The sequence below is a fragment of the Lissotriton helveticus genome, chromosome 3_1, assembly GCF_964261635.1.
Source record: "Lissotriton helveticus chromosome 3_1, aLisHel1.1, whole genome shotgun sequence".
Taxonomy (NCBI): domain Eukaryota; kingdom Metazoa; phylum Chordata; class Amphibia; order Caudata; family Salamandridae; genus Lissotriton; species Lissotriton helveticus.
This window is the reverse complement of record NC_136061.1, coordinates 1175204110-1176242106: the sequence shown is the minus strand read 5'-3', so window position 1 is coordinate 1176242106 and position 1037997 is coordinate 1175204110. Positions and strand designations below refer to the sequence as shown.

Below are 1037997 nucleotides of genomic sequence, written 5' to 3'. Positions count from 1 at the left end.
TGTAAGGATGCCAACATGGCTGCCTGACAGAAATCAAGAAGTGGGACTCCACGTGCCAGTGCAGTGGTGGCTGCCGTAGCTCTAGTGGAGTGAGCCCACAGCCCCACTGGAGGTTCATTTTTTCCCAAAGCATAACAGATTTTGATACAAACGACAACCCATCTAGAAATTACATGCTTTTGAACATCCCATCCTTTCTTGGCACCTACATAATCAATGAAGAGTTGATCATCCACCCAGAAATCTTTTCTGCCGCCAAGGTAGAAAGACAGCGCACGCTTAGGGTCCAAACGGTGGAGTCTCACCTCCTCCTTGGAAGGGTGCGGGGGTGGGAAAAAGGTAGGTAAATTAATAGCTTGTCCAATGTGAAAAGATGTAACCACCTTTGGAAGGATCGAGGGCCTCGTTCGAAGCACCACTTTGTCCGGATGCACGCAAAAGAATGGGGGTTTGAAAGAAAGAGCTTGAAGCTTACTCACCCTACGAGCAGAAGTGATGGCAACAAGGAAGGCAGTTTTCAAAGTGCGGAGCCTGAGAGGACAGTTATGAAGGGGCTCAAAGGGAGCACAACTAAGATAAGTAAGAACAAGATTCAAGTCTAACTGGGGCATCAGGAAAGGAGTTAGAGGAAATAGATGAGTAATGCCTTTAAAAATTCTATTTACAATAGAGGACTTGAACAAGGAAGGCTGATTGGGCAGAAGCCGAAGGAAGGCAGAGATAGCCACAAGATAGCCTTTAAGAGTGCCCAGAGCAGAGCCCTGCTGTGTCAAATAAAATATATACAAGGGGACCTCTGAAAGAGGGGCAGAAAGGGGATCCACTACCTTTGTTGTGCACCATGCCACAAACTTGTTCCATGTACAGGCGTATACCGATTTAGTTGAGGGACGCCTGGCTGCCAAGACAACATTACAAACTTTGGGCAGAAGGTCTAAAGCTGTTAACAGTCCCTGCTCAATCTACACGCAAGTAGGTAGAGGCTGGACAGCTTCAGGTGAAGAACCGTCCCCTCCTGCTGCGACAGAAGATCAGTCCGAAGGGGCAGTCTAATCACAGAATCGATGCCATGCTCAAGAGCTCTGGATACCAGACTCTTCGTGCCCAGTCCGGAGCCACAAGAATGACTTGGGCCCGATTGCGCTTGATCTTCTTTAGCACTCTTGGCAGGAGTGGTACAGGCAGAAAGGCGTATAGGAGGCCACAATTCCACTTGCGATGAAAAGCATTGCCAATCAATCTTATCAATGAATCATAGAACTTATAAAGCGCGCTACTTACCCGTGAGGGTCTCAAGGCGCTGGGGGTGGGGGGGCGGTGCTGCTACTGCTTGAAGAGTCAGGTCTTGAGGAGACTTCTGAAGGTGAGCAGGTCTTGGGTCTGCTGTAGGTGGGTGCGGAGGGTGTTCCAGGTCTTGGCGGCGAGGAAGGAGAAGGATCTGCCGCTGGAGGTCGTTTGCTGGATGTGCGGGACGGCGGCAAGGGCGAGGCTGGCGGAGCGGAGCAGGCGTGTGGGGGTGTAGAAGTTGAGTCTGTCGTTCAGGTAGGCTGGTCCGGTGTTGTGGAGTGCTTTATGTGCGTGAGTGAGGAGTTTGAAGGTGATCCTCTTGTTGACGGGGAGCCAGTGCAGGTCTCTCAGGTGGGAGGTGATGTGGCTGCGGCGGGGGACGTTGAGGATCAGTCGGGCTGAGGCGTTCTGGATGCGTTGTAGTCGTCGCAGGTGTTTGGCCGGGATTCCTACGTAGGGTGCGTTGCCGTAGTCCAGCCTGCTGCTGACAAGGGCTTGGGTCACTGTTCTTCTTGTTTCTTTCGGGATCCACTTGTAGATCCTGTGAAGCATGCAGAGGGGGTTGTAGCAGGAGGAGGAGATGGCGTTGACCTGCTTCAACATGGAGAGGGAGGAGTCGAGGATGAATCCTAGGTTGCGTGCGTGGTCCATGGGTGTTGGAGCTGCTCCCAGTGGGGTCGGCCACCTGGAGTCGTCCCACGGAGAGGGGGTGGGACCTAGGATGAGGACCTCCATCTTGTCTGAGTTCAGTTTCAGGCAGCTGCTCCTCATCCACTCGGCGACGGCTTTCATTCCCTGGTGGAGGTTGGTTTTGGCGGTGTGTGGGTCCTTGGTGAGGGAGAGGGTGAGCTGGGTGTCGTCAGCGTTGGAGATGATGTTCAGGTTGTGCTGGCGGGCCACTTGTGCGAGGGGGGCCATGTAGACATTGAACAGGGTCGGGCTGAGGGATGAGCCCTGGGGTACACCACAGATGATGCCGGTGGCTTCGGATTGGAAGAGTGGGAGGCGGACACTCTGAGTTCTGCAGGAGAGGAAGGACGTGGTCCAATCCAGGGCGTTCCTCTGGATGCCGGCTTCTCGGAGACGTGTTCTTAGTGTGCAGTGGCAGACCGTGTCGAAGGCGGCTGACAGGTCCAGGAGGATAAGGGCTGAGGTTTCGTCGTTGTCTAGCTGGCGCCTGATGTCGTCTGTGGCGGCGATGAGGGCAGTTTCGGTGCTGTGGTTGCGTCTGAATCCAAACTGGGATGGGTCTAGGATGTTGTTGTCCTCGAGGTGGCGGTTCAGCTGCATGTTGGCGATTTTCTCAATGACCTTTGCTGGGAAGGGAAGCAGGGAGATGGGCAGGAAGTTCTTGAGGTCTTTGGGGTCCGCCTTGGGTTTCTTGAGGAGGGCGTTGATTTCGGCGTGCTTCTAGCTTTCCGGGTATGTTGCTGTGTCGAAGGAGATGTTGATGATCTTCCACAATTGGGGTGCGATGGTTGCATCCGCTTTGTTAAAAATGTGGTGCGGGCAGGGGTCTGACGGGATCCTGAGTGGATGGAGTTCATGACCTTGCGTGTCTCTTCGTCGTTGACATGGGACCAGGAGGTCAGCTGGTTGGTGCAGGTGATGTTCGGGGTGTGGTTTGTTGTGGTCGGGGCAGATGAGGAGTTGAAGCTGTCGTGGATGTTGGTGGTCTTGCGCTGGAAGAAGGTGGCCAGTGAGTTGCACAGATCTTGCGAGGGCGGGATGTCGTTGGTGTTGGCGCAGGGGTTGGAGAGTTCCTTCACTATGTTGAAAAGTTCTTTGCTGTCGTGTGCGCTGTTGTCCAGTCTGGCTTTGAAGGATGATCTCTTGGCTATTCTGATGAGGTGGTGATGTCTGCGGACTGCGGACGGCGTCCTTGTGGGCTGCGCGGCTGTCTGGTGCTTGGTCATGGAGACATTTCTTTTCCAACTTCCGGCATGTTCGTTTGGAGATCTGGAGTTCTTCGGTGAACCAGGAGGCTTTCTTGCTGGGGTGGTTTATGGAGGGTTTCTTGATCGGGGCGAGGATGTTGGCACAGTCGTCGATCCACTGTCTGAGATTTCTGGCGGCGGTATCGGTGTCAGTGGGGTCGGTGGGTGGGTTCTGGGTGAGGGTGGTGATAAGCTGGTCTTCAGTGACTTTGCTCCAGCAGCGGTTGAGTGTGGTGGTGCCTGGTTGGTTTCTTGAAGGTGAAATGGATGCATCGGTGGTCAGTCCAGTGGAGTTCGGTGGTGTGGTTGAAGGTGACATGGGTGCTTGTGGAGAAGATGGGGTCAAGCGTGTGGCCGGTGGCGTGGGTGAGTTTGGTCACGAGTTGTCGGAGGCCGAGGTTGGCGATCAGGGCGGTGGAGTTGGCGTCGTTGTTGTTCTCGAGGTGGAATTTCAGGTCCCCGAGGAGGTTGCAGTCTGTGGAGGCGAGTGCGTGGGTGCTGGCGAGGTCGGCGACGGAGTCGTTGAAGATGGCTCAGGGTCCGGGAGGTCTGTAGATGAGTGTTCCTCTGAGGGTGGTGTTGGGGTCGGTGTGGATATGGAAGTGAAGGTGTTTGGCGGAATTGAGGGGGTCGTCTGCGAGGGTATGGACCTGGAGGGTGGACTTGTGGACGACAGCTATTCCTCCTCCCATCCCGTTGGTGCAGTCTCTGCGGGAGATCTTGTAGCCGTCCGGGATGGCTATGGCGATGTCAGGTGCTGAAGAGTCGTTCCACCAGCTCTCGGTCAGGAAGGCAACGTCTGGTTCGAGGGTGTCGAGCAGGTCCCAGAGCTCGACGGCGTGGTTGCGTGCGGAGCGGGTATTGAGGAGTATGCAGCGGAGGTGGTTGGGTCCGGTCCTTGGAGGTTTGGTGGTTCTGTCGCAGGTGAAGCTGCAGGTGTGGCAGGAGAAAGGTCCGTGAGTCCGTTTCGGGGCGGCTTGGAAGCACGTTTGGTTTCGGCCGGCGTTAAGTGCGCGGAGGGTGCTGGCATCGGAGCGGATTCTGGTGTTGTGGCGTTCGCTGGGTCCAGGTGTTCTGGCGATGGGCGTGGTTCTGGCGCTGGGCGCGGTCCAGGCACGGACAGGCGCAGACGGGCTTGCCTTTGACGCGCCAGCGGCACGCCCGCTGCGCGGCCTACATATGAGGGGGGAGTGAGTGAGGAGCAGCTGGGAGGCGGAAGCGGGGTTGCCAGGGGGAGTGGCCTCAGAGGTATCGGCGGGAAGAGCGGGAGAACAGAGAGCAAGGGGGGGAGGTGGGGGGTGTGCCCAGAGCGAGAAAGGGCTGAAAGAAAGGCACAGAGGAGATAGCAGCGCACAGAGCAAGGGCGGGATAACAAAGCAAAGCACGGTCTGACCCAGGTCACGGTGGTGATCAGTGGCAGACATCAGGTGCGTACATGCACAGGAGCAGGAGCGGCAGTTAGCTGGTGGAGCTGTTCGGCAGCAGGGGGTGACCTGGCCTGCAAGCAGGGACCGGGGACGAGTGCCACCTTGGAAACTGCAACGCGCGTTCTCTTAGTTGGTGAACAGATCTAACCAAGGCTCTCCCCACTGCTGAAAGAGACCTTGCACCACCTCCGAGTGAAGACGCATTCGTGATCTACCAGGCACCGACGGCTGAGTTTGTCTGCCCTGGCGTTCAGAGAACCTGCCAGGTGTTGAACCACCATTGGCATGCCATGATGTTCCAGCCATGTCCAGAGGCAAAGAGCCTCCTGACATAGAGTCCACAACCCTGCCCCGCTCTGTTTGTTACAGTACTATATGGCGGTGGTGTTGTCCATTAACACCTGCACCACCTTCCCTTTGAGAGATGGAAGACATGCTTTCAGTTCCAGGCGGATCACCCAGAGCTCCAGCAGGTTGATATGGAGCCCAGACTCTGCTGGAGAGCAGCCGCCTCTGATCTCCGCCTCCTCCAAATGGCTGCCCCATCACAGGAGTGACGCATCTGTCACTACAGCGAGGTCTGGTTGGCAAAGGGGAAGGGAAAGGGATCTGCCTCTGACCCAAGCTTGGTTTGTTAACCACCACTGCAGCTGTTGTGCAGTTCCCTCCTAGATCTGGATGTAGTCAGAAAGATTTCCCTGATGCTGCGTCCCTGGAACTTCAGGTCCCACTGTAGAGCCTGCATATGCCATCTGGCATGATCCACTAGCAGAATGCAGGAGGCCATGAGGCCCAGCAGCCTCAGGGTCATTCTCACCGAAATCCGGGACAGAGGCTGAAACATCTATGGAAATAGGCCTCCTGCAAGTCCAGCGCCACCATCCAGTCGAGGGCAGACAGGACCTGAGCCAATGGTAGCATTTTGAACTTCTCCTTCCGGAGGAAGCGGTTGAGGGCCTGGAGGTCTAGAATAGGACGCAGGCCTTTGTCCTTCTTGGGCACCAGAAAGTAGCGGGAATAGCAATCACAACCTAATTTTGGTGCAGGAACCCTCTCGATATCTCCCTTGGCCAAGAGAGCTGAGACTTCCTGGCAGAGAAGTGCCAAATGATCCTCCGACATGCGATCGTAAGAAGGTGGCATGGAGTGAGGGGTAGTCTTGAAGGGGAAGGAGTAGCCCCTTTGCACTATTTGCAAAACCCACTTCTCCAACGTAATGGTTTGCTAGGGGAGGTGATTGCAAATCCTGCCGCCCACTGGCCATTGGTGGCCCTGAAAGGTCAGACTAGGAAGACATGGAGGCTTCTGCAGGGGAGAAAAGGGTGGACTGGCCCGCCCGCTGGCGGTAAGACCCACAAGGTCACTGGGTCCCACATCCGCTGCCACGCAGAGGCTGGGCAGCTTGTGTAAGCCAGATGCTCGTACCTTAGCAATCATGAATTTGAATTATATTGTAGATATGAATTTGAGTAATGATGTACTGTACTAACTGCATGACTCTAAGTGAATATGAGCATCATTGTAAATTTAATTTGAGTTGTAAATAATTAGTACAACTGATTATGAGTAATTATAATCGAGACACAGCCAAGAATAATTTCATGTTTCTGGTGCAAGACATATGTTTGATCGTAAACCCAGAATTAGTGAGATAAGACTCAATAACTGTATTGGGATGTAATGTTATTCCTTCTAAACCTGTCATGTATTGTGATATGATAATTTGAATACATATCCAAGCCGTTATATATTTACACTGTACATGTTGGAAACTAGTTCTGCTTTTCGCAACTTTCTACCTTTTCCTCCAATGCATATTTCTGGGGTCTCTATTGACCATTATTACCAGGCTGGCGCTATGGTGGGACTGCGGAGTGAAATGCTGGTGCCACCACTCACTGGTAGACAGAAATAATATTAAGCGAATGTTACTGATAAAAAGGGTATACAATATTTCAACTCGAGTCAGGATAATAAACATAGGAACTTGAGACCACTCCAAGATGGCGACTGATAATACTATTGAAAATTTGAGTAGGAGTTATAAGTATACGATCAGAGGAATAACCAAGGCTTTATATTGTAGAGCGAGCATGTATTATAAAACGGGCAACTACATATACATTTAAATTCGATTCAATAATTTCATGACTAGAACTTGAGACCTTTCCAAGATGGCGACTGTGAACACCACTGAAATTCGAGTAGTAATTAGAAGCTTCTTAATATACAGAATAGTTAGGGCAATATATTACACGCTCTGTAACAATTGGAAAAATACGTTAATATGCCAAATATTTATGCATGAGTTGCTATTTTCTCGCCAAAAATCTCTTTCGTAAAAATTCACGTAAATACTTCAAAGTGAGGGTAATATTTCTAATACGTGAGAATTAAGATATATGCAGTATACGATATCGTTATAAATAGGTAAACTTGGCGTTTTGAAGCTCAGTATAAGACGCACTAAAACTTTACTAAAATGGCGCCTAAAAAAACACTTTTTTGCTATAAAGTAGACTAATCAAGATGGCGCCTGAGTAGGACGCTGACACGATGAGACGCGATCCGAGGTGCCCAGTGACTCTGTAATCGGTGAGTGTACTACTAGCACACAGATGCCTGTAATCTTAGAATATGACTAGCAGTTAGAACTTTTTCTGAGCTTATACTAGACAACTCGCTATATATTTATTTATCCGTTTACAGATACTCGTGATACTGGTACTGAGCTACTTTCCGGCGAGAATTTGAGGATCACCTCTAGATATTCAGAGGTATGGTTGTCTCCATTATAATATTGTAGGCAACCTTAGTGCATTATTTAAGGTAATGCCTAACAGAAATACTAAATAACGGTCTGTAAATAATTATTTTACAGATATTGTTACTGAATATGGAAATTGAAATGTAAAAACATATAACGAAGCTTATATATGGAAACTTGAGCCACATAATATATCGTTTTATAATCTTGGACGTTACTTTTATAGGATAAGGTAAGAAAGTCCTGATCATTATGAGTTGAGTACAGTATGGTAATAAGTACTGAATTATATGAGACTGAATACGTATGCACTGATTTTTTCAGATACGTTAACATTAATGACTGCACTATACTTAAGAAGTGGATAAATTGATGCTACCGATGAGGGAAGGCATAGGTATGTAGCCTCGCGGTCTAGCCATGACGCCAAACTGGAATTGTTACTACAATCTCAATGTTCTTTCTCTTTTACTCTTCATTTGGAACTAATAAACTTAGAACCCTCCATTTATTTGTTTAAAATTATACACACGTGGTGCTTTCAGCTTATAAACTTGGTGGTGAGTAAACAATTCTATATAAATAACTCTTTTTAGACACAACTATAATAACTAGTTATTTAACCCTTATGAAGATGAATGTGAATATGTCATATTCAGACATTAATTGGTTTACTTATTATTATTATAATTTGTTTGGGTTGCAGCCCTGAGGAAGTCGTAGGTCTGATCAGACCAGACGAAACGTGCGTTGGCTGCTGTTTTGTTGAAAATAATACGAGGACTGTTTCAATGAAGATTTAATTGTGACAAGAATCAAGAAACCAATAAATGGAACACTAATACTGGACATTTTTGAGTGCTCGATGATTATAGTATCTTTGTTGAGCCCTTTTGAGCTTATTGATCTAGTCGTGGTAACCGATTAGTTATCATTTTGGAGCACCATTGTTACTTTGTATAATCACCTTTTACTTAGCTGTGCGCTCAATGGTAAACAGTTACCTATTAGTCATATTAATCTATGGAAATAGGCCTCCTGCAAGTCCAGCGCCACCATCCAGTCGAGGGCAGACAGGACCTGAGCCAATGGTAGCATTTTGAACTTCTCCTTCCGGAGGAAGCGGTTGAGGGCCTGGAGGTCTAGAATAGGACGCAGGCCTTTGTCCTTCTTGGGCACCAGAAAGTAGCGGGAATAGCAATCACAACCTAATTTTGGTGCAGGAACCCTCTCGATATCTCCCTTGGCCAAGAGAGCTGAGACTTCCTGGCAGAGAAGTGCCAAATGATCCTCCGACATGCGATCGTGAGAAGGTGGCATGGAGTGAGGGGTAGTCTTGAAGGGGAAGGAGTAGCCCCTTTGCACTATTTGCAAAACCCACTTCTCCAACGTAATGGTTTGCTAGGGGAGGTGATTGCAAATCCTGCCGCCCACTGGCCATTGGTGGCCCTGAAAGGTCAGACTAGGAAGACATGGAGGCTTCTGCAGGGGAGAAAAGGGTGGACTGGCCCGCCCGCTGGCGGTAAGACCCACAAGGTCACTGGGTCCCACATCCGCTGCCACGCAGAGGCTGGGCAGCTTGTGTAAGCCAGTGGCTGGACTGGGTTGAATTTGATTGGGCACCCCTTTCATGGCCACGAAATGGGCAAAAAGCAAGCTGAGGTGAATGGGAAGATACAGTGAGGCCCTAGGATCTGGCCTTAGCTCGAGAATCCTTAAAGCGCTCCAGTGCAGAGGCTGCTTTGTCACCAAAAAGGCATAGGCCATCGAAGGGCATGTCCAGCAAATTTTACTGGACATATCCTGAAAAGCTGGACGTCCTCAACCAGGTGTAGTGCCCAAGGGCTACCGACGTAGCAATCGTTCTGCCTAGTGAGTTGGTGGTATCCAGTCCACATCGAATCATGAATTTAGCTGCTGCTCTCCCATCTGCCACTGCTTGGGAGAGAACAACCCCAGCCTCCTCCGGGCACTGAGGCAGCACTTGAGCGACCATATCCCAGATAGTATGGCAGTATCTGCCCAAGAGGCACGCAGTATTCACTGACCTCAGTGCCAAGCTGGAGGAAGAGAGCATGTGCTTCCCAGGATGATCCAGCTTCTTGGATTCCCTGTCTGGGGGAGCAGAAGGGAATGTGCCCTTGTAAGAAGGGGATTGGACTACCAAGCTCTTGGGGGGAAGGATGTTGGTGAGGAAAACTGGGTTGCCCGGAGCCGGGCGGTAGCGGCAGGCAATCGTCCTTTCCACAGAAGCCCCTGTGCTGGGCTTGGACCAGTTGCCCAGGAGGACATCAGTGAGGACTTTGTTGAAGGGCAGAAGGGTGTCAGAGGAGGTTGCCACAGGCTGAAGCACCTCTGTCAGGAGATTAGTCCTGACTGTCACTGAAGGGAGCTCCAGGGCTAAGCCCTCGGCTGCCCTCATCACTACCAAAGCTTAAGATGCTCCCTCCTCCGAAGCCATGGTAGGGGGAGAAAGCATACCAAGGTCTGGAGAAGTGTCCAGACCACTGGCGTCACCCAGGTCTTCTCTCCAGTCTGGCTCTTCAAGCTGGTCTGCCAAAGGGTCCAGTAACCCCTCCCTATCCTCATCACTACAGTCTGGATGATGGGGAACACCAGGCATGAACAGGGAAACAAATGTACCCACAGGCATTGGATTGGACGTCAACCAACATCGGTCAGGCTCTATGTCGGGGATGAGGATGGGGATGGCGTCAGCCGTGGGCATGGCCGTCGCCAGGGAAGTTCACGTAAGGTCGGCCGGCATCGATCCAGATCCAGGCCTGGATCCCTGGGGGCCCTCCGGCACCAGGGTGGGAGTCGGGCCACCCAAAGATACTGTGAAGGGTTTTGTGAAATGCACAAAGTTGGGCAGGGGACTCCCAGGCTTCTGGAAACTGAGGGAGGCGCGAAGTCATCCCTGAAGGAGGCACCAGAGACGGAGCTTTAGAGCATGACACTCTGGGTCCCGTGTCGCTGGTGCTTCTTCACCTTCCTCTTATGCTTCGACTTACCTGAGGTCTTCGAAGACTTGGAATGGGATGAGGTATGGGGTCTCCGAGAGAGGCCTCAAGACCTTCCCCTTGAGCAAGACGAACAAGTTACGTACCTTTGGTAACTATATATCTGTAAGGAACATAGGTTACTTATAGAATCCTTACCTTAGAATTACCCCTAGGCGTCAGATTGGATCCGGAAAATATTTCGGCAGCAGTACCCATGCGCGTTGAAAGGTGGCGTCAGCTGGCTTTGGGTTCATTGTTGTCTTCATGGTCTCCGGGTTGACGCTTCGGTAGCTACTTAGACGCCACCCTCGCACACTCACGTCAGTTCTGTACATGACTTTCCACGCGAGAAGCGCAGACCCATGCAAGACACTGACCACTGGTGCACAAAACTAGAGCCTTGAAAGGAAATCTTTAACCCTAGAAGTCCGTTCCCAGAACGGGAAGGATCGGTGGAGCGGTAAGGAATCTATAACTAACCTATGTTTCTTACAGACATCTGGTTACCGAAGGTAAGTAACTTGTTCATCTGAAAGAAACAGTTAGTTATAGATTCCTTACCTTAGAATAGATACGCCAGCAATACCAACCCCGGAGGGGGGTCTGCGAACCAAGTTCACACCAGAAAGTCCTGGGGAATAGAACAGCCAAAGAAGCCATCTCTCCGGACTTGGCTGTCCAGGCAGTAGTGTTTTGTAAACGTGTGCAGCGATGCCCACGTAGCTGCCTGACAGATGTCATTAAGGGGACTCCACATCCAAGGCAGTGGTAGCTGCCGTCGACCTGGTGGAATGGGCACGGAGCCCGACTGGAGGCTCCTTCTTTGCCAAAGAATAGCAAGCTTTGATACACAAGACAACCCATCTAGAGATGGTCCATTTGTGCACAGCCCAACCATTTTTAGCACCCACGTAGCCAACAAAGAGCTGGTCATCCACCCGGAATTGCTTTGTGCGATCCAAATAAAATGAAAGCGCACGTTTTGATCCAGACAGTGGAGCCTCTCTTCCTCTTTGGAAGGAAGCGGAGGCAGAAAGAAGATGGGCAAAGTGATGGTCTGTCCAATGTTGAAAGAAGTAACCACTTTGGGAAGGAAGGAGTGTGAAGGACAACCTTGTTTGGATGAACAGCCAGAAAAGGAGGCTAGGAAGAAAGTGCTTGGAGCTCACTCCCTCTGCGCGTAGAGGTGATGGCCATCAGAAAGGCCGTTTTTAAAGTCAGAAGCCTAAGAGGGCAGTTATATAGAGGCTCAAAGGGAGTGTGCATAAGGTACGTAAGAACCAAGTTCAAGTCCCACTGGGGCATTACAAAGGGAACAGGAGGAAAAAGATGAGTAATGCCCTTAAGGAAGCGATTTACTACAGGGGACTTGAAAAGAGAAAGCTAAGCAGGATGCCTAAGAAAGGCTGAAATGGCATAGAGGTAGCCCTTTAAAGTGCCGACAGCAGAGTACTGTGGGCCAAAGAAAGGAGGAGCAAGAGAACATCAGAAAGAGGGGCAGAAAGGGGATCCATAGCCTTTGCTGTGCACCATGCCACAAATTTGTTCCATCTACAGGCATACACTGTCTTAGTGGAGGGATGCCTGGCTGCCAAGATAACATCACAGACTTCGGGAGGCAGGTCAAATGACGTCAACTGCCGGCGCTCAATCGCTATGCAAGGAGGTGGAGACTGGATAGGTTCGGGTGGAGGACCGTTCACTGCTGCTGCAACAGGAGATCCTCCCAAAGAGGCAGTCTGATCGGAGGATCGATGGCAATGTATAGCAGCTCGGGATACCAGACTCTTTGGGCCCAATCCGGAGCCAAAAGAATGACTTGGGCCCAGTCACGCCTTATCCTCTTCAGCACTCTGGGCAGAAGTGGCATAGGCGGAAAGGTGTATAGAAGACCGCAACTCCACTCGCGATGAAAAGCGTTGCCTAGCGACGGCCGCCTTGGAAATTCCAATGGGCAGAATTGCTGACATTGCACGTTCTCTTCGGTGGCGAATAGATCTAACCAAGTCTCTTCCCACTGTCGAAGAGTCCTTGCACCACCTTTGAGTGAAGACACCATTCGTGATCCATCATGCACCTGCAGCTGAGTTGGTCCACCCCGGCATTCAGAGAACCTGCCAGGTGTTGAACCACCAGGGAAATGCCCTAATGTTCCAGTCATGTCCGGAGGCAGAGGGCCTCTTGACCTAGGGTCCACAACCCCACCCTTCCTTGTATGTTGCAGTACCACATGGCAGTGGTGTTGTCTGTGAACACCTGCACTACTCTTCCCCAGATAGAAGGAAGGGATGTTTTGAATGCAAGACGAATCACCAGAAGCTCCAGAAGGCTGATGTGGAGCTCGCACTCCGCCGGAGAAAAGAGGCCTCTGATCTCCGCCTCCCCCATGTAGCCGCCCCATCCCAGAAGTGATGGATCGGTCACCTCTGTGAACTCTGGTTGGGGAAGGGAGAGGGATCTGCCATCGACCCAATCCTGGTTCATTAGCCACCACTGCAATTGGTGTGCAGTTCCCTCCGAGATCTGGACGCAATCGGACAGGTTCCCCTGATGTTCTGCCCACTGGATCTTCAGGTCCCACTGCAGAGCCCGCATATGCCATCTGGCATGGTCCACCAGCAGGATGCAGGAGGTCATCAGGCCCCGTAGCGGGAGGATAATTCTGACCGCCCGGAATAGAGGCTGAAAGATTGGAATCATTGCACAAATATTCTGGACTCGCTGCTTGGGAGGATAGACCCTAAACTTCATCGTGTCCAGACTGCTCCGATAAAGAGGAGCTTCTGAGAGGGAGTCAGGTGTGACTTCGGCACGTTGATGGAGAACCCCAGTGAATTCAAGAGGTCTGCCATAGTCTGGAGGTGGGAGACGACAGCCTGGGGCAAGCCCGCCTTTAACAACCAGTCGTCAAGATAGGGGAAGACTGGAACCCCTGATCTGCACAGATGAGCTGCGACCACCGCCATCACTTTCGTGAACACCCGAGGGGCGCTGGTAAGGCCAAAAAGGAGGACGGTAAACTGAAAGTGCTTGTGGCCTACCATGAACCGTAGGTAATGCAGGTGGGCCGGGAGGACGGTGATGTGAAAGTAAGCGTTCTGCAAGTCCAACGCTACCATCCAGTCTCCAGAGTAGGGAGCAGACAGGACCTCAGCTAGTGTCAACATTTTGAACTGCTCCTTCCAGAGGAAGTGCTTGACGTTCCTGAGATCCAAGATAGGACGCAGGCCTTTGCCCTTCTTGGGCACCAGAAAGTAGTGGGAATAGCAACCACGACCTACTTCTGGGATAGGAACTCGTTCGATGGCACCCTTGGCCAACCGTGCCGAAACTTCCTGTTGGAGAAGGGCCAGATGATCCTCCAACATGAGATGGTATTGAGGTGGCAAGGATGGAGGGGTAGTCTTGAAGGGGAGGAAGCAGCCCCATTGGACTATTTGGGGAGGTGATGGCGAATCCTGATGCCCACTGTTGATTGGTGGCCCTGAAAGGTCGAACTAGGAGGGATTGAAGGCTACGGCAGAGGGGGTTGCAGTGGACTGGCTCGCCCACTGGCCCCCAGAACCACGCCGGTGCTTCCCACATCCCCAGCCGCGCAGGGGCTGAACATCTTGCGCTGGCCTGTGGCCATGGGCGGGACGTGGCGGGGCATCCCTTCCATAGCCACAACAGGGGCAACAAGCAGACTGCGCAGGGCGGGTGGTGGAGAGGCCCTAGGAGCTGGGCGTAGGCCGAGAGTCCTTGAAGCACTCTAGCGCTTTGTCTGCCTTGTCGCCGAATAGGCGACGGCCATCAAAGGGCATATCCATAAGAGAGGAGTGGACATCTCCTGAAAAACTTGTCGACCTGAAACAGGCGTAGCGGCGAAGGGCTACCGATGTGGAAATCATCCTGCCTAGTGAGTCGGCGGTATCCAGCCCACAGCGGATGGTAAACTTTGCTGCGTCTCTCCCTTCAGCAACTGCACGGGAGAGTACGGCCCGAGCCTCCTCCGGGCACTGAGGCAGCACTTGTGCCACCGAATCCCACACGGAATGAGTATAACGGCTCAACAGACATGCAATGTTTAACGACCTCAGTCCCAAGCTGGAGGAAGAAAACATCTTCTTCCCAAGATGGTCCAGCTTTTTTGATTCCCTATCAGGTAGCTCATTAGGGAATGTGCCTTTGGAGGTGGAGGCTTGGACTACCAAACTCTCATGGGTGGGGTGTTGGGTGAGAAAATATGGGTAGCCCGGGGCCGGGGGGGTGGCATCGGGCATTCATCCTATCCACAGGAGCCCCTGTGTTGGGCCTGGGCCAAGTGCCCGAAAGGATGTCAGTGAGTGCTTCATTAAATGGTAGCGGGGGCTCCGAAGAACTCGCTGCCGGTTGAAGCACCTCTGTCGGGAGGTTAGTCCTGACTGCCATCATAGGTAGCTCGAGGTGGAGAACCTTGGCCACCCTATGCAACACCACGATGTACGACGCTCCCTCCTCCGTAGCCATGGTAGGAGGAGACACCATGCCAAGATCTACTGAGGTATCCAGACCACTGGCTTCCCCAAGTTCCTTTCTCCAGTACGGTTCGTAGCTCAACTGGTCAGTTAGAGAGTCACCAGACCCCTCCCAGTCCTCCTCACCCTCTTCTGGCTGCCAATTAGGTCTAAAAGAGCCAGGGTAGACCAAGGGCACAAAAGTACCCGTCGGCGCTGAATCCGGCATCTGTCGATGCCGGTCTGGCTCCGCGTCTACATTGAGGTGTAGGCTAAGGTCGACGTCGGCTGGGGACACAAACGATGCCATTTGCGGTTGTGGTGCCGGTGGAATCGGCGCCGGAGGAGGTGTAACAAGGTCGACCGGTGCTGATCCAGATCCAGGCCTGGATCCAAAGTGACACTGTGGCGCTGAAGCCGCCAGCATCGCAGGCCCAGGGCCCCCAGCCAAGTCCACGAGTCCCAGCAGAGATGGGCTGCCTAAAGATGGCATGCATCGCTTCGTAAAATTGACGAAGCTGGGCAGGAGTCACTCCAGGTCCCGGGAAGGGAGAGAAGCCCAAAGTCAACCCTTCGGGCTCCGCACACGGAGCCGTGGGAAGGGCACTACCTGCATCAATCGTTGCGTCGGCCGACGGATGGGGAGTAGTCGAAGAGCGACTATGCTTCTTTGACTTCTTCTTGTGCTTCGACTTACCTGACCCGAGTGCAAAGACTTGAAAGAAGAGTGGTGATGAGGACTCCGCAACCAGTCCCTCAACCTCCCACGCGACCAGGACCTCGAACGGCACAGAGCCGACTGCCGGGCCTCGAGAAGCTTTCAAGACCGCTTCCGCATAGACTCCAGATTCATGGTCCGGAAGTCGGAGCACGACTTGGGGTCATGATCGCGCTCCAAGCAGAAGAGGAACACGCGGTGCGAATCCGTCACCGACATCAGTCAGACGTGCAGCAGGAGTCGAAGACTCAAAAACAATGTTGCCAAAAGTCTGTCAAAATGTGACTGGAGGTACCGCTCTTTCCGTATCTGCGCTTGCTGGCGCGGAAAAAGAAAGAACTGACGTCAGCGCGCGAGGGTGGCATCTAGGTAGCTACTGCTTCGTCATCCCGGTGACCACGACGCCAGCGAGAAACGCGGAGCCGACCAACGCCACCTTACGACGCACAGGGGTACTGCTGATGAAAAACTTTCTGGATCCATTTTGACGCCGGGGGGGTAATTCTAAGTCAAGTGTCGGGGACCCAGCAGTTCCACGGGAGCTAAGAGGAATGCCCCACACACTTCAGGAAAACAACACTTGGAGAACCGTCAAAACGTGCTCGCAAGTAACTGTTAACCAAAAATGCGGGCGAAAAATCATAGAGTGACCACCACTCTTCCCCAGCTGCTGTTGTAGAGGCAGGCTGCACTGAGCTGGTCTCGGAAGCCTGGTACTGTGGGGGACAAAAGAAGCACCACAACATATATCATACACTCTGAATAGAGACAATTAAGCACCTTGATATATACGACGAACAGTATCCCACTCACCCCAAGGTCCTTGCTGTGTCACTAAAAGATAAGCCTCCTCTTGAAGATGTCGAGGAACGGAGGCTCCAGTGGTGACAACCAGGAGTGAAAGTAAGAGAGTACGTAGCGAAGGACCCACACATTCAGAGCAAGAAATGCTGGGAAAGGCCAGGAGTAATGTGAGGTAAGGGCAAACATATACTGGGAGATGCTGATTCAAAAAAGGGGGAAGACATCAGCGCTACTGAGAACAACAGGATACACCCACCGGTGCTTGGGGGGAGTATGAGCAAGAAGTAGGACCGTCCGGCTCCCGGGAGCAAGAGAGTGGAACAGTACACTACCACTATCGGACAAAAAGAACTAGTGAAACGTGTTGTCCGGCCAAAGGGTAATAGCGGATCAACCGCGCATTCACAAAAAGAAAAATAAACGTTCGGGACACCCGCGAGACGAGTTGTCCGGCTCAAGGGGGAGGGGGAAGAGCGGAACAACAGCGCCCTCGCGGCGAAGTCCCAAGAGGGTGAACCCGTCGGTAGGAAGTCAAAGGAAGTGGCCCAAAAAGATCGCTACTCGCGATCCTAACAAAAATGCCGACCAGGATGCTTGTAACTCAACACCCCGTAGAGGCGACACATGAAATAGCATATAAGGAAGCGCGTACCGAAATATGAGGAAAGCAAAGGCAGACTGGAATTTCACCCGTAACCGGCACGAAGGAAGGTAGGAGCCGAAAGACACCAGGAAAGGAACAGGAAACGTGGGAAAGGGGAGTGGTCAGACCAGGAACCAGTAAACCAAGCAAAGCGTTATGGTGGAGGCGGGTTTTAGTAGTCTCAGGGAGCATCTCCAAATCACTGCACGGGATGACAGGCTATGCAGGGTAATTTAGGGAGCGTCTTTACTTACAGCTTAGGGCGGGGAGTGGAGACACTATTCCACATACATCAAGGTTTGTTTCCAAGCCCCTAAGTCTGTTTCCTAACAGTAAGGAATCTATAACTAACTGATTCTTTCAGATCGGGAGCTACGCGGCGTCGACTGCCGGGCCTCTAAGAGCTTTCTGGACCGCTACTGCAAAGACTTTGGATTCATGGCCCGGCAGTCGGAGCACGACTTCGATTCGTGGTCGAGCTCCGGTCACCAAAGGCACACGAGGTGCTGGTCCGTCACAGAAATCAGTTTGTGAAATGCCTAGCAGGGTTTGAAGCCGGTCTGACGGTGGAACATCCCTCACATACCAGAAGTCATAGACTCGAAAAGAAGTTGACATAATGTTGAAAAAAGCTTACTCAAAAGTGACTAAAAGGGTAGCTCTATCCAGATCTGCGCTAGGCTGGTGCGGAAAAAGAAAGAACTGACGTAAGCGCGCAGGGGCGGCTTCTAAGTAGGCACCACAATGTCATCTCGAAAACCATGACACCGATGACGCACTCGGAGTCGACCAATGCCACCTACCAATGCACAGGGGTAATGCTAAGAAAAAATTCTCAGGATCCAGTCTGACGCCTGGGGGAAATTCTAAGGTAGGGAATCTATAACTAACTGTCTCTTTCAGATGAAGTCTTTAACAGCAAGAGTACTAGGATCACGTCGCAGTTGGGTCCATCACCTATATGGGGTCCAGAGAGCACTTCACAATATGCCAAAAACGTCCCTGGGTGGTAGGACTCTATAAGAAATCCTGTTTGGGGTGAGAATGTGGATCGCAGACCTCAATAATGTTGGCACAGTGGTTGCCAGAAACCATTCACTCCCTGTTTGTGTTAGGGGGGCTTGTGGTGGCACTGTGAGCTAGCAGGTCTTTAGGCCAACATATACTACAGGGGAATATATAATCAGTCTAGGCACCTCAGCCAAAGTTTATGTTGTCCACAAACATGCAGATCCCACGGATAAGTGTGAACTACACAACACTGCGGGATTATCTTCTCACATCAGAGGCAGATGACTTAAGTTGAACTTTGTAGCTGTTACGCTTGCTGCCTGCTCTGTGGGCTCTCCTCTCTGATCCTCCTGTATTGTCTCATGTCTGCTATATTCCAAGAGATGTGTCCCCTGCTGTCCTCCCAATCCCACTACCCCTTTTTTGCACATATTACTATTTGTATGATCTGATGTACCATGTTTTTAACAGATAAGGCATCTGTCTCCGTGCAATGGCTTCTTTTTGTATATTGCATTACTTGTGAAAAATCAATAAACAAATAAGAAAAAAAACAAGAAAAAAATTACCTTCTAAAAAATGTTTAATTTCAGAATCACCATCCGGCCACGCAAGATGCTAACCCTGTGTTTTTTAATGTGTCCGATACTGTAGCAGTTTAAGACTGGTATTGGTGTGTGTCAGTGGGCGTATCAGTGTGTGCATGAATGTATCAGTCTCTGTATCGGAGTGTGGCTGTGTGTGACAGTAGCTGCATCAGGATGTGCCTGGGTGTGTAAGTGGCTCTATAGATGTGTGAGTGGGTGTCTTATTGAGTAGATGAGTGTGTGCCTGGGTGTGTCAATGGCTGTATCAGTGTGAGACTGGGTGTGTCAGTGGCTACATCTGTGTGTGATTGGGTGTGTCAGTGTCTGTAACAATGTGTGCTTGGGTGTGTTAGTGTCTGTATTATTGTATGGCTGGGTGTGTCAGTGGCTGTATCAGTATGTGTATGGATGCTTGAGAGGCTGTATCAGTGTTTTGGTGAATGTCAAAGTGGATGTTTCAATATCTGGTCGGGTGTGTCCTTTGCTGAATGAGTATGTGCATGGGTATGTCTGTTTCTGTATCGTAGTGTGGCTGATTGTGTCAGTAGTTGTATCAGAATGCGTCTGGGTATGTCAGTGGCTGTATCTGTGTGTCAGTAGTAGTATCATTGTGAGCCTGGTTGTGTCAGTGGCTGTATTGGTAAGTACCTGGGTGTATCAGTGACTGTATTGGTCTGTGCATGGATGTGTCCGTCTGTGTGTGGCTTCAACAGTGTATGGGTAGGTGTGTGAGTAGCTGTATTGGTGTGTGGGTATAAAAGTGGCTGTATCAGTGTGTGGCTTGGTGTGTGAGTGGCGGTATGAGTGTATGGGTGTATGAGCCTATGTAAGAAGGTGCTTCCAAATGGGTGTGACTGACAATATGGGATTTTGAGTGGGTATGTGAGTGTATGTGTGAATGACTGTATAGGTGTGTAAGTTCATGTATGAGTACCTGTATGGATGTGTTTGTGGCCAATAAGTTAAATTAGCAACACATTTTTATAACTTTATAAATACATTTTATTAACACATTACAATACAATTTAAACCAAACAACTAAGAAATAAACATAACATCGTTTTTTTAAACTATTTGCAAATACACTTTTGTACACAAGTACTCCAGATAGATGCAGGTATGTGTTTAGACCAGCAAGGACAAAACAAAGTGTTGTTTGGAAGCATTTTATCAATAACTTCAGGGGAAAAGAAGGTTACAGCTAAATATGTGCAGTGTAATATTTGGGACAAGCAGTTATCCAGGGGTACTGCCAAGAAGTGTTCACATGGGACAAGTTCCATATGGAAGGACTTACAAACAATTCATGAAAGGGCCTTCAACCCGATCAAACGGGAGAAAGCAGGTGCAGCAGGACAGTCCACCTCTACAGCACCCTTGGTAGAACTATCATCAGCTGCAGTCATTACAATACCAGCTGCCTGTGAAGATTTGAGTCAGTTGGTTACTCACTGCGCAAAATGCAACATGTTTGTTGCTGTAAAAATGTCTTCTCTGGGCGCATTTTCCCTTTTTTTACTGTTCTCAGGTTCTATACTGATACACCATAAATGATGTAATGTTGAAAGAATCCTCATTGAATAGTGGGGAAATAACCCTAAACTACACACTATGTATATGTATGTAGGTGTTTACATATGAAAATGGGTGTGTGACTGACTGTATGGGATTTTGAATGGGTGTCTGAGTGTATGTGTGGATGTGTCATTACCTTTGTGAATGACTCTATGGGGGGGTGAGTTTGTGTAGGAGGTCCTGTCTGGGTGTGCTTGTCATCCATAAGTTAAACTAGTTATGTACATTATTATAAGTTTACAAATACATTTTATTAACACAACACAATACAAGTTAACTTATTTAACTAATTACAAATACAGGAAAACACTCAAACCTGAACTTCTGATTAGCTCCACTAAGACCTCACTCATGTACTTGCAGTGCTGCTGTCTGCTTACTTTACGTTTCCAAATTTGATGGAATGCCAACGTGGAAGCAATGAGTACTGGTATTGTCATCATGGTGACCTCAAGTGCATGTTATGCAATTTAGGAATGTCAACTCGGTTTCTGCTCCTCGGTTTTGCAGAATATCCATGGTATGACTTGCATGACTTTTTGAGAGAAACCAACTAACATGAAAGGCATCAAATTGAAGACATCAGAAAAACTTAAAGATAGAGTTGTGTATTTGTCAAGTTTGTTCAGTGTAAAATTAGCAGCAAGCAATTATCGAGAGAGACTGGTAAAAGTATTCTTATGGGACAAGTTACATGTCAAAGCATCTTAAAATCAATACCGAAAGTACATTCAATCACTTGATGCGCGAGAAGGCATGTGAAAGAGAATCACACTCATTATCTGTAGTAGTCTTGGGAGAACCTTCAAATGTTCAACAAATAATACTACCAGCTTACTGCAGCAAGTTATCTGAGAGGGTAACATTATTATACAATTTAAACAAAACAATTAACAAATAAATAAAACATAACATGCAGGTATGTCTTTAGATCAGCAAGGGCAACCTGACCCTGTACTGCATGAGCAGGAAGAGATGCAACCTCCAAAATAGGAGAGTAATTTTTGGAAACATTTCAGTATTCCTTTAGGAGAGAAATGGTTAGTGCCAAGTTTGTCTCGTGCAATGTCTGCAGCAAGCAATTTTCGAGGCAGAATGGGAAGAAGTATTCCCAGGACACAAGTTCTACGTGGAAGTATATCAAAAGTATCCATCAATGCATGTACCATTGCATAATGTGGGAGAAGGCAGGTGCAGCAGAAGAACAATCATTATCTGCAGTAGCCTTTGGGGAATCATTGTCACTGGCTGTCATAACTGTTCCAGCTGTCTCTGATATGTCATCTGAGTTAGTAACTCACTGTAGCAAATGCCGCATGTCCATGGCTCTAAAGATGTTGTCCATGGCTGCATACCTGAATACAATGAAGAATCACCATTATTAATTATGTTTTTGCTCCCCGTTGAACCTTCATGTTTTTCATAGACTGAAGCCAGTTGCTTCTTCCCAGTTGCCTTCCAGTACCCCTTTTAATACCATGTGTATGTATTTCTTCCTAAAAACAAAATAGTAAAAATAATAATAGTGTTATTCCTGCAGGATCACTATTAGCATTTAATTTACCGGCCCTGGGCATATGTAATGCACTTTAAAAGAGACTTCCAGATACATTAAATATACTAATTGTGGTTAAGTCAATCAAACCATGTTTAGGAAAGAAGCACATATACTTTACCACTATCTAGCAGTGGTAAACTGCTCACATTCCTGAGGTGAACTGGGTGTCTCAGTAGGAGTGTTTAAATGAGTCTGTAAGTGACTGTATGGATTGGTAACTGACTGTGTAAGTGGGTATTTGGGTGTGTACCTGTGTGTGCAAGTTTCTCTATTAGTAGTGGATACATAAGTACTATATGAGTGGATGTGTAAGTGATTCTGACAGAGTGGATGTGACAGTGGCTGTATGGTTTTCTAAATAGGTATGTTTGTGGCTGTATAGGTGGAGGCTCGCTGTATGTGGGTGTTTGGGTCTGTAAGTGCGTGTGTAAGTGACTGAAACTTAAAAATACATGTCTTACATTTTAACTACAGAGGACCCTGCCCATTAAGCTACCTCGGGCGTACCATACAGGTGACTTATGTGTAAAAAAAGGAGAATTTAAACATTGGCAAGGGGCATTAAATGCCAAGGCGAAGTGGCAGTAAATTCCACACACAGGGTTAGCAGTGGCTTGCCTCAGTCAGGTTTAAAGGGCTACTTGTATGGATGATCCAATTAGTGCTGCAAGCCCAGTGCTAGCATTAAATCCACAGGCCCTGGAATTAGGTAGCACACTCTACGAGGGAGTTACAGATAAATTAAATATACCAATTGTGGATTAGTCAATTAAACTATGTTTAGGTGAGAAGCACATACACTTTACCACTATCTAGCAGTGGTAAACTGCTAAGATTCCTAAGGCAAACTGGGTTTCTTAGTTTGTGACTGGGTATGTTAGTTACTCTATGGGTGTCTAAATGAGCAAATAAGTGGCTGTATGAATGAGTAACTGTCTGTGTTAGTCATTGTTTGGATGTGTAACTGTGTGTGCAAGTGGCTCTATTAGTAGTAGATACATAAGTACTGTGTGACTGTGTGAGTGGATGTGAACGTGATTCTGTCATTGTCTGACTGGATGTGACAGTGACTGTATGGTTTTCTAAATAGCTATGTTTGTGACTGTATAGATGGGTGACTGGCTATATAACTGTGTGTATGGATCTGTAAGTGTGTGTGTGTAAGTGACTGAAAATTAAATGTACATATCTTACCTTTTAACTAAAAAGCACACTGTCCATTGCACAACATAGGGCGTATCTTAGCGGTGACTTATGTGTACATAAAGAGAGCTCAAACATTGGCAAAGGAAATTAAAAGTCAAGTCAGCCTGGCAGTAAAACAGCATAAAATAATGTGTATTTGTAAAGCACACGTTCACCCAGAAAGTTATCTTAGCACTGGATAACAAATGTTTATTGTTACCCAACTCAATTTATTTTATCAATCTCAGAAGAATGAAAGGCTGAACAGACCCACCAGGAACTGAACCTGTGACCATGAGGTCGAACACAAGCCCCTATAGTGCATGCATTAGTCGACTAAGCCACCAGCCCTGGAACACACAGGCTCTGCAGTAGCAGTCCTGAGACATGTTTAAAGGTCTACTTGTCTGTACGAGTGACTAGGAGAGTCAGTACTTCATTATATATCGGAGTGACTGTTTCAGATCCCCCGCGGGTGTGCCAATGGTTGTTGAAGTAACTATGTCGCTATATGTCTGGCTCTCTTAGTAACGCTATGAGTCTGTAAATGTGTATGTAAGTGGCTGTTTGGATTGCTTACTAGCTGCCTTAGTGAGTGTTGGAGTATGTCACTCTGTTTGCAACTGGCTCTGTTACTGTTGGATACATACGTGCTGTGCATGTGAATAACTGGGTGTCTAAGTGCCTGCTTTTTTTGTCAAATCTATTTCATTAGCATTTTATAGTATTCAAAAAGGCAGTGCAATATTCAGACATTATAACAGGACAATCCAGGCGCACCAGTGCATTGTTAACATTTCACAGAGCGGCTTGTTGTACAGTCCTGTGGCCATGTGTACACTAACACATTCGGGCAGTATGTGTGCTGTGGCACGGTACATACACTCAGGGTTGTGCCCCGGAGTCCTCAGGAGCGTTACACGGCTTCCTGCCAGTCCAATCGTGCACGATAACATAATCACATAATCATGAGGTGAATCCCACTTCTGTATACTTTCACAAAGAGATGACAGTAATCTAACCGTTAATGCAAACATTCAAACTTGCAAACTATTGCGGCACAACCACATCAAGTTATTCATCCCCTTCTCGCCTGCGCCCCCCCACCCCCCGACGTCCCACCCCATGTGTGTCATTGTGTGCAAGTATGTACGCATCTCAGTCTTGTGCGTCCAGACGCGGACAGGCCCAGTGCAGCAACACGCCCTGACAGCAGAGGAGCCCGCGGCATGCGTGACCATCCGGGGCAGCTGACTAGGCCGCTCTAGTATCCTGTGTGTCCGCCTCCTCCGGCGGCCACAAGGTGCTAAGCATGCGCTCCCACCTTTCCGCCATGGGTTCTTTCCGAAGCCCGATTGTCTCCTCCCGCCTTATGGCTATCCATTCCGCCCGTGCCCATGCCCTAAGGGAGGCTACCCACGCTTGCACAGCAGGCGGCTTGCGCGCCTTCCATCGCCTCGTTAGCAGTCGCTTAGCCACCACCAGACACAGATCCAGAAAACGGGACGAAGCCTTATCTTGCGACCTCCTCTTGAATTGGTGTAGAAGGTAATCAGGCCAGTTGAAGGGAATGACGCGTCCCGTGCATGCCCGAGCGCCTCACCTATCGCATGCCAGTAGATGACCAGCCTGGGGCAGCTCCATAGAAGGTGAACCAGCCCCGCATCTAGCTCATCGCACCTAGGGCAAGACGCGTCAGAGCGGTGAAAATACCTATTGATTAGCTCAGGCGTAAGGTAGGCTCTATGGACAATGAAAAGTTGTATCTGACGCATGCGCATGTTGCGGGGGATACGTACCGGGCTCCTAAGGAGCCACTCCCAAGTGCCTACCTCTCCCCATAACGTGTAGGTATTGCATTGTAAGATGCTGTGCAGGCTCCACCGCCATATCACCCCACCGGGCCATCATCTGTGCCACGAGCGAGCGGTGCATCAGGAACCCCCCAGGCGGCAATCCGTCTTCAGCTATCAACATGTCGTAAGCCACCAACATTCCGTCCCTATACAGGTCCCCCAGCGTCCGAACGTCGGCAGCTCCCCACTGTTCCAGCAAAGGGTGTGTGTTCACCCCCCCGCTCCCAGGGGAGCCTTCTAAAGGTATAGCAGGTGCATATGGGGACACCTGTCGGGTGAGGAATAGGGTTCTGCGGAAATATTTGTAGGCTACCGCCAGTAACGGCGGTTTGGGTTTCACGGGCGGCGCCAGTGGGTGAAAGAGAGCAACGACACAGGTTAAAGAGTACGGTGGTTCGGTCGAGGCAGTGTCTTCCCTACCCCTGTCTGCCAACCAGCGGGCAATCCATTGTAGCTGCGCAGCCAGGTAGTAGTGCTCAAAGCAGGGGACAGCCAGCCCTCCTCTATCTGTTGGTAAGAACAGCTTTGGCAGCCCTGGGACTTAAGCGCTGTCACCGCCCGCTCCAGGTTCCCATCAAACAGGTCAGTTGGTTGGCGGTAGATCTGAATCCCCAGGTGTCAGCTCTCCATTGGACCCTCGTGTCCCCTAGGCGGAACTCTGGGTCTTCCACCTCACTGTTGAACGCATACAAACAGGACTTAGCTACGTTGACCCAAAGTCCAGAAACTTCAGCAAACCTGTCCAGGAGTTGGGCCAGTGGTTCCGGTATATTGTGCACGTCCTTAATGAACACCAGCAGGTCATCAGCATATAGCGAGACCTGGTGCACAGCGTCTTCTAAGGGAATGCCCGCGCTAAGGGTCTGCCGCAGTGCCGCCGCCAGAGGCTCTATGGCCAGCGCGAACAGAAGGGGTGACAGGGGGCAGCCCTGCCTGGTGCCCCTGCCCACCACCACCTCCTCCGAGATGTATGGGCCCAATCTCACTCGCACTACAGGTCGTTTATAGAGGAGGTCAACCATCTGCAGGAAGTCCACACCGAACCCAAAGCGCACCAGCACCTCAGCTAAGTATCCCCAGGTGTCTAAGTGCCTGCTTGGCTGTGTGAGTGGGTGAAACTTACATTGTATTACATTACATAAACACCCACATCTGATTTCAAACACATTCATTCATACTGGCTTAATAGAATTACTATATGTTCAGTATACTAATTTCTCTTTCTTCTTTCCTGCTCACTCTATTCTTAGTTAATGTTGTCATCTAAGCTACTTCTATTTTGACTTCTAGTATAGTGTCTCGAAGCTGCACATTTTTTCTATTCGTATACTCACACATTTTTTTTATCTAAATATACTTTTTCATACTACAACCTAATTAACATACCTGTAAAGGCTCTCGGCTGTTCTCCAACTTTAATTTCTATTTCTGTTATCATCTGTATTCATTGAAAATCTCAAGTCAGAACTATGGCTATCCTCCGCTCTCAGTACAAAAGCAGCTAAAATGGCTATCCTTTACTGTGTGCTCTAACTTATACTCTTGTAGTTAACAATCTAACAATCACAGGCTTCCTTTTATCTTTAATTTTTGTTATACCACTTCTAAATGGTGAGTCTTTTTTTTACCCCTTTCCACGTTTACTGGAAAGATAATTTGTTCTTTTTTTTCCACGGTTCCACCACAATATCCAGCATGGGTCCCCCGAGTAACTTCGCGGTGGACTTGCGGTTCCACACATAAGCCTATAGAAGCATTTAACAATCTACTATTAATAGTTTGTATTTGTTTTACTTTGTAAAAACTACTCAACTAAAAGCCAAACACTCTCTAAATACCAGTATTTCTACACCACTTTTTGAGTTTCACAGTGCAGTCATTCTTGTTTTCTTCCCCCATATTCTTTTAGCTCTGTGTCTATGATGACCATGTTAGCAGCACTCTCTACCTACCACTAGGTCAAAAGTACACATTACTTTCTGTAAGCAGCATACCAGCTTCACATTAAACGGCAGCTGGTGTGGTTGACTGGTTGCAATTTCCAGCATATCACTAACAACATATTTCACAAATGTAGCTACCTTTTTCTCCAAATCACTACATAATTTTAGTTACATGCACATCTCCATCATCCAATCCAATATGTTCATTTAGATTCTACTTGTTATCCTCCATTTTATCTTCCTTTCATCTTCAAAATTACCTCATTCCACCTCAGACTTCTCCTCTGTGCTACCCCTTCTTCCCTCCAAAATGGTCATAGGGCAGATTGTGGGCCATAGTTTCATGTTTTGAGCAACGCGTATCCCAAACCAAAAGCACACATTCAACACATAATAGCAAAGGGTTTCTTCAACCAAAACCATTTATGTAAAACAAGAACACATTTAATACAGTAGGCATAGAACTGGCTACATGGGTTTTTAAGAGAGTGTGGGAGTGCCTCTATAGGCCCTGGGTAGGTGTGTCATTGGTTTTGATATGGTGTGAATGGTTGCATAAAAGGGTGTATGGGTCTCTAACTGGGTGTGTGAGTGGTGTTATGGGTTACTGAGTGAGTTTGAGTGTGTGACTGGATGAGTGAGTAGGTGTTTGACTGGCTGTGTAGGTGTGTGAGTAAGTATGTCACAGACTAGATGGGTATGTCAGTGGTTGCGTGCCTCAGTGTGTCAATGGCTGTGTGAGTGGTAATATGGGTATATGAGTTGCTGTGTGAGTGGCTGTATGGGTCTCACAATGCATCAGAAGAATGCGCATAGCAAGACCTGAACACAGCCAGGTCAGGCTGCTATACTTTTACGAGCACGTTGGAGTCATGAAATGACATAAAAAACACTCAGGTGAACCGGGACCTTTTAGAACTACAAGTCCCATGAATGTACAGAGGGGAAGGGGGTTGAACAAACTCACGTATGCGTAAGAAGGAGGAACCGCCTTTAAAGGCACTTCCGTATCATCAGACGTGGACGATTATTTTTTGAAACTGTCGCGTTACGCAAATTCTGAGGGTTGGGACATGGTCTGGTAAGGTTGCTGTGTGCACCAGCTGTTTTCTGGTTGGAATCAACTTTGCAAAGTGAGGATTCCTCCTCAGTTACGAGATGAGTGGGATCGTCTCATTTAGAACTAGGGATAACAAAGTATTTGATTCCGCTGTTGGCGAGGCACACATTTGTGCCTCATGCAGTGGGAATCTGTGGTGAGGTGTGGCGCCGCGGCCAGGGCGACTGACTCCGGAATCTGGGCATCACGGTTCGATCCCCGGCACCGGCGGCAGATTAGCCCAGCACCATGTGACTCTGGGCAATAGCTTGCTTAATCTTCCCGACGGCCCCCAGCGCCTAGAGACCCTAACGGGTGATTGTGCACTTTACAAATGTGGATAGTATTATTATTATGATACAAAGGCATTATTTTCCACCATTGGCGAGGCACATGTTTGTGGCTCATGCAGTGGGAATCTCAGGGTACTAAACAGGTGGACAAGACGACTCTGGAACACTCCAGAGCAGACTCTCATTGAATTGGTGATTTAATCAGAAGAGTGTCTTTGGTGGGTACTCCGGTTGTAAGCCAGTCGCAAGGGATCTTATGATACTCATGACTGGAGGACACGATTCCAGTAACTGCCCAACAAAAAGTTCTGAATTGAATGAGCTATGAATATAATACGCACATATAATTGATCATATTTTCGCTACTTTATTTTGCCTTTGAACAGGGGGTTGAATAGAGCTCCTGCTTCTTTGGTATCTTTCCCCATGTGATTCAAGGCATTAGTGCAAAGAGGGTAGGTGAAGTAAAAATAACGTTTCTTCCTACGTATCTGAGCTACCTGGTCTATAAAAGATTCCTGATGCAATGGTTTATGTTTTCCTGTTGCAGCACCTTCTAAGTATGGATTGATGGTTATGCCTTGGTAAAGGTTTCTGAGGGTGCCCAGTCTATGGTCCCTCTTATTATTGTTTACAGGTAGATATTGAGACACATAGAGGGATAGCAAATAACACATTGATAGTAGTCATATTAATAGTTCTCATACTTTTGTGTATTACAGATCTCCTTCCCTGCTGTCCCCTTCCTTTCCTTCCCTCACCTGATCCCTACAACAGCCTGTGCTATTATAGGCCTTCAGACTTTGAAGTTATCAGAAGGTGGACCATTCTGAACATCGATCCGATCCTAAGGATACTATACTCTGACAATGGGTATGTGAGTGGTGCTATGAGTCTGTGAGTGTGTGTCTGTCTGGTTCTGTGAGAGGGTGTGAACATACCTCTATGGTACTATGAGTGGTTCTGTAAGGACCTGCGTAGGTCGGTGAGTGGGTGTGTGAGTGCCTGCATGGATCAGTGAATGGGTGTGTAAGTGCCTGTGTGGGTCTCTGAGCGGTATGTGAGTGCACGCGTGAGTATGTTAATGGGTGGGTGAGTGAATCTGTCTGTCTGTCTGCTTCTGTGAGTGGGTGTAAAGTGCCTCTGTGGGACTATGAGTGGATCTGTGAGTACCTGCATAGGTCTGTGAGAGGTGGGTGAGTGAATGCGTGGGTCTCGGAGTCAGTCTGTGATTACCTGTGTGGGCGTGTGAATACCTGCATAGGTCTGTGAGTGGGTGTGTGAGTGCCTGCATGGGTATGTCAGTGGATGTAACAGTGCCTGCATGGTTCTGTTTGAGTGTGTGGTTCTGTGAGTCAGTGTGGGAATTGGTCTTTTAGTGTGTGTGAGTGCAGGTGTGGGTCTGTGAGTGCATGTAAGAGTACCTGTGTGGGTCTGTTGGAGGGTGTGAAAGGGCCTCTGTGGGACTCTGAGTTGTTCTGTGAGTATCTGCATAGCTCTCTCAATAGGTGTGTGAGTGCCTGTATGGTTCTTTGAGTGGGCATTGGAGTGAGTGTGGGTCTGCGAGTGGGTATAATAGTGCCTGTGTGAGTCTGTGAATGGGTGTAAAAGTGGCTCTGTGGTACTATGAGTGGTTCTGTAAGTACCTCAATAGGTCTGTGTGTGGGTGTGAGTGCCTGCGTGGTTCTGTGAGTGCATGTGGAGGTATGTGAGCGGGTGTGTGAGTGGATGCATGGGTCAGTGGCTGAGTGGGTCTGAGAGTGCCCGCATGGTTCTGTCAGTGGGTTTGTGAATACCTGTGTAGGTCTCTGAGTGGATGAGTGACTGCCTGTGCGGGTCTCCAAATGAGTGTGAGAGTATTTGGGTGGGTGTCTGATTGAATCCAAAAGTGATTCTCTTTTTTAAAGTGCATCAAGATTCGCAAAGCCATCACAAATTCACACAGGGTCCGCCCTGAGCCTCACGGGGAACTGCAGATTCCTTCAGTGGGAAAACAACAATAAAATTCGATTTTGTACACCACATAGGTCCCTCTGACACTCTCTAATACACCCATGGGGTCAGAGTACCTCTACTCTGACCCGTTTAATCATTTTACAGAAAGATTTTAAGACCCTGGAACTTTTCCCCAATACTTAAAATGATGGCCTCTGTTAGGGATCGAGCTTAGTCCTCTTTTCATGACCATGTCTGTGTGATCACGTGACCTACCTGTGGGAGTGAAAAGCCGGATTCACCCTTTCCACGTTGCTTGGTATCTAATCGTTTGGTTCCTGGTCCTGGTATTTGGTTATCCACGTATTCATTGAGCTGTTGCTGTGCTTACGGGCTCGTAGGCACAGGCTTTTGTAACTTTTTGCCCTTTCCGTTCTGGTTCCTGTTGCCCCTGTTGTTTTCCTGAAGCCGTTTTTTTCCTATCCTTGTTTTTTCCTTGGGCCCCCTCATTTTTTGTAATCCTGTGGAGTTTAGCCCGGACGGGTTATCGGGTGGCTGGGGCTCCAGCGCCCAAGTACTGGGCGAACTGTAGTTGTCCGGCTGGATTTTTGTCAATTACGGGAGACGCATTTCCGCGTTCTGTGTTACTGTCCGCTTCGTTGTGCTGGGCGGATATCAATTCAGTCACTTACGGAGCGAGCTGAATTCAGCAGCGGAAGCCGTCTTCGTTGGATGTTCGTGTCGGATAATTCCCTAAAACCCTTACTTGGAGGTTAGAGGAACTAAAGGGTTTTTTTTCTGTCGCTGAAAACGACTTTTTCCCCCTTTGTTAAAGGCTCGTAATATAATAGGAAGAGCCTATAAAACCCTGTCATATCCCCCTTTGGATTGCCCTTTGCAGATTGACAGCGCCGTGTTCCTCCACAAGACCCCTGCTGTACCATCTACGGGTAAGGAGGTTTCTTTTGTGTATTACCGGGCATGGTCATGAATGGGGGGTGGCTGTAGCAGGATGTATAATTATGTGTAATGTATGACCTATTTTGTAGGTGCAGTTACGTGGAGGCAGAAATCCCCTGTTCCTGTTCTTGCAAGTCTGGAAGGAAGTGGTCCCGGTGTCCCTTATCTGTCTGTTCCTCTTTCCCGCCCCCTGTCTATTGTCCCTCTGCTGCTTCATTGTATGTTATCTAATGAGCAGCTTATGGGCAAAGGTAGTGGATCGGGCCATTCTTCGTTCCTGCAGTGTCTGGGCTTTGGAGGAGGAACTTAACAGCCTCAACCTCCCAGTCAGGTTGTGCTCAGCCAATCACAGCATTGCTGATGGCACATGAATTAGCGGGTCCATATACAATTTTGTTTTTCCTTTAATAACTCCGCAACTAGTGAACATGTTTACACCAAACCACGAAACGGGCTCTTTCTTGACCAAGAGCTACTTCTCTGCCAAATTTTGTGTAATTATGTCCAGTAGTTCGGGCTGCAGGCGCGTTAAAAATCCCTACGGGAAATTGCGTTGGAAACGCCCAGTTTACGACATCCCCTTTTTCTCAGCCCCTGATTGATCGATCACTCCAAAACTTTCTATGCACAACTAGACATACTGTGAGACCTTTTTTGGGAACATTTCGTGAAGATTCATCAAACTGCGCCGAAGTTATAAGCAAGCAAAAACAAATTCTTCCTATAGAAACTAGGTCCTAACTGCAACTACCTAGTGGCGACCGGCAGTAGGTAATATATATATATATACATATATACATATATATATATATATTACAAACCAAGGATTCCAGGGCGAAGAAGGAATTCAAGCGAGCCCACAGCAGTTTGCAGCAAGTAAGTCTTTATTTTTGGCAGGAAAGACTGTATATATGTTCTTCGATAATGCCAATAACACGCGCTCTCAGTTTCTCGTACAATGAGAGTTTAGTATGGTTTAAGGTAACACGTTTTGGAAGCGGACTTCCTTGATCAAGGAAGTCCGCTTCCGAAACGCGTTACCTTAAACCATAATAAACTTTCGTTGTACGAGAAACTGAGAGCGCATGTCATTGGCATTATCGAAGAAGTTAAATGCCGGTTTTGCACCACCGGCGGTCATCGCGCCACCGGTCCAAGGGCAGAGCTCCTAGAAGGGGCGCCTGTTGTATATCTATATATATATATATTCACTGAAAAAACCATAGGTTATAGACCATATATAGTTAGGAATTAGCATTTACAAAACCTTGAAAATTCACTAAAAAAACCATAGGTTATAGACCATATATAGTTTAGCATTTATAAAACCTTATTTTACTCACACAAAACCATTGAAATTCGCATATATAGTTAGTTGCACTAACTATATATTTCGCGCACCCGCAATCCACTGCTGATGACGTCACATATTACATCATTCATGACATGGTCAGTGACATCACTGATGACATCACTGATGACATCTCAAATGACATCACTGATGACATCTCATTTGACATGACTGATCACATCACTGATGACATCATTCATGTGATAATACGATGAACTTCTTCAGACTCTAATATAACCTTATATACACTCAGTGTAAACAGACACTCACAGACTGTCACTCATCCATGGAGTTACTCACACACCTAGTCAGTCATGCAAAGAATCAATCACACCTCCATTTCCTCAACTATACAGTTATACACACCTTACTTATTCAAACAGATACTAACACATATTTACTCTCTTATACAATCTCTGATACAATTTCAGAATGATCCATACAGCCACTCACACATTCACTGGCTCTTATGCACAGTTATTTATATATGTCAACTCTCACATATACTGTGTTTCACATATGTTCTTACTTTGACATGTAGCACTGAGATATCCATTCACTCACCAATACACTCATGCACACAGTCAACCGCCCATACAGCTGTTTCCACATGCACTTTTGAACCCATACATCTAGTGAATCAACTGCTCACACATCTATGCACAGAGTCATACACCTCCCAACCACCCACACACTCAGTCTCCCATACAAATACTTGGGCAACCAATCAATAACCCATATAGTTACTCATATAGCTACTGATCAACACATGCAGCAGTTTACAGAACAACAGACATAATGATGCACAAATTAAGACAGTTTAGTCACTAACCCATGCACTCAGTGAGACACATTTAATCACTCACTCATACAGTCAGTCATGCACCTACTAAATCCTTCATCCAGACACTTATACATCCACTCATTCTTCAATATGTAAGACATATTTAAACTTTACAGAAACATACAGTCACTGGATGTTGTTATCAGTGATGTCATCAGTGATGTCATCAGTGATGTCACTGACCATGTCATGAATGATGTAATATGTGACGTCATCAGCAGTGGATTGCGGGTGCGCGAAATATATAGTTAGTGCAACTAACTATATATGCGAATTTCAATGGTTTTGTGTGAGTAAAATAAGGCTTTATAAATGCTAATTCCTAACTATATATGGTCTATAACCTATGGTTTTTTCAGTGAATTTCAATGGTTTTTTAATAGCAAATATTAAAAGCTGTTAAATGTATTCTTCTTTTAAAGGAAAAATATATTTTATATGTATTTAATATAATTTTTTTATGTATATAATTTTTTTTTTAGTTTCGCTACCGGTCCGCGCACCGGGTAGCTTCCCGTTAGCTGAATTTGGTGCCGCGACCCAATCCGCGCACCGGGAAACGTTCCGTTTGCACAACTGCCACGTTTGAGAACAACATCGTGACGCGTCGCATAAGCGCGACGTATCGCGCTGCCGCGTAATGCGTCTTATGACGCGCTGCGTTAGCGCACTCGGAAGTGCTCCGGAGCGCGAACGAGGCGCGAAGCGCAGCACCACGGAAGCGCTCCGGGCGCGGAGCGGGACGCGTAACGTAAGCGTGACAGGTCATGTGACCTGTAAATAACACTTTTCATTGGTTTAGAACTATTTTTTTTCCCAAATGATGAAAACCCCTCCTTTTTTCCTCACTCTGACTTTCATCTTTGTGAGAGGAAGACCTGTTTCTGCTTGTTCAGTCATGGCATCTGTAGTAGCTGCAGCTGGTGGACCCCCACCACCACCACAACCACCTAGGAAGGAAGGACCACCTGCACAGTTCCTTCCAAACCCAGAGGAAGAGGAAGAAGAAGAGGAAGAGGACGTAGAGCCGAGGCAGTTCTTGCGTGAAGAGCCCCGGAAATCCCTCCACATAGACCATTTTATATGGCAATTTTTTTCTTACACTCGAGACCAAAAAAAGGTCAATGCCCGATACGTGACATGCCTCATTTGCAAAGATGTTTTGTCTAGAGGTACAGACAAAAAGTATAGTTTTGGAAACTATACTATGCACCGCCACATGCAGAGGTGGCATCCAATCAATTATAGCGTTGCTGAGATGCGTCACCTCCAGGATAACCCACCAACTCCTGTGGCCAGTATATCGTCACAGGAAACTCTATCGGGACCAGAGGCGAGGGAGACGGTCCCAAGTATTCAAAAGAATTTTGTGCACATGAAGCTAGTGTGCATTTATTCTGGTGAACTAATTTCTTATGGGAATATGAGTATCATTTTAATTAATAGAGCATTTGAAAACCACAAGTGCTCAAAACGCCCCAAGAAGTAAATTATTTTTTTTTGCTCCTGTTGAGCCCTTTCTAATGCCTGTTTTTCGTTGTTCCCCCCCAAAAAAACAAAAAAAATATAAAATTGTTCAAAAAATACAACAAAAAAATGTTCAGAAAAATAAAAAAAATATAAAACAACAAAAACATAAAATAAAAGTTCTTTTCAGAACTACCTCCCATTTTTTAAAAATTACTAAAATTTTTAGCACTCTTGACTTCATTTTTCTCATGGGTGCGCTTCCCGGTGCGCGCACCGGCAAGCGCCCCGTTAGCGCAATACATTTTTTTTTTTTTTAAAAACAAGAGAAGGAGAGCATAAGAGAAAGAGAAAGAGAGAGTAATGTTGAGAGACAGACAGCAAGAGGGAGCAACACAGAGGTACTGTGTAATACATAGTAAAACAGTGTAAAAGATATAAGAAAGTGTAAGAGAGAAAATGAAAAAAATATAAGGCTGTGAAACAAAGAAAGAGAGAAGAAGAATACTAAAGCAGAGGCACATGAAGAATGTGAGTGGCTGTAAAGAGTAAAAGGAAAGAGAAAAAATGATGTACAAATAAAAGGTAATAGCAGAACCAGATTTAAATAACACTGGTGAGGGAGAGAGAGAAAAAAGTAGTGTGCATAACTAAAGAGGGATGAAATAAGATGGATAAAATCGACTAAAGTTAAAACATGTGGATTGACAGAGAGAAAAAACTGAAAGAAGAAAAGAAGAAGTAACAGAAAGGGAATAATTGAAGCAGCAAAGAAATATAAATAACGTAGTGTGCTTGAACTTCAGGGAGAAAGCATAATGAATAAGTAGTGAAGAAGTGAAGAGACAGAGACAATTACAGAAAGATAGACGGACTGAGTGAACGGGAGTGAGGAACTGTGAGAACAGAGGGACTGAGAAAATGAGTGGAAGGAGTGCAGTAAGTAAATCACCCACACAACACAACAGCTACCCTACCTCAAAGCACTCTAAAATATTATTTTACTGTTTCTCTTGGTTTTCCCCTTGTTACGCTCCCCGGTGCGCTACCCATAGTATAAGTAAAGACGGGTGAAAGAGGGAGAAAAATTGAATTAGGATAACACATGGAGAGTGACAAAGAGAGAGGACATAGAGAGTAAAGGAAACAGTACCTGAATGGGCTTGAGTAAAACAGCAAAAAAAGATAAGTAATGCAGTGTGTGTGACTTACAGGGAGTCAGTGGGTGTAGTTCGGAGTGTGGGTGTGTAAGATGTGTCTGTGGGTGTGGTTGTGTGGAGTGTTTTGGTGTGGGTAGAGGTGAGGGTTTGTGAAATATGTGTGAGAAGTGTATGAGTGTGGGGTGTATATGTGTTCAATGTATGTGTGTGTATGGAAAATGTTCTCCATTTATCTTCATCACCTTTTAATAAGGTAAGTTGTTAATTTGTAAGGGGCACTTTAAGTTATTTTTTAAAAACATTTTCTGATAGTTATTTACTGTCCCTCTGCTATAGTTATAGATAGAGATAGGCTCCTCTGTTATATTTATAGATTGACTTAGGCTTCTCTGCTATAATTATGAATTTACTTACGCTTCTTCACAGGCACTTTTTTAATATTTCTACTTCCTGCCTGTTACCATACATTGCCCAAAGTTAACTTCACTATTAAAAAATCAAAACTTCCTGTCTGAACTTAAACCCAACAGTGCCATATTTCTACAGATTTTTATTTAATGCAAATTTCAGCACAAAAATGGAAGGAGAACAGAACGTTTCCTTTGAAATTGTCCTAGAGATGAACAATGAGGAAATCATTGAACCCATTGACCTGGAATTCATGGATGAATCACAGGACCATGAACTTCTACAATGTGTAGAATCTGTGGATTTGTTAATTCAATATGAGGACGTTTCTGACTGTCAAATGTTGGAAGTTATGTTCACTCAACAAGAGAACTTTTCGTACAGTCAAATGTTAGACGTTCTATTAAATTTTGAAAAAGAATCAGAAAAATAAATTTATATTTAATAATCAAAAATTGTTCGAGACATTATTCATTATTATATGTAATTCATAAACTAGTACCAAATTGATTATAATATAAAGTCAGACTTATAGTATACTGTGCAACGTATTTGTGTTACATAGTAATTTTGCTCATAGTTACTTCCTTTCTCCCACTATATTATCTCCAATGTGTATTTGACATCTCTTTTACATCTCCTGCCTCCATGTTGTTTCTGCTTCCCTGACAGACTATGGTATAGATTCCATATACCACAATAACTTCTGTAACAACATGCAAATTATCTACAGAGGAGACGGTGTACATTGACTTTAAGACTCAGCATTGGTACCTACATGTTGGTACTTAAAACATCCAAACAACACAACAACTCTATTCAGAGATACCCTACCTCTAAGCACTTTAAATTATTATTTTAGTGTTTCACTGAGTTTTCCCCATGTGTAGGCGTGGGGGAGGTGTGTGTGGGGGATGTGTGGGGGGTGTCTGTGAGGTGTGTATGTGTGTGTCTGGGGGGGATGAGGTGTATAGGTGTGTGAGGTATGTGGATGTGGGTGGGGATATGGGTATGTAAGGTGTGTGTGTGGGTGTGAGTGTGTGGGGTGTTTGGGTGTAGGTGGGAGTGTGGGTGTGTGAGGTGTGTGTGGGTGTGGGAGGTATGTGTGTAGGATGTGTATGTATGTGTGGGATGTTTGGATGTGTCTGTGAGTTGTCTCTGTGTGTGGGGGGGAGATGTGTGTGTGGGATGTGTGGGGTGTGTCTGTGAGATATCTGTCTGTGTGTGCATGTGTGTGTGTGTGTGTGTGTGTGGTGGAAGGGGGGTGAGGTGTGTGTTTGAGTGTGGGTGTGTGGGTGTGGGTGTGGATGTGTAAGGTGTCGATATGGGGGTGTGGGGTGTTTGAGTGTGGGTGGAGGAGTGCGTGTGTGAAGTGTGTGGGGAGTGTGTGGGTGTGTGGGTATGGGGATGTGTGCATGTGGGTGTGTGTGGGACACACTTGTAGGTACCTAAAACACAGAACCCAAAAGCTCTTTTCAGAGCTACCCTACCTGTAATCACTCAAAATGATTATTTTACACTATTATTTTCACTATTTTTCACCTAAGTACGCTCCCTGGTACGCTCCCCGGTGCGCGTACAGGGCGCTCCCCCCGCGACAATCGAAATTATTATTTTTTTTTTGTCCCACGGGACCCTTTTATGGCCCCCACATCAAACCTAGGGGGTCAGGGGGGGTGTACCCTGCCCCATTTTGCTCATTTCCCCCTTTGATTTTTGCCACCTCTTGTATCTCAATCCTACCGAGACACAAGATGGCGGCCGCTGCTGACTGTTTCGAATGTTTACAGACACCCGAGAACCAATCAGCTTGCCGTGCGCAAGTCGCGTGGCACGCCCGGAGCGCTCCCCGGTACGCGTTCCGGGGCGCGCTTACAGATATATCATTTTTTTTAAACCTAAATTACTCAAAATCCTCTGGAGCACATATCTTGAGACATAGCAAAGGCACATCGGACTACCACTCCCTACAATTTTGCCAAGTTTGGTGAAAATCCATTCAGCCGTTCGAGCTAAAAGTGCGACAGACCGCCCTTTGGAAATTAACATGGGGAAAACACGTTTCGGGACCCCCCTTTTATCTCAGCCCCCGCTTGACGAATCCCCCCCAAACTTTCAGGGAAGGAGCGGAGCGCCGCGAGGCAAAGTTGCTGAAAGATTCAGCCTGATTGCTCAACCGGCGCCAAAGTTATTCCAAATAGAATGTTGCGATTTCCCTATGGAAATCAATCCTAACTATATATACCTACTGGCGACCGCCAGTAGGTAATATATATATATATATATATATACACACACATATCTCTGGTCACTTGATGCATATAATGTGGAGGCTAAAATGCAACTAAGGGACCACAACTGTTATTCTAAAGTACCCCTAAGCAATCTAGTGGAGGTGAAACTCAAATTCTTGAAGGATCTTGCCCGTTGGAGAGGGATGGGGTTGCTAACACAATCTGAGTATCTATATATGAAGGGAGAGCACCCGGTTACCCCACGCCCTTTACCTAATCCCGAAAATACACAAAGACAAGGAAACCCCTCCAGGCAGGTCCATAATATCCGTAATTGGGAGCCTGTTTGAACCCACTTCTAGATACCTTAATTTCTTCTTGCAGGCATTTGTCCAAGCACTCCCGGCTTATTTTCAGAACACCAGGGATTTCCTGAACAAAATTTCGAATACGAGCTGTAAGGAAACTTACCACCTGATAACATTGGATGTGACCAGCTTGTACACGAGTATAGCACATGATGATGGTCTTCGTGCAATTCGGCATTATCTGAACACACACCCCATTAGCTTCTACCATCATTAAGGAATGCTTAATGAAATGTGCAGGATATGTCTAATGAACAACTACTTCATGTTTGGGGGTGAGACATACAAGCAGTTACAAGGAACGGCGATGGGCACCAGCTTTGCCCCCAGCTATGCTAATTTACACATGGGCTGGTGGGAGGAGTAGGTGCTCAGGGTCAAACATGCCAAAGAATGGGACATTAACATCATAACATGGATCTGGTTCATCAATGATTTATTTGTGATCTGGGACGGGTCTTGAGAGTCCGCGAAGAAATTTACACAAGACATCAATGCCAACAATCTCAACCTGAAATTTACAGATAACATCAGTAAGACAGCGGTGTCGTTTTTGGACCTGGAGGAATATGTTGAGCAGGGGGTGATTCACACCAGAACATTCAGAAAGCCAACAGCAGGAAATACCATCCTCCATGCTGGGAGTTTTCATCCTCAGAGGCTCAAACTGAGCATTCCTTATGCTGAGCATCTGAGGATGAAACGTAATTGTAGTGAGGCTCAGGTGCTAACGGAAGCGCAGAACTCTCTAACTGAGAGATTCATTCGGAGAGGTTAGAACCCTGTCATCTTAGACCAAGCCAGGACAAAAGTCACCTAAATAGAGAGACACACGCTCTCAAACCTGATGCCGAGAAGGTTAAGGTGAAAAAGTTGAACACAGGGAACCAGTTAAGGATGATAACGGGTTACAGTGCCTACCAGTCTAGAGTGAGAGATAGTCTGTGTAGGCACTGATGCCTAATTCAAAGAGACCCAGTTCTAAATGAAATGGTATCACGAAAACCCATGATTACTTTTAACAAAGTGAATTCTATGAGAAGTGATCTGGTAGTCAATAGCCCTGAAGTCAGCTAAGTAGAGAGTTGGTTGAAGAGTGTCCCAGGATTTCATAGATGTTTTAAATGCAAGGCCTGCAAGAATGGACATAATGAAAAGCAGGTGATGTCACCACTAATGTATAGCCCATGGAAAATCAGGTGTTTCCTGAATTGTAGCAGTGAATATGTTGTCTACATCTTACAGTGTACATGACCAAAAATGTATGTGGGCACAATCATATGGTTCATATTCGCATTTTACAACACTTAAGGGCTTTCAAAAATAATGACAAAAACTATGTGGTAGCACATCACCTAAATAAAGTTCACAAAGGTAATCTAAATGACCTGACCTATTTTGTAATTGATCAAGTCCCCAAACTGAGAAGAAGAGGTGACAGAGGGGGCAAACTTCGCCAATTGGAGTCTAAATACATTATGTTATTTAACACAAAGACGCCGCATGGATTAAATGTTGAAGAAGATCTGTATGTCCATCTATGTTAAATCATTTATCCAGTTTCAGATTTTAACCATTTTAAAGCAGAGTGACAAGACCATGTTGGGTCAAGACATGTATGGGAAAAGTGACATAGATAGGGGAAATAATTAGAATATCGGTATTGTTTAGCCTTACCATATCAAGTCATCAATTGAACACCATCTTGGTGAGGGCAATACTCTCGCTCTAAGAGACTTACACTGGCTTCTGGTACATCTGCGAGTGTCGTATAAAGCCGCGTGCCTGGTGTTCAAGGCGGTACACCAACTGGGCCCGATACCATTGCGGAATATGTTTGCCTGGTATTCTGCCTCGCGGCCCCTTCGTTCCTCTTCGGCACAACTGCTGGTTGTCCCGAGGTTTCAGAGAGTTAGGATGGGTGGCCGCTCATTTAGTGTTGCAGCGGCCAAACTTTGGAACACCCTGCCTAGTTCTTTGAGAAGCCACAAGGACTACCTGCCGTTTAGGAAAGCGCTGAAAACGCACTTCTTTCCGAAAATTGGTTGAGCAGTGAGTAGTGTACCGTCCAGAAGTTCATAGCGCCAGGATGCCCTCTGGGTGACAGGTCTGCGCTCTACAAATACACTAAATAAATAAATAAATAAACACCATGGAGCCTAAAATTTAAGATATATGCTTTTATTATCAGAAGAGAATGTTGCGGTTTGTTTGGGGAGTAGAATAAGTATAATACGTTTTGAAAGTACTAACTGTAGTTTTTTAAAGAAGGATAAAAAAAAGAAAAAATGGTCTTTTAGTTTATATCTCAAGTACTGTATTGCATTATCACTATATTATGGAATATTAGATGTACTATTCATGAAAACCAGTATAACAGGTCAGGTGATGCGCATGCACTAAATACTGGAATACTGGTTGACATGTGATTGTTATCTTGATACTGTCATGCACTAGCACTTTATTGCGCAATTTTGCACTGAAAAACTAAGAATAATTTTAAACCACGTTTTAGGTATTAGCAATTATTACATTTTAACTCTCCCCTCAGATTCCGGAACATTCAGATTGAGAGAAAATCGAAAATGCCCCTACAAGGCTAACGGAGGTTGTAAACCAGCAGAAAGTAGACAATGGCACTTTACTGTATTGTGTGGGTTAAAGGCTTAAAACACTGTATTTTGACAATGCTTCCCACTAGTCACTGTTTTGGGCAGAAAATGTTTGGGTTATAGGATGTTTCCTTCTTTCATCTAAGCTGGTTTCAATATTAATTAGAGGAATGATCAGCACTTCATGGATTTTAATGAAAGTGTGGTGTAGTTATTTAATTTTGTATTTATAGGAGTCGATATTGGCCTGCTAGATAGAATGAAGTGTAGAATTTTACCGTGAAGTTTTTTCGATGTGAGAATTTTTAACATTGGAACTTAGGCACTAGCCTATTAAATCCCACATATAAAAAATCATATTGAAATTAGGAAAGGCGACATACTGGTGCACGTGCACTTTAAGACCCAATTGTGTAAATAGATAGCAATGATATTTTAATTGTTATTCTGTTTTATGAATATAGTATAATCGTGATGATAAACCCATTTAGCAAATGTTTATAAAAGTAAAAAGGAAAAGTGAATGTAACTTTATCGATGTAACTACATGAAAGTCTGTCTTCTATATCTATTGTAAAACATTCAGTCATGTGACCGGGTCACCCTGTTTTTTTTTTTAATAATGCACGCAAAACATGGAGTGATCACTGTGTGATCAAGGCAGCTTTTGCCGAAATGCATTGCAGTGAGATAATGGAATAAATAACTCAATTACCAAAATGTCCCCTGTGTCGGTGTCTGGTTTCAAGTTTAAAGGAGTCGGATGTGGTGTTCATATACACACACACACATATATATGTGATCAAGGCAGGGATCTGCCGAAACGCGTCGTGAGGGCTGTTGGTGGCGTTTTAAGAAAATAAACTAAGTAGCACCAAGTTGGGTCTGCCTCGTCTTCTTATGCGAATCCGGCTGGAGTTTGTGGTTGGAGCGAGCGTTATTGGAAAAAATATATATATATCTATATATATATATATATCTATATATATATATAGAAAATTTGACAGAAAGATAGATAATGGACTGGGAAGTAACTTTTGGTGATTTGGTGTAAATCTGTTCAGCAGTTGCTGAGTTATCAAAAGAAAGTAACATTTGTATATATAGGGAGGTGGATTCTCTGAGAATTCAAACAGTCCAGTGCTCAAATCGGATTAGCTGCCAACACTTCAAACAAGGAAGTGTTGGCAGCTATCTTGGGACTCGGCTTCAGATGAGTCCCAACAATAAAATAAAAAAATAGAAGGAGCCTGGGTAGGAATACCCTGACCCACTAGGCTTCTTGGGGGGGTTCCTAGAGGAACCCTGCCAGGGTAAAAAAAGTTTCAAAAAATTGGCTGGAGTAACACTGTAGCCACAGCTCCAGTGAAAAAAACAAAGCACAGGTACCTGCGCTTCTTTATTAATAGGCCCCCTGGTGGACCAGGCGCCTGGGGGCATGAGCACTTATATAAAGGAGGGGACGCACTGGGCCCCCTCCTAAGGCTTATCATAAGCCTCAGGACCCGCCACCTGCCCGGGGCCATTTTAAATATGTTCCCGGGCGATCCCACTAGGCCCGTCCGTGACCTGGGGACCACCACCTCCATGGGGCACGTGAAAAATAAACGTGAATGAGCCGGTCCGCACCCCGGGGACCACTACCTCCTCGGGGCAAAAAATACATTCAATGTGGAGGGGCAGCATAGACCCACCCCCCGTAGCCCCGGGGACCGACTACCTCCTTCCCTGGGTAATTTATAGAATTTAAGGGGGGCCATGCAGCTGAAAAACATTAATGTAGGGGGTCCGTTGCAGCCCCCCAGGCAGCGCTACCTTCCTGTGGCAAAGATTTAAGATCTAAGACCCTGAGGACTGCCACTCCCCAGGGCCAGTTTCTGCTATCAACTGAGGTGGCCACCCGTGGAAGGTAGCAGTTTGCTTTTGCTTGGGGTGAGCTGACAGCTCCCACCAAGCAAAAGCAAACATAACACCGCTTTCTGCAAGTGTGAGCTTTCAAACAGCTCCGGTTTGCAGAAAGCAGAGTTTTCATTTGTTTTTTTCTAAACGCAAATATGCGTGCAGAGAAACAGATGAAAACATTGCTCTGACAGACAGTGTGCTGCTTTTCAGCAGCCCCAGTCTGTCACATCAACGCCGGCTCACGGAGAAGGCGGGGAGCCGGCAGGGACCATGGGGCCTTGTAGCTTTCCCCATGGTCCCCAACACAGGTCACTGGGTGCTCTAGGGGCACCCAGAATAAAGAGACTGGGCAATGGGGGATGGGGTCCTAGGGCCAAAACTGGCCAGGGAAGGGGTCGTGCAGCCCACCTCCCTCATTGCAAAATGGCCAAGCCCCAGGGGATGGGATCCTCAGGGCCATAATCGGCCTGGGGAAGGGTACACGTGGCCCCTCACCCTATTAATAATATTATTTTTTTAAAGGCCAGGCCTAGGGGGATGGGTCCCCAGGGCCAAAATCGGCTTGCCAAGGTGGTCCAGATTCTTGGATTCCCTATCTGGGGGAGCGGTAGGGAATGCACCCTTAGAAGATGAGGCTTTTGTTCTACCAAGCTCTCGGGGGAGGAAAAGTGAGTTGCCCGGGGCTGGGCGGTGGCGTTGGGCAATCATCCTGTCCACAGGAGTCCCTTTGCTGGGCTTGGACCAAGTGCCGAGAAGGACGTCGGTGTGGGCTTCATTAAAAGACAGCAGGGGCTCCGAAGAGGCAACTGCGGGTTGAAGTATCTCTGTCAGGAGGTTAGTCCTGACTGCCACCATAGGAAGCTCCAGGCCCAAGGCCTCAGCCGCCCTACACAACACCACTGCGTACAAAGCTCCCTCCTCTGTAGCCACTGTAGGAGGGGAGAGCATGCCAAGGTCTGGGGAGGTAGTCGAACCACTGGCATCACCCAGTTCCTCTTGCCAGTCCGGCTCTTCAAGCTGGTCAGGTAAAGTGTCTACAGACGCCTCCCAGGCCTCCTCAACCTCCTCTGGCTGCCACTCATGGTGGTATGGAACACCAGGGATGAACAGCAGTACTAAAGTACCCTTTGGCGCTGGTACCGACGTCGAGCAATGTCGGTTCAGCACCGTGTCCAAGTCAGGGGTGAGGCTGGGGTCGATGCCGATTGGGGGCACAAGCGACGTCGGGGGGTGTTGTCACTGGAATCGGTACTGAGGGAGGTACATGAGGTCATCTGGTCCCAATTCAGATCCAGGCCTGGATCTTTGGGGGCCCTCTGGTGCTAGAGCCACCGGCATCGAAGGCCCAGGGCCCCCAGCCGAGTCTGCGGGGTCCGAAGGCACGCCGGCGGAGTTGGGCTGCCCAAAGATGCTATGAAGGGCTTCGTAAAAGGCTTGAAGCTGGGCAGGGGACGCTCCAGGGACGGAAGCGCGGAGAAGTCCCAGAAGCGGGCTCTGAAGACCGAGCTGGAGAGTGACGACACTCAGGGTCCTGCGTCGGACGACGGAAAGGCAAAGAGAGACAATGCTTCTTCGCCTTCTTCTTGTGCTTCGACTTACCTGAGGAGTGCGAAGACTTCAATCATAAGTGGTGGTGACTCCGCGACTCGTCCCGAGTCCTTCCTCTCGACCAGGACCTAGAGCGAAGCAGAGCAGACTGCCTGGCCTCCAAGAGCTTTTGGGAACGCTCCGCAAAGACTTCAGATTCATGGCCCAGCAGTCAGAGCACGACTTTTGATCGTGGTTGCTCTCCAGGCACTAGAGGCACACAAGGTGCGGATCCATGAATAATATCAATGTGTGACAGGAGTCACAAGGCTTGAAGCACGTCCGACGATGGGACATCTCTCGTGCTACCAGGAGTCAAAGCCCCATAAAAGATGTCGACAAGTCAAAAAAAGTTTAGTCAAAAAATGACTAAGGGGCAAGCTCTCTCGGGTTCTGCGCTGGCTGGCGCGGAAAAAGAAAGAACTGACATCAGCGCGCAGGGGCGACGTCTAAGTAGACACTGCGACGTCATCTCAGCAACCACGATGCAGACGATGGACACTGAGTCAACCGATGCCACCTGCCGAAGTGCAGGGGTACTGCTACAGAAAAATTCTTCGGATCCAGTCTGATGCCTAGGGGTAATTCTAAGATAAGGAATCCATACCTAATGGTCTCTTTCAGATATCCCTGACCTCTTCAAATGTGCTGCAACCCCTGCCATCACCTTGGCGAACACTCTAGGGGCACTGGTAAGTCCGAAAGGTAGTATAGCAAACTGAGAATTGTATATAGTGTTTGTGGGCCGGCAGGACGGAGATGTAGAAATAAGCATCCTGCAAGTTCAACACTACCAGTCACTCTCCCGGGTCTAGGGCAGAGAACACTTGTGCGAGTGTGAGCACTTTGAACTTCTCTTTTTTCAAGAAGAGGTTGAGAAGGTGCAGATCCAGGATATTACAAAGTCCTCCATCCTTCTCTGGCTCCAGAAAGCAGAGGGAATAACATCAACGGCCTACCTCTGATGCAGGCACCCTCTCTGTGGGTCCCATGACCCAGATAGCCTGCACTACTTGACGGTGACGGATCAGCCAATCATATGTCGGTGGCATGGGCAATGGGGTTGTCACGAAGGAGAGGGAGCAGCCCCATTGGATTATCTTGAGTACCCATAGGTCTGATGTTACTAACCGCCAGTGGGGGAGGTGATGGCATATCCTCCCTCCTATTGGCTGCCAATGGCAGTCTGCGGCTGGACTAAAGAGACTTGGAGGGAGAGGCTACTGGGAAGGGGGGTACAGACTGATTCGAATGCTGGCCGCCTGTGCCACGTGGTCTCTGGGACTCACGCCCTCCGCCATGAAAAGTATAGGAAGCCTGCTGGCCATGATGGCTGGGAGGGATGGGAGCTATTGGTGACCCATTCCATGGCCACCAAAGGGGTAAAAGGCGGATTGGAATTGACGAGGGACAATAGACAAGCCCAAGGACCTGGCCACAGACCTGCTGTCCTTGAAGCGCTCTAGCGATGAATTTGCCTTCTCTCCAAAAAAACAAGAGCCATCAAAAGGCATGCCCATGAGGGAAGCCTGGACATCCCCTGAAAAGCCAGATGTTCTCAGCTAGGTGTGGCGCCCCAAGGCCACTGACCATGAAATCGCTCCGTCCAGCAAATTGGCTGTGTCAAGTCCACAGCTGATGGTAATCTTAGCCGTATCTGTCTCTTCTGCAACAGCCTGAGAGAGTGCAGCCCGGGTCTCCTCTGGGACCACAGGCAGCGCTTGCACTATCGAATCCCATAGTGTATGTGAATAATGGCCCAAAAGGCACGTGGTGTTCATGAACTTCAGTGCCATTATCTTACCAAAGGGGGCCAGCCTCTTGGATTTCCTATCTGGTGGAGTGCTAGGTAATGCGCCACGATGGAAATGGGATAAGGAGTATTCAATCACCAAGTTCTCTGGGATGGGGTGCTAGGTGAGAAAAGTGGGATCCCCAGGAGCGGAGAGATGGTAGCCGGCAATTGTCCTACTCACAGGAGCCCTTGTGACCAGTGCCCAGGTAGGACGTCTGTAAGTGCTTTATTGAATGGGAGGAAGGGTTTTGAGGTGGTGACTCACCGCTGAAGCATCTCCATCAAGACATTAGTCTTGACTTCCACTGAAGGCAGGTTAAGGTCAAGGACCTCAGCTGCCCTGCACACCACCATTGAAAACAAAGCTCCTTCCTCTGTAGCCACAGTAGGAGGGAAAACCAGGCCAGTGTCAGGTGAGGTGTCCAATCTATTGGCCTCACCCAGATTCTCATACCATTTGTCCTGTTCCTCAACTGGTACATATTTTCATAAGGGTGCATAGACCCATCACAAACGTCTCCCTCAGCAGGCCTATCCATCAGATGAGGCTTGGAAGAATGTCCTTGGTCAGCGCTGGACGCAGCATTAAACGACGCCAATTCGACTCCATGTCAGAGTCCGTAATAACAATGAGGACAGGGCAGCCTACGGCGCCAGGGGCGTCGGCACAGGAGCAGGCGCCAAGGAAGGTCTCGGTCTTGCCAGCAGCTCCACTCTGGTTCCAGCAAGAGAACCTTGCGGCCCAACAGGTGCAGAGGGCGAACTCGCTGTCGTGGTCCCATTAGGGGCCAGGCCACCCAAAGATGAGGCACATGGCCTCATAAAATTACTTTATGTAAATGTAAATGTAAATGTATTTCGATTTATATAGCGCACTAATCACCCAGGGGTCTCAAGGCGCTTGCTTAGGGAACCCGTCCTGGTATTCCCCTGTGAGATACCCCGGCAGTGTATTCACAAGGTGAAAGCCAGGCATCCCGCCGCGAGGAGCCGTAGTGGAGATTAAGCAAGCTATTGCCCAGAGTCGCAGAGTGTGACCCCGTGAGTCGAGTAGGCACCGGAGCGAGAATTGTCGAGTCCGTGGAATTTTTGAGCCCGAGACCCGCCGAGGTGGGGAATCGAACCCTGGTCCACAGCTGATCTCAGCTTCCGGGTCTGCCGCCTCTAACCACTGAGCCACGCTTCTCCACTGGGGTGGGGCTTGCTCTGGAAAATTCAGGGAAGCGAGTAGCAGACCGGGGATCAGACCCTACCAACTCGCAGGGCCTGGAGTGCCAACGCTCCCTCATCTCATTGGAAGACTTTGACGGACGGTGAAGTTTAAGAGCGTTTGGACTTCTTCAACTTCTTGTGTTTGTGAGACGTACCCGACTTCCTCAATTACTTTCAATGTGATGATGAACAGGGGTAAAAGTTACTATTTTAACTCCAGTGGGTGCAACAGTAGGGTAAGTGTTGGATAGTGTAGAGGTAAAAATTACTATTCTAACGCCAGTGAGTGCAACAGTAGGGTAAGTGTTGGATAGTGTAGGGGTACTATGCATTGTAATGGTATGCGTTGTAATGACATTCGATGCAATGCCTGCGTTTTAGTGACATGCGATGTAATGGCTGCGTTGTAATGGCATGCAACGTAAAGGATGTTGCGATGTAATGACAGCATTGTAAATGTAGTGCAATGTAATGTTTGCATTATAAAAGTTGTTTCCCCCTTATAGATACCACATACCTTACTTTATTGCTGTTGTGCCCTCATTACATGAAGTTTGATCCTCTCAAAGTTCTTACATAAATAATGAGGACCTGTTTCAGGACTCGGTATGTTTGTAGATCCCTTGTGTAGTGTAGTACCTACTCATACCGAAAAAAATATAGTTAAGAAGCTCATAATATGCCCATTCCAATATTCTTAACGTCCTGGGAAATGGAATAAAGCACTTCATTTATATGTCCATTCATTCTCTGTATGTTATCTTAACCACATGGCTTCATTTAATTAAGAACTTCATCATCACAATTCGAAGGGCCATATCATTAAATCTGTTCTGACTTTCTGTTCCCCTAGAAAGAAATAAACATTAGCCCTATAGTACTAGAAAAAGTCCTGAACCATATAATTAGTCCTATTTGTGTCACAGTTAATAAACGGTTCCTTTGGATTGTTCTTGGAGAGGTGAGGGAAGAAAATGTAACAATCTGGTTTAAAATCACTACTGTTTGCACAAGCACATTTCTTAGAACGGGGGAGGGGGGTCTGTACTCTTCTCTCTTCTTCAGAAAATCAATACAAATTCTCTTGTAGAAAAAAAAGAAAAAGCCAATAAATCTGAGCCAAAATACGATCGTTTTCCTTGATGTTTTGTTGACAATACAAGAGAATAAATTGACAATTACATTTTATAGGAAAGATGAACAAGTCACATAACTTCGGTAACGATATATCTGTAAGAAACATTAATTCTTTATAGATTCCTTACCTTAGAATTACCCCCAGGCGTCAGACTGGATCCGGGAAGTTTTTCGTCAGCAGTACCTCTGCGCGCCGGAAAGTGGCGTCGGTCGGCTCCCTGTTCGTCGTTGGCGTTGTGTCGCCGGGATGACGTCGCGGTAGCTACTTAGACACCGCCGCTGCGCTCTGACTTCAGTTCTGTTCATGACTTTCCATGCCAGAAATGCAGAGCCACACAAGACACTGACCACTGGTGCACAAAACTAGGGCACTGAAAGGATAACCTTAACCCTAGAAATCAGTTTGCAGAACGGGGAGGATGGGTGGGGCGGTAAGGAATCTATACCTAACTAATGTTTCTTACAGATATATCATTTCCAAAGGTAAGTAAATTGTTCATCTGAAAGAAACACGTTAGTTATAGATTCCTTACCTTAGAATATATACCCCAGCAATACCAACCCCAGAGGTGGGTCTGCGAACCATGATCACACCAGGAAGTGCTGGAGAACAGAACGGCCAAAGAAGCCGTCTCTCCGGACTTGACTGTCTAGGCAGTAGTGTTTGGTGAACTTGTGCAGTCATGCCCACGGAGCTGCCTGACAGATGTCATTCAGAGGAACGCCTCGTCCCAGAGCAATAGTTGCTGCCGCTGCCTGGTGGGATGGGCGCGTAGCCCCTCATGAGGCTCCTTTTTAGCTAGAGAATAACAGGATTTAATACACAAAACCAACCATCTAGAGATGGTCCGCTACTGTACGGCCTGACCTTTCTTGGCGCCTAAGTAGCCAACAAAGAGCTGGTCATCCACCCGGAACTGTTTGGTGCAATCCAGATAGAAGGAAAGCACAGGTTTTGGGTCCAGACGGTGGAGTCTCTCTTCCTCTTTAGAAGGATTCAGAGGCGTAAAGAAGGTGGGTAAAGTCATGGTTTGCCTGATGTGAAAGGAGGTGATCACTTTGGGAAGAAAGGATGGACGAGTTCTTAGGACAACCTTGTCCGGATGTACAGCCAGAAAAGGAGGCTTGGATGAAAGAGCCTGGAGCTCAGTCACTCTTCTGGCAGATGTGATGGCAACCAGGAACGCAGTCTTAAGAGTTAAAAGCCATAGAGGGCAGTTGTGAAGTGGCTCAAAGGGAGCGCACATCAAGTAGGTCAAGACCAAATTCAAGTCCCACTGAGGGAATAGGAGGAAAGAGATGAGTGATGCCTTTTAAGAAACGATTTACAACTGAGGACTTTAAGAGCGAAGGCTGATCAGGAAGCCTTAGAAAGGCAGAAATGGCCAAAGAAAGGATGAACAGGATAACCTCAGAAAGAGCGGCAGAAAGGGGATCCACATCCTTTGCTGTCCACCATGCCACAAATTTGTTCCATCAGCAGCCGTATAACGTCTTAGTGGAGGATCGCCTGGCTGTCAAGATTACATCACATATTTCGGGAGTCAACTGCGGCTGCTCAATCTCCACGCAAAGAGGTGGAGACTGGACAGGTTCGGGTGGAGGACCTTCCCCTGCTGCTGCGACAGAAGATCCTCCTGAAGAGGCAGTCTGATCGGAGGATAGATAGCCATGTTAAGCAGCTCGGGATACCAGACTCTTCGTGATCATTCTGGAGTGACAAGAATGACTTGGGCCCCGTCACGCCTGATCTGCTTCGCCACTCTGGGCAGAAGTGGTATAGGCAGAAAGGTGTGTAGAACGCGATTAGATCTAACCAAGGCTCTCCCCACTGCTGAAAGGGACCTTGCACCACCTCCGAGTTCAGACACCATTCGTGATCCATCATGCACCGGCGGCTGAGTTCGTCCGCCCTGGCGTTCAAGGAACCTGCCAGGTTGTTGAACTACCAGTGCATGCCCTGATGTTCCAGCCAAGCCCAGAGGCGCAGAGCCTCTTGGCAAAGGGTCCAAGACCCCACCCCGCCCTGTTTGTTGCAGTACCACATGGCGGTGGTGTTGTCGGTGAACACCTGCACTACCCTCCCCATGACAGAAGGAAGGGATGCCTTCATTGCAAGCCGGATCGCCCGAACCTCCAGAAGGTTGATGTGGAGCATCCTTCACAACTGTGTATTCCGGTTGCGGAAGGGAGAGGGATCTGCCATTGACAGAATCGCGATTTGTGAGCCACAACTGCAATTGTTTTGCAGTGCCCTCCGAGATCCAGACGTGATCGGACAGGTTGCCCTGGTGCTATGCTCACTGGATCTTCAGGTCCCACTGCAGAGCCAGCATACGTCATCTAGCATGATCCACCAGCAGGATGCAAGAGTACAGAACCGCTCCGATGAAAAGAAGCTTCTGTGAGGGAATCAGGTGCGACTTCGGCATATTGATGGAGAACCCCAGCGAATGCAGGAGATCGACTGTAGTCTGGAGGTGGGAGACAACTGCCTGGGGTGAGCCCGCCTTCAACAGCCAGTCATCGAGATAGGGGAAGACTGAAACCCCTGATCTGCGCAGATGAGCTGCGACCACCACCATCACTTTCGTGAACCCCCGAGGTGCGCTGGTATGGCCAAAGAGGAGCACGGTGAACTGAAAATGCTTGTGGCCTACTGTGAATCTCAGGTAGCGTCTGTGGGCAGTCAGGTCGGGGATATGGAAATAGGCGTCTTGCAAATCTAACGCCACCATTCAGTCTTTCGGGTCTAGGGCAGACAAGACCTGAGCAAGTGTGAGCATCTTGAACTTCTCCTTCCGGAGAAAGCGTTTGACGTTCCGAAGGTCTTAGAAAGGACGCAGGTCCTTGTTCTTCTTTGGAACTAGAAAGTAGTGGGAATAACAACCACAACCTACTTCTGGCCTCTGAACGCGCTTGATGGCCCCCTTGGCCAAGAGGGCTGCAACTTCCTGCTGGAGAAGCGCCAAGTGATCCCTTGATGTACGGTGGTACTGAGGTGGCATGGCTGGAGGGGTTGTCTCGAAGGGGAGAGAGTAGCCCCTTCAGACAATTTGCAGCACCCACTTGTCTGAAGTGATGTAGTGCCACTGGCGACTGTTTGGCCTGAAAGGTCGGATTAGGAGGGCTGCGAAGTGGATGCTGCGGGGGTGGAAGTGGACTGGCCCGCCCGCTGGCCCATGAACCGCCTCGGCGGTTCCCACGTCCGCGACCACACTAACGTTGTTGCTGCTGCTGTGGTCTGTAGTTCCGTGGCCACGAAAGGAACGAAAAGCAGAAGGCGAAGGAGGCCGCGCGGCCGACAGGCCCACGGACTTGGCCGTAGCCTGGGAGTCCTTGAAGCGCTCCAACGCACTATCTGCCTTATGACCAAAAAGGTGAATGCCATCAAAGGGCATGTCCATCAGAGTGTTCTGTACATCCCCTGCGAAATAGAACGATCTGTGTAAGAACAATAATACAGCATAGTCGTATCTTAATTGCCCAACTGAGATTTACCAGTTTTAACAATACATCATGGATAGTCTTAAAACGTTTGGATTTACGGAGGACCAATTTAATAGATTATTAAACCAACAACCCAAATCAGGGGGCCCCGCAATTAATAATAAAAATGGACATGAAGATTTAATGAAAATCTTAAATCTTAGAAAGAAATTGATAAGAACAGAACTCCATGCGGAATTTCTCATGGGGTACCTAAGAGCAGGAGTCATTCCATTAGGACTCCGCATTAGAAACGAACCAGGACTATTCACAGAAAACAGAACATTTCTCGAAGTATGGTCGCACATAGCAAACAGATGCAGTAGGGATTGGTTAATCCTGATCATAGAAACAGCGCAGGAAGTTATAATCTTGGAACGCCAACAAATTGATGAATTGGAGGCAGCGCTCAAACAAAATACAGCGGTAGATGATGTTAAAAAGAAATTAGAAGAGCTAGCGCAAGACGTAGAAGGCTATCAAGATTACTTAACCAATAGAAAATCGAATAAACTTAAAAAAGATATTGAAAACTTTAGCGCAGAATTAGCATATCCCTTCCTCCAAAAAGATTATTACACCACCAAGAGAGACCAGAGATGGGATAGGCCCCAACAGACTAGACAAATATACTCCAGGGGAGGTAATAGGAGAATCAAATTTTCTGAAACCTCTGGATCAAGTGAGGATGAAGAGAAAATGAGGTCTCTTTTGGGCGTGAAAGAACACTACATTCCGGTTTCCAATAAAATGATTGATAAACTTAAGAAAGATGTTTCCACCTTTCTAAACTGTGGTCGACAAAATGAGTTGATTTGCGACAATGAATATAATTTTCTGTTCAATAGTAATCCTATAATTCCAGCAATATACGGATTACCCAAAATCCATAAAAATACGGAAGATCCGCCTATGCGGCCGATCGTTAGTAGTCTGGGATCATTATTAGAACCCCTCAGCAAGTACGCTGATTATTTCTTACGTCCAATAGTTCAGGCCCAAGAATCTTATTTAAAAGATACAGCCCATACCATTTCCATATTTGAGGGAATAGATTTTAATAGGGACACTCAATATCTGGTAACCCTTGATATTGAGGCCTTATATACAAATATCCCCCAGGATGATACCGTTGAGGTCATATCCACCATATTGGAGGAGGGTGACCTCATGGAAGAGCTTAGAGAATTCATCCTGGGGTGCATTGAATTGGTGTTGAATAATAACATCTTCCTCTTCAAGGAGGAGCTATACAAACAGGTGAAGGGGACCAGTATGGGGGCCACTTGTGCCCCCAGCCTGGCCTGCCTTTATGTGGCTAACTTTGAACAAAAACATATTTACAACGAAGTAGCACCATATTTTGAAAATATTACCCACTGGCACCGTTTCATAGATGATATCATATTCATCTGGAGCGGTGCCAGTGAGGAACTCACCTCCTTTCTGGATTGGCTTAATTTGGGCGACAACAATTTTAGATTTACAGCCCATTACAGCAACAATAATGTGAATTTTTTGGATATCAAATTAAAAGAATCTGGAGGCAAACTAGAGGTGGAGTTATACACAAAGCCAACATTCTCATTTTCCTTTTGTGTTGTGGCAAGTATCTGCAAACAACGATATACATCCTATTTACTATTTTCGCCCTATCGTTCTACTATTTGTTCAACATGAACAATCACACATCTTACCCCTATTTATAGCGGTGTTAGGGCTTCTATTTTCATCAGGGGCGGGTACCGTTTGTATTTCCTCTGTACGTATCTGTCAAGGATAAGGCATTGGATTACTTCACTATATCAGTTATTTCCCCGTTTTTTAATTCTTCCTAATAAACGCGGTTTCCACTCCTGCGAGTGGATAAGTCTTACCGGTATGGAGCCGGACCCTCGTATCCCACGCCCCTCATCTGCCTCAGCTTCTCGGCGAGTCAGGAACAAAACGTCAGTTAGGCAGCACCTGCGCAACTGTGTCCCACAGGGAGTGGGTATGAGGGCCCAAGAGGCATGCAGTGTTCACTGACTGCAGCTCTAAGCTGGCAGAGGGAAACAGTTTTTTGCCAAACTGAACCAGCTTCTTGGATTCCCTATCCGGAGGTGCGGTAAGGAACGCGCTCTGGGATGTAGAGGCTTGGACGACCAAGCTCTCCGGGGTGGGGTTTTGGGTATGGTAGAGGGGGTCGCCCGGAGCCCGGGGATGGCATCGGCCACGTTGCTATCCACAGGAGTCCCTGTGGTGGGCCTGGACCAGGTGTCCAAAAGAACGTCAGGTAGTCGTTCATTAAAGAGCAGCAAGGGCTCCGAAGAGGTAGCCACCGGTTGGAGCACTTCTGTCAGGAGGTTAGTCCTGATGGCCACGTAGGGAGTTCTAGGTGGAGAGCCTCAGTCACCCTACGCAACACCACTGCGTAACTGGCTCCCTCCTCCTTCGCCACGGTAGGAGGAGATAGCATGCAAAGGTCAGGTGAGGTGTCAAGACTATTGGCCTCCCCCAAATCCTCTGTCCAGTCCTGATCATAAGCACAGTCCTGTGCTAGAGGGTCCTCAGACCCCTCCGAGTCCTCCCCTTCCTCCGAAGTCTGTGGAACAGGCTCAAAATAAGGAGGAGGGACATAGGGCACAAAAGGGCCCATCGGCATGGGTGGACGTCGATCCGGCACCGTGTCCGGGCTGAACCTGGGGAAGATGTCGTTCCGAGGAGCGGGCGACATCGGAAGCGGTGCCGGGAAGATCGGCGCCGGTGTCACCAGGTCAACCGTCATCGATCGGGATCCGATCCCGGATCCTTGGGGGCCTTGTGGCGCCGGAGCCACTGAAGATGGTAAAGCAGGACCCCCAGTCAGGCCCGCAGGCGCACCGGCAAGGCCAGACGGCCCAAAGAGTCAGGCCACGGCAGCAAGAAACTCTTGCACCTGGGCAGTCGTTGCCCCCGCATCTGGGAAGGGGGGTAGACTGGGGTGACGTTGCAGGCTCCGCTGAAGCCGCGGGGGAGGCACCGCCCGCACCCTCAGCCGCGGCGCGCGTCGGGTGAGGGTAAGTCGAAGAGCGGCAATGCTTCTTCCGCTTCTTCTTGGAATGCTTCGACTTACCTGACCCGATTGCGAAGACTTAGATCCAGAAGAATGATAGTAACGATTCCGCGACCGGTCCCTCGACCTCCCACGGGACCGGGACCTCGAGCGGCACGGAGCCGACTGCCGGACTTCAAGCAACTTTCGGGACCGCTCCCACAAAGTCTTCCGCGCAATGGCCTGGCAGTCGGGGCACGACTTGGGGTGGTGTCGCGCCCCAGGCAGTAGAGACATACGCAGGGTGGATCCGTCACCAACATCATGCGGTGAGAGTCTCCACAGTTCTTGAACCCGGGCATCCCTACGACATCAGGAGTCGATCGACTCGAAAAGACGAGGTAAAAGGCCTAAAAAAAACTCAGTCAAAAAGTGACCGAGGGTACTTGCACTTCCCGGATCTGCGCTTGCTGGTGCGGAAAAAGGAAGAACGGATGTCAGCGCACGTGGGCGCGTCTAAGTAGCTCCGACTAAGTCATCCTGGCGCCAACGGTGCACGCGGAGTGGCACGATGACACCTACCGACGCGCAAGGGTACTGCTGACGAAAAACTTTCCGGATCCAGTCTGATGCCTGGGGGTAATTCTAAGGTAAGGAATCTATCACTACGTGTTTCTTTCAGATATGTCGGACTGGATTGTTTGGCAGCCTCTTAGCCACCCCAGATTGATCTCTACTGATGAAGGATACTATCCAGAAACACGAGCCATGTCTCGTGTCTAGAGACACCTTATACTAAGCACCTGCTTGCACCAACCTTGGTGTAATACTTACGAACTTTGTCCTGAATCTTATGAACTGCATTTACCAGAATGCGAAGGGGAGACCCGGCTGAGAGGTCAGGAGTGTGCTCCCTCCCTGTTTCCTGTTTAGGGCTCCTGTGAGCCTCCGTAGCTGACGAGCTATAGGTGAAGCACCTCCGCGCCCAAGAGGCAACGAAGCCTGGATTGTTTGGCAGCCTCTTAGCCAAGCCAGATTGATCTCTACTGTAGTGTAGCTCCTATCTTCCCAATAGGCTCTGCGCATTGGAATAATACCTACAGCAGTAAAGGCCTAGGCCAGACGTTAACTAGGTCTACTACTGTCGATACTAGACTTAAAGTTTTGGGTTTGCCAGCTTAGCTCAGAGTTCACTAGAAACTTTCTCGAATGTTCAAGGAGGACTTAACTTCCCTGATTAGACAAGAAGGGATTTAGTTTCTGACAACCATAGAACATGACAACTTTGCTCTCCCCTAATCAAGAGTAAATCTCGAGAGTCGTGTGAACAAAAGGCAATTATTTTACTCAGTCAGTACGTGCATTCTTAGTCTCATCAGATTGTAGAGAAAAGGAAGAGACGGGCGTGTTCAATAAAAAGGTGTTATTTATTGATCAGTCTCTTTTCTCATACAAGAGAAATGGATCGATATTATTGCAATACTTATAGTTAAGTAAAGTGCATACATTAAAAGCAATAGTATAAAGTAATACTGTAAAAACATTGATATGGTTTCTAAGCCATATGATGTTTAAAATGAATAAAATATATTTACATACACATATACATTTGACTAAACGTACTCAACTGGTGTTTCTAGATACGCCTACCCCGTGTACCTGACCTAAGTCTAATACGTGGGCGGGAATAGAAAGTTACAGTTTAAGTTAAGTTTGTTTTTGCCAAGTGAATAACTAAAGAATTCTCTGCGAGGGGTTATTCAGTTCTGTACCTGGAAGTTGGGATGAATGAGGAATAGTATCTCTTTCTCTGCTCTCGATATTCCAGGCTGCCTGCGAGGGCTACCCGGAAGCGCCGGTGCTGGGTCTCTCGGCTGGAGAAAGCAGCGCGTCTCTCAGCGCGTCAGGAAGGCGGGGCTGCTGCCAGCGGGGTCTGCTCTGCTCTGGGCTTCGGCAAGTATGGCTGCTCCGTCTCGTCACCACGCGTGTGGTTGCATAGGGCAAGATCGGTAATATTTATACCTTTAAGGTGCCGAGATTGACCTAAGGATGGACATAGATACGTCAATAAAGATGTCATACGACTTGCTCGTTAGCACATTCTTTTACTGAAGTTCTCTGTGAAATCAAAACAATGGCCGCACGGTTTTTCCAGGTTGTCATAGGTTTGATTTGTTATGAGAACTCCGTATGCCTTATCAGGGGCTGGAGGAATATCGCTTGTCTAATTAGATCGCAAGCGTTATGACCTAATCAGATAACACGTTCCTGTGCCGTAGTGTGACTGCGTCAGATAACGGTATCTGCATCATGGGGGTTTTCTGCCTCATGGGCTGACTGCTAGTTAACTTGTTGGTTAGTTTAACTAGAATAGGGTCAGGAATAGGGGGATCGGTTCAGAACCTATAGGAATACATGACACTACTGATGAAGGATACTATCCAGAAACACGAGCCATGTCTCGTGTCTAGAGACACCTTATACTAAGCACCTGCTTGCACCAACCTTGGTGTACTACTTAAAAACTTTGTCCTGAATCTTATGAACTGCATTTACCAGAATGCAAAGGGGCGACCCGGCTGAGAGGTCAGGAGTGTGCTCCCTCCCTGTTTCCTGTTTAGGGCTCCCGTGAGCCTCCGTAGCTGACGAGCTATAGGTGAAGCACCTCCGCGCCCGAGAGGCAACGAAGCCTGGATTGTTTGGCAGCCTCTTAGCCACCCCAGATTGATCTCTACTGATGAAGGATACTATCCAGAAACACGAGCCATGTCTCGTTACTAGAGACACCTTATACTAAGCACCTGCTTGCACCAACCTTGGTGTAATACTTACGAGCTTTGTCCTGAATCTTATGAACTGCATTTACCAGAATGCGAAGGGGCGACCTGGCTGAGAGGTCAGGAGTGTGCTCCCTCCCCGTTTCATGTCGGACTAGGAAGGTTCGGAGGCAGAAGCAGAGGGGGAGGTTGGTGGACTGGCCCGCCCACTGGCCCCCAGAACCACGGCCGTGGTGTTCCCACGTCCCCGGCCGCGCAAAGGTTGGGGAAGTTATGTAGGCCTGTGGCTCTGGGTGGAACGTGGTGGGGCACCCCTTCCGTAGCCACAAAAGGGGCAAAAAGCAGACTGCGCAGGGAGGCTGGAGAGGCCCAAGGACTTGGCCGTAGCCCGTGTGTCCTTGAAATGCTCTAGTGTTCTGGACATCCCAAGAAAAGTCGATCTCATCCAGGTGTAGCGTTAAAGGGCTACCAACGTGGAAATTGTCCTGCCTAGAGAGTTGGCGGTATCCAGCCCACAGCAGATGGTAAACTTAGCTGCGTCCCTCCCAGCGGTAACAGCCTGGGAGAGTACGACCTGGGCCTCCTCCGGATACTGAGGCAGCACTAGTGCAACTGTATCCCACACAGAGTGGGAATAACGGCCCAATAGACATGTATGTTTACCGACCGCAGTCGAAAAAATCTTCTTCCCAAGATGATTCAGCTTCTTGGATTCCCTATCTGGTGGAGCGGTAGGGAATGCGCTCTTGGAAGTAGAGGCTTAGACCACCAAGTTCTCAGGGGTGGGGTGTTAGGAAAAAAAAAGTGGGATCGCCTGCAGCAGGGTGGTAGCGTTGGGCAATCATCCTATCCATGGGAGCCCCCGTGTTGGGCCTGGACCAGGTGCCCAAAAGGATGTCGGTTAGGACGTCGAAGAACTTGCTTGCGGTTGAAGCACCTCTGTCAGGAGGTTAGTCCAGACCTCCACTGTAGGGAGCTTGAGGTGGAGAGCCTCGGCCGCCCTACCCAACACCACTGCATAGGAAGCCCCCTCCTCAGGTAGGAGGAGACAACATGCCATGGTCAGGGGAGGTATCAAGACCACTGGCATCTCCCAGGTCCTCTTTCCAGTCCTGGTCATACTCCAACTGGTCGGTCAGAGGGTCTCCTGACCCCTCCCAGTCCTCCTCCTCCGGGTGCCAATCTGGGCTGAAAGGCACCCCAGGAGTGAACAGGGGCACAAAAACCCCACTCAGCGTCAGATCCGGCGTTGGGCGACGCTGCTCTGCCTCCAGTTCCACATCAGGATGGAGGCCGGGGTCGAAGCCAGCCGGGGGCACGACCGGCGTAGAGTGCGGGTGCGGTGCCGCTGGAATCGGCGCCAGTGGAGGTGTAATGACGTCAACCAGCACCGATCCGGATCCAGGAGTGGATCCATGGGGGGTCTACGGCACTGAGGCTGGAGCCGCCGGCAGAGGCCTAGGACCCCCCCGCTGAGTCTGTGGGGCCCGAAGGCGCGCCAGCGGAGTCGGGCAGCCCAAAGATGGTATGCATTGTCTCGTAAAATTGACGAAGCTGGGCAGGGGTTACTCCGGATCTTGGGAAGGGAGGGAAACTCTGAGTCGGCCCATCAGGCACTGCATGCGGAACCGCTGGAGGGGCTTCACCCGCATCCCTCGTCGCGTCAGCTGACCGATGGGGAGAAGTCAAAGAGCGACGATGCTTCTTCGACTTCTTCTTGTGCTGTGACTAACCTGCTCCAGAGTGCGAAGACTTGGATGACGAGTGGTGTTGGCTCTGCGACTGGACCCTCTACCTCCCCCGGGACCTTGAACGGCGTAGAGCCTACTGCCAGCTCTCAAGAAGCTTTTGGGACCGCTCCCGCAAAGACTTCGGAGCCATGGTCCGGCAGTAAGAAGCACGACTTGGGGTCATGGTCGCGCTCAGGGCAAAAGGTGCACACGCGGTGCGGATCCGTCCCTGACATCAGGCGGGTACAAGAACGGCAAGCCTTGAAACCGGGCATCCCTACGTGCACCAGGAGTCGTAGAACTCAAAAAGACGTCGCCAAAAGTCGCTCAAAAAGTTCAGTCAAAAAATGACTGTCATTACCGCTCTCTGCGGATCTGAGCTGACTGGTGCGGAAAAAGAAAAAACTGATGTGAGCGCGCGAGGGCGGCGTCTAAGTAGCTACTGCGACATCATCTCGGCAACCAGGACCCCAACGACGGACGCGGAGCTGACCGACGCCACCTTCCGACGCGCAGAGGTACTGCTGATGAAAAACTTTCCGGAACCAGTCTGACGCCTGGGGGTAATTCTAAGGTAAGGGATCTATAACTAACTGTTTCTTTCATATGTCACCATTAATTACGTATAGTAAGTTACCAAACAGAAAACATTTATTAAAAAGATCACATTTTCGTCTCATAAGAACATTAGTTAAAATATTATTTTCTTACCACAACCTCCAAGTAGATTTTCCACCTGTGGCCATTATTTTACATTGGGACATTCATTTCTTCAATCAAAAATCAACTTCAAAATGTTTATCAACTATTTAATAAACGTTTTTGTCTTTGTGATTATGTATTTGTGTTTCAAGCTGCAGGCGCTTCCACAACTGAAGGTCGCAACAGATGAACACTTCGGGCATAACTATGGGTCTGCGAAACGATTCATGGCGGTTCGGGAAAGTCAGAGAAATAAATGAAGAAGCCTTTAAATTTAGTGTTTATCTTGTCATATTTGCTGGTGCTTCAAAGATAGAGGTCAAAAGTCAGGTTATGACTTCTGACAAATTGCTGCTTACTCTTTAATGTGGGGATTGGTGTTTAATATTCTTTCTCTGACCTCAAAGTGGGAGGATTTTTAAAGGGAATTATGTGACAATCTTGCTAGGGTACAGAAAGTGTGAAAGGAAACACTGTAGGACGTTGCTCTTTGCAACACACAACAAAACACATATACCTGTATGTGAACTGTATGCATTCAGCAGTTAGGAAAGGAAAAACGAAGCACATTTCATTTATAATTCTGAAGTATGCTGGAAACAGATTTTAACGGAATCAAAATTAATCTGGACACTTGGTGATGCACAAATGATAACTATTTTCATATACCTGATTTCCGCACATTATTATTTATATGCTATGTAGTTTGATCAGTAAAACTGTACGTCTGTGCAAAAGCAGTTGTCAGGTCCATGGAAAATGTGCTGCCTGTAAATTACAATGCGCTTCCACGTGATGCTTTAGTTACATTCAAAAATGGCCCCACCTTATGCCATTTTAAGCTAGGTGTGTCGCAAAAGCTTATTGTCCAAAAATTGGGTCCTAGTTCTAAAAAATTGGGAAGCACTCCTCTAGATGAACAAGTACAATAAGAACAGAATGAACATGTGGCTCTTATAAAATTAGTGGCAGTAGGTAATTTTTGAAATGCTATTTCTCAAGGGGACAGGGAATTATTACTCTGCTGAAAGGTAGCCAAATTAATTATTACATTTCAAAGTCTGCAACCTGTTGATTGAACAACGAGATGAGGCAGCCTTTCGGTATTTTAATAATGTTTAAATGTAATCCATTCAAGAAATCATATTTTTATGAGCGGCCTATTTAGTGAATGCACTTTAAAAAAAACTCATGAGATGGTATTTTGTGATTTATTTTACATGCTAATTCCTTACACCTGTCTTCTTCTTTTCGTACATATCAGGTGGCATTTAATTAAATAAGGGCCCGATTTATAATTTGCAGGTCAGGCAGTTCCTCGCCAAATTATGAGATGGACACCAGCTCCATGGAAATTTCAAGCATTCACAGGAGTCTTCATGGCAGTTCCTGTAAATGCATTTGAATTTTGCCATACCAATCGGCCAAAAATTTCCAAAGATTTTCTATTTTCAAAAACAAAACACCAAAGTGAGTTTTTGTTTTTGAAAATAAAAGAACAATGCCCCCCTCCTCTACAAGAGAGTCATCTCCCACGGCGAGGGGTAACTTTTTTGTTTTATACTGTCCCTTACTGCCAGGGTTATCCTGCCAGTGACTAGCACCAAAAAAAGCCATATAGTCGTCAATCAAAATTGGGCGGACGCTTATAGCCAATTTTCCGACCGCTCTTCCTAAGTAGAGTCAGAGACGTTTGGCTGCATCAGAGAAGGAGTACTCTCTGCCGTGGCCAAACTATGATCTGTCCACTTCTAAATTTGGCGGGAGGATCATTATGTTGGCTGTACGCATACTGCGTTGCTTTTGACGATAGAGTATGCTTACTTCCAACATATACAGTGGGTCCCAATTGTTAATTACATTTGAAGAGTTGGAAACAGAGAAACTGGCCTGTGGACTAGAAGTATGTGTCTTAAAATCACCTAATTGAACGAATGATTCTCTTGATGTACAAGGGTAGAAGTCATCGCTCGTTTTCATGAACTTGCTTGCTCGCGCGAAACCCCAAAGGGAGAGTGTAACTCCTGAAACAGACAGTATTGGTGTGGAGCGTGATGCAACCTTGTAGTGGACATTTGCCAATGAAAAGCAAGCTTTTACCTGATAGAAAATACAAATGGTTTGAAACTTTTAATGAAGGTTAAGGACTATACAATGTGCCCCAGATATGTGCAGGAGTGATTTGCTGAATTTGAAATAAAGACACAAGAGAACGGATGTAAATAGAAATATTAACTTCAATGAGTACAAAATAAAGTCCGAGCTCATATACAAACTAACAATCGAAATCGTAATAGTGTGCGGTATCCCACGATGTGCCCAGTCACACTAGGCACAAAGGAGTGCACACATGAATTCCAACATTATCAGGGGCTTATATGTTGATGATGAAAAATTCCACAACATTTTACAACGCAGATTTAAACAGAATAAACATTCAAACAAGACGTTTATGTGCAGACCAAAAAATAGTCTCACTTTTACCAAGCAGCTGTATAAAAAAATATTCTCCTTCAAACCCAAAAACATACACAACTGGTGTAGGCACCTCTGGCTCAGGAAAAGCAAGCTGGTTTGTCAAGGTCCCTTTTTGCTGTGCTGAAACCTGCAAGCCTCCTTGAACTGTATATCCAGTAATGACATTTGAACATGGCTCTGTACAGGTCCTGATGAAGGGCTTCATTCTCCTCATGCACCAGTACGAACCCTCCATCATGGGAATGTAAGACCCTTAACTAGTCTCACGTAGAGTTTGCTGGTACTGCACTCGAGCCTTGTAGACATCAAGGAGCAGCTTCTCATTGTGCAATTGGGCGACTTCTCACAGTTTAGTCACTGCACGTAAAGCGGCCTCCCTAGTGAGGGCAAGTCCACACTATGCAGGGTTCTACTCCCTTCAAACTCTTCAAAAACTATAATCTGGAAGGGAAAGCAAATGACAATCAGTAAATAGAAACAAATCTGACGCTTTTTCTACAAGGTAATCAAGCCAGGTATTTTTGAGACCATGTTAAAAAGTGACAACTCAATTTATCCCCTTTAAAAACATAAGTCGTCAAGATAGCAGCACATGGTCATCCATGTGCCTCATGGATATTCCATCACATTATTCATTTACTCATTTACTGCAACTGCATCATTGAGTCAACGAGCCAGATGGTAAAACATATTTATTCTGGTCAGCAGAGAAGGAAAAAAAAATAGTTACACAGCGGGACGTTATTTGGTACATACAATTGCGTGTCACAGAGGTCTTATATTCATATCTATTCATAGATTATACAGTATAATATTCATACAGTGTTCACCCATTACTAGGTTCAGTGCTTGTCGCCTGTATATATTTCTTACCAACCTTAATTTTGCCACAAAACATCCCCTATGCTAGTCAAGCATTATCCATACACTGTTGCATCAGTTCAATCAACATCTTCTGTGGACCTCAGGTATTGTACAAAAGGTTCCCAGAAATCTCTAGGTCTAGAGGCCTGTGGTGTTTCTTCTGCATATGTTTCCAGTGTCTCTTTGCAGTAGGTCATATCTGTTATCCAGTCTTTGTATCATCGTGGGCGCCTCCTACCCCATGGTAGTGCAACTCGGTGTTTAGCTATTAATAATGCCACCGCCAGAAGCTTTCATCTTCTAGCCAGCCGATTCTTATAGAGTCCCAACAAACAGAACAGTGGGGCATTTGATATCTGCTCAGATAGCATAGCTGTAAGAGTGCTAGTAACTTCCTGCCAGTAGGATTGGAGCTGGGAACATTCCCATGCCATGTGTAGAACGTTCGCATTAGGAGCGCCGCATCTATGACACTTATTGTCCGGTTTAAGTCCATATTTATATAATTTTGCGAGAGTATAATATGTTTGATGTAGGAATTTATAATGAATAATGTGCAGATTGCAATTTGATGTTAGCAGCTGCATTTGTGTACAACTATAATCCCAGTCTTTCTTGTCTATAGGGTTACCAACAGCCTCTTCCCATCTCTGAACCGATCTATTATGTGCTTGACTCTGTTCCCCCTGTGATGCATTATACAGGAGTGTTACCAATCGTTGGCGTGTAGGTGCTGTTAGCAGGATTTGCAATGCGCTAAGCTATGGTGGTTCATCTGGGAACGATGAATATAGCTCTCTGACTGCCATACGCAGCCAGATATGCAAAGATCTTCATTGGCGCGCAGTGTATACTGAGGGACGGGTCATCTTGTGGAATAAATTGGTTGTGTGGGAAAATATAACTCATAGTAGGTAAGCCCATTTCCCCCAGTGTATGTAGCATATTCTTCTCTTGTGTGACTGTTATTCGTGGATGGTGGGCGATGGGCATCGCCGGAGCATATACTGGGAATTTTCTGTGCACGTTGTGCTAACGTATACCATGCTCGTGATGTGCAAGTTACAGAGTGTATTTCATCCCTCGGGTGTGCCCCTTTGGGTTAGATATATAAGTGAATAATGGAAGCGGTAATGCCCTCTCATGTTCCACTGCAATATGCGGTATATGTGTGTGTGGATGTAGCCAGTAATGGGCATGTTGTGCCTGGGCGCAGTAAAAATATAATTGGAGATCTGGTGCTTCAAAGCCCCCTTTATAATATGGTTTGGTTAAAATGTTCCATCCAACTCCCGCCTGTTTTCTGGCCCATGTTGTCGCTGCATTGCTTAGTGCAATTTAGAAAACAGCGCTTGTGTACGCCAGATCGGAATGTTCATAAATAAGTAAAAAAATCTTGGCAAGATCACCATCTTTTGTATGGCTATCCTATTCGCCAGGAACAAAGGCAGTTTGAACCACCGGTCTACCTGTTCTTCTAATTTTGTTATTGCTCTGCCATAGTTCTCACGAACCACCGTCTCTGCATTCCGGTGTATCCATACACTAAGGTATTTCACCGGTTCAGTCCGCCATTGTAGCAGAATTCACAGTTTGGCAGTGTTGTAGCTAGTGTGAGTGGTATGACCACCAATTTGTCCCAGTTGATACTGAGTCCTGAGTAGCGTTCCAACCTAATGTACTCCCTAATGAGTGGGTTTAAACTTGTGTCCGGATAGCAGGAGTAGAGAACCATATCATCGGCATATAATGATATGCCGACTGGGCGAAGTTGGAACTGGAGAGCGGATTCAGGGTGCTTTTGGTGAATTTTACAGGCTAATGGTTCCAGTGCTAATGTAAAGAGGAGCAGCGAAAGTGGGCACCCCTGTCTGGTTCCGCGATTTACATTAATCGGGTCAGATGCATTCCTGTTTATTCTAATGCGCGCACTGGGTTCGGTGTACAAAAGCGCAATCCAACGCAAAAAAGGTGCTGGGAAACCCAAATGTTAGCGTCTATATTGATTAAAGACAGTGGGCAATAGGAGTCGCACTTAGCTGAGTCCTTGTCTGGTTTGGGAAGAGTAATTAATAGCGCCTCTCTCAACGAGGCCAGGAGCATCCCATCCTCGTAGGCCTCTTCGTACATCTTGCGGGATTAGCAAGTCTCAAAATTCTTTGTAGAATTCCCCAGGGAGTCCATCCATACCGGGAGCTTTATTATTGGGGAGGGAGTTAATCGCCTCTTTTATCTCATCTTCCTTGATGTGATGGCAAAAATATTCATGATGATCATCGGACAGCCACGCTAAAGCAATGTTGTCCAAATAATGGCAGATTTCAGGTGGGGACACAGTCGTTTGTGTAGAGTAGAGGGGGTATAATATTCTGCAAAGTGATCTAAAATCGATGGGGTGTCATGTGTAAGTTGGCCTTGCATGTTTGTTATTTGTGTTATATATGCAGACTGATGTGCAGGTTGTATTTTGTGTGAGAGTGCCCGTTCTGGTCTTCTCCCTCACCATAATTTCATGCAGTGTGCCTGCGTGAGATATATTTAATCTCATCATCTGCGAATCCATAATAGGTGTCAACTTTCTGCATGATGTCCGCTAGTATCTTGGGGTTCTGGGTGGCCTCAAATTCCGTCTCTAGCTGTTGAATATCCCTTTCTGTCATAGACAATTGCTGTTGGATGTCTTTCAAGATGCCTGCATGCTTGCCAATACAATGACCCCTGAGTGTAACCTTAAAGGCCTCCCATAATGTTTTTGCGCTACTGACAGATCCTGCATTCAGATCAAAGTATTCTACTATAGCCTGATGTAGCTCAGAGCAAAATACCTGGACAAAGAGTGCGCCCCGTTGCAGACGGCAAGTGAACTGACGAGGATTTTGGGTAGGGATGGCAAGCGCTAGACGGTCAGGTGCATGGTCTGACAGTGTCTTGGGCATGTGATATATCAATGTCGTCCATGTGCTAACGTCTTGTGTAGCTAGCCAGTAGTCTATTCTTGACCACGTATTATGCGCTGTGGATGTGCAAGTGCCCTCCCTGCGACCTGGGTGTCTCAAACGCCATAAATCAATAATTGCGCATTCTGCCATACATTCTCTGAGCGTCTTTGCTGATTGTCTCCCATATCGTTCATTGCCTGTGGACCTATCCAGAGCAGGATCTAAGCATGTGTTAAACCCCCACCCCCATATTATGGCTGTGGATGGTAAATCACACAACTTTGCCCATATGTGAGCAACAAACAGCGGATCATCAGTGTTCGGGCCGTATGTTGTGACTATTGTTAAAGCAGTACCTCCAAAGTTGCCCTGGACTATAACGTATCGCCCCTGATCATCCTTGATGAAATTAATAAGTGTGAAGGGGGTGCCGCGTCGGACAAGGAGCATCACGCCTCTGGCATAGGTAGAATAGGAAGATGCCATATGATAAGAGAACCACCTTGCTTCTATACTCCTCTCTGTGAGGTGTGTTTCTTGCAGACAAGCAACGTTTACTTTATGTCGATCTAGGTATGCCAGGACCATGCAAATGTTTTGTGGATTTTGAAGGCCTCTTACATTCCAGGTTATTAATATTAGTGATGCCGTGCATGATGGTATCTAATGCGGTGATGCTGACCAGGTTTTTAAAATTAACACCCCAATGCCGACAATCGTAAAAGACTCACACACATTTTAGGCATAAAGACTCAAGCAGAGTGGCATTAAAATAGGCATCAGTTTCAAAAATGGTATCCAAACCAGAGACTTTGCAAAAGGCAGCATAAGAGGGAAGGTATAGGATGAAAGGTGTGATACTAGTTTGAAGCTCTGCGTGTCCACTGACTTAGAGAATATGAGTGATGCCACATAACCAGAGTTGTCTACCTTCTGGGATTTCCATTGACCTTGAAGTAAAAGTTACTTACCTTCGGTAACGTAATATCTAGTAGAGACATAGTCTAGCTGTAGATTCATTAACTTTTGAATCCTCCCCAGGCGCCAGTCTGGATCCAGACATTTTTCAGCAGTACTTCTGCGTGCCGGGGGACGGAGTAGTACAGCTCTGTGATGACGTAGACTCTGGTCATGATGTCAGTGGAGCTATATAAGTCACCTCCGGCACGCAGACATCAGTTTCTTCTGTGAAACCTTCCACGCTGAGCCACTATGGAAACTGGCCACGGAAACAGTGTGCCAAAAAGATTTAAAAAATCTTTGAAACATTAATAAAGAAAAAACACCAAATGGTATGTTAATACCGACATGGATTTTGAAGACAACCCCAAAAGAATCAACAAAGCACAGGTTTACGTGAAACCCTGTACCCTGGTGAATAACCATCATGTAAAGGAAGAAAAACTTACACTCCATAGACTATTCATCAATGGTAATGAGTGGCAAGGTAACAGCGAACGAAACCTATAAAAACAACATCAAGCTGTTTGTTGAATCACACCATTAAGTGACACATTGATAATGCCAATTCAAGGTATGATGATACCAAACAAAGGCTTTCAAAGAAAGAACAAATAAATCAATACTGCCTGCTGGTCTGCAATCCAGTGTGAAAGAGAAAACACCCCCCACCATACCGACCATCCACATTTGGAAATGGCAACTTCTCAACAAAATCTATGTTGATAGTGGTCGCCGGTATATATATTACCAATACTGATAAAGGGTATAACCCTTCACTCATAGGTCATTCACAGAGTGGTTAGTATGGGCAGGGAGTTAATGAATCTGCGGCTAGACTGTGTCTGTACCAGATATTAACTTACCAAAGGTAAATAACCTTTACATCTGATACAAACATCTAGCTGCAGATTCCTTAACTTTTGAATTAAATACCATAGCTATACCTCACTGGAGAAGGGTCTGCAAACTATTCCTACAAAAGTTCTCAAAGAGAACCAGACGGTCACAACTCACAACCGACCAAATGTACGTAGGAACAGCAGAACAAGAATCTGGCTCTTAACAGATTCCATGATCACTGTCACAGAACAAATAAATAAAAAACAACCCTACAAGCCCGAGAGAATCGGCCCTTGAAGGGAAAGGCGAAAAACCCCTAAAGAAGCACCTGTCAGTTTTACAGACATCATCCTCTATCCCCAAAGGGAAAAAGAACTTGTTGGCCAAAAGGACCGAGTGCAAGACAAAAGTCCAGTAATCCAAATTCTTCACAAAAACCAAGAATATATCAGAGAAAAAAGCTGCCCTGATAAAATCCAAAAGAAGGACTCTCAGAAGTCATTCCCTTATACCAAGATGAATAAACACCAAAAGCAAGATGACCAATACTACCTCAATGGTATAGAGAATTTTGTTTGAACAAAATGACCACTCGAAGGTTACATTATGCACTGAAGAGAGACTAAAATGACACGAATAGGTATGAATTTAATATTGATCTTCATCAATGATGCCAGTTGTAAAAAGGTTTTGCCACAAATGTGTATAACCTTAACATATACATAATGTATATAAAATTGTGTCACAGCAGACTCCGAGTGGTGTGACAACACATAGAGCATTGCTGGCCCACATTTACTGCAGGACCACATGTATTTACAAAGCCTGCACCTGCATGGCTTTCAGTGTCATGGTCCGAAAGTCTGAACGTGACTCGGAGCTGTGGGCACACTGAAAATTCCAAGGCAAGCGAAAGAAGAAAAGAGAACACACCTATTAGTGTAGTATTAAAACACTAAATAAGGAAAAGATGAAACATTAAAAGGAAATAATATATAAAATGAATCCTTGTTAGCAACAAGCGCATGCAAAAAGCATAATTGATGGAGAGAATGCAGAACAATGTCATACATTCACCCCAGTTCAGACATCTGGGCCTAAATCCATAGTTTTTTTGCTCACCATGACATTCCACATTGAACCCAGCCATATGCAAATCAGTCTTGACCCTGTGCCCAATGGGAACAGTCTAGCCCGAACTGCCAGGCCAGGTCCTCCATGGACTGGAAACAAGCATCCTAGAACCAGTTTTGTGGAGTCACCCTTCATCAACCAGGATAGCTTGACTCCAGTGGCATGGGGAGCACAGGACCCACGTCTGGGCATACCAATCCTACTTGGGGTGACAAACGCAAAAAGAACAATTGATGGACAGAATGCAGAACAATGTCATACATTCACCCCAGTTCAGAGATTTGGGCCTAAATCCATAGTTTTATTTGCTCACCATGCCATACCAGCTTAAACCCAGCCACATGCAAATCAGTGTTGCCCCTGTGCCCAATGGGAACAGTCCAGCCTGAACTTCCAGGCCAGGTCCTCCCTGGACTGGAAACAAGCATCCTAGAACTGGTTTCAGGGTTTCACCCCATATCAGCCAGGATAGCTTGACTCCAGTGGCATGGAGAGCACAAGCACATGCAACAACTATTGTGATACAAAACACAATTTGATCACAAGTCCCCCGTAAGAAGTAACAGCCAGGATTTCTAAAGATAAAAAGTCTACAGCACATGGTATTCCTAAGCGGTCTTCCATCCATATACTAACCAGGCCTGACCCTGCTTTTAACTTTTGAGATCAGACGAGATCCGGTGCTTTCAGGGTGGTATGGCCATAGGACCAAGGACTTTTAAAACATAGAGAAAATAGATACATACTCAAAAAGACAGGTAATATATAACCTACAGACAGATGCAAAAAGCACTGCGGTAGACTAACAAGAAGAGCTTCTTTTAAACCCTACAAACTCCAACCATAAACAGTATGACTGAAAACAGGTAAGGAAACTGCAACTAGAAGTCTCCACATCAGATTGTGTCCGACACTACCTATCACACAGTGTAAGATACAAAGTTCTCCCCATCATGTTCTAGGAATTAACAAACGAATTAACTATCCTCTCCCATAGAGAAGGCCACTAACTTATGTCTTCCAAAGAATACACCATAAACTCCGAGTTTACTCGCACAATTTTCCCAAAAGTGAAGCACAATAAATAAAAATGTAGATATGCAGTCCGCTCAGAAAGAGAAACAACCTGCACCAAAAACACATATTCCAAAAGGACTTCAATGAACGTGTCTTCAAAAGAATACAAAGTATAGGCCCTGAATCCATCAGCACCATAATAAATATGCACACCACAAGAGCAGTGAGGACATACTACGCTGATTAATGAGTAAAGACCAGAGCGTCCCTATAAACCAGACTTACCACTGGCATAACAACATGTCCCTATGAGAGATAACAAAAGGTCGAAACCTTGCACATTTAACATACTGAACTGCTGGTAATCCATCGAGCAACAAAGTAGTTTACTCTGTCACCCAGACGGAGTAAACCCTGTCAGCAGAACTCTAAATCAGGCCTTGAATAAAACATTTACAGTCTGTTTCAGTACAACAACAAAAAAATGGTTGCTGTCTGTGTACAATGCACCTTTGAGATAAGGAATTTAATTTGGGATGATTGAGTACTTCTGGAATGTAAAATAGTCCTGTATGTATTACAGAGACAGCACACCACAGGAGGCGGAATGATATGCCAAAAAGCCAATAGGTGAGAGAGCAATACAGCATTGTGAAGAGCCAAGCCTAATTCAAAAGAATGGGTACCAACACGTCTTGCAAACAGATGCACTATGAACCTAGACCAAAAAACAATAATCAAAACATTTAGCTTTTTTTTAAGCAAAATAAAACAGAACCTCTATCACATTAAGGCAATAGGTGTCCGCCCCAGTTAGAGGTTTCCCACGGATACCATCTCAGATAGTAGCCATTTTAGTTCTAAACTGAAGTCAAAGTTAGGAGTTGCAATTCAAGCTTCAAGAAAGACAGCAATTGTGTGTCTGCTTGCATGTATGGAAGGGGGCCGTGGATATGAATATGATAAAACTGGTGAAAGAAAACTGTGTTTATAGTTACATAGCTTTTCATTTTTCATCATGTGATGCTCATCATGCAATACATTACAGTAGCAAGCAGTGCCTTCAACTTATTAAAGAGGACACCAGAGTAGATAGAAACTTTGTAGCCAGGCCCTGCCCACTTCTGAATAAATGCACAAGTTACTTACCTGCGGTAACGATATATCTGTAAGAAACAGTAGTTAGTGTTAGATTCCTTACCTTAGAATATCCCCAGGCGTCAGACTGGATCCGGAAAGTTTTGCGTAGCAGTACCCCTGTGCATCGGTAGGCGTCGTCTGCGGCTCCGCGTCCGTCGTCGTGGTCGCCGGGATGACGTCGTCGGAGTACATACACGCCGCCCTCGCGCGCTGACATCAGTTCTTGTACATAGTTTTCCGCACCAGGAACGCAGAGCCATGACAGAGACCAACACTGGTGCCATGAAACTAGGGCGCTGAAAGAGATGTCCTTAACCCTAGATGTCGGTTCGCAGAACGGGGAGGATGGGTGGGGCGGTAAGGAACCTAACACTTACCGAAGGTAAGTAACTTGTGCATCTGAAAGAAACAGGTTAGTGTTAGATTCCTTACCTTAGAATAGATACCCCAGCAATACCAACCCCGGAGGTGGGTCTGTGAACCAAGATCACACCAGAAAGTCCTGGAGAACGGAACGGCCAAAAAAGCCATCTCTCCGGACTTGGCTGTCCAGGCAGTAGTGTCTAGCAAACGTGTGAAGCGAGGCCCATGTAGCTGCCTGACAGATGTCGTGCAAGGGGACTCCCCGACCCAGGGCAGTTGTAGCCGCCATGACCCGAGTGGAATGGGCCCTCAGCCCAACAGGGGGCTCCTTTCTAGCCAAGGAGTAACAGACCTCGATGCACAACACGACCTATCGAGAGATGGTCCGTTTGTGCACCGCCTGTCCCTTCTTCGCACCCACGTAACCAACAAAGAGCTGGTCATCAACCCGGAACTGGCGTGTGCGTTCTAGATAAAAGGAAAGCAAACGTTTTGGGTCCAGACGGTGGAGCCTCTCTTCCTCCTTCGAGGAATGCGGAGGCGGAAAGATGGTGGGCAAGGTGATGGACTGCCCGATATGAAAAGCTGTGACCACTTTGGGCAGGAAAGAGGGACGAGTTTTCAAGATAACTTTGTCCGGATGGACAGAAAGGAAAGGAGGCTTAGAAGAAAGAGCCTGGAGCTCACTCACTCTCCTGGCAACCAGGAATGCAGTCTTAAGAGTCAGAAGAGGTAGAGGGCAATAGTGAAGCGGCTCGAAAGGAGCGCATATCAAATAGGTTAGAACAAGGTTCAAGTCCCACTTAGGCATCACGAAAGGAACAGGAGGAAACGTGCGAGATGCCTTTCAAGAATCTATTTACAACAGGGGACTTGAAAAGAGAAGGCTGATCAGGAAGCCTCAAGAAGGCATAAATGGCAGAGAGGTAGCCCTTAAGAGTGCCCAGAGCAGAGCCCTGAAGGGGGGGGCAGAGAGAGGATCCACAGCCTTTGCTGTGTCCCATGCCATACATTTGTTCCACCTACAGGCTTATACCGATTTCGTGGAGGGACGCCTGGCTGCCAGAATGACATCACAGACTTCAGGAGGCAAGTCAAATGGCCTCAACTGCCGCCACTCAATCTCCACACATGGAGGTGGAGGCTGGACAGGTTTGGGTGGAGGACCGTCCCTTGCTGCTGCGACAGAAGGTCCTCCTGAAGAGGCAGACGAATCGGGGGATCGACTGACATGCTAAGTAGCTCGGGATACCAGTTCCTTCGTGCCCAGTCCGGAGCCACAAGGATGACTTGGGCCCGGTCGCGCCTGATCTTCTTCAGCACTCTGGGCAGAAGTGGTATAGGCGGAAAGGCGTACAACAGAGCGCAACTCCACTCACGACGAAAAGCGTCTCCGAGCGAGTGCCGCCTTGGAAATTCCAACGCGCAGAACTGATGACATTGCGCGTTCTCTTCGGTGGCGAATAGATCTAACCAAGGCTCTCCCCACTGCTGAAAGAGGCCTTGCGCCACGTCCGAGTTCAGACACCATTCGTGATCCATCATGCACCGGCGGCTGAGTTTGTCCGCCCTGGCGTTCAGGGAACCTGCCAGGTGTTGAACCACCAGGGTGACGCCCTGGTGTTCCAGCCATGTCCAGAGGCGCAGAGCCTCCTGACAAAGGGTCCACGACCCCACCCCGCCATGTTTGTTGCAGTACCACATGGCGGTGGTGTTGTCCGTGAACACCTGCACTACACTTCCCCGGACAGAGGGAAGGAATGCCTTCAGTGCAAGCCGGATCGCCCGCAGCTCCAGAAGGTTGATGTGGAGCTGGAACTCAGCTGGAGACCAGAGGCCTCTGATCTCCCTCTCTCCCATGTGGCCCCCCATCCCAGGAGGGACGCATCCGCCACCACTACATGCTCCGGTTAGGGTAGGGAGAGAGATCTGCCGCTGACCCAATCGTGGTTTGTGAGCCACCACTGCAACTGTCTTGCAGTGCCCTCTGAGTCGGACAGGTTGCCCTGATGCTGTGCCCACAGGAACTTCAGGTCCCACTGCAGAGCCCGCATCCGCCACCTGGCCTGATGCACCAGAAGGATGCAGGAGGCCATCAGCCCCAGGAGCCGCAGCATCAACCTGACCGAGACCCGGGATAAAGGCTGAAAGATCGGAATCAGAGCCTGAATATCCCGAACCCACTGTTCGGGGGGATAAACCCGAAACTGCGCTGATTCCAGAACCGCTCCGATGAAAAGGATCTTTTGAGAGGGGCACAGGTGTGACTTCGGCACGTTGATGGAGAAGCCCAGCGAGTGCAGGAGGTCAGCCGTAGTCTGGAGGTGGGAGACGACTGTCTGGGTCGAGCCCGCCTTTAACAACCAATCGTAGAGATAGGGGAAGACTGAAACCCCTAATCTGCGCAGATGAGCTGCGACCACCGCCATCACTTTCGTGAACATCCGTGGGGCGCTGGTAAGGCCGAAGGGGAGCACGGTAAACTGAAAATACTTGTGGCCTACCGTGAACTGCAGGTAACGCCGGTGGGCAGGCAGGACGGGGATGTGGAAATATGCGTCCTGCAAGTCCAACGCTACCATCCAGTCTTCTGGGTCCAGGGCAGCTAGGACCTGAGCCAAAGTCAGCATCTTGAACTTCTCCTTCCGGAGGAAACCGTTGACGCTCCGTAGGTCCAAGATAGGGCGTAGGCCTCCTTTGCCCTTCTTGGGTACCAGAAAGTAGTGGGAATAGCAGCCCCGTCCTACTTCTGGCCCAGGAATGCAGCTTGACGGCCCCCTTGGCCAAGAGGGCCGTAACTTCCTCCTGTAGAAGTCGCAAGTGATCCCCGACATGTGGTGGTACTGCGGTGGCATGGCTGGAGGGGTCGCCTCGAAGGGGAGGGAGTAGCACCTTCGGACAATTTGCAGCACCCACCTGTCCAATGTGATGGAGCGCCAGTGAAGGAGGTGATGGCGAACCCTGCCCCCCACTGGCGTCTAATGGGCCTGAAAATTCGGACTAGGAGGATTTTGAGGCAGATGCTGCTGGGGCGGGTGTGGACTGACCTTGCTGGTGTCCCCCTTCACGCCACGGCGGTTACCACGTCCGCATTGAGGTTGGTTCTGCGGTCTGTGGCTAGCTGGACGTGTGGGGGCGCCCCTTCCTTGGCCACGAAAGGGACGAAAGGCGGAGGTTTGCTGGCGTTGGCTGAGGCCCAAGGACTTGGCCGTAGCCCTGGAGTCCTTGAAATGCTCCAGCGCACTGTCCACTTTGTCGCCAAAGAGGCGACGGCCATCAAAGGGCATGTCCATAAGGGAGGCTTGGACATCCCCCGAAAAGTTGGCGGACCTCAGCCAGGTGTGGTGGCGAACCGCCACCGTCGTTGCAAGCGCCCTGCCGAGCGAGTACATGGTATCCAGACCACACCAAATGGAATAGCGTGCTGCATCCCATCCATCTGCTAGGGCTTGGGTAAGCTTTGCCTGGACCTCCGCCGGGCACTGCGGCAGCACTTCCGCAACCGTGTCCCACAGAGAGTGGGAGTAACGGCCCAAAAGGCAGATGGTATTGACAGACCGCAACCCCAAACTCAGTGAGGAGAACAGTTTATTTCCGAACAGATCGTACCTTTCGTATTCCCGATCCGCAGGGGCGGTCGGGAATGCGGTCTGGGAGGTTGAGGCCTGGATCACCAGGGTCTCAGGGGTGGGTGAAGGGACAGGAAGCTGGGGTCGCCCGGAGCCGGGCAGTGGCGTCGGGCCACGTTCCGATCTACAGGGAGGCCTGTAGAGGGCTTGGACCAGGCGCCCAACAGAACGTCAGTGAGGGGCTTCGTTAAACAGCAGGAGAGGCTCCGAGGAGCTTGCCTGCGGTTTGAGCACCTCAGTGAGGAGGTCAGTCCTCATGGCCACAACTGGGAGCTCAAGAGCCAAGGCCTTGGCTGCCCTAGTCAACACCACGCTGTAAGCAGCCCCCTCCTCCGTAGCCACGATAGGAGGGGAGACAAATCCAGTGTTGGGCGAAGTGTCCAGACCACTGGGCTCCCCCAGTTCGTCTGCCTAGTCCTGGCTCAACTGGCACTGCAGTGCCAGAGGATCCTCTGACCCCTCCCAATCCCCCTCGTCATCCATCTCCTGAAGGTCAGGAATAAATGATGGAGCCGGGTTGTCGGTGAAGGGGTCATCGATCGGCGTCGGGGGCGACACCCTTGGTGACAGAGCCGGCGGAGGGGTCGTAAGGTTGACCGGCGTCTTCACGGATCCAGGCCTGGATCCTGAGGAGCCCTGCGGTGTCGGGACCGGAGTCGTCGAGGGCGCCGGGGCTGAAGCACCCAACGGCGCCGGGGCCCGAGCTGCCGGCCCACTTGGGCTCCGAGACGGACCCTCTGGGAGGGAAGGCCGTGAGGAAGGCGCTGATCTCCTCCGGCGTTGCGTGCAGGCCAGGGACCGGCGGGTGTGGAGCTGGACGCGGCGCTTGCGGCTCCGGCGGAGCCGAGTGGGCGTGTCGCCCGAACCCACAGCCGCGTCGCGCGAGCATCGGGGGGAGTCAGAAGAGCAATGTTGCTTCTTCGACTTCATGTGCCTCGACTTACCTGAGGACTTGGAGCCCGACGAGTGGTGTCGACTCGCCGAGCTGTGATGACCGTGACCCGCGACCGGTCCCTCGACCTCCTCCTGGACCGGGACCTTGAGCGGTGCGGGCCGACTGCCGGATCTCGAGGTGCTTATGGGACCGCTCCTGCCTAGCCTTCGACGTCAAGGCCCGGCAGTCGGGGCACGACTTGTCATCGTGGTCGGCCCCGAGGAAGTAAAGGCACCGACAGTGGGGGTCGGTAACCGACATCATGCGGTTACAGTCGTCGCAGGGTTTAAACCCGGTAATCCCTATCGGCACTGGAGTCGATTATCGACTCGAGAAGATCCAAAAGAGATCGAAAAAGTTTAGACAAAAATTGACTAGGAGTACTGCTCTTCCCGGATCTGCACTTGCTGGCGCGGAAAAAAGAAGAACTGACATCAGTGCGCGAGGGCAGCGTCTAAGACGACAGACGCGGAGGGGTACTGCTACGCAAAACATTCCGGATCCAGTCTGACGCCTGGGGAAATTCTAAGGTAAGGAATCTAACACTAACCTGTTTCTTTCAGATTATTTATGACACATAGGGCCCGATTATGCATCTGGCACAGCGGTAACCCCAACTGGTATACTGTGGCGCCCAATCACAAAAGGTCTGTGATCCCATACCATAATCTTCCAGGTAATATTGAAACATAAAATGCTTCCCTTTGAAAAAGGGAAAGCTGGTAGGAGGGGAAAAAGCATGGATCAGTATGAACATGTTAGAGCAAAGCACCAGCATCCCTCATGCTTTAACATGCTGAGCATATCCATGCCAAAAAGTGACTAAATTATGTCTGTATAATATAGACAATAGAGTAAGATCGTGCACTGCGAAAGTTTAATTATGAAAATGTCGGCACTGGGCCTTCGTCAGGGGAATATCTATGACAAATGTAAACAACCACAATAACTCATAGGGAATTGCCACTCAATCAACCACCATCACCGATACATGCTACATGTGGCGTAATTCAAGTGCAGCCGGGTGTTCTCTGTGCAATTATTTGCGAACAAGTGCTTGTGAATAATAATTGCACAGAGAACACCCGGCTGCACTTGAAATGCATAGGGATGGAATCTATATGTAACAACAATGATGATGTATGATGGAATACTTCAACACGTTCATTTGAAGCGATAACTGAAGGCCAAAAATTTAAGAATTCATGTTTTGATAACTAAAAACATTCAAATCAACACTCGTTTCTGAGCATCTTTTGTTTATCTTCGCTGTTATCGACAGCAACTAACCACCAGTGCCCAGAAAGACACTTCCACAGTGGTGGAGGTGCTACCTGGACATAAATTATGTATGTCCCACGCAGCAACTGATGCTGAAGACTGACACGGCTTAAACATGAGCTGGACTCCAGTATGAACCGCAATAGTGTGAACTGGTGTCTCCCCTTGTGCCTGGTAAAACCTGGAGGGGAGTGTGCTCTGGATGGGCGGTCCCAATAGCCAGATAACACCTGAAGGAATAAGGACAGAGACTGGGCCCTTGGTGAGGCGGCGGTGGACACAAGCAACACCCAAGAGCTGAGTTATGGGCCTAAAGGTGCTGCTGTTGGTACTGGCTGTCACCTTTATCCAAAGGTGACTTCATGGAGACCAGCACAGGCCTTACCCCGGCCTGGTGGGAGACGGGACTCTGCTTCACCAGGAAGTGGCTGAATGTAAAGGGTCCCGAAGGCCGCAACAAGAGTTAAGTGCCTTACAGATTAGGTACAGAGAGGAAGATTGACTTCCCTGCTGATGGTAGGACAAAAATGTAGAGGCAAGTCAGGGTCTCTTGGTCCCTTACGTTGTTGGCACACCAGGTCCAGAGGCAAAGGGTTCCCCTTGGGATCTGATGAGAAGGTCAGGTCTTTTGATGGGGCTCACATACTTGAACGGGCACGGGGTTCACAGGTGGTGGCCGGTTGCAACTCTTTTAACAAAGCAAAACTGATTGGTTTACTGCAATGTCAGGACTAAAAGACCAGCAGAGGAACAATCCGAACCATAGGTAAAACAGGGTTCACAAGTGCTTCCCTCAGCGCAAACACTGCAAGCTATTCAGAACTCTTGTTCAGGTCTGCAAAATAATATAGACACCTTAGAAAAGTGGATTATAGAGCAAGGGGAATGGAACAGGTGGCAGACTAGTTGAAAACAGAGGTACAGGACTTGATAATGACAGTTAGGCGCTGACTGAGTTGGTCCCACATTAAAAAGCAGACTGGAAGAAGCTGAGAGGATATCCCAGAGAAACAATGTTTGCTTGCTGGGCTTTCCAGAAAGGCCAAAGGTCAATCAATGGAACTGTTCCTAAAGCAATGGACAACAGCTTTACAAGCCAAAAAAGCTCTCCGCCTTCTTCTCTATAACGAGGCCTACAGGGAACTTTCCCCTCTGCCTACTCTTGATCCTTGGCGCCTGGAGGCATGCCAGAGGGAGCCAAAAGAATACCAGATATATGCAACATAGACTCTTTTAAGGCCTTGATCTGGCCTGGCATTGCCAATGGACCCAGGAATTCAGGCTGGATCGGACCGTGCTGAGGTATAGGTTCTGTGGCGAGGGATCGGGCAAGAGACTGTGGGTTACCCTAACATTCGCATAACTTCTATTAACGAAAGGGTCCGGAAGAAGGAGAGTCTTGCATCAATATCTTATGTTTCTTCTTTGACTTCAAATAACCTGACGACTTGGAGAGGGACAAAGACCTTTATCGAGAATGGCCTAGAGAGCAGGCACACGTATGAGTCCTCAAATTAGACTGAGACCGGACATTATGTGCTTTACTACAATGCTCTGTGATGCAGAGCTCAGACTTGGGGTCTTGAATGGCCTTTGGATACATCTAAGCAAAGCCATTGCCCGATTTCAAGTTATGCGAGGAGCCATACACCAAAGAGACCTTGTGAGGTCGATCAATGAACTATGATTATGGCAATCCTTGCACACTGTGAGGATTTAGGTGAAAAAGTTATGTCAAACAACAGAAACAATGTAGTGAGCTGTGGATCTGCATCAGAGGGTGCAGAAAGAAAGGAACTGACATCCAGAGGTGGCAGTTATATGCAGCCCGATGTCAGTACCAGAGCAGAAAAACCCGCCATGGAGCCGATGACACCACCTACCAGCGCCCAAGGGAATTGCTGAGACACGGCTGACTTTAGGGCAAGGGCGTCAAGCTTGGGGAGGGGTGTTGTGTTTTGAAATATCTTAAGGGTGTGAAAGCACCAGGTGCTGCGAAAATTTTCAGGATAACTCTGAAGATTAATGTACCTGATAGAGGTCAGTGTTGCCTAGTGGCAACTTTGACTCATTATAATGTAGTGAAAGGGTTAAGATGCCTGCTGCATTTAGATCATAGAATTGTACTTTTTGTAGATAGCTCAGTGGGCTACTGATTTTGTCCGAGAGATCCTTTGGTTACTTGCAGTTCCTAAGTTACAACCCTAATATAGCACAGAGGGCTGTGAATTGCCATCAAGAGATGAATGCAAACTTCAAGGTGTAGGTTAGAATATTATGTTTTTCATCTGTCTTTCATTATGCTAATGTTGCTAAAAAAGGTTTGTTTGGGTAGAAATACATTCTTATTAGGAAAGCAAACCTTAACCAAAGGGTTGCGTTTTGAACCCCGAGTTTGTGCTTCTCCAGACGAAGCACTCTTATACTGCCTACCAGTATAGCTGACAAGAGACTCCTACACCTTAAAGTCCTCTTTGTCTTATGTAATACTTACAACACTGATTTACACAAGTATAATTCATTTTCTTTGTATGTGTGATGTAAAGGGTTCTAAGTGTTACAGCAAACAAAGGGCTCTAACATCCTACACTGGTAAGAATAGCGCTATAAAACAAATCAAAAACCGGTGAGAGAGGAGCTAAGGAAAGATTAGGGGTACTGTTGGAGGGTGGTAGTGAGGGAAGCTGTGGAGAAGGAGGTCACTGGGGAGCACCAACAAAGATGTTTGCACTGGGCGCCCCCATCGTTAAATCCAGTCCTGTGCTGAGAAAAACTCTCCGCTCCAGTCTGGCAATTGGGGATATTCAACAAGGTCAGGAATCAGGGGCTAGAAGTATACATCCGAAATATGTTGTTGTAACAAATGGTCTGAATACAACTGCCTAGAATATCTGTGGTTTTCTAATGGAAATGCTTCATTTGATTCGAGACTAAATTTAATTAGAAATGATTCTTCCTGTTTGCTGTTAGTTTTATTTTCAATGTTAAGTCTGGAAAACCACACTTTTTCTATAATTCCTTTCTGTTCTTCCAACCCCGCCCCCCATCAGTTGCTATCCCGCTCACTTCTTTTTATTTATTTATTATAAAGTTTTGTGTAGCACGAACAAGACCCGTGGGTATCAGAGAGCTTAACATAGCAGAGGTAAAGGATTAACAAACGTATTAACAGTTATACGAACAACAGATATGAGGTAGATGATATATATTCATAACACGTGAAGTTTGCGTTAATATTAAGTTGCGGCTAGACTTATATCATGAGCTATATACATAAACATAAATGAGGTAGATCGTTATAGGTTCGTGTGGGATGCAGTTATAAGTCCGCATTGATATGGGGTTTTACAGAGAGCTTCTCCCCACCTTCTCCATCCAAAAGTCATGCTTCCCATGACTCCATAATCCACATTCTTTGTATTTTGTCCTTTGATATATTTTCCAAATATTTCCATCCCCCTCACTAGCGATTTTTCCAACGTATTCTAACTCGAAGCTTTCAGTTTTGACTGATTAGAATAGAACCAAATCATTGGAACTGATGATCCCTTTACACAGTCACCAGCAGTGAATTAAAAAGCTGAATTTTGGTAGAAACCATAGTCACCTGCCACCATCTGCTGAGTCAATTAGGAATTACAACCTTGTCATTTAACATTAAAATTTCCCATTACAATAGAATATTTAGCTATCAGCGCTTGATATTTTTTTTAACATATAACAAGCTGTTACGATAGTAACGATCCCCTTAACAATGCACGAGCTTACACTTAACTTAGACCGAAAACAAAGATTATTGTAAAGAGGCGAAGGAGTAGGTAACCAAGAAATAAAAAAGGTTTATTCAAGTTCCATACAATGGCCCACTGGTGCCCAAAAGTACGTCCTGCTCAAACCAACTCCAACCACTTCTCCACCCTCCAGTTCAAACTTATTAGATATGTACATTCCAAGTGAGGTAAATGCATTCCACATAACAATATGAAACCATTGTAACAAGTAAAGAATGCATAACTTTATTGGGATAGAGAAATGTGAACACACCACATGTCCCTTTTTTATTTTGAATAAACAAGCACCAACTAATGCTTAAGAAAAAGAAAATAACTCCAACACATAATCATCAAATCTCTTAGGAACACACTCACAGGATACACCTGAGTTCCACGTGACACGCCCCTCCCGCTCTATAACACTGACGGCACTCACATGGAATGTTCGGGGATTGGGTGATAAGGTGAAGCGAGGCCTAGTGTTACAATATTTGAAACGCTGTAAACCGGCGATAGTTATGCTGCAGGAGACCCATTTAGTGGGCACGGCCTCTAGAGCGATGGACAGGTGGGGATACAAATTCGTCACTCATGCGGACTTCTCGTCCGGTTCTAGAGGGACTGGAATCCTTATACGCAAAAATTTCCCATTGATATGCACACAAACTAGGGTGGACACTCAGGGCCGCTTCGCAGCGGTAACGGTGCAGTGGGAAGGCCAGCTCTTTAATTTCGTGTCAGTATACATCCCGCCTAACTTACACACCGAAGCTCACACTGCACTAGCCTCCTTCCTCCTTGCATTACCGACAGCGACACTGGTTGTAGGGGGAGATTTCAATGACGTGGTGGACCATACCCTTGATAGACACCCAAAGGCTGCAACGGTGCGGGGAGGCGGGCGACTCTCCGGTCTGTTAGACGCCTTGGGATTGACAGACTGCTGGCGATACAAACACCCCCTCGACAGAAATTACACATACTACTCAGCAACACATAATTGCCTCTCACGGATTGACCATGTGTTCATGTCCGGTGAAGGGCTTGGTGGGGTCGAAGAAGTGGCCATCTGCCCCAGAGGTATCTCCGACCACTCCCCTCTCCTGCTCACATACACGAGTCGCCGCGCGCACAGATGCCGTACGTTTCCGATCCATGCGAGTTATTTGCAACATGCCCCTTTGAAAAAATCACTCACCACTACTGCCGAGCGCTATTTTCGGGAGAATGTGGGCTCAGTGGACTCCCAGAGTACTCTGTGGGAAGCGTTTAAAACAGTGCTGCGGGGGCAAGCGATTGCGTCGGTGACGGCCCACAAGAGAACACAACAGCAAGAACTCAGCGCCCTGGAGGAGGCCCTCACAGTGGCCATCTCTAGACAGGAATCTAATCCATCTCTGGGAGCCGCCCAGGCGGTCCGGCTGTGCCGCGTAGAATGGATGGCGTACCAGAGGGAATCGGTTAAGACGTCACTCCAGGCCACCCGCCATAGAGTATACGAACTGGGCGATAAAGCCGGAAAGATGTTGGCCTGGCTCGATAAAAAGGAGAGGGCTGGCAGGGTTATTGCTCAACTGACACTGCCTGACGGACGGGCGACCTCTGACCCCGGGGTTATTGTCAACCTGCTGGCGGATCATTACGAAGCTATCTACGCTCCTCAGGCGGGGTTCTCGACGGAGGAGGCCTATGACTACATCAAGGATCTGACGATCCCCTGTCTCTCTCCAGAGGAGGCACTCTTGTTGGAGGCCGACGTTACCGTGCAGGAAGTAAGGGACGCGACTGAGGCGTTGGCGTCTGGGAAAGCCCTGGGACCCAACGGCATCCCGGTGGAATTGTACAAACAAACGTCCCAGACGACTGCCCCCCATCTTCTTAACATGCTCGAGGACAGCCTAGAATTGGGAATGCTGCCGAGTGAACAGCGCCTGGCCGCTATCATCCCGATCCATAAACCCGGTAAGGTGGCAGAGGAATGCACTTCCTACCGCCCCATTTCCCTGCTCAACGCGGAGCCGAAGATACTTGCCAAGTTATTGGCGTTGCGATTGACCCCCCACCTTGCCACTCTAATTCACCCGGACCAGTCCGGCTTCATGCAGAATCGCAATACCTCGCATAATTTGCGGCGTTTACAGGCGGTCCTGGCTCGCAGGGAGAGTATACGGGAACCAGCGGTGCTGCTCTCCCTGGACGCCACTATGGCGTTCGACACGGTGGAGTGGCCTTATCTCTTCGCGGTGCTCCGACGCATGGGCTTTGGGCCCCGCTTTTGTGCGTGGGTCCGACTTCTGTATACTAGCCCCCTCGCGCAGGTTGTGGCAAATGGCCACATCTCTAGGACCTTCCCGCTTGGGCGTGGGACGAGACAAGGTTGTCCGTTATCTCCTCTATTGTTTACGTTAATCCTTGAGCCGTTGGCGATTTGGGTGAGATGGGAACCATCAATTAAGGGTATCCAGTGGTCACCAACGTGGGAAGATCGGATATCGCTGTACGCCGACGATGTCCTGCTCTACCTCACCGCCCCGCGGAAATCGGTCCCGGAACTGCTCAATGTCTGCGAGAAGTTCGGGAGAGTATCCGGCTATAGAATTAACTGGGCGAAGTCGGTGCTATTCGTTCTTGTTGGCCACCCCCCCACTTCCGAAGGGCTGTCCGTTAGCGTACACTGCTGCCCCCTTTAAATATCTGGGGGTCTACATTACTCCAAGTCCGGACGTATTCCACGCTTTGAACCTGAGACCCCCCCTGGAGCGGTTTGTTCGGGATGTCAGGGTGTGGCGCTCCCTTCCACTTACTCTTTTGGGCAAAGCTGCCCTGTTTAAAATGATGGCTCTGCCTCGTTTTTTGTACCTCCTGGAGAATACGCCGTTTCCGGTGCCCCCCGCCTACTTTAAGGCCATCTCTGCGGCATTTTCTAATCTGCTCTGGGATGGAAAACCGGCCCGCATTGCGCAGAACAAGCTGGTGAGGGACTGGTACGATGGGGGGATAGCACTCCCTAGTATTGAACTGTATTACTGGGCTGCCCACCTTAAACAGATCAACTACTGGTTACATGTCCCACACACGGACCCAGCCTACATGGCGGACAGGCAGAATATCGAACCCAGAGGTCTGCTGAGGAACTTATATAGCCGCAACGTCCCGTCTGAGCTACAGGGCCCGACACGTCATACGATCCAAATCTGGTATAAAGCACACAGGCACCTGCAATGCGCGCACACTGTTACACAGATGACACCCCTATGGGACTCACACAGGTTGGGCTACATGGGCAATACCAAAGGGTTTAAGGCATGGGACGACATTGGAATTTCAGTGGTGGGGGACCTCTGGAAGAATCACAGAATCGTGGATTTTGGGTTCTTACAGGCCAAATATGGTATGGGAGAGTCCGAAGGATACAGATTCATGCAGATACGGCACGCACTGGGGGCGGCCATTCCGGCAGATGCAACTCTGCAGGAATCTACCCCTCTTGAGGACCGCCTGCTGACCGAGCACATGCCCCAAAAAGCCACCTCATACACGTACCGGAAACTAGTTAACAATCTCCCTGACTTGTTGTCCAAATTGCGCTCCAGTTGGGTGGCGGACATAGGTGACCTTGATGACTCGGAGTGGCAGGAGGCTCTCTCATCACCTTGCGAGTCGGCGATTCCATCCAGGCTTAAGCTGGTGCAGTTGAAAGTCCTGCACCGTACGTACTATACCAGGACGGTTTTGTACAAAATAGGAAAGGCTGATCAGGAGTACTACCACCGCGGATGCGGAGAATGGGGGACATTCTACCACACCATTTGGGATTGCGGGAGGCTGGCAGGGTATTGGACAGCGGTGTTACGCACTATTTCTCAGACTGTGAATGTTTCCCTGCGGTTAGACCCGCGCTGCTGCTTGCTGAACATTTGGGAGGCCACGGACTTGACCCATCGACAGCGGGACTGGGTGGTGTTGGGCCTGATGGTTGCGAAGCGCAATGTGGCTAAACTGTGGGGATCACCTGTGGTGCCCAGGCTGAGAGATTGGTGCAGCGATATGGATGACGCAATGGTGTCGGAGAAGGCGGTGTTTGTCCGGAGGGGTTGCCCCAGGAAATGGGGTCTGATCTGGGGGGCATGGAACACGTACAGAGGAGACATCTGCGAACCTCCGGGAGAAGATTTGGATGAGGGTTTGTCGGATTGAGTTTTAGAATTTTACCGAGGGAATGTGTGCTGATGAGTTCTCTAGCCTTGGTGGACGCCTGACTGTTGCATGAAAGGGAGGAGCCGGGAGGGGTCCTGGACTACGTCACTTATGTTAAGATGATTTGATGATGGCTATGGGTCTGTCTACCCTCTGGGAACACTTTGTGGTTTTATTCGATGGCTGTGCTCTTGTTGTTTGGTACTGTTTGGTTCTACGGTTAAAAGCAGACCTTTGTAACTTCCGATAAAATTGCCAAAGTAAAGATGCACGCAAGGAATGGTTGCCGCCGGGCCTCAGGGATGCCGGCTAAACGGCTGTGTAAATTTCCACTTTCCACCTTTATCGCTGAAATGTTTGAGGCCGGCCCCAGAGGTTGTAGGCACTCAACTGTGTCTTGATTTAAGTGTGTAATAAAGGTCTTTAAAAAAAATAAAAAAATAAAAATAAAAAATCTCTTAGGAACTTTAACAACCCTCTTTTGCAGAGAAGAACTTCCTGCAACAGAATCACCCTCTTCAGCACACACCTCAAAATGATCCCCAACCTGTTCTCGAACATTCTCATTGTAACACATCAAGGAATCACTCTTACCAGCAACATCACAAAACAAAGTACTATCAGTCTCCACCCTCGCCTGTTAAAAAAAAAATCCTGCCCAGGCTGGAGTACAATTGCACTCTTGTTCCACCACCCTTTGTTTTTCAATTGAACAGCAGAATCAGAAACTCTTTCCACTAGGAAAGGTAAAAGAAAACTTAGAAGAGCATTTAGCATGATGAGAAGGAGGTTTGCTAACTCGTACCCAATCACCAACTTCAACCAATTTGAATGTAACCTTCTGACAAGCATCATTGTAAGTTTTACCAGAAGTACGAGACACAATCAAATTGTCTCTTGCCTTGGCAATACTACACGCAAAACACTGACTTTTACCAGTTTTAACAAAATCAGGTGTCGCAAGGTGTTTGCATTGTCTACCTCTCATCAAAACATAAGACACACCAGTACTCGAATGAGGCGTAATATGATAACTCCATATTTATTCCTTCAGAAATTCAAACACATACAAATTGCTCTCCAACGCAGAAAGAATCTCTTCCTTGAAAACCTATTAGCCCGCTCCAATTGACCATTGGCCTTCGGCCAATACAAAGGTGCCTGAACGGACCCCAAACTTTTTGAGAACATTTTGCAACTTAGCTGAAACAAACTGCACCCCATTATCAAACATAATAACCTCAGGTGCTCCTTACAGCTGAAAAATCTTATCTAAGAAAACACAGCCTCATCAGTATAAGATTGCTCAACAAAAGCATAATACAACTACTTTGAAAAGTTGTGAACGACCACGATTAAAAATCTACTTTCTCTGCCTAAGCAATTGTAAGGAAAAGAAAAATTAATAGAAATCTTTTCCCAAGGTTCCAAAGGCACCTCTTGAATGCTCAAAGGTTCAGTAGACACCTTCCAATGTTTGTCTGAACGAACACAAACTTTGCAATTATCCACAAAATGTTCGACAACAGCCTCCTTTCCAGGCCACCAATAATGCAGCTTAAGTAATCTTTTAGTACCAGAAACACCACCATGTACAGAATGAGCTCATTTGACAAGTCTATTCCTAATGGCAGCAGGTGGGACACATAAATCATGTCTCAATAACATGTTATTCTCAATAGTAAGTAAATTAGCAACTTGAACAAAACTTTGAAAACAAGCATCCAAAAATGTACTAGGCGGCCAACCATTAACCAGAAACTATTTGACATTGGTAAAAACTTGATCCTCATCCAAAAGTTCATACCATTTCTTCTCTGAAATGTCAGTATCACAAGAACCAAGGGCATCCACCACAGCTACCATACATTCAGGATGATCAACAATCTCTTCTAACGACACTTCTGCAGGAGGAAGCGTAGACAGACAATTAGCTGTTACATTCTTCCCTCCCGAAATGTGCCTTATTTCAAAGTTAAAATCCTGTAGATGTGCAATAAGTCTTACCAACCTATAAGAAGCATTACCAGGCCCTACACCATCCATCATATACAGGGGTTTGTGGTCCGTAACCAGAACAAAAGGTCGTTCTCACAAAAAGTTTTTAAACTTTTCCACAGCCCATACACACGTTAAGTACTCCTTCACAATCATGCTGCAGTGTTTCTCAGCCCCTCTGATGCCTCTAGAAATGAAAGAGATAACTCTGTCCTTTCCTTCCACCAATGGGGTAAAAACCACCCCCAAGCCAATGGCGCTGGCATCCACAGTGACACATGACTTGCCATTAGGATCAAAGGTATTGAGACCCAGTGCCTGTGCAATGAGTTTCTTGACTTGATCAAAAGCTTCATCATGCACTTGTGTCCAAACAAAACGTATCCCTTTTCTTAGAAGTTACCCCAATGGTTCTACCACCAGAGCATACCCCTTAACAAACCAAGCATAGTACTCCCCCAACCCTAAAAAGAGCATAGGGAATCCTTATCATAGGGTTTACTAGCTTTATCCAAAGCACTGACTAAATCTGCCTTGAGAAAAATACCCCAACTTGAAATTTTATGACCCAAATAGTCAATTTCTTCAACCAAAAATTTACATTTGTCCTTGCTCACTGTCATACCCTTAGTTTCCAAAATCCCTAATACAGCCTTCAAAATGTTATCATGTTCTTCACACGTCTTAGCAAATATTAAAATGTTGTCTTGGAACGACTGCACCCCTTTCATGCCTTGAAAAAGATCTTCAATTAACTTCTGAAAAACGAAGGCCGCTGGGACCAAGCCAAACGGCATTCTCAAAAATCTATCAACCCCAAACAGCATACATAACAACAATATAATTGATACTTTTCAAGATGCAGTAGGAATTTTTTTGCATGGCAGTAAAGAAGAAGTTACTTACCTTCAGTAACGATGTATATGTTAGAGACATTAGTAGGTATAGATTCCTTACCTTAGAATTACCCCCAGGCATCAGACTGGATTCGGACAAACTTTTTTCTAGCCGTACGCCTGGACGTCGGTAGGTGGCGTCGGTTGACTCCGTGTTTGTCATTTGTGTCGCTGGGATGACGTAGCGATGTCTACTTAGACGCCACCCCTGCGCGCTGACTTCAGTTCTGACACGACTTTCCACGCCAGAAGCGCAGAGCCATACAAGACACTGACCACTGGTGCTCACAGCCAAGGACCTGGAAGGGAGTCCCTATCCCTAGACATCTGTTTGCAGAATGGGGAGGTTGGGTGGGGCAGTAAGGAATCTATAACTACAAATGTCTCTTACAGATATATCATTACAGAAGGTAAGTAATCTGTTCATCTGAAAGAGACCGTACTTATAGATTCCTTACCTTAGAATAGATACCCCAGCAATACCAACCCTGGAGGTGGATCTACAAACTATGTTCACACCAGAAAGCCCTGGAGCACAGACCAGCTGAAAAACTGTCTCTCTCGATTTGGCTGTCCAGGACGTAATGCTTAGTAAACGTCTACAGGGATGCCCACGTGGCTGCCTGGCAGATGTCAACCAGCAGAACTCCACGTCCCAAAGCAGTAGTAGCTGCCGTTGCCCTAGTAGAGTGGGCCTGCAGTCCTACTGCAGGTTCCTTTTAGCCAAAGAATAACAGAAATAATACAAAAGACAACCCATCGAGAGATAGTACGTTTGTGCACTGCTCGACCTTTCTTGGCACCCACATAACCCACAAAGAGTTGATCGTCCACCCGAAACTCTTTAGTGCGCTCAAGGTAGAAAGACAGCGCAGGTTTTGGGTCCAGACTGTGGAGTCTCTCCTCCTCTTTGGAAGGGTGCGGAGGCGGTAAGAAGGTGGGCAATGTGATGGTCGGACCTATGTGGAAAGAGGTAACCACTTTGGGCAGAAAAGAGGGCCTAGTACGGAGGACTACTTTGTTTGGATGGACAACAAGAAAGGGAGGTCTGGAAGATAAGGCTTAAAGCTGACTCACCCTGCAAGCAGAGGTGATGGCAAGCAAGAAAGCAGTCTTCAAAGTGAGGAGACGAGGAGGAAAATTATGTACTGGTTCAAAGGGAACACACATAAGATAAGGGAGCACAGGATTCAAGTCCCACTGGGGCATTACGAAAGGAGAAGGAGGAAAGAGATGAGTAATGCCCTTCAGAAATCTATAAACAATAGGGGAATAGAAAAGAGAATGCTGATCAGGAAGACGAAGAAAGGCCAAAAGATAGCCTTAAAGAGTGCCCAGAGCAGAGCCCTGCTGGGCCAAAGAAAGAATGAAGAGGGGAACCTCTAAAAGAGGGGCAGAAAGGGGATCCACAGCCTTTGCTGTGCACCGTGCCACAAATTTGTTTAATCTACAGGCGTATACCTTTTTAGTGGAGGGATGCCTGGCTGCCAAGATGACATTATAGACTTCAGGATTAATGTTGAAAGCTGTCAACTGTCGCTGCTCAATCTCCATGCACGGAGGGGGAGACTGGACAGATTTGGGTGGAGAACCGTCCCCTGCTGCTGCAACAGAAGATCTTCCCGAAGAGGCAGTCTGATCGGAGGCTCGATGGCCATGCTCAAGAGCTCGGGGTCCCAGACTCTTCGTGCCCAGTCGGAGCCACAAGAATTACTTGGGCCTGGCCATCCTTAATCTTCTTCAGCACTCTGGGTAGAAGTGGTATAGGCGGAAAGGCGTGCAGGAGGCCGCAATTCCACTCACAACGAAAAGCGTTGCTGAGCTTGTGCTGCCTTGGACACTCCAACGTGCAGAACTGCTAACATTTTGCGATCTCTTCAGTGGCGAATAGATCTAACCAAGGCTCTCCCTACTGCTGAAAGAGACCTTGCACTACCTCCGAGTGAAGACGCCATTCATGATCAAGCATGCACTGGCAGCTGAGTTTGTCCACCCTGGTGTTCAGGGAACCTGCCAGGTGTTGTACCACCAGGGATATGCCCTGATTATGGCAGTCACTACATAGAATACGGACGTCTGTTACTGTGCGGGACATTTTTTGGAAACGAAAGTCTAATATATCCAAGGACATTGTGTTCTTTTGTTAAAAGCTGCAACCTTTGGTAGTCCAACATCCGGGTCTAGAAACTCAGAGTCACAAATTATGAGCAACTTCGCCTGACACTAACTATCAGTTATTTATGATGGCATCGATGGACTATTCCCCAGATGACTCTTGCTAAATTTGGATACCAACTTTGGAACACTAATTTGCCCTTATAGTTCATGAATATACAGTGGTCATTTCCATCATCCGTTGTCAGCATAAACAACAAGTCTTTTCCATGAATCCAGTTTACAGATACCGAATTCTAGTGCAATAGACTGTTTCCTGATGAAGGCAGCAATGCTGAAACGCATGTAGTCTACATCTACCGCATTGCCTCCATCAACTTCACATCTATTGTATATTAATGATGGAATTTTATATTGAATAGTTTGAATTAATTTATGTGAATCTCGTTATGTATCATTTATATATCATTTGAAATTTATAAAAAACTTTTATATATATAAAAAACTGTAAAAAAGTGAGAATTCCAAAATAATCAGATTTAATAAAATGAAATTTACTCTCTTAAGACATATGTGTGTAAATCCTTGTAAATCTTTGATGATTTGATTGACATCAACTAGTGGTTGCTTACTATGGAGGGACCTAGAACTGCTTCTGTCAATTCCTTGACCCAACTAGCTATAGACCTTTACTTAATGTGTTTGTCCGCCCTGGTGTTCAGGGAACATGCCAGGTGTTGTACCACCAGGGATATGCCCTGATGCTCCAGTCACGTCCAAAGGCGAAAAGCCTCTTGACATAGGGTCCAGGACCTCACCCCACACTGTTTGTTGCAGTAACACATGGCGGTGGTGTTGTCGGTGAACACCTGCACTACTCTTCCTTTGACAGAGGGAAGGAATACCTTCAGTGTAAGACAAATCACCCGGAGCTCCAGAAGGTTGATTTGGAGCTCATACTCTGCAGGAGACCAGAGGCCTCAGATTTCCGCCTCTCCCATGTGGCCCATCCCATACCAGAAGTGATGCATCCGTCACTACTGTAAACTGTGAATGGGGAAGGGAGAGGGACCTGCCGCTGACCCAATCCTGGTCCGTAAGCCACCACTGCAATTCAGTTGCAATCCCCTCTGAGATATGAACGACTTCGGAAAGATTCCCCTGATGCTGCACCCACTCAAACTCCAGGTCCCACTGCAGAGCACGCATATGCCATCTGGCATGATCCACCAGTAGGATGCAGGTGGCCATGAGTCCCAGCAGCCTCAGGGTCATTCTCACCGAAATACGGGATAGTTCTGAAACATCGGTATCATAGCCTGAATATCCCGGACTCGCTGCTCGGGAGTATAGACCCGAAACTGTGCTGTGTCCAGAAATGCTCTGATGAAAAGGAGCTTCTGAGAGGAAATCAGGTGCGACTTCAGCACATTGATAATAAACCTCTGCGAATGCAGTAAGTCCGCCGTAGTCTGGAGGTGGGATATGACAGCCTGGGGAGAGCCCGCCTTCAACAGCCGATCATCAAGATAGGGGAAGACTGTAACGCCTGATCTGCGCAGATGAGCTGCGACCACTACCATCACTTTTGTGAACACCCGAGGGGCGCTGGTAAGGTCAAAAAAGAGCACAGTGACCAGAAAATGCTCGTGGCCTACCGTGAATCGTAGGTAACACTGATGGGCAGGCAAGACGGGGATGTGAAAGTAAGCGTCCAGCAAATCCAACGCTACCATCCAGTCTCCAGGGTTGAGGGCAGACAAGACCTGAGCCAAAGTTAACACCTTGAACTTCTCCTTCTAGAGGAAGCGGTTGACGTCCCTGAAGTCTAAGACAGGACGCAGGCCTTTGTCCTTCTTGGGAACCAGGAAGTAGTGGGAGTAGCAGCCACGACCAACTTATGGCACAGGGATGCGTTCTATAGCTCCCTCAGCCAAGAGAGCCATAACTTCCTGGCAGAGAAGGGTCAACATGCAATGGAGTGTAGGTGGCATGGATGGAGGGGTAGTCATGAAGGGGTGGGAGTAGCCCCTTCGGACTATCTGCAAAACCCACCTGTGCGACGTTATGTTGAACCAGTGGGGGAGGTGATGGCGGATCCTGCCGCCCACTGGCAAGTGGTGGCCCTGAAAATTCGGACTAGGAAGGTTTGGAGGCTGCTGCAGAGGGGGCATTGGTGGGCTGGCCAGCTAACTGGCCCCAAGACCCACAACCTTGGGTCCCACGTCACCAGCCACGCAGATGCTGGATGGCTTGCGCAGGCCTGTGGCTCTGGGTGGAGCGTGGTGGGGCACCCCTTCCGTAGCCACAAAAGGAGCAAAAGGCAGACTGCATGGGGCGAGAGGTGGCAGCGAGGCCCAAGGATCTGGATGTGGCCCTAGAGTCCTTGAAACACCTAAGCGTGTTGTCCTCCTTGTCGCCAAACAGGCAACGGACATCAAAGGGCATGTCCAAAAGGGTCAATTGAGCATCCCCAGAGAAGCCAGTGGACCTCATCCAGGAGTAGTGCCTCAGGGCTACTGACGTTGAATTTGTTCAATCCAGTGAGTAGGGCGTATCCAGGCCACACAGGATGGTGACCTTTGCTGCGTCTTTACCCTCTGCGACAGTGAGGGTGAGCATGGCCCGGGCCTCCTCTGCGCACTGCGGCAGCATTTGCGCAACCGTGTCCCACACAGAGTGTGTGTAGCGGACCAAGAGACAAGTGGTGTTCACCGACTGCAGTACTATGCTGGCAGAAGAAAACCTCTTCTTCCCAAGATGGTCCACCTTCTTGGATTCCCTATCTGGGGGAGCAGTAGAGAACGCACCTTTTGATGTTGAGGCTTGAACCACCAAGCTCTAGGGGGCAGGGTGTTGGGATAGGAAAAGTGGGGTCACGCAATCATCCTATCCACAGGAGCCCCTGTGCTGGGTTTGGACCAAGTGTCCAGAAGGATGTCAGTGAGGGCCTCATTAAAAGGCAGCAGGGGCTCCAAAGAGGCCGCTGCCAGTGGAAGCACCATAGGCAGGAGGTTAGTCCTGACTGCCACTGTAGGAAGCTCAAGGCCCAAGGCCTCAGCCGCCCTACCTAACACCACAGCGTAGGAGGCCCCTCCTCCATAGCCACGTTATGGGGATAAAGCATACCAATGTCCGGTGAAGTATCCAGACCTCGGGCCTCACCCAACTCCTCTCGCCAGTTTGGCTCTCCAAGTTGGTCTGTTAGAGGGTCACCAGATCCCTCCCACTCCTCCTCACACTCCTCTGTGTTAGATTTGGGGGTCTCTAGTTGGCAGAGGTAGGCACTTTTGACCAAATAGGGACCCTTGCGTCTAGTCAGGGTAAGGGGGTACACTCCTAAAATAACCCCTGCTCACCCCCTTGGTAGCTTGGCACAAGCAGACAGGCTTGTCTCAGAGGCAGTGTAAAGCATTTGTGAACACATACAGTAACCCAGTGACAACACTACATATGGACAGCTCACAAGTTGTAGCATAAAAATAAGTATTTTTATATAGAATTAACACAAGACCACAAACGACAAAAATCCACAATACTGTCCTTCAGAAATGGCAGAAATAGCTTAGTTCTCCTTAGATGTAAAATGCGACACTTTAAGTTCAATGAACCTTTAGATGCGTAACGCTATACAACGAAGGTGTTGCAGGGAAGGTGATGCGTCGGTTCCTTACACGCAAGAACGGTGATGCGTCAGGTCCCTACTACTGCGTAGGGGATGCGTCGGTTCTGCTCCGCATGGGGAGGTGATGCGTCGGTTTCTTATTGTGCTTCCGTGGCGATGTGACCAGCAGCGCCATGATGCGATGAAGATTTTGTGCAATGAAACAAAATGGAGTCCTCTTCTTGATGCGACAACGACGCGTGCACGCCCGACGGCTGTGCAGCGACTCAACTATTCTTCTGAGCCACGACAGGCCCTGCGACATGCTTCTTCAGTGATGCGACGGCATCTGCTGTGACGTCGAAACTCTGCTCCGGTGATGCGAGGAGCTTCGGATGATGCGATGGCGACAGCGGCGGCACGCTTCTCCGGAGATGTGACGGAGTCTGCTGCGGCGGCGACACTCTTCTCCGGTGATGCAACGACAATGGCTGTGGCAGCGACACGCTTCTTCGTCTTGAGTCGTGCTTCCGGCTCCCAGTGACACGCAGGCTCTCAGAAGGCCCAGCTCAACAGCAGGCACTTCAATTCCCAGCACGGGAAGGCAGGGGAGCTGGTTGGTGAAGTCCGTTGTCCCTGAGACTTCAGCAGGAGGCAAGCTCTATCTCAAGCCCTTGGAGAAACTTTACAATTTGATTTGAAAGTAGCACAAAGTCCTTTCTCCTTTCTTTGGCAGTCAGGCAACCACTGCAGGCCAATCCCCCAAACAGCACTCAGTTTAGGGATAGTCTCCTCCTCAGTTTCTCTGGTTCCTCTCCACAGCAAAGGTTCTTCTTGTTTCCCAAAAGTGATCTAAAGTTCTGGGGTCTGGGTCCCCATATTTATACTAGCACATCCTTTGTCTTCTGAAGGCAGAGGGTCCGGTACCCAGTCCAAACCACTTCTGTGCAGTCCTGGAGCACTTTGTTGACAAGACTCCTTCTTTCCTTGGACAGTGGGGTCCAGGGACATCAGACGCACCACAGGAGGTGGAGCCAGCATTGTGGAAGGCAGGCACAGCCCTAGTCAGGTCCCAGGTGTAACTCCTCCCACCCATCTACATGCAGATAGCTCTATTCAGCCCTGTGCTGACTCACCCTGTCTCCTGGAATCCCCCAACCCCTGTCACTCAAACTTCAGACAAAGGAATACACAACCTAGCAGAGGCAGGCTTGGGCAGTTAGGCAAGAAAATACCTACTTTCTAAAAGTGGTATTTTCAAACACATAATGTTAAAACCACCTTCACTAAAAGATGTATTTTATCATTCTGAGTTCAGGCATGCTAAACTCGAATTTCTACCTAGTTCACTGAGTCAGTTAGGATTATAAGATGTTATAATCAAACTTCCCATTCTGGCCTATGGGGAACAGGTAGCCTTGCAATAGAGAAACACGAAAATGGCTGTAATTCACTTTTAGGACATGCCACACACACACACACCAGGCATGTCCTACCTTTTACCTACAATGCACCCTGACTAATATGCACAAAAGGGAAGATTTAGGGACTGGCAAGTGGGAGCACTTGCCCAGACAACATGGCAGTACCAGACTGCACACAGGCTCTGCAAAGGCAAACCTGAGACACACTTTTACAGGCTGCTTCTGTGGGTGGCACAACCAGTGCTGCAAGCCCACCAGCAAAATTTGATTTACCAGCCCCTCACTTGGGGAGAAGATGGATGCCGGACTGAAGCAGTCTTAAAACCGCTCACAATCAGCAACCTTGTGCGGCGGCTGCCGCTTCCCTGCGCGTGCAGCCGTGCCGATCTTCCTCCGACCATTAAGCGGTCTTGGGAAAGTTAAAAATATACGAACATTGGATACACACAAAATTCGATCCGGCATCCGCCCCCCGCCCATAGTGCTCACTAATGAGAGAACAGCCAACGGGGAATGGCGCATGAATTTCTAATTGCCACCCTGTGAATAAGTGACAGCGACCCCCCAGTCCGTGTCCTGAGGAGAACCCGTAGAATGAAATTGGGTTCGAAACGCGTTGACTTTCCATCCAAGATACAAAACAGACGGGGCTGTATAGGAATTAAATAATACACTAGTAATTACTTAGTCCATCACGTGTTATTCCTATTACTAGCACCCCATTATGAATTACAATATGTATCTTGTGTTGGTGTTGACAAGTAGGCGAATGTAATTATCAATTGTCCACTTGTTTATCATTATTCAGGACTGGTGCCTCAAAATTAATTCTTCTGAGGCATTGCACAGTTGTCTGTGTGATTTTATGTGAAAATTTCTTGGTGTAAAAATTCTTCGTTTGACATGTTTATTTCATTGTATTGAATGTATGTATGTATTTGTTAAAAAGTTTTGTTGTTGTTTTTTGATGACATAAGAAAAATACTTTTTCAAAAAATTGCTTTATAAAACATGAATTGATTCAACGTAATGGTTGTCCAACCTAGTAATTTACTTGACTAGGTGATGCATTATTTGTAAATTTAACCTGCTCGGCCACTACTCAATACACACACACACCAGGCATGTCCTACCTTTTACCTACAATGCACCCTGACTAATATGCACAAAAGGGAAGATTTAGGGACTGGCAAGTGGGAGCACTTGCCCAGACAACATGGCAGTGCCAGACTGCACACAGGCTCTGCAAAGGCAAACCTGAGACACACTTTTACAGGCTGCTTCTGTGGGTGGCACAACCAGTGCTGCAAGCCCACCAGCAGAATTTGATTTACCAGCCCTGGGCACCCGCAGTGTACTGTACTAGGGTCTGATAGTAAATCAAATTAGCCAATCATGGAGTCACTAATCTATACATCAATTTACAATAGGGAGAGCATATGCACTTTAGCACTGATCAGTAGTGGTAAAGTGCCCAGAGTCATAAAACCAACAAAAACAAGTCAGAAAAAATACAGGAGGAAGGCAAAAAGTTCAGGGATGACCCTGCAAAAAGGGCCAAGTCCAACACTCTGGCTCCCAGTCAGGGCGGTAGGGAACTCCAGGAAAGAACAGTGGTACAGAAGTACCAGCCGGCACCGGCATCGGTCGACACCGGTCCGCCTCTGTGTCCAAGTCGGGGGTGAGGCTGGGGCAACGCTGGTTGGGGGCACAACCAGCGTCAGGGGCATCATCACTGGAATCGACACGGAGAAGGTACTATGAGGTCGACCGGCACCGATCCAGATCCAGGCCTGGATCCTCGGGGGCCCTCTGGCACCAGAGCCGAAGTCGCTGGCGGTGTTAGGCAGCCCAAAAATGCTGTGCAGCATTTTGTAGACAGCTCAAAGCTGGGTAGGGGACGCTCCGGTTCCCGGTAAGGGAGGGAAGCACGGTGTCATCCCAGAAACGGGCTCCGAAGCCGGAGAGCGACGGCGCTCCGGTTCCTGTCTCGCATCGGCCGACGGACAGGGAGAAGGCGAAGAGCGACAATGCTTCTTCACCGTCTTCTTGTGCTTCGACTTACCAGAGGAGTGCGAAGACTTCGATTACGAGTGGTGATGGTTCCGCAACCGGTCCCGAGACCTTCCTCTTGACCAGCGCGGAGCCAACTGCAGGGCCTTCAGAAGCTTTCGGGACCACTCCTGCAAAGACTTCGGATTCATGGCCCGACAGTCGGAACAAGACTTCAGGTTGTGGCAACGCTCCAGGCACCAGAGGCACACAAGGTGCAGATCCGTGACAGACATCAGCTTGTGACAGGCTTGAAGCCGCTCTGACGATGGGACATCTCTACGTGCGCCAGGAGTCGAAGAACTCGAAAAGTGACTAAGGGGCACGCTCCCTCCGTATCTGCCCTGGCTGGCGTGAAAAAAGAAAGAACTAATGTCAGCGTACAGGGGCGGTGTCTAAGTAGACACTGTGACGTCATCCCGGCAACCACGACGCCAGCGAAGGACCCGGAGTTGACCAACGCCACCTACCGAAGCGTAGGGGTACAGCTAAGAAAAAAATCTCCAGATGCAGTCTGACGCCTGGGGGTAATTCTAAGGTAAGGAATCCATACCTACAGTCTCTTTCAGATAAAAGCGTTTCTTATATGCAATTTACAACGAGCTATGGAAAACCTCTCAACAGGAGGCTGCTGGGAGACTACGTGAGATTGATAGGTTTAACCTAGAAAAGGTTTGGCAGTGGTCGACAATGGTATGACAACACTATCATCAAGGATTTATTAACTGGGTAGCATTATATCTTCTGAAATAGATATAACGGAACAGAATTTGTCTATTTTACAACATAGGCAATCGCAATTGCGGCCCATTATATTATTAAGCAGGACTCACACTCATTGCATTCTGGCCAAGCGCCCTAGCCTTACATCAACAGCACAACCCTGTTCGCTGTATACAATCTAACGGAAAGACAGATGGTTATGGCATGCAGAGGTGCAAAATATACCATATTGCACATTATAAAATTGGACCAATTACCTTTCACTGTGGCTGAGTCACCTTCCACAGAATGTTTAATCCATGGCTATATTACACTGCCAGTCAAGACATTCCAATTTCAATAATGTCTACAGTATCAACAGGTAGGCAGATATGAAGCGCTAGGAGCGGATGCATGCATGAGTACTGGGAATTACCATACAGATTTAGATGCATGAATGGGGACACTGAAGTTTTTCTCAGCGGTTCTAATTATGAAAGGACTTTAAGTGGATCTCTAGTTTGCAAAGACATTTTGCTTCACAGAGCCTGTAATGCTTCGGTTGCTAACTTGTCCTGTCATTTGAAGGGTTCCCCAGCTGCAGTGATTCCTCCGGTATTCAAACTGCTCTCAAATTGGAGATATTTGATGCTGAACGATCGAGGCTGTTATGGGATGGTACCAGGCATCGCATATCTATTCACAGTAAGTTCCAGGGTTACATATTGTATGCAAGTATTGTTTCCATCGACCCACACAGTTAGGGGGGCAAAGCATTGGCCTTCATTGAATGTTTCCTTTATACAGTTTTTATTCTCTGAGCAGACTGAAAGCCATGCTTTTACAGAAAGATGTGGCCTTAACCTCAGCCCGAGAGACTTTTGATCTCCAGGTTGCAAGGTATTCATCTGAGATACAGGTACTAGTCCGTATGAACTTCCCACTCCATTTCAGGGAAATGGTAATTCATATCTTTAAAATGTCTGATACGAGGGGGATCGTGCACCTATTTCAAAACATATTTTGGACTATTGAGCACATCTCAGACAATCTTCGGAGTAACTCCAGCATTCATACACTCTGAATTGGGAAGCATTTTTGGAGGCCTTCTGCTTGTCCTACTACTTGTAGTGGGTATCCATGTTTTAATTTTCCTGCTTTGCAATGGACAGTCCGGTTCATTGAGGGATGAAAAAGGCACTGCTGGTGCGACGTTGCAGTGAAAGCATGGTTCTCCATATGGGCACACCTCGACTTCGGGAGCTAAGCGAATATTGGTTCCTATCGCTCAGACTAGTCTGGGTTGACTGCATCTTGCCTGAACTCCGCTGCCTATTCTGCGGCTACGAATGCGTGTTGGACTATTTCTAAATCTTCCATCGGTTGCGTCACCAGACATAGACGTACAACTGAACTCCTTAAAGGCCCACGTGTATCAGTGTCCTCAGCGTATTTCCATGTTGATGACAGCATTTTTAGAGCCTCTACTGGATGCTTCAGCTCCTGTCGGAACGGACAGCAGCTCTTCAACAAGCTCACTGATTTTGAGTGTTTCCTTAGCGGCTGCTATGGGAACTGAAGTAAATCACCTTTGCTCGATTGACCTGATACAAGAGGTGTTACAGGGACCGTTGTCTGTGAATGCAAGCAACAGTGATGTTGCGTCTCCCACACAGGACACAAACATTTGGCTCTCTGTGTGATGGGAACAATTTAGCCCTTTTTTCCAAAACAAGCCAAATTGAAATGCGAAACATCGCTTTGTTTTATTTTTTCTTCTCTCACTGAGCACCGTGGCTTTTGACGTGATCAGCCAGTCTGGTCATATATTGACTCTTTTAGTGGATTTATAGAGCTTTTTTTAATTTTAATAAGATCATTTCTACATATACCATGTTTTTAGATGTTTTTACAGACTGGTTTCATGATAATGTTTTTAAGCTTTTTATCAGGCATATTTTAGCATTAGTTGACCTTATCGACCTACGGATGAGGTGTGGGTGTTATGTACCCGAATCTAGGCCAAAATAGATAAATGACCTTTCACCTACATTTGTCCTACCTTGCTCTGCATAACAGTTCTAACACTGACCTTTTACCCAGTTATATGCTGAATAAATGTCAATCGGTTTCCTTGAAACTAGCCTGATTTATTATGCATGAAGATTCTTAGAAAAGTCCCTTGCACATGACTTACATAACAGGATTAACTTTGTGTAAAAGTCATGGTCATCTTCGTCCTAGGGCGAAAGAACTACTTTGCAAAATTGCAGTTATTGATTTAGGCTCATTTCCTTAATTGTACTCACAACATATCGATTGTGTTAGGAACCCCAAGGCTAACTTTATGGTATTAAAGAACCATACCTTCACTAGATAGACAGAGGAGAAGCTTCTACACTTACACAAAACACTGAGGTCCCGGCCTGAGGAAGCTCCAGCACGCAGTGGTCTGACATCCCTTGCGGGGTGTCCAACTCAAGACCAAGACGGGGTCCTTCGCTCTATCCCATCAGGTAATGGGGTTGGCTCTTTCATAGGGGATACTTGGCTTTACACCCACATACATGCTAGGTACACTTAGTTTGGGTTGCATCGTAGGAGTACGCTTGATTACGGTCATGTCTATATGCCTGCATATGTTCACTGTTTTAGTACCATGGTAGAATTCTACCTTTTATTTACTCTGTTGGTGCTTGTAATCTTATACATTTGCTTCTGTCTAATGATTATCGCAGCAAACATGTTTTATACTAGAATGACGCTGGTTCAATAAATGCTTATTGAAAACGTCCCCACCGTTTATTCTGTGTATCTCTATAAGACCAAGTGAGCATGATTGACTGAGCGAAAAGTACTGTACTGTTTCCACAATCCCTGAAGGATCAAGGGTTGTCATGTTCGATAGTGGCCAGAAACTATTTGCTCCTTGGTAATGTTAGAGGGCTTATTGTGGCACTGTGAGCTAGCTGGTCTAAAGGTTAACATAACCTTTGGGGTTGTCTGGAATCAGTCTAGACACCAATCCCTTAGTTTATGTTGTCTAAACATGTAGATCCTATGTATTTTTAGGAACTACACGGTACCAGTGTGCAGATTTTCCAGATTGGGATTTTGTTAGATGAAGGAGACCATACTACAGAACAGGGATGTTGGAGGGCAGTAAGGAATCTTCAAATAGAAAGGATATTCGCCAGAAAGAGCAATACAGAAGGCAAGTAACTTGTTCTTCTGATGGATACTTCTAACTGCAGCTTCCTCACTTGTGAATAGATACTAAAGCAGTAACTTTCAAGGTGGTGGATCTGTGGAATGGCTCAAAATATAACGTCCTGCAGGACCAGACAGTCCTGACTATCGAGACAGTACTGCTTCAAGACTGTGTGCGCGGATGCCCACGTAGCCACCTGACAGATATCCAGGACAGGCACTCCATGTGCCAATGCAGTGGCAGCAGCCTTGAGTCTGGTGAAGTGAGACCTTATGCTTTATGGAGGCTGTATCTTAGTTAGTACATAACACCTCTAAAGCAGAAGACTATCCATCGAGTGATGGTCCATTTCTACACTAGCTTGCTATTCTGTGCCGGAGAGAACCCCACAAGGAGCTGATGATCCAGCCAGTGTTCTTTGGTACGATCAATGTAAAACCTTACTTCAGGTCCAACTGATAGGATCTCTGTTTCTATTTTGAGGGTTGAGGCAGACAAAGAAGGTTGGAAGCATGGTGGCTTTTCCAATATGAAAAGGCATCACCACCTTTCGGAGAAGCCAAACTCCAGCCACTAGTTTGTCCTTGAGGCTCTCCGTGAATTGCAAGTAGCATTTATAGAACTGCAAAACGGGGAAGTGAAAATAGGCTCTCTACAGGTTGAATACCACAATTCACTCTCCAGGATCTAGGGCATAAAGACCAAGGAGTGGGCCCCTGAGAAAAATGAAGGACGGGGATGGATTCAGGGGAATCTAGACCACAAACCGGAACAAAACCTCCTACCCCACGCATTTACAATTGCATACTTCTGCTATTAGGTATTTGTTTCAAACATCTATGTTGAGGCCAACATGTGATATACATACACTTAATGTATTTTTCATTTCCCTAATATTCATAATTTTTCTGATTACATATTTCTTTTGATGCACACACTTCTTGTATGTACAATAAACATTGCATAACATTCTACAAAAATATATTCAAAGATTACTTCTACAAGCTACACAAACCTTTCTCCACACAGCATAGCATTAAAAACTCAATCACCTTTCATACATGTACTCAGTCATGGATCAAGCATACTACAATCACATCCAACCATCACAACGACAGAAAGGAACTTGTAGGGGGCGAAAAATAATTGCAGGGTGTAGCCCCATAGGACATTCTGTAGGATTAATTTGTTGGCTGCAATTTACTGCAACCCCAGCAGGAAATGGCTAATTCTGCCTCCTACTGGATGGCGGTGTGCTGGTTTGACTCCCTGTCAAGGAGCGTGGGTTAACTCTACTGTACCATTAGGCATTCAGGTGCTGGATGCTTTATTAGGAAATCTGAATCTCCTAGAACAGGTCTATGGTTTCGGGTTGACTTGGGACCAGAACATGATTTAACCCAAGTGCCCAGCAGTGTGTCAATGAAGGCTTCATTTAAGGGCAACAGAGGTTCAATTGGTGCCTGACTAGGGTGTAGGACCTCTGTCAAAAGGTTTGTGTTTATCTCCATAGAGGTGAGGTCAAGGTCAATGTCCGCAGCAGCACTCTGGATTAATTTGTAGCAAATGAAGTGCATTCCTCTGTAGGTGGTCCAGGGGGGAAACCAGTCCAGTATTGGATAAGGTGTCCAACCCACTAGCATTGTGTAGGTTCATGTACCAGTTGTCTTCATTGTAGGGTCGGCAGTCTTCACCATCCCAACCATTGCTGTCTCCATAAGACTGGCTCTGATCAGAGGCTTAGCCAAAAAGTTGGCGTAATGTCTGTGAGAGACTGCGCAACAGTGGAACTTTGTCTTAAGGATTCAGTTGAGGCTGTGCCACATCAAGATTGGACATGGCCCTGGTTGAGGTTAAGACAATGCCAGCTCGGTGTTGGACACCAAAGTAAGTCTTCTTCCAGCACCAGTGGTGTTGAAGAACCGGTGCCGATTTTGATACCGGGTTTAGACGCCGGCACGAAACCCAAAGTGGGTTCAAGGGGCCTAGATACTGCAGAGGATGTACCCGCAAGTTGTAACCTGACTGGGAGTCTCTGCAGATCCTTGGGCCTGAAGGTGCAACAGAAGGAGCCGGAAGTGTGCAAAGATGTGCGGCATGGACTCTCAAAAGGCCTTGACCGGCTGCAATGTTGTTGATGGACACAGAAACTTGGGGTGCATCAGGACCAGAGATGGAATTGGCTCCTTGTTGAAATGGGAGCAGAACCTGGAGCCAGGGTGATGCTCTCACACTTTCAGTGTAGAAAAAGAGAGTGGTGAAAAGGGGCTGAATTCCACTTGGACTTCTTATGTTTCGTCCTCTACTTACCTGAAAACTTCGACAGCGAGGAAAAACTGCCTCTGTGACAACTTTCAGAGTGGGGCAGGGGAAGGGAGTCCTCAAATATAACTTCAACTTGAAGTTGGACCAGTGTGGAACTTTCTGATGTTTCGCCATGTACAGCTTCACCTCATGCTCTCAGATGTTCTTAGAGTTCATCTGGGTGCAGTCTTCGCAGGCATTGGTGTCTCTTGTGATGTTCCTAAGCACCAGAGGCTGGTCACAGACAGAAGTTTCCAACAGTTCCTGTAAGTTTTGAATCCTGTCATTTTAGAGGCTGATACTCCTTGCATACTGGAAAAATAGTTTGGAAAGTATTTCTTTACTGGGTGAAGAAAGAAGGACAGGAGCTCCCGATCTACTCTGAAGACACAAAAAGAAATGAACTGATGTCAGCACGCTTGCTGGGGCTTATAAGAGGCTCTGTTCGTTACTTCTGGTGTGGACCAGTGTTGACATAGAGTCGCATGGTTCCACTTACCAGTGTGCAGGAACAATGCTTTTGAGTTTTCCAGATCCAGTTTGATACCTGGGGGAAATATACAGGACGAGGAATCTGCCATTAGAAGTATTCATCAGAATGCCAGCGTAACATTAATCAGAGGACTGAAACAAAGAAATTTACATTGAGTTACAGACAAAACTTCCACATGTCTTTGCTTATTTTATAGACGTCATAAGATGCTTTGGCCTCAATATTGGTCAACATATGAGGTCATCATATTAGAGTGCACATGTCTGTGTATAAAACTCACCTGTTCTGTTAACTCCTTCTCCTTTATGATACTCAGGTCAGTCTGCAAATAATAAGCACCCCACTGCCTAGATATGTGTTAGTAATCGACAAAAACAAGTTTTCTATGTAGCATATTTTTCTAACACTTTTTCTATGAATCTAAGATCTCCAGCTTAGAAAAAACACAAGCCAAAATCTTAACCAATTACCATCCCCAATCATCCGAGCATGGATAGAGTTGTAAAGGGAGGACTAGTCTATGATCATGTAGCAAAAATGGAATCAGCTCTGCCTTCTTCTTTCTATATATGTTATATTCCTACCTCATTGTTTCCTGGTTGAAGCCATGTTCCTGGTAGGAAGAGAGTAGACTGAGGGCCAATGTCCCAGTAGCGACCAAGGTTCCGTTGGTTAACAAACACAACACCCTTTCGCCACCCCTGCAAAGATGAAAGGTGCAATTAATCAATGAAAGGAGTACTACATGAAGAGGTAAGGACAGGAAAAAGAAAAAAACGTTATGTTTGACAAATGTCCCCAGATTCATAATTCTTAGCCGAGAGGATAAACCTCAGACCAAACATAAATAAAAAAGTTACTTACCTGCAGTAAGCCTCTTTCTGGTGGATACTCTATCTACCTGCAGATTACTCTACTGTAGAACATTCTCTGGCATCAAACTGAACTTTACTGGTAGTGGTGCTGGCTTCAGAAAATGGCAAAATTGACATTAGTTAACATCCCCTGAGACATATAGCGCCCAACCCGGCTGAACGACTTTAGTTTCCATCCTTTTCTTCGCCTCATCAAGGTGAGCTGACAGACTGACATTGTTAGAGTAGAACAGGCCCAAAACATAAATTGGAATCTTATTAACTTTCTCTACAATAGATTAATCAAACAGGGAGGTGGGTGGGTCTGTTAGGAATATGCAGGTAGACTGAGTATCCACCAGAAAGATTGTTACGGCAGGTAAGTAACTACATCATCTGATGGACGCTTCTACCTGTAGAATCCTCACTTGCAGAACAGATTTCAGAGCGATACCCCTGGAGGAGGGTTGATGGATGGTTAGACAAGATAATCCTCTAAAATATCTGGCAAAGTGACCATCCCTACACAAATCAGAATCCATGCAGTAGTGCTTGGAAAAGGTGTGTAAAGACGCTCATGCCGCCGCCTTGCAGATCTCTGTGAAAGGAATGCCTCTGGTGAAGGCAGACATGGTGGATTTGGCTCTGGTGGAAAGGGCCTTCATTCCTTCTGAAGGGTCTTTCTTGGCCAAAGAGTAGCAGGTCTTAATCCTGAGAATGTTCAATCTGAAAAAAACATTTTTGGCCATCTCAGTACCCACAAAGAAAAGGTCATCCAGTTATGTGTCCTTGGTACAATCTAGATCAGGGGTACTCAAAGTACGGCCCACGGGCCGTCAGCGGCCCGGCAAGCCTTCCGTGGCGGCCCTTGGACCTTGAGACATCGACCCTGTGTTCTTTTTCGAAACTTCAGCCAACAACGCCGGTTGCAGGAGTGGGAATCAGAGAGCCTGCTCTGTGGGGCTGGGCGATTCCAGCCACAGTCAGAGTGGAGCAGCAGGGGCGCTAAGAGGTGAACAAAGGCAGTGAGAGCCTGGGTGAGGTGGGATGGCAGCAGGGAGTGAGAGCCTGGGTGAGGTGGGAGGGCAGAGCAGGGAGTGAGAGCCTGGGTGAGGTGGGAGGGTAGCAGGGAGTGAGAGCCGGGTGAGGTGACAGAGGGCAGCAGGGAGTGAGAGCCTGGGTGAGGTGAGACAGATAGAGATAGAGACAGATAAAGACATATAGAGACAGAGACAGATAGAGGCAGAGACAGATACAGGGGCAGACAGAGCTAGATAGGGTCAGAGACAGGGACAGATAGAGGCAGAGACAGATAGAGATAGAGACAGACAGCGATAGAGACAGACAGCCATAGAGACAGACAGAGAGAGAGTCAGAGAGAGAGCCAGAGATAGAGACAGAGATAGAGGCAGGGACAGATTGAGACAGAGACAGATAGAGGCAGAGACAGATAGAGACATGGGCAGACAGAGCTAGGTAGGGTCAGAGACAGGGACAGACAGAGACAGATAGAGGCAGAGACAGATAGATGTAGAGACAGACAACGATAGAGACAGACAAAGAGAGAGAGAGACAGAGAGAGAGAGAGACAGAGATAGAGGCAGGGACAGATTTAGACAGGGACAGACAGAGACAGATAGAGGCAGAGACAGACAGAGATAGAGACAAAGAGAGATAGAGACAGGGACAGACAGAGACAGATAGAGGCAGAGACAGACCGAGACAGGCAGAGACAGAGAGACGGAGGGAGGGAGGGAGACAGAGACAGGGACAGACAGAGACAGATAGAGGCAGGGACAGCAACAGACAGATAGCGGCAGAGTGACAGGGAGACGGAGAGGGAGACAGAGACGGAGACAGAGGGAGGGAAAAGGAGACAGAGGGTAACAGAGGGAGGGGGAGGGAAAGAGGGAGACATACAGAGGGAGACAGACAGAGGGAGAGAGGGAGACAGACAGAGGGAGACAGACAGAGGGAAGGAGACAGACAGAGGGAGGGAGACAGACAGAGGGAGGGAGACAGAGAGAGACAGACAGGGGGAGACAGACAGAGGGAGGGAGGCAGACAGAGGGAGGGATAGAGACAGAGGAAGGGAGAGAGAGAGGGGGAGGGAGAGAGGGAGACACACAGGCAGAGGGAGGGAGACAGACAGACAGAGAGAGGGATGGAGGCAGACAGAGGGAGGGAGACAGAGGGAGACGGACCTTGGGACACAGATAGAGGGAGACGGAGAGAGAGAGGGAGACAGACAGAGGGAGCCAGACGGAGAGAGGGAGACAGACAGAGGGACAGAGGGTGCCAGACAGAGGGAGACAGACATAGGGAGGGAGTCAGACAGAGGGAGTAAGACAGACAGAGGGAGGGAGACAGAGGGAGACAGACAGACGGTGGGAGAGAGACAGTCAGACAGAGGGAGGGAGACAGACAGACCGAGGGTGGGTGACAGACAGAGGGAGGAAGGGAGGGAGAGGGAGGGATGGAGACAGACAGAGGGAGGGATGGAGACAGAGGGATGGAGACAGAGGGAGGGAGGCAGACAGAGGGAGAGAGGGAGACAGACAGAGGGAAGGAGACAGACAGAGGGAGGGAGACAGACACAGGGATGGAGAGAGGGAGACAGACAGAGGGAGACAGAGGGAGGGAGAGAGAGAGAGGGAGGGAGAGGGGGAGGGAGAGAGAGGGAGGGAGAGAGGGAGACAGACAGACAGAGGGAGGGAGACAGACAGACAGAGGGAGGGATGGAGACAGACAGAGGAAGACGGACCTTGGGACACAGATAGAGGGAGATGGAGAGAGGGAGGGAGACAGAGAGAGAAAGAGAAAGAGAGGTGAGACAGAGAGAGACAGAGGGAGACAGAGTGAACGAGACAGAGGGAGAGAGAGAGGGAAGGAGGGAGCGAGAGAGAGAGATAGAGGGAGGGGGACAGAGAGAGGATGGGAGAGAGAGAGAGGGAGGGAGACAGAGAGAGGGAGGGAGAGATAGGGAGAGGGAGAGGGAGAGAGAGAAGAGGGAGAGAGAGGGAGAGAAAGAGAGAGAAAAAGAGAGAAAGAGAGATGTGTGTAGATGCCGGTCTGTTGGCTCAGTGGATGAAGGCGTCCGCTGCAGGGGCCTGAGTTCAACTTCATGGTCACAGTTTTTTTCCTCTAGCCCCTCCCCCACTGACCCCGCCTCCACCGGTGCGGCCCTCCACAACCACAAACCACACTATAAGTTTGGCCTGAGAGAAAGTTTGTGAGTACCCATGATCTAGATAGTAGTTACCCGCCTGCCTAGAATCCAATCACTGTAACTGCTCCTTCTTCTTAGTGGGATGGGCGGAGGATAAACGGTTGGGAGGGTGATTAAATACCCAAGTGAAAGGGGGACATCACTTTTGGAGTGAAAGCAGGCCTGATTTGCAACACTAACTATTTGGGCTAGAAAGATATAAAGGGGGACCACAGCTAAGAACTTCTGACTCACTCACCCATCTGACTGAATAGCCATCAAAACAAGATTTTAAGGGTCAACGTCTTCTGGCGGCAACTATGCAGGGGCTCAAATGGAGTCCACATAAGAAAAGTCACAACCAAATTATGTCCCACCAGGGCACAGTAAATGGAGTAGTGGGATATATATTTGTCAATCCTTTCAAAAAACGTATAATAATGGGGTACTTGAAAAGGGACAGCTGGTCCGGCAGATGGAAGTATGCAGACAGAGCAGCGAAATACACCTTGGCAGTTCCTATTGCACAACCCCTCTGAGGAAAAAAGAGTGAACACTGCAGAAGCTGTGACAGCTTATACTGCAAGGGACAACATGCAACAAAGTTTATCCATCTGGCAGCATAAGGAGACTTTGTGGGGAGTTGGACAAGCTGACAAGGTACCATCCATCACCTCCGATAGAAGCTGAAAGGAACTCAGTTGTCTCCACTCAATATCCAAGCATGAAGCCTTGGAGATTGAGCTGGGAATCCATCCCCCCGACTGAAAGAGAAGGTCTGGCCTGAACTGTAGACGCAGCAGGGTACATGTACAGAAGTACAGAAGGTCTACATACCACACCCTCCATGGCCAGTCTGACCCAATCAAAATAACTTGGGCCTGGTCTTGGGGAATGTTCCTCAGATCTCTAGGAATCAAGGGTATAGGGGGAAACACGTAGTGCATCAGACAGTTACACCTCAACTGAAACGTGTCCCCCAGAGCTCCTTTCAACTGATACTGGAGGGTGCAGAAATGCTGCATTTGAACATTTTCTGAGGAGGCGAACAGGCTCATCTGAAAAGTCTCCCACTGGGCGAAGATGTCCTGGAATACCTCAGATAGAAGAAACTACTCTAGATTGGCAAGATGAACAAGTTACTTACCTTCTGTAACTATATATCTGTAAGAAACATTTGTAGTGATAGATTCCTTACCTTAGAATTACCCCCCGGTGTCATACCGGATCCGGAAAGTTTTTGTCAGCAGTACCACTGTGCGTTGGAAGGTGGCGTCATGCGGCTCCGTGTCCGTTGTTGGCGTCGTGGTCTCCGACATGACATCGCGGCAGCTACTTAGACGCCGCCCTCGCACGCGGACATCAGTTCTGTACACGACTTTCCGTGCCAGGAACACAGAGCCATGCAAGATACTGACCACTGGTGCCTTAAACTAGGGCCATGAAAGGGATGACCTTAACGCATAAGTTACTTACCTTCGGTAATGATATATCTGTAAGAAACAGTAGTTAGTGTTAGATTCCTTACCTTAGAATATCCCCAGGCGTCCGACTGGATCCGGAAAGTTTTGCGTAGCAGTACCCCTGCACGTCGGTAGGCGTCGTCTGTGGCTCCGCGTCTGTCGTTGGCGTCGTGATCGCCGGGATGACGTCAGAGTAGTTAGACGCCGCCCTCGCGCGCTGACGTCAGTTCTTGTACATAGCTTTCCGCGCCAGGAACGCAGAGCCATGCCAGAGACCGATACTGGTGCCAAGAAACTAGGGCCCTCAAAGGGAAATACCTTAACCCTTGATATGGGTTTGCAGAATGGGGAGGATGGGTGGGGCGGTAAGGAATCTAACACTAACTACTGTTTCTTACAGATATATCGTTACCAAAGGTAAGTAACTTGTGCATCTGAAAGAAACAGGTTAGTATTAGATTCCTTACCTTAGAATAGATACCCCAGCAATACCAACCCCGGTGGTGGGTCTGCGAACCAATAATCACACCAGAAAGTCCTGGAGAATGGAACAGCCAAAAAAACCATCTCTCCGGACTTGGCTGTCCAGGCAGTAGTGTCTTGCAAACGTGTGCAGCAAGGCCCACGTAGCTGCGTGACAGATATCCTGCAAGGGGACTCCCCGACCCAGGGCAGTAGTAGCCGCCGTGGCCCGAGTGGAATGGGCACGCAGCCCCACAGGAGGCTCCTTTTTAGCCAGAGAATAACAAGCCTTGATGCACAAAACGACCCATTGAGAAATGGTCCGTTTGTGCACCGCCCATCCCTTCTTAGCGCCCACGTAACCAACAAAGAGTTGGTCATCCACCCGGAACTGGCATGTGCGATCTAGGTAGAAGGAGAGCGCACGTTTTGGGTCCAGATGGAGGAGCCTCTCTTCCTCCTTCGAAGGATGCGGAGGCAGAAAGAAGGTGGGCAAGGTGATGGACTGCCCCATGTGAAAGGCTGTGACTACCTTGGGCAGGAAAGAAGGATAAGTCCTCAGAACAACTTTGTCCGGATGGACAGAGAGGAAAGGAGGTTTAGAAGATAGAGCCTGGAGCTCACTCACTATCCTTGCAGAGGTGATGGCAACCAGGAATGCAATCTTAAGAGTCAGAAGACGAAGAGGACAGTTATGAAGTGGCTCAAAGGGAGCGCACATCAGATACTTTAGAACAAGATTCAAGTCCCACTGAGGCATCACGAAGGGAACAGGAGGGAACATGTGCGTGATGCCTTTCAAGAATCTATTTACAACAAGGGACTTGAAAAGAGAAGGCTGATCAGGAAGCCTCAAGAAGGCTGAAATGGCAGAGAGGTAGCCCTTGATAGTGCCCAGAGCAGAGCCCTGCTGGGCGAGAGAAAGAAGAAAGAGGAGAACCTCTGAAAGGGGGGCAGAAAGTGGATCCACAGCCTTTGCTGTGCACCATGCCACAAATTTGTTCCACCTGCAGGCTTATACCGATTTCGTGGCGGGACGCCTGGCTGCCAGAATCACATCACAGACTTCAGGAGGCAAGTCAAATGGCCTCAACTGTCGCCGCTCAATCTCCACGCATGGAGGTGGAGACTGGACAGGTTCGGGTGGAGGACCGTCCCCTGCTGCTGCGACAGAAGGTCCTCCTGAAGAGGCAGTGAATTGGAGGAGCGACTGATATGCTGAGTAGCTTGGGATACCAGTATCTTCGTGCCCAGTCCGGAGCCACAAGGATGACTTGGGCCCAGTCTCACTTGATCTTCTGCAGCACTCTGGGCAGAAGTGGTATAGGCGAAAGGCGTACAACAGACCGCAGCTCCCCTCGCGATGAAAAGAGTCGCCGAGCGAGTGCCGCCTTGGAAATTCCAACGCACAGAACTGATGACATTGCGCGGTCTCTTCGGTGGAACAGATCTAACCAAGGCTCTCCCCACTGCTGAAAGAGACCTTGCGCCAGGTCCGAGTTCAGACACCATTCGTGATCCATCATGCACTAGCGGCTGAGTTCGTCCGCCCTGGCGTTCAGGGAACCTACCAGGTGTTGAACCACCAGGGTAATGCCCTGGTGTTCCAGCCATGTCCAGAGGCGCAGAGCCTCCTGACAGAGGGTCCATGACCCCACCCCGCCCTGTTGTTGCAGTACCACATGGCGGTGTTGTTGTCCGTGAACACTTGCACTACACTTTCCCGGACAGAGGGAAGGAATGCCTTCAGTGCAAGTCGGATCGCCCGCAGCTTCAGAAGGTTGATATGGAGCCGGGACTCCGCCGGAGACCAGAGGCCTCTGATCTCTCTCTCTCCCATGTGGCCGCCCCATCCCAAGAGGGACGCATCTGTTACCACTACGTGCTCCGGTTGGGGAAGGGAGAGAGATCTGCCGCTGACCCAATCGCTGTTCGTGATCCACCACTGCAACTTGCACGCAGTGCCCTCCGAGATCAGGACATGGTCGGACAGGTCGCCCTTTGCTGTGCCCACTGAAACTTCAGGTCCCATTGCAGAGCCCGCATCCACCACCTGGCGTGATGCACAAGAAGGATGCAGGAGGCCATCAGCCCCAGAAGCCGCAGCGTCAACCTGACCGAGACTCGGGATAAAGGCTGAAAGATCGGAATCAAAGCCTGAATATCCCAAACCCGCTATTCAGGGGAATAAACCCGAAACTGCGCTGAGTCCAGAACCGCTCCGATGAAAAGGAGCTTCTGAGAGGGGCAGCTGTGAGCCAAAGTCAGCATCTTGAACTTCTCCTTCCGGAGGAAGCCGTTGATACTCTGTAGGTCCAAGATGGGGTGTAGGCCTCCTTTGCCCTTCTTGGGTACCAGAAAGTAGTGGAAATAGCAACCACGTCCTACTTCTGGCCCAGGAATGCGCTCGATGGCCCTCTTGGCCAAGAGGGCCGTAACTTCCTCCTGCAGAAGTTGCAAGTGATCCCCCGACATGCGGTGGTACTGCAGTGGCATGGCTGGAGGGGTCGCCTCGAAGGGGAGGGAGTAGCCCGTTCGGACGATTTGCAGCACCCACCTGTCTGACGTGATGGTACGCCAGTGGGGGAGGTGATGCGGACCCTGCCCCCCACTGGCGACGAATGGGCCTGAAATGCTAGACTAGAAAGGTTAGAGGCAGATGCTGCAGGGGTGGGCGTGGACTGACCCTGCCGGTGTCCCCAGGTACCGCCATGGCGGTAACCACGTCCGCGACCGCGTTGCGCCTGGTTCTGCGGCCTGTGGCTGGCTGGATGTGTGGGGGGCGCCCCTTCCTTGGCCACGAAAGGAGCAAAAAGCGGACGTTTGCTGGCGTTGGCCTAGGCCCAAGGACTTGGCCGTAGCCCTGGAGTCCTTGAAACGCTCCAGCGCACTGTTCGCCTTGTCGCCAAAGAGGCGACGGCCATCAAAGGGCATGTCCATGAGGGTGGCCTGGACATCCCCCGAAAAGTTGGCGGACCTCAGCCAGGTGTGGCAGCGAACTGCCACTGTCGTTGCAATCGCCCTACCCAGCGAGTCCGTGGTGTCGAGTCTACACCGTATTGAGTAGCGTGCTGCATCCCGCCCTTCCGCCAGAGCTTGAGTGAGCTTTGCCCGGGCCTCCTCCGGGCACTGTGGCAGCACCTCCGCAACAGTATACCACAAAGAGTGGGTGTAACGGCCCAAAAGGCAGACGGTATTGACAGACCGCAGCCCCAAACTTACGGAGAAAAGTTTCTTCCCAAACTGATCGTACCTTTTGGATTCCCGATCCAGAGGAGCGGTCGGGAATGCGGTTTGGGACGTAGAGGCCCGGATCACCAGGCTCTCGGGGGTGGGTTGAACGGACAGGAAGCTAGGTTCGCCCAGAGCCGGGCGGTGGCTGTGGGCCAGGTTCCGATCTACAGGAAGGCCTGAGGAGGGCTTGGACCAGGTGCCCAGCAGAACGTCATTGAGCGCCTCGTTAAACGGCAGTAGAGGCTCCGAGGAGCTTGCCTGTGGTTTGAGCACCTCAGTGAGGAGGTTAGTCCTCACGATCACGACAGGGAGCTCAAGAGCCAAGGCCTGGGCCGCCATAGTCAACACCACGCTGTAAGCAGCCCCCTCCTCCGTAGCCACGGAGGGAGGAGAGACGAATCCAGTGTCGGGCGAAGTGTCCAGACCAGTGGCCTCCCCTAGCTCATCTGCCCAGTCCTGGCTCAACTGGCACTGTAGTGCCAGAGGGTCCTCATACCCCTCCCAGTCATTCTCGTCATCCATCTCCTGATAGTCAGTAAAACATTATGGAGCCGGGTCGTAGGTGAATTGCCCACCCATCGAAGTCGAAGACGGCGCTGGTCCGATGTCGGACCCGGACCGAGGCTGAGACTGACGATGACGTCGTCCAGAGACGGCGCCGGGAGCGACACCCTCGGGGTCGGCGCCAGCGGAGGAGTCGTAAGGTCGACTGGCGACGACCCAGATCCAGGCCTGGATCCTATGGGGCCCCACGGCGTCGGGACCAGAGTCGACGACGGCGCCGGGGCCGAAGCACCCGACGGTGCCGGGGCCGAAGCCCCCGAAGGTGATGGAGCCTCCGACCCACTACGGTTCCCAGACGGACCTGCGGGGCCCAAAGGCACCTCGACGGGGTCCCACGGAGGGAAGTGAATCCTCATGGCCACGAGGAAGTCAAGTATCTCCTCTGGCGTCGCGTGCAGCCCAGGGACCGTCGGGTGTGGATCTGGACGTGGCGCTTGTAGCTCCAGCGGAGCCACGTGTGCGGTGTCGTCTGAACCCCCGGCCGTGTCGCATGAGCGTCGGTGGGAGTCAGAAGAGCGATGACGCCTCTTTGACTTCTCTTTCGAATGCCTCGACTTACCTGAGGACTTGAGCCCGACGAGTGGTGTTGACTCGTCGAGCGGCGATCACCGTGGCTCCGAGACCGGTCCCTCGACTTCCTCCGCGACTGGTACCTCGAACGGCGCGGAACCGACTGCTGGAGCTCAAGTAGCTTACGGGACCGCTCCCGTCTAGCCTTCGAGGTCAAGGCCCGGCAGTCGGGGCACGACTTGTCATCATGGTCGGCCCCGAGACAGTAAAGACACCGACGGTGGGGGTAGGTCAACGACATCAAGCGTTGACAGTCCTCACAAGGTTTTAGGTTTAAAGTATTTTTTATTAAGTACAGTACAGCAGTGAAGATATACATGAAAAGGCAGTAAAGGACAGTCAATGACAAAAATAAATCAAGGCTACCTCCAGGGCTCGCCGCTACCCATAGAGTACAACAGTCCCGGTATTGTCAGGGCCGCCCTGGTCGGCCCGCCTGTGCATCGTGCTTTAGCATAGGACTGTAAGCTTTTGATAACCCCGCTGTACCTCTCTTTCAACTGAACAAACCACCCCAACAACCCCCCTTACCCACCCCTCCCCCCTTCCCACCCGCCTCCCGTCCGGTGCCGTGCCAGGTAAAAAAAAGGTGGACATGCGCAGCTCCTGCTTGCATGAGCTCCTCTGTCTCTTGTAAGGTTCACCCCTCCCCTTCCCGACCTCTCACGGTATCGGTGGTGTGAGTCTCAGCAGCCTCAGGTACCTCGGGCAAGTAATCTCCCTAAATTCAGCAGATAGTAGTGTATGGAAGGGTAGCCACAGTTCCTGGAATTGATCTACTTCTCCAGCCAGTGTAAGTGATATCTTTTCCATCCCCAGAACATGCCACAGCCTATGTAGCCAACCCGTAATGGAGGGGAAGGTGGGTGTGCGCCAGTGTATTAAAATGTTCTGTATCGCGGAGCCCAGCGCAATAGCAATGTGCCTCCCCCTCCGAGATTTCAGTGGGTACATTAAGGCATTAGGGAGACCCAGCAGGGTATAGGCCGGGAAGCGGGGTAACTCGATACTAAAGCATGCATCTACCTCATTGATCACCTCTGTCCAGTAGTCCCGTAGCAGTGGGCAATCCCATAAAATATGTGTCAGTGTTCCAACCTGCCCGCAATGACGCCAACATGCCGAGTCTAGGAGGCGGTTCATTTCATGTAGGCGCTCCGGAGTGTGGTACCAATATGTAGAAACCTTGGTGAAGGTTTCAGTGAGTCCTACGTGATAAGCAGAGTGTCGTGCACTATACGAGATTTGCTCCCATTCCTTGTGGCTAAGTGTTCTCCCCAGTTCCCTGTCCCACCTCTCCCTACCAGGGTTGTACAGGTGAAAGGGCGGTGGTTGCAGCATTCTATACAGGTCAGATATCAGTTTAGCGTCCGAGGTACGCTTTGCAAGCCACCGTTCATAAGGCAACAGGTTCCTGTCTGCTGACTCCCGCACCTGTGGCTGCAGGGCCCAGTGTCAAACCTGCCAATACCTCATCCTATCCGCCTCGGTCAGTTGGTAAGTCACTTTGAGATCTTCAAAGGGGAGGACGCCGTCCTCACCATATACATGAAAGAGTGCTCTACACCCCCCCCCCGCCAGTGCGTGTAGGCTCCAGGTTCTGTCCCCGGCGTGAAGTCCGGATTGTCCACAATGGGCGTGAACGGAGAAGGGAATGTGGTGAGGCCAAAAGGTCTGTGAGTGGCGTCCCAAATCCTCAGCGGCACCCTCGTGATGAAGGACGCGTAAAGGTTCGGGGGGCGGTGCGATCTGCGCAGGAATGCTATTTCCTGCAGGGGCCGGCCCGCCACCGCTTGATCCTGGAAGAGCCAGTGCTTGTCTGACTCCCACCTGCTCCATTCCACCAAGTACCTGAGCTGTGATGCCTGGAAATACTTTTGAAGATCAGGGACCCCCAGTCCCCCCGCCTCCGGCGCCAACGTCGTCAATGCCCTTTTCATTCGAGGTTTGCGGCCCTGCCAAACAAATCGAGACAAATCCGTCTGTATCCGCCGCATCCAACCCTGAGGAGGCTGCAGCGGAAGCGCACGAAATAAATACAGAATCTGGGGTAATACTGTCATCTTAAGTGCTGCTATCCTACCTAGCCAGGATATCGTCCCCTTGCTCCATCTCCCCAACTCCTCTTTCACTTTCTTGCTCAGCACCTCATAATTAGCTGCCACCATCGCCGGTAACGTGGGAGCCAAGAGGATACCCAGATACTGCACATGGTGCCGTGACCATTGAAGCGGGAAACGCCTCTGCAGGTCCTGTCTCGTCGCGGGCGTCAGGGAGACATCCAATGCTGTAGATTTCCCCACATTCATCCGAAACCCAGCTGTTTCTGCGAAAGCCTCGAGCTCCTCCATACATGCGGGTAAGGCCCGCCTCGGGTCCTCTAGCGTGAAAATTACATCGTCCGCATATAGGCTAACCGTGTGGGTGTACCCTCCCATTCGCACCCCGATCGCGTCCGGGTTCTGCCGCACTCTCTGGGCAAAGGGCTCCATGTAGAGAGCAAAAAGCAGAGGGGACAACGGGCACCCCTGTCTCGTGCCACGTTCAATATGAAAGCGCCTCGAGCCACAGCCATTGACACGTACCGTAGCCGAAGGGAACCTGTAGCAGTTAAAGACCATGTTCCTGAACCTCTCCCCCATACCCATCCGTGCCATCACCCGTTCCAGGTACCGCCAGTGCACACGATCGAACGCCTTTTCGGCGTCGACTGAAAGTAGCATCCTTTCTCCCGGGATCCGTGAGGCCTACTCCAGTACATGCACTAACCTCTTAGTATTATCTACCGTTTGCCTGCCAGGTACAAAGCCGGATTGGTCCGGGTCAATCAGCCCAGGGAGATACTGCGACAGTCTCGCAGCCAAGATCCCCGTATAGATCTTGAGATCGACATTTAGCAGGGAGATTGGTCTATACGAGCTACACTGAGTCCTGTCCTTCCCCGGTTTAGGTATAACTGATATAGTCGCCTGCAGGAGATCTGGCGTGATTGCCCCGGGGGAGGCAAAGGAATTGAACAGCTTGGTCAGTATGGGCGCTAAGATCGTGCAGAATGTTCTATAGAAAAGGGAGGTGTAACCGTCCGGGCCCGGCGCCTTCCCGTGTTTCAGCCTGGAAATCGCCGCAACCACCTCCTCAATCCGGATCTCGCATTCTAGGTGATCGGCCTGCGCCGGAGCCAGGGACTGGAGAGTCACCGAGTCCAGATACTCATCGGGCTCACCTACCATCGAGGCATCTGCCGTGTAAAGCTCAGAATAGAATTGGCGAAAACTCTCAGCTATCCCGGCGTCTTCGGTGACTGACTGCCCCGCTGTCCTCGCGATTTCCTTTACTCGACGGCACTGATGCGCAACTCTGAGCTTAGCTGCCAGTAATACGGCCGCAGCGATCCCCTCCTGTGTAATAAGCGTGTTTGAGACGCAATGCCGCATACTCAGCCCTGTCCAAATCTAAAGCCGCAAGGAGTTTCCAGCCGCTTTCAGCTGCCTCCAAATCCTGGGGGCCCCTGTGCGACGATGTACCAGCTCCAGTTCCCTGACCTTCTGCGTGAGCTCCTCCCGCTTAGCCTTTCTCTCTTTGTTTTCAGCTGAGGAAATTGCTATGAAATTACCCCTCAAAATCGCCTTGAGTGCTCCCCATTGAGTCGCCAATGTGGTTTCGGGGTTGGAGTTATGCAGTTGAAATTCCTGCACCGATTCCGTGATGCGCTGCACCACAGTCTTCCTGTGCAGGAGAGTGTCTCGAAGTCGCCAGACCCCACGTTGTACCGGGGTCGACGGGGGGAGGAAGGTCCCCGAGACCGGCGCGTGATCCGAAAGAGAGATGACCCCTATCTCGGAAGCAGTGGTCATATCTCGAACCGGGCCTGAGACCAGCAGATAGTCCAACCGAGCGTACGTCTTGTGTGCGTGTGAATAATATGAGTAGTCCCTGTCTAAAGGATGAAACCCCCGCCAGAGGTCATGCAAATCCAAATCAGCTAATTGTGTCCTAACTGCGGTGGACAATTCCCCCGTCTGTGGATAACGCTGCGCTGACCTATCCAGAGAGGAATCGAACACCAAGTTTAAATCCCCTCCCAGTATGATGTGTCTATCTGGTGACGCCGTGACATCCACTAATGCCGAGTGGAGCAATCGGTCCTGGTGTTCATTCGGGCTGTACACTGACCCTATTGTAAACTGAAGGGGGCCCAATTTAAACCTATAGACCAGCAATCTCCCTTTCTGCTCCACCAGTTTGTGTATGACTTCCCCTCTGAAGGACTTAGACACCAAGATAGAAACTCCAGCCGTTTTTGTAGTGTTAGAAGAAAAGAACTGTGTGGGGAAGGAGCGGGACCGTAACCTATGGCAGTCCCCGGCCAGCAGGTGCGTTTCTTGAAGCAGGCAAATGTCTGCCTGAGAACCCTCCAATAAGGAGAGAATTGCTCTACGTTTCGTGGGGTTGTTCAAACCTTTCACATTCAAGGTCAGCACTTTCATCCCCGCCATACCAAATCAGAGGCACCTCGCGTCAGCGGCCAGCCAGTAGCAAAGAACACCAAACCACTGAGCAAATAGCTTCGGCCATGCAGAGTGAACAGAACAACAGCACCGGACAGATCTGTCCCCAACTCCCCCCACCCGGTTCCCTCGACCCCCAACCCACAACTCCCCAACACACCCCCCTCCCGTGCCCCAACTCGAACCCCGAACTCCCTCCACCCACCCATCCCTCCCAACCCTCCCTCGAACCTCAGTCCTGAGTGTCCCAGTCCTGCCCTTACCGGACAAGTCTGTGGTAAATTGCCTTCGTGGGCGACCTGCCACCAGCATCCCTCCCTCGCCCCCGCACCCCCGCCTACCCCCGAGCCTGCTCCAACAATAATGCGTAGTCAATCTCCCCCCGGAGCCATGTTATGCGGTCAGTGCCACGTCCGACCCGACCACTGAAGACCTGGAAACAGTCCGAATAGCGTCCTCCATCGCTGCCATAATGGTGGGCGAGCCCGGCCTCCGCGGGGCGGTGGATGACCTGCGTCTCGATACCCTCCGCCAGCCGCCGGTAGTAGGATCTCCTCTCCCTGGCGTGGAGGATTCCTCCTCTTCCGCAGTGATCCCCAGCACTTCGCACACATCCAGGAGAGACCGTAGCTGATGTAATACCCCATTCCATCGGAAGATGAGGCGAAAAGGGTGCCCCCATGAGTAGGGCGTGTCGTGCTGCCTCAGAAAGTCCGTTGCAATCTTAAACGCTCTCCGCTTCTGGAGGGTGGTCGTGGACAGGTCCTGATACAGTGCCACTGTATGACCCCTGAAGGTGATCGTCTGCTTCCTCCTCGCCTCGGTCATGATCCGCTCCTTCAGCGGAAAATCCGGAAGGAAAGCCAGAACGTCCGGGGGAGGCCCTGATGCACTTCGTTGCGGACCAACTCTATGGGCTCTATCTATCCTAATGGGGAAGTCAGCAGACTCGCCCAGGATGTCACGAAACAGCTCCTGCAGGTATTCCATTATGCCTGAGTTCTCTTCCGAAGACGGCACTCCCCGAACCCTTACGTTGTTCCGCCGAGATCTGTTCTCCAAGTCCTCATTATGCTGTTGTAGATCTATGTGCTGTTCTCTGAGGCGGAGCACCTCCTGTTGCAGGTGCGTGATTTCCTCGTCCTGCCTCTGCGTAGAGCTTTCGACCGTGGCCACCCTCTCCCCGAGACCGTCCACCTCTCTACGTATTTCCCGCACTTCGCCGGCCACGTCTTGCTTTAGCGCTTGAAAGTCTTCCCTCAGTGTCCCAAAAAGTGCTTCCAAAAAGGATCTGGTAACCGGGGGCTCCCCACTGTCCACCACGTGGGAGCTGCTTGCACCACCCGGCGGCGGTGAATTCTTGTCCCCTTTTCCTTGGGGTTTATTAAGCATCTCCGGGAGTGTGCGATTACTCCCCTTGCCACCCCTCTGACCGGCCATCTGTCCTGCGCCCCGACAGCACGTGCGCTATGCACCTCAGCAATGGCCGATCCGATTCTCAGTTCCAAGCCCCGAGCGCCTGTATCCGACCCCGGGAGCTTCCCCGTCCGCTGATAGCACCAGGCTCTCGCTGCGACACAGATCCGGGCCGTCAAGCCGTCCGGCCAGACAGCTAGTCGGGTGCCCCTCCTCACCAGCAGCAGCCGCCGCTTCTTCGCGCTCCGCAAGCGCCTCTCCGCCACTGGTCAGGCAGCTCCCCACCACAGCTAGTGCGGGGTCTCCGCTGCGGCCCAGGACCAGCTCGCCGCTCCCCCAAAGTCTACTGCGCCATCCAGAGAGTCCAGCTGAGCCTCCGACGTCCACACCCTCATGGGGCGCCTTCCCTTGCACAGTCACTGCCCGCAGGGGCCGCTTCCCCTTTCCCTGTCCGGTGCCACAAGCCAGGCGCTGCCGCGGCCTCGAAATGTCCCCGGTGCGGTGCGCTTCAGGCACTGGCTCCGTGCTGGGCCGATCCGCTACACCCCCTGGAGCTCCGTGTCGCCCCACACCCCTCCAGCTCTCTCCTCACCTCCTCTGCTAAAGCCGGGGGGGGGGCCGCGTCCAGGGCCCAGCTCCGTCTCAGCCCGGCCCCGATTTTCCGGGCCTGCACCGGTCTAGCCCCCGAATGTTCTCCACAGGGCTCCTGGGGAAACCCCCGCCGAGGCTCGCCACTCCTCCAGCACCGCCACGTCAGCTATCCGGGCCTCCGCTCTCCTCCGGTCAGGCCGCAGCCGCGGCCCCGATTAGTCTTCCGGTGCGGGTCCGGGGCTCACCTTGCCCCGCGTCCAGGGCCCAGCTCCGTCACTGCCCGGCCCCGATTTTCCGGGCCTGCACCTGTCTAGCCCCCGAATGGTCTCCGCAGGGCGCCTGGGGTCACCCTCGTCGAGGCCCGCCACTCCACCAGCGCCGCCTCGTCAGCTTTCCGGGCCTCCGCTCTCCTCCGGTTAGGCCGCAGCCGCGGCCTCGATTAGTTTTCCGGTGCGGGTCCGGGGCCCACCTTGCCTCCGAAGCTCCGGCCCGCGCTTTCCGGTCCCTGGCAATCAGCTCCGCTGGGCCGCTGACGTGCCTCTGTGTACCCCGGGACCTCCCTCTGGGATCCTCCGGGCCTGCACCACCTCCGGCTGGGCCTCGGGTCCGGCTCGCCTCACCACCGCTGCCCGGGGCTGCAGGGGCCGGGTTCACCGCCTTGATACTGCGACCGGCGGGAGAACCGGGGCTCAACTCAGCCGAGTGTAGAGGCTCTCCCAGCCGCGCCCGGTCTCCCAGGCGAGCGAGGGGGGAGATAAGCGATGTATCAGGGCTCAGGGCCTAGTCGGGCGCGGGAGCTCGGGAAGAACACGTCCGTTCACTCCGCCATCTTGGCCACGCCCCCCCTCACAAGGTTTTAAACCAGGCATCCCTATCGGCACCGCGAGTCGAGGGTTGACTCGAAAAGTGATCAAAAAAGTTAGTCAAAAAATGACTAAGAGTACTGCCCTTTCCGGATCTGCGCTTGCTGGCGCGGAAAAAAGAAGAACTGACATCAGCGCGCGAGGGAAGTGTCTAAATACTCCACTTTGGGTCCCGGGGACCCCATCCCCAGGGGCCTGCTCACGTTGGGGACCTTGGGGGGAGCCCCAATGCCATTGCGGTCTCTGCCGGCTCCCCGCCTCCCGCGGGAGCCAGCATTGCTTTTGGACAAGGGGAGCTCCAAACATGCAGCTCCCTTTGCCCAAAAGCAGATCTGCTTCGCTTCATGGAAGTGAGAGCAGCTTTTCTGCTCTCGCTTCTATGAAGGGAAGCAGAAGTTTGCAATGGCAGGGCTGCCATAGCAAACTCCTGGGGGTGGGCACCTTGGGACATTGCTGGAGCAGGCCCGGGGGGGGGGGGGGAGGGGGGGCGGTCCCCAGTGGCATGGAGGGCTTCAGGAGAGGGGTAGCGCAGCTCCCCTCCTATCAAGTTTGAAGCCCTGGGGATGTGGTGGTCCCCTTAGCCGGGGGTACGCAACGGACTCCCGTATTTAATTTACTCAATGCCCTGGTGAGGTGGTGGTCCCCGGGGCAGTGTGTCGAGGCAGGTGCCCCCCACACTTCATTTAATATATAGCAGCCCTGAGGAGGTAGCAGCCCCGGGGCTTGGGAGGGCCTGCAAGCCCCCCCCGGCCATATTAAACCAATGCCCAGAAAGGTGGCGGTCCCCGGGGCAGCATGGGGGGCAAAAGCCGCCCATGCAGTTTTCTAAAAAGCCCTAGGGAGGTGGCGGTCACAGGGGCTGTTGGGGGCTGCGTGCCCACGCACATAATTAATCATGCCCTGGGGAGGTGGTGGTCTTTGAGGCTGCGGGGTACCACGCAGGCCCCCACATAATAATTCGTCATTGCCCTCGGGACCTGGCCCACCCGGTCTCCCGCGCTTCATTTTTAAAAAAAGTTTCAGCAAGAATCGCGGACCATACGCAAATCCCTCCGAATTATTTTAACAAAAAATGTTTTTTTTGGCCCTCTGGTTCCCTATGAGACCCCCTGAGCAGGCCTAGGGGTAAGGCTGTTTCTACCCTGGTCCCTTTTCTTGTTTTTTCACCTTTTTCTTGTGACTCCGTTCAACCGAGTCACAAGATGGCTGCCAACATTTCCTGGTTTAGAGTGTCCAGCCATTCAGAATCAAGCTCGTGCTCTGGAGGGTTTGCGGATCCACTGCAGTCACCAGATATCAATATATATATATTTTTAATTTCTCAGGAAATACTGAACGGATTAACACCATATAAAGCAAAGAGTGCACTCTGGACAACGAGCTACCTTTCATTTGGTGTACATCTGTTCAGCAGTTCGGGCTGTAGCTGTGACAAAAGTTTCCTATGGAAATTAACACAGAGAAAACTGGTTGTCTAAGACCACTAAAATCTGAAGCCACGAAAGGGACGAAATGCAGACTGAGGGGGTGAGTGATGGTTTTGTGGCCCAAGGATCTGGCTGTAGCTCAAGACTCCTTGAAGCGCTCAAGCGACGAGTCTGCCTTGTCACCGAAAAGGCAGGTGCCATCAAAGGCGTGTCCATCAGGGTAGACTGGGCATCCCCTGAAAAACCAGAAGTCCTCAACCAGGCATACCGTTGTAATGCTAGTGACGTGGCAACTGGTCTTCCCAGTGAGCTGGTGGTGTTCAGACCACAACGAATAGGGATTTTTGCTGCATCTCGCCTATCCGCAACTGCTTGGGAGAGCACGGTCAAAGCCTTCTACGGGCTCTGAGGCAGCACCTGCGCAACCATATCCCAGATAGTATGGGAGTATTGGCCCAAGAGGCAAGCAGTATTCACCGACCGCTATACCAAGCTGGTAGGAAGAAAACATCCTCTTCCCAAGATGATCCAGCTTTTTGGATTCCTTAACACGGGGTGTAAAAGGGAATGCGCCTTTGGATGATGAGGCTTGGACAATCAAGCTCTCAGGGGAAGGGTGTTGCGTTAGTAATGCTGGGTCGGCTGTAGCGGGGCGATGGCATGGTGCGATTGTCCTGTCCACAGGAGCCCTTGTGCTGGGCTTGGACCAAGTGCCCAGAAGGACATCAGCTGGGGCTTCATGAAAGGGCAAAGGAGATTTGGAGGTAGAAGCTGCAGCCTGAAGCACATCTGTCAGGAGGTTAGTCCTGACTGCCACAGAAGGGAGCTCGAGGTTGAGGACCTTGGCTGTCCTTCTCACCATCACTGAGTAGGAAACCCCCTCCTCCATAGCCACGACAGGGAGAGAAAGCAAGCCAGAGTCAAAGGAAGTAGCCAAACCACAGGCCTCACCCAGGTCCATCCGCCAGTCAATGGGGTCTTCAAGCTGGTCAGTTAAAGAGTCTAGCTGCCCCTCCCAGTCCTCTTCGCCAGCTCCTGGACCAAAATCAGCACCAGGGATGATCCCAGGGACTAAAGAACCTTCCGGCGTCAGAACTGACATCGATCCGGCTCCGTGTCCACGTCGGGGATGAGGATGGGGTCGAAGCCAACCGGGGGCATGGTCGACGTCAGGAGCATTGTTGTCGGGATCAATATTGGGGAATGTCGAGTTGGCTCGACCAGTGCCGGTCTGGATTTGACAACAGATTCACAAAGGCCCTTTGGAGCCACCGGCATCTAAGGCCTTGTGCCCACAACCGTCTCCGCAAGGCCCAAAGGCTCTCCAGCGGAGCCAGGCTGCCCAAGATGAGGTGCAGGGCCTCATAAAATTGTAGTTATTGAGCAGGAGACACTCTGGCTCCTGGAAAAGCAGGGAAGCGCGGAGTCATATAAGAAAAAGGTTCCTGGGGACGGACCTTAAGAGCAACAACGCTCAATATCCTGCGTCGTGTCGGCCGACTGAAGGGGTGTAGTTGAAGAACGGCTATGCTTCTTCGATTTCTTCTTGTATTAACCTGACCTCCCCAAGGAATTGGAATGTGACGAGGAGTGTGGGCTCCACAACCACTCTTGGGACCTTCCTCTCGAACGAGAACAGCAGAGACACAGAGCAGAGCGCAAGGACTCCAACAGCTTTCGGGACCGCTCCCACAAAGCCTTCGGTTTCATTGCCCGGCACTCAAGAGTATGACATCAAGTTGTGGTTGAGCTCCAGGCACCAAAGGCACATGAGGTACGGATCCATCACGGACATCATCCTATGAAAGGAACAGTAGGGCTTGAAGTCGGTCCTAACCTGGGTCCTCTCGACGCACCACGAGTCGAAGACTCAGAAAAAAATCTTGACAAAAGTTTAAAAAAAGCTAGCCAAAAAATGGCTAAGGGATAGCTCTCTCCGGGTCTGCGCTTAGTTTGGAGTGGAAAAAGAAAGAACTGACGTCTGCCTGGAAGGCGTCTATATAGGTCCTGCACCAACGGACACGGAGCTGACCGACGCGGCCTACCGACACACAGGGGTATTGCTGATGAAAAATCTCCAGATCCAGACTGATGCCTGGGGTAAATTCTAAAGTTAAGGAATGTACAATTAGAGTCTCTATCAGATTGCAAAACTATAGAATAATAAAAACATTGATAACATATAAAAATAGAAAAATGTGTGACATGTCTTTATTATACAAAATTTGGTGAAGGGTTGGACACTAAAGGGGTGACATTTACTATTCCCACTCCAATCTAACCATATTGGGGGAAGTTGTTGGATACTATAGAGTTGAAATTTATAACATCCACTTCGAGATAAAACATTTTACATAACATATTACAAAATAAAAAGTCTTACATACACAAGCAATACTCTCACATTTTTTGTTATATAAAATTAACTGAAATGGCATCTAAAACACACTAATCTAAACTATAAATCTTTATACACATTTTTATTTTAAATTATAAACTTACCATTTTAATAACTATTTAAAATCAATATATTGTTCAAAATATTTTCTACCATTCATAAACTTTAAACTATAAAATGAAAAATTCATAATACTGAATTAACCATCATGAACTAACAAAATTAGATACACTTTATATTTTAAAACATTTTAAAAAACTGTAACTTAAAATTGTAAGTATACACTTTTAAATATTTTTTTAAATGTACATTTATTTTTAATGTCAAAATATTTCTAAATATTCTACTCAAATACATTTTGTATGTTTTTAATATTTTATATTAGATTTTTTTCTAATTTAACACATAATATGTAATACCATTAATATATATCTTCATTAACATTAAGTTAAAATATATTAAATATTAATATAATTAAAACATTCAAAATGTTTCATTTGCATATTTTTGAAATGATCTTACAATTTAAATGTAAAAAATAATATTTAAAACAATCTTCCCACCCTTATCCCCAGCTAAAAAAAAAAAAAATCAACAGTTCTATACATTAATAAAACTGAAATACAAATTTCAACAATTTCATAGGTAATATATCTTACTAAAAACACAAATTAAAGAAAGAGCGAGCACATAGAATGAATCACACTACAATATATTACAAACTAATTAACACTAGCAAACGATATTTACTACATCGATACTTTGTACAAAGATATTAAAAACAACACTACAAACAATATTTTTTACTTTGATATTCCTATTCACATTATTTTTGATGTCCCGCTATTTTTGACACAATATTTTTGTATCACAATATTATTTTTCTGATATCTCTTCCAAACACTCTTCAGAGGATGAAGACAATGCCTCAGTTGGAGGAGGAATTTACAATGTTTTACCTCCTGGCAAAGGGCGCTTCAGGCACTTTTTTCTCCTCAGCAGTGGTACATCACCAGAGAAAGCTGATTCACTGGCCGCCTCCTTTTGATGCTCCACTTATGATCATTTAGCTCCTGATTACGAGTTTGGTGGTATGGGAGTAGACTGCCATGCCGGCGGCCCGCTTCCATACCGCCAAACCCGTGTTCGGGCTGCCAGCCATATTACAAGTGTTTGTTGTGTCTGGCAGGCTTTTTTGTCAATCCCATGATGATGTCTCTGAAAATCGGCGCTGACAAAAACCGTTCCTACACGACATGGACTGTAAAGTCCATACTGTGCAGGAACTGGATGCATGCCAACAGGGGGCACATATGGTACCACCCTGCATGCACCCCATGGCTCTGAGGCACCAGGGGTCATCGTAGGGCACCCTTTGTTTTCTCTCCATCACAGTTTTCAAGGAGGTGGAACTGCCATGAAAAGCATGGAAGAGAGGAAACTCGTAATATGCTTGATGAACCCACAGCAGCCCCACCAAGCATACTGCTGCCTTAAGACCGCCGCACCACTGCCAGGGAACGGCGGATCCCTGGTGGCTATGGCAATCCCATGGCGGTCCGACTGCCCTAGTTGTAATAGTGTTACCAAAAAGAGGTTCTGGCTCCTATCAGAAAGGCTGAGCCCAATCATCAAAAAACAACATCTAAGGTGCCAATACTGATTTTTCTTTCACTGTATTCTTTTAGCTGGGATTCAAGAAGCCATTCAATGTGCCCCAAAGTGATTATTTCAAATTTTGTATTTTTAATTGAAAGATTTTTCTTTTTGTTACTTTTTCTGACATTATGAAACATTATTTACAATATTACAATTATCCCAACCTACACAGAAAAAAATCATTACTAGTGAATGTACTGAAAAACAGTTCAGAGTTTATCCTTTTTCAGCTGTACACACTGTTTGCACCTTGCCCTGAACAGAAGGTTGAAATGTTGTAAATAGAAACTCACCTGTCTGGGTTTGTGTTCGTTGTTTGTCTTAAATGTTGTTTTGTGTCTTTGCAAAGGAGTTGCTGCCTGTAATTTAATGTGTTTCAATGTATGTCATTTATTTTTGTATGATTGTAATGAATTTTTTCTATGTAGGTTGTGATAGTTGTAATATTGTAAAGAATTTTTCATAATGTCAGAAAAAGTAACAAAAGAAAGACCTTTCAATTAAAAATAAAGAAATAAGGAATAATCACTTTGGGTCACGTTGAATGCCCCTGCAAGTCTGGTGGTCAGAGGACCGCTAGACTTGTAGTTAGGCCCTTAGTGTTTTTGAAAATAAGTTGGGAAAAACGTTGTTGACTTTAGGAGAGTATGGAACAGAGGCAATATATGCATTCCTTTTGAGTGTCAATTGAGTATAACCTCTTTCTGCCACAAGGGCTAAAGGGAGCCTACTTCAGTAAATCGGATGTCCCGAAAAGTATAAAATTAGAATATTCACTGGATCAGAATGCAAAACAGAGATCACAGATAGGAAAACAAAGGGCACAATACAGATATGGTTTACGCTAGAAATCTCAGGGATAGTGGCCTCTAGGGGCGGTAGAGTATGGTGAACTTGCATCCCACCTGCTGGAGATTTGGTCTTTTCAAATTAAGTCGTTCTGCCATTAAAGAGAAACTTTCTTTAATTTTGCAATAGCTTTTCTTACAACCATTTAATACACCCTTCTGCAGGGACTCCAAGCTCGAGGATGAGGAATAATTCAAGTAAATTAATTTATGAAAGATCTAGTTGCTAAGTATTTTTATATGGGTATTCTCAAAATGAAGGACACGCAATTTCAGGATCCTCCAAAAGTGAGACATCTCCAATGAAAACTTTGATCTCTCCCTCCTTGTTGTGCTACCACTAGGGGGATGCCAGTGTTCTCCAGCTAACCTCTTTTACTCAATATTTCTTTTAACAGCTCCTGGGTTTCAATACCAACTAATGCTTATCTTTACTACTCCAGGTTGTTCACTGTTCTGCTGCACAGGAAAATCAATGCAAAATACAACTTGTTTACCGAACAAGCTTGAAATGTCGGCGGCTTTAGGTCTTCTCACTCATTCTTTAAGGCATGAAGGCCATAAAGAGAGCACCAAATATTTCTCAGTGGTTATTACTAAAAACAACTAACATCTTGGAAAAATAAACTCAAGCATGAGGAGTTTCTGGTTAGACAGCTATCTTAATAAACATTACCCACACTCCCCATCCTCATTAAATGGATTTGAAGGCTACAGCTTAAAAAATATATATTCTTTCTGATGGAACTGATGAAATAGCATACCATTTCATCCTATTTGTGTAACCTCGGGTCCATTACTATTGACTACTTTGGGATTGCCCCTCAAAAATTGTCAAAGTTTAATTAATGGAAAAACTCATACCCATTGGGGGAAATAATGAGCAAACTCAAAAAGATAATCAAGGGAGCTTGGAATCACCTTGTAATAGAAAATGAAAGAAAGCGGAACAGAATCTCCAGAGGAAGGATCCTCCCTCAGCCCAACACTGTTCAACATTTATATGGCCCCGCTTGCACACGTCGCCCTACAGCACGACCTCAACATAATCTCCTACGCCGACGACACTCAACTGATCCTCTCCCATCACCGCCAAAGCCAACCTCCATGAAGGAATGAAGGCCGTCGCCGACTGGATGAAGTTCAGCCGTCTGAAGCTGAACTCGGACAAGACGAAGGTCCTCATCCTCGGCTCCAACCCTTCAGCCTGGGACGACTCCTGGTGGCCAACAGCACTTGGGGCAGCCCCGATCCCACCGACCACGCACACAACCTGGGAATCATCCTCGACTCAACGCTCTCAATAACCAAGCAAGTCAATGCCGTCTCCTCCTCCTGCTTCAACACCCTCCGCATGCTCCGCAAGATCTACAGATGGATCCCGACAGATACAAGAAAGACAGTAACCCAGGCCCTCGTCAGCAGCAGAGTCGACTACGGAAACACCCTCTACGCGGGAGCCCAGACCAAACTCATCAATCGAGTACAACGCATCCAAAACGCCTCGGCACGACTGATCCTTGATGTACCACGACACGGCCACATCACCCCCCACCTGAGAAACCTGCACTGGCTCCCCGTCAACAAGAGGATATCCTTCAATCTCCTCATCCACGCACACAAGACACTCCACAAGACCGGCCCAGCCTACCTCAACAGACGGCTCTCCTTCTACACCCCCAACCGCCAGCTACGCTCTGCCAACCTCTCACTTGCCACCGTCCCGCGCATCCGAAGAACAACCACTGGCGGCAGATCCTTCTCCCACCTTGCCGCCAAGACATGGAACACCTTCCCACTGAGCCTTCGACAGACCCAAGACCTGCTGACCTTCAGGAGGACACTAAAGACCTGGCTGTTCGATCAGTAGAGGCTATGGTTGTGTATGCATAGTCAAATGCAAGTACATCCCCAAGTGAGGCACACCGAGATCAAAAATGATTCATAAAGTTGCATTCGACTGTGAATGTTTATTTCTACAAAGTAGGTCACAAAAGTTGAGATGATATTCTTTTCATATCAATCCATAGTTAGTCATATATATGTTTATGAACGAGGAATAGACAACATAGGTAACTCCGATGCATTTCGGGCGGAGCCCTTTCTCAAGGAGTGCTGAAAAGAAGACAAGGGGGAATGAGGGTGAGGAAAAACGGGTTGCAATCTAAAGGTAAAACTAAAGCTGTCCATATTAGTGATTTACGTGCCGATCAATTGGTGCTCCTGCTGTTTTTTAAAAAAACGGGACGCTAAGGGTGTGCTTGAAGTGGTCTATGTTCGTGGGCTAATGAGAAAGTGCGCATATCGTTATACGGGCATAAAGTGAGGACGCGGTAAGGTGGACATGAAACTAGAGGGTCACTTACTTCTATTCCATAGTAACGCGGCGCGTTACTTCGTGGGTTCAGGGTCTGGTGAGGACGCTGTAGTGATGTGCACAGAAAGCGGGTAATGAAGGCTGACGGTAATGGAAATAATGGAAGGACTAAAGGTGGTGTGTGTGCCAGCAGAGTGGGGGCCATGTTGGAGTGGTAGGGTTCAAAGAAAAGTGGGATGAAAGGCAGCTAAAAAGATAGTTAAAGCAACAATAGGATGGAACAAAGAGACAATGTCAGATTAATTATAAGTAACAACTGTATTCTGTTCGATCATTCAGACCGAAAGGTTTCTGTGTCTGTAGACGGAACATCCATTCCAACTCTCTTTTAAGAAGTGAGTTGTTGTTGTCGATTCCTTCTCTCTTTGTCACGATCTCCAGGACAATGAACTGTAATTGGGCGATGGTATGGCGAGATTCATGAAAATGTGTGGCAATGTTAGATTTCTCGTTTTTGAGCCGTATGTTAGATTTATGTTCATTCAAGCGTGTCTTGATTTTTCTTTCGGTTTTCCCAACGTATAGTTTGTCGCACGGGCATTTCAGAGCATAGATTAAATTGGTGGAGTCACATGTGGCATTCACTTGAAGTTTGATGGCATTGCCCTTCATTGGATGACGAATGGTGTTACCTTTTATGACACAGTTGCAGTGGTTGCAATTTAGACAAGGTTGGGTGCCTTTATAGTGTTTGTCACTGAGGGTTGGTCTTGACAGTATTTCTTTGATGTTCTTACTTCTGGTGTAGGCGAACAGGGGAGGATTCGAAAACATGTCCCGAAAATCGGGTTCCATTTGGAGAATTCGCCAATGTTTTAGTATGATCTTTTTGTAGGTGGAACTTGTTGTAGAATATTTGGAAACAAGCACTATGCGTTGTTGTTCTTTAGTGGGTGTTTTGGTTAGAGCTTCTTGTCTTGTGATTTGTGCCACTCTTGTTTGTGCCTCAGTGAGAATCTGTGCTGGATAACCTCTGTCAAGGAAGCGATCATGCATTTCCTTGGTGCGTGTATTTAGAGTTTGCTCATCCGAGACTATACGTTTGACACGTAGCATCTGAGAGAACGGTAAGTGTCTTTTGAGTGCCGCTTGATGGAAACTACTATAATGTAGTGTATTGTTGCGATCAGTGCTTTTTCGGTGGAGATCAGTAGTGAATCCGTTTTGGGTATTTTTGATGTTCACGTCTAGAAACGTGATCTCGGTGTCGCTGATCTGCCATGAGAGTCTAATGCGTTCGTCCTTGGAGTTTAATTCAAGAAGAAATTGGTTTAGAGTTTCTTTGGTGTCCGTCCAGATTAAGAACAAATCATCAATGTACCTGACGTACATTTTTATTTTCTCGTGGAAGTTGGTGTTGCCGTATATATTGATTTTTTCGAAATTCTCCATATAAATGTTGGCATACGTGGGGGCAGCACAGTTTCCCATCGCCATTCCAGATAGCTGGAGGTACCATTCGTTGTCAACTTGGAAATAACTATGGTAGAGAGTGTATACCATGAGTTCCATTAGAAAGGCTTGCATGTGATCAGTAGAGGCCCCACCTCCCCCCCCCCAGCGCCTTGAGACCCTCACGGGTATGTGGTGCGCTTAACAAATTACTGATTGATTGATTGATTGATATTTCCATACAACTGGAGCAATGAACCAGAATATAAAGGAAGACATGTTTATTGATCCTTACTTATGGCCCTATTGCGACTTTGATAACTCCAGAAGTGCCGCACTGCGCCATCCACTGGAGGAATGCCAAAGCTGTGGAGCGCCTGCCCGCCGGATTAGGAGTTTAATCCTGGTTGGGGCAGTGCTGCGGCGGTCTCACGCCGGCGGGCTGTTAAGCTCATGGGAGAGTCTAACATGCATTCCACACCATGCAAGAACAACAACAACAACATGTGCTCCCCTGCATGCACCCCGAGGTCCAGGAATGGCATGGGCCCTGTTAGGGGCCCCTTTTGTTGCCTCTCCGTCACCCTTTTCATGGCAGGCTCACCGTCATGAAAAGGCAGCGGCACAGGTAACTCGTAATATGCTCGCCGGTGCTCCCTGATCGCTGGGTGACTGCAGCTAGATCCTGGATCACCTGGCAGACGCAGCGATCCTATGGCCGTCCAACTGCCCCACTCATAATACTGCGGGTGGGCCCACAGTGTGGCAAAGGTCAGACCGCCACAGCGAGGATGGCAGTCCAACGGATGACCGTACTCTTAATAAGGCGTTAAGTATCAAGCAATAGACAACATCATATCACGTTGTAAAAAATACTCAATCTCCAACATGCAACAATCACACACACTCTGTTGGGCTGAGCAGAAATACTATATTCAGACAAACGTCTACCGCTTAGCCAATTATCTATCAAATTAAACATTCAGAGCAAACAAAGGTCTCCCAATCTCTCACTGTAACCACTGAAGGTCTGTTGCTGACACAGCTTACTCACACCATTCCAGCAATTAAAGAGGACAGCAAATGAAATAAACAGCCATATAAACTCTTACCTTCAAACTTAAATAAGTGTCAAGAGGTGGGAAAGAGGTTTTCAAGATCCCTCGAAAGAATGCTGGGCCTAAATTGTTGTCAGGTGGACTGGTCCATGTAGCTGAGCTCAGACTTTACAGGAAGAGAAACAAAGAGGTAGGTGTTAGACAACTGACAGAAGTGAGCAACAAGCAATGAGCCCCGGTGGAGCTAGACTCACTTATAGAACATTCAATTCCAAAATACATTACTTCAAGAGATACATGTGAGTAGACCGACTGGAAGCTCTAGAGTGTGAGTTATTCAGGGAAAACTGAAATTATGTTAAAACCTCCTCTCACCAACCATTTATATCGCTCTTTACAACTACCCAACTGATATGCCAGTCTCATAGTTCAGTTTTCAGCACCTGTGAAAGCATCATCCATGAATCAATATTCTGTCAAAAAAGGCTAAAATAGCCCCAAAAAAACAGGCCAGATGAAGCCCTGAGGTGCTAACCTCGCCAACTTTAAAACTGCTTTTCTAGCAAAACAAGGTTCATATTGGCTATTACCGCCCAGTAATTAAAAAAGCCATCTTAGACAAGCTAAACCCACTCACCTTTTTAACCACTAATACCACAAGACTAGCTAGATCTAAATCCATATTTAAAAACACAAAAACCTCCCTACTAAAACCTGACAAGAAACTTCACACAAGCCTAAGACTCTCAAAGATGGAATCTCTATGGAACCACCGTAATATTAAGAACAAGGGCAAGCCCATTTGCTTTGAAAATTGGATAAAGGCATCTTCATCCCCCACCAACTGGAAGGCTCATTATTTCCATTAACATTCTCGGAAATCCAAATCAACTACGACCTCGATAACATGGAATTTTATAACTTTCTTAAAATTAAAACCGCCTTGTCGAAATCTAAGCTACATAGACAACCCCCATCTCTCACAAACTTCATTACAAAAATTAACAGTTTGGGACATCAAGTCTCCCACATCTATAAACTTCTACGCCCTAAAGCCATGAACTTGAACAAAAATATAATTACATTCTGGAAACAACTCGCCTCTAGTCCCCTATCAGAATCACAATGGACCCAAATATGGAATTCAGTTACTTACCAAAAAATCTCTCTCTTATCACAAACAAAACTTTGGCTCCTCCACAAAGCTTATTGGACCCCTGCATGTCCACACAAGCAACATCTACAGGCAGCCCCAGCTTGCTGGAATTTTGAAGAGGAAGTAGGCGACTTAGTACACCTCATCATTCACTGTAAAACCTTATCCTCTTTCTGGGACAAAGTGTTCAAATTTGTCTCCGCCTTATTCGACTGCCACCTAAAAAAAGAGTTTGCCGCCCTGATTGCTGGTTTCACCACTATAGGTCTAGAAAACCAGTCAGATAAGGCACTATTGGATCTTTTACTCATGTCCGCAATAAAAATTGTCTTAAATAACTGGAAGGATACAAACAAAGCCTCTTTCAAATGTTGGATTAACTGGATTAATCATTTAAGGGACGCTGACAATATTGCTCTCCAACAGTCCCCTTGGAAAGCTCTGGCAAGACACATCAGGATAGGTTAGACAACTACTTCGCCTCAAATAAACCGCCTTGGCTTGGTTCCGTACACACTCTCTTTTAATCATTCTCCAATGTATTGATCCCCCTATCCCTACCGATTGCTGACAGTGGATTCTCCTCCTTCCTCCAAACAAGCGATACGGTTGACTATTACTCTTATGGTAAATCAGGTGGGAAAGGTTTGTTTATACAATATCTGATCTCTATTTTTCTACCTTCCCAAGTTAAATAACGAAACGTACCCAGTATATGTACTCTCAGGCCTCATATTATTATTACTTCATATATTTGTTTGGCACTCTTTTATTTGTATTACTTTGTATTATTAGTCTGCTTATTTTCCTAGTTTTGCCTTATTGTGTCTTATTGTTTATACTTGGTTGTCTCGAAATGCTCACCTCTCCTGTTGTTTATCACCGCCTAATATAACCAAGTCTGTATTATTATTTCATTATATGCTCTTTAAAATTAATAAAATCATTTGAACCAAAAAAAAGAGTTCCCTTTTATTCCTCAAGGGCATGTCATGTTGCAACACGATTTACTACCATCTTGCTATGGGTGCAGGATTGCTGTAGATAGGGCATTTGTAGCAGCGTTTGAGCCTGGGATTGTCTGAGCCATGACGTGCCTACTTTTATTTTAATGTTTGCTTTAATATATGATTCCACAGATATATTTACAATTTCTAAAGTGAACACAGACCATTTTATTGTGTCCAGAAGGCCTAAAGTCAGTGTGACTCTTGTTCAGGTTACACATTTTCTGCAGCAATCATTGTAAATTCTGTTTTTAAATTCCGCCAAAGGTCTCTTTCAGCCTTATTCATCAACGGGCCGTTTTGCGAGCCCCTAATAGCGAATCATAGCGAATCGCTATTAAGGACTCGCAAAACGGTATTCATGTAGGAATTGCTAAATAAATAGCGATTCCTACACATTCCTTATTTGCGAGTAGCAAATTGCTAATCGCAAATAAGGAATAACTCCCCGTTCATTCCTATGGGCCAAAAGGCCCATAGGAATGATTGGGGAGTATTCCTTATTTGCGAGTAGCAATTTGCTACTCGCAAATAAGATAGCGATTGAAAGGGTGTCAGGGGTGTCCAAAGGACACCCTGTAGCACCCCTGAAATGCAAATTGAAACAGGTGTTGCGCACACACATGTCCAAGGGACATGTGTGTGTACAACATGCAACTTAGAAAAATGCTTTTAAAAGCATTTTTCTAAGTTTTTGCTATTTACCGAGAGGTCTGACCTCTCGGTAAATAGCGGCCCAAAATTGCATTTTCGCAATTTAAAAATGGTTGATGAATTGCATTTAAGGAATCTCAAATAGAGATTCCTTAAATGTAATTCCTCGCAATTTAGCGAACTAGCAATTACCGATTTTTGCATTTGGGATGATGAATCCCAAATGCAAAAATCGCACTCGCAAAGGGCCAGATTCTGAGAATCTGGCCCTTAGCGAGCGCAATTGCGCTTCATGAATCAGGCTGCTTGTGCTTTGACAGAACTTTTTCAGCTTTGGTATCTGGGACCACATTTGAAGACAGTCCTAATGAACCACTTACTTACCTTTAATGACTATTATCTTTTTGTTGCTTTCTCTACCTACCTGCACATTCCTCACAATTTGATCCGGAAAGTTGAAATAGCTCTCCTGTGAGAATAGGTAACTCTTTGGCTCTGGCTTCACAGGCTATAAAGCACCACAATGATGCATAAACTTCAGTTCCCTGTCCTTTTTCCACACCCTCAGAGAAGAAGACGAGGCTGATGAGATTTACAGAAATGTCAGTGTACCAAACCTGACCAAACGTTATTATAAGTTGCATGACCATGCCTCGGAACAGAGTAGCTGAGGGGTCAGAAAGGAATATGCAGGTAAATACAGTGTACACCAGAAAGATTGATACCAAAGGTAAGGTAAGTAACCTGTTCTTCTCATTGCAACCTGCACATGTAAATTGTTAACCTATTGAATCAGTACCCCAGCTGTGCCTCCAAGGATTTTGGTCTGAGGAAATGATCAAACCAAAACGTCCTGCACACAATCCCTTCAGACTTCAAAGTCGAAGCAATAGTGCCCGATGAAGGTGTGGACTGAAGCCCACATTGCATCCCAGCAGATATTCAGGATAGAAAACCCCATAAGCCATGCAGAGTAAGTGGCCTTCACCCAGGTGGAATTGAACCTGATGCCGTTTGGAGGCTCGGTCTTGGCAAGAGTGTAGCAATTCTGGATGCACAGCACGATGAAGCAGGAAATAAAAAGTTACTCACTGTAGATAACAATCTTTCTTATGGAAATCCGATCTATCTGAAAACTCTTCACCTTCTGAACATCCCTGGACACCAGTCTTTAACTGGAAACATTTCTGAAATAGCTCCTTTGAGGAAGAGAGCACCAACTCAATTTTGACGTAAGAAAAAGAAAAACTATTGACATCACTTGAGGTAATGGTCGCCTAACCATTGCTCCAACAGCAGTTCCCTGCACATTTCGTCTGCACCAACAAAGTAAAAGGACGAGAAATGTGTTAATTTGAACATTTGCAAATATACTAATAAGATGTGTAACTTGAAAGATATTAACAAACAAGTTACTTACCTTCGGTAACGATATATCTGTAAGAGACATATGTAATTATAGATTCCGTACCTTAGAATTACCCCTGGGCGTCAGACTGGATCCCGTTAAAATTGATCTTAGCAGTACACCTGCACGTCGGTAGGTGGCGTCGGTCGACTCCACGTTCGTCGTGGTCGCTGGGATGACGTTGCGGTGTCTATTTAGACGCCGCTCCTGCGCGCTGCCGTCAGTTCTGACACGACTTTCCACGCCAAAAGCGCAGAGCCATGCAAGACACTGACCACTGGTGCACATAACTAGGGCCCAGTAAGGGAGTTCCTATCCCTAGAAAGCAGTTCGCACAGCGGGGAGGATGGGTGGTGCGGTAAGGAATCTATAACTACATATGTCTCTTACACATCATTACCGAAGGTAAGAAACTTGTTCACCTGAAAGAGACTGAAGTTATAGATTCCTTACCTTAGAATAGATCCCCCAGCAATACTAACCTCGGAGGGAAGTCTGCGAACCAGGTTCACACCAGGAATAACAGAACGGGCGAAAAAGCCATCTGTCTAGACTAGGCTGTCCAGGCAGTAATGCCTGATGAACGTGTGCAAGGATGCCCACATGACTGCCTGACAGATGTTAAGTAAGGGAACCCCACATCCCAAAGCAGTAGTGGATCCCGTCGCCCTGTTAGAGTGGTGTGCGCAGTCCCACTGGAGGCTTCTTTTTAGCCAAAGAATAACAGATCTTGATACTCAGGACAACCCGTTGAGAGATGGTACGTTCTTGCACTGCCCAACCTTTCTTAGCGCCCACAAAACCCATGAAGAGTTTATCGTCCACCCGGAAGTGTTTTGTGCGGTCAAGGTAGAAAGACAGCGCACGCTTTGGATCCAGACAGTGGAGTCTCTCCTCCTCTTTGGAAAGGTGCGGAAAGAAGGTGGGAAATGTGATTGTCTGATCTATGTGGTAGGAAGTAACCGCTTTGGGCAGAAAAGAGGGCCTAGTACAGAGGACTACTTTGTCCGGATGGACCACAAGAAAGGGAGGTTTAGAAGATGAAGCCTGAAGCTCACTCACCCTGCGAGCAGAGGTGATGGCAAGCAAGAAAGCAGTCTTCAAAGTTAGGAGACATAGAGGACAATTATGTAGTGCCTCAAAGGGTGCACACATAAGATAAGTGAGCACAAGGTTCATGTCCCACTGGGGCATTACAAAAGGAGAAGGAGGAAAGAAATGAGTAATGCCCTTCAGGCAATCGGGGAATAGAAAAGAGAAGGCTAATCAGAAAGGCGGAGAAAGGCTGAAATGGCTGAAAGATAGCCCTTAAGAGTGCCCAGAGCAGAGTCCTGCTAGGCCAATGAAAGAATGAAGAGGAGAACCTCTGAAAGAGGGCACAAAGGGGATCCACAGCCTTTGCTGTGCACCATGCCACAAATGTGTTCCATCTACAGGCATATACTGTTTTGGTGGAGGGATGCCTGGCTGCCAAAACGACATTACAGACTTCGGGAGGAAGATCGAAAGCTGTCAATTGTTGCCGCTCAATCTCTACGCAAGGAGGTGGAGGCTGGACAGGTTCGGGTGGAGGACTGTCCCCTGCTGCTGTGACAGAAGATCCTCCCGAAGACGTAGTCTGCTGAGAGGATCAATGGCCATGCTCAAGAGCTCGGGGTACCAGACACTTCGTGCCCAGTCCAGAGCCACAAGAATTACTTGGGCCCGGTCGTCCTGGATCTTCTTCAGCATTCTGGTTAGAAGTGGGACAGGCGCACAGGAGGCCACACTTCCCCTTTCGATGAAAGGGGTTGCAGAGTGAGTGCCGCCTTGGAAACCCCAATGCGCAGAACTGCTGATATTGCGTGTTCTCCTCGGTGGCGAATAGATCTAACCAAGGCTCTCCTCATCGCTGAAAGAGACTGTGCACTACCTCCAAGTGAAGACGCCATTCGTGATTCATCATGCACCGCCGGTTGAGTTTGTCAACCCTGGCGTGCAGGGAAACTGCCAGGTGTTGAACCACCAGAGATATGCACTGATCTTCCAGCCATGTCCAAAGGCGAAGAGCCTCTTGAGATAGGGTCCATGACCCCACCTCACCATGTCTGTTGCGGTACCACATGGCAGTGGTGTTGTCTGTGAACACCTGCACTACTCTGACAGAGGGAAGGAAGGCCTTCACTGCAAGATCAATCGCCCGGAGCTCCAGAAGGTTGATGTGGAGCCCAGACTACGTCGGACCAGAGGCCTCTGATCTCCGCCTTCCCCTTGTGGCTGCCCCATCCTAGAAGTGACGCATCCGTCACTAATGTGAACTCAGGTTGGGGAAGGGATAGGGATCTGCAGCCAACCCAATCCTGGTTCATGAGCCACCACTGTAACTGACTTGCAGTCCCCTCCAAGATCTGGACGACATCGGAAAGAATCTCCTGATGCTGTGCCCACTAGAACTTTAGGTCCCACTGCAGAGCCTGCATATGCCATCTGGCATGATCTACCAGCAGGATACAGGAGGCCACGAGGCCCAGCAGCCTCAGGGTCATTCTCACCGAATTCCGGAAAGAGGCTGAAACATCGGTATCATAGCCCAAATATCCCGAACTCGCTGCTCGGGAGGATTGACCTGAAACTGTGCTGTGTCCAGAACTGCTCAGATGAAAAGGAGCGTCTGAGAGGGAATCAGGTGCAATTTCGGCATGTTGATAGTGAACCCCAGCAAATGCAGGAGGTTCACTGTAGTCTGGAGGTGGGAAACAACAGCCTGGGCCGAGCCCGGCTTCAACAGCCAGTCGTCAAGATAGGGGAAGACCGGAACCCCTTATTTGAGCAGATGAGCTGCGACCACCGCCATCACTTTTGTTAACATCCAAGGGGCACTGGTAAGGGAGCATGGTGAACTGAAAATGCTCGTGGCCTACCATAAAGCGTAGGTAACGCCGATGGGCAGGCAAGACGGTGATGTGAAAGTAAGCGTCCTACAAGTCCAACGCTACCATCCAGTCTCCAGGGTCGAGGGTAGACAAGACATGAGCCAAAATTAACATCCTGAACTTCTCCTTATGGAGGAAGCGGTTGACGTCCCTGAGGTCTAAGATAGGATGCAGGTTTTTGTCCTTCTTGGGCACCAGGAAGGAGTGGAAGTAGCAACCACAACCTACTTCTGGCGCAGGGATGAGTTCTACAGCTCCCTTGTAAAAGAGTGCTGTAACTTCCTGGCGGAAAAGGGTCAAATGATCCTTCGACATACGATGAAGTGTAGGTGGTATGGTGGGACGGATAGTCTCAAAGGGGAGGGAGTAGCCCCTTCAAACTATCTACAAAACCCACCTGTCCGACGAGATGTTGCGCCAGTGGAAGGGTGATGGCGGATAATGCTGCCCACTGGAAAGTGGTGGCCCTGAAAAGTCGGAATAGGAAGTTTTGGAGGCTGCTGCAGGGGAGTCATTGGTGGACTGGCCTGCCCGCTGGCCTCCAGACCCACGACGTTGGGTCACACGTCCCCGGCCACGCAGAGGCTGGGTAGCTTGCCCAGGCCTGTGGCTCTGGGTGGAGGGTGGTGGGGCACCCCTTCCGTAGCCACGAAAGGCAGACTGCATGCGGCGAGAGGTGGCAGTGAGGCCCGAAGATCTGGCCGTAGCCTTAGTCCTCGAGCGTGTTGTCTGCCTTGTCGCCAAACAGGAGCGGGCCATCAAAGGGCATGTCCAAAAGGGCCGATTGAACATCCCCAGAGAAGCCAGTAGACCTCAGCCAGGTGTAGCGCCTCAGGGCTACTGACGTTGAAATCGTTCTACCCAGTGAGTTAGCAGTATTCAGCCCACACCGGATGGTGAACTTTGCTGCGACTCTACCCTCTGCGACAGCGCAAGTGAGCATGGCCCGGGCCTCCTTTGGGCACTGCGGCAGCACTGGCGCAACCGTGTGCCCACACAGATTGTGTGTAACGGCCCAAGAGACATGCGGTGTTCACTGACCACAGTACTAAACTGGCAAGCTTCCCAAGACGGTCCAGCTTCTTAGATTCCCTATCTGGGGAGCAGACGCGCCTTTTGATGTTGAGGCTTGGACCACCAAGCTCTCGGGACTAGGGTGTTTGGAGAGGAAAAGTGGGCCGCCTGGGCCAGGCGTTGGTGTCGGGCAATCATCCTATCCACAGGGACCCATGTCCTTGGCTTCGACCAAATTCCCAGAAGCATGTCAGTGAGGGCATCATTAAAACGCAGCAGGGGTTCTGAAGAGGCCACTTCCAGCTGAAGCACCTCAGTCAGGAGGTTGGTCCTGACTGCCACCGTAGGAAGCTCAAGGTCTAAGGCCTCGGCCGCCCTACGCAACACCACAGTATAGGAAGCCCCTTCCTCCGTAGCCACGGAAGGGGGAGAAAGCATACCAAGGTCTGGTGAGGTATCCAGACCACTGGCCTCACCCAACTCCTCTTGCCAGTCCGGCTCCTCGAGTATGTCTGGTAGAGGGTCACCAGACCCCTCCCAGTCCTCCTCACCCTCCTCTGGCTGCCAGTCATGGCAGTAGGGAACGCCTAGAAAGAACAGTGGTACAAAAGTACAGGTCGGCGCCTGTACCGGTGTCGGTAGACCCCAGTCCGGCTCTGTGTCCAAGTCAAGGGTGAGGCTGGGGTCGACGCCAGTTGGGGGTACAATCAGCATTGGGGGCGTTGTCACTGTAATCGGGGAAGGTACCGTGAGGTCGACCAGCACTGATCTGTATCCAGGCCTGGATCCTTGGGGGCCTTCGGCGCCGAAGCCGCCGGCCTCACAGGCCCAGGGCCCCCAGCCGAGTCCGTGGGGCCCAAAGGCGCATCAGAGGAGTTGGGTTGGCAAAAGATGCTATGCAGCACTTCGTAGAAAGCTCAAAGCTGGGCTGGGGATGCTTCGGCTCTCGGAGAGGGAGGGAAGCGCAGAGTCTCCCAGAAGCAGGCTCCGAGGGTGGAGCCAGAGAGCAACTAGGCTCGAGTTCCCGAGTCACGTCGGCCGACGGACAGGGAGAAGACGAAGAGCGACAATGCTGCTTTGCCTTCTTCTTGTGTTTTGACTTACCCTAGGAGTGCAAAGACTTCGATGACGAGACCTTCCTCTCAACCAGTACCTCGAGCGGCAAGGAGCCGACTGCCGGGCCTCCAGAAACGTTCGGGACCGCTCCTGCAAAATCTTCGGGTTCATGGCCCGACAGTCAGGGCATGACTTCGGGTCGTGGTCGAGCTCCAGGCCCCAGAGGCACACGAGGTGCGGATCCGTGACAGACATCAGCTTGTGACAGGAATCACAAGGCTTGAAGTCGGGCTGGCAATGCGACATCCCTACGTGCACCAGGAGTCGGAGGACTCGAAAAAGATGTCGACAAAAGTCAGAAAAGTGTTAGTCAAAAAGTGACTGAGAGGCACGCTCTCTCCAGATCTGCGCTGGTTGGCACGAAAAAAGAAAGAACTGACGTCAGCGCGCAGGGGCGGCGTCAAAGTAGACACTGCAACGTCATCCCGGCGACCACGACGCCAAACGCGGAGTCGAACGATGCCACCTACCGACGTAGATCTATAACTACAGTCTCTTTCAGATAGAAAATACACAAATACAAGTTAATAATCTTCAAGACAGGGAGATGGGAAGGTTAGGAATCTGCAGGTTGACAGAGTATCCACCAGAAAGATTGTTACAGAAGCAAATTAACTTTTTCTTCTGATGGATACTTATATTTGCAAATTCCTCACCCTGTGAAAAAATTACTAAGCCATAAGGCACTTGGAGGAGCAATTTGAAAAACGGTTAAACCAAGAAGTCCAGTAGGCCAAACTGGCAAAAAGTCCGTCCTGTCAAATTTCTGAACCCAAAAAGTAATGTTTGGCAAATGTCTTTAGAGATGTCCACGTGGCAACTCTACATATAAGGAAACTCCTCTTGCAAATGTCGAGGTAGAATTCTTTGCTGAGGTAGAAAAAGCAAGTATGTCCTGAGTGTTTTTATGTGCTAGTGAATAAAAAAATGTAATGCTTAAAATAAGCCACCTTGATAATGTCCGTTTTTTAAATGATCTTCCATTTCTATGTAGCCCTCAAAAAGCTGATCATCAACAATGAAGTATTTTCTTCCATCTCTGTATAAAACTACCAGTCTATTGAGCCTTTCTTCCTCCTTAGAAGGGTCAGGAGATGGGTAAAAAGAGGGAAGTGTAATGGACCGACTAAAAAAAGCAGTTCTAGTCCAGAGTACCAACTTGTCGGAAAAGCAGACAAAATGGTGGATAGAAATTCAATGCCTACAACTCACTGACACATCTCACCAAAGTAGTTTTTTGGAAATTTGCTCTTTCTTCAGGCTCATCCCAAAAATCTTTGCCTTCTATCTCAACCCTATTTTAACTGGCTATAGAACTCTGTACACAATACTCTTGCTAACCACTGGCAAAATGCTTGTTCCCCGCCTTTCAACATGATGAAATCTGTATACAGTTGAACAGTTTATTTAATTTGCCTATAAGACTCTGGTATATGGTATCAAACGTATCCTGGACCAGTAAATTAAATGCTACTAGTCGACTTCAGCACTCATTGTGCCAAGCACTGCAGTAGCACTGTAAAACATGTCACCAGACCTACCATTATAACCTGGATGTGCCATTTTAAACTGCAACTTCGACCTGCCGAAAAAAAAAAAGTTTTTGACAGGCTGAAACCTTCCTTTTATATATTAATAAGACACCCTTAAGTGGTCTTATTGCCCATAGGGTAGGGTGCATGGTAGTGAAAAGTATGATGTAAAAAAGTTTACTAGTAAACATCACATGTCCTTACAGTGAACATGTCCTCAACGCTATTTTTACTGTAGAAGGATTGACGGTTCCATATTAAAGTATTGGGATACAATATCAAGTTTAATAGAGGTTACCTCCCCCTAGGAAACAGATACAAATGTACTTTTTGAAGTTTATGAATCAATTATTGCAAGCCCCCTTCACTAGTGAACTCGGATTTGTAATACATAGTTTGGATTTTTTTTAAGTCACTTTTGCCCTGCTTGAAGTTCCTCAAATTGAATTCTGCATTTTGCTTTCTTTTTTCAGACAGCATTTCAATGAGTGTGAATGAGATGTAAATAGACTCACAAGACAGGGACAAAAGGCCTTTGGTGTAGGGACGTGCTGTTGTGCCCAAGGACATGATTAACTTCAAAGATGTGTTCCCTGTCACAAGCAGATGTAGCGAACACCCACGCCTGCACCCTTTTTTTGCCCCTCCAGCCAGACCAGCATCTACAACGGTGGGTCTCTTGTTAACTTCATAATGTCAGATCCTGCTAGAATGTCAAGACCTGCTTGATAGGTCTGCTGAGGTTTTTTATATGACGTTGGAGGCACATTTCAAAGGAGAAAAAGAGAATGCCAAAATAATGTGTGCGTATCCACAGTCTGGTTTCTGGAAGCTCAGCTTTGTTCTACCAGACTTCTGTCTTTGAGTTTGTTTGGGGTACAGGGACTGCTTAAAACTAGATTTTAGTGTTAGATGTGAGAGGACACAAGGATTACAATACTATACTCCCCACACACATACACCCAGTCCTCAGAGCCCAAGTTCTGCTTTGAAAAATTCCCTAAGTGAGAAGCATTAGCAGCGAACATCCTTTACCTCATTGGTTAGCGTGTTCACAGGGGCCATTCTGCCTCATTAACTCATGCCAGACATAATTGTGGCATCTCCAGTCCCCCCACTTTAGAACAGTCCTAATCTGTTATCTGAGACTTGAGAAGAGCCTAAAAGGCTGGACCTGCTGTCCTCCTTGTACCCAGGACAAAGAAGTGGACTTCACGGGTCATAAGGCTAACCAGTTAAGGCTACAGGGATACAACAAGCTATAAGATACCTTCTCCTTCAACTGCCAACTGACCTGGGGCAACTGGACCTGGACTAGACCCTCTTGGTAGCCTGTGCTGCCCACCCTGTGAGTCTCGAAATACCTTCCCTGAGGTCCTGGAGGGCTTTAAAAGTGTGTTCCTGTGGTGGTTTGGGACATATAGGACTAAAATCAGAAGGTAAAATATTTGACTAGACCGAACCTGGTTAGTGTTTCTGACCAATGCTCCATGCTGTCAAATTGCTCCTTGGTCCTATTCTACTGTGACCATTGACTATCATTGGTACTGTGTGCTTCTTGGAGCTATTTCTACTTAAAACATTTAAATTTCTTATCTCGGCTTTCCCTTATTGGATGTTTGCCGTTTTGGTGTGATTTAATAAATGTAACCTATTTATTTAATTTCTTTTGGGAATTTTATTGTTTCGCATTTCGACTATATCACAGTTTTAGTATTGAATAAACACTTTACCCATTGCCTCTAAGTTAAATCTGTCTGCTCTGTGCTATAGCTATCAAGGGGTTAAGCTCAGGTATATTTAGTGACTTTAGTGGTTCACCCTAAAAAGGATTGTAATTATAACTTGAAGTGGGCACTTATGTCCTCATCTAAGAGCCCAATTTCTTACAAATAGACTCTAAAAACAGTGTTTTAAGTCATCAAACTTATATGGCAACTATGTAAAGGTTCAAAACGTGAACCCATAAAGAATGCTAAAACTAAATTGAGGTCCCACTGGGACATAATAACTATAGGCGGGAGACATTTATAACACTGTTTAAATGCGCAAAACAATAGGTGATTTAAATATGGATAGTTGGTCCTGTAGGTAGACGAATGCCGAAAAGGCAGCCAAGTATCCTTTGACCATCTCTACAACACAGCCTTGTTGTATTACATAAAGAGCGAAATGTAGACTATCCCACAGAAAGGCTTGGCTATCACACCCTGGGTGGCAGGATGTTAATATGAGGAAAGCACCAACTAAGAATTTTGTTTGCTATTGATATTGATTTCCCTAAATGTATATGTGTGGCTTAAGATGTGAGAAATGTCTATCGTACCCATCATTATTATGTGGATTGCTTTCAAATGGTCCACAGTGTTATCACAACAAAGTGATAAACCTGTTCCAATTTTGAGAAAACACAGTTTTGTGGAGTCACAACTACCAGATAGAATAACATCTATCACTGCCAAAGGTAAAATGAATGCAGTTTAATGTATCTGCTCAACCTCCGGCCCCGGATGTATAGGTTCTGAAGGTTGGGATGTAGAACTTGGCCATTCGGCTTTGAAAGAAGATTCACCCAGAGAGGAGGATGGTGCGAGGTCCCAGTGAGAGGTGCAGGAAGCCTGCATACCACATTCTTCTTGGCCAATCTGGGGCAATGAAGATTACTTGGGCCTGGTCTTGGCAAATCTTCCTTAGGACCTGAGGGATCAAGGGCATGGACAAAATTGCAGAGTGAAGTGGAAAATTCAATTTCTACTGGAATGCATTACCCAAAGCTCCTTGCAACAGATACTGGAGTGTACAGAAAGAACTTCATGCAATGCAACTGGGGGATTCCCTATTGGACGAAGGTGTACCAAACCACCTATGGATGGACTACTGTAGGAAGCTGGCTCTGCATATATACCAGACCAAAGTAAGTTATAGTGTGCACAAAGTTTAGGGAGTCCCCAGAGGTATAGCAGAGACTCAATTAGACAAGTACTAACAGCTCTCTTTGTGGCAGTGTGGGTGAGCAGTTAGGCTTATCAGGAGGGTGTGTTAAGCCTTTATTTTATTCACTCAATCAATGCTGATGGCAGGCACTCCGAGACAGAATCCAGACCAATTAGATAAGTATAAAAAGGTAAACTTATACTTTATTTTGTAGAACCAAGCAAGACTTGGCACAGGCAAGTAGGAAATACTTTCAAATGCAAAGCTGTACACAGAAATGCAATTGTGGACTGTATTGGAATCGTTTACAGGTTTGTAATACTTTAAAAATAGTGCAGAAACAGTAAGATTACTTGTGATTACTTTTGTGTTAGTTTTAGATTGCATCGACTACTCAGGGTTATATGCCTAGATATTACACCGTGGATCCTACAATACCAGGTATGTAAGACTTTTTCACGTTTAAGATACAGTTACTTTTCCGCTCATACAAAACACTGGTCAACAATTAGACGTTTTTAGGAACAGAAAATTAGTAACATTTGTTCCTAAGGAAAAGAGAGTGGTAACGGTTCACAGGTAAGTGAATGACTTACAAGTATGAGTTTAGGGGTTAGGGACCAAGATTCCCTAATCTCCAGGTAGGCACTCAAATTGCACCAGCAGCGGCACTGGGGCGGCTAGGTGCAGAGTGCAGGGACCCAATGTTAGTCAATAGGGCTAAGGGGGCCTTCGGTGTGGCACTGCTCAAGAGCAGGCCACTGTAATGGGAGCAAAGCTCCTGGGGTTAGGATCAGCACTGCAGGTGCCAATAATCAGCACAGGAGCTGCACCACCAGCGGCACAGGGTGCAGATTTCCAAGGAGACATCGGGGATACTGCGGATTCTAATGGGGGTCTCCGGTTCGGAAAAGATGCTACAGGTTTGGTCAGGGAGGCTTCCTGAAGGCGACCACCAGATGGAGAGGCAAGTGAGGTTCTTGGGGGATGCCTAGATGACGTCAATTGGGAAACACAAGGCCGTGGGGTGTCGAGTGAAGGGGTGTCCTTTGGCGATGGGTCATCCTACCAGCTCCATTCGTGGTCAGGGGACCCTTCAGGTTGAGGGTGCAAGCGTCAGTTTGAAGCTTGAGGTAGGTCGGGAATCACCATATCCCAGGTCAGGATCGTTGGGGAAACCTCCGCGTGGTGTGGGCTTCCTTGGACCGTGGGAATTGGGGGCAAAGGGGTGCAGAAGTGCAGAGCTGCCTGGATCCGGGTTATGGTCTTGGAGCCTTAGTTGAGCAAATTCGGTGCTCACGGAAGATAGAGACTGTAAGTTGAGTGCAGGGCAGGTCCTCAGGGCTCTGAGGGGCTGCGACTGCTAGACACGCCGGGGTTTCCGCTGTAGTCAGGTTGGCGTGGGACAGGCCGGTAGGGTTCGGGCCAAAGCAGTTGGTGTCCTCTTCTTCCTGGGTCAGTACGGCTGTAGGAAGGTAGGATCCTTCTGCATGGTTACTCCCACTTTTGTCCTGGTGTTGCTATGTTTTACTGATTAGTCTGACTGCGATCCTGCTAATCAGGACTCCAGTCTCTGTGTTTCTTCCCTAAATTGGACATGGCGAGTACTTCGCTACTGATGTAACCTTGTAAGTAGCTAGTATATAGTCCCGAGGTACCCCGGGGAATGGGTACACCAGGGGTCCCCCATGGGCTGAAGCATGTATTACGACACCCATGGGAGACCACTCAAATTGTGACTACAGGGCTGCCATTGCAGCCTCTGTAAGCTGGTGCTAGCACCACTTATGACAGGTATATGTTTCCTTATGTCTGAGGTGACTACACTTAAAATTAATACGTCAACCCTAAGGAAGGCCTTTCAATCCTGAAGGCAGGGTGCTCGGTTATAAGTGGGAAGGTGCCCCTGCATGAGCAGGACACCCCTAAAACCTTCTGAGTCCATTCTCTGGGGTTAAAAGTGCATCAGCCATTACGATCTATTGAGTGGCCATGCGCCATTACACAATGGCTATCTCTAAACTGGCTGTAACAAACCCTGTCGTGTTTGGTATCAAACATGTTGGAATCATGGTGTGGGGGTATGATTCCATGCACTGTAAATCTCCTCCGGGAGGCCCTAAGTGCTCCCGGTACCAGTCTTCTAGACCCAGACGGCAAACTATGGCTGCTGCCGACCAATGACACGTTTCTGCCCTTCTGCTGCGGAGTCAAGCTCGAGCAGGGGAAGGCAGGACAATAGGTTTCCTGTCTCAGGGGGTGGGGGTGTGGGTGTGAACACCTCCCAGACAGGACTTAGTGTATTGGGACAGGGTGTGGGCGCTTGCCAGCGATACCAGACTGCTTTGAAGGGCACATTTGGTGCCCTCCTTGCATACTCCAGTTAAAACCAGTTCAGGGAGCCATTGGCTCCCTCTCTGGGGCAAAACTGGACAAAGGACATGAAAGTATCGTACACACTGCCCAGCCCCTCCTCTGGGAGGGACCCCTGAATCGTCCCAACCCTTTCCTTAGGGTACGTAAGGGCTTACCTGTGGGTGGGACTAGATTAGTCGTGGGACAAGATTCAGATCCGAAACCACTTCATCTTCAACCGTCTAGACACTTTGGACTTCACTTTGGGAACCAAGACTGCATCTGGAAGACTCCTGCTGCTCCTGGTCTCGTCGTCCTGACAGTCTTCTGCGTCATCTGTGCCTGTGCTCCATACAGGTTCTTCACAAGGCCTGTGGACATCCAAGACACCCAAAGGAATGTCCCTTGGAGTGAAGGAGTCACTCCCCTGCATCTGCAGTCACCTCAACAAAGCTGACCGGGCTGCTGTTCCTGAGCTCCTACAGATTCCAAAAGGTTCAGCAGCAAAGATGATAATTCTACAACTCCCTTGAGGCCTGCACTGTCTTCACAGCAAGTTTGAAGCCAGTATACCTCGTCGGTTCCACTGGAGCAACACCCCTGGCGCACGGCGTCAACTTGCTGTTACTAAGGCTTGTGTACTCTCTTTGGGCTCCAAGAAGCTCTAGCCTCATGCATCTCCTGCAGCCAAGATCTTTGCCTGCACCGCATCCTCTGCACCGTGGGCCTTCATCCTTTGGTGAGCTGTTCAAGGTTCTATTGTGACTCCTGTGCCTTCGGCGCCTGGGTCCTCTCGAGGGTCTTCTTTGGCTCCAGTGGGCTCCCCTGCATGCTCGGGCCTGCTCTGTCTTACCTGCTCTTGGTGAGTCACTTGGACCTTGCTGGTCCCGACACTGCACCTTTTTCAACTACTACTTTGGTGGCCATTGCCAAACCTTGTTGGTGCCCCTGCCGGACACTGACAGCTTGGCTCTTGATATCCGACGTGGGACATCTCGTGAATGGCTGTTGGTCCTCTACAGTTTTGCCTGGTCCGCACAGCTGCAACTTCAAGGGCACCGTCAATTTTCCTACATCTTCGTCATCGGTGAGCATTCGTCTCCCATGCCTCCTGGTCACTCCTTAGTGGCATCAACTCTGTCCTCTCTGTTTGCAGGTACCTCTCATCTTGAATTCACCTTTGGGTTCCACCGGACTCTTTCACATTTTTTGCCAGTGGCATCTTTTCTGAAGTCCTCCATTGTAGTCTATGGCGGTTTCCAACCTCACTTCGTATCTATGCACCCGGCTTTCCTGGTGTAAGTATCCTGGCTTTTGGAGTTTCCACGGGTGGCGTGAGTCTTCAATCTTCCTTTTTTCCATGGGGTGTCTTCAGGATCCGCTGGCAAGGACCCTTTTACTTTAAAACTGCAACCGCAACTTGCTCATTGACTTGTATTGAGTACGCGGTCATGTTCCCACTCTGCACGCAACCTCCGTGGGGCTCCTAGAAACTCACCATGGGTGGTTCCTTGGGGCCTCGACTCTTCTACGTCTTCTGGGTCCATTATCAAGTCATGGTTCCCATTCCACGGGGGGGGCGTGGCTTGGACGCCGATCGGGATGGCGGCGTGAGCCTGAAGCTCCGTGCCCGATCCCATCAAAAATCCTGGCAACCAACGCACTTGCGCTGTTCTCAGCGTGGGTGCCCTGCACGGAGCACCAGGGTGGCAGGCGAACGTCATCGCGGACCAGCGTGAGGCCGAGTGCGGTGCTCAGACCCGATCTCGGATCTTGGAGGAGCTGCGCTTTGGGGATAAGATGGCGGCGGCCCCGACCTGCGTAGGCTGAACCCCGAGGCGTAATGCACCACAGCTGGGGCACGGGAGCGACTACAGTCTGGAGGAGTGAGCGGAACGGGGTCCCTGCCGAAGGGGGCTTGATGACCGTGGCAGTGGCGTAGAGCGGTCTACCCCACATCGGAGACCGAGGCGCCCCTCCCCCATCCACTACCATGGCTGCCATGTGAGGAAGATCTCGCTTTCTGTCGGAGGCCACAGACGCCCGCTGTTGTTGTGTGCCTGGCCGCCGCTGAGTGCCTGGCGACGCTGTACAACCGAAACCCGGTACAGACGTGCACGTCAAAAACGACGAGGAAGGAAGGGTGGTGAACTCTGCGCCCGTCCACGGGACTGATTGCTCGCCCCGTGCAGGGGCTCCAGCAAGACGTTGCTCATGATACAGAACGACCGCCTCTGCTATAGACCGCTGAGCTGCATGGGGAGTGAACCCGGACGGGCTCCGTGGATCGGCCGAGGCGACCAGTGATCGACGACTGGCAGCAGCACACGGACGCCGCACGGCCGTAGTGGGGACGGTAGGGCGGAGATCGGGTGCCATTGAAGATCGACAGGGTGGATTGATACTGGACGGCGCCCCCGCACTGATTGCGCATCCAGCTCTACACGGCGCTTGCCTGCTTGACCTGGGCCACGCTCTTGGCCTCTACACGCTCCTGAATTGAATTCTCCTTGACTCTGTTGTAAGGACATGGGGCGCCCGCGCTGGGAGCAACTGTAGGCTGTGTGAAGCGAAGCCCCTAGGCTGCGGGGTGTTTACTGCAATGCTGTCGGGGGTGGTCGTGGCCCCCCGGAGTGAGGTGTACCGGCCAGTGGGCGGCCATTTTTGATCGCGGGTGTGGGGCCCGAGAGTTGCGCACAAATTGACTCTAGGAGGTGGCGATCACTGCTTGAGAGGGACACTGTGCTACTGTGCAACTAGGGGGCTCGGGGGACCACCTCCACTCGGCGGATGGAAGTTGGGACCGGAACGTCCCCCGAAGGAGCTCTTGAAACAGTGCTTGCAGCGAACAAGATGGCCGCTAGTGGTAGTGAGCTGAAGCTGCAACAGGGACGGGAAGGGGCGAAAGTGCCGAACACAGATGGTGGGACCCATAATGACCCGGAAAGCTCGGCGCAGGAACGGCGGCTGAATGCACGACTAGATGGTATACTGGAGGCGATAACCGCGACCAAGGAGTCCCTGCACCAAGATATAGCGCAGGTTGCCATGGGACTGGGCCTCTTGACGGCGGATCATGCTAAACTCACTGACAGAGTGAAAGAAAATGAACTACTGCTTCAGGAGCTCAAGCTGGCGGTGGTGACCGCTGAACATAAACTATTTGACATCCTCAGTCGCTTGGCGACGCTTGGGAAGCGAGCGGAGGACTCCGAAAGCCGCAATAGGAGGAACAACGTGAGGGTAGTGGGCCTGCCGGAAAAAGTGGAGGGGGATGACGCAGTAGCTTCAATGGAGAACTGGTTTAAAACGATCGTGGCCCCAGAGGGTCTCTCCCCCTTCTTCTCCCTGGAACGAGCGCACAGGGTCCCGGCCCGCCCGCCCACCCAGACCAATGGTGGTCAGACTATTGCATTTCAGGGATCGAGATCTACTGATACAAAGGGCACGCTCAGTGGGCCCCTTTCAAGTGGACAACAGCTCGGTCACGGTTTTCCCCGATTACACACAGGAGGTCCAAAGAAGCAGGGCCTCTTATTTGACCGTGAAAAAAGAACTGAGAGAGGAGGGCATACAATATTCCTTGCTCTTTCCGGCAAAGCTGCGAGTGATCCTAGACGGAACGACCCACTTCTTTCAGACCCTGATGAAGTATGGTCATGGCTCGAGTTGTATCGTGCTGGAACGGACCGTAAAGGTAAAGGGGGAAAGGAGAGACAAAAACTGGTCACGGTGCGAAAGTCACAGCGCATCTGTAAGAAGAATAAACTCAAGAGAGCGATGCAGGACGACCAGATGGCGGCGGACAGAAAAGGAGCGCTGGCCGCGACGGCGATCATTACGGGCTCACAACAGGAGGGAATATCGCTGGATTCGGACTCTGGAGAAGACGACAGAAAGTCTAAAGGGGATGTCTCGGACGCTGATAGCTCGGGGGGCCGGCGGTCACCCCACAGACGGCAGATGGACTGTTTAATGAATGACACTAACAGTGAGACCCGCATCCGCCACTCCTGATGGAGCAGGTTGCCCTGGTGCTCAGCGGATTAGCAGGTATTGTGTTGAAACGCTGAATGGGATCGTGGGCCCGGGGCGAGGGCCTTGCCTGCTCCGGGTCGGCTCTGAATCACCCTCTCGTTGCCCTTAAGGCCTTCTGTGATGACGACTACAGAGTAGTGGAAAGTGTGTTGTGTTACAGGTTTGGATGGGGGCTGATGCAGTGTTATTAGGTCCTGTTCTTGGGAGTGGGGTTGGGGGAGTTTTCTGGGGCGTTTTGTGTGGGGGGTTAAAGTGCAATGATGTGGGTGGCCGATTGATACTGCTACGATGGTTGAGAGATGGCGGCAATGGGGACGTTACCTAAGTTGAAATGCCTCACATGGAATGTCCGCGGACTTTGATCTATATCTAGACGGTACAAGGTGCACGCCCATCTGGTGAGGCGAGGCGTCCAGATTGCACTGCTGCAGGAGACTCACCTAACCAAGCAGAAATGCATGGCATTGCAGAAGAGGTGGCATGGCCAGGTGTTTGGTACCACGTATTCGGCGTTCGCCAGAGGGGTGCTGATATGGGTGAGGGCGGGGGTCCCATTCCAGGTCACGAATCAGTTGGTGGACCCTGAGGGTTGGTTTGTAGTGGTGGAGGGGAGGTTCTATGGCCGTGATGTGGTATTGTGTAGTGTGTATGCCCCCAATACTGACCAGGCCCGTTTTTTTGATAGCCTGACAGGCTCGCTGGCGCACTTTCTGGCGGGCCCCATCATACTGGGAGGTGACTTCAATTCGATCACTGATGTTACACTAGATAGGTCACATCCGCCACTAGCTGACTCTCCAGTACGCAGGTTAGCCACTCACAGAAAAGACTGGCAGGAGAGGTGGGGCCTTATAGATGTGTGGAGGGAGCAGCATCCTGATTTTAGGGACTATTCTTTCTTCTCAGCACTGCACGCTCTACATGTTAGGATAGACTCCATCCTGTGTAGCGGCCCCTTGGCTGCCATGATAGCCCACACGGAATACCCGACTAGAACCATTTTGGATCATAACCCTTTACTGATGACGGTGCAGTGGCAGCGAACAAGATCGGCGGTCCCATCATGGAGGCTGCGGCCTGATACATTGGAGGACCCGGTGTTTAGTGATACGGTCCTCCGGGGTATCGAGCGCTACTTTGGTGAGAATGAGGGTTCTGCTACCACGAGGTCGATTGAATGGGATGCAATGAAGGTGGTGGTGAGGGGCGTATGTATGGGCAGGTTTCTGAGTGAAAGGGCGACGGTTTTGGCCGATCTGGAGAAGGCGGAAGGTGTGTTGAGGGATCTAGAGCAGCGTAGGCCGGAGCGACCGGAGTTACAGGACCGATTGCTAGAGGCGAAGGAACTGGTTGCAACGGAAACGGAGCGACTGCGTTGTTTTGACTACAAGCTGTACGCCACCAAGGTGCATGCGGAAGGGGATAAAGTGGGAACGCTACTTGCTAAACTTGCTACTCCGGAACCTAGAGGTTCCCCGGTCATGAACATTAAAACGGAGGCAGGGGAGGTGGTTTACTCGCAGACTGCGGTTTTGCAGCGCTTCCAGTCGTATTATACGAGTCTCTATGATAGCCGGCTGGAGGTGGATGCCTCGGCGATAGGAGACAACCTGGAGACTGTTTGTCTCCCGGTACTGAATGACGAGATCGCGAAGGAATTGGGTGGCCCCATAACGCTGTCAGAGGTCCGGGTGGCCATCAAGCAGATGGCTAGGAATAAGACGCCGGGGGTAGATGGCCTACCGATTTAATTTTATGCGAAATTTATCGATATCGATTTATGCGAAATTTATCGATGTCCTGGCACCCAGGGTGTTGGCGGTGTACTCTGAAGCCATGTCGCTTGGTCGACTGCCCCAATCAATGACGGAAGCTCTGGTGGTGCCGATGCTGAAACCTGGTAAGGAGGTCTCCGATGTGACGTCGTATAGACCCCTATCTATGCTGACGGTGGATTATAAAATTCTGAGTCGCATTCTGGCCACTAGGTTGCTGCCGCACATGACCACGTTGATACACAGGGACCAAGCCGGGTTTAAGTCCACTAGAAACACCTCTATAAATATTCGCCGCCCGGTCCGCCCGGTCCGCATACTGGACGGCGCCTCGGACTCGGATCAAACACCTCGGTGGATATCGGAAAAGCTTTCGATAGCCTTGAATGGAGGTATCTCGATGGGGTGCTAGAGAAGTTCGGCCTAGGGGACGGCTTTGGGCGGTGGACGAGGGTTCTCTACTCGTCTGCTACTGCCAGGGTACGATTGGGGTCAGTCACATCCCCAGACTACCCGGTGCGTAGGGGGACGAGGCAGGGTTGCTCCTGTCTCCCCTGCTGTTCGCTTTGGCAGTAGAACTGCTGGCAGCACGGGCGAGGACTGGAACATTATACAATGGGATTGACCATGGAGTGGAGACTCATCATATATCACTGTACGCGGATGATCGGATGATTGGTGGAGTGGTGTGGCTCACTGGTTAGAGGCGGCAGACCCGGGAGCAGAAGTCGGCCCGGGACCAGGGTTCAATTCCCGACGCGGCAGGGTCGTGGACCAGGGTCAGCGGACTCGACAATTCTCGCCTCGGTGCCTACTCTAACCTGGGGTCTCACTCGGCAACTCTGGGCATTAGCTTGCCTAATCTCCACAACGGCCCCATCAACGCCGGGGATGCCTGGCTCCACCTTGGGGATTCCCAGTAGGGACCATCCCACTGGGAAAGCCAGGACGGGTTCCCCAGTGGTATACAGCGCCCGGACGCCCCTTTGCTGGGGCAGCTGTGCGCTTTACAAGTATACGACATTACAAGTATACGACATTGATCTGCTGCTGTACCTAGGGGATACGGAAAGGGATCTGGAGGGGGCTGTGGAGATGTTGTCGAACTTTGGTAGGCAATCGGGCCTCAGGGTCAACTGGAATAAAACTTGTGTTTTTCCATTGCGGGCGAACACGCCGTATCCCCCTCTTACGGTAGATGTGGTCTGGGAGGATACATGCTTCACTTATTTAGGTGTCCGCATCTACCACGAAGCCACGAACCTGCTGGAAGGAAATATAGGGCGCTGCATACGGGCTCTGGGAGGGTGCATGGCCTTTTGGGCCTCCCTCCCTTTGTCGGTGCAGGGCCGGGTGGCACTGTTAAAGATGGTGGCTCTGCCGAGGTTGCTCTATTACTTCCGTACCCTACCGATATGGATCCCACAGCGGATCTTCAAAGACTTACGGACGATGATTATTGACTTCATCTGGGGGCACAGAAGGCGTAGGGTGGCATTGAACACTCTGATGAGACTCAAACTAGAGGGAGGGTTAGCGGTTCCCGATTTTGAATTGTATTACCTGGCTGCTCACCTACAGGTATTGACGCAAAGCGTAGCTAAAGAATTTAGAGGCCCGGAACAAGAACGGGGGACCGGTATCCAGAGACATGTCTTGTCATACATAGTTATGCAACAGAAATTAGACTTGAAAGGTCTGTCCATGGAAGAGAGAACTCTCCGGTTGTGCAGGCACAGGAGCTTGAGGAGGGCGAAAGCAGCTCGACCATATGCGCCGGAGATCCCTCTCGGGATGCTGACGGCGCTGCCGCATGGGGGCGATTGGTCCCCGTTGCGGGAATGGGAAGAGCTGGGTTTGAAGATGGTGGGGGACTTATTTATTGACGGGATGTTGGTCCCCTTCAGGGTACTGCAAGACCAGTTTGGCCTCCCGGATGGGAGCTACCTTTTGCATGCAGCGGTGGTGGCGGCGATGCAAAAGCACTGGAAAGGGGGACTAGCGGAACCAGATACAACCATGGCATGCCAGTACGTAGTGATGGCGGCGGGAACGATCAAGGCGGTGACCTGCCTCCACTCTAGAATGCTACATGAGGGACTAGAGCCGCTAACTGCACTGAAGGAGAAATGGGAGGAAAGCGTGGGCAAACCAATACCAGACACGGTCTGGAGCCATATTTTGGAAAGGACGTGGAAGGGTAGCAGGAATGCCCGCTTCCAGCAGGTGCATTTTTTTGTATTACACAGGGCCTATCTGACCCCGGGGAAGATTAGGAGATACTTTCGAGTACAAGATGCAGCGTGCCCGAGGTGCTTAGCGCCGGAGGTTGAGCTGAACCATTTACTATGGGACTGCCCGAAGTTAGGGACATATTGGCCCGAGGTGGGAGAGCTTCTGAACACAGTTACTGACAGGGAGGTGGAATTCGACATGGCGACATGCCTGCTGCTTTGGTTCCCTCACACGACAAGGACGAGAATTACGAGCAAATTTATAGACCTGGGACTCATATTGGCCCAGAGAGAGATTACCTGGCACTGGAAGTCTAAGGAGGGACCGTCGGTTAGGAGATGGATGAATGAGTGCCTGAAATGGTCCAGGTGTGAAAGTGTGGTTCGACTGCGACAAGCCACCAGGGCAGGTAATGATAAGGGCTTGGAGGCAGCGAGAGCTTGGGAGACGATAGTGCAGGCGTTGCGAGACCACCTGACAGAGGGTGAAGGGCAAGGACATTCGGAAAGTGGGGTGATATGAGGCCTGGAAGAACAATTGTTTGAACTTGATTGGTGGCGAGCTCTAGAGTCGAATCCCATGAATACAACCCACATCAGCAGCAGCAGTTGGGGGGAGGGTTGTGGAGGGTGGTTATTAGCGTACCGCTGTAGTGCTAGAAGGGGTACCTCAATCATCATGCACAGGAATGGACACTTGTATCTACAATAACCATTGGTTATCCTTTGAAAACCCTCATAGACGTTGAGATGTTATAAGTGCGGTGTATCTTTTATCCGCCCCTTCTCTAGCGTCATGGCATATTCATCGGGTTAACAAATGACGTGCTATATGCCTGCCTCACCCGAGGCAACCTCTGGAAAGAGTAGAAGTGTCCAGAAATGAAAAAATGCACTTATCCAGAGGGTTTGTAGTGTAGTGCTAGTGAGCCAGAAAATTCTAAAAACAAGTTTGCACCCAAACGCACAATTTATTGAAAAAAGGGTGTAAACTGTGGTTAAAAATAGTGGTATACGAGGTAATCGAGTTACATGACTACCATATAACTCCATCTGACGTCATTTGTTAACCCGATGAATATGCCATGACGCTAGAGAAGGGGCGGATAAAAGATACACCGCACTTATAACATCTCAACGTCTATGAGGGTTTTCAAAGGATAACCAATGGTTATTGTAGATACAAGTGTCCATTCCTGTGCATGATGATTGAGGTACCTATTCAGGGGAACTGAATGGACGCATAATTCCTCTTCCCTCTTTTGATCACAGTGCTAGAAGGGGTGCCTGCGGGAAGGGACCATGGCCAGTACCAGACCGAATGGGGCCTCCGGGCGGCATACTTTGGGTACATATAGTGTGGCTACCGATAGGCCTCAGAGACAATCACCATAGGAGGGTGCTAGCGGGGACCTGCTAAGGCGGGCACTGGTGATATTGCCGTCACCCACAACGGATGGCTGGCTCTACTTGGCGGTGACTTGGGGGGGGGGCATTTCTGTGAGATGGCCACCGTGATATTTTGCTGGACCATACTGATACGCCGCCCAGCCTCCGGGATGTGGGCTGAATGGCTGTGTGCAATTTTACTGATATTGATGTGCTTTGAGATGTCATGAGTGCACTGGTTGACTTGTTTCGATGCTTTGTTTCTAACTCTGCAATAAAAACATATTTAAAAAAAAAAAATGGTTCCCATTCCACTATTTTAGTATATGGTATGGTCTTCCCCTGGAGACCACTGTGTATTTCTTCTACTTACGGGTTCTATTTACAAAGTATTTGTGTGTATTGTGGTTATATCTCCAGGTAGGAGATATTGCAATGTGTCATTGAGTGTTTATAATAAATGCATATAAACTGTGTCGTTTTTTTCAATTAAATTATACCATAAGATTAAGTACTGGTAAAACAAGCTGCATTGCACTCTTTATGGACTAGGCCTGATGGCTGCTCTCCACAGCTACTACTTAGAGAGCTTTCTAAGGTTGTCTAATACCACCAAAACCACCAAAAGGGTTGTCTGGATTAATGCAGAGTGCTCCACTTACATAAGTGAGCACCATATACTAAGCCAGCCACCTACAACAGCTCTTCAGTCCTTCTTTTTTCCTCAAATCTGAGAATGGGAGGTTCGGGGTCGCCCCTAAATACTACATTTAGGGGTGTTTATAGGGGTGTGCAGGCCAGGACCAATGGGTACCTTTGTTGGGGTAAGTATTCCACCTATTATGCCACCCTCCAATTACAAGGGGGCATGAGCCTCTTCCTAATTGTCCAGGTCCCCTCATCTCCAAGATGTAGGAAGGTGAGATGTGTGCTTCAGCTTGCCTCTCGCACCTGAGGTGTGACGTTGGCAAAGGTGTGACCGCTTCTCCTCTTAACTTGGTTTTTCCACCAATTTGCCCGCCCAAAGTGGGGGTCAGAACCGGTGGGAGCCAGTTGCTGGGTAAGCAAAAGGCAGGGACAGCTTACAAAGGCAGCAGGCCTTTGAAGCTTCCCCTTCGTAGACCCAGCCCATTCTAGGGACGGAGGCATGACATCTCTGTCCAGGATGGGCTTTGTTTCTGGATCCAGAGAGAGGAGGCTCTCTACCCAGGGTAGGGGTCTAGAAACGTGTCTGGTGGTGGCAAATGGCAGACTGCCATTCAGGAACCACACCAGGGTTGGTCGTTTTTCAGGGGGCATCTCTAAGATGCTCTCTGAGTGTATTTCACATTACATCTAACACTGGCATCTATGTGGGTTGAATATGCTGAGAAGTTTGTTACCAAACTTCCCAGGTTTCAGAAAAGCCATTATCGAGCTGTGGAGTTTGTGGTAACAAACTCCCAGACCATATACGCTTTATGGTTTTATTTACTGCACTTTAATGGCTAAGAATGGACTTAGACACTGTAGGGGAACAGTGCTCATGCAACTGTACCTTCAACTATAGTCTAGTGCACCCTGCTAGAGGGGTGGCATTCCTAGGCCACAGGCAGAGGACTGCAGGCAGGGCACACAGGGGTGTGTGCCATGTCGACTCTTCACTTTCCTCTGAACCAAAACACGAAGCCTGCAATGGCAAAGTGTGGGCGTTAAGGTGCAGTGCCCCTACGGGTGGCACAATAAGTGCTGAGGCCCTTGGAAGCCTTCCCTGGGCACAGTGCATTGGTACCCATGGTACCTTTTGCAAGGGGCTAACCTGTGGCCAAAGATGTGCCAATTTTGGGTACAAAGGTACCGTTTTGGGAAAGAACACAGGCCCTGAGCACCTAAATGGCAGGAACCCAGGGCACATCAAGTCAGTCAAAAAGTGGGGGGTAACAATGCAAAAAGGAGCACTTTCCTACACAACCCCCATTTCCCCCCAAAAGAAAGAGGATGAGACTAACCTTTCCCAAGAGAGTCTTCATTGTCTAAGTGGAAAAATGTGGAAAGGACAGCTGCATTGTCAGTCTCACGTCTATGGATCACTGTGAAGTCTATTCCCTGTAGGGAGATGGACCACCTCAGTTTTGGATGGGGAACATCGTTTACAACGAAACTTTTACCACGCACTAACATTACAACGCAGGAATTACAACGAAAGTTGTTACAACGACTTTCGCTGGAGGGTGCTGTTGGATAGGGAATAGTTTAATTTTCTATCCGACACCTTCCCTACTATCCACGGGGACTGGAGTTGGAATAGAAAATTAAACTATTCCACTATCCAGCGCCCCCCAACGCTAGTCGTTGTAACGACTTGTGTTGTAATACCTGCGTTGTAAAGGCATGCGTGTAAAAGCATGTGTTGAAACGTCATACATCCATTTTGGATATTCCCCTTTTATCTACATTAGCCACCTGAGAGGTCTATGGTCAGTTGAACTAGGAACTGAGTACCAAACAGGTACGGACTCCCTCTCCATGGCACAACAACACTGCTTATGAAAGCAACGGGTTGGTCTTGTCTATCATCATTGGTCTGGGATAGGACGGCTCCTATCCCTAGCTCAGAGGCAACAGTCTGGACAATGAACTGCTTGGAGTAATTTGGAGCCTTGAGAATAGGTGTTGAGCACATTGTCTCTTTTAGGGTGTCAAAAGCGTTTTGGCAGCCAACTGACCAGTTCACTTTCTTGTGCATCTTGTTGGAGGTGAATTCTGTGAGGGGTGTAACAATGGAACCATGATCCTTCACAAACATCCTGTAATCTGTAATACCCAATCAAGGCAAGGAATACCCTGGCTTGGGTTTGGGTGATTGGAGATTCCCAATCTAGAATTGTCTGGATTTTGGGCTGTAGTGGTTGAACTTGGCCTCCACCTATAAGGTGGTTGAAGGATACAACAGTTCCCTGCCGTATCTGGCACTTGGATGCCTTGATAGTTAGGCTTGCATTTTGCAGGGCCTGTAAACCCTTCCCCAGATGGGCCAGGTAATCCTGCCAGGAAGAGCTAAATACAGCAATATCATCAAGATAAGCTGCACTAAAGCCTTCCAACCCAGCAAGGACTTGATTCACCAACCTTTGGAAGGTACCAGGGGCATTCCTTAGACCAAAGGGCATCACAGTGAACTGGAAGTGCCCATCAGGTGTGGAGAATGCTGTCTTATCTTTTTCTCCAGGGGGCATTCCAATCTACCAGTACCCTGCAGTTAATTCAAAGGTACTTAGGTATTTGGCAACCCCTAACTTATCTAGCAACTCATTGGGGATGGGGTGTGCAACTGTCTTGGTGGCAGCATTGAGGCTTCTGTAGTCCACACAAAACCTAGTTTCTCTTTCCCCCGTGTTGATGAGGTTTGGGGACTAGGACCAATGGGCTGGCCCAGGGACTCTTAGAAGGCTCAATGCCAGTGTCCACATCATGGGTACACCAGGGAGTCTGACCAGGGGTTAAGGAAAAGAGCTGTGCATACTGTTGCAGAGCCTGTCTGCAATCAGCCTGATGTTTGATAGAGAAGGTGACTGAATAGACAACTCTATCCACTGACCCAACTTGGGGGCTGGAAGAGAGGAGGTCAGGGAGAGGTTTACTCTCTGTCTCCTGATCCTCATCAGTAACCATGAACATGGTCGCATCAGCCCTATCACAATAGAGGTTTAGGTGGTTCACAGTGCCCAGGTCTACCAAGTAGGTGACCTCGCTCTTCTTTTCTAGGATAGGATAAATGCTACTCCGTTTGTCCTGAAGGGCCCTTGGTGCCACAGGCTCCAAATCCCACACCAGCTGTCCTGGTTGGAACTACACCAGTGCAGCTTTCTGGTCATACCAGAGCTTCTTGAGCACCTGGCTGGCCTCAGGTGTTTGGGTGCTTTATGCATGTACTCTGCCATCCTGGAACGAAGGTCTGGCACATAGTCCACCACATCTTGCTTTGGTACATGATGGGGTTTCTCCCTTCCTTCCCTCACAAGAGAGAGTGGTCGCCTTACAGGGTGGCCAAACAGAAGTTCAAAGGGTAAAAACCCTACTTTTTTCTGAAGCACATCTTTGTAGGCAAAAAGCAGGCAGGGTAACGGAACATCCCATCTTTTTCAGGGAATCCCATTATCATGACTTTCAATGTGTTGTTGAATCTCTCAAGACCATTGGTTTGTGGGTGGTAAGTTACTGTGAACATATAAATCACGAAAAAAAGGAGGGGCTCCCCTACACAAAAGGGACAGAGCACCAACAGACTCAAAAATCAATTCTCCCTTTTGAGATACTTCCAAGCATGCATACATGAACAGATACCCACACCAGTCATGTACAATCATCCACAGCTCAACAAGGTAACACACCAACTCAGGATGCAAGGCACTTGTGAAAATATTTAATAAAATATCTTTTAATAATTTGATAAAAACATACAATTAAGAAAGTTCCAAAATACAATCAATATGCTTTAAAAACAAAATATATTACACTTTTACAAATTATCAACATTTCAACAACCTCCTGGAAAGCAATATAATGAGACACTCAAATTTGTCATTTGGTTGTTAATTTGCAATCATAGAGAGCACACCACAGAGGAGTTAATTCTCTGTCTTTGTATATTTACTGTCTTTGACAAATTTAACAGAAATTCCAGAGTCGGCAAGTTTCGGTGGATTAAACCAATCTGACCACCTTCATCAGGACAAACAAGCTTGGCTTCTCTACATTGCGGCCGACCCCCAGCCTTCCCTATTGCGGAGCTCCCCTCCGCCTGACAGCACTAGTGGCCCAGGCACTGTTTTGTCCCTTATGGTCTACGCAGTGCGTGTTTTCTACTCTGTCATGGAGTCATACGACGAAAATACTTACCTGGATGACCAGGATGGCCAATGGGAGGAAGACCCTCTCTCAGCATTACAGTGGGACAAGGATTTCTACGATGCTGTAGATTCTTCCATACAAAAGCAGTGGAGAAGACTATGGCTCTGTTGGAGGATCGCCTTTCGCGTAAGATTGAGATGGCCTGCAACAAGTTAGCCAGAGCAGCCCAGGCGCGGCTGCCACTGACCCTCAACCGCCTCCAGCCAAGCGAGCCAAGGACGGAGGGGTGGATACAGACGCCTTTGCCCGCCTCAAGCGGGCTTTCTTAGGCAGCAAGCCTTCTACTGCAGCGGTTGCCCCTCACGACTCTGCCGATGGGACTGATGATGGGGCCGGTCCCTCACGGCCCGGCATCCCTACTCAGCCAGTGCCTGTCACTTCGGACGGACGAGCAGAACCTCTGTGCCGATATGTTGGACCCAGATGACATCTTGCATCCTCGGTCTTCTGATTGGGTGCCCTGTGACAAGGTCGCCCAGCATGTTGCCAGCAGAATTCACCAGCCGTTAGAGGTGTCGGTGCATAATTGTCTTTGGGCAGAATGTCCGCGCCCCTCAGTGACGGCAGAGTACCTTCCGGGCCGGGACAATCAGATAGCGGATTTTCAATCTCGACACCTCCACGACAGCAGTCTTTGGAGATTGCATCCGGGGGTTTTCACAGATCTACAGTCTCTCTGGGGTCCATTTACGGTGGACCTCTTTGCCTCGCGCCTGGATCATCAGCTGCCCGGGTTCTTCAGTTGGAGACCGGACCCTCTGGCAGCACAAACGGATGTGTTTCTGCAGGATTGGTAGAACGAACAGAGCTATGCCTTTCCCCTGTTTGCCATGTTCACGAGAGTCTCAGCCCAGGTTTGACGCCAGAGAGCAGACGTGGTTCTCGTGTCCCCGATATGGAGGTCTCAAGTTTGGTTTATGGATCTTCTGGAACTTTCTTGGGATTTTCCAATCCCACTCCCCCTCTTTCCATCGCTTCTGCTCAATCCAGCCGGAACTCCTCATCCATTGATAGAACAGGGATGTCTCACCCTCATGGCGTGGAGGATTACAGGGGAGGCTGGGCGGTCCCTGGTCTTTCGAAAGGGGCTGAGAGATTCATGTTTAAGGTTTGGGCAGATGGTACAGTCAAGCGCTATCGTTCCTCCTGGAGAAGGTGGTATCGTTGGTGTATGCGACGGAGTCTCAATCCCGTGGCAACCGATATAACCTCCATTTTGAATTTTTTGGCCTCTCTGGCGGAGGAAGGCTTGGCCTACAGAACTATCAATACTTTCCGTTCGGCCATCTCTGCGGGCCACTCCTTGGTATGCCGCCTTCTTTGGGGCATTCGTCTCTTGCTGCCTCCTGAGCCCCGGTATTCTCAACTTTGGGATGTAAACCAGGTTTTAAATTTGTTCCTGTCATGGCAACCAAATAGATTCCTCTCTAGGAAGGAGCTGTTGGAGAAATTGGTGATGCTTCTTTGCCTTATCTCGTGCAGAAGGGTTTCTGATGTCAGGGCCCTTGATTTTACCAACCGGATTTTTTCCCCCACAGGGGTTAATTTTACGGTCTGTAGGCAGGCAAAGTGTGGGACACGATCTATTTCTTATCTGGCGTTCCCAGACTCCCTGAAGCTGTGTGTAGTGGCTTGCCTCAAGGCATACGAGGAGATGTCGGAGGAGTTCCGTCCTCCAAGGGAACAACAATTGCTCATTGCACTTAGGAAACCTCATAAAGCGGTTTCGTCTCCCACCATTGCCCGATGGGTGAGGTGGGTCATGCAAGAGGCTGGCATTGATCTTCGAATCTTTGGTGCCCACTCCACCAGAGGTGCGATGGCCTCTAAGGCGTTTATCCTGGGTGCTCGTCTGGAAGACATTCTGAATGCAGCAGATTGGTCTTCAGACTCCACTTTGAAGCGGTTCTATTTTAAACTGATTATTGATATGGCTCATTTGGTGGTGAGCAAGCTTTAAACGAGCATAATCCTCGCCTCCGGTCCTGCCTTAGAATGAAAAATTTGTTTCAATTCTATTAAGGACTCGGAGGAGAGGATTATCCCACCCAGGGTACAAAGTCTCTTGTTCCTGCCCTCCCCATATTGAAGTAAGTAATTTGTTTTATTGCTTTATGATACTCAACTGCCATGTGATGCTTTGATATGCTATTTGCCTTGCAGGCTAAACCTTAGCCATGATTGTAGCTCATGCTCTGATTTGGGTTTCAGGAGATGCGGGGAAACAGGACTCGTGAAACCTCTGGTTTGGCTGACCTACAGCAACGAAAGAGGAAGATCTGACACTGAGGGAGTACTATCCGCGCCTTGGGGAAGCTGTGATTGGTGCGGTGAGCAGGAGACGCTCTAGAAGTGGACACTCTATTGTTTTTGCCTTATTCCCGCTGTATAATGGGAATAGTTGTTGTTGTGATGACTTAAAAATGGCTGCTGTTAATAAAAGTAAAGAAAGAACAGCATAATCCTCGCCTCCGAGTCCTTAATAGAATTTAAACTTTCCGTTAGCTAGGACATTTTTCATTCCTCTTGGGAGATTGAGCCATCATTTCAGGCTCCAAGTCTCCTTTTTCACCCTGTGCTAGGCATTGTGCTCTTTTTTTCCCAGTCTAATGTCACCATAGCCATGGCATGATCAGCAGTGACACTGTCAGCATTGGTAACTGGATAAGTCTTTCCAGTCAGGTATTGCTCTCGGGAACCAGGGTGTCTCATCATGGTGACACTGGCACCTGTAACCCTCAGGTCTTCTATCTTAGTTCCATTCACTAATGGGCACTGCAGGTATTTCTTTAAATTAGGAGCCCAGACAGCCAAAGAGGCTAACCCTCTCTCACCTTCAGAGACTTAAGCAGCCTCAGTGTGCTCCCTAATTTGCTCTGGGAACAATATTGATCCCATGTGAAGATTTGCCACACCCATAGAAACTGGAGGGGGACTAGGGGCATTCTTATTGGGACAGGCAGGATCTCCACTTTGGTGTCCCCTCTTGTTACAGTGGAAACACCAGGCCTTGGCAGGATCAACATTTCCCCTTAACCCCACCAGTGGACTGGGAAGAGTTCTTGGGCTCACTCTTCATGACAGGATTTCAGCGGCCTTTAGAAGACTCTAGAGTTTTATCTTTGGGCTTCTCGCCCCTTTCATATGGTTACCCCAGTGGTTGTCTTCATCACCCTTGTCAAGATTCCGTGGCCCAGGGGCTTACCTGTGGCCAGAGATGTGCTAATTGTGGATGTAAAGGTACAGTTTTGGGAAAGAACACAGGCCCTGGGAACCTGATTGGCAGGTACCCTGGGCACAGCAAGTCAGAGTGCATCATGTGTCAGGCAAAAAGTGTGTGGGGGAGGGCAACTATGCAAAAAGGGGCACTTTTCTACAAGTACCAATTGTGTTAGTAAGGTGACACCTACTGCGGCTGTTAGCTCTGGTGTTCAGAGAGCCCACCAGATAGTTGTCTACCAGCCAAATACTGTGTTGGTGAGCTCAAGATCAACATTTCAATAGTTCTTGACAGAGAAGGTGATATCACACTTTCTCTTGTTTGTTGATATACCACATTGCAGTCATATTGTCTGTCAAAATCGGATCAGACTGACCACAAACTCTGGGGAGAAAGGCCTTGACGGCTGGATGCATTGCCCTAAATTCCAGCAGCTTGATATGAAGAACCTACCTTTCTGGAGAATGGAGACCTTTGATCGCCTGATTCTCCATAGGAGAACCCCACTGTAGAGTGTAGGCATCCGTCACTGTTGTGGGAGGATGCAAAGACAATCCTACAACCAGATTGTTTTCCACTTTCCACCAAAATAGATCTGCCACAGAATCCTGAGAAATGACTATACTGTCTTCCTCTGTGCTTAGGAAGGCACCATTAGAGAGCCCTCATTTGCCAGCCTGCATGTTTGACTAGTAGGATGCAAGGGGCAAGCAGACCTAGCAAGCGTAAGACCTTCAGAGCAGATATCTGAGCTTTGCTTCGAAACAACAGAACCGTGGACTGAATGTCTCGAATCCTCTCAACTGGTGAAAAAGCTCAGAGAGAAGTTGCATCAATTACAGCCCAAAAGAACACGAGATTCTGAGAAGGCTCTAGGTGAGACCTGGGTATGTTTACGGAAAAGCAGTGGTAAAACAGCAAAGGTGCTATGGACTCCAAGTGCAATGACACCATCTCTAATGATTGAGCTTTTTGTAGCTGATCACCTAAATATAGGAACAACAGGATCCACAACCTTATGAGATGAGTTGCTACCATTACCATCACCTTTATAAAGGCTCACGGTGCAGTAGTTAGAACAAAGGGAAGTACTGCAAATTGAGAGTGAGTGGAGCATACTATGAAATGCATGCACTTCCTGTGCAACTGCATTATGGCTAAGTGGAAATATGTGTCCTACAAGTCAAGTTACATCATCCAGTCTCATTATTTCAGTGCTATAAGCACCTGAGCCAGGAAGAACATTTTGAACTTCTCCTGGAGAGGAAACAAGTTCAAGCTCCTGGGTTCTAGGATTGGACAGAGACAAGCTTCCTTTCTTGGGATCAGAAAGTACTGAGAAGGACCCCTGCTCCAATTTCTAGTTGTAGCACCAGCTTCACTTCTCGTTTCTTCAAAAGTAAAGCAATTTCCTACAGATAAATATGAAGATGTTGATCCACCTGACAAGCCCACCATGGAGAGATGTGGTGGAAGGGACTGAGGGAAAGGCAGAATGTAAATTTTTCCTACTATTTGTAGGACCAACCTGTCCAAAGTTATAGCCCTAATGGTATGGAGAAAAAAGAATATTCCGACAACCCAGCTACAACCTCCTTCCCCTCCTTAACCCCCGCACCGGTCACATTCATAAACTAACAAGAGTAGAGCTGCTTTCCAAGCTTGGTTTGGGAGGTGGAGAAAGAGATATGCTGTTGTGTTGAATGGCTTCTAGATTTTCCACAAACCCTGAATTGCCTGAAGATGCTATTAATAAGAAGGTTGTCTCTGTCGTGACCCAAAACCTTCTGAGACTACTCTCAAATTTTGATGTAGTCAAAAATACCTTTGTGGACTTTAAAGGTCTAGGGAATGAGCTGTGTACAGTTGGATTTAAGTTTTGAGAGAGATTAGTCTGCCTTATCTGCATAGAGCTTTGAATCATCCAATGGAAAGTCCATTTATGTATTTTAGACATCAACAAAGAATCCAGAAGTCTTTAGGCAAGCTAAGTCCACTAAAAACAGAGCTACCAATGAGGTACTCACATTTGCCGCAGTGCAAGTAAGATGCAAGAAGCATGCATCACCAAAAGGTGCAGTACTGTCAAAAAAGTTCCCTTCTGAAATATCAAGATCATCTACCTCCGGTTGCAGTTCTTCTACCGCCCCAGGGTACCGACGGAGAGAGCGGTGCCTCTCCCCTGAGCTGTTGCCTGGCTCAGGTGAGGCCTCTTATCCGTAAAGAACGGGTACAACCAGTAAATTGAGTTCACTAAAAGTGGGATTACTGGTTTTGTATTTACTTCTTATTATTATTTTTCACTGACTCACTTAGATCTTCGCAGTAGCACTTTGTTTATAGGTCATGACGAAGGCCGTGACACCTTTTCGGGTCGTTTAGGTTGAAACATGTAGACCTGGTTCATCTGCCACATGCAGTTACATCTTTCTCATACTGCAGGTACTTTGTTTTTAACCCTGACACTGGGAACGAACCAATAAAGTTTTGTCGCTCCTGGTAGTTAGTTTTAGTATCACTTACCTCACTGTTTGAAATCTATTTTGATTGCACTGCATCCTTTACCCAACCAGTTAATTGCGTCTCATCTCTAGGATTTAGTAAATCTTTCACACAGTAGGAATTTAAAACATCCCTGAGCTCCTTCCTCACAGTGTAGGGGTTGTAGCCCTTGGCGGGGCTAGGAGTCTCCGCCAAGAGGAGAATCCCAGATGATGAAGCATGCTACCTCGGTGGGTGATGGCATTTCGTCCTAATTTAAGGACTCCTCCACTTGCAACAGGGTATCAATGCTGATGCCTCTCTCACTGCTATTCTGGCACTCTAGACCCAAGGATTTAGTGTATTTTTTCATTAATGTTTGGTGAATTTTTCCTCGCTGGTCTTTAAACTTCTCTCGTACCCCTCCTCTCTTCTGTGTTATTATTATATCAAGATCATAGCCTAAATGTACTGAAGTCACCGGTGAGACAGGAAGGCCTTCAGGGAGACAGCATGCCTCTCTGTCCTAATAAAGAGGAGATGCTAAGTGACTCTTGGTGAAGCTAATGGAAACCCTCAGGTTGAAGAGCAGAGATGTAGAGGCTTTCAGTAGAGTCTGACATTGCTTATAGCAACCCCCCCCTTCAGCAACCAGTCATCAAGGTATGGGAATAGAGAGATCCCTGACCTACGACGATGTGCTTCAACCACCAACATCACATTGGTGAGGACTTGGGTTTTTGAAGTTAACCAAAAATGAAGAACCACAAATTGATGGTGGAACCCACCACATAATGCAGGTACCTCCTGGGAAAGCAGAAGTGAAGGGCCAAAATGGAATAGAGCTTTTGGGATTTTAATGAAAATTTAATAAAGAACGGTCTTCGAACAAAAAAGAAAAACAATTGGACTTTGGATCTCTCTTCATGTGCTCACTGCTTTGAACATTGTTGTATGACTACATTGTAAAGTGCTGAACCTTCATAGTTTAATGCGTTTATAGGAATTTATTCCTTAGTGAGGAGTATAGAGGGAAACGCTCCTCGGTTCTTTGCACTGACACTCCCTACTCAAAATACTATATTTGTCAGGTGCGGATTTCGACAGCCCCTACCCTCAGCTTGTCTAAATTCAGAGTGGAAGATCTGTTTGGCCGTTTCCATTGCGCAAGATCTCTGCAGGTCCACACAGATGCAGAAGGAGGGTTTGCACCAGGCGACCAATAGCAGATATATCAACACTTCACTTTAGGGAAGCAATAGCTACGGAGGAAGATGCTGGCTACAGGATGTCTGTGAGGAGGCTCCTTGTTCTCTGCCACCGGCAATGGTAATTCAAGGACCTTAGCATCAGGTCAAGGGCCACTCATCGAAATTCGTCAGACATCTGCTGAAGTGAAGTTCTTCCACTACTTCTCCCTGAGGTTAATCCTTAATATCAGAAGAGACGACTGGTCTTGCGGGAAGGAGGGCTGGTGAGGGGGGAGAGAGAGAGGGAGAAAGAGAGAGCACACATTGGTTCTATTGTACATGGAGCTCCCATGAAAAGAATGATAAGCGTGTGTGGATTTTTTCTAGCAGGGCCCAAGGGGTGCAGGGGACCTGGCTGAAATACAAAGTTCCAGTGTTCAACGTGGTAGAAAGTTATCTTGAAGGGACGGGATTCCAAGACGGGTTGCAAGCTCCCAGCTTCCAAGCGACAGTGTCAGTGTTGCTCTTGTCGCAGCTAGCGGGGCTCAGAACACATGGGCAATGCTGGCAGGAGACATCTCTCTCTTCAGATGGATTGACAAAGCAGAGAGGGTGGCTACACTTTGAACATGGTGGTTATAGCCAGTACTGCACATTGAGAGTGATGCTTGCCAATTAGAACGTCTCTGGCAGGAAAAAGGGCCAGGAAACAGAGGCCCTTAATTAGTCAGCAGCTATTGTACAAACAAAAATACCAACTAATCCGGCAGGAAACATAGGCAGCAGGAAATGGAGGCATTTAACTGAAACAATACCAGGCACTTGTACTTCATTGAACAGACTTGCTTACAGTGTATACAAACTAAAGTACATAGCATGCCTTTTACATTAAACACTCAGCAGAGCATTCAGAATAAAGTACATAGAACAGTACATGGTATCTGCCTAACTGGAAAATAGAGATGACAACGGGGCACGTACAGCACAGAACGATTAGGATATGACAGTTCTCCCACCAAAGGCTGACTGTTGTACCTGGTCATTTCTGTAGGGTCACTCCAGAGTTTTGCCTTTCTTTGCTGAACCTCTTTTGGTTGACTTTTAGTACTCTGTGCACTTTACTCCTGCTAACCGGGGGTAAAGGTATTGTGTTCTCTCTTCTGACCATGGCAAAGTGTGTACAGTTGATTGGTTCATTCAATTTATGTATAAGTCCCTGGCATAGGGTACTACATGTACCCAGGACCTGCAAACTAAACGCTACAAGTGAGCTGCAGCACTCAGTATGCCACCCATTAAAGTAGCACTGTAAAACATGCCTCAGGCCTGCCACTGCAGCTTGTGGTGCAGTGATAAACTGCCATTTCGAACTGACAAAATGAACTTTTTGCCAGGTCTAAACCTTCCTTTTTAATGCATATAAGTCATACCTAAGATAGGCCCTAAAGGTCCATGAAGTATGATGCATGGTAGTTAAAAAGTAGGACATACATATTTAAATTTTACATGTGCTGATAGTGAACAACCCCTAAAGTCGTTTTCACAGTAGCAAGGCTACCTCTCCCATAGACTAACACTGGATTACCTTATTGCACATAATACCTTCAGTTTGAGAGCAGATAAAGAAATACTTCTTCCGCTCATTTGAATCATAATTTAAAATCCTGTTTTATGTTATGTTATGTTATTGGCATTTATTGTGCGCACAGCTGCTCCAGCGAAGGAGCGTCCCGGCGCCCGACAAGGCAGCCACACACCATAACTGAAGAATTATTTTTTTTAAATTTTAGTTTAAAAGGGCTACGGAAACAGAAAAGTCTTAACAGCCCTGCGAAAGGAAAGCAGGTCGACAAGAGTCCGGATTTCAAAAGGAAGTGCATTCCACAAAGCGGCTACCCGCACCCGAAAGGAACGTCCCCCAGCCCGACTACGTCTAAAACGTGGGGCTGCTGCTAATTCTCGGTCCGAAGAACGAAGAGAGCGGCCGGGGATATAGGGGCACAAAAGGTTATGCAATATCTGAGCAAAAGGGCCTTTTAAGATCTTAAAGGACATACAAAGCACCTTGAAGTGAATCCGCTGCCTAACAGGCAGCCAGTGGAGAGCACGCAGGGTGTGCGAGACAGAGCAAAACCTGTGAAGGCCTACAACTGCTCTGGCCGCTGCGTTTTGCACTCGCTGGAGACGAGTAAGCTCGGCCTGATTTAACCCTATAAAAAGGGAGCTGGCGTAATCCAGCCGAGACAATACCGTCGCCTGATCCACAAGTTGACGAGTTGCGGCATCAAAAAATTTGAGTGCAGGTCTCAAATTACGCAGCATGCCAAATCAGCAGGCCGCCATCCTTTTGGTGTGGCCAACAAAACTGAGGGTAGGGTCCAACCACACCCCCAGATTTTTAATCTCCGAGACCGGAGTGGGGGTGGGGCCCAACTCAGAAGGCCACCAAGTATCGCCCCAGAGTTCCGTCTGTTTACCAAAGACCATAATCTCTGTTTTTTTGGCATTCAGTTGGAGACAGTTGGACGTCATCCAACTGGCCACCGCCCGAAGTCCGTCCCGGAATCTTGGGGCCTCCACGCTGATCGTGACCGCTAGCTGAGTATCATCTGCGTATGACACCATGGTCATACCGCAGAGCTTTACAACCTCAGCCAGCGGCCTCACGTAAAGATTGAACAACGTGGGACTCAGCGAGGAACCCTGCGGGACCCCAAGCGTCAGAGGATGGAATTTGGACTGGTGGGGCGGGGCAGCCACACAGAAGGAACGATCCGCTAGAAACGATCGGAACCACTGGAGTGCAGTGCCAGTCACGCCTGCCTCCTCGAGGCGCTGCAGGAGGATCTCATGCGAGACAGTGTCAAAGGCGGCGCTCAGATCTAATAAGACAAGCGCCGCCGTTTGACCTGCATCAAGCACTGCCCGCAGATGCTCAACCATATGGATGGTATGAACCTTCTCCAGAAAAAAGGCAGCCAACGTTTCACAATGAGTGTTGGAGCTGATGGCATCAAAAGAGAGCTTTTTTTGCCACAAGATCCTTGAGAGCCTTGAAGATGGTTTTTGCTGGGTTCAAACTGTTGCGAAATTCCAGGGCGTAAAATGCGGCCCGGGCCGGGTAAAGTCTTATTTTAAATTAATATTCTGCAAATGTCACCTTTATAAAGGTGGCATTTTCTGCCAAATCTAAATATCCCTTTCTATCAGAGTCCAGGGTCTCAAGACTGTTAAAGTGGCTCTCTTGTGGTGTGATGTGTATTCCTTCCAAAGAGGGGATAAAAGGGCCTTGGATGTTTGGAGGGGAGTTCCTCTCCTAAGCAGAATGCCCTGAGTGTTGTACTCAGCCCTTCCTGAGCTTCAAAGAGTAGCCTGAGGGTTGTACCCACCCCCTTTCTGACTTATGACGCTGCCTGCTTTGTCACTAGAAAATGTGGGTCACACCTAGGCCTTTCTGCCTTTTGTTCTCCTAGATAGATTGGAGCCAAACCCAGGTAAGAGGTAAGAAATGACCAGAGCCAGTTAGGGTTAGACAAAGAGAGTGACCCACACACAGGCCTGCACTAGGTATAAAATGGCACCTTCAGAACCCAGAATTAGGACCTGGGAAGATTCAGAAGAAGGAGTGTATCCAATTACTGGTGTAGGTAAAAAGTAAACCTCGTTGTGATTGTTCTGTTGTATAGCTCCTATATATCCTTATATCGTGTTAAGTTAGCATAGGTACATTTGAGATTTAAACGCCATTTTTCCTTTCTTGCAACTTCTGCACACGACCCTTAATTGTTGACTTAGCTTTCAACCTAGTGGTTTGCCGTGGTGTATGTGAGAATAATATGTTATTGCTCTGATATCAGTCTTGTTTAATAAACCATGTCTGCACGGAGAGTGCTGAAGTTTCAGGAGCAACACGATATGGAATTGTTATGAGGTCTGATCTCCACGCTTTCATAGTCATAACACAAGTGCAGCCTTTGCCAACTTGGGCTTGAGGCGGGATTGATATTGCTTTGCACGAGAATCGTTAACACACTTGATGCGGTGCACATGCAGAGAGAGCTGGTGTATGCTGATGTGATTCCTTCATGCTAGGACACTAAGGTATGGGCCCGCCCTAAAACAACCCAAAGAGACCTTCTTAGCTAATAATATAATATATGTGTTAGGGAGGGTGAGAGATAAGTGTTGTTAACTCTTATTCATTACAGCATGTTAACATGCTGTCACCATTCGCTTTTTATGTCTTAGTAACTATGCTGATAATTTTGATACTGATAATAAGTATACTTGTATTATCTAAGATACTGCGCCTGAGAAGACGGCATTAGTAAATAAACATTTCAAATGCACATGTGTCTTCTTTACTCCATGTTCTGGTTTGTAATGATAATATAACAAAAGAGTGTTCATGAGTCCCACGTACCCTGAGGTACTGTAAGTTCATGTTCTGGTTTGTCTAAACATTGGGAGTTTGATATGTCCAATGAGACACTGTAGCTAGCTCGGTAAGGGGTGAGTTGGTTGCTAAGGTAAGTTTTGGGACATCCTAATTTGCCGAGGTTCCACTCCTCTGTGCACAGTTCTGTGTGAGTACAGAAACCCTGCAACATGGCGCCCAACGGTTTCGGTGGTCTTATATCATGACACTCGAGTAGTTTATCGTTCATGCCTTAACCCCTTCACGTCCGTTTCCGGAAAACGGGGTGTTGGTGAAACCTACCTATTTTTTAAAATAGGTCTTTATTCAAGCTTGATTCTCACTTAAACGGTTTCTTTGAATTACTACCCAGTTGTGCTACAAAGTATTCTTTGTGTTTTCTTGTTTCCAATTCTGTGATGGCGGCAGCGGTGGCTATTGCACAGCATAGTCGCGTAGCGGTACGCAACCATCTTCAGGCGTACCAGGTCCCAGTAGATGGGATGGCTGTGATTTTCGTGGTAAGTGCAGATCCGGCGTTTCCTTACGAGTTGTTTTACTCTTGGGTTACGTTTCCGGCTGTGGACGCTAATTCTGGTTTGTTCCACTCCTACACCGCCTCGGATGTCCCGGCTGAATATACGCCATACAGGGCATTGGAAATACCTATAGATCATTGGCAGCATCGAGTTTGGTTTGATGGCGCCCTCCCCCACTCTTTGTCCCGTGCGAGGTTAGGTCCACTCTCAATTCCAGGTACTAATTGGCCTGCGTTGGGTGGCTTTACCCCGCACCCGAATCACGGGGCTTGTACCCTGGTAGAAATTCGCAGGCTACATGTAGTCTCCATTTCCGTGATTCGTGCTTTAGTGCAATACATCGGTCGACATCTTCCTGGTGGTCCCCAGGGGGGTGCGGCCGCTCCCATGGAACGAGGCGGAATGCGTCTCAATCCAGTGATGGTAAATTCGGTTTTTGGTGCGCGTCCTGTTGACAACGATGACTTCCCATTCTGGCTAGCAGAGAAGTTTGATCAACTGGAGGCGGTTTTTCCGAATTCTACTCCTGCTGATAAACATAGAATGTTGACGATTACTCTACCGAAGGATATTACTCCTGAACTTGCTGACTGTGACAGCTGGGGAAAAACATTTGCGGCAGTTTATACAAGGTGCTTCGGCACCCCGTCTATGACTGCCCTGCCTGAAATCGTTAGACGTGTTCAGAATGATCACGGTCCAGAGGCAGCGGTTGAATTGGGTATGCGCCTGTGTGGTTCTTTTGAGATTGTAAGTGATCTCATTCTCTCCAATGTTAAAGGAGATGCAGTTAACTTTCAGGTGTCGAATGCTTTGGCTGCTCTGCCCGATGCCGACAAACCCCGCCAGTTAGCAAAGATTGTGGTGGCCGCTTATAAAACTATTGGCCGCACAAGCAGAGGTCTGAAATATTTTCCAGTGAAGGATAAAAAACAACCACAGGGACAATCTGCAGTGACAGATGCCCAGCCCAAGTCCAAGAAACAAAATTGGCCTAAAAAACAGACACAGGGGAAGCAGACAACGCAGACTCAGGGGACTTTTCCTGCGATACAAGCTCCTGCGCCACCCGAAAAAGTTTATGATTTGCGCGACCGCGCGATGATTAAATCGCCTGATCGTTTTCAGGGTTCTGATCAACGCTCTCCTCGTTCCTTTCAGGACACATCGGCCCAGAAGACCGGTGGAGGAGGAGGGGGTGGACGTGGACGTGGTGGCCAACAAGGACGTGGTCAGTCCCGCCAGACGGACGGCGCAGTGAAGCAGGAGGATTCTACGCCTAGGCGTCCGCAGTTTGCGAAAAAGAAAGTCGCAGCCTTAACAGCGCATCGATATGCCACAGATAGTGAAAACGCGGCTTCGGAATCTGACGTGGGCTCTGACCTTGCTGGACAGCGCGGCGGAGATAACCATAGTCAGAGAGGCGCTGCGTCCACTACTGAGGGTGACAGCGACTGATGTCTACGTTGTGATAGAAACAGCGGATACGAGACTTGCTCCCCCGGAAAGATTATATGAAATTGTCCTGTTAATTGAAGGTGACATACAGCGTACCGTTAAAGGTGTATTTTGGGAGAATCTGTCTTCTACATATGATATTTTACTTTCGGAGGCTGACTGGCCCCCACCTTTTGTGCTCGCGGCGCCGCGAGGGGAGGAGGTAATCCTACCCAGTTTCGCGAACACTGTCTCAAAAGAGCATGCGCAGCATTTTGCAGAAGAGTGGGCTCGGGCTCTCGCGCCAGCTCTGTACCGTAACCAATGTGGTTGGGATAAATTGTCGCCTTGCCACGAAATTCCGTTGCGGTCTCAGCCGCAGCCTCAACCTCAATATCCCATTCGGCGTGAAGCAAAATCTTCCGTCGCGGAAATCCTTGAACAATTGGAATATCAGGGAGTTATTGAAACGTGTGTGTCACCGATGAATAATCCCCTTTTTACTGTGAACAAACCTGACGGATCATATCGTTTGGTTTTGGATTACCGGCATTTAAACTCGCATTGCCGTAACTGTGCAGTACAGAATACCCACGGCTCTGCCCTAGTGGATAGTCTCGTGCGTAAGCGTTTCAAGACAACGCTTGACATATCCAATGGTTTTTATGCCCACAGATTGGACAGCTTTAGCTCCCAATGGACCAGTTTTACAAGCGCTGGAGTCCAAAAGCAATTCCGGCGTCTTCCAATGGGCTACAAGAATAGTCCTGGTATATTTACCGCTCGCATTGTCTCTATTCTGGAGGCACTCGACCCTGATGCTTTTTCGTATGTGGATGACATATATCTCACAGACGATGATATTTGGGAGCATCTGTGTCGTGTAAATTCTGTTGTTTGCAACTTCGCAGACATGGGTTACAAATTTAACTTTGCAAAATCGCACATTGCTGAACACACAGTGTTGTTTTTGGGCTATGAGCTCAACAATGAAGGTAGAGGTTTAGCTCCTCACTTCTTAGAGAAGTGCGCACAATTGCGCGCTCCAACAACACTGAAAAAATTACAATCTTTACTGGGCTTTTTGAATTTCGGCAGAACTTACATTCCGGAATATGCCCAGCGTATCAAGCCTTTGTATGCTTTGATACAACCAACTTTCTCAAAATCATGCTGGCTGCCTGAGCATTCAGCCATTTTGCAATCCTTGCAGGCTGATCTGCTCGCTTCTAAATATTTACTGACTCGTGATAACCACACCAACCTGGTCATAAGGATAATTCCTGGGACGGTGGGTTTCACGTACCTCACTTTTAATGAAGGTGACACGGTACCTATTGCTTACAAGTCACACTTGTACACTTCGGCTGAGATGCGGTTTCCCACAGTGGAAAAGGTTTTAACTGCTGTACAGATGGCAATTCTAAAAGAACGTGCTCTGTCACAGGGGAAGCGCATGCTAGTGGTAACACCCTGTCCTCATTTAGAGGCAGTCACGAAAGCCAGTGTACCAAATTCAAAGGCTTTGCACCCTCGGTGGATTCAGTGGGCTGCGTCATTGTCATCCACGGATGTCATGTTTATTTTTGACGCTTCCTTACGGTCGCAGGAGTACTTGCAGTATGAATTCGTTCATCCTGCTCCTCTGGCGATGCGACCTTTGGAGGACTTCCATTGCATCATTTACACTGATGGGTCGGCGCAGGTTGCGCATGGCTCTAAACATGCCTACGTTTCCGCTTGCGCCATTGTGGTCGGTGCTATGTTGAATGATGAGTTCGTTTCCAGGGAGGTACACACGTTGCCCCTGGGCGATTGCACCGCACAATTGGCAGAGCTTCGTGCTCTCTTACTAGCTTTGGAGTACGCAGATCCAAGTGTTACTACTCTAATTGTAAGTGATTCTTACTACTGTGTCCAGTCTTACAATGAAAACTTGTTCTTTTGGATTCAAAATGATTTTCATGATTCCAAGGGTAGCACAATCAAACATAAAATGATCTGGGTTCGAGTGGCAGAGCTTAAGGCTATGTTGCCACTCGTTTATGTGATTCATACTCTCGGTCATCAGCGCGTGGGAGTACACGCTGTTGGCAACTCGCTTGCTGATGAAGCGGCGAAATCAGCAGTATCTACATACTTAGTTGCAGCTGTTACTAGGTCTAAAACCAAGATTGATAGCGACATCTTGGCAGCTATTGCTGCCTCTGAGAAGGGAAGTAAACATCCTGCTGGATTCCCTTCGAAGTATAAATACCACTTAAGTCCCGAAAAGGTTCCTTTTGTGACAATTCCTGATGTTGGGGAACGGCTGATTCCCAACTCGGATCGCAGAGCAGACTTGATTACAGCGGCTCATGAAGGTGTGGCGTCTGCGCATGCGGGCGTCTCGGCCACTGTAACTCAATTACAATTACGTTTCTGGTGGCGGGGACTGTACAAACAGACGCGTGATTATGTCCTTCTTTGTGACATATGCCAGCAGATTAAACCTTCAACTGCTACGCGTCCGCCTCAGACTCAGTTGTACATTTCTAATAAACCGCTAGGCTGTGTTTATTTAGATCACTGCGGTCCATTTTCATCTGATACTGCGTATAAATACATCTTAGTAGCAGTTGACTCATGCACACGCTTTGTGTGGGTATGGCCACATCGCAGCGCTGATTCACGGACTGTCATTAGAGATTTGCGTATCTTTATAGGGATTTTTGCCTGTGGTACCTTCCATTCGGATCAGGGTCCGGCTTTCGCCTCTAAGGCGTATAAGGATGCCATGACTTCGATGGGGGTCCAAGTCAAGTTTTCGTCACCCTACAGACCTGAGGGTAATAGTGTAGTTGAACGAATGAACCGTGATTTAAAGCAATCTTTGACAGCCCGAGTTATAGGCACTGGCAGAAACTGGCTGGCTCACCTCTATGGCGTGCAGCGTGCTCTTAATAATCTCCCTAGAAGGTCTCTGGGTGGGCGGACCCCATACGAAATGCTCTTTGGCATCAAGATGTACGTCCCTGACCTTGACGGTCTAGACTCAGTGGTTCGCGCCACTTCCTTTGACGCAGATGAACATTGCAATGTTTTACAGAATCTACAAAAGACCAGAGACACTCTTGCAAAGGAACATTTGCCCTCCACATCGGATGATGCGTTGCAGATCCCGGTAGTTGGCTGGCTACCCCAAGTTGGAGAGCTGGTTCGGGAGAAGATCGACAACAAGAAAGAGTTTGGTCCCTCCTATCGAGCTCCAGTCCCAGTGCTTGGAGTGAAGGGCACAAGAACAGTCATTTTACCACCACTTCCAGGTCGTAAGGAAAACAGGTTTATTTCTATTGACAATGTCAAGATACACAGAGTGGCCGATTCTTCTTAGCATGACACCGGCTGTTTCCTGTCCTTCCATTGTGAGAAATTCAATTATGCCCACTGCTTCTAATAATGAACCTGAGGTGGCCATCGAATTACCTGCTGTTTCCAGTCCATTATTGAATAATTTACCAGGAACTAACCTTGATGAGACAGACTATACATACCCCACTGATTTGTCCATGCCTGACCTGCAAACTCGTTTAGCCACGGAATCCAGATTTTCATTTGACTCTGCTTCCCTTGCCTCGAAAAAACCCTCTAAAATTGCAGTATATGCTAGCCTGTTTAAAAAACATTTTTTGATACCTCCTTGGATATACATTTGGCTGGTCCTTTTTTCGGTTTACCTTTTTATGTCAATTGGTTTTGTGTTTTATTTTTTTCGGATTATGAATGGACACTATGTCGAGGAGAGAACTTGCATTACTCATTTAAATGGAACATTGGCCCCACTTTCCTCTTCACATTCTACACACAGATTAAAAAGAGACTTGACTTTGGTTAACATCACAGCATGGCCTGTTCTAGATGGAATCGCGTGGGATGCAGTTCGTTTTCAGATTCATGGTCCAACGGAAGTCGTTAATGTTCCTAATGTACTGAGAGTTAATATGGGGGATGTAGTGAAACAAAACATTCGTTCTGATGATTGGGATGTTAATGCTGTGGAAAGTTTGTTTTCTGATTTGAAATACTATGCTGCTTTTGATGCTGAGGATTTATATTTAGAATCTGCTAATTATGGTGAATTGTTCTGTTACCAACATTATGGCAATCACTTCTTACACAAGACATCTTCCCGAAGGGATGCGGTTAATTTTACTCAGTGGGAACATTGCCCAGCACCTACACAAGGGAGTTCAGAAACGTTTCTTAAAAAGTATTCTTATTTCACTGACTTTAATCAGTCCAATCCCGAGTCCTTTTATTTTAAATTTCAAAAACAGCCACTGTCCAAGGTTCGACTTACAAATACAAAATTGTTGTATTCGAAGGCCTTCCTAGATCAATTAGTTACTGGGGGGTATGAGTTATGGAAGGATACCATAGACCTTAAATCAGTTTGGGGCTCAAGGGCCTGGCAGGTACGAGGCACTGAGGCTTTGCACCGTGCATGTCTCATCCCAAATCATATGTGGTTTTTAAATGAAACCATTTCCCAGACCACATGCTTTGGATTGGCTACATCTAAAAGGTTAAACACCCCGTCTTTCCCGGAGTTGGAGGAATATGAGTATTGGAGTAATTTTACTAAATTGTCCATTAGAGATATACAGGCTCTGCTTCTGAATTCCTCCTTTAACATTTCCAGTATGAATCCCAAGGGTTGGCTGCTTTGGCACCGTAGTGCTGATTCTTGCCAAAAAAGATTTTTAAATATAACTGACGGTTTTAAGACTGTTAGATCTGATCCCCGTTTTGATTTGAGTCATACAGTCACCTCTTACTCTGTGGGAAAGTTATGTCAAGCTTGGCTGAAACATTCAACTTTACCTGCGGTTAAGTATCACCTTTCCAAACTGAATGCAGACGTGGATTTGAATGATTTCATTAAAGGCCCAGCTAGTGGCAGGTCGAAACGGTGGTTATATGGAGTTTACAATGAAATTTGGAAACTCTCACAGATTGAGGCTGCTTCACGCCTTAGGGCTATTGATCAGGCGAATCTTGAGAAAGTGCTTGCAGTTGTTGACAATAGCATTAACGTGCTTTCCTCTAGGATATACACATTAGATAATATTGTGTCGTCTGTTGTTGATATTGTGCATGATGAGGTGTCTGTATTATACCATGGTCAAAATCAATTACGTTCAATCATGCAGTTTGCATGGACACTTCAGACTCTGAAAATGGGTAAAGTTCCCTGGGGATACATGAACGTTTCCTCTTTATTTGCACCGTTTAATTTGACAGACAAACAACGCTTGCTTTCAATGCGTGATGCTTCCTTTTCTATGCTACATATTGAAAGGTTGGAATCTTTACCTTTTTCTGTGGCAGAAGCCACTGCTGCTACGTGGCTTATCCACGGTTTAATAACGCTGCCTTTTGCTTTATATAAGTTTTCAAATTGTATGAAATATGTGCCAATAGGTCGTTTTGAACCCTTAGGTAGCGGTTTTCTTCATGAGGTCTGGTCACTCCCATACACATACAGATGTTTCAAGGATGAACAAGAAGTTTATCTAACAGGGGATGAGTGTACTGAGACGCCAGATCATTCTTTAATGTGTAGACACATACAGTTACACGGTTCATGTAACAAGGACAGACCGAATATGGCTTGCGTTTTACAGGGCACGCCAGTTCCTGCTATCATCCCCACGTTTAAATTGTTAGAGAATGGTAGTTATTTAATGCTCAATAATGAAAACTGTTGTGGTTTAATTAAAGGTATAGCTTTCATAGTAACGGTTAGTGAGCGAGTTATTTGCTGCAGAAATGTTCTTTATCCTCCCACACGTGAACATAGGGAGTCTTCCATTTGGCCACAGATACCGACCTTGGGAGCAGAATTCAGCGGCATGGCTAGAATAAGAGCTCTATTGTCCCAGAAAGAGGTGGCCTTGAGCTCGGCCCGTGAAACTTTCGTGCTTCACATTGCTAACACCCGTACGGAGGTTCAGGCTCTATTAAACACTGATTTGCCTTTGCATTTCGGAGCCATGGTCCGTTCTATCTTTAACGCATCCTCCACAACGGGCCTAGCACATTTTTTTAAAGTTGTTAGCGGTGGTCTCGTGACTTCCTTTGAGAAGATTTTTGGAGTCATCCCTGCCTTCTTCCATTCTATTTTTTCATCCTTATTTGGAGGGTTCCCGTTTTTGCTTGCATTAGCGGCTGGCGCATTGGTGGTTTTCTGCCTTTTTAAATATGGATGCCCTTCCTGTGCAAGACCACGCACAGCTACTACTGACGCGGTTTCGCAACCGCATGCTTGATTACTATGGCACACTGCCGTTAGCGACTCTAAGCACGGCGTTTGGATTATCTTTTCGGTTCTCCTATTTCACCTGTGTCCAGCCTGTATTTCGCTGTCTGACCTGTGATTTCCTTTGGGCCATTGATTTGTGTCTCTGCGGACCAGCATCTTCTGACGTCGATTTTGATCAACTGATGAGTCCTATCATTGCTCACGAGTTGGTTTGTTCTGACGAAAGGATTATGGCCTTGGCGGTGGCACATGGACTAATGGGTCCCTGGGATGTGTTGTCGGCGGCGCAAAATTTCTTGGAACTAAGTTTTCTTGAGAACCCACCGAGCTGTCCTCTGATGGTTATAGAGGATCCGGTGCTGGATGATCACGTATGTTCCTTTCATCTTTTAAATTGGATGGCTGAACTGTTTTCTGATGAGGACAGTGACTTCCTCCTGGAGGCTGTTGCAGCTTACTTTTCATATACGGTCTTATCATAGACACTGCCTCAAATTGACATGCTGATTGATAGCATTTCCTTGATTTTATTGACTTTTGGTCAAGACATTTTATTTTTGCTTGCCTATTGGCTTGAGCCACAGTATATTTGTGGGCTATTTTTTAGCATTAATTTTTATATTTGAATCTTTATTCATGCTCGTTTATAAATGGATTCTGCTCTCATGTGATGGCACTTCTGTTACCTTATTTAGTCCGTTCTCGGATCATGGGGGGGTGTTGTATAGCTCCTATATATCCTTATATCGTGTTAAGTTAGCATAGGTACATTTGAGATTTAAACGCCATTTTTCCTTTCTTGCAACTTCTGCACACGACCCTTAATTGTTGACTTAGCTTTCAACCTAGTGGTTTGCCGTGGTGTATGTGAGAATAATATGTTATTGCTCTGATATCAGTCTTGTTTAATAAACCATGTCTGCACGGAGAGTGCTGAAGTTTCAGGAGCAACACGATATGGAATTGTTATGAGGTCTGATCTCCACGCTTTCATAGTCATAACACAAGTGCAGCCTTTGCCAACTTGGGCTTGAGGCGGGATTGATATTGCTTTGCACGAGAATCGTTAACACACTTGATGCGGTGCACATGCAGAGAGAGCTGGTGTATGCTGATGTGATTCCTTCATGCTAGGACACTAAGGTATGGGCCCGCCCTAAAACAACCCAAAGAGACCTTCTTAGCTAATAATATAATATATGTGTTAGGGAGGGTGAGAGATAAGTGTTGTTAACTCTTATTCATTACAGCATGTTAACATGCTGTCACCATTCGCTTTTTATGTCTTAGTAACTATGCTGATAATTTTGATACTGATAATAAGTATACTTGTATTATCTAAGATACTGCGCCTGAGAAGACGGCATTAGTAAATAAACATTTCAAATGCACATGTGTCTTCTTTACTCCATGTTCTGGTTTGTAATGATAATATAACAAAAGAGTGTTCATGAGTCCCACGTACCCTGAGGTACTGTAAGTTCATGTTCTGGTTTGTCTAAACATTGGGAGTTTGATATGTCCAATGAGACACTGTAGCTAGCTCGGTAAGGGGTGAGTTGGTTGCTAAGGTAAGTTTTGGGACATCCTAATTTGCCGAGGTTCCACTCCTCTGTGCACAGTTCTGTGTGAGTACAGAAACCCTGCAACAGTTCCAAGGACTAATTAACGCTTTCAGATTGCCTGTCCACTTTTGGGTGATATGAGGAGGACAAGCTGAGGTCTCTGTCGAGTGATGAAGTCAACCCTCGCCAAAACCTGAAAATAAATTGAGGACCTTGATCTGAAATTATCACTGAGGGAATTCAGTGTATTCAGAGTACCTGAATGTTGAATAAAGAAGTTGGCCAACTCGGTAGCAGGGAGATTTTTTTTCAAAGGAACAAAATGGTCAGTTTTTCTTAACAGATCCACCACCACCCAAATGGTACTGAATCATTTGGTGAACAGGAGATCTGTCACAAAATCCATGCAGATGGTATACCAGGGGTCCAGTGGAATGGGCATGACTTGAAGGCCATCTCTAGGGAGAGTGTAAGTAAATGCCTCTTTTTGTATGGTCACCCCCAAGTTTTTGGACTAATTCTGCTGGTATTTTGGCTCGGAGTTCAATGAGACCTGCTAATCAGACCTCAGTGCATGTGCCCTTACCTTACACAGATGTCAAATTGGATTCTACCAAATTGGCTGAGCTAGTTTACCTGTAAGTCCTTAGCAAATGGTACACAGGGTACACGTGGCATGTACACTAGATAACCCCCCGAGGGAGTGCAGCACTGGAGTTGCTATACTGGGTGAGACATGAGTAAAATGCCACTGTGTAGCCTTAAGTCCCCTATGCCCATACTGGTTGCACATGGGCCCCTGTAACAGAGATAGCTTTCTGTCCTCCTGAGGAGATATGCCAACAACTCCCAGAAAAGGTTACAATAGGGGCCTGCTCTAAAGGCAGGAAGGCTGGCACTTGGGACAGGAGAGGGGAAACTAGTTGCCAAACCGGCTTTTCAGAGGATTGCAGCCCCCTTGGTTGTCACACCTCTGGGTTGGTGCTAGGGAGCTCTGCACGCCAGGAGCAGGGTCCTGCCAAACTGGGAGTGGGCAGAATGGTGCATCTTGGGATGCCCAGCTGAAGAATTTACTTACCTTCGGTAACGCCTTATCTGGTAGAGACTCTATGTGGTAGAGACTATGCTGGTCCTGACTGCCCTACCTAGGCAGTATGTTGTATCCAGGGCCGGGCGAACAGATTACTTTGCTGTGTCCTGACCATCCAAAAATCAAACATTGTAATGTTGGTTGGATTTTCTCTGGGACAGCTGGTAAGATGTACGCACTCTGTCCCACAAGGTGTGCAAATACCTGACCAGGAGGCAAGATATATTTGGGGACCTGAGAGCAAGGCTGGTGAAAGAGAACATTCATTTGGTGAATGTCATCATCCATTTAGATTCTCTGTCAGGGCAACTTGTGGGGAATGAATTGGGCTTCAGGTGACTGGTGGACAGTTCTACCACTTAGCTCCCTAGAGTAAGGCGCTAGAGGAGGAAACCTAGATCTCTATGAGTGGCTCTGTGCTACCTATCTACTTGCTTATTAACTGAGGTGAACGATCATCCAGGTGCCCACCAGGACATCAGTCAGGGCCTTATTAAAGGGTAATAGAGGTTCTTATCTGGTTTGCCCAAGATTTAGACCCTCAATGAGTAGGTCCATTTTCATCTCATTGGACATAAAGTGAAGTCCAAAGCCTCCTCCACCCTTCTGTTCACTGTTGGAAAGGAGAATTCTTCCTGGGTCGGGATGAAAAGCCAATATACTACTGGGTCAGGGATGTGAGGATGAGAAGCCAATGTCCATGGATGTATCCAGACCCCTGGCATCTTGAAAACCATATATATATACTGGTCTCGGCCATCATAATACTCCCCTTTAGTGGGGGACATATGTGTCACGTTTTGACTGGGATATTGTCGAAGTCTGGGTGGTAGGGAATGTGTGTAAGAGTTTTATAAGATGATCTGCTCAGTTTCTGACGTTGATGTCGGTACTGTCATCAATGCATAGTTAGTAAGGGAAGCATCAGACGTGGTGCCATGGGTAGTGTTGGGCATGGCGCCAGGGCCTGAGTTGGTAGAGCGAGTTTGAGGAAGGCCTCAAATTTAGGTCAAAGGGCATAGTCGTTAATGGAGCTGCTGGCAGTAACCCTGCTGGAGTCCCCCTCAGGTCCTTGCGGCCCAAAAGTGTGCCAGAGAGACACAGTAGAGTGCCAAAAATGGCCCTTATGGCCTGTTTAAGTTGTGGTAGCTGTTGTGGTGTCGGTAATGACCTGGGGAATTTGTGGCGCATTGGGACCAGTGCTAGAAACGATACTGAGATGAAGTATCCACGTGGTGTGAGCGGCAGGACAATGGAAACTATTGCCTGGACCTCCTATGTTTCTTAGCCTTTATTGATGATGATCATCACAGCAGTGGTCGTGGGAGCACGAGCGCATCCATGACCTCAAATTCAACCTCGACCAGGTCTTTTCTTCAGCTTAGACTTGTAAAGTTCAGTGATCGTGAGTTCTTTAGACAGTCCTACAGTTCATTTTGCTACAGCAGTTGCATGAAGCCAAGTTGTGCTTTGAGACAAGGTACCAGAAATACATGTCATCGGTGTGAACCACCAACATTTGACGATGATAGCCATGACAACTTAAAAATGTTGTATAAGACGGAGACATACTGTACAATGTTTACTTTTAGAAATAAACAAGTCTGTCAGAATGACGGGACTCAAAGCTCCAGATCCACATTGGAAAGAGCAGAAAACGAGGAACTGAAGTCAATGTGCAAAGATGGAACGAATCAGACGCTAAGGTATGGCTAGCAAAAGGTTTCCGGTTCTAGTCTGGAGCCTGGGAAAATTCACAAGGAGAAGAATCTTAGGTTAGAAGTTAAAAGCAGTGGTGGGTCATTAGAGAGGAACAACTCTCTAATCAAAAAACAATGCTAGGATGCTGTGTGTGGAGGAAACACACGTTGTTCTAAAAGATTGGGCACTGCTATAGAAACTGGTGTATGTCCCTGTTGCATGTCCTATTCACCAAGTAGCAAAACAGGAAGTGACTGTCTTGGCAAAGGCAGCTAGCATAGAATCTGGATAGGATGTAGCAGATATGCATGGACAATTGTTGATCACACAAATTACTTTTATCATACACTATATGTTGTTTACTCTAAATATGGTCCTAAAGAACAAGTTACTTTCCTTTGATAATTCTCTTTCTGGTAGATACTCCCTCTAACAGCAGATTCCTCATCCTTAGAATATTCCCCTAGAGCCAGACTGGAACTGGAAATAGTGCTCCAACGTGCTGCTAGGCATTGCCATGCGACTGGGTAGGTTGGTATCATTCTGCCCCAGAAGGGACAGAGTGGAACCGCATATAAGTGCCACCCCTGCCTGCCAGTGACAGTTTCTTTCTTGACTCTGTCCACCCCCTTGGATGCAGAGAACAAAACACATTTTCGTACCAATGTGCAAATCTCTCATTTGCAAACTTTTCAGCTGGTAAAAAGAGGCTGCTCCACAGAATGGGGAAGTGAGAGGATGGTGGGGAATCTGCAGTTAGATAGAGTATTTACCAGAACGTGTATTATCAAAGGTAAGTAACTTGTTTTTCTGATGGATATTTCTAACCGCAGGTTCTTCACCTTTAGAATAAATACCAAAGCATTATATCCAAAAGTGGAGGGTCTGTGAAGTGGATTCAAACAAAAACGCCTTGCAAGTTGTCCAAATCTTCCCCCAACGGACCTGGTGTCAAGGCAGTAGTGCTTTGTGAATGTATTGACCGACACTAAATTGCAGCCTAGTAGATGTCAAGGAACATGCAGTCCGCATGCCAATGCAGCCGTAGCAGCCTTAACCCTGGTAGAATGAGCTCTCTGACCTTCCGGAGGCTGCTTTTTAGCCACTGTATATCAGATGTTAATGCAGAGAACTCTCCACCTCAATAGATTACTTTTCTCTAAAGCCTTTCCTTTATTTGCCCCAGGTAACCTCACAAAAAGCTGTCTGTCTGCCTGATGGCCCTTGGTACAATCAATGTAAAAACGTAAAAGTCGTTTGCGGTCCAAACAACGGTGCCTCTCCTCTTTTGAGAATAGAGGATGGGAAAATAATGCTGGGAGAGTGATGGATTACCCAACGTGAAACTGAGTCATGATTTTTGGCAAGAAAACCACCCGAGTCCTCAGCACCAATTTGTCTTGAGAAAAGCTGGTCTAGGACGATTGTAAAAATTGGGCCTGGAGTTCAATAACACAATGAGATGACGTGATCTCAATGAGGACAGTCTTCAAAGTTAGAAGATGCAACAAACAGCTGTGCATTGGCTCAAAATGAGTACATGAGAGAAACATCATGACCAAGGTAAGGCCCCACTGTGGCATCACAAACGGTTTGAGAGGGAGAATGTGTTAGACATTTAACAAACTGCAGCGCAACAGGTGATTTATACAAGGCTGGTTGGTCAAGCAAACGCAAAGGCAAAAAGGGTTGACAAATAATCTTTAAAAGTGATAGGCTTCATCTTGCATTTCCTGAGATCTGGGGACTGTGGAACCATGCATGGTACCTCAGTCTCAGGTGCCCATACGGCTGAGCTGCGGGTGCAACAGAGAGGCAATGGCTGGAAGACAAACAGGGGCCCTGTGCTCCACCCCAGCAGGAATGCATCTCCTCTGGAGTGGTTTTGCGAGAACGCTGAGTAAAAAGGTTTGACCCTGCACGCTCTCAATGGTAGCAAAAATATCTAGTCAAAGTTCCCCCACTGCCGGAAGATGCACTGTGCTGCCTCAGAATGCAGATGATATTTGTGATTTTTAAGGCACTGCTGGAGTAGCTCGTCTGCCCTGAAGTTCAAGGATCCAGCCACATGCTTCAGAATCAGAGATAAGCTCGCTTCAGCCGCCTCCAGAGGAGGACGAAGGAACCAACTCCGTTCTGCTTGTTGCAGTACTACATGGCAGTGGTGTTGTCCATGGGAACCCCCATTAGCTTTCCCTTGCAGGAATGCCTTCAGCACCAGATGAATGGCCTACAACGCCAATAGACGGATATGGAGCTGGGCTTCCACTGAAGGCCAGAATGCTAAGATCTCTACCTCCCACAGATAACCTTCCTAATCGAGCTGTGATGAATTAGTCACCATCGTCAGCTCTGGTTGGGGAAAGTAGTGGGGTCAACTCCTAGTTCAATTGTGGTCAAGTAGCCACCAATGCAGACTTTGTGCAGTCACTTCCGAAACCTGGGTGGTATCTGACAAGTTGCCTTGGTGCTGGGCCCACTAGGACTTCAAATTCTACTGCATAGCCTGAACATGCTACCTGGTGATATGGATGCAGGAGTCTAGCAAGCCAAGAAGCCTCAGAACTACCCTCACCAAGATCCAGGACCAAGGCTGAAACATCATGATAATAGTTTGAAGGTCATGGACTCATTGCAGGACAAGGAAAGCCTTGAATTCCACTGTGTCCTAGACAGCACTCATAAAAGGAATCCTCTGCAAAGGAGTCAGAGGCAATTTCTTGGCCACCTAATCATGAATTCCCATGAAGTCAGAAGGGTAGCCTTCATCTGATGGTTTTTCTACAATTGACAGTGGAGAGCCCACCTTCAACAGCCAGTCATCAGGGTAGGGGAAAACTGGTATCCCCGACCTTCAAAGATGAGTAGCGACCACTGTCATCCCTTTCGTGAACACCCACAGGGCACTTGTGAGGACAAAGGAGTGCAGGACAAACTGAAAATGCTCTTAGAAGACCTTGAACCGCAGGTAACCTCTGTGGAACTGCAAGACCAGTATATAAAAATATGCATGTCTCATGTTCAATTCCCCCATCCAGTCACATGGATCCAGTGCGGACAGAACTATGTCCTTCCATAAGAAGGCATTCAGAGGGCAAATATCTAAGATGGGCTGAATCCCTTCACCCTTCTTCGGCATGAAGAAACAACGAGGGTAACAACCCATCCCTATTTCCAAGTCTGGAACCCTCTCAAAGGCTCCTTTGGAGAATAAAAGTTATACCTTCTGCATTTGAATGGACGGATCCTCCTTCAAGAGCCGGTCTGGTGAGTGGGGCAGAAAGAAAGAGTAGGGCATAACCATGATGAACGATCTGGAGGACCCCTATGTCGGGTGTGATGGGTCACCAGCCTGAAAGAAAGTACTGTATTCTGCAGGGTAGATGTGCATGGCAAAGGGAAAGCTAAAGCTGCTTTGAGGCTGTCCCCACAAAGGTGGGGGATTGGAAGGAGTGATGCCCCATATGACCTGTGCTCTGCCTGTCAGATCCACTTCCTTGGCCATGAAAGGATTGGGTGATTGAAGCAGAGGCTGAGGAAATGGACGCTGCCTATACACTGGCCCCCTAGAATAATCTCATAATTTCCATAACTGGTGAGGAAAGTATTTTGCAGGGCGAAGAGAGCGTATTATATACTATGGAGAGCATCCGTGCACCATGGTGGAGCACCACGCTGGTGCAACTATCCTTCCCAGACAATGCAATATCATGACCAGCACAAATCATGTATTTGGATGCATCTTGACCATCCTGAATGGTGTGTACCAGTTATGCCCTACGGTCTTTAATGACCGCAGGCAAGATCTCGCTGGTCATGTCCAGAGGGCGTAAATCTGCACAACAAACTGTGTTGAAAGAATGCAATGCTAAGCTTGCATTTGTTTTTCCATGCCTCAATAATTTTAGGCTCTCTATTTAAGGAGTTGTGAGGAATGAATTTGGGTTCATCTTGTTGGCTGAAGACAGCACCATCAACTTTAAGGTGCAGGGTGTTTTGTGAGAAATCTAGGTCCTCAGTCTCTGGTATTTGACGTCTGGCCAGCTCTCTATTCATGGACGGAGAAGAACAGGTCTTTGAACAGGTAAACATGAAAGTATCAGTTAAGACCTCATTGAACAGGATCAACGGTTCTGATGTGACTGGCCCAGTGTGTAAGATTTCTGTGAGGATATTTGTCCTAACCTGAATGGAGGCTAGGTGAAGCTCCAAGACTTCAGCTGCACATCGAATTTCCACTGCAAAGAAGGTGCTCTCTTCTAATGGAGGGACAAAGTCACCCATGTATCAGAGGAATAATCAAACCATTGTAAGTCCATGAATGAGATATCATTGTAATGTGTTGGGGTAAATCATCCCCATCTCCACCAATATCATCATATCTGGGTGGTGGCAAGTTTTGATCGGAATATGAGATGAAAAAACAATGGAGTCTCTGAGGTCGCTTCTATACTAGAAGAGGAATAGGAAGTCACCGATATCCAAGGGAATTTGGGGCATACCAGGACCAATTAGGGAATCAGCATCGCAAATGTGGATCCAGAATAAGATAATTAGGATTCTTTTATGCCTTCTCTTATATATCAAGAGAGACGCCTGGGGTTAAATCTTCACCTTCTTGCATTTAAATGTTTGGATTTTGACTTACCAGAGGACTTCAACAACGAAGCTGCCCTCTCGTGGAAATCACCTTGGGAATGAGAGCCAATCCACGCCATCAACTTAGAGCGTGGATAAGATTTCATCTAGGCCCGCTACAACATCTTGTGTTTGGCAACATACAGCTGAGCTTCTTTGTCCCGGACTGCCTTCAACTGCATGAGGGTGCACTTGTCACACGACTTCAAGACGTGCAAGGAGCACAAGCACCAACAACCAAGACATACCTTGTACGGGTCTATCACAGACATCTATTCCCAAAAGCTAATGCATGGTTTGAAGCCTGTAGTTGTAGGCAAGTACATCATTGCCTAGCAGCCTGGATTTTGTTTAGAAGGCATCGGAATACTGATGAAATTGAGAGCGGATCTGCATCAGAAGACACAGAAAGAAATGAGCTGATATCGTCACAAAGGGGGTGGGGCTTATATACAACTTCATTGTGTCACTTATCGGCAGAATGGAGCCAGCGCAGAGTTGCACAGCCTTACCTAGCAGCGTGCGGGAGCACTGCCATGAAAAGTTTGCGGATGCAGTCTGGCACCTGGGAATATACTAAAGGTCAGGAATCTATGGTTAAAAGGATTCACTAGAAATAACTGATCCAAAGATACGTGATACTCTTGCCCTTGTGCTTACCTAGTTGGAAGGACCAGCATATAAATTGATATTAGATCACAATATTGATAAAACAAACTCTAGATATTCTTTTCACAATAAGAATTTTAGTGGTGCCATATCAAAGGCAGAGCAAAGTTTTTGAGTTAGTGGATAATGGGAGGCTTTATGGGGTCAGTGAGCCTTGGTGGACAAGTTATTTCCTTCGGTAACGCCTTATCTGGTAGAGACATGATCTAGCTGCAGATTCCTTACCTTTGAACTTCCAGGCGTCAGGCTGGATCCTGAAGATATTTTCTTCGCAGTACCCTGGCGCACCGGTAGGGGTAGTCGTTCCGACTCCGCATGACGTCCTCGTGTTCGTCTTTGTGGTAACGTCTGCGTCGTCAATATAACCGCCATTCTGGCGCGCTGAGGTCAGTAATTTTCACGACATTCTACGCCAGAAGAGCAAAGCCATGAAGTGACTGACAATGGTGTGTTTAAAAATTGATCAGCTAGGGCCCTGAAAGGGAACATGCCTGACACTAAAAACAATTCTGCAGTGTGGGGAGGATGGGTGAGTTGGTAAGGAATATGCAGCTAGATCATGTCTCTACCAGATAAGGCGTTATTGAACGTAAGTAACTTGTCCATCTCATAGAGACATCTAGTCGCAGATTCCTTACCTTTGAACAGATACCCAAGCAATACCATTCCCGGAGGAGGGACTGTGGAAAGGTTTAGACCAGAAAATCATGAAAAACAAAGCAACCAAACAGGCCTGGGAGTCCAGGCAGTAGTGCCTGGCATACGTGTGCAGCGATGCCCACGTGGCAGCTTGACAGATATCAGAAATGAGGACACCATGCTGGAGAGCAGTGGTGGCAGCTTTTGACCTGGTGGAATGGGCCCTAAACCCTTTAGGGGGATCTTTCTTCGCTAAGGCGTAGCTAATTTTGATACAGAGGATAACCCAGCGGGATATAGTCCTCTTTTGGACAGCACTCCCTTTCTTTGCACCCATGTAGCCTATAAAGTCATCCACCCGGAACTCTAATGCTCTTTTTAGGTCCAGACGATGGAGATGCTCCTCTTCTTTGGAAGGATGCGGTGGTGCATAGAAGGTGGGAAGAGTAACCAACTGTCCCATGTGAAAGGGTGTCACCACTTTAGGAAAGATATTTGTCCTCGTGCGGAGCACCACTTTAAACGACAACACTGTCAGATAAGGAGCAGAGATGACAGTGCCTGCAGTTCGCTCTCCCTCCTGGAAGATGTTATTGCCACTAAGAAGGCTGATTTGATGGTGAGCAGCCGTAAAGGGCAGTTGTGCACCATCTTAAATGGTGCGCACATCAGAAAAGTGAGAGCCGATTTAAGGTCCCACTGTGGCATAATAAAGGATGAAGGGGGAAATAAGTGCGTTAACCCCTTTGAGAATCCTCTGCACCGGAGGTAATTTGCAAAGAGAAAGCTGACTAGGCAGCCAAACAAAAGAGGAAAGGGCAGAAGATAGCCCTCAAGGTGCCCAGAGCAGAGCCCTGGGGGCAAAGGAAAGTATAAACAGGAAGACATCAGATAAAGATGAAGATAGAGGGTCAAGAGACCAGTCTGTACAGTATTTACAAAATTTGTTCCATCAGCAGATTTTGTGGAGGGATGCCTGGCTGGCAAAATAACCTCAAAGACTTTGGGAGGGAGGTTGAAAGCTTCCAAGTGTCACTGCTCAATCTGTACGCAAGGAGGCAGAGTAGACAGGTTCGGGTGGAGGACCATCCCCTGCTGCTGTGACAGAAGATCCTCCCGAAGGGGCAACCTGACTGGCTGATTGATGCTCATGTCTAGAAGCTCGGGATACCACACTCTCTGTGAGAAGCTGGCTTAGTACATAGTGTACACTTATGTAAGTGGGCACCCTGCACTAATCCAGACAACCCTTATGGTAATTTTAGTGGTCTTGGACAACCTTGGAAAGCTCTCCGAGTGTTAGCTCTGGAAAGAAGCCTTCAGACTTAGTCCAGAAGGAATGAAAAGCAGCTTGTTTTACCAGAACAAAATCTTATTGGTTAGGTGAAAAAGAACGACACAGTGTATTTATAAAAATATGTATTTATTATAAGACACTCACTAACACAAACAGATATCTCCTAACCGGAGATATACACAATTCTTTGCAATAAAACAGGAAAGTAGCACAAATACCCAGTGGTCGCCAGGGGGAGACCAAACCATATACTAAAATAGTGGTATGCGAACCACGACTCAAGTCAAGACTATACCCAGAAGACGTAGAAGTGCTGGGGACCCAAGGAACTACCAGAGGTAAGTAACCTTGCACCCCACGGAGACTGTGTGCACAGTGGGAACACAACCGCTGGCTCAATACAAGTCAATGGATCAGTTCCGGTTGCAATTTTAAAGAAGAAAGACCCTTCTCAGTGGACCCTGAAGAGACCCGTGGAAGACAGAAGGTTGAAGAGCCACCCCATCTGTGGATACTCCAGGAACCAGGATACCGACACCAGGGAAGCCGGGTGCATAGGTGTGAAATGGTGTCGGATACCGTAGTTGAACCCAATGGAGGACTTCAGGAAGATGCCGGTGCTGGAGAAGGCGAATGTGTCCTGTGGAACCCAAAGGTGGATTTAAGATGAGAAGTACCTGCAAGCAGAGGAGACAGAGTCTATACTACTCAGAAGTGACCAGGAGGCACGGAAGACGAATGCCCACCGATGTCAGGTCTTGCAGGAGAGCTGACGGTGACCTTGGAGCTGCAGCTGTGTGGACCAGGCGATGCTGTGGAAGACCAGAAGCCATTCACGAGCTGTCCCACGTAGAATAGCGAGAGTTGGGGGGTCGGTGTCCGTCGGGAGCACCAACAAGCATTGGCAACTGCAAATAACGTGGAAAGTGTAGAAGCAAGGTCCAGGTAACTCACCACAAGCAGGGGAGTCAGGGAAGGCCCAGAGCAATCAGAGGAGCTTGCAGAAAGCAAAAAGACCGTCAAGAGGATCCACAGGACAGTTGCACTGGAGCTGCAAAAGGACCTCAAGCAGATCACCAAAGATGCAGGCCCACGGTGCAAGTGTTGAGGTGAGGATGAAGATATTGGTCACAGGAGATGTTTGAGGTGGGAGCTACTTGGAGCCCAAAGATCTTGGAGGAAGAAGCCAACAAGCCTTTGCAACAGCAAGTCGACACGGTGCACAGGGGTTCGGTTCCTGCGGCTCCAATGAGGGATACTGGCTCAAACTTGGTGAGAGGAAATGGCAGGCCTCAAACCACCACCTCTGTTGCTGAGCCTTTCGGAGTCAGTGGGAGCTCAGGATCAGCAGACCGTCAGCTTTGTTGCGGTGCCTGCAGATGCAGGGAAGTGACTCCTTCACTTCAAGGGAGATTCCTTCAGGTGTACTGGATGTCCATAGGCCTTGGAAGGTGGAGCACAGCCAGCAGACTTGCAGGACGACAAGACCAGGAGCAGCAGGAGTTTTCCTAGTTGCAGTCTCAGAGCCCAGAGCAAGGTCCAGCAAAGTCCAGAGTGCCCAGACGGTCAAAGAAGAAGTGGTGTCTTGAAACTAATCTTTTCCCAGAATGAATCTAGGGAACCACCTACAGGTAAGCCCTTAAACAACCTAAGGAAAGGGTTGGGACGATTCAGGGTTCCATCCCAGGGAAGGGGTCGGACAATGGGAGGATACTCCCATGTCCTTTGTCCAGTTTCGTGCCAGAGCTGGAGCCCACGGCACCCTGAGCTGGTTTGAACTGGATTATGCAAGGAGGGCACCAAATGTGCCACTCAAGCAGACTGAGCGACGCTGGCAAGAGCTCCCACCCGGCCCTTATACACTGAACCACGTCTGGGAGGTAGTCAAACCTCACTGTGAAAGGATACCTATTGTTCTGCCTTCCCTTGTTCGAGCTTGGCTCAGCAGCAGGAGGGCAGAATCGTGTCTCTGGTCGGCAGCAGCCATGTTGTGCTGTCCGGGTCTAGAAGAATGGTACCGGGAGCACTGAGGGCCTCAGGGAGAAGATTTACATTGCATGGAATCATACCTCCCACACGTTTTGATACCTAACATGACATGGTTCGTTACAGCCAGTTTAGAGATAGTCATCGCGTAATGACGCATGGCCACTCTATGTATCTTAAGGGCTTATTAAGCCTGGAGAAAGGTCTTTGGAGGTTGTAGGGCTGTCCTGCTCATGCAGTGGCAACCTCACACTTAGAACCGAGCACCCTAAAGGCTTATGAAGCAATGATCCCTCCCCAAGTATTGTATGGGGTGGAAGTTCTCCACTTCAGCGGCAAAGTGGGTTGGGATCGGGAGGAAGGTAAGGTGTTGAAAATGCTTCTGTCCTTGCCGAAGTCAGCGATGATACAGGCAATTAGATTAGAGACCGGAACAATAGCATGGAACATTCAGGCTAAAATGGCAGTGGCAAGGTTCTGGAAACGACAATTACAAGAGGAAACACAGAAGGTGTCCCTTTGGTGCAGTAATGAAATCCGGCATAGCAACTTAAAATGGGCAGCGGAGGCAAAAAGGAAAATAAAGGAGGTAACCGGTAGTTTAAAGGTGAGAGTTAATCAGAACCCTGTAGAAATTTCTTTTACCAAAGGTGTACTAAGAGCACAAGGAAGGGAGCTATCAAGAAACCAGGACATAGAATACTTGAGAAAGAAAAAGTCGGTCCAATGTATGTTATAAGCATGAGAAAATGATGCATGGTATAAATACTTAGAAACCCTGCCGAACTACGGATTGAGGTGGGAAATTTTGAAAATCCAAATTGGAATTAACCCTTGGCTATTGGAGGGGAGATTAAAGGCAGAAATGCTGTATCCTGATGGTCTATGTAAGTGTGATATCTTGCACACATTGTTGGATTGCCTTACAAGTTTAGGAGTGAGAAAACAGTTCCTACGGCCATTATTTATAAAATATGGGATAACTTCACAAGGGCAAGCTGCTACACTACTGATAAAAATGGAAAAATTGGATACTGCAATTGCACTAGGGAATTATCTGAGAGGTATAAACCGTTTGGCCAGGGAAAAACTCAAGAAAGTATTGTGACCCATTTATTACCTACTTTTGCAGGAGACAATGTGAAAGACCGATGTACGTCTAGTTCAAATGGTCTTAACTTTTGTAAAATAATAATGATGTATGTATAGGGCTCTTTAAAGATTGTAATGCTTATTTTACCAAGTTTAGATGTTTTTAACATTTTAACTGATTTTTAAAATTGGAAATACTGAGATATATGGGCCAATGGTAGTTATGGTTTTACTAGAAATGTATAAGTAGAGCAGTTTAGAAAAGTAACTGTGTGATTTTAGAGATCATTACGTATTATTTGTTATCGATTGGATTGTAATGTTTTATATTTTATATGAACTTGAAGTTTAAAGACCACGGTCTAAATAAACAGATTTCTCTCTCTCTCTCACCCTGCCTTCAGGATTGAAAGGCCTGCTTTAGGGGTGACTTATAGGTTTTAAGTTTAGTGACCCTAGATATGGGGAAGCCTATATCTGTCATAAGTGGTGGTAGCACCAGCTTACACAGGCTGCAATGGCATCACCTGTAGTTTCATTTTGGACAACTGTTTGGGATGAGCCCACCTTCAACAACCAGTCGTCGAGTTAGTGGAAGACTGGAACACCTGATCTCCGCAGATGGGCTGCGACCACCATCATCACCTTTGTGAACACCTGAGGGGTGCTGGCGAGGCCTAAGGGGAGCACTGCAAATAGAAAGTGTTTGTGGCCCACTGTAAACCACAGGTAGCGAAAATAGGCAGGCAGGTCGAGGATATGAAAATAGGCATTCTATAAGTCCAACGCGACCATCCGGTCTCCCACGTCCAGGGCAGACAGGACTTGAGCTAGCGTGAGCATCTTGAACTTCTCCTTTTTGGGGAAGTAGTTAAGGGCTCTGAGGTCTAGGATAAGACAAAGGCCTCCATCCTTCTTTGGGACCAGAAAATAGCAGGAATAACAACCACAGCCTATTTCCATCCCGGTAACCCTCTCTACCCCTTTACCCTTTGGCCAAGAGTGTCTTGACTTCCTTGCAGGGCAAGGTGATCCTCCGTCAGCCGATCGTACACTGGAGGCATAAATGAAGGGGTAGTCTTGAAAGGGAGGGAATAGCCCCTTCGGACTATTTACAATACACTCTTGTCCGATGTGATGTTCTGCCAGTGATGGAGATGATGGCGTACTCTGCCACCGACTAGCTGAGAATGATCCTGGGGGATCGGACAAGGAAGATTTTGCAGTGGAGGAGGGGATTGTGGCTTGGCTCGACTTCATGCCTCCTGAACCACAGAGTCAATGTGAACCGCGTCCATGGACCCGCAGAGGCTGCAGAACTTGCAGAGCCTGCTGTCCAGAATAGGGTTAGCATGGTTGATAGCCCCTTCCGTAGCCATGAAAGGAGTGAAAAGCAGGTGAGGCCCGGGTAGTTGTGATGAAGCCCAAGGACTTGGCCGTGGCCCGCGAGTCCTTGAATCGCTCAAGGGCAATATCTGTTTTGCCTCCAAAGAGACGGGAGCCATCAAAGGGCATATCCATGAGGTTAGCTTGGACATCCCCCGAAAAAAACCAGATGTTCTCAGCCTGGCATGGCAACGTACGGCCACTGTCGTGGAAATCGTTCTGCCCAGCGGGTCTGTCGTGTCCAAGCCACATCTGATAGCGAGCTTTGCTGCATCTCTCCCGTCTGAAATAGCTTGGGAGAGTAGAGCCCTCCTCCAAGACTCTGGGCAGCACCTAAGAAACCATGTCCCATACCGAATGGGAATAATGTCCCAAAAGGCATGAGGTGTTTACTGACCGCAATGTCAAAGTGGCAGAAGAAAACGCGCCACAGGAAGTGGAAGTCTGGACCACCAACCTTTGTGGGGTGCGGTGAGCCATGGCGAAAACTGGGTCACCCGGTGAGGGCTGGGGCGGTGGGCAATCGCTCTATTCATGGGTGCCCATATGCTGGGTTAGGACCAGCTGCCCAGAAGGACATCTGTTAAGGCCTCTTTAAAAGGCAGTAAGGGTTCCTAGCTGCAGGCCCCAGGCTGCAGGACCTCAGTCGAGACAGTAGTCTTGACTGCCACTGTTGGGAGCTGCAGGTCCAGGCCCTCCGCAGCATTATGCACCACCATAGCAAAGGATGCTCCCTCCTCCGAAGCCAGGTTAAGGGGAGATAGCATACCAGTCTGGGGAGGTGGCCAAACATCTGGCATCACCCAGTTCCTTGTACCAGTCCATCTCTTGTTGGTGCGGAATTTCTAAATTATCCTGCTCCCCCTCCATCCCCAACTCTTCGGAATAGGGCAGGTTGAATGGCAAGGAGCCATACGGCTCAGTTGGCGCCGGTCTAGGCGTCGGAGGACACCCGACTGTCTCTGTGTCGTCGGAAATGAGGATCGGGGAGGCGCTGCAGGTGGACACCGATGGCGCCGAGGAGATTGGCGTCAGACACAGCACCAGGGAAGGTCACTGTGGAGGTGCGACTGCTGTTGGTCAGGACCAGGGAATGGGTTCAATCGGAGGCTATGGCTCTGGGGCATGAGCTGCAGGCATGGGAACCACGGGGGACCTTCTAACCTGTGAGGCTACGGGGGACGAAGATGCGCCGGCGGGGTCAACCGCCCAAATATGGCGCACTTGGCATCACCTAACTCCTTCAGCTGGGCGGGGTTCGCTCCCGGAACCAGGAAAGGCAGAGAAATGCAGAGCCAACCCTGGCACCTGCTCCGCAGAGCCTCGAACACAGAGGTTCCTCCACTGCGTTGCGAGACGGGCGGCGGGGTGAAGTCGATGCACACTTTGACTTCTTGTGTTTTGTGTGGTGCCTCTTACATGACTTCGACGACTTTGACAAAGAGGACAACGATTCACAGGAGCGGTGCTCAGACCTTCCTCTCGACTGAGACCTAGGCTGGGATCAAGACCAACGAGACGACCTCAGTGGTGACGGACACCGAGCCGCGAGCAGCTTTAGGAACCGCTCCCTCAAACCTTCGGCGCCATGGCCCGGCAGTCGGAGTGCGACTACAAGTCATGGTCGCGCACTAGGCACCAGAGACAATAAGTGGGGGTCCATGACCGACATGGCGCGTTGACAGGCGCCACTGAGCTTGAACACCGAAGTCTTTTTACTTGACATGTCCTACACAATAAAAGAAGTTGACAAAAGGTCGAAAAAAGTCTGTCAAAAATTGAAAGAGGGTAGCTCTCTTCAACGGATCAGCGCTGGCTGGCGCGGCAAAAAAATAACTGACATCAGTGCACCAGAGTGGCGGTTACACTGATGATGCAGACGCCACAACGACAATGAACATGACGCCGCGGACATCACGCAAAGCCCTCAGACGCCACCTACCGGCACACAGGGGTACTGCAAAGAAAAAATCTTCCAGATCCAGCCTGACGCCTGGAAGTTCAAAGGTAAGGAATCTGTGGCTAGATATCTCTATCAGATATACTTTTTAATCGGGGGGCGCACGGCAAGATGGCGGCGCATTAGTGCAGCTCTGCCTGCCGTGTTTTCAATCCGCCCTGACAATTAGCGAGGCAACGTGACACATCTGCAGTGGTACGGTGCTAGTGAGTGCCCCTGTACTAATTGGAGCTGTCGGGTGCCCTGCTAGGCGAATGATGATAGAAAAACAGGCAAGGAGCAGCGGCGGTGGAAAGACAAAGATGGTGGCCGCGGACTGCAACTGAAGTATCAACCGGTACTGCTGGCGGCTGCAGCCCCTGCTTCACCGTGAATGCGGTGTGGATGGTGAGCAGCGGCTCGGCTGGCAGTGTGAGGCTAGGATAACGCTGAGGCCTTTGCGGACTGGCGGTCTGCGATTGCGCTGTGGCAGCCGGAGGGCCTCACCGATTGATCAAGAGAACGACACTGCAGTGGAGGGGGTGATGACAGGCTGCTGATCCCCTACAAGAAAGACCGATGAGCGGAGAAAGGCCCGGAACGGGCATTGAAGAGCTGCTGATGCCTCGCGCTGGCAGCAGTGGGTGCTGTTGAGCATTTCGGCCTGTGGGTGCGGTTTACAGACTCTGCAGTAATTACCCATGCAGGGATGTGAAATTTCTATAGCCCAACGCCCAGGACATATTGTTTGGGGTCAAGGGCAACATGTTTTCATGTGTATTTTGTCCTTGGGACAAGTAGGCCCAACCCACTGCAGCACAAACCCTTTGGCTGCTTGTTTGCAGTGCCTCATTAGGGATCAGGGAAGGGCACTGTCTGCAGTTAAGGTAATATTTTTGTTCATATGTTAATGCAGTTCAAACTTGTATTTATGGTTCATTCATTGAAAGCCTTCATTATTAGGGTGAGTGTTCTAAGTTGCAGAAGCTTGAAAGCAAGATTGATGATTCTTTTCTTTCAAAAATATAATCTTCATAAAAAAATGAAAGCAGGAAATAAGTTTTGCTAAACTACTATAAACTTTCGGGTACCATTTCTTTTCAGCATTATTTAGTAACATGTGTTGATGCGTGCTAGAATTTCACAAAAATCAGTGTAACCAGTTTCAATAAGATTATGGGAAACAAAAATAAACAATCATTGGCAAAGCCAGAAGGTCTGAAATTGGTGGTCTGCTTTTTAATTTTGTCAATGTGTGACTTGTTTTGGCATGGTTTTTGTAAAAGCACACACTACCACAGTAATTAATGGCACTGAACAAAACTACTCTGTGTGCCGATATGCTCCTTGTGAAAGAGCAGAATGCTGTCACTCACAGTGAAGCCAGCCGATACAGAGAGAGAGAGAGAGAGAGAGAGAGAGAGAGAGACAGAATTTTAATCAACGCAAAAGGTCATGGTCAACGCCAGACCAAATTAGGGGCCCAATTATTAAAGAAAGTCTCAAAAGTGCACCCATGGTATATGTCCTTCTTAAGTGCAGTTATAAGGTTTAGGTGAATTCCCAATAAATTACAGAAGTAGGACAATAAATAATATTCCTAGAAAATATGTGAACTGCATTTTAGCATGAGAAAATATGCATGTGTAGATTTGCTCATGCGAAAATCTGATTGTTTGCAAGTTCACTTTCCCTCCAACCACTTTTTTCCCAACTTTGGAAGAAGGGTTACGTCTGCCATTGTCAGAAGTAAATTTCCAACATTTCCCAGTATGGGAAAACATTAGAGAAGAGTTGTTGATAACCCTTAAAACATGCAAGTTAGTATGTTTGAACAGACTCAAAAGGGCATTCTAACCCTGGAACTATTGCTTACTACTACCTTCAGCCCCAGTATGTAGATCTGCGGAAACATGGCAACATAAGGGGATTACAAGTATTTAAACACTACTATGGTATGAGCCCTGGCATAATCAGAGAGGCTATATCAGAGCTCTTATATAATGATATTGCTGCCATAATTTGTCTCTCCACTACATGGCACCAAAAGGACAAGTGGAGTTTGTTACAAGACAAGTAGATTTATGAAGCAACCTGCCCCATGGACAAGTAGATATTTGATAAAATTCCACACCCCTGCCCGTGGGCAATGAGGCGCCCGTTGAGCCCTCCCTGGTGCTCGGTGGTGGGTTGGGAAGCCTGCGTTTGGCCGTAGGAGTGTCCTGGGAGGATCGATCATATGGATTGCAGTGCTGCAGTCCCAGAGGTTAAACTGAGATAACGGGCCACCTGCTTGAAATCGCGGTGCCTGTGACGGCCTACTGGGTGTAAAGACACGTGAGCTGCGGTGGAATTAATCTGTCCTCGAGTGTGAAGGTGTGGCGGTCAGGGACTGCTGTATTTCAATGTGGGCTGAAGGCTGTGGTCTGCTTGCTCAAGGACTAACCTATTGAACTTACTGACCCTCCTGGTAGCCATATTGCAGCGTGGGGTGCACAGGCTGGGAGCGCAGGACATAGAGCTCTGTGGCAGCTCTGTGCAGCAGAGAAAGCAGCATATAGACCCCCTTGTGCACCATATCTGGGTGTGTGGACGGACTGGCGGCGTATGGCTGCTGTGCTTGGCCTGTATGGGAGTAGAAGCAAACCGCCACCCCGTTGGAGGACTGTTCAACATGGACAAGCAGGACAAGACGCAGCCGCGCCTCACATTTGAGATGCGCAAAACCGGCAGATCAGAGCATAAGCCGACCTCGGAAGCAGAGGCCCCCTCGGAAACTGCCCAAACCCTGGAATCCACACTTCTTGCGATGCAACACAGCCTGCAGTCAATTGATGGCAAGATAGACGTGCTATATCTACACATGGATCATATGGCGGTGAATCTCGACAAGCAAGGTACCAGGCTGGGTAAGGTTGAGCAGCGAGTATCCACTGTGGAGGATGACGTGCACACTGTGTCGGACAAAACTCTAAACATGGAGAAGGTGCTTGCAGTTATTCAAGCCAAGAATGAGGACCATGAAGCGAGGTCCAGGAGAAATAACTTACGGACGACAGGGCTGCCGGAGTCGACCAATGTTGGTAAAATTCATCCCATCAGTGTATGGCATGTAAGGGCATGGTACAAGAGTATGTGGTGTTGCTAGTCTAGGTGACAATATTAAGTTATTAACGTGGAATGTGCGTGGGTTAAACAACCCCACAAAAATCCGTAATATGTTAGCCTTTTTGGATAGGCAGGATTTTCAGGTTGCATTTCTCCTGGAGTCACATATCACCATACTACGGAACTAAAGGTTGGATCTCGTTGGGCTATGGTGCGTGTTGTGTCCTCGCTTTCCTCATATTCTAGAGGGGTTATGATTCTGGTAAAGAAAAGCACTCCATATACTCACATCAAGTCTGAGGTGAATGAGCAGGGGAGGGTGTTGCTTGCACTGGGCAAGCTGGGTGACACGATGGTGCTGTTGGTAAATACGTATGGGCCCAACATTGATGACCCTGCTTTCTTTAATGATGTATGAAGGAGTATCTTTTCCTACCTGCCTTCGGTTCTGATATGGGGTGGGGACCTGAATGTTTGCTTGGATCCAGGACTGGATCGCTCCACTGACGCGGAGGGGCCTGGCAAGCAATCAGCGATGGTCCTAGGTGTACTGATTGAGGCAGAGGAGCTCATGGCTGTGTGGAGGGCTCGTAACCCAGGTGTGAGAGAGGGCACGTTTGTATCGACAGTGAATGGTTCGGGATCCAGGTTGGATTATTGGCTGGTCTCTAGGGAGGCGGCCCCCTGGACTGTCTTCATAAAGCACTTAGGTAAGACACTCTCGGCTCACTCCCCAGTGTTAATAGAACCGAGGGTACCAGCTTGTGTTAGGCCTCTATTTCAATGGTGGTTACAGCCGTCCTACCTAATAAACCCAGTGTTCATGGCCAAAATTGGAGCGGCGATTAGCAATTATTTTTCAGAGAATGAGGGCTCGGTGGACAGTGTAGGCACACTCTGGGAAGCCTTCAATGTCACCGTAAGGGGGAGTGCAAGGGTGCCCAGCCAGAAGTATTAAAAGATCTTAGGAATGGAATAAGGACTCTAGCGGATAAGATCAGCAAGCTAGAATGAGAATACGAGCTGAATCCTACATCTGACACTCTTGCCCACATACAGGAGTTGGTCTCTGAACACAATCACACTGCAGGCCAAGTGATTTTGCACAGATCCAGGAGCTCTGGAGCAAGGTAATATGGTGAGGGTGTGAGGCCTAGCCACTCATTGGCACATAAATTATCACTTTCTAAAGGGCAGGAGCACATCACTGAACTGCTGGAAGAAAATGCTGTTGCCCAGCACTCCACTCCCGACATCAGCAGAGTATTCATTGATTTTTATTCCAAACTGTATGGGGACAGGCAGACGTGTCACTGAAGATATAGTCAATAATGATCTGGATGACATTGCATTGGGGTGGTTATCTAATGGGCAGCGTGAATATTTAACCCAACCATTTGATGTGGATGATGTCAAATAGGCTATAATGCCCCTTACCCAACTGCAAGGCGGTCGGACTTGATGGTCTGCCCAGTAAAATTCTCTAAAGCCTATATTGGAGAGCAGGCCCCACGATTATTAAAAGTTTTTGCTGAGGCCTATGAGCGCGGAGCATTACCCCACTCCCTCAGGGAAGCTTTGCTGGTTACGTTTTTAAAGCCGGAGAAAGTCGCAAATAAGTGTGAATCGTATAGACCGCTATCCCTCATGAACATAGATACCAAAATCCTAGCAAAAATGATAGCATGTAGACTGCAACCTCTGATCCCCAAATTGGCCCCCCCTGATCAGTATGGAGTCTTTCCCAAGTGCTCCACAGTACATAACCTCCGTACAATCTTTGCGGTGCTTCACCATTTAGATCCTGAGACCCCCGCTGTTGCGGTACTACTGGATGCGGAAAAAGCTTTTGACTCGCTTAAATGGGGATATATGTTTGTAGTTTTACAAAGAATGGGAATGCTTCCGTTCTTTTTGAAGTGGACACGACTATTATATACAAACCCGGCGAGCGTGCGAGTCAATGGATTGGTGTCTGATGCATTTCCAATCTGCAGGGGTACAAGGCAGGGCTGCCCTCTTTCTCTGATGCTTTTCTCTCTGGTGTTGGAACCGCTGGCATGCAACATGCGCCAGAAACACGCAATAGCCACCCTGGAATTCAGGCAGTGCCCGCTAGCTATCTCACTCTATGAGGACTACATGTTATTTTACGTCAGGGAAGCAGCTACACATTTAGCATCAGTATTACGTGAGTATGTCAAATTCAAGAGGCAATCTGGTTGGGGATAAACTGGGAAAAGTCCACGATTCTGCCATTAACAGACTGTACTCAAGAAATGTCCCTAGCATGCCCTCTCTCCTGGTCTGTAAACCCCCAGTACCTGGGGGTTTTGGTACATAGAGACCCCGAGACTGTACTAAATATTAACTATGGACGTGTTGTCACCAATATCACAGAGCAGATCTCTTGATGGACGTGCCTGCCGTTGCCACTGGGAGACAGAATCGCACTGGTGAAATTTACCGTGCTTCCTAAGCTCCTTTACCTATTTGTCAATATTCCAATAAAGCTAAACATAGCATTTTTTAAGATACTGCAGACTTGTCCGCTGTAGTTGAATTGGGCTGGCAAGCAACCGAGGTGCAGTTGGAGTACGTTAACATTGCCCTTTGAACGCGGGGGTTTGAAGCACCAGACCTGCGTCTCTATTATTTGTGTGCGCAGGCGCAGTTTGCACACTATTGGTTTTTCCCGCAGAAATATATGCCGCACTTAGCTGTGGAGGCAGACACTGCATATCTGACGCAACTAACTGCTAGGATTTTATATAAGTGCGAGGGAGGTAATAGGAGAGAAATTAACCCGGTCAGTTGCACTGTTTGGGCGTGGGGCACACTTGCCGCCCGTGCTGGAAGAGACCAGATATATGCACTGGATATGCCAATCGCTGTCCATTCGGAGATCTCGGCGGCGCAGGAGAGTGGGGCCCTTGAAATCCTTCAAGGTGCAGGGATTACTAAATTAGGGGATATGTATAGAAACGGCACATTCTTATCTCTGATTGATTTTCAAGCCGGTCAATCATATAAAGCAATGCCCAGTTTCATATATGCCAGGCTTCGTGCGCCGGTGCACTCCCTTTACCAGGACTTTCCTCAGGAACCATGTGGGTTAAAGGCGTTACAAGTGTTACTAAAGGGGTTGAAAGCCAAGTGCTGAAGAACAAGTTACTTACCTTCGGTAACGATTTTTCTGGTGGATACAGTATCTGCCTGTGGATTCCTCACCATGTGAATATCCCCCTGTGTCAGCAACGTTCGTAAAATTCTTTTGCAGCACGCCAGCGTGGACGACGTCATAGGAGCACGGCATCGCGCGCGACTCCGACTGACGTCACTGACTCCTTATTAGGCCTACGTCGGCGTGATGACATCAGTTTCGCCCTTTTTTCCGTGCCTTCGAGGCACCCGGATGGACTAATGATAATAGATATATACATATACAATATACAAAGTACAAAATATTCAAGATAACACACACAGTGTGAAGATAAAGCATGAAAACACAATATATAAAAACAAATATATATATATATATATATATATATATATATATATACATTTAACATCACCACAATCTTAGGTATAGAAGAGTGGACAACGGGGAGGCGGGTGGGCATGTGAGGAATCCACAGGCAGATACTGTATCCACCAGAAAAATCGTTACCGAAGGTAAGTAACTTGTTCTTCTGATGGATACATCTGCCAGTGGATTCCTCACCTTGTGAATAGAGACCCACAACAGTCGCCACTCCCGGAGGAGGGTGTCCACTCTCCTATACCAGAAAATCCTGGAGGACAGAACGCGCAAAGTGGCCATCCCTCCTCACTTCGGTATCTAAGCAGTAATGCTTCGCGAAAGTGTGGAGGGAAGCCCAAGTTGCCGCTCTACAAATATCCTCTACAGGTACACCTCTAGACAAAGCAGATGTAGAAGACTTTGCTCTAGTAGAGTGAGCTCTTATACCCTCTGGAGGTTCCTTACCAGCCAGGGCGTAGCAGATCTTGATGCATAGTATAATCCATCTTGAGAGAGTGAGCTTGTGCACAGCTCTTCCTTCTCTGCAGCCAGCAAATCCAACAAAGAGCTGGTCATCCACTCGATAGTCTTTTGTTCTATCAAGATAAAAGCTCACCGCCCTTTTGGGGTCTAGACGGTGAAGCCGCTCCTCCTCATTGGAAGGGTGAGGGGGAGGATAGAAGGTAGGAAGGGTAATGGACTGTCCTAAATGGAATGGAGTTACCACCTTAGGCAGAAAAGCAGCCCTGGTCCTAAGAACTATTCGTTCAGCATGAATGGTCAAGAATGGGGGCTTTGAACTAAGAGCTTGAAGCTCACTTACCCTCCTTGCCGAGGTAATTGCAACTAGGAAAACCGTCTTAAAAGACAACAACCTCAAGGGACAACTATGTAAAGGTTCGAAAGGGGAACCCATTAGAAAAGTAAGCACCAGATTCAAGTCCCATTGAGGCACAAATGTATTTGAAAGGCCCTTCAGAAATCTTAAAACAAATGGAGATTTAAATAACGAAGGCTGGTCCGGCAGACAAAGAAATGCCGATAATGTCGAAAGATAACCTTTGACTGTAGCCACAGCAAACCCTTGCTGAGCTAGAAAAAGAGCAAATTGAAGTATATGGGATAAACGACCCTTCAAAGGGTCAATAGATTTCTCCCCACACCAAGTAACACATTTAGACCATCTGTATGAATAGATTGACTTGGTGAATTCACGCCTGGCCGAAAGAATGACATCCACCACATCATGTGGGAGAGAAAAGGAATTCAGGTTGACCCGTTCAATCTCCAGGCATGAAGGTGTAAGGTCTGGAGGTGGGGGTGTAGAACCTGCCCCTCCATCTGAGAGAGGAGGTCTGCCCTGAGAGGGAGACGGAGCGGCGGGCACGAGGAGAGGTGGAAAAGATCTGTGTACCACACCCTTCTTGGCCCATCCGGGGCGATCAATATGACTTGGGCCCGGTCTTGGCGTATCTTCCTCAGAACCCGAGGAATCAAGGGTATGGGAGGAAACGCGTAAAGGAGTTGTGAGTCCCAACTTCAACTGAAACGCGTCCCCCAAGGCTCCCTGCATCGGAAACTGGAGGCTGCAGAATGACGGGCAGTGGGCATTCTCGTGAATGGCGAACAGGTCCACCCGAGGAGTTCCCCACGTCCGAAAGACGTGACGAACTACCTCTGGATGAAGCCTCCACTCGTGGTCGGCTGAGAACTGCCGACTGAGACTGTCTGCACGCACGTTCAGAACTCCGGCCAGATGATTTGCCATCAGACAAATCTGATGATCCTGAACCCAGGACCAGAGACGCAGAGCCTCTCTGCAGAGACACTGCGACCCTACTCCTCCCTGCTTGTTGACATACCACATCGCGGTGGTGCTGTCCGTCAGGACCTGAACCGACCGACCGCGAAGGGAAGGGAGGAAGGCCTTGAGCGCCAGAAGTATCGCCCGCAATTCCAGAAGGTTGACGTGAAGTAACCTTTCCTCTGGAGACCAAAGACCCTTGATCTCCAGATCCCCCAGATGAGCAACCCACCCTAGAGTGCATGCATCCGTTATTACTGTGGCAACCGACGGAGGAAGATGGAAGGGCTTTCACAGATTGCCCTCCATGCTCCACCAAGACAGATCCGCTGCAGCTTCTCTGGAGATTCTCACTGACTCCCTGAGATCTCTGTTCTGTTGATACCACTGCCTGCGGAGGCACCACTGGAGTGCCCTCATATGCCAGCGTGCATGGTTGACCAGCAGAATGCAGGAAGCCATAAGACCGAGCAGACGAAGGACCTTCAAGACTGGAACGACCGCTCCATTGTGAAACAAAGGAATAATTTCCTGTATGTCGCAAATGCGTTGTGGAGGAGGGAATGCCCGACATACAGTTGTATCCAGTACTGCACCAAAGAACAGGTTGCGCTGGGAGGGCACCAGGTGAGATTTGGGTACATTTATCGAAAAACCCAACCTGTACAATAACTGAGTTGTGTCTTGCAGATGATGGAGCACTTTCTCTGGAGATTCCGCCTTGATCAGCCAATCGTCCAGATAAGGGAATACTGGAATCCCTGATCTTCTGAGATGTGCCGCCACCACACCCATCACCTTGGTCAAGACTCGAGGCGCAGTAGTAAGACCAAACGGAAGGACCACAAACTGATAATGCTGCGATCCCACGGTAAAACTGAGGTACTTCCTGTGCGACTTCAGGATTGGGATGTGAAAATATGCATCCTGCAAGTCGATCAACACCATCCAGTCTTCTTCCAGCAGCGCTTGAAGAACCTGCGCAAGGGTGAGCATCTTGAACTTCTCCTGCTTCAGGTAAAGGTTCAAGATCTTGAGATCCAGGATTGGACGAAGTCTGCCATCCTTCTTGGGGATCAGGAAATACCGGGAGTAGCATCCCTGACCCCTTTCCTGCTCTGGAACCACCTCTATCGCAACAGTGCCAGGACTTCCTCCTGCAGAAGCAACAGGTGGTCCTCCGAGCAAAAACCTTGGCAAGGAGGGTAATTTAGGGGAAATTCCCGAAAGGGAAGAGCATACCCATTCTCCATGAGATTGAGAACCCAAAGATCTGATGTAACAGATTCCCAATCCCGTAGAAAATAGGTAAGCCGACCCCCTACAGGTCCCGCATGATCCGGAATGGCGGATCAAGGGCTGCTTTGCTGCTGTGGGAGGGGGGTGGGTAGCAGAAGAGGAAGAGGAGGAGGAGGCCTCACGTCCACGGGGACGAGCTCTTTGTCTGCCTCTGTAGGACCTATACAAAGGATTTTTCTGCTGCTGCTGCTGTGTCTGCCTATAGGGTCGAAAAGAAGATCTTCCAAATCCCCTATATCTTTTGGTCACAGAGCCTCTGGATTGCAGACCCAAAGATTTTGCTGTTGCCCTGCTGTCCTTAAACCGTTCTAATGCAGCATCAGCTTTCTTCCCAAAAAGGCCTGAGCCATCAAAGGGAAAATCCATTAATGCAGCCTGAACATCAGCCGAGAACTCCGAGGTCTTTAGCCAAGCCGCTCTTCTAGTGGCAATCGAAGAACCCATTACTCTTGCTACCGAGTCTGCCGTGTCCATACCACTTTGAATGACCTGCCGAGCAGCAGCTTGTGTGTCAGAAATCACCTCATTGAAATTCTTTCTGTCCTCTTCAGGAAGATTAGGTGACAACTGCTTCACTGAATCCATCAAAGCATGAATATACTGTCCTAGCAAACAAGTGGCATTTGTTGATTTTAAGGCCATACTGCCAGATGAAAATACTTTTTTTGCAGTCTGGTCCAGCTTCTTTGATTCCTTGTCTCCAGGCACCTGAGGAAAAGAGCCTACAGATCTCTTAGAGCAGGCAGCTTGCACCACCAAACTCTCCGGTAAGGGATGAGAGGACAAAAAGTCAGGGTCACCAGGAGCCACTCTGTTACGCCTAGCCACGGCCTTAGACACTGCAGGAGCCGTTAGAGGCCTACTCCATACTTCCAGTATTGGATCCGTTAGGGTGTCAGTAAAGGGAAGAATGGGTTCAACCACTGATGATGGTGAATGAAGTACTTCAGTCAGTATATCTGACTTATATTCAGCTGTAGGCAAAGTCAAATTCAACAAGCCTGCTGCCTTCTTAATCACAACGTGATAAGGCGCCACATCTTTAGAAGGAGCACCTGACACTGAGTTTAAATCCCACTCAGGGGACAGCTCTAACCCACTTGCCTCTCGCAAGTCATCAAAATAATCCTCAGCATCAAGAAGCTCACCTTCCTCATATTCAGCTTCCCTATAACTCTGCTCCTCCAAAAGCCGCTGGGCTTCAAGCCTCGACCTCTCCTTTGGAATCGACTTCGTCGGATCCGGTCTCGACTCCGAAGGCTCAGGAGCCGGCGTCGAACGCGGAGCCGGGGCCGGCGTCGAGCTTCGAGGCGGATCTCAAGGTCTATCCGACGTCGGTGAAGCCGCATACGGCGTCGATGACTTCAGCAGCGCCGAGATATGCCAAGCAGGAGTCAGCATCGGCATAAAAGAAAGGAAAGGCGCCGGAGCATAGGCTTGAGGCACACCCAAATTATAAGCCACTGGACCCATGGGACCAGCCGGTGCTCCAGAGGGGTACATGGCTCTCGCATAAACATGGCGTTTAAAAAATGCGAGGGGTCCTGTCCAGGACCTGGAAAGGGAGGATATGAACCCACCGGCTGCTCCTGAGGAGGCTGCACCGGAGTCGACACCTCTTGTTCCTCTTTGTCCTCAGATTGGCCAACCGGAGTCGTCGAGCCCTGAGGATCAGGAACCTCTTCCTCCTCACGCTCCGGAGATTGCGATGGAACTGGAGACGGATTCAACTCCGAAGCCGGTGAATGTACCGGAGATTCACAAAGCAAGGACTCACCTTCAGGATCCCGACCCGGTGAGGGAGTCACCATGCCCCTTCGATGCCTTCTTTCAGATGACTTAGCTTTTGAGTCCGAATCCTTCCATGAATGATGCTTGGAACTATGTCACCTCTTCTTATGTTTCTTCTTCGAAGACCTGGAAACATGCCCCGACGTCGACTTCGAAGCCGACCTCGAACGAGGCCTCGAATTCGATCTTGACTTCCGAGCACCTCGACTTCGACCTCAAACTCTTCCTGGCATCCCTACCTTTCAATTTGGCAACAAGCAGTTTGGCCTCACGTTCTCGAAGAGCCTTCGGGTTCATCTTTAAACAGGATCGACAACTCTGGACGTCGTGATCCTAACTCAGGCACCAGATGCAGTCACTATGCGGATCCGTGATGGACATCATCTTCCCGCATGCATCACAGGGCTTAAAACCTGTGTTCTTCGACGACATCTTTCAAAAAGACAGCTACACCAAAAAAGATACAGTAGAAATCCAACAGTAACAAAGTTACCACGAATCGCAACAGAAGATTCCCGAAACCATTAGCGTCGACGCAGCGGAAAAAAGGGAACTAATGTCATCACGTTGACGTAGGCCTTATAAGGAGTCAGTGACGTTAGTCGGAGTCGCGCGCGATGCCGTGCTCCTATGACGTCGTCCACGCCGGCGTGCTGCAAAATAATTTTCCGAACGTTGCTGACGCAGGGGGATATTCACAAGGTGAGGAATCCACTTACAGATGTATCCATCAGAATACCAAAATATATGGTGCCTCTCAATGAGAGAATGAGTGGTCTGATTAGTCTGAGCTAGACAAATGGTATGCTGCTCTGGCACTCCCCCTGTCCCGGGAAGACTGGGAGGTCTGCTGCAAGGTGACTGGGCACCTGACTGCCAATTGTAATCTCGTATTATTCATTTTAAATATTTGCATCAGATAAATTACACCCCTGTGCAATTGTTGAAATTTGGGTTGCGGGATGATTGAGGTGTCCTAGATGCCGGCAGGATGGTGCGGATTTCATACGCTAAGCATGGGGATGCCCTGTTATAACAAAATTCTGGCAAAGGGTAACGAGGGCTCTTACAGATATGACACTGGGAAAAATGTAATGTGCACCGGAGGTGTGTCTTTTGGGGCTTCTAAACAGAATCAAAACATGTAACCAACGCATAGTTGCTATAGCCACTCTGTTTGCCAAGCATGCTGTTGCTCAGCACTGGAACACCAAGGCAGAGCCAACCTTAGTCAAGTGGATTCGTGATCTCGTTTTCTGTAAGGAACAGATGAATGTTTATGCTGAGGATCTACCAGAGGCCTCAAGGCCTAAAGACTTTTGGGCGCCACTTACCACGTACTTGTTAGAGCACCCTGACCTAGTATAAGTGTATGTAATAAAGTTAGCTATTGGAGATAAAATGTAGTGACAAGATATGAAGGTACATTGATGTATACTGCCGAACATGCGATATGTTGCTTCTTCACCTCACTCACTTGTTCTGCCATGGGGTTGTTCAGATAAGGGTGGGTGGAGAAAGGTCCGAGTTACATAAAACAAAAACACTGCTGTATATTATGTGATGTTGAGATTGTTGCTATAATATGATTGTAGTAATTGCTACTGTTTGAGCATGGTGATTCAATTAAAAAAAGTATATACTTTTTAATGTTGCCTTCATAAAAAACACTTATGTGATCTTTTAAATTTGCCCGATGAACATGATATCTAGCTTCTGCTCTTAACTTGCAGGGTACGCTTATTGAAAGGTATTAGGGAAAGGGCGGCAGTGACATATCAGTCACAACGGGAAACATGGTATGAATATAGTTAACCCATTATGATGCACACTAGCTCCTAGTTGAGGGCCCTTTTGACCCCCATGGGGTGGACAGATGTACTACGCAGTTGTTGCCCTTGAGACCCTCCCAAGTCACGACCCTTGAGAGTGTGCATCCACTTCCCTCTCTCCCCTATTGCCTTTTCCATATCTACCTTCTCCTTTATCTCTAATTTATTTGCTTGCTCCCCCCTTTTTCCCTGTCTTCCCACCCATTCCCCTCTTGCCATATTCAGCCCTTTTATTTGTGTTGTCCCATTACAACGCTGACCATCCTGTGTACAGTTGTGGACCCATGCATCGTCCTTGTTACTACCCTCACTTGGCATCCTAGGGCCCCTGCTCTGCGAGACCAGCGCATGCTATGTCTCTGCAGTGCTAATGTTTGATTTGCATTCTGTACTGAATGATTGATTCACATACAGTGATTATGTTCCCAGACCCCTTCTCTTATGTTTTTTTTTATATTTCAATAAATAACTGTGAAACAAGCAAATAGTTGAATACTCCTGAATCAAATTATAGAGGACAGACAAATCTGTTAAAACCAAATACAGTAGTTTTTATCTGGGATGTTAGGAATTTGATCTTACTCACACGTTTCAATTATTTTATCAGAAACTGTTTTTTGGAGGACATCAACTGTACAACCCTAGAATTGGAGTAATATCTGAAACAGACTCAAATAGGTTTTGACTGCAGAGACGTCTATAAAGTCAGATTAACCCCCACTCTGGATGACATCTTGCAGGTTATAAGTGCCCTTCCAAATGGAAAAGCAACTGGGGAAGATTTTTTATGCCTATAGTTTTTCATAAACGTTTTCATCAATTGTGGCTCCAAAAGTATTAGAAGTCAACGCTGGTATAGTAAGGGAGGAGGGGGGTTGAAGAGAGCAGTCTTGCCCCAACAGAATGGTTCTAAACACAGAAGTGACAATACAGTATGTCATTAAAGCCATTGCTTCATTTATTCCAGTCAGCAGTTTTCATACAGAGGTTGGTATGATCATCCTAGATGCTGAGAAGTCCTTTCAGAGAGTCGGTTGGTTCTACCTCTTGTTGGATGAGAAGATGATGGGCTTTGGGCAAGTATTTGTATAGTGGGTACAAGTGTTGTACATTGGCCCAATTACAAGGTCTGTCACAATGGGGATGGTGTCTGAACCAGAGCAAATCACCAAGGGTACACAGGTCAGAGGTGGCTTTTGTCTCTCTTGTTTACCATCTATCTGGAGCAAGTACAAATAAGGGCGGATATCAAGAAGACTAGTAGTTGAAGTCAAAGCTTATATCCAACAAAAATCATGTTGTTCTAAAAGTGTATGTGGGTTATCCTCTTAAGAAGGGGAGTGTGTGTACGTGGGCCACCTATCCCCAAACCGATGATCCGGGGCCAGATCTTAGTAGTGACCCGGGGAACCCATGCCCGGGACACTTCTTTTTTCTGTCCAGGAGAGTGCTGGCACCCCCTGACTGCACTCTCAGGGCAGAAAACAGAACTTTGCTCCTGCTTGAAAGGAGAAGTAAAAATGCTGCTCTCACCCATGTGGGAGTAAAGGAATTTTCGCAGTCTCCAGCAAAGCAAGGACTGTAACTTCCAAAGCTTTGTGGGTTTGCTTGACGATCTGCACATCTATTGATAAAACTAAGTCTAAATAATGAATTTCAACAATATTATTTTGGGGTGCTCAAATGACGCTACTTTACCCACCCACCAGGGTATTACTTTCCTAGAACTACAAAGTCTAGAACTACAATTGGGGGGGGGGGGGCGTGAGCTGAGCTCCGTCTAACACCCTAAAAATAAGCTAATTATCCTGAAATTCCTGGCACTAAAGTTCCCCCGTCTCAGTCCACTACTAGAGAGCCGTATTAAGGAAGGGGGTGACTGGTTTAAAAGACTGCCGAGGCTGTGGATCACCGAGACCGGCTCTTCGCGCTCGAGAGGCCTACACACGGAGACAAAGCCACGGCCCACAGTAAGAGGAGGAGCCGCAAGACATCCGCTACTGAGACCCGGTGTTCGGGATCCCCCGGACACAGGCGAACTGCGAACCGCAGCAGAGAAGCGGGGACAGGCGAACGGACCCTGCGCAACCGGACACACAGCGGAATACGGTGGGAGCAAGACACGCCCGAGGGGAGCGGACTGGGGCCGGATGTGTGGAGGTGAGATGGGACCACCGAAGCCGACGGCAGAGTGGGGTGGACTGTGCGGGAGCCCGATACGGGACACCAGAGCAGACGGGCGGGGGCCCCGTACCGCACCATTGTGAACTGAAACCGTTACCTACTCGGAGGGGACACACGGGGACGTCCGACAGCGAGATCCTAGTGAGTACGCACGGCTGCCATTTTGCACGCAAAACACGGGAGTGGCGAGGGGGCACTGAGCGGAGGGCCAGCTCGGAGCATTCATTACAACTGGCCGGAATTCAGCGGCACCTAGACCAAGACACGCAGGACACCCGTGGACCCTAAAGAGCTGCCCATCCCCCCCCCCCCCCCTGCCTGCCAAAGAAGCCATGCAGGCTGGGACCGGCTGCAAATAGGGCGTTCCGCAAAGACGACTGTAGCGGAGAGCAACATACGAACTATCCGACGATAGGGTCCGACTGTGAGACCAGAGGGGCGCCCTTCAACCCTGCACCAGGCCGAAAATTGTTCTCGGGGCGGCGAGGGGATTAAGCACGTTGGCACATAGCTCCGGAGAGTACGCTGGCCTGGGAGAGCCACACGGACCCCGTAGGAACATAAGACTGAGCACAGACAATCCCTACTCGTGGGCGTTGATGCCGAGGAAGCAAACATAGTCTATCACTGCGCATTGGGGAACACGCTGGACAGTGCAACTGGGTGAGTGCCATCGGCGTTCTGCGACGTGCCAATTGGATTGGGATAACGGTCAGAGACCTTGAGCCCGAATACACAGGGATTATAAGGAGGGCCCGAGAGAAGGGGAAACACTTACACCGCAACAAGGATGACTTGATTCCCGGGAGCGGATTAAGGCATGGTGGGCAAAAGTCTCAAACAGCCGGTCCCAACGGCAACAACATGCTATCATCCACTGGGTCTGAGGACCCTCTGGCCTCCTTGTAACGACGACATCATCCCGCCAACGGGCATGGACTCAAAAGAGGCCAAGCTGGACTTGATCCTGACAGAAATCAGGGCCTCGAGGGAAGCGCTGGAAACGCGCATAGACGCAATGTCCACGGGATTGACACTCCTGAAGGCTGAAGGGCGACCACAAAAAACTAGCGGAGAAAGTGACTGAACACAAACTCGCCTCAGACGACCTGATTCCCCAACAAACGGAACACTCCACGAGACTAGAGGAGTTGGAACGTCAGCTCAAGGGATTGCGAGATAGAGTGGATGACGCGGAAGGGTGCTCGCGCCGAAACAATATACTTATCCTTGGCATTCCGGAGCGCAGTGAGGGGGCGAACCCCACGCAGTTTGTAGAAGACTGTCTGAAGAAACTGGCAACCCCGGCGGAGCTTACCCCGATGTACAGTGTGGAACGCGCACATAGAGTGCCCCCAAGGCGGCCCAAACCAGGGGCGCCTCCGAGACCTCTGATAGCACGCCTGCTGCACTATAAGGATAGGGACACAATACTAAAGGCGGCTAGGGAGAATGCCCCGGTGAAATACGAAAACAGGACAGTGTCGATATACCCGGACTTCACCCTAGCAGTACAGAAAGCCAGATCGACCTTTCTAGGGGTAAAACGTACATTGCGGGATCGCAACCTGAAATACGCACTCCTCTTCCCAGCACGCCTTAAGATTATACATGGACATAAGACATATTTCTTTGATACCCCGGAGGAGGAGGCTGAGTGGATGGAGGTGGCACTCACACCAAACCCATCTCAGGACCATACGGAGACGGCGAAAGGGGGATACCCCGCTGGCGACCGCAGAACTGCGGGGCGCTGCATCAAGGGAAAAAGGAGGGGAGAGAGGCCGTTCGCCGGCCGCCGCAGAAAGTACCCTGGGAGCGGCACTACTGACGACAAATGCCCTAGCAGCCCACGAGGCCCGAGTTGGAACAGGAACGGACAGCCAGGACAGTTAACGCACGGCAGAAACGGACTCGGACACTAGTTCACAATTGTTTCCGAGCATCACAGCCCAAATGGCGAATGACTTTTGATGCCCTGTAACGAAGATGTCGAGTGGTAACGTATATATGCAGATGCTCAGAACATTGATGGGGGAACAGTGGACCAGGGTACATGCTAACGCAAGGGTGGTATGTAGTGGCATTGGAATAAAACAGTGCAGGGAGGAGGAGCACTGGCAGCAGCTTAAGGCCGCAGCCTGTGGGAAAAATTCTATCATTTTTTGGAAACTGATCAACGCTCTTGACAGAAGGGGGGCAGAGCAGATCTTAAACCACATAAATGAACACCAATGGTACTCGAAGAGATTCTATCAATGTGTGGTGGTTTAAATTTTTTATTTATTTTTGTGGGTGATGAAAAAGATAAACTCTCTCTTCGGGTGGTAAAGATGAGAGCACAATGTGCTTGTTAAAATACCCCTCACACACTAAAAAAATCCTTTAGTGTCATGCTTCATCATTGGGGTCTTCCCGTCCCTCTACGGGGCGGGGCGTGCTACGACCTGACGAACTACGCGGGAGCACTTGTAAGGTGACGGAGGCTATGTGACAGTGCAAGGTGAGTGGTGTCAGTGAAGTGTAGGGACCTATTAATGTGTAGGAATTAAAAAGCTAAAAATCCTCTGGCTAGTGGAAAAAAACAATTTATTCACTTCCCTAGCTGGGGACGTTAAGAAGGGGGTTTTGAGGTAGAGCAATTAGCTAACTACCTGGTCTACATGTTTCGTAAGCAGTCCCCTACTGCTTACTCATCAGGACCTTCTAATGGCCCCTACTAGAAAATGCTCGGTTTCTAAGTATGATATGCCTACAGTCCTAAAAACTAGCAGTAAAAATCCACTGGTAGTTTTAGCTTCAGGGCATGAGCTGGCCCAAGGGAAGCAAGATAAAATTTATCAAAAAAGTTGACCTAAATGTGGTCTCTGTAAAGAAAATGGGAAAAAAAGGGGGGGAAGAGAGAAAAGCACAAATTTATACAATTGTAACTATAATTTGTCTTTAAGCACAAATTATTATTAGTGCCACTTGTCCCACTTATCATTCATATTAGCCCGTCTGATAAAGAATATACTTAAGACTTTATGGACAGAGAGACGGTTCAATCTGCCATCCCCTGGATGTTCGTTTTTCTGACCGAACATCGTGTAGCCCCATGTAATTAGGGCTGGTTTCATCTCAACACACGCACACTCATAACTCGATGCACACATAAGCACCACACAGGGATAAAAACGAGGGACCCGATTTTTGTTCGCGTAATTCAATTCCAGCAATGTTATTAGAAACAGTCATTAAAATCCCCATTGGGCACACCCAGGTTTTTGATAGATTAAGATACATACTGCTGTGGCGCATGTTGTATGCCCCATGAGCTGACAGTTGGTAGGTATTCACCGCGGTAATCTGCAAGAGAGAAGCCACGCCCTTAACATCAAAATACACATACATATTTGCTCCTGTCTCGTAGGCCAAGTGTTTAAAGACTTTGGTCAAGGTCTATTACTCACAATGTCCACATAAGTACAATGCCTTACTCCTACCCGTACTGCCGCTCTGAAGAGTAATCGCGTCTGAAGTTTGACAATCATATAAGCTCTGCTAAGCGCCGTGGTCGCGTTAGATGTCTGCTGGCAAGACTAGCGCGCTAACCTAAGATGGCCGCCGTCAATGGGACGAAGGATGGTGCTTTTACCGGAAGTCTTTCTTCCATGTTTACTTCGTTGCCAAGAACCATAAGCCCAAACAATATTTATATATATGCTCGTTAGTCCTTGTTATTTATTATGATTCCCGGACAGTTGATTTTGTTCAGGTAATAGTTCTAACGGTGTCTGAGGTGACTGACACTCGATCTAGTATATAAATACAACGGACTGTTTTAGAGGCTGGATTGCCACTGTGGGAGGATCGAGAGGCTTTTGCCCAGATTGTGTGTTAGAATCATTAAAAGGATAATGATTATAACGGTGTCTGAAGTGTAAAATCTGGCATTAGCGGACTATATCAGGGGCTGAGTAAAAATATAAAAAATTATATTTATAAAAAACGGAGAGAGTTTTTCAGGTACTGCGGACTTGTGTATTAGGGTAAATGAGCTTAGCAGCAGTATTACAAAATTGCAAGATATTCATTTGGCTTAATAGTTTCATTTAGGGAACGTGGATATTTCCCTTGCCATAAGGGGGGGTAAACTCCCCAGTCGAGGCAGCGGAACTGTCTTTGGAATATATCTGTAATTGTATGATCAATCAAATGTTTATCCATAGCTGGGCTCTTGAGGGTGGCCAGAGTTTGTATTAAAACACATGGGGAAGGGAGTACCTATCAGTGGAGAGTAGGTGTACATGATCTACAGCTGACCCCACGGTATTTCATCGTTTAACCCATGCTTATTGGACTGGACACGAAAAACCCATCTTTGTTCTTTTTCCAGTAGATGTTTCTCGTTGTCAATCTGTTCTATCACAGTCCAAGTTATGTCTTCAGGTTTGTGCCCACTTTCCTGCTTGTCATGCCGATGTACTCAAGATTGCAGGGGCAGGTGATTAATTAGACCTCCGAAACCCATGTTTTCACACAAAAGAGCACAGAGTGTGAGAGATATACTGGTACACACCAGACCTAAGGAAAACAAGGTTAATACCCAAGGTAACTCCAGTTTTGTACAAGGACACTACCCATGTGGTGGATGCAAGGTATGCTGCCTCACCAAAAAGAGTAAAACACTAACTTTCAACAATGGGACAAAATGGGAGCAGAGAAGCTTCAGCAACTGCAACAGTTCCAATGTTGTCTATCTAATCACCTGCCCCTGCAATCTTGAGTACATCGGCATGACAAGCAGGGCTGTAAAGACAAGAATAGGTGAGCACAAGAGTACAATCAAATGCAAGAAGTCAAGTACAAAACTAACCAACCACTTCCTGGAAAGTGGGCACAAACCTGAGGACATAACTTGGACTGTGATAGAACAGATTGACAACGAGAAACATCTACTGGAAAAAGAACAAAGATGGGTTTTTCGTGTCCAGTCCAATAAGCATGGGTTAAACGATGAAATACCGTGGGGTCAGCTGTAGATCATGTACACCTACTCTCCACTGATAGGTACTCCCTTCCCCATGTGTTTTAATACAAACTCTGGCCACCCTCAAGAGCCCAGCTATGGATAAACATTTGATTGATCATACAATTACAGATATATTCCAAAGACAGTTCCGCTGCCTCGACTGGGGAGTTTACCCCCCCTTATGGCAAGGGAAATATCCACGTTCCCTAAATGAAACTATTAAGCCAAATGAATATCTTGCAATTTTGTAATACTGCTGCTAAGCTCATTTACCCTAATACACAAGTCCGCAGTACCTGAAAAACTCTCTCCGTTTTTTATAAATATCATTTTTTATATTTTTACTCAGCCCCTGATATAGTCCGCTAATGCCAGATTTTACACTTCAGACACCGTTATAATCATTATCCTTTTAATGATTCTAACACACAATCTGGGCAAAAGCCTCTCGATCCTCCCACAGTGGCAATCCAGCCTCTAAAACAGTCCGTTGTATTTATATACTAGATCGAGTGTCAGTCACCTCAGACACCGTTAGAACTATTACCTGAACAAAATCAACTGTCCGGGAATCATAATAAATAACAAGGACTAACGAGCATATATATAAATATTGTTTGGGCTTATGGTTCTTGGCAACGAAGTAAACATGGAAGAAAGACTTCCGGTAAAAGCACCATCCTTCGTCCCATTGACGGCGGCCATCTTAGGTTAGCGCGCTAGTCTTGCCAGCAGACATCTAACGCGACCACGGCGCTTAGCAGAGCTTATATGATTGTCAAACTTCAGACGCGATTACTCTTCAGAGCGGCAGTACGGGTAGGAGTAAGGCATTGTACTTATGCGGACATTGTGAGTAATAGACCTTGACCAAAGTCTTTAAACACTTGGCCTACGAGACAGGAGCAAATATGTATGTGTATTTTGACGTTAAGGGCGTGGCTTCTCTCTTGCAGATTACCGCGGTGAATACCTACCAACTGTCAGCTCATGGGGCATACAACATGCGCCACAGCAGTATGTATCTTCATCTATCAAAAACCTGGGTGTGCCCAATGGGGATTTTAATGACTGTTTCTAATAACATTGCTGGAATTGAATTACGCGAACAAAAATCGGGTCCCTCGTTTTTATCCCTGTGTGGTGCTTATGTGTGCATCGAGTTATGAGTGTGCGTGTGTTGAGATGAAACCAGCCCTAATTACATGGGGCTACACGATGTTCGGTCAGAAAAATGAACATCCAGGGGATGGCAGATTGAACCGTCTCTCTGTCCATAAAGTTTTAAGTATATTCTTTATCAGACGGGCTAATATGAATGATAAGTGGGACAAGTGGCACTAATAATAATTTGTGCTTAAAGACAAATTATAGTTACAATTGTATAAATTTGTGCTTTTCTCTCTTCCCCCCTTTTTTTTCCCCATTTTCTTTACAGAGACCACATTTAGGTCAACTTTTTTGATAAATTTTATCTTGCTTCCCTTGGGCCAGCTCATGCCCTGAAGCTAAAACTACCAGTGGATTTTTACTGCTAGTTTTTAGGACTGTAGGCATATCATACTTAGAAACCGAGCATTTTCTAGTAGGGGCCATTAGAAGGTCCTGATGAGTTAGCAGTAGGGGACTGCTTACGAAACATGTAGACCAGGTAGTTAGCTAATTGCTCTACCTCAAAACCCCCTTCTTAACGTCCCCAGCTAGGGAAGTGAATAAATTGTTTTTTTCCACTAGCCAGAGGATTTTTAGCTTTTTAATTCCTACACATTAATAGGTCCCTACACTTCACTGACACCACTCACCTTGCACTGTCACATAGCCTCCGTCACCTTACAAGTGCTCCCGCGTAGTTCGTCAGGTCGTAGCACGCCCCGCCCCGTAGAGGGACGGGAAGACCCCAATGATGAAGCATGACACTAAAGGATTTTTTTAGTGTGTGAGGGGTATTTTAACAAGCACATTGTGCTCTCATCTTTACCACCCGAAGAGAGAGTTTATCTTTTTCATCACCCACAAAAATAAATAAAAAATTTAAACCACCACACATTGTTAGAATCTCTTTGTTTATGCATATCGAATTGGAGGGTGATTCTGTCAATACCTCTACACTTCCTCTATTGTTTTGGAAGCACCAATGGTACTCCCCTTTTTTAAGTTTGTATTTTGAGGACAGTGCCGAAGGCCACCCAAAATCCCCAGTTATGGTAATCGAGAGTGAGCCCAGCATAGAGCTAGGCATCAAGGAAGAGTCTTTCTCCCCTCGAGAAGTCCAGGACACTATTTTAAAAATACTTCCAGGGAAGGCGGCTGGCCCAGACGGCCTGCTGGGGGACCTGCTACTTCATGACCCCAAACTATGGGCTGACCTTATAGCCTGTTTAATGAACCTAATCCAGTCTGGCCACCCTGTCCCTGAATCCTGGAAGGGCGCGGAGGTTATCACCATATATAAGAAAGGTGACAGAGAGGACCCTGCCAACTACAGACCAATAAGTCTAATTGACACCATCCAAAAAGTAGTTGGCAGGGTCATCATAAACCGGACAGAGTCATGGTTAATGGAAGAGGACATCTTGACCCACTTCCAGGCGGGGTTCAGGCGCAATGTAGGCGCGATGGACCAGGTTTTCCAATTCTGTGCAGTCTTTTGGAAGTCAGTGACCATTACCAAGGGTAGTCTGTTCCTGGCTTTCATAGACTTGAAGACAGCTTTTGATGTCATCCCACGTGCTAAACTTTGGGAGGTCCTCCAGGACATGGGTTTCCCGAGTTATCTGTTGCAGTTTATTGTTAAACTCCATGAAGACAATTATGCAAGGATTCGGTGGGGGAACCAGGGTCAATTGACAGGGAGGGTACCAGTCAACAGAGGGGTGCGGCAGGGATGTGTGATGGCTCCAACTTTGTTCTCCCTCTTTATAAATGGGGTGGTGGACCATTTGAGGGAGGACCCCGCGGATGCCCCTGTCCTTGCCGGGGAGAAAACCCCCACACTCCTCTTTGCGGATGATACCCTCCTGATGTCTAAAACCCCTAAGGGCCTGCAAAAACTGCTTGATCGCTTCAGTGTTTTCTGTAAAGACCGTGGGTTAACGGTCAATACGGCGAAAACGAAGCTGATGGTATTGTCTGCCAAAAGAAACCGTAGGAAGGCTTATCTCTCATTGAATGGGTCCCCTCTAGAGGTAGTGGACGAATTCGACTACCTTGGGGTTAGGCTCTGTAACTACATGAGCTGGGACTCCCATTTGTCCAAAATGGTTTTAAATCTCAAAAGGGTCTCTGGAGCAATACTTAAGAACCAGCGCCTCTCAATCAGTAGACCAATAGCCCCTGCCCTGGCAGTTTATGAGGGGAAAGCTTTAGCTTCGGCAGTTTACGGCTCTGAATTATGGGGCGCTGAGAACACTAAGGCATTGGTAGTTGCAGAGAATAAGTTCATGAGAGATATGGTCTCGCTTCCCCCTTCGACCCCTCTGAAACCACTATTTCTCGACAAGGGCAAAAGATCGATCTCTGAATTAGTCCAACTCCGTCCGTTGCTATTCTGGGTGCGTCTCAGAAGGACCCCTGAATTAGCAAAATATGCTTTAGTGTTGGTCGAGCAATTAGACTGAATGTATCCAACAAAATAAAGTGGCTCAACAATTTAAAGAAGCTGGTGGTATCTATAGGTTTGGTAGAATCCTGGGCCTCACAATCCCCCCCACCTAAACAAACTGTTAAAAAAACTATATTGGGATTGGGTAGAGGCCAAGGCCTTGCACAAATCAAACTGGGGTCCCTTAACGAACAACTTTCTTGAACACAAGCCCCTTGGAAAGTTAGAGCCATTTCTGGATTTCATCCAGGCTCCTCGAGATAGAACTTTGTTCCTGAAACTAAGATATGGTACACTCCCCCTCAAAAAATTCGTGGAAGAGTGGAAGGTCAGGAGGGAACATGATCTAAAATGCCCAGGTTGCCCATGTCCGGAAGAATCACTTGGCCACTTTTTGTTTGCTTGTAAAGCTTACAAGCAGGCTAGAGTAAAATGGTTGAAACCAGTGTGTAGGGAGCTAGGAGTTAGGGACCATAGATCAGCTTTACGCATTATTTTAACCAATACTCCCTTTATGTATATTGTTTGTGGGGTCGCCAAGTATTTGGCGAGCGCCTGGATTATTCGGTCAAAGCTGTTATCCAATGCTTGTACAGATCCTTCCCAAGAATGAATTTTAATTATGTTGAGACCCCCCTCATCTCTTAAACTTTGTAATGATGACATGTTTTTAGAAGACACTGTAATGCTTGATAAATTGTCTCATGTATTTTTTGTATGTTTGCACTTTTATGATACATCTATCGAATAAAGTAAGTATTACAAAACAGTGCAGAGTGTTTGACTGGGTGCACCCCCCCGCCCCAGGCCAAGGCACAATTGAGTTCTACTATCACCCACGTTGGGTATTAATGTTTGGTCCCCAGTGGTTTTTGGGTGGGGACCCTAAGGTTGGGAGGTTACACGTGAGGGAAGCATTTACAAAACACATTCAAATGAAGCGCACTCTGGTGGTACTAATACTTTCGCACGACACGGGCACTCATGGCCATGATGACTCCTAACACATATAAGTTCTGCACCTGGAATGTGAGGGGTATGGGATCGATACATAAGAGACATAGAATGCTGGCGCAATTGAACAGAAGGCAAGTGAATATAGCATACCTACAAGAGATCCACTTAAATAGATCAGAGGGTGACAAATTGATTAAGAAATGGAAGGGCCAATTATACGCTACCGAATACTCAGCATTCTCCCGTGGGGCAGCCATCTGGATCAGGAACTCTGTCCCCTTTCAAAAGATAGAGCAACGGGTGGATAAATAAGGGAGATATGTGTTTGTAAGAGGGGTGCTAGATGGCATTATAATAGTTTTAGGCTGTATATACGCACCTAACATGGAACAATCCAAGTTCCTGACCACTATTAGTGGGGTGCTGTCGGAATGGTCGGAGCATGACTGGATAATAGGCGGGGACTGTAATGCGGTCCTGGACCTTACCCTAGACAGATCACACCCCCACCTGCATGCAGCAGTTAGACGGAGACAAGCAGAAGCCCTAGCGCACTGGGCGACCGGCTGGGGCATGGTGGATGTGTGGAGAATTAAGCACGATACCCACAGGGACTACACATTCTACTCCCCTCCCCACAAGCTGCACACTAGAATAGACCGCATCTTCTGCTCCAGTACATTAATGGGGTCCATTGTTTCGACCGAGCACATGGGAAAGACGCTGTCAGACCACAACCCAGTGGAACTAACAATGCAGTGGGGTAGGATTCCAACCCCGATACCAACATGGCGCTTGTCGCCGGGGCTGCTGGAGGACACAGTATTCAGTTCTACACTGTTAGACGCAATTACAAAGTTTTTTGCTGAAAAAACAAACACAGCTAGTTCCCGGCAAATAGAGTGGGACGCCTTTAAGGTGACTATACGTGGAGTGGTGATGGGTACGAAGGTGGGCATTAAGCATTCAGTAGTAGAGAAACTCACAGAGGTGGAGGGAAAGCTAGCAATGCTCGAAAGTGAGGCCGCGGGCACGAACAACAACCTCACACAACTCCAGGAGGCACATATCCAACATGCAGAATTATTAGAGGAACTAAGAGTAATTGACTACAAAGAATACACATGCAGACAACATGCTCAGGCTGACAGATCCGGTCCGTTATTGGCACGTTTAGTGCGTAATGCTCCAGTGAATACCCCCATAGTAGAAATACAAGACCCACAGGGAAGGGCAATACGGACACAGCTAGACATAAACACCACATTTCAAGATTACTACACTGCACTTTACGGTCCACACACGCCGCTATCGGACACGAACCTAGAGGATTTTCTGGCGGACGTCCATATTCCACAGCTCTCAGCCGCACAGCGTGTCGACCAAGCGACACCCATATCGATTGCAGAGATTAGACAAGCTATTAAAGCATTACCACGAAACAAATCCCCTGGGTCGGATGGCGTCCCGGCCGAGTTCTATGTGACATATATTAACATACTAGCCCCACGCCTCCACGCCCTATATGGGGAATCACTGAAATCCAGTACGCTACCCCCCACGACACTGCAGGCACTGATAGTATCCCTCCTGAAACCCGGCAGGAATGCATTAGAGATGGAGAACTACAGACCTTTGTCCTTATTAAACATGGACTACAAGATCCTTAGCAAAATATTAGCAACACGCCTTTCACAATATATTCCGAAGTTTATACACTCAGACCAATGTGGTTTTTGTGCCAGAACGTAGGACCGCGCTGAACCTCAGACGACTGATCCAGGTAATGCTACACGACGATGCGAAGACCGGTACTGAGGGCTGTAAATTATTAGACCTAAAGCAGGCCTTTGACTCCCTGAGATGGGATTATATGTTCACGTCGTTGAACAAATTCGGCATACCGCCTGAGTATATAGCATGGGTACTCCAAAATAACAATAGAGGAAGTGTAGAGGTAATGATAGAATCACCCTCCTAACTGATCTATGTAAACAATGGGATTCTATCAATGTGTACAAGTGAGTAAACTTGATATTGGTGATGGTGGGTCTAAAAGTGAGGTATGGCCCTTTCTTGTGATGACAAGATGGGGGCACTATGTGCATTTAAAATACCCCTCACACACTAGGAAGCCCCTTAGTGTCATGCTTCATCATCGGGGTCTTCCCGTCCCTCTACGGGACGGGGCGTGCTGCGACCTACGAGCTACGTGGGAGCACTAGTAGTTGTGACGATAGGCTATGTGTGGTGCAGTGGAAGTGATATCAGTGAAGTGTAGGGACCTATTTATGTGATTGCAAAAAATTAAAAATTCCTGGCAGGTAGAAAAATAGAATTTATTAGGTTCTCTAGCTGGGAACGTTTAAAAAAAGGGTTTTGTGTAGGTAGAGCAAATGGCTTGCTACCCGGTCGACATGTTTCGTAAGTAGTCCCCTACAACTACTAGTGCTCCCACGTAGCTCGTGAGTCGCAGCACACCCCGCCCCGTAGAGGGACGGGAAGACCCCGATGATGAAGCATGACACTAAGGGGCTTCTTAGTGTGTGAGGGGTATTTTAAAAGCACATAGTGCCCCCATCTTGTCATCACAAGAAAGGGCCATACCTCACTTTTAGACCCACCATCACCAATATCAAGTTTACTCACTTGTACACATTGATAGAATCCCATTGTTTACATATAGCATGGGTACGCCTACTATATCTGAACCCCACGGCGCGTGTCCGTACTAACAAATGTATATCCGGACAATTTACAATAGCTAAGGGTACACGGCAGGGCTGCCCATTTTCGCCCTTGTTGTTCATCCTAGCGCTGGAACCTTTATTACTTAAAGTACGGAACCTCGCGATCACGAAAGGAATAATGAGACATTCAGCACCACAAATAATATCGGCCTACGCTGATGACATAATACTATACATTAAGGAGATGAAGGGCCGACTGGAGCCACTGCCGTAGATATTCCAAGATTTCCGAGTGATATCGGGCCTTACGATCAATGATTCCAAATAGTACGGCTACTATTTCGCTGACGTGCCATGGGACACTCACATCCACTTCCCGCCGCACAGATTCCAGATGGCACCCACGACATTCAAGTATTTAGGGATTCAGGTATATCGTGAAGCCCGAGACCTACTGGACGGTAATCTGGGCAAAGCGATAAATACACTTCGGACACAAATACAATTCTGGAACACACTACCATCTGTACCTGTAGCAGGGAAGGTAGCGATCTCCAAGATGGTGGTGCTACCCAGAATGATATACTTTTTTACGAATCTGCCGCTAGTGGTCCCGTTGAGCTTTTTTAAATCACTAAATGCGTTACTAACGGAGCTGGTATGGGTATCGGGTAGGAGGCGTAGTAGCCTTGCCAAACTACAACTACCAACGGATAGGGGCGGTATGGGAGTACCGGATATGATTGCATATGGATATGCCTGCCAACTCCAATGGCTGGCCTACTGGTTAGCGGGACGTAACCTGCATGAGTTGGACATGACAGAGACGGATAGGAATAGGGGTACAATACATCGATTGCTACTTCCAAATATAGATGTGCCCAGCTCTGCACCACACCTACTCAGACTCGCAATCACTTACTGGAGGAAAGCGGTCAAGTACACTAATGCGCTGTCCTCGTATGCACCCACTATACCTTTATTGGGACTCCCCCTAGGGACAGGTAAGCTGACAGTCAGGGAGCTGAGGCCCTGGCATGACGCAGGTGTGCTGCAGATAGGGTACTTCTTTGCGGAGGGTAATATCATGACACATACAGACTTTGCACGCTCGAATCAGACCCCAGAAGCATTATTTCTACTACACCCACGAGTCAAACACTACATAACTACGACCTGGGCGCAAACCGGAGTAGAACCACCCACGAACTCGCTACTCACAATGCAATACCTAATGGGGACTGGCAGCCACCTAACAAAATGGCTGAAAAAATGGCATTTGAACTAACAGGGTGCTCTCGCTACAACCAACCGGGGAACGCTGGGAGGGAGGCATTGGCCGGGTACTTAGAGACAAGGAATGGGAGAAGATCCTGAAGTTCCCTAAAAAGGTCTCCCGCAATCCTAAATGTTAAAATTATTCAACTAATGGTAGTACATAGAGCGTATCTCACCCCTCACCGACTGCACGCCATGTTCCCAGAGACGGCGGGTACATGCCCCAGTTGCCAGGCAGACGATGCAGGGCTACTACATATGTTCTGGGACTGCCCAAAGTTAGGCTATTACTGGGAAACTATACACAAGATTTTGGCAGGGATTGCACCTGGCAGACCCTATGCAACACCGTTATACAGTATATTGGGATTAGGGCACACGGACAAGAGGAAGAGTGCCGCCACACGCTTTGTGGATATGGCTCTGCTCCTAGCGAAACGGTCGATAGCAATGAGATGGAAATCAGCTAGGCCTCCAGACATAGAGGACAGGAATAAAGAGGTTTTACGATGGGGAAGAGCAGAAGGAGTAGAATTACAGCTGGAGGAACGTAGAGGCCTCCGAAAGACGCATATCTCCTTGGAATGGAATGTAATGCTAATAGATTTTGAAATGCAGGAGGGATCAGATCGGGGATAGGCCCATGAGAGTGGGAGAACAGGCCTCCAGAGATATTTGCAATATGACTAATTCACCCCATCAATCCCACATTTCTCAAGATACCCCGGGCGTAACCATAGGAATGCAGAGACTGTTCGAATGTAGAAAATGCATTTTTGTTGAAAGGAGGTGTTCATGGGAAGTTAAACGAATACCGCAAGACCGAATGTGCTTCATTGACAAAAGTAACATAGATTTTTGACTTTAAGTGCACGGGAATTGAGGGTGGGGGGGGGGGGGGGGGTTCAAATAAGGGAGACTTAATAAAGAAAAAAGGAAATCTGCAATGTGAATTCATATCCAATGTATACAAATGTAAAGTGTAAGCATTACTCATGGTACGAAGTGATAAGGATTGTATGATTATGGAATTGATGCAAAAATGAAAATATTTTAAAAAAAAAAAGTCTATAACTACAATTGAACACAATATATCAGAGCACACCTGATCGTTACTCGTAGCTGTCGGTCGAGACCACGGACGTAGACAGGAAGATACAGAATGAACGTAACACGGTCCGAATGATTTCCTGCGCCATAAAAGAATGAAGCGGTCCTTAGGAATGTGAGACAGCGCTTGACAAGGATTAGATATCCCGACAATACTTCTTTATTGCCCGACATTGGGTGTAACTTCATCTTTAAATTTTTCGGCAACAAATAATACGGAGGCTATTTTAACAGAGCAGTTTCAGCACCAATTGGACACGAAAGTTCTCAAACTATAGCCGTGAAAAAGCCCAGGGGGCGAAACGTACGTTGGCTGCTGTAGCTCTTCGTGTGTTGAAAAGTGGAAATAAAAGTTAACGGAAAGACCTGATTCAAGATTTTGTTCGAAATTCAATTGAAAGGACATCTGATCAGTATAATTGGAACACATTGTGTGGAGAAAAAATTTTTTCATTGTTTTTTTCCTTTCATTTTCTTGGTTTTTTCTGACTTTCTTGTTGGATTATAGATATAACGATCGGGTGTGCTCTGATGTATTGTGTTCAAAAGCAAGGACTGTGGTTGCCCCATGAGGGCACAGAGGCACCCACCAAAAATTGAAGTGGCCAAGTTCCACAAGGGAAACTGATTTGGGCTGCCACAGGTCCTTCGGTTCCCCCATGGCCCCCAGCAAAAATGGAGCTCTGGGTGGGCACCAGGCGGGAAACCCACTTATTTAAAGAATGCAGGCTCCCACGGCACACAAGATGAGGGCTGGCAGGGGAACGTTGGAGCCGCGGGGCCCTTAGGGCTCCCCACACAGCACCCAAGAACAATTAAAGGTGTGGGAGTCCCAGGTGGGCATCGGGGCACCCCAAATTAAATTTAAACAAAAAAAATAATAATAAATGTGCCAAAGGCACCCCTCATTTATCATTCACTGCTCCTGCAAAGCGAGTCACATATTGCCATAAGGCAATTTTGTATTATTTATTTTGCTGCTGGTAGTGTCCCTAGAAGAGGCAGCATCCTCCCAACAAAGATTTAAAAAAAGATTTAAAAACAAATATTCACTCTATTCTTATTTTAGTAGCTTTGACAGAGAGCAAGGTAGTGAGCAAGAGATACATAATACATAACGGTTAACTGTGTTACAATATATATGTTGGGGCTCGGGTATATTTTGAGTATGTAAATAAATAGCATATTATGCTACGCATCGCTATATATGGTTTATGCCATGTTTTTTTTATATGTACTTGTCTTAACAAAAGGTATTTAACCACAATCGCAATCTCAGAGGTTAAATATGTGAAAGATAATATGCTACAGTTGCAAAATGGTAAAATCGTGCTGAACCGACTTTGTAATTATTAGGATAACTGTTTCCCCGTGTAAGGTAAGTGTTACATGAGATTTATAAGGCAGTAAATAGTGTTTTATCACATCAATTTTACTGAACTGTAGTAATAAATTCAAATTTGACAATTGTACTGTATTAAACAGTCTGTAAATGTTAGTGTATTAGTACAGTGGAGCTAAATAATGTGTTATTGGACCACATTTTTACCACTGCCATGGCGCATATGAACCAGTTACTTACATTGCGTAATGCCTTATCTGGTAGACTCTACCTAGCCGCAGATTGCTTCCCTTACAATATTAACCAGGTGTCAGACTGCCTGAAATGTGTTGAGCCATCCCCTTGCGCGCTTCTAGGTGGCGTTGGTAGGCTCCGTGTGGCATTATCCGTGCCAGATTTGACATGCACTGTGCCTATATATATAATATATATATATATATATATATATATATATATATATATGTCCTCAGGGGGCTATTTATTGGCCATTGCGTAGCACATCTTAATGGTAATTCATCAAGAGATAATTCTCTTCTGAATTCGCTTCTCTTTCTTTGCCCTTGCAAATCCAGCAAAGAGTTAATCATTGTAGGAGGCAGCCTCCTACCTGCTCTTCATGGTCCTTGCCACTTACATCCACTGTTTTTCATTCCCTCTCTTTGATTCATAAGTTCTCCTGATGGTTTACCACTCCTAGCCAAGCTCTGCATTTCACCTTTCATCTTTCCCTCCAGCCTCAACTCTTTTCCCTGGATCTGCCTCCCTTTACATCCTCCTATCCCCTCCATGCTCTACTCTTAATGTACCATATCGCTCTCTCATCGCTACCCTTCTTTCGCTGGTTCTGCCCCTCTAACATCGACCTCCCCCCTACATGTGCTGTACAGGAGGCTGGCTAAGTATATGGTGAACACATATGTAAGTGTAGCACCCTGCACTAATCCAGATAACCCTTCTGGTTATTATAAAGCTCTCTAAGTGGTAGCTGTGTAGAGAAGCCTTAAGGCTTAGTCCAGAAGGAGTGTAAAGCATCTTGTTTTACCAGATCTTAATCTTATTGGTTTAGCTTAAGTGAAAAAGAACCATATAGGGTATTCATGAAAATAGGTATTTATTATAAGACACTCACTAACACACAATGATATCTCCTACCCGGAGATATAACACAATGCACGTAATGCTTAGCAATAAGAACAGGTAAGTTGCAATAATACACAGTGGTCAAACCATACACTAAAATAGAGTGATGCGAATTGCGACTCGAGTCAAGACTGTACCAAGAAGTGTTGGGGACCCAAGGAGCCACCCAAGGTAAGTACCCAGGAACCCCACGGAGGCTGTGTGCAGTGTGGGAACACAACCGCGTACTCAATTCAAGTCAATAGATAAGTTTCCGTTGCAATTTTAAAGAATAAGGACCCTTCATAGCGGACCCTGAAGCAACCCAGTGGAAGACAGAAGGTTGGAGAGCCACCCCACCCGTGGATACCCTAGGAACCAGGATTCCTACACCAGGGAAGCTGGGTGCATAGGTGTGAAGGGGTGTTGGAAACCACTGTCAAACTCAATGCAGGACTTAACCCCTTGGCCGCGGCGGTAATTCCACCGCGGCGCTAGGGGGGGACCGCGCGGCGCCACCATGCTTGTGACGGAACCACTCCGTCACAAGCCGCGGTGGCGCTGTGCTTGTGACGGAATGGTTCCGTCACGGCCCCGCCCGCTTAATGGAATGTCCAGCGCAGGCGCGGCGGTCGGGCCGTGGGAAGTATTCCGTCATCAGCACAGCCCCACCGTGGCTCGTGACGGAATGGTTCCGTCACGAGCACGCAAGGGGTTAAGGAAGATGCCCCTGTGGAAGAAGGAGAAAGTGTCCAGTGGAACCCAAAGGTGGATTCAAGTTGAGAAGAACCTGCAAGCAGAGGAGACAGAGTCTATGCCACTCAGGAGTGCAAGGAGACACTGGAGACGAATGCCCACTGATGTCGTGTGATGCAGGAGAGTTGTTGACGACCTTGAAGCGGCAGGTGTGTGCACCAGGCAATGTTGTGGAAGACCAGGAGTCGTTCACGAGCTGTCCTACGCCGGATGACGAGAGCTGAAGGGTCGGTGTCCGTCGGGAGCACCAACAAACCTTGGCAACCGAAAACAAAGTGGCAAGCAAAAAAGGTGCAGAATTACGACCAGCAAGGTCCAAGTGACTCACCAAATGCAGGTGAGTTGGAGCAGGCCCGAGCAATCATGGGAGCCACTGGAGTCAAAGAAGACTCTCGAGATGGCCTACAGGCCGGAGGCACAGGAGTCGCAAGTGAACCTTGAGCAGCTCACCAAGGATGCAGGACCACGGCATAGGAGATGATTGAGGCTGGAGCTTCCTGGAGCCTGAAGATCTCTGGTGAAGAGATCCACCAAGCCTTGGCAATGGCAAGTCGACCCAGTGCACAGGGGTTTGGCTCCTGTGGTTCTGACGAGGGATACTGGCCTCAAACTCGGTGAGAAGACAGTGCAGGCCTCGAGTGAGATGTAGAGCCATTACCTGTGTTGCTGAGCCTTTTGGAGTCCGTGGTAGCCCAAGAGCAGCAGACCAGTCTGCTTGGTTGCATTGCCTGTAGATGCAGGGAAGTGAGTACTTCACTTCAAGGGTGATTCCTTCAGGTGCCTTGGATGTCCACAGGCCTTGGAAGGATACTGTATGGAGCAAAGGCACAGACATTGCAGAAGACAGGCAGGACAACGAGACCGGGAGCAGCAGGAGTCTTCCCCGTTGCAGTCTCGGTCCTCAGAGCAGTCAGGCAAAGTCCGGAGTGCCCAGACGGTCGAAGATGAAGTGGTGTCTTGATCTGAATCTTGTCCCATGACAAATCTAGGGACCCTCCCACGTAAGTCCTTATGTACCCTAAGGAAAGGGTTGGGACGATTCAGGGGTCACTCCCATGGGAAGCGCCCCCACCCTGCCACAATACCACTAATCCCTGTGACAGGATATCTATTGTTCTGCCTTCCCCTGCTCGAGCTTGGCTCAGTAGCAGGAGGGCAGAAACATGTTACTGGTCGGCAGCAGCCCTAGCTTGCTGTCTGGTGCTGGTACACTGGTACCGGGAGCACTGAGCGCCTCCCAGAGGAGGTTTACAATGCATGGTATCATACCTCCCATAACGTTTATGGGGAGGGGGTACGATTCCAACATGGTGTGGGGGTATGATTCCAACATGTTTGATACCAAACATGACAGGGTCAGTTACAGCAAGTTTTGAGATGGTCATCACATAATGACACATGACCACTTTATATGTTGCGACGGCTGATGCACTTACAACCCAGGAGAATGGACTCTGAAGGTTGTAGGGGTGCCCTGCTCATGCAGAGGCACCCGAGCACTTAGAACCGAGCACCCTGCTTTCAGGATTGAAAGGCCTACCTTAGGGATGATTTATAGTTTTTAAGTGCAGTGACCTCAGATATAGGGAAACCTATATCTGTCGTAAGTGGGGCTAGCACCAGCTTACACAGGCTGCAATGGCAGGCCTGGTGTCACAATTTGAGTGGTCTCTCATGGGTGGCATAACACATGCTTCAGCCCATGGGAGACCTCTGGTAAACCGATGCCCCGGGTACCATATACTGGGGCTTTATATGGGTACACCAGTAGCCAATCTCGGGGTACCTAAGTCCTTACCATAGCCAATTAAGGGGAGAAAGAACAGAGACTGGGGTCCTGATTAGTAGGGGGGGGGGGGGAGCAGGCAGGAAGAAGATGTTTTGTCCAATGTGATGAGGTGTGACCACCTTTGGCAAACAGGATGCCCGAGTTCTCAGAACCAGCTTGTCTGGCAGGAATGAAATGTAAGGAGGATTAACTGAAAGTGCCTGCAATTTGCTAAGCCTCCTGGCAGATGTCACCACAAGCAAGACAGTTTTGATTGTTAGGAGCGGAAGAGGTCAGCTGTGCATTGGCTCAAAAGGGACACATGAGGAAGGTGAAAATGTAATTCAGGTCCCATTGGGGATAATGAAGAATGTGGGAGGTAACATAGGCTGAAAACCTTGAAGGAATCTAGTCACAACTAGTGATTTAAACAGGGGAGGTTGGTCAGGCAGCCGTAGAAAGAGTAAATGGCAGAGAGATATCCTTTCACTGTGCCAAAAGCAAAGCCTAGCCAGACCAGGGATAGAATGAAAAGGAGAACTTTAGACAAGGGTGCAAACAGAGGATCAACTGATTAGATGCACACTAAGGCATAAGCTTGTCCCATTGGCAAGCATAAAGGTTTGGTAGAAGAATACCTAACTGCCAGAATGACATCATATACTTCAGGAAGGAGATCAAACACCCTTAACTGTCACTGCTCAATCTCTATGCATGAAGATAGAGAGTGGATAAGTTTGGGGGAGGGGGCAGGACTCCTCCCTACTGCTGTGACAGAAAATTCTCCCAAATGGGCAACTTGGCTGGTGGACAGATGCTCATGAATTCAGGATACAATACTCTCCGTGCCCAGTTTGTAGCCCCTAAGATGACTTGGGCCCATTCGGTCTTGATCTTCTTGAGAACTCTGGACAGGAGTTTTATCGGCGGGAAGGCACATAGGAGTCCTGAGCTTCATTCAAGACAAAATGCGTATCCAAGCAAGAGCAACCTTGGAAACTCCAATACGCAGAACTGCAGATATTGCACGATCTTGACTGTGGAGAACAGATCTAACCAAAGCTCTCCCGAGCGGAAAGGGCAGACCTCTGGCTTTGGGCCCCTAACAAGGCTGGATGAGACTGCTAGCCTTGGTAGCTGGCGTGGGGGGCGGGAATGGATGCGGCAGATACCCTAACCATAGCCACAGATGGGGCATTATATGGAATGCAGCTGTTCTGCCATCACAGAGAGCCCCAACGACCTGGCAGTGGTCCTACTATTTCTCCAAGGCCGAATATACTTAGTTTTTAAAGAGACTTAGACATCCTCCGGAAAACTAGTGTTCCTCAACCAGGCGTGATGTTGAAGCACCACGGAAGAAGCAGAGCCGCTGACCAGTGAGTCAGTCATATTCAACCCGCATCTATTATGAACTTTGCTGTGTCTCGCCCGTCAGCGATAGCTTGGGAAAGTATGGCCCAAGCCTCATCCTGAACCATGGGTAGCACGTGGGCAACCGCATCCCACACCATATGGGAATAATGGCCCAATAAGCACATGGTTTTCACAGACCGCAGTGCCAGGCTAGCAGGAGATAAAATTCTCTTACCGAAGGTATCCAGTCTCTTGGATTCCCTATCTGGGATTGATTTGGGAATTTGAGACCCAGGGTCTCAGGCTCTCAGGGGTAGGGTGATGGGAAAGGAAGGCTGGGTCACCGGAAGCAGGGTGATGGCCGCCAGCAATGGTCCTGTGCAATGCTTGGCTCAGGCCCCAAGCAGGACATCAGTGAGGGCTTTGTTAAAGAGTAGTAAGGGTTCTGATGGGAATACCACTAGCTGCAGAACTTCTGTAAAAACATTAATCTTCACTTGACCCGTCAGCAGCAGCTGTAAGTGCAAGACTTCAGCCGCCCTCTGGTCCACCATCATGAAAGAGGCCTCCTCCTCATAACCACTATGGGAGGAGAGAGGAGGCCAGTGTCTTGTGAGGTATCCAGACCACTGGCGTCAGCCAAGTCCTCATACCAGCTGTCATCGGCCATGGACTCTGCTAAGGGGTCAGTATAGGTATAGGGATACTCAGGCCCCCTTCATTTGTGTTCCTCAGTGAGCCCTTCCGTAAAATAGGGCTCTGTCTCCAATTCAGGCTGTGTGGTCCTGGTCGGTGCTGGAATTGATGTTGTGCAGCACTGTTCCGGCTCTGTATCGGATTCGGGAATCAGGATGAGTATGTCACCACCAATGGGTGTCAGCATCGCTGGGAATGGCTCAACTGGAATGGTCACCAGAGAAGGTTGCAAAGTCGAGGCCGGGCCAATCCGGATCCTCCAACTGATCCTATGGGGTCGACAGGCTCTAAAGGTGGAGAGGTGGAGCCCCAGTCGTAGATCCTCCTGAAACCTGTGTGACCCGAAGTTGCTCCAGAGGGGTTTGACAGCCCCGAAAGGGAGACTCATGGTTTCATAAAACTCTTGGAGTTGGGAGGGGGTCGCTCTGGCTCCAGGAAATTAGGGAAGGCGTGTAGCGGACCCAGTTTCAGATGCCAGCTGTACATGAACAACCTGATAGTGAGCTAGGGATTTGTTGTGATGTTCCCTCGCGTCGTCTGAACAATGGGAGTAATGCAGTGTAGCTGAAGAGCGCTTTGACTTCTTTGATTTCTTCTTATGGGATTTACCTGAAGAAGTACTAGAGAGCGACAGGAATCGATGCGAGCAATCACGGGAGCAGTCCTGAGACCTCTCATGCGAACAGGACCCAGAGTCTCATGGCGAGTGGTCAACAGCTTCAAGGCCCACTCACAGACGCCTTTTGGATCATAGTCTTGATCTATCCACACAACGTTGAGTCGTGGTCCCTCTCTATGTACTACTGACACACTAAGTGGGAGTCCGTCACTGACATCTGTCGATGATAGGCTCCACAAGGTTTTAACCTGGTGGGTTTCTTCGGGGACATCTCTAAAAAAAAAATCGAACAAGGGCACACTAGTCATCGACAACTGTGTTTAAAGAAGTCAGTCAAAAAGTGACTGAGGGTAGCTTGATCCTAATACATGCTGATTGCAAATAAAAGAATGAACTGAGGTAAAAAAACTGGAGTGGTTCTTATTTAGGCACTGTGCACGTCACTTCCAGCATGGAGAACCACAACAATGCCAGGCGGAGTTGACCACCGCCACCTACCGGTGCATAAGGCGACTGCTCAAAACCTTTCAGGACACAGTCTGACGCCTGGGGAATTAATGCCTTTGAAAGGAAATGTAGCCCAATAACATGTTACTTGAAAGAAGTGTACTAATAAATGCACTTTCACAGATTTATTTCTAAGGTGCAAAGTACAAGTTCCCTATTGTTATCATAGTACAGCTGAGATGGTTTGGAAAAACAATCCTCAAGGCCCGCAGATTCCATTAAACCACTTTACAGATTAAAACGACTGGAAGATACTTGCCAGGCACAGGTATTTGGTACTATGTCACTGCACAGATGTAACTGCTTATTCTCTGCATATATGAATAACTTTCTTTATACCTCCTAGTAGGAAGGTAGGATCCTTCTGCATGGTTGTTGGACTTGGCCCTTTTTGCAAGGTCATACCTGAACTTTTTGCCTTCCTCTTGTATTTTCTCTCACCTGTTTTTGTTGGTTTTATGACTCTGGGCACTTTACCACTGCTGATCAGTGCTAAAGTGCATATGCTCTCTATGGTAAATTGATGTATGGATTAGTGACTCCATGATTGGCTTGTTTGGTTTTCTTGTCAGGCCATAGTACAGTGCACTGCGTGCGCCCAGGGCTTGTAAATCAAATGCTGCTTGTGGGCTTGCATCCACTGGAGCAGCTTGTAAAGTGTGTCTCAGGTCAGCCACTGCAAAGCCTGTGTGCAGTCTAGTACTGCCATGTTAACTGGGCAAGTGCACCCACTTGCCAGTCCCTAAACCTTCCCTTTTATACATATTAGACACCCCTAAGGTAGGCCCACGGGCAGGGTGCATTGTAGGGAACTAGGTAGAAATTCGAGTTTAGTATGCCTGAACTCAGAATGATAAAATACATCTTTTAGTGAAGTTGATTTTAAAATTCTGTGTTTGAAAACACCACTTTTAGAAAGTAGGTATTTTCTTGCCTAACTATCCAAGCCTGCCTCTGCTAGGTTGTGTATTCCTTGTCTGGATTTTGAGTGACAGGGGCTGAGGGATTCCAGGAGACAGGGTGAGTCAGCACAGGGCAGAATAGAGAGATCTGCATGCAGATGGGAGGGAGGAGTTGCACCAGGGTCCTGAATAGGGCTGTGTCTTCCCTCCACAATGCTGGCTCCATCTCCTGTGGTGCGTCTGATGTCCCTGGCCTACACTGTGAAAGGAAATAAGGAGTCTTGTCAACAAAGTGCTCCAGGACTGACAAGAACTGGTTTGGACTAGGCAAAGGCCTCTCTGCCTTCAGAGTACAAAGGGAAAATGAGTATAAATATTGAGACCCAGACCCAAGAACTTTAGATCACTTCTGGGAATCAAGACAAACATTTGCTGAGGAGAAGAACCGGGAAACTGAAGGAGGAGACTACCCCCATGTTGCCTGTTGTTGGGGTGGGCCTGCAGTGGTTGCTTCATTGCCAAAGAAAGGAGAAAAAGGACTGGGTGTGCTGTCATCATCTTGAGGAAGATCTCAAAGGGCTTGAGATTGCCTCCTGCCTGAAGTCTCAGGGATACAAGACTTCACCCCTTCTGTTGGCCTGCATCTAGATCTGTGGTTTTAGCTGCTGCAGCAGGAGCTTGCAACACCGACGCCGGTGAGCGACGCCGTCATGCAGCCGTGACTGCTGCTCCGACTTGCACCGTAGACCCGCCGCCGTGCCACATCATCACTAGCGAGCGATGCCGTAACCTGCCCGAAGCCGTGAGCACTGCTCCGACTTGTGCCGTGGTCCTGACGCCTGCTGCTGGCCCGCATCGACTCCGAAGCTGACATAGACATTGCAGAGCCGATCCTCGACGTGGGTGACCAAGAATTCATCGACAGCATGACATCGTAAGGAACCGTGGTTTCGACGCCATCGTGTCGTCACCTCCCCGACGCAGTAAGAAACCGTCCTGTTACCTCCCCTGCGCTGCAGTACGGAACCGAGTCTACACCTCCCCTGGGGTCGTAAGGAACCGATGCTGCGTAGCGCCGACAAAGCCACACCTCCCCGACGCCGAGAGCTGTCTTTGTTTTTCATTGTTTTTCCAAGGCACTGTTCTTTGGGGGTCTGTTTGACTCTGGGCCCGACGCCACGCACCTCACAGTCGGCGCCGTACCTTGGGATTTCTCCTGTCACGACATCGTGATAACTCACGTTGGAGTTATCTGTTGCTAGAGATTGATTTTAAGCGAACAACGTATTTTTAAGCATATCTTGAGTACAGTATTGTGGATTTTCGTTGTTTGGTCTTGTGTTAAGTCTATATAAAATACTTATTTTTACAATACAACCTGTGTGGTGTCTATCTGTAGTTTTGTCACTGTATTACTGTATGTGTACATAAATGCGTTACACACTGCCTCTGAGATAAGCCTGCCTGCTCGTGCCAAGCTACCAAGGGGGTGAGCAGGGGTTATTTTAGGAGTGTAGCCCCTTACCCTGACTAGATGCAAGGGTCCCTATTTGGTCAAAAGTACCTACCTCTGCCAACTAGAGACCCCCAAATCTAACAATGGCTACCCCCACTTTTTGCCTGGTGTTACTGTGGTTTATGAGGAGTCTGACTGGGATCTTGCTAATCAGGACCCCAGTCTCTGTGCTTCTTCCCTAAATTGGACATGGTGAGTATCTAGGTACCCTTCAGATTGGCTACAGGTGTACCCTGATAAGTCCCTAGTATATGGTACTAAGGTACCCAGGGCATAGGTACACCAGGGGTCTCCCATATGCTGAAGCATGTATTATGCCACCCATGAGAGACCACTCAAATTGTGACTCCAGGCCTGACATTACAGCCTGTGTAAGCTGGTGCTAGCACCACGTACAACAGATATAAGTTTCCTTATATCTAATGTCATTTCACTTAAAACCAATAAGTCACCTCTAAGGCACGTCTTTCAACCCTGAAGGCAGGGTGCTCGGTTCTAAGTGTGGCAGTGCACCTGCATGAGCAGGACACCCCTACAACCTTCGAAGTCCATTCTCCCAGGCTGTAAGTGCATCAGCCAAGAACCTACATGGAGTGGCCATGCACCATCACGCGATGACCATCTCTAAACTAGCTGTAACAAACCCTGTCCTGTTTGGCATCATACAGTATGATTCCAAGCACTAAGGCCCTCAGTGCACCTGGTAGCATTCTTCTAGACCCGGACAGCAAACTATGGCTGCTGCCAATCAGAGACACAATTCTGCCCGCCTGCTGCTGAGCCAAGCTCGAGCAGGGAAAGGCAGGACAATAGGTTTCATGTCACAGGGAGGTGTGACCACCTCCCAGACAGGACTTAGTGTATTAGGACAGGGTGGAAGCACTTGCCTGCGCCACTCAGTCTGCTTGAAGGGCACATTTGGTGCCCTCCGCAGGGAGGGCACCAAATGTACTGCACTTCAAACCAGTTCAGGGAACCGTTGGCTACCACTCTGGTGTGAAACTATACAAAGGACATGGGAGTATTCTCCCTACTGTGCAGGGACCCCTGAATTGTCCTGACCCTTTCTTAAGGGAACTTAAGGGCTTACCTGTGGGTGGGCCCCTAGATTCGTTGTGGGACAAGATTCAGATCACATACCACTTCAACTTTGACTGTCTGTACTTCGCTTTGGGAACCGAGACGACAACAGAGAAAATTCCTGCTGCTCCTGGTCTCGTCGTTCTGCCTGTCTTCTGCAATGTCTGTGCCTGTGCTCCCTACAGGTTCTCCACCAGGCCTGTGGACATCCAAGACACCAGAAAGAATCTCCCTTGGAGTGAAGGAGTCACTCCACTGCATCTGCAGGCACCGCAACATAGCTGACCGGGCTGCTGATCCTGGGCTCCCACCAACTCTGAAAGGCTCATCAACACAGGTAGTGGTTCTGCAATTTCCTCTAGGCCTGCACTGTCTTCATACTGAGTTTGAGGCCAGTATCCCTCATCGCAACCAATGCAACTGAACCTCGGTGCACAGCACCAACTTGCCGTTGCCAAGGCTTGTTGGCTCTCCCCTCCAGAGATCTTCGGGCTCCGAAAAGCTCCAACCTCAAGCAACTCCTGCAGCCAAAGATCTTTGCCCTCACCTCTTCCTCTGCACCACGGGCCTGCTTCATTGGTGAGCTTCTCGAGGTTCTCTTGCGACTACTGTACCTTCAGCATGTGGGTCCTCTTAAGGGTCTTCTTTAACTTAATTGGGCTCCCCTGTTTGCTCATTGCCTGCTCTGACTTACCTGCTTGTGGTGAGTCACTTGCAGGTCCCGACACTGCACCTTTTTTGTCGACTACGTTTTTTGCTGCTGCCAAGGCTTGTTGGTGCCCCTACCAGACACTGACCCCTTGGCTCTGGACATCTGACGTGGGACAGCTCATAAGAGGCTCCTGGTTTTCCACAGCATCGCCTGGTCTGCACAGCTGCAACTTCAAGGGCACCGTCAACTCCACTGCATCTAGCGACAAAGGTGGGCATTCCTCTTCCATGCCTCCTGATCACTCCTGAGTGGCATAAACTCTGTCCCCTCTGCTTGCAGATTCTTCTCACCTTAAATACACCTGTGGCTTCCACCGGACACCTTCGTCTTCTTCTCCAGCAGTATCTTTCCTAAAGTCTTCCATTGTGGTCTACGTCGGTTTCTGACGTCACTTGACACCTATGCACTCGGTTTCCCTGATGTAGGTATCCTGGTTTCTGGGGTATCCACCTGTGGGGTGAATCTCCAACCTTCCATATTCCACTGGGTTTCTTCAGGGTCCGCTGGGAAGGGTCCTTCTTCTTTAAAACAGCAACAGCGAGTTAACCATTGACTTTTGTTGATCTCGCAGTCGTGTTCACACTCTGCACAAGGCCTCAGTGGTGTTCCTGGGTACTTACCTTGAGTGGTTCCTTGGGTCCCCAACACTTCTACGTCTTCTGGGTCCAGTCTCGACTTAAGTTGTGGTTCGCATCCCACTATTTTATTATATGGTTCGGTCTCCTCCTGGGGACCTTTGTGTGTTTGTGCTACTACAAAGTTCTATTTGCTACATATTGTGTGTATTGTGTCTGTATCTCCGGGAAGGTGATACTACAATGTTACTACAATGTGTTACTGAGTGTTGGTGAGAAAAAACCTATTTTTATACCTACACTGTGTGATTCTTTTTCACTTAACCTATACCATAAGATTAAGTACTGGTAAAACAAGCTGCTTTACACACCTTCTGGACTAACCCTGAAGGCTGATTCTCCACAGCTACCACTTAGAGAGCTTTCTAAGGTTGTCTAAGACCACTAAAATGACCATGAGGGTCGTCTGGATTAGTGCAGGGTGCTACAGTTACATAAGTGAGAACCATATACCAAGCCAGCCTCTCACACTCCTGCACATAAAAACAGATTGACATGAATATTTGCTGAAAGTAATGTGTTACTTATTACCACTGTGGAGGGAGGGGAGTGGCATAATGGCTCACTCTGGGCTTCTCTTCAGGCAAGTCAACCAACTCCCCTACACTCAACATTGGTAGTAAACAGCATTTAAAACAATGCCCATGTGTTTTTATATATTATATATATGCATAGGGTAGTGAAGGATTTCATCAAAAGCTCTGCAGTCAGTGTCTTTTTCTCTGTAGCCCATCTGATCATGTGTTTATCATGATAATACTGAGATTCGAACGTGTGATCTGCAAGCACCAGCAGAAGTCAGCAACAAGCATTTAACTATGGCGAAAAAATTTATTTACAGGACAATGTAGCTTTTTTTCTTATAAATGTTAATATGTTAAATATAGAATCTTAGATCAAGAAGCCCTATAGATTTGGCTGATCTGCAACCCCATACGGCTTCATCGACCATATCTTAGCCACTTTCCAAGGGTTAAATGCTAGATATATTTTTCCTCAAACAATGAACTGTACTAACCTTTCAATAAAAGTCTTATTCATGTCCAAGCTGTAAATCTTGAAGGTCCTCAAAGGAGTTTCCCGCAAAAGTACATCCCCTACAAGACCTGAAATATAAAGCGGTAGTTAGAATATAGAATCGTAGAGCAGCTCTTATGTGAAATCCACAGACAGGTATCCTTAACACTGATCAACCCTTATCCCTCTCAAACAACTGTCTGCACAGCTGGTAGTATCAGACTGTTTGAGAAATCCCAGCACCACTCTTGACAAAAGTGAGTAAGTGACCTAATTAGGAGTTTGACTGAGCAGCAACTTACCAGACTCGTGCTTCTGCTGCTCCATTTAGAACCACGGAAAGAGCTATGTTTACACTAAAACTCAGATCTGGTGGCCCATTCACCAAGGGCACATCAGGTCAAAATGATGGCATCCCGTTCTACTGCAGGCGGCGATAATTTATAATTTCTGCTCACCGTGTATGGCATTTGAGGCATGGCGGGGCGGGGCAGGAGAAAGGAACAAGCATTGGCATAGCCAATAGGTCCCGCCTTTGGGGCCGTATCAGTGTTTAACCATGCAACAGTTGATGTTGTTGCATCAAGGATATTATGTTGCATAACTAATAATTAGAAGGTCTCGAGGGCAATACCTATTGGCTAAGCCAATGCTTTTTTTGTTTAGCCTGCAGTTTATTTTCCTGTTGTGCATTTTAAATATTGTGCCATTGGTGGGGACTTCATGTTTACGCTGATGTTCCCCAGTAGAGCACCGCATTCCGCCGTGTTGTGATATGCTTTCTAGGAGTAGCCTCAGCAAGGTATCAGAAGATATGAGCGAGCGAGAGAGAGAGTGAGAGCGAGAGATGTTTTTTCATGGTAGAAGTGTGATTTTATTTCCTCTTTGTACACAGGTGGGTATGTGGAGTCACTTTTCAGAACGTGGGACATAATAGTTATTTACCTTCAATCAATCAATGTACTTGTAAAGCGCGCTACTTACCCGTGAGGGTCCCAAGGCGCTGAAGGGAGGGGGGAGTGTGCTGCTACAGCTCGAAGAGCCAGGTTTTGAAGAGTTTTCTGAAGGTGAGTAGGTCTTGGGTCTGCCGTATGTGGGTGAGGTGGTCGGTTATTTTCTTTCCCCCATAGAGGGTTGTCAGCATTCAATAAGCGTACAATCTGACTTTGGAACTGGACAGCATATGAATGACTTCCATGATGTTGCATCAAATTATATTAGGGTGTAGCGACTGGTTTATTCCCACTTTCTTCTCTGAATATACTACTAGTTCAGAGTTAGACAAGTTTCAGATCAGTGATTTAATAAATAGAAATTATGAGCACAGTAAATTCATTTGATTGCCCGTTTGGTGCGTGAGCATAACGGAACAGAGAAGAGAGAATTTTGTGCAAAGAAGGCCAACACAGATATCAAACTAATTTCACATTTTTGTCGTGTGTAAATAAGAAATAATGAAACAATGCAGGCTACCCTAAATTCACATTTAACCCCGCTCACAGAGAAATGGTGTCTTGGAGTCCGATGAAACCAAGAGGTTTTCACCCGAAACTTTCAACTGGCACCAAAAAATAGGAGCATTTAATTGACGCCATTCATTCAGACTGCTTGTGGAATAGATAATATAGATAGATAATATAGAACATGCTATTTACCCATAGCTGGAGGGAGTCTCACTCCTGGGCGGGGACCGTGGCCCCACGAGCAATTCTGTCTTCTCTGTTTCGTGCATTAGCAAAAAAAGATGGGTTAAGGCCCAGATCCCTGTACTGGGGTGAATATATGACATTGTTCTGCATTCTGTCCATCAATTGTTCTTTTTGCATTAGTCACCACGAGTGGGACAGGTATACCCAGACATGGGTCCCAGGCTCTCCATGCCACTGGAGTTAAGCTATCCTGGCTGATGAGGGCTGAAAGCCCGAAACCTGGTCCTAGGATGCTTGTTTCCAGTCCAGGGAGGACCTGGCCTGGCAGTTCAGGCGGTACTCTTCCCATTGGGCGCAGGATCAAGACTGCTTTGCATATGGCTGGATCCAAACTGGAATGGTATGGTGAGCAAAAAAACGATGGATTTAGGCCCAGATCTTTGTACTGGGGTGACTGTCTGACATTGTTCTGCATTCTGTCCATCATTTGTTCTTTTTGCTTGCATTTCATATCCACGCATTTAACTGTTGCATTTACCACGTGTGTTATTATTGCTTGCATATAGATATATATCGCTATATACATTTGAATGTGGTTCATTTGGCATCTGGGAATGCCTTTCTGTTACAGTGCATTGCATAAATAAAACCCCAAGCCTTATTCTAAAAAGAGAGTCTTTGCATTTTGTCAAATAAAACCCTTTTCTAGCTGTTGTGTTTTATATTTTGCTTCGCCGTGTTTGAGCCACCGTGTGGGAGATTCTGTATTATCTGAAAGGTGGAGCGATACACCTGTGGAGCGTGTCAAAGAGGGCAGGCTTTAGCTCCCATTACTGGAAAATGGTGGGAGTCCTTTAATCCAACCCATCAGCCAGGGTCCTCATAAATGGGACAATGTCGGAAGACTTCCCTGTAGAGAGGTGAACCCGACAAGGGTGTCCACTTTACCCTCTCCTCTTCACCCATGCAATTGAGACTCTGGCTTGTCTTATCCGGACATATAATCAGATACAGGGGTGGCGCTGGCAAGGCTCCTATGAGGACTGGCTTCCCTATATGCAGACGACGTCCTGCTCTATATGGTTAACCTGGCCCAGTCCAGACTGAGATGCCTTCAGATCCTTCACTCTTGCGAGAGAGCGTCTGACTTACGCCTCAACCCGGCCAAATCCACTGTGGGGCCCCTCCATACTTCAAGAGAATGTGTGGATTGGCAAACAACCATCACCCTAAGAAGGCTCTTGTTCAAATGCCTCGGTATCTGGGTAGCGCTTCTTCCGGAGCTGACTTGGTCACTCAATGTCAATCCACTCCTCAAACGTACAAAGGATGAGCTTTGCCGATGGCAAACATTTGCCCACTTAACCCCCTCGGTAGGGTTTCTCTCTTTAAAATGACGGCTCTGCCCCATCTCTTGTATGTTATTTAAAATCTTCCACTCCACCTTCCTCACAGTTGGTTCTGTGATTTGGATGGGGTGATCATGACTTTTTTTTGGGGAGGATCGAGACCCCATCTGGCTCTCAAGCACTACCAACGGGCCACATATGAAAGGGGTATGGGGATGACGAACCCCTTCCTATATTATTTGGCCACCCGCCTTCTCGTGATCCATGATTGGTTTAATGGTGATTGGTCGGATCCGGCTTATCGACTGGAACAGGAGAGTCTCGGGTTCTCTCAGGTCCAGGCCATGCTTTATCGGGCCACAATTCCTCACACTTTACCAGTAGTTACCCGCACGACTCTCCTCGCATGGCGTTTCGCGATGCGACACATTCACTAGGACAATAAAATCACAGTTCATGCACCTCTGTGGCACGGCACTTGGTTGCGGGAGGTCGGGACACTGATGGGCTTCCAGAAATGGGATCCGATAGGCATAACTTGCCTGGGAGACCTATGGAGGGGAGAGCATTTTTTCTCCTTTCGAGACCTGCCACAAACATGCAACTTACACTGCACTCACTTCTTCAAGTACCTCCAACTGCGACACGCCCTAGCCCTCCACATTCCTAGCCACACAGCAATCCCCGGATTTAGTTACGTACATGCTAGGTACACTCAGTTACATCTAGTTAGGGTCACATCATAGGAGTACGCATTCTACTGTCATGTATTTTTATACCTGCCTGTATTAATTGTTTCAGCACTATGGTAGAAATCTACCATCCTTTTACTCTGTTGGTGCTTATAATCATTTATATCTGTTTCTGTCAAATGGTTGCTTCAGCACACCTATTTTACACTAGAATGATGCTGGTTCAATAAATGCTTATTGAAAACATCCCCACAGTTTATTCTGTGTATCTCTCTGAGACAAAGTGAGCACAAGTGAATGACCGAAAAAGTATTGCACTGTTTCCACAATCCCTGATGGGACAGAGTTGTCATGTTCGATAGTTGCCAAGAGCTGTTCTCTCCTTGGTAAGAGGGGTTTCTAGTGGCACTGTGAGCTAGCTGGTATACAGGTGAACATACTCGGTGGGGGTTTCTGGAATAAGTCTGAACACCAATCCCATAGTCTATCTTGTCTTAACGCACAGATCCTATAAAGGTTTATAGGAACTACAAGACTTGACCCACCAACATTGGTTTGGTACTTATTTAACATCAAATCTGAGTAGCTCAGTCGTGCTATTCTCAGAGACTCCTACTCAGATTTCCCCAGAGACATCTGGAGTGGGAAGGGAACAATCCGCCACAGCCGAATAGGCATATCCTATGAATTGGCTGTATGTTTATCACGCTTGAAGGACAAATAGTTCTTATTGTGCATAAAACGTTATCTCAGTTTCCTTGAATCTTTTTCCGTCTTCAAAATAATGGCTGACGAGGACTTCAATGCGCCTGCACAACGTAGGGTTGCAGCAAGGGAGGAACAAGAATATTAAATAAACATTTCAGAAAATGTCAGAATTGCCCTTACTTTAAAACTAGCAGACTATGGAGTTACAGCTAGGTGAGGGACAGTCACATTTGTGATTGAGGCACAAGAATCATATAGAACAGAGGTATTCTATACATGGGTTAAATTCCCACAAGCAGATGCACAATCACATACATTTCATTTTTATATTGAAAAAGAAACACCAACTGAATACTGTCCTTATGAGGACACTGAAGTTCCGCTCACCTACCAGGAGCACATAAACTGGTTTAAAGGCGCCCTCCCACATACAAAACAAAAAGTGAGACTCGGTCTGCTGGGAAGAGATGGAGCGACTTAGCCGGTCCTAGCGGTCTACACACCACATCTAGACATTGACACAATGCCAGTAGCAGACTTATGTCCACTTCATAAAGAAATAATAAAACTTTACAGAAACATGACACAGTTTGTGATGAGAACGCTCAAATTTCAGCCAGAGAGGGCTACAGAAGCAGGACAAATTCAGGGATCTACAACTAAAATAACACCACAAACGCTACAGGCAGTTATGGGTAAAATGCCCACTAAACATGAGCAAATGCCATTCTGGATAGCTCAGACAATAACACAGCTAGAGGCAGTATTTTCACACACAAGCCCTCAAGAAAAACACAAAATGCTAAATGCTATTCTTCGAAGAAAATGGAACAAAATCACTAACGACCAGCTCTTCACGTCGCTTCAACAAAACCCCCCTGCCAATTCATCGGACCCAAACCAAGCAGCCACCAACCTCACACAATGGATCACCCACAGCGCAGACGAACTAGCACCCTTGAAAAACCATCTAATCAAGCAAGGTAACAAAAAAGCCCCCTGGTTCAACGATGACCTTAAGAAATCCAAGAAGTTCTGTCGGACTCTCGAGAAAACCTGGAGAAAAAACCCTACCACTGACAACCTAGCCACCTTCAAGAACGCCACCCGCAAACACCACCAACTGATCCGATCCACCAAGAAATCAGCATTCAAGGATCGACTTGACAACAATGCCCAAAACAGCAAGGAACTATTCAACATCGTCAAAGAATTCACTAACCCTTCCGCAGGCACTAACGACATCACCCCCTCCCAAGACCTCTGCGACTCTCTATCATCATTCTTGCACAACAAAATCGCCGAAATACATAACAGCTTTCAAAACCAATCCGAAGATCAGCCCACTCCACCCACCTCTGAACCAAAACCCCCCTCTAACAACCTTTACGCCTGGAACCCAATCACCACTGAAGACACCATCCGCCTGATGAATTCCATCCACTCAGGATCGCCAACCGACCCATGTCCCCACCACATCTTCAACAAAGCAAACTCCATCATCGCACCCCATCTCCGAGACGTCATCAACTGCTCCCTCTACTCCGCCACCTTCCCGGAAAACTGGAAACATGCCGAACTCAGCGCCCTTTTGAAGAAACCCACGGCTAACCCAACCGAACTTAAGAACTACCGCCCCATCTCGCTCCTCCCATTCCCCGCCAAAGTCATCGAGAAAGCCGTCAACGGTCAGCTCGCCGCCTTCCACGATTCTAACAAATCCCTCGACTCCTCTCAATCCGGCTTCCGAGCCAAACACAGCACCGAAACCGCCCTCATCGCAGCAACAGATGACATCCGAACACTACTGGACAACGGATAAACAGTTGCTCTCATCTTACTTGACCTCTCCGCAGCCTTCGACACAGTCTGTCACAGCACCCTCATACAACGCCTCAGCAACATCGGAGTACAAGGAAAGGCATTGGACTGGATCATATCGTTCCTCATCGGAAGAACCCAGAGAGTCCGCCTCCCCCCTTTCAAATCAGAGGCCACCGAAGTCATCTGCGGCGTACCACAAGGTTCATCACTCAGTCCCACCCTCTTCAATGTATACATGAGTCCTCTCGCCAACACAACCTCAACATCATCTCCTACGCAGACGACACCCAGCTGATCCTCTCCCTAACCAAAGACCCAATCACCGCCAAAACCAACTTACACGAAGGAATGAAAGAAGTAGCCGAGTGGATGAAGAACAGGCGTTTAAAACTAAACTCGGACAAAACAGAAGTCCTCATCTTAGGGCCAACCCCCTCTGCCTGGGACGACTCATGGTGGCCACCGGCCCTCGGAACCGCACCCATACCTACAGACCACGCACGTAACCTGGGCTTCATCCTGGACTCCTCCCTCTCGATGACCAGACAAGTCAACGCCGTCTCATCATCTTGCTTCAACATCCTACGAATGCTCAAAAAAATCTTCCGTTGGATCCCCACCGAAACAAGAAAGACGGTCACCCACACACTGGTCACAAGCCGATTGGATTACGGCAACACCCTCTACGCCGGAACCATAGCCAAACTACAGAAAAAACTCCAACGCATCCAAAACGCCTCAGCCAGACTCATATTCGACATCCCTCGGCATGCTCACATTTGTGGCCACCTGAAAGACCTTCATTGGCTCCCTGTCAACAAGAGAATAACGTTCCGTCTCCTCACCCACGCACACAAAGCCCTCTACGACCTAGGACCCGAATGCCTCAACACGCGTCTATCCTTCTACACCCCCTCCCGCCAACTACGATCGACCAATCAAGCCCTCGCCGCAATTCCGCGCATCCACAGATCCACCATGGGAGGAAGATCCTTCTCCTACTTAGCGGCCAAAAACTGGAATTCTCTCCCCACTCACCTCCGCCTCACTCAGAACCACCTCTCCTTCAGAAAGCAACTAAAAACCTGGATATTCGATAAGTAAATCACCCCCATCCCTCAAGCGCCTTGAGACCCTCTGGGTGAGTAGTGCGCTATACAAATTTTGGAACTTGAACTTGAACAATCTGCTTGCCAATGGGGACAGCTCCCCAGATAGAGGATTATACCACATGGGGTACAGTTTTCGCTGCCATTTATACCATAACTCATGGTATCCCTTCATTAGCAGTAATACCAAATGTATTATGACAAATACAGAATGAGTATGGAGCAGAACCTGTTCTGAACTTAGATATGAAATTATTAGTAATTTTGCCCAGGTATCAGCTATTATATTAGCAAACAAAAAAGGGGATGCAGCAGCAGCATCAGCAATACTAACGCCGTAGGGACACTCCTTTACAACAGGAACATGAATTACCTAAAATTATCGAAGGAACCTATGCAGAATTAGGTAGAGATAGTTTGGGAGCCAGAGCAACAAAACCTCAACTCATGGGTGTTCCTGAGAAACAGAACACCAAGCAAGCACCTGATTCTTCCAAGAAGAAATGGGATAATTACAATAAAAACCAAAAGAATAGAGAAAATAGATCACAATCCAGGAGTGGATCTCCTCAACAGGAGCACTCCGAAAGGAGGTACAACCTTAGGAATCGTGATAACATTAAAAAACCTAACAGGTATCAGGATACTGATACACGTTCCTCTTGTTCCTTTCGGGGTTCATCAAAAACTCACTGAGAGGGAAGGACGGTCAGAGCACAGACAAGAAGAGCATACAAAGTCCAGAGACACGCAACGCGCTTCAGACTATACTTCCAAAAAAGAAAAAAAGAACAAATCTAAACCTCAAATTAAAAGGAATAAAGTAGCAGGTCTTAAAGTTAGACATGCTCTGACGATGCTAGACAGCGCAGCAGAAGTAATAATAGCTCGCCAGAACCTGATGGAATTTCTGGTGACAGTGGAGTTGAATAAGCATATCATGGTGGAAACACCTGATACGAAGGTAAGTGTCCCACAAAGGTTACATTAAATAACACTCCAAATGGAGGGGGACAAACCCAGACAAATTAAAGGTCTCCTTTGGGAGAACCTGACTTACGCCTATGACATCTTTTTAGCTGATAAAGATTGGCCGTCAGAAATTGTTATGGATTGCCCAAATGGAGAAACAGTAATTTTACTGGCTTCTTCTGACCTCGTTCCAATATACTTAAAACATACTTACGCGCAGGAGTGGGCGGCAGCACTTGCTCCAGCATTATATTGCAACCATGTTGGGTGGGATGCTCAGTTACCTCACTATGTTATCCCAGTAAAAATTACTCCTACTCCGGAGAGGCAGTACCCAATAAAACAAGAAGCGAAAAAACAGGTCAAGGAGATCTTAGATCAACTTGAATACCAGGGTGTTATTGAAACTTGCACCTCCTCCATGAATAATACTTTGTTTCCCGTAATGAAACCCGACAATTCATACCGTCTAGTTTTAGACTACAGACATCTAAACACATGCATTAAAACATTTGTAGCACAGAATGCACACAATATGCATTAATGAATAACATTGTGCGGAAAAAATACAAAACAACATTATATATCTCAAATGGATTTTTCTGCCAAAATATAGTGCCCGAGAGCAGGTATTTGACAGCATTCTCAGCGCTCGGTTCTCAGCGTCAATTTTGTCGACTCCCCTAAGGGTATAAGAATAGCCCTGGGTTGTTCTCCGCTAGGGTAACAGAGTTACTTCAGAATTTGGATGAAGAGCCATTGTCCTATGTAGATGATATTTATATGATGGATGATGAATTGAAGAATCACTTGATCAGAGTGAGCAACATCATTTTGGAGTACGCCTCTGATGGCTACAAATGTAACTTTAAAAATCAAAAAAAGCCCACCTCGATGTCCTATTTTTGGGATATGAGCTTTCAAGTGAAGGAAAAAACGTGGTAGCTAACTTTTTAGAAAAGTGTGCGCTGCTCCAACCTTTGAAAAGCTTACAATTCATATTGCGATTCCTAAATTTTGGCAGAACATACACTTTAGATGACGCAGAAAAAGTAAAACCTTTCTATGACCTAATAAGACTTGATTTCTCAGTTAGGTATTGGACACAGAAACACACAGATTTTCTTTGTTCCCTACAAGCTGACATGATAGCATCCAAACACTTACACACATGTGTAAACACCACAAATTTGGTGATCTGCGTTATAGCGGGTCAATCTGGGTACACTTATGTAAGCTTCAATGAAGGCGAAACAGTACCCATAGCATACAAATCACACTTGTACACAAACGCAGAAACACATTTTGCTTCAACAGAAAAAATTCTGACAGAAGTACAGACCACAGTAGTGAGAGAAAGAGCACTGGCTCAGGGGAAACAAATAATTGTTGTAAGTTCAGCACCGGCCTTAGAGGCTGTTACAAAAGCAAGCATTCCAAATGCTAAAGGTTTACATCCAAGATGGATACAATGGGCTAATTCTCTCACTGCAACATATGTAGATTACAAATTTGACTCTACACTTAAAACATAAGCATTTCTGCAATATGTCAGCAGATGAAGGGTTCCACTGTGGCATGTCCAGCGCTGACACAATTACTTCTATCAGACAGCCCACTTGCTTGTGTCTATTTGGATCACTGCGGCCCCCTACAATCAGATGGGGCTTACAAGTATATTTTGGTGGCAGTAGATTCATGCTCCAGAATCCTGTGGGTTTGGTCTCAGCGCTCGGCTGATACTCAAATTGTTATAAAAGATTTGTGAGTCTTTATACGGAAATACGCAGTTGGCACATTACATTCTGACCGCGGCCGCGCGTTTAGCTCTAGGGCTTACAAGGAAGCCATGGGAAGTTTGGGTGTTGCATTGCGGTACTCCTCTCCGTACCATCCCGAGGGAAATTCAGTCGTGGAGAGGAAAAACCAAGACTTAAAGCAATCTTTCACAGCAAGAGTATTAGGTTCGGGTGGTAGTTGTGTCAATCACTTATACAGGGTCCAAAGAGCCCTTAACAATGTGCCAAATAGTTCCCTAGGAGGTGTCACTACTTACGAGGTCCTATTTGGGATGAGAATGTGGGTACCGGATCTCGATTGTGAAAGCACAGTGGTGGATGGAAAACCATTTGACATCAATAAACGTTTGGCTGTTTTACAGGATCTCCATGAATTCGGGCATAACAAAGCAACATGCAAGTAAAGAGCACCGCACCGGGGAAGTCAAATCAGTCACGGCAAGACCTGCCTGGATCCCAAAAGTCTGGGATCTGGTCAGAGAAAAGATTGTGGACAAGAAAGAATATGGGCCATCATACAGAAAGCATGTACCTGTCCTGGCTGTCAAAGTAACTAGAACAGTACTTCTTCCACCTCTTGCCGACACAAAAAAAAAAAGAGATTTGCCTCATTCGATCGGATCAAACCACACTACGCGGCCAATTCTTAATAATAGGCCTTGTGGGCTATTAAGTAGCCGACGCTCTCCTCTCGCTACCATACAGGAAGTACAGACACAAAGACTCATAACATTTGAAGAGTTGCCAATACAAAGTAATGGAATATCCAACAATGAAATGGAACTGATTCCTCTTAAAACAGAACTTCAAAACACAAATGAAAGACAAATATCAATTTAGCCTACCACTGATGTCTACATCAATATGCCTCTACAAGAGATGTATGCCAGTTCAACAAAACCTGCTGAGCTACCAAAAATTAAAATAGATCGAATTGCATCTGGTTACTTCATCGATTTTGATACCTTCTCTCTGGATCCCAGTGAACCTGAAACAACGCTAGCTCTAGTTTCCCGTAAGCAACAAAAGTGTGACTTCTAAATTTTTGGGAAAAAGACGTACCTAGCATCACCATGGCTACAGCTCTGGATACTAACTGGAATATTTTTTTTTCTATTCTGGATTGGCCTAGTGACTGTCTTTTGCTTACTCATGAATGGAAACCTTGTCCCAGAACACTCTACAGTTTCAAACGTGACTTGGTCCTGAAACCTCATACATCATCTCATCGTTAACAAAGAGACCTGTCCTTCAAGAAAATTACAGTTGTTCCAATTCCTGATGGTAAAGTTTGGGACAAGGTTGAGTATGATGTATTCGGTCCCACTGAACTTTTAAAAATACCTCATGTATTTAAAGTTTCTCATTACCTTCAGTAAATTTTCTGATGATTGGGATTTTGAAAATAATATGTTGTCTGATTTAAAACAATCCTCTGCATTTTCAAGCATTGAAATGTTAGAAGACGCATCAGACAATAACACTATGTACTGTTACCAACATTATGGTCATCACTTTTTAAGCAACTCTAGTATCACACAAAATGTTTTAACATACCACCAATGGGAACACTGCTCAAAACCGCCAAAAGGTAGTTCATAAACGTTTGCACAGAAATGTTCTTATTTTTCAGGGTTTAACACTTCCAACCCGACCTGATATTACTATAAGGTTGGATCTACAGCTGCACAGAAAAATATGCTAACTAACACCAAACAGATTTATTCTGCATCCTTTATTTCTCAACTGTCTGAACAGAGGTTCGACTTACGGAAGTACACTATAGACATAAAATCAGTCTGGGGTTCAAAGGAATGGCAAGTCTAGGAAACAGAAGCACTATTTAGAGCATGCCTCATTCCACAGCAGATAATATTTCTGAATGACACTGCGCAACAGACTTCCTGTCTTGGACTAGCCAAGAAAAAGGATTTGAACACACCTCGGATTCCCACACCATCACACATTGAGGGGTGGCAAAGTTTTATATCACATGGCAGGGATACAATAGATGACACCATAGTGTACAATTCATCAGACCCCAATTGGAAGGGATGGTTAGTTTGGTCCACAGACACAAACAGATGTCAAACAAGATTCAGGGGTACCACCAAAGGGTTTAGTATCCATAGGCTGGACCAACGGTTTGTAAAAAGAGAACATCCGGGGTGGTGATATCATACAGTGTTGGGAAGTTATGCCTCGATTGGCTAAAAACCTTGACACTGTCCCAGGTGAAACAGCACTTATCCTTACTCTCAGATGAGGTGGATTTAAGGGATTTTTATTAGGTCCACGAAAGCCACATCAGACACGTTTCTAATGCGCTGTTTATAATGTAATCTAGAAAATCTCTCAACAAGAAGCAGCGGAGAGACTCGTGTAATTGATAGAATTGACCTAGAAAAGGCGTTAACTGTAGTCGACAATGGTATGACTACATTAACATCCAGGATTCATTCACTGGGCAACATTGTATCTGCTGCTATAGATATACTAGAACAGGATTTGTCCATGCAACAGCGCAGACAATCTCAGCTACGTTCTATTGTGTTGTTAAGCTGGGCACTATAATCATTGTGATCCGGATATGTGCCATGGCGATTTATTAAAAGTATGTTCCAATTTTCTGTGTATTATCTAACTAAGAAGCAGACACAAATGGCGCACGGGAGAGCAAAATATACAATGTTGCGTATTGAAAAACTGGACCAATTACCTTTAACTGTGGCAGAGTCACAATCCACAGAATGGTTAATCCATGGCCATAACATTACCGGGTACAACATTCCAGTTTCAGTATTGCCTACACCAACAACAGGCAGGCAGCTATGAAGCGATGGGTAGTAAATTCAACAAGGAATCTTTGGAATTACGATACAGATTTTGAAGCAGGAGTGGGGATATGAAGTTTTCTAAGCGGTACAAACTGCGAGAACTCTTTGAGTGGATCTCTCATATGCCAAGACATCATGCTTCACAGGCCTGTAATGGTTCAGTTGCAAACTTATCCTGTCATTTGAAAGGGTCCACAGCTGCCGTGATTAATCCGATATTCAGGTTGCTCTCGAATGGGAGTTACTTGATGCTGATTGATTAAGGTTGTTGTGGGATGCTTCCGGGCATTGCATATCTTGTCACTGTAGACTCTTGGGTTTGTTTGGACGCACCGGGGAGCAGGACCACGCCCCCAAGCACCTTCATGGCATCAAGCTGCCAAAGCAACGCGCCAGGAAGCACTCTTAACCTCCACAGGGCTGCCGCGCTGTGAGAGCCCGTGTTTGTTTTGCCGCACCAGGGAGCAGGACCACAGCCCCCTCGCACCTTCGCAGCATTATGCCGCCAACGCGACGTACCAGGAGGCAGAAGATTTTGCAGTGGCTCTGCTGTCTTTGAACCTCTGCAGTGCAGAATAGGCTTTCTTTTCAAACAGCTTGGAACCATCAAACGGCAGATCGAGGAGAGTAGCCTGCACATCTGGCGAAAATCCCAAAGACCTGAGCCAACCTTGCCTCCTGGTGGCAATGGAGGTACCCATCACCCTGGCCACCAAATCAGCAGTATCCAGACCAGATTGGATAACCTGGCAAGCTGCAACCTGTGTATCCACCAGAACCTCCAAAAAATAGCCACAATCACAGTCCGGCAATTTGGGAGATACTGCTGGTCCGAATCCATTAGGGCGTGAATATATCTCCCCAACAAGCACGTAGCATTGGTAGATTTCAACACCATACTGGAGGAAGAAAAGACCTTCTTAGCAGACTGTTCCAATCTTTTAGAGTTTCTGTCTGCAGGAGCCTGAGGAAATGATCCTGTTGACTGTTTAGAACAGGAAGCCTGCACAACTAAACTTTCGGAGGTAGGATGCGCGGAAAGAAAAGCAGACTCACCAGGAGCAGGCCAGTACCTCCTTGCCACCGACCTTGAAACGGCAGGAGCAGAAAGGAGTTTCCGCCACACCTCAAAAGTAGGCTCAGTCAAAGCCTCATTAAACGGCAAAAGAGGCTCAATCACAGAAGGTGGGGAATGCAAAACCTCTGTAAGAGTATCCGGCCTGAACTCAGCTGTGGGTATATGAAGGTCTAAAAGTTCAGGAACCTTTCTGATCACAGCGTGATAAGGCGCCACATCATGAGAAGGAGAAGCCGTTGGAAAAGAAAGCTCCCACTCTGGGGAGGTGTCCAGACCACTAGCCTCTTGAGTGCCCTCAAACTTATCAAGGCAGGGTAGCGGTCCAGTTCTGGCCGCCTCCCACCCTCCTCATGTATATAAACAACTGGACTTCCCGTCCGCGCCGCGGGCGGGCGCGCCTAAGGCAAGCCCGTCTGCGCCCGTCCGCGCCTGGCCCGTGCCTAGTGCCGGTCCCCCTGCCCGTCGTTTAGGGGCTCCTAGCGTAACTTGGTCCAAAACAGCATTATTACAACTGCGCCCGAGGGTGTGTACTCTGACTCCCTTATGCTGCCCTAGCCATTTAGAGGATTCCTCGTTTGAATGCCCGCTATGTGCATTTAGATTGCTACCAGCTAGAAAACGTGTTTTTCAATATGGTTATATAAGTAAGCGGCATACTCAAGCGCCAACGCTTAAAATTGCGTTGCTTAACTGTCGTTCGCTGCCACGCCATGCTGGTGAGATCTGGTCATCCCTTACTTCGGACGCTTGGGATGTACTGTTTCTCACTGAGACGTGGTTGAAGGATTCCTCGAACCCTGATATTCTTTTGGCCACGCCTCCTGACTACCTTTTCAAAGGTTGTCATCGTGAAGGTGGCCAAATGGGTGGGGGTATTGCTATCATAGCCAAGGCCCATCTCAAATTGATGACTACTAAACTCAGAAACATTGGAAAAATTGAAGCCATGCACTTTACTTTGGCAGATTCCGCGGCCGTCATTCTAGCCGGGATCCTGGTATATAATCCACCTACTGCCTCGTCTGGTTCTCTTATGTCGCTTGTACATTTGATTGCAGACCTGTCCCTTAAACATTCGAACTTTATTGTGCTTGGTGATTTTAATTTACACGTGGATGATCCACTATGTTCTCCTGCCACCCAGTTTTTGGATACTTTGAAGGGTCTAAATTTATCTCAACTAGTTCAGGACCCAAGCACTAGTCACCTCCCGTATTGATTACGGTAATGTGCTCCTTCTAGGGACAACTGAAAAGAACAAGAAAAAGCTTCAAGTCCTACAAAATACGGCAGCACGGCTAGTCCTTAAGCTACCCAAAAGAGCTCCTTCTAAATCCGCCTTGGATGCTCTTCATTGGCTCCCCATAAAAAAAAGAATCCTCTTCAAAGCACTGCTCATATGCTACAGGATTAACTCCATGATAGCCCCTGAATATCTCAAAGATTTAGCCATTCCCTATGAGCCAAATAGAGCACTTCGCTCAATGGGAAAGGGTCTCCTTAAAATTCCTCGCATAAAGAAGGCCAGGATGGGAGGTCGCTCCTTCCGCGTACTGGCGGCTAAAAACTGGAATGCTCTTCCCACGTACATCAGACAAGCTGAAACAGAAACCATTTTTAGAAAAATCTTAAAAACCTACCTGTACACCTTATAAGTTTGGCCTCTGCGTCCAGCTACTCTCTCCACAGCGCGGGGACACGCCGGGAAGGCGTCACCAGGCGCTTTATAAACTCATTTATTATTATTATTATAAAGCAGGCCATACTCTGCATTTAATTTTTTCAAGGCACCTGGACATCATGCTTCACCCACCTCTCCCGCTTACCTGGTCGGACCACTACCTCTTGCCTTTTGATCTTACCCTTACTTTGGCGCCCTTACCTATCGCACTCAATAAGGAGTACGGGAGAAAATGGCACAAAGTTACCTGTGCTACTCTGAGTCCTCTTCTGCTCTATGGCGATGAACCCTTGTCCTGTAACACTGTTGATGAAAGGGTGTCTAAGCTTAATGCAACCTTGCTGAGCGCCATAGATGCTATCGCGCCCCTCCAATCTATCACGTCTGCTAGATCTCGTCCTTCATCACCCTGGTTCTCATCGACTCTTAGGGAGGAGAAGAGCCGTTGTAAAAAACTTGAACGTCTATGGCGTAAAAACTATGATTCAGAGGCCAAATCTATTTACAAAGCCGCTTTGAGAAAATTTCTTTCTTTAAAACGGTCGACAATGAGAGACTTTTTCTCTCTCCAAATTGAGAAATCTAGGAATTCCTCCAAATCCCTTTTTAAAATTGTAAAGGCTTTTTCGCATCCTGCTGCCTTATCTTCCCAGATCCTGGCTAGCCAGGTACTATGTAATGGTCTCTCTGAATACTTTCAGGAGAAGATCGTGACCATCAGGTCTTCCTTCCCCGCAGAGGGAATTTCACCAGCCCCTAGTGAGATAGACGGGGACAATCCTCTCCTTGAATCTTTCAAGGAGATGACTATTGAGTCTTCTCAGAGATTAATTACCCAATGCAAATCTGGTTCCCCTCTTGACCTGATTCCGGCTACAATGATGGGTATTCTAGCCCCCATATTGATTGAGCCCCTCCTTGATATCTGGAATTGCTCTCTTGGTTCAGGCCAGTTCCCCTCTATATGGAAGGAGGCCATGCTGGTCCCGATCCTCAAAAAGGCGAATTCAGATCCTGGCCTTTTTTCAAATTACCGGCCCATTTCCCTCCTCCCTCAGTCAGCTAAGATCTTGGAGAAAGCAGTTCAACTGCAATTGGCTGAATTTCTGGAGACTAATATGCTCCTCCACGATTCTCAGTCGGGATTCAGAGCAGGCTTCAGTACGGAGACGGCTCTTCTTGAAGTCTCCGAAACTGTCAGAGAGTGTGTGGATAGGGGCGAGGAGGCCATGTTGGTCCTCCTCGACCTATCCGCCGCCTTTGATACGGTTTCCCATACGATCTTATTGGATCGCCTGAGCCAGGTGGGCATAGGAGGTACTGTGTTGACCTGGATCAGCTCCTTCTTGAAGGATCGTTCTCAGAGGGTTTTTTTGAGGCCTTTTACATCGGCTGGGAAACCCCTTCTCTGTGGTGTCCCCCAGGGCTCGGCCTTGAGCCCTTTGTTATTTAATGTGTATCTTGCCCCTCTGGCCAAGGTGGTAGAATCTTGGGGAGTCAGAGTGATCTCCTACGCTGATGATACCCAGCTGGTGTTTTCTTTTAGGGATCACTCTGACACCTCTTTTGCCAACTTTCGTCAGTGTCTAAATAACATCTGCAACTGGATGACCACCAACCACCTCAGGCTTAATACTGATAAAACGGAGGTAATGTTTTTTAATCAGAAAACGACTATTCCCTCTAGCCTGTGGTGGCCAATGGTCCTTGACCCCCCCCCGATACCAGCTATCACAGTTCGCAATCTGGGTTTCCAGTTTGACAATACCCTCTCCTGTGCTCCTCACATTAACAAAACTACCTCTGCTTGTTTTGCGAAATTGGGTATGATTAAAAAGTTTCTGCCATACCTCCCATTGAATGCTCGTAGAACTGTGGTTCAGTCATTAATTACGTCTCACTTAGACTATGCCAACAGTCTCTACGCAGGTGCCCCTTTGTACCAGATTGAACGTCTACAAATCGTGCAGAATGCCGCGGCTAGATTGATTGGTAATATTCCTTATCGACAATCCGTAGCATCCTATCGTAAACAACTGCATTGGCTCCCTATCACAAAACGTATCCACTTTAAGATACTGATACTTGCTTTTCGAGCCTTGAACAACCTCGGCCCAGGCTATCTGAAAAAACGGCTTGTTCTTTCACACTCTGTGAGATCCTTACGATCTAATAGTCTACGTCTTCTGGTTGTCCCACGCTTCCGCCTATCTAGAGTAGGCGGCAGAGCATTTGGAGTAGCAGCAGCCAGACTGTGGAACAATCTCCCCTTGGAGCTAAGATTTGTCTCCACTGAATCCATCTTTCGCCGCAAACTAAAGACTTGGTTGTTCTCCTCTTGATTTTTTGTTCTTTTTCTTTTTCTCTGGGCTCATTAGTTGTTAGCGCCGGGACACCCCCTCGGGGGTAGCCGTGCGCTCTATAAAATCCACAAATAAATAAATAAATAAATCAACAGTCTCATCAATTTCACCTTCTTCAGCTTCCTCCCGCTGAAATTGTTCCTCTTCCAACAGCCTCTGAGCCTCTCTTCTAGACCGCAACTTCGGGACCGGCGCTAAGCGCAGCGCTGGAGACACCAGCGCTGGCGTAGATGGAAACGCCTCAGATGAAGGCATCCGTGCCGATAGAAGCCGAGAGGAAGAAGGTCCACCAGATGGCACCGGAGACTGAGAAAACAGCGTTGAGAACTTCGGAGCTGGAAACTGCCAAGACGGCGCAGTTGGCATATAGGGCATGAAGGGTGCCTAGGCATATTGTTTTGGAACACCCAAATTGAAAGCAAGCGTACCCACGGGGCCCGAGGGCGCACTGGTAGGGTATGCTGCTCTGGCAAGCATGACATATATCGCATTAAGGAAATGCAAAGGGTCTGACCAAGGCCCAGGAAACGGTGGATAAGAGGCCGAGCCAGAATCCACTCGAGGCTGAGTCGGCGTGGGGGCGGTCGGACCCAAAACAGGTGAAGTCGTAGGCACAGGCGAAGACGACCTAGGCTCCTGAATATCTCTCGGCACCGGTGATAACCTTGGCGTTGGAGAACCCCTAGGCTTCGGTGACTGCCCAGGAGAAGGCGACCTCGAGACGTAGTCCTTAGAACGACGTTGTGAAGCCGGAGAAGGCGACCTCAAAGTTCTATCCTTTGACAAACGACGCTGGGAACTGTGCCTTCTCTTCTTCTTATGCTTCCTTGACTTCGAAGTATGCAAAGTCGACGACTTCGATTTTGAGTTCGACCTCTTTTGGCCCCTCTTCTCCTTTCTTTCCTTTGCCATAAAAAGATTTGCCTCACGCTCCTTCAAAGCCTTCGGATTAATCTTCCAACAACTGGAGCAGCCTCCGACGTCGTGGTCCGAAGAAAGACACCAATAACAGTCTTCATGAGGGTCAGTGATACACACATGATCCCACACTCTCTGCAGGGCTTGAAAACTGACTTCTTTGGTGTCGCCATAGCACTGCAACACCAAGAGAAACAGCAGATAAGAAAGTAACTGTAAAGAAAATGGAGAGTACCAGAAAACAGTTACGCATCGACGGAGCGGAAAAAAGGGAACTGATGTCAGCACGTCAACGAGGTCTACTTGGGGCTCCAGTGACGTCATACGGAGTCGCGAGCCGTGCCGTGCCATTATGACGTCCTCGTCGACGTGGGTGAGCTAGGAAAAGAGTTTCCGTGGAATACTGGCACAGGGGAGAATTCAAAAGGGGAGGAATCCACAGGCAGATATAGCATCAGAAATTTGCTTTCTGAGATCACTGTTAGACCTAACCCTCAGTACCCCTCTGACTCCCCTTTATTTGGATTTTGCTCGAAGACAGTTTGCCCACAAGTTAAACTATAAATTACTCATGTTCTGGTATCAGTTATGGACTGTTGAAGAGCTTACCCTTACGCGAGCTCCTGCATGGTCTTTTGAAACCCCCCCAGGTAACCTCGATTCCATGGCTTACCTCATTGAGGGACCTCTTGCGGAGGCATGGGATGGAGGAGTTTTGGTCCAATCTGGAAAGTTTGGCTTCTATTTTGAGGGCCATGATTAAAGAGATGTACTGGGAAACAACAGCTGAGAAGGAGCTGATAAAACCAGAGGGTAAACTGACCCAGGAGTTTCTTAAGTTCAAATTTGTCCCCCACTATGAGGACACTATTTGATGAAATTGTACCCCCGCTGAGTCGCAAACTTTTTTTTACAGTTCCTTTACAAGACTTCGCCAACAAAATTGTTTTGTATTAAGTGTCGTAATGTTTTTAAGGATGATCTCTGTCCCTCGTGCAAAGCCAGCCCAGAATCCATTTTGCATTTACTATTTTTTTGTCCACACTACATATCTATGAGGACAAAGTGGATAATTTTCTTATGCATATTGGTTGGTCTCGGCCATTACCTAGAGGTATTGAGAATTTTGTACACAGATACACGTAGGGTAATAGTTTTTGGCCTTGCAAAATACTGGTATGCACTTTGGATTAAGCGCTCCAAATGTGTTGTATGAAGTACTGTATTTTTTACTTGGTTTCACTCCTGTCTTTTTAAAGTTTTTATGGTATTTATGTCCTCTTAAAACAAAATTTTAAGAAAATGTTTTTATACTCTGTTTTTAATTCCTCTTGTGCTATGTACTTTTTAGGATCTCTATGATCGAAAATAAAGTTATATATGATGAGGACTCCAGAGTTACTTGTTGTAGGCAAGTATTGTTTCCACCGACCCACACATTCAGGGAGGCGCCGTAATGGCCTTCGTTGAATGTTTCCTTTATATAGTTTGATACTCTGAGCCGAATGAAAGCCATGCTTTTACAGAAGACCGTGCCCATAACCTCTGCCCGACAAACTTATGATCTTCAGGTCGCAAGGTCCTCAGCTAAGATAATGGCACTTGTACGAACTAACTGCCCTTTCCATTTCACAGGAATGGTACAACGTATCTTTAACATGTCTGATACGACGGGTATAGTACACCTATTTAAGACCATAGGTTCTGGACTGTTTAGCACCTTTCAGACAGTCCTCGGACTTATTCCCAACTTCATACACTTCGTATTCTTAAGCTTTGTTGGAGGGCTACCTTTGATCCTGTTCCTAATAGCAGGTATCCTGATTGTCATTTTTCTGCTACGCAATGGGCACCCCAGTCACCAAGGAGATGGAAAAAAACGCTCTTGGAGCACCAATACTGTAATCGCATGGTAATACATCTGAGCACAACTCGCCTCCACAAACTGAGTGAGTCTTGCTTCCTGTCATTTAGACCAGTCTGGATTGACTGTGTTCTGCCTATCCTTTGATGCCTGTTCTGCCTACAAGAATGCATGTTGGATCTCTGTCTAACACTTCCATCGGTTGCGCCACCGGACGTTGATGCTTAACTGGACCTGATAACGGCCCATTTTCTGCTGTGTCCTCAACGTATTCCCATGTTGATGTCTGCATTCTTAGAAACACCACAGGATGCTTCAGCTGCTGCTGGAACAGATACCGGCTCTTTAACAAATACTCAGGCCTAGGCTGTCACACAGCCTTCCCCAGCATCAGCTGTGGATAATACAGAAGATCATCTGTGCTCGATTGACCTAATCTGTGAGGTGTTGCAGGGATCGTTGTCTGCGATGGCAAGCAACAGTGATGTTGGGTCTCCCAGCCGGACACAAACATTTGGCTCATCGTGTACTGGGAAAAATTTGGCGTTTTTCAAAACAACCAAAATCTGGAATTTTAAACAACTAACACTATTCTTTTTACTGAACAGCATGGCTTTCAGACACTCATAGTTGTTCAAACTATATATATGAACATATTTAGTAAGACTTCTATCGCTTAAGATACAATTTTAGCAGTTTTTTTTTAAAATTACACTTTTTACACACTATTTTATGGACTAATTAGTTGTTTGCCTACAATGCCTAAAAGTACATTAATATTATAGTATTTTGTCCAGTCAGATGAGTAGTGGGTGTTATGTTTCATATATGTACCCCAATATAGGCTCAGGTAGCAACCTAACCTTTCACCTGTATTCTCCCCTACCATTACACTACATAACGGTTCTTGGGACTGACCTTTTACCTAGTTACGGTACTGCTTACAGGCCGTGGGTTTTTTCCTGAAAACTGACTTCATCCATTATGTATGAGGATTCTTGGAAACTCAGCATTACTACCATCTCCTGCATAATAACCACGTATAAGGGTCATTCCTTCCGTCATCCTAAGTTCGACATGAAACAGCAAGGTAGAACCCCTAAGGGTATCACTTTGGGTATATATACACCATATCTTTGCTAAAGCAGGGAAAGGAAAAAAAGGACTTCCATGCTGACACACTGAGGTTCTTGTATGCAGACACTCCAGCTCGCAGTGGTCTGACATCCCTTAAGGTGTGTCCATCTCGAGACCAAGACGGGGTCCGACAGTCTCTCATTTCAGGTAATGGGGCTGTCTTTATCCTAGAGGGATTCTTGGCTACACACCTACATACATGCTAGGTACACTTAGTTACATCTAGTTAGGGTCGCATCGTAGGAGTACGCATTCTACTGTCCTGTATTTTTATACCTGCCTGTAGTCATTGTTTTAGCACTATGGCAGGAATCTACCTTCCTTTTACTCTGTTGCTGAGATTCCGCCCAGAGTAGGGAGATTCCGCCGAGAGTACAGAGACTCCCCCATGACTGCAGGGCCTCTGCCGAGCGCAGAGGCCCTATGTGAATCAGGTCCAAAATCTTTATCTCACTAGATGTGACTAAGTCAACAGCTGCAGAAAGATTTTTTTTTTTTGCTTTAGGCCACCATTAAAATAATTAAATGCCAAATATGGCTTTATTCATCCTTGTTCTTTTAAAATTACACACAAAGGCAAAACTATTATTTATATTAATGATTCAAATTTGAAGACATATATTTATAATTTAAAAGAAGAGAATATGAACACTTTAAAATATAACTCCAAATGACTCTTGTTTTACCCTGATATGCAGAGTTGCTTTATTCACTATTACTGCAGTATTGCTTTAATCATTTATGATTTTATAGGTATCAGTTCATACATCTTAATATTTATGTTTTGTGATGTTGTAATCTCTTACTAGTCAAGTCAAGTCAACAAAGCTTTATTCAATTTCTTTTTAGAGAATCATAAAAGCACATAGTATCACAAAACATTACACAGAAAAATAAGAGACATCATGTGTAAAATTATTTAGTTTAGGACCGCTGATGATCTTGTTTAAGCCCCAAATTCATTTATGAATCTTGTTGGAAATCAAGCATTTACATTATGATAATATTCCTGCATTCAAAAAATATTGATAAAATCCATACTTCGTATTCATTTTCTAAAGCTGCAATGCTATTAAAGCAGGGTGACATTGTCTAAAACCAAATGATTTTAAAATTGGTAAAATCCATATTTCCCTTGCGCATCATAACATTTACTAAATAAAACAACGTGAAGTGTTGATTGTTCTGAGTGATCGTCACAAGGACACAGATGCATAACTCTTGACCAGTCATTCATTCATGGGAAGCTTATTAGTCTATGTAGAATCCCTAATCTGAATACAGTTAGTAATAATTTATCATAGCGACCAGGGATGAATTTGAGATAAGGTTGAATGCTGTATGCTATTAAAATCATTTGATAAGACAATACTGTAGGCTTTACTATTTCTGCAGCTAGTCTAAGTGATTCAAGTAAAACTAAATCCTCTTCTTTTAAGTATTTTCTTGTTATGGCGGTCATAGTGCTGGGCTTGATGCAAAACCCTGGATTGCCCAGATCGCACATGAAGTCCGGAACGCACCTTAATTATCGTTTAAACTATCCTGTCAAGCGTGGTTTTAGATGACGTCCATATACTATGCCATAATATATGGAAAGTGTGGCTCAATGGTTAGAGCGGCAGACCCTGATTCAGAGGTCTAGCCCGGGACCAGGGTTCAATTCCCCGCCTCGACGGGTCTTGAGCTCAAAAATTCCACGGACCTGATAATTCTCGCCTCGGTGCCTATTCCAATCTAAACATGGAGTCCCACTCTGCAACTCTGGGCAATAGCTTGCTTAATCTCCACAACGCTAAGGATGCCTGGCCTCCACCTTGGGGGTGCCCAGGAGTGGACACCTCACAGGGAAAGCCAGGATGGGTTCCACAGCGGTATTCGTACAAGTGCCTTGAGACCCTTGTGGGTGAGTAGTGCGCTATACAAGTATCAATTTACATTTACATAATAGAATGGGTTCCATTTTTATAAGATCTACGATATATGGTATACCCAATTCAGAATGACAAATGTATGATGATGTGCTGTTCGGGACTGCCAGTATATATCTTAAAAACACATTTCCCACTACTTGTAGTGAGTGCAAATCAACATGGCCCCAAACCCCAGCGCCATACATAGCTGTAGAAGCACATTTGGCATTATAGATCTGTAAAAGCTCAGTCGGAGGTCTCCTACCCAATCTTCTCACAAAATTATCTAGGGCAGTGGTGGCTTTCATAAATATCAATTTTGTAGCTTGCACGGCCTGGGTCCAGGTGCCGTTTTGGTCAGAGAGAATGCCCAGATATGATAACCTTTTTATAAACTGATCCTTCTGCTTATCAATATACAGGTCTCTGCATTTATGACTGCCAGTACCACATCCCATAACACAGGTTTTTGATGTATTTACCCTGAGACCCACATTATGCATGAAAGATGAAAAGCTATTTATCACCCTTTGTAATCCCACTTGGGTGCGTAACATCAAAATGGCGTCATCCGCAAACAATAGGACGGGTATGGGCCGTCCACCAATTTGTGGGAGGTCTTGGCACTCATTCACCAGTGTTTGGCCTAGTCCGTTTATATAAAGATTGAATAAAAAGGGGGCCAACACGCAGCCTTGCCATACCCCTCTCTTTATTTGGAACAGGTCTGTGCCTTCTCAACTGGCACTGTACCTCACCCTCGCCTTTGCTTCACTTTATAATTGTCTTAAAAAGTGAATACTTGTGGGTTCTACTCCTAGGTCCTCGAGAATCCTCCAGAGCTTATCATGCCTAACACAGTCAAAGGCTGCTGTGAGGTCTACAAATGCTAAGAACATCCTGCCCTTCTTTGTAGGGGTGTCTTTCCCTATGATGATGTTCAAATTTAGGCTTTGTTCAACTGTTCCTAGGCCCTTGCAGAAGCCAAACTGTTAATGGGAGATAACCTTGTTGTCATCGGCCCAGTCCTGTAATATTTCAAGAATAATTCACCCAACTACTTTTAACAAGGAATCTAATAATGATATCGGCCGATAGCAGCCGGGATCCTGACGGTCCCCTTTTTTCAAAAATAGGGACTAAAATTGATTTAGACCAGCTTTCTATAAAATGAGAGAAGCAGCTTGCAGTAATTACCTGTGTTAACAGCAGACCCCATAACATCACATTGGATTTATATAAATCTACAGGGACCCCATCCGCTCAGGGGTCTTTCCACCCATTTTTGCCTTAATAGCCCGATTGACTTCTTCCAGAGTAAACTGGAGGTCAACAGAGTATGGAAAAGGTGCCAATGTGACATCACCTGATGATTGAGTTCCTGAATAATTATCACACACTCCACAATTATACATGTTGGTGAAGTGCTTGACCCATTGCTCTTCTGCAATTGCTATTTCATCTCCAGAATCCCGGAAATTAGTTTTTACTGCTTTGCAAAAAGCCGAGCTGTCTTTAGATAGGGAAGCATCATGCAGAGTTGTCCATGCATCATTTCTCAGTGTTGCTCTACGCTCCTTGAGTACATGTTTATAAACCCCTCTGGACTGTCTAATGTCACATGGGTTTCTAGGTGTTTTATGTATTTCATATTTTAATTTATCATAGGCCTGTGTACATTTAGTGTCAAACCACCCTTGTTTTTTCCTGCTCGATTTCCTATTCTGCACGAATAAAGCCTCCTTTATAGCTCCTGAAATCTGCTGGAACGAGGTCAAGATATTGTCGTGTGCAGTTGTTTTATCCAAGCATGCTGTAAAAGCAGGTTTGCACTTAATTACTACATTATTTGTCATTTCTAAGGGGTCCACCATCAACCAGCGCAGGGAATAGCCATTTACTCTGTTTATAGCTAAGTTTCGTGCTACGTGTGCAAGTTTGACCCAGGAGCCTGTCTGTGGTAAAAGAGATGCTCAGTGGAAAGTGGTCGCTCAGGATGATATTACGTGCAGTAAAAGATTTAACTCTATTTGAGTATCTATTTGACATCAGTATGTAATCTATAGTCGTGAAGCATCCTCTACCATTAAAAGTGTGTATGAAGGGAACAGGTGACACACACAGCTCATTTGCAAACTCCAGATCAAGACCGAAAATTACTTCATTTAGTAGTTCCCCAAATTTAGTATGTGGGAAATGTGTGTAGCTATTCCTGTCCACATTTGTGAACCCACATATTTCTCTCCCATCATTTGGACATAGGGCAGAACTGAAGCCCCCCCCCAGTTTATGAGTGTGTCTTTTACGTTATCGCTATGAATATATTTCACATAATTTCCTAGTTTCTTCAGAATTATCCCAATCTGTTCAGAGGGCATATTATTATACAAATGTATCACGGCAATGCAATGCTTCTTATCAATATGAAGTACAATCAGTTGGTAATATATTTCTTATGTTTTCATCTCTATTTTTCTCATGTTCACCATGTTGGATACATAAGTAGAAAACCCACCCTTTAACCTCCCATGGTCCACTGCGACAGCTGCAGTATGGAAAGTTCTATATCCATTAATGCACAAGTTACTGTAGATGAAAACTTTCCAGATCCAGTCTGACGCCTGGGGGTAATTCTAAGGTAAGGAATCTATCACTACTAATGTTTCTTACAGATGTATCGTTAGCGAAGGTAAGTAACTTGTGCATCTGAAAGAAACATGTAGTGATAGATTCCATACCATAGAATAGATACCACTGCAATACCAACCCTGGGGGTGGGTCTGAGAACCAAGATCACACAAGAAAGTCCTGGAGACCAGAACGGCCAAATAAGCCGTCTCTCCGGACTTGGCTGTCCAGGCAGTAGTAATTGGTCAACGTGTGCAGCGAAGCACACGTAGCTGCCTGACAGATGTCATGCAAGGGAACTCGCCGTCCCAAAGCAGTAGTGGCTGCCGTTGCCCTGGTAGAATGGGCATGTAGCCCCACTGGAGACTCCTTTTTAGCCAAAGAATAACAAGCCTTAATGCACAGAATGACCCACCGAGAGATAGTCCGCTTGCGCAAGGCCCGACCTTTCTTGGCGCCCACGTAGCCAACATAGAGCTGGTCATCCACACGGAACTGTTGTGTGCGGTTCACGTAGAATGAGAGCGCATATTTTGGGTCCAGACGGTGGAGCCTCTCTTCCTCTTTTGAGGGATGTGGAGGCAGAAAGAAGGTGGGCAAAGTGATGGTCTTTCCCGATGTGAAAGGCAGTGACAACCTTTGGCAGAAAAGATGGACGAGTCCTTAGAACAACTTTGTCCGGATGGACAGAGAGAAAAGGAGATTTAGAAGAAAGAACCTGGAGCTCACTCACTCTCTGGCAGAGGTGATGGCAACCAGAAAGGCAGTCTTTAAAGTGAGAAGATGAAGAGGAAAGTTGTGAAGTGGCTCAAAGGGAGCACACCTTAAATATGTCAGAACCAGGTTCAAGTCCCACTGAGGCATTATGAAAGGAACTGGATAGAAAAGATGAGTAATGCCTTTTAAGAATCTACTTACAACAGGGGACTTGAAAAGGGAGGGCTAATCTGGAAGCCGTAAAAAGGCTGAAATGGCCGAGAGATAGCCCTTGATAGTGCCCAGAGCAGAGGCCTGCTGGGCAAAAGAAAGGATGAATAGGAGTACCTCTGAAAGAGGAGCAGAAAGGGTATCCACAGCCTTTGCTGTGCACCATACCACAAATTTGTTCCACCTGCAGGAGTGTAATGTCTTAGTTGAAGGATGCCTGGCTGCCAAGATTACATCGCAGTCTTCGGGAGGCATCAACTTCCGCCGCTCAATTTTCAAGCAAGGAGGTCGAAGCTGGACAGGTTTGGGGGACGACTTTTCACTGTTGCTGTGACAGAAGATCCTCCTGAAGAGGCAGTCGGATCTGAGGATCCATGGCCATACTGAGTAGCTCGGTATACCATACTCTTCGAGCCCAGTCCGGAGCCACAAAAATGACTTGGGCCTGGTTGAGCTTGATCTTCTTCAGCACTCTGGGTAGAAGTGGTATAGGCGGAAAGGCGCATAGTAGGCTGCAACTCCACTCGCGACGAAAAGCGTCGCCTAGCGAGTGCCGCCTTGGAAATTCCAACGCGCAGAACTGATGACATTGCGCATTCTCTTCAATGGCGAATAGATCTAAACAAGGCTCTCCCCACTGCAGAAAAAGACCTTGCGCCACGTCCGAATGCAGACGCCATTCGTGATCCATCATGCACCGGTGGATGAGTTTGTCCGCCCTGGCTTCCGGCGAACCTGCCAGGTGTTGAACCACCAGGGAAATGCCCTGGCGTTCCATCCAAGTTGCAGTACCACATGGCGGTGGTGTTGTCCGTGAACACCTGCACTACTCTTACCCAGACAGAGGGAAGGAATGCCTTCAGTGCAAGCCGGATCGTCCAAAGCTCCAGGAGGTTGATGTGGAGCCCGGACTCCCCCGGAGACCAGAGGCCTCTGATCTCCGCCTCTCACATGTGGCCGCCCCATCCCTGAAGGGACGCGTCTTGTCACAACTGTGTGTTCCCATTGGGGAAGGGAGAGGGATCTGCCAGTTACCCATTCACGATTCGTGAGCCACCACTGCAGTTGTCGTGCAGTGCCCTCCGAGATCTGGACGTGATCGGACAAGTTGACCTGATGCTGTGCCCACTGGAACTTTAGGTCCCACTGCAGTGCCTGCATATGCCATTTTTTTGCTGTAACACTTTTCACACTAAGTGGGAGGAGTATGCCCAGACGTGGGTCCCTGGCTCACTGTGCCACTGGATTCAAGCTTGCCTGGCTGAAGAAGGGTGACATACCATACCCTGAAACCGGTCCCAGGATGCTTGTTTCTGGTCCAGAGAGGACCTGGCCTGGCGGTTCAGTCTGGACTGTTCCCATGGGGCACAGGGTCAAGACTCATTTGCATATGGCTGAGTCCAAACTGGGGTGGCGTAGTGGGCAAAAGAACGATGGATTTAACCCAGATCTTTTGACTGGGGAGAATGTTTGCATTGTCAGCATTCCGTCCATCATTTGTTTGCTGTAACACTTTTCGCCCTAAGTGGGATGGGTATGCCCAGACGTGGGTCCCTTACTCACTGTGCCACTGGATTCAAGCTAGCCTGGCTGAAGAAGCGTGACATACCCTGAAACCAGTCCCAGGATGCTTGTTTCCGGTCCAGGGAGGACCTGGCCTGGCAGTTCGGTCTGGACTGTTCCCATAGGGCACAGGGTCAATACTGATTTGCATATGGCTGGGTCCAAACTGGGGTGGCGTAGTGGGCAAAATAACAATGGATTTAACCCAGATCTTTAGACTGGGGGAGAATGTTTGCATTGTCAGCAATCTGACCATCATTTGTGTGCTGTAACACTGCATATGCCATCTGGCGGGAGACATCCTTTACGACGCAACTTTTACCACGCAGTGCCTTTACAACGCAGGTTTTTCAACCCAAGTCATTACAACGAATTGCGCTGGGGGGCGCTCTAGGATAGGTAATAGTTTAATTTACTATCCAACACCTTCCCTACTATCCACGGGGACTGGAGTTGGAATAGTAAATTAAACTATTCACTATCCAGCACCCCCCAACGCAAGTCGTTGTAACGACTTGGGTTGAAAAACCTGCGTTGTAAAAGCATGCGTGGTAAAAGCATGCGTTGTAACAACGTACATCCCATCTGGCATGATCCACCAGCAGGATTCACGAGGCCATTAGGCTCAGGAGCCTGAGGGTCATCCTGACCAAATCCCGGGATAGAGGGTGAAAGATTGGAATCATAGCCTGAATATCCCGGACTAGCTGCTCGGGAGGATACACCCGAAACTGCGCCAAGTCCAGAACCGTTCCAATGAAGAGGAGCTTTTGAGAGGGGATGAGGTGGGACTTCGGCACGTTGATGGAGAACCCCAGCAAATGCAGGAGGTCTGCCGTAGTCTGGAGGTGGGAGACAACTGCCTGGGGCGAGCCCGCGTTCAACAGACATTCGTCGAGATAGGGGAGGACTGGCACCCCTGATCTGCGCAGATGAGCTGCAACCACCGCCATCACTTTTGTGAATACCAGAGGGAACCTGGTAAGGCCAAAAGGAAGCACTATAAACTGATAAACTGAAAGTGCTGGTGGCCTACCGTGAACCGCAGGTAACGCCGGTGGGTCAGCAGGACGGGGATGTGGAAATATGTGTCCTGCAAGTCTAACGCTACCATCCAGTCTCCAGGGTCGAGGGCAGACAAGACCTAAGCTAGCATCAACATCTTGAGCTTCTCATTCCGGAGGAACCGGTTGATGTCTCTGAGGTCCGAGATAGGACGCAGGCCCTTGTCCTTCTTGGGAACCAGAAAGTAGTGGGAATAACAACCACAACCTACTTCTGGCCCAGGAAAGCGCTCAATGGCCCCCTTGGCCAATAGGGCCATGACTTCTTGTTGAAGAAGCGCAAGATGGTCCCTCGACATGCAGTGGTATTGAGGTGGCATGGCTGGAGGGGTAGTCTTGAAGGGGAGGGAGTAACCCCATTGGACAATTTGCAGCACCCACCTGTCCGAGGTGATGTTGCACCAGTGGGAGAGGTGATGGCGAATCCTGCCACCCACTACAAGTTGCTCCAGCTTCATGGATTCCCTATCAAGAGGTGCGGAAGGGAACGCGCTTTGGGAAGCAGAGGTTTGGACGACCAAGCTCTCAGGGGTGGGGTGTTGGGAGTGAAAGAGGGGGTCGCCCAGAGCCGGGCGATGGCATCAGGCCACGTTCCTGTCCACAGGAGCCCCTGTGTTGAGCATGGACCAAGTGCCCAAAAGAAAGTCCGAAAGTGCATCATTGAAGGGTAGCAAGGGCTCCGAAGAGGTTGCTGCAGGCTGAAGCACTTCTGTCAAGAGGTTAGTCCTGACGGCTACTGTAGGGAGTTCGAGGTGTAGGGCCTCAGCCACCCTACGCAACACCACTGCGTAACTTGCTCCTTCCTCTGTAGCCATAGTAGGAAGAGACAGCATGCCAAGGTCAGGAGAGGTGTCAAGACCACTGGCATCCCCCAAATTCTCTGCCCAGTCCGGGTCATACTCACACTGCTGTGTGAGAGGGTCCTCAGACCCCTCCTGGTCTTCCCCTTCTTCCGAAGTCTGTACAACAGGCTGAAAATAAGGAGGACAGACATAGGGATAGAATAACCCGATCGGCGTCAGGATCGGTGTCGAGCGGCGCTGATCCGGCGCCGTGTCCACTTCGGGGTTGAAACCGGGGATGATGTCCTCGGTTGCAACGGATGACGTCGGAAGTGGTGACGTTGGTGGAGGTGTTATGAGGGCAACTGGCTTCGACTGGGATCCAGGCCTGGATCCAGGAGGGTCCTGCGGCGCTGGGCCGAAGCCGACGATGGCGCCGGGGCCAAAGCAGCTGGCGATGGAAGGGCAGGACCCCCGCCAGGCCCGCGTGGACTGAAGGCGCACCAGCAAGGCCAGACGGAACAAAGAGTCGAACCAGTAAGAAAGGCCGTCAGCGTCGTCGCAGGCCCCGCCAAAGCCGCGAGGGTGGCACCACCCGCATCCTCAGCCATGTGACGGGCGAGGAGAAGTCGAAGAGCGGCACCACTTCTTCGACTTCTTCTTGGAATGCTTTGACTTACCTGACCCCGAGTGCGAAGACTTAGATCCAGGAGAACGATGGTGACGGCTCCGCGACCGGTCCCTTGACCTCCTACAGGACCGGGACCTTGAGCGGCGCGGAGCCGCCTGCCGGACTTACAGCAACTTTCGAGACCGCTCCTGGCAGTCGGGGCACAACTTGGAGTCGTGGTCGCGCCCCAGGTAGTAGAGACACATGCGGTGCGGGTCCGTCATCGACATCATGCGGTGACAGTCCCCGCAGTTCTTGAAGCCGGGCATCCCTACGACACCAGGAGACGATCGACTCAAAAGAATTGGCACAAAAAGCCTAGAAAAAACTCAGTCAAAAAGTGACTGGGGGTACTTGCTCTTCCGGGATGTACGCTTGCTGGCTCGAAAAAGAAAGAACTGACGTCAGCGTGCGAGGGCGGCGTCTAAGTAGCTGCCGCGACGTCACCTCGGTGACCTCAATGCCAAAGATGGACACAGAGCTGCACGACGCCACCTTCTGACGAGCAGGGGTACTGCTGACGAAAACTTTCTGGATCCAGTCTGACACCTGGGGGTAATTCTAAGGTAAATATTCTATCACTACGTGTTTCTTCCAGATATGTACAGTATCCTTTGCCCAGGTTTCTTGGAGACACATTATATTGAACTTCAACATAAAGTCACCCCACAGCAGGTTGGCCAGCTTCGATCATATGCATGAAATATTGCAAAAACCAGGTTACATAGATCACTATTATTGCTACCTGTGGTGTTCACGGCAGTAGCATTATCGGGGGTTGACACCGAGTTAATGTGTAGCACCTGATTCAAGCTTGTGCCTTGGATAAGTGTAGTGGCCTCGACAGGATATATAATACCCAACAACTCGCAACTCTGATTAGACTTAATTAGTGGCTGAACCTGCTTTTTTGTTGCAGTGTGTAAATAGCCAGGGACAATTCTGCATATAGTTAAACTACTAGGCTTATTTCTGCCAGGGTCCTCCTGTTTGTGGGATGTAATTCTATTTCTTTGTTTAGTCAGTCTATTTCTTCTAGAGTGTTAAGGCTATCAAAGCTATTACTGACTCGGACACTTTATCTATGGTGAGTCATGTTTGAGTAGTTTCTACTCATTGGTCTGCTCCGCTGTAACCTGGTGGTTGATAAAAACTAACCTAATGGTATGATATTGACTCCCTACTAAAGTGGTTCCCTGCCCTTTCAAGGATAGTCTGCACCAAGTGAGGGGATCTAAATGTTAGGGCCACACAAACACCTGCAAGGGATTTACAAGCCTTACCTACCCAGCCTACTCTTCTGACCATTAGAAATTTAGAAAAAAGGACTTCTATTAATCCAGTTCTAATACTCAGGTAGGGTAGTGATTTGTTCCTCAGGGCAGGCCATGGTTCATACACGTGAGCAGGAAGTGAAGGAGCATTTGCCAGGACTATCATATAAGGAGTGGCCTCAGGTGGTAAATCTAGGGAGGCCTGCTCCGACTGGTATCTAAATTGGAATTGGGTAGTTGTAGAGTGATTGTGGTCAGATTGGCTCAATAGAGGAAGCCAGGCATTTAAACCCCTCTCCTGAGTTATACTATCTGTGTCTCTCAAGCCGTGATTTTGAAGAGGCCTAACTGAACCTGGGAGAATTTTCGACCCCAGCATATCTGGGTGATTATGGGTGATTCTCAGGGTTCATCCCTGCTTGATTTCCTTCCAATATGGGTAAAGAGTCTGGGACTGACATATTAAGTGCCTTCTTATCCCTGTTTCTTAATAAGTCAGCCTAATCTTTTGTGTTATTATCACTACAATGGATAGTATTGCCTAGGTGTTCTTTTAGGGCCACTTCAATTGATGTCAATCTCTCTGTCAATTTAGCTAAGGCCTCTTTTAAAAGGTTCCCGAACCCATCTAACGTTGTGGCTAACTTTCTCATGTCATCCTTTGGGTTGTAAAGCTGAGTATGTGCTGGTAATCTCCAACCAGAATCTGTGTCAGACGACACTGATATTTTACTCCACTTAGTTGGCTTTTTATGTGTTTTTTTACTTAAAATTCTTGATCCTATATGGCAATCGTCCACAACCTTTATATCTTCCCCCGAGTTTCTAGGGCGCTTTGACGGGGGTTGGGTATCACTTTCCTGGTCACTGACCCATACATGATTGGAAACATTCTGCACACAGCCATTAGGGAACTGTTGGAGTTCAATAACTACAGATGTTAGAGGCCCATCACTTGGGATTGTCTCTACTCCCCTGCGTTTAAAGTCTCCCCCATGGATGTTATCTGTTTTTCTTTTGCCCCCATCACCTCTGTCAAGTAATTTATCAGTGTTAAGTGCGAACCCGCTGTCAGTTTGGATGAGGTAGATGTGGTCTTCTTTCTGCCTTTCAACGTAGATCCTAGCGACAATAGTAGCTATAGACCAATTGCGAGAATTCCCTTCCCATCTAAAGTACTGGAAAAAATTCTCAATTCCCAACTTACGACCTTTATTTCCTCGGCAGACTTGTTGGATTCTTCCCAATATGGGTTCCGCCAAGGGCATGGGACAGAAACTGCCCTGCTCATGGCAGCAGAGGAGATACGGGCAATATTAGACACCAGTGCCAAGGCCGCCATGATACTGTTGGATCTATCAGCGGCATTTGACACTATAAATCATGACATTCTAATCAAAAGACTCCAAGAGGTAGGAGTCAGGAACTCTGCCCTAAAGCTAATCAAATCTTATCTGAACAACAGTTATCAATATGTTCAGATCGGCCATTCCAGCTCAGAGCAGTTTACTCTGCCGTGTGGAGTGCCCCAGGGCTCTTCATTGAGCCCCACCCTATTCAACCTATATTGGACCCCTCACACTGATCTCCTACGCAGACAACACCCAATTTGTGGTCTCCATATCTAGCAGCCCGAGGAAACAGCTGACTGCTTTAGCCCATGCATGTCTCACATAAATCAATGGATGGGCATAAATTGTCTAAAACTCAACGGGACTAAAACAGAGGTTCTCCTCTTAGGATCTGATACCTCCTTCTGATCACCCCACCACAGTCCATAAAGTGAGGAATTTGGGCATCATCTTCGATGACAAACTTACCTTTCAACACCAGATCAATAAGGTCATCTCCCAGGTCTTCCTAACACTAAAATCCATCCATGCAATACGCACTTTCATCCCTCCGGAAGCAGTAAGAACATTAGTGATGGTGCTGGCCATGGCAAGACTGGATTATAGAAACGCCTTATAACTAGGCCTTCAAAAACAATATCTGCTTAAATTGCAGTGGGTGCAGAATGCAGCCGCCAGATTGCTGTTGAACATCCCTGAATTTCAGTGCATCTCAGAAGGTCTTAAAAAACTCCACTGGCTCCCTGTGAAGAAAAGGATTGAGTTTAAAGCCTTATGTCTGGTATACAAAGCATTGTTTGGAAATGGACCAGTGTTCTTGAAAAAACACCTTATAGGTATCTTCCATCCAGACATCTATGATCAACACATAACAAACTCCTCCAGAAACCAAAATTAAAAAAAGCCTGCTGGGGAGGAAGAAGCTTTGTCCTGGGTACAGTGAGGCTTTGGAACTCGCTCCCACTAAATATTAAAAGCTGCCCAACGTTGATTGGATTCAGAAAGTTGCTAAAGACATGGCTATTCTCAAACTAAGCTACACCATCTCCATACAAATCCCTGGTAGAGCCCTCCGCACAGCACCTAGATGCCTTCGGGCATTCGTTCCTTATATAAATTCCATAATCAAATCAAAATCAAATCATTTTCCTCATAGTTCATGCTAGGTAAGGTACCCAATGCAAAAGGTTTATTCTTTTATTTTTCCTTTATACAGCTAAAAGTCTTGAGGTGGTCCGGCAGCTTGTGATCAAATAAAGCGGTACAAAAGGGGGTGGTGATGGACGGAGCAACTGAATCAATCAAACACTCACACCCAGTCAAAAGATCTGGGTTTAATCCATCACCGTTCTTTAGCCCACTCTGCCACCCCAGTTCAGACATGGCTATATGCAAATCAGTCTGACCCTGTGCCTCATGGGAACAGTCCAGCCCGAACTGCCAAGCCATGCCTTCCCTGGACCGGAAACAAGCGTCCGAGGACCGGTTTCTGGCATTCCAGCCGTCTTCAGCCCGGCTTTCTTGAATCCAGTGGCAAAGTGAGCAAGGGACTCACGTCTGAGCATACCCTGCCACACTTATGGCGGCCAAAAGCGGTACAAAAGGGGGTGGTGATGGACGGAGCATCTGAATCAATCAAACACTCACACCCAGTCAAAAGATCTGGGTTTAATCCATCACCGTTCTTTAGCCCACTCTGCCACCCCAGTTCAGACATGGCTATATGCAAATCAGTCTGACCCTGTGCCTCATGGGAACAGTCCAGCCCGAACTGCCAAGCCATGCCTTCCCTGGACCGGAAACAAGCGTCCGAGGACCGGTTTCTGGCATTCCAGCCGTCTTCAGCCCGGCTTGCTTGAATCCAGTGGCAAAGTGAGCAAGGGACTCAAGTCAAGTCAAGTCAAGTCAAGTCAAATGATCTTTATTCAGAGTAAATACATCCATAAAAGTACATATGCATTAAAAATAATCATAATTAAAACAGCGAATACATCATATTAGGGTGGTTAATAAAAGACAGTAATGATTGGTACAAAAATTGTATAAAAATTACAAATATAATTTCATATAGAGCAGAGCCTCCACAAATCCATACATTAATATGCAACCATCAAATGTACAAAAAAAAAAAGGAATTGTTCAAATGATACAGTTATACCGATTTCTTCAAAGTGGATCCATTGAAGCACGGGAGCGAACAGCAGCTTTAAGAAAGATACTTACACAGAATATCTCTTCATCCGCACTTAACATTTGAAAGACTTTCAATGCCAGATTAAAATCTCTAAGATCATGTCTACGGCAGTAAGGCATTAAGTATCGGGAGGTGTACAGCCTGTAGAAACCACAGAAAAAGACGAAATGTACCAAGCTTTGTTTACCACCCGCCGTGCAAGGGCAATCCAACTTATCAAGATGTTTATTATATCCAAGTGGGAAATTTAACAGGTTCACAATACTTCCATCCCGGAACCGGAACAGAAGACTCCTATTACATCTACCCAATGTAGTAAGCAAATATCTCTGCGGTGACGGTGATGAGCCCGCATTGGGTTCGAGAAGGGTGGAGTACCTGGTAATTGATGGTTTAAGGTATTTATTTTATTTATTTAAAATTTATAGTGCGCAACAGCTACCCGCAATGGGTTTCCCGGCGCAAGGGACAGACTGAAGAAGAAAACTGACATCAATTACCGCTACAAAAAGTAATTTATTTTTTTTTTTTTTTAAAGTAGAGTTTTCAGTTTTTTTTCGAAAACTGAGCATGTTGGTCTCAGTCTTCATGGCAATGGGCAGTGTATTCCATAGTTTGGGGCCAAGATGGGAGAAAGATCTTCCACCCATCTTCACTAGTTTAAATCTAGGGATGACATAGTCGCAGTTAGCCGAAGATCTCAAAGTGCGACAGGGCCTGTAGGGTTGAACCAAGTTTTGAAGGTATAGTGGGGCAGAACCCTGCTTAATTTTGAACATGTAGCATAAGGCTTTAAATTGAATTCGACTTGAGATCTTGAGCCAGTGAAGATCTCGAAGAGCCTGCGCAGCTGAAGACCTCCTCGGGATATTACAGAGGAGACGGGCTGATGAATTTTGTATGACCTGTAGTTTCCTTACAGTTGCAGCATCTGCACCAAGATAAAGAACATTTCCGTAGTCCAGGCGAGATGTTACTAAAGCCTGGACTACTGTTCTTCTCGTGGCAAGGGGCAACATCTTCAACGTATTCAGATCTTGCTCGTTCCACACCATAGAGGTTGTACAAAGCCCCTTTAATTATGTTCTTATGGGAGCGGTCTATGGTGTTGGGAAAGGTGAATAAAGAGCCATGCCCCACACTGATCAAACTTTTCTCGACCGCGTTCAACCATGGGATATGGTGGGACCTATCACTTTGTAGGCAGTCAGATAATATGCTGCATGTTAGATGGGCCGAAGGGTTCAACCAGATTTTTAACCAAAAAAGAGCTGGTCTTGAACGAATGAAGTCTTCTATGAAAGGTAAGTTAAGTTCTTTATGGCAAATGTATGTTGCCGCAGAGACAGCACCCCCCAGTACCTTTCGACAGAATCTATTTTCCTCAGTCTGGATAGAGGTGCAATTGGAGTATCCCCACACCTCTGAGCCATAGGTGCCCGTAGGTTGGCATTGAGTGCGGTAGATCTTTATAAGTGAAGTGACGACGTCTGCATATCTAGGTTGGCGGAGAGAAAGGATCGAATTAATAGATTTGCCAATCTTATTTCTCCCATAAGCGACATGTGGCTGCCAGGATCCAGAATTTGAGAATAATAATCCTAAGTATGGAAAAGTGCTTGTGCTTTTTAAAGTGTTTTCTCCTGTTTTAATTGTAGTGATATTATATCTTTTAGGGCCGCAGTTCATAATATACGATTTTTTAAAATTAGTCGACAAACCCAAATCTGCCATAAAGGAAACAAAACCTAAAATTACAATACGCAAAGCGTTGGGTGTGCGGCCCATTAGCACCGCGTCATCCGCGTACAGCAAAGCGGGAATGGGGGTGCCGTTAACAATTGGGACATCATTGGTTAGAGCGCATAAAGTGTTGCTCAACTCATTGATATACAAGATAAAAAGCAGGGGGGCGAGCACACAGCCCTGTCTAACCCCCCTGCCAATTAAAATGTCCTTGGAAACTTCGCCCTCATTATTAATACGGACACAAGCTTTTACATCCCTGTGGAGATAGGAAAGGAAATAAACCAAAGAATCATCTAAACCATAATTAAGCAGGAGTGACCTCAAACGTGAACGGTTAACAAAATCAAAGGCTGAACTTAAATCCATAAAACCAAAATACAAGGGGGACTTTTTTACAATAGTGTATTTTGCCGTTAGCAGATTCAGATTCAGACATTGTTCTACAGTGCCCACATTGGATCTAAAACCGAGCTGACTTTGGTGTAAGATATTATTATCGTTGGCCCAGCTGCTTATCCTCTTAAAAATTACCCTCCCGAGAACCTTTAGGGTATTGTCAATCAGTGATATCGGGCGGTAGCAGCCAGGATCTGATCTATCGCCTTTTTTAAATATTGGCACAATAACACTGTTAGACCATGACTCTGGGATAGAATTGTCAGATAAGTTGTTAAAAAGGTTACAAAGGAGGGGGGCCCAGAAGCTGATTTCAGATTTAATTTGGTCTATTGATAGACCATCTGGGCCTGGGGCTTTATTGCCCGCACTTTCTGATATAGCATCCTCAACCTCGTATAGTTCAATCTTCAAAGACCTAACGGGGAGGACGGTGTCGAGGGAATACCCTGATACAGCGTAAATCTTAGAAAAGTGCTCGGCCCATGTGTCCCCCGTGATGTTACAATTAATAGGTGTTAAGTTAGAGCCAAGCAATCTTAAGGCCTTGACCTCCCTCCAAAACCCAGTGATGTCTTTTAGAACCGCAGTGCGTACAAGGGTTTCCCAATGGTCCTTCAGTAGTGCTTCAGAACGAGTACGTAATATGGACTTATACCTGGCTCTCAGTGTTCTTACAAGTGCCAAATCTCTCGGTATGGTCTTAATGGCGTCCCTCAGATCTCTGTTAGCCCTGGAACATGACGAATCGAACCAGCGTGGGTTACTAGTCCTATTAGCCCGGGCTGGTTTCGAAGTCTCTCTTTTAATAGCAGTACCGAGTTCACAGAAGGAATCAACAATAACATGCCCCAGTTTATCACTGGTCAGACAATTCCTAATTAGTGTGGGGTGTTTGTGAATCACTCTTGCTAGAATGCCTTTATTGTCGGTTCCCCTCCATACAACTCTTAATCCATCTGTAGACGCTTCCAGGTTTTTTACTCCAATTACCCTATTGATTTCATCTTGGTTAATCCCGGGGTTTTTTAAGTGTATTAATATTGGGTGATGGTCACTATAGGTGGAGCACACGACCTCAGCTTTTTCCAAAATGTCACACAATGATGGGGAAACAAATATGTAATCTATAGTTGAGGTGCTCCCCTGACCAATATATGTGGGGGTAAGAACATTATTCCCCTCAGTACCAGCAATTTCCATAACATTTAATAAAACACGTGGGGCAAGATGGTCCCTCAGTTCTTCTCCACTCCTGCACACGGGATTACTACGATAAATATGAGCATTGAAGTCTCCACCAATACAGATACCGTCAAAAAATCCATATTTTTGCCCAACAATTACTTCATCAATGAATTTAAACAACATTAAAAAAAATTCATTTGGATGGGATATAAAATCATTATTGTAAAAATTAACTAAACATAACTTTAACCTGTTGGTGTATTTCAAGGCCATAAAACACTTTCCATTAGTCTTGATCAACTTGGTTTGCACACCAGCTTTTATCTTCACCCAAATTGAAAGACCCCCACTAGGTCAACCCATAGGTGGAGCATGTACAGTTTGGTTATGACAACAGAAACCTTCTAATGTGAGTGGGGTGGTACACCAGGTCTCCTGCATCATTAATATATCAAAACTTTTTATCCAATCGGTCCATTCTTTGATTTTTAATTTTGATTTAAGACCAGCTATATTCCAGCTCATAAGAGACAGATCAGAGCTCTGTTCTACCATTTTTGTGATGCATGGCAGTTTGTTAGCAGCAGTGGGTGAAACGGCCATAGGGGTCGATGATGCTAACTCTTGATTAGCTAACAGGGGTGGCTGATCAGTCACTATGGTATCTAATTGGGTAGCTGATGGTCAGTCCAAGGTGTCCAGTTCTGATAGAAGGGCAAACCTATTATATAGCCCAAAGGGAGATGGAGCTGAATAAAATGGCCTTTGTGGCGGTCTATAGAAGTAACTTAGAGAGAGTGAAATTACAACAGTAGACGGGCCTGGGCGTGCATTGTTCGTGTTAAGCAAAAATCTAACTGTGCCGGGGTTCCTAAAGTTAATAACAATGCAGTCTCCTTTAATGTCTTTAAATTGAGGGCCTACCCACGACACCCTGCGGGCTGAGACGATCTCTTTCGATATGTCATAGCCAACCCCTTTATGCTTTGATAGCCAGTCAATGCATTTGTTGTTTAACTGGACCCAAGATTCTCCTTGTCCCTCCCTAAGTGGTGGAATGCCTGCCAGGACCAAGACGTAAGGACAGGCGTCTGGGGGCATATGCAAGGCAGGCCCCTGATGTTTTATGGGCCTGCTGTCCCCAGACCGGCCCATATCACTGGTACTACCCAAGTTGGTCCCTGTTTTTACTGTTACTTGAGCATCTTTCAGATTACTAGTGGTGGGACAAGCACGGTATGATGTACTCGAGACATCAGGTATGGTTGTTTTAGGTTGCGAACTAACTGCAGCCTTATTATGGCCGACACTGTTACTTCTTAGTGGGGGGATGGGTTGTTGACTAGGTGTCTGTATGCCGCCAGTGCTGGGTGCACCGACGAATTTAGTACTACTACATGAGGTTACAGGCCCCCACTAGATAAGGTGTTACTCAGTGTCTCCAAGTCTTTCAGGAGGCGATCACCCCATATCTGATCCAGTGCAACAGTTCCCTTTCTTTTCACTTCTTCGTTTTTAACCAAGTTTTCCAATCTGTCTAACCTTTTAAAAACATTCTTAAATTGTAAGATCATTTGACTCTCTAAACGTTTAAAAATAGTGTCCACAATAGTCTCTATTAGATTCCCATTTTGTTTAGTTAGGGAAGTATTGTCCCCTGATGGGACAGTCTGTGTCCAGATTGTGTTGTTGTTACCAGTAGAAATGCCAATGGGGGTGGAGGTAACGTCAGAGTCCACAGGTTCCGAATCAGCGATGGAGATTGTTGGCCCGCTCGTAAGTTGTTGCTTCTGCTTAGTCCACATACTCTGAGGTGTGGGCTGATTCTTGTTACAAGTGGGTTGTCTCCTTTTGTTAACAAAAGGTTTGGAGGAACCCCTTTTACGTTTTTCCCCTGCCGGTTTAGTGCTTCCTTTTACAGGGGTTGTGACAATAATATCAGTTTGAGAATCAATAATTATGGCAGGGCCAGTTACTTCCGGTGAGGGCTCATGTGACCAAGAACCGGTGGTAGGTTTCGTGATCAGGACCACTGGGGAAATAGGAATATTAGGGGTTACTTGCGTGGGTGCCTCCTTATTTGAATTACTCATTGACATTCACCTTTCTGTATCGGCAATTTCATTGGACACCATGTGTAAAGCGTTCTCTAATAAAGTCTCGAAAGAAGGTGGCGGAAAAGGAAAGTCATCAAGTGTGGGCGTGTTAGTGATTGATACCATGATGATGGGACTCCACTCACCTAAAGAGATATATCAGATGGATGGCCCGCCCGGCCGCTGAAGTCCGCTGACGGCCACAGACGGCCGCCCTCTGCCCGGGCTCAGCCCGGCGCTGCCCGCGCGCGTCCCGCGGAGCGGGAGAAGCTCCGCGATGTTATGGCGCCAGCCGGCGCAGCAGGAGCGTCACGGGAGCGCCGTGGGTCCGGGGCTGCTGGGGGATGTAGTCCCTGGCCCTCGGTGTTGTAAATACGCTTGCCGTTTCCCTCACGGCGGATTCCCCTCTCGCGCTGGCCGTTTCCCTCACGGCAGAATGGCAAGGTGAGCTAGCCAAGGTCCCCACCGCCCCGCTCGAGCTCCGCGGTGTTATGGCGCCAGCCGGCGCAGCAGGAGCGTCACGGGAGCGCCGTGGGTCCGGGGCTGCTCGGGGATGTAGTCCCTGGCCCTCGGTGTTGTAAATACGCTGGCCGTTTCCCTCACGGCGGATTCCCCTCTCGCGCTGGCCGTTTCCCTCACGGCAGAATGGCAAGGTGAGCTAGCCAAGGTCCCCACCGCCCCGCTCGAGCTCCGCGGTGTTATGGCGCCAGCCGGCGCAGCAGGAGCGTCACGGGAGCGCCGTGGGTCCGGGGCTGCTGGGGGATGTAGTCCCTGGCCCTCGGTGTTGTAAATACGCTGGCCGTTTCCCTCACTGCGGATTCCCCTCTCGCGCTGGCCGTTTCCCTCACGGCAGAATGGCAAGGTGAGCTAGCCAAGGTCCCCACCGCCCCGCTCGAGCTCCGCGGTGTTATGGCGCCAGCCGGCGCAGCAGGAGCGTCACGGGAGCGCCGTGGGTCCAGGGCTGCTGGGGGATGTAGCCCCTGGCCCTCGGTGTTGTAAATACGCTTGCCGTTTCCCTCACGGCGGATTCCCCTCTCGCGCTGGCCGTTTCCCTCACGGCAGAATGGCAAGGTGAGCTAGCCAAGGTCCCCCAAGGGGACTCACGTCTGAGCATACCCTGCCACACTTATGGCGGCCAAAAGCGGTACAAAAGGGGGTGGTGATGGACGGAGCATCTGAATCAATCAAACACTCACACCCAGTCAAAAGATCTGGGTTTAATCCATGATGTATTGTTCATAGATGTGGTCAATATTGTGCAATGATAAAATGTTCTCGTGATGATTTTCCTTGACCAGAAGTAGCTCTCATAGAGAAAGCCAGTAACCACCTGGTCTACACTAGTTACTGCAGACAATAAGAATGTATTGTATGTAAAGAATATAGTACATTGTGTTTTTCTAACATTCACGCTCAAATAATAATTATAATTGTTATCATTAATATATACAAGGTTTGTGTGCTGATTGCACATAATAAATAACTAATCATTATAAACACCATTTGGTGTGTGTATCTACTACTTTCAGAGATCAGGGTAAGGCTGTGAGCAACTACAAATAAACCCTACAAATATTAGTATCTCTGATAGTGTTGTCTTATTTACAACACTCTAAGGGCCTACTTACGGGGTCGCAGCGGTGGTGGTCCCGCCACCACTGAACTGGCGGTCTGCCTGCCCAATTACAACTTAGGCAGTCTGCCTAATTACAACTTAGGCAGTCTACCTAATTACAACTTAGGCAGTCTGACCGCCATTGCACTGCTGCAACCACCAGGGAACCACTGTTTCTTGGCAGTGGCGCGCCAGTCAGGGGTTCAGCAATATGCTGGTGATGCCGCTGCGGCACCGCCATGCATATTACCAGTTTCAGGACTGCCAGCAGTATCATGGAGGTCTTTACTCCATGAAAATGCTGGCAGTCCTAAAACAAAATGGGCCCTACAGAGCCCCCTGTTGCCCATGTGCATGGGGAAGCATACAGGCGGGCACAACATTTGACCCCTCTGTGTGTATGCATCTCAGTCCCTGCATGGCATGGACTTTACAGTCCATGGCATGAAGAAATGTTTTTGGCGTTCCATTGAGGTGCCCATTTTCAGAGGCACCGGCAAAAAAAGCTTGCCAGACATGAGGAAACTCATAATCTGGAGGGCAAAGCACTGTAGAGCTAAATGCCCTCACATGTATTGGGATCAAGTGATGACCTTTGACTGAGGTGTTTTAATTGACTATGGGCCAGATGTAGGACAGCAAATACCGGTCGGTCGGCCGTTACCGACCGGTATTTGGATTTTCAGATGTAGGGGGCAAAAAAATTACCGATTCGGTAAATTTACAGAATCTGTATTTACCGATTCTGTAAATTTACCGAATTGGTAATTTGAAATGTAGGTGGCACTGAAAACAGTGCCACAGTGCCTTAGAAATTCGTTATTTACCATCAAATACTATTTGATGGTAAATAACGAATTCCTGTGTACATGCACATCTGTGCGTGTACACCCGTGCCATGTGGCACACATACATGCCCTGAGGGCATGTATGTGCGTCACATGGCACACAAGCCTGAATCAGGGGTGCAACAGGGTGTCAAAGTGACACCCTGTCCCCTTGTAAATTCGGCAATTTTACCGAATTGGTATTACCGATTCGGTAATTGACATTGGTTCCTATGGGCCTCAAGGCCCATAGGAATCAATGGCAATTACCGAATCGGTAAATACCGATTCGGTAATTACCGAATGTTACAGATTTGGTAATAAAATCGGAAAAAATACCTACATAGCATTTACCGATTTGTAAATACCGAATCGGTAAAATTCGGTATTTACGAATCGGTAAATGCCATTTACCTACATCGGGCCCTAAGTGTTTTAACTTACTCCATTTTGAAAGTATGACATCATTTTATGGTCTTGCATTTTGACTTGTGATTTTATTTTGTGTCTCCATGCAGCTTCAGAGTGGATTATTGACTTTCTTTTCAGCACAGAGCAAAACAGACTTGCTTGAAACCAAGCATGTGGGATGTGCGTTTGAAAGCAAGAGAGAGAAATGTAAGGAATGTACTTCTCTATCTCGGAGACAAAACACAGGGGTTCGAACGGCTTCTGTCTTGACCATGGAACAGACCAGTATGGACAGCTTTTGATTTGCAATAGATGAAGGGAGGGGGGGACTTCTAGAAGTCTCTGTCAGTGTTAGTAAAGAGTATTAAAGACGGGAAGTTTTGGCGGACATACTAAAGCTCATTCTTGAGATGGACGCATCGTCACAAGAAAGGTTTGCTCCCATTCGGACTTCTGGATGACTGAAAGGCTTCCCAGTCAAGCTGACTAGAATTATCTGCTCTCAAAGGTGATGTGTGAGCTATGAGTTTCATTGCTCTGTGATGTTTTCATGTTATGCTCTTTATAAGGGAGTCTTTCATTTGATAGTGTCATATAGATGTGCTTTGCCTTCACCCTGTGTTAAGTTAGCATGAGCTTATTAGGAGTTTAAACGCCATTTTACCTTTCAGCTGCTTCTGCACACGACACATAATTGTTACTTTAGCTTTGAGCCTAGTATAATGTTTGGCTTCACACGAGAATAATATGGTATTGCTCTGATAGCAGCTTTGTTTGGTGAGCTGTGTCTGTACAGTGAGTGCTGAAACCTTCAAGGATATCTCAACACAGTAGTTGTTATGAGGTCTGATCTTCGCACGTTCCTAGACATAACATACATGCAGCTGCGGCCAAATTCTGGCTTTAGACACGTTTTATATTGCTTTGCATAGAGCATACACACACACTTGATGGTGCTTTGCATGCAGAAAGCAGGTGGAAGATGATGTGATCCCTTACCACAAGGATCTGAGGTATGGGCCCGCCCTGCTAATACCCAAAGAGACCTTCTTAGATATAATATAATATACTAGCTAGGGAGGGTGAGAATTAGGTGTTGTTTAGCCTTCTTTGGTTTAGCATTTAAACATGCTTTCACCTTTTGTATTCTATGGACTAGTAACTATGCTGATTACTTTGTTACTTATAATATGTTTGCTTGTATTATCTAAGATACTGCGTTTGAGAACATTGCATTAAAAAATAAACATTTCAAATGTGCACGCGTCCTCATTTACTCCTTGTTCTGGATTGAAATGATTGTATAACGAAAGAGTGTTCATGTGTTCCACGTTACCTGAGGTGTACTAAGTCCATGTTCTGGTTTGTCTAAACATTGGGAGTTTGTAATAACCAATGAGACACTGTAGCTAGTCTGGTAGGGGATTTTGGGTACTAAGGTGAGTTTTGGCACACCCTAACTTACTGAGGTTCCAAGTCTCTATGCACAGTTCTGTAGGAGAACGGAATCCCTGCGACAAGAGTGTTTATCTCTGAAATTGGTCAGTGCTCGTTTCTTGCATCGGACGTCCATTATTATTTGATTTGCTCTTTTGCATTTGATTTATGAGCATTCCATTATTATAATCTGCTTATGTTATGCTCAATTATTATTTGGCTTGTGAGTGTTTCATTATCATTATTCTTTGCTTGTGTTCTATTTTCTTGCATTTTAATTTTTAATGTTCCATTATTATAATCTTCTTATGTTTTGCTCCATTATTATTTGACTTGGGAATGTTTCATTATTACTATTTGCATGTGTTTTACCATTATTATTATCTGCTCATGCTTTGCTCTCATATTATTTGACTGATGAGTGTTCCATTATTATCTGCTTGTGTTGTATCCCATGCATTTGCTTACTTGTAATGTTGTATAGCGTTTTAGGACCCTAGTGTAATTTTACAGATTCATGCCCTTATATAGGTAAAATTCACATTACCCTTATATAGGCATAGAAATCATACCGATATTTAGACATAACCCATCCAGTTCAAATACGGCATGGTCACTTCCACTAGTTCCAAAAAGCCACAACGATTTCTTGGAAAACTCAGCAGTCAGGGACATCCCCTTTCTTGAATATTGATTTGTCCTAGAAATCATGGCATTTTCTTTGGTGACGTTATTATGTCCGACCTTACGTCAATCCAGGCACCTTCAAGATATAAATATGCCCACACTTGCCCTAGCAAACACACGGTGGTTTGGAGCAGTTCGACTATCTACTTGCCCGACGCATCTCGCTACAGCAAGTGCCGAAGGAAGCCGACCCTCCAGCTGACGCACTGACAGAGAGGCTGCCTTTCTCTTGCTGAGAATCCAGCTCCAGTGTTTCCAAGCTCTCCTTGCGGGGTGTTGGGAAATCGAGTCCAGAGACAGAGATACCAGACCTCCTTCATTCTAAACCAAGGTACGGAGCTGATTAGGCCCTAAAAGAAATCTTGGATAGATTCTTGGCAAAGAAACTAAAACTTATGCTACACCATTACTTCTTCCCTCATACTAGACTTAGGTTAGGTACATCGGGGTAGGCGTATTTTAGAAACACCAGTTGAGTACTTTTAGTCTTTGTTCTTTAGGTATGTATTTTATGGCTTAGAAACCATACCATGCTTTTATAGTATTATTTTATAATACTCTTCTTGCTGTGCGCATTATACGTTACAGCCAGTATTACGGTTGTAGTAGTTCATTTCTTTTGCATGAGAAAGAAGACTGTTCAACAAATACTTTTATTGAAAACGCCTGTCTCTCTATTTCTCCGCACCTCTGATGAAACGAAGCATGCATGATTGACTGAGTAAAATATCTATCTATTGTTTCCACGACTCTGAAAATCAGTTTTATCTTGGGGAAACAAAGTTGTTATGTTTATGCGGTTGTCAGAAACTAATCCTTTCTTGTGCATTCAAAAAAGTTTCTAGTGACCTCTGAGCTAGCTGGCACTCATAATTAAGTTTAATATATTTGATAGAGACCTAGTCGACGTAAGTCCTACGTCACATCTATAGGATATATTATTCCAATGCGCAGAACCTATTGGGAATATAGGAACTACACTAAATGGCGCCCAACGTTTGGTAAGGCACTAATTTAACGCTAGATACTAGAGTAACTCAGTCGTGATTTTCACAGAGACCCCTTTTTCCCGTAAAATACTCCAATAGACATCTGGAGTGGGTAAAAGGATAAAAAATCCGCCATTACTGAGTAGGACTAAAATCCTATGTATTAGTTTTTGGTTTGATTCAACGTTGAAGGATACAGTGTTCCAAAGTATTGTGCACCTTATCTTTGTTTCCTTGAAACTAAGTCTGCAAACTTTCAGTCAACAAAATGGCTGAAAACGTGACCGGTGGAGCTGCAGCTGCAGCCCGACTGGGTTTAGACGTTACAGGTTTCCAACAAAATGACCTGGATGCTATAATGATCCCGGAAAACTTAAGGAAAACCATCACTATAAAGCTTATAACAAATGGCCTATCATCAAGAGGTGGTAGGGTTATCTTTTCATAGAGGCACATGAATATCGGCAGACAGAGGTATTCTATTAATGGATTGTCTTCCCTGAAGCAAATCCAGTAACACATGTGTTCCACTTCTACAAAGTAGAGGAACCTCCAGCGGAATACGTTCTTTTCGAGGACATTGAAATTCCACTAACTTGCCAAGAGCATCAGCTCTGGTTTAAAGACGCCCTACAACATCAAAATCACATTACCAGGTTTGGTCCACTAGGTAGACCAGGAGCAAAATGGCCGGTACTAGCCAGCTATACATCACATCCTGACATTGAAGAAATGTCAAGTGAAGAACTATTAGTTTAACTAAAACAATTAATCAAAGTACATAGACAATTGGTTCAATATGTCACGCGGACTCTAACAGTCCAACCCGCTATCAGGATTCCACAGCAAACCCCTTATCAGGGGAACACAAATAAAATTACACTACAGACCATACAATCAGTCATTGGTAAATTGCCCGCAAAACGGGAATAAATTCCATTCTGGTTAGTTCAAAAAATCACTCAAATGGAGGCAGTATTTCCTGACAGGACACCTCATGAGAAACACAGAATTTTAACAATCTGTTTACCAATGGGGATCGCACCACATCTGGAGGACTGTGACACTTGGGGTACAGTCTTTGCTGCAATCTACACAAAAACTCATGGTGTTCTGTCTATGGCGGTAATACCAGACGTCCTGAAACAGATTCAAAATGAATATGGGCTAGAGCCTGCTTTGAATCTAGGTATGGAATTACTTAAAGATTTCAAACAGGTCTCAGCTATAATATTAGCTAATATTAAAGGTGAAGCAGCATCCGTGGTGATCCGCCAAAAGTTAAAAGAACTTGATGTAACTGAACAACCATATGAACCAGCAAGAATAATTGAAAAATCCTATGAAGAACTAGGTAGAGATAGTTTGGGTGGAAAACCAGTAAAGCCCCAACTAACAGAAAATCCTGAAAAGGTTTTTATTAAAAACACTCTCACTACTCCTAAAAAGAAGTGGGAAATACTAGACAGACACTTCCTAAAGAGAAACGTTCTCAATCCAGAGGTAGGTCTCCTCAAAGGGAGCCCTCTGAAAAGAGGTATAACCTCAGGAATAGGGATAATTTGAGAAAACGTGATAGATATCAAGATACTGATACACGTTCCTCTCGTACCTTTCAGAGTACCTCACAGAAATCGGAAAGAAGAGAACGGTCAAAACACAAGGAAGAACGCGTGAAGTCCAAAGACGATCAACACGTTCCAAAAAATAACAAAACCCAATTCACCAAAAAGAAGGTAGCAGGTCTAAAAACCAGAAATGCCGAGGATCTCGAGGACAGAACTCAAGAACGGGGAGTGGGCCCAGACAATGCTGGACAGCGCAGCAGAAGTCACCATAGCTCGCAAGATCCTGAAGGATCATCTGGAGACAGTGGACTTGAATGAGTATATTCAAGTTGAAACTGCCGATACCAGGGTTAGTGTACCCCATAAGTTATATGAAGTAACACTCCGAATGGAGGGGGCATAACTAGGGAAATAGGAGCACTCTTTTGGGAGAAGCTCTCTAAGGGTTATGACATTCTTCTAGCTGAAAAAGATTGGCCACCAAAATTTGTCAGGGAGTGCCCACATGGCATAGAGATCATTATGCCAGCCTTCTCCAATCATATTCCGATTCATAAAAAATATACTTATGCCAGAAAATGGGCTGTAGCCTAGGATCCAGCATTATATACAAATCATGTAGGATGGGATGAGGATTCTCCTCTCCATAAAATCCAGTTAAAAAATCAACTAACTGCTCAGAGGCAGTATCCAGTTAAGCTAGAAGCTAAAAAACAGGTCAGGGAGATCTTAGATCAACTTGAATACCAAGGGGTGATTGAAACATGCACCTCGTCCATGAACAATCATTTGTTTCCTGTTTCCAAACCAGACAATACATATCGCCTCGTTTTGGACTACAGACATTTAAACTCTTGTTGCAAAACATTTGCAGTACAAAATGCACATAGTGCAGCACTGATGAATAACATTGTGCGCAAAAAGTATAAAACTACATTAGATATTTCAAACAGTTTCTTCGGTCAAAATATCGCACCTGAAAGCAGGTACTTGACCACTTTCTCAATTATGGGGACACTGCGTCACTTCTGTCGTCTCCCGCAGGGATTCAAGAATAGTCCAGGGTTATTTTCAGCCAGAGTAACAGAGTTACTACAAACGTATGATGATGAGGCATTATCTTATGTCGATGACATCTATCTTACAGATGACTTTGACAGGCACTTGAACAGGGTGAACACCATAATACTTGGTTTCGCATCTGAAGGGTACAAATTCAACTTTAAAAAATCAAGAATTGCCCACCTCAACGTCCTATTTTTAGGATACGAACTTTCAAGTGAAGGCAAAAGCCTGGCAGCAAACTTTTTAGAGAAATGTGCGCTGCTCCAACCTCCAAAAACGCTGAAAAACTTACAGTCAATTCTAGGTTTCCTGAACTTCGGAAGAACTTACATTCTAAACTACGCAGAAAGGGTTAAACCTCTCTACGAATTAATCAAACCTGATTTCAAAACTACTAATTGGACTCAAAAACACACAGAAATTTTGTGTTCAGTGCAAACAGACATGTTAGCAACAACAAATTTGCAGACACGCATAAACATACGCAACCTTGCAATCTGAATCATCCCTGGAAGATGCGGATTCACATACTTAACCTTTAATGAAGGTGAAAAAGTACCAATTGCTTCTAAATCACACTTGTACACACAAGCTGAAATGAAATTCACTTCAACAGTAAAAATTCTGACAGCGGTTCAAACTGCTGTAGCAAAAGAGAGAGCTCTCGCACAGGGAAAACGCATAAAAGTCGTTACTCCTAAACCTGCCTTAGAGGCAGTGACAAAAGCAAGCATTCCGAATGCAAAGGCTTTACATTCGAGATGGATACAATGGGTTAACTCTCTTGCTGCAACAGACGTTGAATACGTCTTTGACCCCTACTTGAAAACTCAAGACTTTTTACAATATGAACAATAATGTCCTCTGCCGAACTGAAATTCTCCCTCTAGAGCAGTACGAATGTACAATTTATACAGACGGATCAGCACAGCCCGCAATTTGGGGTAAACAAGCTTATAGGGCTGCGTGCGCGATTGTTAAAGGTCGCTGGCGCGATGGTAAATTCAGACCTATGGTAATAAAAACACAATCTCTAGGAAACTGTACAGCTCAGCGAGCTGAACTACAGGCATTCAAGATGGCGCTGGAAACTACAGATCACAAATTCCCCACACTCATAGTGTGCGATTCGTATTGCTGCATCCAATGTTACAATGAATACTTGCAGAACTGGGTTCAAAACGGCTTCAAAGATGCAAAAGGTGGCACAATTAAGCAGAAGTTGCTTTGGGAACAAGTGGTTCAATTACAGAAAGAACTACAAAAGACTCACGTGATCCATACACCGAGTCATCAGCGTGATGGCGTTCACTTTGAAGGGAATTCATTGGCTGATGAAGCCGCGAAGGCAGCTGTGCAAACGGCTTCCGTAGCTGCAATCACTCGTTCAAAAAAAAAAATAGACAGCGAAATAATGCAGGCTGTCGCCGCTTCCTACAAAGACAGCGGTAAAACATTACCAAAAGGCTTTCCACTCAAGTACTCATATATAACTGATACAAATAATGTTCCTTTTGCTCGAACCCCTGGAGTGGGGGATAGAGTAATTCCAAACATGAAACACAGATGAGGAATAATCTTAGCAGCATATGAAGGGCTTGCCTCTGCACGCGCAGGTGTTTCTGACACAGTGTCGTTATTAAAACAAAGATACTGGTGACCGCGCATGAGGAAACAGACCAGAAATTGTTTTGAAAGGAGAAATCTGCCAAAAAATGAAGGTTTCGACTGTGAAACGCCCGGCGCAGACACCCCTTCTAATTTCAGATAAACCATTAGCATGTGTTTATCTGGACCACTGTGGTCCCTTACAGAGGGATGGCAACTATAAATATATCATGGTCGCAGTGGATTCATGCTCAAGATTCATTTGGATGTGGCCTCAGCGCTCGGCTGTTGCCCGAACTGTTATAAAAGATTTGCGAGTCTTTATTGGCACATACGCAATCGGCACGCTACATTCTGATCAGGGTCCTGTGTTTTGCTCTCGAGCTTACAAGGAGGCCATGGCGAGTCTGGGCATTGCATTGCGGTACTCGAGTCCATTCCTTCCTGAGGGAAATTCGGTTGTGGAAAAAGAAAATGTGACATAAAGCAATCTATAACAGCTAGGGTACTAGGCTCGGGTGACGGGTGGGTCAAACATCTAATAAGTGTCCAACATAGTCTTAGCAATCTGCCAAGAAATTCTCTAGGTGGAATCACTCCATCTGAAATCCTTTTTGGTACTAGAATGATTGCCGAAGACCTCGATCGTCATACTTCAGTGGTAGAACAAAAACCCTTTGATATCAAAGACCATTTGGCTGTTTTGCAGGACTTAAATTAAACAAGAAGGAGTCTAAGCAACACATTACAGAAGCCAACGACCACTGAAGAAAAACCACCTGTCCCAGCAAGGCTTGTCTGGATTCCAAAGATTGGGGATCTAGCGCCATATGTATCATACAAATTCACATTCGTAAAGTTCGGCCTTTGCGAATGCGAATTTGCTAACTGGGATGTATGAATGAAAATCCGGTGCAAAATAAGGAATCGCAAATTTTGCGATTCCTTAAATGCAATGTATGAAGCTAAAAAAAATTGCTAATTGTTCCCTAAAAATCGCAAATTACCACCAACTTCAAGTTGGTGGTAATTTGCGAGTTTCTTGAAAAATGCCCATTTCTGCATTTTTCAAAGTGCCATGTGACGCACATACATGCCCTTGGGGCATGTATGTGCACCACATGTGCACCCATGCTTATTTCAGGGGTGCAACAGGGTGTCCTTTGGACACCCCTGCACCCTTGAAATTATTCTCAATTTGCGATTAGCAAATTGCGAATCGCAAATTGAGAATGAATTCCCATTCCTACCTATGGGCCTTCCGGCCCATGGAAATGAATGGGAAAGTGTTCCTTAATTGCGAATTCGCAATTAGCGAATTCGCAATTAAGGAATATCAAGACATCACTAAAAAATTGCGATTTTTTTGATACATACCAATTAGCGATTCTGAAATAGCGATTTCTTAAAAATTGCTATTACAGAATCGCTAATTGGTACCTTGATACATATGGCCCCTAGTCAGAGAAAAGATCGCGGATAAGAAGGAATTTGGGCCTTCATATAGAAAACCAGTACCTGTGCTAGCAATCCACGGATCAAGAACAGTGTTACTGCCGGCCCTTGCTGGAAGAAAGGAGAACCGGTTCGTATCAATTGACCTGGTAAAACCACACCATGTGGCCGATAATAAGTAGTAGACCCAGTGGACTTCAACGATGTAGCAGAAGACCAAATCTGTCTACTATCCAAGAGGTTCAAACTGAGAGACTCATCACCTTTGAAGAATCTGCAGTGACAAAAGAAGGACTATGCAACAAAGCAATGGAACTTGTGCCTCTTGAAACCCAAATAACAGTTAGTGAAGACACTCCTGTTTACAATGATGTAGCCTCGCACTATACTAATATGACAAGAGATCCAGTAGCTCCAGCGATTTCAAGTGATCTGGATGCAATACCAACAACTGACAGAACTGCCTCTGGCTATTTCATCAACTTTGATACATTTTCCGAGGATCCCAGTGAGCCCGAAACAATGCCAGCAAACAAAACTTTTAAAGACAAAATAACAGCACTTTTTCAGCAACTAGAAAAGACTTATCTGGTTTCACCATGGGTTGAATTTTGGATTGTGTTAGGTGTACTTTTTCTCATACTTTGGCTCATTCTTGTTTTAAGTTTGGGAAAGCTGATAGATGGAAAATATAGTAAAATGGACACAGCAAGTAAGAATATCAACTTGCTCCTGAAACCACACAAATCATCTCATCGTGAACAAAGAGACCTGTCATCAGTGAACATCACAGCCGTTCCTATACCAGGTGGTATAGCATGGGACAGAACTGATTATGACACTTATGGTCCGGCCGAGCTGCTGAAGATTCCACATCAATTTAAGGTTTCCCTGAGTGACTTTGTTTCGCCCAGCACATTTTCTGATGATTGGGACTTTGAGACTGTTAATAACATGATGTCAGATTTAGAAATGTCTGCAAAATTTACAAAACATGAATACTTAGAAGGTTCATCAGATTATGCACAAATGTATTGTTATAATCATTTTGGTCATCATTACTTGCACAAATCTGCAAGCCCTAGAAATGTTTATACTTTCAATCAATGGGAACATTGTCCTACGCCACCAAAAGGTAGCTCAAAAACATTCTATAACAAATTTCCATACTTCTCAGGTTTTAATACCACAAATCTGCAAACATTTTACTTTAAAAATGCTAATAAGACAGGAATGAAAGGTATTTTGACAAATACAAAGCACATTTATTCTGCAGCCTTTTATGCCCAGTTGCCCTCATTAAGTTTCGAATTTTGGAGAGACAACATAGAAACAAAAACTGTCTGGGGTTCAAAAGACTGGCATTATTCCTGAGAAAATATTGTTTTTGAATGACACTGTTCAACAAACATCATGTCTTGGCCTAGCCAAGATAAAGGATGTAAACAAACCGTCCATACCTGTACCTACAGCTGATAGTAAAAACTCTTCAGATGGAGGGGTCGACGTAAAAACTATTTTACTTAAAAAGAGAATTGATCCTGATTGGAAAAATGGTTAATCTGGCCCACAGACACAAATAACTGTCAAGATAGATTCCTGAATAAAACACAAGGGTTTACAATAACTAGGCCAGATCCAAGATATGTTCAGAGACAACATCCAGAGATAGTAACAACTTACAGTGTAGGAAACTATGCCTTGAATGGCTACAACAATCTACACTTACAGAGATTAAACAACAATTAACTTTACTTAAAGATGGCGTTGATTTGAGGGACTTTTTACTAGGGCCTCATAAACCACATCATAAACGTTATATATACGCCGGTATTTATACTGCTTATAATGAAGCATGGAAAGTCACACAAATGGAAACTGCAGAACGAATACGAGAAATTGATTGTATTAATTTAGAGAAAGCTCTCTCTGTAGTTGATAATGGGTTAACAACTCTGTCATCCAGAATGTATTCTTTGGACAGCATTGTATCCTCTGCCATAGACATAATGGAACAGGACTTGCTCATGTTACAACATGGACAGTCTCAATTGCGTTCTATAATGCTGCTAGGCTGGACGTTACAAAATCTTCGTTCTGACTATGTGCCTTGGCGTCTAATCAACACCACGTCATTTTTACTGGATTTAACCTTACAGATAAACAAATCTCTTTGGCACAAAGGGGAGCAGACTATATGGTGCTGAGCATAGAAAAACTGGAAAGATTACCATTAACTGTTTCTGATAAACCAGCCATAGAATGGATAATACATGGCACCATTACGTTGCCAGTGATGATTTTCCAGTTTCAGTATTGCTTGAAACACATACCAGCAGGCCTGTATGAAAGGTTGGGTAAAGAATAAATTAAGTCAACCTGGGATTTACCATACACACACAAATGTTGGAGTGGGGGAAAATAAGTATTTCTTAGTGGCACACAATGTAACAGCGCACTAAGCGGTACACTTTTATGTCAGGGTATTAATTTACATGGAACCTGTGATGGTTCTTCGACCAACTTATCGTGCCACCTGCAAGGTTCTCCGGCAGCAGTGATAGATCCAATTTTTAGGCAGCTTTCCAATGGGAGCTACATAATGTTGAATGATCACAGCTGTTGTGGAATGATGCCAGGAATTGCCTAACTCGTAAGTGTGTCAGCCAGTGTCACAATTACGAGATATGCAAGTATTGTTTCCTATAAGCGAAACAGACGGGGAGTCGCCACTATGGCCTTCACTGAACATCTCTTCTATTCAAATTGATACTTTAAGCAGAATAAAAGCCATTCTTTTACAAAACAACTGTTCCACTGACCTCGTCTAAAGAGATGTATGATCTACAAGTTGCAAGGTCCTCTGCGGAGATACATACCTTATTATCAACAAACTGCTCCAAACATTTCGCAGAAATGTTAGGTCGTATCTTAAACATGTCTGATACCAGTGGTATTGTACATGTATTTAAGACGATTTGTTCGGGACTGTTAGCACCTTTTGAAGCAGTCCTCAGCATATTTCCTAACTTCGTGCACTCGGTGTTTGGCAGACTGCCTCTCATTTTGGGACTCGCAGCAGGAATTTTATTTTTGCTACTTCTGCTTCGATATGGCAAGCCAATCCACCAACGATGCCCAGATTACCATTGAGAACACTCTCCTGGCAATTAAGTGTTGTGAGCGCATAATCCAAATTTTGGGCTTCGCTCGTTTAAGAGATCTGAATACCACATGGTTTCTTTCGTTCAGACCAATCTGGCAAGATTGCATCTTACCTGTTCTATGATGCCTGCTATGTGGAGAAGAATGCGTGCTAGACATCTGTCTAACACTTCCATCAGCACTGCCAACGGATGTTGACGCTTTGCTTGGTTCGGTAACGGCTCATGAATTGTGTTGTCCCCAACGGCTACCTATCCTGATGACGGCATTCATGGAGGTCTCACCGGCACAACCAGCTGACGGTGAGATACGTGGACCGACAGGCACACAAGTACCATCTACTGCGAACATTGCTAATGCGACTGACGCTGACGGCGATGCTTCTCATCTGTGTACAATTGATCTGCTTAACGAGGTAGTCCAACTTTCACCTACAATAATAGACAAATTATTTTCTAACTTAGAAAACTAGGGGCCAGATGTAGGTAAGACTTATTTACCGATTTTTAATTACCGAATTTTACCGATTCGGTAATTAAAAATCGGTAAATAAGAAGGGGGGACATGTAGGAACATCCAGATGTTCCTTTTATCGAATCGGTAAAAATCTGTATTTACCGATTCGGTAAATACCGACCGGTAATGGCCATTCATTCCTATGGGCTTTGCAGCCCATAGGAATGAATGGGCATTACCGATTCGGTATTTACCGAATCGGTAAATACAGATTTCCACAAGGGTGCAGGGGGTGTCACTTTGACACCCTCTGGCACCCCCAAAAGAGGCTCGGGTGCCATGTGGCAGGCATACCTGCCCTAAGGGCAGGTCTGCCTGTCATATGGCACAGGTGTGCATGCACACATGTGCATGCACACCGGAATCGGTATTTTACCATCAAATATATTTGATGGTAAAATACAGATTCGGTAAGGGTTGTGGGACTCAGAAGAGTCCCACCTACATATCAAAATTATGGAATAGGTAAAAATACTGATTCGGTATTTTACAGATTCGGTAAATTTACCGATCGGTAAATTTACTGAATCTGTAAAATATGTGGCTCTACATACCATTTCGTTAATACCGGTCGGTAACGGCCGAAAATACCGATTTTCGGCCGTTACCGACCGACCTACATCCGGCCCTTAATGTTTTCTCCTAACAGCGAGAATGACTTTTGAAGTTAGCACACAGCGTTCTGAAGAACTCTGAATTCGACCTTCACTTTTCAAAACAAAGCTTCTAACTTTAGAACTCTATTTTTTCTTCGATGTAACTTTTTCCAAATTGAATTTTTTTTGGGGGCACAAAGTAATCTGCTTAAAGTAGAACTATTCTTAGAGAACAAGAATTCTTTGAACACTTCCAACAGACAATATTTGACCTAGTTCACAAGCAAAACAGTTTATATATTCTGTCATGGAATGGTCTAACTCTTTTTTTGTATTTCAGAGCCATTTCATGAATGTTATTTCATGACTCATTCTGATAAGCATTTTTTCCAATGTCACACTACATGCTTTGAATGAAAATAATGTTTTTTAAATACGTGCAGCACAAATGCTCATTTTCGTGTTCAACCATTTCAAATGCATTTTATGTATTTTGGGTGGGATTGTAAACACATGCTTTAGATATGTTTTTTGCTTAGTATTTAGTAATGCCAAACATAATAAAGTGGAGTGGGTGTTGTATAGCGTTTTAGGACCCTAGTGTAATTTTACTGATTCATGCCCTTATATAGGTATAATTCACATTACTCTTATATAGGCAAAGAAATCATACCCATATTTAGACATAACCCATCCAGTCCAAATACGGCATGGCTACTTCCACTAGTTCCAAAAAGCCACAACGAGTCCGGAGACAGAGATACCAGACCTCCTTCATTCTAAACCAAGGTACGGAGCCGATTAGACCCTAAGAGAAATCTTGGATCGATTCTTGGCAAAGAAACTAAAACTTATGCTACACCATTACTTCTTCCCTCGTACTAGACTTAGGTTAGGTACATCGGGGTAGGCGTATTTTAGAAACACCAGTTGAGTACTTTTAGTCTTTGTTATTTATGTATGTATTTTATGGCTTAGAAACCATACCATGCTTTTATAGTATTATTTTATAATACTCTTCTTGCTGTGCGCATTATACTTTACAGCCAGTATTACGGTTGTAGCAGTTCATTTCTTTTGCATGAGAAAGAAGACTGTTCAATAAATACTTTTATTGAAAACGCCAGTCTCTCTATTTCTCTGCACCTCTGATGAAACGAAGCATGCACGATTGACTGAGTAAATTATCTATCTATTGTTTCCACGACTCTGAAGATCAGTTTTATCTTGGGGAAACAAAGTTGTCATGTTTATGCGGTTATCAGAAACTAATCCTTTCTTGTTCATTCGAGAAAGTTTCTAGTGACCTCTGAGCTAGCTGGCACTCACAATAAAGTTTAATATATTCGATAGAGACCTAGTCGACCTAAGTCCTACGTCACATCCATAGGATATATTATTCCAATGCGCAGAGCCTATTGGGAATATAGGAAATACACTACAGTAAGTGTTATTATTATTTGCCTGCATACACACACACACAAACATATATATATATATATATATTTTTTTTTTTTTTGTTAATCACACTAGACGTGGTTAACCTTTACACCTGCATCAACCACGAACAAGGTCTATGTGCCGTCAAATGGTTTCTGGACACTAAACCTGAGCATTTTAACACCCACAGTGCAATGATATTGTCCATGATTAGATTTTGCCTGTATAACAACATCTTTTTGTTTGACGGGACACTGTATAATCAAAAAAGAGGTACTTCCATGGGTTCGTGCTTCTCCCCCAGCTATGCGAATCTTTTCGTTGGATGGTGGGAGAAGCACGAAGCCTGGAACGACTCTAATCGGCAGTGGACGGATAAGATACTTATGTGGACGAGGTATATTGACGACCTCTTTATAATCTGGCAGGGAGATCGCCAATCAGCAGAAGAGTATATTTCCCAACTTAATACTAATACGCTTAATTTAAAGTTTACTAGTACCATCAGCACCGACTGTATTAACTATTTAGACCTGGAGGTATTTGTACATAATAACATCTTGCACACCAGGCTGTACAGAAAGCCCACCGCAGGTAATGCAGTCTTGCATGCAAAATCATACCATCCAAAAAGTTTAATAAAAAATGTACCATACGGCGAATTTTTACGCCTCAAAAGAAATTGTTCTCTTAATCAGGACTACACGCATGCTGCTGCTGAAGCAAAAAACAGATTCGAGGAGAGGGGATACAATAGGAATATTCTGTCCCAGGCCAGTGAAAAAGCCTCTATGGCTAACAGGAGGGATCTCCTAGTTCCAAAACTAAAAACTGAGGCACCTGATGAAATTCGCATGATTACGGAATTCAACACAAAATCAGGCGAAATAACCAACATTTTTCGTAAACACTGGCATTTACTAACCTCTGATAAAGTCCTCAAGGGAAATCTGCCGACAAAACCGTTAATCACATACAAAAGATGTCCATCTTTGGCAGACCATCTGGTCCACAGCCATTTTAAACCAGTGATCAAACCTGTCAAAATTTCCAAATCGGTGGGGTTCTTCCCTTGTTTGAAATGCAAGGCATGTAAATTTAGTGAAAAAACATCTGAATACCCAAATCGCACAGGCGATAATAAACCCAATTTGAAAATAAAACAGCTGCTCAACTGCAACTCGGAGTATACTGTGTACTGTCTAACCTGTCCATGCAAACTACGATATATTGGTAGCACCATCAAACCCGCGAAACTTAGGGTCCTTGAACACATGCGGGCCATTACCAATAATGACAAGGCATACCCGGTAGCCCGCCACTTTGCTTTATACCATCAGAGCAAGTGGGAAAAATTAAGCTACTATTGCATGGATCAGGCCCCCAAATCAGAACGGGGAGGTGATAGGGAAAAGGCCCTGCGCATCTTAGAATCTAAACACATTATCAATTTGAAAACGATAGCTCCTTGGGGTTTGAATAATAATGAAGAACTGTGGGTTCATTTGTAATCATCATGGGGTCAATAATGGGAAACAAACTATAATCAAAGGATTAGAACTGAGTAACAGCGTTATTTCCCGTTTGACATCCAATGCCTTGTGTTTGGTCTGTATTTTTTATTTTGCACTGTTAAATTAAACGCCCATTCAGGGCTAAATAACACAAAGAGGACAACTTGGGAGAGGAATGGTTCAGAAACACCCAAAGTTTATCCCAATCAAAGTTACTGCATTAACTGAATGAATGTAAAAAAGTAATGAATTATTCTTATAATGTTACTTGTTTTTAAATGAGCACTATGCACTTTCACACTGATCACCACGATAAAGTAAGCAAAGCAACGCTATTTGCCCACTACAAAATGGCGACTACAATGTATCTAAAAAAAGATGTCCTTCGTTTATGTCAATGAAGAGGGTAGACAACCAATGTCTTTAAAATGGTGATTTATACTACACAGTAATGTTACACTGACGAAGCCTGTGAAGGCGAAACGCGTCTGTAAGGGGTGAGGGGGGTTTGGTGATTAAAAATTCTGCAACTGGATACCAGCGTGCCGGCCTTTCTTTTTCGGAGACTCTATGGGATACGAAAAGTGTGCAGTGATATATATATATATATATATATATATATATATATATATATATATATAATAAAACCCCACGCTTTATTTTGAAATTGTCTTTTGATGTGCCTCATTTATGAGTGTTGAGCCTCCTTTCCAGGTGCTTTCTTCTTGTTTTACAGAGTACCTCTCCTTGGGAGTGCTGAATTAATTTTATTTGGGAGTGTAAAGCAAGACATTTAGGTATCAGGAGTGGGTTTGGTTTTGAAAGGGAAAGGGGGAAACTTTTTCTCAAAATACAATGCTTTCAGTTGCAGATTTCTAGATGCTAACTGAGCTATTGAGGTGGGAAGATGCCTTGTATGCATGCTTAACAGACGAGGGGCAAGCACAGATATTTAAATATTTGCAGAACGTTTCCTCTGAAGAGGAAAAAGAGCTTAGCACTTCAGGGAGAAAAGGTTGGATTCTTTTGAATGCTTTTCGTAGCAGGTATATAAAATATGCACAGTTAGAAAACGTAACAACAGTAGTTGCTTGAATTTAAAAAGAATTCTGATATATTAATGTGTGAAAACAAATTGTTAAAAGATAAACTGCAGATATATCAAACAGCAAAAGAGTGAGATATTGTGTGTGTGACACAGTATAAATTAGTAGACTTTCAGATAGCCAGAGTGATTCGCGAGACAGGAATTCTGTTCACATACAGCCAGGGCTCCAACAAGTGCTGCAGGTTAATTCACAATACTCACAGGAGGTTTCAATGAGTTTTCTGGAGGACTTTACTCCGCAAAAGATTCATGGCATTTTGGACAGATTCCGACAAAAACCAGGGGAGGCTTTGCTAACATGGATTGTGCGTTTGTTTTATTTAGGAGCCTCCGATGTTATGTTAAACCGAGAAATAGCGGCAAAGTTTTGTGCACTTAGCGTTAACTTTGCTGTACAGGAACATTTTAGGAATTACAGAGAAGATAAACAAATCAGCCTGTTACAATTAGTGGTTCTGGGGTACAGTCGCGAGTCAGACTGGTCAGTGAATGATAAACTTTGGTTTACACTGAGATGCTATGCAGAGACTTAAGGAAGAAATTTTTAAAAAATATATTTTTAAACAATATTCCGAGTGGGGAGAGCAGTCGCAACAAGCTTTTGAATCAGCAAATGAGGCTATACAATATGCTTTAGATGTGTGGCCATTACAGAAAGGAGACATTGAGTTACATGTGACAGCTCAGGGCAGTAGGCCAATTAGAGTATGTGGGAAAACAAGGAAAGAAAAGAGTGCTCCTGGGCTTTTGGACTAAAACATTGCCAGATACTGGAGAGTGGTTAACTCCCTTTGAAAAATAGTTGCTGGTGTTTCACTACTCTTATAGACACTGGGCAGATGCAGTGTGTGTGCTGTTGTGCTCTGTTAGACACTGGGCCGATAGTGGCTGTTATTCACAGTGCTTTCGTTTAAATGCAACCTCATGCCAATAATTGACATGATGAAGCATTGCACAATAAAATATAAGGTGAAATTGTGCATTCGCATTTAATGTAATTATGTGACATTTTGCCATAACTTTGCATATTTACGTGAAGACCAAGTACACAAATTTCACACACCCCTAATTTAACACACTTTATTTCTTTTGTAAAGTACTGGGGATTTCCAGCATGAATTCTCTAAATGAGTGAGCTGTTCCGTGAATGTATCAACACGTCACTGGTGTTGATGCTACAAAGGTAAGCACTACTAAAGAGTAGAATGCACCTTAGTTTCTAAAAAGGGTCAACATGTTTCATTCCTTAAATGCTCCCGCGAGTCAATGGCAATTCATCAGAGCCTTATGTAGGTGTCCTAATCTACTTTAGGAATAAGCTATTGTGTGTTAAATCCATTATTTCTAAGTACTACCCTCACAACTCTGGCGGTCATGTGAAAAAACTCATTTACACGAAATGTCACTATAAATGTAGGTGATACATTCACAGAACAGCTCACTCATTTACAGAATTTAGTAAGCAATGGGGAGAAGTGTGCTGGACAGTTTAACTCCTCTTACACCACCTCATTGTCTTTGGATTACCAGCATGACCATGAGCTATGTGGGCCAGGTAGCAGAAGGCATAACAGTGACTAGAAAGCAGGACTCCTTTCGGGACAGCAGGGTTCTAATGAACAAACCAACTACTCTTAAATTATTCTAGAAGCCTGGATCTGTTTTGCTTTTCAATTGCTATTTACATTGTCTCTTTCTAGGTGTTCGCGTCGATTACAAAAGTACTATCCTGGCCACCTTTAAAGTTTGCAAAACTTAAAGAGAGTTATTAGGTAGTCCAATTTCACAAAGTTTACTGTTTTTCCCTGTGCTCCCATTTATGGTAAGACATAGAAAACCCACCTTTGCGTTGGTCATCCAGCTTGAGGCCGTAGTTCACTCTGCCACAATTTTCAACCAAAATTTTCATTCGCCTGTAACCCTTAAAAGAGGATTTTGAGGTAAATATTCAAAGCAATCAATATGTGATAAAAGAACAAGCAATTAAGAGAACGAATGTGTGCAGAAAGAGAATGAAAGTAGCTCAGGATTTACTGTAATGCACTAATACAAAGGAATTAGCAACAGACGTTTCATTCGCAACTTCACAAAATGGACAGAAGGAGCTTCAGAAAGACACACACACAGACGTGCATGCTTAACCCACTCTTTCCAATGATGCTTGTTTCCACAGATCCTTACATGTACCACTTCCCACAGAACCCAATCCTGGAAAAGGGTGAGGCTAAATAACAGAAATTTAGAACAGAAAACACTGAACTTTGGTCTGAAAAACTGGTCATGTATTCTTTCGTCCATTTCCAAACAATAATGTTTAGTAAAAGAATATACTGAGGGCCACACGCCTACTGGAGTGGAACATCTGATAATATGGCTGAAGTAGCTAGCCAAATGAACACAAAAACCCTCTGTGGGGACATGTCTGTTCAAAACAATATTTTACTGGTAGAGAAATATGATGTGATATGGTTTGCTTCTTGACGCTTGCTCCCTTCATGTTTCTTTGGAAATCAACACACATGTTTGATCAATCCGGAAGATTTGAGTTCCAGCGTCTAATTTATGCAACCTCTTTATGTCCATTGACAGTTGAGCAGTAGGAAATGAAGATGGGAGAGAAATCACCTGGTTATTATGAAATGTGATTGACACCTTACTACTGGTGATACCAATGGCGTTGGACCCTTGAATCTTTCAATGATGTCCACCTCTAATAATTCTTGCAGTTCGTCCTCTACTGCTCTCTGAGGGTGTATAGGCACTTTTCTGTGGTACTATGCTAATGGTTTCACCTGCTCATCGATGTGCAGCTGGACTTGGAAGTTTGCTATTTTCCCGAGGTCTCTGTATAGCTCTGGATACTTGTGCACAATCACCGGTCTGTCATGGTGTTGAGATCTCTGATTTATTTTCCTCTCATGATATATTGTGGTGACGCCTTGCACATTTTCTCAGAGAGATTTCAGTGAAAATAGAGACAAAAAGCAGATAGTGCCAACTGTGGTTATCTGGTTGCAATGAACTAGACCAAAGTCACAAGTTCAGCCGACCGCAATGGAGCACGGGCCAGCTACAGGGATCCAGTTAGGCACACTTAACAAGATTACCTTAACTCTTCGGTGAAAAGAATTGCAGAGTCCTGCATCGAGGATGTGTTGTACAGCTGAGATGACGCTGGTTGGAGATGTGTCACACAGCGTCGGTTCCAAGGAGCTGCAAGGCTACAATGTGAGGTTTTGTGTCTTCGTCGATGCAGCCATCAACGAGGGGGCATGCGATGTGGAGTCCTGCGTTGAAAATGCATTGGACACTGGTTGTTTCCGAAAAAGCTGCAGGGCCTTCAATGTGGAGTTCTGCGCCGTCATCAGGCCTGCAGTTGATGAGAGCCTTGCAATGCGAGGGACTGTGTCGGGATGCATTGTGCAGCAGCAGTTCTGATGGGGCTGAGGGATATAAGGGCAATGCAAAGACCTTGCGCTGGTAAAATCAATGCAGCGGAGGCGATGAGTTGATTCTGTTCAGGGTTGCGCCAAAAAGCAGAGGAGATGTGTTGGTTCCGCTAGGTCCAAAGATGGGCAGGCAGAGCACCTCCTGGCCCACTTCCAAGGATCCAGGACTGGGGTGGCACCACTTGGGTGTACTGGATCAAGAGATGCAGATCCAGTCTTTCTCATCCTGTCCAGCAGAGTGGTAATCTTTTCAGCAGCACAGCAGGTCCAGAAGTGTACTGAAGAGTTGGGTTAAGGTCCATCATTTATAACTGGTGCCCACTCTAAAGTGGAGGAATCTTCTACAGGTTTCCACCACAGAGGAGGAAGGCATCTCCCTTTCTCCCTGTCCTGGCTCCATCTTGTCTTGGGTCACAAAAGACTAGTGAAAAACCATTTGAGAGAGTGGTCCGGCAGAGCCTTTGTGATGGGCAAGTGTGGTTGTTGGACAGCTCCACCCTTTAACTCAGAGTGGCCCATCCTGCCAACACCTTTCTTCCCTTAGTATCACTGTCTAGGAGCAATACACAAAGACCAACTGCCAGATAGCCCTTTTTAGTGGAAGGACAAGTGGGAAATTTAGAAAGAATAGGAGGTGTGCCCCCCATTGCTACCTCCACCCCTCAGGTGCTGGAGGCCAGGTGAAGTACACTTTCAGTGCCCACCACCTTGAAGATTATGGGACGTATCCAATCAGGGCTAGGGCTATGCCTTCCTCTCACAGCAAGTGGTCATAATAGAGGGTGTAGACAGCCAGGTAAGGGGCCCATTGGCCGCTACCTGTCACTTCCTTGTAACCTGTGACCTGTTCATAAAAGAGAGCATTAGTATTATCTACTTTAGCCTCTGTAAAGCCTCTGGGACTCCATTGGACTCTCTGCACACTATACCTCTTTTTGGTATAGCACATAGAGAGCCAGCTTCCATCAGTTATGCTTGTGATCAGGAGGGCGACATGCGAGGGGACCCGAACTGTCCCAGGCAGGCACAGGCCCCTACCGGTGGGCAGTCAAAGGTGATGGCTAGTGTAGTGCTTGGGAAGGAGTTGGTCCCTGGAAGGTTTGTGGACCCAGCTGAGATGACCCTTTTCTCACTAGTGGACAGGTAGATGGTCCAGGGAAACCTAGTGCCTGATTTAAGAAATGCAGGCAGTGGGTGATCATCAATGGACGAAGGGTAGAGGCTCTAAGAGACACAGGCACCAATGTGTCACCTGGTGTCTGAAGAGCAAGTAGTCCCTGATGTACTTCACCAACTTGTGGCAGTAGACTACAGTGAGCACTTCTGAAAAGTGGCTCAGGTTTCCTTTCAGTGGGGGGGGGGGGGGATCTCAGGTTCTTTGAGGGTAGCAGTGAGCCCAGTTCATGCTTTTGGATTGCCTGCTGGGGAACGACCTGGAACATAAAGCCTGGAAGGAGGTGAACCTCAGGTCACGCTTGGAAATGTTGGGGATGCCTAAGTGGGCTTGTCTGACCACACGGTACATGGCAGCCCAGCATAATCAAGAGAACCTGGAGCCTGAAACAGTGGCCAAGGTGTCTGCCAAGAGGAGAAGGGGCAGGGGTGTAGGAAACCCGCTCCTGAAATTCCCATGGTCCGGGAGGAGGCTGAACCTGAGGGGGGGGAACCTACAAGGGAAGAGTTGACTGAACTGTGGAGAAGTGGGGCTCAATGGTTAGAGCGACAGACCCTGATGCAGAGGTCTAGCCCGGGACCAGGGTTCAATTCCCCGCCTCGGCGGGTCTTGGGCTCAAAAATTCCACGGACCTGATAATTCTCGCTTCGGTGCCTATTCCAATCATGGAGTCCCACTCTGCAACTCTGGGCAATAGCTTGCTTAATCTCCACAACGGCCCCCACAACGCTAAGGATGCCTGGCCTCCACCTTGGAGGTGCCCAGGAGTGGACACCTCACAGGGAAATCCAGGATGGGTTCCACAGCGGTATTCGTACAAGCGCCTTGAGACCCTTGCGGGTGAGTAGTGCGCTATACAAGTATCAATTTACAATTTACATTTAACTGGGATACTCTCCTGAGCTGACCCATTTGCAGCAAGAAGGGGGTTCTACCAGGAGAGACTTCTGCGCGGAGCATAATACATGCCCTACTCTCATAAGTCTTAGGCAGGAGGCTGAAGACTAAGCTGCTGGCAAAGAGGTCAGGTCACATTTGATCTACTGGGAGAATGGTGCCCTTTATAGCGAGCCTACGGTTGCTGAGCTTGGAGAAGCCTGTGTGCTGGTGGTACCCCTGAATTTCTGAACCTTCCTACTAGGGTTGGCTCATGATGTGCCTTTGGCAGGACATTTGGGGAAGGGAAAGACCTTTGATAGGCGTGTAGGCTTGTCACCTACTTTTACTGGTTCCAAATGCAAAGGCAGTCAGATGCATTTTGGAGGACTTGTCAAACTTGCCAGGCAAGTGGCAAGAGTGGGGGAAAGTGTAATGCTCCCCTCCAACCACTCCCTGTTGTGAGCACCCCTTTCGAGTGGGTGGGCATCGACATTGTCGGGTCTCTGGATCCCAAGACAACCATGGGCAACAGGTTCATCCTGGTCTTAGTGGACCATGCTACCGGGCACCCGCAAGCTATCCCTCGCAGGACAGTGACAGCCCCCGTTATGGCCCGGGCACTGGAGGGGATCTGTACCTGTGTGGGTTTCCCAATGAGGTGGTATCTGAACGGGATATCAACTTCATGATGCTGCACATGAAGGCCACGTGGAAGGAGTGTGGGGAGAACTATAAATTCACCACTCCTTACCACCCTCAGAGTAATGGATTTGTGGAAGTTTCAGCCATACCCTGAAAGGCATGACTGGAGGTCTGTCAGAACCCATGAGGCTTAAGTGGGAAATCCTTTCGCCATGCCTTCTCTTCGCCTAGAGGGAGGTACCACAGAAAGGGGTTGGCTTTAGCCCCTTTGAGCTGTTGTATGGGCACCCTGTGAGAGGACCTCTCTGTTTGGTCAAGGAGGGCTGCGAAGAAGCGCCCAGGAAGCAACTCCAGGATGTATTTAGCTAAATGCTGTCCTTTGGAAACCGGACAGCCCGCTTTGGGAAACTCGCTCATGAAAAACTGGAAGCAAGCCCAAAGGGACATGAAACGTTTGTATGACTAGAAATCCGCATTGGTTGTGTTTCAGTCTGGTCAGAAGGTGTGGGTGATGGAGCCAGTAGAGCCCTGTGGTCTACAGGAAATGCGGTCTAGCCCATAAGAGGTGAAGGAGCACAAGAGTGGTGTCACCTACCTGGTGGACTTGTGGATTCCTGGACTCCTAGTCGCCAGTTGCTGGGGCAATTTGCCACTCTGTTCATACTAACCCTAGGTGTCACCCATTGGTGCACTCACGATATGGACACTGAGGACAGTCCACCTATGAAGCACAAGATTATTGTGTCCGGGCTCCAAGGTTGGCAAAAATGTAACCCGAAATCTAACTAAACATGTGGAGGCCAGCCCAAAGTCCATTGCTTGGGGGAGGAGTGGGAACAAGGGGGCCACTGATGTGTCTGCTACAGGTTATAGGGTTGTTCATTTGTTATCTTGGAATGTGGCGGGGCTAAAAAGGAAGATGGCTTTACCGGAATGGCACACTTTCATTGGGAAGTTCGATGTGTGTCTGTTCCAAGAGACTTGGTGACTGTCCCCATGACATAAATCAGGGTATTCAACCTTCTTCTCCCCCGCCTCAAGCTGTGGGAAGGGCAGGCCAGCGGGAGGCTTATTGGCCTGGATTAAAACTGATTTGAACTGGGAAGTTGTTAGACACAATTCAGCATGTACGGATATCCTACATCTCTCAATTAGGGGACAAAATGAGGTGAGCAGGTTTGATTTAATCAATGTCTACTTCAGAGGGACACCGGGGGATACAGCCTCACCCACACTAATGTGTTTAGATCTGTCACTAGCCAATTGCCCCCCATCATCTAAAATTATAGTGGGTGGGGATTTTAACTGTACATTCGAGCCCCTTAGCGGGGATGATCCCTTGGGCATTGAGGAGGAAGATTCTAGATGGTCTATTCCACCCCTGTCTTTAGCCCCAATTAGAAAATGGTCAGCAAGGGCAATACAAATTAATGCCCTCACCAGGGAACATAACCTAAGAGCATTGAACGGTAGGACTATGTCTGACCGTGGTGGCGCGATGACTTTTAACAGGCTTACTGGTCCGTCAAGAATCAACTATATCTTACTGGACGTTAAAATATGGAGGGATCTGGTAGACATGGAGGTGGTATCCACACAGGACAGTGATCACAATCCCCTTTGTACCAAGCTAAGGTGGGTCATCTTAAATGGATGTGTGAAGAGCGCTCCCTTGAGGACAACCAATGAGGTTATCCCTTACAATGGTAACCGAAGGCTGAAATGGGATAAGGCCCAACTGCAGGAAGACCAACTTGTGAGTATTAAGTCACATGTGGCAGATCTGACCGCAGAATTGGTGGCCCTGGAACTGGGAATGGGAAATGCCCAGGAATAGCCTTTCGTTTTTTCCACTGCATACAAAAATACAATAGAAGAAGTAGGCCAACATTTTCTATCCAAGGGGAAAAGAGGAAGACTAAATAAGTCATCTTCCATATCCAGCAACCCCTGGTACACGGTTCAGTGCAGGGGAAAAAGGAAAGAGCTAACAGTTGCCCTGCTAAAAAAAGATCCCTCACTAGTTAGAGCGGCTAGGAAGGATTATGCAAGGGTAATGGTATTGGCCAAACGAGATTGGGAAGAACAACACTGGAAGGATCTTAACTCCGCAGTTAGTAAGAGGAATTCAATGTTGTTTTGGGAGCTTATTAATAAAGCTAGGCAGAAGAGCTCTCAACCACTAGCTACACAAATAACAAGCCAACAATGGTTCTCCCATTTTTCAGCACTGTATGGTGGAGCTGAAGAACACTCTTGTCCCCCTTTAGACCCGGCGAGAAGGGACCAACTCCCACTAGTGCTTGATGACCCATTTTCACCCTCGGAGCTAGTAGTGGCAATTAGGCATTTGACCCCGGGGAAGGCGGCGGGCCCGGATGGGATCCCAGGGGACCTCCTGTTAGAAGATCCTATTGCTTGGGCCAAACTTATTGCCCTTATAATGAACTTGATTGCCAAGGGACAACCTGTGCCAGACTCTTGGAAGGGGGCAGAGGTCGTCACCGTGTTGAAAAAGGGGGCTAGAGATGACCCTGCCAACTACAAACCAATCAGTCTGATAGATGTGATTCAGAAGGTGGTTGGCAGGGTCATTATCTCTAGGGTGGGAACCTGGATGGAAGAAGAACATGTCCTCCCCCACTTTCAAGCAGGATTCCGCCAAAAGGTAGGCACGATGGACCAGGTCTTTCGTTTTTTTGCCATCTATTGGAAATCTGTGACCATTAATAAGGGTAGTCTCTACCTTGCCTTCATAGATCTCAAGATGGCATTTGACCTGGTCCCTCGACCAAGGCTGTGGGATACGCTAGAGAAGATGGGCTTTCCTGGGCCTCTTTTGGGTTTGATTGTAAGGCTTCACGAGGGGAACTATGCGAGGATTAGATGGGGCACCCAGGGACAATTGACAGATAGGGTGCCCGTGAGGAGTGGAGTCTGCCAGGGTTGTGTTATGGCGCCGACCCTCTTTTCTCTCTTTGTGAACGGTGTGGTGGACCATCTGAGAGAGGAAGACGCAGACGCGCCAACCCTGGCGGTGGAAAAAACACCTACTCTACTCTTCGCGGATGACACCATACTGATCTCCAAATCCACCGTGGGACTCCAAAAACTTTTGCACCGTTTTAGTACCTTTTGTACGGATAGAGGTCTTACCATTAACATCTTCAAAACTAAGCTTATGGCCCTCTCTCCCTCTAAAAGATTTAGGAACAACTTTACGCTCAATGGGACACCTCTGGAGCTGGTAGATTCCTTCGACTATTTGGGGGTTCGGGTTAATAGTCTGATGAATTGGAAGGACCATCTGGCCAAAATGTTATTGAGCCATAAAAGAGTGTCAGGGGTGACCTGGAGAGAATACCGGGAATCGTCGAGTAAACCTGTGGCACCGGCTCTGGCAATCTATGAGGGACAGATTTTACCGGCCGCCCAATACGGCTCTGAGCTGTGGGGGTTTGAGAATGTCTTGGAGTTAGTCTCAGCTGAAAATAAATTCTTGAGGGACCTGGTGGCTCTCCCAGCCTCAACTCCGCTAATCTCTCTACGGCTAGATTTAAGCAGGCGCTCCTTTAAAGATTTAGTGCGACTGCGCCCACTATTATTTTGGGTACGGCTGAGAAGGACCAGGGAGCTTACAAACTATGCTGCTGTTTTAGATGAACTCATTTTGCTCAATACCAGTGATAAGATCAGATGGTTGAGCAACCTGAGACAGCTGGTTGTGCATCTGGGCTTGAGCGATGCATGGACTAGTCAAATGCCACCCCCCAAACTAGTGATGAAGAAACTCTACTGGGACTGGGTTCAGGCAGAGGCATTGCGTAGTGGCGCAGGGGGCTTGCTCACGGAGCGGTTCTTAGAGTTTAAAGGGTTAAGAAAACTGGAATCCTTCTTAGACCTTATATCAAAGCCTCTGGATAGAGCACTTTACTTAAAACTTAGGTATGGGACCCTCCTGGTGCATGACTTCACCTCGGGGTGGACCAACGTCGGTGGGTTGTTGAACTCTTGCCCTTGTTGTGCTGCCCCGAATGAGTCTGTGGCGCATTTCCTCTTTGCTTGCCCCGCATATAAAGTTGCCAGGAAGGTTTGGCTAAAACCCTTATGTAGGGGGTTGGGTCTTAGATGCCACAAAATGGCCCTACGAGTACTTTGCACAAATACGTCCTCCACCCTTATGGTATGCGGGGTAGCTAAATATCTGGGTAGTGCATGGCTGACACGTATGAGGAGGATGAAGCCCCGCCCCACCCCGCTCAACACCTAGCCGGCCTCTGGTAGGATACTTGATGGTATCTTTGTATTGGTTAAAATGTACCCTACCAGTATATACGGGGATAGCTAGGTGAGATCACAGGCATATTTGGTTGTTGGGCCTTAACATACTATGTGTACTGTACAATATGCACTATTTTGATGGAATTTTATTGAATGAAGTATCTATTTATGTATTTTTAATTTAAAAATGTATGGCATAATTTGTATACTTTTATGGTGAAATTTTTACCGAATAAAGTTATTTCACAATCGGATGATTGAGCCCACCAGCAGTCCTTGGTCCAGCCCAGTGGTATTGGTTCCCAAAGATACTACAACCAGTGCCACCCCAGAACTGCGGTTCTGTGTGGATTACTGTAGGCGCAATGTTGTCAACAAGAATGATGGGCAATAAAAATCTTGAGATGAAAGAGAATCCCTATGTCCAATATCACTGGATTCTCCTGATCTTCTTTTCTCTCTTTTAATTTATTTTTATGTCTTCAAAAAATTTAGACAAAAGAATTGAGACCAATCAGGACCCAGTTTGCAGAGCGGGTAGGATGGGAGGGTTGTTGAGGTATCTGTGGTTACATCCTGTCTCTACCAGGTAATGTGTTACCGAAGGTAAGTAACTTGTTCATCTGATAGAGACATCTAGCCATAGATTCCTTACTTTAGAATTAAATGCCAAAGCCATAACATCCCTGAAGGAGGGTCTGTGAACTGTAGCCACAAAAGGGCTACAGTTCGGGATACCAGAACCTCCGTGCCCAGTCCGAAGCCACAAGGATGACTTGGGCCCGGTCGCGCCTGATCTTCTTCAGCACTCTGGGCAGAAGTGGTATAGGCGGAAAGGCGTACAACAGACCGCAACTCCACTCACGACGAAAAGCGTCTCCAAGCGAGTGCCGCCTTGGAAATTCCAACGCGCAGAACTGATGACATTGCGCGTTCTCTTCTGTGGCGAATAGATCTAACCAAGGCTCTCCCCACTGCTGAAAGAGGGCTTGCGCCACGTCGGAGTTAAGACGCCATTCATGATCCATCATGCACCGACGGCTGAGTTCGTCCGCCCTGGCGTTCAGGGAACCTGCCAGGTGTTGAACCACCAGGGTCACCCCCTGATGTTCCAGCCACTGCCAGAGGCGCAGAGCCTCCTGGCATAGGGTCCACGACCCCACCCCGCCCTGTTTGTTGCAGTACCACATGGTGGTGGTGTTGTCCATGAACACCTACACTGCACTCCCCCGGACAGAGGGGAGGAATGCCTTCAGTGCAAGCCGGATCGCCCGCAGCTCCAGAAGATTGATATGGAGCTGGGACTACGCAGGAGACCAGAATCCTCTGATCTCCGCCTCTCCCATGTGGCCTCCCCAGCCCTGGAGGGACGCGTCCGTCACAACTACGTGCTCCAGTTAGGGTAGGGAGAGGGATCTGCCGCTGACCCAATCGCGGTCCGTGAGCCACCACTGCAACTGTCTTGCAGTGCCCTCCAAGAACAAGACATGGTCGGACAAGTTGCCCTGATGCTGGGCCCACTGAAACTTCAGGTCCCACTGCAGAGCCCGCATCCGCCACCTGGCGTGATGCACCAGAAGGATGCAGGAGGCCATCAGCCCCAGAAGCCGGAGAGTCAACCTGACCGAGACTCGGGATAAAGGCTGAAAGAAATCAGAATCAGAATCAGAGCCTGAATATCCCGAACCCGCTGTTCGGGAGGATAAACCCGAAACTGCGCCGAGTCTAGAACCAATCCGATGAAGAGGAGCTTCTGAGAGGGACACAGGTGCGACTTTGGCACATTGATGGAGAACCTCAGCAGGTGCAGGAGGTCGGCCGTAGTCTGGAGGTGGCTGACGACTGTCTGGGGTGAGCCCGCCTTCAACAACCAGTCGTTGAGGTAGGGGAAGACTGAAACCCCTAACCTGTGCAGATGAGCTGCGACCACCGCCATCACTTTCGTGAACACCCGAGGGGCGCTGGTAAGGCTGAAGGGGAGCACGGTAAACTGAAAGTGCTCGTGGCCTACCGTGAACCGCAGGTAGCGCATGTGGGCCGGCAGGACGGGGATGTGGAAATAAGCGTCCTGCAAGTCCAACGCTACCATCCAGTCTCCCGGGTCCAGGGCAGCTAAGACCTGAGCCAGTGTCAGCAACTTGAACCTCTCCTTCCGGAGGAAGCTGTTGACGTTCCGCAGGTCCAAGATAGGGCGTAGGCCCCCTTTGCCCTTCTTGGGAACCAGAAAGTAGTGGGAATAACAACCACACCCTACTTCTGGCCCAGGAACGCGCTCGATGGCCCCCTTGACCAAGAGGGCCGCAACTTTCTCTCGCAGAAGATTCAAGTGATCCCCCCCACACGCGGTGGTACTGCGGTGGCATGGCTGGAGTAGCCCCTTCAGACGATTTGCAGCATCCACCTGTCCGATGTGATGTTGCGCCAGTGGAGGAGGTGATGGCGAACCCTGCCCCCCACTGGCGTCACGTGGGCCTGAAAGCTCGGACTAGGAGGGCTTTGAGGCGGATGCTGCAGGGGTAGATGTGGACAGGCCTTGCCGTTGTTCCCGGGCACCGCCACGGTGGTTACCACGTCCGCCACTGCGCTGGATGTTAGTCTGCGGCCCGTGGCTGGCAGGACGTGTGGGGGCGCCCATTCCTTGACCACGAAAGGGGCGAAAGGCAGCAGATTGCTGGCGCGGGGCCGACAGGCCCAAGGACTTGGCCGTAGCCCTGGAGTCCTTAAAGCGCTCAAGCGCACTATCTGCCTTGTCGCCAAAGAGGCGACGGCCATCAAACGGCATGTCCATAAGGGTGTTTTGGACATCAGCTGAAAAGTTGGCGGATCTCAGCCAGGCGTGGCGACGAATCGCCACCGTCATTGCCAACGCTCTACCCAGCGAGTCTGTTGTATCCAGGCCACATCGGATGGAGTACCGTGCCGCATCTCGACCCTCCGCAAGGGCTTGGGCAAGTTTAGTCCGGGCCTCTTCCGGACATTGTGGCAGCACGTCCGCGACCGTGTCCCACAGAGAGTGGGTATAACGGCCCAAGAGGCACGCGGTGTTAAGGGACTGCAACCCAATACTCAGGGAGAACATCTTTTTGCCATACTGTTCGTACCTCTTGGATTCCCGATCGGAGGGAGCCGTGGGGAATGCGGTCTGGGATTTAGAGGCCTGTATGACCAGGCTCTCGGGAGTTGGTGGGTGGACAGGAAGCTAGGGTCGCCCAGAGCCGGGCGGTGGCGTCTGGCCACGTTCCTATCTACAGGGGGACCTGTAGCGGGCCTGGACCAGGTGCCAGAGGGTCCTCAGACCTCTCCCAATCCGCCTCGCCACCCATCTCCTGGTACTCAGGGTCAAATGATGGGGCCGGCTCATAGAAGAAAAAAATCTCCCATCGAATGCTCCGGGTCGAGGGGGGGACCGGGGACGACGTCATCCGTGAACGGCTCCGGAGGCGACACCCTAGGGGCCGGCGAGGTCGTAAAGCCGGCGACGACCCGTATCCGGATCCAGCGGGGCCCTGCGGCGCCGGGACCGAAGTCGCCGACTGCCCCGGGGCCGAAAGCACCCGACGGCGCCGGGGGCGAAGCTCCCGGCCCGCTTGGGCTCCCAGTTGGGGCCGCTTGGCCCGAAGGAGCCACGGAACCCGACGGAGGAGTGAGCGACCTCATGGCCGTGAGGAAGGCGTCGATTTCCTCCGGCATCGCGTTCTGCCCAGGGACCGGCGGGTATGTAGCAGGCCGCGGCTCCGGCGGAGCCGCGTGGGCGGTGTCGCTCGAACCCCCGGCCACGTTGCGCGAGCATCGGGGGGAGTCGGAAGAGCGATGTCGCTTCTTCGACTTCTTGTGCCTTTTACCTGAGGACTTGGAGCTCGAGGAGTGGTGACAATCCTCCAAGCCGTGATGACTCCGGCCCCGCGACCGGTCCCTCGACCTCCTTCCGGACCCCGACTGCCAGAGCTCGAGGCGCTTGCGGGACCACTCCCGCCTAGCCTTCGACGTCAAGGCCCGGCAGTCGGGGCACGAATTGTCATCGTGATCGGGCCCCAGGCAACCCTACCGGCACAGTCGGAGTCGTTCGACTTCGAAGAAAGATCAAAAATTATCGAAAAAGTTTAGTCAAAAATTGACTAAGGGTACCACTTTTTCCGGATCGGCGCTTGCTGGTGCGGAAAAAATAGGAACTGACCTCAGCGCGCGAAGGCGGCGTCTAGGGCCCCTGGCGACGTCATCCCAGCGCCAACGACGCTGACGCAGAGCTGCAGATGACGCCTACCGACGCGCAAGGGTACTGCTACGCAAAAGTTTCCGGATCCAGTCTGACGCCTGGGGATATTCTAAGGTAAGGAATCTAATACTAACCTGTTTCTTTCAGATTAGAAATACAATATCATAAAGGTTCATAAGACAAGCAATTGGATAATATCACCTATCATGTAAACGGAAGGTAAGTGCCAGACAAAAACCGAAGCCACATCAATAATAATGTAGGCTGCCAGATACCTTCGGTGAGAATGTGAGAAGGCATTTTGGGACAGACACCTTAGTGCCATACCCTACAAAACCATAAGAGACACTTAACATGCCTATTTAGAGATCTTTGCACCTAAGCCTCTCATTAAAGAGCAAATAATATACCCCAAGGCTCCAATGGGGTACAAATTCAAACTTACCATAGAGAACTAATTCTACATATAGAGTAGAACTTGATCCACTTAAACGTGAGCCAAAAAATGCATAAGCTGAGTAAACTCCTCCAGAATATATATAGATGCACATTGAAAAATGCTCATAACAGCACACCAACAATACCCCATATAGAGTATAGTATATACCATAGTGGTATCACTCTTGAGCCTAACTCTTCTCCAGAGTAAATCAAATTGTAAGCTCATATAACAGGGCTCAGATAAGCAAGATAGCACAAAGTAAACACTTATAAACTGTCATTGACAGAGTCCAGTACTTTTGCAGCTAGCAAATTAACCAAAAAATCTACTTATTGTTGAACACAACTTCTGTAATCCCAACTGTCTGGGATTAAAAACGCTAGGAATCAATAAATCTGTGCATCAAGCAAAACACTATCCTGGACGTACCAGATGAAACATATCATAACTCAGACGTGTAGATACTTCTCTACACCACCTCAAACACCAAACTCAAGCTTATAAAATAACTCAAATGGACTTATTAGATCGACCACCTTGTTAGGCCGAATCAGCCTGTTCACCAAATAAATGCACACCATCAAACTGCATATCTTTGAGACTCTTCAGCACAGGCTCTGAAAACTCAGACTGAGGCAGCCGTGCATGCCTACGCAGAGCAACTGACTGAGCCGTAGCTCTACCAACAGAATCAGTGGTGTCCATGCTACATTTGATGGTAAAACTTGTAGCATAGATATATGATCAGCAGTACTATGAAAGTAAAGGGATGGTATAGTTCTACCATCTTGCAGTGATCATGAATATATACAAGTACATAAAACACATGATAAGAAAGTGCGTACTCCTACGATGTCTCTTTAACTAGATGTACCTAATGTACCTAGCATCGGTGTAGGTGTTATGCGTTATGCGCTATGAGGTATGCCAAGAATCCCTCTAAGGTCTTGTCAACCCGATTACCTGAGTAAGGAGAGAATATGGGACCCTGTCCTGATTTCAAGTTGGACACACCGCGAGGGATGTTTGGACCACTGCTAGCTGGAGCGTCTACATGCAGGAACCTCAGTGTCTCAGGTAAGTCAGCCAGGAAGTCACTGTCTCCACCGAGTGTCTAAGCAAGACATGATGTATATATACCCACAGGTTTGAACTTTAATATAGATTTTATACAGGAGATGTTTGTCCTGCTTTAAGTCCTGCTGTGCTTCCAAGAAGCCTCATGCATAATGTATAAGTATTGAACCATGGAAAAACCAGTGGTCTGAATGCAGTGTCGTATCTAGGTAAAAGGTCAGTCCCTATGAACCGTTATGTATGACATGTAGGGAAGGATATAGGTGAAAGGTTGCAGTGTTTACCTGCGCATATATAGGGTACCTATATTGGAATATAACACCCACTACTCTTCCGACTGGACGACATATGTAACATATAAGTGTATTACGATTCTAACTAGACATTGGTGCGCACTAAAGTGTTGAAAACATTTCTTTAGTTAAAAATGTTTAAAAACGTCTAAAAATATCAAATTCAAATAATATTTAAAAAAGGTTTTGCAGGTGCCTAGTTCTAAAAAGTGTGTGTTGTTATAGTCTGAAACACTATAAGCAAAGGAAAGCCATTTTATGCCCAATAAATGAAAAGGAATGTCAATTTTGTATCTGAGTTCTAAATTGAGCTTGTTATTAAAAAAGGGAGAATTTCTTCTAGTACACGACGAACCAAAATGAGTCAAGTGTTTATGTGTCCTGGCTGGTAGACGCAACATTTTCATTGCTTGCTTCTGCAGTAGACGGTCCTTGAGACACCTCGCAGAGTATGTCAATTGCACACAGATGATCTTCTGTGCTGTCTGCAGCCGGTGCTGGGGCAGCTTGTGAGCCGTCCAAAGCCTGGGTGTCAGTGGAGGAGCCGGTGTTAATGCCAACAGGTGTAGTTACAGCCTGTGAGGGCTCAAGGAATTTTACCAACAACATTGGGAGGCGCTGAGGACACTGCAGAACAGGGGCAGTTATCGGGTCCAGTAGAGCATTCACGTCTGGTTGCGCACATGATGGGAGTGTCAAACAAAGGTCCAACATGCATTCTTTTCCGCAAAACAGGCATCGGAGGACAGGTAATATGTAGTTCATCCAGACTGGTCGAAATGACAGGAACCAAGAGGCACTAAGTTCTCTCAGGCGAGGCGTGCCTAGGTATTGTACCATTCGTAACGGTATTTCCGCTCCAGGAGCGCTTTTTCCATCTCCTTGGTGACTGGGACGTCCATTGAAATTGAAATTAAAATACTTATAAAGCGCACGTTCACCATGCGGTTTCTTGGCGCATTGCATAACAGATAGAAGACAATCAGCATACCTGGTATTAGAAACAGGATCAGCGGAAACCCTCCAAAGACGCTTCCGAATACGGAGTGTATGAAGTTTGGTATAACTCCAAGTACCGTCTGAAAGATGGTTAGAAGTCCAGAACCTATGCCCTTAAATAGGTGGACAAGGCCACTCGTATCAGACATGTTAAAGATACGATTCACCATATCAACGAATTGGAAGGGGCAATTTGTATTAATAAGCACCTGTATCTCAGCTGAAGACCTTGCGATCTCGAGTTCAAGAGTCTCTCGTGCGGAGGTTAAGGGCACAGACTTCTGTGAAAGCGTGGCTTTCATTCTGCCTAGAGTATCAAACTGAAACATTCAATGAAGGCCATAACCGTGCCTCTCTGACTGTATGTGTCGGGGAAACAATACTTGCAAACAACAAGTAACCCCAGAGCTCACGGTTACCAGATATGCGATGTCCGGGAGCATTCCGCAGCAGCCTTGACGGTTCAGCATCAAGTAATTCCCATTCGAAAGTAGCCCAAATGCTCGAGTAATCACAGCAGCTGGGGCACCCCTTAGATAACAGGACAAGTTCGCCACAAAACGATTACAAGCCCCATGTAGTAGAATGTCCCGACATATGAGCGATCCACTTAAAGCGCTCACCCTGTTTGTACCACTGAGAAACGCTTCTCGATCCCCACTCCGGCCTCGAAATCTGTATGGTAATTCCCAAGATTCCTTAATTTTTTCATATTTGCCTGCCTGCTTTTGTTCAAGGCAATACTGAAATTGAAAAGTAGTGACCAGTAGAGTTATGTGGGCATGGATTAGCCATTCTGTGTGCGGCGGTGATTCTGCCACTGTGTATAGTAATCTATCCAGCTTTTCGATACGCAACATAGTATATTCTGCTCCCCTTTGTGCCAATTCTATCTGTTTATGTGTTAGATTGTATTCAGAAAACAGAGACGTACTGTTTATAAAATGCCAAGACACATAGCCTGCATGCAAAGATTGCAGCGTCCAGCTCAATAACATAATAGAATGTAAGTGAGATTGCCCGTGATGTAATATGGTCAAATCTTGTTCTAGGATGTCTATCGCAGAAGATACACTGCTGCCTATGGAATATATCCTGGGGGTCAATGTTGTTAACCCATTATCTACCACTGATAGATATTTAATATGGTCTATTCCCCATATTTTCTCTGCAGCCTCTTGTTGGAATATTTTCCAAATTTCATTGTAGGCGGCGTAAATGCCAGCATATATGAAACATTTGACGTTGTTTCCTGGGACCTAGTAAAAATCCCTAAGATCCATGCCATGTGTGAGTAAGGATAAGTGTTGTTTCACTTCTGTGAGTGTTGAGGTTCCTAGCCAATTAAGGCACAAATTCCCAACACTGTAGAATGTCACTACCCCTGGATGTTGACTCTGTACATAGCACGGATCTGGCCTATGGATACTGAACTCTTCAGTCCTACCCAAGAATATAGATTGACAGTTATTGGTGTCTGTGGGCCAAATCAACCATTTCCTCCAATCAAGGTCTGATCTGTTGTATTGTTTGATGTCATCTAATGTAACCCCTTCTTGTGATGTTTCATTACCCTCGGCTATTGATGGTGTTGGCATCCAAGGTGTGTTCAAGTCCTTGCTTTGGCTAGGCCAAGACAAGATGTCAGTTGTACTGTCTCGTTCCAAAACATTATTTGTTGAGGGATAAGGAATGCTGTAAATAAAGCTTCAGTTCCCTGCCCTTGCCATTCTCTAGTATCCCAGACCGATTTTAAGTCTGTGGTGTCTTTCCATAAGTCGAAACCTTGTTCAGACAACTGGACAATAAAGGATGCACAGTAATCTGTTTGGTGTTTGTTAACATATTTTTCTGTGCTGATGTTGGTGCAACCGTATAATAATATGAGACTGGGTCAGACATATTGAACCCTGAAAAATATGAAAACTTTTGTGCAAATATTTTTTAACTGCCTTTTGGCGGTGTTGGACAATATTCCCACTAGCGGTATGTGACACACATTTCTAGGATTAGCAGATTTATGCTTAAAATGATGACCATAATGTTGATAACAATACATAGATTCATAATCTGCTGAGCTCTCCGATGTTTCTCTATTAGAAAATGCAGCAGATTTTTCTAAATCAGACAACATGTTATTCAGTTTCACAATCCCACTCGTCGGAAAATGTACTTGAGGAAATTAGATCACTCAATGATATTTTAAATAAATCTGGAATTTTTAAAAGTTTGGTCGTGCCAAATATGTCGAAATCAACATTGTCCCAAACTATACCATCCAGTACTTGAACTGCTGTAATGTTCACTGACGACAAGTCTCTTTCTTCTCGATGAGAAGAGGTTTCAAAATTATATTCACTTTTTGGGCTGCAGAGCTTTGCCAAATGTATTGTCCACTAATAAGCATGTTAAAAACTATCACTAAGCTTAACCAGAAAAGAAAGAAAAGAATCCAGGAAGATACCAATAGTTCTACCCATGGTGATACTGGGTAAGTCTTTCTAAGAAAGTTCAAAAAGTCTTTAACTTGCTGCTTGCTGGTTTTCTGGGCTGGCGTTGTTTCAGGTTCACTTGTCTCAAAAGAAAACGTATCAAAGTTTATGAAGTAGCCAGAAGCAGTTCGATCAATTGTTGGAATTGCATCAGGATTTGCTGAAATCGTACTTTGCTCTTGTCAAGGCATGTTGACGTAAACGTCTGTATTTGGTTTAATTGCAACTTAAGTGTTATTTTGAGCTTCATTTTGAAGTTGAATTTCAGGTTCAAGGGGAAAGAGTTCCATTGCATTGTTGCATAGTCCTTCATTCTGTATATGTGACTCTTCGATTGTGATGAGTCTTTCAGTTTGAACTTCTTGAATAGTAGCGAGAGGAGGGCATCTGCTAATTTGGAGTCCACAAGGCCTACTGCTTAGTATCAGCCACATAGTGTAGTTTGATTAGGTCAATTGAGACAAATCGTTTCTCCTTTTTCAAGCAAGAGGCGGCAGAAGTACAGTTCTTGTTCCTTAAATTGCTGGGACCGGTACAGGTTTTCTGTAGGATGGCCAGAACACTTTCTTGTCCGCTATTTTCTCTCTGACCAGATCCCTGATTTTCGGGATCCAGACAGGTCTTGCCGTGACTGATTTGACTTCCCCCAGTGGTGGTCTCCTTCAGGTGGACGTTATTAAGTTGTGTCCTGGATTCATTTAGATCCTGTAAAACAGCCAAACGATCATGGATGTCAAAAGGCTTTTTATCCGCCACTGCGCTTCACAATCAAGACCAGGCACCCACATTCTTGTCCCAAATAGGTCCTCATTTGGAGTGACCCCCCCGAGAGAACTTCTTGGCATGTTATTAAGGGCCCGCTGGACTCTATAAAGATGTTTTACCCAGCTTTTGACTGTGCCTAATACTCTATCTGTTAAAGATTGCTTTAAGTCTTGGTTTTATCTCTCCACTACCGAATTTCCCTCGGGATGGTACAGAGATGAGTACTGCAATGCTACACCCAAACTTCCCATTGCCTCCTTGTAAGCCCGAGAGCTAAACTCAAAGCCCTGGTCAGAATGTAATATGACAATTGCTTATGTCCCTATGAAGACTCGCAAATCTTTTATAACAGTTAGAGCGTCAGCCGAACGCTGGGGCCACACTCACAGGAATCTCAAGCAGGAGTCCACTTCTACCATGATATGTCTTTTAACCCATCTCTTTTCAAGGGGCCGCAGTGGTCTAGGTAGACACACGCTAGTGGCTTGTCAGCTATTAACAATGGTGTATCTACACAGGATGTGTTACAGTGGAACCGTTCATCTGCTGGCCGATGTTGCATTTCAAGACGTAGTCTGTAGTCTGCTTTGTAAACCCAAGCCACCAATAGCGTTGTTTCACTAAAGAAACTGTTGCCGTAACTCCAGCATGTGCATAACCTATTCCTTTGCGTGCTGCTAATATTACACCTAACCTACAATCCCTATTTGGAATTACTCTATCCCCTACTCCAGGAATCTGAGAAAATGTAATGTTATTTGCATCTAACTTGTAGGAGTACTTGAGTAGACAGAAACCGCTGTTTTTGCTAGAACCAATAACAGCCACCATAATCTCACCGTCTATTCTTGTTTTAGAGCAAGCGATTGCAGGTAAGGAAACCGTTCGTACAGCCCCCTTTGAGGCTTCATCAGCCAATGAATTCCCTTCAACGTGAACGCCATCACGCTGATGACTCAGTGTGAGCATCAAGTGAGTCCTTGGTAGTTCGGATTTCAACTCCACTACCTGTTCCCATAGCATTGATGCTTAATTGTGCCACCTTTTGCTTTTGAACCCGTTTTGAACCAGGATTGAAAGTATTCTTTATATGACTGCACACAGTAAAAGGAATCATACACAATTAGTGTGGGGAATTCTAGATCCATATTTAGAAGTGCCAGTATCAGTGCTGTAACTCTGCCAACTGTGCCGTGTAGTCTCCTAGAGATTGCGTTTTAGTGCAACTCGGCCGGAATTTTCCATCCCGCATGCGACCTTTAACGATTGCACATGCCACGCTATATTGTTGCTTACTCCCAATGGCCGTTTGAGCAGATCCGTCAGTGTAAATGATATATTCATACTGATCTAGAGGCATGATTTCATTAGAAAGAGGATATTCTTGTTCGTATTGCAGGAATGCTTGGATCAAATCTATTTTCAACATCCGTTACAGTAAGAGAGTTAGCCCATTGTATCCATCTCGGATGTAAGGCTTTCGCATTAGGAATGCTAGCCTTCGTAACGGCCTCTAAGGCTGGTACTGGAGTCAAGACAATTATGCGTTTTCCCTGAGCTAATGCTCTTTCTCTTACTACAGCGGTTTATACTGCGGTTCGAATTGTCTCTTTTTATGTAAAACGCATCTCTGCACTTGTGTACAGGTGTGATTTGTATGCAATTGGTACTGTATCACCTTCGTTATATGTGAGATAGGTGTACCCAGATTGACCCGCAATAATATGGATCACCAGGTGGCATACGTTTACGCGTGTTTTTAAGTGTTTGTAAGCTATCATGCCAGCTTGTAAGGAACATAGTGCATCTGTGTGTTCCTGTGTTCAATTTCTTGCTGAGAAATCAGGTTTAAGCAGTCTTTAAGGTCAAGAGTCTGAGAAGACAATTATGTAGTGGCTCGAAGGGAGCGCACATAATGTAAGTCAGAACAAGGTTCAAGTCCCACTGGGGCATTACGAAAGGAATAGGAGGAAAAAGATGAGTAATGATATACAATAGGAGACTTATAAAGAGAAGGCGGATCAGGAAGGCGAAGAATGGCCAAACGGCCGAAAGATAGCCCTTGAGAGTGCCCAGAGCAGAGCTCTGCTGAGCAATAGACAGCAGGAAGAGGAGAACCTCAGAAAGTGGGCAGAAAGGGGATCCACAGCGTTTGCTGTACACCCTGCCACAAATTTGTTCCATCTACAGGGTATACTGTTTTAGTAGAGGGAATCCTGGCTGCCAAGATAACTTTACAGACTTCAAGAGAAAGGTCGAAGACTGTCAACTGTCGCCGCTTAATCTCCACGCAAGGAGGTGGAGGCTGGACAGGTTTGGGTGGAGGACTGTCCCCTGCGGCTGTAACAGAAGATCCTCCCAAAGGGGCAGTCTGATTGGAGGATCGATGGCCATGTTCAAAATCTCAGGATACCAGACACTTCGTGCCCAGTCCGGAGCCACAAGAATTACTTGGGCCCCGTCGCGCTTGATCTTCTTCAGCACTCTGGGCAGAAGTGATATAGGTAGAAAGGCGTTTAGAAGACCGCAACTCCACTGCTGACGAAAAGCGTTGCCTAGCGATTGCCGCCTTGGAAATTCCAACATGTAGAACTGCTAACATTGCGTGTTCTCTTCGGTGGCGAACAAATCTAACCATGGCTCTCCCCACTGCTGAAAGAGACCTTGCACCACCCCCGAGTGAAGAAGCCATTCGTGATCCATCAAGCACCGGCTGCTGTGTTTGTCTGCCCTGGCTTTCAGGGAACGCGCCAGGTGTTGAACCACCAAGGACAAGCCCTGATGTTCCATCCACTTCCAGAGATGAAGGGCCTCCTGACAGAGGGTCCACAACCACACTCTGCCCGTTTTGTTGCAATAACACATGGCAGAAGTGTTGTCTGTGAATGCCTGCACTACTCTTCCTTTGACAAAAGGAATGCTTTCAGTGCTAGACGAATTGCCCGGAGCTCCAGAGGTTGATGTGGAGCCCGGACTCCGCCGAAGACCAGAGGCATCTGATCTCTGCCTCTCCCATGTGGCCGCCCCAGCCCATGAGTGACGCATCTGTCACCACTGTGAAATCTGGTTGGGAAAGGGAGAGAGATCTACAGTTGACTCAATGCTGGTTCGCGAGCCACCACTGCATCTGATGTGCAGTCCCTACCAAGATCTGAACGACATCGGACAGATTCCCCTGATGCTGTGCCCACTGGAACTTCAGGTCCCCCTGCAGAGCCTGCATATGCCACCTGGCATGATCCACCAGCAGGATGCAGGAGGCCATGAGGCCCAGCAGCCTCGGGTCAGTCTCACCGAAATCCAAGATAGAGGCTAGAACATCGGTATCATAGCCCGAATATCCCGGTCTCGCTGTTCGGGAGGATAGGCTCGAAACTCCGCTGTGTCCAGAACCGCTCCGATGAAAAGGAGCTTCTGAGAAGGGTGCAGGTGCGACTTCGGCACGTTGTTTGTGAACCCCAGCGAATGCAGGAGGTCTGCCATAGTCTGGAGGTGGGCGCCGACAACCTGGTGCGAGCTCCCCTTCAACAACCAGTCGTCGAGATAGGGGAAGACTGGAACCCCTGATCTGCGCAGATGAGCTGTGGCCCTCGCAATCACTTTCGTAAACCTCGCGAGGCACTGGTAGGCACAAAGGGGAGCACGGTAAACTGAAAATGCTCGTGGCCTACCGTGAACCCTAGGTAACGCCTGTGGGCCGACAGGACGGAGATGTGGAAATAAGCGTCCTGCAGGTCCAACGCTACTATCCAGTCTCCAGGGTCGAGGGCAGACAGGACCTGAGCCAATGTCAACATTTTGAACTTCTTCCGGAGGAAGTGGTTGATGTCCCTGAGGTTTAAGATAGGATGCAGGTCTTTGTCCTTCTTAGGCAACAGAAAGTGGTGGGAGTAGCAGCCACAACCTACTTCTGGCAGAGAGACTCGCTCGCTGGCTCCCTTGGCCAAGAAAGCAGCAACTTCCTGACGAAGAAGGGTTATCCTTCGACATACGATGGAATGCAAGTGGCATGGAGGGAGGGGTAGTCTCAAAGGGGAGGGAGTAGCCTCTTCGGACTATCTGCAAAACCCACCGGTCCAACATGATACTGTGTCAGTGGGGGAGGTGATGGTGGATCCTGTCGTCCACTGGCAACTGGTGGCCCTGAAAGGTCGGACTAGGAAGGTTTGGAGGCTGCTGAAGAGGGGGCACTGGTAGACTGGCCCACCTGCTGGCCCCTAGACCCACGGCGGTGGGTCCCACGTCCCCGCAGAGGCTGGACAGCCTGTGCTGGCCTGAGGCTCTGGCCAGAACATGGTGGGGCACACCTTCCGTAACCACGAAAGGATCGAAAAGCAGACTGCGCAGGGCGAGAGGGGGTAGCGAGGTCCAAGGATCTGCCAGTAGCCCTAGAGACCTTGAAGCGCTCAAGCGCATTGACCGCCTTGTCGCCAAACAAGCGACGGCCATCAAAGGGCATATCCAAAAGAGTGGATTGGACATCGCCCAAGAAGCCAGTGGACCTCAGCCAGGCGTAGCCTCTCAGGGCTACAGACATTGAAATCGTCCTGCCTAGCAAATCGGCGGTGTCCATCCCACAGCGAATGGCAAACTTTGCTGCATCCCTCTGTGGAAAAGTAAATTTTGCCATGTTCTGTGTCCCTACGCGTCCTCCATCATATGTTATGTGTGCATGATTAATATGCATATGTATTCCCCATGTTCGATTAATGACGCAATTACAGTTGTATCCACCTCTAGTATGTCAGTTTCCAGTTCTCGTGAATACTACGAATATCAGGCCTATGTAAAGCTACGTTGCCACGTTTCTCAGTGTGCACGTTATTCCATTGTAAAGTCCCCGTTTCTAGGCCTCAAAAGGGCCTGGACACCAGATTCAGCTCCTGTCTCCTGAAGCCTCGCTGAGGAGCGATACAGCCCCCACCTGTATCCTCGACCCTTCACTTACTTCCTGCCTCACAGTGCCCGGCTCAGCCTGGCTCTGCCTACGAGTCTGCCAAGAGTATGTTATGATTCTAGTTATCAGTCCAGCCCTCCTTCTCTACATTCCTAAGCTACTGAATCGCATCAACAGTTTCCGTCATTGTCTAGCCTTTACGTCTCCACGTTAGAGAAATACTGCATTTAGTGGTCATTTAATATTCTTCATCACGCACTACATGTAGAATAATGCATGCACCATTCTTAGAGTCTGTTAGCCTTTACCCCGATAACTTTTGGATTCTATCAACATGTTCTCTAAACATCAGATACTAGATAGTGCTTAGGTACATGTCGCCCTGACTCTCCAGACTTCAGTCTCTGCTCCTAGCACAGAGTTCGTAGCCCCCAGCTTCTCCTAGTAACACGTCATTGCCAGCTTGCGCGCACCATTAGGTCAGAGGTCCCGGCTCCTTAGGTAGCCCCCTCCATGTTTCCGCCCCATTCATGACATATTCTGTTACGTTTGCATCACATGTCTATGTATACGCCTCTGTTACACCTACTTTCACCCTTATCTTTTGCGACTGCTATTGACCACACCCACTGCTCCGCCTATCGTATGTATTGTAATGCAACTGTTTTAGTATATATGATCGTGTATTGTTATTAAATGTTAGCGCGCTCATCCCAGATCCAGCCCCGGCAGCTGCTGGGCCCTGCCATCCTATTCCTATGCAGGTTGTCCCGTTCCTGTCCTTTATGCTGTAATAAACCTGCAAAACTCCTACTACCTCGAATCTTGACTCTTATTTATTGAGCTATCTGTTATTGCTATGCCTAGACAAAAATAGATCCGGTATTATTTATTTATATACCACATAATGGCGCCCGAACAGGGACTTGCCCTTTCCCCACGCGTCGGTGAAGCCACGCCGACCCCCTGACCCTCTGCAGTCGTGACGGAACTCTTCTGCGCACCGGCAGATATTTCTGCTTCAAGTATCCCTCAGGCCCACGGAGGAGACGGAGGAGGCGGTCCAGCATCCAGACGAGACGGTGGAGGAACGCGGCGAGTCCCGACCAGAGCCCAAGCCGAGAGTCCAAGGTCCGAGGTATCCGGAGGCCCACCCGTAACAGAAGTCCGAAGTTCGTCCGTCCGGCGTCGAAGCAGTCCAGTCCAGTCCAAGGCCTTCCGTTCTTGCTGCCCGGTGAGTACCGTTGCTGGGGTAGTATCTAGACAGGGTCAATCTAATTGACTCTGGTCTGTGGGTTGGTGGTACACAGACCCACAAAACGAAGTGTCCACTTCGGTGGACGCGGGTCCCGACGTGTCTCTGTATGAGACCGGTAAGTTTCGTACTGTTTCAGCAGTGCATCTAGTTTCTGTTCTAGTCAGTTCTGTTCTCGAGAAAATTCATGTATTCTGTTTTCCGTATTCCAGGTAGTATTCTGTTCGAACTGTTATTCTGAATGTTATTCATGTATTTTAATGTCGTGGTATGAGTGTGAAGTAATTATCGTGTTTATTGTGTATTGTGTTGTGTCCAGATTATAGTTCAGTCATGCCGCTCTTTTCAAAACTGCGTCAGTTAAAAACCAGAAAAGGTCTGCTAGAAGCAGCAGTTCCTGTTCCGCCTAGGGACAGTCCAGGTCATTTCATGTATCAGAAGCATGGCATAAGCGCCATATTATATCTAGATTTATGGGTAGAGTATACCAAACAGTTAGAAGAAAAGTATAGATGGCCCGTATCGGGTACATGGGATGCCGAGTGCATCATGAGAGTAGAAGAAGCATTATGGAAAAAGAAAGCCAGACAGTCACAGAAAGATGCCATCGAGTTATGGCGCAAAGAATCTCATAAAAGAACTGAAAAAGAAATCAGAAAGTCAGAACTAAGTAGAGAATCCTTGGAACGAGCCCAGGAAAGGGAACTAATCGAGATAGGTGAACGAGTTAAAACAGAACAGTCAGACAGACAGAGGCATGCCCTCATCAAGGGTATGTATCCTCTTCTTGCCGAGGGCTTGCCAAAAGCGACCCCGGAGGCATCCAGTAATTTCCCGCCACCACTAGTTCCGACTAAGCTACGTCACAAACCGACCGCAGCTGATATTTTCATTTCGTCCTATTTGGACGACACAGTCCCAGAATATGCAAATCCTGTTCCTGCTCCGCCAGTCCCTGTAAATCAGGCACTTCCCGCTCCTCCAGACACCGGAGTACCTGTTACGGTACCCCCGGTCCAGCCCGCCATACAAGTCCAGCCTGCATTTCCATTTCCCACTCTGCCAGGACGAAGAGCATCAGTAGACGACTCTAGTTTAGGGGCCGCAGGGGGAGGTCCTCCAGGAACCCCGCCGCCACACAAGCGTTTAACGTTAGCCGAATTACATGCACAAGCATCACAGTGTACGCCCAGGTATCAGTCTGTTGCAGAAATAAGAAAAGCCCTTAATGAATGTGGCTATGATCCAGTCCCAGGCGAGGATAATATGGTTTTATATTCATTACGCGTGAGAAAGGTGACCGAGTATCTAGTCACCCTACCAGATATGAAAGAAGATCTAGACAGAATATATCGTTTCATCCCACAGGGAATGATCCAGAAAGTATTAGTGACGTCATGTGCCAAAGAAAAGTTGAAGTCCAGCTCATGATATTAAAGTTTCTGATTAATTGTCTAATAAGGGAACAAGATTATCCGACCAAAGATCGAGCCGAAATGAAAGTCCTGACAAGGTGGAGTGATAATATAGCCGAGGGTAAGCATAAGACCATCAGTAGTATAGAGAGTATGTACAAGAAGATTCGTAAAGAAATAATAAGGATACACGAACAACGCAAAGAAGCACAAGTAAGCGAGAAAGAAAGTAACTCTGATACTGAAGAGGTAGAGGACGAGAATCCCGCCAGAATAGCGTATGTAGGAAAATCTAGATTTCCAGATCGCCATTTACGTCTAGAACACAAGTCAACTTTCCATCGTCCAACACCAGAACAAGGTTCTCTAGAACAAGTATTTCAAGCTACCGACCATATTCTGAAATCACGAATCGGTTACAGTGAATTAAGTACTATGCATGAACAAGAACTAGCCCGATCAGCAGTCCGATGGATTACTGATTCTACCACTTTTCCAGACGAAATAGTGGCACAAATGTTTCTGAAAATGCCCCCAGCCGAGCAACGACTGGCGGGTATGTATATGATCCAGCACCTCATTACATTGTATGAGGGTCAACATTCTGATCCAGGTCCGTTACACGATGTCCTGAACGAGTTACTCCAGTATAAATGGAAAGGTTTAGGTACCGATTTGATTAGTGTCATTCTAGAACAGCGCCACAAATACAGAACGTTTCTGAACCCACATTTTGTTCATGTCTCACCCCCAGAAAGTAAACCCTTTTACATAGACAGACAGAATCCGTTACGAGAAGTACATCCAATTAAGACAGACGGTGGTGAAATGCAACGAGTGTTTGTTTACACCCCTATCACAAAGATGGAACTCTTAGAGATGAAAAAGTTAATTCCCTGTCATGATAAAGATCCAGCAGGGTTCCACCGAGAATTAAAAGACATGCTCCGTATGGGAGAATACACGTATCCAGATATCATTAAAATGTTAAAAGTCTTGTTGCCCGCAGGGGTATATGAGAAACTCAAAGAAAAAGAATGGGAGGTGGGAGAGAAAAAGATCGATTGGGCAGTTCTAGAAGCCGAAGATAAGGCACGAGTACCAGGTACCGGTCTTGGAGATAAATGTAAAGAATTACCAGAATTATTAATACAAGTTTTGCCTAGGTTATTGACAACTAGAAAAGAAGACTGGGATGCAATCTCAGCCTGTAAACAGAAACAAGATGAAGATATTAGTGATTATTATTCCAGATTTGAGAAATGTTTTACCATAAACAGTGGCCTCAAGACAAGTAGCGAATCATACCCTCATCTTTTTGTTACTAAATTAGTCGAGAATTCAAGTCCACAAATTAAAAACCGAGTTTTGAAAGTCGAAAGTACCTGGCAAGCTAATACCCCGTCCCAGATGTTACAGATGCTTCAATATCACCAGAATAGAATCAGAGAAGAGCAAGATCACGAAAGGAAACGTATGAAAGACACGAAAATGAAAGTACTAGTTGCACAATCCGTTCCTCAAGACAGTCAGAAGAGGGGACCAAATCAAGCCAGTCATCCTGCAGCTCCCGTTAAAGGAAACTGCAATTATTGTAAACAGCCAGGTCATTTTATAAACGAGTGTGCAGTTCTGAAACACAACATAGCTACCGGTAAGACTAAAGAAAGACCACGTCCGCCTAGACAAGAACAAGTTACACAGACTCCTCAACCACAGAATGCACAACAGACAGTTACAGCACCGCAGCCTATCGCTGCAACACAACATGTTACACAGCAGATGTACCAGTATGCACAGTCTGAGTATCCAGAGTATCAGCCGTATTCATGAAACAGCCTAGAGAGGGAGGTAGGCTTGCCTCTCATCGAGATACCTGTAGATCAAGAAGGTCCCTATGTCCACAGTCAAGTATTAGGGAAAGACAGAAAGTTTCTGATTGATACAGGGGCAAGTAGGACCACCATCAGCCACGCCGAAGTTTCAGGGGCTCCGCTCTCAGGCTCTAGAAATGTTTCCCTTGGATTTTCAGGAAAACCTATCGTAAATGAAATATCAAAGCCAGTTACTCTAGAAGTAGGTCCATTGTCCCGCACTACTGATCTGTTACTTACTAAGTCATGTCCAGAGAATCTATTAGGCATTAAGACACTGAAAGAGTTAGGTGCAGTTATATGCTGTTCCCCAGAGGGAATACGATTGTTCCTACGTGACTTCAAGGGTCACTATGTATTACGATATTTTGATCCCAGATTGTCTAATGTTCCGCAGCATCTATGGGCGCAAGGTCCAACTGATGTTGGCTTTATGCAAATCACACCCCATCGTGTGACTCTCAAGCCAGGTGTAGTCCTGCCACGAATCAGACAGTACAGATTGCCACCAGAGGCTGTAGCAGCCTTATCCAAAATTATTGACGAGCTCATGGCTCAAGGAGTAGTTGTAGAAACCGACTCCAATGTATGTAATTCTCCGATCATTCCTGTTATGAAACGTACTGATCCGAATGCACCTCCAGTATATCGATTAGTGATTGATCTCCGAGAGCTTAATAAATGTATTATTCCCCAGTACCCAGTTGTCCCAGATATCTCTTCCCTATTGACAGCCATTGATTCAGAAGCTTCATTTTTTTCAGTCATAGACCTCAAGAACGCGTTTTTCAGTGTCCCCATTCATCCAGACAGCCAGTTTCTTTTCGGATTTTGTTTAAATGGAAGGAGCTATATGTTCACACGAGCTCCTCAAGGTTTCACAGAAAGTCCTAGTATTTACAGTCAAGCACTCAAGAGACAACTAGACAATATTCACATGCCAACTGACACTGCCCTGCTCCAGTATGTCGATGATCTACTGATCACAGCCCGTTCTGAACGTGCTTGCGAGCGAGCATCACTTACAGTCTTGTATTTCCTAGCCGAGATGGGACACAAGGTGTCCCCTTCTAAGCTTCAATTCTGTGTCCAGCAAGTGGTCTACTTAGGACACTTACTGTCCAAGAGGGGTAGGCAGTTGACACCAGACCGTATCCAGTTAATAGCGAGTCTTCCTCAGCCCAAGACCCAGAAGGAGGTACGTGCTTTTATCGGCCTTACTTCTTATTGCAGACAATGGATTCCTCAGTATGCATTTCTGGCCAAGCCACTGATACAGTTAACGACACAGGAGGCAGCCGTATCGACTGTCCTCCCTTGGACATCTGAACATACACTCAGTTTCAATGAGTTAAAGAAAGCCCTATGCCAAGCTCCAGTTCTAGCAACACCGAACTACAGTAAGCCTTTTACACTTTTCGTCACAGAACGCGAAGGTACAGCATTATCTGTTCTCACACAAGATCAAGCAGGACAATACAAGCCCTGTGCTTATTTTTCGAGCACATTAGATCCTGTAGCCCAGGCTCTGCCTGCGTGCCTCAAGTCAGTTGCAGCCACAGCACTAGCTATCAGACAAAGTGATTCCATAGTATTAGGACACTCCCTGACAGTACAAGTTCCACACTCCGTGGAAGTTCTTTTAAACCGAACACAAACTCAGCACTTGACAATTGCACGTTTAACAGGTTATGAATTGACACTGTTCCAGCCACACATAGAAATCAGACGCTGCAACGTTTTAAATCCTGCTACATTGTTACCATCAGTTACTTCGAATCCTGCCACACACGACTGTGTGGAAGTAGTTAACATTATGACCAAGCCAAGACAAGATCTGACAGATATTCCATTACCAGATCCCGACCTGACACTTTATGTGGATGGTTCATGCATGAGAACTAGTACAGGAGAACTAGTAGCCGCGTATGCAGTGACTACCGACACTGAAGTTATTGAAACACACCGCATTGACACCCTGTCTGCTCAAGCAGCGGAGCTAGTTGCTCTGACTCAAGCCTGCATACACGCCAAGAACCTGAAAGTTAATGTTTACACCGATTCACGTTACGCATTTGGAGTTGTACACGACTTCGGAGTGCTCTGGCAAGAGAGAGGTTTCATGACTTCTCATGGAACCAAGATTCAGCATGGTCTCCTTATTCAAGCTCTGTTAGATGCAATACATTTACCGACATCCATTGCTATCATGAAGTGCAAAGCACATACGAAAGTTACTGACACTATTTCCCAAGGTAATGATCTAGCAGATCGCACAGCCAAGCTTACAGCTCAGACTCCAGACACTTCAGTTAATCCGACACACACACACACTCCAGATCCGACTACATGTATGACAGTTAAAGACCCTACTCAAGATGTCATAGATATCCAGTTACATGCTACTCCCGATGAAATCAAGAAATGGTCCGAACAAGGAGGGGTCCAGACAGATCAGGGATGGGTAACAAAGGGTAAAGCCACTTGGTTTCTCCCCGACTCTATGGTTCAAGTCATTATTAATACCGCACATAGTCCAGCACATTTAGGAGAAAAAGCCATGTTAGACAGTATCCAGAATATTTGGTTCAACAAGCATTTACGAGCTGCAGCCAAGCAGAAAGTCCGTACCTGTATGATATGTTGTCAGTTTAATCCAGGTAAAAGTGTCCCGGTGGAACAAGGTGGATTCCAGCCCCCTGACCACCCTTTTGAAGTCCTCCAGATGGATTACATTCAGATGGAGCGATGTCGAGGTTTCAAGTATGTCCTTGTAGTTGTATGCGCTTTGTCCAGGTGGACGGAGGCATATCCAGTTCCAGACTACACAGCCGCGACCACTGCCAAGCAGTTGGTTCGTGAGTTCTTCCCCCGTTATGGACTCCCTAGAGTCGTATATTCTGACAACGGCCAGCCATTCTCATCCGAACTCATGAAACACGTGTCCCTTTTGTTAGGGTACCAGTGGAAGTTCCATTGTGTACGCCATCCTGAAGCAGCCGGTCTCGTAGAGAGACATAATCAGACCCTGAAAATTCGAATTGCAAAAGTTTGTCAAGAGAAAGGTGTGGACTGGCTAGTAGCTCTGCCAGTCGCTCTGTTCTATATGCGCATGGTCGCACATTCCAGATCAGGTCTGTCCCCGTATGAGGTCGTTTTCGGCCGCCCCCCTAACATGTGGGGTACTCCTAGACCCCGAAGTATTACCGATGTTTCAAGTAATATGCTGACAGATTACCTAGCTTCCTTGATGTCTGCCCTCAACTCTTGTCGTTCACAGGTTGCCGCCGCATTTCCAGACAATACCGAGGTGGCACCGCATGAAATCGTTCCCGGATCCATGGTCCTAGTGCGAAATTTCGATCGCTCAAGTCCGCTGGAGCCTCGCTGGAAGGAGCCCCGACAGGTCCTCCTGGCCACCCGTACAGCCGTGAAGTTGGAGGGACGCAAAGGCTGGGTGCATCTTTCGCACATCAAGAAATTTTATGGATTAAAGCCAGTCTCAAAGAACATTTCCCAGGATTCAAAGGACTGCCAAAGTACTATTCTTAAGGACTGTCCCGCAAAAGACACTGATACTGCACCCTCCCTGTTAGAGACAACTCCGCAACAGGAGTATAAGCTTAAGTTAAGGTCTAGTAAAATAAGTCAGCCAGTTTGATTGTCTAAGTCCTCCCCTAGGTGAAACGGTTAGACCGGTTTCTGACATGTATAAAATAGACCCCCATAGTGAGAGAGTTAGTCAAAACTCAATCCGATGTATCGTTTTTCTATGTTTCATATTATTTCTCAGTATTATGATTTCCTGCACCAGTTATGCGTTTTATCTGTATTTTCCAGTTCCTCATGTAAATAAGTCTTCTAATGTTACAGTAGAGCACACGTTTAGTGATCTGCCTCCTCATGAACTCTCTTACCGCCTCGCTATGCGTAACAATTCCTTTATCCGCATGTTACATTATTCACACCAGACCAGCAATGCCACAAATTGTTGGGTGTGTGGTCGACTCCCCCTTTTCCAGACACCGAAGGGAGTTCTGCCACTCTTTCCTTATCCATTTTCACATAATGGTTCGTGTGGAGCATGGTCCACGTTAACGTCATCTTCAACAGATATGTCTTTTCTTAACAGTACATGTTTCCGAGACAAGCAAGGTCTTCCCCACAGAACAGGGTTAGATCTAGAAAACGAAGTTTACAATTTAGGTAATTATTCTTCGAATTTCATGGTCCTGAATGTTCAGTCTGATTCCACTCCAGACTTACCTGCTATTTCAGTACTACCAGTCAAAGGCGAATTATGTGTTAGAAATATTGGTTCCGTACATGTAGGACATAGCGATTGTACTACTATTGTCAAATATAGTGACAGTGGGAAATCTATTTTCAAAGCTTCACGTCATTCTTATTTTATTTGTGGTCAAACTGCATATGTTCGTCTGCCCCTCGATTGGGAGGGAACCTGTTACATTGCCTTCCTACTGCCACCTGTTTTCCTAGCCCCATCTGATTATCATAGAAACACACATCTAGTACACATTAGGCATAGAAGGGAGTCCCCCATTGTCGATTATACTGAAACTGCTCTAGAACAGTATACAGATTTCAATAGAGGTTTCTTCTTCTTTATAGGACCTATCCAGAATAGTAAGCTAATTCGTAGGTTAACCAGAACCCTTGAAGCTGTAGTAAATGAGACTGCCTCTGCTCTAGGTAACTTAACTGAAGAGCAATCTGCTATGAGATTTGTCGTTTTACAGAATCGTCTCGTCCTTGACGTCATATTGGCCGATAGGGGCGGGGCCTGTAGAGTCATCGGATCTAGTTGCTGCATTTTCATTCCTAATAACGCGCCGTCTGTTTATTCAGCTATAACCAGACTCCATAAAATTGCCCATCTGTTACACCAAGATCCAGGCACCTGGACATGGTCCGGTTGGTTCTGGAATATAATTTCCGCTTGGGGATGGAAAGTCTTGTCCTTTCTAGGTATTGCCGTAGCGATCATATTCAGCTGCTGCCTCTGTATACAATGTGGCCCTGCGATTTGCGGCATTTGTGCTACCTCTTGTATTCCTAGTCCCAAGTCCCGTTCTAAAACACGTTCCCAGAAAATTCGAGACGAACAATTGATGCTGTATGAAATGATAGATGGTATCATGAACATTGATGTTTCCTGATGGAAACGTAGTGACAAGGAGGGAATGTGGAAAAGTAAATTTTGCCATGTTCTGTGTCCCTACGCGTCCTCCATCATATGTTATGTGTGCATGATTAATATGCATATGTATTCCCCATGTTCGATTAATGACGCAATTACAGTTGTATCCACCTCTAGTATGTCAGTTTCCAGTTCTCGTGAATACTACGAATATCAGGCCTATGTAAAGCTACGTTGCCACGTTTCTCAGTGTGCACGTTATTCCATTGTAAAGTCCCCGTTTCTAGGCCTCAAAAGGGCCTGGACACCAGATTCAGCTCCTGTCTCCTGAAGCCTCGCTGAGGAGCGATACAGCCCCCACCTGTATCCTCGACCCTTCACTTACTTCCTGCCTCACAGTGCCCGGCTCAGCCTGGCTCTGCCTACGAGTCTGCCAAGAGTATGATATGATTCTAGTTATCAGTCCAGCCCTCCTTCTCTACATTCCTAAGCTACTGAATCGCATCAACAGTTTCCGTCATTGTCTAGCCTTTACGTCTCCACGTTAGAGAAATACTGCATTTAGTGGTCATTTAATATTCTTCATCACGCACTACATGTAGAATAATGCATGCACCATTCTTAGAGTCTGTTAGCCTTTACCCCGATAACTTTTGGATTCTATCAACATGTTCTCTAAACATCAGATACTAGATAGTGCTTAGGTACATGTCGCCCTGACTCTCCAGACTTCAGTCTCTGCTCCTAGCACAGAGTTCGTAGCCCCCAGCTTCTCCTAGTAACACGTCATTGCCAGCTTGCGCGCACCATTAGGTCAGAGGTCCCGGCTCCTTAGGTAGCCCCCTCCATGTTTCCGCCCCATTCATGACATATTCTGTTACGTTTGCATCACATGTCTATGTATACGCCTCTGTTACACCTACTTTCACCCTTATCTTTTGCGACTGCTATTGACCACACCCACTGCTCCGCCTATCGTATGTATTGTAATGCAACTGTTTTAGTATATATGATCGTGTATTGTTATTAAATGTTAGCGCGCTCATCCCAGATCCAGCCCCGGCAGCTGCTGGGCCCTGCCATCCTATTCCTATGCAGGTTGTCCCGTTCCTGTCCTTTATGCTGTAATAAACCTGCAAAACTCCTACTACCTCGAATCTTGACTCTTATTTATTGAGCTATCTGTTATTGCTATGCCTAGACAAAAATAGATCCGGTATTATTTATTTATATACCACACCTCCATTCAGTGACCACATGGGAGAGAGAGTACAGCTGGGGCCTACTCTGGGCACTGTGGCAGCACCTGCGCAACCGTGTCCCACACAGAGTGGGTGTAACGGCCCAAGAGATATGCAGTGTTCACCAACCGCAGTCCCAAGCTGGCAGAAGAAAACATCTTCTTCCCAAGATGATCAGCTTATTGGATTCCCTATCTGGGGGAGCATTAGGGAACGTGCCTTTGGTTGTTGAGGCTTGGACCACCAAGCTCTCAGGGGTAACATCAACTTGTGACAGGACTCACAAGGTTTGAGGCCGGTCCAATGATGCGACATCCCTTGCACCAGGAGTCGTAAGACTCAAAAAAAGAAGTCGACACAAAGTCAAAAAACCTCTAGTCAAAAAAGACCACGGGTACCGCTCTCTCGGGATATGCGCTGGCTGGCGCAGAAAAAGAAAGAAATTACGTCAGCACACAGGGGCAGCGTCTAAGTAGATACCGCTACATCATTCCGGCGATCACGGCGCCAACGACAAATGCAGAGTCGAAAAACACCTCCTACCGATGGGCAGGGGTACTGCTGAAGAAAAATTCTCCTGATCCAGTCTGACACCTGGGGGTAATTCTAGGGCAAGGAATCCATAACTAACAGTCTCTTTCAGATTGGGGACAAATCAGCAATAGTTTTAGGCTCAGGGGCAGAAAACTACTAGACACTAGTAAAAGTTTCTGTGTGTGTGTGTGTGAACTGGAGTTCGGCTGATGGTCTGAGTGTACTGGCATTTGGCTGGCTGTGTGTGAACCTATATTTTGCTGGTGGTATGTGTAGACGTGCGTTTAACTGGCAGTGTGTGCAGACTAGCGCTTGGCTGGTGGAGTGTGTGGACTGTGGCTTGGCTGGCGATGTGCTTGGATGGCACTTGGCTGGCTGTGTGCTTGGATGGCACTTGGCTGGCTGTGTACATGGATGGTACTTAGCTGACAGAGTGGCTTGCGTTGATCCTCCAGCGTATTACCACCCAGAATCTCCTACATACCTCATATTTAGCACATTCCTCACATTTCTTAGTGGAAAACGTATCGGATCACCGTGCCGGCACGCATTTCCTGCCACCCAGCTTTCCCCAAAGTCTCCCGAGTCAAATGATACCTCACGTCTTTAGGTGGGCCACAGGCCTGCGACTGGGAAAGGCTAAACACAGAGATTAAGGAGATAGCAAAGCAAGTTCTAAGCACTATTTTTTTATATATGTTTTTAGGTTGACTCTGCATTGGACACCCACACAAGTTAGGTATCATTTGTATCGAGAGACCTGGGGGAACGAAGGGTGGTAGGAAATTTGGGTCGGCCAGGGGATCCCACAAGTTTCCCACACAGAAATGTGAGAAAAATTTGATTTTTTACGCTAAATTTGATCTTTGTAGGAGATTATGGGTAAGAAAACAGGGGGGGATTCAAGCAAGGTACACCTTCCTGGTCCATCAAGCTTGCCAGCAACCAACCCTTCTACAATGAGGATCCATGTTTAGCCAACCAGGCTTACGAAGACTGGATCACACAATCTCTTGAGGACACCCTCCCAAAAAGTAAAACCAAGCTGAAACGCTCCCATAAAACCGCCCCCTGGTATTCAGAGACTCTCAGGGAAAAGAAACGTCAATGTAGGAGAATCGAAAGACGATGGCGAACAGACTATTCTCCAGGAAATAAAATTCGCTACCGAGAGTCAATTAACAACTATAAAGCAGAAGTCAAAACTGCCCAAGCGGCATATTTCTCGAACCGAATCATCCTAGCAAAATCAAAACCAAAAGAAATCTTCCAAATTGTAAAAAAACTCACAAAACCCCCATCTAGCCTGCACGAAACAAAATCTACAACCCACTGCAATAACGTAGCAGAATTTTTTCACCAAAAAGTTAACACAATCTATTCATCCTTCCCTCCCATAATTACCACTCCCGTAGCCTGGACCAATATAACCACGGCTACCCCCCCCCCCCTCAGCATCAACCGATTTTGGATCACTTCCCCCTCCTTGATCTTACATCCCTAGAATCTATGGCTCGGAAAGTAAAATCCGGTTCCCCTGACGACCCAGCCCCACCTCAAATCTTAATATCAGCATCCCAGATCACTCTGCCAACCATCAAGGATGTCCTGAACGCATCCATCACCTTCGGTACTGTCCCCCCTGTCTGGAAACGGGCCATGGTCCGTGAATTGCTAAAGAAACCCAATCTGGACCCCTCAGATTTTAGCAATTATCGGCCTATCTCCCTGCTCCCGTGGATAAGTAAAATTCTGGAAAGATATATTAATTTGCAATTGGTGAATTTCCTAGAAAACCACCAACTGTTAGACCGAACCCAGACGGGTTTTAGACCCAAACACGGAACCGAGTCCGCCCTCCTCATGGTCACTGAGGAATGCAGAAAAATCCTGGATCATGGAGGATCAGTGGCAGTGATCCTCCTTGACCTCAGCGCGGCATTTGACACGACCCTGCTGCACCGTCTGGCAAGTGTCGGAATCAAGGACAAAGCCTGGCTTTGGTTCAAATCCTTCCTGGAGGACAGATCCTTCCGAGTTTTCGATGGTGAGTCTGTGTCCACCAGTAGACCACTAAGGTGCGGAGTCCCCCAAGGCTCCTCTCTAAGCCCATCCCTTTTCAACATCTATATGAGGCCACTGGCTGAGGTCGTCCGTCCGTTTGGGGTTAAGATCATTTCCTACGCGGACGACACCCAGCTGGTGGTCTCACTGGCGCAGGAGGCCAACACGCCAATGAATGGCGGACTTAGAGAGTGCGTACAGGAAGTAAAGAGCTGGATGTCTTCTTCATCCCTTAAATTAAATGGCGACAAAACGGAGCTGATGCTCCTGGGCCCCGCCGATCCCAGCTTCTTCAACTCTTTGTGGCCCCCCTGCCTAGGAACTCCTCCAGCACCCAAGGATAACATCAAGAGTCTGGGAGTGTGGCTGGACAGATCCCTCTCATTTAATACCCAGGCCACAAAACTTTCGGCTACTTGTTTTGGCCTCATCAGGATGCTAAAGAAAATCCTCCCCCTCCTACCTATGGAAGCTAAGCAGGTAGCCATCCAGGGCTTGATACAGTCCCGCCTGGACTTTAACAACGTGCTCTACCTTGGTGCCCCTGACTACACTTTACGCAGACTCCAGACAGTGCAGAACTGTGCGGCTCGCACACTGCTTGATCTTCCGCGCAGGCAATCAGTGAGCGCCGGCCTGGTCAGCCTTCACTGGTTACCAGTGCGCCAGAGAATTCTTTTCAAGGCCATGTGCTTTGCCCATCAGGCCTTTTGGGACACAGGTCCCCTGATCACCCGGGTTTTAGTCACCCATTACCAACCCAGTAGAACCCTCCGCTCAAGCCAGACCTTTTTGGCCACGGTCCCAAGAATAAAAAAGTCTAGGTCTGGCGGCAGGACGTTCTCCTACAATGCCTCCAAGACCTGGAACACTCTCCCCCTTCAGCTTAGAAGCAATCCCAACATTTCCTCGTTCCGCAAGCAGTTAAAGACATTCTTATTCAACCTTCCTCATTGATCCTCCGCCAGCCATTCTACGAGGTTCCCTCTGTTATTACCAGCGCTTGGACGCCTCCGGGCAGCAATTCGCGCTCTATAAATTCACCTCCATTTCCATTTCCATTTCCACTCCCCGGGTGTCTAGTTTTCAGAAATGTCTTGCTTTGGTAATTTTTCCTAGATGCTCGTCAAGCCCTGGACCTGTGATAAATAATGTTTATGTCTCCACAATAAGTATTGGGCCATTTCCTGTTACAGGCACTAGGCCTACCCACACAAATGAGGTACCATTTTTATCGGCAAACTGGGTGGGTGGGTGAAAGATTGTGGCTCCCCACAGATTCCAGAGCTTTTCATCACAGAAATGTGAGAAAAATGTGTTTTCTTTTTTATGAAATTTGAGGTTTGCAAGGGATTCTGGGCAACAGAAGCTGGTGAGAGCCACACATGTCACCCCATCCTGGATTTCCCTGGGTGTCTAGTTTTAAAAAATGTACAGGTTTGCTAGGTTTCCCTAGGTGCCAGCTGAGCTAGGGCCCAAAACCCACAGATAGGCACACTGCAAAGAAAGGGTCGATTTTCAATGGAAAAATGTGATGTGTCCACATGGTATTTTAGGCTGTTTCCTGCCGCAGCCACAAGCCTACCCAGACAAGTGGGGTATCATTTTCATCGGGAGACCTGCAGGAATGATTTGTGGGTGGAAGTTTGTGGCTCTCCACAGACTCCAGAACTTTCCCACACAGTAATGTGAGGAAAATGTGGTGGGTCTTAGACATATTTGGAGGTTTGCAAGGGATTCTGGGTAGCATAACCTGGTTAGAGCCACACAAGTCATCCCATCGTGGATTCCTCTGGGTGTCTAGTTTAAAAAAATCTACAGGTTTGCTAGGTTTCCTTAGGTGCCAGCTAAGCTACGGCCCAAAATCCAGAGTAGGCACACTGCAAAAAAGGGTCAGTTTTAGGTAGAAAAATGTATGTGTACACATTGCGTTGTGGGTCGTTTCCTGTCGCAGGCACTAGGCCTACCCACACAAGTGAGGTACCATTTTTATTGGGAGACTTTGGGAATTGCCGAGTTGTGGAAGTTTGTGGCTCCCCGCAGATTCCAGAACTTTCCATAACAGAAATGTACAGGTTTGCTAGGTTTCCATAGGTGGCCACTGAACTAGGGCCCAAAATCCACAGATAGAAAGATTACCAAAAAAATAGTCAGTTTTCTGTGGAAAAATGTGATGTGGGCGGTTTCCTGCTGCGGGCACTAGGCCTACCTACACAAGTAAGGTATCATTTTTATCGGAACACTTGGGAGAATGCAGTATGGAAGGACGTTTGTGGGTCTCCTCAGATTCCAGAGCTTTCCATCACAGAAATGTGATAGAAATGTGTTTTTTTTTTTACAAATCTTGAGGTTTGCAAGGGATTCTGGGTAACACACCTGATGAGAGCCACACATGTCACCCCATCCTGGATTCCCCTGGGTGTCTAGTTTTCGAAAATGATCAGGTTTGCTAGGTTTCACTAGGTGCCGGCAGATCTAGGGTCCAACATCCACAGTTAGGCACATTGAAAAAAAAGGGTCAGTTTTTAGTGAAAAAAATGTGGTGTCCACATTGCGTTTTGGGCCTCTTCCTGTCGCGGACACTGGGCCTACCCACACACGTGAGTTACCATTTTTTATTGGGAGACTTAGGGGAACACAGAATAGTTCAACAAGTGTTATTACCATTTGTCTTTCTATGCATTTCTGCCTTCCAAATGTAAGACAGTGTCTAATTCACAATCTAATGCACAAATAACCACAGCTTCTAAACTCCATATATGGTACACAATAAAAAATAATAGTATGGTGCGACTTAGTTACTCCATATGGTACACAATAAAAAATAATAGTATGGTGCGATTTAGTTACTGGCTCTGAGTACCTCGGGTTCTTGGTAAACCTACAAGCTCCATATATCCCCGCAACCAGAAGGGTCCCGCAGACGCAGCGGTATATTGCTTTTAAAAATCTACCATAGTTAGAAGATGTTACAGGTGAAAATGTAGGCACAAATGGCTGTTTCTTTCAACCCAATTTCAATGATTTTTTATTTCAACTGTTACTTGCTTTAGGAAAACCTTGTAGGATCTACACAAATAACCCCTTGATGAATTCAGAATTATGTCTACTTTCCAGAAATGTAAAGCTTTCCAGAATCCATTATTGATTTCATATCCATTTTTACCACTAACTGGAAGGAGGTTAAAAGCACAAAAAATAGGAAAAATAGGCTATGTCCCAGTAAAATGCCAAAACTGTGTAAAACATTTTGGTTTTCTGAAAAAGGTCTGCCTGTACCTGAAAGCTGGGAAGATGATGATTTCAGCACCACACACCCTTTGTTGATACCATTTGCAAGGAAAAAAACAGACACTTTCTTCTGAAGCACTTTTTTCCCATAAAACACAACATTTAGCTGGCACACGGAGTTTAGAATACCTGTAGCCACACAGTGGGGAGGAAGAGAGGCTCGACGGGAACTGCCGTGTAAAGCCTACATTGATGACAAGCAATTGCCTATTGGAAGTTATAACAGTTGATACGTTGGGAAGTGAGAAAATGAAAAGCAGATGCAGGACCTTCCAGCTGCACAGTTGTAATTGTCTCTTGCTCCTATGTTTTTGGGACCTTTTTTGGTTCTTGTCTTGAGTAACGCCGCCCAGCCTCCGGGATGTGGGCTTAACGGCCGTGTACAGTTACACCTACAGTTATGGGAGTTACAACTGTTTGAAGCAGGACTGTTGGAAAATGTAATTGTGCACTTTACAGATCTGCAATAAAAATACATTTAAAAAAAAATAAAAAATGATGTGGATACCTTGTGTGGACAAAATGTTATGGGGCCTAAGCACAAACTACCCCAAATATCAAAAAAAGACGTGGACCTGCGGGAGGGGGGCCTGGCAGTGAAAGGGTTAATAATTACCAGCAGTACTACTAAGTAAAACAACACTGCTGAGCCATGACATGCTCACAAAGGATGGTCATATCTCTGTCTCCCACAACAATAACAGTATTGCAGAGGAGAAAGTATGTTGCAGTACTGCCATACTGCTCGATATTTTCTCCCTCAACAGATGTATTGGCACCGTGGTACTAGGAAGGTGCTGATGCAGGGACAGATGCACCGGGTTGTGATGGAGGTGGTAATTGAGAAGAAGAAGTACATGGTGCTACTGAAGGAATAGTAGGTGCAGCGGGTGGTGGTGGAGGAGTGGTGATGCAGAAGAAGCGGAAGGGCCGAAGAAGTAGCCACTGACGATCTTCCTGCTTCGGCCTCTTCTATCTCCTCCTGACGCAAGTTTCGCACGTGCCAAAATAGTTGAATGAATTGCCTATAGATTGTTTCTTATTCCCGTGGTACCGAATGAACACAATATTTTCAGAAAAGTTCCAAATTGATTAAGATTGCCAGAATCTTCCGGGTCACTGTTTTGCATTCACTTTCGTTTCCTCCAATGTACTTCAGTACCCCTGTAAATTTGGAAGAAAGATTTCATTTTTTTCCAAATATGGATTCAGGTTTTCATGGCTAGTTATGTATTTTAATGGTATATGTGTCAGTATTGTTACTGGAGGTTGTGTTTGTGAACTATACGGGTACCGCAATAGTATCAAGATTCTATAGTGGTACTTTCGCTTTTGCACAACAACATTTCATTGACTTAGAACTTAGTCAATTGTTGGAAACAGGAAGTGTATACCTCTTATTCCCATTCAATTGGATTTCTTCCAAGGAGAAGGAGAAGGTTGTGCTGATTCGAAGAGTAAACATATTTTCCTGAAAAGCCACTTTGCACCTTTTGAAGACCTGCAATGGCTAAATAAGATGACCCTGTGCTGTTGGAACAGGAGGAATAAGAGGTGGGACAGAATAAATAATGTGTGATTTTTTATCATTGCCACAAGGAGGGAATAATGTAAACTCAAAACTGGTAACCTGCAACCTATGAAACAAAATAATTTCAAGTGGGAATGTGAAACCATTCTCATTCGGTGCCACAGGAATGAAAAAACACCTGCTGGCAATTCATTCCACCAGGTTGGCGTGTGCAGACAGAAGGCATCAGAAGTATGTAGAAGAGGCTGAAGCAGGAAGATCAGCCGTATCCACTTCTTCAGCTACTGCAACCCCTTCAACCTCTTCTGTTTAATCAGCACCTCCATCACCACGCGCTGCATCTGTCCCTCCAGTACCCCTTTCTACTACTTCTGCTCTACTAGCTCTTCCGCCCCCTGCCGGTGCATCTGTTCTTCCATCAGAACCTGCTCCTGGTACTGCGGTGCCCATACATCTGTTGAGGCAGAACATTGAAAATATAGAGCAGTATGGCAGTACTGCAACATACTGTCTCCTATGCCATACTGTCATTGTTGGGAGGAAGAGAGAGATATGACCATCCATCGTGAGTTTGTCATGGGTCACTAGTGTCCTCCCTAACAGCCTTAGTTTTTTTGTTTACTTTGTTGTCCTCCTGTTTCCTGATAAAACTACTATTTGGTTGGTCATGTTTATTTCCTGAATTATCTAACTACAACATTAGTACAAGTTTTGCATCATAACAATGGTAACATTGTGTCCCAGGGGGGGTTGTACTGAGGGTACCTGCGGTTCTACCGTCTCCGTTCTAGGAGTAAACACAAATGTGGGCTCTCTCAGTAGTGCTTTTAACGAGGGTTTTATTGGTATGTATGTTTTTCTCTGCATACCAATCACAGTGTCCCGGAAAGAATTATAAGTCTCTTGAAAAAGGGGGGGGAAAACAACTTCCAAGTCCAGGTAAATCAGGCTGGGGAGTCTGTGCTTTAGGCGGCCTCGGTGTAAGGGTCCTGGCTCAGTGGATTCCCCTTCGCCGGTGTCTCCCTCGTCAGCACGGTAGTCGACCCAGAAAACAAACAAAGGACATACAATGGGTTACTGAGACGTCCTATTTATCAAGTGGAGGGTAGGGGAAGTGAGGGAAACCAAGTGACGGTGCTTTATGAAAAACGTCACGCAGTGCTCTCGGTGCTCGTGAAGGGAGGGGCACCTGGGACGCCTTTCACTCTCGGCAGCAGAAGCGTTTACTCGGTAGGGCTATTCCGACCCACCCACTCCGCGACTCTGCCCCGTACCTTGTTTAGCCACGTTCCTCCCTCGGGACCGTGGCGGGGCGATGGGTGGAAACGTTGGCCTCCTGGCTTGTAGAACTCCGCTGGGCTCGTCTGCTCTCCGACCTCTTCCTGCTTCGCCTCTGTGCTCCTTCGCGTCCTCTCCACACCGTCCACCTCCAGGGAAACGCCGTCCGTCGATGATGAGGTACTTCCGCCTTTTGACGTCGCGCTTTGAAAAGGGGGCGGAGCTGCGCCGTCCTCGTCGTTCCACTTAAAGGTACCACGTCCCTTTACTGCGGATGTCCAGCAATCGTCCTGAATCTCTTGCCACTCGTTCTCGGGCAGCTGTAGGGACAATGGGCAGGGTGAGAGAGCAGTAGTAGACCACCACTCCGAGTCAGTGCGGGGCTCCCCCGGCACCCCACCGTTACATACCTCCCCCCCTGGCTTCTCCCGATCGGGGAGAGGAAAGACCCTGGACAGAAAGTCAGCGTTCCCATTGTCCTTGCCCTTACGATGCTGTACACTGAATGTATATGGCTGCAGCGATAGGAACCACCTTAGCACTCTAGGGTTCTGGCTACTGTTCTGGTGGATCCAACGCAAGGGAGCATGGTCTGTATGGAGGACAAAGCGAGAGCCTTCTAAATAGTACTTTAATTTATCAATGGCCCATTTGATGGCCAGGGCCTCTCTCTCGATGGTGGAGTAGTGGGTCTCGCGGGGAAACAACTTCCGGCTTATGAATAGCACAGGGTGTTCAGTCCCGTCCTCCCCCATCTGGGACAAGACGGCTCCTATCCCTACGTTAGAGGCATCTGTAGCCAGTATAAAGTCCTTGTTATAATCGGGGGACAAGAGAACCGGGGCCGTGGTCATAGACTTCTTCAATGACTGGAAGGCTTCTACAGATTCCGGGGATGGTTTCGTGAACCTTGTGGGCGGGACCTCTTTTCGTAGCAGATCCGTTAGGGGGGCAGCCGTCTCAGCAAACATAGGAATGAACCGGCGGTAGTACCCCACTAGTCCCAAAAACGCCCTCATCTCTCTCTTTGAGGCAGGGAAAGGCACCCTCTCTATTGCACTGATCTTTTCGCTTTGGGGGGCGATAACCCCTTCGCCCAATACATATCCCAGATAGTTGACTTTGGTGTAGGCTGCTCTTGATTTTTTTGCGTTGATGTGAAGGCCGGCCTTCCTCAAGGCTGTGAGGATCGTCTGCAGGTGTCTCAGATGTTCAGTCCAATTGTTGCTGTGGATAACGATGTCATCCAGGTATGCGGAGCTAAAGGAGGAGTATGGTCTCAGTACCTGGTTCATGAGGCGCTGAAAGGTCGCTGGGGCCCCATGCAGGCCGAACGGGAGGACCGTGAACTCATATAAGCCCTCGTTAGTGACGAATGCAGTCTTTTTCATGTCTTCCTCACGAAGAGGCACCTGCCAATACCCCTTCGTGAGGTCGATGGTGGTGATATACTTGGCATCCCCTATCTTCTCCACCATCTCGTCCACCCGGGGGATCGGATAGGAGTCGAAGAGCGACACGGCATTCAGAGCACGGAAATCCATGCAGAATCTCTTCGATCCATCGGGTTTGGGGATCATGACGATCGGGGAGGACCAGGGACTCTGGGACGGGCGTATCACCCCTAATCTGAGCATTTCACGGACTTCATTCCTCACGGCCTCACGGCGGGCTGCTGGTATTCTATAGGGCCGTTGTTTTACGATCTTGCCTGGTATTGTCTCGATCCTGTGTTCTACCAGGGTGGTCCTCCCTGGGGTATCAGAAAACACGTCCGAAAAGGGGGTCAGTACGTCCTGCAGCTCTTTTTTTTGTTTGTCGGTTAACTCTTCGTTTATCACAAGCTGCCTTACGGACGACTGGGAAGTTGATGCCGGTATGACCAGCTGGTTATTCCGGGGAGGGGGTCCCAACCACTCCTTTAGTAAATTTATGTGGTATGTTTGTGTTTTCTTCGCAGAGATCCTCAACCGGTAGGTGGTTTGCCCTATGACCTCAAGGACTTGATAAGGGCCTTGCCATTCGCTCTTGGAGCTGTTGCTGATGGAGGGTAGCAGAACTAGGGCCCACTTACCCACCGAGAGCTTGCGGAGCCTTTTACCCTTGTCGTAATTCGTTTTGCTTCTCTCTTGATGTCGGTCCAATGAGGAGTGAGCCAACTCCCTGAGTTTTCCCAGTTTATTTCTCAATTGTGTCGTGTATTCCAACATTCCTTTCTTCTCTTGTTCTTCTTCTGTCTCCCACATTTCTTTAGTCATCTCAAGCAGAGATCTAGGTAGGCGCCCATATAATAACTCGAAGGACGAACAGCCTAGGCTGCTCTGCTTCTGGGACCGTATGACAAACAGTGCCAGGGGGAGCAACCTGTCCCAGGAGGGTCCTTCTGCGCTCAACATCTTTTTCAGGGTAAGTTTAAGGGTTTGGTTGTACCTTTCGACGAGACCGTCAGTCTGAGGGTGGTACACGGATGTTTTCAGATGTTTAATGTGCAGGAGGGTGCACACCTCCTTCATTAACTTGGACGTGAAGGGGGTTCCCTGGTCCGTGAGGACTTCTTTTGGGAATCCTACCCGGGAGAACAACTCAACAAACTTCTCCGAAATGGCGGCCGTCGTGGTGGTACGTAAGGGGAAGGCTTCCACAAACCTGGTGGAGTAATCGACCACAACTAACGCGTATAAGTGTCCTCGAGGGGTCTTCGGTAGAGGTCCTATAAGGTCCATGCCGACCCGTTCAAAGGGCGTTCCTATTATGGGCATCCTTTGTAGAGGGGCGGCAATTGGTCTTTGCGAATTTCTCTTTTGGCATATCTCACAAGTGGCGCAATAGTCCTGAACGTCCTTGTATATTCCGGGCCAAAAGAAATGGCGAAGGATAACATCTGTAGTTTTCTCTTTGCCTGTATGCCCCGCCGTTAGATGGGCATGAGCGAAGAATAACACTTGCTCTCTGAAGGACTTCGGAACCAACAGCTGAGGGACCCCATCGCATTGTGCTTGGCGGTACAGCAGGCCCTTCCGGATCAAAAACCTGGGATATGTCTGGGCAGGGTTTTCTTCGCTGGCGTGGGCACTTTCCCAGGCATTATATAAGGTCCGGTCCTCTGTCTGCGCAAAGCGGAAACTCTTATCAAGGACCCAAGGCTCAGGTGACAGATAGGTGGCATTAACATGGGCTGTTTTCGAGGAAGACGGGGTCAGGGTTTCCCTAAATAGGGAGAGGAATTCGGGATTATCCGTCCCCAGAATCATGTCCTCTGGTAGGGAGTCCACCACCCCCACTCTAACCTGGCAAGGTACTCTCTGAGGTAGGTACAGCGTTAACACCGCTACAGGATATGGTTTGACGTCGCCATGTACGCAGCGTATGTACACAGTGTCATGGGCAGAGTATTGTTCTGGGTTAACAAAACGTTCCTGGACTACCGACTGTCGGCACCCGGAGTCTAGTAGGGCTTTTACCATGAATCCGTTAAGTTTCATACTCACGTAAAAGGTGCTACCGAGTTCCGCCGAATACAGCACCGTCCTCGGGAGGTAGCCTACTTCCATGGGCTCTTCGGTTGTTTTTTTCCGAGGGCATAACCGGGCGATGTGGCCCCACTCACCACATTCGAAACATTGGGGTCCTCGGGCCATGGGGGAGGTCATCCCGGTTGGTCGGGGACGCAAGGCTTCCGTCCCTGTCTTGGGTTTCTTCTCCTGCCTCATAGGGACTGTAGGTTTGTGTGTCTTTTCTGTTTTGTCGCCGTCCCATACTATCGTCCGGGGCTGTGCTCTGGCGAACTGGGACGCCATTTCGATGGCTTGGTTAACGTCGAGCCTGGTATGTTGACGTAACCATCGCTGGGTTGCGTAAGGCAGGGCCTCCATAAATTGTTCCAAGTATACCTTGTTTAATATTTCTTCCTTGGTGCACAGGTCAGGTCTCAGCCACTTATCTGCTGCCATCCGTAGGCGGAAGAAGAGGGTCTTCGGGTTCTCTCCCGGGGTCCCACGTTCTTTACGGAATCTAACTCGGTAGGCCTCCTGATCTAGGCCTAAATGGTCAAGGATGACTTCTTTAATCGTTTTGTAGGCGGTGTTCCCTAGAGGGTTCGCAGCTTGATAGGCCGACTGTGCCTCACCCGTGAGGAGTGGAGCCAAGAAAAATGGCCACTTTTCTTCTGGCCACCCCATTGCTCTAGCGGCCCTCTCAAAATTGAGGAGGAAGGCGTCGGGATCTTCACCAGTTAGGTATTTTTGTAGAGCGACGCCTGCGTGATGAGGGGTGAGGTGGCGTGCTTCACCCGTGGTGACCTGGGTGGGAGGCGGTACATTCCTAAGGCCCTCGAGCTGGGCCGTGACGGTGGACTTAATCAAATCCCTGTCGGCTTGGGCAGACTGTATTTGCTGTTGCACTGCCCATTCCAGCTTTTCTTGGCCTTTGATAATGTGATCTATGAGGGCTTCCATCTCGTTTTGGCAGATGGTTGATGTTGTGGATCCCACTTCTGACACCAGTTGTCCCAGGGGGGGTTGTACTGAGGGTACCTGCGGTTCTACCGTCTCCGTTCTAGGAGTAAACACAAATGTGGGCTCTCTCAGTAGTGCTTTTAACGAGGGTTTTATTGGTATGTATGTTTTTCTCTGCATACCAATCACAGTGTCCCGGAAAGAATTATAAGTCTCTTGAAAAAGGGGGGGGAAAACAACTTCCAAGTCCAGGTAAATCAGGCTGGGGAGTCTGTGCTTTAGGCGGCCTCGGTGTAAGGGTCCTGGCTCAGTGGATTCCCCTTCGCCGGTGTCTCCCTCGTCAGCACGGTAGTCGACCCAGAAAACAAACAAAGGACATACAATGGGTTACTGAGACGTCCTATTTATCAAGTGGAGGGTAGGGGAAGTGAGGGAAACCAAGTGACGGTGCTTTATGAAAAACGTCACGCAGTGCTCTCGGTGCTCGTGAAGGGAGGGGCACCTGGGACGCCTTTCACTCTCGGCAGCGGAAGCGTTTACTCGGTAGGGCTATTCCGACCCACCCACTCCGCGACTCTGCCCCGTACCTTGTTTAGCCACGTTCCTCCCTCGGGACCGTGGCGGGGCGATGGGTGGAAACGTTGGCCTCCTGGCTTGTAGAACTCCGCTGGGCTCGTCTGCTCTCCGACCTCTTCCTGCTTCGCCTCTGTGCTCCTTCGCGTCCTCTCCACACCGTCCACCTCCAGGGAAACGCCGTCCGTCGATGATGAGGTACTTCCGCCTTTTGACGTCGCGCTTTGAAAAGGGGGCGGAGCTGCGCCGTCCTCGTCGTTCCACTTAAAGGTACCACGTCCCTTTACTGCGGATGTCCAGCAATCGTCCTGAATCTCTTGCCACTCGTTCTCGGGCAGCTGTAGGGACAATGGGCAGGGTGAGAGAGCAGTAGTAGACCACCACTCCGAGTCAGTGCGGGGCTCCCCCGGCACCCCACCGTTACACATTGCAACTTAGAACTTTTGAGGTAAAATATAAAATAAGATGGTAATTGCTTTGTAAATATCTGGTAGAGACTCTATCTAGCCGCAGATTCCTTACCGTAGAATTATCCACAGGCATTAGAATGGATCCGGAACTTTTCAAGCAGTACCCCTGTGTGCCGGTAGGTTGTGTAGTTTGGCTCCACATCTGCAGTGTCTGAGCCGGAAATGATGTACACAGTACCTATATAGGTGCCACTTTAGCGCACCGACGTCAGTTAATTTTTGCAACTTTCCATGCCAGGTGCCTGGTGTCACGATGAAGACTCAACACTGGTATGAGCTACTAGGGCCCTTCATAAGGGGAAGCCCTTTTTTGTTGAGGTCACAGAGCAGGGTGGGTGTGAGGGTCGTAAGGAATCTGTGGCTAGACAGAGCCTGTACCAGATACAGCGTTACCGAAGGAAAATAATTTGTTCATCTGATAGTAACTTCTAGCTGCAGATTCCTTACCTTACAATATATATCCAAGCAATACCTCCCAGGAGGACAGAAAGGGCAAAAATGCCCATCCCGAAGGACCTGACTGTCCAGGCAGTAATGCCTTGTGAACATATGCAGTGAAGCCCACGCTGCAGCCTGAAAGATGTCCAAGACTGGAGCTCCGCGGGCTAACGCAGTGGTCGCAGCTTTGGCTCTGGTACAATGAGCAAGCAAGCCCTTAGGTGGATACTGTTTGGCCGGTGCATAGTAGATTATCATGCAAAGCACAATCCATCCAGAGACTGCACATTTCTGCATAGCCTTCCCTTGCTTGACCCCAACGTACCCTACAAAGAGTTGGTCATCCACCCAGAATATTTTTGTGCGGTCAAGGTAAAACGACAAGTCTCTTTTTGGATCCAGATGATGGAGTTCCTCCTCTTCCTTAGAAGGATGAGAAGGGGCAAAAAAGGTAGGCAGGGTGATCGTGTGGCCTTTGTGGAAAAGGATGACTACCTTTGGGCGGAAGGAGGCGCGTGTCCAGAGCACCAGTTTTCAGGATACAAAGTAGTGTAAGACGGGTGCACCAACAGACCTTGCTACTGGCTGACCCTACAGGCCAATGTAAGGGCCACTAGAAGGGTAGTTTTGATGGTTAATAACCAAAGAGGGAAGTTGTGTAATGGCTCAAAAAGGAGTGCACATCAGGAAAGTAAGAACCAGGTTCAATTCCCACTGGGGCATAATGAATAGCCTGGGGTGACATGTGTTGGAAACTCTTGAGGAATCTCATCACAACAAGTAACTTAAATAAGGGAGGTTGGTCCGGCAACTGCAAAAACGGCTGAAAGATAGCCCTTAACTGTGCCCAGAATAAAACTCTGCTGGGCCAAAGAGAGAACAAATAATAAGACTTGAGAAAGAGAAGCAGGTAGGAGGGTTCAATGCTTTTTGATACACACCATGCCACAAAGTTGTCCCATCAGCAAGTTTAAACTGATTTCGTGGAGAGATGCCTGGCTGCCACAATAAAATCACAGACTTCAAGAGGAAGGTTGAAGGCTCTGTAAACTGTCACCACTCAATCACCAAGCATGAAGGCGGAAAGTGTGCAGGTTCGGCTGCAAAACTCTCCACTGTTGCTGTAACGGTAGATCATCTTTAAGAAACGCCAACAAGCATATGCACTTACAAATGAACACGGTTCACAGGGGTATGGGTATTGCAGCCCCCATATGGGATTCTGGCCTCAAACTTGGTGAGAGGGCAGCTGGGACCTCAAGGGACGTAGGAACCCACCTCCTGTGTTGCTGGAGCCTTCGGAGTCCGTAGGAGCGCAGAAGCAGCAGAACGAACAATCGAGATGTGGTACCTGCGGTTGTAGGGGAGTGACACTTTCACTCCAAGGGAGATGTCTTTGGTTGTCATTGATGCTCCACAGGTCTTGCACGGAGCCTGTATGGTGCACGGGCACAAACAAATCTTTGGACGGAGTGGGAGAAGAACTCGCGCCCAAACGAAGTCCAGAAAAGTCCAGAGTGTCCAGACGGTCGAAGTTCAGTGGTTTCTGGTTCAGAATCTTGTCCACGACGAATTTAGGATCCTACAGCCAAGTAAGCCCATTTGTACTCATGGGAGAGTGTTGGACAGATTCAGGGGACCCTCCCAGGGGAGGGTCAGGACACTGGGGAGGTTACTCCCATGTCCTTTGTCCAGTTTCGCGCCAGAGCAGGAGTCAACGGTTCCCAAGACTGGTTTGAACTGGACTATGCACAGGGACACTAAATGTTCCCCTCATGCAGACTTTCGGTCGCTGGCAAGCGCACCCACCCAGGCCGAATACACTAAATCCTGTCTGGGAAGTGGTCACACCTCCCTGTGACAGGACGCCTATTGTTCTGTCTTCCCTTGCTCGAGCTTGGCTCAGCAGCAGGAGGGCAGAAATGTTTCTCTGGTCGGCAGCAACCATTTTGGGCTGCCCGGGACTAGAAGGCTGGTACCGGGAACACCAGGGACCTCACAAAGCTCATTTCTGAGGGGTGGAATCATACCTCCCACACACCGTATGATTCCACAATGTTTGACACTAAACACAATAGGGTTATTTTCAGACGTTTTAGAGTTGGTCATCACGCGGTTGCATAATGCCACTCTATATGTCGTAAATGGCTGCAGCACTAACAACCCGGGAGAATGGACTCTGTAGGCTGCAGGGGTGTTCTGCTCATGCAGTGGCACCCACTCACTTAGAACCAAGCACCCTGCCTTCAGGATTGTTAAGACCTGCTATAGGGGTGACTTATAGGTTTTAAGTGTAGTGACCTTTAGATATAGTAAACCTATATCTTAAGTGGTGCATGCACCAACCTACACAGGCTGGAATGGCAGGCATGTAGTTCAATTTTGCATGGTCCCTCATGGGAGGCATAATACATGCTTCAGCCCATGGGAGGCCTCTGGGGTACCTATGCCCTGGGTACATGGGTACCATATACTATGGACTGTCAAGGGTACCCCAGTATCCAATCTGGAGTGTACCTAAGTGAATGATATAGCAAGTTAGGGAGAAAGCAGATAGCTTGGGGTCCTGATTTGCAGGATCCCAGTCAGACTATTCAAAAATAGTATCACATTTAGCAAAAAGTGGGGGTAACCATAAGAGGCAGATCCTTATTTCGTACAGAAACATTTTTCTGCACATCAGGAGATAGGTTTTTGCTGTTTAATGTGGTCAAATTTGGACCACAATAAATTCAATTACTTCATTTTCTCCAGACATAACAAAGTACACTACAAATCCCATGTCTTCCTTCACAAGTCTTCCTTCTACATTTAAATTTGCATGTCTTTTTACATAGCTGTAAATCCTTCTCCAATCCGGCTGTACATGAAACAGATTTTTCCATCTTTTGTAATTTATTAGCTAAAGTTTTGGTTATAGGTATGTTTAGTCTGTGATTCTCCACCTTAACTTTAAAAGAAAGATGTACAATGGTTTATTTTTCCAGATGTATAATTTCATTGTTTAAATGTGCACATTCTTCTACTGTTGGCATTAAAGAATCAACTGGTTGTGATTTTGAACGAAGGTAATGCATAACTTCAGCAGGTGAATGAAGGTTAGGAAATAATTTTCTAGTATTTCGTGTCCTTACCATAATCTTTGCTTCATCTGTTACAATGCCAAGGTGAATGTCTTTCAATACCTTGGCGTATTCTTCATCGTTACCCTGTCTCATATTTATGTGAAAATGCAACCAAATGTTGATATTGTCTATACCTCCCAAACAATGGTGAGTTTTTCTTGAATAGTTTATTGAAAATCTGTTAACCTTTTACAGGTGTTAGTTGTAATAAGTCTCCAAATACAATGACATGTTTGCCTCGAAACAGCACATCATAAGACATTTTCAGTACTTCCTGCATACAAAAATTAAAGATGCCAACATTCAGTTAGAAACCGTACTAACTTCATCTATATTCACACCTTTTATCTTTTTAAGGAGTCTACCAAGTTCCTGGCATCTATCAGCATTTAATTTTAGGTATTCCAGCTCATTTTTATTCTCCACAGGTAGTAAGAGTAGATGATGTAAGGTCATTTCTTTGATGTATGTGATGCTAAGCCAGTTGGAGTAGTAACTACACAAGACAAATTAAAGCTAGTAACTTTAAACACAAAAGCAGTAATTACTTTAATATGAAAGCTTTTCACGGTGCCTGCTAGTCCACTCACATATTGTAACGAAAAGAGAATAAGTAGTACATTCACATATTCCATTTTCATGTTGAAGTCCATGATCTACTGATTCTTTTAAGTATTTGTAGATTTCTATTTGTTCACTACTTTACTGAGATACTAAGTTATCTAAATTGAGTACATCCTTTTTGATTTGGCCCATTGCATTTTCAAACTCATCCATGGCTACCACAGCTTCATTATCAATAATTGAGGATTATTAGTAGATGAAGTATTTTGTTACATTTCTGGATTAATATTGTTCTCTTCTTCTATTTCATGACTAAGCATTTGGAAGTATGTCTGAAATTCAGGCAATGCAATGTCATTTTTATAAACATTAAATGCATCTTCATAGCATTAAAAGAGACCCGTTAGTTGTTCTTCTTTGTGCTATGGTTTAAATAGTTGAAAGAAATGCTAAATAGTAAAATAGATTTCGTGTGACATATTAAACAACGATTGGCACCTTTTACTCTTCTGTCACATTCTTCCTATTTGTGTAGAACTGAACAACTTCATTGAGCCATACTTTTTCTAAGAATGGAGTTTTCTTTCAATAGTATGTGTCCAACATATTTGGTTTCAAAATGTCTTTGTTTGTGTGATTAAAATGTGCAAGGTATCCGATTTCGGGTACGCTTTTCAGAACTCTTTAGCATAAGGATGACAATCCTAAACTAAGCCACAAGATGTCCATTGATTTACCATTGGAGTTTGAAGAACTTAAGCAGTCACATTCTTCATAGCTACTAACCTCACGGTGAGGCAGAATTTTTAGGCAAAATCTGTATAATCTTTTACTTAAGGATTGCTCCGCAGACTTAACTTACAATACTTCTTTATATCTACTTTTCTCCCAATTGTGATGTTTGGACGTAACATAACGTGCAACCACTGTTGAGTTATCTGTAACAAACTGTATATCCATGTTAGCATCCCACGTATATAGAATTAATAGGTTGTAGTCATTGATCTGTTGTGAAACTTGTTGTCTTTAAGATCGTACATGTTTTTCATTGATTCTGCGGTAACCACATCTCTTAAAGATTACATTAATTGTTGACTCTTCCTTTCTGTAGAATAGGTCTTGGGAATCCAAAGTGACATTTTAAGTAATATTTAGATTTCCTCCGATATTTTCTTAAGCAATATTTACTGTACTTATGTGATTGAAAGTGTAAAACTTGCTCAGATAGTTTCTTGTCGTTCTCTTTTGTTTGGCATGTGGAAAGTCACATAATGTTCAATAAATTTAGAACTGAGTCATCAGACTCATATCCAAACTTTGGTGCATCTTTGATCCAGAGAAACATATACATGTGTGGTTTCCCTATTGCTTGATATTCTTTTCGCCAAAGATAATCAAGAACTTCTCCAAATTGATTTTTCATTGTTCTGGTTAAGTACTGAAGCATAGTTTGAAATGTGTTGTTGAAATATCTGCAAACATTGGCAGGGCCCAAAGAACATATTTCTGCAGGTGTTTAGCAGTTAATGTCCAAAATATTAGCATTAGCTTTGCGAAGAAATTGATACAAATCGTTCCATCCATACTCAGCACAGCTTAAAGTAATAAACCAAGTAGGTGGTTCTAAATTTCTGAACATACATTTCAATTCTCTGTGTCTTCAAAACCAATATAAATGTATTCCTCAATGACAAGCCATAACGTTGATTAAGGTATATTCTACATTGTGATGCACCTTTTCAACAAAATCCTGTGTTGCTATATAAGCCAGGTCCAGTTCATATAGCATTTGCAACAACATTAGAAGTGAGAGAAAGTTCACTTTCAAAAAGAAGAGTGAAAATATAAGGTATATCTTGTTGAAAGTGTGGATCATTTGTATATAAACATGCAGCTTGGATCTCATATGCTGAAAATGGAGATCATCATATTGTCCACCATTTCCAGTGGGGAAGAAATGTGGATAATATCTTGTTTCTAGTATTTTTCCCAGACACTAATAGACCCTCCATTAGCTTCCTTCATCTGATAAAGTTCTAAAGCATCATCTATCATGTCCATTGAGTGCTGCATGTATATATAACAATGTTTATATATTTGTTCAGCTTGTACTTCGGTAATCTTTTGAAATTATCCTGTTGAATTTGCTTTTTTAAAAGATAAGTATGTAGAGGAGATGCAATTTGCAGCATCAAAATCTTTATAGTATATCTTGTTTTTCTGAAGGTAATGTTGTGCTTTTTAAAAACTTCTTCTTAGCTAATACATTTTTGCCAAATGTGTTTCTTCTGTAGGAAATCCATTCACTAAAACCACTAAAGGTTCCTCTAGTTTGCATTCAATTTCAAGAGTGGTTATGTTTTTGTTGAAATATAATAGGAGAAAAATAACTTTTCTTTTCAGTCAGCACACTAATTCATGTGGCTGACATTTTACAGATTTTTGTTGCATTCTATGGTTTAAAAAGGATGCACTGTTTGAATTAACATACTTTCATATCAATTTAGTTGCTGTAGTTCCGAAGCGATTGAAAATGTTTCCAAATTATTATTAACTTCATGTGAAAGGCATGAAATTATAATCTAGTTTTCCAAGGCAGAAATTGCACATTTCATGGTTTTTGCAGAGGTTGTGTTTTTCTTCATAAACAGAAATAGGGATACATGTGTCCATGCCAATGTATCCTCACTTTCATTTTTTCAAAGTGATCAGTAATTTCTGCTTGCTTCTTATGATGTGTTGTTTGGCAACAAATATAAATCTGATAGGGATTTCAGAAATTGTTTCTTGAAATTCTAGAATATCCATTTTCTAATTGGATAAGTCCATTAATGGATTTTCCGATTCATTCTGAGTAAAGACAGCATCTAGACAATTAGTGTTCTCAGAGAGTGGATCAAACTATTTAGATTGGATATAGTCCATAATATTGTTGACTTGTGCTGGATTAGAGTGACGTAGAGAATTTAGTTCTTTCAATTGTAATAATGATGTTCTGGGCTCAGCAGCACGTTCCTGCGCACCGACTCCAAGGAACACGACCATCTGATGTTTCCCCCTGGACCACCACTAATGATGCACAGGTGGAAAATCCCCCCTCACCTGGACCCAGGAAATTGCTGCACTGCCACTAAGGTGACTCATACCTCACTGGCCCACATTTGCTACTGAGTCCCCAACACCCTGCTGACCACCAAGGGAGGACCTAGCCTGGCAGTCGGACTGGACTGTTTTCCTTGGGTGCAGGGTCAAGACTGATAGGCATTTGGCTGGGTTCAAACTGGATTGGCATGAGAAGCAGTTCTACACCCAGTGGGAAGAAGGCACCCCCAACTAATGCATAACTAAATCCTGGCAGCCGAGACGCCTAAGCTTTCGCCCATGGTTGTGACCTTGATGGGGGCAGAGTTTCTGAAACAGGAGGCACGGGCTATTAAGGGACTGGCCTGAGGAAAGACCCCGTGTGCACACACGCTGCCCACAGAGTTTTACTCAACTTACATTAATGTTGTTGCCCGTGCACTGGCCAAATCATACAACATAGCTAAGGTTACTGACTATGTGAAGCATTGCTAGTTTCTCTCCTTAATGAGGATAAATCTGTGGAACTAGTTACATCATATAGACCCCTGTCTATACTCAACGTCGGCTATACAATTTTAAGTAAAATATTGGTTAATAGGCTTATCCCCCATGTACAAAGCCTCATCCATGAGGATCAATCGTGGTTCATTCCAACCTGGAGTACTGCACACAACATTTGATAGTTAATACAGGTTATGCACTTCGTTCCAAGAATATGCCAGAAAGCTCTGGACATGGCAGCTGATATCGAGAAGGCTTTTGATTTATTTAGCTGAGTCTACCTGTATGCAAAAATAGCAAAATATGGGTCGGGGAGCAGATTTCTCCATTGGACATGGCTGCTGACAAACCCAATGGCTCAGGTAGAAACTGGAACTACTATCTCTGTATCACACACTGTCAGAAGGGGGATGCATCAAGGCTGTCCCCTCTTGGCCTACTATTCACTTTGGTAATGGATCCCCTCACTCTCCCACTCAACACCATTAGGGTTGGTTACAGATAGAAGACATGCCCCTTTATATCTCACTCTATGCAGATAACCTTCTCCTTTACACTCAAGGTGAGCGCACTGACATTGAGGGGGCCGTCACAGCACTAGCAGAGTTCAGGTGCCAATCTGGTACAGGGGTCAACTGGTACAAGTCCAAAACCTTCCCGCTATAGACTCCACTGAAACGGGCTCCACCGTCGGAGGTTGGGATGGCTCTTTACTGGGAACTGATAACATTATGGTACCTTGGGATCAGTGTTTAGCACACTGAGACAGAGTTATTTGAGGGCAATGATAGGGCAACGATTGTTGCTCTGCATCACTCCATTCAGATTTGGCTTACATTCCCCCGGTCTGTAAAGGGCCGGATCACCCTGTCCAAAATTATACCTCCCTCGGCTCCTCTATTATTTCTCTTCCCTGCCAGTCTGCCTCCCTAAATCCTTTTTCAATGAAATGGACAGCTTACTTACACAACTTATCTGGGGTACAGAGTGCTGTTGCAATGCTCTGAGCAAGCTGCACCTCTTGATGGATGAAGGTGGGCTTGTGGTATCCGATATAGAGCTACATTATTTCATGGCACAGTTGAAATGGGCAGCACTTTTGTGTAATTTACCCTGGAGTGACGGCGTCTTGACTTTGCCTCCATACGTGCCGCCCTGGTGACTGTTCTCGTTACACCGCATCCTCACATTTGTGTGGGAGCGGATGGTCCCATAATGACTACCCTCCAATTTGCATGAGCCCAGAAGCTACAACAAACAAAGACAAAACTTCCTTATGGCAGAAACGTCCCTCTGGCATTTCTACCTTATCTTTCAGGAGACTGGACCAGGTTGCAAGATAGGGAATGAAGGAGCATGATGACTATCAGGGACTGGTACTCAAACGGCCAACAGCACAATTTCAAGGACCTGACAGCTGAGTTTGATATCCATCCCTACCAGTTTCTTTGATATGTTGCAGTGGCATTCGCTATTAGTCTAAGCTATCTGCACTAGGAAAGGCCAGGATCATGCAGTCATGCTTCTATATCTGTCCCTGCTCTCCCAAGCTAAGCAACACCTTTCCCCCTTATGAGACCATTGGGTGAACGACCTCGGCCACAAACTGTTGGATAGAGACTGGGTCAATATTCTTTGTGGTACCCCTCAGACCTCTCTCGTAATGCCTGTTAATGCATGCCTGTTATAAATTAATCCAATGTTATTACTTGCGTAGGGTATACCAGACTCCTAAACGATTCAACAGGATATATCCGGGAATCCAGGCAGCATGTCCCAGATGTTAGCTAGGTGATGCAGATTTTTACCACATGGTATGGGGCTGCCCGACCCTTACTCCCTTCTGGAAAACAGTGATGGCCCTCGTTAATGCCACTACTGGCTGCAATCTTGAGAGGACACCAGCTGTCTGCTTGTTGGGATTTCCAAACCTCATTACAGAATCATCACCTTCAGATTTGCAGACCTGGCCTTCATCGTTAGATGCTGCCACATCGCTGGCTTAGAAGTCTCCTGCTGTACCCTCTTTACTGGGATGGAGGCGGACGTTGTCTAGGTGGGCGGAATGTGAGAGTGCCATTATGAAGCATAGAAGGGTTAAGGCAACCCTGACCTTGCACAAGTGTGGGACCTGATACTTCGAGACAGCCCATGGATAGCCAAGACAGTAGCCTGCTCCCCACTTGAGGGGAGGTACCTTCAGACAAGGAATGCTCCTTTAACAATGTGACCCAGGGCCCCTAGTCGCCTACACACTTCCTCTTTCCCTCATGGTAAGCATGCAGGGATCATGTGTATTTGGCCCAATCCCCCACCACTGCACAACCTTTCCCCGAGCCTCTTTGTTTCCATACCAAAGACAGCGATGGTGCCCCAGTGACGCAGCAGCTTTTTGTTCACCATGCTAAGTTTCCTGTTAGGCGTTGCATCCTAATTTTCCCCACTTCATTCCTGCAACTGTTCCTTTAAGTTGGTGGGAGTCTGCAACCCATTGATTATTACTGAGATTGTACTACATTTCCAGGAAAATTATAATAAAGAGTGTTACCAAAAAACGAGAAAACTTCTCCAATGGTATTTTTATTGGTTGAGTATTGAAGCACATTTTGAAACTTGTGGTTGAAATATCTGCAAACATTGGCAAGATCCAAAGGACATATTGCTGAGGGTGTTTTGCAGTTAATATATGGAATATTCGCTTCAAGAAGAAATCGATACAAATTGTCCCACCCGTACTCAGTCCAGCCTAAAGTAACAAACTCCAAAACCAACATTTATCTCTTCCTCGTTGATATGCCATAAAGTTGATTAAGTTATAGACTAGAGTTTCATCTTTTTCATGCACTTTTTCAACAAAATCCTATGCTGTTATATTAGCAGTATAGTAGTTCCAGTTTGCATAACATGAACAGCATAATAGATGACAGAAAGTTCACTTTCATAAGTATTGCAAAAATATAAGGAATATCGTGTCATAAGAGTGAATCCTCCTGAATATAATTGTGTATCTCTGTACTCACATGGTGAAATTTGGACTGGATGATCATCATATCATCCACCTGTTCCATTGGGGAATAAATGTGGAAAACATTATGCGGTTAGTGTTTTTCCCAGACAATAACAGTCTCTCCCCATTTTGCTGACTTCATCTGATACAGTTCTGAAGCATTATCTCAGAATCAGATTTCTCTTTACTTGGCTGCGAACAGCCAAAAAAGCATACAAGATGCACAAAAATAGCAATAATATACACAGCACATAAAAAATTACTGTATTTTAAAAGCACAAAAATATGATCCATGAAATCATCAGTTTCAGAGAAAAAATAACCAATAGCCTCAATAAAAACAGGCTAAATTTAACAAAAAAAACAAGCAGAAACAGAGTCCAATACCAATTAATCAACTAGCTGGGGCAGAATCGACCTCCAAGAGCAAACTGTGGCTTTAAGAAATAAAGTCATTTAGCCACGTTTCATCATCTGGTAGTGGTAGTAAAAATGGTAGGCTAGAATACAGAGCTATAAGTTCCTAAGCCTTAAAAAGGATAAGAGAAATTTTTTAGTATACATTTTATAATATTAACAGAAAAACAGGAAATGTAACATGGTTTGTTTGTGCAAGTTAGTTCATGGGCAATCTAAGGTCGAGCTGGGATTGATGTCCAGCTAGGAAACAAAGTCAGTATTTCACTATACCAGCATGAAACCTGAAGAACAAGTTACTTACCTTCGGTAACGATGTATCTGTAAGAGACATATGTTAGTTTTATTTTCCTTACCTTAGAATCTCCCCCAGGAGTCAGAATGGATAAGGAGATTTTTTTTAAGCAGTACACCTGCGCATCTGTAGGTGGCGTCAGTCGACTACGCGTCAGTCGTCGGTGTCATGATTGTCAGGATGACGTTGCGGTACCTACTTAGACAACTCCACTGCACGCTGACATCAGTTCTGACACCGCTGTCCTAGCCAGAAGCGCAGAGCCATGCAAGACACTTACCACTGATGTGCCGCGGGAAACAACGTGTATATCATGAATTTTACACCGCGATGCAATCACAACGCGGTTGTTACAACAACCGTGTTGTTACAACGCAGTGCCATTACTACGCAAGTCGTTACAATGTCTGCGCTTGATGGCGCTCTAGACTAAGGAATAGTATGATTTACTATTCCAACACCTTCCTTGGTGTTGCCCACAATGGAGTTGGAATAGTAAATCATACTATTCCTAAGTCCAGCGCGCCATCTAGAGCAAGTCGTTGTAACGACTAGCGTTGTAATGGCACTGCGTTGTAACAACACGGTTGTTGTAACGACCGCGTTGTGAATTCATCGCGGTGTAAAATCCACGATGTAATGTGTTATATTTGTGCGCCGCGACTAGGGCCCTTTAAGGGAGTCCCTATCCCTAGAAATCAGTTCGCAGAGCAGGAGGGATGGGTGGGGCGGTAAGGAATCTATAACTAACAGGTGTCTCTTACAGATACATCGTTACCGAAGGTAAGTAACTGGTTAATCGGAAAGAGACAGTTAGTTATGGATTCCTTAATTGAGAATAGATACCTCAGCAATACCATCCTCGGAGGAGGGACTGCGAACCAAGTTTACACCAGAAAATCCTGGAGGACCAAACGGGCAAAGTAGCCATCCCTCCGGACATGGCTGTCCAGGCAGTAATGACTGGTAAACGTGTGCATAGATGCCCACATCGCAGCCTGGCAGATAACAAGGAGTGTTACTCCGCATGCCAATGCAGTCCTTACTGCCGTAGCCCTAGTGAAGTAAGAAAGCAGCCCCACAGGAGGATCTTTCTTAGCTAGCTTGATGTGCAAGTTTTCTGAAAAATTTTACAGAAGTTTATTCTAGATAATGTTTCTTCTGTAGTTTATGTATTTTATAGGTTGCAAATTAACTGTCAAGGCTTTTGACTCAATTCATTAAACAATTAAGAGCTTTCCTCTAATATGAATATTGTTTCAATATAATGCAGAACATATTGTTTCTGTAGGAGTTTCTCTGTCTTTTTCCTTATGAAAGGAAGTGTTTAAAGCAGATTTTTAAGGATACCTGTTATAATGCTTTGCAGTTTATTCCTAATCGTGTCTCTTCTTGTGAAAGTTTATATTTTTTCTTGACTAGGCAACATTTTCTTTGTCTGAATGGCTAACTGTTAACTGTCCTCTCTTTGTCAACTGCTTCTTATTAACCTTTTTACCACTAAAGTTCAGTTGTGGATAAACATTAGAAAAATGTATGGTAGTCTTACCAGGACTATTGTTTTTTGTAGGCATCTTCCTTCTCTTTATTCAACTATTTTTCTCCTCTCGTTGTAGTACAATTTCCTCTTTTTGCTTCTGAAAGTATTGTTTTTAGGCATTGTATTCAATGTGTGCAGAAATAGAGCTGTATTGTTTTCCTACAGTCAGCATAGTCTCCATGGTTGTTTGTGTTATTTATTAGTATTTGGGATGTGTTTTTAGCCCATTTTGTGTTATTAACCAATCACATAATTCTCTACCTCTTAATTGTATTCCCTACCTAGTTTTCCATTTGTTTTCATTATCCTCTCTAATACATATTAAACATCATTGTGGAAGACTAGTTTATTTTTTCTACCTCATTTTGACTTTTGGTACAATTGAGCTATGCTATTAGCCCAAATTGTATTTAAGCCACAAATTGTTCTCCCTTCAAAATTAAGATGTTGGTATGATATTGTTTCCTATTGGCCAATCATCTAACTTTTTATATATTTGCTTGTCTGCTTCTGTGTTCATTATTCTTGTACATCAGTGTATGTTCAATATGGTTACAGGTTGGTTTCATTTTTTGGGCCAGACAGCATGCAAGAAAGTCAGTGTTGAAAATGATTTAGGTTTGAAAGGAGTAGAACTAACATGGATTGGTGAAAGAGGTTTGAAATGGAATCAGTTACTCCCTATACTTTCCTCTTTTGGTACATGTGACCATCCCCACTTTATAGTTATCCACTGTGGTGGCAATGATTTAAGACATTTAACCTGAGTTAGATTGAAAATTGAGATGAAGGAGACATTTTCTATCTAAATGTTTATGTTTCCAAACACACATTTTGTGTTCTCAAATAATTGTCAGACACAAAAGTGGAAGTGGTCTACTAAAAACGCTGCTAAGATTGAAAAGACTCAAAGACATGTGAACAAGGTAGTGTCAGCCTTCCTTCGAGAGCATCATTAATTTCAAACCTAAAACCTTGGCTTGACAAACCTATACAAATATGTTTAAAAAAAGAAAACAAAAGGCTGTTTTAAGAGCCACCCTATATTATGTGTAATTTTATTTTGCCACATATATATTTTTATTTCAACAAGTACTGCAGTACCTTCTAGATAATTTTGAGGAAGTATCCTGATACATCTTAAGCTTTATTAAAAATATATAAATCAATAGGTATACCTACACAGAAAGGCTGTGGGAATCCCACTTTGGAGTCCCTGAGGAGCGCCCTCATAGGTGCAAGGCTGCTGGATGGCGGCCTGGGCGTCACCTATGGTGCCCCCCTGTTGATCCCAGGACCCGGTGGCAGGAACATCGAGGTGCCTGCCACGGGGTGCAGGGATGAACTGCACCTCAGTTCTTTACAATGAGAGCAAGCATTCCAGTCAGAAGGCATGCTCCAATTGTAAAGAATAGGAATGCAACCGAGCAGTGTTCGGTCGCATCCTAATTGTTGGATTGGGACTGAAGACAGGAGGTCCTTCGTCCCAGTTTGCAAACGATGTTGGACGGACTCAGGTCCGTCCAACATCGTAATCGGGTCCAAAGTGTGGTCTAAACAATATGGCTGCCTTTTTATTTTGCACAGGCTTCTATTAATTAGTAATATTGTGTTTCGTCATTGCAATGTACCCTGGTATCCAGCGAAGGTACCACATTATATCGCGGCCCAATATATCACTATGTTTTGTCCCTTATTACTTTAAAACAACTAAAGAAAATCAAATCCAATAACTTTCCACATCATAATGGATATTCCTTCCAAATGTCATGTAAATCCATTCAGCCATTGTAACGCTATGTCTCGTTAAATAGTCTATAAAAAATGCATTGGTGGAAAAACTTGTTTTGTGACCTGTCGATTTTCTTTGCACTCCTTTAACTAATCACCATGAAAGATTGCATCATCAGCCAATGTAGAAAAAGGAAAAGGTCTGCAAAATTTCATGGAGTTAGCAAACATGACAAAAGTTATTGAAAATCAAAAATCTGAAGAATTTCTATTTTTCAGAATCCTAGCTCGCGATACCCCTCTTGGTAGTTATAGTTAGGTCTGCATTTCCATACAAAAAAGCATTTCTTGTTTTCCTAAAAACTTTGGCTCTGTTTTACGGACCTTCACAGAACTTCCAGACAAAAAGGCTCATCCACCTCACCTCCTTCCTGAAAAGGTTTGAGGTGATCTATCAAATGGGAGTCGAGTAAAAGGTAGGGCCGCAAAACATGTTTTCCCAATTCATTTTTCCATAGGTAACCACAATATAGAAAAACCTGCTGAAAGGAACTGCACCAAATTTGGCAGAAAGCTAGATCTTGGTCCCAGAAGTATACTTTTGTGATTTGGTGGAAATCTGTTCAATAGTTTATGAGCAATGAAGGCTTGAACATTTTTTATATTTCATGATCCGTGGTTTCAACAGATCTCCAGAAGAGATATGATTGGCTGACACCACACCAACAAGAATTTGGTGGCAGCCATCTTAGAACTCAGGACTCAGTCAGAAAATAACTTGAAAAATAGATATAAGAGGGCTGGGTAGGTATTCCCTGCCCCACTCTGCCTGGTGGGATGTTCCATAGGGACTCCCCAGGGGCCAAAAATATATTTTTTACATTTTGCTACAAATTTGCAGAGGATCTATAAATCTGCTGTAAAAAAGAGAGTGTGGACTTACATGTATCGTAGAAGCCCCCCTCCTCCAAGTTTACCAGGGCCCACGGTGGTGCATTAACTTAATTAGGGGAAGGTGGCACATGCCCCCCCACCTTGGGCCTCTAGGATACCCTGTTGACCCTATCCCCGTGACCAAATTGAAATTAATGAAAATGTGGGTAGGTGCGTCCCCCCCTGGAGCCTGAAAAGGCCCCAGCGACTCCTCCTCCCCACCCCAAACCTGGGGCTGGCTCACAAACTGTGTCCCGGGGACTACCCTCGGGACACAGTCATTTCCGGGAGCACTTGTGCGGGTAGGGAACACATGTTTGCTCCCACCTGGCAGGAGCTTTAAAAATGCTCCCGCCAGGTGGGTGCAGACATGTGTTTCCCTGCCTGCACTCTTGCGAGCAGGGAAACTCAAATTGCTCCCGTCCGGATGGAACAATGCATAAACAGTTCCTTTTCTGGGCAAGAGCACAGGCGGCATCTGATGCACCTAGGATAGGTGCACGCGGGAAGCCTGGGGCTCTCCCCGTGGCTCTCAACACACTGTTTTCTGAGTGCCACCCACATTAGGCCCTTGGGGCTACACCTGGCTTGGGAAGGGGGTCGCGTGCACCCTCCCCTTAGAAAAGTATGTTTTGGCCCTCTGGGTGGGTTTCCAGGGCCACAATTAGTTCGAGGAGGAGGGGGTCGTCGCACACACCTCTCTCCTTAAAAAACATAAAGCCCCTGAGGATGAGGGGCATGTACCCCTGCCTTTTAATTTATGTTTGGGCCCGAGGATTGGGGTCTCTAGGGCTACTAGTGGTTCAGACGGGGATCTGCTCACTCTTCTCGCCTTTAAAAAAAGCCAGCCCCTGGGCATGGGGCCGATAGGACCTGTAGAGGCTTACGGAGGGTAGCTGTGTGCCCCCCTCCCCTTAATTAAAGAAAATAGCCCCAAGGAAAAGGGCCCACGGGACCCTAGAGGCTTTAAAGTGGGCCGCATGCCGGCACCCATGATGGGTTCTGGCAGGGGAGCCGGCAAGGCTGTGGAGTCTCTGGGGCTCTCCCATGGCCCCCAAGGGCAGGTACTGGGACACCCCAAATTTTTATTTAAAAGCGCTCATTTATTATTCACTGCTTCTAGGAGGAGCACCCCATAATGCCCTATGGCTTTCAAAATTGCATAGTTTCATGCTTGTGAGGACCATACAAAAGGCGCCCATGCCATTCACTGTTAATTACCCCATATATTACTCCACTTTTTCAGTTTTCTACAACATTATTGATAATATCAGTTCAACATTTGCAGTGACATCATTGATAACAAAACTGTACTTTGCTTTTTAGGGAAACAATTTGTATATATATGAGCGTTTGCTCATTGGAGAAATAAAGTTGGATTATTGACCCCCGAGTGCCTGACTTTCACTTTGGAAGGAGTTTTGCAGTTTACACATGAGCTCATCCTCATGAATGGTGCACCCGTCCCAAAGGAGTTCGGCAGAAAAAAGAAATTCATTTAAGTTTATTAAAGAGGTCAGTGCTAATTATGTATAATACACTACCTCTTCTTAAACATAATAATGTTTGCTATATTATGTCTCACATTATGTTGTGGAACAACAAATACTCAATTTCAGGAATACAGTAATAGCTTCAGTGTATATTACAGATCTTGTTCTCTCCTTTAGACCTTCAATACCAATTCAGGTGACTAATTTCTAATATGTTTATGTCAACTTACAATGCAATGATCAGCATGAATGGACAAGTTACTTACCTTCGGTGACGCCTTATCTGTTAGAGACACGATCTAGCCAGACTCCTTACCCTTGAATTTCCCAGGCGTCAGGCTGGATCCTGAAGTCTTTCCTTGAGTAATATCCTTGTGCGTCGCTTGATCGCGTAGGTCGGTTTCGTGTGACGTCATTGGCGTCATCCGTGCCAGAAGTGACATCCACATCACCTATATAGGTGCAACCTCAGCATGCTGACGTCAGTTACTTTTCAGGACTTCCCACCCCAGGAGTGAGGAATCATGAAGTGCATTGACAGTGGTGTTTAAAATAACTAGGGCCCTGTAAGGAATCAGCCCTGAACCCTAACATCCTGTCCACAGTGCAGGGAGAATGGGTGAGTCAGTAAGGAATCTGTGGCTAGATTATGTCTCTACCAGATAAGGAGTTACGAAGTTAAGTAGCTTGTTCATCTGATAAAGACATCTAGCCGCAGATTCCTTACCTTTGAGTAGATACTCAAATAATACCATCCCCGGGTGAGGGACTACGGACATGTTTAGAGCAGGAATACCTGCACGATAGAACGGCCAAAAAGACCGTCCCTTGGGGCTTCTCTGTCTAGACACACATTGAAACCTGACAAATGTCAAGGACTGGAACACTATATTGCAACACTATGTTAGCAGCCATAGCTCTGGTGGAAAGAGCCCAAAAGCCTTCAGGAGGCTGCTTCTTGGCCAAATGGAAACACATTTTGATGCAGAGGATGATCCATCGTGAGGTAGTCCTCTTCTGCACTGCACAACCTTTCTCCAACGTACCCCACAAAGAGATGATTGTCCACCTGGAACTCTTTAGTGTGGTCAAGGTAGAACGACAATGCTCTTTTCGGGTCCAGATGGTGGAGTTGCTCCTCTTCTTTTGAGGGGTGTGAAGGAGCATAGACCGTGGGCAGTGACTGATTGCTCTATGTGGAATAGCGTTACCACTTTCAGTAAGAAAGAGGCCATGGTGTGAAGCACCAACTTATCAGGGAAGATGATCAGGTAAGGAGGCTTGGATTACAGAGCCTCCAATTTGCTCACCCTCCTGGCAGAGATTATTTAGTAAGCAACCGTTGGGGGCAGTTATGCAGAGGTTCGATCAGAGCCCACACCAGGAAGGTGAGAACCAAATTAAGGTCCCACTGAGGAATGATGAAATGGGCAGGTGGGAAAATATGTATAATCCCCTTACAAAATCTATTTACAATAGGGGATTTAAGTAGAACTTGAGAGAGGGAAGCAGAGAGACTTTTCTGTACAATATTCTGTACAATATTTCACAAATTTGTTCCACAGGCACGGTCTTGGTGGAGGGCCACCTGTCCGCCAAAATAACATTGCAAACTTTGGGAAGAAGGTCGAATGCTATCAATTGCTGATGTTGAATCTCCACGCAAGAAGGCATAGAGTTGACAGGTTCGGGTGGAGAACCCCCACCCTGCGACATAAAATTCTCCCAAAAGGATAGCCTGAACGGAGGATCAATGTTCAATTGGAGAAGCTTGTGAAAACAGACTCTGAGTGCCCAGGCTGGAGCCATAAGAATGATTTGCTCCCGCTTGCTCCTGATCTTCTTGAGCACTCTTGGCAGAAGTGGAAAGGCATATAAGAGGCCTGAGTTCCAGATGAAAAGCTTCTCGGAGCGACAGTCGCCTTGGTAGCTCTAAAGTGGAAAACTGCTGGCCTTGCACATTCTCATTGGGGGTGAATAGATCTAACCAAGGTTCTGGCCACCGCTGAAAGAGACCTTGGGCCACCTCTGGATGGAGATGGCACTCATGATCAGCTAGGCATTGATGGCTGAATTTGTCCACCCTGGTGTTCAGGGAACCTGCCAGGTGTTGAACTACCAGGAATATGCCCTGCGATTCCAGCTATGTCCAGCGACACAGGGCCTCTTGACTAAGGGTTCACAACCTGACCCCAACCCTCTGTGTTTGTTGCAGTACCACATGGAACCAGCTTTCCCTTGATGGAAGCAATAAAAGCTTTCAATGCTAAGTTAACCACTTGGAGCTCCAACAAGTTGATGTGGAGTTTGGATTCTGCCGGAGACCAGAGTACTCTAATCTCCACCTCTCCCAGATGGCCGCCCCATCCAGGAGTGCCGCATCTGTAATTACTGTGTGATTTGGTTAGAGAAGGGTCTGAAGTTGACCCAATCGTGGGTCATCAACCACCACTGCAGATCTTTTGCTGTACCCTCTGAGATCTGAACCATATCAGAGAGACTACCCTGATGCTGCACCCACTGCACCTTTCCTGTGACACATTCCAGCGGGCATGTGTCACAGGAAAGGTGCACAAGGCCATGAGTCTCAGCAGCCTCAGAGTCAGATTCACCAAAATCCATGATAGAGGCTAAAACATTGGTATCATAGCCTAAATATCCTTGACTCGAAGTTCAGGAGGACAAGCCCAAAACTGCACCGTGCCCAGAACTGTGCTGTGGAAAGGGAGCGTCTGAGAGCGAGTCAGGTGTGATTTCCGCACGTTGATAGTGAACCCCAGCGAATGCAGGTGGTCCGCAGTAGTCTGGATGTGGGGGATGACAGCCTTGGGGCAAGCTCGACTTTAACAGCCAGACGTTGAGATAGGGGAAATAGGAAACCCCTGATCTCTGCAGACAGGCTGCAACCACCTCCGTAGCCTTGGTGAACACTTGAGGGGTGCTAGCAAGGCCAAAAGGGAGAACAGCAAAGTGAGAATGCTCATGGCCTACCCTGAACCACAGGTAACGCCTGTGGGTAAGCAGGACAGGAATGTGGAAATATGCATCCTGCAAGACCAACGGCACCATCCATTCACCTGGGTCCAGGGCAGTCAAGACTTGAGCGAACTTGAGCATTTTTAACTTCTGCTTTTTGAGGAAGAAATTAAGAGAGTGCAAGTCTTTGATGGGACGAAGGCCTATGTCATTGTTGGGCACCAGCAAGTAACAAGAATAGCAACCACTACCTACTTCTGGCATCGACACCGTCTTTATGGCTTCCTTGGCCAAGACAGCTGTCACCTCCTGGCAGAGCAAGGAAGATGGTCTTTCGTCAGCCTGTCACAAGCAGGTGGCATGGGTGGAGGGTTAGTCACAAAGGGGAGCGATTAACTCCCGCCAGACAATTTGGAGAACCCACTGGTCTGATGTTATAGACCTCCAGTGAGGCAGGTGATGGCATACCCTGACTCCCAATGGGTGCCCATGGCCAAACTAAAAGAGTTTGAAGGCTGCGGCTGCTGAGGGGCGGTGGACTGGCTTGCCCCCTGGTTGTCCAACACACGAGGTCTGTGGGTAGCGCGTTCTCTGCCAAACAGAGGTTGGGAAGCTTGAGTCCTGTGGTAGCTGGGAGGGTTTAGACATGACTGGGAGCCCCGTCCATGGCCAGGAAAGTAGCAAAAAGTGGACTGGGGTTGGGGAGGGGCCATGGAAAATTCCAAGGACCTGGCCATAGCACTGCTGTCTTGTAATGCTCCAGTGCTGATTCCACCTTGTCTCCAAAGAGGCGGAAGCCATCAAAGGGCATGTCCATAAGCGATGCTTGGACACCCCCCAAAAAGCCAGTTATTCTCAGTCAGGCATGGCGCCATAAAAGAAACGTCGAGGAAACGCTCTGCACAGCGAGTCGGTGGTATCCAATCCACAACTGATCATGAACTTAGCTGCATCCCTCCCGACAGCAACAGCTTGGGTAAGTATGGTCTGTGCCTCCCCTGAAACCATGGGCAGCACCTGTGCAACCAAATTCCATAGCGCATGGGTGTAACAGCCCAGAAGGCATGCAGTGTTCACAGACCACAGTGAAAGGTTGGTGGAAGGAAACACCTTCTTGCCTAAGGTGTCCAGCCTCTTGGATTCCCTATTCGGTGGGGCAGTAGGGAATGCACCAGGATTTCCACAGGAGGTGGAGGCTTGGACCACCAAGCTCTCTGGGGTAGGGTGTTGTGTGAAAAAAAATGGGGTCCTCTGGGGCAGGGCAGTGGTGGCAGGCAATCAACCTGTTCACAGGAACTCCAGTGCTGGGCTTGGACCAAGTCCCAGGCAGGACGTCTGTAAGGAGTCATTACACAGAAGAAGCATTTCTGAGGAGGTCCCTCCCAGCTGAAGCACAAGACGTTCATCTTGACAGCCACTAAGGGTAGGCTAAGGTCTAGGACTTCGGATGCCATTCTCACCACCATGGGAACTGACGCTCCATCCTGCATAGCCACAGTAGGGTAAGAAAGCATGCCAGTATCCGGAGAAGTGTCCAGACCAATGGCCTCTGCCAAGTCTTCACACCAGTCCATGTTTGTATCTAAAGGCTGGTATTCCCCTCCTGATCCTCCACGAGTCCTATTCCATAGGAATAGGGCTCAGGCTCTGGCATGGAAGGCATGGCTGCAGTCAGCATCAGATGACACCCCTCCAGCTCACTGTTTGAGTCAGGGATCAGAATGAGGATGGTGCTGCCGGAGGGTGCCAGTGGCGCAGGGAGAATCGGCATAGGGATTAGTGCCGGGTGAGGTCAAAAGGGTATGACCAGCGCTCGTCCAGATCGATCTGTGGATCCAAGGGGCTAGGGGCAGAGTTGCCAACATGGAACCAGTAGGGCACCCCTTCCGAACCCGTGGGGCCCAAAGGCGCACCGGTTGGAACGGGCCACTCAAATGAAGTGCATGGCCTCATAAATCTCCTGAAATTGAGCGGGGGTCGCTCCAGCGCCCGGAAACTCGGGGAGCAGTGGAGCCAGCTCAGTCCAGGCTCAACCAAAGAGCTCGGCCTTGAATGATAACACTCCCTTGTCCCTTCTGAAGAAAACTGCGGATGGGGTGAAGTCAAAGAGCTCTTCAACACCTTGTTTTTTTTCTTTTTGTGGGACTTACCAATGTGGCCGACAACTTTAAATGCAATGAGGATCTTGGACTACACAACTGATCCCAGGACCTTCTTTTCAACTGGGATCGAGACCGTAGTGGTGTAGCATGTAGGGCGGCAAGAAGTTTGACGGACCACTCCCTTAAGGGGAGCATGGCACGGCAATCGGCACAGGTCTTCGTGTCGTGGTAACGCTCCAGGCACTGGAGGCAAACAAGATATGGGTCTGGCACTGACATCTGTTGATGACAGGCACCGTAGGGCTTGAAATCGGCCTCTCTAGTGGACATCTCTGCCACACCGGAAGAAGAATTCTCAAAAAAAACTTTGCCCAAAGGCGAAACAAAAACCTCAGGGGTTGCTTTCTCCGGATTTACGCAGACTGGCATGGAAAGAAAAGAACCAACGTCAGCACACTGGGGTGGCAGCAATACAGGCACCACACACGTCACTTCTGCAAGGACAACGCCACGCACGCAAACCTGAATGACACCACCTATTGCTCATGAAAGATTTCAAGATCCAGGCTAATTCTACGATAAGGAATCTGCATCTAGAAGTCTCTATAACATAAGAAAACGGATTGCTGCTCAATCCGCTCCTTTCTCATGTAATGCTCCTTGGGTTGCGCTGGGTAGATTCCACTGGGTTCTCTGTCTCATGATGGTATGTTGACTACGCCTGCACTGCCATAGGGTCTAGAGAAGCCAAATCTCAGGTCATATTCTGGAAAGTTCTCAGAAAATGTATATGCTTCTAAGAAGCAAAGTCATCCTGTACAAGTACTGGAAAGACTGACCATCGTCAGGCAACTTGGATGTGGCTAAGGCCACAATTTCAAAAAAGCCTGTGAGTGTATTGCTCTAATAAACAAGCAGAATTGCCTTTAAGGCAGGGCTGCATGACTCAAAGTCTTTTCGCCTAATATCCATGTCAGTCCTTTTATACTCCCTGTTATACAGTGTACGCAAGATGGTGTTTTGCTTAGACTTACTTGATGAAGTGTGAACTACCAAGCTCTTTTGTGTCAGCGTACTTCAAGATAAAAAGGGCTTGAAGAGGCCACATTATACTTTTGAGATTACACCGAGGGAGTTGTCTGATGATTTTGCATTCATTCTGTAATTTTGAATGAGGACTTCATTGAAGGAGAGAACAACGTCAGATGCTTCTCCACCAAAATCCCAGTCACGTGTAAAACATTAGGCTGCTCTGAAATTAAAGGGAAAGCAAGTGTTTCAGCGGCCTTTTTGATCACTGAAAAGTAGGGCAATTGTTCTTATGAAGAATTCTGGGAAGGATAAAGAGAAAACCACCTTGATTAGGGTATCAAATCTGCTTACATTGTGAAAGTTGACTATTTATGTATAGTCAGCAGGCACAAAAATGCCTATCTCACTGTCCTCTCATCAAACTATGACATGGACATTTAGGAAATTGAATCCAAACCAGCAGTCAGGTTCGATGGACTCAGAGCTTAGGTAATATTGCAACTAATGATGCTCTAAATGGCAAAGAAGAGTCAGAAGAAGTTGGGTAGCATGTTTGCCTGCGAGACCGTATATTTAGTAGATCGGTTCGGAGCCAATTTTGACAGAGGAGCGGAAGATACTGACATCAGGATAGCTGTCCATGATGGGCCTGTCTAATCCTTGGTGGCTCTCAATGGCGTGTTACAGGAAGATGATAGTATAGCCAACATAGCCTTCTGAAATTCAGCAGTCTCCGCTGAGAATGCCCCGAGGGGAGGAAAACACACTTGTGCAGAAGGGTGGAATAATGATGCCACCTTCAAAGAGGAAGGTATGTTTTCTTCTCAATGATGTTAGGGTGAACACAACTGGGTTTGGGGCTATGTCCTCGATTGACTCTGGACTTTCATTTTTTCTTTTATAGAAACCATATGGGGATTAGTCTATCACAACTCTTTCGGGTGCATCACAGCACACAAATCACATGACGAGGTGTCATGTTTCTTTTGCAAGAAGCATCAGTTAGGGACATCTGTTTCTGAATGGCTCGAGCGGATTTGGACCTAGAAGGTGACTCACCTCAACAAGTCAGAAATAATGGTTGAATTGTGACAAACAGACACCCAAAATACGAGCACAAATGTAGTGATTGTCAATAAATCCCAGGTCTAGAAAGGCACAAAAAAGGATATGACATCATTGAAATAGCTGTTGACTCATATTCAGGGCTAATCTCTTTGATTGCGAATGTCGGGCCATATGTATGAAAGTTACATTTTGCGATTCTCAAATAGCAATTTTTAGGGAATCGCTATTTGAGAATCGCAAAATGCTATGTATGTAAGATTTGCAAATAATTTTGCAAATCCTACATATTCCTTAATTCCGAATCGCAAATTGCAATTCGCAATTAAGGAATACCTCCCCATTCATTCCTATGGGCCTAGAGGCCCATAGGAATGAATGGGAAGACATTCTCAATTTGCGATTTTCAATTAGAGAATCGCAAATTGAGAATGCAATTTCAAGGGTGCCAGGGTGTCAAAAGGACACCCTGTTGCACCCCTGAAATGTGCATGAGTGCCCATGTGGCACACATACATGCCCTAAGGGCATGTATGGTGCCACATGGCACCTTGAAAAATGCTAAAAAGTGAATTTTTCAAAGAAATAGCAAATTACCACCAACTTGAAGTTGGTGGTAATTTGTGATTCCTTATGGCCAAATTGCACTTTTTCTGGGCCTCATACATTGCATTTAAGGAATTGCAATTTGCGATTCCTTAAATCCAATCGCAAAATAGAGAATTGCAAATTTGTGATTTCTTATTTTGCGAGGCTGTTTTGCTTACATACATACCACTTAGCAATTTTGCGATCGCAAATGCCGAAATTCTGCCAACTTCAGCGTTTGCGATCGCAAAATTGCCTTCATACACATGGCCCGTTGTTTAATGGCTGTTGCAAAATAGTTGTACAACCAGTCTGGTGCCCCAGTAAGAGATTGATGTAAGGATGTAATTGATTTAAGGTATCCGGGGAAGCGAGCATCTAGCTGGATAAATACATTACCAAATTCTTCAGGAGGACCACAGTATGTGGCATCCTACAAACACAGGAAATCAAATAGTGCAGGAGCTCTACAAAGTATAAACATTTGTTCACATAATATATACATTATACAAGAACTGCAAGATACATAATCAATGCATGCTGGCCTGTTATACAGATATAAGACCACTTACTGGAGTTTCCGGAATAAAAACCTCCTTATTCTTGTAATCAAAGAACCCCATTATTTGATCGTTCACAAACACCTGTGAAAAGAGTTGAGGCAAAACGTTTAAATATTTTTTATCTTAACGAATAACCAACAAATCAACAAAATGAAAAGTTACTTATGAGTAATCCTAGCTCTCCACCAACGAATTGTTCATTAAAGTCAGAATCACTGAGTAGTCCCTCCTAAAGGCAGAATTTTGGTGGCCTTTTAATATATGCGTAAACATTTTTATTTAGAGAAGCCAATTTAAAAAATAAGGACACATTCTTTCCAGAGGATATATTGGCCAAATTTCCTTTATTTTTCTTTAAAATCCCTTTAAGGAAAAAAAGTCAGAACTATTTAAAGAGTGGCTAGAAAAACTCTTTCAGAAACCATTTTTAGAGGAATAATTAAAGGAAATAAAAACAATGAATGTGAAACGATGCAGCCTATTGAGACTAGAAAAGTGTCACTGCTCCTTTAAGAAAGCATAATGCTTGGTTATTCCACAATCGCATCTCAGTGGCAGTTCCTTCATTGATATTCTGGATCTAGTTTGGAAAGCAAAAACTCCCTTGTTGTTCATCCAGGGAAGGCGAGCGTGTTTTATGTCACTTTAATTAAAATGACCCTGTAAAATAATTAGGATTACAAGCAACGAATACATACTCCTAATTATCCTCCAGGGGAAGTATTTCACTCCGCCCTATGCGGAGTGAAATACTTTAACTCTTAGAACAAGTTGGGGTATCAAAGCTGTATTTATGCACATGAAGTATCGTGTGCTTTTGAGAGAAATGACTCAAGCTAAGCAGTGTGCTGCTCCAGTGAGATGTTGCCAACCTCTATGCCTCAGTGCCTTTGTGAGCCAGGCTCCATGCCATGAGCTCTGCAATGACGGGTTTGGTATGGGGATAGCGCACTTTATTTCCCGATTCTATGGTTCAACAAAGCACATCCCCAGGACCTTTGTGATCTTGGAGGGTACATAACTTGAGTTTGAAAAAGTTCCCGATTTCACAGCAATAACTGTTAAATGTAATCAACGTGAGCGATGCAGTTTCTATTGCCAACGTGAGTTTTACTTCATCTTGCATTCTCCGAGTATTTGCTTTTCCGAGATGTTGCGCTTCTGGAGTTTTTTTTATTCAACATATGACTCGTGTATGCTGCTTACTGTGAACTGAGTCACCTCAGGGTGTCTGGGTGTGTTCAGGTTGTGGGTAGGATTCATGAAGGGACACATTTGAGAGCTTTAGATTAGAACTGAGGCTAAAGGCATTTCAAGATCCTCACAGCACCTGTCTGGGGGTTTTAATCGTGTTACAGAAGATATCCTCAACCAGTCTCTGGTATGGCTGCTCTGCAGAGCACACAGAGTGAAGTTCATGTACATGCAAATTGTAATTTCCATTTTATGTGTAAGGGTAAAGGAGAAATACACAAGAGTTACAATATTGACAACCGCTAAGAAAAAGAAAACGCTGTTTTCACAGTTGAGGAGAGTAAGTGCTTATGTGACAAAGCAAGTAGTGAGATTTTGTAATGGGGTGTCAGTGAAAATAACAGTGAATGATTGAGAATTAGTGCAATGAGTGACGAAGAGTGAGTGAGTATAAGCATTAATAAAAATGAGTCTGCACGAGAACAAGAATCTAAAATAGGGGGAGGAGCTTGGCGGGCATCCGTGATGGCCGCGTGAGCACAGCGCTCTCCGGACCCCCGCCACTCCCGGCATGATATCCTGAACATATCCTGATTAATTACGAGGACTCTTGTAGAGGAACCTGGGCTGATCTTCCTGCTGTTTTTGTATCTCGAAATGGACCAGGGGCACCGCAGATACGTCGACTCGAACTTTCGGGGCCCGCCCTGGTGGTGCGCCCGGGTCTTGGTGAGGCTCTGTTGCCGTGTCTGAGTTGAACAACAGCGGCAGGGGGATTCGACTTGTGGGTCCCCCTCATAACTTTCGGTTTCGATTCTGCCTCAGACTACGTCTTCCGGCAGAGGTGTCTGGCTGTTGTTGGGTCCAGCGGCGCGAGGTTGCTGTTGCGCCTTTTGCCTGCTTCGCATCCTTCCAGACTGGTTCACACCTCGATGTGCCCTCGCTGCTGATTTTTGGCTCCAGCGCCCTGTCCTCCTGCGGCCATTTTCACCAGGTCGCGTGGGTCCCTTGGGGACGCGGTCTCCATCATGGCTGGCAGAGGGGACCAAGAGAGGCGGAAGACCAAGACGCCCCTTCGCGGGGGCCCGGTCCAGTCTAACATCATGGACCGGTACACACAATCGAAGGGGTCCCCTGGAGCCGCCTTGCCTGGCCCGAGTGCAGTTGGGCACCCTTTGGAGGCTTCGGCGGAGCCGTCCTTGCAGGACATCATGGGCGCCATTTCTGGCATGAGAGAAACCATCGGCCAACAATATGAAGCTCTGGCCCACAAAATTGATACTGTGGCCATTGATGTGAACTTGATTCGGGTCGACCTCTCTAAAACCAATGAGAAGGTGAAGTCATTGGATCTCAAGTCATCTAGCCTCACGGCCGACGTCTCGGAGATATAGAGACGGAGATTGGCAACCTCAGAAAGGTGAATGATTTCATGACTCGGCGCTTGGAGGATTTTGAAAACAGAGCACGGCGTTGCAACGTGCGTGTGGTTGGCGTTCCGGAAAATCCTGACCCACATTCTGTTGATCTCCTGGTTGAGGACTTGATACAGAACTACCTTTCTCCATCTGGCTTGAGCAAATTCTTTGCGGTGGAACGTGCCCATCGTGTTCCGGGTGGCCAGGGCAAGCCGGGCGCCCCGCCGAGGCCCATTGTTGCAAAACTCTTTCATTATAGGGACCGAGACGCTATCCTGCAGGCTTCGCGAGTTAAGGGCCCGGTGGCCTTCGAGAATGCCACGGTGAACTTTTACTCGGACTTCTCACAGCTTGTGCAGAGACAGCGTATGGGTTTCCGTGGAGTCAAGAAACGTCTCCGGGACTTGGGACTGCGATACGCTATGCTTTTTCCTACCAGGCTGCTAGTTGAGTACAATGAACGGACCCTTTTCTTTGATCGGCCTGATTCCGTAAATGACTGGCTGGACTCTCTGCCGGACCGGCCTAATTGGACTGAGCCCACTGAACACCCGGGTGGTGCCGAGGGTGGTGTAGAGAGCTGAACTTATTGTCTATGCCCCTGTCTCCGTGCCATGTGAATTCTTCCGGGGTTCCATGCTTCAGTGCCTCTATTTTCGGTGTGTTCTCTTCTTTCTTTATTTCTGTCGGGGTGGCGGGTGGGACAGGGCCTTTCCTCCTCCGGGGTCTTTTTGTAGAACGGGGGTTTTTGGGCGACAGGCACACTGCATGTTGGGGTGGCTTTTTAGCTTACTGCAGGGGTGCAGGGCGGGGGGTGTTTTCTTGGATGTTGGGGGGTGGGTTGGTGGGGTGTTTGAAGTTTGTGTTTTGTTTTTTCAAGGCGACTCTATCTTGCTAATGGAATTTTCAATGTCATGCTCATTGGGGGATGGTTCCTGCATCACTCTGTGGGATGGGGGGTAGCGGGTTGAGGTTTATTTCGTGGAATGTCAATGGTCTGGGGGATCGTATAAAACGGGGGGTGGTGTTGCGATGCCTGCGACGTTTGTCTCCCGATATTGTTTTTCTGCAGGAGACCCATCTAGTGGGCAATACTTGTCGTGCAATGAATAGGTGGGGCTATCGCCTTGTCGCGCACTCAGGGTTTACTACGGGTTCCAGGGGGGTGGGCATCCTTGTCCGGGCTTCCCTTCCCCTTGCGATAGATGATGTGATCCTTGATGATCGGGGGCGTTATGCCGTCCTCGTGGGACGATATGAGGGCCGGACCCTTTCTCTGTTTGCCGTTTATGTGCCCCCCGGCCTGCAGACCTCTACTTTCTCCGATTTGGGCCGAGTGTTGTTGGGCCTCCCTGATAGTATTCTTTTCATGGCTGGTGACTTTAACTCTGTGTTCTCCGGTCTGAGTGATCGTTACCCCCCTAGGGACACTCCTTCGGCCCAACTATGGCTGGGTGGTTTTTTGGATACTTTTGGTTTGGTGGACTGTTGGAGACTTATGCACCCCACTCAGCTTCAATATACTTTCCATTCTGGGGCCCATGGGAGTCTGTCTAGACTGGATTACTTCCTAATGCCAGCTGCACAGTCATCGGCTGTTCGGGAGATTAGACACCTCCCCCGGGGCATCTCGGACCATTCTCCGCTCTGGCTTTGCTTTGATGTGGGGGTGGAGGCGGCGGGCCGGGTGGCTCCTATCAACCTGACCTCCCCTGAGACCCGTGGTCTTTTGATTAAGTCCCTGGACGATTATTTTCTAGACAACGAGGGGTCCGTCTCCTCTGCGGTATCCCTATGGGAGGCTTTTAAGACAGTGATTCGTGGGCAGGCCCTGTCTCTCATTGCTGAAACCAAAAAGGCGAGGAATCGGGAGGTGGTGGATCTTGAGATGGAAATTCTTGAGATGGAGGCTGACCTGGAATCGACTGTTACTCCTGACAAACTCCATGCCCTGGGTCTGAAGCAGTTTGCCTATAGGTCTCTGGTCACAGATGCGGCTAAAATGATGTTTCGAGAGCAACAGGGTCGCTTGTATGATGTTGGGGACAAAGCGGGTAAATTGCTTGCTTGGTTGGATAAGAAGGAGAGGGCGAATCGAGTGGTGCCGGTGATTCAGACTTCGAATGGTGTGAAAGTGACGGACCCGGTTGAAATAGTGGAATGTTTTGCGGACTACTTTCGCGCGGTTTATTCCCCTGTGTCTGAACGGGAGGCGGACGACTCTCGCCTCTTGCTGCGTGATATAGCTTTGCCCTGCCTCTCCGATTTGGAGCGGGTCTCTATGGAGGCCCCGTTCTCCACGGACGAAATAGCGACTGCCATTCGCTCTCTCCGTTCGGGCAAGGCTTTGGGCCCGAATGGATTGCCAATCGAGTTGTACAAACTGCGTCCTGATAAGATTGCGCCCTATCTTCGAACAATGTTTTCGGAGTCCCGTGAGCGGGGTACTCTCCCCTATGACCAGCGCCTGGCTACGATCGTTGTTATTCCTAAAGAGGGTAAACCCCGGGAACTTTGTTCGTCATATAGACCTATCTCCCTGTTGAATGTTGAGCCCAAGGTTCTTGCCAAGCTCTTGGCTACTCGCCTCCTGACGGTCATTAGTGACTTGATTCATCCGGACCAATCCGGATTTATCCCGCACCGTAACACAGCTCTTAATCTGCGTCGCCTCCACGGAGCCATTGCGAGGGCGGGGCTTCTGACGGAGCCGGCCATTTTGGCTTCGTTGGACGCCTCGATGGCTTTTGACACGATAGAGTGGCCCTATCTTTGGGCAGCTCTTGAGAAGTTTGGTTTTGGCCCGGGGTTTATTGGATGGGTGAAGCTGCTATACACCGACCCCCTGGCGCCAGTTGTGGTTAACGGTCGAGTTTCTGCTCCCTTTTCCCTCGGTAGGGGGACCAGACAGGGGTGCCCCTTGTCTCCGCTACTTTTTGCTCTCGCGTTAGAGCCGCTGGCTGCGTGGCTTCGATGGGAACCTTCACTCAAGGGGATACGTTGGTCCCCAGATTTTGAGGACCGCGTTTCGCTTTCCGCGGACGACATTCTTCTTTACCTTACTTCCCCGCGTAAATCGTTAAATGTTTTATTCGACGTTCTCACCTCGTTTGGTAAAAATTCTGGTTTGATTATTAACTGGGCTAAGTCCTGTGTATATGTTCTCTCGGGTGCTCTGCCCCCGTTGCCGAATGGATTTCCTATCCAGGTTGTTCAGTCTGGCTTCAAATATCTGGGGATCTTCATTACACTGGATTCGTCGCTCCGGTTTGAACGTAATCTCCTTCCCCCGCTTCTTAGACTGAGGCTGGACGTGGCTCGCTGGCGTAAATTGCCTCTGTCTCCGCTGGGCAGAGCTGCCCTTTTCAAGATGATGTCCTTGCCGCGATTCCTTTATGCACTTCAGAATTCCTATGATGACATTCCCGCTACCTATTTCCGAGAGGTCGAGAGTCTACAGAGGCAACTGATTTGGGACGGGCGTCCACGTATCGCCCTTGCGAAGCTCACCATCCCTAGGTATGACGGGGGCATAGCACTTCCTGATATCAGGAGATATTATTGGGCTACCCAACTGTCTGCCATTAACCACTCAATGTATTCCCCGGGTCGGGATCCGGCCTTTGAAATGGATAGACTCCAGCTGCCGGGAGGGGACTTTAATAGAGCGCTTTACTCCAGGTCGGCTGGGCGCCATCTTACGGGACCGACCAGGATTGCGGTTAGTGTGTGGCGCGCTGCGAATGTAAGCCTGGGATGGGAGGATCGAATGACGTTGGCGACTCCGCTTTATGCCTCCGAGCGTCTGGGCTGTCTTTGGACGACGAAGGGTTTTGACCGCTGGGATATGATTGGAATATGTAGAGTGGGTGACGTATGTACGAATGGAACGGTGAAGTCCTTCGAGGCCCTTCGGAACGATTATGACTTGAGTGATAGGGAATTTTTTAGATATTTGCAGGTCCGTCATGCCCTTGCTTCTGTTCTGACTCCTGGTGCCGCTATCCCCGAGTCCTCCCCCCTCGAAGATCATATCCTGGATGGCCACCTCCCCGATAGCACTATCTCCTTGATTTACAAGAAGCTGATTCATAATCGCGCTGACTTGCTTGTCCGACTTAGGGAGGCTTGGGTCGGCGACGGGCTGGAATTGGATGACGAGGATTGGCAGTCGGCACTGTCTTCTCCGAAAGAGGTCGCCATTCCTGCCCGTCTCCGTCTGGTTCAGCTTAAGATCCTCCACCGGGTGTATGTTACTGGTCCCCGTTTGGTTGTGATGGGTTTTTCCCCGGATGGTTTATGCAGGCGTGGATGCGGGATGAGTGCTACATTTCTTCACATTATCTGGGAGTGCCCGAGGGTGGCTGCCTACTGGACTGAGGTGCTTGCGGTGATGGCTGATGTGACGGGAATTGCCCTAGTGCCTGAGGCCCGAAGATGCCTGTTGAACGTGTGGGAACCTACCGACTATTCTGTGGCCCAGACCAGATGGGCGACCGTGGGGTATATGGTTGCGAAGCGGGACATTGCGCAACTCTGGGGCTCATACAGGCCCCCCACTGCCTCTGTGTGGGAGGAAAACATGGACTGGTCTATGTTCCGCGAAAAGACGGTCTATACAGCCAGGGGCAGACCTAGGGCATGGACGAAGATCTGGGGTCAGTGGAACGCCTATCGCGGAGACATTTGTGCTCCTCCATTGGTTGACGCCCCCGATGTTACCTTATCTCCCTAGGCTGGCGTTCCTGAAATTTCGTATACTGTCCTTTGATTTGCCTGTCCTCCCCGCTGTCCCCCCCACCCTGCCTTGTCCTTCTGATTATGATTTCATATTCCTGATTCGTGGGTTTCCCCTCCTCCTCCTGGGCTGACTCCGTTTATTATGCATTCGCCTTTTTTGTTGTTTTTCGGTGTGTGTATAAAAGAAAAATGCCTTATTTTGTTTTATACTTTGGGCGACATTTTTATCCGATTTGTGCCTGACCACCGGAGTGGCCGCAAGTGTTTTTCTTACATTGTGCCTTGATTTTAGCGGCCAGCCCGTGAAGTTGTAGGCCCATCTCTGTAACCCTGATTTTGTTGCTCAATAAAAGTTTTTGACCCCAAAAAAAAAAAAAAAAAAAAAAAAAAAAAGAATCTAAAATAATTTGGGCTAGCTCACTTTGTTGGCTGGCATTCAGTGCATGTATTATGCCCCACCAGTTTCAAAGATCACCAGCCACCAAAAAGATAAAAAAAAAAAATACATAACTTCAAGTAAAATCGAAATAATTATACACTACAATTAATAGATAAATATTGTAATTAAATAAAAATGTAATGATTAAAAAATATACTAAAACAAATATAAATTAGAATACAAATGAGAAAAAAACTATATAAACAGAATTATGATTATAACATAATTATTAAATAATACAAATTAAATATACAAATACATTACTGATAATAAGATTTCTCAAACAAAACAGAAACTTCTTTGTGCATAATTAGCTGCTCCCTCCGGGCGGGAGCAGTGCTTGCTGTGGCACTATGCGGGGAGCCAGCTGGGCCCCCAACTTAAGCTTTGTGTGTGCCCCCGGTGGGGATGGGGTCCCCAGGTCCAAGAAGGGTCGGGGAGAGGGGCCATACGCCCCCTTCCTAAACTATGTAATTTGGTTCGAGAAGTGGAGCTGCACTACCACCTCCCCTTAATATATGTATATATATCGTTTGGCTGAGGGAGGTGGGGTCTACAGGACCTAATATGGTTTGAAGAGGGCGGACACGCTGCCCCCTCCACTTTTTCATTGTTTTAGCCACCAGGAATGTCGTTCCACACGGGGGGCCATGCTGGCAGTCACGGCGTTGTCGCGAATATCGCAAGCGATTAAAAAAATCATGTTTGGATACATAACTTGTGTCACTAACACCTATTTTTCTCAACCATGGGGTCAGAGTATCTCCACCCTGACACCTTATGTAGTTCAACGGTTAGGGCTGTAGAGGTGGCTAAAGGTTCCTCTGGGAACTAACATTACAAACGCAACCTTATTGTGTGCCCCAACTTCTCGGTCTCCACTGCACAGATCACCCACAAACTTTCCCAATCAACAGTACCAACCATGACACTTTTTGGCAAAATTTCATGCACATTGGTTAAACTACGCCAAAGATATAGCCAAGTGCTTTTCCTATGAAAACTAGGTCCTAACTTTAACTACCTACTGGCAACAGCCAGTAGGATATATATATATATATATCACAAAAACGACCCCTTCCATCAAAGAGGTCAGAGGACACAGCGGGGAATTCGGCGGGAGTCCTTTTATTGAAAGCTTAGTATGGCATAATGCATTTCGGCTCGGATGAGCCTTCCCCAGATGCCGCAGCTTGGCGTTGTTACTCCAACTCCCTCCCTTATATTGCTACGGCCCTCCCAATGACGTGAGGTATATATATATTCTCACTCCACTTGCATCCAAACGGGGCACTCGTGGACGGGTGCTATCAGGCGGCGATGCTTTCCGCTAATATTCAAGCAAGCCTGGCTGAAGATGGCTGAAATGCCAGACACCGGTCCTAGGAAGCTTGTTTCCGGTCCAGGGAAGGCATGGCTTGGCAGTTTGGGCTGGACTGTTCCCATGAGGCACAGGGTCAGACTGATTTGCATATGGCCATGTCTGAACTGGGGTGGCAGAGTGGGCTAAAGAACGGTGATGGATTAAACCCAGATCTGTTGACTGGGCGTGAGTGTTTGATTGGTTCAGATGCTCCGTCCATCACCACCCCCTTTTTTACCGCCTTCTTCGGAAGAAGGCAGACTGCCGAAACGCGTTTGTTCAAGAAATAAACAGATCCATTCAACGCTACCCAGTTAGTGCTTATTTTCTCTACATCGGGAGAAATTGGAGTTTATATATATATATGGCGGTCGCCAGTCGGTAGTTATAGTTAGGACTTATTTACCATAGGAAATCCGCAACATTTTATTTCCAATAACTTTGGCTCAAGAAGGCGGACCATATGCCCGCCAATTAAAAAGAAAAAATAATAATAATAAAACAGTGAATGTGAAATTAGCAGAGTAGCTGCGTATTCCACAATCACTGCTCTAACTAGGTAGCCCTGCCTCGCCCAGCAAGGGATTTTTTGTTTTATGATGTGGGTTGCTTCAGGGTGTATAGCAGCCCCCCAGCAACATTTAAAAACAAAACAAAAAGATCTCCTGCACCATTAAATTCAGGACCCTAGGAGAACTTACTATATTTTTTTAAACCACTCCTAGCTGGAGCACTATGTTCTTTAGCTGGAGTGCAAACTTTCCATAAATCAGGGCTCGTTTTGGCTCACAAATTCAAAATTCCATCTTCCTTCAGTAGGTGGAATTTGTGAGTGGAAAGTAAGAAGTATTTACCAGGTGCAAGACTATACCCAGTAATCTCATAATTGAGAATAGTGGTATCTCCACACAACTTGTAACCAGCCACTTAGTGTGAGTTCAATACATCCATGATCAGAGATTAATATAAGTTCAATGCTTGCAGGTAATAATCGATTTGCTATAGTTGAGGACTGAGAAGGGAAGGAATACAAGGTAACTTCCCTGCCAATTGAATTTATGGTTGTCCAAGGGTCCCTGAGAGCCAGGTTTATGCATAGTTTGTGAAATGCATTAAAGGATTTGTGAGGTACTAATTTTTAACTTAGGACCTCAGGCAAAAAGGGTTTTAGAGTTCACAAACCCTCTGATTCGGTAAATCAGATAGTTTTTCAAATTATTAATCATTTTTTTAAATGTACTACACTCATTTTGTTTCAATTTTTTTAATTTGTTTTTCATATTTCCACACATTGAGTAAATCGACACAGGAAAACTTATCTTGTAATTACATTGATTTTTGACTAGTAGTCGGCAAGAATTCACAACCAAAAGAAAAGGAAAAGCTCTTGTACATGTTTTCACATTTTGGATACAGCATAATAATCGCCTTGAGGTTAATTTATGATCGACCCCAGGTACGGTGAAAAGGCATGCATGAGTCACAACAGTGTCTGGGTTCGAGGGCTGCATATGTCCTCACTGCGTTCCCTTGTGGTGCATTCTCGCTTGGTGTTGAGTATTCATGTTTTCAACTAGATGTCGTCAGATTTTAGATCTTCGGTGTGAGGAAGAAACCATGAACCGTGGAGGCAAACTGGGGGTATCTGGTGCAGAGCTACTGGTGGAAGATAATTGGTTGTGATCATTAAATGTACTACACTCATTTAAGGATTTGGAAAAGGTTTTCCTGGATTGTTAAAAAGTTTTAGGAAACCACTAGGAATGCATATTTGGAAGTGGCATGTTAAGGGTGTCATTTCCAAATACCGATCCCTTATGGTATATATTAATGATTTGCAACCAAAATCCAGATACAAAACATGAACATTTTACAACAACTTAAAAGGAGATGTTACACCATTTGGAAACTGGTATGGGGTCCCAAAAGAACACTTTCCCCTTTGCGAATGTGGACAGAAAACCTTTTGTGGTCCATGGGAACACTGCCTACTCCTATATCAGCTTTGTGTAACTCTTCACTTTTTAAATACATCCAGAAAATGGGCTGCAATTAAAGAAAAAAGATTGCTTAATTTAAAAGCAATTACAGACATGGTGGTCTGCTAACCCCAGCAGGCCACTATCCCTGTGAATGTGGCCAATCAACGTGAGATGCAATTTATAACCTACCTCATGAATATTGATGAGGTAGGTCAATTGCAGCCCATTACGATTCTGTAGTTTGTTAACTGACCTATTCGAGCATAGGCCAGTTCTCAAAATACCAATGTATGTGGTAGACGTCTGTACACAAGCTACAACCACTTTTATGAATCCATTTTAGTACCTTGCAAATCAGAAATTGCAATTATAAATCGTTATTGGTCGCTATTTACGATTTCTTATTTGGAGTCTTTCTACATGCTGCCACTAGGAATCAATATTTTGATCATATACTATTTTAAAATTCCACCCAAATAAGAATTTTGTGTTTGCTGCGATAAGGAGCAGGTTTTCCTAAATTGCTTCTTCATAAACTGGGCTGAAAATGTAGTCTGAAGATATATGCCAACAACCCACAGTTCTACTGAACCACTTCTTCAGTGAGCCACAACCTAACTGCAGTCTTTGTCACAGTCTCAGATAATAATTTTTAAGTTGACCTTTTTTGGTGTTAGAACTATCACATCATTTTGAAGATGTGATATTATCGACCCAGACAGTATTTTTAAAGGAACCCTGATTTTAAATATAATTTTAGTTATAATATAAAAGTTACCCTTCTCTTTTTATAAATGTATAAGCAAGTTTTTTGACTAACCCTTTATATCATGGGGGAAATCCCTTAAACCTCTTCTATTCTTTTTTGGAACACATTTTCATTTACTTAAATGAGTTATCTTTATTTTTTTAATTTTACATGTATTTAAATATGTATTAATGTATACTTCATTTATCTGAATACAATGCAGAAGTCTTGATGTAATGGCAGGTCCATATTGTGCCCTCAGTGTTGTTGTGTTGTACCCTCAATGTTGTCATGTTGTACTGATGTTGGTATGGAACGGACATAATAGGCCTTTTTGCACTTTGAGGAGAATTGCCTATCAACCTCAAGACTCATCCTTGCATTTGCAATTTACCCAGGAGAAGCTTGGAGGCATTAGGGAGCCTTTAAGATTCATCCAGACGGCGCATACCCATACTAAGAATGAAATGTCCTTTTTTTATCAAGGAGTACACGAATATAAATGAATGATTTCCAAAGGAGAGGAAGAAGTGGATAGAGTTACCAGATGAGGCCAAGTCACCAAGACACAACTTTTGCAGTCCTCTGCTTTACTTTCACAAATCATCATTTTCAGTGGCTCAAGCCCAATTTGTTAAATTTAATTGAGTCAGGACCACATATCCTAAATACTATGCTTTGTTAAATGAAATCACAGGATGGGAACCAGGTGTCCTGGTGACATGGAGCCATCAAGTAACCCTACAACATGTGGACGTTCAGAGAAAGCCAGTACAGTATACAGGACTTGTAGGTGCTGCATGCAGACTACTTTGCCCTTTCTTTGACACTGATATTTATGATTAAAAATTGGTAATGCATTAGCACAGTCTGCGAAGCATATAATTAACTTGTAACCAAGTGATTACAAAACTTTCATAAATCCAGAGTAAGGCTGATCCCACGCAGCTATCGTGATAACCCATACAATACTACGTTTGAAAGAAGTCTTCCACCGCCTATATATGATTTGGCCTACCTAATTAATAATATTAATAATAATCCACATTTGTAAAGCGCACAATCACCCGTAAGGGTCTCTAGGCGCTGGGGGCCGTCGGGAAGATTAAGCAAGCTATTGCCCAGAGTCACATGGTGCTGGGCTAATCTGCCGCCAGTGCCGGGGATCGAACCGTGCTCCCCGAATTCCGGAGTCAGTCGCCCTAGCCGCTTCGCCACACCTCTCCCTGTCAGAAAAAGCTTAGCTAGCCAACATAATACCAGGCAAGCTATAAAAGCAACAACAATTCTAGCTAACTGTATCCCCAAAATACCACAATTTTCTCAATGAAAACAACAGAACATCTGGCTGATTTTGCCCAAAAATACCTGAACATAAAAAGCTGATACTTCCGAACCTAACCAGATGTGGGGATCCGGTGTCAATACCTAACCTACTTTCATCCAACAAGTTAACAAAACCATCATGACACAGAGGTGTTTCCCTACTTCGCGTTACAGTGACCATTTACCCGTGCTCTGTCTCTGACGTTGCCCTCAGAGCTGAATCGTCCTCCTCCGTAGATCACAGTTTCATACAGTGTGTATCCATAGGACTGCCCATTGTCCTTATTCACTGGTAGGTTCTCCATGTTTATGGGTTCCTCAGATGTACATGGCTGTAAGAGAAACAAGCAAACAAGAAACTTAGAGAGTAATACTGTCTAAGCACTAAATGAGTGATGACTGTCAAGGAAAGTCAATGACAACTAAGAGTCTGAAATAGACAGGATCTTTAGAGCTATGCGAAGGAACATCTTTAAGTAAGATATGGTAGAAACAGGGAAAAAACCTCTAGTGTTTCTTTTTATATCAAATTGTTGTACTGAGTATAGCAATAAAGAAAGAAAATCAAACATCATTGGATAGTTAAGGGTCAGTCAGCTGGTCCTGGGAGTTCTCTAGGCTTGACTGAGCTCTGGAGACTGCTTTCCCTTGAGCAGGACAGAGCTGGCATAGTCCCTCTCCTTTGCTAGTCACCAGGTGCAGCAGATGCAGTCAACGACAGTGCAGCATTTGCTGGTTCCACGGTGCAGCAAGGCAGTCCTTCTTCAGTCCTTCTTCCAGTCCAGTCGAGATCTGAGTTCAGGGTGCCACGAGTGCCCTACTTATGCTCAGAAAATGCCCTCAGGGAAGGATGCTGTTGGCAGCCAATGGGCTACCAGGTTCCCTCCCACCTGATGACCACTTCCTGAGAAATGTTGCATCTGGGCATCCTAGGATGATCCATGTTGCCCACATCCAATATGTCAGGAACCTTCTCTTGGCCTGTGAAGTTCCCTAGCCCAACCCTGGGGTGAGGCTACCAAGGGGGCTACATGCATAGACCAGTTTGGCAAATTGTTTCCCCTCTCACTGTCCCTAGTGCCAGCCTGTCTGCCTGAACAATGGAGCAGCCCCTCTCCCAAGTGTTACCCATTTGCCCTTCAAAGGCAGCTTCTCCTCTGAAGCTTGCCTTTTGGGACAACACCCATGTGACTTCCTGCCGAAGGGAGGTGACACCTCCTTCCAGAGCTAGCCCCTATTGTATCATTTTCTGGGAGTCATTAGTATGTCTAATATGAAATATGAAAAATGGTGATACAGGCAGTAGGTCTGGCATATGTATTATGAAAAGCATATGTTTAATGGATTATGCCTTTACAATTGTATTGTTATTACTCTGCATTAAAGCCAGCAGAAAGGTATTTTGTTACATGGAATGTCACAGATTACCACATTAGGTAAGGGTTTTGATGTTGGTTACTCCTCTCACAAGCCATGGCAATATTTATGCTGTGATAATCTTATTTAAGCCTTCTGAGGAGAGAGAGTAATTTGCTTTACCAGCTGTATGGTTGCCTTGTGTTAAAGTTTGCGCTCAATATAGGAGGCTAGGGTTGGTTATGGTGACATGCCAGCGTTAAAGGAAATAGGCATGATTGGTTCAATAGGAAAAGTTATGTGTGATGCAATAGGTCTGTTCTATTTATTATGAAAAGTTAAAACAAAACCACAGGCAGGTAGGCCTGGTTTATTAATTGTGATAAGTATTTATTAATGCCAATCAACCTTTAACAATGGATTGTTCTCACACTGTGATACATGCTGTAGACAGGTATTTTACTACATAAAATCTCACAGATTGGCGTAATAGTTAAGGGTTTTGGTAGTCTATCACCCCTCTGACAAACTCTAGGAGAAGAAGATTTTCACTGTGATAATCGTTGTTAGGTTGTTTTGGGAGAGGTTTAGTAATTTCTAAGGGTGTGCATTATGGTTTACAGCTTATGAGCACTTAAGTAGACGGGGTTGGTTATGGTGTCATGCCAATGGTAAAGGCTATATGCTTTATTGTTCACTAAGATACTTTATCTCAGGTTACATTTGATCTATTTATTATAAAAAAGTAAGACACAGCCAGTAGACCTCACTTGCGCATTGTTCAAAGCATGTCTTAAAGGAAATAAGGCCATTATGGGTATATTGTTATAACACTGTGGAAAAACCAGTAGGAAGATATTTTGTTACATGGAATTTCACCAATTACAGTAGTAGACACCGGTTTTGGTGTTAGTGGCGCACTCAAACAAATCATGGAGATTGGAGATTTGAACTATGATCATCATCATCCTCAGACACATTTATAATGGAATTTATATTGCTTTGACCGCTGCAATATTGTACATATTTGTAATTCCATCCTATGACAGGACCACAGGTGAGGATTGTGCCTTCTTTCTACACTTTAATCTCCAACAGGAGCCAACACATTGGTTTCAATACAGACTATACACTAAATTTTTCAACAAAACTTAGGAATTCTTGTAGTTCCGAACAACCAGTCTATCTCAATCCATGTAACTCAGTGTCATAATTCCCCTCCCTCTTTTTTTACTGCTCTGAGGCAGATGCATACTCTCCACTGCAAGAATATTTAATTTGGATTTATCAGGTGTTTAGGACTGATTTTTTTGCTTTGTAGGTGTTAGTGGTGACACAGATGTGCAGGGTTAGTGCCACATAAGTAATTTCTTTATTATGTGCAGGGACCGTGTGAATGTAGACAGCAGCAGCCTATGGGTGAGCGTGCTGTTTGATGTGGTCCTTTGACCGCAATGGGGTGCCAGAGAGCTCTCGGAACACCTCTCTTTGAGGATTATTAGGATGGCGGGCAGACTGAAGTCCGCCCGCCACCCTTGCAGGGCTGGGACCAGCCGCCAGCGGTGCGGCGGTCCCGCACCGCCAATTAAGATGCGACCGCCACCCTGGCGGTCGCATTCCGCATCATTAGCATTGCGGCGGGTTCTGCTGCAGCCTGCTCTGCATTGCCATGCACAACGTGACAGGCACTGCGCGGTGCCTGCCACCTTGTTCATGGCACTGAAGGGGTGTATCATAGGTACCCCCCAAGTGCAGCCCCCCACTTCCCCAGGGGCCCGCAACAGACCCCCAAAGCAATTCCTGCCAGTCTTTCTGGAAAGGCCTTGTCCGCCCGTCAACATAATATGGTTGGCGGTAACCCTCCATGTTATGCCCCAGGTCCGCCCGCCCGGCAATCGTAATGATGGCCGACTGGCGGAAAAGCGGCAGACGGACTTTCCGTACGCCGCGGTACCCCCCGCCATGCTAATGTGGCGGGGGTAAATCATGATGTGATGGCGGGCGGATCGCCAATGCCGGCCGGGCGATGGCGATCCGCCCACCATCATAAGGACCCCCTTTGCTCCTTCAGGCTCCAGGGCAACACTAAGCGTCATAACCTGTATCGCCCGCATAGGGTCTGTAGGAGACAAGCAATGGAGCAAGGCAGTTTTCCATAGAATGGAATTCTTGTTGGATGTGAAGCATGACACTTCGAGCGAGGTCAGTATTCTGTGCTGGAGCAAGCAAGGCTCATATTAGGACGCAGTGCAGGTCTCTGACACTAACTCTTAGAACCACAGGGTATTGAGTCCTTGTCTCTAGTGGGCATCACTTTTCCATATAAAAAAGAGAAAGAGCTTTTATATAACAGAGATACTCAGCATCAGCTGTCTGGGTGATACATTAGGGTCAATTGTGCAGTATAAACAGACACTACAAGGAGCCCATTTACCTAGTGCCAATTTCTCACTAGCAAAGATACAGAGGGTGACCCAAGCGCCATATGAGGAGGGGTGGAAGAGCTCATCCCGTCGGACGATACCATGCCTGAAGTGGTAGATGCCTTGGTCAAGAAGGCAGTGAACAGTGTCCTAAACACTGTCAAGAGGTACCTGTTAATACTGACCACTGGCTAAAGTCAACAGCAAAAGGGAGCTACACAGTGGGGAAGATACCATCAACAGGTTACGAGAGGCTTTCCTGGCATGGTTCAAATCCACGTAGGAAGAGAAAACTGTCAGTGATGACCACGTCCACAGGGGCTGCAGAGACAGTATTGCATCTAATTCTAGGTCTTGCCCACTCCCAATCCCCATAGTAAATGACTAAATGGATGAAGATGACTTCCTAGGGGATTCCGACAATAGCTATGATGCAGGCAGGCACTAGTATTGAACACTGACCATAAGCATCACAAGTCTGGTGAGGAGCACCAACATGACAACGTCCCTTTGGAGATGCTATAAACTATCTCCTTCATCCTTGTTCGATGAAGTGGACACAAGCAGAGAAAGTAGTGCAGTATGGGGCTGGTTGTTTGGAGAAACCATTGGATGTAGAGGTTAGAGGCCATTTTAAACTTGGATGCTATGGCATTTCCGTCAATTTACTGTAATTTCCATTGAAATGAATGGGCACTCCATGACGAGTTACCCTTGTCATTAGCATCCAAGTGGTTTAAAGGAGGATGTCATCATCCTACACTGGAAGTAAACTGGTAGCATGCTGTAAGTAGATGGTCGATGACCACCTTTTGCAGGAGATTCATAAAAGATCCAAAGAAGGGCTTTGACAGGTCCTGATGGGTGTGCCGGGACAAGTTACAGGATATTGCTGACCTCTTACAAAGATCCTCTACATGGCTGAAGAGTCCGAGGACTCTACATTCTTAATTCCACCTGAATTTCTTTTGAACTGGGAGTGAGGAGAAATAATATTCCTTGGTAACCCTAACTGCGCAATCTCAACTGAAAGACAAATCGCTCATGGTTAAAGTGGACCCAAAGCTGGATGGCTTGGCCACCTGAGAAGTGGCTTCTTTGGCCCTAGTAGGTTTGTCAGGGAAACCTTTCCTTAAAGGGATTTGGAATTATGCTTTCACCTTTGTGTCGCTGTACAGTGTCCAAGCGACTACTAAAATGATTTTCAGGCAAAAGAGTTTTGGAGAGGTCAGAATAGGAAGAGGGTACTCTTTCAACAGTTTCCTGAATCACAGTCCTCAGTGAGGATGGGCGGAAAGGAAGGGACAGTGGCAGGACCACATCCATTTTGGCTGTTTTTTTGCATCTGTAGAGCTGGCAAGAATGTTGGTTCTAGGTGCTCCTTCAGAGATACTGGTAACACTGCAGGAGAATATTTTGGTAGGTCTGATTCTTACTTAATAAGCAAGGGTAAGTGGAAGATTGGCCTGTGTGCCCACAAATGACAGGAACTGACTAACAATGTGTGAAATCTCCAAAGAGTCGTAGGATTCTAGATAGACTTTTATGACTCACCAAGGCAATTACAGAGGGCAGGCAAATCACTTTCTTGGATAAGGAATCTGAGCTGATAGATCAGAAAGTGATGGCTTTGGAGATGAAAGGGGTGATAGCATGCTCACTAGCTTCACTCGTAGGGTTTCATTAGCAACATATTCTTGATGGGGAAGGAAAACATGAGGCATGGGCCTTTTATGAGAGAATTCAGTGAGTGGTTGGTCTTTGGTCATTTCAAGGTAGAAAGGATCCACCTGCTGAGAGATGTCTTTCTGGAAGGGAACTGAATGGTGCAGCTGGAGTTAAAGGACGCCTATTTTATAATTCCCATATTCCCTCCTCACCGCAAATTCATTCAATTTCAATGGAGAAAATGGGTGTAAAAGTTCAGGGAGCTGCCTTGTGGCCTATCATCGGAAGGCTAGTGCTTCACAAGCGTGCAGAGACTACTGATAGAGTTACTCATGGCGAGAGGGTAAGGCTCATTTTCTACCTTCAATACTACTTCATACTGATCATAGACTAGTGTACCCAGTGGTTCAAGCAACAATTATGGATGGCAAGCTCCCTAGCTGGGGTTTGTAATCATATTGTCTCCTCAAAAGATAACTTTCTTGGAATACCTCAGACCCAGTTCAGGCAATTTTGAAATTTTTCAACAAGAAAGTGGCGAACATCAATCAATCAATCAGGGGTTTATATAGCGTGCTACTCACGCGTGAGGGTCTCAAGGCGCTGGGGGGAGGGAGGGAGCTCCGGATCAGTCGAAGAGCCAGGTCTTGAGGTCCTTCCTGAAGGTGTGAAGTGTTGGAGAGCGTCTGATGTTTAGGGGGAGCTCATTCCAGGTCTTGGCTGCGATGTGGGAGAAACCTCTCCTGCCTGTTCTACTTCTGCAGATGCGGGAGACTTCTGCCAGGTTGAGGTCGGTGGAGCGGATGTTCCTCTTGGGTACGCGGAAAGATAGTCTCTTGTTGAGGTATTTCGGTCCGATGTGGTTGAGGGATTTGTAGGCATGGGTGAGGAGTTTGAAGGTGACTCTTCTTGATAGGGAGCCAGTGGAAGTATCGTAGGTCTTGAGTCATGTGTTTGTGGCGTGGAGTTCCGAGGACGAGTCTGGCCGCGGCATTTTGGATGGTCTGGAGTATGTGTTGGAGGAATCTGTTGATTCCGGCGTATAGGGCATTGCCGTAGTCCAGTCTGCTGGTTATGAGTGCGTGGGTGTTGGTCTTTCTGCTTTCGGGGGGGTTCCATTTGAAGGTCTTTCAGAGGATGCGCAGGTAGTGGAAGCTGGTGGAAGCAACGGCATTGACCTGGCGGTTCATGGAGAGGGAAGAGTTGAGGATGACGCAGAGGTTGCGTGAGTGGTCTGTAGAAGTGGGTAGGTTCCCAAGGGCGGGGGGCACCAGGTGTTGTCCCAGGCAGAGTTGCAGCGTCCGAGGATGAGGACCTCGGTCTTCTTTGAGTTGAGCTTAAGGCAGCTATCATTCATCCAGGTTGCCACGTTCTTCATTCCCTCTTGGAAGCAGAGTCTGGTGTCTCAGGGATTCTTCGTGAGGAAGAGGATGAGCTGGGTGTCCTCTGCATAGGATACGATGCTGAGCCCATGCTGTCAGATGATGGCGGCGAGGGGGGCCATGTAGAAAGGAGTTGCAGAAGACATTAACAACAATGAAGATATCCCTATTGCAGTAGGCCCATCTAGTTGGCCTCCTCACGTCATTCATTTAGGTAATCTTTCAGGGGCCAATCCACTATGAAGTGCTCCAGCAACTGAAGGGATTCAACCTAAGAAGCCATCTGACACATTCACAAGTTGCTCTCTCAAAGGAGGACACGAAAGAGATCCATTGATGGTTGCAGCACATAAAGCTGTGGAATGGGAGTGCGCTCTTTGTATCAACCCTGCAACTAGTGATCAGTAGCCAGCAGATAAAGTTTGGGTAGCAGATGCAGAGAAGAATCTACCAGATGAAAATGGTCAGAAAAAGAGTTGGCTTACATATCAATTGTCTGAAACTTCTGACTGGGTGATTTCAGTCAAGTGCTGAACAGAGGAAAGAGAAAAATGATGCATGCTGCTGAAGATGGACAAAACCTTGTGGTACATTACATAAGGTATGTGGGAGGAAAAAGGTTGAAAGCCATCATGGAACTGGCAAAGAACTTTTGGCATTTCTTGCTAGAGAATTAAGTGGCAGTAACAGTGGGGGTACCTCCTGGGGCATCAAATTGAGACAGCAGACTGGCAGTCCAGACACTTCCATGATTACAGTACTTAACCCGGAGATTTCCTGGCACTGATGGAAAGATGGGGTCCTTGTATGACTGATTTGTTCGCCTCTTGCCTGGATCATCAGCTTGCGTGACAATTCAGCATGAAGCATGAAGCTGATGCATTTTTGCAGTAATGGGGCTCTGAGAACAACTATGCCTCACCTCCATTTGCTGTGACAGCAAGAGTGGCGGCCCAAGCGAAGAGGCCAATCTCAAACATGGCTGTTATGACTCCGACTTAAAGATCACAAGTGTGGTTTACAGTTCTGATAGAATTTATTTTTTTAAACCTTTATTTTTCAATTTTACGAAACAACAGGCAGCAATGCAGGCAACATTATATGTAATACAAAACAGGTCAGCTTGGAAAGGATCGTCATCCAAATAATAAATGCTCAGCTGACCATTCTAGATGTCATCACTGTAAAAGGGCACATCCCAAACGGGCAGCACAAGCACCTCTGCATTACTGCTGTGAGCTCTCCTCCCCAGCATCATCATCCAAACTTCCATCCGTATAATTATTATCAGCAGATTCCGTCTTCGTTCAGAGATAGGAAGGTGTTGCACACCCACCCACCCTTTCTCCAGGCCTGAAAGGACATATTGGCCATCATCTGGCAAACCAGCGCCAGTATCCATAGTGGGAGTTTGTGATGAAATGGGGTGCACCGCAAAACCACTCTACATAGCACTGCCAAATGCCCGCCGTCTGGCGGGCAACATATGGAAGGTCCCTAGGGACACCAGCCCCCTCCATTAATGCCTCACGAAGACTGTCTGCTGCCACCAAACCCACCAGCATATGCTTCTCCCAATTGTCCCCCTCGGCCAGCCACCTGGCCGCTTGTTGTAGATGCGCAGCATAGTATTACAGATCAAGCTTAGGCATCTCTAAACCCCCTTCCTCGTACTGACGGGTCAAAGTAGTTAGGGCCACTCTGCTGCGACAGCCAGCCCACAATAAGGAATTAAGTATGGAGTTCAACCGCTCAAAGACCTTCTGGGGTATGGGGCAGAGGGAGTTCTGCAGAGCATACAGATAGCACTGCAACCTCACCATTTATGAAACTGCCAGTCTGCCCATCAGTGATAGTTGCAGGGTATTCCAGAAGGCCACTGATTTCGAAAGCGCATCAACAACGTTATCTACATTAAGGCATAACTGCTGTGTCTCTGTATGGGCCATCTGTATCCCCAAATATCGAAAGCATGCCAGCTCCCATCAGAGGCTCAGGTTCCGAAGGTGGGACCAGTGCCACCAAGGGTAAATCAATGACTTATTGAGATTAAGGCGGAGATCAGAGAAGGCCCCAAACTCATCTAAGAGTTGCAACAATAGGGCATCGCCACTTGTGGGGTGGCAACATGGAAAAGAGTGTTGTGTCATGTATCATCCCAATCGTATACCCCAATCCCACATAACACAATGTACATATATTGCCTGGGGTTCTATCGCTAACGTGAAAAGGAGGGGCAACAGGGGGCAGTCGTGTTTCGTCCCTCGTTCCAGGGTCCACATCTCCCGGCGACTGCGTCCCACTCACACTCTTGCACAGGGATCAGTATAAAGTAACAAGAATCACCCCCAATATTGTGGGCCTAGACTCATAACTTGTAACACTTCTAGCAGGTAGCCCCAGTCCACCATGTGGAAGGCTTTTTCAAGGTCAGTGGAGACCGGCTCCAGCTCCTCGTCTCGGTGTTCCACCTCATAAAGGACATGGGTGAGACGTCTGAGATTCATGTCCGGGTATGAAGTCACACTGATCCTCATGTACCAACTGGGTCATATGAGGTGAATGGCGAGTAGGCTGCATAGTATTTTCATATCCGCATTGATCATGGTGAGTGGCCTATAAGCAGCAGGGTAAGACTCAACACCACCCGGTTTAAGAAACATGCAGATCTCCACCTTCCTCATTGATGGGGAGGACTCCATTCTCTCACTCCTTCAAGAAAACCTCTAGGAGGCCATGTGTGGCCAACGTCGAAATTGTTTGGGAGACTTCCAGTGGAAAGCCATCACCGCCCGGCGCCTTTGCCCGTGGCAACATACTCAGTGACATTTGCAGCACCTCCAGCCCAAGAGAACCATTAAGAGCCTCGGTGACCAGGGACACCAGTTGTGTGAGGTCCAGCCCCTCCTGGAATGAACATAGCGGTCTAAGGTTATAGCGGGATCCTCTGCAAGTGCTGGTGGAAAACGCTCACTATCCCGGCCCTGGTAGGAACCCTGGTGCCATCCATCAATATAAAATGTGTGGTCAAGGGCGGCGGGTGCTCCTTACGGAGTAACCAAGCAAACAGCAGACCAGACTTATCTGCCTACCTATGCAGCCTCTGCCTATTTTGTTTAAGCGCGTATTTGTCCATGCGATCCCAGATTTCCTCTATACGCGATGTACTGCCTTTTCTCTACAGCGGTCATCTGGTTGTGACTGACCCCCAGCCTGTAACGTGGCCAGCACTGCCTCCTCCCCATCAAGTTCGCGCTGAAGTTATCTACGCACACCACTGGTTCAACCCATGTATTGACCTCTCAGGACCACTTTCAGTGCTTCCCACTCAGTGGCCTTACTGGTCATAGTACCCATTTAAACAACATGCAAGCTGGGAGAGCCTGCAACATCACCCCCACTGATGTCCACTGCCATTCTCCAGGAACTAGCCTCCCTCCCATAGTAACCCCTTTGCAGGGCTCAACTGACAGGGGAGTGATCTGATAGCAAGCGCACCAAGTGGGTCACCTCAATGTCCTATTGCCGCGGGAACCCCATCATCAATATCCTGTCCAGCCTACTGTAGGTGTTGTGCATTGTGGAATGACTGGTGTAGAGCCAATGCGCCAGGTGGCATTCCCTCCAAATGTCCACAAAAAACAGATTTAGCATCACATCCCGGAGCGCAATGGTCATTAACGGCTTGGTACCTGCTCTAGGGAGTACTCTGTCTAGGTCAGCATCTAAAATGCAGTTATAGTCACCCAGCCACAGGAGTGGCGCATCAACATCCTGCAGTAGCAGGTCCTGTATTCTGTAAAAAAACAATGGGTCATCATTATTAGGGACATAAGTGTTCAAGATAGTCAGGTTGCGTCAGTCCAGGGTCCCTCGCAACAATAAAAATCGACCACCGACATCGACCTCCACATAAGTGTGAGAGAACGGGACACAAGGCGATACGAAGATGAATGCGTTCCTGGCGTAAGTGGAGTAGGAAGAGTGGAATACACGCACATGCTATTTCTTAGCAAGAAGTGCAGCGCTTGCATCGTCGAACTTAATTTCCTGTAAACAAGCTATAGAGATGTTATGATGTTTAAGAAAGGTGAGCACTCTATACCTCTTAGTGTACATCCCCAACCCTCGGCCATTCCATGTCAAAACTCTAAGGTCCGACCCTGTTATAAGATGTGTCATGTAGTGTAGTGGCCCTCCAACACCCCGCCAAGTAGTGTCACCCATCATCTGCGGCCAAATGTAAAATGCATTTGTGCAATTCACAACACACACCCCCACTCTCCCACGGACAAACATATTACAACCACACAGCTATCCATGCCCACCCCATGCTAGTGCCAGGACGTGCACAGCTACCCAGCCAGTCCACAGGGACCAGCTAATTCACACAACAAACCAGCTTCCCGGTTAGTCGCCCACCCAGACATGATTTTTCTGAATCCAGACATCCTTAAGCTAACACAGCTCAAAATCACATGTGTCCTATGTGTCCTATTGTAAGCAGCGTCTAGGAGGACTGTCCCCCACCAACGAGCATCCCGCCCGGGAAAGATGTCCAAGGAGACACACTACAGCCCTTTCCACGGCCATCTATCCCATCTTGTCATTCATACACACAGCCACCACTATAATAGCTTAAGCGAAGCAGTACCCAATTTTTCTCTCATGTGCCACCATTCCGTCCCACCGGAGCAACCATAGTGTCAGGCACAAAGTCCTACATCAGGCTCGGGCCCTTGACTCGGTTCCATTGGCCACTGGCAGCACGTAGCTGTTGAGTACCACTTCCTGGGACTCCGCTGCAATGAGCTGCACAATACCGTCCTCTCAGACCTTGAACCTCCCAGAGGGGTGGTGTTGGGATTGTCCCAGGGCTGAGAGCAGCTGCGAGAACTCCCCGGAACGGGGGGCCACTGGTGCATCTGAAGCCGCGATCAGAATGTGGTGGAATCCCTTCCCCTCGAATCTTCAGCCAATCCCACACTTCCTTAGGACACTCAAAGAAGTGTGCCTTCCCCTGCGCTAGGACCTTTAGTTTAGACAGGTACAGTAACATGTGCAAGTTAAAGTACCTCGGTTTCTGTTTAACGCTGAGTAAGAACTTGCACTGCTCCTGCACCTGCTTAGTGTAGTCTGGGTATATGGTGATCCTGTTGTTAGCAAAGAGTTGGACAGGCCAATCTCTGGCTGCATGGAGGATACAATCCCTGTCGTGATAGTTGAGGATCTTATCTGTTATAGCTTTGGGTAAGGCTCCCGGCAGCAGCACCAGAGCTCTGTGGGCCCTTTCCACAACAAAAAAGTCTGTGAGTCCCAACAGTGCAAGTTCAGTATGCACCCAGTTTTCTAGAAACTTTTCTAGTGAACCTGCCTCCAATCTCTCCGGGAAGCCCAGGAGATGGATGTTACTGCGCCAGGAGCGACCCTCTTCATCCTCTGCTCGTGGTTATAGCCCTTCGTGGTCAGGACCATCTGCAACATCGTACGCTTCAGGGCTACCACCTCCCCTTGCAATTATGTTATGATGCCCTCCACTGTTGTGACCTTGTCAGTAACTATCTGAAGGTTCGCCCCCAACAGATTAACATCAATTGACACAGTCTCTATTTTGTGTTAAGTGTGGTTCTAGACCCTTATCTTATCTTAAGTGGAATTTATAGAGCGCACTGACACCGTAAGTTTCCTGGTGCTGAAAGAAAGAGTGCAGAGATTGCTGGGGGTGGACTAACCAGTCGAGGTGAAGAGCCGAGTTTTCAGAAGTTTCCTAAAATTCAATAAGGAGCAACTAGACTTAACTGATAGAGGAAGGGGGTTCCATAGTTTAGGGGCCAAGTAAGCAAACCTGCAGCCGCCAAACTTTTTCAGTTTCACTTTGGGGGCGACCAGCAGGTGAAGATGCGGCGAACGAAGGTTGCGCACCGGACGGTGCTGCGTGATCAGTGTTTTGAAAAAAGCAGGACTGGTGCAGTGGAGAGCCTGGAAAGTCATGCAGCCCGTCTTAAAAGCCGCCCTTTGCTCAACTGGCAGCCAGTGGAGTTTTTGCAGTAGTGGTTTCGCTGATTCCCACTTAGGGGTTTTGTGGATAAGTCTGGCAGCCTGGTTCTGTACCATTTGGAGACGGCGGAGCAACGACTGGGGAAGACCGTAATAGAGGGAGTTCGAAAAGTCAAGGTGGGATAGTACTAGGGAGATCACAACCTGAACCAGTGCCGCATGTGGTAGTAGATGGACTATTTCGCGGATTTTTCGCAGTTGAAACATACAGGAGGAGATCACAGCACCTACGTGGGCCTTGAGAGAGAGCTCCACATCGATGATAACCCCCAAGCTCTTGACCGCACTTGCCGGGGCGGGAGGGGAGCCCAACTCCCTAGGCCAAAATTGAGGGCCCCAGAATGCTGGGCTGTTGCCAGGAAGAATGAGTTCCGTTTTCCCTGGATTTAATTTCAGTTGGTTGTGATTCATCCACAGCTGTATATGGGTCATTACTGCTTGAAAACTTTTGGCGGCATCAGGGGAGTCAAGAGGAAAGATGATCTGCAAATCGTCAGCGTAATTGAACGCTGTGATATCCCAGCTTTTAAGCGAGTGAATCAATGGCCGGAGATATAAATTGAATAGGGGGGCGAAAGGGAGGAGCCCTGAGGGACTCCGCAAGTCGTAGGTACCCTAGCTGCCATGAAAGGGCCCAAACGAACAGCTTGTGCTCTGTCGATGAGAAAAGACTCGATCCAGTTGAAGGCAGGTCCATGGATGCCGGCCTGTCCGACACGGTGGAAAAGGATGTTATGGTCCACCGTGTCAAAAGTGGCCGACAGATCCAGTAGCACGAGGGCCTGGGGTGACCCTTTGTCCGCATTCCCCTTCAAGACATCCAATACTGCCAAGATGACTGCCTTCGGTGGAATGGGCTGGCCTGAAGCCGGCTTGGTTAGGTTCGAGATAGCCAGAGTTTGCCTCTCAAACGAATGTGAGCGCCGTCACGATGATAAGCAGTCCTTGATAAGCTGCAGGGTATATTGAGTCGGAAAAAAAGAAGAATTGAAATAACTAATTGTTCCACGTGTGAAATCACATGTATTACTTTTCCTGTTTGATGGGAACTCCGAGGACAAAGGAGTTGGTGTTCTGGAGTGTCCGGTGCGACTCAATATACCCTGCAGCTTATCAAGGACTGCTTATCATTGTGACGGCACTCACATTCGCCAGTATGAATATGTAATACATGTGATTTCTACAGATATCTGCACACTATTGCATCTTGACTGTAGCGACTTACGGTCCCCCTGACACTTTTGGACTCACACGTGGAACAATTAGTTATTTCAATTCTTATTTTTTTCCGCCCTGACGAAGCTCCCAAGGTTGGGGAGCGAAACGCGTTGGCTGTCTTGTGCACCTTTAAAAAAGAAAAAACTAATAAAAAGAAAAATATATTTTTACACTACTCTTCGCCTCAGCAAATTACTTTGAATTTGGTGCTGCCTCCACTTGTCTAGTGGCTGATCTGGTATAGATGGACCTGCTGAGAATGAAGTAACTCAAATCGCCCTTTTAAGTTTCCAAGGTTATCTATGTACAGATCCTAAAGGTTGTGGAAAGTAGTGAATGCTTTTAAATCAAAAGAATTCCTACCCAGTCGCGTAAAAGGATGTAAGTATGCCCAAAAAACGAATTGTTGACGCGGCAGCGAGGGCTTTGATAGGTCCTTGTTTGGGCGTGACACGGCGTGGCCAAAGTTTCGGGGCGATCTCGTCAAAGTAGTGAAGATGAGAGAGTGGCATATAGTGTAGTAGAGTGTTGTAGAGTTGAGTTGCATAGTGTACAGTAGTGTGGGAAACAGTGGAACTGTGTAGAGTAGATAGTTGTGCTGTAGTGTAAAGTGTGGTAAAGTCTTGTAAAGTGGAGTAGAGTGGAGTGGCATAACGTAGTGTGGAGTAAAGTATAATAGAGACTATTGGTGTGTCACAGGGTAGAGTGGCATGTTATGGAGTGTACTAGTGTAGCGGAGGTAGTAAACTACTATAAATTGGAGTGGGTCTCATACAGTAGAGTTCTGTTTCGTATAGGAAAGTGTTGTATAGTGGAACAGAGTGTTGTACATTGTAGTGTATGGGCATAGAGTGGAGTATAGAGTTGGACAGTGGAGTTTATGGGGATAGAGTGGAGTAGAATGTCAGAGTGCCATGAAGTGTGGTAGATTTTTAAAGAGTGGAGTTACTTAGAGTGGAACAGAGTGTCATACAAAGGAGAGGCGTAGAGTAGAGTGGCATACATGTAGTGGATTACCGTAAAGTGTAGTAGCATACAGTGGAATAGTGTACAGTGGAATACTATACAGTGGAGTTTAGAAGAGTGGAAAGACAGAGTAGAATAGCGTGGAGTGGTGTACAGTGGAGTGGTGTACAGTGGAGTAGGGTACCATGGATTAGCATAGAGTGGGGGTGATATTCATTGAAGTGGTGCAGCGTAGAGTCGAAGAAACTGTTATAAATTGGAGTGGCGTCTCATAAAGTAGAGTGGAGTGCAGTGTTGTACAGTGTTGGAAACTGTTGTGGAGTGGAGTGTTGTATAATAGAGTGTACGGGCATACAGTTGAGTGTAAATTTGGACAGTGGTGTTTACGGAGATAGAAAGGAGTAGAGTCTAGAAGAGTGACAATGTGTAGTAAAGTTTTGTAGAGTGGAGTTGTATAGGGTAGAAGAGAGTACACTGGAGTGGTGTACAGTGGAGTAGCTTAAAGTGGAATAACGTACAGTGTAGTAGCATACAGTGGAGTGGTGCACAGTGAAGTGGTTTAGACTGGAGTGGTGTATTGTGGGGTGGGATTGAGTGTAATAACATACAGTTGAGTGGCGTACAGTGGAGTGGGATAGAGTGGAAAACCATGCAGTAGAGGGGCAACAATTGAAGTTGTGTACACTGTAATAGTGTAGAATGGAGTGGCATACAGTGGATTAGAGTAGCATGGAGTACTGTGGAGTGGCATATAGAAGAATAGCATAGAATGGAATTGCATAGACTAGAATAACGTAGGGTAGAGTGGCGTACAGTGGAGTGTTGTAGACTGGAGTAGTGTGCAGTGGAGTAGAGTAAAGTAGGATATAGTGGAGTAGAGTGTTAGTGTTGTCTTAAAGATTTTGGGGGCCCGGGCTAATAATATTTTGGGGGTCCCTGTTTGGAACAACTTTAAATGTTATTGCTAATTTTCCGCTAATTCAACCCCCATGATGGCAAGAAAAATTGAATCATATGTTAAAGGTTGAGATAGAGAAAATCACATTGACAAGCCAAAAAAGATTGATGCTGAAAATAGTAAATTGTGGTTCAAAGTGAGCAAACAATACAGTTTGCAATCGCAGTGCAGGCAGGGATAAGCGACAGGAAGTCACTTGCAGTATAATTTGTTGGCCCTGGCAATTGGCCACTTTGTTTAACAAATGGATTCCATAGAAGGTGTGAGGGTGATCCCTACAATGGTGGGGAGCACACAGTGTTTTTAAAATACCCCTCACACACCAAAAGGACCCTTGGTGTCATGCTTCATCATTGGGGTCTTCACACCCCTCTACGGGATGCGGCGTGCTACTAACCTACGATTACGGGGGAGCACTTCTTATTGGCTATGTGTGGTGCATGCGGGGTGATGTCAGAGTTAGTGAGTGGTGTGGTTTTAAGTGGATAGGTGAGGTTTAAAAAGCACCTGGCACGTGGGAAAGGACAAAAGACTTTAATGCTTCCCCGTGCTGGTACTTTTAAAAGGGGTGATAGGCGAGGTAATTTGTAAATTAATATATGTTACCTCTAGTGTGTGTCAACATGTTTTGGAGCAGAGCTCCTTCTTCAGGACGGGGTACACAAATCCCCACCTTACTCACATTAGTTAAAAAAACTGTTAATCTACAGAAAAGTGAAAGTACGAAAGTCAGAGGCTACTATGTGGCTAAGTATCGTTGTTTGTAGATTTCTGCAATAGAGAACCTGAAAATAAAAGCATAAAGATGGAAATATTGGATTGGAAAGTTGACAATACAAATCCAATACTGCAGGTTCAGTGACCTAGAAAAATGTGAGGGCAGCAGCAACTAGACAAAAAATGTCATTCTATTTGTGGTGGTGCTCCCTGTAAAAAGAAGGAGGACAAAACATACATGACATTCAGACATAAAACAAATGCTCTACTTCTGTATCCTGTAGAGTTTTAGGAGTCAGTAGTTGTTTATGAGCAAATGGGAAAGAAACAAGTTTGTATTTAATTCATATTTGCTGCCAAAGTTAGGTTTGCATCATGAGCCTCCGAACGTTGGGGATCTGTAGTGCTTATTAGCACCCTGCAAAATAAGGTTCAGTCCTGAAGCAAAGCTTACATGAAATGAAATGAAATGACTTGCACCTCTTAGCGTTTTTCAACCGTAAACGCTGTTTGCCGTCAGCTATTTCAGGATGACATATCCTGACATAGCTGACGGCAAACAGCGTTTACGGTTGACCGAGAGAATCCGCGTGAACAAGTCAAGGAAGGATAAACTGCGAGCCTTCACTTGGGAAAAGACATTGCGAACAAGTCCCTACACATAATCCAACGCTAAGAGGTGCCCACAAGATGTGGGAGTAAATGCGTCACGTCGAGGTGATTTACTTGGCTCTTCTCCAGTAGGAGCATTGAGGTCCTGATGAGAACTCCCTAACAATTGGAGTTCGAAACGCGTAGACCGCTAGTTCGTACGCCATAAGTTCTCTAAAAATTATATTTGATTGTTCTAACGAAATATAAATATAAACAACTAATTTTTCTATGGCTTTTGTATATATGAGAAATTAAATGTAAATAGATTTTTGTTTTTCTGTGTACGAGGGAATGTTTGAATGTGGTATGTGGTGACTGAGTGGGAGTTAATGTTTTCGAAATGTGTACAGTGTCATGTATTAGTCATTGTATAAATTGTTTTTTTTGTGTGTAGGTTGTAAAAAATTGTACAAATGATATAAACTAATTGACGTATGTTTTTTGAGTAACATAATAAAATAATGATTTATTCAGACTAAAGTGGGTGTCTTAATCCCATGTTTGGTTTAATTCCAATGTGCTGTGATAAATAAGAAAAATTGTACACAACAGTATTGGCAATTGTTCAATTTAGCATTAGGTCAGTGGCTTGACCTTACTGTTGGGAGCCCATGCCCGGTAGTGTTTTCTCAGGGTTCTTATCAAGGCACATATTCTTACGGGTGATGACACTATGAGCAAAACTGGAACAAAATATGGCGCTTTAATTGCTGAGCCTGTGAAATTTCTAAAAGGGTTTACTAAGACAGAAGAAGACTGTGACTTTAAAGACGTAGAAAAATATTTTGAACATGGGTGGAAAGCGAGTTCTGACTGTCACACATTTGACGGTCTTCAGTACAGTGAGTTCAAGAGATCAGTCCCGCTAAGTGACCTTTCACCTACATCATATTGTGGGCGTGAACACATTATAAGAGCTTTCTACTCGATCAAAAGATGTGTAAATATTTTTGATCATGCATATGTAAAGAAAGATCCAAGCAAATCTAGTTGAAAAGATATTGATGGGGTGCTAAAACTTACGAAATTTCTAAAGCCTCTACCCACAGAATTTAAACGTACATGTACTTGCAAAACCTGTGCTACAAACAGATGTCCCTGTCAATATGCTCTTCTCAAATGTTCAACATTCTGGAACTGTACCACGAGCGACTGCATAAACAAATAAATAAATTGAACTAAGAAAATGTGTCTAAAACATAAGTGATAAACATTATTTTTCCATATTCAGATCATAAACATTGTTTGCTGAATGCATAAAATTATTAAAACCCATTATAATTTGTTTTATTTCATATCTATGTCTCTTCTATATTATAGCAACCATTTTGGAAAAATGCAGAAGAGTTGTTGCTCTGTGGAGTTATTTTCTGTCTCTCTCAGACTACTTGACCCCCAAAACCTATGTTTTGAAACCAAAATGAAGTATATGGGTCTTATGGTTTCCAGAATATTAAGTCAACACTGCAACACATCCGCCAATTTTAAAAATGTCGTCCAGAAGGATTTGGCCCGGATCAGCAATGTCTATCGTAGCTAAATTACTTCTCTATAGATTCAAAAACACAAATCAAAATTAAAATCTATGGACAACAATTTTTTCATGGAGGTATATCTGGAGGCCGGGATTAACTTGCGAGAATGTTGGGTGAAACGAAGTTTGTGTCTCTGCAGATTCCAGAAATTTCAGGAAAATGTGTTGTTTTTAGTCAAAGTTTGAGGTTTGCAACGGATTCTGGGTAAAAAATAAAATGCCCCAAATCCTCAGATACCCACATTGGGAGAAAAAAATTCAGTTTTCAATGGAAGAATTTGATTCATCCATGTTGTGTTTTTGCCCATTTCCTGTCACGGGTTGGAGGCCTAGCCACACAAGTGAGGTACCATTTTTGTCGGAAGAAATTTTAGAGAATAGAAAAGTAGAACGCTTGGTATTACCAATTGGATTTTGCTGCGTTTGTTCATTCCAAATACAAACTGGTGTGTAAGAAAGAAACACTTTTGAAACATACCCTCTAAATCATATGCTAGTACAGGTAGCTACAAATTTAGAGATGTGCAAATAGCTACTGATGCTAAACTCCATATCTTGTGCTCATTTCAGAAATACATAGGTTTCCTCGAAACCCATTTTGCACTCTACACATTTCACCATGTGAATTGGTCTATACTAGGTACATAATGAAAAAGTATTGTACGATGCAGCTCAGTTGTTAACCGTGGGTTTTTGGAGAACCTACAAGCCATATACACTCCACAACCAGAAGGGCCTTGCGGATGTAATGGTATATTGCTTTTGTAACTGGGCCATTTTTTCCCCACTCATTGTCAATATTTCTTTATTTCAACAGTTCATTTCTTATGGATAACCTTGAGGGACCAACACATATGACCACTTAAGTTTCATAGTTGTGCCTACTTTTCAGAAATCTATAGCTTTCCTGGATCACATCTAAGTTTCACACTGGTTTCCTTTGCAAACTGGAAGTAGATTGAAAGCATAAAAAATAGGAATACCAGGATATCTCTTTGAAAAATGGCAAAACTGTGGTAAAAAAAAAATTCTTTTTTTATTCAGCACTGCATGTTCCTGAAAGCTGGAAAGAGGGTGTGTTTAGAAAAGCAAACTGTTCGTTGATACCATTTTTAGGAAAGAAACAGACACTTTTATGCAGAGCACTTTTTGCATATCTTTTCTTAAAAAAACTCAAAATGTAGCTCCATTCTACCTATTTTCTCATCCCTTCCAGGGGAATCCACAAACTACGGGTACCATTAGAATCCACAGGATGTTGGCTAAAGAGGATGCAAATTTGGCATGGATACCTTATGTGGAAAAACATTATGGAGCCCTAAGTGCATACTACCCAAATAGCCAAAAAAGGGCTCAGGACTGGGGGATGGTGGGGAAGGTCCAAAAATTAAGGGGTAATGCACAAAGGATATTCCTCAATTCCCCATTTAATATAATATTGGTGATTAACAGTACAAGTGGGCATGGGAGAGAGAGGTCCTTCTCCCCAGATTAGTGCGCAAGATACTGCCAAAACGTCCTAACAGACTGCCAGAACATCCTGTCTTACGTGGAGAACTGATCCAAAGCCAAGTCAACGAGGAGAGAAGCACAAGTTAGTTAGTGTTAGATTCCTTACCTTAGAATATCCCCAGGCGTCAGGCTGGACCCGGAAAGTTTTTGTCAGCAGTATCCCTGCGCGTCGGTAGGCGTGGTCTGCGGCTTCGCATCCGTCGTCGGTGTCCTGATCGCTGAATGACATCATCGGAGTACTTAGACGCCGCCCTCGCACGCTGACGTCAGTTCTGTACATAGCTTTCTGCGCCAGGAACGCAGAGCCATGATAGAGACCGACACTGGTGCCATGAAACTAGGGCCCTGAAAGGGACGATCTTAACCCTAGATATCGGTTCGCAGAACAGGGAGGATGGGTGGGGTGGTAAGGAATCTAACACTAACTATTGTTTCTTACAGGTATATCATTACCGAAGGTAAGTAACCTGTGCATCTGAAAGAAACACGTTAGTGTTAGATTTCTTGCCTTAGAATAGATACCCCAGCAATACCAACCCCGGTGGTGGGTCTGCGAACGAAGATCACACCAGAAAGTCCTGGAGAACGGAACGGCCGAAAAGGCCATGTCTCCGGACTTGGCTGTCCAGGCACTAGTGCTTAGCAAACGAGTGCCGCGAGGCCCACGTAGCTGACTGACAGAAGTCCTGCAAGGGGACTCCCCGACCCAGGGCAGTAGTAGCCGCCGTGGCCCGAGTGGAATTGGTGGGCAGCCCAACAGGAGGCTCCTTTTTCGCCAAAGAGTAGCAAACCTTGATACACAAGACGATCCACCGGGAGATGGTCCGCTCGTGCACCGCCCGTACCTTCTTAGCGCCCACATAACCAACAAAGAGCTGGCTGTCCACCCTGAACTGGCATGTGCGATATAGATAGAAGGAGAGCGCACGTTTTGGGTCCAGACGGTGAAGCCTCTCTTCCTCTTTCGAGGGATGCGGAGGCGGAAAGAAGGTGGGCATGGTGATGGACTGCCCGATATGACAGGCTGTAACCACCTTGGGCAGGAAAGAAGGACGAGTCCTCAGAACAACCTTGTCCGGATGGACAGATAGGAAAGGAAGTTTAGTAGATAGAGCCTGGAGCTCACTCACTCTCCTGGCAGAGGTGATGGCAACCAGGAATGCAGTTTTAAGAGTCAGAAGACGAAGAGGACAGTTATGAAGTGGCTCAAAGGGAGCGCACATCAGATAAGTCAGTACAACATTCAAGTCCCACAGAGGCACCACGAAGGGAACAGGAGGGAACATGTTTGTGATGCCTATCAAGAATCTACTGACAACAGGGGACTTGAAAAGAGAAGGCTGATCAGGAAGCCTTAAGAAGGCTTAAATGGCCGAAAGGTAGCCCTTGATAGTGCCCAGAGCAGAGCCCTGCTGGGCAAGAGAAAGAAGAGGAGAACCTCTGAAAGGGGGGCAGAAAGTGGATCTACAGCCTTTGCTGTGCACCATGCCACAAATTTGTTCCACCTGCAGGCGTATACCGATTTTGTGGAGGGACGCCTGGCTGCCAGAATCACATCACAGACTTCAGGAGGCAAGTCTAAGGGCCTCAACTGCTGCAGCTCAATCTCCACACATGTAGGTGGAGACTGGACAGGTTCAGGTGGAGGACCGTCCCCTGCTGCTGCGACAGAAGGTTCTTCTGAAGAGGCAGACGAAGCGGGGGATTGACTGACATGCTGAGTAACTCGGAATACTGGTATCTTGGTGCCCAGTCTGGAGCAACAAGGATGACTTGGGCCCGGTCTCGCCTGATCTTCTTCAGCACTCTGGGCAGAAGTGGTATAGGTGGAAAGGCGTACAACAGAGCGCAGCTCCACTCGCTACAAAAAGCGTCTCCGAGCGAGTGCCGCCTTGGAAATTCCAACGCGCAGAACTGATGACATTGCGCGTTCTCTTTGGTGGAGAATAGATCTAACCAAGGCTTTCCCCACTGCTGAAAGAGGCCTTGTGCCACATCAGAGTTCAGACGCCATTCGTGATCCATCATGCATCGGCGGCGTTCAGGGAACCTGCCAGGTGTTGAACCACCAGGGTGACACCCTGGTGTTCCAGCCATGTCCAGAGGTGCAGAGCCTCCTGACAAAGGGTGCACGACCCCACCCCGCCCTGTTTGTTGCAGTACCACATGGCGGTGGTGTTGTCCGTGAACACCGGCACTACACTTCCCTGTACAGAGGGAAGGAATGCCTTCAGTGCAAGTCGGATAGCCCGCAGCTCCAGAAGGTTGATATGGAGCCCGGACTCGGCCAGAGACCAGATACCCCTGATCTCCGCCTCGCGCATGTGGCCCCCCCATCCCAGGAGGGACGCGTCCGTCACTACTATGTGCTCCGGTTGGGGTAAGGAGAGGGATCTGCCGCTGACCCAATCGCGGTTAGTTAGCCACCAGTGCAACTGACTCGCAGTGCCCTCCGAGATCAGGACGTGGTCGGACAGGTTGCCCTGATGCTGTGCCCACTGACGCTTCAGGACCCACTGCAGAGCCCGCATCCGCCACCTGGCGTGATGCATCAGTAGGATGCAGGAGGCCATCAGCCCCAGGATCCACAGCGGCAACCTGACCGAGACCCGGGATAAAGGCTGAAAGATCGGAACCAGAGCCTGAATATCCCAAACCCGCTGCTCGGGGGGATAAACCTGAAACTGCGCCGAGTCCAGAACTCCGATGAAGAGAAGCTTCTGAGAGGGGCACAGGTGACACTTCGGCACGTTGATGGAGAACCCCAGCAGGTGCAGGAGGTCGGCCGTAGTCTGGAGGTGGGAGACGACTGTCTGGGGCGAGCCCGCCTTCAACAACCAGTCGTCGAGATAGGGAAAGACTGGAACCCCTGATCTGCGTAGATGAGCTGCGACCACCGCCATCACTTTCGTGAACACTCGAGGGGCGCTGGTAAGGCCGAAAGGGAGCACGGTAAACTGAAAGTACTCGTGGCCTACCGCGAACTGCAGGTAGTGCCGGTGGGCCAGCAGGACGGGGATGTGGAAATAAGAGTCCTGCAAGTCCAACGCCACCATCCAGTCTCCAGGGTCTAGGGTAGCTAAGACCTGAGCCAATGTCAGTATCTTGAACTTCTCCTTCCGGAGGAAGCAGTTGACGTTCCGGAGGTCCAAGATAGGGCGGAGGCCTCTTTTGCCCTTTTTGGGAACCAGAAAGTAGTGGGAATAACAACCACACCCTACTTCTGGCCCAGGAACATGCTCGACTGCCACCTTGCCCAAGAGGGCCGTAATTTTCTCTTGCAGAAGTTGCAAGTGATCCCCCGACATGCAGTGGTATTGCGGTGGCATGGCTGGAGGTGTTGCCTCGAAGGGGATGGAGTAGCCCCTTCGGATGATTTGCAACACCAACCTGTCCGATGTGATGGAGCGCTAGTGGAGGAGGTGATGGCGAACCCTGCCCCCCACTGGCGTCGAATGGGCCTGAAATGCCGGACTAGGAAGGCTTAGAGGCAGATGCTGCGGGGGAAGATGTGGACTGACCCTGCCATTCTCCCCCGGCACCGCCGCGGCAGTAACCACGTCCGCGACCGCGTTGAGACTGCTTCTGCGGCCTGTGGCTGGCTGGACCTGTGGGGGCGCCCCTTCCTTGGCCTAGAAAGGGGCGAAAAACGGAAGTTTGCTGGCGCTGGCCCAGTCCCAAGGACTTGGCCGTAGCCCTGGAGTCCTTAAAACACTCTAGCGCACTATCCGCCTTGTCACCAAAGAGGCGACGGCCATCGAAGGGCATGTCCATTAGCGTAGCCTGGACATACCCCGAGAATTTGGCAGACTGCAGCCAGGCGTGGCGACGAATCGCCACCGTCGTGTAAATCGCTCTTCCCAGCGAGTCCGTGGTGTCAAGTCCACATCTAAATTGAGTACCGTGCTGCATCCCGCCCCTCCGCCAGGGCTTGGGCAAGCCGGGTCTGGGCCTCCTCCGGACACTGTGGCAGCACCTCTGCAACTGTATCCCACAGAGAGTGAGTGTAACGGCCCAAAAGGCAGGCGGTGTTGACAGACCGCTGCCCCAAACTCAGAGAGGAGAACAGTTTCTTCCCAAACTGATCATATCTTTTGGATTCCCGATCCGGAGGAGCGGTCAGGAATGCGGTCTGGGACGTAGAGGCCTGAATCGCCAGGCTCTCGGGTGTGGGGTGAACGGACAAAAAGCAGGGGTCGCCCAAAGCCGGCGTGGGGCCACGTTCCGATCCACAGGGAGGCCTGTAGAGGGCTTGGACCAGGTGCCCATCAGAACGTCGGTGAGGGCTTCGTTAAACGGCAGTGGAGTCTCCAAGGAGCTTGCCTGCGGTTTGAGCACCTCAGTGAGGAAGTTGGTCCTCACAGCCGCGACAGGGAGCTCAAGAGCCAAGGCCTTGGCCGCCCTGTTCAACACCACGCTATAAGTGGGCCCCTTCTCCGAAGCCATGGAGGGAGGACAGATGAATCCAGTGTCAGGCGAAGTGTCTAGACCACTGGCCTCCCCCAGCTCATCTGCCCAGTCCTGACTTAACTGGCACTGCTGTGCCAGAGGGTCCTCAGACCCCTCCCAGTCCTCCTCATCATCCATGTCCTGGAAACCAGGCAAAAATGATGCAGCGGGTCGTAGGTGAATTGTTCACCCATCGGCGACGGGGACGGCGCCGAGCGGCGCTGCTCCGGCGTCGCACCCGGACCGGGGCTGAAACCGGGGACGGTGATGTCCGAAGACGGCACCTGGAGCGACACCCTCGGGGCGGCGCCAGCGGAGGAGTCGTGAGGTCGACTGGCGACGACCCGGATCCAGGCCTGGATCCTGCGGCTTCGGGGCCGGAGCCGCTGGCCCGCTACGGCTCCCAGTCGGACCCGCGGGGCCCGAAGGCCCACGGCAGGTTCCGATGGAGGGAAGTGAGTCCTCATAGCCACGAGGAAAGCACTTATCTCCTCCGGCGTCACGTGCAGCCCAGGGACAGGCGGGTATGGAGCTGGACGCGGAGCCTGCGGCTTCGGTGAAGCCGCGCGGGCTGTGTCGCCCGAACATCCGGCCGCGTCGCGCGAGCGTCGAAAGAGCGATGACACCTCTTCGACTTCTTTTTCGAAGGCCTCAACTTACCGGAGGACTTGGAGCCCGACGAGTGGTGGTGACTCGACGAGCAGCGATGAATGCGGCCCGGCGACCGGTTCCGCAACTTCCTCCTTGACCGGGACCTCGAGCGGCACGGAGCCGACTGCCGGAGCTCGAGCAGCTTACGGGACCGCTCCCGTCTAGCCTTCGAGGTCAAGGCCCGGCAGTCGGGGCACGACTTGTCATTGTGGCCGGCCCCAAGTCAGTAAAGGCACCGATAGTGGGGGTCAGTCACCAACATCAAGCGGTGACAGGCGTCGCAAGGTTTAAAAGCAGGCATCCCTAACGGCACCACGAGTCGAAAACGACTCGAAAAGTGATCAAAAGAGATAAAAAAAGTTAGTAAAAAAATGACTAGAGTACTGCTCTTCCCGGAAAAAGAAGAACTGACGTCAGCGCGCGAGGGTGGCGTCTAAGTACTCCGACAATGTCATTCCGGCGATCACGACGCCGACTATGGACGCGGAGCCGCAGACGACGCCTACCGACGCGTAGGAGTACTGCTGATGAAAACTTTCCGGATCCAGCCTGATGCCTGGGGATATTCTAAGGTAAGGAATCTAACACTAACGTGTTTATTTCAGATGCTGAGCTCAGCTGACTTTTTTTTCCAGGCTACTGATAACCACACCTTCTTGCTGTTAGCTGGTAAGCAGTGTGGTGAGCCCTCGTAAGAAACTCTAGATGCAACTTAAGCTACTCCATGCTCTCATAGTATGGTGCATAGAAGTAGGCCTTAGGGTGTTAGGTTGACAGATGATAATTCAACTGTGGTAAAATGTTCATATTATTTCATTGTTAACAACAAGTGTTAGTGCTGTTTTAATAATATTCTATGTGGTTATTTTACATGTGCTAAGCAACAGGATAAGACTGTAGAAATAAAACACCTTTAAGCATAAGGGTCTCTCTCTTAGTACAGTGCTTATGTATGATTTTATAAAGAACAAAATTGGGTTTGAATTACCACTGCATCCTATGAGCCTTTCTTAGGGAATGTTAGTAACCCTGAAAGCATGGACACTCCATCAACTATGCACTCAGTGGAGTTGTGTGGGGCTACAATAACCTGTACTTTCACATTCAAGTGTTGGTGCACTGACCTACGTTCAGGCATCCGCGGGTATGAAAGCAAACCTAGTTGAGCTAAGCCAGAGTCCTAATTTACTCAGCAGGGCAAATTTTAGTGCAGTTGAACATTCAGTGGAGGTCTAGCCTTGTTTCCTTTAAGTGGGGTCCACAGTGTGTTTAGTATACTAGCACAAATCTTGATTTCGCAAAGAGCAAATTTTTTAAAGTGAAAGTTGAACTTCATAGTCTGGGCCAATTTAATTCTATGTGAAGCAGGGGATGCAGTGTGAGAATTATAGAAATTGTCTCTTTTCAACCCTCCTCTTGATTTTCAGTTTGGCATATGAACCAGGCTATCCTTGCTATTGATGGCAGTGTCTATGGCCCACATGCATCAATATCGGCTTTTGCGAGTTCTAAATTGCGAAAAATAACGATTCGCAATTTAGAATTCGCAAAAGCCTATGCATGAATATTTTTGGGGTTTTTTTGCAATTCGGTAAAAATCGCTATTTTTACCGATTTGCAAAAAAAATGCAAATTTTCAATTGCGAATTCACAATTCCCATTCATTCCTATGGGCCAAAATGCCCATAGGAATGAATGGGAATTGCGAATTCACAATGTGCAATTGCAATTCATCAATGCATTTCAAGGGTGGAGAGGGGGGTCAAAATGACCCCCCCCTGCACCCATGAAATGTACTTTTCAGCATAAGTTACATACACACATGTCCTAAGGACATGTGTGTCTGTAGCTTAACAGTTTAAAAAATGCATTTTTGTGCATTTTTAAACAATTTCGCAATTTACCACGAAGTTGAACTTCGTGGTAATTTGCACTTCCAATTTTAAAAATCGCACATTTTTCTGTAATGATGCATAGCATTTAAGAAATCGCACAATTGCGATTTCTTATATGCTAACGCAATTTTAGAAATCGTAAAAAAGATGCGACTTCTAAAATGGCATGATGCATCCCAAACAGCACTTTTGCATTCGCAAACGGCCGATTTTAAGGAATCGCACCGTTTGCGACTACAAAAATGCTTGATGCATGTGGGCCTAAGTTCTTGAGAGGAGATTAAGGGGCATATGTAGGTAATTTTCGTTTTGCGATTCTCAAATTCCGATTTTTAAGGAATCGCAGTTAGAGAATCGCAAAACGAAATGTAGGTAGGATTAGCAGATTTTTTTGCGAATCCCACTTATTCCTTATTTGCAAATCGCAAATTGAGATTCGCCAATAAGGAATACCTTCTCATTCATTCCTATGGGCTAGAAGGCCCATAGGAATGAATGGAAAGACATTCTCAATTTGCGATTCTCAATTAGAGAATCGCAAATTGAGAATGCAATTTCAGGGTTGTAAGGGTGTCAATAGGACACCCTTTTGCACCCCTGAAATTAACATGTGTGCACATATGGCCCACATACATGCCCTAAGGGTATGTATGTGACCCACATGGTACTTTGAAAAATGCCAAAAAGTTAATTTTTCAAAGAAGTTGGTGGTATTTTGCGATTCCTTAAGCCAATATTTGCGCAACTCGGGTGCTTTCTACATTGCATTTAAGGAATCACAATTTGCGATTCCTTAAATGCAATTGCAAAATAAGCAATCGCAAATTTTGCGATTCCTTTTTTGCATGTGGGTTTTTGTGTGCTACATAGCACACTGCCCTAATTGCAATCGCAAATGCTGAAATTCAGCGAATTTCAGCATTTGCGAGCGCAATTAGGCTTTCTACATATGGCTCTAAGAGCCTTCCTACATAACATGTGATAGATGTAAAATTGTGAGTGTAAACTCCATGATTGTGTAAAGCAGGGAGAACTCTTTAAAGAAATAACACGCTAATGGGCGTAGACAGGACTAGTCAGAGCATTGTGGTGTGATGAGCAGAGAGTATTCAATAAAGTTAAGACCTCTGTTATAAATGTAGTCGACCAAAGTGGAGCAATGTGACAGGCAGGGATAGGTCTTTAAACCAGGAGCATAATAAACTGCTATAAGTAGGATAGGTAGAGTGCGTGGGTGTGTAGAAAACAAAGCACTTCTTCACGCATTTCATTATTCACATGAAGATAAAAGATCTCGTAAATCTGATATACTGAGAATCCTTGACCCCCACCAGCAACCTACATACAGAATAATCTACTCTAAGCCAATCTGTTAGGAGAGAATCATTGTTTAAGTGAGGCACAGATACATACGAAAAATACACAGAACTGAGAAGCTTGGTGGAAGGTATGTATATTCTTACAGCTGAATCCTTGTAGCAGAGTAAAGACATAAAAAATCATCAAAACAAGACTGCCTTTTATGTAATACTTCAAACCTGGCCTGGATGATGTTTGCTAAGTGGACATGGATCAGTCTTAGGATCATATGATGTCCCACTCCAGTTACTGAGCAACAGAGCTGTGTCAGATTTTCAATATATCTACATGACATAATATTAACATACAATGAATTTAAATGGGAACATTTACCTAGCCAGTGGCTATTCTGAAAATCTGAAGTAGTTGGGGTGCTTGAGGACTGGAGAGGGAAGGGCACTGAGAAGCAGGCACATGAACCCATTGGACTTCTATTGATTTTGTATGTTTAACGTTAAGACATATTGGTGTAGTCACCTACCTCACCAGTGGAAGGTAGAACGTCCCACAATGATACATAATCTTTCATAATCACTGTGTCATATGAAACCTTTGGCATTATACTGGGTGGGATGGGCAGGGGATCCTCTGCAAAATCAAGATTCATGAGAACAGGTGTTAGTGCAAGATCATAGAATAACGTTGACGTGAAAGTACTAGTCATCATTTACTCATCACCATGCATTGCGCCGAACAGCTCCCGCAGTTTGTGGTACTTGGATGTGTATTCACCAGCCTCAGTCAGTGGAGCATCATAGTCTGAAAATCAAACAAGGACTTCAGTTACAGATTGTTTGAATTTCCAGCGTATACCATGGCGTTGTAATTAGGGCGCATGCCACAAAAATACTGCATTACACCCTTCCAAATTTTTAAATGACTAACATCAAATGGAATTGGTAACCAAATATAAGCTACAGAAAGGACTGTGGTCTACTTCTAGTCCCTTGCAAGCGTCAATTTTGATCATGAGCCTCCCTTCTAATAAACGCGCACCTAACATCTAATGAACTTCTTAAAACCACTAAGAGCTTCAGCTGTTTTGGTGTTTAAAATCCTAACCAGAGCATTTATTGTCTTTTCACAGTGTTCTCCGGGAGTCTATGCTCTTATGTATCATATAACCCAAAGGCAGTGCTGTTCATAGCCAGTCACCCAAACTCTGTGCTGTTATGCAACCTATCACGCACAGTCTGGGCTCTTTTGTAGTCTATCGACCGTAGTCTGTACTTTAATGATACTATTGACCAAAGAACATACTCTTATGCAGTATAACAAGATGAGACAGTACACATGTGTTGTATGACCCAAGGATGTTTTCCTTATGCTTGCAAGCAAAACCAGTAGTTTAATGCTGTCAAAGACACAGCACCAACACCCGAGAACGCCTCTTACCCAACAGCATGTCATTTTGTACGATCCACTCCTAGAATATCTGCTCTAGCTTCATCTGCTTTCCTGTTAGTAATCTAAAGTTATACTGCTCTAGCACGTGGGATATAAGTGAGGGTGTGCTTAGTTTTTAGGTCTCGCGACCTATCGATGCGCGCAAGCGCATCGAGCGGAGCGAGAATTCAAGTAGCCAAAATCCTCATGAAACCACCAGCTTTTTGCTGGCGTTTTCATGAAGTTCACGTGAACCACGTGATCAAACACGAACGCGCATCAGCCTCCCTCCCTCCTAATTGCATTTGCCGCACAGCACATCAAAGGGCTTCGCCCAGCGTGCGCTCTGCGGCTTCTCCTCCCCTAATTATTCTTGGATGGCCGCCGCACACAGCCTTCCTTGCATTTCTCCTCCCCCTCCCCAGCCAGCTTCCCCCAGCCCGTGTTCCCTCCCCTGCTACCCCATCCTCACTCATCCCTCGCACCCCCTCCTCCTTCAGGCCCCCACCATTTGCTTTTGCTTGTTTACTGTGTAATACAATTGCTCCCTACCTCATCTCCCTGTCTCTCCTCGCCCACTCACTCCGCCCTCACCGTCTCCCGCCCTCACCGTCTCCTTTTTGAAGACCGCTCGTCTTTCATTTTATTTATTTATTTTATTGCCCTCTCTCTCCTCGCCCACTCACTCCGCCCTCACCATCTCCCGCCCTCACCGTCTCCTTTTTGAAGACCGCTCGTCTTTCATTTTATTTATTTATTTTATTGCGGAAAGCATTGCGTGGTGATCTCTTGAGGGGACTTTAGCTTTTTATAATGAAAAGCGTCAAATCCAACACCAGTTGCCACCAACTCGACTATCCAGTTATTCCCGCCATTATTACAGCCACAGCCACAGTCACAAAAGCCAGCCCCCTGGCCACTACACTTTGTTTCCGTGCCCGTGTGAGCGTCGCTGGTGCTAGGGCCTGTAGGTGCCGAGACAGGAGCCCCAGCTCCGCCATGACCCAGATCCCATGACCCTGTGGGGGAATGTACCGCTTGCGCTGAAGGCACGGCTCGGCTGGCCTGCGCTTCCTCCTGGGGAGCAGCGCTTTCAGCTGCACTCTCAAACTTTGTTTGCTAACCACGACTAGCGCTTAACAGCCCGGGTTCCCCTGAGCACATGACTGCAGAGGATATGTGCCGGGGGAGACAGAGGGACAGTGGGGCATGTACAAAGACAGCAACACTTGTGCACATACACACAGTCACTCACACAACACAATCCCTCACATACACACACTCAACACACACACTCACTCACACACTCACAATCCCTCACATACACACACTCAACAAACATACTCACGAAAATACACACCCCCCAGCCCCACCCGCAGTGTTCAAATTTAACAATAAAATGAAAGGGGAATTTCAAGAATCCTTGACTTCCCCTACCCACTTGTGATGTTTACAGAGGGATTCACTCATTCACCACCCACCCCTGAAAGGCACAGAAGAAATACACCAAAGACGCACCAGCCCAGCGAGAGATGAGGTTACACCACATTGCGAGCGGTAGGTAAGTCAGTGCCGACCCTTCCACAGACCACACGCACCAATGACATTCTTTCTAGGGCAGACGTGAGTGTCTGCTTGAGGAGGGGGAGGCTGTAAACTTTATCTTCTGCACTTTTATGTTTTTTAGCGTGGCGCTAGTAATCTCTGCATCACCCGAATCTCGAGAGCACGAGATAGGAAAGTGGGCAGATAAACACATTTTCAACAAGCATTGGCATTGCCAATAGGTCTCGCTTGTGGGACCTTATAAGTATTTAGTTTTGCAGCACAATATCCTTGGTGCAACAAGGATATTGTGCTTCAAAACTAAATACTTATAAGGTCCCACAAGCGAGACCTATTGGCAATGCCAATGCTTGTTATTACAGGAGCAAAGTCTTGCATAATTCATGATTATTGGTCTACCCACAGATTGTGACGTTTCATGCTTTTCTTAATTGTACATCCTGGCGTAGTATTTACATGCAAACTGACCTCACTTCATCAACTGTGCTATTTAGAATAGAGAACAGATTTCTGGTGAGTTTAACTTGAGAACTGTGCTTTCCTCAAGATTTTAAAACTGGATGAATGTTGGAGATCTATTTTTTCCTGAAAGCAGGCAGTAATCATTATATAAATGTGAATTAAGGGAAATGTTCAAAAGAAAAACTTAGCAACTGTACACAACACAAGCTATAACCCACGTTCGATAAACATCTCAGTTACCATATAATCCTTCACTGCCACTGGTATGATTATTAACTTCAGTGGTACCGGGCAGCTCGTACTCCTAATACTTGCCATAACTTGTGACATCCGGGAGATATTCAGCGTCATGCTGAGCACCATTCATGAAACCGAAGTTTGTGCCACCGTGGAACATGTACAAATTGATGGAGGCACCATCCTTAATAATTTCTTGAACAGTCTTCAACATCTCTGCAGGGAAAAAAAAACGCATGAGCAGCAAAAAACACAAAACGACCAGAGTCTCATGAAATTCAGATGAGATGAAGCGTACCACACCAAAGAAAATCACTGAACAGAGGCAGCTATTAACCCCACATCTAGTCCTCATAGTCCTTATGCATGAGGCCACTCCACCTCCTACAAGGATCACTACCAGATTGGCTTGTTACAACAATTCTAATTGGTCTAAGAGGATACCTCTCACCCAAAACGCTTCCTGTTTTTGTTTCCTGTTCACCAGACAGAGATGACTCGAGACTAAAGTGCAGCAGTCTTCCTTGTGTTCCCAACCCATGTGATTTAGCTGGGGCGGGGTGATATTTCAGCAAGTTGTACTGCTCCAAGGGACTTAGCCAACAAACTTTGTTCCAGCACCACAACAGTGCCTGATAATACGCGCACCCAGCAGGAGGCATGCATGAGGTTGCTTTACCATATCCTGGTTGTGTTAGAAGAGATTGAGGTTGTTAAGCAAACGATAAAAACAGGAAATCGCTGCATCTGGCACACCTTCTTTTTTTTTTTTTTTTATATTTTTTTTTGTGTCCTCATCTCACCTTTCAAGCCTCTGCGGGTCTTATGAAGCCGCCTTCATGATCTGTGGGCCCCACGGCTTACCGCACTCGCTTGGGTCGTCCTACCGATCCCCATCTTTGTAAGGGACCCTGGTGCAATCATTGGACCATTTATATTAAGTTAGTCTTAGATTCTTGCCCCAGTTCACAAAGGGGTGCCAGATGTTCATTGTCTTGTCTTCCACACCATCACAGTCTAAGCGGGCCATAGAAAATGCGGCTTTAAGCCAATCCTCTCTTTGCGGCGGTAGAGGATCCTTCCACCTCCTGCACACCTCCCTTCTGGCCAGCAGAATCAGATAAATTAATAGCCCTCTGACCTTCTGGGGGAGGGTTTGACTGAGACCGCCATCGTCTCCAAAAAACACCAATGGCATATTGATCACTATATTGGTGTTCAAAATGTCTCGAATGTTGTCCCCCACCTCAGTCCAAAATTTTTCAAGAGCTGGACACTCAAAGAAGATGTGTAGGTCACTTGCGAGAGGTGTCCCACAACGAGGGCATTTGGGAGCTGGATCTGGGGCGAACTTTGCAATTTTCGCTGGGGTGTAGAAAAGTCTATTTATCACAAAAAAATTATTCTTCTTTAAACAAGCAGGCTTAACATATTTGTACAAGATCGATAGGGATGGCTCATACAATGACTCTATTGACTGCCCGAGGGGGGTTCCCACCCATACTGATGCTAAGGGGGGTATCTCGTGGTCCTCCATCTCCAACAGACTATTATACCAGACAGAGATTTCTTTATTCATTGGGAGGATGGATTGCCACAAAGCTTCGATCTCACTATTCTCTCTGATCTCCCCCTTTGCTGCCTCATACCAAGATGTTAACTGTATATATTTGAATCTTGAGAGCCCTGGCCCGATCTTTGCCCTCAGGTGCTCCCATGAATGTATCCCCCCGGAGTCTAACAGTTCAGACCAGACTGTGATGCCTGCCCTCCTTATCGGCAATGCCAAACTGTCCTGTAGGCAGTCCGGCGTTCCCGGCCCATCCCAAACCGGGGCATTGTCAGAATAGTACCCAATGCCCCAGCACCTTCTAAGTCTATACCATAACTCCAAGGCTGCCCTCAGTACCTTCAGGCGCACCCGCTTAAAAAACCTAGGCGAACCAAACTTGTACAGAAAAGCCTCGCCGTCTCCACCCCCTTCTACTCACACCATTTCACCCAGCACCCTCCCCCAGGCAGACTCACCCGGTTTGACCAGAAGCATCCGTATGCTGTTAAACTGAAAAGCTGCAGCATATAGCCTAACATCAGGTAGGGCTAACCCGCCTTTTTTTAACCTGCGTCTTGGTTTTTTCCACGCCAGGCGGACTCCCTTATTACCCCAAATGAAGCTCCCAATCTTACTCTGAATCTTCATTAAACTTTTGTTATGAAATGTTAATGGAACAGAGGAGAAAAGGTATGTCAGCTTAGGTAGAATGACCATCTTTACCAAGTTGGTTTTTCCATAAATAGTCAAGGGGAGGTTCCTCCATCTACTGAAGAGACTATCAATTTCCTTCGCCACCCTGTTTAAATTGAGCTCAGGTATCTTCTCCAATTCCATTCCTAACGTGGACTTTAAACAGGGCTAAGCTACTAGATCCCGAGGTGATGGCAGCTGTACAGGCCCCCTCTAAGGAATTTTTCTATCTAAACTCAGATTCCACAACATCAGATATAGTCTGGGATGCATATAAGGCCTGGTTAAGGGGGAAACTACATGGAATTATATGCTACAAAAATAGGATTGAAGCCAAGGCACTGAAGGGAGTTGAGGACAGGATAAGTAGTTTGGAGAAAGAAAGAGACGGTGCTAGTAGTGGGGTCCCGGAGCAATTTACTCAGATCATGAAGAAGCTGGAAGAGACAAGAGTTGAGTACAGAGGAATATTAGAAGCTAAATGTAGGGCACAGTGGAATACCAGAAGGATGCAGGACTATGAATATGGAGAGAAGGCCGGCGCCCTTTTGGCGTGGAAAGCCAGGACTGATCGCGCCAGGAATGATATAAAGGAACTCATTATTAACACTAATGGGGAAACCTCAAATAAGATCGAGAATATGCAGTCCTGTCTCCTCTCCATCTTCTCAGAGCTGTATAGAGAAGATCTGGCTCCCCCGCCGAGCTTGATCCAGTTATTCCTTACAGATAAACAGCTTCCTGTACTCTCAGTAGATAGTAAAAATAAGTTAGAGGCCCCCTTTACCCTGGAGATAGAAGCACAGATTAAGAAATCGATAAACAACAAGGCGGCAGGCTCAGATGCACTCCCAAGTGAAATATATAAGCTCCTTAATGTGCAGCTATTAGATACCTTGGGAGACACTTTCAACTCAATATATAGCTTAAATGGGAAGGTCCCTAACACATGGAAGGAGGCAATAATTGTATTGATCTTAAAACCGGGCAAGGACCCGAAGAAGGTAGACTCTTATCGTCCAATCTCCCTGCTGAATGCCGATTATAAGATCTTCATGGGCATTTTGGCAGGGAGATTGGCAAAACTGATCCCGAAGTTAATACACATGGATCAGAAAGGGTTTGTCGCAGGGAGACACATACAGGAACAGACGCAGCTCTTGATAGGCAATATAGACCTGGCCGTTCAAAAAACAGAGCCCTTGGCCGTTGTCGCTTTAGACGCGGCCAAGGCCTTCGATAGAGTCTGCTGGGTGTTTCCCTGGGAGGTTTGAGGGCTATGGGGTGTGGCCCAATTTTCATACATACCATGCAGAACTGTTATCAGGGCGCCTCTGCTCGAATACTGTTAAACGGGCTCCTCACGACGAGTTTTAACATCCAGAGAGGAACCAGGCAGGGGTGCCCGATTTCGCCCCTCCTATTTAACCTATATGTGGAGCCCTTGGCGCAGATGTTGAGACTGGATGATACAATCCATTCATCAGAACAATACAGCTCCAAGTTAGCTTTATATGCAGACGACTTAATACTGTACACAAGAGATCCACAAGAGATCCAGAGACAGCAATCCCTGGGGTGGAGGAGTGCATGAGTGAGTTTGGGACCTTATCTGGGTTCCTTGTCAATAAAACCAAGACAGAGGTGATGTGTTGGAATCTGGAGTGGCCAGGAAGAGTAAGTGAAGAACTGAGATACCTAGAGATCTTTGTAGCACACCAACTTCTGTAGATATGGAGCCTGTGTCCATCACATGAAGAACTGCAGAGGAGAGGGAGGAAATCCTTTGAACTTCTGTCCATGATTGAGGAGGCTCTGAGTTTGACCTTGGTGCAGCCTGTTTTAAAAAGGCAGAAAACTCTCCAGGATGATGACGAGGAAATGTGTCAACATCAATAGCGGGATCTATTCAATGTGGAATAAGCAAGAGCGTTTCTCCCACAACCTCAGAGACTGATCTATTATTCTCAGTTGAAACAACTTCTCCGGGTCAAGTCGGGTTCAGTTGGCCTGGTATATGATGTTCACTATTCTAGTGAACACCTTGCACCAGTCCAAACAACCCTTATGGGGATGGTTGTAAGTCAACCTTATAGACCAGCTATCCTAGTGGTAGCGTGGACAGATCAGTCTTAGGCTAAAAGACTCTTGAGGGCGTGTAAAGCCAGCTGGTTTACCATATGTAACCCCTTGAATACCAAATGAAAGGACACCACACAGGATATATATAAAATATATATGTATTTATTTACTAACACACTCCTCTGAACTTTTTATGAGATTAGAGGCATAAGCACATCACAAGTTACTTAGTCAGAATACGTTAAGTTGCACAAAATACAGTTAGGCCCTAGGGGCGAAGCAAACCATATACTAAGAAAGTGGTATAAGTACCAAGTCAGGAAAAAAGGAAAGGCCTAGGGCCTAGAGAATCGCTGGGGCTACACTATCTGAACCTTAGGTTACGAGTAGGAGGCCCACAGGCGGCGCGTGCAGTGTCTTTACACACATGCTTGAGTCAATGTTAAGTCAATGGGAACTTAGAGTTTAGAAAAAGAAGGATTTAGGACACTTCCGGTCTAGCTAGAAGGAAACAACTAAAAACCTAGACACTTGGATTGTCAATACCCTTGGGAGCACCGAAGTACTCGCGTTACCTCACCCACAGGAAGCGGGTGCATAGGTGTGAAGATGTGTCGGGTTTCGCCGTTGAAGTCTATGGAGCCTTTGAAGAAAGATGCTGCAGGCGACCAGGAGGAAGATGTCCGGGAGGATCCAAGGGCGGATCGGGGATGAAGGAGACCTGAAAGCAGAGGGGACAGAGTCTGAGTCACTAGCCAGTGACCGGGTGGAACCAGGAAGGAACCAGACGACGGCGAGGAGCAATCAGGTGCTGTCGGGAAGCTTGTCTCTTCAGCCACGCGGACCAGGAGGCATTGAGGACGACCAGATGCTGGAGAAGAGCTGTCCCACAAAGGTTCTCGCAGATGGAGGGGTCGACCGCCGGATTGGAGTCAACAAGCCTTGGCAAAGGCAACCCACGCAGGATTCAAAGAAGGCTTCTGATGCAGACCAGCAAGGTCTGAGGTGCCTCACCTTTGCAGGGAGGCAAGGGCCAGTCTGTTGCAACCAGACCAGCGAGTTGGTTTCAAAGGATTGTCGTCACAGAGGCTACTAGCCAACGGGCCAGCAACCGGACAATGCGTCGAGCAGAACACAAGCAGAAGGGCCCCACGCAGAACTCGTGGAGTGTGGAGGGCTGATCTTCGGTGCAGGTGGAGCTCGGATTCAAGGCTTCTCAATCCCCAGTGCACAGCTTGGAGGATACCTCAGGAGCTGCACAGTTAGCAAGTCGTGGACTTTTCAAGATGGCCGGTCCCACGTGTCTCGTCGCCTCCACGGATCTCAGCTATGCTGCAGACGTGAAAAGAGGGTCAGAGAGGTCTGGAAGTTTGGGTCTTGTCAGGCTCTCTGCTCGGGTCCCGGCGGGAGCGTCGACAAAGCAAACCGTTGATTTGCTGGATGGTGCCTGGTTGCCCAGGGTGGTCACTCCTTGGCCACAAGGGAGATTCTTCAGTCTTCAGCTTCAGCAGAACGTCGAAGGTCCAGAGTTTCATTTCAAGTATCGATTTCAGGATTAATCTAAAGTCTCAGGACTAAGCTCCTACCTTTATACAACTAAAAGGGGCTGGATAACTTTCTAGGTCCCTCCTATGGGTGGGACCAGGAAGAGGGGTGGTTACACCCCCTTTCCTTTGTCCAGTTTCGCGCTGGGGCTGGAGTGCCCCAGCAACCGGTTTGAACTGGGGTATGCATGGAGCACCTAGTGTGCCCCAGGCAGTGTCTCATTCTATTCAGCCCTCCCTGTCCCAATACACAAAGTCCTGTCTGGGGTGGTGCTCGCACCTCTCCAGGCAGGAAACCTATTGTCCAAACCTCCGTGACTGGAAGGACTCCCAGCAGCAGGAGGTCAGACTTGTGTCTGTGGCAGCAGCGTCCATTTTGTGACGCTGGGGCTCTGGTTAACTTTAACCGGGATAGTCAGAAACAACATGTCTTCTCCCTCTAGAAGGGTGGAATGCTACACGGGTCGCCAGAATTGGCGAGGGGGTAGTATTCCAAAGCGTATGACACCTTACACGACATGTTTAGATAAAGCCAAACCAAAGTTAGCATGTAACCGCGAGGATTATAATGCACTTAAGAGTATATGGTATTGCGTTATCATAGTTTGGAAAAAGTATACTTATAGCAAACATTCAATTAATAAGTGCCAAATCTCTCAAACAGAAAAATTAGATAAAACAATTGCCAAAAATGTATGTGACCTTAAATGTACTACTATAAATATAGCAACAGTTTCCATCCGGCTACACAAAAAAACAGTATCCCCTTTAGCCAATTTTTACGGTTAAGGAGAAACTGTACCAAGTTGAAGGACTATGATGAAAGAGCAACAGTAATGAGCAAAAAATTCGAGGAACGCGGTTATCCGCATCGATTAGTGCGAGATTCCTTCAAAAGGGCCAGGTATTATGACCGTCAACATCTGTTGCATAGCACAAAATCAAAGCAAGTGACAAATTTAGTATTTGTCTCTAGACATTCCCTTCTTAACAATCAGGTACGCCAAATAATAAATGCGAACTGGCATATTTTGAATGTGAACAAAACAAATCAAGAAAAATTGCCGAAACCGCTGTTTGCATATCGGAAAAACAAAAACATCAAGGATCTGGTGGTGAGATCACGCATGCGCATATCTGTAGATTATACCCAAAGGAGTATAACCAACTTAAACCCAGTAGTCGGCAACTACAGATGTGGAACATGCAAAGTATGCCCCCAGGCTATTGAAACAAATGAAATGGTGCACAATGGAGTTAAAATACAGATCAAGGGCATGACTAACTGCAAAACGAAAAACATTGTATATTTACTAATATGCCCATGCAATATGGGTTATGTCGGCGAGTCATCAAGGTCTTTATATACCAGGTTGACGGAACATAAATCTGCCATAAGGACACACAAGATGAATGCACCCATGGTAGCCCATTTCTTGGAATGTAACCACAAACCAGAAGATATCCGATGGATAATTCTGGAAAGAATTGAGGTATGAGATGGCCTATGTCCTGACAAGATCCGTAAAAAACGTGAGGTCTTCTGGATGTTCACTTTGAATACCGTCGATAGGGGGCTCAATTTGGATATTCCATGGGAGCAAGCGATCATATGAGCTATGAGATGCTGCTCACTTTATGACACTATTACTTGATAGTGCGGTCCTTATAATGGTGATATCCCCTTTCAACATAATATTGACCATATTCTGTTTCAGAGCATAAGATGTAGTTTTTTCCACCTAGCGCAATACATATCTGATTGATATAAATGATACTGTCATGGACTACTTTACACACTGGCTATGATTAGACACATACAGTGATTCATCTGAAGGTTATCCTATCCGATAGCTAGTATATCTGGAGGTTATCACCACTATCGATAGTATTGTCAATAAACTTTTTATTTGTATTTCTACTCTCATTTTAATTTTTATTATGTAGTTTCTTCTAAAAAGATCTAATATATAATATATAAGATATTATATTCAATAGATATTACTGTGCTTAAAACACATCAGTATGTATCCTTTAAGCAAGAAACTACCCCCTTTAATCGGGCAATGTCGCGGGGAGTCTGTTGCCTATGTTTATTTGTATGACGTACCCCGCCAGGGTAGTCCTTTCTTTATCTCTATGCCCAAATATCGCAAAGCGATGACCTCATCGCGAGTGCACCCATATTCAGTCAGGTGTACATAATTATATATCTACCAGGCGGGAACACGTTAGGTATAAATGCCGAAAAATAGTCACCTCGAATCCTGCTATCGTTTGGTGAATGCGATATGGTACACCACCGGGAAATCTGGCGTTTTATCAGGAAGACTTAAATGAAGGTGAGGTTCTTTGTGGCAGGGCGGCGTCGCTAGGGACACTGTGTTCCAGGATTTGATAGCCGATACTAGCCCCCGCCTCTATTCTCTTTCTTTTTCTTATTCTTTTTCTTTCTTTTTGTGTCCAGGTTCCGTAGGACTATCAGACAGCACCTAAATCGTATAGTCCCATTCTGCTTCCCATATTTACTCATATCAAGGAATTAGTTTCCCTTTAAGGTACCGTATGCATTAAATATTCACTCGGAGCTTAAACAACACCGGAGCTGTAACCTTATCTTAATAAATTTGTTTATTCCTGAACCCTGGTAGGACACTGCCGTTTTTCATATCTTAACCCGCCAGTATTGCTCCCGTGTTGGATCATGAACCTATATGACACGCTCTAGTCTATACTGAGGTAAATTACCAAAATAGAACAATTAGCGTTCTTGACTGTATGACTTATTTTTCCTATGTCGTTAATATAGACTAGTATTTATCTATACCTTTCTTTAATGTAGGCGAATGTGAACCATCTATCACCCAGTATCGTCTACGTTTTTACCCCCTGAGTAACCTGATCTTCGATTAGAATCTTTCTGACCCTGGATACCATCCCTTTCGAATATGGTAAATACCTATGCCCTCTGGAATAAAACAGTACACTACAATGTCATGTTTAACGATAAGAACTATCCATATGGAATTTAAACCCACTAAATGTCTTATATGGGTATTTTCCATACATAATATATGAGAGCAGTCTATAGAGAACATCATTAGAAAAATGGATGTAAGACCTGAATAATATATACTAAATAAGCATTGCTTTCCACCTATCTCCATTGCATTCAGGGTCGGCTGCACGTTTCACAAAAATTATCAATAAAAAGTCAGAGGATGAAAATATAGAATAATTAATCATCGATTCTAATCAACCTGATATAATACTTATGTAAGTATATCCAGAATATGATAATCTTCAATAATGAGGTACAAGAGGTATGGTTAGTTTAAATTAGGTCTAGATACTGTATACAGTCAACCATACTGGTTAGTTCTTACTGCCTATTCTCCTATTCTATCTAGGACTAGTGGCCTTTGTCTTTATATCCTATCTGATGGTAATGGTCGGATGACTTACGATAATATACCCTGAAATATCCTATACTATGACAATAGTTTATAAATGTTTTAATTATGACCTGTTGTCTGGTATTAAGATGACACTCATATGTCAGGTAGAATATCTATAGAATACCCAAAGAATATGTGTAGATAGACCATGTGATATGTATAGGAACATGAAACCTGTCTAGTATAGTTGTCTATGTTGACATGTAATATGGATCACAACAAATGAGCTGCTTTCTTTGTAAATAATGTAATATAATGTGTAAAAAAATGTTTTGTAAATAGTGACCTAGTCTCTCTTGTTGATATTTGTATATATGCTATGTAAATTATCATTATGCGACCTTTTTCTAATATGTACATATGTATATATATATATTTCTGTATTTTTTCTAGTGTTTGTCTTGTTTAGTTCATGTGCGAATGACGGTCACCTGATGAAGGCAGAATGCCAAAACGCGCGTAGTCAAAACCAACCGCTTTGCCCACGACAATAGAATATTGACCGGTCCAGTGTGACTTATGTAGTATATGTTTATGTTTTGTCTGTTTTTTCTGTACTAATGTAAATTGTTTATTATTTATTTATCTGCACTGAATTTATTAAATATGAAAATGAATATATCTAATGAAATAAGAATGCTCGGTACAATTATCTATACCAAATAAAAAGTTTTGTATATCAATTTAAAATGTGTTGCTATATTTCTAGTAGTACATTTAAGGTCGCATACATTTTTGGCAAATGTTTTATCTAATTTTTCTGTTTGAGAGATTTGGCACTTATTAATTGCATGTTTGCTATAAGTATACTTTTTCCAAAGTGTTGTTTCCCTACATATAGCAAACCTATTATTGTAGGGGTCCCCTGTTTTCCAAATAATGGCGTTATCATAGAACAGCTATAAGGACATGGTTCCGAAAGCTGCAGACAGGCTCAGCTCATGCTAGAGCACCATATCACACATAAACAAGCACTCTGCCTCCAGGATTGTTAAGGCCTGCCATAGGAGTGACTTATAGGTTACTGTGTGCCTATATATAAGGGTAGATATAGGAATACTATGCCTAAGCAAGGGGTGATTACACGACCTTGCCCCAGCTGAGTGATCAGCCAGTTGTGTCAGTTTGAGTGGCCAGCCAGGGGTGGCATAATAGATGCTGCAGCCCCTGGTAGGCCTTGGTTACACCTATGCCCTGAGTACCTAAGGTACACTTCTACAGGGGCTGACAAGGTGAACCAATTCCCAATTGTGAATGTACCTAGAGTACATGGTGTGAATTTAGAGAGAGTGCATCTGGGCTGTGGGTCTAATTAGCAGGCCAACAGCCACATCTAAGTCAAAAACCAGTAAAGCAAAAGCAAAAAGTGGGGGTGACCATAGGAGCAGACCCTACTCTCCTACACTACCCCCCCCAAACTTAGGGACATTAAACTAACCTTGACCAGTTGAGTCTTCATGTTCTAAGTGGAAATATCAGGAGAGTCCATCTGCATTGGCATGGTCACTCCCAGATCTATGTTCCAATGTAAAGTCCATCCCCTGTAGGGAAATGGACAACCTAAGAAGTTTGGGATTTTCACCCTTCATCTGATTTAACCATAGGAGGGGCTTGTGGTCTGTCTGAATCTTGAAGTGAGTGCCAAACAAGTATGGCCTCAGCTTCTTCAGAGCCCAAACCACAGCAAAGGCCTCCCTCTCTATAGCTGACCAACGTTTCGCTCTAGGGGTCAGCCTTCTGCTTATGAAAGCAATGGGATGGTCTTGACCATCTATATTCTGTTGTGAAAGTACAGCTCTGCCTTTATGCACAGTCTCCGACTCTCGAGGTGGTGCAAGAAAACAGGATACAGCACTGCCGAGAGCCCATGGATTAATGGCGACTCCGCGATACTGTCGCAGAATGCAGCCGGACAGGAAAAGAAAACGTCCGCGAGAGGAGAGCGCCTTTACGCGCTGTCTCCGACTCTCATGAACGCAGCTGTCTACCTGCGAAGGCTGACCCGGACACACATGGAGGCTTAGGCACTGTAATACCGGAACAAGAGCACCTGAGTGCTCGGAAAGGAAGGTATGCCTGAGAGGAAGCAAGTTAGATTTCTCAGGGGCGATGACTCCGTCTATACAGGCGTGACGGCTTCGACGGTCTTCAGAAGGTACGAAGGAAGTTTGTCAAGCACCGTTTCCTGTGGAGGCGGAGCTTATATAGGAACACGCCTTAGGGAGCTCTTAATTCGCTTTCCTGTCACAATGCCCCTCGGCCTCTTGGGAGTCGTAGTACCAACCATCAAACATATTTCCAAATGGGCAACATGCCAAAATTACATAGGTTTCTCTTGCATGAAAAGTCGTATTACACATAAATACTGTAATAGAAAACATACACTGAAATAGTGTGACACAAGAAAATCTTTATTTTCATAAAGAAAAGCAGGTAATAGAAGGCATTTGGCCTAAAGACTGCATAGGTAAATAAACATCACAGTACAGTAAACAACTGGCACCTTGCCTTTAAGGCTTCCACGAGCGTGGACACCGTGCCTTTAAGACCTCCAGGAGCCCCTCTGCTCCTATCATGCACCACAGATGACAGTTAGGTCAGTTCTTTTTTTAGGGTGTACTAACTTGTACCAACCTGATTAACAGATGCAACCACTACCAAATATACTAAAAATGCTCGTACGGGGAGGAGAGAGGGTTGCTTATTACTTTGATGAGTATACCCCAGGAAGAGAACTAGAATTACAGGTATGTAACTAATCCTTCTCTTCCAGGGGATACTCATCAATAGTCATAAGCACTGAATAGAGTAGCAAGCCCATACCCACTACCTTGCGGAGGAGCAAATAGTATAGAAAAATACATGACCAAGCATCTTAACATGATATTAAGCAAACAAATTCCTCAGAGAGGCTTGCCCAACTTGGGCATCCGCCTGAGAATCAGAGTCCAAGCAGTAATGGCGAGTGAAAGTATGAACTGAGCGCCAAGTAGCTGCGTTACTAATTTCTGACATAGGCACATTTCTTAGAAGGGCCGTGGTAGAAGCCTTCTCCCTGGTGGAATGTGCTTTTGGTTTGCCCTGAAGAACCTTATTAGCAAGTTGGTAGGCCAAGTATATGCACGATACAATCCATCTAGAGATGGACCTCTTAGATGCTGATGAACCAGTATTTATGACACCATAGTTAACAAACAACCGGTCCGTGTGTCTCAAGGACTTAGTTTTGTCAAGATAGAATTCCAAAACCCTCTTGAGGTCCAAAGAATGGAGAGACCTATCTGGTGGAGTAGAGGGATTGGGAAAAAAGGTAGGGAGAGTGATCGCCTGTTTGATGTGGAAATCTGAGACCACCTTTCGCAGGAAGCTCGGATGGGTTCTTTAAACCACATTGTTAGAGTGGAAGACAGTATAAAGCTCTCTACAACACAAAGCCTTGATCTCACTAACCCTGCGGGCAGAAGTGATGGCGACTAAAAAGGCAGTTTTCCATGACAAATGCTGCAGAGAGGCCTTGTGAATGGGCTCAAAGGGAGCACCCATAAGCTTTGTAAGGACTATGTTGAGCTCCCAAGGAGGAGATGGGGATCTCACTCGGGGGTAAACCTTTTTTAGCCCTTCACGGAAATCTTTCACCACTGGCATTTTTAAAAAAGAGGTTTGAGATGCAGATTTTCTGTATGCAGTGATAGCAGCTAGGTGCACCTTAATCGAAGAGAACTGCAAGCCAGACTTGGCCAAATGTAGTAAGTATGGAAACAGCACCTGCTCTTGACCAATGACCGGATCATGAGCATTGACCCTGCACTACAGGTAAAACCACTTCCACTTGCAAGCATAGGATTTTCTAGGGGAGGGTCTCTTGGCTTCTTTCAGGATCGACATACAATCGGCTGGTAAGTCTAGGTGTCCGTACTGAATGACCTCAGGAGCTATGCTGTCAATCTGAGGGCGGAGAGATTGGGATGAAACACTCTCCCCTCGTTCTTGGACAACAGATCCGGACGGCAAGGCAACCTGCAGTCTGGCACCTCGGACAATTGTAGAAGATCTGGGTACCACCACTGGCGCGGCCACTCTGGAGCTATCAGGATTATTCTGGTGTTGGACCTGTAAAACTTGTTGATTACTGCAGAGATCAGAGGAAGCGGTGGAAAGGCGTACAGTAATGTCTGAGACCAGTTTATCAAAGGGGCATTCCCTCGTGATCCTGGTTGGGGAAACATGGACGCAAAGACGGGGCATTTGGTGTTGGCGGCGTCTACGAAGAGGTCAACGTCTGGCACTCCCCATTGTCGAAAGATGTCTTGAGTGACTTCGGCAGTTAGCATCCAGTCGCGTGCTTCTACGAAGTCCCTGCTGAGTGAATCTGCTTGAGCGTTCATGGAACTCGGAAGATGAATGGCCACGATATTGAGACCTCTTGCGAGAAGCCATTTCCAAATGGCCTGTGCCTCCAGAGAGAGAGTTCTCGACCTGGTGCCTCCCTGCTTGTTCAGATAATACGTCTGAACTAAGAGAGAGCTGGACTGGAGAGAATGATACAGAGACTTGAGAGCCAGGTGCACGGCTCGTAACTCGAGGAAGTTGATGTGATATCCTCGTTCCGTCTCCGACCAGAGACCTTGCACTTGAAGAGACCCCATGTGTGCTCCCCAACTTTGTAGGGAGGCATCTGTGACTACAGCCTGAGTGGGAATGCCCTAATGAAATGGAACTCCTTTCAGCAGGTGTGACCTTTTCATCCACCATCTGATGAAGTCCTTGGCAGACTGAGGCAGAGTCACACTGTCCTCCCAGCGACCTGAAACTTGCATCCACTGGTCTTCCAGAGACTGCTGCAGAGGACGCATGTTCAATCTCGCATTGGGAACGATGAACACGCAAGAGGCCATGGAGCCCAACAGTGACCAGACCTGTCTGACTGTGGGATGAATTGCACTTAGGAGATCGTGCCCTTTGTTTCTGATCAATGACAATCTCTCCTCTGAAGGACACACACTTGCCTTCACGGTACCCAGAGAGGCGCCCAGATAATGGATTCTCTGGGTCGGATTGAGAACCGACTTTTAGAAGTTGACCTGAAGCCGAGTGCAACAGCTGAAGACAGTAGTTGAGATGATTCTGAAGTAGCGATGGGGTGGCACTCTTCAGGAGCCGATCGTCCAGATAGGGGTAAATGAAGATCTTGCACTTTCGTAGAAAAGCTGCCACCACCGCCATACACTTGGAGAACGTTTGGGGAGCTGACTTGGGCCCGAATGGAAGAACTCGAAACGGCCCACTTGGAAACAGAGAAATTTGCGATGCCTTCTCGACACCGGAATATGGAAGTAGGCGTCTTGCAAGTCTATAGCACACATCCAGTCTCCCTGATGTAGAAGTGGAAAGATCTGGTGTAGGGCCAACATCCGAAATTTCTCCTTGCGGATGAACCTGTTCAAGAGCCTTAGGTCGAGAATCGGTCTGTATTCTCTTGCCGGGCCTTTTTTTTCGACCAGGAAGTAACGGGAATAAATTCCTTGGCTGGTGTTTTTTTGTAGTAGACCGTCCACCTCTTGCTGCAACAGTAGGAGATAATGATTGGAATTGCTTTGAGGAGGAATTGATGGAGGTGGGGCTTTGAACCTCAGCAAGTATCCATTTTGAACAATACTCAGCACCCATTTGTCGTTTGTTATGGATCTCCACTCTTCCAGATAAACGGTGATACCTCCTCCTACCGGAGCTCATTGCTTGGCTGGCTGCTTGGCTGCTGATGACTGCTGCCTATTGTTTCCTCTGCCTCTGCAAGGTTGTCGCTGCTGGAACTGAGTCCTCGGCTGATGTTGATTCCGAGACGACCACTGAGGGGTTTGAACCCTCTGTTGGGAGGAGAGCTTGTCATAGGGGCGGAAGCGTTTCCTGAATTCCTTCAGTTTCTCAAGACCAAAAGCCTTTACGGTCTCCAACTTCATCTTCATCTTGGCCATCTCATCATCCGCATGAGCACCGAATAATGAGGAACCATTAAACAGAAGGTTGACAATCCTCCTTTGAGCATTCGGCTTCAGGCCTGTGAGGCGTAGCCAAGCCGAACGCCTGGAACAGATACCCTGGGAATAACCGTGGGCGGCCAAATCAGATGCATCTGCAGCCGCACTAATCACCTGGTTAGCTACCAAGACACCTTCATGCAGTATCTCCTGAAATTCCTGCTGATCTTCTTTCGGGAGTTTATCTATGAAGCTGGCAAGGGAGTCCCAGAGAGATCTGTCGTACCTCCCTAGCAGAGCTGAGGCGCTGGCTACTTTCATCACCGAGGCTGAGGTATTACACATCCTCTTCCCCAGAGAGTCCATATTCTTGCTGTCTTTTTCGGGAGGACATGAAGAAGAAGATGCAGCAGAGTGTGCTTTTCTGGCCGCTGCCACAATAACTGAGTCTGGTGGGGGGTCTGAGCGCAGAAAAAGAAGGTCTTGAGCTGGAGCCTTGTATTTTTTGACAATGCGAGATGGCTCAGAACCTACGGAGGCTGGTGTTAGGAAAGTCTGAGTGGCAGGTTCCATGAGGCCTGGGACCAGTGGTAGCAGAGGTCTCGAAGATGTTGGATGATGTAGGGTCTCAAAATTAATAGATGTGGAGACCGTAGGAGCAGACGTCCGACATAGTGATGCCGCACTTCTTGGCCCCCCTGCAGAGGACATTATTGAAAGTCCCTATGTCATCAATAGGGGAAACTCTGGAAGGTGGTGTTGTCGACAGAGTAGGAGAGTAATGTCTGATAGAAAATCTGGTAGATGTCGACCACGTTGGAGATCTTCGCTTCCTCCTTTTGGGAGAGGAAGTGTAATGTGAACAAGATCGCTCCCGTGATTTTGTATGGTGGGAGACAGGAGATCTAGATCTTCTCAGGGTTCTTTTTGGCGAAACCCTCGATGAAGCAGTCGGAGGCAGACTTCTGGTAACTCTTGATGGTGAGTAGGTGCGAGAATAATCCGAATCCCGATTTCCATGATCAGCACCCCCTTTACAGAATGTCCAGTCCCTTCTAGCCATCTAGGCGACGGATTAAAAGGGTGTGATTTCTTGGGTGGCGCCGGAGAGCCCTCCAGTGAAATTTGGACAATGATAAGGCCCGGGGACGATGACGCTCTCCTCGACGTCGACCGTCGTGACGTCGACATCGACCTCTCTCCCTCTGCAACCTCCTCAGACACTGCCACAGGATATTTGCCCCTCGACGTCGACCGATGCCTGGACGACACCGTTGGCGCCGCCTTCGACATCGACTTCCTCGGCGGTGAGATGTTGGAGGATTCTCGTTTCAGCGATCTCGGCGTAGCCCTTGATGTCAAACGCCCTCGTCGTCGAACTGGAGATTTCAACGTCGAACGCCTTGAGCGCTTCTTTGGCGCCGGTTGTCCCGACGGCGAGCGCCTCCACTGCGACGGAGATCTCGACGCCGCAGTCCGTAAGCTCGCTGCAGGGTCTTTGCCGGCGAACCCGTTGATGCCGACCTCCTAGCAGGTGGCGGAGTGTTCTTCGCCGTCGACGGATGTTTCGACGTCAACGGGTGTTTATCAGGTCTCTCGGACCAGTATACTTCAAGCCTGAAGTATGTCTCAACGTCGACTTACTTTTGTGAGAGGGAGAATGTCGTCGTCTCGACGGCGATCTGTCCCTCGACACTGAAGAGTGTATCAGATGCTTCTTCGGCGGCGATCTCGACGCCGACGACGAGCAATCAGGAATCTGTCTCTTCCTGGACTCTGCAGAGTTAGATCTTCACCATTTTCGATGTTCCTGAAGAGAAGAAGGGCCTTGGCTACTCCCAGGGACACTCTTACGATGACTTTTACCTCTCTTCGGCATGGTATGAAGTCTAATCCTCTCTCTGTCTCTAAGAGTCCGTTTAGAAAACTGCTGACAGTAATTACAAGTGTCAGGTTTATGAGAGGAAGGCAAACAAACAATGCACACAGAGTGTGGATCAGATGTAGCCATCTTTTTCCACAAGATGGACATTTGTGGAATAATGATGGCATTCTGACAGAAAAAGAATGATAAAAAAGTCAGAAAAGATAAATAAATATCAACCAGCAATCAAAAATGTCGAGTAAAGAGAGAAAAAAAACATTTCTGACTAAAAATAATCAAAAACTGTCAAGCTCCAGGATCCTCACAGAAGGAGCCGGAAAAAAGACCTGACCTAACTGTCACCTGTGGTGCATGATGGGAGCAGAGGGGCTGCTGGAAGTCTTAAAGGCACGGTGTCCAAGCTCTTGGAAGCCTTAAAGGCAAGGTGCCAGTTTTTTAAGTACTGTGATGTTTATTCACCTATACAGCCTTTAGGCCAAATGCCTTCTATTACCTGCTTTTCTTTATGAAAATAAAGGATTTTTTGTATGACACTATTTCAGTGTATGTTTTCTATTACAGTATTTTTGTGTAATACGACTTTTTATGCAAGAAAAACCTATGTAATTTTGGCATGTTGCCCTATTGGAAATATGTTAGGCTGAATATGTATGGTTATTATATACATGTATATATGTATGTCATGGGAGTGCTGGGCACTTTTTGGTCACGCATACACAGACACACACACACACACACACACACACACACACATATATATATATATATTTTTTTTTTTTCTATATGCTCCGGGATCCCGCACATGGGCGGGCATTATTCATTGCTTATGACTATTGAGGAGTATCTCCTGGAAGAGAACAATAGGTTTAGAAAACTTGTTGAGTTATCTAGGGTAGTAGAGTCTAAAGGTTTTCTATGTCATCATCTGCAAGTGCTTCTACCTCGTCTGCTTAATTTTCCTTTCCTTCTTTTTTTTAAAGAATTTTAGTTTTGCTGAGAGTGATTGTTTTGCGAGGGGAAAGGTTTTAAGTAGTGACCTATACTACCTAGCATACACCTCAATGTGTGTAGTTCACATTCATTACCATCTTTACTTTTTACCGCTAGTAAAACGCTGACTATATATTGTCTAGTAGTGAATGTTGGATTGACTAAATTGTGTGTTTCATTTGTTTCTGTCAAGAATGCTTTCAAAAGGATACTATCAAGTTGTTTCCTTTTCAGTTTTTTTTGTTCTTGTTGCATTGTGCTTGCGTTTGTATTGTGAATTTAGGTTAGATATTTTTGTGCAAATAACATTACTATTTTGTTCAAGTATGTTGTTTATGGTTTTATTACTTGATTGTCATTTTTTTAGTGAGGCAGATTAAATAATTGTTTAAGGTATATCAGTTTTTTCTATATTAGAAGAATAAACCGTCTAGAGCAGCGTTTCACAGACTGTGGGTCGTAAGCTGATTTTTGGTGGGTCACGATAGTCCTGGTTGCCTATATGAAAGTGAGCATATTTGTAATTATTATGCGTGTTCTTATTTTTACTGTAATTACATTCTACATTTTAAAAACTATTTCAGTTAAAATACGACTATCCATAATAATTACAAACATGTTTACAATGCATATCTTCAGACAAGGCAGGCCCATCAGGCTGCAACGATTACAGCTCTTCAAGGAAGCTGGAAATTAAAGTACCCACACCTTTGAGTGGGGTGGCTAGAAACCAGAGCAGGTGGGAATGTAGAGTTTTTTGTACAAACACAAGTTTTATGCTTTTTAGAAATTATAATTACAGTAACAATAAGAGCATGAATAATAATTACAGTGATATCTTGAGGCAAGATGGGCACCTGAGCCTGCACCAATTATAGCTCCTCTGAAGAAGCAGAAAATGGGTAATTTAATTTCCTGATTCCTCGGAGGAGCTATAACTGGCTATGGTTGATGCACCTGCCTTGTCTCAAGATATGTGCAACTGTAAGCATACTTGTAATTTATTATTCATTGGATTATTAAACTGTAATTAATAGTTTTTAAAAAGCAGCATACATGCTTTTGTACACACAAACTTCTTCACTCCCACCCTCTCTGGTTCCTTCACGGTGTGGGTGATTTCATTTCCTGCTTCCTCCGAGGTAGTGGCGGTTTTCCCATTAGGGCACCAGTTCTAGGCCCTCCTACCAAGAGTGAATAATAATATTTTATTTACTCTTGGTATAAAAAGAAAATGTCGTCTAGCAGCAGCCTAGGACAGCTCTGCTAGAAAGAATGTCTGATGTCTGGTGCGGGTGCAAAAAGGCGCCTGCACTAGCCATCCGAGATTATCCAGGACTGGTGAAACCCCCTAGCCCTGCAATGAGCCCCTGGCACATCTCAGTGCCTCCTAATCTGTGGTGGGCTAAAGCGTTACAGATAAAGTTAGCCACCAACATAGCAGCTTAAGCCCTTAAGTGCCCAAGGCTACATGTCAGCCAGTCACGCCACCCTTTCCCAACTCATCACAGAGGTGAAATAGGCTGGGGTAAATGAGCAGACAACGAAAATTTGAATCTGCGACAGCGTAGGTGTGAGGTTTCAGTTTGAAGCTGAAAGAAGCAGCAGGAGTCCAAACAGGACCTTCACAAACAGCAAGGTAAGTGAAAAATGCTTTTAAATACTGTGCATGTACGTGTGAGTGTGTGCCTGTGAGAGAGAGTGTGTAAATGTGAGCCTATCTGTGTGTCTATGTATGTATGTGTGAGTAAAAGTAAGAGTGTCAGTTAAATAGTGAGTCAAAGTGAGAACAATGAGTGATAAGAAGAGTGAGCACAACTGAGACTGAATGAGGAAGGGAGCATGACGGGGAGTGTAACTGAATGTTACTGTGTGTGAGACTGAGTGAGTCAAGTCTGAGTGAGTCTTAGTGAGTGTGAGACTAAGTAAGACAGAATGAGTCAATGAGTGAGTATGAGTGAGCCCGAATGAGTTTGACTGAGTAAATCAATGAGAATGAGAGAGATTAGGTGAGAATGACTGAGGCTGACTGAATAAGTAAGATTGAGTCACAGTGAGACCAAGGGCCATATGTAGGTCGCCAATTACCGGTCGGTAACGGACGAATTTGGCCGTTACCGACCGGTAATTGGAGTTTGAGATGTAGGGCCCTTAATTTTACAGATTCGGTAAATTTACCGATTCGGTAAATTACCGAATCGGTAAATATACCGATTCTGTAATTCCACATGTAGGTGGCACAGTTTACAGTGCCACAGGCCCTTAAGAGTCGGTATTTTACCACACAATCTACTGAAGCTTTGAAGATGCTGCTCCCTTTCATATCTCCGTAAATCGGTGCAGTTGGATTTTTGGCAATGGTAGGAATTTAAACCAAATTTCGAAACAAACCCCACCTGTCGAACTCTTTGCACCTGAAAATGACTGGTATTGACGTAGGCGTCACTGCCATCATCAACAGATATCGGAGACAAGGACACCCTTCGCACATTTCTCATTGTGAGAAATAGATCAGATTTTTGTGAAATGATATTGATATTCAATAACAAATGCAAAAAAAGCATGACTTTTTTTTTTTTTTTATTTGCCCCTGCCTCATCTCCACTAAAGCAAGGTGGGGTGCAAAAGTTTGTCAGTATGGTTCTAAAATGTTTGTGAAGCATTGGTCTAGGAGATTGGCACAGTGTTTGATATAAAACAAGACTTTTCAAGTGGTGTGTGAGGAAATGAGGTGTATTATATGGTGTGGTTGTGCAACCTTACAGTGTAATACACCACCAACCCCTTTGGGTCCAGTAGGTTTCGTTTGTAAAACCCTCAGGTCAACCCCGGGTAGCTGTGGCACTGAGCAACAAGGCTTACACAGAGGAATAAGTGTTAAGCATTTAAACAGGACCAAACCAACTGAAGAAGAAATCAACACGACACTCAAAAAATCCGACACCAATTTATAAAAATAGACTGTATTTTTATAAGAATTTGGACAGCAGAATGAAAAAGAACCACCAGATGGTTACGGAGGTATAGATTGTACAAGCAATAATAAATCAAAGCAATTTAAATCAACCACAAACAAGCCTTAACAAAGTCAACGAAATGGACACTTAGAAACATTTTCAATAAAACTTAAGTGTCAATGCGGTTGGGTAGAGGTACTTGGAGCGACCAACTCCAGCAGGGATTTAATCAGGGGGACCAGCAAGATCCTCAAGAACAGTTACCTTTGCAAGGGAGCAGGTCAATCAGCAGATCCAGACATGTTATCCGTGTTGTATAGGATTCCAGTAGAGGGGTCCTGATTCAAGGGATGAAGGATGCTGAAGATGCTACAATGATTCTGTGTATGTGATACAGTCAATGGAGGTCTTCCTGCAGGATTCTTTGGTCCACGAAGATGGTGAGTGGGTCCTAGTTGCAGAGTCGATATCCCACAAAGTCTACTCTGGTCTGCCTGAAGTCCATTTGCCGCTGGACTATCAGTTACCCGTTGTCGCGGTCCCAGGCCAATCCTTCCTAGGTTAATAACTTCCCTTCTCAGGGTCCCAGCAACTCGACGCCAGCACTCCAGGGCTGAGGAAACCTAGTTGCAACTCTGTGTGTCGGATCTTGGTCCTTTGTGCTGCACAGTGCAGTGGTAGCAACTTGGAAGATTTTGGGTACCAACTTGCCTCAGCAGGATTCTTCAGTTGTTGGGTTCCTTTGCTGTAAACATGAGGCCAGTCAGCTGGCCCTTGGAGTTCTCTTGGTTTGACTGGATTCTTGGTGGCAACTTCTCCTCAAGCAGGATACAGCAGGCACCTAGCCAGCAGGTGCAGTCCTCGTTGGTGCAGTCTCTCATTGCTGGTCCCTCATGCAGCAGGGCAATTCTTCTTTGGTCCTTCTTCCGAGTCAGTAAAGATCTGAAGTCTCGGTGGCAGGGTTGCGCCCTTTATGGTTGGAAAGTGTCCTCAGGGCAGGATGCGGTTTGTAGCCAATGGTCTACCAGGTTCCCTCCCATCTGGTGACCACTTCGTGTGGAGTGAGGCATCTGGCTACACCAGGATACACCATTCTGCCCACTCCCAAAATGTGGAGACCTCCCAAGGCCAACCCCAGGGTGTGGCTACCTTAGGGCTACAAGCCCCTTGGGAAACTGGTTTGGCAACTGGTTTCCACTCTCTGCTCCCATGCCAGCCTGTCTACTTCAACAGTTGGACAGCCATTCCCCCAGGTGATACACATCTGCCCTTCAAAGGCGGTTTTACCTCTGAAGCCTGCCTTTGGGGTTAACACCCAAGTGGTTCCCTGGAGGAGGGAGGTGACAACCCTGGCACGGGATCCCTCATTTTTCTCCATCCTGAGAGTCGTTAGCACGTCTCTCCAGGAAGGCAGAAGAGTCCATGTGTGCCCAGTAAGCCACAGAAGTATTAAGAGAAACAAAGTGGCAGCTTTGCTAAAGCTGCACACTATAGCTAGTTACATTCATTTTGACTTTGAGATACACCTCAGGCTTAATGTAACAAGTTGTTTGATACCTTGGAGTGCCCACTTTGGTCGCACCGTTCAGGAGTTAGCACAACTAAAGGGCCAGCGTGTAACCCTGTACTTGCCAATTAGACAACCAATCTTTCCACAGTACAAACTGTTGTTTCGCGTTTTACTGCCATGGTAAGTAAAGTACATGTCCTACCTGCGTCATATGTTGGACCCTGCCTTTAGGACTCAGTAGGTCTGCCAGAAGAATGACATATACACATGTACCGGCAGAGTGGTAACTTTGCCATTGCTTTCAGTGGCAAAGTCGGGCTAGAAGTGCAGGACTGCTTTACCAGTCAGCAGTGGCAGATTGGGGGACTTGTTTTCCTTGGGGGACCTGCAGGGTACACAATTAGTGCTGCAAGCACTAAGGTACCCCTTTAACTTACATGTCCTAGGTAGCATGGTACCTCTTACTAGGGGCTTACAGGTCAGTTAGGCATTTCCAATCGGGTCTAGCCAATTCTTTTAATACTCTTTTAAGGTCAGGGCACCTGCACTGCGGTCTGGATAGCAGGCCTCAGTCCACTCTCAGAGTTGAACACTGGCAGCATCAATATAAACACTTGGGGGTGACTACACAAAAAGACATTTCCTTTCAGGCATTGAGATACATAGCCAACAAGGTGACACAAGACATGACAAGGATATAATGGAGGTATACTCACGGTCAGCATCAAACACATGATGATCACTTCCCCAGTAGTCAAACCAGCCTGTCCAGTACTCCATCACCATCTTTGGCAAAGTTCCCTGGGTGAAAACATGCAAAGGAGTGACTCAACTAAAGAGAGCAGTGTAAACAGTGCCAACAGTGTTAGGATAAAGAAAATAGCTGCCGCACATTTAATAAGGAAGAGTTATCATTAGGCTTCGCAATCAGCGGGGAAGAGTAACTAGTTCAGCTATCCTTGAAAGAGAACACTGAATATAGCATCGGAAAATCAGGAAAGAGTGGCCAACTCAGAGTGTACATATACACAGAAGACAGGGGAGAGAGGAGTTAAACGTTACTAATATATCCTCCCTGAGAAATACATCTCAAACACACACACATGAAGAATAGTAAGCTATGATCACTTTTAAGTTGCTTTTAAGTTGTCTTACTCTGAGGAATAATAATTATTCTTTTGAAAAAAATAGCCCCCACCTACAATGTGTGCCATTCTTCATCATCAGACTCTCCAACCCAAAATTGTGTTTGTCAGATGGGCCCGACCACACTAGTGGGAGCACACTGCATGTTAATTTATCTTTTGTGGGATCTGAGAATGGAAGTGTTTTGGGGGGTTATAATTCCCTTGAAAAACAAAATCAATAATTTATTGTTTTTTTTTTAAAATAACTTTTACCAGGCAAGGTTAAAATCATACATATATATGGCTGGAGAATTCATCCTATTGAGTTGACATGTTTCAGCCTTCACTACTGCCCACAGGGTTACATGGCCTTCTTCCGTAATGTAGGATGCCTACTGATTTCTATGTAGCTGTTAATACATTTTTAAGTTTAGCCAGCCCATACAACACATGCAGTGATAATGACAATACAAACATAAAAATGTGCCCGATACTTGCTTTGTATTTGGATACATTTTGAATCTCCAATTGCGGGGGATACTGGCCCATAAAAATTGAGAGAACCTCTCCCTGTCGTCACAGTTATATGTGATTTCAAAGAAAAACTATTTGAATGAATACAATTACTGAGAAACCATTTCATCAAAACTGTTTAATGGAAATTTCAAGAATTTTTATTTTATATTTATTTATTTATTTTTTGCATTTATAGTGCGCACAGATACCCACAAAGGGTTTCCCGGCGCCAGGACTAAGAGACCAAACAACACAGAAAGCAACGAAAAACCAAAAGACCATAATTACTTGTTGAAAAGCCAGGTTTTGGCGCCTTTCTTAAAGCTGGCAAAATTCTCCTCTTTTCGCAAAACTAGAGGAAGGGAGTTCCAGAGGACTGGACCCAGATGGGAAAATGATTTCCCTCCCACTCTGGCCAGTTTAAATCTAGGGACCACAAAGTTTGCTCCATTTGAAGAGCGAAGATCTCGTACCGGGGAGTAGGGCCTGACTAGGTTTTGCAAATATTTTGGAGCGGTTCCTGCCCTGATCTTGAACATGTAGGTCAAGGCTTTGAACCGAATCCGGTTCTCAACCCTGAGCCAATGTAGGTCTTTAAGGTGCTTGGAAATACTTGCTGTCCTAGGGATTTTACACAGCAGCCTGGCTGCGGAATTCTGGACTAACTGGACTGAATGAATGGCATTTACCTTTTCATAGAAACCAATTCATAGAATGTCTTTTTTTGGTCAAAATTGGCTTTTTAGTGCTCATTTTTTAATTGCAAATACAATGGTTCCAGGTTTTAATTTTAGAAACAGTCAGAGATATTTATTTCAGTGTTTTAAATCATGGGACAATATTTCATATTTATATCATTTACATTGTCAAACAATTACTTCAGATGTTTTTAATTTGCTGTCCAACACCACCCGATGACACTATCCATCGCAGAACCCTCACAGCCCCTAAACACCCTCAATACCTACCCCCTAAAATCAATCAACACACCTCAACTACACTAATTCTTGAAGCCTAAAAGCCCTTTCTACCCGAAAAATCCACCATTCCTAAACCATAAAATCACTAACTACCCCTAACTCCACCCATTCCTGAACTCTAAAAATCCCTTCTTACAGCAAAACCCCACCCATCGCATACCCCTTAAAACACCTCAGCACACCTAAACTCCACCCATACCATAACCCTAAAAACCCCTCACTGACCGTAAACACCAGCAATCCATGACCCGTAAGAACTCTTCCTCACTCTAAAATACTCATCCCTGAACCCTAAAAACCACTTTCTACATCTAAACTCTATCCATCTCTAAATCCTTAAAACCCCTCACTACCCTAAACTCCACCCCGTTCTGTACCCTAAAAACTCTTCACCACTCCAAACACTACCCATAATTGAACTTTAAAAACTCTCCCCAGCCCTAAACTCTGCCAATCCATGAATCCTAAAACCCCTCAAGAGACCGCCCTCATCGCCGCAACTGACGACATTCGAACTCTTCTGGACAATGGAGACACAGTCGCCCTCATCCTCCTCGACCTCTCCGCAGCCTTCGACACAGTCTGCCACAACACCCTTCTTCAGCGCCTCAGAAACATCGGTATCCAAGGAAAAGCACTGGAATGGATCACCTCGTTCCTCACCGGAAGAACCCAGAGAGTCCGCCTCCCACCATTCAAGTCAGAGGCCACTGAAGTCATCTGCGGCGTGCCACAAGGATCGTCACTCAGCCCCACCCTCTTCAACGTATACATGAGCCCCCTTGCGAACATCGCTCGCCAACACAATCTCAACATCATCTCCTACGCTGACGACATTCAACTGATCCTCTCACTCACCAAAGACCCTAACACCGCCAAAACCAACTTACACGAAGGAATGGAAGAAGTTGCCGAATGGATGAAGCACAGTCGTCTGAAACTGAACTCAGACAAAACAGAAGTCCTCATCTTAGGCACCTCCCCCTCCGCCTGGGATGACTCTTGGTGGCCAGAGGCCCTTGGAAAAGCACCCATCCCGACGGACCACGCACGGAACCTGGGCGTCATCCTGGACTCCTCCCTCTCGATGACCAGACAAGTCAACGCCGTTTCATCATCTTGCTTCAACATTCTTCGCATGCTCAAAAAAACATTTCGCTGGATCCCCACCGTAACTAGAAAAACGGTCACCCACGCACTGGTCACGAGCCGCCTGGACTACGGAAACACCCTATACGCCGGTACCACCACAAAACTCCAGAAAAAACTCCAACGCATCCAGAACGCTTCAGCCAGGCTCATACTAGACATCCAGCGTAACGAACACATCTCGGGTCACCTGAAAAACCTCCACTGGCTCCCCGTAAATAAGAGGATTACTTTCCGCCTCCTAACCCACGCACACAAAGCACTTTACGAACTTGGACCCGAATGCCTCAACACACGACTGTCCTTCTACACCCCCTCCCGTCAGCTACGATCCTCCAACCAAGCCCTTGCCACTGTACCTCGCATCAACAAAACCACCATGGGAGGTAGAGCCTTCTCCTACCTGGCAGCCAAAACCTGGAACTCACTTCCCATTAACCTTCGCCTTACTCAGAACCACCTAGCATTCAGAAAGCAACTTAAAACTTGGATATTCGACAAGTAATTCCCCACCTTTCATCAAGCGCCTTGAGACCCTATGGGTATGTAGCGCGCTATACAAATCTCCTGAGTTGACTTGACTTGACTCTTACACCCCACCCATCCCAGAATCCTAAAAGCACCTCACACAACTAAACACTACTGATTCATGAACCCTAAAAACCCCTCACCTCCTCTACAATCTACCCATCTACGACCCCTAAAAAACCCTTTCTATGCACACACTCCACTTATTCCTGATCGCTAAAAACTCCTCATCACCCATCACCCTAAACATTACACATTCATGAACCCAAAACTCCATACTAGACCTAAACCCCACCCAAGTTTAATGTAATTTTGGATGTTACCTTAAAATGACATTTCCTTTAAAATAATTTCTTTAATTGTATTTGTATTTCCTTAAAATTCGTTTTCCATGATTTTGCTTCCTCCAATGTGGTTTCTCAGTTTTCGTTTTCCTTTAATTCACACACATCACATATAAAACATTAGTCAAGGAACTAATGTCTCTGAGTCGAGCCTCTTTAAAAAATCAAATTAATCAGTTTTGTTTTATACAAGACAACTTTACCTCTCCAACACACAGCCCATTCTCAAATCCCAACAAAAATAAATAACATACAAAAAGCTCACACTAGTGTGGTCGAACCAATCACAACAAACATTATGTGGGGGGGTAGAGCTCGAAAACGAATAGTGGCAACCTGCAGGGTAGGGAAGGATGAGTGGTATGAACATGGTGGGAACAGTTACACTAAAAACAATAAGTGCCAGCCAGTCCAACAGTGAGGGCCTGAAATGTCGGTCAGCATTATTTTCATTTGACAAACTACTATGACAGTTGCGTATTTTTCCCAGAGCATGGGGAACATTATATATATTTGTTTCTGTCTGGCACATTTATTCTGCGCTTTGGTCGTGTACAGGAAAAAGCCTTCTGCTATGGTTTTGGGAAGTTCCAGCCTTAAAACTGTTCAGGTGATCCGTACGAAACACAGAGAAACATTGTCATGTGAAAAAGGTTCAAGCTTGCCATGTTAACCTCTGTTTGATCTGTGCCCTTGTACATAATTAATATCTTTTCAAGACTATGGGCCAGATGTATAAAGATGTTACTACTCGCAAATCCTCTGATTCGCTATGCAGCTAAGAAAAAAACATTTTCTAATGTACTAAATTATTTTACAGTTTCAGGAAAGTTCTTCTGAATCTCTAACTTGATTTAGAAATGGTTACCAATTTGCTATTTGGAAGGGGTGTGTTTTGGACATCCTTTCCAAATAGCGAATATCATGGTTTAGGACTGTAATTACCGTTGCAAACCACTGATAGATCACAAACTCCCAAAGTGTCAGCTTCAGGGGCAGTGGACCAGAGGACCACATCCAACTTTCACTAAAGTTTTTCAAAATGGAAAACTTTTTGTTTTAAAGCAACCCCCTTTTCTTCCCGAAATTAGGATGGATTTAAAAAATCCATTTTTAAAATTCTTTTACATGGATGGTGTTCTTCTGATTCTTGTAGGACACCATCCCTGTGAATGGAGTCAATCGGAGGGAGATGAAAATTAAGACATGCCCTAATGAATATTAGAAAGGCAAGTCCTTCTGCCACCCCCTTCGATGCCTCATTATATGAACCAACCTAATAGCACATAGGTTGGTTCACAAGTAAATTACTGGTTGCTAAATTATGGAAAAAGTAGGTTTGCAATTTGCAAATGTTTTTTTACGAACAGTACTATAGCACCTCTATCCCTAAATTTTCAGACTGCCTCGATTTGTTTACCATACAAATAATGAATTGCCATGTTTCACTGCATTCTTAGGTATACCGCTCGAGATATAACTGATAAAACGAATGAATGATTCTATTAACAGTTTTTTGCTATAGTCTTCCATGAAGTGTCTGCTGTTCATATTTATAGCATACCCCATAGAAAGCTGCTATTGTAAGCTTAACCCAAGAACTGCATGGAGTAAATGAGCCCTTAAAACCCCTGTAACCAATAAGCAGGTGGAAGTAAAAGGCACTTTAAGTGACAGAGTGTAGAAGGTCAAACCCACTTAGGAACCCAACAAAGCCACAATGATGTGCTAGCTCTCAAATATATGTCACAGACTCTGATTGGTTTAAAGGGATACTGAGGTAGAAGAATCTTTGGAACTATTTCAACTTTGGGACGGATGTAGTTCAGATATGTATCCCCATCCATCTTATTATTAATAAATATTAATATTCGGGCACACCACATAAGTAAACACCAAAGCATGGAATTCGGTGACCAATTTGGGACTGGAGAAAAAAGGTGATGGTCTTCAACTGGTAGTTCTTTTCTTCCTCCAAAATGATGACGCTTTTCTTAACTTTATTCAAGGCAGGGCTGCAAACGTAGGTTTGTTGTGTATAATCTGCATAAAGGTAACCTGTATAATGCACCCTCACCAGTAAATGCACTTAGGGCGCCATGCTCAACTTGGCTAGTGGTGAAAATATTTTTTTGCTCAAAAGTGGAACACAAACTGGACAATTTAGGCACGTGAGCTTCTCTGGTCCTCAGTTACCGTAATGTCATAGAAGCAAATGTCACTCTCAGACAAGTAGCACAGGTTTTCGACAGAAAGTCGCAAATTTAGATCTGAAATGATAAAAGACCAACAAGTGCTGAAGCTGCACATTCTCCCCTCAAGGCCCTGATTACCAGTCAGGCAGAGAGAAACTACATATTGAATTCCACTCCACCTCATCACGACTGCCCTAGTTTACCCACCCGAACTCCCCGGGTGAAGGAGAAAACACTGAACCGAATTCTTGTCCCTAGCTCCACCTTGATGTTTTTCCCTGGCTAGCGGGTTGAGCATTCTATAGTCCTATAGGCCAGAACTTTTTTTTCTCCTCTCTCTCCAAACCTAGACAGCTCTTTCCTTCCACTACTTCAACTCCCACCCAATACAGAACCATAAATATTTGCCACTTGCTCCATCAGTAAATGTGTTACGCAACTTGATATAGAGAATCGCATGCATAATATCACCGTTTTTTCTGTGGTTTTAACTCGTAATAGATTATATTCCGCGCAGAATGGGAATCTCTACATGGGATTCAACCTAACTTGTAATCAAGGCAGAAGAGATGAAATCTGATGTGAAGTGCCAACATTGGATTTCTGGCTTGATTGTTCTGTACTAGAACATAGACTTTAAAATAAAGTAGAAGAATTTAGCCATTGTAAATACCATCATAACAGCATTAAGATTCATCCAATATGCAGACGATACACCACTTTACCTGAAAGTCTACTTTGCTCCAGCTATCCAACAGCTCATCCAGACCTGGATATCTAGTGCCTACCTGAAAAGCCACCCATCCAAGGCAGAATTCCTCTTATTTGCCAATAACAATCAGCAATAAATAGTACAAACCTGGCTTCCTGATGGAAACCTTGACAGCTTTGAACCCCAACTATCACCGAATGTCAGGTCACTTGGGCACAAATCTCACCTTTAAAGAACAGAATGACAAAAAACAAAGTCGGCCTGGTACCAGCTCCCTCTTCTAAAGAAAGGGAGGGAGCTGGCGAAGATATTGGCAACATGAGACATTACAGGGCCTAAAATAGCGTTTGGGGTGTATGAATTTCCATGGGAGTCATTGCAGATAGCCCCAAACCTAGAGAAGACAGTGGGGCTACTTATTGATTCTGAACACAACTCCTCTTGGGCCACACGGCATCCAAAATGGCGGCCACGGAGCTTTGGGGGTGACAAAGCCTGCACAGGACTGCGCTCCAGAGATTGAGGCCCAAAGCTAGATTTTGTGGGCGGGGTCCCCATTTGTTCCCTGTGGCTCACTGACCTAAAGACATTACATTGCGCCGACCTCAGAGATTATAACAATTTCTCAGCCGCTCATAAACCATATGCAGGCATAGATATTTTTGGGGTGCCCCAACTGTACAAGCACAAGTCTAGGATGTACGCATAGGACCCATGTCCCTGTCAGAACATGCACCGTTGTCTACTTTCCTCCAGATAGGAGGGATAAGGCAGGTGTTAGGACCCTGGGGGCTACGGGATAGCATAATTACATGGCCAGAAAATGTGACGGTGGACAATAAAGCTATCTCTTACTTTCTAATGGATAAAAACACCAGGTAGGTGCGACAGACATTCTGGGAAGCAATGAAGACAATGATCAGTGGAGAGCTGACAGTTATATTGGCAATGAAAAAACGACTCTAACGTGAGAAAAGGGAGGAGTTGGAGCCATTTGTGAAAGAACTAGGGGCCATCCATAAACATACCGAAGCACCCAAGGTTTGGTGTAAGTTGAGCTGCAGCATATGCCTGGACTTAGAGCAGTATATGTATTACTCCATCTACAACATAAATTATATGGGGGGAGGTTGGGAGACAAATGTGGTAAAATGCAAACAAACACCTTGTGCTCCAAACAGAACAATAACAGAATATGCACCGTTTTACTTATAGGGGCGACAGGGATCACTGCAGATGAATAAATAGTGACACAATTTAAGGACTTTTACCAAACACTTTACTTATCCAAAGACATGAATTTTGATTTATTTTGAAGTTTTTATATAGCGGGAATATGACGCTTGCGGGTATCAGAGCGCTTTACAGGGGGAAACCTAGAACAAAAGTACAATGTATGCCCTTATTATGTCCTGCTATAGATAGGTACAGAGGTGTATGCGCAAAGATAAAATACATAGGCATTTACAACAAAGTAGGACAACAACCGTGATGTGGGCCAGATTTGTTGATCATGTAAGTATACTCATGAGTAGCAGGTTTCCTTATTATATGCACCGCGTATGCCCCTTGCATACCACCCACGGTTAGTACTGCTACAAGAAACTGGATTTCAGACCATGTGCCGGCGTCTTCACTTCACTACCTGGGGAGACCTGTTTTTAGAGGGGGAATTTCGTACTATGGCGCTCTTTTTCCAAGATAGCACTCCCACGCCCTTGGAGGTTTTTTATTATGCACGCTTACGACAAGGAATGAGGGGCATACTCCCGGACTTCCCCAAGGAACCTGAAAGCTTGGCTCCCCTGAATACTGTTTTATGCACCACAGAGGGCACACACTTGGTGTCTGGTATATATAGTGGCATTAGGGCACAAAGTCAGGGGGTAGAAGGGTCGGCTCGAGGACAATGGAGCACAGATCTGGGGAAAGAGATAACGGATGAGCAATGGAAATATTGCTGTGAACTTACGGGTCACATTTCACCTAGGTGTAGGTTAAAAGTAATTCATTACAAATTTCTACAGCGGATATATTACACCCCAGCAAAGAAATATAGGTTTCAACTCGAAGATAATGATCGCTGTGAAAGATGTAAATGCCCGGGGGCGGGGTTTTTACACTTGGCATGGGAATGCCCCAGTATATGGCAATATTGGGTACAGGTTCACGAGGCCCTGGAAGCTATGATAGGTGTTCCATTGGACAAGGTCCCCCTTATAATGATATTGGGATATACTGCGCACATACCCAAGGGAAGTAGGAAATTCATGGACATTGCTATGCTGCTAGCTCAGCGGAGATTGGCGTGTCGCTGGGGGAGGGCTCCGAAATTTAAAGAATGGATGACGGATATGTTATTTTGTCAGGCACAGACTGAAATATATGCAGACTCATATCCACTAACGTCTAGGCCTAAGGATCCTGGGGTCCACTACAGGACTATGTGCTGCGCACAGGCACGGGGACTACTGGAGAAGAGTCCCACCGCAGCACTCCGAATGTGGAGGTCGAGGGGTAATGTGTTTGTTATTGGTAGATATGGGCTTGGACTGTTTCATACACCCGAAAGTAACTTCCTCTGGAGCTTTTTTTGCCCTCACGACTTATGCCACAGAGCAGGGATGTGCTGTACTATTATGTCTATATATGCTATGCCTATGTAATTGCTATTAATATACGGCTATCTGATGTTTGGACTATCCTACGGGGCGAATTACTGTCTATTTGTAATGAATGTTCTCCCCTCATAGCTGTGTTAGCGCTTGATATCTATCTCTCTATGATATATCCTCGTGATGTATGTACTGTTTTATGTGCATTGTCATTTCAAAATACCAAAATAAAGTTTACAAAAAAACAAGGTTGCTCATGAGTAGAAACTTTACTTCTTTCTTGAAAGAGGTAGTAGAGGGATTCAGTCTGGTTTCTGGGGGCCGTGCAATCCAGATCCTTGGGGCGATTCCAGAGAAGGCCCGGTTGTATGTTTTCTTTTTGGCAAATCTTTGTGGTTTCAGAAGAACAGTGGTGGAACTTTTGAAGGATCTGTCACCACATGAGAGCTCCAGTTTCTGGGACAGATATCTCAGGGTCTTGTGGTGAAGGGGTTTGTGAGCCATGCAAGTGATTTTTAGTTGAATTCTTAATTCGAATGGTAGCCATTTGAGAGCTCTAAGTTTGGGGGAAATGTGGCAGTTTCTTTTAGTACCAATGATGAGCCTGGCAGCTGAATCTTAGGGGGGCCGTTGTAGATTTGGAAAGTCTGCAGAGAGTTGCACTCCCATAATTTAGTCTGGGGATTACTAGAGTTTCTACTGCCCATTTAAAGTCATTAGCCTTGACGCCTTTGGGCAAAGTTTGCGCTTTATAAGACTAATATTCATTCATTAGCGGGAAGGAAGGGTTTTAGTTTTCTCATAATGTTCATCTGTATGTTTGCTCCTTTTGTGGCGGCACTGATATGTTTCTGCATGTTTAGATTCCTGTCAAGTGTTATTCCCAGCAATCTCGCTGAGTCGATAACTCAAGGCTGGCAGTTGAGCGCTGTAAGTTGTTTGAGACATTCCTCTATGAATGATGCCTATTGAAGCATATCTGCAGGGTGCCTATGTGACTAAGCTAACACCATTATAGGCTGAGGACCTTGGGATGCTGTGTACACTGAGTCCCTGACTCAGCTCTACAAGATCTCTTTTCACACCCACAGATGACAAGAGGGAAGTTAGTTGAATGCACCAATGACTGGATTTGAAGAACAAGTTACCTAACTTAGGTAACTCCTTATCTGGTAGAGACTTTATCTAGCTGCAAATTCCTTACCTTAGAATTATCCCAAGGTGTCAGACTGGATGCAGACATTTTTTGTGGGCAGTACTCCGTGTGCCAATAGGTGGTGTTGTTTGGCTCCACATGGCGTTGTCGGTGTCGTCCACGCCGATAGTGACATGTGTGGTGCCTATAAAGGCACCACCTCAGCACTCTGAAATCAGTTTCTTTTCAGGTATTTCCATGCCAGGAGCACGGAGCCACAATGAACACTACCCACTGGTGTGTGGAACTGGGGACCTGAAAAAAGGAACAGCCCTGCACCTAAAAATCTGTTCGCCAAGTGGAGAGGTACAGTGGGTCGGTAAGGAATTTGCGGCTATAAAGAGTTTCTATCAGATATGCTGTTACTGAACGTAAGTGACTTGTTCATCTGATAAAGGCTTCTAGCTGCAGATTCCTTACCTTACAATACATATCAAACCATACCTCCACGGAGGAGGGTCTGTGAATACGATTTAGACCAGAAAGTTCTGTAAGACCGAATGGGAAAAGTGCCCATACCAAGGGACCTAACTGCCCAGGCAGTAGTGCTTGGTGAACATGTGCATCAAGGCTCATGTTTCTACCTAGTAGATGTCCAGGACTGGAACTCTGCATGCTAACGCAGTTGTCGCAGCCTTTGCTCTGGTGAAATGAGCACGCAAACCCTCTGGGGGTTGCTTCTCAGCCAATGTGCAGAACATCATAATGCAGAGTACAATCCATTGGGAAATGGTTTGTTTCTGCACGGCCTTTCCTTTCTTGATTCTGACATACCCCATGAAGAGTTGATCGTCCACACGGAATGGTGTTGTGGGGTCAAGGTAGAATGACAACACTCTCATTGGGTCAAGCCAGTAGAGGGTCTCCTCTTCCTTAGAGTAATGAAGCGAGTGTAAAAGGTAGGCAAAGCGATGGACTGACCTACGTGGAATGGGGTGACTTCCTTCGGCAAGAGGGATGCTCAAGTCCTAAGAACCAGTTTGTCTGGGAAAAAAGAAATGTACGGAGGCTGATATTACAGTGCTTGTATTTTACTAACCCTCAGGGAAGATATAATTGCCAACAGAAAAACCATCTTGATGGTGAGGAACCAAAGAGGGCAGGCATAAAGAGGCTCAAAGGGATGCGCGCATAAGGAAGATAAGAACAAGTTTAAGTCCCATTGAGGCATAAAGTAAGGAGCTAGAAGAAGCGTGTTGAATACCTTTAAGGAACCTATTTACAATAGGGGACTTGAAAATGGAGGGCTGATCTGGCAGCAGAAAAAAGGTATAATTAGCAGATAAATAACCATTCAATGTGCCCAATGCAGAGCCCTGCTGGGACAGGGTAAGGATAAACAAAATAAACTGGAAATGGGGTGCAGATGAAGTGTCAACCTGTTTAGTTGTACACCTTGCCAAAAACTTGCTCCACTGGCCGGCATATACAGTCTTTGTGGAGGGGCGCCGAACTGCCAAAATATCATTACAGACTTCGAGCAGAAGGTCGAATGCTGTCAACTGTCACTGCTCAAGGTACTCTGACCCTGCTTACACTCAGTCCCACGGGGCTCCTTATGTTTTTAAAATGAGTTAATTTTCTGGTGTGCTTTTTAAATTGATTGCTTTCTGTTTGTGCCACATCTTACCTGACTACCAGGAGCCTCCTGATTCTGCCGCGCACCCCGGTCCACCGCAGTCTATACCGTTTGCGTGGAGGGTGAAGGCGGCTCCATTGCTCCTCGGCTGGCTGGCGAACGGGCGGAGACAGGGGGGTTAGCGCTCTAGTGCGCTGAACCTTCATAACAGCCTGCCTTCCTGCCGCGCTCACAACAGACGCATTTAGGTACTCTGACCCTGCTTACACTCAGTCCCACGGGGCTCCTTATGTTTTTAAAACAAATTAATTTTCTGGTGTGCTTCTTAAATTGATTGCTCTCTGTTCATGCCACATCTTACCTGACTACCAGGAGCCTCCGGCTTCTGCCGCGCAGCCCGGTCTATACCGTTTGCGTGGAGGGTGAAGGCGGCTCCATTGCTCCTCGGCCAGCTGGCGAAGAGGCGGAGACAGGGGGGTTAGCGCTCTAGTGCGCTCAACCCGTCTCCCCATATAAACAGAATGCCTTGTTCCCCGAGCAGCGGGCAGGCAGCTGGCGCGCCGAAGGCGCGTGAAATGCAAGCCAGTATGCGCCCGTCCGCGCCGAGTACGCACCAGGAATGCTGCCTCTCTGCCACAAGTCCCCCGCCCCAAGTTAAGGTATTCAAGGGGGGATCTTTTAGATCTGAGTAGGAGGAATCCGCCGCTCTGTGATCACATTTCAAACATTGAAACGTTGATTAGAAAGGGGCCCTCCGATTGTATGCAGTGTGGCCTGTGCTTCATGGGCGGTGAAGTGAACAGCCATTCTAATATGACAACTAGAGCAATCCTCACAGGAAGGAGGAAGACTCTACGGGGATTTCTTTTCAACTCTAGGTCCCTGATTAAAAACAATGTGGCTTTTAAAGATTTTGTTCTTCAGCATTCTCCGGATTGGGTATTTTTAACCGAAACCGGGGCAAAGGAGTTTTCCGGTCCTGAGCTTGTAGAAGCTATTCCAACTGGATATCGCCTCACTTAAGCGGACAGGGAGAGCCGACGGGGTGGGGGGGGGGGGGGGGGGTGAGGGGGGTCTAGGTATCTTGGTTAGGGATACCTTCACTTGTAGGTCAGAACCGCTCACCTCGACGCCCGATTCATACCAGGCACTATACTTTTCGATAAATTCAAGCCCTACGGAAAGCTTTTCAGGGGTCCTTTGCTATAGGCAACCTGGCCCTAGGGCCACGTTTAGCCAGGACCTGTACAACCGGTTAGAACCCTATTTAGAAAGAATGAATTTTACTCTTCTTGGGGATTTTAACTTTCATTTAGAAAACAAAATTAATCATGACACTCAAACACTTCTGGAATACATGAATGGTTGCGGCTTTTCACAATTAGTTGAATCTTCTACACACAAGGCGGGCCACACCCTAGACGGACTTTTTTGTAATGACCATCGGATCGTGGTGGGTGTGCCCCTCCCGTTAGCGTGGTCTGATCATTATGCTATTCCATTTCAACTAAGGGTTACAATATCAGGCAACTCTCAAGTTGCTAATGTGAAAGCGGTCGATAAGCGAAACCTTAATCTGATTACTAATGAAGCGGTCCCTATTGCTTTTGCTGATTTTCAGCACCTGGAACATCTAAGTGCCGATTCGGCTGCTGCTAACCTTTCTAAAAAGATATTAGCAGTTATGGACACTCTCGCCCCCAAAAACCCCCACTACTCGGCTAGGAAGAAGCCCTCTGCACCCTGGTTCTCTGACCGTTTGCGTAAGGTGAGACAAGAGTGCAGAAGGAAGGAAAGACTCTGGCGGAGGGATCTGGCTCCTCTGGGCAGAGAGTTACACAAACAATCCCTGAAGGCATACAGAGCAGCTATCATTGAGGAAAAGGGAAGTTACTACTCAAAGATTTCAGAGGACCTCACGTCATCTAAAGAGCTTTTTAACATCTTTAACTCCCTTGTTGCGCCCACGGTCTCGGATTCGGTCGCGCCATCTCAGGCGCTTTGTGATAGTCTTTCCTCCTTTTTCTGCTCTAAGATATCTGATATTATCTTAACGCTAATAAGATATCCGTTGTACTATCGGAAACCTATTCTAGAGATAGCCCGAGCTATATGGCATCGGCAAGTCTCTCTGCCTTTCCAAAGCTTACTCCTAAAATAGTTGAGAATTTACTTGATGGAGTCAAGTCGGGGTCGCCTCTGGATCCCTGCCCCCTAAAGGTTCTGAAAAAGGCTAAAGCGGCGCTGATCCCGCATTTCACCACGGTTTTGAATTTAGCCATCACACAGACCCGTATCCTCGGAGTTGGAAGGCGGCAGTGGTTAAGCCACTTTTAAAAAAGCCCTCATTAGACCCATCAAATTTGAAGAATTTCCATTCTGCCTGTCCCAGCGAAAATCTTAGAATCCCACTTGAACTTTTACTTGAGTGCTTACCTGAGGGAGCATCAGATTCTGGATGGCTCTCAACACGGATTCAGAAGGTCTCATAACACGGAGACGGCCCTCACTGTGGTTTTGGATAACATACGAGTCCAGGTGGATGCAGGACATACCACCCTCCTGAACTTACTTGATCTCACCGCAGTATTCTATACCCTGTCTCCCCAGAGATTGGTGGAGCGTCTCAGGGGGATAAGGGTTGGGGGCTTGGCCTTGGACCTACTGGCTTCCTTTCTGGATGAGCGGTCTCAAACAGCCAAACTGGGAAGCTTCTATTTGGAGTCTACCCCCCTTGTCTGTGGAGTGCCTCAGGGCTCCTCCCTGAGCCCTACCTTATTTAATATCTATGTGGCCCCGCTTGCAAGGGTGGATTGGAAGTTCTGTCGTATGCGGACGACAACCAAATCATGGTGTCAATCACGCAAAACGCCACGGACTCCGCGCAGAATTTTAAGAACTGCATGTTAGCAGTCTCGTCATGGATGGTACAAAACTATCCAAAACTGAATGGCGAGAAGACGGAAGTCCTGATTTTTGGGGACAGGTTTGACATCTGGTCATGGGAGTGGTGGCCTGACTCCCTGGGCGCCTGTCCAACTCCAGTCTCCCATGGTAAAAATCTGGTAGTGGTGGTGGATGACTCCCTATCCATGAATTTGCAGGTCTCTAGGACAGTGGCCACCTGCTTTTGGGCTTATTTGGATTATAAGGAAAATCTCTCAGTTCCTTTCATTTGAAGCATGCAAAAGAGTGGTGGTAGCATTAATATTGTCCAGATTGGACTACTGCAATGCCCTCTATTTAGGCATCAACAAAGGCCAGCTGTGCCGCCTGCAGTTGGTGCAAAATGCCGCTGCAAGGTCTCGTCTTCTCTTGGTTCGTTGCACTGGCTCCCGGTGGATCGCAGAATTGTGTTTAAGACCCTCTGCCTCACTGACAAAGCATACTATGGCCTGGGCCCCTCGGGCATTAAGACCATTTTCCAACAGTATGTGCCCTCCAGGAACCTGAGGTCAGCAAAAATGAACCTCCTTGTGGTTCCTAGGGTCAAAAAAATTAGATGGGGCAGGAGGGCCTTTTCATTTACGGCTGCCAAACGTTTGGAACGCTCTCCCGGATTTTCTTTCGGGGCAACGAATACACTCAATCTTTCGAAAGACTCTGAAGTCGTGGCTGTTTCCTGAGAGACGGGTTTGAGTAGGAAATCGGTTTTGCGTGCATGTTGATCTGTATTGTAGCGCCTTGATGCCCTTGGGCTAAATCTGCACTTTAAAAGTTTCACATTGATTCATTCATGCATGAAGGCAGAGCGTGGACAGGTGGAGAACCCTCCCCTTCTGCTGCAACAGGAGATTCTGCCTAAGGGGCTGCCTGATCGAAGGGAAGATGGACATGTTCACCAGCTCAGGATACCAGACTCCGAGCCCAGTCTGGAGCCACAAGGATGACTTGGGCCCAGTCGTTCCTGGCTTTCTTGACATTTCTGGGCAGGAGTGGTATTGGCGGAAAGGCGTACAGGAGATCTGAGCTCTCCGAGTAAGAGCGCTCAGACCTGCTGATATTGTGTGTTCTCTGTAGTGGCAAACAGAATCAACTTTTACGGCTGGGTCGGAGTGAGGTCATCAAAATGACCATTGTGCCTAATGTAATATTTTTATTTCAGGCTCTCCCACTGACATATGCCCTCGACACCTTAAAGACACTACAGACAGAAATTAATTGATTTGTGTGTGGTGCGGAGGAGCCACATATGCATCATAAACTCATGCATTGACCAGTGGGTGAAGACACAGGGAGTGCCCAATCTTACCCAATATTAGCAAACGCCGCAGGTACACAACATGGTGCAATGGGGTTCCACAGAATCTGAAAAGCACTGGTGCTTTATAAACTAGGCTATAGAATGAACACATATATGGATGATTAGCTGGCTACACGCTAACATAGGGCATGGGGCCTTTAATCCTCCCTTATTACCCGGGTTACGTTGGCCATCTGGGACAGAGTAGCTATACGCAGGGGGTTGACTTCCCATCTATCACCTATAACACCAATTGTCAATAACCCAGGCTTTTGCCAAGGCCTCCAGACAAATCGCCTCCTACATTGTCAGCAAGCTGCATGAGAATTGGGCATTTTCTGATGCGGAAGGGATTTTCCCATTAGACAGACTGAAAACTGAGTATGGACTCAGAATCGGATAACATACACAATCTTCAGATAAAACATTGGGTTTCTCACTTCTCCATTAGACCAAACGCACAAAGAGAGCTTACACCCTTTGAAAAATGGATCTTCCTGAAAGATAGGGACAGCCTCTTGATAACCTAATTATAAACCTCTTAGCACAGCCCTAGAATGCAGGTCAGAAACAGTGGGAGTCATAATTGGAGCAGACGTTCTCATACGAAGAATGGATATGCATGCCATCCAGCATGCAACGCTTCTAGTAAAGAAATAGCCACCACCACCAAGATAGTGTCATAATGATTGGTACCGGACTGCAGCCGGAATCCCAAACGGGTGGCCTGACGGCAACAAGGTTGTGTGGTTACTGGATCATTGCTACAGTTGCTATGAAACTGCCTAAATTAGCCCGATATTAGAAGATCCTAGATGATATTGATACATGTATTAGAACTCAGGTCCCCCACCTCCCGGCCTTTGTAATACTCAGATTGCCTCCTCAAATAAGATTTCTGAAAGGCTGACGAATTCCTTTCGTGCTAGGGGCAGCACAGCAGGCAACCCTTTCCTTATGGGCTCTGACAGAGTTCCAACCCTACTGCCTGACTTATGATCTAGCATCTGTTGGGGATGGAGAAGTTATTGTTCGCTGCAATACATAAAACAGGGATTCACCACATGCAGGCGTCTATGAGTGACCAAGGGCGGGCACACTTGAGGCTAGTGCTAATGGCCTTACGTCCACACAGCAAGGTGGCTAGTCATCGACTTATTAACAGTATCATTCAGGGAGTGGTGTGGGATGGGGGTTGGTTTACTGACGGGGGTTTGTTTCTTTTAATGACACACAACATAGCTCACAGTGCTTTGTCTCAAAAGCTGGGACCTTTCAGCACTATAAATAAATGCATGTCACTATTCCCAAGTGCACCAACCAGGATTCAGATGGGTGACACTGTGGGCGCACACACAGACCTTTAAAGTACTTGAATTAACCAACTAAGCATTTCTACCATTATTTTTTTTCCCTTGTTAGCTTAACTTGCATTTATTTTTTTAAGCGTGGGCATTACATTTTAGATGTTGTTACCATTAGATGAAAGGCCAACAAAAAAGTTTCACAATATTTTGTTCTTTTTAGCCAACCCCGCACTCACTGACCATATACTCATGATCACAGATGCTATACTTTTCTTTGTGCTCTTTGACTGCTGCACGGATAAAGTAAAAAAAGAAAAAAAACATGGCTGCCATTCTCGCACTCTGCCTTTTTTCAAAGCCAGGATGGACGGTGTGGTGGAAATTAAAACTGAATGTGGTCTTCTGTTATGTAACTGGTGCTCATGTAAAGTGCTCCAATACCTTTGGATTGATTTTGCACTATAACACTGCAAACAAAAACTCCTTTGCTGATCAGTCTGTGGCCATCCTTATACTTTGCTGTCAGAGATGGGGCAGCTTAATTGAGAGTACATGGCAGAGTGATAAGACACTGATCCACATTGCACAAGGAAAAATTTCTTCTGTGGTGTTTGTGTTTCTTTTTCTTTACTTGCACAACCATTTTATGAGATGTGGTGTGAAGAGCGAAAAGACAGGCAGCATTTTCAAGAAGCAATAAGAGAAAAACAAATGCCAGGGGAATACAGTTTTTTTACTTGCAGCAAATTAGTAGGAAATTGAGGGAATCTGGACTTTGAAAATGTCAAGCCTACTTAGCGATTTGTTTGTATTCGCTATAAGCTGGAGGCTCTGTTTATGCAATCACATCTTCAATTCTTCCACTTGGTAAGAGGAAGGGTTGATTATGAGTTCAGTGAGAACCCCTGAAACGGAATTAGGATTACAATTGAACAGACAATTAAACCCATCCCAAACATCAGGTAGTGGAATAAAAATCTCAGGAGCTAATGAAAGAGCTTCATCAACACAGCTTGCCCTACCTGGGAATCTGATCTGGATTAAGGCGTCTTGTGAAAGTATGGATTCAATGTCATGTAGCAGCCTTGCAAACCTCAGCTATGGGAATGTTCTTCAGCAAAGTGGTGGTTGCAGACTTGCATGAAAGCAGAATGAGCCATTCGGTTTAAGCAGAAGTGATCAAGTTTTCTTTTTTGATAACAGATTATAATGCAAGGGATAATAAACCTGGAAATGGCTGCTTTCAGGACAAACCTGTATGAACAGGCCCATTGTTTACAAATAGTGTCAGACCTGTGATTGTCTTCCTCTTATCAAGATGAGACTTAGAAACCCTGCTTATATCAAGAGTACATAAGGATTCTGAATGAATGTGAGAAGAGAAATTGTCTGATTTACATGAAAACTACCTTGAAAATAAAACTTAGTTACCTACTAATGACCACTTTGCCTTAATGGAACAATGTGTAGGATTTGTGGGGGCATACTGACTAAATCTTACTAACCCTGTGTGCAGTTGTGATTGCTATTAAAAGAAAGCAGCCTTCCCCAAAGTGCGCTGCAAAGGACACTTTTAGCTTTGAAGGAATCACACTGATTCCCCAAGCAAAACGAGGCCTTATGACTGGTGGGGAAACCTTTTTAATGCCTTTTGAGGAGGTCGTTAATAACAGGGACCCTGAAGAAAGAGGGTTGAAGGACATTGCCTATAGGAAGAAGTACCTTTAATAAAGGGAACTGCAACCCTGATCTGTCCAAACAAAAAATGTAAGGTAGTACTGTGACTTCCTGACATTTGGTCAAGTTGATGGTTTTCCCAATATACCAGATGCAGAATCTCTTCCATTTGAAAGCATAGCAAGCCCTACTAGGTAGGCATTTGGCTTCTTTTAGTAGCGCGATACAGTCATGTCGAAAATTCAGATGTCCATATATCAGTAAAGTTACATGAACCACTGTGATTTTGAAGTCTCTGCCAATGAGCCATTTTCGAATCACTTGTGCTTTGAGAGTTAGCAGTATGGATCTGTTCTCATTTGCTTCTTAAGGAAATCTATGGCTGTTGTATTTTTCATTTGAACAAACAAGAAATTGTTCATTACTGCAGGAAGAAAGATCTGAAAGCTGGGTAGACTTCTCTCAACTCCAGTGTACTTTTATCATATAAAGTCTCTTTGTATGACCATGTGCCTGGTACTCGGAGATGATCCATATGTGCTCTCCAACCACTTAATGAGGCATCTATTACAAATATCTGAGTAAGAAATGTCTTGATGAAATGGAACCCCTTTGGGAAGATTTTCTGCCTTGTACCGCTACAGTAGGCCCTGTACTGCAGCCAGGGTTAGAGTTAATTTGGCTTCCCACGTGTTGGAATACTGGCACCACTCTCATCAAGACATTCCTGATATGCAGATAGGTGTGAGGTGGTAGGGAAAATGTAGGGTGCCATGGATATCAAGAGCAAAGAGATGTGGGGAGCAGTTACCTAGGATGTCTTCAGGAGATTTTAACACTTCAAGAGAAAAGATCACAGTCTCTCCTCCAAAGTATACACTTTTGCAAACCTGATTGCCCAGCACCGCTCCCAAGTAGTGAATAGACTGAACTGGTATTAAAGTGGACTTCACATAGTTATCTATTAGACCCTGCTTGTTCAGAATTTACAGAGTTGTTTGGAAAGACGTCTTTAGGGATTGGTGCTTTAAATAGCTAGCTGTCTAGACTGATATTGTTTTTCTTCTCAAATAGTCAGCTCCTATTGGTATTCACACACTGAGAACAATCTTGGGGCTGATTTGAGGCTGAATGGAAGCCCTGTATTGGTAATGATGATTTCCGACAACACTCCTTAGGAATTTCTAATGTTTCTACAATATTACAATATGTGAATAAGCATCGTGAAATCCCCTTCCTGGAGTTAAAGGTAGATTTGATGTAGGGCCAGTGTCCAGTGTTTTCTCTCTTTATTCTTCTGTTGGCTTCCCTCAAGTAGAGAATGGGTCTAATTTATTGTTTCAGTCACTTTTTTTATTACAAAAGTAACAGGAATAACTTCCCTTTCCATTTTGGAGAGATCAGACCAGTTCTACAGCCTGTTTTTCCTGATGGGTGCTGACTAGTTGTTGAAGCTTCTCCAGTTGGAACTGGTGACATTTCCTTGGTGCAATGGCTAGTGGAGACAACATGAACGAACCTCAGAGAAGAGTCATGTTGGCCAATATTCAGCATCCATCTGTCCTTCGTTATATATGGCTACTCCTGTACGTTTCATGATGCTTCTCCCCATCGGAGTGATATGAGCAAGAGGGAAAGCGAGGAGTCACCATTTTGCTCTTGCAGGGGGTTTGAATGTGACCGTCACTGATTGCTTGCCCTCTCCATGCATTTTGAAGATTTTCTATGATCTTACGTCTTCTGCTATTGATGTGACTGGCAATGTTGGCCACTGAGGAGTTTGAACTGACCTGAGAGAAGTACTGATGGTCCTAAAGTTCTTAGTGCTTCTTACAATCCTATTTTGTTTCTGGGTTACTGCTTTCAAAAGTTCCTTCTCGGTCTTCAGCCTCTGCATTTCCTAGTTACCATGAGAGCCAAAAAGTGTGGAACTAGAAAAAGTAAGATTTAAAACAGCTTGCTGCAATTCAGATTTTAGACCTGTGCGCCTTAGCCTGGATGAACATTGCATGGCTAAGCCATGACAAAAGTCATAAGCTCTAAGGTGAGAGGAATCCGCAGCAGCACTTCTGATTTGCTTTAAAACCATCATTCCTTCTCAACACCTCCTAAAAGTATTCCCTGTCTTCGCAATAGAGTCTGTTAGAGAAAAGCTTGTACATGAAAGGTATAAATCTATCATATCTAACGGTATGCCACATTTATTTAGCAGGCTGAACATCAAGAGTGATTACATCAAGGGTAATATACTGAGAGTCAATAAATCAAATGGGAGATTACTTCACAGGTAAGTACTAGCAGTTATTTAGCAACCAATTTTAAATGTACGTTGCCAACATACTTTATAAAAATTGCACAGTGGCATTTTCTCCTTTCACTTATAACTTTGTCTCCATTTGATTAATCTACACAAAACTTTCCACAAAAAAAGAATGTCCATTCACCTTGCCCCCTTTTGCAGTGATCTGTACAGTAGGGCAAAGAAAAGGTGGGGGGGGATGGGCGGGGGGGGTCCCAAAAAGTAGAATTCCCATGTTAATTCCTGAAGGAAAATTTGCTCTCTAATACAGAAGAATGTCTAAATGGAATTACACTGATTTTGGCAAAACTTAAAACTACTCAGAAAGCATGATTTTTGTGATGTGGTGTAAATTTGTTCAGCCATTTTAGCATAATTCCCATTTGAAAAGGGGCTCTGGCATGAAATGGCAAAAACGTTAGGTCTGGCTAGACTATTAGTGTCCAGATGTTCTCTGATTGGCTCATTTAAAGGCAACTGGTCAATGCTAAATGGCATGAACAATATGCTGTGGTAGCAATAACAGGACTCAGGGACATAGGTACACGGAACTGAGGGACATAGGTACATAGGTTTAAACAGATTTAAGCGACAATAAAAATAATTTGCTAGTAATCTTATACTATTTTTAGAAATTCCAGTGAGTTCTCTGGTTATTTTTCCAGTTAAAAGTGCTAACACTTAGCTGGGATATGATGAACCATGTTTGAGAGAACATTTTATTCTCTCGGGAGTTTCTCGTAAAGGTTATGGTGGGTGCTCCAGAACCTAAAATGAGAACACATTTTCTGTAAGTTCACTCTGTCTTCCTCAGCTGTGTGAGAATAAAGTCTGATATTCTGAGTAAGACGTACTTCAAGACAGGATAGCCTGTCAGCAGATTCCCAGTGAAATACTGTAGCTTCATCACAGTATTCTAATGAGCAACCAGAGTGCTAACATTCTGTATTTATTAAGTTAGCACGCCTGAAACACCATGTTTAATAAATCAAAGTTATAAAACTAAAAGGAATTTCCTACATAGGATACTGCAGTAAATGAACACAATGTAGGGTTTCTTTTTGTCATATAAATATTAGTTAGTGTTCTAGTAAGCTAAAATGAGGACACAATTTTTGAGTTCTCAAATATCTTCCTTAGCCATATCGGTAAAACATTCTGACATGCAGCGTGAAACATGTACCAGAAGCAACAATTTGTCAGTTTATTCCGTAGTATTCAACTACAGAATCTCCATAGCATTCTAATAAACAACTAGAGCGCTGACATTTTGTATTCAAGGCAAAAGTGGGGTACTACTGAACACCATTTTGTTGGAATAGACATTGTTTAATTTAAAACCTTTCCTGAGGCACCGCTTGATGTAAATGATCACTAGTGAGTGGATTAAAAATGTGAGGGTGAGGGATGGGTTCTTAGTTATTTAAGTGATGTAATACGTGAGGTCATAAGCAGTACATTATGAAGGCACATGTTATTGTTAGCTCACTGAACTACTGCTAACTTATTTCAGTGTTTTTTTTTTACATTAGCTTGTGTCTCCTTCGCACACCTAACTATAATGTCAATGTAGTCATTTTTTTTGTTTGGAATTGATAAATGTATATATATTAAAGAGTGGCAGTCGTCACTGTGTAATTATAACTAGGTCAGATTTCCCATAGGAAAAGCGTTTTTTTCCCCGCCGTTAACTTTAGTGCCATATGACTAATCTTCATGAAACTCTCCAACAAAAAAGGACATTCACATAAGCTCCTAGCTGTAAAGTTTCAGAGTGATCCATAAAGTGGGGGACCTGAGAAAAAGGGAGCTCCCAAAACACTTCTGCCCCATACAATTTAAATCGCAATAATTTGACGATACAGCCAGGCGTTTTTGAAAAATGAAGGTTAAAATGTATAGATATCTGTTGCTTCGGGACTGCATAGGCAAATAAAGTGATCGGATTGGCTGGCCCTGTGGAACTCTCTAGAGAGTCCCTCAGGCCAGACCAATGTGATAGGCTGGCTACAACGGTGAAAAATGTTGCAGCCACAATAAAAGGTCTCAGGAATTTGGCACCAAAGGCCTGAAAAAAAGGACATAAAGGGGCAAGGTAGGTATATCCTAACCCCCTAGCCCTTGTGGGGGGCTCCCAGAGGGACACCCCGACTGGGGTCGAAAAAAGAATTGTCACAGTCCCTGCGATTAAAATAATTCCAAACCCTACTACGGCGAGCATTCACACTCTATACCGTGGACTTCAGAGAGAGGCCACTACCTCAACAAACCACAGTACACACAGCCTTCACTCTGTACACAGGTCCTCACCGACAAGCCAATCACTCACCAAACCATACTACATACAGCGTTCACCCTGCAGATAGGTCTTTGTGGACAGGCCAATCCCTCATTAAACCTAGCATCGAATTACTACTGCTTATAAATCAACAGCAACATACATTTTGGGTAGTTTTTAAATAGAAATATACATTTTGTATCAACTCCCATTAAAGAAGTAAGACAAACCTGCTACAATTTAATTTTTATAAAAGTAACATAAATCCATTGTTAAACATGTTTGAGTTTTATTCAGCACATAACAATAGACTTATGTTGTATTATTAAGAGTAGATTGCTGTAGCAGACATGATATGGAAACATAAAAACATATACATGACAAATAACGTATAGTTTCTCTATTTTTAAACTAGTAAAGACGTTTTTTTTCCCGAAGTTCCATGTTTTTTTGTTGTTTTAAATTTTTGGGGTCTTCAACATAAAATAAACACCAGCATCTTAACTTGGAAATAAAACGGGGAAAAAGTACTTGTGCTGCAGGCACACCACTCTTCTTTCCTGCCACCACAGGTTTGCAGCATCTGTTACAATATGTAACCATGTGCTGGTATTCTGCCAATTATGCTGCTGGAGGACTTAAGTTGGTGCACTCTTACCTTGTCCAACTGACAGGCCTGTGGCAGATGTAGACGCCTTTTTAGGTCGAGCGACCTATCTCAATGCGCATGCGCATTGAGCGGGAGCGAGATATAAATGGGCTTAAACAGAGGTTTAACTAGCTGGCGATTTGGTGCTGTGCCCGTGCGCTTTTAGGTCAATGCACAAGCGCATTGACCTAAAATGCGCGTGCACAGCATCAAATCGTCAGCCATCTGTTGCCCAGCTTGGTGCCGCTCCACCCCCTGCGGCATCAAAGGCTTTCACGGCTGGCCGGCCGTGCTTTCAGTTTGCCGCTCCACCCCCTGCGGCATCAAAGGCTTTCACGGCCGGCCGGCCGTGCTTTCAGTTTGCCGCTCCACCCCCTGCGGCATCAAAGGCTTTCACGGCCGGCCGGCCGGCCGTGCTTTCAGTTTCAGGAGCCTGCATTGTTTTCACGGCCGGCCTCCGGCCGTGACTCGCATTTCTCCTTCCTTCCAGCGCTGCCTTGTTTTTATCATGTCCCTTTACTTGTAAGGCAATCCTTGATGGCAGACTATCATTGCAGCGTTTCTCTATCCCCGTTATTTCATCCGTGAGTCTCGCATTAAACATTTAAACCTGTTTTCATTAGAGAAAACAGTATTTTATCGAGATACCGTCACTTTTCAACTATATCTTCAGTATGTAATGCTGCGTTATCATATATAAATTCTCAAGGTACTGTATGAATGTTACATCCTCTGCCCGCAAGGCCATTCCATTATTTTTACTGCGACTTGCACCACTAGATGAAGGCTCCAATGAGAACTTCTGGTCTTCTTTACATAGATGTTTGATCCAAGCATTAAGTTCTTGTTTCACTAATGGATCCACAGGACGTCCTGATCTTTCCTGCAGGCAGTCTCTGCACTCTCCCAAAGTCTGCATCATCTCTTACAATCTGGGGAACTGAGTTCGAGTCTTGGCAACAACGCTGAACATCCTGTGATTCTGGGCAAATCACTTAATTTCCCAGTGCCTAACAATAAATAAATGTGTCCTCGTGTAATGCAACTGGTGCTATGTAAAGCGCTCTGATACCCGATTCGGGTCAAGTTCATGCTAATTAAAACTCCGTAAAATAAATATACGTGTTAGCAGGGAGCTGGTGTATGCATTATCTGCCAATGGCACACAGCAAACCACCAAATACATCAGTGCCTTCTAAGCTTAACCATAACTGCCACTCATTTTCACTTCCTCACATACTGACACGCTGAGGCGCAGGCACTTAGCACAGCACGAGAACAACTCTTCTCATGGAGCATTGAGCAATGTACTGAAACACACTCCCCATAGGATTTCCTATCAAACAACGCAATTCCACAAAGTGACATGCAACAGGTCGCTTTGGCGCCTTTTCTGGGTATAAAGCACTATATGAATGTAAACCCATAACAATACCCGAGATGGTTGCCATTAAGGGCCAATGAACATTGAATTAAAAGATATCAGAGTTTGCACGTGTGGGAGGGTAGCATGTTACTGTGTAGCACAATGCATTCGTTTTTTCTCTATAAATCACAACACAGCACAATTAGCTGTGTGGCGAGCTGTAATTGGATATTTCATTACATTTGCAAAATACTTTTGTATTTTTTGGCCTATACGATGTGATACTTCGCTTTATAACGAATATGCATCACACACGATGCATTGGAACACCGGAAGCTAATACCGCCTGGAGACCTCCGGTAGCCCTGCTGTGTGGTATTACCTCCTTTACGATCTCCATGGGTCAGAATCGGAATAACTTGGTAATTGCTCATATTCAATCCAGTATCACGCTGCAAAACGTAGAATACGGTGTGTTTTTCCCTTACATTTTAAATCTGGAAAAACTGTGGTAAATGTGTGTGGAGAAAAACAAGGCTATTTTATGTAGTTGGGTAAGCTACCAGCCAGCAAACTGAAAGCTTCATGGCACCTTCTTCCAAACAAGCATTGAAAATGCAATAGGTCTCGCCTTTGATTAAGTTAAAGCCATTTGCTTTGCTAATGGTATTGTATATCAAAGTAATTGGCTTTAACTTAATCAAAGGCGAGACCTATTGCATTTTTAATGCTTGTTCTCATCTCCTGCTTCTTGCTATCTTGGTCGCTCTGTTTGTGCAAGGTTCCTAGGAGGTATGGCCCTCGTATGTTTGAACAAGCCAGATATTCCACAAGAGTATCTTTTGGGATACCTGAACTTCTTGTTGCAGGGAGTGCAGGTGAGAGTCTTTGCTAACACCATGTTTTCACCCCGAGGTATGGTGAAACATTCCCAAAACACAAACTTCTTATGTGTTCTGGCAATCTCCCTCCTCCATGCCCCGTGGCCTCTCTTATCCAGGTGCCATGTGGAAAATTCCCATAAATTTGAAAGCAATCCAAAATAACAGGCAGGGTATCGCACAGCAAATTAACACACTTGTGCTACTCCCAAATTAATTTTAAAGGGTGGGATCTTTCAGTAAATAAAGAGCAATATAGCCTGGAACTGGTACTCAATGTCATCCAGCCGCCCCTTGCAAAAAAGCTGTAGCGCACATTTCATCATTGCACCTACGGAGCATTGCCGATTAGCTACTTTACTAATAACTGGGGGGGGGGGCACTTTAACTCAGGATTGTCCAGCTTGCAACCACATCTCGGAGACAGCTCAACATGTACTGCTTTTTTGCCCGGCATACAAGAAGGCTACACGCCGATGGCTAGTACAGATATGTAGAAACCTTGGAACAAACCATTGTGCGGAAGCCTATAGGATTTTAAAATATGATACTAGTATGCCCATCGCGTATTCTGTCTCCCGATACTTATTCTCTAAGTGGTGTGCACGCCGAGTTATTTTAGAACCAGGCTCAACTTAATCTGATCACTCCATCATCCTTCTCTGACCTTATATTGGTATCAACCCCACCTTTTTTAAACCCCAAATGTTGCTAATGTTTATTTTAATGTATTTATTGCATTTTATAATTTTTAAATGGAATTCTCTGATATTGCACATGCACTTTCCCCATGGAATTTATATATATATATATATATATATATATATATATATATATATATGTATGAATTGTGGCGTATTTCTTTTACCTGTGCTTTTATGGTCATATTGGCTGAAATAAAGAATTCTTAAATGAATGAATTTCAAAGGGTGGGATCTTTCAGTAAATAAAGGAAGACAGTGATTTCAACCAATCAGAAGTCTTTCTTATTTGTGTTATAGGTCTTGCTGTACTTGGGGGGCGTGGCCAACCACGGAAGATGGAGGGCCGAGCCGATAAAAACCCCTGAATCCTGCACTAATTAGAGAGCATTGAGGCCACAAAGCTTCCAGTTGTGTAGCTGAGCACACCAGCAACAAGAGGAGGCTACACTTGGACCGCACCACAGACGGGTTGTGCCGATTGGAGTGTACTGCTGCAGCCGTGGGACCCAGGAGCCCGCGTGGTCCCCTGCCTTGGCCTACACAGGCAGACGCAGATACAGAGTGAGGAGCAGCGGCAAGGAGGTGAGCTTTGGGGCGCAACGCATCGCCTGATCCCAAGCAGCACTCTCCTTGTCCCAGAAGCTACATTGGGCTGGAGAGACATAGCCGGTATAATCAGCCTGCGGTGGGCGCTGGGGGAGGAAGTGTTGCCACGGGCAGAAGACAGTTGGCCCCAGAGGAGACTGACTGGCAAACACAGCCGGGTCTCCCTCCTCCGCCCCACCAGCAGAGGATCCAGAAAAGCTCTGGTGGCTGGCTGAGGCTTTTGCTCCACTGGGGCTACATTGTGGGGCGCAGCATGGCCTGGAATCGGCTCATTTTTGCGGTCCCCGTGGTGTATGCCAATAAGGACAGCAGCATGAAGACCGGTGGAGCCAGTGGTGCTGGGCCCTAATAATGTGGGTCATAAAAAGAAGGTACTATACGTCGACAGCGACGGCAAGAGAGAGCGGCTAAAAGTGAACAACCAAATACAGGGCGCAGTACGGAGACCACCAGACCTTAACACAGTGTTACGGGCTCTACCTGAAGGGTCTTCGGCAGGCCCAAATACCAGGCCATAATAACAGAGTGCAGTGTTGAGGCGCTGGGCGAAGGGCACTCTGTGAGAACGATACCGCAGTTGTGCTTGGCAGCCAGTTTGTGGAGTGCGTTACTGCCAACATGGGTAGGCGAAAGGAAAACAGGTGGACCAGGGCCCGACTGGTGAAGCCAGCTCTAATCCGCTACGAGACTCCCCGCAACTGCCGTGGGAAATAACAGACACTTAAACGCAAATGGAGCAGTCCCCTGACAAGCTGGACATTATACTGCGGGAAATCCGGGAACCTAGAGCAGTAATGGAGCAGCAGTTAGTCACGCTCACAACAAATGTGAGTTTACTTCGAGCGGACCTTAAAAACTGGTGGAACGGGTCCAAACCCATGCAACAGCCATATCAGATATTACACCGTGGCGAAAGGCACAAACTGGCCTCAAAGCTGCAGCGCCAAGTCAAAGAGCTGCAGGACAGGGTGGATGATGTATAAAAACGGGCACGCAGGAGCAATTTCTGTACAGTTGGGCTGCCCGAAAAGAGAAAAAGCTGTTACCCTACGTAATTTATCGAGTGCTGGCTGTGCACTGAGGCGGCGCCTGAAGGACTGACAGAAAAGTTCAGTGTGGAGAGACCCCACAGAGTAACCAAAGGAATGAGAGCCCCTGGTTTACCACTGCGGCCTATGGTAGCGAAAATCCTGAACTACAGGGACAGGGACACGCTGCTCCGCAAAGCACTCAAAAACGCACCACTTTTTTACAAAAATTCAAAGGTCTCACCTTACACGATGCAGGTACAAAGACAACGGGAGGCTTTTTTTGGAATCAAACAACACCTCCAACAGCTTAACCTGTGTTACGCACTAATTTTCACAGCTAAGTTGAAGGTAATTCACAATAATGCAAGTCATTTCTTTGAGGATGTCGAGACGACATGGATATGGATAGAGGTAACTTTCCCGAACTTGGCGATACTGGACGAACATCGACAACCACAGAGGCTGAGCCAACAACGTAGGCAGACAGTGCCACGTCCCTCAGGGTGACAGAAGCCATCGGGCGAAAGGGCGCCTACCCTGGAGCAGAAGATTGAAAGTAAAAGAGTGGCGTTACAAGCGGAAGACACATGGAGTGCGACAAGAGGCAACAACAGGCGGGAATCCTCGTCGGATGGAGTACCAGCAAATGACTCAGAGGCTAGTCAGCCTCTAGTCCCTTCTTTGACACCTGAAACTGTCAGAGACCTAGAGGAAAGAATATAGTTGCAGGGCAGAACATATATATCCGGGAGTAGCACAGGTGTTGGAGGGAGAAGTCCCACACAGTCATGGTCCAGAAGTATTGCGGACTATAACAAGTAGCGGACACGCTGTGTGAGTCGACAGCAGTTGTTTTTTTTTGTTTTGGCGTGGATGCTACAATTATGTTGAATTTATGATATTTGGGGGTGTGCTCCGACTGGAGAAGTGGACCCACTTCTTCCCCTTTTCTTTTCTCTTCTATTTCTTCCCTTAAAAGTCGTTCTTGGGTGTTTAGCTCTAAACTTTCTGACACTACTGTATAATTACTGGAATGCTGCCAATGGGGACAGCACAATGGAACTGGCATGGGGTGAAATGGTCAGTGGTTGGCGTATCTTCCCCCTTGCGAAAGCAAAATGTAAGTTACAGCTGTTACTGTTTGTAACAGCGGTTTGATTGAGCACAATTTTGGGGTTGGACTGTCGAATTGGGGTAGTTAAAGTAATGGGAGTTGCAGTTACAAGGCCAAACACTGGGCACACAATAGTTTTCACCAGGGCACAGGGACAGAGTACACATGCAAGAATCACATGGCACACGTAATATGAATGGCGTCAAGAGCAAAGTATAAGTTACCTCCGTGGAACGTAAGAGGCATGAGCTCATTGCACAAGGCATACCGCATTCATGCACAGCAGAACAGGCGTAAAGCACACATAGTCCTTCTGCAGGAGACTCACTTAAAGGCAGACGAGGCAGGCAAGTTGAGGATAAAGGGGAGGGGCAAGTTATACAGCACAACCTATTTGGCGTATGAAAGAGGCGCAGCAGTATGGATACGGGCGGGTCCCTTTTAGTATGCTAGAACAGAGGACGGATAGTGAGGGCAGGTATGTGCTCATAAAAGGAGAGATGGATGGTCAGGTGCTGGTGATTGGGAGTATGTATTTATTTGTTTATATAGCGCTAGAATCGACCCCCGAAGGGGTATCTCTGCGCTTCAGCGAAATATGGGTGGCAGAATAACTCTGGTGAGTTAATAAGTGAGGAAAAGGATGGTCTTATGCACCAAAAACAGAATAGGAAGGATTTCTGCAACGACTAAACATTGCACTGGCGGGCTGGGTTCAGTACCAATGGATTTTTGGGAGGGGATTTTAATGCGGTGTTGAACATACACCTGGACAGGTCGCATCCAAATCTTCGGGAAGCCCTGGCAGGCTAGGGCACTTGAGGCATGGAGGAGCAGTTGGGAACTTTTGAATGTGTGGCGCAGCAAAACTGTGGCGACACATGAAAACTTGTTCTACTCCCCAGTACATGCAGTACACACTAGGATAGATCATATTCTCTGTTCCCCTGTACTTCTCCCGCAGGTGTTAGACGCCACGTTTCAGGGCAAAACACTGTCTGAACACAGTCCATTGGAGATGATACTAGAGTGTGGTCATGTCTCCACTCAGGTGCCGACATGGAGATTCAATCCCCTACTGCTGGAAGGTGGGGCTTTTAAGGGCACGATTATCCACTACTGTTACCGAATATTTCTCCCAGAACGCCGGCTCTGCCTCCTCCCCGCTCACTGAATGGGAAGCATTCAAGGTGGTGGTGAGAGGCACCTCCATTGGGGCAACGGTGGGAGATAAGCAAGAGATAGTGCGCAATTTAATTGAAGGGGAGGGACAGCTGGGACCTCTAGAGAAAGCTGCTCCTGAATCCCTGGATAAGGCAGACGAACTACAGCAGGCTCGGATAGAATATGTTGATCTTCTGGAGAGGCTAAGAGTAGTAAACTATAGGGCGTACATACAGAGAGCTCATGTGGAGGCGGACAAACCTGGCACTGGTGACCGCCCTGTGCTCCACAGAAGCGGCCGCTCCTCACGCTGCTCCCTGCCCTGCCCCGACAGTGGTATCGTTGCGCTTTACTGGAAAACTGCTCTTTACCTTTTGAGAACAACTGCGCTCTGATTACACTGCTCCTGCATTTATCTATGTGCCTGGATGCAATTGTATCGTAGCGCTTTACCATTAAGCTGCGCTTTCATCGTTTACTCGATTGTACTTTGCTGTCTTACCTGCGTGTGTAATTTGTGCCTGTGTGCTTAATTATTGCCTCTGCATAGCGTTTTGGGGTCACAGTATAGCCGTGTTTGGCTGTTGACTCGCTGCCATTTTGTTGTTGTTGATTGCGCCTCCCAGCCCGGCCCTCCACCTAGATCCCGCCTCCCAGCTGCCCCTCCCTCCCACAGATCGATAAGGCTCTACTCTACAGAGCTAGCGCTGTGACCGCCCTGTGCTCCACAGAAGCGGCCGCTCCTCACGCTGCTGCCTGCCCTGCCCCGACAGTGGTATCGTTGCGCTTTACTGGAAAACTGCTCTTTACCTTTTGAGAACAACAGCGCTCTGATTACACTGCTCCTGCATTTATCTATGTGCCTGAATGCAATTGTATCGTAGCGCTTTACCATTGAGCTGCGCTTTCATCGTTTACTCGATTGTACTTTGCTGCCTTACCTGCGTGTGTAATTTGTGCCTGTGTGCTTAATTATTGCCTCTGCATAGCGTTTTGGGGTCACAGTATAGCCGTGTTTGGCTGTTGACTCGCTGCCATTTTGTTGTTGTTGATTGCGCCTCCCAGCCCGGCCCTCCACCTAGATCCCGCCTCCCAGCTGCCCCTCCCTCCCACAGATCGATAAGGCTCTACTCTACAGAGCTAGCGCTGTGACCGCCCTGTGCTCCACAGAAGCGGCCGCTCCTCACGCTGCTCCCTGCCCTGCCCCGACAGTGGTATCGTTGCGCTTTACTGGAAAACTGCTCTTTACCTTTTGAGAACAACTGCGCTCTGATTACACTGCTCCTGCATTTATCTATGTGCCTGAATGCAATTGTATCGTAGCGCTTTACCATTGAGCTGCGCTTTCATCGTTTACTCGATTGTACTTTGCTGCCTTACCTGCGTGTGTAATTTGTGCCTGTGTGCTTAATTATTGCCTCTGCATAGCGTTTTGGGGTCACAGTATAGCCGTGTTTGGCTGTTGACTCGCTGCCATTTTGTTGTTGTTGATTGCGCCTCCCAGCCCGGCCCTCCACCTAGATCCCGCCTCCCAGCTGCCCCTCCCTCGCCCCACCCCCCACCACTATCCACTTATGACAGATGCATTTGCGCGCAACGTTCACGCGCAGCGGTCGCGCCCCATGCGCGCCGAAGGTGCGCCAAAGGTAAGCCCGTCTACGCCCGTCCGGCGCGCATGGGGCGCGCCCAGCACCAGACCCCCTGGCCCACGCAAACAGCACCACTCCCACATAACGTATGACGCCGCCACCCTCCTAGCCCTTAACCCCGGACGCACACCATAATGCTACGAAGCTGCCCCAGGACGTACCCACGGTCCCTTCGCCTGCCACTCCTGCAAGTTCGCCTGCATCAAGACCCACACCAAATACACCAACTCCAAACACAGCTCCGTCTCTAACCACCTGAAGTGCATCCTGCTGAACACCCGCTCGGTCCACAGACACGCCACTGAACTCTGGGACCTACTCGACACTGCTTCACCGGACATCGCCTTCCTTACAGAAACCTGGATGAACGCATCATCAGCACCCGACATCGCCATTGCCATCCCGGACGCCTACAAGATCATCCGAAAAGACCGCACCAACCAAACAGGAGGAGACATCGCCATCGTCCATAAGAACACCATCAGAATCACGACCAGCTTCGACGATAACCTTACAACTGCCGAACACCTCCACTTCCAGATCCACACCGACCCCAGGACCACACTTAGAGGCACCCTCATCTACAGACCACCAGGAACCCGCACACAATTCAGCGAAGACATCACTGACTTCATCAGCCCACACGCCATCACCTCCGAGAACTACATTCTACTGGGAGACCTCAACTTCCACCTGGATAAGAAAAACGACATCAACACCACCACCCTTCTGGACAACCTAGCCAATCTCGGACTCAAACAACTCGTTGACACCCCCACCCATGTAGCCGGACATACGCTCGACCCAATCTTCACCTCCAGCAAACACATCTCCTTCGATCACACCACAGCTCTCCATTGGACGGACCACAGATGTGTTCACTTTAGCTACAAAACTACCTCGACCCACAACCCCCCACAACCTATTCCGCAAAGAAACTGGAACAAAATCACCACCGACCAACTCCTCACATCGCTCAAACAAAACCCTCCCACCCTCTCATCGAACCCAAACCAAGCTGCCACCAAACTCAAACAATGGATCACTCACAGCGTTGACGAATTAGCACCCTTGAAAAACCACCATACCAAACAGGGTAGCAAAAAGGCCCCCTGGTTCAACGATGACCTTAAGAAATCCAAGAAACTATGCCGTACTCTCGAGAAAACATGGAGAAGAAACCCAACCACTGACAACCTGACCACCTTCAAAACAGCCACCCGCAAACACCACCAATTGATCCGATCCACCAAGAAATCAGCATTCAAGGATCGGCTCGACAACAACGCCCATAACAGCAAGGAACTATTCAACATCGTCAAAGAATTTACCAACCCCACTGCAGCCTCAAACGACATTACTCCCTCCCAAGACCTCTGCGATTCGTTATCCTCCTTCTTCTACAACAAAATAGCCGACATACATAACAGCTTTGAGAACATCTCCAATGAACAGCCCACTCCTCCCACCTCCGAACCTAAACCGCCCTCTAACAACCTTAGCACCTGGAACCCAATCACCACTGAAGACACCATCCGCCTAATGAACTCCATCCATTCAGGTTCGCCAACCGACCCCTGTCCCCACCACATCTTCAACAAAGCAGACTCCATCATCGCACCCCATCTTCGTGATGTCATCAACTGCTCCTTCAACTCCGCTACCTTCCCAGAAAGCTGGAAACACGCCGAACTCAGCGCCCTCCTGAAGAAACCCACAGCAGACCCCTCTGAACTTAAGAACTACCGCCCCATCTCCCTCCTCCCATTCCCTGCCAAAGTCATTGAGAAAGCCGTCAATAGCCAGCGCGCCGCCTTCCTTGAATCCAACAACTCCCTCGACACCTCACAATCCGGCTTCCGAGCCAAACACAGCACCGAAACAGCCCTCATTGCAGCGACAGACGACATACGAACGCTTCTGGACAACGGAGAAACAGTTTCCCTCATCCTACTCGACCTCTCCGCAGCCTTCGACACAGTCTGCCATAGCACCCTCATACAACGCCTCAGCAACATCGGCATACAAGGAAAAGCCTTGGACTGGATCATCTCGTTCCTCGCCGGAAGAACCCAGAGAGTCCGACTCCCCCCACTCAGATCAGAGGCCACCGAAGTCATCTGCGGAATACCACAAGGATCATCTCTCAGTCCCACCCTCTTCAACATTTACATGAGTCCCCTGCATCCATCGCACGTCAACACAACCTTAACATCATCTCTTACGCTGACGATACCCAGCTGATCCTCTCCCTCACCAAAGACCCTAACACCGCCAAAACCAATCTTCACGAAGGCATGAAAGAAGTAGCCGAATGGATGAAAAACAGCCGCCTAAAACTCAACTCAGACAAAACGGAAGTCCTCATCCTAGGATCATCCCCCTCTGCCTGGGACGACTCATGGTGGCCATCGGCCCTGGGCACGGCACCCATACCCACAGACCACGCACGTAACCTAGACTTCATCCTAGACTCCTCCCTCTCAATGACCAGACAAGCCAACGCCGTCTCATCCTCTTGCTTCAACGTACTTCGTATGCTCAAAAAAATCTTTCGTTGGATCCCCACCGAAACAAGAAAGACTGTCACCCACGCACTGGTCACTAGCCGACTGGACTATGGAAACACCCTCTACGCCGGAAGCACAACCAAATTACAGAAAAAACTCCAACACATCCAAAACGCATCAGCCAGACTCATATTGGACATCCCTCGCCAAGCTCACATTACCGGTCACCTGAAAGACCTCCACTGGCTTCCCGTCAACAAGAGAATAACGTTCCGTCTCCTCACCGACGCACACAAGGTTCTTTACAAACTAGGACCCGAATGCCTCAACACACGACTGTCCTTCTACACACCCACCCGCCAACTAAGATCCTCCAATCAAGCCCTCGCCGCAGTTCCGCGCATCCACAGATCTACCATGGGAGGAAGATCCTTCTCCTACCTGGCGGCCAAGACCTGGAATACTCTCCCCACTCACCTCCGCCTTACACAGAACCACATCTCCTTCAGAAAGGAACTCAAAACCTGGCTATTCGATAAATAATGCACCCCCTCCCCCAAGCGCCTTGAGACCCTCTGGGTGAGTAGTGCGCTATACAAATTCCTGAACTTGAACTTGAACTTGGCACTCTGCTAGCACATTTAATACGGAACCAGCCCCAAGCAGTCCCAGTAACCAGGATCTACTCCCCACTTGGGGATGTGGCTGATACCCAACAAACGGTAAATGAGGCGTTCCAAAGGTATTAGAGACACCTGTACAGTGCACCTGGGCGACCATGCACACAGGAAATTGGGGGATTCCTCTGCTGAGTGAATCTACCAAAGCTGGACAAAGCAGACAAAGAAGACCTAATGTCACTTATTATAACGGAGGAGGTTCGGGCGGCCATCTGGGACCTGCCACTGAATAAGACCCCGGGCCTGGATGGCCTCCCCACAGAATTTTACGCGGCATATGCCAAAGAGTTAGCGCCACAACTGAGTAAGCTGTATGCGGCGGCACTAGAGGAAGGTGCACTCCGCCGACCATAAGTCAGGCATTGGTGGTTTCGTTGCCATAACCTGGCAGGGATGGCATCGACATCACGGCGTACAGACCTTTGTCCCTCCTGAACACTGAGTACAAAATACTGAGCAAGATTCTAGCGTCGCGATGGTTGCCCTGCCTTAGCAAGTTGGTACACACAGACCAGTGTGGGTTTGTGCCATGCAGGAGCACAGCGCAAAACATGCGACGGTTGTACCAAATAATGTGGCCACTTTAGACCAGTTTCTGGCAGCGGGTTGTCTCTCCCTGGCCCTGCGTCAAGCGTTTAATACACTAAGCTGGGTGTACATGTTGGCGGCACTGAGCCTGCACGACATACCAGATGAATACTTTGAACTGGGTCAGGCTGTTACACGCTTCGCCTACGGCCCGGGTACGATCAGGCAATCACATCTCTAGCGTATATGAGATACACAGAGGCACGAGGCATGGGTGCCCACTCTCCCTGATGCTATTTATATTAGCACTAGAATCACTTGCAAACAAACTTCGTCTGTCTGCTCGGGTCTGGGGCATCCCTTTTGGCCCGACAATACATGCTACGTCACTATATGCAGACGATATAGTACTATATACCCGGGACATATATAGCGGATTCATGTGGTAGCAACGATGTTCGCTGAGTTCGGTAGGGTGTTGGGACTTTACGTGAATTTCAACAAATCAATAGCCTTCTCCTTTAAACAGTCAGAGGTGCCACACACGGTTGACTTCGGTGACAGTAAAATACAGACAGCCCCAACCACGTTTAAGTACCTGGTAGTGAAGATATATAGGACCCGGCAAGATACACTGGATGGGAACGTCCAAAGCACAATAGCTGCATTGCGATCACAGATAGCGTTCTGGATAATGCTGCTGTTGTCAGTCACGGGCCGGCTGTCCATCCCAAAGATGGTGACGTTGCCTAGAGTGTTGTACTATTTCACAATGCTCCCAATATTAATCCCTATGAAAGTGTTCTGAGTGCTAGACTCACTGATGACAGAACCGGTTTGGGGGGTGGGTAGGTGTAGAGTGGCACCGAAGAAGTTACAACTTCTGACAACAGCGGGGGGAGTGGGAGCTCTGGACTTTAAGGCCTACCATATGGCGAGTCAGTTGCAATGGCTTGCATTCAGGTGGCAGGTCGTAACTTGCAGGAAATTGACTATACACCCAGGATGCTGGCGCAGGGTAAACTGCATGCAAAGCTACATAACATGATCCAATCAATAGCAGTGACTCTCTACTATTAGAAATAGCACTGCAATATTGTAAAGCTGCCTTAAGGTATACACAACCTCGCCGGTTGCACAGAACACCCCTTTATTGGGTTTGCCCATTCCAACAGGCATAGTCACGCAGGGACAGCTGGCCGGATGGGAGGATGGTGGGATAACAACAGTGGGGTCACTGTTCCACACGCAGACTTTGTTCACACTAATGGATTGTCGGATACCCTATTTCGCTTATACGCCGGATTAACACACTATGTGAAAAGGGTGTGGGCCCCGGACAGGCAGGAACTGCAAACAAATGGGCTGGTCCATAGCTAAATTTAATGGGAAACGGTAGACATTTGACCAAATGGTTATACACAGGCATCAGGGAGACGCAGGATTCCCAGTTGGGTGCATTGCGGGTTAAGTGGGAGGCCGATCTGTAAATAGAACTGTCGGTTAGAGATTAGACAACACTACTAGCCTACCCGAAAACAGTGTCATGCAATGCGCAATTTGAATTTATCCAGTACTTTTTTTTTTTAACTTTATTTTCCGTTTTTGCATGAAGAGAGAGAAAAAAAACAACAATAAAACTGCAATATGAGAACATAAAATGACATTTGTGAGGATTCTGAGAAACATATCAATTAAAACATAAATATGAATCATGATAACAAAAAAGGCAATGTGATACATAAGCACCGACAACGACCAATATAATATACTTAATAAAAAATTAATCCCGTGACATAACTGCAAACAATATATACTGTCCAAAACAGAAACCAAAAGCCAAATAAATGCAATGTCATCATCTCCCCGCTGCTCCTCTCCGGAGTCTGTAGGGAACTATCCCACTCCGATAGGGGTAATGCCAGACTGTAACTGAGAATCATGCGCTAGTTGGCGCCGGGAGATGTAGTCTCTATACGGGCCCCAAATATCGGTTGGTCTGGAAGAATTGGGGAGTAAAGTACTGAATTCTTCGCAATTCACATTGCAGAACGCTAAGCTGTTTAACCAGGAGCGAAGGGTAGGAGCGCGGCTACTGCCCCACAGCAATGCAATCTCCTGTTTGGCCAAAAGGAAGCCAAGCGCAGCTAATCTACGAACCTTCTTAGGAAAGTTCTCCACATAACCCAACAGTGCAATCTCAGGTGTAGGAAGGAGCGGAATGGACAATATATCTCCCACGGTGGAGTGGATTTCCAGCCAATACAGGTGTATTTTGGGACAAGTCCAGGTTAGGTGTGCGAAATCTGCAAAGGGGGCCAGACATTTCCGACAGTGGTGAGGTCGGGAATTGTCATTTCTGTGTGCGTGGGCCGGAGTGAAATACATCGGCGAAGGAATTTAAACTGAAGCAACTTATGACGACTGTTCAAAGAAACGTCCGTTGTGGTCCTACAGCAGTATGCCCATTGAACATCAGAGATAGGCCCTCCCAAGTCCCCCTCCCAGGCGGCCCTGAGCTTAGAGTCATCTATTGGCTTGAGTGTCCCACACTGTTTATACAATTTGGAGATCAGGTGTGCACTATTTGGGCTCTGAATCAACAAAGTGAGGGGAGGGGTCTCAACCGGGGCCAAAGGGAAGGAGGGAAATCCAGCCCTTAAAGCAGAGCGTATCCGGGTGAGAATGAATGTGTCCATAAAGGAGCGATCGCTAAATCGAGCCTCCTCTGACAAGGAGAATACATGTCCGTCCGGGAACAAGTCCCCGAGGGTACATATGTTGAATTTCGCCAGAGTGCGCTCTACCAAAGTTTTCCCGGTAATAGGGAAAAGGGAGGAATTGGGCAAGGGTAAGGCTGGGGAATATAAAAGATATAATCCCAAAAGTCTACGCAATCTAATCCAAGCCCAGCAGGTGGTGGAAACTGTTTGGATGTCTCGGGTGTCTCGAGGGAAGCCGATGGGGAGAATCGTAAGAAGCCGTCTCGGGAGCACAAGATCTGCCTCTGGTCTCAAATACGGTATACGTGCGTCCGGATGGAACCAAGTGTATGCGTAGCAGCACTGCGCGACTAAATAATAAAAATAAAAATCGGGTACAGCCAAACCTCCTCTGTCCGGTGGTAAGGTTAAGATTTTCCAACTGACCCGGGGTGTCTTGTCTCCCCAGATCAAGCGAATCAAAATCGAGCGGAGTTGCGTGAAAAATACCTTGGTTAAGGGAACAGGAATATTATTAAAATAATACAAAAAGCGGGGCAATACTATCATTTTAACAATTGCGATTCTACCCGCCATGGACAGGGGTAAGCGGAGCCACCGGGTGACCTGCGATTCCAATGTGTCGATTGCGGAGCCATAGTTGAGGCGGATCACCGATGCAGTGTCAAGATGAATGTGGATACCAAGATACCTAATAGAATCATCAAACCATTCCAGCGGAAACTCGCATGACCAAGGCACGGTGCCGGCTGTAAGCAGGAAAATGACCGATTTGTGCCAATTGATATGAAGCCCGGAAAAATTGCCGAATCATATGATTTCCCGAATCAACGGTGACAAATTATCGTACATACAGCACCATGTCGTCCGCGTACATGGAAAGCAACAAAGGGCCAGTGCGAAATTGCAAACCGCGCTGGAGATGGTTCTCCTGAAATTGTCGAGCTAAGGGATCCATGGCTAAAATAAAAAGGAGAGGGGATAGGGGGCAACCCTGCCTGGTGCCTCGCGACAGAGGGAAAGGGTCAGACAAAGTGCCGTTAAGACGCAACCGGGCATTGGGTTTAGTGTATAAAAGAGTAACAGTGGCCACGAAGCATTCCGGCATACCCATTCGACGCATGACTGAGAGAAAAAAGGGCCACTCAAGGGAGTCGAAGGCCTTCTCCGCATCAAGTAAAATTGCGGCGGCGGGCGTGGAGTGGTCAATACGGTGCAATACGGTGAATAATGTTCGAAGATTAAGAGAGGTGGACCTGTGTGGAACAAAGCCCGACTGCACGGGGGAGATGACAAATTCCATCAATAGTGATAGTCTAATGGCGATGACCTTGGCTAAGATCTTGTAGTCCAAATTTAACAAGGACAATGGCCTGTACGAGCCGCATTGCATAGGATCCTTCCCGGGTTTGGGCAGTAAAATGATCACCGCTTCACGAAACGTAGGTGGGAGGACACCCACCTCCAAGGCCTCAGCATAGACCTCGACCAAGCGCGGCACCAGTAGGTCCTTGTACGCTTTATAAAAATCATCCAAAAAGCCGTCAAGCCCAGGGGGAGAGGAACCGCGCAGGGCATCGATCGCCTCCACGATACTGTCCGAGGTGATGGGGGCCAGAAGGAACTCCTGCATGTACCGCTCCAGATACACCAGAGCCACCTCAAGTAATCTTCCTGACCGCCGGGATCCCCGGACAGGTGTGAAGAATAAAGGGTCTTATAATAAGTGAGAAACAACTCACTGACCGCGGAGGTAGAATGTATGGGGGAGCCGGCCAGTCCCGTCATAGAGATGATATATGTGGGGCCCTCGGGGGGGAGTGGGGGGGGGGGGTAGCGTGTTGGCCAATAAGCGGCCCGGACGTTCACCCTCCCCGTACCGCTGCGCCACACATTGTCTATTAAGGAACGATAGTTCCCTATCAGCTGCGTCCCGAAACTCGACACATAATTCCAAACGGCGGGCAGCAAGAGAGTCAGAGGGAGAGGTGAGCAATTCGCGATCTGCTGCTGCGATTTTCTTCTCGATCTGATCCAAAGTAGAACGCAGATCGCGAAGGACTCCGGCATGTTTTGAAATGCAGACACCCCTTATATAAGCTTTAAAGCCGTCCCATTAGACCGTCCACGTGTCGACAGAGCCAGTGTTCAGGTCAAAATAATCTTCTATAGCCTGTCTGACTTCCTCTCTGAAAGCGGGGTCCATCAAGGCCCGACCGGGAAAGTGCCACTGCCGTTCATAACCACCCTCAGGGGGAATAAATAGCTGAAGAAGAACCAGGGAGTGATCGGAAAGAGTGCGAGGAAGAGTCTGGACCGATCCCAACCAGCCAGCAACTCCGGGGGAGACCAGCCAATAATCAATTCTGTTCCAGGTGTTGTGAAACCCAGAGTAATGGGTGAAGGCAGGATGGTGTGCGTGTAGATGGGACTCTATGTCTACTAAGGAATATTGTGCGCAAATATCACGAAGGGCTAGTCGAGCATGGGGCTTGGAGTCAAGAGTGAAAGCAGTACTGTCCCTAGAATGGTCCAAAAGGAGGTTAAAGTCCCCACCCAGGATCAAGAGCCCAGTGTCCACAGCGAGGAGGCGAGTCAACAGGGACTGATAGAAAGAAGGAGAGTCATTGTTTGGACCATACACGCATACAAGGGAAACACTATGTCCCATCAGCAGACCAGTGACTATCAAGAACCGGCCTTCGGGGTCCCGTTGTGTAGAATAGTGTGCAAACTGAATTCTTTTGTGTACAAGAATGGCAACGCCTCTTGAATATGAACTGTAGGTAGAGAAGAACCTGTGTGGGCCCCATCCGGGAGCTATTGAGTTAGCACCCGTGTCAGCCAAGTGGGTCTCCTGCATAAAGAGGATATCTGTCTTATGTCGTACTACATAATTCAAAACCTTTCGACGTTTCCTATTATTTTTCAGGCCACGCACATTCCACGTTAATAATAAAAGCCCGGAAGGACCGGGCACATTTCCTAACTGTACAATATATACTGTAACAAAATAAGGAAGTCAGTGTAAAAATGCATCACATCACATAAAGCAAACCTCATCTTCTGCAAACTGAAATATCCATCAATAAACAAAACAAAAACCCCCCTCCACCCCCACCCACCCTCTCACTACCGAGAAAGAGGAACACCCTAACATCAAATCCCAAAAAACAAACCATGGAGGTATTCACCATGGGGCATGGCGATGACACCCCAGTCGGGCAGACCAGCAATCAAACAACAGAATAAGCGGATAACAGGAAAGCATGCGAAAGAGCCAAAGTCAATGAAACACAACAAGGGCCAATGAACAATACAAAACTGCACTCAGCCATTACCTGTCTGGGAGAAAAGGTCCACGCTGGATTGTGATGTCTGCAGTGGAGGGGTATTGGACATTGAGCCACTCTAAGCCCCATTTTTATTGTTCTTGAAGTTTCTAAAGAACTCCTGTGCGGCATTCGGAGTGTCGAAGATCCTTGGCCTGCCATCAATGTCCACCTTGAGACAAGCTGGATAAAGCATGCCGTATCTGAGTCCCATATTTCTAAGCATGGCCTTGACACTTTGATACTTGTGCCTGGCCTCCTGCACCATGACCGTGAAGTCCGGAAAGGAAGAGAGACTGCTTCCCTGCCACTGGATCTCGCCCTTCTCGCGGGCCGCTCGGAGGGCAGTGTCCCGATCACGGAAGTTCATAAGTCTTGCGACAATTGATCTGGGAGGCAAACCAGGTTTGGGGCGAGGGCCTAAGGATCGATGAGCCCGCTCTACAACAAAGCCTTGGGTGAAGGATTCCCTGCCAAACAGATCATAGAGAAGCTGCTCCACGAATGTGTCTAGTCGACCAGTGGCTGTCGTCTCCGGTACGCCGAGGAAGCGTATGTTGTTGAGGCACCACGAGCCTCCAAATCTTCGTTCTTTATAGCCACTTCCTTAAGGATCTTCTCGACCCTCTCCAGCCGCTTCAGAGAGGAGGAAGCCCCATCTTCAAGATACCAAACCCTAGATACAACCACATCTAGCCTGCGATCGTGGCCCTGGACCTTTGCGTTCATGTCAGCAAGTTTCTTATCAAGGTCATCGGACCGAGCATCAAGGGCCTTGAAGCCCGCTCTCATTTCGGCAAGCATTACAACGGCCAGGGGGGCCGAGTCGATCGCGTCCTGAGGGGGTGCAGTCTCCGCGGCCGAGTCTGCCGCGGGATCCGACGTGGCACCCGGCGTTTTTTCAAATTAGAGCTTGGGCTGCCTAGGGTCCTTCTTGACCATCGTGGCAAGCAAGCTGAAGCAGAATTGTGAGGAAGATGACCAATACTGAGCTCCTCAATTAGGACACGCGTGGCGGAAGGTGTAGCCAGGCAAGGGGGCAGGTGCAGGAGCGACCAACTGATCAAAGGGCAGGAGCAGGACCGCCCACGTGGGCAATGCTGCAGGCACAGTGAAAGTCACTGCAAAATCCAGGCCCCCAAGCAAACAGTAAACCAGTAGAAGCAGGTGTGCCACAAGGAAGGAGCAGCAGGAAGGCGGGACCAGTATGGCGCCTGAGGGGTTCGTACCCGCGGTGTAAATATGGCAGAACGGCCAGGAGAGGGTCATGTGGCAATAAGTAGTGGCTGGAAACGGTCAGCAGGTTCCCAGTTGCAGGATGGCCAAAGAGCGCAGCAGCCCATCAGGCAGGACAAGAAGCGAATGTAGGCCCATGGAGCAGGGGCGGCCGCATATCAGGGAGCCCAGGCATCCACCAGCACAGCCGGGCAATCACGGCCACAGGTGTGTCCCAGAGGGGCCCCAAACCGGAAGGAAGGGGGGACCTAAGTAGGCCCGCAACCCAGCCGGCCACGGAGCAGCCCCCAGAAGCCGAGGGGGAATGGGGAGCACAACCGCCCACCACCACAAGTCCACCACCAATCCCCGACCCCGACCACGCATCACCTCCCCCGCAGCCCGCACCCAGGTCCGGCCTACACCCCTACTCGAGGCCCCGGCTTTGCAGCGCGGTAGGCCTGAAGTCCAAGAGGTCTGCACTAGCAGCGGGGGCCGGGCAGGAGAGAGGTGATCGGGTAGCGGGCCGCGAGAGAGGGCCCCAGGGCAGGCGGGAGCAGGAAAAGCGATGGGCAGGGGGCGGCAAAGGGCGAAGACTCACCCCGTCTCCGGCGGCACCGTGATGGAGTCCGGTAGGCCCAAGCCGCGGCCCGGTGGCATCGGGCGCTGGCGGCGTCCCACGGAGTGTCCCAGCAGCTACGGCCGCATCAATCACCGGCGCAGAGCCCCGCGATCACAGGGGGACGGTGCAGGCGTGTGGAGAGGCTCCTTCACCGCAGGATCGAGACCGCTGACATTGCCCGACCAGCGGAGCTCTAGTCGGATGCGGCCATCTTGGTCGCCTCCGTAGCCACGCCCCGAATTTATCCAGTACTTAATCATACAAAGGGGATTTTTAACACCAGGTAGACTCCACAAGATGTTTCCCACAGCGCCATCAAATTGCCCGAGATGTAGAGAGGTAGATGCAGGATTCGTTCATATGTTACTTAGCATACGGCAAAAAGCTGCATACTAGGGATATATCCACATAAGATCGGACACAAGGTGCAGACGCGTTTTGCTAACCGAGCATTAATACTAACTAAATGCCACATTTCAAGGAACTGGAAGGCATCAAGGCCTCCAAATATAGAGGGGTGGAAGGAGGAAGTTATAAAATGGAGTCTAGCCGAAAGTGCAGCAATTCGTAAGGAGGAAGAACGGGGACAGAGGAAATTACCAATAGCAATAGCATGGGATATGTTGTGTGAAGCCTTTAAGGTATGTGATGGACCCACACAGGTGGCGGCTGACATGATAACTGAGACAGTATAGGTATCGTCACTGGATACTCCGAATGTTTCAACATGTAACTGGATAGATAGCTCATGATGCAGTGCTAAGGATATCGGAGGCACACACTTTGTGTACGAGATTCCCAAGAACAAGATACTGTACACTGTAATGTGTTGCTAGCTCATGTCCTTATCTGTTAATATTTTATTTTTTCTATTTTTGAATGTAATAAATAGTGCACTGTGTATTAGATCGAACACCGAATGTGTTGCCCAGTTAGGTAACTGCAGGGTGATTGAGTGGGACCCAAGGTGGATGGCATGAGAATACTAGAAACATGTATTGCTTTCTACAGTTAATGTATGGGGTTATTGCAGAAAGCGTAGACATGCAAAGTTAAAGGATTCTGTTATAGGATTGTATGTACTATAATCAAAGACTAGCAACTGTAAGCCACACAGATGACCATAATATTCACAACTGTAATCTACATTGGTATGTACATGTAGCGGTACGAATGCCGTAGCCCTGGAGTCCTTAAAGCGCTCAAGCGCATTGTCTGCCTTGTCGCCAAAGAGGCGACGGCCATCAAACGGCATGTCCATAAGGGTGTTTTGGACATCAGCCGAAAAGTTGGCGGACCTCAACCAGGCGTGGCGATGAATCGCCACCGTCGTTGCCATCGCTCTGCCCAGTGAGTCCGTGGTATCCAGCACACACCGGATGGAATACCGTGCTGCATCTCGACCCTCCGCAAGGCCTTGGGTGAGTTTAGTCCGGACCTCCTCCAGACATTGTGGCAGCACGTCCGCGACCGTATCCCACAGAGAGTGGGTGTACCGGCCCAAGAGGCATGCGGTGTTGACTAACCACAATCCCAAACTCAGGGAGGTGAATACCTTCTTCCCGTATTGCTCATACCTCTTGGATTCCCGATCGGGGGGAGCCGACAGGAATGCGGTCTGGGAGTTAGAGGCCTGGATGACCAGGCTCTCGGGGGTCGGGTGGGTGGACAGGAAGCAAGAGTCGTCCGGAGCCGGGCGGTGGCGCCTGGCCACGTTCCTATCTACAGGCAGACCTGTAGCGGGCATGGACCAAGTGCCCAGAAGAACGTCCGACAAGGCCTCATTAAAAGGCAGCAGAGGCTCGGCCGAGCTTGTCTGCGGTTTAAGGACCTCGTGAGGAGGTTAGTCCTCACGGCCGCGACGGGAAGCTCAAGGTCCAAGGCCTTGGCAGCCCGCGTCAGCACCACACTATAGGCAGCTCCCTCCTCCGTAGCCACGGTAGGAGGGGAGACAAAACCAGTGTCGGGCGAAGTGTCCAGACCACTGGCCTCCCCAAGCTCACCTGTCCAGTCCTGAAAAGACTGACACTCACTTGTCAGAGGGTCCTCGGACCCCTCCCAATCCCCCTCGTCACCCGTCGCCTGGTACTCAGGCTCAAAGGACGGGGCCGTGTCGTATAAGTAAAAGTCTCCCATCGGCGTCGAGAGCAGCGCCGGACACGAATCGAGGGTAGGACCGGGAAAGGCGTTGTCCTGGGACGGCGCCGGTGGCGAAACCCTGGGGGCTGGCGCCGGCGAGGTTGTGAGGTCGACCGGCGGCGACCCGGATCCGGCAGGGCCCTGCAGCGTCGGGACCGAAGTCTCCGACGGCATCGGGGCCGAAGCACCCAACGGCGCCGGGGCCGAAGCACCCGGCCCGCTGGAGGACCCAGTCGGGGGCGCTTGGCTCGAAGGCGCCGCGGTACCCGACGGAGGAGGGAGCGACCTCATGGACATGAGGAAGGCCTCGATCTCCTTCGGCGTCGCGTGCTGCTCAGGGACCGGCGGGTATGGAGCAGGCTGCGACGCCTGCGGTTCCGGCGGAGCCGCGGGGGCGATGTCGCCTGAACCCCCGGCCGCGTTGCGCGAGCGTCGGGGGGAGTCAGAAGAGCGATGTCGCCTCTTCAACTTCTTGTGCCTCTTACCTGAGGACTTCGAGCCCAGAGACTGATGACGACTCCCGGAACTGTGGTGACTCCGGCCCCGTGACCGGTCCCTCGACCTCCTTCCGGACCGGGACCTCGAGCGGCGCGGGGCTGACTGCCGGAGCTCGAGTCGCTTGCGGGACCGCTCCCGTCTAGCTTTAGACGTCAGGGCCCGGCAGTCGGAGCAGGACTTGTCGTCGTGGTCTGGGCCCAGACAGTGAAGACACCGGCGATGGGGGTCGGTAACCGACATCAGTCGGCTGCAATCGACGCAGGGTTTGAACCCGGGCATCCCTACCGGCACCGGCAGAGTCAAGAGACTCGAAAAGATGATCAAAAAGGATCGAAAAAGTTAGTCAAAAATTGACTAGGGTACAACTTTTTCCGGATCGGCGCTTGCTGGCGCAGAAAAAAGAAGAACTGGCGTCAGCGGGCGAGGGCGGCGTCTAAGTACTCCGGCGACGTCATCCCGGCGCCAACGACGGACCGGCAGACGACGCCTACCGACGCACAAGGGTACTGCTACGCAAAAGTTTCCGGATCCAATCTGATGCCTGGGGATATTCTAAGGTAAGGAATCTAATACTAACCTGTTTCTTTCAGATACAAGTTTTGATAATATGCTTTGTTGTTTGTTGACCTTAATATACCTCACATCCCACTGATGAGGAAGGAACTAGACAAACCCGTTACTTTGAATGAGGTTTAGAAAGCCATTAAGGTGTTGGCTAACAGCAAGGCCCCAGGACCGGATGAGTTACTGGTTGAACTTTATAAGACATATGCCCCACTCCTCGCACTGCAGTTATTGAAAATATATGAGGATGCCTTCTCTCTTGGCACACTCTCAGACTACCAAAGGGTGGCAACAGTTATCTCCCTACCAAAGCCCAATAAGGACCCGGAGCTTATTGGCTCCTATAGACCATTGGTGCTTCTAAACACTGAATCTAAGGTGCTAGCGAAAATTCTTGCAGACCGCCCGGTGCCCATTGTCCAGACGCTGGTTCATTCAGACCAAAATGGGGTTGCCCTCTGCGTAGCAGTTCCTTGAACCAGCATCGCATTTTCAGGGTCCTGAATTACCCCCTGCTGACTGGCCTAAAGTAGGCTATCTGGTCTTAGACCTTGAGAAGCTTTGGATTTGTTCAAAGGAGACTACTTATTTGTAGCACTGGCCCATTTTGATATAGGTAATCGTTTCATTAGACAGGTCAAATTTTTATACATAAACCCTCTCATCAGGGTTAAGATGGGACCCTTACTTTCGGACGTTATCCTAATCACGGAGAGGCATGCAACAGGGCTGCCCTCTCTTGCCATTATTATTCTCAGTGGCCATTGAACTGCTAGCATTGGTGCTGCAATGCCAGGGTGCACAGTGGAGTATTCCATTAGGGGACAAACCACATGTCATTTCATTATATGCCGGTGACATGTTGCTGTACCCGAGAGACATTCATGATGCGCCCACCACGATTTCCTCTACTTTGTCTCAATTTGCGGACTTATCAGGATAGTGAGTCAACTGGGCAAAGTCTTGCCTTTTCCCCTTTCTCCCAAATATCGTCGAAACTGACCTGAGGATCGGAGAGGCACGGTTGGAATGGCAGCAACACATGTTCAGATATCTGGGAATTAGGGTATACCACTCCATCCTGGACCTCTTTGATGGAAATGTTGCATGAGCAGTTACGTCACTGCAAGCCCAAATGCCGTTCTGGCACACACAGCCTCTGGGGGTAATGTGGAGAGTGGCTTTACTCAAATTGGTTGTACCCTGTTTACTCTGTTACTTCACCAATGTATCCGTCTACATTCCGGCTGCATTCTTCCAGAAATTTGAACAACAGGTTAGGGAATTTATTTGGAACAACTCAAGATGCAGAGTTGCACTGACGAAGCATTGTGCCCTCACAAACACTGGAGGACTAGCGGCCCCACAGTTCGAGCAATATTACCTAGCTTCCCAGATTCAATGGATAGCACACTGGTTGGCTGAACTACACCTGCCTGACACAGCCACGTCCTTGCCAGGATGGCCCTTGACCGCAATCACACACCTATTTCACCCCTGCACAAAACTGCGACCACTGGAACCGCTCTTACTAAATGTAGCCTATATGTGCTATCGTAGGTGTTTACACGTCAATATACACGTACTCCTTTACGCTCTGGAGTTGGCATTGCTGGGAACGCCTAGAGTTACAGGCCCAACGTCAACACGAGAGCTGTTGGTGTGGCATGTCCTCAGGCTTACGTATACTAGGAGACCTGAATAGAGATGGTGCACTGGGAACATATAAGACTTTAAGGGAAGAGGATGGCCTGCTGCCAGGCCACTTCTTACTCCACAATTGACTGATAGCTACATTAAGGAATCACTGGGGGACATGTCCATGGAACTCCCAACACATCTCACGGTTCAGTACATACAGGTGATGGGGAGGCAGGCACCCTCTGCGTTGGCTAGCTGACTCTCTTCACTTTCACAAAACCCCATAGCTCCACATTTTACGACAGCCATGGGAGACAGATTTATCTCACCCTTGCACTTACAGGGAATGGACTGTGGTCCTAGAGGGTTCTAGAGACGTGTTACATAATGCCCAATTCAAATGTATACAATTCTATATAATACACTGGGCGTACCTAACCCCTGCTAATATCAACAGTTATTATCAGAGAACTGGCGCTGCCTGCCCACGATGTGAATGCACAGACACTGACTTGTTGCATATGCTTTGGACCTGCTCATCGCTACATACTTACTGGACCACTGTCACAACCACACTATCCAACTGCACTGAGCACCCAGATTTACACAGCTGGGAGAAATGCCTACTTGGACTGTACTGCAGACATAAAAAACAAAGGGTAACGCCCCGCTTTCTAGACTTGGGATTCATAGTGCCTAAATGACTCATTACAAAACATTGGAAATCCCGTACACCTCCTCATTTTGAGGCCTGGAGACGTTCAGTGACAAATTGGGCTCAAGCAGAGAGTGTGGTGCTTCGCAAGAAGTGCACGCTTGAACGGGGAAAATACTCCATTGCCACATACTGGGACACTATCTTACTTGCTTTACAAACTGCCCGTGCGGATGAACCGGATGCAGCAACCAGCACCATAATAGAAGTCCCACGCTGGGGCATATAGGCATAGGCTGACCCGTCCTCCCTCATAGCTAACACACTGACGTGCTACCCCCACTATTTGCCCGTTCCCCTACTGACCCCCCCATGCATTACAGTTGCCCCAAATTGCCCTTGCTGAGAGTGGGAGGTAGGGTAGAGCATGCTGGAGTTACAGGATGGAGAGGTCTGGTGTATTGAGAGTTTCAGAATATTATAGTTCTCTCTTTTGAAATATATGGACCTGTGCACTGTGCTAATTGAATATGGCGACCAGAGATCTGACCTATGGCGAGCACTTCAGAGATGACCAACTGCAACCATTGAATATGTGCTTACGTACAATATATGCTTTTTTGTTCCCCATTGCAGATAAGGGAAGGCCTTGACTTTGCTCAGGGTAACATTAGATACCTTGAAGGTCTTACTACTTGTGGATTTGGGCCCACTACCATTACGTAGGACTTCGAGAAGTTAACGAACAGGTCCAGGAGCCCCATGAAAGACACATACTTAGCCAGCAACAAGTCCAACCCCTTTGCGGTCCAAGCCATCAGGACCGCATTGTCTGCATGTAGTAAAACAGGGAGAAATCCGTCCCCAATCTTAGGGCAATCTACCAAAACTGATAAAATCACAGACTCTAGCCCTTTCACATACAAAGTAAATCGAAAAATGGGCAAGTACGCACCCCTGACGAAGCCCACAGCTCATCAGAAATGATCGGGTGCAAACTGCACCTTGAGAAAAAGGCTGAGGTTGTTGAGTGGCGATCAGCTAAGAAGGCCACAATATTGGGATCAACCCCCATCTCAGAGCAGGGCCCAGAGTTCCCCTCGGTTCACCCTATCAAAAGTGGACGTCAAGTCCATGAATGCAAGATGTAAAGATTCAGACCGAGCCACTGTGTATTCATTAATAATTAAATGGAGGCTCAGGCATTGGTCTGAGGTCGACCTCCCCGCCCTAAAGCCAAACTGAGCATCACTCAAAATATGGTTTTCTTCTGCCCAAACAGCCTATTTAAAATCGCCCTCCCAAGGCCTTGACCGTAGCGTCCAGTAGGGATATTGTCCATAACATAGTGGGTTGTCTTTGTCCTCCTCCTTAAATAAGGGTACAATCACGGCGGTAGTCCAAGAGGGTAACAACCCCTCCCGTGCAGCTGCATTCAGGACCTGCATTAGTATAGGGGCCCAAACCTCTGTATTTGCTTTAAACAGGACTGGCGGTATACTGTCCGAGCCCAGGGCCTTATTCTTAAACAGGGCAAGAATACCTTGTGTGACTTCATCTAACGTAAAGACCACTCTGTTACCAACTTTAACAGGTGTAACAGGGTTTTATCGCCCTCTCCAACCCCCTGATTATAAATGCCCTCAAAATGATCTACCCACTGTTGCTCTGAGATGTGGTGGCATAAGAGGGTGCCAGAGCTCTCAGCAAAGCAAGGCCTACTCACAACGCTCCAAAAGAGGGAACTGTCCCCCGTTTCGCCAGCTTGACAAAGCTCCTCCCAAGCTGATTCCAGTTAATTATATTTACAAACCTTTTGAGCCAACTTATAGGCCTGCCTACAAGTTCTGATCAAATGCCTGTCCCTTGGGAACTGCTTCAAGCCTGCCTTCAGGTGACTCAGGGTTTTCGAGCAGCCCCAATCAAACCATTCAGGGTTTTGTGACACCCGGGTGATGGAGGCTGTGACAGTCATAAGTTTACAAACCCCCAGAGCTATGCCTTTAAAAGCTTCCAGTACCTCCCCCCCACCTGTGTCACTATCCAGACAAATATTAATTTCATGCAGGCAGGATGCAAAGAGAGGAGTTTGAAGGTGCTGAGGGTCCACCTGTGACCATTTCAGCCTTCTCCCCTGGTCAACAGCGGTTAGGCTTATAAGAGAACCCCTTAAATGTCGTGTTGGGCCCATAAAGATATCCAAGGTTAAGGCTAATGTGTTGTGGTCCCAGAAAGGATTAAAAATGATGTTAAAATGAGAAATAAGCAGGTACAATGGTGCTGATACAAATATCAAATCAATAAGCGATCCACTACCCCACCCTTTGTAAGATGGGCAAATTACGGGGTTCGGGTAGTTAAGCAATTTTTCCATGCTAAAAACCAGGTTATGAGACTGTAAGAGCTTGTTTAGCTCCCAGCCATCCTGTAAGTGAACATAATGTAACCCTTCATTCAAACAACTACCAGCTGAGGCACAACCAACTAGTAGAGGATCGCATAAATGACAATTAAAATCACCAACAAGGACGATTTGGGCTTGACCATTACCCATGACTGATATGGAACTCAAGGTATGATCCAGGTGGAAAACTCCTAAGGGCTCAGAGCTCCCAACCTTGCTATTATAAAAATTAATTAAAACCATTGGTAAGTACCCAGGCATTGAGAGTCGACCCCCCCTGCATTGTGCGAACCTGCCAATTGAGATTCAAAGTCCAACCATGCGATTCAATTCTAACAAACATGATTAAGCCCCTTATCGCCCTACCTGCCGTTGAAGGAACAGCAGGTTCAGAATAGGTCATGTATCCCTCAAGAAAAAGCTGTTAGCAATTGCCCAAATTTCTTGGAGACAAATTATGTGGAAGGATCTAACATAACGCACCCTTCATGGATCACTAAACTTTGAGGAAAAACCTGCAATATTACACAACAACAATGTTGGAGCAAAGCTTTACTTGGCTTACAGCGGCAGAGGCCCGCGGCTCCCATGGGGCCCTCCGCCCGGTACAAGAGATATGTGATGCCACACCCGGCCCCTGTGATCCAGGCCGGCTCAGGCGTGATGGGCAATGCGCTGGGCACAATCAGAGTCACAGGCCCAGCTGCTGTGTAGGCCTCCCAGTCCATTGTCCAGTCAACGTCTCTGGGGCCGAGACACCAATGTGGGCACCGATGCAGCGTGGCGCTATCTGCAGGATCTCCTCAGGGCCAGCCACTTCCTGCTGGAGTTTCTGGTGCTGCCTCCAGATGCTGTAGGCAGGCCAAAGCCCACCGCGGTCACAGGCTTGATCTGGAACTCTCCACCCCCACAGCAGGCCGCTGGCCAAGGCCCCAACTGGCAGTTCCCAGTATGCCTTCAACAGGGGCTATCACAGTCTCGGGCCCCCGCCACTGCACCCACGCCAACGGTCGGCAAGCAGACGGCCAACATCGCAGCCACCAGAGACCAGGTAGGCCTCATAGTCCGGCACATGAACCGCCAATGAATCACAGCCATTACCACCACTTCCAGTCAGTTAGACTCTATAGCGGCACTTCTTGTGATCATGGAGAGATGGTTTGTCTCCAGGAGCCAAAGGGCCTTGGCTGGAGTTGAGTTTGGTTCCAAAAAGAGACATTGAACATCACTGGAGTGGGGGCAGAACCGCCTCTTCCCTGCCAATGGCTCAGGGGACGGAAATAAATGTATAAATGGAGAGGCTGTGCCGACAAGCAGTAAAGGGTGTGGGGAGGTTGGTCTTTGAGACATAATACCTCTAATGACATTGACTGAATTGCCTCTGCTAAGATACCCAATTCCACATTGTCATTTTATGCTGTCATGCTGTCATCATATTAAAGATTTTTGTATATGTCAAAGCTTGCTTGGATATATCTGTTGCCTTCTTTCCCGTGTGCACTCTTCCATGAATGGAATAATGCTGAGTGTTTTTGACAAAATGCTAGTAAAAGGACTTCTATTGTTTTAAAACTGGCTAATTTCTTTTGAAGGAAAGTAAATGAAAATTGGTCAATATAGCCTTTAATAATGTGACAAATTGGATTTAATTTAAAAAAAACTTGGCTTATTTAGAGGAAAGAATATATATTTAATATATAAGTGCTCTGGGATCCCGCACATGGACAGACAATTCAGTACTTATGATTAGTAATAGGCAACCCTGGAAGAAGAAGTACACTTTGATTCATTGTATTCAGAAACTAAGGAAATATCTAGTTCTTTTAGCAAAAGTTAGCTTTCTCATCTTGCTAGTATACAATGGTGTAAATGGCACTGTGTTGCCATTCAGCCAGTCTGTAATAGGATTTTCTGCCAGGTGTAACCATATTTTCAGTGACTATCATGAGAACTTCCATGGAAAGGCCAAGTAGGTAATTTATACGTCGTACAGTGATTGCCTTAGAACATGTGTATTTCACATTGACAGTCAATATCACCGAATAAGGGCTGCTGACTTACCTGGAAACTATCAAGATATGAAAAGAGAACAGGCTCTTTCTTTTGGAAGTTTACAGTGGCCAAAACTGTGAAAAAAGAAAACAACACAATAAGAAATAATTGTGAAATTAGGGAACAACATCTTCCTCATGAAAAGAGAGCTGAGATTGGTGGCTGTATCATAAAAACTAAACCGTGAAAAAGGACAATAATTTGTTGTACTAATTAATGGTAAGAAGTTCTTTAGCTTTAACTACAGTTCTCTAGATTTACTGTATTTCATAGATTCACATACGTGAGTTATTTCCTTTTGTCAGACTGGTAATCCTTTAATGTCTGCTTTTAAACATGAAATGTTTACATACCCTATTTTAACATTCCAGTACCCATGCACTATGTGAAGTGTCTCCTTCTTAGTAGGTGACCTGAACTCTGGTCAATGAGTTGAAGACACCTAGAGTGTCACTCTCCTTAGAGGCTTTCATTGGTCATATTTTCTAGGCAACAAGTGTAAACATACAGTAGTCTCATAGGAAAAAGGAGGGAACACTGCAATGAATCTATGAAAGATATTAAAGGCTAGAGTACAGTAACCGCAGGTTAACTTTTTTCTTCTCTGGTATTGGAATTTTCATACTTTCACATACTTAAATACCACTACAAGGGCAGAACAACATAAACCATAATGGAGGATGGAAGTTAAGAGATCCGCCTCAATGAAACAGATTCTGCAGCCCCACCTGCCTCACGGTAGTTTCAGATCTTAATTGACATTGGGACAGTTGTGCCTCTTAAACATGAGAGCTGTGGACCAAGTTTGCCTTGAAATGTAAGTTAGTAGAATGTTTTGAAAACGAGCTGGTGCAATGGCCATGTCTCTGGTGGAAAAAGCACCCACTTTGTTCCTCAGCAGTCTGACACTTTTGCAATGGCAGAGAATAATGTAGACTATACTCCAACACAATGTACCTTGCTTCAAAATGCCCATCACTGGCATTGTCAAAGAAAAGAAGAAGAGTTACGTACCTGTGTAACAATCTTTCTGGTGGATGAGAATACGTTTCTTACCTGTAATCCTAGTTCTCTTCCAGGGGTATACTCATCAAAGTCATAAGCACTGAATAATCCCCGCCCACGTGCGGGACCCCGGAGCATATACAAAAATACATATATATGTTTATGTTTAAGCAAAAAAGTACGGAGAACCTCGGAAAACATACATATATACATGCATGCATATATAAACATGCAGCCTATTATACCTCAAATAGGCTAATAAGGCAAAATTACGTGAGTTTTTTATTAAGGAAAATATTTTGCGTATAACTATTGTTATAGAGAACATACACCAACAATGTTCCAAGACTGCCCTTTATTTTCATAGAAAACAATAAGTAACAGCAGGCAATTAGCCCATAGGCTGCATAGATGAAAAAACATCACACTGCAAAAAGCTTGGCACCTTGCTTTTAAGACTTCCAGCACCTGGACACCGTGCCTTTAAGACCTCCAGGAGCCCCCTGCTCCCATCATGCACCACAGTTAGGTCAGGTCTTTTTTACGGTGTACTAACCAGTAGGAACCAGGACATAAAGTTACAAAATGCTACTATGCTGTCAATACTAGTCCGGGGAGGCTGGAGGGTTGCTTATGACTTTGATGGGTATACCCCTGGAAGAGAACTAGGATTACAGGTAAGTAACTTATCCTTCTCTTCCAGGGGATATTCATCAATAGTCATAAGCACTGAATAGAATAGCAAGACCCTTCCCACTTTCCCGCGGATGAGCAACAGCATAAATACAGCATATATAACACCTTAAGCATGAATTATCCAAACAAATTTCTCAGCGAGGCTTGCCCAAACTGACCACCCGCCTGTGTGCAGAGTACAAACAGTAATGGCGAGTGAAAGTGTGTACTGATGGCCATGTGGCTAATTTACAAATCTCTGCAATAGGTACATTCCTAAGGAGAGCCATGGTCGAGGCCTTTCCCCTGGTAGAATGAGCCTTTGGTTTGCCCAGGAGGACTTTGTTGGCTAGTTGGTAAGACAAAGAGATACAAGACATTAACCATGGACCATTTGGAAGCAGCCCAACCAGTATTTGAGGAACCATAGTTTACAAACAAGTGGTCTGATTTTCTCAACGCCTTGGTTTTGTCTAAGTAGAATTTCAGCACCCTAATGAGGTCTAGTGAATGAAGGGACCTCTCTCCGGAGGGTTTGAAGGGTTAGGAAAGAACGTGGGCAGATTGATGGCCTGATTAATATGGAAACCTGAGACCACTTTAGGTAGGAAACTCGGATGGGTTTTAAGAACCACTCTGTTCGCATGAAACACAATGTAAGGCTCTTTACAGCATCAAGCCTGAATCTCACTCACTCTGTGAGCAGAGATGATGGCCACTAAAAAAAACGGTCTTACATGACAAGTGCTGTAGAGAGGCTCTGTGAATAGGTTCAAATGGAGCACCCATCAATCTAGCAAGAACTATGTTGAGCTCCCAGGGTGATGATGGAGGTCTGATTGGTGGGTAGACCTTTTTGTAACCCCTCAAGAAAATCTGTTAACGACAGGAATTTGAAAAAAGGAAACCTGTATAGGAGACTTTCTGTATGCTGTGATAGCTGCTAGATGGACCTTTATAGAGGAAAAGAGAAGGTCAGATTTTGCCAGGTACAGCAAATACGGTAAGATCACCTGCTCTAGACCTCGAACAGTATCATAACCATTGTCCATGCACCATAAGTAAAATCGATTCCATTTGAAAGTGAACGATTTTCTGGTGAAAGGCCTTTTGGCTTCTTTAAGTATGTTCATACAGCCAGAAGGCAAGTCTAAGTATCTGTATTGAAGGACTTCCAGAGCCATGCCGTTATTCGTTGGGATAAGAGGTTGAGGTGGAACACCTTCCCCTGGTTCTTGGACAGCAAGTCTGGTCGGCATGGTAACCTCCTGTGTGGAACCTTTGATAACTGAAGAAGGTCCAGGTACCACCATTGACGAGGCCACTCTGGTGCTATCAGTGTCATTCTGGTCTTGGCCCTGTAGAACTTGTTGATCAATGTGGGTATCAATGGGATTGGTGGAAAAGCGTAAAGTAATGTCTGAAGCCATTTTATCAAAAGCGCATTCCCCCGTGACCCTGGTAGCTGCAAACAGGTTGATGTCTAGCACTACCCAATGGTGGAAAATGTCCTGCGCGACCTTGTTGTTTAGCACCCAGTCGGGAGTTGTCCCAACTTAGGGTGTCTGCCTGGACGTTGGGAGTTCCCAGGAGATGAATCGCCACAATGGTCAGATTTCTTGAGAAAAGCCATTTCCAGATGATCTGAGACTCCAGAGAAAGAGGTTTCGACCGGGTTCCCCTCTGTTTGTTCAGATAATGCATTGTTGTGGTATTGTCTGTTTGAACAAACAGGGAACGCGACTTCAAGGACGACAACAGTGATTTGAGTGCTAGGTGTACAGCTCCTAGTTCTAAGAGGTTGATATGATACCCTTGTTCTGCCTCTGATCAAAGCCCTTGCACATGGAGAGGACCCAAATGAGCCCCCAACCTTGGAGGGAAGCATCTGTGACAATTATTTCAGTAGGTGGGTCCTGGTGAAAAGGAACTCCCTTCAGTAGATGGGATCGCTTCATCCACTATCTGATGGAATTCTTGGCTGACTGTAAGAGAAACACACGGTCTTCCCAGCGAGCTGATATTTGCATCCACTGGTCCTTCAGAGATTGCTGCAGAGGACACATATGTAATCTGGCCTTTGGCACGACGAAGATGCATGATGCCATTGAGCCTAGCAGGGATGACACCTGTCTGACTGTGGGATGCTGAGAAAGGAGAAGATTGCGGCATTTCTCGCGGATTGAGGATAACCTTTCCTCCGAAGGACACACGCTTCCCCTTGAGGTATCCAGAGAAGCATCCAGGTAGTGGATCTTTTAGGTCGGGTTGAAGATTGACTTTTTGTAGTTGACTTGTAGGCCCAGATTGCACAGATTTGAAGGCAGTATGAGCGATGACTCTGATGAAGAGTGGGTGATAAACTATTCAGAAGCCAGATGTCCAGGTAAGGATATATGAATATCCCTTGTTTCTGAAGAACAGAAACCACTTCTGCCATGCATTTAAAAAAAGTGCGGGGAGCTGATTTGAGCCCAAAGCACAAGTTACTTACCTTCGGTAATGATATATCTGTAAGAAACAGTAGTTAGTGTTTGATTCCTTACCTTAGAATATCCCCAGGCATCAGACTGGATCCGGAAAGTTTTCGTCAGCAGTACCCCTGCGCGTCGGTAGGAGGCATCTGCGGCTAAAACTAACTACTGTTTCTTACAGATATATCGTTACCGAAGGTAAGTAACTTGTGCATCTGAAAGAAACAGGTTAGTGTTAGATTCCTTACCTTAGAATAGATACCCAGCAATACCAACCCCGGAGGTGGGTCTGCGAACCAAGATCACACCAGAAAGTCCCGGAGAACGGAACGGCCAAAAAAGCCATCTCTCCGGATTGGCTGTCCAGGCAGTAGTGTTTAGCAAACGTGTGCAGCGAAGCCCACGTAGCTGCCTGACAGATGTCCTGCAAGGGGACTCTCTGACCCAGGGCAGTAGTAGCCGCCGTGGCCCGAGTGGAATGGGCACGCAGATCCACAGGAGGGTCCTTTTTTGCCAAGGAATAACAGACCTAGATGCACAAAACGACCCACCGAGAGATTGTTCATCTGTGCACCCCCCGTCCCTTCTTAGCGCCCACGTAACCAACAAAGAGCTGGTCGCCCACCCGGAAATGGCGTGTGCGGGCTAGATAAAATGAGAACGCACGTTTTGGGTTCAGACGGTGGAGCCTCTCTTCCTCTTTCGAGGGATGCGGAGGCGGAAAGAAGGTTGGCAATGTGATGGACTGCCCAATGTGAAAGGCTGTAACCACCTTGGGCAAGAAAGAAGGGCGAGTCCTCAGAACAACTTTGTCCGAATGGACAGAGAGGAAAGGAGGCTTAGAAGATAGAGCCTGGAGTTCACTCACTCTCCTGGCAGAGGTGATGGCAACCAGGAATGCAGTTTTAAGAGTCAGAAGACGAAGAGGACAGTTATGAAGTGGCTCAAAGGGAGCGCACATCAGATAAGTCAGTACAAGATTCAAGTCCCACAGAGGCATCACGAAGGGAACAGGAGGGAACATGTTTGTGATGCCTATCAAGAATCTACTGACAACAGGGGAATTGAAAAGAGAAGGCTGATCAGGAAGCCTTAAGAAGGCTGAAATGGCCGAAAGGTAGCCCTTGATAGTGCCCAGAGCAGAGCCCTGCTGGGCAAGAGTAAGAAGGAAGAGGAGAACCTCTGAAAGGGGGGCAGAAAATGGATCCACAGCCTTTGCTGTGCACCATGCCACAAACTTGTTCCACCTGCAGGCGTATACCGATTTTGTGGAGGGACGCCTGGCTGCCAGAATCACATCACAGACTTCAGGAGGCAAGTCAATGGCCTCAACTGTCGCCGCTCAATCTCCACGCATGTAGGTGGAGAGTGGACATGTTCGGGTGGAGGACTGTCCCCTGCTGCTGCAACAGAAGGTTCTCCTGAAGAGGCAGACCAATCGGGGGATCGACGGACATGCTGAGTAGCTCGGGATACCAATATCTTCGTGCCCACTCCGGAGCCACAAGGATGACTTGGGCCCGGTCACGCCTGATCTTCTTCAGCACTCTGGGCAGAAATGGTATAGGCGGAAAGGAGTACAGCAGACCGCAGCTCCACTCATGACGAAAAGCGTCTCCGAGCGAGTGCCGCCTTCGAAATTCCAACGCGCAGAACTGATGACATTGCCCGTTCTCTTCGGTGGCGAAATAGAATAGCCCAGGGACCGGAGGGTATGGGGCCAGATGCGACGGCCGCGGCTCCGACGGAGCTGCGCAGGTAGTGTCACCCGAACCCTCAGCCACATCGCGAGAGCGCCGAGGGGAGTCGGAAGAGCGATGTCGCTTCTTCGACTTCTTTTTACAGTGACTCGACTTACCGGAGGACTTGGAGCCCGACAAGTCCCAGCAGACTCAGAGTTGACTTCACTGGAATGCAGGACAGAGGCTGAAAGATCAGGATCATAGACTGAATGCCCTGGGCTCTCATTTGTGAAGGCACCCAACTGAGCCAGACTGGCTCCTATGAAGGGGAACGTCTGAGAATGAGTCAGGTGTGACTTCCACACAATGATAGTGAACCCCAAAGATGACAGTAGGTTTGCCACAGTCTGGAGGCCTTTGACGACTGCCTGGGTTGAGCCTGCCTTTAATAGCAAGTCGTCGAGTTAGGGGAAGAGAGTTACCCCAACATCCAAAGGTGTAGTGGTACCACCGCCATCACTTTCCTGACCATCCATGGGGTGCTGGTGAGATGAAAAGGGAGCACAGCGAACTGAAAATGCTACTCTCCCCCACCATGAACCCACAGGTAGCGCCGATGGGCCTACAGGACGGGTATTGATTCTGTGTGGGTCCTGCAACTCCAATGTCACAATCCAAATCCAGCGTCAATGGCAGCCAAGACCTGGGAATGTAAGTATCTTGCTTTTTACATTTCGGAGGAAGGCCTAAAATGGGGGTAAATTTGCCATCCTTCTTAGGCACCAGAAAGTAGCGGAAATAACAACCACAACCTACTTCTGGCACCGGCATACCCTAGATGGCTCCTTTGGCCATGAGGGCCTGTGCTACTGCCATTAGACCAGTGGTTCCCAATCTGTGCGCCGCGGCACCCCAGTGCACCATCAAAACTTGTCAGGAGCGCCGCGAAAAGATGTTCACCAAGCACACAGTTTAGGAACCACTGACTGATAGACAATAAGGGTAATACCGGGGGTGAAGGTTAGGATGCTGCACACGAGAATTTGTAAACCTTGGTGGTTTATTTTTGCAGTTCAAACGCAGGAGTTCAGGAGGCCAGAAAAAGGCCGGAAAAGTACAAGCGCTGCAGAACCTTGATTAGCAGTTCAGGCAGAGCCTTTCTGGGGAGGAGGACAGGGCCTGAGTGGGTCACACAAGGTCTGCAGGCAGGTAGACGGGGGTGCCGGGATTTAGGTCAGTGAGCCTGGAATGAGACTCGGTGGTGTACCTTAGGACGGAGGAAATAAAATGTCCTGCACGCTAAAAGTAAAAGGAAACATTTGCAGGCAGCCTGCTTTTACACGCAACAGTCCCTTGAAAATAATAATTCACAGCGCCTGGAAGCCATCTCTGGTGCAGCACTGCATGCAAAAGCAGGCGGGTGAAAACTTGTGGCCACTGGCAGTGTTATCCAATTTGCAAATATTATAGAAAAATCTCAGTAGGTTTATGTTTCTGCTGATAAGAGCTGTGCAAAGCCTTTGACTCATGTACTGTGCTTTCATAATTTTCTGTTTTGCAAGTTTTAAACACAGTGGGACTGTGCAAGGAGATTGATTGCCTTTCAATCTTCCATCAAGTCCTGGGCACTTAGACACACCTCCCTCCCCATGTGCGCCGCAGATTGTTTTGAACCAAACCTCTTGTTAAAGTTTGCACAGTGTCACCCCAATAGTCTGTGGACATTTTATTCTTAAATATGTCACTGCTTTGAATGTCCTGTTTGCACAAGCCAGTTTTTGTGTGCCTCCCAGACTAGAATGACGCAATACAAATGGGCTGCAGAAGCATCGTAAATTGAAATGTACATTCAATAATACAGTGCAGTTTACTTATTGAATCATAATATAGGTTTCAGCATTAAAATCGGCCTCTCCAATCATGCATCTGTTGGTCCTGGGTTGGCCTTGATGCAGGTAGAGATGTGCTCCCAAGAATATAGAAGTCGATCTTTGACTCTCTGAAGTAGCCTGCTCTGTAAACTCAGTGGAAATGATGTAGCAACGCTTATTGTGCAGTGTAGTAAACAGGGCATGGTGTGACACTGATAGTAGGACAGGAGCGCAACAATAATCAGAACAGTTAAACTTTAAGTACGAAGGCAGCAGGGAGAAGCCTGCTCCAGATCCAGGGCTGCCAGCGCACATCATAATGCTGCCAATGCACATTCCAGATTTGCCAGTACATCTCACAGGGCTTTCAGTGCACATTTCTGGGCTGGCAGTGCCAATCATAGGGCTACAGAGCCAATGCATGCCAAAGAGCCCCAAAGTGCGTTCCAGATCTTCCAGTGCATCCAAGAAATTTAAGGGCCGCTTTGCCATGCCCTCTGCATGATCCGAGTGCCCCTGGTTTAGTAAAGTGCAGCCATCTGCCCCTTCATGCTACACATATCCATTGTGCTTTACTGCCATAAATTTTAAAAACACATAATAGCTGCACTCTTACACCTTGCAACTGCACCTAAGGTGCAGATGAGAATTATTTATTTGGCCCCCCACCCTTCTCCCCCTCCATTTGGTTCCCAGGAGTGAGCCCCACATCTTTGATTATAATACCTTCATCGGCTTCATACCAATTATTTTCAGGGAGAAAAATGGGCGACCCCTGTGGCTGGGTATACACCCCCTCGTCAAACAAAAAGAGCATAATGGGGAGCTGTGGCCAACGGCCTAAAGCTCAAGGGAGCTGCAGGATGAAAAAGTTTGGGAACCACTGCATTAGACGGACAGACGGACCTTTGGTAGTCACTATGGAGACGATGGAAGGTGCAGCTGAGTGGCAAGGCAAGGTAAAGTAAGTTGTGTACCCCTTTTGGATTATCTGCAGGACAGACCTGTTCGATGTGATGGTCTGTCAGCCCAGCAAGAGTAGACAGATCCTGTCTACAACTGGGTGGCTGTGCTACACTAAGGGCACACTAAAGGGGTTTGGTCAGTGCGGCTGAGGGTGAGGGGAGCAGTGGGCTGAGCATTTTGTAGGCCCTGACCACGGGGCAGTGGGTGTCGCAGCCGCAAAACAACTGTGCACCTTGCTGGGACTGGACTGGTTGACGGTATGGGGCATCTCTGCCAAAGCCTTGAAAGGAACGGTAGGGCAGGTGCAGCTGGCAAGGGTGCGCCGATTATTCTGTAGTGGCCCTGCTCTCCTTAAAAGGCTCTAGAGAGGAATCATCTTTCTCCCAAACAGGCAAGTGCCATCAAAGGGCATGTCCATAAGGGACAAATGGACATCACCTGAGAAACTAGTTGACCGCAGTCAGGCATGTCAGCAAATGGTAACACTGCCAAATGGCTTGCCTGATGGAATCGGTGGTATCCAAGTCACAATAAATTGTGAACTTGGTTGCATCCTGTCTGTTCTGTATGGCTTGGGTGAGGATAGGTCGTAAGTCATCTGGGACACCTGGGAGGGCTTGAGCCACTGAATCTCTAAGATAGTGGGAGTTGCAGCCAAGGTGGCAACTGCCATTCCCAGATATGAGGGCTAGGCTGGAGGAAAAATATACCCTCTTCCCAAAAATCTCCACTGGGTTTGATTCTCTATCAGGGGGAGTAGTCTGGAAGGTATTCTTGTTTGTCCCACTTGTAGACACATGCACAACCAAGCTTTCAGGGGAGTTGTGCTAAGATAAAAATGAACAGTCTCCAGGGGCAAGGCGGTGGCGTCTCGCAATTTGGAGACCGGCCAGGGGGGCTGGAGCATGGTTTCACTTAAGCCCCCAAGCAGCTATCTGTAAGGGCCTCATTGCAGGGCAAGAAGGGCTCAGTAGATGTTTGTCCTATCTGAAGCACTTCCATTATGATAATGGTTATGACCACCAGGGTGGGGAGCTGGAGCTCAAGAAATGTGGCTACCCTATACATGACCATAGAGGAAGGAGCGGTCTTCTCAGTGGCAGGACCAGGAGGTGAGAGAAGGTCTGAATCAGGGCAAGTATCAAGGTCACTGGTTGCTTTAAGGTCATCATACCAAATTTCCCCATGGTATGGTTGCCCAGTATCATAACCTGTGACACAATCTTTGTCCAAATCTGTGTCAAATACGAAATGCAATGTATGTGTCCTTCTTTGTGGGGTGGTAAGTCAAGTGAAACCAAGCACGGCCCCCGTCGAGGTTGTGATGGCACTGATTCAGAGACAAAGAGCACAATGGCCACCCTGTCCTCTGCCGTCAATAAAATCGGCATCATTGACAAAGCTCTGCGCCGGCTATGAGGGCCCTCTTTATTACATGAGACCGCAACAACAGGTAGTGAGATGAGAGAATGGGGGGGAAGGAGGTGATCATGGAGGTGGATGTGTCCTCTCAGCGGAGATGTGGGCTACTGACATAGGACTCGAATGGAGTGTGCGGAACACATAATGAGCATTAAACGCGTTGTTAGGGAAAGCGACATGTCTGAGGGGAGGGGGCAGGTAGGGTTAGGAGGGGGGAGGATTTCGGGGGAGGGGGAGTTGAGTTGAGGGGGGGGAACGAAGTTCTTTGTTCACTGCACTGAAGGATAGAGGCTGGAAGTGCTTGCATAAGCAAGGAGCAACACAATTCAGCCCTGTAGGACTGTATCTCAGGTCAACTGGGATATATTTCTCACTATAGGAAAGGCCTCACTCCTTGTGTGGAACAATCTGATGGACTAAACAAGTTTCGGCGAGGCGAGACAAAAGTCATGCTGGGGGCACAATTATTGGACAAGTGTTGCAGGGCCAATGAATTGGGTATGAGAATTGTTTGAGCATTTCATGAAAACTTAATAAAATCTGTTTTCAAAATCAGTGACAAAGCTCTGGGAACCTGTGTGGAGAATAGTGCAGGAGGCAGAGTAAGAAAGGGAGTTCAAGGAGGGCAAGTGAAGGATTTGGAGGGTCCAAATGGCGCAGAGGGAGGATACTTCTGTGTTACTTCGGGTCGAGACCCTCTCCGCTCCTTGGGGCCCGAATAAGCATCAGGAGGTAGATAAAGATATGAAAAATCTGAACATGGCCTCACACAACTCTTTATTGTGTCTCTGTGTTGCAGACAGTCCTGGAAACTCAGGCTGTGCCAGATAGGCTCTGGCATCAATTGTCTTTAGGAATAAGTACCAGGCGCATGGTGATGCCCTCGCACCTTCTCAGGAGGGTGTGAGTGGCGATAAGGGACGGAGTCCCACTTGAATTCTTTGTCTTTTTTCTTCAACTTAACCCACAGACTTGGAGCGTGATGATGACCAACCTCTGGAATAACTCCTGTGACTCTGGACCAGTACCAGAATCGACTCTTCGTCTTGGACTGTTCTTGCCTCAGAGTCTTTCGGTGCATAAATATTCGTCTCACAGTCTAGTATGTCCTTTCAGTTCATCAACACAGTCAGTGCAGGCCTTAGAGTCATGGCTCGACCACAGGCTCCACAGGTAAACATGATGGAGATCTGCTACATGCATGTGTTTGTGACAATCCTTACAGGGTTTATAATATGTTGTTTTGGGAGGTGACATTTCCCTTACACACAGGATTTTCATATTTTAAGAGGTAGAATGAGTCTCTGAGAGATGAGCAGAAGCTCTGTATCCGCATATGGTGGCATAGAAAGAAAGGAAATTATGTCAGTAAGTGGGAGTGGGGCTCATATAGGCCCTGCACACAATTTTTGGAGTGGAGCTGTGTCAGTGCAGAGCCACATGGCCACCTACCACCACTCACATGTATTGCTCAAAAGTTTTTTGGTCTAGTCTAATGGCTGGGGAATATTCAGAAGGTGAGGAAACTACGGTTAGAATTTTCTATCAGAAAATCTACTTGTTGGTTCTTCACCCCTGGGGTGTGGATTGCTGTTATGGATACATCCCTGGCTAGGACCCAGAGCCAGATCGACTCAGCTTTCATAGAAAGTGGTTGAGATTTGGTACCCACTTTTGTGTTGATATAGTGGCTGGTGATTGTGTTGTCTGTCTGAATCCTGACTGTTGTCTTCTTGTTGAAGAATAGAAGGAATGCTTTGAGGACAGGATGAACTGCCCACTGCTGGAGGAGATTTAGGTGATACGTTTTGACCTTCTCTGACCATGGACTTTGAACCAAGAGATAATCTAAGTGACCCCCCCCCCGCTCCCCTCCCTCCACCCCATTCTGACAGAGATGCATTCGTCACATTGTCTGTAGTGGAAAACCTCTCTGGAAGGGGAGCTCTTGAAGAATATTGTGACTGAAGCACCACTATGCGAGAGACTGAATCGATGCAGTGATCAACATTAGATGGTTCTCCCAATTGTGAAACTTTTGACACCATTGTTCCTCCAGTCAGGGCCGGTCCTGGAACTCCTGGGGCCCCGGGCGAAAGGGAAGATGTGAGGCCCCTCTAATTTGCATGTAACTTCCATTCGCAGCAGGCATGACTCCAGGAACAGGAAGCAGGTAGCCTCCCTCCCCTCCCCTAAGCCAATCACAATGCTGCAATGGCAGCGTTGTGATTGATCAGGACGCCAACCAGCCAGGCGCCTATGGGGAGGCCATTTTCTTCATGTAGGCTGCATTGTAGCCTACATAGAGAAAGGCCAGGCTGCGCATGACTGGTTTGGTCGAACAGTCAGGGTCCTTAGCAGTTGGCAAGGCACTCCTCCCCTGCCCTAAAGCAGACCCGCCCGCCCCCAACCAAACACTTCTGCTTTCTCGCGGTGCTAGAAGTAGAAACATAAAATGGTTGTTTTAGCATTTTGTGTTTCTGCTTTTGCGAGAAAGTAGTGGGGTGACGCTCCTCCGCCCTAGTGGAGGTCCAGCCCTAGGTAACATCACAAGAAATGACGTCACACAAAGTGACATCGCAGGACTATTTATCTTATTTGGCATCACTGAAGAGACCTAACATGGTTATCAGTAACATGGACAAAAAGCTAAATATACAAATGAAATAAGTCCATATATTTTAAAACTGTTACATGGATTAAATTTGTCTCATTAGATGGAAAAGCTAGGTGCAGGTCTCACAAAGATGCATATTATGTACTCCTTGTTAACTGATTGTTTCCAGATGAGTGCATGATACACTTTCCAGTTCTGCCTCATAAAGGGGGGAGATCCTGTTGAGGTAATGAGGGGCGGGATCATTCAAAATATAAAATGACACAAGAGAAAACCTCTTACACCATGGACATAATTGCAAATTTCAAAAGGCTCCCTGATCTTTCTGTGCCATTATTGTGCTACCTTAGGATGACATTAATACTTCGTAATTTGTTTTAAAGTAAGTCCTCTCACCAGAATCCTACACTTCCATGCTAAGAGCCGTAGGACAATCTTTTTTGTTTGTGTGCTCTTTACTCGCCAGAATTATGATAAGTGCAAAAACACAACACAAATAGTACAAAATTACAAGACACCATTGTAAACAAATAAAGATTGTAAATAAACAAAAAAAGACTTAGAACAACCAAGACCACTGCTAAATCATACATTGACTTGAAGGTATGCTACAGATTCAAGGGGTTGTCAAATCAACGTTTTTGATTTGGTGTTAGAACTGTAGGAAGTAGAAGTGGCCAGCTTTAGCACTGGTGGAGCCCTGTGCCACAATGTTGGTCCCCCCAATGACTTGCTCTGCCACGGATTCCCTCACTATCACCCATTAACAGTGCCCCTCAAGTCTCCATAACTACACTCTCTCTCAGATGCATTTAATTTGATTAACAGCACCACTGATACCAGTTTAGAGTGTCAGAGAACTTTATATCACACATTACACAGAGACAATCAATCATACCTGTGAAAATCACAATAGGTAATGATACATTAGACAAAGGACTAGGAGTCACATGACAATCATACTAGTAGGCAGTATTATTTAATAGTGATTGAACTGGAGAAACACAGACTCTGAATTTAGAACGTAATACCATGGTTGGGGATTCTCTCTAATAACCAGAATTGATTTATGTTTAAATGAACCCTTTTTGCAACATTATGTTAATCAAAGACTGGGGAAAAAACTATAACAATGTCATTTATACCCTGCAGTTGGCATGCAGCTCTTAGTTGACAGTTAATAGCCCATTGTTCTATGTTAGGATTTTGACTTATAAACTGCAAGTAACAATAGGATCTCTCTGGCAAAAGCAGTAACCCACTGGCCTATTTACATTATGTGGACTTAGTGATCTGTATGGTACATGTTCTTTTCAGCAAGCACATTAACCCTCTGCGCTACCTTTCCACAAGTCAAAACTTCCACTTGACAAACCTCCATCTCTCTCTAGGAAGAACATTAATCACCGGAGTTTCATTACATTTTCATTGTTGCCGAAATTTGCTGGAGGCCAGGAAGGAGGCAGCAAGTGCTTTTAGAAACATAATATACTCTCAAACATGACCCAAAGTCAGTGCGATCTCACCGTTTGCACCGCCCTAGAGCCTCCCTGCTCAAGGGTCCTGTGACCTCAATGACAGAGTCACAGTTGCTCTAGGGTGTGCTGCTTCGAAGGCCTGCGCAGAAGACTAGAGGTGAGCTTCAATAGGGGTTGTGGTGGACAGGCCTTCAAGGTTAACCCCCACTAGCCACTTCTAGGGTTCACCTGCTGGTGCTAATACATCAGGCCTTCTAAGGTCTTGCGGGTCCTTCCAAGGTCTAGCATGGAAATGTGCTCTCTCAGTAGAGTGGTCTGGTGGACTGGTCATGGAGGCTGAACCTGGTTCCCCAGTTCCAAATTCGGAGCTCTGACCATAGTGGCACATCTTCTCCCCCACTGAACACCATACTACCCCACTGAAAGAAACTCGCACTGCCTTCAACTACAACCCAATTGCGCCCCGCTACAAACACCTGGAGGAGACTCAATTCAAATTACGCACTAGACAAGAGCAATATGCTGCCTAAAAAAAACTGACAACATTCTGGAAAAAGCAAACACTGATAAGGAATTTAAGATTAATTAAAGCATGTGAAATGTAAGCAGGAACAACATGGTTACCTTAACGCTTTTGCACTTATTATTCAGTAATCAATGAGTGCTTTTGCATGAAAAGTTAAGGCCATGTCTACAGAGCCGGAACGGACCTGCTTCAATGCCCACTGCTTATATCCTTACAAAACGAAAGCAATATGGTTTAAAAAGACCACATTTATGAATACAGAGCAGCGGTATGCATTTTATTTTCAGGTCCGCCCATCAAGCAGGTATTGCAGTACATCCAGAAATGGTGCACTTCCCCACCCAGGGAAAACAATGCTTTTCAGAGAAAGACAAGGAAACAAAAGTAGCGCTTCACTGGCTAAGTCTGTGGAGTGGCACTAATGTGTTTTGGGTGTGAATAAAATCAATCTGGCCCCTTTTCGACCCACTCTGTCTTGCTTTCGTTATTTTTTTACATTTTGAACCTTTTATTTCTCTCCATCCCAAGGCTGCACTTTGGAAGTGAAAAATGTCACAAAAAAAGATGACATTTCCAGCAAAAAAGTTTTTTCTTTTTTGGATTTATTTCACAGGGGAAAAAATAAAGAAAATTAAAAGAAAGAGGGAGTAATGGCTACAAGTCCCAGGGAAGGGGGCCCCCACACCCCGACCTTGCAGCTTGCTCTAGTGCAATGAGGCCCAGGGAAAGGGTGACCCCTCCCCTGGGCCTTCAAAGCAGTAACAAGGCATTTCTTAAAACACTGCCCTAGCACCAGTTGATCTGGCTTCTCCCTCATCCCCTCACCCACCTCTCCTTACCTGTGTCTGGCTGGTCCTGTAAAGAAAGGGGCCTTCTGTCACCCAGCAACAAAATGCGGGAATAGCGATACTTAACAGAGGTGCTGCTCTCCCCTGACACTGTGAACCATAATTGCTGGCCTCGCTGCTGTGCCTTCCCCACTCTGTTTGTCCCTCCCCCCCACCCCTGCACCCCCAGGAATGCCAGCACGCGGTTTACTCCAGACATCTCATGTGTATTGTAATTGTGTGGGGTGGGGGCCCTGTGAGCAGGGGGGCAATCTGTGAAAGTGTTTCATTTCACAGTGAAGCTGGGGGGCCCCCTGCCTTTCACCTGAGCGCGAGGCCCTGGGCAGCTGCCCATGCCTTGTGCCGGCGCTGCCTCCAGTCACCTTTGTAGGGGTTTCATTTGCCATGTATTTGGGACAATGTAAACACAAGATGCCATACTGTATAGGACCAAAGATATCCATCTGGCTGTAGGACTGTTGGTTGTCGACAGGATATAACATTTTTCAAATATAGATGACATTCTCTCCCTAAAATAACACTTTCCCTCTCATGGTGTGTATTTTCATTCGCTTTCTAGGACGGCTTCTGTATCAGAGAAAGGGGTGATTTCTTAACACTGATTTGAAAACCTAATTTGCACAGTAGTGTGCAAGTTATCTTGAGGTCTACCTGTTACCTTTTGCTGACCTTCAGAAACCAGTCTTACAGGTCGGGCCAGGTGAAGATACCCTTTCTACTGTGGTGGACCACTAGTACTGCTATAGTCTTCCAGAAATGTGTGGAGCTGACTTCAGACCAAAGGGCATAACTCCACAAGAAAAAAAGGCCACATCTGCTATAGATCAACACAATATTTAGTGTACTCTCAGTTTAAGCAAGAATGTACAAGATGCATTAGTTATTGGCATGATCTTCAAGAAATACACAAACTTATCCTCCCAATCAAGGAGTGCCTCATGTGTTAAGAACACAATTACATTAACATTCATTTGATCAAAACATACATTCATAAAATAATACATAAAATATTTATAGCTAAAATAATCTGTCACCACTATTTTGGTGTTTCAAGTTCAAAATAAGGAAATAAAAATGTTCTAAAGACTCATAAATTTCCTATTAAAATAATATATATATATATACACCAGTCCGATCATTTGGATTCAAGGTGGAAATCGCTTTATAAATCATTCTTCTAACAATATCATTTAGATCCTGCCACAAAGGATTTCTGCCATAAATAAAGACTATTAGTCTATTTATGTTTGCCATTCAAAGTGTCTGATTTTCCTAGGAAATGTTGGTCAAACAGGATTGTTAGTCTAGTGTTTTTTATTTGTCTCACATGCCTTGCTTAAAAAAAACTAATCATAGAACAAAAACATAAATATGTAAGGTTTTTAAATATATCTCTGGCCCTTTGGGTAATGTTGTTGTGGCTGGAAGTGCCACTGAGGAGACTGTACTCTCCGTTGGAAGAATTTACAATGTTTAGCCTTAAATTACTGCTTGAATAGCCTTTTATTTTTTTCCAATCCCCATGTCATAATGGCCTCCATCTTCATTTTTCATTTTGATCATTTCGACATTGGTATGATGACCAAAGAGAGATGATCAAGAAAATGTAGGATTTAAAGTCTTCAGATAGGCCTCTGGCTTTAAAGTGCTGAGTCTAAGCCAAGAAGATCTTCTGACTGAGTTCCCATGGCAATAGGCAGTATAGGCTAATTTAGTAGAGCCTACAGCTGTCCCGATCACTTGGTTTCCAACCAGAGAACTCTTATTGAGTTGTTCTAGGGAGTCTTGTAGCTGATGTTTTGTCAAACTGTCCACAAAAGACATCTTGCTGTCTATTATTTCTCTCTAGTACCTGCCAAGAAGGGCAAGTGCATTGGCTTTCTTCAGATGTGTTGCAGTCATCCTGCAGACTTTTGTACTTGTCACATCCTACCTCTTATCCTCTCTCTCTCTCTCTCTCTGGTGGCACAGTAGTGTCTGGTGCCCAAGTATGTATGTCTCTGTCTTACTCATGTAACAAACCCAGTCCAGTTTAGGATCAGGACTTCAGAAATTCTTGATCCAGTTGTGGAGCCTTATAACTTTTCAGGAGATATGGAGAAGGATAAGTTACTTACCTGTAATCATGGTTCTCTTCTAGGGGTATACTCACAGTCATAAGCACTGAACAACCCCGCCCACGTGCATTAACTAAAAATATATGCAAATAAATATATATATATACATATATATATATGTATATATATACATGTTTAAACAAATCTGAGGACTAGTCCTGTGTACACATACATTAATATATATAATAAGCATATATAATATACAGACATGTATATAACTATGCAGACTAAAGCCTAAAATGAGGCTCAAATATGTCAATATTACAATGTATTTTTCATTTAAAATAAATCATATTTAACAACATTTCCATGACAGGGAAGTGTACTCTTAACTTATTTGAACATAGCCTTTATTTTCAAAGAAAAAGGCAAGGTGATAGCAGGCAGAGTAGCCCAGCAGGCTGCATATATAACACTAATCAAAAACTGGTGCCCTGCCTTTAAGACATCCAGGACCTCCAAGCTCCCATCATGCCCCACAGGTGACAGTTAGGTCAAGTCTTTTTGATGGTGTATTACAGTGTAGAGTGATCATGAGGAAATGGAGTATTGCTATAACCATGGTATTTGTCCGGGGAGGAGGGAGGTTTGCTTATAACTTTGATGAGTATACCCCTGGAAGAGGACCCGGATTACAGATAAGTAACATATCCTTATCTTCCAGGGGATACTCATCAATAGTCATAAGCAGTGAATAGAGTAGCAAGCCCATCCCCATAATCCTGCGGACGAACACTAGTACAACAGAAATAATCCGAACAACATTTTAACCAAACAAATTCTTCAAGGAAGCTTGCCCAAAACGGGTGTTCACTTGGGTGTCAGAATCTAGGTAGTAATGGCGAGCAAAGGTGTGAACTGAGCGCCATGAAGCCCCTTTGCTTATCTCTTGAATGAGTACATTCATGAGAAGGGCCGTGGTGGCTACTTTACCTCTCGTGGAATGAGCATTCGATCTGCCAGGGAGTTGTTTGTTAGCTAACTGATAAGATAATGTGATACAAGATACTATCCATCTAGTAATGGACTGTTAAGAAGTGGGAAAACCAGTATTCATTGAACCATAGTTCACAATAAGCCGGTCCGACTTTCTTATGTCCTTTGTTCTATCAAGGTAAAATTTTAGAACCCTTTTTAGATCGAGTGAATGTCACGCCCTCTCAGGGGGAGTGGTAGGGTTTGGAAAGAATGTGGGTAGAGTGATTGACTGGTTGATATGAAAAATCAGAGATCACCTTGGGTAGGAAACTCGTGTGTGTTCTCATAACCACTCTATTAGCATGGAAAACGAGATAAGGCTCTGTGGAACATAGGGCCTGAATCTCGCTCACCCTGCGAGCAGAGGTAATTGCCACCAGAAAGACGATCTTCCAAGATAGGTGCTGAAGAGAGGCTTTGTGAATGGGTTCAAAGGGGGGACCCATTAATTTAAAGCGGACTATATTAGGTTCCCAGGGAAGGGAAGGTGATCAAATAGGTGGGTAAACCTTTCTTAGCCCTTCCAGGAAGTCTTTACCAACTGACATTTGAAAGAAAGAAAACTGAATAGGTCACTTTCTATAAGCTGTAATTGCAGCCATATGTACTTTAATAGAGGAAAACTGTAAACCTGCTTTACCCAAGTACAAAAGGTATGAGAGAAGAACCTGTTGTTGGCCAAGAATAGGATTATGTCCGTTGACTGTACACCACAGATAGAAACACTTCCATTTGAAAGCGTATGGTTTTCTCGTAAAAGGTCTTCTCGCATCCTTCAAAATCTGCATAAAGTCCTGCGAAAGGCCTAGATGACCATATTGGAGGAATTCAGGAGCCATGCTGTCAATCTCAGTGATGGAAGTTTGGGATGAAAAACCTTCTCTCAGAACTTGGCTAACAGATCCTGATGGCATGGCAATCTCCTGTGTGGCACTTGGAAAGATGTAGAAGGTCCGGGTACGACCACTGGCAAGGCGACTATGGTGCGATCAGGATCATCGGATCTGTAGAGCTTGTTGATCACAACTTGAATGAGAGAGACTGGTGGAAAACCGTAGAGTCATTTCTCTGACCAATCGATCAAAAGTGCATTCCCTCTGGAGCCTGGTTGAGGGTACCTGGATGCGAAGGCGCGGCATTTTGCATTTGCCGCATCTGCAAATAGATCGATGTCTGGGTAACCCCAGCTCTGAAAAATGTCTTGTGAAACCTCGTCTTTTAGCACCCAGTCGTGCGATTCGCCGAAGTTGTGGCTTAGGTCGTCCACGTGCAAATTGAGGGTACCTGGGAGGTGAATTGCTGATATGGAAATGTTCCTCGTCAGTAGCCTCTTCAAAATCGTTTGAGGCTCCATAGACAGGGTCTTGATCTGGTCCCTCCCTGTTTGTTCAGTTAGTACATCATAGTGGTACTGTCGGTCTGAACCAACAGGGAGCGTGTCTTTATGGAGGAAAAAGAACGCTTTGAGAGCCAGATGTACTGCTCTTAGTTCCAACATGTTGATGTGGTAGGTTTTTACCTTTTCCGACCACATCCCCTGAATCTGAAGAGGACCGATGTGAGCTCCCCAACCATGGAGGGAAACATCTGTGACAAGTGTTTGTTTGGTGAGTTCCTTGTGGAGTGGAACTCCTTTCAGCAAATGAGGACGCGGCATCCACCATCTTATTGAGACTTGGACTGCGTAAGGAAGGGTTATGGTATCCTCGTAGTGGTCGGAGACTTGAGACCACTGCTCCTCTAGTGCTTGTTGTAACGGTCTCATCTGTAGTCTGGCATTCGGGACAATGAAAATGCAAGAAGTCATCGAGCCCAGCTTAGGAGATACCTGTCTGGCTGTGGGATGAGGTGTGCCAAGGAGAGTACATCATTTGAGGAGTACTGATGATAGTCTCTCCTCTGAAGGATACGCTCTTGCATTTTCGGCGTCTAGGGTCGCGTCCAAGTAGTGTATCCTTTGAGTTGGATTGAGAATAGATTTCTTGAAGATTATGCACAGACCCAACTGATTTAAGAGTTGAATGCAGTACTGTAGATTTTCCTGCAGGAGACTGGGAGAGGTGCTCTTGAGCAGCCAGTCGTCTAGGTAAAGATATTTTGTTTCCGCCGGAAGGCTGTTACTACTGCTATGCATTTGAATAGGTGCGATGAGCCGATATTAGTCCGAAAGGGAGGACTTTGAACTGGAAGTGCTCTTACTCTACCTTGAATCATAAAAACTTCCGGTGCTTTCAAGAAATTGGGATATGAAAATAAGCATCGTGAAGGTCTATAGAGCACATCCAGTCTCCTTGATGAATTTGTGGAACAATTTGGTGTAATACCAACATCCTGACTCTCTCTGAGAACAAACTTGTAGAGGAGTCTGAGATCGAGTATAGGTCTGTACTCCTTGTTTGGGCCTTTCTTTGGAACCAAGAAGTAACCGGAATAAATCACCTGCTGTTGCTGTAGCCAGGGAACCTTTTCGATGGCAGTTTTTTGTAACATGATGGAGACCTCCTCTCGAAGTGGCTTTAGTTGATGTACTGCCGCTCTCCGAGGGGGTATAGTAGGTGGTGGGGATTTGTATCTGATTGAGTACCCATTCCGCACAACATGGAGTACCCAATTGTCCTGTGTTATTTTGTGCTGCTTGTCCCAATGAAGCATTATACTTCCTATCCCACCCCACCACCCCCAGAGCGGGTAACATAGCTGGGGGAAGCAAGAACTCACTGCTTTTGTGATATTGTTTTGCCGAAGGGGTTTTTTGTCTAGAGGCCCCTCGTCCTCGCCCAGACCACCGCAGGTGATAGTGCGATCTCGCATGATGTTGTTGCGATGACCAGTGAGGGGTTTGAACCCTCTGGTGGTATTGGCAGTGGTCATAAGGACGATAATGACATCTGAAATACTTCCTTTTCTCCAGACCGACCTCCTTCAAGGTGTCCAGTTCAGATTTCATTCTCAACATCTCATCATCTACATGTGAGCCGAAAAGAGAGGTACCATTGAAGGGAAGGTTAAGAATTCTGTGTTGGGCCTTAGGTTTTAAGCCTGTGAGTCTCAGCCAGAAGGATCGCCTAGCGCAGATGCCATGCGAATAGCCATGAGCTGCCTGATCTGATGCGTCAGCTGTGGCGCTGGTTCGCTACCAGGCCTCCTTCGTGCAGGATCTCTTAAAAATCCTGTCGATCCTCTTTATGTAGTTTTTCAGTAAACCTTGAAAGTGAGCTCCATATTGAACAGTCATGTCGACCCAACAATACAGAAGCACTAGCAACTTTCATGTAAGAGGCCGAGGTGTTACACACCGTCTTACCGATGGAGTCCATGGACTTGCTGTCTTTATCAGGGGGGACTGCAGAGGTGGAAGCCCCCATGTGTGCCTTCCTTGCTGCTGACACAAAGACAAAATCCAGTGGAGGATCGGATCTCAGGAACTGTTTATCATGTTCTGGGGCTCTGTATTTCTTTATTATCCACAGTGGTGCTTCTTCAACTGACGCAGGAGTTAATAAAGTATGTATCGCCGGTTCTAGTAGGCCAGGAACCAAAGGAAGCAGAGGTCTAGTGAAAGACCTGTGATGAAGGGATCTCAAATATGACAGATGTTGATGGAGTAGCGGAAGGCATGTCAATATTGAGTCTTGCCGCCCCTCTGCACAGGACCTCATTGAACGTAATGATGTCATCCACCGGAGATACTCTGATAGGAGGAATAGACGACAAGGTAAGGGAGTAGTCTTCCACCGAAGATCTGCACGAATTGGTCAACCATGATGGAGACCTGCATCTCTGCTCTCTAGGCGTATGATGTCGAGATCTGGACTGAGAACGCCTAAGAGGTGATCGTGATCTATGTCCCCTTGTAGCTGGAGATCTTTGAGGCGACCTTGCGGCTGGTGTCAATGGAAGCACTTGCCTATCTGAGGTACGAGAAGGAGAATACATTTGAGAATAGTCTGGTATAAGTCGATCTTGGAGGAAGTTGATGGTGACTTTTTACTACCAGTCCACCTTTGGTGAGCTACCATGTCAGGACACGATGTAGAAGACCTGTGGAGCACTTCGTGTAAAGTCTTATGGGACATTGTTAAGCTGGCATGGTTGCGTAGAAATCATCTGGTCACGCTCCATAGGGCATATTATTCCCCTCTCAGGCTTACGAAAATCTCACAAGGGGATCCTGTAGTCTGCGCCAAATGTGGTCAGACTTTTGCTGAACTTGAAAAATCTTTACCCTGAGGCGGAAAGCCGGGGCTCTCAGCGCTCTCTTGCGCACTCTGTTAATTAATTAATAATAACACTCTGATCGGATCACAAATAGGAGCACAGGCTCATCTGGGCAGTCGCGCCACGAGCACCCGCTAGTTGGAGCCGAGATATTTTAAATAGTGTATATATTTTAAACAGCAGTTTTTAGACTCGGACTTTCCCTTACCTGCAGCGAGATTGCTTCGCCAGGTAGCATCTTCGGGACAGGCGCTGTTTAATCGCCTCACCGAACGGACCCGCCATCTTGGGTAGGGAAGGTCGACGGTCCAGTTGACCGCCCCTCCCGCCCTCCCCGGATACTTAAGGGCGGTCCCTACACTTTCGTGACTTTTGCTGAACTTGAAAAATCTTTACCCTGAGGCGGAAAGCCGGGGCTCTCAGCGCTCTCTTGCGCACTCTGTTAATTAATTAATAATAACACTCTGATCGGATCACAAATAGGAGCACAGGCTCATCTGGGCAGTCGCGCCACGAGCACCCGCTAGTTGGAGCCGAGATATTTTAAATAGTGTATATATTTTAAACAGCAGTTTTTAGACTCGGACTTTCCCTTACCTGCAGCGAGATTGCTTCGCCAGGTAGCATCTTCGGGACAGGCGCTGTTTAATCGCCTCACCGAACGGACCCGCCATCTTGGGTAGGGAAGGTCGACGGTCCAGTTGACCGCCCCTCCCACCCTCTTCCCTCCCCCTCTACCATGAATAAAAATAACGGACATGCACGTCCGCGCAGCGGGCGGGCGCAGCGGGCGTGCCGGCGGCGCGCCGAAGGCGCGCCAAAGGCACGCCCGTCTGTGCCCGTCCGGGCCAGGCCGGGCACAGGGCCACCCACTACGCCCGTTCCGTACGAGCATCGAATTAGACACACAAGGGACTACCTCCTACAATTTTGCGCGGCGAATTCACTTCCAACTCCGATCCCTTTAATTACCTTCCATAACGATGCTCCTGAGATACTCACCAACCAGACAACCAACAGCCTCAGTCTGGCTTTACTGAACTGCAGATCGGCTGTCAAGCATGCGTTAGAGATAAAAACGCTCATTCAGGACCTACAATTAGATACTCTATTCCTCACGGAAACCTGGCTAACGCCTCATTCAGATGCTGAGATTGTGAGTATGCTACCCAAGGATTACCTCATACTCCATCAAAACAGAATAAAAGGCATAGGAGGTGGACTAGCGATTATTTACAGGAATTCCTTCACTTGCAGGCTACAAGAAGGAGGGATTGAGGACTGTGAAAGTGCTCATTTCTCACTTCAACTAACTCCCAATAAATCCCTGTCAGGTCATTTGATATACCGTCCTCCGGGGACCACAGGTAACTTTGTCAGCTCACTATTGGATACCACCACCTCATCTTGTACCTTGACCCCCAATTTCATCCTGCTTGGCGATTTAAACCTACATTTTGAGGACAGTACTAATAAAATCGCTGGGGATCTTATCTCAGAACTAAAAGCACTTGATCTTCATCTGATTAACTCAGAGGCAACCCACACTAAGGGTCACCTCCTGGACCCTCTCTTTGCCAATCTCACAAAAATTGAAGCTCGCCCTTCACTCCCTCTCCCCTGGTCTGATCACTTTCTCATCCCTTTTACGTGGCAAATTAGCAAAATCATCGGCCACTTGCAAACTCCAAGAGAACGGGACAGACTATGGTCCAGAATACCTCTTGAAGACTGGACACAGGAGTTGACACAATCTACCCCCTTTGCAGACCCTGACCCGGTGTTAGCCAACGATAACTTTACCAATTGGATCACCTCCACCTTGGATATAGTCGCCCCTAAGATAGACTTAAAGAAAAAAAGTACCACCTTTAAATCCCCATGGTTCTCACAGGAACTCAGGAACCTCAAGAAAATCTGTAAAATCCATGAGCGTAAATGGAGGAAAAAATGGGACCCCACCATCAAGGAAGAATACAAATCAGCGATGAGGACTTATAAAGCGGCACGAAAAGCAGCCCAAGCCTCCTTCTTGGATAAAAAAATCAAAGCTGCCTCTAATTCTTCTCGTGAAACTTATAAAATAGTTAAAGAGCTCCTCACTATACCCAACACCCCCTCAAACCAACAACCCACAGTTGCCAGATGCAACCAAGTAGCTTGTTTTTTTCAAAATAAAATCATCAATATTCTACAGTCACTCCCTCCTTCAAACGATGATAATCCCCTGACCGCCCCATCAGCCTCCGTCAGTGGTCCAACTTTAGACAGTTTCAACCAACTTTCTGACGACGATTTTTTAAAAGTCCTTTCAGACTTGAAAAGTGGCTCTCCTAATGATCCAGCACCTATCCACATCCTCAAACAAGTTGGACCCAACATCTCGCATTTGGCCACCAACCTCATTAATGCCTCGCTTAACCAAGGAGTGGTCCCCCCCAACTGGAAACACGCCATTGTCAAAGCTCTTCAGAAAAAACCTGGTATGGACCCTGCAGATTTGACTAACCTCCGCCCAATTTCACTCCTTCCTGGACTAAGTAAGATTGCAGAGAAGGTGGTCAACCAGCAATTGTCTGCCTTCCTTGAAACCAACAATCTCCTTCGTCCCACACAGACAGGCTTCCGCCCAGGTCAAGGGACGGAGACAGCCCTTTTGAAGGTAGTTGAAGAGGCGAGATGCATCTTGGATTCGGGAGGATCAGTGTTACTGATCCTCCTGGATCTAAGCGCTGCATTCGACACGGTGGACCACAAAACTCTCATTAAGCGCCTCTTTAGTTTGGGAGTAAGGGGCACAGCCCTTTGCTGGCTCTCTTCGTTTCTAAAAGACAGAACATTTCAGGTCTGCGAAGGGAATGTGCGATCCGACATTTTCCCTCTCCAGTGTGGGGTCCCCCAGGGCTCTTCTTTGAGCCCTACACTTTTTAACACATACATGGCCCCCCTGGAAGATGTGGTCTCCCCTTTTGGGATAAAAGCCGTCACATACGCTGACGACACCCAAATGATCGTATCATTCTCTCTGGAAGAGGACAAGGTTAAAAACCTTCATGATTGTCTAGAGGGAATTCATGCCTGGATGTCCTCCTCAAGGCTCAAGCTCAATGGCTCGAAAACTGAGCTCATGCTGCTGGGAAATAAAATATCTTCTCTTCCATCCGCCATGTGGCCAGCATGCTTAGGCCCCCTCCCTCAACCCAAGACTGAATTAAAAAGTCTGGGTTTTTGGCTTGAACAGGACTTATCCCTTAAAACGCAAGCGAAAAAAACAGCTGGCACATGTGTGGGGCTACTGCGTTCCATCAGAAAGATCCTCCCTCTACTCCCTGGACCTTCACAGAAATTGCTCATTCAAGGTCTAGTCTTATCAAGACTGGATTATTGCAATGCTCTCTTTCTAGCTGCCCCAGAATCCACGATCAACATTCTTCAAAGAACACAGAATGCTGCTGCTAGGATTCTTACTGGGACCTCTCGCAGAGTCTCAGCCAAACCCGCCCTTAAGGCACTACATTGGCTGCCGATCCGCGAAAGGGTCAAATTTAAGGCCCTTTGCTCTACCCATAAAGCTTTGCAAAATCAAGGGCCCCCAATGCTAAAAGCTATGATCTTCCCATACAGACCCAACAGGCCCCTACGCTCAGCTCAAGGTCATCTGGCCACAGTCCACAAAACCAGAAAAGCCCGAACTGGAGGACGCCGTTTCTCGGTTACAGCGGCTTCCTCCTGGAATGCTTTGCCATTTCATCTTCGTTCTGAGACCAATCTCTTGAAATTTCGCAAGCTTCTAAAAACACACCTCTTCCCGCAATAACTTCCTCTCTCTCTCCGACTTCACCCTCAGAAGTTCTGCAATCCCAGCGCTGGGACGCTCACGGGCAGCCATGCGCTATATAAAACCTAAATTTCATTTCATTTCATTTCTGCCCGCGGCATCGGATGCCCGCATGTTCTTTGAATGTCCCTGCCTTGCTCCTTTTTGGGATGCTATAAGTCACATACTCTCTGCATCACTAGGAAGGGAAATAAATCTGGATCTCTTAATTGTCATCTTTGGGGTTTCGGCTCAGGTTCAAGGGCAAGCAAAGAGTCTACTGTTTTATTCCATTCTTCTTGCCCGCAGGGAGATTTGTAGAAGATGGAAGGACCCTGTTCCTCCTTCATTTATGGACTGGCAGGTGTCATTTTTGCAAGTCTCCAGACTAAAACTAGCATGATCTGGCAACCAAGTTAAGAGAGCATTTTGGCATCAGTTGGTTTGGGGCCATTGAGTTGGCCGGGGTTTTTTTTTTTTTGGTTCTCCGGGGAAGCCTCTGGCCTAATTTGAACAATCCTCAGGCCGGGGACGATGAAGCCCTCCTCGACATCATCCCCTTAGACGTAAGGTTCTGAGTTTCCCCCATGAATCTCCCCCGATGTCGAAGGATCTCTCAACGTCGGTACGGGTGACCGATTCATTCTCTGTCACTCAGCTGGTGGAGATATATGGGAAGAATGAGGTCTCGACGTCGACCTCTCAACGTCGACCTCCTGGACATCGACCTCCTCAATGACGACCCTCTCAAATGCGATCTTCTCGACGGCGATCTCCTCGACCTCAACCTACCCGACAGCGACCTTCTCGACGGTGATGATGGAGCTCGCCCTGCCGTCGATGATGGTGATGCAGCAGAGCATCTGCGCACAAGACCTGTCGCCGTCTGCGTCTTCGACTTCAGGTCCTTCGACGCCAGCAGGTTCTTTGACCTCTGAGGTGTCCTCGACGTCGGTGGTGTCCTTGACGTCGGCACGGGGACTTCGACAGCGATCACCCCTGTAGACGAAGAGTCTTCGACTTTGATTGTCTGCACTCCGCCGTCAGATTCCATTCCTCTCTCTTGCATGGCATGCAGCTTGATCTTCTCACTTTCGCGAAGAGTCCTTCTGGAAAACTGTTGGCAACAGTAGCCTTTGTCAGGTCTGTGAGAGGATGATAAACACACAATACAGACCAAATGCGGAACAGATTTTTCCATTTTCTTCCCAAAGGAAGGACACTTATATATAAGGCTGGCATTTCTAACCAGAAAATAGCTGAAAAGTCAGAAAAAATTATGAAATAGTACTACTAGTATTGATTGATTGCTTTATTTCGATATGCATATATCATAAAAGCAGTACAAAAGATAAAAACAGCATGTCGAAAAAAAGTATGACTGTACATTCGGTGAAAGAATAAAACACGTTAGATCAGCATAAATTAATTAAAAAAGAGGATTAAATTGATATGGACAGTCTTCTATGTCTAATCAACCAAGCCCATTTTAAAAACTTGGCAACAGCACAAACAATGGGAGGGGCTGTATTGGTTAAAAGAATCCGGAGGGCAACAGAGTGCTGGCGGGTACCCAATTCTCTGCAGATAGGACCAAGCCAACGTGATCTTGGGCGACCATAGTCCGGGCATTCGAAAAGAAAGTGTGGCACCGTCTCTGGTTTATCGGGTCAAAGAGCACAAAAGCGTGATGGGGACTGGGGTTTATTCCACCTGGAGCAGAGGTCGGCCAAGGGTAGGGTTCCTAACCGGAATTTGATGTACAAGGACCGATCCATGGCAATTGTTATTATGTCCATGTACGGCTCGTAGGTGACGACATCTTTTAACAACAGAAAAGCTGCGGTGGTTTTGCAGTGCTGCTGGCTACTGATGCGCTTCACACAAACCCACTCCCAAAAAAGTTTTTTTAAGGTCTCCTTCGGGGGAGCGGAGTGGCTATGCCAGCAGGAGTCCAGGCCTAGGTCCCCTAAAAGGTGTTTAATGTCCTTCAGCCATTTAATGCTGTGCCAACCGTCGGAGTGCATCACCTCAGCTAGACCATTGGCATAAGATTTTAGCTCAGGGACCCTCCACAGGCGAGCCCAGAGCAAGAGGGGTCGAAGACGGGCCTGATCCCTTATAGCTTTACAGCCGGTATCCATGAGCACTGGGATAGTCGGACTACTTGACGGAATAGCAAGGAGATCTTTAATGAATTTGTTTTCGGCCTTGCTCAGTAGGTCCACTTTGCCCAGGCCCCACAGTTCGGCTCCATAGAGTGACGCAGGGACCGCACGTGCTTTGTATATGTCTAATAGAGGGGCAACACAGTGTTTTGTTGAGTTGTTGAACTCCTTAAGGAGGGCCCCCCCCACCCTTTTGTGGGCCATTGTCATTTTATTGATGTGGGCGGTCCAGCTCATCGCGTCGTTAAGTCGAATTCCCAAGTAGTCGAATTCTGCCACTCTTTCAAGGGGTATGGAGTTCAGAATGGGAGGGCGGCCAAGTTTGCGTGGTGGATGCATGACTAGGTACTTGGTTTTTTCCACGTTGATGACAAGTCCCTTGGTGGTGCAAAAGTCCTGAAAGCGGTTCAGTAATGTCTGGAGACCTTGGGGGGTTTTAGAGATGAGGAGGGTGTCGTCGGCGAACAGCAAAGTTGGAATTTTTACGCCTCCCAGAGTGGGAGCGTCTGCTGGTTCGCCGAGTAGATGGTCTACCACTCCATTGATATAGAGGGAGAATAGGGTAGGGGCCAGGACACAACCCTGCCTTACTCCCCTCTCGACCCTGATCTTATCGGTCTTTTCCCCGTTCAACCCCCATCTGACCTGGGCATAGGTGTTGTTGTGCAGTTTGATAAGGAGGTTTAATATATACGGGGGCATCCCTAGTCCGTGAAGCACCCTCCAAAGTTCCTCCCTAGGAACCAGGTCAAAGGCAGTCTTTAGGTCAATAAAGGCCAAGTAAAGACTGCCTTTGCCCAGCTCCACCACCTTCCAGTATAGTAGCAGGAGCCTAAAGACCTGTTCGATAGTTCCTGTGCCTGAACGGAACCCGGCTTGCATATCGGACAGGATGTGGTTATCGTCCACCCATTGAGAGATCCTCCCCAAAATGGCTTTCCCCGCCAGTTTCTGGCTCGAGTCTATTAGGCTTATGGGCCTGTAATTCCCAGGTAAATCCTGGCTGCCCTTTTTGTAGATGGGGACCACCTCCGCACCTCTCCAGGAATCTGGCACAGGGCCTCCCACAACGATTGCATTGAGGAGTGCAGAGATTAGTACCCCCCATTCTTCCGGATATGCTCGGAGGATATCGCATGGTAAGCCATCCGGACCAGCTGCTTTTAATGGTACCAAGGTTTTAATCTGCTTTGTAACATCCAAAACAGAAAAAAATTCCAGGTCTTGAACTAGGGTAAAGGGCGGGAGGTTAAAAGGGTCGTTTAGTGGGCCTTCAGCGGCAGAATAAAGTTTTTGGAAGTGGGAGAACCATGTATGGGCATTGATGGTACAGGTCCTCAGGGTGTCATCGGGACGATTCCTATTGCCCACCAAGACCCAAAAACCTTTGGCGTCTTTCCCACGACTGGCAGCCAGGAGGTCCTGCCAGAAGTTATCCTCCCACTCCATCTTAGCGTTTTTTTGGCAGAGTGCATAGTGTCTCCTGGCCACCCTAGTCTTGGACGGTAGTTTGGACTTGACTGCTTCAATAAGAAGTGACTTCGCCTCCCTGCACTTCTGGTTGTACCAGCCCTGTCTAGCTCGTGAGCTTGGTTTCCTTCTGTTCGTATTAGCTGGAACTACGAAGAGGTCACTAATAGCCTGGGTTATGGTACAAAACCTTGGGGCCACCTCCAGCAACCCATCCTCTTGGGGGTCAAGATTGACTAGAGCTGAGGCAAGAAGCTGCCTGATGGCAGAAGTTTTCTCCTCTGAAAGTGCCAACTTCGCCCACTTTAGCCGCCGTCCACAGTTGGCGACTACTGACAGGTCCGAGGCGGGGTTACGAGAAGTTCGGCTCACAGTGCTAGTTAGCCGCCTGTGGGACAAGGTGAGAGAGAGGAGGTTGTGATCACTCTCGACAGATGGTATATTCACCATGTCCTCCACCATGCTCCACAGGAGTATGTCAAGGAGAAAGTAATCAATCCGTGACGTATGCCCTGGCCTATTGTAGGTATGGGCCCCTACTTTGTCGGACCTAGTCCTACCATTGGCAGCCCTCAGACCAAACTCCATAGCTAATGAGTTGATCTGGAGGGCCACTTCTGTCCACTTTTTGATGGGACTGAGTTCAAGGGACGGAATCCCCCACCTGATGTCATGTTCCTCTTGATCAGTTAGAATTTCAAGGTCCAGGGGCTCAAAGGTACAATTGAAATCGCCCGCCAACAAGGTACAAGACCTATGAGGTGACGAGTGAAGCTGGGCTTCTAGACAGGCTATTACTGGAGATTCTCTTCCCCCCTTTGTGCCTCGGGCGTAAATGTTAAAAATATTTAGGATGACTCGGCCCTGGGGATTTTTCAGCAATATATTGAGGAGATCCGGGCATTTGGTATCCCGCTCCACCACCCTGCAGTTGAGTTCTGAAGCCACCCAAATTAAGAGGCCACCCAAAGGGCGGCCCCTTCCAGTTGCACTATGAACTGCTGGCAAAAAGTGGGTGGAATATCCTGCCTTGTGCAGGGGCACCCCACTCCAGGTTTCCTGAAACAGGCATATGGAGTGTTGCTCCACTAGCGCGTTCCAGTCCGGCAGCGCTAGCTTCCTCTCGAGGCCCGCCACATTCCAGCTGAAAACCCTAATCGGGGGATCCGTCACAGCCGTAATGCTACAGTCCTCGACAGGGTGCGGCGTGTCCACAGCACCCACACCAGGGAGGCTAACCAGAAGGTCAGAAGTTGCCCCGGTCTCCCCTTGCTCTTTTACAAACTCGGCAGTAGTCTGGCTTTGTAATGTAATCGAGGGGCTACGGGTTTTAAGGAGGGGTGTAGGCTCGGCAGCGGGACTCAAAACCACAAGGGCCTCCCCGGGAGCGTCACAGAGTCAGCAACCCCAGGAACCCCAATTCTGTATCACTGGAGCTGGATATAACTGCTGTGAAAAGACTCCCGGGGAAGGGTGACCGTGGACGATGTTATCTACGAGAAAATGGCCCCCAGGTCTGCTATTATAAGGGAGTTGTCCAAGGTGGATGGTAGGAGTGGTCGTGATAGTCCGTGGGTAGAAGAATGTTAAGTCGACTGCATCGACACCCGTTCCAGCCGTGGATCGCCCTTGGGAGCATATCAAATGGGCGACTCTTGCGTCTTGGAAATTAACCACCACACAATCCCCTTCAAGAGATTTTTTCCCGTGACCAATCCATCCCACCCTGCGTACGCCAAGAATTATGCCATCCACTCCCGGAGGGAGGGGCCTGTTGATTTTCAGCCAATGGATGACCTTATTCTTAAGCGCCTGGTGGTTTTCCTGCTGGGTACTCCTAATAGGGGGGACTTTAGTGAGGACAACAACAAACGGGTGGCACTCAGGGGGGAGGTTAACTGGGGGACACTTTCGTATAGGTTTCTGCGAAAAAGCCAATGGAGAAGGGTTTTACTACTAGTACTACAAAACGTTGAATGAAGTAAAAAAATTCAACCTCACAATACCAATTAGTGAGAGAAATCCACTAACTGACAAGCACAATGCTCCAGGATCCTCACAGCAGGAGCCGTAAAAAAGAAACTGACCTAACTGTCACCTGTGGAGCATGATGGGAGCTTGGAGGTCTTAAATCCTAAAGGCACGGCACCAGTTTTTGATGAGGTTATATATACAGCCTGCTGGGCTAATCTGCCTGCTATCACCTTGCCTTTTTCTTTGAAAATAAAGGCTATGTTCGAATAAGGTAAGAGTACATTTTTCTATGTCATGGAAATGTTGTTATATATGATTTATTTTAAAAGAAAAATACATTGTAATATTGGTATATTTGAGCCTCATTTTAGGCAGTTCCCAGTACAGTATATCCTGAGTAGATGATGCTCCTGGAATCGTGAGGGGACAAGACATCGCTTTCATAGGTTTTAGTGTAGGCCTATGTGACTGCATTTTTTCCTTCATGATAAACACTGTCAACCATGTGCAACTAGGATGCTGCAATGCAAACTTGAATAGGTATTTTATTCAATCCTTAAAGCTACATTCAGGAAAAATTGCCTTGATATGCCCCTAAAGAGTGGTATTCAACATAGGAATGCATGCACCCTGGCACCCTATATTCTACTTTATGGACCATGTATAAGGAAAAGTGCTCCAGGTTCCTTGCACACAGTATGTCATTATTCAAGCGTCTACCAATGGAAATCCTATGATGCAGAATTGTACAGTACGGATGAGGTTGAAAAATAAGATTGTGAAAAGTCTCCATTAGGGTTTCTACTCAAGGTTTAAAGGAGGTTTGCAGGCACCTGCACCACAGTGGGTTCTGACAGTGGTATTTAGGCTAATAAATATGCTTATATCTCAACAAGTGCTCCTCAACTACACTGTATAGGTGGGTCTAATTCCTTATAACCACTTGGATCCACAATAAACTGAACATTTAGCTGAGATGGACTTCAGACTTTTCCTGATCATTGTCATGTGTCTCCTCAGACTGTGCACAGAGAGTTGTCAAGAGCTGGTCTTCTAGGAGGCACTTGCAGGGTCCTCTTTGTTCGGAGATAACATGATTTACCTCCAGAGGCAGAATTAGACACCAGATTGAAACAAGAAATCTGGAACTGCTACAGAAAATAACTCAGAGGGAAGGAAAAAACTGGAGGACTGAAAAACCTTCCAGCTGACCGGGCCAAGGACAAGAGATGAGCAGGAGATACCAGGAGAAGATTGGAGTAAACGCAGAGTCCAAAGAGTCCAGAGAGAGAGCAACAATAATGGAAACAATTGTGACGCAAAATGAACTGAGCAATGGAGCTCCCTTTTATAGAGGGAGGACAGAAAGTGAATTCATTACTGAAAATGGGTTTAGTCATTTTGGATTGGGGCGGGGGGTAGGGGAAATGTGACAGGTTTTTTAAATGTATAAGAAGCAAGACAAACCATAATAAATAAATAAATGCATACTATGTGGTTAAACTGATATATCTGCAAGGGGCGTTTGCCAGGAGCTGGCATGCAGGAAATCGCCTTAGAATGCCTTGAGCGGCCAAAAAACACAACAAGTGCAAGGGAAAATAAATGGTGCTGGTGAGGATGCTGCCGTTGTCCTTGCCGGGAAGAAAATGTCCTGTGGCGTGGAGCCGCCTCCGAAAACTACTGCGGCACAGCCTGCTTGTGGTAACAAGGTAAGGAGAAACTCCTTACAATAGTTTGGTGTTCCTGGATCTCACATGAAATTAACCGGGTCCCCGACGATGGTGGAATGCCTATATGTTGCTGTGATATGGTAGATGATATGAATCATTAAGAAGGTCATTGAAAGAAGTATTTCCACAGACAGCAGGCTGAAGGAAATGTCAAGGATTGACAAGTCTTCGACAAAGATGTTAATAAGGTCAAATTCAAAAGAGGAAAACCCAAAGAGACGCTCTTATGCTCTGATAATCTCGATACAATTATCAATGAAATAATTGCTGTCTGCAGCCTCCTTGTCAATGCAATCATCAGCGAGGAGGCTACCAATGGTGGTATTGTTTTTCTAAGAGTCAATTGGGTCAGTGGTTGCAGAAGCGCTGAAGGAGAGCTGCTGTCCGTCCAGGAACCTCAGTCCCATTGACAGTTTGTCAGGTAGGCCACAATCAATGGTTTTGCCTTCTATGAAGATGAGGAGACACTTCCTATTGATAATGTTTTAAGTGGGAAAGCTAAAAGGGACTCACGGAGCTGGATTCTAGTGCATTTTATGTAATTGCTCTGATGGTTTTCATCATTTGTCTCTTTAATGCCTGATGCCTTTTCCTTTTTTGAGGCAGAAACTGGCTCCTATTGGGAAAATTCCAGCTCTGGGAATTATGCATGCTTACTTTTGCATCACTTTCCTGGAAGGAGCACTACAGGGAACAGGTAACCCCCATTTGGGGGAAAATGTCTTCCTATCCTGAAAATGCAAGGCCAGCCTTTTTCCCTGGCCTTAAGTGTCCTTTAGCTATGCAAAGCAATGTCATCAGTAAACATGCAATACATAGACTGTACATATGTGTCATCAAAGGTTTTTCTTCGCCCCCTAGCAACATTCCACTCCATCCGGACGCACAGCTTATATTCCATAGTGTCTTCATTCAAGTACTCCACAAAGTTATCCATGTTTAAGTGTTTTTATTCAATAAGTTTCAATTGTTCACTTTTATCTCCATCGTTAGTTCTGTCACTTGCAGGGCAGTATATGTATAAAAGCGTTTCTGATGCCACAGATATGCCTATCTAGGCCTTTTTCTGGGCACATGGCATTATACATCAAACATTCTTAAAAACGCATTGGATAAACCCAATGCATTTCGAGCTTTAAATTGCTCTTCCTCAGGGGTTCACTGTAAACATTAAAACATTGAAGCATAACATTAGTTCGATATTTTCAGACCACTTAAAAACAACAGGTTTTAAAACGAATACCCTTTAGCATGTTTAACTGAATATCTGACGTTATCCCTCTAAACACACAATTACATACTCTACATGCTGTACCCAGAGAAGCCCTCATAGCTACTACCTTTACTCCATGTCCCCAATCATCAGTATTTCAACATAACCAATCCCCGTGATTCACCCAGTACACCTAAATAGATCGTACCTTTGTGCAACGAAATCATGTTCTCTTTCAAAGGCGTGTCCGCTTTCTAACGCCCACCGGTATTAAATACCCTCAAGCTGTTGTACCCATTTCAAAAAACGTGCCCTGGACTCCACCCTTCCCTTTCAACCAATCCTGTCACGAAGACTACCTACATGACTATGGCTCCCAACAGACACTGTTGTTAATACCTGATAACTCACTTACTTCTGGACCTCTCAACAAAACAATATTGTGTGCCCCGCCCACCCTAGTTTGTCAATTACACGTCAGTAACATATTTAGTCTATATTTGCAGCATTGGCATTTTCTAAACGTAGCATAAAGCTAATGTATTAAAGTGCTGTTTTAGTTGTTATACAACGTTATTATTCAGTCTAAAAAATCAAATGAAACTGTAATGTTTTTGCTTCTCCGTTGATAGTTTAAATGTTGCTGCCTTTATGCAAGTGACTTGCGCGCTGTTTATTCAAAGTTCTCCTTTTGGGTGCAACCTGGCCAAGGCAGTAGTTCAATACAAAATTCACAGGGGGTTGCCACGTGAACGCCATTTTTTCCTCATTTAGGGCCAGATGTAGGTAGCCAAATACCGGTCGGTAACGGCCGAAATTACCGAATTTCGGCCGTTAAAGACCGGTATTGGGCTTTTTAGATTTAGGTGGCATTTTTGTAGGATAAGGTATTTTACCAAATCGGTAATTTAAGGATTCGGTAAAATACCGAATTCTTAACATACCGATACGGTAAATTACCGAATCCAGGATGTAGGGAGCACTCAAGTTAGTGCATTCCTCAGTTAAGGAATCGTTATTTACCACCAACTACAAGTTGGTGGTAAATAATGAAAACCTTAGAAAACATTTTTTTTGCTTTTCCAACAGTGCCATGTTGCAGACATACATGCCCTTAGGGCATGTATGTCTGCAACATGTGCATCCATACACAATTGAGGGGTGCAACAGGGTGTCAAAGTGACACCCTGCCACCCTGCAATGTTTTACCCCTTTTACCGAATCGGTATCGATTCGGTAATTGACATTCATTCCTATGGGCCTCCGGGCCCATAGGAATGAATGGCAATTACTGAATCGGTTAATACCGAATTTTACAGATTCTGTAAAATTTACCGAAAAATTACCTACATACTATTTACCTATTCTTAAATACCGAATCGGTAAAATTCGGTATTTAAGAATAGGAAAATAGTATTTACCTACATCTGGCCCTTAATTCTTATTTCGTAATGCTTGGTTGATCATGTTTGATTTTTTTCAGCGGCAGTCTCGGAAACGTGACCTGCCCAAATGCCTCATAACAAAAACAGGTGCTCGTGTAAAGCGCTCTGATACCCGATACCTTCAGGTCAAGTTTGCGCTATATAAAACTCATTAAAAAAAAAAGACCATTCTCCCTGGGGCAGACTTTTGTAATAGAGCCCCTCTCAGTTCAGAAGGAATGTTAACTACCTTAAAGGAGATGGAGGGCCAACATAATGGTCCGCCTGCCCAATTCTGATTCGGGCCAACAATAGTTTAATAATAGAGGAGATTACTCTGTCTCCGTCGTGGTGAAACTTCTCTGACGCCCCGACAGAGTAAGGGCTGTCGGAGATTTGGCTATATGTCCGCAAACCTAATTTAGATGAATGGACATATAGTTGTCTTTCATTGCCTGTCACCACGAGGAAAAATATGGTGGCAAGGAAACTGTTTTTTTTTTTACTTTCCCGCTTTGGCATTTTTTTATAATAAAAATAATGTTTAAAGTAACCATCTGGCAACATTGACAGCAGTGGTGGCTGGTAACATTTGAAGGTGGAGAGGCGTAAAAGTTTTGGCTGAGTGGTTGATCGGCATCAGAGTGCTTCAGTGCGTTGGAAGACTGGGGTCAGTGTCTATATTGTAGTACTTTATTCCCATTTGTGACTGGTGGAAATAACATTGCTGTAATTGTGTGTGCAAAAGAGCAAGATGGGCACACAAATGGGATGCTCCTGCAGGCAATGGACATAATTCAGCATCCTCTGCTACTAAACGCTCGTTTTCAATCCCCATGGGGACAGAGACATCAGCCTAACATGCCGGGGCATCTAAATCTATACAGAAAATATATTAGAGAGAGACTGCCTTGGGTGTTGGCTGGCGATGAGGCCAGAGGAAAATACCTCGGGAGGGGGGCAGGGAGGCCTGGGCCTTGTGCTTGCCCCTCCAATAGCCACTGTCAATATGGGACCTGAGCGTGGCCTACTGTTACCATCCTGAGAGGTGTCTTGTCCCGCATCTCCAGGGCTGGACTTCCCCTGAGGCCCTCGGCTGGTCGCCGGCCAGTCCTTCCACTCTGTTTGGCTATTGGCTGGAGGCCCGAAAGGGGATCATTTGTTGATTCTGCTCCCCACTCTTGGAGGCCTGCCAACGAACTCCATGTGGGGGCTGGTAGGCGCGAACTCCCCTTTGGCCTCGAGTAGCTGTATAGTGGGATAGGCTGATGGCGAAACCTGTGACAGCTCATCGGAAGGAGAATGGAACGGCCCTGGATCTGCTTGTGCCCCACTTCAGCCTCTGACGGTCTGGGGTGAAGGTGGCACCTGTCGTGGCTGGGAATCCTAGGGGTAAGAGTCACATTACAGAGTAGTCGTGGGCGGCATGACTATCGCGTGGGAGGGTTGCGCGTGGTGGGAGCAGTGGAGGAGGTGGGAGGTGTTTAAAAAAATAAAATAAAACGTACCTTCCCCCGGGTCCTGCGTTTTCCTGCCACCGCAGCTCTCCTCAGGCAGGAAGCTGCCACCCACAGGCAGCCTCCCTCCCCTGCCCCAATCCCAAAGCTGCAATGGCAGCGTTGTGATTGGTGCAGTGCAGGAGCCTAATCGGAGGCAGGGAGAGTGCCACAGGCAGATCAAAGCAGTCAGGGCCCACAACATTGGGCAAGCCAGTCCCCCCTTCCCTCGAGTAGGACTGCCCAACCGCCCACCCACAACCAGGCACTTCTGCTTTCTCGCAGTGCGAGAAGCAGAAATATAAAATGGTAGTTTTACCATTTTATGTTTCTGCCTCTTGCACTGCGAGAAAGCAGTGGGGCGACGCCCCACACCTCTATGGAGGAGGAGCCACCACTGACAGGAACAGCCTTGCTGTAGTTCCCGTCAATGCTTGAAATGTCCATACGGCAATTTCAAAACTTGGAGGTCTGTACCTTCATCGAGCGACAGAGTAATTTACTTTCTGCCCTGGCAGAGGACGGGTCGAGCGCCAACATATAAATGAGGCTCAGTGTTAGCTGTATACTTTGTTGCGCATGTCCTTCCAGTTACAATTATGGATATGATATACAATAACTTTTTCTGTCTCTTTCGTTTGAGTAGTGTACCCAAATCGATCTGACCAAGTCAATGCTTCAGTAAGATGAGGGTAGAGCAGCATGCTTTGTTTGCAATCCTCAGAAAAAATCTGAAAGATTGGATAGCATTGTCACTTACCTACGGACCACTCTCAAAGAACCAACGCTGGAGAATCACAGAGTTGGGGAAGGCACGACAGGATTAAAGTCACACATAAGAGAAGGGGAAAAAATAGACATGCAACATACCTCCTTCAAGACTCCCAGAACTCAGGCCGTCCTTGTTGTCAGAAGTCATTAGCATCTCCACTATCCCCCGCTTCAAAAGGGCCTGTCAGGTGCAACAGAAATTGTAACAGTTTCAAGAATTAAATTCAAAATTTGAATAAATATTTCCTAAAGGGCACTCTATAAACCTGCACACAAACAATGCAAATGCTGCAGACCACAGTAGTGGAGCTCTCATGTTGGAACCATCATGATGCAGCTAACTATTCAGTGCCATTGTATGAAAAATGTGCTCCATCATAGATTGAAAAGGAGAGATACTGTCATAAATCAGTGATTCAGATAGTAGTGCTTTCCAAAAACCTTGCTCTCTTACATGTCTCTGTGTAGGAACATTCTTCACAAATAGGCCAGTAGAAATGACCAGAAGATGGTAGCATTCCCTGTTCTGATATTGGCAATACAAGTTTATGGTGAGGTTGACTACACTACACTCCTGGAACCTGGTCTGCATATGAGGCCTATTCATGGGTCAAGGAGCAGCCAGAGGTTATAAGGCAGCAGGTAGTACTGAACTCCAAATAGATAACTGTGTTTCTTTGTTTGCACAAGTGACTCCCCAAACATAAGTTGATTGAGCCCCTAGGAGTAAGTCTTAACTCCAGGGGGTAGTAAGTAGTATGTCTTGACCTCCAAAATAGTATGGCATCGCAGTAACAAAAGAGTTTCTTATTTGTAACACCAGTTCCGCATCAATGGTTAAAATCCTAGATACATGTGCAGGATTCCAGAACACAGAAGAGGATAGATAAACTCTTCAAATAAAAAAAGAATGCCTCTGTAATACAACATTTGCTCTCCATTTTTATCTTAAAACATGTGCACAATCGAAATCTCAAGAAAAAATGGCATATTAATGATAAGTTTAAGACATAAAGCAGCCCTTCTAGCCAATACATATTTTCAATTTTCCCCATTTTAAAAGAAGACTCGAGAGGAAAATGTTCCCTTTGTCATGCAGTTTGACAAATAGAAAAATGTCGTGTCTTTTTAAATTTGCCCTGGATTTAAAGATCCTCTCTATGGCTGTTCAACTCTTCCCAATAAATATATTTTACCAATCCACTGCAAGGCACTGATAGATGTTTCGGACGGGAAGGGAAGGGGGGTGTCCTGCCATCTTGGCCGTTAGCCACGCAACCACAGTGCCTTGAATAGGGATTAACTGTAGCATCATAAAGTACTTCCAGGGTTAACAGCCACCTATAGAGCCATATAGCTCACACAAAAAAAGTTGACCACACTCGTGTAGTCATGCCTGGCGAAATTCTGAAATCAGTGTACACTGCCTGCAGGACTTTCCCTAGGGCACAGCAACAGCTCTAAAGTGACAGCAGTAATGCTATTCTGGAAGAAGGCAATACCTATAGCTTCATGGAACCAGGAAATCATAAGATGAAGCTGCAGGGCTATGAAATGAACGGTAGACATGGTTGCTTACATTGAAAGGATCCTATAAAAGCAGCCCTCAAGTCCTGAAGCACAACATGTTATGAAGGTCCAGAAGCTCATAATACAAGGATATAGTGTCCTGTCTGTTTAAATAAGCTCTGTTTCTGTAATCCCAAATGTAAAAGCACAGGTTCATGGAACGTTCATCAGAGAAAATCTCTGGCTAGCAATCAGTTTTATAACATGCCTTAAGGTACGTAATTTGTTTATGAATGTGAAACAATGACCTTAACATTATTTTAGCAATATAGGAAAAAAAGACTAATTAGCTCTGAGTAAGACCCTAAATAAATCTATAGAGGGTTATTCTAAACTTAGGAGTCTATGGGCCAGATGTAGGTCGGTCGGTAACGGCCGAAAATCGGTATTTTCGGCCGTTACCGACCGGTAAATAAGATTTGGTATGTAGGGCCCAGAATTTTACCGATTCGGTAAATTTACCGATCGGTAAATTTACCGAATCTGTAAAATACCGAATCGGTATTCATACCTATTCGGTATTTTTGCTATGTAGGTGGGACTCTTCTGAGTCCCACAACCCTTACCGATTCGGTATTTTACCATCAAATATATTTGATGGTAAAATACCGATTCAGGTGTGCATGCACATGTGTGCATGCACACCTGTGCCATATGACAGGCAGACCTGCCCTTAGGGCAGGTATGCCTGCCACATGGCCCCCGAATCTTTTTTGGGGGTGCTAGAGGGTGTCAAAGTGACACCCCCTGCACCCTTGTCAAAATCTGTATTTACCGATTCGGTAAATACCGACCGGTAATGCCCCATTCATTCCTATGGGCTTCAAAGCCCATAGGAATGAATGGGGCATTACCGGTGGGTATTTACCGAATCGGTAAATACAGATATTTACCGATTCGGTAAAAGGAACATCTGGATGTTCCTACATCTCCACCCCTTAGATTTACCGATTTTTAATTACCGAATCGGTATGATTCGGTAATTAAAAATCGGTAAATCTATTTTACCTACATCGGGCCCTATGAATTTTATAGAGGCTTATTGACCTCAAAATGTAATAGTTCCTAATATCTTTCTTTATGCCATAGGCTTCTCACCTAAAGGATACATGAAATCATCTTTGTAACATTCCCCATAATGACATTTAGGCTGTGTGCCTATCTAACCAGATCTTTGTCAAGATGCAGTGCTTAATTTAATAATTGAAAAAATATATATTATGGGCCAGATGTAGGAAACACCGGTAACGGCCGAAATTCGGTAATTTCGGCCGACCGGTATTAGGCATTTGAGATGTAGGGGCATAATTTAAGGATTCGGTAATTTACCGAATCGGTAATTTAAGGAATTGGTAAATTACCGAATTCTTAAATACCGATTCGGTAAATTACAGAATCCTTAATGTAGGAAGCACTCAAGTGAGTGCTTTTCACTTGTAAGGATTTGTTATTTACCCACAACTACAAGTTGGTGGTAAATAACGAAAACCGTTAAAAAAGCAATTTTGTGCTTTATTTACAGTGCCATGTGGCAGACATACATGCCCTTAGGGCATGTATGTGTGCCACATGTGCACCCATGCACTATTCAGGGGTGCAACAGGGTGTCAATGTGACACCCTGCCACCCATGAATGTGTTCCCCATTTTACTGAATCGGTATTTACCGATTCGGTAATTCCCATTCATGCCTATGGGCCTGGAGGCCCATAGGGATGAATGGGAAATACCGAATTGGTAAATACCGACTCGGTACTTACCAAATCTTACTGATTCGGTAAAAAATACCGAATGGATACCTACATCCCATTTACCGATTCTAAAATACAGAATCGGTAAAATTCGGTATTTTAGAATCGGTAAATCTGGATTACCTACATCTGCCCCTATATGTCTTATGTGAGTTGTGGTGTTAAATACTGGGCCACGCATACAGCCGGTGGCCCTCAATCAGCGGAATTATCCGATTTACTCACGGGGCTCAACCTCACCCAGCAAGTGTCCCCGGCCACACATATTAAAGGGCACACACTGGATCAAGTCTGGACAGCCAATCTCAATATATCTACCCTGTCGACAGCACCTTGCGTATGGTCTGCTCATCATTTAATTAAATTTACCATCAATAACATCATTCTGGGCAAAACCCCTCCTATTGTTGGGGGAACGGCAAGGAACTGGAATAAAGTTGACAACACTTTATTTCTTAATACTTTGGCTAATACTGTCCCGCCCGATCAACTCTCTGTCAACCTTGGTGACGAGAGTCTAACAACCTTGCTATCAGTTGCTAGCAACATGCATGCACCTCTAAGAAAATTAAACTTTGACAGACGTCACAAAGCTCTAAGATGGTTCTCTGTCGACCTTAAAGCTCAGAAATTAGCTCTCCGGCAACTTGAAAGGAGGTGGAGACGCAACTATCAATCAGAGGACAAACAGATCTTCTTAGAAGCAATGAATACTTACAAAAAAGGGATTTTGGACACTAAAGCCGCTTATTTTTCCGCTAAAATTTTAACCGCTACCAATAAGTCCAAAGAAATTTTTTCGATTGTTAATGAGCAGTCCAACTCTGACAGAATTACAATAAAACCCACCCCCTTTCAAACCTTTTGTAATTCCTTGAATACCTTCTTTATTGAAAAGATCATAAAAATTAAGGCTGGCATTCCGAAGCATCCCAACCCGAAGGTCAGCCCTACTGCACCCAGGAATCCTTGTATTTTTAATCAATTTCTGCCAATAAGTAACCAGATATTCTGAGATCTCCTACTTAAAATTAAATCGGGCTCACGTGGGGACTGTTGCCCTCCCAGCATCCTGAAAGAAATATTCGCTGCTATTCCTGGACCAGCTCTTTCTCTTTTGAATGAGTCACTGTCTCAGGGTTGTGTCCCTGCAACTTTCAAGGAGGCAATCGCTGTACCCCTCCTGAAAGAATGAGGAACTGACCCCAGCAAATTACCGTGCTATATCCCTACTTCCATACTTGGCTAAGATTTTGGAAGCCTATATGACTAGATGTCTGTCCGCTTTTTTGGAACAGTCTGAGTACTTTGATCCCCATCAAGCAGGTTTTCGACCAGCACACTCTACTGAGGCTGTTATAGTGTCAGTGCTGGACACTCTCCAGATGGGGATTGACAGCGGTCATCCGCAAGCCTTGGTGCTGCTTGATCTCTCTGCAGCCTTCGACATGGTCGACCATGATATATTGGTCGACTGTGTCAGAGATGCCGGGATTCAGGGGTCCGCTCTTGGCTGGATCAGCTCCTTTCTGGAAAACCGCTTTAAGTCGGTTTGCACTGCTCAGTTCATTGCCCCTAAGATGAGAATTTCCTGCCGAGTTCCGCAGGACTCATCACTTTCCCCCCTTTTGTTCAAACTTTATCTTCTCCCTCTGATCCGAGCCTTGAAAGAAAGGAAAGTTTGTACCTTAAACTATGCTAATGATTTCCAGCTAATTTTCCCCATCAGCAATACTCTCGACTCGGTCCGCAACTTTCAGATCACCATGCTGTTCATCGGTGGTGGATGAACAGCAATCATTTAAAACTCAATCCAGATAAAACTGAGCTAATCCCAACCGGTGGCACTCAGAATCCCTGGAGCCCTCACTTCTGGCCAACAGAATGTGGCTTGCCCCCTTCTCCTTCAACCTCAGCAAAAAGTCTTGGAGTAACAATTAACAGTGACCTTACCATAAAATCCCAAATACGGTCAGTAATTTCAACCTGCTTTTTCCAACTGAGGAAAATAAAAAAGATCAGAAGATTTCTCCAGCAGGAAGCTCTGATCTAGGTGGGCCTGGCTACGGTGATGTCCCACATTGACTACGCCAATTCCCTCTATTTTGGCATCCCTCTGTACTTAGCTAAACAACTACAACTTGTAAATCACCAAGCAGCAAGACTGATTTTTCAGCAACCCAGGCACCAACATGTCACCCCCCTCAAGAGGAAGCTTCATTGGCTCCCTATCTCACAGCGCTGTGCCTTTAAGGTATGCTGCCTTATCTTTAAGTCCCTCAATGGAAGTAGCCCCAAATTTATGGATAAGCTTATCCAAAAGCACGCACCTCTGCACAACCAGCGCTCCGCGCATAAGTACCTTCTGTCTACTCCCTCTTTGAAACTGAAGCACCAGGCTTGCTGTTTTAGCTCCTAGATACTGAATTCCCTCCCTGTTGGAATCCGTTCCTGCACTGACCTCCCGAGCTTCACGAAGCTCCTTAAAACTTGGTTGTTTAGACACGCCTATGATTAATCCCCTTGGGTCCCGGCACCTCTCTATGTAGGGCCATGAAACCAATCTGGTGTATGTACGCTTTACAAATAATTTTAACATAACATTTAACATAACAACTACCAAACAAAACCGGTTTCTCTTTTTCTATATTATCATGTTAGCTAGTGATTTGATAGGCCTTTCTCTGGAACCTAATTTTGAAATATTTCACGCCAAATTCCTCCTTGCCATACCTAATTATGGGGCAAGCTATCACCTTGGTTAGACATTGTCTCAAATAATCTATTTAGGCAAATATTTATTCTTCTGTGTTCAATGTTCTAGGCCTGATAAGACTGTTGTTTAGCTTGTAAAATCAACAATGGGTTTGAAAAGCTCTTACCTAGGTGCTGGTATAGTAATAAAATAAAGTCACAGGTGATAAACTTGGGTATGAGCGACCACTTTGAAAAGTTCCCAAATAAACGAAGCATACCTTTAATCCCATACTTAGGACAATACTCCTACACAAGAAATTTTGTTCAGGACCTATACGAAGACCTATCTTAAACACCACAAACTTTTCAGACTTGCTCGATACAAGCATTTACCTGACATAAGACCTCTATTTTTGTCAACTCCTTATTTCAGCCGCTGGATAATTCAGGTGGATACACACAGAGAGTTCTGCACCAGGCCCCCACCTTACCACTTGATCAGTGGAGCCTCAGTGTGATTAATTCACCTCGCTGAACAGAAAGTCCATGATGTTAAATCTTTCCTTATCTTGTTGAAGATGTGGCTCTTCAGAACGAATAGCTCATCTAGATGCTCTGTAGGGAATCAGGCAGGGGGTGGCCCCTGCATAAAGATGTTTTTGCCAAAAACAATGATGAGAGAATGACATGATCACGTAAACGCTACCCTTGATATTTATTTTTATTTTCATTTTTACTTAGCGTCCTATACAAGTAATCCTACCAGCCCTGAAGAAGACCTTCATCCCAAAAATTCTGGCCCCACAAGAAGGTCGAAACATGTCGGCATATAAGACTGAGTGGCCAGGAGTTTTCCATACCACAGTAAAGAAAGAAGTATTTTTTATAACATGGAAAGAGTGTATTAATACCTCTAGGACCTCTGGGAAGATCTCCGACCAAAAAAAGGGTCTTCCAGTACCATTTGGACTGCACAATTGAGGGTCAAAACATGTCTTCACTGACTTAGAATATGTAACCTCCATCGGGTTACACTGTAGGACACCTTTTCTACAAACACGCACTAGTTATGACTAGATGTAGTAAAACACGCATAAATGTACTGTGGTATTGTAATAATTTTGTGAATATATGGTTTCTTTATGTTGTTGTGCTTACAAGGATCTATAGAAATGTTACATTATTTGTCTGTAGCTATCAGATGCCAAACGTTCGCTGTTGATGCACAGGAACAGAATGTCGCAAGTTCCCAGTGCCTCTCCAAGATTCAATCACACTATGCGTATAAAAGCACATCTATCTCTTTTATTTTTGCTGTTGCTGCTGTAACTAAATATACAATATATTAGTTCTTCATTTCCAACCACTAATGTTCTGTACTTTTCCTACTTGTATTCCAGATTCCTCACCTCTAATTTATGAGCAGCTAGATGTTAACTGATTTTGATTGGTAAGTATCTTGTATGGTAAATCCTTGCTTGACCCAAGTACTCTCTTGTTAAATTATTGTGTAACTTAATATAAACTGCTTACTCCCTACTGAAGGTTCTCTAAGTTTCCTCACTCGAGAATTTCTTGATTATATTTAGGTTTATTGACTAGGAAAACCTGATGTGACTCTTCCTGAACTGGTAACTCGCTCAAAATAAATAAGACTTGTGCTGTCTCTAGAAATTAACCGCAGTTCCTAACACTGCCTGACTAGGAGCGTTATCGTCAGTCCCAGGAATTTACTGTGCGCATGTGCCGAGTCGAGAACTCTACTTCTCTTCCACCCCGTGCATGCTCAACTACAAATACACAACTCGAACAGTCTTACTTCCTCTCCGATGTCTCTGAATTCAACTCCGACAAAAGAAAACCTTGGAAGAAACGCGCAACGAAGTTTTCTCCCTCACTAACTTCGCAACGCTGTTTTGACTCGACCTTCTCTCCTCACGACTTAGGTGAAGTGCGCCACAAGTCGGGCACTGCACCTGAATTCTCGTGATTGCCAGCAATGTCTAGAGCGCTAACCTGCTGCGCTTGTAAACAACTCCGTGCGGCCATTTTAGGTATTAGTAATCTTTTGGAATTATTCAATTTGTTTATCTTCTTTCGTCTTAGGCTCAATTTGCACACTATAGTGTTTACTTTCAGCTCCCTTTTAACATTAGGTCTGATAATCCTGACAGTAGCATGCAATTGAAAGTATTATAGGTGATGTTTGAAGTAAGAATAATGGCATGAAATGATCAATATAATTTTTAGATGATATGTCTTCTCTTTACTCAATGAAACAGACATGAGGTAGCTGAGCGCTCAAAGACAACGTTTAGAAATGCACAGTGGTCATAAGTGACAATGAGAGATACGAATAAATGGCATATCTTTGTTTAAGAAAAATAGGATTGATGGTATAGAGGTTACCCGTATTTTCCTTAAAAATCCTTTGATCCCAGGCCAAAGGTCCAGACCAGGATCACTCCCCGTTTTGACCAGTATAGTTATAAAATCACTAGCTGTAGAGTTTGTAAACAAGATATGTTCCTCCCCTCACGTTAGCGTTACACAATGTTGCCACTGCTTACTGACGCATGTACCTTCAATAACAGTCGATCAGGATTATGGTTTTCAAACATATGTGAGTAAAAGGTAAAAAAATTAAGGAAATTAAATAAAACTTGCTTAATTAAAAAAAGAAAAATACCATCACTAGTTTATCAAACTCAACCATTTAAAAATGTATCCTATTTTTGACACCAAAACAGGAACAAAAACAACAGAAAGACCCTCCAATGGATATTACAGAAGCCCCAAGGGTCCAAAACTTTTGGAACAAGGTACAACTGAAAATAAAACAGACGTAATCCAATCTGCAAACATACTGCTCAACTGCAGATCAGCCAGTAAACATGCCTCCGATATCTTCGACCTCATCCATTACAATGAGATAGATATCATCATCCTCACTGAAACCTGGCTGAATACCCCTTTCACTCCTTTCCTAGACCTCCTAGTGCCTCCTTACCATGACATAATTCGTCTCTACAGAGCGAAGAAGCAGGGCACTGGCCTAGCATGTATTCTTCGGAATACACTCTCGGTCTCTCATTCTGAGGCCTCTACGCCTTCCTCCAGTGAATACCTCTGTTTCAACATTTGAAGTAACCACCTCCCGGTATGTTAACTACATACATTCTTTCACCCTCCAGGTGACAATCTCTCCTTCATCAAACAATGAATGCAAATCATCTCCTGCAATGTCGATTTCGTAGTGTCCCAAATCTTTCTGGGTGATTTCAACCTTCACTGGTCTAACCCCAATGAACAAGCTGTCACTTGTCTTAAATCTTTCCTAGATCATTACAAGCGGATTCAATACTGTGACCGGCCAACGCATAATAAAGGAGAAATCCTGGATCTCATCATCTCCAAAAGAAATACCATCTCACTGGACAACATCTCCCCTTGTGACTGGTCCGACCATCACATCATCCTCTTTTATATTAACCAGGAGGTGTCCCTGAGGAAGGCTCAACCAAAGAAGTTGAAGATATGCAAAAGGGACCTTAGCCACATCGCTGCGGCGGCTATTCTGCCGCAGCGCTAAGGGGGCGGGGGGGCCGCGCGGCGGGCGCATGCTGGTGACGGAACCGCTCCGTCACCAGCCGCGGTTGAGCTGTGCTCATGACGGAGCGGTTCCGTCATGGCCCCGCCCGCTTAATAGAACGCGCAGCGCAGGCGTGAAATCAGCGCCGCGCAGGCATGAAATCAGCATCGCGCAGGCGCATAGGGCGGGCCATGACGGAACCGCTCCGTCATCAGCACAGCGCCACCGCGGCTCTGATTTCGTTAGACATATTAACACAGCCGAACTAGCAACCCAATGCAAATCTGCCTTTCCCTTCCAAGCTGACTTTCTGAGGTTCATGTACTTACAGACTTTTACAATTCTACGATCTCATGCATCATGGATTCCATGGCACCACTCAAAAAAAAATTGCCTCAACAAAAATCTCCAAACCATGGTTTAATGACAACCTAAATTCTGAACGACGCAACCTAAGGGCAAGAGAATGATCTTGGAGGTCCAAACCATTCTTGGATCAGCTAAAAGTCCTTAGATCATTAAAGAGCCCCAATAACAAACAATTCAAGTGTGCCATGGCCTATTACTTGAGATCCCAACTTAACCAAGCCACTAATCGCCCAAGAAACGTTTTGAAATTGTTAAACAACAATCAGTTGATGCACCCTTTCGCTCTGAGCCAGGTCTCAGCAAACCCTCATGTGACGCTCTGGCTGCTTTCTTTACAGAGAAAGCAAGACTCATCAATATCAAACTGGATTCTAAGAAAGCTTCTTTGCCATCCCAATCATTTGCACACCCTCCGTCCCGCTCTGAACAGCTTGAACCAGCTAGTCTGAGAACCAAGAACAATGCCTCATGGGGCACCTTTACTCCTTTCAGCGAAAGAGACATTAACAAGATTCTTCAGAGTATCAACCCATCCAATCATTTTAGCGACCCATTACCAGCCTCCATCTTCAAAGAAATCAAGGAAGTCGTCACCCCTCTTTAGACAAAGATTATCAATGCCTCACCGTCTTAAGGCACAATCCCTGTTTGCCTAAAAGCAGCTCAGGTCTCACCTATTCTAAACAAAAACTCATTCTGATAGTGCTGACCGTAACAACTTCCGCCATATCTCCAACATCACTCTGGCCAAACTCCTTGAAAAATGCGCCCAATCTCAACTCTGTGCTCACATTGAGAATTTCCAACTCCTAGACCAACACCAATCTGGCTTTCGGAGTGGACACAGCACGGAATCGGCTCTCATTCACATTATCGATGACATTTTTAAAAAATGCTCGACCACAATATATATTGCCTCCTAATCCTCTTTGACCTTTCATCTGCATTTGACACTGTAAATCACAACAACCTCTTATCTACTTTGGAGCACAGGATGGGCCTCTCCAGTCTGGTATTGCAATGGTTCTCATCCTTCCTCCACCACAGATCACAAAGAATAAAGGTGAACGACTCCCTATCCCAGCCCACGCCAGTATCCATGGGGGTTCCACAATGGTCCGCCTTATCCCCCATACTATTCAACTTATTCTTGGAACCACTGGCTAATGCACTAAACTCATTTTCATCCATATGTATGCGGAAGACACGTAACTCTACCTGAAAATCTCCTCCCCGGAAAATCTTATCACACTCAGCACTACCCTCATAAATACCCAAAACTGGCTAACCGAGAACCATCTCCTACTCAACACCTCCAAAACCGAATTTCTGTTCATTTCTAATCCGAAGCTAGACCTCTGTATGAACCATCTCACTGCCTTCAACTGCTCCCCCCTCATTATTGACTCTGCCAAATCTCTCGGAATCACCCTGGACAAACATTTAAATATGAAGAATCATATTAGCAAGGTGTGCAAGGGAGCGAATCACCAGATGAGTTTACTCAGGAATCTCAATCCCTTCCTTCCACAAGCTGACTTCAAGCAAGTGGTCCAAGCTCTGGTTTTGCCGAGGCTAGACTATGGCAGTGCTACACTAAATATACCTTGGCCCCACTTAGGGCTACATTCAATGCTGCGACCAGACTGACCACAGGCCCAAAAAGAAATGTGCACATTTCCTCAGTCTTAAAATCTATAAATTGGCTGCCTTTAGAAGCAAGGATACAGCTAAAGATTGCCTGCCTGTCCCACAAAGCTCTCCTTTTCCAAACCCCCAACTATCTTGTCCAAAAGCTAGAATTATCTGGAGGTGGTAGACCATCAAGAAGCGCTAACTCCTTCATCCTGAAACCACAGATGTTCCACAAAAAGTGAACTTGTCAAAGAGCTTTCTCCGGCTCTGCCCAGAGGACCTGGAACTCTCTCCCTCCTGAAGTTTGCAGATGCACCTCCACGGTTGCTTTCAAACTGGAAGTAAAAAGATTCCTTATGAGCAAGTTCTTACCTTAATTGGTTTGGATCTTCTGCTATACGATACTAGATGCATAGCTTCATGTCTTGTTCTGATTTATTATATTTTTTCTTTTATTTAATCTTTTCTTCCCCTCCCAGTTCCACTATTTGTAGCCACTGTGTTGCTTTTAAGCACCCTTGTAACTGTCTTGTTGATTTGTACTTGAAGCCTGTACATCCCTGATCAGCTGTAACTTGGCACCCTTTGTAACTGTCTCTTTGATTTGTATTTGACGCCTGTAAATCCTTGATCATTCATCTTTATTGTGAAGCGCTCTGATATCCCTTGGGATCTTGTTTGCACTATATAAAACTTTATAAAAAAAATAAAATACATAAAATTAGGGACTGAGTGGAATTTCAAATGGGATTGCATTCATCATACAAACTCCTAAAGATACAATGGATAAGAAGTCAGAAATAAAAATAATATAGCCCATATAGAAAATAGCAGCAATCTCATTAGGGATGATAGGAGAACTGGGAATGCTTATGGACTAAAAAGCAGAGTAGGATTAAGCATGGACCACTCAACAGAAAACAATAATATAATTCACACATCTCAAAATGAATGACAAGCTGGTGAGTAGTGATTCCCAGAAACTACCAGATACACGAGATCCTATGAGCAAGGATAAATTCACTGATGCATTAAAAGCTAATTTATGTCCCAATAACGAATCAGAACAAAATGATGACACCTTAAACAGACAAAACAACTTGAACTATTACATTCATTTAAGGATTTTCAAAAAATCAATTCACAAGACCGGACAAGGAGTTCATTTATTTCAGAGCAAAAGACTTAAAGAATTCATCCTTTCTAGTTGGTACACAAATAACTGCCATTCAAAATTATTAACTAAAAAGCAAGAGTTAGCAAACTGGGCTACTGACCTATAATTAGTAGACAAAAAGAGGTGTCCTCATTTTTAAGACAAGAAGCAAATAATAATAAGGACTTTAATTTCATTACAAGACCGGAGGCTAACATTATGCATAACCTTTTATTGCCACTCCTGAAGCAGCCCCTTTAAAGAAGTTCACCATAAAAATCCAGAATTCTCTTTTAAATGCTGCTCCTGTTACAGATAAGTGGCTTGAAGTTTTTCTATTTGATAGTGTGCTATTTGTGTATAATTCTGGACTAATAAGGTTTGTTGTGTGTAAAGCTTCTAATGTTTGGAATCAGTACATGTGGTTTGTGTGTAGGAGAGAGATTTACTGATTTATTGTTGTAAAATGATAAAATATATTTTTAAGGGTACTTTTACGTTGTAAATACAATTTTAAATGATTTAAGAGAAACTGAATTTTTGGGGATTGAAGAAAGTATTATTTGTTTAATGCTAAATTAGATGTGCAAGCTTACCATGTCAGCTTATTTCTGATGGTAGGCTCATGTGCTGGGATCAGCTGTTTCCGAGGTGTCGATCTCGCGCTTGAGGAGTTGCCTCGCGCGTCTCTGTGAGGTTAAGGAGATGCAGCAGGTAAAGGCGATCATGCACTTACGCAAGCTTAGGCTCGTGGAAGGGAGTCACTTGTGACACGAGCAGGCAGGAAATCAGATGGGTGACATTGTGAGGTCACGCCATAAGGATTAAAGGTTATTAGCCGTCGTAGTCTTCCAGGAGTAAGGCGGCCAATTTGGATAGGTCTAAAAATAAGGATAAAGGCCTATTTCACAAGAGCATGTTCACGTGAAATGATTTAAATAAAAAAAATACGAAGGAAAAACGATCGAACAGCTGTTGATTTGCCAGTTAGAGGTTTTTGGTGTTAACAGGTGTGTTTTTGGGGGGTTATCTAGTAAGATTTGTTTATTTGTTGGAATTTTACAGGAGAGTTAGTAAGTTTGGAGATTATGGCATCGGGAGAAGGGAGAGTCAGTCAACAGACTGTTGAAGGAAGAGTTAATGAAGAAAGTTTGAGGAGACTTATACAGAGTGAAATGAAAATTTCAATTAGAGAGGTGGTAGAGATTGTTATGGATAATAAGAGAAAAGAGGCAAGATCTGAGGAGGATTTTTGGTCTTTTACAGATGATGAGAATGAGAGAAGGAGACCAGTTAAGAGAGCTAAGTAAACTAAGCATCTAGATAAGAGGACGATAGATGGATTTAACTCCAATAAAAAGAGTGATGTCCTTGGCGGCATACAAAAGAAGGGTGTCCGTTGCAGCACGCAGGATTGCTGCAAAGAGGAATATAATAAGGAAATAGAGGAAAGAAGTAGAGAAAGAAGTGAAAAAACGTATGATGAGTATGTATTTCATATGAATCATGAAGATGATCTAAATGATGATATAAGAAATTATCTGCCCTCTACCTCTAAAACTGTTGTTAGGTATCCTCTTGCTTAAGAGATGTTTAATCCTTATGAGTTAAGGCATCCTAGAAGTGCGGACTGGTGGCCCTTGGACCATGTGAAGAAGCTTATTAAACAGTGGATTTGAAAGCCATTGGAGAAAAAGTTAGGGGTGTGTTGAGGGCAAAGTGTTCGAGACCTCAGATAGACAATAAGGTATGTTACACACCAAATTTGGATCCTGATTTAATTTCTTATTTATTTATATTAGGAAAGGGTCCTCGTAAAGGTCTGGAACATTCATTAAAGCAATGCCAGGACCGATTATTAGATGTTTTGGGCCTGTTGGCAAAAATAATGAGGATGGCAGAGGAGGATCACATTAACGGAGAGCAAGTTGATGTCCAACTTTTACATGGTTAGAGCAGAAAGCTATGGTTTTCTTGGGAAACGCAAACTCAGGACTATTAGCTGAAAGAAGGAAGTCAGTTGTCATTAAAAATAAGTCCTAAGTTGGGAGACATAGCAAATAAAGAATCAAGTGAAGATCCAAAAGGGTTACTTTTGGAGATGGTTTTGTGGAAATTCTAGGTAACCATGTTTCGACTTTCACTGCATTAGAGAAGGCACAAAACAACACGAGGAAGGTGTTTGGAGGTGTTTTTGGCAGTGCCAGTAGACATGGACCGAGGCTGGCCAAGGATTTCAAAGGTCCCAATATAATTTTACATACAGAGGAACAGGGAGGGGTTTCCAGGGATCCTCCGGATTCTTACTTCAGAGAGGAAGATACCCTAGAACAAGAGGAGGAAGAGGACGAAGTCAGTTGGGACCGAATAATCGAGGTGAGTGTGCAGATTATTTCTGGTTCTTCCCAAGAAAAAGTAGTAGGACGCTTGAGGTTTTTTCTGGAAAATTGGCGGAAGTTGACAAGGGATCCATGAGTTTTAAAGATAGTTCAAGGATTCTAAATAGATTTTGTGCAACATCCAGTTCAAGTAGCAGAGCCAAGGGCTTTGGTATAATCAAGGGATCAGGAAGAGATAGCAGATGTGGAAGTAAAACAAATGTTAAAAAAAGAGCGATCTGTATGGTAGAAGAACATTTAAAAGGTTTTGTAAGCACATTATTTTTGGTAGAGAAAAAGGGAAAAGGATGGAGACCGGTGATAAATTTGAGAAATCTAAATCAATTGTTGGTTTACAGGCATTTCAAAATGGAGGGAATACATCTTCCGAGGGACATGTTGCAGTCAAAGGATTGTCTGGTGAAGTTAGATTTGAGGGATGCTTACTTGACGGTTCCTATGGAGGTAAGCAGTCAGAAGTATCTTCAGTTCAGGTGGAAACGCAAATTATAGCAGTTCCTGTGTCTAGCTTTTGGTCTGTCTTCGGCACCCTGGTGCTTCATGAAATTAATGCGTGTAGTAGTGGCCTTTTTCACAGAGAGAGGTTTTTGAATGATTGTATATTTGAACAACATTTTGTTGATGTCACAGGATGCAGTGGAATTAGAGAATCAGCTAAGATGTGTGATAGATGTTTTAAAGAGCTTGGGGTTTTTAATGAATCAAGAGAAGTCTGTTTTTGTTCCGGGGCAGACTCTGGAATTTCTAGGTTTTTCAATAGAGACAGTAGGAGAAGTATTGATGTTACCAGACAGGAAGGTGAAATTGATAAAGAAAGAAGTTTTAAGAATTTTGCGGATGATGTCATTAACCTTGAGGAATTTAGCAAGGATTCTAAGGTTTGTTTTCATCTTTAATACAGGCAGTGTTTCCAGATCCTTTGCATTATCTGGGCTTGCAAAGAGTGAAACCAAAAGCATTGAGAGCAGGATTATGGTATAGGGACCAAGTGCTTTTGGATATGGATGCAAAAGAGGAGCTAGAGTGGTGGTTATACAATTTGGAGGTTTGGAACAGAAGAACAATTTTTGGTGGCCATGTGATATTGGAGACGGATGCCAGCCTTGTAGGTTGGGGGGCTCGTTTGGGTCCACAAGAGACAGGAGGTGCTTGATCAAGAGAAGAGAAAGATTTACACATTAATTGTCTAGAGTTGATAGCAGGGTTATATGCATTGAAGAATTTCCGGGAGTTGTTACAAGGCAAAATAGTGCTTTTGAAATTGGACAATATTTCTGCTGTGTCATACATAAACCGCTTGGGAGGTTGCAGATCAAAGAGTCTTTCAGATGCGGCAAAGGAGTTGTGGATGTTTTGTTTGAGGAACAAGATAGTGTTAAGAGCAGAGTATCTCCCAGGGGTACGAAATGTGGTGGCGGATTGGAATTCAAGGCATATGAAAGATTACAGCGATTGGATGTTGGAGTATTTTGAGGTTGGAGTATTTCGAGAGGATTCAATACTTTTTAGTTCCTTTGATGTGGACCTGTTTGCGACAAGGTTGACATGTCAACTGGAGAAGTAATACAGTTGGCTTCCAGATCCAGAAGCACAAGCCATGCTTTTCAGCAGATCTGGAAAGAGACAAAAGGTTATGCTTTCCCACCGTTTGCCTTGCTTCAGAGGGTTCTTTTGAAGGTGAGTAGAGAAGGTTGTCAATTGGTTTTAGTAACACCTTTCTGGGTTTCTCAGGCTTGGTTTCCAGCTGCTCTGGAATTGGCTTGCGAGATTTCATTTTTGATGAGGGGAAAAGAGAATTTGCTAGTAAACGAGTTAGGAGAGTTTCACCCTTTGATTCAGAGATGAACGTTGGACCTTCTTGTTTGGAAGGTAGCAGGAGATCCAGTACAGTTGAGGGACTTTCTCAGGAAGCTGCAGATCTACTCGAAGAGTCTTGGGCACCAGGTACCAGGAAAAGGTATAAAGGAGTCTGGAAATTGCTGGGAGGGGGGGTAACGGGTACTGATAACTATGAAACTAAATACATTATCACAGATTCCTTACTTATATTGTGAACATATTCCTGGCGCTGTACTGTTTGCACAATCAATATTAGGTTACTATTAGTGCCGAATAATGAGAATGTTGCTGTGTACATATCTGTTGCCATCTTGTCATAAAAAATAAAGTAATCAAAAGTTTATTCGTTGACATAAATATGTTTGTGACATCCTCGGTACTCAATAAAGTTTGTGTAAAAAAAATAAAAAAGGAGTCTGAAAGTTCTGGGTTTGTTGGTGCTTGGAACAGAGTTTGGATCCTGTGGAAGCTCCTGTAGTGGAGGTGGTTAATTTCCTGGTGGAACAGTTTAATAAAAGATTGAGTTATAGAACAGTTAATTGTTATAGGTCAGCTGTTTCAGTAGGACATGATTTTTGTAGGAGGTAGATCTATGGGTAGTAATGTTTTAGTGGGTAGAGTTTTAAAGAGTATGAGGTTGAAAAGACCTCCTAAGGCCAGGTATGATGTCATGTGGGATGTTAATTTGTTTTTGAAGTTGTTTGTGGATTGGCCTATGAATAGGTTTGTAAGTAATAAAGATATTACAATTAAGTTAGCGACTCTATTGTGTTTAATTTCTTGTAGAAGAGTGTCTGATGTGAAATGTTTAGAGGTTAGTAATAGACATTTTTTTCCGGATGGTGTGTTTTTTGAGAATCATAAGAGGAAAAAAACGATGTCTACTTCAGTTTTTTATCCTAAGTATGAGGAGTGTAACAACATGTTTGTAGTGGAGTGTCTTAAGGAGTATGAGTGTAGAGTAGCGGAGAATGGAAGGGATGGTGTACCTCAGCTTCTAATTTCTTTTGTAAGAGCATTTGGGGCGGTAACTACAGCAACAATCTCTAGATGGATAAACAGTGTGATGGATCAAGCAGGTGTGAATATGGATAAGCTCAAGGCACATTCCAACAGAGGAGCTATGGCAAGCAAGAGTTGTTGGTATGGTGGAAGTTTGGAGAATATTTTATAAACAGCAGATTGGTCAAATGTGGGCACTTTTGCAAAACATTATTTCAGAGCAGTGGAACATATGTCAGAAGTGGTATTAAAGGGCTTTCAACATGCATAATGTTAGCCTCCGGTCTTGTAATCATAACAAGAGAATCAGGATTTCATTAAAGACGCGGAGCTAACATTATCCCACCCTCCGCTCCCTGGATTTGGGTTATCCAAAATATTTGTTATGCATGTTGCATTTAAAAAAAAAAAGAAGAAAAAGGAGGTAAGAATTGTAGTATTATGGTTAGAAGTTTGTTGGATTGGTGATTTTTTTGCAGGCTTTTTGAGTTTTGAATTAATTTTATTAATAAGATGTTTTTGTTCACATATGCGCAGTCATAAGGAAAAGAGACTGGCATGGATTTGGAGGTGGAGCAAGATAAGGAGTTGTGTTTGCAGAATCACATTTAAAAGAGGATGAGTGTTCTACACTGTGGACATTTATTGAGTTTGTTATTCTATTCTGGATTGTTGTGGTGAAGTTCTTTAAAGGGGCTGCTTCAGGATTGGCAATAAAAGGTTATGTATAATGTTAGCCTTTGCGTCTTTAATGAAATCCTGATTCTCTCGTCATGATAATCAGAGAATCGCCATTCCCACCCAATATTGAACCAACCAGGTTCTTTAAAGGGCCTGGTAAAACTATATCAAACAAATTAAGTAACTTAACAATAACTGTAGCAAGCAAGTCGTACTCAGGAAGCAATATCCTTTTCCCGACTGTGGGTTTTAATTCAGAAACACGATTTCATGAACTTAGCTAGAATTCTACCACAAGTCAATAAACCTTCATTTGGTGCTCCTGATAACAGCACTGCACAAATAGACATCTACAGACAGTATAATTATATGCTCTTAGAACACTGCTGATAGATCAACACTTAAAAATGAATGACTCTGATCTTACAACATTCTTATATAGCTACCATATCCTCTATATTCAGGAAACTTGGAAGAAACTGGCCTTGATTTTCAAAGTTTTACTAGCCTTCATGTTCCTGCTGTTAAACTCAAAATGGGAAGACCTACAGTTGGATTCTCTACTTTAATTAACAATTTCTTAAACACAAAGAAATACAGAGTAATGTCGAATTCCAATAACATCAATGCAGTTTTAATGGATTTTTTAGACAAAACTCAACTGTACATTATAAATATATACATCCCATTGGAATCTTCCAAAGATAAAACAACATTTTTATCTATAATGAACAAAGTTGAGTCTCTGGAGAAATTAGCAACATCTACTATTGTAACAATAATAGGGGATTTTAATGGCAATTTATTTCTGACTATAAATGACTGTAAATATAAAGATTCTGAAGACTGCTTCTGCTCAATTAAGGAACTCAATCACTGATTATACCTTTGTCCACGTCTGATTTTTCTAAGTGTATAGACTATAAAATGACCTGCAGACCTGAAAGTGACCACCACCATCAGCACATCTCTCTACATTGGAGAATCCACGGGTTGAATATTGGCAAATTGCTTTAGTCGTTGGAAATTACATTAATCACTAGAAAGAGAATTGTCTGGAATTGTACTCTATATTAACAAAGCTTGAAATTATGAGAAAAGATTTTATTAATACATTTTATAAAATTAATAAGTGAACAGACCATGCAAATATAACTACAAATAATTGGATGTAGTTTTTTGAAAATATAATAATTTTTTTGTCAAAATCCTAAATGTTATCATCAAAGACAATGAACTTTCTTTATTCAAAGATTTTAAAAAATGAATAGAAAAAAACGAAATACTGATACTAATGTCATAGTCATCTAGGGACAAATTAATAACCTAGTGAAAACATTATTTGAAGAAGGAAATCATGATGACCAGAACGAATATTTATCAGACAGCTTGGGTAGAGTTACAATCATCTATATCATCAAATAATACTTGTAAATTCTGGACTTTAGTTGGATTTTGTTCTAGCAACTACAAAATTGGTGGAGTACATATTTTTATGGGGCATAGAAAGACTTTGTATTCAGCTCATATGTAAGTGATGACATACAGATAAATAAATCAGAACATAACTGCTCTCAAAATATATATCAAATTACACCAGAGGAAACAGTTCATAAATTTAAAAACACTAAAGTAACATGCTCACCAGGTCCCCATGGAATCTTTATCACTATTATATAATTAAATTTGGAAAATTGGAACTTGCTCTTGACACATTTATTTGATTCTGTAACATAAAGCTTTCAAATACTTGCTTTGTGGTAAGGCTCTATAATACAGCCAAAACATAAGAGAAGGCCGAAAAACATTCCTACAAGTAAACGCAGAAGGGAACATTTTTGCAAAACATTTACTTTCCATTGTGTTAAACTGGGCAGAAGAATTAAAAATAATAATGATTCAACAGACAGGTTTTTAGGCTATAATATTGCTGCATTCATTACTATATCATATAAGGCATAGACATCCAAAACTAAGAAGTTGTTCTTATGCTATACCGATTATTCTATAGTGGCCAACAAAGTGAACAGGCAACAACTCTGGTCCAAGGTATCATCATGAGGCATAGATCCTAACTTATTGCACTAGTTGATCTACATAGTGAAACATGGGTTTGGATTAAGCTATCACACAGTGGGGGCTTGACATCCAACAGGAGTACCTATAATGGGCTAAGCCAAAGATGTATCCTAGCTCCCCTACTTTTCTCTCTTTACCAGGATTACTGGAAGCACTGAAAGGCAGTGATGGGGATGCATTCAAGTTAGCAAATTCACTGGCATCTCATGTAGCATACACTGATGATTTAGTGATTCATTTGTCCACCCAGGATCGCTTTCATTGTCAGTTAAATTAATTACATACTTACAGCCCTCAAACCAAATTGCAGATATATTATAGGATAGCTAAGATGATGTATTTTAGGTGCACCATCCCGAGCTTAACTAGGTGTATTGTCGAACACAAGGATTGAACATGTGACACACTACACATTACTTGGAATAAAGTGGAAATTTGCACCTTAAGCACCTTGGTTGCAAAATATCTAATGCTACTGGAGCAAATAAAAGATCTGCAGTAACATGTGGACGAGGGGCTATAGGATCAACTTTAATAACGGCAAAAGCAAAATGCATTCCTACAATATCATAAGGATTACTAACTTGGAAGCAACAATTGACTGACAAGTTAGAAAAAAAAATCTTAAATCTATTTAGTTTACTTAATTTAACAGCATCTGCACCTCACTGCTGCTTACAATTAGAACTGAGCTGCAGGGGTGTGTAATTCGTATAGCCATATGCCCAGAATATATTGTCCAGGGTCAAGGAGCAGAAGTTTTCATGTTTATATTGTCCTTGGGACAAAAAGGCCCATCCCCCTTTAGCACAAACCCTTTGGCTGCCAGACGACAAATTATGGATCAGGGAAAGGCACTGTCTGCAGTTAAGGGAATAGTTGTGCCCATATGTTAATGCTGTTCAAACTTGTATTTGAGGTTCATTAATACAAATCCTTTATTACTAGGGTGAGAGCTCTAAGGAAATGTTGTAAGTTCAGACTGCATCACTGACAGTGGTTTCAGTATAAACATTTGTACTCACGTTTGCAAAGTTTAGCAATTTAAGGCTACATATAATGCTTCCAGGAAGCTCTATGATTAGATGCAAATATATGCAAAAGATGGAAAGCAAGATTGATGATTCTTTGCTTTCAAAATGAAATAGTCATTAAAAAAATGCAACTAGGATAAAAATGTTTCGCTAAACTACTGTGAAATTTTAGGTACCATTTCTTTGAAACATCGTTTAGCAAAATGTGTTGATGCATGCTAGTACTTCCCAAAAACATTAATAATGGAAAATCAGCGTAACCAGTTGCAACAAAATTATAGGAAACATGAAAATAAACAAGCGGTGGAAAAGCCAGTAGGTATGACTTTGGTGGTCAGCCTTTTCGGCATGGGTTTCGTAAAACTTTATTGTTGTGGGAGCTGCAAGGCCCTCATCACTATACACAACATTAGCAAAAGCTAAAATATTTTTGGTCTCAAAAACCAAACATTGCCACAGTAGTTCCTGTCACTGAACAAAACTACTTTGCTTGCCAATATGCTCCTTGTGAAAGAGCAGAATGCTGTCACTCACAGTCAAACATGCTGGTAGATAGGGAGAGAGAGATAGAATTTTAATAAAAACAAAATGCTAGACCTAAATAGAGGCCCAATTCATAAATAAATCACAAAAGTGCACCCGTGGTGTATGTCCTTGCAGTAGTACAGATTTATGGCTTTAATAAATTCACAAGAACTAGGTCAGGAAATTGTACTCCTGAAAATATTTGTGAACAGCATTTTAGCACTGGCAAATAATCATGTGCAGTTTTCCTCATACGAAAATCATTTGTGCGGTAACAAGTTCACTTTCACACTGACCTCTTTTTTCTCCAACCCTGAAAGAAGGTTAACCTCTGTCCTTGTCAGGAGTAAATCTCCAACCTTTCTTTATATGGGAAAATATTAGAGACAAGCTGATGAAAACCCATAAAATATGCAAGTTGGTAGGTTTGCAGACTCAAGAGGGCATTCCATCCCTGGGGATTTATTGCTTACCGCCACCTCCAGCCCCAGTATGTAGATCTGTGCAGTGGTTAATTTGTAAAAAAATAAGTGCCGGGGCTCTAGTCAGAAGGCAGTTTTTGGGTAATGAGACTGATTTGCAAATGGTCGGCACTCTTCTGTAATGGCATAGACAGCTTAAGAACATGGAATGAAACACGTTCAGAATAATTAGCAGGGTTTTGTATTAACACAAGAATTGCCTCCTTTTGTTCATAATCTGTTTTAAGCAAATACATGACTTCATTAGAGTGTGATTGTGGTCTTTTTTTTTCCAGTTTCCCGAATTTGCACTTTTTACTTTGAGCAGGATTGATTGTAACATCGTATGGTAGACAAGGGTGTACATATTGAGCCCATTGAATAAAGTGTGTGTGCACGTCGCAGTAAAGCAAATTCCATCAATGCCTAGTATATGTTGTGCAGCGCCCACTGGGCAGCCTATGTCCTGCACGTAGCGGACGCAGCCCTTGAGCTGTTCATTTCCCACTATAGACCTGTCACTGCAATTGATCATATTGTAGTGGAGATTTATCCCCTACATACTTTCAGTAGTGCTATATATGTGAAAGAACAGCGTCAGGAGGATTATATTTCCTGTGAAGGTAGCCCATCTGTATAATCCTGAGAAAAGTGCTGGGAGAATTGTTTAGTAAAGCCTGAAGAAGGAGGTTGGACCTGTAGATACCTCCAAAATGCGTCGCTTTTTGGTCTACTTGCTATAAAAGTTTTGCTCTGTTATTCATATGGATTAATTTCGCAACATATGAAAAGGATAAAAAACAAGATTATATGCTGATCTGTTGTCTAGGATTGTGCTTTTTTTATCTTTAATGTACTGACCTGCACTTTTTGTTATATAGGTGATTTGACATTGTTCATATATGTGGATATTGTATTTTAACAATTTTGATAAAAAAGGTTTTTAATTAAACAAATAAAGATTTACATGTTGAAGTTGTAGGCTACTGGGACACTGATTCAGTGATAGTGGAATGTATGTTGTGGTGTGAATTTGTCATGGTATGTAACAAAAATATGCCAAAGGAAGTTTATTTTAGACCTAGTGCCTTTTTCAAAAACACACGCTTAGCGAATGAGCCCACGCCAACCTACATCTCCCAGCAACAAACACACACATTATCTAATTGCTTAGCTCACTCGACAACGGCAAGCCACACAGGGGACCACAAGATAACTACGTTGAAGGTTAACAACCTCCATGATAAGATCAAACAAGGGGCCGTAATGATGTACGTGAAAAGATACACTCCCATTGTGGTTCTTTTACAGGCGCTATCAGTTGAAGGTGTAGAATTGTAGCACTCTCTGGTACATTAAATTATTGTTATTAGTATTAAAAAGCCAATCTGGCTCTTCGTCAGGGGTAACTGCTAACAATCCTGATGTTAGCAGTTAACCCTGACGAAGAGCCAGATTGGCTTGAAATGCATTGGGTGTGAATAAACTGCTTGCTAAGAACTTGGCTTTAGTACGTGTTTTAGAAGAAGGTCCCGAAGGCCCATCTTTAACATTAGAAGCTTGGAAAATTGCCTTTAACCTCACATGCTGATTACTACAAAAAAAGAGTACATGACTAACTGGATAAAAATGTCGAAAAAGGAGCAATGAATAATTAAGTAAAAGGACAAAAGGTGAAGAGAAAACAGACTGCTAATGGCGGTATTTTGCAGTGCCACTGGTTTGGGACACCGAGTTGTCCCATGTAGGATTTTGTTTAGTTAAAACCGTGACGGTTGGGCTGAGCACGGTCCCATTGTGCACGCATATTAAAGTTGAAAGACAAACGAACATTAAGAACTTTGGACAATTGGAAAAAGCAAGGCGAGTGCAACCCACCCCCATATGATGTAAATCACAATGAGTCATAAATTGACTCAACCCCAATGCATTTCGGTAACATGCCCTTTGTCAGGGGAATTTTCCTATAAGTAAAAAAGGCATGAGATCAGAGATCCAATCATACGTAACAGTCAATGAAACGTGTACAGAAGACCACATACTGGGGACCTGGGCTACTTCTTGAGCTGCTAGGGCTATTCCCGAGTCTAATGCTCTGGTTACACAAGGGGGTCCAGAGAGGTGGGCACACTATTACAAAGCACCTTCCCACTAGTAGTCAGTGAGGTACATCATGACCAGTTGGGGAGGTTTGTCATCATTGATGGCGCACTGTACGGAGTGGCGTGGATGATCAATAGCGTCTATGCATCGCCTCAGTTGTAGGGGGAGACCCTCGAGACTGTGAAGAAGCACCTAACAGCAGTCATCCCTGGGTTCACTCTACTGGGGGGGGGGGCTTTAATTCTCTGATGGACCACAAGATAGACACAGAATGTACTCCAGGCACTCCTCGAACCACAAGGCTTTGGTCCTGGGCAGGGGTCCTGGACCTGATGAACGTCTGCCATTTTCACCATCGCCCTGAGCAACGCTACACTTATCACTCATCCATACATGGCACACTCTCACAGCTCAACTACTTTTCTTCCATCATCGGATACAGGACTGGCTACACAGTCCAGAATCCTCCCCAGGGTGCTATCAGACCATTGCCCAGTAATCTTGACTGTGGGTAGAGGAAGTCATGGCGAGAGGGGGCTGGGGCAGTTGAATGCATGGTGGCTACGTGACGATGACTTTCTGGCAGAGATCAGGAAAACTATAACAGGCTACTTCACCTTTAATGGGGACTCCGTAGACTCCCCAGTGCTATTATGGGATGTGTTCAAGACAGTCCTGAAAGTCCAGGCCTTCTCCGCAATCAGGGGCCGAACACGTCAGCGGGATGTAGATCAACTGTGCTTGGAGGGCGAGATGAGGGACCTTGAGGGAGCTTCTGGAGCCAAGTGCAGGCGGAACAGTGCAGGTTGGACGAAGCGCACCTGGATCTCCGGCACAAACTGCTTTACTCGGTCACGCTGCGTAGGCTCCATTGTTTGGGAAGGATTTATGAGATGGGGGCAAGGCGGGCAAGCTAATATATTGGCTAGCAACAGCTGACCGCCCCTTCACTATGACTGCAGAACTGAGATCTGCGGAGGGGGAAATCATCACAGGCGTGCAGACCTCGTACAATGCTTTGCTTCCCATTTCCGAAACTTGTACGCAATCTGTGTATCCCCGGGTGTGGAAGCAGAGCTACCTCTTATTTTAGACATCCTAGTCTGGACACCATCAGCCTCAGAATCTAACGTCCTTGACGAGCCACTAACAGCAGAGGAAATTCAGTGTGCGTTCTCGGACATGCCGCTGGGCAAAGCTCTGGGCCCTAATGGGTTCCCGCTCAAACTATATCAAAAGTTCACATCTCTGTTAATTACCCACCTGAAAACACTATCTGAGGGTGCCTTTCTTGGCGGATCCCTTCTGCATGATTTGAGGGGGGCTATCGTCACAGTTATATTTAAATCCGGCAAGCCCCGGACCACTGTGATTTCCATAGACCTACCTCTCTGATCAGTTTGGAAGTACATGCAGACCAGAATGGCTTTATGCTGCATGAGGGTAACTGCCACTGGCTACGGCGGCTTCACGTGACCCTGGCATGGTTGGACAGGCTGGAGGGTTAGGCCATACTGCTCTTAGCAGACATAGAATGACCATTTGATACGATGCACAGGCCCTTTCTTTATGCAGTACTTCGCAAGATGGGGTTTCGTCCCCGTTTCTGCAAGTGGGTGACCATTCTCTACACGGGGCTGTAGGCCTAGGTGAGAGTCAAAAGGGTCCTTTCCACCCGCCAGGGCTGACCCCTCTCGCTTTTACGATTTTCCCTAGTGATGGAACCCCTGGCAGGGCTCATCTGCATTGATGCCAGGATCTGTGGCTTTGATTGGGGAGGGGAAGAGGAGGATAGAGTCTTGTTATATGCCAACGATATGCTCCTCTTCATCCAGAAGCCCTGCCATACATTCCCGAGACTCATAGAGATTCTAGACATTTACGGATCGTCTTCCGACCTAAGGGTCAACTGGTCCAAATCTACTCTAGTACCACTTCGAGGCACAGCATCCAGTGACTGGGTAGATCCTCGCCTGCGGATACCGGGTGATAGTTCCCCTTACCTGGACATGACAGTTGAGCTGTCTCAGGCACGATACTGGGATCTTAAAGTCCTCCCTCTGGGGGCACCGATGCAGAGGGACAAGAGGGAGTGGTCCAAACTGCCACTGTCCAGTGTGCCCGGGATCTCTATTTAAAATTGTGGCTCTCCCTCACTTCCTAAACGTGCTGCAACACTACTCATATGCGATACAGCCCACGTTTTTCAATGAAATAAAGTTGCATATTACCACAGTTATCTGGGCGGGGTAGGACCCCCAGGTTGTCACTGACAAAATGTTGCCACATTCTGTATGAAGCCGGGCTGGGCTGCTGTTCGCTTGTACTACTGGGCCTCACAGCTAGTCACCATTGATGACTGGTTCAGGGCCGACAGAGGAGACCCGGCATGTAGACTGAAAATAGCGATTCTGCAGCCTCATGGCCTGCTCTCTTTGCTATACAGCTGGGAACCCCCATACCTTCTCCCTCTAGTCACACGGGCCTCTATCAGTTGCGGGTACATGGCGCTTTGTCATATGTGATGCCATGGATGACTCATGGGGGCTACTCCCCTGTGGCAAGGGACGTGGTTGGCAGAAACCGCAAAGCTGGACGGATTCCAGTTATGGGACTTTATCGGCATCTCCACTCTAGAAGATGTCTAGAGAAACGGTCAAATGAGTTTCTTCTTAGAGCTGGCAGACAATTTCTACCTGCATCCCTCCCAATTCTACTGCTACTTACAATTGAGACATGCCCTAGAGCGCTATCAAGATATGCTCACAACACACCCTGACTTTAATCCACTCTAATGCAAGTTGGTGAGTGATGCGTTGGGCGGGGCGGGATATCTCAGCTTTATAAATCCTTGGTTACAAATGCCCCAGATCCCCTGGATACACTGAGGTCCAGATAGGAGGATGATGTTGGGACCCCGGATGATGACTATTAAGTTGAGGCAAAGATGGCCCGAGGATGCTGGTGATATCGATGCGACTACGCCTTATAAAATTGTAATAGTTCCATAAAATTTACTACTCCCCAGAACGCCTCTGGCGCTGCCAACATCGTCGCAGAGCCATCGCATCGAGGGGCCGCGAGTGGGGAAGATCGACTCTGCGCATCGCCGCCGCACCTGAGATCGTCGCCGTCCCAAAGATTGTCTCATCGTGCCTGTGCGAGAAGCTTCCTACCGAACCTGCGCCCCGGAATCCATACAAGGTATCGCATCCCTCCCCATACAGACCGGATTCGTCACAACACGCCTACTGCGTCCAGCGGGGCTGTCGCATCGCCTCCCCAGGTTCTCAGGAGTGACGCTGCAGCTTCCACTTGGAACTTTTGTCACATCTACAGGTACTTTGGGCTAAAAGTGAAGCAACTGTGGATAATTTTGACGCAAACCCTAGAACTCTTTTAAACTCATATTCTTGAACTGTGTATGTTGGATTTTTGTCGTTTTGGTCTTGTGTAGTTTAGATAAAGATACTTTATTTTTCTAAACTGGTGTGGAGTCCATTTGTGGTGTTTTCACTGTGTTACTGGTAGTGTTGGTAAAAATACTTTACACATTGCCTTTGATAAGCCTGTCTGCTCGTGCCAAGCTACCAAGGGGGTGAGCAGGGGTTCTCTAAAGAGTGTATCCCCCCTTAACCTGACTAGAAGCAAGGGTCCCTATTTGGACATTGGTACCTACCTCTGCCAACTAGAGACCCCCATATCAAACAGCAGGCTATTAGTAAATCATAATTTATAGTAAAGTACATTATATTACCTCATGCAACACATTGCACAGTGGGCTCTCACATGATATTACTAAAGGCAGCTCTGTATCACTTGCGAGGAAGATAACTGTCAACTATTGGAGGAGGGAGGTGCATATGCAGTAGCAGTAGAAGGGGGAATCCTGATTAGGGCCAGGCAGCGTCAATGAGATGTATTTGCAGAAAACTTAAGCCGTTAGCTCATAGGGGGCCTTTCATGAAAGGGCTGTATCTACGGAGAGAGGGAATCATCTCTAGTTTGTGACTGGAAGTGAAGTAAAAGCTCAAACCAGATCTGGGAGATGGGGTATTTCCGGACGCCTCTCTAGCTACTTCCTCTCTTAGAGCTCAGCTATCTGTCTTTGCCCACACCAACAGCGAATGGGTCCAAGCAGTTAGGCAGGGAGGATAAGAGGCTTTCCAATGTCGTGTGATGGTGCAATTTGCCAGTAGTAGAGATAGATCTAAGTAGCAGGCAGTTAGCTTACTGTTCTAGGCGTGTTTCTAGGAGTCTAAAGAACAAATTACTTACTTTCGGTAAAGCTCATTATGGTAGAGACTAACCTCAGTTCCCTCACCGTTTGAATATTCACCAGGTATCAGACTGGATATGGAAGCTTTTCAGCAGGGCACGAGGCAAGGTGGTGCCATGCAGCTCTGAAATGATGCCGTTCTATTCAGGAAATGGTGTGCAGAGCCGGCATAGGCCTCACTCCTGTGCGCTAACGTCAGTTGCTTTTGGAACTATCTGTGCCCCTAAATGCAGAGCCCCAAAAGCAAAAAAGCAAATTGGTGTGAACAGTGTGCAGATTCCTAGACTTGGGATCCTATTAATGGATAGCATCCGATCACAGAACAGGGAGGATGAGCTGGTCGTTGAGGAACCTGCAGCGAGCCCGAGTCTCTACCAGAAAGACCATTATCAAAGATGGAAAACAGCAAGTCCTGCAAGATCAAGCAGGGAAAATGACTTTTGCGGCAAACGTGACTGTCCAGGTAATAGTGCTTTGTGAATGTGTGGAGCGTCACCCACATTGCTGCCTGGCAAATGTCCGGGACAGGGACTCTGCGTGCTAACACAGTGGTAACAGCTTTGGCCCTGAGAGAATGTGCATGCAGACCTTCTGGATGCTGCTTTTCGTACATTGTGTAGCAGATTTGAATGCAGAGCCTGATCCAGTGGGATATGGTTCTGTAGTGTAGTTCCTGTATTCCCAATAGGCTCTGCGCATTGGAATAATATATTCAGCAGTGTAGACGTAGGACTGAGGTTATCTAGGTCTCTACTGACTATATTGGACTTAAGGTTTGCCAGCTAGCTCAGAGGTCACTAGAAACTTTCTCGAATAAACGAGGAGGAGTTTAACCTCCCTGGATAGACAAGAAGGGATTAGCTTCTGACAACCATAAAACATGACAACTTTGCTCTCCCTGAATAAGAGTGTATCTCTAGAGTCGTGTGAAAACAAAAGACAGCTATTTCACTCAGTCAAATGTGCGTACTTAGTTTCACCAGAATGCAGAGAAAAGAGAGACAGCCGTTTTCAATAAAAGGTGTTATCTATTGAGCAGTCTTCATCCTCATACAAGAGAAATTAATTGCCACGATTGTAATGCTCATAGTAAAGTGCGTACAGTAAAAGGAGGATTATAAAATAATACTGTAAAAGCATTGATATGGTTTCTTAGCCATATGATACTTTAAAATAGATAAAATATATACATACATATATACATTGATTAATCGTACTCAACTGGTGCTTCTAAATACGCCTACCCCGGTGTACCTGACCTAAGCCTAATACGTGGGAGGGAGTAAGCAAGTAGCAGTTTAAGTTAAGTTTGTTTTGCCAAGAATCTGACTCAAGAATTCTCTGTAAGGGTTTAGTCAGTTCCGTACCTGGGTAATAGAAAGCAGGAGGTCTGGTATCTCTCTCTCAGGACTCGATATCCCAGCAACCCGCAAGGGTAGGCTGGAAACGCCGGAGCTGGATTTCTCGGCAGGAGAAAAGACAGCGTCTTTCTCAGCGCGTCCAAGAGGAGGGGCAGCGTCCGTGGGCTCTCGCATCAGCTGGGCTCTCGGGCAAGTAGATAGCTGCTCTGCTCCAGATTCACCACCGTGTGTTTGCTTAAGGCAACGTTGGTATATTTATACCTGAAAGGTGCCTGGGTTTGACGTAAGGTTGGACATAAGACGTCAATAAAGATGTCACTAAGAACTGGCCGTTCTTACAGTGCTTTACAAGAGTTCTAGGACGAAATCAAAACAAAAGCAATGGGGATTTCCCAGGTTGCTGGAGGCTTGGTTTTGTTTAGAGAACTCGGTGTGCTTACTAGGGGGCCGGAGAAGTAGCCTTGCTTAATGTGACAGCATGTGCTACGACGGAATTATGGATATGGTTATTATGCCGTTGTATGAATATTATTGATTATAGCCGGACAAGGTCATAAAATAGGAATATCGATTCGGGTTCCTAGATAAAACACTACACCCACTCCACGAATTAATGTCCATCATTACTAAAACTTAAGCAATAGTAAACATGAAAGGTGCATGTGTATACCAACCAACCCCAAAATACATTTTTGCATTTGAAATGGTGTATGCGAAATACATGAAAATGATTATAGGTACTGTACGCTTTTTAAGCAGTGTAATCATTCATTAAAAAGGATGCATATATATATCGGCATGAATGATTTGCGAAATTTACACATGAAATGGCTCTTAATACAGAAAAAAGGGTCGAGACCATTCCATCACATATAAATACAGTTGCTGTAAATGTGCTAGAGGCTGACGTGATATATTGTCTTTAGAGTTCGTAAAATAGAAGCTCTGTTCTCTAAGAATAGTTCTACTTCAAGCAGAGTACATGTGCCAGAAAAAAGGTAAATATTTTGGAATCGGGAAAAAAAATAATTTCGCTTTCAGGGGAGAGAGAGAAAAAAAATTATAGTTCCAAATATGTTCAGTAGCTTTTGTTTATCAAAGCCGAAGGCCGAATTCAGAGTTCAGGGAACGCTGTGTACTAGTTTGCTTAAAAGTTATTCTTTTTGTTCGGGGGAAAACATCATTTCAGACAGACTTTCAAAAAAGTGGTTTACCGCTTCAGGTGAAAGTTTGACCAAGTTGGAAAATGCCGCAACTGTGCAGTCGTGAGCATGATTGCTATCATCGATGACAGGATCAGCAGTGCTCACAGAAGGTCGTACCTGGGTGATGTTGCTCTCATCTCGTACTTCACTACCCTTTAATCGCAATGGTGAAGTCTCAACGAAGAATTGGCTTGGTAGTTTGGTCTGCCCTGTTCCCATGATGCACTGGGCCAGGGACAGACTAATTTGCATATAGCCAGGTTCTGAACTGGGATGGTGCAGTGAGCTAAAAAACGGTGATGGATCAAGCCCTGATCTGTTGACTGGGTAGGAGTGTTCTGATTAATTCAGATACTCTGTCCATCACCACCCCCTTTTTGAAATTATTTTGGCCACCATGAGTGTGGAAGGTGGAAGGGTATGCTCAGACATGAGTCCCTTGCTCACTGCACCATCAGGATTCAAGCAAGCCGGGCCGAAGACGGCTGTAATGCCAGAAACCGGTCCCCGGAAGCTTGTTTCCTTTCCAGTGAAGAATTGGCTTGGTAGTTTGGTCTGCCCTGTTCCCATGATGCACTGGGCCAGGGACAGACTAATTTGCATATAGCCAGGTTCTGAACTGGGATGGTGCAGTGAGCTAAAAAACGGTGATGGATCAAGCCCTGATCTGTTGACTGGGTAGGAGTGTTCTGATTAACTCAGATACTCTGTCCATCACCACCCCCTTTTTGAAGTCTCAACGAATGCCGTCATCAGGATTGGTAACCGCTGGGGACAACACGATGCATGAGCCGTTACAGGACTTAGCAAAGTATCTGTATCCAATGGTACTGCTGATTGTAGTGTAAGACGGACGTCCAACACGCATTCTTCTCCGCATAGCATACATCAAAGCACAGGTAAGATACAATTCTGCCAGATTGGTCTGAATGAAAGAAACCAGGTCATATTCAGATCTCCGGGCTAATCCAAGGACTTTAGTTATGCAGTCCCGATAGCGTATAGCTTGGATCGTTTCTTCCATTGTGGCTGGAGTTTTGTTTGCGTTTTGGCTTGCCATAACGAAGCAGAAGTATCAAAAATAAAATGCCTGCTACGAGTCCCAACAGGAGTGGTAGGCCGCCAAAGACAGAATGGACAAAATTAGGAAAAATGCCCAGAACTGTTGTGAAGGGTGTTAACAGTCCCGAAAAAATTGTCTTAAATATATGTGGGATACCGCTAGTATTGGACATATTTAGGATTTGGCTTAACATTTCTGCGAAATGTAGGGGGCAATTAGCTGATAAAAGGTTATGTATCTCTGCCGTTGTCCTTGCGACTTGCAGATGACGTCAAGGACACAGTTGTCTGCAAAAGGACAGACTTCATTCTGCTTAAACTATCAATTCGAATAGAAGAGATATTCAAAAATAGCCAAATGTTTTCCTCCCTGTCTGGAGTGCTGTTTGGAAACAATACTTGCATACAGCAAGTGACCATGGAACTAATGCTAACTAGATAAGCTTTTCCTGGCACCATGCCACAACATCTGTGGTCCACTATTAGAATATAGCTCCCGTTAGAAAGCCGTCTAAAGAATGGCTCTATTTGAGTTGCAGGAGTGCCATGCTGGTGACATGAAAGGTTATTTTAAGTCCCCTCACAGGCCCCATGCAGGTTAATACCTTGACACAGAAGTATACCACTTAGTGATCTTTTACAATTATTACCACTAAGAAATACATTCTGTTCCTTTTCACTATAACATGTGTGTGTGTAAGGTAATTTCCATGATGACTTAATGTACCCTTTACCCAACCTTTCATACTGGCCTGCTGGTATATATTCTTGACAGAGTTTAAATTTGAAAGTAGTTATCGGAATAGTTATTATTCCGTGTATTATCCATTCAATGACAGGTCGTTCTGACATTGTCAATGGTAATCTCTCAAGTTTTTCAATGCTCAGAATTGTATATTCCGCTCCTTTTTGTGCCAAGCTGATTTGTGTATCAGTAAGGTTAAAGATAGAGAATAATGACGTTGTGTTGATTAAACGCCAAGGCACGTAGCCTGAACGCAGATTTTGTAACGTCCAGCCAAGCTGTACAATAGAACATAATTGGGACTGACCATGTTGTAACATTAACAAGTCCTGTTCTATTATAACTATAGCAGATGATACAATACTGGCAAGTGAATATATTCTGGAAGACAAAGTCATTAACCCATTGTCCACAACAGAAAGTGATTTTTCCAAATTAATACGGTCAATTTCCCGTATCTTTTCTGCTGTTTCAATTTGCGTTTCTTTCCAAGCTTCGTTGTAAGCTGCATATATACCGGCCGTTATGAAACGTTTTTTTTTTTTAAACATATTTTATTGGCTTTTACACGTTACATACAACACTGGACATTTCGGTTTTAATATAGAACACATGCCATATAGTCTTCGCAGTGTACTTTTCTGTCTCATACATCAGGCAGAATGCAGTTATCCTTTGCTACAGTTAGTGATACTTCAACACATTGGGCCACGGGTGCTCCCGAACATCAACCTAAGGGAAGAGGGACATCTTTATGTTTTTCACATTTAGGCGTTTCCCATCATGCCTGTTGATAGCTATCTAGGGTCCATGGCTCTCCCTTTGGCAAATACCTCCCCCCGGGTCACTATGTCATTAGCACTTCAAGGCATCCCCTTCACGGACTACATTCAATATCAGACAGTTCTTGCGGGGGGTCGCACAGCTGGCCCCTATAATCATTCCATTTCCCCCATATTCTAGTCCATTTTTTGGGGCATCCTCGGTGAACATATACCGCCTTTTCTGCCAACATAGCTATGTCCATGTCTTTCCCCCACTGAGTGCATGTGGGTGTCACACCCGATCCCCAATTCCTGGCAATGTTCCGTTTAGCAAGGGCTATACCCAAAGTTGCCCATGTCTGCAGTCCCCGATTCATGTCCGTGGACGACCAAATATTCAATAAACAACACCTGGGCTCTCTTAACAATTCAACACCACTTGCTTCCGATATTTCAGAGAGTATACGGCCCCAGTATGATTGGATCCTGGGACAGTCCGATAGGGTATGGAAGAATGTGCCCGGGAGGCCGCAGCCTCGCAGGCAGATAGGTTCCGGGATGCGGCCCAGCCGGTGTAGGAGTGTGCGGGTGTAGTATATTCTGTGTAATATTTTCAATTGCACTAATTTGAGTCGTGATGGGATGGAAGCCTCCCTGGCAGATGCCAGCGCGTACAGCCAATCCTCATCCTCTATGTCCCCTAGTTCAATTTCCCATTTGCTCCGAAGGACAGCTGTGGGGTCAGGCATGTTATTGATAAGCTTGCGATATGTAAGGGAGATTGCTTTTTTCTCTAGACAGTCAGTAAGGAGTCTGTCCTCCAGGGGGGAGGATTCAATCAGTTGTGTGCCCGTCGGAATTGCCCCTTGTAGTGCATGCTTGATTTGCGCATAGTAATAGTGTTCGGTGTCTGCCATCCCGTATTTTCCTTTAAGGGCTGCGAAAGTGATTACTTCACCCTTGTTCCATAAATCCCCGATTTTAGATATCCCAATTAAGTCCCACTGCCGGAAACCCTTTGTGTTTGCCAGTGTACCCAGACGCCGCGTGTCCCAAAGTGGCGTGGCGAGCGTGAGCACTCCCTCACATCCCAGGGCTCTCTGTGCTACATGCCAGATCTTGATCGTGTGAGCTGTTGGGCCTGTAAAAGCGTGGCGTCGTTTGTTCGTGTATAGCGCCCGCATGAGTCGGTCAGGTGGCAGCACAGTTCGGTCAAGGCGGAAGGCTGGGTCAAGTTGTGGGGCGTGCAACCATTGATTAACCACTATTAATTGTGCCGCCCAGTAATATAATTTAACACTCGGCAGGGCGATCCCGCCGTCATACCAGGACCTTATTAATTTGGAGTGTGCTATACGGGCTGGCTTTCCATCCCACAGTAGTGCTGAGATTTCCGTGTCTATGGACTTAAAATAGGTGAGAGGGACCGGAAAGGGTGTGTTTTGCAATGCGTAAAGAAATCTAGGGAGGGATAGCATCTTAAATAACGCGGCCCTTCCCAGCAATGTAAGTGGTAACGAGTGCCAGTGTGTGACGTCAGATTTGAGCCTCAGTAGGGGTTTCAGCAAGTTTTCTGTCATGAATAATGATTCCAGTGGCGTGACATAGATTCCTAGGTATTTGAATCCCCGGGTGACCGTCTGTAGGGTGCAGTCAGGGGGCAGCGGCAGTATGTTACCTTTTAGGACATAAAGAAGTGACTTGGTCCAATTAATTGTGTAACCCGATACCTCACCGTAGGCCCTGAGTAGGTCCATCAAAGCCACCAGGGATTGGGCGGGGGACATCAAATAAATCAAGACATCGTCCGCATAGAGGGAGATGCGATCTTCCCATCCCGTCCCCCATGTGATTCCTCTAATTACGGAGTCTACTCGCACCTGCACCGCCAGGGGTTCTAGAATAAGCGCGAAGAGGAGCGGGGATAGAGGACATCCCTGCCTCATTCCTCGTCCCAGTGTGAATGTGCGGGAAGTGTGGCCATTGGCTACTATCTGCGCCGTCGGTTTGGTGTAGAGAAGTTTGACCCAACTGCAAAATTTAGGGCCGAATCCCATTTTTCTGAGGACCGCAAATAGGAATGGCCATTCGACCAGGTCGAAAGCCATGGTGGCGTCAAGAGAGAGGATGGCCGCGTCTTCTCTTAGCATGGGAATATGGTGCAAGACCCCATTGACGCGCCGCAGATTAAGTGAGGTATTCCTACCAGGCATAAAGCCCGATTGGTCCGGGTGTATTAGTTCTGTGAGGTGGGGCTGTAGTCGTAGCGCCAGAATTTTCGCCAGAACTTTAGCATCCACATTCATTAGGGAGATCGGCCTATAGGAAGATGGCTGGACAGGTGGTTTGTATGAAACGTTTTTGACGCTGTTTGCGTGGTCCCATTATGAAATCACGCAAGTCAGCACCGTCTTTAAGTAAAGTCAAGTGTTGCTTAATTTCTGCCAGTGTGGATGTGTGTAGCCATTCGAGGCAGAGTTTCCTACACTGTATGTTGTAACTATCCCTGGATGTTGTCTCTGGGAGTATCTAGGGTCTGGCCTGGTCAATTTGAACCCCTGTATTTTGTTCAGGAATCTATCTTGACAGTTATTTGTGTCTGTGGGCCAGATCAACCATTTCTTCCATTCAGGATGTGTTCTGTTTTGGTTAAAAATATGGGATACGTCTATCTCAACATCTGTAGTGCTATTACTGTCAGGTGTTGGCTTTGGAATAGACGGTTTGTTCAAGTCTTTAATTTTGGCTAGGCCAAGACAGGTTGTCTGTTGAATGGTATCATTCAAGAATATAATTTGTTCTGGGATCATGCAGGCTCTAAATAATGATTCTATACCTTGGACCTGCCAATCTTTGGTACCCCCAGATGGTTTTTGTTTCAATATTGTTTTTCCAAAAATCAAAACCAAATGTAGTAATTTTTTCAAAAAATGCCTCTGAATAGATTAATTTAATGTTTGTCAGCATTGTTTTCATTCCTGTCTTATTTAACATTTTGAAATAAAAGACTTCTGCTTCACTTGTGTTAAACCCTGTGAAGTATGGGAATTTCTCATAAAATATTTTTGAACTGCCTTTTGGTGGAGTTGCACAATGTTCCCATTGATTATACTTTAAAGCATTTCTAGGTTGAGCAGATTTATGCAAATAGTGATGTGCAAAATGGTTGTAGCAGTACATGTCTTGTGGGGTAGTGTGGCTCACTGGTTAGAGGCGGCAGGCCCGAGAGCAGAAGTCGGCCCGGGACCAGGGTTCTATTCCCGACGCGGCAGGGTCGTGGACCTTGATCAGCGGACTCGATAATTCTCGCTTCGGTGCTTACTCCAATCAGGGGTTCCACTCGGCAACTCTGGGCATTAGCTTGCCTAATCTCCACAACGGCCCCACCAATTCCGGGGATGCCTGGCTCCACCTTGGGGACTCCCAGCAAGGGACCATCCCACAGGGAAAGCCAGGACGGGTTCCCCAGAGTTATACAGCGCCAGGAGACCTATGGACGGGTAGCAGTGCGCTTTACAAGCTCAAAAACATTTACATTTACATGTCTTCATAATTAGATGAACCCTGCAAGTAATCATGATCTGTAAATTTTGCTGACATTACTAAATCTGACATCATATCATTAATACTTTCAAAGTCCCAATCATCAGAAAATGTGCTCGGTTTTACAAAGTCACTCAATGAAATCTTGAACTGGTGTGGATAATTCAAGAGCTCGACCGGGCCATAAATATCGTAATCTGTTTTGTCCCAAGCTACCCCACCTAGTATTGGATTGGCTGTAACATTCACGGATGATAGTTCTCTTTTTTCGATGTGAGATGACTTGGCTTTAGGACCAAGTTGATGTTCTGAATTGCTGTGTCCATTGTACTGTATTTTCCCTCAATGAATTTTCCCAAACAAAGAATCATGATGAGCCAAAGCAGGAGAAAAGGAAACCTAAAACAATCCAAAATTCAATCCATGGAGAAATCAGATAGGTTTCTTTGAGTTGATGAAAGAGTTCCGTTACTTTGTTTTTAAAAGATTTAGTTGTTGGCTGTTCTTCAGGCTCGCTTGGATCCTCAGAAAAGTCATCAAAATTGATGAAGTAGCCAGATGCAGTTCTGTCAATTGTTGGAATCGCTTCAGGATTTTTATTTGCTTTTGGAATTTTCTTTGTTTCATTAGCATAGTCTGTGGCTACATCGTTGTAGACAGGTGTTTCTTGATGAACTGTTTCAATTTGGGCTTCAAGAGGCACAAGTTCCATGGCATTATTGCATAGTCCCTTTTTAATCACTGCAGGTTTATCAAATGTGATTAGTCTCTCAGTTTGAACCTCTTGTATTGTAGCAAACTTTGGTCTTCTGCTATTTCTTGGGAGTCCACTGGGCCTACTACTTATTATTGGCCACATGATTGTGGTTTTACCAGTTCGATTGATACAACTCGGTTCTCCTTTTTACCAGCAAGGGGCGGTAGTACAACTGATCTTGTTCCGTTGACAGCTAAGACAGGTACTGCTTTTCTGTAAGAAGGCCCAAATTCCTTCTTCACCGCGATCTTCTCTCTGACCAGATCCCCAATCTTTGGAATCCAGACAGGCCTTGCTGGGACAGGTGGTTTCTCTTCAGTGGCTGTTGGCTGCTGTTTTAGCTTTACGTTGCTCAGGTCTTTTCCTGTTTCATTTAAGTCCTGTAAAATAGCCAAACGATCTTTGATATCAAAGCATTTTTCTTCTACCACTGAAGTCTGACTATCGAGGTTCTGAATGTGCATTCTAGTCCCGAACAATAGTTCATACGGACTGAAACCTTTTAGAGAATTTCTTGGCAGATTGTTAAGACTACGTTGGACACTTGTTAAATGTTGGACCCACCCAGTACCCGTACCTAATACCCTCGCCGTTATAGATTGCTTTATGTCTCGGTTTTTTCTTTCCACAATCCCGTTTCCCTCAGGATGGAAGGGACAAGAGTACCGCAATGCAATGCCCATGCTGGTCATGGCCTCCTTATAAGCTCGAGAGCTTAAAGCAGGACCCTGGTCAGAATGTAGCATGCCAATTGCGTATGTGCCGATATAGACTCGCAAATCTTTTATAACAGTTCTGGCGTCAGCCAAGCGCTGATGTCTACATTTTAAGTGAATCTAGTCTTAAAAAATATACATTGGGACGCATGTTTCATGTGTTATCATGCATATAGATCGCCTTATCCTTTCTATTTGGTGTTCTGGCACTATTTCGGTCGGTTCGCCACTGCGATCTCTGTTGCAGTTTTTACAGCTCATTACAAATTTGTAATGTTGAAGGCTCATTCCCGGCCACCAGTATTCTGATTGTAATTCTGTCAGAGATTCCTTGATCATCTGATGCCTTAGACCTAATCCCATATGTGCTTCTTGTATTAAGAAGATTCTCCTGTTCGTGTTTGGAATTACTCTATCCCCCACTCCAGGGATTCGAGCAAAAGGAACGGAGTTTGCATCGATTATGTATGTATAATTGAGTGGATAGTTCACGGGTAATGCTGCACAGTCGCCTTTTGAGGACGTTTTTACCGCCAGCATGGTTTTCCCGTCTATGTATTTTTCTGTACGCTTTTTTGTGGCTACGGAAGCCGGTTTAGTTGCTTCCGCTGTGCCTGTCTCAGCCAATGAATTCCTTGCAGCGTGACCGCCATCACGCTGATGACTCGGTGTATGTATCATGTGAGTCTTTTGTAGTTCTTTCTTCAAAAGAACTACTTGTTCCCAAAGTTTTTTATGCTTTATTGTGGCACCTGTGTCATCTTTGTAACCGTTTTGAACCCATTTCTGTAAGTCGTTATTGTATGATTTGACGCAGTAATGCGAATCGCACACTATTAGTGTCGGGAATTCGCGATCGGCATTTTCAAGCGCCATCTTTAAAGATCTTATTTCAGCTCGCTGAGTTGAACAGTTTCTGAGTGATTCAGTTTTGGTAATTATCGGTCTGAATTTACCCAAGCGCCAGCGACCTTTAACAACCGCGCACGCTGCGTTGTAGGATTTTTTCTCTACATCGTAGTGTTGTGCAAATCTGTCCATGTAGATTACACATGTGTAAAGTTGTATGGGCAGAATTTCGATTGGCAGAGGATATTCTCTTTCATACGTTAGATATTTTAATTTTTTCATTTCCGGGTCAAAATAGTATTTCACTTTTTCTGTAGCAAGAGAATTTTCCCATTGTATCCATTTTGGATCTAATGCCACGGTAGTTAAATTACATGGGCTTGTTAATGCCTCGAAGGCTGATTCTGCTGTTAAAACAGTTATCCTTTTACCTTCGGCTTGGGCTCTTTCTTTTGCTACAGCTGTTTGAACCGCATTAACAATGTTTTCTGTAATACTGAATGTTTTTTCAGCTTGTGTGTACAAATGTGATTTGTATGCTATTGGTACCTTTTCTCCCTCATTAGAGGTCAGGTACGTGAATCCGCATCTTCCTGGGATGACTCGGATTACAAGGTTGCGTGTGTTATCGCAAGTTTGCAATTTTGTTTTTGTTAACATGTCTGTTTGCAATGATCTCAACATTTCTGTGTGTTTTTGAGTCCAATTGATTGGTTTAAAATCAGGTTTTATTAATTCATAGAGAGGTTTAACCCTCCCTGCATAATTTAGAATGTATGTTCTTCTGAAATTCAGGAAACCTAGTATTGATTGTAAGTTCCTCAGCGTTTTTGGTGCTTGGAGTACAGCACACTTCTCTAAGAAATTGTCTGCTAGGCTTTTGCCTTCATTTGATAATTCATATCCTAAAAACAGGACAGTCAGATGGGCAATTCGTGACTTTTTAAAGTTGAATTTGTAACCCTCTGATGCGAACCCAAGTATTATGGTGTTCACTCTTTTCAAGTGAGTATCCAAATCCATGAACGAAGTAGTAAAGGCAATAATTGCAACAATGCACATGGCATTCCAAATAGTGACTGTACCATGGGGATTTCTATTGTTAGCTGGAATATTGCCGGTTGGGCCTCTAAGGTACACAAATTGGAGTGGGAGGGCATTGTTAGGTCCTATGACATCCTATGCCTACAGGAGACATGGTGTGTTGTTAAACCTAGTTTCGAAGGGTACACATGCTATAGTCTAGAAGCTACTGAATCAAGGCATGGCAGGGCAAAGGAAGGACTACTTTTTCTTATTTCTGTAGATTTAAAGTTGACAATTATCAAACATTTGCTAGTCGAACCCCACTCACAAATTCTTTGGGTACGTGCACAGGATGGCACTGATGTGCTTTTATTAAATTTTTATAATAATATTTTTAACAACTTACGGCACAAGGTGATAGAGGAATTACACTGTGCCCTCATGAAGCTGATATCTGAGGCAAAATGCACTTTTACTTATATTTGGTTAGGGGATTTTAATTTAACAGTCTGCAGCTTGTCCTCCTCCAGGGCATGTGGGATTCAAACCAATAGCGGGGAGAGCATGTTGCATTTCCCACATCATGCCTATGGGGAGGCTATCAATAACGTCATGGCTTCCTATGATTTAGAGCTAGTGAGTACTGACCTAGGGGGTAGTGAGAGTTCAATTCCAACCTTTATTGGACGGAATAGCGGATCCACTATCGACCATATTATGGTTTCATCTAGTTTGGTACCTCACTGCCTGATCAAGGTAAGGGATGCTTCCGCCCTGAGCGACCATAATTATATCACAATGCAAATAACTACGTGGAAGTGCAGAGTAGAACTGCCAACAAGAATTTTGAATGACATTGAGCCATACAGGGCTAGTGGGACTAGGCTTAGGTGGAAAGGGGAAAAAGCAGCCATAGTGGAACCCATAATTGTAAATAAATGTCTGGCAGACATCGATATTATCTTGACTCCAGGATATCCGCCTGCTTCTGTTATGACTCATTTTCTTAACATTAACAACGTTATTAATAACATCTTTACGGGGACTAAATCGGGCAGAAGCGGAAAAGGGATCGGATGGTTTGACCATACCTGTACGACCCTTCTCTCGCAACTTAAACACGCCTTAGCCCTTACCCCAAGAGATAAGAATAGAGTCAGACTTTTAAGAATTGAATATAAAAAGGCGCTATCCAAAAGGAAGAAGGAATTACAGCAGGAAGCCTGGGATCACCTATCCAAGGCAGTAGAAACCGCTGATAGTCGCCTGTTTTGGTCCACCGTTAACTCCCCTTTCCTCCAAGATGATAAAAACCCACAGCTCTCCTCCAATGTTGGCAGCGAGGACTGGGTGAAACACTTTTCCGTAATTTTCCAGGATAATACCCAGACATCCGAAGAGCAAAGGCTTTGGCCCGTGGTGCCTTTAGATATCACCCTGAAGGAAGTGGAAAGTAGTATTAAAACCAGTAAGGGTGGTAAGGCCCAGGGGTCAGATGGAGTCCCAATTGATGTGTTCAGGGCTCAACCGAGGCTTTGGGGGCCAATACTCACCTTGGCACTCAATGCGGCAGTTACCACCTTGATCCCACCTTCTTGGGGTGACTCCATCATTGTCCCCATTTATAAAAAGGGGGATAAGGCATCAGCCTGCAATTACCGGCCGATTAGTCTGCTCAACTCATCGGTTAAAATCATGAGTCGAGTATTGCTGTATAGATTAGAAGAGTGGGCGGATGAGAACGGGATTCTTGCCAATTCCCAATACGGATTCAGAAAGGGACGAGGGACCTTAGATCAGTGCCTGAATCTAGAATTATTGATTGGCAAGTACACAAGAGCCAAGCCCGGTAATATTTATCTTTGCTTTGCCGACCTTAGCAGTGCTTTTGATTTAGTAAACCATTCACTCCTGTGGTCAGTTTTGCTTGCTATGGGTGCCCCTAAAGAAATTATCTTTTTCCTTGCAAGATTGTATAGTAAGATGCAAACATGTGTCCGCTATGGGGTTAGTGGGGAGTGCATCCCAAATTTTTATGTCAAACGGGGAATTAGACAGGGGTGTGTTCTTGCCCCTGTTGTTTACTCTTTTTATTAACGAGGTTGAATCTGCCGTGAAAACTGTCAAAGCTGATGCCCCACAGGTTGCTGGGAATAGGGTTCCAGTTCTGCTCTATGCAGATGACGCGGTGCTCCTGTCCCGAACACCTGCTGGCCTGCAGCGCTTGATGGTCAGGTTCACTGATTTTATTGGGAGTAGGAGACTGGTGATTAATAAAAATAAAACCCACACTATGACAAAGAAGGGGAAAAATCGTGCCTTTTTTATAGAAGGGGTAAAAGTACAGCATGTTAATAGTTTTTGCTACCTGGGGGTAACCTTTTCCAGTGATTCCAGTTTTGGGCAAGAATTAACCAATGTTAGGAGCAAAATGAGCAAAAACGCCTATGGCATTTTTAAATTTGCCTCTAAGCTGGGGGATAGGCGAATCAAAGATATGACGGAGATCTACAAGGCGCGTACTGTATCCATCGCCCTTTATGGGGCGGGGCTTTGGGGCAACTGCAATATTGAGTGCCTGCAGAGGGAAGAAAATAACTTCCTAAAGAAACTACTGTGCCTCCCTAAATCTGCTTCAACAGAGTTGATCCATAAAGAGGTAGGGCTTGCTTATTTGGGCGACCTTGCTCTACTTAGGCCTCTACTACTCTATCGAGCTATTTCGCTCAAGGAAGAGACTGAGTTTAATCAACTTGTAATTAGGGACTGCCTTGGTTTAGACAACTGTTTGATGATACCATGGCTTAAATATGTTGTTGATTTCTACCAGAGTATCTATGATATCAACCTGTTGTTAGATCATTGCCCTCCTAGAGGTCTTGCCAAGCAGGACATGAAAAATTCTTTTAAGTTATATAGAGCTCAAAAACGCTCAGTTGTGATCAATTCTCTCGTCACTGTTAATCTTTATAATAAGTATATTGTTACCGAGGGATTCCAGAATTACCTGAGCGTGGTAACTAGGCCTGCGCACAGATTTGTATTGACTAGATTAAGGGCTGGAATTGCTCATGCTTTGGTGGCCTTCCCACATAAAAAAAAACACCCGGTTGGCCCTTGTCCCTGCGATGGGCATTCTAAACAAAGCACCTTGCACTTTATGCTCATTTGTACGTTGTTCCAGAATGTAAGGATCACATATCTAAAACCAATATTTCTTAAGTATGGTATTCTTACTGTGGAGGATGCAATGTGTTTATTATATAATATGGATTGCCCCTATATTTGTTTTTATGCTGCAAGTTTTATTTGTAAATCTATGGTTTTTAGGAAAAGTATGATCTTTCAAACATTATTGTTAATTTACCTGTATTTTATCTTGTTGCATTTTGCTATGTGCTTTTATGGTCATTAATTGTTATGAACCGAATAAAGCTTCATGAAATGAAAATGAGTATCCAAGTCATCATCTGTCAGATAGATGTCATCGACATAAGATAATGCCTCATCATCATACATTTGTAGTAACTCTGTTACTCTTGCTGAGAATAATCCTGGGCTATTCTTGAACCCCTGTGGGAGTCGACAGACATTTTTCTGCGAGCCCATTATTGAGAAAGCGGTCAAATACCTGCTTTCAGGTGCAATGTTTTGACAAAAGAATCCATTAGAGATGTCTAATGTTGTTTTGTATTTTTTGCGTACGATGTTATTCATTAGTGCTGCACTGTGTGAGTTTTGTACTGCAAATGTCTTGCAACATGAGTTAAGGTGTCTGTAGTCCAAAACTAGACGATATGAATCGTCTGGCTTGGAGACAGGAAACAAAGGATTGTTCATTTGTGAGGTGCATGTTTCAATCACCCCCTGGTATTCAAGTTGATCTAAGATCTCCCTGACCTGTTTTTTAGCTTCTTGCTTAATTGGGTACTGCCTTTGTGCAGTTGGTTGACATTTTAATTGGATTTTGTGAGGAGCAGAGTCCTCATCCCATCCTACATGATTTTTATATAAAGCAGGAGCTTGGGCTACTGCCCACTTTCTTGCAAGTGTATATTTTTTATGAATTGGAATGTGATTTGAGAAGGCAGGCATAATCATTTCTTCGCCATGAGGGCACTCCCTGACAAACTCTGGTGGCCAGTCCTTTTCAGCTAAAAGGATGTCATAGCCTTTGGAAAGGTTATCCCAAAATAGACCCCTTACTTTCCTAGTCTTATCTCCCTCTATACGTAATGTTATCTCGTATATTTTATGAGGTTTGCTAACTCTGCGGTCTGCAGTTTCCACTTGAATGTATTCATTCGTGTCCACTGTCTCCAGATGATTCATCAGGATCTTGCAAGCTATGGTCACTTCTGCTGCACTGTCTAGCACTGTCTGGGCCCACTCTCCGTTTTTCAGCTGTGTCCTCAGTATCCTCGGCATGTTTGACTATTTTAATGCTGGCTACCTTCTTTCTTGGAAATTGTAATTTTTTACTTTGATGAGCAGGTTCTTTGTCTTTGGACTTGACGTGCTCTTCCCTTTGTTCTGACCGTCCTCTTCTTTCCGATTTCTGCGAGGAAGTCTGAAAAGATCGTGAGGGACGTGTATCAATATCTTGATATCTATCAGGTTTCTTTAGATTATCCCTAGATTATCCCTATTCTAAGGTTGTATCTTTTCTCAGAGGGCTCCCTCTGGGGAGACTTGTGTCCTTGGTCCGGAGATCTTTCTCTCCGCCGAGGAGACCTTCCTCTGGACTGGAATCTTTTTTCTTTGGGAGTGGATTGTTTATTTCCATCCCAGCTCTTTTTGGAGTGTTTAGATTATTTTTAATTAATATTTTTTCAGGATTTTCAGTTAGTTGGGGTTTTATTGGTTTCCCACCCAAACTATCTCTTCCTAGTTCTTCATAGGATTTTTCTATGATTTTGGCAAGTTCAAATGGTTGTTCTGTTATATCTGTCTCTTTTAATTTCTGGAGGAAAGTTATATCCTCCGTTGCCATTTGAACTAACTCTCTATAGGCCTTTGTTAATTCTTTTATTTTAACTAAGAGTTCTTCGCTTGACATTTTATCAATGTCTGGATGTGGTGTGTAGCTGGCTAGAACCGGCCACGTTGCTCCTGGTCTACCTAGTGGACCGAGCCTGGTGATGTGATCATTATGTTTTAGGGCGCCTTTAAACCAGAGCAGGTGCTCTTGGTATTTTAATGGGATTTCCACTTCCTCGAAAGGAGTGTATTCATCCGGAGGTTCCTCTATTTTGTAATAGTGGAACTCGTGTGTGACAGCATTTGCTGCTGGAAAGTTTATCCATGAATAGAATACCTCTGTCTGCCGATATTCATGTGCCTCAATTACGAATATGACTGTACCACCTCTCGATGTTAGTCCATTTTCTATGAGTTTAAAAGTTATAGTTTTTCTTATGTTGACCGGAATGAGTATTGCATTCGGGTCGGTCTGTAGGAGACTTGTGTCATCCTCTAGGAGTTGAGCTGCCATTCTAGCTGCCTCCCTCTCTTCTTCAGTTTCTGACATTTTTACTGACAGAAAGGTTTTTGTTGCAGATCAAGTTTCAAGGAAACAAAGATTAGGTACACAATATTTTTGGAACACTGTATCCTTCAACGTTGACTAAACCAAAAACTATACATAGAAATCTCTTCCTACTAAGTTCCGGCGGATTTCTAACCTTTTACCCACTCCAGACGTCTTTTGGAGTATTTACGGGAAAAAGGGTCTGTGTGAAAAAGCACGACTGAGTTACTCTAACGTCTTGCGTTAGATTTATCGCCTTACCAAACGTTGGGGGCCATGTAGTGTAGTTCCTATATTCCCAATAGGCTCTGCGCATTGGAATAATATATTCAGCAGTGTAGACATAGGACTGAGGTTATCTAGGTCTCTACTGACTATATTAGACTTAAGGTTTGCCAGCTAGCTCAGAGGTCACTAGAAACTTTCTCGAATAAACGAAGAGGAGTTTAACCTCCCTGGATAGACAAGAAGGGATTCGCTTCTGACAACCATAAAACATGACAACTTTGCTCTCCCTGAATACGAGTGTATCTCTAGAGTCGTGTGAAAACAAAAGACAGCTATTTCACTCAGTCAAATGTGCGTACTTAGTTTCACCAGAATGCAGAGAAAAGAGAGACGGGCGTTTTCAATAAAAGGTGTTATTTATTGAGCAGTCTTCTTCCTCATACAAGAGAAATGAATTGCCACGATTGTAATGCTCATGGTAAAGTAAAGTGCGTACAATAAAAGGAGGATTATAAACCATAATACTGTAAAAGCATTGATATGGTTTCTTAGCCATATGATACTTTAAAATAGATAAAATATATACATACATATATACATTGATTAATCGTACTCAACTGGTGCTTCTAAATACGCCTACCCCGGTGTACCTGACCTAAGCCTAATACGTGGGAGGGAGTAAGTAAGTAGCAGTTTAAGTTAAGTTTGTTTTGCCAAGAATCTGACTCAAGAATTCTCAGTAAGGGTTTAGTCAGTTCCGTACCTGGGTAGTAGAACGCGGGAGGTCTGGTAGCTCTCTCTCAGGACTCGATATCCCAGCAACCCGCAAGGGTAGGCTGGAAACGCCGGAGCTGGATTTCTCGGCAGGAGAAAAGACAGCGTCTTTCTCAGCGCGTCATAGAGGAGGGGCAGCGTCCGTGGGCTCTCGCATCAGCTGGGCTCTCGGGCAAGTAGATAGCTGCTCTGCTCCAGATTCACCACCGTGTGTTTGCTTAAGGCAACGTTGGTATATTTATACCTGAAAGGTGCCTGGGTTTGACGTAAGGTTGGACATAAGACGTCAATAAAGATGTCACTAAGAACTGGCCGTTCTTACAGTGCTTTACAGGAGTTCTAGGACGAAATCAAAACAAAAGCAAGGGGGATTTCCCAGGTTGCTGGAGGCTTGGTTTTGTTTAGAGAACTCGGTGTGCTAACTAGGGGGCCGGAGAAGTAACCTTGCTTAATGTGACAGCGTGTGCTACGACGGAATTATGGATATGGTTATTATGCCGTTGTATGGATATTATTGATTATAGCCGGACAAGGGCATAAAATAGGAATATCGATTCGGGTTCCTAGATAAAACACTACAGTTCTCTTCGGCGCTGCCTTGCCTGTCTTCACTGTAGCGCACCCCACAAAGAGCTGGTCGTCGACCCTGTGGTTTTTAGTATGATCTATATTGAAGCTCACCGCTCTCCTGGGGTCCAAGCGATGGGAGTCTCTCCTCCTCCTTAAAGGGATGAGGGGGAGCCACAACACAGGAAAGATGATGGTTTGACTGACGTGGAACAGTCCCAAATTTTGGCAGGAAGGAATTCCGAGCCCGCATAACCAGCTTGTCTGGGATGATGATAGTATATAGTGGATTAACATATAGATTGAAAATGTACTTGAGCCTCATCAGGTCAAAACCCAGGATGAACAGCAATGAAGTGTATTCACCAACATATAGATTCCAATAATGTTCTTCTTTTTAGACCATTTTATTGCCACAAGTTTAATTCACAATTCAGTTATCCAAATATGTTCATACTTCCAAATTTTAACCATAAGTCCAACAAATGCCTTTAATGGCTTGTCTTCCAAACACATGCATGGTTCGTTCACTATTCCTCATGGAGCGATGGAAACGTACATGACCCAATGCATTTCGGGCAGTACCTGCCCTGCTTCAGGAGTAACTTCAATAAAATGAAACACATATCAATCATCAATGACCTTTTCAGACTCATCTGTGCTGTTATTTAATGCACACCTCTAAGAGTGTAATCGGACCTCTGTTTACATCCATAACGAAGTGAATGAAAGGAAACAACCCAAGCATGGACATACATACATGTGCTGTAACCCTTTCAAAAACTGCTTCAAAGCCTTTGACTTAAATAACGAGCCCTGAGCTGGCAACCGTGAGAAGGTTGAAATGAACAAGTTACTTACCTTCGGTAGCGATATATCTGTGAGAGACATTTTAGTTTTGGATTCCTTACCTTAGAATTACCCCCAGGCGTCAGAATGGATCCAGAGAATTTTTCTTCAGCAGTACCCCAGTGCATCGGTAGCTGGCATAGGTCGACTCCGCGTTCATCGTTGGCATTGTGATCACCGGAATGGCGTTGAAGTATCCACTTAGACGCCGCCTCTGCACGCTGACATCAGATCTTTCCACAACATTCCACGCCAGAAGCGCAGAGCCATACAAGCCACTGACCACTGGTGCACAAAACTAGGGCCCTGAAGGGAAGTTCCTTACTCTAGAAGTCAGTTCGCCGAAGGGGGGAGATGGGTGGGGCGGTAAGGAATCCATAACTAATATATGGCTCTAAAAGATATATTGTTACCGAAGGTAAGTAACTTGTTCATCTGAAATAGGCTATTAGTTATGGATTCCTTACCTTAGAGTAGATACCCCAGCAATACCAACCCCGGAGATGGGTCTGTGAACTAAATTCACACCAGAAATTGCTGGAGAAGTGAACGGCCAAAGAAGCCATCTCTACAGACTTGGCTGTCCAGACAGTAATGTTTGGTCAACATGTGCAATGAAGAACATGTGGCTGCCTGGCAGATGTCAGAAATGGGGACTCCACGTCCCAAAGCAGTAGTGGCTTGTGTTGCTCTGGTGGAATGGGCGCGCATTACTACTGGAGGTTCCTTTTTTCCTAAGGAATAACACCACATAGCCAACAAAGAGCTGATCATCCACCCGGAATTGTTTTGTGCGATCCAGATAGAATGAAAGCGCAAGTTTTTGATCTAGACGGTGGAGTGAACTCCTGCACTACTTCAGTGCCTTCAGTGCAAGATGAATCGCCCGGAGCTCCTGAAGGTTTATGTGGAGCCCGGACTCCCGGGAGACCAGAAGCCTCTGATCTCTGCCTTCCCCATGTGGCCGCCCCCACCCAGAAGTGATGCATCCGTCACCACTGTGAACTCTGGTTGGGGAAAGGAGAGGAATCTGTTGTTGAGCCAATCCTGGTTCGTTAGCCACCACTGCAATTGTTGTGCAGTGCCCTCCAGGATCTGGACACAATCGGAAAGATTCCCCTGGTGCTGTACCCACTGGAACGTCAGCAAAATAATAATGTTTACAAGGAACTTATTTATAAAAGTGATATAATCTCTGCAAGAAAGTGTAACTTGCTTGAATAAATCAGAAAAGACATTTATATGATGAGTTCTAAATTAAATTCAGTCAAACAAATTTTGTATAGATGTGATTTCAGGAAGCCCACATGACAATGTCTCAAAGCCGTACTCACTTCAGCCGAAATGAGTATAGTTTATTTTGCAGTTGCAATAAGCATAAGTATCAGAGACAACTTTCCAAAGATGTTTACTAAATATTTACACTATAAACAGTTTATACGTGACTCAGTGAACCCCAGTGAAGTGACCATAACCTAACAGTGCTGTACAAAATACGTAAAAGAAGGGGGAATTGGTTATTGGGAGTAAGAGAAAGGGAGCCCTTTACAAATAAAGTGTTTGTATATATATTTTTTCTTTGACTCTAGTCACTTCAGGTCCCACAGCAGAGCCCGCATATGCCACCTGGTATAGTCCACCAGCAGGATGAAGGAGGCCATGAGGCCCAGTAGCCTCAGGGTCATTCTGACCAAAACCAGGGAAAGAGGCTGAAAGATCGGAATAATAGCCCAAATATCCCGGACTCGCTCTTCGGGAGGATAATCCCGAAAATGCGCTGTGTCCAGGACCGCTTAGATGAAAAGGAGCTTCTGAGAAGGAATCAGGTGTGACTTTGGCGCGTTGATGGTGAACCCCAGCAAATGCAGGGTTTCCGCAGTATTCTGGAGGTGGGAGACGACAGCCTGGGGGGAGCCTGCCTTCAACAGCCAGTCATCGAGATAGGGAAAGAGTGGAACCCCTGATCTGCGCAGATGAGTTGCAACCACTGCCATCACTTTCGTGCACACCCGAGGGGCGCTGGTAAGGCCAAAGAGGAGCAAGGTGAACTGAAAATGCTTGTGACCTACCGCGAACCGTAGGTAACGCCGGGGGGCAGACAGGACCGGGATGTGAAAATAGGTGTCCTGTAAGTCCAACGCTATCATCCATTCTCCAGGGTCGAGGGCAGACAGGACCTGAGCCAATGTCACCATTTTGAACTTCTCCTTCCAGCGAAGCAGTTGACGTCCCTGAGATCCAAGATAGAACGCAGGCCCTTGTGCTTCTTCGCTACCAAGAAGTAGTGGGAGTAACAACAACAACCTACTTCTGGCACAGGGACTCGCTCGATGGTTCCCTTGGCCTAGAGAGCCGCAACTTCCTGACTGAGAAGGGCCAAGTGATCCTCCAACATGAGATGGAAGGCAGGTGGCATGGAGGGAGGGGTAGTCTCGAAGGGGAGGGAGTAGTCCTTTGGACTATCTGCATCCGATGTGATGTTGAGCCAGTCAGGGAGGTAATAGCGAATCCTGCCGCCCACTGGCAACTGGTGGCCCTGAAGGGTCGGACTACTAGGGCTTGGAGGCTGCTGCAGAGGAGGAGCTGGTAGACTGGCCCGCCCGCTGGCCTCCAAACCAACGACGCTGGGACCCACAGCTCCGGCCGTGCAGAGGCTGGACAGCTTGCGCAGGCCTGTGGCTCTGGACGGGGCGTGGCAGGGCACCCCTTCTGTAGCCACGAACGGGGCGAAAAGAATACTACACAGGGGCTACCGACGTTGAAATCATCCTGCCTAGCGGGTCGGCGGTGTCCAGTCCACATCGTGTGGCGACCTTCGCTGTGTCACCTGCACGGGAGAGCACGGCCCGGGCCTCCTCCGGGCATTGTGGCAGCACATGCGCAACCGTGTCCCACACAGAACGGGAGTAACGGCCCAAGAGACATGCGGTGTTCACCAACATCTTCTTCCCAAGATGGTCCAGCTTCTTGGATTCCATGTCCGGTGGAGCAGCAGGGAATGCACCCTTGGAAGTCGAGGCTTGGACCACCAAGCTCTCAGGGGTAGGGTTTTGGGAGAGGAAAATGGGGTCACCCGAGGCCAGGCGGTGGCGTCGGGGAATCATCCTATCCACAGGAGCCCCTGAGCTGGGCTTGGACCAAGCACCCAGAAGGATGTTCTTGAGGGCCTCATTGAACGGCAGCATGGGCTCTAAAGAGGTCGCTGACGGTTAAAGCACCTCGTCCAGGATGTTAGTCCTGACCGCCACCGTAGGAAGCTCAAAGTTCAAGGTTTCAGCGCCCTACGCAACACCATAGCGTAAGAGGCACTCTCCTCCGTAGCCACGGTAGAGGGATATAGCAGGCCAAGGTCTGGAGAAGTGTCCAGCCCACTGGCCTTACCCAACTCCTCTCTCCAGTCCAGTTCTTCCAACTGGTCTGCCAGAGGGTCCACAGACCCCTCCCAGTCCTCCTCACCCTCCTCTGGTAGCCACTCAGGGCGATAGGGAACACCAGGGGAGAACAGATGTACAAATGTACAAGTTCGCGCCAGTACTGACTCTGTGTCCATGTCGAGGGGGAGGCTGGGGTCGACGTCGGTTGGGGACACAACTGGCTTCGGAGGGGGCAGAGGTGTCGCCAACGGATTTGGTGCCGGAGGAGGTGTCATAAGGTCGACCGCGCCGATCCGGATCCAGGCCTGGATCCTTGGGGGCCCTACGGCGCCAAAGCCTCCGGCATCGAAGGCCTAGAACCGATAGCCGAGTCCGCGTTGCCCTAACATGTGCCAGCGAAGTCGGGCTGGCCAAAGATGGAGTGGAGGGCTTCGTAAAAACTACGAAGTTGGGCAGGGGTCGCTCTGGCTCCTGGGAAGGGGGGAGGCTCGGAGTCGACCCAACAGGCTCTGCATCCCACGTCGCGTTGTCCAACAGACGGGGAGAACGTCTTCTTTTTGTGCTTCGACTTACCCAAAGACTTCGACGAGGAGTGATGGTGAATATATCACTATACAAAGCAAACAATTACAACACATGCTTTTATAACACGGTTTTTACAAAGCAACTACCATTACATCGCATGATTTTACAATGCATGCCATTACAACAAATCCCATTATAAAGCATTTTAAGGTAAGTAATGGAGATTTTTTCATTTTAGGGTGGGTATGGGTTTTGGGGTAGATGGGCACAGTAATTTTTAAACCTACACAATCCAACACTTTCCCTACTGTTGCACTCACTGGAGTGGGAATAGTAATTGTTACCGCTACACTATCCAACACTTACCCCACTGTTGCCCTAAAAGTATTATGCGTTGTAATGGTATGCGTTGTAATGGCATGCGATGTAAAGGCAGTTGAGTTGTAACATTTGCGTTGTAAAAGCAGTGCAATGTAATGACTGCGTTGTAATGGATGTTTCCCGTGATGGTAATGGCTCCGCGAGCAGTCCCGCGACCTCTCTCTCGATCGAGACATCGAGTGGCGCGGAGCCGACTGACAGGCCTCCAGAAGCTTTCGGGAACGCTTCCGCAAAGACCTCAGGCCATGGCTTGGCAGTCGGAGCACAACTTCGGGTCGTGGTCGTGCTCCAGACACCAGAGGCACACATATGTGGGTCCGTCACTGATATCAGCTTGTGGCAGGAGCCACAAGGCTTGAAGCCGGTTCGCTGATGTGACATCCCTGTGCACCAGGAGTCGAACGACTCAAAAAGAAGTTAACAAAAGTAAAATAAAGACAGTCAAAATGTGACTAGAAGTACCGCTCTCTCTGGATCTGCGTTGGCTGGCGCAGAAAAATAAAGAACTGACGTCAGCGCGCAACGTCATTCCGGCGATCACGACCCCAACGACGATCGTGGAGTCGACCGAGGCCCCCTACTGAAGCGCAAGGGTACTGCTGAAGAAAAATTCTCCGGATCCAGTTTGACGCCTGAGAGTAATTCTAAGGTAAGGAATCCATAAATATTAGTGCCCAAAGCAAATACAGAACAAACAAGAGAACATCAGATAACTTGGCCTCGAGGAGGTCAACCTGACGTTTGCCGCACTAGAGCACAAATTTGTCCCACAACAGGTGTATACAGTTTTTATTGAGGGATGCCTGGCTGACAAAATGACATCAACCACCTCCGGAGAAAGGTAGAAGGTGTTCAGTTGTCACCGCTCAATTTCCAAGCATGAAGGTGGAGATTGCCAAGGCCCGGGTACAGAAACCTGCTCTGTTTCTGCAGAGCAGGTCCTCCAGAAAGGGGGCAGCATGATGGAAAGACATGTGCTTAAGCCCTAGTGTTCTGGATACCATACTCTCCATTCCCAACCTAGAGCCACTATTATGACTTTGGCCCAGTCAGTCCTGACCTTCTTGAGAACTTGGGGCAGTAGCGGCATTGGCAGAAAGGCATAGAGGAGTCCCGAGTTCCAATTGAGGCAGAACGCATCCCCGAGTTAAAGATGCCTTAGAAACACCAACGTGTAGAAGTGCCAACATTTCAAGTTCTTGGGGGTGGTGAATAGATCAAGCCAAGGTTCTCCCTATTCTCGCAAGAGTCCATAACCCCACCCCGCCCCCGCCTGTTGCAGTACCTCATAACGGTAGAGTTGACCATGAGCACCTGTACCAACCTACCCTTGATGGATGGAAGGAAGGCTTTCAACATCAAACGGCTGACTCTCAGCTCCAGAAGGTTGATTTGGAGCCAGTACTTCAACACAGACCAGAACCTCTGATCTCCACCTCTCCCAGGTGGGCGCCCTGACCCAGAAGTGGTGCATCAGTCACCTCTGTCAGCTCTGGGTGAGAATGGGAGAGGGGTCTGCTGTTGACCCAATTGCCATTCAGCAAACACCACTGCAGATCTTTTGCAGCCTCCTATGAAACCTGAATGTGGTTGAAGAGGTCCCCTTGATGTGAGCCAGATGGGATGTCAGATCCCACTGCAGAGCCCACATATGCCACCTGGTGTGCTAGACCAGCAGTATACAGGAGGCCATCAGTCCCAGCAGTTAACCTCACTGAAATCCAGGGCCGAGACGGTAGATCAGGACCATAGCCTGAAATGTCCTGGACTCTCTTTCCTGGAGGAAAGGCATGAAACCGAACCAATGCAGGGAAGCGTCTGAGAAAGAGTTAGGTGTGGCTTCAGCATGTTGACAGTGAACCCCAAAGATGATAGGAGGTTCACCGTCGTCTTCAAGTGGTTGATGACAGCCTGGGGTGAGCCTGCCTTCAACAGCCATTCATAGAGGTAGGGGAAGACTGGCACCCCTGACGTCTGAGGGTATGCTGCTATCACTTTGTGGGCACCTGAGGGGGCTCTGGTGAGACCAAAGGGGAGCAACTGGAACTGAAAAGCTACTGTATCACCATGAACCCCAGGTTGCACCGACAGGCCGCAGGATGGGTATACAGGAATAGGTGTCCTGCAGGTCCAATGTCACCATCCAGTCTCCATTCAAGGGCAGACATAACCTGGTGAAGGGTGACTATTTTAAATTTCTCCTTTGGGAGGAAGGCGTTGATGGGGCTCAGATCCAGAATACGCCAATGACCTCTGTCCTTTTTTGGGCACCGGAAAGTAGCAGAAATAACAACCATGTCCTACTTCAGGCACTGGCACCCTCTTGACAGTCCCTTTGGCCAAAAGGGCTTGCATTTTCGGTTGCAAAATGGAGAAATAGGCCTCCTTTAGTCATTGGGGGGACCATGGAAGATGCAGTGGAGCAGAAAGGAAGGGTAAGGTATATCCCCTACAAACAATCTGTAGAACCCACCTGTCTGACATGATCGTCTGCCAACCGGGTAAGAATCAGAGGATTCTGCCTCTCACTGGGAGGCTGCCTCCCTGTAAATGTACGCTAAAGATGTTTTTCAAATGGGGCTTCAGGGTGGGTGGAATGCTGACCTTGGCCCCGGGGTTGTGGGCACCTCCGCCTCTACTGCAAAAATGTTAGGATCCCTGTGGGGGCTGGACAGACTGGTGAGAAGGGACGCATCATGGTAAGGTCCACAGAGCTAGCCATAGCCCATCTACTGTAACACGCTCAAGAGGGGTATCAGATTTGTCCCCAAACAAGCAAGTCCAGTGAAAGGGCATGTCCACCAAAGAACTAGACCTCTCCGTAAAACCCAATTGATCGCAACCACGCATGGCAGCGAACTGCAACACAATCTGGTGCATATGACCTGCCAGATGGAATCGATGGTGTCCACGTCACAACAAATCGTGAACTTGACTGCATCACAACCATCCATCTTAAGTCGCCTAACAGAGCACAGGGCGAAGGTCTTTGGGCACACCCGGCACGACTTGTGCTACTAAGTCCCAAAGGGCGTGCAAGTAGCGTCCCAACAAACAGCTGGCATTACCAGGGTGGAGGGCCAAGCTCGTAGAGGAAAAGACCCGTTTGCTGAATTTTTCCACTAGCTTAGATTCCATATCAGGAGGAGTGCTAGGAAATGTTTTAAGAATAGAGCGGCTAGCAGAAGGTTGCTTCGCTAGGCTTTTTGGTGAGCTGTGCTGAGAAAGAAAAGGCAGGTCGCCAGGAGCAATTTGTTGAATGATCAGTGGACCAGAGCAAGGCTTGGCCCAAGCCCACAATAAGGTAGACATTAGTTCCTTGTTGAATGGAAGAAGGGGCTCCAAAGATATCTGCCCAGGTTGAAGAATCTCGGTAGGGTGCTGGAGGTCATGATCTTTGGCTGTCCTTCGCATGACCATGGCATAGGAAGCGGATTCCTCGGTAGCTGGTCCAGCGGGAGAAAAGAGATCTGTCTCTGGAGGGGTATCGAGACCACTTAACAAGTCCTCATAACAAGTGTCATCTCGGTAGGGCTGAGCGAACTTATCACCCGGGTCACATTCATTATCTGACCCTATCCCAAAAAGGGAGTGCAGAGAATACTGCCTCCCTGTAGAAAAATAAGTGGGTGAAATGATGCCTCGAGCGGTCTTCAGTCAAGGTCAAATCGATTTTGACTTAACATCGGAGAAAACTATCGGGTCCACCTCCTCTGCCATCAGTGAAGTTGGCATCTGCAATTACGTGCCCAGGGCCAGTGTGATTAATTGCCCCAGATGCGGGTTTCAGGGCAAGAGCCAGAGGCAAGACAGGCTCAGAAGATTCAACTGGTGCTGATGGTGAACTCACCAGGGGTACCCCGGTGGAAAGCCTTTCGGTTCCTTGGGGCCAGGAGGCACACAAGAGGAGTTGGAAGGGATCCAACGAGCCAGAGCCTGGCTGCACAGAACTATTCAATCTGATGCGGCATGGCTGAATTCCCCGTAAACTCCGTTTGTGCTGGATCAAGATGCAGGATCAACTTCAAAGTCGGCTGACGTCGAGAGTATGATCGAGAAGGGTGGCGCCACACCAGGCCTGCTCCAGCAAATGCGAGTGAAGCTAGAGAGCTGAATCGGGCTTCAATTTCTTGTGTTTATTATGCTTACCTGAAGACTTGGAATGTGACAAAGAACTGGCTTCTAGAGTTGTACCGTCAACTCCAGGAATGGGAACAGGACCAAAATTGATCCTTGGGAACAGAGCATGACTTAGAACGGCCCTGACGAGAAGTCTTCTCGTGGTCAACAATGTAAAGTTTCACCTCAGGTTCCCTGATGGCCTTCGGGTTCATCAAAGCCTAGTCGCTGCAGGCCTTGGAGTCGTGGCCCATCCACATGCACGACAGGCACACCTGATAGGCACCTGTCACAGACATTTGCTTGTGACAGTTGCTACTAGCCTGAAAACCTGTCGTTTTTAATGATGACATCCCTTGCAAACTCAAGAAATGATTGCGATATGGTCTCAAAAGAAACACAAAGAGAGCTCCAGATCCTGGTCTAGAGGCACGGAAAGAAAGGGGCTGACATCAGAGCACAGGAGTGGTGTTTATATAGGCTCTTCACATCATTTTCAGAGTAGAATGGCATCAGTGTTGAGCTACATGAATTACAGGACAACTACATTCATCTTAGTTAAGAATTAACTTACCTTAGCAGGGGAGAAGTACTCTATGGATTAAATAAACTGGAAGAGTGTCATCCTTGCACTTCCAGAGGTTGTGGTCAGGTAGGCCAGTATCCTTTCCCACTCCTTATCGTGGAACATGATTCCAAGAGCATTCATGGCGTTAAAAGCAACCGTGGTGGAAAAGGCATTGGTGGCATCTAAGGCATCTATAATGTCAGAGACAATCATGATACTGAAGAAATCTATGGCTCTGAAGTCCTCAAGGTGTGAAGTCGTCCATGAAGAAGTTTCTTAATATTAATGGCTCATAATGCCAATACTCCTTGATGTCAAGATTCAATGACATTACGTATTACACATAAGATAATTTATAATATGAGTACCCCCTAATGTTGATGCCCCAAGACCTCATGTCATCAAAGCTCCAATACATCAAAGCCTTCAAGATGTTGATACTTTCATGATTTGATCGATTACTGCATACAAAATCGGTTCACAAGATCAATGCAAAAGAAAGATTTTGGTTATATTTGTGACTATTTTGAGAAAAGAAATGTCAATGCTCTTCCACCCGTCAGCACAAAAAAGAGAAAATGAAGATAGACATGCACACAATGCCACCTATTTTGTCTGGCACCATGTAGCACTGTTGGGTCGTACTGTGCCTCTAATAACCACTGGTAATACAAAGTGTCATAGGGGGTGTATTAAATATTCTTGAAGCCCTATCCTAGTAGCTTCAAATATAAGCAGGTGAGAATATGTTTTAGAAAATAAATCAAGACAATTTTCATTAATAAAGCCATGGGAAATTAACAATAATACAAATACGATTCAGCTTTCCTGTCACTGTTAATCATCCAGAGTGAGAAATGAAGAAAGAAGTGGACGTGCATTATTGCCTAGTAATGAAAATCTTATTTGAGACCGACAGGCAAAAGTAGACAATATAGGAACTCTGGTCAAGCAAGAGAAGTAAAAAATGTACCGTCTTGATGTATTCCATGTAGTTGGAGTCTTTGGCATAGGAACCGTACTCATTTTCAACCTGTACAGCAATGATTGGACCCCCTTTCCGGTACTGTATAAAGAAAGAATATATCACCTGGTTAGACTTTTGCACCTAAACACTAAGTAATAACAATCACTGGGTTAATTAACAGGCCAAAAGGAAGAAAGAACCAGCTTCTAGTCAATAAGAGAAGTTGCTTATAGGAAATCCAGTTGATTTTATAGTGTAGTTAATGTAGGTGTCAAGGACTGGAAATTAAGATGGTCTGTTAGGTTTTCTTCTTGATTTCTTAAGGAAAGTGCAACCCCTCCCAGTAGAAATTGTGCCACTTTACACAGAATAATTTGCATGATAGTTGTCAAGTGTCTCCTTGAAAGGGTGCCCGTTGAACTCAAAGACACAAAGGGCAAAAAAACTATTTGACAATCCTGTAGTTCTTGACTGAAGAGGACGGTTAATGCAGTTACTGTCATGGCACCAACATCTCCCTGGCATCACGAACAGGAAATAGCCAGGCAAAGACATCCAGTTGGACATTCAAAGGAAATTCCAACTGTAGAAGGCATACATGAGGCACAGAGGAAGCTTGAGGGCAATGCATGTGACGAAAAAAGGGAAAAATAAATTGCAACACATCCATGACTCAAAAATGTCTCCTTCATATTTGATTCAAACAGACATCACAAGAAAAGACTCCAAGGACAGCCTTTATCTAAAGTCAGCTTTCGACCTTGTCAATCGTGAGCAATTAAGACATTGACTGCACAAGAATGGAGTTGACAATTGTGCTTCGAGGGCAATAGTTGGACTGAATTCTAATAATATGGCCAGAGTCCTTTATGAATCCCTAGGTGAATGCAATGATAGCTTCTTGATTTGAAAGGGATTTAAACAGGGTTGTGTGCTTGTTCGAGTTCTTTTCAGCCTGTTCCTAGACAATGTGGTTAATCATCTGATGAAATTCAACTTTGTCCAAATAACTGCTAGCAATAAGGTCCCCAACTTTCTTTTTTGCATATGATGTTGCTTTGTTAGCAGAACTGAGAACATGCTACGAAAACTGCTAGACAGTTTTTAAACATTTTTTTTCCTCATTCGCCTCCAACCTCAGCTAACATAAAATCCGAAGGTTGCCACTGTTACTCAATTAAGAGACGTAGGACCTAGGGTAATCTTTTCCGCCCTTCGTCCCCCGCCTAACAGTAGCATACCAACTTCCTTCCAGCTGCTGCCCTCCTGTTGTTGATGGGAGGGAGGTTGTACTCTCTTCAGGACTTTGAGACCGAAGACTGATGCTGGTGGCTTGCCTTGATCGCAAAAGGCTGGGACCCAGAAGGTTGTAGCCCACTCCAGCACAGTCTGAGAGCTCCACTGAGGCTTAATCATAGGACAAAAAAAGAGCAAAAAAAAAAAAAACCCCACAAAAAAACCTCAGACTGCAGTCCAATTTAACAAACAGTTCCAGATGGCTCTCTTCTTAGAGTTCTTCAGTCGGGCCAAATCTATTTTAGACGTTTTATATAAGGAAGATAACCAATCCGATTGTGTAGGGGGTGTTGTCTCGACCCATCTCTTACATATTTCCCATCTGACTAATAAGATAGAAAACCTCTATCAAAGCCAGTGATGTCGCTCGATATACCAAACATAATGAGTTTGAGGGAAATTTGTATTGTATGTCCCAAAATAGATGTTAAAGAATCTCCATCTTCTCCCCAAAATTTCGCAAGAGATGGGCAAGCCCAGAACATATGCACATCCGGGAAAACTTTCCGAGTTACATTTTTTACACCTCGCAGGTGGGCCTTTAAACATTTTGGAGAGCCTCGCTGTGGAGAGATAAGCCCTATGTGTTGTGAAATAGTGATTCCTCCTCAGCCAAGCTGGCTTAACGGCTGAGAAGAAAATATTATAAGAGGTCTTCCACAATTCCCCCCAGTCTATTTCCAGAATAGATTCCCCCCATAGCTCCTAAGCTAGCTTGAAATCGCCGTCGATAGCCTCTTCAATAGCCCAATAAAAAAAAGAAATCTCTTTCTTGCCTGCAGGCTTGTTAACCAGATGTTCTTCCAGGGGGCTCCCCCGGCCTAACGAGCTCTTCAAATTCTGAGACCAACTTATTAGCTGCAAATACTTGAACCTTGGCATACCCCCCTCCAACTTACCATGTAACGCAGCCACGGTAAAAGTGATCCATCAACCGCTAGGTCCCCCCATACAAATAGCCTGCTGTTCTAAGAGGGACTGCCAGCAGATCTTTAAGGCAAAATTTTGGCCCGAGGTTCAGCTTCTCAAAAACTGCCATGAGATATTTCCAATCCACTCTATCAAATGCTTAGTTGCATCTAATGTCATTGCCGCCAAGGGAAGAGAAAAAGTGGAAGCAAAATCTATTGCACCAATAAAATCATGAGTAAGGTCGAAAAGATTCCTACCCTTTACGAAGCCCTTTTGATCAGCATGCAATAGCTCTCCTGCTATGCCCTCTAGTCTATCCGCCAATATCTTGGAGAAAACCATGTAGTCTGAATTCAACAAGGATATAGGCCTGTATGACCCACATTTTGTCGGGGTGTACCTGGTTTTAAAATTAGAATAATATTTGCTTCCCCCCATGTGATAGGTGGTTGAACCCCATGTACTAGAATTTTATTAAACATCTCAACCATGAAAGGGATAACTATTTCCTCTAATTTCTTATATATTTCCGCAGGGCGGCCACCTGGCCCTGCAGCTTTGCCCTTTTTACAGTCTAAAAGTGCCTTCCTAACTTCTTGGTGTGTTATTTCTGCCTCCAAATTCTCCCGTTGTGTATGTGTATGTAGGTAGCTGAATTGGATTTAACCACTCTTGAATAGATGTTCTGTCAGAATCACTTTCATCCTTATATAATTCTTTGAAATAAGCATGGGAGATTTCTCCCATCTCCTCCTCCCTACTTATTAATGAGTTAGTGTGTACATCCTCTATTTGTTTAATGTGATTCTGAACTCTATCCGTTTTGGCCTTCCAGGCCAGTAACCTACCAGCCGCTTCAGCATATTCAAAGTGGGCGAGCTTACTCACCTCCCACCTATTGGAGATTCATGTTTGAATTGTGCTTTCCAAAAGGGCTTTTACCGAGTCTAATTCTACCCCTAGTGTCTCTCGGAGTTCTTGCTCTTAATCGGTTACATTATTAATCCTTTCCTCCAGCACCTTCATTTGGCGCAACAGATGCAATTTCCTGCCTGTACTGTCTGGTTTTATAAACAGTTTTATTCGTGATCAGGTCTCTCAAAAAGGATCTCAGGGCATCCCATACAACCATAATATCAGCTGATCCTGTATTGATATCCAAAGAGGCTTTTACCTCCTGGATAAAATATCCAGTTACAGCATCATCTAAGAGAAGTGTACAGTCAAATGTCCATACCCTCTGTTGTTCCGTGCCTGCAAAATCCAAGTTGATCCAGACCGCTGCATGGTCAGACAAATGAGGGGTCAAATACCCAATATTCTTTGTACTACCCCTTAAATCATTACTAATCCAAATGTAATCTATTCGTGATTTAGGTCTATATTTTTTATTATAAAATGATACACCCAACTGTCTCTCTCTCCATATGTCACAAATAGCATGTTGTTTCATCATCACTTTTAAAAAAGCCCTGGATTTAGAAGAAACTACAGCTCTACTTTTTGGTGATTTATCCAATTTAGGATTCAATACTATATTGAAATCTCCTGCCAAGATGGTTAATTCCGGAAACTCCAAGAGATTAAAAAAAATGGTCTTTAATGTTGATGGGTCATCCGGATTAGGGCCATAATGGCCTACAATTGTAATATGGGTATTCTCTACTATCACCCACCTACCACTTAGATCTGTTCTTACTTCTTGCAGTCTAGCGTTTGCTTGTTCTTTTACTAGGATAGCTACGCTCCTAACATTGGCCATCTGACATGAACAGGCACAGTGTTCCACCCACCTGAGCTTCCCACAAATCATGTTCATTTCTTTTTTCAACAGGTGGGTTTCTTGTAAAATTATTATCTGTGCCGGTGAGTCTCTCAAATACTGTAGGATTTTCTCCCTTCTGCTTTTAACTCGCAGGCCATTCACATTCCAGGACAGACAATGCAATGTTTTCATGGCGGATAGAAACACTGGGATTTCAATTTACCACAACCTATTGTGCGCCGGCACCAAACTAAAAACACTAAACATTGAACTTTAGCTGAATTACAAGGCAAATGATTTTTTTCTTTTTTTCCCCTCTGCTCCCACACCCGTGCTCCCACCCCTTTCCTAGCTCCCACCCATCCCAACCTGGAGAACCCTACCCCCATTTACCTGGACTGATCCAGATTCTGCCTGCTGGCATGCTCTAGAATGCTCCAAAATTATTTCTACATATTCTAAGGCTGTATCTATAAGTTTCGACCTCTAGCTACAAGCCAGATTATATACTAAGGAAGGCCTAATCTGTTTAGTAAAAAACAAGCCAACATGTGCGGCAATAGACTGAGATGATTAATTAGGTTTTTAGGTTTTCTAGGAGCTCATCCACTTCCTGCACTGTTTTGACCAAATAAATTTTATTTAGACAGTTTTGTTGATTACAGAATTAAAAAACATTTAATCATGAATACAACAAGCATTTGCAATGCAATAGGTCTCCGATTTACACGAGTTTAAGCCATTGGCATTTTAAATGGCAATGGCTTTTATTTATGTTTTAAAAAACAAAACATAAATAAAAGTCATTCCATGGCAGGACCGGAGGCTTCGGATTATGCCTTCTTCCTTCGCTTTATTCCTTACAGCAGCAAGAACAAACAGTAACAAAAACTACATTTCCCATGAACACTTGGGAAAGCAAAAAAGTCTTATTGGGAGTCATTCGTCTGTGTCCGCACTCTGGCCAGCTCCTATAATGCACTCCTGCTGTTTCCTCTTCCTCGTTCTTCGCTGTTCAGCAGCAAGATAAGTGGGTTTTTCTCTTCTCTCCTGGGTTTTGGGGGTGATTAATGTAGCGTTTTTACTGATAGGTTAAGCGTGTGCATATTTTTACTTTACAGATTCCCCCTGTTAATCGCGAGATGCTTTGGTCCTCCCTCCGCTAGGGGGCGAGCGCTCCTCTCTGTGGTCAGCGCGAGTGTGAGGCATTTCTCACAGCTTTTTTTACGCGCTGCCCACAGAGAGCCTGTCCTGCCTCCTGACACCCGGTCAGACACGCTGAGGGGTCGGTTTTTCCCGCTTTCCTTTTGTCAGAACGCCCTGGTGGGTCTGTATTTTGTGTGACTGGACACCCTGCGGGGTCGTAATTTGCACCTGTCTTTTGTGGTGCAGTTGGGCGCTTTCCCGGGTGGTGCCCTGTGATAGTGAGGGCTGAAGCATCCCCAGAGCTAGTCCCTTCCATTGTGTGCCTGCGCGCCACCCACATTCGTCTGGGCCCCCACCCAGCTTGAATTGGTGCCTGTGAGGGTTCCCTTGATTTCTGCTGCCTGCAGCTCCTGTGTGCCTGCGGAGCCTAACTTGCCTCATAATGCAGGGGGAGCAGGGCCAGTACCCAGAGGAGGACTCTCTTAACTATGTCCCCTGGGATGATCACTTTTATCAAGCGGTGGACGACTCTATTAACAAGGCAATGGATCAGGCCATGATTCCCCTAGAGCAGCGTCTTTCTGCACGGTTGGATGAGGCCTATGTGAAGCTGGCAGCCCTTATTCCCACGCAGGCCCCCGCCCCTGCGCCCTCTCCCTCTCCCCCCCAGTAAGAAGCCATGCACCAAGGAGGTAGATGTGAAGGCTTTTGCGCGCGATAAAAAGCAAATTTTTGGCGCAGGAGGTTCCCCAACCAGTCCCATTGCCCCTAGTTGATCATTTTCCACCAACCCCTCGACCGCGTCCCCTGAGCCACAGGATGAGGGGGATTCCCCGGACACGGATGAGGAAGCATGCTCCTCTAGGTCCTGGCTTCCTACCAAGACTCCTGCCTCGGCGGGGCCATCTGACATGTTGGACCCGGACGATATCGTCCACCCTCGGTCTTCGGACTGGGTGCCTGGGGAGAAATTGGCCCAGTATGTTGCGAGCCGTCTGCGTAAACCGGTGGATAAGGACGCTCGCAGCCACCTTAGGGCGGAGTGCCCATGCCCCACCTTAGAAGGGAAGGTGGCGTTGACTCTTGATATTGACCACTAGATGGCAACATTCATGGCGAAATTTGTGAGGGACCCTAGAAAGGGTATAGACCGCTCGTGGCGTAACTGCCAAGACAAGCTGTTGGATGCGGTAGGGCCTATGACCAAAATAATGGATATGGACGAAGAGGCCAAGGTGTCGGGGGAGCTTATCTCCCTGGAGGTTCTCTCCAATTGAGCGCAGAGGGCATTGTGTTTCTCGGGAATGCCAACTGTGCCCTCTCGACGGAGAGACAGAGGTCACTCCTTATTAAAATCTACCCTAAGCTGGGTGACCTTGCCTCTTCAGAGGCCGGTGCAGTGGCACAAGGGGGCCTGTTCGGGGACCCTTTTGTCAAGGAATTAGGCAAGCTTGTGGCAACCTTCACTTCCCCGGACAGGGCACAGTCCATCATCAAAAAGGTCTTTGCCCCACGGGTTTTTGAAAGGGCCGGACGTGGCAGGGGCTGCTCGTTCGGTCGTGGCAACAGCTCCAATCGGGGGCAAGGCTCCAGTCGCGGGCTGTTCCTGGACAACGCCCGCTTCAATAATTTCTACCCGACGGGAGGACAAAGGTTCCGTGGCCGAGAACGGCAAAGAGGACAGCAGCAGGGTGCTGGAAGAGGTGAGTGTGCTGCTCTAGGCAAGCTTGCGGGTAGGGGGGGCGCTTGGCGCAGTTCTTCCCGGCTTGGGTTTCCCTTACAAACGACGCTTGGGTGCTACAGACCGTCCAGGGCTTCCAACTGGAGTTTCATGGCAGTCCGTTTCAGCTGTATTGCCCCCGCCCCATTACTTTCTCGCAGCAAGATGCAGACTTGGTGCGCGAAGAGGTTTTCAGCCTCCTCCAAAAGGGGTGGTTTGTTGCGCACGCGAGCACCCTGGGGGTTTTCTCAGCAATCTCTTTTTGGTCGACAAGGTTGATGGTGGCCGGAGGCCAGTCATCAACTTGAAAGAATTCAACGAGTGGCTGGTATACCGCCATTTCAAGATGGAGGGTATACACCTCCTGCGAGATGTGTTGCGTCCGTCCAATTGGATGGTCAGACTCAACCTAAAGGACACGTACCTAACGGTGCCGATTTTTCCACCTTATTGGCGTTTCCTTCAATTCAGGTGGGACGGTCAGGTATACGAATTCACCACACTCCCTTTCGGGCTCTCCTCCGCTCCATGGTGCTTCACAAAGGTTCTTCGGCCGGTAGTGGAGTTCTTGTGGGCGCGGGATATGAGGATGATCGTTTACCTGGACGATATGCTGTTCATGGACCAGTGTCCCAAGCGGCTGTCATCCCAGTTGCAAACTGCGGTCAACCTCCTTCAGGGGTTGGGTTTCGTTATCAACGAAAAGATGTCCCTTTTGGTTCCCGTCCAACGTGCAACCTTTTTGGGGTTCAGCATAGACTCAGTGTCTTCCACCCTGAGTCTTCCCGCCAAGAAGATGGCAAAGATCAGGCACGAGCTACGCCAGACTTTAGCAAAGCCTCAGATATCTCTCCGTCAGTTGGCACGATTGGTAGGTCTCCTTTCATCTTCAATTCAAGACATATACCCAGGTCCCCTTCATTATCGGATTATGCAACGTCTGAAGGCGTATCACCCCAGGAAGGGCCTAACGTACTCTCAACTGATTCCGTTGTCAGAGGTGAGAGACTAAATGCAATGGTGGGTCACGCACATGGAGGCCTGGAATGGGCGTGCGATTTTTGGTTCAGCCCCGGACATAGTTATCGAGTCGGACGCCAGTCGCTCCGGCTGGGAGGCCAGGTGCGGGGATTTTTCCACAGGTGGCACCTGGTCCACTCACGAGCAGTCATTACACATCAACTGCTTGGAGTTGCTAGCAGGGTCCTTTGCTGTTCAGTGCTGGACGAAGGACAGGGTGCAGTCATGTGTTCTCCTCAGGATGGACAACGTCTCGGCGGTCCGGTTTATAAACCATCTGGGGGTACCAGATCCAAGATGCTGGCGGACCTTGCCAGTGATTTTTGGCACTTTTGCCTGGACCATCAGGTATCGGTTACAGCGGAGTATCTGCCGGGTCGGCAGAACGAGGTGGCCGATTGGCACTCCCGGCACCTTCTGGATGCCAGCGTGTGGAAGCTGGACCCTCAATTGCTCTCTTTGCTGTTGGAGACGTTGGGTCCCTTCTCAGTGGATCTGTTCGCGTCGCGCCTAGACCATCAACTCCTGAGATTCTTCAGTTGGCGGCCGGATCCATTGGCGGAAGCGACTGATGCTTTCCTCCAGAATTGGTCAAATGAGCAGGGGTATGCGTTTCCTCCGTTTTCCATGATAACGCGAGTATCGGCGTTGCTGCGGCGGCAGTTGGCGGAGGTAGTGTTGATCACGCCATGGTGGAGGTCTCAAGTTTGGTTTCCGGTTCTACTGGAACTTTCTTGGGATTTTCCAATCCTACTCCCCCACTCTCCTCACATTCTGCTCAATCCAGACCTGGTTCACCACCGGTTAGTCTAGGAGGGATCGCTGAGGCTGATGGCCTGGATGATCTCCGGCGTCGATGGTCACTCCCAGGCCTTTCGAGAAAGGCTGAAGACCTGCTCTCCAAGGCATGGGCGGATAGCACGACGAGGAGATACAGGTCAGCCTGGAATAGATGGCGTTGTTGGTGTGTGCGACAGGGTTTTGATCCCGTGGGGGCAGATGCAGTCCACGTACTTAATTTCTTGGTGAGTTTGGCAGAGGAGGGACTGGCCTATCGGTCAATCAACACCTTCCGTTTGGCAATCTCAACTGGTCATGGTGTGCCGCCTCATGAGAGGGATCCGCCTCTCGCTGCCCCCGGAGCCACGCTACTCGGTCCTCCGGGATGTGAACAGGGTTTTGAACATCTTTCTTTCTTGGCAGCCGAATAGGTTTCTTTCTCTTAAGGAAGTGACTGCCAAATTGGCAATGCTGTTGTGCCTGGTTTTCTGTAGGCGGGTTTCAGACGTACGAGCCCTAGACATTTCTGCCAGAGTTTTTTCCCCGGACGGAGTGTCCTTCACAGTGAGTAGGCGGACTAAGTCCAACACAAGGGTTATTGCATATCCGGCTTTTCCAGATTCCCCTAAACTGTGTGTAGTGCAGTGCCTCCATGCTTACGAAGACATGACTGATGATACCCGCCCTCCGGACGAAAGACAGCTTCGCATTGCCTTACGTAAACCGTACAAGGCTGTTTCATCCCCAACAATTGCCAGGTGTGTGCGTTGGGTAATGCAGGAGGCGGGGATTGATACTAAACAATTTGGTGCTCATTAAGTGAGAGGTGGGATGGCCTCTAAAGCTTTCGCCCTAGGGTAAAGATTGGAGGATCTGATGCGATCTGATGCGATCGGCCGATTGGTCCTCAGATTCCACCGTTAAGAGGTTTTATTTTAAACTCGTGTTGGAGGTGGCAAGGCTAGTTGTCGACAAGCTTTGAATTGGCATAATCCGAAACCTCCGGTCCTGCCATAGAATGAAAATGTGCCTAGCCTTTGTGCTGGTAAGTTTCAATTCTATTAAGGACTCTGAGGCGAGGATTATCCCTCCCAATGACTTCCAAGAAGGGGACCCTCCCTGTAAAGAATGTAAGTAAATCATTCATGTGCTTTTTCAGCTTATTTATGAGTGTTGATGTTTTGCACTGTTTTCTCTCCATGCGACATGTTCTGCTGATTGAGGTTCTGCCTCTGACACTGCCTCTTTTGCAGGAAACGACGGTCCCAAACAGGATTCGTGAGAATGAAACAACATGAGCTTCGCGCGAAGAAAGAGGAAGAGGAAACAGCAGGAGTGCATTATGGGAGCTGGCCAGAGTGCGGACACAGACGAAGGACTCCCAATAAGACTTTTTTGCTTTCCCAAGTGTTCATGGGAAATGTAGTTTTTTGTTACTGTTTGTTCTTGCTGCTGTAAGGAATAAAGCGAAGGAAGAAGGCATAATCCTCGCCTCCTAGTCCTTAATAGAATTGAAACTTACCAGCACGAAGGCTAGGCAAATTTTCATTGTCATTTACAATGCCAATAGCTCAAACTTGCTTAAAAGATCTAAAGCATTGCAAATGCTTGTTTGTTCTGTTGCCTATGCCTATTTTCTGTCCAAGTTCGACCCTGACACCATTGTGTGCTTCTCACCGTGCATTTATCTCCCAATCCCCATGTTGTTTTCTCCCTAGTATGCTGTTCCCCACACCTCTACAGACTCCCCCACAGCTCCTCATTCAACCCCAGCCTTTGTGTTTCATTTTGCTTTTCGTGAAAAGCAAGTCAACATCAAATGATAGGAAACCGTATCCAGATAAGAACCAAACTCTGTTCCAGGCTTAGCCATACCAAACTGTATGATCCATGGCGACTTCATATAATCTCCCTTTCAAAGCATTTCATCGCCTGTAAATTGAGTATTTAGTGCGTGCAGCCCCAGATATAGGTACTACACTGTTATGTTAAAAGACTCTTAACATAACAGTGTAGTACTTATACCATCTATATCCTCTTTTGGAGAAGCAATCACATTTTTGATAGAGAGCTCTAAACAAACAACCTTTAAGGGTATATTACTCTACAGAACCCCAAACCCTAGGAAAGATGTTCCTAGAGAAATAGCAGATTTGTGGAAAACTTTATTCTAGAAACTAATTTTACAGTCCTGGGAGATTTTAATTATCACTTCGAGACATAGTTGGATTCTGAAACCGACCCACTCCTTACAAACTCTCTCTACATTTGGCTTTGATAAAATTGTTCCTGAACCAACACATCCAGCAGGGCATACTTCGGACGGGATTTTTTACTAACAATTCCAACCTAGTCAATATAAAGACTATTCATGTAGCCTGGACCGATCATAAAGCAATATTTTTTTACTTGCTGCTTCCGAAATCCAACTGGAACACAGCGAAAACTGACACTTGTCACCAGTCAAGAAACTGGCGAAATGTGAAACCAGACTATTTCAATACTACTCTAAAACATATTAATGTAGAGATAGGAAATGATGTGGAGACAGCAGCCAAACAATATATTAAATGGCTGAAAACAGCACCTGTTAAAATGGTAAAACTAAAACAGCAAAACCCATCAGCTTCTTAGTTCTCCCCAGAGCTTAGAAAATGTAAGCAAAACTGCAGGAACCAGGAAAGAAAATGGAGAGTCTCATATAAGGAGGAAGAAAAAGAAAAATACAAACAATCAATAGCAGTATATAAAGACAGGATTGTAAAAGCTAAAGTAGCATATTTTACAAATAAGATCGAGAACCCTAAAGACTCAACCAAAGAGCTTTTTCGCGCAGTAACTGAATTAACAACCAATCACAAAACCAATACCACAAATGAGCCCTTTTGTAACGAGCAAGCAGATTTCTTCCTAGAGAAAGTAGAAAAATTCATAAAAACTTCTCAGACGGTCAACTATGCATAAAGCTAACACCTGGAACAGAGGGAGATCATGACCCAATCCTTTGAAGGAATTTAGCCCTCCATCAACAGAATACATTATAAAGCTATTAAACATTGCCACCTCGGGATCCCCAGAGGATCCATGTCCGCCGAATATAATAAATCTAGCAGCAGAATTTACTGCATCTAAATTAATGCCTATTTTCCAAAATATGTGTGAAACAGGAACATTTCCTAAGATCTCGAAAAAAGCAGTTGTGATCCCGCTTCTAAAGAAAGTTTCTCTTGATCACAAAGATCCGTGCAAGTATAGACCAATTTCCTGTCTTCCCTTTTTCTGCAAAAATATCGAAAAGATTTCAGATTGAGCAATTGGTTCCCTTCGTTGGCTTCCGGACAGGCCACAGCATAGAAACAGCATTGCTCAAGGCAACCGAAGCGATCAAGCAGGTATTAGATCAGGGAAAAGGGGCTGCCTTGATCCTGCTTGATCTCTCAGCGGCTTTTGACACTGTCAATTACCAACTACTACTAAACCGCCTAAAGATACGTGGAATCACAGGTCAGGCATGGAGCCTGCTGAAATCCAACCTAGCAGATCGAGAACAAGTAGTGAAGTTAGAAAATGTCACCTCTCACTCATTCTCCCTGCCTTGTGGAGGCCCACAGCGATCATCACTGAGCCCTACTCTTTTTAACATTCATGTCTCTCCATTAGCAGCACTGATAAGAAAGTTTGGTTTCCCACTCACGTCCTATGCAAATTGTCATCTCCATAGAGAAAAATGATGGTAGCATTGGAAACAGATTTCAGAACTGCACGATAGCCGTTCACAGTTGGATGGACGAAAATTTCCTTAAATTGAACTCGAAAAAACTGAGGTACTGCTATTTGGACCTGAATTACATTTTTGGGGCCCTTATGTGTGGCCAACCACTATGGGTCCAGTCCCCCCTCCAGTGGAAAAAGCACGAAAACTAGGAGTGATTATCGATTCACAACTCAATTTTACAGAAGGATAAGTTACTTACCTGTAATCCTCGTTCTCTTCCATGGGTATCCTCATCAAAGTCATAAGCACAGGTTTATTCCCGCCCATGCGCGGGACCCTCGCGCATAGGCGGGAATATTCATGTGCTTATGACTATTGATGAGGATCCCCTGGAAGAGAACATGTAAATGCAGTCACCTCCTCCACTTACAACACCCTCAGAATAATTAAAATAGTTCTGCCTTTTATACCGGATAACCTGCAATAGACCCTAGTAACAGCATTAGTTCTCTCTAAAATAGATTATTGCAATAGTCTGCTTCTGACAACCCCAAAATACAATTTGAACAAACTTCCGGTCTGACAAAACGCTGCGGCAAGACTTCTACTAAAAATACCCGAATTTTGTTCAGTGGCTCAAAAACTAAGAGCTACACTGGCTCCCCATTAAACAAAGAATAACCTTTAAGGTACTCTGCTTCACCTACAAAGCAATACACAATTTGGACCCAGCCTTTCTGAAACATAGTTTCAAGCAGTATTTTCCAACTAAGAAACTTCGTTCAGCCACTGCCAATCTTTTGATACAGCCAAGATTTTTAAAAAACTATATGGGGTGGAAAGAGCATTGTGATGGAAGCAACTAAAATATGGAATACACTCCCTTTAGGCATTAAAAATGAACCCAGCCTTTTTCTTTTAGGAAAGCTGCAAAGACCTGGTTGTTTAAACAAAGGAAATTCTGCCGGCAGTCTTGATCACATTTGCAACTGAAACAAATAGCGCTTAGACATCCCAGGGCATTAATGTGCTATATAAATAAAATTAACATAACATCCCCTCAGTACTTTGAAGTAAGAAGAACTTGGGTTTGAATGGAAGACATCAGGACAGGGCGTGACCCAGGCAGGAAGATATTTAATGCCAGAATGGTTGCAGTGCCCCACAGCTCCAGACGATGTGCAGGAAGTTCCCCTCTGATTCCCCGCATCAGAGACATGTGGGGAACTGGATAGCGCCCTTCCTCTAGAGGCCGGAGCAGGTGTAATATGCTCTATGGAGGTATTTAAACTGGATTAAACAGATACTTATGGCTACTGTGGCACCTTCAGAACTGGCTAAAGCCTCAGTCCAATCATCATCTGTAAGGTCTGGAATGTTAGCTTCCCTCGCTTCTTGTGTTTTGTATAAGGAAGTTTGGGTGTGGGTAGTCATTGTCTGATAGATTTGTCGAATCTTGTGGGCGCCAAGGTCCCCCATTGCTCTTCTTGCAATTTTGGGCTAAACCTTTTTCAACCAATGGATTGTGTCTTTTTGTGTGGAAATAGAATGCTATGTTCTTAATGCAAAATGGCCACACGCCTGAAACAACATGGTATGTTTAGCAACAAGTCCACCTCATTTGAAAGAACCCACACTTCAGCCAATGAGGTGAAAGCTTAAGCACTCCTACTCTCCCCAGAGGCCACCATAGCTCAGATTTAAAAGCAAAAGTTTGTGAGATTAGACTACAATGAGCCTCAGCCCGGGAAGGAGGGAGGGTCGCATGTGTATATTTAAAAGATACCAATGTTGGAGAAATGGAGATCCAGGTAACTATTTTCTTTTCCGACATTGGATCTTTTATATATTCACATGCTTGAATCGGGTTAGCAAGCAGTACACATTATAGGCTCACCTCTAATGAAGCAAGTTTCCCAGGACTTTCTATCCCACTGCTGTGTAAGTCTGTGCATCCACATCTAGGCAATAAGTCTTTGTGAACGTATGTCTGCTTCTCCATGCAGCTGCATGACTGATGTATTTCAAGGGAACCCCAGCATTCAGCACTGCAGTTGTAGCCATGCCCTTAGTGGAATCCGCTCTCACTCTTCCCTGAAGAGGATGCTTGGCTTTGGCATGACAGAACGCAATACAAACTGGAAGCCAACGATCGATACCCTGTTTGGACAGGACTTGACCCTTGAGGTTAAGCAAATTATACAAACAGCCGGTCTGATGTGTGTATGTCCTTTGTCTTGTCCATATAGAAGACATCTATGCAAATCTAACAATTCTAATTATCTTTTTGCTGGTGAGGATGAATTGGAAAAGAATGATCCAAGAATGACCGGTTCATTCATATGGATTTCAGTAAGCACCATTGGAATGAATTTAGGGCTGGTTCTGAGTATTGCTTTGTCCTTATTGAACCGGAGAAAGGGTTCTCTGATGGTGAATGCCTGAATCTCTCCGAATCTTATAGCAGATGTCAGAGACAAGAGTAGTGTTGTCTTGCATGAAACAAATTTTAAAGTCCGGTTTATTTATTGGCTCAAAGGAAGGTAACATCAGCTGACTTAGGACTGTATTAAGCTCCCATGGAACTGGAGGATGTCAAAGAGATGGGTAAGCTCTAAGAGGAACTTAAAATAATTGTTTAATGATATTTTGGGAAATCAGAGTAAACATCCAACTGTCAGTCCTTCTAAATCTGGAGATTACAGCCAGATGGACCCTGACTAAAGAATATTTAAGACACTCTTGGCCAAACTTAACAAATATAGCGGGGATCTGATACGTCTTTATTTGAAGAGGATGATGACCATTATTCCTGCACCATACACAGAAACGCATCCACTTAATGTTGTAAGTCTTATTGATAGCTGGAACTTGAGCATGCACCATAATCTGTTTACGCTCTTGTGGGAGATCCAGAGGGCCAACTTCTAGGTTGTCAGGTACCATGCTATCAAATTGAGCAACTTATGATCATGGTGAAAAATATCTCCTGATGTCTGGACAATATCCTGGGACTCACCTTCAAAGGAATAGCTAGACATGCTGCCAACTGCAGCAGCTCCCTGTACCAGTACTGGCAAGGCAATGCTGGAGAAATGAGGATCAGAAAGCAATTGCCTACCTTCGCTTTCTTCAACACCCTGGGGATCAGTGGAAAAGGAGGAAAGGCATATGGAAGTATCTTGGACCAACTGATCGAAAGATAATTGTCCATCTGCCCTGGATGCCAAAACCTAATTCTGGTGGACAGGCATTTTTTGTTGTTCGGAGTGGCAAACAGATTGATTGTGAGAGGACCCCACTGAGTTAAGATGTAATCCACCTGTTTCTGTTCTAATTCCCACTTGTGACGATATGTCATTTGCTGGCAGAGCACATCTGCCTGACCTTTTTGTCAGCCTGACAGATGTTCCGCTGCAATGTCTAGCCTGTGAGAAATAGCCCAGTTCCACAGTATCTGAGTGTCTTTTGAAAGGACCTTTGACAATGTCCCTCCCTGCTTTGCTATGGAGAACATGGATGTTGTGTTGTCTGTTCTGATTAGAACCGCCTGACCTGCCAATCTGGGGAGGAACGTTTGTAAGTCTAGCCTTATGGAGCAGAGTTCCAACACCTTGATGTGGAGCTTTTTCTCTGCATCTGACCAAACAGCTCTGGTGGAAAGCTCTTGCAGGTGGGCTCCCCAACTGTCCATGAACGCATCCATGGTGAGTAATAACCTTTCTTCTGTTATTGGTATAAAAGAAAGACCTGCATTCAGGTTTTCTGGAATTCTCCACCAGATCAGAGCTTGTTTCCAGCACCTAGTGACATGGGCCAAATCTTCCCATGAGCCTTCCATTGTAAATCCACCTCTTACTGAACACATCTCATACGAAGCATGCAGAACGGATTGAGACCTATACATGATGCCATCATATCTATCAGAGACTTGTATTGACTCACTTTGATTGATTGCTTTCTAGCAATAATCTTTGGCATTGCCTGTAACTTTTTCACTTTTTCTGTCGATAGAAATGCTTCCCCAACTGAGTGTCGAGTATTGTACCTAGAAATTGAATCCTTGTTTGTGGTACCAACAATGATTTTCCCCTGTTCAAAGTGAGACCTAATCTCCTCAAGAGACTGATGCAAGCATTCATGAATGCTTTTGCTTGGTCCCTGGATGGCGCTATGACTAACCAGTCGTTCGGGCATGGGAAAACCTGGTGACTTTCTCTCCTGAGAAAAGCAGACACTGGAGCAAGCCATTTGATGAATATTCTCAGTGTTAGTTGGAGACCTAAAGGGAGCACCCTTAACTGGTAGTGCTGACCCACTACAGAGAATCAAAGGTAGTTCCTTTGTTTTCGATGAATGGGTATGTGGAAGTAAGCACCACAAAGGTCCAACAAAGTAAAAAAAATCTCCTTCCTGTATTATGACAAGGACTTCTTGCAGAGTAAGCATCCAAAATGACTGTCTCTTTACAAACTTGATCAGCTCTCTGAAGTTCAGTATCGGCCTCCATTGACCTGTCTTCTTTTTTGTTAGGAAGAACCGGGAATAGAAGCCTTAATTTTTTTGATTCTTGGGGACAATTTCTAGAGCTTCCTTCGAAAGAAGCATGAAAATTTCCATTTGCTGCTCCTTCAAATGAAGATGATGTTCCTTTTTTGGAGGACAAACTTGGGGCTCTGGATGAACTCCAACGTTTGGCAGCGGCAGCTCCTCTGCAATGGCGGAGGAGTGCCGCACCACTGCCTGGCTCAGAGCCAGCAAATGTAAAATAAATCAATGTTCTTGCATCGTTTTATTTTGCATTTGCCAGCTCTTAGCCAGACCTGTAGGGAGGGCCGGGGCCTAGGCATGGGAGGGGGGAGGAGGAGTGCTACGTGCACTTCACTCCCTAAATGCTCATGTGTGTTTGGCCGGCCGTCTCCGGCCGACCAAAACACACATGCACACTTAGGTTTTCTCCAGCCCTGCTGCATTGAGCAGCTGGGATGGAGAAACCCCCACAGACTCGCTGGTCTGAGCAAGGTGTCTTTTCAGCCTGCTCAGGCCAATCCCCATGTTGCTCTGCAGCACGGGGATTGGATGGGGTCTGTCCCAGGGGCCGCTGGGACCTAGGAAGATGAGAGGCGGCGAATGCGAGGCGACGCTGGAAGCAGCCAGCAGCTAAAGTTAAATTTTTAAAAGGATCTATTATTTCTACACCCCCCCCCCCCCCCCACACCCCTGCGTGACCCTCATATATCTCTGGTAAACAAGCCTTCCATCGTCATTCAAAAAAGAGAGTCAAATAAGCAGGAGCAAGAGATAATAGCTGAACAACCTGAACAAACACAGACAAATATCTTATACGATAAAGTTACTAAAGTTGTTAGCAAGCAAGAGCATGTGTGAGCTCAAGTTCAGACTACGCAATTGTCAGAATCACGTGAGTTAAGTGTGCAACGGGTAGCTGCCCCCAGACTAACAAGAAGACAAAGAAAACATGCCAGGAAGGCCAGGAATAAAATCCATGTGACCAAGAATTCTGAGCAAACAGGAGTATACCCAGTTTTTGGTTTAAAACGAAGTAGGGATGATGGAAATATTACACAAAGTTCAATAAACTCTCTCATAGACAAGGCATCAGCCACGGATTTTACAGCCCACAGCACATTGGATTTAACATCATATTTGAAATAACCTATCACCAATTCCATAAGTAGAGAGCGAGAGAGACAACTGTCGAACGCTACTGGAGGTTATAAATGAAAAACAAGAAAAAAAGATGAGCATGCCTAACCAAGTTTAGTATTTTCCCTATCCGGCCTGGCAAAACATCATGATGCCCACACAAATGGAACAAACTCGAGCTGCGTCAACAGACCTGAACAAGGTCCTTCTGCCCAAAAAATGATTATTGTGTTGGACCACTCCACCATTGTCCCACAACCAATAAATTAGCAGATGAGAACTGGGCCACTGGAAATAACAAAGCCTGAAATAATATCTTCTAACAGCAATGGTCACGACTGAGAGATTAAAACAGTACAAACTGAACAGGTAGTGAAATCACCAACAGCCTCACACGGGGGCAGGCAGACAGAACTCCCCTCTGATTGTGTGAAACTACAAAAATAACAGTCAAATCCAAGGACAAGGCGGCATATCTGAATCACTAGGTGTGGATTGGACATCAGATCCATCAATTGTCCTCCGCCAGAGTAGCCTCCTACAGCTATCACATAACATGAATACCCCCCAACGCCAGGAAAGAGGGAAGTCATTGACTCCTTTTGAAGCCAGAATATGCCACGCAAGGCCCACAAGATATCCTCAACAGAGGCTTCTTGCAGAGATCACTAAATTGAAAAATAGAACTTCATCAGACCTATTATCCATGGAATTCCTCACAAATGAAGGCCCCAAACAACATGAACTAACCTTAACAACATTGGGCACAGAGGAACTTTTGTCTTCGATCCTAAGGTTTGCCAGTAGCATTGAAATGTGATGAATAATGCTCACGAAAAATACTATCTGCTTGATACCCCCTTCCTCTGCTGCCGAGCACAAGGAGCTTAGTCACCCCAGAAATAGTTCCAGTTTATTCAGTCCTGCAGGGTGCCCTCGGCTATTCGCTCCATGGATCTGGGGCGTCAATACAAACAAAGTCGACTAACAACTCAAGCTAGCATCAGTGGGACTGGATTACTTACATCCGTGTTAAATATCAGAGTTACGCGCTCCTTTATCACATCAACCGCAATGAGACATCAAAGAACATGACCAGTTGACAACAGGTTTTACTATCGGGACTGTATGCAAATACTGCGAGTTTGTGATACCCATTACTAAGGCATCTCTTACCCTGACTTGAGACATTCATACATAGAGGCATTCCACAGTTGATAAATATGGTGGCAAGATGAGAGGCCAAGAAAATGTTGTTAAACTACAGTGACTCATTAAGAAATATTATAAGGATTCATAATACATCTCCTCGATTTAAGGCCAGGCGCCCCTTTTTTATGTGATTGTGACTTACTAAGAAGTAGAAAGAGGATTCAGCAGAAATCTCCTCGCTTTAAGCTTCCCTGCGTGGGATAGGGGATGTTCTTTCATCCACATCCACGTCTGATCATCAGCTCTAATTTGGACTCACACAAGATAAAGCAAAGTTAACCACAGTGACGGAGCCCTGATGAAGGCATAGCCGAAATGCGTTGTTTCCAAAATGTGTCACCAGTCTCTGCATATTGTATCGAATTAAGTTATTTATATGTTGGCAATGAATCTAATATGAATGTTCTATTATATATTATGCCTGAAAGTTCATTGTATTGATTATCTACTGTTATATCCTTGATTATACAAATGTGTGTATGTGGTTCTACATAAATCAGAGGGAATGTGTATTTTTGGAAGTTGTATATGAAATTGATAAATGTGAAAGTTTTTTCTAATAAAAATCAAAAATATATATTTTTCTTATAAAAAAGAATAAAAAACTTAAGAATATGAATTTTGCCTTTTGTGATATACATAAATGCTTTAAATATATAGATATCTAGAGTTTATTTGCCCTTCTGTAGCAATCGGCACTGTGCCTGGTGCTCCTCTTTTCTAAAAAAAAAATGCCCATAGCAAAACATGAATTCTCCACCCACAAACAACGGTGGTGGCGGAGAAGGCTCTGCATCTCCTTTCATTGAATATTGCAGGGGCAAAAACTCTGCTGCAAAACAGCACTTCTTCAAAGGAATGGAAAAACTTCTAAGTCACTACCCTGCAAGAGAAATGGTCAATGGCTGCTCTGCCAGTGGAAGGCTATATGCATCATCTTGTAACGGCTATAAAAACACAGCGCCACGGAAGACCCAAAGGGGGCTTGCAGTCTATGTATTACTTAATTTGGACATTGTCTCTGAACAATTACCCTCCACTGATTTAGGTCTTCAAACAATCTAATTCAGCAAATGGGGCAAATATGACAGACCACAAGCAAGGTTTGTTGTTCAATGTTTATGCTCATCCCAGCTTGATTAAAAAGCAAGCGATACAGGAAACGGTAATCTCCAGAACAACTGACTTTAGGCAAACTAATCCATCATAGGATATAATTCTGACAGGGGACTTCAATGCAAATGTAATTAATACCACTGACGTAGATGATATGTTGGCAGCCAAGAACTTATACTGGAACGTTCTCCCACGATCAACCCCGGTAGTAAAATGCTGAGACATAAAAGGAATAAAGTGTGTGACAGCCCTGGAATTTCTTGCCATGTGGGTTTTAAATGGAAGACCACTGCATGATAATCTACCTAAATTTACATATCATGACCCAAACACAATGTCCATCATCGACCATACAATCATTTGACTACCACTAATCCCACTGTTACAACAATACAAAATTGAATACACCGCGGATAGCGACCGCTCTTATCTAATGCTCTCACTAAGTCTAAGTCTTTCATCTCACACACCGGCACCAGCAGGCATTGGTGCAATAAACTCAACCAACTTAAAGCGCCTGAGATGGAGTAATAACACAATAACAGTCCGCGGGCTCTTGGCCAAATTACTCCTGATTACCAGCACTAACATAATAAGTAATCATATTGCTGGATGGACTGACTTTAGTGCCAATCTGTTAACCTATGCCTTTCCAGCCAAAAAAGGTTCATCATTTGCACATAGAGGGCACACAAGACTCTTTTCTGATTAAAAAAATGAATCAAAAAAGACCATCAGACTCTTGAGAAAGGCAGCTAGGCAAACCTTTTTCCTGGGAAAGAATAAAAACATTAGGAGAACAGTACAAAAACAACTTTGGGAGGACAGGAGGTCCAGTAAAGAGGCATTATTGACTAAGTTGATATATAATGCCAAGCAGACAAACTCCAGGAAGTTCTGGGAAACCATCAATGGTCTTGACAGATCATTAAGTGTAATAAATAACTCAAACATCTCAGAGGCAGTATAAATAGATCATATAGCTCACTAACAAGTGTCCCTCAGAAGTCATAACTGTAGAATACAATCAAAGCAGTAACAAGTCCAGCCAGATCTTGGTTCCGGGACATGGATGGCATGGCCATTAAATTCCTTTGGGGGGGGTCGGAGGTCCAGGCTGGCCCTGGCCCAATGCCGAATTCCATCTTTTGATGGAGGTCTCGGAATGACGAACCTTTACCTCTACTACCTAGCTAAACGTCTCCTCATGATTCATGACTGGTTCAATGGCAGCTGCTCCGACCCAGCGTATCACTTGGAACTTCACATCTTGGGTTTCTCCTTTATCCAGGGGATGCTTTATGGGACCACGATTCCCCGAACTCTTCCCAAGGTCACGCGCGGCGTATTTCTGGCTTGGCGTGCATCACTTCGTCATACTCAATGGGCGGACAGGCTGACTAGCTACACTCCCTTGTGGTGTGGCACTAGGCTTCGTGAAGTCGCCTCCCTGTCAGGGTTCCGGCAATGGGATCTCATTGGGGTAACCTTGTTGGGCGACGTCTGGAGTGGTACTCACATCCGATCCTTTCAAGACTTACAGACCAGACACTTCCTTCATCCCTCTCAATTCTTTAGATATTTGCAACTGCGTCACGCCCTTCACTCCCACATTAAAGATGGCACGACCCTGCCTGAATATAGCCCGCCTGAGGCGCAAGTTCTGACTGGGGATTTGGGGAGGGGTGGAGTCTCTCGGATTTATTGTTCCCTCACTAACAATACCCCTAATTCCCTTTCCCTACTCCGCGAGAAGTGGGAGTGTTCGTTTGGGGCTCTGGAGGATGAGGACTGGCGGGACGCCCTGATGGCTCCCAGGACGATTGAGGTATCGGCGAGACTCCGCCTGGTCCAAGTCTACTTCCTGCATGCTGCATACCTTACACCCCTGCGTATCTACCGCGCTGGGCTTCGGCCTAAGTCTCACTGCCCCCGTTGCTCCCAACCCCAGCAGATTTTTACCATATGGTTTGGTTGTGTGCTGTTATTCAGAGAAACTGTGAATCTTTAACGCAAGAGCTGACGGGGGTCCTGGGTTTGGAGGTGCCTCTTGATCCCATACATGTTCTGCTGGGCGTCACCGATGGATTTTATGGCTCCAGGGCTGAGAAGCTCTTCCTCAACACGGCATTGGTGGTCGCCAAGAGGGACATTGCCGCGCATTGGCTGGACACTGCTTCTCCCACTCTATGACGCTGGCGTCGGGGGGTGGATTGGTGCGCTGCGCAGGAGCGGCCTTTATATGTAGCCAGGGGGTGCCTTGAGAAATTTCGCTGCATGTGGGGTAAATGGGTCGGGTACTCGATGATTGAGATGGCGTGGTCCGCTCTTTGGATTCATGTGGATAAGCTATTATTGATTTCTTTATGCATTCTTGCTGTCACTGTTATGTGTTTTCTCCCTTTTCTGAAAATGTACAATGTGGCTTTGAATGGTGCTGTTTGTTGTTCCATCCAAAACTCAATCAAATTGGTTGTAAAAAACAAAAAAAAACAAAGAACATACACAACGAAATTGTCAGCCTACATGTCAACATGCCTAACTGTGAATCCGACACAAGAGATCAAAAGCAATCACATCTGCCCACAAGTGAGCGAGACCCCTACTCACCACCTCAGTCAACAAAGTCATACCTGCTGCACGCCACAATAGAGACCCCGGGCCGAATGCTATTCTACAGGCCATCTTTAAATAAGATTCCCAGTTCTGGACGAATGCGCTATTGGTTCTATCTAAAGAGTTCCATCTAACAGGCTCTAACCCAGAGCGTTGGCATGGATTAATCATTAATCCACACTTTAAAGGAGGGGATAGGTCCAATTCAGCCAACAACAGGCTTATAGCACTCCTGGGCTCGGAGGCCAAAAATTATACCTCTCTATTATTGGCTGACCTTATTGACTGGTCATGAATAATGTGGCACCTGTAAATCAGTCGGGATTTAGGAAAGTACTTGGTACCATAACAGACATCTTAGCAGCTTCCTTAATAGTCGGCCGATGCAAGAGATCAAGGCAGGAATTGCATCTCTGCTTTATAGGTTTCAAAGCAGAATTTGACTGCGTCAATCAAAGGATACTCTGGAATAAATTAAGAAAAAGGAGAATCCCTCAAAAGTTGCTACGGGCCAAGACCAACTATACTTGGAAACTTGGATTCAAGTCAAAATCGGCGACGGCACAAGAGTCTCAAGTAGGATTCCAACCCATGAAGGGATCAAGCAGGTGTGTGTTCTGGTGCCCCACCTCTTTAATCTATTTGTGGTAGACCTGATGTCAGAGTTAGATCAGGTAAACTCTCACTCCCATGCTTGGGTCACTCTGTTTATCCCACCTGTCTTTTGTGGCTGTTCAGTATGTCAAAAGTTGGGTTTCAAAGGCTAATTAACACATTGAAATCCAATGCCAAATTCAACAATCTCGACGTCAATAGAACAAAAACAAAAACCATGTGTAGGAAAGTGCCTATTTTGGACATGGTTAGCCCCCACTTTGTGCATGGAAAATTATGTAATTTCGACTGGAAGTGCACAGGGTACCTCCCAACCATGTCCCTGTGCCGGAGATCCGTCCCTAAACTCTACCTATTGTTTCTACATTTGGCACCACTTTAACTCACATATAAGTCCCTCGTAAAATGTACCCCTTGTACCAAGGGCCTTGTGGTTAAAGAGGGTCACTAAGGGCTGAAACACGAATAATGCCACCCTAAGGGACCCCTCACCAAGGACATGTACATCGCCACTGAAGCCCGAGTGTCTTGGTGCAGACAAAACTGAAGAGTTGACAGAGTAGACATCCCTATGTGCCATGCCCACAGACACTGATTGAGATATAGGTAAGACACCCCTCTAGCAGGCATTACCCCTAAGGCAGGGTGCACTACTTCTCCTGCAAGGGCATATCTGCATGAGCAGATATGCCCCTGCAATATCCTTGTCGATTCCCTGGATATTGTAAGTGACCAGGGAAGCTATAGTAAGTACATGGGCTGGAGATTTGTCAGTACAAGTACCCCAGCTCCATGATGGCTTCACTGAAGTATGGGATATTTAGTGCCAAACCTCCCGTCATAATAAACCTGCACTGAATCCAGTGTCAGATTTATAAAAAATTGCACAAAGAGACCCCCTTAGCGGGGTCCCCTGAAACCGACCAACCGTTAGTGTGGTCACCAACTGGCCTATGCCTCCTGCTACCACCATACAGTGTTCTGACCTCATGGGGTAAGTGCCTGCTTGCTTAGAGGTCGAGAACAATGCCTTTCCTGGATGGAGGTGTTCAGCAAGAGCCATCTGTGGCGGGGACCATCAAATGCCTTGCCTCTTTGTAATGCGATAGAGGGAGCAGGCCCTCCATTGTAATGCCACTAAATTTAGTACTTAGGTGGCATCCCCAGACCCTGAACTTCAGTTTCTGATGACCTTAGAAGAGCGGGACACTACAGGACCACACCAGCAGAGAAGACTGCAGAGAACTACTGACTATCCCCAGCCCTACCGGCATATCTGCAGCCCTCGAAGATCCTGTGCAAAAGAAGACTCGTCTTGCAGCCCAGCAACATCCAAAACCTTGGGAGGACTGCTTGACTTCGACAAAGATCTCCCAAGAACAGCGGATCTGTTCACCAGTAACAAACTACAAGCAAGGCATCTGTGACCTGAAGAACTGCAAAACCCTACTCCCGGTTCCACCTCTGCACCTGACGCCTCTGGCCCAAGTCCAATTGGCCCACCGGTCCCAGTGAGGCCCATCGTGGGGTAGCCCCTCCCAGACTCCTTGAAGTCGCCTGCAGCCTCTGTGTGGAGACCCCCTAAATGATGACTTGCTCCGTTAAGCCGTTTCCAACATCAAAAGACACCCCAGCACCCACCTGGGCCTTGGTGAAGTGGACTAAAGGTGTCCCCATGTGCCCGAGCATTGCAACTTAACTCCTGCCTGAACCCGCAGCCCTTTCCCGATTTGTCCACTTCTTAACATTGGGCATCCTACGCAGTGCTGGCACCCTATACCCGGCTGCCCCTGTGACATTGTTGGTGTACTGTTGGTGCTGCTTTGGACCCTGCCCAGTGCTAACTTCAACCCCCAGCGACTGCCCCCTCCCCCAAGCCACTGTTTCTTACTTGTAAGCAGCATCTGTCTGACTGCCCCATTCTTTATTGAGTTGTTTTGGGCTCCCGACAACGTACATGCACCCTGCACCCGGCCGCCCTTGTGTTGCTGGAAGTGTATCGAATGGTGCTAAACTGAACCTTGCTCAATACTGACCTTAACTGCCGAAGACTGGTTTTGTCAGTCAATGTTACCTATCTGTATGCTGAAAGTTTTCTTCCTCCCACAGGTTAACATTGCAAAGTCTGAAAATTGCACTGTGTCCACTTTTGATGTAGAAAAGTATTTCTATTGCAAAACGTATTTATGCGGTTCTACAAAACAAATATATCAAAGTATTATTTTTATAAATTGGTCTTGTATTTATTCATTGAGTGTGTGTCTCATTTATTGCCACTGTGTGTACAACAAATGCTTAACAATTCCCTCTGATAAGCCTGACTGCTCGCTCACACTGCCACAAAAGAGAGCATTAGTATTATCTACTTTAGCCTTTGTAAAGCATCTGGGGATCCCTGGACTCTCTGCACATTATACCTCTTTTTGGTATAGTTGGTATAGAGAGACAGCTTCCTACACCATTACTATTAGTAGCTGACCTGAATGGTACAGTCTTGGAGGAGGTTTTTATTTTTGTTTTCTTTTTTAGATTTTATTTATTACGTTTTCCAACAGCGAACAGTGACCAACAGAATAGGGGAGAGGAGAACAAAATAAATACATGGGAAACAGGAATGTCATATTTAAAGCATCAGCACATGCAGCATTAATGACCGGAATACATTATAGTAGGTAAAAGGCACATCCACACGTACAGAAAAGGATCGAGCGATACCAGTTACATTTGGAATAACAATAGGAGGAAATGAAAGGGGTCTGGAGAGCCAGTCTATGAGCAAGAGTAATCCACTGTGACAGTATTGCACCATAATGAGAGGAGTGCCTATAAACCCCCAAACAGGTGTATGGGGGTATAAATGAAGCAATAAACCATTATGCGTTGCATGTGTGTATGTAATCCAAAGGTGCTCAGTTCAGGTACATTACAGTAATTCGATCTCCTCAGGATAAAGCAAAAAATAAGTCTGCCATGACTGCCATATATTTTTGGGTCTTGAGGCAGATGGTTGTAATATGGCAACCGCGTCACTAGTAGTGTCGCAATACATTAAGTCCCGAATCCAAGTTTTCACTGTTGGAACAGTGGATCCCCCCCAATGTAGCAAGACCTGTCTCTTAGCGAGAAGTATAGCAATAGCAACCAATCATCTTACTCCCACATGTAAAGGTTTAACATAGCCTAACTGTTAAAAGTTAGGCTGAAAACCGTCAACATTATCGGCGCCCTCTTGCTCTCCTTAAACCTTTTGTGCGCGTAAAACAGCCGCCATTTTTTGGACACCATGGCTTCCCTGCTCTCGCCGAGAGCCAGCGCGTCTCTCTCTCTCTCTCCTAACTTCGCTGGCAACCCCCCCTGCTTGCACCTGCCTTGAGTCATAAACTCCTCTTCGGCGCTGCTCTGCCCCAGGCCCTCATCCTGTTCCCAGCGCGACATCTCCCTGCTTCCCCGTCATGACCTCCGGCCCTTTTGATGCAAACCCCTTTTCCCCGTGTGCCCGTTTGTCTTCCCCGTTCCCAGGCCGACACCTAGCTCTGCCGATACCAATCTCTTGCCCCTCCCCATACAATAGGAAGCTTCCCTCCTCAAAGGACCCCCGAGATGATCAAAGCCCCCCCCCCATCCCACGAGATCCGATCGAAACCCGCACACTCCGTGAATCGGCGGAATACCCAGCTGCGCAATGATCATCACCTGTTGTGAACGGGGCGGGGACTTCCACTGTAGCCTTGCATGGGAACGGGCTGGGAAGGGGGGATTCTGAGGATGTCTTTCCGTACATCAAAGTATCAACGAGAATGTGTTACATGTAATAAAGAGATAAACCTGTGTATAAGAGGCCAGGCCTCCGGGATGCAGTTAGAGCACCTCAGAACGATACCTTCTGTCCGTTTTCGTTGTGTTCTCCTCCGGAGCGAATAAAAACCTTGTTTCCTGCCTTCCAGTCTCCAGCGCCTGCCTCTTCAATAGTTTAACTTCTTTGTGGGTTCAAGAGGCGACATCGCCGGGCAATAATTAAGGATCTTATATTCTGGTTGGTAGTGCCCCCCAGTTGTATTTTTCCACAATTGGCGTCCCAAGCGTGGGGCCCATCAGCGACCCATGGATCCAGTGGGAGAGGTCCTGACGACAAAGTGAACGACTGCAACGATCGGGAACGCGTCTGTCCGATAGACCCTCGTCTGACAGCCGATCATCCGAACTTCACTGGTTCCGAACAGACCTCTCTCGAGTGATCTACGGTCCTGACTGGGAACCATCAGGAGTGCCGCGAGGATAACGAAGAAGAGAGGACGATCGGGCGCTGGATTCGGAAGTCAGGAAACTGTCCATGCGGTCCGGGTAAGGTCGTGTTACCACGACAAATTGCGAAAAAAAAAAAAAATTGCTTGATTGTTAAATACTAGTATTGCTCTTTTTGTTTATTTGGAGATTCACTGTCTGCAAACGGAGAAACAACAGGCTCTCTCTTTGCAAGCAGTGGAGGATAGGTAGGGCAGACAACCGTGCTTATTTTTCTCCCCCACTCAATAGTCACCTGAAACTGAGCTGTTGTTCACAAACTATTGTTTCCTGGAGATTCCCTGTCTGCAAACAGGGAAGAGACCACCCTTTTTGCAGATAGTGAAAAGGGTAGGTAACGCAGATCTTTGCGGACCTACTCATTCTCCCCATTGTTATTTGTCGGTCTTTTGTTATCTTGATCTATGAGGGATTCACTGTCTGCAAACGGAGAAACAAAGGTCTCTCTCTTTGCAAGCAGTGGAGGATAGGTAGGGTAGCAGCCGTGCTTATTTTTTTTCTCCCCCACCCTATAATTGCTTGAAACTGAACTGTTGTTCGCAAAAATTATTGTTTCCTGGAGATTCCCTGTCTGCAAACAGGGAAGAGACCACCCTTTTTGCAGATAGTGAAAAAGGTAGGTAACGCAGATCCTTGCGGACCTACTCATTCTCCCCATTGTTATTTATTGGTCTTTGGTTATTGTGATCCATGAGGTATTCACTGCCTGCAAACAACGTAGAATAGAAATATTCTGTCTAGTCTTTGCACCTAGTGATAAGATAGGCAGTGCTGACTTTTTAGTCCCTCGTTACGAGCCGTCATGTCTGTCTTCTCCCCACTGATTAGTAGCCTGTTTAGCCCGGACCGCTTATTAGAGATGGACCATCCAGCCCCACTGGAAGGCACCCCTAATAAGGACATGTTCATGAAGCATGGATTGACCGCTATTGCCTATAGTAAACTATGGCATAAATATACAAAACAGGGTCAAGAAAGTCAATGGCCCCTGATAGGATCCTTCGATGATGATAAAATAAAAATGCTAGAAACTGCCCTAGGTAAAAACAAGACAACACCCACTATGCTTGATAGCTTCGGCATGTGGCGAAAAGAAACTGAACAGCGTAAAAAGAAAACTGAGAGTAGGTTGGAAAAAGAGCTGCAAAAAGCAGCCCACCTAGCTGCTCAGAAACTAAAAAAGGAGATAGAGGAAAGAGAGAAAGCTAAACAGAAACTAGAAAGGGAAACGCCAAGCCAGTGCCCGGTTAGAACCCCCTCCATGCTCTACCCTGATTTACCCTCGAAACGACAAGCCAATGAGGACCTGCTGTTAGGTCCTCCTATCATCTACATGCCCCCTCCATACGCCCCTTCTCGACCCTTGGCGCAGCACGCGCCACCCCCAGGTACAAACGAAGGTACCGCCGCAGCGTCGGCCCCAATGGCCTCTGTGCCAGCCGAACCCCTTGTATTAAAACCCGCATCAACGACAACGTTAGACGAGCATGAGACTCGAGGGGCTGGCCTTGCAAGAACAAACAGGCTAGACAAAGATGAGCGAGCGGGGATCGACAAAATAGCAAGGACACTGGTAGAAAGGAAGGATGATGAAGAGTACATCACAGATATGTTCAGCTCGTATACAGGGAGTCACAGACGACATTTTACCGTACGACTGTGTTATCATGTCTTGAATACATACGAGGACCGATATCGAGACAAAGGTCCCGAGAGCCTAAGGGCTCTGTACCGGAAGGTCGATATCGGGGATGAGGGCGAGTGTGATGTGTCGGACCTCCTTACGCGTACGCTTGAGGTTTTCCGCCACCTCACTGAACGAAAGCCGGGAGCTAAATCCGCGGCCCCCGTAGTGACCGAACCACCAACCGAGCAATCTAACACCATGATGCCGATACGTGAGGCTGCCCCTTACTGGGTTCCCCCTCGAGGTACAGGGACTCACGATGATGCAAACAACCAAGATGCAAAGGGAAGGGTAGTATACAACTGGGTCTACCAGCCATGGGACCGGCAAGAGATACTGACATTCCGGAAATCTCTACCCGACCTACGTAAAAACCCCACTGCCTTCTATACTGAATTGGGTACAGCCCTGGGTTCAACTATCATGACCCTGGCTGACATCGACTTGTTCTTCGGGTTATGTCTACCAGCTGATGTGTGGAAGCAAATCCGGAAAGTCGACCACCTTGAGCTGTTCGGACATACCTGGTCACAACTCGATGACTTGGACAAACAACGGGGACCAGGACAAAAACCGTTGAAATCCATTCTAGACCTCCCAGATAAAATTGTAGAGAAATTAAAAACCCTAATCCCAGAAAAGAAAGTGGACTGGTCGATAGTAACAGCCTGTCGCCAAAAACCCCAGGAGGATGTATCGGAATACTTCTCCCGGTTTGAAACGGTGTTCTCCGATTACAGCGGCCAGGACATGACCACTGCAACCGGACACCATCTGTTTGTCCAGAATTATGTTAAGGGCCTATCATTGGACATCTCCCAGAAACTACAGGCCAGCGAGAGTAGTTGGGCAGCCTCCAAACCTACAGCGATTCTCCAAATGGCCCAATATTATGAGCATCAGAAAAATGAAAACGATAGGGCGACAGAGAAAAAGAAGAAAGACTTAAAAGAGAGGGTGATGATTGCTAAACTGCAAGGGGCGACTATAGGACGAGACCAATACCGGGGAAACTACCAGACAAACGTCCCTAAGACTGCATTTCCCCAGGACCGCACTCTGACTCCCTACAGTGGACGCACAGACCTTAGAGATGACCAGTGCGCTTTCTGCAAAGGGACTGGCCATTGGAAATCCCAGTGCCCAGTTCTCCTGGAAATGATCAGGAACAGAGACCCCAGGGATGTAGCAAACGGACCGAGACCTAAGGGACCACAACGAGGGCCCCCAAATGACGCGACTAATGACAGATCAAGCAGACCGAATACGTTCGATCGACCCAGACAGAACCAATATCAACAATCTGACTATGACGACACTCACACCTTTGCATAGGACAGCCAAGGGCGAGGGAGGGATCCAGTCGAGCTCTATGTTGACCAGCAGGGCCCTTATGTCACTGCTAAGGTCCTGGGTACCAAGTCTCCATTTCTGGTAGACACTGGCGCAACACGTAGTGCGTTATCTAAACGACTGATTCCAAGGGCACCCTTGTCTGGCTCACTCATAACATCGACAGGTTTCGATGGAACGCCCTCCACCAACCCTTTGTCTGCCCCGATTCTCTTTGACGTAGAAAACAACACCACCGACACCACGTTCTTGCTTTCCTCCAATAGCCCTGACGCCATTATGGGACTTGACTTACTGAAACACTTCCGAGCGACGATTAGGTGTTCTCAAGATGGAGTTCGAGTGTTTCTTTACGACAACCCCGTTCTGCTTAAACATTGTTCCCCCCGACACATGTTTTCCATCACCGACGTCGACGCGTCCCTGCTTGACACCCTACCTCCGTATCTGTGGGCCAAAGCGGATTCGGACGTAGGGCGTATGTTAATTGACCCAGTGCACATTACTGTCCGACCAGACGCAACACTCCCAAAACTCCCACAATATCGGATATCGCCAGAGGGCGAGAAGGCATTGGTAATGATTATCCAGTCACTGATAGACGCAGGAGTGGTAGAGGAAGTGGTTAGCAACGTTTGCAACAGCCCTATCTTGCCCATTATCAAGAAGCAGGGAGAGGGAGATGAGAAAGCATACCGTTTCATCATCGACCTCCGAGAGATCAACAAAGTGGTGGTACCCCAGTACCCTGTGGTCTCAGACATCACCACCATCCTGACCTTGATTCCATCCACTGCCACCACCTTTTCCGTCATCGACCTCAAGAACGCATTCTTCTCCATCCCCATCCACCCAGACAGCCGATATCTCTTCGGCTTTACCCTAAAATCCCGCTCATATAGGTTTTGCCGAGCCCCTCAAGGCTACACGGAGAGCCCTAGCATCTACAGCCAGGCCCTCAAAAGGCAACTAGACCAAGTCCGGTTACCCGACGGGGTGGTGTTGGTACAATATGTCGATGACATCCTTTTGGCAGCCGACACCACCCCTCTAGCGGTTACCGCCACCATTCAACTCTTGCACTTCCTTGCGGAAAATGGCCACAAGGTCTCCAAGAAGAAGTTGCAATTCTGCCTACCCCAGGTCACTTACCTAGGCCACCTTCTGTCCAAAGATGGAAGGAAACTCACCCCTGATCGAATCCAGACCATTCTAGACACCCCTGTCCCTAAAACCCAGAAGCAGGTTCGCTCCCTATTAGGCCTCACCTCCTTCTGCCGACAATGGTTGCCAAACTTCAGCCTCGTTGTAAAACCACTGCTCTCTCTCCTAAACAAAGACGTCCCTTTCCCACTCCCTTGGACTCCTGAGTGTCAAACCTCCTTCACAGAACTACGAGATGCCCTTTGCTCAGCCCCTGTCCTGGGTACCCCTGATTACAGAAAGCCCTTCTCCCTTTACACTCACGAAAGGGAGGGGTGCGCTTTATCTGTCCTGACCCAGGCCATCGGTCCTAAGCAACGACCGTGCGCTTACTTCTCTGCCACTCTTGACCCTGTCGCCAGAGCCTTGCCTGCCTGCCTTCGAGCTGTAGCTGCTGCTGCAGTCTCTATCCGACAGAGTGAGGGGATTGTACTCTCGAATTCCCTCACGGTACTGGTACCCCATGCAGTCGACACCCTCCTGAACCAAACCAAGACGCAACATCTGACGAGTGCACGACTGACTGGATACGAACTAACCTTGCTTGCCCCCCATATCACCCTGAAAAGATGCACCACACTGAACCCAGCAACTCTGTTACCCTTGCCAGAGAACGACCCCAATGTGCACCCCGTACATAACTGCGTGACTCTTACGGACGAACAGACCAGGAGTAGGGTCGATCTCAGAGACACAGCTTTCCCTGACCCCGACGGGGAGTTGTGGGTGGACGGTTCTTGCATCAAACTCTCCGATGGTACCACTTCCGCTGCCTATGCAGTCACCACGGCTCGAACTGTAGTAGAAACAGCCCGCATCACCCAGCGATCTGCCCAGGCAGCGGAACTGATTGCTTTGACGAGAGCCTGCATCCTGGCAACAGGAACCACGGCGAACATTTACACCGACAGCCAGTATGCCTTCGGGGTGGTTCACCATTTTGGGCTCCTCTGGAGGGAGAGAGGATACTTGACCTCACACGGCACGCCCATCCTGCACGGGGATTTAGTCTCCGCCTTAATCGAAGCTGTCCTCCTCCCCAACAAACTTGCCGTTATCAAATGCCAGGCACACAAGAAGGTGACAGACATTATTGGACAGGGAAATGCACTAGCCGACATCACCGCCCGAACGACAGCTGAAAATAGAACGACAACACGTATGTACGTGACCAGGTCACAAGCAGAAAACTGGACTGACGCCAAGGACACAATTAGAGACATACAAATGGCTAGCACACAACACGAATTGACTGAATGGGCACGGGTGGGATTGAAAGACGATGAAGGCTGCTGGCGGACAAAAGACACGAACAGATGGTTGCTACCTGATTCATACTTGATTCCCATATTATCCATGGCACACTCCCCAGCCCACATAGGATCAGCCCCCATGATCGAACTTGTCTCCAGGGTTTGGCACAATGACAAGATCCCAGATTCCGCCAAACGCCTGGTCCAACAATGCTTAATATGCCTGCAACACAACCCCGGGAAGGGAACTGTAGTACCCCGGGGGGGATTTGGGGTCCCAAACCACCCATTTGAAGTCCTGCAGATGGACTACATCCAGCTAGACAGATGCCAAGGCCTGAAATATGTACTTGTCGTGGTGTGCGCATTTAGCAAATGGGTGGAAGCATATCCAACCCGTGACAACACCGCTATGGCCACTGCAAAGGTCCTGTTAAAGGAGTTTTTCCCCCGTTATGGCCTCTGTCGTGTTTCATGGAGTGATAATGGCCCCCACTTCGTAGCCAACGTTATCCAGCTCATCCTAAATGGGCTGGGTATCAAACAGAAATTCCACGCAGTCTTCCACCCTCAATCTGCTGGGCTTGTCGAACGACACAACGCCACACTAAAGCTTAAACTGGCCAAAATAGTGGCTACGACGGGCCTGAAATGGCCAGACGCCCTCCCATTGGCATTGCTATCGATGCGCTCTACCCCCACCCGACATCACTTAACCCCTTATGAAGTTGTCTTCGGTCGACCCATGAGCGTCTGGTCTGCCCCGAAACCAACGTCCATTCATGACGTTCCGGATGTCCTAATGTCTGATTATCTGTACAAATTGACTGAAACTTTGTCTGTCCTTCATCAGCAGGTGCGGCAGGCCATCCCCGATGCTTCCAGGGGTCCGGGTCACGCCATCCAGCCGGGGGACTTCGTGCTGATCCGAAACTTTCAGCGATCAAAGAGTTTGGAACCCCGGTGGACGGGCCCCTGGCAAGTGCTGATCACCACTCGGACCGCACTTCGAGTGGAGGGGAAGAAACACTGGCTGCACGCTCATCACTGCAAAAAGGTCTCTCCAGCCCTGGCCACGACAGACACCGTCAACACCCAAGAAGAGCTCCTGAACCGGGACCGACCATCGTTGAACTGCTACCCTGATACAGAGACACTTGAACTTTCAAAACATCCTGACCCCACTGTGCCATCTCGAGAAGGGTATTTCCTGCGTCGAAAGGAGGGAGCTTCGGCTAAGTAGGCCACGGACTAGGTTAAAGAATCTCAGAACGGTGACCCAAACTACCAAGGGTTACCTGGAGAGAAGCTAAAACTGAGTCTGTGGTCCTGCCCACTACCGAGCACCTTGAAGACGAAGATGATGGAAGCGCCAGATAAGAAGATGATGGAAGCGCCAAACAAGAAGCCGACTGAGACAACAGGAAATACCCACTACAGAAATCCGAGAACAGACAGACTCCATAGCTCAAAGACAATTGCACTCTTCATCGTAATCCTCCTCTGTTTTCTCCTCATGACTACGCTCTGGATTATGGAAGAACACGCACCTGCTCACGAAACATTCCTAACCACTGCTCAGCCTACCACCATGAAGGAACATTATCTAATTTCGCTCTCTCCTCAACTAAGAGAGAGGCGAAAGGAGTTTTGGAACAACTCTTTCGTGCAGCTACTTCACCAGCACAATCTTGCCACCAACGCCACCAACTGCTGGATCTGTGGGTTGCTACCCCATGCCACTGGACATTCAATACCATTCATCCCTTCACCCTTCTCCGTCCACGGCTCCTGCCTTGCCTGGCTGATCCTCCTGCAAGAGAGCTATACGGGAAATGCCACCTCCAGCAGAGCTGCAGCACATTCTTCTCATGGGGCCGGGCGAAACAAGACAAAGACACACTTCTGCCCGCTGACCCCCAGCGACTCAATCCAAATGGACATTCCGGCCAAAGAACGAATCGAAATGCAGGTGTTCAACAATCCAACCAGACCCACCTTCTCCTATCTGCGGAAACGAACGGCTGCCACTCTGACTGTGGCCCTGACGGTCATCAACGTCACAGGCCACATGTGTGTAGAAGGACTTGGGACACAGCTGGTGGGTCACAGCGCTTGCCGCTTTACCAGAACTTTGGACTCCACGGATCCACCTTCCTTTGTGTCATCCCCAAACATGTATTTCATCTGTGGCACGAAGGCCTACACCTGGCTCCCCAAAGGCTGGGGGGGCACTTGCTACATCTCCTTCGTCCTTCCTCCAACTTATGTGGCCCCAGCGAATCACCACAGACAAAAACGAGCCAAAGACGTTGAGCAAGCCGACTCAACAGGGGCACAGTTCCTCGATGCTATGAAAGGACTCGTCCCCCTCTGGGGCCCGATGGCAAACAGCCGTGCCATCCGACATTTGACTCAGGCAGTCGAGACGACCATGAACATCACAGCGGGCATCTTTGCCAACAACACTGCCGAGCTCCAAGCGGTCCGTTTGGTGGCTCTTCAGAACCGCCTCGTTCTAGATGTGGTTCTGGCGGACCGTGGAGGAGCATGCCGCATTATTGGGGCCAGCTGTTGTACATACATACCGGACAACTCACCCTCAGTGTACAAAGCCATCGAACATCTTCACAGACTCTCTTCGGAAGTTCACCAAGAGCAAGAAGAATGGTCGCTTGGTGGTTGGTTCTGGGACACCGTCAAAAACTGGGGCTGGAGACTGCTCACCATTATCCTGATTCCCGTAGTTGTAATATGTGGCCTATGCTTAGGAATTCAATGTTTGCCACCTATGTGTTCTTTATGTGCGAGTTGTATTTTTCCCAAAACTGTGGACATTGGAAGCGAACATATGAGGGCATTATATGATACCGAAGTTAGGAATTTGATGAAAATTGACATTGAGTAAGCAAGTTGGCTAGATATGTTGAAAAGGGAGGACTGTTAAAAGTTAGGCTGAAAACCGTCAACATTATCGGCGCCCTCTTGCTCTCCTTAAACCTTTTGTGCGCGTAAAACAGCCGCCATTTTTTGGACACCATGGCTTCCCTGCTCTCGCCGAGAGCCAGCGCGTCTCTCTCTCTCTCTCCTAACTTCGCTGGCAACCCCCCCTGCTTGCACCTGCCTTGAGTCATAAACTCCTCTTCGGCGCTGCTCTGCCCCAGGCCCTCATCCTGTTCCCAGCGCGACATCTCCCTGCTTCCCCGTCATGACCTCCGGCCCTTTTGATGCAAACCCCTTTTCCCCGTGTGCCCGTTTGTCTTCCCCGTTCCCAGGCCGACACCTAGCTCTGCCGATACCAATCTCTTGCCCCTCCCCATACAATAGGAAGCTTCCCTCCTCAAAGGACCCCCGAGATGATCAAAGCCCCCCCCCCATCCCACGAGATCCGATCGAAACCCGCACACTCCGTGAATCGGCGGAATACCCAGCTGCGCAATGATCATCACCTGTTGTGAACGGGGCGGGGACTTCCACTGTAGCCTTGCATGGGAACGGGCTGGGAAGGGGGGATTCTGAGGATGTCTTTCCGTACATCAAAGTATCAACGAGAATGTGTTACATGTAATAAAGAGATAAACCTGTGTATAAGAGGCCAGGCCTCCGGGATGCAGTTAGAGCACCTCAGAACGATACCTTCTGTCCGTTTTCGTTGTGTTCTCCTCCGGAGCGAATAAAAACCTTGTTTCCTGCCTTCCAGTCTCCAGCGCCTGCCTCTTCAATAGTTTAACTTCTTTGTGGGTTCAAGAGGCGACATCGCCGGGCAATAATTAAGGATCTTATATTCTGGTTGGTAGTGCCCCCCAGTTGTATTTTTCCACATAACAGGGCCAGCAGCGGGGTAGGAACATAATTCGGATTCAATCATCCAGGGCTGATGGCGAAAAACCTCCCCCCGGTATGCCAAGATTGGTGCACAGCTCCACGCCAAGTGAGAGAAGTCTGCAAGTTCCATTGCACATCTGAAGCAACTGTGGTTTGGTGGGGTTCATTTTCGCTAACAAGTGTGGCGTAACGTATGCTCTGTGCAGATATCTGACATGCAACAATTTATACCAGTGATTGCTATAGATGTATTGAGTTTGCTCACAGCAATAAAGCCAAGTCTGGTCTGGTAGGGGGTAGCCTAGATCCCTCTCCCATGCTGCCCGGGCCCCCACCCCAACCGCTGGACGAAGTGATAACGATAAGTGATAGAGTCGGGAGACCAGATGGGCACAACTAATTGAAATGATAACTAATGTAAGTGGGGGGAATTCTGTTGGTTCCTCTGGGGGAGATGGGATGCGACACGTATAGAGTTTTGTAATCTATGCAGAATGAACCTGTCCATGTAGGACACGTTATGCCCCGCTGTGAAAGCCGCAACAGAGCGCAGTTGGGTGTCATGAAAAAGGTCACCCAGAGCATGTAGTCCACACAAGGCCAGGGTTTGCTCGGCGAGTGTTTCTGTGGTCGGAGGCAGCCAAGGATTATCTAGAAGTGGTGTGTGCGGGGAGTAGAGGTCGGGGTTCAAATATCGTAACTTAACCCAGGCCCAATATGTGGTTTGTATTGTTTGTATCTCGGACGGCGTCCTAGACAAGCCGTGAGGTATAGTAGAGGAGAGTGAGCATGGGTCGGCATGTGACCACTCTGGCTTCAGAATTTGCAGCCTGGCATCCGGGTGGTACCAGTAAGACACCAAATGCACTTGCGCAACCAAGTAGTACAAGTTAAAATCAGGGTGCCAAATTCCCTGCGCTGGTATGGCATAGTTAAGGTTTGCCAGCTGATTTGCGGCTGCCTGTCAGCCTAAATCAGTCTAATAAGCATACTGCAGAGTGTATCAAAAAATGTGATCATGAGGGCTATGGGGATATTAAGGGATAAATATAGAAAAAGGGGTAAAACTACCATTTTGATTATGGCAATTCTACCAGCAATCGACAGAGGAAGTTTGATCCAACGTTCAATTTGTGTCGACAGTCTATCAACTGGGGGTCCGTAGTTGTAGGGAAAGGCGAGTGGCGAGGAACTGAGTCTTGATTCAACAAGGATCAGGGCCTATAGGAGGCACAGCGATAAGTAGGCTTGTCAGATTTAAGCAAAATTGCAATTACCGCCTCTCGCATTGTAGGAGGGAGGATCCACCTTCCAAGGATTCCGCATATACTTCCAGTGAATGGGGAACCAATAAGGTCAATCAATCAGTGCCCAGAGCACGGGTACCATCTAGATCATAAATGGCATACAAGATTTCATCAGCAGTAATGGGTGAGGGCAGGAACTGGTGCTGCCTCTCGTCAAGCCAAACCATAGCAACCTCAGCAAGGAAATCAGTAAGTGCACTATCGACAGGAGGGCACTGCAAGGTATATAAGGAGGTGCAATAGCAGAGAAAAGCAGAAGTAATGTCCTCGCTGAGTGTGATCGATGTACCACAGTCTAGTTCAAGGTGTGTAATAGAAAGGGATTGATATTGGGGGCGAAGCAGTCAGGCTGGCGTCCGACTGTGTCTCTTGCCCTCTCCGTATACCCGAGCCCGTGCATATTTGCCAATATTATTCACCTCTCCTGCCGTGAGATCCTGAAAGTCCGAGCGGAGTGTCGCACGTCTAGTCTGTGCGTCGATTTCATGAAGCGTCGTCTCAAGTTCCTGGCGAATGGAGCGAAGCACTCCAGCCTGTTTAGCGATACAGTTTCCTCTGATGTACGCTTTAAAAGCTTCCCAAAGGGTAGCCTGACACGCCACTGTACCAGCATTTAATTGAAAATACTCCACTATGGAATCTCTGACCTTGCTACGAAACACGTCATCGAGTAGCGCCCCAGCGGGAAGCACCAGGGAGTGCAGAGGTGCACAATACTGGGGATGCAACAGGTTAGAAATACTGGTGAGTGGTCTGATAGCGTGCACGAGACGCGTTCAACCGCGGTAACAGCTAGCATAAGCTTGGGAGAAAGCTGCCAATGGTCTATACGCAACCAGGGTCCGTAAGGAGCTGAATAAAAGGAATATTCCCTATTGATGGGATTTGGGGCCTGACAAGAATCCGCAAAGGAGGAAGGTCTGCAAAAGGGAAGTGAGTGCCCACACTTAATGGGGGTTAGTATCCAGTACCTGTCATGTTGGACGATGGGTCAAGTGTAAGGTTAAAATCACACACACCCCCCCATTAGTATAGTGTCTGCTGATAGCTGAGATATGTGTGTAGATATGCTAGGGAAGAACTCAGGTAAGTCTACATTTGGAGCATACACACTCACCAGTAGGAGGGTCTCAGCCCCCATTGCGTCAGCAACCAAGAGGTAATGACCATAGGGATCAGTGACCACCTCCATACCCTGAAAGGAACTGATATGTGGGCCAAGATACATACCCCCCTAGAGAAGGTATTATAAATAGCAAAAAAATGATTGTCATCCCAATGTGATGCAAATCGATTTGTAGAGTGTGGGCCAATTGGTTTCCTGTAAAAATGCCACTTTGACAGACTGCCTGGCAAGGTAGAACAAGACCTGTCGCCCTTTTCGTGGGTTGGAGAGTCCTCTAATATTCCATGTAATAAATTTCAATGGTAGTGCCCCGGATTCTTCAACCGATGGGGTCATCTAAGTAGCAGAGAGATGTGTGTACCTGCGGGGATGTGCAGGATATGCACATGCATGGCCAACAGCGTGATCAATGCCCTATATAAATACTGTTTGACAGTACTACGCATACTAATACAATGCGTGCCATTACAACGCGGGTATTACTATGCGAGCCCCCCTACAACGACTTACCATTACAACGCATTCTTTTACCACGTATATGCCTTTACCACAAATGCCATTACAACGCAAAGGCATGCGTGCTAAAGGGATATACTTAATAAAAGTGTCTAAGGTAAGTTACACAACCCTGCCCTGCCCTAACCTAAACCCTAAATCAGTACTCTTGCACAACCCTCCCCCCAACCCCCAGTCCTCTCCCTACTCTAAAACACTACCATGCATGACCCCCAACCCTACACTAAACCCTAAAACACTACCCCTGCACGACCCTCCCCCTGATGACCAGTCCTCTCCCTACCCTAAAACACTACCCTGCACGACCCCCGACCCTACCCTAAACCTTAAAACACCAACACTGCAAGATCCTCCCCGACCCAAGTCGTCTCTCTATCCTAAAACACTACCCCGCACGACGTCCCCGACCCTACCCTAAAACACTACCTCTGCACGACCCTTCGCCCGACCCCAGTCATCTCCCTACCCTAAATCCTAATGCACTACCCTTGCACGACCCTCCCCCGACCCCAGTCCTCTCTCTACCCTAAACCCTACAACAATATCCCTGCACAAACCCTCCTCTGACCCCCTTATACCCTACAATAGTAACCCCCATCCCAGGCCCAATCACACTTACCTGTCTCTCCTCGTGCATCCTCTATCTCCTTATGGTTCCTTGTTCCTGTGGTCTGAAGGGCAGTGCATGTCGTTGTGAGGAAACGGAAGAACCTCTGTTTCCTCACAACGACGTGGATTGCCTATATTTTTTTATAACGTATGTGCTTTTCATATACCTACCTTTACAACAAAATTTGCTTGGCAATTATCAATCGCGGAGGTGTGCCAGGTGCCGGTCTCAGGGCAAGTGATCAATGGGTTCGCTCCACCGCGAAGGTTGAAGAAAAAGCCTCTCTGCCAAGTAGATCCACAAGGAGCCGCTCAACATAGGTATTCATGGGGCCAGTATTGGTATATTCTGCAACACGGGCTATACAAATATTATTCCAGCGCGAACACGCCACCAAATCTTCCGCCTTGGAGGCAACCACCTTAAGAAGACGTTCAACACATTCAAGTCTCTTCATGATAGCAGGCTGGGCAATCTCTATGTCTGACAGTTGCTGTTCAGCGGCATCTATGCGGGTCTCATGTTGTTCAATACAGCCATGCATGCCTTTCAATCGGGCCGGCTGTTTCAAAATGTGCATCAATCTATTTAAAGCCGGCTCGTAGTTCTGCCATTATGGCTGCGGCCCCATCTAGAGGGAGTGGCCCCTGCTCCAGGTGGATCATCACTCTACTCGAGGGGTTTTAGCTGCGTCAAAAGAGAGCTGGTGCTGTTTGGGATCACTGCGCCCCATCGTGTGGTGGAATGGCAATGTATCGTAGGAAATGGGGCGGGGAGCCTGACAATGCAGCACCACCAGTGGCTGCCAGCCTTCAGACTTCAGACCCTCTGAAAAAAAATCTATAGGACCACCTCGGCTCACTGGCACCAGGAGCAAGCAACCAGGAGAGTATGGCGAGCTAGAGAATGTAGCGGTGCTAGGCCTCAGAAGTAGTGAACAGCCAAGGTACTCGCCAATGTGCAGCCGTCCAAAGCACTTCAATTAGTTCCCAAGGTGTGAGTTTCAACAGCTCCCACAGATCACATCAGGCAGAATGAATGCCACTCACTGCCAGTCGTGCAGTGCCATACCACTGTACCGTGCCCCCGGCCCAGGCGGAGCATGAGGCAAGGTCAAAACAAAAGGGAGGCAGCGTTAAATCTTGTTATAAGCACTCGCCACCACAGCCCGTTGTCGGGATGTAGCACAAGGCATGTGTCTGGGCCGCCGTGGGGAGTTCCTCATTCCACGCGGGTGCGAGGGCCATCAGTAATCCCTGAACTCGATTCCAGCGCCGAAGCCCTGCACGCCTACGGCCCCACCCTCATGCTCACCCACGACCCATGTCGTCGAGGGGCCTCCGAAGGCCATGTCAGGCCGCAGGCAGTCCTTGCGGCGGCTTCTCGCACACAATGTTTAGCCGTCCTCCGAGCAGTCCAAGCCGCGCCGTGATTCATGGAAAACATCACCTCTCCCAGCTAGAGCTGCAAGGACGCCGGTGGAGCGATGAGAAGCTATATGGCGGACACTCTGGTGCTTTAAGGTCGAGCGGCCATCTTGGTGCTTGGCCTGGCCGCGCCCCCTAACTTAGAGGAGGTTAACAGCTACAAATACCTGGGGATGTACCTAGACAACAGAGGTAATTTCTCTCACCAAAAGCAGTACATGGTAAAGAAAGGGAACACTCTAATACACATCTGCAGCACCTTTGAAAAGAAGTTGGATAGCCCCTCTCTTCAGCACTAGCTGGTAGTAGTTTCCGTCAATCTACTTCCGACTGGGGTATATGCCAGGGTGGTCATGCAAGGGCTGGATGCAGACCTTCTGGACTGGCTACAGGTTAGTGCCTTAAGGCGGGTATTCCTCCTGACCGACAATTCCTCACCTGCACAAGTTTGAATGGAATTTGGGTTCATACATCAATACTTAGGGAGAAGAATTAGTTACGTAGCTTGGATAAAGCATTATCTGGTAGAGACAATATCTAGCCGCATGTTCCTTGCCTTTTTGAATTTTCCCAGGCATCAGACTGGATCTGGAAGATTTTCATGAGCAGTACGCCAGTAGGTGCCATCGGTCGGCTCCGCGTAACAGCATTATCTGCACCGGAAGTAACGCCTGCGTCGCCTATATAGGTGACGCCTCGGCATTTGACGTCAGTTATTTTTCACGAATTTCCACGCCAGAAGCACAGAGCCATGAAGTGCACTAACACGGGTGTGTCCAAACTAGGGGCCTGAAAGGGATCATCCCTGACCCTAGACATCTGTCTGCAGAACAGGGAATGTAGGAAAGTAGAATCTGCTTTCATAGTCACCCCCATTTTTTGCTGGTGTCATTATGTTTTTCTGACTAGTCTGATTGGGATCCCAGTTACTGTGCTTGTTCCCTAAATTGGACATAGTGAGTACCTAGGTACACTCCAGATTGGCTACTGGGGTACCCTTGTAAGTCCCTAATATAGGGCACTAGGATACCCAGGGCATAGGTACACCAGGGGTCTCACACGGGCTGAAGCATGTATTATGCCACTCATGGGAGACTACTCAAATTGTGACTCCAAGCCTGCCATTTCAGTCTGTGTAAGCTGGTGTAGCTTTCCCGCAGCTCGCCTGTTTTAGAAGCTCCTGAATTCTCTTAAGATTGATGAGATTAATAACACACAACGCCGAACTGTCACGCTTACAGCGAGGCCGACGGACACAGCACGCCATTCTATTTGTCAGGATCTGCATTTCGGCGCCTGCCTAGGTATGAAGACAAAGACTACATTACCCAAGATCCTCCTCGACAGGAAGTACTTAATGGGCTTGCACGAGCACTCGGTGCTAGTAATTTTGGTTTCCAGTATTTCAGTTTCGGATCATGGCTACGCTGCTCCAGAGGCTGATGTAAGCGGTGCTGGGGATTCAAGCATCCTGGGGCGGTCTTGTTCTGTTCGGGTAAGAGAAGACGGGAACGGAGGAGATCTCTTCCGAGTTCCGCGGTGTTACCCGTCTTTCGCTTCGGAGTGTGGAGTCCGGCTTGGCTCACACTGCCGATTCCTTTTGTCTTGTGTTTTGGGGAGGACGGAGCGGAACACAGAGGTGGTTGAAACCTCGTGTTACCGTTTCCCTTCTGGTTGCTATTATCGGAGCGGAATACAGGGGTGGTCGAAACCTCGTATTGCCGTTTCCGACATCAGAGGTAGTTAGTAAAAGTGCCAGACAGTGGATGGTACAGGCACTAGTGTCTAAGGAACTTTGTATAGCGGCAATTGGTAACCGGAGCGGAAGTGGTGGTCGCCACCACATGCTGCCGGCTAACATACTCTTTAAAGATTGAATTTGAGGAACTTATAACCGGAGCGGAAGTGGCGGTTGCAACCACACGCTACCGGTTTACATACTTTCACTGAATTTCACGAAACAGTATAAGGATTATTAGTTGCATTCTTCTTCAGGAGAAGTGGTGTTTGGCGGAGTGCATTTGAGCTGTCTGGCTCTCAACTTGCCCACTTATTCTTTTCTATTGATTTGTTCCTTGGGATATTAAACCTATCTAAGTGTGTGATTACCTGAATTCAAGTACAACGATTTTCTCTTGCAGTCTATGGTAGGCTATGAAGCGCGAAACGATTTCTATGTAAAAAGTAAGAAGCTTGTATGCTCTGTGGTTCTTAATGTTATCCTTCTTAGGCTTGACTGCGAACAACAATTGTGTTAATCATTCACAGGTATGCAAAGCTAGAGAGAATTCATGAGAGTAGGGGTGTGTATATGACATCAGTTATATTGTTTGTTATTGTTTTGTCGTTTCAGGTTCTTGTCCCTGCTGTCTGTCCCTTCCCCTTCCTTTTTTCCCTCGCCCGATAGCTCGAACACCCTGTATGACTTTCTGGGTGTTGGTGACGTCGGGAGGTGGACCCTTATTACGACATCCGGATCCTGCGGAGCTAGACCTGACAGAATTACTAGCCACCGAAAAGAGCTCCGCCCGATCTGGTTGTCGGGAATAATGGCCTCTATGGAAGATGTCCTTCAGGCCCTTGTGTTAGTACAGCAGGAGCTATCAGCTTCTAGAGCTGAAACTACAACCTTGAAAGAAAGGGTGGACAAGTTAACCAGGAATCCTTTTGACGCATCCACCTCTAGCCCTCCGATCCAGGTTACGGTTCCCCCTCCCATTCCTTTGGCCAGTCCTGAACGTTATTCAGGGGATCCCTCTAAAACACAGGTGTTCTTAACTCAAATACTACTGCATTTCTCCTGCAAACCAGCTTCATTTCCAAATAACCATTCTAGGGTGGCTTTCGCCATATCTTATCTAATTGGTGATGCGGCCAATTGGGCAGTTCCTCTTGTGAGGAATAATGATGCGGTGTTGTCCGACTGGTCAGCCTTTAGAGAAGAATTCGAAAGGGTTTTCGATAGGAGGGCCACCACTTTCGCGGCAGACAAAGAATTGTTGGAACTACGGCAGGGTAGGAACGATCTTGTTACTTATTTAACCACATGTAATAGATTAGTGGCAGAGACCTCTTGGCCCGAAGAGAAACGCATGTCGATTTTTTATCAAAGGTTGAGAGAGGGGTTAAAGGACATAATAGCCCAGATAGATCCTCAGCCTACCACTTGTACCGATATGATCAGCCTAACTCTCAGGTTGGATGGTCGATTAGCAGAGAGAGGGGGTGAGAGGAGAAGATGGGACAGGGTCTATCTTAGGAGTGAAAATGTTCCACGTAAAGTCGTGTCCCCTCAGACCGAAGGAAGTGAGCCAATGGAGATAGGCGCAGTTCGTGCTCCTTTATCCAGGGAAGAAAGAGAAACCCGCCGAGTACAGGGGCTTTATATGTCCTGCGGTAAAAAAGGGCATTTCGTTCGAGAAAGTCCTACTAAACCCAAAAATACGGGAGGTTGGTCAAGGAAAAAAGTAGCAGTGTCCTCTAAGGGGAGTGATAATAGGAAGTCTGACGAGGATATGGAGGATCTAGAAAAGGTTCCGCTTTTGCAGCTTCCTTCTTTGACGGTCGAAACTGTTCAGGACTCAGTTTCGCATATAGTGCTGCCCATGTGTTTAGAGAGTAACCAGGAAGTACACCAGGTTTTGGGTATGATTGACTCAGGTGCTACTGGCAGCTTTATTGACCAAGGGTTGGTTACCAGTTTGGCGCTAAATAGAGTAACTAGAGAAACACCTGAAGAAGTATGGGCTGTAGATGGGAAGCCACAAACAGAACTGGTTGTATTGTCTGTCTCAGTCCCCGAGGGTGAACATAGGGAGGCATTGGTATTAAACATCATAGAGGTTCCTCAGTATGAGGTGATCCTGGGGATGCCGTGGTTAAGTTACCACAATCCCTCCATTGATTGGAAAAACAAAGCCATACACTTCCTTTCAAAGGACTGTCTAGACCATTTCACTCCACAACAGTCCACTCAAGCAGCTGCTTTGTCATACCCTTTCTTAGTGGCCACAACTGCGGAAAAAGAAATGTGTTTACCTAGAGAATACAGGCAGTACAGCGATGTGTTTAGTGAAAGTTTGGCAGAGCAGTTACCTGCGCATCAAGCCTACGATTGTTGCATTGATCGAGTAGATGGGGCGCCTATACCCTCATGCCGTGTTTACGCTTTGTCAGTCCCTGAAACTAACCATTTGAAAGAATATTTGGAATACTATCAAAGGTTAGGATTCATTAGACCTTCCAAATCCCCAGCTGCCTCTCCTTTGTTTTTCATTGCCAAAGCGAATGGGGAGTTGCGAGCGTGTGTGGATTACAGAATGTTAAACAAATATACCATCTGCAATAGATACCCTTTGCCACTTATTCCGGTATTGTTGGATCAAGTAAAAGATGCCGGGGGGGCGCTAGAGGGCGCACGGCAAGATGGCCGCACACCGGTGAGGCTCTGCCAGACTGAGCTGAATATCCGTTATTTATCCGCATAATCCTGCTACTGTCGTTCTATACCCAGACAGATCTTGATGCCTGATTGCCTGCGGAGTGAATTGAGCCAAGTGAATCGATGTAAATTCTAGTGCAGCCCTACCTGAACCGGTGCGGTCCTGGCTGCGTGACTCGCGCACGGCCCTGCGGTGCCCGGGACCGGTCTGCTGCCGGCGGCCGGGGGTCTCCCTCACGGATCGGGGCTGCGGACCTTGGTGGTGAGGTGTGGATAGCTATCACAGCAGACTGACAGCGGCGGAAGCTAAATGTGACGAGTCCTGCTTCGGCAGGGTGTTTGGCGGGCAGCGGCGAACTTGAGGATTGCCTGGGTGGTCTGCGGCCTGCGAGCTGTACGGGCCCGGCGCTGCCTCGGAGGACCAGACGTGCTGCTGTGAGGAAACCTGAGTGCAGAGGACGTGGCGAGGAGTGTCCCCTGGTGCTGAGACGGAGCTGGTGGAGGATACCGGGATTGGGCGTCTGCACACGCGGGTGGCGGTGAGTGGGGCTGAGGTCTGGCGGTAGCGGGTGCTGCGGAGGCGGGATTCGGCTGCCCTGGGCCCGGCCGCGCGAGCTGTGACTGGCGGGGGCCGGCTGCTGGCCAGCGCACGGGGGTGCAGAGTGCGGTGTGCCTGGGACCTACAGAAGGATTGTTAGCGGACAGACGGGATAATTGGGGTGCTACCGCTTGATCTGCGCATGTGGAGGCAGCGGCTGTTGCAGGGCAGCACTGAGGAGGCCAACAGTATATGTGTGTCATGCACCCGGATTGAGCCGTTAAAGGGCAGCGAGCACAGGATTGCTGGATGGATTATAGCCTGTTGGGGACTGCATTGGGCCACTCCTGCTGGATTATACTTGGGCCATTGCCTAGTTCGTAGCGCCCTTTGACTGCACGAGTGTCAGTGCTACTACTAAGCCAGCGCCGCCATTTTGCGATACACTGCTCCTTTCTATTAGAGGCCTGTGCTTTGTTGGTAGGAGCGTATTGTATTAATAGGTGCTATGGGCCGGCCTGAGAGGAATCAACCTAAGCTGAACTTTGAAACGCGGAGGTCCACGGTGCCCCCGTCGCAAAGCTTATCAGACACGGAATCGACGGGAGCTGCGGGGGGTGCGCCAAATCTGGAGGCCACACTAATAGCCATGCAGAAAACATTGCAATCCATAGAAGGCACTATGGAGGCGGTGAACCACAGGCTGGACTATATGTCCGCACAGTTCGAACGGCAAAATGAGCGAATGGATGAGGTAGAGCAGAGGGTGTCTGCAACGGAAGATGGCCTTACCACAGTGAAGGATAAAGTGTTCAGTATGGAAAGGGTGCTGGCGGTCATACAGGCTAAAAATGAGGAGTTGGAAGGGACAACATTCGCCTCACGGGGCTGCCGGAATCCACGAATGTGGGCAGGATGGAAGATTTTATGGAGAGAATATTTGTGGATATATTTGGCTCTGACCAGCTCTCTAAACTGTTTATTGTCGAGCGAGCACACCGCTCTTTGGCAAAGCTTCCGGTGCCTGGGGCGCCTCCTCGTCCCATAATTGCGCGTATTTTGAATTATAGGGACAGGGATGCACTGCTACGCATGGCGAGGGAAAAAGGAACTATAGACTATCAAGGTAGCAAGTTGGAGTTTTTCCCAGACTTTACTATGGCTGTGCAAGCGGCGCAAAAGGAATTTGCGGGAGTGAAACAGATTCTTAGAGCAGAAGAAATTCCATATGCCATGTTATACCCTGCTCGGTTGCGGATAGGAGCACCCTCAGACAACAAAATCTTTACCTCGTCAAAGGCAGCCATGGATTACGCGAAAAAACAGAAGAAGCGTAAGAGAGACTCAGCTAGGGCGCAGGACGGAGATGATGATCAGCCTGAAGATAGCTAGCTGTCCGCCTACGCTTAGGGACCGCAAAGCTGGTGGATATTAGACTATTGGTGCATGTTCAAATGGAGATGGTTCATTTCTTCTGTATTACTGTAACAAGGTTGAGGTAGGAAAACGTACCCCTCGGGAATGGTGGAGTCCTTGCCCTGTTGACCCTGCAACATCTCCTTCTTTCCAGACCGACCGGTGGAAAGACGGTCCGTTCGGCCACGAAGAAGAGGACGAACACAGCGGCCCCTTTAATTGGGCGTTCGTAACAGAAGAGGAGGAACCGCCCCCTGGAAACGTCAGAGCAGCCGGATTGGCCAAAAGCAGGGAAGTGATGTACACAGGGTGTGTGATCACCCCGGAGGAGCGGAAGGCGGAAGCAACCACGGAGCCGAGCGGAGAAAGTGGAGGAGACGAAGAGGTACACGACCCGAAGGAACATCGCGGAGAAGACGCAGAGGCGGAGAGAGAAGGAGAGCCAGGAGGCCAACGACCCCATGCACCGCCGTGCCACACTCCCGAGGGAGGAGTGTGGCTGTCACAGGTACGGCGGCGTTGGGCAGCCTGGGTGGGGAGCCGGAGTGCTCACGTGTAATATAGTGTAAAAAAAACCCTGTTCGTCCATTCCCCTTTGGTTCTGTTCCTTGCCTCCATTACCCTTTCCTACCCTGTACCGCACCTCCTACCCAACCCCCTCGTTCACCATGCACTAAAGCAAAGTGAGAGCACTGTTCACTGGGGTTACTCTCACGCTACGCGGTCCCTAAAGGTGCACTTATTGAAAGAGGACTTGAACTAACGGCCTCCCTCTTTTGTTGGTCTCTTGTATGTGACGGAGACGGCGTGGGACCAGTGAGGCAACTCCCCGAAGCCCCAACAGACGAGGGAAGACCACAGCCACGGATCCTAGCACGTTCTCCCGTGACCGCTTGACTCAGAGGAGGCGACGGACATTTGTATATAAAAGCACTCTGAAAATAAAACCCTCTTTACCCGCATTACCTGGTGTCAAGGTCGTCCCTTCTCCCACGCCCACAATTACTAACCTCTCTCTTTACAGGTGTTGCTTGTTTTCAGTATTGCTAATCTTCATGAGGTGGGAGCCTTCATGGCCTGTGACTGTTGATGTTGTTAGTTGGAATATATCATTGGCGGTATGGGACAATTGTACAGCTACTGTGTTCGTGGAGATCAGGATACGATTACCATAATGTCTGAGATGCTGTATCGGCGGTCTAGGTACTGTGCCTTATGTTCAATATGATATAATACTGGCTCCTATACATGGTGAAGCGACTGTGGGACCTATGCAGTCTGAACTGTGTTATGCAATTTAAGAGGTGGAATGACATTTGTCAGTTACTGAGGGGTGGGAACTGCCATTTGCTATTTTATTGATTGGCAATTTTCTGACTGTCCGGGGTTGGTATGGGGCGACAGAGGTGGATTGCATATCCTGATGGCTTAGTCACCTCCTGTTTTCTCTTGAAATCAGGAGTTCTGTGCCTCTTTTCCCCCACTCATGGGAATACCCCACACCTTGTATGCGGCTTGGCTGGGGGGTGGGAACTGGAGGGGCTTGGGTTTGCTTTGGCTGGTTGGGGGGCCGAAGTGGGTGGGGGGTGGGCAGGTTTGGACCTGGGAAGTTGGGAAGGTGCTGGTTCTGCACTTTGGTCTGTCCTTCCATATGAGACAGTTTGGGGCAATGTGACGCTACAGGTTGGGATTAGTCTTGGCAAGTTTGGGAGGTTGTTGTGGGGTGGGAGGTGGGACGGAGGGGCTGTGTGACACGGTCCTGCTGGACGGTATGCATTGAAGATCATAGAAAGGTCTATGTACATTACAAAGGACTATTTAACTGTTGGGGCTGGAAGACAGATGACAGGATCACTGCTTGTTGGTTGACGGGTGAATCGATGGATGGTTGGCTGGACATACACCTTGGCGACATCTATGGATAAGGGAGGGAAAATTAGTTGGCTAACATGGAATGTGCGGGGTCTCAACAGGCCACAAAATACCAGACAGGTGCTTGCGTATCTGAATAGGCATGATGTGCAGGTAGTCTTCTTACAGGAGACGCACCTTAGCGGGCAGGCAGCTGATTCGGTAGCTAGTCAGTGGGCGGGAAAGAGAGTGGCAACTTCTTATTCTTCATATGCCAGGGGTGTTATGATCCTGATTAAAAAGAATGTCCCCTTTGTATGTTTGCAGGAGGAAGTGGATAAAGAAGGTCGCTATATTATATTACATGGTAAACTGTGTGGTACGCTGATTACGATGGTAAATGTGTATGGGCCGAATATTGATGACCCTGATTTTTATGTTACTTTATGGAATAAGGTATATACTTTGCCCCCTTCGGCGATCATTTGTGGGGGAGATCTGAATGTGACTTTAGATCATGGATTGGATCAAAAGGAGGCGCGACAGGCTACTGCGAAACGAGCACGTGGGGCGGTTCAAGATGGGATGGAAACACTGGGCTTGGTGGATATGTGGCGGCTTGGGCATCCGGGTGTAAAAGAAGGTACCTGTCACACGTCAGCGCATTATACCTGGTCGCGATTGGATTACTGGCTGGTGACGAAGGATGTTAGCGGATGGGTGATGAAGACGGCGCATTTGCCTCGCACGCTATCCGATCATGCACCTGTGCTGATGGAAGTACAGATGCCATCGCGTGCACATGCTCCGTTTACATGGTGGTTGCCTCCTGGGGCTTTAACTGATCAGGTGTTGCGTGAGCAGCTGCGCGAGACGATAGAAGTGTTTTTTGATAAGAATGTTGGTTCGGTGTCAGATGCGTGTATTGTCTGGGAGGCCTTCAAAGTGACGGTGCGGGTGCATGTATTGGTATTCAGGCTGGAGTACTCAAATCGCTTAGAGACTCGATGGATGGAGCGCGAACTACTGAGTCTGGAACGACAGTGCGAACAGCAACCGGCTGACACTCTGCTAGCCGACACACGCTCGAAAGTTACTGAGTACAATGAATTGGCGAAACAGGAAGTCAACTACTTATCCAAGCGCACTAGAGCACGGTACTATGGTGAGGGAGGCAGGCCTAGACGGGGACTAGCGGACAGACTCAAAGATCCCTGGGCTAAACACTGTGTGGTACAAGAACTTAGGGACGGGGAACAGACTGTGACGGATGAGGAGGGTATACTGGAATGTTTTACACAATACTATACCACCATGTATGAATGCAGGGAAACCGCTGATGAGGAAGAAATAGCGAAATACTTGGAGGATATCGCGTTGGTCGCGTTGGTCTGGCTCTCGAAAGGGCAACAAGAATTTTTAATGCATCATATTACAGAGGGGGAACTTAGGGAGGCGATCGCGGCGCTGCCGAATGGTAAGGCTACTGGTACCGACGGTTTACCGTCCAAATTCTATAAAGAATATGTAGACTTGCTACTGCCGCATTTGGCAATGGTACTGGAGGAAGCTCTTGAACAGGGGCAACTACCAATGACGATGAGAGAGGTTCTATTAGTGGTTCTGCCGAAACCAGGTAAACCACAAGATCGATGTGAGTCGTATCGTCCTCTGTCGCTGATGAACACGGACGTGAAGATTCTTGCCAAGGTGTTGGCTACGCGCCTGCGACTGTTATTGCCCGCTATGGTACTGCCAGATCAGTCGGGCTTTGTGCCGCTGCGCTCGACGACGCATAACTTAAGAGCATTGTTCGCGGTTCTTCACTTGCTCAAGCCTGACTTCGCTGTGGTAGCGGTCCTGTTGGACGCTGCCAAAGCGTTTGACTCTGTAGCCTGGAAATACATGATGGCGGTATTACATCGCATGGGTGTGCCGTTCCTTTTTACGTCCTTTATCACCTTACTATACACTAACCCGGTCGCACGAGTGCGGGTTAATGGTCGAGTATCAGCCCCATTTGCTATACAGAGAGGTACGAGGCAAGGATGTCCGCTCTCACCTTTATTGTTTGCTATTATTATGGAGCCTCTGGCTTGTATCCTGCGGCAAAGACATGCAGCCTCGGCATTGGGTTTTCATCTTCGCTCATTGGCGGTATCTATGTATGCTGACGATATGGTGCTTTATATCCGGGAGCCAGTAAGATATCTTGAAGGGGTGATCAGAGAATACATCAGATTTGAACGCTTCTCTGGCCTGGCAATAAATTGGAACATATCTATATTATTGCCGTTAACCGACATTACCCTCCCATTCCCAATAGAGTTCCCTTTAGAATGGGCCCCAGAACTAGTTCGGTACCTAGGGATATGGATCCACAGGGATGCCCAAGAAATAATCCGTGCTAATTACGGAGTGGCGATTTCCAAGTTGGAAGATCAGGTCGCACGCTGGATACGGTTACCCCTGTCATTTGCGGACCGAGTGGCCCTGATTAAAATGGTGGTGCTTCCCAAGTTTTTATATTATTTTGTAAATATCCCGCTTGTTTTGACGGCTAACTTTTTTGCAACGCTTCAATCCTTGTTAATCACATTAGCCTGAGGGGGGAGAAACCTTGTGTAAAGTGGGACACTCTGACAAATCGATATGGGCGAGGCGGGTTTCCAGTGCCGGATATGAAATTGTACTATCTGTGTGCACAAGCTCACTTTGCTTCTTATTGGATTTCGGCGCCACCATACACACCACATGTAGCGATTGAAGCTGCGGCGGCCTATCCACTGCCCTTAAAGGCAATGGTGGTAAATTCGCATTCGGTGTACGAGAGGGGAGAGGTGGACACGGTGCAGTGCACAGCGAAGGCCTGGCGGGACTTGGGGAAACGCGCAGACCGTTTGCCACTGTTTGCACCGGCCATGCCGCTGCTGCATCATGCGCACATTTCCGTCTCGAGCGATTTGGGTGCTCTTCAACTGTTGCAGGGTGCCGGGATACATAATATGGGAGATGTGTTCCCGGCGGGCCAATTCATTGGCTTACAGACAATATTGGATCAAACGACTAATGGAACCATGGCTACGTTCACCTACGTTAGGCTGCGTGCGGCGGTGCGCGACCACTAACTATCCTATCCGATGGAGCCACCTACACTGAATGCTTTGCAATTGATGTATACGGCGACTTCCCGAGCGAAGATGATTTCTCGACTGTACAAGGTGTCGCAGGACGATGATAGAGATGTAGGTGTGGTTGCAAGGTCTAGATGGGACGCATGTTTGCTGGAGCCGCTGTCGGATGATGAATGGGCTGAATGTTGTGATATGACAGGCAGATTTGCTGCGAACGGGAATTTTAGGCTCATACACTATAAATTCTTACAACAATGGTACTACACTCCAGAGCAACTTTTTAAATATGGGCTTCGTGACACGTCTGCGTGTGTGCGGTGTGGGATGGATGCTGCCAATTTCTTACACTTGGCTTGGGTGTGTCCCCGTGTGTTTGCGTTCTGGACGGATGTGACGGTGGCTCTGACTGACATGACGTCAGTACCGGTTGATATGGACCCGCGCATATGTCTGCTGGGCATGGTGTCTGGTATACCGTTGAGTGTAAGGCGCTTGGTTGCATTGGCACTACAATTAGCCAAGCGTAGAGTGGCGGCCTGCTGGGGAGGGAGAAGAGCGCCTGATGTAAAAACTTGGTTACAGAAATGGCGTATTGTCGTGATCAGCTGACGTGTTATTATGAGGAGCTGCCATTGGGATCACGACCGAGAGATATTTGGGGACCCTACACCACTTACATGCTGGCAAAGCTCTCTGATGAAGACTGAGCTTGGTCCATGCTTTTAGCATGACAAGCTGCCCTATTCAGGGAGGCAATGATTTGTGTGTTGCAATCAGCCAGGCAGTTAGCGCTCACCTGGTCCAACTCCTCTGATGCTACTTCAGGGGTAACCTGTTGTTTCTCCGGATCCACAACACTCCCTTTGCTAGTCTTGATTATTGATGTTCTCCTGCATTGGTGCAGGTATTAACTGATCTTATTTACTGTCGCAGGTGTATGCATACTGTGAGTGTCTCCATGATGCTGAGATTACCGATCGTCTCACTTGCTCTGTCTTTATCACTCGAATAGCTGACCAACTAGGATCCGGGAAGTTTCATGGGGGGGGTTTGTTTAGTTTAACAAAAACAAAAAGTTGACTATATGATTTCTGAAAACTTTGAGACTACAAGGAGATCTGCCATTGGGACTGCAAGTTAGATTATGTTCATTTTAACGTATGTTACGCCGCTGGGCCTCTGGCTGTCAGCATTAAGGCTGTGTTCTGGTAACTGAATGAACGTCTATTTCAAATAGTTGCGGCTGGCCCACTGGGTTGTAGGCCAGAAGCTGTGTCCTTGCAGAATGGTGAAATAAAGGTCTTTTATAAAAAAAAAAATTAAAAAGTAAAAGATGCCAGGATAAATACCAGGTTAGATCTGCGGGGAGTGTACCATTTGGTGCGCGTACGAGAGGGGGATGAATGGAAAACTGCCTTCAAAACACGTTATGGTTTGTACGAATACACTGTAATGCCGTTCGGGTTGTGTAACGCCCCGGCGGCATTCCAGTTTTTTCTTAACGATGTCTTGAAGGAGTTTGTGGACATCAGCGTTGTGGTGTATATTGATGATATCCTCATTTATTCGGATGATGTCAGGTTGCACACTAAACATGTTGTTCAAGTTTTGCAACGCTTGAGAGACCATTGCCTTTTCTGCAAATTAAGCAAGTGCGAGTTTGGAGTTGAGAAGGTGGAATTCTTGGGAGTAATGCTTTGTTCCAATGGTCTACAAATGGCTGAAAGAAAGGTTCAGGCAGTACAGGATTGGCCAGTCCCTAAATGCGTGAGGGATGTGCAATGCTTTTTGGGATTTGCCAATTATTACCGGCGTTTTATCTTGCATTTTTCACAGGTAGCGATCCCTTTGTCCCGATTACTTAGAAAAGGAACGACATTTAGTTGGTCCTCCGAAGCTGAAAACGCCTTTGTGTTCTTAAAACAAGCGTTCATTTCTGCTCCCATATTAGCACATCCGAAACCTGAGTTCCCTTTCATTGTTGAGGCCGATGCCTCGAATGAGGCGATTGGGGCCATCCTGTCTCAACGCAACCAACATACTGGGCAATTGCATCCGGTGGCTTACCTGTCAAAAAAGCTAAGTACAGCAGAGAAGAACTATACAATTGCTGAAAAAGAACTGTTGGCAATCAAAAGGGTTTTTCAGGAGTGGAGACAGTATCTGTGGGGGCAGTGTTTCCAGTTACAGTCTATTCAGATCATCGCAACCTACAAGTATATGAAGAAGGCTAGACATTTGACGCAGAGACAAATGAGGTGGAAGCTGTTTTTTGCTGGGTATGATTTCATAATCACTTTCCGACAAGGTTGTGAGAACCAAAACGCAGACACCTTATCTCGCTTAGACAGCAGGGAGGAAACTTGTAAGCCTCAGGTTTTGGAGGCTATTGTGGATCCAGCTAAAGTAATCTGTGTGCTAAGAGCAGATAACTTCATGGAGAGTATTAAGGAATACAAAACCCCGAATGCTTGGGTGTCATGGAGTGCTAAGGCTGTTGGTCGCTCGTTGAAACAGGGGTGCCTTTTGTGTGTAACAAATTGTGTTTGCCTTCGAGGGAAATCCAGAAGAAGGCTTATGAGTGGTGCCATAAATCTCCTACAACGGGACACCAGGGGGTGAAGAAGACAATGCTTTTGCTGCTAAGGCATTTCTGGTGGGAAACCATAAAGGCCGATGTGACTTTGTGGGTGTCTGAATGCGAGATCTGTGCGCGTGCTAAAAGCGTAACCTGCAAAAGTAAAGGGAAACTCATGATCATGCCTACGCCACAGAGGCCTTGGCAGAACATAAGTTTGGATTTTATCACTGGATTACCTCCCGATCAGGGGGAAACGGCTGTGTTGGTGGTTATTGACAGTTTGACCAAGATGGGTCATTTCATACCCTGTAGGAATCTCCCCACAGCAGGTCAAACAGCTCAGTTGTTGCTGACGGAGATCATTCGCCTCCATGGTATCCCTGAGGTCATTGTTTCTGATAGGGGGCCGCAGTTCATCGCTCGATTCTGGAAATCGTGGTGTCAGGCCCTGCACATTGTATCGTCACTATCTACCAGTTTCCATCCACAGACCGATGGTCAGACTGAGAGGCTAAACCAAACGTTGTTCTGCGTTGTTATGCTTTGGAAGCCCAAGAATCTTGGGTGTCTTTGTTGTGGATGGCGGAATTGGCATATAACAATGCATGGCATAGTTCAGTGGGAATGTCGCCTTTCTGTGCCAATTATGGTTTTGATGCTAAGATCCTTCCCATTTGCATTCCAGAAGAGGTGGCTAATCAGTCTTTCGTAATGGGTATGGTCCAACGGCTGCACACTATCCAAAGGAAGGTGAAAAGATATTTGCTGAAGGCGAAACAAGAATACAAACGTTGGGCTGATAGACCCAGGTCCGAGGGGCCAGTGTTTCAAGTGGGTGACAGGGCCTGGTTGTCCACTAGGAACTTCCGTTTCAAGTTGAGGAGTATCTTTCACCCTCGCTAAATTGGCCCGTACACTGTCCTGAAACGTGTGAACCCTGTGGCTTATAAATTGAAGCTTCCCATGTCGCTCAGGATACACCCTGTCTTTCACTGCAGTTTGTTGAAGCTGGCCTTGGCTGCCCGTCGCCGTGCTCCTTCGCCTGTGATGTGTGATGGTGGATTGGAGTACGTGGTGAAAGGCATCAAAGACTCGAAATGGCGTAGGGGTGTCTTGTGGTACTTGGTGTCATGGAAAGGGTACTCTGCTGAGGATGATTCGTGGGAGCCATGTACAAATGTGCACGCCCCGGTGGTTGTGCGTTCCTTCCATAGGCGTTTCCCTGCGAAACCTGGCCCTAGGAGGAGCTAGGGGGGAGGGCATAATGTCAGGATCTGCATCACGGCGCCTGCCTAGGTATGAAGACAAAGACTACATTACACAAGATCCTCCTCGACAGGAAGTACTTAATGGGCTTGCGCGAGCACTCGGTGCTAGAAATTTTGGTTTCCAGTATTTCAGTTTCGGATCATGGCTACGCTGCTCCAGAGGCTGATGTAAGCGGTGCTGGGGAATCAAGCATCCTGGAGCGGTCTTGTTCTGTTCGGGTAAGAGAAGACGGGAACGGAGGAGATCTCTTCCGAGTTCCGCGGTGTTGCCCGTCTTTCGCTTCGGAGTGTGGAGTCCGGCTTGGCTCACACTGCCGATTCCTTTTGTCTTGTGTTTTGGGGAGGACGGAGCGGAACACAGAGGTGGTTGAAACCTCGTGTTACCGTTTCCCTTCTGGTTGCTATTATCGGAGCGGAATACAGGGGTGGTCGAAACCTCGTATTGCCTTTTCCGACATCAGAGGTAGGTAGTAAAAGTGCCAGACAGTGGATGGTACAGGCACTAGTGTCTAAGGAACTTTGTATAGCGGCAATTGGTAACCGGAGCGGGAGTGGTGGTTGCAACCACACGCTACCGGTTTACATACTTTCACTGAATTTCACGAAACAGTATAAGGATTATTAGTTGCATTCTTCTTCAGGAGAAGTGGTGTTTGGCAGAGTGCATTTGAGCTGTCTGGCTCTCAACTTGCCCACTTATTCTTTTCTATTGATTTGTTCCTTGGGATAGTGAACCTATCAGAGTGTGTGATTACCTGAATTCAAGTACAACGATTTGCTCTTGCAGTCTATGGTAGGCTATAGAGCGCAAAACAATTTCTATGTAAAAAGTAGGAAGCTTGTATGCTCTAGGGTTCTTAATGTTATCCTTCTTCCCTTTCAGGAAATACATACATATATGCACCACTTAGGCTTGACTGCGAACAACGATTGTGTTAATCATTCACAGGTATGCAAAACTAGAGAGAATTCATGAGAGTAGGGGTGTGTATATGACATCAGTTATATTGTTTGTTATTGTTTTGTCGTTTCAGGTTCTTGTCCCTGCTGTCCCTTTCCTTCCTTTTTTCCCTCGCCCGATAGCTCGAACACCCTGTATGACTTTCAGGGTGTTGGTGACGTCGGGAGGTGGACCCTTATCCGGATCCTGCGGAGCTAGACCTGACACTATTAATCAGAGTTTCTATGATTTACAAAGATTGATGTTATTAATGACTACTATCACACCACGCACACGCACCGTTTCTCCAAACCGTGGTACTGGGAAATGTTCCCACAGCCTCCCGATACATTTACAGGATTACTTATTTTAACCAATTTAGGATTGATCAACACTTGATTACTCACCTGACAGATCCCATGATGCCCCTTGCCCCTGTCCTGAAGAAGACCCGCCGCTGAGGACTACATTAACCCTTATGCACTAGGGTCGAAACGTCGACACCCCCGAATAGGCCCACACCCTTCTCCTGACCTCCTCCACTTGAAAAACAGAAGAGATTACACTGTGAAAATAACAGTCTAAACAAAACATGTCTTACTGTACGTGTTGGGTTAGGCCTGAATTGTGATGAGAGACCGTTTCTTACTTGCACTGGAACTCATATACTGGAAATTATTTGAAACAATTACTGCCTTCTTTTCCGCCCTTTTCCTATCTTCTCTCACACGAGCACTGATCTTTCACATACCACTTCCTTTCTGATGATAACCATGTGGATATGACATTGTATGTGTCTTTTTGGATAAAATACCATATATGATTGATTAAAACTGTGTTTTCAATCACTACCCTAGTGGCCTTGTAATTTAAATTCATGTTTCTTTAATACTGTACGTACCTTATTGGATATATACATATATCTTGTCAGCCATTTAATGCTACAACTTTAAATTTAAAATTCATGCTACGTTAGTCTAGGGCCATTTGTTCTTTGTACCCACAGATATAGGATTCCCGATTTCTGAGGTCACTACACTTAAAACCTATAAGTCACCCCTAAGGCAGACTTCTCAATCCTGAAGGTAGGGTGCTGGGTCCTAAGTGTGGGGGTGCCCTTGCATGAGCAGGGCACCCCCTACAACTTTCGGAGTTCATTCTCCCGGGTGGTAAGTGCCACAGCCATTATGACATATAGAGGGGCCATTTGTTATTACACGATGGCGACCTCTAAACTGGCTGTAACGAACTCTGTTATGTTTGGTATCAAACATTTTGAAATCATACGCCCACACCATAAATGGTGTGGGAGGTATGATTCCATGCACTATAAAGCTCCTCCTGGAGGCCCTCAGTGCTTCCGGTACCAGTCTTCCAGAACCGGACAGCAAACTAGGGCTGCTGCAGCGCAGAGACATGTTTCTGCCCTCCTGCTGCTGAGCCAAGCTCGAGCAGGGAAGGGCAGAACAATAGATATCCTGTCACAGTGAGGTGTGACCACCTCCCAGACAGGGTTTAGTTTATTGAGGCAGGGTGGGGGCGCTTGCCAGCGCCACAGAGACTGCTTGAAGGGCAAATTTGGTGCCCTCCTTGCATACTCCCGTTCAAACCAGTTCAGGGAGCCGTTGGCTCCCGCTCTGGTGCGCAACTGGACAAAGGACATAGGAGTATCCTCCCCACTGTGGTCACAGCTTTAGCTCTTGTGGAATGAGCCCTTCAGCCTTTAGAAGGCTGCTTTTATGCCAGTGCGTAGCAGATCTTGATGCAGAGAATGACCCAATGAAAGATGGTCTGTTTCTGCACCGCCCGACCTTTCTTCGCACCAACATACCCCACGATGAGTTGGTCGTCCACCCAGAACTCTCATGTGCGATCAAGGTAAAACGACAAAGCTCTTTATGGGTCAAGACGGTGGAGTTGCTCCTTTTCCTTAGAGGGATGTGGAGGAGCGTTGAAGGTGGGCAAGGTGACCGATTTGGCAGGTAGAGGCCCTAGTGCAAAGCACCAAACTGAGAAGAATGGAGGCTCACCCTTCAGGCCGATGTAATTGCCACAAGAAAGGTTGTTTTGATGGTGAGCAGCCCGAGGGAACATTGTGAAGAGGCTCAAAAGGAGCACACATCAAGAATGTGAGGACCAAATTAAGGTCCCACTAAGGCATAATAAAAAGAGAAGGGAGGAACATATGTCATGCAGTTGCAAAAATGCAGACTGAGCAGAAAGATAACACTTCAGGGCGCCCAAAGAAGAGCCCTGCTGGGCAAGGGTAAGAATAAGAGCAAAATATCAGAAAGGGCAGCAAAAAGTTGGGCCAATTAACTTTTCTGAACAATACGATACAAATCGCTGCCAACCGCAGGTGTATACCGACTTGGTGGAGGGATGCCTGACTGCCAAAATAACATAGCATACTTTGGGAGGAGGGTGAAAAGCGATCAACTGCCGCAACTCAAACTACATGCAAGAAGGTGGAGAGGTGACAGGTTCGGGGGAGGACCCTCCCTGCTGCTACGACAGGAGATCCTCCTGTAGGGGCAGCCTGATATGAGGATCAACACTCATTTTCAGAAGCTCGGGATGCCAGACTTACTGTGCCCAGTCTGGAGCCACAAGGATGACTTGGACTCAGTTGTTTCTGATCTTCTTGACAACTCTGGTATGGAGTAGTATGGCTTGAAAGGTGTATAGGAGACTGAGATCCACTCAAGATGAAAAGCCTCTCTGAGCGAGAGCTGCCTTCGAACCCACAATGCGCAGATCTTCTGGCATTGAGCGTTCTCGGCGGAGGCAAACAGGTCTAACCAAGGCCCTCCCCCTTGCTGAAAAAGACCTTGAACAACTTATGGGTGGAGATGCCATTCAAGATCCGCAAGGCATTGACGATCGAGTTTGTCTACTCTGGCATTTAGAGAACCTTCCAGGTGTTGAACCACCTGGTAATAGTCCTGATGTTCCAGCCATCTCCAGAGATGCAGGGCCTCTTGTCAGAGGGTCCAAGACCCCATCCACCCTGTTTGTTGCAGGACATGGTGGTGGTGTTGTTTGTAAACAACTCCCTTCTGGCCTTACTAAGAATAAAGGCTTTCAATACCAATCAGATTGCACGGATCTCCAGCTGATGTAGAGTATGGATTCCTTCAAAGACCAGAGTCCTCTGATCTTCACCTCTCCCAGGTGGCCGTCCCATCCAAGGAGTGACGCATTGGTCACTACTGTGAGATCTGGTTTGGGAAGGTAGAGGTGTCTGCCTCTGACCCAATCGTGCTTCGTTAGCCGCTACTGCAGGTCCTTTTCAGTTCCCTCATTGATCTGGACCATGTCGGAGAGATCTCCCTTATGCTGCACCCACTGGAACTTCAGTTCCACTACAGAGCCTGCATATGCCAGCTGGCAGGAGTCACCAGCATCCTTAGGAGGCCCAGCATCCTCAGAGTCAGCCTCACCGAAACCCGGGTTAGTGGCATAAATATTGATATCATGACCTGAATATCCAGGATGTGCTGCTCAAGAAGATAAGCCCAAAACTGCACTGTGTCCAGAACAGATACGATCAATGGTGCATCTGAGAGGGAGTCAGGTGTGACTTCGGCATGTTGATAGTAATCCCTTGTGAATGCAGGAGGTTCGCCGTAGCCTAGAGGTGGGAGATGACAGTCTAGGGCGAGCCCACCTACAGTAGCCAGTCGTTGAGATAGGGAAGACTGGCACCCATAACCTACGGAGACGAGCTGTGACTACCACCATCACCATGGTGAACACACGAGGGGTGCTAGTAAAGCCAGAAGGGAGCACAGTGAACTGAAAATTAAATGTTCACGGCCTACAGTAAACCGCAAGTAGCGTTGATGGGCAGGCAGGTTAGGGATGTGAAAACAGGTGTCCTGCAAATCCAATGCTGCAATCCAGTTTCCTAGGTTCAGGTCAGACAAGACCTGACCCAATGTGAGCATCTTGAACTTCTCCTTCTTGAGGAAGTAGTTGAGGGTTCGGAGATCTAGCATAGCACGAAAACCCTTGTCCTTCTTGGGGACCAGTAAGTAGCAGAAATATCACCCACAGCCTGGCCCCCGGAACCCTCTCTTTGGCTCCCTTGACCGACAGAGCCTTGACTTCCTCACACAGCAGTGACAAATGACCCTTTGTTCGCCAGTCATACGATGGAGGCATGGAGAGAGGGGTAGTCTCGAAGGAGAGGGCATAGCCCCTTCAGACAATCTGCAGAACCCACCTGGCCAATGCTATGGACTGCCAGTGGTGGAGGTGATTGTGGATCCTGCTACTGACTGGATATCCATTATTTAAAAGGGCAAGACTAGGAAGGTTTGGAGGCTGCAGCTGTGGGTGGGCACTGGACCATACCGCTGACTAGCCAACCCACGAGGCTGGTTAGAAATGTACTCTTGTCTATGCAGAGGCTGGGAACCTTGAGTGGCTTGGTGGCTGGGATAGGGTTGGCGCGTTGAAAGTCCATTCCTTCACAATAAAAGGAGCGAAAGGGGCACCAAGAGGCCCAAAGCACTGTTCGAACCCTGCGAGTCCTTAAAGTGATCCAGCACCAAGTCCACCTTGTCTCCGAAGAGACGGGTGCCATTGAAGGGCATGTCCACGGGGGAAGCCTGGAAATCCCCCAAAAAGCCAGATGTTCTGAGGGCCACAGTAGGCGAAACCGCTCTGCCCAGCGAGTCAGATGTTTCCAAGCCACAGCGTATAGTGAACTCTGCTGCGTCTCTCCTTTCTGTAACTGCTTCGGAGGTAATGGCCTGGGCCTCATCTGGGACCTGTGGCAGAACGTGTGCAACCGTTTCCCACAGCATGTGGGAATAGCGGCCTGTGAGAAGTTGGCCTGGTATATGCTGTCCACTAATTAAAGTGGGCACACTGCACCAATCCAAACAATCCTTATGGTGATTTAAGAGGTCAAAGATAACCTTAGAAAGCTATCCAAGTGGTAGCTGTGGAGAGCAGCCTTCAGGCTTAGTCTTGTAGGAATGTTTAGCCGTTTGTTTTTATCAGAGAGCAACCTTTTAGTACTGATTAAATGAAAGGAGAACGACGCAGTAGTTATAAAAATACGTATTTGTTACAATAACACACTTTAAGTACGACACAGTATCTTCTACACTGAGATGCTCACAAAACACACAATACTGTAGCATAGAAATAATAGTAAATAGCACTAATACACAGTGGGCTCCAGGGGGAGACCGAACCATATACTAAAATAGTGGTATAAGAACCACGACTCGAGTCAAGACATTGTCTAGAGGAGGTAGAATCGCTGGGACCCCAAGGAACCACTCAAGGTGAGTAAGTAGGGACCCCACGGAGGACGGGTGCAGTGTGGGAACACAACCGTGTGCGCCGTACAATTCTATGGGAGAGTCACGGTTGCAGTTTTAAAATTTAAGGACCCTTCTAAGTGGACTTCGAAGAAACCCTGTGGAACTTAGGAGGTTGGAGAGCCACCCCACCCGGTGGATATCGTAGTACCAGAGTTACCTATCCCAGGAAAGACGGGTGCATAGGTCTGAAGTGGCGTCAGAAACCGCCGTTGATCTCTATGGAGGACTTCAAAGAAGAGTCACTGCTGGGAAGAAGGAAAGTGTCTGTCGCAATCCAAAGGTGGATTCTTGATGGAGAGTACCTGAAAGCATAGGGGACAGAGTCTGGGTCACTCAGAAGTGACGAGGGGCTCTGTAGACGAATGCCCACCGATGTTGAATGCTTCAGGTGCGGAGAGGGGGTTCTTAAATCTGCAGCCACAGGGACCAAGACACGTCGAGGACGACCAGGAGCCGGATGCGAGCTGTCCCACGAAGGATTTCGAGTGCTATGGGGTCGGTGTCCGGCTGGAGCACCAACAAGCATTGGCAGTGGAAACCCACGCAGAAAGAAATGAAGGTTATGGGTTGGACCAGCAAGGTCCAGGAGAATCACCAAACACAGGGGAGTCAGGGGAGGCCTGGAGCAACCAGGGGATCCCAAGAAAAGTAGTGTTGACCCTCAAGAGTACCCACAGGCCGGAGGCACAGGGGTCGCGAACGAACCTCAAGCAGTTTCACAAAGCAGCAGCCCACGGCGCACTCGGTGCGAGGAGGACGGAGTACTTTGTAGGAAATGGTGCCAGAGGTTTGGACTACTCGGAGCCCAGTGCACTTGTTTTGGAAACGCCAACAAGCATATGCACTTGCAAATGTACGCGGTGCACAGGGGTATAGGTATTGCAGCCCCCTCGAGGAATTCTGACCTCAAACTTGGTAAGAGGGACTTGAAATACCCACCTCCTGTGTTGCAGGAGCCTTCAGAGCCCGTAGGAGCTCAGGAGCAGCAGACCCGTCAGTTGAGATGTGGTGCATGCGGTTGCAGGGGAGTGACTCCTTCACTCCAAGGGAGATATCTTCAGTTGTCCTTGATGCTCTACAGGTCCTGCACGGAACCTGTATGGTGCATGGACATAGACGATGCTTCAGACAGAGGGAGACGAAGTCAGGCCCAAACGATGTCCAGAGAAATCCAGAGTGTCCAGACGGTCGAAGTTCAGTGGTTTCTGGTTCAGCATCTTGTCCACGTCAAATCTAGGGTCCTACACCCAGGTAAGCCCTTTTGTACCCATGGGAAAGAGTTGGACAGACTCAGGCGCCCCTCCCAGGGGAGGGTCAGGACAGCGGAGAGGTTACTCCCACGTCCTTTGTCCAGTTTTGCGCCAGAGCAGGAGACAACGGCTACCAGGACTGGTTTGAACTGGACTATGCACAGGGACACCAAATATGCCCCGCATGCAGACTTTCGGTCGCTGGCAAGCGCACCCACCCAGGCCTAATCAACTAAATCCTGTCTGGGAGGTGGTCACACCTCCCTGTGTCAGGACTCCTATTGTTCTGCCTTCCCTTGCTCGAGCTTTGCTCAGTAGCAGGAGGGCAGAAATGTGGCTCTGGTCGGCAGCAACCAGGGACCTCACAAAGCTCGTTTCTGAGGGATGGAATCATACCTCCCACACCGGTTAACGGTGTGGGGGTATGATTTCACAATGTTTGACATCAAACATTCTTTCAGCAGTTTTAGAATTGGTCCTTACACGGTCCCATAATGCCACTCTATATGTCGTAAATGGCTGCAGCACTAACAACCCGGGAGAATGGACTCTGTAGGCTGCCGGGGTGCCCTGCTCATGCAGTGGCACCTCTCACTTAGAACCAAGCACCCTGCCTTCAGGATTGTCAAGGCCTGCTATAGGGGTGACTTTTAGGTTTTAAGGATAGTGACCCTTAGATACAGTAAACCTATACCTCAAGTAAGTGGTGCATGCACCAACTTACACAGGCTGCCATGGCATGCATGTAGGTTCCATTTTGCATGGCCTCTCATGGGTGGCATAATACATGCTTCAGGTCTCTGGGGTACCTATGCCCTGTTTACATGGGTGCCATATACTAGGGACTGACAAAGGTACCCCCAGTATCCAATCTGGAGTGTACCTAAGTATGTGGCATAACAGTTTAGGGAGAAAACAGGCAGACTGGGGTCCTGATTAGCAGGATCCCAGTCAGACTAGCCAAAAACAGTATCATATGAAGCAAAAAGTGGGGGCAACAATAAGAAGCAGATTCTACTTTCCTACATGGCCCAATAAGCATACGGTGTTCACTGACCGCAATGCAAAGCTGGCGGAAGAAAAGTTTTCTTTCTGAAGCTGTCTAGCCTCTTGGATTACCTATCTGGGGGAGCTGCAGGAAACGTGCCATGGAAAGTAGAGGCTTGGACCACCAAGCTCTCCGGGGTAGGATGTTGGGTGAGGAAATTTAGGTCTCCTGAAGTGGAGAAGTGGTGGCTGGCAATCGTCCTATTCACAGGAGCCACTGTGCTGGGTTTGGACCAGGTCCTAGAAGAATGTTGGAGAGGGCTTTGTTGAACGGAAGGAGGGGTTCAGAGGAGGAGACTCCCGGTTGCAGCAGCTCCGTCAAGATGTTGGTCTTGAGTCAACGAGGCAACTGAAGGTCGAGGAAATCAGCCGCCCTCCGCACCACCATTGCGTATGAAGCTCCCTCCTCCATAGGCACAGTAGGGGGAGAAATCATGCCGGTATCTGGAGAGGTATCCAGTCTCCTGGCATCACCCAGTTCCTCACATCAGTTCATATCCTGATCATACTAGTATTCTAAAGGATCCAGCGACCCCTCCCATTCCTCCCCGAGGCCTAGCCCTTCATAATAAAGCTCAGGCTCAAACCTAGGACAAGAGGTCCCTGTTGGCGCCGGAATCGGCATCTGTCAAAGCGGCTCGGACTTTGGGATCACAATGGAGCTGGCGCTGCTGGTGAACACAGGGGGCACCGGGAACATCGGTCGCAATAGCACAGCCAGCGTCGGTACAAATCAATGACTGGATCTATGAAGGCCAATCAGAGCTGGGGCCGGAGCAGCCGGCGTAGAACCATGTAGGGGACCCTCCAACCTCACGGGGCCTGAAGGCACGCCGGAGGGTACAAGGCACTGAAAAATGAAACGCATGGCCCCATGGCTCTCTTAATTTGAGCGGGTTATTCAGGCTCCCAGAGAACTGGGGAGGCGCGGAGTCAGACCAGGCGCAGGGTCTAAGGAACCCAGCCTTGAATGCTGATGTTCCTTAGTTGCATCAGCCGATGGACGAGGAGAAGTGAAAGCGCACTTTGACTTTTTGTATTTCTGTGCCTCTTCCCTGAGTGCCCCGATTCGAGTGGGACGAAGAGGACTTCAATACTCCTAGAACAGTTCCGAGACCTTCCTCTCGAGTGGGATAATAACTTCCTCGGAGTCGAATGTAGGGACCGCTCCCTCAAAGCCTTCGGCACCATGGCCCAGCAGTCAGACCACAACCTGGAGTATTGGTCGCGCTCCACACACCACAAACACACGAGATGCTGGTCTGTTACTGACATGGCGCAGTGACAGGCACCCCAGGGTCTAAATTCTGTCTTCCTTGATGACATCCTCCACATACCACGAGGAAGATAACCTAAAAAAAAATGACAAAATGTTGCAAAAATCCTGTCAAAAACTGCCAGAGGGGCAGCTCTTCTCTCGGATCAGAACTGACTGACATGGAAAGAAACGAACTGACGTCAGTGCGCCAAGGTGACGCCTATAAAGGTGATGCGGACCTCACTTCGCCTGTGGATGACGCAGATGCCATGGGAAGCCGAACGAGGCCACCTACGGGCGCGCAGGGATACTGCTCAAGAAAAATCTTCTGGATCCAGTTTGACACCTGGGGAAATTCAAAGGTAATGAATCTTTGGCTAGAAGACTCTATTTGATTGCCTGCTTCAATAAAATGCTGGTACAAAATACGGACGGGTCAGGAAAGTCCATTAAACAGATCATTATGGACCTTCTTAGAAAATGATCTACAATCGGCTTACCCCAAATATTTTGTATTGTTCCGTGAAAATAATGCACTTAAAACAATTCTGGGACAAGAACTTGCCTCTTTCTGACCATTAAGAGAGCGGCGAACAAGGCGGTAAAGATGCAGTCATATCTGGAAGATAAAAATAGTTTTAGTTTCCGATCTCATGCCTCGATGGTGATCAATCAGAACGACGGCTTGAAACCTCCATATCTTTAAAAAAAAAAACTTCCCAGCACACATCAAGCAGAGACTGATGGCCAACTACCAGCGCTGGCCAGCCAACCACACTGGAAACGCAGTGGACCAACCAGGTGTAGTCTTTGTGGTGACAAAAAGGACGCCTTTGTACATTTGATCTGTACATGTCCTCATCTGTACAAACCGCGCATCAATCTACAAAAACACAGTTCCAACGCCAGAGGTATTCACACGTGCAGAGAAGCAATAATAGCGTGTTTCAATTCATTAGACCCAAAGTTGAACTGTAAATTAGTTAAATTCCTGACGATCGCCCTTATTGACCTCAGTGGGTCGGCTAAACTAACATCAACATTCAACATATAAGTGATAGACAACCCACAAGAACAGAGAACAGCTAGACTTGATAGGCTACTAGTGGAGAAAGCAAACAATTTGGACTGGTGCGACCACCTTGTCAGTAGGTTTGAGATTATCCGCTCTTATAAGGAAGATCACATATGGTTAGCTGATGCTTTAACATATTAATATGCACTGCTGTATTTTAGTGAGGTATTTTAGTATGTGATACTATAAGAACACATGGTGTTATTATGTCCTATCAAGCACAGATGCACTTTATTTAGGTTTGCCACTAGCAGATTTGTGTTGTATTCATTATAACATTGTTATGGGTTTAAGTAACTGAAACAATAAACGCTTCATTATAAAAAAAAACAACAAGATCTACCTCTTAAAGTAGACCTCCCCAAGCTTGATTTCTGGGTGGATATCAACGAGGAGTTCAGGCCTATCTCAACTGTATTAGAGTTACAATGAAATGCGAACATCCTTCCAGACATCTCATATAACACATTTATTTACATTATAAATAGTTATCAGAAAATTGAAAGTGCAAAATAACAGTACACAGATGTCACACAACTAAACAGGTTATCTTATACTATGAAAACTACATAATACTGAACAGATTAGCACAGCTAGTTCTAAGTTTGGTTTGTTCCAATTCCAATGTCCGTAGAATAATGCCTGATGTTTTGGAGGATAAATGATCTTCATTGAAAAAAATGCAAATATTGATGAAAACACTTCACAAAAAAGTAAAAGCCGCAGAACAAGCTCCCGATCCTCGCGCCTGTGAAACGCGAATAAAAATAAATAAAAATGTATTAGCATGACGACTACATTATGGAGCCGCTAAATCATATCCGATGGAGCAGAGCTGGTCTGTGATTTGAGTGGCTCTGGTACCACCTAGCGTCAGGAGAGAGCAATTTCTAGGAAGAAACACTTTCCGAATCCAGTCCGATTCATGGAGTCAATTAATCCAAAGGAAAATAATATGCTGGAACCATTCATCAGAACGGAAAACAAGCATTGGCAATGCCAATAGGACTGACTACAAAAGAATGATATATGAAAATATGAAGCATTTTAAGCAAATAGCATAGGAATAGATATGTATTTTTGTGGAAGCAAAAAAGTGTGGAATAATATTGGTGTAGGTAAGGTCAAATGACAGTTGCACTAACAAGCCAGACCTACAAATCCATGTAGGTTAAAGACTGCGCTCCACCCATCTGTGCTGCTGCCATAGAAAACCAACATAATTGTTCTAGTTATCTCAGGCACTTTAATAGCAGTCCAATGTTATATGTGTGCCCCAGAAAGTTCAAGCTTATTCAACTGGATAAACAAAAAAATCACAGCTTATGAAGGGTAAGCACTTATTTCTGGAAGCAACTAACAACTGCCTAATGACAACATACCCTTCTGGCTCCCAACATGTGGGCAAAGCCAAAGTCCCTCTATAGTGATGATCACATAACTGTCTGGCAACAGCTGAGCTATCAAGCTAGACTATAGAACTTCTAAGCAGGACAAAGAGATGCAAAATGAAATGGAGCTCGAGTCTTCACTGAATTGGTACAGAAACACTAAAGTATACAAAATAGTGATGGATCGAATGCTTGAATTAATCTTGCACACCATGCCACCTCAGTTTGGACCCAGCCGGGATCCACCGCTGGGCATACTCGTCCCTCTTAGTGGGAATAGTAAGGTATACAAAAAAGGGAATGATGGAATGCTTGAATCAATCTCAGCCATTGGAGCAGATTCAAGACTAATTTGCATATGGCTGGGTCCAAACTGAGGTGGTGTGGTGTGCAAAATAAAAATGTATTGGGATGCGGCCCAAAGTGATTACCAGTGGCTGATATTAACTCAAGTTTTCCATCCATCACTTTTTGTATGCTTTAGTGTGTCACCCTGAGTGTGGTGGTTATGCACAGACGTGGGTCCCGTGCACGCAGTGACACCTGAACCAAGCTATACCTGGCTGCTGAGCTTTAATAAGAGCAAAACCAGCTCTGGGATGTTTGTCTTCCAGTTCGGGGAAAACCTGGCCTGGCTGTTTGGGCTGGACACTTCCCAGTGGAGTACGGTCAAGACTGATTTACATATGGCGGAGTCCAAAGTGAGATGGCATGGTGTGCAAAGTGAGCATGGATTAGGATGCCGTACCAGTTACTTAATTTTATTCAAGAATTCTATTCATCCCTTTTTGTATACTTTAGTGGGACAACCTAAGTGGAACAGGTATGCTCAAACGTGGGAGCCGTGCACACTTCGTCACTGGAATCAAAGTGCACATTGTGTCACTGGGACCAGGCAATACCTGGCTGTTGAGCCTTAACTAGGGCAAAACCGGTCCGGCATTGCTGGTGTTTTCTGGGTTCAGAGAGGAACTAGCCTGGCAGTTTGGGCTTGACTGTTCCCATTGGAGCAGGGTCAAGACTGATTTGCATATAGCTGGGTCCAAATTAAGGTGGCATGGTGTGCAGAATAACGATGAACTGGGAGGCAGCCCTGAGAACTACCAGTGGCTGAGAATAATTCAAGCATTCCATCCATCACTTTTTGTAAACTCTAGAGCGCAAGCACACCACAATGGTCTTCTAATGGATCTCAAATAGACGTTCCAAGCTTTTTGTCGAAACATTGTACTACTGATCTGTGGTGATCACACTTTAGGACATTGCACAACAAGTCACTGGACATGAGCGTAACATTGTCACTTATACTCTTCCTGTACACACACAGGCAGGCACAAGGCCTAGAGTAGGCAAACTCATCTTCCGAAAGAGGTACTCTGCACAACTTTAAACAGCGCGGAAGCTGCCTCCACCACGTGGAGGTCCTGAAAGTATCTTTTCTAGCTATGGAAAGCAAGTTCAGTCCAGGGAAAAGCGGTGGTGCAAGACAGCCCTTCCCTGCTTCTTGGCTCGGGGAGTCAGACATTCCTTCCTGAACAAAGCCGCTCCATAAGAACAATGAGCTGCATTTCGTATTTTATGGCCTTAATCGCTTCCCTTTACTTCAGTTTTCAAGCCAACAAGGCACCAATCCTAAACTTTCTCTAAATCGGATGAGACTACCTTCAAATACAGTGTAACATACACAGTTCCGAAATGGCAGATATTTCTGCTCCCTCTCGAGAGTTATTTTCACTTTAAGTCGCTTCTACAGCACATAACATGATTGGTCATCTCTGAGCAGAGCAGCGGGGCACTAGCCCTGAAGTTAGTCATTTGCTCTTTGAGAATAAAGGCCCCACCATTCGTGCTAATTGGCAAGATGACGATGACATTCTAAACCGAGCTTTCTAAGCCGTGATGTTTATATTTAGATGCTTCTATTATTATTAAGGATAGCCTCGCCCAGGGCTTTGTGTACAGGCTTGGCCGGCTGATTGACTGACGGACTGATTTAGCAGCACAATTTCAACAAACTGATCTCAGTTGTATGTTTTTCATAAAATAACTGCATACCTCGTTAAAGTGCTGCCAGTGATTAATTTGAGCCGGAGTTCCGGTTGGGGCCCTACTCTTATTATGCCTCATCTGACCTTGACCCAGAGCAAAGAAGGAAAAAACACAAAAGGGCGAAGAAAAAGAAAGATGGATAAATAGCGACAAAAGGAGAAAGCAGGGATGAAAAAGAAATGTAAGAATGAGATAACGAGTTAGATAGTGTCTGGTTGTGAATGAAAGAAGGATGATGTAGAATAAATAACATTTCACTCTAATATTACTTTGAAAGGGGCAGTGTGCTGCAGTCCATCCAGCCTCCACTGCTAGAAACATTTCCTACATGGCATCTTTTTATTATATTACATACTTGTGTCCAAACTATCAGACAACTTTCTATAGCACAACCTCAATACTCAGATACATGTGCAAAGCTTATATGCATAGTAAAATACCATAAACTCACTAAGGTGGATGTTAATCTTTGTCTCTATTGTTAAACATGAAGTTAATGCAGCATGCAGTCCCAACCGGGATCTCAGACTGCAAACTCCCCCCACCCACTCAGGACATGGTACTGACTTGAATTCTAATGTGCACGTACCTGTTCTTGGCGGTCCTGATGCTCACCCAGTTGTGCTCGATGGTACTTTATATTATAGCACTTCATAGCCCAAAGCACACTGTCAGTTAGCATGCTACACGAAGGGGGGTGCTGGTGCGCAGTGCTGTATTATTGTTGAGATCCTACATTGGAGAGCTTTAATGTCAGATGTGAGTAACCAGATAAGTTCTCTTATCTGTCTTGGGACACGGAGTCCTTCAGTGTGGAGGAGGGGACGAAACGTGTAAAACATAACTGTTATTAGCTTACGTTTTTAATTTACTATGTGCTCCATTTCACTATTTTAATAATTCTGAAGATAGGGATTAACTGGATGTCCAGTGTTACAGGTAATCCAGTTCAGGGTGATGTGGGAAGGGGACTAACACATACAGGAACCTACACAGCACCAACCCAACACCAACCTAACCAGAGGGACAGTGGGATGCTATCTGCCTGCACACCAAAATGGAGGGCAATAGGAAAAGGCCCAGTAGAACAAGTTACTTACCTTCAGTAACGATATATCTGTAAGAGACATATATTAGTTATGGATTCCTTACCTTAGAATTACCCCCAGGCGTAAGACTGGATCAGGAGAATTTTTCTTCAGCAGTACTCCTGTGCGTTGGTAGGTGGCGTTGGTCGACTCCGCAGTCGTCATTGGTGTCGTGATCGCCGGAATGTTGTCCCGATATCTACTTAGACACCGCCCCTGCATGCTGACGTCAGTTCTTTACACGACATTCCACGCCAGAAGCGCAGAGGCACTGACCACTGGTGCCTAAAACAAGTGTCCTGAAAGGGAGTCCCTTTCTGGAGAAGTCAGTTCGCAGAACGGGGAGGATGGTTGGGGCGGTAAGGAATCCATAACTAATATGTCTCTTACAGAAATACCATTACCGAAGGTAAGTATCTTGTTCATCTAAAAGAGACTATTAATTATGGATTCCTTACTTTAGACTAGATACCCCAGCAATACCAACCCTGGAGGTAGATCTGCATACCTAGTTCACACCAGGAAGTCCTGAAGAATGGAACAGCTAAAGAAGCCATATCTTTGGACTTGGCTGTCAGGCAGTAATGTTTAGTGAACGTGTGCAATGAAGCCCACATGGCTGCCTGGCAGATGTCATGTAGGGGGACTCCACGTCCCAAAGCAGTAGTGGCTGCCGTCGCCCTGGTGGAATGGGCATACAACCCTACTGTAAGTTCCTTTTTCACCAAGAAATAACACATTTTAATGCAAAGAATGACCCATCAAGAGATGGTTTGTTTTTGCACGGCCCGACCTTTCCTGGGGCTCACATAGCCAACAAAGAGCTGATCATTCACCTGGAATTGTTTTGTGCGATCCAGGTAAAATCAGAAGGATGCGGGCGGGAAGAAGGTGGGCAAAGTGATGGTTGCCTATGTGGAAAGAGATAACCATTTTGGGAAGAAAAGAAGGTCGAGTTTGGAGGACAACCTTGTCCGGATAAACAGCAAGGAAAGGAGGCTTAGAAGAAAGAGCCTGAAGCTCACTCACCCTGCGTGCAGAGGTGACTGCGACCAGAAAAGCAGTCTTTAAGCTCAAGAGTCTGAGAGGACAATTATGTAGCGGCTCGAAGGGAGCGCACATAAGGTAAGTGAGAACAAGGTTCAAGCCCCACTGCGGTATTATGAAAGAAATATGAGGAAACAAGTGTGTAATGCCCTTAAGGAAACGATTTACAATAGGGGACTTGAAAAGAGAAGGCTGATCAGGAAGCCATAGGAAGGCCGAGGGACGACTGGCTGCCAGGATTACATTACAGACTTTGGGAGGAAGGTCGAAAGCTGTAAACTGCCGCCGCTCAATCTCCACGCAGGAGGTGGAGGCTGGATAGGATCGGGTGGAGGACAGTCCCCTGCTGCTGCGACAGAAGATCCTCCCGAAGAGGCAGTTTGATCGGAGGATCGATGGCCATGTTCAAGTGATCGGGATACCAGACTCTTCGTGCCCAATCCGGAGCCACAAGAATGACTTGGGCCCGGTCGCGCATGATCTTCTTCAGCACTCTAGGCAGAAATGGTATAGGCGGAAAGGCATACAGAAGACCGCAAATTCACTCGCGACGAAAAGCGTCGCCTAGCGAGTGCCGCCTTGGAAATTCAAACGCGCAGAACTGCTGACATTGCGCATTCTCTTCGGAGGCGAATAGATCTAACCAAGGCTCTCCCCACTGATGAAAGAGTTCTTGCACCACCTCCGACTGAAGACACCATTCGTGATCCATCAAGCACCAGCGGCTGAGTTAGTCCGCCCTGGCGTTCAGTGAACGTGCCAGGTGTTGAACCACCAGAGACATGCCCTGATGTTCCAGCCATGTCCAGAAGCAAAGGGCCTCCTGATATAGGGTCCACGACCCCACCCCGCCCTGTTTGTTGCAGTACCACATGGCGGTGGTGTTGTCCTTGAACACCTACACTACTCTCCCTTCGACAGAAGGAAGGAATGGCTTCAGAGCTCCAGAAGGTTAATGTGGAGCCCGGACTCCGCCGGAGACCAGAGGCCTCTGATCTCCGGCTCACCCATGTGGCCGCCCCACCCCAGAAGTGATGCATCTGTCACCACTGTGAACTCTGGTTGGGGAAGGGAGAGGGATCTGCTGCAGGATGCAGGAGGCCATGAGACCCAGCAGCCTCAGGGTCAATCTGACCAAAACCCGGGATAGAGGCTGAAAGATCGGAATCATAGCCCAAATATCCCATAATCACTCGCTCCAAGGCACTGGAAGAAATTACCCAAAAGCCTCCGAGAGACTCCCACATACAGCAAATTCAGGAAATTACTAAAAGCCTACTTATACTAATCTTCCCTGATCTGCACCTCCTGTCAGGATCTGCAACAGTGCCAAGATGCCCCCGAGTGAGATGTGTGCTATAGCAAATAACATTAACATAACATACTATAACATTAGCCCAAAACTGTGCTGTATCCAGAACCACCCAGATGAAAAGGAGCTTCTAAAATGGAATCAGGTGTGACTTAGGCACATTGATAGTGAACCCCAGCAAATGCAAGAGGTCCATAGTCTGGATGTGGGAGACAGCCAGTCTTCGAGATAGGGGAAGACTGGAACCCCTGATCTACGCAGATTAGCCGCGACCACCGCCATCGCTTTCGTGAACACCTGAGGGGCACTGGTAGGCCTTACCAGTGCCCAAACGCATTTTCAGCTCCCCTTTGGCCTAAAGGGGAGCTGAAAATGCGTTTGGCCTACTGTAACCCTTAGGTAAAGCCAGTGGGCAGTAGGACCGGGATGTGAAAATAGGCGTCCTGCTAGTCCAACTCTACCATCCAGTCTCCAGGGACAAGGGCAGGCAGGACCTGAGCCAATGTCAACATTTTGAACATCTACTTCCGGAGGAAGCGGTTGACGTCCCTGAGATCCAAGATAGGACGCAGGCCTTTGTCCTTCTTGGGTACCAGGAAGTAGTGGGAATAAAAATTACGACCTACTTCTGGCACAGGGACTTGCTCAATAGCTCCCTTGGCCAAGAGAGCCGTAACTTCCGACGGAGAAGGACTAAGTGATCCTCCGACATTCGACGAAAAGCAGGTGGCATGGAGGGAGGGGTAGTTTCGAATGGGAGGGAGTAGTCCCTTCGGACTATCTGCAAAACCCACCTGACTGACATGATGTTGTGCCAGTGGAGAGGTGATGGCGAATCCTGCCACCCACTGGCAACTGGTGGCCCTGAAAAGTCGGACTAGGAAGGCTTGCAGGCTGCTGCAGAGGGGGCGCTGGTGGACTGGCCGGCCCGCTGGCCCCCAGACCCACAATGCTGGAGCCCACGTCCCCGGCCGCACAGAGGCTGGGCAGCTTGCACAGGCCTTTGGCTCCGGGCAGGACGTAGGATTTTGCCCCTTCCGTAGCCACGAAAGGGGCGAAAATCAGACTGCGCGGGGCGAGACTTGGTAGCGAGGCCCAAGAATCTGGCCGTAGCCCTAGAACCCTAACGCGCACGTTGTCCGCTTTGTCGCCAAACAAGCGATGGCCATCAAAAGGCATGTCCAAAAGAGTTGATTGGATATCACCCAAATAGCCAGTGGATCTCATCTCAGGGCTACCGACATTGAAATCGTCCTGCCTAGCGAGTCGGCGATGTCCAGCCCACATCGTATGGCGAACTTCACTGCATTTCTACCCTGAGGAACTGCGTGGGAGAGCACAGCCCGGGCCTCCTCTGGGCACTGTGGCAGCACCTGCGCAACTGTGTCCCACACAAAGTGGGTGTAATGGCCCAAGAGACATGTGGTGTTCACCGACCGCAGCCCTAAGCTGGCGGAAGAAAATATCTTCTTCCCAAGGTGATCAAGCTTCTTGGATTTCCAATCAGGTGGAGCAGTAGGGAAGACACCCTTGGAAGTTGAGGCTTGGACCACCACGTTCTCGGGGGTAGGGTATTGGGAGAGGAAAATGGAGTTGTCCGGGCAGTGGTGTCGGGCAATCATCCTATCCACAGGGCCCCCTGTGCTGGGCTTCGACTAGAAGGATGTCTGTGAGGGCCTCACCAAACGGCACCAGCGGCCTCAAAGAGGCAGCTGCCGGTTCAAACACCTCAGTCAGGAGGTTAGTCCTGACCGCCACCATAGAAAGCTCAAGGTTCAAGGCCTTAGCCACCCTACGCAACATCACAGCATAAGAGGCTCCTTCCTCCGTAGCCACAGTAGGGGGAGAAGCATGCTAAGGTCTGCAGAAGTGTCCATACCACTGGCCTCACCCAACTCTCTCCAGTCCGGTTCTTCCAAATGGTCAGCCAGAGGGTCCACAGTTCCTTCCCAGTCTTCCTCACGCTCCTCTGGTTGTCACTCTGGGTGATAGGGAACACCAGGGTAGAACAGAGGTACAAAAGTACCGGTTCAGCTCGGTGTCCATGTCGAGGGGGAGGCTGGAGCCGACGTCGTTTGGGGACACAACCACTGTCGGAGGGGGCGGAGGTGTCGCCAATGGATTCGGCGCCAGAGGAGGTGTTGTAAGGTCGACCGGCACCGATCCGGAGCCAAGCTTGGATCCCTGGGGGCCCTGCAGCACCGGGGCCGAAGTCGCCGACATAGAAGGCCTAGAACCCCCAGCCGAGTTTGCGGGGACCCGAAGGCACGCCGTTGGAGTTGGGATGCCCAAAGATGGAGTGGAGGGCATTGTAGAAACTGCGAAGTTGGGCAGGGATCTCTCCGGCTCCTTGGAAGTGAGGGAAGCTCGGAGTCAACCTAACAGGCTCCATGGGCGGAGCAGGACGACTGCCTCCTGCATCTTGTGTCGCGTCGGACAAAGAGAACGCGAAGAGCGACAGTGCTTATACACCTTCTTTTTGTGCTTCGACTTACCAGAAGACAAAGAGTTCAAAGAGGAGTGTTGGTGGTGACTCCTCGACCGGTCTCGTGACCTCCCTCTGGAACGGGACCTCGAGCGGCGCGGAGCTGACTGCCGGGCCTCCAAAAGCTTTCAGGACCTCTCCCGCAAAGACTTCAGATTCATGGCTCGACAGTCGGAGCACAACTTTGGGTCGAGGTCGCGCTCCAAGCACCACAGGTACACAAGGTGCAGATCCGTAACCGACATCAACCTGTGACAGGAGCCACAAGGTTTGAAGCCGGTCCATCAATGGCACATCCCTATGCACCAGGAGTCGAACGACTCGTAAAAGATGTCAACAAAAGTAAAAAATGACAGTCGAAGAGTGACTAGAGGTACCACTCTCTCTGGATCTGCACTGGCTGGTGCGAAAAAGAAAGAATTAACTGACATCAGCGTGCAGGGGCGGCATCTAAGTAGATACAGCGACATCATTCCAGCGATCACGACACCAACGACGAACGCGGAGTCGACCTACGCCACCTACCGATGCGCAGGGATACTGCTGAGGAAAAATTCCCTGGATCCAGTCTGACACCTGGGGGTAATTCTAAGGTAAGGAATCCATAACTAATAGTCTCTTTCAGATACCATACGGCAACATGCACAAGGCAGGAATGCTGTCAAATGAGTACAATGATGTCAAATATGAAAACATGGATGTTGTTGACAGGTGCATTAGCAATGCACCTATTTTAAAGGCAGGGATACTGCCAACTGCTGTACAGATACACCTCATGAGCAAAGAAAGAAGTAGAAAAGCAATTAAGGTTAGCAACCGGAACTGAATCTAAACAATCTTTAAAAGGCCCAGGTTCCGCCAACTCCTGCTAGGCCGAAGGAGGCCAAAATCTAGAGCAGATATTCCCTCGCATGCTCACAAAGGCTCCCAAAAGCGAACGAGCACCAGAAGGACAAGCTCTCTTTGGGTCATGCCACAGAGTGGCTTTGATACAAAGTGTTTGGTAGCTTGCAGCCGTAACAGCACACAAATGAATAAGCCTACCCATATCACAAACCGTGCCATTAAATTATTACATCTTTTTCCTATGGAGATTTTACAGTCCACACTGCATACCTGAAACCGGACAACTTTTCCCATTAGGTGATCAAAATAGGCGTCAACAGCAGCAATGAATCCTGGGTAAGTGGTTCGAAGCTTCATTTTCTTGTCTCGCAGTAACCAGCTACGAACAGATAAAAACAGGAAATATAATTGCTGAGTTAACAAGCTGATACAGAATGTCATGTCTCACATCTGCAAAACAGCACTGATTTGTTAACATCTGTCCCAGATGATAATTCATGTGTAAGAATGCAAATTGTATCCAACTACAGCCATTCCTGAGTCAAAGTTCTTAAAAAGAACCCCACCATGCTTGATCTAACATGTGAGGCCTTATACCTTAACACATATCAGGATGTGTACCGATCAACCAGCTCACAACACTAACGTCTTATTTACAGGTGTTGTGGTGGGTAGTAAAAAATGATCGCACCTGATAAAATCCAATACATTGGAGTTTAGTTTTTATTGGGTGATATCATAATTACCAGTAGGACTTAAACCCCTTAAAAATGGTGCATGATGAGGACATTTCGGTCATTTCAGGAAGTCTGACCTGGGGAAAAATCCAGACCTTGTGCAAACATGACTTTGTGGCGGGCTTGGAATTATCCTGCCCATTTGTAATCAGGGCCTAAGTAACATACACCATAACGTTTTCAAACATTGTTCAGCCATGGTCATTTTGGTTTCTTTTACCTATGTACCTTTTGTGTTATGCTTTGTATGTCCCTTATATTTTAGTATACTGTATGTTCCTTTCGGTTTGAAAACTTCAATAAAAACTTGTGGAATTAAACATGGCTGGCCATGGTCATGCAATGAATGACAACGTGTTTTTTACCCATAAATCTAGGTATCCTCCAAAGGAATCTTCATTATAGTTATAAGCACTTAATAGACCCACCCATGCACAGGATCCCGAGCACTTTTTCAAATGTATATTTGAGAACAGAATTTCTATTTAAAAACAGTTCTTGAAAACAAGTGATACACAAATAATACTCCTCTGACTTGATGTTAGGCAATTTTACAATTTTCCCTTAAAATTAGAAAACTAGTCATATCCTAAAATATGCTTTTTTAAATTGATTTCATAAACCTTTTTATGGGAAACAGTGAGAGAAAAGGAGAGCAATGTAGTCAGATACACTGCAACTATAACATCATGCGAAACTGACACTGTGCCTTCAAAGAAAGAGCACCCTAATTGTGTTTAATTCTGTACTGTCAGTGACAGGTTAGTTTTCTTTTTTACAGATATCACGGATTATCAACGATAAAAAAAGTAGGAACTCTCCATGTCTTCTCTGAGAAGGAAGAAGAGTTTATGAATATATTAAAGATTCCCCTGGAGAACCAGGATTACAAGTAAGTAACTTTTCCTTCTCCTCTAGGGTAGCTTCATTTTTAGTCATAACCACTGAACAGAATAGCTAGATCCATACTTACAAAGATAGACAAGAACACAAAAAAAAGCCTTGCCGACTGGGAAACCAGATGGTATCTAAATCAAGACAATAATGTCTTGTGTGTACGGATTTCCAGATAGATACTTTACATACAGAAATGCAAATATTTCTTAGTAACGCAGCGTTAGGCATCCTACCCCCTAGTGGAATGGAGTTTAGGCTTACCAGCTAATTTTTTATTAGTGTTTTGCTAATACAGCTAAATAAGAAACAATCAAATTAGATGTAAACTGTTTTGAGGTGGCCAAACCCAAATGAATGGGTCGACAGTTGACAAAAATGTGATCTTATTGTCTAATTCCATTAGTTCTATTGAAATATTCAATACTCTCAACATCCAGGGACCATTAAGAGCACTCTGGTGAAGCATAGATATACTGGAAAAAAATCTGGAAGGGAAATAGTTTGATTGTCATGGAAGTCTAACACTATCTTTTGAAGAAAACTCAAATGAGTTCTTCTGACAACTTTAATTCTCAAGAAAACTATGCATCATTCCTTAAAACCATAGCACCCAAATCTCATAATCCATGCAGCCAAAAGCGGTAGCCATATCAACAGCTGATTTCCAAGACAAGTGCTGTATGGTAGCCTTATAAACTGGTTGAAAAGGATGACACATCTATTATAGAACTTTACAGAATTTCAATGGAGGAGGGGGTCTCCTGAATGGAGGGTAAACTTTATTAACCCCCCCACCCTTTATCATTGGAACCTTGCAAAAAGGTGTTTGCATATAGCATTTCAAAAAGCAGTAACAGCTACAAGATGTACATTTAAGTTAAGAACATTACAACACAGTATTGGCAGAAATAAGAAGATATAGTACTGTTTGTACTGCATCTTGTCAGGTCAATAGTCTCTTGGATGTGCCAGATAAAGAACCTTTTTTATTAAATGGTGTAGGAAGTTTTGGTAGTTGGCTGTCTAGACTGCTTTACCGTAGCATACAATCTTGAGGACGAGTCAGATGCTCTTCTGCTCCAGGAGCTGGGTAGTCAAGGTAACAATGGAAGGTTTGAAAGTGAGAACTAGCCTCCAATTTGATTTGCACAGCAGGCTCTTGTGAAAGCGCTCTGAGAGTTGAAGATTGCTGTATCACCATTGACTCCGCGACTCAAACAGAAAAAGTATATTTTGTGCCTTGCACGTGTCAACTTGATGCTGACCAATGGTATCAAGGGTAGCGAGAAAGGGCATACAAAAACTTCCTTGACCAGTCTATCAAAAGGGCATTCCAAACAAGGCTGGCTGGTAGAACATTGAGGCTGTTGGAAGTGGGGGTCGTCATCCCTCACCAAATGCTGGAGGGGGTGTCCCTGACCCCTCGTTTCAACGTTAGGCTAAGTAAGGACACGGTCTGAGATAGCCCTGCTCACTTCCTTAATAGCTTGGCACGAGTAGCCAGGCTTATCTCCAAGGCACGAGTGTACAATATGTGCAACCACACTCACAGCAAAACAATGATGTCACCACAAATAGACTCCACACAAGTTTTTATAAAATGAGTATAATCTTTATATAAGAAGTTATACGATATGACCACACGATACAAAACCAACATATAAGAAAAGGTAGTATTCCTTCCGGTGGGTTGGTAGGTTCTAATCCCAACCACCGCTTCTAACCAACAATTAAGCTCACTTCTAACAGTTTCCAAAAGGTTAGGCAAGTCGTATTACTAGAATCACACGTTGCAAAAGAAAAGAAATACTGCAATGCTTAACAATATTCTCTTGTACCGTGCAACAGAGAAACAATGCCATACGTAGCGCCACAGTCATGTACTTTGGAATAAAAGGAATAATGCAATGCGTATCACTACCAGCATGCCCTGTACCAGGAAGAAACAAAGCAATGCGTCATGCTACAATCATGTACTGTGCGATGAAGAAATAATGCAATGGGCCACGTTACAATCATGTACTCTGCAAGGAAAAAATATTGCAGTGAGTAGCGCACCAAGCATGTAGTTCGTCAGGCACAAATGAGGTCAGGCATCATACAACAGTTCGGTAGTTCGTTAGCAGCAATAATGCAAAGTATAATACGACAGTTTAGGAGCTCCGCTAACAGTGCCCCCAATATTGATCAATGAGACAAAAAAGTACCGCTTCTCACTCCGGCCCCAGTACTGCCCCTCCTTGGGCCAGCACGGGCCTAGATTCGAGCTGCAGCAACAGGCTTGTGCAGCTGACAGAAGCGAGAGGCCGAGAGACTGTCCCTCCGGGCCGCACCCCACCCCATATGGTGATCCACGTTACCTGGGGGGGCGCAACCCCACTCTCCTCTCCTCCTTCAGCGACTTGGGCCTTGATCCAGAACTCCTTCAATGGGTACCGCAAGCTCGGGCTGGAGGCTCAGCTCCTCCCGGCTGCTAGTGCGGGCCGCTGCTGTTTCACTCCGAGGGCCCAATGGCCTGGCTCTCCTTCTGGCGGTCTCAGTGGACACTGAGACCAGCCCTCAGCACTGTGGAGACTTATTTCGAATTCGGTGCACACATTACCCAGGCACTCCTCACAAGCGCCTCTGGTTGCGCCTCGACACGCACTCAGCGCATCCGAGACGCGCCTCTTCTCTGGTGCTCACGATGACCCAGCGCTCTTCACCAATGCCTCTGCTTGCACCTCGACACGCACCCTGCGCGTCCGAGTCTCATCTCTTCTCCCGATGCACTCAATGACCAGGTGCTCTTCACAAACGCCCTAGCTGTTCGACGACACGCACTCTGCCCGGCCGAAACTCACTTCTTTGTTCGGTGCACACAACGACCAGGCGCTCCTCACCAACGCCCTAACTGCACCACGACACGCACTCTGCTTGTCCGAGACTCACCTCGTCTCCACGGCCACACAACGACCAGGCGCTCCTCACCAACGTCATGGCCTGCACCACGACACGCACCCTAGGCGTCCGAGACTCAGCTTACTCCTGCGGGCCCATGATCACAAGGCACAACTTCTGAGGGTCTCAAGCTGCAAAAGCACGCAAACACCGCGTTGCTTGGGACTTCCCCGGAAACTTTTATGTTCCTGTGTTTACAAACAGGGAGTCTGCTCACCTTGGGCCTTGGGGTAACAAGACACAGCACAAAGCACAGTCTTCTTCAAGCAGGGGGACCCAGCGCCTCCAAGCACAGTCCCAACAGCCTCTCCTCTGGTTAGAACAGCAAACTACAGACGAGCCCCACATCACGAAGCAAGGATTGGTCATTCCACAGCAGTCTCTTCAGTTGCACCTTCTTTAGCAGAGGTTCCTCTTGACCACAGAATGGGTCCAAGCCTTTTCAGTCTCAATCCATTTCTGTTTAATTACAACGATCAGGGGCTTCAGCTCTCATAGTTATACCCCTTAATGTCTTTGAAGTTTGTTTGTGCTCTGGGGTCCCTGACCCCTCCCTAAATCAGTTTTGGGTGTCTCCCTTCCAGTGTCACCTTTCTCCCTTTGATACTGGGGTCTGAATCCTTAATCACTCAGCAGGAGATGGGTCAATTGGTTTATAGCACCAGCCCAGGCCATTTCACCTCCCAGGCTTCTCCTACCCCTACTCTCCAGATGCAGGGCAGCCTGTTGCCATCTCAACCCCTTCCTGGGTCAAGACCTCTCCCAGCTCCTCTCACCTATCAGATCCAGACAGTCAATCCACATTTCAGCAGAGAAACACAGATATGCTTAAAGCACAAAACTCAGCCGCTTTCTAAAAGAGTGGTTTCTGAACACACAGTGACAAAGCCACCTTCACAGAAAGATGTGTTATGACACTGAGTTCATACATACTAAACTCCAGATCTCCACTATAAACTTACAGGAAACTAGGCTAACAAACACAACAACCAGCCTCCCCCATTCCGTCCTATGGGCAGGATGGCCTTTCAGCAGTGAAAAATGAAATGGAGTGTTTTTCACTGTCAGGACATAACACACACCTTAGTATATGTCCTGCCTTTTACCTACACTGCACTCGGCCCAGGGATTACCCGGGACCTACTACAGGGGTACCTAATGTGTATGCAAAAGGGAAAGTAAGGCCTGACAAGTGGTTGCACTTATCAGGATAACATGCTAACTTAGCAAACAGCGAGCAGGCCCTACACTGCAGGCCTGAGTTCCCTTCTCCGCGCGTCTTTGCATTACTAGCCCTGGCACACCCAGTGCACATCACTAGGGACTTTACTAGTAAGGCAAACATACCAATCATGGCCAACCAATTACCATTACACTTTACATAGGGAACACTTGTACTGATCAGCAGTGGAAAAATACCCAAAGCATCTAAATTGGCAACTCTATGTCAGGAAAACAGTCTTGGGGGAAAGCAAACAGTTTAGGGAACTTTAGTCCTACACAGGCATAGGTTGAGAGTTTAGTTTTCCAATTCACAAAAAGATCTATTTAAGGAAATCCCCTTAAAAACATATGTTGAGAAGAACGGAGTTGTTTAAAATTAATTGGTGATTTTCTTTTTCTTTTTTTAAAGCTGCTTTGAGAAGCTACTTTTGTATTTTTAACATCTGGGAGATGTACTGCAGTTATTTTTGAGATACCTAGCAATCAGCCACCTACATATTGACTGTGCTTCCACAGACAGAACCCTAGATTGAGTACCTCCCGGTTTGTTCAAATAATGCATTGTTGTAGTAACGTTCATTTCTACTAGAAGAGAGTTCATATGGAGAGCAGTGAGGAATAATTTGAGCGACAAAGGAACTCCCTTTATCAATAGGTGGTTGATGTGAAGAGTGCTCACCTTCTCTGACCATGTTTGTTGCGTCTGAAGGTGGCCTATTTGAGCCCCCAAACTTTAAAAGAGGCGTATGTCTTTCAAGTCTGAGTTGGAATGCCCAGGTAGAAAGGAGGAGGAGTCACCTGATTAGACCATCTTGTCTTGAGTACTACCTCCTGAAAGTCCTCCCTGTCCTTTTGAGAAAGCTTATCTGAGGAATGCTGTAAAGAGTCCCACCATGATCTGTCAGATCTGCCAGGTAGGCAGGAGCACTGGCAGCTTTCATTGCTTTAGCAACGGTACCACAGATCTTCCTACCCACAGCACTCGCTGCTTGCTTTCCTTGCGAGAAGAAACTGTTGCAGCTGGAGTGGTCGCATGATACTGTCTCCCAGGTGAAAACACTACAGAATCTGGTGAAGGGTCTGAACGAAAGAAAACAGTCTCCTACGTTTTCTGTAACTTTACAGATTTAACTGAGGCTGATGTCAAAAACAACTCAATTGTTGTTTCTAATACTACTGGAACTATGGTGACAGATGCATAGACGTGGAATGCTGATGTAGAGTTTTAAATATGACAGATGTAGTAGATTGTTGCCGCCAGGATTGAAATATTAGGTATGAGATTTTTAATAGGAACAACCTGGAGTTCGTGAAAGTCTTCTGAAATGCTTAGAATGCCAAGAGTGGTATACCTACAAAAGCATCTCTTTGGGTTTCAAGATCTCCTTACCCCAGGGATCTTGTTTCCAGGAGCCGAAAAAGTACTGACTTAACTGTCATTGACAGGACTTGATGCTGATGGTTTACTCTTTCTAAAAGCCATAGTGCCAATTGTCTGCCATGATATGCCTGGACTATACATGGCTAATTACCCTGCTTTCTATCTCTCTCTTTTCTTTCAAATATATTATGAAATACATTTATTAAAACTGCCTCAAAAAGTGCCATTTTATGATATTAAGTACTTGGTATTGTTTAAAGAAAAATTACAAAAACTGGCTAAATTATCCTGGAGGCAGTCAATCAAATATATTAAATTTCGTTTAAAATCGTGGCTTTCTTGAGAAACCCTACTGAAAATACACGTATTTGAAAAAGTGCTCCGGGATCACACATGTGGACAGAGCTGTACAGTGCCTATAACTAATAATGAAGAGTCTCCTGGTGGAAAACAATGGCTTGTGGGTGGGTCGCAAACATTTATGTAAATCAGCAGCGGTCGTTACAGGTAGGCGCGGTGGGGATATCAGGGACTGGGGATATCAACAGATGAAAGAATAGAGCAAATTAATTAAATAAATAAATCCTATTCTGTCCCCTGTCGACATCCCCCCATCCCACCTCGCCCCACCAAGCTTACCTACAACGGTCGCTGCTCATGTAATCCAGATGAACGCTGAAATGGAGGGCCTAGCGTCAAAACTCCTTCAATTGGAGGCCGGTATTTGAAATCACCAGATACGGCGATTCTTTGGGACTCCCTGCATACCGGTTCTGTTCTTTGTCAAACCCTGAAGGAGGAGACATGGTTGGCCTGGATGGTGACGCAACTCCAACCAGGGAAATCACTGGGACCGTATGGCCCCCTGGCAGAGTTTTACAGGGCCACTTGGGCACTCACAGGGCCCTAATTGTTGTGAGTCTTTCAGGAGGCCTTTGGAGGCAAACTGCTCCTTCTGAATTTCAGAACTGTTGACATCGTTATCATGAAGCCACATCAGCTGCCGGACCTTTGTGACTCGTCTTGGCCGATCTCCCTTCTTAGCATTGAGGTCAAGGTGTGCGCCAGGGCCCTAGTTAACCGCTTGATCAAAGTTATAGCTACCTCGGTCCACCCAGACCAATCTAGCTTCATGCTGGGAAGGGCTATGAGGCACAATATCCGATAGGTGAACAACGCAATGGCAGTGTCAAATCACTACCATATGGAGAGTGAGCTGTTGAATGCAGATTTCCGCAAGGCCTTCGACTCGGTCGGGTGGTTGTTCTTTTCTCTCTCCTGGCTAAAATGAATTTTGGATCACGGTACATCAGCTATGTGAAGCTAATTTATATGGAGCGGTTTGCTCAAGTTAGGATGGGAAGAGCTACTTCCGCGCTATTCCGGGTTGAGCAGGGGAAACATCAGGGGTGCCCCCTTTCCCTGCTTTTCATCTTATTGTTGAGCTATTAGCGGAATGGGCCAGGGTGGATGCACAGATGAGGGGGTTTAAGTGGGGGGCTTGGGGAAGAGGAGAAGATTGTGCTGTACGCTGACAATATGTTTCTATTCCTAATGGACCTCCAGAAATCAGGATTGTGAGCACTACAGGTGCTGGAGATATTTGAAGACTTTTCAGGGCTCCGGGTCTATATAGTAGGAGATGGAATGCTGGAGCTGTCATGGGTGACAAAACACAAGATTCTCCGGCAGGGGTTTCGCTACTTGGGCCATTCATGGGCCCTGGACATACAGCCTCAACTGGACAGGCTAGAATCAGACATGAAGTTTGAGCCTCGCTTCCTCTCTCCCTTCTGGAGAGATCAGCTATCTTCAAGATGGTGGCGCTCCCCCGCTTGTTATACCAACTTTGGAATTTCCCGTACCCTGTTACCACATTCCTCATCACAAGCACCGACTCAGTCCTGCAGGGTTTCCTGTGGAATCATGATCCTCCTCGAATTGCTCTATCTAAGAGCTGCAAATCGACCTACAATGAAGGCATAGCCACACCGGACGTGTGTCGCTATTATAGGGTGGTTTAGCTGACCTTCCTGAATGACTTGTGGTTGGGGGGGAGGGGGGGGGGGGGTTCAGAGACCCGGCCTATGTATCCGAGGGGTGGGGACTGAGTGAGACGCCTCTCCTACACTTACTGTATGGAAGGACGGTTCCCTTCCGGCTCCCTCCGGCCACCGGTGTGGTCTTTACGGTCTAGAGGGAAGCGGGGACGTGACAACTTACAAGAGAGACTCCTTTTTGACCGGGCATGGTCCTGTGGCAGATGGATGGGCTACAGGGGTTCCAGCATTAGAACCTTATTGCCATCTCTCGGCTGGGTGACATTCTTAGAAGTAATTAACTTATGACCTTCGCTAACCTTCAGGAGGTGTTTGGGCTCCTTTGAACCCAATTTTACAATATTTACAACTCTGTCACGCTTTCACACCCTATATCGCACACCTTGATGATCTCCTAGAGTTCAGCCTGCTGGCAGGTAAAATACGTCTGACTGACATCCCACAAACAAGATTTCTGACATCTATCGGTCCTTAGTCGTCAATGCCGCGGATGCCTTTGGGAGGCTTGGACTCGGGATTTAGGCCCCCTTGCGAATGAAGACTGGAGGGAGGAGCTGGCCTCTCCACGCGAGGCGGCCATAGTCTCCCAAAAACACCTTATACAGCTGCTCTATTTACACAGGGTCTATTTTACGAGGGAGTGGCTGAGGAGAAGGGGGCTGAATGTGTCTGCCAGACGTTTGCACTTCCAGACCGAGTTGTGGGATTTCTAGCACACAGTCTGCAGCTGCGATGTCTTGGCTCCCTTATGGGCAGTGGTCTTTGATTGCTTGGAGGGTGTGTTTGAACTTGCTGCGGACCACACACTGTGCCTTGCTGCACATCACAGAGGGGGTAGACGGGAACAGATACTTGTGGGTCTTGCTTTGGCTGGGCCTTACAATCACCAAGCGAGTTATTGCAAAAGCATGGAAGGATGCCCATGCTCCCTCCTTGGAGTATTGAAAGGGAGGATTTGACTGCAGCCTGGGGTGTTAGCGTCCTAGCCCCATAGCTAGGGGTTGCCCTCAGAAATACTAGAAAATATGGGAAGGTTGGGCGGCCTTTAGCGGGATACGCCAGGAACAATGTCCTCATCAGAAAGGGACCCTAGAGGTCACAATCTGAACACTTACAGCATAAGTGTATTTCAGAGGGAGCGGTGGGATGGGAGGCATGGAGTAATCAGTATTTTGTCCAAGTTGAGATGTGGTGCTACTGAGGGGTGTACTGTTATTTTGGTTAGCCGTTTTGTTTAATGTTGTTGCTGATTGTATGGCAGGGCCCGCAAGCCTCATTGGACCGTATGTTAGCCAGCTTGGATGACATCAGTACCAGTCTGCTGTCTGCTTATAATGATTTGTATTGTTGTCAAAAATGAAATAAAAAGTTTCACAGAAAAAATAACAACCCAGGGGGTACTGGCCAGACCTAGTAAGGACGTTGCGTGGTCCATCTACTGGCAGCATGACAATTACTTCTTCACTGACATGACTTAAGGCAAAAGAGATACAAGAGAGGATGTGTTACCAGCAAACAGGGAAATGAATGAGTGTGGCTGTCTTGATTAATGCCCCTCATATTAATGTTTGCTGAAGATTTGTCTCCTTTTTATTTTAGATTTTTCATTACACTGTACTTTGAAGATAAAACAACACAATCATATTGTAAAATCTAACAACAATCCATCTCCAAAAAAATCTAAGAATATGAAAAACTCCAAATCATCCATCCCACTGGTTTAAGGCGAACCATTTCTTAATATATATATTCAACTGTCTCAGTATTTAATGCGTAACCTTTTCATGTTTTGCTTGCACAATAAAGTCTGGAATCCAGTTACGACCTGTTGATATTGCTTTGGACTTCCACATCTTCAAAATGTGCTTCTTAGAAATGTATTATATATATAGTAATCTGTATTGAAGAATGAGTGGATGTATAAGTGTCTGGATGTACGATTTAGTAGCGGTGTGATTGACAGTTTACTTGACTAATTTATAGTGTCTCACTAAATATAATGAATATTGACTAAACTGTGTGAATATCTGTATTACTTTCTCAGTTATTGTGTAAACTGCTGCACCATTTGGTTACTAGCTACGTGAAAGTCTATATTAGTTATTGATTAGTTAACTGATTATTTGTCTGGGAGAGTGAACGTGTGTGTGGTTCGGTGGGGGGTGTGTGACTGCCCAAAGATGTGTCAATAGTTGATTCAGTACGTTCATGACATTAAGACTACATGTTATAATAGTTGTTTGGGTGAGTGAATATGTATATGGATGTGCTGATGAGCAAATATATCTCTCAATGGTATATGTCCAACAAACTACAAAAATAAAAGGCAGTATATGTGACATTTGTTGTATATAAATAAGTATACATAAGAATCAGTGATTGCATGAGTGTCTGTATGGATAACTGTATACTTGTAATAGTGATTTTATAACACACTAAGTATGAGTTACTATCTATGTGAATAAAAGAATTGGTGTTTGTATAAGTATGTAGCTGAGTAAATATAAGTATGATCCATTGTTTGCATAAGTGAGTAGGATGACTGCATAAGTAAATAGGATGTGAGCTGGTGTGTAATGTCAATATAGGTGTATAAGTATATTTGATAGTGTTCTATTGATCATTGACAGCATGTATGAGTGAATGTATAGGTAATTGATTAGATGTGTGTGTAGATCGAGGAATCACTGAGTGGGTTTTTAGATACTTGTATTGGTGTGTCACTGGATTCAAATTTTATATTCTGTATTTTACAGTGAGTGATGAAAGATTATAGTAGTGTATGATGAGGTGCATCTGATTGACACGTGGATGATGTCATCAGTGATGTCATTTGAGATGTCATCAGTGATGTCACTGACCATGTCATGAATGATGTAATATGTGACATCATCACCAGTGGATTGCGGGCGCGAGAGTTACAGTAAGTACAACTAACTATAACGGAGGAATTTCAATGGTTTTGTATGAGTGAAATGTCCAGCTAACTATAACACCCCTAAATCCTATGGTTTTTTCAGTGAATTTCGAAGGTTTTTTAAATGATAATTCCTAACTACAACCTGCTTGAAACCTATGTTTTTTTCAGTGAATTTCAATGGTTTTTTAAAAGATAATTCCAAAGTATAACCTGCCTGAAACCCAAGGTTTTTTTCAGTGATTTTGAAACATGTATTTAATAACAATTTTTAATCTATTAATTGTTATATTTATTTCTTTGATACTGATTTACAAATTTATTTTAAATATATTTAATTTTAGATCTTTTTTAGATTACATTACACATTTTTAATAAAGACATTTTTACAAATGTATATATATATATATATATGTATATTTAAAAATATATATTTTTATAATATGTTGTGTTTTCTTTTTTTACAATATTTTTAGCAATCCCGCACCCAAAGCGCACCTCTCTCGATTGCTGCGCAGAACGTAGATGCCATTTTACAATTGTTCTGTTGGATGCGCGTAGGGTGTGCGATGGGTGCGTATTTTCATGCGCGATTGCTATGTGACCCTTACGTGACTTCATACGCAACATATGCGTATCACGCCACACCGTGCGCGTGCGTTTCCGCAAGACATCATGTACGTGTTCAACGCGGTGGGCGCACGACTTCTGCGAAATTTTTCAGTTTAAAAAAGATATATATATATATATATATATATATTTTTTTTTAATATAAATATTAAGGGGGAAAAATAATATTCTTTTAGTTTTAATGAACGTATATTACTTTTAAATGCAATTTTGAGAAGTCGTGCTAGATGCGTGCTGCGTGTACGCACCCAACGTGGATCCCATGTGACCAAAAAAGAAGAGATGTCATTAGTTTATAACACTTACTGTTCTAACTATTGAAGAACCCCACCCATTTCAATTACTCTTCTTAGACCTTCCATACGAGAAGACCTATCCTGAAAAGAACGTCACTTTTTGTTCATTGGAAACCTGAACTTCTTTTTTGGAATCAAAAATGGCTACACCACTGCAACAATAATCTGATTCAGATGATTTGGTTACTGAACAATTTCTACCAGAACCTCAACCTCCCAAAAGATACACATCCATCATCTGGACATTTTTTACTTTTTCAGAGGGGCAAAAGAAATGTAATGCCACCAAACTAACATGCAACATTTGCCAGGCAGTACTGTACAGAGGAGATCCAAACAAGAAATACTCCTGTGGCACTGCTAGTATGCGCAAGCACCTCCAATCCATGCATCCTGTCAACTATGCTCACGAAGAATGTAGAAGACTGCGCCAAAATGTACCTCCACCACCGGCAATACCAAGTACCTCTGGGGCATCGCCACTAGACATACATCCCCAATTTGGGAAAGTTAGAATGCACTGCGTGAAGTGCAATCGTTTAATTTGTTATGGGGAGCAATCAGTAGACCTAGTTTGCAGAGCAATTGATAACCATCAATGCTAGTTTTTTTTATTCCCTCAAAGTTCATGGTTTTGTTCGTCCTGTTGACTTTTTTTCTTTTTAAAATTTCTAAAAATCAAAAAAAAATACAAAAAACAAAAAAAACTTCTTTTCAGAACTAGCTACTCTGTTTAAAGAGCTAAATGTATATGTGAAAGTTTACATACATGTATACATACTGTATAATTGACTAAAGAATGTATTTGTCATATATGGTGAATGTATAACTGCAGAACTATAAGGAAGTGCTGTAGCGGGACACTGTAAGCTCTTTAGCTACAGCGTACTGAGCTACTTCCGAAGCACAGAGATGCAACATATGTACATAAATATGTTGGAAGTCTGTCCTTCCCTCTGCACTGCTGCTTAAACTGCAGGCATGTGGTCATACAGGCACCCTTGCACCATGGTGTAAGAATATCTGTGTCGTGTGGAGTTTGTTTTTGTTGCAGGAAGACGCACCTTCCTGCATAAAAACAATCAGTGTAGGCATTTTTCTCCTACAATGTATGCTGTGCATTGTAGCATATATTGAAAGAGAAAATGAGCAGAAGTGAAAACAATTCTCCTAGGTAGTGCATTGGACTTTGTCAGTAGGGGGTCGTGTTGGTGGTAGATTTAGCATTTAGGGTAGTACACTGGTGTTTGTGTAGTGCAGGGGGTCGTGCTGAGGGTAGTGTTTTAAGGTTTAGCATAGTGCAGTGGTGTTTGTCTACTGTAGGAGGTAGTGTTTTAGGGTTTAAAGTAGTGCAGTGGTGTTTATGTAGTATAGAAGTTCATGCTGGGGTAGTGTTTTAGGGTTTAGGGTAGTGTAGTGGTGTTTGTGAAGTGTAGGGGTATGTATTAACATTACACTATGACCACCCTAAGTACAATTATCAATAGTAACCACCAACAAATTCCAGGTGACGTTATCAGCAGAATGCTAGGAAAACGTTTATCAATATTAAATGCTTCTAATCAAGTAAAATTCAAATCATCACACGCAGTGTGTCACAAATGGTATTACCACAGCAGTAAGTCTCCCCAACTTAGATTTAAAGTGGATAAACATGTTTCATATGACAGACCCATAGGCCAACACTGCAACTTCCACATGCTTCATCACCCGCCACATACTCAGCAAGACCTTCAAATAGACCCACCCCCCGAATCGAGGAAGACCATCACTCAAGCACTCATCACCAGCAGGCTGGACTACAGGAACGCCCCCAATGCCGGAATCAACAAATCTCTACTCCATAAACTTCAGACTGTCCCGAACACCGTAGCCAGACTCATCCTCAGCATCCCACGACAAGACCACATTACCCAGCATAAACGAACACTCCACTTGCTCCCCGTCGAAAAAAGAGTGACCTTCAAGCTGCTCACACACACCTATAAAGCCCTCCACAACACCAGACTCCTTCTACACCCCCAAAAAAAAAACTCCACTCAGCTGAAAAGGCCTTGGCCGAAATCCTCTGTATCCACAGAACCAGACAGGAGGCACAACCTTTCCTACATCATGGCCAAGACCTGGAATGAACTCCCCCTCAGCATCAGATGAACCCCCACACTAAAATCATTCAGGAACAGCCATAAGACCTGGCTTTTCGAATCACCAAAGCTGCACAAATCCCCCCCACATACTCCCCCAGCGCCTGGAAACCGTCACAGGTGAGTACTGCGCTCTTTACATCCCTAATTGATTAATTGATACGCCACCACAGTGTGTGTTTGAGTGTTATCAACAGCCATTGGTTTGGCTGTCCGTAACTCTTAAGGGTAGAGAAATGAGCAGTACTACCTTCTTTAATATACACAGAATCTCTGAAATTGGCTTGGTTTGGCTTCACCTCTGAGAGCTACTTTCAGGGTGCTGGTGAGCTACCAGTAGCTCCCGAGCTACTAGTTGGAGACCCCTGGTATGTATAGTGAGTGGGGAATTGTAGTCCTGAAGCACAAATGTGAAGGTTATTACACCACTACATGCATAATACATAGCATTTGGAATCACTTCATTCCATAAAGCCTGGCCCACAGCATGAGTACATGCTTACTGACTGAATGATTACATTAATATAAGTAAAGACACTGGGTGAATTCTTAATTGGTTGACTTTTACTTTAGTGAATGAACTACTACATAGTACTGAAAGACTAATTTTGAAATTGCAACAGCAGTCACACTGTGTTTGCTGGAGTATAAAGATAGTGACTGGGAAATTGTAGGCCTGAAGCACAAGTGCGAAAGTGGTTACACTACTACATGCATAATGCATAGTAGTTTGAAGCACTGCATACCCGAAAGCCTGGTCTACTGCAAGAGTATACGTACTTATGTAACTGCAAACACATCAACCAACCAAATCATTCTCTCTCAATTTTGCTAAATGAACACAGATTCATAGTGTGATTCTAGACAAATAACAGTATCCCTTGCAGTGTATAAAGAAAGAATACAAATATTAGATAAATAAATGTATTAAATCTCAGAGTAATGGAATTCAATAAATTAATAGTCGGATATAAATTAGAATACTCAAAGTTTAATAGAGAGTATCTCTGGCACGGGATGCAGGGAAAATAGGGGTTTAGGGTAATAAAGAATAATAAAAAAAGTTTTACAAAAAAAGGGAAGTTACTAGAATGATAAGTCGAAAAAAAAAGGGGAATGAATGTTAATACTCGTATTAAAAAAAAGTAACCTATAGAAATGCTTTAATAAGAAAAACGAATTTAAATAAAGCATTTTAGAAATTATACGAAAGTTAAAACGTATGGAAAGAGGCACGTTTACATAAACATGTGATGTACTAAAACAGTGGAAATTAGAACTCCTGTCAACTGAAAAAGGGGACTTAAAAGTGGGAGGAGCAATGAATTGATCCCATAGAGTGTTAAGTAACCAAAAAGTAAATAAACCACACCCGTGGGATAATTAGTTTCGTTTCAGAGAATCAATACGGGCGAAGAAACTACAAGCAAGGTAATGATTCGGGGCTGCGGAAGCATCTTGAGAATATCTTTCATTTCCTCAGAGGGAACATATTGTTAATGTATATTTAAAAATACATTAACATTATCTTCCTTCCAGAGGAGTTGGACGAATTTCGACGGAGGAAGGAAAGAATATCGAAGAGAGGTAAATTATCTGAATGGGTATATGTTTGATATTTTTAAAAAAGAAAGCAAAATAATTTAAATGATTATAGAATGTGGTATGATTAAGTTTAAATGGAATATAATAAAAACAAGTTGACGAAAGAACCATTACAAGAAATATAAGTTAATTAAGGAATTACTACATGCAAAGTAATAATTAGGAGCGATGCCATCATCTTGAATTTATCTTTCATTTCCACAGAGGGATCATATTGTTAATGTATATTTTAATTTATATATAACTTTATGATCCTTCAACTGGAGTTGGATGACTTTCAACAGAGGATTTCAAAACATAATAAATAATAATTTTTTTAGTATGCAAGTATTTCTTAACCCCTTCCATGCTGCCGTCGGCCATTGGCCGACGGCAACGCTACCTCGCTGGTGCTGCCGTCGGCCAATGGCCGACGAAGCCCTGCACGTTTTGCGGAAGTGCCGCACTTCCGCAAAATCGCGGGTGCAGTAGAGGGGTTAATGATTGAAAAATGTAGTGTAAATAAACTATCGACGAAAAAAACGAAATACTTTGGAATAAAAGAGAATGTTCTTTATCTTCTAGAGTGAAAATGGGCTAAAAGTATATATATTGAGTAGTTCTTTCACCAATTTTCACTCGTGAAGAACAGGAGGATTATCTTCGTAAGCACTTTTTTTGAAAAAAATTATATAATTGTGGCTTCAAATGTTAATAATTCTTCCCATTTTTAAAAAGGACTGTTAAATGTAATACTGAAATGAAATGTACATAAAAAAGAAAGATGAAGTAGTGAGGGAGTGTTTGATGTAGCACTTCTATTCTACTTTATCTGAAAGTAAAAAAAGCCCAAACATTTAAATAAAAATGATGGGGCTACACTTACATAATGTAAACATAAGGAATGAATGCTTATGATAAAATAAAATAAATGTGGTCCAACGCGTGATACAATGAATGAAAAAAAGATTTTGCATTTCACCCATATGATGAATATAAAAGTCTCAATAAAAATATTTTAAAAACTTGTGCATTTTTCTTTCAAGGATGGTTTGAAGAATTATACATTTAATGAAAGGACAAAGTACTCCACGCTAAAGGAGAAAAGTCAGCACAATTATGATAGAATAGAAAATAGAATAATAATTGTAAATACCTTTACAGTCAACAAACTCCTAAGCACAGTAGACAGTTTAAATTAAAAACACCCTGCCACAACTCGGGGCATATTATCAAGAAGGGTTTGAAACGCATTGTAAAATAAAGTGCGTCACAAAATGGGCTACATACATGGTGAGGGTATCGTAACGTCACATAGAAAAAACAAGCCAATCAACATTAGGATCAGGAAGTTAGAGTTAACCACACAACAGCCAATCTAATGTTTTTCAAAATCTGCGCAAGGAAAGGGATTGGTCGGTAATACGTCTTCTTACAATGCTTCACAACCAATGAAAATGAGGTGTAGAAAGTTTCTGTTTTTAACATACGAGCAAATCAGATGACCTTGCAAGTACACACAGCGAGAGGCTATTATTAAAGATTACTTACTTTCGGAAGACCCCGAAAGGCTTCTTGCAGAATAAGTACGCACTTATCTACCAGACCCCATTTAATGATTAACCAGGCTCTCAAGCCTAAACACATTGGAAATCATCTCTCGTCACTTTCTCTTCTTCTAGGTTCACCATGAAAGTGCCTGTCTACTTTCCTTTAACTCCTTTCTTTTTCATAGTAATTGTTATTCATGCACAAGCCAGCAATTACAAAGTTTAACAAAGAGGGGAGAGAGAGTCGTTGTGGATTCGTACTCCCTAACAAATCTACATAAACAAACAGAATCCACTCTTATGACAGACGGGTTTCTCAACTGTGGTTGGGAGCACCCAGTGTTTGTTAAAATACCCCTCACACACCAAAAGGACCCTTGGTGTCATGCTTCATCCTTGGGGTCTTCGCACCCCTCTACGGGATGCGGCGTGCTACGACCTGCGACTACGCGGGAGCACTTATTCACTGACTATGTGTGGTGTGTATGAGGGTTTTTTTGTTTTATGTGCGTGAGTGGTGAGGTTATCGGCGAGTGATGTTAAAAAGTGCCTGGCTTGTGGGGTAAACACAAACATTTTTAATGGGCCCCCGGGCTGGCGCTACTAAAATTGGTGAATAAACGGAGGTGTGGAATGCAGAACAATGTGCATCACCTCCTGTGTGTGTGTGTCAACATGTTTCGGAGTGTGGAACTCCTTCTTCAGGACGGGGTACACAAATCCCCACCTTACTCACGTTTCTCTACTTTAAAAATGTGCTATTTACAAAAGTGAGATATGGTGCAGGTTATGCAATGTACCTACAGTTTCGCTTTGACGTCGCTATTCAGCTGACCTGCAGAAGAAGGGGATAAAAATTTTTTTGTGGTAGTCCACTTCTCTGCTTCCAGAGGTACAGTGACCTGTGGGAAAAAGATCAATGTGTGCGGGCTACGATCTCTAGACTGGAGTCATTCTATGTGTGAAATCGTGCCTAGCGTGAAAAAAGGAACAAAGACATGACACACAAACACTTAACATAAAGCACACACTCTATAAAACTGTCACTCTTTCACGGGTTAACTTGGTTGTGCATCAATTCGGCTTCTCAAAGTTGTTTATGAAGTTAAAGGTTTTTAGTTAGTGCAAAGAACATTATGAATGACATACTGTTATGGGTTAATTTTCAATGCCTCATGAGCCTCAGGAACGTAGGGGTCTTCGTGCTAGTTCGCTACCTGAGGGTAATGCAGAGTATCAATGATTGCCAATACTTACATTGTCTGACACTTTTTAACCTGGTTCCCATTGTTTTATACTCACGATGCCTCAGAGAAACTCTCTCTTGACTCCCCCGTACGGGGCACCGCTGCGAGTGTCGGTTTTTTAGTCAGTTCGCATTTTTATACTGAGCCTGATTGCCAATTATCCCTTTAATTAGTAGATTGGTCGTTTCGGAATGCCCTTATTCGGGTTTTCCGGTGCAGCGGTTTGTCGCATCTGTGCAGATTGGTCGGATTTTTATGCCCATGCGCTTTGGTTTGACGCTGCCCTGCCCATGCGTCTTTGCCGGTATTGTTCTGGGTCCGTGCTGAGAGGGATAATGTGTCTCTGCGCATGTGCGCTAGCTAGACACGTGTTGTCCGCTCAGCCCATGCGTCTTTGCCGCTTTTGTTCTGGGTCCGTGCTGAGAGGGATAACGTGTCTCTGCGCATGTGTGCTAGTTAAACACGTGTTCTCCGCGCAGCTAATGTTATTTTGGGCCACATGTTGGTGCATTGGTTTAGGGTCTTCATGCTTTGGCTTCTTGAGGAATTTTTTCGTGCCTTTCGATGTTCCCTTTCTGGAGTAAGCTTCCAAAAAGGAATCTGTTATATACAATAAGACTGCTGATTATGACCTTCCACACTTTATTTGAATTATTGTCTTGCATGACACATTTCTGGATCAAGATGTTGAAGTGTGGTGTATACTAGTTCTTGACAGTTGGCCCCAAGGTATTTCGTCGTTTAGGCCTCTGACATCGGTGACCAATCTGAACACCCAACGTTGCTCTTTCTCAAAGAGTCCTGCCTCTGACGGTAATTGTTCTATGACGGTCCACATCATCTCATTGACACAGTGTTGTTTTTCTAAGAAATGGGTAGCCATTTTGGTTGTGCTTTTTTTGCAACGAATGTTGCTTTTGTGTTCGTACCGTTACTGCTCTGGTGGTCATGCCTATGTACTCGAGGCCACAGGGACAGGTGATCATGTAAACAACATTCTTACTATTGCAGTTGGTCAATTTGCGCTGGTCCCATTTTGTACCGTTGCTGAATTTTAGTTGTTTACTCTTTTTCGTGAGGTGACAACTACCGCAATTGCCACATGGGTAATGGCCCTGGATTCCATGTGTGGCTAGTAGTAGAGGGTCTATTTGTTTTCGACGGGTGTGGACAAGGATATCTTTGAGATTTTTTCCTTTTCTATGTGCAAAAAGTGGTTTCTCAAATTTCAATGCCCCACACGTAAGAATCCGCCAATGTTTGTTGATGATTTTGGATACCTCGTTGGAGTGTGTACTATATGTTGTTACACATATAGGTCTCATTTGTTCCATGCTGGGTTGTACTTTGTCGTCTAGTAAGGCCTCCCTATTATTATTCCTGGCCCTTTTCATGGCTGCATGTATGATTCTCGCAGGGTATTGCCTCTTCTTCAGTTTTGTTTTCAGGTCAGATGCTTGAGACTTGTAGGCGGCTATGTCTGTGCAGTTTCTTCTCAAGCGAACGAACTGTCCGTATGGTAGATTGTTCCGGAGGTGCCTGAGATGGAAGCTGTCGTACCTGAGTAGGCAGTTTCTCGCCGTAGGTTTGAAGTGGGTTCTTGTTTTTAGAACTCCATCTTCGTGGTAAATGTAGAGGTCTAGGAAGACCAATGGTTCCTTGGACACTGAATGGGTAAATTTCAGGTATTGATTTTGTACATTTAGCCATTCCATGAATTGTGTAACAGACTGTAAATTTCTTTGCCAGATGACCAGCACATCATCAATATACCTTTTCCAGGTGATTATGTGCTGTCTGTATGGGTTGTCTGTATGGGTTGTCTGTGTGGAGTATCCTGTTTGTCTCCACGTGGTTGACATACAGCCCTGCCAGGCTTGGAGCGAAGGTGCTCCCCATGCTGGTACCCTGGCTCTGGAGATAGATGGTACTTTTGAACTCAAAGACATTTTTTGTCAGGGCTAGAGCAATGCATTCCAGTACTACTCCCCTCGGTGTTTGGTATTTCCAGTTTGTGGTGTATAGCACTTCCTCAATAATTGCTAGGGTCTCGTCGTGGGGAAGGCTAGTATATAGACTCTCCACGTAGAGACTAAGCAAAAGCTGATTTTCAGGGTCAAAAGGGAGGTCCCAGAGTAATTGCTTTGGTGTCCTTGAGGTAGGTTTCCATAGACTGTACTAACGGGCGGAGGAAGGCATCTGCGAACTTGGACAGGGGCTCTAAGATCAGAGCTATCCCCGAAACAATTGTTCTTACAGGGGGATTCTCCAAGTTCTTGTGTATTTTGGGGATGCAATAAAAGTACGGGATTTTAGGTGATTTTTGCGTAAGGAATTCTGCTTCTTTTTTTGAGACCCAATTGTTTGCCCGTGCTTCCTCCACCATGCTCCCTATTCTGATTCTGAGTGACTCTGCACAACCAAGTTAACCCGTGAAAGAGTGACAGTTTTATAGAGTGTGTGCTTTATGTTAAGTGTTTGTGTGTCATGTCTTTGTTCCTTTTTTCACACTAGGCACGATTTCACATATAGAATGACTCCAGTCTAGAGATTGTAGACCGCGCACATTGATCTTTTTCCCACAGGTCACTGTACCTCTGGAAGCAGAGAAGTGGACTACCACAAAAAAAAAATTGTATCCCCTTCTTCTGCAGGTCAGCTGAATAGCGACGTCAAAGCGAAACTGTAGGTACATTGCATAACCTGCACCATATCTCACTTTTGTAAATAACACATTTTTAAAGTAGAGAAACGTGAGTAAGGTGGGGATTTGTGTACCCCGTCCTGAAGAAGGAGTTCCACACTCCGAAATATGTTGACACACACACACAGGAGGTGATGCACATTGTTCTGCATTCCACACCTCCGTTTATTCACCAATTTTAGTAGTGCCAGCCCGGGGACCCATTAAAAATTTTTGTGTTTACCCCACGAGCCAGGCACTTTTTAACATCACTCGCCGATAACCTCACCACTCACGCACATAAACCAAAAAAACCCTCATACACAACACACATAGTCAGTGAATAAGTGCTCCCGCGTAGTCGCAGCCCATAGGGGGGTGCGAAGACCCCAATGATGAAGCATGACACCAAGGGTCCTTTTGGTGTGTGAGGGGTATTTTAACAAACACTGGGTGCCCTCATCCACAGTTGAGAAACGTGTCTGTCATAAGAGTGGACTAGCCAGCAATTACCCCACAGATGCAACCCCCTGGATTTGGAATAGTAATTGTTACTCATACAGTATCCAACACATACCCTACAGATGCACCCTCCTGAAGTTAGAATAGTAATTGTTGCCCCTACACTAACCTGCACTTACCCTACAGATGCACCCTGCTCTCTTTCAAAATCCAAACCAGATTTACAACACCCTTGCACTACTTTCGCGTCACTTTCCCATCTTAAAAGTAATGCAATAGTAACGCAATGAACTTGTAAACCTGCCCCTATCCACATGACGAGCAAAACAAGTACACAACGCATTCACTTCTTTATCGATCACAATTAAACAGTGTTGTTTCACGATTCACAATGAACTTCAATAAATACTCCGTGCCTATTTAAATGGAAGACGAGATTGTCGACATTACAAAACTTAGTGGCATATATACAAAGACAGAGTTAAAATTGTCGTCGCTTTAACGCCTGCAAAGTACAACAAAAACACCGAAAATGGACTTTAAAATCCTTTGTTATCTTACTGAAAGATTTTCTCAACATTGCTGTTTCCTATACAAGCCTCGGGAACCACCAGCCCCAGGATTTTGTGTATTGTGGGAGGCAGACTGCGTGGCCCACCGCCTGGAGCCATCAAGGGCCCTGTGGACCGCCACGCCCCAGTGCCGGCTCCTGCACTCTCCCGGGTTGCCTCCCCCCAGGACACTACTGTTTGCTATGAGAGGGCTGGAGTCTTGCGGCTCCCGCCCTCCCATACAAAACTTACTCTGGATTTTGAAAGACACATCAGTGAAATCTATTCTCACTTTCAAAATCCAAACCAGATTGCTTTTCCATATGCAACTTAGAATCTCCCCATATGGAAAAGCAATACCGGCTCCCGAAGGACGCGAGGAGCCGGCGGGACAGTGGGGACATTGTGGCCCCCCCCACAGTCCCCAACATTTTTTATAAGACCCAGGGGATAGGGATATTAGAAATTACTGATAGGGGCAATTTTTTTACGGTAAAATTAAAAGTCGCGCACCCAGCGTAGCGCTCAATGTTGCTCCCTGGTGTACACGCGCTGGATGCCCAACTCATAATCTGTAGGGTGCACGACTCCAGCGCCTTTGGTGCACAACTTCTATGCGTTTGGGAGCCGGCATTGCTTTTCCACATAGGGAGCTACTAACATGCAGCTCCCCATGTGGAAAAGCAATCTCACTTACATTTTTAAAGAGAGAACACATTTCCTTGCTATGGGAAGGCGGAATGGACACCCCGGGACACTTCCGGAACCGGCCCTCCCACAATACATAAAGCCCCGGGGAGTGGTGGTCCCAGAGGCTTTGGAGACCTTGCAGCCCCCCCAACCATTGTTTTGTAGCCCCGGGAGGTAACGGGCCCTCAAGTGCTCCAGGAGGGGGGCCACGCAGTCCCCCTCCCACAATACATAAAGCTCCGAGGGATGGTAGCCCCCGCAGCTTTGGGGACCTTGGACCCCTCCCCCAACCATTTTTTTTTTTAGCCCCAGAGGGTGACGATCCCCGGGGCTGGGGGGCCCCTCTGGGCCCCCCATAAAATGTAATAATTTTGCCACCGATATTTCCCCCCCCCGGGGGCTAATTAAAAGGGTCCCCCATAAAATGTAATAACTTTGCCCCTGGTATTTAACCCCCCCCCTGCGGGCTAATTATAAAAAAAGCTCTGTATTATTTTATTTATTTTACACCAGAGTCCGCGCACCCTACACGCACCTGCCGGGTTTAAAAAAAATAAATTGTGGGCCCTGGGGGTACTTCTGGGACCCCCTAAACAGGTCTAGAGGGTAAAATTATTTCTACCCTGCCCCCTTTCTCCGTTTTGCACACATATTTCACTGACTTCCTACCGAGGCACAAAATGGCTGCCAACAGTTCCTGGTTTCGAATGTTGACAACCACTTGACAGCCCATTAGCATTCAGCGCGTGATCGGAAGGATGCGCTTATGGTACAATGACAATCCTCGCACACTACGCGGATCCACCGCGCCCATAGATACATAAATGACTTTAACTGTAATTTTCTCAGGAACTACTGAACAGATTGACACCACATAAGCACAAGGCACACGTCTGAACTGAGGGCTACCTCTTTGCCAAATTTGGTGTAATTCCGTTCAGCCGTTCGGGCTGTAGCTGTGGCTAAAGGTCCTACGGGAAATTTCATGGGAAAACACGTTTTGGGAACCCCCTTTTTTCAGGATAGGAGCGGACCAAAGCTGGCCAAAAGTTTGGAAAATTTCGCAAAGATTCATCAATCGGTGCCAAGGATATTGGGAATAGAATGTTGTGGATTTCTTATGCATAATAGGTCCTAACTATAACTACCTACTGGCGACCGCCAGCTGGTAATATATATATATATTGGGCGCTGACGACGGCACAACAACAGCCAGAAATGCATCCGCCACTCTATACAATAAAGCCTCCAAAAGCATCCCCTTGGGTTTCTGTTCTCTTTTTTCGGAAGGGGTTTTCTCTGTATATATATATATATATATATATATATATATATATATATATATATATATATATATATATATATATATATATATATATATAAGGACACAGGGACGTAAAAGTTAGGCTGAGACTTCCCTCATATCAAACCAGTGAAATTCAGCTGTTATAGTTACTTGAGCTAACTATAATTTATGCCCTGACAATGCTCTGCTTATGACCTCACATACTGCATCTCTCATGACACGGTCATGGACATCACTGATGACATCTCAAATGGCATCACTAATTATATCATCCACAGAATCACGGATGCACCTACTCACACCCCATAGAACCTGTCATACACCCACCCCTACTCCAAGACAATCCATACCAATACTTACACACCCACTCAGTGATTCATAGATTTGCACACAAATCTACTCACTGACTGATACAGCCACTCATATACCCGTTCCCTCACTAATACAACCACTGAGATATCCACTCAAACACCCACACACACACTTTATCAGTAACCCACAGAGCTACTCACACACCTACTGACTCACCCATACAGTCAATCACACAGCCACATACTCACCCATACAGATACACACACCTAATCACTTACTCATATTAAAACTAACACATACTCACTCAACTATACAGTCACTGACACAAGAACCCACTCACCCATACAGCCACTCTCACATTCATGAAGTCATCCATACAGTCACTCATATACCCCATCACTCACCTATACTGCATTTTACATACCCAGTTCCTCACCCATATACCACTGACATATCCACTCACTCAACTACATAGCCGTACACACACACTCACTAACCCACACAGCCCCTCACACATGTACTTATTAACGAATGCGGCCACTGACCCACCCACTCACTCATCCATACAGGCAGTTACACACACCCTCACCTACCCTCATATACACTGAGACAACCCTACAGGTACGCATTCAACCAATCACTCACACAAACATCCTGCCATGTACCCACTCACACACCCATACAGCCACTTAGACACCAACTAACAGATGGATACGGACATTCACACAACCAGCCACTCACCCATACATTCACTAAAATAACATCTAATCACTCACTTATACAGTCAGTGATGCACCCACTGAACCATCTAAACCAGGCAGTCATGCACCCACTGATTCACCAATAGACCTTGGTATGTATATTAAACACATATACTTTTTAAAAACATTCGCTGTCATCAGTGCTGTCATTTGAGACTTCATCAGTTAAGTCACTGACCATGTCATGAGTGACGTAATATTTGAGGTCATAGGCATTGCGGGGGCATGAGTTATAGTTAGCTCAGCTAACCATAACTGCTGAACAGTTTTTTTATGAGCTGAGCCTAACTATACCTTCCTGTAACCTTTGTTTATTTCAGTGAATATATATATATATATATATATATAAATATATATATTGCCACGTTATAGTTAGTTGGGCTCACTATAACTCGCGTGCCCGCAATCCACTGCTGATGATGTCACATATTACATCATTCATGACATGGTCAGTGACATCACTGATGACATCACTGATGACATCTCAAATGACATCACTGATGACATCACTGATGACATCTCAAATGACATCACTGATGATATCATCCAGTGTCTGTGTGTTTCTGTAAGTAAAAATATGTTTTATATATTGAAGAATGAGTGGATGTATGAGTGTCTGGATGAAGGATTTAGTAGGTGCGTGACTGACTGTATGAGTGAGTGATTAAATGTGTCTTACTGAATGCATTGGTTAGTAACTAAACTGTCTGAATGTGTGCATCAGTATGTCTGTTGTTGTGTAAGCTGCTGCATGTGTTGATCAGTAGCTATATGAGTGGCTATATGGGTTATTGATTGGTTGCCCAAATATTTGTATGTGAGGGTGAGTGTGTGTGTGGGTGGCTGGGAGGTGTGTGACTCTGTGCATATATGTGTGAGCAGTTGATTCACTTGATATATGGGTTCAAGAGTGCATGTGGAAAGAGCTGTATGGGTGGTTGACTGTGTGCATGGGTGTGCTGGTGAGTGAATGGCTATCTCAGTGCTCCATGTCCAAGTAAGTACATATGTAAAACACAGTGCATGTGAGAGTTGGCATATATAAATGACTATACATGAGAGCCTGTGATTGCGTAAGTGACTGTATGGATCAATGTGTACTTGTATCAGTGATTGTAAAAGAGAGTAAGTATGTGTTAGTATATGTTTGAATAAGTAAGGTTTAGTGTGTAAAACTGTGTAGTTAAGGAAATGGGAGTGTGATTGATTCTTTGCATAACTGACTAGGTGTGTGAGTAACTCTGTGGATGAGTGTCAGCGTGTGAGTGTCTGTATAGGTGTATGAGTGGATATGATAGTGTTCTATTGATGAGTGACTGTATGTATGAGTGATTGTATGGGTGAATGAGTGGATGTGTGTGTAGACCTAGAAATCAGTGAGTGCGTATGTAGTTACTGGTATTGGTGTGTCAATAATTTCAGGAATGGTATTTTGTATTTAACACTGGGTGTATCAAATGTTAGATTAGAGTGTGAGGAGGTGCATCGTATTATCACATGGATGATGTCATCAGTGATGTCATTTGAGATGTCATCAGTGATGTCATCAGTGATGTCACTGACCATGTCATGAATGATGTAATATGTGACATCATCAGCAGTGGATTGCGGGCGCGCGAGTTATAGTGAGTCCAACTAACTATAACGTGGGAATTTCAATGGTTTTGTATGAGCAAAATGTTCAGCTAACTATAACTGGTGTGAAACCTATTGTTTTTTCAGTGAATTTCAAAGGTTTTTTAAATACTAATTCCTAACTATAACGAGTGTGAAACCTATGGTTTTTTCAGTGAATTTCAAAGGTTTTTTTAAAATGCTAATTCCTAACCATAACGTTTGTGAAACCTATGGTTTTTTCAGTGAATTTCAAAGGTTTTTTAAATGCTAATTCCTAACTATAACGAGTGTGAAACCTATGGTTTTTTCAGTGAATTTCTTATGTTTTTTAAATGCTAATTCCTAACTATAAAGTTTGTGAAACCTAAGGTTTTTTCAGTGAATTTCATAGTTTTTTTAAAAGCTAATTCCTTTATATATCGACTTTGTAACCTACGATTCTTTTTTTTATTAATAGCTTTTTTTTACAACTAGTAATTATATATATTTTTAAAAAATATATATTTGTTCAATGAATATATATATTTTTTTGTAATCATTTTTTACTGGTGCGCTCAGGGTGCGCGCACCGGTAAGCTTACCCGTATCATTTTGACTTGGAGCGCTCAGGGTGCACCGGCGCACCGAGAGCGCTATTCCTGCGTTCGTAAAAAAAATATATGTATGAAAACTAAATAATAATGCAAGACATTCTGTACCATACTTATAAAAGCAGTATTTTTGATTTTCCGAATGAAAATGATTTTGCATTTCCATAAAGCTACCAAAACGTCACTCAGGCGCGCCGCGTAAACCCCCCCCCCCCCCCCCCCGGAAGCGCCTACGCTCGCGCGGCGTAAGCGCCCCCGGAAGCGCTCCGGTGCGCGTAGCGTAAGCGCGTCAAGTCATGTGACCTTAAAATAACAATTTCCATTGGTTGCTAACAGTTTTTTTTTTCAAAGAATGAAAACCCCACCCTTTTCCTTCATTTCTTCTTTCACTTTGGTGAGAGCAAGACCTATTTTTTTCTGTGATAACAATCTGTGGATAGAATGGCTGCCAGAGCATCCAGCAGCAGTGAGGAGTCAGATGGTTTCATAGATGAAGAGCCTCCTCAGCCGAAGGTGAAAGAACATTTCATATGGAAATTTTTTGATATACCTGAGGGACTTAAAAAAGTAAATGCTCCAAAGGTGGCGTGTAAGATCTGCCATACTATACTTTCCCGAGGAGACCCCAGAAGGAAGTATAGTTTTGGTAATTCTACTATGATTCGGCACATCCAGAGGGGGCACCCCCAGAACTATGCCCGGGAGAGTGTCAGGGCTCTGGCACGAGAGGCTCCAAGGGATGGTGCCTCTACTTCAACTGGAGGAGCAACTGCATCGGTGAGGGGGCGACCAGAACAGCTGATCCCAAATATTCAGCCTGTTTTTAATGAGGCCTCAATCAAATGCAAACATTGTGATGCACTACTTTGTTACGGGGAACAAAGTATTTTGATCATTGCTCGAGCAGTAGAGAACCACCGCTGCCGTCCCCAGCCCTAATTTTGATTTATTTTCTTGCTCCTGTTGAGCAGTTTGTCATTCCCTGTTTTTGTTTTTGTTGAGAAAAAAACGAAAAAAGAAGAAAAAAAGTTCTTTTTAGAACTACCTCCAATTCTCAAGAAAGAGCTGTATTCTTAAAAAATGAAAAAGAGTAAATGAAGTGGAGTGCAGTGAGAGAGAAGAGGAAAATGAGTGATAAAGCAAAGAAAGGGATGAGATGGGAAGGGAAGTGAAGTAGGGGGACTGAAAGAAAGTGAGTGTGGGTAAGGAGAGTGAGGAGAAGGAGAGTGAACATGGGGAATGAGGATAAGTGAAGAAAATGTAGTAAAGGAACGGGGGTGTGGAAGGGTAAGAAAAGAGCACTAATGTTTAGGAAAGAGTGGAGATACAGACTGGATAAAGACAAGTGAGTGTGAGACAAGGTGAGTAAGGGAGTGAAGAGACAGAGAAAGTGAAAGAAGAAGTGAGAGTAGAAGACTGAGGGCCTTATTTATGAGGCCATGCGTCACTTTTACACCGCCGGTGCGTCACTTTTTGTGACGCACCAGTGGTGTAAAAATTGCACCTTGTTGAGTCATATTTACAAAGTGACGCATCTAGGTAGATGCGTCACTTTGTAAACCCCTGCGCCACATTATACCTGCGCCAGGTATAATGTATGCAAAGGGGGCGTATTGACACAAGGAAGGGTCGTAGAAGTGACGCAGTGAAATCTATGAGATTTCACTGCGTCACTTTTAGGACGCCGTTGCGTCAAAAAATGCGCCTGCCTCACAGCAGGCGTAAGACTGACGCAGGCCCGAAAGCATGCATTGCTGGAGTTGCGTCACTTTTGTGACACACTCCAGCAATGCGTCACTTTTGCGCTTACAGATACGTCAGAAATACTGACGTATCTGTAACTCCTTGCGACATGATGCGTCTTACAATAAATATGACGCATCAGGAATGTTGCAAGGAGAGCGCACAGAGAAGTGATGCATCGCTGCTTTTACGCATCGATGCGTCATTTCTCATAAATGAGGCCCTGAGTGAGAGAGGAAAGAAACATAAGTGAGGGAGTGTGGCTGTGTTATAGGGAGTGAGTGTGATAGAAGAGGAGTGACAGACTAAGGGGTCAGAGAGAATAAGGCTAACAGAGAGAGAAAGAGGGAAGGGGAGTGTAGAACTAAGAGGACAGACGGAGTAAGAGAAGGAGTTAATGAAGTGGAGTAAGGAGAGTAAGGGAAGGAAAAACAGTGAAGGAGTGAAGGAAGGGAAGAGAGAGGAAAGAAAGTAAAGGAGAAGGTCTGAAAGAAGGTGAGTGTGGGAGTATAGCTCAGTTATAGGGAGTGAGCGTGACAGAAGAGGAGTGAGAGACTAAAGGGACAGAGACAATGAGGCTAACAGAGAGAGAATGAGGGAAGGGGAGTGTAGAAGTAAGAGGACAGACGGAGTAAGATAAGGAATTAGTGAAGTGGAGTAAGGAGAGTAAGGGAAGGGAAAACAGTGAAGGTGTAAAGAAAGAGAAGTGAGAGGAAGGAAAGTGAAGGAGCAGGTTTCAAAGAAGGTGAGTGTGGGAGTATAACTGAGTTATAGGGAGTGGGCGTGACAGAAGAGGAGTGAGAGACTAAAGGGACGGAGAGAATGAGGCTAACAGAGAGAGAATGAGGTATGGGGAGTGTACAAGTAAGAGGACAGACGGAGTAATGGAAGGAGTTAATGAAGTAGAGTAAGGAGAGTAAGGGAGGGGAAAACAGTGAAGGAGTGAAGGAAGAGAAGAGAGAGGAAAGAAAGTAAAGGAGAAGGTCTGAAAGAAGGTGAGTGTGGGAGTATGGCTCAGTTATAGGGAGTGAGTGTGATAGAAGAGGAGTGAGAGACTAAGAGGACGGAGAGAATGGGGTAAGAGAGAGAGAGTGAGAGAAGGGGAGTGACTAAGTTAGAAGACAGAGGGATTGAGAGAAGGAGTTACTGAAATGGAGTAAGGGGAGTAAGGGAAGGGAAAAGAGTGAAGGAGCGAAGGATGGGAAGACAGAGGAAGGAAAGTAAAGGAAAACGTCTGAAAAAAGGTGAGTGTAGGAGTATGGCTGAGTTATAGGGAGTGAGCGTGATAGGAAAGGAGTGAGAGACTAAGGGGACGGAGAGAATGAGGCTAACAGAGAGAGAATGAGGGAAGGGGAGTGTAGAAGTAAGAGGACAGAAGGAGTAAGAGAAGGAGTTAATGAAGTGGAGTAAGAAACTGCACATTTTAATTGGTTGTACTTTTGAACACTTTGAAAGTCACATAACATTCACCCATCCCCCCAGTGCTCATTCCCCTGTTACCATGGTAACTCCCTCCTCACCCAGCACACAGTTCAGAAGTTCATCATACTATGTTGCAAAAAAAAAAAGCAGCAAGGGTGTTTGACCACTCAATGTACCAGCTAATCGTGTGCAATGTTTCTTGAAATGACTTTTCCTCAACCATTGAAATGACTTCTTTCAAAAAACAAAAGCATGCACCCTAGTTTTCAGTGGAGAATGTTAAGAAAGCACCAATCATTTTTTGTTTTTCTAGTGCACTGAATCTCAACCACTTTTTTACATAACTCCTACTTTCAAACTGCCATTTCATTTCCACAACTCATCTGAATACAAGCACATCTACCTTCAAGATGCCAAAAGTCTGGTTTGTGGGTCATAGCGTTGTCCACTGGAGTCAAAAATACGCAGCTAACAGAGGTATTTACAACCTTTATTTACCAAATGTGGACATTGTATGGATTGGACAGAGAGGATTGAGAAGTCACCAATTGATACCATTGGTAAAATCCTTTATGCATTTACCACACCCTGACTGTATAATTGTGCACTGTGGTGGAAATGACCTAGGCACTTTGACTGGGGTAGGTCTGGAAATGCTTTTAAAGGACATCTTTGGGCAATTGATGTCACTTTTTCCAAAAACTGCCTTGGTATTTTCTAATATATGCCAAAGGCAAAAATGGAACTGGTCCAACCAATTTTGTCCACAGATTGAGAAAGCAAGGAAACATGTGAATAAATCTGTTTCTGCTTTCCTCAGAGACTATGGTATGGGTTCCATTTACCACAACTTGCGTTACAACATGCAAGACATCTATAGGAGAGATGGTGTGCATTTTACAGATGAGGGGAATAGAGTTTTCCTTTTCGAATATAAGACTCTGCATTGGTACCTACTTGTAGGTACAAAAAACACCCACATAACACAACAGCTCTTTTCAGAGCTACCCTACTTCTAAGCACTCTAAATTATTTTTTTACTATAATTTTTTACACTGTTTTTCCCTGTGGTGCGCTCAGGGTGCGCATACCGGAGCGCGCACCTGGGAACGCACCCAGCGCTTACCCCGCGAAAATTTCATAACAAAAAAAAAGTTTTTTTGCCCTTCAGGGTCCTTCTAGGCCACCCTCAGAAAACCTAGGGGGTCAGGATGTGTCTACTCTGCCCCCTTTTAATTATATCCCCCTTTCTTTTTCACCTCTTGTGTCTCGATTCTACCGAGACACAAGATGGCGGACTCTCCGGACTGTTTAGAATGTTGACAGACACCCGACAGCCAATCAGCTTTCCGCTCGCGCACTCCCGTAGTGTGCCGGGTGCGATCCCCGGTATGCGCACCTGTGAGCGCTCGGAGAGCGCTTATAGATATATATGTGTTTTTGAAGATAATTTAAAAAAAAAAACACTGGAGCAATTTTCAGCAAATATAGCAAAGGCACATCTGCGTACCAGTCCCTACAATTTTGCAAAGTTTGGCGTAATTCCGTTCAGGGGTTCGGACTGTAGACTTGTCAGACCGTACTATGGAAATGAACATGGGGAAAACACGTTTTGGGACCCCCCCTTTTTTCTCAGCCCCCACTTCACGAATCCCCCCGAAACTTTCAGGGAAGGAGCGCAGAGGAGCTGGACAAAATTTTGGAAAATTACACACAAATTCCTCAAGCGGCGCCAGAGTTATTCCCAATAGAATGTTGCGGATTTCCTATGGTAGCCAATCCTATATATATATATATATATATATATATATATATATCACCTCCCGTCTGATCCAAGTTGTAGGCTACCGGGTGCTCTACGGCGGTGCAAGCAAAGCGCGGCAGGACCAGCTGCGTTTAAAATTAGTTCCGTTTTCCCCTTTCAGAGAGTTGTTTCTTCATGCACTCTCGTGTTATCCAAAATTACGCCACACGTTCTTTTTGCCAAAGTGTTCGATTTATTTTCACAGCAAGCCAGCAGCACCTTACGCGTTTCGGTCTCTATGAAGACCTTGCTCACAGGTAAACTTAATCAGCATTTTTTACAATTTTAAATAAAGTGCTTCCATATTACATCACTTCCTGTTAACTGCACAGGACTTCTGGGACATGTAGTTTTTTGGAAAACATTTCAGTCATATTACCATTTTCTGCCACCAATCACGTGTGTTATTGTCTCACACTTCATGATATTGGACCACATTGATCCGACCTATATCCAAGAAAGCTTCTATCTCATCAGAAAATTTACTGTATTTAAACCCTCCAGTGGGTATTTGATCATCCATTTTACTCAAATTCATACCCTAAGGGTGCCCATTCTTTTTAAACATTTCCAATCAATCTGCCGCATTCAACCCTCTGGTGGGCCCCTAAGCATCTATTGAGAGTACCAATATCAACAGGCAATCCGCCTTCCATCTACAATTCTATATATTAGTCTTGATTCATGGCATTATCATTTGGTATGTCCTTCAATGTAATTAGACAAAAGTAATTTAAAGTGAAACATGGTAGTAAAAAAATAATAATAGTGCAGATTAAAATCATCTAAAGAGAGGTAACATTAGCACTCATCAATGTTCAGTTAGTCAATTATTCGCCGGGGATGCCTGGTTTCACCTTGGAGATACCCAGTAGGGACCATCTCACAGGGATAGCCAGGACGGGTTCCCCAGCGGTCTACAGCACCACGACGCCTCAGGGCAGCAGTGCGCTTTACAAGACACATACACATTACACACATTATTAAATTGTTTAAAGGTGGCAATGTAGTTCTTCGTCCTGGTTATGCCCATAAGGGCTCAAAGTCCGAAAACTCATGATGTGTTTCGATTCTTTTTGTCTCATTGTTTTTTCACGATCTCACCCTCTAGGGTTTGGCCCAACACTCTCAATTCCATAGAATTTTAGTTCTTTCCAATTTCTCTCATGTGCTTTTTCCATATGTTTGGCCATTGCGTTGCTGCGATCTGAGTTGATAGTAGCCCGGACATGCTCCAGGATACGCACTTTTAATTCCTTTTTAGTGCTACCAATGTACTTCAAAGAGCACGGGCACTCCAAAACATAAATAACAAATTGAATTTTACAGTTGATCAATTGATCAATTTTCCATGTCTTTTTAGTTGCCATGTCAAGTTCTTTGATGTTTTTGGCAATGCAGCAAACTTTACATCCAGTGCATTTGTAGAATCCCTTTGGTTTATACCAAGCTTCTGGTTTTTTCTTCTCTTGAAAATGACTGTAAATTAATTTGTCTTTTAGGTTTTTGGCTCTCCGATAAGTCACATTGGGGTGATCACCTACAATTTCTGCAATTTTTGTATCCATATGTAGAATGTGCCAATTTTTCCTTAGGATTTTGATTATTGATTGGTTGGCCGTGGAGTGAGTTGTAATGAATCGAATCTTTCGATCATCCAGATTGGATGCTTGTTTTTCTTTCAGCAGGTCAATTCTTTGGACATTGGAGGAGCGATTTAAAGCCGTTTGAATAGTTGCAGGATTATATTTGCGTTTTTCAAATCTTTAACTGGCTAATTTTTTGTTGGTGTTCCAATCTTCCTCTTTAGAGCAAATTCTTTTTATTCTCAGGAATTCTCCGTATGGAATATTTTGGATTAAGCTGGGTTGATGAAAGCTTTGAGCGTGTAGGACCGCATTTGTTGCAGTGCTTTTGCGATGCAATGTTGTCTGTATTGCATTGTTTTCGATAAAGATTTCAGTGTCCAGAAAAATCACTCTTAACTCGCTAATTGTGTATGTAAAGTTGAGACCAAAATTCGAATTGTTAAGAATTTTAAAGTAAGCCTCTAATTCTTCGTTCGTTCCGTCCCAGATCAACAGTAAATCGTCTATGTATCTTAACCACGCTATGGTTTATGATACTGCCTCATCATTTTAAAATTTCCATGCCCATGTTTTCTCCCATTGTCCCATTGTCAGGCATGCATACGATGGACTGAAGGAAAAGCCCATCGCTGTGCTTTTAGATTGGCGATAGATCTCTAGCCCAAACATGAATACATTTTGCTCCAAACACATTGAAATCATTTCTAGAAGCATATATTTGTGATCTGCAAATTGAATATTTCTGTCCATTAGGAAGGACTTACATGCTTCCAAACCGATTTTGTTTTGAATATTCGAATACAGAGATATGACGTCCATAGTGATTAGCTTATAAGAGGATTGCCATGGAGTGTTTTGCAATCTTCTTAATGAGTCCCCAGTGTCTTTAATGTATGATGTTAACTCCTTTACATATGGTAGCAAAAAAACATCAAGATAATTTGCAATTGGTTCCAATAGGGCTCCTTTGGCCGAAATTATCGGTCTCCCTGGTGGTCTCGTGGGGTGCTTATGGATTTTGGGCAGGAAGTATATGGTGGCCATTTTTGGGTGAGGTGTTTGAAGATATTTGTATTCATCACTGTCGATTAGATTTTGTTTGAACCAATTGTCTAGTTTCTGGTCCAGTTCTTCCTTTAGCTTTGGCAAGGGATTTGTTTTCAGTTTTTCATAATATTCCTTATTTCGAAGTTGAGAATGTGCTTCTCGCATATAAGCCTCCTTATCCAGAACGATCACATTTCCACCTTTATCTGCCATTTTAATTTCAATGGTATCATCTTTCTTGAGATTGTTTAACGCTTCACGTTCTTCTTTTGTCAAGTTGTATTTTATGTATGGGACTTTAAGTTGATAAAGATCCTTCACTACGCATTCGTGAAAAAAGTCTATTTTGTTTCCAGGTGGGAGCTGTGGATAGAATTTTGATTGTGGTTTCATATTAGAGATTCCCGCTCCTAATTGTACACAGTATGCTTGTACTTCCCCGCCACTGTGTTGTGGATCCTGACTCAGTTCCATTAAATTTACAAAATGTTCAGCATCTCGTATCGGTATTGCCATTGTAGGTTGAGGTATATTCCTTCTGTAATTGGCCATGTTGGGTTTGTCAATGAACAATTTTGCTAATTTTATCTTTCTGATAAATTTGTAAAGATCTACACGTGATTCAGCCAAGTTCATTCCACTTGTGGGACAAAAGTTCATGCCCCGTTTCAGTATGATGAGTTCCAAGTCATTTAGGTTTTTCGAGGATAGGTTGATTACTTGTAATTCCTGGTTGTCAATTGATGTATTTTCATCTTCATTTAATGATTCCATTACTTTCTCATGTTGCGTGTCATGGTTCCTACGCAGTTTGCGCCAGAAGGTTGTGCCGTACTTTCGCTTACCTCTTCTGGTTTGTTTTGAGGCGCATTTCCCCGTCCTCTTCCTCTCCCTCTCTCTCTTTGATTCTGACTTTTCGGAGGGCCCATTGTTTTTTCACAAGTCTTTTGATTGAGTGCTAGTTTCATTTCGTCTAAAAAAGAGATTTGTGCTCTTGCTTCTCTTTGTTCTTCTTCCCCTCCGCTAATACTTGGTTCTGTTGATGCAAGAGAGGATAAGGAGTACATACTTCCCATGGACATCATATTACCAGGCTCGTTTTGTCTGAATTTTTCGTACTTCCTTGCGTATGTAAAAATACGACCATCCTCGTAATCCTCTTTCTCACGTTGGAACTTCGATTGGTTCCTCAGACGTTCACTTTCTTCGTGTTTTTCAACGACTGTTCAAGATCTTCCTTGAATTTTTTCATTTCAGCATTTAAATCCAATGCGGCCAATTCTTTTTCCATCTCCTTTAGTTGTCTTGTCGTTTTTTCCAATGCAATCTCTATATGTTTCACTAGGATCTCCATTAAGCCCAAAGAAGAGTTGAGGATAAATTCGCCCCATTCGCTTAATAGTTCATTGCTTGTATCTTGATGACTCGGCATTAGACTTATGCGTAAGCCTCGAGGTACTCGCTTGACTTCCAAGTATTTCTTTAGAGCTGCCACTTCCCACCACTTGTTGAACCATAGCGTGGTTAAGATACATAGACGATTTACTGTTGATCTGGGACGGAACGAACAAAGAATTCGAGGCTTACTTTAAAATTCTTAACAATTCGGATTTTGGTCTCAACTTTACATACACAATTAGCAAGTCAAGAGTGATTTTTCTGGACACTGAAATCTTTATCAAAAACAATGCAATACAGACAACATTGCATCGCGGTCCTACACGCTCAAAGCTTTCATCAACCCAGCTTAATCCAAAATATTCCATACGGAGAATTCCTGAGAATAAAAAGAATTTGCTCTAAAGAGGAAGATTGGAACACCAACAAAAAATTAGCCAGTTAAAGATTTGAAAAACGCAAATATAATCCTGCAACTATTCAAACTTATTACAAAGAACAGTGGTCCCTATATGCATTAAATATACAGTACACAATAATCATATACTCAATCAGTAGTATGTCTTCTGTCCGTCCGGACAGGATTTAATAGGTTCCAAATCCAAAGATGAAGTATTTTACGAAAAAGAATGTCAAGTGGGCACAGCCGTGACCCTCAACATACAAGACAAAACAACAGAAAAGCAATGTAAACAAGGCAAGGGAATAAGTCTGCGTACTTGTACTTCAGTAAGGCAGGCATAAGTTACAGAAAAACACTCCATTGCATTTTGTAAATTTTGACACAGATAATATGCATATGGGGTTTAAAAGTCGACGACGTTTCGATGCCTATAGAAATAGAGGCATCATCATCAGGACAAGAATTGGCACTATTGTTGTCTTGAACAAAAGCAATATAAAATGCCTTTCAATTACATTTACTTATACATTAATGGTTACAATGGAGAAAACGGGGGGAAAAAACAGAGAGACCAAGAGTTAGGTTCGTTACATGAAAATGAAGGCATGTCTCAGTGATCCTTTGGTAGTGAAACAAGAAAGTGCTTGTGAATGAGGCAAGCATAAAAAGTGAAATTATTAAAATATTGCCGTCGTGCTGCTTTGATCGTCGTGACCCTGAGCTAGTCGAGGAATCAATTGTTTATTCAGAGCGAGCGAAAATTAGCAGTGTGGACATTTTAAAACGGGCGAAAATCACAGTGAAGCCGGTTGTGAAAAGTGGGTTGGCAAATTCCATGCACCGCGATATTTTCGGAAGTGATGCGGTCAGAAACGGGCATGGGAGTGCATAATAACGCATGGTGGGCTAGGGCATGCTAGCGTTAGTGGCGAGGAGGTGTTCTGATACCTACTTAGTTCAAATGAAACCGCTCTCCTTACATTCAGATTAGTGCATCTGGCGTACCTCGAGGGTTTGGTCGGCGGGTCTGAAACCGATAAGGGTGGCCGGTTAAAAACATATAGAGGCATGAGATCGGCAATAGTAGAAAATCGGCGGCTATTTACCTGATTACCCGGTCGGGCAATGCAGTATTTGCGGTTATTAAAGTGTTGCCGGGACTCTCGCGCTACAATGGCGGCGTAGCGTAATAGCTACCTGGAAACTACAGAACGGAGATGTGGGTTACAAAAAGACATCTCTGATATAAACATTTAAGACCAAAGGGAGGCGGGAGGTGGCTGCTCACTTACTTCAGGAGTGCGGCGGCACTATGGCGGGAGTGGTGATCTGGTGGTCAGTAATCTCAGGTTCCCGGGCTTTTACTGGGACCCGGACGCGGTGAAAAGCGAAAAGGGACTAACTGCGGATGTACCACTTACTGAGGTGGAAACGGCGGCCATTTCAAAGCGGTCAAAAATAAAGTGATGTGAACATGCAAAGTGCTGTGGGCAAAAGTGATTTAACATCAGTATATTGCAGAAATATATAAAAACATTACAGTTTTACAACAGGGAAGTCCAATACAATTTAAAGCAGGGAAGTCCAATCCTCAATCCGGTTTAATCCATCATGAATGCTGTTGCAGCGCAAGATCCATTGCAGTTCCTCTTTATTCAGCAGTTGAGCCATGTCTGCTCCCCGAGGGGGCGGTTTGATCAATGTGATTACTGTCCATTGCAGATCATTTTCACTATGTCCTTTGGCAGAATAGTGTTCTACGAGGGGCGCATTTGCAGTCTTACATTTGATCCTGCTCCGATGTTGTCCGATGCGGAGTTTGATCTTCTGGCTCGTTTGTCCAATGTAGATAAGCCCACACGGGCAAAAGATGGCATAAACTAGATTTACAGAGTTACAGTTGGAGAAAGATTTCCGTTCATGTTTAATGTTAGCATATGTGAACGTTTTACCTTCAATTGTGGTGTCACAGTAAATACAACCTCCGCATTTATTGTGACCCACAACTGGCGGGAAGCCCCAAGCATCATTTATGGTAGTTTTCAATGTGGGTGACGGAAGTGCTGCCCTTACTAAATGGTCTTTGATATTTTTTGCACGTTTGAAAGCAAACATGGGTTTGTCTAGTGATAAATTTCCGGCATTCAATACTGGCCAGTGTTTCAAAACACTTTTTCTTATATCATTGGAAAAAGGTGAGAACGTAGTGACACATATAAGCTTGTCATGTTCAGTTTTTTCCTTAGGCTCTAGGAGGGCTTCCCGTGGACAATACCATGCTCTTTTCATTGAGCTGCGCACCAGTTTGCGTGGGTACCCTCTACTTCTCAGCTTTTTACTCAGAGTCTTTGCTTCAGAGAAATAATCATCCCTGAAGTAACAATTCCGCCTAATGCGGAGGAACTGGGAGAAGGGTAAGGAGTCTCGTAGGGCCCTAGGGTGATGGCTAGAGTATTGGAGCAAGGTGTTTCGCTCTGTGGGCTTGCGGTGCAGTGTAGTGGTTAGACGGCCTTCTGTGTGTTTTATCTGTAAGTCCAGAAATGGGATAGAATCTTTACTGGTGGCAGTAGTAAAGCGGAGTCCTCCACTGTTATTATTGAGCCAATGTCCAAAAGATAGGAGGTTGTCATGGGAATCATTCCATACCATGAAAATGTCGTCGATATATCTTTTCCACAAGGTGATTCCCTCATGGAAAGGATTGGACGTATGGAGGATGGTGCTGGTTTCAAGATGGTCCATATATAGAATGGCCAGGTTCGGAGCAAAAATGGCTCCCATGGAGGTCCCTTTGACTTGACCATAGAATTGTCCCTCAAACAGGAAGAAATTTCTGGTGAGACAAATTTCGAGAAGTTCAAGGATAAATAGCGAGGGTACATTATGTGGACGTGCTCTGGACTCAAGGACCTGCTCAATCACTCTTAAGGATTCAAATTGAGGGATGTTGGTATATAGTGATTCCACATCCAGCGTGCACATAGTGCTGGATGTGGGATCAAATGGATACTCTTCAATGAAATTAATCATGGCCATGCTATCTCTAATGTAGCAGATAGTTTCAGGTACAAAAGGCTTGATGAAAAAATCTATGTAGTGGCCTAGTGGCTCAAGAATTGAACCACAGCCTGAAACGATTGGGCGGCCGGGTGGTGATTGGGGGTCTTTGTGAATCTTGGGCAAGCAGTATATCACCGGGATGCGGGGAGATTTAGTGTTCAAAAAGTCATACTCATTTTTAGTCAGGAATCCCGAATCAAGTGCCCTTGTAGTGACAGTGGTAATAAGGCCTTGGATTTCACTGGTAGGATTTCTGGGGAGTTTACAATAGTGCTCGGTGTTGGTAAGCTGTCGTAGCACTTCAGTTTTGTAGGATTCGCTATTTAGAATAACTATTCCTCCCCCTTTATCAGCCGGTTTTATTACCAGGGACTGGTTATTTTTCAATGATGAAATCGCCTTTTTCTCATCAAGAGAGATGTTGTATGGGACGAAGGACTTTTTATTTTCCAGGGCTGTTAGATCCTTCAGTACCAGTTTCTCAAATGTAGGAATTTCAACTGGGATCATTCCAGCTGAGGGAGAGAATTTAGACGGAGGTCTGAACGGGGTGTTAGAATGTTTAGGTATGGATGGGTTGAGGCTAAAAAAACTTTTCAGACGAATTTTTCTGAAGAACCTTAGTAGTTCCGTCTGAGTTTCTTGAAAATTAGGGCGTACCATAGGTACGAAAGACAAACCTCTACTAAGAAGAGATATTTCGTTACTAGACAGGATATGGTCAGTAAGGTTAAAGATTGGTAAGAGACCAGTCACTAAGGTGTTAGTGGAGGAATTATTTAGTGTATCTACCACCTGTAATGTTGGCGGCGTGTGGACCGTTCTCCTGGGGGGTTCGGTGGTTTGGGCCATGTTTTTCCTCTGCCCCTGGGTTGGCCCCGGCCTCCTTCTAAAAAATTCCTATTGTTGGGACCCGGGCTATCGCTCTGATCTGAGTGGCCAGATGAGTCGGCTGAGCTGTCTGTAAATCCTACGTATTGTTGACGCCTGTTAAATCTACCCCAGGGTCTCTGTTGTTGTGGACCGTTATAAGGGCGATTGGTATAGTAATCTTTATTAAGGTAGGGATATGTTCTTTCCTCGTTGTAGTTCTTGATATCTTTTTTAACCTTAATTTGTTTTTTATTCAGCTCAAATTTGTGAAACTCTTCTATAGTTTTGTTTATTTTTTCTAGGAGTTTGCTTGTTTCTGTGCTAGTATTACTGTCTTTAATTTGTTTTTCTAGATCTGTTATTTCAATGGTCAGTTGTTTAAGTTCTTCTGTCGCTATTTCGATTCCAAGGACCATCCAGTGTCTTGAGCAAGTTGTACTGATGTAACTGAACCCCTTTAGATATTTGGGATTGGTGGTGAAAACCCCTGGTACGTTGCGTACTTGTAGGCCAAGTGGGATGATGTTTGATTTTAGGTAGTCGGTCAAGAGTCTGATCATCAAGAGTAGACGAACCTCTTTCTTTTTTAATTTCTCTAGCTCATCAGAAAGAGAGGTGCTAGGAATGGATGGGTTTTCGGTTGAGTCAGAGAGGAGAGACGGACCTCCTAAGATTTTATTAATGTATTCTAAATCATACATTGGAGGGTGGGGATCAGACATGCCTGAAAAGAACAACGTGTGAAGAATAAAGAGTTTTAGACAGAGGACAAGGAGAGCCCACTTGTAAGAAAAAGGGGCTGGGATTACCTCAATCCCTTGCAATCCGGCGATTGCGCTAACTATGTTTCAAAAGAACAAGGGAACCCTAAAGGTATAGCGTAGGGACCTTGGGCATTACATATTACAAAGAACAGTGGTCCCTATATGCATTAAATATACAGTACACAATAATCATATACTCAATCAGTAGTATGTCTTCTGTCCGTCCGGACAGGATTTAATAGGTTCCAAATCCAAAGATGAAGTATTTTACGAAAAAGAATGTCAAGTGGGCACAGCCGTGACCCTCAACATACAAGACAAAACAACAGAAAAGCAATGTAAACAAGGCAAGGGAATAAGTCTGCGTACTTGTACTTCAGTAAGGCAGGCATAAGTTACAGAAAAACACTCCATTGCATTTTGTAAATTTTGACACAGATAATATGCATATGGGGTTTAAAAGTCGACGACGTTTCGATGCCTATAGAAATAGAGGCATCATCATCAGGACAAGAATTGGCACTATTGTTGTCTTGAACAAAAGCAATATAAAATGCCTTTCAATTACATTTACTTATACATTAATGGTTACAATGGAGAAAACGGGGGGAAAAAACAGAGAGACCAAGAGTTAGGTTCGTTACATGAAAATGAAGGCATGTCTCAGTGATCCTTTGGTAGTGAAACAAGAAAGTGCTTGTGAATGAGGCAAGCATAAAAAGTGAAATTATTAAAATATTGCCGTCGTGCTGCTTTGATCGTCGTGACCCTGAGCTAGTCGAGGAATCAATTGTTTATTCAGAGCGAGCGAAAATTAGCAGTGTGGACATTTTAAAACGGGCGAAAATCACAGTGAAGCCGGTTGTGAAAAGTGGGTTGGCAAATTCCATGCACCGCGATATTTTCGGAAGTGATGCGGTCAGAAACGGGCATGGGAGTGCATAATAACGCATGGTGGGCTAGGGCATGCTAGCGTTAGTGGCGAGGAGGTGTTCTGATACCTACTTAGTTCAAATGAAACCGCTCTCCTTACATTCAGATTAGTGCATCTGGCGTACCTCGAGGGTTTGGTCGGCGGGTCTGAAACCGATAAGGGTGGCCGGTTAAAAACATATAGAGGCATGAGATCGGCAATAGTAGAAAATCGGCGGCTATTTACCTGATTACCCGGTCGGGCAATGCAGTATTTGCGGTTATTAAAGTGTTGCCGGGACTCTCGCGCTACAATGGCGGCGTAGCGTAATAGCTACCTGGAAACTACAGAACGGAGATGTGGGTTACAAAAAGACAAACATGGCCCAAACCACCGAACCCCCCAGGAGAACGGTCCACACGCCGCCAACATTACAGGTGGTAGATACACTAAATAATTCCTCCACTAACACCTTAGTGACTGGTCTCTTACCAATCTTTAACCTTACTGACCATATCCTGTCTAGTAACGAAATATCTCCTCTTAGTAGAGGTTTGTCTTTCGTACCTATGGTACGCCCTAATTTTCAAGAAACTCAGACGGAACTACTAAGGTTCTTCAGAAAAATTCGTCTGAAAAGTTTTTTTAGCCTCAACCCATCCATACCTAAACATTCTAACACCCCGTTCAGACCTCCGTCTAAATTCTCTCCCTCAGCTGGAATGATCCCAGTTGAAATTCCTACATTTGAGAAACTGGTACTGAAGGATCTAACAGCCCTGGAAAATAAAAAGTCCTTCGTCCCATACAACATCTCTCTTGATGAGAAAAAGGCGATTTCATCATTGAAAAATAACCAGTCCCTGGTAATAAAACCGGCTGATAAAGGGGGAGGAATAGTTATTCTAAATAGCGAATCCTACAAAACTGAAGTGCTACGACAGCTTACCAACACCGAGCACTATTGTAAACTCCCCAGAAATCCTACCAGTGAAATCCAAGGCCTTATTACCACTGTCACTACAAGGGCACTTGATTCGGGATTCCTGACTAAAAATGAGTATGACTTTTTGAACACTAAATCTCCCCGCATCCCGGTGATATACTGCTTGCCCAAGATTCACAAAGACCCCCAATCACCACCCGGCCGCCCAATCGTTTCAGGCTGTGGTTCAATTCTTGAGCCACTAGGCCACTACATAGATTTTTTCATCAAGCCTTTTGTACCTGAAACTATCTGCTACATTAGAGATAGCATGGCCATGATTAATTTCATTGAAGAGTATCCATTTGATCCCACATCCAGCACTATGTGCACGCTGGATGTGGAATCACTATATACCAACATCCCTCAATTTGAATCCTTAAGAGTGATTGAGCAGGTCCTTGAGTCCAGAGCACGTCCACATAATGTACCCTCGCTATTTATCCTTGAACTTCTCGAAATTTGTCTCACCAGAAATTTCTTCCTGTTTGAGGGACAATTCTATGGTCAAGTCAAAGGGACCTCCATGGGAGCCATTTTTGCTCCGAACCTGGCCATTCTATATATGGACCATCTTGAAACCAGCACCATCCTCCATACGTCCAATCCTTTCCATGAGGGAATCACCTTGTGGAAAAGATATATCGACGACATTTTCATGGTATGGAATGATTCCCATGACAACCTCCTATCTTTTGGACATTGGCTCAATAATAACAGTGGAGGACTCCGCTTTACTACTGCCACCAGTAAAGATTCTATCCCATTTCTGGACTTACAGATAAAACACACAGAAGGCCGTCTAACCACTACACTGCACCGCAAGCCCACAGAGCGAAACACCTTGCTCCAATACTCTAGCCATCACCCTAGGGCCCTACGAGACTCCTTACCCTTCTCCCAGTTCCTCCGCATTAGGCGGAATTGTTACTTCAGGGATGATTATTTCTCTGAAGCAAAGACTCTGAGTAAAAAGCTGAGAAGTAGAGGGTACCCACGCAAACTGGTGCGCAGCTCAATGAAAAGAGCATGGTATTGTCCACGGGAAGCCCTCCTAGAGCCTAAGGAAAAAACTGAACATGACAAGCTTATATGTGTCACTACGTTCTCACCTTTTTCCAATGATATAAGAAAAAGTGTTTTGAAACACTGGCCAGTATTGAATGCCGGAAATTTATCACTAGACAAACCCATGTTTGCTTTCAAACGTGCAAAAAATATCAAAGACCATTTAGTAAGGGCAGCACTTCCGTCACCCACATTGAAAACTACCATAAATGATGCTTGGGGCTTCCCGCCAGTTGTGGGTCACAATAAATGCGGAGGTTGTATTTACTGTGACACCACAATTGAAGGTAAAACGTTCACATATGCTAACATTAAACATGAACGGAAATCTTTCTCCAACTGTAACTCTGTAAATCTAGTTTATGCCATCTTTTGCCCGTGTGGGCTTATCTACATTGGACAAACGAGCCAGAAGATCAAACTCCGCATCGGACAACATCGGAGCAGGATCAAATGTAAGACTGCAAATGCGCCCCTCGTAGAACACTATTCTGCCAAAGGACATAGTGAAAATGATCTGCAATGGACAGTAATCACATTGATCAAACCGCCCCCTCGGGGAGCAGACATGGCTCAACTGCTGAATAAAGAGGAACTGCAATGGATCTTGCGCTGCAACAGCATTCATGATGGGTTAAACCGGATTGAGGATTGGACTTCCCTGCTTTAAATTGTATTGGACTTCCCTGTTGTAAAACTGTAATGTTTTTATATATTTCTGCAATATACTGATGTTAAATCACTTTTGCCCACAGCACTTTGCATGTTCACATCACTTTATTTTTGACCGCTTTGAAATGGCCGCCGTTTCCACCTCAGTAAGTGGTACATCCGCAGTTAGTCCCTTTTCGTTTTTCACCGCGTCCGGGTCCCAGTAAAAGCCCGGGAACCTGAGATTACTGACCACCAGATCACCACTCCCGCCATAGTGCCGCCGCACTCCTGAAGTAAGTGAGCAGCCACCTCCCGCCTCCCTTTGGTCTTAAATGTTTATATCAGAGATGTCTTTTTGTAACCCACATCTCCGTTCTGTAGTTTCCAGGTAGCTATTACGCTACGCCGCCATTGTAGCGCGAGAGTCCCGGCAACACTTTAATAACCGCAAATACTGCATTGCCCGACCGGGTAATCAGGTAAATAGCCGCCGATTTTCTACTATTGCCGATCTCATGCCTCTATATGTTTTTAACCGGCCACCCTTATCGGTTTCAGACCCGCCGACCAAACCCTCGAGGTACGCCAGATGCACTAATCTGAATGTAAGGAGAGCGGTTTCATTTGAACTAAGTAGGTATCAGAACACCTCCTCGCCACTAACGCTAGCATGCCCTAGCCCACCATGCGTTATTATGCACTCCCATGCCCGTTTCTGACCGCATCACTTCCGAAAATATCGCGGTGCATGGAATTTGCCAACCCACTTTTCACAACCGGCTTCACTGTGATTTTCGCCCGTTTTAAAATGTCCACACTGCTAATTTTCGCTCGCTCTGAATAAACAATTGATTCCTCGACTAGCTCAGGGTCACGACGATCAAAGCAGCACGACGGCAATATTTTAATAATTTCACTTTTTATGCTTGCCTCATTCACAAGCACTTTCTTGTTTCACTACCAAAGGATCACTGAGACATGCCTTCATTTTCATGTAACGAACCTAACTCTTGGTCTCTCTGTTTTTTCCCCCCGTTTTCTCCATTGTAACCATTAATGTATAAGTAAATGTAATTGAAAGGCATTTTATATTGCTTTTGTTCAAGACAACAATAGTGCCAATTCTTGTCCTGATGATGATGCCTCTATTTCTATAGGCATCGAAACGTCGTCGACTTTTAAACCCCATATGCATATTATCTGTGTCAAAATTTACAAAATGCAATGGAGTGTTTTTCTGTAACTTATGCCTGCCTTACTGAAGTACAAGTACGCAGACTTATTCCCTTGCCTTGTTTACATTGCTTTTCTGTTGTTTTGTCTTGTATGTTGAGGGTCACGGCTGTGCCCACTTGACATTCTTTTTCGTAAAATACTTCATCTTTGGATTTGGAACCTATTAAATCCTGTCCGGACGGACAGAAGACATACTACTGATTGAGTATATGATTATTGTGTACTGTATATTTAATGCATATAGGGACCACTGTTCTTTGTAATATGTAATGCCCAAGGTCCCTACGCTATACCTTTAGGGTTCCCTTGTTCTTTTGAAACATAGTTAGCGCAATCGCCGGATTGCAAGGGATTGAGGTAATCCCAGCCCCTTTTTCTTACAAGTGGGCTCTCCTTGTCCTCTGTCTAAAACTCTTTATTCTTCACACGTTGTTCTTTTCAGGCATGTCTGATCCCCACCCTCCAATGTATGATTTAGAATACATTAATAAAATCTTAGGGGGTCCGTCTCTCCTCTCTGACTCAACCGAAAACCCATCCATTCCTAGCACCTCTCTTTCTGATGAGCTAGAGAAATTAAAAAAGAAAGAGGTTCGTCTACTCTTGATGATCAGACTCTTGACCGACTACCTAAAATCAAACATCATCCCACTTGGCCTACAAGTACGCAACGTACCAGGGGTTTTCACCACCAATCCCAAATATCTAAAGGGGTTCAGTTACATCAGTACAACTTGCTCAAGACACTGGATGGTCCTTGGAATCGAAATAGCGACAGAAGAACTTAAACAACTGACCATTGAAATAACAGATCTAGAAAAACAAATTAAAGACAGTAATACTAGCACAGAAACAAGCAAACTCCTAGAAAAAATAAACAAAACTATAGAAGAGTTTCACAAATTTGAGCTGAATAAAAAACAAATTAAGGTTAAAAAAGATATCAAGAACTACAACGAGGAAAGAACATATCCCTACCTTAATAAAGATTACTATACCAATCGCCCTTATAACGGTCCACAACAACAGAGACCCTGGGGTAGATTTAACAGGCGTCAACAATACGTAGGATTTACAGACAGCTCAGCCGACTCATCTGGCCACTCAGATCAGAGCGATAGCCCGGGTCCCAACAATAGGAATTTTTTAGAAGGAGGCCGGGGCCAACCCAGGGGCAGAGGAAAAACATGGCCCAAACCACCGAACCCCCCAGGAGAACGGTCCACACGCCGCCAACATTACAGGTGGTAGATACACTAAATAATTCCTCCACTAACACCTTAGTGACTGGTCTCTTACCAATCTTTAACCTTACTGACCATATCCTGTCTAGTAACGAAATATCTCTTCTTAGTAGAGGTTTGTCTTTCGTACCTATGGTACGCCCTAATTTTCAAGAAACTCAGACGGAACTACTAAGGTTCTTCAGAAAAATTCGTCTGAAAAGTTTTTTTAGCCTCAACCCATCCATACCTAAACATTCTAACACCCCGTTCAGACCTCCGTCTAAATTCTCTCCCTCAGCTGGAATGATCCCAGTTGAAATTCCTACATTTGAGAAACTGGTACTGAAGGATCTAACAGCCCTGGAAAATAAAAAGTCCTTCGTCCCATACAACATCTCTCTTGATGAGAAAAAGGCGATTTCATCATTGAAAAATAACCAGTCCCTGGTAATAAAACCGGCTGATAAAGGGGGAGGAATAGTTATTCTAAATAGCGAATCCTACAAAACTGAAGTGCTACGACAGCTTACCAACACCGAGCACTATTGTAAACTCCCCAGAAATCCTACCAGTGAAATCCAAGGCCTTATTACCACTGTCACTACAAGGGCACTTGATTCGGGATTCCTGACTAAAAATGAGTATGACTTTTTGAACACTAAATCTCCCCGCATCCCGGTGATATACTGCTTGCCCAAGATTCACAAAGACCCCCAATCACCACCCGGCCGCCCAATCGTTTCAGGCTGTGGTTCAATTCTTGAGCCACTAGGCCACTACATAGATTTTTTCATCAAGCCTTTTGTACCTGAAACTATCTGCTACATTAGAGATAGCATGGCCATGATTAATTTCATTGAAGAGTATCCATTTGATCCCACATCCAGCACTATGTGCACGCTGGATGTGGAATCACTATATACCAACATCCCTCAATTTGAATCCTTAAGAGTGATTGAGCAGGTCCTTGAGTCCAGAGCACGTCCACATAATGTACCCTCGCTATTTATCCTTGAACTTCTCGAAATTTGTCTCACCAGAAATTTCTTCCTGTTTGAGGGACAATTCTATGGTCAAGTCAAAGGGACCTCCATGGGAGCCATTTTTGCTCCGAACCTGGCCATTCTATATATGGACCATCTTGAAACCAGCACCATCCTCCATACGTCCAATCCTTTCCATGAGGGAATCACCTTGTGGAAAAGATATATCGACGACATTTTCATGGTATGGAATGATTCCCATGACAACCTCCTATCTTTTGGACATTGGCTCAATAATAACAGTGGAGGACTCCGCTTTACTACTGCCACCAGTAAAGATTCTATCCCATTTCTGGACTTACAGATAAAACACACAGAAGGCCGTCTAACCACTACACTGCACCGCAAGCCCACAGAGCGAAACACCTTGGTCCAATACTCTAGCCATCACCCTAGGGCCCTACGAGACTCCTTACCCTTCTCCCAGTTCCTCCGCATTAGGCGGAATTGTTACTTCAGGGATGATTATTTCTCTGAAGCAAAGACTCTGAGTAAAAAGCTGAGAAGTAGAGGGTACCCACGCAAACTGGTGCGCAGCTCAATGAAAAGAGCATGGTATTGTCCACGGGAAGCCCTCCTAGAGCCTAAGGAAAAAACTGAACATGACAAGCTTATATGTGTCACTACGTTCTCACCTTTTTCCAATGATATAAGAAAAAGTGTTTTGAAACACTGGCCAGTATTGAATGCCGGAAATTTATCACTAGACAAACCCATGTTTGCTTTCAAACGTGCAAAAAATATCAAAGACCATTTAGTAAGGGCAGCACTTCCGTCACCCACATTGAAAACTACCATAAATGATGCTTGGGGCTTCCCGCCAGTTGTGGGTCACAATAAATGCGGAGGTTGTATTTACTGTGACACCACAATTGAAGGTAAAACGTTCACATATGCTAACATTAAACATGAACGGAAATCTTTCTCCAACTGTAACTCTGTAAATCTAGTTTATGCCATCTTTTGCCCGTGTGGGCTTATCTACATTGGACAAACGAGCCAGAAGATCAAACTCCGCATCGGACAACATCGGAGCAGGATCAAATGTAAGACTGCAAATGCGCCCCTCGTAGAACACTATTCTGCCAAAGGACATAGTGAAAATGATCTGCAATGGACAGTAATCACATTGATCAAACCGCCCCCTCGGGGAGCAGACATGGCTCAACTGCTGAATAAAGAGGAACTGCAATGGATCTTGCGCTGCAACAGCATTCATGATGGGTTAAACCGGATTGAGGATTGGACTTCCCTGCTTTAAATTGTATTGGACTTCCCTGTTGTAAAACTGTAATGTTTTTATATATTTCTGCAATATACTGATGTTAAATCACTTTTGCCCACAGCACTTTGCATGTTCACATCACTTTATTTTTGACCACTTTGAAATGGCCGCCGTTTCCACCTCAGTAAGTGGTACATCCGCAGTTAGTCCCTTTTCGCTTTTCACCGCGTCCGGGTCCCAGTAAAAGCCCGGGAACCTGAGATTACTGACCACCAGATCACCACTCCCGCCATAGTGCCGCCGCACTCCTGAAGTAAGTGAGCAGCCACCTCCCGCCTCCCTTTGGTCTTAAATGTTTATATCAGAGATGTCTTTTTGTAACCCACATCTCCGTTCTGTAGTTTCCAGGTAGCTATTACGCTACGCCGCCATTGTAGCGCGAGAGTCCCGGCAACACTTTAATAACCGCAAATACTGCATTGCCCGACCGGGTAATCAGGTAAATAGCCGCCGATTTTCTACTATTGCCGATCTCATGCCTCTATATGTTTTTAACCGGCCACCCTTATCGGTTTCAGACCCGCCGACCAAACCCTCGAGGTACGCCAGATGCACTAATCTGAATGTAAGGAGAGCGGTTTCATTTGAACTAAGTAGGTATCAGAACACCTCCTCGCCACTAACGCTAGCATGCCCTAGCCCACCATGCGTTATTATGCACTCCCATGCCCGTTTCTGACCGCATCACTTCCGAAAATATCGCGGTGCATGGAATTTGCCAACCCACTTTTCACAACCGGCTTCACTGTGATTTTCGCCCGTTTTAAAATGTCCACACTGCTAATTTTCGCTCGCTCTGAATAAACAATTGATTCCTCGACTAGCTCAGGGTCACGACGATCAAAGCAGCACGACGGCAATATTTTAATAATTTCACTTTTTATGCTTGCCTCATTCACAAGCACTTTCTTGTTTCACTACCAAAGGATCACTGAGACATGCCTTCATTTTCATGTAACGAACCTAACTCTTGGTCTCTCTGTTTTTTCCCCCCGTTTTCTCCATTGTAACCATTAATGTATAAGTAAATGTAATTGAAAGGCATTTTATATTGCTTTTGTTCAAGACAACAATAGTGCCAATTCTTGTCCTGATGATGATGCCTCTATTTCTATAGGCATCGAAACGTCGTCGACTTTTAAACCCCATATGCATATTATCTGTGTCAAAATTTACAAAATGCAATGGAGTGTTTTTCTGTAACTTATGCCTGCCTTACTGAAGTACAAGTACACAGACTTATTCCCTTGCCTTGTTTACATTGCTTTTCTGTTGTTTTGTCTTGTATGTTGAGGGTCACGGCTGTGCCCACTTGACATTCTTTTTCGTAAAATACTTCATCTTTGGATTTGGAACCTATTAAATCCTGTCCGGACGGACAGAAGACATACTACTGATTGAGTATATGATTATTGTGTACTGTATATTTAATGCATATAGGGACCACTGTTCTTTGTAATATGTAATGCCCAAGGTCCCTACGCTATACCTTTAGGGTTCCCTTGTTCTTTTGAAACAACGCAACTATTCAAACGGCTTTAAATCGCTCCTCCAATGTCCAAAGAATTGACCTGCTGAAAGAAAAACAAGCATCCAATCTGGATGATCGAAAGATTCGATTCATTACAACTCACTCCACGGCCAACCAATCAATAATCAAAATCCTAAGGAAAAATTGGCACATTCTACATATGGATACAAAAATTGCAGAAATTGTAGGTGATCACCCCAATGTGACTTATCGGAGAGCCAAAAACCTAAAAGACAAATTAATTTACAGTCATTTTCAAGAGAAGAAAAAACCAGAAGCTTGGTATAAACCAAAGGGATTCTACAAATGCACTGGATGTAAAGTTTGCTGCATTGCCAAAAACATCAAAGAACTTGACATGGCAACTAAAAAGACATGGAAAATTGATCAATTGATCAACTGTAAAATTCAATTTGTTATTTATGTTTTGGAGTGCCCGTGCTCTTTGAAGTACATTGGTAGCACTAAAAAGGAATTAAAAGTGCGTATCCTGGAGCATGTCCGGGCTACTATCAACTCAGATCGCAGCAACGCAATGGCCAAACATATGGAAAAAGCACATGAGAGAAATTAGAAAGAACTAAAATTCTATGGAATTGAGAGTGTTGGGCCAAACCCTAGAGGGTGAGATCGTGAAAAAACAATGAGACAAAAAGAATCGAAACACATCATGAGTTTTCGGACTTTGAGCCCTTATGGGCATAACCAGGACGAAGAACGACATTGCCACCTTTAAACAATTTAATAATGTGTGTAATGTGTATGTGTCTTGTAAAGCGCACTGCTGCCCTGAGGCGTCGTGGTGCTGTAGACCGCTGGGGAACCCGTCCTGGCTATCCCTGTGAGATGGTCCCTACTGGGTATCTCCAAGGTGAAACCAGGCATCCCCGGCGAATAATTGACTAACTGAACATTGATGAGTGCTAATGTTACCTCTCTTTAGATGATTTTAATCTGCACTATTATTATTTTTTTACTATCATGTTTCACTTTAAATTACTTTTGTCTAATTACATTGAAGGACATACCAAATGATAATGCCATGAATCAAGACTAATATATAGAATTGTAGATGGAAGGCGGATTGCCAGTTGATATTGGTACTCTCAATAGATGCTCAGGGGCCCACCAGAGGGTTGAATGTGGCAGATTGATTGGAAATGTTTAAAAAGAACGGGCACGGGGGGGCGTGGCCGAGACAGCGATGTGAGCAGACGTGTCTCGAGCGAGCTCCGTCGCCCCGCTGCTCTATTAAGCCTGTTTAAGCGTAGTTTCGGGGGTCATCCACTCCTGGGGACCCCCGGTGCACTGCCGACCCTGCTGGTGATCCTTCCTGGCGGCGAACCGCGGCTGTGAGAACTCACGCGGTCGCAGCACAAAGCTCCGGGGTCCCCGAGCTCGGCCGCTGGCCGCCATCTTGCCGCAGGGTCCGCTGCCGAGACATCTGGACTGGCTCTCAAGGAGGGGACCGGCACTGCGACCCGGGTGAGGCTCCGGAGCACCCCTGATCCCACCTGCGGCTCCAATCCACCAGCGGAACCAGCCTGGCACCAGCTGCGACGCGCTGAAGCTGCCGGAGCCGGGCTGCCACCGGCGGGGCGCACAGCAGCGGCCTGGACGCCGCATCTACGAGAGCCCCCGGCTTTGGCGGGAACAGCAGGCCCAGACCGGAGGGGTCGCCGGAGGCCCCCTGCCCACGAGCCCTGACCACGGCTCCATCGCCCGTCGTTGGATCCATCTGGTGAGCTGCAGCGCGCCGCCCTCCCCCCCTTTCCATCTCCCGGAGGGGCCCGGCGATAGCGGGGCTCGACCGCTGGTCTGCCCGCCATCTTCCCCCCTCGGTGGAGGACAGACTCTCACGTGCAGACGGCCCCTACTTGAGTGCTCCCTGCTGCCCTGGACACATAGGCAGCGATCTGGGGAGCGGACCAGACGCTGCGTGTTGGCGAGACCTGAACCTCGGTGGGCCCCAGCTCAACAGGACACATCCCCTGGCCGCCTCTCCGCTACAACCCGGCCCTGCCGAGCCTGGTGGGCTGCAGACTGGACGACCCTGCCGCGAGCATACAGGGACCCCGGGGGCCTCCGCCATCTTCTACCCCCTGACCCTGGGCCTCTTGCTACTGAGACGCTGGGACACTAGGGAGGGCCCTCCTGGACACTCCTCGGCCGTCGCTGCGGGGCCGGCTGGGCGCCGCGCTGGGGGTAGGTCCTGACCCAGACGGGACCGGGAGGCTGCGCCACGCCACGAGCCATCGGAGGCCCTCCGCCTGTAGGCCCCAGGCCCTGCCTGCCGTGGAACACCTGCTGCCATCGCCTCCCTGGCGCCTCCTCTACCTACACGCTGCCTTGCCTCCCCGGCTGCGCCATCTACCCCCGCTCCAGCGGCCCCTTCACATCCTGGACTTCGCTTGAGTGTGCCCCGCGTTCTGTTGGCGGACCGATCCGGCTTCGGGCTCGTGAGGGCCACGGCGCGCACCGCCATCTCCTGCCTCGTGGTCTTGAGCCCCTGATCGTGGGACCCGGGCAGCTGGATCACAGGGCGCCAGCGCGGCCTCCCACAGCATATCCCCCGCCACAGACCAGGGGTCGTGCACAGCAACTGGCCCTGCCCCCCACTGCCCTTTGCCGCCCTGAGTGGACCATGACCCGCGGCAAGGGGACCAAGCCGGACCCCCCGCCCACGACGACCAGAGGAGCATCAGTGGCTTCCATGTGGGGCAAGGCGGGATCGCCATCATCCTCCGGGGGCCCCCCATCATCATCAGGGGGGAAACCCCCACCGCCAGCCGACTCTCCACCGGTGACACAGGCCTTCATGTCCTCCTTCATGGCTGATCTAAAGACTGAGATTGGATCCCTCAGGTCGGAGGTCCATATGTGCGTCAAAGAACTTCGCAAGGAAGTCACCGACCTCGGCGACCGGGTCGACGGCCTGGAAAAAACGGTCGATTCCCGCACCGAAGACCTAGAGCAGATCTGGCGGAGAGTGGCGACCCTCGAAGAACAACATATCCAGCTCCAGATCAAGCAGGAGGACCTGGAAAATAGGGGACGCCGTAACAACCTCCGCATACGGGGTGTGCCACTTGGAGAAGAGGGGACTAATACCATGGCCTATGTGGCCCTACTCCTGCAAGCGGTGTGGGGCGAGGAAGACGCCCCCCCGCCGCGCCTCGACCGCGCACACCGAGTCTTTGGAGCGGGAGGAAAAGCGGGTCTCCTGCCCGACATCGTCACCAGGCTTCATTATTTCACTGAGAAGGAGGCCATTTTGAAGGCGGCTAGGGACAACCTGGACCTGAGGTACGAAGGCCACAAGATCCAGATCTTCCAGGACTTGGCCCCCACCACCCTCCACAGACGAAAGGTCTTCCGCCCGATCACAGAGAGACTCCGGACCCTCAACATCTCTTATCAGTGGGGCCATCCCTTTGCGCTCATCTTCAGGTGGGAGGGCAAGCGCAGGGCACTCAGGTCCTACCAAGAAGCGGCACAACTGCTAGGCATGCCGGAGTCCCCGGATCACAGTCCAACCCGCCCTTCCCACCCGGAGAAGGCCCCTCCATGCTCAGAATGGTCCACTGTGCGCAAACGTCGACGGCCCCCTCCGGTGGACGCACTCTCTGCCTCACAGACCAAACAGGACATCATCGCACACATCCGCTCCCTTGAGGGCGACCGTGAGGAACAGGCCTCCCAGCTCATCGCTTCTGGATCTGAGGGTGGGGATCGCCCCTCGACTCCGGAAGGACGCTGACCATTGCTACTGTGCCTCCAGCTGCCCTGAGCACACGCTCCCCCACTGGGCACTTTGATGTGTCCTCATGCACCATGGGGACCTCACCCCACTGTTCTTGGGGGAGGGGGTCCCCCCTCTCACTGGCGGGCCACATCCGTGGCTCTCCCCCCCCCACCCACGGGGGTCTGAAGGAATGGACGTCACCCTTTGCCTCCTCTTCACCATGTACTGCATCACGGAGCCCCAGCGCCCCATTGGCGCCTGAACGGACCATGTGGACCCCACGGCCCGACGCACCCCCGGACTACCTTGATGCAGCGGGGTGGATGGGCTCTGAGACGACTTGATCTTATTCCACTTACCCAGATCTCCGCTCACCCCCTTTGTCCCGTAGGAAGTGACATTCCTGAGTTCATCCAAACCCTCGGTTAGAGGATGTCCGGTACCTGGGACAATGTACACTGGCCCTGTTGGCCTGTTTTGGTTCTGTTTCTTCTCTGCGCCTTTTCTCTTTTTTCTCTCTCTCCTCTTCCCACTTTCCCCTTACACTGCCCTCTCTTATTATTCTCTCCCCGCGCCTGCGAAGGGGTGGCGGGGTGGGTCCTGCGGGGGTTGGCGCGCTGGAGGCGAGATGAGGCTGCCGCTGTCCTGTCTGCGGGAGGGTCTGCTATGTTGGGTCTTGCGCGACTCCACTCCCCCTTAGTGCTATGACAGCGAACATCCCTACACCCTTGAAGGTCCTCTCCCTCAACGTCAAAGGGCTCAACTCCCCCAACAAGCGGAAGCAGATATGGCGCTACCTCCTACACCACTCCCCTGACATTATCCTCCTCCAGGAGACACACCTTATCAGGGGAGACATCAAACGCATGGCGCACCCTAGATACCCTACACAGTTCTGGGCATCCTCTGACACCAAGACAGCGGGGGTGGCGATCCTCTGCAGGGCTGGCATTAGGCGGGGATCCGTGAAACCCTTCAAAAGCGCTGACGGGCGTTTCCTCCGAGCCACGGTACAGATGGGACGTGCACAGTTCACTCTAGGGTGTGTATACGCACCCAACCAGTCGCAGGACAAATACCTCCAGGCACTTCTGCGGGAGCAGTTCCCATCGGGCGACACTAATGTGATCCTGGGCGGCGACTTCAATCTTGTTTGGGACCCTGAGCTAGATCGCGCGGGAGCCCCCTTTAACGGCGCGGGAGCAATGTCCTCTACCCTTAGAACGCAGCTTACAGACCTGGGACTCGTGGACGTGTGGCGCTACCACAACCCGGGGGCCCGGGACTACTCCTTCTATTCACATTCCCATCGGACATACTCCCGAATCGACTATCTCTTCACCTCCCTTGAATTGGCCCGAGACTCCTTAGCTGCCGCTATCTCCGACATTTCCCTGTCGGACCACGCTCACGTGGAGCTTTTGTTGCAGGACCCCCTGGCCCGTGCCACTCGTGAACGCAGGTGGGCGCTCCCGCCGAGGATCCTCCGGGACCCGGATGACGTCGCCAGCATCCGTGACGCCATAGACTCGTATTTCGCCGTTAACGACACCCCTGACCTGCCCTTTCACACGGTCTGGGATGCCTTCAAGGCCACCATTCGGGGCCACATCACCTCCCTGGCGGCGGCGCGGAGGAAGGAAGCGTTCAAGATGGAAACCGACCTGGCTAGCGAGATCAAACTGGCGGAGGCCCGGGACCGGGACTCCCCTTCACGGGCGTCAAAGAGAACTCTCGCCAATCTCAGGGGGCAACTCCGCGCCCTGCGCACCAACAAGGCGGAACACTCCCTACTAGCGCTCAAGCAACGGTATTACGAGGGAGGAGACAAGGTTGGTCGTCTACTGGCCGGCAGGCTGCGGGCACGTGCCGCTAGGGCCCACATTGCCAATGTCAAGCGGCAGGATGGCACCAGTGCCACCTCTGAGACGGCCAAGCAGGCCGCATTTGTCGCTTACTACTCCTCCCTGTATGCTGAGGAGCCCACCTCTGCGGAGGCACGAGAGGCCGTCCTCGCGGACTTCGGGGGGTCTCCACTGTCCCCGGCGTGTGCAGCCACGCTAGAGGGCCCCTTGCAGGAGGAGGAAATAACAGAAGCTGTCAAAGACCTCCCCGTGGGGAAAACCCCGGGGCCGGACGGCCTGCCGTTGACCTTCTATCGCCTGTTCCTGACCCAGCTCCGCCCGCATCTGCTGCGGCTCTACAGCTCCTTCTCTGACACCGTTGGCCCATCCCCTGATATGGGCCTGGCGGAAATTGCCCTGATCCCCAAGCCTGGGAAGGATCCCGACCTATGTGCCTCCTACCGCCCCATCGCCCTCCTTAACACCGATCTCAAGATCTACACTAAGATCCTGGCCAAGCGGCTGGACCCGCACATGCCGGGATTGGTGAACCCGGACCAGGTGGGATTTATACGGGACCGTCAGGGAGCCGACAATGTTCGCAGGCTGGCGCACTTAGTGGGAAAGGTGCACCACTGGAAAATCCCGGCCTGCCTCCTCTCGCTGGACGCAGAAAAGGCCTTCGACCGGGTCGACTGGACCTTCCTGCGGGCGGTCCTCAAGAAACTAGGTCTTGGCCCTACCATGATCTCCAGGTGCATGGCCCCTTACCTTGGGCCGCAGGCCAGAATTCGGGTCAACGGCCAACTGACATCGCCGCTCTCGATTCACAGGGGCACGAGGCAGGGATGCCCGCTTTCGCCGCTCCTGTTCGCTCTTGCGGTCGAGCCACTGGCGGAGCTGATTAGGCGCGCTCCTGACATTCATGGTATCCCCCACGGAGGGCGCACTAACAAGGTAGCGCTGTTTGCGGACGACCTGATTCTTACTCTTACGAACCCTCGGGTCTCCCTCCCAGCGGTGCACAAAGCCCTCTCACTGTTTGAGCAGGCGTCCGGCCTTAAAATTAACCACACCAAATCTTGGGCGCTTAACCTCACAATCCCCGATGAGGAGGTCTCCTTCCTGAAGGGGGTCACACCCTACCGTTGGGCGGATGACCACATTCAATACCTGGGTCTGGACCTCACACCCCACCTTGACTCGTGGTCCTCGAGGAACTGGGCCTCTTGCCGCAAGGAAGTTCTGGCGGACCTGCGGAAATGGAAACCCTTGATGATTTCCTGGCTGGGGCGGCTCAACGCTGTCAAGATGTCGGTCCTCCCCCGCATTCTGTATGTTTTCCAGTGCCTCCCCACCCCGATCCCGATTCACTGCATCAGAACCCTCCAACGCGACCTCACGTCCTTCATATGGGGGGGCAAACGGCCCCGGTTCTCGCAGAAAGTCCTCATGGAGCCGAGAGACAGGGGTGGCCTGGCCTGCCCGAATCTCCTCCACTACTATTGGGCGGCGCATCTCCGGTTCGTGATAGAATGGGGTGCACGCGAAAGCGACAAGCACTGGTTCCACATGGACCGAGTGGTCACGGGGCGCACCATATGGGACCTACCTTGGTTACCGCGTGTGGCGCGCTCCAGAAGTGCATATATGGCGGTCCCCACGAGGACGGTTCTTGAAGTATGGGACAGAGTGGCAGTGTCCAAGGGTCTAACCACGTTCCCCTCTCCACACACCCCCATTACAGGTAACCCGCACTTTCCCCCCGCTGCCCAGACCCGAGCTTTCGAGAGCTGGACACAAGGTGACTGCAGGGTTGCAGGAGATCTTTTTCTTGGTGGGTCGCCTAAATCATGGCTGGACTGCAGGGAAGAATTTAGCCTCCCTTTAACTGCTAGCTTACAGTATGCGCAGCTGCGCCACTGGATCTCGGGAGACGGCATGTATCAGGCTGCTACCAGGGCATATACCCCATTTGAGAAGTTGGCACGCTCCCTCGGGGGACTGAAACGGCTCATCTCCCAGATCTACAACATATTGCAACACCCCATCGCTCCGCCCGCACATCCCTATCAGAGGCAGTGGCAGTCGGCGACTGGCGCTGATATCCCGCCATCTCAATGGACTTGGCTCTGGAACGACATCCCCAAAACCTACCGCAGCATCCCGCAGAGGGAAAACGCGTACAAGATGCTAACGCAATGGTACTACACTCCCCTGAGACTCAGCAAAATGTTCCCCGCTTCCTCGCCGATGTGCTGGAGGTGTGGCACTGCGACTGGTGACTTCGTACACATCTGGTGGTCGTGCCCTACCCTAGCTGTCTTTTGGAAGGAGGTCCTTAGTCACATTAAGAAGGTGTTGGGTTTTCCCCTCCCTGAAGAGGTTTGCACACTCCTGCTGGGCATTCGACCCCCCACACTTAGGGCCCTCACGCGCAGCGACTGGATCCTCACCCTTCACATGTTAGGTGCTGCCAGGCAACTCATTGCTCTGTACTGGAAGCGGGCTGAGGCACCGCCGATAGCATCCTGGTTCGTGCGCCTCTGGCAAGTCCTGACTATGGAGCTGCTCACGGCGCGGATACAATCAAGGGGGGTACGCTTCAAGGCAGTGTGGGAACCTCTCGTGCGCTACCTGTGCTCCATCAGCTATGCCCGCCACATGCCTCCCAGGCTTCGCGCCCTGCAATTGTTCGAGGATGCCCTCATCCCTGCTGACCCGAGCAGGCTTGGCTCTTAGTCACTTCCCCCAGTGCCGATTTGCGTTTTCCATCTCCTATTGGCGACTGCAGACGCACCCCCCAGACCCCTCTCCACCTCGCCACTGCTCACTCCTCTTCCGACTTTTTCTTCTTTCCTACTTGCCACTCTGGCTTCCGCCCCTCTTTGGGGCAGTTTGGTCCCTGTTGGGCCTTTGAAAATGTGACACCATTGCTCTCCCTCACATACGCGCCTCCCCCGCACAACGACGCATTGCCAGCATATGGCCGCCTCTTGCTATACTCTCCCCTAAGCCACGCGGCCGGCCCCCTCCGGGGGTTGTAGGCAGGGCGCTGTGTTAACGGTTCCACCTCCCCTGGTTAGTACTACCTACTGGCTTTTCTCTGCGCGGCCGGCCCCGAAACGGGGTTGTAGGCTTATCGCTGTGTTCACAATAAAAAACAGATTTGAACAAAAAGAACGGGCACCCTTAGGGTATGAATTTAAGTAAAATGGATGATCAAATACCCACTGGAGGGTTTAAATACAGTAAATTTTCTGATGAGATAGAAGCTTTCTTGGATATAGGTCGGATCAATGTGGTCCAATATCATGAAGTGTGAGACAATAACACACGTGATTGGTGGCAGAAAATGGTAATATGACTGAAATGTTTTCCAAAAAACTACATGTCCCAGAAGTCTTGTGCAGTTAACAGGAAGTGATGTAATATGGAAGCACTTTATTTAAAATTGTAAAAAATGCTGATTAAGTTTACCTGTGAGCAAGGTCTCCGTAGAGACCGAAACGCGTAAGGTGCTGCTGGCTTGCTGTGAAAATAAATCGAACACTTTGGCAAAAAGAACGTGTGGCGTAATTTTGGATAACACGAGAGTGCATGAAGAAACAACTCTCTGAAAGGGGAAAACGGAACTAATATATATATATATATATATATATATATATATACATATATATATATATATATATATATATATATATATATATATTCACTGAAAAAACCATAGGTTTCAGGAGTTATATAGTTAGGAATTAGCTTTTAAAAAACCTTTGAAATTCACTCAAAAAACTATAAGTTTTAGTGGTGTTATAGTTAGCTGGACATTTTACTCATACAAAACCATTGAAATTGCTCCTATATAGTTAGTTGTACTAACTATATTTCGCGCACCCGCAATCCATTACTGATGATGTCACATATTAGATCATTCATGACATGGTCAGTGACATCACTGATGACATCTCAAATGACATCACTGATGACATCACTGATGACATCATCCAGTGAATGTGGTTTGCTCCGTTATTTAAATATGCATTATATATATATAGCAATTTGCATTGAAGAATAAGTGGATATATATAAATAAATATTTGGATGGAGGATTTAGTAGCAGTGTAATTGACTGTTTACTTGACCAATTTATAATGTCTCACTAAATATGGTGGATAGTGACTAAACTGTGTGAATATCTGTATCACTTTGTCAGTTGTTGTGTAAACTGATTTTACAGTTGGTTACTAGCTATGTGAAAGTCTATATTAGTTATTGATTAGTTAACTGAGTATTTGTATGGGAGTGTGAAAGTGTGTGTGGTTCGGTGGGGGGTGTGTGACTGTCCAAAGATGTGTGAATAGTTGATTCAGTAGATATATGAAGTTAAAACTACATGTTCTAACAGTTGTTTGGGTGAGTGAATATCTTTATGGGTGTGGTGATGAGCAAATATATTTCTCAATGGTACAGGTCCAACAAACTAGAAAAATAAAAGGTAGTGTATGTGTCAGTTGTTGTATATAAATAAGTATACATAAGACACAATGATTGTGTGAGTGACTGTATGGATAACTGTATACTTGTAATAATGATTTTATAATTCACTAAGTATGACTTACTATCTAAATGAATAGAAGAAGTGGTGTTTGTATAAGTGTTTTGCTAAGTAAATATGTAAGTATGATCCATTGTTTGCATAAGTGAGTAGGATGACTTCATATGTGAATAGGATGCGTGCTGTTGTTTAATGTCGATATAGATGTATAAGTATTTGTGATAGTGTTCTATTGTTCATTGACAGCATGTATGAGTGAATCCATAGGTAAGTGATTAGATGTGTGTATACATCTATGAATCACTGAGTGGATTTTTAAATACTTGTATTGCTGTGACAATGGATTTAAATATGATACTCTGTATTTTACAAAGAGTGATAAAAAATTGTAATAGTGTATGAAAAGGTGTATGTGATTGTCACGTGGATGATGTCATCAGTGATGTCATCAGTGATGTCATTTGAGATGTCATCAGTGATGTCACTGGCCATGTCATGAATGATCTAATATGTGACATCATCAGCAGTGGATTGCGGGTGCGCGAAATATAGTTAGTACAACTAACTATATAGGAGCAATTTCAATGGTTTTGTATGAGTAAAATGTCCAGCTAACTATAACACCACTAAAACTTATAGTTTTTTGAGTGAATTTCAAAGGTTTTTTAAATGCTAATTCCTAACTATATAAGGCCTGAAACCTATGGTTTTTTCAGTGAATTTCAAAGTTGTTTTAAATGCTAATTCCTAACTATATAAGGCCTGAAACCTATGGTTTTTTCAGTGAATTCGGAAGGTTTTTTAAATGCTAATTCCTAACTATATAAGGCCTGAAACCTATGGTTTTTTCATTGAATTCGCAAGGTTTTTTAAATGCTAATTCTATTAGCGGATAACGTTTTTATATATTAAAACGTTTTTTAAATCTCAAATGCCTGCTTTGCTAATAGAGTTTTTAAGCACAGGCTCTTTTGTCTCTGGTGGCCATCTTGGGAGACTGCATATCAGAATTTTTTTTATGAAATATAAGAGGATTTGAGAAGTCACTCAAAATGTGCCCTAATTTTTCTTTCTTCAGCACTAATCATAATTTCTATGGCAAAATGAACCCCCTCATTTTGTTCCTTTGCAAATTAAATGTTTTAAGTGTTAACACTTTATTCCAATCAAGAGGACTTCAGGTGTGCCATACTTTTGTCATAAGTAAGACTGTTAGCGCTCTAGTTGTTCTTTAGAACACTCTGGGACATTCTGTCATTGGTCTATAGTTGGGCTACATCTGGCTGATATTTGGGCTACATTTGTTTTTTTTTGTCTCTGGTGGCCATCTTTGGGCTACATTGGGCTACATTGGGCTACATTTGGGCTCTAACATATATATAGCCCAATATATATTTTTTCAAAGTTAATTTTCGTAAAAACCACTGGAGCACATATCTTGAGACATAGCAAAGGCACATCGGGCTACCAGTCCCTACAATTTTGCCAAGTTTGGTGGAAAACCATTCAGCCATTCGGGCTAAAAGTGAGTCCAACCGCCCTATGGAAATTAACATGGGGAAAACACGTTTTGGGACCCACCTTTTATCTCGGCCCCCGCTTGACGAATCCCCCCCAAACTTTCAGGGAAGGACCGGAGCGCCGCGAGGCAAAGTTAAGGAAAATTTCAGGAAGATTCCTCAACCGGCGCCAAAGTTATCCCCAATAGAATGTTGCGATTTCCCTATGGAAAACAATCCTAACTATATATACCTACTGGCTATCGCCAGTAGGTAATTATATATATATATATACATATATATATATATATATATTTATATATATATAAATAAATATTATAATGAAGTAGAGAAGTGGAGATTTGTTCATCTCTACATCGGGACTTAGAGAAACTACACAGCACTTTTGGTAGGTGAAGGAGGAAGACGGAAGCTGTGGCATAATGAGAGTGAATGAGTGAGAGAGCGTGTGCGTGAGAGTGTGTGTGTGAGTGTGAGTGTGAGTGTGTGTGTGTGTGGGTGGGTGTGTGAGTGTGTGTGAGAGTGTGTGTGATTGTGCGAGAGTGTGCGAGGGAGAGTGTGTGTGTGTGTGTGTGCGCATGCTAAGCATTTGCAGTTAGTTATACGGTGGATCTGCAATTCACATTGAGTTGCAAGGGAAAATTTGAAGGCCAAATATATCGACCACAGGGTAATTGATGAAAGAAATTCAACTACCTCTAAATTGTCAATTTAAATTTCGAAAGTTAAGTGTACATTTACTGCTCTTAGCACTATATCTACTTACCTCGTCAAGTTAGCAAATGTGGGGTTGTGCCTTCATGACATAGTGGGAGTCGACAAACTGAAATCGATATTTAAAACTCAATATTATGAGGATGTTATTTGTTTGTATGATTAGCAACAGTATTGTATGTGTCATAACTATGTACACAGTTATGTGGGAACTAATAAAACAGATTTCAAACAAAAACTCAGTATTATGGTAGTATGCCTTCCAGCCCGCTACTCGGGCACATCTTACAAGAAGAAAATCTATGTGGAAAAATGTATGGAATATTTTCAAAAAATCTATTCTTATGACTCCTTTGGTTATGCATGCAAACGTGTGCTTTGATAGAGAGACCGGAAACTTCAATTAAATTCAGTCTGCGTCATCGCAGATGGCAATTAACGAAAGCCATGCACATGGGACTTGGCAGACTGCTTCAGAGACGCTGTAACTATGGAAAACTCTTCCAGTCAAGATCAAACAGATTCCCAGGTAACTAAGTAAGCCATAGGTGGAACGAATGTGCCAAAGCCATACAAGGAGAGAGATGATACACCAGAGATGAGACTGTGAGCTGTTGGGGCACAGACTGTGAAGGGTTCAATGTCAGAACAGAGAACAGAAATGTGGTGAAAATGTTGAGCCAGCACTGTAAATCTCTAATAGTCTAGTCAAATTAGTTAAAAAAATGGACTAACCTAGAACTAATTGCAACACAATTTCTGTGAGTGGATTCTTATTGAAAGTTTTCCGTAGAAAACGATGGTGAAAAGTCTACCACTCTATCATGACGCATTAATCCAATATGGCGGATTTTTCAAAATGACTGCTCATTATTTGAGATATAGGGTATAACAGTTTATATGCCCATGTGTGGTATCATTTTATATGTTTTTAGGGACGGGAAAGTCAAAAATAGCATCAAAAATTGTTTCTGATGACCATAATATCAAATAATCGTGGAATATGTCAGACAGACAAAGTTTGCATAATTTTTTCGTTGACATATGACAAAGTGTGAAGGAATGTAAATATTACAATTAACTTTTGAAATAAAACGTTTGCTATTGTTTGTGTTTTGTTTTGTAACTTTGTTGTTATTGTTTGTTTTTTTGTAAATCAAAAATGTTTCATTTATGTGTTACAGGTTCTTGCGAGTTGCTGTGAGATACAGTGAAAATGGACTTAGAAGGGTGTTTCATTTGTGATGTGGTGTTTCAAGCAGATGACAATGTATCTGTACTCACTGAAAGAGGAGTGACTGGAATTCAAAAAACATGCAAGGAGAGAAAAATATCTAAGTTTCACGTTTGTGTTGGGCAGAAAGTTCACAAGAAATGTAGAGAGCGTTTTGTTAACTTGAAAACTCCGTTCCAGGAGAAAGAATCAGAACCCACAACTTCTCGTGTTCTACGGTCGTGTGAAACCACATTTGATTTTAGAAAAAAATGTTTTTTCTTTGGTACTGAGTTAAGTTTATACTTCAGGGAGAGTAAAAAAAATGTGTAGTTTAATGCACGAACAGTTGAATTCATATCATCAGTTCATGATAGAGTGGTAGACTTTTCACCATCGTTTTCTACGGAAAAATTTCAATAAGAATCCACTTAGTCTATAGACTAGTCTATAAGAATATCCCAGGATGGCGCATTCATCATTTGTTAGTTTTCCTGTACCTTTACAAATGGTGAACAACCTCGTATAAACCAACAACACTCTAAAGAAAAGAGGTGTCCCAAACAGCTGGGCTGTTGCATTTCTCAGGGAGACAGCAGTCACACTCATACAAGTTTTTGGCTACATTCAGCCTCTATGATACGCACTGTAAACAAGGGACAAGGTAGCCAAATCTCAATACAGCCATTCTGCTTAGGAAGACTCAAATGAGAAGAGGCTGCCTCTTAAATTATTTCTAAAGCTCTACGTATACCTAGGAGCAGTTCAACCCTCCCCAAAAGAAGCAGCCACAAGAATTTAGAGGTAAAATAAAATTCACAAGAGAATGAGGACAGAAACTGTAACAGACAATAGTTAAGGTAGTCCTGACACTACATCACGTATACATACCACCTCTTGGGCACCACTACACTGAATCAAATACTGTGGGGTGAGGCTTAGGTTGAGAGTTGCTGTAAGTGTACTGAGAGGGAGAGATGCATGGTCGATGTAGCTACTTAGATGACGTAGTGGTATCGAAGAGGATACATTCACAACCGGTACTGAGTTAATGGTGCTTTAGTATTGGTAGATCTATGTGGTGGTAGGTCGAGGTAGTAACAAAACACCACTAGGCTGGTAGTGGTTGCACAATGTATGGGCTAAAAGACAACTGATGATGAGGTGGAGGTTGAAACAATACTTCAACTCACAGAATGAAACAGGAAGAAATACGGAGAATGAAAGGTTTCGGAGACTGAATCTGAAAGGGACTTATCAAGGTCAGAATAGAACTCAACACTAAATGTTTTGGTAGTCAGGTGCAGTAAAACGCTCCACTGGTGTATGAGAGACTGCTGATAATGAACTTGTCATCTTACCTGGGTAAACCTCCAAGGTCCCACTCAGAACAGATGTAAGGCCCAGGACGCAAAATAACCCATAGTCCGACGTCCTCTGCAGTTTTAAGGAATGCCCTGGAATGTCAATGGAAAATGAATCACTAAAAACAAAATATAAGTCGAGCTTATAATGTCCTGGGGACCCAGAACATGACATGGGTGCCTGGAGCACAATCCACTCTGCACCTGTCAACCAGCCTACCTTCCACCAACCCGCAAGTCTCTAGAACAGAGTAAACATTTGTATTCACTTACTACTGTTTGATAGTTTTATATACATATGTAACTTTCTTTCAACATTTTATTCACAGTGATAACATTTGTAACGTTTCTCTTTATTTAATATGCTTACATTTGTAGATGCCTTTCGTTGGTAATGGTAGAACATTTTCTGTGCCATATTAGCCTTCACTTGGTTCATTTTTTCCAAAGGCTGTAGTAATTCCGATTAAGGCACAAAAACGAAATTATGAAATGTGAACAAATATCTCTACCTGTCTCTTTCTCTTGTTGTTTATTCCATTTAAAACATGAGACAATACAATTACATACAAAATACAATTCATAACAATAAAAGGGATAAGAGAAAGGCCTCGATAGTATGACTCATATCCTAAACCTAAACCGGACAATACTTTCTACCAAAGAGGGCTGCTAATTGTCCAGACAGGCCCTGGTTCTCACTGAATATTTCAAGTAACCCACGTTGAAAAAAATACAGTCAGCCTTCAACAATTGCAAATACAAAAGAGCCGGGCAAACCTGGTTAAAATTCAACTTCTTTAAAAGGGGGAATACAAAATATCTCTGGGGTACCTCATAAAATTTACAAAAGAACATGAAGTGAAGCAAATCCTGTGGAGACACACCATCTCAGCCACAGGGTGCTAACAACTGTCCTCTACTGCACCTTTTCGGATCAGCGAGTAACAAATTTAAAATACCCAGACGAAACCTGGACAATAAAAACCGCTCGTATGTAGACAGTGACCCCAGGAGATAAGGCTCTGTAAATGGGTTTGTTTTTAGCATCAGGAATTTGCGGACGCTAGGTTTTCACACTTCTAGCTCGTCTCTTTCTAATTTCCTTACACTGCTAAATGCTTTCTTGACAAGCTCCACGTCCTTTTGTACAATGGAATCAGGCTTAGAGAAAAGTTTAGGGCGCTCCAACTCTTCAAAACAACTTTTAATGCATTTCAGCCATGGTTGTGGTCGAGGCTCATACATTCGCTTATAGTCTGCTGGCTGAGGGCTAAATCCTTATTTCGCCAACACTTGACCCAGAACATTAGGGGGCGCAATGCCAAGGTGTCACAAAGAAAAGGCAGCCCCAGTTCCTCATATGCCACCAGGTTCGATAAACTGCTTGGTGCACCCAAAAAGCACCTTAAAAAGTGTTCTCGACCACCCGCAACGCATCTGTGCAGTGTGCCCCCAAATTTCACTACCATAGCAAACTGTAGCTACACTTTTAGCCTGATAGACTTTCAGCATGGCTGCAATTGGGCGCTTGCCCAACTTTGCAGCAAAGTTGAAAATAGCAGCATTTACCCTTGTAAGCTCCCCCTTTTTATTCTGGATAAGAGGCACTTCAGACGATCAATCAGTAAAACCCTCAAATAAGAAAAAACAGTTGTCAGAGGAACCTTCTCGGGGCCTACTGTGAAGAGAAACTTTTTCTTAGGCCGCGACCCTACCTGCAGTATGTAGGATTTAGTGTTATTTATTGCTAAATCTCGAGCCCCTATGAAATTTAGGAAGGTATCAAGCAGGGATTGAAGGCTCGTAGCGGTTCTGGCTCTATCTCTGTCTTGATCTCTATGAGTCTCTGTATCAATATCTATCAATCTATCTGTCCCTATCTCTTTCTATTTACTGGTACAAAAGGGGGTGGTGATGGACGAAGCATCTGAACCAATCAAACACTCACACCCAGTCAACAGATCTGGGTTTAATCCATCACCGTTCTTTAGCCCACTCTGCCACCCCAGTTCAGACATGGCCATATGCAAATCAGTCTGACCCTGTGCCTCATGGGAACAGTCTAGCCCGAACTGCCAAGCCAAGCCTTCCCTGGACCGGAAACATGCTTCCGAGGACCGGTTTCTGGCATTTCAGCCGTCTTCAGCCCGGCTTGCTTGAAGTGCTTGTATTGTCAACGCTCCGTCCATCACCACCTTTGGTTTTGCTTTGTTCGCCATAAGTTGGCAAGGTATGCTCAGACGTAAGTCCCTTGCTCACTTTGCCACTGGATTCAAGCAAGCCGGGCTGAAGAAGGCTGTAATGCCAGAAAACGGTCCTCGGAAGCTTGTTTCCGGTCCAGGGAAGGCATGGCTTGGCAGTTCGGGCTGGACTGTTCCCATGAGGCACAGGGTCAGACTGATTTGCATATGGCCATGTCTGAACTGGGGTGGCAGAGTGGGCTAAAGAACGGTGAAGGATTAAACCCAGATCAGTTGACTGGGGGTGAGTGCTTGTATTGTCAACGCTCCGTCCATCACCACCTTTGGTTTTGCTTTGTTCGCCATAAGTTGGCAGGGTATGCTCAGACGTGAGTCCCTTGCTCACTTTGCCACTGGATTCAAGCAAGCCGGGCTGAAGACGGCTGTAATGCTAGAAAACGGTCCTCGGAAGCATGTGTCCGGTCCAGGGAAGGCATGGCTTGGCAGTTCGGGCTAGACTGTTCCCATGAGGCACAGGGTCAGACTGATTTGCATATGGCCATGTCTGAACTGGGGTGGCAGAGTGGGCTAAAGAACAGTGATGGATTAAACCCAGATCAGTTGACTGGGGGTGAGTGCTTGTATTGTCAACGCTCCGTCCATCACCACCTTTGGTTTTGCTTTGTTCGCCATAAGTTGGCAGGGTATGCTCAGACGTGAGTCCCTTGCTCACTTTGCCACTGGATTCAAGCAAGCCGGGCTGAAGATGGCTGTAATGCCAGAAACCGGTCCTCGGAAGCTTGTTTCCGGTCCAGGGAAGGCATGGCTTGGCAGTTCGAGCTGGACTGTTAACATGAGGCACAGGGTCAGACTGATTTGCATATGGCCATGTCTGAACTGGGGTGGCAGAGTGGGCTAAAGAACGGTGATGGATTAAACCCAGATCAGTTGACTGGGGGTGAGTGCTTGTATTGTCAACGCTCCGTCCATCACCACCTTTGGTTTTGCTTTGTTCGCCATAAGTTGGCAGGGTATGCTCAGAAGTGAGTCCCTTGCTCACTTTGCCACTGGATTCAAGCAAGCCGGGCTGAAGACGGCTGTAATGCCAGAAACCGGTCCTCTGAAGCTTGTTTCCGGTCCAGGCAAGGCATGGCTTGGCAGTTCGGGCTGGACTGTTCCCATGAGGCACAGGGTCAGACTGATTTGCATATGGCCATGTCTGAACTGGGGTGGCAGAGTGGGCTAAAGAACGGCGATGGATTAAACCCAGATCAGTTGACTGGGGGTGAGTGCTTGTATTGTCAACGCTCCGTCCATCACCACCTTTGGTTTTTCTTTCTATTTACCTACATCTGCCTCTGACAGCTGAAAGACTACTTATGCAATATTACTTCCAGTACTGAGAAATGCTTTTGTGAATCGGTTCCCATGTGTCTGTCGGTTATGATGGAAAAACTGTGACAATGCCTTTGTAAATCACAAAACTAAGCGTGGGTAATTTTTATGGACCAGAGAACACTTACCAATTGAGCGCAGCATGACGCTGCCTCAGAATAAAGTCACAACCAAGGGGACACAAGTATCAAATCCAAAAGAAAATGAGCGAGTATGTAGGAAAGAAGGCAAGAGATGGTGGTGAACGTGAGGTTAACGGGGAGGGAAGACCCACATCAGAAATTATCTTGACATCCAAAGGTGATATCTTGTTTGATCTTATTTAAGAAATAATATATGGAATATCAAGAGAGAATGTTCTAAAAAGATGCCTACACGTCGAATGTCTTCCTGTCTACATAGATAGATTTTCGAGGTATGTCTTGGTGGTGGTGGTGGTGGACTGGGGACGGCCAATGTTGTGTCCTTGTTTACTTTAGAGAAAAGTCTAACACTCGCTGTCCTAGCATTCCCTAGTGAGTCATTGGTTTTGTGAAGTGTTGGGTTAATAAAACTGATACACATTTTGATCATTCATGGTTCAATTAAGAAACCAACACACATATACTTTTATTCATTTCTTTGGTGCTACTGTGGGTTTGTTTGGAATCTAACAATGGTTTCAAGTTTCATCATGGCATAAAGCTCAAACATAAAAAGAATTGAAAATGCTACTCGCTACGTTTACTCCTGCACACTCCATCCTTCAACCACTTTGTTAATTGAGGCAGGATCAGGAGTACATGAGTTACTACAGACAGTCATTTCTTATTCTTCAGTCCCCTCATTCTTTCATCCCTACATTTGAAGTCCATTATAATTTATGGAGTAAATCTAGATGTACATCTGAGGCACAATCTGGGTCAAAGGGAAAAATAAAGTTCTTAAATGTTCCTAGAAAATCTCAAGGGACATCATTTGGTTTTGACTTTCTTCAAATCCTTGACGTGTGTGGTAATGATTTTAGTGTGGGATGTGGACATGCACTGTTGGATGCAGGTTTATGGAAGGTTTGGTTTCCGGAGGAATGAAATAGAAAGTAAGTTACTTGTAATTCTTTTTTTTTATAGAAGCATGTTATTACATATGAGTAAAACAGTTGTACTACTCATCAGAGATTCATTTACAAATTGATCTACCACGATATTGCAATCCTGAATCCAATCTATCACATTGTCGCCCCAAACACATGGGTTGATACCTCGGCCCTTACTATCCCTCCAGTCCATGATAGACCTACCATTTTTCCATAATTTATTATATTTCTGGGGGCAGCCTCTTGCTTCATAACTTGTTTCTTCTAGTTAGCCACACCCGTACATGCCTCTTGTCCATGTCTCTACAAAGGGGGCTTTGGGAGATGTCCATTGTCCGGCTATGTCCCCTTTAGCTACTACCCTACCAAGGACAATCAGCATTTTGTCCCGCCTGGGTCCACCCACATACATCATCCATGATGCCTAGCAGTGTAATTCTTGGTTGTGGTTCGAAGTAGGACCCTCCGGCAACAGAGAAAGCATTTAAAATAGTAATCCAATAAGCACGCTTCACTGGGTATTTCCATACTACATCAAAAACTACATACTACATGAAAACAATATCCCATGGGATCTTGGCACCTGTAACAGGCTGGGGATTCACAAATGTATGCTCTCCACATGCGACAGAGTGTCAGGTATGCTTGGTGAAGGTACCAAAACTGCACTAATTGGAGTCTAGTGGAATTTGCCAGGATCCGAGGGCACGTGCAGGAGTCTCTCCTGCCTGCCTCATCCTGGGCTCCAACCCAGGCCTCCTGTTTTCCCTTCAAATAGTCCAACAATACAGGGGTGTGTGCCACTAGAGACCTGTAGATCTGGGACACCCTCCCCTCCCTTACACAAGTGGCCCATGAGTAGTTTGCATTCTAAGGGACTGTACTCATGAATGTTTTTTAACAGAAAAATTGGGAGGTCGGAATGTGGAATCCAGTTCTAAGGTTCTGAAAGGCCTTCATATGGCCTCTTAACCAAACATCACCGGTCTTCGAGAGTCCTACAGAGTCCCAGCCTCTGAATACCAACATAGTAGACAAGCTACTTGTAATGCTTGTGTTCAACCATGGGTATTCTCTCTGAATTCATAAAAGTTAGAGTATCATTGCACGAGTGTGAGACCCCAGTACACAACTTTTGTTTAAAAATCGGATTTTCCAGATAGGCACTGAGCCGGTAGTCTTCGGGAGTGTATATGCCCCGCCTCCACTACAAGGTGCTCTTATAGAAAAGTTGTTTGGTGTATGGGCCGGGATACCAGATGTTATGGCAGTGGTGGGCGGTGACTGGAACAATGTGATGAATGTACGGATGGATCGACACAGGCTGGGGGGAGATGTGCCTACGGACACACCTACTAAACTGAATGGCATGGTGAGAGGGATGGGATGGGTTGATGCATGGCGACACCAACACACCCAAAGTCGTGAATACACATACGTCTCAGCAGTACATAAGTCCTTCTCCAGGATTGATTACTTGTTTGTCCCCCATGCCTGGGTTAGGAGGGTGGATTCCACTTCCATATTGCCACGCGGTTTGTCAGATCACTCCCAGATAGTGATTGACTTACTTCTTGATAGAAGACGACAGCCTTTCAGATGGCGCCTTTCCACGTGGCATTTGCAACAGGATAGCTATCAGACACACATAAGGGAGGCTATTGCTCACTATTGGAGCGATAATGATAAATCTGATACGGATGACGTGACCCTCTGGGAGGCCCTGAAGCCCACGCTTCGTGGGGTAGACATTGCTTGGTGTGCAGCTGCCCGTAAGACACGTAGGGAGGATATAGTGAAGGCTGCAGACCGGGTCAGAGACCAGGAAGAAAGATGCCACGCTGGTGGGGGTGAGGAAGATGTGGGACAATTACTACTGACGCAGCAGTCGTACGCCTCCTTGCTATTAGATGAGGCTAGACAGCTGTGTCTGGCGACTCAGAGTAGGTTCTACTAGTGGGGCGATAAATCCAGCTCGATGCTATATAGGCTTTGCCAGAGCACTTTCCATGCGCAGTCCCTACAGTGTCTTCGTGATGAGGCGGGGACGCCCATGACGGCCCCAGCGGATCTGGCAGCTAGCTTTGCACGGTATTACGCGGCCCAATATGCCCCCCGGGAGTTCCTCCTGGCGGAAGATATCGACAAATTCCTTGCAGACCTACCGCCACGAGCAATCTCGGATGAAGGGCGTGCTCGACTTGAACTCCCTTTGTCAGCGGAAGAGCTGGGTACAGCCCTCGGAGAGTTAAACGTGGGCAAAGCCCGCGGACCTAATGGGTTTCCCTGTGAATTTTTAAAGAAATGTTACCTCCAACTAGGAACATACTATGGTAGGGCACTGGAGGCAGCCAAAGAGTGTGGCCGACTCCCGAAGGACTGGCGACACGCTGAAATAGTGGTCTTCTGCAAACCAGGGAGGCCCCCTGAACAACCGGACTCCTATAGACCAATATCGTTATTGAATACCGAAGCGAAAATACTGGCGAAAGTACTGGCCAATCGCCTCCTCCCATACATTACCGATCTTCTCCACCCGGACCCGGCCGGGTTTATGCCTCACAGAGCACCAAGGCACAATATTAGACGCGCGCAGGTGGTGGTGGAGGCGGCCCGGGCAGCGGGGTTCCCGGCGGCACTTCTACTGGCCGACATAGACAGGGCCTTCGACTCAGTAAGTTGGGTCTACCTCCGCGCACTCCTGTCCCGCTTGAATCTCGGGCCCCGCTTCCTATCATACCTGCAGCTATTATACACGGATCTGACGGCGTCGGTGAGAGTGGCTGGCGCAGTGTCTGATTCCTTCTCCATATGTCGAGGCACCCGACAAGGATGCCCCCTATCGCCATATTTATTCGCCCTGGCTATGGAACCGTTGGCGGCGTGGGTACGAGTGGACGCACAGATGCGAGGCATTGAGTGGGAAGCGGGATCTTCCGATAGAATTGCACTCTATGCGGATGACGTCCTATTTTTCCTCACAGATCTGAATAGATCTGGGCCGCGGGTCCTTGACATCATGCGGATATTCGGGGAGGTGTCGGGCCTCCGTTTGAACTTACGTAAGTCGGTGCTGTGGGTGCTGGGAGAGCGCTGTGGCCTGGGGTCCTGGGCGGCGGCATTGCAGGAAGCGACGGGAGGCCTTAAATATCTAGGTGTATTCCTGACAGACTTGCGTTGGGTCTCCTGGACGCGCAATGTTGTACCGGTATGGGATCGTATCCGATCAGACATGACTACATGGTCCCGCATGCCCCTGAATGTATACGGACGCTCGGCCATTTTTAAGATGGTAGCCCTCCCGCGTCTATTATACCAACTGCAAAATCACCCGTATCCTATTTCACCGCAGTGGTTCAAGCAAGTAAACTTGACACTCAGCCACTTTCTTTGGGCCGGGGGAGTGGCGAGAGTAGCACTCAGCACATGTTTCCTCTCCACGTATTGTGGCGGTCTAGCAACATCGGACATTCTGTCCTATTATCAAGCTTCTCACCTATTGATACTGAACGAGTGGTGGTATGGGGATCGGGGCGATCCGACCTATGCCCTGGAGCGGTACCTAATGGACCCTGACACGCTACATACTATACTTTACTCGGCAATTAAGAGAAAGAGGCTCCCAGTGGTTACTCACATAGTGTTTCATATATGACGCGGAGCACTTCGCCACATGGGGTGGTGGAACAGACTAACGAGGGAAACCCCATTGTGGCAGAATGGGCTACTGCCGGCATTGGCGTCCCTGCAGGGGTTCCGTGGCCGGGACGCGATTGGCATTTCAGCCCTAGGCCATGTTATCAAGGGCACGACCCTCAAGTCGTTGCAGGAGCTGCGGGAGGAGTATGACATGCCCCAGACCCAGTTATTTAGATACTTGCAGTTCCGTCATGCTATTGCACCCACCCTGAATGGCCTGGACTCATTGCCCGAGTTTAGCCCACTGGAAGCTAAGGTATTTATGGGGGAATTGGAAAGTAAAAAGATATCTACTATCTACCAAACGCTGGTTACACATTGCTCCTCTTCCCTAGACACTCTGCGGACTAAATGGGAAGGTGATGTGGGTGCATTTGAGGAGGAAGACTGGAGAGAAGCGCTTGAGGCTCCAAGAGGAGCGGCCATTGCGGTACGCCTGCGATTCATTCAGTTCCAATATTTACATAGAGCCTATTATACAAGGGAACGGCTGTGGAAGGCGGGCATGATTGCGTCCCCTGATTGTTTGAGATGTGGCAGAGAGGTGGGCACTTTTATACATACTGTATGGTCGTGTGACGGGCTACGGAGGTTTTGGTTGGGGGTGTGGGACTGCCTGTCTGAGGTGTTGGGCTGGGAGCTCCCCCGCTCGCCACAGTTGGGTCTTCTCCATGTCCTGGAACAGGTGGGGGGAAATATCTACAAACGACATTTGTTGCTGCTAGGCCTCACAGTGGCCAAGAGAGATGTGGCCCGAGCCTGGAAAGACCCCAGGGCCCCCCTGGATTTTTATATGGGACTGGAGCGCCCGATCTTTGAAGCCAGGGGCTGTCCCCGGAAGCATTATAAGATTTGGAAGAGATGGGAAGACTATAGAGGACTGTGGCTGGAACCGCCAGCACACGATGAACCTGATAAACGACTATTGGACACTGATCCCGGGTGATGAGGAATACACGCTGAATGTTTCTTGACATGCTTTTTGTTTATAGATTATCTAGACACTGTGCAGGGGGTGGGAGGGGGGCTCCGGGTAGGGGGAGTGGGAGGGAGAGGGGTGGGGGGACATAAGAAAGTTATCCTATCTTAAACTGTTGTTTGAATTGCCTAAATGTGATTATTACTCTAGTGCTCATAGCTCCTCCGGTTTCCGGGGCGCTGTGCTTGTCATGCAATTATTCAACAACACAATAAAAATTTTGTTCTGAAAAAAAATCGGATTTTCCCATAGCAAGGCTCTGGGGGAGTGAGATGGTGGAACATGTAGTGTACACATAGATATGCGTGTACATCCCCAAATGAGGCACTCCGTGGGGGGTCAACAAAATGATTCCAAAGTTCTTAAGAAGATGTAGGTTTATTTTTCAGTAGTAGTTATATAAAGATTCTCAATGATATTGACATCATATCAATGAAGGTGATTCAATGCATGAATAGTAAATACGAACTCCAATGCATTTCGGGCGGAGCACCCTTTATCAAGGAGAGATGAAAAGAAAAGACGAGCCCATGTCAGGGTGGGGGATAGGTAAATAAAAATGAAAAATTAAAATTAAGTGCCGATCAATCGGTGTGTTGGATAAGGTGCCAGAGCGAAACATAGCGGGTGTGGGTGGTGATTCGAATCGTGGTTTCAGAAAGATGGACGGGGTTAGGGTAAGGTGAATAGAAGTGATGAGAATCTAACGCGAGTGAGAGGAGAGTGGACGGAAGAGAGCTATTAATCTATGTCGCGGTGTCGTCAAACGACCCTGCGTTAAGGCAAAGTACTTACTTCTAAGAAGTGGCGAAGGGAACCGCTACTTCGGTCGGTATGTCTGGATGTCCCAGCTAGGTCAACGCTGGTGCGTGAGAAAGGATTAAATACGGAAGTGCGGTATAGCAGAAATGAAGGAAGGACTAACATGGTGTCGGGGGAAAGATTAGAAATAGAAAAGGTGATGGGTTATGGTGAGAGGGCCATCTTTGAACGGTCAAGAATGGTGAACAAAGGCTGAGTATAGAAAGAGCAATGAGATACATTATTCACATGTAATGGTTATAAATAACAACTATATTCAACGCGGTCATTAAGTCCATGTGGTTTGAGTGTCTGTAGACGGTATATCCATTCAAGTTCTCTTTTAAGTAGTAACTTGCGGTTATCAATGCCTTCTTTTCGAGTGATGAGTTCCAGTACTACAAATTGAAGTTGCGCAATAGTATGATGAAACTCATGAAAATGCATGACAACATTGGATTTCTCCTGTTTAGTGCGAATGTTAGATTTGTGCTTGTTCATACGCACTTTCTCTCAGTCTTACCGACATACATTTTTCCGCAGGGGCATTTCAAGGCATAGATCAAGTTCGTGGAGTCACATGTGGCGCTTACTTGAAGTTTGATGGGGTTGCCTTTCATAGGGTGTCTGATGGTGTTGCCCTTGATTATACAATTGCAATTGTTGCAGTTTAAGCATGGCTGGGTTCCTTTGTAAACTTTAATATTGGGTGTTTGTTTGGTGAGAATTTCCTTTATATTTTTACTGCGGGTGTAAGCAAACAGTGGAGGGGTTTGAAAGATGTCCCGAAAATCAGGTTCCATTTGTAAGATCGGCCAGTGGTTAAGGATGATTCTCTTGTATCTTGTGCTAGCCGTGGAGAATTTGGATACCAAAACCATGCGTTCTTCTGTTTGTTTGGGTCTTTTGAGAAGGCTTTCTTGTCTAGTGGTGCTTGCCACTCGAATGTGAGCTTCCTTGAGGATTTTTTCGGGGTAGCCTCTATCTAAGAAGCGATCGTGCATTTCCTTGATTCTGGTGTTGAAGGTTTGTTCTTCGGACACAATGCGTCTAACGCGTAACATTTGAGAGAAAGGCAGATGCTTCTTAAGTGATCCCTGGTGGAAACTAGTGAAATGTAATGTGTTATTCCGGTCAGTGGTTTTCCGGTGTAGGTCGGTGATGAATCCTTTTTCAGTGATCTTGATATTTACATCAAGAAACGAAATCTCTGTATCACTGATTAACCAGGTGAGTTTGATGCGTTCGTCTTTGGTATTTAATTCCGTCAAGGCATTAATGAGTGTGTCTTTGGTATCCGTCCATATAAGGAACAAATCGTCAATATATCTGACGTACATTTTGATTTTGTCGTGGAAGGTGATGTTGGCGTATATATGTAGATTTTCAAAATTTTCCATGTAGATGCTGGCGTATGTTGGAGCTGCGCAGTTTCCCATTGCCATTCCGGATAGCTGAAGATACCATTTATTGTCCTCTTGAAAATAACTATGGTACAATGTGTACACCATAAGTTCCATAAGGAATGTTTGCATGGGCATGTCAATATCACTATTAAGAAGAGCTTGTTCGATGGCTTCAATCCCTCCCTGATGGGGTATGGAGGTGTATAACGAACTGACGTCTGCTGTACAGAGTATCAGTGAATCGATGATATTGATTTGAATCTGAGCCAGTTTGAGTAAAAATTCTGTAGTGTCTTTGATATAACTTCTGGTTTTTGTGACCAAGGGTTGGAGATATTTGTCAATGTACTTGCCCGTGGGTTCGTGTATTGATCCTTTGGTGGAAACGATAGGTCTGAAGGGTGGGTCATGAAGGTTTTTGTGTATTTTTGGAATCATGTGAATTGTGGGGCTCTTAGGGTGTTCTTGTAGCAGGTAGTTTTTGGTGCGATCTTCAATAATCCCAGTTTGGTGGGCTTTCCACACTATTTTTTGCAAGATACTCTGAAACTCCCGGGTGGGATTGTTGTCAAGTTGCATGTAGATGGTAGTGTCCTGTATATGTTCAAGAAGACGTTGGTGATACATGCTGGAGTTGAGGATCACGAGGGCAACCCCCCCTTGTCAGCTTTGACGCATTTGATGTGTGGGTTATTAGCCAGGGTTTTTAGGGTGTCTCGATCCTTCTGTGTAATATTCTTGTGTTTAGATGAACTTTTGAAGTTAATTTTAGACAAGTCATTGCGTACTAAATTTTCGAATAGGTCTATGCACTTATGGCTACTAGGAGCTTGATAAGTGCTGGATGGTCGTAATCCCTTAAGTTGGTCACATTTAACGATAGTGTTTGGAGGTAAGGTGTTGTCAAAAAAATGACGTAGTTTAAGTTTCCTGATGAATTTGAAGGTGCTCACTTCAAGTTCAAGTAAATTAGTATGCGCCACCGGAATAAATGACGTACCTTTCTCAAGAAGGTCCATTTGATGTTTGGGAATTATGGTATCGGAAATGTTGATGACTAGGTGGGCTTTTTGGGTTTGAGGTCTTTCTTGGTGACCGTACTCCGGGTGTTTGGAGGACTTTTTTCCTTGTCTTTTCTTCTTACTCCGCCAGAGTCTTCGGTTGTGTAACGAGGAGTGGTGGACACCCGGAACTGACCCCGTGATGCCTCCTTCCTTTCAGACAGACCCCTGGGAGCCAGAACAGGACGAACTTGAGGAAAAGGAACACTGCGCCTTTAATTGGGCGTTCACTGAGGAGGAGAACCCTCCTTCCGTACACGTCAGCAAAGCCGGATTGGATAAACCCCAGGAAGTGTTGTTGGTGGCGTGTGACATCACCCCAGTGGAGAAGGCGAGGAGCGGAGTTGGAGAGCGAGTAGAAGATTGCAGCGAAGGAATACGGAGAGTGCCCGAAGAACATCCAGGAGGAAGCGGAGAAGAGTCCCACGAAGAGCCAGGAGGCCAACGACCCCGGGAGCCGCCGTGCCACGCTCCCAGGGGAGGAGTGTGGCTTTCCCAGGTACGGCAGCGTATGGCGGCTTGGGTGGGAAGCAAGCGTGTGTAAAAAGTGTACATAGCCCCATAATCGTTCTCCCTCGTCTTTCCCTTCCTGTCGTTCCCTTACCCCGCGTTTATTCCCTCACTGTCTGTAACCACGACTCACCACACTGACTACCGCTAGATGCACGTTGTCACCGGTGATCTCCAGTCTCACTACACCCGGCCCCGAGGTGCACACCCCCAGACGACAATAGAACTAACGGCCCCCTCTCTGTTGGTCTTCTTTTACATGGGAAACCGGAGCCTGGGACGTCGACGTACAGACAAGACCTCGCAGAGCAGAACCGCACACCGAAAACCAAACAGGAAACCAACAGAACGCCAAAACGGATCCGAGTCAGTTTGCCAGGGAAGGACTGACATTCAGAACCAGGAGGACTTTAATGTTAAACACAAAACGTGTAATCCCAATAAAACCAGCATTACCTCAACAACCTAGCGTTTCTCTCATCCCTGACCCACCAGCCAGGTCTACAGTGGTGTCAGAAGTGGGATATACTCCCTCAGAACAAGACCCGGCAATGGAACAGGTCATCCAAACATTAATCGAAGGGCAACAGAAGCTAGAATGGGCCATCAGCCAACAAATCAGCACGGCAGATGCTGATCGAGCCCTTTTCCGGTCTTATGGGCTACTATCGGCGTTTTATAAAAAACTTCGCCGACCTAGCCACACCCCTAACGAACCTATTGCAGAAGAACGTCAAAAACACCCTACCTCAACCCCCCTCCCAAGAAGCCAGAAAAGCTTTCCTCCTACTGAAGGAAGCAATTACCACCAGCCCGGTGCTTATACCTCCTGATTTTGAAAGACCATTTACCCTAGCTACAGATGCGTCAGATACAGGAATAGGGGCAGTTCTTTCACAAATAGGGGAGGATACAGCAGAACATCCAATACTATACATAAGCCGTAAGCTCCATCCCCGTGAACAGAAATACCCCACCGTAGAGAGAGAGTGCCTGGCCATTCGCTGGGCTGTTGACAAATTGTGGTATTACCTGGAGGGGAGGGCATTCATCCTGTACTCTGATCATGCCCCTTTACAGTGGATGCAAAAGAACAGGACACAGAACGCCAGAATACTACGGTGGTTCCTGTTTCTTCAGCCCTTTGCCTTCACTGTAGTACACAGGAAAGGGAGAGAAAACGGGAACGCGGATTTCCTCTCCCGTATGCCAGTTCTCCCCGATCGGGAGAATCCAGGGGGGGTGGAGTGTAACGAGGAGGGGTGGACACCCGGAACTGACCCCGTGATGCCTCCTTCCTTTCAGACGGACCCCTGGGAGCCAGAACAGGACGAACTTGAGGAAAAGGAACACTGCGCCTTTAATTGGGCGTTCACTGAGGAGGAGAACCCTCCTTCCGTACACGTCAGCAAAGCCGGATTGGATAAACCCCAGGAAGTGTTGTTGGTGGCGTGTGACATCACCCCGGTGGAGAAGGCGAGGAGCGGAGTTGGAGAGCGAGTAGAAGATTGCAGCGAAGGAATACGGAGAGTGCCCGAAGAACATCCAGGAGGAAGCGGAGAAGAGTCCCACGAAGAGCCAGGAGGCCAACGACCCCGTGAGCCGCCGTGCCATGCTCCCAGGGGAGGAGTGTGGCTTTCCCAGGTACGGCAGCGTATGGCGGCTTGGGTGGGAAGCAAGCGTGTGTAAAAAGTGTACATAGCCCCATAATCGTTCTCCCTCGTCTTTCCCTTCCTCTCGTTCCCTTACCCCGCGTTTATTCCCTCACTGTCTGTAACCACGACTCACCACACCGACTACCGCAAGATGCACGTTGTCACCGGTGATCTCCAGTCTCACTACACCCGGCCCCGAGGTGCACACCCCCAGACGACAATAGAACTAACGGCCCCCTCTCTGTTGGTCTTCTTTTACATGGGAAACCGGAGCCTGGGACGTCGACGTACAGACCAGACCTCGCAGAGCAGAACCGCACACCGAAAACCAAACAGGAAACCAACAGAACGCCAAAACGGATCCGAGTCAGTTTGCCAGGGAAAGACTGACATTCAGAACCAGGAGGACTTTAATATTAAACACAAAACGTGTAATCCCAATAAAACCAGCATTACCTCAACAACCTAGCGTTTCTCTCATCCCTGACCCACCAGCCAGGTCTACAGGTTGCTTCTGGGTCTAATCCTAAAAAATGAACCGCAGGTGGTTGTTCTTGTCCGGTCATAGATGTAGTTGCTTGATCGTTACTGGGAGTTTGACGAATGGAGGTTACCGTGGTAGTTTTTTGTGGAGGACGGTAAGAAGAGTCACTTCCAGGGGATGATGTGTCGGTCTGTGTGTTAAAGGGCTTATTTCGACGTCGTTGGGCATAAACATCAGCCCAAGTGTACACTTCATCTAGCTTGTAGTGAAGCGTATCTCTTCGAAACTTTCTGACTTTGCGCTCTTTTATCTCTTTATGATGTTTGTCGAGAATAGTTTTAATATCATCGAGTGTGGTTGTGAGCTCTTCAGGTGTCAATAAGTCTTTCAATTCACTATCTATCTCCTTAATTTCTTGTTCTAAGTCTTTGAGGATACCAGAAAGTTCTTCCACGATAAGAAGGATCAGATCCAGACTACATTTATTAAGTATTCCGTTCCATTTTTCTTTAAATGAGTGAGATGGTGCCCACAGAGGAAGAATGGGAAAGGGACCTTGACTGGTGCCAAAGGGCGGAAAGGGTAATCTATAAGAGATGGGGATGCCCCAAAAAATGGGAGAGAGTGTGGGGGCCATGGAGGCGCTACAGAGGAGAGGCAGTAGAGACCCAGGCAGACTCTGAGTCCGATTAAAAGCTGGGAAGGGCCCTGGATCCCGCTCCATTTTTTGAGGGGGCTGGGGATAGATGGGTGCTGGGGGAGGGAGTAGGTTGGGTTTGGGAGAGGGGGACATTCTACTACGAAGTGATGCTCGCTAGCAGGAATTTCAACGGTATGGGCACCGGACATTCATATTTAGGCCCTGCTGGCCGTGATGACGACATGCAATATGTATGATGATGTATTTTATGTATCAATGTATTAATACTGCCGACCACTATGTGATCTTACTGGAGCATGTTTTATAATAAAAAAAGATTTTCCCCCCAAAAAAAATCGGATTTTCCAAAATTAATCAAGCCAACAGAAAACATAGGAGAAATAATAATATTTACTGTTTTAGTTTCCAGTCTGTCAAACTGCACAGCTAACAGAAACATTTGTCGAAAACACCACAGGAAAACCAACCTGATAGAAAATAGAAGCAGGAAATGGCAGTAACATTGTGAACCGTGTGAAATCACCCAGCTCTTTCAATAATCTAAAAAACTGCCTTTTCGCATCACATTCAGCAAGGAGACAGTAAGGCAAATCGTTTTTTGGAGCAAAAGAAAGATAAAGAATAACTGATTTAGTGCCTTCACTGTGGCCCCCAAACTTAGGGAGGCGGGTAGTGCTTTTATGAATTCAGAGCAATTACCCATGATGAAGAATAACAATTTCAAGTAAGTAACTAACTTCCTTTTCTTCATTGCGGGTTTTTCTCTGATATCACAGAAGGCAAAACAAATTAGCAAGCTAATCTTACCTCAAGAGTATGAACACGGTCACTGCTTGAACTCCTCATCAAACAAATTATGAAGCAAATCGTGTTCCGACACAGCATCTGATCTGTCCTTGTGTCTGAGTCCACAAAAAAATGTGTAGCAAGGGTGGGAACTGACCTCCAAACATGACCTTTACCAAGGTCAGGAATGGAGGCAGTTCTCATCAGAGCAGTTGAGCAGCCTTTCCGTTCAAAGCTGGGCCCTGACCTTACCAGGTATGGGGCCATCAGCTTTCCTATAAGAGGTAATAATACAATAAACTCTCAATTTGGTTATAGTATATTTAGCGGAGGCTAGCTCGGTTTGAACAGCTCCATAATTTACCAAGAGCTGTTGCCCTTATGAATATCTTGGTTCCTATCTATATAATAGCATCATCATGAAATCAACTATATTAGGCTAAAAGTGCACAATACATGGATCAAAATGCATTCAGAGTATGTTATTCAAAACACTTTGTACCGGTCAATGCTATCTTGAGTTTAATTAATAACAATAAAAACTTCATTACGAGAGAACATTAGAAAAACACAGGCCAGCCCGCAAAAGTACATTGTACCATATCAGTATCTCTTCCTTGTTGTAAGCAAGCATTTTATAGACTTAATTACAGCATAATAGACCTGCAAGCTACCCAACTGCCGCAGGAAAAAAATGACCTGTTTATAAAGTTTAATGCTTGGGTCGCGTAAAAGCGGAATCAAAAAAACGTTTACGGTGGGAAGTGTTAATTCTCCCACTTACAAAAATATAGCAACCCTGGTTTTTTAGTCGTCCTTTAATGTATCAATTGCAATTTAGTAGTACTAAAAAGCTGTAGACTCAATCACGTTTTTTTCCATCCTGTTTGACACCTGTTAACATTTCTAAGCCTGACTGCCTTGGTTGGTTTTTAATTCATCAAATTGACTATTTTTAATGAGCATTTGTATTTTTAGCTTTTGCAACCTTAAAACATACTGTGTATAGCAATGTAAATAAAAGTTGTGTTTTTATAGTCTTTTTTTTTTTTAAACTTATTATTCATGGCTGTACCAAAATCACATTTTACATAGGAGCATATTAACATCCATCAGCCTTTTCACGTTTTCTTAATCATAACTATCGGAAACTGAACAAGTATGTGCTTCCCCGCCACTTTAGCATCTCAGGTGGAACAGTCTAACATGGCAGTAGTATTTCGCAAACACCTTACAATATTGCCTGGTACTTGAACACCCTCCCACCCAAGTCCCTCCCACCCCTCCCGTCTCCTAGCTCTGTCCGGATTAACACTCTATAATTCTTAGTACCATGGCCTTATCCCATCTAGTGCAAAGCAGGCTCATCCAGCTGGGCATACCCGGCAACACAGCATTCTCGTCTGCAGCTCTGTAGTCCACCACCCTGGTTCCTGTGTGTGCGGTCATGTGTCATTCTCTTGTGAGAGTTCCAAGTCAACACCCTCCATTTCAATCAGCATTCGCTCCCAGTCTTGTGATATGGGATGTTTACGGAGTCCCTTCTCCTCCTCCCTACGCAGTATCCCACTCTCCGCCTGTCCCCATTTTAATAGGTCAGAGCGCCATACCTCTACACTCGGGGGTCTGGCCGATTTCCATCTCATAGTTATAGCTCTGAGTGCCAACAAGAGTGCCAGGTCTAATAGCTTCAATTGGGCCTTGCAAGTCCTGGGCCGTTTCCTATGACCTATCAATCAGAATTTACAGTGCTAGTGAAATAGGCTTCTGGATTACTGCACAACCTCATCCAAAGTAACAGAGGATGTAGTTCAATATGGTCTTCCACTAATTCCAGGCCAACTTCAGCATGACATGAAGGGGTGGGGCAGGTGTGGTAGAGCCAGAAGTCCTACAAAAAATAATTTCCCACCTTCTGTAGTTGATCGACATCTGCGTACCCCCACACTCCATGATCGTTATTACCAATCATACTGCATTTGGTCTTGAAAATGTGACCTGACTCCCTCACTAGCTTGTGGCCTGATTGTGTTGCAAAATGGGGTTGAGTACAGTCTGTGGACCTCCAATTATTTGCTTAATCTATCTGGATGCCCAAATAGGTAAAACTTTGGACTTTAGCCACTTCCTACCCGCCAAAATAAAACTTCTTAGATTTGAAATGCTTAGGCCTACATTTCATGACAAAAGACTTTGAGAGACTTGTTTTCAGCCCTTGACCATTCCTAAAGGTGCAAAAGGCACCAAGAAAAAACTGAAGCCCATTAGCAGTTCTGGCCAGTAACACTGCTCATCTGCATATAATAATACTTGGACTGAGGTGGAGACTAGCTTGGGCAGGTACTTTCCCAGCTAAACACAGAAAAATCTCTAATCCGTTGACATAAAGTAAAAACAGGTGGGTCCCTACAGCAGAATTTACCCTCTTTGCTAAACCGTATAACTGGCGAACCAAATCTATAAAAGTCTTTTCTATATCTAAGCTTTCCATTATGTCACACAGTTTGGTGTGCTGAACTAACTGTGTCAAAGGTACATCTGAGATCCATAAAAGCCATGTGCATAGCACCTTTCTTTGCCCTGACATATTTTTCAGTGATAAGGTGTAGATTAAGGAACTGTTCCACAGTGCCCAGCCGAGGAAGAAACCCAAACTGCATGTTGGGCAGTGCCTCATCCTCCAGAGCCCGTTCCGCAAGCTTTGAGAGTATCACTCTCCCCAAAATACTAACTATGCTATATAGCAGAGAAATCGGAAGATAGCAGCAGGGGAAGCTCCTGTTCCTCTTCTAAAAGATTGGGTTGACTATTGGCCCCTGCCAAGGTGAAACTAATGGACTTGCAATTGCTGAATTCAGGTCATTTGTAATTATGGGGGCCATACTGACGGGTAATCTTTAAATAAATCTATAGGGGTGTCAGAGGGTAGTGGGGTACAGAGCACAAGACCACGGTAATTCAACCTTTGGGATTGTTTTATTGGGTAGTACCAATGATCAAAATCAAAGTCTTAGGCGATTAAGATAGCCTTGTCCTGTATTGTGCAATCGTCCAGGTTTGATCAGGCCTCCGTCTTGCTTCTCTTGGGGTTCCCGGGGTCTTTGAGCCTCAGAAGGGAAAAGAAAACCGGGGATTATTAACTGTGCTGGTTTCAATGCAGCTGTGCTACCGTCACCAAGGTGTGTGGAATAAAGGTATTTTTTTATTGTGCAAGGCTTTTTTTTATCGGGTTTTCACCTCCGGACGTGCCCGACCTCCCACCTCCCTTTGACGTTCTACCTCCCCCCTCCCCACACACCCCACCAGAATGCCCCCTGCAACGGCACTTGCCTTGGGCTACGGCCCGCCTCTCCGACCGCAGCGTAGGGACCCGTGGCGTCTTCTCCCTCCTTCAGCCCACCGGGTCTGGAAGCGGTATACAGAATGCTGTCTGGACTCGCCCTCTGCTGGTCTTCGGTCCTGGCGCCGTCCCGCTCCGTCCCGCGTTGTCTCTCCACTTTGACCTCTCCACTCTCTGCTCCTCGATCCTCCTCCGCTCTCCTCTCGCTCTCCGCTCCTCCTCCGCTCTCCTCTCGCTCTCCGCTCTTCGGTCCTCCTCCGCTCTTCTCTCGCTCTCTGCTCTTCGGTCCTCGGTCCTCCTCCTCCAGGTGCTCCGCTTTCTCCTCGCTGTCACCGCACACCGTCCGTTCTCCGCCTCTGCCTCTTATACTCGCCTCGGCTCCATTCTCTTCCGCTTGTTGACGCGACTCCTCCCCTTTCAGCCAGTTGAATGCTAGAGTGCTGCCACACACTTCAGGATTCGTGTTTGGTGGCAACCAGGAAGTCTGGGTTTGTTCCGCGGTGGAAGGGTTCTCCTGCTCCTCCTCCTCACAAGGGGCTTTGTCTCAGGCAGGCGCTTTGCCTGAAAGATTGCCTTTACTTGCCTGAACGACATCCTTAACATCAACTGATTCACTCAGGCGAATAGCAGCTTCTTAGTAATAGGTGATCTCATGAATGACCATTTTGCCTTGGACCTGGTTGGTTGGGTTAAAGATCTTGGCGAAGTGCTCGATCCATGCTTGTATTGAGATAAAGTTTATAGCAGGAGCCTTCCATAATTTGACAAAAAGGGGAGATTAACAACTTTTCAAAAAGAGCTACTATCTTTTAACTTCCCTGCGGCTTCCAGGTCCTTGTGTGCTTTTTTCCTCATGTCTGTCTTCCTTACTGCCACTGTCGGGGAGTAAGTAATTACTTTATTCTTGCCACGTGAACGCTTCCCTGTGGCCGATTTAAGTTGTTTATGGGCTATGGGGTAGGCATGATTAAACCAACCAGGTTGCGTTGAACTAGGGCATATGCACATTACTAGCATAGTTGCAATGTAAGTGCATAAGGAATTATATACCTGGATAAAGACCTGAGTGTCTTAACATTGTCGGTAGCCCAGAGTGAGTGCCTTACTTACTAGAGTTCTCATAAATTGGTCTTTGTCGACCTTATTCCATTTAATTCGAACCACCTTGATCAGTGAAAAATAGATGTCCCTACTTGAAACCAGTACACCCTTCTCTACCAGATACATTTTGAGATGTAAGGTGAGCAGGTTAGGATCATTGATGGAGCTTGCAATGACCTTGGACTCTTTTACAATGAGAGAAAGGATCAATGAAAATATCATAAAATCAATGTCACTGCAATTTCCATTTTCCCTTATAAAACTAGGCAATTTACAGTTGTGTGCAAGTAACAGATTTTTAGACAAAGAAGTCCTGTTTCATGATTCCCCGTACATAGTGTGTCTAAAGTAGGTCAAATCCGTGTGTGCTACATCCTGTAGGCTAAAAATCAAGGCAAGTCTAGGATTGAAGATGCATATGTTGAAATCCCCTATCCACAAAACCAGGGCCTCTTTTTTTTGTTTTCTCTCAAAGTCTAACAGATGAGCCTCGAGGTCATCAATATTATTATTTACATACTGGTCAAAAATATGATGGTAAAAAAATGAATCAGCAGTAAATCATAAGTTGCTTGAAGTTTAAAAAGTAATATCTGATAAAAGAGGGAATGGTACAAAACATTCACAGCTAGCAAATTTAGCAAGTTTAATTAAGACGGATCTCGCCAAACTTCACTTTGCTCTGCCTGCTGAGGATGGAGTAGTAGGACAACAAATGAATAATTACAGTTTATGTACCAATTCTCCTTAACCCAAGTCTCCTGGAAACATATAACATCATAACAATGTATTAAATGCAGCCAGTTTGGAATTGTCATGTTGGATGGAAGCCCTGCCACATTCTAGGAAATCACTGTTGATAGTGATAAGTGATAGGGGCAAGCAATACTGCTGAGGTCTTAACCAATTCCAATCTACGCTCCCCTTGTAATCCAGGAGCTGGATGGATGATTAACTACCAGTCCAACTGGTCAAACGTTGCAAGGGCCTCATATCCATTGGTAACTGCTAAGCTACCTTCCAGGATCGAGTTAGAGTCACAGGTTATGTCGTTGGAATTTTGAAGTCCAACAGACAAGCTGGTTGGACCATAGAAATATTAAGGCATGGACCTTAATATTTCTTGATTTAGGAACTAGTGTGTATAGACAATGATGTAGCATTTGGGTAAAAGAAGGATTTTCGAAATCAACAATTACACAGTTCCCCGGAGAATCCTTGGCGTGGGTGGCGAATCTTTTAACTAGAAGAATTTCTGCATAAAATGTACATGGATAGCCAGAATTTTTTCTAAGTCAATAGAAGACCTTGCTTTGATGCAATGCATGTCCTTCCTTATGAGAATATTCTCCATCACAATGATATAGAGGGTGCATTCGGGAGGAATCTGGGGGTATGCAGTACTTACCATGGAAGGCTGTCAGGGACTCATGTGCAGCAAAACACACAAGATGATGGACGGAATGTTGCACAATGGCTAAACATTCACCCCCAGTCACAGATCTGGGTTTAATCCATCGTTATTATGCTCACCAAGCCACCCCAGTTCAGACATGGCCTTATGCAAATCAGTCTTGACCCTGTGCCTCATGGGAACAGTCCAGCCCGAACTGCCAAGCCATGTCTTTCCTGGACCAGAATCAGGCATCCTAGGACCGGTTTCTGGCTATCAGCCGTCTTCAGCCAGGATAGCTTGGCTCCAGTGGCTTAGTGAGCAAGGGACCCACGTCTGGGCATACCCTTCCCACATAGGGTGAACAGCAAAACACAACAGATGATGGACGGAATGTTGCACAATGGCTAAACATTCATCCCCAGTCACAGATCTTGGTTTAATTCATCGTTATTTTGCTCACCAAGCCACCCCAGTTCAGACATGGCAATATGAAAATCAGTCTTGACTCTGTGCCTCATGGGAACAGTCCAGGCCGAACTGCCAAGCCATGTCTTTCCTGTATGCCATATCGATTATTCGTATTGTTGCCTCCTTGGTGATTACATTGTTAACTGCGGCGCATTGACCTTCAGTCCCTAACGAAGGTGTCCAAACAGAGGGGTTCCCAGATAGCTTGCTGATGGCTTGACTAGGGAGCTTTACAAGTGGTTTTACAAAAGGTCGTCAGTTTGTCATTGGAGTCCTTTACTTTGTTCAGACTTTGAGAACAAAAACCATTAAGAAATTCCTCCAATTTATTGAGACATTTGCCACAATGATCCTTAAGTCTGGCCTCATATTCTGTCAAGTCCAATGAAAATCTTTTACCAGCTACACCGCCTCTCTTGAAGCGGGGAATGTTAGACGCAGTCTTCGAGGCTTCAGTGTGGGGCCTTGCCACCTCCTCATCCCTCCTTGGACCCTGAATTATCAGTTATTTTCCTTTTAGTTGGCGGAGTACACGGAGGGGTGGAGGATACTACTAGAGTGTCCATCATAAGGTCTTGTGATACACATGGATTCATGGTGTAGAAAGATTGAGAAGATGGCTTCAGTCACACCTTGGTTTCCCCCTTGAGTTATAGGTAGGTGGCACAAGACCTCAGATACCTCTCTACTGACATGCCAATTAGCAGCAGGCAAATCATCTGGTTGCATCACAGGAGAAACAGACGGCTATCTCAAAGAGACGTCTAGCCATGCTTCCAACCATCCTATTTCCGAATCAATGACCTCCATAACCGAAGACAGATAGTATTCAATGGAATTTGTGGTTGCATTTTTCTTATTTGAGCTTTCTACAGATAAATTGCGCTTCCTCTTCAACATTTTATAGTAAGCAACTTACAGTCAGTTATAAAGAGAAATGAACGAATGTACCATGATGTTCCTTGAAAAGGCTTTAGTGTCCAAAGTGCAGGGCCAAGAGACAGGACCCCCCCCCCCCCCCCCCCAGCCATGCCCTGGTGCAGACGGGCCCACTCATGCCCCAGCCTTGTCCCAAGTACTGTAGAGTGTGAAGTTATAGGTGCCAATCTTGCCTCCTCTTTGTGCACGGCAGTGTAAGCTTTGAAATCCTGCCAAATCCAGCCCAAAGATTAACAGTAGACCGTTCGGCGCCACAGGTTGTAAAGTGTGAATTTATAACCACCAGTCTGGCTTCCTCTTGGTGCATGGCAGTGTGGGCTTTGTAGTCCTGCCAGGTCCGGCCCAAAGATTAGCAGCAGTGCGTCCCTCGCTGCAGGCTGCAGAATGTGAATTTACAGCCACCAGTCCAGCTTCCTCTTGGTGCACAGCAGCGTGGGCTTTGAAGACTGCCAAGCCCAATGCAATGATTAACAGCTGCACGTCCCTCTAGCTATATAATATAACAGCCATCTGACAAAAAGGTTGTGCAACTGCCATTCTGCAGAAGAAGTACAATTTGGGAGAAGAGTTGTTAAATAAACACTGTGATTAAAGGAGGAAAAGGAAAACGAGATACTCGCAAGTACACCCAGCCGGGTACCCAAGTGGAGTGAAGGCTGGCACTCTATAAGTAGCTGAGCACTGTTACTGTGTTGATGATACACAGAGACGTGTATGAAGACGGTGATGAGGCACTCAGGAGCTGGTGTTAATCACAAGCGGTGCTGTCGCGCTAACCTGTAAATCACGAATGTTGAAAAATACTTGCATCTATAGATGGGCTTCATATCAAGGGCCAGATGTAGGTAGCCGTTACCGACCGGTATTTGGCTTTTGACATGTAGGTGGCTCGGAATTTACAGAATCGGTATATTTACCGATTCGGTAAATTTACCACTTCGGTATTTTTCCGAATCGGTAAATATACCGATTCTGTTAATCCATATGTAGGTGGCACAGTTTGCAGTGCCACAGGCCCTTAGGATTACTTAATTTACCACATAAAGCTATTGGGTGGTAAAATACCGAATTCCAGTGTACATGCACATCTGTGCATGTACACCTACCTATGCCATGTGACACACAGACATGCCCTTAGGGCATGTATGTGTGCCACATGGCACACAAGCCTGCAATTGGGGTGCTACAGGGTGTCAAAGTGACACCCCGTTCCCCCTGCCAGGATTCAGTATTTACCGATTCTGTAAATACCGAATCGGTATTTCCCATTGATTCCTATGAATCAATGGGAAATACCGATTCGGTATTTACAGAATCGGTAAATACCGAATCTTACAGATTCGGTAATTGAAAAATAAGAATTACCTACATCTGCCTACTTCCAATTTACCTACTCTTAAATTCCGGATCGGTATGATTCGGTATTTAAGAGTAGGTAAATCGGAATTACCTACATCTGGCCCATAATGTAGGTACAGACCACCATATTGAACATTCAATGTGAGTATCTCGTTTTCCTTTTTCTCCTTCACCCACTGTTGGCATGTACACCTCACGCGGCTGTGCATTCTACCCGTCAGATGTTCCTAAATCCATAGGTCCTGATGAGACCTTAGATCACAAATAGGGTCGAAACGTTGTCGACAACAAAAAAAAGCGAACCATTAACAGCGCGTATTATTGTATATAGCTGCTGTATATGATGTATTGAGTTGCTAAATGTTCGACTTTTTTAATACCTTGGAAACCTTGTAAAATACTGTCACAATTATGTCACCAATATTTTAGGTTCCTCTTTCTCACTGGGGACACTACGTACATTTTTGTTTTTCATTGTATACAGAATTTTATTTGTAAAATATAAAATATGATTGTTATCAAACTAAAACCATAGGTGTATGTGGTTTTTTCGCCCTCTGACATCATTTTAACCCTTCCATTGCGATTGTGCACCTTATTATCCATATTTATCGTGTTAGAAAAGCAGCCAGACGAGAGAGGCAAATCAATATTGCTTGGGCCTGCGAATGTTGAAGATGCTAAAGGAAAACTGGAATTGTACAATATGACAGTGTGTCAAAGAGTCGTGCCATATATGAGATCCATCATGGTTTAAACATCACTAAATTATGCAAAGGGGCACGCATACTGCCATTAATAAAATGAACAAATATCAAATTCAACACACTGTCATGGCGGATGTTAATGTTAACAACTTGAATAACGTCACTCCACTTTCTCTTGCTAGGAGACATCAACCAATGGGAATGAGAACAGATTCAATTAAAAAGGCTTGCAACTGATACCAATCTTGTTAACCAGTATTGAGAAATGCAATGTCGCCGAAACGCGTCTACTTGGTTATAAAAAAGAAATTTGGAACCCACAGAGTGCTCCTATGTCCCTAGTGGATGTTTGTTAAAAAATAATTGTACGTGATGGCCACTTATCATGAAGGAGGCACTTGTCCTGCAAAGTGTTCAACAGAAATCAAGTAGCTTTAAGAGTCTCATTTGAAGAAGCAAAGTAGTAATCATAAGAATGGTCAGCACCAAATCCCAGGGAAGAAACAAAGGCCAGACTAAAATGCGAGAATTTCCAAAAGAAGTTCCATGTCCCCGAAGTAAAAAAAAATCTGGGCAAGAAATGAAAGCACAGGGATGAAGAACGTGAGCAAAAATAAGTGAATAAATATGATGCGGCCTTTATTCATAGCTGACTCCATATACATGGTCTAAGAGGATCTGCCATCACAGGAAAAGGGCCGTATTCAGAGTGATCACCATATTGAAAAGGGCCTTTTAAAAGACTTGAATGCACCTTCACTCTGTAAATCATGGCGCCCAAGCTTGACACTCGTTCTTTGGTGTGGCGTTCTGTGAGCCCACGGCTACCGTACACATCTTGACTGAACTGCTCATGTGGCGTACCTTTGGAAATCTGCAAACACAGAGAAGCCAGGATAGTCTGGAGTCACAGGCACTAATACACACGCCAAGCGCAGCTTCCCAAGATGTGCATTCTGTCCACGCTGTCAATGCTTCTTAGGTTTTGGCCCACACAGGGCCTGCGGTAGGTCTTTGAGCTTAATCTTGGCACAGTCACTAATTATGAATCACTATCAACAACTATCAATTAGCTTCTGGAGGTCTACATCTTAAAATTATTTTTCCTTTTTCTAAATATCAATAATTTTCAGTCCAGTAATAATAAATGCAACAGTCACTTTAATCTCCAGAGAAAACCTGCGATGGTTCACTTTTTGCTCTTCTATTTTTATCAGCATTGCATTTTACTTCCGTTAGTCTTAGGGGGCGCATGCGGTTTTATCAGGCATCATGCCTGCCTGAATCCAAAGATAGGACATTTTCATCTCCAGAGAAAACCTGAGATGGTGCTCTTTTTGATCTTCTATTTTCATCACCATTGGCTTTTATTTCCGTTAGTCTTAGGGGGTTTGGCTTGCAGTCCTATCAGATATCATTCCTGCCTGAATCCAAAGATAGGGCATTAAACTGGGTGTGCAGTACAATTTGGACAGGGAGAAGCACTCGAACATCCCAGGGAAGAGTTCATTCAGTTTAGAGTGTGACTAATACAGGCCAAGATCCTCTGTGTGCTCCGTTATTACACATAAACCATGCTTCAGGTTGGTGCCATTTCACAAGTTCATTAGATGTATGGACCGGGAAGGTATCTTGCTGCACACCATGTAGGAGTGTGCCAAGATCCCGTCCTTCTGAAATAGGGTACGTGCCAAACTGGGGTCTGTCTTAGAGAGGAGGTGGCGCCTGACCACCACAATGCAGTGCTAGGCTTAAGGGACAATCTGGAATTTCCCAATCATAAATGTAACCTGTATGCTCTAGGTCTGATGCTGGCATGACGTGACTTTGCTAAGGAGTGGGACAATCACAAAGTTTGTGCAGGAGGGGAATGAACTGGTGTTTGTCTGCCAAGAGGACAATTCATGAAGTCTTGTGTGTCTAAAGAAGTTCCTCCGGATACGGTCTCCCTGGTAGGATGGAGCAAACGAAGAGTAAAAACACAATATGACCATGCTTCGGTTCCCTAAAATATGACTGGAAACTGTTCCCTGGAGAGGTCAGGTGTTTATAAAATGTCCTCTCTGCACTATTAACCTTTTGGAAGCAGCAATTGGGGTCGGACAAAAAGCAGACCAGACTTAACAACTTGCTCACCTTGAACAGAAACTGCAATCCTAACCTTCACCCCTACCATGTACAAAGAATAAACCATTTAGCACTCCATTGCTAACAACGTTAATGGAAATGCTAAAAGTAATCCTTCATTCTCCTCACTTCATTGTTGGGTCTCCACCCTCCAGCTGCAAGAGTGCAAGCAATACACTTCCATTTTATGGGGAAGCTGTCCTCAGCCTCACCCTATGCCATGCTAATCCAAAATCATCCAAAATAGATCTCACTTTGCTTTTGTAATAAATACACTGTGCCAAACGTTAAGGGTGAACATCATAAGACATCTGCACCGGCATTTCAAGAATCTACCGTTAATCTGTACTATTTACCCTGTATACTCTCTCATGTTGCTATGATCATAAGGTTACTGCTGCCTTTGAGCGCAGCCTAAAGCTCTCCATATTCCCTAGTGTGGGTGTCCTGCCATTACTTTATGCTTTCATCCCTTGATATGATTAGCTGTTCTTGTTAAGGCAGAGGTCTAGCAGCCTTTCAGGGAAAATAATGTATGCCTGATTCTACTGGTTCTGGTACTTATCAAAAGTACCTAATATAGAACTGTTTCACATGAAAAACACGTTTCTTCTACAGTTTTTCATCCTCCGATTACACCCGATCTCAGAAACCCACCTCTGTATTCCAATGACAGCTGACCTTAACTTACAGCTTGCAATAGTTTCCTCTACTTTTCTTTTAACCAAGAGGTAAGGGCATTTCCTCTACTTATGTTCCATGCTCTGTCCTCTCTCTAAACACAGCTTACTCGAAGTCACATTTATGCTTACCTTAAGGCCTAATATTGTACTTTAGCCATCGGTCCACATTTCATTTCAAAGCTTATTATAACCTATCCTTTAAAGGTAGTACCTGAAACCTAACAATAACTAATCTCTTGTAATTCATCTATTAATACGGCCATCCATTTACATTAATTCACATACCTCCCTCACTCTAAAGATTACACCTAACGCCTATTAATTAACGCCTATTAATTTAATCTTCCACATATAAACTGTGGTAAATGCAAGGAATGTTTTCCTTAAGAGTGCAAGGAAAATCCCAATAACCAACAATAACCACTGGAAACTAAAACACTACCTTTGGTCCCGGGGAAGCATGCTGCTCAGTGTAAAGTGCTTTAATGTCTTGTCAGGGGTAATAAGTGACATATACATGTAATTACAATACAATATATAACCCTCCTGACCCACACTAAAACACTTAGCAGTTGGGCAGAGTATTGCAGTTCTTATAGGATGCAAAACAATCACGTTATACTGTTTAGCTCCTGTACACTCACCTATGGCAAAACTGCTATGGGTCGTGTCCACCGCCTGTGCACTGCAATAAACCCCCCATCACCAACTGGACAGGCACGGAATAACTGAAGAAATCTGCCGGATCATAATATCATAAAGTAACTGCAGCGCTGTTGAGAGCTGCCAAGCTTACAGAAAACCATAAACTTTGATCACACTGCTGAGCACTGCGTCCTCTACCACAATAATCGCTGATCGGTGCAGAGCATGGTAACACTTCCAACATATGATCAAAAACAGAGACAACATCTTGAGTTTTACAGTCCCTGCAAAATCATTACAGACATTACAACATTGAAATTGACATTCCATACACATTTTCACATTAGTAAATGAAAAGCAAACACATTTCCCTTTGCATATTTATATCACAGACACAGTTTGTAATAAAGCCATACAATCCTAGAATTCTCTTTTCTTCTTTTTTTTTACCAAGTCAATAAAAACAAAAAAGGAATAAACACGCCATACCCGATATCTAGGTTTCCACTGAAGTCAAAAAAACCTCTTTCAGCCTCATGCATATTCCATGGAACGTATCTGTAAGAGAGAGTGAATACGGGTCACATATGAAAATATTAAGCGCTGTAAAACAGCATGATGAACTCTTCCTAACAATGACTGCATCACACATCTCAAAGCTATGCTAATTTAAGTGACTGCTTCAAATAAGATTCTTCATGAAGGGCAATGGAAACTCTTTTGATTACCAACATCAGAGCTTAGTCGATAGAGTAAGCAAGTTAGCATTCTGACGTTCTGATGGGTTAAATCGTAAGAGCAGGAAATAAGATGCTAAGTAAAATACAAAGAAAAAGAGAAACAAACTTGTTTGGATGGAAAATTCCCTTGTATGGTGACAGACATGCACCCCTGCCCTGAGTGACCCAGCTACAATTCTATTTGGATCTCTAGTGCTGATTTCTCGTGTCATGGGCGAACACGGATCATACGTGTGTGCAATGTCATATGCCTGTCTCATGCATGGCGGCCTTATTGGACCAGGAGTGGCACCCAAAGTGCTACCCTCTTGATGGTGAAAGTCTACTGCCTTTACCAGGAATTATGTAGCAGAAGCACAGTGGTGGCAGCATACCATGTAGTGATCAGAAGGAGTGATGGACAAGTTACTTACCTTTGGTAATGCCTTATCTGGTAGAGGTATAACCTAGCCCCAGATTTGTTACCATAGAATTTCCCAGGCATCAGGTTGGATCCGGAAGACTTTAGCTGAAGCAATACCCTTGTGTGCAGGTAGCTGGTGTCAGTAGGCTCTATTTGACGCCATTGGCGTCGTCCGCACCGGAAGTGACGTCTGCGTTACCTATATAGGCGCCACCTTGGTGCACTGATGCAGTTACTTTTCACGCCAGGAGCAAGGAGCAATGAATTGCACTAACAGTGGTGTGTTTAGAACAACTAGGGCCCTGAAAGGGATCAGCCCTGACCATAAAAACCTGCCTGCAGGGCAGGAGGGATAGGTGGGTCGGTAAGGAATCTGCACTACATTATGTCTTCATCAGAAGGAGTTACCAATAGTAAATATCTTGTCCCTCTGATAGCGACATCTAGCCGCAAATTCCTTACTTTAGAATAGATACCCAAGCACTACCATCCAAGAAGGAGGGACTGCGGACAAGTTTAGGCCAGGAATTCCTGCAGGACAGAGTGGCCAAAAAGGTTCTCCCTGCATACTTGAATGCCCAGGCAAAAGGGCTTAGTAAACGTGTGCAGTGATGCACATGTTGCTGCCCGACAAATGTCAAGGACTGGAACACCACATTGCAATGCTGTGGTTGCAGCCCTAGCTCTGGTGGAATGAGCTCTCAAGCCTTCATGAGGCTGTTTCTTGGTGAGAGGGTAGCAAATCTTGATGCAGAGGACAACCCATTGCGATAGTCCTCTTCTGCACCACACAACCTTTCTTTGATCCAATGTACCCCACGAACAGGGTAGAATGACAACACTCTTTTTAGGTCCAAACGGTGGAGTCGCTCCTTCTCCTTAGAGGAGTGCGGAGGAGTCTAGAAAGTGGACACCACGTGTTGTGATGTTATCACTTTCGGTAAGAAGGAGGCCCTAGTGCCAAGCACCATCTTATCAGGGAAGATGGTCAGGTAAGGAGGCTTGGACCACAGAGTCTGCAATTCACTCACCCTCCTAGCAAAAGGTATTGGCACTAAAAAGGCTGTTTTGATGGAAAGTAGCCAGAGGGAGCAGTTGTGCAGAAGTTCTAACTGAACGCACATCAGATAGGTGAGAACCAAATTAAGGTCACACTGAAGCATGATGAATGGAGCAGGTGGGAACATATGTACAAGCCGCTTAAGAAATCTGTTTAGAATAGGAGATTTAAATAAAGAGAGTTAGTCTGGCAGCCTCAAGAAGACAGACATGGCTAAAAGGTACCCTTTAAGAGTGCCCAGAGCAGAGCCCTGCTAAAAATGTTCATAATAAAGAGAAGGACTTGAGAAAGCGAGGAAGAAAGAGGATCAATAGACCTTTCTGTACAATATTTTACAAATGTCTGCCACCAGCAGGCGTACACTGTATTGGTTGGGGGACACATGGCCGCCAAAATCCCATCACAGACTTTGGGAGCACAGTCGAATGATGTCAACTGTCGCCGCTCAATCTCCATGCAAGGAGGCATAGAGTTGACAGGTTCTGGAGAACAACCCTACCCTGCTGCTACAACAGAAGATTCTCCTGAAGAGGCAGCCTGATCGGAGTATCGATGCTCAGCTGGAGTAGCTCAGGATACCAGACTCTCCGTGCCCAGTCTGGAACACAAGAATTACTTGGGCCTGGCCGCTCCTGATCTTCTTGAGCTCTCTGGACAGGAGTGGTATGGGCGGAAAGGCTTACAGGAGGCCTGAGCCCCACTCAAGACAAAAAGCGTCCCAGAACGAGTGCCACCTTGGAAGCTCAAGCTCGCAAAACTGCTAAACCCGCGGGTTCTCGGCAGAGGCGAACACATCCAACCAAGGCTCTCCCCACTTCTGAAAAAGACCTTGAACACCTCTGGATGGAAACGCCACTCGTGATCTGCTTGGTATCGATAGCTTAATTTTTCCGCCGTGGCGTTCAGAGAACCTGCCAGGTGTTGAACCACCAGGGATAATCGCAATGGACCGCACACCGCTAGCCCCTCCTCCGAATCGCCCCTAGGGAATCTGGTACATGGAGTTCTTGAGTGGTTCACAGGTGTTGAACCACCAGGGATATACCCTGCTGTTCCAGCCATGTCCAGAGACGCAGAGCTTCTTGACAAAGGGTGCCTAACCCCACCCGCCATATTTGTTGCAGTACCACATGCCGGTTGTGGTGTCCGTGAACATCTGATTGAGCTTTCCATTGATAGAAGGAAAAAAAGCTTTCAACGCCAAGTAAATTGCGTGAAGCTCCAGCAAACTGACGTGGAGTCTGGATTACACCGGAGACCAAAGTCCTGAGTCCTCTGATCTCCACCTCTGCCAGGTGGTCACCCCATCCTAGGAGTGACGCATCTGTCACTATTGTGTGATTTGGTTAGGAAAGGGAGACGGGTCTTCTTCTGACCCAATCGCCGTTTGTCAGCCACCATTGCCGGTCCTTTGCAATTATCTCCGAGATCCGGACCATTTCGGAGAGATTCCCCTGATGCCGTGCCCACTCGAACTTCAGGCTGACTGCAGATCCCGATTATGACATATGGCATGTGTCACTAGCAGGATGAAGGTGTCCATGAGGTCCAGCATCCTCAGGTTCAGTCTAACCGAAATCCAGAACAGAGGCAGAAACATCGGTATCATAGCCTGAATATCATAGACTCGCTGCTTGGGAGGATAGGCCAGAAACGGCACTGTGTCCAGAACAGCTCTGATAAAAGGGAGCGTCTGTGAGCGAGTCAGGTGTGACTTCGGCACGTTGATAATGAACCTCAGCGAAAGCAGGAGATTCACTGTAGTCTGGCTGGGAGAGGACACTCTGAGGCAAGCTCGCCTTCAACAGCCAGTAATTAAGACAGGAGAAGACTGGCAGTCCTGATCTACACAGATGATGTGCGACCTCCGCCATCACCTTGGTAAACACCCGCGGGTTGCTGTTAAGGCCAAAGGGGAGCACTGTAAACTGAAAGTGCGCATGACCTACAGTGAACCATAGGTAGATCAATTGGCAGGCAGGACGGAAATGTGAAGATAGGCGTCCTGCAAGTCCAACGGTACCATCCAGTCCCAGGGGTCAGAGGAAGACAAGACCTAAGCCAAAGTGAGCATTTTTAACTTTTCCTTTTTGAGGAAGCAGTTGAGGTCTAGCAGATCTAGAATAGGACCTTGTCCTTTTTCGGGACCAGATTGTAGCGAAAATAGCAACCACAGCCTACTTCTGGCGACTGAACCCTCTCTATGGCTCTCTTGGCCAAGAGAGTCCTCACTTCCTCCTGAAGTAATTTCAGGTGGTCCACCGTCAGCCAGTTGTAAGTCAGAGCATTGGAGGGAGGAATAGTTTTGAAGGGGAAGGAGTAGCCCTTTCAGACTATCTAGAGAACCCACCTGTCCGATGTGATGTTTTGCCAGTGGTGGAGGTGATGGCTGATATAGCCACAAACCGGCTGCCTCTGATCTTGAAGGGCTGGATTATGAAGGTTAAGAGGCTGCAGGGAGGAGTGGACTGACAGATTCGACCTCTGGCTGCCCGAACCAAGGGGTCGAAAGGAGCAGCGAATCCGAGCTCCCTTGCAAAACATCAGAATAATATCCTGAATGTCCTGGATTCTCTGTGGAGGAGGGAAACCCCAAAGCAAGGTGGTAATCCAGTACTACCCCTTTGCACAGAAAGAGCAGTGGTAGGGGTGCTGCATATAGGTTACTGAACTTGCACGGTCTTGTGGCCAGGATATGGCTGGCGTGGCTGAAAGCCTTTTCCGTGGACAGGAAAGGAGTGAAAAGCAACGGGGAACAGGTGGTCACTGAGAGGCCCAAGGACTTGGCTGTAGCCTGCAAAATTCCAGGTGAAATATGGGTACTTTGGTAAAAAGAGTTAAACAGCAAGTCTGCAACTGCAGCAACACCATCTGTGGAGAACTAGCTTTGAGCTAGCAGTCATTCAGGTACGGGAACACCGCATTACCTGACCTCCAGAGATGGGTCCCGACCATTGCTGTCCGATTGGTGGAGACCCAAGGGGCTAAAGTCAATTCAAAAGGAAGAACCACAAACTGGTAGTGAGTTTACCACATTACAAACTGCACGTACGCCCTGTGCAACCGCAAGTTGGTTATGGGAAAGTATGCAGCCTGCAGGTCAAGGGACACCATCCAGTCTTCTGCATTCAATTCTAGCAAAACCTGCACCAAGGATAGAATCTTGAACTTTTCCTTGTGCAGGGACCAGTTCAGGAGCCTGAGTTCTAGGATCGGATATAAACCGCCATCTTTCTTGGAACCAGTAAGTATAGGGAGTAGCGCGCCTGTAAAATTTCCGTCTCTGGTGCCAATTCCACTGCTCCATTCTGTAGCTGCTGCAGAATCCGCAGATGGTCCTTGGATATAAGGAAATGCAGGGGAAGGATGTTAAAGGATTGTTGTTAAAAGGGTAGGCTATACTCCTTTTTCAGAATCTGCAAGACTCAGCGTTCTGAAGTTATGGCCTTCCAGGCATGCAGAAGAGAGGAAAATTGTCCCCCACAGCTGCATCACCTGCTCCTTTCTAGATGAACTACTGCGATTTCCCTGGTGCTGCAGGGGAGGAGAAGGGGGGGGGGGGGGAGGAACAGGTGGAGAGGTAGGGGGAGGGGCAGGGGGAGGGGGAGGAGGAAGGCTGAGTCTGTCAGCTGTGTCATTTGTCCCTGCTATTGAACTACATAACAAGGGGATTTTGCTGTTACTGTCGAGAAGAGGTGGACTGTTGCTGCCTGAACTGAAAGTCTCTTCTGAAAGCTTTGGGCCAGGGAAAGGAAAGTCCTTTGCAAAGCACTGCAGTCCCAATGATCTATTAGCTGTTCTACCCTCCTTGAATTGCTTCAGTTTGGTGCCAGTTTTTTTTACCAAAGAGATGCTCGCCATCAAAGGCCATGCCTATCAGTGTGTTTTAGACATCAGCTGAGAATCCTGTTGGGTGCAACAAGACTGGTCACCTTAAAGCACCAGAAGAAAGTATTGCTCTTGAGATGCAGTTAGTCCTTTCAAGGGTTGCTCTGATTATATGTCAGAAAGCTTCCAGCTCTTTACGGACTGCCTCCACAAAATTACCACTGAGGTGTTTTGGTAAGTTAGGGACCACCATTACTTCCAAAACCCAAAGTGTGTGGGAGTAGCATCCCAACAGACAAGGAGCATTTCAGTGAGTTCAGTGCTAGGTTGCCTGGAAAAAGAGGATTTTTCCCTACTCACGACAGCTTTTTGCATTCCCCGTCTAGTGGGTGGGTACGGAAGGCTCCTGGGTTTAACACTGTGGTAAACAATGCCTGAACCAATCATCTTTCTAGAGAGCAATGGTACAAAAAGAAAGCACAGTCTCCAGGGGCTGGCAATTCACCACGGGACATGAGCTAGGCTTAGACCAGGTTTATTTCACAGCCTCCACCAGAGACTCAATAAAGGGGAGGAGTAGCTCCCCTATAGTCTCAGCTGGCTATAATACATCAGTTAAGGTATCTGGGTGGTACTCAATCAAAGGGAGAGGAAGCTCCAGCACTAAGCCTGCTTTCTTAAGTACGACATAGGAAGATGCCATCTCGGGGCATGGCTTGCGGGAGCAAGATGGTGGACACGATCTAGCATCGCTCCGCTCTACACTCAAATTACTCGTAATTTATTCCTGAATTAAGGCACCATCTGACTGCCTGGGACGCTCCCGCTATCTGCTGGAGCTTTCCGGACCAGGTTGGTGCCCCGGGTGGAGCTGACGGTCTGGTCTCGGGGGTCAGAGCAGCCCAGGCAGCTGAAGCCAGGAAGCGGACGGCATTGGCTGCTGTGAGAAAGAAGGGGGAGCCTTCCTGATGCCATCGGCTTTCACAGCAGGAGGTGTCTTCCCGTCCCGCTCGTTGGTGATGTGGAAGGCTGCTGTTGCGACTGGCCCATGACCGCTGAGGCTGAGTGCTGTGTGAGTCAGCATGCGTGAGTGACTAAGCCATTCCACCCGCGTATATGCTGGGCCTTTGAAACAGTCGAGCTCTCAGGCCTGATGCAGTTCACGGCTCAGAGGCAGTGGCAGAGGCGTAGCTAGAGCTTGTGGCGCCCGGGGCTATCCTTCAGATTTCCGCCCCCCTGGGGGGGTGCTGGGGAAAAAGTTCGGCGAGCACCTGAAAGAGGTCCGAGAGACACGTAGTATCGGGGCTAATAGTTACCTCGATCATGCAAGTTACATGCATATACATGGCACGGTCCAGGTCTAGACAGCCCCGTCCCCAAAATAGTGCTGCCTGGGGCGGACCGCCCCACCTAGCTACGCCGCTGAAGGAAAAAGCAGAAGGAAACCCAAAACTTACATCAGTTCTACCTACCCTGTTTGTGACCTCTCACTCATAACATCACAGCTTGTGTACGACCCTTGTCCCCTATCTGTGGCGCACTGCCAATAATTGTAGAATTTAATAGGAACGTAGACTTGTGTATTGCTGTGGAGAGATTGGTAAAAAGGGGAAAGGGTTAACTAAAATAAATTGATAACATGCTATGGGTTTAAGTAAGGGACCATGAATCATCTGAGCTGAGCACATAGAGTTTTTTAACGCCCTTTTTGTTCGCTCACCTATAAGCCCTAAGAGGTGGTTAAAGTTTAAGACAGGATCCATTAAAGACAATGCTACAAGTCATGTATTTCTGACCGGACCAGAAGATAGGGATGTGTTTCTCTCATATCTTTGCAAGGACGTGGTTGACGAAAGTGTATATGACTGTCATCTAATCAACACAATTATTAGTGTTTCATCTGACCTTACAATTAAAATAAATAAAAAGTGTTTAAAAATCTTCAGCTAACTTGGCATGAGAATACTACATCTAGAGCAGGCAGCTGAAGATACTAGGTGCTGTTAGTTTAAAAGGCAAGCACATCTTTAATTAAAAACTTGCAGAGTGAGAGATACAATTCAATTTAAAAAACTTTATTTCGGTTAATATGACCTCAAAAGTACAGACACAGTACACATGAATACATAAAAAATATACATCAAAGATCAAATGCATTAAAAATGAATAAAAAAACAATTTATAAACACTGTTGGCGCACATGTAAAGTAAATGAATTCCATGCTCAGTTAAAATAATGCCTACAGTTCTTGTTTGTTCGCAAAGAGAGAGCAAGGAGGAACAGAAATCACAGAGGGTTGTTTATGGCAAGGAACAAGGATTCACCTTCGGAAAGTGCAGCATAATACAAATAAATAAAAAAATTACTTAAAAAAAGGATTTCTAAAAAGGATGACCATATATTGTTATCGTGCTACAGATGATATCAAGAGATACAATTACCTCACTCTACGAGCGGCAATTCGGCACAGCAAGGCCTCCTCGTGGCCCCACTGACTCCATGCCGCCCGGGCATGATTCATTTTAAGTTCAGCAGCAAAGCTGCACACCGGTGTGCCCTGGGCTGCGAGGCCGCTGCGATCCTTGGGGTTGGCTCGGGGGTCCGGTGAGGTCACAGGAACACATTTTTAGGTCTCGCCTGTCGATGCGCATGCGCATCGAGCAAGCGAGACTATAGGGGCTCATCGACTCTTTATCTAACTTGCAAGGAATCGTGGCGATTCCTTGCAGTGCCCGTGACTTTTAAGCTCAATGCGCATGTGCATTGAGCTTAAAAGCGCGTGCACAGCCGCCCGCATTCCTCCGACACCTTTGAAGTGAAGCTTAGCTTCACTTCAAAGGCCCGGCTTCTTCACACCCACATGCCGCTCTGCCCCGCTCCGCCCCCTCCCCTGAGTCATCCTGCCTGCCCTCGACGTTCCCCCCGCCCCCTCCCGCCACGCAATGCCGAGAGCTTGTTGTTAAAAAGCTGTTCTTAGTGCCTGCGTTGTGCCGAAGGCTGCCTCTCAGACACGGAGTCTAATGTCACCATGCCACGGCACCGAGTCCTAATGAGCTCTCGCTGGCCCTCATCCACCGGTCCCTCGTCTCCCTGCCGTGCTATGCTCTAAGCACGCAGAGGGGAGGGCCTTACTGCACCTCTAATCTGTCACACTCCCGGGGCTTGTAATTGATGTAGGTTTGTAGAGGATCTAATTCTAGCTCTCGGCTTTCGGGGTTTACCAATTAAACTGCAATAGCCCGTGCAGAAACTGCTGGTGATGCGTTAAGATTCCCATCTGATGTTTAAACAGTTTGCCAGTGCACTGCCATGAAAGGGAATCTGTTTTTAAAATGTAAGCAAGGTCAGGAGCAGGCAAGAGCTCCGGGAGTTTACATATTTTACCCCAATAAGGCACGGAGATCAGTATCCAGCTGTCCTCCCTACTCTCCTGTTCGTTTACGGGCTTCCCTCCTTCCTGTAATATTACAAACTCACCTCCTCTGCGTTCACAGGGTGCCCTCCTCCGTCCTCCTTTACATGTGTACAAGTACTGATTTCCTGTACAGATGCATGTTTGCATTTCCTATATATACTAATGTACTCTAATCGTAATGATCCACCAGCCTCGCTCGTCACCCTCTATACTTTCATGTGCTTACCACCTCTTCTATACATTCACACGCTTCTCCTCTACTTTTGCAGGCTATGCCCTCTTCTGTATACTTACAGTCAACCCTCCTAATATACCTTGGCACGAGTCTCTTTTCTACTGTACATTTGCAGGCTTTCCTTCTCCCCTGTACACTCACATTCATCCCCACTTATTCCCTCCAGTACGTTCCCAGGCCTCTCTGCTATAAATGTATGTATTTCCCGTCCTCTCAAGAACCCTCTTATGCTTCCGTCTTTGCTGTTACATTAACACGCCTTCCCCCACTGTCTGTACATTATCGTGCTACTCTTCTGTACATTAACGTTTCCCTTCTCTTCGGTACATACACATGTTGTTCTCATCTCTCCTCCTGTACATTTACATGCGTTGGCCCTTTCCTCTAAATGTAATTCTTCTCTGTGCATATGTGTATGGATTGGCATTTTAAAGCGCAAAGTTAACTAGGAAACAATAGAGTGCTATACATCACTTCAGGGAATAGGTAAAGGGTCTTGTATATCAAATTGGGATTAAAAAATACAATGCACATATTGCATTTCTGTTTTTTGGGAGGTACAGGGAGATTAAGTAATTTGTCCTGAATTGCACAATGTTAAATCAAGCGCCGGGGCCGGAATTCAAACCTGGGTCCCCAAATCCCAAAGTTGGCAGCTGTAACAGCTAAGTCACATCTCCTACCTTTATTCATTTACAAACCCTCACTCACCCTCACCCTCACTCACCCTCAACCCCTCAGCATCACACTCACTCACCCTCACCCTCACTCACCCTCAACCCCTCACCTACCCTCACCCTCAACCACTCACCCTCACTCACCCTCAACACCTCACTCGCCCTCACCCTCACTCACCCTCAACACCTCAACCTCAACCCCTCACCCTCACTCACCCTCACCCACCCTCACTCACCCTCACTCTCACTCACCCTCAACCCCTCACTCACCCTCACTCACCCTCAACCCCTCACCCTCACCCACCCTCAACCCCTCACCCTAACTCACACTCACCCTCACTCACCCTCACCCTCACTCACCCTCACTCACCCTCACTCTCACTCACCCTCACTCACCCTCACTCTCACTCACCCTCAACCCCTCACTCACCCTCACTCACTCACCCTCACTCACCCTCACCCACCCTCACCCACCCTCACTCTCACTCACCCTCACCCTCAACCCCTCACCCTCACACAGTGCAATAGGTCTCGGAGCATTTGAGTTAGAGCTTTTACATTTGTTTATGGCTTTTTTTCTTTGTAATTCTTTAGCATTGCCTACAGGAAACAAAAATGCTAAAGATTTACAAAAAAAACCCATAAACAATTCTAAAAGCACTAACTCTAATGCTGCGAGACCTATTGCATTTCCAATGCTTGTTTAAAATGATTCCTCGGTGTGAGGCGCGCTCATTGCTGCCACAACTTCCTCCTCGCATTACGCATCAGAAGCAGGAAGTCACGTGACGCGCTGCTGCGCAGCACTCGCATTTCAGACGGCGGTCGCGGTAGTGGCCAGTTGCGGCGGCCTTTATCATTTATTTGAGGACACTCACTGACAATAGTGACGTCAAATAAATGATAAAGGCCGCTGCAACGGGCCACTGCCGCGGCCCTCAGAATAGTGCCGCCTGGGGCGGACCGCACCCCCCTAGCTACGCGGCTGGGCAGTGGAGCTGTGACAGCAGCAGTAATGGGAGCCATTGTGGGAAGTAACTATCTGCCACCCATGCAGTGGTCGGACACAACAGCAGGTACTGATCTCTGGGGTCTCCCATAGGCCCTCTGCTCTGTGCTAGTAGGCGCCCTGCCGCCTGCAGATGTGGATGGGATGCTGATTGCTGCGGAGTTTAGGAAGAGCGGAGGAGTCGGCGTTGGGGAGGATGGGCGTTTGAAAGCTCCTGTGCCTGGCTGAAATTCATGGAGGTGGGCCTCTGGGTGCTGGTGGAGGAGACTTCGGGCTGGTGCTTTCTCCCACCCCCCCTCCCATCCCCCTCCCCTCCACCCTTCCCTCGCTATACACTTGGCAGCAGAGTGATTTTTCTGGGACCCATGCCCAGTCAGGAGAGAAGACGAGAAAAACATACTGTTGAACACCTCCCTCGTGGTTGCTGGCATATCTAACCTTTATTGACATGCAGGACATGGGAGGCATGGACTTTCTGGAAGGAGCAGAAAAGCAAAAGAGCTCCCTGCGTCCCATACAGGATCCAATCACATGGTGTGTGACACACAATCTGTTCATTATCGTGCCAGGGCTAAGATGCAATACGTTGAACGCAGAAGTAGGACCAGCCCTGTCCTCATTTTGAAGGGCGAGTTATCTGATTCATACACATACCAAATAAGAAAGACTTAAACATCTCAGCAAAGTAAGGAGCATTTATATCGCCCCAAAGCACGCAGTGATGGGGCGCTCCAGAGGAATTGACTCCAGTACCTCCGCGCGAGCCTCATAAGCTGCGGAGACGGACCGGCAGGGCTCTCAGACCTCACGAACCTTGCCGCCAGAAGAGAGGTCATATGCAATTCTCCAAGCCATCGAGCGGCCCATAGTATCCCTGGAATCGAAAATAGATTGGCAGCAGAACCCACGCTCCTACATGCGGACCACAGGAAACTCTGATCGCGTTACTAATGTGGAACATACTCTAGCTGAGGCACAACCAGCAACAGACCTTGTGGAGAAAGAAATGGGAGCATCTGAAATGAGAATCTGCCATCTGGAACAAAGGGTGGAAGAAGCAGAAGGACGCTCACGACAGAACAACATCCGCTTGATAGGCCTGCCGGAGGGGGTTACGGGCCAAGAAGCAGTGGAGTTTCCTGAAAAATGGCTGAGAGATCTGCTACCAAAGGAATCACTGTCTCCCTACTTCTCAATTGAAAGAGCGCTTCGTGTTCCCTTTCGGAGACCTGCACCAGGTTTGAACCCACGTCCATTTCTCTTCAAAGTGCTCCACTACCGGGGTATAGACTCAATTCTAAGGGAAACTCAGAAGATGCGAGAGATAGGAGTGGAAAATTCTACGGTGATGTTTTTCCCGGACTAAACTGTGGGATTCATCGTCAGCCTGGTTCCTTTTTAGAGATAAAGTGGCATCGTTGACAGCTTGATATCCAGTACGCGCTGTACTTCCCTATGAGACTGCAAGTAGGAACAGATGGAAAAACCTGATTTTTTGATGCACCACAGGACGCGTGGGACTGGCTCAAATCTCCTGGGAAATTCTCAGGCCCCAGGCCAACTGGAGGAGTTGGTACACAAGGAGCTACTACGGAATCTGCCAGGAGATGCGGACGTTTGAGAAGAAACTGAATGCCTCAACGGACAGCAGTTCCTGACTGGGAGCAAATAATCACGGCAAAAGGCAGTCCAGGAAGCGGAAAGGATAATGGACTTGGCTAAAGACTCGGACAAAGAACAGCTATTGGTTGGGACATCTGAGGATGAGGGATCCTCAGTGGTCTGTCCAACCGACACCAATTCTCTATTCTCTGACTATGCCAGATGTCACTCCGCAGACATCGGAAAGGCTTATCTGAAGTCACTATATATCCTTTACTTGTAGTGAGTATGGGGGTCTTAAGTGCTTAAGTATGAATCAGTGAGAGTTGTCATGTTGATGCTCTGTGGGATGATGTTGCTGCCTATGGGAGGGAGAGCTGGGGCACTGGCTTCCTCAGTATATAGGATGGTCTGGGCAGTTGGTGTATCACTACATAGAATAGGAGATTCTAAAAGGAACTTCATTTACTTGCAACTAAGTAGGTATATTGCATTGGTAGGCTTCTGGGAGACATGCTCCCTCGCACCCACACCCCCTTAGGGGTTGTTTGCTCTAGTCTGCTATGGCTCTAGGTTTGCGGGATCCACTCTTGTGGTATTTGGTATGACATGTTCTTAAGTCTGACGCTATATTCAGTGAAACGTTTGATCAGGCACTGCTTTGCTCAAATAGGACTACCCCAGTACATTATCCTCCAGTATGGCCACATGCTTGTACTTTAATTCTTCTGACTCGCGAACATGAACATACTTAAACTATGACGTCACAGCGCATCATAACATGGAATGTAAGCGGTTTACGTACTCCTTCTCGTAGATATGTGGTTTACGCGTACTTTAAGAGGCATGACGACCTGATAGCCCTTCTACAGAAATCCCATTTAACACACTTGGAGACAACCAGATTGCAGCGCAGTTGGAGGGGTTACATCATTGCCAGTAATTACTTGGCGTTTGCACATGGGGTACTGATATGGGTCCGACCAGGCACCCATCTCCTGATAAAGGAGGAGGTGTCGGAAGTGGAGGGGAGATATATTTTCCTTAAAGGCAGACTGGCTGGTAGATGTCTCCTACTGGGAAATGTATATGCACCAAACACAGAATATTTATTTAGTTAAATTTATGTGTCAGCACAACAGCTACCCAAAAAGGGTTTCCCAGCGCCATGAGGGGACAGCAGAGAGAAGGAAAAGAACTACTGGCTGAAAAGCCAAGTCATAAGAGACTTGCGAAACAGAAGAGATTGGATTGCGCACGGAGAGAAAAAGGCAGAGCATTCCATAAAATAGGACCCAAGTATGCAAAAGAGCGCCCTCCCAAGCGGAAAGTCTGACCCTAGGGACTTGGTACTTTGCTTGTGTGGAAGACCGAAGAGTGCATGAGGGAACATAAAGACAGGCTAGAAGTTGTAGGTAGTGGGGAGACTTAGCATGCTAAAAACGAAACATGTAGGTAAGAGCCTTAAACACAACCGTTTCTCCACCGAAAGCCAGTGGAGGTTCCCCAGCAGCCAGGAGTCCGATGCGATTCTGGAAGCTTGTCAAAGTAATCTGGCAGCAGAGTTTTGAACTCGCTGCAGCTTACGCGTTACATCTATGTTGACTCCCAGGTAGAGGATGTTCCCATAATCCAGCCTAAATGTAACAAGGCCCTGGACTACGGTGCGCTGGGTATGGGCTGGTAGCATCCAGACAATATTCCTCAACCATTTCAAAATGGTGAAACAGGTTACGGCAACCTTGGTAACTTGCTGACGCACAGATAGTGAATCGTCGATAATAAAGCCAAGGTTGCGTACCTGGGTGGAAGGTTGTGGAAGCATACCCATTTCTGATGTTAGGGGCCCCAGAGATCTCTATCTTTGCCCAGTTACCAGGACCTCAGTTTTTTCGCCATTAAGTTTTAAAAAGTTGCTGTTCATCCAGGCCACAACTTTGCCGAGGCCTGTCCTGAGAGCAGAAGGCTCGGAGGTCTTATCTGCTGAAAGAGAGAAGATAATCTGGGTGTCATCAGCGTATAAAAATAGCGACAGCCCAGATTCCACTACCATAACTGCCAGGGGTCTAACGTAAATGTTAACAAACATTTACAATGCAACGCTATCACCTTTACAAAAGTTAGAGCTATTAGCATTGTAAATGACAACATTTTTATTTATGTGTTGGTTTTTAAAACAGATAAATCAATGGCATTGTCATTTACAATGCCAATAGCTTAATCTCGTGCAAATGCGAGAACTATTGCATTTGCACCCACACACACTCACAGAGCCACACACACACACAGAGCCACACACACACAGAGCCACACACACACAGAGCCACACACACACAGAGCCACACATACACACACAGAGCCACACATACACACACACACACAGAGCCACACATGCACACACAGAGCCAAACACACACACACGCACAGAGCCACACACACAGAGCCACACACACAGTGCATTGTAAATGACAACATTTTTATTTATGTGTTGGTTTTGAAAACAGATAAATCAATGGCATTGTCATTAACAATGCCAATAGCTTAATCTCTTGCAAATGCGAGAACTATTGCATTTGCACCCACACACACTCACAGAGCCACACACACACAGAGCCACACACACACAGAGCCACACACACACAGAGCCACACACACACACACACAGAGCGAAACATGCACACACAGAGCCACACACACACACACACACGCACAGAGGCACACACACACACACACACAGAGCCACACATGCACACACAGAGCCACAAACACACGCACAGAGCCACACACACACAAAGCCACACACACACACACACAGCCACACACACAGAGCCACACACAGAGCCACACACACACACAGAGCCACACACAGACACACACTGAGTCACACACACACACACACACAGAGCCAGACACACAGAGCCACACACACACACAGAGCCACACATACACACACAGAGAGCCACACGCACACACAGAGCCACACACACACACAGAGCCACACACACAGAGCCACACACACAGTGCATTGTAAATGACAACACTTTTATTTATGTGTTGGTTTTGAAAACAGATAAATCAATGGCATTGTCATTTACAATGCCAATAGCTTAATCTCTCGCAAATGCGAGACCTATTGCATTTACACCCACACACACACACACAGAGCCACACACACAGAGCCACACACCGAGCCACACACACACACACACAGAGCCACACACACACACAGAGCCACACACACACAAAGAGCCACACACACACGGAGCCACACACACACACACACAGCCACACAAACAGAGCCACACACACACACACACAGAGCCACACACACACACACAGAGCCACACATACAGAGCCACACACACAGAGCCACACACACAGAGCCACACTGTACAACATGGCTAAAGCACAAGTTACTACTTGTGTAACGATATATCTGTAAGAGACATTAGTTAGTATTAGATTCCTTACCTTAGAATATCCCCAGACGTCAGACTGGATCCGGAAACTTTTGCGTAGCAGTACCCTTGCGCGTCGGTAGGCGTCGTCTGCGGCTCCGTGTCCGTCATCGGCGTCGTGGGCGCCGTGATGACGTCGTCGGAGTACTTAGACGCCGCCTCCGCGTGCTGACGTCAGTTCTTAGACACAGCTTTTCCGCGCCAGAAACGCAGAGCCATGTTAAAAACCAACACTGGTGCCATTGAAACTAGGGCCCTGAAAGGGGGTAACCCTAACCCTAGATATTGGTTCGCAGAACGGGGAGGATGGGTGCGTCGGTAAGGAATCTAATACTAACTAATGTCTCTTACAGATATATTGTTACACAAGTAGTAACTTGTGCATCTGAAAGAGACACGTTAGTATTAGATTCCTTACCTTAGAATAGATACCCCAGCAATACCAACCCCGGTGGTGGGTCTGCGAACCAATAATCACACCAGAAAGTCCTGGAGGACAGAACGGCCAAAGAAGCCATCCCTCCGGACTTGGCTATCGAGGCAGTAGTGTCTTGCAAACGTGTGCAGCGATGCCCACGTAGCTGCCTGACAGATGTCTTGTAAGGGCACTCCCCGGTCCAGGGCAGTTGTGGTCGCCGTGGCTCGGGTAGAATGAGCCCGCAATCCAACAGGGGGCTCCTTTTTAGCCAAGGAGTAACATGCCTGGATACACAACATGATCCACCGAGAGATGGTCTGCTTGTGCACCGCCTTTCCCTTCTTAGCGCCCACGTAACCGGCCCAGGGCAGTTGTGGTCGCCGTGGCTCGGGTAGAATGAGCCCTCAATCCAACAGGGGGCTCCTTTTTAGCCAAGGAGTAACATGCCTGGATACACAACATGATCCACCGAGAGATGGTCTGCTTGTGCACCGCCTTTCCCTTCTTAGCGCCCACGTAACCAACAAAGAGTAGGTCATCCACCCGGAACTGGCGTGTGCGATCTAAGTAAAATGAGAGCGCACGTTTTGGGTCCAGACGGTGGAGCCGCTCTTCCTCTTTAGAGGGATGCGGTGGCGGGAAGAAGGTTGGCAAGGTGATAGACTGCCCGATGTGGAAGTCCGTGACAACCTTGGGCAGGAAAGATGGCTTAGTACGCAACACCACTTTGTCCGGATGGACAGAAAGGAAAGGTGGAGTACAAGAAAGTGCCTGGAGCTCTCTCACTCTCCTGGCAGAGGTGATGGCAACCAGGAAGGCAGTCTTCAGAGTAAGAAGGCGGAGAGGACAGTTGTGAAGTGGCTCAAAGGGAGCGCACATCAGAAACGTAAGAACCAGGTTCAAGTCCCACTGAGGCATCACAAACGGAACAGGAGGAAATGTGTGTGTGATGCCCTCTAGAAATCTATTTACAATAGGGGACTTGAACAAAGAAGGTTGATCAGGCAGCCTTAGAAAGGCTGAAAGGGCAGAGAGGTAGCCCTTGATAGTGCCCAGAGCAGAGCCCTGCTGGGCAAGAGAAAGAAGAAAGAGAAGAACCTCAGAAAGAGGGGCAGCAAGAGGATCCACAGCCTTTGCTGTGCACCATGCCACAAATCTGTTCCACCTGTAGGCGTATACCGACTTTGTGGAGGGACGCCTGGCTGCCAGAATGTCGTTACAGACTTCAGGAGGCAAGTCAAATGGCCTCAACTGTCGCCGCTCAATCTCCAAGCATGGAGGTGGAGACTGGACAGGTTCGGTGGAGGACCGTCCCCTGTTGCTGGGACAGAAGGTCCTCCTGAAGAGGCAGACGAACCGGGGGATCGACTGACATACTGAGTAGCTCTGGATACCAGTACCTTCGTGCCCAGTCCGGAGCCACAAGGATGACTTGGGCTCGGTCGCGCTTGATCTTCTTCAGCACTCTGGGCAGAAGTGGTATAGGCGGAAAGGGGTACAATAGACCACAACTCCACTCGCGACGAAAAGAGTCTCCGAGCGAGTGCCGCCTTGGACATTCCAACGCGCAGAACTGATGACATTGCACGTTCTCTTCGGTGGCGAATAGATCTAACCAAGGCTCTCCCCATTGCTGAAAGAGGCCTTGCGCCACGTCCGAGTTCAGACGCCAATCGTGATCCATCATGCACCGACGGCTGAGCTCGTCCGCCCTGGCGTTCAGAGAACCTGCCAGGTGTTGAGCCACCAGGGTCACGCCCTGGCGTTCCAGCCATTGCCAGAGGCGCAGAGCCTCCTGGCAAAGGGTCCACGACCCCACCCCGCCCTGTTTGTTGCAGTACCACATGGCGGTGGTGTTGCTGTGAACACCTGCACTACACTCCCCCGGACAGAGGGGAGGAATGCCTTCAGTGCTAGACGAATCGCCCGTAACTCCAACAGGTTGATGTGGAGCCGGGCCTCCGCTGGAGATCAGAGGCCTCTGATCTCCGCCTCTCCCATGTGGCCTCCCCAGCCCTGGAGGGACACGTCCGTCACAACTACGTGCTCCGGTTGGGGAAGGGAGAGGGATCTGCTGCTGACCCAATCGCGGTCCGTGAGCCACCACTGCAGCTGTCTCGCAGTGCCCTCCGAGATCAGGACGTGGTCGGACAGGTTGCCCTGATGCTGGGCCCACTGAAACTTCAGGTCCCACTGCAGAGCCCGCATCCGACACCTGGCGTGATGCACCAGTAGGATGCAGGAGGCCATCAGCCCCAGAAGCCGCAGCGTCACCCGGACCGAGACCCGGGATAACGGCTGAAAGATGGGAATCAGAGCCTGAATATCCCGGACCCACTGTTCGGGTGGATAAACCTGAAACCGCGCCGAGTCGAGAACCGCTCCGATGAAAAGGAGCTTCTGAGAGGGGCACTAGTGTGACTTCGGCACATTGATGGAGAACCCCAGCCGGTGCAGGAGATCTGCCGTAGTCTGGAGGTGGCTGACGACTGTCTGGGGCAAGCCGCCTTCAACAACCAGTCGTCGAGGTAGGGGAAGACTGAAACCCTTAACCTGCGCAGATGAGCTGCGACCACCGCCATCACCTTTGTGAACACCCGTGGAGCGCTGGTAAGGCCGAAGGGGAGCACTGTATACTGAAAGTGCTCGTGGCCAACCGTGAACCGCAGGTAGCGCCGGTGGGCCGGCAGGACAGGGATGTGGAAATAAGCGTCCTGCAAGTTCAACGCTACCATCCAGTCTCCTGGGTCTAGGGCAGCTAGGACCTGAGCCAGTGTCAGCATTTTGAACTTCTCCTTCCGGAGGAAGCCGTTGACGTTCCTTAGGTCCAAGATAGGGCGTAGGCCCCCTTTGCCCTTCTTGGGTACCAGAAAGTAGTGGGAGTAGCAACCACACCCTACTTCTGGCCCAGGAACGCGCTCGACGGCCCCCTTGGCCAAGAGGGCCGTAACTTCCTCCTGCAGAAGTCGCAAATGATCCCCCGATACACGGTGGTTCTGCGGTGGCATGGCTGGAGGAGTCGCCTCGAAGGGGAGGGAGTAGCCCCTTCGGACGATTTGCAGCACCCACTTGTCCGAAGTGACAGTGCGGGGGTGGAGGTGGTGATGGCGAACCCTGCCCCCCACTGGCGTCACATGGGCCTGAAAGCACGGACTAGGAGGATTTAGAGGCGGATGCTGCGGGGGAAGGTGTGGACTGACCTCGCTGTTGTCCCCGACTGCCGGGACGGCGGTTCCCACGGCCGCCACCGCGTTGGGTATTACCTTGCGCAGCGTGGCTGGCAGCACGTGTGGGTACACCCCTTCCGTGGCCACGAAAGGAGTGAAAGGCAGCCGATTGCTGGCGCGGGGCCGAGAGGCCCAAGGACTTGGCCGTAGCCCTGGAGTCCTTAAAGCGCTCAAGCGCATGGTCTGCCTTGTCGCCAAAGAGGCGACGGCCATCAAACGGCATGTCCATCAGTGTGTTTTGGACATCGGCCGAAAAGTTGGCGGACCTCAACCGGGCGTGGCGTCTGACTGCCACCGTCGTTGCCATCGCTCTACCTAGTGAGTCGGTGGTATCCAGCCCACACCGGATAGAATATTTAGCTGCGTCCCGGCCCTCCACAAGGGCTTGGCCGAGTTTGGCCCGTACCTCCAACGGACACTTTGGCAGCACTTCCGCAACCGTATCCCACAGAGAGTGGGTGTAGCGGCCCATGTCAACCAGGTTGCTGGTACCTGTTTCCGGGCTATCGGGATGCTGAGACGAGTCTTTCCCTATATACCAGATCATCACAGAAAAACGCTCGTGCAGGCTCTGGTCATCAGCAGGGTGGATTATTGCAACGGGCTGCTCCTCGGAGCTAACGAGGAGCAGCTCAGTAAATTGCAAATAATTCAAAACACAGCAGCAAGGGTTGTCCTGAATGCTCCAGCCAGGACCCCTTCCAGTCCCCTGCTGATGAGACTCCACTGGCTTCCAGTTAGGAAGCGAGTCCAATTTAAGATCTTATGCACCATTCACAAGAGCATGATAGGGGAGGGCCCGAAATATATGATTAAGATCTTCCAGCCCTACATCCCGGGACGACACTTGCGCTCCAGCCAACAGCAGCTCCTGCAGATACCAAGAGTAAAGAAGACCAGACAAGGTGGCCGTGCATTAGCTTACGCCGGCCCAACACTCTGGAATTCTCTGCCTCAAGAACTCAGGTCAATTTCCAGCCATCTGAGTTTTCGGAAGAATTTAAAAACGTATCTGTATCCTGACAAATAAATTACTTCCCTACCTCGCTACCCTATATTAACCACTCTCTCGTAATTGCACAAATTTGTGGTACAGCAATAGCGCGGAGATACCCCTTCGGGAGTCTAATCTGGCGCTTTATAAGAATATAAAATAAATAAATAAAAATAAAGAGGCATGCGGTGTTGGAAGACCGCAGTCCCAGAATAAGGGAGAAGATCTTTTTACCGTACTGCTCGTACCTCTTGGATTCCCTGTCCGGCGGCACCGACGGGAATGCGGTCTGGAATTGGAGGCCTGGATGACCAGGCTCTCGGGGTTGGGATGGGTGGACAGGAAACATGGGTCGCCCGGGACTGGGCGGTGGCGTTTGGCCACGTTCCTATCTACGGGCGAACCCGTAGCGGGCTTGGACCAAGTGCCCAGAAGAACGTCGGTCAAGGCCTCATTAAAGGGCAGCAGAGACTCGGCCGAGCTTGACTGCGGTTTAAGGACCTCAGTAAGGAGATTAGTCCTCATGGCCGCGATGGGGAGCTCAAGGCTCAAGGCCTTGGCAGCCCTCATCAACACCACACTGTAGGTTGCCCCCTCCTCCGAAGCCACGGTAGGAGGGGAGACAAAACCAGTGTCTGGAGAGGTGTCCAGGCCACTGGCCTCCCCAAGGTCTCCTGCCCAGTCCTCATAAGACTGACACTCTCGGGTCAGAGGGTCCTCAGACCCCTCTCAATCCCCTTCATCACCCATCTCCTGATACTCAGGGTTCTCAATCAATGGGGCCTGTTCATAGAAGTTAAACTCCCCAAGCGGCGTCGGGAGCGGCGCCCATCGGGGCCGTCACGACGCCGGAACAGGAACGAAGGAGGTATCGGGGACGGCGCCGCGTTTGGACGGCGCCGGAGGTGACACCGGATGGTCCGATGCCGGGGAGGTCGTAAGGTCCACCGGCGACGACCCAGATCCCGAAGAAGGTCTAGCGGGGTCCCGCGGCACCATGCCCGAAGGCGCCGGCGGCGCCGGGACCGCTGGACCCTGCGGCGCCGGGCCCAAAGGCACCGGCGGTGTCGGGATTGTGGGGCCCTGCGGCGCCAGGCCCGAAGGCGTCGGCGGCGTCGGGGCCGAAGCACCCGACGGCGTCGGGGCCGATGCCCCCGACCCGCTAGAGGCCCCAGACGGGTCCGCTGGGGCCGGAAGCGCCGCGGAGCCCGTCGGAGGATAGAGTTTCCTCATGGCCATGAGGAAGCGCTCGATCTCCTCCGGCGTCGGGTCTTGCCCAGGGACCGGAGGGTGTGGGGCTGGACGCTGCGCCTGCGACTCCGACGGAGCCGCGTGGGTGGTGTCACCCAAACCCCCGGCCGCATCGCGCGAGCATCGGGGGGAGTCCGAGGAGCGATGACGCCTCTTGGACTTCTTGTGCTTCTTACCTGAAGACGACTTCGACCCGGAGGAGTGCGGCCTACTCTCGGAACTGTGGTGGCTCCGAGCCCGCGACCTGTCCCTCGACCTTCCGTGGGACCGAGACCTCTCGCGGCGCAGGACCGACTGCCGGAGTTCGAGTCGCCTGCGGGACCGCTCCCGCCTGGCTTTCGAAGAGAGGGCCCGGCAGTCGGAGCAGGCCTTGTCGTCGTGGTCGACGCCTAGACAAGTTAGGCACAGGTGGTGAGGATCCGTGACCGACATCGTGCGGTCGCAATCCTCGCAGTGCTTAAAGCCAGGCATCCCTACGGCACCTATCGGAGTCGTAAGACTTCGAGAAATGATCAAAAGTGATCCAAAAAGTTAGTCAAAAATTGACTAAGTGTTACTGCTTTTTCCAGATCTGCGCTTGCTGGCGCGGAAAAAATAAGAACTGACGTCAGAACGCGGAGGCGGCGACTAAGTACTCCGACGACGTCATCAAGGCGCCCACGATGCCGACGACGGACGCGGAGCCGCAGACGACGCCTACCGACACGCAAGGGTACTGCTACGCAAAAGTTTCCGGATCCAGTCTGACGCCTGGGGATATTCTAAGGTAAGGAATCTAATACTAACGTGTCTCTTTCAGATACAATCACATTGACAAAGCCAATAGCTCTTATGTCGGTGAGGCCAACTGGCTTTGCCAATGTTTTCTTTTGCTTGGCAAAGAGATATACAGGCACTGACTTCTAGGAAGGAGCTACATCTCACTCAGAAATGACCAGTTGCAATGCATTCTACAAGTATGAAAATCATACATATTCCCGCGGTACCATAAAGCTTGTCCAGAGAGAAAAGGATTGGGCTGACCATTTGCACGATAATCCCTTGACGCTAATGCAGGGAAAAAAGAAAGAGAAACACTTACTGACATGATGAAGGCTGGGTAATGCGCAGTAGATGTTCCATATTGGAGGGGACCCGTTTCTCAAGGGCACTGGTCACTAACAGGCTTGTCTTGGTATGGAGTGCAAGTCTCACACAGGTCCCCTTACTAGGGAGGCCCAGGAGACGAGGCAACCCTTCCACTCTCTGGCGGGGTGCCAACAAAACCACTGGGTCCTTCCTTCTTGGCAGGTACTAATCGTCACTCCCTGACATGACCGGCCAACAGTGGCAGGTGGTGCGGCGATCGGTTTCCATCAGACAATAGCCTCCGCCGGCTAAGGTGCGGCCAAGCCACTCCCTAGCACGAGGACAGTGAAGACCAACAAACGAAGAAGATACACTACAAGCCCTGCAACAACCTTCACGACCGGGCCCCTAGAGGCGTACAAACCCGATTGTAGGTTGGTTCCACCTTCCCTCTGGCTGCAGCTTCCACCCTATTACCATGTCTAATTTCCACAAAAACCCATTAGCTGCAGGTTCTCCCCCGTCCTAGCTGGCTGCATGACCGACTCCTTGCCTGCATGAAAGTTATTTTACTGTACAAGCTCCTCTTTCTTCTTCTTGGTCTAGGCTCAATCTTCTTTACCGGCCTTGTTACTCCTCTACTTCAACTAGATGTGCGCCTCCATCCCTTCCTGGTCAACGTTCCCCTTTCAGCAGATTATTTTCTCTTTGCTATAGTGGTATTGCTTCTTCGCCCATTGGTGGACCTTGCACACCAGGCCATGGACCCCCAAGCCTACTGCATAATAATAAGGTGTCTCGGCCACTTAACAGCCTCTAATATGCCGTACAAAAGGAATACAGCAATGGGGGCGGGGGGTGGCAGGTAGCTGCGACCAAGTGCCAGTCCCCCCTTGCACCATGCGCTGACCAGCATCAACAGCCCGCGATCGAAAACCCGAAACAGTGAGCCTCCGCTACCCCAATCTACACCCACACCCGTATTACGGATACCGGGTACTAGCCATGTGCCCGACGTGTCCTAAACCTAGCCTGCAACCTTGATGTAACAGAGCCTTCGCTCCGATCATGTGTGTCTGTTACGCAACACAAAGACACACTCCCAATAAATCTAGTCCCAACCACCGACGACGGTGCATGCCGCCAGGGAAGGAGCCTCAGCGGCCGACCACCAATCCCCCAGCAAAGAACAAGGGACCTGCGACATGCTGCTAAGTGCACGGCAGGGATACTCACCGCCCCACCGGCCGCCCATGTCCGCACATGCAAGCAGAACTAACATGCAAGCCCCCCATGCTGCAAGACAGATATACTTACAAAACCCGCTTGCTGCCATGCTAGAAGCCGTGCAGACTAAATTAACTCAAACCAATTAAATGCGAGACACGTGCATCGTGCATTCAGACGTGTCATGCTTTTAAGCGGGGATAATCACAGCGCCGCCTGCAGCCGACATCAACAGACCACGAAATGCGGCCACAAACAAGAAAGAGAAGCAAGCGCTCGCCATGTCAGTAAGCCCCGTCCTTTTGCGATTGGGGGTGTGTTTTTCACTGCTGTTTTTACATTCCAGCCAATGGAGAAGAGGGTAGAACAAAACTAAACCCCCCCCCAATCCGAAAAAGGACGGGACTTAGATGGAAAGAATGACATAACTGAGACCTCTTCTCCAATGGCTGGCCGCCGTTTAGGAGGTCAGCCAATGGAGAAGAGGGGAGGGGTTTAACCTCGCTACTCAGAGTCATTAAATCTCGCCAGCGAGACTGCGCATGTGCCGAGACCTAAAAAGCAGGGGGCTAAGAATTTAACCCTGTGGGACCCCATAAGGTAAAGAGTATGGCTTGGATTTGGCGGTGGATGAAAAGACCTGGAAGGTTCGAAAGAAAAGACACAAGTCAATTCAGAGCCGCCCCAGTGACCCCAGAAGATTGAAGGGCCTTTATAAGTACGGTGTGAGAAACCATATCAAAGGCCGCTCTTAGATCAAGCAATACCAGGGCCATTGTTTCACCTGTATCCAGGTTCTGTCAAAGCATTTCGGTAACACCTAAGATTGTGGACTCAGTGGAGTAAGCGGTCCTAAAACCGGATTGGGAAGGATGCAAGAGTCCATTGGTTTCAATGAACCTGGATAGATGGCCATTAATGTGTCTCTCAAGGATCTTTGAGAGAGCAGGAAGTTGCGAAATTGGATGATATTTTGAGGGAAGCACGGGATCAGAGTTGTTTTTTTTAAATAGTGGGACGTCCATTGCATGTTCCCAGTCTGAAGGGACAAGGGACTCCATAAGGGATGCATTAAGAAGTTCAAGGATATAACAGAGTGATGGTTGTTCAATCTGTTGTAATACAGCGATGGGAAGTAAATCGCGGGGAGATCCCGATTTAATTTTACTGAGATGTTGTATAAGTGTCACTATGTCCAGGAGTGGCCAGGCATCAAGTATATTCTTGTATGTATGGTCAGGAATAGAAGTAGTGCAACATTTCGGACATAAGGCCAGGGCGATCGGGAGTCGCAATAGGCGAGAGAGTGGAAGGAGGAATAGTACTGGCCAGTGCCGAGTATATTGCTTCCACTTTATTTAAGAAAAATTGGGCTAGATCCTCGCATTGGGTTACATTCAGACTGGGGGGTGTCTGCGTGGTTGCTGAACCAGATATTTCTTTAACCATCTTAAATAGAGTTTTAGGGCAGTTTTTAGCCTGATTGAGGGTTATGGAGACAAAATTAGCTCGTGTGGACCTGTAATGGGAATGATAGGCCCTTTTGGAGGTAAGATAAGCGGTTTTGGCTTCGGCGCATAGATCTTTCGCCACTGACACTCCAAGTTTTTACATTTGGTTTTCTCCTTTTTTAACTCATCGGAGAACCAAGGGGCAGGGGGGTGATGGCTATTTACCTTCCTGACTGAGATAGGTAGGCAGATGTCGAGCGCCAACTGGATCCAGTCATGAAAAGCCACAAGGTCCAAGACAAAATAGTTTTTAAAAATAGGGGCATTAGTGGAGAGAAAATTATTAAAATTAGCAATGCCAAGATTTTTCCAATTCCTGGAAGGTTTAGCAACACAATCGCTCATCACATGGGAGAGACAAGGAGCCTTAAAGCTAAAACCCACTAATAAGTGGTCGATCCAGCACAGTGGAATGGCTGCTGGGCAATGTAAGGAGGGGAAATTTGAAAAAATGGGGTTGAGAAAATGACCTGCTTTGTGGGTAGGCCCGCTGTTATGGAGTAAAATGTTCATGGCACCCAAATCACAGATAAAAGCATTGCTGGTAGTACAGGTGGAGTCCTCTAGATGGTGATTGAGATCTCTTACAATTGTAAAATTGGTTGAACTGAACAGAAAAGGAGTGACGAGATCGGGGAAATTCGTAGCCCATGAGCCAGCAGACCCGGGAGGGAGATAAACCAACATCCCAGAAAAGGTGAAGGAGGAGTCAGGATCAGTTTAAACACTGCTGCTTCACAGCCGGGGATTATTAACTCATCCAACTTACAACTAAAGGTGTTTTTAAAAATAATGGCGATCCCTCCACCCAACCTATCTTCTCTATCTTTCCTGACAATAGCGTAATTCGATGGCACGGCTCTGGCTACGTCAGGACCAGAGCATATGTTTAGCCGTGTCTCTGTAAGGAAGATGGCGTCTGGTTGTTGGTCCACCAAGAGATCAAAGATGTACGCTTGATGTTTTGGGAGGGAGCGGCAGTTGATGTTGCAGAAAAAAAGTTGTTTGCAGGGGTATCCTTGGGTTTCATATGGCCTTGTAATTGCTGGAGGGCAGTAATGGAGAATCCTATGGCATTACCTAGTCCTTCTAGATCCGTATTAACTGTAAAATTACAGCCAGGGCAGGCTGTTAACAGTGCTCTCCAGGCGGTGTGATATGCCCTGGGTGATAAGAGGGGACTTCAACAATGTGCTGGGCTGTATGGTGCTTCAACTGTGCTTTTTTAAATAAAGAATATCAAATTGAGGAATGTCATCTATTGTGAATCATTAGACATTCTAGACGGTATGCTAAATGTGATTGTGCAACCTTGCTGTTGTAGTTAATGTATTGAGTTCTTGAGGGAACAAGCACTGATGCAGTGGGTGCTATTCGGTGTGCACACTACGACCCTTTGATTAATTTGTTTTTTTTTTACTTATATGTGGGGGTATTAGCTGTTAGGTGCTGCTCAGAAGAATTGAATTTGAATTTGAAGGTAATTTATATTGCGCGACTAAAACCCGAAGGTATCAAGGCGCCTAAACAAAACAAATCAGAAAAGGCAGAACACAACTACAGGTATGCGCGCACAAAGAGACGGGTCTTCAGGGCGTTTCTAAATAACTGCAGGGTGGGAAGGGACCTCAATTCCACAGGGAGAGCGTTCCACCACTTAGGAGCCAGATTGGAGAAGGCTTTGCCACCCTATCTGGTTCTCCGGATACGAGGGACAGATAGAAGGAGTCTGTTAGAGGAACGTAGGTTCCTACAAGGGCAGTAGCGGAACAAAATGGATCCAATTCCAGTAGGGCTACTTTTTGCTAAGGCCTTATAGATCATGCACATGGTCTTAAAAAGAATACGATCCTCTATAGGAAGCCAATGGAGCAGTTTTCTGGCGGAGGTAGCCGAAGTGCGCCGGGGTAGATCCAGAACAAACCTAGCCGCTGCATTCTGGACTACCTGCAAGCGCTGCAGCAGACTTTTATTCAGTCCAGCATACAGTGCATTGCAGTAGTCCAGTCGGGAACCAACAAGGGCAACAGCAAGTTGTTTCCTTGCCTGCTGTGAAAGATAGTGCCTGATCTTCCTCAGTATGCAAATGATGCCCCAACAGGTAGAGATAGTCCTATTAACCTGTTGACACATACTGAGGGTGGGATCGATCACGACCCCGAGGTTTTTGGCAGAAGAAGCAGGGACAGGACAGGCTCCCAGTGAGTCTGGCCACCAATCGGCTGACCATAACTCCTCCTTTCCTCCAAACACCATCACCTCAGTCTTCTCCCCATTCAGTTTCAACGAATTGTGAATCATCCATTGACCGACTGCCTCCATGCAAGATCTAAAGTTGGAGGCAGTCGAAGTAACTGACTGGGAGAGAGAGATGAGGATCTGCGTGTCATCCGCATAGGAAACTACCTCCATCCCAAAAGATCTAATTAGTCTGGCAAGAGGAGTCACATAAATGTTAAAAAGGGTCGGACTTAACGCCGACCCCTGAGGGACCCCACATTGCACAGACAGGGATGGAGATAGAAATTTACCCAGCTTCACTCTTTGCTCTCGTTGATCGAGGAAAGAGGTGAGTAGTGCCAGTGCCGCCCCCTGGACCCCGATCTCCCTCAGGCGAGATGTTAGAACTGAGGGAGAAAGGGTGTCGAAGGCAGCAGTAAGGTCTAAAAGGATCAGGAGGGAGGTCTGTCCCCCATCCACACGCGTGCGGATATTATCCAGCACTATGGTGAGGGCAGACTCGGTGCTATGGTCCCTCCTGAATCCATGCTGGGAGAGATCCAGACAGCCCGAGCTTTCCACGAAGGCAGCGAGATGTTTATTCATATGTGTTTCTAACATCTTCGCAAGGGCTGGAAGCAGTAAGAAGGTTTCTTGAGTAAAGGTTTTACTACTGCATTTTTCCACTGCTGGGGAAAAATGCCATCCCTCATGGCCTTGTTCATGATGTCAACAAAGGGAGGCAGGAGGGATTCTCTACACTGCTTAAGGATCTTGAGCGGGCAAACATCTAAAGGGGAGCCGGATTTGGTTTTATTAAGGAGGATCTCTACATCCTGTAGAGAGAGAGGAGGGAAAAAATCCAAACATCCCGGCGGGAGCTTCTCCGAGAGAACAGGGTCCGGGTTAACAGGGACAGAGGGCTCGGTAGTAAAAGGTCTCTGTAACTCCAAAGCGGTATAAATGTCCGAGATCTTAGTCTGGAAAAAGGAAGCTATGTTATCACAGAGCTCCTGTGACGCAATGACCGGGTCCGGGATCTGAAGGGTGGTGAGGGAATCCACTATCCTAAAGAGCTCTTTAGGGGAGGAGAGTGAGGTGGTGAGGGCCGTAAAGTATTCTTGTTTTATCCTTATCACTTCCAACTTGTATTTCCTTATCAGGATCTTATGGGCTTCCTTGTCCCTTAAATCCCAGCTGGTGTGCCATAAACGCTCCTGTCTCCTAGCTTCCTGTCGAAGGAGTCTTAAATGCTCCGAGAACCACGGGGCTGATGGTCTTTTCCTAGCTGAATAGCACAACCGTATGGGAGCCAGTACTTCCAGAGCATCTGTAACCGTCTTTTCATATTGTAAGACCGCCGACTGGTCATTGTCCCCCTGGGAAGTAGACAGGCTAGATATCCAAGGTACGAAGGAACTTTCCGTGATGTTCTTAAAGTTCCTGCGTAGTTCCCTTTTACTCGGAATATTTCTGGTTCCATCCAAGGTCGGGCAAGACACATTGAATGGTACGGCCAGGTGATCTGACCATGAGAGAAAGTAGGGATCTTTTACCGTCAGCCTCCGATCATTAGAAAAGATCCCATCGAGCGTATGGCCTGCTCGATGGGTGGCCCTTTTCACCAGTTGGGTGAGTCCACAAGCTGACATAACATCCAGCAGGGAGAGAGTATTGTGGGTCTCCAGCAACGCCAGATGAAAATTAAAATCTCCCAAAACAGTTAGATTTTCACGACCAAAATAAGGTTCTAGGACATGGAGCAGCTGCTGTCCAAAGTCTGCTCTAGGGCCTGGTGGACGGTAAACCAGAATCCCATTGAATGCAAACTTATGGAGGCCTGTCAGAGAAAAATATAGTACTTGAAAAATGTCCTTAGGGTCAGAGACTGGTGTAATATGGCAATGGAAGCTGTCCTTATGAAGAATCGCTAACCCACCTCCTACACGGCCCATTCTGTCCTGCCGTGCCAGGCAGTACCCTTCAGGGACAGCTTCAACAAGGTCAGGACCAGAGGAGTCCTTTGCCCATGTTTCCATGACAAAGACCCACAAAGGTTTCCTGTCGAGTACAAGCTCCTTAAAAGCAATGTTGTTTTTAATAAGCGAGCGAGCATTGATAGGAATGCAATCTTCTTGCAATGCATTGGCTCCTAAAACAACCTGAGATTCTGATAGATGAGTGGAAGGAGGTAGGCTAGAGCCTCCAGGGCCTGTCGGAAAGCAGCCGCAGCGTGAAGATAGTAGGAGATCATCCGGAGAGCTTTTGTGAAAACACGAAAGTCCCAGAGGCTTAAGCCTCAACATCTCCTGTAACGAGTACCTAAAGGGCGGGGGGCGAGCCTTATCGTGACCAGCCGTCCGACCATCCCGCCCGTCCTCAGCGCGGACGGGCGCAGACGGGCTGGACTCTGGCGTGACTCCGGCGTCACTGAGGCGCACACGCTGCGCGTACATGCTGCGCGCCATAAGGTCCAGTTAATATTGGGCTCTAGCGAGTCCACCTGACTGCTAGAGCGCGGAGTAGTGCAGCGCTTCCCTAGCACCCACCCAAGATGGCGTCCACCAATTTCAAAGCGCGAGGGTCCGGGCTGCCTGAATAGCGGTGAGGTCACGAATTATGGTGCGGCAATGCGGACGGTGATTAAGAGCAAGGGAAAAAATGTGGCCTAAAATAACAGCAAAATTAGAGGACAAAAACGGGTAAGTTAAAAGCGCTAAAAGCGTCTGAATACGAGCGCAATGCGAAGTTGTAGACAGCCAGCAAGGTACGGTCCTACCTCGAGCCTTGTAATATAGAGAATGCCAGGAACTGCCTCTAGCCAGTCCATCTGACTGCTAGAGCGCGGAGTAGGGCAGCGCTTCCCTAGCACCCACCCAAGATGGCGCCCACCAATTTCAAAGCGCGAGGGTCCGGGCCGCCTGAATAGCGGTGAGGTCACAAATTATGGTGCGGCAATGCGGACGGTGATTAAGAGCAAGGGAAAAACTGTGGCCTAAAATAACAGCAAAATTAGAGGACAAAAACGGGTAAGTTAAAAGCGCTAAAAGCGTCTGAATACGAGCGCAATGCGAAGTTGTAGACAGCCAGCCGGTTCCACTGTTAGGTCTCTGCTCCCTAAATGTGCTGGACACGACCCTTGACTGGCTGTTCCCATCGATGAGGTGCAAAACAGCAGCTAATGAGGCTGTAATTTTAAAGAGCTGGGCAGACAGTTGGGGGTTGGTAGACACTTGGCGACACTGTAATCCTACCAGACAAATATACTCCTTCTACTTCGCTTCACATACTCTACATATCCAATTTGATAGGGTACTATGCACACCCAGCGCCTGTAGCCCACCATGCTGGAAGACCCACCCTTTCGCGAGTCCCTTCGCATTGCAGCTGAGGATTATTTTATACACAACACAGGCATGGCATGGCTATGTCAGCTTTGTTGGAATGTGAAGTGTTTCAGGCGACGCTGAAAGGTAAATGCATGGAACTGGGTTGGCGTGTGCAGAGACAAGTTGAAATGGAGCTTCAAGAATTGGAGCACACAATATTGTCACTAGACAAACGTATGTCCTCTGACCCCTCCTGCTCTATGGAGCTGTGGAGAGCAAGGGGCTAAACACACTAGATTGCTAGAAAGGCTGAGATGCCTCAACTATGCGGCACACTCGGCGAAAACACACGCCCTAGCAGATAGATCCGGATCACTACTTGTATGGCTAATTAGGCAAGAGTGACCATGCAGTCCCATTACAACAATTCACTCTCCAGACAGGCTGGTAAAATATACTCAACACAAAACACACAAAGAACTAGTTATCCACTTCACCTCCCTATACCAATCGTCTCTGGAAGTTCCTGATTCCGAAATAAATACTTTTTTGGACATCTCCTTCCCTCAACTCACAGTTGAACAATGCACGGAGCTTGAGATGCCCACAACAATAGCAGAAATTCAGGCAGCAATTCGATCCGTGGCCTCAGGAAAGGAGCCGGCCCTGGATGGCTTTCCCTCAGAGGATTACAAAACATACTCCGAGCTCTATGTGCAAAGCAACTCTGGTCAACCTCTTGAAGCCAGATAGAGATCCCACCCAGCTAGCCTCCTATCATCCATTGGCACTGCTAAACGCAGATTATAAGGTGCTGGCCGGCATCCTTGCAGGGCGCCATGCGCCATTAGTCCCATATTTAATACATGAGGACCAGAACGGGCTTGTTCTGGACCGTCTATTCCGGGTCATGCGGTACGCAGCACAGGCTTGTCTAGCTTCAGATGAATGGTGTTGGATCTGAAGAAGGCTTTCAACACACTGGAGTGGCCGTTTGTCTTCAGTGTCCTACCCTGATACAGGCTTGGAACATATTTTACTACGTGGATTAAACTATTATATAACAAACTGGTGGTAAGGGTTAGGAAAGGTCACATGATGTCACAGCCCATTCCGGTATGCAGGGGTACTAGGCAGGGTAGCCCCTTTTCGCCCCATCTTTTTTCAATGGTGATCGAGCCGTTGGCCCTGGCCATGAGAGCATCTGCAATCCCCTGGGGCATCCATATGGGAGGAGAACAACACGTGATCTCCCTATAAGCGGATGACCTTCTCTTATATATAAGAGATGTTTAGGCGGTACCTGAAGTTATACCTAATACACTCAGTCGCTTTGCCCGCCTCATAGGTCTGTGAGTCAACTGGGATAAGTCATGTTTATTTCCATTTGATCCGAGCGCTTCTGAGCCGAGGGTCACTATCAATGGAACCTTGGTTACTTGGCAACCATCCAAGTTTCTCTATTTGGGCATAGGGTATACCATAGTGACCAAGATCTCCTGGATAGCAACCTTTACTAGGGCACTTACCTCTCTGTCATCGCAGATGACAGTCGGGAAACGCTTGCTCTTTCAGTAGCATGAAGGGTTTCACTTATCAAGATGGTGTTGCGCCCTCTTCTCCTCTATTATTTTACAAATCTGCCACTATACCTGCTGTCATCCTTTTTTCGACCCATTTAACGCATGGTTCGTAGCTTAATGTGGATTACATCTCGCTGCAGAGTAGCACTAGCAAAGTTATACTTACCGAAGGGTCAAGGGGGCTGGCAGTACCCAACCTAGAGCATTATTGTCTAGCATCTGAGCTGCAATGGGTGGCTCGCTGAGTGGAATGACTATACTTATCAGATACAGCAGGAAACGAAACTCTGTATGCAGTGCACACTATCCTCTCTATGTTTCACCCATGCGGCAGGAAGGAGGGATCACTCCCTTTGCTGTTGCAGATAGCTTTCTGTTGTTTTCGCAGAGCTCTGTTCCTCACCAAACACATGCGACTCTACACCCCTGCGATTCCACTGCTTGGAACACCTGGAGAAAACAGAATCACTGCACAATCTGATTTGGTGGATTGGCATAATGCAGGTATACATACATTGGGAGATCTTCATTTAGACGGCGAGCTTAGTCATTCAGTGATCTCGTGCAAGAGGAAGGATTGCCTCCAGGACTTTTCCTCATGCATGCTTCATGGATTAGTCTGCTGCAAAGTAGATGGGGGGATAGAATGCAGGAATCACAGATAAATCTGGTACTCCAGTATATTCATGTCATGGGAGACGGCGGAGACATCACTCTCTGGTTTGCAGATGCGCTTCACCAACACACAGCAACAGATATGACCCTACTGCACACAAGATGGGAATCTGATCTGGGCCGTTCATGCATAGACCCAGAATGGAACACAGTATTAGTGAGCCCTACATACGTTCCTCGGATTGCTAGGTTTAAATTAATACAATTCTACATAATACACCGAGCACACCTCACCCCGGAGAAAATCAATCATTACATTAAAAGAAATGATGGACAGTGTCCAAGATGGTCCCATCTTGATGCCAATATCGCACACATGTTATGGTCCAGTCTTAAATTACAGCAATATTGGGAAGGGGTAATATTACACCTATCTGACTGTACAGGTATACAACTCTCAAGCACCTGGGGAATATGTGTATTGGGCTTATTCCCGGGAGATAACAAAACACAGAGCCACAGGTAGGTTTTTAGATCTAGGTCTGGTAGTGGCCAAAAGAATCATAACAAAACGAAAGAAATCTCATGACCCACCACCATTACTAGCCTGATCCCGCTCGATCCTCAACTGGGCAAAGGCTTAGGGGGGTGTCTCTTTGAAGTGAGGACACCTTGGCATTACGCAAATTTCCTATCTCAGGTAGTTGGAACTCGATTCTAGTAAAGCTTCAAGAAAATGTATACCCTGATCGGGAATCAAATATTTCACAGCAGGTGGGGCTGACAGTCAGTGGAGTGCGGTGATCAAATTTTTACTGCCCTGGGCTGGGAAAGTTGATATGGTACATGTAACACCATATGAATAGAAGAATTCTATAATTGGGACATGCTGGTCATGTAATAATGCAGATGTATGTAACACTCATCGCTGGAGAGGAGTCTCGACTACTGTTAGTCCTGAAGTTAATTAGCTTGTTAGTTTTGTAAACTCATTGATCTCCAGCATTTTTCCAGATATTGGCAATGTCTATGTCACCAGTGTGGATATGATAGTATGTAACGTGGAATTTATATGAACATACATACGTGCAAGTTCAACGCATAAGATCATCTGCTATAATGGGACCTTTGTTACCCCTATGTAATTGTGTCATGAACATCTGTGCTATGCACGCGATTGTCGTTGTTTGTTATGTTTTACTACTAAAATAATAAACAGATATAAAAAAAAAGAAAATGGGAGGGTGCCATCTCCGCCGGAGTTGGATGAGGGGCTCAATCAATGTCAATATTTAGTAATGTAGATAACCCACTGGCATTGTGGAGGGTCAACAGATCTGATGCATCAGAGAAGGGGGGAAGATCATTATCATCAGTATACCCCTGTCAATCTGGGGATTGAAGGTCCACATCCAATCCAAAAAGGTTAGGAATAGTGTTCTAATACCACCTTTATCCAATAGACCTTTCCTATTAGCATTATTCCTCCTCAAGGGAGCACAGAGCCTCTCTTGTGGCGTGCTCCCTTTAACATGTGGCAGGAGAGGGTACCTGAGGAGGAGGGGGAGGAGAAATAGGTACTGGAGATGTTGAGAGCCTCAGCGACACTGGAAACATTACTGTGGTCAGCCTAAGTATGGGTTGAAAATTTGTTCCGCTCGCGAAATTTGCAGATTTTTGGCAATTTCGCGTTCCGCGAATTGCGTGAAATTGCCAAACAATCCGCAAGTTCGCGAAATTTTTTTGCTTGTTCGCGCTTCAAAAACACAATCTTGCGCGCGCTGCGTTGACTTATCTTTATTCAGAGTTTGCCGAGTTGTTTTCTTCCGGCGAACAAGATGGTCGCGCCCAAAAACGACCGCATGGGTAAGTTCGCGGTAGCCGCGCTAAAAAATTCGCAAGGTTGCAGATTTCCTGGACCGTGACTTCGCTTTCACGCGAATTCGCGGAACGCAAATTCGCAAATTTCGCCCATACTTAGTCAGGAGCGGTGCTGGGTTGGGTTGGCATCAGAATTAAGGTCAGAGCTTTTAACCTTATCAAGGGTTCTTGTGTAAAATCAAAGTCAAACAGTGTCAGGAGAAACCAGTAGGGGCAAAAGGATTGTTCAGCGCCGAAGGAGAGATACCAAGTGGAGCCCCACATGGTGCCATGGGGTTGACAGATGCACCAGAGGGGACTGCAGCTATAGGAAACATGTCCAGCTCAGCCTGACGCAATAAGGCTGGATCTGTACCCGGTGTTGAGAACTCAAGGTACACCAGTGTCATTATTACCCTTGGCTCTGGGTAGGTGATGTTGGTGCCAGCAAGGCCAGCGGGGACAATGTCTATAACTCTGGCTCTGGAAAGGAAGGAGCCAGGGGCAAAGCCAGAGGAGGAGACTTGCCTGTGGATTTCGATCTTGTGGTAAAAGAGGAATGCTACTTTTTCTTCTTGTGACTTTTCTCCTCCCTTAAGGGGTTAGAATACGGGTAAGAGCAAGATTGCGACCCGTACCTCGACCTGGGCCTCGACCGATGATATCCCTAATGATCATCTCGGACACAGGCCATGAAGAGCTTGGCGTACCGTTCCCTGATTGAATTTGGGTTTTTATCTGGAGGCAGAGTTTACACAATGAAAAATCATGCCTCAAACCAACATACCTGCTGCAGAACTTAAACCCTGACTTATTTGGTGGGACATGTCCCTAGAACAGTATCTAAAAGAGCAAAAATCATTTCACCTAAAAGTTGAGAAGAGAAAAACTCTGTGCTTGTGCTGAAAGGTGCAGAAAAAATGGATCTGACGCTGACGTTAAGGCCCCAGGGTGGATTCTATATGGCTCCAGTGATGTCAGTGTGAGTCCACTTCTGGCACTGAAACGAAGTTAGACCGCTGCCAACTCTGGGGAACTAGGTCAGACGTTTTGAGATCCAGATTGTCCCCTGTGATATTAAAAGGCAAGGAATCTGCAGGTAGAAGTATCCATCAGAAATATACTGAAAAGGGAGCTCAGGGACTAGTGTTGCAGCAGAAGGGTTTTGGGGCATTACCATTTCCCTTTTTAGAAATGTGGCACCTTCCTGGCAAAGCTTTTGTAAGTGCAGTTAGTGAAGGCCACAGAAGAATAACTTGCTTACCTTCAGTAACACTCAAGGCAAGTCCCCTAAAGTATCCCCTGACATGTCTGTATTGCTGATAGAACTGGTGTGTGGGGGAACTAACCCTAGTGAGCAGGCTGTAGTTCTACTGTCTTTAACTCTCTCTAAGGCTGCATCAGCCTTGTAGCTGAAAATCCTACATACAAAAATGGGCATGTCCGTCAAAGAGGCCTGGCAGTTCTCAGGGAAGTCAGTGAAGCGCACCAAGGCATTTCTCCTGAAAATGACACTGGTATCGAAGAAGTGGGAAACAGAAACTGTAGTGTCCAATTCAGAATGTAGAGCATACTTTGGAGTATCCAGCGCATCTAGTTCTATCTGGGCAGTGAAGTATATTACCATTACCTCAATGGAGCCAAGAACTGTTTTCAACTAAAGCTGCCAGGATTTGGGGATATGGTCGGTCAGGGGTTCATTGAAAGGCAAGTATGGCTCAAAGGTAGATGGTCCAGATTACAAAATTTGTAGAAGGAGCTTAACTTTAGTCTTCTCAGCATTGAGTGGTAATTTGAGGACTTCTGCAGCCCTGGCTACCACAAAAGAGGCAATTTTCTCTATAAGGGGACAAGGAGCTAATCTATCGAATACTCTTGAGTTATGTAAGCCACTGATGTTTTGGAAGTCAACGTAATGGGCAGCTCCGATATACTGAGGAGAGAGCAAATGATCTGCCTCCTCATCACCATCATCCCTTCCTGTTGAACATGTTGGAGGCCTTGAACAGCCTCCAAATCTGATACAAACAAGCATTGGCATAGCCAATAAGTCTCGCCTTTGAGACCTTATAAGTGTTTAGTTATCCAGCACAATATCCTTGGTGCAACAACAACAAGTGTTGCATGGCTAAACACTTATAAGGTCCCAAAGTCGAGGCCTATTGGCTATGCCAATGCATGTTTTCGTAAAGTAAACTAGGGATTCCGGTGGAAAAGGCAATGAGGGCACCTAAATTGTGTGCCTGTCTAGCGTATTTTCTGTCAGTGTCAACGCAGCCAAATAAATGTTATGGCGGTAGCGCCATGGCAGCTACTGGCAAGATCACATTTCTTCTGCTTTCTAAATTCAAAAGTCAAGCTGGTTCCTTGCATTGTACTGTAACTAATCATACTGCTTTTGATCCTGCACTGTACACAAACACGCGCCTTCTGTCCTGATGCTTGCTGGTGAAAAATATATCTTAACGTAATGTGCAGCGTCAGAGGGAGAGCAGGACTTTATGCGGTTTTTAATTTGGAAAATGCAAGAAACTATTTCAAACATCATACCAATCCCAACAAATGGCAGGTTTCCTATTAACTAACGAGTTTGCTTTTGAGAATACATAAACGTTTGATTTTTTTAAATCAAGGCACCATCATTTCCCTTCTAGTGCAAGAAGTCTCTTCTGACACACAGTAATCACATTATATTACAAATGAGCAGCTTACAGTGTAACCTTACAGAAAGCGCAACCTCAAATCTGCTTTGTCAATGGCACCCCACACTGTTTTTTAAGAGAATAAAATATTTAAAAAAGAAGATGTCAAAATCAGAATGATGCAGTCCAGCTCAGCATCGAAAGGGCTGCAACTGAACACACATCAAATGTTGCTTTTAAAAGAGAGCTGTCAGCTGGGAATGACATCTGCAAGGACATACAGTCTGTGCAGCAGCTATTCCTGAAAGAAGTCCCTTAATGAAGCAACATCTTCTGCTATACCATTACCAAGGCTGTGAGCATGGCCGTTTGCTGAAAAGACTGCATTAGTAAAAGAAAGCTGTACCTCCAAAGAAGTGTGTTATGAAAAGAGGTTGGAAGATGAAGATTGCTTTATAAATGGCTTACATAAAAGGCACAAACTTCAAAATAGTGTATTGTGAATACTTAAAAAAAAACAATATTTTCATTCCATCTTTAAGAAAGTCGAGGCATGAACATCTTTACTTTCAGAATATATAAAAAAAAGGCTGGAATCCAACAGCATGTTATGAACAGGAAGGTAAAAGACATGAACACGCAAGGGTCAATTTGCGAATAGCACATTGTCTTTATGACAGACTGTGGCGTCCAAACAGCCCTTTGTTAAAAAACATAAACCAGCAATTAAAATGTCACTGTGTGAACAAAGTAAATTTATCATTGAAAACTCTTTGGGTCAGTTGTAAGCTACACACCATGTCACATCTGGAGTCTAGCAAAGCAACTACATAATGACCCATCATCAATAGGAACACAGGTGGAGCAATGCAATCATCCACAAAGCGCCATGGCCTTGAGGGTCAGCCAGTCCAAGCAATGGGAAGCCATCGAAAACACAGATGAGTGCAGCTGACTCGAAGTCCTCTCTACCCCTATACTACTTTTTTTAAAAACTTTTTAGAAGAACTGATGCCATAAGGTCCATCATAAAATAGTTCTGGGTTTTTGCCAGACCCCAAAAAGAAACCCTACTCTTGTGACTTCAAGGCGAAACCTAGTATTTTAATGTGAGGTGTTTTTAAGGCATGCCGCAGTTTGTGAGATAATGTCAATTACAGCATATTTCTGCATATTTGTTTTTTATTACTTACTTTTAAAGAAAATCTGGAAACCCTCAAACAGTTTTTGCAAATTAGATTAGAATTTGTACGTAATAATTTCAAGAAAATGAAGACTCAGTGAAAATAAATGTCCATTAGATGGTGCTCCAACCACATTTTTGGCTCGTTCATGGTTCTGTAGTTTTATTGCTACATGGTTTAAAAGAGCACCAGTGGAAATATAAAAGCTGAACTGCTTTGTTATACAGATTTTACAGGATTTAGGACTGAATTTATGAAAATGCGACTCTTTATAATGAATTGTTTAAAAGCTTTTGGCTAATGACTGCGAGCACTGTACCCTTCGCCTTCCAGATGACCCCGTTGCTGCAGGATGGAGGAAACAGGCAGATCCCATGTCTTACTGAATCACTCCAAACAAAACAAGCGCACGCGAAAAGCATTGGCAGCCGAAAGTGAAATTACCCGTGATGGAGAAAATCGCTGTGCACGAGCACGCAAGCTTGAGGCCAGCAAAAGCCTCTGGTAGCACTTTAAAATCCCCCTTACTAAAAGTCGAGCAAGCAGCGCATGCGCTGCTCTAGGCTCGACCTAAAAATGTCTTCATCCACCAGAAGCACTGCAGCCTAGGCAAAGAAAATGAAAGAAGCCCTTCATTAGCTTGAGCATTAGCTCTGATGTTAGGATATCACTACACTCAATGATTCCTTCTCAATAATTGTTCCAGAAGCAACATCAGAGTCAGGGAGACATCCAGAGCCAGCAGCACTAGAAATGGAGACTGCGCTAATGGATGATCATGGGGCCAGGCCTAAAGCAGAGGAGTTGAGGTGCAGCACTTTACTGAAGGGGAGCACGCTGACTTCACCTGAGGTCAGGCAGCACTAAGAGAGAGCCCGCTGGCAGAAGCCCGACTAGAGGCCCACATGAGTCTGGGTTCATGCTGGCCCAGGAATCTCAGGGCACATTGGCTCAGATTCAGCATAGATTCAGATGCTGAGGTTGGAGTTGGAGACAGATGTCAAGAGCACCAACTGTACAATCTCGTCCTAGATCCGACTAGATTGGTTGTTGATGAGTTTCGGGTACACTTATTGTGCTTTTTCTTTTACTTTTCACTGGACTGGTCTTCCGATTTTGGCTTTAACCTGCCTGACTAGGTCAACTGAGCTTGATCCCGCTTCTCATGTTCATGACTCTTGTTTCCTGAAGACCTTCATGTGCACCATAAGCAGCGTTATGTGGTTCCATTAGCTACATTTGCTTCCAACACATGCAGCACAGTTTGAATCCTGTCGTCTTGGAGGGTAACGTCCCTGCACTCCGCCAAAATAAAAAGTTTTGGTGAAAAACACAAAATCAGCAGGTGCGGAGCTCCGGATCCCCATCTTTGGGCGTCAAAAAAGAGGAACTGATGTTAGTGCACAGGGGTGTGCCTCTATGCAGCTCTGTGTATTCATGTCCGGCGACGGGCTGAAGTCACAACAGAGGCAATCTGTGTGCAGGAACTATGGCAAGAGGTTTCGGATCCAGTCTAGCATCTCGGGAGATTCACAAGGTGAGGAATCTGAAGTTAGAAGTACCCATCAGAAGATACGGGACAGAAAAAACACTGATACATTAATCACTCCGAGGGCCAAAGCTGTGCATCTAAAAATGAAATTAATCGAAACTGATGTGATAAAGAGAATGGTTGTGGAGGCTTGCAGTAAATATCCTTTAGACTTTTACAGAATGAGTTTGGCTCGTGACACTGACTACGAACAGATCACTACACATAAGAAAATATATATTATGCTGTAACTAATAATGGCCAATACAACTGCAATCACCCAGCTGCTGCAAAGTTACCAGCGATCTGTTATTTGCACATCATAAGCCGTTGCATGCTCTGTGTCAGTGTACAAACCACAAAGGTAGGAAGAACGTGTGTTCCAGTCAACATGCGGCAGCAGTGATTAATGTTAATATTACCGCGTGACGAAATACGCGTTCGGCTATTTCCATAAACAAACACAGGTTTGGCCATGAGGCGTCATGTTTGCCAAGAGAACCACAGCTTCATGGCACGTCAGTGCAATATTGGTTGCTGAGAATTTATACACCCCCCAGCTAGGGTATTTTTTTTTCAAAACAAGTTTTATTATTTTGTTCATGTTTATTACCAAGTGTACATATGAGCTTGATGCGATACTCACAATACCTTTTAAACACGTGTCATTGGACAGTGCTAATAAACTAGATAGATAGATAGATAGATAGATAGTTAGATAGATAGATTTTTAGATAGATAGATAGATAGATAGATAGATAGATAGATAGATAGATAGATAGATAGATAGATAGATAGATAGATAGATAGATAGATAGATAGATAGATAGATAGATAGATAGATAGATAGAATGATAGATAGATAGATAGATAGCCAATTTTCAAACATGCAATAGCATTTCAGTGACTCCCAAATCTAATGCTAGATTGTGAATTAGTAGCAAGTCAAACAGTAGGAAAGTTCATAGTTAATCAATTGTCTTAGACTGTCAGCTGCATTACACCAAGAAAGAAGTGGAAAGGAGGAGCTTCGCGCGCATCCGAGATGGCCGCGTGAGCACAGGGCTCCCGAGGTCCCTCGCTGCCTCCCGCATTTATCCTGGATAATATCCTGATTTGATGGAAGGTCCTTGAAGACACAACCCGGCTGATGTACTAGCAGGTTTTTGGGTCGGAATCGGACACAGGGTCCTTGAGTTTTGCCGTCCTGAACTTTGCGGCCTTCTCCATGGAACAGCCTGGACCTTGAGTTGTAGCAGTGCCCAGGTCGTAATTTAACAACAACGGCCTGAAGGGATCAGACCACAGCCTCACTTCACTTTCGGTTTCGTTTCTCCAGCGCACTGTCTCCTATCTGCGGTGTGTCTGTGGATCGGACGAGCTCCAATGCCAGCTCATTGAGCTTCGAGCTAGCGACTGTTTGGCTGTGGACTCAAATTGGCTCAACTTCGCCTCCTGTATTCTTGTGTGTGAATTTTAAGGAGCCATTTGGACCAGATCCCAAGCCTCCCTCGGGGGTACCCGGCTCGCCATGACGGGCAAGCCTGAGAGTGAGAAAAGGAAAGTTAAGACCACCACCCGTGGTGGTTCAACCCAGACGAATGTCATGGATCGCTACACACTTTCTATAGGATCCCCTGGTGGCGTGCCTAAGACCCGGGAGGAGGCTGTCGACGATCCTGCTGTATTGGCGGAATTAACGTTACAGGACGTGATGGGCGCCATTGCTGGTATTCAGTCTTCTATTGGCCAACAGTATGAAGCCTTGGCTCTGAAGTTGGACACGGTGGCTATTGATGTTAACCTCATTCAAACTGATTTGGCCAAGACGAACGAGAAGGTGAAGTCATTGGACCTAAAGACATCCAGCCTTACCACGGATGTGTCCGACTTGCAAACAGAAGTGCGCAACCTTAGATCTGCTAATGACTTTTTTGCTCGTCGCTTGGAGGATTTTGAAGGCCGTGCACGGCGCAACAACGTGCGTATTATTGGGGTCCCGGAAGATTGTAGTTCACTCGCCACTGATCTTCGAGTGGAGGACCTCATTCTTAATCATCTTGCACCCAAAGGCCTGAGTAAATTCTTTGCCATCGAACGTGCACACAGAGTGCCAGGGGGACAGGCGAAGCCCAGTTTTCCTCCCAGTTTGATTATTGCACGGATCTTCAACTTTAGAGATCGTGACGCCATTTTGCAGGCGGCACGGACGAGCGGCCCTACGCAGTTCGAGAACGCTGCTGTGAACTTTTATCCGGACTTTTCTCAATCGGTCCAGAAACAACGAATGAGATTTCAAGGGGTGAAACGGCGACTAAGAGACATGGAACTAAAATACGCTATGTTATTCCCGGCCCGGCTGCGTGTTGAATATGACAATCGAACATTCTTCTTTGTCAGGCCTGAGGAAGCGAGTGATTGGTTGGACACATTGCCGGTTCGCCGTGCTGGCCAGGAACATGCTGGTGGTGCTGAGGGGGGACTGATGGACCAAGAATGATTATGGTGCCTGTGTCCGGAACACTATTCCACGTGACCAGCTGATGCTCACTGACTTCTTTGATCATTCCATTCGTATCTTGGGGGGTAGCGGGGCTGGCGGGACCCTTTCCTCCTCTGGGGTTTTCTTTGTGTAGATTAGTTCTTTTTTTGTAAGTGTTAGGGCGACAGGCACACTGCAAATTGGGGTGGCTTTTGAGTCGGTGCAGGGGTGCAGGGTGGGGGGGAGTTGTGTTGGGAACCTTGGGGGAGGGAGGGACATGTTTTGGGATTGTTTGTCTTTTCTTTTTCAAGGCAAGGTACTTTCATTATCTTTGACATTGGTGTGATGCTCGTTTTGCGATGGGAGTTCATTGTGGATCTGGATGGGGGTAGAGGGTTGAGGGTATTATGCTGGAATGTGAATGGGTTGGGTGATCGGATAAAGAGAGGGGTGGTTATGCAGCTGTTGCGGCGCCTTTCGCCTGATGTCGTTTTGCTACAAGAGACTCACTTAATAGAAAATACTTGTCACGCTCTTAATAGACGGGGTTATCGTCTTGCTGCCCATTCCGGATTTACATCTAGTTCTAGAGGAGTGGGTATTTTGCTCAGGGTTTCCCTCCCCCTCGAGATTGATGATGTGATCCTTGATGCCAGGGGTCGATATGTTGCACTTGTTGGGCGGTGGGTGGGAAAACCAATTTCGTTGGTGTTGGTGTATGTCCCCCCGGGCTTACAATCCACGACATTCACGGACCTGGGGCGGATGGTTTTGGGTCTCCCGGAGGGTGTTTTGATATTGGGTGGTGATTTTAACTCCGTCATTTCTGGCAGACGTGACCGATATCCGCCCTGAGATCTTCCTGCTGCGCAAGCCTGGTTGGGTGACTTCCTGGAAACATTGGGACTTATAGATTGTTGGAGACTAATGCATCCAGAGCAAACACAGTTTACTTTCCATTCGGGAGCTCATGGTAGTCTTTCTAGATTGGATTATATCCTGATACCGGCTGCCCTGTCCCCCTCGATTGGAGAGATTAGAAACTTGGCCCGGGGTATATCAGACCATTCCCCTATTTGGTTTCATTTTAATCTTAGCATCGGCGCCGAAGGGAGGGTAGCCCCGATTAACCCCTGGTATCTTCTTAACCCTAAGACTCGCACTGAATTGATTACATTTATTTATTTTATTTATTTGCGGGTTTGTAGAGCGCTAGAATAAACTCCCAAGGGAGTATCTCCGCGCTATCTGACTGCTGAACCTGCAGGAGATCGAATTCCCTGGCTCCAAACTAGTTCTTAGACTGTGTGGTTAGACCTGAAACAAGAACGTCTTCAGCTTTTTCCTGAAGGCCAGATGGTTTTCAAGCTGCCTAAGCTGGAGAGGGAGACCATTCCATATCCTCGGTCCCCTGACAGACAGAGCCTTACCCCCTTGCCTTGCCCGCTTGATCCTAGGAATCGTGAGAAGCATTTGGTCACTGGACCGTAGAGCACGAGAAGGAACATACGGCACAAACTTGTCTGCCAGATAGGAGGGACCCAAACCATGAAGTCCTTTGTGGACCGTACAACAGATCTTAAAAACAACTCTCTGACGGATGGAAAGCCAATGAAGCCTGGCAAGTAGAGGTTTTGAAGGTGTTCTCGGAGGGGCATTTAGAACCAACCTGGCTGCGGTGTTCTGCACAACCTGTAACCTATCCAGGTCCTCCTCATTAGCTGACAGCAAGAGACCATTACAATAGTCAAGACGACTGATAACCAAGGCCTGGACCAGGGTCTTTCTGATGGTGTCTGGAAGCAATGGGAAAACTCTGCGCAGCAATCCAATGGTCCGAAAGCAAGATCCAACAATGTTGGTAACATGCTGCTTCAAGCTGAGTTCTTGTTCCAGACGTACCCCTAGGTTCTTGACTATTGCTTAGGCTCGGGGACTGGGCCTAGATCTAAAGGCCACCAGTCAGGAGCCCAGCTGATCTTAGCCTCACCGAAAAGCATAACCTCTGTCTTTGAAACATTGCACTGCAACATATTCAAAGACATCCACTGGGAAACTGCTCTCATCCCCTCAGAGAAAGAATGTAATACCTCTGGAGTAAGATGGTCAAAGGGAAAGAGCAGCTGGGTATCGTCAGCATATGACACTGGGCAAATACCAAAGGCTCTCAGGATATTAGCCAGGGGGGCCACATAGATGTTGAATAAAGTAGGGCTCAAACAGGAGCCCTGTGGCACCCCCTTAGTAATCCTGGTCTCCTCGGATCGGAAATTGCCCATGGTGACACATTGGGTCCGATCCGAAAGAAAGCTCTTTAGCCAAGCCAATGCCATGCCCCCTAGTCCACTCCCAGTCAGACGCTCGACCAAAATCTCATGTGAGATGGTATCAAAAGCTGCCGATAGATCTAGCAGCACCAGGACAGCTGATGTTCCTTTATCCTGGAGCATGCGTAGATCATCGGTAATCGACAGCAACGCTGTTTCCGTGCTGTATTTTGGTCTAAAGCCCGACTGAGATGGATCTAGGGCACCAGTATGTTCCAGGTGATTGGACAAGTGCTTATTGACGTGCTTTTCTATGAGTTTTCCCATGAATGGTAAAAGGGAAATGGGTCTCAGATTGGTCATGTCAGCCCATGCAGTGGCGGTGTTCTTGCGAATGGGTCGCACTTGGGCTCTCTTCCACTCCAGTGGGACACAGCCTGTGTCCAAGGAGAGGTTGACCAAACTTTGTATTTCTGGTGCTAATATGCTCCTCACTGAAACCATCACTCTCGGTGGAAGCTGATCCATAGGACTCCCACTCTTTATAGTTGTAATGAGTCCCTCCACTTCAGCCAAAGTGATGTTAGAAAAGTTCGACAGAGTGGAAGCGATGATCTTTTTACTCGCTGGGACGACAGTGGGAAGAGTAACATGTCCAATGGAAGCAATGGAGGCATGAATCTTCTCATAGATGGTTTCAATCTTGTTCGTAAAGAAACAGGAAATATCATTGCAAAGTTGTTGAGATGAAGTGTCAACACTCTCACACGCTGCCGGCTTCAAGAAGGAGTTCAGTATTTGGTAAAGCATCCTCGGCGCATTTCCTACCGCCTCTAACTGTGAGGTAATATACAGTTTGCGAGCTGTTCGAATAGCTTTGTGATATGATTTTAATGCCCTCTGATACTCCAATTTATCTGACTCCAGATGAGATCTACGCCAGGTTTTCTCTAATTTTCTTGTTCTACGCTTCATAGATCTCAAGTCCTCTGAAAACCACACCTCCTAATTTTTCATCGGGCGGGTCTTAAAGGTTTTCATAGGAACTATGTGCTCAATGGCAATGGTTACTGCCTTTTCATATCTTTCTAGCGCCACATCAATGTTATTGGTTGTGGCATAATCTTGGATAGAGAAGGCATCCCTAAAAGGTTCATTGGTTATCTTGTGCCATTGTCTCCGTTTCATGGGGATCTGAATAGATCTCTTGGGAGTTGGTCCTATCTCAGGGATATAAAATTCTATAGTAGAATGGTCCGTCCATAGATTTACAATAGGGGCAGAACACTCAACTCCAAGGAGCCTGGACAAGATGAGGTCCAGAGTATGTCCGGCCCTATGAGTGGGTCCTTTATTACGTAGCAAAAATCCCAATGAAAAGAGATCGTTTAGGAAGTCCTGAGTCTCTTTTTCCTCCTTTAGCTCTGCGTGTATATTAAAATCCCCCAATAATAAAAAGTCTTTCTCGACATTAACATGGGGGGCCAATAATTCCATCAAAGTGTTGGAAAAATTGTTCATAGGCCCAGGAGGCCGATAGACCAAAGCACCGTTCATAAAACATTTAGGCGAGGTACTGATTTTAAAAACCAACATCTCCATCTCTGCTGAGCAATATTGCTCGAGAGTGGAGACCATGATATTGTCTTTATGCACGTGATATTGTCTTGGCAAGGCCACCTCCCTTTTTTATGGGTCTGTCCTGACAGATAATTTTGTATCCCACCGGTATTCCCAAGGTAATAGTAGGTGCAGTGTGGGGTTTTAACCAAGTTTCAGTAAAGAAACATAGGTCAGGTTCAGCCTCCGAGATAAGATCCCATATCTGCATGTGATGTTTAGGCAGTGATCTAATGTTACATAGGAGGCATTTATTACGGGAACCGGTGTTGATAGGGGCAGGGGAAGCGGGCGTGACTAATTGCTCCAGCCGGAGCGGTGCATTCATACTCTGAAAGCGGCAATTTTTACATGAGAAGGGGCCTTCTAGAAATTGAACTTGGTTGCACACACAGTCTCCACAAATGGGTGTTTGTACATGGCGTAGTTCGGCAGCAGTGTATGATATCTTGTGCATGATGTTATCACTTACTGGTGCAGGGATCACCATCCTGGCCCCTGGCCCCGTCCTGTCACGGACGGGCACAGACGGGCTTCTCTCTGGCGCCTCTCCGGCGCTTCACTGCGCGCGACCGCTGCGCGCTCGAGGTGACGAGAGGGCTAAATAGGCCCTCCCACCCTCAAGATCAGATCATTTGATCTGTATTTTACTGAGAATGCTGGTTCTGTATCCTCGCCTGTTTCGTTATGGGAAGCTTTTAAGACTGTGATCAGGGGACAGGCACTGTCTTTGGTGGAGTGTGCTAAGAAATGTAAGAATGAGGCAATTGTTCAGCTCGAGACTGAAATCACAGACCTGGAGACTGCATTGGAACAAGGGACGTCTCGAGAAGCATTACATGTTCTCCGCCTTAAACAATTAGAATATAAAACTTTGGTTACTGATGCGGCAAAGACGATGAGTAGGGAACAACAGGGACGGCTATACGATGTGGGTGATAAAGCAGGAAAATTGATTGCCTGGCTAGACAGAAGGGAGAGAGCGAGTCGAGTGGTTCCGGTGATTGAGACATGTGGGGGTGTGCGTATAACGGACCCTGTTGAAATTGTTGCATGCTTTGCTGATTATTTTCGAGAGGTCTATACCTCGGTGTCCGACAGGCCCGAGGAGGATTCGCAGTTGTTGCTTCGAGATATAGCACTTCCATGTTTGTCGGAATCGGATCGTGACTGTTTGGATGCCACGCCCTCGGTGGATGAGGTGGCTCTCGCGCTACGCTCCATTCGTTCCGGCAAGGCTCTGGGTCCCAATGGCCTTCCTGTTGAACTGTATAAATTACGCCCTGATACTCTTGCTCCCTATCTCCGTGGTATGTTTTTGGCTGCGCGAAACAGTGGCTCCCTCCCCAGAGATCAGCGTCTTGCGACTATTGTGGTGATCCATAAGGAGGGTAAACCACGGGATCGCTGCTCGTCTTATAGACCTATTTCGCTCTTAAATGCGGAGCCCAAGATCCTCGCCAAACTGCTTGCTAATCGTTTGATTACGGTTATTAGCGACCTGATTCATCCGGATCAATCGGGTTTTATCCCGCACCGTAACACGGCATTAAATCTGCGGCGTTTGCATGGTGTTCTCGCGAGGGCCCCGACGCTGCGTGAACCGGCCATCTTGGCGTCCTTGGACGCCATGATGGCCTTTGATACAATCGAATGGTCTTATCTTTGGGCAGTACTCGCCAAATTTGGATTCGGCGCTGGTTTTATTGGTTGGGTCAAACTCCTGTATGAAACGCCTCTGGCACAGGTGGTGGTTGATGGCCGTGTCTCCGTGCCTTTTACTCTTGGGAGGGGCACGCGGCAGGGTTGTCTGTTATCCCCGCTCCTCTTTGCTTTGGCGTTGGAGCCACTCGCCGCTTGGCTACGGTGGGAACCTTCGATGAAGGGTATACGCTGGAAGCCGGAATTCGAAGATCGCATTTCCTTATACTCGGATGATATTTTATTATACCTTACATCTCCCCAAAAATCGCTCAACGTATTGTTTGACGTCCTTAACTCCTTCGGGAAGAACTCGGGCCTTATCATTAATTGGTCGAAATCCTACGTTTATGTACTTGCGGGGGATGTCCCTCGTTTGCCGCGGGGCTGTCCCATCCAGTTGTCGCAGTCTGGCTTTAAGTACTTGGGTGTGTTTATCTCGTTGGATCCGGCGGTTCGCTATGAACGTAATTTACTTCCCCCCACTCCAAAGGTTGCGTTCCTATGTAGCGCGTTGGCGTAAATTACCGTTATCTCCCCTAGGGCGTGCGGCCCTCTTTAAAATGATGTCCTTACCGCGGTTCCTATACGCACTTCAGAATAGTTTTGATGTCATCCCGTCGAAATATTTTCGGGAAGTAGAATCGTTGCAGAGGCAATTAATATGGGACGGACGTTCACGCATCGCTCTTCCAAAATTGACAGTTCCCTGGTACGATGGCGGTGTAGCGCTCCCGGATATTCGAAGGTATTATTGGGCCTCCCACCTTGCTGCCGTTAACCACGGGATGTATAGCCCGGCGTTGAATCCAGCATTTGAAATGGATAAGTGGCTGCTACCGGGTGGTGATTACTACAGGACGCTTTATTCGGGACCCTCCCGTTCACAACTCTCGCGACCTACCGCTATAGCCGTGCGGATATGGCATAGCGCAACGGCGGCTATGGGCTGGAGTGATAAATTAACTGGTGCAACTCCGCTCTATGCCTCTGCGAAGGTGGGTGGCCTATGGAAGACGAAGGTATTTGATAAATGGGACACGATCGGTATTAGTAAAGTGCGTGATCTCTGGGTTAAAGGAGGGGTGAAGACCTTCTCGGATCTGCAAATAGAGTACAAGCTGAGTGACAGGGAAACATTTTGTTATGTCCAGGTGCGCCATGCTCTGAACTCTGTGTTGCCAGTGGGTAGTGATATTCCGGATTCCTCCCCCCTCGAAGATCGTATACTAGACGGTTATGTGCCAGACAGTACTATCTCGCTGTTCTATAAGAAAATGTGGTGTAAGCCACAGACTTCCTCAGGGCTAGAATTTATAATACATGAAAACCGTATTACAATATAATGTGCACTTTAGGAACTGAAATAAGAATAATTGGAAATGCACTTTGTACCATATTATCTAAACTTCAGATGAATGAACTTTTGTAACGTTTTAAGAACATAGTAACAGCTTAACAAAGTGGAGTGTATTTCATGATGATATAAATTGGGGTTTTTTGTCGAAAATTGTAATAATTCGGAAATTGTGAGTACATGTCAAATTTGATATAGGACTTGTAAATATGTGTTCCGTTAATATATCCTTAACGTTGACATTGCTTATGATAGTATACGTAATGCTGGATATGACACTTATATTTAAAAACGGGCGCTTACAAAGAAACGGGCACTGAAAAAAAGGCACTATGGTGTACTCTCTTTTTGTATTTTTCTTTCTGATTTAACAATTTTGTGGTTATCTTTCACTAACCCACAGGATTTAAGCGCATTAGGAGGATTAATTATGACTCATAATACATTTTGATTTTATAAATGATGTTATTTGCCGCCTATACCATTCTAAGATTGCGGCCTCTAGAGTTTGGTCGTTTAAGTCCTCTTTATTAATGGTGTAGGGCTTATTTACTATTTAAGGCCCGATCTAAGATGGCGCCGGTGCTAGACGCCACTTCGTAATGGAATTGTGCCGTGCCGTGTTGTGGTTACCAGTGAGTTCAGATTCTAGTATTTACTATTATCCCCTGTTTGTTTAACCTGTTCAATATGTATGGCTACTTGGCAAGTGGTTCCTTCTATTAATTTCGGGATCTTTTAAGGCTTTTTGTTGTTCTGTTGGAGCAAAGCTTTAGTTGATTACAATATGCAACCGACAGTAAAAGTATCGCATTGTCGTCACGCTGTGATTTTAATCGTTTATGAGTGATTTATTCTTTTGACATCTATTTATGCCAACATTGAGAACTCCGTTGTGGAAGTTACATTCGAATTTGATTACGAAATGCAATCGATAGTTAAGGTACCGCATTGTCATCAAGCAGTGATTTCAAGGGTTGACGATTAAATTGATCTCTTCATACTTATTTAACCTTATACCTCTTATAAGAGATCTCGTTATAGGTTGTCTTATGATGGAGGTGCCAACATTAATAACTCTAATGTGGACATACGAGATACAATTGATTTTAATGGACACGTATTATTTACTGTTAGTTTGTGTACCGTTCTTATTAAACTGGAAGGGATACATTACAAATGTTATTGAAGTCATACTTTACACATATACATATATACATTTTGGATAGTGCTTCGCCAATTGATGGTAAAAAAGTGTTCCCCATACTCTGACATCAATATGGATGGGGAACTGCGTGATTTTAAATATAGATTTTTTTTAAGATCATTTTTGGTAGCGATTTGTTGCTTCATATGCCATAAACTGAGACATGAGAAATAGATGCTTGAACATGTTTTTTTATTATAGGGATATTGGTGACTATTTGTACATAGAAGACTATTTGGAGAGGCTACTCGTTTATTCTCACGGCACAGGATATTGACGAGTGAGTCACCTTTATTTAATTATGATTTCTCTGGGTGAAGTAATCGATACAGACAACAACAGATGTGGTGTTTTTATAAAACAAACTAGACCGCACACGAATACCTGCACTTCACATGGTTGCATATATATCCACTTGAGACTCGCCGCCGGACCCCCGGGTTGTCGGCTGAATGGCTGTGTCAACTAGTCATTGGTTAAACTGACTGTTTGCTGTCCGGCTGGCCTGCGCGAGCCGCTATCTGTACCGTGTTCAATATCGCTTGTCTTTAAATAAAAATCTTGAAAAAAAAAAAAAAAAAACAGATGTGGTGTTTTTTGTTTCCCTGACACTCGGAAACTCACCACTGTTTTTAATTGTTATCTTTGAACAATGCTGGTCATCTGAGAAGATTCTACTTTATTTAGGTGAGCCTAGAGTGTTGGCAATCCTTACAAGCTCGCCCTCACATCCTTGGCGCATGTATTATTTCGATAGACACTCTGAATTTGACCTATATATACACCTTTTCCCGTTTGCCTAATGGTTCTTTATGGAGACTTTTCACATTAACATTTCTTTTCATTTCCTTACATTTTCATTTTTTTTTTCACAAATAAGTAAGCTCTTGGTGTTGTGAATGGCTTTTCTTTTTAGAGCACTAATTTGAAGAATGGTGAGATACATAATGGACCATCAGTATCTCTCCTCACAGTATATATATATATATATCTATATATATATATATATATATATATATATATATATATATATATAGATTATATATATATATATACACACACACACAAAAAATCTTTGATCTTTAGAGCACTTTGCTTGACTTCTCAAATCATATTGACATTTAATCTCGGAAATGGTGTATGAAATCTGACTACTGTATTTTACAAAAAAAGTTATGCTCATTATATTGTAATAAGTTTTTCATGTATTATAAATTCTAGCCCTGAGGAAGTCTGTGGCTTACACCACACAAAGAAGAAACACGTGTGGGCGGCGAGGACTGTTCATTTGGAAAGTTTTACAAAATAAAAGAAGATTAAGAAGACCCATTCGACTCTGATTTATTGAGGATTCTAAACTTTGGTGGAATAAGCTCAGGATATATACTTTGTTTTTGCCTGAACGGTATAGTTTTCTATACCATCTGGTAAACGGTGGATAGACGTTGTCTTAACCTTTGAGCTGCGGACGTTTGGATTGATTTAACTGCTTCACAACTCTGCGCATTTGTTACCCAGCAATCCTTTCTGCAAAGTAGAATTATTCTTCCTGAACGAACTTTAGAAGGCTAAAAATAGGCTAGAGAAATAATTCCATATTATCCACCATTCAACTGAATCAACAAAGGCCTCTCTTACAGACATTTTTTTAAAAAAGTGTTAAAGATCTTTAAATGTATGTGATAACAAAACACAAAAAGCAAAGATTGGCATACAGATCAACAAGCCCACAAATCCCTCCACAGAATTACCAGGACCCCATAACTCCCTCCATAACTAAATCAATACAGATGCACATTTAAGCTATGTGGTAGCAGAACATTAACTGTTCCCTTGCTTCTGTATCATTCCCATAACATCTGAGCAAAGATCAGGTCAAGCCCTTGCTAAGGAACAAATGGGATGGCACTGATAACTAAATAACTTCAGACCAGCTTCAGTGCTGCTCTTGCTCGCTGTGCCACTGGATTCAAGCTAGCCTGGCTAAAGAGGGGAGTAACCCTGAAACCAGTCCCAGGATGCTTGTTTTCGGTCCAGGGAGGACCTGGCTTGGCAGTTTGAGCTGGACTGTTCCCATGAGCAACAGGGTCAAGACTGATTTGCATATGGCTGGGTTCAAACTGGGGTGGCATAGTGAGCAAAAAAACAATGGATTTAACCCAGCTCTCTTGACTGGGGGTTAATGTTTTGGTTTGTTCTGCATTCCTTCCATCATTTGTGTGTCTTTTGCTTTCTAGCCCTATGTGTGCCAGATATGCCCAGACGTGGGGCCCGGGCTCACTGTGCCACTGGATTCAAACTAGCCTGGCTGATGACGGGTGAAACTTAGAAACCCCAGGATGCTTGTTGCTGGTCCAGGGAGGACCTGGCTTGGCAATTCGGGCTGGACTGTTCACAATAGGAATAGTGTCAAGACTAAGGCTGGGCGAAGTTGGCGGAGTACTATTCCGCAACTTCCCTCCATCAACAGAGACCTCATATATTTTTCATAAGAAGGTATCTCTGACTTTACATGCTAAAGTGCATATAGTCATTTCAGAAAGGTGAAATTGAAATTTAACAAGCAGTGATCCTCCCTAACCTAGGGAGAGAACCAAGCAGATGCCTTGAAAATAAAGAGCACATCTTGCTGAACGATTCAGTGGTGGTCCCATCCTCTTAGGACCACCCCAAGCACAGTTATTTAGGGCAAAAATACAATCCCAACCATAGGCCCTGCAAAGCATTATGGGACGAGATTAGCAGTGGGCAGTGAATATTATAATATCCAATATCAAAATAATTCTACAAAGAGCTGCCATTCAACTCGTCGTTACTAGTCAAATGCAAAAGCATTGAATTAAGCTGCAGTTCCCCTAGTCGTTACTAGATGTCCCTCACGAGTTAAATGCAAAAGCATTGAAAACCTGAGCTGAGAGCTAACACTATAAATTCTACAAAGAGCTGAACTGCAGCTTCATGAACGGGTTTCAATGCTTTTGCATTTGACTTGTGAGGGACATCTAGTAACGACTAGTGGAACTGCAGCTTGATTCAATGCTTTTGCATTTAACTCGTGAGGGACACCTAGTAACGACGAGTTGAACTGCAGCTCTTTGTAGAATTATTTTGATATTGGATACTATAATATTCAATGGCCACTGCTAATCTCATCCCATAATGCTTTGCAGGGCCTTTGGCATTTCCCTTTGGTAGGGAATGTATTTTTGCCCATAATAACTGTGCTTGGGGTGGTCCTAAGAGGATGGGACCACCACTGAATCGTTCAGTATGATATGTTCCTTATGTTCAAGGCATCTGCTTTGTCCTCCCCCTAGGTTAGGAAGGACCCCCAAATCATCACCTCTCTCATTGCCTGATAGTTTTCAATTTCAAAGTTCACTTTTTTTAATAGGTTATATGCTTTTTGGCATGTAAAGTTGCTTTATCAAAGCATTTGTTGTTGCAGTTTAGTAGTTGGCTACGTGAGTGGGTGTTTTTAATGGAATGCGTAGTTAACAAATCTCCACAAACTAAGTTCATTGCTCAGGGTTCGTGAAGACGAATTTGCATATGGCTGGGTCTAAACTGGGGTGGCATGGTGAGCAAAAGAGCGATGGATGTAACTCAGATCTATTGACTGGAGGTGAATGTTTGATTCTATGCCAGGACTGGAGGCGAGGATTATGCCTTCTTTCTCCACTTTTATTAAACAGCAGCCACATTTTTTAAAACAGAATTTTTAAAAGAACAAACTACATTTCCCAGAACCATTGGAAAAATGTAAGGATAGAGAACAAAACAACATTGTCCAATGAGCAACATCTGTGGACCATCTAATCAGGACACAACTCCCTTGATGTAGTCTGCCCTCACTGGCCCATCGTCTTCTTTCTTCGCTCCTGCCCGGCCAAGTTAAGTGTTCTTTTCTGCTTGGGCGTTTTTACCTAATGCTATTGTGAATTGTGTTTTGCTGGCTTATTTGGCCTCATGTTTAATGTTATGTCTTATGGCTTAGTCATTCTTTCATAGATAGTGTTTTGTTACCCTGTTTAGCTTGTGGCGATCGTACGCTCTGTTTTATTTAATTTGATCCCTATTGTGTGTTGAATTTACTTTCTGTCAGCGCTTCAGCGCGTTGTGGTTTCAGGAAGGCAGCGGTCGAGTGTTTATTTGCCGCTCGCATTCTCCCGGTGCGTTTTATTTTTTTCCTGTTTGTGCCACAGTTTCCTGACCACAGAAACGTTCTACCGTTCCTACGCAGCCAATCCTGGTGCGCTTGCGGTCCTCCCGCCGCTAGGGGGCAGGTTGCACTCGAGAAACCAGCACGCGGGTTCATATCCTGAGGGGTTGAACGGCACGCCATAGTTTCGACGTGAGCACCGGCCTCGATGTAAGACTCGCTGAGGTTGTATCTATAATTATCTTACGCTCCGCTGCTTTCTGGCACAGACTGCAGACGTAGTCCATATTCATTGCTTTCATCACTTTCATGCCCTGTGTGGTCTGTATTGAGGCTTTCAAGCCTTTTGTTAAGGGCAAATCCCAGGCCGGTTGTTGTTGTAAAGTTTTTCTGCACCAGACTTTCTTGTCCTGCGACTGTCTCTCGCATCTAAGGCACAGGCTAACACCCAGCCCTCATTAAATTGTAGTGACTGACAGCCAGTCCTGTTTAATACCGGCCACTCCTGTGCTGGTTGCATCCCTTTGTCCAGGCATGGAAATGGACTATGAGGATGATTTTCAGGGGGAAGGGGACACCCTAGATGACCTTCCCTTTGACGACGACTTTTATGAAGCTGTGGATGCATCAATTTACAAAGCTGTGGGCAAAGTCATGGCCCTCTTAGAGGACAGACTGTCCCGAAAGATTGATCAAGCTCTTGCTCGCCTCACTCACCCCACATTGGCTCCTCTCCAGTCTGAGCATCCCGCTCGTTACCCTGCCCACCGATCTTACTCCCCCCTCACTCCAAACGCGGCCACAAGGCTGGGGTGGATGCCTTTGCTTTTGACAGGTTAAAGCAGGCTTTTTAGCCATGCAACCTAGTCTCCCATCTTCTGGTGTTGGTCTACAGAGTCCTCAGAACGCCGCAGGAAATGCTGACGCTGGCCCTGTCCCTTTCAGGCCAGGCCCTTCGAGTGTGCCGGATGCCTCTGCTGATATGTTTGATCCTGACAACATCATTCACCCCTGCTCGTCGGACTGAGTCCCAGCAGATAAGTTGCCAGTTATGTGGAAATGCGTAGTAGGAAGCCCTTGGATAAGGAAGAGCATAACTGCCTTTGGGCAGAATGCCCTCGTCCGTCTCTGGACGGCAAAATGGCTCTCACCCCTGAAATTGATACCCGCATGGCCATCTTCTTGCAGAAATGTATGCCGGACCCAAAATAGGGGATAGATAGATCCTGGCGCACATGCCAGGACAAGCTCTTAGATGTTTTAGGGGCTCTCACCAAAATATTAGATATGGGTGAAAAAAACAAAAGTTCAGGGTCCCTTATTTCCCCCGAGTCCCTATCTGGGAGGGCTCAGAGAGCGATAGTATTTTTGAGCAATGCCAATTGTGCCCTTTCTACGGAGCGTGGTCGGTCCTTGCTCATCAAACTTGACCCAAAATTGGGAGATCTTGCAGACTCTGAGGCGGGCCCCGTAGCCTAGGGAGGTGTCTTCAGACAACCCTTTGTCCGGGAGTTAGGCAAGTTTGTTAACACCTTCACCTCCCTGGACAGAGCACAATCGACCATAAAGAAGGTGTTTCCCCGGGTTTTCAGATGGGCCGGCTGAGGTAGCGGCCGCTCAGCCAGCCGTGCTTCCAACCAACATTCAAGAGGGCAAGGCTCCAAACAGGGACAGTACCAAGATGAGTCCCGTTTTGGTAACTTCTATCCGACCAGAGGCAGGCGTGGCAAAAGCAGAGGATACCGAGGAGAGGCATCATCAAACAATGCAGGTGAGTGTTCTCTCTTCTTCCCAACTAAAAGTAGGGGGGAGTCTGGGGAATTTTTTCCAGACCTGGGTTTCTATCACCGGGGATCCATGGGTGCTACAAACAGTCCAGGTTTTTCACATAGAGTTCCTTGGCGAGTCTGTCCAACACAACAGACCACATCCCATTCATTTTTCTCTTCAAGACTCTTCCCTTGTGGATTCAGAGGATGATTCTCTACTGACCAAAGGGGCTATCGTTCCCGCTTCTCTCCACCCCAAAGGATTCGTCAGCAAAATGTTTCTGGTGGACAAGCCGGATGGTGGCAAGCGTCCCATTATAAATCTCAGCGGGTTCAACGAATGGGTGGTTTATCGCCACTTCAAGATGGAGGGAATCCATCTCCTCAGGGACGTCTTACGCCCCTCCGAGTGGAAGGTGCGTCTGGATTTAAAGGACACTTCCTTGGTTGTCCCAATTTTTCCTCCCCACAGGCATTTTCTTCAGTTCATCTGGCGAGAGTAGATCTATGAGTTTGCATCCCTTCCATTCGGACTATCCTCGGCCCCTTGGTGTTTCACCAAGGTCCTCAAGCCGGTAGTGGAATGCTTGAGGTCCCGGGGCGTTCGGATGATTGTCTACTTGGACGATCTCCTTGTGATGGAAACGTGCCTTCTTCTGCTTCTTCGTCATCTTCGGATTACTGTGGACCTTCTCCAGAGCCTGGGGTTCATTATCAACTACACAAAGTCAGTGCTCTTACCCTCTCAGTCACTTACTTTTCTAGGATTCGTGATAGATTCCACAACATCCACGCTCAAGTTACCATCCAGGAAGATCTCAAAGATCAAGCACGAGTTGCGATGGTCCCTTGCAAAGAGTCAAGTCTCTCTCAGGGACATCGCCCGTTTGGTAGGTCTACTCACAGCTTCCATCCAGGCAATCTTCCCGGGGCCCCTACATTATTGGGCGCTGCAACGCCTCAAGGCACTTCACTTGCGTAGAGGATGCCCATATTCTCACAAAGTAGTTCTTTCCGAAGAGGCCCAGGAAGAGATTCATTGGTGGTTACACCACATGGAGACCTGGAACGGCCGGGCTATTTTTGGCTCCGTGCCAGACTTAGTGATAGAATCCGACACCAGCACGGTAGGCTGGGGTGCCAGATGCGGCGATATTTCCACAGGAGGATTGTGGTCGCCAGAAGAAGAACGGAAGTTACATATCAACTGTCTGGAACTTCTGGCAGGCTCTTTCGCCATTCGCTGCTGGACCAGGGAGTCCATTCGATCTTCGGTCCTTTTCAAAGTGGACAACATATCGGCGGTGCGGTATATCAACCATTTGGGAAGCAGAAGGTCCAAAGCCCTCTCTGACTTGGCCGCCGGGTTTTGGCAGTACTGCCTGGACAACCACGTCTCTGTGACGTGGTCGAGAGAATTCGGTGGCGGATTTTCAGTCCCGTTACTTCAGAGACTCCAGCCTATGGAAATTGATTCCAGAAATTTTCCGGCGGTTGAATGACTTCTGGGGTCCGTTTTCGATCGATCTTTTTGCCTCGAGACTAGACCACCAGCTCCCCCGGTTCTTCAGCTGGAGACCAGACCCCTGGGCAGTGTCCACGGACTCCTTTCTCCAGGACTGGAGGCAGGAGAGGGGATTTGCGTTTGCCCCATTTGCAATGATCACAAGAGTGACAGCCCTGATTAGAAGGCAGGGAGCGGAAGTGGTGGTTCTCACCCCATTTTGGAGGTCGCAAGTATGGTTTCCGGTTCTTCTGGAACATTCCTGGGATTCTCCAATCCTACTCCCCTCTTTCCAGATCTGCTCCTGGATCCCAACGGGTCTCATTACCCTCTAGCTCTGAAGGGCTTGTTGTGTCTCATGGCATGGAGGATTACCAGGGACGTTGGGAAGTCCCTGGTCTTTCGACAAAGGCTGAGGGGCTCATATCCAAGGCTTGGGAAGACAGCACCACCAATCGTTACAAGTCCGCTTGGGGCAGATGGGCCCGCTGGTGTGTGCGACGGAGTCTTAATCCCATGGACACTGATGTGGTTCATATATTGAATTTTTTGGCTCACCTGGTGTCAAGTGGGCTGACCTACAGGTCCATCAAGACCTTTCGGTCAGCCATCTCGACGGTTCACCTCCCAATCGATGGTTGGTGTACACCCGCTCGTCTGAAAGCTTCTTCGAGGGATCAGACTCTCCCTTCCTCCGGAGCCTCGTTACTCTGCTTTATGGGATGTAAACCAAGGTCCTTAATTTGTTTTTGTCATGGCAACCTAATTGTTTTTTTCAATAGGAAAGAGTTGTCAGCAAAATTGGCGATGTTGCTCGGTCTTATTTCCTGTAGACGAGTTTTAGATGTACAAGCTTTAGCTGTGACATCTAGAATGTTCACGCCGACTGGAGTCACCTTTACCGTTCGAAGAAGGACGAAATGTCACACAAGAGTAATATCTTACCCGGAATTTCTGGACTCTCCAAAAATGTGTGTGGTTCGGTGCTTCAAGGCATATGAGGAGATGACAGAGGAGTACCGTCCTCCAGGAGAACGCCAACTTCTTATTGCCCTGCGCAAACCCTTTCAGGCTGTGTCTTCCCCCACCATTGCTAGGTGGGTCAGGTGGGTAACGCAGGAAGCAGGCATTAACCTTAGGATCTTTGGAGCACACTCAGCACACAGTGCTATGGCTTTGAAAGCTTTTGGCTTGGGTGCCCATTTAGAGGATACCCTCAACGCGGCTGATTGGTCTTCGGACTCTACCTTTAAGAGGTTCTACTTCAAGCCAGTCCTGGATATGGCACACCTCGTGGTGAGCAGGCTTTGAACTAGCATAATCCTCGCCTCCAGTCCTGACATAGAATGAAAAATGTCCTAGCTAAAATAACAGAAAGTTTCAATTCTATTAAGGACTCGGAGGCGAGGATTATCCCCCCTAGGGTTCTGAATATCGAGACCCACCCCGTATTGGAGTAAGTAGCTCTTTTTGGGAAAGTTTCTCTTTATGATTCCAAAGTATGAGCATTTGCTTTGTGTTCTGATTATACAGTCTGCCTCACTGTTCTGAAGTGCTAGGCTTTTTATTGAAAGCCTGGTTCAGTGTGAAGACTTTTCCTTTGTCCTTGTAGGTCCTGATACGACTAAACAAGACGCGTGAATATTATCCAACAGCAGACTTTGCGCGACGAAAGAGGACAATGGGCCAGTGAGGGCCGACTACATCAAGGGAGCTGTGTCTTGATTGGATGGTCCACGGATGTTGCTCATTGGACAATGCTGTTTTGTTCTCTATCTTTACATTTTCCCAGTGGTTCTGGGAAATGTAGTTTGTTCTTTTAAAAATACTGTTTTAAAAAATTGGGCTGCTGTTTAATAAAAGTGGAGAAAGAAGGCATAATCCTCGCCTCCGAGTCCTTAATTGAATTGATACTTTCCGTTACGTTAGCTAGGAAATTTTTCATTCATTCAGCATTCCGTACATAATTTGTTGCCACAGCACTTTTTGCCCTAAGTGGAATGGGTATGCCCAGACGTTGGTCCCTTGCTTGCTGTGCCACATAATTAAAGCTAGCCTGGTTGATGAGGGGTGTTACCCTGAAGCCGGTCCCAGGATGCTTGTTTCCAGTCCAGGGAAGACCTGGCTGGGCAGTTCGGGGTGGACTGTTCCCATGAGGAACAGGGTCAAGACTGATTTACATATGGCTGGGTCCAAACTGGGGTGACTTACTGAGCAAAAGAACAATAGATTTAACCCAGATCTGTGACTAGAAGTGAATGTTTGGTTCATTCAGCATTCCGTCCATAACTTGTTGCTGCAGCCCTTCAATGGTAACACATTAGAAGAAAACAAGTTACTTACCTGTAACTTTGGTTCTCCAGTATTGGTAACTTTCATAGATTCCCATAGCTTGTGTCATTTCCCATCGTCGGAATGGGAGTCTCGGTAAATAAAAATAACATAGCAGTAGGTACAAAAGAGAAAGAAAAGGCCTAGGCCTCAACTCATTTTGTAGCATATCCACCTCTTTTTGTAAAAGAGACCAAACTAATGCAACAACCAATCAGATTAGCCTCACCCCTTAGAACATTCCTAAGAGCGCCTCAGAGCCTCAGATTTTCGTAGACGTTGTGTAACAGTGTAACCAAAAATGCTGAAGGCTGAGCTTTCCCAGGGGAGGAGGGTGGGCGCATGGGAATCTATGAAAGTTACCAATACTGGAGAACCAAAGTTACAGGTAAGTAACTTGTTTTCTTACTCCAGTATTAGAACTTTCATAGATTCCCATAGCTTGTATCAGAGTAGTTAGCAGTTAGCAACAATGCACATTTTGTGAAATCAATACTGGAATAACTTTGTATCTATGTTCTCATTAGTAATAACCAGATATTTAAAACATTAGTCAGTAAACATCATTTGATACAAAATGTGCAATAGCAATAACAGGAAGGAGGGTTAGAAGGGAAAGCTCACTGCTCACTGGAAGAGGTTCCTGAGGACTGCCTGTCCCACACCCGCTTCGCTCCGTTTAGCCACCCTGCAAATGTCCTTGATCGGCACTCCAGCGAAAAAAGAGCAACAGATGATGAAACTGATCTTGTGGAGCGCGCCCGGACCCGCCCTTCTAGGGGCTTACCAGCCGCTTGGTGGCAGTAGTGGATCGCACTAGTAATCCAACGTGCAACTCCTTGCTTTGAAAGGGGAAGACCTTTGCGAGGTGCACTAAAAGTGACAAAGAGTTGAGTGAAATTCCTGAAGTCCTTGGTGCACTGGAGATAGAAATTTAAACATCTTTGGACAACCAAGGAATGAAGAGACCTCTCCGCTGGAGTTGTAGGTCGAGGGAAAAAAGATTTTAGAATGACCGGCTCATTCAAATGAAAATCCGAAGGTACTTTCTGAATGAATTTCAGATTTGTTCTCAGAATAAGAGTGTCCTTCTTAAACTGTAAGAACGGATCCTTTATAGTGAGAGCTTGAAGTTCCTCAACCCTCCTGGCAGATGTTAAAGCGAGAAGGAGGGCCACTTTCCATGAAAGAAATTTAAGATCTGCTCTATGAATAGACTCAAAAGGAGGTCTCATGAGTTGAGCAAGAACCAAATTGAGTTGCCACATGGGAGGCAGAGGTCTAACCGGAGGGAAAACTCTAAAGAGTCCTTTTAAAAATTGTTTGACAATTCTTGCCGACCAGAGAGAAGGAGCAGAAGCCGTCCGTCTGAATCTAGAGATAGCAGCCAGGTGCACTTTGATAGAAGAATGGGCGAGACCTGACTTGGCCAGAGACAAAATGTAAGGTAAGATTTGATGAGGAGCAGAAGAGAAACGATGAATGTTCTCTCGGCGGCACCACAAGCAGAAACATTTCCATTTGGAAAGATAGGTCTTATTCGTACTTGGTGCACGGACCGGAGCTAGCACTTCCTTACATTCTTGAGGGATATCTAAGTTTTTAAACTCTCGGTGCTCAGGAGCCAGGCAGTCAACTGAAGTGTGCTCAGATCTGAATGCACCACTTGGCCCTGGGACATCGTCAATAGAGAGGGAATTGGCCGCAGATGAATTGGATGATCCTGGGAGAGCAGGAGAAGCTCTGTGAACCAAAACTGATGGGGCCACGCCGGTGCTACTAAAATCATTGTGCAGTGTTCTGCTTTGAGCTTCCTGAGCAGTCTTGGAATTAGGGGAATTGGCGGAAAGGCGGAAACAAATGTGCCTGACCAGGCCATCAAAAGCATTCCCCAACGACCCTTGATGGTGTTCCGTGCTTTCGTAAAAGTGGCATTACCTGTTCTCTGAACAGGTCTATGGACGGAGTACCCCAAACATTGAAAACCTTCTCGAGAGAGCCCTGGTCTAATTCCCACTCGTGACAGACCGACTTCAGATGACTCAATGTATCTGCTGTCGTGTTGAGGGTACCCAGAAGATGTTCCGCTGAAAGAGCGATTTGGTGATGAATCACCCACTCCTAAATCCATTGGGCCTCTTTGGAGAGCAGCTGAGACCTTGTTCCACCCTGTTTGCTCACATAGTGCATGGCCGTCGTGTTGTCTGTACGGACCAGGACGGTGGAATTTCGTATTCTTGGAAGGAAAGCCTGTAACGCCAGTCTAATCGCCTTGAGCTCCAGAAGGCTGATGTGGAGAATGCGTGGTTTGGGCCTCCAATGGCCGCTCACTTGAAGGTCTTGCAAGACCGCCCCTCAGCCTTCTAGAAAGGCATCCGTGGTAAGTATCAAAGGAGCAGGAGTAACTGTGAAAGTGAGGCCCTTTGAGATATTGTCCTTGATCATCCACCAGCTGACCACCTCTTTCATAAGAGGAGTGATGATTATCTTGTCGTCGAACGATCCTTCTGCTTGGCGCCACTGCATGTCTAGTTGCTCTTAGAGCAGGCACATATGAACATATGAAGCCTGCAATGCGGAATTAAGTGAATGCAAGATGAGATTGATCCTAGAAGAGATTTGTATAGGCGAACAGAGACCGTCTTGTTTGTAATCGATGGGTGGAGGAAATCAGTCTGTTCTGTCTTTCTTCTGATGGAAAAGCCTTGCAACAAGCTGTATCCAGAATGACCCCCAGAAACTTGGCTGACCTGGAAGGACAGAGGACTGATTTGTCTTTGTTGAGCTGAAGTCCTAGATGATTGAAAAGTTGAATGCAACTTTCAACTGCTCTTGTAGTTGCCTGAGAAGATGGTGCTTTCACCAACCAATCGTCTAGGTAAGGGAAAACTTGTAGCAATTGTTTTCTGAGAAACGCTGCAACTGGGGCAAACACCTTCGTGAGTATCCGCGGCGCGGATCTGAGTCCGAAAGGCAGGACCTTGAATTAAAAGTGGCTCTTGGCTACTGTAAAGGGTAGAAACTTCCTGTGGGCCGGGTGGATAGGACCATGGAAGTATGCGTCCTCGAGATCCAGAGTAGCCATGTAATCACCTGCATTGAGAAGCCACAAAATGTCCTGAAGGGATACCATCCGAAACAAGAGTTTTATGAGATAGGTGTTGAGCTCCCTCAGGTCTAAGATTGGGCGCCATTTTTCCACTGTCTTGCGGACGAGGAAGAACCGGGAATAGAATCCTTTGCCTCGTTGGGACAGAGGTACCAGTTCTATCGCTCCTTTGAGAAGCAGTTGGTGAGCTTCTAGACGTAGAAGGTGTAGATGTTTGGATTCGGTGGCGCGAGGCGCTCTGGATGGTGGAAGGTGTTGAAACTCTAGCGTGTGGCCAAACCGGATGATATTGAGGACCCACCGATCCGATGTGATGATCTCCCAACTGTGGAGGCATTGTGATATCCTGCCCCCCCCTGGTGTTACAGGGGGTGAAGGAACAGTAGACAGAGCCGGGAAGCCGCTATTGGCACTTAGAAGAATCTCTCCCCTGACGCCCTTGTCGTCCTCTTGAAGACTTGCGAGAGAAAGACGACGATTGGCCCTGGCGCTGAGAATACTGGGGTCTGTAAGACTGCGATTTCTGTGAATAGGAGGAATAGCGCTGCTGTTGGTAACCACCTTTGTGCGAAGAAAAACCTCTCCCTCTTGCTCCAAGGAAAGGTACTTTGCGGTATTGCAAAGTCCCAAGGGACCTTGCCGTTTCCGTGTTCTTCTTAATATCCTGCAGCTCGTCGTCCACATGCTTTCCAAAAAGCATTTCTCCATCAAATGGTAGGTGTTGGTCTTATTTTGAACCTTTGGGCGAAACCAGGTGGCCCAAAGCCAACCTTGTCGTCTAAGGACAGCTGCACCTGCCAACGCGCGGAAAGCAGTGGTAGCAATGGCAATTGCGCAATCGATGATCTCTGAAGAAGAACGCTCTACTTCCTCCAGGATCTTCTTTGCCTCAGCCTTAGATCCATCTGGTAGTTGGTCCATGTATGGAGATAAGTCGCACCACATTTGGCGATCATATCGTCCCAGAATTGATAAGGCGTTAGCAGCCCTGACAAGGAGGCTGAACATAGAGAAGAACCTCTTCCCCACATTATCTAGTCGCATACCCTCCTTATCCGGTGGTGTGGTAAGGGGCGCCAACGGGTATTTTGACTTCCTTTGGGCCGCTTGAGAGATGACAGAGTCCGGCTTCGGTTGGCCAACCAGAAAAGCAGGACCATCCTCTGGAGCCTTGTATTTCTTCTCCAGTCGAGGAAGAACAGGGATGCCGGTAGCTGGAGACTGCATTACCTTTATCTCCTCACTCCATACATGTTCCACAATCGGAATAGAACGGACAGACTTTCTGTACAGCTCTTTAAAGTCATAAAGAAAGCACTCCAATTGTACAGAAGGTATGGGAAGATCAAACCGTTAGGAAGCCCTTTCCATCAGAATATGAAAACCTCCAATGTCCGCTGGAGGAGAATCCACAGGATCCGGCAATGGTGAAGCGGGATCCGGAATGATGTAGTCGTCCCATTCCCTATCTGGATTTGGGGCTTGTTCTATGCCCTGGTCTTCGTCTGATGAATCATCATGCACTGCGACAACATTCTGGTGACGTTCTGTTGGTTCCTGGTCCGGAGGTTGAGGAAGTTGAGGAACTACTGTGTCAGAAGAATAGGTTGGAGGTGGCGGTGGCGGTGGTGGCACCTGCACTGACTGCTGGTCAGAGGGTTGTGATGGAAATCTTCTCTTATAATCAAACAACATGACTTGAAAATCATTAATAAGCGAAGAAGGCATGGCTATCATGCCCTGCTGCAACTGTTTTTGAGGTCTAGTTTGTGGCAGGAATTGTTGCTGGTCCATAAAATAGTTTTCAGAGTCCCATAATTGGGATGGAACGTATGCATCCTCATAAGAACCTTCTCCTCATCTGAAAATTCCTCATCCAAAAGGAATGCCGGAGGTAGTGTTGTCACTCTCCAAGGAGATGTCATTTCTGGCGTACTCTGGCGTCTTTTTATTGAAATTTCAACTTTTTTTATCGTCGACGAGGTCGTCGGAGGAGGAATCGTCGATAAAGATTGGACCGTCGACGACGATGGAATGATCGTCGAAGGAACCGTCGACAAGCTCGTCGTCAGTACCACTGTAGATATCGACGTCGTCGAAGTCGTTTTCGTCGTCGACACCATCATCGACGTCCTCCTCGTCAACGACAACATTGTAACTGGTACCTCTTGTAGCGCGACGATGTTGTGGTCGTTGAAGTCGTCGTCGACGAAGCTCTCGTCGACGCGCCCGTCGACGGAGCTGGAATCAACATCAGGTGAATCTTTGATGCCGTCGTCAACGTACCTGATTTGCCGTCATCGACAAATGATGATTCGGTAAATACCGAATCGGTAAATACCGATTCCTTATTTACCGAATCGGTAAAAAAGCCTCCTACATAGGAAAAGTCTATTACCGACGGGTAATAGCCTACCTACATCTGGCCCCTTGTCTCTGTTTTCAAAACACTTTGTAAAACTAAGCCAGGCAAAATAGAAATCCTGCTTTTCACACCAAACAACAGCAGCAGCTTTGCACACAACTTTGTTTTGAACTCCAATCCCCTAGGTACAGGTTTGATTATTTTAGATCAAGCCAAATCTCTAGGGACTTATTCTCGATAGCAAACTCTGTATCTTAGATTGCAAGAGATTCAATGCCTCGAATGCTCATTGGGAAAGCACACTATGCAAACTAAAGTACTTGGTCCAGCTTAAGAAGATAACACAATCCTTAGCCTTTCCTGACTGGACTGCGGATGTGTTCTCTAAGACGTACTGAATCAAGAACTTAACAAATAAAATATACTTATGTCCAGCACGAAAAATTATAATCACACCAGTCCAGTTGCTAGGCTTCTTAACTGGCTTCCAACGGACAGGAAATTTACTCTTGGAACTGCATGTATCACATATAAAGCCCTTCTTCGTTACTCGCCTATCTAGAACGAAATATAACCATTTTAGGGGGGGGGGGGGGACCCTAGGACAAAGAATTGCTCACTTTTGTAATCCAAAAGTGCAGGAATAAAAAAACCTTTAACCAACCCTTTTTCTAGGGCTGCTTCTAGAAGAATCTGGAACAACATGCCATCACTCTTCCAGATAACAACCTATTGCAGTGCCTAGAAGAAAGGATGAGAGTGATTTTACCAGACAGTTCATTAAAAGTGAAGTACTCAACTGACTTGATCATATATTTCTCAGAAGGCTAGGCTTACACTATCTCGGTTGGAAAAAAGCTATAAGAAAAACATAAGGGTTTACGTCTTCTTCTCATTCAACACCAAGACACTATTATCAGGACATGTGGCTAGTTAATAATCTGTGTAGTGCACTGTACTTATTCAATTGCCTACGTGGTTTTTGTTGATATTGTTTTGGCCCTCACCAATGTTGGTTTAAAATGACATTTTGTGTATTTACTTCCTTGTTGTAAAGCTTTCAGTCGTCTACACTGACAAGGTCCACACTATATACAACTGCAATAAATATAAAATAAATAGAAATAACAGCATAATGCATGACACTGTCCAACTTGATAGGGATTGTTTTAACATAGATGACCATGCATGGAGGGGACCGTAATTGATTAACAGCTGAGTAGCGTTATAAGGGATTTTATCTTATCCAACTAAACTTTAAAACCCTCTTGCCATCTGAGGAATAAGGATTTTTCCAAAAGACCACTGGGGAAATGGACTGGTTGATATGAAAGTCTGAGGCTATTTTCAGACGAAAAGAGGGGTAAGTTCTCATAACTATTAAAATGAAAAAATCAAGTACGGTAAACATCCATTCCACTCATTTGAGCTGTGGTACAGTCGCTACTCTTGTGGTGAAGGGAAGTTCCTTCAGGAGTTATTTCTATTTGTATATTTTTTGTCTTCATTTGGCAACAGAAACAATGCACCACACCGAAAGGTGTCCATTGACCGTCTGCCATTATTACCACCAAATCTCACAGGCTAGCGAGAACAAGCATTGGCATAGCCAATAGGTCTTGCCTTTGGGACCTTATCAGTGCTTAGCCATGCAATAGTTGTTGTTGCACTAAGGATATTGTGCTGCATAACTAAATACTTATAAGGTTCCAAAAGCGAGACCTATTGGCTATGCCAATGCTTGCTGTTAATAGTGCTGTGCATACGGTGTGCTATTGTCTAAAAATGCTGCGTTGGCTGAAGGTGTTGCGCATGACAGAGCTGCACGTGGTCGAAGGATGAGTTTGATTAGATTTTTCTCTGGGGGAATAAAGTTTACTTCTAAACGACCCTGGACAATTTCCAGAGATTACCATGGGCGCGAATTGTCAGGTATTTCTTCCAACCGCCTCCTGTCAGGCCCTGATCCCTGGCCCTGCAGAGCGGGCACTTGACCTCTGCGGGAAAGAGCAGCCAGGTCTGCAGAAATGTGTAGTTCTGTGTACTTCTAGGACCTGTTACTTGGTTGCAGCCAATAAAATCGATCCTTGACTTCACCTAGAAGACTCTGAGTTTCTGTGGTCTAAATCAGGAAAGTACTCGAGGTCTTTGGGTGTGTACCCTGACACCACTGGGTTACCAGTTCGGTACCGGTTCTGAAAAACCCAGTACCTCAGTTGGCGCCCAGCGTGGGGCGATACCAGCGGTACCGGTCCAGCCAGAGGTTCGCGAGGAGCTTCGTGTGAAAATTCTGGAGGAAGGCCAACCACTTCATCGACCCCTGCATGTCGACGTGGTCCGAAAGTCTTTGCTGCGAGGTTCCCCGCTTCCCGACGGCTACAAAGGACTGCTGCCCTGGCTATCGCCCTGATTTGGACCCTTGAAGTTTGGTAGAGCGAAACGATAAGACGAGTCTTCTGGTGACGTCATCGATATTTCAGTTAAGTATAAGTGGAGCGTCTCCCAGTCCTTAGTTGGTCTTAGTTTGGGTATCCCCTTTTGGGATCACTTTGTTTGGAACTTGCAAGTGCCAAAACCGAAGGACTCGTGTATTCACGAGAAATATCGTAATCGATAATCCATTGAAGTTTGAAGCTAGACTAGAGAGCGAAGATGCCTGGTCTTAGCAGACTTGGAAATTTGTTTTGTTGTGGTAGTAATAGGGATTCCCGATTGGAGGACTGGTGTCCGGTTCCTCCGATTGGAACTCCAACTTATGAATTATATGTGAAACATGGAGTAGGCCCCATCACATACAATGAAGTGTGGATCAAATACACCAGAAAAGATGGTGTTTTAAAAAGGCCCCAATATGGCAGCTTTGACACGGAAATCTTAGACAATCTCGAAGTTAAACTTTTTAAGAAGAAAGCCCAGCCGGCGATGTTTGACTCTTTCCGCCTATGGAGTAAGGAAGCCAAACAGAAGGAAATTAAATTAGCGAAGAAAAATAAGAGAGAAAGGGGTATTTCGATAATGCAAGCTGCTATGCAGTTTAAAGACAATGAAGAAGAACAGATGAGTGAGCAGTTGCACAGGCAACGTAAAATAGTGATAGATAAATGCTATCCAGTTTTGCCGCCTCTTCAGCAAGATGCAGCAAAAGAGCTTGAAAAAGATCCCTTAATGTCGCATTTGTTAAGTTCGCCCCCCCTATGCGCAAAATGCTACGGCACCTCCGCAACCTTTAGTTGCGCAACCTGTGATTGCATTGCCTCCTGCTCCTCCACAGCACCCACCAGCTACTCTTCAGCTGGCTCCTGCTCCTCCGGTGCAGCCTCCTCAAGGGCCACCGACTTTTACATCTGCTCCTCCTTTACTTCCTGCAACTTTGACTACTATATCGACTACCACTCCTGGTACTTCTCCTGACACTGCCTCTGCATCTGCCTCGTCTCACCCTGCTTTCCCTCTTGTCTTTTCATCGACTTCTCCTTCTGTTCGTCAGAGAGTGGCTAGTACTGTCGCTAATTTTTTGCATCCTCTCTTTGGTGCAACAAGTGTAACTCTTGACACAGAGCGCAAACAGTTGCATAGCCAACAGCCTGATTCTAGGGAGAAAGAAATGCTGAATTATTTGGCACATAAATGGGTTGCTGACCCGGAAAAATATGATTTAGAATGAGTTATGGATGTCTTCACCCAGTGGAAAGCATCAAAGCAGAGATACGTTTTTGAGAAAATGTGTGTTTTTCTATGTGAAGATTTAGAGGAAAATGATTTGGACTCTAATCCGCCCGAGTTGAGCCATGTACGTTTTGAGTTTTGAAAAGGCGCAATTGTGGGTTCAGATGTTAGGAAAGCAGTTGCGACGTTGTTGTCGCTTAGGACTGAAGGTGTTTCTAAGTCGTTGTTTGAATTTGATTCTTCTGGTAAAAAGAAGGGAAGACAATATCCCATGAGAGAAGTTCCTCCGGTATGGAAGGAAGAAGTAGCAGCTGGTCATAATAATAATCCCCCAGCTATACCAGCACATTTTCAGCGTGAGTGGGTACATGTTCCTTGGAAGCGAGCTGAAGTTTTGGCTCTTAAACAGACATTGCCTGATCCCCGTAAAAATCCCGCAGGGTATTACAAGGAATTGTCACAGACTGCAAGTTCTTGCATTATGAATTTAGCTGACATAGACATGTTGTTTGGGAATGTTGTTCCACAGCCTTTGTGGGGAAAGATTCGTCATGCAGATCATGATCAGGAGTTAGGTGACACATGGGCTAATATTGTCGCTGCAGATGACCGACAAGTTGGTGGTGCTAAACCCGAGCCTTTAGTAGCAGACCTCCCTGGTAGGATTATTAATTACATGAAGACTTTAATGCCTGCCATGCGAGTAAATTGGGATAAATTGTCTGCATGTAAGCAGAAGAAAGATGAAACGGTCTCAGATTTCTTCACCAGGTTTGAAGAAACTTTTGTCGACCACAGTGGTCACGATATGAGCACAGAAGGTGGTCAGCGACTGTTCGTCGATAAATTCGTGCACAATCTGCTTCCAGAGTTGTGCAAAAAGTTGAAAGATTCAGAGAGTTCTTGGGCAGTTTCCTCCTCAGCACAGATATTGGCTACTGCACAATATTACGAAAATCGAGACAAAGACGAGAAAGATAGAGCAAAAAAGAAAACTAAAGAGTTGAAAACGAAGGTTTTGTTACAGCAAGCATATCCGCCACGTGGTGGTCAAAATAGTGGTGCTCAGAGTAACTATCAGAGTAATTATCAGCAGCCTCAACAGTATCAGAGGAACTCGCAAAGAGTCGAGTATACTCAACCACGTGTCCCTGTAGGCCCCACTCAGTGTTCATATTGTAAGGAAGAGGGCCATTTCAAGTATAGTTGTCCTATTTTATTACAGCGTGCAAATGGTGCTTCTGGTGTAAGAGGTCGAGGTTTTCAACAAGCATCTAGAGGTAGAGGACGTGGAAATTTCCCCCAGAACACACAGTCTCTTCCACCTCAAAATTCGATGAATAGGTTCGATCAGCAGAATAACGCATCTGGTAGGATGGCTCAGTACTATGCTGATGATTACTATGCAGAAGATGAGCATATGGACGGTCATGATTGCTAGGACAGCCATAGACAAAGAGAGGGAGTTGTTTCAGTTCCAGTAGATCAGAGTGGACCATACGTTGAGGTGATTACATCAGGTGTGTCAGAGCCTTTTCTGTTGGATACTGGTGCTACAAAGAGTTCTATTATGCACTCCAAACTCCCTGGTGCACCTTTGTCTGGCGAAATGAATGTATCAGTAGGTTTTTCTGGCGCCCCAGTTAGAAATCCGATTTCTGACCCTTTGTCCCTTTCTGTTGGACCTTGTGAATTCGAAGCACCCCTTATTCTGACAACAGGTTGTGGTGAAAACTTGCTAGGATTAGATTTGTTAAAAAGATTGAATGCAACTTTGTACTGTTCTCCTTCAGGAGTACAACTTACTTTAGGTAAGAAAGTGATTTCTCCAATGTATTTGTCAAGGGATAAACTTCCAACAGAATTGTCATCTCTCCCTAATATTCTTTGGCCTACTGGTCCTAATGATGTGGGTCTTTTAGAAATACCACCATATGTTGTAACATTGAAAGCCAATGTTAAAGTGCCACGAATTCCCCAATACAAAATCTCTAGTGAAGGTGAAAAAGCGTTGTTAGCGATCATTTATGATCTGATTGAAAAAGATGTGATTGAAGAGACAAGAGGCAACGTTTGCAATAGTCCTGTTCTGCCTGTTTTGAAACGAACTGACCCTTCCCAGCCACCTGTTTACCGATTTGTGATTGATCTTAGAGAGGTGAATAAAATAGTTGTGCCACAATTTCCAGTTGTTCCTGACATTACTGCCCTATTGACTATGATTCCAGCTTCTGCCACCTGGTTTTCGGTGATTGACTTGAAGAATGCTTTCTTCAGCATCCCGATTGCCGAGGAGAGCAGGGATATTTTTGGCTTCAGTTTAGGAGGACGCAGCTTCCGCTTTAAACGCGCTCCCCAGGGCTACTGTGAAAGTCCATCAATATATAGTCAAGCTTTGAAAACACAGCTTGATACGATTGTTTTACCTGATGGCGCTACCCTCATTCAGTATGTGGATGATTTGCTTGTTGCTGCAGATACTGAGGAAATCTGTAAAGAAGCCACATTGTCTTTGTTGCGTCATTTGTGTGATTTGCACCACAAAGTGTCTCTCTCTAAATTACAATATTGTCGACAAGAAGTGACCTACTTAGGTCATCTCTTATCGAAGGAGGGAAGGAAACTGACCCCAGAAAGAATTCAGGCAATAGCGAAATTGAGTGTGCCAAGAACACAGAGAGAAGTGCGTGCTTTCTTGGGCATTACATCATATTGCAGGCAATGGATACCAAATTTTTCGTTATTAGCCAAACCTTTGGTGGCATTAACGTGTAAAGATACACCCAATCCCGTTCCTTGGTCTGAAGAGTGTCAGAAAAGTTTTTTTGAATTGCGCACAGCATTATGTTCGGCTCCTGTGTTAGGTACACCCAACTACAGTAAGCCCTTTACATTGTATGTCCATGAGAAAGAGGGTTGTGCATTATCAGTGTTGACTCAGTTGTTTGGGGACAAACAGCGTCCATGTGCATATTTTTCGTCGACTTTGGATCCGGTAGCTAAAGCATTGCCGAGTTGTTTAAGAGCAACAGCGGCAGCAGCTGTTTCTATTCGACAGTCTGCTGGTTTAGTGATGAATAACATGCTAGTTGTGATTGTTCCACATGCAGTGGACACGTTGTTAAACAGAACCAAGACACAGCACTTAACTAGTGCTCGATTGTCAGGTTACGAATTAACCTTGTTAGCAAGTCATGTGCACATAAAAAGATGCAACACTCTCAACCCAGCTACGTTGTTGCCAATTGTAGAGGAACTAGATGCTTCTGAACAGCATGATTGTTTTCTTAGAACAGAAGAAGAAACGAAAGGGAGAGTAGATCTCCAAGATACTCCCCTTGCTGAATGTGATGGTACCTTATGGGTGGATGGTTCATGCTTCAAGCTTCCGAATGGTGACACGACTGCAGCATATGCTGTCACGACTTTGCATACAATTGTTGAAGCTGCACGTACTCCACATAATTCAGCTCAAGCAGCAGAATTGATTGCACTTACAAGAGCATGTGTGTTGTCTAAAGGAATGAAAGTGACTATCTATACCGATAGTCAGTATGCGTTTGGTGTGGCTCATAGTTTTGGACGATTGTGGAAAGAACGTGGGTTCCAGACTTCGCATGGAGCTAAAATTCAGCATGGTCAGTTGGTGAATGAGCTTCTTGAATCACTGACCTTGCCTCTGCAAGTGGCGATTGTGAAATGTAGTGCTCACAAGAAGGTGACTGATGATGTTGGTCGTGGAAATGCATTTGCTGACGAAATCGCGAAAGAAACTGCAAGGAATGTAATGAGCCGAATGTATGTTGCAGGCCCTGCAAGATGGGTTGGTGATGTTGGAATGTGTGAAGACACGATAGAGAGTGTGAAGTCTATTCAAGCTGAGGCTACAGAGAAAGAGTTGAACATGTGGAGAGAAAGTACGGGTAGAATGGATGCAAATGGTTGTTGGGTTGAATTGGCAGAGCATCAGAGATGGTTGTTACCCGATGCATATGTGCTTGCAGTGGTTACAATGGCTCATGGAATGGCTCACATCAGCGTGAAAGGGATTTGCAAGTTATTGGCTCCAGTATGGCAAAATTCAGGAATTCCCAAGTGTGCAGAGAATGTCGTCAAGAATTGCATGGTGTGTCTGAAACACAATCCTGGTAGGGGAACCCCAACTCCAGCTGGTCATTTTGCACCTCCTACGTATCCGTTCGAGGTTTTGCAGCTAGATTTCATCCACATGGAGAGGTGCAACAATTTAAAATACGTACTCGTTGTTGTTTGTGCCTTTTCAAGATGGGTGGAAGCCTATCCCCTAAAAGACAACACTGCCTTATCCACAGCTAAAGCCCTTGTGAAAGAGTTCTTCCCCAGGTTCGGAATGCCTAGAATGGTCTGGAGTGACAATGGGAGTGAATTTGTGGGTCGTGTGATGAAGAGAGTATGTGAAGGGCTAGGCATTCAGCAAAAGTTCCACGCTGCAAATCACCCCCAATCAGCTGGATTAGTAGAATGCTACAACGGCACTTTAAAACTTAAACTGGCCAAAATCCAAGCGAGCTCTGGTCTTAACCCCTTCCATGCTCATGACGGAACGGTTCCGTCATGAGCTACGGATGAGCTGTGCTCATGACGGAACCGTTCCGTCACGACCACACCCGTTTTTATTACGGCCCAGCACCGGAGGGGGAATCGCGGTCGCGCTGAAAAGGTTAAATGGCCTGATGCTCTACCCCTAGCACTCCTATCCACCAGAATGACTGTGCATTCGCGAGTGGGACTTAGTCCAGATGAGATAGTTTTTGGCCGCTCGGCCAACATATGGGGAGTGCCAAGGCCCACTAAGTTCAGTGAAATAGAACACCCTGTTCTGCTTGATTAGTTGTACGAATTGACAGCTAAATTGCGTGTTTTACACCAACAGGTCCATGACACCCTGCCTCCGGTCTCTGAAACTCCAGGTCATCAGATCGACCCTGGATCTTGGGTCCTCGTGAAAAATTTCCAGCGAACCAAGAACGACCAGCCAAGGTGGACCGGACCGCACCTCGTTCTTCTTTCCACAAGATCAGCTGTTCGAGTGGAGGGGAAGAAAAACTGGATCCACGGGATCCACTGCAAGCGGATCCCTCTGCCTCTGCCATATGACCGGTGGGTCCAGGAAGGTGTCGCCGACTCAGAGACTTAAACCGTGCCACGTTTTCTGCCTTTCAGTGATGCACGTGTAAAAGGAACACTTACTGAACAAGAGAGTGATAAAATTTTGCAACCAGCTGTATCACAGTCAATTCGATTGGACACTACAGAGCCTGAACTCCTGTTTCAGGACCAGACAGTACCTGGGAAAAAGCGCTATAATTTGAGGCCGAGACCTACGGACAAATAAAATTCTTTTTTTCTCCTCCAAGTACAATTTTTGAAAGCGCAGCTCTCCCATCTGAGAAACTTGCTTATTTTTGTTTTTCGAACCGCCATCCGGGTTCCGCTGCTAGGGCCGCGATTGCCCAAAGTCTTTGGGGTGCAGCTGACGACGTTAGGTCGACAGTTCTGGTTGGTCCAAGGGAGTTGCCCTAGACTGACAGAAGCATTCCTTAGCAGAAACAACCTCCCATCGCGGGCAGCACTTTAGAGAGGATGGAGTTTTTCGAGATGGAGAGACCTGCCAAAACTGTGAACTTTAAAAAGTTTCCCCACACTCTTTTCAACCCCTTCCTGAACACGAATCCGCTAGGAGATTAGAGTTTATTAATAACTCCTTTGTTCAGCTTTTGCACCAACACCAACTAGTAATGAACACAACTAACTGTTGGGTGTGTGGTCTTATGCCTCACACAACGGATAAAGGTATTCCTTATCTGGTCCTGCCTTCCAGCCACAATGGTTCTGTGTGGGCATACAGAACAATGTTCATATATGCACATGAAATCTACACCCTACATTCTGTAACAGACAATCCTAAGAATAGTGCTCTAGTTAAGGGTATAGTAGACATGATTAAGGAAGATATTTCTTATGAGACTATCCCGAGAGATGAGACACTAGTATACATAGGATGGAACGTGACCGGATATGGAGCTACTCTGAGTGAGAAACAGCAAGCTAAGAGATCTTCCTCGATTTGGATTGTACCCCATCAGGGTCACCTGTGTCTGCAAGGTACTGGCAAGAATCCCAGAGCTCAGCTAGGGAAAAGCATCTGCACTGAAACATATGTTTTTGCATCTCAGACTTCCCCTCCGTTCTTAGCAGCTAAGGGTACCTATTTCATCTGCCATGATAGAACCTATACATGGTTGCCCCCTGACTTTTCGGGCACATGTTTTGTTTCGTTCCTGCTGCCTCCCACCTACACAGCGGCGGCAGATTACCACAAGACAAGGATAGTTAGAGGTGTCTTCAGTGAAGAAGACACTGCAGGACAAGAATTTGGGGACTTTGTAAAGGGTTTTCTGCCGTTCTGGGGACCCATGGTTAACGAATGTAAGAGGGGGAATGCTGTACTGTTCCTATGTAGAATCAAGGGAGGTTTAGCTGGCATGACCAAAGGTGTGCACGTGGCACCTTGGGGCATCCATTGTGTTGGATGTATTTGCCTCACACACCCCGAGGGATGTCATGCTTCATCATCGGCGTTTGCTCCTCGTCGGGGAGGCGGTGCAATCCCCGACGGGCTTACCTCAAGAGGGGCTCTTTGGCGGAGATCTTTTTATCCAACAGCCTTATGGTGAAGTGGGGGTGTGTGGGCAGGAAGATGTAAAGTGATAAGCTGAGAGTTAAAATGTAACTGGGGGTACCGGAATTTACTTTATTCTGGGGGTCCCCTAGCTACAATTAAAAAGTGGGACTAGCTTACTAGGTGTCAACACAATTAGGTTGAGTGACGCTGGTAAAGACTAGAGGTCATAAGTGGTCGACATGTTTCTCGCAGTGAAAAATTTCCAGCGAACCAAGAACGACCAGCCAAGGTGGACCGGACCGCACCTCGTTCTTCTTTCCACAAGATCAGCTGTTCGAGTGGAGGGGAAGAAAAACTGGATCCACGGGATCCACTGCAAGCGGATCCCTCTGCCTCTGCCATATGACCGGTGGGTCCAGGAAGGTGTCGCCGACTCAGAGACTTAAACCGTGCCACGTTTTCTGCCTTTCAGTGATGCACGTGTAAAAGGAACACTTACTGAACAAGAGAGTGATAAAATTTTGCAACCAGCTGTATCACAGTCAATTCGATTGGACACTACAGAGCCTGAACTCCTGTTTCAGGACCAGACAGTACCTGGGAAAAAGCGCTATAATTTGAGGCCGAGACCTACGGACAAATAAAATTCTTTTTTTCTCCTCCAAGTACAATTTTTGAAAGCGCAGCTCTCCCATCTGAGAAACTTGCTTATTTTTGTTTTTCGAACCGCCATCCGGGTTCCGCTGCTAGGGCCGCGATTGCCCAAAGTCTTTGGGGTGCAGCTGACGACGTTAGGTCGACAGTTCTGGTTGGTCCAAGGGAGTTGCCCTAGACTGACAGAAGCATTCCTTAGCAGAAACAACCTCCCATCGCGGGCAGCACTTTAGAGAGGATGGAGTTTTTCGAGATGGAGAGACCTGCCAAAACTGTGAACTTTAAAAAGTTTCCCCACACTCTTTTCAACCCCTTCCTGAACACGAATCCGCTAGGAGATTAGAGTTTATTAATAACTCCTTTGTTCAGCTTTTGCACCAACACCAACTAGTAATGAACACAACTAACTGTTGGGTGTGTGGTCTTATGCCTCACACAACGGATAAAGGTATTCCTTATCTGGTCCTGCCTTCCAGCCACAATGGTTCTGTGTGGGCATACAGAACAATGTTCATATATGCACATGAAATCTACACCCTACATTCTGTAACAGACAATCCTAAGAATAGTGCTCTAGTTAAGGGTATAGTAGACATGATTAAGGAAGATATTTCTTATGAGACTATCCCGAGAGATGAGACACTAGTATACATAGGATGGAACGTGACCGGATATGGAGCTACTCTGAGTGAGAAACAGCAAGCTAAGAGATCTTCCTCGATTTGGATTGTACCCCATCAGGGTCACCTGTGTCTGCAAGGTACTGGCAAGAATCCCAGAGCTCAGCTAGGGAAAAGCATCTGCACTGAAACATATGTTTTTGCATCTCAGACTTCCCCTCCGTTCTTAGCAGCTAAGGGTACCTATTTCATCTGCCATGATAGAACCTATACATGGTTGCCCCCTGACTTTTCGGGCACATGTTTTGTTTCGTTCCTGCTGCCTCCCACCTACACAGCGGCGGCAGATTACCACAAGACAAGGATAGTTAGAGGTGTCTTCAGTGAAGAAGACACTGCAGGACAAGAATTTGGGGACTTTGTAAAGGGTTTTCTGCCGTTCTGGGGACCCATGGTTAACGAATGTAAGAGGGGGAATGCTGTACTGTTCCTATGTAGAATCAAGGGAGGTTTAGCTGGCATGACCAAAGGTGTGCACGTGGCACCTTGGGGCATCCATTGTGTTGGATGTATTTGCCTCACACACCCCGAGGGATGTCATGCTTCATCATCGGCGTTTGCTCCTCGTCGGGGAGGCGGTGCAATCCCCGACGGGCTTACCTCAAGAGGGGCTCTTTGGCGGAGATCTTTTTATCCAACAGCCTTATGGTGAAGTGGGGGTGTGTGGGCAGGAAGATGTAAAGTGATAAGCTGAGAGTTAAAATGTAACTGGGGGTACCGGAATTTACTTTATTCTGGGGGTCCCCTAGCTACAATTAAAAAGTGGGACTAGCTTACTAGGTGTCAACACAATTAGGTTGAGTGACGCTGGTAAAGACTAGAGGTCATAAGTGGTCGACATGTTTCTCGCAGTGGGAAAAGTTACCGAGTACTCGAGCTCGGCGGGGACGGGTAGGTCAATTTACCTGGATACAGGCAGGATGAGCCTCATCTAAAGGCCCTCCCTGATATCTTTTCCCGCCGACCCTCATGTGGCTAGTAGTCCCCAACCTAATGGCTTAGGATACTCCACAGAGGTAACACACATTACATACATGACATAAGCATGTTTCCTCTTTTTGACACCCATTTCACTTGTTAGATGGTCCTGAAGAATCGCAGGTAACTTTTCCCACTGCGAGAAACATGTCGACCACTTATGACCTCTAGTCTTTACCAGCGTCACTCAACCTAATTGTGTTGACACCTAGTAAGCTAGTCCCACTTTTTAATTGTAGCTAGGGGACCCCCAGAATAAAGTAAATTCCGGTACCCCCAGTTACATTTTAACTCTCAGCTTATCACTTTACATCTTCCTGCCCACACACCCCCACTTCACCATAAGGCTGTTGGATAAAAAGATCTCCGCCAAAGAGCCCCTCTTGAGGTGAGCCCGTCGGGGATTGCACCGCCTCCCCGACGAGGAGCAAACGCCGATGATGAAGCATGACATCCCTCGGGGTGTGTGAGGCAAATACATCCAACACAATGGATGCCCCAAGGTGCCACGTGCACACCTTTGGTCATGCCAGCTAAACCTCCCTTGATTCTACATAGGAACAGTACAGCATTCCCCCTCTTACATTCCTTGTACTAGATACGGACACAAGCTGATACTGGACCTTCCACCACCCTGAGTGGTAATTGGTGTCCGTTGATCAAACGATCAGCCTTCCTCCCTGTTTCTTGATAAATGACCCATGGTTAACAGCAGGAACATAAGGCAATTGACAAGGGTGGTTGAGTCCACCGTAATTGAAACTGCTGGTGCCCTTAGTAACTTGACTGCTGAGCTCCAGTCGGATCGTCTTATGACCCTTCAAAACAGGGTCGCATTAGATGTCATACTTGCAGACCGAGGTGGGGTATGTAGATTGATCCAATCGAGTTGCTGTGTTTTCATTCCAGATAACGCTCCAACAGTGTACCAGGCCATCTCCAAACTACACAAGATTTCCGAATCTATTCATGTGGATAAAGGAGATTGGTCGTTAATGGGATGGTTCTGGGAACTGATATCCGACTGGGGATGGAAAATTCTGATGGTCATTGGGATGGTCTTAGCCATTCTTTTCCTGTTCTGTCTGTGCGTGCAGTGTGCTCCTGCAATATGTGGTCTCTGTGCTACATCATGTGTAAGGAAACCTGTATCAAGAGACGAGCTAAGTACTAGAATGATGTTACAGCAACATCTCAATGACTTTAGGAATATAGACCTGGACTCAGATTAGCATGAGATTAGGTTAAATTGCCTATGTAAGGGCAATAGGAGGGTTTGTAGTTCTGAAAATTCTGGACTCGTGAATAAAACTTCATCATAGCATGACGATTTTTATATCAAAAGACCGAAAATGGCTAGTACACTATGTACAAGCATTTTCGTCATATTCGAGTGACGATTTCACCTCGAAATCGTCATTTTCGTCTTGAACCCTTGGCTTCCATTTTGTGTATGGCAGCCATTTTGTGGGTTGCCCTGACATAGGCTTATAATACAGCTAAATTCGATTCCAAAGGACACGTACACCTTAATTGACTTTTCTCTGACCTGGGCAGGTTGAAATGTGTAGTTCTGTGTACTTCTAGGACCTGTTACTTGGTTGCAGCCAATAAAATCGATCCGTGACTTCACCTAGAAGACTCTGAGTTTCTGTGGTCTAAATCAGGAAAGTACTCGAGGTCTTTGGGTGTGTACCCTGACACCACTGGGTTACCGGTTCTGTAACGGTTCTGAAAAACCCAGTACCTCAAATGCGCCTCATTAGAAGAGGAGAGCAGGACATGGCCGGCAATGCTAGGGCAGTGAAATACAGCAGAACTATTTTTTAATCACTTTAAACAGCTTTTAACGCACTGATGAAGGTGCACCGCATCCATTTCCTTTAATGTCGTTGACAACTGAGGGCAATTATATGTGCCAGTTTCGAAGGAAACATTCTCTATTTGCTGAAGAGAACTGGTCGGCAAATGTAACTATTGTGAGTGACAGGCCTGCAATGAAAATCGTTTTCTTTTTAATGTCAGTTAAGAGCTCAACACTTTGCAATGGTGAGAGAGGGCAGACCTTGCGTTAGTCCTTTGACGAATATGTTATTGCCGTGTTTAGAGGGGCCCAGCAGTGTAACGCCCTGATTTCAAAGGGTTGTTAAGCTGCGTTCCGCCCGTGGAAAATAATTGAATACATCAATAAAATCAGAAGAATTGGTCTATTCATAATAACGGAATCAGGCAAATGCATTTAATATAAGGGTTAGCACGAGCAGATCTGAATGCATCATAAATTCTGGTTAGCAGTAACATGCGGTGAGGGCTGCGCTTCGACATATGTTTCTACTTTAATGCTAGCAAATCTTTGTGTCGCAAAGCAGTCCGGGATCTGTAGTTCGGTACGCTAAAACAAAGATATTGCTTGTTCTTTGATTTCAAACCCACCTAGGAAGAGGTATTTTAGAGATGCGTTATTAAAGAGTACTGTGTTTTTGTCAGAAATAGATGGCAATTGTTTGATTTTCATGTTCGAAGAAAGGAAAATATTGTGCCTCATTACGAGGTGCATGTTGTAAGGCCCAGTAACCCCACCCCCAGAATTAACCATACAGGAGGCACCGGTAATTGCGGATGGTGACAGTTTCCGGGGAATCAGGAGTTGCTGGGGTGGGGGCCAGTTATTTCTGACTCCCCAAAAATCTTTCATTACTTCCTGGAGCACGCACACAGTTGGCTGCTATCAGCAAGTAAAACAAAGAACACGAGCGCGTGCGGCGGGAGGGGAGAGAGGAATATACTTCGGGATGTGACAACACCAAACAACCCCATGAAAACCAACAACTCACAGCCACCTGCTGGACGCTTCCGTGGACGGTGCTGGATCCAGGTCTTGTGCTGATGAGGATACGATTTAAGGTTCAGCTCGACAAGTACAGTTCAGCTGAGCAGTGGTTGGCAGAAGTCTAGCCCACCTCGATGACGCAGGTAAACAAGCGCGCACTCCTCACGCGGCAGGAGGGGAGACAGGAGGGGGCCTGCGCCGGATTCCCTTGCGGGAGCAAGCAGCAAGGCACGATAATTGTTAACATATGGCACCAGCTGCTTGCTCCGGCAAGGGAATCGCCAGCCATGCAAGCGTTGCCATTCAAAGCAATGCAACGCGTGCACTTTTTTGCACACCAAAGCTGTGCCAATTGCTAAAGGTCTCCTTCCCATGCAACGCATGTGCGCTACGTAGGTGAGACCTAAAAAAAGATGTGGGGGGAACCCACGTACACCACCTCCAATCAGCAGGTTATGCTTAATCATAGGCCCAGAGGAAATCGGCATTGCTCTCTCTTCTTAAATATAAGCTGTCCTAAATTCTTCTATCTTCCCACTTCTCTTACATTCCAGAGTCAATTTACAAACTATGTCCGCCTATTTCACCCAACTCCTAAAAGCGGGCAGGGGGGGTTTCAGATAGGTTATACAGATCTCCCTCCTTGCCAACAAAATCAGACAGAAAAGCAGGCATGTATGCACAGATCAGGTTGAGCATTAATTCCAAACATAATCAGGAGGGGGCACTGTGATTTGACCTTCAATAATTCTAGAAATGACTCTCAGCACACTGTTCCAAAAGCTGCTCAACCTGGGACAAGACACAGACATATGAATATTGCCTGACTTTCCATCTCACATTGATTACAGCAAGGGAGGGCACCTACAATAAATGTTGCCTGTTTCTTCAGAGTGGGGTATATTCTGTGGCAATAAAAAGATGGTATTTCCTAAGCGGTGCTGATTTAACAGCAGAATAAAGGAGGCGTAAAGAAGACTGTCAAATATAGGGATGGTCCTCTCCCGGGTGATACCCACCCCAGGAATGGACATGGATTTTACATCTCTCATTATCAGCCTTCACCAGCTCCCAATACTAAATGGAGATTTACTTTTTATTGGCTTGGGGTCCTGTAACCTATCTTCTAATTCCCATTTCTCCCTGTCGACCTATTCATGCCCAGAACACCAGTAAGCCAAATGCAAGTATTTTTACCATAACAGTGTGCCCTTAGTTTCTGCCCTTAACACCTCCCACAAGATTACCCAGGAACCCTCGTGTGGCTCCCCCATCGCCTGCATTAATCAATGGGGTACTCAACTTAGCCAATAAAAAAAGAGGGAGTACCTGGGGAATTCAAAACGGGGGCAAATTCGGAGTAATATTAAATTCCAAGGATTTTCCTCATGCGATATCAAACATCTAGAAAGCCCCATAGTACTTTCAGCCGAACCTTCTTGAAGTACTTCTGGTCCTGAAATTATACAGGAAACCATCCTGCCCAATTATATTCAACAGCTCAGCATAGGTTTTACCCCTGCTATTGTCATCTGGGCTCACCAAAATCATCCTGCAGTCCCTAAACTGGAAGGAGAGATACTAAAGAAAGACATCTGGTAATGCTACCCTGCCCTTAACCAACTTTCTCCTTAGTTTCTTCCAAATATGTCTAGGACTTCTGGAGGCTCATATAAAGCTCCCTATCATCCCTTTAATCTTATCTAAACTACCCTTGGAATAGGAAAGTGGGGTATTGCCAAACAGATAGTTCAGCTTAGGGAGGATTGTCATCTTCACTAAATAGGCTTGGCCATAAAGGGTCAAGGGGAGATGGCCCCATCTAAATAACAAAGACTCAATTTCCTTCCTCACCCTCCTCAAATTATGCTGCTGTACCTCTCACAGCTTGTTCAGAACTGTGATGCCCAAAAACCGGATCATACTATGACAGCACACCCCAGTGCTTGCTATATTACATGCCATCATCTCAGTTTTCTCCTTATTAATGGAATAGACCGAAAAGGCCCCAAGTGCTCCCATTATAACCTCCATACATTCCACTGTTTTCCGTGGGTCCCTCGTATACAAAATGCCATCTGAATAAAGGCCCAGCTTCAGCTCATTTCTGCGATTCAAAAGGAATGATTTCCACATCCACCCTGAAAGCCGGCGCCAACGGCTCGATATGAAAATCAAAAGGTAATGGGGATACCGAGCAGCCCTGACGTGTCCCCTTCAGAATATTTTCCTTCCTTGTCAGTCTCCCATTAACCAAAATCTGAGCTGAGGATGCAGTGTAAAGAGCCTTAACTGCAGCAACAAAAACTGAGCGGAATTCAAAAACCTCTAAGACCTTCAGCATATAAGCCCAGCACACCCTATCAAATGCCTTAGCGGCGTTGCTGGTGACAATAGCCAATGGGACTGAATTTACTATTGCAGATATGAACTGTTGTGTGAAATCCTGCAGCTACCTAGCTGGCACAATACCCTTCTGATCTGGAAGTACTACCTTACTGATAATTAAGGCGAGCTGCCTAGCTAAAATGCCGGCAAAAATGTTATAATCACAATTTAGAAGGGAGATTGGCTGGTATGAATCTGCTTTCTTGGGATCTTTATTTGGTTTAGAAAATACAGCTGTCACAGCATCATTCCAGTATTGGGTGGATGGTCTCCAGCTAATAGTAAAGTGGACAATTCCTTATATATTGGAATTATTATTTCTTTCATAGCCTTAAAAAGTCACCCTAGGAGAGCACCCAGACCGGCCGCCTTCCCGTTCCGGTATTTATCAACTTGCAAAAATTTTGCTCCTCTGTGATAACCTCCAAATTGTCTTGTTGTTCAGCACTACACAGGCCCGGAAGTTGTATCCCCACTAACCACTCCGTTACTTCTGTTGCCCTGAACGTGCTCCTCTCAGAATATAGTTCCTCAAGCATTTTGTGAAAGCACTCCGCAATCTCATCTGCATCTTCTGATACCTTGCCATTGCTATCCACTATCAGGCTGTCTATATAATTCCACCCTCTGTCCACTCTTGCCTTGTAAGGTAACATCCTACCATCCTCTCCCAATACTCATAATGGGCAAGCTCGTTAGCATACCATCTTGCTCTAATCATGCACTCAATGACCTGAATATAAGCTGCCCATTTCTCACTAGTCTCCTTTTAACTGCCTCCACCCCTACTTCTGACATGGAAACCAGCAGTTCTTTTTCCCTTGCCCCTATCTCTTTCTCATAACTCTCGCCATGTAGCTCCCTTGACTTAATACACCCTTGTTCGCGTAAGATTCCTTGGGTCACTGACTTGTATGAATCCCATACCATCCTCATTGGGGCTGCTCCCAAGTTGATATTTTAAAAGTACCTACTCTCCTCTTTTAACACATACAATATATTAAAGTCCAACAACAACAGCTTGTCCAATGTCCACCCAAAGCTAAACTGGACATTGGAATTTTACCCCTAACCAAATGTCTGCATGATCAGAGCAGTGAACCGGGATATGCCTGACCTCATTTACATTGTTTAACAATACCTAATCTATTAAAAAATAAACAATCCTAGTGGAACTCTGAAATTTATTACTAAAGAAATTATATTCTCTTTCAGATCTGGCCATGTTTTGCCACATGTCGTAAAGATTAAAATCTAACAAGAGGTTCCTCAAAGATTTCCTTAACATGATATGCCCGGCCACCCACCTTTGTGATGAATTGTCTAAAACTACTTCCAGGCAGACATTAAAATTCCCCCAATCTTAATGGGAGGAGGGAAAAACAACAGGTTTTCACCTACATCACAGAGGGGGGGAGACATCATCACAATTAGGGCCATAAAAACTCCCACATTCAAACTTAAACTGCCCTAAATTCAGCCTACGTGTAATCCATCTCCCTGAACAATCACTTTAAAAATATACTACATTTATACCTGCATTTTTCCTGATTAGAGCTACCTCCCTAGTAGACAAGGATTGATCAGAACAAGCAACCTGCAGAATCCACGCTTGACCACTAAAAAGGTCCCTGCACTCCCCTGCTGAAATATGAGTCTCCTGCAGAACTATAATTCATGCCCAGCAATCTTAAATTCTGACAGATCAGTCTTTGTCTCCTTCTGCACTGTAGGCCATTGACGTTCTATGTCAATATTGATATTTCCATAGTCCCCATACCCATTCTACTGAAATCTCCACACACTCACCCTTTCAGAGCAAGCTTTTGCCTGACAAAAGAGCTTTGGCTATCATTAAAAAAGCAAGACTAATTCTCAACAGGCACTATAGCAATGAGGACAAGTTTTGACTTTTCCCCCTTTTTTTGTCCGTTTCCTACATTCATCCGTCAAATGCACACATTACCTACATTGACAACAGTTCCAACATGCACATACAATAGTTCTTCTTTAATGCACTATGTACATTCATTGTTTCGCTTTTTTCTCTGTTCCAAGTCGGCAGCATGATGCGCTGGTGCTGGCCCAAGAAGGCAGGGTGAAACCCAGAAAGGGCCTCCGGAGCCCTGACGCCATTGTTGCTCCTGAGGGTGGGGGTCAGCTCCTGAGTCACTGGAATCCTGCTATCCTTGCAGGTATATGGCACTGGTTCTTTCCCACTTGTGGTGCTAGGGAGAGGCGCTGGCTCTGGCCCGAGGGTAAAGCTGGGAGTGATCCCCTGCCTGGCCAATAAGTGGGAGGAGTCCTTGTCTAATGACAACCAGTCACGAGACTGTAAAGAATTTGATCGGTTTGGGCCCAGGATAAATTAGGTTGGAGAATTGTGGGGTACTTGCAGTAGCAGCCGCTGTTTTCTACGAGTGGCGGGGCAGGCAGGCAGGGGGTGAGGAGGGGAATAGGAGCCACGAAGGGAGGGGGCAAAATAAAAAATTATTTTGAAAATTTAAACGTACTTTCAGCCAGCGCGTCCCGCGTCACGCTCCCTTACTCCTCTCCTTAAGGCACAGGCTCCCAGCCTGCCCTGCGGCCAATCCTAAAGCTGCTCCTGCAAGAGAGCAGCTTCAGGATTGGCCTGAAAGCTTTTGAATAGTGCTCCAGGACAGACTGGGAGCTTTCTCCAACGCCAGCAATACAGTTAGGGTTGGAGAGCCCTTCACTGAGCATAAGGGTTTGGCCTGCTAAACCGTCACGGTCAAGCTTAGTGAAGGGAGTGCACTACCACTCCCCTCTGAGCTGCCCCCCCAGGCCCGCCCCCAAGACTGAGCAGGAAAGGAGAAATAAAACGAGTGTTGTTTTATTTTTTATTTCTTGAAGTTTTTAGGGGAGGGGGGGGCAAAGCTTCTCCACCATATCGGAGAAGCAGCGGCTGGGTACTTCGCTTTTCAGTTCAACACATACCATGCTCCTGAAGGAGCGCAGGTTTAGGGCCCTTTAATAGAAGCAGGACTTTTTCAAACAGTAGCAGTCCCATTAGGAGCCTTCAGCTGGAACAATTATGAGAACCGGTTGACAAAGTGTTATGGACTCCATAACAAAACAGACTGCAATAATGACCGGTATGGATCAGTGGCTGCTGAAGACGCAGGCACATTTCAAAGACCTGGCCTCCAGGATCTCAGGTACTGAAAAGAAAATTAAAATCCATGAGAAGGGCTAGAAGTAGTTGGATGGTATGGGGTCATGAAGAAACGCGTCAAAATGAAATGTTTAGATGTATTGTTATTTTGGTTAGGTCCAAAATGGAGAGTATTGTGAAGATCCTCAAAAACAGGCTGAGAGTGAACAAAATCAGAGCTCTGAGATTTCTGACACTTTAAGGGGAAGGTTCTAGTGGCCTCACACCGGGGCTGACATCGCCAAAGCATCAAGAATCGTGATACTAGGCCTTAGATAGAAAAGAAAAATGACTTACCTCTAGTGACAATGTTTGATGGATACATAATCTTCCCACAGATTCCTCAACTTATGAATACTTGTGTCAGGCTTCCAGAAATGTTCCCCAGCAGAGACTCTCCAGCATCCATAGGTGGCACCATGCGGCTCCGGACATTACTGTGTCCGGAGTGATGTGATATGTGATATCATCTGAGTATATTAGCAGACACCTAGTACGCTTTTATTAGTGCTTTATATTCTTTCTGTGCCCCATTGAGGCATGTGAGAGGAACTGAGACAGCCACGACTGCAGCAATTATAACACATTTGCATTTGTTGGGACCATTTTAATCATGGCACTAGCTTAAAGTTGAGGAGTTGGGGTGGTCATGAATCTGCATGAAGATTCTGTATCCACCAAAACTATTGTTATAAAAATAGCATTTTCTTCTGATGCTTAAGTCTTCTGGCAGATTTTTCTCCTTATTACTGAGCCTCAAAGCTGTACTTCCCTGGGAAGTGGTAATTAAGTAGTGCTGGTTAGCCAAGGAAATAATGCAAAACTACTAGGGCAAAGTACCCATCACTGTGTGTGTGTGGCATTAGGCGGTAGAGCTTGGCAAAAGTATGCAAGGATGACAACATAGCTGCCCAGCAGATGTCAGTTATTGGGAAGCCTTTGTATAGAACGATGGAAACAGCAATGGTTGTTTCCAAAGCAAGAGCACAAGTATCCTCTGGACCTTTTTTCTTGACACGGTTATAGCAGAGCTCAATAGTTAAGATGATACATAAGAAATAGTGAGTTTAGTCTCTGCCTTGACCTTTTTAGCTGGAGTGAAGCCCATAAAAAGCTGGGTATCAACTCTGTCCTGTTGTGTGTGGTCAATGCACTTCAACACGGTCTAGGATTCAGCCTATACATATGATACTCCTCCTTGGATAGCTAAGGAGGAGGGAAAAGGATGGAGGTGTTGTAGTTTGGGCCATATGGAGTGTAGAAGCCACCTCAGGTAAGAAGGATGTGCAGGTGAGAAGAAGAAAATTAGTTACTTACCTGTAACTACAATTCTCCAGTATTGGTGATCTTTCATAGATTTACATGCATGAATCATCCCCTACATCATAGTGGTAGTCCCACGGTATACATATACAAGCAGTAGACAATACTACAATAGGTTGCAATGCAATGAAGAGTCACTGCAATAGCCTATCCATTTTCTTTTGTAAAAAATAACCAAACTTAAGTAGCAGCCAATCAGGTGACGGCACCCTCTAGAACAATCCCAAGAGAGGCTAGGTTCCTCAGATTTTGAAGCACAAGTGTGAAACTATAAACCTTTAGGAATAACGGAATCCTCTCCAGGGAGGAGGGTGAGTCGCATGTGAATCTATGAAAGATACCAATACTGGAGAACAGTAGTTACAGGTAAGTAACGCATTTTAGTCTCCAGTATTGGATCTTTCATAGATTCACGTGCTTGAATCAGAGTAGCAAGCAGTTTCATAAACATGCATGTATAGAAATACTGTAATATATACTAGTCGACCTTTAGAGGATGGTGGGTAACAATATACATGCCAATACAGAAGCATACATAAGATCTTATTAGGTAAGGTATCAACTATATATATATATATGTATCTATATATAAATATGGACATAAATATTAGTACATTACACAAAGCAAAACATAAAAAACACCTCTAATAGTAGAGTCCTACCTTATTGGAATAGATGACGTAGGACTGCCTGTCCCACTGCTGCTTCACTATAGGTTGATATTGTCCAGGCAATAGGGCCGTGTGAAGGTTTGAGCATTCTTCCAGGTAGCAGCACAGCAAATCTTGTCCAGTGGAACACCAGCGAAAAGAGCAGCAGAAGAGGACACTGCTCTTGTAGAATGTGCCCTGGTCTTGGTTGTAAGCAGTTTACCTGCCTTAATATGACACAGTTGAATAGTAGTAGCGATCCACCGTGCAATAGTTAGTTTTGAGAAAGCAGAACCCAGCTTTATAGGCCCATAAGATATTAGAAGTTGATCCATTCTGTGTAGCTGTTTTGTCCTTTGCAAGTAAAACTTAAGGCATCGTTTTACATCTAAAGAGTGAAGAGATTTCTCCGCCGGTAAAGAAGGATGCGGGAAAAAAGTGCTAATTATAACGGGCTCATTAAGGTGAAACTGAGATGGTACCTTTGGTATGAATTTAGGGTTTGTTCATAACATCACATAGTCCTCTGTGAAATGTAAGTAAGGCTCTTTAATGGTGAAGGCTTGCATGTTGCTTACTCTTCTAGCACAAGTAAGCACAAGAAGCAAAGCCACTTTCCATGTGAGAAACTTGAGCTCTATTTTGTAAGACATACGACACTGGGAATCAAAGCAAAATGCCTGCACAAGTTTAGGGCGTCCCTTATCTGTATTAACACAAACCCAGAGGTGCAACGAGGGCTGGAGGCACAATTCCCTATACCTCCTCAATTCAGAACCTGATTCAAAGAACCTAGCATTCCTCAACTGTACATAAATACGTTAGCCCAGCACACTCAACAAACAATAATCAATAGGTGTACAGTCAGTAATGTAGAAATTTTTCGAAGGCGAGTCGATGTTGTATTTCAATTTCTTTCTTTATTTTTGATTCTTTAAAACACTTTTGAAACCGCCAACGCGTTTCGTCCCTTCCAGGGACTTCTTCAGGGCTTGAAATATAAAGTGCGCGTATTTCAATAATTAATTTTTCATAGAGTCAGGACAGAGGGTTTTTCAGTTTAAATACACTTCCTTAACTATCATGTTCCATGTGGATTCGGACAGGAAGTTTTTCTTTGTTTTTATCTGCACAATGTCCAGGGCAATGTAGGGCAATGTAGTCCCAGTCCCGCACACGTCCTCGAAGCCGTCCTCGAAGCATATGCTTTCCGATCGGCGATAGGACGGACGGCTTCGAGGACGTGTGCGGGACTGGGACTACATTGCCCTGGACATTGTGCAGATAAAAACAAAGAAAAACTTCCTGTCCGAATCCACATGGAACATGATAGTTAAGGAAGTGTATTTAAACTGAAAAACCCTCTGTCCTGACTCTATGAAAAATTAATTATTGAAATACGCGCACTTTATATTTCAAGCCCTGAAGAAGTCCCTGGAAGGGACGAAACGCGTTGGCGGTTTCAAAAGCTCTATTTTGTGGATTGGCTCAAACGATGGATTCAGTAACTGAGACAGGACCACATTAAGGCGCCATTCTGGTGGAGGAGGCCTAATGGGAGGAACGTTTTGAATAGACCCTTAATGAACTGCTTGATGATGAAAGAAGAGCAGAGAGAAGAGGCATTGGACATGCATCTATATCGGGAGAGGGCCGCGAGGTGGACCCTTACTGAAGCATACGCCAGACCTGATCTTGCCAGAGTCAAGAGATGAGGCAAGATTTTGTTCTGGGGAAGAGAGAAGAGAGTGAATGTCATTCTGAAGGCACCAAGAACAAACACGTTTACATTTTAGTCTATATGTTTTAGTAGTAGACTCAGCTCTGGACAATAGATCTCCACAGTCTTGAGGGAGGACTAAATCCTTGTACTCATTGAACACAGGTTCCAGGCAAGCAATGGAAGAGAAGCTGGGTGCGGATGCAGGATCTGCCCTTTGTTCATCGTTAGAAGTGTGGTTGACAATGGAAGGCGATAAGGTTTGTATTGCAACAGCAGGATTAGCTCCGTGAACCAGTGCTGGTGTGGCCAATGCGGAGCAATGAGGAGGAGTTGGCACGGTTCCCATTTCATTTTCATCAGCACTCTGGAGATTAGGGGGCATGGAGGAAAAGCATACGCAAAGATTCCTGACCATCGTATCGAAAATGCATTCCCCCATAACCGTACCTGTGGTTCCCTGCTGGCAAAGAACCGGCATTTCTGGTTCCCTTGAGATGCACATAGGTCCAAGTTGGGTGTTCCCCATTTCTGGAAGATGTGATCGAGAATCAGTTGGTTGAGTTCAAACTTGTGATTTGATTGATTTAACCTGCTCAAGGTGTCTGCTAGGTTGTTCTTTATTCCTGGGAGATGCTCCGCTTTGATAGTTGTTTGATGTTGTAGTGTCCATTCCCATATTCTTTGAGCTTCCCAGGGTAGGATTGGAGATCTTGTTCCTCCCTGCTTGTTTTGATAATGCATGGAGGTGGTATTGTATGTGCGTATGAGGCCTGAGGATGCTCTTATCCTTGGAAGGAATGACTGGAGGGATAGAAAAATCACCCGCAATTCCAGAAAATTGATATGCATTTTGGAGAGAGAGAGAGACTCCATTTGCTGCTTATTTGGATGTCTTGCATTTGCGCTCCCCAGCCTTCCAAAGATGCATCTGTTGTCAGAACAAACTCTGGAAGAGGAGAAAGGAATGACAGTCCCAGAGAGAGATTGCAGGGAGATTGCCACCAAAGAAGTGCATCTTTCATGATCGGAGTTATCCGAATTATGTTGCTGAATTATCCTGTACTTGAAGCCATTGGGTGTCCAACTGTTCTTGAAATGTCCTCATTCTTAGACGAGCATGAGGTACCATAAGAATGGAGGAAGATATCATTCCGAGAAAGGTTTTGAGAAGATGGACAGAAACAAATTTTTTTTTCGTAGTGAGGTGCCGGGTTTTTAAGAACCCGGTGGTGCCAGGGGATAACACCCGAAGACCTCTGAGTTCCCCCTTGTTCCGGACCACAGAAACACTGAGTCTTCTAGTCGCAGTCAGAGATCAAGTTTATTGGCAGCTACCAAGTAACAGGTGTCCTAGAAGCACGACAAACACGGGTCATGTGTTCTCAGGAGACTGTTCTTTTTTACAGAACCAGCCTTCTCCTTATATACAAAAATAATAGCTGCAAGCAAGAATTCTTGAGTTTATGATATGGCCATACACATATTTCTACAATAATACAAAAGAGCGAAGTCATGTAGGCAAGCCCGTATTTTAGACGTCCAATTCGTGATAGATTACCCAGCCAAGCCCGGAACTCCCATCAGATATCGATGAAACCCCAATAAAGGAAGGCACCTCCTAGTCATAAAACTGGCCATAAACAGGGAACAGGACAGGTGTGTGTGTGTGTAGAAAACATGATCTGTACGCGGTGAATGGTTTGTGGTATGTTGTGCATTGATGCTATCGTATTTGGCCACTGTGCGAGGAGCTGCCCAAACAGGTTTGGCTGGAGGCAAGGGAGTCAGTTGGGACAGGTCAGGGGGGAGTCAGGGAAGGTGGACGTGTCCTTTTAGATCAAGCTCGACCTTTAATTGACTTATCATGAGGGCAAGACACAAGATGGATACCGTTTACAAAATGGAGTCTGAGGGGTCGGGACGGAAACTACGATTCAGGGGTGTTAGCATACCTCGATCAGGACGCAAATGCATAGGAATGATGTCCCAATCATTATCGGTTCATCGACACCAAATTCGTCATAGTACGTTGATGTTTCGGGACACGGGTATTGGACCTCGATACCGGGACAACAGTAGGGTCCAGAATTTCAGAACCACAGTAGAGATCATGAGCCAGAGACAGAATGGCTTTCCTTATCTCTGTTGATAAGAATGCCTTGTTTTGTAGGGTTTCCAGTGTTGCTCCTAGACACGTTAACCGATGAGAAGGAGCTAGAATGGATTTTTGTAGATTGACTACCAGCTCTAGAGAGCGGAAGAGCTGTAGGCAGAATGACATGTCTTCTGAAGCTTGACTAAGAGAAGGAGCTTTCACCAACCAATCATCGAGGTATGGGAAGATCTGTAGGCCTTTCAATCTTAGGTATACTGCCACAGGAGCTGGGCACTTTGTGAAAACCCAGGGAGCTGAACAAAGGCCGAAGAGAAGTACCTTGAACTGATAATGCGTGCCTGCCACAGAGAAACGTAGAAATTGTCAATGTTTGGGGTGGATAGGGACATGAAAATATGCGTTTTCCAAATCTAGGCTTGCTATAAAATCCGAATGATTCAGAAGCTGTAATATCTCCTGGAGAGTAATCATGCAAATGAATTTCTTCAGCAAATGTTTGTTGAGTTTTCTAAGGTCTAGAATGGGACACTATTCCCCCAACGTTTTCTTCTTTATCACGAAAATGCGGGAGTAGAAGGCTTTTCCTCACTGAGAGCTTGGAACACATTCGATTTCTCCTTTTTGAAGCATTAGTAAAGCCTCCTTCTTTAGCAATTGAAGATGGGGTGGTATTGATTTCTGAGGCGGATGATGAGGTGGCGTTGAGGTAAACTCTAGGGTATGGCCATACTTTCTTATATCCAGGACCCATTTGTCTGATGATATTTTCCGCCATTGATGTAGGCAATGAGAAAGGGGAATTTTCTTCAGTGAAAAAGACAAGGGGAAGAGCGGCAGGCAGTGAAGCGTCGTCACTGCTTCTGGCCAGAATCCCTGGGTTTAACTTGTTGCTTCAGTCCAGGTTGTCTGGAATAGGCAGCTCGTGGTGGCGCTCGGTATTGCTGTAGTTGTTGGTAGGAAGGTCGGAAAGAGGTGTAAGTTTGAGGCTGGTATCTCTGGTAACCTCCTCGAAAAGAATAGGTTCCTCTACCAGGTGCTCCAGGAAAGGGGGTCTTTCTATATTGGAGCCTTACCTGTGTCCGTGTCTGTTTTGATGGTTTGCAAATCGTCATCAATATGTTTGCCAAAGAGTGTTTCACCATCAAATGGCATGTCCAAAATTTTGCTTTGACGGAACACAGTTGTTTTTAACCAACCCTGGCGTCTGAGTACAGCAGCTCCAGCAAGCTGACGAACAACCAAAGAAGCAATGTCCATAGAACCATCAATGATTTAAGATGCAGATCTTTCCCCCTCTAGCAAAAATCTTTCTTGCTTCCATCCATTTATCCTCCGGAAGGAGACCTAAGAAATGAGCAATGTCCGACCACATCTGTTGATCCTACCGGGCTAAAATTGCAGAGTTGGCAGCACGAACAGTCACACCAGATGTGATTGTGAATCTTTAGCTGAGGTTTTCTAAGCGCCTTCCTGTTCTGTCAGGCAGAGCTGTAATGGGCACTAGAGGTTTCCTCGTCCTGTGAGATATCAGAGTAAGGCTTAGGATGTCCTACTAGACAAGCTGGAGCATCGTCCAGCGCTTTATACTTTTTGTCAATCCTGGGTAAGACAGGGATAACTGTGGCAGGTGTCCTCATTACGTTTACACCTTATTCACAAATGTGATATACAATGAGTATAGAGCTAACAGATTTCCTGGATAGATCTTTGAAATCGTAGAGAAAGCAATCTGATTGCTTGACCGTTAAAGACAGTTGAAAACGTGACGATGCTCTTTCTATTAAAGCGTGAAAGCCACCGATATCCTCTGGTGGAGACTCTACAGTTTGCGGAGAAGGAGATGCAGGCGTCGATATAACGTAGACCTCCCATTCATCTCCTGTTTCCCCATCTTTTTGAGGTTAATTGTCCTCAATTTCCCCTTCATCAGAAATGTCCTGATGTTACGCCAAAACAGTATCTTCCGCAGTTGAGGGCGCAGACTAAGGTACAGAGGTATGTGGTAGAGAAGCGGCAGGCAGGGGTGACTGTGGAGATGGAGGAACAGCCGCTGAAGTCAAGCGTGTGAGAAAGTCATGTAATAAATCCAGAAGGTCTTGTACCAGAGTAACAGGAAGGTGGACCATAGGCACTTTTACTGGTTCCATATACTGAATATTTGCATGAGGAGGGTGATATTCTTGTTGGCAGTAACCCTCATATTCATGGTCATCTTCCTCTTGATGCTTTACATACAATTGAGAAGGACTAGCAGCAGGTCCAAACATCCCATCGCCATCAAACTCCTCTAAAAAAAGTTGAAGGTAGTAAAGGTGAAACAATTGCTGTATTTTGCAAAAAATGCCTCGTTGACGGTGTCGTTGAAGAGAACGTCGTCAACAGTGACATAGGCTTAAGCTTTAAGGTGTATGGACGCTTACGACCAGGCGTGGGATAAAGCGTCGTCATCTTTGTCGATGGTAGCGGAGTCTGAGTCATTGATGAGGACATGACAGAAACGGATGAAGTTGTCATCAGCATCGTAGATGATATCGTCATCGAGCTGTCGTAGACGAGGTCATTGACCGAACCACCGTCGTCAACGAGGACGCCGACGATAAGGCTGTCGTCTCGTCGTCAGAGTCGCCCTCGACGATGAGGTCGTCGGCGGTGTCGAAGCTATCGTCGTCACTGGAAGTGCCGTCGGCGGGACCGTTGACGAATTTGTTGTCGATGATGTGATTTTTTTCAACACGAGGTAGAAGGTTGTCTAAAAGGTGATTTTTGCGTTGACGGTGATCCAGAAGTGAACACCGTCAGTGATACAAGCTTTTTAGAGACTGAAATTTTCATAGAGTGAACAGAAGAGTGCTTTTTCTTCTTGTGGCTCTTTTCCTCAGTAGGAAATGGAAGCTTTCCTTTTTGTGAGGTGCCTGTATCTTCCTGATGAGACCTTTTTGAAGTCTTTTTCTTGGAAACCTCAGGAAATTCAAGAGGACGAGCTCTCCTTTTGGATGTTTCCTCAGAAGTCTGTGAGGTAGAGCTCTCCTCACCCTCAGAGACTACGTCTGATTTAGATTTAAGTCTCTGAAGTCAAATCAGTAATCTACCCTCTCTGTCCTTGAGGGTTTTTGTAGAAAAGGTTCTACAGATTTTACAGTCTTTTACCTTTTGTTGAGGATAGAGGCAGTAGATGCAGCTCTTATGTGGATCCTCAGCATGCAGCCTCTTCTTACCGCATGATCCACACGACCTGAAGAGACCTTTCTTTGAAGATTCCGACATTCTCGTTTAAAATCTGGATAAACAAGAGAAAAACTGAGCAGAGCTCAGGGAGACTCTTTCACACGACATGCGGTAGAAAATCTGAGGAACCTAGCCTCTCTTGGGATTGCTCTAGAGGGTGCTGTCGCCTGATTGGCTGCTACTTAAGTTTGGTTATTTTTTTACAAAAGAAAATGGATAAGCTATTGCAGTGACTCTTCATTGCATTGTAGCCTATTGAAGGATTATCTACTGCTTGTATTTGTATATAGGTACATGTAAAAGTGGTCGGAGTCTGGTATGAACAGTAGCAAATATCTCAAAAATAACACCAATTTTGGTAAGTCACTTCACATTAAATCAAAAACCACAAATGTCATTCGAAATAGAACAGGTTCACACATTCGGTGCATATTTATTTTGCACATAGTGATTTATAGAATGCGTGAATTTAGAAGGTATTGCAATTAATGCATTAATAACATAAGCAAAACTAGAAAGAGCACATTTCTATACAGTAAACACAATCATGTGTATTGGCGCGCTCACAGTGCATGGAAAGAGGGTATTTAGAGGGGATGGGTGTGTGGGAATACAGGTGAGGACCGGGTAAAGGTGGTGTGACCAAGTTAAAATCACAGTGAGAAGTGAAAGCCTTTACAGTCTATGTACAGATCAATTGGGTTCCAAAATAGTCTCAAACATAGGTTCCGTGATCATCCATTAATGAGTCCTATGCTTGGAGCAATATACAGTATTGGTCGTCAGTAATCTACCCTCTCTGTCCTTGAGGGTTTTTGTAGAAAAGGTTCTACAGATTTTACAGTCTTTTACCTTTTGTTGAGGATAGAGGCAGTAGATGCAGCTCTTATGTGGATCCTCAGCATGCAGCCTCTTCTTACTGCATGATCCACACGACCTGAAGAGACCTTTCTTTGAAGATTCCGACATTCTCGTTTAAAATCTGGATAAACAAGAGAAAAACTGAGCAGAGCTCAGGGAGACTCTTTCACACGACATGCGGTAGAAAATCTGAGGAACCTAGCCTCTCTTGGGATTGCTCTAGAGGGTGCTGTCGCCTGATTGGCTGCTACTTAAGTTTGGTTATTTTTTTACAAAAGAAAATGGATAAGCTATTGCAGTGACTCTTCATTGCATTGTAGCCTATTGAAGGATTATCTACTGCTTGTATTTGTATATAGACTCCCACTACGACGACTGGGATGATTCAAGCATGTGAATCTATGAAGGATCCAATACTGGAGAACTAACTTATCTGGGTGGAAAACTGAGAAGGGTAGATGAAATGATGGGGCCTGCACTTCACCAATAATATCGATGGAAGTAACTACCATGAACAAAGCTGTCTTCAAGGTATTAAGTAGAACCAGACAACTGTGTATCAGCAGAAAAATGGGTATGGGTCATGTCAAGCACAACTCCAATAAATATCAGTCTCTTTGGGGGTGAGGTGAGACTTAATAATGCTCACAGCAACCTGACGTCCTGGAGAAGAGACATAATTTGCAAGAAATTTTCCTGGGCTAGCACTTGGAATTTCGACTTCTCCAACCAGTCAGCCAAGAATAGGAATACAAAGACTGGTGAATTCCGCAGCGAAGCTTTTAAGACCACATGTAACTTTGTAGAAACACATGGCGCTGTTGTCATTACAGATGTGAGGTTCATGCTGGGACTCCAATATGAACCTCAGGCAGCCCCTGTGGGCAGGGTGAATAAGAACTTGAAAACAGGTGTCCTAGAGGTCCATAGTCACCAACTATTCTCCCAAGTTCAAGGCCAAGAGGAGGTGGTGCAGAGCCAGCATATTTAGCTGGATAGGCCTTAGTCCTCCAATCTTCTTGGGGACCAAGAAGTAAAGGGAATAAAACACTTGTCCCTCTTTGCCAGAGGTACCATTACTATGGCACTTTTTCTCTGCATGGCTTGTACTTCTGTCTTGAGTATTGAGGCAAAAGCCAGCACGTACACCATGAAGGATGGGAGTGGTCTGGCAGGGTAAGATACAAACGAAAAGGCGAACCTCTGGCAGATCAGATGGGCCTCCCAGTGGCCTGACATGATTGCCTCCCTGTGAGTGACAAAATAGGACACTCCCACTGGAAGTTGATGTCATGAGGAAAAGGAGTCACTGGGATTTAGAGGTGGCAAAGCCCTGATACCACAGATTGGAAATGTTACTGTGATAGCATTTAGACAGGATAAGACACGCTGTCAAGAATGCCTCTAATAATAGCCGCTGAACTTGTAATACATCAAGTGAGGTGGCTGTGCTGGAGAGGCCAGACCCACAGCTTGAGCAGTTGCAGTGTTGTTCTTCAAGTATTCCAGGGACGAGTAGGCCTTCTCTCTCAATTGCTATTAGACTGCTAGCCATCAAAGGACATGTCCATAAGCGCAGTCAGGACATTTCCCAAAAAACAGTAGAACGCAACCAACAGTGCGATGTCGGGTAACAGTCGCAACCACAAACTGAGCAACTGTGTCCACAGAGACAAACCACACTTCAGGATCTTTTTTGATGCATCTAAGTCATCATTCACCAAGTCAGAGAATGGAGTTTTTATATTATCTGGCAGGCTGACAATCATAAGTTTCACCAGCTCCCGTAGGGCATGGACATATCATCCTAAAAGGCAGTTGGCTTCAGCCATGCAGAGAGACAAGCTCTTAGATTCTCTGTCAGAGGTGCTGCAGGGAAGGCATTGGGGTTCTGCCTTGAAATCGGGTTTGAACAACCAAATTCTCGGGTGGTAGGACAAAAAGAGAGGGTCACCTGGAGCAGGCTTATGACATCTGGCAATCTGCCTTTGGATTGCCAGACATAAAAATGGTTTCTCCCACCCAGTATTGTAGGGTCTAGGAGTGCCTCACTTAATGTAAGGAAGGGCTCCACAAACACTGTAGAATATTTTGAGACTCCCGTCAGAAAATTAGACTTCACTTCTGCAGAAGGCAAAGTCAATTTCAAGTCTGCCGCCTCAAAGAACTACTGAACCCCCCTCCGAGGCAGGGCAAATGGGGGAGGGGCTGCCTTTCTGATGATATGTCTATACCGCAGCCATTTTGTAAGTCCTAGTAGATACCAGCATCAGTATTGTAAAGTGGCATGAGGTGATCAGACTCTGATTCACCATCCTGGTATAGCCATAGTTCTATCCTCCTTAGCCAAGGCATCAGGATTTGAGATGAAAATCTCTTCTAAGCAGGCAAACCTTTGGGCGTTTGCCAGATGGATGATACTTTCTCCTAGTGACTTCCTGGTCAGGGCCAAAGTCAGTTTCATGAATGGAAGTGCACTAGTTGCAAGAGATGTGCCAAGAAGGGCCCAAACCAATGGATGTTGGAGCCCAAGCAGGTTTCTATTTTGTCTTTGACCTTGGGACCAAGGATCGTGGATGTGTGGCATCAGGATCTGTCAGGGTCAGAGCCACCAAGCCCTTGAGGAGCGGCCCAGAGGGTTGTGGGGCTGCCCTGAAAAGTTCCAGCCTCAGCTTGCGCAGGATCACAGAGGACGTGGAAATTCTGGTCTCCTCTTTTTGAATACAATGGGTTGCCCGATGTAGAGAACGAGTCAATTAAAAGAACATTTCCCCGGAGGGCGGCTTACCTTGTTGGGTTACCTTTTTGGTAGAGTTTCCACTTGAGAGTCTACTTGTATACTTTAGGCAAAAATAACTTAAATAGCCATTCCCTGATACCCTTCGGGTGGATGAAAGCACAAGGGTCACCGGTTGCGGCATTTTTTCTCCACCAGACACCACATACGGTTGTCTTGGAGGCCCTTGGAGGAGAAATTTGACCCTGCTGTAGGCAAATCTGAGGAACTTGGCAGTGAGATCTCAAAAGAAATCTTCAGAATCACGTTGAGGAGGAGTTGCAAAACAGGAGATAATGTCAGCACGCTAGTTGCCATGCAATATCCTTCGATCATGTCATGTCTGGAGGCAGAGCTATATGGCGCCACCTAGCCGCATTGTAGCGCATTGCTGGGAAAAAGTTTTCCAGTCCAGTTAGAGGCCGAAAAGAAAATTAATGAGATAAAGGGTCTGCGTGAATATGTATGCATCAGAAATTTGGGGAAGGACACAATCAAATTAAAGCTAGGGAACTTGAAGCGGGAGTTAAGAGTGAAATGAGTGTCCGCAAGATGGGGATCACTGCAATTCCAAGGGTACAAAGTCTAGACCTGCAAGGCATGAAGAAATACATTAATTGACTAAATATGGACACCTCTGTTGGATCCCAATTAATATGAGAGTCGTGGATGATGGAAAGACTCATGTCTTTAAGCAATTACATCGTTCATGGACTTACTTGAGATTCGGATCCTGTGGCAGGCAGAACCTGACCATTTGCGCCTCTTTGACTAACAGTTTGTTGTTTATTTCAAGGACAGAGGGTGAGTACGTCGCAATACTGATTAGACATGATAACACCCTCCATGGGTTTGGACTCTCTTCTTTCTCTTTCCACTGCTTTCTTTCACTCATACCTATGCTATAATGTTTAGAGATGGGGTGGTTATCATTGCGTATCTTCTGAGTAGCATATTGAGAGATGTTCTGCAGTTTCTTATATGTGCTACTGAAGAAACTCAATATAAGAAATCTAAATCTAAATTCATTGTGTGTCCCTCGTTGTTGGAAGGCAGAGAGAGCTGTTGTTTTGCGTTCCTGTTAGAAATGGGGCTCTCTGGTTGGCTAAGGCTTGCACCAAAGCCAGGCAGAGACCACCACTCTAGTCAGGGAAAGGGAGTTACATGCCAAAGATAACCCCTGCTCACCCCCTTGGTAGCTTGGCACGAGCAGTTAGGCTTATCTCGGTGGCGATGTGTAAAGCATTTATACAACACACACAGTAACAACACACTAGGCACACCACAAAAGCAACTCCACACCAGGTTAGATATAAAAATAGCCTTTGTATTATAATAAAAACACATCAGATAGTAATCACACAATATACACTGTGCTAACTGGCACGGGCAATATTTACAAGGGATTAATTACACAGGACAGGGCCACGTGGGCCACTGTCAGAATTAGCACTTGTTAAAGAATAGTAAAAAGTAAGAAGATATATGAACTTAGAACACAGCCAGTAATCACTGGCAGACACTATACTCAGTGTCAACCTGTAATATAAATTAGAACAGGTACAGTATCACATAAGGCGAGAACTCTATTCTGCGCCAACCTCATAAGCAAAAATACGATAAACCATAATCTCCTAACCATCAGGAAATACACTTAGGAACTTAACCTGCAGTAGGGAATAAATCAAACCTAGACCACAGTAGAGAAATAAAACTGTAGGTAAAACCAAAGAATCATAAAAGCACATCTATAGCATAAATCAAGGTGCATAACTCATACTAAAAACATTACATTTCCTAGTACATATAAAAATGACATTAGGGCTTTGCGCCCTACAAAACCTAATAGTTCCCAGGGCCAACTGGCCATCTATAAGGGGCTCAAATGCCCTCTGTCCACAAAGTCAGGGCGCGCTGCCAAGGCAGCGACAGTCACTGGGGCGCACTTGGTGCAAGCCTAAACGTGGCAGCTGCCCACTACTTGCTGGGCAGCTGGGAGTCTGAAATTAAAGGCCTAAACATTGCAGCTGGCACTAAGTGCTCCGCAGCTGGGCAGGCAGAGATAGGTCAAAGGAGTGCGTCTCACTCCTTGGGTAAAAGAACATGTCCCTGGAAATAAAGAACCTAAACGGTGCAGCTGCCCACTACTTGCTGGGCAGCTGTGAACTCAAAACTGCGACATGGGCCCTCACTGGCCCTTAGGCACAAAGACTGACCCAAATGCTGGAGTCACGGGGCTCTAGAAATAAAACATGTGTCCCTTGGAGCACAGTGGCTCCTGCAATGTTTGTGCGCCCAAATAAAGAGAAAGAAGAGCTTGCCCCCAAAACGTGGAGCGCGCTGGCATTTTAAACAAATGTGCCCCATGTGGAGCGATTTAGGCTCTAGGAAGGATGATGCCAAAATGAGGGAGCCACGTAGGCTCTGGGAGCAATGGGGCCTAAATGTGGGCAGGAACATGGGCCCCTAAGGTAACACAATGGGACACGTTGGAGCGACCCGCTGCCATACGGGGCCGCTCTGGGGAATGGTACCACTAAGGTGCCCAGGCAAGTGGGGGGATACGGGCCCCTCGGGCACTTTAAAATAATGGTGGCCCAATGTGGAGCGGCCCCGAACGGTGGGTCCGCTCAGGATGCCCCCAAATACTGTCAGGGGGCCTCGAAGGCACCGTTACTAGGGGGGAATCCCCCACTCACCGGTCTTCTTGGAGGCGTCTCCGCGGCGTCCTCCTCTTGGTGCGGAATCCGGGGCTCCTTGCACCGGCGGGACTCGGGGGGGGGGGGGGTGCTCGGCGGCCTTCCGTGGACATCTCAGGGCTCCCTCAGCTCATGGGAGCCCCTCCTGGCCGCAGATGTCTCCTCGCTTCACCCGGGCCCCCTCACGGGACCCGGGACTTTACCATGGAGCCTCCGAGGCTCCGGATGGAGCTCCGTCATTTCTGGCTTCTGCCAATGTTCCGCCCCGTCCGGGTGTCTTTTGCCTGGCTTCCGGTTTCCCGCTGCTGCGGCGGTGATTTCTCCTTTGTGAAAAATGTAGGTGTGGGGAACGGGGTCGGTGGAATGAGAATCGTCACGAGTTGAAGCAGGTCTGTAACTCTTTTTATTCGGTTTAACAACACCGAGACAAGTTCAGGGATAATAAGGACAGTCTCTTGGGAAACAAATAATGCACGAGGGTCCTCTCCTTTGGGGAAGGGTCCGGCTCTTCGGTTCCGGTCTTGAGGAAGCGGGCGTTGACCACAGGGCTGGAGTTCACTCGGAAAGAAAAGGAAAGAAAAACAGCCACGTTAGGGGCTGGGCTCGACATATACAAATGTGGGAGGAGGGAAGGGTAGTGAGGGATCACCAGGTTACTAACACCAAACCTATCAGTCAGGGAGTGTAGGCGGCCGACAAGATACGACGGTAGTGACCACCCTCAGACTACCCCGTCCCACCCCGTGATTTGAACAACCCTTGAAAACGCCCCCGTACCTTGTGGAGCCACACTTCTCCCCTGGAAGTGTGGCGGGGCGGCTCGTAGTATCGTTGGCCTCCTGGCTTGTCGTCACTCGGTTTCAGGGGTCCCAGCAGCGGTTCCACGACAGCGGCTCCGTCTTCCTCCGTGGCTTCCTCCGTGGCGTCCTCCTCGGGTTCCAGCTGGCGTTCCGAAGGATTCGCGCCGGCAATCCAGAACGGAGCTTCCTTAAACGCCCCCGCCTCCTCCGGTTGGTCAGTATCGGGTGACGTCGTCTGACCTGATTGGGCGAGTGCAGGTGGACATGCCCCTAGCGTCACAGGGTCTGGATACAGAGGTACACTCCCCTGAGGCAGAGCCGGGGAGATCCAGGAAACGTCAAAAGGATCCTGCGGACGGGGTGGAAAGGAAGAGGCATTAGCAAGGACACCCCGTCCGTCCGAGTCAGGGAGTTCGTCTAAGTCAGGAAGCTCCGCTTCGTGACACATCCCACCCCCAGGATTGACCCGATCGGGGGGAAATCGGATAGCGGGACAGAAAGTCAACATTCCCCTGCAAAGCACCCTTACGATGACGGACCTCGATCCGGAAGGGCTGCAGGGCCAAGAACCAACGCAAAATGCGATCATTGTTCCCCCTATTGCGCTGAAGCCAAGTCAAAGGAGCATGGTCCGTGTACAACACAAATGGCCTCCCCTCAAGATAGTACCTCAGTTTTTCAACACCCCAACGAACAGCCAAACACTCTTTCTCGATCGTTGAATATGCCTGTTCTCTCGGAAACAGCTTGCGGCTGATAAAGAGCACGGGCCGTTCAGCCCCAGTCTCATCTTCCTGGGAAAGGACCGCACCAATGCCAACCCCCGAAGCGTCAGTCTGGAGGACGAAGGGTTTAAGGAAGTCAGGGGAAATGAGGACAGACGAGGAAGTCAAAGCGTCCTTCAAGGCTTGGAAAGCCGAAGACTGTGCTAGAGAGGGCGCAGGAAGTGCAGCAGATTTGGTATTCTTCCCAAGGAGGTCGGTGAGAGGAGCGGCCAGGCTAGCAAACAGAGCAATGAACCGGCGGTAATAGCCCACCAGTCCCAAGAAGGCCCTGAGTTCTTTCTTTGAAGTTGGGTAAGGCAGAGCGTTAATCGCTTCCACTTTCTCCATCTGGGGCTTAATTTGTCCATCGCCCAAAAGATACCCAAGGTATTTTACCTGCTGGAAAGCAAACCGGGACTTCTTCGCATTGATGTGGAGACTGGCCTCCCCAAGACTGGACAATATTTGTTTGAGGTGAGACAAATGGTCCTCCCAGGTTTTACTAAACACTACAATATCGTCTAGGTAAGCAGACGCATATTGTAGGTGAGGTACCAGTAGGGTGTCCATAACTCTTTGAAATGTAGCTGGCGCCCCATGTAAACCAAAGGGGAGTACAGTAAAATGGTAGTGACCTGATGGCGTTGAAAATGCAGTTTTTTCCATGTCTTTGGGAGCAAGGGGAATTTGCCAGTATCCCTTGGTGAGATCTATGGTGGTTATGTACCGAGCCTCCCCAAGGCGTTCCAATAATTCATCGACTCTGGGTAGAGGGTACGCATCCTGTTTGGATACCCGGTTAACGGCCCTAAAGTCGATGCAAAAACGGATGCTACCGTCTGGCTTCGGTACTAACACCACTGGCGAGCACCAGTTGCTATGGGAAGGAACTATGATCCCAGCCTTCAGCATGCCGTCTACTTCGGCTTGGAAAGCCGAACGTCTGGCCTCAGGAATACGATAGGGCTTCTGTTTCACCACTGTATTTGGGAGAGTAGGTATGCTGTGTTCCGCTAAGTGAGTACGACCCGGTTGATCAGAGAAAACTGCTGAATGCGACAAAAGTAGTTTTCTGACTTCTTCCTGTTGGGTCGATGATAAATCGGGATTCACAGGGGCAGCATCAACAGTATGCTCAGTATGAATTGCAGGGGAGACCACATTGACTGACTGTGGGGGTGGACCTAACCATTTCTTTAGAATGTTAATATGATACATTTGGGTTTTGCCTCTTCCTAACTGTACCAGATACGTGGTACGTCCTATTTTCCTCTGGATTTTATAAGGCCCCTGCCACTCCTTCCTCATTTTGTGCGTGGAAGAGGGTAACAGAATCAGAACCCAATCGTCTATATCCAACACTCTCCACTTAGTACCACGGTCATACAGGGTTTTCTGTTTAGTCTGTGCTACCGCTAAGTGTTCGTGAGCTAGGGTTCTGAGTTTATGTAGCCTACTCTGGAGTTGTCTAGTATAATCCAACAGGGCTTCAGCTTCTTGTGCTCCTTCTGTTTCCCAGCTATCCTTTGTGATCTCGAGGAGCGTTCTAGGGGATCTCCCAAACAACAACTCGAATGGGGACGTCCCTAAGCTGGATTGTTTCTGACTGCGCAGTACAAAGAGGGCCAAGGGTAGTAACTGATCCCAGTTCTTTCCATCACCCGATAACAGTTTCTTTAGTGTCAACTTAAGGGAGCCGTTGTAACGCTCAACCAATCCATCTGTTTGGGGGTGATATACAGAGGTTTTGATGTGTTTGATATCGAGCTGTTTGCACACTTGCTGCATCAAACGGGACACAAAAGGGGTGCCCTGATCTGTAACGATCTCTTTCGGGAAGCCCATGCGTGAGAAGACTTCAACAAGCCTCTGGGCTATTGCTACTGACGTTGCTGACTTGAGAGGAAAGGCCTCGGGATACCGCGTAGCATAATCAACCAAAACTAAGGCATACAGATGCCCGCGGGATGATTTGGGTAAGGGCCCAATGAGGTCCATTCCGATACGGTCAAACGGAACCCCTATGATAGGCATGGGTACCAATGGGGCAGGAGGTGGAGTGTATGGATTCCGTTTCTGACATATTCTACACTCCTGACAGTATTTCTGAACCTGGGCATAAATACCAGGCCAAAAAAAATGTCGTAGTATAGACTGGCTCGTTTTTTCTACCCCAGAATGGCCAGCTAGCAAATGGGCATGACCAAAGAACAGTATCTGCTCTCGAAAGGCAATTGGGACCAGCAACTGGGGTTCAGCGTCAGCCTTGGCAAGCCTATACAATAACCCGTTTTTTTCTAAAAACGTGGGATACGTTCTAGTGGTTGGATCCTGCCCACTTCGTGCCACCTGCCATGCGTTGGCGAGACTTGCGTCATTCAATTGGGCGGTCCTGAAGTGAGTGTCTCGGGCCCAAGGTTCTGCGGCCAACAAGGTGTCATGGGGCAGAGATAGACGTCGTAAGGTTTCCAACAGCAAAGCACTAAAGGAAGGATTATCAGTCCCTATGATTATGGGCTCAGGTAAACCCGCCATAACTCCCACTACGACTTCCATTTTCTTTCCTGAAGGTGTATGAAGGGCGATTTTAGCTACGGGATAGTCCCTGACGTCCCCATGGACACAACGGATACTAACCCGTTTCCCTGGAATGTGAGAGTGGTGGTCTACTAACTCTTCCCTTACTACTGAATGTTTGCACCCGGAATCTAGCAAGGCTCGTATACTAGTACCGTTTAAGAGGACACGTACATAGAAGGTGGTTCCGGTTTCTTGTGCATACAGGATAGACCTGGGAGCATAGCTCACATCCATAGGTTCGTCTTCTCTGTCTTTTTTCTTCCGACAAAATCGAGCAATATGACCCCATTCACCACAGTCATAACATTGAGGCCCTGAAGTGGGAAGTTCTGGTCGTTGGAACCGAATTTTCGGGGGTTCAGGAGTGGGTTTTTGAAACCATTTCTCAGTTTTGACAGGTGTAATGATTTTGGTATTCCTTTCGGGCTCCTTCATGTACGGCTTACCCTGAGCCCGGGCATAACAAGTAGCCATCTCGATAGCATGCTCCAAGGTTATCCCCGCATGTTGTTTGAGCCACCTTTGTGTACTATAGGGAAGGGACTCGATAAATTGTTCGAGATATATTTTATTCATAATGGCGTCGAGATTCCCATCATTTGGCTTTAACCACAAGTCGGCAGACTCCTTTAGTTTAAAGAACAGGGTTTTGGGTAGATCCCCTGGTGACCCCTTCTCTTGCCGAAACCTTAATCGATGGGTTTCTTCGTCTACCCCCAACCTATCGAGGATGTATTGTTTCACAGCCGCATATGCAGTTGTTCCATCCCGGTTTACTGTCTGATATGCTGCCTGGGCTTCACCAGTCAGCAACGGTGCCAAATAGAAGGGCCACCTATCACCTGGCCAGGAACTAGCTCTCGCCGCTCTTTCAAAGTTCAAAAAGAAAGCAAGGGGGTCTTCACCTGTGCTAAATTTCTGTAACGGAACGACAGTACCTGGAGGTGGGGCTGTAGCTCTTCCCTGTCCTATGACATTCATCAACTGTGTTTGTCCTTCCGCCAATTTTAGGATACTATCGGACTGAGTTTGAATAGCTTGGGAAAACGCAGTCCGGTCTGCTTCCATTTGGGACAAAAGATTCTCCATCTTGTATCGGATGGCGTGGTTCACTGGATGATCCGAGTCACGGCACCACTTGTGGGGAACGGGGTCGGTGGAATGAGAATCGTCACGAGTTGAAGCAGGTCTGTAACTCTTTTTATTCGGTTTAACAACACCGAGACAAGTTCAGGGATAATAAGGACAGTCTCTTGGGAAACAAATAATGCACGAGGGTCCTCTCCTTTGGGGAAGGGTCCGGCTCTTCGGTTCCGGTCTTGAGGAAGCGGGCGTTGACCACAGGGCTGGAGTTCACTCGGAAAGAAAAGGAAAGAAAAACAGCCACGTTAGGGGCTGGGCTCGACATATACAAATGTGGGAGGAGGGAAGGGTAGTGAGGGATCACCAGGTTACTAACACCAAACCTATCAGTCAGGGAGTGTAGGCGGCCGACAAGATACGACGGTAGTGACCACCCTCAGACTACCCCGTCCCACCCCGTGATTTGAACAACCCTTGAAAACGCCCCCGTACCTTGTGGAGCCACACTTCTCCCCTGGAAGTGTGGCGGGGCGGCTCGTAGTATCGTTGGCCTCCTGGCTTGTCGTCACTCGGTTTCAGGGGTCCCAGCAGCGGTTCCACGACAGCGGCTCCGTCTTCCTCCGTGGTTTCCTCCGTGGCGTCCTCCTCGGGTTCCAGCTGGCGTTCCGAAGGATTCGCGCCGGCAATCCAGAACGGAGCTTCCTTAAACGCCCCCGCCTCCTCCGGTTGGTCAGTATCGGGTGACGTCGTCTGACCTGATTGGGCGAGTGCAGGTGGACATGCCCCTAGCGTCACAGGGTCTGGATACAGAGGTACACTCCCCTGAGGCAGAGCCGGGGAGATCCAGGAAACGTCAAAAGGATCCTGCGGACGGGGTGGAAAGGAAGAGGCATTAGCAAGGACACCCCGTCCGTCCGAGTCAGGGAGTTCGTCTAAGTCAGGAAGCTCCGCTTCGTGACAGTAGGGTAAGCTCCCTCTAAATTGGAAATAGGAAGTGGGGTGCGCACCTGCGGAATTTATAGTTCGAGGTGGCATAAACGGGGTAGGCACGTGTGATATTAGAAAAACGTAGAGTGGGCACCTGCAATGGTTAAAAAATAAAAGGACATCATGCAGTGTGAGCACCTGCGAGAAATACTCAATTAAGCAGGGTGGGCACCCGCGCTGCCATTATCGATGCAGTCAGGAGGGGTAGGCTCCCTCAAGATAAGAGGTTAATTAAGATAAAGCGCTCCCAGGTGCTAAGCGAAATAAAGTCCAAGGTTTCTAGGGCAAGGGAATGGAGCAGAGTGCTCCCTGCAAAGCAAGTCCCCCAGCCATCCTAGGCAAGGCAGAAGGGCCCTAGAAAGGAGTCCTCCAGGCATCCAGGGGCTGGGCAGAGCCCAGGGAGGCAAGCCTTTCCCTGAGCTCCAGCAGCAGCATGCCCCTGGCAGATTCCAGTCAAAGAACAAGAACATTTACTTGGGGTCACAGCCCCTCTTTTATACACACAAATTCTTTGATGTAGCAGTGTAGGCATGGGGAGAACCGGATGCGTATGGTTCTTGAGCACTTTGTTTTGCTCAGCCCTCTCCCTATTCACAAGACAGGCCAGGGACATCAGACGCACCACAGGGGATGGAGCCAGCATTGTGGAGGGAAGGCCCAGCCCTATTCAGGTCCCAGGTGCACTCCTCCCTGCCATCAACATGCAGATCTCTCCATTCACCACCGGGGCAGACCCATCCTGACTCCTGGAGCCAGGCACACTAGCCAGCTCCAGCCAATCACAAGCCAGACAGTCAATTCACATTCACTACACAGACATGCCAACTTCTAGAAGTGGCACTTCTACACTAGACACATTCAATCTGCACACATCATCGCGCAGCATTTAATCTCACGAGTTTGCAAATACCAAACTCGACTCTGCACTCCCCACACATCAGGAACTACCATGGACACACATATTCCCCATGAATTCCTATGGGAGGGCAGGCCACTCTCAGCACACACTCAGAGTGCGCCCGCACTTTACACTGGGCCACAGTGCTAAAGTGCGCAGAGGCCTAAAATCACTACTACCATGCCAGAGGCTAAAGGCAAAAAGTTTAGTGGTGAACCTGCGAAAAAGGCCCAAGTCCAACAGTTCCCATAAAAAGGAAGGTGTGTCATAGGTAAGTGAGTTCCCTGCGCAATGCCTGAGTGAGTGGATGACTATCACCTGTGAGTTAAAAAATTGTGGGTGACCTTGCTGATTTTGTGGCTGAAGCTGAAATAAGAAGGCAGCCTGCATCTGGTGGGGTACTTTATGCAGTTATTTGCGTTTATGTGTCTCCTACAACAAACCTAATATATTATGACCTGTCTTTATAGCAACGGCGCAGGAGTGTCAGTCAACAATTTACGGCTCTTAATTTTGATCTGTGACTACTCGTCGCAAGAAAAAAAGAAGAGCATAAACTAATAAATACCAGAAAGTAAGATACACTGACACAATTGATGGGTGAGTGATGGAAAAATAATTAAACATGCTTAAGGAAAGAAACAGGAGTACTGAAAATGGTTAGGATAATGTAAGTGGAGTGGAGCATGAAAGAAGTGAGGAAGGAAGAATGCAAAGAAATAAAGATAGAAGGAGAAGAGAAATCAGGACGTAAAGAAAGATGTACGCAACAAACTAAACCACATGCGATTGCCCAGGGAGTACCACAGGGATCGGCTCTAAGCCCCACCCTATTCAATCTTTATGTCCAGCCGCTAGCTGATGTCGCCATGCGTGGGAACCTTTCCATCGTGTCCTACGCAGACGACACTCAGCTGGCGGTTGCGATTAGTGGGGCCTCCGATCTCGAGGCAGCCAAGTTCCGTGAGGGACTTATCTCTGTGGCACACTGGATGAATGACAATTTCCTGCAATTGAACGCAAAAAAAACCGAGGTGCTCATTGTGGGAAAGCAAACTCATCTGTGGGATGATAACTGGTGGCCTCAAGAGCTCGGGCCCATTCCTATCCCTGTTACTGAAGTAAAAAATCTTGGGGTGTGGTTTGACTCCCATTTGAGTTTCACCACCCATACTAAAAAGACCGCTGCTTCCTGCTTTGGGATTTTGCGTCAGCTTCGGTCCACCTTCAAATATTTTGACGCTCCCACTCGTCAGCTTATCGTGCAAGCCATGATCCTGTCCAAACTGGATTATGTTAGCTCTCTTTTTCTTGGAGTCAACCAGGCTGAGCTCTCTCGCCTCCAACGCATTCAGAACGCCGCCGCCAGGGCTCTGGTTGGCCTGCCCAAATTCTGTTCAGCCAGGAAAACCATCTACAATCTTCATTGGCTCCCGGTGGCACAGAGAATAAAGTTTAAATCTTTGATCCTAACTTTCAAAATCCTTAAACTTTCTTCCCCTCCGATCCTTCAGCATCTCATCTCTCCCTATGTGCCAGCTCGTACTCTGAGGTCCTCTGCTCTTCATCTTGCTATCGTTCCTCGTTTTAAGAGATCCAGGACAGGCGGACGTTCCTTCCAAGTTCTTGCCGCCAAGCTGTGGAACTCTTTGCCTGTGCATATCCGTGCCATCGAGGGGCTTTCTGCTTTCAGGAAGGCAGTAAAAACCTTCCTTTTTCCCCTGGTCCCCTAGTTATGTTTGCTGTGTTGTGTTCTTTGTCTCTGTCCGGTTTTTGGTTGTGTTCTCGCGCCAGGACGCCCCTTTGCTGGGGCATCTGTGCGCGTAATAAATCCGGTTAACATAACATAACATAACATAACAAATGGAAAATGGAAAGAAGGAAAAGAAAGAGCAGAAGTAAATGTTATGAGGGAAGCAATTCCTGGGGCCCTTTCTTGAAAAGGTCAGGATCAGAGTTTAACTTGAGACAGTGGTTGCTGGTGGTGGCCACTGGCACTGATTTTTGAGGCCCCGCACTTATTTTTATAATGTGATAATTCCTGAGAGCAAAAATGGAGTGAAAAACACACAAATCGGAAAGATGGAAAAAGACAAAGATGGAAAAAACGGTCACAAACGGAGAAAGCAGGATCCTGCAAGAGTGAGATAAAGCGGCAGCCCAGGCAAGGAGTGTCGGACAGTGGATTAAAGAGGTATGAGGTCAGGGTCAAACTGGCCTAAAGGGCAATCAGACAGTGCCCGATGGGCTGGTCTGACAGGTCAGTGTATGGGCAGTTTTTTTTGGGCTGTTTGTGGGCCTGTTTCATGATCTGCTGGGCCGGCTTTTAGCGTTGATTTTCCGAATATTAAAACAAAGATTGCCTGCAGCAAACACAAACCCATACAGACTTGCATAGCTTGCAAAAATACCTTTACAGCATGTCTATACAAGTTCAGAACTGTCTCAATTTGCAACATGCGTCACTTTTTTAGCTTTCTAATTCACTAATAGGGGCGATTTTTATTTTTGTGCACAAGCCTATTTTCTGTCCAAGTCCGAACCTGCATGACGTGGATTCTAGACTCCATACACAGCCTTGGTATTCGGCGGGCTAATGTTTAATTGCACCAGCCACAGACTTCTGACCAGGGGCTTCGGATATGCTTTATTTTGCAAATTAAGCGCTAGCTCAGGTTTCTGTGCCCCATTCACTCTCTCGCATCAATTTAATTCAAAGTAGGGAGTATTTAATTTTTCTGGCTACTCCTTTGCTTATAGCCATAAGACTAAGTTTATAACAGAGACTCAACATATTACAATGTCTGTTTGCGGACGCAGAATTGAGTGACAACGGATAAGTTGTTGCAACATGAAACCACAGCCTTTGTTGCAAAATCCTGTCTGATTTGTTGGGAGTCTCAGGGTAGGCCTTTTCTCAGACAGCGCCCCAGGCCAAACTAAATTTGGATCTCCTCCTGATCTTAAGGGGGCTCTGTAGGTCAGCCACCTGTGCGCCCCTCATACTGTAGGCGCTCCGGGCCTTCGCCCAGCTTATCCATGCCAAAAGCCAGACCTACCTGGCATCAAACAAAGGTAGTACATACTTTTAAAGGGACGTCACAAGGAAATAAAAAAGTATACTAGATATCTGTGTAAAACTCGTACAGATGTCCAGGGGCTAGTTGATCTTTTAAATAATGTTTTCTTAAATGTGCACATTCTCACGAACCTCACATTTTTTAGTAACTCTGAAGAAGGTCCAGGTTCCAATATTGGCGATGTGAACCCGAAGCTACGAGAATCATCTTGGGGTTTGTGAGAGGCTAGCTAAGTATATGGTGCTCAATTATGTAACTGTAGCACCCTGCACTAATCCAGACAACCCTTATGGTGATTTTAGTGGTCTTAGACAACCTTAGCAAGCTCTCTAAGTGGTAGCTGTGGACAGCAGCCTTCGGGCTTAGTCCAGAAGGAGTGTAAAGCAGCTTGTTTTACCATATCTTAATCTTATTGGTGTAGGTTACGTTTAAAGAACCCACACAGTGTATTTATAAAAATATGTATTTATTATAAGACACTCACCAACACATAACAATAGCTCCTAGATATAACACAATGTACACAATACCTTGCACTAAATACGGGTAAGTAGCACAACTACACAGTGGTCACTAAGGGGATACCAAACCCTTTACCTAAAAAGTGGGATACGAATCACGACTCGAGTCAAGATTGTACCCAGAAGACATAGAAGTGCTGGGGACCCAAGGAATCACCCAAGGTAGTACCCAGGAACCCAACGGAACCTGTATGCAGAGTGGGAACACAACGCATGCTCAATTCAAGTCAATAAATAAGTCGCGGTTGCAATTTTAAAGAAGGACCCCTCCCAGTGGATCCTGAAGGAACCCTGTGGAAGAAAGCAGGTTGATGAGCCACCCCACCCGTGGATACCCTAGGAACCAGGAAACCTACATCAGGGAAGCCGGGTGCATAGGTGTGGAGTGGCGTTGGGAACCGCCATTGAACTCAATGAAGGACTTCAGGAAGATGCCGCTGTTGAAGAAGGTAAAAGTGTCCAGTGGAACCCAGATGTGGATTAAAGTTGAAAAGTACCGGCAAGCAGAGGGACAGAGTCTATGCCACTCAGAAGTGACCAGGAGGCACAGAAGACGAATGTCCACCGATGTCGGGAGATGCAGAAGAGTTGACAATGACCTTGGAGCTGCAGTTGTGTGGACCAGGTGACTCTGTGGAAGACCAGGAGCCGTTCACGAGCTGTCCCACATCGGATGTCGAGAGTTGAGGAGTCGGTATCAGGCAGGAGCACCAACAAGCCTTGGCAACGGTAAACAATGTGGCAAGTGAAAAAGGTGCAGTGTCGAGACCAGCAAGATCCAAGTGACTCACCACACACAGGTAAGTCAGAGTAGGCCCCGAGCAAGCAGGGGAGTCCACTAGACTCGAAGAAGACCCTCAAGAGGACCCACAGGCCAGAGGCACTGGAGTCACAGAGGACCTCGAGCAGCTCACCCAGGATGCAGGCTCACGGTGCACAGGATGCAATGAGGATGATGATCTTGGCTGTAGGAGACACTTGGGGAAAGCAAATTAAGGTTGACCCAAGCTTGGGGATCTTGCCGACTCTGAGGCGGGCGCCTTTGCCCGAGGCGGCCTTTTCGGGGAACCTTTTCTCCATGAGCTGGACGTTTTGTAAACACCTTTACGTCCTTAGATAAATCTCAGTCCTCCATAAAGAAGGTGTTTAGCCCCCGGGTTTTCCGGGAGGCTGGGCGAGGCAGGGGGCGCTCGTCCGGCTGTCCAAATCAGAATAGAGGACAAGGCTCCAACAGCGAGCAGTACCAGGATGAAGCCCGTTTCGGAAACTATCCAACAAGAGGACGTCGTGGGAAGAACAGAGGTGGTAGAGGAGGGGGCACCTCTTGCTCTTCCGGTGAGTACTCTCCCTTCTTCCCTTCTAAAAGTGGGGGGCCGTCAGGCTTGGACTTCTGTCACGGGGAACGCTTAGGTGCTACAGACCGTGCAAGGTTTCCATACCGGTTCCGCCGCGTCCTCTTGCCTTTTCGGTGCCTTGGTCGATCAGGAGGTCCTCTCCCTTCTCGACAAGGGCGCGGTGGTGGAATCCTCTCTTCACCTCAACGGGTTCGTCAGCAACCTTTTCTTAGTAGATAAGCCGGATGGGGGCAAGAGGCACGTGATAAATTTGCACGAGTTCAATGAATGGCTGGTTTACCACCATTTCAAGATGGAGGGTATCCATCTTTTGTGCGACATTCTCAGACCTGGCGACTGGATGGCGCGTCTCGATCTCAAAGACGCATACCTGGTTATCCCCATTTTTCCGCCCCATCGGCGTTTCCTTCAGTTTTTTGGGCGGGACAAGGCTTACGAGTTCACGGTGCTCCCCTTCGGCCTGTCGTCCGCCCCTTGGTGCTTTACCAAGGTTCTGCGCAAAGTGGTCGAACGCTTGAGAGTGTTGGGGATGAGACTTATAGTTTACCTGGACGACCTTCTCCTGAGGGCACAGTGTCCAAGGGCCTTAGCTGGCCAGTTGCAGACGGCGGTGAACCTTCTCCAGGGTTTGAGCTTTGTGATCAACGAAGCGAAGTCTTCTCTCACCCCAACCCAAAAAGTAGTGTTCTTCGGGTTTTCCGTCGACTCGGAAGAATGCACCCTCAGTCTCCCGGCTCGCAAAATGTCAAAGATCCGTCACGAGCTCAGGAGGCCGTTGACTCAGCCCCAGCTCTCCTTAAGGCAGTTGGCCTGGATTGTGGGCCTTATCTCTGCCTCGATCCAGGCCATTTTTCAGGGCCCGCTCCACTACAGGGCCCTGCAACGCCTCCAGGCCCATCACTTGCGCCTGGGCCTGACCTACTCTCAGAAAGTAGTCCTCTCGGCGGAGGCCAGAGAGAAGCTTCAATGGTGGCTTTCCAAAATGGAGGCCTGGAATGGGCGTGCGATTTTCGGTTCCGTGCCGGATATCGTTATAGAGTCGGACGCCAGCAGGTCTGGATGGGGCGCCCGGTGTGGCGACTTTACTACCCGCGGTGTGTGGTCTCCTCAAGAGCAACAGTTGCATATCAACTGTCTGGAACTGTTGGCGGTATCTTTTGCGATCCAATGTTGGACCAAAGACTCGGTCCGGTCCTGTGTTCTACTCAAGACGGACAATGTTTCGGCCGTCCTTTACATCAGCCATCTCGGGGGTACGCGATCCAAGGCTCTATCCAATCTGGCAGTGAACTTTTGTCACTACTGCCTGGATCACAACGTTTCGGTGACAGCCAAGTACCTTGCAGGTCAGGACTACCGGGTTGCAGACTTCAACTCTCGCAATTTTTAGGAGCCTTTGGAAGCTGCACCCGGGAGTCTTTGTGGACCTCCAGAGGATCTGGAGTCTGTTTTCAGTGGATATGTTCGCCTCCCGGTTGGATCACCAACTTCCCTGGTTCTTCAGTTGGAAACCAGATCCCCTGCCGGTGCGGACGGACGCTTTTCTGCAGGATTGGCGGTCCGAAACGGGGTATGCGTTTCCCCCGTTCACGATGTTGACAAGGGTCTCGGCTCAGGACAGGCACCAGCGGGCGGACGTGGTTCTGATGTCGCCTATCCGGAGGTCTCAAGTGTGGTTTCCGGTTCTTCTGGAACTTTCTTGGGATTCTCCAATCCCACTACCCCGCCTTCTCACTCTCCTTCTCAGTCCAGACAATGTTCCTCATCCTCTAATAACCCAAGGCTCCTTGGCGTTGATGGCGTGGAGGATTACAGGGAACAATGGGCGGTCCCAGGCCTTTCGGGAGCGGCTGAAAGTTTCATGTCCAAGGGCTGGGCGAATAGTACAGTCAAGCGTTACAGGTCCACCTGGAGAAGGTGGTGTTGTTGGTGTATGTGACGGGGTCTCAATCCCGTGGCAACAGATGTGACTTTGATCCTGAATTTTCTGGCTTCCTTGAGGGAAGGTGATCTGGCGTACAGGACCATTAATACTTTCCGTTTTGCCATTTCGACGGGACACATGCATGTGGATGGTTCCCTGGTAGGTGACATTCCGTTGGAGTGCCGGCTCCTATGGGCATTCGCCTCTCTCTTCCTCCGGAGCCTCGTTATTCGCAGCTCTGGGATGTCAATCTGGTGTTGAAATTATTTTTTTCTTGGCAGCCGAACAGGTTCCTCTCTCAGAAAGAGCTGTTGGTGAAGTTGACGATGCTCCTATGCTTTGTCTCTTGCTGGAGAGTCTCTGATGTTAGGGCCCTTGATATCACTGGAAGGTTTTTTTCCCCTTGGGTGTTACCTCGAACGTTCATCGTCGAACCAAGTGTGGTACAACGTCCATCTCTTATCCCGCTTTTCCAGATTCCCCTAAGCTTTGTGTGGTCTTGTGCCTCAAGGATTTTGAGGAAATCTCAGAAGAGTTTCGTTCCCCGGGGGAAAGACAGTTGCATATCGCACTACGCAAGCCCCACAGGGCGGTTTCCTCACCCACCATAGCCTGTTGGGTGAGGTGGGTGATGCAGGAGGCTGGTATTGACCTCAGACTCTTTGGGGCTCATTCTACTAGGGGGGCCATGGCCTCTAAAGCTTTTACCCTGGGAGCTTGTCTGGAAGACATTCTGAACGCAGCAGACTGGTCTTAAGACTCAACTTTCAAATGGTTTTATTTCAAACCTGTGATTGATATGGCTCACTTGGTGGTCAGTAAGCTTTAAACAAGCATAATCCTCGCCTCCCGTCCCGACATTGAATGAAAAATGTCCTAGCTATCGTAAAGGAAAGTTTCAATTCTATTAAGGACTCGGAGGCAAGGATTATCCCACCCAGGGTACATTTTTCGTCCTTTCCCACCCTGGTGTTTGAGTAAATAAAGTGTTTCTTTGATTATGATATGCTGTTGTGCACTCGGTTGTTATGATGCACCTTGATCCTGTTCTACTGTTTGACATCTCTAATTGTGTTGTCTTACTCTGCCTTTCCCCTACAGAGTAGAATCTCAGCCTTTGCTGGTTTCTAATGGTATTGTTTATTTCTGACTGGGGATTCCGCTAAACAGGATTCCTGAAACGTTCCACTGGGCTGACCTCAAGCGACGAAAGAGGGGGAATGGAAGCTGACACAGGACTATCATGGCCATGGAGACCTGTGATTGCTGGACTGGTGTGGACACTCTGTACTGGAGCTCTCTATTGTTGTACTTTTGGTATTCCCTATGGTTTATGGGAATAGTGGTTTTGATAAGTTCTTTGAATGGCTGCTATTCAATAAAGTGAAGGAAGAATAGCACAATCCTCGCCTCCTAGTCCTTAATAGAATTGAAACTTTCCGTAACGATAGCTAGAAAATTTTTCATTCGTATCAGGTTCCAGGGTGCCTTTCAGAGTGCATACCTGTAAGGATTCTGCTTGTAGTTTGGTCTAAGTGGGACACTGTGGGTCACATGTGTGAGATTAGAAAGGACTGTCAGAAGCACATTACTCCTAAAGTCACTTCACTTAAGAAAGGGGTATAGTGACAAGGAGAACAGAATCAGTCACACATGCAGGGGCTTAACAACTTTAGAGTGGTCAGTCACTATCAAATGCAGAATCTGCATTTGATGTGCATCACTGGAGCTGCCGAGTAATCGTGTTCACTCAATAGCATTAAAAGACACAACCCACTGTTAATATGTCAATGACGTGTTATATGGAGTTGATCCAAGTAATAGAAGGCCAACCAATTGGCATCCCTGTTAAACCACAATACGGTCATTTTATGGAGTCCACCCAGGAGTGAAAGTGGACTAACTCATAAAATGCATTGTTAAGCCACTAAAGAGCACTATTTCATGTCCACCCAGGTGTCAAAGAGGTCCTAGCTATTGGGAGCACTGTTAAAGCCACCAAGATCTCATAAGGACTCCACCTAGAAAAGAAAGAGGGCCAACCCATTGAAGTTACTGTTAAACCATCAGGAGATAATTATATGGTGCCCACCCAATGGCAACAAAGAACCAACCCAGTTGGGACACTGTTCACCTGCAAAGGGTATGTATATGTAATTCATCCAGAAGGGAAAGTAAAACAACAGAGTAAATGCACCCAGGAGTGAATGAGGTCAGCGCAGGAAGGCATTGTCATAAGGTCCTGTGAGCATAACCACTAGTTTACCGTTACCAGTTACCTTTGTTAAGAAAAGAGATCTAATAGAGGAAACATCGGAGGTATGGAGGGTGGGTTATAAGTTAGAGACTGAGAGGCAGCCATAAACAATTTAAATGAAGAGATGTAAATAATGATTTGGTTCACCAAAGTGGTAAAACGAGCACAGCCTATTCAGTGGTCTGCACCTATCCCATTGTGTGCTGTCAGTTGTTTTGAAAACATATGCAATTTCTGAAAGCACATATTCCGTCCAAGTATCAAACATTTTATGATTTTTAGGAGTCCAGAATGGCAGTTTTGCCTCTAGTAAACAACACTGGCAAAGCTGATAAATCTCACACGTGACAGAATTTGACTTTGCAAATTCATTTTTGGAATGGTATTTCTTTTGTTTAGTTTTTAGAAAAATCATCCACACGCAGCGACTATCTTGGAATGATTTAAAGCACATAAAGATTGCCGCCTGCCGATTACCACAGTGGGTAGCTTTGATAACACAAGTGGGAGGGGGACAAGTGGGCCCTAAGGGGGCTAGTAAATTAGAAAGAGTGTAAGGGCCAAAAAAGAGGGGGGAAGGGGCAGGGAGGGGCACAGAGGGATAGAAAATAGTCACTCATGGACTGCAATGCCAGATTATGATGTCTGCAAAAAGAACAAATGATGAACAGAATGCTGATCAATGTCAAACATTCACCCCAGTACAGATATCTGGGCCCAAATCCATTGTGTTTTGCTTCCCATGCCAATTCCAATTTAGACCCAGCCATATGCAAATCACTCTTGACTCTGTGCCTCGTGGTAACATCCAGGCCGAACTGCCAGGCCAGGTCCTCCCTGCACCGGAAACAAGCATCCTGGGACATGGGGTGGCGAAGTGAGCTAAAGAACGATTATGAATGCAACCCAGATCTGTGACTGGGGGGGGGGGAGTGTCTGAAAAGTTTCAGCGCTCCGTCCATCATCTCCTTGTGTTTGTTTTGTTCGCCCTGAGTTGACAGGGTATGCCCGGACGTGGGTCCCTTGCTCACTTTGCCACTGGATTCAAGCTAGCCTGGCTGATGTTACCCCGAAACCGGTCCCAGGATTCTTGTTTCCGGTCCAGGGAAGACCTGGCTTAGCAGTTCGGGCTGGACTATTCCCATGAGGACTAATTTGTACATGGCTGGGTCTGAACTGTGGTGGCGAAGTGAGCTAAAGAACGATAATGGGTTCAACCCAGATCTGTGACTGGGGGTGAGTGTCTGAAAAGTTTCAGCGCTCCGTCGATCATCTCCTTGTGTTTGTGATAGATTCTGACGTCAGCAGAGGAAAGATACAACTCATCCAAACAAAACACATCGAGATGGAAATGCTACTTGAGCGGGACACACACAAGAATTAGATGGACGCAATGACTCAGTAGTAGGGAAGTCAAATACACAACAAAGTCATCAAATCATGTAAAAGAGGCAGACAAAAAGTCCTCTTTAAGACGATATTGAAAACAAAAGTTATTTTCCTTAGAAGTCTGCTGAGCCTGTCTCTAAGAGAGACCTAAGTAGCCTAGGATGATGATGTTCATGTTGAAACAATATAACTTAAAAGGATCTAACCAACATACTTTTAAGATAAACATGGCTCATTGGCGCCCTGGATATCAGAACTTACGTAGTGAGTGTGTTCAAGCCACAGGCCTTCATCTTCAGCATCCGGTCTTTCCAATATTCGCGAGGCACTCTGAAGTAATGTAGGGAGCCTCCCAATATTTGAAAGGGCACTCCTTCCAGAAGAAACAATGACCCACCAGTCTGCAGTCCCGTGTGACGGCTCCACATTTTGAAAGGGAGAAGGTCCAACCTTCAATCAGAGAGAAGAAGTGTTAATACAGACTCTTAGCTTCCTAAATACATCATGCATATGCCTAGTGATGTGGTTACATAGCTGAAAAAAAAGTTGACCATAAAACCTTTTGAATTAAAGTCATGAAAACAAAAAACTAATTGGCATGGAGGACACTGGGTGCAGGTTATTGCTGCCAGCAGCAAGCTCCTTCTGAAACTAGAGCCTCAAAATTAATCTCTGTGGAGAGATGGAGATGGGCTGAAACTCATATGTTAACTGTTTGTATGGCTCCATTCTGTGTTCACTGAAACTTGTGTCTTGCTTCATATTTTCCTGAAAGGGACGTCACCAATATTAACTTGAAACTGGAAAAATCAATTGACATTTTTTCCAAATGAAAATATGCATAATAATTACAAAACATAAACACTAGTCTAATACTTTCAGAGATATGAACCTTAATGGCAGTAAAATCCAAATATTGCAAAGATAGGATGTTTTGATGCTTAAGAAACGCAGGTTATCAAGTCCTTTAAGAAGTTGTGCATCTCCATATCTGTGACCACATCTAAGACTAAACTACTTTAACTTGCCACACTTTCAACAGGACAAGAGCTTCGACCTATTCACTCTATGATAACATTGTAGAGAATGCGTACATTATGGTTCAGGTTTCTATGTACCTCTGTCTATACACGGCTTTCCCCATCTGCACAACTCATGTCAGAACAAAAAACAGTATACAGGGAGGGCTTTGGATGAGCCCCTACGTGATGAGTATTTTTACACGGCTAAGTATTTGATTGGTCAGCAGTTGTGTTACTCCACCTTTAGAGTGCTTTCATTGCAAGGCATGCATGCAGAGAGGTGTGGCGCCGCGGCTAGGGCGACTGACTCGGGGATCACGGTTCGATCCTCGGCACCGGCGGCAGATTAGCCCAGCACCATGTGACTCTGGGCAATAGCTTGCTTAATCTTCCCGACGGCCCCCAGCGCCTAGAGACCCTTATGGGTGATTGTGCGCTTTACAAACGTGGATTATTATTGTAAGTGTTGACTGCAAAGAGGTGCGTGGTTATCATAAGTTCTGGCTCGAGCTCAGAAATAACTACTTCTACTGCCACAGCTGCTAGCTTCCTGTGTCACTGGACCACATTTTCATGATGTGAGTCAATAGCAGTGAGATTGGTGTGCAGGGCCAGTGTTTAGCAGCACCGCCATGTATTCTCTCGAAAGTTCCTCCCAGTGAAAGCAGGGTCGGATTGGGACCAAAAATAGGCACTGGCAGCCCCCAAAAAGGGGCACACATTGAGGAGCACGACCTTTCACAAAACATTGCCTGGTTAGCAACAGGAGGCTCATTTTTGGAGAAATGTGTGGTATAATAAGCATTTGTAAGCTTGGCGGGTCAAGCATTGGTGAAGACTGTAAACTCTGCAGCTGTAAACATTGAATACTGATTTCAGTCTCAACACCTTGTACAAGGTTGCAAGAATCCTGCTCTCAATCAACTAGGTCCTCGACTCTGATTATAACATCAATTAGAAATCTTGCAGAAATCCAAGGGGCGAAAGGGGGTTAGGTCAGGATCCCTGGGGAAAGAACCTACAATGACAGGTGGAAGAGAAAAAGCGTCTCCTCTTGATTCACTACTTACGGGTTTCATAGAATAAACCCTGTTATTTTCAGTAGTGCTCCCCCTTGTTGCGGCCCCCTTTTTTAGGTCTCGCCTCTCAATGCGCATGCGCATTGAGCGGAGCGAGACTATAGGGGCTTAAACAGACTTTACCTAGACTGGCGATTTGGTGCTGTGCCCGTGCGCTTTTAGGTCAATGCGCAAAATGCGCGTGCACAGCACCAAATCGCCAGCCATCTGTTCCCCAGTTTGCCACCTCCGCTCCTGCTCTCTCCTGGCTGCTCCTCCTCTAATTATTCACGGCCGGCCGGTCGTACTTTCACGTGTCTCGTTTTATCTCGCTTGCTGCCTTTCTTTACGGGTCGAAGAGCGTTTTAGAACTCGTGACATTAGAGTAATTCAACTACTTGCCACATTTTAACTTTTACCTACTTGACACCGTGCTTTGTGACACGCACATTATCAAACGCTAAAGTTTCTATTTTTGCTTTCCTCCTCTTTACACCTCAAATACAAATGTAATTTTTCCTTATTTTTAGTTGCAAAATGTTCTCCTAATTAAGGCTCCCTTAATAAAATATTATTTTCTATATATTAATGTAATGTGTTGTGCCACGTGAAACCCCCTACCAGACCCCACTTAAGCCACTTCATTCTGCATTTTGGGACATGTAGTTTGTCGCAATACTTTTAATCTTTAGTCGCCAGCCATCTGTTCCCCAGCTTGCCGCCTCCGCTCCTGCTCTCTCCTGGGCTGCTCCTCCCCTAATTATTCACGGCAGGCCGGCCGTTCTTTCACGTGTCTCGTTTTATCTCGCTTGCTGCCTTTCTTTACGGGTCGAAGAGCGTTTTAGAACTCGTGACATTAGAGTAATTCAACTACTTGCCACATTTTAACTTTTACCTACTTGACACCGTGCTTTGGGACACGCACACTATCAAACGCTAATGTTTCTATTTTTGCTTTCCCCCTCTTTACACCTCTAATACAAATGTAATTTTTCTTTATTTTTAGTTGCAAAATGTTCTCCTAATTAAGGCTCCCTTAATAAAATATTATTTTCTATATATTAATGTAATGTGTTGTGCCACGTGAAACCCCCTACCAGACCCCACTTAAGCCACTTCACTCTGCATTTTGGGACATGTAGTTTGTCGCAATACTTTTAATCTTTAAAACTGGCCACGTGGCTGCTGTATCATTCGACAAGATGCCTTTTAAATCTATTATACGGTTAGTGAGAAAGCTGTGTATGCAGATAACGCTAGTAAACATCTTTACCCTCGAATTAAATACAATGACTAACGTTTCCTAACCATAACAAAGACGTGTTTAATGGTGTATAAATGTCAATCGCGTGACATGTTGTGGTAGCTTTAGAATCCGTTTTTTTTATCAACAATTATTTCTGGGACTTTCAATAGCTCCTGTATGCATATTGATGTTGCATTAAAAAGTAAAAACTGGCATTTTCATATATATTCAATTAAGGCCCAGTGTACCTGTGACATGTGCGGGCGACTTATTTCTCAGTGTTTAAGGTCTGATTTGATTGTGTTCTCCGCAGTTTACCCAGCCCCCCGTCTTTGTTATTAAATGTTTTCGCTTCATACACGGCCAGTCATAGCTTTCTTGAAAATCGCCGCCCACCGGGTTTTTTTGGCAGCCCTTTAACTCTCGCAGGAACCGGCTTGTCAGCAAAAGGGCGGAGCCGAGAAAAACAGCTAGAGTCGGAAGCACGCTTCAGCAACAGCGCTGGTTAGGAAAGCAGCACATTTTACACCCACATTTATTCCGAGATACTTAGTTAACACTTCTTGTAAAGTGCCTACAAAGTATATGTACAGATCTCGGTCAGGTCCCCGTGAAAGAGAGTGAGTGGCAAGACCGTTCTCAATATTTATTTTATATCTGTTCGTTGACTCTTTTGTAGGGCAAAAAAATGAAGCTTGTAGACTGCTTAGACTAAAATGTCAACATTGTAGGATGACGAGATTAAATACACTACAAATAGTGACGCTTCACTAACATAAAAGTAGGACTAAAAGTTTACCCAGTGGCACAGAATGAATTATCGAGTTCGCCAACAAAGTATTATCCCTGTTAAATATTATATATTTTTTAAGGTCCGTAACTATTTATAATCACAGTGGAGACTCCACATTAAACACTGCAAACATTCAAGGAACTGCATCTTGCTTGTTTTTCTTGATTCCCTTATTGTGCTTGTGGCCGAGACAACCTGACACATTTACAGCCATGTTTATTTCAGTGTGTATAGGAGAGGAAGGGGAAGCTTTCCCCAACAGCTGAGGTACTGTACTGACTTTGTTAGGCTACTAGGGTGAATTAAGTGTTGTAAATATTTAAACAAATTAGAATAATTAGCCAGCATGAAATGTGTTCACATGTCGCATGGCAGTGCATTTTCACAAAACTAAACGTTTGTATTTACAAGCCTGTTTCTTTTTATAGTCATGTAAATACAATACCTATTACATTACAAATGCTATAGGTGTCACGTTTGCGAAAAGTTAAAACTATTGGCATTGTAAATGACAAAGCTATTACTTTTGCTATTTACAAGACCAACACATAAAAAAGAATTGTCATTTACAAAACCAATAGCTCCAACTTTTCTAATGCGAGACCTATTGCATTTCCAATGCTTGTTTATAATCCCAGTAATAAATAATAACCTATTATACACTGTTATGATGAAAAATATGCCCACCCTTGCTGCAGCCTGAGGCAGTAATTCATGGCTGGCAAAGGCGCATTGCGGCAGCTGCAACAGTCATCAGCGAGATTGACCACGAATAGCAAAGTCCTAGCCTTGTCCTCTGGTTCCTGCCCGGCCTCAAGACCTCCCTATCAGTGGCATGATGTAGTGTCACTGGTACACGTAGCCCTAGGCGCTTTTGTGATAATCCCTACCGTACCAAGTGCCACCTATCAGTCAAGATGTCAGCTCATCCTCTCTCATCAGGGGGGCGGGGGGTGCAAGAAACTCATTCACCGCACCCTACCTTATGACAAGCAAGAAACTGGCAGCTGGAGCCCATGCATCACTGTGCAGACTCCAACTTTGTGCTTCAGTTCTCGAGACTGGAAGAAGCTGTGTACCTGCCCTGAGGGACTATCCAATACCATTATCTGAAGCCCAACCGGGCAGGTAGCTGAAGGTAAATAAGTGGGGAGAGGATGTAGCCTCAAGGCTAGAGCAGTCGACCTCGGACCTAGGGAACCAGGTTCGAGTCGCGGCAATGACGCTCAACATACTGTGATTCTGGGCAAACCACTCTGGGGCAGATGTAGCAAGCATTTTTGCATTTACGAACGGGCAGATTTGCAGAATCTGCCCATTTGCGAATGCAAAAATAGCTTTTCTGATGCAGCAAACCTCATTTTGCGATTCGGTAACCTATTAACGAATCGCAAAATGGGTTTGCGATTCGGGATTAGGAAGGGGTGTGTTTAGGGCATCCCTTCCTAATACCGGACATCGAACATCGGTATGTATGAATGTTTTGTGACCGCAATTGCATTGCATTTTGAAGAGCAGGCAGTGGTCCCACGGATCACTGCCTGCTTTTAAAAAATGAAATGAAAACTTTTAATTTTTCGTTTTGTAAAGCATCTTGTTTTCCTTTAAGGAAAACAGGCTGCTTTACAAAAAAAAAAAATATATTGCTTTATTGAAAAGCAATCATGGACATGGTGGTCTGCTGATCTCAGCAGGCCACCATCCCCGTGATTTTTGCAATTCCTAGGGGTCGCAAATTGCAACCTGCCTCATTAATATTCATAAGGTAGGTCATTTGCGACCCCCTAGGAATCGCAAAAGGTGTACTATACACTTTCATACACTGCATTCTGCAATTTCCTCATTGCGAATCCTTGTGATTCGCAATTAGGGATTCACAAAATGCTAGCTACATACATCTGGCCCTTAATCTCCCCGTGCCTAACAAACATGAATGTGTTCATCTGTAACGAAACTAGTGTTCATGTAAAGCGCTCTGATACCCAATGCCTCAGTTCTTGTTCGCGCTATATAAAACTCTTAAAAAAAAAAAGTCAAATAAACCGGTGAAATGTTATGTGAGTGTATGTGTGCTGTGTATATGAGTGATAGTGAAACTAAGTGAGGTTGAGCAAGTCAGAGAGAGTGGGAATAAGTGATACTAAGTTAGAATTAGACAGTGAGTTAAAGTGAGTGGGAGCTAGAGTGACTGAGTAAGTGAGACTGAAGAAGAGTGAAGGCGGTAATTCTGGCTATATGATATACCTAGGTAAAATGCAGGCAGACAAGCTGTAATTCCTCACATATGGAAAAGCCATGACAAAATGCTGGGTGCTGAGATACTGGGGGGCATAATTCTTGATACAAGGGAAACCTATGGCAAAATGCATGTACTGGCATATTGGAGGTAATTCTTGGCATATGGGATGCACCACCCATGGCAAAATGCTGGTGCTGGAACACTAGAGGTAGTTTGTTGTCTATGGGACGCCAGTGATAAAATGCTGGCACTGATATATTGGAGATCATCCTTGGCATATGGGACACCTATAGCAAAATGCAGGTACCCATACTCAAGATAATTCTAGGCATTATGGCAGACAACAATGGCATATTGGGCAGGGGACACAGGCAACCACAACAAAATTCTGGCCTGACAAAGTCTAATGGTATTTTTGACCTTTGGGTCACTCATCACATATATATGGATACAGTCAATGGAAACATTGCGCCACTGGCATACTGTATTTCTGGCATTAACATAGTGCCCATGGCATATGGGACCCATCGTTAATAAAATAAGTCTAGTCCTGACACATGGAGATAAGTATTAACATATAGGGGCACCGACCGACTGCACATTTGGAATTAAATGGGGTCAAACGATTTCATTGATTTGCCACACCATTAAAGTACATCTGTATTTAGTAAATGCACTTTGAGGGGCAGGGTTTTTGAACAAGTTTATGTGAACATTCTGCTTTAAAATACTCATTTATGAAGGGAGACACCCTATGAACCTTCCTTGAAGTTGAGCATGCTTACTTTGATTCCTGGCAGGAATGCAGAGCAAGCATTACACCATTCCCCTTTCAAAGCAGCTTTTTGACTTTGTTCAACCCCTGAATTTAAGGGACAAACATCATTTATTTTCTTATTTGATTTCTATGATAGCGCTATGTGTCCAAGTATAGGGTGAAATCGTGATTTACATCATACTCACATATTGTACACAGAAAAGGAATCATACAAGTGTGAAAATCAATTCATAGGAAATGTTACATAAGACAATGATGGTTACATGGTGTAAAAGTAGCATATCTTCCATATTGTTGGTATATGTTAAGCGATCTTGGTCTGTCGAAACACAGACAAGAATTATAACTTAACGCAGTGGTTGTGGTTGTCTGCACTAATGATATTTATTACTACCCAGAGAACCTTTTTTTAGCAATATTAAAATAAAAAAAGATGAGTTAAAAATTAAGTAAGTTTCTATGCTATTCAGTTTGCATGCAGCTCCTTAATGTTGGTTCATAGCGCACTGTGCTGCAGTAGAAGGGTTTTAACTAGGGGCACTGGAATTATGTGATTCAGCAGCCACTGCATTTTCTGTGTAATTATGGATTTGCCACATTTACCACTTAATTCCTCGTCTACTCCATGATATATTCAAAGACTTTATTTCGGTTTTACAAAAACCATAAAAGTACATATACATTAAAAACAGTTAAAAACACATTCATTGTAAACACATATCAGATAAAGTGCCATAAGTGGAAAAGTGCAGTATCATCTTTACAACGGGAAAAAAGTGACTAGTGCATTCATCTCAAAAAACCATTACATGTCCAAACAATTTCTTAGCCTAACAGTCAATTTTAAAAATTCGATAATATGGAGAATACTATCATTATGCAAAAGTTGTAAATACATTAAGGCCGGTCTGATCTGAGTAAAATTACGTTTTTTTAAAAGAGTTACCAGATAACGCCTGCGAGGATATTCATAAAATCTACATAAAAATATAAAATGCAGCATATCCTGTGAAGACTTTCCGTCGCAGCCACAGGGTGCTGCCAGTTTATTAAAAACATCAGTTTTTGGTCTAATCAGCAGGTGATGAAAAAGATTTAACCTGAACCTTGTTAACAGGAACTTTTCATGAGAGGTCAGTGAGCCCAACAGATACGGCTCTGCAAATTCACACGTTTTCAACATGACAAATTTTCTCACACTTTGTTTCTGGAGTTCCACTTCTTCCCTCTGGGTCTTCCTATCCAAAAGGAAGTCCCGTTTAATTACCTCCAGATCACCCTTTACAATCTTACTAGGGTGTTCAAACAATTCCAAACGACCAAGCCTATCAAAGCTAGATTTCACATATTTTATCCAAGGGGAACCCATTGCCTTGTCCTGGGTCATGTAGTCGCTCACAATCAGATGTGTCAATGGTATATCCCGATTTAACCACAGTTTTAGCCAACAGGTTAATGGGCGTAAGGAGAAAGTGTCACTTAAATATTGCGTCCCTAACTCTTCATGTACCGAGAGATTCGGTGTGCCAGCAGGGACGCACAAAATACGCTTCAGAAAAAAGTTTTCAGCAATCTGTAACTGCTCACCGGCAGTGTACCCCCAAATTTCACTGCCATAAGTAGCAGTTGCTACCGATTTTGCATTGTAAAGTTTCAGCATGGCACTGATAGGTTTTTTACCCAATTTCGATGCAAAATTGAAGATGGAGGCATTAACCCTGACCAGTTCCCCTTTCTTTTTTGCAAGATGAGGACCTCAATTCAGCTTAGAGTCAAAAAGCACCCCAAGGTACGAAAATGTTTTTGTTATAGGAATCACTACATCATCAAGTTTAAATGAAAAGTTCCTTTTTGGTTGTTGGCCGACTTGCATGACAAATGATTTCGAGTTGTTGACCATAAGGTCTCTATCCGTCATGAACAGTTTAAAAGCATTTAATAAAGCTTGAAGGCCCCTCTCAGTTCTGGAAATTAAAACCGCATCATCTGCATATAAAAGTACAGGAATCCCCCGCCTGCCAACTCTAGGGCAGTCAGACTGTACATTCTGCAACACACTATCAAGGTCATGGATATAAAAATTAAAAAGGAAGGGGGCCAAGATGCAACCTTGGCGAACACCCTTTCTGATGTCAAATTTTTTTGTTGTGCTCAGATCTTGGGAGTATCCCACATTAGCTCTAGCATTGCTATGCATATCAGCCAGGAAATTGACAATTCCACTATCTACACCCTTCACCCTCATGGACTGCCAAAGCCTTCCCCTGTTTACACAGTCGAAGGCTGAGGACAAGTTCATGAAGGCGGGGTGGATGGTGCCCCTATGAGCCACAGTGTACTTGCTAAGTATTAAACAAAGGTTGAGACACTGCGTCACTGTTGATCGGCCACTACAAAACCCATACTGCGTGATGGACATGATATTATTTTCCAACGCCCAGTCAGAAAGTCTCAGCAGTAGGATTCTTCCTATGATTTTGACCATGGAGTCTATTAATGAAATAGGCCTATAACAATTTGGGCTGCTTTTGTCTTCTTTCTTAAAGACCGGGACAATCGTAGAGACCCCCCATGTTTGTGGACAACCATATTTTGCTGCAGCGTTAAAAACGGACTCTAAAATAGGTGCCCAGAAACTTGGCTCAGATTTAAATAAATCTGGAGGAATCCCATCGGGACCAGGAGCTTTCCCAGCTGTTAGTCCCTCAATCCCCTCAATAACCTCCCCCCTAGAAAAACTAATCATCTGGCCACTGTCACTCGGGGCAGAAATGGGCCTTTCATCCACCGAGCTACAATATAATTGCTTGAAGTGTAATTCCCACTCCTCCTTCGATATATAGCATTCCAGGCCATCACCCGGTACCTGGACCAGGAAAGGTTTCTTCATTACCGCCCAGAATCTAGAGCTACACCGCAAAATAGAAGGGTCAAGAATCTCTCTCCATGCCTCCTCTCTTAGGAATTTCTTGTGTTTGGTAATGGTAGATTTATAATATTCTTATATTTACGACACAATTGAACTGTCTCCTTTATTCTCGGTTTAGCTGCTAGTGCCAAACCTTAAATTTCTGGCTGCTTTAGAGCAATCTCGATTAAACCACTTAGGTCCCACAGATTCTAATTTCTTTGCTGGGACCGACGATAACTGTGTCACCTTGACGACAAACTTTGGAAGGCTTCAAGAACCTTCCTCGGTTGTGGGCCTTCTTGTGTGCAGACCAGAATTTCATCTGCACAGATGGTTTTAATATCTTTATACAACAAATCTGGGGTAACTTTAGTCCATTTAAGACAACGTCTCCCATCAGTTGTGCTTACCCTACCGGAAATGAGATTTGGGCCTGCATTAGGTATCCAGGGACCCCTCAAGTGAACAGTGAGTGGGTTATGATCACTGAATTCACTATGTTCAATGGCAAAGGAATCCACAAAGGACTGCATTGGCGATGTTATTAATACATAATCGATAAAAGTTCCCCTACCATGCCCCTTAAAAGATGGAATCTCAAAGCACTTTGTAGGGTCCGTCAGTCCCATGGCCAATGATAGATCTAAGTCATTAAGTAGATCATTAAAAAGTTCCCCCTCTGTCGTGTGTTCCAAATGCATACCGTCTAAGCGCGGACAATGCAAATCCGAGATACTTTTCAGAAGAAGATCCCCACAGGAGTGAACATTAAAAACACCCATTATCATATGATTATGGATACAATCCCTCATTGAATTTCTAATAAAAACATTCAGTGCTGATATCTGACTGTTAACTGAGCATGGATTGACAGCATTATAAAAATTGACCATACCAGACATACAGTTTTCTCCCATTAAAATTAGACCAATAATACCAGAATTGCTTGTCATGATGGCTCTGCGAATTTTACACGATAACGCAACAGAGATGAACGTAACCATTCCCCCCTTTGGTCTTCCCCTAGTTGTTGCTATTGCAGGAACATAAAATGCTTTGTAACCTTCCAGAAAGTGGTTACATTCGACTGACCAAGTCTCCTGCAAACAGATAACCTGAAACTGCTTGATGTACCTAATCCAATTGCAGTCCTCCATCTTAGCACCCAATCCAGCAATGTTCCAAGAAATTACATTGTTCCCATTCAGTTTTGCCCGTGTGCTTTCCTCATGTCCCATTTCATTCAGTATCTCTGTTACTTGTCCATCAGATTCCTCGCGTCAATCGCACGCCTCCAGGCCTGAGAGTAAATCAAATCTATTCTGCGTTACAACATTGAACCCATTCATGCCATGACTATCATCATTGTACCGATATGCTGCTTCAGGAACCGGAGGCTGAGTAGGGATAAATGGACCAGTTTTCCCACGATTAGGAGGGGTTTTAATTAGATGGGTATAAAAGTAACCAAGGGGACGTACACACACACTGTTCGCATTGTGAACTAAGGTGGCTGCTCTTAATAAAACTGTAGCCACGTGTTGGGGATGTTTGAAATTAACTATAATACAATCCCCACTAGATGTTTTTAGGGACGGGCCAATCCAGTTCACCCTTCGAGTTGACAAAATTTGGTCAGAGTATGCAATTGGGAAGCCACATTTATTATTCAACCATGATACCGTTTTATTTTTTAATGAATCATGGGATTCCTCATAGGGCTGAGCTGAGTGAAAATCAGTGGGCGGAACATTTGTTAAAACAGCCACATAAGGTGCACAATCAGGAGGAAGATTGATATAGCGACTTTTCTTTACTCGTCTAATATCCGGGTTGCCCTCAGGGACTAATATAGCCTGTTTATTCAGACCGGTTGTAGATGTGGAACTAAGTGGTGCGGATTCAATTACAGCTATTTTCTGACTATTCTGCTGTGAAGGCATTCTACCAGTACCCTGCCCATCTCTATTAAGACCCTTCTCCACAGCCTTAGATTTTACGGCTGGGGTAGAAGACAGGTGTGTTGTTATCAGTACACCTAATCTATTAACTTCTAGGGCCACACTATTCAGTTTGGCTGTCAGGGGTTTCATTAACTCTTCAATCTTTGCCTCTAATTTTTCTTCAAGAGTACTGATCAATAAGGCAAATTGCTCCAGATTAATATTTATGGCAGCTACATTATTACCTACATGTGAATCTGGTCCACTAGCATGGCTATTTGGCACCGGTTGCGCTATTTCTACTCTTTTCTTTCCATGCTTCCCTCCGCGTTTGGTCAGTGGCTTTCTATATGATCTCACTGGTCTAGGAGAAGGGGAAGGCAAAGGCTGCTCAGATGCCTCAATAGATAAGTGGGATGCATTTTCCTGGTAGTCAGCATGAACATGCGCTTCAATCGCTATAACAGTCCTATTGCTCACTTCAGGTATATCAACTATGGCTGAGTCTACAGCTAAGGACGGCAAGTCATCATCTGGCACCCGATCACTTCCACGACCTAATGAGGCCCTACGTTCGCTATTGATCTGAGTTACCTTTTTAACCAGATAATTATCCATAGTACCTAGCCCAGATGCGGTCCTATCTTGTTTTGCTTTAGACATCGTCCAGGTGTAGAAAAAGACAACAGGCTTCAGATGCACTTTACCCTTTAACAAATGAAATATAATAAAGGTCTCACTTGGGAGTGAAAATCCTTGAATGCAGGCCCAAAGTCCGTGGCCAGGCCCGGCCTCCTCTGGCCTCTAAGGGCCTAAGAGGGCCCGCCCTTTGTCCGGGCTTCGCCCGGCGTCCCGCGAGGCGGGGCTGACGCTGATTTTATGCGCCTCCTGGCGCTGTCATGTGGTCACGCGGGTCGCGTGGTCTGCTGGGGGTTGCAGTCCCCTGTCCCGCACTCCGCTCGGCGGCCGGCGCTCCCCAGGTGGAGATGGGAGCGAGGCAGCGGGAGGCAGGCGGCGACTCTGGCAGAGAAAAAGGGCAGCAACTCCCCTCACGGGCTCCTGGACTCACCAGCGGCAGCAGGTAAATTTTGAGAACACTCCCCCCCACTCTGCAGGGCTGACGCTAATTTTATGCGCCTCCTGGCGCTGTCATGTGGTCCAGCGGGTCGCGTGGTTTGCTGGGGGTTGCAGTCCCCTGTCCCGCACTCCGCTCGGCGGCCGGCGCTCCCCAGGTGGAAATGGGAGCGAGGCAGCGGGAGGCAGGCGGCGATTCTGGCAGGCAAAAAGGGCAGCAACTCTCCTCACAGGCTCCCGGACTCACCAGCGGTAGCAGGTAAATTTTGAGAACACTCCCCCCCCCACTCTGCAGGGCTGACGCTAATTTTATGCGCCTCCTGGCGCTGTCATGTGGTCACGCGGGTCGCGAGGTCTGCTGGGGGTTGCAGTCCCCTGTCCCCACTCCGCTCGGTGGCCGGCGCTCCCCAGGTGGAGATGGGAGCGAGGCAGCGGGAGGCAGGCGGCGACTCTGGCAGGCAAAAAGGGCAGCAACTCTCCTCACGGGCTCCTGGACTCACCAGCGGCAGCAGGTAAATTTTGAGAACACTCCCCCCTACTACTGCATGATATAAAAACTTGGCAACACGTGTTACTGCGCATTGGAAGGCCCTTCTCAAATGTTGAATGGTCATCTTTCAGTTGTTATTGCTGTATTTGATTGTTAAAGTGATACCAATGAGGTGAAAAGTTTTCTCAGCCTGGTATGACAATGTTATAAAGTGACAAAATAATGAAACAATACCATCAGAAAAGTTGCATAATTTCACTTTTCTTGCCCCAAAATTTAGTCAACTGGCGCATAATTTGGTCCTCCCTACCGCATAATTCCAATGGTAGTGATTATAATTTATAAGCTGCAAGCAACAAAATGACGTCGGATCAGTAACCCATTGACCTTTGTACATAAAATGCAAATCTTTGATCTGCAACCTACAGGTGTGTCTGCAGTAGATATATACACCCTCTCTGTTAAATTATTGCTGAGTTAAACCTGACTAGACAAAACATGGATCTCCCCAGCAAGTACATGCTACAAGTACAGAAAGTATACAGGGCCTGAGCTGGGTAGATTATTTAATGAAATTTAAACCGGCCAGGTCGAGGTGAAAAATCGCAACAACCCCTGACCTGGCCAGGCCTTCCAACGAGGACTTTCAGACTTTGTGCACTCCCCCACCCCCTCCCACTATGAACTAAATGAGAAGTCCAAGTGGAAAAGTGGCAGGTGATTGTGAATTACATTGCTTCACTTCTGGGACAGGCTGGCCCCATGGGGGCCGAGGTGAGAACTGACAACTAGGTGAGAATGGCCCAAAGGCCACATCAACACCCTCTTCGCACACTGTGGGCAGTTGACAAGAGAAAAGCAGCCCTCTGCTGGCACTTTAGCACCGGCCCATCAGCCCATGCCCGATTGCCTGCATTGGCATTCCAACGCGGAGTGAAAGGCATATGGTTGTACCACTGGAAGACACTAAATAGAGTTTTTGGGATTGGTCCAAGCAGCCATTCATAATTTAAGCAACAGAGGGTGGAAAGAACAGAAACTAAGAAAAAGAAACATGGAGGGCCTTCAATACAGGGTGTCTAGAGGGAGAGAAGAGCTGCTTGGGCATTATTCTGGTCATGCTGTTATTCTGTTTATCTCAGTGCAAGACCATTCCCACAGATCGATTTTTCCAGAATCTACTTTGACATCTATGGAATTTGTTTTTTCATTTAGTGTATTGAAACTCAAACCATGGAGATCTTGAATCATTATCCCCAAAATCTTTATTCACATTTTGCAAATGTTTTGGTAAGTCCAAATGTATAAAAAGAAACCATCAGGGTAACGCCCTGAGCCAGAACAAAATACAATCAAACGGCAGCATAGTAGTGTCCGATCCCCCAAAGCAGGGGGGGTGTTCCAGTATGCGTGCTCCACCTCCACCGAAGTGAAGGGGGGATGCGGTGGGGTTAAAGGGGGGAGCAACATACAAGTATGACCATTCACACATCCGTTATTAACCTTCTGTTGGAGCACAGGGCAAGTGGGAGGGGAGAAGGGCTCTCTCAACAGTGCTATATGCCCCAACCAGCTAACCTCAGAACGTCTTAATCACATAACTTAGCCATCCAGTCATTAAAGTAATTCGGCCGTCACTGAAGGTGAGGGTGTTGTGGGAGATATTGAATCATTACGTTTACAATTTTTTAGCTCTGTTTTTGATCTGTACATTTTCTATCTACAAACAGTTGCACAACATATTGTTTAGTGTTACAGCAAACAAAATGATGGACAGAATTGTTGACAATGCAAACATTCTCCTTCATTCAAAAGATCTGGGTTAAATCAATCGTTCTTTTGCCCACTACTCCACCCCTGTTTCGACCGAGCCATATCTAAATCAGTCTTGACCCTGTGCCCCATGGGAACAGTCCAGACCTTAATGCCAGGCCAGGTCCTGTCTGGACTGGAAACGAGCATCCTGGGACCGGTTTCAGGGTATGTCACCCTTCTTCAGTCAGGCTAGCTTGAATCCAGTGGAACAGTGAGCAAGGGACCCACATCTGGGCATACCCAACCCACTTAGAGAGAAAAGTGTTACAGCAAACAAATGATGGACGGAATGCTGACAATGCAAACATTCTCCCCCAGTCAAAAGATCTGGGTTAAATCCATTGTTAATTTGCCCACTACGCCACCCCAGTTTGGACCCAGCCATATGCAAATCAGTCTTGACCCTGTGCCCCATGGGAACTGTCCAGACCGAACTGCTTGGCAGTTCGAGCTGGACTGTTGCCACAAGGAACAGGGTCAAGACTGATTTGCATATGGCTGGGACAAAACTGGGGTGGTGTGGTGAGCAAAAGAATGATGTATTTAACCCAGATCTTTGTGACCGGGGGTGAATGTTTGCATTGTTCAGCATTCTGGTCATCAATTGTTTTTTTTTGCATATGTCACCCTAAGTGGGAAGGATGCTCACTACACCACTGGATTCAAGCTAGCCTGGCTGATGAAGGGTGATGCCCTGAAACTGGTCCCAGGATGCCTGTTTCAGGTCCAGGGAGGACCTGGCTTGGCAGTTCGGGCTGGACTGTTCCCACAAGGAACAGGGTCAAGACTAGTTTGCATATGGCTGGGTCCAAACTGGGGTGGTGTGGTGAGCAAAAGAATGATGGATTTAACCCAGATCTTTGTGACTGGGGTTGAATGTTTGCATTGTCCATTATTACGTTCATCAATTGTTTCTTTTGCAACATATTGTTTAAGCATACCAAAATAAAGGATTCTCCTCAGTGCATAAAGGAAGCCTAACATATTCTGGAGCTACTTAATACTCTCAATAGTAGTTTTGAGGAGGGGGGCGTGGCTAAGCCACTGACCAACATGGCCGCGTGGTTCTGAAGGTCTGGCGCCGATGCCCACATCCTGACGGCTAAGCGCCCTTGACCCTTATCCCTTCCTCACGAGAAGGCACTGAAAGAACTCCCCCAGCCTTTCAGGAGCTGTGGCGACCGCTACAGCCCAACCACCGCGGCCCACCTGGCCGATACGCACTATTACTTCTAGGAGAGGTGTTTCAGGACTAGCCTGCCTCGGAGGCCCCGAGGCATAGGAGCAGCAGGCCAGCCTGAGACCGGGGTAGCGAGTCCCAGCTCGGCCCTCCTCTTCCCCTCATTGCTGATGGCTGTTTGGAGACAGCCTGATTCCTGTCAGCTGGGCGTCCCGTATTCCGCTGCTGCAGTTTGGGCAGGCATGACTAGCTGCAGCATTTAGATGAGGACGGGAGATTCGACCGGTGGGACCTGGGGCACCACTTTTTGAAACTCCAGGCCGGCGGCTACACTCCACTTCACCCCTTTGCCCATTGGGGTACCAGGACAGGGCCAACGGGCTGCGGATTAGGGCCATGAAGTCCCCCCCCCCCCTTGACACAGATGGTGAATTCGCCGGCCCGCACAAAAGGCCTATATTTAAAGTGACGGTGTGGGCTGGAAACTTGCCCTTGACCTTTCTGGTCCTTTCAGCCCACCTGCAGGTCGCTCTTTGCTATCTCATAAGGTGCCAGCTTATCCTTCATTTACTGGGCGAATTACACCTTACAGACGTTTGTGCTTGGCAAACGTTGATTGCCCTATCCATTGTCACCACTACATTTTCGGCCACCTGTGTGTGCTGCTGCATTCCAACAATGGGCCGCAGGGACCCCAAACAGCGGAGACTAACATTTGAGTCCTCCAAGATCATAGACCATTCTGGGACATCACCTGACACAGAGGAAACCCGCAATTCCATGCGACCCCCAGACTCAAGGGATGGCAACGCAGCAATCATGGAGGAGCTGTGGGCCGGCTTTGGCACCATGGACGTCCGCCCTAATGCCCTGATCTCTTGACTTGATTGAATGGGATAGCCCCTGGAGCAGCATCGCTTGTATGCAGTGCAGGAGCTCGTGTCTGTAGTTGAGGACAACACGAGCGCTGTGATAAGCTGCCTGGAGAAAACGGAGCACCTCCTAAAAAGCAGTAACCATCAAGAACGAGGACTTTGGAGCCCAATCGCGACTAAATAATATACAAATAACTGTCATTTCAGAGACGATGAATATGGGTCCCCGGAGCGGTTTGTTGAATCTCTGCTTAGCAAACTCCTTAGTCCAGAGTTATTCTCGTTCACCTTCATTGTCGGGAGGGCACACAGATCCTTGGTCTCAGCCTCCTACAGGCGCCGACCTCCCACGCCCTATAATCACACGGCTCCTCAACTATAGGGACCGGGACACTGCACTCTGACTGGCCCAATTAAAAGCGCCTCTGCAATATCAAAATACCACGGTCTCTATCTATCTCGACTCTATCTACCTCGACTTTTCCACTATTATTTCTAGGAGAGGTGTTTGAGGCCTAGCCTGCCTCGGAGGCCCCGAGGCATAGGAGCAGCAGGCCAGCCTGAGACCGGGCTAGCGAGTCCGAGCTGGGCCCTCCTTGCCAAAGAGCTGTCCAAGAGCTAGGCGAAAGTTCAACAATGCTAAAGCACAGCTCTGCCAAAATGGCTTTAAATATGGGATGCTATATCCTGCTAGCCTCTGTGTCATGGTGGGCAACAAAGCCAAATTCTTCGACACTCCGCCGAGGTCATATCCTTTTGTAAACAACAGAAACCCAGCGGGCCATCGCAGTCCTGCGTTGCTCACGAGCGCCCCTCCCCTTGAACTGAACATACCTTCAAGTGCAGACCGGTTTAACCCAGGTTGAGATTCAGTACCTCCATGCTGGCTGTGCCTGGAAACCCCCTTTTTTCTCTTTTACTGATTCTGTGTCCCCCTAAGACACATTTTTGTCTGCATAGCCTATCCATATTTGAATTTATCTCACTTGTTTCAGTATGGGCGTGGACCCCTATGGCATTTCTCGCCCCCCCAAGAGTACTCCATGTACCATGATGTATTCTATGTTTATATCACTGTTTTACTTGGAATTCACTGATGCCCTTTGGCTCGGTGTGGTTGGGAGGAGGGGGTTATTGAGTTCATTTGAATTGTGTTTTCAGTCTTTTCTCCTTTTTTTCCCTTCTATTGCTCTTATTAGGCCAGATATCACACGTAGGGATTCCTCTCACCGACTCTGCACCCCCATTAATGCTCAGCGATTTGAAGACAGGCTGTAATAAGCAGCATGTTGACCTCACGCTACTCACCTGGAACACACAAAGTCTTAATAACACTCGTAAGCGTAAGCAGGTTTTAACATATCTGAATCACCACTCCATAATGGTTACCTTTCTACAGGAAACACACATCCCCCCCAACCCTTGCCCGCTTGTCCTACCTCCTGGGGGACCCACAGATACTTTTTGAATTACAGCTCCTACTCCTGCAGCGATTGCATGCTGATTCATAAAAAGTCCCCTTTCACCATCACACTATTGTCACTGACATGCAAGGTCACTATGTCTTAGTCACAGGCACTATACTAGGGAGGATGGTCCTGCTCCTCAACATATAGGCTCCTGATGTCGACAACCCCTCCTTCTTTCAATACCTATCTACCCTCCTAAGCCGTTTGACACTGACAAGTTTATATTGGGAGGGGACCTAAACCTCGCACTTGACCCTCAATTAGACACCACCAGCAGTTGCCCATGTGGCAAGCCCCGTGCATTGCGAGCCATTTGTGATATAGTGGACGAATATTCTCTCTTAGACGTCTGACGCACCCCTTATCCTAACATCCCTGGTTATACTTTTTACTCAGCCCCCCCACGCGATATGGACTCGCCTGGATTACTGGTTCCTCTCTTGCTATGCCCTGGATGGCAGATATGTCAGATCATGGCCCGTTTGACACTGACAAGTTTATATTGGGAGGGGACCTAAACCTCGTACTTGAACCCCAATTAGACACCACCAGCAGTTGCCCATGTGGCAAGCCCCGTGCATTGCGAGCCATTTGTGATATAGTGGACGAATATTCTCTCTTAGACGTCTGGCGCACCCCTTATCCTAACATCTCTGGTTATAATTTTTACTCAGCCCCCCACGCGATATGGACTCGGCTGGATTACTGGTTCCTCTCTTGTTATGCGCTGGATGGAAGATATGTCAGAGCATGGCCCTATCAGGCTAACTCTCATGATACCCTATTGGGGTGGTTGGGAACTCAGATGGTCCTTCCCTTCAACAGCTCTACTCAACACGGTGTTTCACTCAAAGCTGCAATAGGCGATCATTGACTATTTTAGGCTGAACACAGGCATGGTGAACACCTACTCTTTGTTGTGGGACGCCTTTTAACATATATCCAAGGGGTCTGCATATCGAAGCATGCTGGTAATCTTAGGACCTTACGCAGGGATTTGTCCCAAGTGGAGTCTGACCTTGTAGTCCTCGATCATCTAAACTACTCACATCCCAACTCTATCTACCCAAACAAACTCAGATGTTAACAGACTTCTAAGACTTAGCAAAAAGAGAGTCTGCATATCTCAGTAAATATGCAAAGGCTGGCTGCTATGGCAAGGGTGAATGCACAGGCTGCACGCTGGCCCACCTCCTTCGCCCCTCCTAGGAGCGGGGATGCATCACCAAACTGCATCTCCCATATGGCTCTCAAGTTACAGCAAATGAGGATATCCTAAGTGAGCGTATCTCTTATTATAAATCATCATACACTACACGCCTCAGCCCTGATGCTTCACTACCCTTAGCCAACTTTGAAGAAATAGCCATAGTCTGTCTCTTTGCAGTTTAATCCCAATTCTTGGCCGATCCCTTCACTTAGGAGGCGCTCGCCTCAGCCATAGACTCCCTGGATGGCTTCAGGGCTCCCGGTCTTGACGGCCTCACAGGTGCTTTCAATAAAGTGTATAAAGATCTCCTTATACCCGACCTCTTGGAAGTATACGCCGAAGACCGTGATAAGGGTGTCCTTCCCCCCTCCATGAGAGAAGTTGCGATCTCTCTTCTACTGAAACCCGACAAAGACCAAACTCTCTGCACCTCTTACAGGCATCTATCCCTATTAAATTTCGGCAACAAAATCCTTGCCAAGGCAAAGGTTAACAGACTTTCACTGCTTTTGGACCAAATCATTTCCCCCATCCAAACCGGATTCCTGCCCCACAGATCCACATCGCTCAATCTTCTCGGTCCTGAACAGAATCTCTCCGGAGATACCAGCTTCGGTTGCCCTTCTTGATGCAGAGAAGGGTTTTGATTCCTTAGAGTGGCCTTTTTTGCATGCCACTCTGCGAAGGCTGGGCAAACCCACACAATTTATAACCCTGGTCTCTCTCTTATATTCCACCCCAACTGCCCACATTCGAGTTAATGGCTCCTTAGCCGAACCCTTCTCCATTACACGAGGCACCACTATTGTTTATCATTGCCGTAGACTGGTCTGCCATTTACAGGAGAAATACCTACACCGGGGACTTCAATTCAAGCCAGACCCGCTACTCATTTCAATGTAAGGGGACAACATCCTACTGTTTGGTAAAAACTATCAGACAACCTAATTCCTCTCATGCGTGTGATAACCCGTTTTGGCACCCTTTTGGGCACAAACATAAACCAGAAGAAATCGGGGCTATTCCCCCTCACTGCGAGTAATCACTTGCTTGATGTACTGAAACCAAAAAATACTTAGGCATCATCTTACATAGAGATCAGTAACAAATCATTCACCTCAGCTATGGCCCTGTTGTAAGCAAATTGACAAACCTAATCAAACACTGGATCCGCCTTCCCCATCTATGGTGGGCAGGATCGCCATTATAACAAGCATTGGAAATGCAATAGGTCTCGCACCATTAGAGTTAGTGCTTTTAGAATTGTTTATGGGTTTTTTTTGTAAATGTTTAGCATTTTTGTTTCCTGTAGCCAATGCTAAAGAATTACAAATAAAAAAAGCCATAAACATTTCTTAAAGCTCTAACTGAAATGGTCTGAGACCTATTGCACTGTGTGAGGGTGAGGGGTTGAGGATGAGTGAGGGTGAGGGTGAGAGTGGGTGAGGGTGAGTGAGGGTGAGGGGTTGAGGGTGAGTGAGGGTGAGGGGTTGAGGGTGAGTGAGAGTGAGGGTGAGTGAGGGTGAGTGAGGGTGAGTGAGGGTGAGGGGTTGAGGGTGAGTGAGAGTGAGGGTGAGTGAGGGTGAGGGGTTGAGGTTGAGGGTGAGGTGTTGAGGGTGAGTGAGGGTGAGGGTGAGTGAGGGTGAGGGTGAGTGAGGTGTTGAGGGTGAGTGAGGGTGAGGGTGAGTTAGGGTGAGGGGTTGAGGGTGAGTGAGAGTAGTTGAGGCTGAGTGAGGGTGAGTGAGAGTGAGGGTGAGTGAGGGGTTGAGGGTGAAGGTTTGAGGGTGAGGGTGAGCACACAAGCTTAGGAGTATGTCTTAGCACAACTTGCCCTCACCAATCACCTTTCACTTCTCAGGGCCTATGGACTTTCAAGGCTACAGATAGCATCTGCCATGTGCCTTAGAGGAACATTTATGTTTTAAAAATGTATTTGACAAATAATTATCGATCCATAGTTCAGCGCCGGCGAGATTATGCATTTTTGATATTTTTTGTTGCTGCACAGGCACTCGTGAGCATCATCTTTACCAGACTATACTATGGGTGGGCCGAGAGTTAGGCAGTCCAGGATCTGGGTGTTGCCATTTTAGAATGGCCCCTTACTTGCCAACTGATGGAGAATTGTTGGGTGGTCTCACTACTACTCGCTGATCTTGTAATTCATGCTCTAATACAAATGAACACTAAATAGCTTTTTATTCACCATCTCAGCAAGAGGCCAACAATTGAATAAGCAGAGTGTGAACCCTTCAGTGAACAGCACCAGTGTAAGTTGTGGATGACTTGAGGATTGTCGCTCATATTTTAACAGATTCGTAACTATTTCACATACATCTTTTTAGTACGAAAGATTCGCTGTTTTTTATTTTCTCATCTCTGATGCATTTTACTTGTTTCTTTTCATTCCTGCATAAACCATAGAGCCAACTCGGCACAAACGTGTTATAATGTGGTCAGAGGGAGGGGCACTAGATGACGAGATGTGGACTACCGCCACATTATGCAAGCTTGCCAGAGCCTCTGTGCCTTGTGGTAAACTACAGCTGTTCTTGAAGTGCTCAGAGCTGCTTCTTCATTCAACGTAAGCCATCGCTTCACTCCAATGAGAGCATCTGAGCATCCTGAAATTGACGTCCTTTGCATAATAAAAGTGTTTACATACCTCAAGCTTCTTTCTCTAGGATTCTTTCTGTAGGATTTCCTTCTGTTTCCTGCTCAATGGTTTCTTCAATGAAATGTTCTTAATTGCTTGTTTCTTTGCTGATTTTTTGGAGAGCAGAACTAGAGCACAGCTTGTAGCTACTCCTTTCAGTCTTTCGTCATATTTCAGTTACTGGTGCGTGTACTGCATCATTGAGGCACACGGCCCTGGTGCTGGGTGTGCAGGGTCGATTTTTACATTGACACAAACATGGGAAATAAGTGGTGCAAATTGAAATTATACTGTTTTCGTGCATGCTATTTAAAAAACAAAAATACGCTATTCCCTCAAAGTTATTACCAGCAAAATAACGAGAGTGTAGTTTGCACAAAGCTCTAAAATAGCACTGGAAACAAAGACAACAAGTGAAAGCAAGTTGCGGTAAAGCGGGTTTGGGCTTTCATTTAATGTTATTCCCGAAATGTGCTCCAGGCAACACGTTAATCTCTTTGTACGTCGTGTTTGTGCTGCATATTTGGAGGCTTGACAATAACATGCTAGTTGGGGCTGAGCAACACCAAAATGGTTAAAGGGACTGTAAGAAGGGACGGTGCAAGGAAAACAAACTGCGAGGGGCGGAAGGAAGGAGACAATGTAAAAAAATTCAAATGAAAAGAAGCGAGACGGGTCAATTACATGTTCCCTCCAAGCGCGCAGAGCAAGAAAGTCAGCACAAACAAACGGTGCGAAGAGGTGGCTCAACATATAACGATGCCGACTTTGGAGAAGGAGAACAGGGTTCGAGCCTCAGCGTGGGCGGCATCATTAATTATAAATTAAATAAACTGAGATCTCCTGCATATTAAATATAAATAAATAAACAGCGTGCGTGGGGTGAGGGCAGGAAGCTGCCAGCTATTTAAAAAATAAAAATACGCTATTCCCTCAAAGTTATTACCAGCAAAATAACGAGAGTGTAGTTTGCACAAAGCTCTAAAATAGCACTGGAAACAAAGACAACAAGTGAAAGCAAGTTGCGGTAAAGCGGGTTTGGGCTTTCATTTAATGTTATTCCCGAAATGTGCTCCAGGCAACACGTTAATCTCTTTGTACGTCGTGTTTGTGCTGCATATTTGGAGGCTTGACAATAACATGCTAGTTGGGGCTGAGCAACACCAAAATGGTTAAAGGGACTGTAAGAAGGGACGGTGCAAGGAAAACAAACTGCGAGGGGCGGAAGGAAGGAGACAATGTAAAAAAAATTCAAATGAAAAGAAGCGAGACGGGTCAATTACATGTTCCCTCCAAGCGCAATGCCGCTGCCAGCAGCGGCAGAGCAAGAAAGTCAGCACAAACAAACGGTGCGAAGAGGTGGCTCAACATATAACGATGCCGACTTTGGAGAAGGAGAACAGGGTTCGAGCCTCAGCGTGGGCGGCATCATTAATTATAAATTAAATAAACTGAGATCTCCTGCATATTAAATATAAATAAATAAACAGCGTGCGTGGGGTGAGGGCAGGAAGCTGCCAGATATGGAAATACCAGCATCAAAGAAAACAAGACGGAGGGAAGAGAGGGGAGAGGGGAGGGGGGAGGAGAAATGCGACACGGCGGGAAGGGGCAGGCAGGATGACTCAGGGGAGGGGGCGGAGCGGGGCAGAGCGGCATGTGGGTGTGAAGAAGCCGGGCCTTTGAAGTGAAGCTAAGCTTCACTTCAAAGGTGTCGGAGGAATGCGGGCGGCTGTGCACGCGCTTTTAAGCTCAATGCACATGCGCATTGAGCTTAAAAGTCACGGGCACTGCAAGGAATCGCCACGATTCCTTGCAAGTTAGATAAAGAGTAGATGAGCCCCTATAGTCTCGCTTGCTCGATGCGCATGCGCATCGACAGGCGAGACCTAAAAATGATTGTCCTACCCAGTGCCCTTTATCTGTTTCAAAATATTCTTATACCCCTCACTGTTTCTTTTTTACTCATCTGCCCAGGTTGCTGATTTGCCTGGTTTGAGCCGGCCGCAGACCCCGAGTGGCCTGGGATACTCTCATATGAGCGTGAACAGTTCACTGTCCCTGGCTTTTACACGTATTTCCTAGTCTCACAATCACAGCCTTACTACCTCGAGGCCCCAAATTCGACCCCACAGACTTACAGACTCTTTCAAACACTAGCTGTGCTCTCAGGAGTCTCAGCGGGACACTGGGGCGGGCCTCTTTTATTCACCAGTACTCCATCTATTTCCCAATCGTTGGCTGCCACTCACCGCAGAAAAAATGGTACAGCGCACTCTTATCGCACATAATCTCCATACGTATGGTGATTTATTTGCAAACTGTCATGTATTTTCCCCCACAACAGACCCCAACCTTTCCCATGCCACACTCATGGATCAATTCATTTTTCGACGATTCCTCAGCACAGTCCGCTTGCACTTCCCTACTTATCCACAGGTGCCTGCAGTCTTCATGCTCCTCACACTTAATTACAGACTCCGATGGTAAGCACCTTGTCTCTAGACTTTGTCGCGCTAGCATGGCTCTTAAAAATGCTCACAATAGTAAAGTTAGACAACTATGGGAGTAGGACCTTGGCCACCCTCTCACCAACGAGGATTTGGCACATGGCTGCACACAATTCAAGCTTGTATTCCCCAACCACCGTCATAAACTGCTCCATTTCCGGTTTCTACATAGAACATACACCAGCCCAGCTAGCCTGGCCAAGATAGACCCCTCCAGATCCTCGCAATGCCCTAAATGCAAAGCACACAAGGCTGATTTCGCACATATGACATGGACCTGCCCTATTCTCGCTACGTATTGGACAGCTGTCTTTGAAACCATGTCGCACATGTTTTCACTTACCCTCACGCCTACCCCCCCTATGGCGCTCTTGGGCAATACCTCTTCTATCCCTAAACACCTTTGCTGTTTCTCTGCCGTTGCTCTATTACTGCCAAAGAGAGAAATCGCCTCCGCTGGGGAAGCACACATCGTCCCACCGTGGCCTCGTGGCTAAAGAGCATGACATACTGAGACTTAACCAGTGAGGTCTATGCCACACTGCAACTTCCCTCCTTCAGACCCAAGGATATTTGGCAACCCCTTGGTCTTTTTTTGTTGACCATCGATCCAGACTCTCCCAATGCCTCTCATCTGGCACCCACTGACAATATCTCCCTAGGTACAGCCAGTCAGGAGACAGCTTACTGAGGTCTCTCACCCCCCGTCCCTTTTTAGCCTTTCCATTCCTGCTCCAAGTCTCCACCTTGACTGTTACTGCTTCCCAATAATGATTGCAATGTCCTGGGTGTACTTGTTTGCGCTTGTATTTGATACTACCTGTTATTTATGGAGTGCTGAGCACTGAAGAAATTCCAAACAAAAATGAACAGATATATGCAACAATTGGCCTACCTTGTTCTTCTCTGAACCTTGTTAAAATTTTAAAGAAAAACAAAACAAAATAGTAGTTTTGAATACTTCAGTGCATAATTGTTCTAAATTATCCACATCAAAATCAAGTACATACCGCTCCTGACTCCAGCTAGAGAAGAGATCGAATATAGAAGTGGTATAGGGCCACTTTATTGCCTTTTAATCAGATTAAAATCATGACAACAGTTAAATAGGTCTGAGGACATAAAAACAACCTGTTGGGTTCTGGTCATGACCATATCTAAAAGTGTGAGAGGCAAGTTGATCCTTATCAAATCTTCCACTGACGCTCATAAGATAAAGCTCCACCATCAATTCCCATAAGTGAGATCCCATAGTATTTTTCTTACACCTATGATATCGTCCTGAGGAGCCAGAGTAAATTTCCAGAATGCTAACTAGTGATGCATCAGTGTCAACTGCGTCCAGCTTAAGGTTAGGCTCCTCCCCCACATGTATTTAGAACACCGATATTTCTCTTTGTTTCTCAACAAATTATTCTCAGATAATTGAATGAATGCATGAATATATTAATATTATTCTGAGAAATGTAATGATTAACAGGCAGACTATAGAACCCACATGTTCCCATTTGTGGCCAGTCAGTCAAAAATCTTTATTCGACCAAATACTGATCATAAAAGCACGCAAGATAAATACAAAGTTCATAATCAGTAATAATAAAAGAGAACAACATATACTGTCATTAAAAACTTTTTACATCTAAAATCACAACAATTAGGGTATCACAATTGGAACAGAAAAGATTTTACATCGCATAAGATTGCTTGAGTTTCATAGCAGCAATTATGTAACTAAATATTATTGCATAACACATTTCTGGGGAGGCCAGGCATTGTAAAAATCCTAATCCGTCTCTGTATGAAGTAAAATAGCTATGCAAAAGGACTCGGTGTAGAAATCGAACCCTTATCAAGTAGTACAATGTGCAAAACAGCATAAAGTGTGCAGAAGATTGGGTGGAGACAGCATTACACGGACACTTTGTACCTAAGGCAAACCAAGAACCAGCCAGAGGAAAGACAAGTAACTGATGAATTAAATTTAATCTTAGCCTTGTCAAACAAAATCTGTGCTGCAGGTTGCCTATCCAGGTTAAATAAAGATCAGTTCTGGGGGCATTAAAAATGTGCATATAATTAATAGTAGCAAATGAGGTGAGAGACTTTTCAATTCTGATCTCTTCTCTGTAAGAAGCAAAAATCTCTTTAACCCTTCCTTTTGACTGAGGGCCTATGCCTTCCGGAGAATTAAAGAGGGAACTCAGACCTAAATTATAAAAAAACCTTTTTTACATAAGCCATCCATGGGATGGCAGTCATGTTATCTAGGTTCAAACAGTCCTTCAACACGTCCCTAGAGAAACCGGCCCAATGTGTGCTCCATAATTTTACCCATAATAATAAAGGGGCTACACAGGTAAAATCTTCCAAGAATCCCATCCCTAATTCTGCATGTGTGATGAAACTTGGGGAAGATTTAGGTAATGCATAAAGTCTACATAAAAACTTATTTTCTATCTCTAACTTTCTTGGAACTGTATAACCCCACACTCCTGCCCTATAGTAGCCAAGAGAAAGCCACTTACTTTTATATAGTTGAGTCACCTCCCTGATCGGCTTGTGCCCCAATTTTCTTAGCTAACCTCAAGATTGCTTCACCAGCTACCCTCATCTTTTGCGATCTCTGGCTAATTAAACTTTCCCAGGACCCATTTGTATTAATCAAGAGGCCTAGATAGTTAAAAGTGGATACCTTTTCTATTGGTGTCCCTCCAATATTAAAATGCTTGGTCTTTGTATTTTTGAGGCCACAGGTCATTATAAAAGATTGCTGATGATTTACCTTAAGATTTAAATTACTAATAAAATCATTAAACCCCTTTATCAGATTTTGTAGACCATTTGCAGTTAACCCCAGGAGAACTGCATCATCCGCGTACCAAAGAACCGGCACTACACAAGAGCTGATTCGCAAGATGTCTTTGCTGCAAGCCCCTAAAAAAGTACCAACAGCGGTAATAAAGAATAAAAACAAAAATTGAGCCAGGATACATCCCTGCCTCACTCCTCTGCTCACCCTTATAGGTTTTGTGTTATCCCCTAACAGTGTTTAACGCACTTTAAAGGTTGTGTCACAGTGCACAAGCTTAATCAGGTCCAGCAAGAAAGAATCCACACCAGAGGGTTCCATTAAAATCCACAATTTCTTCCTATCAACTAGATCAAAAGCACAGGAGTGGAATCAACTAGGGGAAAGGCACAGGAGAGGCCAATAAATGCAATTTGAAGGGCACCTCTCCTGGCCTTTACCTACTTCCCCCAAATAAGATTTAAATTGAGGTGCTGGCTCTTCCGTCCCTAAACTGGGGCGAAAACCGTATTGAAAAGGTGAGAAAAAAGAACTAGCTTCTGCCTAGTCCTCCCGTTTTGCCAATACACCCCACCCCAGAATCTTTACTGTACTATCTATTAATAAAATTGGGCGGTAATAAGCTGGCGAATTCCAGACACCCTTTTGAAAAATTGTAATAAATTACACCCTCACTCCAGGACTCAATTAAATTACCCCTCACTGCTGCCCTCAAGACATTAGTTAAAAGAGAGACCCAAAAGTCAATATTATATTAAAAAAGATCTATTCGGAACATCAGGTCCTGGAGCCTTACCACTCCCTGCGGTCTGGATGGCTGCAGAAAAAGTGGGAAGACTTAAAAGATCAACTAGCCAGTCCTCCTTTATTAACAGAGATCGGACCTTATAACTTTATCGTGGGCGATTCGCTCTTGATCTTGGTTTAAAACTGTGGGGAAATTATTAAACCAGTCCTATTCAAGAATGTTACTCTCAATACCATTGGGGTGATTATCCATAAAAAAGGCTGGTTATTAGCTTCCCAGAATAATCTGTTTCACAAATTGGCCATATTTTCTAAGTCATCCCAAGCCTTGGTTCTACTCTCCTGCCTCCTCTTTTTCTAGGGTTAGCCTATAATTTTTCCTGGCTACCCTAATGCCCTCTAAATTTCCGGGAAAGTTATAAGTAATTTGTTTTAATATTTTAAGAGCTGCTGTACAGTTAGGACTAAACCACGAGGTAGCTGGGCATTCTATTGGGGACTTGGTTATATATATATAGTTCAAATGTTAGTAAAACCCTCCAGAATCTTAGCTGGGGCCATAATCAGAAACAGACAGCTAGTAATATAATTAAAACCTTACTAGTGAGGTTGTTAAAAAAACATGCAGATTAGTGGTGTTGACAGAACAAGGTTGAGGACATGGCCTTTGGAATGCGCTGACTGGGGGAGATGCTATACCATCTTGTGAGTGCCAATATTGTTATCTCTTGTTACTTCAAGCTTAAGTTACTTGGGTGACTGAAGTCACACAGGAGAGTGGTGAGTATGGATCACATAAGTGTTAAGGTGGTCTGATAACTTGTCTGTGAAGTCTCTTTTGTCTGGGGGCGTGTACCTGAGGTGGAAGAAAGTTGGCATGTGAGGAGCTCCATGGCCTTTAGTGTTGCTTGCTTTTCAAGGGGGCAGAACTAGGAGGAATTATTGATGACGGCAAAGCCTCCTCCCTTCTGATAAGCACAGTTTGCATGCTGGATGGTAAGGCTAGTGGAAAGAAGGGTGGTGAGGATGTTTCAGGATTTGGGGATAAGCCATGTTCCTATGACGAAGGGCATAAAAAAGATTTTGAAATGTGATACGGTCCGTGATGATCAGAGTTTGGCTTACTGCAGTGTGTACTTTAATGAGCATGATTTGCAAAAGGTGTTTGGTTGTTTTAGGGCGTTTGGTGGTTAGGGGGAGGTGTATAATTGTGAGTTAATGTGTGGTGAAGATGTGATGCGAGTGGAAAAGAATAAAGGAAGCCAATTGCAGCTAGGTATGAGCAAGACAGCTCTGCAAAGAGGCAAGAGTTCTTGGAAGTGTTCCCTTGGGTTCACAGTCACTCATCAAAGAAAAACATTGCTGCTTTCTTTTGAGCAATCATTTTATTTAGATGCATCGAAAGAGTGATATGAACGGGCAATGTTGGTGCAGTACCTGGTGTTGATCCTACATAGAACTGATTGCTGAACACAAGAAGACATTAGCACGATTCTACTGGTTTCAGTGGAGCCACAAAGTTTCAGGGACCCAGAGTAGGAACTGCTGGCATAATCATGGGGTGGCATAAAGCAGCTTCCAAAGCCGAAGGAACATAAAGAGCTGCTCTTGTGGGCGTCTCAGAGGTCCTACATTTAGCAGAAACATCATCAAACATTTTAAGGTTTGTCTTGCCAAAGGCTCTCATCCGTCTTAGATTAAAAGAAGAATAAGGAAAGCCAGCAATCAGTTTTTTGTGTTATAGCTTTTTTTTTTTTTTTTAAAACCTTTATTTATCTTATACATAGTACACAGCGTCTGCCTACAACCACTACGGGCCGGCCGCTATGACAATCAACAACATTCCAGGTCGTCTTACTAGTCGGAGAAGCTAAAAATAAGAGCGCCACGGTGTATTAGCAGCAGACATAAGAAGAATAACGTAGGTTTCATTTTATAAATTTAAAGAGGTGTCATACATTCAGACCAGACAACCGAAAGGGCGAGCCATACGACATAATATCAACTAAAGGAGCAGCAATAGTTAGGATTTGTGCGTTGAACATTGCAGACAGGATACATAAACACTACACTTCAGTCCGCGCCAATCAGTGCCCACCCAGTCAATATATCACTGCAGGATTTATTTGCGAACTTAACCACTACATAGCAGAACGTGAGAGGGCACATTCTTACAACAGGAAGAAAGGATCCAGTGTCATACAATAAAACGAGTTTTACGTGGAACAAGCCATGTAGGAGGATACAGGCCCTCTAAGAAATATAATCGGGAAGTGAAAACAGAATATGCGAGCATTCAATGGCTGTGTACTAATATCAACGCCGTACACACAAAATCCAATAAACAGTGCAAACAACATAATCACAGAGTGCTAAATCCTACCCAAAAGGAACACCACCCGACCCCCCGTCTGATCTAAAATATACGAAAATATGAAAAATTGAAAAAGGAAAAAGAAATAAAAGAAATAGAGAAGGAGAAACACAATCGTGCAAGAAGGGCGCCACCCCGGGCCAGGCATCCCGCAGCTAATAATACAGAAGAAAGTAGAGAGCTGGCGAGAAGAAGGGTATGGCAGTCGCGACGGAGCATCGAAACAGATAAAAGTGGCATAGCTACAGACCCCAACCCACTCATGCCAGAGAAGCGAGGACAGAAGCTGCACCGCTATAAAGGGATAGAAAAGGGCCATAGAACCAAAAAAAAAAAGAAAATCTGAAAGACAACGCCCACCCGTCCCACCCCGCACCCCTGCAGAAGGCTACGGCCTACCTTCCCAACAGCGTGCCTGTCGCCCTAATCCGAAACCCGAAATATAGTAAAGAAAGAAAGTAGAATAAGGAGACAAAAAGAAGGAGGAAAGGGAATATAAAACAAAAATAAGATGTGAGGGAGGAGCCAGAGGATATGAACAAGCACACTCGGCTACGACCCCCCCCGACCAGCAAATGACTAATTATCAAAGCAATGCTACACCATTCACATACAGCAAAAACCCGCAGGGGGGGGGGAGGGGGGAAATTTTAATGTTTCACAATGTCGAGAGTACAAGCATCAGTGCAACGAACAGGTAAACCAGCAGTCCATCAGTGTCTTGCAACTCACCCCCAGCCCTTCCTAATCACGAAGCCAACCCAATAAAGGATAACAAGGAGCAGACCCCCCAGCACAGAATAATCATAGTGTTGACCAGGGTTACGGCAATGATGTAGAGTAGGGAGAGCCACCACACCAATGGAATACAAAAAGTCAAAGAAGCAAGTCAATTGTAGCAGCAACGACAGGGCAAGCAAAAGCAAGCCGGAGTCCAGTTTCGCAGTTCGACAATGCAAATGTACCCCACCAGGACAAAAGCTCAAATCCATCGAAGCGGGAGCAAACAGCGGTCCACCATAGTTCCCAATTGTCCGGGAAGGAGCAGATCTCGGCGTCGTGTGCAAGTCCTCGAAGTACGGGCGGTGAGAAAGCGGAGGTTCAAAAGCCACCGGCCCATCAAGCGGCCGAAGAACAGCGACAGCAACTCCTGGCGCAGCCGAAGGGGGCAAAGCAATGGAGGCATCAGGACGATAGGGGTGCAAGAAAGAGCGACGACCCAAAATGGCGGCGGGCCGCATGGGGTCGGCAGAAGCACCGGGGGCCAAGACAGCGCACAAGGACATCAAGGCGTCCAGGACATCTCCGAGCGTGGGCGCTCGAGCACACGCCCAGGCCTCCGCGCAATCCGGCCAGCAAGGTTCGTCGGTGCAGAGCGGATCACTCCCCACGTTGTTGGCAGCCATTCTGTGAGTTTCGCCGCCCCGCACTCCACCGCGGGCCCCCAAACAGTTCCCAAATGTAGGACTTTACAGACCTCCGGAGGCCCCCAACCACGGCCCCACCGGCACAGAACGGGCCGGTGCTCAATGGGGGGGGGGGGGGCCCTCCGAACAGTGGCGGGCCCACAAGCGAGAGCCAGGCGCGGGGTCCAGGGCTGCCGGACAGAACAAAGGCGAAGGGACCCCCTCACACAGTCAGCCCCCGACACATCTCGTCCCCCTCCAGCCGCACGGACCACAAATCGGGGCCGGTTCAGGATCGCCGGGGCGCACACACAACGGCTCCCACCAGTGGCTCACTCTCGCAGCCGGGGCCGGCAATCTCAGCACCGCCGGTCGGGTCCCACAGGCGAGGTCCCGGTCTCGAGCGCCCGGAGGCCCCAATCCCACCGAGGGCACAGCTGCGGACCCACAGCACGCAGGAGCCTCCGGACCAGACGGTGAGCAAGAGTGGGTCGCCAAAATCCAAAATCTGTAGTGAAGTATCGTCGCAGTACAGGATATATTGCAGGATATTCGAGGTTGGTGGAGGGCCGACGGAGCCGAGCTAAAAGGCGGCCATTACGCTCGCGAGCTAGGCTCCTCCCCGTGTTATAGCTTTCTTAATACAGAGATAGATTCTTGGAATAAAGTCAGACGGGGAGCAGTGACGGCAGCAGCAGCACATGATCTCGGAGTCATTTGTGAGGACTGCATTAGTATAGCACTTCATATGGCTGATGAGCCTGCAAAAACGCCAAACTTTTTATTAGTTCCTGGGTGATCTTTGGGAGGTATGTTGTTGAAAGAGTTGGAAGTGGTAAGACCTATATCGGAGATGTTGGTTGAGGTATGTGAGGTTCAAAGACATACATAGTGCATAGTGCAGCGTGAGTCACAGAATTGTTTCAGATTTAGTTTCAGATTTGTTACAGCGTTTGGAAAGCAAAGGTATATGCAGGTCTGCCCTACTTTGGTTCAAGTCTTTTCTATCTGATCGCTATCAGTCTGTCCATCTTCCACCATTTATGTCTTCTGTCAAGCTCTTGAAACAGGGCATCTAGCTGCTTAATGTCTATATGGCCCCTTTGGCAAATATCCTCCAATCCTTCGGCTTGAAAGTGGCATTATATGCTGACACACATCTCCCGATCTGTTTTTTGGGAAGTTGATAGTGAACTACAGAATTATTTTTAATCCTGCCTGGTGAAAGAGGCCAACTGGATAAAGAGCAGCTGTTTAAAACTACATTCAGACAAAACCGAAGCTGGGCATTAAATTTAACAAGGATCTTTCCTTTATTTTGCAGGTGAGGGCAGTCCCAGGATTCAGCTTTGCTCTTCTAAAAAAGCTTTAAAAACTTTCTTAAACTAGTTTCTGAATTCACTAGGGAAACCATAATACATTCTAAGATTTTCTCCCATTTGGACTATACCAATGTTTTATATCTGGGTCTTCCAGTCTGTTTACTTGGTTGCCTCCGAATGATCCAAAATGGAGCCACAAGGCTTCTTCTGAACCTTCCCAGACAGGAATCCATCTTGCCACACTTGAAAAATCTCCATTGGCTTCCGGAGAGTCAATGCATGCAGTTCAAAAGCCTTCTGATAACTTTCAGAGCATTTCACAAAAGAGGTCCTATGTATCAGAAGGATAGAATTTGAGCATTTCATCCTGCTAGATCTTTGAGATCTTATAATCAATTGTTGTTGCTAGTTCCCAAAGTATGACATGTCCATTTAGGTGGTCAGTCCTTTTCTTATTGAGCCCCTAAACTACAGAATGCCCTTCCATATAAAATCTGAGATTCTCCCAATGAACAGATTTTCTAAAAGAAACTGAACACTTGATTATTCCAGTCTTGGCAGTGGTCAGTCATTTCTCTCCTTCCAGCTATTGCTTAGTGCTGGAGCATTAGTTTGACAGCTGTGTGTTTTAATATAGATGCAACTACTGCATAGGAGTTGTCCCCCAGTGCATAGCATAAAGGACCAAGAAGTTGGTTTAATCCAATTTGTAAAGTGAATAAAGTTTGAAGTGCAACTAAGTTTGTTGTCGATTGATTTTAATGACCAACTGGTAATTTCAATGTTCATTGCGTTAAACAAACCATCATTATCAAGAAGTCCACAATATTCAAATGTAGTGGTTTAGCAATGAAAGCCTCAAAGCTTTAAATCGATGTTTGTCCCCGTTCAAGATCCATCCCAATGTATTTCGGGCATAGAATCTGCCCTTCGTCAGGGAAACATTCTGCAAATGAAAACAACATATATGCTCGGTCTTAGCTAGAAGATCCTCACGTAGTCTATAAGTCAAAGTTATGCAATTTATACATGGCTGGTGTTCATAAACATGCAAGTCAATAATAAATGCGAAGGTGTACAAACGTGCAGGTAGAGGAACGTGAACCTATGAGCGAACGATGTCAGTGTGGGGTGAAACCTAGTGCGGTTAAACGATGTATGACGTTTGCAAAACGCGTCCTAGGTGAAGTGTGCTGTGTGTTTTATACATGGTTCATTTATTCATTCATTCAAAGTGTGAGGGAGTAGGTGCTGGTTCTGATACGTAAGTACCAATGTGTAGTGGTTTTAGTCTGGATCTTGGGTCTACGACGCAGGGAAGTGCAGTGCCTTCCAGAATTCTAGGTAATTGTCAAGACTCCTTTATTCAAGCAGGGATTGAATTACTGAGGTTGGTTTTCTGGAGAGAGAGAAGGAGGATCCACCGGTCTGAGACATTTTGAACAGAGGTGCTGCCAATAGTGGAGCACCTTGTTTGAAGTGAACTGGTTTGGCGATACAGCTGCAGTTTTTGTTAGAGGAATACTGGTCCGGTTCCGTGAATTACTTACTAATCTATGCTCACTGCCTTAAAGGTAACCCTTCTAACTACTGGGAGCCAGTGTAGGCAGAAAAGGTTGGTGTAATGTGTGTGTGTATGCATTGGTTGGTTCAGCAGAGTCTGGAGGCTGCTCCTTTATGAATCCTCGGTCACTTCCACAGAACTTACTTGTACAACTCATTTTTCTCATAATTTCAAAGATATATAAGGTTAAAGTAAATAATAAGCACCTGGTGCACGTAACGCAGCAAACTGAAAAGCAGGCACATGGTTCTTTACAAATATGAGAGTGCTTGGCCATAATAATAATGTATAATATAACACTCAAAATGACTTTCATTCAAGAAGCCAGAGTTAGCAGAAGTTCCAAAATCTTCATGTGCTTTTGCAGGCAAACATCGACCTCACAAATGAGGTTTTCAAGACACATACATTTATTCATGCCTCAGAGCCAACCATTTAAGGTGGAGCAACTGGGTCTTCAGTTTTGGGCAAATATTTCTCTCTACTAATATTAATCCAAGGTTCACTAGGGCCTTGTGATAGAGATTTCCTTCAATGCATTCCAGTATAGGCAATACTGCAAGTGTGGGAGAGGGATGAATTTTCCAGTCTAGGACTTCTCAAAGAGGTTCCAAGATGTCTCTTCAAAATATTTGGATAACTGGGCATTCTCAAAACATATGAAAGAAAGTACCCTCTTCAAATTTGCACCTGATGCATGTCGGGAAAGATTCCCTACCCAAACGAACCCTGCCTTAGAGTAATAGCTTCTGTGTAAGTATTTAAGTTGTGCAAGACAATAGCAGTACGAAATAGACAAGGCCAACATGTCAAGGGTATGTAAGAGCATCACTCCAGTCCTCGTCTGTCATACATTCTACATCTGCTTCCAACTCTTATTGTAATTTGGGGCCGGCTTCAGTCAAATTTATAATGAGAAATCAATACAGCCACAAAATTATCTTATCCGCATGACCTGTGACCTTAGCTTCCAGCAGGTTGAAGTCAGCGATGTAATCTGCATCTTTCGGGTAAGGAGTGTTGGCACGTCCCAATCGGAGAGAGTAAAAGAAATTGAGATTTATGGAGTTTTTAGTTATTTTGAAATGTTATGAATGATAGAAGTTAGAAGTGGGACACAACATTTTTAATGTGAAATCTCCCAGAAATGCCCATCCATTAAAGCGTAGGAGGAACAAGACCTCAGCCAGACATGAGCAAACCCAAAATGGAGTTTTGCCAATCAGTTTATTTTGCCACTGGATCACACATAATGAAATGTGCCTGAAGCCAAATGCCAGTATAGTAGGAAGTGGTATCTCAGGAAGCACAAGTAACCCATAAGGATAGCGGAAGAATGAATGGTCTTCCAAAAATTACCAATCAGTTGCATATGAGGTTCATTCTGAGGACCGCACATTACCGAATAGTGTGAAGCTCAATGGTAAGCAGTGCTTATCATGCCTAGCCAACCTTCACATGCTAGCTTGTAACACTTAGCCAAGGATATTCGCAGGATGCCACCTCAACCCTCCCCAAAAACAATTTGGAATAATGCCTTGATTCTATGGAAGAAAGAAGACTAGATTTGTTGGGGTTAATTTTTGTATTTCATAGAGCATTTTGGATAGAGTGTATAGTTTTTATTAGATTTTCTTCAAGTTACAATAGCATTACATATTATTATCTCGTCACGTTTTGTTTACATGTACATCTTCATTCGACTTCTAACCTCCCGCCTCCCCTTCATATATTCCCACATTAGGGCTTGGCAAATACTAGCATAGCTTAGTAGTGTATAGGACAAAACGAGGTCCTTCCCTCATCAACTACCATACTTCCATCTGCCCCCGTGTCAGGGCGCCACGCAGATCTAAGGGGGCAACTCATTTGGTGGAGTTAGCAACTCCGATCGCATTGCAGCCCAAGCTCGCAGGTCGTCCTCTAATTTCTCATGCCTAAGCGAGTGGATGCTATCAGCAGTCATTCATTCAGCCATATCTCTCAACCAATCTGCCTCTTTCGGTGCAATCGGTGACAACCACCACTACGTTCTGACAGCACCAGCCTCAAAACAAGAAGTTCCTACTTAGCTACTTCTTTTTCTGAAATGGGATGTGTCCCAACAAGCAGGGGCCCACCTCCCTAGGTACCTCCCTTCCCGTAGCTGTATTGAGCTTCGTCAGTACTGTCTGCCAATAGTAATCTATTTTTAGGTAACCCCAGAGTTATGTGTAGGAAGTCTGCTATTTGCGATGGGGGCACTCCGCTGAGTGTTCTTGGTTTATGGCACGTAGTTTATTGGGGGAAAGGTATACATGGTGTATTATGTTATACTGCACAATTTAAATTGTACATTAGTGGGAGTGGTTTTTACTCCTTCATGGATCCCCTTCCATGCTTTTGATGTCAGGGGTGTCTCTAAGGTGGCATGCCATTTATGTTGTAGCAAGAGTTCAGCCAGGGGAGTGTCCTCTGAAAGAACCCAAGAGATATGCAAAATCAGCCTCATGCCCCCGACATACCAAATATTATGGGAGACCGGTGGGGCATCCAGGAATGATGGCCATATCCCACGTGATGTAGCCGCTATTTTAGTAACTTGTAAGAATTGGCCTGGTCCAAGTTGGACCGTATCAATGGCTTCTGCCATGGTAATGAACCATTTATTAGGGTAGAGGTCGCTAGAGTAGTGCAGCTGTCCTCCCGCCATTTTTGTAGGGATATGGTTCATTCAATAAGATTAAATGGACGAAGTGCCCAGATGTTCATATCGGGTGCATAGGGAGCCCTTTTCAAAACGACCTTCACCGCCCGTTTCCATACCCAGCATACTAGTCTCACCACGTATGATAATGTTGTCTGGGCCCTTGCTCCCATCATTAATATTTTCTGCAGTGCGTCCTTTCCATAGGTGCCATTCAGTAGTCGGCGCTCCCAGTTGTCTTGATCGTCCAACCAGTGAACTGCATACTGCAATTGGGAAGCTGGGTTATAACGTTCCAAACAGGGTAGTTCCAGGCCACCTGTGTGCCTAGTACGCTTTAGTGTGCTCAGCCCAACTCTCCATCTACTGGCTGCCCACAACAACTCAACGATCAGTCTGTCTAGTTCCCGAAAGAACCTTGTGTGCACCTCAAATAGGGTTCCCTGGAAAATATACAAACAACGAGGAACTACTATATTTTTTACTAAAGCAACCTTCCCCATCAGGGAGAGGTGAGTGTATTTAAAATGTTATTGTAGGCTTTAGACCATCAATCACTTACCCTTGAATTCCTTAGCCTAGCGCGTTACTCGAATCCCCAGGTACTTTACCCGTGGCAAATCTGCAACCGGTCTACCCGCTAGCACCCCTAAAGCTAACAACTTTGATTTAGCATGGTTCACATGCATCCCAGTGAGTGCACCAAATTCAGCAAGTACAGCCAGCATGATGGGAACTGAGTATGCTAGGCTCCGCAGAAAAACCAATGCGTCGTTGACATATAGGGAGATCATGCGTGCAGTCTCTCCTATTGCAATGCCTCCCGCAATCTGAAAGCTAGGGACTCCATTGCCAAAACAAATAGCAGGTGTGAAAGGGGGCAACCCTGACAAGTCCCCCGGCCCAATGCAAAACTCTGCAACACATTACCTTCCACTCTCACCCTAGCTGTGGGGCCCCGTATAGCAGCTGCACCCACCTTACATAGACCGCACCTATGCCTACCTCGTTTAGCACTGCCTATAGGAATATTTTGGTTAGAGTTGAGCAGCTTCTCAATGATACCAACATGACCCAGGACAGGCAACAGAAACTTCTCTCCCTCTTTCTCCTCTACATCGTTAATCCACAATCGAGGTGCTACAAGTGCCAAATACACCACCAGTTATCTGAAAACCTCAAACTCTACTTTCAATTCTGGACACTTAGCTGTGCTGTCAGGGGGTCCTTTAATGAGACAGAGGATTCACTTTGTCCAGTTATCTCTTAGGCTAGTTAAAAGAGGTCAAGAATGTGTATGAATTGTGAGCTGGCTTTTTGAGGGCGATATAACTAGATCAAAAAAATCGTTACAAGAAAGAAAACACAGTCCACCAACCCTGCTGCTTAACAGAATCATTGTATAGTGTTATCAGTTCTCAACAGCACTGCAAGGGATTCAACAGCTAAGGCAAATAGTAGAAGAGAAAGAGCATAGTCCTCTTGGGTCCCCCTCTGGATGGGGAAGAGGTTAGACAATACCTGTACCTAGCTTTAACACAGGTATATAAAAGACAGGTATACATTAGAAACTAGGTGGCCAAAAACAATGCAATCAAGAACAGCAAACAAATATTCATATCTGATAGCACTGAATGGTTTCTCAAAGTACACAATTAGAAGCAAGTTTCAAGAGGAACTAGAAGTGTTCTAGTGTGAACCCACTGGCTAAAGGGTCTTGTATGGGGAGAGTTGAGATACGGTCTCTGCCACTTTATCTACCAATATTGTGTTTTCCAGACTCTATCTGTTGTAAAGAGTCTCCCTTAAGAAACTCTACAGTTCTCTCTGTGACAGTGGTGTATCGCAATTGTATAGTACTACATGGTAGGAGGCAATGGCGTCAGTTAATAGTTGCATTGCTGTCAGAGAGTTTGGAGGGATCTTCTAGCTTGCTAAGCCAGTAGCTTAACTTTCCAGTGTTGTCTCCATATTCATATGTGTGCCTTGTGTCAAGAGCTAAACGTTCTCGGCCTCCTACATCAATTGTTGTTACAATATAATGTGTGCCCCTTCCATGAACACGGGCAGTATGTGTTCCCCAGAACGTCATGGTCATGCACATGTGCCTCAAGAAGGGCTACTATTCCGCAGTGTTCTCTTTTCAGCTGGGAAATGTACCCCATAGCTTGCCGACTGGCTTCAAAGCTTCTCAAAGTGTTACTGGAGAGTCAACTGATCCCAAGTTAAATTAAAAGTAAGAATACGTTTCTTTAGTGCCATAAAAGCCTCACTTGGAAAGTCACCAAGTGTTAAGTTTTCATGTGGTTTTGTCCAAATAATTGATGGACACAAAGGCAAGCAGAACGGGAGAGGTTCTGAAATGCCACAAGGCTAAATTTCAATTTCGAAAGCTATCTGAACTAATGGAGCAAACAAATTGTCTAACATGGAAAACAAGCTGTTTCCTTCTGAGAATAGCAAGTAGGCCCACATTGTGACACGAAGTGGGTACCAAATATCTGATAAACCCAAGGAGATGGCAAAGCTAGATAAGGGGGTGTAGCATGTTGAACAATTAATCTGGTAGAGAACAGGTGAACGTCCCAGTCCATGGTCCAATTACAGTCTCCGGGAACTAGTAGAACGATGGGACTGTTGGACATCTAGTAAAAGAAAAGGTTAGGAAAGACAAAAAAGGAGCGTGATAAAGGAGGCGAAGCATAAACATTTAAGCAAGTAATGGGGTGCTATTTGAGAGACTCTGAGACCATTATGAATCTGGCATGAGTGTTCTGCAAGACCCGCTGTAAAAGTGAGTTCCTGCATTGTAGAATAGAATAGCCAATCCACAGGCACACTAGGCAAAGCCAGAGTGTAGGACATTTGTGAACCAATGCCAACCAACAAAAGGACAGTGAGATCCCATTGAGTTTCCTGAACAAAATGCATGTCAGGTAGTTTTGTTCCATTCCTTCCAAAACAGACTCTTTCTTGATCTTATTATTTACTCCATTGACATTCTAGGATTGAGTCCGCAGAGCTGGAAGGTCAGAGGCAGTTTGTTCAGTGGTCTTCAGTCAGAGTATGGGATGATAGGTGAAATCCCAAAATAATAAGCATGGGATAAACACTTGAAATGTGTCAATGTGTCAGTACCTGATGTAAACTAATTTAAAAAAGAGAAAATAACTTAAAACTAATAACAGCCAATGTAACTCTCCTACTCTACATGTCCAACATGAAGTATTGTCGTTTATCGCTGATGCATAATATGAAGCCCCATGCATTATCAATTTTCTTGCAGTAGTGATTCTTCAAAGGGTTAAGCACATTACATTATACCAGAAGGGAGAAGAGTTAGTGAGGGAGGATATACCAGGTTAGTAAAAAGAACCCTCACTCACTGACCTGGTCAGTGACATGCTTCATCATGGGGTTCCCACCGGGTAAACCGAATGTCTGCCCGGTGTGCTTCAACGCCTGATGATACAGCGGAGCTGATTTCTCGTGATTTTGAGAGGTGCAAAAAAGGGAAGTGATTGTGTGAAATTAAAAGAAAACAGTGTCTCGTAAAAACTTTATTCGGAGACTAGACTGTCCTCATTAAAAATGGTGTCGCAGACATCAAATGGTTGGAAGTCTGAACCATTAGTGTCCTTGAAAAATGGTCGACATGTTTCTGCTCAAAAAAGGGCTTCGGTCAGCCGAGCTTTCATCAGGACCAGTGTGCACCCCTGGCGGTATACACTCACTAAGGTGTATCCTAACCTCGGGGTGTGTAAAATCAGTGTTCCAAAACTCACGGTTACAATGGACCGTCCTGGAATTTCCCAGCGTCCAACAACCCGTGTCAAAGCGTAAATTCCCGCTTCCGTGGGCTCACGGCGGGGATATGTTTCTTCACGCAAGTGAAGAGTAGATACTTGGCGACTCCCCTCGTTTAAACCTGTCTCCGGCTGCATCCGTGGCCCGAATGTTCAACATTCCAACCATTTGACGTCCGCGACACCATTTTTAATGAGTACAGTCTAGTCACCGAATAACGTTTTTACGAGACACTGGCTGTTTTCTTTTAATTTCACACTATCACATCCCTTTTTTGCACCTCTCAAAATCACGAGAAACCAGCTCCGCTGTATCATCAGGCGTTGAAGCACACCGGGCAGACATTGGGTTTACCCGGTGGGAACCCCATGATGAAGCATGTCACCGACCAGGTCGGTGAGTGAGGGTTCTTTTTACTAACCTGGTATATCCTCCCTCACTAACTCTTCTCCGCCTCCCCTTCTGGTATAATTTAGTGTGCTTAACCCTTTGAAGAATCACTACTGCAAGCAAATTGATAATGCAACTTCTGATCACTCTTTTGTTGTTTAAATGTACTTTACTGGAGTATAAGAGTGGTTCTTTACCCTCACTCTCTTGTTGTTTAAACGTAATATGAAGCCCCACCAAAAATGAGGGGCATCAATACTAGTTACACATCAATTGAGAACCTCCAACTAACAAAACAAGTAGCAGTCAGAAAAGTAGAGGGATTGGGCAAAGTGGCCTGCATCCAAATAGGTGTTAATGTTTGGTAGGCATGTCATAGGTTTGGGATGTGTGAAGAGCTTCAGTGAGAGAAGTGAATACCATATAGTTTCAACAACCTGGACGCAAGGAGTAGAGAGTTAGGGAGCCAAAGCTCTGTTGGTAGAATCTGGGAGCAAGTTGGGGTACCTTCCATTGAGTATTTGGGGTCTCACCAAGGACAAGAGGGGTAATCCTTCTGGAGAAGGATTAAAATAGATGCCTAGTAGCCAGATAGTGAAGTAATACTCCGCCAATTAATGCATCTGGGCAAAGTTAAAAGTTGGGTCTCTTCTACCCATGCACGGGTTGCATCTAGAGTGTCAACGAACAAAGATTTACCCGGATGAAATACTTTAAGTTTGGCAGGGTGCATGTAGAGAAGATTCATTGTTCATAGCTTCTGTTTGTTGTCGTTGAAAGATCTCTTCAGCTCAAACAAGTGTTGTGTAGTATGGGAACACCATTAGGCTGTAGGGTCTTAATGAACCGAATCCAACCCATTCATTACATTACTATTTTGGTAATAAAGCATCTAGGCAATCGCTGGCCTTGGTAACACTCCCGGGATGGTTTCAGAGTAAGTGCCCAGGAAGCTTTTTCTCTATAAAGTATAAAGATTGATTTTCTGCTAGGGCAATGGACCTCAGGAATTGAGTTATCTGACTGTCAGTGAAGTCCGAGATCAAACGTTCGGCTTTAGTGACAACCAACTGCATTGTGGAGATCCTTGTGTAAGAAAGTTATATCAAGATCCACTTCTACCATCTTTGCTACTATGCCAGAGCGAGACAACTGAATTGCCTGGGGAATGATCTCAGTGGATGAGTCAGGGTCGGTTTGTTCAGTGACAGAGGCAGCGGAAGTGGTCAGTTTCAGATATCAATGCAGAGGAGATCTTGCTGATCGCAAATTCATCTAAGTTCCCAAGATGAGGAATAGGACCTATTTGATCCTTTACCATAATTTGAGAATCAGCGGGGGTCAAGAACTCATGTTAGGGGGGGGCGTGGTCTGGCCACGAGGGAGAATTGCCGCCTGAGAGAAGAGCTCCGCTCCAGGACAGCACCCATCCAGAGGCAGCCTCATTTACAGAGAGCTTGGGGCTAATAATTAGACATTTTCCAGAAGGTGAAATTAACAAACAGTGTGTTTTGTTCTGACTGGTGACCTTTTTGTGGAGAGCTTTTCTCAAGCTGAAGAATGCCTGAGGAGAAGAGCGCAGCCGGGCCTTTGACCTCATGACCTATTTGGAATCCCAGGCCTTCTGTAATGAGGAAGGCCTGAGGAGAGGAGCACTTGCCGGGCCTTGCATATGTGACGCAAACTTTGAAATGTGAAGTGGGTCTTCACAGATAAAGGTCAGTGTCAAAGTTGTTATTTACAGAGTAAATGAAAGACTTTCCAGTCACGGGAGCTGTTCTTGAATTGAGGGCTTCTGAATTTAAAAAGAAGATAAATAAGCTCAAACATCTTTGCAGCAGCACTTGTGGCTGACTTTCAGACTCGAATAACCCTTTTTAGGGTTCACTCTGACTGGAAAACATTCGCATATACCGGAAACAGGTCTGCACTCTTCTGGGCTCTAATAATTTCATGCTGGTAAGAACTGTCATTGCCTTTCTACACTGTGGCTGAATCCTGTGACTGAATGACCCTTTCTGGGGTTAATTATGACTAAAATTATTATTTCATTGGCATTTTGAAAACCGAAGCACAGCTGAGTAGCTGAAGCACCTCACACGCTGCCTTTCTGCGCTGCCATCAACATATGAATTGCCAGCGCTTTAAACTCTGATTTACAACCTCTCTAATAGCCATCTGGAAACCTTTACAAGAACATTAAAGATCAGCTTTTCACGTGAACCAATACTTCCTGTATTTGTGAGAAATAATTATTTTCAGAATGTCACCAGCTAGATCAACAGCTTTCTAAAATAATTTACCACAGAATCTCTTCAATTGTCATTTGGAAACCTCGTTAAGGGAAAGTCAGAGAACAGCGCTTCCAAATGTATTAATACTACCAGTATCCCTGGAAGTCCTTTATTTTTCAAAATGTAATAAGTAAGAATGGCGCAGTGGTTTGAAGTTTTTATACATATTATCTCAACATTATGAAGTTTATAGTTGCAATCATTAGTCATTGCTCACTTATAATGTTTTCCTGAAATTTTATGAGGAGCTTCATTTGGCTGTGACTATTTTGATGTTGATATGAGGTGAATTTCTACATGTTTCTTCTCATTCCATGGCAATTCTGTTATTACTGACTTTTGTTATATAATGTGAGAGGGAATTTTTTGGTACGCACCACACGACTCATTATTTCAAGAGGCTTTTCATACATATGAAAACAATGTAGTAAACAAACAAAACTCTTTCTCATAGCTATGATTTGTTAATCATATGTGTTGATATTGTTTTACTAGCATTTGACATATAATGTGAGGGAGAAATTTCTACATTCAGTTATTCAAAAGGACTTTTCATGATATTGTATGCAATATTATGAGTCATCTTTGAGGAATGGTACATGGTCTTTTATTGTTATTCTGCAGAAAATAGCAGAAGCTAGTACAGTGGCTTTATATCCCTCGCAAACTATTGTTCTGCTTACTCCTCCTTAAGTAGATAACACCTTTCTACCTGATCTTAGCCTTTCACCATATCAGTTTGTACGGACCATCTATTGGATTGTTTCTTCACCTCATCAGCCAAAAAGAGTTTATATGTTCGTCACTCTGTCAAGGCAACATAATATTAAGTAAATACAAACTGCTTAATCTTTTTTGACAACTTTGCCCGCTATTGTTCTTTACATCTTTAAATATTTGAGGCGACGCCCGATTTCCCTCAGCATGTATTTTTTATGAAATGTTATTATTGCCTTCACCTAATATATATATAACTTGCTCAGTTTGAGATATTGCATTATATGTTGTATTGCTATTTTCTGCTTATTGTTGTCAATTGTAAATTTTTCATAATTGCTTCTCACCACGTTACCACATCAATACATTACTGTAGAGCGTCTATGAAGCACAATATACAAATGTCTACTAATAGGAATGGGAGTAAAATACCTAAACACCCACTCTTTACAGAAGTTTTGAAACAATCTACTGCTATGCCAACGAAAGGGAACTCGTCCTCTTCAACGAATATCTCCCAAGCTGTGCCCTCTCATTGTGACCAGACTTTACCAGACACCATGCAACATGTATTGCAGGAGCTTTCTGGGGTCAATCGTCGATTGGAAGGGATGGATATCACAATTACATCTCTGGCTGAAGAAACTAAATCGATTAGAGCAGACCTTACAACTTTTCATACTAGAATTGAAAGTCTTGACTCTAAAATAATGGCTATGGAGAGTCGCCTTGATACAGTCCAAAGCTCAGACCAAGATCTTCTCTTTTTGCACAGCTAAATCATTGACTTAGAAGTAGAAGAGACAATCTCCGCTTCTTTGACTTTCCGGAAAATATTGAAGGACACAACACGAAAATATTCCTCTGTTATACCCTTCCAATAATGACTGGAATTTCCTTTACTCCACCTCTTGAAATTCAACAAGCTCACAGAATTGGCCCTCTACGCACAGACCCTGCTGCGCGCTCGGGCCAATTAATGCATGTTTTCTTCGTCATGAGCAAACCCGAAAAATATTGACTGCAGCTCGCTCACAAGGCTCTTTTCTTTTTAAGGGTCATAATATTCACGTAGCAGCGGATTTTTCTAAAGAGACGAATGAAAGACGGAAGGCGTTTCTCTCCATGCGGCCTCAACTACGTCAGTTAGACATTAAATATGGGTTGTTTGAGCCTGCACGCTTCCGTATTACCAAAAATGGAGAAACCAAGGACTTCTGTGACCCTGAACTTCTACAAAAATTCTTAGATTACATCAAATCTCAGGACATGGATACGCAGTCCTCCCATTGTGAACAGTTCCAACCGTCTTCTTCCTTTTCCCCATAACTGCCGGTGCAAAGCCCACAAGCATCTAGTAACTCCAGACAACGGGGTAGAGACTTGAATAGAGTCAATCGTTCCCAGGAAGATAAGGCCTCAGCTTTGGATTCTGTCTCTACACTTACAAAGGAGCCGCAGAGAGACAAATCTAGATCACCTCTTAAAACTCCTTCAGATGCTGACTGAATAGTTTACTATTATTTAACTGTCTGTTTCTGTGCTTTGTTGTACTTTTGCCATATCTTGTATTCAATTCTGATTTTTCTTCATCAATATTACTATTAGATAACTTATATTCAGAATTATTTTTCTGCTATGAGATGTTTATCTACTGATTATTAAATTGCCTGTTATATGCTTAGACATAGTTCCTAGTAAATTGCATGTTTTTTCTTCATCCTCAATCCCTCTTCGGGGTATTGGAATTACTTTATCTATTTCTGCATGTTTTATCATTCCTATGTTGCTCAATGGATTAGGGTAGGTATTGGTATTCCCTTTCTTTATACGTCCAAATTCTATGATTATGCATATTCCCCCCCCTTATTTTATTCTATAGTGCAACACGTTACCCTTCATCATTGTATACCATTTTTTTTTCACAACCAATTTTATTGAGCAAATGAGCACCAAGAATGTGGCGTCTCCACACTCGAAGATCACCACAACAATATCAATATAGCAGTTTCATAGGCAGCAAAAAACGGTAAAAACAGGCTCAGAATATGCTCAGTATAGAAACTCCCCAGCAACCTACCCTAACCCACAACTCTACCCCCCCCCCTCAAAACACCCCACCCCACCCCCCCTACCACACGTGTACAGAAGCAATGGAAAAGAAAGTAGATGTGATGCCACCAGGGCTTTACCGCTTCGATTGTATACCATTTTAATATGTATTTCTATAGCTTTTGCTTGGATATTAAGTGCTAATATGCTATGTGCCTTTTGAGTTCTTTTAATTATGAGTGCTCATTTTATCGGTCATTCATATTTTGTTAAAAGCTGCTGTTGTTTGAATTCCTCATAATTTTGCCATCATTTATTGCACTCTTCCCATACTGTATTCTTACTGTTTTCCCATGTTAAGGTTCTGTTTGTTCATATTTCGTTAATAAGCTGTAACAAGATACTGCAGGGCATAATCTAAGATAGTCATTATAGTATTTGGCTGATTAATTACTACCGAAGGCATTCTTAAATTGTTTTCATTACTCCTCTATCATATTCTACTGTATCTATATCTCTTTGTTAATTCATTCCCCAGGGCTCCTTACCTTACACTATCATCTACTCCGCTGATCCATACTTTTTCTTTTCCTAGATGGGGTCCTGTCCCGCGGCAGTGCTCTAGTGCGCCCAGGCCCGCGGTTCACAGTCTAGGGCCTAGATGTAGGTAATTTTATTTTACCACTTCTTAAATACCGAATTTTACCGATTCGGTATTTAAGAAGTGGTAAAATAGAGGGGGGGTGTAGGTATTACAGATTCGGTAAATACCGAATCGTTAAGATTCGGTATTTACCGATTCTGTAAATACCGATTCGGTAATGCCCATTGATTCCTATGGGCATTGAAGCCCATAGGAATCAATGGACATTACCGAATCGGTATTTACAGAATCAGTAAATACCGATGCCAGCAAGGGTGCAGGGGGTGTCACTTTGACACCCTCTAGCACCCCAAATACAGGCATGTGTGCCATGTGGCACACAGACATGCCCTAAGGGCATGTCTGTCTGTCACATGGCATAGGTGTGCATGCACACATGTGCAAGCACACCAGGATTCGGTATTTTACCACCCAATTGGATTGGGTGGTAAAATACCGAATCTGAAAGGCCTTTGGGACTCAGAAGAGTCCCACCTACATCTAGAAGTTACCGAATCGGTAAAAATACCGAATCTGTATTTTACCGATTCGATACATTTACCGATTCGGTAAATTTACTGAATCGGTAAAATTGGCCCTCTACATCCCAAAAACCCATTTACTGGTCGGTAACGGCCGAAATCAGCCGTTACCGGCCGGTAAATGGCCACCTACATTTGGCCCTAGGTTTCCTTCTTTAACTTTTCTTCATATCTTATTCTCACATCCACTTCTTCTAATCTCCCTTTCCCCTACTTTTTTCTATTTCTATTTATTCTTTGAAATACATAACATCTGCCTCATTTCTACTTGACTATTCACATACCTCTATCCTGTTTAATTCCCTCCTTTCTCTGCACTATTATCTTATAGGTTTCTGATACTATCACCTCTTTTCTTTCTTATTAACCAGAGTAACTCCCTCTCCTATTCTGCCCTACCCCCCTATTCTTCTTCTTTATTGTTTCTTTGAATATTTTCCACTATGACTCATGCTCATCCTTTATCTGTTGTTACATGGAATGTACATGGTCTCACCCATTACATTAAAAGAAAGAAAGTGCTTTCATATTTGCAGTCCAAACATGTGGACATAGCTTTCTTGCAGGAAACGCACCTGGATGAAATTGAATCTAACAAACTCAGTAGAGACTGGGTTGGGAAGGTCATTCATAGCAGTATACGTAGGAATGACCCCACCAACCCTAACCCTGCCCGTAAATGTGGAGTGGCTATTCTTATCCGGAGATCGCTTCCCATTACAATTTCCAAGACATGGTCAGATCCAGATGGTCGCTATGTCTTCGCTAAATTACGAATTGGGAATTCTTCTATTTGTCTTGGATCCATTTATGCTCTTATGCTCCGATTGGCACTAAAAAAACAATTTTTCCTCCAATTGAATCCGTCTTCTTACTGAGATCAATGCTTCCCAATATCTCATCGGAGGGGACTGGAATTTGGTTTAAGATCCTATCCTTGACAAAACGGGTCAGTTTGACAGGGTTAATACAGCAGATAGGGCCATCTTACAAGACATACTTTCTGATAATGGTTTGGTTGACAATTGGCGTCTCAGATAAGGAATATACATTCTTTTCTTCCTTGCATGTCACATTTTCCCATTTGGATTATTTTCTGTTATCTCATAAAGCGGTTCAATTGGTCACAGATTCTAACATTTTGGAAGCTGCTTTATCTGATCACTCTCCTGTTCTTATATCTCTTGATTTAGGTTTATCTAAACCAGGACACAAACCATGGCGAATGAGTTTACAGAAATATTGGACACCTGGGGGTAAGCTTCTTTGGCAATCTCAATTCCAAGATTATCTCACTATTAATGAGGACTCTGTCTCTTCTAAGAGAACAATTTGGGCAGCAGCAAAAGCCACTATTAGAGGGCAGTTAATGCGGGATGCTGCTCTTATCAACAAGAATAATATTGCAAAACAAACAGAACTAGAACGAGACATTCAACATTACTGTCAATTATATATATCGAACCCTACTTTACAGAATCGCACATTGTTGGAACAGGCACGCATGTCTCTTAATGGTCTCTTTACATCTAAGGCTGAGTATGCATTGCAGAAGATGAAAGGGAGACATTACGAACAAGGAGAAAAGGCTGGCCGATTATTGGCTGCACAATTGCGTCAGAGAGAAGCTGCTATGGCTATTCCAGCTATTAAGTCAACCCAGGGTGAAATACTCACCAGACCTCAGGAAATAGTTAATGAATTCGCCTCCTTTTATAGATCTCTATATACCCCAAGTAATCAGCTTGATTTGGATAAAATGTCAACTTTTCTAGAGAAGGTGAATCTTCCGCAGCTTTCGGATGATGGCAGAGCCTTACTTGAAGGTAATATCACGAGAGACGAGATTTCTTCGGCTATCACTGCTCTGCCATATCATAAAGCCCCTGGAGAGGACGGTTTCCCCGCCGAATTTTATAGATGGACTGGTCAGAATATGATAGATACTTTGCATGCTACGTTTCTAGAGGCTGACAAAGAATTCTCCTTGGGCCCCCTTTCTAATAAAGCAATTATAGCTGTTCTACCCAAGCCAGGCAAAGACCCTCTTTTTTCCGGAAGTTATCGCCCTATATCCCTATTAAATTCGGATATTAAGATTCTAGCTAGTATTCTTGCGTCCCGTCTTCGCAAATTCTTACCCTCCTTGATACATAATTCCCAAGTGGGTTTTGTCCCAGGCCGTTCTTCCCGAAATCATCTTCGTACATTGGCTCACACGTTATGGACTGCTAAACATCTTCCAGAAGATGCCTTGGCTCTCTCACTTGATGCTGAGAAAGCATTTGATCGCATTGAATGGGAATATCTCTTTACAATAATGCATAGATTTGTTTTGGGTGACCAATTTATTAATAAAGTATGTTTATTATACGATAGCCCATTAGCTCAAGTCAACTGTGGAGGTTTCTTATCTACCCCATTTCCAATTTGCAGAGGTACACGGCAGGGTTGCCCATTGTCCCCTCTTCTTTTTCTCTTAGCGATGGAACCTCTTGCTGTTTTGGCCCTTCCAATTGGCCATTCTAAATTTATTTATATGCAGATGATATTCTTCTTACTCTTACTAACCTCCCCCAATCTCTCCCAGCCCTTCTTCAAATTATTAATGATTTTTCCTCCTTTTCTGGTTATAAAATAAATTGGGACAAAAGTGAAGTGTTACCTATTTCAGTTGGCACTACGAAATCATCAATTTCTGGATTCCCTTTTCACTGGCAATCTTCACACCTTAAGTATCTCGGGATTCTGATTAATAGAGGTTTGGAAAATATGGCTGTGGATAATTTAGCTCCTTTATTTTCTCAAATGCAGAGGGATTTTGATAAGTGGAAAGCTCTAGGATTATCTTTATGGGGTAGAGTTCAAGCCATTAAGATGATTACTTTACCAAGATTCATTTATCTTTTGGGTATGCTTCCCCTCCAAATTCCTTTAGTTACTCTTAGATCAATCGACTCCAAGATAAATTTCTTTATTTGGGGCACAGCTAAACCGCGCCTTGCTGCTGCTAAATTAAAGGCCCATCAGTTATATGGAGGCATGGGTCTTCCATCCATTGAACATTATTCACTTGCCCTACACATTTCTCAACTCTCATATTTTCTACCCAAATCTAAAGACATTCCACAATGGGTATCAATTGAACATCATCTTCTATCTCAGGATTCAGGACTATCCCTTTTATACGGTACTGGTACTAGTTCTTTGGATCCTAAAAATCCTATCTTATCAGCCATGCATAGATCTTGGCAGAGGGGTAATCTCATATTAAGTTTGAATCCGTGAATTCACATTAAAGCTCCCTTGTGGAATAATTCAGCCATTCGTATCAATGGTCGTACTTTATCCTGGCCTTTGTGGAGAGAAGCCGGCATTTCTTCTCTGGATCAACTCTTACATGATGGAGATTTTAAAACTTTTCCCCAACTTTGTGAGGAATTTAATCTTCCACTCCTACATTCCTCTAAATACGTTCAACTTCAACAATGTCTTAAAAAACAATTAGGCTCTCCACCTTGGTTGCTTCAGGTTTCTCAAATATTATCTTATCTGCAACTATTGGGGAAGTTTAAGGGGGTAACCTCTGGTCTTTATAAAACCTTTTTGCTCCCTCTTTTTTCACAACCTCTCTCACATACTCTTCAGACTAAATGGCAATCTCGTTTATCTATTATGTACTCCAATGCTCAATGGCATCAAATTCTGGAGGGGTTGCACCAAGGCGTTCAAGAAGTGCGTCTCAAATTCTGTATCTTTAAAATTCTTCATGATTGGCACTGGTCACCGGTTAAATTACATCAAGCTGGGTTATTATCGCATACTTCTTGCTGGAGATGTTCTAATCCTGGTTGTGACTTAACACATATCATTTGCGAATGTCCACGCACCAGACCCTTCTGGATCTTTGTTGGCAAAACTTTGAACTCTACAATGGCATCAATTTTACCACTTACATCTGCCACCATTATTTTACATGACTTCCGTGGTTTTCCAAAACTTTCTAAGCCACAGACTCATCTTCTTCACACTGCTTTGGCTACAGCCAAAATTTGCATTTTACGCCATTGGAAGTCTTCATCTGCTCCATCTCATGAAGAATGGTTGGTGGCAATGATGCAGACTGCCTTACATGAACGCACAATTTACAATCTTCAGGACCAAGCTGACATCTTTCTTCAAACTTGGTCCCCCTTTTTTGGAAACCACATTGGATGACGATTCTAACCCAACACCCTCTTCTAATATGCATCCTTTACCTACTTAATTTTATTATCTCATATGCTTTTCCTGTAATATTTAATTCTCTTTATCCTTTCTCTTTCCTTCCCTCTCCCTACCCCCCCCCCCACCCCCTGTTACTCTGGCACCCTTTTTTTTTCTTCTTTCTTTTAATCTTGATTATATTTATTTAGTCATTCCGTTACTTACATATAAGATACATTCATACCTTTTGTATTGATTGTTATTTTATAACAGATTGTAGAGTATGTACTGTTAAACTTTTTCCTTATCTCTATTACTAGGAGTAAATTTCATAATCTATCAATTCTTTATTGTTTTCAAATATTTAGCAAATAAGGTTTTCTTATTTACCTTATTCACGTTGATATTTACTATGTATTTTATTGCATAATTCAATAAAAAATTTCAACACAAAAAAAAGAACTCATGTTAGACTGGGCCACTGACAAGTAGGGTTATGGAAACGAGAGACATTGGGAGCTGCTCATACCAGAGTTGTTGGGGAAGGTAGTGGTAGGACAATGCTGGTATGTATCCCTGGCCCCTTAATAAACCACCTGAGCACAACAAAATGAAAAAGGCCACAGATTCTAGCCCAGTTGGATAAAAAAATTATTTCAGTTGGTGGCCCATGCTAATGTCTGTATCTAGCCCTAATGAGATTTGCTGAATGGAAGATGCATTGGTTCACTTTATAGTTGACCAGGCCTAGTGCAGTTGCCTAAATAGAGGAATCACATTTGCCTTGCACAAGTCTGCCTCTGCACAGTAGTACCAGGTACTGGCAGTTTACTGGCCCATCCCCCCCTTAAGTTGGACTGCTGCTCATTGTCAGGGCAGGGGGGCATGACTAGACAGTGAGCGAGGTGCTTCCCTGCGCTATTTAGTAGCATGTATATATATATTACCTACTGGCGGTTGCCAGTTGGTAGTTATAGTTAGGATTGGCTACCATAGGAAATCCGCAACAATATATTGGGAATAACTCTGGCGCCGCTTGAGGAATTTGTGTGTAATTTTACAAAATTTTGGCCAGCTCCGCTGCGCTCCTTCCCTGAAAGTTTCGGGGGGATTCGTGAAGTGGGGGCTGAGAAAAAACGTGTTTTCCCCATGTTAATTTCCATAGGACGGTCTGACAAGTCTACAGCCCGAAACGCTGAACGGAATTACGCCAAACTTGGCAAAATTGTAGGAACTGGTACGCAGATGTGCCTTTGCTATATTTGCTGAAAATTGCTCCAGTGGTTTTTTTGAAAATTAACTTAAAAAACACATATCTATAGGCGCGCTCCGAGCGCTCACCGGTACGCGTACCGGGGAGCGCACCCGGCGCGCTACGGGAGTGCGCTAGCGGAAAGCTGATTGGCTGTCGGGTGTCTGTCAACATTCTAAACAGTCCGGAGAGTCCGCCATCTTGTGTCTCTGTAGAATCGAGACACAAGAGGTGAAAAAGAAAGGGGGAAATATTTAAAAGGGGGCAGAGTAGACACCCCCTGACCCCCTAGGTTTTCTGAGGGGGGCCTAGAAGGATTCTTAAGGGCAAAAAACTTTTTTATTTTTTTATTTTCGCGTGGTAAGCCCTGGGTGCGCTCCCAGGTGCGCTCTCCGGTACGCGCACCCTGAGCGCACCACGGGGAAAAACAGTGTAAAAAAATAGAATAAAAAAATAATGTAGAGTGTTTAGAGGTAACTTAGCTCTGAAAAGAGTTGTTGTGTTAAGTGGGTGTTTTTTGTACCTACAAGTAGGTACCAATGCAGAGTCTTATATTCAAGAGGAAAACTCTATTCCCCTCATCTGTAAAATGCACACCATCTCTCCTATAGATGTCTTGCATGTTGTAACGCAGGTTGTTGTGGTAAATGGAACCCATACCATAGTCTCCGAGGTAAGCAGAAACAGATGTATTCACATGTTTCCTTGCTTTCTCAATCTGTGGACAAAATTGGTTGGACCAGTTCCATTTTTGCCTTTGGCATATATTAGAAAATACCAAGGCAGTTTTTGGAAAAAGTGACATCAATTGCCCAAAGATGTCCTTTAAAAGCATTTCCAGACCTACACCAGTCAAAGTGCCTAAGTCATTCCCACCACAGTGCACAATTATAAGGTCAGGGTGTGGTAAATGCATAAAGGAGTTTACCAATGGTATCAATTGGCGACTCCTCAATCCTCTCTGTCCAATCCATACAATGTCCACATTTGGTAAATCAAGATTGTAAATACCTCTGTTAGCTGCGTATTTTTGACTCCAGTGGACATAGCCATGACCCACAAACCAGACTTTTGTCATTTTGAAGGTAGATGTGCTTCTAGTCAGATGAGTTGTGGAAATGAAATGGCAGTTTGATTATGAAAAAAAGTGGTCGTGAATCAGTGCAGTTGAAGAACCATAAATGATTGGAGCTTTGTTAAAAATCTCCACTGAAAATTAGGGTGCATGCTTTTTTTTTTTGTAAGAAGTCATTTCAATGGTTGAGAAAAGGTCATTTAAAGAAACATTGAATTTCATTAGCTAGTAGATTGAGAGGTCAAACAGCCTTGAAGGATTGTTTTGCAACATAGTATGATGAACTTGTGAACTGTGTGCTGGTTTAAGAGGGAGTTATCATGGTTACAGGGTAAATGAGCACTGGGGGGATGGGTGAATGTTATGTGAGTTTCAAAGGCTTGAAATGTACAACCAATTAAAATGTGCAGTTTGGTTTTGAATTTGTGTGGGAACAATTTTTATTGGCTATGTACAAGAATATGGGTCTGAAATGAGAAAGAATCTGTGCCATTATTGAAAGGCTCCAGTAAAGGTAGCACTATTCAGAGATTCTGCTTAAGAATATCTGTTGACTGTGACTGACACTGTTTTACATCTTCCAAAGCATTTTTAAAGGTGAGTAATGATTGTTTTAAAAAAGATAGAGAGCTTAAAGATTTTTGACAAGTATCACAGTGAGTGTCTATGTGAATTAAGGAATTATATTTTTACCTTTTTCCATAATGTTAGCTTCTTTATAAACTGTGTTTTATGCTTGGATTCAATGCTGGTTTAGAAATTGTGTAATGGTTTCATTGGACTTGTAAATATGCTCCTTTTTTTGAAGCGCCTTGTGCAATCTCTAGGGATAGGAATAGCAGATAGAAAACCATATGAAATGGTGTGGGAGATGCATAACGTATTTCAGTAAGGGCCTGCGTCAGTCTTACGCCTGCTGTGAGGCAGGCGCAAGATTTTGTCGCAACGGCGTCCTAAAAGTGACGCAGTGAAATCTCATAGATTTCACTGCGTCACTTCTACGACCCTTCCTTGTGTCAATATGCCCCCTTTGCATACATTATACCTGGCGCAGGTATAATATGGCGCAGGGGTTTACAAAGTGACACATCTACCTAGATGCGTCACTTTGTAAATATGACTCAACAAGGCCCTTTTTTTACACCACTGGTGCGTCACAAAAAGTGACGCACCGGCGGCGTAAAAGTGGCGCATGGCCTCATAAATGCCCTCAGTCTTCTACTCTCACTTTTTCTTTCACTTTCTCTGTGTTTTTACTCCCTTACTCACCTTGTCTCACACTCACTTGCCTTTATTTATTTATTTATTTATTTGCAAGCTTGTACCGCGCTGGGAATCGACTCCCGAAGGAGTATCTCCGCGCCTTTGGCAGCATCTAAGAAACAGGAATGGTCCAGACATGACGCATGATTACCACCCGGGACATCTAATAATTAAAGAGGAAGGTTTTTAGCTTTTTCCTAAAGGGAAGGGGTTCCCTACATACTCTAATTTCCTTCGGAAGTTCATTCCATAGCTTAGGGCCAGCTACTGATAAGGCCCTTCCCCCTTTTCTTGTCTTCATGGCCCTAGGGACACATAACAATTCTTGATCTCCCGATCTCAGGGATCTAGAGGGGACGTATGGGATGAATTTTTCGGTTAGGTAGTCAGGACCTTTTCCAATGAGACACTTGTGGATGACGCAGCAGGCCTTAAACATCACCCTCTGTTTCACTGGAAGCCAATGGAGTTTAGCCAGTAACGGTTTTGAGGGAGTACGAGCCGGGACATTAAGAACTAATCGTGCAGCAGTATTTTGCACAACCTGCACTCTGGCAAAGATCCCCTCATTGGCAGCTAGCAGCAAACCATTGCAATAGTCCAGCCTGCTCAATACTAGCGACTGGACCAGTGTTTTCCTGGTGGTATCCGGTAACAGGGGAAATACTCTCCGGAGAAGCCCGATAGCATGGAAACAGGAGCTGACCACTTGATTGGCTTGTTGTTTTAGGGCAAGCTCCTGATCCAGTTTTACTCCCAGGTCTTTTACCACCACTTTGGGCTCAGGGACGGGGCCAAGATCTTGAGGCCACCAGTCCGGAGTCCAAAGGCGTTTGGCTTCCCCAAAGAGCATGACCCCAGTCTTAGAGACGTTACACTGTAGGAAGTTTGCTGCCATCCAGTGTGCCACTTCTTTCATCCCCCGGGCAAAGGAGTCACGCACTTCAGGAGTCATGGTTTTAAAGGGAAAGAGAAGTTGGGTATCATCCGCATATGATACTGGAATGAACCCATGGGATCTCATGATGTTAGCTAGGGGTGCCACGTAGATGTTAAATAACGTAGGGCTCAAACAAGAGCCCTGTGGCACCCCCTTAGAGATCCCCACCTCCTCTGATTGGTATGGTCCCAAGATGACTCTTTGAGTGCGTTTGGTGAAAAAGCTCCTTAGCCAGGCCAGCGCCTTGCCTTCCAGACCGATGTCAACTAGTCTGGAGGTCATGATGTCATGTGAAACAGTGTCAAACGCCGCTGACAGATCTAAAAGTACCAGGACAACGGAGTAGCCCTTGTCCTGTAACATATGAAGATCGTCAGCGACGGACAGCAAGGCGGTCTCAGTACTGTGCCTAGGCCTAAAGCCCGACTGAGAGGGATCAAGCCCCCCCGCGCTTTCAATGAATTTTGACAGATGCTGATTCACATATCTCTTAGTGAGCTTCCCTAAAAAAGGGAGAAGAGAGATCGGTCTCAGATTTGTCAAATCAGTCCAAGGGATCGAATTGTTTTTCCGCAGGGGTCTCACCAGGGCCTGCTTCCAGTCTAGGGGGACTTCCCCAGTGCACAGGGATAGATTAACTATCTGTCGCATTCCTGCACCCAAATCACCCATCAAAAGTGGCATAATGCGGGCCGGGATGATATCTGTAGGGCACCCGCTCTTTGTTTGAGTGATAAGAGCAGTCATCTCCTCCATAGAGATAGGTGGGAAATCGACAAGCTTACTAGCCTTGTTTTCTGCTGTCCTGGTATATGGCTGGACCAGACAGTCAGCTGTTGCTGTATTATTAGAGATGGAATTGGACGTTAGTATCTTTGCATAAATACCTTCTATTTTCCTAACGAAAAACTGTGAAATATTATCACAGAGTTCCTCGGACTCAATCCCCTCAGTGTCACAGGCAGTGGGCTTGGTAAAGGTCTGTAAAATTTGATACAAGACTTTCACGTTTGTACCAGCCGCTGATAATTGGTCTGCTATATGTTGTTTCCGAGCAGCTCGAATTGCTTTATGGTAGCTTTTAAAAGACCTCATATAGTTCTCATTATCCTCTGCCTTACGTGTGACTCTCCATCTTTTTTCTAGCTTTCTCGTGGTCAATTTTAATTGTCTGAGATCACCAGTGAACCAGACTTCTTGTTTTGGGGCAGGTCGAGGTTTATATGTTCTGAGCGGAACCACATGATTTATGGTTGCTGTCACAGCTTCGTTAAATTAACATAAAGCGATGGTGGCATTATCCCCACATGCTTCCCATTCTGGTTCAATGTAGTTCTCCCTAAAGCCTTCTGGGGTTAATTTGTTCCAAGGTCTCCTGACATCAGCCATAGACCTCTGGATACCTTTCGCTTTATAATTGGAGCGAGTATGAAACTCAATAATAGAATGGTCCGTCCAATCAACTTGATTAGGAGTCAAACAGTTTATAGCTGTGGAGTTACAGAACACTAAATCTAATGTATGGCCCGCTGAGTGAGTGGGCCCCTGATTCTTTTTATTGAGTCCAAGTGTGGCCAGATCCGTTAATAGGATCTGTGCCTCTGTACAAGTAGTAATCTCACTGTGGATGTTGAAATCCCCAACCAAAATAAACTCTGAGTTAACTTGCATGTGAGGTGCCAAAGTTTCAATTAGTTTAATAGAGAAAGTCCCACATGGCCCAGGAGGTCGGTAAACTAGCGCACCCTTCCTAGTTTCCCTGGAACTAGGGTTGATGGTGAAAATCAGGAGCTCCATCTCCGAAGTGCACACAGTTTCGGTAACTACAATCTCCATCTCTTGTTTAAAAACAATAGCTAGCCCTCCTCCCGTTTTAGTTGGACGATCCATCCTTACTATTTTGTACCCTGTCTGCACTCCCATTGTTATAGCCGGAACTGTGTGAGGCTTAAGCCAAGTCTCTGTTAAAAAACACAGATGTGGTCTCTCCGTTGTTATGAGATCCCAAACCTGTGTTGCATGGGAAACAAGGGAGCGGACATTGCACAAAAGGTTCTTACAAGTTAGAGGCGGGTCGTTAGGGGCGTTGGTAGTCTGTACTGGCGGGGCAGTGTTCAAAACTGACAGAGCACGCTTTAGATGGCAAGGTGTAGTTACCGCGCTGATGGTAAATTGCATTTCACAGACCAAACAAGAGAAAGGCCCCTCCAAGCTAGACTTAACCCTGTGGGTACACAGTGTGGTTACATACCTACCCATATCCATTAGAGTCTGACTTGAATATGTAAGAGTAGTACAGTGGCCCTTCTCGAAAGGAAGGGTGCAATCCGCCATAGCCCCCTGCCCCTGGTCCCGTCCTGTCGCGGACGGGCGCAGACGGGCTGGTCTTCGGCTCGTCTTAGGCGCCGGAGTAGGCGCCACACTGCGCGTAAACACTGCACGTTTAGGCCGACGAGTTGCTTTATAGCCCTCGAGTAGGGGAGAGCTAGAGCGCTAACCGCTCGCCTCCCTGGATGTTCCTGCCTCTGCCCCGCCTTCCGCACCCGTGATTGGCTGAAGGGTCGGACTGACCCAGACCTTTATCCAGTCTGTATCTCCACTCTTTCCTAAACATCACTGCTCTTTTCTTACCCTGCCACATCCCCGTTCCTTTACTACATTTTCTTCACTTATCCGCATTCCGCATGTTCACTTTCCTTCTCCTCACTCACCTCCCACACTCACGTTCTTTCAGTCCCCCTACTTCACTTCCCTTCCCCTCTCGTCCCTTTCTTTGCTTTCTCACTCATTTTCCTCTCCTCTCTCACTGCACCCCACTTCAGTTTCTCTTTTTCATTTTTTTTAAGAATACAGCTCTTTTTTGAGAATTGGAGGTAGTTCTGAAAAGAACTTTTTTTTCGTCTTTTTTCTTTTTTTTCAATAAAAACAAATACAAGGAATGGCAAACTGCTCAACAGGAGCAAACAAAAAAAATCAAAATTAGGGCTGGGGACGGCAGCGGTGGTTCTCTAATGCTCGAGCAATGTTCAAAATACTTTGTTCCCCGTAACAAATTAGGGCATCACAATGTTTGCATTTGATGGATGCCTCATTAGAAATAGGTTGAAAATTTGGGATCAGCTGCTCTGGTCGCCCCCTCACCGATGCAGTTGCTCCTCCAGTTGAAGTAAAGGCACCATCCCTTGGAGCCTCTCGTGCCAGAGCCCTGACACTCTCCCGGGCATAGTTCTGTGGGTGCCTCCTCTGGACGTGCCGAATCATGGTGGAATTTCCAAATTAATATTTTCTGTTAGGGTCACCCCGTGACAGGACAGTGTGACAAATTCGGCACTCCACCTTTGGAGCATTTACTTTTTTTTTATCATCTGGAATGGAAAAAACTTCCATATGAAGTGTTCTTTTACCCTGGGCTGAGGAGCCTCTTCTTCTATGAACCCATCTGAGTCCTCACTGCCACTGGAGGGTCTAGCAGCAGCCATGATAATCCAAAAAAGATTAAGCAGGAAAAAGACAGGTCTTGCAGTCACAAAAGTGAAAGAAGAAGTGAATGAAATGGGTGGGGATTTCATTCTTTGGAAAAAAAAATGTTATCAACCAATGAAAAGAGTTATTTTAAGGTGACATGACTTGACGCGCTTACCCTGTGCGCACCGGAGCGCTTCCGGGGGCGCTTACGCGGCGCGAACATAGGCGCTTCCGGGGGCGCTTCGCGGCGCGCCTTAGTGACGTTTTGGAAGCTTTACGGAAATGCTAAATCATTTTCATTAGGAAAATCAAAAATACTACTTTTATAAGTATGGTACTGAATGTCTTGCATTATATTTAGTTTTCATACATATTTTTTTTTACGAACGCAGAATTAGCGCTCTCGCTGCGCTCTCGGGAGAGCTTACCGGTGCGCGCACCCTGAGCGCTTCAAGACAAAATGATACGGGTAAGCTCACCGGTGCGTGCACCCTGAGCGCACCAGGAAATTTTTAAAAAATATATATATATACATTGAACAAATATATATTTTTTTTACATATAATTAATTGTTGTAAAAAACAGCTAATAAAAAAAAAAGTAGGTTACAAAGTCGATATACAAAGGAAATAGCTTTTAAAAAAACTATGAAATTCACTGAAAAAACCATAGGTTTCACAAACGGTATAGTTAGGAATTAGCATTTAAAAAACCTTTGAAATTCACTGAAAAAACCATAGGTTTAACACTCGTTATAGTTAGGAATTAGCCTTTAAAAAACCTTTGAAATTCATTGAAAAAACCATAGGTTTCACACCAGTTATAGTTAGCTGGACATTTTACTCATACAAAACCATTGAAATTCCCACGTTATAGTTAGTTGGACTCACTATAACTTGCGCGCCCGCAATCCACTGCTGATGATGTCACATATTACATCATTCATGACATGGTCAGTGACATCACTGATGACATCTCAAATGACATCACTGATGACATCACTGATGACATCTCAAATGACATCACTGATGACATCATCCATGTGATAATACGATGCACCTCCTTACACTCTAATCTAAACTTTGATACACCCAGTGTTAAATACAAACTACCATTCCTGAAATTATTGACACACCAATACCAGTAACTACATACCCACTCACTGATTTCTAGGTCTACACACATATCCACTCATTCACCCATACAATCACTCATACATACAGCCACTCATCAATAGAACACTATCATATCCGCTCATACACCTATACAGACACTCACACGCTGACACTCATCCACAGAGTTACTCACACACCTAGTCGGTTATGCAAAGAATCAATCACACTCCCATTTTCTTAACTACACAGTTTTACTCACTAAACCTTACTTAATCAAACATATACTAACACATACTTACTCTCTTTTACAATCACTGATACAAGTACACATTGATCCATACAGTCACTTACGCAATCACAGGCTCTCATGTATAGTCAATTATATATGCCAACTCTCACATGCACTGTGTTTTACATATGTACTTACTTGGACATGGAGCACTGAGATAGCCATTCACTCACCAACACACCCATGCACACAGTCAACCACCCATACAGCTCTTTCCAAATGCACTCTTGAACCCATATACCAAGTGAATCAACTGCTCACACATATATGCACAAAGTCACACACCTTCCAGCCACCCACACACACACTCACCCTCACATACAAATATTTGGGCAACCAATCAATAACCCATATAACCACTCATATAGCTACTGATCAACACATGCAGCAGCTTATACAATAACAGACATACTGATGCAGACATTCAGACAGTTTACTAACTAACCAATTCATTCAGTAAGACATTTTTAATCATTCACTCATACAGTCAGTCACGCACCTACTAAATCCTTCATCCAGACACTCATACATACACTCATTCTTCAATATATAAAACATATTTTAACTTTTCAGAAACACACATTCACTGGATGATGTCATCAGTGATGTCATCAGTGATGTCATTTGAGATGTCATCAGTGATGTCATCAGTGATGTCATTTGAGGTGTCATCAGTGATGTCATCAGTGATGTCACTGACCATGTCATGAATGATGTAATATGTGACATCATCAGCAGTGGATTGCGGGCGCGCGAGTTATAGTGAGTCCAACTAATTATAACCTGGGAATTTCAATGGTTTTGTATGAGTAAAATGTCCAGCTAACTATAACTGGTGTGAAACCTGTTTTTTTCAATGAATTTCAAAGGTTTTTTAAATGCTAATTCCTAACTATAACGTTTGTGAAACCTATGGTTTTTTCAGTGAATATATATATATATATATATATATATATATATATTTTTTTTTTTTTTTTAACACTTTATTTAGTAATTTCGCAGAAGTTATCATGATAGATTTGATTATACACAGTTGTATGAAAATCGATAGCAAAGGAGGTACATGTTCCGTTTGGCAAGTTAGAAAGAACACATCAACCAATATCATTGAAGTAAACATAATATCTAACATAGCTCATGTGCACCCTCAAGAGGGGAGAGTTGGCCTAGATATACAGTTTGTAGTCTCTCCAGATGTTCGTTACAGAGTCACTGAGTGTTGGCGCAAAAGATAAATGCAAAAGGGAATCCAAGTGTGCAGTTCTCAGTGCTATGATGTAGGAGCACCTTACCCACCCCGGTGGGAACCAGACCTTGTTTCGGCTGTGTAGGAGGGACGCGCTGTAGTGATGACAGGTAGGTTCTGAACGGGCCCCATATGTCTTTAGGTCTCGAGGCAGAGGGAACTGTGCCCGTGCCTGCACATATACTTTAATTGCTGTCTGTCTGGTCTTCAGCTCATCCTCCCCTAGGCAGAGCAGTGTGGGTAAACTGAACATGGCCAGGCCACTCGGTTCAGCCAGAAAGGGACGGAGAACTGTAGGGGAGTGGCAGTCTCCACCGGGTCACACAAATTAAGCAACCTTTCGTCAGCAGTTCACCTGCCTTACATGGGCCTCCATCTCCTCTATGGGCATGATCACATCAAGGTGATCCTGCAGATGATGAAAGGGACAGTGGAACGAAGGCCGTGTTTCATCTCACCTGTTGATGCTGGATTCAGAGACACTAGTGTCAGGCCTTTGCAGTCCTTCAACCCACCGACTCCAGGACACATCAGAGCTCTGTTACAAAGTGGAAGGAACAAGCAGATGGGGCGAACCTCCATGAGGTAAGTAGGTAATGGAATGCTGTAACATACAGCAGACTGTCTTTGAGGTCTGTTGGTGTCCATTTAGAGAAAATGATAAGGGATGTTTGGGCACGTGGACTGAGCTCCCATAGAAAGTTCCACCATGTTAGCCAGCCTGGTCACACTCCACTTCCACAGTATTTAATGGGGAACAGCCTTTACAACGCGGGTATTACCACGCGCTACCATTACAACGCTGCTATTACAACGCAAGTCGTTACAACGACTTGCGCTGGAGGGCGCTGTTGGATAGGGAATAGTTTAATTGTCTATTCCAACACCTTCCCTACTGTAACGTGGGCTGGAGTTGGAATAGAAAATTAAACTATTCCACTATCCAGCGCTTACAGCGCAAGTCGTTGTAACGACTTGCGCTGTAAAAGCAGCGTTGTAATGGCACGCGTGGTAAAGGCTCGCGTTGTAATGCCATACAACCGTATTTAATGGTCAGAGAGAAATGAGGAGACAGATTATTCCTTCTTGTGTTTACATTTCCACTTCAATAGAGCAGTTTGGCGTTCAAATAGAGTCTGCAGGCTTCTAGAAGGAAATATACACTTAAATGTCTTTTTCTGCTGGTACAGGGCCACCAGAACCTTAGCCCCTCTCTCCCTAATGGCCTTAAGGTTTAATTTAACACAGGGATGGCAAGAGTCAAATACATAATCAAGGTTCAACGGCCTCCTCATCACGATGTGACATTTGCTTTTTATACCGAGAGCACAGTTCAAAAGCAGTTGGTTTAGGATGTGCCATGCAAAGCTAAACATTTGTAAAGCAATTTAAAGAAACCGGAGATAAAAAATATGAAAACTAGAAAAAGCATTGGTAAACCCAGCAGGTAGCTTACCTGCTATTTGGAGCTGACCCGTTGGCTTCATCATTGTTTTATGGCTTCAGAGATTCTGCCATGTATGCACGTCGGCCATCTTGTAATGGAGTTTAAAAAAAACTCAAGAAACTCCTTTATAAGATGGCGCATGCATGTGCACGCATGCACAGCAACCATCTTCCAATTGAGATTCTTATGGTTTTTTTTTAACTCCATTACAAGATGGCCACTTTACATACATGTGAATGTACTGAGGCTATCTAGTAGTGGAATAAAAAAAACTCAATTGCAAGATGGCTACTGTGCATGCATGTGCAGCGACAGTGGGAGGGGGTGGCAGAACTATGGAAAGGTTACCACAGGGGACAACGTAAAGCTGCATGTAACCCTCCAAATATGTCATAGCTTTAATGACTGCCTTCCAAACCTATGGCAACATCTAAAAAAATAAAATATTAAAAAAAGGCAACTGCTAGAGGCTGTATGTATGCATATATGCATAACATGAGGTCTTTGATTCCCAGCTTCAGCTGTCTGTAGGCAAGACATGCTTTGACAACCTACTTTGGCCACAGTGACGCCAACTTGTGTATTTTGGGAAAATTGCTGAAAGTGTTCTGTATCCAGTGTGATGTGGATCCATTATGATGCCCAGATAAGAAGTATATGGCAATATTTATCCGTAATAAAGATGTATTATTTTTGGCTGCAGTCAGTGCATGTGGCCCTCTGTAAATCAACATTCTGTGACATAAAGTATGTATTCGGAAAACAAAACCCCTAACAAGTCCTCTAGTTCCCATAAAAACTCACTGACAGGAGTAATCAAGCTGTGATCACATAAAAGGATTACCGCAAACCACACAGCTGGGCAAATGGCTTTACCCAACTAAGGTGCTACATCACTCAGAACCCTGAGTTGCACTACAACATCATATATTTTTTGTGCCAAACTTGTTTTTATCGAGTTTAGCAAAGCATCAATCAACGAGCAAGGCAGTACATATTATCTATACATTCGGATATATATTTTTTTAGTTATCTATTACCATGTGAAGATTGTGTCAAGTTATCCGATTCTTTGCTCATGCACTTCTTTCTTCGTGTGTTACCTGCACGTCTACATTACTGATTGCTACAACAAATAAAGAGGATAACTATAACAAAAACATACCCTCTATAATATTGTCAGTTCATTCCGCCTCCCCAGTCCCCACCCCCCGCTCTTTTCCGAGTGGAGTATAGATTCGTTAATTCTCTCTTTTTAGAGCTGGGAATAGGGGGACAGGGGGTCGAGCAATAATGAAGAAAGAGGGAACGTATAAATCATAATGGGGGGAAATGTACAACTTGGAGTGTGCGGAGCAACAGCATATCTTTTGACTTCAATAATAATTATCATTTTACTTTGACATAGCATACTACTAAAGATAGTTACAGTTTAGTAAGGATGTAAAGGCTAGGATAATACACTATGTACATAATTGGGTTGCTGTATTGTAAAAAGAATTTATAAAGCGCAGCTAACACCCAGCGGTTTCTTGGCGCAAAGAGAATTCCCTGAGGACAGCATCATCAGTTCTCACCGCAAGGCAGCGTCTGCCTAGCAATTTAGAGGATTAGGCATGGTGGGCACAAGTGATTCGCGAGCTGACCTTCGCTCCATGCCACACCTTTCGGCAGGAAAGTGCCCATTTCGACTAACCACTTATAATGAAAAGTCTTTGATGTCCTCCCTGGGGCTGTGTCTCTGTCTGTTGGGAGTCTCCGTGTTGCCCGTAGCAGCGGAGAAGGTGGTTTTCAGTTTCAGGATAGTCAGCACTACACAGCCGGCGAAGAAAGAGTAAATGGCAACTGCAGGGACACAAAGCAGGCGAGTGCAGTATCTGCAGGAAAGAAAGGTGACGGCTCACCTTGAGCGCAAGGTCAGCACTCTCAATGGACTTGAGAACAGAGCACCTTGCAGTAGAGGGTGCCCTTTTTAAGCAAGGTTCTGCTGAGTTCTAATGATTTAGAAGAAGGTTGTCTTAAAATGGCAGAAGGCTTTGCATCTCGAAACAGTGGGAAGATCACTGGAGGAGTGTTCTGAGAAACGAACTCCTATGTATGTGCATAGGCCCATGCTAACCTACTTAAGATGATCAACACCGTCCAAGGAAGTTAGTGCAGCATGGGCCTCCTGTGGACTACCGTATCACATGGATGCCACAGCCATGGAAAGGTAGATTGAGTCCATGATCTAGTTAGTCAGTTGCATTACACTCGTATCAGGTTATCTGGTTTCTACAAGTCTTGCACTACATTTTAGTTATTTATTTATTTATTTATTTATTTATTTATTAAGCTTATAGAGCGCGGCAGCTACCCAAAAAGGGTGTCCCGGTGCTGGACGGGCAAAGTGCTTGCTAACATAAAGTTTAATACAATGAACAGAGTTATTGGTTGAATAGCCAGGTCTTAAGGGCTCTGCGAAAGCGGATGTAACTAGTTTCTTTGCAGATATCCAGGAGGAGAGAGTTCCAGAGTGTGGGACCTAGGTATGAAAAAAATCTGCCACCCATCCTGGTGAGTTTGATTCTAGGTACAATAAAGTTTCCGTGGGATGAAGATCGAAGGTGGCAAGAAGTAGTATAGGGGCGAACAAGGGATTGTAGGTATAGTGGAGCGGAGCCCATTTTGATTTTAAACATGTAGCTCAGGGTTTCGAATTTGATACGACTCTCTACCCTGAGCCAATGTAGTTCTCGGAGATGTCCGGAGATGTGGGCTGTTTTGGGAATTTTGCAAAGTAGTCTTGCAGCGGCATTTTGTACCAACTGCATTCGTCATGCTTTCTGCCTCCACTGATCTAGCCACTGAAGACTCATCTGCACTTCTCGGTTTCAGATTTCAAATTGGCATCACTTTACTTCATCACCTGAGTCATACCCCTCAGATGCGTCACAAACACCTCTGCCGGTTTAGTGCACAAGAACCTGTTCTAACCCAAACACTTGTAAATTTGCTTTCTGTGTGTATATCCAGCAATTCACGCTCATACCCCCATCTTTTGGAGATGCAGATCCGAATGTGCTAATTGTGTATACTTTCCTTTTTAAATCTAGCCTGCTTAAAGCAAAGATGCGAATTTGGGAACTCGGCGCACCACAACGCAGCATCAAAGCGCAGTGTAGCTGCATTTGAAACACACTCTCTTTTGGTTGCTAAGATACCCATAAAATAGGGAAACGGTGACAATATATGCTTCTCAGGGTTGTCATTCTGCAGGAGGACATGACAGGATAAACATGCAAAAAGATTACACGGAACCACAACAGCTACTAGCAACCCAAAATGTGCAACACTCAGTTTCAGTGGCTTATTGTAAAGAAGGCGAGGCTTCTACAATGCCTCATATACTGAATTTAAATTCTGTTGGGACGGAGTTGACCCACTGAAAGCACAGTAGATTAAAAAAAAAAAGTAGTCTTTTTAACCCTCCTAATTAATCCACAGTTTGCTCAGGAATTACACCAGACCAGATCGATTGCATTTAATAACATTTTAAAACAATTACAAATTAATATTGTAATAGACCACCATGCAAACTTTTATCACTACTTACCTGAGGCAAATATCTGCCAGCGATTGTTGTTTAAAGGTGTACGAAGCAATTGTCAAGTCACCTCAGCACTTTGGACTGTGGAGAGTTAACTGCCCTTCAACCTACTTATTAACTAAATCATAAAACGCCATAACACAAGTAAAACATTAGCTGCATGCCTAGTCATGAACAATAGTCTCCTGGCTGGGAGCTCTGAAGGCGACAATAGCCAAAATACCAAGCCTGCCACGCAGGACTTTGCACTCTACTTGCGTGGTGAAGAACAGGACTGGAGATTTGTGCGGCTGATGTATGTTGCAAGAGACTCCTCTGCAAACCCATAATACAGCCAGCCACAGAGCACAAAGGTTTACTTGGCACAGTCCTTTCCTGCTCAGACTCCATTCATGTGCACAGGCTGGCAGAGCCCGCCAATGGCCAGAAGTAGTGTTAGTAAGCTTGTTTATAAACTTCTTCCCACTTTCCACAACAGCACCTTCAAGGGCAGTCTGGGCCCCAAATGATTGCACCAAGGTTTGGGATCAATAAAGATAACTTTAACCAATGTCCACTAAAAAGAAAATGAAAAGATGCGCTAGGGACAAAAGAAGGCGGGGCCCACTTGACCAACCAGATCAATGGTTTCAATAGGTGGTTACAAGTTTGTTTAAAATACATTAAATTCTGGTGCGGCAAAAGCACTAATGCTCATGTACACTGGACGGGGAATGCACAACTTAACAGGTGTGTGCACAGCCTGCACTACCAAACTCGGTGGCAGGCATACAGACAGAAACCCGAGAGACGGTCATTGTATCGATTTACAAAGCACTGGTGCACACCCCTCATGCATGTTAATAAGGTGTGAAACATGGCTCAACAGAGGGGATTCAGTATCTTGTTGGCTCGATAACATTTTTAATAGAGCTTCAACTCAATGAGGTGCATATAAACAACAACAAGCATTTGCAATGCAATAATGTCTCGCATTTAAGAGAGTTTGAGCTATTGGGATTGTAATTGGCAATGCCTTTTATTTATGTGTTATTTTTAAAACAGATAAATAAAAGGCATTGGGGCATATGTAGGAAGGTGTTTGCGATTCGCAAACGCCGAAATTTTGCGAATTTTGGCGTTTGCCAATCGCAAATGGCGTTTTGATATGTAGGTGCCACTTAGCAAAATAAGGAATTGCAAAAATTGCGATTCCTCATTTTGCTCAAGTATTTAAGGAATCGCAATTTTGCGATTCCTTAAATGCTATGTAGGGGTGCTTTTAAAATTGCGATTTTGGCTTAAGGAATCGCAAAATACCACCTACTTCAAGTAGATGGTATTTTGCGATTTCCTATCAAACTGCATTAAAAAAAAATCAAAGTGCATTGTGGCACACAGACATGCCCTTAGGGCATGTATGTGCGCCACATGTACTTACAGGCACATTCTAGGGGTGCAACAGGTGTCCTTTGGACACCCTGGCACCCTTGGAATTGCGATTCTCAAATTGCGATTTTCTCATAGAAAATCGCAATTTGAGAAAGTATCCCCATTCATTCCTATGGGCCTCTTGGCCCGTAGGAATGAATGGGACACTGATTCCTTAATTGCGATTCGCAATTTGCTAATAGCAATTAAGGAATGTGAGAGATTCGCAAAAAAATTGCGAATTATTACCTACATTCCATTTTGCAATTCTCAAATAGCGATTTCTTAAAAATCGCTATTTGAGAATCGCAAAATGGAAATTACCTACATATGCCCCATTGTCATTTACAATGCCAACAGCTTAAACTCTAACAAACCAGAGACCTATTGCATTGTAAATGCGTTCGGCACCCGTGCTAATCATTTTTCTAAAGTGTTAGGAGAGAGCGTGTCCCGCCTGCAACGGTAGGTAGGACAAAGCTATTAGAGAAAAGAGTGCTCAGAGGCCCTAATTTAAAGCCTACCGAATAACAACACACGTAACAGGGGGTGTTGTCATGGGAGGTTACAAAATGAGGCAAGGGTGTACTAAGGAGCAGGGCCAGACTGACTACCGGGCTTTGCTTAATAAACAATACAAAACAAATGTTTATTTTAAAAAAAGTACGATTTAAAGCTATTTGTTTCGCATTGTTCATTTAGAAGCGCAGGCAGCTCCCCAGCAATAAAATCAGCCCCCTCAGCAATGAACCTGGACCCTACCCTGCCACCCCAGCAAAAAACACCCGGTAGCCAGTCTGGCCCTGCTAAAGAGGGACTAATAAGCCTATTGACCAATGAACAGTCACAGTTTACAGTGGACAATGATACCAGCCAATGAAAAATATGGTTGGAGAGTGGGCGGAGCTGCAAGTCCCAACCTGAATACAGCATGCCTCGCAGGGAAGCGCATGCGCTGCCCAGGCTCCACCTAAAAATGGAGAACAAAATGAAACTGCTGCTCTTTGTTTGCTTTCAATATATGCAAGACTTCAAACTACTGTAGTTGCCACCTTGTGAAAAATTGGGTTATTGGTTGCGGTGTGTGAAACCCTTCTCAAGCAACAACCACAATCCCTGTCAGGAAGAACGACAAAAAGTCCACCAGTGCTTAACCCTCTGGTAGCTTGGCACAAAAGCAGTCAGGCTCAACGTAAAGGCAATGTGTAAAGTATTTATGCAGCACACAAAAGGTTATAAAGTGAAAACATAACACAAGACAAATTCCACACTAATCCAGAAAAATAGAGCGAGTTTAAAAAAAAGATACCAGAATGCCAAAAATCCAATCAAGAGAACTGGAGATTTGAAATTTCAAAGTCTTAGGTAAAAGTAGCACCAAAAAGTGCGTAGTTCTAACTGTGGTTGTCTGATTGCGCTGGGCCGAGACAAAGTCACAAGTTCAGGCTGACCGCAATGGAGTGCAAGCTGGGTACAGGATCGAGTTCAGCCCACTGGACAGTGTACCTGGTTGTGCTTGAGCTGAGATGAGAAGTCCTGTGTTGCGCTTCCTCGAGTTGGGATGGTTCTGAAGGGAAACGCTAATCTGGAGCCGCGAGGAGCTGCATCAAGTTGCGTTGAGCTGCTTCAGTTCCGATGAGACTGCCAATCAGGAGCTGCGTCGTACTTTGTCAGTTCCAATGAGGCCACCAATCAGGAACAGCGTGGTGCTGCGGAAAGCTGCGTTATGTTCAATGAGTTTCAAGGTGTTCTGCTAGGCTTTGGGTTACTTGGTGTCAGTTCTGATGAAACTTTCAGCTGTGTGGAGAAGCAAAGTGTCGCTTTGCGTCAGTTCTGATAAACCTTCAGCTGTGCAGCAAGGCTTTGTGGTGTTTTGCATTGCTTGGCGTCGGTTCCAATAAAGGTGGCAGCTGTGCAGCAAGGCTTTGCATTGCCTAGTGTTCGTTTTGATGAAGCTGGCAGCTGTTAGGAGAGGCTTTGCAGGGCTTAGAGATGTATCTAATGGAGCCTTCAGTTAGATAAGGAGGAGTTCTCTCTGAAGCCAGCCAAGGGTTAAGGACCTTGAGAGGCACCTCTTGAGGATCAGGGACTCACTGCAGAAGAGAACAGCAGGGTTCAGTCACGTCTGGTTGCATGTCCAGACAGGTTCACTATGGCAGGGCAGCTGGGCAGTGGCAGGGAGGCCTCTGGAGTTTATTGTATCCCTTTGGCTCAGAACAGGAGGCCAGTCAGTTAGTCCTTGGAGTCACTCTGGTGTTCCTGGGTTCAAGGAGCAGGTCCAGGCTTCCTTCCTCATGCAGCAGGGCAGCAGGGAATCATAGTAGTCTAGCAGAGCTGTCTTTTTTGTGAGTCTTCCATAGGTCTAGAAGATCTGATAAGTGGTTCAAGAGGGCCAATATTTATACCTGGTGCCGGCCTTTGAAGTGGGTGGACTCCATACACTTCCCCCATCTTTGGTTCTAGAAAGTCCCTTCCTTCCCCTTCCAAGGCTCCAAGTAGTCTAGGGTGACAAAAAACTGGTGTCAAGTTCCTTTGCGTGTGTGCTGGAGTGTCAGGGACGTCCAGGACTATGCTGGGAACACAGTCTGGGACTTGGGCAAGGACTGGGACCTGGGTAGAAAAACGTACACAGAAAGAGGAGTACAGCGCTGCCCAGGATCGTACAGGGAGTCAGAGGAGAAAAAGGGATCCAAAAGAGAAGCCTGTACAAGTGAACAAGATGGGTAAGACTCAGAAAGGAAGGGTACTCACAAGGCAATTTAGCATTCAGACTAACTACACCCAGGACGGACGTGCAAGACAAATATATAATACAACATTAACAATAAAGGGGGGTGTGGGGTAAAGCACTCAGGAGCTCCACATGGAAAGATTAAAGCTCAGTAGGTTTCTTACCCACAATTGCTGTTACAGATACTGACTGAAAATACCCACATGTAGGATATGCATGCAAAGGAAGTGTCTGTGGAGCTTATACCTATGGTGATGTTATAAATGTAACTCAAAGACAATACTCACAGTGAACAAGAAATACCACCTAGGTAGTCAGCTGTGCCCACGGATCCTGGCGATCAAACAGGAACACGCAAGGCAGTTACAGCAAGGGGGTAGAATTAACACAAGCACAATAGACAAGGAGCTAGCAAGGAGGAGTGCTTAACAGGAAAGGAAGGAAATCACAGGGCACATGTGGCAGAAAGCAGGTAACAAACATTCAAGGTAACAGAAGTAAGACAGCAGAATAGAAAGACAGCAAACTAGAACTGGAACCAAGGAAATGGGAGGAAAGAAATCACAGGGCACATGTGGCAGAAAGCAGGTAACAAACATTCAAGGTAACAGAAGTAAGACAGCAGAATAGAAAGACAGCAAACTAGAACTGGAACCAAGGAAATGGGAGGAAAGGCAGGGATATACAGAAGGGGAGGCTACAAGGGTATACTAGAATAGTGCAGGTTAAGGAATCAAGAAAACAAAGTAGCATAGAAGGCTGTGCTGGGGCAGGAACAAGAAGTGAGCTAAGGCTCAGGAGTCAAGGCAGCACTGCAGACAGTGCCGGTTCAGGAACAGGGAACTACCAAAGCTTCAGGAGTCAAGGTAGCACTGCAGGCAGTGCTGGTTCAGGAACAGGGAAATTACTAGAGCTCAGGAGTCAATGTAGCACGGCAGGCAGTACTGGTTCAAGGAAAAAGGACATAGCTACAGCTCAGGAAACAAGGAGTCAAGAGAGCACTGCAAGCAGTGCAAACCAGGAACAAGAAAATATCTGAAGCCCAGGAACAGGAACACAGAATAACTATAGCTCAGGAGCTCAGGAAACAAGAGCACTACAGGCCGTGCTAATTCAGGTACAAGGAATAGCTATAGCTCAGGAACTCAGGAAACAAGATAGCACTGCAAGCAGTGCTAATTCAGGAGACAGGAAACTGCTGCAGTTCAGGAACAAGGAATACTAAGGCTCAGGGGTCAAGGTAGCACTGCAGGCAGTGCTAATTCAGGACAAGGAAAACAGCAGCAGGTCAGGAACAAGGCATAACTAAAGCTTAGGAAACACTGGAAACAAGAATAGCAAAAGCTCTGGAAACACTGGAACAAGGATTGGTCTCACCGGTATACAGCTACAATGACCAACCTTGGTCTTAAAGTAGCTGGGGCTTAAAAGAGCTCACAGTAATCATATACATCAGCTGTGATCAGGCTAGCAGCAGCCAGCCACAGGTGAGCTGGATTCCTCCACCCATCATTGGCCTGCAGGGGTGGAGACAAAGCAGTGAGCAGGGAATTCTGGGTAATGGCGTTTCAGGCATGAGAAGGCTGGCTTCAAGTATAAGCAGGCTGGCTATCACAAAACCCGGCATGGATTGGGAATGGATGTCAGTTCCCAATAAGTGTCCAAATGGCTGGAAGTTAGGATATGCATGCAGGGGAGGGTCTGGAAGCTTATTAGAAGACTGGAAAGTCCCACTATGTGGCCCCCTGATGGTGGGCACGAGACCACAGGGAGCGAATTGTGACATGGGGGCAGCCCTTTGAAAATTAAGATGGGCAGGGAACAACTGTGTCCCAAACATCCTGGCAGGGTGGCCCATCCTGCCAACATACAGTCCCCCTCTATCTCCTTGTCTGGGAGGAATACACATAGGCCAAAAGCTAAGCTAATCATAGTCACGTGACTCCGGATACTGGCAGAAGACACAAATGGTTAGGACTAGAATAGTGGCATTTTTAGAATTAGGAATAAAAATCTGACATTACCATTAAAGAGGATTCTAAATTACAATTCAATTGAGTGTAAATATCATTTTCTTCTCTGCTCCCAAACTTAAGTCATCACTTGAGTGGAATAAGGTAACTCAATGTTATCCTGGGGAAGAGATACGCCTCTATAACATGTTACTGAGAACTTCATCAGGGCTTAAGTAAAGCAAAGCAACAGTTCAACATAAATAAGTCGGTGTGGTCCAGTATGAGTGCTCCAGTGTAATAAGCTAGAAACACAGGGGAATTCCCAGGGCAAGGCAGTGCCCGACAACGGAGATCTGTTCTGTCTGCTTAATAATGCTCTGGTGGCACAATTAAATGAGGTGGAAGACAATGATGCCCCAAAGCTGGTACAATGCAAGGTGCCAGCTATGATGTTTGCAGATTACACTTTGTTGTTATCTCAGTCGCCAGAGGATACTTGACAGTTTCTCAACATTCTGTAAAATACGGGACTGGAGATCAATACATCAAAGACCAAATATATGGTCTTTAACCCAGCCAAAACATCTCAACTAAACCCCTCTTTGAATGGCACCTTGTTAGAGAGGGTGACTGTCTTCGACTATCTTGGAGTCACAATGTCCGAAACATTTTATTGGGGCCCGCAATTAGCCAAAGCAAGCTTGAAGCTAGCTCAGACAGTAAGGGGGGGGTCACAAAAACCTTCAGGAACTCCTCCTATAAACCGCTTATCCCAGTGACAGAGATGTACAAAGTACAAGTCAGGAGTGCAGTAATGTATGGGGCTGAACTTTGGGGTCAACGTCCCATTGGCGGACTGTCCAAAATAGAAAACAAATTTATGAGACAGCTCCTGAGCCTACCGCCACGTACCCCTCTCATTCCCCATTTGCCTGGATTTAGGAATTAGTCCTATTGCTGAAGAGATAGGACTCAGACCGTTAACCTTCTGGCGTAGATTGTGGGCGACCCTAGAACTAGTAGTTTACCAGTCTGAATTAAAAGGGGTTCTGGGACTCCTGGGGCAGGCAAACTACCATGGTTTTGTCATATAAGAGATGTTAGCCTCAGGCTAGGTATCCCAGACATATGGAGCAACCCCAAGGTGGTGTGCCCGACAATCTCAAGTTTAGAACTCGTTAGAGCTTATAGATCGCACAAAACTAGATGACATCCAGGGAAACACTAAACTGGGCCATTTAACCACTGATTTCCTTAATATTAAAGCGGAGTATCTTTTTGAGCCTTTTTTGGATGACATACAATCCACCAGGGCAAGGAAGTTATACTTTCAGTTTAGAATAGGGATCTTGCTGCTTCGTGCATTCATGAATAAATGGCCAAAAGCCCCCTCTCTTGGGTGCCCTGCTTGTAACTCCTTAGAAGAACCAGACATCCATGTCCTCTTTTGTTTGGCCCCGGCTATAAAACAGCCAGACAGCACTGGCTTGTACCACTCTGTAGAAATATGCAGTGCAGGTAGTGTTTGGAGGCATACAGAATATTGAGAACTGATCCTCACCCACCCACAGTATTCGCTGTGTCCCGATTCTTGAATTTTATGTGGCATAGTCATAGGGTGCTGATAAATTCATCACTGCAAGTACAAACACCTCTCATTGGACACTCTGTCACATTTTAACCATTGTTAACTTTTTACTCATTTGTAACTTTCCTTTCCTTTCATTTCTTTTTACCTTCCAAAATCTAGAAATATTGATGAAATGATCCTTGCTAATCCAAAATGAAATGTGACCACCTTTTTCCTCCCTTGATGATTGTGCTTTAACTATGAGAATTGCTATAGTAATTGTATAAGGTCGAAAAGCAGCTTTCTATTTTTTGATCAATGTTGCCTTTGATGGAATTTTAGCAGAGAACTGACAGAGACAATGGAAGGGGCAAGCTGCGGGAGCCTCCTGATGATGGCCCTGGCACTCATTGTTAAGAAATTAAGCACAGCAAAAAGTGTATAATGCTGTGCCTCGAAACTAAGCTAAAAAAAAAAAAAAACAGCGGATGCTGTCCACAAGCCTAGTGCTGACAAAAAAATAAGTCAACCATGTTAAAAAACACACTAATAGAAATGGCTTCACAAGCTGAAAACCACAGAGAACACTTACTGGTAAAAGGTCCGCAAACCAACAGTGACACTTGATTACAATTAAGGCTTCCTGTTTTCCGTTTTTACGGATTTTTACAGATAAATACAGACAGAAAACAATGTTTTTTCTGTCTGCATTTATTTTTAAAGGGGGATAAATACAGAAAATGGTGCTTCTTTGAATGAACCTCCGTGCTGACTTTCATGCATTATAGCCCAACAGCTGAGCAGATGGACAGCATGGAAGAAAAAAAACCAGGATGACATTTCTTTAAATAATGGCATTTGTCAACATGCATTTGTGGTATAATGCTAATATGCTAATATTTACTACCAGTGGATGTATTAATATGTAATATTTGGTAGCTCAGATAGTGAAAGCATGACAGACATCAAAGTATGAGTGCGCGTTGAACAGTTAAATAAATATGAAAATGTACAGTTTTCCAACTTAATTTTTACACAAAACACAAAATAAATAAGGATAAATACAGACTGAAATGTTAAAAAAATAAATACCATGAAACCTGGAGCCCTAATTACAATTAAAGAAACACGTTCATAGAATACAAATGGAGAGGTATGCACTCATAAAATAAAAGCAAATAAGTGTCGGACAACTACAGTGCAAGTTAATGTAGGAAAATATTGGTTTACCAATAATTACCATTTGAAGAAAATACTCCATCTTCTTTTTCACTCCAGGTCTGGTTGACCTGCTTGACGTAGAACTAGAAGTGTCCGACAGAGCGCATAGGGGGGTAGGGTTCTAGAGCAGCACTGAGGTGTCCTAGTGGGGCACTATGGTCTCACAAGGTCACTGAAGCCAATCTGGTGGCAGCCATTTTGTGTTTTAGTTCGCATTCACACAACTGTAGCATGGCTAACCAAAATGGGAAAGTCATAAATAAGGGAAGGGAACCCGAAAAAGTACCCTCGTCTTTAACATCCCATCTATCTCCTATAATGCAGCCACGTTTGGCAAGAGGGGGGAAAAAAACAGCCGTCGTTGAAAAGGGACCACATGTATTGCTCTACCCATTTGAACACTACTGACGTGTTGATCCTTTCCAAACGGCCCTCCTCCTATGTACACCGCCCCAACAATCTCTGTCTCGCTCTTCTTGAAAGGTTTTTAGTCCTGGAGTGTGGAGGGGCGGGGGTCAGAACCAGAACTCTAGCTTACGTTATCCAACTTACTCTACCCCAAGCCCAAAAGCCCCCCAGCCACCACGGCACAGACCACAGTCTTAAAGCACAGCTGTGGCTCGGTTTTTCCCGAGCACAATGTTTTAACACAATAATTTCACAACTGCTCACGAGAACAATTGGGACGATCCAAAGAGATGTAGCCCTCTGCTGGAGAGTCACAGACACCACCAACATGCAGCAATACAATATTTTTCAATGGGAGAGGTGTGCGCGGTAATAATGGGTAGGTAAGGTTAAAAAAACACAAAGGCTGGGGTGCCAAGATATATAGAGATGGGCCTGATCTCACACTGCCACAGTCATGCCCATAAGGTTTGCAACAGCATGCTAGGCGGCATGGCAGAACTAGGCCCGCCGCGTTTAAGAGATCCCTAGAAACCATGCACCTCTTTCTTTTATACATTTTCAGCGTTTGGGGTTTGAAAGTGAGATTGTTTCCACCACCACTCCCTGGATAAGAGGGATCTCGAGCAATCACTCCCAATACTGAAGTATTTATACAGTTATTATTTTAAAGGTATTTATATGTTGTGTGTTAGTTAATAATAAAACTGACATCCTACATAGGCTTTCCTTTCTCACTCCCAGTACCCCCCCCTCCCCCCAACAAGAATGTCGCAAAGTTCTCTTCACAAAATCCTATAACTTTGCAGTTGGAGAAAGAAAAGTAAACACCAACCTCCATGTTAAAGAATAGGCAGCAATTTGTCAGAAGACTCGGCCCTTCATTTGACATCTGTCTATGAACATGCAACAAATAAGACAAGATAAAAATAAAATGTAAAAGCATCTTTATTGCTCATTCATCTTCTAAACTCCAGAATGGTTATTTTAGGTGTGCTGCAGCACCCCTCCCCATGTACCCCTACCCCAAGCGCCTATGAAAACACCTAATTTGGACAGTTCGCAATGGAACTGTTGCAAAGAAAACACCACTAAATCGGCTGGTGCAGACCATCTGATTTTGCTGAGTAAATGGGCCCTGCTAAAATGGCACTTACGTGACACCGATCTCCTGACGGAATATGCTTTTATGATTAACTCTTCACCACAGATAATTGCTCAGCGACGCCAATTCATATCATTACATTACCAGTCTGGCAGAAAAGCAATGCAGCGCTCAACAAAACTGCACAAAATGGTATCGGCCACAATTGTTTTGATGTGTGATGCATCGACTGTTGCTTTCTTACTAATTTAAAAAGAAAGCACAAGACCTACACCAACTCAAGTCTGACATACAAAACCTAAAAAATATCATGTCTGAGATGACCTACACCAGATGCCCCAAAAGGTCTCCAGAAAATAATAGACTCAGCCCACCACCACCCACCAAACACCACCCACGACCCCCAATCTCGCCATCCCATCTCACAAAATTGTGATCTATATCTTACCCTAACGCCCCCCTCGAGGCCCATTAGACTAAAGGACCCACTATCAGACAGTGACATTCACTCCCTTCTACATATATATCTAATCAGATTCAACATGACAATACAGAAAATCTGGGGCGTATCGAAACTATCATCTAAAACCCACACAGAGAACCTAGGCAGAGTGCTAGAGACATAAACAAGGCCAAACTTAGCTGGTCCCCATCACACTGACGTCTCCTGCTAACACCAAACCTCACCTGACATGCAAGCTTCTCAATTGCAGATCATCTATGAAACATGCGGCAGATATCGCCAACCTCATTCTTCCTCAAGAGCTAGACCTATTATTCCTCACAGATACATGGCTAAATGACTTCTCTACTAAGAATATGGATTGAGCCTTGGAGATACCCTGGTTAAGATTTGTTTGCGACTGGTGTAATAAATTGGATTGAGTAGAGTGTGAGACTCACCCGAATTACTCTGTAAGAAGACAAGCAGGTCTTAACCCCTTTGGTACATCGGAAGGCCAGGAGCCATCCGGCGCACCAGTGCTCATGTGCGTCTGACAGCTCCCGGCCGTCGGCGCAAATGGCACAAGAAATCCCTCTTGTGTGGGCACCCGAGGGATTTCTTTCAGCCCTAAACAGCGTCAGAGCAGGGAAAGGGCTTCCCAGGTCCCGAGGCTGTTTGACTTGTTTCAGGGAAATGACTATCAGCGTGCACGTCACACTGACGCCATTTCTCTGAAACCGAAACTGAAATGAGCCGATAGCACATTGAAAGTAAAACTGAAATGAGCCTATCTCAGCCCTCCAAGCACGTAGAAAGACAGGAGAGATATTGTTGCAAAAGGGAGTCTCTCTCCTTTCCAATGGTTCCCCTCCCTAGTGGATCCCTGCTTAGGGATTGCCCCAGGCGGGTGATCCCCAAGCAGGGATCCACCCACTGGACACCAGGGAGGGTGGAGCGGCCCCTTGGGCAAGGGCCTTTGCTCTCCCAAATAATTTCTGGCACATTCAGTCTTTCTGCCTCCCCTGGGAGGTGTATAGGGGCATTAGCCCCCAATCTGTCCCCCCCCGGGGGCAGAAGGCGCACTAGTCACCAGGGATTTATTTTTTTTGCACATTTTGGGGTGAGGTGGGGCTGCCCGAGATGGGCATGCCAATGCCCCCACTGCCCCCTGATTCCACAGTCTTTCTGCCGCCCCTGGGAGGCAGATAGGGCCAATATCCCGGGGGCAAAAAGCGCAAAAGACAGCAGGGGATTTTCTAGCACATTTTTGAGTGGGGGCTGCCTGAGATGGGCATGTCAATGCCCTCAAATCCCCTAATTCCACAGTCTTTCTACCCCCCTCCCCCCCCGGGGACAGATGAGGGCAAAAGCCCACAATCTGCACTCACCAGGGCAGAGAGAACACTAGGCACCTGTGATTTAAAAAAAACAATTTATATAGGTGTGAGGGGTGCCTAAAATGGGCATGCCAATGGCCCCACCCCTCCCCCAAAAATCCACAGTCTAGCTGCCCCCCTCCCCCCCCCCCCGGAGGCAATGGGGGCAGTAGCCGCTGATCTGGGCATCAATGATATTTTTTTTATAAGGAGATGTGGGTGCTGCCCAAAATGGGCATGCCAATTCCCCCACCCCCAAAACCATTGCCACACAGCCTTTCTGTCTCCCCTGGAAGGCAGATGGGGGTAATAATGCCCAATCTGCCCCCCGGGGGGCAGAAAGCACACCAGGCACCAAGGATTTGTTTATGTGTATAGGGGTGGGGGCTACCCAAAATTTGCATGCATATGCCCCCACCCTCCCAAAAAAATCCAGTCTTTCTGCCCCCAAGGAGGAAGATGGGGGCAAAAGCCCCTGATCTGTCCCTCAGGGGGGCAGACAGCACACTAGGCATCAGGGATTTTTTTGTATGTATATAGGGGTGGGGGATGCCCAAAATGGGCATGCCAATGGCCCAACCCCACCCCTAAAATATTCTACAGTCTTTCTCCCTCCCAGACAGCAGATGGGAGCAATAGCCAGTGGCTTGCCCCCGAGGGGGGGGGGCAGAAAGCCCACTAGGCACAAGGGATTTGTTTTTTTTTTATACATAGGGGTGGGGGCTGCCCAAAATAGGCATATAAATGCCACCTTCCTCCAAAACAAAATTGCGAGAGTCTTTCTGCCTCTCCCAGGAGGCAGATAGGGGCAATAGCCTCTGATCTGCCCCCCCCCCTCCCACGGGGTGGGCAGAAAGCCCACTAGGCACCAGGGATTATGTTCTTATTCTATATGTATGGGGTGGGGGCTGCCAAAATGGGCATGCCAGTGCCCCGTCCCCTCAAAAATTAAAAGTCTTTCTGCCTCCCCGGAAGGCAGCTGGGGCAATAGCACCTTATCTGACCCGGGGTGGGGGGCAGGAAGCCAACCAGGGATTATGGTTTTTATTATACGTAGGGATTGGGGATGCCCAGAAGGGGCATGCCAATGCCCCCATAACAATTTGCCAGTCTTTCTGCCTCTCCCAGGAGGCAGATGGGGCATTAGTCCCTAATATGCCCCCCGGGGGGCAGAAAGCCCATTAAGCACCAGAGATTTTGGTTTTTTTATACGTAGGGGCTGCCGAGAATGGGCATGCAAATGCCCCCACCACCAAAAAAGTCTTTCTGCCCCCCCCCCCCCCGGAAGGCAGATTAGGGCAATAGCCCCGGGGGGCAGAAAGTCCACTAGGCACCAGGGATATGTTTATGGGCATTCCAGTGAGAAGCCCCATAGGCAGGGTTCACTCCCTTTTTTTAGGTACACATTTTGGATGCTTCAGTGATATTTTTATTCTCATCTGCACCCACAGGGGCAGAAAACCACTAGTAACGAGGGAGAGAGAGGTGGAGAGAGAGGGAGAGAGAGAGAGAGAGAGAGAGAGAGAGAGAGAGAGAGAGAGAGAGAGAGAGAGAGAGAGAGAGAGAGAGAGAGAGAGAGAGAGAGAGAGGAGAGAGAGAGAGGAGAGAGAGAGAGAGAGAGAGAGGAGGGAGAGAGGGAGAGAGAGGGGGAGAGGGGGGAGAGAGAGGGAGAGAGAGGGGAGAGAGAGAGAGAGAGAGGAGAGAGAGAGGGGGGGAGAGAGAGGGAGAGAGAGGGGGAGAGAGAGAGAGAGAGAGAGAGAGAGAGAGAGAGAGAGAGAGAGAGAGAGAGAGAGAGAGAGAGAGAGAGAGAGAGAGAGAGAGAGAGAGAGAGAGAGAGAGAGAGAGAAAACATTGGCGCTTGCCTGGAGGTGCGCGTGGAATGGCGCTTGGCTGGCTGTGTGCCTAGATGGTGCTTGGCTGCAGGGCCAGACTGGCCTTGCCGGGCACTGGACGTTTCCTTGGTGGGCCGAAGGGGTGGAGGCAGGATTTCTGCCCATGAGGGACGGTTTTGTCACTGGGTCGGTTTTGCAAAATCGGGGCCCCAGTAACAAAAGCAGGAGCAGTGCTTTTTACTAGCACGCCCTCCGTTTTGTGGGGATGGTGCATGGCTGGCCGAGTGAGTGGGTGGCGCTTGGCTGGCGGTGTGCGTGGATATTGCTTGGCTGGGGGTGTACGTGGATGGCACTTGGCTGGCAGTGTGCATGGATGGTGCTTGGCTGGCGGTGTGTGTGGATGGCGCTTGGCTGGCGGTGTGCGTGGATGGCGCTTGGCTGGCGGTGTGCTTGGATGGCGCTTGGCTGGCGGTGTGCTTGGATGGCGCTTGGCTGGCGGTGTGCATGGATGGTGGTGTGCGTGTACTGACTCTTGGCTGGCAGTGTGGCTTGCATGGATCCCCCATCGTTTTCTTACCCAGAATCCCCCGCAAACCTAAAATTTACATACAAAGTCACATTTTCCTCACATTTCTGTGTGGGTAAGTTGTAGGATCTCCGCACGGGCACAAATTTCCTACTACTCGGCATTCCCCTTGGTCTCTCCAGAAACATAATACCTCACTTATGTGGGTTCCCAAAGTAGCATCAGCATATACATGTATAAACAAACTGCACTTTTGGACCCACTTTGGGCCCCCCTCAATGTCTACAGGTTTTTGGCCCTTCCACGTCATAGGCACTTGGCCCATCCACACAAGTAAGGTATCATTTTTATTGCAAGACTGAGGGGAACGCTGAGTGGTATGAAATGTTTGCTGTGCGGTGATCCCACAACTTTCCCACACTTTCCCACACAGATATTAGAGGAAAATTTGCCTTTTAAGCTAAATGTTAGGTTAGGAGCAGATTCTTGTAAGGAAAATGTTGGGGGATCAACACAAGCCACACACACCTGGACTCCCACAGATGTCTAGTTTTCAGAAATGTCTGGGTTTTTTAGGTTTCCCTAGATGGCCACGGAGCCTGGGACCAAAAACCCAGGTGACCCCCTTGCAAAACCAGGTCATTTTGTGATAGGTAATTTTTTTTTTCACAACAAATTTCATTGATAGAGTTGAGCAGAATAAGAAAAGTGGTTCCCCACAATCAGGAGATCACCACCAAGTATCATGGCACAGTTTACATAGTAATAGCAATGACCAAGCAAGAATAGGAGTAAAGCCAAGAAAATTAACCCCCTCCCCCACCCCTGCCCCCCCCCAACTCCTATTACCCAACTACCCTACTACCCACCCCTTATCCCTCCCTAACCCTGTGCACGTGCATATAGAAAATCGTCGGTGCTCGGTCGTAGTGTGACAGGCATGACACAATTTACAGGCCCGTATGGTACCCACCACCTACACATCCTCCTCATGTTCCACAGGGGGATCCAACGGCAACTCCCTATAGTCTGCCCACCTCTTCCAGATCTTGAAGTGTTTACGGGGGCATCCTCTCGCCTCAAACACCGGTCGTTCCAACCCCATATAGTAGTCCAGTCCGGCCTTCCATGCACACAGGGGGGGGGCTCGTTCTCCCTTCCACGCCCGGGCCAGGTCTCTTTTGGCAACTACAAGCCCCAGCAACAACAAGTGGCGTTTATATATGTTTCCACCAACCCCCTCAAGTATGTGGAGCAACCCCAATCGATGAGTGCGTGGAAGGTCCCATCCCAGAACTTCAGACAGGCAGCTCCAGACACCCCTCCAGAAGCCAATCAGTCTAGGACACGACCACACCGTATGCAGCAGCGTGCCCGCTGCAGCCCCACACCGCAGACATTCCGGCGAACCAATCAGTCCTGCCTTCCAAAGCCGCTCTCGGGTATAATAGGCCCTATGGAGATACTTGAACTGAATTAATCTAAGCCGCATTGCTATTGCGGTCCCCCGCGGGGATTCCAGGGCTTCCCTCCAGTCATCGTCGTCGAGGGGACCAACATCTGCCTCCCAAGCCGTCCTCAGGGGAATCAGGGTGGAGGAGCAGTGAGTGACCATCGTTTGGTAGATACGGGAGACCTTCTTATCTCCTAGGTCTCCCATGAATACTTTCGCTTCAACAGGGCTAAATTCAGGGGGCGATTCCAGGTTAGCAACACTGGGCGTAAGTGCGTGACGAAATTGTAGATAGCGAAAAAATTGAGTTTGGGGCATGTGGAACTCCGTACTGAGCTCTTGGAACGATTTAAGAGTGACCCCGGACATTACATGTCCCAACGTCGAAATCCCAATAGCCTCCCAGCCGTCGAACCCCGGCAGCGTGGACAGTTCGGGGAGACGTCCATTATTCCACAATGGCGTTTCCGCAGTTAGTCTACCCCACCAGCCCATGCGACGCAACGCCTGCCGCCACACAGCAAAGACAATCTTCGTGACGCATGGCAACGTCCGTCGCAGCCGGGCTTAGTAAAGAATAGTGTGAAGTGTACTATCCCCCATCAGAGAGCGCTCCAGGGCGTACGCCGGGTCTCCCCTATCGCCGTACCACCATTCATTGAGTATTAGCAGCTGGGAGGCCTGATAATAGGACAGTAGATCCGGGGTGGCCAAGCCTCCACAATACGTGGATAGGAAGCATGTCCGTAGCGCCACTCTGACCGCTCCCCCAGCCCACAAGAAACGGCCTAAAGCAGAGTTGACCTGCCGAAACCACTGGGGAATGATGGGGTGAGGATAGTTCTGCAGTTGGTATAAGAGACGAGGAACCGCCACCATTTTGAAAATCGCAGACCTACCGAAGATAGTAAGAGGCATCCGGGACCATGTTTTGAGATCTGCCTGAACCCTCTCCCACACAGGCACTATGTTGCGTTCCCAGGCGGTGTGAACTGATTCCGATAGGAACACCCCCAGATATTTCAATCCTCCGGTTGCCAACTGCAAACCTGTCGCCCAGGGGTCCATCACTACTCCGCCCCCCAGCACCCATAGGGTGGATTTGCCTAAATTTAAATAAAGGCCAGAGACCTCCCCAAAGATTCTCATAATGTCTAAGACTCGGGGCCCCGAACGACACAAGTCAGTAAGGAAGAAGAGGACATTGTCCGCATATAGAGCAATTCTATCTACAAGGGTCTCAGTCCACACGAAGCCCCGCATTTGTGCATCTATGCGCACCCAAGAAGCTAGAGGCTCCATGGCTAAGGCGAATAGGTATGGGGACAATGGGCACCCCTGCCGGGTTCCCCGTCCGATGGAAAACGTTTCCGATATCGCCCCGGCGACCCGCACCGACGCTGTGATATCCGTGTACAGCAGTGAGATATAGGACAGAAACACTGGGCCCAGATTGAGACGAGACAGGAGCGCAAAGAGGTATGTCCAGCTGACTGAATCAAAGGCTTTATGAATATCTGCCAGCAACAAAGCCGCCTGTTCCCCGGTGGCCCCCATGGCATCTACCGCCGCCTGTGCACGCCGGATGTTGTGTCGCGTCGCCCTATGAGGCATAAAGCCGGCCTGATCAGGGTGGACCAGGTCCGTCATATATGGGAGTAATCGGTTTGCCTGAGCCTTTGCTAGTATTTTAGCCTCAATATTGAGCAATGAGATGGGGCGATAGGAGTCATGCCTGTCAGGGGGTCTACCCGGCTTTTGGAAAACCACAATTTCAGCATGGCGCCAGTCAGAAGGCAACCTACCCCGCGCCCGTGCCGTCTCTAGTGCACATCGATAATGGGATCCTAGTTGGAGTTGGAATTTCTTAAAAAATTCACAGGGGTAGCCGCTCGGCCCAGGTGCCTTCCCTACATTAAGTTGACCCAGTGCCTCCCCCAGTTCATCAGCCGTAAGGGGGGCATCAAGTGTGTCCCTGGTCTCATCGGAGACCGCCCTAGGCGGCAAGTCGTCTATGAATTTAGCTACTTCATCCACGGAGAGGCAGTCTCGCGGGGCATATTGTACTTTGAAATAGTCGGCAAAACTCGCCGCCAGCTCGGCCGGGTCCGTAATCGCCACTCCGTCTTCAGCAGTGAGGCCCGGCAGCGTGATCGGTTGAAGACTGCGCTGACATAGTCTATGGAGCATGGTACAGGACTTATCTCCCCACTGGTATATTCTGCTCCGTGTGGCCAACCACGCCTGTTTAGCCTCATCCATCAATATAGATGCATAGGACTGCTGTGCCTGGAGAAGTAATCGTGTCGCGACCTCGTCTCCCCCCCCCTGCTCCGCCGCTCCAAGGTTTCCACCAGCATGGCCGCCTCAGTGACTGACTCCTGATGTCTGCGACGGGCCGCAGCGCACCACGTGATGTCCACCCCCCGTATAGTGGGCTTCATTGCCTCCCAAGCCACTACCGCGTCCACACCATCTATTAGGTTTTCCCGCCAGTAATGGGCTATCGCCTCTCGCAGGTGTTGGACATAGCTGGGTTGCTGAAGATGCCATGAGGACATCCTCCACCGGAATGGTTGTCGTGTCCTAAGGAGTTCTACCCTGACCGATACTGGGGAATGATCCGACAGCCCCCTTGGCAATATCACAGCTTCCCTCACCTTGCTCAGGCAGACACCAGGCACAAACACATAATCTAGTCTCGAGAAGGAGCCATGAACCGCAGAAACATATGTGTATTCGCGCGCTGCGGGGTGCATATGTCGCCACACATCCACCCATCCCAACCCCTCAACCATAGCACGCAACCGGGTAGGGGAGGGGGGAAGAGAGCCAGCAAGCACCCCCTGTCGCCTCTGACGATCCATACAGACATCCATCACCTCATTCCAATCACCCCCAATCACAGCCAAGGATTCCGGGATATCGTCCCACACTGTAAACAGCTTCTCGGACACGGCCCACTGCAGAGGGGGAGGGGCGTAGACACTTCCAAAAATCACCGGCTCAGCACCCACCATGCCTTTGACAAAAATATAGCGACCTTGTGGGTCTGCCCACTGCTTCTCATGGACGTAGGCCACCCTGCGATGCACCAATATAGCAACACCTCTGGACCCCCTAGCAAATCCAGCATGAAAGACCTGTTGATAGCCAAATCGCTGTAAGCTAAGCGCCTTAGAGCCCATCATGTGTGTTTCCTGGAGCAAGAGTATGTCAGCAGACTCCCTCTTCCCCCAACGCAAGACAGCCCCCCGTTTAATCTTATCAAGCATCCCCCTGACATTCCAGGTGATCACCCGGAGGGACTCTCCGGGGAGTCCATGGGACAGTTCAGCCATAGTCAAGTGAGACCCACCGAGTAGGCCCTCTGCGCCACCCCCGCACACCTCGCACCTTCCACAGTATATCTGTAAACAGCACGTGCATTTCCCCCCACCCGCCCCAAAGCTCCCCAACATCAACGATAGCAACCCCTACCCAACCCCCACCCCAAGCCATCCTCACCCCTACACCCCCCTCCCCCTTCCTCTGCCCCCAACACCCTCCACCCCTATACCTCATAGAACACTGAAGTACCTGTCGCGGCATGGGCAGCCCCGGGCCCAAAACAGAGGGCCCAAGACCAACCATACCAATGGATCCCAACACCCCTTAGGAACAGCAAAGCCCGCCCCTCCCCCAGTCAACACCCACCGCGTGTGGTGGTTGGAGGCCCCCAACAAGTCGCCCCTGAACCTCCATCCGCAATCCTACTCATAACCAAACCATCACTTAGAGCAAGCATCATAGGCAGTGTCAATGCTGTCCAAAAGATGAAACCTGACCGTAGGACCCCCGGCAGTCCGAGTCCACCGCGTCTGCAGAGAAATGCATCCCTCCCCAGGGTCTTAAGAATTATCTTCGGAGTGTTCAGGTAAAACAGCTCTACTATCTTGAGTCGCGCTGGCGGAAGCGGACCTCTTCCGCGATCGGGACCTCCGATGTCGTCCGCTCCGGGCCGGCTGGCCTCTCTGCTCCTGCGACGAACCTCCGGGGTCACCAGGATTCAGTACCGGCTGAGCATGCGGCCTGATCGGCACAGATTCGTCAGTCCATTTGAAGACGTCCTCAGGGGATTCGAAAAAGTGGGTCCGGGACTGATAAACAACCCGCAGGCGGGCCGGGTACAACAGAGAATATTGAATTTTCAGACCCCGTAACTTGGCCTTGGCATCCACGAAGGAGCGGCGTTGCTGCTGCACTAGTCTGGTGTAGTCGGGAAAGATCATGATCTTCCGATTTTCATATGTAATGGAGTCCCTGGTTCTCGCTTCCCGCAGGATAACGTCCCTGTCATGATAATTCAAAAGTTTGGCAATCACAGGTCTGGGACGCTCACCTTCTGGCGGCCTCTGTGTTAAGGCCCAATGTGCTCGTTCAATTACAAGGCAGTTGGAGATGACCCCCGAGGGGAGCCAGCTCTCCAGCCATTGGGTTAGGAACAGTTCCATATTGTCTTTCTCACACCTCTCCGGAAAACCAACGAAGCGAAGGTTGTTCCTGCGTGCACGTCCTTCGGCATCCTCCACCCGGGTCGCGAGGTTCTTTTGGATGTGTTCCATCGCTGCCATTTTACGTTTTAGGGACCCAACGTCGTCTTCTACTACCGAGATCCTAGATTCCGCCTCCGTAATCCGTGCCACGGCATTTCGTAGGTCTTGGCGCAACAGAGTCACATCTGCGCCCACCGCCCCAATCTTTGCGTCCAGCATGTCCCTGGACTGGGTGATCGCCGCCATGAGCGCCGCGTTGTCTGGCCCTGCTCCACCGCCACCACCAGCTGCTCCGGACCCTCCACTGGGCCCCGTAAATTTATCGATGGGCCCTTGTTTGGGCGGACCACCACCTCCCCTGGTCATGGCTGCGTGCAGTCTCAGGGCCACAATATGTGTAGGATTCGCACAAGCGCAGGCACCACGCGCCTCCGGGAACGTCCAACGCAGAACAGCGCAGCAAGTCCTCCACCTTCGGGTATAAATGTCCGACTGGTATGGAGTCGGCCCCCAGCCAAGCCAGAGCCAGCATCACGAATCGAGTACAGGCCAGTCACTGTGCCAGGCGCCCCGTGGACCACTCCGGGCGCTGCTGGCTCACGCGGTTCTCCGGGCGTCCCCCACAGCTCCACAGCCGACCACACCAAACAATGGACTCAAGGGAGTCACAGACAGCCTGCAGGCCGCCCCGGGCAGGTCCAGCACACCAAATCCCACAATGGCCAAAAATCCGCTTCCAGGGGCAGCACCGCAGTGTCACTCACGGTTTGCTTCGGTTTTGGGGGAGGTCCGCAGTCACCCAGGCACCTCCACTGAACCGCTCCAGCCCAGGTCAAGGCCGGCTCCGGGAGCGCGAAACTCGAGGCCCCGGCTGGCCGATGTCTACGTAGGCCTCTGTGTCCTCCAGGGGGCCGATGCGCTCCAATCACCTCCCCCGCGATCAGCGAGGCAGTCCGGCGCTCAGTCACGGCGCCTCAGATTCTTCGCGGCCCAGGGTCCGGTAGCACGCCGCTCAGTCGGTCCGCCCGTCAGGTCTCCCCCGGTCTCGCTGGCAGAGACCAGGCCGCACGGCTCCGCCGGCAACGCAGCCGCACCGGACCGCTCAGGAATGCCGCTCGTGGCACCGGAGGATTCCCAGCACCGCCAAACACACTCGCCCTGTGAAGTGATTGCGGAATGGGCTCAGGGGCCAGGATAATTGGTCGGATGTCGTCCGGGCCGGCGGGAGCTCTACGAAGCTGCGACCGCCATCTTCGCCCGCTAAGCCACGCCCCCTGTGATAGGTAATTTTGATGTCTCAACAATACATTTTGGACCCTTACCTGTTGCGGGTACTTGGCCCACCCACACAAGTGAGGTACAATTTTTATCAGGACACCAGGGGGAACACTGGGTGATAGGAAATTGTTATCAGCCAGGTGATCCCACAACCTTCCCACAAAGAAATTTGAGAAAATTTGATTTTTTTGCAGCTCAATTTGAGGTTTGCTGGGGATTATGGGAAGGAAAACATTGGAGGTCCATGCAAGCCATACCTCCCTGAACTCCCCGGGTGTCTTGTTTCAAAAAAATGTCTGGGTTTGGTTGGTTTCCCTAGATGGCCACCGAGCGTGGGGCCAAAAACCCAGGTGAGTCCCTGTGCAAAATCAGGTTGTTTTGAGATAGCTAATTTTTATATCTCCACAATACGTTTTGGGCCTTTCACTGCCGCGGGCACTTGGCCTACCCACACAAGTGAGGTACCATTTTTATTGGGAGACTTTGGAGAATGCCAGGTGAATGCAAGTTTGTTGATCGCAGATTCCAGAACTTTCCATCACAGAAATGTGAGAAAAATGTGTTTGAGGTTTGCAAGGGATTCCGGGTAACAGAACCTGGTGAGAGCCATACAAGTCACCCCATCCTGGATTCCCATGGGTGTCTAGTTTAAAAAAATTTATAGGTTTGCTAGGTTTCCCTAGATGCCGGCAGAGCTAGGGTTCAACATCCACAGGTAGGCACTTAACAGAAAAAGGGTCAGTTTTCACTGTAAAAATGTGGTGTCCACATTGCGTTTTTGCCCGTTTCCTGTGGCGGGCACTAGGCCTACCCATACAAGTGAGGTACCATTTTTATCAGGAGACTTTGGGGAATGCGGGTTGGGTGCAATTTTGTGGATCCACGCAGAGTCCAGAACTTTCCATCACAGCAATTTGAGGGAAATGTGTTTTTTCTTTACAAAGTTTGAGGTTTGCAAGGGATTCTGGGTAACAGAACATGGTGAGAGCCACACAAGTCACCTTATCCTGGATTCCCCTTGTTGTCTAGTTTTCAAAAATGTATAGGTTTGCTAGGATTCCTTAGGTACCGGCTGGATGGAAGTTTATGGATCCATGCAGATCCCAGAACTTCCATCACAGAAATGTCAGGAAAATGTGTTGTTGTTTTTTACAAAGTTTGAGGTATGCAAGGGATTCTATGTCAGGACCGGAGGCGAGGATTATGCTATTCTTTCTTCACTTTATTGAATAGCAGCCATTCAAAGAACTTCACAAAACCACTATTCCTAGAAACCTTAGGGAATAACAAGATTTAAACAATAGAGTGTCCCAGTACAGAATGTCCTCATAAGTCCACAAATCACAGGCCTCCATGGTCACAATAGTCCTCTGTCAACTTCCATTCCCCCTCTTTCTTCGCTGCTCGCAGCCAGTTAAGTCATGGTTTTTTGTTCTCTAGCTGTTATGCTGTGGTGATTATACTGCTTGCTTTATGCTATTGAGCTTTATACTAGCATTGTAATAGTCTATTTAGCATTGTAATAGAGTCTATTGTGGTCGCGTGTTGGCGGTTTTCTGCCATTGCGACTGCAGTTTCCTGCTTCTGCCGCCGCGTTTGGTTTCACTCAGGCAGTGGTGACAGGCGGCGCGCTTCTCGCATTTCCTGGCGCGCACCGCCATCGGCTGCTGCGCGCCTCAGTTGCTTTCAGTCAGTGACCTTTATTTGTTCGGAAGGTCTGTGTTTGCCTTATTTCTGCCGCATTGTTAATTCTTTTGTTTTTTCCCTCAGCGCGAGTCAGCCACACTGATGCGGACTCGCGCGCTGCCGTGGGAGTGCTCTCCCTAAAGGCCGTGACGTAGTGCGGCTCGCGGCATTCCTCCGGCCGCTAGAGGGCCCATCGCTTCCTCGGCTCGGCGGGCATTCCTGGAATTTTGCGCATTACGCGCTGTACTCCCGGAGCTGTCAGCCGTATCAGAGCCTGCCTTGCCTGCTTGTAACACCCGGTGGGGTCTGTGTTGTTTTGCGCACAGGAAACAACCGTGAACGCTCTCATTGGAGTCTGTATTTCCTGTCATTAGACAGTGAGTGGCATGTATTTGCTGCCTAAGGTCTGTTTTCCCTGCAGCGCTTACACGCTCCCAGCGAGGCTGTTCAGCAGCATTACCTGCTAGTAGGGCCCAAGAAGCAGGCCGCCCTCCTAGAATTGTTCAGGGCTGTTCGGGCCCAGGGCTTTCCTTCTCTGTAGCACTGCTCCCCTTGAGTTTGGCTGCAACCCAGCCTCCCATAGCCGAGGTAACCCCACTTCTAGTTGCCCACTTACCTTTGTTGTGTCATCACCTTCCGGCATGGATTCATACCAGGACGATGTCTATGTTGATGACCAGTGGGAGGAGGACCCAGTAACGGCACTCCAGTGGGATGAGGACTTTTATGACAAAGTTGACGAGTCCATTTACAAGGCGGTGGAACAGGCTATGGGTCCTTTAGAGGACCGCCTGTCTCGGCGCATTGAGCAAGCCTGTGAGAAGTTAGCCAGGATTGCACAGCCCACCACGGCCATCCCGGTCCAGAGTGTCTCCACCGCCACTCCTGAGACTAACGCCACCAACGCTGACCTGCAGCCCCCCCCACCCCCAGCCAAACGCCCAAAGGAAGCAGGGGTCGATGGGGACACCTTTGATTGCCTCAAGCAAGCCTTCTTTGCAGCTAAGGCCCCACCTGTGGCTCCTACCCCTGTGGGGGATTCTGTTCCAGGCCCCTGCCGTTTGTCCCGCCCGGCGTCCGAGCCTCCCCAGGATATTTGCGCAGACATGCTGGATCCTGATGATGTTCTACATCCTCGCTCCACAGACTGGGCGCCATGTGAGAAGGTGGCCCAGTATGTGGCTAGATGTATCCGCCGGCCATTAGAGGCTTCGGCTCGGAGCTGTCTTAGGGAGGAGTGTCCTCAGCCCTCTTTGGAGGGTAAAGTCGCCGCCACACCTGACATTGATCCTCGAATGGCGACCCTTTTGCAGAAGTTCGTCAAGGACCCTAAAAAGGGCATTGACAGGGGGGGCGCTAGAGGGCGCACTGCGGGATGGCTGGCTGATTTGACAGCTCCGCCCGACGGGCTTGAAATAACGAAATATAGCCCATTAATGGCAACCGACTTCAACGGCAAAACCCGCATTCCACAAGCTGCAGATGCGTAGCACCTGATGGTCGTGCTTGCGGTCCGGTGAGGACAACGCCAACGAAGAAATTTAGCCGGGAAGTCTGAGGCCGGCTTCGACCAGTACCGGGTAAGATGGCGACCGCCACTGCCGACTGCATCGCGCTACCTGCACCACTGCGCCGCAGGATCATAAACTGAGATTCCGGCCGCAGACACCGGAACATATACTCTGAGTGCGTCTCTTAGACAGAGTCTCGTCACACTAGGGGACAACCGACTGCGAGATCGAATATCTGCTATGAGGGGTTCAGGCTGGCATGGCGGCAAACATGGCCACCCCCAACATAGACGCAGTGCTGCGCGTCGCTAGACCCGGCGCTTCATGAGGCATGATCGGACACTTCCCAGACCAGGCTGCTAATTGACATATACCCGAGCATTGCGGAAAGGCCATAGTTTATGCTGGAACAAGCGGCCCAGCGTGCTCGCACCCACAATTCAAAAACGGCGCGAAAACGGCTGGCAAGATGGCGGCGCCCATGTAACCGTTGTAGCTACTGGGATATCGTGTGTCTACCAACTATACACACCAGAACGCATTGAGGGCACAAACAACCTAAAATAAACCTACACAGGTCTCGCAACCCATTGCTGGAGTATTGTGGTGATTCTGCATGAACCATAGAAGTGGTGGAAGCAGAGACCCTGGTGGCGAAACTGACTGAGGCTGCGACCGTTACCCGCATTTCAACGGCTACCTTCCCCCCAAGTAAGGCGGTGCTCCATGGGCCCCATCACACATATATACCACATCATGGCCTCCCAGGGCATGGAATAATGCGACAAATACGCTCAGTTGGCCCATCTGCTGCCCTGAACCATTGAGTGTAGCGGTATATTTCCTGTAGAGTGACACTTGTAGTTCAGAGTTGCAACACTACTCTACATCTCTCCTGCATGTGCTCAGAGACTCCATCTATGCCAGCTGTAGAGGTGCCATAACAGCTGCTGGAAGGCTTCCGGCTCCTAACGACTATTTGGAAAGGGATCGCTCTCTCTGCTACCAAATCTACCCGCTTTCAGCGCCAAGTCCCATTGCATACCACCTGCCTGAAAACCAAGAACTTTATTGAATATCCGAAACTACTACGAGACAGCAACTTTGCCACGAGTCTGCCTCTTAATACAACTGCTGTGCCATACCATAATCCATCTGTCTGCTACATTCCGGCAAAATCCAGTATTCCAACATGGGGAAACCGGACAGGCAACAGTCAAAACTCAGCTTCGAGCAGCGCAGAACGACACGTGCGCCTACTTCCCATTCAGACACAGAGACGGACACGGCGGCGGATGCAACGCGGGGATGGAATCCATACTGAAGGCCATTCAATCCAGTCTCCAGGATATAAACGGGAAATTGGACAATCTAACCTGTCGAGTAGACAACATGGCGGCAAAACTAGATAGACATGGCGAAAGGCTAGACGAGGCGGAAACAAGAATATCAGCGGTGGAAGACGAAGCGCATACAAGCACGTCTAAATGTACAGGCTTTGAGAAGATACTAGAAGTCATATGTTCAAAGGCGGAGGATTTGGAAGCTAGATCACGACGCAATAACGTGCGCATCACGGGTGTGCCCGAATCCACAAACACAGGCAAAATGGAGACCTATGTTGAGGACCTCTGTTTGGCACTCTTTGGCAGGGAGGCGTTGTCACCAGTCTTCATTGTGGAGAGGGCTCATCGTACCCTGGCGCCACGACCTCCACCAGGTACACCACCAAGGCCAATTGTGGCGCGCATCTTGAATTACAGAGACCGGGATGTGATACTGCGACTAGCACGCGAGCGCAAGGAACTCGTCTTCCAAAACAACCGATTAGAGTTCTACCCCGATTACACAATGGCTGTACAGCAGGCACGCAGAGAGTTCAATACAGCTAAAGCCAAACTACGTGACCTAAAGGTGGATTATGCTATGCTGTACCCTGCACGTCTAAAGGTGACCTGGGAAGGCAAATCGACAGTGCTATCCACACCCAAGGCGGCGAACGACTATATCAAAACTATTGTGGCTTCTCGTCGGACCAGGGACAGACAGGACCAGGACCAGGACAAAGAATGAAGTGATTTTACAATTTCAGCACTGGGGGTGATGCAAAGACTCGTGGCTATCGCAGACTGATATGGTGGGGCTTTCCTCGGAAAGGTGAGCTCTGATATGTTGAACTCCCCACGATCGGTAAGTCCATCCTATGGCTTTCCATGTACTATTACACTTCATCATCATTACGCAGGCTGTTAGTTATACGTCAGAACAAGATTTGCCTCGATGAGTTGTGGTCCCACTGGACTTGCCAGAGGGAGTGAATCATTGCATGAAGGTGCTGATATATATAGCAGTACATCCCCAACCACTAGGCAACACTACAGAACTGCACAGGGAATAGATTGAACATGAAGGGAAGTGGGAGAAGAGGCCCTGATAAATTACTGCCACCACTGCTAACAAGAACTATGGGGACCTCAATTATGTCCCGCCACTAAAACTCTGAGAAGAGTCAGCTAACTCCCAACTTCATCCTAATCGATAATCTGCATGCAGATATGGAAGGTTACAGGACGCTCATACAGATGCCCTGCAGGCTATGATGGCAGTTAAGGTTGCATGTTAATCTGTGACTGTACACTTGTGTGAATCTATTCGGCGTGATACGGAACAGACATGACCACTGTGAGGGAGCGCAGGTGCGCATGCCCGCCTAGGCACTAACAATTATACATAAGCACTATTTTCACAACTGGAATCGCGTCCTGGACACTGATCAAAACGATATGCGGCGTGACCGTTGTTTGAAGAAATGCAATAACTCGTAGTACAATCTGGAAATGGGTTGGGACACATGCACTTTTGATGACACTCGATAGACATTATTTGGCTTGCGCCGATACTTATCCTAGCTGTTCATGCACCGAAGAGGCTCCCTTCGATACTGTAATACCTTATACCACTGTTCACCAAATGCGGATTAATACTGATTGTGCGATGTATTGATGTGCCTTTTTTCGTATGAAACTTTAACCCAGTGGCGCCGCTACCTGCTGGTTTCGATTTACTGCCAATGTTTTGTACCGCTATGTGCTGTTATGACTTGTTAAGGCGCTATGCAAAGGTTGTCACTGACTAACGTGGTCCGTCCACATCCGATATTTCGGATGGAGATGTGTAGCCCAGGCGGTTCCTCTATGGGAAATCCCCACGAAACGTTATTGATTTTAGACTGTTTGTTTGGGGTATGGCATCAGCAGGATTGGGCTGCTGTTGTTGATGGGAGGGGAAACATTCTGGGTGTTGTTTTAATTTATGGATCTGACTGCTTAAGATACACTGCCTATACCCTACTGATACATGTTAGTTAGAGGCTACACAAATCCCAAAACAATGCGCCAGATATTCGCGTGTCTGGATAGGTGGCACATTGACATTGTTATGTTTCAAGAAACACATGAAGCTCCGCAATCGACTGCTCAGGTGGGAAGGAGGTGGGCGGAATCCACTCACTGCTCAAGATATTCCTCGTACTCTAGAGGGGTTTCCATACTAATTAAGAAAGGCACGAATTTTAAGGTAGACACAACAATCTTAGATACATATGGCAGATATGTCATCCTGAAGGGTAGACTTAGGGGACATCCACTAACACTGGTAAATACATACGGCCCAAACACCGATGCACCTGAATTCTATCATGCAATTTGGCAACAACTACACTCAGCTGATGAGCAAACGATACTTTGGGGAGGAGATCTTAACCTAGCCCTAGATGATAAGCTGGATAGATCGGGTGACACAACGGAACATCATACACAGGCTCGCACCAAACTACTAGACATGATGTTAGATCTATGTATCACGGACATTTGGAGCGCCCGTCATCCAGGAATCAAAGAAGCGACACACACTACAGCTGTACATGGCAGCTGGTCGCGCATAGATTACTGGCTAGGCTCGGATGCACTGCTGTTGTGGACCACGGCGATTAAGCACAAGCCTAAAACCCTCTCGGACCACAACCCCATTAAAATCTCCCTAAACTTCCCTAATTATGTACAGCCACCGTATAGTTGGAGGTTCAATGCCACAGCATTGACCGACCCTATATATGCAGATTCTATAGAGAAGGCGATTAGGGAATACTTCCTAATAAATGATAAATCTACTGAGGATGCAGGCCTATTATGGGAGGCTTTCAAAGCTACAATTCGCGGTACCTGTATAATCACAACATCCGGAATACTAAAAGATATACGAGCACAATTGACTAGGTGCGAATCTAAGCTTAGAACGTTGGAACACCAATACGAAATAACGTCTCTTCCGGCAACACTTGCTGCAATACGCACCGCATTAACCGAACACCACTCATTAGCTGAGGATGAGGTTAAGTACCTGAGTAAGAGACATGTTGCCCGAGTCTATGGAGAAGGCGGACGGCCCGGGAGAGTACTGGCGACCAAAATTTGTGCTGGCCGAGCTCCCAATACGGTAACACAGATCAGAGGAGGCGATAATCAATTACACACAGATCCCGCGACCATCTTAAAATGCTTTGTTCAGAATTACGGGGACTTGTATCAATCAAGGACGGTAGCAACACAGCAAGAAACGCTCCAATATCTGGACGATATCGCCATTGCCTCGCTCTCTGACGCCCAGAGGCAGTACCTATCACTGCCGATCACAGTGGAGGAGGTAACAGAAGTGATCCAATCCCTGCCCAACGGTAAGAGTCCTGGCCCGGATGGATTCACATGTGAGTTTTATAAAACATACAGAGACCTCCTGGCACCTCGCTTGGTTGCTATGTTCGGGGCCGCACATGATGCTCAGATACTACCATCTACACTTCGAGAACCGTTAATAGTGGCACTCCTTAAACCGGACAAAGACCCTGAGAGTTGTAACTCATATCGCCCGCTCTCCCTTCTTAATGTAGACTCAAAAATACTTGCTAAAATACTTGCGGTGCACTTGCAACCCCTTATGCCGAATCTGGTCCTCCCAGACCAATCAGGTTTCCTACCCTCCCGCAACACAACACACAACACAAGAACACTGTTCGCGGTCTCACACTACCTAGACCCGACAATAAAGGCCGTGGCGGTGATGCTGGATGCCCCCAAGGCATTTGACTCTATTGAATGGTCTTATTTACTTACAATACTGCATAGGACGGGTTTTCCACTGATATACATTCAATGGATCCAACTGTTATACACGAAACCCACTGCTAGAGTCAGAATTGATGGCTATGTCTCTGAAGCTTTTAACATAGGAAGAGGGACCAGACAGGGCTGCCCATTGGTCCCCTTGCTATTTGCTCTGGCCCTAGAACCCCTGGCCTGCATAGTTAGGCAGAAGAGCCATCATCTCGCCCTGCAGTTTCCGAGTAGGCCCCTACATATCTCGCTATATGCGGATGATATGTTACTATATGTCCGTGATTCACCACGAAACCTAGATCCCCTCTTGCGTACATACATCAAATTCGGTGGTTTCTCGGGACTACAGATAAATTGGGAAAAATCCTCGATTATCCCACTCACAGACACCACCACACCGCACACTGTGGAATACCCATTAGAATGGCAAACAGACCCCATAAGATATCTAGGTATTTGGTTTCACAGGGATCCGGAAATAGTCATTAGGACTAACTAGGGTAGAACGATTGATGCCCTAGAGGACAAAACTAAAAGATGGATTCAACTCCCATTATCCCTAGCCGATCGAATCGCGATAGTAAAGATGGTAGTGCTCCCCAAACTCCTTTACCTCTTTAACAATATCCCCATTCAGCCGCCAAGGGAAGTATTTAAGCGCATAACCACGATGGTCTTGAGGCTGCTTTGGGCAGGTGGACAAGCTCGTATCGATCTAGCTACCTTGACGCTGCCAACATCCAAAGGGGTATGGGGTGTACCGGACTTCTTCCTATATTATCTCTGCGCTCAGGCGCAGTATGCAGCCTTCTAGTATCATAGAACCCCGTACATGACTCATGTAGCTGTTGAGGAGGGAGATGCTGATCCAGTTCCGCTCGACACCATCATCACACACGACAGACCACCACTTCACGGCAAAGACATTAATACCATAGACGTTACTAACGCAGCATGGAAGAGATTATGCCAGCTGGCCCACAAATTACCACTTTACGCTCTGGCTCTTCCCCTTCATAATCACCCGGCGCTGTCGGTAACAGCTGAACCAGTGGGAATGGGCCTATTAACACAAGTAGGACTAATTTCCATGGGAGATTTATATAAAGATGGAACTTTCCTTACAGAAATTGATCTAGTCTACATACAAAACCCATCTTTATTATTTCAATTTACATTCCATAGACTGAAAATGGCAATTCGGCATCTCTATCACACCTTTCCTGAGGAACCACCCACCCTGGACACATTGCAATTAATTCTAACAACCCCTAACACATCTCACTTAGTATCCAGACTTTATGCATCGGCTCAAACAGAGATAGGACACACCACAGCTAAGGCGCGGGACCGATGGAACCCGCTATTGGAGGACCCCCTCACTGACAAAGACTGGGAAATTACATGCACTCTGACTACACTCCTAACGCCGAATGGAAACTTCGCATCATACATTTTAAATACTTACACCAGTCATACTACACCCCAGTCTCTCTGCATACATACGGTCTGAGAGAAGATGCGCGATGCAAACGCTGTCATTTTCAGCATGGTGACTTCATACATTTAGCATGGCACTGTGTGAAGATCCAGGCCTACAGGCTGGAAGTTACAAACAAATTGTCTGAAATGGTGGGGATACCTCTGGAGTGCACCATTCGCTGTTGTCTCCTAGGTCTAATGGGGAAAATGAAACCAATGCCACGTAGGTTTTGTGCTGTGGCCCTGTTGCTAGCTAAGCGCAGAGTCTCAATGTGCTGGGGGAGTAAAAAGGTGCCGGTAATCAAGCAATGGTTCAGGGATATGACTTACTGCCATGATACATTACGCACATATGAAGAAATGTTACCAGCTGGGTCCAGGCCAAAGGACTATTGGGTATATCTGACTGCATACCTAAATACTCAAGGGGATGAGTGAAAATGTTTAGCCTCACAAATGATGCAACTTCTGTAAATTTTATGATACTATTGTCGTAAAGGCACTATTCAACCACAATTAGCAATAATGTTGGAGGGGACGGAGTGCGGTAGTGGGCTGATCCATGTTGGTTTTTGTTTGTGTTCCACAGTAAAATAAACCCCAAGACTCACAGTTACTATTGACGCGGCCGGCCCATGGTGGTTGTAGGCGACTTGCTGTGTAAACTGCACTACAGCCACACACTTCTTCAGTGCTATGCAAGTACTTGTTTATAACGCTGCCGGCCTTCTTTAAGGTTGTAGGCACTGAGCTGTGTTATCAGTCAAATGCATTTTCAATAAAGGTCTTGGAAATATAAAAATAAAAAAAAAAGGGCATTGACAGGTCATGGCGCGCTTGTCAAGACAAGCAGTTGGATGTCTTGGGGCCAGCCACGAAGATCTTAGATATGGCGGAGGAGGCTAAGGCGTTGGGGTCACTCATTTACCCAGACAACCTCTCCCCATGGGCCCAGCGCGTGATAGTGTTCCTTGGGAATGCTAACTGTGCTATCAATACGGAGCGGCGGCTGTCCCTGTTGATTAAGGTGGACCCCAAGCTTGGGGATCTTGCCAATTCTGAGGCTGGCGCCGTTGCACAGGGCGGACTCTTTGGGGATCCTTTTCTCAGAGAGCTTGGACGTTTCGTGAACACCTTTACATTGTTAGATAAGGCTCAGTCCTCCATTAAGAAGGTGTTTCGCCCCCGGGTTTTCAGGGGGGCTGGACGAGGCAGGGCCCGCTCATCCGGCCGCCCAAATCAGAGTAGAGGACAAGGCTCCAACGGCGGACAATATCAGGATCAAGCCCGCTTCGGAAACTTCTATCCGACAAGAGGACGTCGTGGGAAGAACAGAGGCGATAGAGGCGGTGGTTCCTCTAGTTCATCCGGTGAGTACTCTCCCTTCTTCCCTTCTAAAAGTGGGGAGCCGTCTGGCGTGTTTTTTCCAGGCTTGGACTTTTGTCACGGGGGATGCTTGGGTTCCACAGACCATGCAGGGTTTCCATATCGAGTTTTACGGTCATCCCGTGCAACCGGTTCCGCTGCGTCCTCTTGCGTTTTCTGTAGCAGACGCTGCCTTAGCCGACCAGGAGGTCCACTCACTTCTCGCCAAAGGTGTGGTTGTGGAGTCCTCTCTCCACCCCAACGGGTTCGCCAGCAACCTTTTCTTGGTGGACAAGCCGGATGAGGGCAAGAGAACCCGTCCTAAATCTGCGCAAGTTCAACGAATGGCTGGTTTACCACCATTTCAAGATGGAGGGGATCCATCTTCTGAGCGATATCCTCCAGCCTGGCAATTGGATGGCATGTCTCGATCTCAAGGATGCGTACCTATCCCCATTTTTCCGCCCCACCGGCGTTTCCTACAGTTTCTCTGGCGGGACAGGGTTTACGAGTTCACAACGCTTCCCTTCAGCCTGTCTTCCGCCCCTTGGTGCTTTACCAAGGTTCTGCGCCTGGTGGTCGCACGATTGAGAGCGGCGGGTATGAGGCTTATAGTCTATCTGGGCGACCTCATTTTGATGGCTCAGTGTCCTCGGGTCTTAGCTGACCAGTTGCGGACGGCGGTGGATCTTCTACAGGGCTTGGGCTTCGTGATCAATGAAGCAAAGTCGGTTGTCTCCCCAGCCCAGAAGGTTGTCTTCCTGGGGTTTTCCGTCGACTCGGTGGAGTGTACTCTCAGTCTCCCGGCTCGCAAAATGTCGAAGATCCGTCACAAGCTCAGGAGGGCACTGGCTCAGCCCCAGCTCTCCCTCAGGCAGTTGGCCCGGATTGTGGGTCTTCTCTCAGCCTCGATCCAGGCCATTTTTCCAGGTCCGCTCCATTACAGAGCCCTGCAACGTCTCAAGGCCCATCATTTGCGCAGGGGCTTGACTTACTCTCAGAAGGTTGTCCTCTCAGCGGAAGCCAGGGAGGAGCTCCACTGGTGGCTCTCCAACATGGAGGCCTGGAATGGGCGTGCGATATTCGGTTCCATGCCGGATATCGTCATAGAGTTGGACGCCAGCAGGTCTGGATGGGGTGCTCGGTGTGGCGATTTTACCACAGGAGGTGTATGGTCTCCTCAAGAGCAACAGTTGCATATCAACTCTCTGGAGCTGTAGGCGAGATCTTTTGCGATCCAATGTTGGACCAAAGACTCGGTCCGCTCCTGTGTTCTACTCAAGATGGAAAATGTTTCGGACGTCCGTTACATCAACCATCTCGGGGTGACGCGCTCCAGAGCTCTGTCAAATCTGGCAACAAACTTTTGGCAGTACAGCCTAGATCGCCATGTTTCGGTGACAGCCGAGTACCTTCCAGGTCAGGACAATCAGGTGGCAGACTTCCACTCTCACAATTTTCGCGACTCGAGTCTTTGGAAGTTTCACCCGGGGGTCTTTACGGAGCTCCAGAGGATCTGGGGTCCGTTTTTGGTGGATCTATTCGCCTCCCGGTTGGATCATCAGCTTCCCTGGTTCTTCACTTGGAGACCGGACCCACTGGCGGTGCGGACGGGTGGCTTTCTGCAGGATTGGCGGTCCAAAGTGGGGTATGTTTTCCCCCGTTCGCGATGTTGACAAGGGTCTCGGCGCAAGTCCGGCACCAGAAGGCGGACATGGTTCTGATTTCGCCTTTTTTGGAGATCTCAAGTGTCATTTCCGGTACTTCTGGAACTTATTTGGGATTCTCCAATCCCACTTCCCAGCATTTCAACCCTTCTTCTCAGTCCGGACAAGGTTCCTCATCCTCGAATAGCCCAAGGTTCCTTGAGGTTGATGGCGTGGAGGATTACAGGGAACGATGGGCGGTCCCGGGCCTTTCGAGAGCGGCTGAGAGTTTCATGTCCAGTACAGTCAAGCGTTACAGATCTACCTGGAGAAGGTGGTGTCGTTGGTGTGTGAGATGGGGTCTCAATCCCGTGGCAACAGATGTGACTTTGATCCTGAATTTTCTGGCTACGTTGGCAGAGGGTGGCCTGGCGTACAGGACCGTCAATACCTTCCATTCCATCATTTCGGCGGGTCATGTGCCTGTGGATCGTTCCCCGGTGGGGGAGCATCCTTTGGTGTGCCGGCTCCTTCGGGGCATTCGCCTATCTTTTCCTCCGGAGCCTCGTTATTCCCAACTCTGGGACGTCAATCTGGTGTTGAATCTGTTTTTGTCTTGGCAGCCGAACAGGTTCCTCTCTCGTAAGGTATAATAACAACAGAAAAGGGACCCTGAGAACCTAAACCAAGTAAAGGCTATGGGAGTAACCCACCAGGGAAAAGAACATATTACAACAACATGAAAAGGGGCCTCCCCAAATGATAAGGAACCAGCAAATGGATTCAACCAAACACCCACTGAGAATCAATTATTTTTTCAGAAAAATGTATTTTTTTATATATATATATAATCATTTAGGATAAAGTTCTGATAGCAAAACACACAAGAAAATCATCATGTTCAGTGACTTCTGATACATAAAAATGTCATGAAATGGTACAAAGGACAAGGAAGAACATCAGCCCAAAGACCGTTTCGGAAATACATGGGTGTCCTTGATACCTACGTTTCACTCTTTATATTTTACCAAATGAATTAATTATACCCGGTACACAGTGAAAAACCATTGCATGAAGAAGCTCAGTTATTGGCTCTGAGTTCGAGTTCTTGGTGAACCTACAAGTCCTATATATCCCCACAACCAGAAGAGTCCAGCAGAATTGAAGGCATATTTCTTTTAAAAAATGTGTCATTTTCAAAATTTACTGGTACTTCCCATTTTAAAAAAAACTTGAAGGATCTACACAAATGACGCCTTGCTGAATTCAGAATAGGGTCTACTTTTGAGAAATGTATAGCTTTCTGGAATCCATTATTGCTTTCACACCCATTTCTATCACTAACTGGGAAGAGGTTGAAAGCACAAAAAGTAGCAAAAATAGGCTATGTCCCCATAAAAAGCCAAAACTGTGTATAAAACGTTGCTTTTCTGACAAAGGTATACCTGTCCCTGAAAGCTGGGAAAATGGGGATTTCAGCACCACAAACCCTTTGTTGATTCCATTTGCAGGGAATAAAACAGACGATTTATTCTGCAGCACTTTTTCCTTATTTCTCAAAAATAAAATAAATGTTGCTGCATTTTGGCTACTTTCTTGGTCCCCTTCAGGGGAATCCACAAACCCTGGGTACTGTTAATATCCCCATGATGTTGGAAGAAAGGGACGCAAATTTGGCATGGCTCCATTATGTGGACAAAAAGTTACAGGGGCCTATGCACGAACTACCCCAAATAGCCCAAAAAAGGCATGGGGGGGGGGGGGGGGGAGCCTAGCAGCGATAGAGTTCAAATCATCTTACTGGTCACTAGTGCGGCAAGAAATAACAACCAGGGGCGCTACAGACCATCTTACCGAGCAGTAACTAGCATTTAAACCTATTCCGGTTTTTGAAAATTACTTGGACAATATAACACCACTATTGGCCAAGAGCTTGTTTATCAGATTTAGAACAGGCTGTTTGCCCCTTCGATCGTTCAGCAAAAACTGGAATAATATTTCCTCACCTGAATCTTGTCCAGCTTGTGCCATGAATTCTGAGACTCTTGGCCATATTATGCTTGTGTGTCCTGAATATTGTGGTATGCATTAAAAAAATGGTTGCCCCTAATCTGCCTGGCATTGGAGGTACCACACCTTAGAGAGTTGAAGCTATTTTTTGACAACACATCTGGCCTGGTTGTATTTACTGTGAGACTGTTTTTGTTCAATAACTAGATAAAGCGGTAGAAGCTTCTGAAATTATTGTAAATTTAGTATTTTAGTACATGGGTTGTCCATTCGAAACCTTTTTAATCAAATATGTATTATACACGTGATAATGTATACTGCAACTGACACGTTTAATAAAAAAGACTGGTTAATAAAAAATCATATATGTCTTAGGTAACTTGTGTTTTATATAATTATTACCAGATAAAATTTAAAGCACTTTTTACAATATTGTATTTTGTAAATTACCATTAATTTTATATATTTTTCAAAACTGGGAATAGTTTTAATTAATAAAATTTAGACATGAAGAGATAGGACTATTAAATTACGGGACGATCTTGATATTCCGACAGAAATAGCTGTAATGGAATAGCATCGCACTTGGCCTGCTGGGGTTACGTTTTTAAGATTATATTTTAATGTTTCATGAGAGTATATTTATGAATTAAGGATACTGAATAAAGCAAAATTGTTGCGAGTATTATATGGATGTTGTGTACCTCTGATGGTTATGTACCCGAATAAAGGATCTTGATTGACTCCTCTACTCCAATCCTTGACATACTAGTCCAACTTAGCTATGACACTATAAGATCAGACTGACGAGTCAAACCAGGCAGAGGCATTGCCTGCATATGCCGCAGTAACCTTGGGTTGAAGCAGTCTCCATCCACCCAAAAATCCTCTTGTGAATACCTATGCCTAAACATTACTATCAACAACAGACCACTATGCAAACTGCAACTGATATATGACCCTCCAGGTGACAACTTATCATTCATCGAGCAAATTATGGAAAACATCACTACCAACGTAGGACATCCCTGAACCCAGTTCTTCCTCTGTGATTTCAACCTACACTGGAACGACCTGAATGACCTAACAGTTATCAGCCTTAAAACCTTCCTAGCAGACCGCAACGTCAACCAAATTTGCGACAGTCCAACTCTCAACCTAGGTGCGGCCTTGGATCTAGTCATTGCTAGTGCAAACTCTATTCAACTTGAATGCATCGTCCCGTGCTACTGGACCGACCATCACCACATCACCTTCCTAATAAATGAATCAGTGAAGACACAAACCTCAACCTACAAAACCCAAACACTGGAAAAGGAACACTGGTAACATACACACCAATGATTCGACATCTCTAAGCAATAATATCTTGCCTCCTCCAGCGGTCATGTCTGATGATCATGACTTGACAAACCACTACAACTCCATGACGACCATTCTTGACACTATTGCGCCCCTACAACTAAAACGACACTGCACTAAAGACTCCAAACCTTGGTACATCGAGAACCTAAACATAGAAAAGAGCAATCTGAGGCTAGCGGAACGAGTTTGGAGCTGCTCACTGTCCCTAGATCACCTTAAGCACCTGAGATCACAGAGGCGCACCTACAAGTGCATCAGAAACTCAAAAGCAAATTTCTGTAGAACTCAACTTGACATGGCCAGAAATCGCCCAAAAACTGTTTGAAATGGCAAACAACAATCCAGTCAAAAAGTGACCCCCCCACCCCCACTATTGATTCTGATTGGCAGCTAATCTGCAATTAATTTGCCACCTTCTTCCTTGATAAGGCAACAAAGATTGAGAATGAATTTCAGATGGCACTTGAGTTCCTCCCGACAAAACCCCCAAATTCCCCCCACCCAACTCTGATGGCTCAGTGCACGATCTTCACAGATCTCACCCTTAAAAACAAGGCGTTTCTATTACCATCACTTTGTATTACATGAACTCTTGTACTGTATTGTTTCTTTATTAGTTTGTTTCCCTTTAAGCTGTGTTCTTTTTATTACGCTTCCTATTCCATTTTAGAACTTAGTGATGAGAAGGTAGTCATTTTTAACCTGACCTTTCTCCTATGCAGTGTTTGCTGTGCCGTGGGTCCTATTATCTTCTTAATCTTAAATGAAACAATAAAGACCGCTGTTTGCAGTCATTGTCATGCTCTGACTCTGTTCTTTCATCACTAACCTGCTACTACAGCGTCGTGGAACACATTCAAACCTGTCAATGAAAATGTCATTCTTAATATCTCAACAACCCTCAAATCTTCAAACCACTTCTGCAACCCACTACCATCTAACCTCTTCAAACAGCTTAAAGCGTCTTTACTTCCTCTCTAGACCAAGATAGAGAATTCTTCCCACTTCAAGAGCTTATACCCGACTGCCTAAAACAGGACAAGTAACCCCCATTCTAAAAGAAACCCTCAGCAGTTCATTCTAACCCCAATAACTTCCGACCAATCTCCGCCATGCCTTCTCTGGCAAAGCTCCTGGACAAATGCGCCCATACCCAGCTATACAATCACATAAACCAGTTCCACCTTATTGACCAATACGACTCCGGCTTCCATCACGGTTACAGAAATGCTGGATCAGAATGAATCTTGTCTCTTCATCCTTTTGGACCTCTCCTCAGCTTTCGATACGGTCAAACATGACAGTCTACTTGACCTACTAGCACGCAGAACAGGGTTATCAGGGGTCGTTCTAAACTGGTTCACTCCATTTCTTAATAACAGAACTCAGAGAATCAAGGTTAGCCAAACCCTGTCCAATACAACTCTGGTCACTCTAGCAGTCTCACAGGAGCCCGCCCTATCACCTACTCTGTTCAACCTCTTCATGGAGCATCTAACAGAAATTCTGAAATCTCCAAAGTCAGCACAGCCCCTAAAGGAGCCAACCTTCCTATTAACATACTAAGAAAAATAAAACCCTTCCTCCCCTTCGACGACCTAAAACAGCTGTACATGCACTAGTAATCCCCAGCTTAAAATATGGAAGTGCTATCTTATGTGGTCGTCCTAGATCCAAACTGGCTCCACTAAAGGTGTCCCTTAATTGTGCTGCAAGACTCATCACAGGATCCAAGAAAAACAACCACATCACTCCCTATCTGAAGACACTAAACTGGCTCCCTTATGGGGCAAGGACCGCTGAAAATTGCTTGCTTAAAGCACTACACATTAACAAACCGAAGTAACTAGCTGACAAACTAGGGCAGTTTGGCGGCTGCTGATATTCTAGGAGTGCCAGCACCTTACTGTTAAAACCTAAGAAATATCGGAAAAAGAAAACCTACAGCCGAGCCTTCTCCAGAATGGCCCCTAGAATTTGGAACTCACATTCCCCTGATATCAGACTGCATTCGTCAAAAAATCATCTCATTCAAAAAAGAAGTCAATCTGTTTCTGATTAACAAAAATCTACACTCAAACTCTCTGGCTCAGCATATGGAATTTAACTAACTTAATGACCCAACATGGGCTCACACTCGTTATTAGTCGTCTGGGTGTTTCACTCATTTGCAACGGGTATTGACAGCATTTGACCTGTTTGGCTGTCTTATTTTCTTCTTACCTAACCAATTGTAAAGCGCTCCAATACCCTACTATAGTCAAGTCTGCGCTATATAAAACTTTATAAATAAAATAAAAATAAATAAAGCTTCAACTAATGCAGGGTTAAAAGGTCTGCATTAAAAAAAAGTAGATTACGGAGATAGACTTGAGTATTGTGGCAGTACACCTTTAGTGGCAAGCAAAGGTGTCCCCGTGGCAGATACTGGGACATCTAAAAAATATACCATCAGCTCTTCCGGGATGCAGTTAAAAGGAGACTCGTAGTTGACAGGGCTGCGACAGACACGGCCCTAATTGTATTTATTTGGTTTATAAACTATAAGGGACTACACATTATGAAAGCCTTAAGGAGCCATAGAGATAGCACCTTCAAAACGTACAAAGTTGGCGAAAGGGTCCAGAGACGAGGCAGGTCTCGTTCTCAACTGTTTCTTGACTGAGAAAAACAGAGGTTGTCTCCGAGATGGAAGTAGAGGTAAAGCATTACAGAAGGTCGCTGGTATAAGTGGTGGAGCCAGTGTGTCATAGGCTCTGGTGCAACGAAGGAAATAGCCCGCCCAACTGCTGTAAGAACGGTGAAAAAAGAAATCTGGGTTCAGTGCCGCCCCCAAGCTTCGGGCCCTGGTACCATTGACACCTGCTGCACCGAATGGAAGCTAGGCCTCTAGCTGGTACCGACCTCAATGGTCTGTGATTGGCACATTTCCATAGGGTATGCTCATAGGACGTTTATATGGGTTCTATTGGGAGACAGGTATCCGGAGGCCCTATGCGTACTCAGTTGACAGTTCGGGGGAATGTGGCACATGGTCATACTACCCCCACCAGACTACCACCGATGGAAGATGCAAGGGGCATTTAAAATAACCACCTTCTGTAGCATCTCGAAATCGCTTACAAGAGGCACCCAGTGAGTGCAGCCATTCACAAGGATTAACGTAAAGGGGCAGACCCCGTTGCAAATTTTTTCACAAAGATGCACCTTGGGTGCAGACAGTGACACCCGCATGGTGCATCAACTGGGACCACAAAGGACTGATGGGACGCTGAGGTAATTAAATGGATATTGAGCCAGTGGAAGGGCAAGGACAGTACGATTTCTTGAGGTAGTTTAGAAACTGTGGGGAAAATAAGTAATTACAATCTGTCATTATATGCAGGCAGATAGTATGGCACAGAATAAATTCGTTTTCCCATTCTTACTTGTAGAGCAGGAGAACCGCTAGGACCCCAGAGAGGGCACAGAGCCGACGCCGCACAACCCGCCGCATCTCGGACACAGAGTAAAGACCGCGCCGTACTCTCTGGGATTCCCGCTGCCTGTCTGCCACTTTCCCTCCTCTCCCTGTCATTCGAGCGCTCCCTGGTTGCTATGGAGACACCAAGCGCTCCCAGTCAGTGCTTGCCCCTCCTCTTCGGCAGGTGTCACCGCGCCCTTCTAGCTGGCCAGTGTTCTGGTTGGCAGAAAAATTAAACTGGAGCCTCCTTCCTGTGCAGTGTCTCAGTGCTTGAGGAACTGACGTCGAAAGGAAAACGATGTTGACGGCCATTTTTCTGCACCGATATAGTGACCTATTTGACCGTGCGGTTGTGCCACATATATGGTTCAGCCATTATCTTCGGCTTGTTAGCATATGGGACTCAGCTATTTTTGTTTAATTCGATTCCGTAAACCCATCTTAAAATGTCATATAAAAATATCGCTATTCTCAAAAAACGTGTCCTCCAGTAGTAGAAGTTATTGCACTCATCCTGCGATGTATTCTTTTTTTAACTTATACGTGTCCAAAATTCTTAGTAATTTTTAATCCGCTATGCTTTTCTTTTTTAGCGCGCGTATCGTTTCAAAATGAGCGCCTCGCGTGCTGTCGCCTCTGAAGGCAGTGGCTACAGAGAAGTGGTGCAGTGTATGGACCACAGCGTGACGTGCAGGTAGGTACAAGCGAGGTTCTAACTGCCGGGCCGGGCGTGGCCACCTTTGCAGCTCTGTGTTTTTTAATTAACAGCGTGACATCATTCAGAACATACCATTAATTTGCAAACAGTCTGGCAACTCGCCCAACCCAAACAAACTAAACTCCCCCGTACTGGATCGTGCGCAAATACTACATTCAGCGCTTTAAATGGGCCAGTATTTAGTCCCGGCACTTTTTTATTTTAAGAGGGAGAGTACCTTCACTTCTCAAGAGAAATGCAGTACTTTTTTTTTCCAACATGTTTTATTTAATTTTATACAAGAACACATTCGCAAATCTGTTACAGGGTTAGCATCGGTTGTACTAACCGCAGCTTGTACATCACCAGTGTACTGAGAAACGTTTATGTTACTTTTTTTTTAGCTAACCCCACATGGCGATAGTTAAAGAAGAGATAAAACAAGCATTTGCAATGCAATAGGTCTCGTATTAGGAAAGTTTGAGCTATTGGTATTGTAAATGACAATTTTTTTATTTATGTGTTGATTTTGAAAATAGCGAAATTAATAGCTTTGTCATTTACAATGCTAACAGTTTTAACTTTCGCAAATGTGACACCTATAGCATTTGTAATGCAATATGTGTTGTATTTACGTGACTTGGGATGATCAAACATCCTCCGAAGGAATTGGCACGAAAAGGCTAGCTTTCTTCTACCCCCCTGCCAATTTACTCCCACCGGCCCCTGAGTGGAACTGGACTCCGGTAGGGAACCGGAACAGAAATCCGGATTGGATAAACTGGCAAGGACAAGGAGGCAGAAACACCATGCCTTCTTCGGACTGGAGGGGTGTCCCTACGTTTAACAGGTTTGACTGTTTAGAGATGGTGGACTGACCACCAACAGTCAATGTCCTGGCCGATGGGAACTCCCCCACTTCAGGGTCTCCACCCCCGATGCCAGTAACCTCTTCCGCCACTCCAATTCTGCCGATTATAATCATGCCCCTACCACAATTGGCTATGTTAACCGATTCAGTGGGTGCTCACACTTCTCAACACGCTGGCTCTCAGCCTCACCCTCATTCCAACAACCTGCGTGTTAATCATCAAGAAAGCTTGTCCTCGCCTCCCAGCACTGTCCCTAGTTTAGCACAAAGCAAACTATCCCAAAATGGAAGGCCAGCACTCACCAACGGACCATTAGCGACCGCCTTACTGCCTATATTATTCTGGAACGTAGCTGGACTGCGACCCAGGATGCTATCGGCATCATGGCTGGCTTTTGCCACTTCCCATACGATAATGTGCTTTCAGGAGACATGGATAACTGACCCACTGCACATACCAGGCTATGTAACGTTCCACTCTCCCGCTAGTCCCTCAACACACGGTAGACCAAAGGGGGGTCTTGCGGTATATATATCCAACAAGCTTGAAGTTAAGAAAATTTCCCTTCAGCGTACTTCTTTGTACTACCAAATTCTTTTGATTTCTTTTAAAAATGGTATATCATATTGTTTTATTAATTTTTATAATAATCTTTCCCCCGCAGAATGTGTTAAAATTGTGTCCGAAATTTCACTTTGTATAGGCGAACAACGTGCAAAGCACGCATCAACTACTTGTAACGTAATCTGGGGAGGGGATTTCAACGCACAATTGTGTTCTCATTATAAGAAATCTGATTGTGGCCTCCTAGATGAAAACGATTGCCCTATGACACATTTTACCCACTCTGTAGGAGATTCCCTTAATGGTAGCCTAATGTCATTGGAACTGACTTTCGCCAACAAGCTTACTGACCCCCCAGTGGAATTTAATCCCACTTTTCATGGTAGGGGTTGTTTTAGCACCATAGATTTTATACTTTGTTCATATTCATTAAAGGGTACTGTTTCTCAGTTTAGTACAGGATCAGAAATTTCAGGTGACCATTTCCCCAACACGGTAGTGCTAGCGCTACCTATGAGCGCTCCCCAATCCATAAAGAAAAGCCTTCTGACCCAAGAGACATTGTCCATGGCCAAAACTAATGGGTACTGTGTGAAATGGTCAAGGATCGAACCAGTAGAAACATCAAGTTCTGTGATTTCCAAAGCACTCCCTTGGATTAATACATGTTTGAACGAGGCATCCTCCCCAGCACAAATTATCACCAGCTTTCGGGAAATTCTGAAAGTCATCCAGAAGGCACTTTTTCGAACCCGTAAATCAGGCTGTCACACGGAGCCAGGCTGGTTTAATACGGCATGTCGAAAAGCCTTAAACGCCCTAAAAAAAGAGCTACATAATCCAATCAGAGACCAAACTAAAATAGCTAAATTAAGACTCGATTACAAGCAGGCTCAACTAAGCTGTAAGAGAGACCATAAGAACGATTTATGGGCCCAACTACACGAGAGTTGTAATAGAAAAGACAGCACCCTATTCTGGAAAACGGTAAAATCTCCTTTCCTGTGTGAGGGTAGTTCACATCAGTACCTGGATGTAGCTGTGTCTGCGGACGAGTGGGTGACCCACTTTTCCAAAATTTTTAGTGACCCCCCCGCGGAACGTGCCGCTCATCCCAACCTTGTGCATGAGTCCCACGATAAAGGGGACTATCCAATTGACCTCAACTTCTCCCTTGAAGAAGTTATAAGCGCATTATCTTCTTCAAAAGCTGGAAAAGCCCCCGGCCCTGACGGTGCACCGCTAGACATATTTCTTTTAAACATCGAGTTGTGGTCTCCAATAATTACCCAGCTAATTGCTGCAGTATTAAAAGATGGTCTTCTGGACTCTTGGTCCTCCTCCATACTGCTCCCAATTTTTAAAAAAGGTGAGAGAAATAACCCTGCATGTTACAGGCCCATCTCCCTCCTGGATTCACTGGGCAAAGTCGCGGGTCGTCTAATTCTGGATCGCTTACAGGATTGGGCGGCAGAAAAGAACATCATAACGGACTTACAGTACGGATTCCGGGAGGGACTGGGCACTGTCGAACAAGCACTAAAACTAACACTTCTAATAGGGAAGTATGTTGGAGTAAAACGGGGAAACCTTTTTATGGTTTACGTCGACCTTAGCGCGGCGTTTGATTGTGTAATCCATGCCAAGCTCTGGTCCATTTTGGACGAGTTGGGCGTTGACCCACCCCTTATCAAATTTTTGCGCGAGCTCTATACTGGCGCCTCGGCTCGCGTAAGATTTGGTACAGGTGGAGAGTTAACACCATCTTTTCCAATAAACCGCGGAGTAAGACAGGGCTGCGTCCTCGCCCCCTTCCTATTTAATTTATATACCAACGGCCTGGAGGCAGCCATGTTAGAGGGGAGCCGGGATCTACCTACCATCAATAAGCGCCCGATTCCAGCACTCCTCTACGCTGATGACTCCGTAATTTTCGCTAGGACCTTAGTGCAGCTTCAGAAGCAGCTGGATAAATATTGCACTTTTATGCTTTCACTTGGGTTAAAGGTCAACAAGACCAAGACCTTTGTCATGCAATCAGGGCCCAAGGTAAAAAGCTCGAAACATCTCTGCATTGACCAATCAAAACTGGAACGCGTTACGGAATACCCCTACTTGGGCATCCTAGTAGACGATAAACTAACATGGAAAAGGGCGATGGTAACTAGAAGATTGCTCTACCAACGAGCAACTTCTGCCCTCGTCTCTTTTTCCAGAAAAGTGGGTAAACCATCTCCCTCAGTACTGCTCAAAATCCATCAAGCCAAATGCCTGAGCATCGCCACATACGGAGCCGGGGTTTGGGGCTACGTAAACACAGACGAACTACAAAAAACCCAAAATGGCTTTGTAAAATATCTCCTGGCTCTCCCACGGAGCGCCCCCTCTTTTGGATGCCATATAGAGCTTGGGATAGACTATTTAACAGATTATATTAAGTGTCAACCAATGCTCTTATGGCACCGCATATGGACAAAGCCCCAGTGTCATCTTACACGTGCCCTGATCTCAGAATGTCTTGAGATGTCGGCCTGGAAAAACATCCCATGGCTGTCCTACGTGGTCAACTTCCTGAAAGACCTTGACCTCATTCAGTATATCATCGAGCCTTCAGCCATCACTGAGATGAGTAGAAAAACCTTGAAAGATCACTGCCTTACTTACTTAAGGGAACTTCGTATGTCTGGTGAAATATCTAAACAATCCAATGCCCATATTTTGATGGCTCAGGTGTCTCTAGGAATACAACCATATTTATCGTATTATATATCCAACTACGAAAAATACCTATTAACGAGGTTCCGCTTTAATTTGTTTGTTCGATTGGTTACTTTCCCCAAAATGCTAAATTGGTCACATGAGTTGGATAAATGTCCATGCGACAAGGTCTCCCCCCAAACAACAATGCATGTAGTACTGTTTTGTCACTACTATACAGAAACACGCAGGCGCTGGGTTTTACCATTGTTGCGCCAAATGGGGTTGAGGACCTGTCGCCCGGCGTTTTTAGCCTTGCAGCAGCTCGATTCACAATATGTGGCAAAGAATTTAGCCCTGTTCTTGAAATCATGTATAGCCATTCGTAAAACTTTGGAAATGAATTCCGCTTGAATACCTGTACTAACCTTGTAAACGAACCAAAACCGTATTCCCTTACATTTTATTTTATTTTTCTTTTAACAAATCTGTATATTATATGATTGTACTAATAACAACTGTGATTTTATGATGAAATGTTTAACTATGATGTACTTTTTATGATTGACAAAACGGTTAATCGAATAAAAGAATTGAATTGAATTGACGTGACTTAGATGTATTGATATTACAAATAACAATGGCTTTTAATTTTTTTAAATAATTATTACTTCAATAAGTTATTGTAATTTATAATGGCAATAGCTTAAACTTTGGTAAATAACTTTTGTGAAGATTATGTTCAGTGTATTTTATTGTGACGAAAATCCAAGAACAGAAGTGAAATATTAACATCTTTTTGTGACATTTGTAATAAAGCTTGAAACATTGAGAGAACATATTTGAACCAGTTGTTGTTGAATGGTTGCACAGATTGATGCTGTGGTGGCGCTGAGTGATGTTGTGGTGGCGCTGAGTGATGTTGTGGTGGCGACGAGTGATGCTGTAGTGCATAGTGATGTTTTGGTGCCCCTGAGTGATGCTGTGGTGGTGCTGAGTGATGCTGTGGTGATGCGATAGATAGAAAGAGTGAGTGTGATAGATCCAGTGAGGGCGATAGATAGAGGGAGGGCGATCGATAGATAGAGGGAGGGCGATAGATAGATAGATTTGAGTGAGGGCGATAGATAGATAGATAGATAGAGTAAGGGCTATCGATAGATAGAGTGAGTGCGATAGATAGATAGAGTGAGGGTCATAGATAGATAGACAGAGTGAGGTCGATAGATAGAGTGAGGGCGATAGATAGAGTGAGGGCGATAGATAGAGTGAGGGAGATAGAGTGAGGGCGATAGAGTGAGGGAGATAGATAGAGGGAGGGCGATAGAGTGAGGGCGATAGATGGATAGATAGAGTGAAGGCGAAAGATAGAGTGAGGGCGATAGATAGATAGAAAGATAGATAGATAGTGAGGGCGATAGATAAATAGAGTGAGGGTGATAGATATATAATGAGAGGGTGACAGATAGATAGAGTGAGGACGATAGATAGATAGAGTAAGGGCGATAGAGTGAGAGCGATAGATAGATAAAGTGAGGGCGATAGATAGAGTGAGGGCGATAGCTAGATAGATGGTTAGATAGATAGTGAGGCCGATAGATAGATAGATAGATAGATAGATAGAGGGCGATAGATAGAGTGAGGGCGATAGATAGTGAGGGCGATAGATAGATAGATTGAGGGCGATAGATAGATAGAGTGAGGGTGTTAGAGTGAGAGCGATAGATAGAGTGAGTGCGATAGATAGAGTGAGTGCGATAGATAGAGTGAGGGCGATAGATAGAGTGAGGAAGATAGATAGATAGAGTGAGGGCAATAGATAGATAGTTAGAGTGAGGCTGCTTGTAAAGCAATGTCTTGTCATTCCTGAAGGACGTGGACAGGAGCCACCACTCACTAACCACAGCCATTACATAGTGAGATCACATCCTCTTGATGACGTAGTATTCCGGCCCTATGCTTTTCTGCTTTATCGAGACCGCCTCACATACTTATGTGCCTTCCCAAAATGTCCTCGAAACGATCTCTGGGAAGGTGACATCTCTGCTTTAAGCACATGTTCTTTTATACCAATATTTGGAGCGATGTTATTTGGGGGGCAGCAATGAAAAAAAGACCAACAAAGTTAAATTCCCAGAAGAGGAACAGAGTGTCCTGCAGACTGCCTTTTGGGAGGCATGCTTGGTTGCTGAGCGGAGAGAATTGCAAAAAAATTTGCTTCATTTGTACTTTTCTAATTCTGATATATTCTGAAATATCAGCACATGTCATTTGCAGACATTTACATTTTGTTGGGTGCTAGAAAAAAGCCTTTGCTTTCACAGCAAGATTGTCACATAAACCCTCTCACTTTGAAGTCAGAGAAAGAAAAGTAAAAACCAAGATCTTTCAGAAAATAGAGCCCGACTTTTGACCTCTGTCTTTGAATGCACAGCAAACAGATAGAGTGAGGGCGATAGATAGATAGATAGATAGATAGATAGACCGATAGAACTACCCTTGTTCTGCTCATCTCTAAATTAGATGAGCAGCTGCCACCATGTGGTGGGCTGTTCTAAGTATGGCGTTGACAATTAGATGCCTTGCCCAGCACCGGAAACCAATGCTGGTGCTGAGCACGGAAAGCACTGGCTCAAATTAAGAATGCAACTGGTGCTCATGTAAAGGCTCTGATACCTTCGGGTCTAGTTCCCTCAATATAAAACTGCAACTAACACCAGCCCTTTGGACGCTGCCTATAGTCCAGTCCGACCCTGGCGGTAATTGCTACGCTTATTCCGCCATATCTGAAATAGAGGCTTAATGTGAGCGCATTATCACGCCATTCGCCATAAACGATACAGCCTCAGTGAAATTGTCCGTCCGCGCACGCAGACGGCAGGCCATGCCCCCACACCCCGCGTGGTCCCCAGTGGCTTCTCACCGTGCGGCACTTCGAAGAGCACCTTGTTGTTTTATTGAGAGCGGCTGGCAGATGTGTCGCGCCTTAACACAGCCCCAGGCGCACGGATGTGACAGACGTGAAGGTCTTAACTCATGAATGTGTGCGTGAGAAAGTGCGCTACCAGCTGCTTCCTGTTATTGGAACACTCGCACGAGTCCATGTGCGGCGTTGTACCTCTGTTTGGAAAATTAGACAGGCAGCACAATGCAAATTTCACCTTCGTGCTGAAAATCCGTTCCCTGCCCAAGTGAAAATATGTCGTTATTCATATTATATAATGTATATTTATGTTATTGTATGGTAGCTTTTGTACATCGCTTTATAGCGCTAGTGTGGCATTCTTTATGTTATGCTGTGTCATGGTGTTGTGTTTTGGCGTTTGAACTGCACTTCTTACTACTGGCCTTGTCCACAAAATACTGTGTTATGTTATCTGGCAGTTGGATAGCACACAACTGCCACTGCTGTGAAATCTATTTACGCATGTGCTCATCCTGAGTTCTAAGGCATGCGGATTCCCAATTTGGGCACCACCGAAAATTGGCACACGGCATTGGATTCCGAATTTTACGGGAAAAGAAAAGAAATTCTGAGATGTTCCTCCTATTGAGTTTCGCCAAGAAAAAAAAAACACTAGTGAAATGTGAACGGAGGAAACTGGAGAGAAGGAAAAACATGCAATAATTGATGTGCAGAACTCCAGTTCCGCATGCCACACCTTGCCCTGGGTAGGAAAAAGAATGCCTTAATATTGATCGTGGGTATCACCGCACCTTGCGGTGTCATTAATGAAGGGCATGGTATTGCCCAATCGTTTTACACTTGAACTTGAAATGAACCCCATAGTCAGAGAGAGCCACTATATTTATGAAATTGTGCAGCTGTGCCGTTCTTCCTCATCGTTATAGATTTGCAATATTGACCACATAATCACAAATTGCAGATGTTACCCAAAAAATGTGTTTAGATGACACGGATCACATGTTACTATTTGTTGCCGTGTAGTGGAAGGTCCTTGGCAAAGTTGACTGGTCAATTTTACATTGCTTAGAGCTGTAGTGGGGTCTTAAACTGATACTAATTGTGAGAAGTTAGCCTGGCTTATGATGTCCACTAGTTCTAGTGGGCACCTTGCACCAGTCTAATCGACCCTTATTGATGGTGGTTGTAAAGTCAACCTTATAGAAAGCTATCCTAGTGGTAGCATGAACCAGCAGTCTTCAGGCTAAGACTTCAGTAGGCGAGTTAAGCAAGTTGTTTTACCATATATAATCCCTTGAATACCAAATGAAAGGACACCACACAAGGTATATATCAAATATATATGTATTTAATCTAAACACAACCCCTCTGCACTCTTTATGAGGTCAGAGGTAAAAATACAATACAAGTCACACAGTTAATATACGATAAGTTGCACAGTATACGTTATGCCCTAGGGGCCTCACCAACCATATACTAAGAAAGTGGTATAAGTACCACGTGAGAGTTAGAAAGCAGGCCTAGGGCCTGTAGAATCGCTGGGGCTACACTAAACAACCAAAGGTTAGGAAGTAGGAGACCCACGGGAGCCGCGTGCAGTGTCTTGAACACAGGCGCATGTTCCCATTGACTTTCTATGGAGTTTGTAAAAGTTACAAAGTTACAGTTTAAGGACACTTCCGGATGACCTAGGATGGAACCCTTTTAAACTAGGACACTTCGAGAGTCAAGACCCACGGGAGCACCGGGTTACCTCACCAGGGGAAGCCGGGTGCATAGGTGTCTTTTCGTGTCGGGTTTCGTCTTCGTTTTCTATGGAGAGCTGCAAAGAAGTGCTACAGGCGACCAGAGGAAAAGTGTCCGGGTGGATCCAAGGGTGGATTGGAGATGTGAAGAACCTGAAAGCAAAGGGGACAGAGTCTGAGTCACTAGCCAGTGACCAGGAAGGAACCAGGCGATGTCGGGTGCATTAAGGTGAAGAAGGTGAGTTTGTCTCTTCAGCTACGAGGTCCAGGAGGCATCGACGATGACCAGGAGCTGGATTCGAGCTGTCCCACGATGGATCTAGATGACTGCAGTGTCGGTATCCGGATTGGACCTAACAAGCCGTGGCAACCGCAACCCATGCAGGATGTCGAGATTGGCTCTGTTGCAGACCAGCAAGGTCTGTGGCGCTTCTCCTTTTTAGGGAAGCTGGAGCAACCAGGATCGCAAGTTAGATTCAAGATGGCGTCTTCAGGGGGCTCACTAGCCAACGGGCAAGGAACCGGGAAGACGCGCTAAGCACAAATGTAAAGGCGGGGCCCACGGGACACTCGCGGAGTGTGGGGGCCTGAGCTTCGGTGCAAATGGTGCTCGGGGCTGGGGCTTCTCATACCCCAATGCACAACTTACTGAGGCTTCAGGAAAGGAGTGCAGGTAGCAAAATGCAGGATGTCTAAGATGTCCGGTCCCACGTCTCTCGTGTCCGCCACTGGTCTCAACTTTGCTGTGGATGTGGATCGGGGTCAGAGAAGTCTGGAAGTCCAGTTCTTGAGTCGCAGAGTCTTTGGGTTCCGACGGGAGCCTTGAAACTGCAGACCGGCAAAGTTGCTGTTGGTGCCTGTTTGCACAGGGTGGTCACTCCTTGACCACAAGGGAGATGTCTTCCGTCTTCCAGTCAGAATGGAATGTCGAAGGTCCAAGATATGTCTTTAAAAGATTCGTCCAGGATAATCTAAAGTCCCAGGGACACAGCTCCTATATTTATACTAAGAAAGGGGGCTGGATTACCTGACTAGGTCCCTCCTATGGGTGGACCTGAGAAGGGGGTGGTTACACCCCTTTCCCTTGGTCCAGTTTCGCGCCAGAGCTGGGGCTGGAGTGGCACAGCAACTGGTTTGAACTGGGCTATGCATGGAGCACCTTGTGTGCCCCAGGCAGTGTCTAGATGCATTCACTGAATGCAGCCCTCCCTGCCCCAATACACAAAACCCCTGTCTGGGGAGGTGCCAGCACCTCCCTGGACAGGAAACCTATTGTCCAGGCCTCCCCTGCCGGAGTTTCGTCCAGCAACAGGAGGTCAGACTTGTGTCTGTGGCAGCAGCATCCATTTTGTGATGCTGAGGCTCTGTTTAACTTTAACCGGGTAAAGCAGTAACTTACATATCTTTTCCCTCTAGAAGGGTGGAATGCTACCCCGCCACCAGAATTGGCGGGGGTAGTATTCCAAAGTGTTTGACACCTTACACGACAAGTTTTGATAAAGCCAAACCAAAGTTAGCATTAACCGCGAGGATTATAATGCATTTAAGAGTATATGGTATGGCTATATCATAGAACAGCTATAAGGAGATGGTTCCGAAAGCTGCAGAGGGGCTCAGCTCATGCCAGAGCACCCTCTCACATAAAACCAAGCACTCTGCCTCCAGGATTGTCGAGGCCTACCATAGAAGTGGCTTATAGGTGTATATGTGTCTATATATAAAGGTAGATATAGGTATACTATATCTAAGTAAGGGGTGATTACACCACCTTACCCAAGCTGTGTGAACAGACCTGTGGTGTCAGTTTGGAAGACAAACCAGGGGTGGCACAATACATGCTGCAGCCCCTGGTAGGCCTAGGGTGCATCTATGCCATGGGTACCTATGGTACACAATACAGGGGCGCACAAGGGTGACCCAGTAACCAATCTGGTATGCACCTAAAGTGCATGGTGTCAATTTAGAGAGAGAACAGCTGGGCTGTGGGTCAGCAGGCCCACAGCCACACTAAAGTCGAAAAACCAGAGAATCGCAGCAAAAAGTGGGGGTGACCATAGGAAGCAGACCCTACTCTCCTACACTAATGAAGTGAAACATGTGTCCAAACAGTGTTAACGTGTAAATAATAAGACACAATAAAGAAGTTACACCTTTACAAAATGTGCTACGTAACGCCACATAACTTTCCTTTTCTGCCCGCGTAACTTAGTCAATCCTGGCACATAAATGTTTCTCCCCCTGCTTCATAATTCAAGTGGCCGCCCCCTTGGTGTATTTTTTAAGTCACTTATAATTGGCTATCTGTGTGCAGTACATTATGTGGCATATAGTGCTACTGAGTTCAGGGTGTTTTCCCTAGTGGCGTTGTCAAGCGTAACCTCCAGCATGTACAGTAGGGGTTGCCACTTGCCCCTCAGGATCAGGCATATAAATGTAGATTTTCTAATTCGCACTAAGTCTTATCAGCATCAACACTGAGCACAGGCTGCAAAGGGAAGCTAATATATAACACCAATAAAAGGGCATGACAGCAGCGGGGTCAAGGTCAGAGGTGTAAGCGAATCAAAGAGAAAGGATGAACATAGGAACGGCAAAAGAAAAGCCAACTGGACAACCGCGTGAGAAAAGAAAGACAAAAGTGAGGAGTGGACGAAGGAAAAATAGGGTGAAAGAGAGTAAGGCAGGTGGAGAATAAGAGAAAATAAAGGGGCACAGGAAAGGTGGAGGGAAAGAAGGCAAAAGGTGAGAGAGAGAGTCTGGAAGGGGGCTAAGAGAGTGAGTCAGACAGCAGAAGATAGGCAGAAAAAAGAGAGGAGGTAGTAGAAAGATCTGGAGAAGAAATGGAAAGAAGGCATGAATAAAGGAGAGAGAAAAAAAAGATAAAGAAAGAAAGTGACGAAGGACAGAGCAAGGAAAGGACATAGAAATGAATGAAAGAAGGAAGGAACAGATGGGAGAAGAAGAACAAAAGGAAGGAATGAAGTTAGATGAAATGGGAGAAGAATGAAATGTAACAAGCAGGAAGTGGGATAAGGGAGGGGTGGCAAATAGTGAGCACTTTCACGGCCGCTTTGATGTTCTCAGTGGCCACGCGGTTCACTGAGAATATCAAAGCGGCCGCGAAAGTCCTCCCAAAGTCTGCAGGCGGACAAATGGTGCACGCGCCCGGCGCACATGCACTGTGCCCGATCCGTCTGCAGACTTTGGGAGCATTTTTGAGAGCCCCTTCTAAACTCTCGCAGATCAACGCATGCGCGTTGGATCAGCGAGCCCTAAAAAGAAAAGAGAGAGACAGGCAGTAAAGGACAGAAAGAAAAGGGGGAAAGAAGAAGTAGGAGACTGGCAAGGGAGTTACATTTCTCATCAATTACATCTGACATTCTGCGGAGAAGTTGGCACGCAAGTAAGCCAGTTAGGTATCCTTGTTCATAGAGGGTTCCGGTTGTGTTTCGCCGTCACATCTTATTTTCATGGAGTTTATAAGAGTCTAGGTACGTGTCGAGAGATTCCCACATCCTTCTGGATGCTGGTTTCCAGGGTGAGTTCTGTAGTGCAATGTTGCCCACTCCTCTGAGATGGGTGATCCAATTGAACCAGCCTTTGAAAGAAGTGTTACTTGTGTCCTTCCAATTGGCGAGGACCATTTTCACTGCTGCTGTCAATAGCAGGTCTAGTAGGTCCTTATCTGGTTCAGATCTCAAGTATGTGCACATAAATGCTGTGGTGAGGGTGGAAAATTATTTTGAAGCGTACAATCAAACAATCCATTTATAAAGACAACGATTTTTTTCCCAGAATGTTTTGAGTATTGGGCAATGAAAGATAAGATGTGCCAAATCCCCCGTTTCCGTGTTACAGTTCCAACATAACGCGTCTTCCCTGAAGCCTAATGAGAATAAACGGGCAGGGGTCCAAAACGCCTTGTGTAGCAGCCAGAATTTTTTTTGTGAGAGCACAGGTGAGATTTTGTTACGTGAGGCCGAGCTCCATAGTGCGGAACATTCTTGTTCGTTAAGTGTGGTTTTAGTTTGTTAATCCCAGTAGGCAACAGTCTTATCATTAAGCTTAGAGGATTTTGGGCGCAGGAGCCTGTAGAGCTGTGAGACCTGGTGCCCCAATTTATTAATGCTTGCCACAAACCGGGAGATTGATGGTTGTGAGGCAGACAGTTTGGCTTTTGCGATGGTCGTTCTAATTTTTAAAAAGTTATACAGTTCAATGTCAGAGAACAGGCACTTCTCATAACAAGCAAGTACTCTGGTACAGAGTACTTGTACTTATACTTTTTCATTTAAAGCACTGACTACATTCCTTCCCAACATGCATTAGAATTCCACGCAAAACCCAAACACAACCACTTGCAAAAAAACACAACTTATTTTGATAATAAAGTGAGCCCTACGCATGACTATAACATAGCATAGCATTTGTGTTGTGAGACGCACATTCACCGTGAGGGACCACTGGGCGCTGGATGGAAGAGGCTGGTTGTTGCCCAACTTGAGGCGCATTCAGGTTATCTTGGGAGGATGGGCACACTGAACTAAGAATATACGTGCCTGTCCATAGGACCACGGGTACGATTCTGGCAACAACCAATAGCATTCTTGAATTCCACGGTACTTACAACTTCAGCCTAGAGTGCTGGCCAGGGAAGGTCAGTCTCTCTTGCTGTTTCAATGATACGGGATATTAAAATATTGCTTGTTATCACCGAGAGTACGGCAGGCCGTTAAAGAAGGTACATGGGCAACGTGGTTGGTGAAATCCCAGACTAGCTCGAAGTCCACTGTAAGGAGTTAAAGTTGAAGGGAGTTTAATGGGCTGGTGCGTCACAGCCGCAGATAGCTGAAGGGCTCAGGCAAGCTGGGGACAGCACGAAGAGATAGCAAAATGAGTGCCAGGTGGCGATTGGTTAGCTTGGTTTGTAATAACCAATCAGCAAGGGCCCCCTGGGTGCACCACAAGGTTCAAAGGTCGTGCGGGCCCCCCTAAAAGTGAGTGCCAGGCAGCGATTGGTCGGCTCGGTTTGAAACGATCGGGTGGGGGGCCACTGGAATCAAGCTATCCTGGCTGAAGAGGGGTGAAACTCCGAAACCGGTCCTAGGATGCTTGTTTTCAGTCCAGGGAGGACCTGGCCTGGCAGTTCGGGCCGGACTGTTCCCATTGGACGCAGGGTCAAGACTGATTTGCATATGGCTGGGTCCAAATTGGAATGGCATGGTGAGCAAAAAAACGACGGATTTATGCCCAGATCTCTGTACTGGGGTGAATGTATGACATTGTTCTGCATTCTGTTCATCAATAGTTCTTTTTGCATTTGTCACCCAGAGTGGAACGGGTATGCTCAGACGTGAGTCCTGTGCTCTCCATGCCACTGGAATCGAGCTATCCTGGCTGAAGAGGGGTGAAACCCCGAAACCAGTCCTAGGATGCTTGTTTCCAGACCAGGGAGGACCTGGCCTGGCAGTTCGGGCTGGACTGTTCCAATTGGGCGCAGGGTCAAGACTGATTTGCATATGGCTGGGTCCAAACTGGAATGTCATGGTGAGCAAAAAAACAATGGATTTAGGCCCAGATCGCTGTACTGGGGTGAATGTATGGCATTGTTCTGCATTCTATCCATCAATAGTTCTTTTTTCATTTGTCACCCCGAGTGGAACGGGTATGCTCAGACTTGAGTCCCGTGCTCTCCATGCTACTGGAATCAAGCTATCCTGCCTGCAGAGGGGTGAACCCCCAAAACCGGTCCTAGGATGCTTGTTTCCAGTCCAGGGAGAACCTGGCCTGGCAGTTCGGGCTGGACTGTTCCCATTGGGCGCAGGGTCAAGACTGATTTGCATATGGCTGGGTCCAAACTGGAATGTCATGGTGAGCAAAATAACGATGTATTTAGGCCCAGATCTCTGTACTGTGGTGAATCTATGACATTGTTCTGCATTCTATCCATCAATAGTTCTTTTTGCATTTGTCACCTCGAGTGGAACGGGTATGCTCAGACGTGAGTCCTGTGCTCTCCATGCCACTGGAATCAAGCTATCCTGCCTGCAGAGGGGTGAAACCCCAAAACCGGTCCTAGGATGCTTGTTTCCAGTCCAGGGAGGACCTGACCTGGCAGTTCGGGCTGGATTGTTCCCATTGGGCACAGGGTCAAGACTGATTTGCATATGGCTGGGTCCAAACTGGAATGACATGGTGAGCAAAAAAACGACTGACTTAGGCCCAGATCTCTGTACTGGGGTTAATGTATGACATTGTTCTGCATTCTGTCCATCAATAGTTCTTTTTGCATTTGTCACCCCGAGTGGAACGGGTATGCTCAGACGTGAGTTCCGTGCTCCCCATGCCACTGGAATCAAGCTATACTGGCTGAAGAGGGGTGAAACCACGAAACCGGTCCTAGGATGCTTGTTTCCAGTCCAGGGAGGACCTGGCCTGGCAGTTCGGGCTGGACTGTTCCCATTGGGCGCAGGGTCAAGACTGATTTGCATATGGCTGGGTCCAAACTGGAATGACACGGTGAGCAAAAAAACGATGGATTTAGGCCCAGATCTCTGTACTGGGGTGAATGTATGACATTGTTCTGCATTCTATCCATCAATAGTTCTTTTTTCATTTGTCACCACAAGGTTAATGGCGTGGGAGGCTCCAAGAGTCATGCTCCTTCACCTCTGGGGACTGCGCAAGATGGCAGAGTTCATCTGTCCAGTGGACCCTAGAGAGCAGTATTCTGTTAGACAGCACATATGGAGGAGCAGCCGGACCGGTGAGGGGTCTGCAGCAAACCCTTAATATGGGCAGTGATAATGGCAGGGGCTGTGATTATGGCGGACGGCAGCTTAGCCTGGTAAAATGCCAGGTGCTGATTAGGCAGTGGGGTTTGAAGCAACAAATTGGCAAGGGCCCCACTGGGTGCACCACAAGGTCAAAAGGGCGTGGGGGGCCCCTCTAAGAGTCACATGCCTTTCGCCTATTGGTGTTTCCCCAGAGGTTACGCAGATGACGAGGTTAACCCTGAATGTAGTTGGGTCACTCAAGCTGCGGATTCTACTAGTTGTGGGGGAGCTGTTGGTGGTCGGTAAACCACCTTCAGCACGGCGGGGTGTCACGAGGTTTAGCAATAAATATCTTCACAGAAGGACGTAAAAGGGTAGTTGCGCAAACAAGGTTCTTGGGATGCCTTACAGCTGGGACTCTTGAGACAAGTGCCCCGACAGGGTCCTTGAGATACTACAGCAGGGATACTTGAGGGCAGACAAAAGGGTAAGAAATGGTCAGCACTGGGCAGACACGGCACTTGCAGTCCAGGCCCGGCCAAGAACCACGAACAGCAGACATTCGGTAGCAAGTTGAAGCCGCAACCCGATGTACTTTGAAGAGACATCCTGTCAGGAAGGAGAATGCATTACAGGATTAAGCAAAGTTCTGGTATTAATATTGTTATTGTATGAGGTAAATGTACTATTACAACTCTTTGAGAAATGTTACACGCATTGATGTCTCTGGATTACCTCTTTGCTTTGTATTGAACTCAAAATGCATTTATTGCCCGTACGACATGTATGATGCAAATATTAATAAAAAAGATTGCTATAAAACAAAAATTCTCACCGAATTTAGTAAACCTAAATACATTGAAGGAAACCATCCCTTTTCCCAAGATTTTACTGACATACTGGCAAATCAATTCAATCAAAGCAGACATGTTAGATTCATATTTAACCCCTTGCATGCTGATGACGGCCGGGAGCCGTCATGGCACACAGTGCTCGTGTGCTGATGATGGCTTCCGGCCGTCATGACCGCACCCGCGATCGGAATGTGCCGCACAGGCGCAGAATCGCGGCAGCATGCAAGGTGTTAAACCAAAAGAAAACCACCATCACCAGCCCTTTCCCAACAACCCCTCCTACCAAGGGAAGGTTAACCCAGCCTCTGCTTTCTTCCAAACTATCAGAAACTGAATTTATGAGTCTTGTCAAAACAAGCGGGCCAAAACAGCTGCCCCTCTGTCCATTGTCCACCACAAATTTTCAAGACACCCTTTTATCAACTTCTGCTTCCACCCCAGTCATAACAATCATCAATAATTCTTTGTCAATAGGAATTTGTTTGACCAAAGACTTGAAAAAGACATACATATGCCCATTACTAAAGAAAACAAACGTGGACCCTCAAGACCAAAACAACTATAGATGATTCTTCAGCAAGCTAACAGAAAGAGCAGCATTCACCCAGATGTCTCAATTCATCTATACTACTATAATAAAGAGAGAACTGGGAACCTTTGAGGCGGGTAAACTCAGGAACCACAGCGTCAATCAAAACACCCAATACAGCGTTGGAAAGGGCAGGGTAAGCAGATGGACATAGGCTATATAGCAGCGAAAAATATGCGTTAGAAGGGCAAAGTACGTTCTTTACCAAAGTAGTCCCTTGGAAGTAGCACCATCTCGGAGGTAGGCGTGTGCGTTAACGACGTTCAATGCAGTAGGCGTGCTGACATCACGGGCCGGCCATTTTGGTAAAGTAAACAGGTCTGGCCGGCCAGGAGCGCGGAACCGACACCCTGCGGAGTCCGACATGCCCAACAAACGGCCAGGAGCTCGGAACCGACACCCTGCTAAGTCACACATGCCCAACAAATGCAAGACGCATGACCTTAGGCGGCGTGGAGTGCCCGTGTCCGGGGTGCGCAATGCTGGTAAGTAAAGTTGGTGGCGCGTGTCCTCGGCCCCCCTCGCTCCCCCCGGCTCTCAGCCGCGCTACCTCCTCTGCCCCTTCAGTACGCTCATTCAGCGATCCTCTTCCCTCCTCCAGCCAATAGAGAGGCAGGGCCCGGGGGCAGAGGCTACATCTCGCCCGGGCCTCTCTGGCACCAGGATTGATGTTCCCGTTGGTAGAACCAGCCGGATCCGAACGCAGAGGGACCTGGCCCGGCCTGTGGTGGAGCCGTGCACCGAGGGCTTCGGCGGCAGGGCTGTACCCGGAGCGCAGGGAAAGGGGCCGCAGGTGGAGGCGGTGCTGTGCGTATCCCGTCTCTGCCTCCACGCCGCGGGCATCGGGGGCAGTCTGAGGCTGGTACCTGTGGCAACGAGCGGGCTCGGGCTCGCGGGTGGGGCGCGGACAGGCATGGATCTCATGGGCGCCCACCACATGCACCAGTGACTCCCCCAGCCCATCAACTTCGGCATCAACCAGATCCTGAACTCCCCGGACCAGGGCAGCTGCATGATCTCGAGCTACAGCGGTGGGGGCGCCGGGCCCGGCTATAACAGCGCCCGCAGCATGGCCTCGCTGCCCGGCTCCTACAACATGGGTCTCTGCTCGGCCGGGGTCAGACACACGCACTGTGCAAATGTGCGCTCTGACGGAGAATCAATGTGAAAGTTTTTCATAATTGTAATTGTAATAATCATAATTGATGACGCCCTCCAAATTCTTGATCGCAATGAGTCCTGCCTCCTCATCCTTCTTGACCTCTCGTCAGCATTTGACACGGTCAAACATGAGAACTTGCTGGAGCTGCTAGGCACTAGAATGGGTCTATCGGGAACTGTTCTCAAATGGTTTGCGTCCTTCCTACACAACCGGTCTCAGAAGTTCAAGATCGGCAATGTGCTATCTTCACCTGTGCCTGTAGATCTAGGTGTTCCACAAGGATCCTCCCTCTCCCCCACATTGTTCAACCTCGTCATGGAACCGCTCGCCACCTTGCTCCAAGCTTCCAATGTCCAATTCCATATGTACGCCGACGACACACAACTTTACCTAAAGCTTCAATCCCCGGAAGATATCAAACATTTGAATTCCACGCTTATTAACACTCAATCTTGGCTGGCCGATAATCACCTCAAACTAAATGCTCTGAAAACTGAGTTCCTACTCATCTCACCCCCGGCGAAAATTTCCACCACCCAAACATGGCTCAATAACTTAACAGCACTCAATGTCCAACCTACCATCGTGGACTCAGCGAAATCCCTAGGCATCACACTTGACGCCAAGCTCAACATGCAGCAGCACGTCAGCAAAGCCACAAAAGCAGCTAATTTCCAAATCAACACACTGAGGAAAATTAAACCATTCCTCCCTGCTGAAGACTTCCAAACTGCTGTACAAGCGTTAGTCATCCCTCGAATAGACTACGGAATTGTGGCCCTCAGCGGACTCCCGCTATCCACAACAGCACCCTTAAGAGCCTCCCTGAACGCTGCCGCGAGACTCATTACTGGCTCAAGAAAACATTCGCATATATCCCCAGACTTAAAGTCCCTAAAATGGCTGCCTTTTGAAGCCAGAATACAGCTAAAAATCGCAGTTATGACACATGCGGCCGTGCATCACAATGCACCCAACTACCTCGCTCAAAAGTTGTCTATATCAGGAGGTTCGAGATCCAATAGAAGTTCAAAAAATCTACTCCTGAAACCTTGTAGATTCCGGAAAGAGAAAACATACAAGCGCTCCTTCTCAGGAATGGCACCCAGGATCTGGAATGCGCTCCCTCCTGAAACCAGGCGTATCTCCTCCACTGCACTCTTCAAGAAAGAGGTGAAAACCATCCTTCTGGCCAAGATCTCCTGAACCTTATAGGTGCTGGATCAGAGACCCAGCATTGCTTTGTATCACTGCTCACCTTGTCCTTTGGCACTATACTTCTACTTGATGGGGACACTACTACGCTACTTTCGTACTACTGACCAATATATGATACACGTTGGCTCACTGATTCACTCTCCCGATGCCCCCACTCAGTGCTCGCTCTATACTAAAACATTGGTATAAGCCTTTCACACACCCAAGGTGTACCTGAACTCCTCTGTAGTGGGATCAATGAATTGTGCCGTCTTATATTACTTGTTTACCTGATTGTATATTGATATGTTTTATGTATGTTATTATTATCCTATCTCGTTAGTAACTACTATACTGCTCCCATTACCTCTGTTCATTCCTACTGCCCCTACCCTGTCTTTGTAAAGCGCTCTGATATCTGTAAGGATCTTGTTCGCGCTATATAAAACTTTGAATAAATAAATAAATAAGTTTGCAAAACTTTGTGCGTGTGTACCTGCAAAATACAAGTGCTGCATGTCCATCTCCCTGCCTGTCTGCCTGTTTCCCCTCCGAAGCAGAGTTTTAGTGATCAGTTCATTTCAGTTAAGTTCAGTTCATTGTTGGTATTGTTTGTATTTATTCTGGTATGGTTTGTATTTATTCTGGTATCAATCGAGACATGGATTTTTTAGATGAAACAAAAAATGTTGTATACCGTGAGATATTACAATAATTTGTACTTTCACATTAAAAACATTACACACATACATTTTCAACCCCAGACAATTTCGGGACGGGCTGCTAGTTAAAGATAACTCCAAACTTTCTGACTTCCATACAGGATTCAGTCCAGGAAGAGGCACAGAATCTGCCTAATTGCCATCCGGGATGACCTTAAAAACACAGATGCCCAAAACGGAGTTGCTGCTCTATTTCGCTTGGACCTTTCAGCTGCCTTTGACATAGTTGATCATGACACTTTAATCCAAAGACTCTAGAGAGCCAGCAGAGAGGGGACTGCTCTTGACTGAATCACATTCTACCTTCAAAATAAAACAAATGTCATCCATATTCCTTTTTTCTCGTCCAAACCCTACATCACAAAAGCAGGGGTCCCTAAAAGCTCTACAATCTCACCCATGCCTTTTAACATCTTCATGAAGTAATTACCGGCAATGATCAATGAATTCAGCTCACCTGCTGTAACTACGCTGATGACAAGTGACCAAGCAAGATGGCAGATGGGATGAGTCTCTAGGAAATTCCCACTGGCCACATCCTTCATTATCCTGCCATAAAAATGTCTACTCCGTGTCAAACTAAGGCAGTGGTGAAGGCTACATGCCAACAGTATCCTGGTTTGGCGAAAAAAACAGGGTCCCAGTTGTCAGAGGACGCGATGCGTCATTGAGGCATTAGAGGTCTGTGTAGAACTCGAAGGCTGCGCCGAGGGTGAGTCTTGGCTTTGCTGCCGGACCTGGGCCATGGGGCGCCTTTTCTGCTGCTTTGGGCAGTAAAAACTGCTGCAGCAGAGGATGGAACTGTACCACATGGCGGGGCCTGCTGCTCTGGGACCTCCGGCGGGACCTGGGGCCCTGTAAAGTGATTGGGGAAAAAGGAATGTGAGTCGGGCGTCCGGGGACAGCCCGAGGGGCCCATATTTTATCCTTGGCCCTGTGGCAAAACTGGTGCGGATCTCTAAGGGAGCACCTCCCACTAACTTTGTATTAGATAAGGCTGCAGGTGTAGGGGAGGCTATTGACGCACAGCTACTGGGGGCTGACAGTGCTGTCCTCGGTATGCGTGGCCTGATGCTCTTCACCGACTGAGGTACTCCTGCTGCTTGGAGGCTCGCTGTGGGCCCTGGCTCTGTCGCCTTTTGAGTGGATTCCTTTGTGGCCCTTAGTGTCCCTGACTGGGTGTGTGGATTGCTTGCCCTGGCCTTAGAGGCTCTGAGACGGTGCGGAGGCTGTTAATGAGCCTACATTACCCCTGTTGAGCCTGGGGCAGGCAAGAGCAAGGCACCTGGGAGGCGGTCAACTGGTTCCTTGGGGCAAGGTGCCTCTGGGGAACTCCTGTGGAGCACATATTGGGATAAATAAGCAGGTGGCTCCCCCTCAGGGAATGCCATTGATAGAGCTAGATTGTGCTCTTTTATTTGTAGGGGTGCATTATAATCGCGAGTAGGCTGCACTCATATAATCCGTTGTCGTGTTAACATTTGGTTATTAGAACAGGTAATGTAATAACGTGTAAAGTGATGTGATAGAGATTTGCATACAACGTGGAGAGATCAACATTGTAATCATGCGCGGGGGCGTGGCTTCGCTGTGCGAAATGGCCGCACGTTAGCGCGGCTCCGCCGGGCGAGCCCGATAAATCCGGCAAGTATCCGAACAGAACGCCTAATGCAGAGAACCGCACACGGCAGAAGAAACAGGGGTCGAATATAGCTGCATCGGTGCAAGTCTGACGACTGTACCCCCTCAGAGTACGAAGTTATCGTTGGTGAAAGTCCAAGGCCCCGGCCTGTGGAGGCCGGGGCCTTGCGTGGCCGCTAGCCCTGCAGCGCGGGCTGACGTAGTCCGTGAATAGAGAGGAAGACAGGCTGTGCTGGCTGGCTGCCCTCTCGGGTGGCTGAGGCAGCCCCAGAGAAGAGTGCGCGACGTTCCGCTGCTGCTGTGGGGGCCCTGGAGGCGGCTGCTGACCGTGCCACGCTGCTCGGGGTTGGAGGCGGCTGAGCCCTGACCCCGCCGGCGGCAGCGTCCAGAAGACCGGTCTGCAGACGTGGCATGAGGCCGCACTTGAGAGGACCCGACGCCGGTGGTGAGCTCGGGGATTTACATCCCTGCACCCTGGGGGCCTATGCTGCAATAGGGGAGTGGATCGCCCTGATCCTGTGGAGTGCAAGCGGAGTGCGCACTATCGACGGGACCGCCATTTTGTGGAGAGACAACGCTACCTGGCGCAGTGACTGATGCGCCGCCATGACCAAGTGCCCCATATCGTGAGTAATCTGGCAGAGCGGAACCGGGCCAGCTACAGGCCTTCCTGGCATACGGATGCATTGTGGGCAATGGTGCTTGCGGCTATTAGTGGAGGCGCAGGGAGTGTGCGGCGGTAATTTGCGGCCGCTTAGCGACGCCGGCACCCTGGGGGAAGCCCAGCCGGGATACACATACGGAGATATACAAGTTGCTCAGCATAACATTAAAAAGGGCACAAGTGTATGTACCCATCAAGGCAGAGGATCTTGCGGCGAGTGTGGCTGGTCTCCCTGGAACACTGAGTGTTTCCCTGCTGGCCAAGCCCTAATGACTGCACATCTTGAGGCCGATCTTAGATCATATTCCTGCAGACCTGGGCGGAATTACCTGAGGCTGTGGCTGGACTCGAGGGCCCAGGGCGACACGAAGGTGGGACGGACACATTCGAGTAGTGGCTGCTGGTAGGGGTGCGCTGTGCAGGGGCCCAGACAGTCGCACAGACACACTTCCAGAGACGTGCTGCTGCGGTAGGTGGGGAATCACAGCACTGTGGCCGGAGCTGACCCTACGGGATATTGGTGACGGTGTGCGAGAAGGGTGCAGTGCACGGGATGACCCTACCTGCAGGCGCAGTGAGGAAGACCGAGGGGTCAGGCTTTCTCTGTAAGTTGGTGGCGGAGATACCCCAGTGTACGAAAACTCTGTAGACTACGGGGATCTGCATTGCCGCGTGCCCCCCATGACTGTTGGCATAAGATACAGTGAACGAGTGCGCCAACTGCACGGCAATAGCCAACACTCCACGAGCATGGGGAAGCCGGACACGCGGCAACCTCAGATTAATTTTGACAGAAATTCCAGCAAACAAGCTGAGACTGACACACGCTGTTGGGACCCTGCGGAGGACGCGGCCGCCAGTCAGCCTCCAGAAGATGACATCCGATCGATGTTCCAAGAATTGAAAACCAGCCTTCAAGGCATTGATTCCAAAATGGATACGCTTGCGGAACGTATGGACAGAATCACTCAACGGATGGACAAGCAAGAGAGACGTCTGAGCGTACTGGAGACGAGAGTGAGGGAGACTGAGGAGGGACAGACCGACATGGAGAAGAAATTGAGAGGAATGGACAAAGTGTTGGCAGTAATCCAACAAAAGAACGAGGATTTGGAAGCGAGATCGAGAAGGAATAACATACGAATAACGGGAATTGCTGAAACGACGTACATTCAAAACATGGAGCAGAATGTAGAAACTATGATGAGAGACCTATTCGGGTCTGATCTGTTCCAAATGTTCCTTATTTAAAGAGCACACAGATCCCTGGGCCCCAGGCCGCGGCCAGGTGTGCCGGCGAGGCCGTTATTGGTGAGAGTACTCAACTACAGGGACCGAGATACGATACTCTGCCTAGCTAGAGAAAACGGAGCCATCCAATATCAAGGGAATAATATTGCAATGTACCCTGTATTCACACTGCAAGTACAAGCTGTCCTTAGAGAATTTATACCTGCAAAGAAAATATTTCAACAACTTGGGACCAAATATGCACTGATATACCCGACCAAGCTGCGTATTCAGGGACGTGGCAAGCCAACCTTTTTCACGGACGCTAAAGCAGCATTGGCGTATGCGAAACAAATGGTGAAGGTCCACAAACAGCAGAAAGCCTCGGGTGAAGAACAGACGGAGGACAGACTCAGCGACAACGATTGAAATGAAAATGGACTAGAATACATGCCGTTCAGTTGTGCAGATCACCTGAGGTATTGAGGCTATGGGTGCTGAAGATAACTGGTAAGATGGGAGCTCTGCTCTCACGTTGAGGGGACATATTGCTTTATACACTTTGACAATTTCCCTGACGAAGTATGCAGTCTGTTATTATTGGGAAGTTCTTAGGTGTTTGAGCGTTACTCATCATAAACTATTGTTATGGGTAAAAAGGGGTGGGGGTATACAACCTGTTTGGGGGGTTGGTGTGGGTGGGGGGGACAGTTGCACTTTTTTGTATTTCAGAACTGCAACGAAATGTACGACTTAGCACGTATGCTGGGGGTCTGCCATGTATTGTGATATACTCATGTCTGCAAGGAGATGGCGCTTGGTTACATCCGCCTGCGATGACTAACTCCAACGGCGCGCATCCTGACAGCAGATATGCGACAAGCCTAGATTTCTGTGAATAGATATGCCACAACAAACTAACA

At 46.4% G+C, this 1037997-nt stretch overlaps 1 protein-coding gene and 1 pseudogene across 1 annotated transcript; both read right to left on the bottom strand.

The window, feature by feature from the left end:
• Positions 1-63072: 63072 nt before the first annotated feature.
• GLB1L2 (galactosidase beta 1 like 2) lies at positions 63073-1012907 on the bottom strand. Its single transcript, XM_078681819.1, has 19 exons — positions 1012704-1012907; positions 902947-903135; positions 782167-782235; positions 752215-752310; positions 684910-685018; positions 606098-606190; positions 547111-547192; positions 508078-508142; positions 453314-453398; positions 430030-430167; positions 426979-427059; positions 426782-426888; positions 397687-397833; positions 384301-384372; positions 309936-310014; positions 246318-246405; positions 134151-134262; positions 105789-105905; positions 63073-63772 (listed from the first exon to the last, which is right to left on the bottom strand). The coding sequence occupies exons 1-19, from the start codon at positions 1012850-1012852 to the stop codon at positions 63686-63688; spliced, it is 1965 nt and encodes a 654-aa protein (XP_078537945.1). The 5' UTR covers positions 1012853-1012907; the 3' UTR covers positions 63073-63685.
• Positions 70659-70779, bottom strand: LOC144825505 (5S ribosomal RNA; annotated as a pseudogene).
• Positions 1012908-1037997: the final 25090 nt, after the last annotated feature.

Bases quoted from the DNA above. Each gene is read 5' to 3' on its own strand.
- GLB1L2 (XM_078681819.1), bottom strand. From the start codon at position 1,012,852: ATGACAGGGAGAGGAGGGAAAGTGGCAGACAGGCAGCGGGAATCCCAG. The intron at 246,406-309,935 runs GTGGGTTTTCTA...TTTATATTTCAG, and splicing joins GCTGGATGACCAACGCAAAG to GTCTTGTAGGGGATGTACTT. The intron at 63,773-105,788 runs GTAGGAATATAA...TTTCCCTTCCAG, and splicing joins TTCAACCAGGAAACAATGAG to ATTATAGTTTTTGAAGAGTT.